This window comes from Balaenoptera acutorostrata, chromosome 15, assembly GCF_949987535.1.
Source record: "Balaenoptera acutorostrata chromosome 15, mBalAcu1.1, whole genome shotgun sequence".
NCBI lineage: Eukaryota > Metazoa > Chordata > Mammalia > Artiodactyla > Balaenopteridae > Balaenoptera > Balaenoptera acutorostrata.
Genome location: NC_080078.1, coordinates 53,213,787 through 54,367,219, shown reverse-complemented (window position 1 = coordinate 54,367,219; position 1,153,433 = coordinate 53,213,787). Strand labels below are relative to the sequence as shown.

General features: G+C 38.2%; 3 protein-coding genes across 8 annotated transcripts; 1 reads left to right on the top strand and 2 right to left on the bottom strand.

Moving 5' to 3' along the window:
* Positions 1-31,274: 31,274 nt before the first annotated feature.
* On the bottom strand, positions 31,275-91,717 carry HAO1 (hydroxyacid oxidase 1). Its single transcript, XM_007165237.2, has 8 exons — positions 91,560-91,717; positions 84,507-84,658; positions 66,089-66,344; positions 57,671-57,846; positions 40,797-40,888; positions 34,134-34,292; positions 33,949-34,018; positions 31,275-32,031 (listed from the first exon to the last, which is right to left on the bottom strand). Exons 1-8 carry the CDS (start codon positions 91,694-91,696, stop codon positions 31,961-31,963), a joined length of 1,113 nt encoding a protein of 370 aa, XP_007165299.1. The 5' UTR covers positions 91,697-91,717; the 3' UTR covers positions 31,275-31,960.
* Positions 91,718-128,156: 36,439 nt separating this feature from the next.
* On the bottom strand, positions 128,157-188,285 carry TMX4 (thioredoxin related transmembrane protein 4). Its single transcript, XM_028165410.2, has 8 exons — positions 187,938-188,285; positions 180,542-180,657; positions 171,328-171,373; positions 169,591-169,719; positions 162,674-162,719; positions 139,083-139,184; positions 134,398-134,461; positions 128,157-132,747 (listed from the first exon to the last, which is right to left on the bottom strand). Exons 1-8 carry the CDS (start codon positions 188,120-188,122, stop codon positions 132,383-132,385), a joined length of 1,053 nt encoding a protein of 350 aa, XP_028021211.2. The 5' UTR covers positions 188,123-188,285; the 3' UTR covers positions 128,157-132,382.
* Positions 188,286-313,208: 124,923 nt separating this feature from the next.
* Positions 313,209-1,010,840, top strand: PLCB1 (phospholipase C beta 1). 6 transcript variants are annotated; one of them, XM_057529142.1, is made up of 33 exons: positions 313,209-313,348; positions 331,527-331,604; positions 554,054-554,122; positions 785,874-786,011; positions 808,213-808,292; positions 810,082-810,135; positions 811,245-811,320; positions 818,881-818,981; positions 820,587-820,753; positions 841,541-841,687; positions 853,513-853,670; positions 864,426-864,508; positions 870,705-870,789; positions 872,127-872,304; positions 876,749-876,816; positions 878,771-878,867; positions 881,142-881,226; positions 882,835-882,959; positions 886,662-886,816; positions 889,754-889,918; positions 891,295-891,394; positions 892,208-892,312; positions 893,325-893,434; positions 905,777-905,909; positions 907,682-907,735; positions 911,037-911,256; positions 915,492-915,672; positions 934,183-934,259; positions 934,365-934,454; positions 934,923-934,980; positions 935,576-935,662; positions 945,649-945,775; positions 1,007,549-1,007,683. In XM_057529142.1, the coding sequence occupies exons 1-32, from the start codon at positions 313,250-313,252 to the stop codon at positions 945,742-945,744; spliced, it is 3,519 nt and encodes a 1,172-aa protein (XP_057385125.1). In that variant the 5' UTR covers positions 313,209-313,249; the 3' UTR covers positions 945,745-945,775; positions 1,007,549-1,007,683. The 6 variants fall into 6 exon arrangements, with proteins under 6 accessions (XP_057385125.1, XP_057385126.1, XP_057385124.1 ...); XM_057529143.1 differs by lacking the exon at positions 1,007,549-1,007,683 and adding an exon at positions 953,174-953,394; XM_057529141.1 differs by lacking the exon at positions 945,649-945,775 and having other exon boundaries at positions 872,127-872,274; positions 1,007,549-1,010,840.
* The last annotated feature ends 142,593 nt before the right edge of the window (positions 1,010,841-1,153,433 follow it).

Genomic DNA, 1,153,433 nt, shown 5'->3' with positions numbered 1-1,153,433 from the left:
ACAGGCAGGAGGCAATGGGTGAGTGAGAGGGTAAGTGACACAAAACAGGGTCCCAGAGGTTAGAAAGGGCCACATCACTTTGCAGGTCACTGTAAGGTGTTTGCCCCTCCTCTATGGGTGATGGGAGCCATGCATGGATGATGGGTGATGGAGTCTGGGAAAAGGTCTCCTCCTCCATGGGTGAGGGGGTTCTAGGCAAAGGTCTGACTTGCCTTTTAATAGCCCCACTATGGCTACTGTGCTGAGATTACACTGAAGTAGGGACAAGAGTTGAAACAGCGAAACCTGTTAGAAAACTGATGTCCTAATTCACACAAGAGATGATGGTGGGGCAGGCCAGGGTGTATGTAGTAAGGGAGGTGGTGAGATGAAGGCAGATTCTGAACATACTTTAAAGGTAGAGTCAACAGGTTTTGCTTGTAGATCAGGTGTAGGGTAAGAAAGAGGGAGTCAAGAGCGACTCCAAAGTTTGAAGCTGAGAACTGAAATTTCACCAAGACAGAGAAGACAGGAAATTAAGCAGATGGGGGATGGATATCAGAAGCTCAGTTTTGGCTCTGTTAAGCTGAAACACCCAAATGGAGATCTAAATGAGGTTAGAGGTCATTATTAACCAATACATTTCTTCCTCACCCATCTCTCTGGCTTGGGCCTCCAATGCCCTAATCCGAACCTCTATTTTCTAAGAAAAGGGATAATTACATATGTGGGTAAAATTGCTTTGTGAAACCATTAACTACTGTAAGGTGTAAGTTATTACAGTTTATATGTGGAAACTCCAGGAAGATGCCATCAGCCCCAAAAAGGGCCTTTTATTTGGCCTTTGGAAAAGCAGGCTTTAGGAAACACGCAAGAGTCCATAGCCCCTCAGGGTTGTGGGGCCAGAGAAGTACAAGCTGGGTTATTTGCAAGCAAATACAGTGCCTTTTCTGGAAACCTTCACAGTTAGCTAAACTTTTGGAAAATTAAACACCCACCATTAAATCATAACCTAGGGGGACCTGAAGTAACAACTGACCATCCATCCCCACCTCTTCTTATGTACAGCTAGAGGCAATATGAGTTCAATCAAGAATATCTGAAACCCATGGATTTCCTTTCTAAAGAAACATAGTCCATTCTTTCAATCCATCTCCCACTTCCATCCCATCTTGCAACCACCAGCTCTGCCCTTGCCCCCACCCATCAAATCTTGGTAGAAACAGCTGTCACCACAAAAGTCATAGCTGGGCCAAGGCAGCCAGCTGGCTCTGTGATTCACAAACAAATTAACCTTGGGATTTTATTTTGAGCAAAGGGGCTTCCTATCCTATGTTCTTAGTGGCCATCCATATTTTTGCTCTTGGATAAACAAACACCAACTCAAATGTCACACAAGGCTGAGCCATATTGTGGGTTTTCAGGGCCACTACCCACTACTGCTTTTTAAAAAATATTCTTCTTAATCAAAAGCTTTTATCTCCTGACAACTTTTCCAGTGACCAGTTTAAATGATCTGATCCATGCCCGGGGTTTCATTTCTCAAAGGCAGAGGAGTGTGAACATCATTTTTCCATTAACAATTTAGCAATCAGTTCTCAAAGTGAAGGCGTAGAATTAACAGATGACATCATATGATATTTACAAGTTTTAGGAAATCAGCAAATACATGTGTTGCAGCACAGCACCATCTACTGACCAGATAGGGAAAGAATATAGGAGACAGAAAAAGAAGACAAGAAGAGACAGGGGCACAGACAGGGGGTGAGAAAGAATGAGAAGGCTAGAGAGGAAGGGAAAAGGGGAAAGAAGAAGAAGAGATAAAGGAGGAAAAGTAAGGGAAGAGAAGGGAAAGAAGAAAAAGGACTTTGGATTTCTGCTAATCCACTAATGCAAATCCTCATTCCATATGTACAGAAACTGACCTCAGAAAGTTTAGCTGAATTCACCAAGGGTGTAAAAGACTCTCAGGTTGTCTGTTTATACGAAAAATTATTTTCACATCTTCAAGTTTTAAAAAATAATTAGCTTGGTGTGGTATTGGCAAATGAATACATATATAACTCAAAGGAATAGAATAAAGAATCCAGAAGTAAACTCACACATTGAGTCTATTATTTTTCTACAAAGGTGCAAAGACAATTCAATGGAGAAATGAGAGTCTTTTCAACAAATTGTGCTGAAACAATTATACAAAACATGTGCAACCTCAACCCATACCTAGCACCTTATATAAAAATTAACTAAATATGGATTATAAGTCTAAATAAAACATTTTCAAATGTTAGACTAACCTTTCATACCCAGAATTTATCCCAGGTATGAAAGGCCAGTTAAACATTTGATAATCATCTAGTGTAATACATCACATCAACAGACTAAAAAAGAAAAGCTACACCATCATATCAATAGATATAGGAAAAGCATTTACAAAATCCAACACTCTTTTATGATAAAAAAAAAAAACAACTCTCAGTAAACTAGGAATAGAGAGGAACTTCCTCAACTTGATAAAGAATATCTACAAAAACCTACAGCTAACATCATACTTGATGGTGATAAAGCAGAAAGCTTTTCCACTATGGCCAGGAACAAGTTAAGGATGTCCTCTCTCACCACTCATTTTCAACATCATACTGGGAGTTCTAACTAACGTAATAATATAAGAAAAGGAAACAAAAAACTATACAGATTGGGAAAAAAGAAATAAAACATTGTTTGTAGATGAAATGATCATCTATGTAGAAAATCTTAAGGAATCAATAAAAAACTTCTGGAACTAATAAGCAAATATGGCAAGACTGAAGGATACAAGGTTAATATACAAAAGTCAACTACTTTTCTACATACCATCAGAGTAGAATTTGAAATTAAAAACACAATACCATTTACATTAGCACCTCAAAAATGAAATACTTAGGTAAAAATATAACAAAATTTGTACAAGTCTACATGAAGAAAATTATAAAACTCTGATGAACAAAATCAAAGTAGAACTGAATAAATGGGGAGGCATTCCATGTTCATGGGTAGGAAGACTCCGTATTGTCACAATGTCCATTCTTCCAAACTTGATCTACAGATTTAATTCAATTGCAATCCAAATGCCAGCAAGTTGACTTTATAGATATTGACAAACTGATTCTAAAGTCTATATGTAGAGGCAAAAGACTCAGAATAGCCAACATAATATTGAAGGAGAACAAAGTTGGAGGATTGACACTACGAGACTTCAAAATTACTATAAAGTAACAATAATCAAGACAGCATGGTGTTGGTGAAAGAATAGAGAAATAGATCAATGGAACAAAATAGAAAGCCCAAAAATAGACTCACAAATATAGTTGACTTATCTTTGACAAAGGTGCAAAGCAATACTGAACTTCGATATTAAAATTTTTTTTAAAAATCTGGAAACAACTCTTACACCCTTTACAAAAATTAACTCATAATGAACCACAGACATAAATATAAAAAGCAGAGCTATGAAATTCTGAAAAGATAATATAAGAGAAAAATCTAAATGACTTTGGGAATGGTGATGACTTTTTAGATAAAATATCAAAGGCACAATCCATGGAAGAAGTGATTACTAAGTTAGGCTTCCTTAAAATTAAAAACATCTGACTTCCAAAAGACAATGTCCAGAAAATGAGAAGACAAGATATGGATTGGGAAAATATATTTGCAAAAGACACATCTGATAAAGAATTCTTATCCAAAATATACAAAGAGTCTTCGAATTCAACTATAAGAAAATTAACAACCAAATAAATAAATAAATAAGAAGAACATGAACAACTATATTAAAAAGTGGGCCAAATACCTTAACAGATGCCTCACCAAAGAAGAATACATATGGCAAAAGGCATATGAAAAGATGGTCCACACCATATGTCACCACAGAAAAACAAATTAAAACAAGATACCACTACATACCTAATAGAATGCCAAAATCTGAAACCCGGATGACACCATATGCTGACAAAGATGTGAAGCAACAGGAATTCTCATTCATTGATGGTGGGAAAGAAAAATGGTACAGCCATTTTGGAAGATATCTTAACAGATTTTTACAAAAGACAATAAACATATTCTTACCATATGATACAGCCATCATGTTCCTTGGTATTAACACAAAGAAGTTGATAAAACTTATGTCCACTCAAAACCTTGTACATGGAAGTTTATAGCAGCTTTATTCTTAAGTGCCAAAACTTGAAAGCAACCAAAATGTCGTTCAGAAGGTGAATGAATAAATAAACTGGGGTACATCCAGACAATTGGATTTTACTTAGTACTAAAAAGAAATGATCAAGTAAGCCATCAAAAGACATGGAAGAACTTTAATGTACATTACTAGGTGAAAGGAGCCAATCTGAAAAGGCTACACACTGTGTGATTCCAACTATATGGCATTATGGAAAAGGAAAAACTATGCCGACAGTAAAAGATCAGTGGTTGCCAAGGGATTAGGTGGGGAGGATGAATAGCTGAGCAGAAAGGATTTTTAGGGCAGTAAAAATACTCTGTATGGTACCATAGTGATGGATACATGTCATTATACATTTGTCAAAACCCACAGACTATACAACACCAAGGGAGAACCAAAATGTAAACTATGGACTTTGGATGATTATGATGTGTCAGTGTAGGTTCATCAGTTATAACAAATGAACCACTCTAGTGGGGATGTTGATAGTTGGGGAGGCTATGCATGTGTTGGGCATGGGGTATATGGGATATCTCTGTGCCTTCCTATTAACTTTGGTATGAACCTAAAAGTTCTCTGAAAATTAAGTCTTTTAAAAATACTAGAAGAAAAATCTTACATAATTATTCACAACACGGGATAGCACTGGGGGAGAAAAACAATGAAGGAAGTACTGACTCACCTAATAACATGTATGAATCTCAAATGCATTATGTTAAGTGAAATAAGCCAGTCTCAAAGGACTACCTACTGCATTATTTCATTTAGTGGCATTCTGGAATAGTGAAAACTCTATGGCCAGAAAATATATCTGTGGTTGCTGGGGTAGGAAGAGAGAGTGACTACGAAGGGCATAGAGGAATTTGGGGGTGAAGACACTATTTTATATATTGATTGAGCTGATGATTACACTACTGTACTTATTCGTCAAAACTCTCAGAATTGTAAAATAGAAAGAGTGGATTCTACTGTATGTAAATGATACCTTAATAAAAATGTAAAAAGTAATTAACCTTAGCCTAATATGTAACTTATATTGAAAAAACAGATGGAATTAAAAGTATTTTCTACTCTCATACATTATTTGTTTAAACTCATTAATTTATTCTTAAAAGAAAGCACTTGCTAAACAAAAACTAATCCTGGCTCCTGTCTAAAATACCTTACATTTAAAAATAATAGGATATGAATTGGTAAGTTTTTAGTGTAACATGAACAGTTACATCATCTACTTTTAATGATCTAAATGTATTATAGAGAGTGGATTATACTGGCCTTTAATGCAATCTTTGACTACACTTTTAACCTGAATGTTTTTCCTTCAGAAATTCTTTCTGGTAGCTTACATTATACAAAGAAATTACTACATAGTTCTGAAAGCTGTCCCTTTCTTTTCAAGCTCCAGATTATATCTTATCAGCCTTCCTGGAGTTGTATTTTTGTTCTTACAACCCAGGTGACTTCTCAGCCCCAAAGAGAAGAGTTCAAAGGTAGCCATCTATAGGCAGAACATTTATTGTATTGGATTTATGCTGCCAAAAGTAAGGGTCAACCAAAGGAGGAAGGGGAGGAGGGAGAAAAAACACTAAAACTCTCACAACATCGAAGGCCATTTTGTCAAACTAATATTCACTTCATCAGTGGTTTGATCACTGCTCTTTGGATGTTTCGTCCACTTACATGATTTTGGGGCTATACAAAATTTATTTATTTAACAATTATTTCTCGTAGATCTGATAACAATTATTTCTCGTAGGTGCCAGAAACAAACTTGGAATATGGTAGCCAACAGAAAGACAAAGGACCTGTCCTAAGACAGGTCACCATCTTTGGGAGGATGTAGATGCATTAAGTCAGAAATGATGGCACAGTAGGGTCAGAGTTGTCATGGAATCTGAGGAGTACAGGGGAGGAAGGCAAATGCCTCAAAGCAGGGGTCCAAACCAGGGAGGCATAGTTAGTAATGAAAAACATTATGAGGTCAGGAACATTAACCTATTTGACGACTATTAACCAGGTGGATTGGAGAATATAAGCAGTAAGAGGAGACAATCACAGCAAAGCTCTAAAGGCTTACAAGTCTATAACTTTATATAATCATGTAATTAAAGTTTTACCACATGAAAAAATACGCTTAGAAAATATAAAGACTCAATAAAACTGTAAAAAAATCACAAACTTCTCCTTAATTGATTTGTAGATATCTAATTGAAGTAACCCAACTGATGCTAAGTGGAAACAGAGGGAGCAAATCTAATCTAGAGAAAATTCCATCCCCAAATAATATCATTAATTTGTCTTTAAGTGGGGAAAACATTTTGGCATTAGTGTGGCTTATGCTAGACGACCAAATTCTCATAGAACATTCTCAGTTGCATAAAAAAGCAAAGTGTATTAGTCAGCCTAACCCTTTCTAGGTCTGAAACTCTGTGCACTTGGAGGTAGACTGTGACCAGACTGATTTCTGATAGATTTCATTTTAGAAATAGGTAGTAATATCTTAATTTTTATGCATTTCCTGCAACACAGATGTCTTGTACATTTACTTTTATTATTTCTTTGCATAGAAGCTTATCATTCATAGAGAAAATGTTCATTCAATCCAACAAATCTTTATCTGGTGCCCACAATATGTCGTGACCGAGAATCCTCATTTGTATTATGCACTTGAGTTCACATCGGTCATATATGTCTGAAAATACACATAAAATTACTTAACCAGTAGCGTAAATGCTTAGGTAAGCTCTCCCTCAAACCTCAAAACCAATAGTAAAATGAGGGCTAACATGTCACAAACCTAGCCATATTTTTGATCTGTACCATTTTTTAGTATAGAGTTTCAATAAACATTATTGTTTTAGCATGCCATAAATTCACTTCTCTATAGCTTAAAAAGCTTGGTCATAGTTTTATCGTTCTCAGTTTTAGTGAATTTGTCCATACTCAACCATCAGTCTTTACCTTCCCAAAATATTCAAAATAAATAATTCAGAAATAGCAGTCCCTTAGTTTTCCTGGATTTTTCCCTCTTCTTTATTTTAGGTCTCATTCTATCCCCATTATCCAAAGAGCATTCTGATGTTTAATTGTGGTGGTAACTTAGCAAAAGGTAATAATTTTGAAGGGGGCCATGATAGTTGAAACTTAAGACCAAACAGCAACCTGGCTGACTTTTTTATATATATATATTGGAGCATAGTTGATTAACAATGTTGTGTTAGTTTCAGGTATACAGCAAAAGTCATTCAGTTATACATATACATGTATCTATTCTTTTTCAAATTCTTTTCCCATTTAGGTTATTACAGAATATTGAGCAGAGTTCCCTGTGCTACACAGTAGGTCCTTGATGGTTACCTATTTTATACAGCAGTGTTTACATATTAACTTAGAAAGAGTTTAAGAATAACCAAGAAGCCAGCACTTCGATGGTTTTCTCAATGAACTGAGCAATGGAAGAAGATTGCTCTTCTTCACATACCCCTATAATAGTCTGCAAGATACTTTTTTAGCTATTTAGCTGGAAAATATTTCTTTGAATCCCCGTTTCTCCTAAGCAGTGATACAAGGTATACTGTCTAAGACATGCTTTCATGTGGATATGGTATTGCTGCAGGCAGAAGGAAGCACTCCTATAATAAATCCTCTGGGTGGGACTGCTTTATAAGGGTCTTGAAAAGCGGAGAAAAACAAGCGAAGAACCAAGTGTGAAATTTGAGGCCATTGTCACCGACAACACACTGAGTTAAAAGCACACACCTGCCCAAGGTATGCTTGGTAAATCGACCAACTTCTCACTCACCCTTTTTTATTTTTAGAAACCAAGAAAGGAACACAAGAAAAAAATTCTCACTTTTATTTTTTAACCCAAGAAAGGAAAAAAGGGAATTTTTCAGATCATTTGCTATTACTTTTGGGCAGTCATTATTAACTCTTAGAAGTTAAATAAAAAGAAATACAGGATTCCATCAATCTTGGGAAGTGCTGGAGAATATTCAGTTTGTCTTCACCTCGTACATGCGATGCACTTTCAGAATTAGATGTCACAGCACCATTGGAAGCAACATGTTGAAGGAAACTAACTGACAAAGGGTAATTGCTTATTGTTCCCTACCCACATGGTATCTGCAGATATTTTGTTCAAATTCCCTCTGTTAATGTCTAACACATGGGTTGGTACCTGATTTCATTCAAGTGTTAGTACTCTCTTCATAAAATCTGCTTGTAAGTCTTCACTAGTGCTGAACCTACATGCCATAACCCTGAAGTCTCACTACAGCTAAGAGCTTTATAAGGAGGATGAAATAAATATCTTACTTGAAATTCCAGTCCTCAATCTCACATCTAAAATAATCTCTACCAACACCTAGTTATTCCTTAGAGAACTGGTTATAGGAAGTGGCTGCTGTAGGGGACACAGCTGAGCTCCATCCAGAGGCCCTTGAATTCCCTATGCCCGGTCTATGTGCCCATCCACAAGCTTTGGTGTGCCTTGATTCCTACAGTCTGCACCTGTGACTTCCTTCAGAAGGCTGACCTTGGACTACTGGAGCCACTTTGCTGCCCTGAGAGCCAGAAGTACCTGGGAATTTTCATCTTCCAGCGGTTTCCAACCAGCCCAGTTTGCTGGATACTGAAGTGTTTCCCAAGATGTGGGATTTTCAGTGCTAAAAGCAGGACAGTCCCAGGCAAGCTGAAATGGTTGGTCACCCAAAACACCCCATCACCACTAGCGGGCAGTCCTTAGTTAATATTCTGACTAATGCAGGAGTATGAAAGCCCAATTCCCTTGTCTCAAGTTGGGACAGACATTCAGGTACAATTATGTTCCAGAGCTCCTTGCAAGATACAGCTGAGGCTAAAATTTCCCTTACTTGGCATCTTCCCTTCTGTATCTTGTCTTCCCTCTGTCACTTCCCCATGTCTCCTAGAAGCACTTCCTTCATAAATCATTTGTACCCCATCCTCATCTCAGTGAATCACTTCTGGATATCCCCACTGAAGTCACCTGCCTTTCTGTGAGTGTGAGAAAATCACAGGATGTATCTGTTGTTGAAATCCACAAGGCAGTCACAAATTTGACTTCAGCCAAATGTTTGAGCTTCTTCTCCTTAATTAAAATTGATAATAGAATTATGAGCAGGTGGAAAGCTTATCTCATCTTGGTGAGTTTCCTTTTCTTGTTTCCACAACTGTGGTCAACTTGAAAGTGGTAAAGATGGCAGAAATGGCAGCAGAGGATAAAGGTGGCTCTGATGGGCAAAGAAACAGTTAAAAGGAGAGAGACGGAATTTAAATAATCAACTCCAATTGATTAATTTGATTATTTATTATTTAATGGGGCTCAAGGGGCATTTTTTCTGAAATAAAACTAAAACCTCTAGCACATTGTAAGAAAATAATTTTCTCTACTAGGATATTAGTAGAGTTACGTAATTCTATCATTTATGTATACTTACAGATATTTTTCTGAAACTGTAACTCAATAAAATATTAACCTGGCCTGGCACTGTCTGTTTTTGTGTTTAAAAGCTCTTGGTCTCTGACCTGCTCTTTCTTTGAACCATTGAAGTTACTATACGATGAGGAGCAATTTGCAATAATTTACCCCCAAAAAATAAATAAATAAAAAAGAATAATAAGGTAGCTCTATATCCTGTGTGTTTGATTTAAGGAAAAGCGTTTCCCTTTCAGGAGCCTATGAATGGACAAGGTTCAAACAAAGTGCGGGGCGCTAATGAACAGACTCTGTTTTCCTGTGCCGGGCCCCTGAACAGAATGACTTCATTCAGGGCTACTGCTCGTGCATGGAAAGTGCTGGTAAAAAATCCCACAGAGTTCAGACGACCTTTTCCTAACTTTCGTTTTTTTTTCCCCTGTTTGTCTTTCGGGTCTAAGCCAGGGATAACATAAATATTCATCAGCTGATATTTGCAGTAGCTGTGAAGTTATGAATGAGGCCATGTGGCTTCCCTCTTGTCCCATCTACAGAATGGCAGCTTCTCCACTCAGCTTCCAGCCAAAGGACACTTTCCGAAATCCCCAAAGTGTACTAGTAGGCTTTTCAAATTCAGTCTTTTTTTTTTTTTTTCTTTAATGCTCAAAGCAGAAATGCTGTCTGCTTAATATTTACCATGGGATTATAGAAGAAGAAAAAGAAAAACACTACTTTGCCAAGTTTTAAACTTTCAGATGCCTTGACATAACAGGCAAATGTGTTAATAGCTCAAAATATTGGTGGCATATATCAATGGTTATGATGGTTGCAAGTTTTCTTTTTATATTAAATGCCAGACAGGTAGCTGAGACATTTATTGTGTGACGAACAGGGAAAATAATCACAGCTTTGATCTGTTTCTGTTGCTTTGTTAGTCACCTGGGCAGGTGTTGGAGAGAGATGTTGGAAAACACTTGAATAAGACAACTTCAAATAGGTCCTTGATGTTGAGACATAAAAATATAAAACCTGTGCCTGTCATACAGCCCAGAATGGAGCTGATCTTCTTGTAATCCAGATTTCCCACAAATCAGCCCTTTAGAATCTGGATTTTTTTTTTTTTAATTTTCCAGGGCCTCTCACTCAAAAAAAACCTAAGTAGAAAGAGAGTTGTAAATGGGAACAAGAGACTGTGCGATAGCAAAGAGCCAATTGATGAATCAATCCCCAATGGCTAATAAACATAAGTAAAACATGTTTTTTATAGGTATAGGATAAATGATGTTGATGTTCAATATTATCTTTTTGATTTTGCTTACTAGAGTGTTTTATTAAAAACCCAACATTTGGTCTGTCCTTGTCTCTGTAGAAATGTTCCCTACATGTATGAGTTAGCTGGGTAATTCTAGGACATGAGGATCATTTTTAAGAAGTATTACTCCAAGAGCCATACTTGGAAGAATCTACTTGGGAATGTACTGTATTTCTGAATGTTAAATAACAATTGCAGATCAAAATTTCCTACCATCACTGTTCTGTAGGTTTCCAGGTTCAGCCATCTAGGATAAGATGACATTCTTGACAATGGAAATAATTGTCTAAACCACAAAACCATAGAGATGGAAGATAGAAGAGCAGGAACTCAGGTGTTCCAATAAGGACCAGATCCCCGCCTGGCAAGAAATCTGACTGGAACAGATATTCATGACTGGATTCCCATCTCCATCTTCATCCTGGAGTCCAGCCTTGCCAGGACTAGAATGGGAGCCAGAGGCAAGTGCACAACTGTATTCTCCCTGGCTTCAGCCCTCACCAGAATTAGACCTGATGAAGAGCTATTGGAGAGAATCAAAGGCAATGACCTTCTGCAGGAAAAACTAGACAGTAGACAGGAACGATGGATTGTCATACATGAGCAGAGACATTTGGGAGGCCAGATGAGTGAGAGCAGGCAAAAAAGCATTTCTTCTCCCTCTCATCCCTTCCCAGTACTGAGCAGTCTGAAGTAGCAGAAGGGACAATTAGATGTTGATCCCTCTCTATGAAACTCTTTTTCAAAGCACATTGGATTGCAATGTCAGAAAGAATTCCAATTAGAAACTTGTTACTCTTGTCTTATCACAGAAGAAAATACCCTTATACAACAATAGCCTGTAAAATCTTGTGTACAAGTGACTCTATATTTTGATCTTGGGCACAAGCAACCAAACATATTTGCTCGATTATTTTTCTTTGGTTTTAAAGGACTATTTACATGTTAAAGGCTGCTTCCTGAGTTCTAGCTTTGCTTTCTTCTCCCTGGCCTCTCCAGGAACACTGCATTTTCCCCACCAATACCTCATCTGTTTAAGTACATACTTAGAATTTTCAACAGTACAAGACAATTTCAAGTTAGTCAAGGCACATCAAAGTGCCTTCATCAGTCCATATTATTTCATCAGAGTGGCCCATGTAATTTATATTGCAAATTGGGATAATTTGGGAGTAAATGGGGGCATTTACACTGGGAGAATGAATATAAAACTGGGACTGCTGTGGGCAAACAGGAGCATATAATCACCCTATACATGGTGACTTCTGGTTGCTTCTCTCTACTTTTAGCTTCAGTTTCCACTTTTGTTCTCTGGATAATGATTTGTTTTCCTATTAGGAGATTTATTGTCACTTTATTTGGCTGCTATACCAAATTATCACTGGTATACCTTACTCAACCTACATCCTATTGAAGTTGCTTTGGGAGATGTCATCTTCCTTCTTTCTTTCCGTTGATGGTTTTAATGATTTCTAGAGCATATCCCTTAAACAACTGTGCACCTGTCTGTATGTAGGATGAGTACTATCCCAAGAAAAATAAGATTAGATTGCTGATTTCTCTTGTTTCTGAGAGATTACTTGGTGGATACTGGATAGCCAACTGTTGGTTCTCTACACTGAAGTACCCTCAGCTCCTAATAGTAGGATAGAGATAATTAATGTACAAAGGGGCATCAGACTACTTCCATGGGCTCAGTGTCCACGGATGTTAGAGAAGAGCACCTTGGAGGAACAGCAACTTCAACACATTGGTTTGGCTGAAGGGCTTCATGATGCCCGCTGATTTCCAGCTCCTCTGTGGTGAATTCCTTTTACTCTTGGGTGATCGTGATGAACCACTGTACCTCTTTTGCTTCATAAAGTTCCTTCAGTATGCAATATGGAAAATAAAATTGCACCACTTCAAAGCTCATACTTTTTTGAAGTAATAATTACCTGAAGTCTACAGATGCTATTTAAATGGATGAGGAGTATTCTGACAAGAATTTGCATTAAACAAGTTTTTTTTTTAATTTCTTACCATTAAAGTTTGATTTATTTTGTTATTAAAACTTTATCAATTATCTCCAGGTCTGCCACTATTAGTTGACTGGACTTGGGTAAGTCATAACCTTCTCGGTCTGTTTCCTAAACTAAAGATGAAAAAGTTGGATTTTTAGCATTTCTTACATTGCATTCCATAGAACTTTAGTTCCATATTATATTAATTGTAGACATACACGAAGTATTTATGGAAAATACCTGATTTAACAAAGGTAAGTAGATTTCTTTAATATAAGATTTGAGATACATTAATAAGCAGATGTGTCTTATCAAACCACAAGACAACTTTAAATTATTATGATTAATTTATGCACTTAAATAATAAAGCAATCAAGAAGTTAAATTTGCAAGAATGAACACACTAGCCTTGGAATAACATGTTAAACTTCCATCAAACATTCTGTGGTCTGAAACTGACAGTATGTTTCTGGATCACTGATGTGTGGTCAAGCAAAGAAAGTAAGACACAACTCACAGTGGGATTCAAGGCAATTCCCTGGCCAGTTTCAAATTTCCCAGTTGCCAAGCGATGCTGTACCCTTCAGGTGTTATAAGATTAAGGTCAAAGAACTCATACGTTTCCTAAGTTTCTTTTTTAGTAAAAATATCTCCAGAAAACATTAGTTAATTTGTAAGGAGGCCCACAAAATAGCACACACACATACAAAACAAATATAGAATGCCAAGTTAAATTTGAACATCAGATAAAGAACACATTTTTTTTTTAGGATAAGTATGTCCCAAATGTATGGGGTATACTTATAGTAACAACAACAACAACAAATGCATTTGTTGTTTCTACAGGGAACACCTATTGTTTTGTTAGCCGCCAAAATTCCTGAAAATTTCTTACTCTGGAAGCAGCAGCACTCTTTCCCTTCCCTCTTTTCCACACTACCATATTTAGGATTCACAGTAGCCCCATATTCATATTGTACCTTTTCTCCCTGACTGTGTTCAGTTGATCAAGGGGTGCACAAGTTAGCATTCTGTTTTCCGATAATCTTGAACTGGAGCTGGAACATGAATTCTTGGTGGCAGAGCCAGGGGATGTGAATCCAAGGGGCTGCCGGTAGCCATGTGACCTACCAAGATGAAGTTGCCCATCTGCAGTGAGAAAGTAGTAAAGCCAACATTCTGGGAGAACCAAAGGGAGAAAAAAGCAAAACAAGTCCTTGGAACTTTTAAATCCCTGGAACCAAGTTTCCTAAGTCCCAACTGCATTCATATTCTTCCTGAGGCTTGGCGGTTCAATGCTTCCTGTGATTTAGTGAGATACTTAAAAACCCCTCCTATTGCTTGACTTAATTCAAATTGTGTTTCTTTCCAACAAAGCTTCATGAGCTATAAAATCTCAATGGGACATTGTTTAGGACACTTAAGCAAAAATTAATTTTCTCAAAAAGGCTAAAGAAATATTAATTACCATTTTTAGGGATAAACTATTGTGTAATTGAGATGTGGCATACCCACAACACCCAACTTGTGTGGCCAAGACTGATTATGCAGGGAGTGGATCATAGGGCTTGCCCATAGTACACATGTGATTTGGCCACATGGTCTAAATTATTCCAAGCAACTCTAAAATTCTATTACTTGGTGACATTTCAACAATTTCTCTTACTCAACTTGGTAGTTATTTGCTACAAAAACATAATCAAAGAAACAACGCTGTTTACAAATAGCCAAGACATGGAAGCAACCTAAATGTCCATCGACAGATGAATGGATAAAGAAGATGTGGTACATATATACCATGGAATATTACTCAGCCATTAAAAGGAATGAAATAATGCCATTTGCAGCAACATGGATGGACCTGGAGATTATCATACTAAGTGAAGTAAGTCAGACAAAGACAAATATCGTACGATATCACTTATATGCTGAATCTAAAAAAAAAAAAAGATACAAATGAACTTACAAAACAAAAACAGACTCACATTCTTAGAGAACAAACTTATGGTTACAAGGGGAAGGGTTGGGGGAGGGATAGACTGGGAGTTTGGGATTGACAAGTAAACACAGTTATATTATTTATTTATTTATTTATTTATTTTAGGATCTTTTTATTTTTTATTTATTTATTTTTTAGAAATTCCATGTAATCTCTGAAACATTTATATTAACATATTTCCATACAAATAACCCAATGAAAGTTTAGTATTAGTTGTTTTTTTGTTTGTTTGTTTCTTTGTTTGTTTATACTGCAGGTTCTTATTAGTCATCAATTTTATACACATCAGTGTATACATGTCAATCCCAATCGCCCAATTCAGCACACCACCATCCCCACCCCATGGCAGTTTTCCCCCGTTGGTGTCCATACGTTTGTTCTCTACATCTGTGTCTCAACTTCTGCCCTGCAAACCAGTTCATCTGTACCATTTTTCTAGGTTCCACCTACATGCGTTAATATACGATATTTGTTTTTCTCTTTCTGACTTACTTCACTCAGTATGACAGTCTCTAGATCCATCCACATCTCTACAAATGACTCAATTTCAGTCATTTTTATGGCTGAGTAATATTCTATTGTATATATGTACCACTTCTTCTTTATCCATTCGTCTGTCGATGGGCATTTAAGTTGCTTCCATGACCTCGCTATTGTCAATAGTGCTGCAATGAACATTGGGGTGCATGTGTCTTTTTGAATTATGGTTTTCCCTGGGTATATGCCCAGTAGTGGGATTGCTGGATCATATGGTAATTCTATTTTTAGTTTTTTAAGGAACCTCCATATTGTTCTCCATAGTGGCTGTATCAATTTACATTCCCACCAAAAGTGTAAGAGGGTTCCCTTTTCTCCACACTCTCTCCAGCATTTGTTGTTTTTAGATTTTCTGATGATGCCCATTCTAACTGGTGTGAGGTGATACTTCATTGTAGTTTTGATTTACATTTCTCTAATAATTAGTGATGTTGAGCATCTTTTCATGGGCTTCTTGCCCATCTGTATGTCTTCTTTGGAGAAATGTCTATTTAGGTCTTCTGCCCATTTTTGGATTAGGTTGTTTGTTTCTTTAATATTGAGCTGCATGAGCTGTGTATATATTTTGGAGATTAATCCTTTGTCCGTTGATTTGTTTGTAAATATTTTCTCCTATTCTGAGGGTTGTCTTTTCGTCTTGTTTATGGCTTCCTTTGCTGTGCAAAAGCTTTGAAGTTTCATTACGTCCCATTTGTTTATTTTTGTTTTTATTTCCATTACTCTAGGAGGTGGATCAAAAAATATCTTGCTGTGATTGATGTCAGAGAGTTTTCTTTCTATGTTTTCCTCTAAGAGTTTTATAGTGTCCGGTCTTACATTTAGGTCTTGAATCCATTTTGAGTTTATTTTTGTATATGGTGTTAGGGAGTGCTCTAATTTCATTCTTTTCCATGTAGCTGTCCAGTTTTCCCAGCACCACTTATTGAACAGACTGTCTTTTCTCCATTGTATATCCTTGCCTCCTTTGTCATAGATTAGTTGACCATAGGAATGTGTGTTTATCTCTGGGCTTTCTATCCTGTTCCATTGATCTATGTTTCTGTCTTTGTGCCAGTACCATATTGTCTTGATTACTGTAGCTTTGTAGTATAGTCTGAAGTCAGGGAGTCTCATTCCTCCAGCTCCATTTTCGTCCCTCAAAACTGCTTTGGCTATTCGGGGTCTTTTGTCTCTCCATACAAATTTTAAGATGATTTGTTCTAGTTCCATAAAAAATGCCATTGGTAATTTGATAGGGATTGCATTGAATCTGTAGATTGCTTTTGGTAGTATAGTCATTTTCACAGTATTCATTCTTCCACTCCAAGAACATGGTATATCTCTCCATCCATTGGTATCCTCTTTAATTTCTTTCATCAGTGTCTTATAATTTTCTGCATACAGGTCTTTTGTCTCCTTAGGTAGGTTTATTCCTAGGTATTTTATTCTTTTTTTTGCAGTGGTAAATGGGAGTGTTTCCATACATTCTCTTTCAGATTTTTCATCATTAGTGTATAGGAATGCAAGAGATTTCTGTGCATTAATTTTGTATCCTGCAACTTTACCAAATTCATTGATTAGCCTTAGTAGTTTTCTGGTGTCATTCTTAGGATTCTCTATGTATAGTATCATGTCATCTGCAAACAGGGACAGTTTTACTTCTTCTTTTCCAATTTGGATTCCTTTTATTTCTTTTTTTCTCTGATTGCCATGGCTAGGACTTCCAAAACTATGTTGAATAATAGTGGTGAGAGTGGACATCCTTGTCTCGCTCCTGATCTTAGAGGAAATGCTTTCAGTTTTTCACCATTGAGAATGATGTTTTCTGTGGGTTTGTCGTATATGGCCTTTATTATGTTGAGGTAGGTTCCCTCTATGCCCACTTTCTGGAGACCTTTTATCATAAATGGGTGTTGAATTTTGTCAAAAGCTTTTTCTGCATCTATTGAGATGATCATATGGTTTTTATTCTTCAATTTGTTAATATGGTGTATCACGTTGATTGATTTGCATATATTGAAGAATCCTTGCATCCCTGGGATAAATCCCACTTGATCGTGGTGTATGATTCTTTTAATGTGTTGTTGGACTCTATTTGTTAGTATTTTGTTGAAGATTTTTGCATCTATATTCATCAGTGATAGTGGTCTGTAATTTTCTTTTTTTGTAGTATCTTTGTCTGGTTTTGGTATCAGGGTGATGGTGGCCTCATAGAATGAGTTTGGGAGTCTTACTTCCTCTGCAATTTTTTGGAAGAGTTTGGGAAGGATGGGTGATAGCTCTTCTCTAAATGTTTGATAGAATTCACCTGTGAAGCTATCTATCCTGGACTTCTGTTTGTTGGAAGATTTTTAATCACAGTTTCAATTTCATTACTTGTGATTGGTCTGTTCATATTTTCTGTTTCTTCCTGGTTCAGTCTTGGAAGGTTAAACTTTTCTAAGAATTTGTCCATTTCTTCCAGGTTGTCCATTTTATTGGCATAGAGTTGCTTGTAGTAGTCTCTTAGGATGCTTTGTATTTCTGTGGTGTCTGTTGTAACTTCTCCTTTCTCATTTCTAATTTTATTGATTTGAGTCCTCTCCCTCTTTTTCTTGATGAGTCTGGCTAATGTTTTATCAATTTTGTTTATCTTCTCAAAGAACCAGCTTTTAGTTTTATTGATCTTTGCTATTGTTTTCTTTGTTTCTGTTTCATTTATTCCTGCTCTGATCTTTATTATTTCTTTCTTTCTGCTAACTTTGGGTTTTGTTTGTTCTTCTTTCTCTAGTTCTTTTAGGTGTAAGGTTAAATTGTTAACTTGAAATTTTTCTTGTTTCTTGATGTAGGCTTATATAGCTATAAACTTCCCTCTTAGAACTGCTTTTGCTGCATCCCATAGGTTTTGGATCATCTTGTTTTCATTGCCATTTGTCTCTAGGTACTTTCTGATTTCCTCTTTGATTTCTTCAGTGATCTCTTGGTTATTTACTAACGTATTGCTTAACCTCCGTGTGTTTGTATTTTTCACTTTTTTTTCCCTGTAATTCATTTCTAATCTCATAGCATTGTGGTCAGAAAAGATGCTTGATATGATTTCAATTTTCTTAAATTTACTGAGGCTCGTTTTGTGAACCAAGATGTGATCTATCCTGGAGAATGTTCCATGCACACTTGAGAAGAAAGTATAATCTGCTGTTTTTGGATGGAATGTCCTATAAATATCAATTAAATCTATCTGATCTATTGTGCCATTTAAAGCTTCTGTTTCCTTATTTATTTTCATTTTAGATGATCTGTCCATTGGTGTAAGTGCAGTGTTAAAGTCCCCCACTATTATTGTGTTACTGTCGATTTCCTTTTTTATAGCTGTTAACAGTTGCCTTATGTATTAAGGTGCTCCTATGTTAGGTGCATATATATTTATAATTGTTATATCTTCTTCTTGGATTGATCCCTTAATCATTATGTAGTGTCCTTCCTTGTCTCTTGTAACATTCTTTATTTTAAAGTCTATTTTACCTGACATGAGTATAGCTACTCCAGCTTTCTTTCGATTTCCATTTGCATGGAATATCTTTTTCCATCCCCTCACTTTCAGTCTGTATGTGTCCCTAGGTTTGAAGTGGGTCTCTTGTAGACAGCATATATATGTGTCTTGTTTTTGTATCCATTCAGCAAGCCTGTGTCTTTTGGTTGGAGCATTTAATCCATTCACGTTTAAGGTAATTATCGATATGTATGTTCCTATGACCATTTTCTTAATTGTTTTGGGTTTGTTTTTGTAGCTCGTTTTCTTCTCTTGTGTTTCCCACTTAGAGAAATTCCTTTAGCATTTGTTGTAGAGCTGGTTTGGTGGTGCTGAATTCTCTTAGCTTTTGCTTGCCTGTAAACCTTTTGATTTCCCCATCAAATCTGAATGAGATCCTTGCCGGGTAGAGTAATATTTGTTGTAGGTTCTTCCCTTTCATCACTTTAAGTATATCATGCCACTCCCTTCTGGCTTGTAGAGTTTCTGCTGAGAAATCAGCTCTTAACCTTATGGGAGTTCCCTCGTATGTTATTTGTCATTTTTCCCTTGCTGCTTTCAATAATTTTTCTTTGTCCTTAATTTTTGCCAATTTGATTACTATGTGTCTCAACATGTTTCTCCTTGGGTTTATCCTGCCTGGAACTTGCTGTGCTTCCTGGACTTGGGTGGCTATTTCCTTTACCATGTTAGGGAAGTTTTTGACTATAATCTCTTCAAATATTTTCTCGGGTACTTTCTCTCTCTCTTCTCCTGCTTGGACCCCTATAATGTAAATGTTGTTGCATTTAATGTTGTCCCAGAGGTCTCTTAGGCTGTCTTCAATTGTTTTCATTCTTGTTTTTTTAGTCTGTTCTGCAGCAGTGAATTCCACCATTCTATCTTCCAGGTCACTTATCCATTCTTCTGCCTCAGTTATTCTGCTATTGATTCCTTCTCGTGTAGTTTTCATTTCAGTTATTGTATTATTCATCTCTGTTTGTTTGTTCTTTAATTCTTCTAGGTCTTTGTTAAACATTTCTTGCATGTTCTCGATCTTTGCCTCCATTCTTTTTCCGAGGTCCTGGATCATCTTCACTATCATTATTCTGAATTCTTTTTCTGGAAGGTTGCCTATCTCCTCTTCATTTAGTTGTTTTTCTGGGGTTTTATCTTTTTCCTTCATCTGGTATATAGCCCTCTGCCTTTTCATCTTGTCTATCTTTCTGTGAATGTGGTTTTTGTTCCACAGGCTGCAGGATTGTAGTTCTTCTTTCTTCTGCTGTCTGCCCTCTAGTGGATGAGGCTATCTAAGAGGCTTGATGGGAGGGACTGGTGGTGGGTAGAGCTGACTGGTGGTCTGGTGGGCAGAGCTCAGTTAAACTTTAATCCACTTGACTGTTGATGAGTGGGGCTGGGTTCCCTCCCTGTTGGTTGTTTAGCCTGAGGCAACCTAACACTGGAGCCTACCTGGGCTCTTTGATTGGGCTAACAACAGACTCTGGGATGGCTCACACCAAGGAGTACTTCCCAGAAATTCCGCTGCCAGTGTCCTTGTCCCCACAGTGAGCCATAGCCCCCCACCCCCGCCTCAGCAGGAGACCCTCCAAAAACAGCAGGTAGGTCTGGTTCAGTCTCCCCTGGGGTCACTGCTCCTTCCCCTGGGTCCCAATGCGCACACTACTTTGTGTGTGTCCTCCAAGATTGGAGTCTCTGTTTCTCCCAGTCCTGTTGAAGTCCTGCCATCAATTCCCACTAGGCTTCAAAATCTGATTCTCTAGGAATTCCTCCTCCCGTTGCCGGACCCCCAGGTTGGGAAGCCTGACTTGGGGCTCAGAACCTTCACTCCAGTGGGTGGACTTCTGTGGTATGTGTTCACCAGTCTGTGAGTCATCCACCCACCAGTTATGGGATTTGATTTTACTGTGATTTTGCCCCTCCAACCATCTCATTGTGGCTTCTCCTTTGTCTTTGGATGTGGGGTATCTTTTTTGGTGGGTTTCAGTGTCTTCCTGTCAATGATTGTCCAGCAGCTAGTTGTGATTCTGGTGTTCTCACAAGAGGGAGTGAGAGCACATCCTTCTACTCCACCATCTTGGTTCCTCCTCAGCTATGTTTAAAATAGATAACCAGTAATGACCTACTGTATAGCACAGGGAACTCTGCTCAATATTCTGTAATAACCCAAATGAAAAAAGAATTCAAAAAAGAATAAATACATGTATATGTATAATCGAATCACTTTGCTGTACACCTGAAATGAACACAAAATTGTTAATCAACTATACTGCAATATAAAATAAAAATTAAAAAATATTGATAACCAAGGCCTATTTTATAGTTTCTATAATTAATCATATTAAAATAAACTTTGTAACTCACAAAAAAGAAATTTTTATATGACAAAATCTATCCATGAGAAAATTATACTTCTTAATACTTTAATAATTCCCCTTTTCATTTCTGTTTTGAAAATCAAACCATTTCACAATAGCAATTTATGATCATAAAATACTCATGTGTAAAATCAGTGTTCTCAAAAGACCCTGAATTGTCAAAGCAATCTTGAGAAATAAAAACAGAGCTGGAGGAATCAGGCTCCTGGACTTCAGACTATACTACAAAGCTACAGTAATCAAGACAGTATGATACTGGCCCAAAAACAGTAATATAGATCAATGGAACAGGATAGGAAGCCCAGAGATAAACCCACACATATATGGTCACTTTATCTTCGATAAAGGAGGCAAGAATATACAATGGAGAAAAGACAGCCTCTTCAATAAGTGGAGCTGGGAAAATTGGACAGGAACATGTAAAAGTATGAAATTAGAACACTCCTTGACACCATACACAAAAATAAACTCAAAATGTATTAAAAACCTAAATGTAAGGCCAGACACTATAAAATTCTTAGAGGAAAACATAGACAGAACAATCTATGACATACATCACAGCAAGATCCTTTTTGATCCACCTCCAAGATAAATAGAAATAAAAACAAAAATAAACAAAAGGGACCTAATGAAACTTAAAAGCTTTTGCACAGCAAAGGAAACCATAAACAAGACAACCCTCAGAATGGGAGAAAATATTTGCAAATGAAGCAACTGACAAAGGATGAATGACATGGACTTATATATACTACCAAATGTAAAATAGATAGCTAGTGGGAAGCAGCCACATAGCACAGGGAGATCAGCTCGGTGCTTTGTGACCACCTAGAGAGGTGGGATAGGTAGGGTGGGAGGGAAAAGCAAGAGGGAAGAGATATGGGGGTATATGTATATGTATAGCTGATTCACTTTGTTGTAAAGCAGAAATTAACACACCATTGTAAAGCAATGATACTCCAATAAAGATGTTAAAAAATTAAAAAATAAATAAAAATTTTAAAAATCAGTGTTCTTAGAATTTTCCATCAGATATTGTGATTCAATTTTTTTTTAATGGAATGCTTTAAGTATTTGCTATATTTTGATGCCAAGCATAGAATGTTAGAGTTGATTCTTAAAATTTTCTATAATATCCCTGACAAATTTTCATCAACTAATTTAACAAATATTTATTGAATCACTACAATTTTTCATGTAAGGTGCTGGTAATACAGCAAAAAACAGGAGAGATTCTTTGCCTTCATGGACATGACAATCCAGCTTCTAGCTCTCTGCCCTCATAATTTGTCCTTAATGGTGTTTGTTTTGTTCTTAGGACAAGATGATGTAAGTTTACCCATATATTTACTTAACAGCTTGTAAGAAAGTAAAAGTCATCACTTGTCAACTTTAAGACTGTGGTACATTCTAGGAGCATGACTGGATTTCCAGACATCTTTACCGTGTTGTGTGCTCTCCCATGAGTGTACTCAGAATGGCCAGAGCTGGAAGCAATGCTACATGAGTAGATGGAACACAGTTGAGGGAGGCTTTCTGTTGTTCTTGACACTACATTTCTCTTAACATACTAAAGGACTGATAAACATTACAGCTGGTGATAATAGAACTCTGCCCTCTCTGAGATATTCAAAGCACCAAACAGCAGTGCAGGAAGCAGTGTGCCATGACAGAAAGAGGTCTCTGTCCAGAGCCCAAAGATCTGGATGGCATACCTTTCTCCAATATCCATCTTGGCATGACCTCAATGCACAGAGAAATATCTAATGGCTTTGAGGCATCCTCTAGGAAATTAGAGGCTATGTCCACAAAAGTGTCACTCCCCTATTCCTTTGCACTCTCCACATGAAACTGGTAGAATTTTTAAAGACCAGTGTATTGTTTTAGTAACCGATGTGTTACTATGTGATAGCTGGTGACAAATGTAATTGTTCATTACTGAGCTGCTTCAGTAGTGCAGACAAGGGCTGATTATGAGCATTTTCCAACAGGGTCTGATATTTCTCAGTTTCATTATTAACCTTTCGTTTGGTGGAAGCAAAGCTAAAATGAATCTAGACTAAGAAATCACCTTGGCTCTTACACCGGATTGGAATACTTAGAATACCTAATTTATGTTTTGTTTCTGAATGAGTGGCAAAAACTCCAAAAGGTCAGCAGTCCATGAAATAAACTGAAATGGATAGGAAAAGATGGATCCTTGCAAGATGTGAGTCTTATCTATCATCTCTCATTTCCTTCTATTGGGAAAGGTAAAAAATTTGGAGGACCACATGAACCTTCATCATCAGGAGGTTTTGGATAAGCAACAAAAATGGAAATTTTTATAAAAGTTATTACAGATGAACATTTTTAATTGTCATCATATATCTTCTCAAATTAACTTTTTTTAAACTTACCTGAAGCCTTTGAAGAACTTTGGAAATACAAGTGTTAACAGGGAGGGTATTTAGTAGAGGGGGAAGAGCTTTTCTTTCTTGAACTCCTGGGAGGAGGCATCTCAGATGGGGAGGCAGTTTGGGCACTAACCTCCTGTGCCCTCTTAACCACTCCCTTCCTGAGAAAGATCCAACAACTGTGGGGAGTATCTTGCTTTCCAAAGACCTTTCTTTCTATGTTTATTTGCTTGCCCTTGCATCATTTTCTCCATCATTTGCCTGCCCAATAAAGGATGGGCAAGAAATGGCAAAATAGTTGAAAGCCAATCAAATCATCTGGATAAATTGTTAACAGACCTGGAATAAGATTAGCCAAGAAGCATTTAGCTAAAATAAGGTTTGGGGGGAAATCTGTGGATTTCATTTAGATTGTGTTTACATGACAACAAAGCATCTGGTCAAGTTAGTGGAAAGTAGGCAAATTGTTTATGCAGTTTTGTAGACAAAACCACCAGTTGATCCCATGATTGCATTTTCAAATTTATGGATTCTGCCTTTCATATACACTTCCATGCCCATAATCATGAATATTTAACAGTTGCATAAATTAATTTTTTTCTTTTTTTGGGTAGATTAACAGTTTACTAAAGTCTCAATCTTCAAATATTTTTGTTGGTTTGTTTCATTGTTGCATTTTTTTTCATAGCTATATGATTGGGAGTGTTGGAAACAGTGAATTTTAACTTTATTCAGTTAGTTTATTGAAGAATTGTTTAAAAGAGTTTCTTTCTGACTACTTTTTAGTGGATTCTTTTTTAAAAATCACTACTTAAGACAGAAATGTTCATGTCATAACACATATTATATTAAATTACTGTTATTCATAAATTCTCCAAAAAATTAGAGTCATATTGCTCATTAATATTTCAACTAGATAGCATGGTTATAACAACTAATATTCAAACGAAAAATATATTCTTGACTTAGGGCAAAACTATTGTCTACTATTATTCAGAAACTTTTTAAAAATCTGAGAGGTGTGTTCGTTAATATTAAAACCAGATAACATGGTATCAACAATAAAGGAAAATCTCAACCAAAACTGTGTTCTTGACTTGGGCAATGCTACGTGTTCATTTGGTAAAGAAATCTGTGCTCCTGGATCAAAGACATGCCAAAGTTCCTTAGAGAAAGGCTCCTTATTGGTGCCAGTTGGCTATTTAGGATACAGGATTTTATCTACTCAAAAGGACATTATTTCACTTTGTCTAACAAACTTTGCTTATTCTTTTCAGATTTCCAAGATGTCATTCATTACACTACGTGCCAAATATTTTTATTACAAGTATTTATATAATAGCTTATTCATGCATCATTTCTTAGTTTAAAAGAGCATCACTATTCATTAGTACATACTACTGAATAGTGATATGACTATTCCACCTAAAGGATGAAAATTTATGTTCAAGATTATTTTCTCACGATGTTGTGTTCAGTCCATGGCTAGTCTGAGCCATGAACTCAAGACTTCAGACAAAATTTCTGGGATCTTCCTAGTAAACCATAAATGAAAAGATTAACAAGAAACACAAACAAAAACCAAAGCTGCTTTAGATCAATATAGTATTTTTCTTCCAAATAATTGCAAACATTATTACATTTACTACTGTAATTAAAGTGCCTACAATACAGATAAGAGCTGCTATAACATTTTATTCTTTAAATTGGACTACATTGAAAAGACTTTATGTCACTTGCCCAGGGTAACCATGTAGCAAGGTTGGTCTTGAGTCTATTAAATAAAGTTTCTTCTTGGCCTAAGACTGTTCTGCATGTCTACATCTGGGTTACCCAGGACTATACCAAGTGGCCACATGCAAGTACTTAAATTTAGAATAATTAGAATTAAATGAAGTGAAGCATTCAATACTGGGCATATTTCAAGTGCCCAATAGCCATATGTAAGTAGTGGCTACTATATCAGATGACACAGAAATACAACATTTTCATCATCACAAAACATTCATGGGGTAGTGCTGGTCTAGATAATAAGAATCTTTAAATGTTTGTTTTAACAGAACAAATGTCCCAAAATTTATAATAACCACTGATGTTACTATTGTTATAACATTGTTAGTAAGGCTAACGTAGAAAATAGAGGACAATGTTAATAATATATAATAATTCATATGAGACATATGCTAGTTAATTTGGGACATTTTTCATATTTAAATTAAAATTAAAGCAATGTGTTAAGCATAGTCCTGTTTTTAAATTGTGAGTCATGGGACATTTAGCATTACCTCAGCTGAAGGTGTTGAAATTCAGAGAGAAACAAATCATTTTTCAGGCATCAGGTTTTTGTATTTGTTTTTGTTTTTTTTTTTTTGGTGGGTGGTGCTAGCAAGGGGAGGAAAGCACGCCAGTCTGGATTTTGCCAGATGCCAGATGGCAATGCAAAATGTCTGCCAAATGCAAGTGTGACCCCAAAGTATTATACTCATCTCAGCTACCATTCAAATATAAAAGCATCAGGCCAATTTTCAAACACGCAGAAACTCAAGGAATACAGTTAATTTTGAAAATATAACTTACCAATGAAACCAAAGTTAAGAACCATGGAATAGAGAAGCTCTGAAGACTATTGTAAGTACTAAACCTATTTCACTGAAAACTAATATTAAATAATTTTGGAAATTATTGTTACAGAGGAGGATGCTTTATACTTTAATAGTAGACAAATGTTATGTTAAGAAAATTGGGAGAGAAAGGGAGAAAAAAGAAAAGAGACTAGTTGTAAGAGGCTAATTTCTTCATTTTTTATAAGTGATGAGTTAATTGATACTGTCTGAAATTGAAATATGTATATGCCAGAAATAACAAATTACTCCAACCTCTTAAGTTTTAATTAACTTTCAAAATGTAATGAACAAGAACTTATATGCTATATTTCTTTTTGGACGATCATTTACCTTAATTTTAAGAATTCCTTCAATTTCTCTTTCCCTTCTACTAAATTCAAGTAACACTAAATTGAATATTTTACTTAAATGTAACATTTATTGTGTAGTTCTATTTCAGCAAAACCATTTCTATCTATGTATCCAGCTGCTATTTATTATATATATATAGCAATGTCTGAAATGGTATTCATCTAATATAAATGACAATTATCTCTATGTGGTAAAATATGTGATTTTTTTTTTACTCTGTTGAGTTGCTTGAAATACTTAACATTTTCACAAAAACTCAAATTTTTGATATAAGTAATATAAAAACAAAATACGTATTTGAACCTATCTCTCCTGATAATAATTATTATGAATAAGACTTTGAATCTCAACTTATAATTCACAATACATTCTCACATATTTCACCATGCTGTGTTCTCATTTCACAGCTGAGAATCTGAGGGTGCTAAGGTAAAATAATGTTTGACATGGCTAGTTACTCAGATCTTCAGGATCCTAACCCAGTGCTTTGGGGTGGGTTGGCTTTCAACTTCATTTAGTGAAGTTGGTAATAAAGCTTTAATATATAATGAAAAGTATATTGCTATAAACTACTCCATCAATAAGAAGATCCCCATATTGTTAGACTCAGGAGTTTGACTATAATGGAAAACAAATCAGATTTAAAGATAGATGATCTAACCAGAGGACACAGGTAGGAAACAGAGCCAGAGTCTTTTCCCCAATGAGGCTGAATCAATGAACAAACAAAATCAAATTTATTGCTCACTCGAATTCCAGCCCTTGTATTGACATTATTCAGGATAACACAATTCTTGGTTTTCAGAAGATCCTGGAAAATTTTCAGTTGAACCTATGCTCATTATCTAAAATGATATTCAGGAAAATATCAGTAGAAAAACAAACAGATAATTGGATAAAAATAAACTTTCTTATTTCCCCCAAACAACTATTAGTGAGGAAAGAAGATACTGATTGCTCAAGTTAGATTTGGATAAGGACAGGAAATTACATCTTTTTAAATAGATAAGATTTCCCATCACACAAACATATAATAATACCCTTCTGTCATTTGTGTTAACATTTGTATTACCTAAAATAAACTCTCATCCTGATGTTCTTCTATAACTGGCATGTGACAGAGCACACATTGAAGCAAATATGAGTTCAGAAAGCATCCTCTACCTTTATGTTATAAGAAATCTTCAGTCTTTCCTAAACAGACAAACTTTATTTTGTTGCTATGCAATGGATACGCAATACAGTTCATCAGACAATAAATAAATTATGGATTTTACAATGAAAGATCTTTTCTCCTTATTTGAGAACAAGCCACCACTTCCTTTCATGCTATACTAATCCACCACAGCCCTCTAAAGCTGTTTCACAAATGTTAATGTTTTGGCAAGATAAACGAATGAATAACACAGCAATGACACAGATGCAGTTTGCAAACTGCAGGCTAAGAAGCATCCATACTACTTGATTTATTCCTACAGGCCTGGGATTCTGGGCTCCCCAAGCGTGGTGGAGACAAGGAAGTTTATTTCGCACCCACGTTCTTCCACATAGCAGAATATAAGCAAGCTTAAACAAAAGAGATTCTGATTAATTCTGTTAGCAGGCACCCATTACTGCTACATATCTCAGGCATGATTCTGTGTAGGGGCATAGAGTGATTTTAGCCATGAGGGAAAGATCTGTGAGGCCAAGATGTTACAAGAATTGAGAACCCATGCCTCATGCACCAGACATGGGCCATGCCCATGTTTAACATGACCCGCTCCATGTTTAGATTGTTAAATATTTGCCAGCCTTAAAATCTTCACATAACAATGTTGATATCTAGCTTTTCTTGAAAAATCAGAAAATAACACTGAACTTGCATTTTTGCTAAAATCAGTGGGAATGAGCTTCCAGCAGAAAAAACTGCAAACAACCCAAACATGTAACAATAGGAGAATGAATCAATAAATTGTGGCATGTTCATGCATTGGATAAACAGAACTAATTACTGATATACTCAACAACATGAATGGACCTCACATACAAAACAAAAACAATAGTACATACTGTATGATCCCACATATGAAGTTCAAGAACAGCCAGAACTAACCAATGGCGATGGAAGTTAAGATAAGTTTACTTCTTGTAGAGGGGGTCATTTGGGGATGATGGAAAAGTTCCACATCTTGATCTGGGTGCTGATGGTCACATGAATGTATGCGTAAAATGTTTACACCTCTGACAAATTTGAGCACTTAACACACAACACTGTAAGTACTTTGTGCCTCTATAAGAAATAAATTTCAACAAGAAGAATCAATTGGCTGAAGAAAAGGTGGCCTTTTTAGGTGGGGTGTCATCCATATGCAACAGCTGGCTCATTACATGATCTGCTTGGCAAATCGGAATTGATGTTTCTTGCTCTAGATGAGACCGGTGGTTCTCAAAGTGTGTGCCTACAAGAGCGGTATCAGCCTCACCTGGGAGCATGTTCAAAATGCAGATTCCCAGGCCACACCCCAGACCTGCTGAATCAGAATCTATGAGTGTGGCCCCAGCAATCTGTTTTAACAAGCCCTCCAGCTGATTATAATACACTCTCCAGTTTGAGAAGCACTTCTTTAGGGCACCATATACATTAAACACACAAGAAAAGCAGACTTGGCCTATATTAAACAATCTGTTCTCTATTATCCCCTCCCTCAACATATTTTAAGGAACTCAGGAACAGAAAAATCAGTTGTCTTCCTCAAAGAACTTCTTTCATGTTCAAGTGAGAAAATCCCCAGCAATGGATGTGCAACAAACATGCCCCCTTTTTTGTCTCAGACATCAGACAGATTTGGTTTTAACGTTGTTACAACTGGACTGGAGACACTCTCAAAACAATGTAAAAACAGCTTTATATCTTCCTGATTATGGAAACAACACACATCATGAAGCATTCAGTTGTATTATGACTCTGAAGAAAAAATGGATATCTACGTTCAAGGAGGTAGTGTGGATCTGGGGGTCATAAAATAGTCTAGAAATTCACAAATTAAGACCATTCATCACCATTCTCATAAGACTCACTTAAAATGCCATGTGAAGATCTCCATTTGCTGAGAAAGCTATCAAGTTTTTAGCAGCCACAAACTATAATGTAGCCAAAGTGGACATTCTTTGCAAACAGCAAAGGCACTTCTGAATCAGTTGGTGGGATCAAAGAAGTGCTTATTATAGACCTATTAACTGATCAATATTAATTGGAAAAGTACAAAACAATTACATGATATGACAGTCATATTCTTTCTTAGTATTTGGAGAAAAATTTAATTTCTTTTTATCAGATCAAATGATTCTTTTTTTAACTTTTATTTTTTTATTTATTTTTTAAATTTTTATTTTATTTTATTTTTTTGACAGTTCCATGCAGCATGTGGAATCTTAGTTCCCCAACCAGGGATTGAACCCGTGGCCCCTGCAGTGAAAACATGGAATCTTAACCACTGGACCACCAGGGAAGTTGCTAAATGGTTCTTCTTTATCAGACCTAGATATAATTTCAAAAAGAAAGATATATGTTTGTGTCCATCATAGTATTTACAAATATCTTAGCATTTAAAGGAAAAGAGAGAAGGAGGGAAGAAAGGAGAAAGCGACAGACACAGAGAGAGAGACAAAGAGAGAGATCTGAGAATAATCAAACAGTATAATAAAACAAGAAGACATAATATCATGGTCATATTTCAAGGCAGTGATTCTCTCAATTGTTTCATTCAGTACTTCACACTAAATGAACAACCAGAGAGATGGTGAAAAGACAATTTCAGACTCACTTTGGTTACCAAGTTTACCTATAATCTGTCAAATACCTGGCTGGAGAATAAATGTAAAAGTCACATGACAAGGGCTTCCTGGACAGTCCGCCAATACAGTCACACAGGACTCCAGGCTCCAAAGGAGGTCTCAAGCATAAGTTTAATGTTCTGTTGTTGGCTTGAAATTCTTAATAACCTTATCTTTGAGTTTGCGTTTTATAAGTAAAGGATGACGGGACCATGGAACACGTGCTGGGGCCTGGGAGTCTAGAATCACACATTATCCCACCCACTCCCCACCCAACCACCCTGCCACCACCTCCCCACGTTTCCTGAATGAGTCCTTGGCTGCTGGCTGAACCACCGGCCCAGTGGCAGTGCCGCCATCCACCCCCAGCAGGGTCCTGGGCACAGAGGAGTTGGGACAGATCACAGGGTGGTGTTCAGGCACCCGTGAGGATCCCCATCCCCAAGGAAACATGGCATTAAATAGCAAAGAAAAGAGACCTTGACAGGTTAAGAGAAAAACCTTGAAAGAAAGGAAAAGGCCTTTTTCCTGCTTTTTTGAACAGGGGGCCCACATCTTCACTTGGCATGGCCCTCACAAAGCATGTAGCTGGCCCGGCACGTGACTGTGAGTGGAAAGAAGCAAACGAGTAAAGAAGAGGAACTAGGAGGTATAAGAGAATGAATGGGTATTCACAGGGAACAGAGAGGTAGTTCGGGTTCAGAGATTAAAATGGTTGAATTCCACAGTTACAAATTGACCAGATATCTTCTTTTCAAAAAATGCTTTATTTCTCTCTGAATAAGAAGCAATCTATATCATAAAATACTCATATATATTCTGATACTAAGGATGTGAATGGAAATCTACATTCAAAGAAGTAGAATAGCCCAGGGTGTTAAAAAGTATCTAGAAAAATCACAAATTACCACCAACTTATCCAAATTCTCTCAAATGCTATCTCCTTAGTGTTGTGAATTCAAATCTCCTGTTTCTCCAGGCACATCCAGCCTTCTGAACCTGCGCTTAGATTTTAAGAACACGGTTTTAGGGATATCCACACACAATGCAGGTTAATAAACAGGGAGATCATTATCTTTTTACCTCTGCACTAGCTACCTCCAATTTCACCCAAGGATATCTTTTGTTTTGTAGCATGTGAGGCTGCCAGGGGATGACGTTGTCTAAATCCATTTTCAATGTTTTCTTTTTAACAGTTAATATATTTCCAGGATGCAAGTCCATTTCTTTCTAAAAGGTTCCTAGGACACTCATTGAAAAGTCAAAAGCAATGAACTTAAAATAGCAAGGGATTTCTATTTTGTTGGAGAAGAACGACACCCTTTGTATCGAAGTGGGGAATTACAGACTGTGGTCACCCTCTGCACAGTGTCTCTTTGTCAAGTAATACACGCCAAAAAAAAAATAATACAGATGGGAAAATATTGTGCACTGTCAGATCTTGGAAACGGCCAAAAGATTTTTCCTCACCAATGTCTTGTCGATGACTTTCACATTCTGGCACCCTGAAAAAAATAACGCATACATTTAATATGAAATGAATGCAATAATAATCAGGCAGGTAATCGTTTTCCCAAGGAATGTAAAACTTGACAAATGTAAGGTTTATGATTCAAGGTAGGCTTGCCAAATCTTATGTGGCATGAGACCATTTTTATTACCTAAACAGTCCTTAACACAAAATGACTGGCACATATTTTTATTAACACAAAGAGTATATTCTTTTCTGCCACATTTAATAGAGAGTCAGTGACTGAAAGCTCTCTTTTAGGATATGTCTGTAGCAAAGTAAAATGCAGAGTGAGGATTCAGAGAATGGCGTTCTTCTCACTGATGCTGTATCCACACAGCCTCAGCTCAGGAGTGTGTAGACCACTGATCTCCAGAATTCTATCTGTGGGGACAATCTGAGGGATACGAATCACAGAAAAGGAAGCCCTCATTATTTTCAAAAATGGGGGAGGAGATAATTGACTCAAGGTGATTCTTTGTATCTAGAGGTCCATTCTGAGTCAAATCCAGTCACTAGGAATAATAGTGATTGTTTACTTGTTCATTCCTTCAGCAAATACTTATTATTTATGTGCTATGCACTGCTCTAGACACTGGGGATACTGCAGTAAAGATAACAAAGATCCCTGCCTCAGGGTTCTTACTTCCAGAGAGGAAACAGAAAATACATAATACGTGTAATTAAAAAATAAATTATGTGATAGATTATCTATAGAAGGTGTTAGGTGTTATGGAAAAATAATGAAATAGTAACAGGGATAAAAACTGGAAGTTGAGTGGGTGGAGGACAAATTGCCATTTTAAATATGGTGGTCTGGATGGGACTCTGTGAGAAAGTAGGATGTAAGTGTGACTTGAAGGACATGGGGGAGTTAGCCATGTAGATATCTGGGGAAAGAGCGTCCAGGTAGGAGGTGTGGCCAAGGCCAAAACCCTAAGGCTGAAATATGTCTGACATGGTCAAGGATAATCAAGGAGGCAAATGTGGCCTGGGTGGAATAAGCAAGAGTGAGAGTGGGAGGAGCTGAAGTCAGAGAGGTGACAGAGGTCAACCACATAAGACCTCGTAGACCGTCGTAAAGACTTCAGCATTTACTCTGAATAAATTGAGAGCCATTGGAGGGTTCTGATCAGAAGAGTGATATGACCTGAGTTCATGTTTAAAAAAATGGTCCTGATGCTGTGATCAGAATAGACTGGGACAGGGATGGAAGCAACGATAGACAGGCTGACCCAAAATTCCCTAGGAAAGAGAAACAACGATGGGAAGGTTACACAGGAAGACCATCACAATATCCAAGATGAAGAAAGATCATGAAGGCTCCAGACAGGCTGGTGGCAGAGGAGGTGGTGAGTAGGTCTCTTTTACAGAAAGCACCTCTGTGAATGTGAGGGTATGAGAGAGAAAAGGAGTCAAGAGTGACTTAAGATTTTTTATCTGAGCAACTGAGACAATAGTATTAACATGAACTGAGACTGGAGAGTTGGCAGTTAGAGCAGGTTTAATGGGGAAAGTTGGCAGTTTAGTTTTGGACTGGTAGACTTTGAGATGCCCCTTAGACATCCAGATGGAGCTGTTGACTAGCCAGTTAGATTTCTCATTCATGTGTTAAGAGAGGAGGAAGTGTTCGATGTAGTGTTCACCCTTAAGGTACAAATAAGACTCACCAAAATATCCCTGAGAAGACTGTCAAATGCTAAGTGACCACTACAGACAGCACACACTGTGGAGTTTCTCCGTCCAGAGGGCACTCTGCACTAGAGCTGTGAGTATGCAGCCAACGTTAAATTGAATTACACTCCAAATGATTCCATCCTCTTCCCCTTCAAATTCACTTCTCTCCACCAAGGAGCCTGGCCTAAAGACACCCAGAAGAAAAGAAGTTGTAAATGAGAGCACCAAGTCTTACCACTCAGAGCCATGGCCAACCAGAATTCTTCCTTCAGTATCTCAAGGACATCCTGAACGCCTTTCTCTCCCTAAGCAAATAGAAGACACAGATCTTTTGAGTAAGTCAGTCTGAATGGTTTCACAGATTTATTTCACAGTTGAGTCATCCTGTTTTATATATTTATTGCTTTGTCCTCCCCTTACCTGTGAAGCCAAGCCCCAAATGATCGGTCTCCCCACAAACACAGCCTTGGCTCCCAGGGCCAGAGCTTTCAGAACGTCGGTCCCCTTCCGTACACCCCCATCCAGGAAGACTTCCACCTTCCCTTCCACAGCCTCCACAATTTCTGGCAGAACATCAATCTGTGTAGAGAAAAGGTCAGTAAAGTGATACTATGCATGCTGAATTGTTCTCCAATTCAACTTCCTCAGGCAACCAACCATCTGACTAGGGCTTAGAGTGAAAGAGGCTAGGTTTAGAATCAACAGTAAAACTATTCCCTCCTAAAATAAAAGAGGTGCAAATGCTAGTAACAAAAAACCTACTAAATTTGGAACTGAGTGACTTATTTTTCTATCAAAGTCCAAGGGTTTTATTCTATTCCTGGTATTCAAGTTCAAATATCATGATCCAAAAAATATATAAACACAATTTAAAAGCACGTAATGATCATAAAGATACAGAGCTGTTTTTTCATTAAACACATAAATATAAATGAATTATCTTGCTCATATAAATTATTCTGAACATTATTTACTCATTGAAAAATCAGTTGTTAAAATTCATACTCAGATTGTGGTAGAAGCAATGGTATATAAAAATGCAGACACCACCAGTCACAGAAAATCTTAGTCTCTGATTTTCCCATCCAAAATACGGGAATATGTACAATAATATAGCAAATATATATAATAATGTAGCAAACATCCAGCTATACATTAGAGAACTCTCCCTGAAAACATTTTTCTTGCTTTTAAGGAAAATGACCACATGAACCTTGAAGATCCTCATCTTGATTGGCAATTGATGATAGGCTTATATCAGCACTAGAGAATATAAGATCCTCATTGAGGTCAATCTGGTAGATTGCACTATTGTTCTTAATTCTTCACACCACTCTGAACCCACTTTTTCCAAGGCCACTTGGCAGTTTTTCCTACTAAAAGAAACAGAGTGCACTTGCCACTCCTCGACAGTGGCCTTGGCCTTGCAACCTACTCTGGCCAATGACACTTGATCAGAGGTGGCAGAGTGCCGTTTCTGGGCATAGGCCTTAAGAGACCTCATGCATTTCAATTTTCTCCTGCACCTTGCATGAGAGGAGAATCCCCCAGGCAGTGCTTCTCCTTTAGCTGAGACCCAGAGAAAATATTCAGCAAGCAGAGCTGTCCCATCCAAGCCCAGCTGGACCTGAAACTTGGAGCACAGCCATCTAACCAGTACCAAATCTAGATCAGCAGACCCCCAGTTGACACAAAGATTCATGGGAATAAAGACTCTGTTGATTTAAATCACTGAGTTTGGAATCTTGTTTTCTAGCTCATTAAGTTGGCTAATAGCCAATATTTTTAATAGCTAGTAATGATACAATTGGCTACTTTGATGTGAATCTTTGCACTTGAGGGTGGAAACAATCCTCAAGGTGACCTGTAGATCAAAATCTGTAGAAATTATCCACTTTCATCCCCAAGTATTTAAATATAAAATTAAGTCCATACATTCAAGTGCAGTTTTTCTAGAAATAATTGTGCTGAAATCACTCAAAAGCTTTCCCACTTCTCCCCTAAAATTTTAGAGGCTCAACTTAAAGAGAGTTTTGTGTAAAAGGTTGAAGACCAAACCTGACTACAGATTTGGAGGAAGTGAAGGCAACAGTTGGAGCAGGGCCCCTAAAACGTTTGGCAGGTAGTGTGATTTTCCCCTTTTCCTTTTGGCTTTTCTGCCTGGCCAAACATGCTTTGGATCCATTTACATATGTCCCTTTACCTATACATAGTCCTCTTTTTAGTCAGGCAAGTTACATCAACATGTAAATGCTACAATTTCCAAGTGATGATGCAAGCTATAATTAAGCATATTTCCCCATTTGAAACCAAAACCAAAGAAAAATATTAGCTAGCTTGGGTTCAATACACATTTTCACAGTCACGCAAATCAAGTCTGTTTAGGATATTTCCAATGCCCAAACTGGCCTAAAAAATAAACTAATAAAGATACTTAAAATGTGAATCCTGGGTTATAAAATGAAGTCCAGATTGGTGTTTCTTGTGTCCTTGGACAAGGATGTTCTATCCATAGCTGAGCATTTCTATCCTCCCTTTCTTCTTTCTGGAGCTGTAGTTTTACTGTGTATATATTATGCAGAATAATTCTGATCAGAGCAGATTAAATAAGTAAATGTAGTAGACAAATCCACTATTTTAAGACTGTTCTGTTTCCTTTTTTTTTCAGCTTGCTACACATCTAAGAGATGATTCATTTCAGCTTTTCTTTCCTTAAAGGTTCTTTAGACAACTAATTTCAGGCTTATCTCCAGCACAGTTAATCTACAGGAAAATACGGTAAGATTCCAATGTACTACTACTCACTCATCCATCCATTCATTGATTTTTTTTTAACATCTTTATTGGAGTATAATTGCTTTACAATGGTGTATTATTTTCTGCTTTATAATGAAGTGAATCAGCTATATATATATATATATATCCCATTCATTGATTTATCAAACACTTTATTGATTACCTGGCAGATTCCAGGCACTATGCCAGGCAGTTTAAGGAATCCAAAATGAATCCCACAGGGATCTGACTCCCAAAGAACCCCCCTCTTTCCTGTTCCTGCTCAAGGTACACACTTCCAGGTCCTCCCTGTCCCACAAAACTTCCACTCACAGAGGGCTTCCATCTTTCTACCTTCTTATAACATCCAGTCCTATACTCTTGATTTCCAAACCAAAGCAGTTGAGCACAAACAAAAGCAGATAAAGCCAGAGGTGCTTTAGTTAACAGTGAAGGAGACAGATTCCAGGCCACTGCCCACGAGTCCTCCTCTGACTCTCTACCCATCACGCTTCACCAGGCAGCCCTGGCTGGGGGTGGGGGTGTGAGTTCTACTAAACACGTTTAGAAAATCACCGGTCCATATAGGTCTGGCGATTGTTTGCAACTGTAAAAATGGCTACAACTATTTCCTTCCCTATCTCCATTTCCTTGCAATGTGACATTTCTGCTTCTCCCATCAAGAGGGAGAAATGGGGCCAGAAGAGTCTGTTTCCTCACCCCTTGAATCTGAACTAGGCTTGTGACCTGCTTTCACTAATAGAACAAGAGAGAAGTGACAGTGTGCCTGTTCTAAGCCTAGCGCTCAAGAGGTTTTGCATATTTCCACTTGCTCTCTAGGAAACCAGGCCACCTAATGTGCTAGATGTGAGACGATGCAGAGTCATCCTTGCTGATGTCATCCTACACTAGTCTGCCCTAGTAGACCCAGCAATTGACCACATACGCATATGAGTGAGCCCAGCCAGGACCAGAAAAACCTCCCAGTAGATATCAGCTCAAATTGCCAACACACAAAGTTGTGACATGAATAAATGGCTGTTGGATTTTAGCCAGTAAATTTCAGAGTGGTTTGTTACACAGCAAAAGCTAACTGATATATCAAGTGTTTCTCAAAGGTAGAATTTCATGAATCCCTTTCAGAAGGAAAAATGAAAGATCTCATAGAATATGCCCAAGGACTCAATTTTAGAAACACTGATTTAACAACCCAAAGTTTATTTTCTGAAAAGGTTTTACAGTTGAGAATTTTCACTAGAAAAGAATGTCATATATTTAAGTTTAAGGTAGTTTGGGTCCAGTTAGCATCAAAACAAAGATGAAAAAATGAAAAAAAAATTCTCCTAGGGTTCAGACTCCAGAGAATCTGTCTTTAGACCCCAGTTTGAGATGTTCCAGTACTGTGGATTTTGGAAATCGATTTGATTCTGCCATATCATTCTCTAATTACTCCAAGACAAGTCTTGGCCACATTATTACCTTCAGGGTAAGGATCTTAACATGAACTTATTTTTAAACTCTTTGCTGTAGCAGGGGTCTGGCAGTGGTTCTTGATAGCATTGCATTAAGATGGATCTAAGTCAAACTCCTGTTCTAGGACTCTTAGTGATAAGTATTTCTCCATACAAAGAAACTCTGTGATTTATAGAAATGTAGAAATCATATAATCCAGATGTTTTATTTTTGCAACCAACACAACATTATGAAGAGGCTAAGGCTGAAAAGTTTGAGCAACTTGCTCACTCAGCTCTCACCCCTCAGAGGAGGCAAGCCAAGGACTTGAACCCAAAACTCTGGGTTCATTTCAATGCCCTGCCAGTGAAATCATGTTGCCTCTTTGACTCTGACTTATGATGTCACAGAATGTACAGGACAGCAAGTCCTTCTGTGCATCTACTGAAAAGTTCTACACCACAGCATCCTCCAGGCCTTTTGCCACACGCCTCAAAACCACCACACTGAGAGAAAAACACCTTCACTATAACCTCAATCCTATTTCACATTCCTCTCATTGTCATGCACCTTAAATTTGCTCTAAAGTAGGAGGCAAAACTCAAGCAAGCATCTCATCTCATGCACACATCATGAGAAGAGGAAGATAATTGTTTTTCTTAAAACAGTCTCTGAGACCACAACTCACAAAGCCCTTTTAGATAAGTTTCCATACCCCCTCAGCCAGAAGGAAATAAATCACACCATTTAGATATTTTCCCCCTTAAAATCTAGTTAGATTTGATTTCAGTAGATTTAAATTTTATTTTTAGAAAACAAACTGAATTTGGCCTGCACACTAAGTCTACATCTTCATACAAAAGAGAGTCATAAATCAGTGGAAAAGCCTTGAACTGTGACCAACTTCTCCCTGCCCGAAGGAGCTCTTCACTCTCCACTGCAGGCAATGTTTAATATCACCTAAAAAGATGGGTTTTTATAAGTAATGCTGAATTGGAAAGAGCTGACAACTTTCAATTTTATGAAGTTGTTTTAATTTTAATTTTAATTATTGACTGCATGCAAAGACTTGATTCATTCCTATCATTAGCCCATTAGTGCTTCATGAAAAAGTCTGAGTGCAAATGCGTATACCCAATAGTCCCCTGTCATCATTAAATCTGCCCTAACCTACACAGCATCCATGGCTTTAGCTAAATCAGCCTGCTAGTTTAATGCAACAGTAATCCACTACTACTTTACTAAATTATTTGAATAAATTCAAATATTCATCCCAATTAAAGCCATCCCCTATTAACTATGACTAAATGGTTCTGACAAAAGGGGAAAATGCATATGATGATCCAGCTCAGAAATGATGGCCTAGGAAGTCCATCCACATTATTTTGTAGATACATATTTATTTAAATTTTGTTACATGATGCTAGCTTATTTTGCCTACGATAATTGAGATTATAGAACACTAAAGTTTAAAGGCACCAAAGAAGTAATCTAATTGATTTTTAAACTTTAAAAGATGAAAAAGCTGAAATTTGGAGGGGTTATTGAGTCCTTCTGCTCCATAACAGGTCAGGCCCTTCTCTCTTTCCTTGGCTCTCATAATTATGTGGGCCACCTCATTGATCTTCTTGCCCCCTGTAATGCCACAGTCTAATTTGTGATACTCATTGCTGCTAACTCAGGGCTTTGCTATTGCATATTCAATGACTCATAATATTAAAGGATCTCATCCCAGACCTTTCCGAGCACATGTATTTCCCAGGACTCCCGACTCCCACCAGGTAATGCAAACGAAATGGATTCCTTGGTATTCCCCAAACACATCTCACTCTTTCCCATTCCACTTTTAGATTCACACTCGTAAAAACAGGGGTCCACATGGGAACAGAGCAGAGGTGAAAGGCAACTGCAATGCCATTGCCTCATCTAAAAGAATCTTGGTCATGTTCCCACAAGTGGACAGCATGTCCACTCCACCTAAAGCTCCTGGCCTCCACTCTAGATCACGGATCCATGAAATCCACCCCTAGATATGTGTCTGCCTCCATGACTTTTGATCCATTTCTGGGCCCACCAATCCTTGATCTTAAAATCTACCGCTGGTTGGGTTCCTTGGCTCTTTGCCTTTTTGGAGCTAATTGCTCTCCTTTACATTTTTGACTTCATCGCACATCATTCCAGCCAGTTTAGTTTACTTTTATATCTGGATTCTGGACTCTGATTTGCCTAGCACAGTGTGTACAGTGTATACAAAACATAGATTCACATTGGATCTCCTGGGTAGCTGTCAAAAATACTAGTGCCTCTGCCTCCCCTGGTCCTGCAAGATTCTAATGGATGGATCTAGGGTGCAGCTTAGGAAGTAGGAGTCTTTACAGTTTCCCAGGTGATTCCAATATGCAGCCAAGGTAGTTCACAGATCCAACAGAGTAGCTTGTTTGCAGCAGACATTTCCTTACCTGGACCACAGGATTTCTACTTCCTTTCCCCACCTGCCCTCCCTCTGCAGTTCTTCAACCCCCACCTTCAGGAAACTCATGGCATAATCTTTTCTTTCATACTCCAATTTATAATATACCTATTGGTATATTTATGAATACAGGAATAATCCCTGCCCACAAATGACTGCATATTTAACACAGGCTTTTATAAGTTTACAACTAAATAGACTGAATAATTATCTAATTTAGGTAGTTACTTGCCACTAAACTTAAAATCTGAGTTCTTACCTATACTCATACATATTTTACCTTGAGTGTTCACACAAAAATATACACACAATGAAAGGCAGTCATAGAGATAGCCAAAAGTGGAATAGAAAGGAGAATTCCAGTTGAGGCATTTGCCAAAACTCACAGTGGCTGGCACCCCATCAAGCTGTCGACCCCCATGATTTGACACCAAGATCCCATCCAAACCATGTTTAACTGCCTCCCTGGCATCATCACCTAGAAAGAGAAAGACAACCATTGTATGGAAAAGGCAACTTAATAAAGGCTTGAGTTTTGAGGCTAAAGCATCCCAGTCAAAGGGAGCCTGACCTCATACATTCGTATCTTGCTTGGAAATTTTAACACAGAAATACACCCAAGGGTTAAATCTGGAATTATAGTGATGGCTTCTTTGGCCAAAAAAGGTTAACACTTAAAACAATTTAATGATGAAATAAAATTATCAATAGATAGCAAATTGACATGCAGTTAAAATGTATTTATCCTCAAAATTAAATACTCTTGCTAAGTAATTTTTTTATTAACAAGATATTATTTAGCATTTAATATAATTATTCCTCTACAATTTGGATAACATAAAAGAACATACAAGTAGCAAGCACTTTCAGTACAACAGGTGATGAACAAGTCTATTTCAAAAACATTCCTTAATATAAAGATATAACTTCAGTAATTATTTTAAGTAATAGTGTTCTATAATTAAACGTATTTTGCCCATTGAAATATATAAAAATGTAATATGAAAATTATATGCTACACCTCTAATCATGCTTCTAATCATGCTAAACCTCTAATCATGCTTCAAAATATATTGGTTTCTCAAAATATAGTTTTAAATAGTAGATTAACATTTCCTTAAATTGGTTTCCAACTTTTTTTATACTTTGTATTTTAACTATTATTTTCAAAAGTCTCCCAATAGGGCTTCCCTGGTGGCGCAGTGGTTGAGAATCTGCCTGCCAATGCAGGGCACACAGGTTCGAGCCCTGGTCTGGGAAGATCCCACATGCCGCGGAGCAACTGGGCCCATGAGCCACAACTACTGAGCCTGCGTGTCTGGAGCCTGTTCTCCGCAACAAGAGAGGCCGCGATAATGAGAGGCCTGCGCACCGCGATGAAGAGTGGCCCCCGCTTGCCACAACTAGAGGAAGCCCTCGCACAGAAACGAAGACCCAACACAGCCAAAAATAAATAAATAAATAAAATAAAATAAATTAAAAAAAAAAAAAAAGTCTCCCAATAAAAACCATTTTCTAACAGAATTATGAAAATAACACTGGTTCTCCAATTTAACACTCAAAGATAGCCCAAGGTTATAGTGAAATCAGGTTTTGGAAACTTAAGCAGATAGATACAGAACATTGTATATATTTATAAATTCAGCAATGGAGATCAAGAGCAGACCTGACAAGAATAATAAAAAAAGATTCACAAGAGAGTTTATAATTCTGATTGTTTGAAAGTTTTATGCTAAATCACCATCTTCCAAACTGTGTTTCATGGAATACTGCTTTTTAAATATTCCCATTTTTCAAAATAATGTTAGAAATATTTTTCTTCTAAAATTATAGGTACATGGAAATGTTAAACCCATGTGGTATAGACTGAATGTTTGTGTCCTTAAAAATTCACATGTTCGGGCTTCCCTGGTGGCGCAGTGGTTGAGAGTCTACCTGCCAAGGCAGGGGACACGGGTTCGAGCCCTGGTCCAGGAAGATCCCACATGCCACAGACCAACTGGGCCAGTGAGCCACAATTACTGAGCCTGCGCGTCTGGAGCCTGTGCTCCACAACAAGAGAGGCTGCGATAGTGAGAGGCCCGTGCACCGTGATGAAGAGTGGCCCCTGCTTGCCACAACTAGAGAAAGCCCTAGCACAGAAATGAAGACCCAACACAGCCATAAATAAATAAATAAATAAATTTTAAAAAATAAAAAAAATTAAAATTAAAAAAAAAGTTAAAAAAAAAAAAATTCACATGTTCTAGATTGGTCCAAGATAGCAGAGTAGAAGGATGTGCATTCACTCCCCTTTGCGAGAGCACCAGAATCACAACTAAGTGCTGAACAATCATTGACAGGAAGACACTGGAACTCACCAAAAAAGATACCCCACATGCAAGGACAAAGGAGAAGCCACAACAAGATGGTAGGAAGGGTGCAATCACAATAAAATCAAATCCCATAACTTCTGGGTAGTTGACTCACAAACAGAAAAACAATTATACCATAGAAGTCCACCCATGGGAGTGAAGGTTCTGAGCCCCACGTCAGGCTACCCAACCATGGGAGGAGGAATTCCCAGAGAAACAGGCTTTGAAGTCTAGTGTGATTTGATGGCAGGACTTTGACAGGTCTGGGGGAAACAGAGAGTCTACTCTTGGAGGGCACACACAAAGTAGTGTGTACATCAGGACACAGGGGGAAGGAGCACTGACCCCATAGGAGACTGAACCAGACCTACCTACTTGTGTTGGAGGGTCTCCTGCAGAGGCGGGGGTGGCTGTGGCTCACCGTGGGGACAAGGACACTGGCAGCAGAAGTACTGGGAAGTACTCCTTGGTGTGAGCCCTCCCAGAGTCCACCATTAACCCCACCAAAGGGCCTGTAGGCTCCAGTGCTGGGTCATCTCTGACCGAACAACCAACGGGGGGAACTCAGTCCCACCCATCAGCAGACCAGCAGATTAAAGTTTTATTGAGCTCTGCCCACAAGAGCAACGCCCAGCTGAACCCACCACCAGTTCCTTCCATCAGGAAGCTGGCACAAGCCGCTTAGATAGCCTCATCCACTAGAGATCAGACAGCAGAAGCAAGAAGAACTACAATCCTGCAGCCTGTGGAACAAAAACCACATTTACAGAAAAACAGACAAAATGAAAAGGCAGAGGACTATGTACCACATGAAGGAACAAGATAAAACTCCAGAAAAAAAACTAAACGAAGTGGAGATAGGCAACCTTCCAGAAAAAGAATTGAGAATAATGATAGTGAAGGTGATCCAAAACCTTGGAAAAAGAATGGAGGCAAAGATTCAGAAGATGCCAGAAATGTTTAACAAAGGCCTAGAAGAATAAAAAAAAAAAAAAAAAAAAGACCTAGAAGAATTAAAGAACAAACAAACAGAGAGAAACAATACAATAACTGAAATGAAAAATACACTAGAAGGAATCAATAGCAGAATAACTGAGGCAGAAGAACGGATAAGTGGTCTGGAAGACAGAATGGTGGAAATCACTGCCATAGAACAGAATAAAGAAAAAAGAATGAAAAGAAATGAAGACAGCCTAAGAGACCTCTGGGACAGCATTAAACAAACCAACATACATATTATAGGGGTCCAAGATGCAGAAGAGAGAGAGAAAGGACCCAAGAAAATATTTGAAGAGATTGTAGTTGACAACTTCCCTAACATGGGAAAGGAAATAGTCACCCAAGTCCAGGAGGTGTAGAGGGTCCCAGGCAGGATAAACCCAAGGAGAAACACACTGAGACACATAGTAATCAAATTGACAAAAATTAAAGACAAAGAAAATGTATTAAAGGCAACAAGTGAAAAACGACAAACAAAATACAAGGGAACTCCCATAAGGTTAACAGCTGATTTCTCAGCAGAAACTCTACAAGCCAGAAGGAAGTGGCACGATATATTTAAAGTGATGAAAGGGAAGAATCTACAACCTGCATTACTCTACCCAGCAAGGATCTCATTGCGATTCGACAGAAAAATCAAAAGCTTTACAGACAAGCAAAAGCTAAGAGAATTCAGCACCACAAACCCAGCTCTACAACAAAGGCTAAAGGAACTTCTCTAAGTGGGAAACACAGGAGAAGAAAAGGACCTACAAAAACAAACCCAAAACAATTAAGAAAATGGTAATAGGGACATATATCGATAATTACTTAAAAGTGAATGGATTAAATGCTCCAACCAAAAGACACAGGCTTGCTGAATGGATACAAAAACAAGACACATATATATGCTGTCTACAAAAGACCCACTTCAGACCTAGGGACACATACAGACTGAAAATGAGAGGATGGAAAAAGATATTCCATGTAAATGGAAATCAAAACAAAGCTGGAGTAGCAATACTCATAACATATAAAATAGACTTTCAAATAAAGAATGTTACAAGAGACAGGGAAGGACACTACATAATGATTAAGGGATCAATCCAAGAAGAAGTTATAACAATTATAAATATATATGCACCCAACATAGGAGCACCACACTACATAAGGCAACTGCTAACAACTATAAAAGAGGAAATCAGCAGTAACACAATAATAGTGGGGGACGTTAACACCTCACTTACACCAATGGACAGATCTTCCAGACATAAAATTAATAAGGAAACACAGTTTTAAATGACACAATAGATCAGATAGATTTAATTGATATTTATAGGATGTACCATCTGAAAACTGCAAAATACAATTTCTTCTCAAATGCACATGGAACATTCTCCATGATAGATCACATCTTGGGTCATAAATCAAGCCTTGGTAAATTTAAGAAAATTGAAATCATATCAAGCATCTTTTCTGACCACAACGCTATGAGATTAGAAATAAATTACAGGTTAAAAAACGTAAAAAACACAAACACATGGAGGTTAAACAATACATTACTGAATAACCAATGGATCACTGAAGAAATCAAAGAGGAAATCAAAAAATACCTAGAGACAAATGACAATGAAAACAAGATGATTCAAACCTATGGGATGCAGCAAAAGCAGTTCTAAGAGGGAAGTTTATAGCAATACAATCCTAACTCAGGAAACAAGAAAAATCTCAAATAAACAATCAAACTTTACAGCTAAAGGAACTACAGAAAGAAGAACAAGCAAAACCCAAAGTTATTAGAAGGAAAGAAATCACAAAGATCAGAGCAGAAATAAATGAAATAGAAACAAAGAAAATAATAGCAGAGATCAATAAAACTAAAAGCTCGTTCTTTGAGAAGATAAACAAAATTAATAAACCTTTAACAAGACTCAGCAAGAAAAAGAGGGAGAGGACTCAAATCAATAAAATTAGAAAAAGAAGTTACGACCGACACCACAGAAATACAAAGCATCATAAGAGACTACTGCAAGCAACTCTATGCCAATAAAACGGACAACCTGGAAGAAATGGACAAATTCTTAGAAGGATATAACCTTCCAAGACTGAACCAGGAAGAAACAGAAAATATGAACAGACCAATCACAAGTAATGAAATTGAAACTGTGATTAAAAATCTTCCAACAAACAGAAGTCCAGGACCAGATGGATTCACAGGTGAATTCTTTCAAAATTTAGAGAAGAGCTAACACCCAGCCTTCTCAAACTCTTCCAAAAAAATTACGGAGGGAGGACCCCTCCCAAATTCATTCTACGAGGCCACAATCACCCTGACACCAAAACCAGAGAAAGATAATACAAGAAAAGAAAATTACAGAGTAATATCACTGATGAATATAGATGAAAACATCCTCAACAAAATAACAGCAAACAGAATCCAACAATACATTAAAAGGATCATACATCATGATCAAGTGGGATTTATTGCAGGAATGCAAGGATTCTTCAATATATGCAAATCAAACAATGTGATACACCATATTAACAAACTGAAGAATAAAAACCATATGATCATCTCAATAGATGCAGAAAAGCTTCTGGCAAAATTCAACACCGATTTATGATAAAAACTGTCCAGAAAGTGCGCATAGAAGGAAACTACTTGAACATAATAAAGGCCATGTATGGCAAACCCACAGCAAACATCATTCTCAATGGTGAAGAACTGAAAGCATTTCCTCTAAGATCAGAAAAAAGACAAAGTTGTCCATTCTCAACACCATTATTCAACATAGTTCTGGAAGTCCTAGCCACAGCAATGAGAAAAGGAAAAGAAATAAAAGTAATCCAAATCAGAAAAGAAAAAGTAAAACTGTCACTGTTTGCAGATGACATGACACTATACATAGATAATCCTAAAGATGCCACCAGAAAACTACTAGAGCTAATCAATGAATTTGGTAAAGTTGCAGGATACAAAATTAATGCACAGAAATCTCTTCCATTCCTATACACTAACAACAAAAGATCAGAAAGAGAAATTAAGGAAACAATCCATTTCACCATTGCAACAAAAAGAATAAAATACCTAGGAATAAACCTACCTAAGGAGACAAAAGACCTGTATGCAGAAAACTGTAAGACACTGATGAAAGAAATTAAAGATGACACAAAAAGATGGAGAGATATACCATGTTCTTGGATTCGAAGACTCAATATTGTGAAAATACTATACTACCCAAAGCAATCTACAGATTCAATGAAATCCCTATCAAACTACCAATGGCATTTTTCACAGAACAAGAACAAAACATTTTACAATTTTTATGTAAACCCAAAAGACCCCGAAGAGCCAAAGCAATCTTGAGAAAGAAAAACGGAGCTGGAGGAATCAGGCTCCCGGACTTCAGACTATACTACGAAGCTACAGTAATCAAGACAGTATGGTATTGGCACAAAAAAAGAACTATAGATCAGTAGAACAGAATATAAAGCCCAGAGGTAAACCCACACACATATGGTCACCTTATCTTTGATATAGGAGGCAAGAATATACAATGGAGAAGATACAGGTCTTCAATAAGTGATGCTGGGACAACTGGACAGCTACATGTAAAAGAATGAAATTAGAACACTCCACAACACTGTACACAAAAATAAACTCAAAATGCATTAGAGACCTAAATTTAAGACCAGACACTATAAAACTCTTAGAAGAAAACATAGGCAGAACACTGTATGACATACATCACAGCAAGATCCTTTTCGACCCACCTCCTAGAGTAATGGAAGTAAAAACAAAAAAAAACCAAATAGGACCTAATGAAACTTAAAAGCTTTGCACAGCAAAGGAAACCATAAACAAGATGAAAAGACAAATCTCAGAATGGGAGAAAATATTTGAAAACGAAGTGACTGACAAAGGATTAACCTCCAAAATATACAAACAGCTCATGCAGCTCAATATCAAAAAAGCAAACAACCCAATCCAAAAATGGGCAGAAGACCTAAATAGACATTCTCCAAAGAAGATATACAGATTGCCAACAAGCGTATGAAAGGATGCTCAACATCACTAATCATTAGAGAAATGCAAGTCTAAACTACAATGAGGTATCACATCACACCGGTTAGAATGGCCATCATCAAAAAATCTACAAACAATAAATGCTGGAGAGGTGTGGAGAAAAGGAAACCCTCTTGCACTGTTGATGGGAATGTAAATTGGTACAGCCACTATGGAGAACAGTATGGAGGTTCCTTAAGAAACTAAAAACAGAACTACCATACAACCCAGCAATCCCACAACTGGGCATATACCCTGAGAAAACCATAATTCAAAAAGAGTCATGTATCCCAATGTTCATTGCAGCACTATTTACAATAGCCGGGGCATGGAAGCAACCTAAGTGTCCATCAACAGATGAATTGATAAAGAAGATGTGGCACATATATACAATGGAATATTATTCGGCCATAAAAGGAAACGAAAATGAGTTATTTGTAGTGAGGTGGATGGACATAGATTCTGTCATACTGAGTGAAGTAAGTCAGAAAGAGAAAAACAAATACCATATGCTAACACATATATATGGAATCTAAAAAAAAAATTGTTCCTTATGAACCTAGGGGCAGGACAAGAATAAAGACTCAGATGTAGAGAATGGACTTGAGGACATGGGGAGGGGTAAGGGTAAGCTGGGACTAAGTGAGAGAGTGGCATGGACATATATACACTATCAAATGTAAAATAAGTAGCTAGTGGGAAGCAGCTGCATAGCACAGGGACATCAGTTTGGTGCTTTTTGTCCCCCTAGAGAGGTGGGATAGGGAGGGTGTGAGGGAGATGCAAGAGGGAGGAGATGTGGGGATATATGTTTATGTATAGCTGATTCAGTTTGTTATAAAGCAGAGACTAACACACCATTGTAAAGCAATGATACTCCAATAAAGATGTTAAAAAAAAAAAAAACAGATCGGGAGATATACCATGTTCTTGGATTGGAAGAATCAATATTGTGAAAATGACTATACTACCCAAAGCAATCTACAGATTCAATGAAATCCCTCTCAAATTACCAATGACATTTTTTACAGAACTAGAACAAAATCTCTTAAAATTTGTATGGAGACACAAAAGACCGCAAATAGTCAAAGCAACCTTGAGGGGAAAAAACAGAGTTGGAGGAATCAGACTCCCTGAGTCCAAAATAATTACAAAGCTACAGTCATCAAGACAATATGGTACTGGCACAAAAACTGAAATATAGATCAATGGAACAGGATGGAAAGCCCAGAGATAAACCCACGCACCTATGGTCAACTAATGTATGACAAAGGAGGCAAGGATATACAAAGGAGAAAAGACAGTCTCTTCAATAAGTGGTGCTGGGAAAACTGGAGAGCCACATGTAAAAGGATGAACTTAGAACATTCCCTAACACCATACACAAAAATAAACTCAAAATTGATTAAAGACCTAAATATAAGGCCAGACACTATAAAACTCTTAGAGAAAAACGTAGGGAAAACTCTCTTTGACATAAATCACAGCAAGATCTTTTTTGATCCACCTCCTAGAGTACTGGAAATAAAAACAGAGAAAAAAAAAATGGAACCTAATGATACCTAAAAGTTTTTGCACAGCAAAGGAAACTATAAACAAGGTGAAAAGACAACCCTCAGATTGGGAGAAAATATTTGCAAATGAATTAATGGACAAAGATTAATCTCCAAAATATACAAGCATTTCATGCAGCTCAATATTAAAAAAACAAACAACCCAATCCAAAAATGGGCAGAAGACCTAAATAGACATTTCTCCAAAGAAAACCTACAGATGGCCAAGAAGCACATTAAAAAGTGCTGAACATCACTAATTATTAGAGAAATGCATATCAAAAGTACAATGTGGTATCACCTCACACCAGTTAGAATGGGCATCATCAGAAAATCTACAAACAACAAATGCTGGAGAGGGTGTGGAGAGAAGGGAACCCTCTTGCACTGTTCATGGGAATGTAAATTGATATAACCACTATGGAGAACAGTATGGAGGTTCCTTAAAAAACTAAAAATAGAATTACCATATGACGCAGCAATCCCTCTACCGAGCATATAACTAGAGAAAACCATAATTCAAAAATCCACATGCACCCCAATGTTCATTGCAGCACTATTTACAATAGCCAGGTCATGGAAGCAACCTAAATGCCCATTGATAGACAAGTAGATAAAGAAGATGTGGTACGTATATACAATGGAATATTACTCAGCCATAAAAAGGAATGAAATTGGATCATTTGTAGAGACGTGGATGGACCTAGAGACTGTCACATTGAGTGAAGTAAGTCAGAAAGATAAAAACAAATATCGTATATTAACTCATATATGTGGAATCTAGAAAAATGGTGCAGATGAACCGGTTTGCAAGGCAGAAATAGAGACAACAGATGTAGGGAACAAACATATGGACACCAAGGGGTAAAGTGACAGCAGGGGTGGGGGTGGTGATGGGATGAATTGGGAGATTGGGATTGACATATATACACTAATATGTATAAAATAGATAACTAATAAAAACCTGCTGTATAAAAATAAATACATAAAATAAAATTCAAAAAAAAAATCACATGTTGAATCTTTAACCCCCAATGTTATAGGATGTGCAGATGAATACTTTGAGAAGTAATTAGGGTTAGATGAGGTCCAGAAGGTAGGGCACTCATGATGGTATTTGTGCCCTTGTAAAAGACACCAGAGAGCTTGCTCTTCTCTCTCTCCATGCACACAGGGAAGAGGTCATGTTGGTACACAGTGGCAAGGTGGCCATCTGTGACTCAAGGGAAGAGTCTTCACAGAAACCAACCATGTTGGCAACCTAATCTCAGACTTCCAGCTTCCAGAATTTTGAGAAAATAAATTTCTTTTTTTTAAACAGTCTCTCAGGCAGCCTGAGCCAACTAAGACATCATGTCATCATGTTGTTATTATTATTATTATCACTATTAGGGACTATTATATATATGGAACATGTACTATACTATATATATATATATACTATAAGGAATATATAGTATACATAATTATATAAGGAATGTTATGGCAAACCCTAAAATTCAATAAAATACAGTTGACCATTGAACAACAATGCAGGGGTTGGGGCACCGACCTCCACACAGTCAAAAATCCGCTTATAACTTACAGTCGGTCCTCCGCATATGCAGTTCCTCTGCATCTGTGGCTCCGCATCCACAGATTCAACCAACCCAGGATAGCACAGTACTGTGGTACTTGCAACTGCAAAAATCCACTGAGCAGTTCAAACCTATGTTGTTCAGGGGTCAACTGTAGTATGAAAGGTCATCTAATATATGAATTGCCAGTGTTTACCAACTAATTGTTTTTGTATGTTATCTATCCACTAGTAAGCATACCTTGTGTTAGGCATTTTGTTACATACTAAATATATGATTGATATTCTAAATTTATTTTTTATTAAATATAAAATCCAATGTTTTAATCCAAGCATGCATTATATCTTGTTGGCATCTCATTGGCAATTTCGGAGCCATTCATAAGGAAAAGACCCTATAGCCTCAGGACTGAAAGATGACTTTTCCCCTCACTCCATTAGTTCATTAATATTTTATATTTTAATGTTGCTTCATATTTGGACCATACGTGTTTTATCACACAACTTTCTTTTCCTGGATTTCTAATTACCTTTCCTTTTTTTCCCCCTCCATTTAATCACGAGACTTTAGAGTATTCTCAATTTTTGAACCTCTCCATGATTCTATCTAACCTATTTAAATCCTCTTGTCTTCCCTCTGGAGTCTACCCCCTGGAGCCCTCTGCCTTCCTGTTCTATCCTGCTCTGGTTACTCTCAAGGCTTTACTCTTCATTCTATAGGAATTCTCCTACTTCTCTAGGTTGAGTCTATTTCTAGTCAAGTTTATGCTTTCATTTGGTAAGTGTTCTTATTTGTTTATAGTATATTCCTTTGTAACTTCCTGAAAAAGGATCCATGGGAGGTACACTTACAGAGCATTTGAATACCTTCTCTTTTGTTTGAATGATAATTGGATTAGGCATAATATTCTAGGTTGAAAAATTATTTTCCTTAGAACCTAAAAAAAACATGATTCCATTGTCTTCCAGTGCCCATTGTTGTTGACAAGAAATTTGAGGCCAGTTTGACTCCCATTACTTTGTATTAACCTGTTTTATGTTTGTTTTCTCTCCTTATACACATTTTCTCCTGAAATTTCATGAGATGTAATATGCTGCAACTTGTTTTCTCGTGTCTACTGATTTATGTCTACAGCATTCAGATAATGTCTCTCTTTAATAATTTCTTCCCTTCCTCTTATCAGTTGAATATTGGACATTTTAAAGAGTCTTCAAGCTTCTCCTTCATTTAATAATATTTTCTTTCTATTTGTCTTTTTGTTTTACATTTTGGGAAATGTCTTTGACTCTCTTCTTCAGTTAATCAATAATTTTATTTTTAATTCCAGAAATCATGTTTTTAATATTTGGGAACTCTTTTTTATATTCTGATTTTCTTTTCATGGTAGACTTTTCTTATTTAGGCATATTTTCAACTTCTCTATCATTTGCAATTTTTAAAGTTCTTTTCTTACTTTATCCCTTTCCTCTGGGATCAGCTTTTCTGCAGATTTACCTTGGTCTTTTATGGTTTGGTGTTTCTGAAATGCATTGTGATGCTAAATTTTTCACTTATATACAATGAAGAAAGACTAGGGAGCTAATATAGGCTTCTGGAGCTGTTTTGCAAATCAATTTTATTCCTGCCAAGTCTTTCCCTAGAGAAGAAATTCTTGGAACTCCATGTGGGACAAGACAAGGAAAGTCAACTGAGGGGCTACTGGACTGTGAGCTTCAGTGACAGAATGAGGACAGTATCATGGCATGTTGTGAAGGTCATCCACCCATAGGTTGTCCCAGCATCCATTTATTTCATTAAAAAGGAGCAAGCTACTATGCCAAGTTGTCTATTATTGCATGAGGGGGAAAGGATTATTGGCTGGTACGTGAGTTTCACAAACAGAACTCCAATTAATCCCCTTGCTTTTCAGTTTCCACTTTTCATCCCCCATCTCTGTCACACTTACACACTAGACACCCAGAGCCCCCTGAGGCATCCCATGATATGACTTGCTCCTGCCTTCAGGGTTCCCACCAAGACTACCTGCAGAGGCAGTTTTCTTTTCATTTTCCTCCTGTCAACATGATCTCTTACATTTTGTTTCTTTCATAAATTTCTTGAGGTTTCTCTGCTGTTTGTGCCTCTCATTTTCCTTTGCTTTGTTGTCATAAGTGTTATGTATTTTTGGACTGCTATACTTTAATTTCAGTGGGGTCTTAGTTTTGGTAAGAGTGTTTTGAACCAAAAGCCCAATATACCATCATTTAAAACATGTTTGGAAAATGGTTCTCTAAAGACACAGCCTTAATACAGTGCAGTCCAGTAGAACTTTGCTATGATGATAGAAATGTTCCAGATCCGTGTGGTTCCATAAAGTAGCACATGTAGCCATAGAGTAATGGAAGTGTGGCAGTGTAAGTGAGAAACTGGAATTTTACCTTTATTTAATTTTAATTAACTTGAATGGTCACACTTGGCTAGTGGCTGCCATATTGGCTAGCTCAGCTTTAATGTTTGCATGAGTTTACTACTCTGATAAAGAGATGTAGTGTGGTATTTTTCGAAAAATCTAGATATAACCATAAGTAACCTTAATGAACAATGTAAAATGTATTTGGAATTGCCCTGGTTATCTAGTTGTGTATATGATACCAAACATAAAATCAAAAGTTAAAAAATCAAAATATAGGAACTATATATGAACCCCGTGATTGAAGATGTACGAAATCCTCCTATGTATATGCAGATACCTGCCACCATGTAGCTATAACCTGTGTTTTGAGATATTGAATACTGTCAATAAGCTGATCCTACCCAGTATGAAAAAGAGATTACACCTTAGGCTTAGTGATAAGACCACTTAGATTTGAATCCTGTATCTGCTACTTGCTTGCCATGTAAGTGGCAAGTTATTTAACTTTTTCTTGTGCGTCAGTGTACTAAATTACAAAATGGGGATAAAGATTCACATAAGAGTGGTTTGTGGATTAAAGGAGTTGAATGAATGCTTCAAAAGTGCCTGACACATGTTGAGCACCCAGATGAATATGCACTATTATTATTATTATTTTCATCTGATGGTGCAGGGAGTGTTAACTAAGAAGATGAGTAGGTAGAAGAAGATTCATTTGCTTGATACTTTTGGCAAGTTTGTTTGAGTTTTGTTTATAATAATAAATTTTCATCCTAGCGAGGATTATGGTTATTATGAGCCTTTCATTTTGAAGTAAGTGCTACTTAAGTCATAGTTTGTTGTCTTCTATCATTTCAAGTGGTTTTCTGTGTTCTTCCAGGCAGTGCTGGGAATGTAGGGAGAAATGACAGAGTGGTTTGCTCAGAAGATAGGATCATGAGCATCTAGGGAATAAAGAAAGTAATCATTTAGGACCAGATACGAGCCCCTTTCACTACTTGCTTATGAAATCTTGTCCGTAGTTTTACATTTTATTTTAACCCAGAGAGAAAAATGTTTCCTTAATGAGAGAGTCAAAATGGTTTTAGCAAAATGTTGATGAATCTTTGATATTTTCATTAATCCCTAGAATTTACTGGTATGCCATTCCACATTTGTTGATTTGCCAGTTAATACACTAATTGATCGACAAACACAATAGTCAATAGTGAATAGCACTATTTGCTATCTTATTGACATATTATTTCCATACTTAATCTAAAATACCAAAGTGAAATGTAAGTACTCAAGATTTACCCTCAAGCCCTTGGAGTTTCTGACCCAGGACTCTGTGCTATCTCAACAGGAGTTTAGTAACTAAATCCTAGCTCCATAGCAGCAGCTTTGAACACAATCCAGGAACACTGAATATTCTTTGAAAATGTCTTTAAAAATTGTAGATAGGAAAATAATGAGTTAGAGAAGTTTCTGAGAGACCAAAAGCCACTACAGAAGTGAGACAGCCTAGTTTTTAATTTTTTTAATTAAAAAATAACACAACTCTAAAAAGCATATGTCTGCTCAAATGCCATTTGTTAGCATGAGTTCTGGCAAAGACCTAATCCTGCTTCAAGTACATGTTTGGAGTTTGTGCTAGTTTTCCAAAGTCAGAGTTTAACCACAGCAAGAGATTACATCTTGCAGTCCAATTTGCAGTCATTAGAATGCAATTCTTAAAATGGTGGTAAGGGGTGATGTTTCACTGAGATCTTCTCAGTTGCCCATGATTTCATGTTCCTACAAACATAATCTGTGTCTTTCTGGAAAAATGGAAATGAAAGAGGATAGATGACTCTCAGTCAGTCCATGTGACTTCTGGATGAAGATCTGTGAAATATTGACACCTGAATTTCCCACAAATGGCCTTGCCACCCCTGTCTTCCCTCCACCCAGAGTGGGCTTGTGTACCACCTGATGTAGCTGTTGTCATAGTGATGATTCTTGTTTGTTAAATAAATGAAATAAATAGTTACAGAGAAGCTAGACAATGTAAACTGTACATGTATAGATAAGTTATTTCCTTTCAAATGCCAAATGCCCTATCTCTCCTTCTCTTGCTTTTGTGCTCTCTCTAATTATAGACATTCATGTAGTTTTCACTGAGGATTTTACTTAACAAACATTTGGACTGTCTACTGGGTGCAAAACATAATGAAAATATGACAAGCAAGTCAATAATACATATGGATAAGAAGAAAAAAGAGAGGTGACGGTGGTGGTGGTGGTCCTTGGTAAAATGACCACAGAATGAAGTTCTAGAAGCCAAAGTATTTTTCAACATAACACATGATAGTAAAGTCTAATTCAATAGATTCATGTCACATCCTAGAAGACAAAGTTGTAGAAAATTATATATACTGGAAATCCAAAATTGCAAAGTTGGTTAAAAAATTAAATGACCTTGGTGTTTTTAAGCCAACTGCCCTGGGCCACTTCTGTGATGAGAGTGAATTAAATACTTGAAACAGCACTAATTTTGTAAAATAACTACACCCTCTCAGATTCCTCACTGCCATTACTGTAGGTCAGCCATAATCCTCTCTTTTCTGGGCAACAGCAGTTTCCTAAATAGCCTCCCTGACCACAGTTTTGCCACCTCCATTGAGAAGGTCCATTACACAAAGCATGATTTTTCTAAGATGCTAATCTGATGAGGTGGCTTCCCTGATCAATATTCTTAGTGGTCCTCAACAATCTTAAAGTCTACATTCTCTAATATGGCTTATATGTTTTAACATTGTTAACTTGTGACTGCTGTGTTTTGTCATGATTGAAGTCTGAAAAAGAGTCTTTTGACCTGATATCATGGCAAAACTCAAGGATCACCTTTCATTCTGGAATGAAACCTTCCCTAACTCACTTTTATAATTGTCTAAACCCTATTTTCACCCTCACCCTTATACTGCATAGATTTCAATCTCAGCACCTGTTAACGTCTTATTGCACCCAAATTCTTGTTTTTATGTCTGTCTCCTACAAGAATGGGGTGTCCTTTTGGCCAAGGACCTCAATTTTTTTTTTATTTTAGCACACAGTAAGCATGATAAGTGTTTATGAAATGAATGCGTGAGTGAATAATTGAATGGATGAATGAATAAATGGGGCAGATCTTCAGGTTAATGCTTTAGTACCTACAGTTGAATATAGCTACAGGAAGTAGCACTAACAATCATGGACTACAATATGGATGCAAGCAAGGTCAATGAAACTGTTGTTTAAAGGTGTCTGTAATATCAGGATATGCTCAATGAAGTATAATCCACAGAAATTTTGAACGAAAACAATGTTCAACAGGAAAGAATGTGACAATTTTGTTTTAAAATCACAGATTAAAACAGATCTGGATTTAAACATATCTCCACTACTTAAAAGCTTCATTAGGCCCATTCTTTTACTTGTATTAGCTTATTTTTGTGTACAGAATATTAAATAAAGTCGAGGGCATGCCTAGAATTTTATAAATAGGGGCTATGGAACTCATACATATTCAAGTAAAGCCTATGAAAAAGTTTTGATTCTATGTTGTTGTTAACCCTGAGATAAGTTAATAGAATCTCTCATCCCAGAGCCACTTACTTAAACATTTTCATTTAAAATAATATGTTTTGGGCAGTTATTCATATAACAGTACTTAAGAAATGTTTTCAAAGGCAAGAAAACATTTTTGTGGGTGAACACATTTACACTCCAAATTATTAGAGTCATTGGCACCTCCCTGTGGGATTTGCATACATGTGGATACTGGGGAAGTGGTCAAGTTCCTTAATACCTACGGCTTGATATTTGAGGATTTTAATGTTCTTGTCAGCCTTTCTATAAAGGGAGGTGATGTGGGATTCACCACACTCAAAAAGTCAGTTCTAGTCATTGGTACTGGGAGGGAACAGGAGAAAAATAGAAAAGCCTCTTTAAACAGGTCTGGCTGTCATAATATCATCCTTGGGGCTTCTTGTTGTCTGAGAGCAGCTGTTGGCAGCTTTCAACCAAAGCAATGAACTCAAGACCTTCTACCTAGATTTTGCCAAGCTCTGTGATTTGATGACAGTTCCAAAATAAGGCAATGGCATCCCAATTCTTTAGAAAAGGTAACTTCTTAATTCATGAGAATCCTGTTCTCCTTCAGAATACTACCTAAGAAGGAGGAAATATTTACTCACTAACACCAAAAGGGAGAATTGAGAGATAAGATGTCTCTATTTCCATACTCATTTTTCCTGATTATTTTCCCTGAAAAAGTATTATGATCATATCCATAAAGAATCATAAAATCATGGTGAACTCAATTAGAGAAATAAACAAACCTCTCAAAATGCCCTTTGCAACAATGGGCAGGGATGTCAGTCTTCTCAGCCATTTAATATCCTCCCAGCTGATAGATGGGTCTATTGCTTTAGCCACATATGCAGCAAGTCCACTGTTGTCTCCAAAATTTTCCTTGGGAGAAAATGCTAAATCACTGGTTTCAAAATTTTTCATTCTGAAATAAAGAATTACATAAAATGAGATATTTCCCAGAGTTAAAGATATCTTTACAATGACTCATTCAATGAAAAAAAAAAAAAAAAAAAAAGCGTTCCCTTTTCAAATCAATGGGCTGTTCACTCTTCAACCATCTACAGATTGATTGCATTTACATTTTCCATGTTTTGGTGCAGGATTCCAGGTTAAATGTGACAATCGAGTGGACTTAATTGGTCACTTAAAGTTTATTTTACATCTTAGGTTATTTACATAAATAAATCAGTTTAAAGGAGAAATGTTTGGCCAAGTTTAAATATCTCTACCTTTTTAAGCCAGTTTATGAATATAAACAATAAGTTTGATGCTATTTTCAGCCAGCAATGCATACTAATCATAAAGATGAACACTCGCTTGGTGCATCACAATTTACAAAGGACATTCATATAGCCACAATTTTAAAAGCTTTTGGAAAATAAAATTGATACTCTATAATTCCTATTTTATGTAGAAAATAAAACCAGAGCTGCAGAATGAGATGCCCTCAAGTATAAAACTAGCTAAGTCAGCATTTGAGTTTCAAACTAGGTCTCTTGACTCCTAATTACATTTTCTTCACTCAGATCTCAATTGCATTCTGGCAATTGCATTTGACTTCAGAAATCTTTCAAAGTCCTTGTGGAAAATTCTAGAGGAGACTGGAACTGCAGTAACATGTGTTAACAACTTCTGTCTGTTGTCTCTGTAGACTCTTTTCCCTGTCCTACTATTAGCATGGTGGTGGTGGTGGTGGGCATAGGGAGAATTGGGAAGTGTTTCCCAGCAAATGAGTTGTCAGGTCTTGCTTTTCCCTCCACTATTTAGTTGCTTTCTCTGAGGCTCTCTGCCTACTGACTCAGACTCCCCAATCTTCCAGACAATCCTGACCAAGACATGAGTTTTCCAATTATCAAGACCTTCCTTACTTTGCCTGTGATGTGATGGTTAGTTTTGTCAGCTTGACTGGGCTAAGGGATGCCTAGGTAACTGGGTAGAACATTATTTCTGGGTGTGTCTGTGAAATTAGCATTTAAATCAGTAGATTGAGGAAAGATATGGGTGGGCATCTTCCAATCTGTTGAGGCCCCAAATAGAACAAAAAGGTGGAGGAAGGACAAATTCATCCTCTCAGTTTGAGCTGAGACGTCCATCATCTCCTGCTCTTGCACATTGGAGCTATTGGTTGTCAAACCTTCTGGCTTGGACCAGGACTTACACTATGGGCCCCCATTTCTTGGGCCTTCACACTCAGACTGGGACTTATACCATTGACTCCCTTGGTTCTCAGGTCTTCGGATTTGGACTTGAACTACTCTGGCTTTCCTGGGCCTCCAGCTTGTAGATAGTAGATTGTGGGATTTCTTAGCCTCCATAATTGTGTGAGCCAATCCCTCATACTAAATCTTTCTATAGATATAGATACAGATATATAGATATGGATATCCTATTGGTTCTGTTTCTCTGGAGAACCTGACTAATACGTATGACTTTTTCTTGCTCTTGGAGCCTGAGTCACCATCTACGCAGAGGACACAACTTGTCAAGGGTGTTGGTATATAAATACCCCAGCTCCTTCACGCATAGGCAGACTAACTCTGAGAAGTATTCTACAAGATCTCCCAGAGTTTCCCAGCAGGGTTAAACTTTAGTTGCCCATAGCTGTAGCTGTCTTGAAAACATGCCCATTGTTCACTACTTCCCCTCCCTTGCACCTCTTCCCTACTCCTTTCATCTTCCAAAAGCACTGCTTGTACTTAAAACAGTGCCTCTCACTCTTCTCCTAAAGGAACCCAAACTGAGACACACCCCATTGAATTGCTGCCTTCTCCTATGTCTAATTTTGTTAACCCAGCTTAGAACAGTATTTTTCTAATTCACCTGTAAGACTCTGCTACTGGCTTACTCTATACCTGAAGTCTTTTCTCTTAGTCTAATATCCTGATATCTTGACTAGATTTTGGCAGTTCTCCAAGCTAGGGATAAAGTCTTTTCTGCCTGCACCTCTGACCACTAACTGGATTGATGGCCATCTGGATACACAATGGCACCATCCATGTGACTTACCTGCCCTACAGACCCAAATCCAATTACCTACTTCATTTCTCTAAAAGGCTGACTTTGAATGATGACAATAATCTGGACTCACCTTGTTCTTCTGCGCATTATAAATTACCATGCTAGCCAATGTCTTCTTTGCATAAAAGTACAGCTGTATCTCTCGCTTAGTCATAGGTTTTTATTCCCTTCCACTGGCTCTGCCACTGAACATAGAAAGGATCTTGGAGCCAAGGCTATAACAATTTTTATATAAACTTAGAAGCACATAGGCACACTATTTTTAATTTTTTTAAGAGAATCATAAGACTTCAGGACTTCCCTGGCGGTCCCGCGGTTAAGACTCCATGCTTCCACTGCAAGGGGCATGGGTTCAATCCCTGGTTGGGAAATTAAGATCCCGCATGCTGTGCTGTGCAGCCAAAAAAAAAAAAAAAAAAAGAGAGTGAATCATAAGACTTCAATACAAAATTAGGTTTAATGCTTTTAGTGTGCTTTCAGCTAAAATAGCTGGTTGTGTAGCTTGGGTGGCATCTATTATCATAAGGACATGAACATTCACATCCCAAGTAACTCTTTTCAACCACTGGCAATGTTTTCTCAATAAGGATTGAATAGTTGGTCTAATAATTTCATTGACTCAGGTGGCCATTAAATATCACAGAAAATTCCAACTCCATGAGAGTCATACTGGTATCCATGTATTTGCTGAGTTTTGGTTTGGATTTTAGCTGAAATATTTGGGATTTTTTTTTTTTAATCAAACCACTTAGGGTTGTACATTTTATCACAGACTTTGGCCTTCTGTTGTCATCCTAACTTTAATTAACCTAACCTTCTGATCAATAAACATACCCTTACTATGGAGACCTATCCATTACTTAGAAATGATATTAAGTGATATTAAATGCTAAACTTCTAAATAATATTGTTAATAAGAAAAAGGTCCAGTCTGTCTATCCCATAGGAAAACCAGGGAGGAAAAAAAAGAATAATATCTGTGTGTGTATATTCTCTGCATAGCACCCCACCCCCATCCCAAACAAGCTACAGTGTTTCAGCAGGGGTGGGGTGAAAGGGTGAAATGGATAGGAAAAAACAGAAACATGGATAAAATTATATAAATAACTGTTGTTATTCTTGGATGGTGAAATGCAGATCAACACTTGAATGAATGTTGCCTTACAGAAATTTCAGGGCACAATGAAGCCTTGTTGTTACTCTAAAACGTTGTTCAAAGCCAGAAGCCAAGAAAAAGTTTTCAGATATCTTGACAGAGACCCACGATGGAGTGTTTTACCCATGGCTCTGAAGGAAACCTCCATGAATGCTATTTTTATTAGAATTATGACATATACACAGAAAAACACTTAAAGCGGCTTCTGATAACCAAAGTACTCCATTTCATAAGGAAGGAAAAGGGCAACATCAAAATAATAACATGATTACTTGGGACCTAATTCTCCAAATCCCAATCTGTTTAATGACCCAAAGGCAAGGGATAGGATTTCTTCTTTGTAAGAGACTCATTGTGCCTTGAATGGCCCCCAAATATGCTTTTTAATCTATTATAAAAATGATTTTAGTTTTTAGTAAGTTAGTATTATAAAAAGGTAACAACTACTAAAGAAAGTTAACTTTATTAAATAACCAATTGTAACATTGATAAAGATGACTATTACTGAGAAATATACAATATTTTGCATTATAAGTATTGATAATGTGACATTAAAGATAAAGCCATATGTCTCCACTGTGGGAAACAAACTATAAAATAACAAATGGTATAACACACGGTATCAACACAATATGAGAGAGAGACATTCATAATACATTATAGAAATTGGTGCATGGAACACTAGCGTTTAATTCTGTGGTTAGGAAAACATCTCTATTGATTACGTAGCCCTGCTAATTTCTTCTTCAATGTGTCTGGGCAGTTGGAAGAAAGGTTCAGGGCAAGGATTTTAAGTATGAGCCCAAACCCTCATTCAACTTCTTACTCGTCTTGTTTTATTGGGTAAATCTCTTATGATTTAGCACATTTTTATTGACTGATTCAACATTACTTATTTAGCACCTACTATGTGCCAGTGTTTTAGTAAAATTGTCAAAAATGCCTGGTCACCTAGGGTTGATATTCTAGCAAGGGAGACAGAAACTAAACAAGGAACATAATAAGTAATTTATGGAGCATGTTAGAATATAAGTGCTATACAAAATAAAGAAAAAAGAAGAGCAGAATAAGAGGAATGCGATCTGGTAGATGCTTAACTTGAAAGATTAAATATGGTAAACATGGCCTCAATGAGAAGATACCTTGTAGAGGAAATTGGCAGATCTGTGCTATTGTAGTTGTTTCCTGTTGCTGCTATAACACACACACACCTAGAGGCTTTAAAGTGACACAAATTTATTATATTACAGTTCTGGAGGTCAGAAGTCCAAAATGTATCTCATTGGACTAAACTCAAGGTGTCGATAGGGCTGTTTTCCTTCCAGAAATCCGTTTCCTTTCCTTGTCTAGCTTCTAGAAACCACCTACAGTCCCTGATTCCCGATGCTATCACTCATATCTCTGCTTCTCGTCATCGCATTTCCTTCTCTGACTCTGACCCTCCTGCTTTGCTCTTATAAGAATGCTTTTCATTACTGTGATAATCCAGAATAATTATCCCATCTTGAGGTCTTTAACTTAATCACACATGCAAAGTCCATTTTGCCATGTAAAGTATTAATAACATATTCACAGGTTCCAGGGATCAAAACATGGACATCTTTGGGAGGTCATTATTCTGTTTAATATTATGTGAATTATACTGTGAATGTTTTCCTAACCAAATAATTTAGAGGCTGTTGGATCATGTACAAAGTCCTCCTTCAAATTCTTTTCTCCCCTCCACCTCCACAACCCAAGATCCCCACACATATTGTGTCTCTATTCTGATCTCTACTGCTTATTTTTTTATTTTTGTTTCCCAACATAAAGACATGTAGAGTCACCCCTGGTGTCAAAATGTAAAGGAAGTGAAGTTAGTCATGCACTGATTTGGGGAAAGAACTTTACGGGCAGAGAGAAGAGTCAATTCTGAGGCTCTAAGGGGCAGGTGTGTTTGGCATGTTGAAAGAACAGTAGGAAAGCCAGAGGTTCTAGGAAGAGTGAATGAAGTTGAGGATGCTGGGCAATGAGATCAGAGAAACAAGGGGGACACTCACTGGCCACTTTTATCCAGAGAGACCAGGGAAGATAGTGAAGTCTGATCTCTTTTTGTGGGCTGTGCTCTGGCTGTTGTGATGAATACATCATTTCAGGGCATAAGGAAGCATGTCCCTGGGCAAATCGTCAAAAGGGTAGGTGTTATGATTTACCTTGATCTTAGTTGATGATTGGAAATTTCTTTTCTTTTAACTGCCTTCGTGCTGCACTGAAGAGCCAAATCTTAACCCGGGGTAAATGAGCCACCTCTGTGGGGCATGGAGATGGATGAAGGTCCCTGCCTCAGAGCCTCAGGAACCAGTCTGGTGAATTGGCTTCAATCCTCTCCTCTGCCGAGAGCAGATGAGAATTTGCTTTACTCCCCCTGAGTTTTGGGGACCTCTGGGCCACTTATAATGCACACATACGTGTGTTTTGCATATGGACCAAGCAGAGATTATCAAACTCCTGAACTCTGGCTGGTCCCAGACGCCAGGAGTCAGGTCCCGCCCCCTCCCCTCCAGGCAGAGGAAGCCGTGAGGGTTGGAAGGAGCCGCCGCTTTACAGACTCATTCTCCTCTGGATTTCCTGCCTCCCTTGCCTGCCAAACCTCATTCTGAACAGCCCGGCTTCACCTTCTATGAGTCAGGTCAGTTGAGGAAAGAAACCTGATTTCATATCAGGCTGTAACAGATGAGCTTTTTGGTAGCATGTGGCCTTCAGCGGAAGCCTGGGCCTCCCATCATGTGCTCTGCCTTCACTGCTGAATGTGGGCCCCAGGGTGCTGCCCCCCCCGAAGCCCAAGGGGACAAACAGGGCCAGTGTACGCACTGGGGGCCAGGGCACCAGCAAGGGGTGTTTCCTGTGTTCCCCGTAGCCTGGATGTGTGGCTCAATATTTGATCATCTTCAGACAGGAGATGTGACAAGCTGGGGAGCCTTGGCCACTCCTGTGCACATCGACAGCTGAAAAGGGTCTTTGTCTCCCAGTCCCTCACGTCATCTGGGCAGGAGCCTGGGAGCAAAAAGGGGGAAAAAGCAAAGCAGCCTTCCCATTCCTGGCTAAATGGCCCTGGCACCCAGGAGCAAGAGATACCGGCCAGAATTAACACGTGTCATCCCCCATCTAAGCAGATACCACTCTGAAACACTTTTTTGTTATCCAGAGCAAGAAACTGTTTCCTAAGCTTAAAGAAAACCTACTGTATTATTTATTGTTGTTGTTGCTAGTAGAAGTGGTAAGAGGAGGAGGAAAAGGAATAGTAAATTCCTTTCTAAATGGCCAAAGCGAAACAATGAGGAACACTTCCTGTCAGAAGCCTAAATACTGGGAAACTAATGATTTTAGAAAGTCTAAAAATGAAGGCAACCAAAATAGAGATATAATGTGATACAGATTTCATATTAAGGAAATTTGAAACCATCTACTTTCTGACGAATTTGGCAAGAAGTAGGAATATGTCAGGGACGTTTGTTTTTGTTTTTGTTCTCTTAGAAAGACAGGATGTTTGGGCAACTCAGTGTCTGAGATGCGTGGAGCGGGGTGATTGACAGCTGCCGGGTGAGCACTTTGTCACTGGGCCATTGACGGTATCCCATACAGAAATAATATCTTAAACCTACCTGGCAGTGTCACAGAGATAACATCACACAGCTCATTTACATATGGTTTAACAGCAAGATTTTATGCACAGTAGCTTATACTTAAATAAGTATACACACAGCAGAGCTATATGACAGTTATGTGACACTTACATAAGACTATGGACTTATGTGATGGATGAGAGACATCCCATTCTCTAATACATATGGAATTCCTGGCTTCCAACAATTTTATTGTCCTTATGTGGAATGCTGATTTGATTTTGAATCTTTTAGATTTTGGATCTTTTAAAAGGATTAACTTTATATGTAGACAAAATAAGCAACAGCCCGTGTGAAGTGAGGTCTAGGATTCCAAAGAAGGCATCCCTCATTTCCTGTACTCTGATGGATGCTTTGAAATCCCATCATCAAAACATCCTCCATTAAAACTAAGATTTGGGTTCCTGGTCAAATAGTTTTAGCCCTATGAAAAACATAAGGGCAGATTTTGGTGGGAACTGAGGGAAGGTAGAAATGAAGGGGAGGGGAGATCTGTAGCTTAAGGAGGTTGGTGGTCTTTCTCAGTAAACTCCATTGAGTTTCTAGTTTTAACTCAAGATGATTCTAATCTTTTACAGGGAAAAGGACAACAATTCCCTGCTGATGGATGGGCTCACAGTTTAGTTTTAGATTACTAGATACATTGTTTTTACTAAGATGAATGAATGAGTAAATGGATGAAAGAATGAATGAATCAGTGAATAAGTTAATGAATCTTGATCCATGGGTGAACCACAGCAAAAGAGGAATATTGCTGAAAGAAGTAGTAGATGAAGGAGCAAATGTGTGGCTTCTTTCGTCTCCATTCTTTTAGCTTTCTTCAATCTTCCTTGCCAGAGTTGTTCCAAATACAATAAAAATAAAATTAAAAGGGGGCTTTTTTATTTCAGCAGACAAAAAAATAGGGTATTAGGATCACAATAACAAGCTGTTGTTTAGGTTAAATTAAATATCTTCTGTCTATATGGCAATCATCTTACTCAAATCCCTTAATGCACTCTGAGACATAATTTTTTTTGACTTTTACAAGTATATGGCAATTCCTATCTCTGTTTTTATAGCTCAAGTACGTGACACCCATATAAGGGGTGTGATTTGCTGAGGATTATGTGGATATATGACAATGGCACCATCTCTAGAACCCAGACCTTATCATCCCTAGACAAGATCCCAGTCAGTCATACTTTGGGACCAACATTTTGTGAAGATCTAATTCCCCAGGGCACCCATGTAGAAACTGGAGAAAGTCTTTGGAGCTGGATCATGACAAGAGCAAAGAGAATTAGAAAACCAGCTCAGGGACCCAGTGATCAGAGACCCATGGTTACCTGAGTTGGGGTGGCAGTTTGAACCTGTTATGCACATCATCGAAGCGGTTGCCCAGGTAAGGTGTGTCCACCGTCACAAATATGGCCTTGTAGCCCATCCACTCAGCCCGCCGCACCAGCTGCTTGGTAACCTCACGGTCCTTGTAGATGTACAGCTGCAGCCAGCGAAGTGCCTCAGGACCAGCTTCTGCCACTTCTTCAATTGAGGAGGTGGCCCAGGAGCTCAGCATCATGCCCGTTCCCAGTGACCTGCAAGCTTAGGAAGAAAGGAGAAGATCAAGGTCAGTCTGGCATTTTACCTACTTCAAAGTCTTCAAGTTGTGGTTCCAGGGGTAAAGCCATCTACAAGGGTAATTTGGAAATAAGAAGTTAAGTCTTTAAAAGTAAGAAATATGCATTCTTTTCCACACTCTGTGAACTGATCTTGAAGACAAAAATGACTCAAATAGCCAAAGATGTGCTATGTATTAGGATAAAAAAATTGGGAGCAACTTGAATCTCCAACTTTAGGGGATTAGATAACCTATAGTTCATAAATAAAATGAAATATATACACCCATGAAAAGTAATATTTTTGTGATGGTTAATTTTATGTGTCAGCTTGGCTAAGCAATCGTTCCCAGATATTTGCTCAAATATGTCCAGATGTTGCTGTGAAGATATTTTTTTAAAGGTGGTTAGCTTTTAAATCAGTGGACTTTAAGTAAAGCAGATTACTCTCCATAATGTGAATGGGCCTCATCTAATAAGTTGAAGGCCTTAAGAAAAAGACTGACTGTTCTTGAGGAAGAGGGAATTCTGTCAGCAGACTGTCTCCAGACTCAACACCAGCTCAGCTCTTTCTGGGGTCTCTAATGTGCCAGCCATAGATTTTGGACTTACCAGTCTATACAATTGTATGAGCCAATTCCTTAAATCAATCTCTCTCTCTCACAATCCCTCTTTCATTTCACCCCTCTTCTTTTTCTGACTATGACAGTAACAAAAGAATGACATTGACAGACATAGACAGTTTTTCAAGGTATATTAAGAAAGCAGGGAATTCCCTGGCAGTCCAGTGGTTAGTACTCTGTGCTCTCACTGCTGGGGCCCGGGTTCAGTCCCTGGTTGGGGAACTAAGATCCACATGGCACAGCCAAAAAAAAAAAAAAAAAGAAAACAGAAGAAGAAGAAAGAAAGAAAGAAAAAGAAAGCAAAAAGTCTCCAAAATAGCATATATAACATGATTTGTACAAATCTGATTATTGGTGTATGAACCTAAACAACTAATTGTTAATGATAGGTGGGAGAGTTTAATTTTTCTTCCTTTTTAACTTTTTAAATTTTATCTTTTAAGATTTTGTTAAAGGTGCATCTACCATTTACGTTGTCTTTTAAAATTTTAAACAATTCATATGTTAGACATTTCAAACAGACATCAGTTATCTCACAATCTTTTAAAGATATCAAAAAATGAGCAAATAAATGAAAAATTAGATAAAATCATGTAACTTATTGTCTTAGAGAACTTGAAAGAACATGGGTGATAGGCTTTTTTCCAAAAAAAGGTAGTCAAATTGGGGTCAGCTTTAGTGCAGGAGAAACTGATAAAATGTTTGTATGCCAAATGCCAAACATGCCAAGAGATAAATAATAAATATATAAAACTGACTGTGTGACCCTGGGTCATTCGACCTACCTGTGTCCCTGCCATATATCAAATGTGAGTAAAAGTCATCCAAGTGACACTTACAGGGTGATGATAAGAATCAAGTGACATGCTGTTTACAAAGCTACTCTGAGAGGTTAAAATGCTTTCATGCTTCTCGAACTTTAGCAGGCAACCAAATTCCCTGGAGTATTTGTGAAAACACAGGTTGTGAAAAACACCCCCAGAGTTTCGGATTCAGTCGTTCTGAGATGGGGCCCAAGAACTTGCCTTTCTAACCAGCTTCCAGGTGGTACTGATGCTGCCGGTCCCTGGACCACACTTTCACATTTAAATAGCATTGTCATTTGATAGTAAAACTCTAAGTTCACCTGGTAATAAAGTGGGTTTTGTTTTTGATAAATGCTACTTTTCCTATGTCATTGAAGGTGTTTTTCATCCTTATTTTTCAGGTCACAGGTCAGATCAAGAAGACTTCAGCTGGAGATTATATGATCTATGGGTAACTAATCCATTTCCTCCAAGTGTTCCTTTGAGACTTTCTCTCTTAAGGACTCATGATTTGCAAAATATTGTCCAAAAAAACCACATTTTAAGTAAGTAATAATAAGTAGTAATATGTATGAACATCCTGAACCATAGTGTTATTTTCATTGAGTTGTAAATATGGAAAATAGCTCTAGGTCATCCAGTGCTGTTTGGAACAAACACCAGAGGACACTGATTGCTGGGATCAGAATCTCCTAACCATCAATTTACCACAAAGAAAATGTGTCCTGAAGAGGATGTGGCCTAAGTAAGGTCACAGAGAGATGGGCAGCTGAGTGGAACAAGAAGCCAGCATGTCTGACCACTCCCGCAGGGCAATGATTTTCCTAGAATTCCCAGATGCCCAGAAGACTTCCCTGGTATCAAATATGGATAAATGTACTCTCCCAATCCTTCAGGACCATGACACCCGAGGAACACCCACAGTTTTCCATATGCCTGAGGGACAATACCATGGCCAGAGTTCTGTGAAAGCATGGACATTTGGAAACCAGTGGGTAAGGCCTGCCATTGGTTTCCAGGTACAGACTGTGGCTGCACAAAGTGGTCCAGCTAAGAGGACTAGCAAATGATAAGGCACCTTTTTGTAGTTTATGCAAAAGCGTCATGCAGGCAACAGCAGCTCCACTAATAAGGATCAAAAATCCTCAAACAGATCTCCTTGAATTCATAAGAAATATCTACAGACATTCCACACAGATTGTTAAAATGCTACAAACCAATGCACCAATAATATTTACTTTATTTAAACTATCAAACTAGCAGGAGGCTTCAGCCTTAACAAGCATTTTGCCCACTTCCCTTGGGTAAGCATGTCTGGAGTAAGGTAAGGCCAGTCCGTGCCATCTGGTTCCTGCGTCTTCTGGCTTTGATACTAATGGTTCCTGATGTTATTGGTGCTTGAGGTTCATTTTCCAAGATTAAGTCATACAGGACTGAAATTTTGAATCAAGGTCCCCCCAAATTCTAAGTTACCATTGTTTCCAGGTATAGGCATTCAATAAATATTTGGTAAATTAACAGGTTTACTCCAAGACAGTCTCCTGGATGCAGGGGGAATACCAGAGTCTGTGTTGACATATGATGAGTTGAGGCTAAGATGTTACTCCCAAGAGAGAACAGGAGCAAAACTGAGATGGCTCCATGTTTCTTGGAACATATATTACCAATGTGCTATGATCCCCATTAGCTTGTGATTATTTGCTGTGATAAGGAAAAACATTACTCCAAATAGCCAAAGCAATCCTGAGAAAGAAAAACAGAGCTGGAGGAATCAGGCTCCCTGACTTCAGACCATACTACAAAGCTACAGTAATCAAGACATTATGGTACTGGCACAAAAACAGAAATATAGATCAATGGAACAGGATAGAAAGCTCAGAGATAAACCCATGCACATATGGTTACCTTATCTTTGACAAAGGAGGCAAGAATATACAATGGAGAAAAGACAGCCTCTTCAATAAGTGGTGCTGGGAAAACTGGACAGCTACATGTAAAAAACTGAAATTAGAACACTTCTTAACACCATAAACAAAAATAAACTCAAAATGGATTAAAGACCTAAATGTAAGGTCAGACACTATAAAACTCTTAGAGGAAAACATAGGCAGAACACTCTATGACATACATCACAGCAAGATCCTTTTTGACCCACCTCTAAGAGAAATAGAAATAAAAACAAAAATAAACAAAAGGGACCTAATGAAACTTAAAAGCTTTTGCACAGCAAAGGAAACCATAAACAAGACAACCCTCAGAATGGGAGAAAATATTTGCAAATGAAGCAACTGACAAAGGATTAATCTCCAAAATTTACAAGCAGCTCATGCAGCTCAATATCAAAAAAACAAACCCAAACCAAAAATGGGCAGAAGACCTAAATAGACATTTCTCCAAATAAGATATACAGATTGCCAACAAATACATGAAAAGATGCTCAACATCACTAATCATTAGACAAATGCAAATCAAAACTACAATGAGGTATCACCTCACACCAGTCTGAATGGCTATCATCAAAAAATCTACAAACAATAAATGCTGGAGAGGGTGTGGAGAAAAGGGAACCCTCTTGCACTGTTGGTGGGAATGTAAATTGTTTCAGCCACTATGGAGAACAGTATGGAGATTCCTTAAAAAACTAAAAATGGAACTACCATACGACCCAGCAATCCCACTACTGGGCATATACCCTGAGAAAACCATAATTCAAAAAGAGTCATGTACCACAATATTCATTGCAGCACTATTTACAATAGCCAGGACATGGAAGCAACCTAAGTGTCCATCAACAGATGAATGGTTAAAGAAGATGTGGCACATATATACAATGGAATATTGCTCGGCCATAAAAGGAAATGAAATTGAGTTATTTGTAGTGAGGTGGATGGACCTAGAGTCTGTCATACAGAGTGAAGTCAGAAAGAGAAAAACAAATACCGTATGCTAACACATATATATGGAATCTAAAAAAATAAAGGTTCTGAAGAACCTAAGGGCAGGATAGGAGTAAAGATGCAGATGAAGAGAATGGACTTGAGGACATGGGGAGGGAGAAAGGTAAGCTGGGATGAAGTGAGAGAGTGACATGGACATATATACACTACCAAAAGGTAAAACAGATAGCTAGTGGGAAGAAGCTGCATAGCACAGAGACATCAGCTCGGTGCTTTGTGACCACCTATAGGGGTGGGATAGGGAGGGTGGGAGGGAGATGCCAGAGGGAGGGGATATGGGGATATATGTATACATATAGCTGATTCACTTTGTTATACAGCAGAAACTAACACAACATTGTAAAGCAACTATACTCCAATAAACATGTTTAAAAAAAGAAAAAAACATTGATGAATTACATCCACTGTTTTCAACACAGTTTTATGTTAGAAGGAGATAAGGGAGCCTGGGATTTGCAAGGACCACTCACAGAGACAGTTGAAAATTTTCCTGCCTCCACTAAGGACAGATCTAAAATTACATTGGTACATACCAGCATGACAATTCTGCTTGTTAAAATATTGAAATACTTCCATTCCTGTTTGTAAATAACCATGGCTCCGAAGTAAATGACCCCTCTTCCTGAGTCCCTTCAATGTGACATCTCTCTTTTCTCTCACTAAGGAGTCTCTGGATTCCCCAAACCCCACACACCCACACAGCAATTTAAAGGCTGGTGCCTGGCAGGGCTCGGTACGTCCAGACCACCATTAGAGCACTAGAGAAAAACACCTGAGCATCTCTTGCAATTGGTCAAAGTCTTTGCTCTACTGGTTGCTAAATGTTTCAAATATCACCTTGGCCTCAGAAATAAACATGTGTCCTTCCAGCTCATATTGTTCTTTGGGGGGCAAAAATTACAAGCTTTTGAATTTTGTAAACTACCTAGCATAGTCAGATTTTGTTGAGAAATTCTGATTCGAGTTATCCTAGTCTAGCGTCAAAAGCACAAAATTGTTGAAGTCCATTTTCTCTCCCTATTCATTTTCCACAATGAAACTCTCACCTGCTCTCAAAAGTAGCAACTGTCAGATTTCATTTTACAAAGGGCAGGGGTCAACTTTCATAGACCTCCATTCCCAAAATGTGGTGCAGCAACAGAAAACTCCAATGCATGTCGCCTTTTCCCAACTCCTGGCAAAATGGATATCATTTCTGAGGTGATATTACTGTAAAGGCAAGGCCTGGCTCTTGCCCATGATGATGGTCCCCAGTATTTATCCAAGTCTAAAAATCTTGGCTTTCATAATAGTGAAGGTATCCTAGAAACAACGTACCCAAGAGGCTACACCATTAAGTAAACATTGATCCCATATGAATTTCCTTACTTCCACAAGCTCTTTGTTTCTTTGTTTCATCATCCCTAAGATATATCTTCAAGGATAGACACCTAAACTTTAAATGCTCTAGATATATTGAGACTTTGTTTATATTTGACATTTCTTTTTCTTCTTTATTTAGAGGCAACAGTAATACATTATGCCATTGCTATTAAAAAATGCATATCACTCACTCACACACACACACACACACACACACCACTAAAAGAGACACTAGTAAGGTTTTGGACCTTGAAACATCAAAGATAAACCCTATAAATGACCTATGTGATAACATCTATCTCTCAGAAAGACAAGATACAATGTATTGAGAGTCAGAAGGCCTGGGCTACAGTCCCAGCCTTGCCAACCATGAGGCACATTTCATCTGCAAAGTTTGTCTAATCACAGCTGCTGCCCTGCCCATTTCATAGTATTGTCAGATGGTCCACTGAGACAATGTTTGTGGATGTTTTCTGGAAAACTCTAAAGCTAAACAATTGTAAAGGGTTAAGCGAGAGAATGCCTAATACTATTTGGGAAAAGAAGTTCTAGATAGCTTTTTAAATTTTCAGAATTTTGCTGAGGACCTGGATTTCTCCTCATTATTCACAATCTTCTCAACACACAGCTTTCCTCTGCAATGGTTTTGATGCGTAAGGCACCCATTTCTCCTTGCAAATATACAGTCAAATTCTCACTACCCGAAGCAAGAAAGCACTTAAGGGAGAGAGGAGACTTCTCCAGGCCAAGGAATTCTGGGCTAGGGCTGATAATGTCTATTAATACATTCCGAGGGTGTACATCTTTTTGGAAAGTCAGGGACAAAACAAAAGCAAATAATCTAGGAGGTGTAACAAAAACATGCATTTCCCCACTCCTCATGCCTACCCTTTATTTGCCTACAGATTTCCATGGAGAGAAGTGTGTAGTAAATCTATGCAGCTGTCAGCTTTTGCTAAGTCCAGCCATCAAGCAGTAATACCTAGAAGCAATGGTTTCAAATTCTCCCTACACTTTTTGGTTTCTCTCCTCTTTTATTTGCAATACAACTGCAAGTATAATGATATGGAAATAATGAGATCAGTATCATTGTTTATCATCAGCTATAATCCCTCCCCCAACCCCAAAGTGAGCTATGGGCTAGTGGAAAATGTTGGTGCATTGTGTTTAACAGAATAAAAGTTATCCTCAGACCTGTCCAAATGAAATTTCTTATTAGAATTAAATTACATGCCCTAGGCTGGGGAAATGCTTCAGGGTTTGCAATAATCTGGCATAAGATCAAGTTAATTCTTCCTCCCCAGACCACCATTCAATAGAAATAACTCAGTTTCCTACACTATGAAACCTGTAATCAACTACCAAGGTTTACATCACTTCATATTAGATATGAATGCAGCCACCCCTGGGGTTGATGCAAATGCTAAACTCCGATGTTTAGCAATTTGGCTGGGCTAGAACAGGTAAATAGCTTTGCAAAGCAGCATGAACTGGCAAAATACTCCCTGTGGCTAAGGAATGCAATTGTATTTCTAAATTTTGCCAGGGTTTCATTTTACATCAAGCCTAATGACAACATTTACTTCTAATCCAGGTAATCTGGATGTGAAGCAGAGAAGACAGGAAACCTATTTGGCCTTAAATTTTAGGGGATGCTAAGTCTGCCTGTCCCAGTTCTTTAGTTGAAAACTGCTTTGTACACGTCTCTCTTGTGTATCTGAGAGTCTGCTTCGCAGTTCCTGCTCATTGCAGGCAGTCATCACGAAATCAGCAGGCTCTCAGAAGATCTTAGAGGATCTTCGGATGGAAATGGTATTCATGCTACACCCAAAACTGTTTCATCTTTGAGGATTTAAGTTATGCCTTTGGCTGGGAACCACCAGAAATTTTCATTCCAAGTCTTTGTCCAGTGCTTCTCAAGCTTCTACATGCATAGGAATCACATGGGGATGTTGATAAAATTCAGATTCTGACCCAGTAGGTCTGGGATAGGACTTAGGTTCTATATTTCTAACAAGCTCCCGAGTGATGCTGATGCCTGTTTCATGGACGATACTTTAAGAAGAATGAAGTAGATATCTTCTTTCACAAGGACTCATGCAAGTTAATTGGATATATCTGATGGCCTGAGTAGTGATAGGACCTTATAGGAAACAGGAGGGAGAAACTGACCAGTGGTGTTAGCGGGGGTAGCAGCTGGCTTCTGTCTTGTCAGTTGCCAGCCACATACTGCTGAATCTTTCTTCTCCATTGTTGTCCCTCTGGAGAGGGGCACAGGTACCTTTGCAACATTTTCTTATGCATTCATATTTTGCTAGATTTAAAGTCAAGGAACTAAATTGCATTACAGTAACAACCTCTCAGCACACTTAACCATTATCAGACATATTTTATAACCTTGCTTATCCAGGATTTGCCTAGCTTCCTAGATTTCAAATTCAAGGCAAAAATAAGCAACAGAATAAAAATAAAATGACAGAAGATGAGGAAGAAGAAGGAGCTGTTTCTCAAAGTTAAGAATGCACAATTTACCAGTATAAAATAGCTTCCAAATGTTTACTGTCAGGACCAACAACCTTACACATATAAATAAGCTGCTGAATCATCAAATAAAACTAAAGTTCATCATGCTAGGCTTGACAAGGAAGAGAATTATAATACATTTGAGAATGATGTTTATTCACTACCACAAAAAAAAAAAACAACAACAGAGAAAATGTAAACTATTAGTTATCAATGGGAGTCAATGTCTGTTATTTGGAACATTAATTCACGTGGGATAAATCATATACTCAGATTAGAGCAGAGTAACTAAGCAATGTGCTACTTTGGGTACAAATTATTTCTTTGAAAATAACTCTCCTATATGGGAAAAGTGAGTTAAGCTTCCAAAATTACGTATTTAAAGGAAAGGGGGTAATATGATGAAAGGGCCCAAATGGGTTTTTTTAGGTGCATTTGATTAAAAAGCTCGTGCTGAAAATTTTGTTGAGAAAATGCATTTTGTCCTCTGCACAGGAAGTCATTATGTAATGGGGAAAATATGCAATGACAAAGTACCAAGCAGTTGTGTGGTTCTAAACACAGGGTCTGACACACTGAAGTGTTCTCATACTACCAGTGTACCCTACCAGCCAATGAGTGGGTCAGCCTTTCTTTGCACAGGAACTATTATTACACAGGTTTGTTAAAGACACAATTAACATTATTGTCTTAATGTCTAAAGTTATCATTGAGATTACCCAGAACAAGAATGTTCTGAAGTCAGTCATCTAAGGGAAAAACAAAACTTCTACTATAATTATGAGTGAAATACTTAGAAGTGGTCACACAAATGTTCATGTACAATTTAGAAAATTTAACCAATTTAAATACTGCCCCAAAAGGCCAAGAAACCAGTGTTTTCATGATGGTTCATTGTCTGAATTTGGAACAGTAATCTTGAGCAGTCATAATGTCACTACACCTCAAGAACTCTTTTTCATTGTATGGAAATATTTTCAAGGAACAGTTAGCCCAATGACATCTTAGCCCTCCCTTCCTTGCTCCTACTTTATCTCTGGGGCAGAATTCTGCAATAGACAAAAACATTAGCTTTACTATAATGATTCCCAGGTTATTATTCTGTCATTTTATTGAGTCATCAGGTCCTGTCATAACTGGCTGATGGCATGGAGATGACACCACAGTGAGATGCCTTTTAGCGATGGTTTCAAGGAGTATCAGGTTTGCACGTGGTGACTTCAATCAACCTCTCTCAATTTAACAACCTCAGTATTGGAATATATATGTCAGCCTCTGACTTTTCACTGTCACATCTTTAATGTCATCAGGCACACTAATAATTTGAGAAGAAGCAATCTTATGCTCTCGAGAAAGCTGATCAATAGTTGAAATTCTGGTGCAAAATACTAGAAATTATTTCACTTGATGTTGGTCTTTAAGATAGCTGGAGTCTAATTTTTTAATAGCTGTTTTGGATTAATGAAGTTTGTCTCGTTGCAAAGTGATTTCAACACTGAATCTATCACTTTTTGAAAAATTTTATATATGAATTATACATTTATATATATGCATATATAAGATGTCCATAATCATTAATATATATTATATGTATATATGCATGTGTCTGTAGATGTAACATGAGTGAGTGTATGTACAGAAAGAGCCTGTCCACTGACTTTTGATTATTGAAAAAGAAGGTCCAGAACACAAAATTGAGATAAAGGAGTTTGAAAATAAAAGCAAGAAAAGGTATGAATTGATTTTTTTTACTACAATGATGTAAAGAGATATTCCCTTCCAAATGTTTAACTAATGTAATTTGGACAAAGTTTTAGTGAGCTATCCTTTCTCCTTTATTCCTCCGTACTTTTGTTTCTTCTCAGTAAAAGTGATAAAATAATGGATGAAGACAAATAACTGGGTCAAACTCTGGAGTGAAACAGATCAACAAACCTCATCTTAACCACTGACCAACACTAGACATTGACCAAAGGTGTCCTTCTCCTCCACTGTCAACTGAGGAGAATGATAAATAATAATGACCTCACAGGTCTATTGCGAGGATTAATAATAGGGATGTAAAGTCCAAGCACCTGGTGCATAAAAAGCACTCACCTCAGAAAGAGTAAAATTTCATTTAAAGCAAATCTGGTGCTTTTCCTGGATTTAGATAAAATTAAGAATAATGGTGATATTTTCCTTGTAGGTATGCTGAAATGTATATCTACTTGATCACCTAGTACAACACATAAATATATCAATAAAGCTTTCAACAATACGTCGTTTGAGTCTGGAGCAAAGGAAATGACAATTTTTCCTGCTGAATGGTCTTTCACTCAGTGTTAAGGTTGATCACTTAATCTCGGAAAATCCAGAAAATTCAACAGCTAAAGCTCTTGCCTACACCCTAATTCAGTTCTTTGGGGTCTTTGTGTTACTCTGCAATCTGTTCCACCTGCACCTTAATAGGTGGCCAAGTCATAGCTGAGTCCCAAAACTTCACTTTGGAATGTTCTGGCTTTTTAGACTCAAGAAGAAAGTGTTTAGATTTAATGGTTTTATGACCCATCAAATCCTGTGTGGTAGCCTCTAATTGCATCCAGGGGCAGGAATTTCTTTTTTAAATCTTTTTTTTTTTTTTTTTGACAGTTTAATAAGAATTTACTAATATGCCGAGCATTCCTGGAATGCATTAGGTGGGTTTTAATCTTTCTCTATTTGAGGTCCCAGCACTCCCTCATGTGGCATTTGTCCACATAACAAGTCAGAAGCAAAAGGATAAGTAAATATTTAATCTCTTTTTTTCTCTTTCTTTTTGATGTCCCATGATTAAATGGAGCAAAAGAGCTAATGTGTACCTCCACGGAGAACAAAATAAAATTTTATTACAGCTACTGGGCATAAAACCAGAGAGATTTTCACCATAATGTCCTAAAAGCCTCAATGCTATAGTAAGCATTTTGTTAATTGGTTCTCTGAGAAATCAGAAATGTTCTACTTATTTTGCAAGATGGAAATTTAACCTAATGAGACCACCTCCCTTATGTGCTACTAGCATTTATGTTTATTATTGCTATTTTCTTCAATATGTTAAATATTTTGGAGAAATGATTCTGTATTCATCCCTGAGGCTTATGTGAAGGATAAAACTTAAAAAATCAAAAAACAATCTAGTAGAGTTTCAAACGATATGCCATTATAAGTAGAGGCATTTATATGACTGCTTAAATATTATAATAATGGTCAATTATTAAAATGTTGACTAAATCATCCACTGCAATAAATCTCTTATTCATAAAACAATGCATAGCAAACTGCTCTCCACTGAGTGTTTTCTGGTTATTTTCCTTCCATCTTAAGAGAGTTTTAATTTTCATTTGTTTAAAATTCAAGCCCCTTTATTTATGCTCTTGAATTTTGCACAAGGCTCTTATTTCCTAATAAGTTTCATATTCTGTGGCTTATTCCATAGTCTCAAAACTAAAAGGATAAAACTGTAAAAACATAGAACATTTATAGTAAATATTCCAAGACTATAGCATACAGCTTGCCTTAGGGGTCTTGCTGCAGTTAATGACATTTGGAAATATCAGTAACTGACCAGGGTATTATAGACAGCATTGTGTAAGTGATTAATAACCTTGAGCAAGGTATTTAATCTCTCCAAGCCTCAGTTTCCACATTCACAGGAGTCAGAGAAAGATCTTCAGGGCTTTGGGCTCACACATTTTAAGACAGTGGTCAGGGATAGCTGAGTTAATAAATTCAAATTGCCTGGCACACATTAATTGCTAAATAAATGTTCGCTATCATCATTTTCCACAAGACTTTGAAGTATCACTTTTAAAATTTATGTAAGCATTTATTAAACACCTATTTGTCTTCAGCAAGATCTAGAGATCAGTAATTATCTGATCGTTCTCTTCTATCCCAAGAATGCAGTTTTGAGAAATGAAAATCCAATGTAGGCGGATGCTCACGCCACAGTCTATATCCTCCAGGGCTGGCATAGAGTAGAAAGTAAGGGAGAGAGGGGGGATTTCAGAAATGTCAAGAGGGGCAGGTCTTGACTTTGGTCCCTTTTTTTGTATTTGATGACATCTTAAAAGGGCACAAAACAATTTATTTATATGCTGAAAAAAATTGTAAAGATCATCTACTCCTGTTGGGAGTTTTATGTTTTGGTGTATTCTCTTTGTTTTGGTCTTAGCAGCAGAACTTTTTCTTTAAAGCGCTGTTCTTTTCAGTCCCAACAAGCAACACAAGTAGCTGCGTGCTCAGTGACACACTTAACTTCTTTGAGATCCTTGGAAACAACTCCAGCCTCCTTGGGACACCGGAAGTGAACCACTGATCTCATGTAAGCAGCTCACTTTATCAGTGAGGAAACATAATCCTAGAGAGTGAAAGTAGTTAGTGGTGAATTTCCACATAAATCAGATGCCCCAGCTGGACAGCCCAGGGGACAGTTGTAGCCCACAAAAGTATTTGCCTTGGCCCACACATTGTTGCTCCAAACAGTGTTTTAAAGAATTTTGATTTATTTGCCAACATTTAAAAACCAGGACATTGCACATAAAAATCAAGATTTCTGGCTTCTCTTAAAATTTTTGAGGATTTGGCAACCACCCCTCATCCTCACTCCCATGGGGCATCAGTTAGCTAGTGCCAAGGTGTGGCTGCCCTCCTTCAATGGAACCTGCAATCTAGGTTTGGTACCCTCTCCACCACTGAGCCTGCATTATTGTTTTCTTAACTTCATCCCTCCTTGGACATTTACATTACCAGCCTGGCCCTTAAAGGCATTTTTTGAGGTTCCTGTATAAAGCTTAAAACAAAAACATCTTTAACAAAGTAAAAAGTGCAATTTTTTACTCCCACTAAGGTATTATAAACGGAGTATACTTTTCTGAAAGTGAGGGGTTTTTTTGTTTTGTTTTTTGTTTTTAAATGGAATGAGTTGTTTTGTTTTGTTTTGTTTTGTTTTAATTTTATTTATTTATTTATTTATGGCTGTGTTGGGTCTTCGTTTCCGTGCGAGGGCTTTCTCTAGTTGCGGCAAGTGGGGGCCACTCTTCATCGCGGTGCGCAGGCCTCTCACTATCGAGGCCTCTCTTGTTGCGGAGCACAGGCTCCAGACGCGCAGGCTCAGTAATTGTGGCTCACGGGCATAGTCGCTCCGCGGCATGTGGGATCTTCCCAGACCAGGGCTGGAACCCGTGTCCCCTGCTTTGGCAGGCAGATTCTCAACCACTGCGCGAGCATGAAAGTGAGTTTTTAATGTATGGGAGAGAAATACTTTAGGGACTTGGAATCTCAGGGGCAAATAAAAATTGAGCCCCATTTTGGGAAGCTTTTCCTAGTATTTATCTCATGTGACCCTCACAAGAGCCTCTAGAGGTAAGATCTCTCATTTAACTAGGGTTGCCGGCTGTAGCAAATAAACATAGGATACCCAGTTACAAATGATTTGGTTTTTATCTGAAATGCAACTATAACTAGTTCCCTGTATTTTATTTGGCAACCCTATACTCGTTGCCATTTAGAAAATGAAGAAAGAGTAGCTCCATTGGTCACTCTACGACCACACAGTCATGTAAAGAAGAAAGCTCTGTTCTTGGGCTTAGTTCAAAACAGGGATGTGTCCTACAGCGGTGAGGAGAAAGGCCAAAGGACCCCTGAAGCAAGGCTCTGTGAAGAAGTCTAGAGAACCAGCTGGGAAGGCAAGATCGTGGTACCGTGGCAACTTCCAGAACTTTCTAGATGCTCATTCTAATTATTCAGGCCAGACCATTCCCTGGGGATTTGATTTCACCTACTCTTACTGACCAGGCTAACAGGAACACTTTCTCCAGAGATGACGTCTAACTAACCCATATCCTCTGAACGTGGCCCCAATTTCTCCTTCTAGCTAGGGACCAAGACCCTGGAAAAAAGAAAACTTGATTAGGGTCCAGATAATTAGGAAGGTGGGAAAAAAATCCTCCACAACAGCATCCATAGATCTCACAGTCTCCCCAAGGATCAGGCTAGCTTGAGAGAGTTTCCATATTTGGAAATGATAGAGTAAATCAAATATCAGCTGCATAATTCCATGTTGATTTTCTGAGTTTTGAGAAAAGAAAGCAGTGTCTACCAAATACGTAGGTTTCTCCACTCTTCCTTAAATTTGCCTGTGGCTGTACAAATATTCAGTTAGTCATTGTCTTGGTTTGCATTCTTCCAGAAGCTGACAATGAGACAACGCTATGAGCCTGAGTCTTTTATTTGAGAATGATGGCAGGGCGAGCTGACGGAGTAGGAAAGTGAAAGAGGGATGGGAGGCAGCCAATGAAGGGTGTGCTAATGGGCAGGTAACTTCTGAAGGCAACTGGGGCTCAGTCTTATTAGGGAAACCCTGGGTGATGGTATTAGAAGATGCTTCAGTTACCCTGATCAAAGAGAGCTGAGGTATTTATCCACCAGCCAGAGGGATGTCCTTCCACTCACCTGCTTCCAACCACCACCCCCATTCATCAGCTCCTGCTGCCAGAGAAAATGTTAGGCAAAGAGTTGCAGGTTCTGATAGAAATGGGAAGTAATAAGGGAATATATCCTGAGCACCAATAGCATCTGTTCCAGGCACACATTCTTTCCTTCCAAGTAACCTATCCATCCCACCACCAAAATGTACCAGCCAAGGAATACTCTTTGTTATGAGCTGATCACCACCTGTTTGGGGGATTAATCTTAATATTAAAAAGACCATCAATCCATAGACAGTAATTGGAAGGTCGAAGAAAACCTTAAGAATGTTGAAATCCTTGAGGGATGATTCTACCACAAATCTGGAACATAAACAGTCATGTCACTGCCCTGACAGGAATGTGTTCAGGATCTTGGCTTCTCCAAGCTAGGTGTGTATAACCTTCCGTTGCCAGTTCCTCTGTGTCCTCAGTGTCACCACATCCTCTTTGTTCTGCCTGTTCTACCTTATGCTAATGTCTATCAAGTATTTCAGTCTCCTGCACTCCCCCGGGGGGGTCTGCTCTGCATGCACCTTAAGTGACAAATTAATTACTTTTAGGGAATGTGATTTACAGATAAATGGGCTTCCCCTTGTGATACTTATGGGATTTTCTGGAAATTAAAAGCAGCACAAGGCAGTTAAGAGCCCAGACTCTGGAGCCAGACTGCCTAGGTCTGAATCCCATCTCTATCATTTATGAGCTGTGTGACCCTGGGCATCTGCCGTGTGCCTCTGTTTCTCCTGTATAAAATGGGCTTAATAATAGTACCTACTTCTTTGGGCTGTTCAGAGGATGTGATGTTTTAATACTTGTAATGTGCTTAGAAAAGTGCCTGGAACATGGTAATCATTTTATAAATAAATAAATCTAAAGGGATAAGACTCCAATAGGCATTTAATAATGTTTCATGGTTAGTGCTAGAAGGAAATAATGTTACATAAAATAGTCCTGCCTAGGCTGTCAAATTATAGTTTCTAAGTAAACTTTCTTCTCATTTTTCTTTCCACCCCACCCCCAGCAAAAGCAAGGAGCAGTGACCTTGGAACCATCAGAAGTGATCTGGAGAATAAGTCCTATCAATTACTTAATTATGAAAACCTGCTTTCTATGGAACTAGCTCTTTGCCCATAAAATGGGGACAGTGACACCTGTCAAATAGCAAATAAAATGATATATGTAAAAATACTTTACAGGCTCCAGGGCGTTTTACCAAGTGAGCTTTGCTTATTGCCTTCTTCACTTCCTTTTGTTCACTTCCACTCTCTCCATGGTTCCTTCTCCAGTTTTCTCTCTTCTTTTAAATTTAGCTTTTATTGGTCTCTTCTTGCAAAATAATTCCAAAAAAATTGTATACATATGGATCAAAAATAAGAAGACTATAGAGTCAGGAATAGTCCCATCACTCATAAATAAAAATTTGTAAAATGTGGTCTACATTCTTGGTCTTCAAAATAAATATATTATATGACCTTATTATTGTTTGTAACTGCTTTTTAAAAATTATTATGTTGTAACATATTTCCATGCCACTCAACTCTTTCTATAATATGATTTTTAAATGTTTATCCCATATTTATGCATATTTTTTTTTGCAACCAATCTCCAAATATGGGACATTCGAGTGTTTTTCCTGACTTTTTTCTTATTAAAAATAACAGGCATGAAAATCCCTGAAAAGATGTCATTCTTCAAAATCATAATTATTTCCTTGGCATTCCTAGAAGAGAATTCATAGCATCACTTGGAATTCATATTTTCAAAGCTTTGATACACAGTGCCAAATTATTTTCTAAAAAGATTATTCTATTTTTCACTCTTCCTACTAGTATTTGAAAATGCACATTTTCAACATGCATATAACCTAATCACCGTATCTAATCTTAAAATAATAATTTGATATTCAGAAAATAAAATTATCAATAATTTTATATTTGACAGTTATGGATGGGATAAAAATTGAATACTTTTCATATGTTTATTTGTTATTTTTATGCCTCCATGTGTGAATGTCTTATTTGTCTTTTTTCAATTACATCTTTTCCTCCATTTTTGGATTATATGTTATTTTATTATTCAAATAAAAGAGCTCTTTACACAGGAAGGACATTAACTCTTTGCCGTCTCATTTTTCAATTCTTTTTAGTTGGCCATTTGTTTTAAATTTTTATAGATATTTGAGAGCGTGGAAATTTCCATTTTTGTGTGTGTGCTGATTTGTTTGCTTTTGTTTCACTGGTTGTTGTCTATAACATTCTTGGAAAGTCCTCTCTTATCCTAACTTTAAATAGACCGATACATTTCCCTTTTTTCCCTTCTCCTTCTCCATATTTCAGGATTATTGTAGACAAATGGCTGGGGCCACACTTATCTGTGTGTGGTCCTAGAATTAAAGGGACTCCAGACTCTGACCTAAGTCTCTCTAGCACAAGTTCACTGTGTCATGCTGACAGTCTAGGCAGTATTTTGTGGAAGACATTTCAAGGAGGGAAGTGAACCCACAAGATCCTTAATTCTTAAAATTAAAATGTTTAAAAATAGTATTTAGTTCCTGCTCTTTGGTCCTGAATTTCCTGCCTTGCTCAGCATCAAAAAAAAAAAAAAAAAAATCAGATAGACTTCATTACCAACTTTTATATGTGTTTCTGAAGCAGAATGTGGGGAGATTTATCACTGCACATATCCTTTCAAACGTTCATAGTTGCTAGGGGACTGGGAAGTTAATAAATTAGCCTTAATTAGGAATTTCTGCATATCATATTTGAATTTCTCATCATTCCCTCCTAAGGCAGTTGGAAATGCTCTACTGGGAATATAACCTATCAGTAAATGAATCATGGTCCAAAACCATGGCAGAAAACACAACCAACCAAGTCACTGAATTTGCTCTTTGATGGTGAGAATCATGTGGTTTGGGGGAAGTGGCAAGGGCTTTGAAATTAGGTAGCCATGAAGTTGAGTCCATCTCTGTACTGCCTAGCTGTGTGACCATGAGTGAGGCCATTTCTCAAGACCTTGATATTTTGAATTATTGATATCGATACTCATAATACAACTAAAAGTCATTGAGCCATTACTTACTCTGTGCCAGGCACTGTTTTAGATACTTCATATATGTGAACTCAGTTAATCCTCACAGTAACCCAAGGAGGTAGGTACTATTTTTATCTCTATTTTACAGCTGATAAAACTGAGTATCTTGCTAGAGTCGTACAGTGAGAAGGTAGAAGAGCAGGACATGCAAGAACAGGCATTCTGATGCCAGTCAATGAGCTTCACTTTTGTGAGTATAAAGACATCCAGGGAAGTGTTTGCTTGATGCATACAGAGAAGGGTGTCACTAAATGTTAGCCCATTTCTATCCCTTTGAGTGAGAACCTTGTTCCTACCTCGCACAGTTGCAAGCTCCCCATCCACGTGAGCCATGCACTGCATGGCAGTAGCCCCAACGCAGATTGGCATGCTGACTCTCTGCCCTAAAACAGAAGTCGACAGGTCTATTTCAGCAACGTTCCGGAGCATTCGTGGATAAAGCCTCCACCTAGAATTTTTGAAAAATAAAAAAAAAAGGTTTTTAGAATTTCAAAAGCATAACCAAAGCTTTGACATTACATTTGAGTTAGAAAGAGAAAATATTCTTCTATTTTTCCCAGCAAGCAAAGTCCATTACAAAGCTCAAGGAAATGCGGTAAATTTTAATGGTTGCTAAGATGGAAAGTTAACAATAAGATGAATAATAAACTTCTCAAGCCATTGTTCTTAGTAAGGTATAATTAACACTTTATAGAATTAACCCATTTGAGTGTACAGTTTTTTGCCCTTTGAGAAATGCATGAAGTTGTGTAACCAGACAATCAAGATCTAGAACAGTTCAGTCATCCTGAACATTTGCCCCATTTCCTTTTGTAGTGAAACTCTCCCCCATCCAGTCCCCTAACAACCACTCATCATTTTTTTTGTCCCTATTGTTTTACTTTGCAAGAATATCATACAAATGGGATTATATATAGTCGACCCTTGAACAAGGCGGGGGGCGGGGTGGGGGACAAGGGTCAGCCCTTTGCGCAGTGGAAAATCTGGGTATAACTTTACAGTCGGACCCTCCAGATCTCCAGTTTCACATTCACGGATTCAAGGATTCATGGATCGTGTAGCACCTATTCAGTGAAAAAAATCTGTGTATAAGTTTACCTGCTCAGTTCAAACCCACTTTCAAAGGTCAGCTCTAGTATGTGGACTTTTGCGTCTGGCTTCTTTCACTTAGTCTAATGCTTCTGAGATTCACCCATATTGCTGCATGCATCAATAATTGTTCTCTTTGGTTGATGACTAGTATTCCATTGTAAGAAGGTAGCACAGTTTGTTTATCCATTCTCAAGATAAGAGACATTCGGAATCTTTCAACTTGGGGTGATTATAAATAATGCCACTATAAACATTCACTTAAAGGTTTTTGTGTGACTATAGCTTTCATTTCACTTCTTCCAAGCCATTTTCAAGATGGTATAGAATGGCATAGAGGTTAGATTAGAGTTTAAGAAGATATTCTATGTCTACTTCATCAGTTTTTTTTTTTTTTTTTTCTTACAGACAGTAGCTTCAGGGAACTACTTTTAAAATTTGATGTGGTTTCTTCAAAATCCTTGATCTGAATTCAGTATCCATTGAAGTATGATGATAAGGGAAGTTTTTATTTTAGTTTAATTGAGCATTTTCATCAACAATGTTATTTGGCAAAGACTGGAGTTTTTGGCTTGAATTTTTGACCCCTGAACATTATCTTAAATTACTTTTTCTGTTATACTTTTGTGTAGCAATGAAAGTTACTAACAAACCAAGAATCAAACTAGTAAATTTTACAGGAAAACTAGTTCTCTTTTCTCTCAGCAAAATTTGTATCTCCTATTTGTTCAGGATTATCTTCTCCTCATTAGTAACGGATTAAAACTGAAAAAAATACAGCCCCATTTCTAATGAGCACTAAGGCAATAAACATGTGAGTACACACACATACATACCTAACTAGCACTCACCTTTCAGGACCTAGATTTAACTCTGCTTCCAGATAGATCAAGATTTTTTATTAATACAGTGAAGTGTGATTTAGTAAGGGAGTCACCAAAATAAATCGAACCTCCCAAGTCTTAATTGAAGCCTACTTCCTGTAGCAGAAGAAGAAATTCTGTCTTCGTGTTGCCTTGAGGAATAGCTAAGGGTCTGTAATATAACCCTTCCTCACATAATAAAGTAAAAACATCCAGCACTTGCAAGCATAATAAAGAAGTTTAACTGTGATTTCTCTGCAATTCCTTTGAACATCATAATTGTCATGATTTTCTGTCACACCACATGCTCTGCTGCTGGAAGTCTTTTCTTCTCGACTGACCCTCACAGCATAATTCTTTGATCTCCACTCTGATGGGGGAGAGGAAGAAGCCTTGAAGAGAGTTTTTTACTACCAATCATCTCTAAGTGTATTATTAGAATCAGAGAAAAAAGATTTAATAGCAGCCGTTGGCACGCTGGCCTTGGAAGGCATTAATATTTACTTAGAGCTGAGGAAACAATGAAAGCTTTTATGAAGCATACACACAGAGCTGCGGGGCATCAGCCGTGTGTGTGTGTGTGTGTGTGTGTGTGTGTGTGTGTGTGTGTGGCAGAAAGAACATTTTCAAATATCCAGTTCCCCTTTTTAAGGCAAGGCAAAACCCTTCCATCTCCAGGCAGTAGCTTTAGGCTTGTCCACGAGGTGGCGCAGTCACTTAAATAACTGTTCTTGCTTCCCACACACGTTATTTCCCGCCTTGAGAATGGCATTACAGACGCCCGTCAACCAATGCACAAAATGCAATTCCTAGGCCAAATTAGATGAGATCAATGGGGTGGGAAATGTAGGTTCTCTAGAAAGTCCTCCATATTTTGAAATTTTCCAAAGAGCAATTACAACTAACCTTGTCAGGTAATTCCAATAGCTCTCCAAGCCCCACCCAATCCCATCCCCCAATTTAAGTGATTTTTTTTCCACAGTCTTACATAAAACAGTAGCTGACTATAACCTTGGACTCTGCTCTTATGGGACCTCCACTTTGGAAAAAGTTATGAAGATTGACAAAAGAATCGAGTCAATTGAATAATAAACCTCTTTCATAGGTTTCCTGAGTTAAAATAAGTGGGGCAAAAGTTGGGATCCATTTTGTTAGGGAAACCACTGACTGAAACAGCCTGCCCTGGCCAGGCCCAATAGTAAACACTTGCATGAGTTTTATTAAACAGGAGGTCCTGGTAAGGAACATGAAACTAACAAGCTACCACCAACCAGAAAAATTCAGGAAAAGTCGAAAGGAGAGGATACTCCAGTGATATGTCCTACCAACTTTCCAGAATCCTCCTCAATGGAATCCATCTTGTCTGAGCGATGCGTGCGCCACCAGGAAGGACCCTGAGTCAGAATGATTGACCAGAGACAACCCGGAAACTAATTCCATCACCATAAAACCCAAGACTGGGAGCCACGTGGCAGAAAAGTCCTCCTGGTTTCCTTTACCCTGCTGCTCTCCACCCGGGCGCCCCTTCCCAATAAAGTCTCTTGCTTTGTTAGCATGATTGTCTCCTCAGACAATTCTTTTCCAAGTGTTAGACAAGAGCCCACTCTCGGGCCCTGGAAGGGGTCCCCCTTCCTGCAACATTTTCACATCCAACAAGGACCTTGATTTTAATTTATCATAAATCAGGTGATATGCACAGTCCTCAAGAGGAGGTTCACTGACGACAGAAGACACCTGTTCATCGCCCAGCTTTGAAGTCCTGTGCTGTTATTGAATCCCACCAACTCAACACACTGAATTAATAAGTCCGGTAAGATGATCATATTGCATCTTAATTTCTCCACATTAATTATTCTAAGCATTAAAAACACATAAAATATATGTACAAACCTACAGAATGTGTGTATATATGTATATAAAATATACCACAGTATTTGTAATCATACTTTTTAACCATTCATTTGTAATATCGAGAGATCTTTAAAAAATTTGACTGAATTATTATCAACCTCTGAGGCACCCTGGTAAAGGTAGAAGGAGGGCAGGAATTTAAGTCTGAAGAAAACACAGCATGGTAAACATATTTAAATAGTCAAGCCATTTTTGGAAAGGCTCCGTGTGTAGTTAAGTTTCAGAAGGCCTGTGAATCTCCTGAAATGGCATGTGTGTGTGTGTGTGTGTGTGTGTGTGTGTATGCTTGTCAACACTTCTCTGGATAAAGAAGCCACAGCTTTGAGGTCCAAAGTGGGGAGGGGGAGTGGTTTTCAGGGAAGAGGGGGAAGAAAAAGAGGCGTGGAGGGAGGAGGAGGAGAAGGAGGAGCTGAGGGTGCTGGGATAGAGATCTCTTAGCATGTGACTCTTCAAAAAACAAGAGACAATTAGCTGCTTTTCATAATGCAAGAGAAAAAGCAGCTTACTTACCTGTTGTGCAAATGAGCTGAATGATTCTGTGACATTTACACCTATGAGAAGAACACTGACAGTGCCACTGGTAAGTGTAGATTGCTTCTCAAATATTAAGGAGAGGGAATGATTTCACTTTTACCATCTGTTATTTGAAAGAAAACCACACAATTTTCCGGGTCGCTAAGTGATCCACGAGGGATGAGGAGAGCTTCTTTTTCTAATATTACAGGACTTCTAAATACCCAAATCAGAGAATTATATTCCACCAATGATAATTTCACAAGAAGCCACAAAATATGTGCAGATCACGGTTTAGAAAGATACCCTGAGTTAATGTGTAAGAGAAACAAAGTACTCTTCTTTTGAAAATTAACTCCAATCAAGTCAGGCCCCACAAAACCTAGCAAGCTGACGTTTTTCTCTGTTCCTGTTATAATTGCAATAGGGAACTGTTCTTCTGGGTGGTTCTATCTATTTGACTTTATTTGTCCTTTTTTATGTGGGGAGTGGACACAGTAGTATTAGAGCCCCAAGTCTTAGCCAGAAATATCTCCAAGCAACCATTTGGTCACATAAGTGGCCCGTGTCTCCAGAACTCCAAATTGTGGTTGTCAGAGCTGGGTACAGAGATAAAAGGTGTCATTGTGAATGACCGTTTGCTACACTTGTGGCATGGGGAGGGGTATAAATGTCATAACTGTCTTTAAAATACTCTGTCATTGTGTCACAAGGGGTTATCTGAAGTTTGTTTATTTTGCCATCTTCATTTGAATCAGAATGAGAGGTTTCAGACTGATTGCCTTCATCCCATCAAGCCAAAGCCACCACCACCTCGGCAGAACATCTATTTTTAGTTCCATGTGATCAGCTTGATGACACAGGGTGAGGACTGAAAGGTCACCCAGCAAGTTACACAGCAAAAGAGGAACTGGGATGTTAGATAGGCAATGTGTGCTGCAATAAAAGCTCCTCAGGTGGTTGATAATAATCCTCTCTCCTCCAGAGAAAGTTGATTAATACATTTTTCCCTTCTTTAAAGCTGAACAAAATTGAATGATCAAGGTTCATGGAGAAGGTGGCATTGAAACCTCATTCTCATTATCTGTGTCTTCACCCTAAATTACTCAGTACTTAGTCTGAGTAAGCTGAGAATACTCACTGCAGAACCACGTAATTCACAGAAGTTGTGAGGTACTTTTCCAGTCCACATCTTGGAAATCACCACAGTCTTCTGTGTCTCACCAGGTTTCTAGAATTTCTAGGGTTGAAGAGGTGTTCTGTCTTCTTTGCTACACCCCTTTGCTTCCTCTTAAAGACCTCCAATGGGCCAATTGTTTTGGGTCCAGTTTGCATCAATTCAACCCACCAGCACTATGGAGTCCCAAGGTCAATGTGCATCCACTGGAATGTAAGCTCCTGTGGACAAGAACTTTCTTCATCTGGCTTACTGCTCTATCCTCAGCATGCAGTACTGAATCGAGCCCATTGAGAGTCTCAATATGTGAGGTAATTAAACAACTAGCATGGGGTGAAGGGCGGTAAGGGGGTGAGGAAGGCTGTGTATAAGTGGAGTAGGTGGTCACCTGAGCATTGTGCCCCGAGGAATGCTGAGGGACACCAACTCCATAATCCTGTCAAGGCCCTGAAATTTCCTTGGTTAAAATTACCTATTTGGGTTCAAGTGTTGCTTTCAGTAGACTACTAATAGGCAAACCACATCACCTGGTGAACAGAGTTGAGATGGGCCCAAGAAGGGGCATCTTCCAAGAGCAGAACATGTTGAAGGGACCCCAAAATATTACATAACAGTTGGAAAAAATCATGCAGAATTTTAGGCCGCTCCACTCTTTGCCAACTTTTCCCTTCCCATGGCTCCCCCAGCATTTATTAAATCTCACTTGTGTCCCAGAAAAGATCTGAGACAAAGTCAAGGCTTGAAGGAGTTTTGGGAAGCCCCCCACCCCCTTTCACCCCACTCTCAGGCTCCTGCACTGATTTGCAGATGAATCGGTGCTGCTTGCCAGGAACCACCTTGGTTAGAATGATTTCATTTCTCCTAACTTACACATAGAAAAATGATTTTGATTGATTTTGCTCTAGGCTAAAGAAGAAATTAGGAAGGCAGGCAGATTCTTTCCCCTGGGTACTTTTTGCCTGTTTTCTTTAATTTTTCGCCTTCCATGAGTGCCCACAACATTCGCTGGCTTCACTAAAAGCTATAATATAAGATGAATGAGCCCCAAAGACTATAGTATATGGAGGGCTCACCTCCCCTGCTCCAGCAAATAAACCATTTCCTAATTGCTGAGAGAAAAAGGGTTTTCCTCCTTTAAAGTTATTTTGTTTCTAGTTTTTATTACATATAGAAAGCATAAACCATGACATCTACCATCTTGGGCTTTGAAATATGAAAGTCAAGGGAAAACTAATTTGGGAAGAGAGATGAAGCACTTTGAAGGAGAGATGAAACAACAAAGTTGAAAGAGTAATGCTATATGGACAAACTGGAATATAAGGTGAAAATTTAGACAATGGTAATCGAAATGAATTATAATGGAAAGCCAGCAGGATGGGAACATTTGAGGCAACCATCCGATCTAGTTTGACCAGATAAGACAGCTATCTTGTGTTTAATATTAATGGTTTCCTACACCATAAAATAGACCATCACTGTCATACTCAGAGGAAAAGAAAATGGAGTTATCAGAATTTATCACCATTTTTATACAGAGTTAAGTGTATAAAAATGTATGTATCCACATAATTCCAAGTGAGGAAACTTAGGGTTAGCTTTTTTCAAGATTCCCAGGCTTGGAATATGTTCAAACAGGCTTAAAGCCCAACATTTCTCACAGCCCTATGAATATCGCCTCTCTACTAAGCATACTATCTAGACAAATAATTCCATACCATCAACATTAAAGCTGAAAGATCTTGTTTTGATAGAATGTCTTTGTGTAATTTTTAAATATGATTTTAAAAAATTCTTACCTGGAAAATGCTGCAATATTATCAGCCAAGGTTTCCTGATCATTTGCCCCAGATTTATAATAGTCAAATATAGACTTTGGAAGTATGGATTTAGCATGTTGTTCATAATCACTGATGCAAACAAGCCGGGTGAGCATTTTCCTGTTGCGAACCCTGGGATGTTTTTCTTTTTTTTCCCTGTGTTACTTTCTACATCCTGACAATTCTGTTATTTGTCAATTATTAATAGACTTTTTCCAAAGTTCAGATTTAGTTGTCTGTTGTGTACATTAAGAGAGCAAACATATGCTTAGACTTTGAAATTTTATTTTCAGCTGTCTGCCAAAGAACAGGTAGTACACCTAAGCCACAAGAAGTTGGGTTGGGGAGGCAACAGGAAGGGATTAGGTGTTTGTCACATGAAAAAGGCAGAAGAATGAGTAAAAATTAAAAACCTAGAGAAGTACTTGCCTAAAGCCGCTCTTGGCTCAGTTCTACCTAAGGCTGCTTCTTCCCCGGGGCATGTGACTTTGCTGCCTAACAGGTACTGGAATGGGCTGCCCACTCATTTTCATTCCATATTTGGATCATGCACATATATGAAAAAGAGCTTATGAAATGAATGGGGCATCTGTTACTGGAAGACCCTCAGGCCTTCCAGGGCCTGAGAGTGGACCCTTGTCTAACACTTGGAAATGAATTGTCTGAGGAGACACACATACTGACAAAGCAAAAGACTTTATTGGGAAGAGGTGCCCAGACGGAAAGCAACAAGGTAAGGGAACCCAGGAGAACTGCTCTGCCACGTGGCTCGCAGTCTCATTTTATGATAATGATTATCTTGTTAGCTTTCCAGATAGTCTCTGGCCAGTCATCTTGCTCATACCCATATTTGATCTGACTCAGCATCCTTCTTAACTCTCCTCTTGCCTTCTTGGCTCGCACCTCTCAGCCAAGATGGATTCCAGTGCAAGGTTTCTGGGAGTTTGGCAGAACATATTGTGGGCTGACGTCTCCTCCTTCCTTTTGGCCCCTCTCAAATTCTCCTGGTTAGTGTTCAGCAACAGCACTGTGTTCCTTATCAGGACCTCCTGCTGAGACAACTCATGCAAGCCATTTATCATCATGCCTGGCCAAGGCAGGCGGTTTCGGTCCGTGGTTCCCTAACACATCCAGTAAATTCAGGGTGTCTACACAATATGAAACTCAGCCGATTATAAACATTTGGCTTTAACAAGGAACATTAAGGCCAAATTTACAGTTAATTCTTAGAATCTTATCTTGCTCTGGAGAGGATGCAAGCAAGTGCCAGTCCAAAAGACCACGTGATCTCAATCCAAATTTCACTCAGTCATGGACTGAACACCTGGGGAAGATTCATATTAGTAAGAAATGACTCAGAAACAATGGCTTTGACATCAGTTAGACCTGGTTTTCAATCTGGGAGCCCCCACTTAAAGCTGCTCACGTGCTGTCCAGCAGCTGAATTCCAACTGCCTACACCTCTATGAGAATGCTCTTTTAAATTTGGAGCCTGCTTTTCCATCCACATGGCATGCTAAAGTGCTATGGAATCAATGCCCCCTGGAATAATCCTCCACCGAGGGTTTAGTGGAATTGGTGTATAAATACCAAATCCCTCACTCCTCTGGGTTAACTCATAGGTGGGTGTTCTACAGTGCAGGCTTCAGTTGCCCGCAAGTGTTAGTAGGCTGCTAAGCCACCATGTGTCGGCTGCCTTCCCTTCCAATCTCACTCCCCTACCCTTTAATTTAATCAAAGAGCTTTACGCTGTTAGGATTAGCATTGAATTATAGATAGGTTTATTCCTAAAGTTCACAAATGCTTACTTTTTGCTTCAGGGTAGTGATAACTAAAGTGACCCTAAAAATACTACTGGAATGTGAAATTCTGTTAATATGTTAAGGGAGTTCTAAAAGAAATAACTCCATTGCACAGTTAACAAAATCATTATGAAAATTGATCTGAGATCTAACTTGCTGCGAGAACTGATTCAAAAGTTGCATATTAAAGCAAGACCTTTTATTTACATATTCATTTATTTGCAACTTCGACACTTATTAAAACTTTTAGCACCTTGCAATTAAAGTAATTTTGATGCAGAGGCAATTTAGCATTCTAGAATGAACCTTAAACAGGCCAAGTGCTTGAGAAACTAAAGGAGATAAGGGCCAGTGCTTCCCAAAGGGTGGCCCTGGACCAGCAGTCAGCCTCACCTGGAAATTTTTGTTAGAAATGCAAGTTCTCAGGCCCCACCCCTGTCCTGCTGAATCAGAAACTCTACAGCCTTTTGTGCTGTAACAAGCTTTCCAGGTGACTCTGATGTACAGTATGGTTTGAGAACCACTGCTCTGGCTCGACTGAGAGTAAAGGAGGATTTATTTTAAGCTCAAATTAAAAGAAAAAGAAAAAATTCCACTCTCATCTGTACTAATGCAGCCGACAGCTGATTTGGTGCACAAACCATCTTTGCGGATAAACTAAATATGGTCCCCACATCGTTTCATGAACCTCTTGGTGGAGAGAACTAAAAGAAGTGGGTGGAGTTTAGAACCACTTCTGTTAATTTGTGATAATTATGTTGTTTAAATATCTCACATTTTTTCAGAGACAGTACATTCTGTAAAACTCCACTCTAGGCCTCTGTGAAGTGAGAAGCTGAGGACAAAACAGGACAAGTTCAGGCTTTGTTCAAGCTGCTAAAGGTTGAGCTTTCCCACACCGCCACCAACTGCCCAATTTGGGAATCAGGATGGTAAATGGCCAGGAGATGGCCTCTGCTGCTGGATTTGAGCTAAAAGATAGAGGGGTTTTTTGCTTTTTTATTTTATTTTTTTACACTGGACTTTCTTTATTCATGTCAACCCTTCTTAACATCCCAATAAAGTGTTGAACAGAATAATGCCTCACTGTCTCCGCAGCTCTTGGGTATTTTCCAAACCATGGGGAACTCTCCTCTTTCCTTCATCACAAGGAAAACTCAAGCATGAGCTCTAAGAGAACTCCACATCCTCAGTTGGATCTTCCCTCACTTGTCTCAAGATGTGATGGAGACTACTGCTTGAAGGATGTCTTATTTCCTGCTTTTAGCCTTTCAGAGGCTTTTCATTTTCAATGAGATGTAGCGTAGGTAGAACCTTAGTCATCTTCACTGTTCTAAGCACTAGAAGGGGCTAGAAGGGGCTGTTCACAATGTCACAAACACTAATACCTAGGAAGACACCAGGCCATCCAGGATAGCTGAAGGGATTGCCTCTTACAAGGGTAAAAAATATTTCATTGTGAGTTTGTTAGACGGAAACTGGGTTTGCCTCTTGGTGGGTGTTGAGACAATAGACAAAATCAAGCCAACGATCGGGAGAAGGAAGGATTTATTATTACTTGCGGAAAGTAACGAGGTCTTTCCCAAAGCAGTGTCTCCCCTAACAGCAAAATTGGGGAAGGTTTTTTTTTTGGAATTTTATTTTATTTACTTTTTTATACAGAAAGTTCTTATTAGTTATCCATTTTATACATATTGGTGTATATATGTCAATCCCAATCTCCCAAAACTTGGGGAAGTTTTAAGCAAAGGGTAAATGCATATTCATGAAGGAGCTGGAGCAGAGGAGAATTCAGCATAGAATTAGAACTTGGACAGAGTCCAAGTTTTAGTTGATTGAAGTTAGGAGGGTCAACTTCATCACTCCATCCTTCACCGGGATGAGGGGGGGGGGGGCTTAGTTCCTACAGAACTCAAAGATACATTATTATATATATCCCTTGAGGAGGAACTAGGACTCTGCTTTATCACTGCACTATTGTTTGACTGTCTTTTCTCTGTTCCTGAATTCCTTTGTTCCCTTGAGACCATTAATTACCGAGACCTTTTCAAGGGCAAGCATTGCAGCCAGGCTTAGATCACTAAATGGCTCAGGCCAAAATGGCTTCTTTTATGTCAGAAAAAGAGAAGCCAAATATGGTCTTTTCCTCTGGGGACCCTCCTACCCTATCTGCCTACAGTTTTACTTTGCATTTTCCTGATTATTAATGAGTTTGATAATCTTTTTTTATGTTTGTTTAATTGGCTTTTTATGTTTTCCAACTTGTGAAATGCTTGCTCATGTCTTTGGTGAATTTTTATATTAGATTTGTTGTTGTTGATAGTTAGAATTTCTTTATATACTTTGGATACATCTTTTGTGGTTATACATATATAAGGTACATTTTTACTAAGTTCTTGACGTTTTTCACGCACACAAAATGCCAATGTCAATCTCAAAGCTGCCTGATTGAGGGCATGTGATTAGATAGTCCCCATTTTCTTTCTCTTCCTTCCTCCTTTTCTTTCTCCCTCTCCCCCTCCTTCTCTTTGACTTCATCTTTAACTTCATTTTCTTTCTCTTCTTTTTCTTCTTCTTCTTCCCCTTCCTCTTCTTCCTCCCCCTCATTCTCTTACTTTTGTTCCTCTTTTATCCCCCTCCTTATTCTAATTAGAGTCAAGTTCTAAACGGGCAAGTTGCCTCTAGCCAGGTGAATTTTTTTTTTCTGGTTCATCCGCTAAATGTGTTGCCCTTTGAGGTCCTGGCTTTGAGCTGCGATGAAAGTGTGCACAACTGTTATGAGCTTCTGGAAAGGTTCCCTCTTTCATTCTGTGCAAAAAGACAGGACTTTGCAAGCAGTCTCTGGCAGTGGTCTGAAGATGGAGATGAGGTGCAAAGAATTGTCTTGTGCTTCTCCACTACACTGGTTAACATCTTTTTGAGTATCCACCTTGAAAGTGATATGGTTTATCTTCTGTTCCCCAAGGTCCATGAAGCAATTAAAATAGAAATCCAATTCAAGGGTTCAGCACATGCCCTTGGAGGAAAATTGGCTCTGCTTACCTCTCTGGGCTATGGCTCTCATTCAACTTTGGTCTGTTTATTCCTTACTATTTTATGAAGATGCCAATGCCTTGTGCACTGTGCTAGTCATTATTGCTCTTCAGCAAATAGATCTCTTGTCTTCCAGGCTCATCCTAGGATTGAATGTCCTGATTTACATGTGATATGGTAGGGTCATAAGACCTGTTGGCCAAAGAATCATGGGTGGAAGTGTAGTGTGTCAATTCTGGGATAGAGAATTTAATTGGAACTGAAACCCTCTGGGCCTGTTGTTTCCTCTGCCATGATAACTAATAGTATTGATACCAGACAGGGCCTTGTGGGGCTCCTGGGCACAAAGGCTTTCTGTGTCCCCCCTTTCTTTGATTACAGGAAATAGCTTTCATCCGGCCTTCGTGACCTTCCCTGAGTTCCAAGGGGCAGATTCAAGCAGTTGTTAATTCGGGAAGGGAGGGGATGCAAGACAAGGGAGAAACAAACAGTCAAGAGAAACAATAGTACAGCCTTGGGGCAAGGTCCTTGTTCCCCATCAAAGGATATACACAACAATATCTTTGAGCTGTTTTGCAGATACTGAAACCCCCTCCAGGTGGGAAAAGTTAACGATTAACAATGGTATGCTGCCCACAAGCAAGTAGACCCCAGACCAGTTGGAACCTGAAGGTTGATGATGCTGACTCCTACTTACCTCACCACCAACCCATCAGAAGAATGTCCATGAGCGGCTCACACCCTCTTTGAACCATTACTATAAAACTTCTCACTATCCTCTCCAAGTGGGGACACATCGTTTTTTGAGGCAGGAGGTCGCTGTGTCACCCTTTGCCTGGCAAAGTAATAAAGTTATCCTTTTCTACTTCACCCCAAACTCTGTTTCCAAGATTCGATTCGGCACTGGTGTACAGAGAAGCTGAGCTTTCGGCATCAATTTTCCAAATAGTGGCTGCTCCAGCAGCCCGAGTTCCCAAATGTGGGCATCATGGAGCACAGCCTCTAGCCAGTACAAAATGGTTATGGAGTGTGAGCAAGAATAAACTTCTGTTGTTTTAAGACACCGACATTTTGAAGTTTTTTACTGCTGCAGTACACCCTCACTGACTTAAAAAATAGTATTAGAGAAAGAGTAACAAAAAAGAAAAAATGTTGAGTATTTGGTTAGGGGGTGAGTAGTAGGAAAACTATTAAAGTTAAGAAGGATTAAAATTCATGTCATGCAGTGGCAAAACCATTATTATTCATATCACTAGCAATAACTTGGAAGGCAGATCACGTACTTAATGAACCCCTTAAGGGAAAGAGTTGGAAAGCAAATATATAGCATGAGTTGGCTACTATTTAGCTGCGTTGGGTGCATTACTACAAGAAAAAATAAACAAGCTCACAAAGACTTGGCTGATTTATACACAGGGAAAAAAAAAGATTCTCCAAAAAGAGAGTCCAGAAATGTGGAGATTTGAAAGGCTTGCAGATGCTACTTGTTCCCAAACCCTGTCAATAAAATAAAAAATTTAAAAGATGTTTGGGTGATAAAGGTCTTTTCAAATTCAGTTCTGCGCAAGGATCAAATCTAGGGCACATCCCTCACACTCCTTGTTAACACAACTGAATGAAGTAAGCCATCTCAGAGCAAGACCCAGATAAGAATATGATGCTCAAGGGCTTCCCTGGTGGCGCAGTGGTTGAGAATCTGCCTGCCGATGCAGGGGACACGGGTTCGAGCCCTGGTCTGGGAAGATCCCACATGCCGTGGAGCAACTAGGCCCGTTAGCCACAACTACTGAGCCTGCACGTCTGGAGCTTGTGCTCCGCAACAAGAGAGGCCGCGACAGTGAGAGGCCCGCGCACCGTGATGAAGAGTGGCCCTTGCTCGCCGCAACTAGAGGAAGCCCTCGCACAGAAACGAAGACCCAACACAGCCATAAATTAATTAATTAATTAATTAATTAATTAATTTTTTAAAAAAGAATATGATGCTCAATAAATCCTTTCAACAGGACAGCATGACCGGGAAAAGAGTAGAAAGGAGTGGCTGAGATATCCAAGTTATGACCCAGTCCTGCATCATCCCAAATTTAGTGACACAAAGCAAGATCTGTTTTGATATGCTGACAGATTCTGTACATCAGGAATCTGGACAAGGCAAACAGGGATGGTTTTATGCTCTTCCATGATGTGTTACCTCAGATGATATGACACGAATATATGGGGGCTAGAATCATCTAGGGGCTAATCACTCACATATCTGGCACCTTGGCTGGGATGTCTCAAAGGCTAGAGTCAGCTAGGACAGTCAATCAGAGAACCTACAACATGAAGCCTCTTCATGTCACTAGGATTTCTTCACAGCAAGGTAGCTCAGGTGATTGAACTTCGTACATGATGGTTTAGCACTCAAAGAGTGAATGTTCTAGCAAACAATGCATAAGTTACATGGCTCTTTACAACCCAGACTCAGAAGTCACATAGCACCACTTCCTCTGCTTTTGGTCAAAGCCATCTCAAATTCAAAGGAAAGGAGACACAGACTTCAACTCTTTTTTTTTCTTTTTTAATGGACCTACAATTATATTTCAGGTGTACAAGATAGTGATTCAATATATTTTTCTTTTTAACGTCACTGACAGTTGTTTATTTATTTATTTAAATTGAAGCAGAGTTGGCATACAAAATTGGTTTCAGGTGTATAACATAGTGGTTCCACATTTCTGTACATTATGAAATGATCTCCATAATAAGTCCAGTAACCATCTGTCACAATACAGTTATTACAATATTATTGATTGTATTCCCTATGCTGTACATTACATTGCCATGACTTATTTATTGTATGGCTGAAAGTTTGTACCTTTTAAATCCCCTTTCCTTATTTTGTCCATTTCCCTACCCCCCTTCCCTTTAGCACCACCAGTTTTTCTATATCTATGAGTCTGTCTCTGTTTTCTTCTGTTGGTATATGTGTTTGTTTTTTTAGATTCCACAAATAAGTGAAATCATGTAGTAGTTGTCCTTCTGTCTGACTTATTTCACTTAGCATAATACCTTCTAGATTTATTTATGTTGTCCCAAAGGCAAGATTCCATTCATTTTTTTAATGACTGAGTAGTATTCCATGGTGTGTTTGTACAGACACACCCCACATCTTCCTGCCTTATCCATCCATTGATGGGCACTTAGGTTGCTTCCGTACCTTGGCTATTGTAAGTCATGCTGCAATGAACATAGAGGTGCATATATCTTTTTGAAATAGCATTTTCATTCTCTTTGGATAAACACCCAGCTGTGGATTGCTGGATCTTTGGTTGTTCTATTTTAAATTTTTTTAGGAACTGCCATATTGTTTTCTATAGTGGCTGCAGCAATCTGCATTCCTACCAACAGTGCACAAGTGTTCCTTTTTCTCCATATCCTCATCAACACTTGTTATTTGTTGTCTTTTTGATAACAGGCATTCTGGCAGGTGTGAGGTGGTATCTCATTGTGATTTTGATTTGCATTTCCCCATGATTAGTGATGTTGAGCATCTTTTCATGTGCCTGTTGGCCATCTGTATGTCCTCTTTGGAAAAATGTCCATCCAGGTCCTCTGCCTATTTTTCAATCAGATTTTTTTTGATACTGAGTTATATGAGTTCCTTGTATATTTTTGGATATTAATGCCTTATTAGATATGTGATTTGCAAATATTTTCTCCCATTCAGTAGGTTGCCATTTTGTTTTGTCAATGGTTTCCTTCACTGTGCAAAAGCTTTTTAGTTCGATGTGTTCCCATCTGTTTATTTTTCTTTTGTTTTTCTTGCCTGAGGAGACATAACCAAAAAAATTGCTAAGACTGATGTCAGAGAGCTTACTTCCCATGTTTCCTTCTAGGAGTTTAATGGTTTTAAGCTTACATTTAAGTCTTCAATCCATTTTGAGTTCATTGTTTTATTTTATTATTATTATTTTTTTGGCTGCCTTGGGTCTTAGTTGAGGAAAGCAGTATCTTCATTGAGGCATGTGGACTCTTTCACTGCAGCACATGGGCTTCTCTCTAGTTGTGGTGTGCAGGTTTTCTCTTTCTAGTTGTGGCACACAGGCTCCAGGGCGTGGGAGCTCTGTAGTTGTGGCATAAGGGATCCAGAGTGTGTGGGCTCTAAAGTTTTGTGGCACACAGGCTCTCTTGTTGAGGCGTGTGAGCTCAGTAGTTGTGGCATGTGGGCTTAGTTGCCCTGCGGGGTGTAGGATCTTGGTTCCCCGGCCAGGGATCAAATCCATGTCTCCTGCATTGGAAGACAGATTCTTTACCACTGTAACACCAGGGAAGTCCCTGGGTTCATTTTTTTATATATGGTATAAGACAGAGACTCAAACTTATTTTTTTGTTGTTGTTGTTCATGGCTATATTTTCTTTTTTGAAAAACATCTTTATTGGAGTATAATTGCTTTACACTGTTGTGCTAGTTTCTGCTGTATAACAAAGTGAATCAGTTATATGTATACATATATCTCCATATCCCCTCCCTCTTGCACCTGCCTCCCACCCTCCCTATCCTACCCCTCTAGGTGGTCACAGAGCACCAAGCTGATCTCCCTGTGCTATGTGGCTGCTTTCCACTAGCTATCTATTTTACATATGGTAATGTATATATGTAAATGCTACACTTTCACTTCATCCCAGCTTATCCTCTCACATCCCCATGTCCTCAAGTCCATTCTCTACCTCTGCGTCTTTATTCCTATCCTGACCCTAGGTTCATCAGAACTATTTTTCTTTTTTAGATTCCATATATATGTGTTAGCCTACGATATTTATTTTTCTCTTTCTGACTTACTTCATTCTGTATGACAGACTCTAGGTCTACTCACCTCAAAACAAATAGGCCAATTTTGTTTCTTTTTATGGCCGAGTAATATTCCATAGTATATATGTGCCACATCTTCTTTCCCATTCATCTGTTGATGGACACTTTAGACACTTCCAAGTCCTGGCTATTGTAAATAGTGCTGCAATAAATATTGTGGTACATGTCTCTTTTTGAATTATGGTTTCCTCAGGGTATATGCCTAGTAGTGGGATTGATGGGTTGTATGGTAGATCTATTTTTAGTTCTTAAGGAACCTCCATATTGTTCTCCATGGTGGCTGTATCAATTTACATTCCCACCAACAGTACAAGAGGGTTCCCTTTTCTCCACACCCTCTCCAGCATTTATTGTTTGCAGATATTTTGATGATGGCCATTCTGACCAGTGTGAGGTGATACCTCATTGTAGTTTTGATTTGCATTTCTCTAATGATTAGTGATATTGAGCATCCTTTCATGTGTTTGTTGGCAAAGTGTATATCTTCTTTGGAGAAATGTCTATTTAGGTCTTCTGCCCATTTTTGGATTGGGTTGATTGTTTTCTTGATATTGAGCTGCATGAGCTGCTTGTAAAATTTGGAGATTAATCCTTTGTCAGTTGCTTCATTTGCAAATATTTTCTCCCATTGTGAGGGTTGTCTTTTTGTCTTGTTTATGGTTTCCTTTGTTGTGGAAAAGCTTTTACGTTTCATTAGGTACCATTTGTTTCTATTTCTATTTCTCTAGGAGGTGGGTCAAAAAGGATCTTGCTGTGATTTATGTCATAGAGTGTTCTGCCTATGTTTTTCTCTAAGAGTTTTATAGGGTCTGGCCTTACATTTAGGTCTTTAATCCATTTTGTGTTTATTTTTGTGTATGGTGTTAAGTGTTCTAACTTCACTCTTTTATATTTAGCTGTCCAGTTTTCCCAGCACCACTTATTGAAGAGGCTGTCTTTTCTCCATTGTATATTCTTGCCTCCTTTGTCAAAGATAAGGTAACCATATATGAGTGGGTTTATCTCTGGGTTTTCTATCCTGTTCGATCGATCTAAATTTCTGTTTTTGTGCAATACCATACTGTCTTTATTACTGTAGCGTTGTAGTATAGTCTGAAGTCAGGGAGCCTGATTCCTCCATCCCCGTTTTTCTTTCTCAAGTTTACTTTGGCTACTCGGAGTCATTTGTGTTTCCATAAAATTTGTAAAATTTTTTGTTCTAGTTCTGTGAAAAATGCCATTGGGAGCTTGATAGGGATTGCATTGAATCTGCAGATTGCTTTGGGTAGTATAGTCATTTTCAAAATGTTGATTTGTCCAATCCGAGAACATGGTATATCTCTCCATCTGTTTGTATCATCTTTAATTTCATTCTTCAGTGTCTTACAGTTTTCTGCATACAGGTCTTTTGTCTCCTTAGGTAGGTTTATTCCTAGGTATTTTATTCTTTTTGTTGCAGTGGTGAATGGGATTATTTCCTTAATTTCTCTTTCAGATTTTTAGTCATTAGTGTATAGGAATGCAAGCCATTTCTGTGCATTAATTTTGTATTCTGCTAATTTACAAAATTCATTGATTAGCTCTAGTAGTTTTCTGGTGGCATCTTTAGGACTATCTATGTATAGAATCATGTCATCTGCAAACAGTGACAGTTTTACTTCTTCTTTTCCTGTTTGGATTCCTTTTATTTCTTTTTCTTCTCTGATTGCTGTGGGTAAAACTTCCAAAACTAGGTTGAATAATAGCGGTAAGAGTGGGCAACCTTGACTTGTTCTTGATCTTAGGGGAAATGGTTTCAGTTTTCACCACTGAGAATGATGTTGGCTGTCAGTTTGTCATCTATGGCCTTTATTATGTTGAGGTAGGTTCCCTCTGTGCCCACTTTCTGGGGAGTTTTTATCATAAATGGGTGTTGAATTTTGTCGACAGTTTTTTCTGCATCTACTGAGATTATTATATGGTTTTTATCCTTCAATTGTTAATATGGGGTATCACATTGATTGATTTGCTTATATTGAAGAATCCTTGCATTCCTGGGATAAACTTCACTTCATCATGGTGTATGATCCTTTTAATATGCTGTTAGATTCTGTTTGCTAGTATTTTGTTGAGGATTTTTGCATGTATGTTCATCAGTGATATTGGTATGTAGTTTTCATTTGTTGTGACATCTTTGTCTGGTTTTGGTATCAGGGTGATCGTGGCCTCATAGAATGAGTTTAGGAGTGTTCCTCCCTCTGCTAGATTTTGGAAGAGTTTGAGAAGGACAGGTGTTAGCTCTTCTCTAAATATTTGGTAGAATTCACCTGTGAAGCCATCTGGTCCTAGGCTTTTGTTTGTTGGAAGATTTTTAATTACAGTTTCATTTTCAGTGCTTGTGATTGGTCTGTTCATTTTTTCTTTTTCTTCCTGGTTCAGTCTTGGAAGTTTGTACTTTTCTAAGAATTTGTCTATTTCTTCCAGGTTGTCCATTTTACTGACATATAGTTGCTTGTAATAGTCTCTCATGATCCTTTTTATTTCTGCAGTGTCCGTTGTTACTTCCCCTTTTGCATTTCTAATTCTGTTGATTTCAGTCTTCTCCCTCTTTTTCTTGATGAGTCTGGCTAATGGTTTATCAATTTTGTTTATCTCCTCAAAGAACCAGCTTTTAGTTTTATTGATCTTTGTTATTTTTTTCCTTTATTTCTTTTTCATTTATTTCTGATCTGATCTTTATGATTTCTTTCCTTCTGCTAACTTTGGGGTTTTTTTGTTCTTTCTATAATTGTTTTAGGTGTAAGGTTAGGTTGTTTATTTGAGATGTTTCTTGTTTCTGGAGGTAGGATTGTATTGCTATAAACTTCCCTCTTAGAACTGCTTTTGCTGCATCCCATTGGTTTTGGGTTGTCGTGTTTTCATTGTCATTTGCCTCTAGGTATTTTTTGATTTCCTCTTTGATTTCTTCAGTGATCTCTTGGTTATTTAGTAGCATATTGTTTAGCCTCCATGTGTTTGTATTTCTTACAGTTTTTTCCTGTAATTGATATCTAGTCTAATAGCATTGTGGTCGGAAAAGATACTTGATATGATTTCAATTTTCTTATCAAGTATCTTGATATGATCTATCCTGGAGAATGTTCTATGAGCATTTGAGAAGAAAGTATTCTGTTGTTTTTGAATGGAATGTCCTATAAATATCAATTAAGTCTATCTGGTCTAGTGAGTCTTTTAAAGCTTGTGTTTCCTTATTTATTTTCATTTTGGATGATCTGTCCATTGGTGAAAGTGGGGTGTTAAAGTCCCCTACTATGATTGTGTTACTGTCAATTTCCGCTTTTATGGCTGTTAGCATTTGCCTTGTGTATTGAGATGCTCCTATGTTGGGTGCATAAATATTTACAGTTGTTCTGTCTTCTTCTTGGATTGATCCCTTGATCATTATGTAGTGTCCTTCTTTGTCTCTTGTAATAGTCTTTATTTGAAAGTCTACTTTATCTGATACGAGTATTGCTACTCCAGCTTTCTTTTGATTTCCATTTGGATGGAATATCTTTTTCCATCCCCTCACTTTCAGTCTGTATGTGTCCCTAGGTCTGAAGTGGGTCTCTTGTAGACAGCATATATATGGGTCTTGTTTTCATGTCCATTCAGCCAATCTATGTCTTTTGGTTGGAGCATTTATTCCATTTACCTTTAAGGTAATTGTTGATATGTATGTTCCTATTACCATTTTCTTAATTGTTTTGGGTTTGTTATTGTAGGTCTTTTCCTTCTCTTGTGTTTCCTGCCTAGATAATTTCCTTTAGCATTTGTTGTAAAGATGGTTTGGTGGTGCTGAATTCTCTTAACCTTTGCTTGTCTGTAAAGATTTTAATTTCTCCATCGAACCTGAATGAGATCCTTGCTGAGTAGAGTAATCTTGGTTGTGGTTTTTCCCTTTCATAACTTTAACTATGTCTTGCCACTCCCCTCTGGCTTGCAGAGTTTCTGCTGAAAGATCAGCTGTTAACCTTATGGCGTTTCCCTTGTATGTTATTTTTTGCTTTTCCCTTGCTGCTTTTAATATTTTTTTTGTATTTAATTTTTGATAGTTTGATTAATATGTGTCTTGGTGTGTTTCTCCTTGGATTTATCCCGTATGGAACTCTCTGTTCTTCCTAGAGTTGACTCTTTCCTTTCCCATGTTAGTGAAGTTTTCAACTATAATCACTTCAAATATTTTCTCAGACCCTTTCTTTTTCTCTTCTTCTTCTGTGTCCCCTGTAATTCGAATGTTGGTGCATTTAATATTTCCCCAGTGGTGTCTGAGACTGTCCTCAACTCTGTTCATTCTTTTTTCTTTATTCTGCTGTTTGGCAGATATTTCCACTATTTTGTTTTCCAGGTCACTTATCCGTTCTTCTGCCTGAGTTATTCTGCTATTGATTCCTTCTAGAGTATTTTTAATTTCATTTACTGTGTTGTTCATCATTGTTTGTTTGCTCCTTAATTCTTCTAGGACTTTGTTAAACGTTTCTTGTATTTCCTCCATTCTATTTCTGAGATTTTGGATCATCTTTATTATCATTACTCTCAATTCTTTTTCAGGTATACTGCCTATTTCCTCTTCATTTTTTTTTTTTGGTCTGGTGGGTTTTTACCTTGCTCCTTCATCTGCTTCATATTCCTCTTCTCATTTTGTTTAACTTACTGTGTTTGGGGTCTCCTTTTCACAGGCTGCAGGTTCGTAGTTCCTGTTTTTTTGTGTGTGTCTGCCCCCAGTAGGTGAGGTTGGTTCAGTGGCTTGTGTAGGTTTTCTTGTGGAGAGGACAGGTGCCTGTGGTCTGGTGGTTGGGGCTGTATCTTTTCTTTCTGCTAGGCAGAGCCATATCCAGTGGTGTGTTTTGGAGCATCTGTGAGCTTAGTATGACTTTAGGCAGCCTCTCTGATAATGGGTGGGGTTGTTTTCCTGTCTTGCTAATTGTTTGTCATGGGGCATCTTGCACTGGAGCTTGCTGGCCGTTGGGTGGAGCTGGATCTTAGTGTTGAGACGAAGATCTCTGGGAGAGCTCTTGCTGATTGATATTACGTGGGACTGGGAGGTTTCTGGTGGTCCAATGTTCTGGACTCAGCCCTCCTATCTCGGAGGCTCAGGCCCAACAGCCAGCTGGAGTACCAAGACCCTGCCAGCCACTCAGCTCAGAAGAAAAGGAAGAGAGATTTATGTCATAGAGTGTTCTACCTATGTTTTCCTCTAAGAGTTTTATAGTGTCTGGCCTTACATTTAGGTCTTTAATCCATTTTGAGTTTACTTTTAAGTATGGTGTTAAGTGTTCTAATTTCATTCTTTTACGTGTAGCTGTCCAGTTTTCCCAGCACCACTTATTGAAGAGGCTGTGTTTTCTCCACTGTATATTCTTGCGTCTTTTGTTGTAGATTAATTGACCATATAAGTGTGGATTCGTTTCGGGCTCTCTATTCTATTCCATTGATCTATGGGTCTGTTTTTGTGCCTGTACCATACTGTTTAGATGACTGTAGCTTTGTAGTATGGTTTGATTTCAGGGACCATGATGCCTTCAGATATGTTCTTCTTTCTCAAGATTGTTTTGGCTATAAGGAGTCTTTTGTGTTTCCATACACATTTTAGAATTATTTGTTCTAATTCTGAAAAAAATGCCAGTGGTATTTTGATAGGAATTTCATTGAATCTGTAAATTGCCTTGGGCAGTATGGTCATTTTAGCAATATTAATTCTTCCAATCCATGAAAACAGGATATTGTTCCATCTGTTTGTGTCATCTTCAATTTCTTTCATCAGTGTTTTATAGTTTTCTGAGTACAGGTTTTTTACCCCCTTAGTTAGACTTATTCCTAGGTATTTTATTCTTTTTTTTGATGTGATTTTAAATGGGATTGTTTTCTTAATTTCTCTTACTGACAGTTCGTTTTTAGTGTACAGCAATAGATTTATCTATATTAATTTTTATTGTGTAACTTTACCATATTCACTGATGAGCTCTAGTATTTTGCTGATAGCATCTTTAGGATTTTCTATGCATAGTGTCATGTCATCTGCAAACATGACTTCCTTTCCAATGTGGATTTCTTCTATTTCTTTTTCTTGTCTGATTGTGACTAGGACTTCCAATACCATGCTGAATAAAAAAGTGGTGAGTGTAGACATGCTTGCTTTTTCCTGATCTTAGAGGAAAGGCTACAGCTGAGTATGATGTTAGATATGAGCTTTTCATATACAACTTTTATTATGTTAAGTTATATTCCTTCTATACCCAGTTTGCTGAGAGTTTTTATCATAAATGGAGGTTGGATTTTGTCAAAAGCTTTTTCCACATTTATTGAGATGATCATATGATTTTTATTCTTCAATTTGTTAATGTGGTGTATCACGTTGATTGATTTTTAGATGTTGAACCATCCACCTTGCATCCCTGGGATAAGTCTATGGTGTATGATCCTTTTAATGTGTTGTTGAATTCGGTTTACTAGTATTTTCAGGTTTTATGCATCTATGTTTATCAGTGATATTGCCCTATAATTTTCTTTTTTGTGTGATATCTTTGTCTGATTTTGGTACCAGGGTGATACTGGCCTCATAGAATGAATTTGGAAGCGTTTCTTCATCTTCAATTTTTTGGAAAGATTTGAAAAGGAAAGGTGTTAACTCTCCTGTAAATGTTTGGTAGAATTTACTTGTGAAGCCATCTGGTCCTAGACTTTTGTTTGTTGGGAGTTGTTTATTACTGATTCAATATCATTACTGGTAATTGGTCTTTTCATATTTTGTATTTCTTCCTAATTCAGTTTTGGGAAATTGGATGTTTCTAGGACTTTATCCATTTCCTCTGCATTGTCCATTTTATTGGCATATAATTTTTGTAGTAATTTTTTATGATATTTTTTATTTCTGTGTTGTTCGTGAGTTTTCCTTTTTCATTTCTGATTTTATTTATTTGGATCATCTGTCTTTTTCTTTTTTCCTTGATGATTCTAGCTAAAGGTTTATAAATTTTGTTTATCTTTTCAAAGAACCAGCTCTTAGTTTCATTGATGTTTTCTAATACTTTAACCTATTTCATAATTTCTGCTTTGATCTTTATTGTTTCTTTCCTCCTACTAACTTTGGGTTTGTTTGTCTTTTTTTAGTTACTTTAGGCATAGGTTTATGTTATTTATTTGAGATTTTTCTTGTTTCCTGAGGTAGGCTTGTATCACTATAAACTTTCCTCTTAGAACTGTTTTTGCTATGTCCCATAGATTTTTGAATTGTTGTGGTTTCCATTTTCATTTGCCAATAGATACACTTTTCATTTCCTTTTTTATTTCTTCAGTGACCCATCAGTTGTTTAGTAGCATACTGTTTAGCTTCCACATGTTTTTGTTTTTTGCAGACTTTTTCTTATAGTTGATTTCTAGTCTCACAGCACTGTGGTCAGAAATGAGGCTTGATATGATTTCAATCTTCCTAAATTTATTGAGATTTGTTTTGTGGCCTAGCATATGATCTATTCTGGAGAATGTTTCTTGTGTGCTTGAAAAGAATGTGTATTCTGCTGCTTTAGAATGAAATTTTATAAATATATTCCATCTGATCTAATGTTTCATTTAAAGCCTGGGTTCCCTTATTGATTTTTCTGTCTGGATTATTGGTCCATTGATGTAAGTGGGATGTTCAAGTCCCCTACTATGATTGTGTTGCTATCAATTTCTCCCTTTATGTTTGTCAATATTTGCTGTCCGTATTTATGTGCTTCTATGTTTGGGGCATATATATTTAAAATGCTTATATCTTCTTACTGGATTGATCCCTTTATCATTATGTAATGTCCTTCTTTGTCTCTTGTTACAGTCTTTGTTTTAAAGTCTATTTTGTCTGATATAAGTATTGCTACTCCACTTTTCTTTACATTTTCATTTGCATGTAATACCTTTTTCCATCTCCTTACTTTCAGTCTGTGTATGTTTTTAGACTGAATTGACTCTCTCGTAGGCAGTTTTATTTTTTAATCCATTCAGCCACTCTATGTCTTTTGATGGGAGTATTTAGGCCATTAACATTTAAAGTAATTATTCATAGATATGTACTTTTTGCCATTTTGTCAATTGTTTTCAGGTTGTTTTGCAGTTCTTTATTGTTCCTTTCTTCATCATTTGCTCTTTTCCCTTGTCATTTGATGACTATCTTTAGTGTTATATTTGGATTCCTCTCTTTTTTGTGTTTGTACCTATTATAGAATTTTGGTTTGTGGTTTCCATAAGGTTTATATATAGCAATATATATATATATATTTAGGTTGATGATCTCTTAGGCTCAAACACATTCTAACAACCATGTATTTTTACTCCCCCACCAACATTTAATATTTTTGACATCATATTTCACATTTTTTTTGTTTTGTGTATTCCTTAACTACTTATGGTTGATATAGAAGATTTTAATTCTTTTGTCTTTTAATCTTTCTACTAGCTTTATAAATGGTTGATCTACTACCATTACTACCAGTGAGAGGTTTTCATTCATAATTTTCACATGTCTAGTTGTGGTCTTTTCTTCTCCACTTAGAGAAGTTCCCTTTATATTCCTTTTAAAGTTGGTTCAGTGATGCTGAACTCTTTTAACTTTTGCTTGTCTGCAAAACTCTTTATCTCTCATTCAAATCTGGGTTATAGTCTTGCTAAATAGAGTATTCTTGGTTGTAGAATTTTTCCTTCCATCAGTTAAAAAATATGACATTCCCTTCTGGACTGCAAAATTTCTGCTGAAAAATCAGCTCATGTTCTTATGGGAGTTCTCTTTTGCATAACTACCTGTTTTTCCCTTGCTGCTTTTAATATTCTCTCTTTAGCTTTACTTTTTGCCATTTTAATTGTAATGTGTCTTGATGTGGATCTCTTGAGTTCATCTTGTTTGGGATTCTCTGTGCTTCCTGGACCTGGATATCTGTTTCATTTCCCAGGTTGGGGAAGTTTTTAACTATTATTGCTTCAAATAAGTTCTCTGCCCCTTTCTTTCTCTTTTCTCCTTCTGGAACCTCTATAATACAAATGTTAGTAGGCTTGATGTTGTCCCAGAGGTCTCTTAAACTGTCTTCATTTTTTAAAATTCTTTTTTCTGTTTAGCTTGGGTAATTTCACTATTCTGTCTTCCAGCTCACTGATCTGTTCCTTTGTATCATCTAATCAACTGTTGATTCCTTCTAGTGAATTTTTTATTTTAGCTATTGTATTCTTCAGCTCTGTTTGATTCTTATTTATATATTTTATCTCTGTGTTAAACTTCTCACTGTATTTATCCATTCTTCCCCTGAGTTCTTTCAACATCTTTATGACCTTTACCTTGAACTCTTTTTGGGTACTTTGCTTAGTTCTGTGGTTTTATCTTCCTCTCTTTGGAATATATTCTTTTGTTACTTCATTTTGCCTAAGTCTCTGGCAGGGGGAGCATTGTACATATCAGGTAGATTGATTACGTTTCTCAATCTTGGAGAAGTAGCTTTGTATAGGAGACATCATATGGGGCCCAGCAGCACACTCCCCTCTGGTCACCAGAGATATGTTATCTAGGGGTGTCCCCTGTGTTGGCTGAGTGGGCCCTTCTCTTTAATGGGGCCAAATACTGTGGGTGCACTTGTTGGTGGTGCTGGCCCTTGGCCTGGTTGACTGCCAGGCCCTGCCTTGTACAGAAACTGCTGACCACTGCTGGGCAAGGCTGGGTCCCGATGTGGCTGGCTGCATGGCCCAGGGGAACCTGGGGCTGGTGTCAGCCCACTAATAGGCAGGGCCTTGGCCTTGAAAGTCCTGGGCTGGTCCTGGCCTGCTGGTGGACAGTGCCAGTGCCAGTGGAGTTGGTTGTAGGGCCCAGGGGTGCTGGCCCACTTGTGGGGGCCAGGTCCTGGTGTGGCTGGCTGCAGATGCTAGGGGAGCCCAGGACTGGTGCCAGGTGCTGGTGGGTGAAGCTATGAACCCACACAACTGGCTGCTTGGCCTAGGGTGTCCCAGAGCTGACGCTGGTTCGCTGGTGGTTGGTGCCAGGTCCTGGCACTGCTGAGGTCCCCTTTCTTGAAAGTGTAGTGCAAAACCAGAACTACCAACCACCTTGGTCTGTACATAGAGTGCTTCAGCAACATCTTTCACTGGTAATTTCAATACTAGTGTATTACCAAGTAGTATTTTCTGAATTGATATTAAATACAGGTACCACAGGAATCTTTCAAGAATTTGTCTCTTTCTTACCAAATTTTACATTGTCAGGTCATAGGAAAAAGAAACAATGCTTAAATTTCATGTTGGTACCCTATGCTACCAAAATGGTATGTTTTATGTGTTAAAAGAAAAACTTTACCCTTCACCTCTCACCTTCCCCATGGTCCTCCCCTCTAAATACCCTCCTATGGAGGATGACTCAGCCGACAGGTCCATTCTTTGCCTTTCCCAACCTTTTCCCTCTTTCTTCCTGACATGCAGAAAGCTCCAGCAATTATAAGACAAGGATGGGAGTCAGAGCTAAACATGGTGAGACAAAGAGACAAGGAGCCTGGGTCCTGAGCCTCACAAAACCACCTTACCAACTCCAAACCACCTGCCTCCCAACTTCTTTCATATAATGGAGCATAACACTTTATCTTATTTAAATTCTTTATATTTGGGGCATCTTTCACTAGCATCCAAACACAGTTCCTAATTGACCCAGACCTCAATTCATTGGAATGCCCAGGAAAGAATTTAATAAGGTAATAAGAGATATAACATATTATATATACACATATATATACCTATGTTACATATGTACATACAATTTTTTATGTTTATACAGATAGATGAAATTGCAGTTATAATTAACTGAGAATTAAATGTAGCTTAATAAAAAATCTATAGAATAGAGATAATTAGAATTCATTGAGATTAGTCTCAGTATAATCCCAGAAGCATTCATTAAAATATTACTTCCAGTTGTTTTGTTTTCTTCCTACAAATTTATTGGGATGAATATGGGGGTGTGTATGGGTGTGTGTGTTCTGTGATTTTGACACTGAACATTAAAAAAAATTTCCGTTTGGAAATTCTGTTTTGGTTCTTATCAACTGAAATTTCCCAGTCTATTCAAACACTATCAATGAGGGCAGGACAGAAACTACAAGAATATTCATAGTGCCTAACTGTAGTTTCTGATGCCACAAGAGTAGAATGATTAATTCCTCTCCAGTTTCTTTATAAACTATCAGTACTGTTTTTAAGCTATATGCCCCCAAACTGGAGGACCTCATAGTTTCTGAGATTGCAATCAGAAAAAATATGTAATCAATGACTAAGCCAGTCACTCTGCTTATTGAAATCTCAACAGAAGAAAAGTTCTGCTCTGTATAAGAAAATATATAAAATACATATATTCTGGTCGTGAACACCAGCACCCCAGATAGACATTACCCCTCACTGCTGAGGCAGGGTAGCACTAATGGGATTTTGGCCTGAGTGATGGCTCTTGCCTCTTAATGAACCCATCCAACAGCTGTCAGGCTCAAAGAAAGGCTCTCAATCTATTAAATGAGACCTTTACTATCCCAGCTCTCTCCTCAATAATAAACAACAACAGAATGTTCCCAAGCTTCTGTAAGTTATTATAAATTTACCTCCTGCCAATAACCTCATTATAATCGGGAAAACAAAGGCTGCTTTCAACTTCTGTGGAGCACCTGAGTGAAGTCTACCAGTCGGCTCATTACAGAAAATAAAAGCAGATGATTTTTCAGGTGTTCAATTCTTTGCATCTCTGTTAAGCCCCAGCACCTTGAGTGAAAAGACAAATCAGAGTATTTTTTTCATGGCTGTCCTTCTTTCTAAGCTAGAATGAGATAATGTTTTAATGAAACATTGTAGCCCTTTTCTTTTCTAAGCCATGCTTTACCCACTGTGAATCAACTCCTAAAAATTAAATACACATGTGTTTAAAAAGCCTATTGTATGTAGGCCTTGTCTAACAGGGAGAAAATTACAAAAAAAATGATACGAATTGTTGAAAAAAACATGGTGAATTTGCAGCAGAATGACAATTGGAAAAATCTATCTTAACCTTCCCCACATCAAGTAGCTTTCAAAACTTGTCCCCTTTGAGATCTTAGATCACTTCTGAAAACAATAATAAATTAGCCTCTGATGCTTTTCCACAAGTCCTCAGCACATCCTCATCTACCTTTTTCTTCTCTTAGTATCCACATTCATCTCTTCAGTACAGTTAGAGAATATTGGGAACCAGGCCAGCTCTATAATTCTCAGCCCTTTTATCTTAATAGGATTTTCCAGAAATCATGTGGATATGGAGCATACAAATTAGTCTGCCCCTTCAGCTTTCAGTACCAGGAAAGTGTCTGGTAATAAGATTTCAGTATTGATAGACATCTACATTTTCCAGAAAGGAGATGGCATCATTTTCAATGTGCAGGAAACAATTTTTCAAAGGATAGCCAAGTTCAAAAAACACAGGAAATATAAAATGATACACTTAAAATTATGGTCATGTGGGCAGGTTATTTATTTTGGGCCAATATTTCTCAGCAGAAATAAAATGTGTTTTTTTTTTTTTTTTTCCCAGTCTGAGTCATTACCTATTGCTCTAAAAATCAATATTTGATAACGTTAAATAATTCCTGCCCACAGAGGATATGTAAGCTCTCAAAATGTTTGGATAAATATAAAACAGCAGTACCTGGAATTCAAGTTCAACTAATGAGACACATAATCTATTTTGTATCTGCCTTTTCTCATTTCCCGTGATTGGCACATGCACAGAAAGGCAGCAGATTCTAAAGTCATTTCCCAAAGTGGGTTCCATGGATCACCAGTAAATATTCCTTGATAGAAATATATATGGAAAAAATATTGCTTCAATGAAAAATTATGATTGTTTAGATGACAACCTTCCAGGTTATCTGATTATAGTATCTCACCATCATTGAACAATTTTACAACCATGTAGGTTGTAAACAACTGAAGGAAATGCAATATAATTCTTGACTACAGACAAGCAAATTCAGTTCTGTTCATAGGAAATCAATAAACTTCCCTCACCATCTTGTAGAAACACCAGTATTACTTCTGTTTGCACATTCATCTCATACTCCTGATCTAGAAGTATGTCTGTCAACGTTTTCTGTCTGGTTCTCTCACTGGTTATGAGTTAAATGAAATCGTTAATGTATATTCATTTTTATATCTGTGTGAGAGACATTTTACCCCTGTATAAAAATGATCTTTTAACATGTATATATATATATTTTTAATAATACAAGTTTGGGGAAAGTTTGGGTACAGAGGACAGGCACTGAGCTGGGACTTGGTGGCCTGAGTCTTTTCTAGACTTCTATTAATAATAAGATGACTATTGCTCAACTCTGTATTATGGAAATTTTCAAGCAGATTCCAAAGCAGAAAGAACAGTAAAATGAGCTTCCCTCCATTTAACCATGAGCCAGCTTTTGCATTTGCCAACTCGTGGTCAAGCTTATTTCTTCTATCCTCTCGTGGGGTTATGATGAAGTAAATTCTAGATATCATATCATTTTGCATATCTCTAAAAGATAAAGTCTCTTTTAAAAAAAATATAGCCACAATACCATTATCACACCTGAAACTGAACAAAAATTCCTTTAAATCATGAAATAATTCAGTTACTTTTCAAACTGTAATCTATTGACAAGTCATCTGCTGGCTCTGAACGGTACTTCTTTGGCAAAGAGAGGCCAAATACCTAAGACCCCATCCATCTCTATTGCACTGTTTGAAAATATGTCTTTGGGGATATCTTGCTTTTATGCAGTGGCTACACTTCTGAAACACTGAGCTTGCTCTGAAATTTTAGAAACCAAACCCTTGTTCAAATGTGCCACAGTGAACTACTACTTTAAGAAAATGAGCAGTAAATAATTTTGACTGAGCGCCTCCCATTAATGTGTTCGTGTTTCTAGATTTTTAGGTGTCAGCTTTCCTAAGATGAGCTACTGCTTCACTATTGATCTACTTCAAGAAGTCCTATAAAATGACTATACCGCAAATGCACAAGCAATTACTGAAATAGAGTCTGAATGTTTCTACAATGTCATAAACATAAGAGACATTCATTTCAAATCTTTAGAGTTGCCTCTAACATACAAGCCATTAGGAAGCACTCTGGAATCAAGAGCTGGAATTTCTTCACTGTTAATGGTTGGAAGCTCTCTTAGATCAGGCTGCTATAACAAAATACCAGAGATGGGTGGATTAAACAACAGAGTTTAATTTTTTCCCAGTTCTAGAGGTTGGAGATTCCAAGATCAAGGTGCCAGCCGCTTTGGTCCCTGGAGAGAGTTCACTTCCTGGCTTTGAAATGACCACCTCTTTACTGTGTCCTCACACGAAAGAGAGAGAGAGGGAGAGAGAGGAACACGTTCTGATATCTCTTCATCTTATAAAGGCAACCAGACCTATCAGGTTGGTGCCCCACCCTTATGACTTCATTTAACTTTATCACATTACAGGCCTTATCTCCAAACACTTTGGGGGTTATGGCTTCAACATATGAGTTTTAGGGGGACACAATCGGTCCAGAACAATAGCTTAATCCAATAATTTTATCTTTCGTGTATCATTCACCCAGGTGCTCAGGCCCAAACCTAGGAATTCTTCTCTTTCCCTTTGACCTCCACATCCAATCCAGTAGCAATTCCTACTGGCTTAATACTAAATTATATACCAATTCACCTCACTAATCAACACCTTTATTTCAACCACTGTGGTCTAAGCCACCATCCTCATTCACTTGAACTGATGATCACAAGATGAACTTTAAAACAAGTCAGATCATGTTAGTCCTCTGCTTTCAACCCTCCAGTGACTTGCCATCACACTTTCAATAGAATCTGTACTTCTTACCAGGTGGCTTTCAAGGTGTTACTAATCTGCTCATCCTACCACACACACTCTGTGCTTCATCTCCAACAATTCTCCTCTTATTTTTGCTTGAAGATATCAGACTTATTCTAGCCCCAGAGACTTTATAATTGCTCTTTCTTCTCCAAGAAACTCTTATCTTCTAGATTTTTCTATAGCTGGATCCTTACTCAAAAAACTGTTCAAATGGCATCTTTTCAGAGAGGGTTCCCTTGACAGCCCTACTGCATCCTCCTTCCCTAACCCTGCCCCTTATCCTGCTTTATTTTCTTCACATCACTTATGAAAATCTGAAACTAAACTTTTTACCATTTTTTTAGAGTATTGGTGCCCCCCTACTAGAATGTAAACTATCTGAAATCACAGTTTCATCTCACTTTTTCACGGTTGAATCTCCAGCGTCCAGAACTGGACACTGGAGTGTGTCCTATAGGATGCTATGGTAGGCTCAATAACTTCCCCCCTCATCCCTCAAGATGTCCACATTCTATTCTCTGGAACCTGTGAATATATTATCTTGAACAGCAAAGGGACTTTACAGATGTGGTTAAATTAAGGATCTTAAAATGGAGGAGACTATCCCAGATTATCCCGGTGGGCCCTAAATGTAATCACAAAGGTTTTTATGAGAGGTCAATAGGGGAGAAGGTGGTGAGGTGAGGACAAAAGTAGAGATTGGAGTGATATGGCCAGAAGCCAAAGAATGCTGGCAACTTCCTGAAGCTGGAAGAGGCAGGGAAACTGATTCTCCCCTGGAGCCTCCAGATGGAAACAGCCTTGCACCTTGATTTTAGCCCCCTGAGACCCATCTTGAGCTTCTGATCTCTGGAACTGTAAGAGTACCCATTGCATTGTTTTAAGCCCCTACATTTGTAGTAATTTGTTACAGCGGCAATAGGAAACTAATATAGATGGATTTAACAGATATTTGCTTAATGAATAAATTCCTTAGAGAGGCAATATAATCAATGATTGAGAGCACAGCTATAAACTAAGACTTTCTTGAATTCAAATCTAATCTGTTAGATTAACGAGATAGTATGTGCAAAGCACTCAATACAATCACTCAGTAAATGTCAGTTGTGTTATTATTACTGTGGTTTTAGTCCAAAGATAAGTCCTAGTCTTATGTTCCTTAACCCATGGTTGTATACTAAAATCGCTTGAAGAGGTTTAAAATGCTCATGTTTATCTCCCAAAGACAGGGTCAGCTACATAATATATGGAGCCCCTTATTCATAAATTATTAAGAATTTCAAAATAGCAACAGCATAGCATTTAAACTGAGCTTTCAGCCCTTCTAAGTATGGGGCCCTGTACCACTGCATAAGTTGCATCCCCATGCAACCTACCTTGTGCAAAGGTTCTGAAAATTTATCTAGGGTGGTTCTGGTATCTGTAATATTTAAGTCAAGTTATTCTAGTATAAAGCCATAGTTGAGAACCTCTGATATAGTCCAAAATTATCATTTAATAAGTCAAAAATGCTGAGACCTATGTCCTGTGCTGGCTCTCCAGAGCATCACTAAAACAGCCTGTTGTTAAGACAAAGCTGAGTTTATTGCTCACTCTGGTAAGGCAGAGAGATGAGCACTACCTCAACACTCCAGAAACATCTCAGAGAGGGAGAGACAAAATTGTGATATAGATTGAAATTTGCAAGTCTCCTTTAAGGTTTATGGTTTTTTAATTTTTGTTTGTTTTGTTTTTCTCACAAGTAAGGACAGGCTTGGTTAGGACTGGGTAAGAATCAGGAAACAATAGTTTAGAATCAGTGAACACAGTAAGCGGAAAAGACTTGTAAACTACCATTTGATGCTTTCTGTTGAAGAGTATGCTGGGCCTTTTAGAAAGCTTCTGGAAATACCTTATTTAAAAGTTATCTGTAACTTTTAAAGTCCTGTGTAAGTGTTTCCAGGAATAGTAAAGTTAAATTGATGAAGACAATGGAATAATACAATAATGTTCATATAGATAATAAGTTGTGCAGACAGTCTGGATTCTCCCCCAGAAATGTTAAATGATTGGCACAGTATCACTCAAGTAGTGAGTGAGTCAGGCTAGACACTAAGTTTCTGATTCTGAAGATAGTGCTTATACCACCTCACAGCCTGCTTCTATAGAACCATGTGTTGTATAGCCATCTAATTAAAATCTCTCAGGTTACACTCAGAATTCTCACAAATCATATTTCAAAGACAGTATTCACAATAGGTATTAAACTTCCAGAAAATTGTAAGAGAGTAAAATATAATTGGATTTTATAACAGAAAAGTTCAAAGGATTACTTTTTCATCATTAAAAAGATAATAGTTTCAAATCCAAAAGTAAATTATGAGAACATTTTTGAGGATTTTAAAATTGTTATGCCACATATGTAATATATCTGTGCATCTTAAGTTTGATTCTGAAAATACTTGAGTTGGTTCAGGAATCAGATTTGAGAAGGCTTCACAAATTACTATTTCATGGCTGTTACTGTAAATTGAAACACATCTCAATCTTTCAGTCTAAGTGTTTTCCTTTTTTCAAATAATGCAGCAATGTATGTTTTAGAAACTTTTACAAGAAATCCCCATCTTTCTGAGTTCACTGAGTTACACCAAGAAAAGAAGTCTTTATTGAATTTTTCCTAAACTAGGTAAGTTGTTTTTCTGAAAAATAAGCCCATATTTTTGCAGACTTTTACAATAAATTCTATCTAATTTCCTATTGGCATTAGCTATTTTTCTAAAGAGAACTAATTAATGATGCTTTCTTTGATGAAGAGACTGTTTCCTTGGGTTGCCAATGGTGTAATGCTGAGAGGACCTGTATAACCCTCTGGAGACAGTTTTACATATAAAATTAAATTCCATACAGAAAAGCAAACAAACAAGCATCATCAGCCATTGCACACTCTTTTTTCTTTTTTTTTAATTTAAATTATTTTATTTTATTTTTTTAATTTTTTAACATCTTTATTAGAGTATAATTGCTTTACAATGGTGTGTCAGTTTCTGCTTTATAACAAAGTGACTCAGTTATACATATACCTATGTCCCCATATCTCTTCCCTCTTACATCTCCCTCCCTCTCACCCTCCCTATCCCACCCCTCTAAGTGGTCACAAAGCACAAAGCTGATCTCCCTGTGCTATGCGGCTGCTTCCCACTAGCTATCTATGTTACATTTGGTAGTGTATATATGTCCATGCCACTCTCTCACTTTGTCCCAGCTTACACTTCCCCCTCCCCGTATCCTCAAGTCCATTCTCTAGTAGGTCTGCATCTTTATTCCCATCTTGCCCCTAGGTTCTCTGACTATTTTCTTTTTCTTTTTTTTTTAGATTCCATATATATGTGTTAGCATACGGTATTTGTTTTTCTCTTTCTGACTTACTTCACTCTGTATGACAGTCTCTAGGTCCATCCACCTCACTACAAATAACTCAGTTTCATTCCTTTTTATGGCTGAGTAATATTCCATTGTATATATGTGCCACATCTTCTTTATCCATTCATCTGTTGATGGACACTTAGGTTGCTTCCATGTCCTGGCTATTGTAAATGGAGCTGCAATGAACATTTGGTACATGACTCTTTTTGAATTATGGTTTTCTCAGGGTATATGCCCAGTAGTGGTATTGCTGGGTCGTGTAGTAGTTCCATTTTTAGTTTTTTAAGGAACCTTCTTACTGTTCTCCATAGTGGCTGTATCAATTTACATTCCCACCAGCAGTGCAAGAGAGTTCCCTTTTCTCCACACCCTCTCCAGCATTTATTGTTTGTAGATTTTTTGATGATGGCCATTCTGAATGGTGTGAGATGATATCTCATTGTAGTTTTGATTTACATTTCTCTAATGATTAATGATGTTGAGCATTCTTTCATGTGTTTGTTAGCAATCTGTATATCTTCTTTGGAGGAATGTCTATTTATGTCTTCTGCCCATTTTTGGATTGGGTTGTTTGTTTTTTTGATATTGAGCGTCATGAGTTGCTTGTATGTTTTGGAGATTAATCCTTTGTCAGTTGCTTCATTTGCAAATATTTTCTCCCACTCTGAGGGTTGTCTTTTCGTCTTGTTTATGGTTTCCTTTGCTGTGCAAAAGCTTTTAAGTTTCATTCAGTCCCATTTTTTTACTTTTGTTTTTATTTCCATTTCTCTAGGAGGTGGGTCAAAAAGGATCTTGCTATGATCATTGCACACTCTTTGTTGGGAATTTATGGTGGAGCCATGGAAGGAAGGAAAGGCAGAGGGAAAATTCTTCTTATGCCAGAGCAGCAGGTGTGAGATTTTCTTTTTCTACACCCTCAAAGCTAATTTACTTCCAGGTAAACAGAAAACACTGACTGGAATTAATATCACTAACTTGGGAACTCACTGTAATATTTTTCACTCAGATGTGAAATTTGCTATAAGTAAATGTTGGGGAAGGAAGAACTATTGTTTTATTTCTAGTTTTAGGCTGAATGCTCAAGGTGTCAAAGAGAGAGAAAAAAGATGGGAGCAGGGAGGAAGGTGATGGGCAAAAATATGGTCCAGAGAGGCAACAAATTGTATCAGCTGTAATTTATTGTTATTTCCTTGTAATGTGACAGGGATAGTATATTAACCTATGAGTATTTGATGATTTCCCCCAGAAGGCAATAGCATAGCTGTCTCTCATTTCTTCCTTTGTCCTTCTGCTACCCCCTAGACTTTATTACACAAATTCAGAGCAGTCAGTGGAAAGGGGGGGAACAAAAGAAAATAAAAGATAAAAGATTTTTAGAAGAAAAGAGTGATGTTTATTTATGAAATCAGGAAAAAATGAGACATGGAAGGAGGAGGGAAAATCAAGAGCTTATGCAAAAAGAGTCCAGGGGAACTTTTGTGGGGAAAAGAATGGAATATTAGAAAGAGGTTGAGGTTGAAGGGTAGCCCATGCACCCTCATATGAGATGGTAGAAGAATAAAAGAAATGAGTTGGAGCTTTTGATAACTGTTAGTCTGGATAATGAATTGGACGCTCCTTAGTACTTTTCCAGAGATAAAATTAATTATTCATGTTCCTGGGTTGAGCTGTGTTGGCTGGAAATACTGAACCATGTAGACTCACTAAATTTAGATGGGTTACACTTTGGGAGTGAATCTCCAAGTCTTTGGATTTGTGATTTGACATCCAACTGTGCTTTGAATTAAATTATCACCTGAGTCAACAGTGCATTTTGGTATGAAGGCCAGACTCTTGGAACAATGAAATAAAGTGGGAACTGAGGAGTGGGTTCTTGAAATAATTCTAGAAAGCCAGAGCAATGTGGTTGAGGCTTTGCTGAAATGGAAACTGTAATTGGGAGAGGAAGAAGGAAAAGTACTTCCAATTTGGAAATCAGATTTATGAAGCAAATATAATGAATGAAATTGAGATGGTCTTTAAAAGGAAAACTTCTCTTGTGAAACTGCAAACTGGACATTTGTTTTAAGACAGCTTCAATGGCCACTTAACTTCTTAAGGAACTGTATTCCCTTCTCAACAGAGAAAGAAGGCCTATGTCAATCCTGTTTGGAACACACAAAATATGCTGCCTTGCTCCACTGGTGGTGAACATATTTATTCCAGGGGGATCTGGCTGCTGTCATGGAAGTCGACTTCAAGCAGACTTTGGAACCACCAAAACAAAATAATAGCTCCCAGAAACTTGAGAAATCTGTGGGAAATACCATGCCAAGGTAGGGCCAAATAAAAAAATGAGTTGTGATTTGACCATTCCACCAAAATGATACAAAGATGCACAGACACAGAAATAACGAGATGCTAGCATCTAACATCCTCCACCAGGGGTGACTTATGAAGTCAAAGCTAGAAAAGCTGCCATTAATGTTATGGATGGCTTTGAGAGGACGTGCCCATGAGAAGTAAGTGGCGGAAAGAATTCCCAAGGTGGACCATCTGCCAGGGGTGATGGAATGAGGCTTGGCAAACCTACTTGTTGGTGCAATTAGGTGAGGGAGACACGATTTGCTGGATGTTAATCCTGAAGTAAGAGCCTCATGAATTCTCACTACTGGTGAAGTAAACCTAGGCTGAGGAGGATAAAGAATGGATATTAATGGCCTTCAAGATCATCACCTAATGGGGTTCATGTCAGAGGCCTTGAGCACATCTAGGGAACTGGAAATTACAGCAGGGATATTCCCTCTTATTGAAGTCTTCTCAGGGGGTCATTAATAGGACCCAAATCCCAATCAGGGACCCCAAAAGACAGCTCTTCTTGCAGGTTGGGCACTAATTTGCTTCCAGTGCAGGTGGTTTTCCTATGATGAGTGGAGATTTGAAAAAAACCTTCAGGGGTGAGTCCATGCAGGGCTCATCCTCGGCCTGTGTGGTTGGACCTAGAAGGCTGGGCGTGGCCACTGTCCCCATCTGCCTTGGAGAAGAGGGGAGTCTAGTGGTGGCCTCCACCTCGAGGGGCCTTTTCAGATGAATCATCTTTCCTTATTTGAGGAACAGGGACTGGAGCAGAGGGCTTGAGATTCTCTGGGGAGGCAGAGGAATTATTTACTAAATCTGATATATTTCTAGAAACTCCATTAGTGCATTTTCCCATTCTCTGCTTCCAAAGTTTCTGGAAAGGACAATAGTGAATTTTGGCAGAAGCTGCTGAGCCTGATAGTTTCTCCTGACAGAGACCCCTGACAGGGATTTCGATCTGCCTGGAATAAACTAGAGAATTTGGGGGGTAGCAGATGGAAAGTGTAATAGGCGCAGTTACTTTTGACATATGGGCATTCATGGCCTCTCCCCCATCTCCCCTCCCAATCAAAGAGAATTCTGGCAATGTCATTTTTGTATTTACTACTTTCCTGGAGCTCTGTGGCTTAATTGTACAGTGAAAGAAACTTAGGAGGTGAGATAGGGTATCTATATCAGAAAGGATCTGTGGAGAAAGGGTCTGTCTCCAGAAAGGGTAAAAATGGAGAGGTAGTAGGTGAGAGGAAAATGGAGGTGGAGAGAGACCGGTGAATGTTCACACTGGGGACACCAGAGAGAATTTTTCAGGAATAGATTACAGAATAAAAGGAGTGAATAGTGCTGGCTCGGGGAAGGGGGTTGATCGCTTTGGGGACTAAAGGAGGCAGAAAAGGAAAGGAATATAAGAAAATCAATATTTACTTTTGATTGCTAGATTATGGTCCTTTGAATTCAATAATCCACAAAGACAGGGCTATGTTAGTCCCAGGATTTATTTAAACCATGAAATCCTACCTCATAGCAAAGTGAAAAATGTAAGAGAATCCACCACCCAACTTAAGAACCCAGTTATTACCAACTTCTTCCTCCCAGGATCTGCATTTACTTCCAGGATCACCTCATCCTGCTTTCAGGAACTGGATAGACCAAGGTTGTGCCTACTTCTGGTTCATCCTCATCCCTAGCATGAGCCCTTTCAGAGATCTAATCCAAACCAGGGGGTTTCACAAGCCATCCCATCCTTAGCCAATCCTTGTCTCCTCAATGAGACAAAGTTCTCAAAAACATCACTCAGCCTTTCATTACACTCACCACCTCCACTTCTAGAAATAGCAAGTGCCCTCAGTAGAAAAGCTGACCCTAACACCAGGATCACATTCCTGACCTTTCCATCTCCCCTGACTTGGTAATCCTTCATTATCTTATAAACTCTGATGCCCTTAAGCAAGATGTGTGTGTGTATGTAAAATTTGTAATATATTACCATTTTAACATTTATATACATAAATATCAATATATATACATATATATACATGTATATATAAAAAGCAGCTTTTCTAGTTGTCCTCATTAGGAGGGTTGGTTAGAATTGTCTAGAATGTCATTAATGGATGTGGAAGTCCCTTACTATGCCCACTGGAAAGATGAGGCACAGAGAAGTTAGATAACTTGCTCAAGTTCACACCACTGGCAAATGGTTCACCCCCAGGAAGACTTGCTCCAGTATCTGTTTTCTCAAGCATCTGCTCCCTGCGAGGGTGAAATACATTGCTTTTTGGTGACATAAGAACAAATCTTGGAAAATCCTTAGGAATATATTTCTAACATTCATTCCAATATTTCTACCACAGATTATTAGTAAAGTAGTTCAGGAATGTGTCATACTCAGAAGATAACATGGACCAGCCAAGAGCTAGAAATACTCTGCATGTCTATTAACAGAAAAATAAATAAACAATGTGTTGTATATTCATACAATGAAGTCTACACACCAATAAAAAGGATTGAACTGCTGATACATGCAGCATGGATGAATCTAAAACATTATTCTAAGGGGAAAAAAATGCCCTCCTTTTGTGTTTTATATTCCTTCTATCTTTTTAATAGTTTTTAAAAGTTTGAAGTTTTTATCTGATATTATTATCTCAAGGATTAGGGCAAATCGAATCCTGCTGTCTGATGAATAGTTTTCTTGTGTATTTTGTAATTTTGAATTGTGAGTTCATCTTAAGTGGGCTTTATCTATGGGAATCTTTATGCCAGGTTGATGGTGTTTTCAATAGTACTTAGTTTTGTGCTCACTTTTGCTAGTATACCCTCCTGACCCACTTTTTATGAGAATTTCTTGATTTGGGGCCTTTTGAGACTATGAAGCTTGTGTAAATTCAAACTTCAGTTTGTAAAGGTCAGGCCTGTGGTTATGATTTCCCAGGGAAGACTACTGTTTTCAACACACAGACCAGGCCAAGACAGATAAGCTTTCCCCACGTGCTAGTGAACAGATTTTTCATTTCACTGAGGATGTGGCTGGAAATTTTATGCAGTTTTGATTCCAACTTCCCACCTTGCTATAGTCAAGACATTGTACCCTGTAACTATGTGGTCAAAAAAACACACACCCTCTGGTTACCTAGGACAGCAGCTTCCACCACCACCATCACCCCCACCACCATCACTCCCACTGGGGCAGTCCCAGTACCAGGTCATGTTTATTTACTTCATGATTTTTGGCCCCTGTGAATTTTTCTTTCTTTTGTAGTTAGCTTTGCCTTTAAAAGATGTCAGTTGTATTTTAGCCAACATTTCTAGTTTCTGTGGTGGGAGAGTTTTCAAATTTTCTGTTCCCTCAATATCAGTTGTCAAATAAGTTTCAGAAATGCTAAACTCAACTCTTCCTTGGAGATTCACATCATTAGCCTGCTAAAGGACAACAATTTAAATTTAACCCTTTTAGAAACAATGTACACTAAAATCTCTCTTAACTTGGGCTTGCCCCTAAATCACTACTTTGTTTGCATATTTTGAATGAGGCAGTTTCCCTCATGGGAGAACTCAGGAATAATCATGGGCTTAACTGTTTCTTGAGGCCACTACTTTAACCTGTCACTAGGATTGTGTTGTACTCACAGGATGGAGGGGGTGAGGGGGTTGTCTTTCTGCTATAGCACGAGAGCAGGCATGCACTTTTAAAACAAATGCCAATACTATTTATACGTGTTTAAAGGCATAGAAGAAAAAAATAGCCCTATTTTATGCCAATTAATAGGGCAGTTTGCTCTGTTAGGAGGTAACACTTTTCCAGAGTCAGTAGAATAAAGGCTCTGAAGGAGGGTCAAAGGACTTGATGCCACAGTATAACCATATGGCTTTGCCCACAGCTGGCTCCCATCTATGGAGGAGTCAAGGGTATGAAAAGTCTTCGAATACTCTGTACAATATTGTTATTAGTTGGAATAGTTAAAAGTCAATGGTTAACCCATAACAAGCTGGTTTCTAATGCTACTTATTAGATCGAGACTCATGCTCAGAATTTATTGCACAGAGAACTAACGATTGAGGGACAATCCTATAGAGTGACAGCTCTGTAATTTTGTAAACCTGGCAGGTTGTCCCTTTGAGTCTGGGTCTAGCCTATGGACTCTACAGAGTAACTAATTACAATTTTAGGAATTATATGCCCCACCAGGGACAACAGAACACAAAGAATTCTGATGGTATAAACCTTTCCAAAGTATAATTTTTAAGGTTAACATGATTAATCAGATGTCTATTAACTAGAAACCATTTAGGGAGATTTATGGAGTTTATAAATTACTGATTAGATATTAAAGACATTGAAATGGTAGAAAAAGCTCAAAGATTAATAACTGTTCCTCTCTCATTCCCTAAAACAAAAGGAAAATGAGGTCTAGAACCCACTCTGAATGCTCAGCAAAGAACCTCCCACTGAAATAAATATTAGTCCTATTTTTCCGTATGTGCATCTTAAAGGTTACTTGCATGCATCAGAGGGGTTCCAAATCCATCTCTGCCTCAGAAACCCCTAATCCTGCCCTCCTGGTCACATGTACCATCACACATACCTCAGCCTAGATCAGCTTCCTCTCTTATAACCTCACATAGCATCTCTTAACTCTTCTATTTGTCATTCTTTTTTTTTTTTTTTTCAGATTACTCTTTCCTTTTTTTACATTTTTATTGGAGTATAGTTGCTTTACAATGTTATTTTCGACTGTACAGCAAAGTGAATCAGCTATATGTATACATATATCCCCTGTCATTCTTATTGCACTTATTAATGTCCATCTTTCCAAACAAAACATGAACTCCTTGAGAACACACGACTCACAGTTTGAAAACTCTGGTATCTTGAAGACCAATTATAGGAAAGTGCAGAAGGAAGACAATCAGCACTGGGCCCGTATGTATTCTTCCCTCTCCTGTGACATGTGCATTCATATGACTAATCTTCGTGAGGCACTCAGGTTACAAAGGCAGGTAAGATAAAGTCACTGTGGCAGAGATGCTAGCTCTCAATCCCCCTTTTTCTTAAGGACACGGCAAGATTACACAGCCCAGTCCCCCTTTAGGTTAGGCACGACCTCTCTCCCAGTGAACATAAGTGACGCGGCCCAGCTGTAACACCTCCCAGGAACACTCCTCGTGCTCTCTCCACTTCCCAGTGACCGGGGTGAAATGAACACAGTCACCTCAGAAGCCACAAGTTAGACAACAGAGCCTCTTTTGACCTGGGTCCCAGAAAAACTTGCATGAAGCAGGGCCTCTGCTCTCTGGGATGCCTGAACTCAGTGAAACAATAATAAATTTCTCGTTCTCAACGTCCCTGAGATTTGGGAGTCTGTTAACACCGCCTAGACTAGCCTAATCCAGTTCTCAGTCTCAAGAGGATCACATGTCCTAAGAAAGACATGTCCTATTATTGTGGAACAGGTTCCAAAGAGCCTCCGAGATTGAAGCAAAGCAGGGGATTGCATTTTGCACCTCAGTGTTGTTGGCTTCAAAAGATGCAGGTTTTGCTCCCAAGATGTATGACCAAGTTCAAGTAGGCTGAGATACCACATAATGGATATTTTTCCATTAGCATTCTGAGCCAGTTTCTCAGAGGGGAAGGATTTGGTGGTATGGAAGTTTAACTATTTTTTTCTTACTACACCCCCCCCCCCCCACCATCTTTCAAAAGTGAAAAATCCAATATCCATTATTTCAGTCCCTGAGGGTGTTTAATAAAAGAATTGCCTCATGTCCTTTGTGCTTTTCCACTGCTATACTGATAGGAAGGGTCAGGTGTAGGTCAGAGTCTTCTGAACGCCCTAGGAGACCAGGTCGACTCACAGTGTCTTGAAGGGTTAGCAACATCCCTTGTCATCCACTCCAGCCCTGGTCACCTCCAGACCTCAGGACAGAGGAGACCTGAGGGCAGTGAGTTTCTATAGGCAACACAACGACTGTGACAAGGAGGAAGCCTGGTTTCTCTGCACTCATTCTTGGTTTTGTGAACCTTCCAGAGCAGCTAAAGGCAAGGGTTCAGGTTTCATGAAGTCAAGGAAAAGAGGGAGAAAGAAAGAGGGAAAATGCACAGACAGGATGGAGGATGGACACACGAAAATTATTTTTTAAGGAAGTAATATTTTTCACTGCCTAGGCAAATGACTTTTGTGAAATTCTTATATGAAAAGCAATACACTGTTTTGTTTTTACTTAGTTATCACTATCATTAGGTTTCGATGCAAGTGGAAATTTACAATAAAATGAAAACAAATAGCATCAAGGATGATATACAATTCTGTGATAAGGTGATTTGTAATTCAGGCAATGCCCTGCTTGAGACTCATATCCTGATTTCCCACTCCAGTTGCTGCAGAAGCAAAAAATACAGAGATGAAGAAAAAAAATAATGAAGTATCACTAGGCTAAAAGATTAAGACCATTACAAGAATATAAATAACGAATTTATAATGTATTACAATACAAATAAACAGTATTTTTAGTATAAAAGCTGCATTTGCACAAAGAAGCTATTTAGTAACAAATATGATTAAAATACATCAGAAACCTGTTAAAGTTGTATGAGTCACATATGTCACAGTTCACACGAAACTTCACTGAAAATAAGCCATCTGAAGGCCACAAGTCCTGGTCTGAAACTATCAAAGGCCTTTCAACCAAACCTCCTGGTTCAGGAAACATGCTAAAAAAACTGCCCCATCTGGGTTCATCAGATTTGATGACTCCATGTTTGGTTTTCAAAACAAGCTATGAGGGATCAGAACGTAGGACTGAGGTAAACAGCTACTAAACAAGAAGGAACTTTTCTATTAGTGCAAAAGATTTACATGAATACTTCCCAAAATATTATATTGAAAGAATGGGCCAACCACACATTCAGAATACTGGCAGAAGTAACACTTTAACACTGAGATGAAGGACATATCGAAACTACTGAGACACATTAGCAAAAGCACCAATCTTCCCCTTCTTTCTCTCACTTCATGCCAATTTAAGGTTTTATGCTAAAAGCTCAGGTACATTCTATCATTTCTACCCTGTTTTGGACTCTTTAATGTTTCCCATTCTGTCAAACAGGCTCCACTCTTAAAGGACTTGGTAATAAAAGGTCACATGCCAAGTACTTGCCTTAAAAGACACTTTTATCATCTACTCAAATTACACATAACCAAATCCTGGAAAAACACCATAGCTATCAACAAGGAGTTGGGCCATAAGAGTCAAAATTTGCCTTTCTCCACCGTCAATATCAACCTGACCAAACAAAGCTTGTCTGCTTTTTGTCACATTAGTAATTTTGGATTTCTTTTTGTAGTCAGAGAGGCCCGTGGCTAACAGGGATTGTGCTCCTGAGATCAGGCTGGGGGTGCGTGCCCACGTGGTGCCAGGCCCTGTGAGCTGAATGAGCAGGCTCTTGCCCCATTCATGCTTACATTTCAAAGGGAAAGGAAGTGGGATTGCCCATATGTTGCTTCAGCATGAGATCTCTAACCAAGTTGGGGTGGTTTGGCAAGAGATGAATAATAAAAGAAAGAAACTTAAGGAAAATGTAGCTAGAAGTTTCAGATTTTCCCTCTAATCAGTGAACAGGCACCCCATTCCCACTACTCATACATAAAGCACTGCACCCCCATTCCCAAATGAACAGTTTTATTTAATTTACCTAATTTTGATATATATATAAAATACTATTCTGTAACTAAATGATACTGTAATATAGGGAGGCATGATTATTTTTTATTTTTTCAATCAAAATCATGTTTCCATGCACTTGACTTCTGGATTAAATATATTATCTACAGGAAAAAATCGATCAATCCTATTGAAATGTTAATCTAATTTTAAATTATTTTGGGTTGACTTTTTTCCTTTAATTTTATATTCAGTAAGTATTGAAAATGAACCTAAAGGCTAGAAGTGGAAAGAAATTAAATTAGATATATACATCTTTCATCAGAATATTAAAAAAAAAACAAAAACAAAACAGGAAAAACAGTCCCCGTAGCCAGATACTTCAACTTTTTTTTTTTTTTTTTTAATTTTATTTATTTATTTATGGCTGTGTTGGGTCTTCGTTTCTGTGCGAGGGCTTTCTCTAGTTGTGGCAAGCGGGGGCCACTCTTCATCGCGGTGCGCGGGCCTCTCACTATCGCGGCCTCTCTTGTTGCGGAGCACAGGCTCCAGATGCGCAGGCTCAGCAATTGTGGCTCACGGGCCTAGTCGCTCCACGGCATGTGGGATCTTCCCAGACCAGGGCTCGAACCCGTGTCCCCTGCATTGGTAGGCAGATTCTCAACCACTGCGCCACCAGGGAAGCCCGATACTTCAACTTTTAATGGATCCGGTTCTCCAAACTGTTTTATTCCTCTTCCTCCAATTTTTTTTTTTAAGTATTGCTGAGAAAGAAAATACATTTGTCTCATCATATAATCAGATACTATTTGGAGTCCAACTGGGAATTGGCCTTACATTTATAAAAAGCCAAAGTAGACTTTACTTCTTCATTCCTTCCCCTTTAGTGAAATACTTCACTTAAAAAAAAAAAAAAAATTCAATATTGCGGGGGAGGAGGTATTGTACAGAAAAGCCAAACTATGAAACCCTTCTTTTTCCATACCCTTGAACTTGAACTCAATGATCTTTGAAAACTTTGTTTCAGCTGATTAGAAAAGAAAGAAAATCCAGTGACAGGAGGGCAGATCCAGCTCAGCTCTGATCCAGAAAGGCATGGAGCTGCCCCCCTCAGTACCATGGTGCTTTGTGTGAGGAGGTATCAGAGCCCTAGATGGTGGGAGGGGCAAGAAATGAGCACAAGTCAAGGTTTTCCCAGTCTGTCAGTTCTGTGATAGCCTCAAACTTGAGGTCGTGCTGCTGTCTGAAGAAAAAAATTATTGGCAACTCTTAATGAATGTCACTGCACTGGGGGATGAGACTGTCAGGTCACTGAGTTGGGAAGATGAAAAACAACCAACTCTGAAAACTGGATTCCGTCAGAATAAAAACTCCCTTTGTATGAGGCTTGCAACAGATTCCTTCAGCCACACCAGGGTAGAGTTACAGAACCTCCCCCTCCTCCAGTGAGCCCGAGTTCAAAGTCAGTACAACGTAAGGGTTATTGAAACAGCCAGATAGGCATATACTGCGTTTTTCTTTTTAAAGATGACAGAAGCTTTTTGAATTTCATAAACCTGCACTACTTATTATTCTGTCTGGACCCAAAGGGGTGTAGGATCAACTTTAGACATCTTTCATAAGCTTGGAATCTAATATTATGAATTTATTCTAAGACGCAAATCAGGTAGATGGATGGATTTTTTAAAAGACATTGGGCCCCCTGGGTACTTTTAGCAGGTTGAGTATTGAGAGATTTACAGGGATAAAATTCTTTACAAGATTAAGGAAGAAGGAAACGAAACCAAATCTTTCATTTCCAGATATACACTTTCATTAATTCTTTCACCAAAAGCACATCACTGAAGGAAAACCAGAAATGGTTTTTCAGTTATTATTAAAGTGGTTCAAGAGCCAGGGAACCCCTTGAGATGGAAACAAAACAACACAGTATTCAAGTTTTCTTCATAAGACTACCTTGTACTGGCAAGACTTAGGAGACTTCTGGCTTCAAAAAGAATATTGCTAAAGGAACTTTTTGGAAAAAAAAAATGACTACATTTTGGCTAAAAACAACAAGAAAAATCTCTCTTGTAAAACCCCTACTTCCTTTTGAATCTCCAAAGGTTACAACATTTCATTTGAGATGCTTGGCAGTCATGGCTTCATGGGCTGTGCTTCTTGATTATCTAAACCCTTAAGGTGGAATAAACGCAGCTGATGTCAAGCAGACTGCTGTCTGAGTCCTCTCACTAAGGACGTATTGTGAAGAGTGTGAGGAGCCTGCAGGCCCATGGTGGGAAAGTTGGAAATGTTAAAGGTAAGAAATAAAACATAAGAAGGGAGATTTAGAGAGTTAGGAAGATTTCCAAGCTCTTTTCTACAATAATATCCAAGGCCCTCTCAATTTCTATCTCTAAAGAGTACCCTTGTACTATGGTACCTGATGTTTCTTACAGTTTGACAATAATAAATATTCAATACAAGAAGAGGAAGCAAGATATCAGCTACACCCTGAGGACGTTCATTCGCCCTGCTTTCATGTTAGGGGCCTGCAGCCTTGTCTACTGCCCATGAACAGTGCTCATGATGGCTGGGGATTGCTTCCTCTGGTCAAAACTCTGGAGCCCCAAGGAAATGAATTTGTTCTCATCACAGGTCCCAAAGAGACCCTAACAGCATGTTTGTTTTTCTGTATCCTGACTGTCATGCCTGAAAGATTCTCCTTAACATATATGAGGCTTAATGCCATAAGACTACATGGCTAGAGATCATTTTTTAAGAGAAGCTTGCTCATTCAAGAAAAAAATAAGGATTTGGTTTAAACTGCAGACCAGAAGGAAGCTGACATATTCTTTTGGTCTGTATCCTTGGAAACACTGTCATCAGGCCGACGGTCCCTTGTCGGCATGCTGACTTCTGCGCTGTCTCACTGTGTCTTCCACTGCCTCCGCGCCAGCTGGACCGGGCTGCTCTGGGGCATTGTCTTCAGTCCCACCAGGTCCTTCATCCTCCTGGACCTCCCTCAGGGGCCCCTGGTCCCGGGCATCACTCCTCTTCTCGTCCATGCCAGCAGCCGGGCTGTCCTCCTCGTCCTCCTCTGCTTCTTCCTCATAACCAAGGTCTTCTTTCTCTTCTTCGTCATCTACAAGGCTGTCCTTGTTTTCTTCTTCATTTGAATCATCCTTTTCTTCCTCTGCATCCTGCAACTGTTCAGTTGTATGAGCCTCCTCTGACCTAAGATTCTGCTCTGTGGAGGGAAGAGAGGGGAACATCCTCTGAATAAACAATGGGCATTCACAAATACTGTATGTTTTCACTAGTATGTGGAATCTAAAAAAATAAAACAAATGAATATAACAAAACAGAAACAGACTCATACAGAGAACAAACTAGTGGTTACCAACAGGGAGGGGCAAGATAGGGGAAGGGGATAAGAGGTACAAGCTACTAGGTACAAAATCAAGAAGACACAAGGATGTAATGTATAGCATAGGGATATAAGCAATATTTTATAATAAAACGGAGTATAATCTATAAAAATATCAAATCTCTCTGTTGTACACCTGAAACTAATATAACATTGCACATCAACTATACTTCAATTAAAGAAAGGTCATTCAGCAATTGAGTACATGTAGCTGTGAAATGAAACAATGGGGCATATGACAGTCTTCTCCATCTTGGAACTATGTTATCACACAGGACAGATCTCTGGATGGCATCCTAGCCCCACCCATGGCCTCTCCACCTCTCTCCGGAGACTTCACTAACCATGTTGACTTTGGCAGAGCCCAGGGGCATGGAGGGCAAAGGTTCCTTTGTGCTCTGTATTTTATACCTTGTAGAATGTGCAGTGACCCACTCACTGGTCATGGTGATTGGTTCAGAACTGTGACTTAAGCCAAGCCAATCAGAGTACTTTCCAGGAGTTTTTGGCCAGAGTCAGGAGCAAAAGCTTTCTCTCTTTCTACAGGGACTGCTAAGCTGATAAAATGTGAGTTGGGGCTGTTGAAAGCTACTGAATCAGCTTCATGGAAATAGAAACCTATCATCCCTTGGGCTGTGCATGAAGCCAGAACATCCCTGGATTTTTCAGTTTTGTGAGCTAATAAAATTTTCTTTTTTCCCCTAAGTAGTTTTAAAATGGGATTCTGTTACTTTTAAGAATTCAAAGGAACATATTTTATAATTATATATGGAAGTCTCAAAGCCTTAAAAACGTCAAGAACTAAAAAGAAATATAAGCTTGTTTAGTTGAACTCCCACATAAAATTCAACAATTATGAAATCTCGTAAGAGTCTTCATGGGGACTTCCCTGGCAGTCCAGTGGTTAAGACTCTGCGCTTCCACTCCAGGGGACACGGGTTCAATCTCTGGTCGGGGAACTAAGAACCCACATGCCTCATCACACAGCCAGAAAAAAAAAAAAAAAAAAAAAAAGAGTCTTCATGCAAACAGTAGGAATAAAAGCATGGAAATCCAGGGGTATTTGGTCCCAGGAACAGTGTGAAATAGTGAAAGGATTTGGGGAGATGGCTTTTAAAGGACTCAGGACAGTTACTGGTGGCACACAGTAGACACTCAGTAAGTGTCAGTTCCCCTCCCTCCCTGCTCATTCCAGTTTCAATGAAGGAAAAGATGTCAACTGATTAATGAAGGGCAAACAATTCAAGGGAAAAAGCAACTGCCAAAATGAAATGTTCCTTAATTTAAGAGAGGAGAAAAAAAAATTTTTTTGCTCAAATCTATCTAGAGAACATATTTCAAAGGAATTTGGTAATGGTGATGGTTTGGTCACCTAGCAAATCAGGGGAAAAATCCACTATCTATATGAGCATGAAAGGGCACACCACAGGATTCCAAAAATACTCTATCTCATGAATCTGTCATACTTACCAGAACCTTCAGATAAATGCCTTGGAAGTGGCAGATAGAAACATTCTGATATGACCACCAAGACCTGGAGGGAAAAAAGTGATTTCACAGTGAGTGGATAGGACATTTGTTACCAAACAACCTCAAAGTTAGGTCCTGCTTCTATAACCAGACATTCATAGACAAATATCAATACATAGCAAGTGATCAAAAGTCCTCAAAAAAAGACAAGGGTATAATTAAGAATTTTCTATTTTTCAAATGTGATATAATGTAGGAAAACACTATTAACTTTAGAACAGGGGTCACAAAGTCAACTGTATACACACAGCCCACTAAAAATAGATGAGTCAAGCAAGTGTAAGCAAACAGACACTATCAGCCAAGTCTAAAGTGATCTTTAAAGAAGAAAACATATTCTGACAAATAAAACTAGTCTGTACATGGGTTGTCCCTCACCAGTGGGTAACCCCGACTTCGTGGAAGAATACTTCAGGGTGTAGAATTCTTAAGAGTCCTATAAGAAATTACTACAGGGACAAACTGTGAGAAAACACTTCAGTGATGTGAACTAAATCCCATTTTAAACAGTGATTGACTGGCTTCACACCTCTGACCTTGAATGCAGCATTGAGTCACTTGCTACTTACTATAAACATGCTGTTTCCCTTGATAAACCACAAGCTCCTAAGAGGCAGGTTCATTCTAGTCCATGTTCCAGGCCTGGATGGTGTGGGCCGTGGTGATGAAACTGACAGGACGACGTGTGAATCGGGGCCAAGTCAGCGGAAGCCCCTCGCTCTCTACGCCCTCCCAATGTCCTCCCCTACACAGTACACAACACAGAGAAGCCAGCACAGGAGGAAGCTGCCCACTGAGAAGGGCTCCACAGTTCCTCTTGTACCTAGCTAGCTCCTGGAGTTCACCTACACTTTGAACAACTGCCCAGTCTTTAAAATAGGAATAGTACTTCATAAATGTGTTTTTAAGGGGCTCTAAAATTTTAAAAACCCAAAGTCATCATCCTTTTGATTCAATTTTATAAACATCAAATGAGAACCTCACTTTGATTATTACCATCTGTATATTCATTTATTACTTTACTTAATATTTGGCTCATTAGGTTCAAGATACCATGTTAACTTCTGAGGGGAAGGGTTCAAAAAGAGAAAAAAAATGGCAGTTTAATTATAAAGCAATATGGAACAGCAGTCTCATAAAAAATGAAGAAAGCTCTTTGATAGATACTTAAGCGATACAGAGATTACAACCAGTTATGGGGGTGGGGAAGCCTCTAGAATGACCACTTGAAAGGGGGCGTTTAGGGTCCTGGGCATGGTCAGGAGCGGATGGGCAGCAGCAGCTATCTGGCTCTTGTAAGCGACACCAAACTGGACCACAGGGGCTCTTGGATCCAGAGAAAGGCCTAAATGCCAGGCTGAGGAGACCCATGTGCTGGGCAGTGTTCTTCCTTGGGAAGGAACAAGCTCCAAGCCATCAAACTGATTTGAACAGCAAAGAGGAAAACATTTCCATCTGAAAAGACCGAGGTTGAAAACCTATTTCATATTTTCTAATATGACAGTCACTTGCTTATAGTAGCTATTCACTGGACATAATGTTCTTTGTGACTTTTTTTTTTTTCCTTTTGGCTTTCTTAATACCAACTGGAGGGGAAATTTTTGGTCCTTACACATTGCAAGGGAAAGAAGAAACACCTGCCAGTGACAAATAATTGGCATTTACAACAAAGCCTGGGAGGGAGTAAGTCCCACCTGCGAGATACCTGGGCCATCTAGAGTGCTAGGTAAGGGGGCCTAGCAAAGACTTATGGGACACCAGCCTCAACCTTGTCAGCTGTGTGACCCTGGGCAAGTCACTTAACTGTTCTCTCACTTGCACTTTCTCTTGAAAGGACAGGCTTGGGACTAGTCTATCACTAAGGGCTGTTTTATGTCTCTAAGAGTACATAATTCCATTATACTGTCTTCCTTCCCAGAAATTAGGAGGAAAACCCTCTCATTCTATCAGTTCAGGATCTATTTTCCAGTCTCAAGAACCACTCTCTTGGGATGAGTCACTTTCTGAGCCACTAAGAATGGCACTGTTTAGAAACAGGGTCTATATAGGATTGGTGTCCTCATCTTCATCTTCCCTTCCATGGTTAGATTTTCAGGTTTCAGCTTAGCAGACAGCCAGGCATCTAAAAGAGGAGAGTAGACGGATTTGCCATCTTTCACAGGAAAGATGAAACTTTCTTCCACTAGGAACTGGTCAGCAGCATGTAGAAAAATAGTCCACCCAAGCTGCAAAATCCAGACAGTGTCTATACATACCAACCGAAATGGAGACCAGATAATAGAGGCAGAAGATTGCTACCTGTGTTTTCCATTGCTTTTCTGCCTGTCTACAGCTTTGCTATCTTCCATCCTTCAAAGGAGAGTTGCTGATGTCAGAAAATGATGCGGCCTGAGTGATTTGATACACAGACTACGCACTTAAGGATCTTTCCCATATTGGTTTAAAATGCAAAATATATACTTGATCTCTAAAACTGAGCCCTTTGTTTACATGAGAAAAATAACATTTAGTAAAATGTTTCAACCATTACTAGGCTCAATCAAGACAGCAAACAAAAATAAAACTAGCAGCCTTGTTTTGACTTCCCATCTTTTAAAATAAAGGAAAAATAGGAAATGTAATAGTGAGGCTTATGGGAAACAATGACTTGATCAGGAAATCAGTTCGCTATGGAAAACATCCTGCCCCTCCTGGCCACTGCATAAGTTAAACTCCATAAAGACTCAGAGAGGGAAGGAGACCCTCCAAGGTCACCAAGACCAAGTTTCACATAACTGCACACTGGGCCTTGCTTTCAGCCCCCAGTTAATGGCAAAGGTGACACAGAGCAATGAACTGCTCACCTGGAGACCTCATTGAAGGCAAAAATTCTAGCTGTTGTGTTTCTTTTAACACGTTACAGTTGTAGAAAAGGTGTTTTGAGCAGAGACGTGTTTGCTATTTTATGGAAATGTATTAACATAAAACGTATGAGTCTATTACTGCTTTGAAATTATTATTTCCTTAAATAACGTTCTCTTCCCAACTTCTTATGAAGGAACAGTAATCTCTGTCACTTAGTCACTTGAATAGTCTAGAATCAACTCTCTTCTTTCTTCAGGTCAAGCCTCTAATAACCTTCCTACACTGATTATTTGACTCTAAGTTTCCAAATAACTTAGGGCTTAGGCAGGCCTGATTTCTTGGACTTAAGGTCAACCTCAAAAGTAAAATTCTAAAACTCTTTATGTGAGAAGAGTTTTCAATGATCTTCCAGTAGGCCCACACTCAAACTACATTCTCCATAACTCCATCTCAGAATCGCCCAGGATCTCATACTGTTCCCCTTACAGAAGCCTCACACTCATGCAGCTCCAGAGTAGACGGTAGATGGGAGAAGCACATTTATATCCAAAGTCAAAGTTATATCCAAAGTCAAATCATTTTAGGCCAGAGCATTAAGGAAATGTTAATTAGCAGTAAGATTAATGCGGCAGAATGGAACATACCTAGGACCTAATGAATGACATATCTAAGTTCTATCCTCACCCATGAAGTTAACATCAGCAATCAAATGACAAATATAAACCATAATATGAAGTAAGCATGTTCATAGCAAAATAAAATCGAGCTTCCTTGGCTCCTTGGAATATGACTTTGTAGTACCAAGTTGTGACTTGCTATAAAGGCGACTGCTAACATTTTAAGCTTATTTTTTAAAAGACCTTGCAAAAGAGCTGAAATACATTACAAAATGTAAGGATAGACTTTAAGACAATCTTACATAAAGGGCTGTCCTTTTTATACAAATTTTTAGTGATCATCAATTATTCCTATCATACAGTGTTTAAGGGTTATGTGATTAGTATATAGTATATATATTAGTATATAGTATAGTAACTTAGACTTTAAAGCTCAAACTGATCAAGTGTAGGTAAAGAGAAAGATTTCAAAAATATATACAACCAAGAGTAAAACATGCCCAAACATTTATAGTTGCCTATATAGTTAAGTAAATAAATGTATTATTCCAACACTTACCTAAAACTCTAGGGAGAAAATACACACATACCTAATGGACAGTAATTTTCATATCCAAAGAAGACATAGTGATGTGGTTTGCATCTTATTTTTTCACATAATAATGACTGTGTTTTTTATCCACATTATCTTACACACTTCACCTTGGGAAAACTGCAGTGTATGTATAAGCAGCTGGTGAGTTTAGAGGTTCAATTTGAGTATACGAACAGGAAAAATCATCTTGTTCACAGCTTTGGCCTTATCACCACAGTGTTCTAATCAAGTAGGCAATTTGTGAATTCACAGCTGACTCAGTTGTCTTGGAAAGTGACTATGAATTCAAGTAAGTCTCTATTTCTTTCTTCATCACTGCCTATATTTTGGGTAGCACATGACTTCAGAATATTTAAGGGAGAGGATTAGGCAATAATAATTTAATGAATTTTCCAGTGTTTCTCAAATTTCCATTGAAAGCAGTATCAAACAAGCAAATGTTATTTAACTGCTTAGATTACACACAAAATGATGTTTGTTTATGAGCTTTTTCTTTCTTGGCTGCTTTCCAGTTTTGCATGAAACCAACTGGCTTTAAAGACAAGAAAAAGATTGGCAGTATCTCTTACCAGACCCATGAAAAGGCCAAAAATCAAGGTGGCTATGATGAAAAAGACATAAGAACACCAAGCAGGAACTCCAAGGGTCACTGTGAAATAGTTGTGAAGATGCTGTAATCAGAAGAAAAAAGTAAAAAGAAATATATTTATAATGAGGACTAAGAATGTTTGAATCTCCCTCTTTACCTATAACTCAAGTCTGCAAATTGTTTCTACTTATATGAGCTCCCACAAAGGTCGTCCAGCGGTTTATGCATCTATATGATTCTTCAAGAACAAGTCAAATTTTACAACATTGAGAATCTGAGAGTAATAATCAAGGTCATATCTAGTAAGAGTTATACTTCCTTGAAGTTCGTGATCAAATAGAACTCTGGTAGAATTGGTTATCTAGTCCCTTCTTCCATCCTGAGATTTTTTTGGTCACTCTGCCCTAATAATTTATAACCTTAATTTTTACTCATAATATGGCATCCATAAAAAATTAAACTTCTTGGGCCTTTACCAATTTTTAAGTAGAGCTAAATTACTACTTACGGAACATCAACCGTTTAAAATGTCTCCGTGCTTCCTTTTTCTAATCAGACTTTTTTTTTTTTTTTTAAGATTTATTGATTGATTGCTTGATTGATTGCTGTGTTGGGTCTTCGTTTCTGTGCTAGGGCTTTCTCTAGCTGCGGCAAGTGGGGGCCACTCTTCATCGCGGTGTGCAGGCCTCTCACTATCGCCGCCTCTCTTGTTGCGGAGCACAGGCTCCAGACGCGCAGGCTCAGCAGTTGTGGTTCACAGGCCCAGTTGCTCCACGGCATGTGGGATCCTCCCAGACCAGGGCTCGAACCCGTGTCCCCTGCATTAGCAGGCAGATTCTCAACCACTGCACCACCAGGGAAGCCCCCTCTAATCAGACTCTTATTGCTCTACCCTCACCCATCCTTAACAACTTTCCTAATCACCATAAAACCTGAATGTAATAATAGAAGAAATTTTCCAGTTAATTCATTATGAACAAATAAGATTTCATCAGTCTTCGAACAGAGTGCACATCCCTTCTTGTTTACTGTCCCCTGGGACTCTATTTGATGCCAAACACTAAAAACTAAGTGAGGAGATACAATCTTAGCTAGAAATTATTTACATGCTAAATCATACAGGAATTACAGATATCAACCTGCTAGTCTGGAGTCAAAGCACATTTATATGTGGACTTGCAAGAGCCATGCTGCCTCATGATGGCTTTGTGATCATCTATTTTAGGCTCTTAACAGCTTCAAAAACATTCAGTAAAAAACCAATAGTTTCATGATTTTGTTATGTCTATAGATAGTTTTATCTATAAAATTACTGAGCACAGGATGAAATGGCTTCAAGCTAAATGCCACCAGCAAGCAGATATAATGACTGAATGACTTGCCTAGAACTGATAAGGTTGATGAAAATGAGGCCAAGATTCTATTTTAATTTAATATTTCTCAAAACCTAAGTTACTCGACTATCTCCCATTGGCTTCTCAGTTTATAACTGTCAATACAATTAAATAATATATTTTATTCTGGCTTAATTCAGAATAATAAACAAAAAAGCTTGTTAACTGATCTAGAATAATCTGAGATCTCTTCTCTCCAATTTTTTACCCAGCAGTAGAGATATATCTAAAGACTCATCAAGTTTTTAAATACACATAATCAGTGTTCAATAAATATTTATTGAATAAGGAAAAGATACTAGCAAATCCTTAAACTATTCATAAGAAACACAAACAACTCTTGATTTGAAAAACTGTCATCTGTCCTCTGTTGATGGCACTGATCGTCACTCTGTCTTCAGCCAGGGCAATTATTTATTAAGAATAATCTAGTATTCTGCAGCCCAAGTAGGCAAAAGAGGTATTTGGGATACAAAAGGTTGTTTCATTCAAACTCTGTTCAATGGAAGTTTTAAGATGCATTGCACAGTTCTCTACTTTAGGAAATTTTGTATATTGAACATAGTTTATTTATGCTTTTCTTGATTATTCAATGTCATCATCAAGATTAAACTGTGGGGGCTTCCCTGGTGGCGCAGTGGTTGAGAACCTGCCTGCCAATGCAGCAGATGAGGGTTCGAGCCCTGGTCTGGAAAGATCCCACATGCCACGGAGCAACTGGGCCCGTGAGCCACAACTACTGAGCCTGTGTGTCTGGAGCCTGTGCTCCGCAACAAGAGAGGCTGCGATAGTGAGAGGCCTGCGCACCGCAATGAAGAGTGGCCCCCACTTGCCACAACTAGAGAAAGCCCTCGCACAGAAACGAAGACCCAACACAGCCATAAATTAATTAATTAATTAATTATTTAAAAAAAAAAAAAAGATTAAACTGTGTAATGTGCCAAAGAATTAGAAGACATGGAAAGCCAGTATTCCTTTGTGCTGACCCATGGATGTATGAATTCTGGAACTTGCTTCATAAGTAATATCTGTCCATATAGTTGGAATGAATAACAGCATCCAGTTATAAGTCCTTCTGGACACTGTCTTGTGCCCTTTTGCAAATTAAATGATTTAAGAAACCCTCAAGAAATTTTCTAAGTTATCTTCTAGGATTTAGTAAATTGTGAGCCTTTGAATCACTGTGTTCTGAGCCACACACAGTCTTAGTGCTTTCAAAAACATCCTCTTATTATAATAGGTTCTACTTCAATTTTCTGGTATCAACTTACTCTTTAAAGGGTTTATTTGAGCTTCTTAGAGAAACTCTGCCATCTTGTGGTCTTTTTAGGTGATTATTACTAAAGCCTCATTACTCAAGTGGTGTTCTCACAACTGCAGCCACAAATCTTTACCTGTTTACTTTGTCTGAGTCCACGATGGTTTCGGAGTACCTTTAAGAGTATTAGGGTTCCTGGTACTAGGCACTTGAAGTTTTGCTGTATATATGTTTCCAAGTAATAACTGATTAAAACTGATCTAGTTCAATTTTAGATTTCTGTGTTTCCTTTCGTTGCCAGGCAAAGTAACAGTTTTCACTTGTGGAAAATACTGACCTAGTTCAATATTATATGTGCTCATTACAAGGAAGCATCCTGTTGTTTACTTATGCACGAAAATGTCGCCTGCTGGGCCCAATGCCTTATACTTTTGCAATAGGTAACTGAATTAGAGCTAATTTTTGGCTACATACATTTTGGCTACATACATTTGAATGAGAGAACTAAATGAAGAATAAACGAGAAGAACATTCCAACCAGTGGTCAGATGGATTTAAGGAATGGAGCCAGGCCAAGGCGTCCAGGGGTCAGAGGTAGAGCCTCCCCTCCCCCAGGGAGGCCAGCACGCCCTCTGGGATCTGAACTACTGCAGGTCAGGTTAAATCCTGCCCAAGGGCACCACCCATCCAGCCCAGCGTTGCACAGTCTCATTCAGAGCTGGGCTGGCCCCAAAGGACAGAGAGCCTTTTGAATTTAAATCCCATCTGCATCACAGGATATACCCTGAGGAGTTTGGGGACGATCCTTAAACCCCTTTCAGACACAGATTAGAATCCTCAAAATATCCTCCCTGTGTGGGAGTAGCTCAGAAAGCCTTCTCCAGTGATCGCCAAGGGCTCACTTCCCCTTCTATGTTCTACCCTCTCAACACCTCCACCAAGACACAAATCTGCAGCCTCTTGTAGGCTCGAGGGGAGATGACTTGTGGATGGGCACCATCTCACTGTAATATGGTTCCAGATATTTTTACAAAGAACACAAAATCCAAAAACAGTAAGAGAAGAGACACCACCATCTAAAACACAGGGGGATGTTTTAGAGTTTTAAAATTCACTCTGGTTGTTCTCCAGTCTAAACATTCATGGCCTTTAATTCTCATCATGAGACATTTATAAAGCATTAAATCTTCTCCATCACACAGAGTGTCCTCCCAAGACTGTAGCACACCTTACTGGAACTAAAATTTGCCATATGCCTGCATCTTTTCAGAACAACAGTAACACTGAGGAGAGGTATTAACTTACATCCTATATTAGCTCAGTAAGCAGCACAAATTCAACAAATAAAGTCATGCTTAAATACATTCAAATGCTAAACCTAGTTAACAAAAGTGCACATTGTACAACTGTCATAAAACCCTATTTCAATCCTATCAACCGTGGTTAAAAAATAAGTGAAAAAAGATAAAGTATTTCTTGTTGTCTAATCAGCGGAAAAAGTAAAATAATGATGACAACAATGATTAATGAATGTAAGTAACAAAAAACAGTTCTCAAGTACATGATAGGTACCAGGTTCTATGCTAAGCACAGAACAACTGTCTATGGCAGGGAAAACTGTGGTGGCCCCCAAGCTGTAAGCTTATTCAGCTTTCTGCTTTCCGGAGAACTGCTTGTCTCTCTCTTGGTATGCACTCCTGACGCTGCGGTATTGAGCGTAAAAAAGGAAAATGGCTTGCGGCCAGTTTCGCTCCAGGTGCCTGCTCTGCATCTAAGAGCCCCTGGTTGTTCCCCAGAAGAAGGACGTGCTGCCCTGAGGGGGAAGTCTGTTTCTCCAAAGGATGGCCCATAAGGCATGCTGACGCATAGATAGTGGTGCATAGATAGTGGTGCATAGATAGTGGCGCATAGATAGTGGCGACAGAATTATGCGGAAATACAAGGTTTACTGATGTATTGTCTGATATTCGTCCGAACTAAACCTATATATACATTCATGCTTTGAATAAACTTGCCTTGCAACCATCAGTTGTCTTGGCCCTTCTGACCCCATACTGGTGCTTTTCAGTTCCTTACCCCTCACCGCCAGGAACTTCTAGCTTTCTGCAGCTGGTCTGCGGCAAGTGGCGCCCGAACAGGGACCTGAGTGCGTGAGGCATTTCGGAAGATTTCAGGTAAGTAGAACTCTCGAGTGAGATAGTGTGGCCACAAGAAATAATTTCGTTTTTAGGACGGTAACTCGAAAAAGAGTCAGAAGTAAAATAATATGGGACAAAAGGGCTCTAAAGAGCGTGATTTATTTGCTCAGGTTTTGCTTTCAATGTTAAAAGCCCGTGGAACTAAGGTAACTACCTCACAACTTCTGGAATTTTTGCATTAGTATATGATGCTTGTCCTTGGTTCCCTGAAGAAGGATCAGTGGACTTAGCAATTTGGACTCGTGTAGGAGATGAGTTATCTAAATATCATGAAGTACATGGACCATCTTCTGTTTCAGATTCCATTTTTAGCTTGTGGAATTTAATAAGAGATTGTTTTAATCCAATTTATGATTCAGTTCCAAAATTAACAGCTAAATCTGTAGAACATATTGCTGCAGTAGCTACTGCTCCTCCGTTGCCACCGAGGATAAAGAGTGTTAATTCACTTGATGATGATGACTTTTCTTTTGATTTAGCGGGTGAAAAAGCCAAATATGAGGCTGAAAAATATCCTGATGGAGATATTCTTCCGCGGTTACAGCAATTACATGTCTCTGTCCCTATCCCTCCTAAGCTTAGTCCTTTACAACAAGCAGTACGGGGAGCTCTTAATAGAGGGGAGGATCCTTTATTCTGCTGCCCGGTGGTGGAACGACCTAATCCTCAAAATCCACAACAAAATAATCGGGAATATCAGCCTCTCTCCTTTAAGGTTTTGAAAGATTTAAAAGCAGCCTGTGCACAATATGGGCCTATAGCCCCTTTCACTATTACTATGTTGGATACTATTGCAACAGAAGCATTGCCTCCAGCAGACTGGAAATCTATTGCTCGTGCTTGTCTCACTGGTGGCGACTATTTACTTTGGAAATCAGAATATTATGAAAAGGCTGCTGAACAAGCTGAAAGAAATACTGCACATAATGTGCTAGTAAATTATGAGATGTTGATTGGGGAAGGACAACATCAGTTATTACAGGATCAATTAGCTTTCCCTTTTGTGGCTTATGCTCAGATCAATCATATAGCTCTACATGCATGGAAACATTTACCTGCCTCCACTAGGACTGAAGACCTTGCTAAAATAAGGCAAGGGGCAGATGAACCTTATGCTGATTTTGTGGCTAGATTATTACAGGCTGTTAGTAGAATTATTTCTGATGGTCCTTCTGGAGAAATTATCGTCAAACAATTGGCTTTTGAAAATGCTAATAATATTTGTCAAGCAGCTATACGTCCATGGAAAAGGAAAGGAAATTTAGAGGATTATATTCGAGTTTGTTCTGATATTGGATCATCTTACTTACAGGGAGCAGCTATAGCTGCAGCCCTAACTAAGGCAGGATTTGGGCCAAATGCTAAAAGTAAAAACTGTTTTAAATGTGGGAAGCCAGGTCATTTTGCAAAAAATTGTACTGTTGATACTCCTAATATGCCTGTTGTAAATTCTGTGCCTCAAGGTAAATCTCCTCCTCCCACAATTTGTCCCCGATGTCAAAGAGGACGGCATTGGGCTAAAGAATGTCGATCAATGACTCATAAAGATGGAACTCCCTTGTCGGGAAACTTCCGGAGGGGCCTGCTCCGGCCCCATCAAACAATTGGAGCAATGTCAATAATCCCCTCACAACCTGCTCCACCGCCTCCAGCTCAGACCTTTGTTCCTCAGGGAATGGAATCTCCTCCCTTCAAAGGGCCACGCCAAATAGTGCAGGACTGGACCTCTGTGCCTCCACCCAATTCTTATTAACCTCGGATATGGGACCCCAAGCCCTTCCTACGGGAACTTTTGGGCCTTTACCCCAGGGAACGGTTGGTATAATCCTTGGAAGAAGCAGTATGTCTATGAAAGGCTTAACTATTATTCCTGGGGTGATTGATGCTGATTATGAAGGGGAATTAAAGGTTATGGTTCAAACATCAAAAGGATCTTTTCTTATCACGCCCGGTATGTGAATAGCTCAGCTTCTATTAATTCCATACATACCAGAAGGAAAAATTTTACAACATAACAAAAGAGGAACTGGAGCTTTCGGTTCCTCTGATGCAGTTTACTGGATTCAACAAATTGGTAGGGAAAGACCACAATTGGTATTAAAAATAAATGGAAGGCCTTTTTCTGGGTTATTAGATACTGGTGCTGATGTTTCTGTTATTTCGTTTATACATTGGCCAAAAAATTGGCCCGTGCACCAAACCATTACACAGTTGCAAGGTATTGGCCAATCTAATTCTCCACAACAAAGTTCGCAATACCTACATTGGCAGGATGCTGAAGGTAATCAAGGAATATTCAAACCCTACGTATTGCCCGGATTGCCAGTTAACCTTTGGGGAAGAGATATATTACAACAAATGGGAATCCTATTGCTTAGTCCCAACCCTACTGTAACTAATATGTTGTTAAATCAAGGGTATGATCCTAGGAATGGTTTGGGAAAAAATCAACAGGGAAATAAATTACCCTTACAGACTGAGAATAAATGGGATAAAACAGGCTTGGGTTTTTTCTAGGGGCCTTGGATTCTCCTCCACCACATGCTGACCCTATAACTTGGATTTCTGATAATCCTGTCTGGGTGGACCAATGGCCCCTTTCTAAGGAGAAATTAATGGCGGCCCATAATATAATTAATGAACAGCTTGCTTTGGGCAGACTAGAAAAGTCTAATAGCCCTTGGAATACTCCTATATTTGTTATAAAGAAAAAATCGGGAAAATATCGTTTATTGCAAGATTTACGTGCTGTTAATCAAACTATGGTAATTATGGGAGCTCTGCAACCAGGTTTGCCTTCTCCTGCAGCCATACCTAAAAATTATATGATTATTATTATTGATCTTAAGGATTGCTTTTTTACTGTTCCTCTATTTCCGGCTGATAAGTTGCGATTTGCTTTTAGCTTACCCTCTTTAAATTTTATAGAACCTATGCAACGTTATCAATGGAGAATGCTGCCTCAGGGTATGGCTAATAGTCCTACTTTATGTCAACAGTTTGTAGCTCAAGTTATTGCCCCTGTTCGTAAACAGTTCCCTCAGATATATTTTATTCATTATATGGATGACTTATTACTTGCTTATTCTGATAAACATATTTTACTTAAGGCTTATAATTCCCTTCAAAGTCATTTGTCACGATCAGGACTAGTCATTGCTGCTGACAAAGTACAGATGAACCCACCTTTCTCATATCTTGGTAAGTATATCACAAATTATAATATTACACCTCAGAAGATAGAGATACGGACTGACGTTCTTAAAACTTTAAATGATTTTCAAAAGTTATTAGGAGATATTAATTGGCTGCGACCTTCTTTAAAATTAACTACGGGTCAGTTACAGCCTCTTTTTAATATCCTAAAGGGAAGTCCTGATCCTTCTTCCCCTCGTATTTTAACTTCTGAAGCTCAACAAGCACTCAAGCTTGTAAACAAAGCAATACAATCTGCTCAGCTAACTAGAATTGAGCCTTCTTTACCTATACTATTAATAATCTGTGCTACGTCACATACCCCTACCGCCTTATTATGGCAAGAAACAGGAATTCTTGAATGGATTCATATGAAAAATACGCCTAATAAAGTCATTACACCTTATTATGAGTTAATAGCAACCCTTGTTCAATTGGGTCGTAGAAGAAATATTCAGTTGGTAGGATATGAACCAAATTCTATTATTATACCTTATACTACTTATCAATATTCTTGGCTATTATTTGTCTCTGATATTTGGGCTCTTGCTTTTGCTGGATATTCAGGAATTATTGATAATCATTATCCTTCTAATAAGCTCCTTCATTTTGCTACTCAACATCTATTTATTTTTCCTAAAACTATCTGTTCAACTCCTATTCTCAATGCCCCAAATGTTTTTACTGATGGTTCTGCCAATGGCATCGCTGTGGTTATTTCTGATGACTTACTTCATAAAGAACAAACAGATCATACCTCTGCCCAACGAGTTGAATTACATGCGATTTCTTTGGCTTTTCAAATCTTTTCACACCGTTCTTTTAATCTCTATACGGATAGCCATTATTTGGTTACTATTTTACATAACATAGAAACTGCTATAATTGGCAATACTGTTGATTCTCAATTGTTTCAGACTTTCTTTCAACTACAAAAGATTATTCGTCAGCATGACTTTCCTGTAGCCATATTACATATTCGAGCCCATTCAGGTCTCCCTGGCCCATTGTCTTTGGGAAATCAATTGGCTGACGAAAATACAAAGATTATAGCCTTAAGTTTATCTCAACCTCAGGATCTTGCTACTCAATCACATAATTTACATCATCAATCTGCTGCTATGCTTCAAAAACAATTCTCTATTTCTAGAGAAACAGCCCGATACATTGTTAAGTCCTGCTCTAAATGTTTACCCCACCTTCCTGTTCCACAATTTGGAGTCAATCCTCGGGGTTTACTCCCTCATCATCTTTGGCAAATGGATGTTACTCATATTCCCTTTTTTGGTAAATTACAATTTGTTCATGTAACTGTTGATACTTACTCTAATTTTATATGTGCTACGCCTTTGGCTGGGGAATCTACTAAATATGTAATTACTCATTTATTTCATTGTTTTGCATCTATGGGAATTCCTAAAGCTTTAAAAACAGATAATGCTCCAGGATATACGAGTAAAGCTTTTGCCAATTTTTGTGCAACTTTCCATATTTCACATAAAACAGGCATTCCCTACAATCCTCAGGGTCAAGGTATTGTAGAACGTGCCAACCAACGATTAAAAATTACATTACAAAAAATAAAAAAGGGGGAATATGATAGATCTCCTCAGATTATGCTTAATCATGCTTTATTTATTTAAATTTTTTAACTTTAGATGCATTTAGTCACACGCCTTATGAACGATTGTTTACAGGTCTTTCTGGAACCCCTCCTGAAAAAGCGCTTGTTAAATGGAAAGATCCCATGACTAACCTTTGGCATGGACCAGACCCTGTTTTAATATGGGGCCGAGGCCATGTTTGTGTTTTCCCTAGGGAGGCAGACTCTCCGCGGTGGCTCCCGGAGCGCTTGGTTCGACATTATCATGCCATCACCAATAAACACCCTGACTCAAAGAATGCGTCGCCTGAGGCTCTCGCAATCGACCACAGCACACCCCAACCGGTTCCCCCGGCGGACGAGAAGAATGCGGCGACGGAGTAGGAGACAACTTGTCAGGGAGGCGAGGGGAGATCGAAATCAAATTACTTGGTATCAATTGCAATGTTTAGTATTTCAAGCACGTAGGATTATGGAGGAGAGTGCTCATCCTCGCTCTCCTCTTACCTTTTTTTAGCTATGATAGCTGTATTGGCAGCCCCACCTATAGAGGCTAAATCTTATTGGGCTTATGTACCCGATCCTCCTTTATTACAACCTGTTACATGGTCTGAAGCTGACCTTCCAATTTTCTATAATGATTCTACTTTTGGAAGAGTGCTAGGAAATTTGCCTATTACTAATACTTCTGTTAATTACTCTAATTGGTTTAATACTCCCCCTGTTTGTTTAAGTCCTATGAGTACCAATTCGGGTTGTGTTAAGGCTGTTGCTTTAGAACATGCTATTTCTTACCAAACCACTGTAAATTCTCAATTTTTTACTCATTTACGTAAAAATTATAAAGCTGTGGGATCTAATATTTGTCTTCCTTGCAAACAGACTGTTTCTAGACGAGAAGATTTATCCACCTTTGTATTTTGGTATAAGGATAACGTTCCCATTCACATGAATGCTAGAGTAACTAAGCTTGCTTCTAATACTTCGTTGGATCATTCTCTATGCATATATCGCTTGAGGATTGAAGATACTGGACATTATTTGTGTATTGAAACTACCATAGGTAATCAAGGGACGTTATTAGCTGGACATCAAATTACGGTCGTAAAGACTGTCACAGGACTACAATTTCCTGCTTTTATGGCTTCTGAATTCCTGCAGTTTGATTTTCCTGTTTGTAATGATACATGGACTAAAGCCTCTGTCTGGTGTACTTTAGATTATGATAATGGCACTATACTAGTTTCTTCTGTCCCCGTTAATAATAACAGCCTTGTTTTTTACAAGCAATGGGAATTCTGGAAACTTGCCTTATCCTTTTCTTATAGACCGGTGATTACTTGCGTCGCTCCTCCTTATGCTTTATTGATTGGAGATTTAATTGTAGAAAACACTATGAATCCTATAGGTTATAATATTACTTGTGTTAATTGTATCTTTAGTAGTTGTGTTTTGCCCGTTAAAGGATCTACATCTGTTATGATTATGAAGCAACCTTCTTATATAATGTTACCTGTTAATTTGTCTGAACCATGGTATCATAACACTGGCATGCAAGCCTGGCTGGAATTGACTGAAGCATTAAAACGACCAAAGAGATTTATAGGTGTTCTAATATGTGCAATCCTAGCCTTAGCAGCTTTAACTGCTACTGCGGCCACTGCTGGGATTGCTCTTTCACAAACTATTCACCAGGCTCATTATGTTAATCAGTTATCTAAAAATACTAGTGTAGCATTAGCCCTACAAAGTCATATTGATACCCAACTAAAAACGGAAGTAGATGAATTAAAAAATGTTCTAATAGGAATAGGGGATCAAGTTATGGCTTTAAAATTAAAAATGCGTTTGATTTGTCATGCCAAATATACCTGGATTTGTGTAACTCAACATTTATATAATGATTCACAATGGGATTGGGAAAAAGTAAAAATGCATATATTAAGTGTATGGACTGATGGACACATTAGCCTTGATATTCAGAAGTTAAATGCCGAAATACAAGCTATTCAAGAGGGCCACCTGGACGAAGATGGACCCCAGAATTTGATTCAAGGATTATTAGATCAACTACAAGGGCTAAATCCGATACAATGGATTCATGGAGGGCTCTCAGGCCTGATATCAATTGGTGTACTACTTTTATTGGTGATCAGTTTATTACCTTGTGTTGTTAGATTTGTAATGGGGCGCTTCGCTGTCTTGCATCAGGATGTTCATGGCTTAAAGCTACATTATCAAGCTTCAAAAAATAATAAAAAAGGGGGAAATGTGGTGGCCCCCAAGCTGTAAGCTTATTCAGCTTTCTGCTTTCCGGAGAACTGCTTGTCTCTCTCTTGGTATGCACTCCTGACGCTGCGGTATTGAGCGTAAAAAAGGAAAATGGCTTGCGGCCAGTTTCGCTCCAGGTGCCTGCTCTGCATCTAAGAGCCCCTGGTTGTTCCCCAGAAGAAGGACGTGCTGCCCTGAGGGGGAAGTCTGTTTCTCCAAAGAATGGCCCATAAGGCATGCTGACGCATAGATAGTGGTGCATAGATAGTGGTGCATAGATAGTGGCGCATAGATAGTGGCGACAGAATTATGCGGAAATACAAGGTTTACTGATGTATTGTCTGATATTCGTTCCGAACTAAACCTATATATACATTCATGCTTTGAATAAACTTGCCTTGCAACCATCAGTTGTCTTGGCCCTTCTGACCCCATACTGGTGCTTTTCAGTTCCTTACCCCTCACCGCCAGGAACTTCTAGCTTTCTGCAGCCGGTCTGCGGCAGAAAACAAATGGGTTGGGAAACATACAGCGGGTGGAGAACAGTGACTTATTTCCTGGAAGAAAGACACTACCTCTCGAGTCTCTGCAGCCAACTGTAAAAAGAGATGAGAAGACACGAAGGCTGGGCAGCCTGTGCACACATGTGCTCTAGACACAGGATTCCGAACCATGACTGTGGCACCAGCCTTAACAGCGGTGCTTCCCACGTTCAATCTCTGCACATCATTTTCATGGCATTAGCCCTGCCTGTACTATCTTTGAGACTATTAACATTTTTCATTAAGTTGAGTCACTTTTAAGTTGATTAAAATTTTAATGACATTTTATATTGCTACTACAGACAGAATATCATTATCAATTCTGTACCTAGAAGATGTCTACTCTTTGAGAAACTTCTCTTGTACATCTTGCAGGCTTCAGTGAATCCTGTGAGGTGGGCAGAATGTCAAGACTATACATGAGGATAGGAATTAGAGCTAAAGTGGCAATGACTTCTATGAGTTTATTTAAAAATTAAGATATATAAGTGGATACCATCATGACTGGATTTGAAAGACAACTGGAATTTTGGTGACAGAAAGAACCCTCCAGATTATCTACTCTTGCCCTACACTGTGGTATAAATTACCTATCAAGGATCCCTAGGATTCTAGGTGATAGCAGGGAACTCACAGGACCTGGCTTATAAGACTGTTCAAGGAACTTCCTCACCTCAAGGGTTTATTCAAGCAAGAACATATGAGAGATCAATACAGAGTTAAGAAAGCCAAATTCAGACCCAACAAAATCCCTGAGTTCATCAGAACTCAGCTGTGTGGGTGTCATCACCAGGTGACCTGGCATCCTGAGGACCAGCTTTTATCTCCAGGATGCCAGACCCAGCAAGCTGGCTTCAGTCCTAAGGAAGAAACTCAAAGACTTTAAGGAATCACTAGTTCAGTAGGCTCTGATCTTCTAGACGTTGCTCTTCTTTTTCTCTTTTTCATTAGAGAAAACTTAGAAATACAGAAAAAGAGATTTTAAAAAATCAGCCACTATTTCAATATCAGAGGTAACCATTGTTGATATCTGATTAATTTCTCCCCAAGGCATTTTCCTATATACACACAAACTCCATATAAACAAAACACTACACAAACTGCTTTGTCATCTCTTCCCCCACTTAATAATATGCAATTTTCCCTATGAAAGTATCTACATCTAACTAGCAACCCATCCATGGGACACTGTTGCTGAGAAAAAACTGACTCCTATCTGTCTATGCATCCACAAAAACCTCAGTATGGTAAAAGAGACTGTGGATTGGCATCAACAATCTTGCCTCACTGGCATTAGCCTCTCTGCGTCTTTCTTTCTTCCCTGTTTTTACCTTCTTCCTCAGAGTCTTTACACTCTTTTAGTTCCAGTGCTGTGTTTCTTCTGTTCACTGTTAATACAGTTGCACTACAGTTTTATATTATCTAGACTTGAGTTAAAAACAGATTATGTTCCCCACAATTACATACTCAACATTGATGTGAGGATCTTGGGCACGGGAGGAGAACCAGCTAAATAAGCTAACTGAGCAGCCAGGTGGTCAGCTAGGAGAACGGGCTCAGTAAGGTATAAGTAGTTCTGTAAGGACAAGGCAAACTATACCTAGAGGTTGCAGTGGGAATCAGAGACTGATGCATAGCCGAGAACTGGGTCACACCAGGCCAGAGATCATACCCTCTGAATAAGAGGACAAGGGCTGAATTCTGAAAACACAGGTGGTGAGAGCCCTTCCCAGATATTTGATGAAAGGCTGGGGACTGGTTTCTAAGAATAAAATAAATTGCAAAAGTTTGTCAAGAGGCTTGGGGAAACCAGATGCTGATACAGAGGGTAATACCAGATTTCTATTATAGATATTTAAGGTAATGTGTACACATATGAGGAGACTAAAATAACCTACAAACCTACCATCTATATTCTTTTAGTCATGTACATCCCCACCCCGTCCCCCACCACACATACACACACAATCTACAATCAGGGCAAATGTATTAGTGACCCCAATAAATATAAATGGACTAAGTTTATCAGTGAAAAGAATTACTTCTTGCTATATGCTTTTTAAAAGATTCACTTAAAACATAACAACAAAAAGGTTGAAAGTAGAAAAAAATATCCCAGGTATGCATTAACCAGAAAGAAAAAATAAGGTATTAATATTAGACAAAATGACCTAATTGAAGGTAAAATGCAATTGCTGTGTGTCAAATTCTATAGTTTATCTTATAAAATTGTATTTTTTGTTCTTTTTAAAAATATCTGGAAAGTCTAAATACACATATATATAAAATATATAAATATCATATATACTTTACTTCTCAATCCTAATAAGAACATCTTAATTGGTTATTCAGAGATGGATCATATTCTATTCTCCAAATGGCCTTTTCTCTGCAGTCCAGTGCATCCACACAGAATCCATCATGCTGCCCAAGGCTGTGCACTGTGCCTACAAAGATAAAACATCAACTCCTGGCCTCGATGTGCTCCAAATGCCACACATTGTAATCATTTGCATGACATGATGAAAAACTGCAACTCCTTGTTTATCAGCCAAGCTATAAGAGGTCTGAGCAATCATTTATTTTCCCTGGTACTATCTTTGAAAATAAAACTACTCTTTAACAATGTGTGAAGGTCACAATCAGCTTCCATCTAAGCTCTTCTTAACCCTCAGAACAAATTCATCTCTTGACCTGCAGTTATAATAGGTTCTGTGCTAAGATCTTGATGATGATTCCTCACACTTATTCAATTATCCTCTTGGATTAGACGTTATATGGTTATAAGGTTTTCAGATAGTTATCAGAATATATGACTCCATTGACCTTTAGTGTCAAAATACTGCAATAGGCTGAATCCCTTACTCTCAGTTCCTGGTTTGCAATTCGTAATTCTCAACCTTTGAATAAACTTCTTGCCAATATTACGAAAATATCAGAAGAAAACCGTATGAAACTCAAACTATCTGAAAAGAGGAAAAACGTTAGTTATTGTTTAATATGATATACAAATGTCAAAAAAAACAGTTAACAAATTTTAACCAAAAAAGACTGAATCTAAGTCACAAATTTTCTCTCTATTTAAAAAAAAAAAAAAAAAAAAAAAACCCTAGTGGGAGGAGAGAAGATGGCAGAAGAGTAAGACGCAGAGATCACCTTCCTTCCCACAGATACAGTAGAAATACATCTACACGTGGAACTGCTCCTACAGAACACCCACTGAACGCTGGCAGAAAACGTCCGACCTCCAAAAAGGCAAGAAACTCCCCTCGTACTTGGGTAGGGCAAAAGAAAAAAGAAATAACAGAGACAAAAGAATAGGGACGGCACCTGCACCAGTGGGAGGGAGCTGTGAAGGAGGAAAGGTTTCCACACACTAGGAAGCCCCTTCTCGGACAGAGACTGCGGGTGGCAGAGGGGGGAAGCTTTGGAGCCACGGAGGAGAGCGCAGCCACAGAGGTGCGGAGGGCAAAGCGGAGAGGTTCCCGCACGGAGGATCGGTGCCAACCAGCACTCACCAGCCCGAGAGGCTTGTCTGCTAACCCGCCGGGGCGGGCGGGGCTGGGAGCTGAGGCTCGGCTTCGGTCAGATCGCAGGGAGAGGACTGGGGCTGGCGGCGGGAACACAGCCTGAAGGGGTTGGCGCACCACAGCTGGCTGGGAGGGAGACCGGGAAAAGGTCTGCAGCTGCCGAAGAGGCAAGAGACTTTTTCTTGCCTCTTTGTTTCACTGCGCGCAAGGAGAGGGGATTCAGAGCGCCGGCTAAACGAACTCCAGAGAAGGGCGCGAGCCACGGCGATCAGCGCGGACCCCAGAGACGGGCGTGAGACGCTGGGGCTGCTGCTGCCGCCTCCAAAAAGCCTGTGTGTTAGCACAGGTCACTCTCCACACCGCCCCTCCCGGGAGCCTGTGCAGTCCGCCACTGCCAGGGTCCCGGGATCCGGGGACAACATCCCCGGGAGAACGCACTGCGCGCCTCAGGCTGGTGCAACGTCATGCCGGCCTCGGCCGCCGCAGGCTCGCCCCGCCTCCTCTGTACCCCTCCCTCCCCGCGGCCTGGGTGAGCCAGAGCCCCCGAAGCAGCTGCTCCTTTAACCCCGTCCTGTCTGGGCGGGGAACAGACGCCCTCAGGCGACCTACACGCAGAGGCAGGTCCAAATCCAAAGCTGAACCCCAGGAGCTGTGCGAACAGGGAAGAGAAGGGGAAATCTCTCCCAGCAGCCTCAGAAGCAGCGGATTAAAACTCCACAAACAACTTGATGTGCCTGCATCTGTTGAATACCTGAATAGACAACGAATCATCCCATATTCAGGAGGTGGACTTTGGGAGCAGGATATATTAATTTTTCCCCTTTTCCTTTTTTTTGTGAGTGTATATGTATATGCTTCTGGGTGAGATTTTGTCTGTATAGCTTTGCTTTACAATAGCTTTATTTTACTTCACTATATTATAGCCTTTTTCTTTCTTTCTTTCTATTTTTTCTCCCTTTTACTCTGAGCCGTGTGGACGAAAGGCTCTTGGTGCTCCAGCCAGGCATCAGGGCCGTGCCTCTGAGGTGGGAGAGCCAACTTCAGAACACTGGTCCACAAGAGACCTCCCAGCTCCACGTAATACCAAACGGCAAAAATCTCCCAGAGATCTCCATCTCAACATCAAGACCCAGCTTCACTCAACGACCAGCAAGCTACAGTGCTGGACACCCTATACCAAACAACTAGCTAGACAGGAACACAACCCCATCCATTAGCAGAGAGGCTGCCTAAAATCATAATAAGGCCACAGACACCCCAAAATACACCACCAGACATGGACGTGCCCACCAGAAAGACAAGATCCAGCCTCATCCACCAGAACTCAGGCACTAGTTCCCTCCACCAGGAAGCCTACACAACCCACTGAACCAACCTTAGCCACTGGGGACAGATACCAAAAACAACGGGAACTACGAACCTGCAGCCTGTGAAAAGGAGACCCCAAACACAGTAAGATAAGCAAAATGAGACGACAGAAAAACACACAGCAGATGAAGGAGCAGGGTCAAAACACATCAGACTTAACAAATGAAGAGGAAATAGGTAGTCTACCTGAAAAAGAATTCAGAATAATGATAGTAAGGATGATCCAAAATCTTGGAAATAGAATAGACAAAATGCAAGAAACATTTAACAAGGATGTAGAAGAACTAAAGAGGAACCAAGCAATGATGAAAAACACAATAAATGACATAAAAAATACTCTAGATGGGATCAATAGTAGAATAACTGAGGCAGAAGAAAGGATAAGTGACCTGGAAGATAAAATGGTGGAAATAACTACTGCAGAGCAGGATAAAGAAAAAAGAATGAAAAGAACTGAGGACAGTCTCAGGGACCTCTGGGACAACATTAAATGCACCAACATTCGAATTATAGGGGTCCCAGAAGAAGAAGAGAAAAAGAAAGGGACTGAGAAAATATTTGAAGAGATTATAGTTGAAAACTTCCCTAATATGGGAAAGGAAATAGTTAATCAAGTCCTGGAAGCACAGAGAGTCCCATACAGGATAAACCCAAGGAGAAACACGCCAAGACACATATTAATCAAACTGTCAAAAATGAAATATAAGGAAAACATATTAAAGGCAGCAAGGGAAAAACAACAAATAACACACAAGGGAATCCCCATAAGGTTAACATCTGATCTTTCAGCAGAAACTCTGCAAGCCAGAAGGGAGTGGCAGGATATACTTAAAGTGATGAAGGAGAAAAACCTACAACCAAGATTACTCTACCCAGCAAGGATCTCATTCAGATTCGATGGAGAAATTAAAACCTTTACAGACAAGCAAAAGCTGAGAGAGTTCAGCACCACCAAACCAGCTTTACAACAAATGCTAAAGGAACTTCTCTAGGCAAGAAACACAAGAGAAGGAAAACACCTACAATAACAAACCCAAAACATTTAAGAAAATGGGAATAGGAACATACATATCGATAATTACCTTGAATGTAAATGGATTAAATGCTCCCACCAAAAGACACAGGCTGGCTGAATGGATACAAAAACAAGACCCATATATATGCTGTCTACAAGAGACCCACTTCAGACCTAGAGACACATACAGACTGAAAGTGAGGGGAGGGAAAAAGATATTCCATGCAAATGGAAATCAAAAGAAAGCTGGAGTAGCAATTCTCATATCAGACAAAATAGACTTTAAAATAAAGACTATTACAAGAGACAAAGAAGGACACTATATAATGATCAAGGGATCGATCCAAGAGGAAGGTTTAACAATTGTAAATATTTATGCACCCAACATAGGAGCACCTCAATACATAAGGCAAATACTAACAGCCATAAAAGGGGAAATCGACAGCAACACAATCATAGTAGGGGACTTTAACACCCCACTTTCACCAATGGACAGATCATCCAAAATGAAAATAAATAAGGAAACACAAGCTTTAAATGATACATTAAACAAGATGGACTTAATTGATATTTATAGGACATTCCACCCAAAAACAACAGAATACACATTTTTCTCAAGTGCTCATGGAACATTCTCCAGGATAGATCATATCTTGGGTCACAAATCAAGCCTTGGTAAATTTAAGAAAATTGAAATCGTATCAAGTATCTTTTCCGACCACAACGCTATGAGACTAGATATCAATTACAGGAAAAGATCTGTAAAAAATACAAACACATGGAGGCTACACAATACATTACTTAATAACGAAGTGATTGCTGAAGAAATCAAAGGGGAAATCAAAAAATACCTAGAAACAAATGACAATGGAGATACGACGATCCAAAACCTATGGGACGCAGCAAAAGCAGTGCTAAGAGGGAAGTTTATAGCAATACAAGCCTACCTCAAGAAACAGGAAACATCTCGAATAAACAACCTAACCTTGCACCTAAAACAATTAGAGAAAGAAGAACAAAAAAACCCCAAAGCCAGCAGAAGGAAAGAAATTATAAAGATCAGGTCAGAAATAAATGAAAAAGAAATAAAGGAAACAATAGCAAAAATCAATGAAACTAAAAGCTGGTTCTTTGAGAAGATAAACAAAATTGATAAACCATTAGCCAGACTCATCAAGAGAAAAAGGGAGAAGACTCAGATCAATAGAATTAGAAATGAAAAAGGAGAAGTAACCACTGACACTGCAGAAATACAAAAGATCATGAGAGATTACTACAAGCAACTCTATGCCAATAAAATGGACAACCTGGAAGAAATGGACAGATTCTTAGAAATGCACAAACTGCCAAGACTGAACCAGGAAGAAATAGAAAATATGAACAGACCAATCACAAGCACTGAAATTGAAACTGTGATTAAAAACCTTCCAACAAACAAAAGCCCAGGACCAGATGGCTTCACAGGCGAATTCTATCAAACATTTAGAGAAGAGCTAACACCTATCCTTCTCAAACTCTTCCAAAATATTGCAGAGGGAGGAACACTCCCAAACTCATTCTACAAGGCCACCATCACCCTGATACCAAAACCAGACAAAGATGTCACAAAGAAAGAAAACTACAGGCCAATATCACTGATGAACATAGATGCAAAAATCCTCAACAAAATACTAGCAAACAGAATCCAACAGCACATTAAAAGGATCATACACCATGATCAAGTGGGGTTTATCCCAGGAATGCAAGGATTCTTCAATATACGCAAATCAATCAATGTGATACACCATATTAACAAATTGAAGGAGAAAAACCATATGACCATCTCAATAGATGCAGAGAAAGCTTTCGACAAAATTCAACACCCATTTATGATAAAAGCCCTGCAGAAAGTAGGCATAGAGGGAACTTTCCTCAACATAATAAAGGCCATATATGACAAACCCACAGCCAACATTGTCCTCAATGGTGAAAAACTGAAACCATTTCCACTAAGATCAGGAACAAGACAAGGTTGCCCACTCTCACCACTATTATTCAACATAATTTTGGAAGTGTTAGCCACAGCAATCAGAGAAGACAAAGAAATAAAAGGAATCCAAATCGGAAAAGAAGAAGTAAAGCTGTCACTATTTGCAGATGACATGATACTATACACAGAGAATCCTAAAGATGCTACCAGAAAACTCCTAGAGCTAATCAATAAATTTGGTAAAGTAGCAGGATACAAAATTAATGCACAGAAATCTCTTGCATTTCTATACACTAATGATGAAAAATCTGAAAGTGAAATTAAGAAAACACTCCCGTTTACCATTGCAACAAAAAGAATAAAATATCTAGGAATAAACCTACCTAAGGAGACAAAAGACCTGTATGCAGAAAATTATAAGACACTGATGGAAGAAATTAAAGATGATACAAATAGATGGAGAGATATACCATGTTCCTGGATTGGAAGAATCAACATTGTGAAAATGACTCTACTACCCAAAGCAATCTACAGATTCAATGCAATCCCTATCAAACTACCACTGGCATTTTTCACAGAACTAGAACAAAAAATTTCACAATTTGTATGGAAACACAAAAGACCCCGAATAGCCAAAGCAATCTTGAGAACGAAAAATGGAGCTGGGGGAATCAGGCTCCCTGACTTCAGACTATATTACAAAGCTTCAGTAATCAAGACAGTTTGGTACTGGCACAAAAACAGAAATATAGATCAATGGAACAGGATAGAAAGCCCAGAGATAAACCCACACACATATGGTCAACTTATCTTTGATAAAGGAGGCAAGCATATACAGTGGAGAAAAGACAGCCTCTTCAATAAGTGGTGCTGGGAAAATTGGACAGGAACATGTAAAAGTATGAAATTAGAACACTCCCTGACACCATGCACAAAAATAAACTCAAAATGGATTAAAGACCTAAGTGTAAGGGCAAACACTATCAAACTCTTAGAGGAAACATAGGCAGAACACTCTATGACATACATCACAGCAAGATTGTTTTTGACCCAGCTCCCAGAGAAATGGAAATAAGAACACAAATAAACAAATGGGACCTAATGAAACTTAAAAGCTTTTGCACAGCAAAGGAAACCATAAACAAGACCAAAAGACAACCCTCAGAATGGGAGAAAATATTTGCAAATGAAGCAACTGACAAAGGATTAATCTCCAAGATTTACAAGCAGCTCATGCAGCTCAATAACAAAAAAACGAACAACCCAATCCAAAAATGGGCAGAAGATCTAAATAGGCATTTCTCCAAAGAAGATATACAGATGGCCTACAGACACATGAAAGAATGCTCAACATCATTAATCATTAGAGAAATGCAAATCAAAACTACAATGAGATATCATCTCACACCGGTCAGAATGGCCATCATCAAAAAATCTAGAAACAATAAATGCTGGAGAGGGTGTGGAGGAAAGGGAACACTCTTGCACTGTTGGTGGGAATGTAAATTGATACAGCCACTATGGAGAACAGTATGGAGGTTCCTTAAAAAAACTACAAATAGAACTACCATACGACCCAGCAATCCCACTACTGGGCATATACCCTGAGAAAACCATAGGTCAAAAAGAGTCATGTACCAAAATGTTCATTGCAGCTCTATTTACAATAGCCAGGACATGGAAGCAACCTAAATGTCCATCGACAGATGAATGGATAAAGAAGATGTGGCACATATATACAATGGAATATTACTCAGCCATAAAAAGAAATGAAATGGAGGTATTTGTAATGAGGTGGATGGAGTTAGAGTCTGTCATACAGAGTGAAGTAAGTCAGAAAGAGAAAAACAAATACAGTATGCTAACACATATATACAAAATCTAAGGGAAAAAAAAAAAAAAAGGCCATGAAGAACCTAGTGGCAAGACAGGAATAAAGACACAGACCTACTAGAGAATGGACTTGAGGATATGGGGAGGGGGTGGGTGAGATGTGACAGGGTAAGAGAGTGTCATGGACATATATACACTACCAAATGTAAAATAGATAACTAGTGGGAAGCAGCCACATAGCACAGGGAGATCAGCTCGGTGCTTTGTGACCACCTAGAGGGGTGGGATGGGGAGGGTGGGAGGGAGGGAGATGCAAAAGGGAAGAGAAATGGGAACATATTGTATATGTATAACTGATTCACTTTGTTATAAAGCAGAAGCTAACACACCATTGTAAGGCAATTATACTTCAATAAAGATGTTAAAAAAAAAAAAAAAAACCCTAAAGTAGGTATCTCACAAGGCAGGAAATGTAATACAACTGAGAAACTGGGACACAAAAAATTGTTCTTAAATTTCCCTAAACATACTGTAATATGCATGAAAAACAGAGAGTCTTCATGAGCTCCCTGAATATTAAGTTCCAAATATGATGCATGACCTATAATCATAGCTTAGAAAAGACAAATATAGGGAGGGACTCACTTCTAAAGATCTTTTGAAATACTTTAAGGATATATATTTAATTCCACAGCAATTTTGTCAAATCTGGTAGGATTTATTAGTTCACCCTACATGTAAAGAGGAGCAAAAGCTTATGTGATACATTCAAGATTATGTAACAGTTCAACATTTTAACCTAAATAAGTTCTAAGTCACTGAAAGGACTCAGTGAAATGATACAATCACACGTATCAGGGGCTCTCTTCCTTAAAGGGCCACATCATAAATATTTTAGGCTTGTGGGCCATATGATCTCCATCACAACTACTCATCTCTACCACTGTAGTGTGAAAGCGGTCACAGAATACAAGTAATAAGTGCATGTGACTGTGTTCCAACAAAACTTTATTTACCAAAATGGGCGGCCCGGCCCTCCCACAAGTTGGCTGATCCCTGACAAATCTTTGATCTGTAGGGAGATTACAACAATGGGAAAATAAGATGAAGTGAAACCACATAAGCCCTTTCAGCTTTGTTAAAAGGATTCATTACCAATCTAAGAAAATATGACTTTGACACAGTAGTTACAGGTCCCTGTCCAATTTATGTCCTTAGAAGGATACAAAGACACATTTCCACTGTGACCCCATGTAAGAGTAGTTGTGTGGCTTAAAAAGAAAACAGAAATTATAAAACCATTTATAAGTGTTATTTTCCAATTATTTAGAAGCTACCTTCTCACTCTTAAAAAACCCCTCTGCCAATATAATAATAAAGGGCATATTTACTCACCCATATCTTGCCAGAGATGCTAAAAAGACCAGCCATTCCAGACATCCTAAAAAAATAAAGAGGAGGACCACTGGTGATGTATAGTATTAAAAAAAACAAACACAAGATTCAAGTCACAAGGACTACTCCTCCACTTCTTGCAATACATTGCCCTCTCTCCTGGATTCACTTCCATCCTTACAGAGCTTAGACCCCATGGTCACCATCTGAATTACTCTGCTCCAAATACGGTCAAGTCCCTGATCCTTTCTCCCTGCATGGTGCATGCCTGGCGAAATCCCTAACCCTGAGCAGCTGAATGTCTCTGGGGAAAAATCACGATCTACCCTCACAGCCACAAACCTCAGCGAGCACTCAATACGGCCCAGTCCCACTGTAATCTTTTAGGCTCTTACCTGAGATGATAACTCATATCCTTTTCTCTCCCTTCAAACTTTACACACCCTCCCCTCCCCATGCACTCTCAGCTAACAAACACTCCTTGTCTGTCACTGCGAAATCAGAAGCCATTATGTGATCTCTCTTATCTTCCCAGCAGCAAATCTGAGCCTGGTGTACAACTGCATCCACCTTCTCCTATTGCAACAGAGAAAGTCTACCTGCCTGACCACAGTCCAAACCCTCCACTCGTGCCTTGGACCCCATCCCTTCTGTCTTGCTAATGACTTGGTTTTTCCTGTCATCCCATTTCCTGCATCAGCAATTTCTCCCTCTCTGCTGGATCATTTTCATCTGCATGAAAACATGTTCTACCCTCTCTCATCTTTTGAAAAGAGCATCACTGGACCTCAGATGGCCCTCCAGCTTAGCTTCACAAACTTCTCCAAAGAGAAGCCTATGCTTGCTGCTGCTTCTTCCTCATCGTATCTTTAACCCATTCAAATCTGGCTTCCATCCCCACTACTGCACTATCACTCCTTGTCAAGGCCACAATGACATCGCATTGCTTCACTCAATGTCTTTGTCTCAGACTTGATCTCCCTTAACCCCTTGGTAACATGGGACACAAGTGACTATTCCCTCCTTCTTGAGCACCTTTTACTTGGCTTCTAGGAAACCGTGTACCCTCGCCTGTCCTCCTGCCTCACTGGTACTCATTTTCAATTTCCTTTTGCTGACTCCTTCTCTACCCAACTTCTTAACTTTGGAGTGTCTTGTGGCTCAGGCCCAAGCCCTTTTCTTTTTCTCTCTCTCTAGGTGATCCCCTTCCTTCTAAAACTTTAAATACCATCTATATGCCTTGTATTTGTGTTCCTGAATTCTCCATGGAGACCCAGCTCCATGCATCCAACTTGACAGCTCTACAAGGAAGTCTGTATCTCAAACTTTACATGTCCAACACTGAACCCTTGATTTTCTCTTGCTCAAATCAGTAACTGGTACCAAGACCATCAAGTTCTCAAACCAGAAACCAAGGAGTTTTGTGTGTGTGTGTGTGTATGTGTGTGTGTGTGTGTGTGTGCGTGTGTGTATGAATCTTCCCTCTCCTTCACCTGAGCAAAGTCTACCTTCAAAACGTATTTTATTTTTAACAGTAAAACAATTATTAAAACATTTTACAACTACATTTATATCATATACAAATCTAAATTTCATTTAAAAGTATCAATTGATGGTGGTGTTGGATTCACATTAGCAATCACTACATGATCAAAGAGAGTGCTTTCCTTTGCTTTATTACACAGTTATTTTTATTGAGTTAACTACTCAAGTTTCAGACTGTTTTTTTTCTCCAGGTATACTCCTTTCTTTAGGGCTCCTAAAGCTTCAAACAATTGTTCCTTTCTATCTTTAAACTCAGTCCTGTCTCTCAGTTTAATTCAACATCTATTAGCAGACATTGATTTCAATCTTATTCTTCTTAGCTATTATTATGACATACTGGGAAACAAAAGAGGCATCAAAGAAGCTTAACATTTACCAAGTGTTTTTTTTTTATTTATTAGGGGCCAAGATTAGCACTGAATCTCAGTCTTCAGGGAAGAGCTGCGAAAGTGAGAACTATGATCTCATCTTCCATTTAGAGACTAAAAAGCCTGCTGTAAGTGGGCTCTGAGTGATGCTAAGTTTAATCACTTGGTTAACCAGTGATTGAGACAGACCTCTCCAGTGGAAATGCAGTTTTCCCTTGGTAATGGGTAGGTCATTTGTGGGGTGATATGTTGGCACCATACAAATAGCCATTACCCCACAATCTTCTGCCCAAGAGTTTTACATCTATTGATGACAATGGCCCTGGTCGGCCATCATGCTACTTTCATGCCTCCACTCCACACGATTCCTATAACGTTTAATAAACTGTAATATTATACTTATGTTCGGTATTCGGAAGGCATCTGAAGTTGTACGGCACTTAATTTAAAAGGCTTTAAAGGTCTGTTCAGCAGTCACTTGTTAACAGCTTAGAACTATAATTTCATTAGCGCCAGCTTCCAAGTCTGTAGTGGTTCCCAACTTTGGCTGCTCCTCAGGAACACGAGGCTGCCCCACCAGTACCAGTGTAATCAGAGTCTCTAGGAATGGCAGCCAGGTGGCAGTCGTTTTCAAAACTCCACAGGTGATTCCCCTGGACAAGCAAGGATGCGAACCACTGCTCTCAATCATAGTAATGGCATTTCTTACCACTTCAAATTCAGAAAGGTAGAGTTTTGGCGAGTCAATAAGCTGGCTTTACAGTTCTCTGAAAATGTGAAGAAACTGCAACACTGTCAGTTTTCGCTAGAAAACTACTGCTCTTGAAACTCGTAATTCCTTAAGAAGGATCCAACATCACAGACGTTAAGCCACACTGCATGATTTTTGGGAAATCGAGTCCAGAATAAGGCATGTTTTCTGCCCAATTCTCAAAGAGATCACACTAATATTGTATAAGTGATTAAGAAGGGCCCAGACCTGGAATCTACGACAAAGAAATGAAGCAGATAATCTGGTGGAGGGAGCAGAGACGGCAGCAGCTTAATTTTGCCTACGGGGTCCAAAAGTGGCCTCAAGTAAGTTTCCCTCAGAGAAGAAACTGACATCAGCATGAAATACTAATGATACTCAGATATTTCAAATCTATCCCTAAGCCATTTTTTTCAGCCAGAAATTTACTGCATTTCCCAAACTACACAAAAGTAAAAGTTTCAAATAAGAGCCCAACCATCAGTCATGTCCATCTTTCTGGCAAAAGTCACACAAAAGAATGATGGAGAGAACATCTTTACAACAGTTACACACTTCAAAACCACAAGCACCCAACCCAAGGGCATGTTAGCTAGAATTATGTAAGACTCACCTTTTAATCATGTGCTGTGTCCTGCCAGGTAAAGTAAGGAGGGGTCTCACCCAGCTGGTAGGCCAGGTGTGACAGTCAAGCTCCTCCTTCCCCCACCCCCACCCCCGGCCCCGTGCCTATTGATGAATGTCCCTGAGGCTGAGTGGTGAGAGGCGGGAGCAGACAAGTGGCCCAGGTGGGCAGCGGGAGGAAAGTCTTGTTTGTATAACAATGACAGTGACGCTCATGACAATGGGACTGCTCAAGCTCAAACCGTATCAACAATGAGGATACAGAGCCTTAGCAAGACTGAAGACATGAGAATCTATTTGTTGGCCCTGAGCGGGCAGCAGCCGGAAAGTGAAAGTGCCACTGGATCCCTCTCCCTCTCCTCTGCATTACAGCTCCCGTCTTACCTGGTCCATCACAAGGAGGGAGGCTGGGTCAAAGGGTGGCCCAGAGTGGCAGGGATGCCAGGAGGGGACAGAAGGAGCTCTGGGATGAGGAGTGAAAAGAGAGAAAAGCCTCACAGGCACTCCGGCCACCAGCTGTCAGAGGTTCTCCAGGCCAGGCCAAACTACAGGTAGGGAAGCCCCGAGCAAGGGGAGCTGAAACCCGAACACAGTCAAAGTGATGACTGAAAACGCTTAATCCCTCTGTCAGTCAAAGAAAAGCTGCTGTGTCTTCAGCCCCCATTACTAAGGAGGCCCAGCACATTATTGGATTCTGGGTACTGGAGAAAAATGCGTGCCTCATTAGCGAGGCCTTGCCAATCACAAGGAAACAGAGCACCCGTGGGTGCAGTTGCCTGGTCCTAGTATCTCAGTTTTGCATGAAGCGGTGGCAGCTGCTCTTTGGGAGGAAATCTCTCTCACTTCACCACCTGAGGCAAAGCTGCTGGCAACAGGGTCTCCATTTAGAGGCTCCCCTGAGTGCCTGAGGGGGCTCTCCTAAATGCCACCAGTGATGTGCACCACAGCACCGCCACTGTTCAACCTCAGCACCCACTCTGCACGGCCACCAGTGGTGGCCCCGCTCAGCAGGCAAAACTCAAGGCCATTCTCACTGCAACAGGATGAGGCCAACCTGCAATGCGGACCTCAACCATGTCCCACAGGAGGAAGTCAGAATCTTATTTCAGTCTATTATCTATTATAACCCGCCCAAAGCAGCTTAGAGCAACCTGCTAATTTTTGTCATCACCAATAATCACAGGGGGAGAAAGGCCACCCCCACCCCACTAGAGAGGCCACTCCCACTACCTGCAGCCCAAAGGGGCACAAGGCACTTCAGTTAGGTTTTGCAGCCCCCATTCCATTGGTCTGGGTGGGGTCAGATGGGTATAATAATAGGGCATTGTATTTATGATTTTTAAAAAGAGTTCTTACCTTTAACAGACACATACAAAAATATAATAAAATGACACATTTGGTATCTGTTTCAAAACAATTGATTAAAAAAAGCTATAATTTGATGATCATTATAGGTGGGTAAAGGGTACATGGGGCTTATTGTACTATTTTCTGTACTTTTATGTATGTTTGAAAGTTTCCATAATAAAAAGTGAAAAAAAAATTGAGTTCTTGTACAAAAATATAGAACAAAGTGGCTCATACCATTATGATTTGTGTATGATTTATACATGTTACAAGCAAAATAACATGTTGCCTTAAAATACTACCAGAATATAATAAGGAGAAAAATGCAGATGGATGAATTCCTAAAAATGCCACACATCCACTGGTAGCTACAATTTCCAAATTCAATACATCATTCCCAAGATAAGTTAAAAGGCAAACATTTTAAAAGGAAGGTCTGAAAAACATACATTTTTCAAAGGATCACCTGCAAGTTTAAGAATTAATTCCAAGTTTTCTACATTCTCAGAACTCATAAAGTCTCAAAAATCCTGTGGATCAGTCCCTTTTCCAGCCCACTTTCCAACCTTCTGGAATATGAAACCCGTACACCATCCAGTGACACCTCCAATTAACAGCTGGGGTTGCCACGCTATACTTCTCGGCTGAAGGCCCAGATTCCTACCCAAACACCTTGCGCCACCATGGCTTCTTTTTAGCAAGGTCTGAAAGGTCCAGTGACTCAAAATTTCCCTCAAAGTCTCCTTAACTGGCTGCGGCCATTTTGGCAAGCTTGTCTCACGATGACCCCCGCAGGGGCCCGGCATGGTGGGACGTGGAGTGGCAGGCGTGCTGCCACCGGCGCAAGCTGGCTTCCAGCACGTGGGGCAGATGTCTAAAACATATTTTGGATCCACCCATTCTCTCCATCCCCACTGCCACCACGCTGATCTGCACTGCCACCATCCCTGGGCTAGACTCTGAGACAGCCTTCTACCTGTCTCACCTCTCCACGCGGCCTTCCCCACTCTCTGCTCACCACGTGCGCTGCTGACATCCCAGCTCCTCACTGGCCACAGGCCTGCATGACCTGCTTCCTGCCCTCCTCGCTTTCTCAGTTTACACTACTCTCCCTCCCTTTCACTGGCCACCTTTCTGCTCCTCAACACACCAAGCTCTTTCCGATCTGGGGCCTGTGCGGATGCTATACCCGTTCCTGGGAACGTTCCTCCCCTGCTCGTCACCTGGCTGGGCCATGCTGTCTTTAGATCTCACTTGCAGTCCTCCCCTCAGAGCGACCTCTCCTAGCCCCCATCTAATGCAGGGCCACGCTCCCACAGTTAGTCCCTGGCTTAGTAAAGGTTTGTTTTTTGTTTTTTTCTGAACAGTCCTTATCTAGACTATGATTCTTTACATCCTTAGTTTTCTTCTTAATCTGTCTTACTTTAAAGTCACCCCAGGAGAGCAGAGGGGTCACATCTGTCTTGGTCACTGCTGAACATCTAGCACCTGGAACAGTATCTGCATAAAATCAGTGCTCACATATTTGCAGAATGAAATGCCACAGGTGAGCTGCTTTTAGAATAAGCCATGTATTTCCTATAAATGCTACCAGATTACTTATTCCTGAAATATGGCATGATTTGACCCTATTTCAGCAGGGATAGTCCTTACACTTATATATACTAATATATAAAATAATTATACTAATAATTATATTATTATAATATACTAATATAAAATTAATTACAAATATGACAATTCATTCAAAATTAAAACTGTGAAAAAGTTATTATGGCTTGGCCTTATCTGTCTCACCAAGCATTATACAGTTTGCCATTATGGCCAAAAGTTACCCCACCAGTATTCTGCTAGGCAGCCAAAGATACCATCAGTCTTATTTTCCACACAGATACATGAGCAATTCCTTCATGAACTATAATTCAAGAAACAGTTGCTCCTCTATCTTATGAATAATTTATAAGGAAGGAAGGATGGTAAATGGTGTTCAATACCATATTTTGTAAAGAGAAAACAGGTGACATGGTGCAAAAGTTAGAGGAGAGGATTTGTGTAACCTGCCTGAATCTGGGTACTTAATTGCCAGTATCCTAACAACCAGATGAAACGTATGTGGGTCACAAAACCAGAAACACAACATGGGCCAAGCATGGGCATGTGTAGTCTGGGTAACCAGAAGTGAATATGAAGAAAAATGTAGACTGTCAAGGTCTATGGGTTGTTAATTGTTGTTGAGACCTTCTGTTCTATTAATAACACCTTGTCATTAAAAAACAAGTTACGTTAGAGAAGCCGGGGATTTCCAGCCAGTCAGAGGCTCAACTGATCGCCACTTCTTCTCTAAGATATAGTTCTGCAGGTCTTCGTAGACTCCTGGGCCACGGTAACGGCGGAATATCCCATCTTTTGCACTATAAATTATAAAAACAAATAGAAAATAAATCCATTAAAATATCAAGTATTACAGACAATGAAAATCAAAATAACTATTGGTTTTACATGTGAACTCCAGTCTGAATTTTAACTTGGCTCAAATGAAGAAAAAGAAACATTATAGTTAGGCACAAGTCAGAAAGCATGCATAAATACTTATCTAGTACAAATGAGGAATTCCAAAACAGAGAGTATTAAATATTCTATTTTATTACTGCACAATTTGTGCAGTAATAAACTGCAAAGACTATAAGCAAAGTCCTTGGCACCGTCTAATCTGCCAAGTTACTTTTTATTATTTTTGCTACCAATTATTCCGATTTTTCTCTAATAGCAGCAAAACAGCAATTGTTATCAAGTTTTAAAAAAATTGTATCCACATTTCCAAATGTATGTCATCCAAGTCCCTCCTCTGAAAATTAACAAAACGCCTCTTAGTCTCACATACGCCTTTGGTCTTCCCTCCCTCTCCCTTTCTTGCCAGTCAAGCTTCCTAGAGGAGGAGTCTACACTTGCCATCTTCTCCTCTTACATTACTCATTCAATACTCCTGCACTCGGGGGTCCTGCTTTCATGACTCCATGGAAACTGCTCATATTGGAGGTCTCCAATGACTCTTAAGCACCATATCCACGGAGCACTTTTCTGCCATTTTTCCGGGGTGTGTCATTGGCACTGTCCACTACTGAGCCCCCCTTCCTTCCTCCCTTCCCTTGGCTTTTATGACATGAGCTCTCTGGACTTCTTCCTACTACTCTGTCCATCCCTTCTCAGTTCCACACTCCCTGTTTTCCTTTGCAGATGTCCTAATGGTGGTCAACTCAGGTTCTATCCTTGACCTGCTTCTCTTCCCATTGTATCTATTTCTCATTGTCTATATTTCTACTGTTATCTAAACCCCAGTATGTATCTCTAACCTAGATCTTTCTTAAGAGCTTTAGATCCTGACATCAAACTATCACCTAAACTTCCCCATTTGGAATTAGCATAAACCCTTCACATTATCTTCTCTATTCTGGCCTCTATCTTCCAAACTTCACCTTATTCTAATGGCTCCTCAAAAGCTTTCACTAGTTAAGAATGGCCCGTTGGTAAGTCATCACAGGCTCCTTCTTCCTTATGGCTAATCAATCACCAGTCCCCCACTACCTAAGCCTCTCTAGCCCCATCACCCAGGATGATCCAGCTGTATCCCATGGGCCAGCCACAGAGAACTAGTTACAGTTCTCTGAAGGTATCTCCTTTTCTACTGGGCTTTTCCATGATACATCCTCTATCTGGAAAGGCCTTCTCTACCTTGCCTGCTTAACCTATTCCTTCCTATCTATTAAAAATCATCCCATCTTTTACATCATCAGAAAAATCTTCTTTGACCTCCTCACCTATTTGCTACCTGAAATTAGGTTCCTTTCTCTGCAGCACCCCGAGCATCCCTGTCTTCTAATCACTATCATTCAGTGCAGATCAGTCTTTCTCCCTTCAAATGCTAAGCTGAATGAGTGACAGTTATGTAAAACAACTTAGAATACTGGTACACATCTACTTATTTCTAATCTTTGCAAAACCAGAAAATTATTTGAACTTACTGAAAAAATGCTGGGAGGGTAGTGACAAAGAAGCGGCCACTCAAACCTACAAGAAGCATAGACAAAAAAGTTACAAGTCAAACTCAGACTAAACCAAGCATCTAACTTAAGGTGCAAGAACAAGCAGCCTTGAGCTTGTTCTTACAACCACATTAGTAAAATCTTTCCCATTACTGAATCACATTTAATATTTTTTTTAAATAAATTTTTACCCATTTTTATTTACCTAATACTTTCTAGTAACTGACATACAACTTGCTTATCTTCGATGTTTTAAACTGGAGTTTTCTGGCTTGTGGAATACTTAGAATTATATGGTGGCTGAAAGGATAGGTTTTAGAGACATGCAATCTGGGTTAAACAACTAAATTCTCCATTTAGTAGCTTTGTGTCCTTAGATACATTACTTAACCTTTCTGAGTCTTGGTTACCTCATCTGTAAAATGGGGATATAAAAGCCTAACTGAATTGTTCTGAAGTTATATTAGATCATTATATCAAGTGTGTAGCACATAGTAAAGGACTCAATAAATAATAATAGGTATTATTACATCAGTCATACATTTAAAAAATAATAAGGAATACGAAATAATAAGTTATGTATAATCTTTGCACATTTATAAAATTGCAAGTACTGTCAAGGGATTCTATGTACATTAAATAGATTTTTTTCAATTTGTCTTGGCAAACCTTTACTGAACACTAACTACATATCAATTGTTATGCCAGGTACACGTGAAGACAAAGATAAAGAAAACCCTTAGTCACTCAGCAAATATTTACTAAGCGCCTTCTTTGTTCCAGGGACTGTGATAACTATTCAAGATATAAATAAACAAAAACACGTACAGTCTAGTGGCAGAGGGAAAAACTTAATCAAAATAATCACAACCATGACTACAAACAGAGATTGATGATATTAAGAAAAGGGGCATGCAACAAAAACCTGAATGATATAGGAGTAATGAGCATAATGCTCTATAAATGTTTACAAATAAATAACATTTATGTAGGCACCAAAAGTGAGTAAGCCTGGTTCTGGCAAAGAGAAGCAAAGCTGAAGGCCCTCTCTGGCCAGCGTGGAAAAATGAGACATTATTTTCACCTTTCTCAGCACTTCTGCTTTTCCCATTGAAGAACAATCTGGACAAAATCAAATAGCTATTCAAATAAAGTGGCTCAAATTTTACATCTCTCCTGTCTCGCTTGCAATTTGAAACACTGAAGCTTTACTTTTAATAACACGGGAAATTTGCTTATACCCATTCTATAAGTTAAATCTATATTCAGTATAATAATTTATTAATTAATGATGAGTCTTCCCAAAAAACAATTACTATTTTTTTCTGATATCAAACAAAGTAGACTCTAAAACACCCCTATGGCACTTAAAAGAAAAGATAGTATTCTGAAGGTAATAAAAATCAATTTACAAAAAGAAACATTTACTACATACACTTATCATTGTACATCTGGGGGAAAAACAAAAAAAGGTTGTACTGGCAGTTACAAAAACACATGTGACCTGAGAAGTCCACTGAGGGTTTAACAAGCATGTTCACCTCTAACATTGTTTGGAAATACAGCCCAGCAGGGGAACAAGGGTATCTTTTAATAAATTTCCAATGCTAAATTACTAGAGGAAAAAGCATTGGTAATCCTAAACTATTATATGCTTTAAGCTTAAAATAATTATTGCAAACAGTTTCATCTCATTTCTCTCCTAGCTAGAGATTCTTATGACCATTCAAAAATTTTATCTAAGGAGTTACAGTATTAAGGAATTATGCTTTGTTTATATGGCCTTTTAAAGTAGAATGAACAGACAAATAGCATCCCATCACTACCTCAAGTTTCTATTTAGATTTTATTTTTATCAGAATAAATAGGATTCCTAATAAATGTTAGTGTTTATTAGTGTTTATTTTATCAGAATAAATAGGATTCCTAATAAATGTTAGTGTTTATCACTACCTCAAGTTTCTATTTAGATTTTATTTTTATCAGAATAAATAGGATTCCTAAATAATGTTAGTTAGAAAGCAGTATTTTTAACTTGTTCTTCAAAATCCTTCATGTGATCTTGGTCATCATTGGCCATGGCAATAAATAAAAAATAAATAAATCTTAAAAGTCGTTCAGGGGCTTCCTTGGTGGCGCAGTGGTTGAGAATCTGCCTGCCAATGCAGGGGACACGGGTTCGAGCCCTGGTCTGGGAAGATCCCACATGCCGCGGAGCAACTAGGCCCGTGAGCCACAACTACTGAGCCTGCGCGTCTGGAGCCTGTGCTCCGCAACAAGAGAGGCCGCGATAGTGAGAGGCCCGCGCACCGCGATGAAGAGTGGCCCCCGCTTGCCGCAACTAGAAAGAAAAGCCCTCGCACAGAAACGAAGACCCAACACAGCCAAAAATAAATAAATAAATAATTAATTAAAAAAAAAAAAAGTCGTTCATAAAACATTAAATTATACAAAATCTTAAAAGTAGTTCATAAAACGAAAAGACAACCCTCAGAATGGGAGAAAATATTTGCAAACGAATCAACGGACAAAGGATTAATCTCCAAAATATACAAGCAGCTCAATATTAAAAAAACAAACAACCCAATCCAAATGGGCAGGAGACCTAAATAGACATTTCCCCGAAGAAGACATACAGATGACCAAGAGGTACATGAAAAGCTGCTCAACATCACTAATTATTAGAGAAATGCAAACCAAAACTACAATGAGGTATCACCTCACACCAGTTAGAATGGGAATCATCAGAAAATCTACAAACAACAAATGCTGGAGAGAGTGTGGAGAGAAGGGAACCCTCTTGCACTGTTGGTGAGAATGTAAATTGATACAGCCACTATGGAGAACAGTATGGAGGTTCCTTAAAAAACTAAAAATAGAATTACCATATGACCCAGCAATCCCACTACTGGGCATATACCCAGAGAAAGCCATAATTCAAAAAGACACATGTACCCCAGTGTTCACTGCAGCACTATTTACAATAGCCAGCTCATGGAAGCAACCTAAATGCCCATCGACACACGAATGGACAAAGAAGATGTGGTATATATATACAATGGAATATTACTCAGCCATAAAAAGGAACGAAATTTGGTCATTTGTAGAGACATGGATGGACCTAGAGACTGTCATACAGAGAGAAGTAAGTCAGAAAGAGAATAATATCGTATATTAACGCATATATGTGGAATCTAGAAAAATGGTACAGATGAACCATTTGCAAGGCAGAAATAGAGACACAGATGTAGAGAACAAATGTATGGACACCAAGGAGGGAAACTGGGGCAGGGGGGTGGTGGTGGGATGAATTGGGAGATCAGGATTGACATATATACACTAATACGTATAAAACAGATAACTAATAAAAACCTGCTGTATAAAAAAAAAAAAGTAGTTCATAAAACACATTAAATTATACAATATGAATTTCCAGATTCATGAGCCAGCTTACCTGGGGTTAAACTCCACTTCTGTCTCTTATTAGTTTTTAATATGAGACAGTTAATTTAAACTCACTGGGCTTTAGTTTTCTTATTATAAACGGGCATCACAATTTCTATCTTGCAGTATTGTAGTATTAAGTGATTTTATATTTATGTAGCACATAGAAAACAGGGTCTGATATATAAGCACTAAATAAATGCTAGTAATTTCTTTATTAATCTCTGATTCAAAGTTAGAATAAAATAAGAGGATGTAACAAACACTAATTTAGTCTTAAGTGCTTTGGAAATTGTGCCTTATTTTGGATAACATAACTTAAAATTTTATAAATAAATGTACCCATGAAAATCAATGCAAAAATAAAAAAGAAACACAGTGATGGATGGTCTCTGAGATTTCTGCATCTTTCTCATTCAGGCTAGACGGTACAACAGCACACTTGTTCCCCAAATGGCTACATTAAAGGGTATAAGAAATTTATAGTTTTTGATATGAATGTCTTCTAACTTTTAATACTGATACTATGAAATGTTAAGGGAGACTTTCATCATCTGAAAAGTTAAACCATGACCACCCTGGAACAGAGAAGCACCATGTGAGGTTGTGGCTTTACGATTTAAAAACAAGTATGGATCTTAAAGAATTATAACAGGGCAGCAGCTCATTTCAAGGTTTGCATAATGGTTCACTGACACAAACTTCAGAAAGTATGGAAGAAACAAGCACACCTCAAATACTTAAAGAGACAAAGTTTGACTGCAAGGTCTCCCAAAATTTCTACGGTACCTTTTATACTTTAAGGGTAACATCCACTTTAAAATGAAGACTGCACTGCAGCATAAAATGGCATTAATCCAAAATGCAGAAAAATTTTTAATTTCTTATTAGCAAGCTTATCTTAAACACATATAGCAAAAGAAAAAGAAGAATTAAAGATTAGAGAAATAAAATTTATGGCAGGGAACTAATTTCATATGCAAAAGCACAACAGAAATTATTTAAATTTAATATTAAGAAAATGGGGACAGCTACCAGCTTTTGTTCTATCATTTATTAGCTGTGCTATTTTAGGAATGTTACTTAACCTCTCTGAGCCTCAGTTTTATGAGTAATAATATATAAATAGTTTGCTCTTCCTAGGATTGTAATGAAGCTAAAATGTATGTAAGTGCTTAACACAATTACAGGCTGAAGTAAATGCTTACTAAATGTTAGTTATTATTTTTTTCAATTAATTTTTATTAGAGTATGGTTGCTTTACAATGTTGTGTTAGCCTACACTGCAGAAAAAATGAATCAGCCATACACATACAGATATCCCCTCCCTTTCATACTTCCCTCCCATTTAGGTTACCACCGTGCATTAGGCAGAGTTCCCTGTGCTTTACAGTATGTTCCCAGCAGTTGTCTGTTTTATACATAGTATCAATAACGTATATGTGTCAATCCCAGTCTCCCAATTCCTCTCTCCCCACCCCTTTCCCCCTTGGTATCCATACATTTGTTCTCTACGTCTGTGTCTCTATTTCTGCCTTGCAAATAAGATCATCTATACCATTTTTCTGGATTCCACATATATGAGTTACTATACGATACTTGCTTTTCTCTTTCTGACTTACTTCACTCTGTATAACACTCTCTAGGTCCATCCACGTCTCTACAAATGACCCAATTTCATTCTTTTTTATGGCTGAGTAATATTCTGCAATGTTAGTTATTATCACCAAAGAGAGAAGTAGAAGGAAAACAATTTAAAAAAAAAAGTAGAACTAATCTTACCTTTGAAATTGAAATAAAGTTGTCAGTATAATAGAATACAAAAGACTAAGTTTTACACTTATAAAATTAAAATATCAACACTAACTAAAGTACAGTAAACTAAACTGTCTTCTATAATAAATTAGTGGCTTTAAAGACAACAGTTATTCTTGGCCATGGTAGGGGTCTGGTTTACCTCTCATCTAGTGCAACAGCCATGGGCGTTCTCTGAGCAGCTGCTCTTTTCCTGTCTTGGACAACTAAGCTCATCCGCATGGAACAGAAGGTTCAAGTATATACTCATTAAATTTAATTTTCCAAAGTCAACTCAACTGAAACATCATCTGGCCTATGCAGTATTAAACAGGCAATATAATGCAATCTAATCTAAGGCCTGTGCTCTCCTTGACTTCTACATCTCAGCTGTAAAAATGCAGTGTCTTTATAATCCTGAAATCTTATTTTCTATTTCAAATACCTAAAAAATCTCTTATTAGATATACCAATGGAAGAGTTACAGGCATAACTAAAGAGTATGCATGAACACCTCAAAAATTCTTGCTTTCCCTTCTTCTTAAAAAAGGAATGAAATTATCCCTTACTAGCATTCCTGTGCACAGCAGCCCTGATGAAAGATACAGTAATGCAGATCTGTATCCAAATATCAATCTGTATACCGAAATATCTAGTAAAGAGCTCAGCCATGGGGAAAATAATATCATTTCGACGGTTTCCCACTCATTCAGTAGGTAAGATTTTGCAAAAATGAAGTAAATACTTAAATAGCTTCCAAGAATAGGGACAAGCTGCCCCAGAGGTTTGCCACATAAGACATGTTCTCTTCATTCAGCTTTCAGGACCCCCTACTTCTCCATCTCCTTCCTGCTTCACTGGCTTCTCCTTTCCTGCTGCTGGAACTTCTTTTCTTCTAAATGTTGGAATGCCCCAGTTCTCAATCCTCAGAACACTTCTCTGCACACACTCCCTAGGTAATCTCAATTCGTCCCTTTGCTTCAAATGCCATCTACACTGATAATCCTTAAATGCCTATCTCTAGCTCACATCTATTCGGATTTCTATCAAACATCTCGAACTTAAACCCTGTCCCAAACCTGATCCTCCTTCAGTCTCCTCCATCTTCTTTCTTTTCACCAAGTGCTACAACCAATCTACTGGGAAATCCTTTAGGATATTCCACCCAAATGCCGTATCTCCACTCCAGCCACTTACCACTGCTGCAACTAGTCCAAGCCACCATCCTCTTCCACTCTGGGCTACTGCATTAACCTCTGAACTTCTCTTCTTGCTTACACTTCCGACCTCCTACAGACAATTTTTCACACAGCCAAATGAATACTTTTAAAACATGAATCAAATCATGTCACTCCCGTGCTCAAAACCTTCCAGTAGCTTCCTTTCTATCATACTTGGTATAAAACCTAAACTCCTTGCCATGGCCAACAACAGCCTAAATGGTCTGGTCCCTAGCTCCTTCTCCAGCCCCATTTGTCTCAAGGACCCCACTGGCTATCATATTGTTTCTCAAATAAGCCAAGTACTCCTACTTGCATACGCTGTTTGCTCTGCCTGGAATGTTCCTCCCCTAAACCTTGTTGAAATTCATTTCCTTAATTTGTCGAGACCTACAGTCAAACAGCCCTTCCCTGGACATCCTATTAAAATAGTGGCTCCCACCATTTTCTACATTTTTACTCTGCTTTCTTTTTCATCATAGCCCTTACTACCACCAGACATTATTTCCCATTTTTCTTTTGTGATTGTTTATCCCCTTCACTAGAATGTAAGCTCAATGAGGAGCCAGGCCTTTTCTTCCTTATTCACCTGCACCATTATTTACCTGCATCATTCGTCTGTATCACTGCTATCCAGAACAGGGTCTGGTGCATGATATCAACTCAAAAATTGGCCGCATAAACATATTATTTCTAAATGCTATTAAAATATTATCTGAAAGCATTAGGTTTGTAATTCAAAGTAAAATTATAAACATAAAATAGTATAATCTAAAGTGAAATATTCTCTAGGCCACTCAGTCATGTGTGTAGAATTTTGGCTCCTAATTTTTACTTATCAGTTACAGGTTTTCAGTTGTTATCATTTAAAAGAATTCTAGAGCCTCTACTTTAAAAAAACTGAGACACAAAACAACCACATTTTGTTTTTTGGACTTTGTTTCTTCACTATTTTCATAGGACATCAGACCAAAGACTTTTTTTCTTCTTCTTAGGTTTTATACTTATATAAATACTATGAGTCAATGATAAATTTGCTTTTAAAATATTTTGTCATAATCAATTTCTCTTACTTCATTATCGAAAAAGCATTTCATCCATTCACAATGGAAAAATAGTTTATAAGTCTACATTTTAGGAGGAAAGACAGTATTCAGTTAGACTTTAGATCTGTGAATCCATCACAAAGCTAACTGTTTAATTCGTTTAATTCAAATCATGCTGTGAATTCACGGCAGGTATGCCAAAAAGCTGAAATGGGAATAGGCCAGCTGCATTTCTAAGAAACTCATCATAAAATGTGTCTGGTGCCCACAAATTAACCTGATTTCATTGGACTCAAACTATTAAAAACACAAAAACAAGTTTACCACAGATATGTCATTGCAATGATTTGACCTCCAAGCAGGAAAACTAATTATAATAGCCCAAATCATGAACTAATAACTATTAATTGTCCATCTCTAAATAGCAGATAGGCAGAAGTGGTTTTGTTTTAAATGCTTAAAAAGGTGGAGGCTTGAGTACTCATGGCTTGTAGTAGAAATCTCTCTCCATGGGTTTGTCAACACATAGATCTTAACGGACACCATTCATTTTGTTGTCCCAGTAACTGGTAATTCGTTATTTTGTGTTTATTGAACTCACAGTTATTACAGAGAAGGAATAGCTACATTTCCACACCTACCATCTTTTTCCCCCTTGTGAAAGGATGCAATAGGTAGAAATTAAATGTAGATAGGAAAACAATTACTTATAAAGTTTTAAAATAGTCAAATTTGAGATTTAAATCATAAAAACCCAACTTTTCTCAATTTATATATAATACACAAAGTTACAAAGTTATTTTTAAACTATAAATACAAATTTATTGTGTGTATCTTTTCAGAATTAAAGTCTCCTTTATCTCCCTCTTTTGAAAAATTATATCATTAACAACTAATAAATGTAGATGGTGACAGAATTAGAAATTTACCATTCTGGAGCTCTTAATAAAATATTTGATTCAGGTAAGATCATCACAGATCTTAAAAGCCCAAAGTATCACCCCACAGATTACTTTCCAGCTACAAAGTGGGGCCTTTTCTTTATAATTGAGATGTTTAGTGTCATCACCTTAACCAAATGATCAAATTCAACATCACTAATAGTGACAGTACATGTCTTATGATGGGATACAATATAAAGTCACAGCATCACCTTTCCATGAATGTCTAATCCAAATCATGCCTTTACACTGAAGTTCAAGTTTACAGAAAATATAAGAACAAGTTAAATGTCACCATAAGGAAACATCTAGGCAAATCCTTGGCCTGTTCTCTTCAGAATAACAATGGCATAGAAAAAATGGAGGACTATTCTAGATTGACAGAGACGAAAAACACATAACAACCAAATGTAATTGGTGAACCATGATTGGATCCTGGTTTAAAAAACTATAAAAAGTCATGTGGGAAATAATTAGGGAGATTTTCATATGCTGAAGTATTGAAGAGTGAAGTCTCATGATGTCTGCAACTTATTTTCAAATGACTTAGCAAAAAAAAAAATATATACACATATGTATGTGTAAATACAAACACAGACAGATGCAGATATGCTAAAATATTATCTTGATTTTAGGTGGTTAGTTCATGGGTAATCAATATTCTAGTCTTCCAACTTTTCTGCATGCTTGAAAAAATTAAAATTAAAAGCAACTAACTTTTGCATTTAATGTTCAACATTTACAGTACCTGGTTCTTGAATGACATCCACCTTCCCCACACTGATCTGAAGTATTTCACCATTCTTTGCAAAAGTCTCCCATTCTGAATCAGTCTGCTGACAGGATGGACACCAAGGGGCATAACTATAAAAGAATAATAGCTAATCAATATACATACATGAAAAATATCTGTAAAACAAAATAGAGAAATAGAGTATTTAAATTGACAAAATAAATTCTTAACTAAAGGGAGACACAAATGCAAGTTTTCCCAAAGTCATTAGACACAGAAAAACAGAAGCACATTTCCCTCCTAGAATTTAATATAAATATTATGAATATCAATTCCCTGGGAAAAAATTAGCCAAAGTTTAAGATTTTTCACAAATTACTGTAATACTTAAAAGTATTTTATTTCAATGTTATTGCTACAATCAACCCAAATTTTATCACCTTCCAGATAGTTTTTGATATTTGAGGGTGAACACTGTTTTGAAAGTGCTACTAAAGGAGAACAATTTTCACAAGGGTGCCCCTAAACTAGCCAAACCAGTTTCAAATCCATCAAAGCTACAAATCTGATGAGCAAAGACCACAAGATCTGCTAGTGGGTCCCCAAGAATGAGTCATTTCCAAAGATCTGTGGCAGTTCTGAAACATTTCGAGAAAGAAAGCAGAAGCTATAGGCTAAACCAACTCTACTTGACACTTAAGAATTAGAAGAACCTGTGTCTTCAATCAGAACTCTGCTTTTTACATTAATTTTTTTCATTCCATAAGCATGAACTGAGCACCAACCAAGAAGCTGAGGCTACAGCTGTGAACAAGACAGATGTGCCTCCTCTCCTTAGGGAGTATACAGTCCAAAGAGGTAATTACAAACCAGGTGGCAAATGTGAGTATAGAAAAGATGCTATAGAGACACAGACGCTGGGTGATCTCAGAAGGGCCCAAAGAGAAAGGAGCAACTGTACTAAGATCTAAAGGAGAAGAAACAGTCAGAGAGGGATCAAGGAATGTTCTAATCTAAGCAGAGAGAACAATATGTGTGAAGGTGCAGAGTACTGAGCATTTAAATAAAGTTGTATAAAGAGTTAGCACTCTATTTGAAGCTCCAGGGTTAGCCCTAAAGAGGTAAGAGAATTATGATCAGATTCACATTTTGTAAAACTCACTCAGCAGTTCTGTGGATAATGGATCAGGGAAGAATACGATGGAAGCAAAGAGAAGAGGTGGAAGGCTGGCCCTCTCTAGCTCTATCTTTAAAAAAGACTAGTATAGCCAATTCCAAGATCATTCTAAAAGGTCATTAATCTTCCCATTATAGCTCACTGTCCAATCCCTGAGGTCCAGGAGACATGGACCAGAGAACATGGTCCGAGAACAATCTGCTGACATGACATCTTTGAATGTGGATTTTTCTATAAACACTTGTATCCCTACATTTCCAAGGCAAAGTACATCCTGGTATACAGTAAGTGCCCAATAAATGTTTGCAGAATACATAAATGAACAAACTTGAAAGAAAATTATATTCTTCATCTGAGAAAATAGTTATTTTCTACATATTTTCTAAATATCCAAATGGCAGATGAGACTGGGGCAAGCAGTTGGTAAACTCTAGGGAAAAAAGGAACATTTTATTATTAAGTACATTTCAATAGGCATTTCAATATATTGGATAAGAGTTCTGCCGGAGGCATCAGAGAGACCAATTACAAATTAACCATGTGTCTTTGAGCAAGTTAATAATCCTTCCATGCCTCAGCTTTCTCAACTGTAAAATGCGATAATAACAGCAGCTACCTTAGAAGGTTATTGAGAGATTAGATGACACATGTAAAGCAGGCACATATTAAGAAAATCATTAATGTAAATTACATTTGTAATATACGCCTGGTTTCAGAGACATTTTTATGATGCATTAGCTCATCTGAACCTTATGGCCTCACTGTTGTAAGGCAACAAGGCAGATTCAGAGAGACTTGCTGACGGTCACTTCAGACCACACAGAGCAGGAACACAGATGGAGGTATTTGTGTGATAAAAATGTCCAAGGAAAATAAGATCCAACAGAGAAAGACAGACAGAAAGACAGACAGTAGGAATAAGAAATACATTACCAAAAAAAAGGAAGAAATTTTGAGGTACAGTTTAATGAACTTCAGATCCTCTTTGCTTTGTTTCCCTAGAACTGTTTCTGCATACAACACATTTGCTATATCAGTAATGATTAAATCATGCAAATTTCATCATTTTAAAAAAATCCTAGTCCCTAATCTCTAGACAGACTATTATATAAATTGGGAATTTGGTGAAATTGACCCTTAAAATATACAAATGCCACTGAGATAATTTTAGATACTCCATTTTCTTTGTAGCTGTTACCCACTGGTCTGTGGCACTGTTAATGCCATTATTTCTAAGATTTAATCAGAGTTTATTGTGTTGGAATGTACCAAGGTCATCCATTAACCTACTGTGTTCTTTTGGTGATGGAGATAAACCAGCCCTGAGTCTCAGAAGTGGGAATTGGTCCATTGTTGTTGCAACTTTTTAAACTATTAGTATTCTTTTGTATCTAAAAGATAGTCATTTAGAATCTACTATGACACCTGCTAGAGAAATTTCACTAGAATGAACACTCCATGAAGGCAGTGACTGGTGCATTGCTTGTACCTAGAAGAGAGCCTGGCACGTTCTAGGTCACAGTAAATATTTATTACATCAATGAACAAAGGGGAGGTGATAGTGATTATCCTTAGTACCTAAGAAAATATATACAGCTGTTTCCTTCAGTGATATACTAGCTCTTGATTAAAGAACAATTAAAGTCTATTATTCATTCATTCACTGAGTCAAAAAGTATTTATTGAACACCTAGAACTTGACAGTTATTAAGGTTCTGTAGCTAAACAGGAGGAGGAAAATCTTTGTTCCTCTACTTAAAAGCTTATCATCTAGAGGAGGAGTAAGACAAAAACCAAGTACAAAAACATATAAATTAATTTATAATTATAAGTTGTGATAAGGCCATGCTAGATACAAACAAGAAAGAATTTTCCTGGGTGGTGGGGTACAGAGAAGGCAGGGCACCTGTATGAATGGTAAGGAGTGTCAGGAATGAACTCAAAGCGATGTTCTTCGTTTGCAGAAATTACAGAGATGCTAAGTCATGGGTGGACCTCTGAATCCCATAGGGAAAAGGCTTCCCCTTATATGGGTCAGTGTGCAGGCCAGCTGAGAGCGTAAGCATGAGTCAGCCAGGCTCTGTGCCTTCCTCCAGGCTCCCCCACTATACAACTACTCTCCTCAGCTTGCACTGGGGATTGCAAAGCTCAGGCCAGCATTCTAGTTCTGGTCTTGCCCACCACTTACTAAGGATATGGTTTAAAGCTTTAACCTTCCAAGTTTTCGTCTCCTTTAGTTAATGAGAATGAGAATAATAATTCTGCACCAGATTTCTGGGATGCTCAAATTCTGAAAGAGGGCGTTCTGAATTGCTTACACTGATGTAAGCAATGTAACCATTTACTGTGATTGAAGTGATGATGACGACGATGGAGAAGATGTGGATGATTACCCTTTGTGGAAACAATCTGAAATCAAATACTTCTATGTTAGCCTATAAGCTCCTCTTTTGCATGCTTTTAAATACCCATAACAGTACCTAAGGCAGTGGTTTCCAATCAGAGGCATTTGGAAGTGTGTATAGGGGATGGAGGTTTAAATATTTTTGATGTCACATGACTACTAGAATGTTATGGGCAGGGGCCAGGGATGCCAAAGGTTCTGCAATGTGTGAGCCATCCCCACATATCAAAGAACTGTCCAACTCAAAATGCTAATAGTACCCTGGTGAGAACCACTGAGGAATGCTCAAGAGAGAGGAAGCATTCAACAAACATTTGCTAAATAAACAAATGCTACCTATGCTACTCATTTCCTTCACAGCACAGCAGACTGCCAGTCCCTGGAAATCAAGAAATGTAATTTATTCACCTTCATCTTCCCAAGTCCCCAACCCTGAACCTGACACATAACAAGCATTTAATGACTATCTCTTATACATTCAATCAACAAATCACCACTATCGATGAAACTGCAAGAAATTATAACTATTTGATATGGGCAAGTTAAGGCAATGATGTTCTCTCCAAGTATAAGAAGGATACTAGAAAAACAACGCTAAAACCAAGAGATCCTAGGGAAATAAATGAGGCTTTTCTCCATCACCAGATGACTAGTTTCAATTTTGAAACATGATCATCCCAAGAACAAAGTCAGAAAAAGTATTGCTTTATAAAGATTTCTATGCCTTAGAGATAAACTATTTTAACCCAAAGACATATTTTTCCTCTAGGTAACAGTTTAAAGTATGTGGGTCAAAATTAAGCTTTGTAGGTATCTACTTATGTCTTTGGGGTAAAAAAGCTACCAGAACAGCATTATATTGTATATTTTTGTGTTTCAAAAGAACAAAAGTAGTATTCTCAAGCACTGATATGATGGGAACCAAGCAAATGTTTAAAACAGCAAAAGGTTACAAAGCAACTGAAGGAAGAATAGTATGAAACAATGGAAAGAGAGAAAAGAAAACATCAGAAGGCCTTTTAAAGATTAGATAATCTTCCCTAACCCAAGAAAGTACAAACTTTTCAACAGAGGTTAAGAGGAAGAAAGCACAGCAAACCAATTATAGAGACATGGCAGAAACAGGGGTAAAAAGTATAAAAGAATGTATGAAAGCAAATAAGAAGAGAAAAACTGAGTGTACAAAAAATCCACCGAATTAAAGAAAATGTTAATAGTAATGGGAGAATTTTTCAGGTTTTAAAAGGTTTCAGAATAAAAATGGTGAATTACTGCAAATATAGTTTTAGCTGATATTTCTCCTTAACAGAGAAGTGCTTTTTTAAAAATTGAAAATTCAATTGCAAGAATACAAAAAATTGTTTGAAAGACAAAGAAAACATAACAAATTAAATTTTACATTAAGGACTTTTCATGTCTCAGAGCAGAGAAACACTGCTATGTCCTTCAAAATAAATTATTGATACCAATCTAACCAGGAATTATATTATAGGAACTTAGTACGAAGTGGGATCAAAAAGAAAAAGTCCCCAGAGGAGAGGTAGCATATAAACAAATGAACAAGAAAAGAACTGTCATTCAAAGTAATGTTAAAATTTTAATATTATCAGAAAGCCTCCTAACTTGCTTCTTTTGAGAAGTTAAATATATCATCACCTGTGGATCCCTAACAATCTCCATTTATTATGACCAGTTCATCTGAACAAAGTACTAACATGGGAGCAAGTATTAAGACATTTTGTTTTCCTGTTATAGACACCAGAAAAAAAAAATCTGATAACTTATTGGATGTTTGAAAGAATTCCTAGAAATTTATAGGCTTATAGTAGTACTGAAGATATAAATTTTATTTTTTTAAAGTGTTGGATTTTGTCAAAGGGAGGAAGAATATCACAAATAAAGAGCCACAATTTTCTTCAGGACGAGCACTTAGCTTCTGGAATTTGGAGGTAATGGTTCTTTCCTTTCTAGCCGCACTTCATATCAACCTATTCTGAAGTGTACTCAATGAAAAGAACTTCTAAGATCTCAAGTATCTACACAGCTTACTTTCGGTTACAAGTATCATCTTGAACAAGAGCCCAAACATAACTCCATACAATGGACACATAGCAAGCTTACAACAATTGATTACTACACCTCAGCTTGTACATTTATGAAGTAAAATTTGAACCATCAACATAGCCATGAGTTGTTGGCTGTTGCTTGTTTATAATCCTAACTTGGCTTACACTTACCTGAGCTTTAGTGTTCTTAGTTTTTACTTAAAAAAAGTAAAAAAAAGAACATAGCTACTCCAAAAGGAATATAAAGGAGTTGAGGCCATTAAACATAACAAGTCTTTTCTGCTTTGACCTTCGTCATGCACATACACAAACTCAGTTTTAACCAGAAAACTGACATCTAGAAAACCTCCATTGTACAAGCACCTACTAAAAAAACAACTTTCTGTAGTACTAGCTGATAAAACAGTCTCTCTAAAACTCTTGCAATTATTACAAACATGACAGTCCTGTCGTGCTTCCTTTAAAATTTTCTCTCTTAAATAGAAAATGACCTCATCTCTATTCAAAGTAGTTAATTTTAATCAGTGCTTCATGTCTACAGATCTCTTTAATAATTTCATTGATTTATTATGATACCAAAGGCATTTTACTTTGAGGTCTAAAATATCCCCTGCTTTGTGACCAAAAGGTAAATACTTGTTTGAAGCAGTACTGTGCATTATGTTCTTTGAACAATGTAATCTACTAAGTGACTTACAACTTTTGGGCCTGAGTCAAACTGAGGTTTTCAGTCTATAGAATAATCTGTTTGCAATCTAAATTCAAAGAATCAAAATTTAGTCTTAAGACAAATGAAGGAAAATTTCAATTCTGTGAGAGTCTGTGTCCTCAACGCAAAATTAGTTAACAGATATTAGCAATCAAGTATGTGTATCATCTGAAAACCACAGGCTAAGGAGATGTGGTCTCGGTGATTATTTCTTCAGCCATTCTCCATTTTCCTTACAAGCCCCCCACGATGGTCTCTAGCCTATTGAGACATCTGCCCACTGCCTATTTCAAGCCATCTTTCAAATGGTTACTTCCTTCCTAAATTTTAAACTATAATGAATAAATCTTCCCTGCTCCTAACTCAAAACTGCATTTTCCCACCTCTCCTCAAGCCAAGGCACTATCCAATATTTACCTTCTATTGTTCAAAAGGGGCAATTTATTAATATCCTTTTCTTTATGACACTAGCACAATTAAGTTATGATACCTACCCAGAAATCTCTACCTCTAAAAATTATAACAAATATCAACATTTATTTGAAATCTTGTTTCTCTGGGTCTTCAAAATGAAGACTGAGATACTTTGTACGGACTGGTCTGCCCTTCACCATGCTGCAATTATTCATTCAACAAGTATCTTGCCTAGTCAGTGCTACGTTATTTGTTCTGTACAGAAGCGTCACTGGATGACAGCCCTTTCCCCTCTACATACACTTTTATCAAAAGCTCGATATTTTCTTGCAGATTTCTCTGTTCCCCTTCCTCCCCTTGGTAAACCGCTCATCCACCACATCCCTAAAACACTTCCTCCCAAAATAGGGAACTAGCCAGGCAGCGGAGGATGCGCTACACCCTCAGCCCTCACCGCGGAGGGCCGGGCGCGCATGCGCAGCGTCGGGGGCCCGGCCCGGCTCTGCAGGTAGCTGGCTGGGCGGGTCCCGGCCCGAGGTCTAGCCCAGTAGGCACTGCGGTAGCGGGAGAGGGAGGCGCGGCTCCTGGAGGGCTGCAGCCGCGAGGATAGTGTGGCGAGCGGGGCGGGCGGGCACACTCACAATTTCAGCATCCACTCGCCCTCCAACACCAGCGTCCAGTTGGAGGCGGTCATGGGCCGCACCAGGCTCCGCTCCTGCGGCAGCGCGGCCTGCTCCGGGCCGGCCTCCGCCTCCGCAGCTGCCGCCGCCGCGACCCAGGCGACCAGGAGCGCCGTGAGCAGCGGGCCGCGGCGCCCGCCCGCCATGTCGCTACGCGGAACGAGGCTCCTCGGCAGGGGCTGGGGCAGAGGGTACGGCCGGCCTGCGGACCGGGCCTTCCCACGTAGTGCTAGGAAAGACCGGGTCGCCCCGCCGCCGCCCTGCCGCGCCGACTAACCCAGCTCGAGAGTGGGGTGGCAGTCGCCGCCTCTTATCGGCCCGGGCCGCGGAGGCCACGCCCCCTCCCGCCTCGACTCGCTGTTGCCCGGGGCGTCGGTTGCCTTGGCAACGGCCGCCCTCCCCCTCCTGACCGCTGCGTTGAAAATAAACAGATGAGCCGTTGTTGCTTAACTTAGAACCTGTACGGTGTGTGCCTGGGCTCCAGTAAGGGGGGTGGGGGGTGGGGGGGTTGGTGCGTGTGGCTTTTTCTAAAGAGAAACGTCGCCAGTAATAAAAAAATGCATCACCTATTCAATGGTAGCAAAAATAACAGCAATGGACTACAAGTAAACTGTTGAATGGAAAAACAAAAGGACGTGTTGGGCATCTCTTACTGAATGGGAGAGGAAATTTTAAGTACTCTTTGCCTGTGTATAATGAAGTAGCACTGCCTAATTGGAGATAATGAAACTAGACCATGCAACTGTATTTTTTACAAAAATGTTAATTTCACAAAAAAACGTTTACAACATGGGTACTAACAGATAAAATGAGTCAGTTAATAAGAATAGTGCCAGTTGCGATTAAATGGACTTCTCGCTTCTCTTGGCTACACTTTTGTCAGATCTAAAATGAGAATGGCCTTAAATGATTTCCAAATCTCTTTCCAGATACCCATTCGATGCATCTGTACCTTGAGATCACTACACCCTTAGTATGTAAGACTGAATTAAAATCAGAGGTCAAGTGTGCTTTTTCAAAGTGTTGCTTTACAAGAATTCATTAGATGTGCAAAACATAAAACTGGGTAGTGTGGTCAATATATCATGAAAAAGTGTGATTTCTGTCCTGGGCAGAAATCAAATCAACAAAGACAGCTATGCAACTAAGAGTATTGCAGGGCACATGAGATCAATCTCCAATCAGTACTTATGGGTGAGAAAGATGAATTTTGACTGCACAGATGAACTGTAAACTTGGAAAGTGGCCTTGCAATAAATGTTACCAAAAGTCAGTTATTTTATACAGATCAGTCCTATAAACTCAGTGGGAAATATTTTATTTTGCTTTTAGAAAGAAATGACATACACAGAAATTCTATCATTCTTTTCAGTATATGATATATGATTGGTAAAAAAAATTCTTAAAATAGGATCTGATATTAAGGAATTACTGTTAATTTTGTTGGGTGTGATAATGGTGTTATGATTATATTTTAGAAGCTTTATTGGTTACAGATAGTGAAATATTTATGGGTGAAATAATATGATGTCTAGAATTCTCTTTACTCCAAAAATAAAATTTGGGGGGTGGAAGGAAAATGGATGAAACAAAAGTAGCACAACATCAATCAACGCTGAAGCTAAGTTCATTTTTGCTATTCTCTCTACTTTTGTGTAGGCTGGAAAATTTGCAAAATGAAAAGTTAGGAAAGGAGAGTATCATTGCTGAAGCTCTTCCTTACTTCTAACACAAAATGAGTGTTCAAGGATTGCATTTCTTGGCCTTCAGACTAGGGTCACTAGGAAGGAGTATAGCAAGAATGTGTGGGCAAGTGTGTGGTGGGGTGGCACAGACTAGGCTATGGCATTGGCCTGACACTTTCTACCTATGTGACTTGGGGCTAAAACCAGTTAACACCAAATTTTCTTTTTAAATGCAGGTAATAATAGAACCTACTGCATAAGGTGACTATAAAGATTAAATGAGATAAATATAATGCCTAGATAATTACGTCAGGGCTCCATCCTTTTCATGTTTAAAGCATGGAATCACAGTTTATAGAAGATTGGTACTTGGCACTGGGAGAAAGAACTTTTGTCCCTAGAGCAGTTTCCAATGGTGGCACTGTGGGCAGCTATGGTTACACAAAAACACACGGTTCCTAGTAGGAAAGGAAGCAAGATAACAACGAATATTCCAATGGTAGAAACTTTAAAAACATAGTAACAAGCAAAGACCTTGATAAAATTGGCAATGTGGGACTTAATGTTACTAAGATAATCAATGAGGGATAAGGAGATTGTATTCAGATTAAAAACTCCATAGTAATAGGGTATAGAAGTAATATGCACTGATTTTCCTATTGAGGATGGAGAAACTGGTATGGAAACATTAAATAAGCTACACAATGCTGTAAAATTAGTCCATAAAGTAATAATAGTACAGGAATTTAATTACACAAACAGATTTGCTAAATGCCTTACAGGAACAAGAGGTGGAGGGAGAATTATTAAATAGGACACTTCCTAGAACAGATGGTAGAAGAAACCATAAATGATTGAAATAAACTGAATTGTTCCAGGCTAGTGACTAGAAATGAATCCAAAAGGAGCTGTGATAAGCCTCTAAGAAACAGCAACCCCAGGACCACCTCCTGGGGAAAGAGAATCAACTAATTTTTTTTTTCAAAACTAATAAGTGAGCTCAGGAAAAGCTGCATACAAGAGATATATACACAGATCAATCCTCTTCCTATATACCAGTAAGAATTAATTTTAAAATATAGACAAACATCACATTCAAGAGCAGCAAAAACTACCCAAAGAAAGAAAGAAACATGCAAGACATATGAAAAAAGCTAGAGGACTTTGTGGAGATGTCAATTTCCCCAAATTAATCTGTAAATCTAATGCAATAGGATTCAAAATCCAACAAAGTTCTTTCATTTAGAATTCTAAAAATCTATCTTAAAAAGTTAATGCTTAAGTATAGCCAATAGCATTTTGAAAAAGACCAATGATGTTGGTCTTGCTCTCTCAGGTATTAAATCTGCTACAAAGTTAAAATAAAACAGGGAGGTATTGGTATAAGAAGAAGCAAATAGAAAAATGGATCAGAGTAAAGACTCAAGAAACAAAACTATATGTATATGGATATTTATATATGTTAAAGGTGGTGTAGTTGACAGGATAAAGTAGACTTAGATTACAGTAACAAATAACCCCCCAAATTTCAGAGGCTTGACTCATAAAGTTCCTTTCTCTGTCATGCAAAATCCTCTTCAGCCTAAGAGACTCTGGGGAAGCTGAACACTAGGCAGGGTCTATGTAATACATGCTGCTTCAGTCTTATGGCTCTGCCACCTCAACACGAGACCTTCCCCATGATCATAGCAGGGAAAGGGAAAAGTAAAAGGCCGCAAGGAGCTTTTGGCTTCCTTAGGCCAGAAGTAGCACATCCCAATTCAGCTCATGGTCCACTGGCCAGAACTAATCATAAGACTGCATCACTTATAGGAAGGGTGGTCATCCATGGGAAATGAATATTGATGCATACTAATAATGTCCAAAAATGGCATTTCAAATAGGTGGGAGCAATTGGACTGATGCATAGTAGTGTTAGGGCAATTTCCTCCTCATTGAGAAAGAAATCTCTCTACCTCAATCTATATATCAAAATAATTTTCAGATCCACTAGTGAAAAAGTATACTATAACAAATGTTCTTGGAAAGTTTTTTGGGGAATACTTTTATAATCATCTGATGGGCAAAGCCTTCCTGAGTAACACAAGGAACACTGAAGCCATAAAAGGATTCTGGTAAATTTGCCACCCAATAAAAACAATTTTTAAGTAAAGCCAAACTGAGCAAAATGACCTGAAATACACACAACACATAAAGGTTTAAATTCAAGAAGTTCTACAAATAATTAAGAAAAAGATATACCGCCCAATAAGGAAAATAGAAAAGAAAATAAATACCCACAGAAGAAGAAATCCAAATGCCAGATGAATATGAAAAGCTGTGCCTGCGTACTGCAGATCAGAAACAGGACATTTTACAGCTGCAGATACAGTTTATTTGATAATTCCCTGTGATTCCCCTTGGAGTCCAGTCAACTGCGATTAGGACCAGCCACCCCAATATTATAAAGTCTTCATTGGACTCTAATTACAATAGCTCCCTTTCTGTAACTACTTGCCCCCTCACTTTCTGATTATATTGTCTGATTACATGATATTTGGGAACCTGGCAAGTAAGTGTCAATTTTAAAGTAGGATTAAATGGGAACTGGAAAAGAGAGAGGCACAAATTTTATTCAAAGCAATTGTGTACTACAAGTCTGACAAATTGTACATGAAGGGGAAAAACAAAACCGTCAAGGAATCCAAGTATAAATATTATGTGTAATGTTTGGTAATCTCTAATAATCACCAGGCCCTGGATATTGGAGTATACCAGGCGGTTTCTTCATTTCATTCAGCAAATTTTATGGAGCATATATTATGTGCAGGCCTTATGCTAGATTCTGTGAGATCAAGAGAGGCATAAGTCTCCATTCTTAATGAGGAGGCATAATAAAAGTTAAATGATGTTCAGAAAACACTAAGCATTCAATGGTCTAGAGCATTTCAGAATAGGAAGGTTGAGAATATGCCACAGAAGATATTGAGCTTTAGAGCTACTCTGATAGGAATAGAACAGACAAAGAAAAGAAGCAGAGAAAATTCCGGATGGAGAAGATGCCCTGATAACAAGAAAGCATAAGAACCCCCAAATTTAACTCTCAACCTTAAAAAAAAATCTAAACCATGTTTATTATGAACAAATATCTGTTGTCTTGGCATTTGAAGGTTGGGAAATCAGGCTAACTGTATTCGTGTACTTAACACAGTTAGTCAAGATTTACTTTTATCGTGAAGAAGAAACTGGGAAGGAAAAAAGATGTCCATTGAGTTTATTGCTCTGCTCCAAGGCAATAAAACATGTTAGCTAAATCATCAGTTCTTGTTATCTATACAAGAATTCATTTTACAAATCTCATTTTAGTAAATATTTCTTGATATTTGAACCAAATATTTCCCAAGGTACTTAAATCATGCATTAAAAAATTTTTCCTTTTGTCTTATTTACATTTCAGTGAAGGTAAAGAACAACAGTTCGCCATTTAATAAACTTAAGTTTATATTCCTAAGTATAATTTTTGTCCATATTTCAAGCTCCTCTCACTTTGTCATCATATTTGAAATCCAAAATTAGACACAGATAGGCATTAAAATATTAGATAGTACAGGCCAAGAATTGAACATTTCTTATTTTACCTAATAAAATACTTTGGGATAATTACTAGGCAGTAACTTATATGTTCCTGATAGAAGCTGAGAAAACAATTTTGCTTGTCTTACAAGAGAAAATATGACTAAAATGTAACTAAAACAAAAGTCCATATTTCACATAAATCAGTAGTACAATTTACTATTAAAGCATAAACATAACACTTAAAGATTATAAACACAGTAGGATAGATTCTGTGTAACACCATTTTGCCCAACTGCCAGTGACTTGCTGGTAAATGATCAACAACCCACATCCCTGAGGCTGAGAAGCCCAGATTTGTTGAGTTTGCCAATTTTTGTGTGCTAAGTACTCCCACGTGACTGATTTCAAACTACCAACTTGATGTTCACCAGCTAGAAGCACTTCTGAAAATTTGCCAGTTGGCTCTTACAAGCTGGTGCAAGATGACTCCAGCCTCCCACTGCAAACACTGATAATACTCTACTGCCACTCAATACAATTGCTTACCCTTTATTGTTCTAAATACTAAAGATAGGGGTTTAAAAACTTTAAAATACTTTAAAAATATATGGATATAACTGTGTGTATGTGTTTTGCAAATTTATGAACTTAAAATACTACCCTTGGTTCAATTCCATGCTTTTGGGCACTTACTAAATTTCTTTAAAAAAAATTTGTTTAAACATAACCAAAGAACACGTATGTTTTCAAGTGAGTCCTTACATAAAGATGTACCTGGTGTTGAGTTACTGTTTGCATCTGTTGCTGCGAATGCAGCCCCCCCCACACACACACATCATTGAATGTTTTCTTTGAAGTATAGTTGATTTACAATGTTTCAGGTGTACAGCAAAGTGATTCAGTTATACATACATAGATATATGTATTCTTTTTCAGATTTTTTTACATTATTGGTTATTACAAGATATTGAATATAGTTACCTGTGTTATACAGTAGGTCCTTGTTTATCTATTTTGTATATAATAGTGTGTATCTGTTAAACCCAAATTCCCAATTTATCCCTCCCCCACCCTTTCCCATTTGGTAACTGTAAGTTTGTTTTCTATGCCTGTGAATCTATTTCTGTTTTGTAAATGAGTTCATCTGTATCATCTTTTTAAGATTCCATATATATGTGCTATCATATGATATTTGTCTTTCTCTGTCTGACTTCACTTAGTATGATAATCTCTAGGTCCATCCATGTTGCTGCATTAATCCCATACTGTTTTGATTAGTGTATCTTATAACACACCTTGATATCTGGTAGAGAAAATTGTATGCCTTTGTCTATGCTTTTCATAATTTCCTTGGATAGTCTTATTTCTCTATTTTTCCATATATATTTTAGAATCATTTGATTTGGGCCAATCCTAAAAACAAACGAACTAAAACTGCTGAGATTTTTTAAATTGTGATTTTACTGGATATATAAATCAATTTACAAGAACTAACATTTTAACAATATGGAATTTTCTAATCTATCAGTAAGGTATAGCATTAAATACATCTTATTTAATGTTTTTGGCTAAAGTTTTATGATTTTCTCCATAGAGATAACACAGTTTTTTGTCATGTATACTACTAATTACTTTTTTTTTTTTTTTTTTTTTGGCGGCACCGCCTGGCAGGCGGGATCTTATTTCCCCCAGCAAGGATTGAACCCGTGCCCCCTGCAGTGGAAGCCAGGAATCCTAACCACTGGGCCACCAGGAAAGTCCCTAATTACTCTATTTTAAAGTGCTGTTTTAATTGGTCTCTCTTATTTTTCCCTCTCTAAGACTTGTTTCTGGGACATATGGCTGCAAACGATTTTAAATATAGATTTAGTATACACTTAATTGTTAAACTCAGTTCTGGAAAAAAATTGTCTGAAGTTTTGTGGCAGAAAAAATTTTAAGGTGGCCTCTGGTGTACATACCCTGTATAAGGCCCTCCTCTTGCGTGTGGGCAGATCCTGTAAATATAATGAGATATCACCCCATGATTAGGTCAAGCTACATGGCATAGGTGAAGGGATTCTGCAGATGTCATTAAATTCTCCAATCATTCGAAAGCTCTTAAAGCCCTTACTAAGGGCTTTAAGCTACTAAGGGCTAAGAGCTTAAAAGTCTTAGCCCTTCCTAAGGAAGGACACTCTCCCTCTGGCCTTGGAGAAGGAGGCCCCCATATGGTGAGCTGGCTGTGGAGAGGCCTGGCCTCGAGAAGCTGAGAGCCTCAGTTCCACAACTATAAGAAACTGAATTCTATCAATTACCTGAATGAGCTTGGAAAAGGGCCCTGCTCTCCTGATGAGAACACTGGGGTCAACATGTTGATTTCAGACATGGGAGACTGTGACCAGAGAGCTCTAGTATGTCTACCTGGGCTCATGGCCCACAGAAACAATGAGATAATAAATATGTGTTTTTTAAGCCATTATGTTTTGGTAATTTGTCACACAAACTTGTAGACACTATCAGCTTAAATAACTCCTGTTGATCCCTAGTTTGCTAAGACATTTTTTAAAGAATAGAGGTTGAATTTTATCAAATACATTTTGTGCACTTTTCAAAAATATCATAGAGTTTTCTTCCTTCAGAAGATTCATGTGTTGTATTATATTAACTGACATTCTTATATTAAAGCAACCTTTCATTCTGAGGGAGAGCTTTCTTATATCTTGGCCTCCTGTTCCTCTCTTCCTTCAACAGGGGCCCCTAAATTTACAGATTCACTCAAGAATGAGAGATAGTGAGATTGGAGGAGACAAGCCCAACTTCACAACAGCAAAAAAGGAGAAAACTGGAAAGTCACTGATAAACTGTGGGGTCTGGGGGCTTCCTGATACACATTGAGAGACCCCGCCATTTGTAAAAGCCATGTACTAATAAGAGCAATTATATGTACGTATGTGGTAATTTTCACTTATATTTGTAAGATTTTCTAAGAAAAAATTTTCCTATGTTTTGTTTCTTTTCTTCCAATGGTACATCTATCAGTTTTCTATGGAATACTAGGTGTGCAAGAAACACAATTTTCACAAAATTTACTGGTTTTTTAAAGCATCATTTAGTATTTAAATGTCTTTTTTAATCATTTTTTTTCAAATCACCATCTTTAAGGTGACTTACATAAGTCTTTGTCGAAAGTGTACTAGATACTAAAATTGGTAGGTGTGGCATGTAGCCTAGTGTCAACCACAGAAAAGAGACTCCGAAATGATTTGTGGTCTTAATTCATTAGAAACCTTCATCATGTTTAGCCAAGTGAGTTTATATGAATAGTTTCACATCACCCGTATCATCACATTATAGACCCTTCACAAGCTCAGATTTGTAAATGAGCAGTTGCTGTTTTAGTAAGAAGGACACTGTGAAATAAGTTTCAGTTAACTTGTTATCAGAAAGTGAAGTTATCATTGGCCCTATATTGCAGATGAAAACTATTTTGCAATATTTAAAATACAAAATTTGTAATATATATAAACACTTCCATTTGTTAAAATGGGATTTTATTCCAAAAAGGACTGATTATGAATTCATAAACAAGTCAGGCGAGAGGATGTAGAGATTGCTATGGTGTTGTGAAGTGGGTTTGTTCATTTTATGATAATTCATTGAACTATACATTTGTGTTTTGTGTGCTTTTCTACATGTATGTGTTACTTTACCTAAAGTATTGGAAAATTTCATATTCTTGCAGTTTGTTTAACATAAGATAATGTTGATCGTATTGGAAAAATCAATAAATTAGGTAGGTTATAAAATAGCACAAGTAGTATAATATCATATTGGAAAAATGCACAAGTATGTTCATGCACACAAAAATCTTGAAATATATACACCAACAATTTCCCAGGGGCGAATGAAAAAGTGTTGTAGTGTGTAGCTATAACTAGTCTAGTTATAGATAATGCTATGTAGGTATATAAAGAGCTTCCTCATTTTTTTACAGCTTCAGTATTTATGTATAATTTAATCCGTTTTCTGTTGATGACATTTAGTTTATTTCTAAGCTTTACTCTCCTAAACAGTGTTGCAACGAATAATCTTTTACACACAATGAATTGCCTAAGTGCAAGTCTATATATAGAAGAGTTTCCTAGAAGTAGAATTGCTGACTTAAGGAAACATGCATTTGTACCTTTGACAGCCATGGCCCAATGGTCCTTCAAAGAGATTATCTCAGTTTTATGCTCCCATAAGCAATGTATGAAAGTACCTGTTTCCACATCCCACAATGTATGAAAGTACTTCTGTGTCAATGCAATTTGTATCTACTCCATTTCCACCCCCCGCAAACTTGCTTAATGCAGAAAATGTAAAAACTATACAACAAACAAATATTTTGGATGGTATTAAAAGTGATCCCCTCTCCCCCGCTCCTTTTTCTGGCTTTGATTTTTTTTTTAGATTTTCAAATTAACAGAAAAAAATCACGCTACAGAACAGTATGTATAATATACTACTAGGGGTGTAAAAAGTTTTAGAAAAAGAATAGAAGTATGTATTTATGTATGTGCAGAGAAGTTCTTTACAAGTCGAAATAACACATAGATTCCCATGAATCAGAGAGATATTTCCCAGCCCTGAGCTTTATTAAATGTGGCAAGGGCCTACACAACCAAAATGCTCAGATGAAGCACAGAGAGGTCTGTGAAGTTATGGAGCTCCTCCCCTTCCACCCCACATCAGCTAGAGCTGCACTCTCTATGTGAGGTCTACAGGATAACCTGCCACAGTGGGAGCATTTAATTAGGAAGCATCTTCATTTTATACCCAGGTATAGCCTACCTGACCATTCTCCCAGGATGCCCACCTCAGTGATACTGGGTTCTATTTACTATAGGTTACCCTTAGCCAGGACCGCCCCCCAGGGACCTTTTAGAAACGGTGTCTCTGCCTCCTAACAGACATCAGTAAGTCTATTTAGCTAGAGGTCCAGATGCCTTTCCCTTGGGGGCATATTCTCTGTAAAGGAACAAGTAGGTCTCAGCCAGCTGATTTAACTCCTTCCTCCCAGAAGGATACACTACAGTGTCTTAGGGAAGTTGGATAGCTGGGAATGGGGTAAGATAGAGATTTTAAACTGAATATCTTTTTTGTCCATGTGAATGTATTACCTATTAAAATGATTATATAAATACAAATAGCAAAATTAGTAAATTAGAAACATGCAGTTTATAACCAGTAGAACATGATATTTCTGAATCCTTATTTTGTGCACATTCATGGAAAAGTGCTATATGCTTCTATGCTATAGTTAAATATTGCCAATTTAATTTTGGTAATGGAATATTTGGCACAGAGAAAACTGAGAGTGAGGAAGAGAGTGTAACAAGATTAAAGTCCTTTGGCTAAGAACAATACAGATCCTTGTGTTTGGTTTTGGAGCTTTGCCTAATAAAAGCCTATTTTTTTCTTCCTGAAATATATTAGTGGATTTTATGGGATTTCTGAATGAATTAATAGCATTTCCATCTTTAGGTTTGACCATTGTATTTTATTGTGCTTTCTGAAGTAATGGCTAGGCTTCAGGATATTATACTAGCCCTGTCCTCGTCAGTTTATTGCCTTAGCAAGACAACTTTTTTGTCTTAGGAGCAGAGGTAATATGTTACAGACCTAGAATTTGGGCTGCATTTGGCCTGCCACTTGTTATTTATGTGACTTCAAAATCACTCAACTTCTCTGAGTTTCAGTAATATTCTTCCTATCTGTAAAATGGGGATGTCAGTGCCAACTGTTTCAGCCCAGATTCTCTGGAAAACAGAGCCTGAGGCCAGGTTGACAGCAATGATGCTTAATGTGTGGGGTGTGTAAAAGTCTGGAGCAGTAATAGTGAGGGAAAGAAGGAAAGTGAGACCCCGGAGGTACAGAGCCATGGTCATCAGCAGATATATCCACCTGGCACAGGATATCCTGGATAACAGAAAAGAGAATCCATGTGCCAGACCAGTCCATCAGAGGGAGGAAAAAGAGGGAATCTATTGGCTAGGCTTCATGCATTCCCTCTTTCCCACTGGCCAAAGTTCTTATAAAATGGGATTCAATGCCGTGCACTGCCAAGTGGCATCATTTGGCCCTTTCAGCTGCCTCTTGGGATGCTGTAACCCAAGCCCTGAGGTGTAATGTTTTATTGAAATCCTCAAGTGTCTGGAGGAGTCAGAACTCTGGATGGCCTGCCTGGCTGCTTTGGGGTGGCCATGAGGAAGGTTCCAGCATTCATGCAACAAGTGACTGTCAGCCCCAGGAGGTAGGCATGAGCCAGAGTAGAGTTGGTAAGACGTGGAAGGTGACTGAGGTTCCTGGAGATAAGCCTCACTCATGATCACCCCAATACTGTGCTGACAGTAGGACTGTTTTTGTTCCTCCACAAAAAGAGCAATGACATACAATTTAGGGATGTTAAACAAGGTGTTTTAACCTATTGTAATGCCTAAAATTCTAGCATTAGGTACTCTTTTCTTTGGTCTTAAAGAGGTTTTGGTTTTGAGGTTCTCAAATTAAAATTAAAATACTCCTATATGGTAAATACCTTAAGGCATCATCAAAGAACAATTTAGAAGTTAAAAACTAGACTCAACCAAGCCCTGGAGGAATGCATCAGAATATTTGGTCAATGAGAATGAATATAGAATTAAAGTAGAAGGATTCCTGGACCAACTCTGTCTAAATTTTTCATGGTCCATCCCAGAAATCACTAGCAAAGGAGTTTCATTAACATGCACTCTTGTTGGGAGTGCACTATCTATCTTTCCTCAGTGAGCACTATAGTGAAATGATCTTTATGAGTGTACGGGTCAAGATTATGCACTTTGTGGCCAGACTTCCAGCTTCAAACCCCAACCAACACTGCCTCTTATGAACTAGGAGACCCTGGTACAATTGTCCAGCTTCACAGTAGAGCAGTTCCCTGATCTGTAAGATGACCTAACAAACACTAAACTAGTTAATGTATGTAAAGTTCCTGTAATAGTGCCTGGTACTTTGGTAGACACCCAACAAATCTTGGCAAACAATCCATCAGATTTCAGCTACTTTATAAATATATTGTGACTCTGAGCTTGACTTTCCACTACTTCCTTGTAATGGGGCCATCAAGATCTTTGAATGAATAGAGTCACAATCATATGAGCTACATATTTTTTTTATCACAGATTATTTTTATTGGAGATATCTAGTCTCAATTCCGTCACATCAAATCAAGTAAGACATGGAATTCCATGTTTTGTGTGAGAAATATTATGTGATTGTCTTAAAAAACCCTACAGTTTTACCATCATAATTATGCTCAATATCTATACATTTTCCCATCATAGCTGTGTTCTATAAAAGTAAGTGATCAAATTAATAATGAAAATGAAAATCTCTTTCAAATTTTTCTATAAGCCTTTGATGTAATTCTTTCAATTTTTTGTCTATCCATTAACTTAATTATCTCTGAGGGGAGGGCCGGGGGTAGTTTCTTGGGCTAGCACAAGATAGCTGATGCTTCTCCCCAGACATCCTGCTATGTTCTGCCCAGGGATCAGCACTGGCCAAGGATATAGAATGTTGAAAAATTCAATCCCTCTCTCTCTCTCTCTCTCTCTCTCTCTCTCTCTCTCTCTCTCTCTCTCTCTCTCTCTCTCTCTCTATATATATATATATATATATATATATATATATAAAACATAGAATACACATAGCATTTCTTTCTAAACATATGAGATAGTCCAAACAAGCTAGCTATATTTCAAGACTAAATCAGCACAAGAACAGTGAGAAAAGATGAAAAGGAAATGATTTTTGAAAAAAAGTTTGAATGCAATACTAAGGCCAAACCCATTCAATAGGGAAAAGACAATCTTTTCAACAAATGATACTGGGAAAATTGTATATCTATATGCAGAAGAATGAAGTTGGACCCTTACCTTACACCATTTACAAAAATTAATTCAAAGTGAATCAAAAACCTAAACGTAGAGCTAAAACTATTAAAGTCTTAAAAGAACACAGGAAAAATGGTTTCTTGAACGTGACACCAAAAGCATAGTCAACAGAAGAAAAAATAGATAAATTGGGCTACATCAAAATTTAAAACTGTGCACAAAGGGCGCAATCAACAGAATGAAAAGATAACCCATGGGATGGGAGAAAAATATTTACCAACCATATATCTGGTAAGGGGTTAATATAAAAATATATATAAATAATCCCTATAGCTTAACAACAAAAACAACCCAATTGCAAAATGGACTTTAATATAGATTTGTGCATTGAAGATATACAAATGACCAATAAGCACAGAAAAGATGCTTAACATCATTTATCATCAGGGAAATGCAAATCAAAACCACAAGGAGATACCACCTCGTACCTATAGGATGGGCTACTATCAAAAAAACAGAAAATAACAAGTGTTGGCAAAGAGGTGGAAAAATGGGAACCCTTATGCATTATTTGTGGGAATGTAAATGGAGCCACTGTGGAAAAAAGTATGACAGTCCCTCAAAAGACTAAAAATAGAATTACCATATGATCCAGCAATTCCACTTCTGGTTCTATATCCAAAATAATTGAAAGCAGGGTCTTGAAAAATATTTTCACACCCATGTTCATAGCAGCATTATTCACAATAGCCAAGAGGTGGCAACAGCCCAAGTGTCCATCAACTGGATAAATAGATAAGCATAATATGGTGTATAATGCAATATTATTCAACCTTAAATAGGAAGCAAATTCTGACACAAGCTGCAACATGGATAAAGCTTGAGGACATTATGCTAAGTGAAATAAACTCATCACAAAAAGGCAAATACAGTATGATTCCACTTATACGAGGTACCTAGAGCTGAAAAATTCATAGAGACAGAAAGTAGAATGATGATTGCCCATACTAGGGGGAGAAGGAAAAGGAAGTTTATTGTTTAAGGGTACATAGCTTCAGTTTTGCAAGATGAAAAGAGTTCTGTACTTAATGCCACTGAACTGCACACTTAAAAATGATTATGATGATAAAGTTTATGTCATATATATTTTATCACAATTTAAATAAAAATAAGAAATAAAGATGAATGCAATTTCTAAGAAATTGGAATGCTTGTACATTGCTGGTGGGAATGTAAAATCATGCAGCTGCTGTGGGAAACAGTTTGGAGGTTCCTCATTAAGTTAAATATAAAATTATAAGATGACTCACAGGGACTAAAATAGATATTTATGCAAATGCTCACAAAACATTATTCAAATAGTCAAAAGATGGAAACAACCCAACTGTCCATCAACAGATGAATAGATAAGCAAAAAGTGATATATACATACAATGGAATATTATTCAGCTGTAAAAGGAATGAAGTTCTGATACATAGTACAAAATAGATGAAACTTAAGAGCAATAACCTAAGTGAAATAAGCCAGACACAAAAGGACAAATATTATAGGATTTCACTTTTATGAGATACCTGCAATAGGCAAATTCGTAAGGACAGAAACTAGATTAGAAGTTACCAGGAGCTGAGGAGGGAGGAATGGGAGTTACTGTTTAATGGACAGAGCTTCTGTTTGGGGTGATGAAAAAGTTTTGGAAATAGATAATGGTAATGGTTATACAACATCGTGGGTGTAATAAAAGGCATAGAATTGTACACTTTAAAATGATTAAAATGGGAAATTTTGTTATATATATTTTATCATAATTAAAAAAATAAATATAAAAAAGTGCTAATACTACTGAGTTTTTAAAATTGGTTTTTAGGAAGTGAACAAAGGGAAGGAATTGGTGGGCACCCTAAGATTTCATGGGCTGTGAGGCTATTCATGCTATCAAAACTGAGCATGTAGGAAGAAGGGGGATGGGATTATGAGAATGAGAGGAAATTGTTCCTTGGGTTTTGATTATGTTAAATTTGAGATGGTTACAGGGTACTGGTAATTTGATTCCAGACAGTGGCGAAATCAATATTTGAAAATCATTAGCATTTAGTGGTAGCTGAAAAAAATAGCATAATGATAATTAAAACTTGAGACAATTTTAGGAAAATTTAAGCTCCTCTTCCGGTCTAATAAATATGATTACATTATACTGGAAAAAAACCTAACAGAAAATAGCTTCCTTCTTAATGGTGGAGATAATTCTTTTCTAGACTGTTCTCAAAATGGAAAAAGTCAAAGAGTTAACGTTGTTGTGCTACTTCATAGCAACAACCTAATTTGATTTTCTTTTAGTTACTGCCAAAAATTTAATTAGATACATAATCCACGATCATTAATAATTTGTCTATTTATTCTAGGGAACCATGGGCTTTGGAAAGCTAGTTCTGAGAATTAACTTACTTAGATGCCCCTGTGCCTTCTCTGGGAACATGGATTGTTGCTAAGACCCCTAGACGCATGAATTTGGATATTACCAGCAAAGATTAAGGAACTCTACCCTGGAATGGCCTCATATGATAACATCCCTAAGCCAAGGTTTGTATGGTGTAACATGTGAGAAAATCTTGAGATAGTTTAAAGTTCTGTATAAATATTATTTATTGTTATTATTATTGTTATGATACAATCAGGCTGTGTAGTGCATCAGCTTGCATCATTAGTACAAACATGTTAAGAAGGAAGTTAGCAGTGTGTTTTTTTTTTTTTTTTTTTATATGTATGATTCTAGCTGGTTTTAGGACTAGAGAACTCTGATTCGATACCTAAAGTAGTTCCTAGAAAAATGGTGTTATTAGTATATACAACAGTATAGACATTTTGGACCAGATAATTCTTTTTGTGGGGGGTTGTCTGGTGCATTGTAGGATGTTTATCAGCACCCCTGGCCTCTACCCACTAGATGCTGGTACCACCTCCCCAGTTCTGACAATCATCAATATTTCCAAATTTGCCAAATGTTCCCTGGGGGTGAAAATTGCCCCTGGTTGAGAACCCCTGCTGTATATACAGGTGTTTACATCTTAACTCATTTATAATAAAGATAAATAGGATTCAAAATAGTGGTCTAATTGTCACCTAATTGGACTATTGCCTTTGAGAGATGCTAAGGAGAGATGCTTCACTACTGGGGAGCAAGGGAGTTATTCTCAGTGCAGCAGTAGATACCAGGATGCCTGATAGCACAGGGGCCTTTGGAGCAACCAAATGGAGCCACCGAATAGGGTGATTAGAGGAAGACTTTCCCACCTCCCTGGAGGGTTCTGTCCTCTCTGCAGCTCTAGTTTCACTTTTTTAGTCGCACCCCTCTCCCAACATAGCCACCAACACAAAAGTACCACCATCACAGAATAAATCACCCTGGGAAAAGGATGCAGTTTGCCCCGCTTAGGGAGAGACGGGTGATGTTTATCATTACTTTCCTTATCAGTTTCTGAGAAATGAAACATCAAGGCAGCCATAAAAATTCTAAACTCTAACCTCCCTCTTCTCTTAGTTCTCTGGTGTGGGCAAGAAAACATGCTGCACATTTATGGATAATATATAAGAGATTTAGAAAGTCTCAGTGTTTTACTGCTGTTGTTCTTTTTAAGGTACAAATGTGGAGTTCAGCGTAAGGTACATGGAAAACCAAGGAGCCTTTTCTTCTTTGTTAAGTTAAAATAATATGAGCTGACACAAGCACAGAATGTGACTCCAAGAAAGAGAAAACTAATGTTTAATACAGACACATACATATGTATAGTACATCAAAATATATCTTTTAATTTTGAAATGATTTTAGATTTACAGAAAAATTATAAAAAGAATACAGTTCCCATTCACCCCTCACCCAGATTTCCCTGATGTTAACATCTTACAGTTATCAAAACCAGGATATGAACATTGGTACAATATTATTAGCTAAGCTTCCTTATTTGAAGTTCACCACTTTTCCCACTAATGTTCATTTTTCTGTTCCAAGATCTAATTCAAAATCTTACATCATATTTAGCTGCCAAGTTTGCTTGTTCTCCTCCAGTCTGAAATCATCCCTGTTTGTTTGTTTTTTGCTTTGCTGAAGTTGGAATTTTTTGTCTTTCCTTGTTTTTCATGACCTTGGCTGGCAGAATATTCCTCGATTTGGGTTGATATGATATTTTCTCAGGATTAACTTGAGGTTCTGCATCTGTAGCAAGAACACCACACAAGTGATGCTGTACCCTTCTCAGGGCATCCTATCAGGGAGTTGAGATGAAAATGTCTTACTATCAATGACTTAACCCTGTTCTCTTGGTTAAGGTGGTGTCTGCCAGATTTCTGCTCCATAAAGTTACCATTTTTCCTTTTTATACTTAATTAATATCTCAAAGTGAAAACACTTTCAGACTATGCACAAATCTTGCTTCTCAAACTCTGCCCACTTCTTTCAGCATTTATCAGTGGATCTTGCCTGCAACAATTGTTTCTCTGGTGTTTGCCTTGTCACGTTCTTCTATTTCCTCATGCTTTCTACATTTATTAAGTAGAATCCTTCTCTAGGTAGAGCTTTCCATTTTCTCCCACTTATTTATTTGTTCAGCTATTTGTCCTATCACCATGAATGCATGGATATTTCTTTTATTCTATGGGTTAGAAGCCAATACATATTCTCATTATTTATTTCATTGCTCAAATTGATGTAGCTTTTGGCCTCTTCCAGCTGAAGCTTGGGTTCCCTTGACATGCCTACATCCTTTTCTGATCATTTCCTTATTTTCAGCACCAAAAGAGGTTCTCTGCTCATTTTGTATTTTTAAAATTAGATCTTCTCTTTCTTTTCATTTAAAATGAAAAGCATTTTTCATGCGGTTAATAAAAAGGACTGGGATTTGCAAAAGCCAAATAATTATCTTGAAATAAAAAAGATTTAATCTCCAAAGAGAAGGAAGATGGTGGATTTTGAGAGAAAAGTAAGGAAGAAAAATACAGAGGAGCAATGCAAATGATACATAAAGAAAACAGATGAGCATGAGAAGAGCAACAAAGTGAGTGGGAAAAAAAGAAAGACATTTTTTGAAATTTAAATGGCTCTAAAGCACAGTAAATGCGGAGAAAAGTAAATGAAAAAGAGAGGTGCAATGAAGATTTTAAAAAGTAATACACATTTGACTTTATATAACATTTCGGCACTTTATAATATTAAAATTAAATACTTCATTTGCATAAAATACTTACGAAAATTTGGGAAAATATCTGAATTTCCAATCTTTTATTGCTCAGGTTCTTTTGATTATAAGATTTGTTAAATTTGTGGATGGCTCCCTTCTCTGCGATAGAACATACTTTGATTCCTTTTTATTTATTTATTTTTTCAAAGAAATGTGATGGAGGGGACAAAATGATCATAAGATGTCATGAGCCCTTTCTTCTTTAACAGTTGCAAGGCTAAGCATTGGTTAGCTGTCCCCATCCCCCATCCTCATTTCTCTTTCAGTCCTCTTCTTGAAGTTCTAGTTCTAGGCTCTAGATCTAGATCTAGAACTAGATCAACTGGTGTTGATCCCGCATCACCGGGAGCTGATGGCACAAGTGTTGGCACTCTTTTCCCAGCCTTGTGTCTGCTGCCTCTCTGCTCTTGACTAGACTGCTCCTTAGGGTAGGCCCTCTGGGCTCTAGGTGAAATCAGATTTCATCTTCCTTCTGCATCACATAAAAGGATGGGTTCTTCTCTACTCAGAGAGAAAACATATAAAAAAGAACAAACTAGCAAGATCTGCTGGCCCCACTCCCCAGACCAACCCTGAACAACCACAGAGCAAGACCAATAAATCTGAAAGACTAAATTCAACCCTCAGAAATCCCTGAAATAATCAAAGTGTGTTAGTTGTCTTTCATTGTGTAACAAACAACTGTTTGTTATTGTTCATGAGGATGAGGGTCAACAGGGAGTTTCCACAGTTGTGTCCTGGTCAGCTGGGGTTGGGCTGCCATGGCTTCATCACAAATCTTACCACTGGGTTGGCTGACAGTGGAGACAATGAGGTGACCCTGCCAAATGCTTCTAAATGGATAAATTTCAGCAGACTTCGAAATGGATATATGTCTGGAAAAAACCACAAAATACCAACATTAGGACAAATAAATAGAAAACTTGATTAGAAAAATAACCATTAAGAAGCACTAAAAATGCCCCATGCTGTCAGGTGAGTTCTATATATTGAGTGAAGGTATAATCTCTGTCTTAAAAAAAGAATCTCTGTTAATATATTTTTAATGTTCATTCTCCCAAACTTACCCTAAAATCTCAAAGAAGTTCCAGTCAAAATCCCATTATTTCAAGAAACTGAAAAACTTATTCTTAAATTTACATGGCAGAATTGACACATATAAATGATTATGTTGATTTTGAAAAAGAAGAGATACGAGGAAGAATTTGCCAAACTAGCCATAAACTGCTGCTTCAAAAGGGTCTTGTTCTAGACAAGAATTCTCCCAAGGGCTAGGACTCTGGGCTCTGGGAAAAATGCTATTTCACCAGAAATGAAGAAATGCTACAAAGCCATTATAATAAAGACAAAGTTCAGGAACCATATCGGAAACTCAGAAAATAAACACACACATATATAAAAAAACTTGGTATAATATAGAAGTGGTACCTCAAATCAGTAGGGAAATGATGATTTGAAGATGTAGTTTTGGAAAAACTGGATAAACAAATAGAAATAAAGTTGGATCCCTTCCTCACACTATACCTTCAACAAGTTTTGGAGTGGGTAAAACTTCTTAAGAAATACTCTAAAAAATTATAAATCATAAGGTAAAAATATGGATGAATTAGACTTACAACATAATTAAGAGTTCCTGTTCAATGTAGGACATCATAGACAAAGTCTGGGAGAAGTTAAATGCACTGCCAAAAATCTATAAGGTATTAATACCAGTAATATGCAAGGACATAAGAAAAGAATGGGCACCCAATAGAAAAATAGGCAAAAAATATGACTAAGCTATTCCTAGTAGAAACAAAAATGGCTAGCAAGGCTATGGAGAGATACTTCATCACCCTAGAGATCAGAAAAATGGAATGTGACCATAATGACCCTATCTTTTTGGCAAAAAAGAAAACAAAACAAAAGAATAGAAAACCCCAGTGGTATTATTATACCAAGTGATAGCAAGGCTACAGGGAAACGGGAGCCTTATTGCACTTCAGGTACAAGTTTGGACAGTGTAATATTGAGAAGAGAAATAATTCATTATTTTATGAAATTATACCTGTAAAATACCTCTGAGAAGATAAATCAGAGACATTCCTGCATGAAGGACATATGTAAGGATTTTTATCTAAGGTCTCAAGCATAGAGGCAATCCTATTGACTACCATTAGAAACACATGCAGACAAAAAAGTGATGGATACTGTGTAGTGATTAGATGCAAAGAACTAGAGCAGAAACAGCAAAGGGAGGATTCTAAAAAGAATTTGGAGTGAAAATAGTAAGAAATTGAATAAGATCTAGAGCAAAATACTGGTGGTGAGAGGGAGAGGGATAAAGTAAAATAAAATGAGAGAGAGGCTTTGTATGAAATAATCGTAGCATCCTAAGAATTGGGTGCATGATTATTTTAACTGTGCAACCAGCTAAACTAAAGCAAACATTTCTGCACTTTTCTCCACTGCAGATATGCAACATGTCTTATTTTGTCCAGCGTCTACATGATAGATAAACATTAAAGCCACACACTACTATGTATAAAATAGATAACCAACAAGGACCTACTGTATAGCACAGGGAACTCTACTCAATATTTGTAATGACCTATATGGGAAAAGAATCTGTAAAAGAATGAATATTTGTATATGTGTAACTGAATCACTATGCTGTACACCTGAAACTAACACAACATTGTAAATCAACTATATTCCAATGAATTTTTTTTAAAAAGCTAAAGCCAAAACAAGTTTATACCTTATACATCGTCTGTTTTTATACTCAGAAAACATTTTAAAATCATTTTTACTATAATCATTGACACACATGATTGTAATCTTTTTTAAATGTATTTTTTATTGAAGTATAGTTGAATTACAATGCTGTTGAATTACAAGTATAGTTGAATTACAAGTATAGTTGAATTACAATGCTATAGTTGAATTACAATACATATATATATATATCCTTTTTCATATTCCTTTCCATTATGTTTTATCACAGGATACTGAATATAGTTCTCTGCGCTGTACAGTAGTACTTTGTTGTTTATCCATTCTATATATACTAGTTTGCATCTGCTAATCCCAAGCTCCCAATCCAACCCTCTCCACGCCTTTCCCCCTTGGCAACCACCAATCTATTCACTATGTCCCTGTTTCTGTTTCTGTATCATAGGTAGGTTCATTTGGGTCATATTTTAGATTTCACAGATAAGTGATATCATGTGGTATTTGTCTTTCTTTCTGACTTATTTCACTTAGTATGATAATCTCTAGTTGCATCCATGTTGCTGCACATGGCATTATTTCGTTCTCTTTTATGGCTGAGTAATATATGTACTACATCCTCTTTATCCATTCATCTGTCATGGAAATTTAGGTTTTTTTCCATGTCTTGGCTATTGTCAATAGTGTTGCTATGAACATAGGGTCACATGCTTGTAATCTTAACATAAGTTAGGAAACCCATGGAGACTCATGCACATGGCCATTCCCACAAGGTCAAGTTATGGGTCTTCCAAAGCTTATGGGTGTCTTCTTAATATGATACCACAATACCTTAAAAAAGCTTACCTTTCCTTTAGCTTTTCAGGTTGATGATTTTCACTGAATCTGATGGTCATCTGTTATCAAAATCAGGAAAACAAAGCTTAGGAAAAAATGTCATACCTTCAAATAGTTTAAATAAAAATCATTGATAATTCTCCTATTTTTATTTAAAAGAAAATACTGTTAAGTCCTATTTTGATACAGCAAGTACCTTTCATGTGATAAGAGGAAAATAAAAAATTTCCTAAAACGATAACTTAGTTTTTTCGCTAAGTGAAATGGTGCACAAACATGTTTTGTATTCCATTGATAACATTTCCTTCCACACCCTTCCTTTAGAGTCGAAATAAGGAACCTATAAACCTATAGCTCATATGTTAATTCTCCATATCACTCACTTTACTGCATACTGGCTGAGAACAAAGAGAGAAAGTCTCATTCTAGGGCATTTGGTTCTCTACTGAGTGCTCCCAGGCAGGTGGGGTTCTAACTGTTCTGCGGATTGGTTCTAGCTGGCTTTTAAGATTTGTGCCACTAGATGGCGATAGAGTTCATAACTACGCAGTCATTTCTTGGATGCTGCGGGATCTTTTCAGTGCTCCATTATTCGTGCATTGATTTATTTATTTTAGATTATTCTTTATTATTCAAATATAATTGTTACTCAGATAACTGCAAGATACTATGAATTTCTAGAGGACGGAAGTCTTGTCTCTATATCTTTGTGTAATCTTTAATACTTAATTTCAGTAGTGTATATATTTTTAAATAATATATATTGAATATATAAATTATATATGCTATATATTATATATGAATATGAACTATAACATACAGGTAGGTGTTAAACAACAATATATTCTCCTTTGTTACAGTCATATAAATAAGGACTTGCTGGCCTTCACACTTGAAGAAGCAATTTTTGTTTACCCCATTTAGTAAGTCTAACAAATGGCAAGAACTTAATAAATATTTGTCACATGAGTGAATGTCGTCACTCGGCTCTCATTCTCCCCCATTCTACTTAAACTAATAATCATCACTTCAAAAATATGCTATTTCTTTAAAATCACAACTAAATGACTATTAAATTTGACAGTTGACAATTACTACACTGAATCAATACTTTGTTGCATCTCCTAAAAGAATTGTGTTTCCTACACTTATTTTAAAAGTTCCCCTGTCACAGTAATCAAACACACAGGGAGAAAGAAAAAACTATCCTTCTTCAAGTGTCTAAAATCAGATGAAGCTGAAACGGACCGTGTGATTATAAACGAGAGGCAGAGTGAATCCCACATCTGCTTGGCTCTTGTGACTTCCTGTGTAACTTGGAAAAGTCACTCAGCATCACACAATAACCATGTAACAGAAGAGGCTCACTTAATGAGATGAGAGACCTACAGACTATATTCAGTCAGTGGCTACATTTTCCCTATATTGTCTTTGCCTCCCCAGAGAGAGGCCATTTCTGACCCAGTCCTGAATTTTGGAGTGAACTTTAATATGCGTCCAAGTTTTTCTCACTCCCTGAGGCCCCTTCTCTGAGCCCAGAGATCCCAGCAGCAGCTGCCCTGCTCCTCCTCAGGGGTCTGGGTGTCAGGCTCACAGGCCCCCTCCTCCAAGTTCAACTCGCCAGTATCCCCTATGCAGAGACCGGAGGTGCACATCCACAGAATACCTTCTCTAAATTTCCAGGTTTGATTAGTCCAGCACTTTCCGTTTTTCCCCTTAGCCCTTGGGGTGCTAGTTTTCCCTGTAATTGTTAAATGAGTGATTTTTTTTTCTTTTTTGCTATTATTTCTTCAGTGCTGGGTTAATAATACTTCATGTTGAATTCTCACCGTGAACAAAACTGGCATGGCTTCTGTCCTCTGAGTAGACACTGACTGATAAACCCTTGTGTTGGCCTGTAGTGCTCTTTGAATCTTCTCTGTTGAAAACTTGGTAAATTTCTCATCCAGGGCAATGAGAGGTGAATTAATACTTAGCAAACTTTCATCTGTATTCTAAAATGAAAATAAGAGAGATTTCTTATAACAATATAGAAAAAACACAAAGGGACATCTAGCAAACATACTAGCTATTTTTGCAAAGTATATACCTTGATTCTACATCAAAAACATCTTTGCAAATACTATTACTTAAACTGACTGGAAAAATACAGTTCAGTGACTTCAAGAATGGGAAAGACACTTTGACCCTGAAACGGAAGCATCAGTATCCCATAAAACAGTAAAAAAAAAAAAAAAACCCAAAAACTGGATATGTTTGAGGAATTCTGGCTATTACAGTGTCCACAAAGTTAGCTCAACACATTGTGTTTTATACAACTTGCTTCTCAGAGATGAAAGAAACCATTCGGATATTTCATTCTCATTCAACAGCATGCCTTCATGCCTTTCTCAAAGAGCCGCTCCAGTTTAATTGGGAAAGAGTCCTGTCAGAGGAAAGTTAAATGAGCTAGGATTAAGATACAAGGATCATTATTTCTTATCTGTTTTGATAGCTTTTGTTTATCAGTAACATTTCCCAGATAGATGGCTCAGTTTTAGTTTGTTTATTTGTTTGTTTAATGAGATGTCCTGGCTTGCTTTTCTTATTAAAGCATGTGTTACCATGGCTACTGTATTTTTTAAGATTCAACTTTTTTCTCATCATGAAGATACCTTTACTGAGCTTTTTTTCCCAGATTACGTAAATAATATTTGCCTTAAAAAAAATTCAGAAGATACATCAAATTACATGGAGGAAAGTAAAACTCATCTGAAATCTCACCATCCTACCTCACTATTAATTTACATACTTTTATGTAAAACCTATGATAGAAACTTTTTTAACAGCACCTTGGCATTATCTTGTAAAGCTAACCATAGGCATAGACTGGAATCCAGCAATTCAAGCCCTCAGTATATACGATGGGGAAATTCAGGAGACATAGACAGGGATGTTCATAATAGTCCCCCAGAGAGAGAGAGAGCAACACACTTGTTCATGAACAGAGGTGGGGACAATGAATTGTGGTATAATCATAACTAGAAGATTATACAGCAGTGAAAATGAATAGACTACTCTGCTCATGAGCATGGATGAATCTTAAAACATAATTTTTTTTTGTTAAATGTCATACTTATATAATATTCATTTTTATATTCATTGAAGAAATTAAATACAGACTCTTGCAGGTTGAAAACCAGTAAAAATGATATTTGACCTAATATCTGATAATCCAGAAGAAATTAACAAGTGTCATGTTAGAACATAATTTTTAAAGGAAAAAAAGCAAGTTGCAAAAGAATACACGTAATGTAATTCCATTTTTATGAAGATAGTAAACAAGTGAAACTCAATTTTGTTTAGGGATATATAGTTAATCTATAAACAAAAGCAAGGGAATGATAAAGCACCAAAATCTTCTCCCGTTTTGTCACCTCTACCTTGCCCCCACCCTTCAGTCTTATATTTTCACCCCTACCAAAATCCCAGCATATGTGCAGCCTTGGAAATGCACTTCTTGTATCTCCTTTCAAGAAGGAACTAGACATTCAGCTGCAAGGAATGCAGTCAGCTGAAAGCTATGGACTTCAAGCCCCCCCTCAGCTTTTGGTTTGATGCTACACATCACTTGGGGCAGACCCGAGCCAATGACTGGTCACTTGTGCCCAATGTGAGATTCCTTCAGTGGGCGATCTTTGTTTCAGGGCTTCCCATTGGACACACCAAGACTTTGACAGAGCTGAATTATAATCTATGGCTTACTCTATCCTATCCTGCATCTTCCCCCTTTTATCTTTCAGAGGTACTAGCTATCCAAAAACTACTTGCACTCTTAAGCCCATCTCAACATCTGCTTCCCAGTGGACACAATGAAAATACCTATTTTCTCCAGTTGGCCTAATTTTGTACAAATACACACGTTTGAAGGTTTAGTACTGTTTACTTTAAAAACTGTGTTACGATATCACAAGTCTATTCATTTGTTTTTGTCACTTAAGAAAGTGTGGCTCTGGCTCCAAGTCCACCTTAGAGATCTAACCCATTGTTTCAATGGCTGCACAGCATCTGATGGCATTGTTGTCCCTCAGTTCATCAGTTGCCCCACTTATGGGAATTTTTGTTTTCAATCTTTTTGCATTTCAAACAGTTCTGCAATAAACTCACTTGTATATACATTTTTATGTACCAGACCTTTTATTTCAGTGGGATATATTTTCAAAGTAGGATTTCAGGAGGTATGAATATGTGTATTTTGAATTTAAATAAGTATTGCAGATTGCATTCCAAATGTTCCTTAAACAGTACACATCCACATCAGCCAAGGGAGGGGATACCTTCTCCCACAACCATGCCAGTGGCAGTTGTCACACTGCTTTCTTTTCCAGCCTGAAAGATATAAAGTTTTATTTGCTGTTACTGATAATTCTACTCTCTAAGGACTGGAGAAATTGAACATTATTTCCATATGTTTATTGTTTATTTGTATTTGCTTCTCTATAGATTGCCTTTTCATATCACCTATGAATTTTTTCATAATAAAAAATTCTTATGTTTTTTTATTAATTTGTAACAGCTCTTTGAATATTGTGTAGTGTAACTACATACATTTAATTTTTTTATTAAAGTATAGTTGATTGACAATATTATATTAGTTTCATGTTTACAACTTAAGTGATTCAATATTTTTATAGATTATATTCCATTTAAAGTTATTATAAAATATTGGCTATATTCCTCATGCTATAAAATATATCTTTGTATCTTATTTATTTATTTATTTATTTATTTATTTCAAGTTCAAGACTACCTTTATTTTGAAAATTCATACAACATTGTTTATTCATACAACACACAACAATGTATCAGGCACTACAACAAACTGAGAATCAAAAGATTTAAGGGAATCCTCTTAGTGGATGAACCAGGATGGACATTGGGTCTCTGAGCTCTTTTTTTTTAATTTTATTTATTTTTTATTTTTATTTATTTATTTATTTTTTAACATCTTTAATAGAGTATAATTGCTTTACAATGGTGTGTCAGTTTCTGCTTTATAACAAAGTGAATCAGTTATACACATACATATGTCCCCATATCTCTTCCCTCTTGCATATCCCTCCCTCCCACCCTCCCTATCCCACCCCTCTAGGTGGTCACGAAGCACTGAGCTGATCTCCCTGTGCTATGTGACTGCTTCCCACTAGCTATCTACTTTACGTTCGGTAGTGTATATATGTCCATGCCACTCTCTCACTTTTTCCCAGCTTACCCTTCTCCCTCCCCGTATCCTCAAGTCCATTCTCTAGTAGGTCTGCATCTTTATTCCCGTCTTGCCACTAGGTTCTTCTAACCATTTTCTTTTTCTTTCTTTTTTTTTTTACATTCCATATATATGTGTTAGCATACGGTATTTATTTTTCTCTTTCTGACTTCCTTCGCTCTGTATGACAGTCTCTAGGTCCATCCACCTCACTACAAATAACTCAGTTTCATTCCTTTTTATGGCTGAGTAATATTCCATTGTATATATGTGCCACATCTTCTTTATCCATTCATCTGTTGATGGACACTTAGGTTGCTTCCATGTCCTGGCTATTGTAAACAGAGCTGCAATGAACATTGTGCTAATGACTTTTTTTGAATTATGGTTTTCTCAGGATATATGCCCAGTAGTGGGATTGCTGGGTCATATGGTAGTTCTATTTTTAGTTTTTTAAGGAACCTCCATACTGTTCTCCAGAGTGGCTGTATCAATTTACATTCCCACCAACAGTGCAAGAGGGTTCCCTTTTCTCCACACCCTCTCCAGCATTTATTGTTTGTAGATTTTTGATGATGGCCATTCTGACTGGTGTGAGAAGATATCTCATTGTAGATTTGACTTGCATTTCTCTAATGATTAATGATGTTGAGCATTCTTTCATGTGTTTGTTGGCAGTCTGTATATCTTCTTTGGAGAAATGTCTATTTACGTCTTCTGCCCATGTTTGGATTGGGTTGTTTGTTTTTTTTATATTGAGCAGCATGAGTTGCTTGTAAATTTTGGAGATTAATCCTTTGTCAGTTGTTTCATTTGCAAATATTTTCTCCCATTCTGAGGGTTGTCTTTTCCTCTTGTTATGGTTTCCTTTGCTGTGCAAAAACTTTTAAGTTTCATTAGGTCCCATTTTTTAATTTGTGTTTTTATTTCCATTTCTCTAGCAGCTGGGTCAAAAAGGATCTTGCTGTGATTTATGTCATAGAGTGTTCTGCCTATGTTTTCCTCTAAGAGTTTTATAGTGTCTGGCCTTACATTTAGATCTTTAATCCATTTTGAGTTTATATTTGTGTATGGTGTTAGGGAGTGTTCTAATTTCATTCTTTTACATGTTGCTGTCCATTTTTCCCAGCACCACTTATTATAGAGGCTGTCTTTTCTCCACTGTATATTCTTGCCTCCTTTATCAAAGATAAGGTGACCATATGTGTATGTGCTTATCTCTGAGCTTTCTATCCTGTTCCATTGATCTGTATTTCTGTTTTTGTGCCAGTACCATACTGTCTTGATTATTGTAGCTTTGTAGTATAGTCTGAAGTCCAGGAGCCTGATTCCTCCAGCTCCGCTTTTCTTTCTCAAGATTTCTTTGGCTCTTCGGGGTCTGTTGTGTTTCCATAAAAATTGTGAAATTTTTTGTTCTAGTTCTGTGAAAAATGCCAGTGGTAGTTTGATAGGGATTGCATTGAATCTGTAGATTGCTTTGGGTAGTGGAGTCATTTTCACAATGTTGATTCTTCCAATCCAAGAACATGGTATATCTCTCCATCAATTTGTATAATCTTTAATTTCTTTCATCAGTGTCTTATAATTTTCTGCATAAAGGTCTTTTGTCTCCTTAGGTAGGTTTATTCCTAGATATTTTATTCTTTTTGTTGCAATGGTAAATAGGAGGGTTTTCTTAATTTCACTTTCAGATTTTTCATCATTCGTATATAGGAATGCAAGAGATTTCTGTGCATTAATTTTGTATCCTGCTACTTTACCAAATTCATTGATTAGCTCTAGTAGTTTTCTGGTAGAGTCTTTAGGATTCTCTCTATATAGTATCATGTCATCTGCAAATAGTGACAGCTTTAATTTTTCTTTTCCAATTTGGATTCCTTTTATTTCTTTTTCTTCTCTGATTGCTGTGGCTAAGACTTCCAAAACTATGTTGAATAATAATGGTGAGAGTGGGCAACCTTGTCTTGTTCCTGATCTTAGTGGAAATGGTTTCAGTTTTTCACCATTGAGGATGATGTTGGCTGTGGGTTTTTCATATATGGCCTTTATTATATTGAGGAAAGTTCCCTCTATGCCTACTTTCTGGAGGGTTTTTATCATAAATGGGTGTTGAATTTTGTCAAAAGCTTTCTCTGCATCTATTGAGATGATCTATGGTTTTTCTCCTTCAATTTGTTAATATGGTGTATCATGTTGATTGATTTGCGTATATTGAAGAATCCTTGCTTTCCTGGGATAAAACTCCCTTGATGATAGTGTATGATCCTTTTAATGTGCTGTTGGATTCTGTTTGCCAGTATTTTGTTGAGGATTTTTGCATGTATGTTCATCAGTGATATTGGCCTGTAGTTTTCTTTCTTTGTGATATCTTTGTCTGGTTTTGGTAACAGAGTGACGGTGGCCTCGTAGAATGAGTTTGGGAGTGTTCCTCCCTCTGCAATATTTTGGAAGAGTTTGAGATGGATATGTGTTAGCTCTTCTCTAAATGTTTGATAGAATTCGCCTGTGAAGCCAATCGGTCCTGGGCTTCTGTTTGTTGGAAAATTTTTAATCACAGTTTCAATTTCAGTGCTTGTGATTGGTCTGTTCATATTTTCTATTTCTTCCTGGTTCAGTCTCGGAAGGTTGTGGATTTCTAAGAATTTGTCCATTTCTTCCAGGTTGTCCATTTTATTGGCATATAGTTTCTTGTAGTAATCTCTCATGGTCCTTTGTATTTCTGCAGTGTGTGTTGTCACTTCTCCTTTTTCATTTCTAATTCTATTGATCTGAGTCTTCTCCCTTTTTTTCTTGATAAGTCTGGCTAAAGGTTTTTCAATTTTGTTTATCTTCTCAAAGAACCAGCTTTTAGTTTTATTGATCTTTGCTATTTTTTCCTTCATTTCTTTTTCATTTATTTCTGATCTGATCTTTATGATTTCTTTCCTTCTGCTAACTCTGGGCGTTTTTTGTTCTTCTTTCTCTAATTGCTTTAGGTGTAACATTAGGTTGTTTATTTGAGATGTTTCTTGTTTCTTGAGGTAGGATTGTATAGCTATAAACTTCCCTCTTAGAACTGCTTTTGCTGCATCCCATAGGTTTTGAGCCACTGTGTTTTCATTGTCATTTGTTTCTAGGTATTTTTTGATTTCCCCTTTGATTTCTTCAGTGATCTCTTGGTTATTAAGTAGTGTGTTGTTTAGCCTCCAACTGTATTTCTTACAGTTTTTTCCTGCCATTGATATCTAGTCTCGTAGCGTTGTGGTCGGAAAAGATACTTGATACAATTTCAATTTTCTTAAATTTACCAAGGCTTGATTTGTGACCCAAGATATGATCTATCCTGGAGAATGTTCCATGAGCGCTTGATAAGAAAGTGTATTCTGTTGTTTTGGATGGAATGTCCTATAAATATCAATTAAGTCCATCTTGTTTAATGTATCATTTAAAGCTTGTGTTTCCTTATTTATTTTCATTTTGGATGATCTGTCCATTGATGAGAGTGGGGTGTTAAAGTCCCCTACTATGATTGTGTTACTGTCGATTTCCCCTTTTATGGCTGTTAGTATTGCCTTATGTATTGAGGTGCTCCTATGTTGGGTGCATAAATATTTACAATTGTTATATCTTTTGCTTGGATTGATCCCTTGATCATTATGTAGTGTCCCTCTTTGTCTCTTGTAATAGTCTTTGATTTAAAGTCTATTTTGTCTGATATGAGAATTGCTACTCCAGCTTTCTTTTGATTTCCATTTGCATGGACTATCTTTTTCCATCCCCTCACTTTCAATCTGTATGTGTCCCTAGGTCTGAAGTGAGTCTATTGCAGACAGCATATATATGGGTCTTGTTTTTGTATCCATTCAGCCAGTCTATGTCTTTTGGTTGGAGCATATAATCCATTTACATTTAAGGTAATTATCGATATATATGTTCCTATTACCATTTTCTTAATTGTTTTGGGCTTATTACTGTAGGTCTTCTTTTCCTTTTCTTGTGTTTCCTGCCTAGAGAAGTTCCTTTAGCATTTGTTGTAGAGCTGGTTTGGTGGTGCTGAATTCTCTTAGCTTTTTCTTGTTTGTAAATGTTTTAATTCCTCCATCCAATCTGAATGAGATCCTTGCTGGGTAGAGTCATCTTGGTTATAGGTTTTTCTCTTTCATCACTTTAAATATGTCCTGCCACTCCCTTCTGGCTTGCAGAGTTTCTGCTGAAAGATCAGCTGTTAACCTTATGAGGATTCCCTTATGTGTTACTTGTTGTTTTTCCCTTGCTGCTTTTAATATTTGTTCTTTGTTCTTAAATTTTGATAGTTCAATTAATATGTGTCTTGGCATGTTTCTCCTTGGATTTATCCTGTATCTGACTCTCTGTGCTCCCTGGACTTGATTAACTATTTCCTTTCCCATATTAGGGAAGTTTTCAACTATAATCTCTTCTCTTCAAATATTTTCTAAGTCCCTTTCTTTTTCTCTTCTTCTTCTGGGACCCCTATATTTCAAATGTTGGTGTGTTTAATGTTGTCCCAGAGGTCTCTGAGGTTGTCCTCAATTCTTTTCATTCTTTTTCTTTATTCTGCTCTGCAATAGTTATTTCCACTATTTTATCTTCCAGGTCACTTATCCGTTTTTCTGCCTCAGTTATTCTGCTGTTGATCCCTTCTAGAGAATTTTTAATTTCATTTATTGTGTTGTTCATCTCTGTTTGTTTGCTTTTTAGTTCTTCTAGGTCCTTGTTAAACGTTTCTTGTATTTTCTCCATTCTATTTCCAAGATATTCTATCATCTTTACTATCATTACTCTGAATTCTTTTTCAGGTAGACTGCCTCTTTCCTCTTCATTTGTTAGGTCTGGTGGGTTTTTGCCTTGCTCCTTCATCTGCTGTGTGTTTCTCTGTCTTCTCATTTTGCTTAACTTACTGTGTTTGGGCTCTCCTTTTCGCAGGCTGCTGGCTTGTAGTTTCTGTCATTTTTGGTGTCTTCTGTCCCCAGTGGGTAAGCTTGGTTCAGTGGGTTGTGTCGGCTTCCTGGTGGAGGGTACTAGTGTCTGTGTTCTGGTGGATGAGGCTGGATCTTGTCTTTCTGGTGGGCAGGTCCACGTCTGGTGGTGTGCTTTGGGGTGTCTGTGGCCTTATTATGATTTTAGGCAGCCTCTGTGCTAATGGATGGGGTTGTGTTCCTGTCTTGCTAGTTGTTTGGCACAGGGTGTCCTGCACTTTAGCTTGCTGGTCGTTGAGTGGAGCTGGGTCTTGGCGTTGAGATGGAGATCTCTGGGAGATTTTTGCCGTTTGGTATTACGTGGAGCTGGGAGGTCTCTTGTGGACCAGTGTCCTGAACTTGGCTCTCCTACCTCAGTGGCACAGCCCTGACGCCTGGCTGGAGCACCAAGGGCCTGTCCTCCACACGGCTCAGAATAAAAGTGAGAAAAGAAAGAAAGAAAGAAAGAAAGAAAGAAGAAGATAAAATAAAATAAAATAAAATAGTTATTAAAATAAAAAATAATTATTAAAAAAAATTTTTAAGTATTTAAAGAAAAGAAAAAAAAAATGGACAGACAGAACCCTAGGACAAATGGTAAAAGCAAAGCTATACAGACAAAAATCACACACAGAAGCATACACATACACACTCACAAAAAGAGAAAAAGGGAAAAACATATATATATTGTTGCTCCCAAAATCCACCTCCTCAATTTGGTATGATTCGTTGTCTATTCAGGTATTCCACAGATGCAGGGTACATCAAGTTGATTGTGGAGATTTAATCCACTGCTCCTAAGGCTGCTGGGAGAAATTTCCTTGTCTCTTCTTTTTCCGTACAGCTCCCGGCATTCAGGTTTGGATTTGAACCCGCCTCTGCGTGTAGGTCGCCTGAGGGTGTCTGTTCTTCGCACAGACATGACAGGTTTAAAGGAGCAGCTGATTTGGGGCCTCTGGCTCACTCAGGCTGGGGGGAGGGAGGGGTATGGATGTGGGGCGAGCCTGCGGTGGCAGAATCCATTGTGACGTTGCACCAGCCTGAGGTGCGCCATGCGTTCTCTCGGGGAAGTTGTCCCTGGATCACGGGACCCTGGCAGTGGCGGGCTGCACAGGCTCCCGGGAGGGGCAGTGTGGAGAGTGACCTGTGCTTGCTCACAGGTTTCTTGGTGGCTGCAGCAGCAGCCTTAGCATCTCATGCCCGTCTCTGGGGTCCACGCTGATAGCGGCGGCTCGCACCGGTCTCTGGAGCTCCTTTAAGCTGCACTTTTAATCCCCTCTCCTCGCGCACCAGGAAACAAAGAGGCAAGAAAAAGTCTCTTGCCTGTTCGGCAACTCCAGACTTTTTCCCGGAGTCCCTCCCGGCTAGCTGTGGCACACTAGCCCCCTTCAGGCTGTGTTCACGCCACCAACCCCAGGCCTCTCCCTGCGATCCAACTGAAGCCCGAGCCTCAGCTCCCAGCCCCCGCCCGCCCCAGCGGGTGAGCAGACAAGCCTCTCGGGCTGGTGAGTGCTGGTCGGCACCGATCCTCTGTGCGGGAATCTCTCTGCTTTGCCCTCCGCACCCCTGTTGCTGCGCTCTCCTCTGTGGCTCTGAAGTTTCCCCCCTCCGCCACCTGCAATCTTCACCCGCGAAGGGGCTTCCCAGTGTGTGGAAACCTTTCCTCCTTCACAGCTCCCTCCCACTGGTGCAGGTCCCGTCCCTATTCTTTTGTCTCTGTTTTTTCTTTTTTCTTTTGCCCTACCCAGGTACGTGGGGAGTGTCTTGCCTTTTGGGAGGTCTGAGTTCTTCTGCCAGCGTTCAGCAGGTGTTCTGTAGTTGTTCCACATGTAGATGTATTTCTGATGTATTTGTGGGGAAGAAGTTGATCTCGGTGTCTTACTCTTCCACCATCTTGAAGCTCCTCCCCCTTATTTACTTTATATATAGTAATTTGTACCTCTTAATCCCCTACCCCTCTCTTGCCCCTCCCCCCTTTCCTTCTCCCCACTGGTAACCACTAGCTAGGTTGTTCTCTATATCTGTGATTCTGTTTCTTTTTTGTTATATTCATTAGTTTGTTTTAAGTTTTAGATTCCACATATAAGTGACATCATACAGTATTTGTCTTTCTCTGTCTGATTTATTTCACTTGGCATAATACCCTCCAGGTCCATCTATGTTGTCACAAATGGCAAGTTTTCATTTTTTATGGCTTAGTAATATTCCATTGTGTATATGTGTGTATGTGTGTGTGTGTGTGTGTGTGTCTGTGTGTATCTCACATCTTCTTTATCCATTCATCTGCTGATGGATACATAGGTTGCTTCCATATCTTGATTATCATAAATAATGCATTGGGGTGTATATGTCTTTTCAAATTAGTGTTTACATTTTGTTTGGATATATACCTAGGAGTGGAATTCCTGGGTCATATGGTAGTTTTGTTTTCAGTTTCTTGAGAAAAATCCATACAGTTTTCCACAATGGCTACGCTAGTTTACAATTCCACTAACAGTGTACAAAGGGCCCCTTTTCTCCACATCCTTGCCAACATTTGCTATTTGTGGTCCTCTTGATGACAGCCATGCTAACAGGTGTGAGGTGATATCTCATTATGGTCTTAATTTGTATTTCCCTAATGATTAGTGATGTCGAGCATCTTTTCACATGCCTATTGGCCATCTGTATGTTTTCTTTGGAAAAATGCCCATTCAGGTCTTCTTCATGTTTTAATTGAGTTGGTTTTTTCATTTGTTTGATATTGTGTTGTATGAGATGTTTATGTATTTTGGATATTAACCCCTCATAGGACATATCATTTGTAAATATCTTTTCCCCTTCAGTAGGTTGTATTATAAAGTAGTGGTGATTAATGACAGTGGCAGACATCTCTGTCTTATTTTTTTATTTTAATGGGGATGGATTTAGTGCTTTATCAGAATGGCAGCCATTATTTTTTGAAGTTTGAGAATATTAGTTTATTTTTCCTTATTTAGATTTCTATGATCAATTGCTGCTGAACTTTCTCAAATTCCTTTTTAATGTCTATATGTAGTGTTTTTGCTTTTTCTTTAATTTGTTGACAATACAAAAAATGGGAAGATTTTTCTGATATTGTACTGTTGAAGTATTCCTGAAACCCACCTTGTTTTTTCAGTGTATTATTTTTGAATCTCTGACTTAATATAATGAGGAGGAGAGAGCTTTCCAAGTTTTTTCCTCTACTAAGGAGTTAACATTAAACTTATCTATTCTGAAAAACATAGCAATCATTCAGTTGGTTTTAGTGCCATTTTCATATTTTTTAAAGAATGATTGTTTTCCTTCTCTCCTTAGGCAATTGGTTTCTTCATGATTTTTACAAATTTGGATGTCAGTTTTGATAATATTCATTTTTCTAAGAAAGTATATATTTTCTCTAAACTTTCTAATTGTATGTCATAGAATTCCATATAATCATTTCATTTGCTTCATCTCTTCACCTATGTATCCTCTTTTTCGTTCTTATTAGTGAATATTTTTTTACTTTCCCTTTTATCCACTAGTTATATTTATCTATTTTATGTCTAGGATTTGTTTATCCATTGTTATTTTTTATTTCCTATTTTTAAAATTTCACTATATATTTTTATCCACTCCCTCTTTCCATTTTCATTTATATCTGTGTTTTTCCAGCTTCTTAAGATGAGTTTTAACATGGTGGTTCAGAGTGTACACTGGAACCAGACTTCTCTGGCTTTGAAAACTCGTGCTACCACTTGCTATGTTACACTTGTCAAGCTATTTAACTGTTCTTTGCCTCAGTTTCCTCATCTAAATAATAGGGATAATAATCTCCCTCCTAAAATTTTGTGAGAATTAAATAATATAATATAGATAAAGAACACAGAAGATTATCTACCATATACTAAGTATTATGAAGTACCGTTTTTTTTCCTTTATTCTCTTTCTCTTTGGAAAGTAAAAGCATTTCAGACTATATGTTTTCCTGTGATTATGCTTTAGCTATGTCTCAACTGGTGCAAAGTCTTACTCTTTATAGTCATTTATTGGTAGATTTTCATGTTAACTTTGCTTTCCTAATTAACTCAAAGGTGATTTGGTGTTATGTTTAATAATTTTAATTCTTCAGTTTTTGGACATATTTTTATTATGTTTGGATATTATGATCAGAAGATGTGGCTTATAAAATTGATTGTTTTTGTTTTGGGTGGTCAATTATATAATCAATTTTTAAAATGTCCCATAGATGTGGGAGAATTGCATATTCTCTACATATAAATATTTGCTGTATCACAAAATCAATTTTTGATTGTGTTCCTCATTTCCTGTTCAAGAGCTTACTGATTCTTAAAGTGGTATTTATAATATCTCACCATAGTTCTGTTTTTTAATTAAGGTCTCCCTGCACTTCTGATTGTTTTTGTTTTGCAGATTTAGCTGTCATATTCATTGGTTTATAATCTTTGTATCTTCATCAATAATTGTGCCTTTTATTTTACATAATGTTCCTTTATGTTGTTAGTACTTTCAACCTTAAATTCTCCTTCTTTACATTATATTGTAAAACTTATGTTCTTTTTAGTTTTGTTTACCTTGGAGCTACCATGCCAATATGAATATTTCTCCTTTTCTTAAAGGAATATTTTCTTTCCTTCTTAAGTCTGGTATAAATTTCTATTTATGCTTGAGGTTCAGGAATTTTCCCAGGATATGCCAAGTCTCATTTTATCAGTCCTGTGAGGAACTTATTTAGCCCTTTAACTATGAAGACTTTATCTTTCCTCCACTCAGAGCAAATTTCTCCCATTATTTAATTGTTACTCTCCTCCATCTTTTCCTTTATCTCTATTTGGTGTTCTTAGTAATTGCATATTAGAATGTCTGGAGTTGTACTCAAATGGCTTTGGGTTTCCTCATGATTTCCAAATCTTTGTAATTAATTTTTGTGTTTAGAGATATTTATTACCCAGGATCTTCCTGCCAGTTGTTACCTGATCTCAGCTATGCCTGCACTCCCTTTCAATATCTCTCCTGAATCATAAAATAGAAAATCATTTGCTTATGTTCCCAAAAAGAACTTTATGTTTTATAATTGAATCCTTTTACATCCATTTAGTTTGTTAGTGAATTAGTTATCTAAGGTTGCCATCAGTTCCCTGCAGTTCTTTTCTGATAGAAGCCACCTGTTCAGGGTGATCAGACCCATCACTCTCTCTCTGACTTCTGGGTTCAGCCCACTTTATGGTTATTTTGCTGCTTACTCATGGATGACTTACTCATGGATGACTTACTCTTAGGACTCAGCCTTAAGTAGGTATTTGGTATCTATTAGAAGCTTCCAGCAAAAATCATATTTATTGGTGAAATGTAAGAGGAATTCCTATCAAAGTCTTAAACAAGGCAAGTATAGCTTTCATGGTCACTGTGTTGGTGATCATAGCCAATGTAATAAAACAAGAAAGGAATTATGTACATTGATTAGAAAGAAAATGACAAAACAGGCATTATTAACAGATGATATCATCTGCCCCAAAAATCTGAGTAGAAACCAAAATATCATTAAAACCGAGAAAAGAACTTGTCAAGGTTGTCAGACATAAGATTAACATACAAATCTCAGATACTATTCATAAACAGTAATAAATGTTCTTAAATGTCTAGAAATAAATCTACCAGGATATAAATGTAAGGTATATAAGAAGAAACTTTACAAAAGGGAAAAGTGCATTAACATTCAGAGGAACATGCACAAATTTTAGATGAGAAAATTCAATATTGTAAATATTTCACTCCACACATTATTCCTTAAATTCAATGCAATAATAAATAAAATCCACATTGGAGTTTTTATATGAATTTTTATGTAAACTTAAGAAAATATATCTAAATTTCATCTGGGAGAAGAAAAACTAATACACAAACAAAAGTATAGCCAATATATACTTTTCATTAAATAGACAAACAAACAAAATAATGAGTAACTTGCCTGGCCTGATAACGAGTTTATTCTAGATCTACAGAATAAAAACAGTGTGGCAATAATTTTAGAAAATATAAATAGAGGAATCAGATAGAATGAATAGTTCAAATACAGACCTATTTTCAATGGAAAAGTCAGTATACAGTAAAGATGACATTTAAATCAAAAGGATTAATTGTTTAGTAAAAGGTACTAAGGTTGTGAATTCTGCATTTGGAAGAAAAATAAATTCAGTTAATTATTTCAAATTTGCTGCAGATCAGTTTCCCCAGGAAGCAATTTTTGAGACAGATTTGTTGGCAGGACGTTTATTGAGGATTTGCTCTCTGGAGCAAATACCTGAGGGATATGTGAAGGAAGCAGCAGTGCACAGAGGGAGAAGTTGGGCTGCAATTTAGTCTCAGGGGCTTCTGCCAACCCTAAGTGGAGCCTCTGAAGCCGGGTGTCCATCGGGATGGTGTGCAATAGTCCACAGGGAACAGTCATTGGATGTGGGCTGCCCCTGGGAAGGGTGCATGACCCTGAGCAAGGCAGCTTTCCCCAGCTGAGGGCAATTTTTCCACAGAAGGTTGACACTACAACAATATACACAAAATGAATTCCAGATGTATCTAAAAACCACTTATAGGAAACTAAAATATAGGATGTGAATTTTTTTTAAGTATAAAATATTTATAATCCTAGGGTAAGAAGGCCCTTCTAATGATAGGTGGACTACATGACTTAGAGTTGAGAATGCCTAGAAACATATTATAACACAAAGAAAGTCAAAGGACAGACTGGGAAAAAATATCTGCAGTGTGTTTTAACCAAGGCATGATGTATGGGATGTAACAAAAAGTAACATTACTTCTGTCTCCCAATGGATATCCTAAAGATGATTTAAGTAGGAGAAGCTCTGATGGGCACTATGACTTTTCTGTACTAAGTTCATGTTAAATTAAAAACACATTCTCATTTCAGTCCAAGGTATTAATCCACATTTCTCCTCCTCCTCCTCTCCAGCTCTGTGTGGCGTTCGTGGGGCCCCAGATTTTAGGGAAGGGGATGTGGCTGCCTTCTGTCGGTTCTTTATCTCTCCTCACCTTATGCTCTCTAGCTGGCTGTGGTTTTAGACCCTGCCTGGTGATAAAGGGTAGAAAGAAGGAAGGAGAGGTAAAAGGATAGAGCAGGAAAGTTTCTGCTTAGCTGGGGATGGCTTCTGTCACAGCTGATGTCTGGGCCTGGCTGTGTTCAAAGGAGACTCATGGCAAATTTGGTGTGGTCTTTGGAAACCAGGATGATCCCCCCCACCACCAACCATAGCATTCATGCCTCTCTGGTCCATGCCTCCAGTAACTTGTGGACCCCTCCCCACAGATCTCCCAGGTGGTTTTGGCACAGTTGGAAAAGACTTCCACATTCCTGGACCCACTGTGAGTGGGAAGAAATTACTCCCCCAAAGCAGCCCTTTACACTCTTTTTCTCTCTTCCATCTGTCACCTTCTAGACACTTTGATCAGGAGACAAACAGCAGTCAGATTTTCCCCAACTGCAACCTCATGGACAACACTAGGTGTGAGGAGGAGAGAGAACCATGTACATGGGGCCAGTGATGGGCAGGGATGGAACTCACATGGGAAGAGGCCCTCCTAATAAATCCCTTACAAATCTCTGCCCATTTCTCAGCCCCTTGTGAATGAGGTTGTTTGTTTGTTTGCTTTAGGTTCAAATGTACTCTGAAAATATCCCTTCACAATACATAACAGAAAAGTGATTAATATCTAGAACATATAAAGAGATTCTACAAATCAATATGGGCAATTTATTGACACAGAAGACAAATACAAAAGAACAGTTAAAGGAAGAAAAGATTTCCAAACTCATTGATAATCACCAGAATAGAATTTAACTCAACTGGCACTTGGATTATCAAAAATAGAGACATTCAAAGCATCTAGCTTGACAAAGATGTAGGGGAATAAATATTCTCATTCACACCAGTGGTGAATTGGCAATTGGACAAGGACTATGTATTACAACGATGGAGGGTAATTTAGCTATATAATTAAAATTTCAAACCCTCACAGTCTTCAATGTAGCAATTCCACCAGAAGTAATTATATTAAGTTTTGCAATAATGAGTGCAAATGGATTATCAGAGATCAGGAAAATATGTACAGTTGTATAATAGAGATTTTTTTTTTTTGGTACACATCTGATTTGTGACTATCAAAGTTCTATCTGTAGCATATGCTTTACTGGAGTGTTTACAAGAATATATTCTATATAATACAACGCACCTAAAATATTTTAAGAGATTATAAAACAGTTTATTATTGTTTTGCATAACTTAAGTACAACAGATACAACATTTGTTTCACAACATAAAATGATGTCACCAATACACTCTCTTTTGCTCTTTTCCAGGCTACTGGTTTCAGAGAAGATAAAAAACACTTTTTTCACAATCATTTTATTGCAGTGTAATGATTTTAAAAATGGCAGAATTAGAAGGTCAAGACGTTCCTCTAAGCCCTGGTTTCCCAATCTCATTTGGCCATCTCCTACATTCTCTTAAGATTATAAACACCAGATACAACTCTAATTTTCACAGTTAAAATGGTATCCATGGACCTAAAATGAAAATAATTTTATTTCCATGACCAATTTATGTTAAAATTATCTTCTAATTAAGAGAAGTCTGCCGAGCCCATTTTTCCTTTCTTAGAGCTGTTTTCTAAGAGATCTTGGGCCTCACAACCATGTTTCTACTACAGGATCCTGTTTAACCTGTTTCTAAATCTGAATGGATCTGAATGACCCAAGATCTATAATCGGACTATCTCTTCCTGATATTTGGGAGTGAGCTTGAAGGACACTGAAGAGTCTGGACTGGTTGCTTGAACAGAGGACACAGAAGCTCAAGAGAGACAGGGCAGCAAAGTAAGACATGCATTCAGAAAGAGGGCAAACCATTCTGCAAAGACAGGGGGAAGATTAAAGTAGACACACAGAGAGGAGCTGAGAGGGAGACAGGGAGCAATTGCCTGGATTCATAATGGTTTTCCTTGTGTTGAAAATAGTTCCTATTAGTAATGATACTTTTTGAGAATTTATTCTATGCTGGCAACTGTTCCAACCATCTTACACAAGATATACAGTCTCTTTCAATCCATATACCAGTAAGATGACTAAATACTCTTAGCAATCCTATAAGTGGAAGGAGAGTTTATCTATCTATGGTCTCAGAGCTTGCAATTAGAAGAGCAACCATCTGAACCCAGGCTGAGTGACTCCAGAGCCTAAGTTTGCTCTCTCTTTCTCTCTCTCTTTTAACTTTTATTTTAAATCAGCTTCTTTTTTCCCAACAAGTTTTTATTTTGAAAAGTCCTTCTTTGTCCCTAATATTTTCTTTAGGTTGTTTTTGCCACTGAAGATGTAATGAAAATCATGTATTACATTTAGTTGTCAGGTTCATTTAGTCGCCTTAAATCTAAAATAGTCTCTGACTTTTAAGGTGTTTTGTTGTGTTTGGATTTTTGTCCCATGCCTCTTCACAGTTATCTACTGTTGCACAACAAACTACCCTACTACCCTACAACTTAGTGATTTAATGCCATTAAACAACCACCCTTTGATTATGGTCACAGATACTGTTGATCAGAATAATGGACAGAGTGCAGTGAGGATAGCTTGTCTTTGCTCCATGATGCTTCATGCCTCAGCACTTAAATGGCTGGAGGCTGGGATCATCTGAAGCCTTCTTCACTCACGTATCTTCTGCCTGAGCTGGGATGATTCAAAGGCTGGACTCAGCTGTGGTTGTCAACTGGAACATGTACACATGGCCCTGCCATGTAACTTAGGCTTCCTCACAACATGGCAGCCTCTGGAGAGTTAGGCTCAGGGCTCCACCACCAAGTGTTCTAACTCCATAGTGTAGAAACTGAAAGGCTTTCAGTGATCTTGCTCAAAGTCACACAATGTCACTGCTGCTCTAGTGTACTGATCAAAGCAGTCACAGAGGAAGGGAAACAGACCTTCTACCTTTTAATGGAAATAGTGTCAAAGACTTTACACCATGTTCTAAAACCACCAAAATATCATTGATCTCTTTGAAGAATCCAAGCCAGTTAAATACATTTCTAACATCATGACATATTATTTCTTTCACAAGTTACCCTACTAGCTTTCAATTTTTCTTTTATAACTCCAGCTTGAAGCAGATTTCTTTTTTTCTTTTTTTTTTTCCACTGCAGTGATTTATTTGTTTTTCTCAAGGAATATTCCCATTGCTTAAGGCTAACATTTGAAGTGAACTATGAATAGTGTTGTATATAATGAGTACTGTTAAGGATATACATTCTTTTTTTTTAAAAATACATCTTTATTGGAGTATAATTGCTTCACAATGCTGTATTAGTTTCTGTTGTACAACAAAGTGAATCATCGATATGCATACATGTATCCCCATATCCCCTCCCTCTTGAGCGTTCCTCCCACCCTCTCTATCCCACCCCATTAGGTCGTCGCAAAGCACTGAGCTGATCTCCCTTGAAGCAGATTTCTGTTAGTTAAGTTAAAAGAGCTCTAAAGAATAAGAAATATATTTCAAAAATCTTAATTACATTGAATATGTTGTATTGGTAACAAGCAGGCAGGTCTTCAACAAAACTGCCTTTTATTGCTGCAGAAAAAGTCTATTTATGACCTTCTCTTCCTCTTGCATCACCAAATCAAAGCAACATGTAACACCTGCAAATGCAGAAGGACTATTCAGCCATAGCACCTCATAACATGCACCAGGGCATATTACAGGAAGAAAACAAGAGTGGCATGCAGTTCTTCTAAAAAAATTAAAAGGAAATGTAGTTTTCAACCAAGAACACTTTTTAAAATTAATTTATTTTATTTTATTTATTTATTATGGCTGCGTTGGGTCTTCGTTGCTGTGCATGGGCTTTCTCCAGGTGCAGTGAGCAGGGGCTATTCTTCGTTGCAGTGTGTGGGCTTCTTATTGAGGTGGCTTCTCTTGTTGCAGAGCACGGGCTCTAGGCGCGCAGGCTTCAGTAGTTGTGGCTCACAGGCTCTAGAGTGCAAGCTCAGTAGTTGTGCTGCACGGGCATAGTTGCTTCACGGCATATGGGATCTTCCCGGACCAGGTCTCGAACCTGTGTCCCCTGCATTGGCAGGCAGATTCTTAACCACTGCGCCACAAGGGAAGCCCCCAAGAACACTTTTTAAATAAGATTTATTGATGTATAATTTACATACAGTAAAATTCACCCTTTCTTGGCATGCCATTCTATGAGTTTTGACAAAATAAAGCATATAGTCATAGTCAGGTAACCACCACGACAATTAAGTTATAGAACAATTCTATTACTTCAAATGATAGTCTACTGCGCCTTATAGTCAATTATTTTCATCCATTCCCAGCTTTTGGCAAGCACTGATTTCATTTTCCCCCTATAGTTTAGAATCTTTCAGAAGAGGTCATGTACGTGGAATCACTTACCATAATGCATTTGAGAGTCATCCATGTTGCTGCGTTTATCCGTAGTTCATTTCCTTTTCTTGTGGAGTATTCTTCCATTGTAAGAATACACCACAATTTTTTTTTAATCTATTTATACAATGAGGGAAATTTGGGTTGATTTCAACACACAACATTTTAAAAGCAGCAGAAAAGGGTAAAAATTAATCTTGTCAGAGAGTCTTTCATTTCTTAACTGCCTTCATATTTCCAGGTCATTTTGAGTTTCTTATAGCAAAAGTTAGAAATTATCAATCTGATGGGAATCATGCAAGTTTTGGGGGGAGCAATGGTCTCTTTCTAATCAACCTTTTTCCCCCTGAATTCCTTCTGGTTTGATGCAATTGCTCCTGTTTCCCAATCAGTATGTTTATGGAGAGCGTTGAAAGATGATTATGTTTCAGTGGGGAACAGCTGGCCTCATAGCAACTGGATGACAAAGGGATTATCCAAGTGTATAACTTATAAAAATTGGGCCAGGAACTGGGTTTGGGGATGGAACGCCCTCTCTGGCTGACTTTTAAGGCTCAGTCCTCAACGATGATGTTAATTAGGCAATCGTGAGCTTTCTACAGGATGGAGAGTGATGGCAAGGACGATGGCAGGGCCCCTGGAGAAAGAACGTGGATATTTCTGCTTTTTCCATTATCCAACTCCCTCTCAGCAATAACTCAGAGTGAGTCATTGCACATGCTATGCAAGATTTCAATAGGTTAGAAATGAATTTTAAATCCATTAAAAACAAGCCCGTATCAGCATTGTCTCCATGACCCCCTGCCTTTAAAACAACTGAGAACAAAGCTGCTTCGCTTTTTTCCTGCTATTGTATCGTTTGCATAAAACAGGGTTACCACAAACGTTTCCCTGCCAACTCAACACAATGCGCCCGCACAATTCTCTAATTTCACTGTCAACGCAGTAATCTTTTCTCCTTTGTTAAAAGGCTTTCAAAATCACTGTAAGTAATGCCAATGCATACTGAATTTAAGTCAAATCATACCTTTGCCTTTCCTGCTAACTTTGAAGCTGGAAAAAGCAAGACCTGAAAAATTAGAGATGGGTCCTGGAGTGAGTCACTCAAAACTCAAGATCCCTGGTTTTGTGACAGCCAATATTACTAAAAAGAAGAAAAATAATAGGAAAAGAAAAAAAGTTAACCATCAAGTTCGATTTTTTTAAAAATTTATTTTCAGTCCCTTTCATTTATAATAATTCTTTTCTTTAAGGAGTTTCCATCAAGAAATGAAATGAGTATCAACTTACATTTACTTGTCAACCATCTGTTTTCCTTTTTCTTCTCCCAGCTGGCTCCTCACCGATAGAGCTTTCTCAGTAACTCTCACCAGCAGTGTCCTGGTTAAATGTGACTAGACATTTACAGAGTTATTCACAGAGACTTCAACCAGGGCTCACAAAATATACACTCACTCATCTACACTGCTCATTTCTGCACAATGACTGGGAATGAAAACAGATTCCATTATTTTCATCACCCATTAGACTGGTGTTTATAAATAAGTACATAATTTGTACCTATATTTATGAAATGTATATCTAATGAATACCCAGATATACAGGCATGCATATGTGTACATATAATGCCTATATACCTTTTACATGAATGTAGGCTCATGGAATTCCCATGGTTGAACCCCCAGTGGTGCCCGGCACCTGCCCCAGTCCCCACATGCCTCTGACTACATCCCTTCCCTCCCTTTCCTTGCTTACTTCACTCTGACCCCACAGGCCTCTTAGTTTCTTAAACACACCAAACTAATTCCTTCATCCTGGTTGTGTTGGATGTTCTCTTGGCCTCAGGAAGCTCTTCCTCTGACACAAGCAGGACCAAGTCCCTCTCATCTTGAATATTTCAGCTGAGCATCACACACTCAGAACGACTTTTCTTAGCCAATTGAACAGAGCTACCCAGTCATTCTAGTTCTCTTATCTTTTTCTTGGCTTTTCCTTTGTTCCTAATTGGCGTACTACCAGTCCTCTGCAGCAGAGGGTGAGTGCCTCTCTAATGGCCCTTCATTCCCATGGCTCCCACTCGGTGGGCTCCCACTTGAAGCACCCGATCTTCTCTGTCTGGGGCTTCCATTAGCCACAAAGCACGCTCAGCCTGCACAAGGGGGCTGGCCAAAGCACCAGCGGGTTCATGTCCCAGGAGCAGCCCTCATCCAGTGATGGCTGAAAGCTGATGGACCCTTGGGTGGGACAACTCTGAGGTGTACTTTGTGACATAGCTTAGAAAGCCAGAGCAGCATTGAGCCCCAATTGCCCAGAGCACTAATAGCTCTTCAACACACTTCTCCCTGCTTTCCTTCCCCGCTCCCCTCTCCCCACCATCTCCCAAGTAAACCATTAGTGTCCATGTACTTGTTTCAGGTCTGCTTCTGAAACATCCAACCTAAGGCACTCCCTAAATTAGAATGTAAGCTCCACTAAAAGCAGGAAACATCTGAAACTATTTGCCATTATATCCACACCCCACACTCCCCACCCCAGCCCCCACTTCGCACACGGGATAGATATTTGTTGAATGAGTCAGTGATTACATTTGTCCGCACGTATATGCGGTAGGATATGATTTGGATATCTTAAGAAACTTTGCCGCTGACCCTAGGCCCTGCCTATCTCCCAATATAAGAAAGCTCTTTATTGCCTGGGAGCCTGAGTATTGAAGAGAAAACACAAAAGCATACAGAAGAAGTGAAAAGACAATGGGAGACTTTTGGGATTCTCAGTTGACGTTTAAAAATGTTTCTGAAAAGTTGAGGATATGATTTTTGAGAGGAAGACCAGCTAAACTGCAGGGAGTGAGGACCATGGCTCAGGGGACCTAGGAACTTCCCACCTTGCCATCGTCCTGAAGTATTTCTCCACCAAACTTTCTCTGCTTCAACTTAGGGAAAAAGAGACATTAGGATTTCCTGGAGATTGTCAGTGGCTTTAATAAAGTCATATTTAATATCATTCAATCAAAAATAGTTATCATACACCTATTATATATTTCCAGGAATTGTTTTAGGCATTGAGGTTATCACCATGAACAAACAGTACAAAACCCTTGTCCTGATAGAGCTTAGGTTTGAGAGGACAGAGGCAGTTCAATGAGCGAGCAACATTTTTAAGTGGCATAGATAATAATATCAGTGGTGAAAATAAATGTAAGAGAGTAGGGAGAAATGCTGCTATTTTATATGTGGAGGTAAAGGCAGGTCTTCTGATGAGAAGGCATTTGAGAAATGAGGAGGCCAACTCTGCAGATACCTCTGGAGGGAGAGCACTTGAAGCTGATGAAATGGCTCAGGGCAGAAACCATGAGGCAGGAGCCTGCTTGGCAAGTTGAAGCAGCTGCAGGGAGACTCTGAGTCTGGGGGCGGGAGAGTGAGATGGTGGGGGATGGGACCAGAGATGGAGCAAAGACCCTCTGATGTGGAATTGAAACTCTCCATTGTTTCCAAATCATCTTTATTTGGCCTAAAGTCAATTAATTTGACAATCGTGCATTAATTGAAGAAAGAATCTACGATGAAGTTGCTGTCACAAGATGGCTGCTGTCCTCCAGCCTCAGGCCACAATCTTAGGAAAAACAGCCAATGTTTACTTTTATACATAAAATGTTAATTGAAAAATGACAACATGTTGAAAAGTGCAAAAATCATAAGTATGCAAATCGACTAATTTTCACGAACTGAACACATCCATGTAATCAACAACCAGACCAAGAAATAAAACATGAATCAACCTTCCAAGGGTAACCACTATTCTAAATGCTAGCACCATCTTTTATCTCTTTTGAACTCTATATAAATGGAATAAAATCATATGTATTCTTTAGTATCTGACATCTTTTGTTCAACATTAAGTTATAAGATACATCTGTGCTGTTGTATGTAGATGTATTTTGTTCGTTCTCCTTGCTGTGGGTGAATTATTTGAGTTGAATGCACGATACAATTCATTTATCCATTCTGCTATTGGTGGGCATTAGTATTTTTTAGTTTAGGATTCTATCAATACAAATAGTGCTGCTGTGAATATCTTTGTATATTTTGGTGCACATTTGTTTTGGGTATTTAACTAGGAGTTGAATTGCTGGGTTAAAGAAAATGGTTTTTTTTTTTTTTTTTTTTTTTAGCTTTAGTAGATTCTGCCACACAGTTCTCCAGAGAAATTGACCAATTTTTTTCTCCCTTAAGCAGTGTATTCGAATTTCTGTTGGTCTATATCAGACAGATGGTATGTCTGTCTTTTTAATTTTAGCCATTCTATGTAGCAGTATTGGATTGTGGTTTTAATTTATATTCCCTTGATGATTAACGAAGTTTAGTACTTTATATTTCTTCTGGTAATTAAATGTTTCTATTTTAAAGACAGCTTATAAGTTATTTTAAAAGTAGTTATGGGAATTATAAATGAAGATGATAAGTGTCTACATCACAGGGTGGGAGATAATTGCATGAAAGGATCCATGTACAAACTCTCAATATGACGCCTGGTAGAGAGTAAGAGCACAATTAATATTATGTATTAATGACATTATTTTATGTTCTAAATAAAGAATAGCCTAAAACCTGTGATGATCTTTGCTACTAAATATTCCATTTGAAGATGAAATCTAGAGGGACTGCTGAGTGAAAAGAAAGAAAAGATGAATCACTTTCACAGAGCCAATAAAAATGAAAGGACACTGGAACAGAAATAAACTAATCAAAGTCACTTCAGAGGCTGCACTATTTTGGTTTCAATGATAAATACAGTCTTAAACGTCAAAGTGTGAGGGTCAAAATACTGACATTAAAAGGTTTCGTCTTTAACAACTTGTATGTACTGTTAGTTTGATTATTGACATATTTCATTGAGTTAGATATTTTCATCTTTAGTCTGTGAATTAACATTCTTTTAAGATCTATAAAATACATTGGTAATATTCAGCACAATTCATCTGAGGCTTATTTCCATAACTGTCACTTTTTGCTGTCAGTTGGGTCATTAAATGGAGTATGGACTGGATTCACACTAACCTACTGTACAGGTAGAAGAAACAGAAATCATCATGGATGAATGTTAATACTGAACTAGCACCTGATGTAAACCTTAAAGGATAAGTAGGATTTATAGAAGTTGAAGGCAAAAAGGACTCATCAAGTCATTAAAGCAATAACAGCAAAATAATTGACAAAATATTGTACATGTAATGTTCAGAGGATCATGAGGTCTGGAAACACATATACACAAAAGGTAAGTAGAGGGATGCAGGCTGCAAAGATTATGATGGATCCTGACTGTCATGCTGGATTTCGTTTTGTAGCCTTTACGGGCTTGGGATATGATTTTGAACTGAGAAATTATGCCTATAATCTGGGAAGGTAACTTTAGAAACCTTGAAAAGAATGGATGACATTAGGTTTGGGAGCAAGAAAACCATAAAGACTTTTGCAAGAGAAGAGTTGGTATATGATGAGAGCCTGACCATAGGTGATAAGAGACAAAAGGTGAAAGAGGTGATTAATTTGAAATATATTTTTGAAAATAATTTGATTAAACTTGATGATCTGTTGGATGAAGAGAATGAAGGAGTGGTCTAAGATTACACTGAAGATTTTAGGTTAGTACTAGTACTTTCTAATTTTACAAAGTCTTAACAGGACTGGATAGGACCAAATTTGGGAAGAAGATAATGAGTTTACTTTGGGACTTTTTAATTTGATAATTTTATTCCTTTGCATTTGTTAATGTAATAGGAATAGTAATGAAAACTAATGTAAAACCAAAGGTGGGAGCATTTGTGGGGGAAAAGATAAATTAGAGGAAGGAGTAGAAAGATAAACAGTAACAACTATGGGGTAAATTCATGAGCCAAACAAATTTGGACAATGAAATGATAGAGATACTCTATTGATGACATGATTTATGATAGACATCTAAAACATACCGTAGATTTTTCTGTGAATACAAAGATTCTCTCTCTTGGTATTTTCATTCCAACCTAATGAATGGGGAGTTATCAGCACCATAATAAGTGAGTAAAAGGCATAATATTTCTACATATTTTTGAATACTCTTAAAATTGGAAAAGAGATCTTCCAAATAGGTTGTCTTTTTAAGTTATTCTTTTATCAATGCTTCATATTACTATAATTCATTCATTTGAAAGTTTTTTTTAAATTTCTTTTAACTGTTTCAGGCACTGTTCTAAGCACTGGGATACAGCAGTGCACACAATCAACCCCAAATCTCAGTCTTCCTCAAGAACATTTGAACGGTTATCCAAAGAGTAACCCCCCCCAAAAAAATTTACAGCAACTTTTTCCCTATTTATTTACATTCTTCCTCCCATCATCAAAGGCAAGCACAGCCAAACATACCCACGATTATAATGTAGAACCTGCATTAGACTTGGCAATTGCAATGGGCCAAGTGACATCTGTCTAATAGAGATAAGTGGGTATTGTGATTTCAGCACAACTATGCTAACTGTAAAATGCTAAATAAACATTTAATGTGCCTCTTGTAATTCAGTAAGTGAAGCCAGTATTTTGTGAATAGGTATTAATCCATGTTCATGACTGCTCCAATTTTTCACTTCATGAGAGCTTTTGACATTACACAGTTCATTTTCCCAGAAAGGACAGTGAGTCCTTAAAGTAATTATTTAACTAACCTCTGAGTGAACTGGCTCTGCTGTCACTGTAAAAATTTGGATGTACTCATTGTATTAATAGGCTTTGGCTCACTTCTGCTTCTTTACTTCCATCTTTTAAGCATGGATCTTGTTCTAAGTGGTCTCCACTGCGAAAAGATAAAAGGCATATTTTAAATAAACTCTACTGCTGCTTTTTACTTTTATTTTCCCCTTTGAATTTGACTCTGGAATCCTACATAGTTAAATCATAAAAGAGAAGGCATTGAGGACACTTCATCATTGTGAGAAACCCCCTTATATAACATTGACTCACATTGTTAAAACTGGCTGATGTTTTATCTTAGTCCCCGAAAAGTTCCCAGGATTTGAAAGTAAGTATATACTTTCCTCAGTTGTCACTAAAAATCAAAATAGTTACTACCGGCATGTTAGTAAATACTTATTTTAAAATCATATTCAGACATATTTTGTCCTATTTGAACTACGGCCTTTCTGTGTTATAAATCTTGCTTTGAAGATTCATTGTCATCGCTACTTATTTTTTGCTGCTTTGATTAACAATTCAAGACTCACAGATGTACAAGTTGCCTGAAATACTAAAATTTTACTGAAATAAAGCAAAACCTTTCAAAATAACCAACTGAAAGAAATCCAAAATTTAGGGCGATATTCTCACCTTGAATAAGCATCATTTCTGGGCAATAAGGTTCTGTTCATTGTATTTATAGATTTTACAGATGCCTTGAAATATGTGTTTTTCTTCTGAGAGAATATAAAGAAAGTTAAATATCTACAGGAATTCTTGAAAAAGTATGTTTAAAAAAAACTGTGTGAAGAGAAAAAAAAAAAAAAAGAAAAGGAATAAATAGATTTTTATTTTTCTTAGCACTGACTAGTTTCTCTTGAAAAGGTTCCAGTAGGGGAAATCATAAAATAAAATTATAAATAAGGTAGCTTGCTAAATTTATTATGCATGAAAAACTTCCTCTATGATGTGTTCCAAGATAAAAGGAATTTACATCCATATTTCAATGTTAGTTATACATTCACTAAATAATCTATTGCTCATCATTATGTATTCCACAGTCTTCAGATTAGATCTTGAATCTTTTTGTACATTATACTTCCAAGATTTTATTTGGAGTATTGGCTTAATTTTTCAAAACACATGATTAAGATGGCTCATATGCACTTTTATTTTTAACACCACACTATATATATATCTTTATAGGCTTACTGTGTCTACATGTGATGGTAGCATAAAAAACACTTCATGGTCTTGATTAAAGGAATGGCATGCAGAGTTTCTCTCTCACTTTACTGGAGTTCAAAGTTTATTTCTCACTTTGTTGAAGTTCTGAATTTATTTCTCACTCTACTGAAGTCTGCAAGATATAAACAAACCTTTTAAAAAATAAACCACCAAGAGTGCAGTAGAGATGAGCAACACTGTGGTATTTCTTTGAGTGAAAGTTGATCGTGTGAGTGGAGTTTCCACAGTCTTCAAAAACAAGTGGCTTTCATATTTGAAATAGCTGAAAAATATTGAGGTACATAACTTTTGGCCATGGCTTTGGATTTTAAGAGTGGGCTAAAACCATCCTAGTCCTGTAAACAATCACATTGGTTGACCGAAGCTGCCAAGAAGGTGTTCCATAGTTTTGGGTTCCTGCCAGGCCACCATATTTTGAGGCTGCAAGACCTAGATCAGTAGCAATCCAGCTACTCGTTTCCAAAGCTTACATCACTGGAGAAGGTAACAGGCTTTCAGCTGGGCATGGGAGGTGGGAGCTATAGCATCTCAGAAGAAAACTGAAATGTATCACAATAGAAACTCTCAGACTTCATTTTTACCAAAGCAAGAGCCATAAAATGATATTGTAACTGGAGAGAATGACTTTGGAGTGAAAGATATTCTTCACTGGGATGTAAACTTTTTGAGGAAATAATCAGATTTAAGTATAAAGACAATATTTTCAGTTTTTAAATGGCAACATAGGTAAACTTCAGAGAGTAGTTGCAGATGCATTATTTTAGAAGATTTAAATAAATATTGCAAAGCACATAAATATATTTGTGCATTCTTAATTTTTGAAAACTTATTTTTCATAGAAATGTTTATAATGCTACTACTCACTGTTCATTGTATATTGGCTTCCTTCTTATTGTCTAAGAACTCTAACTTTTTTTACTAAAATTAAGGGCAAGTAAATTTATAATTCTTAGATGTTAAACTTGGGAACCAACCATTTCCTTTATTTACAGTAGGATAAGCAAAGTATTTTTGAATGTCCACTAAGTGCTAGGTACTGGGCTGTAGAAGTATATATCAAAATGTGAGAAAATGGGTGCATAAATGTATAAATAATATTACAAAGTAGGACATGGCTATTGCAAATAACTGATACAGACAATAAGTACTATGTGGATTTAAAGGAGACAGATTTCTTGGTGCCAGGTAGTCAGAGAAGGTTTAATGGAGAAGGTAGAGAAAGCAGGAACTGAAGATATAACAAATAATTAAAATATGTTGTGATAATTTTATGTGATAGAGGTACATATAAGAGTTTCGGCATCACTAATAAGAGAGGTCTTGCTGATTAAATTCTTAGTGAATCACATTAGTTCTCATTTGTACTTATTCTAGGACATCCTAAGACATGACTGTTTGGATTGTGGAGTAGATGCCACCAGTACCCTTTTACCTCCTGGACCACCTTCCAAATAAACTTCTTCCACTCAAATCTTTGTCATAGAGTCTGCTAAGGCAGGAACCCAGATGAAAACAGATGGGATGGGGTACATTTAATTGATTTCGTGTTAGCCAACGGAGTCATGTTTGAGCAGCACTGAAAACTATGCATGTGTGTATATATAAGTGACAGGAATTACTAAAGAATATCTTACGGAAATGCAAAAGCCCTACAATTTCACACTTCTATTAATTTTCTCCCTTAAGATGCTTAGGGCTCTGCTTTATCTTCACTGATAAATTTAGAATAATATTACATTTTCTGGGTCAATGATATTTCATTTTAGCTCGTTATCATAAAATCGAAGTGATTTTAAAATGTAGAAGGAAGCAGTCTGAAAAAAACCACAATTCACTTTGTGTTGCTTTTTTGGTCCAGGCATTACCAAGCTTAAGGTGGAATATGGTGACTGAAGGAGATATATTCAATAACTGGTGATGAGAGAGAGCCATTAGCATGAGGAAAAGGCCGTTTTCCATGTATTTGACTCGTTTTATAGTGTTTCTCTTTTAGCCAGTGGATTTCCAGAGTGTCACAAATTTCATTTTATATGAATGATCTCAGATTGCACTTAGTAACAATATTATGTTTATATATTTTGTGTGAAATTATAATAATTCTCTCATCTCATGTTAAAATTAGGAAAAAGGAAGTAGAATTAAAGACAGAAGCTATTACAGAGGCAGATATGAGAAGGCATATTTAGTGGTCTTAGTTAATTATAACCTGTGGATTCCAGATTACATAACAGGTAGGAAATGGACTTTTAGTTAAAAAATTAACCCCATCAAATTATATTCCCAAATCATATTTACTTACCTAATAAAACTCATATTCATTTCAACTTGCTTTATTACCAGCACTCTGCACCTCCCTTAACACAAGCACACACAAGAGTAGTGTATGATGAACAGACTTACTAAGTGCTAGAAAACAGAACACTCGTTAAAATGACCAAGATGATAAAAAAAAAGCATGACTTGTGTCCTCAAAAAAAAAAGGAGGAGAAGGATGATCCATAAAAAGTGTGATGACTTCCTTCTTATCCCTGGAACATCAAGAGTACTGAAACAGCAGCATTGCACATGGAGGTCGGCTTGGTGCTTTGCGATGACCTAGAGGGGTGGGATAGGGAGGATGGGAGGGAGGCTTAAGAGGGAGGGGATATGGGGACATGTGTATGCATATGGCTGATTATCTTTGTTGTGCAACAGAAACTAACACAGTATTGTGAAGCAATTATACTCCAATAAAGATCTATTAAAAATAAAAAGAGTACTCCTGTCAAAAACTGGATTGACTTCCTCCTTAGCTGTAAAATGTACTGCCTACCTCAAATCAAATTGTGAAGAAACAATTTGCAAATATTAGTAACTGTTATATAGTGTAACCTAATTAAACAAATTATCTTTAGAAGTGAGCCATGTCTGTCAGAGGCCCAATTTATAAAGTTGCTATAACTAGTTTCATTTTATAGAAAATGAAATTAGGAAACTCTCCCAAAGTCTCAAAGCTGGTAAGTATGGATCTAGAAACTGCCCTTTACCACTACATGGTGACTAAGGAGAAACAGGACCCAGGACAAATGTGACATAAGATCTGTTCATTTGAAAAAGTGGAGATTGAGAACATGAGGTACTGCCCTCATAGGCTGTTGCAGCTCTTTTGAACAGAGAAGAAACCAGTCTTAATTTCATTAGATTACTCATAATTTATACACTATTCTCCATTTTATGAAAAGAATAAAAATTCAAAACAGACATTGTTATTAGTCTTTGAGAATATAAGTATTTTTACTTCCTTTGCTGTGTCTTTGTTCTGGGGCCAATCATATCTATTTCCTGGGAAACACAAACAAGTGAGGGGAATCTCATTCCAGAAACTCTCTGCTCAGTTATTTTTCAACCTTTCATTACTTAGGTCAAACTTGAAAGCAAAACCTCATCTGATTATATGGGAGTTTCTCCATTAATGAATTGACCGTTATAACATCTAACTAGTCATCAAAAGGGACAGTAGCTCATATTTTTATTTAGTTCCATTCTTCTTCTCCCATTTGTTTACTTGGCTATATCTTTGAAAGATAAATAACTGGGAAGGAACAAGCCATGAATGCATTGTGATTTAGTGATATTACTTAGTTCTTGCAAAGAGCAACAGATGGTAATGAAGTTGTGCCAAATCTATGGATTAAATCATATCAAAATTTTCATAAATTCAGGTAACTTTATCTAGCAGGAGCTACACATGAGTCAGAGAAAGAAGCATATTAAAATTATTTAAAGTAGGAACAATTTTGTAGGTCTTCTCTCCTGGTACCATTTCCCCCCCTAGTGACAGGAGGACTAGTCACAAAGATCCATGTACATCTGATCTGGAGTACATGTCAGATTAGCCATGGCATCAACAAATGACACAGGGCCAAAAAGTAGGAGCTGGGACTGAAGCCTATTAGGTAATGACACTTGACACCGTGTCTTGACATGTCTTAGATTGTCTTCTCCATAGGCAAGCCTAAGACCAGGATACATAGGCAAATGAGTTATTAAGTGAGCATTCTGAAGGGAAACTAGTACGACAGTGGTAGAAATGGAATAGAGAGGGGAGAAACCTAAGCAAACGTATGATTTCAGGTAAAGTCCAACTCTTGGCCTGATCACAGTGGGAACTCTGGAGCTTAAGTCACACACTAGAGTTGACCCCTGCTCAAGATAACAGTACACACACATTGTACATTTAATCCAGCAATTTCTCTCTCTCTCTGGAGATCACTGTGGTCTCAAGGACCACAGCTTAAGTAAGGTGTTCTCCTTGAATCTTAGTCAAATCTTAGGGTAGGTTGTATCATAGCTGGTGGTCTCTCTGTCTTTGCAGAATAAATGTTCTAAAGGAAGTGGCTTTTATACTCCTGTGCCAGGCAGTCATTGGTTACAGATTGTCTCTAGGGAAACAGGAAAACCCAATGACTTCTGACTCCCCAAGGACCTGATAAAATTGCCTAATTGTGGTCCTTTCAGGAAAGTTGAGCTGTCAGGAACAAAACACACAGAACCAGTACAGGAGATCTGTGGGGGTGGAGATGGGGAGAACAACAATGCCTACTGCACATACTAATGTGTAATTTTACTGTGTTGGACATGATAGTACTTGCCACTGTGTCCATTTATACTTGGGGTAAGTTGTGTTACATTAGCCAGTTGTCTTGGTTAAATAAGAAACCTAGTTTGGCTCTCTTATTTCAGGAAGGGCTGGATTTGGCCCGTGTTCTGGGCCATACTTTACAGATCCCTGATCAAAATTAATGGTATGAAATAAACTTTCTGTGCAATTGTATCAGTGTTAATACTGAACTGGATTAGAATTTTACTATCTAAGCTAAAACAAGACAAATCTACTATTTTACCCCCATTGCTGGGGTATTGCCCATAGCACCAAAAATAGAAATTCAGTCCATAAAGTTCAAAGGAATCCTTTTATTTCTTTTTAAAGTTTCCTGTTCCCATTAACTTTGCATTTCCCTGTACTCTCAAAAGGGCACTTTGCAGGAAAAAGAGTTTTGGAGTCAAACTGGATAGGGAAACAGAATTAAATACACATGTTTCTACCATGAGACTTTTTAGCACTATTAATATATGTTGTAAATCCCCAAGAAGAGTGATACTAAATACAAAATTGTCATATTGAGATGACAGTGTAACCTTTATTGTATGGGGCATATTTTAAGACTAGTGTCCCTGGGCACACTTTGGTGGATTCTATTATGAATGAGTAATATAGAAAATTTACAAATCTATTGACTTGTGATTATAGTTGCAAATACCCTAAACAAAATGTATGCAAATTGAATCAGTGTATAAAAATAATAATATGCCATGACCAATATGAATTTAAGCTATAAGAATATATAAATATATTTTATCACGTTAAGAGAAAAAATACATAATCATTTTAATAGTAGTAGAATAAGCACTTGCAAAATATATAACCATTCATGATTTAAAAAAAAAAAAAACTATTCATTAAAATTGGAGTAGAAGACAATTTTAAGTTCTGCCAAAAATTGAAAAAAACAACTAAAACTAGACAAACTATCATTCTAAATGGAGGAACATTTAAAATATCCTCTTTAAAATTAATTATAAGGATCTCTACTATCATTACTTTTACTAATTATATTGGAGGTCTTGAGTAGTAAGAGAAGAAAAAGAAATGAGACACAAGGATTTGAAAGTTAAGAATTACATTTTTCACTAGTTGCATGGGATGTTTCTTTCACTATTTGCATGGGTCATAGAAACCACAAAAGAGTTCACAAACACATTATTAGATGTAATAGAGTTGATTAAGGTCATCAGTTATAAGATTAATAATCAAAAGTCACTTGCATATTTATACAACAGTTGCAAATACCTAGAAAACATAATTTTAAAAAAAGATACCATTTACAATTACATCAGAGAATACCAAGGACCTAGGAATAAATTGAACAGAAGATATGCATGACCTCCACAGAGAAAATTGTAAAGTTGTACTAAGATATACCAAAGAAGTTATAAATAAATGGAGAGAATTTATTTTTATGATTAAAAAGAGTTGTTATAAATATTCTAATTTCCCCCCAGTTACCTACAGATTCAATGCAAATACAATTAGATCCTGACAGAGCTTTCCCTGGAAACAGATAATACTAAAATATACATGGAAGTATAATAGGCCAGGAATACTAAGGACTTGTTTGAAGATTCTTTTGAAGCAGAGAGCAGACTTGCTGTATCAGGAATCCAGATATATATTAGAGCTATGGAATTTAAAACAGGGAGGTAATGACATAAGAAGAGAAATATTAAATGGTGAAATTTAACAAAAACACAGAAAGAGACCTCAGTAAACAATGAACTTTGCTCTATAACAGAAGAGAAATGAATGGACTGTTCAGTAACAGAACTGGGAAGAGTGGTTGGTTATTTGGAAAGTAATGAAGTTGGATTTCTATCTCATACCCTATTCAAAAATAAACTTCTGCTGGATTAAAGTCTTAAATGTTTAAAAAAAGGTTGAAAGTTTGAAAACCATCAGTAAATATCTTTTAAATATTGGGTCAGGGAGAGGAAACCAAAGGAAATTATGAACATAGGATTCAGGATGATGGTTATCGGCTGTGATGAGAAGTAATGGTGGGATGGGAAGGGATCATATTTGGATAGGTTATTATCAGAAGTTTAGCTTTTGTTTTGGTAGTTAGCTGATTTATTATTAAGTAAATAATGTAACCATAAAAGTAAGCTATGCATGACACTGTCACAAACCAAGGGTTGTGATTAATCCAATTCTAAACAACCAAGGTCCCAATACAAAAATAACAAATATACTATCATTTTTAATATCTTTATGCTTTACAATCCAGAGTATGTGAGCAAAGGAAACATTATAACACAATGGGTTTGAACATGGACTTCAAAGTCAAGAGGACTGCCTAATTTCACCACTTCAACCTAGGATGCTAGTTTGTTAACAGTTCTAAAGCCTCAACTTCCTCATCTGAAAAAAGGGTAACATCACCTTTGCCTTGAGTTAGTTTGAAATTTAAAACAAGAGCATGAGATCACTAATGCCAGTGATTCCCAAATACTTCACAAAAGTTTCCCAAATAGAAGAGGAGCGTGAATGTGTATCTCTGGGTAGAAGCAAAAGCAATCTTCGCAATCTTCCACAAACACACGCTTTCTTTGGACTGTAGTCTGTTGTCTCTAAAATTTCATGCTAATTTTGACTATTTTAGGTCCTCTTTAAATGTTTCAAATCACTTATCATCAGCAAGAATGTGGAAAAATAAAACTGTGACAGAAGACCCAGCAAGAACTCAATTTGTGAACGTGTGTGTGTGTGTGTGTGTGTGTGTATGCGTGTCTGTTCTGTAGCAGGAAGATCCCACACTTGGCTCTGTGTGTGAGGGGCCAAGAGTTGAGATAGGGAAATGTGAATTATCAAGAATGAGCCCACCTTCTGGAAAGGTGGACAAGTCTTAGCATAACCAAAATCAGGCTTGCCCACTTAAGCCATCAAATCATGCTTTGAAATTTGATGGAATCTAATAAACTCTCAGAGGGCCAAGAAAGGAGAGTGGTGTCAGTTTTCAATGTCTCACTAGAACAGAGAGGAGGAAATGTTTTGGAATTTCTAAGAGGTGGGTGCATGCAGCTAATTACTTCTGCAGTGACAGGGCTTTGGGGAGAAGGACTGGCTGCTATGGGTTGAATCCTTAGAAGCCTAACCTAAGAGACCCTATAGTCAATCTGAGCATGGAAAGAGTATAGTATAGGCCTTTGCAGGGCCAAGAGAATCCCAACACAGCATGGCTCAACGGATTGGTGCCTTTTGCATTAAGGACAAACAGCAGCAAGAACCAAATCAAAGTTTAAAACCCCATGATTCCTATTCACACAGGAGGGGAAATCTGAGATCCATATCTCTGGAATGTTCATGAAGTCACAAGAATTTGATACTAGATCTCCACTAGAGAGGGCCTAACACACATTCTAATTTAATTTTAGCAATAAATTAAAATGATACTCTTTGTACTCACATTTTCATGGAACAATTCTTATCTGTTCCTGTCCAGTTAATAAGAGAAATTACACTGAATCAGTCTTCCCATACCAGAAAACTGGGCCAAACTGAAGAGAGCTGATACCTTATACAGACAATGTCTCTTTTCTATTTTTGTAAACCAATGTTGTGACAACCCAGACTTTACTCAAACAGAGGATTGGGATATATGTATGTATGTAAAATCTATCTACTTAAAAGATAATTCAAAATGGTAACAAAAGTTACTAGGTATCTAAATAAATTTGAATAAATAATCTGAAAAAAAAAAAGCTGTATAAGCCCTTTTTGGAGAAAATTGTTTTAAAAAAATTAAAGGACCAAAAGAAAGACCTTATTAAATAGTGAGATATATCATATCCTGGATGAAATAATCCAGTATAAAAAGATGTCCGTTCTTTTTGTGCTAGTCATAACAGGTAATACAATCAATTCCAATAAAATAGTAAATGCAATTCATCAAGGAATTTGGCAAACTCATTTTAAAACTTGTATAGAAGAAGAAAAGTACAGGAATAACTAAGATCATTTTGAACAAGTAAGAGAAAGATGACTTGACTGTCAATTATTAAGATTCATGAGAAAGATATAATAATTAAGATAATTTCTTTTAAAACTGTGTAGTAGTGGTGACTAAATAAATAAATAGAATAAAACCGAAGGAAACAAAATCATGCATGGGACTTTGATATGAGAAAAAATAAGGATTTGAAAATTTGGGGGGCAGGATGTATTAGGATATTTGGTTTTCTATATGGAAAAAATTAATCTAAAATTCATATCATAAAATGTAACAAAACACTAGCTTGGAAAAAAGTAAACCTATAAGAGTATAGCTTATTATCTTTATTATCTCAGAATATAGAGTAATGTTTGAATAAGGAGATAAAAGAAAATATAAAATCTTAAACAAGTTATTATCATAAGTAATAGATTGACAGGTTGAATTGCATCATAATTAAAAGCTTCTCTACAAGTAAGACACTGCAGTATGTAAGTTCTGAAATGGTCCCCTAATATCCATTTTTCTTGGTGTTCATCACTTTGGGTAATCCCCTGGAGTAGCTGGCTTCTTTTTTTTTTTTTTAATTTTATTTATTTTTTTATATAGCAAGTTCTTATTAGTTATCCATTTTATACATATTATGTATATATGTCAATCCCAATCTCCCAATTCATCACACCCCCCCCCCACCCAACCACTTTCCCCCCTTGGTGTCCATACGTTTATTCTCTACATCTGTGTCTCTATTTCTGCCCTGCAAACTGGTTCATCTGTACCGTTTTTCTAGGTTTCACATATATGCGTTAATATATGATCTTTGTTTTTCTCTTTTTGACTTACTTAACTCTGTATGACAGTCTCTAGATCCATCCACGTCTCTACAATGACCCAATTTCGTTCCTCTTTATGGCTGAGTAATATTGTATTGTATATATGTACCACATCTTCTTTATCCATTCATCTGTCAATGGGCATTTAGGTTGCTTCCATGACCTGGTTATTGTAAATAGAGCTACAATGAACATAGTGGTGCATGACTCATTTTGAATTATGGTTTTCTCTGGGTATATGCCCAGTAGTGGGATTGCTGGGTCATGTGGTAATTCTATTTTTAGTTTTTTAAGGAACCTCCGTACTGTTCTGGAGTAGCTTGCTTCTAACAAATCGTAATGCCCAACATCCGGGGCAAGTCATTTCTGTGATTAGATTACAAATGTTCTGACTACTATCTTGCCAGTACTTTCTCTCCCTTGCTTGCTTTGATGAAGCAAGTTGCCATGTTGCTTTTTCAACAGCCAGCAAAGAAGTGAGTCCCTTATTCCAGCCCAGAGGGAACTGAATACTGCCAAAAACCATGTCAATGTGCTGATCCTTCTTCAGCCGGCCCTTCAGATGAGACCCAGGCCCTGCGTGACACCTCGATTGTAGCTTTGTAAGAAGCTCTGCAGCCGAGAGCTCAGTTAAGCCATGTCTAGATTCCTGACCCACAGAAACTGTAAGATAATACACGTGTTGTTTTAATCCACTAAGTTTGTGGTAATTTGTTTCACAGTGATAGATAGCTCATACAGATACCATGAACAAATAGACATGGCCAGAGTGAGACAAGACATTACAACACATATAATAGTCAAAGCCTTAGTATTTAGAAAGGGTAGTACATAAGAAAGTCATACCAATTAACATAAAAAGGATCACTCAAAAGGGGCAAAAGAAATGATCAGGTAATTCATGGAACAGAAACCTGCATTGACAATACACAGATGAAATAATGGTTATTTTCACTAACTTTCAGGGAAATGAAACTTTAAGAACAAGTAATATCTTATACCTATTTGACTGACACAAACTTTAAAAGTTTGATAAAGTCTAGTATGGCCTATGGAAATGAGAATTCATACGCACTGCTGGTAAAAGTGTAAGTTATCACAACTGCTCTGAAAATCACCATTTGGTAAAAATTAAAAGATGCATAACTAAGACCCAGAATTTTCATTTCTAAGTAAATTCTCAAGAAGATATGAACAAAGGTACATATTTTGGTATGTTTTGCAGTCATGAAAAATAAGAAACAGCACAAATGTCCATCAGTAGTCAAATGTTATAGTCATGCTTTGAAATTATATACAGCAGTTAAATGAATGAATGAGATCTATAATATTTAGATAAATTTCAAAAAAGAACATTGAGGAAAATACCAAGTTGAAAGGCATAATACACAATATGATATTATTTATGTAATTTATTAATGATATTTTAAAACACCATTCAAAAATAAAATGCATTAAATCATATTATAATATATAATACTACTAATTATTATTATTCTTTTAAAAACTGACCAAATATACACTAAATTCATGATAGCTATCATCTTGGGAAAGGAGAGAGAAAAGTGATTCCAGAAGAAACCAAATTTTATTATTTTATTTTTATGCATATTTCTGATATTTTATTTCTTTAAACAAATTATTATTTATACAAAATGTAAGCATGTTTAAATGTGGGGTGATGGGTGCAAAGATGTTTGTTGTCCTTGTATTTTTTGGTATAATTTTCCAAAATAAAAAAGTATTAAAAATAAAAATGATCATGTGTGGCAATTGTTTCCTCAATGTATGAGGGTTGCAGAAGAGAGAAACTGAGAGATTTTCAGAAAACTGCCTAAATTAATATATGACAACATTTCTGACTGTTGTCAGTAAAAATGTCTGTGAGGAAATCTCCTTGCTTAGAAGTCTTATCACATGTCACATGTCAGGCTGGAAAGGTGGTATTATGAGTATTGGCTATTTTAACACTAATTAATGAATTAATGTTAATTATTTTAACATTAAAGTTATTTTAATATTAATTTAGCAGTTGTTTTGTTCACATGTAAATATAGACTCAAAGACAAATAATCCTTACTCTCAGCTTTCTTTATTTAACTCATAACTTCATAGTTCATTGTTGTAATCTGATCGCATGTTATATCACTTACTCCTGGTTAACAAACCACTCCAACTCTTAGTGGTTTAAAACAATAACCACTTGTTATTTCATATGGGTGTAGAGCTTAGCTTAATGGTTCTGCTGATCTTGGCCAGGGTCACCCTTGTGTCTGATGTCAACTTCTGGGTTGGCTGAGTACTGGATGATGTAACATGACTTCAGTGGGACAGATCAGGTACAGCCACATGTCTCATCCTCCCCAGTTTAATCCACACATGTTCTTGTGGTGGCAGGGGTCCAAGGAAGTGAAAATACCCAAGTGCAGAGCTTGGGTCAATAACTACCTGTCCAAAGCCAAAATCAGTGCAAGCATGCACTACCACAGTATGTAGATGCCAGGAAGTGTGAAAAATGCAGGACGTTAGCAGAACTCATCTACCGTACATACTTATAAAAACTCATGGTTTTTCTTGTAGCCTTTTAATAAAATTTACTAAATTGGGCAACTTTAAAAACCATCTTATCATTATTAAATTGGTGACTACAAATAACATGCTTTATTCAGTCACCGGACTGTTATGTTTTATTCCCCACTGTCAATAATAGAAGTTCTGAAGTGAGTTTACTTTCCTCCACAATTCCAGTCCACTCCATTGAAACAAGGTGCTCATAAATATAAAAAGAGAGAGAGCAGTCCTGTCCATTTTGGCCTTACAGTGTTGGAGGAGTGCTGGCTGCCAGTAGAAGTTCCATCCTCTAATTTTGAAGCAACCATCGGTGGTAGGGTGACACTTTGGTGCTAGATTTTCCTCAAGATTGAATTCACACCATGATGGGAGGGTTGGTGTTCTTTTAGCTCCTTACCCAAAAGTTTTCTCCAGGTGCCATTAGATTCAGAGTGTTGGAGAGAGACTTGCTGTTGGATGTTCTTTGATGAAGACTCTAGGAGTGACTAAGTCTTTAGTGATACTCTTGTGCAGACGGATGTCACATAGGCAGGTGAGATGCTATCCACACTAGTAAAAGGATCCTTGATGGTTGGGAAGGAACCCTGTTCTGCTGCGACCATCAAAGTCCATAGCTGGATCCATTGAGAAGAGACATAAGTTCTGGCTATGAGGATTCTTGGTGACCACCCCTTTCAGTTCATGCACAGTGACCTCTCTGGCTTAAGGAAGGGCTAGTGTTGCTGTTTAAAGAACTCTTAGCCTAGACTCTTCCTACACTGATCACTTGTTAAACTCAAACATTGGAGCTGACCCGTGAATCCATTTCTCTTCAGACTTGTAATTTTATTTCAACTTATCTGTAGCCCTCCCCTGCTACTGGGTCTTAGTGGCTGTCACCTTGGTTCAGCCTTCTGATTCTCTCTGATTGGAACCTCACTTAGCAGAAAACGTCTGGATTCCTTCCTCCAGGAGACCTGTACCTTATACAAATTGGTTTGCCTCTTCCGTCTTCAATTTGCTCTGATAATCAAGCAATTCCCTTCTTGAAGCACCTTCCTTTGACTGAGCATTGCAAATTTGCCTCAGTGATGAGTATTTAAAACACACTTTTCAAAAACCACTTTTATCAGTCCAGGCATTGGATTGGCAGAGAAAACCAAGGTGCAGGCTCTCTGAAGCTTAGGTGGATAGACTTTAGAGGGCTGAAAGGGCTTGATTCAGTCTCCAAAGTTAGCCCCCTTGTAGGTGTAGGCCCACATTCCCACATATAAATCTCAGTTTATACCATATTCACTAAAAATCATGGCACATAATAATACACACATGTACATAATAATACATATATGTGCATACATGTGAACAATGCATATTCAGCATTAATGCATCATGAATATCCGTTTGCTCAGTACCCACCTCGTGCCAGACACAGTGCCAAGTACCAGGACAGAAAGACAAAAATGATATTACTGTTGTTATGGAACTCATGTACAATTTTTAGGCTGGAAAAGCTGTAGAAAAAGATATGAGATTTTTGCCATGAGTATATTGTTTCTAATTTTACACAAATATAAACACCCATTGTTCATTATCAGAGGAGCTTAGAGTAAGAACATGGATAATTTGTGTGCAACTCACAAAACAAACTCAGTTTTTAGGCCTGCAAGGATTCTTTAAATGAGTTTCAGGACAGAATTTATCAGAAGCAAGCCTCTTGCACACTTGGAAGAGATAACCAAGGTTAGTCAGCTCCTGGCTTTTTCATTTGATATAACTCAGATATCTGTGATTTTGCCAAAGTTATAAATAGCCAACAGGCCTTTGAAACACATTTTCTTTATCATGAAGTGTAAGTTTTATATCTCCTACTTTGGTAAATTTTATAAATGCCAACTAGAAGCAGCCATTTTGGAGAAAAGTCATGGACCCAAGTAACTTTCTTCCCACTCACTTGAGTAACCCTCGATATATGGGAAAAAAATCCATTATCATTATTTTAAAAGACTGAAGCAGCATTATATTTAAAAGCATATACAAACACTTTTAGAAAGCATGAGACACTACAAAAGAATGCAAACCATAAAGCAGAATCAGTTCTCAATGTTTAAGGAATTGATTTCAACCTGTAAGGAATTGGGAACTGGTACAAACTGGTCCCCAGTAATTGATAATGCACTTGGCAAAAATTACTTTAAAAAAATAAAAAGAAACAAAGGCAGAGATCAGCCATTCATGGACAACTTTATATTGTCAAAAAGAGCACCTTTAGGATGCTTACTAGTAGATCTGGCCTACATTTTTAGAGGGGTTTTGAACACATGGTTTGATATTTCACATTAAAAGTCTTTAAAAATGAATATGGTAATTTTCCGAAATGAAAATTTTGTTTTGTCTTTATATGTTTATTCCAGCAAGCAATAGGAAAATTGGGAATTAAATCACTATTCAGAATGAATTTTTGTCATTGAAAAGACATTCCTTTATTACACAAAGATTCTAAAAATAGAATTTCAATCGAAAGGATGGCATTCTAAGTCCATTTATGAAAAATGGTTAATTTTTCAGAAATGACTTAGTTAGTTTTGACTAGTTAGTTCCTGGGCAATTTGTGCTCTGCTGGAGGACTTTGGTCATGAACTCCTTTGACTCTCAGAGAGGTCCAGCAGCTGTGTTCTCACGTCTCTCCAGCCCTAGGAAATCACTGACTACAGTCAGAGCATGAGCAGACAGTTATCAAGGACCTGAGACACTGAGGGAGAAAAAATTCTGATGTGATAAGCATCTCCATCTTTCCCGCTTTCTGGAAACGCCTGTCTGATCTCCCATAGGCAGGCCTGGAGGGAACTGAGTAATAGGGATTTAAAATCTTGTTTAGTAGAATGCTTTCAAGTAATAATTCATTTATATCCCCCCAAGGCTTTTAAATTAATTTCTTTTTATTATATGGATTAATACATGGATTCTCTTGCCAAATTTTGTGTTTAAAATAGCAAATAAAATGGAAGCGCTTTGAATAGTCACCAATACCAACCCTTCCACCATGTATGTATTCTTTCATCGTTTTTTTGATGTGTATATGCAGGTTTGTGAGGGTGTGTGGATGTGTGTGGATGCATTCAGATGTTTATAAAAATATAGAATGCAAGTGCAGTTGAACATATTTTACATATATTGGACATTTACATTTCTTCCTCTATGAATTTCCTACTGGAAATTCAAAGGAAGACCTTGTAGAAATGTAAATATATAGGGATTTTTGATATATGAATAGTTTCACATGCTTATTTCACTGTACGGGTCACTTAGAAATGTTTCAGAGATCTTTCCTTGTAGAACATAAGGAATTATTAATCACTTTTTAACTGCTGTGTATAGTTATTCCAGAGGAGAGATTGGAAAGGCTTTATTTAACTGTTTCCTTGTATGTGCCTCTCTCCACACGTGTCAGGTTTTTCCAGCATAACCAGAAGCAGAATTTTTAAGTCCAAGGGATACATAGTTTAATTTTTAAGAAATTGTGCCAAATTATCCTCCAAAAAGACCATGCCAAATTATTCTCACTAATCACGCATGAAAGTTAATGTATCTCCTACCCTTGTCAACAGGGTATTAACAAACATTTTTATTTTTGCCAAGCCGACACAAATCATTGCATTAAATTTGTTTGAATTTTTAGTTCCCTGGGTAACAAGTGCAGTTGAATATATTTTCCGTATGGTTACTGGCCAGCTGTATTCCCTCCCTCTCAGTTTTCTATTTTTGACATTCAAAGAGGAAATGCAATAAATTTGTTGAAGTTTATTATGGTATTATGTTTATCTATCTTTTAGCTATATTTTGTGAAAGTACTTTCTTGTTGAATTGAAAAAGTCATTTATATATCCTGGATTTTTTTAATATAAATTTATTTATTTGTTTTTATTTTTCGCTGTGTTGAGTCTTTGTTGCTGCACATGCGCTAGTTGAGGCGAGCGGGAGCTACTCTTCATTGCGGTGCAAGGTCTTCTCATTGTCATGGCTTCTCTTGTTGCGGAGCACGGGATCTAGGCACGCGGGCTTCAGTAGTTGTGGCACTCGGGCTCAGTAGTTGTGGCTCGTGGGCTCTAGAGTGCAGGCTCAGTAGTTGTGGCGCATGGGCTTAGTTGCTCTGCAGCATGTGGGATCTTCCCAGGCCAGGGATTGAACCCATGTCCCCTGAAATGGCAGGCAGATTCTTAACCACTGCGCCACCAGGGAAGCTCTGGATATCTATTTAATTTGTGTGATAATCGTTTCCCCTATTTTCTGACTTGTATTTTAAATTTAATAATGATATATTTTATAATTATTTTAATAATTAACTTTGAAATTTTATAATTAAAGATTATCAAACTTTCTCTTTATAGCATTTTCAGGACTTTCCCAAAGTCATAAATATATTCTCTCATTTTTGCTAAGGTTTTGTTTATATATTTAGATTTTAACCCATCTGGAAATAATTTTTGTGAGTAGTGGGTGGGAGGTAGGGTTCAAATTTTATTTTTTTCCAGAGGGAAAATCTATTGTCCCAATCATTTAGTGAATACTTCATTTCCTCACTGATGGGAGATGCCACCTAATTAATACATGAAATTCTCACAGATATAAATGTATTCTTGACTCGCTCGTTTGTCACATCTCAATTTTTAAAATTATAACACAAATGTCAGGAACTTAACTATTATTGGCAATAATTAATCATGATCTTCATTCATTTAACAGAGTTTATTGAGTGCCTATTATTTGCCAGTCACACTATTCTAAGCCCTGGGAGAAAGCAGTGAATGAAACAGGCCAAATCCTTGCACTCATGGCTGTTGTGTTCTGTATGGGCCAGGTGTGCCAGAGGGCACCACACAACCAACGCATGATGATACAGCAGATCTGCAAGATGTCAAGCTTAAAAATTGTTGACCTCCTCTTAGGTAGTGTTAAAGAATATAGATCCATTATAGCTACACCAAAGTCTACGTAAGATACTTTTTGTTTTGTTTTGTTTTGTTTGCTTGTTTTAACGAGCCCACATCTAAACTTCACTTCAGGAACAATCAACATGCAAAACTCTAAAACTACAGAAAAAGCATATGGCAAGTTCTTTTCCCCCAAACAATTTAAACTATATCTGGAGAAATGAGACATAAACAAGAAAAATGATATAACGTGAATAGGTAAAAGCAATAATAAATGAAGGGCTTCAAGATAGCACAGCATTACTTTTCAAATTAATAGGATAAACCATAAAAATCACACCAGTTTGAGGAACCAGATTAATGTGCTCTGGAAAGATTGAGCTAGACGCTGAACTCTGACGTAACTATGAAAATGCAAGTACGTGGACACAAGTGGCATGGCATTCTTGACCGGGGGAGTTCCTCAATTCCTTGTGTCAGTTTTATTGAAATGGAAAAAATGTGTCATTAGAGAACAGGCTGAAAAAAGCAGTAAAGAGAGAGAACTTTAAATAGCTAAGAAGTGTTGGTTATATGTTATATGTATCAAGGGAAACCAAAAGAAAACTTTTAAGCAGAAGGAGGACTTGATCACCTTGGGTTTCATAGAACTGACGTGCCTGGAAATCTTGAAGGCAGGACAGTCTGACACAAAAGCCTGTCTTAACTTCTACTTTCCTTTGAGAGTCCCTTCTTCTTCCCAATGTGCTCTGTGTCATTGGGCCGACCTTCTCTCCTGCCATAGTGTCCTTTCATATTTTGGACCCTCGAGAAATACTAACTATTCTTCTCTACTTTTCAACCCTAAAGAAAAACTAAATGGCCTCTGCCACAGGTATAATGAATCTGAAAACGATCTATCCTGGATTCTCACATCTGCTTCTGAAAGTAACGCTCCATGAAATACATGTGCATTTCACATAATTTGGGGATCAGGAGATGGGAAACCCTTTCCTAGAAAGCATGTGGCAATTTCAGCTTCTGGGGCAGCCTGGGAAGAGAGATACTTTCATCTCAGGGGAGTTTCAGGTCCTGTAGGAGCCTCTAAAATGGCTCCCATGACTTCTCGCTCTGGAACTTCATGCCCAATGTAATCCCTTTTTTGAATGTAGGCTGGACTCATGACTTGCCTCCAGCAAACCGGATATGGCAAAAGTGATGGGATATCACTTCTGAGGTTAAGTTACAAAAGATTGTTTCAACTTGCTTGTCCACTCTGGCTTTCTCTCTCTTGCTCACTTTAATGAAGAACTCAAGGAGGACTCAGCCCAACAACCTGTGGGGAACAGAATCCTATCAGCAAAAATAGGAGCAAATTTTCCCTCAGGGGAGCCCTGACTAATAACATGATTGCAGCCTGTGAGAAACCTTGAGACAAAAGACCCAGTTAAGCCACACACAGATTCTTGATCCACAGAATCTGTAAGATAATAAATGTTTATTGCCTTAAGCCTTATTGCCTAAATTTTGGGTAATTTGTTATGCAGCATAGATAACCAACACAGGCCACCTAATGACAGAAAATTCCATGGGTATTGTAAGCAATCCAGACTCTTGGGATAGGAAGAGACTTTAAAATCAACTAGCTCCATGCCCAGTTAGATGTTTGAGACTCTCATAAAATTCCTGCTAATGATGCTTAAGGCATACTTGAACACCTCCCCTCTTCTGAACATTTTAATATAATTTTCAGTTGGGTTTGGAAATTCCCCTGTAATAGTCACTTGATAATGATAAAATTTCTTATCTCTGTGATCAACTGTCATTAATGTTGATTTCTCATTTGGGATAGGAAAATTATATTATTGATTAAGAGAGATAGAAAAGAAAAAGCATGTTATTTAGGAGAAGGTCTAATGCATGTCTGGTCTAATGAGTCTTTCTGTAGTCACATTTCCTGTGTAAAACATGTCATCTCCAGAAAATGGAAATGGAAAATGGCAACATAATAGTGCTCTAAAAACATGATAAAGAGTGAAAAATGAATTATCACCAGAGTTGTAATAATACCCATAACTATTTTTTCAAAAGATAAAACACATGTGACAAATGTGCCTAGATGTAATGATTTGGCTTCTTTAGGAAGAAAACCTGTACAGTAATAATCCAGATCATACAATTACCCTATGTACTAGTCTTCAGTAATAACAAGCATAGGACAGCTGCAGTGCATCTTGAAATCCCACAGCATTTCCCAACTGCATTACTAACAAATTGAAGTCATACATCCAAATGTGGTGAAGCAATTCATTCAATAGCAGCTGGGAAAGATTGGTCAGCTTAAATAGACTCTAAAGATAATTTAACTGGCGAGGACACTTGAAAGAAGGCCACATTGTTGGGTGATTTATGTAGCTGAGGCTATTGAGAGCCTGCTCTTACTCCCTTGTGACTCAACCCTACACTAGGAAGGCTACTTAGTGCAAACACCTGCTGCTCTCTGCCTGTGAGCTTTCATTTTGGCTCATGCTCTTGGCAAACCAGAAATGCCAGAGGGAGGATAATGTTCTGGATGCAAGGTCCAACCAATGTTGGAGCAGAGGTTAGAAGACAGATACACAATCTCCCTTGCTGCTCTGTTGGCATAACTCTAATGCATGTTCTACACTGTCTCCCAGAATTCCCCAGCTGCACTGAAGCAGCAATCACCCATGGTGGTAACTTGCTTGATGATGTAAACTTCATTGCCTGATTTCCCTTCTGTGGTGTCAGTTCCCTACTCCACTACCAGTGTTTCCTGAGATAACATGTAATAACAATCAGCGTTCATGGGGGTACCCAAATAAATTATTTGGACTCAAATCCATGTCTCAGGTTCAGTTGCTGGTTGGGTTCAGATCACGTCTCAGGAACCCAACCTAAGACATCTTACTTAGCAGCTGTACATTTAAATCAGGTATTATATTCTGAAAGAATTGGGGGAAGTTTTATACACACGGAAATGCTTAACAATAGAGCACATAAAGAGCAGTAAATTTCCTTGATTTAGGAGCCAAAACCAGACTTGGGATGTCACCTTAATGTATTTGTGAATTTTTGTTACATTTTCTCTTTCCTATCTTTAATTTTGAAGTGATGCCAGAGGCAATGTGCTTTTTTTAAAAAACACTTTTATTAGAGTATAATTACTTTACAATGTTGTGTTAGTTTCTGCTTTATAACAAAGTGAATCAGCTATACATATACATATATCCCCATATCTCCTCCCTCTTGCGTCTCCCTCCCACCCTCCTTATCCCACGCCTCTAGGTGGTCACAAAGCACCGAGCTGATCTCCCTGTGCTATGTGGCTGCTTCCCCCTACCTATCTATATTACATTTGGTAGTATATATGAGTACATGCCCCTCTCTCACTTTGTCCCAGCTTACCCTTCCCCCTCCCCATGTTCTCAAGTCCATTCTCTATGTCTGCGTCTTTATTCATGTCCTGCCTGTAGGTTCTTCAGAACCTTTTTTTTTTTTAGATTCCATATATATGTGTTACATACGGTATTTAGTTTTCTCTTTCTGACTTACTTCACTCTGTATGACAGTCTCTAGGTCCACCCACCTCACTACAAATAACTCAATTTCATTTCTTTTTATGGCTAAGTAATATTCCAATGTATATATGTGCCACATCTTCTTTATCCATTCATCTGTCAATGGACACTTAGGTTGCTTCCGTGTCCTGGCTATTCTAAATAGAGCTGCAATGAACATTTTGGTACATGACTCTTTTTGAATTATGGTTTTCTCAGGGTATAAGCCCAGTAGTGGGATTGCTGGGTCGTATGGTGGTTCTATTTTTAGTTTTTTAAGGAACCTCCATACTGTTCTCCATAGTGGCTGAAACAATTTACATTCCCACCAACAGTGCAAGAGGGTTCCCTTTTCTCCACACCCTCTCCAGGATTTATTGTTTCTAGACTTTTTGATGATGGCCATTCTGACTGGTGTGAGGTGATACCTTCTTGTAGATTTGATTTGCATTTCTCTAATGATTAGGGATGTTGAGCATCCTTTCATGTGTTTATTGGCAATCTGTATATCTTCTTTGGAGAAATGTCTATTTAGGTCTTCTGCCCATTTTTGGATTGGGTTGTTTGCTTTTTGATATTGAGCTGCATGAGCTGCTTGTAAATTTTGGAGATTAATCCTTTGTCAGTTGCTTAATTTGCAAATATTTTCTCCTATTCTAAGGGTTATCTTTTCATCTTGTTTATGGTTTCCTTTGCTGTGCAAAATCTTTTAAGTTTCATTAGGTCCCATTTGTTTATTTTTGTTTTTATTTCCGTATCTCTAGGAGGTGGGTCAAAAAGTATCTTGCTGTGATTTATGTCATAGAGTGTTCTGCCTATGTTTTCCTCTAAAAGTTTTATAATGTCTGGCCTTACATTTATGTCTTTAATCCATTCTGAGTTTATTTTTGTGTATGGTGTTAAGTGTTCTAACTTCACTCTTTTACATTTAGCTGTCCAGTTTCCCCAGCACCATGTATTGAAGAGGCTGTCGTATCTCCATTGTATATACTTGCCTCCTTTATCAAAAGTAAGGTGACCATATGTGCATGGGTTTATCTCTGGGCTTTCTATCCTGTTCCACTGATCTATATTTCTGTTTTTGTGCCAGTACCATACTGTCTTGATGGCCATAACTTTGTAGTATAGTCCAATGTCCGGGAGCCTGATTCCTCCAGCTCCATTTTTCCTTCTCAAGACTGCTTTGGATATTCGGGGTCTTTAGTGTTTCCATACAAATTGTCACTTTTTTCTAGATATTCTTTGGTTTCCTCTTTGATTTCTTCAGCGATCTCTTGGTTATTTAGTAGTGTATTGTTTAGCTTCCATGTATTTGTATTTTTTACAGATTTTTTCCTGTAATTGATATCTAGTCTCATTGTATTGTGGTCAGAAAAGATACTTGATACGATTTTAATTTTCTTAAATTTACCAAGTTTTGATTTGTGACCCAAGATATAATCTATCCTGGAGAATGTTCCATGAACACTTGAGAAGAAAGTGTATTCTGTTGTTTTTCAATGGAATGTCCTATAAATATCAATTAAGTCCATCTTGTTTAATGTATCATTTAAAGCTTGTGTTTTCTTATTTATTTTCATTTTGGATGATCTGTCCATTTGTAAAAGTGGGGTGTTAAAGTCCCCTACTATGATTGTATTACTGTCGATTTCCCCTTTTATGGCTGTTAACATTTGCCTTATGTATTGAGGTGCTCCTATGTTGGGTACATAAATATCTACAATTGTTATATCTTCTTCTTGGATTGATCCCTTGATCATTATGTAGTGTCCTTCTTTGCCTCTTGTAATAGTCTTTATTTTAAAGTCAATTTTGTCTAATATGAGAATTGCTACTCCAGCTTTCTTTTGATTTCCATTTGCACGGAATATCTTTTTCCATCCCCTCACTTTCAGTCTGTATGTGTCCCTAGGTCTCAAGTGGGTCAGACCTATATATGCTTGTAGGCAGCATATATGTGGGTCTTGTTTTTGTATGCATTCAGCGAGCCTGTGTCTTTTGGTGGGAGCATTTAATCCATTTACATTTAAGGTAATTATCAATATGTATGTTCCTATTACCATTTTCTTAATTGTTTTGGGCTTGTTATTGTAGGTCTTTTCCTTTTCTTTTGTTTCCTGCCTAGAGGAGTTTCTTCAGCATTTGTTGTAAAGCTGGTTTAGTGTTGCTGAATTCTCTTCGCTTTTGCTTGCCTGTTAAGGTTTTAATTTCTCTGTCAAATCTGAATGAGATCCTTGCTGGGTAGAGTCATCTTGGTTGTTGGTTTTTCCCTTTCATCACTTTAAATATGTCTTGCCACTCCCTTCTGGCTTGCAGAGCTTCTGCTGAAAGATCAGCTGTTAACCTTATGGGGATTCCCTTCTATGTTATTTGTTGTTCTTCCCTTTCAGCTTTTAATATTTTTTCTTTGTATTTAATTTTTGAGAGTTTGATTAATATGTGTCTTTGTGTGTTTCTCCTTGGATTTATCCTGTAAGGGACTCTCTGCACTTCCTGGACTTGACTGACTATTTCCTTTCCCATATTAGGGAAGTTTTCAACTATAATCTCTTCAAATATTTTTTCAGTCCCTTTCTTTTTCTCTTCTTCTTCTGGGACCCCTATAATTTGAATGTTGGTGCACTTAATGTTGTCCCAGAGGTCTCTGAGACTGTCCTCAATTCTTTTCATTCTTTTATTCTTTACTCTGCTCTGCAGTAGTCATTTCCACTATTTTATCTTCCAGGTCACTTATCCGTTCTTCTGCCTCAGTTATTCTGCTATTGATTCCTTCTAGAGAACTTTTTATTTCATTTAATGTGCTGTTCATCATTGTTTTTTTGCTCTTTAGTTCTTCTGGTCCTTGTTAAACATGTCTTGTATTTTCTCCATTCTATTTCCAAGATTTTGCATCATCTTTACTATCATTACTCTGAATTCTTTTTCAGGTAGACTGCCTATTTATTCTTCATTTGTTTAGTCTGATGGGTTTTTACCTTGCTCCTTCATCTGCTGTGTATTTCTCTGTCTTCTCATTTTGCTTAACTTACCATGTTTGGAGTCTCCTTTTCTTAGGCTGAAGGTTCATAGTTCCCGTTGTTTTTGGTGTCTGCCCCCAGTGGGTTAGCGTGGCTCATTGGGTTGTGTAGATTTCCTGGTGGAGGGACTAGTGCCTGTGTTCTGGTGGATGAGGCTGGATGTTGTCTTTCTTGTGGGCAGGACCACATCCGGTGTGTGTTTGGGGTTTCTGTGACCTTATTATGATATTAGGCAGCTTCTCTGCTAATGGGTGGGGTTGTGTTCCTGTCTTGCTAGTTGTTTGGCATAGGGTGTCCAGCATTGTAGCTTGCTGGTCATTGAGTGGAGTGGAGCTGGGTCTTAGCATTGAGATGGAGATCTCTGGGAGAGCTTTCACAGTTTGATATTATATGGAGCCAGGAGGTCTTGGTGGGCCAATATCTTGAACTCTGCTCTCCCACTTCAGAGGCACAGGCCTGACACCTGGGTGGAGCGTCAAGACCGTCAGCCACACAGCTGTTTCTAGTGGCAGTTGAAAATGACAGTGTGTAGGGGAGGTATATCCATAAGTCTCCACAGGAAAGGAGTATCCGAGGCTTGTCCTGGATGCTGCTAGGCGAGGAGACCTCCATACCTGTCTGCCAGAATTTTAAAAGTTTGTATAGAAGCCTTAATGGGTTTCAGTCACTTATTTCGTCCACACGGGGATAACACTTCGCTTGCCAGCATGGTTTCTAAACTTTCATGAAATTGAGGTTGAAATATAGCGTTCCTCAATCCAAGAAGACTGTGGATTCACAAAGAAGGATTCACAACACAATAATAACCATAACTTACTGAATACTTACTAAGGGTCAGGAAATGTGCTAAGTGCTTTATATATATTTATCCATTCTACGTCTAATTAACCTTAAACTCTAGGTACTGTTCTTATTGTGCTTTTTTTGTAACAAATTTACTGTTTACATGAAAACTGCACATATTTACAGTTTACCATATTGTAAGTGTAAATGTTTATACCTATGAAACCATTACCACGATCAAGATATCCAAAACCCCGGACGTTTCTTCATGATTTTCTACAATCCTTCTCCATTCCTTACCTCTCCTTTTCCTTAGGCAACTGTCACTATACATTAGTTTACATTTCCTTGTATCTTACATAAATGAAATAATACAAAATATAGTCTTTTATTTCTTCCTTCTTTCACTCATGATTATTGGGGGATGCATTCATATCATTGTATATATCTATAATTCATTCATTTTCACTGCTGAACTTATTCCATTATATGAATATCCTACAATATGTTTATACATTCACCTATTGAAAGACACTAGGGCTCTTTCCAGCTTTTGACTATTACAAATGTGAACATTTATATACAATATCTTATATGCACTTATACTTTCATTTCTCTTGGGTAAATGCTCAGAAGTGGAATAACTGGATTGTATGGCAAGCGTATGTGTCAAAATTTAAAAAATGGTAATTGTATCATTTTATATTCTGCCAGCAATGTATGAGAATTCCAGTTTTTTCACATCCTCATCAACATTTGGTATGGTTAGACTTTTTATTTTTAGCAATTCTTACAGGTGTGTGGTGCTATCCTAATATAGTTTTAATTTGCATTTCTCTAATGACTAATGATGTTGAGCATCCTTTCATGTACTTATTTCGTGTGTCTCCTGTGTATCTCCTTTGGTGAAGTGTCTATTCAAATAATTTGCCCATTTTTATTTGGTTGGGTATTGTCTTATTTGGGTTTCAGAGTTTTTACTTACTCTACGTACAAATCCTTTATCATATATATAATTGGCAAATGTTTTCTCACAGTCTGTGGTTTATCATCTTTTATTCTCTTAACACTGTGTTTTGAATAGAAAAATTTTTAGTTTTGATAAAGTTCAATTTATAAATGTTTTCATTTAGGGATTATGCTTTAGGCATCTTACCTAAGGACTCATTGCCTGACCTAAGATCATAAAGATTTTCTCCTATGGTTTCTCCTAAAAGTTTTAAATTTATCATTGAGGTCTATTCATTTTGTGTTTATTTTTATATATGGATCAAGGTTTATTTTTTTGTTTGAATATCCAATTGAGCCAGTGCCATTTGTTAAAACACTATGTTTTCTTCACTGTTTTGTTTTCTCAGTTTTTCTTAAAATCTGTTGTCAATATATGTATGGGTCTATTTATGGACTTTCCATTCCAATCCATTGATCTATTTGCCTGTCTTAACCCAAACACTAGAGATTCTCTTGATTATTATAGCTTTATGAGTGTTAAAGTAAAGTAGTGTTAGTCCTTCAAGTGTGCTCTTGTTTTTCAAAGTTATTTTGGCTGTTCTAGACCCTTTACATTTCCACATGAATTTTCAAATCACTTTTTCAATCTCTACAAAAAAGCCTGCTGAGTTTTTTTTTTTTTTTTTTTTTTTAATTTTTTGGCCACATAATGCAGCATGCGGGATGTTCTCCAACCAGGGATCGAACCCGCACCCCTGCAGTGGAAGTGCAGAGTCAACCACTGGACCACCAAGGAAGTCCCACCTGCTGAGATTGTGATTGGGACTGTATTTGAATCTATTCATCAAATTAGAAAAAAAAATGTTAACAATATTGAGTCTCCTGACCCATGAACATGGGATATCTGTCTTTCCATTTATTTGAGTCTTCTTTAATTTCTCTCAGGAATATATTGTCATTAAAACTATAGTTTCCAGTGATTAGACCTTCCACGTATTTTATCAGTCTTATCCCTAAGTATTTCATATTTTTGATGCTATTGTAAATGGTGTTATTTAATTTCAATTTATGATTATTCATTTCTAGTATATAAAAATAAAATTAGTTTTTGTACATTGATCTTATATCCTGTATACTTGTTAAACTCATTTAGTTTGAGAAGCTTTTTTGCACATTCCTTTGGATTTTCAATATAGATTATCTAGTGTTCTTTGAATGAAGACAATTTTACTTCTTTCTGTCTAATTTGGATGATTTAAATTTATTTATTTTGCTTTATTCAGTGGATGGAATCTCCAGTACAGTGTTGAAAATAAGTGATGAGAGTGTACATCCTTGTCTTGCTCTTTCACCATTAACTATGATGTTAGCTATTGTTTTGTCATGAATGTACTTTACCAGATTAAGGAACTTCCCTTTCATTCCTAGTTTGCTAAGAATTTATACTGGATTTTATCTAATATAAATTTATGGATGTTATCAGTGCTTTTTCTGCCTCTATAGGGAAGACCATGGGGCTCTTCTTTTTTAGTCTATTAATGTGATAAATTATATTGATAGTTTTTTAAATGTTAAACTTGCATTCATGGAATAAACTCTAATTGGTCATGAGGTATTATCTTTTTTATTTATCAAATGATTTGATTTGCTAAAATTTTGTGTAAAATATTTGCATGTGTTTCTGAGACATATTGGTTTTTAGTTTCTTATAATGTTTTTTCTGAATTTTGTACTAGGGTAATTCCACCTCATAGAAAGAATTGGGACATATTCTCTGTATCAATTTTTGAATGTGTTTATATAAAACTGGTATTATTTCTTCCTTAACTGTTTGGTAGACTTCACCAGTGAAGCCATTTAGGCCTAGAGTTTTCTTTGTGGGAAAGTTTTTAGCTACAAATTAAATTTCTCTAGGAAATATAGGACTAATCAGCTTATCTGTTTCTTCTTAAAGGAGCTTTAGTAATTTCCTTCTTTCAAATTATTTGTGCATTTAATCTAAGTTGTTGACTTTACTGGCATATAGTTGTTCGTAAAATTTTCTTCTTCTCCTTTTAATATCTGTGGAATCTAAAGTAATATCACCTCTCTCATTACTGATACTTGTAATTTGTGTCTTCTCTCTTGCTTCGTGAGTTGTCTGTCAAGAGATATGTCAATTATAATAACCTTCTCAAAAAACCAACTTTTGGTGTCATTGATTTTTCTCTATTTTTTCTATCTTCTATTCTATGGATTTCTATCATGATTCATATCATTTCCTTTTTTCTGCATACTTTGGGTTTAATCTGTAATATCTTTTCTAGTTTATTAAGGTGGAAGCTAAGGTCATGATTCAAGACATTTCTTCTTTTGTAAAATAGTATTTGAGTGCTATAAAACTACCACAAAATAATGCTTTAGAGGCATCTCACAAATATTGAAATGTTTTGTTTTCATTTTTATTCAGTTTAAAATACTTTCTAATATCTATTTTGATTTCTTCTTTAACTTATGGGTTATTAGTATGTTATAATTAAATATGTTATAATTAAATATATGTATGTTATAATTAAATATCTGTGGATTTTTCAGAGATATTTTATTTCATTCATTTCTATTTTTATTCCATTGTTGACAAATAGTATAATTTGTGTAATATGAATACATTTTAATTTTCAAGACTTGTATTATGGTCCAGAATATTATCTATCTTGGTAAGTGTTCTGTGTGTTATTAAGTCCAAACTCATACTGCTCACCATGCGACAGGCCAATAAATTGAAAGACGAGGTGTTAGGGCAAGGAATAGTAAACTATTGCTCCAAAGAACCATCTTACCCGAGACTTAGAATTCAGACTTCTTTTATACTAAAGGGGGAGATAGTGATGGATACAAAAAAATATTGCTATAGGACAAAGGAAATAAAAGCAAAAATAAACAAGTGGGACATAAGTAAACTTAAAAGCTTTTGCACAACAAAGGAAACCATCAACAAAACAAAAAGACAGGAGGGACCTTTAAGATGGTGGAGGAGTAAGACGTGGAGATCACCTTCCTTCCCACAAATACATCAAAAATACATCTACGTGTGGAACAACTCCTACAGAACACCTACTGAACGCTGGCAGGAGACCTCAGACTTCCCAAAAGGCAAGGAAATCCCCACATACTTGGGTAGGGCAAAAGAAAAAAGGAAAAACAGAGACAAGAGAATAGGGATGGGACCTGCTCCTCTGGGAGGGAGCTGTGAAGGAGGAAAAGTTTCCACACAGTAGGAAGCCCCTTCACTGGCAGAGATAGTGGGTGATGGGGGAGAAGCTTAGGAGCCACGGAGGAGAGTGCAACAACAGGGGTGCAGAGGGCAAAGTGGAGAGATTCCCACACAGAAGATTGGTGATGACCAGCTCTCACTAGCCAGAGAGGCTTGTTTGCTCACCCATCGGCCAGGAAGGGAGGGAGCTGAGACCGGAGGCTTTGGCTTCGGAGGTCAGATTTCAGGGAGAGGACCGGGTCTGGCTGCGTGAACACAGCCTGAAGGGGGCTAGTGCACCACAGCTAGCTGGGAAGGAGTCTGGGAAAATGTCTGGAACTGCCTAAGAGGCAAGAGATCATTGTTTTGGGGTGCGCAAGGAGAGGGAATTCAGAGCACCACCTAAACGAGTTCCAGAGACCGGCGTGACCTGCGGCTATCAGTGTGGACACAAGAGACGGCCATGAAACGCTAAGGCTGCTGCTGCAGCCACCAAGAAGCCTGTGTGCAAGAACAGGTCACTATCCACACCTCCGCTCCCAGGAGGTTGTGCAGCCCGCCACAGGCAGGGTCCTGTGATCCAGGGACAACTTCCCTGGGAGAACACATGGTGCGCCTCAGGCTGTTGCAACACCACGCTGGCCTCTGCATCTGCAGGCTCACCCCGCATTCCGTACCCCTCCGTCCCCCAGGCCTGAGTGATCCAGAGCCTCCAATCAGCTGCTACTTTAACCCCGTCCTGTCTGAGCAGGTAAGAGACTCCCTCAGGCGACCTACATGCAGAGGCAGGGCCAAATCCAAAGCTGAAACCAGTAACTGTGCGAACAAAGAAGAGAAAGGGAAATTTCCCACAGCAGCCTCAGGAGCAGCAGATTAAATCTCCACAATCAACTTGATGTACCCTGCATTTCTGGAATACCTGAATAGACAATGAATCATCCCAAAATTGAGGTGGTGGACACTGAGAGCAACTGATTTGGGGTTTGCTTTCTACATCTAATTTGTTTCTGGCTTTATGTTTATCTTACTTTAGTATTTAGAGTTTATTATCATTGGTAGATTTTATTGATGTGGTTGCTCTCTCCTTTTTTTTAATATATAGATATATATATATATATTTTTCCATTTTCTTTTTGTGAGTATATATGTGTTTGCTTCTTTGTGTGATTTTTTCTGTATAGCTTTGATTTTACCATTTGTCCTAAGGTTCTGTCTGTCTAATTTTTGTTGTTTTATTTTTTACTTTTTTTAATTTTTAATAATTTTTACTGTAATAACTTTATTTTACTTTATTTTTTCTTTCTTTTTTTCTCTCTTTTTTTCTCCCTTTTCTTCTGAGCCATGTGGCTAAAGGGTCATGGTGCTCCGGCCAGGTGTCAAGCCTGTGCCTCTGAAGTGAGAGAGCCAAGATCAGGACATTGGTCCACCAGAGACTTCACGGCTCCATGTAATGTCAAATGACGAAAGCTCTCTCAGAGATCTCCATCTCAATGCTAAGATGCAGCTCCACTCAATGACCAGCAAGCTACAGTGCTGGACACCCTATGCCAAACAACTAGCAAGACAGGAACACAACCCCACCCTTTAGCAGAGAGGCTGCCTAATATCATAAGTCACAGACACCCCAAACACAACCAGATGTGGTCCTGCCCACCAGAAAGACAAGATCCAGCCTCATCCACCAGAACACAGGCACCAGTCCCCTCCACCAGGATGCCTACACAACCCACTGAACCAAGCTTACTCACTGCGGGCAGACACCAAAAACAACTGGAACTACGAACCTGCAGCCTGTGAAATGGAGACCTCAAACACAGTAAGTTAAGCAAAATGAGAAGACAGAGAAATACACAGCAGATGAAGGAGCAAGGTAAAAACCCATCAGACCAAACAAATGAAGAGGAAATAGGCAGTCTACCTGAAAAAGAATTCAGAGTAATGATAGTAAAGATGATGCAAAATCTTGGAAATAGAATGGAGAAAATACAAGAAACGTTTCACAAGGACCTAGCAGAACTAAAGAGGAAACAAACAATGATGAACAACACAATAAATGAAATTAAAAATTCTCTAGAAGGAATCAATAGCAGAATAACTGAGACAGAAGAACGGATAAGTGACCTGGAGGTAAAAATAATGGAAATAACTACTGCACAGCAAAATAAAGAAAAAAAGAGTGAAAAGAATTGAGGACAGTCTCAGAGACCTCTGGGAAAACATTAAACACAACAACATTTGAATTATAAGGGTCCCAGAAGAAGAAGAGAAAAAGAAGGGGACTGAGAAAATATTTGAAGAGACTATACTTGAAAAAGACAGTCAGGTCAATAAGTGGTGCTGAGAAAACTGGACAGCTACATGTAAAAGAATGAAATTAGATCACTCCCTAACACCATACACAAAAATAAACTCAAAATGGATTAGAGACCTAAATGTAAGACCCGACACTATAAAACTCTTAGAGGAAAACATAGGAAGAACACTCTTTGACATAAATCCACAGCAAGATTTTTTTGATCCACCTCCTAGAGTAATGGAAATAAAAACAAAAATAAACAAATGGGACCTAATGAAACTTAAAAGCTTTTGCACAGCAAAGGAAATTACAAACAAGTCAAAATGACAACCCTCAGAATGGGAGAAAATATTTACAAACGAATCAATGGACAAAGGATTAATCTCCAAAATATATAAAGAGCTCATGCAGCTCAATATTAAAAAAAACAAAGAACCCAATCCAAAAATGGGCAGAAGACCTAAATAGACATTTCTCCAAAAGACACATATAGATGGCCAAGAAGCACATGAAAAGCTTCTCAACATCACTAATTATTAGAGAAATGCAAATCAAAACTACAATGAGGTATCACCTCACACCAGTTAGAATGGGAATCATCAGAAAATCTACAAACAACAAATGTTGTAGAGGGTGTGGAGAAAAGGGAACCCTCTTGCACTGTTGGTGGGAATGTAAATTGATACAGCCACTATGGAGAACACTATGGAGGTTCCTTAAAAAACTAAAAATAGAATTACCATATGACCCAGCAATACCACTACCGGCCTTAAACCCAGAGGAAACCATAATCCAAAAAGACACAAGAACCTCAATGTTCATTGCAGCACTATTTATGATAGACAGGACATGGAAGCAACCTAACTCCCATCGACAGATGCATGGATAAAGATGTGGTACATATATACAATGGAATATTACTCAGCCATAAAAAGGAATGATATTGGGTCATTTGTAGAGAGGTGGATGGATCTAGAACCTGTCTTACAGAGTGAAGTAAGTCAGAAAGAGAAGAACAAATATCACATATTAACACATATGTGTGGAACGTAGAAAAATGGTACAGATGAACCCGTTTGCAGGGCAGAAATAGAGACACAGATGTAGAGAACAAACGTATGGACACCAAGGGGGGAAAGTGGCCGGAGGGGGGGGTTGGTGGTGTGATGAATTGGGAGATTGGGATTGACATATATACACTAACATGTTTAAAATGGATAACTAATAAGAACTTGCTATATAAAAAAATAAATAAAACAAAAGTCAAAAATTCAAAAGAAAGATAATATAAACAGACCAATCACAAGCACTGAAATTGAGAATGTGATTAAAAATCTTCCAACAAACAAAAGCCCAGGACCAGATGTCTTCACAGGCGAATTCTATCAAACATTTAGAGAAGAGCTAACACCCATCCTTCTCAAACTCTTCCAAAATGTAGCAGAGGGAGGAACACACCCAAACTCATTCTGCAAGACAACAATCACCCTGATACCAAAACCAAACAAAGATGTCACAAAGAAAGAAAACTACAGGCCAATATCACTGATGAACATAGATGCAAAGATCCTCAACAAAATACTAGCAAACAGAATCCAACAGCACATTAAAGGGATCATACACGATGATCAAGGGGAGTTTATCCCAAGAACACAAGAATTCTTCAATATATGCAAATCAATGAATGTGATACACCATATATATATATATATATTATGGCTACTGAGCCATAAAAATGAATGAAAAATTTTCCATTTATTGCAACATGGATGGACCTGGAGGGTATTATGCTAAGTGAACTAAGTCAGACAGAGAAAGACAAATATTGTATGCTATCACTTATATGTGGAATCTAAAAAAGACAACTAACAAATGAATATAACAAAAAGGAAGCAGATTCACAAATACAGAGAACAAACTAGTGGTTACCAGTGAGGAAAAGGAAGGACGGAGGGGCACAATAGGGGTAGGAGATTAAGAGGTACAAGCTATTAGGTATAAAATAAGCTACAAGGATATATTGTACAACACAGGGAATATAGCAAATATTTTATAATAATTATAAATGGACTATAACCTTTAAAAATAGAGAACCACTACATTGTACACCTGTAACTTAGCTAATATTATACAACTGTACTTCAATAAAAAAATTAAAATAAAATTTAAAAAAAGAAGCCACAATAAAGGTGCTTGCTTACAAAAAAGAAAGAAAAGTGCTATAAATAAATTAATTAATTAATTAATTTTAAAGAAGGGGGGAGGGTTGTTGCAAACTTGGTGTGGAGGGGATGTGATAATCCTTTGTTCTTGCAGTTTTCATGTAGATCTGGTTATGAGGTTCCTGTAAACCTCCAACAAGAGAAATGCTATTCTCTGTTCTGCAACTTTTTATCTCTACATGAATGGAAAAATGTTAATACCTTTAGAGGTCAAGCCTTGGAGGCAGAGCCTTAAGAAAGGGCTATTATATATATATATATATATATATATATATATATATATATATTTCAGGTTATATGCAACATTCTTTTACAAAGATGTAGAGTCAGCATGACTAAGCACAGGCAACAGAGCACACAGGTTAGAATTAAAGGAATAGATTCAATATGGAGTCAGGTTTGCTCTTCTCTGTTACAAATGTGCACTTGTCAAAAATGTGTATTCCTCTGGTGGATGAGGTGTTCTATAAATGTCAGTTAGGTCAATCAAGTTGGGTGATCATATTGTTCAAATCTTCTATATTCTTACTGACTTTCTGTCTTCTTTTTTTTTTTTTTTTTTTGACTTTCTGTCTTCTTGTTCTATCATTTTTCTGAGAGAGATATATTGAGAACTTTTACTATAATTATTGATTTGTTATTTTTCCTACAATTCTATCAGTTTTCACTCATGTGTTTTCAAACTCTGTTGTTAGGTGCATAAACAATTCGGATTATTATGCCCTCTTGATGGATCAACCCTTTTATTATTATGAAATGATTTTCTTTATGCCTGTAATATCAACTCTAAAATCTCCTTTGTCTTATACTAATATATAGCCTATCCACTTTTCTTTTGCTTAGGACTAGGGTGGCATTTTTTTTTTTCATCCTTTTACTTTGAACTTATTTGTTATTTCATATTAAATTATATTTTGTTTCTTGTATACAACATACAGTTGAGTCTTGTGTTTTTTTCAGTCTAACACCCCAATTAAAAGGCAGAGGCCTTTTAATTGGGGTGTTTGAATCATTTGCATTAATGTGATTACTGGTGTGCTTAGGTTTAAGACTATCCTCTCCCTATGTGTTTTCCATTCATCTAATCTGCTTTCTGGTCTCTTTTCCTTTTTCCTTGGTTGAGGTCACTTGAGTATTTTCATGACTTTATTTAATCTGCTTTGTTGGCTTATTAGTTATAACTTTTTGTTTTTTTTTGCTTAATAGTCTCTTTGGGGTTTAAAACTTGAATCTTTTAACTTATCACATTCAACTGTCAATTGTTATTATACCACTTAGCATAGAGTTTAAGACTCTTACAAAAGTATGCTTCCATTTTTCCTCTCCCAGAGTTTATGATTATTGCCATACATGTTTACTTAAACATATGTTATAAACCCTACATTACATTGCACTTATTTTTGTTTAAACAGTAAATTATCTTTTAAAGAAATTAAATAATAAGAAAAATGATCACCATATATTTACACATGTAGTTACCATTTCCAGGGATCTTCGCTCTTTTGTGTAAATTTATATTTCTGTCTATGTCATTTTTCATTTGCCCAATGGAATTTCATTAAGATTTCTTATAATGTGGGTTTGTTGGTGGTGAATTTTTTCAGCTTTTGTATATTTGAAAAAATGTCACTATTTCACCTTCGTCTTTGCAAGATATTTTCTCTGTGTATGGAACTCCAGGTTGATAGGGTTTTTCTTTTTTGGGGGGTCATGAGGGGTGGGAGTTGGATAGGGAGGTTTCAGTATTTTCAAGACGTTGCTCTGTTGTCTTCCCTCTTGTGTTTTTTCTGACAAGAAATCTGCTGTCATGTTTATTTTAGTTCTACCTAAAACATTAAACTTTAAGAAGTTTTATTTTTGAACATTTAAGAACTCTTTACTTGTGTTACCAAAAGTTGTGAATCAGATATGCATACATGGATCTGAAACGGATTTTTCCAATGAGTTTTCCCTTGAAAGCCACTGACTTAAATCTTAACAGAACTGATTCATGAAAAATGGGCCAAAATTTCTAATTAGTTCATTTTTTGGAGATATGTGAATGAGAGGCCCAGGTCGTTATGTCTGAGTTAAGAGGAAAAAAAGAAGGTAGACTTCACCAATAACTTATTGTCACATTTTTTTTTATATTTAAAGAGGGGGCATCTTTATCATTTTGTTTCTGAAGCATATATCTAAAAGTTTGTACTGAATTAATACATATATTTCCCAAACCACAAAAGGCTGATAAACCTAGAAGTGGCATCTTAAAATCTCTTCTAACCTGATGATTCTACCTGATTAATTCTAACCATTTCTCATTACTTGCTGAAGCTGGCAGGTAATACTCTGTATTTGGCCGCTGATAAAGTGATGTCTATTGCAAACCCTGAAGTGGGAAAATATATGAAATAGTTCCCCTTCTTCATCCCTCTCTGCCTCAATACAGCTAGAGAAGCTGGCCTAGTGCCTGGTACAGAGTAGGTGCCTAATAACTGGCTTCCTATGTTTCTATAAATGAACATTTGGGGGGATAAAAATATTATTGGGGGGAGAATAATGTGGAATTTGAGAGAAAGGAAAAGAATAAGAGAGGATAGTGTAGCATGGTGCTCAGAATAATTTTACATTCACTCAGAAATACAAAAATATGTAGAAGGGGTAGATAAAACAATGGAGAACATAAGGAATCTATTTTTCTTTTGGATCAAGGTCAAGTTAACAACTTATCCAAAGGCCCTAAAAGGGATGAAGCATGTGATAAGCATAGCTAACTACCATATCAACTGACTCGTGGGACAAACTTTATTTTCAAGAAAGTTTTGAGGCTACTGAATCAAGAAAAGAAAAGCAAAGCTGAAGATTTCAACAGGATTGCGGAGGATGAAGGAGAGAAAATTATATTTTAAAAGTAGATATTCCAGGATAAGTGATGTCAGGCTTGGACAACAAATGCCTTCCCCATCTTTGGTAATTCTATGCTGACTCTAGTGACATTTTTCTAATTTAATTACTAATGCTTCAAATTTTTAAAAATGTTATGCATATTTAACATCATTGAAACAGGATTTGAGTATATAAAATACTGCAAATATTTAATGGACTATCCACATGTTTTATCAGACAATTTTATACAGTGAGTATAAACCTCGTATTTTTCCTTTTTTAAAAAAAAGAACTACCTCGGGACTTCTCTGGTGGTGCAGTGGTTAGGACTCCATGCTCCCAATGCAGGGGGCCTGGGTTCAATCCCTGGTCAGGGAACTAGATCCCACATGTATGCCGCAACTAAACAGCCCACAAGCCACAACTAAGGAGCCCACCTGCCGCAGCCCAGCACAACCAAATAAATAAAATAAATATTTTTAAAAAACCAAAAACATGCTTAAAAAAAAACACCTTCCAATATCTCATAACAACACCTCTCACGAAATTCTTCAGATGAGATTTGCTCTTTTCTTTTGTAATTTATTAGTAGTTTTGTTTCTAAGCCCACTGTACTGAGTCAATTTTTACTCACATCTGTAGTCCCCATGTGTTTTTTTCCTCACCTTTTCAGACAATAGAAATATGATTATTACGGACAATGGTTTTGTTATCTGCAACTCCCAGAAGACACAGTTCCTTAGATATTCTAAGTATTTCATCATAGGCCCCACCAATGTACATTTAGGAATGAACTGATAAGAACTGAGTGTCCACATGAGCAAGATATTTTTGTGGTTGCAAAAATTATTCTGGAGAAATTACATTTTTCCTCCTCCTTCTTATCATTTAATAGCATACTTTGAAGTGCATACACTTTAAGGGGAGATATGGTCTCTGTCCAGTGGGGTTATTGCTGAGAGGGCCCCCACTGACCTTTTTTCATCAAACCCACATCAACTCTTTTTCTAGACCCATTTTTTTTTTTTTTTGGTCATAGATGTATTTAGCTCTGAATTGGAAAATAAATGGTATTCAGGGCTGAGTGACTTAGCAAACAAATGATGCATGGATATTGCAAAGCCATCTACTCTCTTGAATTGTCTCACAAAATTGTTTAATGGGAAGGAGATGGCAATTAACTTTTTCCAGTTATCATTTCTCTAATTCAACATTCGGTTGCTGAGTGTCAAAGGGAGCTCCACAAATCATTCAGGGGTCAACAATTAAACTCCGTGACCAGAGTTTTAATGATTTCACTTTCTCTTTTTAAAATGAATTTTGATAATCTTTAAATGTGTCTCCTTCCTTTTCAAAATATTAAGGCTGTGGGTTGTGCCTCTCCTTTGCTCCAAAAACAGGGGGAAAATATCTTTTTGAAATCCTAAGGCTTCAAAGAACTTCTTTATCTTTATCTAGATGGGAGGAAACACAGTCTAAGACCAGGACATTTGGGATCAAGAAAAACTGGATCTGAATTTCAGCTCTTCCCTTCCTCGCTGTGAGATAATAGACAAATTACATAGTTTCTGGGTCCTTCCCTGTAATATGGGAGTAATATTAGCTATTTTTTTACAGAGCTGCAATGAGGGTTAGATGAATTAACATATATAAAGTGCCTCACCAAAAAAAAAAGCAATTCCTTCTGTCTTCACGGTAAAACACCTACTGTGAGTTTGAATCTTGTTAACTGCTAACAGTGGAAGAGTCAGGGAAGTATCAATACGTACCTTCCAGGATTTATGGCTTGCAGTGATATATGGGCCAATTTAATATTATAAGGGATTTTGTCCTCTCTTAGCAGATTTTTTCCCAAGGAACTTGTGTAATTCATCTTAGCATTTCTCACCCATCACAGTCCCGAAGGCAACTAACTGCTGTGATACATATAAAAAAACTGGAGGAAAACCTATTAGTTTATCTAGAGCTTAGCAGATTCTTTGATTCTTGCTAGTCTACCCTTGAGGCATGCTCTGATTCAACTCTAGGTTGCCCTAAAACCACATCTTATCTTCTAAATTTGCAATATCCAACATTTTGATCCCCAAATGCTCATCAGTAAAAGCAATTTGTGCATACCATCTTTAAAATACATGTATTTATAAATGATATATATGTTCTTCTATACTAAGGCAGTTCACACATTTTAAAAACATAGATAAAAAACAAGTAGAAATGGAAGTTCCAATCTTTTCTTGCCATGTTCCAATAGATCATCTTGTACTTTCCTTGGTGTGCCTCCCCTTTGAGACAGGATGTTTTTGCTGTTGAATCTCACACGATGGTGGCGCATGCATGAGGCAGAGCAGTGGATGCTGGAGGCTAGCGTTGCTTTCTGTCGGCCATATTTATGGCATGGCAAGTTCTCCCGATCTTATTTTACAGGGAGCTGAGTCAGGTTCCTTTACTTTGTCAACAAGGACTGGAGGAAACTGGACTCTTGGCCCATTGCCAGCCAACCCTTTTTTTTTTTTTTGGCTTTATGCTTTTATAATCAAATATTACATCGTGTCCTTTGAGATTTACAAAATGGGCTTGAATTCCCACTCTGAGTCCTGTGTAAATGTTCTCGCCCTCTCTAAGATTTCCCCAAGCTCCAGGGTGGTTTTATATCCCCACGGTTAGCTCTCCCTCCACTTTCTTATTCTTTGAAATTTTCTATCTTGTTTACTTTTGCCACCCAGCAAGGGTTCTCTTCTCTCAGCTTGTGCCACTCAGGGGAAGGACAGGGGGCACCAGCATGGGACACAATTGTAACAGCTGAAGAGGGTGTTACATGATGGCACAGAAGAGCAGATATTTACAATTATATATTACTATCATATTATTATCCTGTGATCTTTACTTTTAGATTCCCTTAGTCCTTATCTGTCTCTGTGCTGAATTTCCTCTTAGATGTCCCTGGCCTTTCACTATGATGATATGTCAATCTCTCTCAAGATTATCCATCCATCACCCACTATCTTGGGCAAATCTTTTTCAGAGGTGAATTCCAGAACAAGAAGAGGAGGGCAAGACCATACCTATATGACAGTACTTCATACAACAACTGTTGATCCTTGTGTCACTACACTGATGTGTCACAATCTATTGTGAAGTGAGATGTAAGTAATTTCTTACTATCACACTGTGAATAATCTTTATTACCAAATGAGGATGGATTCAAAGTTACTCCTGCAAAAATGTCATTCTTATTTCTTTGCATTGTAATATAAATTCTAAAGTGGAAGAGAGAGGGGTAGAGTTGCAACAAGTGTGTTGGGAAATGCGTGTAAAAGTGGTTCATCCACGAGAGTGTGGCCCATATGTGAACATCAACCATCATTAAGGCTTTAGCAGACAAGTGTTGCTTCTCACTTATTCAGACCAATGTATCTCCAGTGTGGGGTCCGTACCCAAAGGAATGAGCAAGGTGATTCAATGGGGCAAAAAGAAAATATTACAACTTATATTGATGTTTATTTTTATCTCATGGTTTTAAATTTATCTTTTTAGTGTATGTAATGTCACATGCAGAAGCGTTAAAGCATAGCCATAATTCTTTGATATTTCTCCTATGAAGAGATAGGTCCTTGTCTCCTCCTCCTGAATTTGAATATACTTGCATTAATAGAGTATGGCAGAGGGAAGACTGTGCAACTTCCCAGCCTAGGTCATGCAGCCTTCATCTTGTTTGCTGAAACACTTGCCCTGGCAACCCTGAGCCACCATGTAAGAAATCCAAATACCTTGAAACCACTATGCTGTGTGGGAATCCAAGCTATAAAACACCCTGATACTTCAAACGTATAGCCGAGCCCAGTCTAGGCACCAGGTGTGTGAGTAAAATAGTCTTTAGATGATTCCAGCAACTGAACTTCCTAATTGAAGCTCCAGGCATTATGGAGCAAAGTTAGACCATAATTCCCTGTCCGAGTTCCTGATCCACAGGGTACATGAGCATAAGAAAATGCTGTTTTATATTATTAGGTTTTGTGATGCTTTTTAATGCAATAACAGTGATCTGAACAAAAATGTATAAATATACTAGTACATGGATAGATATATGTTGTGATGGTATATGAAAAAATAATTTTTACTGATGGAGTGCAAGGTCAAGAAATTTAAAGACTACTGAAGCTAGACCTTAGATAGTGATCATAGGCACACAGAAACTAAAGATAAGAAGTTTGCATAACCAGATAGCCTAGTTTGATCCAAGTATAGAGCTGAACAGCAGAGAGAAAATACAGCGTATTGGTCAAACAAGTGGTCAGAAATCAAACTGGACAAATGCAAGAATCAAAGACTCCACGGAGATTATATAAAACAAATGCAATTGCACAGGCGAAGTAGGCAAAATATTTCAGATACTTTGAGGTGACCTAGAGACCTAGAGGAATATTTCAGCCCCATCAAGAGCTCTCATGAAACATCTATTAGGGCAGAAATAAACTTCAGATCAGTGAGGCAGCAGAAGTAGGTAGGTAATGCTCCAAACTGGAAACGAGGGCTGAGAAGCAGCGCTGAGGACAGTCCTGGCAAGTTAGGATTTTCTTGACTGTAGGAGACCTGTTACTTTCTCCTACAGCTCTGCACATTTCCTTCAAAGTATTAAGATATAATTCACACACCATAAAATTTACCCATTAAAAGTGTACAATTCAGTGGTTTCCAGTATATTCACAAAGTGGTACAACTATCACCACTCTCTGATTCCAGAATATCTTCATCATACCAAAAAGAAACCTTTGAAAATATTAAAGTGGGAGGAATTGGCCTGTTTGTTTTTTAAAATTTTATACAGATACAATAGTCAAGACTGTGGTATTGACAGAGGAATAAGTGCATAGAACAATGGAACAGAATAGAGACCCAAGAGAACCAACACAAATATGCCCATCTGATTTTTTTTTTTTTTAATGAGACTTTTATTTATTTATTTATTTATTTTTGGCTGTGTTGGGTCTTCGTTTCTGTGCGAGGGCTTTCTCTAGTTTCGGCAAGCGGGGGCCACTCTTCATCGCGGTGCGCGGGCCTCTCACTATTGCGGCCTCTCTTGTTGCGGAGCACAGGCTCCAGTCGCGCAGGCTCAGCATTTGTGGCTCACGGGCCTAGTTGCTCCACAGCATGTGGGATCTTCCCAGACCAGGGCTCGAACCCATGTCCCCTGCATTAGCAGGCAGATACTCAATGACTGCACCACCAGGGAAGCCCCTGCCCATCTGATTTTTGACAAATTTGCAAAAGCAATTCAGCAGAGGAAAGTAAGCCTTTTCAACAAATGGCGTTGAAGCCATAGGCAAAACATCCCTAGGCAAAAAAAGAAAATGATATGAGAACCTCAATTTAAATGTCACACTTTATCCTAAAATTAAATCAAAATTGATCACAGACAAATATAAAATGTAAATCTATAAAATTTTAGAAAAAAAATCACAGGAGAGAACCTTTGTGATCTAGGTCTAGGCAAAGAGTCCTTAGACTTGACACCAAAAGCATGATTTAAAAAAAAAATCATAAATCTGACTTCATCAAATTAAAAAAATTTGGTTCTGTGACAAATCATGTTAAGAGGATGAAACGACAAGCTATAGGATGGCAGAAAATATTTGCAAACCACATGTCTTTGTCTGTTCACGCTGCTATAACAAAAACAAAAACAAAAAACAAAACAAAAAAAAACACAGGCTGGGTGCCTTATAAAAAACAGAACTGTATTGCTTACAGTCTTGGAGGCTGAAAGTCTGATATCAGGGTGCCAGTATGGTCAGGTCACATATGAAACAAAAGACTAGTTAGTATCTAGTATATATAAAGAACACTCAAAACTCAATAATAATGTCTAAAGACATGAAGAAACATTGTTGCTTTGCAACCTTGGGAGTTCCCCCAGTGAAATTTGAAACTGTCTCCTGTTCTAGGAGGGCAAGGAGAAGAGATAGACCACTCCAGATTGGTATGTGTCAGGGTTTTTTTTTTTAATAATTTTTTTAGTTGAAGTATAGTTCATTTACAATGTTGTGTTAGTTTCAGGTGTACAGAAAAGTGATTCAGTTATACATATACATACATATAGTCTTTTTCAGATTCTTTTCCATTGTAAGTTATTGCAAGATATTGAGTATAATTTCCTGTGCTATACAGTAGGTTCTTGTTGTTTATTTTATATATAGTATTGTTTATATGTTAAGCCCAAACTCCTAATTTATTTCTCCCCCCTTCCCCCTGCTATCCCCTTTGGTAACTATAAGTTTGTTTTCTGTCTTCGAGTCTATTTGTGTTTTGTAAATAAGTTCCTTGGTAACATTTTTTAAGGTTCCACATATAAGTGATATCATATGATATTTGTCTTTGTCTGTCTTACTTCACTTGGTATGATAATCTCTAGGTCCATCATGTTGCTGCAAATGGCATTATTTCATTCTTTTTTATGGCTAAGTAATATTCCATTGTGTGTGTGTGTGTGTGTGTGTGTGTGTGTATGTGGAGATATATATATATATATATATATATATATATATATATATATACACATACATACATATATATACCACATTCATCTGTCAATGGACATTTAAGTTGCTTCCATGTCTGGGCTATTGTAAATAGTGCTGCCGTGAACAGCACTATTGGGGTGGGGTACACGTATCTTTTTGAATTAGAGTTTTCACCTTTTCTGGATATATGTTCAGGAGTGGGATTGCAGGATCATATGGTAACTCTATTTTTAGTTTTTTAAGGAGCCTCCATACTGTTCTCCATAGTGGCTGTACCAATTTACATTCCCACCAACAGTGCAGGAAGGTTCGTTTTTCTCCACACGCTCTCCAGGTAGTTGTTAGTTTTTAATAAGCAAGGGAACTTACACATGAAGCTTTTCTTGGGCAGTCGAAAGATAAGTAGATTTCTGCACCCACCCACCAGAATCGTAAGAGTTTATATAGAGGCCTTAACTGGATTCAGTCATGTATCCAGCCCAGATGGACTCAATAACACATTGCTCTCTCAAGGTTGTGTCCTTGAAGTGGCTCCTAGTGCAGAAATAGTGGGTGGATCTACATTCCAAGGATAAAGGAGGGAGTAAGGAGCCTTAGATTGCCCAGGTCCAGCATGAGGTTGACCCAGCAGCCATGTCTTCTCAATGACCTCCTCCAACAGAAATTGTATCAAAAAAGATATACAGATGGCAAATAAGCACATAAAAAAGGTGTTCAACATCATTAGCCATTAGGGAAATACAAATTAAAACCTCAATGAAATATCACTACATGCCTAGCATAATGGCTAAAATAAAAAATATTGATAACACCAAATGCTGGCAATGATGGAAAGACGCTAGATCACTCAGCCATTGCTAAATGGAATGTAAAATACTAGAGCCACTCCAGGAAAGTGTTTGGCAGTTTCTTAAAAAACTAAAACATGCAACAACTCTACAACCCTGCAATTTTACTGCTGGGTATTTATCCCAGAAAAATAAAGACATAAAAACCTGTACACAAATGTATATAGCAGCTTTATTCATAAAAGCTTAAAATTAGCCAGATGTTCAACAGGTAAATTGTTAGACACTTTGTTATATATCCACACTATGAAATACTACTAGCAATTAAACTATTGCTACATGCAACAACCTGGGTGGATCTCCATGGAATTATGCTGAGGGGAAAAAGCCAACCCCCAAACGTTTTATATTATATGATTCTACTTATATAACATTATTGAAATGACAAAATTATCGAAATGGAGAACAGATGAGTGGTTGTCAGGGTTAAAGAGGGGTTGGGGTTAGGAGGTAAGTGGGCGTGGCTATAGCAAGACAACTTGAGGGATTCTTGTGGTGATTCTGTATCTTAACTGTATCAATATCAGTATTCTGGTTGTGATATTGTATTATGGTTTTCCCTTTGGGGGAAATTGGGTAAAATGTACAAAGGATCTCTTTATATTATTTCTTAAAACTGGATAGGAACCTACAATTATATCAAAATAAAAAGTTAAAGTTAAAAAATATAAAGATGGAACTGACACCCTGAGTAGAAGAATTGCAGGACCCTTTAGCCTGGATTAGATTATGATCGCATCAGCATGACATGATGCTGTTGATTTGTTACTACAGAACAATCCGTTAAGCAAAAGAGGAAAAAGAACTAAGCTTTCCAGAAGGCAGGTGTCTAGTTGGTAAACAGTAGCCTCACAGGTGCAAGGCTTGTGTGTGAACAAAACAGACTTTTCCTCTGAAGATGCCACCCATTGGGACATTTAGCTTGGAAAGGGGAGAATGGAGTAGATTTTAGTTCCCCGTAGCTGAGGACAACAAAAGCCCCTCTGATATTGCATGACAGGGATTGTACACAGAACAGAAAGAGGGGTCATTTTCAGTCAAAGAGAATGGTCAGTCAGAAAAGTGCTGCAAAGGAAACAGGAAATTTCAGGGGGACTCTTTAGGATGTTGTTGGTAGAAGATGATTTGCAAGGACAACGAAACTAGCCCACCATGTTAAAAGCTCCTTCACTAAGCAGTGCACACCAGCTGTCAGGAATTTCCTTACATTTCAGGAATCTTTGACTTTAAGGTGGAATTCAGTGGGAAAAATTAGAAAGTGTTTTTAACCACATTCACACTGAAAATACTCATATGGTGTTCATATCTTGTTTTTGCTGTTTTAGTGAACTTATTTCCAAGATCAGTTTTCCTCATCTGTAAAATACCTATAAAGTTATTGGAAAAGTGGAAAACATGCACAAATTCCCTATGACAGTGACTGATACATGAAAATTAGAACTTTTGAGAGATCGTCTCTATTCCTGATCTTATATGTACTTGATAATATTTCGAGTTATTCTCTGTGAAATTATCTTCTACAATTAGATGTGACAAGTATAATATGCATTGGGGTAGTATGTTTATCTTTTAAACCTGTATTGTTTTAGTTGCAACCTCATAGACTAATTACAGAATTAAAAATTTGCTATTAGTTCAAATGACTAGTTATATCTGCCCTGATTGTCTATTATATTCTAGACTGCAGCTTGACTTGGGGGAAAGTTTAAAAGTTGCTTTTTTAATAGACAGGCTTTTCTATTTGCATTCCATTATAACAGATGACATTTCTGGTGTTCATCAGTGCCTATCATATTCGCACATCACCCATGAATGTTTTTTTGGATTTCTTTTTAAGGCATTCTACTTTATTCTTTAAGTTTCAGTGAAAATGAGAAACAGAAAACCAAAATTTTAAATTTTGTTTATTTCTTATCAAAGTAAAATGTACATATAGAAACAAAAGTTTAAACAAAATGGAACAGTACAAATGAAAAGTAATTGTCTCCTTCCTTCTGACTCTCTAGCCCCAATTTTCAGAGAGAATCATTTAAAAATTGTTATTAGTTACTTCCTAATTCTAAATAATTGTGTTAATTCTTCTATTTCCCTTTGCAAACTTTAAACTGTATATTGGCATTGATTTTAAAAAGTAACTTTCCTCATTTCTATCCCAGACCTATTTACTTCCTTCTCTTTTCAACTTTTGTTAGTCTTGTTTTAATTTTCAGTTGTTTCATTGGTTATCTTTATAATTTCAAATAATATATTTATTCCCAATTCTTATTATTTTCTTACTTCTAATGTCCTCAAAGTTCTTGAATTTCCTTTGTATTTGGTTAAGGTTTACTCTCAAGTAGAGTTTCCACAAAATCAGTTTGAATCTTTTCATGTGAGGAGACATCTTTATTTTTCTCTTATACTTGCTTGGCTGATAGTTGGACTGATTTGGAATTCTTCGTTTAAAATAATTTTCTCTCCAAACTTGGAAGGCATTATTACACCATTTTCTGGCATCTATCTGATGTCATTCTTACTCTAGTTTCTTGGGAAATTACCTTATTGGTTTTTCCTCTTTGAAAGTTTCTGGGTTCTATTTTTTTTCAGTTAAAAAAATTGATTTCAGAAATTGATCTTTTTAATTTACCCAAATCCCAGTGAGCCTTTTAGGCAGAAGACATGTGTTTTAATTTGGCAATGAGAAATTTGTTGCTATGATTTCTGTGATTATTTCCCCCAGTCCTCAACTCCTCACCCAACTTTCCGTTTTCTTTTTTTGGAACTTCTCTTATGTATCAGTAGGTGTTAAATTTCCTAAACTGACCTTTGATGATTTTAACTGTGCTTTAAAATACTTTTTCTGAGTAGTGGAGACCTTCAAGATGGCAGAGGAGTAAGACGTGGAGATCACCATCCTCTCCACAAACACATCAAAAATACATCTACATGTGGAACAACTCCTACAGAGCACCTACTGAACGCTGGCAGAAGACCTCAGACTTCCCAAAAGGCAAGAAACTCCCCACGTACCTGGGTAGGGCAAAAGAAAAAACAGAGACAAAAGAAGAGGGACAGGACCTGCGAAGGAGGAAAAGTTTCCACACACTAGGAAGCCCCTTCACTGGCAGAGACCCGGGGTGGGGTGGGGGGGTGGTGGCCAGGGGGAAGGTTCAGAGCCATGGAGGAAAGCACAGCAACAGGGGTGCAGAGGGCTAAGCGGAGAGATTCCCGCACAAAGGATCGGTGCCAACCAGCTCTCACCAGCCTGAGAGGCTTGTCTGCTCACCAGCCAGGATGGCTGCGGCTGGGAGCTGAGGCTCGGTCTTAGGAGGTCAGATCCCAGGGAGAGGACTGGGGTTGGCTGCGTGAACACAGCCTGAAGGGGGATAGTGCACCACAGCTAGCAGGGAGGGAGTCCGGGAAAATGTCTGGACCTGCCTAAGAGACAAGAGACCATTGTTTCAGGGTGTGTGAGTAGAGGGGATTCAGAGCACTGCCTTAACGAGCTCCAGAGATGGGCATGAGCTGCGGCTATCAGCGCGGACACCAGAGACGGGCTTGAAATGCAAAGGCTGCTGCTGCAGCCACCAAGAAGCCTGTGTGCAAGCACAGGTCACTATCCACACCTCACTTCACGAGAACCTGTGCAGCCTGCTACTGCCAGGGTCCTGTGACCCAGGGACAACTTCCCCGGGAGAATACACGGTGTGCCTCAGGCTGGTGCAACGCCATGTTGGCCTCTGCTGCCGCAGGCTCACCCCACATTCCATACTCCTCCCTCCCCGCCAGCCTGAGTGAGCCAGAGCCCCCTAATCAGCTGCTCCTTTAACCTCATCCTGTCTGGGCGGGGAACAGATGCTCTCAAGCGACCTACAAGCAGAGGTGGGGCCAAATCCAAAGCTGAACCCCAGGAGCTGTGCGAACAAAGAAGAGAAAGGGAAATCTCTCCCAGCAGCCTCAGGAGCAGTGGATTAAATCTCCACAATCAACTTGATGTATCCTGCATCTGTGGAATACCTGAATAGACAACGAATCATCCCAAAATTGAGGCGGTGGACTTTGGGAGCAACTGTAGACTTGGGGTTTGCTTTCTGTATCTAATTTGTTTCTGGTTTTATGTTTATCTTAGTTTAGTATTTATAGTTTATTATCATTGGTAGATTTGTTTATTGATTTGGTTGCTCCCTCCCTTTTTTTTAATATATAGATATATATAGTTTTACTTTTTCTGTTTTTGGTAGTGTGTATGTGTATGCTACTTTGTGTGATTTTGTCTAGATACCTTTGCTTTTACCATTTGTCCTAGGGTTCTGTCTGTCCATTTCTTTCTTTTTTTTTTTTTTTTTACTTTTTACTGTTTTTTATTTTGAAAATTTTTTTTAAATTTTAATTCTTTTCTTTTCTTTCTTTCTTTCTTTTTTTCTCCCTTTTCTTCTGACCCATGTGGCTGACAGGGTCTTCGTGCTCCGGGAGGGTGTCAGGCCTGTGCCTCTGACGTGGGAGTGCTGAGTTCAGGACATTGGTCCACCAGAGACCTCCCAGCTCCATGTAATATCAAAGGGTCAAAGTTCTCCCAGAGATCTCCATTTCAACGCAAAGACCCAGCTCCAATCAAAGACCAGCAAGCTACAGTTCAGGACACCCTATGCCAAACAACTAGCAAGACAGGAACACAACCCCACCCATTAGCAGAGAGGCTGCCTAAAATCATAATAAGTTCACAGACACCCCAAAACACACACCGGACGTGGTCCTGCCCACCAGAAAGACAGGATCCAGCCTCATCCACCAGAACACAGGCACCAGTCCCCTCCACCAGGAAGCCTACACAACCCACTGAGCCACACTTATCCACTGGGGGCAGACACCAAAAACAACAGGAACTACGAACCTGCAGCCTGTGAAATGGAGACCCCAAACACAGTAAGCTAAGCAAAATGAGAAGACAGAGAAATACACAGCAGATGAAGGAGCAAGGTAAAAAACCACCAGACCAAACAAATGAAGAGGAAATAGGCAGTCTACCTGAAAAAGAATTCAGAGTAATGATAGTAAAGATGATTCAATATCTTGGAAAGAGAATGGAGAAAATACAAGAAACGTTTCACAAGGACCTAGCAGAACTAAAGAGGAAACAAACAATGATGAGCAACACAATAAATGAAATTAAAAATTCTCTAGAAGGAATCAATAGCAGAATAACTGAGGCAGAAGAAAGGATAAGTGACCTGGAGGTTGAAATAATGGAAATAACTACTGCAGAGCAAAATAAAGAAAAGAGAGTGAAAAGAATTGAGGACAGTCTCAGAGACATCTGGGACAACATTAAATGCACCAACATTTGAATTATAGGGGTCCCAGAAGAAGAAGAGAAAAAGAAAGGGACTGAGAAAATATTGGAAGAGATTATAGTTGAAAACTTCCCTAATATGGGAAAGGAAATAGTTAATCAAGTCTAGGAAGTGTAGAGAGTCCCTTACAGGATAAATCCAAGGAGAAACACTCCAAGATGTATATTAATCAAACTCTCAAAAATTAAATACAAAGAAAAAATATTAAAAGCAGCAAGGGAAAAACAACAAGTAACATACAAGGGAATCCCCATAAGGTTAACAGCTGATGTTTCAGCAGAAACTCTACGAGCCAGAAGGGAGTAGCAAGACATATTTAAAGTGAGGAAAGGGAAAAACCTACAACCAAGATGACTCTACCCAGCAAGGATCTCATTCAGATTTGACAGAGAAATTAAAACCTTAACAGGCAAGCAAAAGCGAAGAGAATTCAGCAACACTAAACCAGCTTTACAACAAATTCTAAAGGAACTTCTCTGGGCAGGTAAAATAAGAGAAGGAAAAGACCTACAATAACAAACCCAAAACAATTAAGAAAATGGTAGTAGGAACATACATATCGATAATTACTTCAAATGTAAATGGTTTAAATGCTCCAACCAAAAGACATAGACTGGCTGAATGGATACAAAAATGAGACCCATATATATGCTGTCTACAAGAGACCCACTTCAGACCTAGGGAAACGTACAGACTGAAAGTGAGGGGATGGAAAAAGATATTCCATGCAAATGGAAATCAAAAAAAAGCTGGAGTAGCAATTCTCATATCAGACAAAATAGACTTTATAATAAAGAGTATTACAAGAGACAAAGAAGGACACTACATAATGCTCAAGGGATCAATCCAAGAAGAAGATATGAAAATTGTAAATATTTATGCACCCAAAATAGGAGCACCTCCATACATAAGGCAAACATCCATAAAAGGGGAAATTGACAGTAACACAATCATAGCAGGGGACTTTAACACCCCACTTACACCAATGGACAGATCATCCAAAATGAAAATAAATAAGGAAACACAAGCTTTAAATGATACATTAAACAAGATGGACTTAATTGATATTTATAGGACATTCCACCCAAAAACAACAGAATACACATTTTTCTCAAGTGCTCATGGAACATTCTCCAGGATAGATCATATCTTGGGTCACAAATCAAGCCTTGGTAAAATTAAGAAAATTGAAATCGTATCAAGTATCTTTTCCAACCACAACGCTATGAGACTAGATATCAATTACAGGAAAAAATATGTAAAAAATACAAACACATGGAGGCTTAACAATACACTACTAAATAACCAAGAGATTACTGAAGAAATCAAAGAGAAAATCAAAAAATACCTAGAAATAAATGACAACGAAAACACGACGCCCCAAACCCTATGGGACGCAGCAAAAGCAGTTCTAAGAGGGAAGTTTATAGCTATAAAATCCTACCTCAAGAAACAAGAAACATCTCAAATAAACAACCTAACATTACACCTAAAGCAATTAGAGAAAGAAGAACAAAAAAACCCCAAAGCTAGAAACAATAGCCAAGATCAATAAAACTAAAAACTGGTCCTCTGAGAAGATAAACAAAATTGATAAACCATTAGCCAGACTCATCAAGAAAAAAAGAGAGAAGCCTCAAATCAATAGAATTAGAAATGAAAAAGGAGAAGTAACAACTGACACTGCAGAAATACAAAGGATTATGAGAGATTATTACAAGCAACTATATGCCAATAAAATGGACAACCTGGAAGAAATGGACAAATTCTTAGAAAAGCCCAAGCTTCTGAGACTGAACTAGGAAGAAATAGAAAATGTAAACAGACGAATCATAAGCACTGAAATTGAGAATGTGATTAAAAATCTTCCAACAAACAAAAGCCCAGGACCAGATGGCTTCACAGGCGAATTCTATCAAACATTTAGAGAAGAGCTAACACCTATCCCTCTCAAACTCTTCCAAAATATAGCAGAGGGAAGAACACTTCCAAACTCATTCTATGAGGCCACCATCTCTCTGATACCAAAACCAGACAAAGATGTCACAAAGAAAGAAAACTACAGGCCAATATCACTGACGAACATAGATGCAAAAATCCTCAACAAAATACTACCAAACAGAACTCAACAGCACATTAAAAGGATCATGCACCATGATCAAGGGGGGTTTATCCCAGGAATGCAAGGATTCTTCCATATACACAAATCAATCCATGTGATACACCATATTAACAAATTGAAGGATAAAAACCATATGATCATCTTAATAGATGCAGAAAAAGCCTCTGACAAAATTCAACACCCATTTATGATAAAAACCCTCTGGAAAGTAGGCATAGAGGGAACTTACCTCAACATCATAAAGGCCATATATGACAAACCCACAGCCAACATAGTTCTCAATGGTGAAAAACTGAAACCATTTCCTCTAAGATCAGGAACAAGACTAGGTTGTCCACTCTCACCACTATTATTCAACATAGTTTTACAAGTTTTAACCACAGCCATCAGAGAAGAAAAATAAATAAAAGGAATCCAAATCGGAAAAGTAGAAGTAAAGCTGTCACTGTTTACAGATGACATGATACTATACATAGAGAATCCTAAAGATGCTACCAGAAAACTACTAGAGCTAATCAATGAATTTGGTAAAGTAGCAGGATACAAAATTACTGCCCAGAAATCTCTTGCCTTCCTATACAATAATGATGAAAAATCTGAAAGAAAACCCTCCCATTTACCATTGCAACAAAAAGAATAAAATACCTAGGAATAAACCTATCTAAGGAGACAAAAGACCTGTATGCAGAAGACTATAAGACACAGATGACAGAAATTAAAGATGATACAAACAGATGGAGAGATATACCATGTTCTTGGATTGGAAGAATCAATCTAGTGAAAATGACTATACTACCCAAAGCAACCTACAGATTCAATGCAATCACTATCAAACTACCAATGGTATTTTTCACAGAACTATAACAAAAAATTTTACAATTTGTATGGAAACACAACAGACCCCATATAGCCAAAGCAATCTTGAGAAAGAAAAATGGAGCTAGAGGAGTCAGGCTCCTGGACTTCAGACTCTACTACAAAGCTACAGTCATCAAGACAGTATGGTACTGGCACAAAAACAGAAATATAGATCAATGGAACAGGATAGAAAGCCCAGAGATAAACCCATGCACATACGGTCACCTTATTTTGATAAAGGAGGCAAGTATATACAATGGAGATAAGACAGCCTCTTTAGTAAATGGTGCTGGGAAAACTGGACAGCTACATGTAAAAGAATGAAATTAGAACACTCCCTAACACCATACACAAAAATAAATTCAAAATGGATTAATGACCTAAATGTAAGACTAGACACTATAAAACTCTTAGAGGAAAACATATGCAGAACGCTCTATGACATAAATCACAGCAAGATCCTTTTTGACCCATCTCCTAGAGAAATGGAAGTGAAAACAAATATAAACAAATGGGATCTAATTAAACTTAAAAGCTTTTTCACAGGAAAGGAAACCATAAACAAGATGAAAAGACAACTCTCAGAATGGGAGAAAATATTTGCAAATGAAGCAACTTACAAAGGATCAATCTCCAAAATTTACAAGCAGTTCATGCAGCTCAATATGAAGAAAACAAACAACCCATTCCAAAAATGGGCAGAGGGCCTAAATAGACATTTCTCCAAAGAAGATATACAGATTGCCAACAAACACATGAAAGGATGCGCAACATCACTAATCACTAGAGAAATGCAAATCAAAACTACAATGAGGTATCACCTCACACCAGTCAGAATGGCTATCATCAAAAAATCTATAAAGAAGAAATGCTGGAGAAGGTGTGGAGAAAAGGGAACCCTCTTGCCCTGTTGGTGGGAATGTAAATTGATACAGCCACTATGGAGAACAGTATGGAGGTTCCTTAAAGAACTAAAAATAGAACTACCATATGACCCAGCAATCCCACTACTGGGCATACACCCTGAGAAAACCATAATTCAAAAAGAGTCATGTACCACAATGTTCATCGTAGCTCTATTTACAATAGCCAGTACATGGAAGCAACCTAAGTATCCATCGACAGATGAATGGATAAAGAAGATGTGGCACATATATACAATGGAATATTACTCAGCCATAAAAATAAAAGAAATTGAGTTATTTGTAGTGAGGGGGATGGACCTAGAGTCTGTCATACAGAGTGAAGTACGTCAGAAAGAGAAAAACAAATAACGTATGTTAACACATATGTATGGAATCTAAAAAAAAAAAAAAAGTTTCTGAAGAACCTAGGGGCAGGACAGGATTAAAGATGCAGATATAGAGTATGGACTTGTGGACACGGGGAGGGGGAAGTTTAAGCTGGGATGAAGTGAGACAGTAGCAAAGACATATATACACTACAATATATAAAATAGATAGCTGGTGGGAAGCAGCCGCATAACACAGGAAGATCAGCCCAGTGCTTTGTGCCACGTAGAGGGGTGGGATAGGGAGGATGAGAGGGAGACGCAAGAGGGAGGAGATATGGGGATATATGTATATGTATAGCTGATTCACTTTGTTATAAAGCAGAAACTAACACACCTTTTTAAAGTAATTATACTCCAATAAATGTGTTAAAAAAAATAAAATATAATACTTTTTCTTTTCTTCCCCTTATATCTGTGATTTTAGTCTTGGCATTTTACCCAACACAGTAGCCAGAGTGAACTGGCCTTAACATAAGTCAGATCACGACATTCTTTATTCAAACCCTGCAGTGGCTCCCCCTTTCTCTGAGAGCAAAGTCCCTGCAATAGCCAATAAAACCCTACATGATCCTCCTTTTGCACCCCTCTGTCTTCATCTTCTGCTATCTTCACCCTGCTCATTCCAATCCAGCAATATTGCCTCTTTGCTCTATCTTTACCTCCCCAGGCTCACGCCTGCCTTAGAGACTTTGTGCAAACTATTCCCTCTTGCTGGAACTCCCATTTCTTCTAGATTCTCTCTTGACCCACTCCCTCCTCTTTCTCAAGTCGTTGCTTATATCTTAATTGCACAGTAAGCCTGGCCCCAGTGGTCCCATTTAAGTTCCAAAACCTGCCCGTCCCAGAGGATTCCCAAATTTGTTCCCATGTTCTTATTTCTTGCCTAATACACTGACATTTATCTATTTATTATGTTTATATTTATTGTTCTCCAGCAGCTAGAAGGTCAGCTCTGAAGGACAGGATTCTGTGTCTGCTTCCACTAGTATAACTGAAGAATCTAGTATATACTATCAGAACCAGGCACATAGTAGGTATTTAATTAATATTCATTGACTGAATAAATAACTTTGTGTCCTAGAATATTAAATGATTTTTATCTTCCAGCTCCTCAATGAAACATTTTATTCAGTAATTCTATTTTGAATTTACATGAATCCTTTCTTTTTCTCAAATTATTCCTTGATCATAGCTTCTTATTTTTCTTTTACAATCACAGCATCATCTCATATTGCTTTGAAAATAGTAATATTTATAAGTTCTTTTTTCCTCGAATTTTCTTAAGCAAAACGGTGAATCCTAATTTCCAATTAATTCAGTCATTTTCATTTTAAGTTATATGGCAGTATACAATAATCGACTTGATTGTCAAAAAAAAAAAAGAACTTGGGAGTGAATATAAGTAGCTCACTGTTTAAAATAGAAAAAAAAAAGACTTGATTGTCACAGCTGGATATGTAAATCAAATTAGCTTAAGCAAAGAAAGGATTTTTTTTCCTCTTTTTGCTGATATAATTGAAAAATCCATGGATTTATCTGTCTTGATTTATTGCTGAATCATCTATCTCACTCTCCATCATTTGAATACCCTCTATTCATGAGGGCAAGATGCCCAGGGATACATGGGAGCCTTTCTAAGTAGTCACAGCAGAATAGTTTCAGTGAAGTTTCTTATTGGTTTGCCTTGGGTCACATGACTAATCTTAAGCCAAACTTGTGGTCAGGTATTTGAGATTCTCTGATTTTTTTAGACCTGGATCTTGTGTTCCCAAGGTGAAAAGAGGTAAAAGATGAGCAGCTTAACCTAAACTACATGAATAAAGTTCTCCCAAACAAAGAGATATTAATATTGCTGTAAGAAGGGGGAGACAAATATTGTGCATCAGTCATAATCTCCGTGCATTTTGAGGAAAATAATTGATGCTTAGTTTCACCTAGAAGTTTAGCTAAAGATATAGAAGAGCATTTATCTTCAGGGAAAGCCACCTGAGTACAACCAGCAAACTATTTTATTAATTGCTTTTTAAATTAGTTGAAGTAGTATCTTCAACTCTTATCTGGATAGATTTATTTTTGGCTCAATGGAATCAACAGGATTCCATTGACCTTGCGAGTTAATTTTTATAGTCTATCATAAATACTGCTTGCTGAATCTGAGACTAAATTCATAAGATTAGATATGCAAAATGTTTATTCTTATTTCTTCAAAATCATGCCAGGCAAAATTTTTCCTGGAGAGAAGTAATACCTAAGTTTCTGATAAAGCTGGGGAGGAACAAACACTATAATTAATTCGTTTTAAAAGGATAAGGAGGGACTTCTCTGGTGGCGCAGTGGTTACGAATCCGCCTGCCAATGCAGGGGACATGGGTTCGATCCCTGGTCCGGGAAGATCTCACATGCCGCAGAGCAACAAACCCCATTTGCCGTAACTATGGAGCCTGCGCTCTAGAGCCTGTGAGCCACAACTACTGAGCCCGGTGCTGTAACTATTGAAGTCCCATGCCTAGAGCCCATGCTCTGCAACAAGAGAAACCACCACGATGAGAAGCCTGCACACCACAATGAAGAGTAGTCCTGGCTCGACGCAATTAGAGAAAGCCCATGCACAGAAGCAAAGACCCATCACAGCCAAAAATAACTAACTAAATAAATAAATGAATAAAAAGGAAATAGGTTAAAAAAAAAGGATAAGGAGTAAAGCAAGTAACATAATAATAACATAATAATAAGTAACACTAGTAATACTTCTACTAATAACTTTACTGTTGAATATTCTTAAGTCTTTCAAAATATTTTCACCTATACTATCGAATCACTTGTTTTCTCATCTCATGAAATCAGCAGGACAGATATCATTGTGTTCATTTACCAAACAAGAAAATTGAAGGTCAAGTAGGTAAATATAACATTTATACAAGCCATCACACAGTTTGCTCATGCTGTATTCGAGATCTTTATTTATGTCTCTACATCACCTGTTCGGATTATGAGCATTATGGGGGTAGATACCTTGTATTATTTACTTGTGTAGTCCCAGATCTTAGCCAGAGCCTGGCATATATCAGATAACAAGACAAAAGTTTTCAAAATAGAATTTAATTGCCTGTGGTCACAAAGCTAAGTCACATATGGCTGGGATGAAAACCAAGTTCTTGTGCTTTTCAATACAGCATGTAGACTGCTCATTAAGTTGCAATCAATGTGTCACATATGTTTTAAAATAAAGGAACATAATAACCTTGAGTGAGTCTAGTGAGATGCCATCCAGCAAAGTGTGAGTCAGGGGTCCCAGCAGGAAGAAGATGACACACTCAAGCTGAGTAAATGAGAAAGGTTAATAAAAGGACTATTATAAAGGTCAAGGAAGAAAACAAGGAAGAGTGCAGGACACTGGGACTTGTGATAACAGCAGGGAGCTTCTACCACTCCTAGACCTGGAGAGGTAAGGAGAAGTAGTTCCAGGAACCCACGGAGAGAGCATTGCATAAGGGCAACTTGATGGGAGCTGGGGTCCGCAGGAGATGGGACCAGCTAACTTACAGGGATCCAGAAGGCAGTGAGCCAGGAGAATAAATACCCTAACTTTACCTTCCTCCCATCTCATCCTGGTATATACCATGGCTGAAGCCAACCAGAAAACAAAGAGCAGATACTCCTATTGATAAATCCATCCAGATTAGCATCACAAGGGCCAGGGCAGAGAGCAGGATGGAAAAGGATGGAGAGTGGAGGGGTCAACAGAAGATATCTAACATGGAGGATTTGCTACCCCAAGCCTTCAGTGACAGAAGTGAAAACTCCCTTGAGTACTTAGCCTACGCTTGACTAGAGACTGAGGAAGCTAATGTACTTGGAAGGACCTGGTGTGCTAACAGGGCTGCTGCCAATCTTTGGAAGAGTAACTCATTCTTGCCAAGAAGCATAACAGATGGGGTCTGTGGTTTAGCTCACCACTTCCATTGTGTGCAGCTGTCAGTTGTGGCTACAGTCCTGGGTTCTAGAGGGTTGCAGGCTGTAATTTGTACCCCAGATCTTCCAGAGAACTACTGGCATACTCTGCCCAGTAAGTACAGGCACAATCTATTCACACTGCTAGAATCAAAGGATATTTTTCATTAATTGAATGTGACAGTGCATTTACCCCTCTTTTTTTTAGAGAACAAAATACTGATTCAAAGATTGTTCTGACTATGAGCTCCAAACAACACACACCACAGAAGCCAATGACTGAGTTTGGTCTATTTCTTTATGAATAGATTCTTCTGTGTGGTGTGTCCAAGTGAGTCCTAGCTTGTAAATTCTCAACACTGCTCACCCAGCAGTAGTCTCCCTTTAACTTACTTGGCATGGCTTTTCCTCTTGGGCCATGATGAGCTCAGCTGTGTTGGTGTGCAACTTGTACATGCAGAATATTAAGGAAATGACCTGAATAAATCTCCTTCAAGCAAAGGGTCAGAATCAGGCTTCTGGTAACAGTGTCTAAAAACTGGGATGAACCACATCTGGTTCCACCATTGTATGACCCTGTGAACTTGTTAACCTCTGTAAACTTTGGTATTTCCATCTATGGAAAGGAGTCATTTATCTCCCCTTCCTACATCCTCAGATTTTGGAAATCTCTGAAGTGCTGCCTAATTATAAGATATTATAACCCCATAATATATAGTTATTAAAGATAAACATTAATTTAAAAATTTTTTTTTGATAATTTTATTTATTTATTTATTTATGGCTGTGTTGGGTCTTCGTTTCTGTGCGAGGGCTTTCTCTAGTTGTGGCAAGCGGGGGCCACTCTTCATCGTGGTGCGCGGGCCTCTCACTGTCGCGGCCTCTCTTGTTGTGGAGCACAGGCTCCAGACGCGCAGGCTCAGCAATTGTGGCTCACGGGCCTAGTTGCTCCGCGGCATGTGGGATCCTCCCAGACCAGGGCTCAAACCCGTGTCCCCTGCACTGGCAGGCAGACGCTCAACCACTGCGCCACCAGGGAAGCCCAATTTTAAATATTTTAAAGGGTTTACATATGCCTCTTGTTTTCTCCAGAATAGTTGCTGGGGCTTATGAAGTAGCATGTCAATTAAAATGAGGAAATGTGCTTTTATTTCAACCTATCATGAAAAGTTGCATGAAAAAGGAAAAGTCACTTATTAATTTTAAGATTCAGACTTTCTATGTGAGAAATGGGGATAATAGGAATTTACTTTCTGAATTTTCTCTGGAACTAAAAGAATAAGTGCTTTACAAAAAATGAAGTGTTATAAAAGTGAAAGTTACTTTTTAGTTTAGTTTAGATGAGTCATAATATTTGATAGGTCAATTTGTTTTCCTGTTACGTAAATGGTGTTTTGCTACTCTTGACTAATATTAGAGTCAGAATTCTACTCTATGAAAATGGAATATTTCAGTATTTCTAAAAAGAAAATATGAAAGTCATGACCTAAGTGACTCTGGTCAAGTGGAAGAAACCCTGGATTTGCAAAGAGAAAGAACACTAAAGAAATGATTTTTTATTTAAAAAGTCTTTTATAGGCTTAGCAAGATCTTGGTTTAATAACTAGGGGTATCCATACTCATAATTTATCTATTGCTGCTACAATGTTGTGTTATAAACCACCTCAAAGCCCAGTGGTTTAAAAAAGCAGACATTATGATTGCTGTTGAGTATGGGGTGAGTTGGACAGGTCTTCTGCTATTGGCTGGGCACATTCACATGTCTGCAGTCAGTTGTGGGTGGGGAGGCAAGTCTGTTGACATTGGCTGGGTTCTATCGCATATTTGGAGGTGGGTTGGCTCTAAGCTGGTTTGGATGGGTTCAGCTGGAATGACTAAGCTTTTCTTCATTGGTTTCTTACTCACCTCTAGCAGGCTAACCGAGGCTTATTTTCATGATGGCTAGATGTCGTAGAGGCTTAGGCTCAAAAGCAGTCTATTGCTACTTCTGCATCATTTTTTTCTGGGCAAACCAAGTTATAACACCAGGCTAGATTTGAGGAGTAGACAAAGACTCCACTGCTGGATGGGAGAAGCTACAAAATCACGTTGCAAAGTGTATGGATACAGGGGGAAGTAGAGGATTGGGGCCATTTTTGCATTCAGCCTATCACACTTCTCTACTTAAATTGTCTTGTGGGCAGTAGGTAAGGGCTTATAAATGTCTGGGAGGTTTCAAAACTTTGGCCATTGTTATATCAGTGTGTCACTACAACAAGCCATCTGCATAGAGCAAATCAAGTTTGTACTTAAAGGGATCTATAAGACATGCCGACTATTCTTATGAATGTACAACTTTGCCTGACATACATTTTTTTAATATCTGGAATATCCCATTTGTGCAACTTGAGCAATCAAATCAGATGCAGTAACTGGTGGTGTGACACCTTTCTCAGCCACCCTTATAACAGGATAATTCTTAGGCTGCTATTTATTTTACATATTGGATTTAATTTACAGAATAAACATATGTCATTTTCTGAAAACTTCCATCTCATTTGCTTATATTTTTAGAGGGAGGAAAATTATCTTTACTTAATAATATTTGGAAATGTGGGCCTTTGTACAAAGGGCTGTTATATAGCACAGCGGTCCCCAATCTTTTTGGCACCAGGGACCGGTTTCATGGAAGACAATCTTTTCATGGGGGTGGGGAGGGACGGATATGGTTCAGACGGTAATGCGAGCGATGGGGAGTGGCTGTAAATACAGACGAAGCTTCGCTCACTCGCCCACCGCTCACCTCCTGCTGTGAGGCCCAGTTCCTAACAGGCCATGGACAGGTCCCGGTCTGTGGCCTGGGGGTTGGGGACCCCTGATATCGCATATTTATTTGTAACTCAACACTAAAAGGGGTGTATGTAGAGGGGGGAAGCTGGGGAGTATGTACAATTCTTCGCTTCTGCAGTGTAGATTATTTCTTTACTTAAACATGGAGCTTCAAAGAGGAATTTAGATCAATGAAAATAACATATTTGCTTGGCCTTTGTTAAGAACAAAGTTTTTTGCCTGTATCTTCATGAATATGGAAAAAATAGAATTAAAAATATTTGGGAAAGTAAAACCAGATAATTAGAATAAAACCAGTTAAATCAGATGCAAACTATTATATATAGGATGGATAAACAGCAAGGTCCTACTGTATAGCACAGGGAACTATATTTAATATCCTGTGATAAACCATAATGGAAAGGAATATGAAAAATAATATATATATGCATAACTGAGTCACTTTGCTGCACAGCAGAAATTAAACACAACATCGTAAATCAACTATACTTCAATAAAATTTAAAAAAGAAATCAAAACAGAAAATTTTAAATTATATAATTGAGAAAACGGTGACTATAACCCCATGGATGGTTTTGGATATTTCAGAATACAGCCTGGCCATGGTCATTCCTAAGAGAAAGTTTGAAGTTATAATAAAATGTAGCCGTAATGCATTTAGAGGAGTCAACCGCTTTCTAACTAGTCATAAAGTAGGAAAATAATCTTTCACGTTATTATGCAACCTGCAATGTTTTTACTACTTCTAGTCAGGATTAAAAATGTCAGTTAATGTATATAATATATACGTAGTGAGATTACATGGGAAATTTACTGTTACTCCAATATTTCATTGTCCAAAGTTCTAATTAGAGTTCTTGTTTCTTTCAAGTATTCGTTTTCCTTAGCCTGTTGAACTGCCTTTGAACCCAAAGGCCTGTGATAATCTACAAGCTATGTGTGGAGACTAAAATCCTGTGCTAGTCTTCTGTTTCAGAGTTCTGTTCTGGCTTTATTTACTGAATGTTAACTGATTGTCTATTGTAACCTCTTGTTCACTGAATTCATGTATTAAGTGGGGTATTTATAACATTTTAAAATAATAATCATTTTTAAAGCTATGGTGGAGAAAGGTGAGTTTAAGATTCAAATCCTGGCTCCTACATTACTAATGAGATGACTTTGACTTCGCCTCCTAAGCCTCATCTTCTCATCTTTAAATTGGAGATAGTAATATTACTGATCTCATATGATTATTATAATAATAATGAGGTAATATGCATAAAGTAAAAATGTAGTGAGCTTCCAATAAATAATGATAGCTAGAAGTCACGCTTTGTTTAAAATACACCTGTATCCTAACCCCTGGAAGAATCTTTGCTGGGAAATCTGACCAACATAAGAGAAAAGACTATAAATGCTGTTATTGAAGTTACCCAAGGAAATATTCCAGTCTGATTATCTTACAAACACATTTAATAATTTCTGTCCATGTCTTTAGAGCTTTTAATCAGTTTTTTTCTTTGCTCTACTCTTTTAAATAAACTAGCAGCCAAAAATCACCAGATATTTGTGGGAAGTGTCTGATATGAAAGATAGAGACAAAGCAAGCAGGAGAAAGCAAACAGGTGGGAACAAAGACTAGCCATTGGAAGAAGACTTTAAAAATAAAGAGTCAATTAACATCATGGAGGGAATTGGAAATGAGACCAGGATGCTATAAAAATGATCAGAGAACAAAAAAAGAACTCCTTAAAATTCAAAACATGATAGCAGAGAGGAAAACTGAAACAGAAGAGATGGAAGGTAAAGTTAGAAAATGCCACAGAATGTAGAACAAAAAGATAAAGCAGGGCTTCCCTGGTGGCGCAGTGGTTGAGAATCTGCCTACCAATGCAGGGGACACGGATTCGAGCCCTGGTCTGGGAAGATCCCACATGCCACGGAGCAACTGGGCCCGTGAGCCACAATTACTGAGCCTGCGCGTCTGGAGCCTGTGCTCCGCAACAAGAGAGGCTGCGATGGTGAGAGGCCCGCGCACGGCGATGAAGAGTGGTCCCCACTTGCCGCAACTAGAGAAAGCCCTCGCACAGAAACGAAGACTCAACACAGTCATAAATAAATAAATAAATAAATAAATAAATAAATAAATAAAAGAACGTGAATTTCTTAAAAAAAAAAAAAAAAGATAAAGCAGGCAGACAGGAAAAATAAGATAAGAAAATTAGAGGAACAATCCAGAGAATTCAATACCCAAGACAGGAGGTGTTCCAGAAGAAGAGAAAATTAAGAAGAGGAAGTAATAAATAAAATATTTCTGGAGAATAATTTCTAGAACATTTCCCAGAATTACGACATGATTTTCTAAATTGAAAGAACCCAATGGATGCCCAGCGTATTGAATAAAAATAACTCCAACCAAAGTCCAAAATTCATGTAAATTCAGGACATTGAGGGCAGAGAGAAAGTCCAACAAATTTTCAGAGAAAAAAAATTTTTTTTCATATGGAGGATCAAGAAAGAGAACTAGGTTTACAACACTGGAAGCTAAAAGACAATGGAGGAAAGCCTTCCAAATTATAAGAGAAAATCATTTCTAAACTAGAATTTTCTGTTCAGCCAAAATATCAATTAATTTTGAAGGGCAGAATAAAAGTATTTTCATACATATCAGGTCCCAAATAATATACCTCCCTTGCATACTTTCTCAGGAGGCCACATAAAGATAAAATCCTTGAAATCAAAGGGTTAAGCAAAAATGAGGAAGAATTGGGAGTTCCAACACAGTAACAAGGCAAAGGTAATCCATTCTCAACCTTATGAAGAAAAAGCCCCAGAAGACAGTGGTACAAAATCTGGACAGAGAATCCAGGTTGGAGAGGGTCAGAAGTGCCCGGGAAGACATCTTCAAGAAAAAGATGAGAGAATATCAACATGTCCCCAAGACAAGGAGATTTCAACAACTGTAGCTATGTGGAATTAACAGTAAGTACAAAACAATCTGATCAACTGAGAAAACAAGGTATAGAGAACAAAATATTGTGCAGGAAATGAAAACTAATTATGACAGTTGCATGACTCAACTATGAATATACTATATATATACACGTATGTTTAGTAATGACATGTAAATATGAAATATAGAGCTAACCAAAATTAAGATAAATCTACATATATGGTGGGATAATGAGGGCAGGGGAAAGATGAGGAAAGGATGATGCTAAAAACAAATTCCTCATCTTCCTCATCTTCTCAATTCTTGATTGAGAAATCATAGATAGTGAACAGAGTGAATCAGTAAGTTGTGATCTAAATGTATTATTTAACGATATGGAGCTAAATGGCAAAAGAATCAGGTAACGTGATTAAAAGTACTTAAACTGAAGAGAGGGAAATTGGGTGGGGTTGGGACAGGAAGCTTCATTTATTTATGAGAAGCTTTATACATTTATTTGGCACTTAAAAACTAAGAGTTTGTATATTTGATAAACATGAAATCTAAAAAGCAATGTATCTATGACATTGTTTTTACTGATTCAATTTTTTGAAAAATGAGGACAAATTATTTCCCCAAAGAAACAGGTTTTTGAGAACTTTTAAACATGAACACACACACACACACACACACACACACACACACACACACAGACATCCATCACTGTCACCAAGCAACTATTTTCTATCAATAAATGTGAGATGATTTTTTCCCCCATGTGTGAGTACTGCAGTTCTTTGCCTAAATTTTATCTGTAGATTTAACCTCACATTCTTGAGACTCAAACCTGCCAAGCAACTTTACAGCTAAGGCTAGCCCACAAGAAAGCAGTGACCAACTTTCTCCTTCTGTCCCTTCCTCTGGAATAAAAAGCAATTATACAAATATAGAACATATTTTATTATTAAAAAATGCTTCTAAAAATAGAACTAGATAATTGGTCTCATCAAAATTTTTATGTCTTTGCCTAAATGAGGGATCAGAAATTAAATACATATCAATACAAAGGAGACAAATCATTATATAAATAGAAAATCTCAATATTTAAAAATTCAAATATCAACTATTAGCAACTTAGTGCATTTTTTGTAGTAGCCCTGGTTATTGTACTATGAGGAAAAAAATCTATTCTCTCAACATTCAGGGATGAAAAAGAGAGAGGGCATTAAAACAAACAAATTTTCTGAGTATAGATATTAAGCAGCATGTTAGCTTTCTCCTGTGGTGCAATCTTAGTTTTCCACCACAGCACATAAAAACATATTTTAATATCAGTAACTAGCCAGTTGGTATGTTACCCATGGAGTGTGGAGTCAACATGGATTTTTTGCCCAACTTCAACAGTCCATGAAAGCTTAGCGTGTGACTCCATTATACGGAGTTGACTTCAGCTATTTTGTAAAGAGCATACATCTCAGGAGATGAGGCTTAAGATGTACGCCTAGAAGGCACTATGATTATTTTATAAGTAATAAAATAGATTCTCCTCAATGCCAAGGTATTCCTTGAGAAGAAATTAGTTCCTTAGGAAATTGGAATCAGGACTCCAGGACACTGGAGAATCACTTGCTTGCCTGTGGCACTAATACACTGCACAGGTACTACTCAGCTCCTGTGTGCACACCAAGCCCTCGGGCTTTTGGCTAAAAGCACACTGTGACACAGTCGGTCTGAGGTGGGGCCCAAGATTCTGTATCTCTAAAAAACTCCCAAGGGATGCTGATGCTGCTGGTTTGTGGACCACAGATTGAGTGGTTAGGCGCTAAATGATACCATAAGCTTCTCATTGACTAGATTGCTAGGTTTCCTATGTTGGCATAAAAGAGAGAAAACTAATTATAGAGTTTAATAGATTGCCTATCACACAGCAGGAATTCAATTTACATCTTTTGAGAGACTATGCTATCCTCAGATGAGTATGGAGTTGAAGAGAACCCCCAGAGAACATATCTTAGGCATATTTAATGAGAACTAAACTTTATATCTCTATATGCTTGGTGCAATTTTATATTTCATTTATACAAATAACATAATGAGAAATGCTATTTTAATAACTGAATTTCTCACATATTTGCAGAAAAGATTAATTTGAATAATTATAAATTATACACCAAACATTATTTTATGGGGAACGTGATTTTGCAAGATGATATCCTTAGATTTTTCTTTATTGTAGGTTTTGCTGTTGTCAGGCTGTTTTTGTTGCTAGGGGTTGTTATGGGCCAAAATTTATATTCACTTATATTCACCTAGTTCAGACAGTTGCCTGTCTTCATGTATAAAACATATTTTGCTTCCAATCTGCTCTATTATGTGGGCTTACTTCTTTATAGTTTACTAGTAGAATTAATTGGACCTACACATTCCATGCCATAGAGAAATTAAGAAATAGGACACTTATGAGGCAACAAATTCTCAGTTACTTTAAGGGAAAGGTTCGAGAAGTCTTGAACTTTTTTCTTCCTATAGAACAGGGGTTTGCAGACTATAGTCTATGGACCAAATCCAGCCTGCCACCTCTGTTTGTAAATAAAGTTTTATCAGAACATGGACACACTCAGTGTGTGTGTGTCTATACTGTTTATAGCTATTTTCAGTCTACAGTGGTGGAGTTGAGTAGTGATAGAGATCATGTGACCTGCAGAGCCTAAAATATTTACTCTCTGACCTTAAAAGTTTGCCTATTCATTCTGCCATACAGTTAAAGAGTATATTCTTTATAATAAATTAAATTGAATAGGTAACAGGAGACAACATTATTATCTTCACTCAGACTAGAATTAGAATGTAGGGTGATGCAAATCTTACATTGTTTCCTCCTTTGGAAGGTGCAGTGGCAACAACATAGCTCAAATAACAGTATATATATTCTGTTTTGGGGGGAGGTTCTCTCCATTGTCTATTTGCAACTTAATTTTTCTTTTTTAACCACTGCCCAAAACAAAAGTGACTACTTGTTATTAGGGTATTTTCATTATTTTCTCTGTAGTCAAGAAAAGAGGGTGTTTTGCATCTTCATATTTATGACCTGAAATTTTTTACTACAGTTTTAAGTAAACCATTTTCCAAGTTATTTTTGTTTTTAGATTTGTAACATAATCACTGCCATCTGTTGCTTGGCTTGGCTGTTCTCTGCTCCTTGTACATATTTGTATATGGGAATCTGATATTTAATATGTGCCAGTGGAGGTAACCTATATTGGGGAAATGCATACATGTTTATAAAATATCTATATTTACCCAATAAATATATGTACAAATTGATTCAATTTTTAAAATGTCTTAAATTGCTAACCTGGTACTATTTTTGTGAATGCAAAATCCCAGCTCAATATTATTCTTTATCTATATGATTCAGTTTGGCATTACAAAGCTGGGTCAACAAAGACGTGAGATTATTTATTTCCATCTTTAAAATCAGAAGGAAACTGGAATATATGTCTTCCCTTTTAGTCATGCTATTTAGTTAGATAAAGAATGAAATCGTCCAAACCCTTATTCTGTCAATTATCTAGCATGTTATAATGTCAGCATTAAAGTAAAAGATGGTATTCAAGTGAGAAAAAAGCACAAGTTCACAGTCTCTGTAAGTCATCATAGATTGACATACATGGCAACATCTATCTCTAATTATGTAGCTGCTACTGTAGCATTGGGGCCTATTTTTAATAAAATACAACACTATGCCAGCTCCCTCATTACTTAACCTCACAAATACTTTGAGTACAATTCTTTTCCATGAAAACCAGTGTTTCTACCCTGATCCTGAGTTGGTGGAATGACTGAAAACCAGCAATTTCTTCAGGAACAGAAACCCTGGGGAAATACATGAAAAAACAAAAGGCATTTTTCATAACCTGCTGGCACAGAGCACTGAAAGGCATTTAGAGAATTGAAGTGGAACAAAACAATAGCATCAGAAGCCACAAGAGTGTTCGGTGTTTGCTTTAGTATCAGTTAGGGCTGTTTGTGGCTGCATGGGTTGAAACTCCCCCCCCCCCCCCCAGATTGTAGGGGTTTAAACGAGATAGAAACCTTTTTCTGATTTAAAATCTAGGTGATCCAGGATGATGTGATTGTTGGGAGACCCAAGAACTTCTGTCTTCCTGCTCTACCCACCTCACTTCTGACTTCCATTCTCAAGGTCACCTCAGGGCTGAAAGTTCAGCCCTCAAGTGGGCATTCCATGGAGCAAGAAGGGGGAATGAGGGCAGGTGAACAAAGCATGCTGTCGTCCCAAATTAGATTGGAGTCTGTTGGAGGAGGTCATCGAGAGGGTGTGACATGCTGTCCCACGAGCTTGATCTGGGCAATTGGAGGCTCCTCACCTATTCCCTGTCCCTGAAATGTACCTTCTGCCCAATATTTCACAGTGGGAGCCATTGTCAAGGATGCATCCTTGAGAGAGCATGAGTTGTTGAGACCATCTGGATGGGATACGTGACTGAACCACGGTAAGTATAAACTTTAAGATTCTGGCGGGCCGGTGCCCGATAAAAGCCTGGTATGTAAATTCCCTTGATTTTAACCTGTCATCTACCAGTCTAGAGTGTCTGCTTCTTTCTTTGGTCTCTTCCTGCCCTCTGTGTACCTGGAGCAGTTTCGAATTACCCCCAGGGAACTTTTGAGGTTTCAAACCAACAGAATCCTACTGCCACTGGCCTCTAGGAGAATGGATACTGGGTAGGCAACCAGACTCTCTCTAACAGGGACTCCCTGATGAGCATCTTTCCCCACTGCTTTTGTATGTTTTACATAATAATATGATTGGTTATAACAAAAGTGTTTGCTCTTAGATCCCTAAGGTGGGGCAACTATAGAGAAATGACAGAATGCCAGAAAAGAGAAGTCCTGATCGGAAACAAAGTCATGTTCTTATTTGTTAAAGCCCAAGAAAATGTGAAAAGTGGTTATCCATATTTTATAGATGTTAGTGTACCAGTAAATGGTGACTGAAGTCTTTGCATAAGAAGAGGTTCAAAATTGGGGAATTTAACTTCAGTTTAATTAGGAGGAGAATTATTATCTGAAACTAGTCAATAGACCAAAAGATTTTTTAAAAGTGTGAATTCATTCATATGTTCAAAAGCTCAAAAATAATAATACATTTCCTTTAAATTCTGGTGAGATATCACTAGAGACCCAAAGGTTGGTGGTTATATTTTAAGTGAGAGAGGATTGGGGGGTGCTGATATTTATTTTTATAGAATAGAGAAGGCAGAATGACTCATGAAGATTATATTGTGACACTTGCGTGTTGCATCACTCTGTCAGAGGGTCTGGCGATGGCAGGAGGGAAGCAGGGTGAGGTGGAGAGGTCTTTCCTAGATGCTTCTTGTCCTGAGGCATTGTTTCCATGGACCACACTCCCTAACACCTGCATTTTCTGTGAAATTGGATTCTTAGAGCATCTCTCTTTAGACATTTTTGGATCTATGCTTCCAAATTCTTTTTTTTTCAAAATGGTGTTTAAGGTGATCAGACAAATTTCAATAAAAGCTTTTACTTTAAATGAAGGATAAAACAGAGCTTAAATGAATATCAGGTCATTTTTCTTCTTTTTTAAGAAGAAGAAAAAACCCCACCATTTTTGTAACATAACTAAAGCAATCTGAAAGCTTTTTTCTTTTGTGTGATAGAATTTAGAGAAAATGCATTGTGCTATTAAGGAAGGGTTCAAAGGAAAGCCTCTGGGGAGGGAAAGCATAGCTTTTTTCCATGCACCAGTGATAATTTTAAGTTGTCTTCTTTTGAGTCCTTGCCTGTCCCAGGGTTTTACTTGATAATAGAACTCACTGAGTCAGAACTTGGCAATTTCATCACTATGCCCGTTCTTATTTACCATCTAAGATGTATAAATCTATCTCTTATATTGATGTGAAATGTAATAATGGTAATAATGTTGCTAATGACATTTACTTCTTAGCTTGAATACTCTCAAAGTATAGTTCTTGTTCACAGAATTATACTGTGCAGGTGATCACGTGACCCTCACCCTGCGGTCCCTTCAGGGACCGAGGCTAACAGAGGCTCTGCTTTCTTCAGTGTGCGGTCCTCAAGGTCACCGTAGGGATCATCTTCATTCCAGACAGTCAGGCAGGGAAAGGTTATGGAGCAGCACAGATGGACGGTTTTATGTACCAAAGACTATTTAATGTAACCCAGATGTGGTTATTATAAAGCTGGTTCTGGGCGGTTTTTTCTCCCTATCTCTCTGTTATTTCCAAAAAGATAGAGTTAGAGGAACCCTGATGCTTAGATGCAATTAGAACACATTTATTGGTAATGGAAAAGAATTTTGAACTCTAGAAGGTTAAAGATGAAAATGGATATGATTAAAGTTTATAGAATCAATGCAGGCAGAAAGAAGTTGACTAAATCACAGACCACAGAATTAGGATGCTGCCTTTGAATACTGCTCATAAAAAGTTATTCTAGGGCACATAAAGGCAATATAGTACAATTTTAGAATAATTATAAGTGCATTAACTACTATTGATTAGCACTATGTGACAGACTTGCATACATGATTTCATTTGATCTTCACAATAACTCTTCAAGAAAGCGTAGTGTGGTGATTAAACGTGTCTGCTCTAGGGCCAAGCTGCCTGGGATTTAATTCTGGTTCTTCCACTTACTAGCTGGAAAATCCTGTACAAGTATTTAACCCTTCCCTGACTCAGTTTTCTCTACTATAAAATGGAGATGATAATGATAACCCAGTTTATGGGGTTAATGTGAGGATTAATGAATTAAAATTGTAAAACCCTTATAGTTTTCATCATCATTATTATTTACCCATTAATATATTAGGCTTCTGTATTTCAGAAGGAGGAAGATACTTTCCCAATGTCACAAAGCTAGTCATTGGTAGAGCTGGCTCTTAGAAAGTATGTCTGTTCAAATCAAAACACCCTTCCTTCCCACTGTGGCAGGCCTCGAGTGAGTGATGAACTGCTAAGAGACAAGGCTACATACCACAGTTTTCTAGAAGAATTGGGAATATTTACATTATATTGCAGTTAAAAGTAGGGAAAAACTAATCAGATTTGAGTTGTAAGTTCTAGAGGTGCCTAGCATGGTGGTTGAGAGTTAAGTTATCAAATCAGAGATCCTAGGTGTCAAACCTGGTTCCAAGTTGGGTAACCTTAAGCAGGTTAATTCACCTCTCCAAGTCTTAATTTTATAATCAATAAAACTGGGGATAATAATATGGTCCACCAGATCAGCTGAGACTAATAGTAAGGCTTAAGCAATAAACACACTTATTGCCTCACTTATCAGGAAGTCTACAGATTTGCAAAGGGCTAACAATCTCATGAAGGACTGATTAAGGCTCTTTGCATGTTTCTAGCTGGCTGTCCTCTTTAGGGGGTAACAGGGAGAGAGAGACAGAGAGGGAGAGACAGACAAAGTCAGAGAGAGACAGAGAGAGGAGCAGGCCCTACCTCCCTTAATCCATTGGGCAGATTTGGGTCTCCTAATGACCTCTTAAACCAATCAGAGAGAAGGAGAATGTGATTCTATAATTGCTTTAGACCAATAGACCAATCGCAGTTCACTTCCTGGGAAGAGGGAGGAGCCACCTTTCCTAAGCACATTGCTAGCTGAACCAAATCAGGGTTTGCTTAACAAGGAAAAGGGGATGGGAGGGTGCTGTTGAACAGTAAGTGCTATGTTATCCAGTATCTGGGAAGTGCTTAGCCTGGTGCTCTAGCCTATAGTTAATTCTCAGTAATGGTTAGCTTTGCCAACTCCCTGAGGCTGACATTCCCGAGGGCAATTCTGTGCTCTCACATAAAACAGACCTTTTTATTGTTTTAAAAACAGAACAGAGCACTGAACTTGATGGATCACAGGCCTGGCTCACACAATTTTGGATGTTCTTACCAGTCCCTTTGCATGGCAAAAATCCCCACACATTAAAACTACTTCTGTCTTGTATCTTAACCGGAGGTGTGGAAAATGAGGGAGTTGAACCAAGCTGCCTCAAGCCTCATCTTACATGTTGAAGGGGGTTATCCCACAGCTCTCCTGGCTCAAACTGCATCCTTCTGCTGGCAGAAGGAGTTCCCACAGTCCATGTTTGCCTTGAAGACAAACACTGTTCAGAATTCTACAGCTTTATTCTCCTTACAGTCACAGCAACAAACAACAGCTGGGAAGGATCAAGAATACTAGATGAGTGACTCAACCAGCTACTTCCCACAATAATGGCGCATAATAAATGATCCCCCAGTCCCTGGCCAGATCGGTGGATTCAACAATGAGCATATATTGTCATGCTCATAAGTCTGCAGGTTGTCTGGGTTCTGGCAGATCTCAGATGGGCTCTGTTGGATTTGCCTCTAGGCTGCAGATCGGGCCTACATCTGCCCCTTATGGCTCTCTGAGACATGTTTGTCTCACGGTAATAACCAGAAACCCCAGAGGGCAAGTATATTTCCCACCCATCCTCACAGGTATATTTCAAGCCTTTTCTTAGGTCACATCTTCTAACATCTCATTGGCCAATATCAATGGGGTGAATAAACACACAGGTCACCATCAGGTCACATGGCAAAGTGTGTGGATACAGAGAAGGACAAGGAACAGAGAGAGATGATGCAATCAGCCACCACAAGAGGCTCAATCTACCTTCTCATTTAGCCTAGAGCCCATTTCTAATCCTCCCAACTCGCTTCTAGAGGGCACATCTCTGGTCTATCTTGCCTTCCTACGTCACTCTGGTGTTAAGCCTATTTGGCCAATAATCTTTTCAGTACAAAACTGAGGGCAATGGAGAAATAAAAGAGAGAACAGAGCAGAGAAAAGAACAAGTCTGGTAGGATGAATTATAAGCACAATTGAGAAGGGCAGGAACGCTGGAAGTAGTCGTGTTGCTGTTTTCAAGAGAAGCAGTTTGAAAATGTGATGGTGCTTTCTGCACTTAGCAAGCCAAGGCCACTGGATAGAGGGTCTTTGGACAATATACTCAGGTTTTAGTTTAGGGACATGTGATCAAAATGAAACAAGTCAGTCTTTAAAGAGATTCTTTGTGGCAAGTGGCTTCCAAGGGCCAGGTAAGGCTCCCAAAAAAGAGCAGGAGTCAGGGGTCATGTTCACCAGGTTATCCTTGGTGATTATCATAGTGCCTAGCATACAGCTGCTAATCAACACATATGTTTTGAGTGCGTTGAAATATTTAACAGCAAATTTCTCCATCAGATTTTGGGTAATATTTTGACCGAGTTTATAAACGTTGGGCCTTGGAAGCCTCTGGGGCAGAGGAAAAAAGACAAACACTTAAGAGAAAAGAATGTTTCTCTCCTTCTTTGTTCATATTCTGTTTCTTCTTTTTTAAAATCAACTTTATTGAGGTACAATTTACTTACAATAAAACATACTTGTTTTAGGTATACAGTTCTATAATTTTGACAACTGTGCACAAATATGTGTTCTATAGTTTTGACAACTGTGTTCAAATATGGAACATCTCCGTCACTCTCAAAAGTTCCCTGGTTCACCTTCTCTGTCAATCCCTGCCACTCCTGGCCACAGGCAACCACTGATCTGCTTTCTGTCAATATAGTTTACCTGTTGTAGAATTCCTCAAATGGAATTGTACAGTATGTAGTCTATTGTGTCCAGCTTCTTTCACTAGGCTTAGAGTCTGTGTGATTTATCTGTGTGGTTGTATGCCCATTCCTTTTTTATTGCTGAATAGTATTCCATTGTTTGGCATACCACATTTTGTTTATCCATTTACCTGTTGATTGACATTTGTGGTTTCCAGTTTTGGGATATGATGAAGAAAGCTATGAGCATTACTGAACAAGTCTGTGAGAACATATGTTTTCATTTCTATTGGGTAAATACCTAGAAGTGGAAGTTCTGGGTTTTATGATAAGTAAATGTTTAACTTCATTAAAAAACTGTTTTTCCAAGTGGCTTTACCATTTTATACTCTCTCCAGCAGTGGATGAAATTTCCAGTTGCTCCTCATCCTCTCAACACTGGTATTATCGGTCTTTTAAACTTGATCTATTCTGGTGGGGCTATCTCTTTCTTTGTTTTAAAAGAAATGAGAAATGTTTGTTGAATGAGTACAAACATCCTTACACCTATGTTCCTAAATGAGCAAGTTTCTATCAGTTAGACACCTCTCTCTCTCTTTCTCTCCTCCTGTCTCTGATACACGCGTGCGCGCGCGCGCGCGCACACACACACACACACACACACACACAGGCGCCTTCTGTCATCGTGGGAAATAAAAGCATTGTTTCTCTTAGAATGGGCTTGCTTTCTCAGAAACACAACTTAACCGAAGAATGCCCGGGCTTCAAGACCAGCGCGCTGCGAATTCTCGGGGCTGGCAAGGTTTCCCCAAAGAGCTCTCACTCCATTCCTCTCAAATGCTCTCTCCTCTACTAATAAATAATAATTGTCTTTTCAAAAAGCTGGTTTGTGGTCAGCGCTGGAGAGCTCCAGCTAGAGGGGAAAGCAGTGGGTCGCTTCTCCGCTCCCTCCGACGGCTCCCTTTTCTCACCCCGTTTGGACCCAAGGACATTTCCAGGCTCGAGCTCACGTTCCCCAGCAAATCCCCAGGAACGCCTGGCCCCCGGACACCCCAGCAACCCCAGCACCCCGCCACCGGGGCACGAGGCATGCTCAGAGGCGCGGCAGCGCAGGCGTTGGCTGCAGTGGAGCCCGGGAGCCGGGAGGTGTCGCTGCGTCCCCGCTTCCAGGCGCCTGACCCAGTGCGCAAAGTTGGGCTGGAAGCCGCCGAGGGAAGGAGGGACTGAGCGAGCGCTGGTGGCGGGGAAGGGGGGCGGGAGGAGGAGGGAGGAGGGGAAGGAGCAGGGCGGGGGGGCGCCGAGCGTGTGTCATTCGCGCTCTCCCTCCATGTCTAGAGGATGTGCTGAATGGTACGCCAGGAGGCGGCGGCGGCCGAGGAGCAGTATCCGGCGGCGGCTGGCAGCCCTGCTTGGCGGCTCTTTGCCCTCCGAGGCTCCGCATCCACCGCGGGCGCCCGACCCCGCGTGCCGCCCGAGCATGGCCGGGCGCCTCGCCCCCGCGCGCCCCGCCTGCTGAGCCGCGCCGGAGGAGGTGCGGAGGCCGGCGCGGGAGCAGAGGCGAGCGCCTCTGTAGCCGGGAAAGGAGCCCGCGCCCTGCGCCCCGTCCCTGCCGCGCTCGCCCGGGCCGCCCGGAGCCCCGATGAGCCCTGATGGCCGGGGCTCAGCCCGGAGTACACGCTCTGCAACTCAAGCCCGTGTGCGTGTCCGACAGCCTCAAGAAGGGCACCAAATTCGTCAAGTGGGATGATGTAAGTCGGGGCGGCTGGCGGGGGCGCCGGCGGGGCGCGGGGCAGGCGCGGGCCTCTCGTGGGGGTGGGGCGAGGGGTGCATTATGCAATGGGCGCACCCGGGCGGGCGCGGGGGCTTCGGAGCGCTCAAGTCGCCGCCGCCCGGGCGGGTGGCCGACAGTGGCGGCTGGGCGCCCGCTCCTGGGTCCTTGGGTTCAGTAGTTGACGTCCTGGCTGGGTCTGGTCAGCGCCCCCTGAGGTCTGAAATCTTTTGGGCCAGTGGAGCCGAAGGGGCCGGCGTTGCCGGTGACGGGTCCTGAGAGTTTGGAAAGTGGGGAGGGTGAAGTTGGGACCCGCAGGAAAGCGCTGCGGTGTGAACAAGTCGCGCCCCTCTCCGCGCGCAGACGCACCCCCTGTTACCTCCTTTGGTCCCTTTCGAGAAGGAACTGCCCGGGAGTCCGAAACTGTTGAATGATTGCTCGGCGTCTTAGCGCTTTTCTGGGCGCCCACGCGGCAGAGGCAGAGGACACAGCGGTCCAGCCGACAGGTGGTCGGTGATGCCAAACTTTAGCGCCCGGCTCCGCAGAGAAGGGCCCTGAGAAGGGCTGGGAAGGACACACCAGGGGAGGGCTGGAGAGCAGAAGGGGGTCACTGAGGGGTCGATGAGGGCTCAGTGGGCCTGCAGGCTAAGCGGGAGGGCAAGTTTCTGAGAACTGAGCTGGCTGGAGTCTTCAGTTCGAAATAGACATAGAATACAAGACATTACCTCAATTTACCTTCATCTTATGCCAGGAGGGGCTGGGCTAAGTCCAGTACTTTACAGGAGCCCTGGACCCTAGGACTTCAAGTGAATACCCCCCGCCCCCCCACCCCCGCATTGCCTTCAGACACTTTAATAATCTTGCTGCATACATGGGGATCTTCGGATGGAGGACATTAGTTTATCAATTTTATGGCCTAGATGTCATTCAACAGGTTTGATAAGAAAAACCCACCGGAAAAAACCTGAGCTGCTGGATCTAAGGAAATTTGGGTCCAAATGACTAAGACATCTCTTAAACAGGAGGAATTATAGGAGAATGAGGCATTCTTCTTGCTGAAAAGATTTTCCACCTTGTAAATTATAGCCTGTTATTCTCCAGGGTATTTTTCTTTAATCTTCTTAAGACATTTTCCAGTGTCTGAAAACAATTTAAATATTCCAGGTAGCGAATCCAATTACTTAGCTGAGCGGGTCTGTGTCTATATTTTGTCCATTTGGAAGTGCAAACAGGACGTGGAGGCTGAGCCACAGCTTCCTTGAAAGCTCATACCAGTTATTAAATGCTGTAGGCATCCTTTTACTATGGACTTTACACTTTTCTCCTTCTGTCCTAGTCTAATGACCGGATGCTTTGTAAATGGATTATTCCAGAATCTAAACAATAAGTTCAGACACAGGTGAAATGCTCTGTCTGTGTCAAGGAAAAACAAAGAAAATGCAGTTCAACAACAAATAAAACAGTCTTGCCCATCTTGAGGTCCTCAGATAGAAACCTAATGTGATGATGGGTTTACTGAGAAAGAGAATGAAGATCAGAAGGAAGAGAGAGCGAGAGAGAGAGAGAGGAAGAGACTATGCAGAATAAAGAAGGGTATTCCAGGATAAGCTCTGGATTTATTCACAGAGATGATTTTAAACTGCATTTTAAATAATTCTCCAGATGAACCGGTTTGCAAGGCAGAAACAGAGACACAGATTTAGAGAGCAAACGTATGGACACCACGGGGGGAAAGTGGCGGGGGGTGGTGGTGGTGGGATGAATTGGGAGATTGGGATTGACATATATACACTAATATGTATAAAATAGATTACTAATATAAATAATAAATGAATAAAATACAATTTAAAAAATGAAGAAAAAATAATTCTCTAGAATGTCTTGTTTGGAAGACAATATGAGTGTCACTTTGAAAATGAAATTCTTCTGTGGAAACATTTTTTGGTACATCCAGGTAGATGACTTTTATTATGTGCATTTATGTCACATATATTTATTCCTCACCTACTAATGCCAGGCCCTGGATTAGAGCCTGGTGTGATGAAGAAAGCAGCAACCCCCCTGCTGTTACCGACCTTACATACTAGGTGGAGGAGACAGAAAATTATCAAGAACACCAGTGATACAGAGATTTTGGGGGCTGCAGGGAGAGTGATGGAGAGGCTGCTAGTCAAACGCCACCTGCAGAAGGTGAGAAGGGCTCCCTCTGAGCATTGAACAGTGAGTTTCTAGGGCAGTCCGGTCGGAAGGTTATGGGCACTAAGGAGAGGGCCAGGGGAATCTCAGATCTTTCATAGGGAAGAAACTAGACTGCACCCAGGAGTCAGGTTATGTGGAATGCAATGGACTATCCTGCAAGTTCCTTGGTTGGCCTTCTTGGTCTCCATGGTGATCTGTGGAGTAAGAGGGACCCAGACTTTCTGAGGTTTTTTCCTCCCCAGGTGTCACCCTTCTACTCTTCCCCGTTCATATTTGTCCTTCTAGTATCAAGCCAGTTTAGGTTATCTGGCTAATTATATTGCATATTAGTGAGACTGTGTGTTGAAGACACAGAGAGCTAGATCTTGAGTCCAAAGGCCTGGGTGTACCTGCTGATTCTTTTACCAGTCAACTGTGTGACTTTAGCTTAATCACTTAACCTCTGTAAATCTTTGCTGTCTCTTGCTCAGACTGTGAGAATGCTACATTTCCTACCTATTTCATCTAAAAGTTGGCAGTAGCTGATAGGTAAAGCAGCCCTTCTCACACTTAAGCATGCATCAGAAACATCTGGGGGGATTGGTAAGATTCAGACTGCTGGGGCCCACCCTCAGTTTCTGATTCAGAAGGCCTGAGATGGAGCCTGGGAATTTGCCTTTCTCATAGGGTCTTGGGTAGTGCTAAAGCTGCTGGTTGGGAAACCACACTTTGAAACCACTGAGATAAGGTTTGTGAAAAAAACTTGGAAAGTATGGTAGAGAGCACAGTCTTGCTGGCCTGTGTACATTTTCACTGGTTTGTAAGTTTAATTTTATCTCTGTGTTTGTATTTTGAGAAATTCTTCCAATTGTTACCTTTCTACCTACCGAGGAGGTAGAAAAAACTCAGTGACATGATCATGGACATCTTTTTAGGTCTTCTGGGATATTTAGGAAGTGTCTGATGCCCAGGCTGACTTCACTCACATTCATGCATTTCTTTTGAATTTCTTATAGGCAATGAAACATTTTCAGCATTTTCATCTGCTTCTAGTGGGAGTGTTAGAAAAGGAAAGGAAGGAGAGAAGCTTCTTGAGAGGCTGTCTAGTCTGACTTCCTGCCTCTGAGCAGGGGAGGCTGCTGTGTTTTTCCTTTTGGCTCTGACTTTGGGAAATACCTGCTGCCCACACCCTTGCCCCAAGTGTGTGCCCCATCTGCTAGTGAGGAAAAGTAAATGCTGGAAATAATTTAAAATATCTCAAATATCTGATCTCACTTAAAAATTGTAAACCCTCTTCTCTGATCTTTAAGACGAAGGATGGGCAAACTCAAAACAGATTTTCAATAGCCCATTAGAAAGCATAACGGTACATTTGAAAATGATGAGTTTGGGGCTATTTAGAATTGTGTAGAGATTCTATCTTGTTTTTTGAGTGGCTAAAGCACCATAATCACCAGTCCTGTTGTCCTGACCACCATATAGAATGGGGGGTGTCACCCAGAGGGCGCAGTGCCCTGCATAGTCTGTTGGCTACCTACCAATGTCATGGTGAAGCTGTGGATGCTCTAAGGGTGGTAGCCAAAAGCTTTGACATTGGCGTTAACCAATCACAACAGACAGCAGGGGGGCAGTGGAGCTGGAGTGGAGTCCTGGAGACATCCTGTTCCACCAGGGCCAGGCATGAACCATGCTTTTGCCTGATCCTGGGAAGGTCTGCGGGTCCCCAGTGTCTGTGGGGGCATGTGGAAATATTTCCATTTTTGAACAACTAGTAATGGTGTATAGGTATATACAGTCTGAACATCAAGGCCAAGCCTTGTCCTCCAGAACTTGGCCAACAGATAAAGGACTGACCTATGGTGGCTATGTGTTTCACCAGTGGTATGAAAGGATGCACCTTGCTTTTACTGTGCGTTTGTATCTTAGCTTTCATTTAGCATTTGTATACGATCAGTCTCTGGTAGTAGGAGGTGGGTGTACAGGACTGGGGTGTTTGAGAGTGAGCTAACTTTCTCCATCTCAGCTAGGGAGCTTGGGAGATTGTGAGCCCGGCCCCTCTCGTTTCTCTGTGTTGGACAGGATGTGGAGGGAAAGACGAAGGTTTCCCAACCCCTGATTTGCCTCAAATTCATCATTTTCAAATGTACCATTATGCTTTCTAACGGGCTGTTGAGAATCTGTTTTCTGAGTTTGCCCATCCTTCCTCTTAAGGATCTGTGTCTTTGTTCTACAGCCTCTGGGGCATGGAGGGCTTCTCATTTGATTGTTTTCTTTTTCTCCACTCTCACCCTACAAATTCAGAGCTCACTGTGGGTGAATTGCTTAGTGCATCTCAACCTGTTTCCTCATGTGTAATGTCAGGATTGTAGTATCTCCTACTGCACAGAACCGCTGTTACCATTAAAGGAGCGAAGGCACATGCATTGCTCTGTGTGGCGCCTGACATACAACACTCAATAAAATAAGTTTTTAAAAGTGATGGTTCCCCCAATAATTAGAGGGCCATGAACTTTATCAAGGTGGTCAGTTTGTGTTGGATGACTCTTTTATTCTATAGGTGGGAAGATCCAGACCTTCCTTCCAATCCCTTTATAGTGTGTTTTGATTTTCATATTTTATGATTTGAAAGGGAAAAAAAAGTTTTTTTACCCTTTTAAAAAATATAGGTATTTCAGAGAAAATGAGTCTATGTTAAAAATGCAGGACTCTTTCTCTTTAAAGGAAATCAGTTTCCAAAGCATCCAAAAGTTTTACTTCTAATTAAAAACCTTAAAGTACACACACACACACACACACACACAGAGTAAGTGCACAGGTATGATGACCAGAAGGAAAAGGAAACAGTTAAAAAAACTTTTGTAATTTAGCAAGAAAAAAATTATATATAGATAGATATATGTAAGTCTCACATCATACATCATGTCTCAGAAGCGTAATCTTACATTCAAAGGTCATAATTGCTAGACTGGCTAAGTTGTTTGAGAAGAAGGCTGAGGAAGCTTGGAGGTTTGGATGTGCTGAGTGCCCTGTGGATTTGAACAAGTAACTCCCTCGCCCCTCTCCACCACTCTGCCCTCCCCACCAAAAAACCCACAGCTAAAACAGGTATTAATAATAAAAAATCATGTTAGTATATTGCACATTTCCCAGCATCCTACACAAAAGCTCAGTTAGAACTTTTGCATTATGTAGAATCTGTAGTTGCGGTTTCCAAAATGATGACGAGGTGACACTGACAAGATTAATGAGGGAGCAGAGGAGAAGGGTTTACAAGGTGGGCAGTCAGCAGCATTCACTTTGGACAGGTTATAGGGGAAAGAGGGAAGAAACAGCCCTGGTTGGTAGGTGGTGGATCCAAACGCAGCCCCCAGAGGGCTGGCAGGTGCCCTCTAAAATACTACTTAAATATGTCCAGATTTGTCCCTTTTTCATGTCCAAAGAGCTTTTGTGAATTTCTCATCGACAGTGATTACTGTAATCTAAGTGTAAGAATATCACTTTTCCAAAGTAAGTCAATAAAGCTATTTTAAGCTTTTGATCAGAGTGTAACGTTCATGAAGTAAAAACACGCAAATCTTGTGTCCAGCTGGGTCAGTTTTCACAAAATGAACACTCACGTGATCAGCACCAGATGCAGAAACAGCATCGCCAGCCCACCAAGCCCCTGAGCGCTCCCTTCTGGCCCCTACACCCGCTCTCCTGACTTACAGCTCCGTAGGTTGGTTTTGCCTGTCTTGGATCTAAGAAAGCTATTTTCTTCTTATTTTCAATGAAAACAAAAGCCTAAAGCATTTTTATTATTGCTTTGGAACCCTCTTCAACAGTAACAAAAATGACTTATCCTGGGTTTAGATGGGCCTTGATTAGGTCCTTATCTAGCCTAAGGTAAGGCCTGGGAAGTGAAGCAGGTGTAGTAAATGCCCCAAAGGAGAAAGCAGTTGAACAAAACGGTAGCAATTGAGCAAGGAAATGTAGTGCCTACAGGCTGTTATTGGCATAGCAGGGCAGACTAGTAGAGTGCTGTTTCTGGAATATATTTTTCTCTAGTAGTTTTTCTCTCTCATCTTGCCTGACTTTGATATTCCCACCTATGGTGCAGTAGGATAATTTACTCTGGCTATTAGCATATCTCTAATCCTTCCCAGGAAAGTTTAGCCTATCAGTAAATAGCTTCAAATGATATTTACCTGCAATGACTGTTTAAATGGGACAGGAACATTTTGCTTTTTTACGTTGAGCTTGTTAATCTGTAGTTAAATGTTTCTTTATCAGGATTGTTTCACATTATCCTGAACAAGGCGTGCCGGCAGAAAATGGAATGAGATTGATTGTGAATTGTCGACTAATGCTGTGGGTCTTCACCTAAATAACAAATATTTCATAACTGAAGACCTTAGTTTTCCTGTTACTGGAGCTAATATGAGGTTCAAGCAGCCTTTTCAGACTGTATCATAAATTCCGTCTGCCCAGAAAGATTTCATAATGCTCCCCTTCCCCCATCTATTCCATGTCCGATCCCACAGTCAGAGCCAGTGCCCCTGTATATCAGTAAGGAAAGGAACTAGGACATATTTCTGAAATTTACATGAGATCTTAAAGAAGCTATTGATTTCTGTTAAAAACTAAATGAAATAGCATATAAAGAAGGCTAGACTCTTGAAGAGTTGTTTGGCTTCCCCTTTGATCTCTTTGTGCTCTGATATTTGATTTTATTATTTTCTTCATATGTTAATTTCAATTTGGGGAAATTTTTATTTTAATTTTGTTCTGAAAAAATGCTTAGGTATATGCTTAGATATAATTGATGTTGACTAAATCTATATACATTTATCAAGAAACTAAATTATTGTCAGTGGAGAAACATTATTCTATAAAATAAGCAAAAATATTTAGTGTTAAAGAGAATTAAAAACATCCTACATATGGTTTTCATTTCAAGGACTTTTTTAGTTCACAATACTTGCTCAGTGTTTTGTTTCTTTTCATCACAATGAAGTTTTATGAACAAGTTTAAGGAAAATGAATTAGTTAACAAAGCACTTTTACCTGAACTAGTCGTTGTGGATATTAATATATATCATTGATACATAGGAGATTAAGAAGTTATTTTGCTGTTAAAAAATCAAAATTTCATTGGAACTTGTTTATGAAGTAGATAAGGGAAAGTTAATTTGATTCATTTTATAGAAGAGGCTATATAAGCTGAAAAAGGAAGACCCCAGAGCAAGTCAGCAAGTGGTCCCGTAGATTAAAAAAAAAATGAAGGATACTGACCGGGATGCTTTCTCAGGTTTGCTGTTTGATTGAATCTCACTTAGTCTCCATCCCCACACCCTCTTAGTATGACTTCTTATAATACAGAATCAGGGAATCTCAAGGTACATTTACTAGACTTCCTTGAAGCGTCTAATATTCTGGCTGTAAATTCATTCCACCAGTATGAGATGCACTTATATGATATGTGAAGGAGGCCACTTCTCTGCATTCTTTGGTTTGTCTCTACAGACGTGTGGGATGTTGAAGGACGAAGTATGATCTTCTGTAGTCGTTCTTCTGTGTTTGGTTATAAAGAGGCAATGGGGACAGTGGCTGCTCCCTGTCTCAGATTAGGCTTCCTTTGTCTTCAGCTAAGCTGGCGTGTGTTTGACCCTAGCAGTTCCTCCTTGATTTCTCTCTCACCTTTCTGAATGTGGTGGAGGCAACAGCTCTCCTCAAGGGTCAGTGTGTCATGTTCTGGGGTCATTCACAGAGGCTCCTGAAGCCTACATCTCCAATCCTTCTAGTGATACTGTCAAGTACCTGTAATTAAACTCCTTTATGTTCAAAGTTTCCAGAGAGGTTTTTGTTTTCTTCATTAACCCCTACCCAATACGGCCTTTTACCCAATACGGTTCTAGGATTCCATGAATTTCAGTCTTAATGTGCAATGACCACCCACACATCCTATGTAATTTTCTCCTTCAATATTACAGTTGAGTAAAATGGAGTTTTGCTATAATGCTGCCTCTCCAGTTCAATACTGAGAGTGAGTCCTAATAACAGGCCCTGATATTTATAAACCACTCTTATTTATTTACAGTCATGCCCCTTCAGTCTTCAAGACCACCTCGAGTGGTAGGAAAAGGCCAGATGTTATTATTCCCATCTTACATAGAAGCACACTGGGGCTAGTGAGTGGTGAGTTGCCCAAGGCACACAACTAGTTAGAGCCAAAGTCAGGTTTAAAACTAGGTCTTCTGGTTAAATTCAGGACCGTTTCCAGTCTACCATGATATCCCCAAACAGGATCCTTGTGGTAACAAAAGGCTTTTAATCGAATCTAAATGAATACCAGTTGAAAGAGATTCATTGACTTTTCCAAAGAATCCCCCTGATTTTATGATTCGTACAAATGATGCTTAGAACCCTACAAATGCCTTCCTCTTTGCTGGTGTCTTCAAAAACAGCTATTTTTATGATGTGTATATGAAGCCCATGTTTGTTCCACAATGTAGGATGTGGGAACATAGGAAAACTTCATTGCTGCTTTGAGGCACAAAGACCAGGGTACAGTCTAGTCTACAAATGTTCTACATCAGTCAGTCAGTGTAAAACATGCTCATGGAAAGATATTCAGGAATGGTGTTAAGACAAAGGTCTTTTTTTTCATTACCTAATAAGTGACACTTTTATATCTAGCAAGACTCATTACATGTGCTTTTCCATCTTTTTCTCTTCCAAACATACTTGCAAATGTTGTCTTTTGTTGGATGCCCATTAAGACTGGTCCCATGGCTTCCTATGGGAAAGCTTTGATGTTGGAAGATGAAAGATAAAGTGGGCATGAAGGAAGTGTAGAGGATGCCACTTGCACCCAAAAGTGAGGCAGAATGGCTTGGAATTCAAGGTACTGTCAATTGAGAGCCCAGATGTAGATTGCCAGTGCAGGAGGGTGCATGCAGGGAGGTGGTTATGCCTCGTCTATAGGACAACTGGACCAGGGCTCCTCAAAGACTGTAGCTTTGTGTTATTTATCACCTTCCCTAGGGCAAAGCATAGGCCTGGCACTGAGTTGGTGCTCAGGGAATCTTTGTGGAATGAAGGAATGATCTGGTGTGTTTCTGGGTCACAGTGGGTTCATGGGAAGGGGGGAGTGTGCAGTCATGAGGGAGGGTGGTCATGCTCCCAAGACACCTGCATGACACATTGTGTGTAGCACTGGTTAGAAAGCCCTGCCCTCCATCCTTCCATTCCATCTGACATCTCCCAGAGTCCAAGGGACCCTGTGGCATTTTTAACTTTGGTTTCTCCATGTGAGTTCAAGAAGCAAAATATTTATTGTCAATACAGAGCTGATTGCTGTCATAGCACGGATTTCCCGTAAGGGCTAAATATGGCTTAAGGTTGAGTGCGTAATCAATTGTGATTCGATATTGGTTGAAAATTGTGATGCTTAATGTATTTACATCTCTTATTCTGAATGTTACAAGTGGCTTCTGTTTTCTGAAAAAGATACACATATACTGAGATTTTGCAAGGAAAATTGCCTTTAAAGAAATTCAGAAGTGTTGGGAGTGACAGAGCAAAAGACTGACGGTTGTGAAAACATCCTCTCTATCAGGATAATGATTCACAAGGAGAAAAATGGATATATGAGATTTATTGCCAAAATGAGAAAAATATTAAAGACATATAGTTTAAAAAATATTTTTTATAATAAAAATTCTACCTACACTATTTCTTCTGTATAGAGGGAATGGAAGTTACTGGGACAATATTATTGACATCCTCCCTTCCCCACTCCTAGTTCAATATACTTGGGCCACCTCTATGGTCCCACCTTCCCTCCTGTCCCTGGGAAAGCTCCATGTCCTGGAGCCCATGCCTCCTGGTTTCTTTGGATTCAGGATTCATAATTATCCTCCCCTTTGACAGTATCTGTGAAAGATTCCCTTCTGTTGAAGCTCTTCTGAGAAAACAGAAATATGCTTTTTAGCCATACATATGCCAACATAGAATGCAGCACAATGTCCCCCCCCACCTTCCTCCTATGTTTACTGCCCTCTTCCTCATCCTTCCCTCCACAAGGAACATGCAGCTTCTACCCACCTTCTCCTCTCCTCACATCCCACTCACTCCTTCTCTGCCCTCCAAAGCCTTTTTCTGCCTTTGCCATGGCTTTGAAACTTCTCTTGCCACAGCTTCTGGCAACCTGTTGGGTGCCAGCCCAATTGATATTTTTCAGAATCTACCTTGATTCTTTTTCTGCAGTTTTCTTCCATCTACCCGTTCAGTGTTCATACTTTAAATTTGTATTGATGCCTCTTATAAGCTGGACATTTTGCTAGTGTTGTGGATTTACAATGGTAAATGATTTGGTTCCTGCCCTCACGGAGTTGGTATTCTGCTGGGGGAGATAGATGCATAACAAATAAAGGTAAATGATGTTACTATAATTGTGATAAGTACTACAGAAAAAAATACAAAAGTACAAGTGAGTATAAGAAGTTTGGAAGGTTTCCATGGAGAAATTCTGTTTAAGGAAAGACCTGAGTTATAAGTAGGACTTAAGCCAACATGAGGATGGGGAGTGTATTAGGTCAAATGTACAGGACATGTGGGCATCCCAAGGAGGGAAGGCACATGGGACTTTGAAGGACAGGGAAGAATAAGCAAATGGGGCACTTGGTGGCTCAGATAATGAGGCGGGATGGCAAAGGGTGCATATATGCTGCTTAGGCCACTGCAAAATTTTTTCATGAAGTCAGTAGGAAGCCATTAAAACTGTGTTTCTGAACCTCGGTACTATGGACATTTGGGGCCAGACAATTCTTTGTTATGGGGTTTGGCCTGTGCATTGTAGAATGTGTAGCAGCATCCCTGGCTATCTACTAGATTCCAGTAACAAAACCCCCAGTGTAACAGACAAAATTGTTTCTGGACATTGCCAACATTTCCCTGGGGTGCAAAACTGCCCCTGGTCCAGAACCACTGATTAAAATGTAAACCACTGATTTAAATCTTAACTGATTTTAAAAAGTACTGGGCCACGTCGTGCGCGTGCACGCACACACACACATGGCCAGTAGGGACATGAAAAGATGTTCAACAACATTAGTCATTAGTCATCAGGGAAATGTATATTAAAACCACAGCCCACCAGACCTATAGCTTCCTGAAATGATTGGTTTACTCATCCGATGCCCCCACTAAACAGTGAGCACCTTGTATGATGGGGGATCTGGACTTTCATTTGAATCCCTAGTATAGGCCTGCAGTATCTTGCATGGTATTTGAAGGAGCATGCTTCCAACTTTTTGCTGTATTTTGTTAAAAGAGATTTTTATACCTGTCAGTAAAAGGCAACTTTTTAATGGTACTTCTCTCCACTGTTTTGCATCCTCCACCCTGGACCTTCTTCCCTCCTCTGCTTTCCTTTCCTCGGGGAAATTTCAGACTGGACAGGCCCTGGGAAGAAAATCCTCTTCCATGCTGATGCACATAGAAGATTTATTTCACTGATCCTAATCTCACAATCTGTCATCCAAGACTGCCTTTAGTGTGTGTGTGTGTGTGTATGTGTATGTGTATGTATGTGTGTGTGTTTCATAGTCAGGGCTGCATTGCTGACGTTTGTTGGGCATCACATCTGATTTTCTGTGACACTTGGAATTTTTTTTCCTTACATAGCTGTTTGTGTATGTGTTTGCCGTCTTTGACTCTGCTGCTTTCTGAGGCAAGTCTTGGGCAATCCCTGTGGAGCATGGCTGTTTTTTTCCCCTTGTTGACTCTGTAACATTGATTAGTTGAGAAGTGCACATCTCTAGCCATGTGTGTTTTCTGTTTAACAACATGAGGACACAAAATCACTGTGGAGTCAGGATCGTGGTCAATCTTGGCCAGTAGACTTTCTGACAGTGGCACCAACATGTGGGCTGTGGGTCTGTGGGTCTGTGAGCTGGTCCTTGACATTAGCCTTAATGGGTTATAGCTTGTATCAGTTTTATAGGGTGTCCATAACAAAGTAGCACAGACTGAGAGTCTTAAACAACAAAAATGTGTTTTCTCACAGTTTTGGAGGCTGCAAATTTGAGATCAAGGTGTTGGTGGAGTTGGTTCCTTCTGAAGACCCTGAGGGAAGGATCTGTTCCAGGCCTCTCTCCATAGCTTGTAGGTGGCTGGCCTCCCTGTGTTGTCACATCATCTTCCTTCTGTATGTGTCTGTGTCCAGATTTCTTCTTTTTATAAGGACACCAATCCTATTGAATTAGGGCCCACCCTTAATGCCCTCCTTTTAACTTAATCACCTATGTAAAGATTGTTAAGCATATAGGGTTGCACTTTGAAGCACTGGGTAGGACTTGAACATACGGATTTTGGGGTGGGGCACAATTTAGCTCATTACTAACCTGAACCTGGTAAAGTAGAACTCAGAGGGCAGCAACGTATTGGCTCTATTCAGATACTTGAAGAGTTGATACTTAGAGAAGCAACTAGATTTATTTTGTATAATTGGGTTAGCTAAAAAGTTCGTTTGGAAAAACCCAAATGAACTTTTTGGCCAACCCAATAATTAGGTGTTAAAACTAAATGATAGCTGCATATATGGAAAAAAATCCCAAAACTTTCTAGCTGGCATTATCTGATCAAGTTTGCTTTGTGAATAAGATTTCCCTGTTAAGGAGAAAACTTATTTTCTCATGAAGATTTAGAGCTCCACTGCCCAGTAGAAATATAAAATGAGCCACACTGGAAATTTTAAAGTTTTTAGTAGCCACATTAAAAAAGTAAAAAAAAAAACACAAAAAACAGGTGGAATTAATTTTAACAATATAGTTTGTTTAACCCGATATATTTATTTACATATATAATTAATATCAAAAATTATTCATTAACTACTTTACATTCTTGTTTTCATTGTCAGTCTTTCAAGTCTTATAGCACATCTTAGCCAACTCGCCACATTTCAAGGGCTCCGTGGTCTCAGGTGAGCCCATATTCAACAGTGCAGGTGGACAGCGTTGCCTTCTCCATTGGGGCCAGATCATCTCCAAAGAAGTGAAACCACTCAAGTGTTCTTGAGGGACAAAACGTCTTCTTATTCTTTACTTTTTATTTTGTATAAAGCATAGTATACATACAGCATATAAATAGATATACAGAATATCTGTGATATTAACATTTCATGGAAGATGATTAGGAAAAAAAATGTCGAAGAAAGCCCTAATTTAGCAGATCAGTAATGAAACAGTGTTGAGTGACCTTGGTGTAGAGTCTGTCCTTGAGGTTTAATTCCAGTGCTTCCCATACTAGCTTAGCCAGGTTTCCTTGGACCTAGTTATTTAAGCTAAGCCTTAGTCTATTTATATGTAAAATCGGGATAAGTGTCTACCTCTTAAAATATTATAAATATCAAAGGAGAAATTCCATTTCAAGTTCATATTGCAGTGATTGGCTCAGACCAGACATTTAGGATGTGTCTATTATTATTTGGTCAGGGAGTTTTGTAAAGAATATTCTGGTATTGGGAGGGAGTTTGGACTGTTTTGTCATTTCCTCCCAGTTTCTTTAGGACATTTTATTTATTTATTTATTATTAAAGTATAGTTGCCTTATTATATTAGTTTTGGGTGTACAGCATATTGATTCAATATTTTTATAGATTATACTCCAGGATATATAATTTGTTTTATAGTGATTCATTTATTTTCACATTTCATCGTTTTTTTTGAGATGTAATTATCATATAACATTGCATTAGTATATGTTATTGATTTATATCAGCACATTGATGCACAAATCATAATAAAGAAGTTATAGGACTTTGTAATTTTAATATTGATTGCAGTGACTCTTTTTCTTACTGAAATATCTCTCATTCTTTTGGATGTTTAGGTTTTAAGAAGTCCCTTTACTTTGTTCCTTGACTGTCCTTTATTTAACCTAAAATCTTTTTGGAGATTCATGTAAATTGTAAAACAGCAGCTTCTTATATCATTATATTAGTCTTCATTTTTGATAAGATAGGATGAGAGTAAAATGGTTTCTGTCAACGAAAGAGGAGTAAATAGAGATTTACTGTACATTATCTACAATTACTAACTTAAGACAGGTATGTTTATTAGAGTTCTTCTTTTCAAGGTAGACGTTTATTGGAAAAAATACCTTATAACTTTAAGTAAGCAAATTAAAGTTGAATTCCTAGTTAGAAGCCATGTACTTATAAGACACAGGGGTGTCTACATTTCAAGCTCACTGGTGCTCCTGGGCATTTACATCACTGTATTCCCGATTCAAAGCCTCACCCATTGTAGGCCTTGTGTCAGTGGATCTAAGTCTGGTTCCTGGACCAGTAGCAGTGGCATCACTGAAAATTAAGTAGAAATGCAGATTCTCAGACTCTATTCCAGATCTCCTAAGTGAGAAACTCCAGAGAAAGGGCTCAGTAGTCTGCATTTTAACCAGTCCTCCTTGTAAATCTGATGCACCCAAAAGTTTGAAAACCACCTTCTTATGGAATACACATCTTACGGATATTGATGGAGGGAGAAAGAATAAAACATAGACCATCTGAGAGTTATCTGCATTATTCTGCAGTAAAACGCTGCAGTTGCCTTGGAAATGAAGGATGGCCATATATTTCAAACTTCAAACTACAGCATATATTCTGACAATTAAGAATACTTGAGATCTGGGTTGAGTGGGGGGAGAATATAGGCACTTGCAGCTATGTGAGAGGTGTGAAAAAAGGAGGTGGAGTTGAAAATGGATATTCCTGTATTTCTGGGTCAAACCCTGCCTTGCATGGCAAGAATGCCAAGTTCCAGCTGATCTTGGAATGTCAGAGGTGATTATGGAGGAAGCAGGCAGGGAGCCGAGATAAATGATCATTTAGTAGAGGAACTGTGGCCGAAAGAGTGGGGTCAAGAAAATACTGAACAAAGGAGCTTTAATTTTGAAGGAGAAAAAGGAATAAGCTAGAAAAAGCAGTATCCGAAACAACGAGGTAGCCTAACACAATGTTCCAACATATAAATTTGAGCTGTTTTGCTCTGCTAACTTTAAATATTTTATTGTCTGGGATCCTTGAAGTGAATTGTCACTAAGATTTTGATTAGAATCTTATCAGATGCTCTTGTCAGACACTCCGATTAGAAAAGGAACTGTTGTGAAAATGATAAGTTACACCTCCAGGTTAATTCCAAATTTACCTGGAAATTGGGATGTGTGTTCTGTGAAGCGTATTGGAAACTTATTTCGCCCAACTCTGGAAGAGTAGGTGATGAAACAGAACTGAAAATATTGCTATGATTTACTGGAAATATTGCTCTGAACAAAAGCATGTAATCTCATAGGAGAAGCTTCAAATATTTTAAAAATTATTCTTCCATTATAATATCAAATTTTTTTCCAAATGTCTCTTTTTTAACATTTAGAAGTAATTTTGGAATTTAAAAATTCCAGCTGAAGCTCTATGTAACAGCACAAGCCTTGTAAAAGATATTTTCAGACTGCATGTTAAGAATGAACCTTAAGACTATCGGGATAAAACAGCAAGGCAGTTGCTCAAAAAATTAAATATAGAACTATCATATGATCCAGTTATTCCACTTCTGGGTATATATGGAAAAGAATTGAAAGCAGGGACGCAAACAGATATTTGTAGGCCCATGTTCATAGCAGCGTTGTTTGCAATAACCAGAAGGTGGAAACAACCCAAATGTCCATCAGTGGATGAATGGATAAACAAAATGACACAGACATATAATTGAATATTATTCAGTCTTAAAAAGAAAGGAAATTTTGACACCTACTATAACATGGATGAACCTTGAACACATTATGCTGAGTGAAATCAACCAGATACAAAAGGAAGAATACTGGGGCTTCCCTGGTGGCGCAGTGGTTGAGAATCTGCCTGCCAATGCAGGGAACACGGGTTCGAGCCCTGGTCTGGGAAGATCCCACATGCCGCGGAGCAACTAGGCCCGTGAGCCACAATTACTGAGCCTGCGTGTCTGGAGCCTGTGCTCCGCAACAAGAGAGGCCACGATAGTGAGAGGCCCGCGCACCGCGATGAAGAGTGGCCCCCGCTTGCCACAACTAGAGAAAGCCCTCGCAGAGAAACGAAGGCCCAACACAGCCATAAATAAATTAAAAAAAAAAAAAAAAATTAAAAAAAAAAAAAAAAAAGGAAAAATACTGTATGATTCTACTTATATAAGGTACCAAAGAGTAGTCAGATTCATAGATACAGAAAATAGAATGGTGATTGTCAGGGCCTAAGGGGAGGAGGGAGTAGTGAGTTAGTGTTTAATGAGTGTGAAGTTTCAGTTTGGGAAGATGAGGATGGATGGTGGTCATGGTTGCACAGCAATGTGAAAGTACTTAATGCCCCTGAACTTTACACTTAAAAATGGTAAGTTTTATGTTATATATACTTACCACAATAAAAAAAGAATGCCATGATAAACTTTCATTTAATATTTTAATAAATCAGGTTTTAAACATAATCCACTATAATAATAATGAACATTTTTCTGTGCCAAGAATTGATCCAGGTGCTTTACCCAAATTATCCTATTTAATTCTCACAAAAAAACTCTGTGGGAGGTATGATTATTATGTCTTTTTTTTTTCCAGTTGTGGTTGTGCAAAATGAGGCACCGGGAGGGGACAGGCAGAGATTTGAGCCCGAGGGGTTGGCCTCCAGAACCTGGCTCTTATAATAAAACTTACCATGTGTACAAAAGCCTTAGATCTGCTCTACTCATCAGGAAGACAATCCCAAATTCCAAAATTATCTCTGAAAGTTCTAAATTTATTACAAATCTTTTTGATCAGATAGAGGATATGACATACCAGAGTTACAATGTGTATGAAAAAGTTGAAATAAACTGGTTATTTATGTCTCTTTAAAAAATGCAATTCCTGGGCTTCCCTGGTGGCGCAGTGGTTGAGGGTCTGCCTGCCAATGCAGGGGACACGGGTTCGGGCCCTGGTCTGGGAGGATCCCACATGCCGCGGAGCAACTGGGCCCGTGAGCCACAGCTGCTGAGCCTGCGCGTCTGGAGCCTGTGCTCCGCAACAAGAGAGGCCGCGATAATGAGAGGCCCGCGCACCGCGATGAGGAGTGGCCCCCACTTGCCGCAACTAGAGAAAGCCCTCGTACAGAAACGAAGACCCGACACAGCCATAAATAAATAAAAATAAGTAAATAAAAATTAAAAAAAAAAAAAATGCAATTCCTGCAAAGGTCCCAGTATTTCAGTATAAAAATCCATATCCAGTGACACGTGTTTCTTTGTGCAGATGGTATGCCTTTCTGAAAATTGCCAAAAGAAAAGAACACATATTTTAGAAATGTTTAATATTGTAATTACAATACAGGCAGTTTTTGCTTTATAATATGCATGCTTTAAACTCAGAAGACTGTCTATGATGTTTTATTTTATTGTGTGAAATTTAAATTTACAACAATTTTGTGTATAGCCTTCTGAATATGTAGAAGATGGCCTTATTTACTGTTACCTTGGAAACAGCAATACCTAAATGTTGTGCTTACTCTCTTCAGTACAATTAAAAATCATTTTATAGAGCAAATGTAATTTAAAATAATATCCTGAAGCATGGATTTTAATTAACTTTAATCATATAAAATATGTAATGATGTTTAGTGTTAAAATTATTTGGAAAACCAAATATAGCTTTTTGTTAGAAAACATGCCAGTGCCTTTAAAAACTTGCCTTAATCAATAAATATGTGCATCACTGGCCTTTTCCCTTTTAAGTAATGTCCCAATATTCTAATTATTAGTAAAGTACCTCAGTTATGTAATTAATAATCCTATGATGTTAAAGATATCATGTTTAATTTTTTATTAGTTTTACTAATAATTGATGATCTTGGAGAAACTTAATTATTACTTGTTAAGTAATTCGCAGGTAAGGCTTTCTATAGTGGCATATGTTGATATACGTGTATTTTCTTACATTTCTAGGACTCCACTATTGTCACTCCAATTATTTTGAGGACCGACCCTCAGGGATTTTTCTTTTACTGGACAGATCAAAACAAGGTAAGAAGTGAGATATGTCTTTCTTACATTTTCCAGTTAGTTGCTGATTTGCAAAGTATTTAGCTTTCTATGCATTTCATGGATGACTCTGTAATTTTTTTAAAGATTCTATTTAAAAAGAATATGTAAGAAATGTCTTGGGATTTTCCAAGGTCTGAAATATTAGATGTGCTAAATCCTAGAACAATTGGCATTTCTCAGGATAAGAACATGGAATTGTGAATTACATTTGTTGTAGAGGGAAGTTAGCCAGTATTACTGCTGTTAAGTCTCCTACCAACTCTACCCATAAAAAATGAAGAAACATGATGAGAAAGTAATTTTTTACCCTGATGACTGTAACTGTGGCTTTCCCTTTCTCTTCCTTCTCCCCTTTGCTGCTTATTAAGGGTTCTCTCAGCCTCAGCAGGAATTTGGCCTTGATAATTTGTTTTATGTTAGAAAATCAGGAAAAAGATCCCTTTAGACTATACCTTCACTTTTTCAGGAATTTCTTCCCATTTTAGCTTTCTGTCCACCATACCATGAATTTAGAATCTCATTTATTATGAAACCAATTGAGATGATTCCATATTGAATTATTAAAAAGTAGACTGTCTGCAGATCATAAGATTTATTTGGAGTTTAACGGGTAGTTAGATCAGAATATTCATAAAAAGTAGGTTATTATTTCGATAGACGATGCTATGGTTCTGCACTTGAACATACAAGGCCACAGACCACGGAATATTTTGGTCCTATAAGTTCTGATATTTGGAGAGATGGGACAGGCTTTATTGAGAGTGCTAAATCCATACTGAAACCAATAAAATACCTGGCATCAAACTGTGAGGTGCCTTTTCACGTTCTGGTGTTAGTTCTCTATATCCAAGGTTACTGGTGTTTGTCAGCTTAGCTTTCGGCCATTGGGGGCAACCTGGACTTCACCAGTGAGTAGTGGTATGGAAACTGCTCTGTGAAGTGGCATATTTGGGGTCAGAGTAGAGCCTGGGGAAACTCTTAGGGTGCTAGACAGTAATATCTGGCCCCCCAGGCCAGTCCTGAATGGGTCTGTTAACACGTTATCCAAAAGGCAGATTTTAGCTTTGTGGTCCTGGAGTTACTTTCTGAATACGGGTGCCCTGCAATCATGTCTGGCCACAGACATGGGGCTAAAGCATAGACCCCGAGCTAATGTCGAAAACCGTATTTGAGTAAGATTTCATACTGACTGTTCATGTTTATTATTGGGTGTGTTAATCACTTTGGCTTTGACATTCTGTTTGGTTTCCTGCTGTTATGTATAAAACAATGGCTTGAAAGAGGTTTTTATTTTTTTCCTCCTAAAGGCTATTTTTAGAACTGTTGAAGCTATATTCATGAAAGATATATTTATAATGCCTAGAGCATTTTTAAAGGTTGAGTATTTGTACAAGAGACTAGACTGTCAGTTTGATTTTTCAACTTGTAAATCAAGCTTCTATAAAAGCAACAGAAGGTATTTTGGGGTTTTTTAAACAATCCATAGCAACTCAGTTAAGCTCCCCTTTAAGACCAATCATAAATATTTCTTTGCTTAAGAAAGAGAAAGTGTTTAGGACCAGAGGCTCTTTGATGTACCTCTATTGTTCTGTGAACCCAGTATTTTAACTCATGATTATTTTCAAATGTAGAAAAATCTCAATTTTTTAATACTAACCACTTTCTCTTGGTTGTAATGCTGTTTATGACCAACTTAAACAAATACTGTGGTAGCAATACTTCTGTCTCTTTATTACTTTTCTTTTCATGGATATTAATCTTCCAGTTCTAGCCAAGAGCTGGGAATTTCATTTTTCACTTTTTAAGTCAACGGTCAGTCATGTGTCAGAATTTTGAGGTTTATTTTTTAGTTAATGATCATATATCAGTATCTAAAAGATGAGACGATTTAAGAAAAAATTCAAGTTTCCATGATTCTAAGTTTGTCATTTTCTTCTGGCTTTAAGCTCAGTCCTGGAGTCAGAACGAGTGATGAATCCACTTCTAGGAGGTGGACTCCTGTAATTGATATATTAGGAGCATAAATGTATGCAAGCAGAGATGGTACCCGCAAGTGAGTAGGGAGGGCACACAAGCTTTAAGTCCATGTTTCTGCATAAAATCATTTGAAGGGTTGGACCTAATGTTGCAGTCAGATGGTGCTTAGAGGCCCAGTTTCTTTAAGATATTTTTTCTGACAATCAGTCTTGTTGATATGAATCTATCACATGTACTACAGAGGTTACATCTCAAAGAAAAAATGTGATACTTTTAAGTTTATCCCGATTCCCTCCCTGCCGCTGTTTGGAAGCTTGCGTTGGTATCTGGGTGATGCGCCTCTCTTCTCCCTGGAGCTTTTTCCTTTGTCTTTGTCCATGTTTCTCCTTGGTCCATGAAGCCTGTACCGAAGCCCTTTGATTAGTGATCCCTTGAAGCCTACTCTGCTCAGAGGCGAGCTGAGTGGCTTAAGAAGCTCTTGGTAAAGAATATTGTTACAAGGTCTTTCTCTTTATAGCCCTGGAGGAGAATCCTCACATTTGACAGTTTCTCATCCATGTCTTCTCTCCTGTCATGGCCACATTGTACCATGCACCACTGATTTCAAGCCACTGGTTCCACTCTCTGTGAACATTGACATGCTTCCTTCTGTAACCCCTCCTTTGATTTGTCACCATAGAAATGATAGGTGGCAAAGAAGACAGACAGCCCAGATGATTTAAGAACTTAAAAACCAGAGCTGGCAGGTCATTTTTAGGTAGCAGAAATGTGCTCTGATGAAACATTGAAAGAATGTTTGGGGTTGGTTGGGAGCAGATAAATATGAACATCATCTTAAGGGTAAATGTTCATACTTTGTACCAGCTCTGGGCTTATTTTAATCATTCTTTCCCTTTTATTGTTGGCTCTGTAAATCTTATTGACTGTAATTAGCAAGAATGAGTTTCTGAATATGACTATTTTAAGCATGGTTGTTTTTCTTATGTCAGTGTGTGTTATGTAAAGAGGATCAGTTTATTTGTAATCATGAGTGAGAAGGGGCTCCTGTACAGCCTGAGTATGGAAGAGGTTGCCTGCATTATGCTATGACTTTCCTTTGGAGCTCTGCCATATCAGGACCAGAAACCAACACAGGAAGTGTTAGCCGTGAAAACCATGCGAACTACAAGAAGAATCTGTATGGGAGCTAAAGAAGAAAAGAGGGTCAGTGTAAAAGGCTAATAACAAAAACCTATCCTGCCAGAACATGAAACATAGTAAGCTGATGCCCTGCTTCTGTGCCAAGGTTGGTGTAAAAATAAAACTACTCACTACTAGATCCAAGAAATTCAATACAGTTCAGTAAGCTCTTCCTTGTATCCCTAAAACAGGAGCTTGGAGGAGGGGAAAGAGGAACATATAATTAAATTAAAAAGGAAGAGGAGGAAAAACACATTTTAAAGGAAGGATTCATACTACTTTATCTTTTTTGTTACAGATATTATTTATTTTTTATTTTGTGGATAATCCTCTAATAGGTTCTTTTTGTAAGAGAGTAAAGCAGTATTGATGCCCTTGACTCCTCCCCACCATTGACCCAATCCTACTCTCTTCCAAAGTCAATTGCTGATAACAGCTTCATGGTATCTTTCCAGGTCTCTTTTTAATGAATTTGTGCATACATTAACTATGGAAATATTTCATTTTGTTTCATTTATATCCATTTGTACCCTAAATAACATCATATTATTTTTACTGTTCCACAAACTGGCTTTTCACTTTACAGTATGTCTTACGGAACTTTTTGTGTAAGTACATGTGAATCCACTTTATTCTTTTAAATTGCTCTACATATCCCATAGAATGGATGACCAGATTTCATTTAACAATAAAAAATTCTCATTGAAGGACTCTTGGTAGTTGTCTGTTTCTAGTCCACAGAAAACAATCCTGAACAATAGAGTAATAGTCAGCCTTGTGTATCCCTCTCTGAGTATATGGGTCAGGCGTCCCTGAGGTAAATTTTGAGAAGTACAATTGCTGATTGAAGGCTATATATATCCTAAATTTTAGTTAATGGTTGTGTCATTTTATAACTTTGCCAGTCTTGTGTGAGAGGAACTGTTTCCTCAATCCCAACCAACACTATTAAGAAACATTTTAATTTTTGCCAATCTGATGCAACCATTGTATCTCTGCTCTAATTTGCTATTGCCTGATTTGCTAGTGAGCTGTGTACATTTTCTTACACGTGTGGACAATTTCTGTTTTCTTTTACCGGAGTTACCTGCTGAATTTCCTTGTCTTGTGTTGAGAGGTGTCCAGGTATTCTGGATGTTAATCCTTTAGCTGTTAGGGATGTTGCAAATATTTTCTTCCTGTCTGTGGCTTGTCTTTGAATTTCTTAACTTTTAACTTATGCATGACAAAAGATGACTTGACATTCTCAAATTTGATGTATTCACATTTCAACCTTTTTTCTTTTTTTTGCTTTTTGCTTTATTTAAAGCCTTTCTTATTCATCATCCTCATAGCCATCATTATTATTAGTTTAGATTTTTAATTCATGTATAGTTGTCTTCATCCATTTGGGCTACTCTAACAAAATACCATAGAATGGGTAGTTTATAAATGACAGATATTTATTTCTCACAGTTCAGGAGGCTGGAAGTCCAAGACCAGGGTATCAGCATGGTCCAGTGAGAACCCTCTTCTGGGTTGCAGACTTCTGGTGTCCTCATGTGGTGGAAGGGGCTAAGGATCTCTCTGGAGCCTCTTTTATAAGGGTGCTAATCCCATTCAGGAGGACTCTGCCCTCAGGACCTAATCACCTCCCAAAGGCCCCATCTCCTAATACCATCCTTGGGCATTAGGTGTTCAACATACGAATTTGGCCTGAGGGGTAGGGACACAAACATTCAGACCATAGCAATCATATAATGTATTTTAAACATTGATGTGAAGTTTGGTTCTAAATTTAATTTCTTCAAATGATTAGTTTTGTCTGTGGGTGGCTCCTCATTCTTTCTTGTTGGAGCCAGCTCTGATAGCACCGTCTCTTCTGTAGCTTTCTTCTGGCTGAGAGTGGAGGGTGTGGGAGGTGGGAGCTGCGATGGTGGGTTGACCTGAGTTGATGCTCTCATTTCATTCCTAGTGCTGATAACTTCACCACCTGTTTGGGTGGCCCAGATCTACTCCTATGTTTTAATGTCTGTGGGTTTCTGGGATGTCATTTCCTACTTCATTTTTATTCCATTTATCTTTTGTCTTCCATTCTTTCTGATTGAACAAGTACCATCCTTTCTGTGTACCCATGATCCTAGATGATAGACATATATTTACACCTGCATATCCAGTCATTTCTAGGGACCCAGGACCAGAGGAGGGATCCACCATCTGCACCATATGCCATCTTTTTCTGGCCTATGATTTTGCACGAGACAACCGTTTGGGATCCTTGTAGAGCAATGATTAAGTTTCTATTAATGACAACTATAGACTACATTCTCTTATGGTAGCCTTAAATTTCTATACAGAGTTCAAAAGCAAAGTTTAAAAATTAAATATTTACATAAGACACAGTGACGTTTTCAGCATAAAAGTCCAGAATTCAAAAATATTTAAAATGATGCCTCATAAACCTCTAAGAAAATCTAGAAATATCATGTTAAAAAAATAGTCTGGCCTCCAAAAGAACCACCAGGCACCACAGATTTCATTAATCATCATTTAGCAATGGCACTTCCTCTTTCACACACACTTCCCTAGTAGATCCCAGAAACATCAATTTTGGACTTTCTTGTCTATGGTGAATGGGGTAAGACACTCAACAGTCAATTGAGTGCAGTGATGTGATTATAAATTAAGAAGATCAACTCTATTCACTTTTATTTGGCAGTTTCCCCCAAACCCTGAAACAACAACTGATTTACCTTAGAAAACAGCAAAGTGCATGTGAGTATCACTCTTGGAGGGCTGGGATCATTGCTTGGTCTGCAGCAGTGCACCAATCATTGCCAACAAACCAGCAGCATCTATGGACTAAGTCTTTTCTTTCACCCTCCATGCATTTCCTTCACATAAAGAAATTAATAGAGCAGACATGGCCCAAAATCTAAACCCACGTCCTTACTACTCCTGAGGCCGAGAGTTGGACCCCAGTGGCCAGCATTTGCATTCCTTTGCTTTTTCTGGCCTCTGGAGCTCATGTCACTGCCTGAATTAACACCCACCTAACCAAAGAAGTTTGATGGGCAAATACCACAGCTCCCTCACTTCTTGGATGGGATAACTCAAAGGTGCTAGCTTTCTGTTTTCTTCTAGTGCCCTCCAGGGTTAATAGCCCATTTACCCTCAGTGGTAACTGGCTTGAAAACACACCCTTCATGGGCTTCCTTCCTGTCCTGTCTCGATTCCCCATGTATCCTGGAACCACCTCTAAAATAAACTCATTTTACTAGAATCCTTGTTTAGCAACTGCTTAACATGGATGCTTTGTACCTAACAACTTAATATAGATGCCCCATAGTTAAGGGCATTAAAAAGATTCCTTAGTAAGAGGCACTGGAAACTTAGGTAAATACTTTAAGCCAGGGAGGTTTTCTTTTCTTTCTCTTAAAAGAGTCCTGATTTGGGAGACCAGAACTTGAAGTCAGACAGATGTGGGTTGGAGTTCTAGCTCTGCCTTGTACTCCATGAGTCATGTCTGGTGAATCTCTTCAACCATTTAAGCCTCCGTTTCCTCATCTGCAAGATGGGGTATAACTTTCTCAGAGTTGCTCGTAAACATGATGTATGTGTGTAGCACAATGCCTGGCACTTTGTAAACTCACTCTTTGTGGTGGCTTTTTAGAAAACATTTAATTTTAAAATTAATTTAATTTTTAAATTAAATTTAAAAATTTCAGCTTTCCTGAGGTATGATTGACAAAATTTAAGATAGTTAAATTGTACATCTTGGTGATTTGATGTACATATCCATTGTGAAAGGATCCCCCCATCTAGTTAATTAGCACATCCATCACCTACCTCACTTATTTTTCTTATTTTTGTGTATGTGTGAGAATATGTAGGTTCTACTCTCTTAGCAAATTTCATTTATATAATGCAGTGTTGTCAGCTGTAGTCACCATACTATACATTAGATTCTCTGCCCTTATTCATTTTATAGTTGAAAGTTTATAGCCTTTGACCAACCTCTCCCTAGTTCCCTGGCACCCCAGCCCCTGGCAACCACTTTTCTGCTCTCTGTTGCTATGAGTCTGACACCTCACCCCTTTCTGAAGATTTCACATGTAAGTGATACCGTGTCATATTTGCCCCTCTCTCTCTGGCTTTATTTCACTTAGCATAATGCCCTCAAGGTTCACTGTGGTGGCTTCTATTATTAGTATATAATGGACAGTTAGTCTCTGACTAAACAATTAGTCCCTAACTAATTGTTAGGGACCACAAATGTGCTGTTCTGAAAGCCAAGTGACCATCTATTTACAAATATTTTAAAAGAGTTTTTCTTCTTCTTCAAGGTAATAGTGACTTGTTTTCTGTTTACACTCTGCTGTGGTCTTTTGATCTAAAGCATTGAAACTTAGGTCTGTTTGGGCAAACAAGATGTTTATTTATGTATTTTGTAATGCTTTAGGAACAGAACTATACAAGGCAAAAGAAGGGATTTATTGTTGAGAAGACTTTCCCACTGAGGATAATTTGCTAATAAATACTGCATCATAGGTGAAAGGTTTTTGACCCTCGGGAATCAGAAGCATCTTATGAAATAAGCTTTAAGATGATTAAAAAGTCTTGGATAGGAGAAAATGCTAATATTCACAAGAAGAATTGGGCTCCGCCATGGTTGTCTGTGTCTTTTTTCCTAAGATAATCACTTTGGGATTGGATTTTCACTGCTATATTGGCACCAGGAGCTCCTCCTCCTCCATACTGATCAGATCCTTAGAGATTAAACTTTCAGTGTTTGTGAGAATAATTTAGTCAGTGGTCTGTTGGATTGCTGAGGAACAAACTTCTTCTCATCAATTCTACTTCCAGATTAAGCTTTATTTATTATCAACACTTCCTTCTTTTCACTGCCTTGAGTCCCAAAACTTTTGCCTCAATGAACTCTAGCTACTGTAGGACAGCTAATATGATTGCTTAGCCTATGCAGATGCAATAGAAGAAAGCATGTTATTAGAATGGAAATTTTTACAAGGTTATGAATCATGGTTTTTTAGTAAATGCATTTTAAAATCAAGCTGATTATTATGAAATGGCATCGTTGCTCTTTCTTTGGAATCATTTCTAGGGTGTAAGTGCATTAACCTGATTTTCATGTCTCCATCATAGCACTTCATCAGGCAAATAACAACAGCAATGCTTGTTTGAATACACTGTAACCAGAGTTTATTACTCCTAATATAATTTAATTACAAAATTATGCCTCAGTTTTATGAGTTGCTTATATTTAGCTCTTCCTAGTCTTGTAGTAGAAATTAAATTGGATGCTTTCCATGCTATGAAGTTATTATAATGGGATGTTTGTACCTTTTGATACAAAATTAGTTTGAGACGCTGGATTAAAGGAATGTGTAGAGGAAATACATTTTGTATGTTGTTCATAATTTTATTTCTTGTTATGTGGAAAACCCATTTGCGCTTGTTGTGAGTAGAATTCCCAAATACATTGGTATTGACCCAATGTCTTGCTCCTTTGCTTGAATTATAGATGTTATAGATAGAGTGAGCATATTTGTTTGACCTCTAGTTCCTTTTCTTGCCAATTCAAAATTGTGTGATCCTACTGATGGGGTCCTTGTCAAACTCTTTCTATATTTAATAGCAAGACAAGCCTCTTTTTTCCTTCTGGTAACATAAATGGAGACTTACAGTTGAGTCATTTAAGCATTTACCAAAATAAAAATAGACTTAAAATAAAAATTATTTTCCATTTTTCAATTTTATCTTTGTTTGTTTCATTTAAATAGTTTTAAGAGGCAAAAACATAAACTTTAAACTATATGACAAACCCACAGCCAATATCGTTCTCAATGGTGAAAAACTGAAACCATTTCCTCTAAGATCAGGAAAAAGACAAGGTTGTACACTCTCACCACTATTATTCAACATAGTTTTGGAAGTTTTAGCCACAGCAATCAGAGAAGAAAAAGAAATAAAAGGAATCCAAATCGTAAAAGAAGAAGTAAAGCTGTCACTGTTCGCAGATGACATGATACTATACATAGAGAATCCTAAAGATGCTACCAGAAAACTACTAGAGCTAATCAATGAATTTGGTAAAGTAGCAGGATACAAAATTAATGCACAGAAATCGCTTGCATTCCTATATACTAATGATGATAAATCTGAAACAAAAATTAAGGAAACACTCCCTTTTACCACTGCAACAAAAAGAATAAAATACCTAGGAATAAACCTATCTAAGGAGACAAAAGACCTGTATGCAGAAGACTGTAAGACACTGATGAAAGAAATTAAAGATGACATAAACAGATGGAGAGATATACCATGTTCTTGGATTGGAAGAATCAATCTAGTGAAAATGACTATACTACCCAAAGCAACCTACAGATTCAATGCAATCCCTATCAAACTACCAATGGCACTTTTCACAGAACTAGAACAAAAAATTTCACAATTTGTATGGAAACACAAAAGACCCTGAATAGCCAAAACATTCTTGAGAAAGAAAAACGGAGCTGGAGGAATCAGGCTCCCAGACCTCAGACTCTACTACAAAGCTATAGTAATCAAGACAGTATGGTCCTGGCATAAAAACAGAAATATAGATCAATGGAACAGGATAGAAAGCCCAGGGATAAACCCATGCACATATGGTCACCTTATTTTTGATAAAGCAGGCAAGACTATACAATGGAGAAAAGACAGCCTTTTCAATAAGTGGTGCTGGGAAGACTGGACAGCTACATGTAAAAGAATGAAATTAGAACACTCCCTAACACCATACACAAAAATAAACTCAAAATGGATTAAAGACCTAAATGTAAGGCCAGACAGTATAAAACACTTAGAGGAAAACATAGGCAGAACACTCTATGATGTAAATCACAGCAAGATCCTTTTTGACCCACTTCCTAGAGAAATGGAAATAAAAACAAAAATAAACAAATGCAACTTAAAAGCTTTTGCACAGCAAAGGAGAACATAAACAAGACAAAAAGACAACCCTCCAAATGGGAGAAAATATTTGCAAATGAAGCAACTGACAAAGGATTAATCTCCAAAATTTACAAGCAGCTCATGCAGCTCAATATCAAAAAAACAACCCAATCCAAAAATGGGCAGAAGACCTAAATAGACATTTCTCCAAAGAAGATATACAGATTGCCAACAAACACATGAAAGGATGCTCAACATCACTAATCATTAGAGAAATGCAAATCAAAACTACAATGAGGTATCACCTCACACCAGTCTGAATGGCCATCATCAAAAAATCTACAAACAATAAATGCTGGAGAGGGTGTGGAGAAAAGGGAACCCTCTTGCCCTGTTGGTGGGAATGTAAATTGATACAGCCACTATGGAGAACAATATGGAGGTTCCTTAAAAAACTAAAAATAGAACTACTATATGACCCAGCAATCCCACTACTGGGCATATACCCTGAGAAAACCATAATTCAAAAAAAGTCATTAGCACAATGTTCATTGCAGCTGTGTTTACAATAGCCAGGACATGGAAGCAACCTAAGTGTCCATCGACAGATGAATGGATAAAGAAGATGTGGCACATATATACAATGGAATATTACTCAGCCATAAACAGAAATGAAACTGAGTTATTTGTAGTGAGGAGGATGGACCTAGAGTATGTCATACAGAGTGAAGTAAGTCAGAAAGAAAAAAACAAATACCGTATGCTAAAACATATATATGGAATCTTAAAAAAAAAAAAAAAAGGTTCTGACGAACCTAGGGGAAGGACAGGAATAAAGACGCAGATGTAGAGAATGGACTTGAGGACAGGGGGAGGGGGAAAGGTAAGCTGGGACGAAGTGAGAGAGTAGCATGGACATATATACACTACCAAATGTAAAATAGATAGCTAGTGGGAAGCATCTGCATAGCACAGGGAGATCAGCTCGGTGCTTTGTGACCACCTAGAGGGGTGGGATAGGGAGGATGGCAGGGAGATGCAAGATGGAGGAGATATGGGGATATATGTATATGTATAGCTGATTCACTTTGTTGTAAAGCAGAAACTAACACCATTGTAAAGCAATTATACTCCAATAAAGATGTTAAAAAAAAAAGCAATCGATTTATTAAGTAGTTGGTGTCACATATTTTAAGGCGTTTTTTTCATATGCACTAATTCAATTTGCACTAATTCAATATTTTATTTTTTTAAAATTTTTATTGGAGTATAGTTGATTTACAGTGTTGTGTTATTTTCAGGTGTACCACAAAGTGAATCAGTTATACATATACATATATCCACTCTTTTTTTTTTTTTAAGATTCTTTTCCCAAATAGGCCATTACAGAGTATCGAGTAGAGTTCCCTGTGCTCTACAGCAGGTTCTTATTAGTTATCTATTTTATTTATAGTAGTGTTTATGCACATTCCTTTTAATTATTTTTTTATTATCGTTGTTATCATAATCACCAATAATAGCAATCACATATATGGTGTTTTCTGTATGCCAGACACTGCTCTGATACATATGTACATGGGCATGCCCACACATACACACACACACACACACACACACTCACACACTCACTTAATCATTTCCATGAACCTGTGAGGCTAGGGCTGTTATCACCCCCATTTCCAGATGAGGACATTGACGTGCACACAGAGGTTGAATAATGACCTTGGTCATACGGTTTGTGAATTGAGGCAGGAATAGAACCCAGGCAATCTGGCTCTGTGTCCTGGCTCTTAACTTCTTGCTTTTTAAAGACTCTGTTTAATTTGGAAAGTTAAGTGTCTCTCTGAGATTTTTTTCTCATAGATTTGTCTGAAAATAAACCTCAGTAGGCATACTGCATGTGCATGGAAAAGGCAAAAAATATGAAGTGATTCTCAACTTGGGCTGCACATGGAAACACTGAAATCACTGGGGGAGCTTCAAAAAGTGCTGATGCCTGGGCCCCAGCCCCAGAGAGTTTGATTTAATTTCTCTAGGGTGCAGTCAGGACATTGGATTTTCTTTTTTTGTTTTGGAAAGCTCCTCATTTGATTCTAATGTGCAGCCAAGGTGAACACTGAGAGGAAGCAAGCTGACATCACAAATCAATTCAGTGAACATCCTGAGGGGTTGTGCTCACTCTACCTTTCCTGTCCGTGGCCTCATTTCTATCAGAAGTCAGACTCAGCTTGAGCACCCAGAGGCCCTACAAGACTCTGAATTATTTAGCTATGATTGAATAATATCCCCTATACTGTACTTAGGAAGGCAGGAAATTACTAGCATTTTTTAGAAAGATTCTCAGTATCCAAGATTGAATCAAAATAGATATTTTTGTTATATGCAGTTGATTAAGATTCATTTAATTTTCCATTCCCCAAATGTTCCAGGTACTAGCTATTTGTTTTATTTTTACTGAACATGTCCTCAGCACTCAAGCCCTGTTTATTAACATTTATGTTTATGTTTTAGAGATCCCCTAGTAGACCAAGTTACTGTTTGAATTCCATATTTCATTAAACTAGTTGCACTTTTGAATAAACAAATGTGGTTTTAAAAATGATTTTATATAATTATTTCATATCTTAAATTTGTATTATAGATACAAAAGCAGATATCATCTTGGTAAATTATGATATCATGTCATTTCTTATTAATTTGTAGGAATCCTTCCTTTATTGATACATAAGCCCAGCAGGGAAACCAGAGAGAGCCAGGTCATATACAGGTGTGACAGGAAGCTTGTGATACAATCACTTCTGTGTGATACATTTGAGTGGTAAAATTCGTGTTTCTCCCTTAAGAATTCTTGGTTTTCACTTCTGTCTTCTTTGTGGAGTGTGATGGGAATGATGTTGCATGAGATTTCTCTTTAGCGTTTTACACGGTGAACAATGCACCTGTTTGAAGTGAATGCCTCAATGAAAAGTTTTATGGGGCAGAACTAGTTGCTATGCTAAGAAACTAAGGGCTGTGCTGATATACATAATGGATTCTATTTTTAGATGAGCATGTGTTCCTATAGCCTGGCTTCATTATGCAAGAGGCCAGCAGTTTCAGCACTACATTGTGAATATTGAGACATTAGATGATCAGAAGAGGTGGGACTTTAGGTTGTGAAATTTTCATCTATTTTAGCCCTGACAGAGTTCATGACTAGAGGGAAAAATTAAAAATGAAACAAACAGATTAACATATATACACCACTATATATAAAATAGATAACCAACAAAGACCTACTCTATGGCACAGGAAACTATACTCAATATGTTATAATAACCTATAAGGAAAAAGAATCTGAAAAAAAGATACACATGTATAAATTTATCACTTTGCTGTATACCTGAAACTAACACAACATTGTAAATCAACTATACTTCAATAAACAAAACAAAACAAAAAACCCATGTCCTGGCTATTGTAAATAGAGCTGCAATGAACACTGTTATAAAGCAGAAACTAACACACCATTGTAAAGCAATTATACTCCAATTAAGATGTTAAAAACAAACAAACAAAATTCTAAAACGATTTCAGCTTGATGGTGTTTGTAGGGTGAGTTCTTCCAGAAGCTGACCCCAAGACAAAGATTCAAGCTCAAGTACTTTATTTGGAAGGTGACCTCATGAAGCATGGACAGAGCAGTGGGGAAGTGAGACAGGCAAGGGAAGACAGCCCATAATGGTTGAATTATCAAATAGGTTACACTCTGGGCAACTGAAACTCCAACCCACTGGGGAGCCCTGGGGGACATTGTGGCACACACCACAGCGAGAGAGCTGTGGTATTTACCTATCAGTTCCCGCCTGTCAGTGTTTAAGGACAGCTCTTCCCTGGGCTGTTATGTCCTCAGCACTCTGCCAGCCCCTCTCCGTGGCCAAGGGGCCTCCAGATCCATGGGCCCCAGGTTTCAAGAAAGCACTCAGACATAGTTGTGGTTAGAAGTTGTCAGTGGGCACGCATAGGAACACATGGGCACCAGCAGCAGCGACTACTCTGAAGGCCTTAATTTTCAGGTCAGACTTTATAAATCTCTACCACAGGTGCAAACAGGTGGCTGAACCCATTCACAGGCAGACAGATCTTGCTTGGCCTGCATGACATATTAAAATGTAAAGGCCAGCATTTAAAGAATCTGGGGAGTTAATATGCAAATCTGGATTTCTCAGAAAATCTAAAGGCCTGGCAACACTGGTCACCAATACCCCCATGGTCACATTTGGCCACCTGCAATCAGAAAGGGCATGTGGGATCCAGTTGGCCACTGTCCCCACCAGGCCAGCCTGCCTGCCTCATTGACACGATCACTTAGGCTCATTTAGACTTTTGAGCGTAGAGTATCAGGCGTCTATGGCAACATCCTTTACTGGAAGTTTCAATAAGCTAATGATTACGAAACTTCCTGTGGAATGAAGTCAGTTCTGTCACAATAGGCCTGTTGGATTGCTGTGGCGTAAAGACCGATTTTACAGTGGAAAATGGCTGAAGGTCAGCAAATCCAGGCCCTGCTCATAACTGCCAGAAGCAAAGCAATTGATACCCCAAGCCCATTTCTTCTCTGTGAGATATGGATTTGGAGCGTGTGAGCCTTGAGGTCACTCTCAGCTTTAAAAGGCTATTATTCCAGAGTGACTTTCACACGGCATTGTGCTAGGTTAGATTTATCAATATGACTCCTTGGCAAAGGATTTCATGTTAGTTGGGCCATTAATCTATGGGAAATAAAAATGGTGGGCTCTGGGACACCAGGCAGAACAACTTCCCTTTGTGGAATGAATGGCATTAACTGCATCCCCAGTTCAAGGCAGTGGGCACTGACTAGTTTAGCCAACTACTGTAACCTGCCCTTTCCCCATTATAGAGCTTCACTGTTCCATATGGTGGCCACTAGATGCATGTTGCGTTTTACATTTAAATTGTAGTTAATTAAAATAAAATAAGAAGTGCATTTCCTCAGCCACACTAGCCACATTTCAAGTGCTCTGTAGTCACCTGTGGACAGGTACAGTTAAAGAACATTTCCATCACTAACAGAAAGTTCTATTGGACGTCACTGCATAGAGATTGGGTCAGGAATGGTCTAGTCAGAGCCAGTGCAAAGCAAAAGTTTCCTTGTATTTATAGAGAAAGAACCTTTCTCTCTTTTGCTGGATCATGTCCTGCAAGGATGTTGTATGGACCTGACTTTGTTATTTTGTTCCCATGGATGAAGATGTTTGGGTGCTCTGGGTACCACTTTGGGAGCCTAATAGGTAAGCTAACCCTGCAGAAGACAAACCAGTGAAGGACCAGATCCTCAGTGATGTCATTTGAGATATAGATCAGACCATTTCAAATCCATGAGCTAATCAGTCTCCTTCATTGTCTAAGCCAGTTTCAGATGGGACGTTGTCCCTTTGCAGTCAAGATTGCTAACTGGTAGATAGGGCATTCATTTATTTGAAGCAAAGCAGGGACTCAGATATCTAGGATCCAACTGCATCTGGCCCATAAACATGAAAGAGAAATACAAGAGGGGATAACATTAGTGTAATCTTATCTACGTATGGCTACAATTCCCTATGCAAGACATCATATGTTGTTTTGTATGTTTTCCATGTTGGACTTTAGCTCTCGGTGATAGTTTTGATGGCTTCCAGCCAGCATTTGAGAAGAATATGTCTTGAAAAACAGGGGGAAAGTGAAAATTTGTGCACCAAATGGAAGTTTGTGACAACTTTGTATGTTAGTCTAATATACGAACTGGGTTTAGTAATTAGTCTCAATTGCACCAGAAGGATTTCTAGGGAAGGAAAGTAGAACTTATTGATAAACCACTGTGTTGTAGACATCGTGCCCAGGTGCTTTGTGTAACCCATCTTGTTAATTACTCAATGGATTGATTTTTCCCCATTTTGCATTGGGGAAACTGAGGCTATGGCTAAGGTGGCTATTTCCTCAGAAGGCATCTATAATCCTGCCAGTCTAGAATGGAACCCCTTCCTCTGATCTGCTAGGATACCTCATGCTTTCCTTCACCTTAGTACTTGTCATGCTGTGCTAATTTTGCCTGACGCATTTTACTTGTCTATCCATGAGGAAGTCTTTGAATTCAAGGACTTTATCCAATATGGTTGGCATTTCTAGTCCACTGTTAGTATACAATGATTGCTCAATCATTGCTGGTCAGATGAATGAGGTTTAGCAAGGCTGTGCTGCTAATCTAAGGTTACAGGCTACCAAGGGGTGGGAAGCCAAGTCTGTCAGGATCCAAAGCCAGTGAATTTTCTGACTATTTCTCATTTATTAACACCTTCTCCTTGTATAAATCTCCAGCTGCCTTACTCCCAATAGTTTCTGTGACCTACTTCCTGGAGGAGAGAGAAAGCACTGGAGGGTCTCTCTACCTCCTTCCTGCCATGAGTCCCAGAAACCCACCTTTATCTTCAACTGCTCTCTCCTCCTGTTTCTCTCCTCCTTTCCCAGGCTGTTCCTACCTCTTTGACCCTGGACCCTGACTTCCCAAAGATTTTACACTAACATTTATCCCTTCTATTTCCTGTGTTATCAATATTTCCCCTTTAACCAGATCCATACAATCAATATTAAGCATGAAAAGCCTTTCCCATCTTAAAAGAAAGCTCTATACGCTCTCTTGACCCCAACTGGCTGCTTTCCTTTCTTTCTCCTTTTCATTCACATAATCATCTTCAAAGACCTGCCTGTACTCTCTGCTCACCTTTCACCACCTCCTTTGTCCATATCAGCCTGGATTCTGTACCCATTGCTCCAAAGTGTTCTTTCTAAAGCCACCAATGACCTTCATATTTCAACACATATTGGCCATTTTTAGCTCTCTTTGTGCTTGATCTTTTATCAGAATAGTATTAGAATTGTTGATGGCCATATTTTCCTTGAAACATTTGATTTTCTTGACTTCTTTGCTCTCATACATTTTCCTTTTCCCCCAGCCACCCAGTTTACTTTGTTGGCTCTAAGTTGCCATCCTTTTCCACTCCCAGAATCACATCTGTGCTTATAGTTTTATTTATCAACTGGACACAGTGGCTCCCAGTTTTATGTCACCATCCAATACCCTGTCCCCTTGATACCCGAAGCCCAGCATTTCTAAGGTTGGTATTGTTCTCTTCCTTGCTTCACCCCTGACCTGGTCCTCCTGCCATATTAAAGGCACCACCCTTCAGAGTTGCACCATCTGGACCCTGGAGGTCTTCCTTTACATCTCCTTCTCCACCTTTCCTTCAAGCTCATGGCCTCTTGCCTTTTGTGCTCCAGCCACACTCACCGTACTAGCCTCCTTCCCATTTCCTTCCACTTGAAGTCTTCTCAGTACTTTCCCTCTGCTTGGAAGATGTGTTGTTGCTGTATGCATTACCCCCTCCCTTGCTTTACCACACTTCTCACAGCTGTAATAAAATATTTTGCATATAGTTATGCAATGTCTAGCTCCCCTATTAGAAAGCTGACTCAATGAGAGAAGAGTCCAGTGTTGTCCTGGTAAATGTTTAACAACTGGCTCTCCTGCTGGGAAAAATGATTTGTTGACATTTGCTGATTTCCATGGTGTAAATACTTCCACTGTGTCTGATTTCAAGATACCAGCACATCGCCATTGAACCCAGATTTGGGAAGAGAAGGACACAAGTGGCTCTCATAAGCTAGGAAGAAAACTCTAGCATAAGCACTAGGGTATGGCTGTACTCTTCACAGCTGTATATGTGCTGTGTGTATATGTGTGTATATATGTGTATATGACATAGGGCAGTGCTGGGCACCCTGAAGATAATGACTTTTAGTTGGAGGGTTAAATGCAGTGTTTTTATTCCATCACAGAAATGTAGTGGTAAAAAATGCTAATGTTTCAGACAAAAATGGCATAAAATCTTTCATTTTAGAATTGGACCAGGCCTTAATTAAGTTATCACATCTAATCCCTTCATTTTTCTCTCTTGTTATCGAGGGACAGGGAATGGGGTCTGGCACAATTACATAGCTAGCTGGTAAAAGAACCCTAGTTAAAATGTACATCTCTTAATTACCAACGCATATTCCTTCCACTATATCACACCATCATTTCCCAAAAAAGTAAAAATTTCTAATACTAATGATTAATTCAGGTTGTGTTATTATATAGTGGTGTGGTTGAACATATGGTAAATAAACCCACTTTACAAAAGAAAAAGCAATGTTTGATCATTCCTTATTAAATTTTGTCTGTTGAGAGAGATTTTCCCTTTATCATTCTCCTCCTCCCTTAATTATCTCTTGTAGTTATTTACAGAATAACTACAGTTACCCCAATATATCAGTCACCTTCTGTTGTGCAGCAAACCACCCCAAAACTTAGTGCCTTAGAACAACAACCATTTATTTCAGTCACTCCTGTGTGGGCTGACAGTCTGGTGTGGGCTCAGGCAGACCCTTTTTCTTGTTCAGCCGGGCTCCTCTGGCATCTGTAGGTAGTTGGGGGAAGGATGCGAGGCTCTGCTGATCATGGCTGGCCTCTCATGTCTGAGGCTGCATCTGGGATGGCTGGGCTGGCTCGGATCTGGTCCAGGTGGTCCCTCATCCTCCAACTTGTTCCTGTGGTGAGTTCTGAGACAATGGAAGTTGCAAGGCCCTAGAATCAAAATTGCCATATTGGCACTTCTGCCCCATTTTATGTGCAAAACCAAATCATTCATAGGGTGAGGAAATAGATGCCAGCTCTTTATATCAAGTTCTGCAAAGAGGCCTGGATACATATAATGGAATGATTTGTGGCCATTTTTGCAATCAGATACAGAAAAGGAATTGTTTCCTCAAATCATAGGAGACTCTCTCCGTTATAGTGAAGTGTCTCAATGGGGCAGAACTGACCAATGGCTTCCGAAGCTTCCTGAAATATCAAGGCAGTACTAAATACCCTAGCCAGACAATTGTGTTAACTGCATACATGCAGAATTTGAGCCTTATACTGCTGTGAGGTAGGGTTCTCTCTTCATACCCTAGACTTTGGGTCCTCCATTGATGTTCAGAGAAGAAAGGATCCCTGTGAGGTGATGGGGAAGTGGAGCCATATTCCAACCCAGGATGCACTTGGGCAGCACCCTGCTAGCAATGGCTCTTAAAACCAGAGTGTTTTTAAGTGTATTGAGGAATGAGGCGGGCAATTGCAACAAGAGAGGGAACTTTTAATTAGTCTTCAAGGGTATGAGTTTGCTGTTATAAATCTCTCAGTTTTTATTCCTGTCCTGCCCCTAGGTTCTTCAGAACCATTTTTTTTTTTTTTAGATTCCATATATATGTGTTAGCATACAGTATTTGTTTTTCTCTTTCTGACTTACTTCACTCTGTATGACAGACTCTAGGTCTATCCACTTCACTACAAATAACTCAATTTTGTTTCTCTTTATGGCTGAGTAATATTCCATTTTATATATGCGCCACATCTTCTTTATGCAGATGTAGAGAATAGACTTGAGCACACGAGGAGGGGGAAGAGTAAGCTGGGATGAAGTGAGAGAGTGGCATTGACATATATACACTACCAAATGTAAAATAGATAGCTAGTGAGAAGCAGCTGCATAGCACAGGGAGATCAGCTCCGTGCTTTGTGACCACCTAGAGGGGTGGGAGGGAGATACAAGAGGGAGGGGATATGGGGATATATGTATACATATAGCTGATTCACTTTGTTATACAGCAGAGACTAACACAACATTGTAAAGCAATTATACTCCAATAAAGATGTTAAAAAAATAATATGAAGAATAAATGAATGGAAAGTAGAAAAAATATAAGAAGAATAAATTAAAAAAAAATAAATCTCGCAGCTTTCTGTGCTATTTTTTCCTCTTCCTAAATGATTTTGAAGTGATTTTTCTGAGCCTAATATAGCCTTTTTTTTTTTTTTTTAAGTATTCCTGTGTTGGGAACATGGAAATAATTCAAAATCTGTAAGAACACTGGGGAAGTGAAATTAAACCTCAGGGTTCTTTACTGCTGGAAAATGATCATGGGGGATTTTCCATAGTAGAGAGGGAGAAATCTTTCTAGATCTCTTCTTCTAGCCTGGGCCACAACATGCATTTTTCTGGGATGAAAAACACATGAGTTTGACCAAGGGAGAGTTTGATAGGTTTTGTCAATGAAGCATGGGAAGGGATCAGTCCTTACTCTGAGCTCATCTTTTTTTAAGCTGAGTGTGCTCTGGGAAGATGCAGGCATCAGCGCATTTATATCCGACCAAACCAACAGAGCTGCAGTGAAAGGGAAGAAAGGCCATTATCTAGCGAATATATATTGAGCTGGGAGACACTGAGGTTAAAACATTCAGTTTATTGCCATCTCTTTATTTGTATTTTATAGAATTAGTCCGTGACCTCCATAATTGTTCTTTTGCAAGATACCCTGTGTAAGATCATGGACTCTGAAATCCAACTCCCTGGGTTTGAAACCCAGCTCAGCACTCTGTGTGTCTCTGAGGAAGCCATTTAACCACTCTGAGCTTCCGTTTCCTCTTCTCTGAAATGGGAATAATACATCTCCTTCATAGGAATCTTGTGAGGATTAAATGAGATCACACATCTGAAACACTTGGTACAGCACACAGAGTAAATGCTCCACACTTGCTAGCTACCTTTAGTAGAAATTTTAGTACATTTAGAATATATATATAAAATATATATATATATATATATATATTCAGTGTGTGTGTGTGTGTGTGTGTGTATGTGTGTGTGTGAGAGAGAGAGAGAATTTGAACTATGGCAGGTGTTCAGGTACTTTTGGTTCATATTTTAAATCTTTTTTTTTTTTACTCAATTTGATTCAAAAGTTGGGATCCCCAAGGAATGCCAGTGTCCCAGGTTGCAGATGTTCTCCTAAATGAGTGTACATTGGGAGGCTGTCAAAGAATTAGTACGTCAACTAGATGCCTGCAGTCAGAGAGGACATGGGGCATGTGACCTGCATCAGTGGACGTGAGGAATGGAAGGCTGAGCGGGAAAAGACAGTTTGTCACCTAAACCAAGGATCTGGACAAGCTTGATGGGCCCACTTGCCAGGTTGGCCCTGGAAAATGAGATCCAGTTCTCTCTGTTTTTGAAAACAGGAGCCATGTTTGATTTCTCTTTGTGTCTCTGGCAGCTTTTAGCAAGGCTTCTTATATTAAAAGAATGGCGTTAAGGTCTCAATCAAGACAGCCTGAGGCAGTTATAGGGAAACTGATTTAGTCCCTCTACTGGTCAATGTCAACCAGTGTTGCACCCAGATTCCCTGGGATCCCTGTGTGCCCATTACTTTTGAGTGCCTATGATGTGCTCTTCTTGTTGTATCTGAACTCTAGCTAGGGAGGCCTGCTCAGATCAATACATTATTTTATCCACCTTGGATAAATAGAAAATCATACTCATTCTGAGGAAAAATTGGCACAGCTCAAAGTCTAAAGTAGCTCCGGTTGGATATTTAAAGAACACATGTAATAAACTCTTTTAAAAACCAGAGGTAAGAAAGGGGAAGCATTTGAAAGTATAACTTTGCAGTAAATCACAGTTTCATTCAAATGTAAGTGGGAAAATTGGAACAGGAAATAATGCCACTTACAAATTTATTTTAAATCATATTTAAATTTTTAGTCTTGCAAGGTCTGGGCGGGATAAAAGAATGTAATTGCTTAGAACTTCTTAGGAAAACAAATCAGTACATCAGTAAGAAGTAGCCTATGCAGTAGGCATTATTCTGCTTTCTGACCTGGAAAAACATACTATATTAAAAGGGTAAGCTAGGTACATAGAATCAAGGCAGCCTTTAATCTCTGACTTTATATTGACATAAAAAACATGAATAGAAATGACTGATTCTAAGCAGAAAAACAAAGGAGCCCTGAATCTCTTAAGCTGAGCCATATGAAATTGTCATAATTGTAGGTCAAAAATGGTCAAACATGGGCAGTTTCACATAGTCAACAAGCCAGTCATTAGGAAGAGCAAGTGTTACTTTTGTTAAACTGGCCATCTAATGATGACAGTGTAGAGCCAACATTGATGCAGCAAATATGAGTTCACTTCTTCTATTGTTAATGGATCTGATTTTATTCTAATAGATTAGTACACAGTGCAACGTTTCACAAATTACAGGAGATAATACGCTACTTTTACGATTCTGTATAGGCTTCTTATATTTCATTATATGCATGTAATTAAGTGCAAGCATAACTTTTGCTTAAGAGGTCAGCTTCCGATTCAAGTTTGGGGAAAATAAACTTGGAGTTAGCTTCCCACATATTTATCATTTTATTTGCTCATGAGTTATGTTCTCTTTTGTTGTGTAGGAGAAAAACTGATTTAGTTTGCTTCCTTTGCAGTATAGGTTGGCAGTTAATAGTACAGACTCTGAAACCCCTCTGCTTGGGCTTGAATCTCAGCTCATTAACTTGTGAGCTGTGTGACTTAATCCATTTGTACCTCAGTTTTCACAGATATAAAAAGAGGATACTGATAACACTTCCTCAAGAGGTTGCTGTGAGGAGTACATGAATTAACAGAAGATGTGTAGATCAGTGCTTTCCATATTGGAAGCGCATATTGGAAGCGTGAGTGTTTATTGTTTTTCATTGCATTCTTCTTTATGAAACTTCTGTACCTGGGCTTTCTGGAGACTGACTAGTTGTTCTTCGGCATCAGAAGCCATCCTAATTCTCCTGTAGTACCAGAAATTCATCTGTGAGGAGTGTCACTTTGTCAATAGAAAGTCCACACAAGTTGGTGAGCCTAGAGGGTGGGGTTTCCTTAATCAGTTGACATTTAGTGAGGATTGGTTGGTGGGAGTAAACTGCTCTGAGTATTCTCATGGCTGGGAACTACCCCACCTGCGGTTGCCTTACAAATGTTCTAGTACAATTTCTTTGCAGGTGTCTTCTTACCCACAGAGCAGTAAGTGATGGTTGGGTCTATGTACTATATGCATATGCATCCTGTTATTCATTCATTTATCCAGCACAGTTTTACTGAACACCTACTAAGTGTCAGGCGTTCTTCTAGGTAATACACAACGGCCTTATTTGCATTGTAAGTCAGATGGCATGCTAGCAACAGTGCTGAGAGCACTGGGAAGAGCTGGGAGCAGGAGTGGTGGTGACTGTGTAGGTGCTCAGGGAAGGCATCTCTGAAAAGCTAAGCTTTTTTTAATCAGTATATTTTTAATTGAAGTATAGTTGATTTACAATGTGTGAATTTCTGCTGTACAGCAAAGTGGTTCAGTTATATATATATATATATATATATATATATATATATATATATATATACTTTTTAAAATATTCTTTTCCATTATGATTTATCATAGCATTTTGTGTAGTTCCCTGTGCTATACAGTAGGACCTTGTTGTGTATCCAGTCTATATATAAAAGCTTATATCTGCTAACCCAACCTCCCCCTTCATCCCTCCCCCAACCCCCTTTCCCTTGTCAACCATCAGTCTGTTCTCTATGTCTTTGAGTCTGTTTCTGTGAAAAGTTGAGTTTTTGAGCAGAGACTTAAAGGAGCTGGGGGACAAGCCAGGTGGAGATCTGAAGGAAGAATACTCTAGGCAAAAGAATTAGTAAGTGTGAAGGTGTGTGACCTGGGATAGTTTGATGAACAGAAAGATGGCTGTTTGGCTGCAGCAGAGTAAATGGGGGCTGGGGCAGTAGTAGGAGACAATGTCAGAGAGGTCACTGTAAGGCAAGGTCAAGTTATGTTGGGTTTTATAGACTATTTTAAGGACTTTGGCTTTTCTCTGAGTGAAATCTGAAGCCATTATAAGCTTTTGATCAAAGGTATGAGTGTGTTTCAAAAAAGGATCCCTGTGACTTATGATTTGGACAAAATGGCATAGATTCATGTCTCTCCGCTTTTCTCCACTAAGTACAACATAAATCCTGGAAGTAATGCAAGAGACAACCAGCAGAGAACTCTGACAGGTGCTGACAGGAAGGAAACTGGTTTGTGACGTCAGGACTAGAGGAGCAGCACAGTGGCAGCAGGGCATCTCCTGTTCTTCCCAACCAGCAGAAGAAGGTGACCCGGGTCCCACATTGTATTGCATGAGCTCTGATGTAGAAACACAGGGTGGCCCAGGAAGCTCCTTCGTTCCATGAATCTAGTGGGAGTCCTTCCACTGTCATCAGGAGAGCCTGGCACCACTGGCAAGGGGGACCAACTGGGATCTCAGCTAGTGACCGAGGCTGGAAGAAGTGCTCTCCTTCCTCCCTACTCCTGAAACTCTTCTCCGTCATGAGACTCAACCAGGGGGTGGCTGAGGCACTGGCAAAATGGAACCCACTGCAACAAGCATCCCTGGCCTGGGAAACCTCTTGTTCCCATGGGCCTGAGGCTGCCCTCCTCTGCCCGGGGACACTGGGACTGCTGGGCAGCTCCAGGAACAGAGATTCCACTGCAGGGAGCACTTGGTCTGGAAAGTCTACTTGTCCCCACAGGCCTGAGGCTCCCCTCCCTGAGGAGGACTGAGGAAGCAAACCCCTTCTGACCCCTCAGGCACAAGGAGCCCCTGCAGTATCAGATAAACCCTGCAGATCAAAGTAACACAGCAAAGGCTCTGAAAATTAACCTGTCCTTGGAACCATAGCCCATGAAAGTACACCAGGAACCTCATGATAAACTAAACAGGGTGATTGCCTGCTAGAATAAAAGATGTGAAGAGGGTTCAGAGTCTTCCACCATAATAGACAAAATGTGCAGGATACAACTGACGACTGCCCATCATACTAAGAGCCAGGAAAATGAAAACGTGGATGAGAAAAGACAATCAACTGATGCTAACACCAAGATGAATCAGAGGTTGGAATGATCTGATACGGATTTTAAAGTCGCAGGATAAAAATACTTCAACAATCAATTAAGACTTCTTTTGGAATAAATGCAAAAATAGAGAACCTCAGCAAAGAAATTGAAGTTTTAGAAAAAGAACCAAATGGAAATGATAAAACTGAAAAAAATGTAATAAAACAAACATATAATAGACACATACATATATTTTAATAGCCGGAGCAATCACTACGAAAACTATACAAAGATGTCCACTTAAAAAATATATATATATAAACATGGAATCCTAAAAAGTGTTCAAGTAACTCCCAAGAAGGCAAGAAAAGGAGGATAGAGGAGCGAGAGCCAGAGTAAACAAATAGAAAACAAATAATAAAATGGCAGAGTTAAACTCCAGCATATCAATAATTAACTCAAAGATAGTAGCATAGAAAACCCAGAAACAAACCTACAAAAATGTGCACAACAATTTTTGATAAGGTGCAAAATCAATTTAATGGGAGAAAATCTTTTAACAAATGATGCTGGAGAAATTGGACATCCATAGGCAATAAGTAAATAAATAAATAAATAAATACTCAATGTAGCTTCACACTTTACACAAAAATGAACATAAATAAATTATGGACATAAGTGTATAACATAAAACTATAAAACTTAGGGAAAAAACATAGGGATCTATTTGGACCAAGGACTAGGCCAAGAATTCTTAGAATTGAAACCAAAATCATGATACATTGAAAGAAAATTTAGCTCTTATTAGAACTAAAATCTTTTGCTCTGTGAAAGACTCTGAAAAGAGAATTGAAAGACAAGCTACAGACTGGGAGGAAGTATTTGCAAATAATACAAATAATACAAGTTCTTATATGACAGAGAACTTATATCTAGAATACATAAATAACCTTAAACTCAACAGTTAAAAACCGAAACTGAACGATCCAATTAGAAAATGGACAAAAGATGCTCCAATAATCCACTAAAGGGGATATATAGATGACACATAAACATATGACAGGGTGTCCACCATTACTGACCATCAGGGAAGTGCAAATTAAAATTCCAACAAGATATCACTGCATACCTCTCAGGTTGGTTAAAATGAAAATAGTGACATTACCAAATGCTGGCACGGATGTGGAGCCTGGTCACTCACACGTTGCCGGTGGGAATGTAATGTGGTACAGAACTTTCGAAAAGAGTTTGGCAGTTTCTTATAAAACTTACCACGTAACTACTATATGACACAGCGACGTCTTGAGCACTTATTTCAGAAAAGTGAAAATGTACGTTCACACAAAAAACCTTTACACAAATGTTCATAGAAGCTTTATTCACAATAGCCTCAAACTGAAAACAGCCCAGATGTCCTTCAGTAGGTGAATGTTGGTACTTCCAGATCATGGAATAATACTCAGCAATAAAAAGGAACGAATTATTGGTACACACAGCAACCTGGATAAGTCTCCAGGATGCTGAATGGAAAAAGCCATTCCAAAAAGAATATATACTCTATGATCCCATTTACATAAGTGTTCCGAAATGACAACATTTTAGAAACGGAGAACATATTTGTGGCTGCTAGGTGTTAGTCACAGGCATATGGAGCGAGGGAGGTTGGTATGGTTGCAAAAGGGTAACATGAGGGATCCTTGTGATGATAGTACTGTTCTATATCTTGACTGCGGTGGTGGATGCATGAACCTGCACATGATAAAATTGTACAGAATTAAATACACACACATGCATAATACACACACATGCATAATACACACACACATACACAAATGAGTACAAGTAAACCTGGGGAAATCTGAATTAGATCCGTGGATGGCATCAATGTCAATACCCTGGTCATGATATTTCACTATATTTTGCAAGATAGTACCATTAGGGGAAACTGTGTAAAGGGTACTTGGGATCTCTATGTATTATTTCGTACAACTGCCTGTGAATCTATAATTATCTCAATAAGAATTTCAATGAAATAAAAAGAACCACCCAAAGTAGCACCTGAAGATTTTCAGTAATATCCCTGATCTCAGGACATCCTTAAACAAAAATAATAGAGTGAGTCTCCCTTTTTGAGGCATTTTTCATAATGTGATAATGTTACTACTCCCTTCTCAATAATAAGTATGATGTTCATAGGAAAATAGCTCATGGTATATCAGTAAATGTTAGTTGTTATTGCATACTAATATGCAAATGAGGGACAGGCTTAATTATCTGGGTGTTGTCTACATTTTAGGAAAAGAATATTTAAATATATATGACTGCTATGAGAGAGATGATTCTAGACAATATGGATTTATGCTGTGTGATCCTACTCCAGGCTGCTACTCCCTTCTATAAAACACGAGGGCAGAAATTAGCAACTCCAAACTCTGCTCATGAAAAGTGCCATGCAATGCCCAAGTCGTTGTCTTCTTCTTCTTTTTCTTTTTCTTCTTCTTCTTCTTCTTCTTCATATCCTTATCAGGAATTATATTTTATCTCTAACAGGAAGATGAGTTCAGGATAAAAATTTTGGCAAGTACAAAATGCTATGTAAATATACATTTCTGGTTGAATTCGGAAATAGGTTTGTAGTAGGCCCAAAATAAGAAATACAAAATGTGTGTGATATACTTTCTGAAATCCAAAGTCCAGCTTATTAAAAAAAAGTTTATTTGTTAATTCTCTTCTTTATTACAAGTGAGAATTTGAGGTAGCTTACAGAATATATACTACCCAGGATAACAATAAATGAGGCTAATAGTCTCTAAGTGTCTGGTGATATGGGGTTGCTTGAATCATGGTGCTTATAAACAATGCAGCCCTAAAACTCATGCTATAGGTGTATCATTAGTACAATGGAAAACTATGATACATTAAATTTTAAAAAATGGACTTTCACTTTTACATGTTGTATACATATCAATAAATGTGTATATATGTGTATATATAAAAAGAAGGAAAAAAAACTAGAAAAAACTAGTCAGTTTGGGCTGCTATAACAAGAATACCACAGACTGGGGCGCTTAAACACAATATTTATTTCTCACCATTCTGGAGGTTGGAAATCCAAGATCAGGGTGCTAGCATGATTGGGATATTGGTGAAGGCTCTCTTCCTGGTTTATGGCCATCTTCCTGTATCCTCACATGGCATAGAAAGAAAGAGGAAGCGAGTTCTCTCCTGTCTCTTCTTATAAGCCTCCACCCTCATTACCTAATTACCTCCCAAAGGCCCCATCTCCAAACACCATCCTGTTGGGGCTTTAGGTATCAACACATAAATTTTGCAGGGAAACAAACATTCAGTCCATAGCAATATGCTAGAATGTTAGCAGTTACCAGTAGTGGTGCTGATAGGAATATGTGTGGAATTAATTTTCTTTCTTATGCCATTCATATTCAGACTTTCTTATGATGACTTTGTATTATTTTTGAAACCAGAAGCTAATACAATAAATGGGGTTTTCTTTTTAAGGAAAATGTCAGAGCAAAGAGAAAACTAGGATATGAGAAAAGAAAAAAAAAAAAAGATGAAACCAGAGGTATAGCTGGTACACCAAAAAGTGCCCGCATAATAACTCAAAGCGATTTACAGTTTGACTCTGAGTTTCCTAGCAGCACATACAAAGATTCTCAGTGCTGATTAGAGCAAACAGACTTAGCTATTCAGAAGTTTTATGGTGACCATAGCTAATAATATAACTACCATTGATACGGACACCTAAGAGTTTTCTCCGCTGTGTCCCTATAAAGAAGATCACCCCATCTCTTCTTTTAGTGAGTGATGCCTGCAGTGACGTCTCTGTAAGACACAGAAGCAATAGCATTCACAGAGTTTGTCTCATATCTTTCTGAAACATAGGTCAAAAACTACTCAGCACTAGCAGTTCTAGGAGAAATAAACCATGTGAACCTTTTGTGCAGCAGCTATACTTTTTGTGGCCTCAAATTTTCCCTTCCCTGTCTCCACCCCTCTTTGTAATTTCACTTTGTAGGTCCTCCCATAAAAAGGTGGAGATTATTCCCTCACTCTTTGGTTTGGGCTGGCATTGTGACTTTCTTTGTCCAATAGAATGTGATAGAAGTGATGGGGTGTCATATCTGAGCCTAGACCTCAAGAGTTCTCTTGTGCTTCTGCTGCTTCTTCTGTCAAGAGAACAAGCTCAGGTGAGCCTGATAGAAACCAGCAGATCACGTGGGACAGAGCTGAGTCATGCTAGACTATCCGGCTTCCACGTGACTTGCTGGTTGATTGCATGTGCGTGAGCAAGACAAGCTGAGTTCAGCTGAGCTGGCCCAGATCGGCAGACCCATTGATCTGGCCCATACTCTCATAAGCAAAGATAAATATTTATTCTATGCCTTTGAAGTTTTATAAGTTGTTTGTCATGCAGCATTATTGTAGTAATAGATAAGAAACACATCTGGCTTCATCCATTACAGAGAAAGAGATGGACTATATAGCCTTTAGGGTTCCCGTTCTGGTTCTGCATTTAACTAGATAGGTGACTTTCAGCAAATATTTTAACCTCTGTTGAGTGGCATATGTAAAATGGGAAAGAAAAAAGATTATCTGTCTAACTCACAAAATTGCTAGTGTGAAATGAAGTATTTGTGAAAGAATTTAGTAGCTGTGAAGTACAATTCAAATTTAGGTTAATTTGAAACTCTCTGCTCTACAGTAATACACGAAGTTTAAATTTTCTCCAATGCAGTTGATCTTTCACCTGCTAAATAAAACAAACAAACATAAAGAGTATTTTAATGCCTTGCCAATCAGTGTTAGATTAATCCAGGCATGTTTTGATATCTCACTATCAAATATGAAATTAGCTAGAGGAGAAAAAATTTTTAGTTTTTATAAATATGGCTTACAGAAGGTGATCTTTAAATAAAATAAAGCAAAACAAGCTTTGGCTTACTCAAGGCAACTTTTTAGTTCAGAACATCGAATATGACTGTCAGGATCCAGGCACGTCAGGGTGTGAACCTGCCGCACCCTTGAGGTATAATTTGCATGCTCTAGTCAGGTAACGGCATGTGCAAAGAGAGAATTAATTAAAAATTGGCTTTATTTAAATGCATTTTCACCTTTTTGTTTCACAGTCTACAGATCCCTGTAGGATTTTGAAATATAGGAAAGAATTTCTCAAATTAAATCTCAACAATATTCAGTTGTTTTATTTGCAGCTACAGAGATAAAGTGACTCTTGATATCTGATTTATTTAATTTATTTTTAAACAAAAATTAAATAAAATTTAAATAAATTTCTAAAATAATTTTTCATTTTAATTGATTAAATTTAATTTATTATTAGAATAACCAAAAAATATTACTAAGGAAAATGGTTTTCTTGGTTTGGCTGTAAAATACATTCTTTGCATATGCTATCATCTTGAAAATTCTGGATCTTTCTAGTTTTTAAATAATGGCTTTTTTCTAATAATGATATATAATCATTATAAAATTTAAAATAATAATAAAATATACAATAAAATAAAATTTTCTTCAGATACCTTCACCCAGAAACACATTAACTTTTAGAGAATATAATTTCAGATACTGGCCTGTACATCTATACATATAGAAAGGTAACACATAAATAGGAATACTTTTAGAACAACTGGAACATGTGATACATTCTAATTCAATTAACATCTTAGATTTCATTTTAGTTCAAGTTAAGCATGAACAATAAACTGAATATAATCTAAAGGGCTGAACTCCAGATAACAGTTTCACTGCAGGATAAGTTGTTTCTAAAGGATCCCTCTAAAATTAAGGAAAAAAATGATTATAAAGAAATTGAAGTTCAAGTCAGTACTTATGTAACCAAACTTTTGCCCTTTAACCATATGCAGTTCTTGCTGTGAATGATTAATACATTAGATAACGTATGCTTCTTTTTCACTTTATTCTCACAGCCCCTAAATGTATTAGTTATAATATTATTTTTACATTTTTAAGGCTTCTACCATGTCATGATACTCTGTGGTCATTATTCCTGAAATTATTTAAAATTAATTTAAAAACCAGCAATCAAATTAAAATGGGAAATGCAAAAAGTACTTAGATATGAAAAAGGAGACCCAAACTTATTCATAATAGTAGAAATGCAAATTATAACCACAGTGAATTTCCATTTTTTACCTGTCAGATTGTCAACAATCTAGGAGTCTGACAACATCTTCTAATGGTGAGGCTGTGGGGAAACAGACCTTATCATGCATTGCTGGGAAAAGTGCAATTAAGAACCACTCTTATGGAGGGTAATTCAGTAATATCTACCAGAACTATAAATGCATTTATCTTTCGACCCAGTAATTTCTCTTCTGGGTATTTACCTTTTTATGTATATCTGCACATGTACAAAATGACATATGTACAAGGTTATTCATCTCAGAGTTGCTTAGAAAAGCATATCTTAGAAACACCGTAAGTGTCCATCAATAGGGGACTTGTTGACATAATTTATTCATTTATATTTTGCAGCTAAGGAGGAGGCAGGGGATAGGAGAAATGAGAGCTCTTTGTATTAATGTAGAAAGATCTCTAAGATACGCTGATCAGTAAACTGTTCATGTTCAGAAGGTGTATAATAAGGGGAAATAAGAATATTCTTGTCTATATTTGCATATAGACAGTTATGTATGACATTAGTGAAAGTATTTGCCTGGTGTGGGAGGGGCTGGGGCAGAAGGGGTACTGGTGGACTCTAGCTCTCTGAATTATTCTGCTTTATTAATCAGTGACCATTACTTATTACAAAAAGAAAATTAAAGCATTAACTGAATGGATTCAGTTCTCAGCAGCACTGCTTTTGTCTCAGACTCTTCATTTCTGACTTCTTTCATTTGATTTGGTTTTTGGTTAGCTGGATTTTTGTCACGCAGCTAACTTAAAAGGAAGATTCATGAGTATTCTATGTCCTAAATTGCTGCATGAGTGAGAATATCTGTCTATCACAGTTTTGTTCGTGAATCCTTACTTGAAAACACTTACAATCCTTTGGTTTCACTTGTTTCTGCCTCAAAATGTTGTTAGCATCATTTCACTTTCTTCTGGAATGGGACTGTGGCATTTTCACCAAGGTGGATCTTTTTGTTTTTTTTACCTCTACTTTTGTTGTTATTGTAGTTTTGGAGATTTTTTTTTTAAGGTAGAGGAATTCACTAAAAATGGCTCATACTCTTTAATTTTACCCAGAAGTTTGGATTTCTTTTTAGGATATCTATTAATGTTGCATTATTTTGTGAATCTTAGCTTTATCTCTAACTCTTGAGTATAAAATACATTCAAGGAGGAATTTTAGCTCTTAAGAGGTTTAATTCAAAATTTTCTTTGTGAAATTATTCCTATATTCTCCATGAGTATGTGAATGAAATACAAGAATAATCTGAAGTTTTGTACTTGTTTGAATTGCCTGTATCATGAAACTGATGCTAATGTTTTTAACTCTTTACTAGATTGCTTAGGTTTTGAATTGTATGAGTGCTCTTTAATAGAGAGGTAGGTTACTTAATAGCTTTATTCTTTATTGACTGTGATATATGCATTGTAGATAAAAATTTTTCTATGTGCAGATGGTACAAAATGTCTTGCAAACCTCTATGAGTTTGCCTGTGCGATGCTAAAACAATCTGATTGAAACAATAAGGGGAGGAAAGTCACCTGGGTACCTCTATGTGCCTGTAGTAGTCCAGATGATCTGAGAAGCAAGTACCAAGATGGGATTAAATGTGAAAAGGTTTAATTAGGGGAAACGTGTGTGAGTGAAACAAGGCAGAGAGCTGGGGGAGGTTGGGAGAGCCTTCTGACTGCGATGTAAGTTGGGCCCAGAGTGAAGGAGAGAGGGAGAAGAGGTTGGTTGGAAGTATCCTAGACTGGCATGCCTTTTAAGGAGGGTACAACAAACTTGAAGGTGAATCCTTGAGGCAAAGTCAATTGTCAGAGGAGTCCCATGTCTCTTAGGAATGGGCCTGCCTTCATCTCTTCGTAAGGATTACTCATTGCCTGGGAGCACCAGTAGGGGCTGTGGCCTCAGCATAAGTGTGGTGATGGCTTTCAGAGGAGCTGAGCAGGCTGATTCCATCTTTCCCAGGCTTACACTGGGCCTCTTCCTTTGTATTTGTTCTTGGATGACCTCATCCACTCCTAGCATGTGGTCTGTCACTTAGTCCCAGTCTGTAGTTTTGATCACTATCCTATCTGACATGCCAAAACTATTTTCCAATTGCCTTCTGTATATTTCCACCTTGCTGCCATGAAGACCTTCCCAACTCAACACCCTACAATGAACTCATGTTCCTTCATCCCTCCCCCATTTCCTCTATCTCTCTATCCCTGTCTTAATTCACCAATTCATCTTCCTTCCCCTTCCCAAGTTAAAAATCTTGGAGGTATCTGTATCTCTTCCTCCTCTTCACCTCAAATATCCAACCAGCTGCCATGACCTTTCGTGTATCTAAAATTCTAGACTTTGGTCTCTCCTTCCATTTCTATTGTAACAGTCCTAATTTAGACTACAAGTTTCTCTTCATGGTTAAATAGATTTAATTTAATTTGATTTAAGTAATTTGATGCACTTTTTGTTTAGCTAGATTTTGTTGTCTAGCTAATTTTAAAGGAGGATTCATGAGTGCTCCATTTCCCAAATTACTGCTTAAGTGAATAGAATAGAATGGATAGGGCCTGCCACTCCATTTCCTAATGGTAGTGACTGAGGCATCTCTCCTCTTCCTAGAATTCTCATAGTTGATCACCTCTTTTTTGACAGTTCTTCATCACTTATGTTTGTATGAAAAGCCAAAATCTGCAATGAGGAATGCTGGCAGAGTCGTGGCGATTTTTCTACCTCTGCTTGTCACATTGGTATCATGAATGATAATTTTCTTGTGTCATGGGAAAGTTCCAGATGCTACAGCCCACACTGCATAATCCAGTATAGAAGTACAGAAAATGTCAAAAGTTGGTAACTAAATCAGTAAATGTATAAGACTGTTACACATTTTATGGTGGTGGTGGTGGTGTGTGTGTATAAATATATAGACAAGATAAAGCATTACATAATTAATTACTGTATCAGTAAGTTATTCGTGTAACAAACAACCACAGATTCTTTGTAGCAGACAACTATGATCAATATTTCTAGGTCTCTTGTCTGTGGGTTGCTGGAGTTTAGCTGATCTAGGCTTGGCTCAGCAAGGCTTGACTTCAAGTCTACTCCCAGCTCTGGCTGTGGGTTAAGCTCTGGTCTTTCCTACATGTTTTCGTTGTGGAGCCCAGGCTCAAGAGCCAAGCCCATAGCCATCTGGAGAAGGCTCTTCTCAGGGTGATAGCAGAAGTGCTAGAAAGCAAGACCCATTGAACAAGTACATTTGAAGTCTCTGCTTTATCATGTCCACTAACATTCCTTTGGCCAAAGCAAGTTACATGAACAAACCCAACCTCAGAGGGTCCAGTGAGAGGAACTGCAAAGAAAATAGGCATAGGGAGGGGTGAAGTACAGGGAACAATAATGCAGTCTAACCCAGTTATAATTATTGCTTTCCATAAAAAGAACACAGATATAAAAAACCTGGGCTCTGTTGTGTGTACATGCCTTTCATGCTGTATGTTTAATCTCATTGGGAGGAGAGATCCATTTTCCTGTGAAAATTAAATCGGAAACTAAAAAGAAGAATTTGTATTTTTAGACAGTAGATTTATGGCATTATTACATGCTAATTCTCTGATAAGAGTAGCCACCAACTGACAAACAACTTTCACAGTTCCTTTGGAGACTTCCTGGGAATTGTTTATTTTCATTCACATTTGTATTCCCTGACCAATTCAAAGAGCTAAGTATAGTGTGATGGTTTTCACTTTTCAAAACTAGTCTCAACCAACTATGTTAGTGTCTCATAAAATGAGCTAAATAGTCAAACATTAACACATAAGCATTTAATATGGATTCCCAGGAAGTGGATTCCCAGAAGGTGAATTTATAATTCTTAAAGCATTGTGTAGTTGACTGTTACAATTAGTATATAATTAGTGCTATTGTGATTTGATTGGTAATTAAAATATTTTGATAAGTGTTTCAGAGGAGAAGGACTCTATAAATCAAATGATTTAGAAATTAAAACGAGACCTGTCCCAAGAGGTGAGTAGTTGTAATATTTAAACATAATGTTGCCTAAATGAGCATGATTTAAGTTTTCTATTACTAATATTAGGAAGAATTTTAATTTTCTATGTAAGCAAAAGACTCTTTCATTTGAATTTTATATAGAAGCAAAGATATTACACACAGAAAATGAGTCTCTTCCTTCTGTACCGGAAATGTTGGCAGGTATACTTTTATCCAGTCATAGGAAACACAATGAACTTGTGATTGAATGTGCTAGAATTTTCTATCAAGTTGTGAAATTTGTCAAAATTGCAATGCATTATCATCTATGTCTTCTTAAGAAACATGGATATGATAATGTCTTTAATTTCAGTCACTCAGTCACTCAGATTTTCTACAGTCATGTTATTCATGGTGAAATTCATTCAATAAATTTATCTTTTTCAAATTGAAAGGATTCAAGAAGTGACAACTTCCCACCTCTTTCATATTTGTCATTCTTAAATTCCCTTAGAAACCACAATACTTAACCATTTACCATGAGTTAAGGGAATGTTTTACTAGAAAAAGAATTGCACAAGTGTGGAAGAGAAAAAAATACAAATTTTATCAAATAGTCAAGAAAAGGTCATGATGTGAAAACCAGATAGCATATTCTTAGCATGTCCTGAATTAATAATGAACATGTGGCTTCACTGATCTTTTTTTCCCCATGTATGGATATATAAATATATGAAAAATACAGATTCCATACCAAGCAATAAAATCAGAGTTCTTATTTATTTTTTTAAGTATTTTATTTTAGTTTAGTTTATTTGGCCACGCCATGTGGCATACGGGGTCTTAGCTCCCTGACCAGGGATGGAACCTGTGCCCCCTGCAGTGGAGGTGTGGATTCTTAACCACTGGACCACCAGGGAAGTCCCTGTAAGTTATTTTTTTGAAAAATTAAACTCTAAATGGCAGGTGACACCAGTACCATTGTGTTCTTGAAGTATGGTCTGCATTCCCCATTTTGTTCATAGCACACATTCCTAATCCCCTTTTTGTGAAACCCAGTTAATTATTAAATAGGTCAGAGTGTACACACTACCTGAAATTATCAGATAAGTTGTTTCTTTTTTTTTTTTTTTTTTTTTTAAAGTTAAATTGCATTTATTTTGCACACAGGTAGATGATTCTTATTTTATGTTAATCTAATTCACAATTCAGTGCTCTGCATCTTAAAACTTAGAAGTAGCAGTTCCTATGCAAATCGTTTGCTTAATTGAACCCCAAAGTTTTTCATTACATTCATTTGTTTGATGACAAATTCCATGTTATAATTCAAAATAAAGTTAACGTACTACCCAATTTGCCTTTGCTGATTTTTCCTATTTGTTTTTTTTTTTTTTCAAACATCTTTATTGAAGTATAATTGCCTTACAATAGTGTGTTAGCATCTGCTTTATAACAAAGTGAATCTGTTATACATATACAATATGTTCCCATTTCTCTTCCCTCTTGCATCTCCCTCCCTCCCACCCTCCCCATCCCACCCCTCTAGGTGGTCACAAAGCACCGAGCTGATCTCCCTGTGCTATGCGGCTGCTTCCCACTAGCTATCTATTTTACATTTGGTAGTGTATATATGTCCATGACACTCTCTTACCCTGTCACATCTCACCCCACCCCCTCCCCATATCCTCAAGTCCATTCTCTAGTAGGTCTGTGTCTTTATTCCCGTCTTGCCACTAGGTTCTTCATGGCCTTTTTTTTTTTTTTTTTTCCCCTTAGATTCCATATATATGTGTTAGCATACTGTGTTTGTTTTTCTCTTTCTGACTTACTTCACTCTGTATGACAGACTCTAACTCCATCCACCTCATTACAAATACCTCCATTTCATTTCTTTTTATGGCTGAGTAATATTCCATTGTATATATGTGCCACATCTTCTTTATCCATTCATCTGTCGATGGACATTTAGGTTGCTTCCATGTCCTGGCTATTGTAAATAGAGCTGCAATGAACATTTTGGTACATGACTCTTTTTGACCTATGGTTTTCTCAGGGTATATGCCCAGTAGTGGGATTGCTGGGTCGTATAGTAGTTCTATTTGTAGTTTTTTAAGGAACCTCCATACTGTTCTCCATAGTGGCTGTATCAATTTACATTCCCACCAACAGTGCAAGAGTGTTCCCTTTCCTCCACACCCTCTCCAGCATTTATTGTTTCTAGATTTTTTGATGATGGCCATTCTGACCGGTGTGAGATGATATCTCATTGTAGTTTTGATTTGCATTTCTCTAATGATTAATGATGTTGAGCATTCTTTCATGTGTCTGTAGGCCATCTGTATATCTTCTTTGGAGAAATGTCTATTTAGATCTTCTGCCCATTTTTGGATTGGGTTGTTCGTTTTTTTGTTATTGAGCTGCATGAGCTGCTTGTAAATCTTGGAGATTAATCCTTTGTCAGTTGCTTCATTTGCAAATATTTTCTCCCATTCTGAGGGTTGTCTTTTGGTCTTGTTTATGGTTTCCTTTGCTGTGCAAAAGCTTTTCAGTTTCATTAGGTCCCATTTGTTTATTTGTGTTCTTATTTCCATTTCTCTGGGAGCTGGGTCAGAAAGAATCTTGCTGTGATGTATGTCATAGAGTGTTCTGCCTATGTTTTCCTCTAAGAGTTTGATAGTGTCTGCCCTTACACTTAGGTCTTTAATCCATTTTGAGTTTATTTTTGTGCATGGTGTCAGGGAGTGTTCTAATTTCATACTTTTACATGTTCCTGTCCAATTTTCCCAGCACCACTTATTGAAGAGGCTGTCTTTTCTCCACTGTATATGCTTGCCTCCTTTATCAAAGATAAGTTGACCATATGTGTGTGGGTTTATCTCTGGGCTTTCTATCCTGTTCCATTGATCTATATTTCTGTTTTTGTGCCAATACCAAACTGTCTTGATTACTGAAGCTTTGTAATATAGTCTGAAGTCAGGGAGCCTGATTCCCCCAGCTCCATTTTTCGTTCTCAAGATTGCTTTGGCTATTCGGGGTCTTTTGTGTTTCCATACAAATTGTGAAATTTTTTGTTCTAGTTCTGTGAAAAATGCCAGTGGTAGTTTGATAGGGATTGCATTGAATCTGTAGATTGCTTTGGGTAGTAGAGACATTTTCACAATGTTGATTCTTCCAATCCAGGAACATGGTATATCTCTCCATCTATTTGTATCATCTTTAATTTCTTTCATCAGTGTCTTATAATTTTCTGCATACAGGTCTTTTGTCTCCTTAGGTAGGTTTATTCCTAGATATTTTATTCTTTTTGTTGCAATGGTAAATGGGAGTGTTTTCTTAATTTCACTTTCAGATTTTTCGTCATTAGTGTATAGAAATGCAAGAGATTTCTGTGCATTAATTTTGTATCCTGCTACTTTACCGAATTCATTGATTAGCTCTAGGAGTTTTCTGGTAGCATCTTTAGGATTCTCTATGTATAGTATCATGTCATCTGCAAAGAGTGACAGCTTTACTTCTTCTTTTCCGATTTGGATTCCTTTTATTTCTTTGTCTTCTCTGATTGCTGTGGCTAGGACTTCCAGAACTATGTTGAATAATAGTGGTGAGAGTGGGCAACCTTGTCTTGTTCCTGATCTTAGTGGAAATGGTTTCAGTTTTTCACCATTGAGGACAATGTTGGCTGTGGGTTTGTCATATATGGCCTTTATTATGTTGAGGAAAGTTCCCTCTATGCCTACTTTCTGCAGGGCTTTTATCATAAATGGGTGTTGAATTTTGTCAAAAGCTTTCTCTGCATCTATTGAGATGATCATATGGTTTTTCTCCTTCAATTTGTTAATATGGTGTATCACATTGATTGATTTGCGTATATTGAAGAATCCTTGCATTCCTGGGATAAACCCCACTTGATCATGGTGTATGATCCTTTTAATGTGCTGTTGGATTCTGTTTGCTAGTATTTTGTTGAGGATTTTTGCATCTATGTTCATCAGTGATATTGGCCTGTAGTTTTCTTTCTTTGTGACATCTTTGTCTGGTTTTGGTATCAGGGTGATGGTGGCCTCGTAGAATGAGTTTGGGAGTGTTCCTCCCTCTGCAATATTTTGGAAGAGTTTGAGAAGGATAGGTGTTAGCTCTTCTCTAAATGTTTGATAGAATTCGCCTGTGAAGCCATCTGGTCCTGGGCTTTTGTTTGTTGGAAGGTTTTTAATCACAGTTTCAATTTCAGTGCTTGTGATTGGTCTGTTCATATTTTCTATTTCTTCCTGGTTCAGTCTCGGCAGTTTGTGCATTTCTAAGAATCTGTCCATTTCTTCCAGGTTGTCCATTTTATTGGCATAGAGTTGCTTGTAGTAATCTCTCATGATCTTTTGTATTTCTGCAGTGTCAGTGGTTACTTCTCCTTTTTCATTTCTAATTCTATTGATCTGAGTCTTCTCCCTTTTTCTCTTGATGAGTCTGGCTAATGGTTTATCAATTTTGTTTATCTTCTCAAAGAACCAGCTTTTAGTTTCATTGATTTTTGCTATTGTTTCCTACATTTCTTTTTCATTTATTTCTGACCTGATCTTTATAATTTCTTTCCTTCTGCTGGCTTTGGGGTTTTTTTGTTCTTCTTTCTCTAATTGCTTTAGGTGCAAGGTTAGGTTGTTTATTCGAGATGTTTCCTGTTTCTTGAGGTAGGCTTGTATTGCTATAAACTTCCCTCTTAGCACTGCTTTTGCTGTGTCCCATAGGTTTTGGGTCGTCGTGTCTCCATTGTCATTTGTTTCTAGGTATTTTTTGATTTCCCCTTTGATTTCTTCAGTAATCACTTCGTTATTAAGTAATGTATTGTGTAGCCTCCATGTGTTTGTATTTTTTACAGATCTTTTCCTGTAATTGATATCTAGTCTCATAGCGTTGTGGTCGGAAAAGATACTTGATACGATTTCAATTTTCTTAAATTTACCAAGGCTTGATTTGTGACCCAAGATATGATCTATCCTGGAGAATGTTCCATGAGCACTTGAGAAAAATGTGTATTCTGTTGTTTTTGGGTGGAATGTCCTATAAATATCAATTAAGTCCATCTTGTTTAATATATCATTTAAAGCTTGTGTTTCCTTATTTATTTTCATTTTGGATGATCTGTCCATTGGTGAAAGTGGGGTGTTAAAGTCCCCTACTATGATTGTGTTGCTGTCAATTTCCCCTTTCATGGCTGTTAGTATTTGCCTTATGTATTGAGGTGCTCCTATGTTGGGTGGATAAATATTTACAATTGTTATACCTTCCTCTTGGATCGATCCCTTGATCATTATATAGTGTCCTTCTTTGTCTCTTGTAATAGTCTTTATTTTAAAGTCTATTTTGTCTGATATGAGAATTGCTACTCCAGCTTTCTTTTGATTTCCATTTGCATGGAATATCTTTTTCCATCCCCTCACTTTCAGTCTGTATGTGTCCCTAGGTCTGAAGTGGGTCTCTTGTAGACAGCATATGTATGGGTCTTGTTTTTGTATCCATTCAGCCAGCCTGTGTCTTTTGGTGGGAGCATTTAATCCATTTACATTCAAGGTAATTATCGATATGTATGTTCCTATTCCCATTTTCTTAAATGTATTGGGTTTGTTTTTGTAGGTGTTTTCCTTCTCTTGTGTTTCTTGCCTAGAGAATTTCCTTTAGCATTTGTTGTAAAGCTGGTTTGGTGGTGCTGAACTCTCTCAGCTTTTGCTTGTCTGTAAAGGTTTTAATTTCTCCATCGAATCTGAATGAGATCCTTGCTGGGTAGAGTAATCTTGGTTGTAGGTTTTTCTCCTTCATGACTTTAAGTATATCCTGCCACTCCCTTCTGGCTTGCAGAGTTTCTGCTGAGAGATCAGATGTTAACCTTATGGGGATTCCCTTGTGTGTTATTTGTTTTTTTTTTCCCTTGCTGCCTTTAATATGTTTTCCTTATATTTAATTTTTGACAGTTTGATTAATATGTGTCTTGGCGTGTTCCTCCTTGGGTTTATCCTGTATGGGACTCTCTGTGCTTCCAGGACTTGATTAACTATTTCCTTTCCCATATTAGGGAAGTTTTCAACTATAATCTCTTCAAAAATTTTCTCAGTCCCTTTCTGTTTCTCTTCTTCTTCTGGTACCCCTATAATTCGAATGTTGGCACGTTTAATGTTGTCCCAGAGGTCCCTGAGACTGTCCTCAGTTCTTTTCATTCTTTTTTCTTTATCCTGCTCTGTAGTAGTTATTTCCACCATTTTATCTTCCAGGTCACTTATCCTTTCTTCTGCCTCAGTTATTCTACTATTGATCCCATCTAGAGTATTTTTAATTTCATTTATTGTGTTTTTCATCATTGCTTGGTTCCTCTTTAGTTCTTCTACATCCTTGTTAAATGTTTCTTGCATTTTGTCTATTCTATTTCCAAGATTTTGGATCATCCTTACTATCATTATTCTGAATTCTTTTTCAGGTAGACTACCTATTTCCTCTTCATTTGTTAAGTCCAGTGTGTTTTGAGCCTGCTCCTTCATCTGCTGTGTGTTTTTCTGTCGTCTCATTTTGCCTATCTTACTGTGTTTGGGGTCTCCTTTTCACAGGCTGCAGGTTCGTAGTTCCCGTTGTTTTTGGTATCTGTCCCCAGCGGCTAAGGTTGGTTCAGTGGGTTGTGTAGGCTTCCTGGTGGAGGGAACTAGTGCCTGAGTTCTGGTGGATGAGGCTAGATCTTGTCTTTCTGGTGGGCACGTCCACGTCTGGTGGTGTATTTTGTGGTGTCTGTGGCCTTATTATGATTTTAGGCAGCCTCTCTGCCAATGGATGGGGTTGTGTTCCTGTCTAGCTAGTTGTTTGGCATAGGATGTCCAGCACTGTAGCTTGCTGGTCGTTGAGTGAAGCTGGGTCTTGATGTTGAGATGGAGATCTCTGGGAGATTTTTGCCGTTTGGTATTACGTGGAGCTGGGAGGTCTCTTGTGGACCAGTGTTCTGAAGTTGGCTCTCCCACCTCAGAGGCACGGCCCTGATGCCTGGCTGGAGCACCAAGAGCCTTTCGTCCACTCGGCTCAGAGTAAAAGGGAGAAAAAATAGAAAGAAAGAAAGAAAGAGGCTATAATATAGTGAAGTAAAATAAAGCTATTGTAAAGCAAAGCTATACAGACAAAATCTCACCCAGAAGCATATACATATACACTCACAAAAAAAGGAAAAGGGGAAAAATTAATATCTCCTGCTCCCAGAGTCCCCCTCCTGAATTTGGGATGATTCGTTGTCTGTTCAGGTATTCAGCAGATGCAGGCACATCACGTTGTTTGTGGAGCTTTAATCCGCTGCTTCTGAGGCTGCTGGGAGAGATTTCCCCTTCTCTTCCCTGTTCGCACAGCTCCTGGGGTTCAGCTTTGGATTTGGACCCGCCTCTGCGTGTAGGTCGCCTGAGGGCGTCTGTTCCCCGCCCAGACAGGACGGGGTTAAAGGAGCAGCTGCTTCGGGGTCTCTGGCTCACCCAGGCCGCGGGGAGGGAGGGGTACAGAGGAGGCGGGGCGAGCCTGCGGCGTCAGAGGCCGGCGTGACGTTGCACCAGCTCGAGGCGCGCAGTGCGTTCTCCCGGGGATGTTGTCCCCGGATCCTGGGACCCTGGCAGTGGCGGGCTGCACAGGCTCCTGGGAGGGGAGGTGTGGAGAGTGACCTGTGCTCACACACAGGCTTTTTGGAGGCGGCAGCAGCAGCCCCAGCGTCTCACGCCCGTCTCTGGGGTCCGCGCTGATCGCCGTGGCTTGCGCCCTTCTCTGGAGTTCGTTTAGGCGGCGCTCTGAATCCCCTCTCCTTGCGCGCAGCGAAACAAAGAGGCAAGAAAAAGTCTCTTGCCTCTTCGGCAGCTGCAGACCTTTTCCCGGTCTCCCTCCCGGCTAGCTGTGGTGCGCCAACCCCTTCAGGCTGTGTTCACGCCGCCAGCCCCAGTCCTCTCCCTGCGATCCGACCGCAGCCCGAGCCTCAGCTCCCAGCCCTGCCCGCCCCGGCGGGGGAGCAGACAAGCCTCTCGGGCTGGTGAGCGCCGCTCGGCGCCGAGCCTCTAGATAAGTTGTTTCTTAATATCTCCTTTGTATTTACTGTTTAAAAAAAGTTAGCATTGTTTTTGCTTGATTCTGTGAAATTGTTCACTTCTACACTTTCTTTTCGAACCAATTGTTCCTAAATAATAATTTTGAAGTTTGAAACTCCCTGGCCTTTCCTGTCATGCACAAATTCTGTACTTAATGGGCTTGATACCCGCATACAGCTCCGTGTTTATGATGGCACAGCAAAGTGAAGGTTTCAGACAATCATCTTGACAGTCAGGCCTCCGGGTTGGCTGGCTGCTGTGTTTATAGGCAAAGCAAGCTGGACGCTGGGCTGTCTGCAGATAACCTGTTAAGTACATAATGCTCCGATGGCTTTTTGTTCTCAGTGCCCAAGTCACTGGCTGGTGTAAGTTGGATATTTAAGGGTGAGCATTAACTCTCCAGGGTTACCAGGGAACCATTTAATAAGTAACTAGAGGCCTGGAGATGTTCATGTAATTCTCTAAATACCCAGGTTTTGTTAAGGTGCGGTTCACTGAAGGTCACTCCACAGTTTCAAATATTTAATGTCCTTTCCCAAGTGAGTGACCCAGGTCTGGTAGACAAGCTGCTTGATTCCTTATTTGTAGCCGGCCAGTACATAGTCAGCAAATCAAGTACATAATTATTATATTCTGGCAAGGAAAAGCTGATCATCAGATGAAATAGGAGTTCAGAGAGGCTAAAATAAATCTGAGGTATAACAATTTTCATTAGATAAGAGTGTATATATTCATAAGGATTTTTGAGCTGAATACCTTTTGGGAGATTCTTTTGGGTACCTTTTAATTTTGATATATTTCAAACTTACAGAAAATTTGTAAGACTAAAACAAGGAACAGCTATATATCCTTCACACATATTCACTGATGGTGTCTAATTTTTCCCACTTATTTCATCATTCTCTCTATCTACCAAGCTATCAATCCACATGAATTTTTTTTTTTTTTTTTTTCTGAACCATTTGGAGGTAAGTTGCAGACACTATGTCCCTTGACCTCTAGGTAATTCTGTGTATATATTCTAGAACAAAGACATTTTTAACATTACCAGAGTATATAATTTTCAAAATCAGGAAATTTAATAATGATGCATGCTTAATTGTGGGTGTGTTTTTTTTTTTTTTTGATAAATTATATGCTATATAGAGAAACGAGAATATGCAAGTGAATGACTACAATTCCCACATTAGTTGCACTGGAGCAGATTGTTATGCTACATCACTGTGAAATAAAGAGGACTTAATTATTTAATGGTCACATACTAGGCTAAATTTCAGTTATAAACTTGCTAGATGATCCAAAAGCTGATTAGATGAGGGTCACTTTTTCAATAACTCCTTTGCGTCTTTTAGCCACTTCGAAGCTTTCTCTTTTTTCCCAGTGACTTACCAAGGAAATGATTATTGGCACTTAAGCACCAGTTTACACTGTATTTGTGTAGCAGGTTTGAATTAAAAATCAAGGAAGGTTGACTTTGACCTTAATATTCAGCCATAACTGCACCTCTTTGGAGCTGAATTTTTAGGTGAACTTCATTGCTGGCATCCTTGAACTTGATCACCATATTGGATTTCTAGTTTTAAGTATGGAATTTAGTACAAATATAATGAAGATAGAAAAAAAGGTTGGCAAAATCCATCTAAAATAAAGAGAACTGCTAATTTAACAACGTACCCTACGGGATAGTCAGTGTAACAATATAAGTAACACAAACAAAGCATACTTGTAGGAAATAAGATTTTTTAAAATGTCATAAATGTATTCAGACTTTCTAGTGTAGCACTATTGTAGTAATAATTAAGAAGTTTAAATCCTTCTTCCTGATGACTTTAGGCAGATGCCTGCCCGTTAGAATTATCTGTTCCTACCTGACTCTCTCATGTTCATTTTTCAAGTCTGTGTTTCAAGAAATGGTATTATGCCAAGTGGAGTTCTTTTGCCTTAGAAACTAATTCAAAAAATGTATGGCTGAAGTGTAGACTGCTAAGTGGTGGGGTTAAGATGAACACTGAAGAACCACATAAAGACAGGTGTAGCCAGGAGGATTACCCGCCTGTGAGAATGAGTTAGAGGTGCAGAAGGAGGGCTCATCTTCAGCTATACCTCCAGAGTATCTTAACATGCAAGCCTCTTAGTTGGCATTGGGAGTTTTTGAAAAACGAATGTAGCATCACCTGGATGATCACGTGAGTTATGGAGGTATGATGTACATCAGTCCCAAGCCAAGTATGGAGGCAGGATGGCACTCAAATCATGGACAGGAGTAAATGCCATCTGAGTGGCACCAGTGTAAGTAACTAATGATTCAGGGGGTGAAGAGAGCGTTTTAGAGACAAATAGAGAAGACTTGGAAGGAATTGGACATGGACAAAGGTGGGAAGAAAACTTTCTAAGAAGTGGTGTAAATAAAATTATATCGCTGCAGAGAAGCAGGTAGCTGCTGAGTGTAGCCAAATATGATGGGAGCTAGGGGTGAATGTGTATGTCAGAGATCTCCAGTTTGATGGCAGTTCTCATGAAAATAGGGTGCAAAGGAAATGGTCTCTAACATCCAGTTAGTAGAATAGACTGTCCCTAATGGGTGAATGACTTTCAAATATCCATTTTTAATACTATATATATATATATATACACATATATATATACATATATATACATATATGTGTATATATATATTTTTATTACATCTATAACTCTGCTATGATATTTGTTCATGCACGTTACCAACGTGAGGTCCAGCCTGGAATTTCTGCCTTTGCATACAGAATTTATGACAAAAATCACAGGAAGAATAAGATGCTGACAAAGAATATCCAGTATAAAGAGGACTGTTAACTTGACACATTTTGTAGAAGAGGCTGTGGGAAAACAGACACATTCACATGTTGCTAGTAGGAGTGTAAATCATTACAATACACATATAGAGCAACTTGGTGATATCTATCAACAATACAAATATGCTCTTTGTCCTGGAAGTCCAGCTTCTATAATTTTTCTTACAGATTCACTTATGCAGAAGAACTTTTGTGCATTGTTTGTAACAGAAAAAGACAGAAGCCCAAACTAAATGTTTGAAAATGGGGACTGGACAAATTAACCCTGGTAGATCCAGCCATGGAATACTATGCAGCTGTAAAAGAAAAATAAAAAAGAAGAAGAATGAAGACATGCTCTATGTGCAGATTTGGAAATAGCTCCTAGAGGGAAGGCAGGAATAATCTCATTTGCATGTATTTACATAAAGAAACTGGAAGAATATATAAAAAATGAATACAAGTGTTGTGTGGTGGGTGGAAACTGGCAGATGGAGACAGGGGTGGGTGTGAAAGTCTTCACTGTGTAAACCTTTTTATACTTTAAAAATTTTGAACTGTGTTTACATACTAGTTAATGAAAAAAATTAAAAAGAGGACTATTGCATTCTTATAGGAATGGCAGAGACTGCTAGTTTTCTACCCAAACATCTATCCTAATTGTTTTGATTCAAAACCAGAACATTGTCCTCTAGGCTTAAAATAATATTTTCCCAGCTTCCCTTGCAGCTAGGTGTGGCTCTGTGACCAGTAAGATATCATGAGAAGTGTTGTATACATTTTCATACTTTTTACATGGATCTATTCATCCAGGAGGGCCTTTCTTCCTTGGCTTTTTCTTCCTAAATATAGATTTGATGTCTGGAGGCTCAGCAGATATCTTGGACAATGAAATGACCTTGAAATTGGAAACCATGTATTAAGGCAGCAGAGCAGAAAGATAGAATCATGAGTCCCTGTGGGCACTGTGGAGCCAACGTATTGGCTCCTTCCTGTTTTCTGTTATATGAAAAAAAAAAAAAAAATCCAAACATCGAAACAAAACAAAAAACTAGCTCCTAGCTTGTGTGCATCACTCTTACTTTGACCATTACGTTGTGGATTATACATTACAATCGAATCCAGTATTTACCCTCAATGTAGGAGAATCCTGTTTTCCTTAAGATCTTTTCTTTTGTGAACTTCATTAGGGCACTCTCAGCCTCTGCCTTTGTTGCTTCTTCAAATTTAGTCACTCTTTGGGTTGAAATAATATGGCTTGTGATAAATCTTTCCAGAGAATCATGAGATGTGACTCTTATCTGTCACTGTGTTTTACAGTCCAAAGTACTGGTCTTGGAAAAATTCCCATAAGTGTATCATGTCATTTTTCTTTTTAATATAGATGTACAGCTGAATTTTTAATATTTAATAGGCAGTTAAAATAACCATACTTGTCATGTCAGAATAAATGTTCAAATTCTCAATCGTGGACTTAAGGATGTGGAAATACATTGATTTTTGGAAAGGGACATGTCTGTGTTATTGCCATACCTATAATTCAGGCAAAAAGTATAATGAGTAATAAAGAAAAAGACATGGAGACACGGAAGAAATTTATTTCTTAGATTCATGGGATATTAGTTTAGTGGTGGGAAGGGCTGATGTATTTTCAGCAAGACATCCGTTAATGTGACTAAATAAACAGTATCTATTAAGTAAACATTAACTTTTTTTCAAAAAGATATATTGTTATCTCATTGCTAGAAGACTCACAGTTTGTTCATATTAGAAGCAGGCAATTGCATCACGGTTGCACAGTACCATCTGTTTAAATCAAGATTTGCTCACTGAAAAGTGATGTAATAACTTCACTAAAGAGAAATCTTAATAGATTGAAGAAGTAAACAAATTCAATTGGTGTTTCATAATATCTAATTTCCCTTAGACCTCGAATGACTTCTTCTGGGGCCCTTATACTGATTCTAATTTGCACACACAATTTAGCAGCCTCTTTCTCTGCTTTAAGTAGAAAAAAATATTCTACAACACATTTTTACATAATTATTCTACATTATGGAGATAGGCTTTCCCACATGCTATTAAGTAAAAAATCTTTTACAAAAGTAAAGAAGAAACTATGCAAAAAGAAAATACTTTTTTGGAAAGAAATTTAGAAGATACAGCAATCATTTGTCTTTATGTCATGCAATATAAGGCTTCTTCTCCTCATCATAATAAAATAATTTACACAGATAAAGGTCATATGGCCATTATACCAAGTATATTCTTTATTCATTCATTTCTGTGTTCATTATTCTGAAGGTGTTTATTGATCATCTACTTTGTGCCAGAACCTTGGAACTGGAGATAATAGAGTTGGTCCCTGATGTCATTAGAGCTGTGTAAAGTAGTCTTACAAGAATGAATTCCTCAATAAATGCTGGTGATTACAAACTGAGATAGGTGCTAGGGAGGGAGAGTAGGCCATCCTGCAAGAGTGCATGACAAAGGAACCTGACTCAGTGTATGGGCTCAGAAAGCCCTGAGCAAGTGGGAGCTGAAGCTAGGTAAATTGTGGGTAAAAGTGGGGTGCACCTCATGTTCTAGGTGGATGAATCCTGTGGAGCTTTGCAGTGTGGGGAAGCTTTACCTCTGCCACCTGTAGAGCTTTACAATGTGAGGCCAATGCGGCTAGAGCTTAGAGAGCAAGAGGAAAAAACAAGTGAGAAAAGAGGGAGAGAGAGACTGAGTTTTAAGGACTACCTTCTTTATCCTACAACCCCATATATTTTGTAACCTTTGATTTTGACATGATTTTAGATCTATGTAAAAGTTGCAAAAATAGTACAACTTCCTCTAATGTTACATCTTACATCATCACAGTATAATTTTAAAAGCCAGCAAATTAACATCGGTTCAATACTATTAACTAATGTATAGACCTGATTTGAACATCACCAATTTTTCAACTGATATTTTTTTTGTTCGAGAATCCAGTCCAGCATCCTGTGTTGCGTTTGGTTTTCATGTTTCCTCAGCCTCCTGAAATCTGTGACAGTTCCTCAATCTTTCCTTGTCTTTCACGTCCTTGATACTTTTGGAAAGTATTGGCCAGTTATTTTGTAGACTGTATCTCCATTTGAGTTTGGAGATTTAGGATGTTTTCTCATGATCAGATGGAGGTTATGTGTTTTGGGCAAGAACATCACAAAATTGATCCTGTGCGCTCCTCAGTGCATCATAACCAGGGAGAAAATGATCTTTTGAAGTATCATTTGACAATGGGCTGTTTGACCAACTTGCCTCTAATTTGAGCTCTGCATCATTACTGAGCAAGCTCTTGATGGCTTGCAGTTTTAGCTGCCTACTCTCCATTTTACTCACAAATGCATAGAATAAGGAGGGAAAGATGGAATTACTTTACAGTTTAGCATTTTAGTCTGATATTTTTTCCTACATATGTTGAAATGGGAAACTAAAATTGCACACCCAAATATTGCGAAGTGTTCTTATAAGCTGGGGTAGGAGGAGGGGTAAAGACAGTTGCACTGAAGTGGGCTTGGGGAGGGGGGTGCTACTCCAGTGCACCTACCCCTGCAAACAGCCTCAAAGGCATTCCTTTCAGTCTTGCTGTCGGTGAGAACCTTTGCTCCTTTTCCAAGGAATCCCTTCCCCATCCCAGTTTGCAGAGGCTGTGACACCATGGAAGAAGCAGTGGTAATGGACAAACGGACAGGCACAGACAGGCAGAAGCACCAGAACCCACTATCTGGACAGAAACATGTTAACTTTTGAGTATATTTTGAGTTTTTTTTCCTATGTGCTTATACATAATTGTTTACAAATATACAATTATATTTACCAAAAGTAGGATAATTATACACACACACACACAATTTAGTTGCTTTTAATAATAGACATATTTTCCTTGACTATGAATACAGAGCAATATTATCATTTTTCAAGGCTCAACAGTATTCCCTTCTGTATTCTATATTCCATACTGGCTTGAATTGGTCTCATATTGTTGGAAATTTCACCATTCTCAACATTGTTGCAATGGATATCTTTGTATGTTGATTTTGCATTCTGCCCAGATATTTCCCTTTGGATAAAAGTCTAGAATTGGAATTATTAAATCAGCCTTATAAACATTTGAGTCTGGTTGCATATAAATTGACTTCCAGAATAAGACTGTTCCAATTTTAACTCCCACCAATATGAAACTGTCCATTTCTGTGAACATTTGCCAAAATAAGAAAATTTCAACATATGAAGATATCTCACTGTTGCCTCAGTTTTATTTCTTTGATTGCTTTGAAGTTGAACCTCCTTGTATATATTTTACCTTCTTTTATTTTATCATTTATTTGTAATTTGTTAGTTACAGTTTACTTATTTTTCAACTAGGTTGTATGTCTTATTGATTTTATAGATTTACGTATTAGTGATGTATCAGTTATACTGCAAATAAATCTTCTATTTTGTAACTTATTTTTTAACTTCATAATTACTTAAATATTACTTATGAAATAATTAAAAACACAAATAACATAATGGGCATCTTTGTACCTATGGCTCATATTTAATATATAATAATGAAGCAATACTTGTGATTACTGTGACAGGTACTTCTCCACAAATTTATGAATTTTAGTTTATTTGATGCTCATAAAAATTATTTAAGAGAGGTCCTGATTTTATATCCATTTTACAAATGAGCATACTCAGGTACAGAGAGGTTAAATAAGTTGTCTAAGCTCACATAGCTACTGAATGGAGACACTGGGATTCAAAGTCAGACAATTGGTTTTAGAGTTCATGCTCTTACCACTACATTTTATTATTAATTAAAAAAAATCTTTATTTATGGTGGATACTAATTCTTTGTTGAATCATTTGCACTGCAAATATCTTCTTCCACTTGGAAGTCTCCCTTTTAATTTTGCTTATGCTATCTTTTGACATGAAGAAGTATGTCATAACTGTTGTATGACCATAATAATGAGGTCAGTTTTATCAATCTTTTCCTTTGTGGGTTATGCTTTTTTGTGACATTCTTAATAAAACCCATTCCAACTCTTGTATCATAAAGGTAGGCTCCAATACTTTCTTCAAAAAGTCTCCAATATTTATTTCATTCAGAGCCTTAATCAACATGGAATTGATTTTTCCTTTTGGTATGGGGTAGGAACTTCATCATTTCCATTTTGTCATAGAAAACTTATAGTCTCAGTAATATTTATTAATCTAATTTCTTTATAAAGGGCTTGGACCTCATATTTTATTTACTTCTAGGTGCTTTTAAAGTTTTCTTGTTACAGAGAATGAACTCATTTTGTTTACTACCTTGGTTATTCTAGTGTGTAGGAAATGCTGTTGTCTTGGAATGTTGATTTATTAACCATTAACCTCGATCAACTGTCTTTTTCATTCTAATCATCTTTTCTGAAGATTTTCTTGGATTTTCCATGTAGAAAAGTAATAAGTATATAATCTATACATAACCACATTTTTTCTTTCCAAACCTCTTTACCATGTGACTTTTTTCTTGTCTTCTTGAATCATCTAGGGTCTCTGGCACAATACTGAATAAAGGCAGAGCTGTCTGGATCTGTGTGTTTTCCCTGATCTTAGAGGGAGTGCTTCTCATGTTTACTGTTAAGCATGATGTCTGCTTTAGAGTTTCAGAAGATACTCCTTAACAAGTTAAGGAAATTCCCTTTTATATCTGATTTGCTGAGGGCTTTAGAACAATCATAAATATGTGTTAATTTTTGTCAGATGACTTCTCTGCATGTATTGAAATGAACTTTTCTCTTCTCATGTTAGGATAAACCCTACTTGCTCATTGCTAAAATCTGCTTGCTAATATTTTACTTTGCTTCTTTATTCACAAGACAGACATAGAATTATTCTTTCCTGTACTGTCCTTGTTCAATATCAAGATAATATAGCTTCATAAAATGTTTGAGAAATGTTCTTATTTGTTTGTTTCTGTATCAGTTATTTAATGTTTTCTATGTTTCCAAATCTTCTCAGTTATTTCCTTTTAGTCCTTGGTTAATGTGTTACTAAGAAGGGGCTCCCTTGCCAATGTTATAAAGAGTCAGCTCCCTTTATCTTATATTTTAGATATAGTATTTTATTTGTTAACCTTTAAATCTTAAATGAGGTTTGCTCTTTATCTATTATAGGATTTCCTTCTCTATATACATGACCAAGATGGGGTTATGCAATTCTTATTTTAAAACCAGAGAAAAAAGTCCAAAGCCATTTTTAGCAGAAGTCTCAAATATATTCTTCATGGTACCAGCTGGGGTGCTCAAGAGAATTGCTATAGTTTTCAGGCTTAAAATAAATCTAAGTCTCTACCTAATTCAACAATATGATTCCCTACTTAATGCAGAAATAAGCCTTCATCTCGAAATATAACAGAGAATAAAATATGCTTGGGAAATCTTCTTAACTCATATAGACTATTACTCAGCCAGAGCTAAGGATTTACTTTGCAAGCAGTTAGAATTCCCAAGCATACAGAAGCAAGGTGAATAGTGCCAAAAAAAAAAAAAATGTGATGTTTTGCACATCGGGAGCTAAATTTTCTCTTAAGGATTTGCAATCAATGATGATACCATTGACATGATTTTAGATTAACACTGAAGGAAAATTATAACTTTTTAAAAAATGAGCAGATGCATGAAGAACACAGTTTACTTTTCACATGAATGAAGACTCACAGAGTTTTTACCTGTGTTGGGTTTTATAGGTCCTTCTTGATTCTTCCCCGTATTTAATACGTATGTTAGAATGAAAATTTCCAACATGGTTAGTCTTAATATTAATTTTATTCCTCAGCCAGTATATTCAGGAAGGCAGTATTTGGGGATGTTGTTCTTTATTTCTTGGTATTTCCTTACTTATTTTTTGACTCTCGTTAATGTTAATATTATACTATTTGTTACTTCAGCTGCTGTGTGCCTGCATACTGCTCACGCTTATTACAAAGTCTGTTTCTACAGTGATATCTATCTGTCTCTGGATATTTAAGACATACATGCAGACATTAAAATGCAGAAGATATTCAACTATTTGTTGGACTAAATAATTCTGATATCATACACGGGAGGTTGCTTGTGTGTCTATTTAATTCAGTAACATATATTGAGAGTACGTTGTGTGCCAGGCAATGCATTGTGTTCTGGCATTTCACACACAGATAAAAATTTCATAATAGAGAGGGGGAGATTGTTTGCAACAACAGTCACATCAGATAATGTGATGATTGACAATCCAGTATCATGAATAATGTGTTGAGGGAGCACAGGGGAGAAATCAATCAGTTTTTCAGAGGTTTGGGGGTGGATGTGAGAGCAGAGATGAGGAAGGACATAAAGAGAAAGTAGAATTTGGTCTAGGCCTTGAAGGGAAGTGTAATTCAGGTAGAAGGGGACCAAAGCATTGAGTCATGGATGCTCTTTGCTTCCTTGGGGAACGGCAGATTATATAGGGTATATGTGGTGAGCAGTGAATGGTGATTATGGACCAGAAGAGTTTAGGCTGAATGGGTTTATCCACTGTGTTTTTTATATAGATTAACCTGGCAGTTATATGGAGGGTCATGTACAATGTGGAGAAAGTAAAAATCACTACACAGTTTAGAATGCAGTTCAAAGTCTGAACAACGGTAATAGTAATAGGAACGTGGGCGAGAGGTGGAATTGATGGCAGTTTAATGTGGAGAATAAGGAAGAGAAGAAAGCAAAGATGATGTAGAGGTGTCTAGTTTGAGAAACCAGAGGGAAGGTGATGTCATAAATGGAATGGAGAATTAGAAAGAAGAAATCGTTTATTTTGTTTTATTTTATTTTTAAGTGATTTCCAGTGTGGTGATGAAGAGTAAAAAGATAGTGAATTTGGTTTTGAACAGGAGCTTACCTAACTATTTAGATAGAGATGTCAGTATACGATGGGGACGATGAATTTGGAGCTCAGAAGAGTGAGATGTACATATCACCAGGACATGGGTGATGGTTGTAGAAAAGGGAGAGCATGAACTTGTCCAGAGAGTGATGCACAGAGAAACCAGGTTTCTGATCAGTAGAAACTTTTAAGGTTTATCATGGGAAGGAGCCAGCCTCTTGCTGAAGAACAGTCAGTGAGATGAGGGAGAAAAGTTGGAGAATATTTTCTTGAAAATTGAAGGACAAGTGGTTCCCAAAGGGAATAGCCAAGAAGAGTGTAGATGGGAGTTGTTTAATAAGTCCCTCAGCTCTTTGCCCTTTCATTGGTACAACCCTGAAGCAAGTTCCACATAGTCTTCAAGAATTCTCCTGCAGGATTCAGCCCAGTTGCTCACAGTGAGTCACTTTTTCATTAGAATACACCTTTCATTACATTCCTCCCTTCCTGTCTCACTTCTCAACTCCACTCCCTGGGGTCACCTCAGTATAACCAACCTGCCGTCAAATCCTTGAATCGGGGTCTTTTTCTGGGGGAAAACAAACCTAAAGCAAAATGGAAGTTTGTTTTTTTCCTTCCTAAAAATGAAAGGCTGAAACAGTCCAACTACTCACTCTTTGGACATTTTAAGAGGAGAGGCATGTGACTAGTCCATGGGGGATACAAAGGCACAAATACATACTACAGGAAATAGATAAGCTGAGGAGAGAGAGAACTTGGATGTGATGGGATAGAGACGCCATTGATTAAGAGTCAGACCAGAGGAGGATCAAGGGCTCTTCATCCCTTGAGCCACAAACGAAGAGATTGGAATGAATCAAGTTTGAGGTGTGGTCATTCTTGATCATTCATTCTATCATTTCCTACAGGAGACAGACTTGTTTTCAAGCATACCCCGGGATAGTCCCTTCGTTTCAACGTCTATGGTCATTATTCATTCAACAAATACTGTTTATCGGTATAAAGCACATACTATGTGAGACACTTGTGATTTTCTGTCTTAAAGACAGGTTCCCCTTCTATCTTTTTTTTTTTTTCTTCCTTGCCATTTATTTGATAACACTGGTTGCTTCTACTTTTCTGACATCGAACTCAGTTAAACTTATGCTACTTATGCCACCTATGATAATAAATTATTATCCTAGAAATGCGTTTTGCATTTAAATGGAATATCCATCTTGAAGTTGCTGTAAATTCTTTGTGTTAAAATCCACTGATCATAATAATCAGGAAAGACAAAACTAAAAATTTAAATTATTTAAAATAGTGATTTAAGAGTGTTGCTGTGAAATATAGTGGGACTATAGAAGGTAGTTAATGTTCTAAAACTTGCTGAAATAAAGAAAAATGAATTTTTCTTATCTCATTCTGTTATCTGGTTCTTCTCTGGCATCTAACTGTATTAGTGTGCACATATTGCATTTATATAATTAAAAGTCTTGTTGATACACCACCTATGAAGTAGTCTTGCCAAAAAAAAAATCAAACCTGACATTTATGAAACCTCTAGGTCCAACTACTGACTCTTTGGAAATACTAAGAGGAGAAGCATATGACTAGTCCATGGGGGATACATAGTCACAGTACATATTACAGGAAATAGGAAACTGTTTAGGACAATCAACCTGGTTTACTGAATAAATAAATTGCACGAAAAAAAAAGTAAAACAGAAGGAGAAACTATAGTTTAAAATACTTAAACTATAGGGACTTCCCTGGCGGTCCAGTGGTTAAGGCTGCGTGATTCCAATGCAGGGAGCATGGGTTCAATCCCTGGTTGGGGGACTAAGATCCCACATGCTACCTGGTGCAGCTAAAAAAAAAAATAAATAAATAATAATAATAATAAACAGAAGTGTTAAAAAAATACTTAAACTGTACAGTTATTTTAACCAATTGCAATGTATAGCCTTTATTAAGATTGTGGTTTAAAAAAAGAATTATGACCTTTATAAGATAACTTGAACATTGAGTATTTGATGATATTTAGGAATTGTTGCTAATTTAAAGGTGTTTTTGTTATGTTAAAAGATAGAATCCACATCTTTAGAGATGCATTCTAAGTTGCTTATAGATAAAATTACACGATACCTGGGATATAATTTAAAATAGAATAGAGCAGTGGGAGGAGAGGATGGTCTGTGGATGGGGCAGATGGGCCATGGGTGAATAATTTGAGGGTGGTTTACAGCTCTGAGTGTTAATTATACTCTTCTGTGTACTTTTGTGTATGTTGAAAATTATACATGATAAAAACATGAAAATTAAATTAATAATATAAAAATAGATCACCTCCAGTGTGTGAACAGAACATGATTTATGTTTCTATGAAAAATGTTTTAGTATATAATACCATGGTTTCTTAAATTCATCTGTTTGATAGAAATAAGGTTAACCAGTTCAAGAATCAATTAAAATCATCCTATGATAAGTTTCATTGCAAATCCAGCTCTGACCTTTGTTCACAGAAGAAAATATGAAAATCACACATTTGTGCATGTTATTTCCCTTACTCATGGCTTGTATAGATGTTAGCACAGTGTTTTTTTTTCTGAAGATATTTCACCCTTCTCCCATCTTTCTATTACCCTTCTTTAAATTTTAATCATTACCATATATTGCCAGTATTTTGAATAAGATGTCTAAATCTTATATGCTGTTCCTCCATTAAATTTGCTTAGTTTCAGAACTGCATAATTCAATAAAATGTGGTAGAAATGATAGGTAATTTAATAATGGAGTATAAAAGTATTGCTATATTTGTTACATTTTTAAAGGAAATGGCCTTAATCTGAGTTGGAAATTGTTACAGTTGCTTATGTAATACAGTAATTTGGTAAAATTAATAAAATTTATTTTTGGAGCTGCATCTAGATTTTGCTTCTGCCTAAAATATGAAATACAAAATAAATAATGCATTATACTGTGTCTTCGCTAGCACAGTTTTTAATTATTTTTATTCCTAAGAATGGTGTGTATGAAAAATTATCAGAATTGCTCTGCTGAATCATATAAATGTATCCCAAGAAAATATTTCAAAAATGAAAATATACACGAAGATAGTCACTATAGTATTTTCTAGACTAAAATAATTAGACATGAGTTGAATGATAAAAAGTTACAAAAAGTAAAAGTAAATCATGGTATTTCAGCAAATTGAATTATTGAACTACTATGAGAAATGGATTTTTAAGATGAAGCAATATGGAAATGTTTAGATATGAAATTAGGGAAAAAGACAAGCAGAATAAAAATTATGCTTTCACTCTGATAATAAATATGTAAAATATGTTCATTTATAAAGACTGGAATAGTATATTTAAAAATGAAGCCAGCTGTTGCATTATAGTGGTGCCATTAAGGGTGATTTTTTTTTTCTTTAAAATTCCCTTCTGTTGTTATAATGAAAAAAAAATGTTGTAATGAAACAAATATACAGAAAACAAAAAAATTCTGCTATGAAAAGCTCTAATTATTTCAAATACAGTTCTGAAGGGAAGAAAATGGAAGATTAATTTTAAGTCAATCCTAAGAAATACAATAAATAAATTGCAATGAACTGGCACATATTTTAAGTCTAGTTTATATTATAAGAGACAATGCAGGACATCTCATGGCTCTGTCCTTCTTAAACAGAAAGGGGAAGTGCTTTGTACATTCTATACTCTTAATGAATCATTGCATTAACAAGAAGATGAACTTGATCCATTTTCAGCAATGACCAGTGTCCAGTACAGTGCCTGGCCCCAGGTCATCACTTACAAAACACTAGTGGAGTGGTTGAAGGGATGCTCTTGAGTCCCTGCCTCCCAGAAGCAATATTTTCTTCAACAATGTCACATTTTATTTCTCTTCAAGTTCCTTTTTCAATAACTGCCTCCCTTTTCCACCTACATTACAGCTCTAGAATTATAGATAAAAGTTTAACAGTTCTGGCATTTGAGTCCTACTCTCCCTATATTCTTGAGGGGTATTTGCATTGCTGATGGAGGGAAGAGGCTGGGAAAGGAGTTGACTTTTTGCTGGGGATTATTGAAGTGCCAGGCATTTTCAAAACATCTGGTTGTTTGTTTCCCATTGTCAGGATCCCAAAGAGTAGACAGGCATTTGAACCAAACTGTAGAAAACTGTTTTTGTTTTTCTCTTTCTTCCCCCCAGACACTGTGGGTCCTCTTCTAAGGTTTTGTCCCATAGAGTTAAAGAAACTCTTGGAATGTGGGGTCAGAAGGCAAGATCATGCTTTGGAATGTTTCTAGAGCTAATTCGTTTTTACTGTACAATGAACTTAAAATTAGAAACTCTGAAAAGCTGGCTTCTTTTTGAAAGGAGATTATGGACACAAATTTTGATAAGGGCTGGCAATGGAAGAGGAAGGGAGGAGGTGTCATTTTTCTGTATATTAGTAAACACAGACATGCTTGTTTCATTCCACCACTCACATATTGCTACTGGGAAGCAAATATTTCCCTCTCTCTTGTTTATGCAGTACATTTAAAAAAGTTAATTAAAGGGTTTAACAGGCATTATTTCACTAAACACACAGAAGTCTTAATAAAATGTAGACCTATGCTTAGTATCATTACATCTCTTTTAAGATGTAGTTTTCTTAGAGTGTGAAAATATGGTCTCTGTGCCAAGGAGTTTATAGGTGCTTTTTGACATACATGTTGTATAGATATCAAATATGAGAAATTTGCAAATCAAATTAGAAATGAGGACTAAAGTAATGTTTTTCATTTATTTCATGAGATTGTTGAAAATAACTTAATAAAAAATGAAAATATTGTTTCAGATAAGTTAGTGTGCAAAATAAGCATTTTATTGATGAACTTAATTTGTTTAACCAAAGCCACAGATCAATGAAGTAAAATGGAGCACAGAAGAGATTTTGGTCCTGCATGATACTAACATTTTCCTCAACTTTTGTCTTGGCTTTTTTAGTGAAGATTATGGTCAGGTAGTCAAGATTGAATTAATATGTTTGTTTCTAAAAGTGCTTTGCTCGCTGTTATCTTTGGAGAGTATGATTGATACTGGCAGAGATAACAGTAAAGAAAAATTGGTTCTATGGACTGTACAGATGGTCTTTGAGGGGCAGCTGCCCTGACCATAGGAACTCTGATTGCCATTTAATTAAACTTGAGTGCAGAAGAAAAGAGCCTTTAAAAAAAAAAAATGAGTGTTGAGGTTACACAATGTGTTTAACCTTAAGGTATGTCAACAGTTGTAGAATAAAATGAACAGTTCACAGGAACAAACCAGTATGCAGTTTTACAGGTCAGCCACCAAAATGACTTTTCCATTGTAACTGAAAGTAGGAAATAACTTTCCTTGGCAAATGTAGCATTTGTTCTCAGAGGAGTTATTGTCTTAAAACAATGGGTATATGTAAAATGTAATTTAGGAAAAGAAAAGGAATGTGTCATTTTATGGTAATTTTGCTGTGGTGTGTTATATTGTTTCACTTCTCTAAACTTAAAAATGTGTTTTTGTCATTTTTTAAATTACAAAAGTAGTACTTGCTTAATGAAAGTAGTTGATGATTGTCAAACTCCAAAGTCAAAATCCCAGTTGGAAAAGAAAAAACAAATGTATCTGTATGTGAAATAAAAGTATAATTTCTCTTCATTTCCTGGCCTTTCCAGAAGTCATGATTGGGGTCAGTTTGGTGTGTTGCTATACAGAGTATTTTATTCCAAGTAACAATAGCATTTTAATATGTTATTTTAAGTAAGAGGAAAATTTACACATACATATAATCATCATATTTAGCATTCATGAGTGTTTATCCCAGCCCTGCCTCTATTTAAGTGCTTTTATACACCTTTGCAATTTAAATTTTACAGCCCTCTATGATACAGATATCATCCTCCATGTTATAAAGGAGAAAATGAGACAGGGAGAAGTTAAAAGTAATTTGTGCAAACTCACACAGTAAAAGGCTGAATGGGGATTCGAACCTGGGAGTATGTACTCCAATGCTTAATTACCACATATAACCCTAAATAAATAAACTGAATATCTGTGTATGTCCAGATGTATAATATTTGTTTTTGTAATAAAAAATAGGGTTACTCTATGCATATTCTGTATTTCCCTTTTTTTAATTAACAATAAATCAAGCCCATCTTTCCATGTTTGTGTACATAGCTCTGTTTTATTGTTCCTAAAAGTTTTATGACTTTTAATAATTCCATAATTTATATACACCATCATTTGTTTTAGAGATCTTCTCTTTATTGAAGGCATTTAGGTTGCTTCTCTTTGAGTCCTGTGAAAACAGTGACGGACATTCTTTTATATACATCCTTGTGCTCATGTGGAGGTATTGTTGTAGTACTGATTCTTAGAAGTAGAGTTGTTGAGTCAAAAACTGTGTTGACGTACTGCTAAATACTCTACCACCTTACACTCCCACCAAAGGGCAGTTTGTAATAAAGCAGGAAGGACCACCCAAGAGAAATGTAATCATTTATTCAATAAATTAATTGAGTTATATGCCATGCATTCAGGAGTACTATCAAAGAAGAACAAAACATGATTTTTTCCCTCTGGAAGCTTCTGATTCATTTACATAGGCCAGAAATACAGTCAAACTGACACAGGCAATTTCTGCAGGCAAGCAATTCCATAGATAATGTTGTTTCACGGTCTCTTAACTTTGACCTCCATCTAGGGGCACACATCATGGGTAGCAGAGACTTGAACTCCACTTAGCCTTATCTTTTAGATCCAAGGTGATCAAAGTTTTAGCTAATGTACCCTTGAAAATAATTTTGATAGTCTATATGTCTCTTCACAAATGTTTAACATCTACATTTTTTAAATCTGAAGTTTAGATAGCCACAAAAGATGTAAATTCTGCCTTTATTATAAATATGAACGTTAAAAACATTAATCACCCAGAATGTCTCCCATGGAATCCAAAAGCCATAGTTTTATTATGCCAACATTATCCAGTTAGAAAATACCTAAGTTCTCTTTTAACAAGAGATTTATGTTTGGGTTTTGCTTTAACTTGAACCTCTATACTACTTCTCCCATAGAATTTTAACCTAACATATTTATGCTTGAAATTCTTGTACTGATTATTTTATCATTTTTCTGCAGCAAAAGCATATATGTATGTGTGTATTTATATGTAAATTAAAAAAATTCTGTGACCATAGTCTCTGAGTGTTGAAAACATTATTCTGGATGGAATATTTTAATTATTTTTAGTTACAGTTGACAAACACAACTCTTTCTTGGTAAATAATTATTTAATATTCTATAATTTATATATTATAATTCTAAAATAAAAAGTAAAACTTTATTGGAATTATATCTCTTAGTGAGACAAACAAGGCTATCTTTTAAAAATTCATGCATCTGGGGTGAAAATTATGATTGCTAAAATGAAATAAGCTTCAGCATCAAGTGTATTCTTTTTATTAATACACATGCTGAGAAGTATGCTTGTATAAATAAATGGATGGTAATGGAAATACTTTTCTTATAGCAATGCCCCTCAAGTTTTTGGATTCCTAAGCTATGTATCAAAAAATATCATCATTGATATATCACTAAAAGTCATTTTATTAATCTATTGGCTGACAACTTAGACTTTCTTTAAATTTTGTTAAATTTAAATAATTGGAAACAATTTGACTTGTAAAAGGATTTGTTTGCCAATTTTGAGGTCTTTTACTTTCTGAATTTCCAGGAAAGACATCAAGAGATCATTCTCTATACCAGTTAGTCTTTCACGTAGAGGCAGCATGTGAAACCTTTGTAGGTTTCAGAAGAATCGGAATATTGGTAATCTCAATACACTCTGACTATATAATATTTTCTGAGAAAAGCTTTCATCATAATTTTATTTCTATCCAAACCTTGGAGCTACAGTCTTAACTCATTCAATTTAAGGGAAATGTTCATCCTATAGTCTAATTAGGAAACCTAGCCATCATTGTCAGAAAAAGTCTGATTTCATTTATAATTCAAATAAACATGTTCATACAAACAGCCATTGTGCTGCAATGATCTGCCTCTCATTTCTGAATTCTGAGTGGGAGACAGAAGAGGCCCAAAGCTTTGCCATGCGTTGTTGTAGCACTCTGCTGCTGTCAAGATGCTTTCCAACTTTGTTTCCATTTGTTCTCATGGGACTCCCCCTCAGGATGGGTGCATTCATCCTCCAGAGTAGGGGATGGGAGAGGCAAGTGTGTTAAATGAAAATTGTTAGCCCTCCCATTGCCTTACTTGACAATATATCTGAACTCAGAGTGTACTCATGATGGATGGTCCAAAGCACCATTACAAGCTTATTATGATGTTTGGATAAAGGAGCCTGTTATCATCCCTTCATTTGGGTGCCCCTGGGATAATGCCCTTTAGTAAGATTCTGATTGGATGACGGGCAGGCTTTGCTTGGTAAGGAGTGTGAAGGGTGCCAGGGAAAGGGTGGGTGGGAGAGACAGAGCGGCCAGTGTTACTAAGCTGTCTTCTCAGGTTGCTCAGACTTAAGAAAGATCAAGACTTGCTGGAATCTCATTCCCTGAAAACTCTCCATGCCTGTGTTTCTCTTGGAAAATGTTGGTGTACCCTTACATCTTCATTTGAGTAACAGCATTCTAGATGGTGTGTCAGAAGAGTTAGTTGGTTACTAAGAGAAAAATGCCAGTGATGAGCATTAACTAATTTTCCTGAATTCGAACTTTTGGATTCTCTACACATAATTATATTCAAAAGAAATTGGCAGGGCTGTGGATTGGTCTATAAAGGTCTTCAAAAAAGGAAAAGATGCAGAACTGTGGGTGTTAATGATGAAATAAATGAGGAAAATATTTACCGTGTTGTCTTTGGTTGCTGAAATTCTTTAAGTTTTTCTTAATTTTGTATTTTATAGTGGTAGATGTGTTTATTCCAATTGCTGTTGAAATCTATGGCAGTTCTTCCATGAATTATGATTGGGAAAGATTGCAAAATCTCTTTATATCAATTTTCCTAAAATAAATTATTCAAAGCAGTTCATTATCTATAATTCTATCCTGAGTTAAAATAAAAATCTGCTTTCTAGGTCAATCTTCATTAAGCTATTAATATCCTTTTCATATTATAAGACTTCTTAATTTCCTTTATTAGCAACTGCAAGCCACTGAAATACAAATGTCATTGCTTTGAGTATTTATTGATATTTGAATTCTCTTTAGCAGTTTTGCTCTGATGTCAGCAACCTTCAGCATAGTACACACAGGTACAAGGTCTTTATTTACTGACATATATACAGTAAATATATATATACTATACATATTTATGCATATGTATTATGTATGTATATGTATATATACATATTTATGTTTTTATTTTACTTCTGATGATAGACATGCCTCTTTTCTATAATTTGTATGACAGCAAAATGCAGAATTGTCACACAAACAGTTATTGGTGCATTTGGAAAAGCTGAAACTTTATTATCCTACTTTATGTTCAAGAACATAAAAACCTTGAGCATAAATAAATGAGAAGTCGACTTAAAAAGTTCAGAACAGCATCTGAATTTTTGGTTCATTATATTAATTGATATGCAGTTTTTTCAAAAAGAATATCTATACATTTTAAATATATTTTATTCTAAACAAAATTCATATCAAGGAAATGTGATAGGTGGAAAAAGCACTGGCGTAAGATTCCAGCTTTTCCTTCAGTTCTGTGACCTTTGCCCAGTGAACCCATCTCTGGGTCTCTTGGTGAGTCTCTTTGTCCCAATTTATAAAATGAAATGATTGAATCATGGTGATTATTCTTATTCCAAGTCCTGTATTTTAGGACCTCACAGAGTCACAAGTTTAATTGCTATTGTGTCTTAGGATTATAAAAGTAATATCCTATAGAAAACATAAACCATATAGATATACATAACACAAAAGGCAAAATATCTCCACAGTTTCCAACCTTGGATAAAAGCACTGTTCACTGTTTGCTGACAACTGATGGATGTGCCCTTGCATGAATACACCATTGTTTATTTACCTATTAAAGGACACTTAGAGCACTTTTAAGTTTCAGTTACACCCCACACGCAGAGACTCCTGAAGAACATTCTTGTACAGTTTAGAATTCTTACATGAAAATGCTTCATCAAAGTATGTGAGAATTTAATTTTTTACCTGTGCTACCACAAAAGCTATGCCAAAAATCAACATTATGAATTTTTTATTGTTTGTACATTTGAAAACTGGAAGGCAAGTTCTCTCCCTTCTTGAGTCCCTTCCTCCACCCACTAAAGGCTCTCCAGCTGCCCTTTAGATTGTACACCATGTTTCCTTCTGGTACTCGAAGACTCTATATTGTCTCAAAACTTGATGGTGATCAAAAGTATATTCACTAATTCACCCAAGAATTTATTGCGTCCAGTATTTCACTGGAGGCTGAGGCCACAGTAGGGAACAAAAGCAGTATCTCCCATAGCTACTTTTTTTTTTTTTTTTTTTTTTTTAATATTTCAGCTGTTTTTTTTTTTTTAACTTTGGGTTTATTTTATTTATTTATTTATTTTATTTATGGCTGTGTTGGGTCTTCGTTTCTGTGCGAGGGCTTTCTCTAGTTGTGGCAAGTGGGGGCCACTCTTCATCGCGGTGCGCGGGCCTCTCATTATCGCGGCCTCTCTCGTTGCGGAGCACAGGCTCCAGATGCGCAGGCTCAGTAGTTGTGGCTCACGGGCCTAGTTGCTCCACGGCATGTGGGATCTTCCCAGACCAGGGCTCGAACCCACATCCCCTGCATTGGCAGGCAGATTCTCAACCACTGCACCACCAGGGAAGCCCTCCCATAGCTACTTCTATGAAACTTACAGTCCAGGTGGTCAGGACACAGATGTCACTGAGATAGTTGCAGGAATGCATGTGGATTTTGCAACTGTGGGAAGAGACCTGTGAGTACAGAAGGACCTGTTTCAGTCTGATGGTGGTGGCTGGCAAGGAAGAGTTCACTGGGAAGAGATCTTAGCTCTGAAGATGCATAAAAGCGAATTGCTCATCATGGTAGGGGTAGTAAATGGGCTGGGAAGAAGAGCTTTGTAATTAGAGGAGACTGAACATGCAAAGCCCCTGTGGCAGGAGGCAACAAAGTGCGTTTGAGGAGCTGAAAGAAAGGTGTGTGGCTGGGCTCAGAACACAAGTTGAAGTTTGGTGAAAGGTAATGCCAGAACAGGGGCAAGAATTAAGCCTGCCCTGCTGGTCAGATTTATTTCTTAAATGCAGTAGGAAGCCAGTGAAGAATTTAAGCAAAGGTGGAAGTCAAGGCAGGGATGGGTGTTATGTGTGTGTGTGTGTGTGTGTGTGTGTGCGTGTGTGTGTTTACAGGCAAGTAACATGATTAGATATGCATTAACATAAATTGTAATAAAATATGAAAAGAATGCTTAGATTTTAAAAAGTTATGATATTACTTACCTTGTACCAGTTACCCATGTAAGCAGATCGTTCATAATTCTTTTGGAAGTAGTTCTTTTCAACAATGCAGTGATTTTCCAGAGATAGCAAAGAAATACTAATAAAGTCATTTTCCTACTGGGCAGAGAGTCCCAGTCCAATTTAATGTCCACAACTAACAGTTTCAATATAATTTATCCTTAACTACTCGACCGAAGCTGGGACAATGGTAAACATGTTTTTAAAATCCTCGTCATTAAGGCTGCTAAAAAGCAAAAGTTAAACAAATGTGGTAGAAGTAAAGAACAGCTTTAGATGGAATGTTTCAGCTTTGGGAACGATGTACAAATAATGACTTGGTAGAAATGGGTCCAATATATGCTGATGAAAGTAGCTGTGTCTTCATTCATTAAAAGGCTCCTGAAATGTACCTCATACTACATTTTGCAGCCTTGCTTTTCCCCTATTTAGGACTAATGTCTTTTGTTTTATGGATGAATGTAGCCTCATTCCTTTTTTATGTGATAATATTCTTTGGTGTGGCCTTTGTGTTGACCATTAAGAAATTGTGGGGTTTGGAATGGTGGTTTGGGGGTAATGTGCTATTTAATTTGTCTTTTATTCTCTCAGATACAAAGGGCCCAGGCACCACTCCTGAATTATTTGGGAGACTGTTTGCCCTTTCTCGCTTGAGGATTGTGTCTGTGGGGTTGCTAAGACTCTAAAAAAAGCCAAGCTAACTTGAAAATGGTGCAGTTATGGCTGAAATATGTCTCCCACCAACTAATTCCTTTGTGTCCTACTGGCTAAGAAAGGCTTTCCTTACCAGCTCCATACCAGCTTCTTCGGGACTATTTACATCTCATCTACTAGGCCTAATGCAGAAGCTATGTGTTTGCCATGTGAGTTTAAGGCCACTTAGAAGACTGTTTTGTTTTTCTGATCTCTTGACTCCCAGAAAGCTCCCATCATCCCTTTCTCTCCCACCTACTGCCACCACACTATGAGTAGAAGCCAGCCCATAGGCGTTTTACATTTCTAAGTCAGTTTGTGAATCTCAAAAGGTCATAAAAATATTAAACTTAAATAGCTAACAGAGAAGAAAATGTTAAACAAATTCCTGGATGACTTTGAAGCTAGGATGTTTGGGGAGCATCTTTGTTGTTTGCTGAGGACTTAGAAATGACACAGTCCTGTCACAGAGCAGGACATACAATCCCTTTGACTTATAGCCAGTCAGAGGCCATACTTTGTTTTGTAAGGTGGTGAAGGCCAGTTTTTTCCCCTTCAGATAGCTGACAGTTCACTGCCCCTGCCCCCTTTGGAGCACTACAGCCTTAGATTATGCAATCCATTTGGAATTCTCCCTCAGCAGTCCTAGTTTGAGGCTCAGGCTGGGTTGTGAACATTGAGAGCTTTGGTCTGTCTTGACAAACTTGAATTCCTTGGATGTTCTGTTTTGGTTATATAGACCAAGTGCTCTGGGCTCGGATCCAAAACTTGAATAAAATGATCAACCCTGGAAAGAAGCCTGAAAATCTTTGAGGAGTACTTAAGTGCGGCAAAATATTAGATAATCTACCATATTTTAAATTTTATATGTAGTATATACTTACATATATATATATTTACATTTATTGAAGGGGGCAGTACACACACCATGAATATAAGAGAAATATCTAGTTTATGCAGAGTTAATTTGCTGATACCCTAACCACTCAATAATTCAGTGTTGGGCTTTCTTTCTTTTATTCTTATCATTTAAAAAGCTATTTACGTGATTTTGAGGGGTTTCTTCAAATTAGCTGATATTTTAAGATCCTTTTGACATTTTACATGATTATAGAACATGGGGACATAAGTTCAGAAAAACTGGAAGGCTCTCACAGTCACAGAACTGCCATATTTGGGAGTTCTTGGCAAAGTTTTATGTAAACTGTATGTTTTTGACCCAGGGAGTCTTTATAATGGAACTAAGTCCATACTTTGTACATAGACTTCTAGCCACAGAATGAATATAGGAAATCTATTGAGGAAGATAGAATTTGAATCAGAGAAAGGAGAATTTGCAGTTAGAGAAAGGAGAGAGTACTGTACAGACCTAAGGGCATGGTGGGTCTTAGGTTCAGCACCAGGCTGTAGGATTTTTTCCTGACACCTGAAACAGACAGGAACCTGGGACTACACTGGAATTGTGAAGTTGTCTTCCAAAGAGCCAGAGCAGAGTTTGTTGTGTTCTGTTTTGGTCTTCACAGTTTTAAAGGGATTTCTAAAACCAAGACAGACTTCAGAGATGCATCTGAGTTTCAAAAGAAAATTTGGAGAAAAGACAGGAAGTGGGTATATTTAAGTAGAAGTAAAAATCTGATCAAGGTATATGGTGTCCACTCAGCTCAGGGTAGATTTCTGGGAAGTAGAAGATCTTTGCCCTCAAAGAGGTCAATGTCTATTACAGAACCACACAAAAAAAGGATATAGCATAAAAGAGAGAAATTCAGATGATTTCCCTCACTATACATGAACACAAAAATATCTGTTATCTACTATATAGAAACCCAAGTACTTAGAGCTCTAAGTCTACTAGTGGAACATTCAGAAGCCAGAATAAACCGAAATGGTAAGTCAGCCAGTTCCTCTGACCTGACACAATTAGGAGCAGAGACTCCCTGTCCTCCTGCGTCCCCAGAGACATTCTTCCTAATGTGTCATCTGTATACAACTTACCTCTGAGGTGGGTTGACTCACTCCCTTTCTCTACATAATTTCAGTCTACGCGATGGTCAGTGGCTGCCGTGAAGCCTTGGTCTACCCCTCCTAAACCTTGTTTCAGATTCACCCTACTTTACTAAAGGTGACATTATTCCCAGTCATTCCAAGACCACATTCCTCATCCACATCTTTTTAAAAGCAATCGGAACCTTGACACTGAAACCAAAGTGTGTTATATAATTCTGAGTAAAGACCCCTTGAGATGCAAGGGGTCCAGCTTGGTGTTAGGAGAGGGTCTCCACAGCAAGGTGGGGTGAAGAGACAGGGTCAGGGTGTTAGGAGATGGGAAGAGTTGAAAATAAGCTGATCGATTAGCTGACAGGGAAGAAAGCTCAGAGGAGATTGAAGGGATTGAGTGAAGCAGAAAAAAAAAGTGACAGGAGATGGAGCACCCCATCTCTCCCTGAGGGTGGAAGGAGGGTGGGTAGGGGGAGAACAGTACAGAGGAACTTGCAGGTGGGGGGATGGGTGGAGATATGCAGTAACCTGGAGGAGATAGAAAGGAATTTGTGGGCATTTGATATCAATGACTATAAACTTCTTGCCAAAGTAAGAGATGAAGTCATCTGACAATAGCATGAGGCATAAAACTGAAGGTCCTGAGGAGAGTTGGAAAGGGTTGGGTTAACTGCTGAAGGAGGTGAATGTTTAATTCACACTTACTCATCCATCCATTCAACAGTATTTAGATTTCTCATAGTTACATACCCAAGGCTCAGAGGGACACGTGCAGTGAACAAGGCAGGTGTAGTCCTTGTTTATGTCAGTGGGGAATGTGGTGTGGTACCTTGCTATTCCAGGTCCAATGAACAGATGAGCAGCATCTGCTTCCCTGGGAGGATGTAAGAGATGGGCAACTCGATGTACATTAAAGTGGGTAGCGTTGGTATAGTGATTCTGGAACCGTACTGCCTGGGTACAGATCTCAGCTTCCACCTCTTACTAGCTCTGTGGTCTTGGGCAGGTTTTAAAATCTTTATTTTCCCTTACCTAAACTGGTAAGGAGAATAATACTACTTACTTCATAGAGTTGCTTTGAAGATTAACTGAATTAATATTTATAAAATGTCTTGGCACATGATAAACACAATGTAAGTATTGATAAATAACAATAGGTAGTTAGCTAGACACAATTCAGAATATAATAGAGAACATAGAGCATGAACTACTGGGTGCGAGATAGTACCATGCTCTAGATCTAGACTATGTTTTAGAATTTTGTGGGGGGTTGATTGTTCATTTGACTGGGGAATATAATGGGAAAGGGCTAGCACATCCTGCACAAGTTTCAAATTTCCTAGCAGACATTCAAGTAGGTGAAAAAAAAGTTTATAATGTTCTGAAGTTCCATTAACTCCATCTTACATGTAATTGCAAGAGTAAGGTGTTACAGAGTTTCATTATGCACTGAACTTTCCAGGGCTGCAACTGCCTTGTAAATTGAGGGATGATCATACTTTACTTGGTTCAGAACATTACCAAGAATTATTCACCATTTCAGAAAGTCACTAATTCAGCATCAATCCCAGCATATGAGTCCCGATGCAAGGCAACTCTGTCAGCCCAAAGCACTCACTGTGGTTCTCCTTATTTGTACAAAAATCCAGAGACTTCCCATGTCTTCTAGTGAAGCTGTGGCCAAGCATTGATATATTGAAATACATGTGCTTTTGGAGTAATTTACTTTCTTCTTATTTCTTGGTACTACAATAAGAGCATTATGTTGGTCTTTAAGTCATCATATCAGTGGATGGCTAGATAATGGTTACATTCTCAATGAATTTTATTTTATTACCAATATTCGTTAGACGGTGGCAGAACTGGGACTGATATGGGTGGGATCCACTGGTACAAGAAAGTGCTCTGGGGAAGCATCCGTGAGAGGTGTGGAGCCTGGGCAGTTGTTGCAGGCTGGACCATGGCTTCTGTCCATGAGGAAGGTATTTGTTAAATGGGCACAAATTGTCCCATGAGGGATTTATTGTAGTCTTAGCTTGCCAAGCTCTGTTTACTTGAAGAGGATATTGACACTTCTCTCTGAACCTTTATAAACAAGGTAGAGGTTAATATCTTTCTGGTGGAAAACAGGCACTACACCTAAACCAGCCTTGAATTTATGTCTAAACCCATTCACATACTCACTCACTTCTGGACTTAAGCTCGGTTGCTAACAGGAGATTGTTTTCCTAGACCCCTTCCTTCTGCCAACGAGTGTGACATTATTACACAGATAGATAAGAATTTGAATTGTTATATATTAAAAACTTACTCTTTCACAAGTATAATACATTGTTGTTCCTAACAAGTATATATGGTCAGTTTAAAGAATCTGGATTTCACAAGTGATTTTTTTCTTCGAGGTTGCAAACTATTTGCAGACAGGGAGTCAGTTTTGAATATCTTTGTGAACCTTGTAACTAAAACAGTGCCTGGCATAGAATAAGAATGCAGTACATCTTTGAGGAGTGGATGAGCCCTTATGTGGGGCACTGGTGAGTTTGGGAAGGTAAACTGAGCTGGAGTCATACATTCTAGGTTTTACTTCCAGATTTGTCACTCAAGTGAGTTTTGAACTTGGGTTCAAATTTTAGAATTTTGGTTTCATCATCCAAAAGCTGAGGTAATATATTTCTTGCCCAGATTATGTATAACGTTTTTAAAATCAAAAGAGAGAAATCAGATAAAACCACTTGAAAACCATAAAGTCCGAACCAAATGCAAACTTTAATAATGCTCACAAAAAGTGTGGAATCGAATTTGGGTTTATTCACAGAGGAATGGTGCATTCATGAGGGGTGGAGTAGGCTGAAGAGTGTACAAAATTCACATCTGCTTGGAACCTCAGAATGTAACCTTATTTAGAAATATTATTGTTTTTTGCAGATTAATTAGTTAAGATGATGTCATCCTGGATTAAGGTGGGCCCTAAATCCAATGACTGCTGTTCTTATAAAGAGGAGAGAGGGGAAGAGGCCCACGTAAAGACGGAGGCAGAGATTGGCGTGATACAGCTACAAACCAGGGAATGCCAAGGACTGTCAGGGGCCACCAGAAGCTAGGAAGAGGCAAGGAAGTCTTCTTCCCTGGAGCTTTCAGAGGAGCATGGCCCTACTGACACTTTGACTTTGGGCCACTAGCTTCCAGAACTGTTTAAAGTCACCCAGTGTGTAGTACTTTGTTATGGCAGCCCTAGGAAACTGATACAAAGGGTAATCGTTTTTTCCTCTTGTGAAGAATTGGATAGGATCAGAGGTGAAATCATGCTTCTGGAAATTTGCCTGGTGTCCTTGGCATCATTATCATTAACCAGACCTTCGTGGAAAGAGAAGCAGCTAGCACAGGGTTTAAAAGCAGGGCATTTGTTGGGCTTCCCTGGTGGCGCAGTGGTTGAGAATCTGCCTGCTAATGCAGGGGACATGGGTTCGAGCCCTGGTCTGGGAAGATCCCACATGCCGTGGAGCAGCTGGGCCCGTGAGCCACAATTACTGAGCCTGCGCGTCTGGAGCCTGTGCTCCGTTACAAGAGAGGCGGCGATAGTGAGAGGCCCGCGCACCACGATGAAGAGTGGCCCCCACTTGCCGCAACTAGAGAAAGCCCTCGCACAGAAACAAAGACCCAACACAGCCATAAAATAAATAAATAAATAAATAAATAAATAAATAAATAAATAAGCAAATCATTTAAAAAAAAAAAAAAAGGGCATTTGAGCCAGACTCAGTTGGGATCTGGTTCTGCCATTGGCAGCACTCTGGGAGGCTGGGCACACTCCACCTTCCAGCTGTAAAATCCAGGTGGTAGTAGCTGATCTGAATATTAAATGTGGCTTGGAATATATTGTGTATATGTAACTTGGAGTAATACCTTTTAAACTTTACTGGTTATTGCTATAAACTAGGTAACTTGAGGCAACCATAGTCCAATTCCATATAGTTCTACTCTACCAAGGTATCAACAAAGAACTTGATTCAGTATTCTTGATCACCGTGTCCTCAAAGCCTCAGAATTCGCCTTTGTCATGATGACGATAACCAGAACTGATAAATTAACCTCATTCGGCTGACGTCCATTCCAATTGTAGATGTCTTTTTATTACATTTTTTAAGTAACTGCAACAACTTTTTGCCACTATTTAATAGGAACCCAGGAATAGAAAGCAGGAATTTGAAAAAGTCCTTGACCTTGCAATTGCTTTAAAGTCTTGGCTTATGTTTCAAAATAAAAACAAGATTTTATGTCATTTATTTATTTTTTAAAATTTATTTATTTATTTATTATTTTTGGCTGCATTGAGTCTTCATTGCTGCGTGTGGGCTTTCCCTAGTTGCAGCGAGTGGGGGCTACTCTCTGTTGCGGTGCCCAGGCTTCTCATTACATTAGCTTCCCTTGTTGTGGAGCATGGGCTCTAGGCACATGGGCTTCAGTAGCTGTGGCATGCGGGCTCAGTGGTTGTGGTGCACAGGCTTAGTTGCTCTGGGGCATGTGGGATCTTCCTGGACCAGGGCTCGAACCCGTGTCCCCTGCATTGGCAGGCGGATTCTTAACCACTACGCCACCTGGGAAGTCCCTAAGAGCAAGATTTTAAATTTTAGCTTCCAAACTGGCTTTTTGCCAGTGTTTTTTTTTTTTTTTTAAATTAAAAAATGTTTTTTAACATCTTTATTAGAGTATAATTGCTTTACAATGGTGTGTCAGTTTCTGCTTTATAACAAAGTGAATCAGTTATACATATACATATGTTCCCATATCTCTTCCCTCTTGCGTCTCCCTCCCTCCCACCCTCCCTATCCCACCCTTCCAGGTGGTCACAAAGCACCGAGCTGATCTCCCTGTGCTATTTTGCCAGTGTTTTTGATTGAGAGACAAGCAGGCCAGATCCTCCTCACACACTATCACTACCTTCTGTGAAGTCAGGCTGGGCTTTCCTGTCCTCTGTCAATGAACGGTTCTTCATTAGCTTTAAAATCTCATATAGCAACCCAAAAGCATTAACAAAATAGGTATTACAAGAAACTTACAGAGAAGTTCAAAATTCAAATTCACAAAAATTTTCAATATTTGAGACCTGAAAATTCCGTATTCCATAGGTTTGTATATTTAGCTGTACTTCCTCAACATCTGCTTGTATGTTTTGTTAGACTGAATTGAAGTGAAAAGATCAAATGTCTGGAAATTTAGGCTTAACATTATCTTTCAAACAGTTTATTTTGAAAGTTTTCAAAACATCATTAATATTGTACTGTGTCTTATGGAAATCATGCAACCCTGTAGGCCCATTTATGTGGTTCTTGGTTCCTTAGTAGTTGTATATTAGTTACATCTACATTCATTCTGATCCCAACAAGACAATGTTATAATTTTGCTCTAAGCAGTAGTATATATTTTAAAGAAATTCAGAGGAAAACTATCTTTAAAAAAATTTACCCACATATTTACTGCTTCCAGTGCTCATTATTCATTTCTGATGATTCAAGTTTACATTTTGTATCATTTCCTTTCAACCTGAAGAGCTTCCTTTGGAATTTTCTTTAGTTCAGGTCTGCTGAAGAAAAATTCTCTTAGTTTTATGCTTTGAAAATGTCTCTATTTTCTCTTTATTCCTGAATGATACTTTTTCTGGATATAGAATTCTAGGGTGACATTTTTTCCCTTTCAGCACTGTAAAGGTGTTCGTCTAACTCTTGTACCCATAGCAGTCATTCAAATCATTGTTCATCTGTAGGAGATATCTTGTTTTACTCTAGCAGCTTTCAAGATTTTTTCTATAGCGCTGGTTTTCAGCATTTACAAAATGATGAGTCTAGGTGTGTTTTTCTTTGTGTTAATTCTATTTGGGTTTTGTTGAGTGTCTTTAACTGCAAATTCATATCTTTCACCAAATTTGGCAAAATTTTAGCTATTATTCTTTAAATATCTTCTGTTCCACTCTCTCCATTCCTTCTGGGGCTCCAATTGCATGTATGTTAGACTTTTTTATATTGCCCCACCTTACATTATTTTAAATAATTTTATTCAACATATATCTTCAATATTACAATCAGATACAAATAAATTGGCTTTCTCAACCTTGGTTACTGTGGCATTCTCGATGAAATAAGTCCAATGCTTTCACAATATCCTTTTCATATGGGTTATTATTTGTTTGTTTAAAAAAATACTGTTCAACTGTGCAGCAAGTATGTGTGACCAGGCCTTTATGTAAATCTGCTAGATCACCATTTTACTCATGAGCCATATTTATAGGTCAATATTTATTGACTATTTCAAATCAAACAGCTTCGTTCAATTACAGTGATCAAGCTTCCACTGATAGGTAAATGTTCCAACCTTACTGTAGCACTGAGCAGTGCTTCTTTTAAGTGGAATTCTCTTCTGCTCCAGCCTCATTAAGCTTTCTTGTTTACGACCCATATAAGGACTTGGTTGCATTTCTACTATAGAAACCATAGGGCTAAGGAAAAAAAAAAAAAAAGGTCATGAAGAACCTAGGGGTAAGACGGGAATAAAGACACAGACCTACTAGAGAATGGACTTGAGGATATGGGGAGGAGGAATGGTAAGCTGTGACAAAGTGAGAGAGTGGCATGGACATATATACACTACCAAACGTAAAATAGATAGCTAGTGGGAAGCAGCTGCATAACACAGGGAGATCAACTCGGTGGTTTGTGACCACCTAGAGGGGTGGGATAGGGAGGGTGGGAGGGAGGGAGACGCAAGAGGGAAGATATATGGGAACATATGTATATGTATAACTGATTTACTTTGTTATAAAGCAGAAACTAACACACCATTGTAAAGCAATTATACTCCAATAAAGATGTTAAAAAAAAAAAGTGATAACATAATTCACCGTTTAACATTAATGTTACTTAACAGTATGGAATTTCAGACGAAAGTAGGCTTTTATTTAAGTGTGTATTTTTATGACTAAGGACTAAATGAATGCTTTACAACTTAAAGATTTATTTACTTCAAATGATTCATCCCTGAGGAAAATAAACTATGAAAATTATAGAAAACATGAATAAATGTTTAAATATTCAAAATTAAAAAAAAAAAAGAAACCATAGGGCAGTTCTGAGGAGTCTTACCCTTTTAGCGAACTTGTTATTCAAATAACTTGCCTTCTTTGAACATTTGTATTGTCTCACAACTCTATTTAGAACAAGGCTGTGAGACCTCTCTGTCCTGAGTAAGACTTAAAGACTCATTCTTACATCACATTGGCAAATACCCTGGAAGCCAGCCATTTGGAGGAACCCTAATTGAACATTCAAGCCTGAAGGCTTGGTAGAGTCCCAACACTGACCTTTTAGTCTTTCTTTCTTTTCTTTTTCTTAAGAAAATAGAAGAGTGACTGCTTACTATTGATTACAACGTGTATCAACTTTTAAAATTCAGCAGTTGAGCAGTAAACTTGTTTTACTGTGCACATTTGCTTTTGTTGAATTAAGTCCAGGTCTCTTCATTTCCCAGGGCATAAAATCTTGGTTAAATTCCATGGGAAAGGATTAAGTTCTGGATATATAAACATCTAACCAAATTCTTGTAAAATTCAGAAAGAGCATACATTCTTAACAGTGACTCAATTCAAACACATGCATGTAGATTAAACCTCTTTTTCAAGGAGGCATATTGTGTTAATAGTTTTGAAAATGACTTTTCCATGCCCGATTCAAAGAACTCCTATTCTTCAGAATAAAATACACCTTCCGTTCAGGTGGGAGAATTAGCATCACCCCTAAAGTACTTGCTTGGAGGGAGGCAATTAAATTTTAGAAAGCACAAGAGGCATAGAATCGGTATGTGAATTATAGTGAGATTTGGCACGTGTGAGGTTAATGGGATTTTTAAAAGTAAACCATTGCTTACAGTTTCAAATTGTTTTCATTTTGAGTTATTTTGGTTAAAAACAGAAACCCAAATTTAAACAAACATCCTGCTTAATGTAAAATAAACATGTAACGTAATTTGCACATTTGTTGGATGCTTGTTTTGGAAATCATTGTGGTGAAATGGAAATAGTCACATAGTTTTCTGAGCCAGGTAAGTGTGGGTTTGAATCCTGGATGACTAGCTCTGTGGCTTTGATCAGTCATTTAACTCCTTTGAGCCACAGATTCCTTTTTTATACGTTAGAAATGATGTCTACCTTTTAGAGTGGATTAAGGGGTAAGAGATTCAACCAGCACCCAGTGGGTCTTCAACAAATGCTATTATTATTGGGAATAGACAAGACCAGAAAATAAGAGCATTTTATTTATGACTAATAATTTCTAGGTTGTTTTTATAGTGATGTTGCTGGGTTGAAACAATTGAGACTTTATATTAAAATCTCTTTAATTCTTAAATATGTACCGCACATACAATGCATAAACCATAGATGTATGTTAATAGATGTAATGGTAACCATTACTCAATATTTCAGCTTTTTGAGGAAACTTTAAAAAAACTTTTTAATGGAGTTATACATATAGAAGAGTACACAAGTAATAAGTGTACAAGTCACAATAATTTTCACAAAATGAACAAATCCTGTAGCCATTGTCCAGATCAAGAATTAGGACATTCCCAGCACCAACCGGAATCCCCATATGCTCCCCGCATTCTATCCTCTCCTCACCAAGGGTAATGTGACTTCTCATACATGAGATTAGTTTTGCCTGTTTTTTAACTTTTTATACATGGAATCATATCATGTGTACTCTCTGATGTCTGGCTTCTTCAGCTCAGTATCATGTTTCTGATATTTATTTACTTATTTTTAAAATTTATTTTATTGAAGTATAGTTGATTTACAATGTTGTGTTAATTTCTGCTATACTGTGATTCAGTTATACATACATATACGTTCTTTTTCATAATCTTTTCCATTATGGTTTATCACAGGATATTGAATATAGTTCCGTGTGCTAGACCATAGGACCTTGTTATTTATCCATTCTCTGACATTTATTTTTAAAGATTTACTCATTATGGAAAATTTCAAATGTACACAAATAAAGAGAAAGCACAATGAATCCAAACATGTTCACTAACTGTTTAAAACCAAACTTTGTTTGTTTCATCAGAACAGCCACCTAATTTCTTACTGCCCCAAAGCACTGGATGGCTTTCCTCAACCATTCTATCATAAATATTTCAGTATGAGTCTCAACAAGAAAAGGATTCTTTTTGTGAGACCTAAAAATTTAACAGTAATTACATTCTATCAGTATCCTATTAGGAACCAAATATTTCCCCATTGTCTCAGAAGCGATATTTTTTTCCAGTTAGATTTGTCACAACAGGGTCTGAATAAAGTATGCATAAACCTTCTTTTAAATGCCCAGTGTAAGGTTGGGGATTGTGTTCTATTTATATACACTGAATATTTGAGTGGGGATATGGTTCTTTATGACACATAAGAAGAGAGAGAAATTCTGAATATATTCAAATTACATTGGTTGCTGGGGAGTTTTAAAAATTGAGATAGTCTTTTAATTTCCTGACATGTCTTGGCATCCTTCAGATCCCTCTTTGGCTTTGGAGGTGAACTTTTTGGCTGATCTATCTTTTTGCCTTTGGTATTATAGAGTCCTTTTTTTTTTTTTTTTTTTTTTTTTGCTGTTTTATTCCTTTGATTTACCTGCAAAATGACAAGCACAATGGGCTATTTTAGCTCAGCTCGTCTGAAGAAATGCATCACTGAGCCCTGAGAATGTTCCTTGAAAGGAGCTCTATAGTGAAAGCCAAAGTGTTCTCACCCTCAAATTCTCACTTCTCCAAGTGGGGCTGGAATTTAACAGTAAAGCTGACACAATCAGATGTTGGTTCAAATGATTTTTCACAGAAAACATTTGAAGTTTCCAATTAAATATCTCTCAGTTTTTTCCCATTTAAGCCTCAGGTCACTCATTGGCCTTAAGTTTCTGCTTCCTTACCTGTCACCTGTGCAAGAGTTTGGCTTTTTTGTCCCTTCCATCACAAGATGGCACCTGGGTGCAGGGGGAGGGACATCTTGCCCTTAACAACTGTCACAGGTCGGTTGAGGGCTCTCTTCTTGTCTTTTTTTAAAATTTTTATTTTATTTTGGAGTATAGTTGATTAACAATGTTGTGATAGTTTCAGGTGTACAGCAAAGTGATTCAGTTATACATATACAAGTATCTATTCTTTGATCATATTGTTTGATGTCAAGCCAAGTTTTCTGTGGTCACTGAGAATTCAGTATCTTTTGGAGGTCATCCTGGCACCCCTTGTTGGTGACCTTCACCTTCGCCTCTAGTCACAAGCTCACCTCCCATTATGAACTCCTTGCCCCAACCCCAGGCCTTCATCTGTCCACTGATCCTTGGAACTTGTACCCTCCTGGCTGCTTTCTCTTCACCTGCTGTGGTGTGCTGACTCTGTGAGGCCACCCTGAAGCCCAGTCACCTCCCTAACCTTTGCCATTTGATTGTGCCGGAGTCATACTGAGCACGCTGTCAGGGTGATGGCTGAGCTTAGATTATACACATATGGAGAAGCAGGGAACCAATAGCATTGGTTTTGAAATCTTTGAACCTTGGATGAGTGCTTCTCCCTCATCTTCTAGGTGTCTTTGGAGAAGTAACCAGGACTCTTTGAGCTCTTTCCTCCTTATCTCCTTTATGTCATAACCTCCCACGTCTTTCTCCAGCACTTGTAGTAAAGCTCTGTGCTTTTCAGTCTTCCAAGGTTGATTTGGTGCCTTCCTTTAAGTTATATAGGTAATGTTAAATATTCTAGTTTCCACATTAAGGAAAAATAAAAAGAAACAAATGAAACTAATGTAAAACTATTTTTATTTGACACAACATATCTAAAATATTATAATTTCAACATGTAAATAATATAAAAATAATTGAGATATTTTACATTCTTTTTTTGTACAGAGTCTTTGAACTCCAGTGTATATGTTTTATACTTTACACATGTCAGTTTAGACCAGCAGCATTCAGGACTAGTGTGGCCACCATATTGGACAGCCCAGGTCTAGGCAATCCAAGGTCCTATACAGGAAATCCGCTAGATAATTTTAAAAGAAAAACAAACAATAAATAAACTAAGCAGTTAGAATGGTGCCGTTTTGCCTGCCTATCTTGGCTTCTGAGTGAGCACATTTTAGTTATCTAACCCCAGATCCCCAGTTCTGTACACCCTCCCTTTTTAGTTTAAGGTTCATACAGCCACACTTGAAGAAAATTTCATTATGCAGCATTTGGGAGTTAATAAAGAGAACTGGAAGCTGTTCAATAAAAGTGGAAGCTGTAGGACTCGAATAAAGCATGCCTCAAAGATTTAAGAATGAGAGTCAGAAATGGTCACTTTGACTTTCACACTCACAAAAATACAAGTAAAGTATATGGGATTAGGAAACTTTCTGGAACAACCCACCCAAAAGGATGATTTATCAATAGAAGGATGAGGCTAGATTAACTCCAAATCTTATCTAAAAATATGTCTAATGATAATATATGAAAGTGATAATTCTAATTAAATGTATTTCAATAAATTGAAAAATTAAGTCAGCTACATCCCCTAGGAGTGTGGCATTACTCTAATGACCAAAAAAAAAAAAAAAAGGAAAAAAAATTCTGCCCCTGGAGGAGGATGTTGGCTTTAGTGACTTGCATTGATTCTTTTTTTTTTTTTTTTATAAATTTATTTATTTTATTTATTTATTTTTGGCTGCTTTGGGTCTTTGTTGCTGCGCGTGGACTTTCTCTAGTTGTGGCGAGTGGGGGCTACTCTTCGTCGCGGTGCGCGGGCTTCTCATTATTACGGTGGCTTCTCTTGTTGCGGAGCAATGCTCAGTGGAGAAGACCACTCAGTGGAGGAAAGCTTGATGGGACAATGCTGATCTAGTCTCTAGTACAGCATCCACAGGTCAGCATCATCTGCCCCTGCCTACCTCTTGAGCTTCAAATCCTGTGGTGCCCCAGGTTGATCCTTCTCTCTGAGATGAATAATCATATAGTTTAGTGCTCATGTGTCTTCACACCTGCTGGTCCTTTGTCTTGAACACAGTTGTTCCCCTTCCTTCTCTCTACCCACCTCCCCATATTCTTCAATTAATCTGTATGTTCATCTCATGGGTAATCTGTTCCAAAAAGCTTTTCTAGAAACCATCCACACCCCACCCCCCCTACACACACACACACAATTTAGATTGTCCCCTTTCATTTCTTAGGTAGAAGCCTATGTATGCATATATCACATTCTTTGTTATGGTTGATTTATTCTCTCCCTTTAGATCAGCATTTCTCAACCTTAGTACTTTTAACATTTGGGGCCAAATAATTCTTTGCTAGGAAAGTAGGGAGCTGTCCTGTGCATTGTGGGATGTTTAGCAGCATCTCTGACCTCTACCCACCGGGTGCTGGTAACACCCCCAGCGTGTCTCCAGACATTGTTGTATGTTTCCTGGGTGACAAAATCGCCAAAGGTTGAGAACCACTACTTAGACCTGTAAACTCTATAAAGGGAGTCTCTCAAGGTGTATGAGATACTCTGAATCCATAACACTTCAGTTTCTGCACACAACTGGCATTATGTTGGTACAAATGTTAAATGAATGATTGTCGGGAAAATCTGTCATCATCAGGTCTTTCCTTGCTTTGTTCCTTTCTTCTTTTTTTAATTTTATTCCATTTCTTTGCACAGTAAGCAATGTGTTCTCATGTCTAATTTGATTCCTGAGTGAACTCACCAACCAGGAGGGAGGGTTCAACAGAAAGGACCGTCTCTGGTCGGGTGTGTCTCCCACGGTCAGTTGGTTTGGTTGGCTTATCCACAGTAGAAGGATGGACAAAAATAGTCAACCTCCTAAACTGAAGACTTGGGCTGGGAGTGAATCGGAGGTGACAGCCTGCCCGTGATGCTCAGTTTTACTGTTTTAACTGTGAGTCAGAGTTGGCAGATCTGTTAGCTTTTCAAGCAGCTATTAACTAAAGATTTTAGACTTTGGAGGAACCTAAAAGATCCTGCATTCCAGTAGCCTCATTTTATCTACATGTGGATGTTTTTTTGGGTCCTGCTCCAGTCATCATTATCATCCTGGATGAACATAGAGTTTTGTGGCTCCATCATTTACAGCCAATTAATGCACAGTTGCAGGACAGTGTAGTTCATGACCTGAAATCCCTAAGCTTTGTAGTCTGCTGCATGCTGCTCTCCAGGAAGTCCCCTGGCACTGGAACAGTGTTATGGGATGGTGACACAGCTTAGCTCTATGGTACTGCTCCAGCCAAGCAGAAAGGACCCAGAAGTTATATCCCAGGTCTCCAGCATCGTTGAGGTCTGCTTTTCTGCTTTGCTCTTCTTTCTAGGATCCTCTGAGAAGACTGAACCCCCACCTCCACATTCTGAAAACCTGGACTTCATAACGTCTGTCCTTCATGCTGGGTACCATTTCTGCCCAGGGATTTCCTGTGTGTCTTTATGCCAGGCTCTGATTGTCAAGGCATTGCCATTCTTTTGTTTTGGACTGGCGGGAAGATGGTGAAGTCCTCTCCCCTGTCTTGGTTCATCACTTTTGCCACTGCCTTTCTAGAGCTTGATCACATTTGATCCCCACAGACGTCTGATACCCTTGTAGCAGCTTATGTTAGCATCTCAGTCTGACATTGCCTTGAGTCTGGGCTTGAAATGGAAATGTGTCAACATTCCTCTTTCGTGTGTGGTGGGTAAAATATGTATAACATGAAATACTGTCTTTATCCTAAGTTCAGTGGTATTAAGTACACTCATATTGTTGTGCAACCATTACCACCATGCATCTCCAGAACTCCTTTCATTCTGTAAAACTGAAACTCTGTATGCAATAAACAATAACTAACCAAGTTCCCCTCCAACCAACCCCTGGCAACCACCACTATACTTCCTTTTTAAAGAAATCTCCCCTTTTCTCCTACCACCTACCCCAGCCCCTGGTAATCACCATTCTACTCTCTGTTTCTATGAATTTGACTTTTTTTTTTTTTTTTTTTTTTAAAGATTTCACATGTAAGTGAGATCAGGCAGTATTTGTCTTTCTATGTCTGGCTTATTTCACTTAGTAGAATATCCTCCAGGTTCATCCACATTGTTGAAAATGGCAGGATTTCCTTCTTTTTTAAGAATGAATAATATTCCATTGTGTGTGTGTGTGTGTGTGTGTGTGTGTGTTCTTTATCCATTCATCTGTCAATGGACATTTAGTTTGTTTTCATATCTGGGTTATTGTGAAGGTTGCAGTGAATGTGGGAGTGCAGATAGTGCTTTGAGATCCAAGGAAATAAAATCACTGTCTTGAAGAAATGTGTATACAGTTCTTCACAGCAAAAGTGAGTTCTCTCTCTAGCCCAGGAGATACCTTTCCCAGCCCTAGCACACTCTCAACTCTGGGTAGCTGTTTTTAGCTTCCTTTGTAACTCAACCACATGGTCAGTTAGATGGACTGAGAGAAAGACCCACAAGTCACCTGGGACCTACTCATCAGTCCTGGAGTTTTGTTACAGACTTTCATTCAATCCCATCAAATATTTATCAAATACCCGCTCTGTTCTAGCCCCTGTGGATACAATTAAGATGTTTTCTTGTGCTTCAAGCTGCTGGTCATCCAGTAGGACCGGAAATGAAGCAAAAACATGATTACAGTACAGTGTGGAATAATTATACAAAGTGATATGGTAACACAGATAAGGGGTGAGTCAGAGAATGATGATACGAATAAATACTCTTTGGAGGGGCAGACTTTATGCCAGACACTATTCTAGTCATTTTATAAAAAAATTTACACTTCTGTTTAAAGTCTCACAACCATTTGGTTAGGTGGACAGGTATCCAAGTTAAGGGAAAGCCCCTTTAGAAATTGATACCTGTCTGAGCTTTCTTCTTTCTCCTTCCTTCCTTCCTTCCTTCCTTCCTTCCTTCCTTCCTTCCTTCCTTTCTTTCTTATGTATTTTTTATTGAAATATAAAATACATTTAGAAAAGTACACAGTTCCTGAACTTTTACAACCTGAGCATATCCATGTAACCAGCACCCTGACACCCAGATTAAGAAACAGGACATTCCCAGCATCCCAGAAGTCCTCACATGCCCCCAACCTAACTCTCTCTCCCCCTGCCCTGCTCATCCTGCTTCCTTCCAGATGCTACTGCCCCTCCCCCCAAGGGTAATCTCCTGACTTTAACAGAGTAGATTAGCTGTGTCTGTTTTGTACTTTATATCAGTGGAAACATAAGGCAGGTCTTCTTTTGTGCTGAGTTCTTTCACTCAACAAAGCGTTTGGAAGACTCATCCATATTGTCATATGCAATTGCAGTTCTCATTGCTGAGAAGTATTCCGTTGTGTGAATGTTCCAACATTCATTTCATTTATCCATTGTAAAGTTATGGGCCTTTGGCTAGTTTCTAGTTTGGAGCTGTTATTAATGGTACTGCAATGGATTTTCTAGTGCACATCTATGTTGTGTGTGTGAAAGCTTGTCTTCTGGGCATGTACCTCAGAGTGAAATTACTGAGTTATAAGCAGTCGTGTACTCGACTGCAGAGTGGAGAGGACCTGTGTACAGTGGGCTTATGAGCTGGTGGGTGCCAGCTTGGCACACCACTGCTTACAGACAGCGCATATGTCCAGCTTTAGGAGATACTAACAAACAGTTTTCCAAAGTGCTTTTACCCAGTGCTCAGTTTGAGGAGCAAGTAAGAGCCAGAGGGTTAAAAAGAAAGCAGGAAATAGTTTTCCAGCAATGCACAGTGTGCGATTGTCAAAATTGGTTGTTACTGGTTTAGCCATGTGCATGAATTTGAAATCCTGCCACGGGCTCGCCTTGCTTATTCTTGCCTGAAATTTCCAGCCACTAATGGAATGTAACACTTTACCCTTTTTGAACTTCTTCCTTCTCAACGCAGTACCACATTAAAGGTCAACTGTAAAATTTCCACATCCTATTAAATCCTGTTCCTGGAGCCGGATATGATACTTCAAAATGTTACTCCTGTTCAAAGACATACACATACTCGTTGTCATGGGAGGATCTAGTGAACGTGAAATTTTTTGTTTGAAAATCCAGAGTTTTTTTGGCCTCAGTTGTCTTTGCTTTGACTTTGTGGATCTGACAAAAATTGATACTTTTTTTTTTGGAGTAGAGAATTATTAGGTTAAACAGTATTTTACTAAAAATAGACCTCTTGGCTGACTATTAGTGTCTCAAGAGACAATGTGAGTGAGTGTCTGTTTCTGTTTACCACGATGTTAAGTATCACCGGGAACATAATGCTGACAGCTTAACCCCTTTTTGTCTACAATATTATGGTTAGAATTCCTTTTCTCTCTTTGTTAGAATCTACCTTTGGGGGGTTCAGAATTACATAGTGAATGTGCCAGATGAATAATGCTTCCTGAGGTAGTCATTTAAAAAAAAAGTCATTTCCCCTAAAAGGTAGCAAAGAAGTGCCTTTTTGCCAAGTGCAATTCGTGTAACTTCTTTTCGGGTTAAGAAGCTGTTTATTGGACGTTTCTGAACATATGCTCTATATGTGATTTTCTTGGAAAGCATTACCTAAGATAATTTTATAGCCTTTCTTCCAACCATGTAGAAATATGGGTGGAGCTTTGAGAAAATGAAAATATTACATGCATTATTTCCTATTAATTCATATAATGTATTCCATTTATAAACCACCCTGAAGAATTATTCTACTGGGTGAATAAGATTGAAGGTGTCTACACATAAAATCTAGCATTATAAGAAACATACAACATAATAAAGTAGAGATTGATCCTCAAATGTAAGAATATTCTAATATTGGAAAATGTATCTATATTGGCACTACTTTAACAGACAAAAGGAGGAGAACCACGAGATCATACTGATAAAGTGACAAAAAGACATGTGTTCAACATCTATTCCTAATAATTGTTAAGAGATCTTACAAATTAAGAATAGTAAGATACTAATGTCAAACTGGCAACCAACATCATACATAATAGTAACATTTTGGGGGCATAGTTCCATTAAATTAAGAAGAAGCCAAGTTTTTCACTGTCATTCATATTAGTGAACACAGGCCCAAAAAATGAAATAAGGACTATAAATATTAGAAAAAAAGCCATTTTATAATCTGCATATGACATGATTGTCTACCCTAAGAACACAAGATCATCTGAAAAGATTAATGCTAATAAAGAATTCAATATGGAGGATATTTCCAAAATAAATTTATGAAATGAGAAGTTTCCTATGTTTGGTAATAAAAAGTTTGTGAAAATGATATTCAAAACAACAACCCAACCCAGAATATAAAATACCTACATTTAAAAAAATCTTATGGAGTATATGGAATCTATACATTAAAAACAATCTAAAACATTCTCAAAATAATAAAAAAACAGTTTTAAATAAATAGAGATGCCCTATTTCTAGATAGGATAATATTTTAAAGACACACATCATTCCCAAATTAAATTAATGCAAATTCAAAGATGGAAAGTTATTTTATAAATTTGGAAAACACCTCAAGTTAATCTGAAAATTTTTGGAGAAACTACTTGAGAAACACTAAGAGTGAATACTGGCAATCAAAATTTCAAACACAGTGTAAGACAGCTAATGCAGCATTTTATTGACAATGGAAACCAACACATCAGTAAAACAGAACAGAAAGTTCATAAACATACCTAATGACTATAAAGCAAACAGACAAACAAAACTAACACATAATAGAGGTACTAAATCAGTTAGGTAAGAGTGGATTATTCAAAAAGAGGCAGAATCTACAAAAGGAAAGTTAAATTTGACAGCATTATTAAAAATACTTCCACATAAAGCAATTCACAAATTAAAAAAACAAAATGCAAAGGCACAACAAAACAAAGCAGACGGAATATTTTTTTGCGAAATAAATGACATTTAGAAGATTTAGATCCTTATTCAGTACCTAGAATATAAGAAAAACAGAAAAATGTGCAAAGAATACAAATGGGCAATTAATGAAAAAAAAAAGCAAGAGAAAGAAAGGAAGAAAGAAAGAAATACAAGCATAAATAAGTTTAAGAAAATTATTAACTTTACTACTAACCAAAGAAATACAAATTAAAACAGCAGTTATTTTCACCCATGAAGTTTCCTTTTTTCTAAAACTAAGAGAGCTGGTGTTTGGCAATGATGAGACTAAATACCACTCTAAGCTATTTGCAGAGAATTTAAATTGATTCCGCTTTTCTGGGTAGCTTTTGACATATTTATCAAATGCATAAAAACCCTCAAGTCCTTTGATCCAACAGTTTCACTTTTAATGCATTATTCTAAGGAAATTTTCATGAAAGTGGGTAGAAATTATAAAGAAGTTCATCGTGGTACTGATCAATAGCATAATAAATTGGAAAATAAGCTATAAATATTCAACAATAGGAAATCAGTTAAATAATTAGGATATATGTCTATAATGGAACCTTATGCAGGCATTAAAAATGATGTTGCCAAATTAATACATAAAAATGTTCATGTTCTAATGTCAAGAGAAATATGCAGACTACAAAGGAAAATGAACAAAAATATCTTATTTTTTAAAAAAGAGAAAATGCTTAAAAACTGTATGGATAAGTACCAAAATAACAGTGGTTTTCTGTAGCTGGTGGGCTTATGAATGATTTTAATTTACTTACTTGTAGTTGCCTCACATTTGCAATTTTCTCTACAGTGACTATACATAACTTTCATAATTTATCGTAATAAAATCATATTTTACTTTACAAGAGATGCGTTTTGGTTTTTAAAAATAGAAATCAGAAATTGAATGATTAGAACTATTGATTAAATTCAGAGTTTGAAAGAGGAATCTTTATTCACTGGTTTCTCCATTAGTATTTTTTTTGGATAAACTGGCTTTTTCATTAACTTCAATGCAGACACAAATAACATTAACAGTAAAATCTAGGCACCAACCATAGAATTAATTAGTTAACTGTTTACTTGAACTGGATCCCAATTTCAGCAATCATACTTATGCAAAGAATGTCCTTTTCTTTGCAAAACTAGTGAAGTACCAACCTGTAAAATGAATTCGTTAACTTGTTATAAAAAGCTTGTGTAATGTCCTGAGAAAAGATTTAGAATGCTCAAGTTGAAGATGACCTTTGAAAAATGGGTAGATTTGAATTCAATATTTACCTCTTCTCTAAGGACTTAAAAGTTTTTTCAAAAAGAAAATGAATGCTCTGAAGACTTGACAAAATATTTTCTAAATGAGTTATGCCCTCAGGGTGCCCCCTGTAGGAATTAGAGTTGAATGAGTTGAATAAGTGATAATTTGTACTCTTGAGAAACTTACTGGAAAGAGAGGTGGCTTGGAGGGTGTAGGTGGGAATAAGCAAGGTAAGACTGTGATTTCAGGTAAGATGACTTGAGGAGCTGGCAGGTTACCCAGTGGAAATATCCAACAGGCATGTGGGAATATGGAATTGGCCCTTGAATCAGACATGTCAGGGGCGATGATCCTGATGTGAGGAGGCAATTGCTAAAAGTGAAAGCTGAAGCACAGTGAAAGTATGGGTTCCAGGTGGGTTCAGAGGCCCCTGATCGCACAATTCCCAGTCCGCGAATAGTTCTTCTTATTCTGTTCTCTGAAGTTATGCTCCAGGGCAAGACACTCACATAAACTGTATTAAGAACAATGCCCCTTTAATGCCTTCATCATGCAAGGTGGCACATACTAGATGAGTTCTCTCAGCAGAGCCAGACAAGATGTACAAGGACTCACATTTACATGTAAAATGAGAGAGGGGAAAACAGGAGTCAGTGGAGTGGTAAAAAATGGGAAGAACGAAAAGGGGCAAATTTCAGGGAGTGTTAGGCCCATGGTGTCATATGTTCTAGATACACCATAGATAGTAAGAACTGAGGCAGACCACTGGGCCTCAAAGTATAAAGAAATGGAAAATCCTGGACACAGTGGAGTCCACTGAGCAACGGAGAAGACATCAAGGCACCGGGAAGCAGAGGCCGGTCCCTGGGGAGGAAGGAAGACTCTGGGTTCCGAGCGTAGTATCCCTGATTGAAGGACTTTTATTTCTATTTAGAGAAGCCTGAGCATTTCTATGTAGAACAAAAGGAATCAGGGGAAAGGAGGAAATTGGAAGTGCAAGAGAAAGAGGGGAAGACTAATCAAACAGAGTCACGAGGAAAGAGGGATGGAATTGGATCAATATACCAAGGCCAGGATTGGCCCTAGAAAAGAGACGGAATGCCCATTTCTCAGGATGAGACTGAGGTAGATGAGCAATTAACTCTTTCCAGAAGAGAAATGAGTTAAGTCATGGAATCCAACTTAAAATCTAGTTGGAATGTGAAATAAAGGGAGAGACCTGAAGTCACGAACAAGGTCTCTTGCGAGCTCGCAGTCACTAAGTTTCTTGTGGTAGATGCAGAAATACTTTTAAGTCGTTATATGCAGTACTAATAATACTCTTTCACTGTGTCACCATCATCGGATGTAAGACATGGGCGACCAATTTACAGTTTTGCAAATGGGCCAGTGATGGGCATGGGTACATTGTGCCAAATGCAGTTTGCAAAAGTGTTACGTTTTGCCTCCAGTAAATTGTGTTTAGTTTTACCAAACAGTGCTTCGGTGTTTTCTATACCTGTGTTTCCTCTCTCTAATACTTGAAAAAAAAAAAAAAAAAGATAAAGCCAGGTCAGGTATACTCTGAGATAACTCTTGAGAAAAGAATATTGAATGGGATATTGAGTTGATTGGTTAACACTTTAGAAAGGTATGATGCTTTATAGCAGATCCTTTTTATTAAACACAGAGAATAGCATTTCATTCTGTGCCTTAGAATTTTGTGGTAGAATTGGCAACACCAGAGTACTTTGAATTCTTTTAGTCCAGAAGAGCCCAGCACTGTAGCCACTAACACACTGTAAATTGGGTCCTTTGTTGATGCTGACTTGGAAACCATGTTAAATATCCTGCCCAAGGCTCTGAGGATTTGGCTACAAATCTATAAAGCTATTTCACATTTGTGTCACTTCCTTTTGAAATGATAGGTAATTCCCAACTGTTTGCTTGTAAATCAGACATGGGTTTACAAAATACTAGACTAACAGATAATAAAGACTAGTTAAGTGTAGGTATGTTACGATTTGAGATATAAATTAAGATTTCCAAATAAGAAATCATACATACTTTCTCAACAAACAGAGAACTCGGAAGGGACTTTGAGATTATCTAGACTAGGACTCTAATTTTTTTAAAAAATTCATTGTAATTACACATACAATCTATGAATATCTTCTTCGTGTGAAAACCAAAAACAACACAAATGAGGTCAGCGTCCTCTTTGGCACTTCTGTTTCCTAAACAAGCACCAGTGGTCAGTCTGCTGTGCAACCTTCCAAACTTGTCACGAACATTGACATACAAATACATGTATCTGCAGGAAATATGTAATATCATTTAGTGTATGTGCAATAAATAGCACCATGTTTTATGTAACTTGCTTTTTATATTTAATGATATGTCTTAGAGATCTTTGCGTATTAATAGACATAGAACTACTTCTACTTCACACTTTTTATCAGATGCAGAGTAGTTCATCATATGGATGCCCCATAGTTTGTTTCATGTCATTCTCTTCAGATGGATATTTGGCTTGTTTCAGAATTTTCCCTATTACAAATAATGCTGGAATGCACGCGCTTCCTTGCACTGGCGTTCTTTAGGATGCATAGAGAAGGGAAATGCTGGGCCAGAAATTATAAGCATTTCACATTTTAGTAGGCATTGCCAAATTACCCTTTAAAAGGATTGTACTAATTTTCTCTCCCATCAGCTATCTTTTAATTTTATGAATGAGGAAAATGAGGAACAGAAATTATATAATTTGCCAAATATCACACAAATCTAAGGAATAGGAATCAGATATCCCATCTCCCTGATAGATTTCTAATACCTGCACCAAATCTTCTCCAAATTTATAAAAGAAGAAAAGAATATATATTAAGCTAGCTTCCTTGAAACTTTGCTTTATGTTTTTCCTATCCTTTACTAACTTTGCAAAACCATTTCTGATTGGTCATTTAACTCAATGAGTTGAAGAATAATAGGAATATAATTTTCAATTTAGGGGTTATGGGAAACTATTAAAAACACAAGATTCTTTACTTGTTGGCTTTAAGTTATGTTTTCTGGGTTGTGCGATCCTGTAATCTTATATCTGCTAAAATTTTCATGGTTGAGGTATTTCCTAATATAATTGAAATTCTTCTGGTTTAGAAATTTCATTTTCATATACTTATCAACCGAGTCATCTTTATTTCTTCACTTGATGTGTTTCCAAAAGTAATAAAATATGCAGAGTGAGTTGATGGGAAAAATACATATAAGTAATATACTTGAAATATCAAACCTTTACTTTCTAGGAAAAAATCATTTTAATGGAGTTTGGGTTCACTCTCCAGAAGTCCTTTCATATCCTAGGGTCAGGATGGGTCATAAACATCTAGTGATCCAGGCTAGGCATTCAGTTAACCTCACTTGGGTTCTCTTCACCTCTTGATCTGGAAGAACATATCAATTGAACTTTCTGATATTTGAAGATAATTGGACCCACATCATACGTACTTCTGAATAACTGACATGTCTTTGTTGCTACCTGGTGGCAGCTTGATGTTGAAGCAAAGTTCTATAGGAATCAAAAAATAGAAGAAATGCAATGGACTATTCAGTGGGCACGGAATAGAACAAGGAACTGGCTAGGCATTTTCATGTATGTTCTCTAATGTAGGCTCACAAGAAACTCATATAGTAAATTTTATTTTACTCGATTTCCATATCAAGAAATGGAGCCTGAGAGGGGAAAGTAAATATAAAGTTTCCCAAGCCTTCCCTGACTCCCATCTTGGTAGAAATCAGTGAAAGCTGGAGCAAAGAGAGCCTCCTGGAAGAAGTGGAGTGGAGTTTAAGTCCAAAAAGGTGGCCTAGAGTCAGATGTGGGGGCGAGGGGAGTGTGGGTAGCATTTAAGGACGGGGAGGAGTCTATGTGAAGACACACAGCTGAAGGCAGGCATGGTGCTCAAATAAGGCTTAGGCAGATTTATCCACAAGGAACAGCGCCCTGTCCAACTGGCTTTGGGCAGTATAATTTTGGAGGATAAAGGGCTTTGGCAAGAAACTCAGTAGGCTCTCATGAAAAATAGCAGCCAGAAATTAGGAGTCAGGAGCTCAGATGACTACCTGTGTCTCTCTAGGAAATTTAGTGTCTCTTCCCTATTTCTTTGACCTCCTACTACAAACTTCTTTGTCTCTTTAGAAGGGCTTGTTTGCTTTGCCTCGTGTGTGGCCGCCTCACTACAGCAGAGATGCACTAGCATCACTGAGCCTCGATGCCAGATTTCAAGGGCCAGATGTCCATCTCTGGTCCAGTCAGCTGTGATGAGAAGAATGGCTTTCAGTGGTCACTTCCCTTGGCCTGGGAGGAGGGTCTTTGATAGTGTGGCTCAGGCTGCTTCTCTAAGAAGGAATGATTGGCATTTGAATCACAAGAGCAAGAGAAATGGGAGATCAATAGGGTCCAACTTATAGAGTATCTCGAAGGCCAGTGGAAACACATGCACTTGGTTCTCTAATTGAGAGGGGAAGGTTTGCAAGGTGGAGGGGTTTGGTGCGGGGCAAGTTGCAAGGATGGAGAGACTGCGGCACAGATAATGGCATAGGACATAGTAACTAGACTTAGAGGGATGGGAAAGGAACGGTGATGGCAGAGGAGACAGGACCTACTTTGAAAGGCCAAGCAGGATTTATTGACCGGTTATAAAGTAAAGGCAGCTTTCACCGCCAGGGACAGGGACAAGGTGTGTGACTTTGGGAGATAAAGAAGGAGGAGATGGAATGTAATTTCAAGGAGAGGGAGAGTGCATCTATTTGGGGGAATGTTGTCTCAGATTCATCTGAGGTGTGTAAACACCAGCCATAGGCTACGGGTGCTGTGGGCAAAGGGAATTGGATAGGATGTGAAGTCATGTTAATCTGAAGTTAAAGAGTTGAGATGGGGGATGGACTTTGGAGGAAAAGGGGAATCGAATCTATGGCCAATAGCCTTCCATCCAAATTTGCATCATTGTAGGACAAGCTGTCTCTGGGTTTGTGACTGAACTTCCAGGTGGACAGGTCAGGTCATGAGGTGGTTTTCTAAGACTGAAACACCTGAAAAATATCATGACCTAATACTGTGCTGAAACAGTGATGATAGATGAGGTCCCTGCAGTGAGGAAAACTCTAGAAGCAAGTCCAGTTTTACTGTGGATAAGACCGATGCCGGAACCTGCTTTAAAGACTGTGCTAGGCTGATGGTCAGTGATTCCCAAAGTGTGCCTTAGACCACCAATGCAAACAGGAAATGGTTAAATTTTCAAATATGGGGATAAACATTTCTTTCTCTTATATCAGTACTAATGGGACTTAGCCTAATGCAGTCAACATTGGTCTGAAAGAATGGTTGTGTTTTGGCCAAGCCACGAACTCCTTTTTGAGATTCTGCCAGTTCCTGGTGGAAGCCAGGAAATATATTGTTAGGTCTCTATAACTTGAGCTAAGGGAGCTATGTACTGCCTAATGGTTGTCATCCAATGGATATAAATAGAACCTTTAAGGAGACAAACCATATGCTTTGTAGTGGTTACTTTATTTAACTCCAGATCTGATTTACAATCACTTTAATTCCCTAAACCACTCAATTTTATTCATTAAGAATATGCATTGCACATAGGAATGCTTTGTAATTTGGCTGTGGAATCAGAAACCAAGAATACTTTCCTCCCCCAAACTTGTAATAAGGTCAAACACTAAAGGCTTATAATAATTGTTTTTAGCTGTTCTCTTAGAATTGAAAACAAATGTTATCTAGTTCCCCCAAAGTAGTATACTGTTAATAATGTATTCATATAGTATACTTTCAATTTCTTCATCATTTTTATGCATTATCTCAAAATTAAATGTGGCAAATGCTTTAGTCCTCTATTTTTTTTTTTTTTTAATAGGGAGCATTTTCTTTTCCTTTTTTTTTTTTTAATTTTATTTATTTATTTTATTTATGGCTGTGTTGGGTCTTCGTTTCTGTGTGAGGGCTTTCTCTAGTTGTGGCAAGCGGGGCCCACTCTTCATCGCGGTGCGCGGGCCTCTCACTATCACGGCTTCTCACTATCGCGGCCTCTCGTTGCGGAGCACAGGCTCCAGACGCGCAGGCTCAGTAATTGTGGCTCACGGGCCCAGTTGCTCCGTGGCATGTGGGATCTTCCCAGACCAGGGCTCGAACCCGTGTCCCCAGCATTGGCAGGCAGATAGATTCTCAACCACAGTCCTCTAATTTTTGAAGAATTAAAAGAGCTGGTTTTTACTAATTAAGATTAGATTTATGCTCCTCTGTATCAGAGATTTTTATGGTAAAAATTAATATAGCAAACTTATAATGACACAAACTTTTACCCAGTGTAAAGATATGCTACATGCCCACCAGAAGGACAAAAATTGAACAGACCAACAGTACTAAGTTTTGCAAAGATGTGGATAACTGGAACTCTCATGCAGTGGGAGAGCAAATTGGTTGGGAGTGTAAATTGGTTACACAACCACTTTGGAAAACTGTTTATTAGTATTTATTAAAGGAATGTTTGTGTTTACCATATAAGCCTAAGAGAAATGAGCCTATATGTTCTTCAGAAGACAGTTATTAGAATGTTCATAATGTTTTCTATTTGTAATAATCCCAGACTGCAGACAACCCAATTGTCTATCAACAAGAGAATGCATAAACACATTGTTAGAATGAACTATTAATACATGCTACAATAGGGATGAAATCTCATAAATGTCATGTTGAATGAAAGAAGCCAGATATAAAAGATACAGAAGATTCCTTTTGTATGAAGTTCAAGAAGAGGCAAAACTAATCTCTGGTGATAGAGATCAGAATAGTAATCTACTTTCCTCTTGAGGAAGGTAATGTTGGAAAGTGGCACCTGAGAAATTTGGGGGTGATATGGAAATGTAGATCTCGGTTTGGATGGTGCCTCCGTGAGTGTAAACATATGTAAACATTCACCCAACTCTGCTTTAGAGTACTTCACCACGTGTATGTTATACCTCAGCAAATGTAAAGAATTCATGTTGTATGTTTCAGGATGATTCACAACAAATTATTTTCCTCTTTCCAATTCTAATGAGAATGCAGAGGCTAATTCTAATGTAAAACATTGATCCTCAGCTAAATTGGGGCGGAGATGGATACAACTGAAATATTGAGACAAATACAGGGGGCTTTAAAGTCCCTGTGTTTATTGCAAAGAGTTCTACTGTGAAAGTAGTAAAATGGTGTGGCTTTGGAGAGATCCTATTTTTTTTTTTTTTTTTTTGGCCTGTAGAACAAGTAATTACACTTTTATATTTGATACCACATCACATCAGATATATTCAAAAAGAGAAAACATATTTTTAATTTTAAGCATATTTAAAAAAAATTTATATATACATATCCATATATATCCATATCCTATAAATAAGATCATATGCATGTTTGTAGGATTCTTTAGTGCAGTTTTTTGGGGGGATGTTTTTCCTGTTTCTTCTCATGTCACTTCTTCTCTTAGTGTTACAACCTACTGTGTATCTTACATAATTTTCTTTAAGCTCATGTAATAAGGCACACTTATTATATATACATAGATATTTGTATGTATGTATATGTATATGTCCATAGATACAAGTGTCTTTGTCTTTGTGCTACAAAAGTAGTATTATATCATACACATTTTCTTGCATCTTGCTTTAATTCTCCCAATAAAACTCCATGAAAATGCCTGCAAGTCAAGTGGTATGTCATGGTAGCCTAATAGTCCATGGGGTGGATATACCATAATTTACTCAACCAGTCCTTTGTGTATGGGCTTTGGTTGGGCAAGGTCTTTTGTGTACTGTGGTGAGAGAGTTTTGGACTCAAAAACAGTGACTAGGGTTATGTCACTTAAATTGTCTGAGCCTGTGTCTCCTCATCCACCAAAGGGGGATGCATTTATACCTGCCCACCCACAATACAGGGAAACTGTATGAATCAGAAAGATGGTATCCAGGCATATACATGTTTGACATGATGGGAAGAGCTTTGTCATTGTAACCATCACGACGTATTTGTGTTTAGTGCTTGTTATGTATGAAGCACCATTCTAAGGGCTTTAAGTGTATTCATTTAATTCTCACAATAACCAAATGAGGCACTGTGTGTTATTATTTTTCCCATTTTCCAGATGAGAAAAGTTGAGGTAACTTACCCAAGGCCAGCAGGAGATCTCAGATTCGAATCCTGCATGTCCCACTTTGATTTTATCTACCATGCAACACTGCCTCTCAAATGTGATGCTCATTAGACATTTTATTTTATACATAAATATTCACAGAACACATAAAATAGAATGGTTCTCAAAAAATGATGGAATTACATTGTTAATTGTAAACATTTAAAAACAAAAGCAGAGGCGTGTATCAGATAGCTATTTATGTGTAGGAAACCATCAGAAATGTAGTGGCTTAAAACAACAACCATGTATATAGGTCACGATCCTGTGAGCCAGCAATCTGTGCTGGGCTTAGATGGGTGCTTCTTCTGGTTTTATCTGCGGTCACTCAAGAATCTGTGGTTAGCTGCTGGGTCAGCAGGGCAGCGCAGCCTGGAGATATCCTGACCGTAAACTGGGATAATGGGGACAGTTGGACCATGGGGGTCTCATCCTCCAGCAGGCTTTGTCAGGCTTATGCAAACAGTGATAGTGTGGTTTCAAGAGGGAGAATGGAAACACACAGTAATTCTTGAGGCTAACAATTAGTACTGGCTCACCCTGGCTTCTACCACATTCTCTAAATCAAAGCAAGTCACAAGCCTAACCTAGATTCAGCCCCTTGATGGGACTAACCACCAACTCACATGACAGAGAGGCTACGATCTAGGGTGATGAAAAATTTCTGTCTCATCCAATGTGGGAAAGAAAGAAAAAAAATGTCTTACTATTTCCAACCCACAGAGCCCCAGAACTGGTTTCTTATTAGTATCAATACTATGTGTGTGTTTGTGTATGTGTGTGTTTCTGCTGAGAATGCCTCCTATATATTATCCTCTGGCTTGCAAATAGCTGGTTTTCTTTTGGGGGGACATTTCTTCCTGAGATAGTGGCTTACTCTGAATGTCTAAGCTGAATCAAATCTCCCACGCTTTAGAGCCATCCTCATGTTCTTGATTAAAGTCCCTCTGTCTTGAATGATTTTAATCTGTATTTCTCAGGCAGCCAGAGGACATGATATTACGTTATGGTTTTTCAAAGAGCAGGACTATTTGGCTACATAATCAATGTATCACAACCAAATTTTCTAATTCACATGGCTTATAATATGTGTAAGTTGTACATTTTACAATGAGCACCGTCATGCTTTCTTTCCAAGACAGGTACCCTTCCTACACCTTCAGCATCCTCTCTTAATACTCTCAGTTCCCAGCATCCTTGCCCCATTGTGTTAAAGAAGGACACACAATCAACAGATAAGTAACCTGAGACACAGGACAATATCTGTCAATTTCATACAGAGTTCATGGACTGAGATGCAAGATTTTCTCATTTCTTGGCTGTTGGCCATATGCACTGTCTAATGTGATTTTCAGGTTGTTCCAGGATATTCTAGGGACCACCTCTTTTTTTCTTTTGAAGGCTTAAAATATGTTGCTTAGCTCATCTTTTCAACATATTTCTTCTAGCTGCAGAGAAATGATGGTGTCTTTGCATAAGGAGCCTTAGAAAACCATGTAAAATTGGTTAGTGAATGTTCCTTTTTTTGTTTTAGTCACATGACATAGTAGATGAAAGTATGGATTCAGGAATAGACCAGATTAAGATTTGTATTCCAGATCCACCACTTACAAGATGTGTGACATTAGGCAACACACACACACACACACACACACACACACACACATATATTAACATATATTAGGCTGGCACATTGTGGTAAAAATTCAATAGATGTTTATTATTATTATTTTTATTGAGGTATAATTAACGTAAAACATTATATTAGTTTCAGGTATACAACATAATGATTCAATATTTGGATATATTGAGAAATAATCACCACAATAAGTCTAGTTAGCATCCATCACCACACATAGTTACAGTTTTGTTTCTCGTGGTGAGAACTTTTACAATTTACTCTCTCAGCAACTTTCAAGTGCGTGGTACAGTTTTAACTATATTAGCCATGCTGTACATTATATCCCATGACTTATTTGTCTTATAACTGGAGGTTTGAACCTTTTGACTCCATTCACCCATTTTGCCCACTCCCCACCCACTGCCTCTGGCAAAGAACAATCTGTTCTCTGTATCTATAAACTATTTTTGTTTTATAGATTCCACATGTAAGTGAGAGTGTATGGTATTTGTCTTTCTCTGTCTGACTTATTTGACTTAGCAAACGCCCTCCAGGTCCATCCATGTTGTCACAAAGAGCCAGGTTTCCTTTTTATGGCTGAATAATATTCCATTGTATATCTGTGCCACATTTTCTTTATCTATTCATCCATCAATGGACACCTAGGTTGTTTCCATATCTTGGTTATTGTGTATAATGCTGCAAGGAACAGGGGCGTGTGTATACCTTTCTGAGTTAGTGGGTGTTTTTGACTTCAGATAAATGTTCAGAAGTGGCATTGCTGGATCAGATAGTCATTCTATTTCTAAATTTTTGTGGAATTTCCATACTGTTTCCCATAGTAACTCCACCAATTTGCATTCCTATCAACAGAGCATGAGGGTTCTTTTTTCTCCACATCCTCACCAACATTTGTTATTTGTTGTCTGTTTGATGATAGCCATTTTAACACGTCTGAGGTGATATCTCATTGTGGTCTTGATTTGCATTTCCCTGATGATTAATGACATTGAGCATCTTTTCATGGACCTATTGTCCATCTGTATGTCTTTAGTATTCTTGCTCTTGAAAACAAGGGGCGGAATAGGTATATACCCTTCTGACGTCTGATGTGGAGGCCACAGGACAAAGGATCACTTGTGCAGACTTCCTTGTGTTTCTCTACCTTAGACGATCCATGTCTCACCCTTCGGTAAGAGCCTATGAAATAATATATATGAAGTGCCTAGTGCAGGGTCTGTAAATATTAGCTTCCTTCCTGTTTTACTCCCTCTCCTCCTGGAGACTGAACAGTCCTCAACACCAGCATTTTGTCTTAGTTTGGGTTCCCCAGAAGCAGACTCTGAGATGTGGGTTTTGTGCAGGGGAATCCTAGGGAAGGATCCCAGGAGAGAATGGCAAAGGAGTGGTGGGAACAGGCCAGGGATGGGGACGAAGCCAAATAAGGGCTCCATTTCAGGGGCAGTCCAGGCCTCAGCATGATGTTGTGGGGTGCTCTAGAGCAGAAATACGCCTCAGAATATGTCCCGCCTTGAGGCAAGAGACCCTTCCTTTCATATTCCTGCACCCATCTCTTATTGGTCATGGGCCATCCTGGTGTAACTTCCAGACACTTCCAGCTCTCCATACTGAATGGGCAGTCCCAGTGGCCCAAGGAAAACCCCTGAAGGAGGCTATGGGTACAAGCATTTAGAAACAGAGCATATAGAAGCTGGGGGTAGGTGCATGGAAGCTGCAAAAAGGATGGAGGTGGCATATCTGGGTGGGCAAGAGCAGTGTCCACTGCACCCTCTCGGAGTTTATAGGGACCAGGTAACCAGTCTCTGGTTAAATGGTGGCCTTCCAGTGGGAAAGGCAAGGCTACCGTTTAGGTCAAAGTCACGCCTTATTTTTGTAAGCGGCTACTAAAGCAATATCAATCAGCAAGAATAAGTCCATATCTGAACATCAAACACCCAGGAAATCTGTGTCAAGCTTCAGTTTCCCCTGTTAATCTTCTGCCGGACGTGATCTGAGTGTGGCTAGGGGTATTTGATGAGCGCATTAGTGATAAAGGCAGATAGTGTTCAAGAATCAACTCTACTATAGTGTTCAAGAATCAGCTTTACTACTATCCCTTTTAAGGAAACAACTGGTGATTAATTTTCAGGCCATATAGGGCTCTTCCTCCTAAAAGAATGGCTAAACTGAGAGATTTACTTCTAAAAGTGTAAACTTTCAACTGGAGCTTTTGGGAAAGAGCAGCTTAGAAAGAAAGCAAAGAAAGTTTCAGGATTGAGAAGGAATTCTGAAATTCCTCTTTTGGGAAATGAAATACTAACTGTTTCATGGATATTTGTTAAAATAAAAATGAAATATTCTGGTTACACAAATCTTCCATTATAGTCTTTTAGTTGAGGAAATGTAATAATGAAAAAAAAAATCCAAGGGCTTGATTTAAATAAGAAATAGAGTTATTAGAAAGGAAATTTCCAAAAAGCTGCTCATGGTGTTTGACGTAGTAAAAAGGGCACTTATATTTGTGAAAAAATGAACTATTTTAAGTGTAATTATTTCTAATGTTCCTTATTTTGGGGTCTCATGAGAAATTAGAAATTGCTGATAACCGATTTTGAATATTTTGGAGATAAATTAATAAAACACTTTATCTGTGATTCATGGCTTTTTATCCTTCTTACATTATTCTTGTCTGGGTTAAGGACCTGTCCATCACTGGAAGCAAATGGAAAGAAAACTTTGCCTGAAGCTGCTTGAGAACTGGAATCAGAATCTTAAACGGTGAATGGTGGCAAGATTCCAAAATTAATTATGAAGGCTATTGAAATGATGTGGCATTTTCAACCTATTTTGATTGACAAGAGGTATCATAAATGGAGAGCTCATTTTCTATTTCCCCTTGCTTCCCTGTGATCTTGGGTCTCATCACTGTGAAATCTGAGCCTCCATGGAAGCCATGTCTTCACGTATGTCAGTCTGAAGCAGCAAAGACGAGACCGCTTGTCTGTGTATGTGACTCTGTAGAGTCCCATAACCAGAAGACCTTAAGCTTCAATTTGTGTCTTTTGATTATTGGCAGATTGCTCTCTGTGCTGTCTCTCTGATGTGACTGTTTGAGCATATTAGCTATGACCTCCCTAATTATTCATGCTTCCAGTGTTACCCGTTCATAATGTATGACCATAAGGACAGTGGATTAGAAGCCTGAGAAATTTAGGCTTAAGTCTGCTGCCAGAGATTTATTGTCATTGTTTTAGTTGCAGTGTATTAACAGGCAGGCCAAGTCACTCCTGTTCCTGGCTTTTGGTACATTTAGTGTCGAATTATCTGAGAAAGAGTGCATTTTCTCTGACACACCAGAAAATCAAACAAATAAGGAGTTGTTGAAAAATAGGATTTAAGTTTAAGTCTGTTATTCTGTATCTGATGGGCATCACCCCATATCTGTGAAAATCTGACGCTGGGGATGTTCAGGCTTAGATGGATGCTTTCAAGGTGTGTCTCAAAGGCTGTCTTACTCCTTTTGTTCCCCATTTAATACTTTGCAAGTTTTCCTTAGTTGATTAAAAAGAAAATCATTGACTAATCATATAGCATATATCGCTGCTATAAATACCTCACCTTCTGTGACACAATGTCTTATTTATTTTACTTTATTATTGTGATCTATTGGCTTTTGTGACCTAGTGCTTCAAATGCTTTTGCATTTGTAAAGTACTTAGTAATTAGATACTCTTCATCATACCTTTTGCCATCTTTGAATGGTCTTTTAAACCTTTTTTAAAAAGAATCCCTAAATGTATAGTCTAAGCAAATTAGGAAAAACTGCCTATAAAGTATACTGACAAGTTCCATTTTAAATTTTTAGTGAACTGATGCATTTAATCTTCCTTTCTCTCTGTCAGTCAACAAATATTTATTGAGCCCAACAATATACTGGAGGCATTGCTGGCTGCTGGGTCACGGGGCAAGAACACTGATGCATTTCATCTTACTTTGAGGCTGTCAGTCCCCAAATATTTTTTGAGCCCTAACAATATGCCAGGGATTTTGTTAGCTGCTGGGGATTCAGAGCTGGAAAGACATAGTTCCCTTTTTTCATAGAATTTATAGAAGAGACACAAACAAGACAATGTAGACTTAAGGTACATACTCTGATGAAGGGCTAGGCCAAGTACAGTGAAGTCCTCACAGGGAAAGGTTTTATATCTGCCAGGAGGAGTAGGAAGACAGCCTTGCATCTGAGTCTTGGTAGATGGAGAGGAGTTTGCCAGGTGCATAAGAGCATGGAGGGGCATTTAAGGCAGGGGAAATACACGGTCAAAGGTCAAAAGCACAAAAGCCTGCCAGAGCCCTCAGGATCTACCAGTGACTCTGCATTATTGGAGAATGAAGTGTAAGTCAAGGAGCAGCTGCAGCTGAGAGGCATGGGTGGGTGGATGTCAGATCATAAACAGCTGTAAATGCTGTTCAAAGTGGTTCATATCTTACCTGCATCCTTCTAGGAGGCAACTGTTATGGTTAAGACAACAGGAAAGAGAATTCCCCATTAGCAGAAATTACATACTTGTAAGTGATACTCAAACCCAGATCTTCTTGCCCCCCAAACCTTTAGAGTTGGAATAGATTTTGTGATGATAAAGTTTGCGCTCATTTGTTTGTTGCAGTAGTGATGATTAGAATTGAGAATGGCCATAAATGAAGGATATTTATTGCTGTAGACTTAGGGATCTTGGTATGAGTGTTTTCTCATTGTTGGGTCAGCACTGACAACTGCCCTTTGCAAGTTCTTTGAAAAGGCAGGAGGCTCTGAAGGGCCTGGATGATGTTGCTTGAGGGCTCAATCAGAGATCGATATTCAAGATGAGAGAGGAAGGTAGTAAGAAATTATGGATGATGAGAGAGCAAGGGTAGAGTGGTACATCCACCATAGACTGGAAAGGAAAAAAAGAAACCTCAGGGGAACTTGAGGGCCTCCTGATACAGCTTCCCAAATAGGCATGGAGATGCTGTTCTTGGCCAAGCTTGACTCCAAAGGGGCACTGCTTGGAATCAGGCAGCTGCTGGTCCCACGTCCAATGGGAATATAGCTCTTCCAGTTTGTAATGAATGATACCCAGGGCTCTCAGATGGTGTGAAACTACCGGCTTCACTTGGAAAAACTGTCTAATTCAACACAGGTGTAAACGGTCACTAACAACAAGAAAACCTTACATGGTAACTCCTTTCTGTTATGCCTGCTGAGTGTTGCCATGGAGGGAAAAATAACGAGAAGAAGGTCCTATAAATCAGTAATGGCTAATTCTGATCCAGTGATCTCATATAACATTAGAGTAAATGTGAGCTTCATTTTGAAGACATTTCAGTTTTATTAAATAGCTGTTTTCATGCATAAGCAATACAGCTGGACCACACTATTCCAAAGATTGCTTTTAATAATACCTCATTAGCACACCGAGGCAAATTGAATTCTCACTTGATTAACCCTCCCACCATCCCTCATTTACCTCTGCAGTACAGAGCACTGAGTGTAGAATTTCACTGGCCACTCCACTGAGCATTTGATGGAGAAGTGCATGTAGGGAACGACCTTTATCTATACCATGTCTTCCTCTCAAGGCTAAAATTAGTATCAATTCAACAGACATGAGATAAAACAGTATCTATGGTAACATTATAGTTTTCGTTTGCCTTGCTTGTATTTAGGTAACCGCATGTTCAGGTTTATCTGGGACAGTCCCATTTGAGTGACTTTACATGTGTGGGTCTATTTTTGGACTCCCTTCTAATCCATTGATCTACCTTTATACTGAAACAAGATAGCTGTATTTATCCCCAGGTGACTATAATTTGCCATCAGAGTTGAGCATCACTGGTTAAGATAAATCATGATTCGTTGCCTAGGGCTAAATGCATTGCTGATCTAAGTGAAATTGGGATTTTATTCACAAAGAAGTTATAAGTATTGAATTGACAGATAACAGTGACTGCTACATATGTACTTAAATCATATGTTGTATTTAGCGATATTTTTTATGAATACTGCTTTTATCTTACTCATTTCATAGAACCTCCCCCACCCTCCAAATCTTCACATGACTTTTGGGCATATTGCCTTTTTATTTTTTACCACTGGAGCATCTTTTGGAGTCATCTAATAGAGTTTTCCAGGATAAATCTATCCACTTCCATTTATATTGTTTGGAATGCAGCAATTTTTGAAACCCTATATGATACAGCCACTGGAAATTTTAGCCCAAGCCATAAATATCATTTGCCAAAAGTATGATAGTTTTTTGACCATTAATCCTGCATATATTAGAGGAGATCTGTGAAACCACTTATTGTATTTATTTTTAAAGTGATCCTGAAAAGTCTCCTTTAAATTATCTACAACATTTGCAATTGTGAGGTCATGCCCACCTGGGAATAATCCTCTTACTTTCTGTTATGCTAGTTCTGTTTATGTAAACCTCTAAAAGTATCTAAACTAGGATTAATAGAAGTAATTTCAGGCTAAGGTATCATCCCCAAATATTATCCTGTTGTTCAAAATAAAGTAATTAAGAAAACCTGGTAACATTAGTGACTTTATTAAAACCTGACTATATAAATCAGGCCCTTTGTTTCTGAGGGACACTTATCAAGAATAAAACGTCGCCACTTATACACAGGCAGGCTTATCTAATTGTTTTCTGAGTAGAGATCTTTTTAAAAAAAATTTATTGAAGTATAGTTGACTTACAATGTTGTGTTAATTTCTGCTGTACAGCGAAGTGATTCAGTTTTATGTATATATATTATTTTTCCTATTCTTTTCCATTATGGTTTATCACAGGATACTGAATATAGTTTCCTGAGCTATACAGTAAGACCTTGTTGTTTATCCATCCTATATATACTAGTTTGCATCTGCTAATCCCATCGTCCCCAGTCCATCCCTTCCTACCCCCACTCCCCTTTGGCAACCACAAGCCTCTGACTACAGATCTTTGACTTTGTAACTTCTTTTGACCATAGTTCGAAGTGGTAAATTCTAAACAATTTGAAAACTGCAATTTAACATGGTTGCCTTATTTTATATGGCTACGAGAAGCTTTTTGGTTCAAATAATGTGTACCTTTTCCAGAAAATCCCTGCACATCACACATTCAAAACTAATTTACCAGGACATAGGAAAATGATGTGAGGTGTCTTACTTGCTGAAGTTTCACTTTATCTTGAATAATGAAATTACAGATCTACCTAGAATTAAACTTAATTGCATAATATTGTGTTTCCTTTGCCAATTAACCCAATGGAGGTTTGAAGTAATATATATGAAAACTGCCTTGTAATCTCAAAATCACTAGGCAGTTGTTAATCGTTGTCATTACTATATTGGGAAAACTACCTGTGGCCACTCAGAGTGGAGAAAAAGTCTTAACTGTGAGCAAAGAACAGCTCAACCCTTAGGCAAGTACTTTATCATGAAAACATTTTCCAATGATTGTGATTCATAGCAGATGGAAACTAACTCCTAAGCCAGTGTTTTCAAACTAGAGGTCTTGACCCATGAGTAGGTTGTGAAATCAGTTTATTGGTTAGAGACCAGCATTAAAAGAAAAAGAAAAGAAGAAGAACAGGAGAATAGAATATAACAGAACATAGAAGAAAATAAATACTAGAGATTGTATGGACACATATATATAAATTTTTTAAAATTTTATTTATTTATTTATTTTTGGCTGTGTTGGATCTTCGTTTCTGTGCGAGGGCTTTCTCTAGTTGCCATCACGGTGCGCGGGCCTCTCACTGTCGCGACCTCTCTTGCTGCGGAGGAGCACAAGCTCCAGACGCGCAGGCTCAGTAGTTGTGGCTCACGGGCCTAGTTGCTCCGCGGCATGTGGTATCTTCCCAGACCAGGGCTCGAACCCGTGTCCCCTGCATTAGCAGGCAGATTCTCAACCACTGCGCCACCAGGGAAGCCCCTGGACACATTGTTTTGATGTATATATTTACACAAACACTGGACGGAAATTAAAATGTTCTTACTGAGAATCACTGCTTGAAAACAAAGCAAAACAAATCCTGTAACAATGAATACCATTGCCCTAATCTTGTTTCAGAATTTTAAGAACATTACAGTTGTCCTTAGACTTGACAATTATTTTATTAAATTTAAATTGTGACAAAAAATCTTAAGGGTTTTGTACATTATAAGATCATTATTTCTGAATCCAGAATAAAGGTTTTTTAATTAACATTTTTCTCATAAATCATTGAGTTATTAAGGACAACCAGATATCCAGTTTGATTCAACAAGTTTATTGAGAATTAGGCATATATAAAAGTTACATCAAGCAAGAGGAATTAAGATAATTATGTAATTATACTATATGTTAAATGACAATTTAGTTTCTTCTGTGAGATATAAATATTTCATAAATAGTCAATATCTAAAAGGCTGACACAAATTTTAAAATATTATTTGAATTATTTTTACAAATATTTTCCTGTATCAGTTAGCTATTGTTGTGTAACAAACCATTCTAAAACATAGCGACTTAAACAGCAGCCATTTATTTAGTGCCAATTCCATGGGTCAGTAATTTAAGCTGGGCTATCCTGGGTTGTTCTGGTCTTGGTTGGCTCCCTTATGTTCATGGTCAGCCCTGAGCCTGCTAAGCTGCTCTGGTTCTAAGAGCTGGTTGGCTGTTGGCTGGGGTGCTTCAGGTCTCCCCTACCCCAATCATCTCTCATCCTCAAGAGAGCAGTCTCTTCAGAGGGCAGAGACAGGGCCCTGAGTGACAGAGAGAGAGAAAGTGAGAGACAGAAAGAGAGAGAGAGACAGAGTGAGAGAGACAGAGACAGAGAGAGAGAGAGACAGAGACAGAGACAGAGAGAGAGACTGGGAATAGAAAGCATACTGAGGCTAAATTGGAACTGGAATGGTGTTACATTGGCTGCATCCTGCTGGCTAAAGCAAGTCACAGGTCAGCCAGATTTAAGGGGAGGGCAGATAGACTCTACCTCTTGGTAAGGGAAATGGCAAAGTAGTCCCAGGGCAAAGGATAGAGATACAAGAAAGTCATTAATTGGGACCATCAGTGCAGTCAACCTAACATTGTTTTTTCCTTGCCATCCTGTTCTTTGGCGCAATATAAAGGAATTCTTCAGACAAATGTCCATAAAGACCCTCTTTCCTGCTTCTGTCTGAGCTTCTAGTAAAAAGAAGATAAATGTGGAAATTAATCTAATCCATGCATTAATAAGTAGGATCTCTTTAAAGAGATCCTTTTACATGTATTCTCTTTCCATAGGTGTCTCTGAAAGTCCTAGTTTTTAGATGGCACATTCCCCAAAGTGACCTTCACCTGTAGAACATAATTGCTATATTTAGCCCAAGACTTGGGCCAGAAGGGCTAATGTGTCATTTAAAACTTGCAGATAAAATGAATATAATCTGCTGAGAATAGTTTCATCAACTAAGTCTAGAAATAACTAGGTACTCGAGTGATTTTTACATAATCATTTGTTTCATTTTGAACAAATTAGAAAGAAAATTAGAGGAATCTAGAAGGAAAATTAGAAAGGGTGGTGCTAAATACCTATCTATATGGTAATAATTTTACAGTATAAGGAAAACTTAAGCGAAATATGCCATTTGTGTATACCTATCTTGCCTGTGAATACTGTAGTCTATTATAATTAGCAAGCTAATATTATGAAGTAGTTAGAAGATGACTGACTCCAAAGACAGACTGCTTGGATTTGAATCTGAACTTCATCATGTGTTACCTTTGCATTCCACATTACTTTATCTTTTTACACCTCCCAGTAGAATGGGGATGATAATGGTACCTAATTCATAAGTTATTGTTAAGATTCAATAAGGCACAGGGCAATGACCATACATGGTAAACATTCAGTAAATGTTAATTCTCACTATCAATACTTACAGTTCGTTTTTATTTCAAACTTCATGTATCTTCACGGATTCATTCCAGATTTGTTTGGACTCACATGTTCTGTCTTGTGCCAGGGGCCTGAGAGACAGAGATGAAAAACAAAGGCATTCCCCCAAGTAGCTGGAAGCATTAGATGAGTGCCCCCTCCGCCGATGTTTACATGATGATGCACCCATAAAGGGGATATCAAGCTTGAAGGTCATTGAGAATGTCCATGAGACTTGTTTCTTTTTTTAAAAAAAGATTTTACACATACAGTTCCCTGAACCAAGGTGCATACTTTCAGTTGTTAACTAAAGTGTATTGAATTAGCTGGATTTACTGAAGTTTACACTCAGCCTATATATTTCTCAGAAATATACATAAATTATATTATTAAATATTATATTATTAAATATCTTAAATTATTATACAGAAATGTCCCAATATTATGTAAGGCATGCTTTGTAGATAGAGTATATTAAGCCTTAGACAAGGGGCACAATTCTTCATTCTTGCAGTATTTAAGGATTTTAATCTTCATTTGGTGGTTCCTAATTGTCCCCTGAAAATGACCCCTCCGTGCCAAACTTAACATTGACTGAATTCTTCCAAAAAGGAAAGGAAGTGATTATAATTCTCTTGATAGATCCTGGGATCCTGTAAAAAGCATTGGTTGGTTGTGGAGCTTGCCTGGAGAACAGGCTATGTCAACACCATAAAATCTTTACTACCGACTTTGCTACTCTTGGTTCGGTTCCATCCCTTTCCTTGCAGTGGATTCACATTTGCTTTGAAGTGATTATAATTCTCTTTATAGATCCTGGGATCCTGTAAAAAGCATTGGTTGGTTGTGGAGCTTGCCTCGAGAACAGGCTATGTCAATACCATAAAATCTTTACTACCGACTTTGCTACTCTTGGTTCGGTTCCATCCCCTTCCCTGCAGTGGATTCACATTTGCTTTGAGCGTGGTGAGCTATGTGGTAGGAAAAATTATGGTGTATGAATTTCATTTGCTTTTTGAAGAAATGGGTCTTGAGTTCAACCTTTTCCTGCCAAGTCCCAGGCCCTGGGTCAGTCCCCAAAATGTAGAGTCGATAAAGACCTCCCATAACTGCAAGCCTGTAGAAATAATCAGAGATGGGTTCACTTTGGCTTTTATCTGCTCCTGGATCATTAGAACAGGTCCAGCACATGCAGTGTCTGGGCGACTTCCTTGTCAAACAGATGTATTGAAACAGATATTTAGATGGGATTGACTTTTTGGAGGGCTACTTTGAATGTGTTTTACTCTAACAATCTGATCTGCAATGGATTTGACTATGAATGGATTTGACTAACTATGAAGGAGAATTCATTACAGATTAAAATTAATTTTTTGAGGACACAATATTTTGAAATTTCTCTTAGAATTCAAGATTCTGATGCTTGCAAATTAAAAATGGCCAGATATTTTTAAGGCTATCAATAAATTTATGAATTATGTTTTTAATTTTATTGTTATTTTTGGCTTATATAACAATAGGTTTATTGGTAAGCTGTGCTTTCTTTTTTTAAATTTAGGTATAATTTGTATAGAGTTAAATTTACCTCTGTTAAGTCTACAGTTCTGTAAGTTTTAACAAATGTTAAATGTTGAAGTCTTGTAACCATCACCACAATTAACATAGTGAATACTTCTGTCACCCCCCCCACCCCAAATTCCCACGGACCCTTTTGTAATCAACCCTTTCCCCCAGTCCCTGGCAAAAACTGATTTGTTTTCTTTCCCTATAATTTTGACTTTCCTAAAATGTAGTATAAGTGGAATCATACAGCATGCAGCCTTTTGAGTCTGGCTCCTTTCATGTAGCATAAGGAATTTGAGATTCATCCATGTTGTTGCTTTTGTCAGTAATTCATTCCTTTTATCACTGAGTAGTATTTCATTGTATGGATACAACGTGGTTCATTTATCTATTCCCCATTTGAGGGACATTTGTTTCCAGGTTTTGTTAATAACAAGTATTATCACTTAATTATGTTTTTACTCATTTTGGAAAAGGTCAAATAAGATGGTGAAAGAAGTACTTTGTGTGTACAGGGGTGAGGGTAGGGGTGGGGAAGTCTTAGTCCATTTGCATTTTCCAAATTTTAAGTTTTTCTCTAATGAACTGTTTGAAATACCTTGGTAACTCACAGAGCAAAAAATGATGCCTGGTTTGGCACAAAATCATTACATTGATTTTCCTGAAATTGAATCAAGTAATTTGGGGGTGTACCATATAATCATGTAACTGTCAGGTGCTCCATCCCTCAAAAAGAGTATGCCATATGGAAAAGATTCTAAATTAATCTATCAGGGTGTTAAAATAGGACTCTTCTTGTGCCAGTTTTGGCCAAGGAGTAAAGACAATGGCCACTACATTGCTTCATGAAGATCACCAGGAACAGCAGAGAGGCTTGGAGAGGCTGAGGAAGTGGAGACTAGAGCTTGGTGGAGGATTTGCGGGAGAGCTCTTAATGTTCTCTGATTCCCATCATACACCTTTGGTGTCGTGAGACAGGGTTCAGTAGGACTATTTTCAGGATAGCCTGTAGCTAGCATGGGGTCTCCTTTTATCCTTTCCATGGGGCTTCCAGGAGGGGCAACCAGAGCCTAGCAGAGAAAAGCTAGGATTATCTATGCTTAGTGCTGAGGAGGGAATGAAAAATGAGCTACAGGAAAATGCATCGTACCCATCAAAAGAGCTGCAGACAGAAGGGCTCTAGTCGGGGGAGTGAGGTTAGCACGTGTTAGTGCTCTGTCCATATCTTTACCTGAGGAGGTGCGTCCATTCTCAAGCGGCTGTGGGTACCAGCTGCTAACAACTCACAGCTGACCTTATGCTCTGGAGGACTGCCCTTGGCTGACAGGAGCCTCCTTGCCCAGAGATGCCTTGTGGTCTATACCTCCCATCAATCTGGAGGCTGCCCATGGCCATTGACTGAAAAATACAAAAGTATAAAAACTCAGCATCTTTGCCTCAAGGCATTAGAGCCATGCTCCAGAGCTCTCCATGGCTCAGGCTGATAATAAACTTCAGCTGAAATAAGCTCTTTGCCAAGCTCGTTCTCCTGTCCCATCTCAGTCCCTTAGAGGTTTCTTCTGAGAGCTCTCCCTCGAAAATCATTTGCACAAGAATCCCTGTCTCAGGCTGTATACCTAGGGCACCTAACTTAATATAGGGGTCTCTGAAGAATCCACAAAAGCATGAGAAAGTGAGAATGAGAGAGAGACACACACGGATAGGGATCATGCATTTTAAACACGTGCCGAGCTTACGGAGGTTAATTTCGGCTTGCTACTATAGCAGTCAGGTAAGAACTTTCCTGCCTCCCCCATCTCTTCAGTAAGTTTCTCGAAGTGTTAGAAACCATGATAGCAGGGCAAGAAGGAGATGCCTAACCAAGCTGTTTAGGGAAAGAGCATAAGTCAATCATGGACCTTTCCTTCCTCCAAGGTTCCGGTTTTTTCACTGGCCTTGTGCCTTAGGAGGAGAAGCCTTAATGCGAAAGCAACATGACTTTTCCACGATCCAGGATACTGATTGGGGGACCCGGGAAAGTGTAACCAAAAATTTCATGGGGTCTGCCTAAGTTTTCATCTAGGAGCTAGAGAATAACCAACTCACCCAGTCCATTTAAGGAGAGTGGGGGGAAAAGTGCTTAATGATTGTATCTCATGAGTCTTGCCCATTTGGTTACTTGTTACCCTAGAATAATTGAAAGGGCAAAAATATAATAAATTGCTGGACCCTGAAAGATGAAGGCAGAGAACTTGCCTTCCTTCTTAAGCTGAGGGTATGAGCATTCTAATTAGTACTGACATTAATTCTCAGTGAGATATATTCTATTAAACACACAAGTCTCTATGCCTTATTCATCCTGGCAGTCCCACAGATACCTCTGACAGGGAACTCTTTTTCTCCCAACTTTATTGAGGAATAAGTGACAAATACAGTTATACATAACATGATCATTTGATTTACATATACACTGTGGGATGATTATCAAAATCAACATTATTAACACATCTGTCACCTTCCATCATTAACTCTTTGTGGGTGTGGTGAGAATGCTTAAGATCTACTCTGCAACTTTCAAGTATCTAATGCTGGATTATTAATGACAGTCACTGACAGGGCACTCTTAGTTGCTTTCTTCTTGATAGCAGGTGGATCTTTTTCCTTCCTTGCTTAGCACAAGAAATACCCAGATACCTGGAGGAAAGAAAGAGTGGGGAATGCATAACCATGAAGTCCTTGTTTTATGAAAACCCCCAGTGAAAGGAGAGAAACAGGAAGACACAGCTTAGAGCACAGGACTGAGCAGAAGAGAATCAAATTTAGAATTGCCTTCAGTCATTGGAAAACCTTCAGTGTGACTGATGCTTTTAGATGCCTAGAAGCCCAGTTTCATTTTTTGAATTTCTTATGTTCCCCTATATTTCTGGTTCTAATGCAGTATAGAGGTAATAGAGTCAGCGTTGTAAACTGACTACCTGAGTGACCTTGAACAAGTTATTTAATCTCTTTAAGACTTAATTCCTTCATCTGTTAAATGGGGAAGAATTAGCTAATGTCTACAGTACCTAAAATTGTGTCTGACACATACTAAATATTCAATATTGTTAATTGTTAGCTTAGACTAAACTCTGGAGTAGTTAATTGAGAAATAACAATTATTTCATTAATAAGGAGATGCTGAGCATCATATTGTCAACAAAATGTTCTGTTGATCTGATATTTCAAATAGTGACATTAAATGCCCAGAGGTTGTTTCCTTAAACATGACAGCATCAGTTGACTCAATTCCGAAGAAAGGTGAGTGCCTACATAATGTAACACAAAAGTTGAGAATTCAGTTCTAGTTTTATATATATATATAAATATATAATATGTGTATATATATATTTCTTACTCTCTCATGCATGATTAGGTTTCTTCATTAATGTGATATAGAAGGTCAATATTTATTGGCATTGAAGCATGTTTTCACTTTAGCAAGAGCCAGATATGAAGTCTCATGCTAAAAGTTTTTTGTACTTTCTTCCTGTTTCCCAAGAAAAATTTAGCAATTCTGCATGACTCACCAACATGTATAGTTGGGGATGCATTATGAGAAATGATTAACAAGGAAGTCTTGAAAGCTGGACTCAAATTTTCCAGCTCTTAGAGAGGAAATTCCTCATAAGTCCAGGACCTGGCCATGTCAAGAATAACTTATTTGTCTAACATTATACATAATTCTGAATGTTTAAGAGCATAGGCTTTGGTGACAGGCATATTTGAGTTCAATCCTACCAGTCATTAGCTGTGTGATTTTGGGCAGTGTCAGTTTTCTCATCCATAAAATGGGAATAGCACTGTCTATCCTGTAGGACAGTTGTGAGAATTAAATGAGCAATGCATATAGAACACTTGGTCCTGTATCTGGTGTATGGTAGCACTAAGGTAGTTATTATTGTTGGAATTGTCTGATTCGAAACATTTTCATTTTACAAGGGAATGACGAAGTATCATTTAAGACTTGCCAAAGGGTGGGAGAGCTCTTTAATATCCAAGTAATGATATCACTGATAATTTCTAATTAACCTGAGGTCATTCCATATTTTTAGTGCAAGGGAACTTTTAGTAGAAGCCAGCTCTTTCATAAGTATTTTCATCCTTTCATTTATGCTTTAAAAAATGTTTTTGGAGCACATAACTATTGTGGGTATATCCCAAGTTTACATCTTAATGTTGTCTTGTACTTAAACTTCTTTGATTCTGCACTGCCTGCACTTCAGTAATTTCTAAAATAGAGAATTGTGGAGTATAAATACATGTATCCATTTTCAATCATGTTTGCTATATCAACACAATATTATTAACTAAATCATAATCTTTTCACTGCAACAGTGACTTAACAGAAAGAGCATGTGCCAAGACAGAAATAACAGTTTTTAGTGATTTTTGAACCACTGTTTTATTATTTTTATTTTTTCTACAATCACCATTAGGAAATCATATGAGTGTCTTGGTAGAAATTAAGTCATCAGATTAGGGTGGAGAATTCATTTTTTATTGTAAGAATAGCCATATTGACCTGGATGTTTATGTAGAGTATAAGTAAGATTGGCTAACTTTTAAAGCTCCTTACTTTAATGCTGGGTTACATGCTGCTGAACCTCCAGATTCTCCTTGGACAGCCAAAGACAATGCTGAGGCTTTGTGTGTTGGCAATTTTGAATTGTGTATCAGTTGACTATTGCCACAGTAATGCTGTGTAACAAGCAACCCCAAAACTCAGGGCTTAAAACAACAACCACTTATTGCTTCTTGCAGTCCAGTTGTGGTAGTCCTGCTGATTTGAGCATGTCTCAGCAGGATGCACTCAAGCGTCTGCAGTCGGCTGTGGGTTAGCTAGGTGGTGTCATTGTTCTTGGCTAGGTGCTCACATGGCTTGGCCTCATCAGAGAGGATTAGGCTCGGCTCCACGTGGCAACTCATCCTCCAGCAGGCTAGCTCTGCCGTTTTCTCAGGCTAGCCCAGTTATATTTTCATGGCAACCACAAAGCAGCAAAAGAGAGAGTAGGAGTACTCAGACTTTGCATTGACACCTGAGAACATAGGTAGATCATTCAACTTGAGTCTCAATATCTTCATATGAAAAATAGGAATAATATTCCTATTGTGAGAGATTATGTTGAGAATTGTTAAATGTGATAATGCACATCAAAGGACTTTGTTAAGGGGCAACAGAGATGTTACTTTTACTTGTATTATACCAATAAAATAGAGTAATGGAGTAATAAAGAAAACTGGTTTTATGCTTACTATTTTTTTTCAAAAATGGATTTTGTTGCTTACTGTTTGTTTTTTTTAAAATAATTTTGTTGCTTACTATTTCTATCATTTAGTTGAAATTGAAACATAAGTTTTATATCTCTATCCAGGGGATATGAAGACAGATTTTTAGCTTTAATCACATCAGTTTAGTAAGATAAAGGAATGTTCACTTCATTTTAACTTCCTCTTCTAAATGTTACTTCAAGCCTATGGCAAAATAAACTTTCAAAATTAGTAAGCTTTGAGGAATAAATGATGATTTAAATATTCTTTTTGTGTGAAATGTACATACTTTTTAAAATTTTAATTTTAATTTTTAATTTTATTTTTTTAACATCTTTATTAGAGTATAATTGCTTTACAGTGGTGTGTTAGTTTCTGCTTTATAATAAAGTGAATCAGCTATACATATACATATATCCCCATATATTCTCCCTCTGTGTCTTCCTCCAACCCTCCCTAACCCACCCTTCTAGGTGGTCACAAAGCACCAAGCTGATCTCCCTGTGCTATGCAGCTGCTTCCCACTAGCTATCTGTTTTACATTTGGTAGTGTATATGTATCCATGCCACTCTCTCACTTCGTCCCAGCTTACCCTTCTGCCTCCCCGTGTCCTCAAGTCCATTCTCTATGTCTGCATCTTTATTCCTGTCCTGCCCCCTAGGTTCTTCAGAACCTTTTTTTTTTTTTTTTAGATTCCATATATATGTGTTAGCATATGGTATTTGTTTTTCTCTTTCTTACTTACTTCATTCTGTATGACAGACTCTAGGTCTATCCACCTCACTACAAATAACTCAATTTCGTTTCTTTTTATGGCTGATTAATATTCCATTGTATATATGTGCCACATCTTCTTTACCCATTCATCTGTCGATGGACACTTAGGTTGCTTCCATGTCCTGGCTATTGTAAATAGAGCTGCAATGAATATTGTGGTACATGACTGTTTTTGAATTATGGTTTTCTCAGGGTATATGCCCAGTAGTGGGATTGCTGGGTCATATGGTAGTTCTATTTTTAGTTTTTTAAGGAAACTCCATACCATTCTCCATAGTGGCTGTATAAATTTAAATTTCCACCACAAGTGCAAGAGGGTTCCCTTTTCTCCACACCATCTCCAGCATTTATTGTTTCTAGATTTTTTGATGATGGCCATTCTGACTGGTGCGAGGTGATACCTCATTGTAGTCTTTATCTGCATTTCTCTAATGATTAGTGATGTTGAACATCCTTTCATGTGTTTGTTGGCAATCTGTATATCTTCTTTGGAGAAATGTCTATTTAGATCTTCTGCCCATTTTTGGATTGGGTTGTTTGTTTTTCTGATATCGAGCTACATGAGCTGCTTGTAAATTTTGGAGATTATTCCTTTGTCAGTTGCTTCATTTGCAAATATTTTCCCCCATTCTGAGGGTTGTCTTTTTGTCTTGTTTATGGTTTCCTTTGCTGTGCAAAAGCTTTTTAGCTTCATTAGGTCCCACTTGTTTATTTTTGTTTTTATTTCCATTTCTCTAGGAGTTGTGTCAAAAAGGATCTTGCTGTGATTTATGTCATAGAGTGTTCTGCCTATGTTTTCCTCTAAGAGTTTTATACTGTCTGGCCTTACATTTAGGTCTTTAATCCATTTTGAGTTTATTTTTGTGTATGGTGTTAGGGAGTGTTCTAATTTCATTCTTTTACATGTAGCTGTCCTGTTTTCGCAGCACCACTTATTGAAGAGGCTGTCTTTTCTCCATTGTGTATTCTTGCCTCCTTTATCAAAAATAAGGTGACCATACGTGCGTGGGCTTACCTCTGAGCTTTCTATCCTGTTCCATTGATCTATATTTCTGTTTTTGTGTCAGTACCATACTGTCTTGATTACTGTAGCTTTGTAGTATAGTCCGGGTCCAGCAGCCTTATTCCTGCAGCTCCGTTTTTCTTTCTCAAGATTGCTTTGGCTATTCGGGGTCTTTTGTGTTTCCATATAAATTGTGAAATTTTTTGTTCTAGTTCTGTGAAAAATGCCATTGGTCGTTTAATAGGGATTGCATTGAATCTTTAGATTGCTTTGGGTAGTAGAGTCATTTTCACAATGTTGATTCTTCCAATCCAAGAACATGGTATATCTCTTCATCTGTTTGTATTATCTTTAATTCCTTCCATCCGTGTCTTATAGTTTTCTGCATACAGGTCTTTTGTCTCCTTAGGCAGGTTTATTCCTAGGTATTTTATTCTTTTTGTTGCAATGGTAAATGGGAGTGTTTCCTTAATTTCTCTTTCAGATTGTTCACTGTTAGTTTATAGGAATTCAAGAGACTTCTGTGCATTAATTTTGTATCCTGCTAATTTACCAAATTCATTGATTATCTCTCATAGTTTTCTGGTAGCATCTTTAGGATTCTCTATGTATAGTATCATGTCATCTGCAAACAGTGACAGCTTTACTTCTACTTTTCCAATTTGGATTCCTTTTATTTATTTTTCTTCTCTGATTGCTGTGGTTAAAATTTGTAAAACTATGTTGAATAATAGTGGTGAGAGTGGACGACCTAGTCTTGTTCCTGATCTTAGAGAAAATGGTTTCAGTTTGTCACCATTGAGAACAATGTTGGCTGTGGGTTTGTCATATATGGCCTTTATTATGTTGAGGTAAGTTCCCTCTATGCCTACTTTTTGGAGAGTTTCTATCATACATGGATGTTGAATTTTGTCAAAAGCTTTTTCTGCATCTCTTGAGATTATCATATGTTTTTTATTCTTAATTTGTTAATATGGTTTCTCACATTGATTGGTTAGTGTATATTGAAGAATCCTTGCATTCCTGTGGTAAACCCCACTTGATCATCGTGTATGATCCTTTTAATGTGTGGTTGGATTCTGTTTGCTAGTATTTTGTTGAGGATTTTTGCATCTATGTTCATCAGTGATATTGGCCTGTAGTTTTCTTTCTTTGTAACATCTTTGTCTGGTTTTGGTATCAGGGTGATGGTGATCTCGTAGAATGACTTTAGGAGTGTTCCTCCCTCTGATGTATTTTGGAAGAGTTTGAGAAGGATAGGTGTTAGCTCTACTCTAAATGTTTTATAGAATTCGCCTGTGAATCCATCTGTTCCTGGGCTTTATTTTGTTGGAAGATTTTTAATCACAGACTCAATTTCAGTGTTTGTGATTGGTCTGTCTATATTTTCTATTTCTTCCTGGTTGAGTATCGGAATGTTGTGCTTTTCTAAGAATTTGTCCATTTCTTCCAGGTTGTCCATTTTTTTGGCATATAGTTGCTTGTTGTAACGTCTCATGATCCTTTGTATTTCTTTAGTGTCAGTTGTTACTTCTCCTTTTTCATTTCTAATTGTATTGATTTGAGTCTTCTCCCTTTTTTTCTTTTTGAGTCTCGCTAATGGTTTATCAATTTTGTTTATCTTCTCAAAGAACCAGCTTTTAGTTTTATTGATCTTTGCTATTGTTTCCTTCATTTCTTTTTCATTTATTTCTGATCTGATCTTGATCATTTTTTTCCTTCAGCTAACTTTGGGTTTTTTTTGTTCTTCTTTCTCTAATTGCTTTAGGTGTAAGGTTTGGTTGTTTTTTTGAGATGTTTCTTATTTCTTGGGGTAGAATTGTATTGCTATAAACTTCCCTCTTAGAATTGCTTTTGCTGCATCCCACAGGTTTTGGGTCATCGTGTGTTCATTGTCATTTGTTTCTAGGTAATTTTTGATTTCCTCTTTGATTTTTCAGTGATCTCTTGGTAATTTAGTCTACTTTATCTGATATGAGTATTGCTACTCCAGCTTTCTTTTGATTTCTATTTGCATGGAATATCTTTTTCCATCCCCTCACTTTCAGTCTGTATGTTTCCCTAGGTCTGAAGTGGGTCTCTTGTAGACAGCATATTTATGGGTCTTTTTTTTGTGTCCATTCGGCCAGTCTATGTGTTTTGGTTGGAACATTTAATCCATTTACATTTAAGGTAGTTATCGATATGTATGTTCCAATTACCATTTTCTTAATTGTTTTGTGTTTGTTATTGTAGGTCTTTTCTTTCTCTTGTGTTTCCTACCTAGAGCCGTTTATTTAGCATTTGTTTTAAGGTGGTTTGGTGGTGCTGAATTCTCTTAGCTTTTGCTTGTCTGTAAAGGTTTTAATTTCTCTGTCAAATCGGAATGAGATCCTTGCTGGGTAGAGTCATCTTGGTTGTCGGTTTTTCCCGTTCATCACTTTAAATATGTCCTGCCACTGCCTTCTGGCTTGCAGAGTTTCTGCTGAACTATCAACTGTTAAGCTTATGGGGATTCCCTTGTATATTATTTGTTGTTTTTCCCTTGCTGCTTTTAATATTTTTTCCGTGTATTTAATTTTTGATAGTTTGATTAATATGTGTCTTGGCATATTTCTCCTTGGATTACTCCTGTATGGGACTCTCTGCACTTCCTGGAGTTGACTGACTATTTCCTTTCCCATATTAGGGAAGTTTTCAACTATAATCTCTTCAAATATTTTCTCAGTCCCTTTCTTTTTCTCTTCTTCTTCTGGGACCCCTATAATTCAAATGTTGGTGAGTTTAATGTTGTTCCAGAGGTCTTTGAGACTGTTCTCAATTGTTTTCATTCTTTTTTCTTTATTCTGCTTTGCGGTAGTTATTTCCACTATTTTATCTTCTAGGTCACTTATCCATTCTTCTGCCTCAGTTATTCTGCTATTGATTCCTTCTAGAGAAATTTAATTTTCATTTATTGTGTTCATCATTGTTTGTTTGCTCTTTAGTTTTTCTAGGTCCTTGTTAAATGTTTCTTGTATTTTCTCCATTCTATTTCCAAAATTTCGATCATCTTTACTGTCATTACTCCGAATTCTTTTTCAGGTAGACTGCCTACTTCCTCTTCATATGTTTGGTCTGGTGGGTTTCTACTTTGCTCCTTCATCTGCTGTGTATTTCTCTGTCTTCTCATTTTGCTTAACTTACTGCATTTGGGGTCTCCTTTTCTCAGGCTGCAGGTTCTTTGTTCCCATTGTGTTTGGTGTCTGCCCTCAGTGGGTAAGGTTGGTTCAGTGTGTTGCGTAGGCTTCCTGGTGAAGAGGACTGGAGCCTGTGTTCTGGTGGATGAGGCTGGATCTTGCCTTTCTCGTGGGCAGGACCATGTCCTGTGGTGTGTTTTGGGGTGTCTGTGACCTTATTATGATTTTAGGCAGCCTCTCTGCTAATGGGTGGGGCTGTGTTCCTGTCTTGCTAGTTGTTTGGCATAGGGTGTCCAGCACTGTATCTTGCTGGCTGTTGAGTGTAGCTGGGTCTTAGTGTTGAAATGGCAATCTCTGGAAGAGTTTTCGCCCTTTGATATTATCTGGAGCTGGGAGGTCTGTGTTTGACCAATGTCATGATCTCGGCTCTCCCACCTCAGAGGCACAGGCCTGACATCCAGCCAGAGCACCAAGACCCTGTCAGCTACATGGCTCAGAAGAAAAGGGAGAAATAAAAGAAAGAAAGAAAGAGAAAAATAAAATAAAATAAAGAGTAAAAAAATTATTAAAAAGAAAAAAAAAGGCAAGAAAGAAAAAAGAGAGCAACAGAACCAAAAAACAAATCCACCAACGATATCAAGTGCTAAAAACTATACAAAAAAAAGAAAGAAAAAACGGACAGACTGAACCTTAGGACGAATGGTAAAAGCAAACCTGTACAGACAAAATCACACAAAGAGTCCTACACATACACACTCACAAAAAGAGAAGAAGGAAAAAGATATATATATCTATATATATGAAAAAAAGGAATCAATAAACAAATCTACCAATGATAATAAACTCTCAATACTAAATTAAGATAAACATAAAACCAGAAACAAATTAGATGCAGAAAGCATACCCCAAGTCTACAGTTGCTCCCAAAGTCGGCCACCTCAATTTTGGGATGATTCATTGTCTATTCAGGTATTCCACAGATGCAGGGTACATCAAGTTGATTGTGGAGACTTAATCCACTGCTCCTGAGGCTGCTGGGAGAGATTTCCCTTTCTCTTCTTTGTTCTCACAGCTCCCGGGGTTCAGCTTTGGATTTGGCCCCGCCTCTGTGTGTAGGTCGCCTGAGGGCGTCTGGTCTTCGCTCAGACAGGACAGGGTTAAAGTAGCAGCTGATTAAGGGCTCTGCCTCACTCAGGCCAGGGGTAGGGAAGGGTACAGAATGTGGGGCGAGCCTGCAGCGGCAGAGACCAGCGTGAGGTTGCAATAGCCTGAGGCGTGTCGTGTGTTCTCCCGAGGAAGTTGTCCCTGGATCACAGGACCCTGGCAGTGGCGGGCTGCACAGGCTCCTGATAAGAGAGGTGTGGATAGTGACCTGTGCTTGCACAGAGGCTTCTTGGTGGCTGTAGCAGCAGCCTTAGCATTTCATGCCCATCTCTGGGGTCCGCACTGATAGCCACAGCTTGCACCTGTCTCTGGAGCTCCTTTAGGTGGTGCTCTGAATCCCCTCTCCTCGCGCACCCTGAAACAATGGTCTCTTGCCTCTTAGGCAGGTCCAGACTTTTCCCCAGACTCCCTCCTGGCTAGCTGTGGCACACTAGCCCCCTTCAGGCTCTGTTCACACAGCCAACCCCAGTCCTCTCCCTGGTATCCGACCTCTGAAGCCCAAGCCTCAGCTCCCAGCCCCCACCCGCGCTGGCAGGTGAGCAGACAAGCCTCTCGGGCTGGTGAGTGCTGGTAGGCTCTGATCCTCTCTGCGGGAATCTCTCTGCTTTACCCTCTGCACCCCTGTTGTTGTGCTCTCCTCCATGGCTCCAAAGCTTCCCTCCCACCCAACCCCCATCTCCACCAGTGTGTGGAAACTTTTTCTCCTTAGGTGCAGGTCCTGTCCCTATTCTTCTGTCTCTGTTTTTTCCTTTTTCTTTTGCCCTACCCAGGTACGTGGAGAGTTTCTTGCCTTTTGTGAAGTCTGAGGTCTTCTGCCAGTGTTCGGTAGGTGTTCTGTAGGAGTTGTTCCACATGTAGATGTATTTCTGATGTATTTGTGGGGAGGAAGGTGATCTCCACGTCATACTCCTCCACCATCTTGAAGGTCTCCTATTTTTGTAAAAACAAAATTCAGTGAATTTTATTTAATTCTACTGAGCTGTAATAATTCTTGTATATTAAGATGGGCAGATTGTAGGTTCAAGTTGAAAATGACACTTTTCTTGGTACCACATTAGTGGTAAAATTTACGTGTACTTTGAGTTAATGTAGGGTTAAATTGAAATTAATCTTTTTTAGGGTTGTGGCCAGAATGATTAGTAAACAATCTACCAAAACAACCATTTTTTCTTAATGAAAATAAAATGCTGATGGGGATTTTGCAAAACACTGTGAATCACATTCACACACTCAGAATGCTAGTGTCTGCAGACAAATCCCCTCTTACAATCATTTTTCTAATCACACTGCATTTTTATTCACGTCTTTCTTTTTCCTCCCTTTTACTTGGTGAAATACACACTGTATTTCCTTTCTTAAATACTTTTTCTGTTCAAAAATATTTTTTTAGGAATTTGAAAAATTCAAGGGAAGGCAAAAATGATAGTAGACTTAAATTCCAATAAAGGTTGATGCTGATTATGATATAATGGTGGGTGTGTAATAAATGGGCTTGAAAATCTCCAAGACTGTTGATACTGGCTAGTGTTTGGGGGAACTTTGGACACAGATGTTCACATGTATTACTGCACTTTCATTTAATGAGGGAAAAAATATGTGTTTAGATTGATAGATTGATTGATCAAGTAAGAGATTGCTTAATCTGGGGAAAAATAAGAGGATGGAATTTGGCAAAGAACACGTAGTGATGAGAATTATTAAGATTAAGATTTTTAAAATTCTTTTTCTTTGAATTTGCCCTCTGGTGTGTGCTAATCTTGATGTCTGTGATTAAAATCCAACGTTTGCTCTTCTACTTTTTGAAAGTGAAAACGGGTGGAAGATTCTTGTTTCTTTCTGTCAGTAATGTTTGGAATAAGTCATCTGTCTTTGGATGAAATGCCTCAGTCATATAACAGCATTTAAAAATTATAGATCTGCTGTTATATAATTGGCCTCAGTCACATCTTGTACCCCTTCTGCTGATATAGCAAAACATACCTATGCAAATATGGAAGAAATTATCCACAGCAGACACCAACCCCCGTGCCACACAGTAGAATGCATTGTTTTACCTAAACTCAAGATGAAAATACTGAACATTCTTCAACCATGGCCGTGTGTTACTTGTCATACCATTGTGTTTTGTTTGCTATTTAAAAATTTTTCTTTACAGTAAGTTTCACTGAAAGTGGTAGGAATCATTCCCCTTGAAGCTTTGGTTTGCTTAGAAGAAATGTCAGAAAAAAAAAAAAAAGAGAGAAAGAGAGAGATGGGGATGATTCTGGCTTCCTCCCATTTTTCCCCCTGGGGTTTGGTCTAATCTCCTCATCATTTTTTGTTGATTATATAATATTAACCTTTAAGGCATTCAATAGCAGGTTATATGATTGAAATTTCTGGCCATCTGACTCATATACCTTGAGCTTTCATGAAGTTTTTGCTACGTCCCTCCCCAGTATAATCACAAAATCCCACTGTTTCATTGTCACCCTTGAGAGAATTAACCATATTCTAAAATTAATTAAAACCTGAAAATCAGATTAAATTTATTTTAAGGAAAACAATGTATATTGCTTTAAACCTGTGGTTATTCTTTGTTCCCTACACTGTTATTACTTTCTGACTCTCTTTTGATCTAAGGCAGAGAAATTTCTGCATAAGATTATCTAAGAAGTATAACATATAAAATAGCTGGGGCATACGAGAGTTTGACTTATAAATTGTCTGATTAATAGAGAAAAGAGGCAAGGCAGAGTGTCTTGTATTCAAAGATAAAGTTGTCCTTAAAAGTGTAAAATTAGAGCTTGAGTGTCTTGGAATCAAAGGACAGAAATAAAATTAATATTAATGTAGGTGTATGGGCTTAAGCATCCTACAACCCAATTACATAACAGGGACAAAATGAGGTAACCATGGTATAACATTTTGTAAAAGAAGAAGTGAAGTTATATAATTAGTCTGCATTTATCAAGCAGCCCATTCCTCCTACATAGGCTCTGAAGAAAGAGGGAGGAGGTGGATAGGAAAGGATTTCTAAGGAATAATGACTAAGAACAGTTTGATATGTGCATTGGTTTCATCCTTTCAAACTTTTTTTTGGTATCACGCAGAATATCACACAGGTGCCTGATGACCTACAGTTTCATTCTTTAAAGTTCTTGATCAAGATGGTCTTTGGAGCAAAAAAAAAAAAATGGGCTCAGTGATTTGAGAAACAACCAATGCTTGCCCTATAAGAACTGAGTCTAAGGAAAGAAGGCAAGAACCTCTAACTAAGAACATATTTATTTGGATAGATTGTCTTTAGTATTGAGAAGGAGAGTTATTAGGTGTGTAGAGAGCACATCTTTTGTGCCACGGGATGTGTGAGCTAGAAAATTGGACTAATATATTATTAGCACAGTTAAAGATAATGCAGGTAATATGGTATGTTTTGTTAGTTCAACAGTATCATGGTAAGGTACAAAAGAGAGAAGGAAAAGGAAGATGCTAATAAGAGGTTTTATTATAGTGATCAATGATTCTGGTTCTAAGGGGCAATCAGTACAGCAGAATCATTCCAACCACCATGCTTACAGTTGTTTCCAGTTCTCTTATTCAATAGCAGTCTTAATAAGACTTTTCTCTCTCCTGTGCTATTAAATCTGAAACAACAGTAATTCCTGATGAAGAAGTGTACTAACTGTCCTTGAGTGCACCCAAATTGGAAAAATCTGAACTGATTTCCAGATTGTTTCTACTATTTTCTCCAATGTTGGAGCTTGTCAAGAGTGATGAACCAGCTAGAAATATGCCCTGATACCATCTCTGTCAGACACCAGGAGTTTAATGTCTTTTGCTTGTCTCAAATTTGGGGTGGCAACTTAAAGTTCCTGATGAATTAAATGTAATTGCTGAAATTGACAACATTGTAATTAATACATAGCTATTTTGCTACCTACATTTATGCTTCCTCTGAATGCCAAACATCTGGTGATGAAGATGCAATGCATGTGTGACTTCCCTGTTTTCAAGGGAACTATTCACTCAGCAATAGAATTTTGAAACTCAAAGAACAAATAGGAGTTAACCAGTGACAATAAACATGTAACAGTTCCTGAAACCAGCTAAAGAGGTAGCAGTAAATGGAAAATAAATGTTATCAAACAGGTGAGAAAAATTGTCTCAAATTCTACCCTTTAGAAATTACCATCATTAATGTTGGATGAACTAAATTTTAACAAGGGAGGCTGGCCAATAACCAAGTTTGTATTTAAAGACATTTGGTGGGTAATGTAATCATTTCATAGTATTTATCTCTCATTTTATGACTTGGCTTTTTATTTCATTAATATTAACCAAAAACTACTTACTTTTAGCTCTGATAGACTTAAATCTGAATGTCTCAAAAATTGAATTTGGCAAGAGTGAATTGAATTGCTTTTTAAACTCATTTCTGATGGTTAATTTGACTTGTTTTAAGATGGGATTATATTTTACGTATATGTCATTTGGCAACAGTTATTTGCTTCTAAACTTTTACAGTGGAAAATAAATCACCAACTTGGTGGCCCTAAATCAGTGAAATTACCTCTTTGTTGCTTCAGAGCATCCAGCCTGAGAATGTTTATAAGCAGGCAAACTGCCCACTGGCTGAACCGAGGTAAAGAACTACCTCCCATGCGTTCCCTTATATATGAATTTTTCAAGCCTCCTTCAAAATATTGGATTTTAGGAGTGGTAACAATTTCCATTTATTTCATGAAGTTGATTTCCAGTAGACTTCAAAGGTATTACTTTTCTACATAGATTCATTTTTAAAAATAGAGTAAGAAAATAAATTGTTCCTAAAATGTTATGGTGTAAATACTGCGGGCACTGGCTTGAGACGGATCTGGGTACTGATGTCACCTCTTTTGTGTAAGGTGTACTTGGGAAAGCTGTTTCCTGGTCTGTAACATTCAGATACCAATAGTTCGAAAGGTAACAACATAGAAGATGTAAAGATGTCTCCATATATAAACACTGTTGAAAGTGTTAGAAAGGGAAGTACAGGAGGAAAATCATATATTAATAGATGCTATGACTGCGGACAGGAGAAACTGATTGGGACTTTCAATATAAAAACTTATTTTAAATGATAAATAACCAGTGTTAGCAACTTTCCATATTTACTTTCAGTCTTTTTTTTTTAAACGTGGCATTGTTTTTGTAATCGGACAAAAGTCAAGTTAAAAAAAAATCACCTGAAATCCTAATACCCAGAAATAACCATCATTAACATTGGGTTAATGTCATTCCAAATATATTTCTAAGCATATATGCAGATAAAAATGTAGGTAAAAGGATTAAAATTAGTTTTATAAAAATAGGATCATTCCAAAGGTACTATTGTAACATGAAGCCTTAAAATTTCGATCTTGTACTGAATGCCTCTCTATGAAGCATGAAAACATTCACCCCTAGTGTGTCTCACCCTTTCCACCTGGCCCCATGCCTCCATATTTGTTACTTGTGTTATGTTTCCATTGTTACATTAAAACATTCACACAGGGAACTCTGCTCAATGTTATGTGGCAGCCTGGATGGGAGGGGAGTTTGGGGGAGAATGGATACATGCATATGTATGGCTGAGTCCCTTTGCTGTGCACCTGAAACTATCACAACATTGTTAATCAGCTATGCTCCAATGTAAAGTAAAAAGTTAAAACAAACAAACAAAAAAATTCATATTGTCCTAGAACCATAATTTCCATGTTTGATTAGTATTAAGAGTATATTTCAATGAAATCAGTGTTCTCCATCCATCATTCACCATGGCTTTGCATTTCTAAACAGTTTATCGTCTCTCTAAATTGGCTCTGTTTCATGGTCAAAGTCTATGTAAAGATAAATTTCAGAAGGGCTCATAAGTGCCTGTATATCATGAGGTCTTCCATGTTTGCCAATGTCACTCTTTTACGTTAAACATGAATAATACTAAACCTCAATGCGATATTCTTGGGTCACATTTGTAGCCATTGTTGCATGGTCTTCTAGCACTAGATGTTGCCACACAAAAGTCTAAGGAGAACCTGAACTTTCCCTGCAGAGAGTTATTTGTTTTTTATGCCCAGATGCTTTAAACATTCTTTTCTTTATTTTCCTCTAGACTGGGATATTTTGCATAGTTGCTCTGCTTTTTTTCTTCATCTTGTTTGAATGGCCCTTTTCAAACATTCTGGTTTTTTTTTTTTTTCCTAATAAAGTATTGCTGACTTCTTGACTGTCTCCCTTTATCTGAGACCAGAGTGCTTTCCCTTCACAGGCTATGGTTTGAGAGCTGAGAGTTTTTAGTTCTTTCTGTTTCTCTTCAGAAAGAAGGCTGGAGGGAGTACTGATGGCCATATACATTCTTTCTTAGAATACTAGGGTCTGTTTTCCCTTCTGACATTTTGGTAAATGTCCTGTATCAGGGAGGAGGGGTATCTCCCTTTCCTATAGGGAGACATCCTCAGTCTTGAGGTAACTTTCTCAATTCATTATGAAGCACTGGTTGGATTCCTCCCTTATTTCAGAGAGAAGCATTCTCTCCCGCATTCCTCACTCAGAGGCATGCCCATATTTCTCAGACAAGGGAAACTGTAAGGAAACCTATTCAACTTATTTTTTTCTCAATTTGTGGTTATGGACCCGAATTCTTAGTAAGTTTGGACTCAGCCATTGGCTTGGGGGAGGGATCAGTGTTTGAAGTCAGACAGTGAGTCACAACAACTCTCTGCCCCAGAAGTTTCTCTTATTTTCTTAGCTGCCAGAGCTACTGCACTGGGTCAAGCTTCATTTCTTGTTTGTTTGTTTTGGTTGTATTTTGTGTTTAACTGTTTTTGCTCTTTTTAAAAATGTATTCTGCAAGGCAGCTTTCATCCTTCATCTTAACCTGAAAATCAGTACAGGATTTTGACCTAAGCCCAGAAAGCTTCTCCTCTGGTCTTTGAAGGTGGTGTGTTGTCCCTGTGGGGAAACTCTCTGGAAGAGTAGAGCCTCCTGTGTGAGCTAAGCTTCTGAGAAGGATATTTAACCAATAGGCTCTTTTATTTTTTTACTCTTAGCTCTCGCCAGTGTCAAGGGTCCTGTATTTTTCCCAGTTTTGTTGTTGTTGTTACCGCTTAGAAGCTGAATAAGAAAGAAGACTCACACCTCCCTGACTTCCCTGTGGTTGGGAAATTCTTATATTTCCTCTTGATTTATTCTTCTTTGCTCTGAGATTTACAACCCTAAAGGGAAATGGGGAGCAATCAGATAAGACACACTATCAAGATTGTTTAAAACTCCAGCATCTTTAATGATTTGAAAGCAAAAGTTTAAAAAAGAAGTAGCTAAAATAAAGTAAGCCTAAAATTGAAAGGCCTTTTCCTTTCCAAAATGTGTTTCTGCAGGAATTCTCTCAGATTTGAAAGGCAGAATTATATCAGGTTAATATCTCCAGGTGGAGAGCTAGCTTTCTGTTTTACTTTCAAATGCTATTAATTGAATAATATTAAAAATTTTTCCTAAGCATCCATCTTGTTCACGCATGAGAATAACGAGGTGGAGTTAGGTTTTCCTCCGTATTCTTCACTGTGAAGAGCACTGCTTGAGAAACCTGCCTCATACCATGGCTATGAGGATTAAGTGAGCAAATATTTAGAAAGCACTTGGTAAATGCTTGATGAATATTATCTGCAGCGGCAACAATGGGAGTTTCCTCATTTGTCTTTGTTCTTATTGAACATTCTCCTTGAGGTGTTTTGGCCTTAAATGAGATTTTGCACAGTATTTAAAGCGTAAAATCTACTGGTTTTCCATTTGAACTTTTGTCTGGAACATGTTGGTTTCATTGGTTAAAACACGATGTAAGTAAAGTTGATGGGTTTTGTTGAGGACAGGCCTCAGGTGCACTTTTTATAATGGTCCCCAGCAACAGGCTTAGTCTTCTTAACCTGTGTCCAGGCCCATGGAAGTAAGGAAACCACATATACGACAGCACATCCATAGCCCTTCCATGAAAAATGTCACTGGAATTGAGGATTTGGATTGCTATATCCTTGACTTCAATCTTGACCTCACTCAAGCGTAGTTCACCGTTCATTATGTTGCATTTCTCCAAGAGGTTTACTCCCTTTGCACACATGAAAATTATACACGGATTCATTTATATATGAGGATGCCATCGTACCGAGCCACCCACAAAAGAGAAGGTATTTTGATTATAGCATCCTAAATCTGGATTATTTTAAATAAATGATTATTTTACTTGATTTGCTTTGAATTTCTTCGTTAAGTTGCTGCGACTGTTTTATACTATCCATGATACTCAGGTGGGTCCTTGGATCTGCAGCTTGGGCACCATCTGAGACTGTGTTAGGAATGCAGAAGCTCAGGCCCCAGCCCAGACCTTCTGAATCAAAATTTTCATTTTTCCAAGATTCGCCAGAAATTCACATGGACATTAATGTTCAATGTTATAGTACCAGTGTAGCTGAGACCTTCTTTGATAGGGGAAGCCGTAACACTCAGAAGAAATCTGGATATAAAAGACCTTTAAATGTATGACACAGAAGCTGATAATGATAATGAATTGTAGTCTTAAAATGGTTAAAATGGTCAATATTATGTTATGGATGTTTTACCATAACAAAACAAAACAAAAAACAAATTACAGTATATTCACAGAAAAGAACAGAGATGAAAATAAAGGTAGTACAGCTACACTCAGTATGATGAATCTCTCAAATATAAAGCTGAGTAAAGAAAGTTATATAGAACATAATGTATAACATTAAATGTATGTAAGTTCATTTATATAAATGACAAAGTAGGCAAAGCTAAAATATAGAGTATAGGGGTGTAAGTGAAGTGATTAGTGTAAAAAGAAAAGCACTGAGGCAATTACCATAGAAGGCAGATTGGAGGTTATCTTTAGTGAGGTGACATCTGGGTATCTTTAGTGAGGGGGGTAAGGATCAGGAGGGCAAATGAAACGTCCTCTGGGGTGCTGGCAGTGCTCTATTTATTTAGGTATTCACTTGATAAAATTTTCAGTGTGCATTTTAAATGCATTTTTCTGTATGTGTTATATTTCACAATAAAATGAAGAATTATAAAAGTGGTTATGTGGTAAGGATACTAGTGGAAGAACTGGATGGAGTGAGTATGATTCTTTTAATTTTGTGTCATTTCTATTTAATGTTTTTAACTATGAGGTTATTACATTTATTTTTTTAATTTGAAATACTATATCAATAAGCCATCAAATGACCTGGATTAGATAACTGCAAAAAAATCTTGATTTTACATATTCAACCTCTATCACCTTCCAGAAAATACAAAGACTTTTTGTGCAAATATAAATACACATGTCTTAAATGTAAGTATTAAATTTGATTTCTCTTCAAAATCCAACATTCTGTATTAAGTTCCACTTGGAAACCCTACTTTTTGACTTAGGTCATTAAACACTAGGCATTTAATTATTACAGATAAAAGGAAAACTTTAAAGAAAGATGAATTTCTTTGTTCCATTTTCAGACCAAACACCGCTTAGCCAGGGCCTGTACCAGGGCAGAAGTCCTCCCCACAGAGAGGCCTCACAGCAAGCCAAATTAACTTCCTTGTCTGGATCACACATTACATTTCTGAATAAAGCCATTTCCCTACCGAAGATCAGGAAATGCTGATGTGTGAAAGGTTAGGCTTCCAAGTTGAGAATATCATGTTACCCTTGGTCCATTAGGCGGCTACTTCTTCCCTGGTCTATGTTCCTTGTTCAGGTGTCCTTCTGAATGGCTACACAAAAAATTAATAACCCCTTCTAAAAGTAAAAGTCTTATTTTGGGGTAAGATGGCATTGAAAGTTGAACAAAAAATCAGGGTAAACAATGTTAGCATGTTTCATTTGAAAAAATACATTTAGCTCTGAAAGCAGCATCCTGTTGGAAATCCAAAGAATGACTTATCAAGGACAACCAGTTTAGGAAAAGGTATATACTTTAGGAAGCTCACGGGTTATATTTGGGCAGCCATTCCTTACTTAAAATCACTGAGACTTTTTATTTATGTTTAAAAAAAGTCATGTGAGTAAACCTAGGACCCTTTTTTTTTAAATTGAAGTATAGTTGATTTACAGTGTTCCGGGTGTACGACAAAGTGATTCAGTTATACATACATACATATGTGTGTGTGTGTGTGTGTGTGTGTGTGTGTGTGTGTGTATACACATACATATATATTCTTTTTCAGCTTCTTTTCCATTATAGGTTATTACAAGATATTGAATACAGTTCCCTGTCCTATGAAGTAGGTCCTTGTTGTTTATCTGTTTTATATACATTAGTGTATATTTGTTAATCCCAAATTCCTAATTTATCCCTTTCCCCCCTTCCCCTTTTGTAACCATAAGTTTGTTTTCTATGTAGGACTCTTTTTAGAGCAGTTTCTTCCTTTTTTTCTCCTGTGCTATGTGTTTTATTAAATTATTTTTGAAAATCATTTTACTGTGTTGTAGACACCATGAACTATATTCAATAAATAATTCAGCAGCAAAGATCAGATTTTAAAAGTGCATATGAAGTGAGGATGTTTGTTTACTAGATACCTTTAAACTTTTAGACTCATCTTACCAATAAATCTTCACACATCAAAAAACAAAGATGTACACAAAGGTTTCAATTAGGTAACCCTTCTTTCTGCTCCTTAATTCATTTCCAAATTGACTTTGTGTCTTTGGCCTAAAAAAATTCTCAAAAGTGTAGGTAGAATTTGGATGAAGATGTTGCCTAGTGTTATTGTCTTCGTATGGTTGTTTTTAATTATTGCATTTTACCTTTTTCCTAATTTTTCTTTTAAATTAACAAATAATAACTGCTATGCTTATCATTCAACAAATACATGTTTCCATTTAGAAGTCTCCCTTCCTTTTATCCTTTAACATTCTAGTTGTGGAAGATACTGCATATATATTACAATAACAGGCAGTATTCTAAATGCTGTCTATTTAGTAATTCAGAAATTGAGATGCTTGATTTTTTTCACTTTATTGTTGTGTATTCCTAGTATATTTTGCATCTACTTATTATTTTCATTAAAAAGAAAACTTTGGATAAACTATCATAGGAGAATCTGACCTGGAACCTTTAAAAAACATTTGAAAAATTCAAGTGTTCAAATGCTCAAGCTATCATTTCATATTTAATACCTTGTAACTATTATATACATTGGTTTACATGTAATACAGTCACCGTGATCTCCTATTAGAATGTACCATTTTTATGTAGTACAGTTTCTCTGGCAGTGTGGAGAATACCTACTATGGGGATCAGCTGTACATCCAGCATTTATGTTGTCCTTCCTACTGGTTTTAGTTTACGGTAAAAAGGGGAAGAGGATAAAGATGAAATAGAAGCAATCTAAAGTGTGTAAATTGTGCTTTCTCCCCTTATGATCCTAATCTTGGCTTTTATTGCCTCATTTGGGGACAAGGTTATGTATACCCATGCTATTAGACCTAGGTTAGGTCAGCTGGCCATATTGGGTAAGAGAACTCTTTGGCTCTCAGCTTTTAGTCATCTGATGTTTTAAATTTGCATTGGGAGGCAATGAAGGCGTATAACCCATATTCTGTGTTCCTTCCTTCAGCAGGAAGCTGTTTTAAGTCAACTGTTTGTTCAGATATCTGGTTAAAAATGAAATAATCTTCACTTTGTGCTATATGCAGCAAAGAAAATGACAGCAGCAATATGGAGACAGGATATAAGTAGATTTTATTACCTCAAATCTACTTGTTTAAAAAAGAAACGAGCAAAATAAGGGAAAATAGTCAGTCAAAATGGTTCTATTGGGTTGGCCAAAAAGTTTGTTCGGGTTTTTCCATAACGTACAAAACCTGAAAGAACTTTTTGGCCAACCCAATAGTTTGTTTTATTTTTTTGACTATGTACTTCCCAATTAGGTCAAACAAACTGCTTTCAATTAAACCTGCATTTCTCTTTCTTTTAATACTGTCTTTTTCCCCCATAAAATTAATAAGGTATCATTGTAGAAATTTTGGAAAATGTCTAGCTACTGTAACAAAGTTTCAAGTGTCTTATGATTAGAGTTTATTTCTGTCCCACATTACTCTGAGATAAGCAGTCAAGAGCTGATGTGGTGTCCCATTGTATCGAGGACCTGGACTTCTTCCATGTTATTATACTAGCCTCCTCAAACATTGCTTTTGCCTTAAGGTCTAATATGGCTGCTTCCACTCCAGCCTTCACAGTCACCTTTCAGCAAGAAGCAGAAAAGAGAAAAGAATATTCTGGACATTCCTAGAAGCCTTATACATCACTTCCATTTAAATTCCATTAGTCTATGCTTAGTCACACAGCAGAAACTGAAAATTTTAGTCTTAATTTCAGATAGTCATGTGCTCAGATAAAATTAGTGGTCCTATTACTACAGGAAGAGAAGGAAGACTGAATATTGGGAAACAGCTGGAAATCTTTGCCGCCATACATAAAAGTATAAAGAAGAAAATAATTGTCTCCCATAAACTCACCACCTAAAGATAATCTCACCTTTAACTTTTGGCACATTTCCTTTCATTACTTTAATGCATTCAATATTGTAAAACAGAATTACACTGTATGTTAAAGTAAGCTGTTTTTGTTTTTTGTGAGAGCTTACCATTGAACACCTCCCCCCAAATTTAATGACCTTCACTGCATTCTTTTTAATGGCTGCACAGTATTACATACTATATATGTATCATATATTTAACTGAAGTCATACTTTTGAATATTTAGATTTTTCTGAAGTCATCAGTGTTTATAAATCTTTTTGTGGCAAAATCCTTAACTTAGAGATACAATGAACATTTTAAAGTTATTAATAATTTCAAAAAGGTGATAACAAACTTATACTCCCATAGTTATGTCTAAGAGTACTTATTGCACCAAGCATTTCCCACTACTAACGAGTATAATTTTTAAGATTTGAGAGTTAACAAGTGGTCTCTTATAATTGTTTTTTTTTAACATCTTTATTGGAGTATAATTGCTTTACATTGTTGTGTTAGTTGCTGCTGTATAACAATACATATATCCCCATATCGCCTCCCTCTTGAGTCTCCCTCCCACCTTCCCTATCCCACCCCTCTAGGTGGTCACAAAGCACGGAGCTGATCTCCTTGTGCTATGCATCTGCTTCCCACTAGCTATCTATTATACATTTGGTAGTGTATATATGTCAATGCCAGTGAACACTGTTGAACCTTTAAAAACTTTTCTTGGTAATTTGAGCATCTAGTTTAAATTTCCTGCATATGACATTTATCTCTTTCCCTACTTAGATTATGAAAGTTCTTTGTATGATAAAAATATTATTAATATGTCTTTAATTATGTTCAAATAATTTCCCAGTTTCAAGTTAGTCTACTGTTTCATTAAGTATTTATATTCTTGGAAATTTGTTTTGTTACCATATTTACAAGTTTTTATTCACATTTAGTAAGCAATCAATAAATGTTTATTTAGAAATAATGCCATCTGCAGCAACATGGATAGACCTAGAGATTATCATACTAAGTGAAGTAAGTCAGAAAGAGAAAGACAAATACCGTGTAATATCACTTATATGTGGAATCTAAAATACGACAGAAATGAACTTATCTATGAAACAAAAACAGACTCACAGATATAAAGAACAGACTGTGGTTGTCAAAGGGGGGTGGGGAAGAGTAGGATTGGGAGTTTGGGATTAGCAGATGTAAACTATTACATATAGGATGGATAAAAAACAAGGTCATACTGTATAGCACAGGGAACTATATTCAATATCTTATGATAAACCATAGTGGAAAAGAATATGAAAAGGAATATATATATATATATATATATATATATATATATATATATATATATATATCTGAGTCACTTTGCTGTACAGCAGAAAGTAAACACAACAGTGTGTTTAAAAAAAATAAATGTTCATTTAATGAGAGACTGAAAGAGTAAGCAATTAGATTTATTAACAGGTTTTATGGTACTTGATTCTACTGCTAGTTTTTTCTTCTTTTTATCAGGACTCCCCCATTCTGAAGCTTTAATTTTTGTTTGTATCTTGGTTGACTAGAATATATATTTTAGTGATACTTTAGAGAAAGATTTCATATATATTAAGCTTGATGTTCTCATGCATATCAAAATACCATTCTATTGACTTTACCCAAATACTTGGATGATTTTATAGAATCCTTCATTACAGCCATTTCCCTTCAAAACTCTGTTGACCTTCTTCCCTTATCTTCTGGTATGTGATAGGAGAGGTGCAGGCATCCTGATTTTTATTCCTTTGTAAACGATTGTTGCTGTTTTTATCTTCCTGAAAGCTCTAAGGACTCTTTCTCTCCCCTTGAAATATTAAAAAAAAAATCATTATAATATGTGTTGACATTGATAATGTTTCATAACTTTTGCCTAGAATCTTGGGAATTATTTTAGAGGGACAGATTTGGAAATGTTTCCTTCTGCCTTGTCCTTAATTCTTACTTCTGCTTAGTCTGTCTGGCCTTAGCCTCTGGAGTATCAGTTTGCACTATTTGGGTGTATTTTTCATATGTGTTCCTCATTGTTTTTATCTTTTTTTTTTCCTTCCCATACTGTGAGAGTTTAAAAGGTTTGTTTCTGCACCAGTGACTCGATTTTTCTGCTCTGACAATTGTGTGCCCTATTTCTAATAAAGACTTTAATTTTGTTATGGTATTTTCCTTTCTTGATGTTGTCTTCTTTGGCTATTCAGCTCTTGTTTTTTGTTTTTTTTTTTAATGAATTGACATGTTTTTATTTATTTATTTATTCTTGGCTGTGTTGGGTCTTCGTTTCTGTGCGAGGGTTTTCTCTAGTTGCAGCAAGCGGGGGCCACTCTTCATCGCGGTAAGCGGGCCTCTCACTATCGCGGCCTCTCTTGTTGTGGAGCACAGGCTCCAGATGTGCAGGCTCAGTCGTTGTGGCTCACGGGCCTAGTTGCTCCACGGCATGTGGGATCTTCCCAGACCAGAGCTTGAACCCGTGTCCCCTGCATTGGCAGGCAGATTCTCAATCACTGCGCCACCACGGAAGCCCTCAGCTCTTGTTTTGTTTCTGCCTGTGTCTTAGCTCCTGTTTTATCTCATCCTCTGGCCCTATCCTCTCATTGTTTATATGCTTCTTATTTCAAGGAATTTTATTGATCCTATAAAACAGATTCCTCACTTGTTTTGCTCTATTAATATTTCTCCAAATATATGTTCCTCCTCTTTGTTTTATTTATATATAGTGCAGTAACTTTAGGGCTCAAGCTTTTAAAACTTTTTTATTCTTTTTAATATTTATTCATCTTTGAACAAAGAGTCATCTAGATGTAGACCTGACATTTGCCCATAACCATGAAATAATGATGGTTGGATTCTTGGATCCTTTCATGTATCTATAGTAAAAGAAAAATTTTAAAGGAATCCTTTTCTGGGTGTTATATTAATATATTTATATTGCTAGTTCAGTGACCTAGCTACTTGAAAGACATGGTGGTTTTCTGTATTTAACTTTCTTCCTGGCCTGGCCTCCTTATCAGGTATACAATGTGACCAGACATGACCTCCTTCTACCTGCTGCATCATTGAAATATACTCCGGGTCAGGAAGATGATCAAAACTTTTCTTGGATAGCTGGTTCACAAGGCCAGGGCCTCTCCACTGGGCCAGCTACTTTCAGCCTCCTCACTTGTACCCATCACTTGGGGGGGGGTGGTTTCCTAAGATCCTGCAAGGATTACTTTCAATCATGTTGTGTTTATTTCTGAAGATGGAAGCATGCAAGGTAGCCCTTGGCATTTTCCTTCAGTTTCCCTTCTGTGTAGCAGAATGTGTAGCAGAAGTTTGATGTTGAATATTGTTGGTGTTGTTTTAGGGCTAATCTATTATTTCCTGCATATTATAGTCCACTAGTGATTTTAGAATGGATCTGAGAGGGATAGCATAAGATAGTAAAGTGTGTTTTCTTAGGCTGCCATCTAAGTGCCAAGTTTATGTCAATGCCATTAACTTAGCCTATAAAGACTTTTATGACCTGCATAGTATATAATGACCATATCTCCATATTATTTGATATTCTGACAAAAATTATTTAGATGATTTCCTTCTAGTCCATGAAATTATCATACATAATTTTTCTACTTTCTCTTGTTACCTGGCCCAGTTCCACCCATAAGAGTCAGTGATTGGCCAAGGTTGACCCCAGGATAGACCTGTAGGCTCCAGGTGAGGCAGCTCCCATTTGGATGAAGGCAGTTTTCAGAAAGGGTAACTATGAGCTGTTAGCAGCCAACACTCAGGAGCTGGAAGATGGGTATCAGGAGGAGCACCCACAGCGTCTCATGTATGAATCCTGTGCATTTCCTTCCATGTGCATTACATGTGTATGCTCCTTATCCATTTCCCTGTTTGTTAATTAATTGTTAATTACTGAACAAATAGTTATATAGTGCCTATTATATGTTAGAGATCTTGAATATTTGTAAGAGATTTCCTTCAGTGAAACTCCAGAGATCCACTGATCAGAGCTCTTTATATTAAGGAGAGGATCTCTTCATAATAAGGCCATCTCTTCTTTTTATCTATTTTATTTCTAATAAAATGCCTTCCTAGTTTTCTCTTTTCTTTGTAAGATATATGACGGTTTTAGCCTAAAGAAGTTGATAATTTACTGTTGAAATTATCAGTGGTTTTGTTTTTAATTCTTCCATTTGTTTTATGTGTGAAAAAATATCCAAGTGATCAATAAGGCTGATAGATACCCAGATCCATATTTTTCATCTTTTATTTTAATATTTACCTTTTTAAAAATCCAACAGGAATTTATTTTGATTTTTTGTGATAAGTGAGATTCAAATGAATGCATTTACTTCAGAAATCACCATCCAATTTTTACAATGTTGTTTATTAAGTATTTCTTACCTGTTCATATGTGACTTTCTTTATCCTGTACCCAAAAGGATCACACTTCAATATTTTATATGTGTATATATATAGTGTATGTATATATGTTTATATTTATGTATACATATATTTGTATAATGTTATATAATACTGGCATATAATACATTTATGATATAATATTATTTGATATAATATGAACATAAATTTATATATTTGTGTACATATATATTTGGCATAGTGTTGCAGGTGTCAGGGATGTTTTATAATACAAAATTTGTGATTAGAATAAAGAAGGAGACAGGATGCCACCAGCTTATTGATGAGTACTGCCACCCAAAATACTTCATTCTGACCCCAGGAGACTTGCTGGGCATGTGGGGGAGGGACAGAGAGCCAGATGGTGCCTGTGGTTCCTTGTCGATGATTCCTACAGGGATGGAAAGCAATTACTCAGCCCTGGTCCCCTGGGAAGCTGCCGACAAGGCAAGCATGTTCCCTGCATTCATCTCTACAAGGTGTAATAATTAAGCCAACAGAATCATAGCATCCGCCTGATGGATGTACAGAGAATCAGCATGGACCCTCTTGGCTTGTTCATCAGCGTTACCTACACAGACTAGTAATTGCTCAAAGAATTTATGACATTTACATGTGACCATGAGTTTTGTGTCATTACTGCCTCAGAAACCTTAAGTACATTGGACAGTTAAAAATTTGTTTATGACCAGTGAAGCTTAAGCATTGGGGGTTAGGTAGCTTTTACTGATGTCACTCTTATGAAAGAGTTTAGATGTTTTCATCAGGAAGAGGACCAAGGGTATGTCCTGGATTGGCTGTTTTGATACGTGAAGTTGGCAACTGTACATATTAAGTGCACTATAAACTAGAGGATTTCTCTATTCGTGATGTAATTGTCAATTATGTGTCTCTCCATGACTCAGGCTAGTTGCCAGGAAGCTGGACAGCAGGGGACCCTCGCAACTGGTACGTTGAGAATTCTTGGCAGATCTTGAAGTCTGTTTTATAGGTCTGTCCTTCCCTACTCTTGCATTCCCATCAGGAGGCCAGTGCAAATGGAAATGGGGCCTTTTGCTACCCTGATTCCTCTCCTGGAGGGGCCTGGAGGCTACAAGGAAGTGAGAGAGAAGTGGCTACTCATATAGATTGGGACTCTGGCCGTGGGACACTGCAGGGAAAGAGAATTCTGGAGAAAAGAGAAGTTACTGTCTTCTGTCAGGGCCCCTAGAAGCAGAGCCAGAGAGTGGGATTCTCCTGCAAGTAATGTATTGCGTGAATCCTCTCAGGAGAAAGAGAGTGAGGGAATCCGAATAGGGTAGAGCTGGAAGGAAGTAAAGAAGGCGACGGAGGGGTCTCACCTCAGCCTGTCCCTCAGGAAGCTCCGGAGTAGGAATTGCCCCATGTGGACCTCAGCCCATCCTTGGCTACCAGCAGCTTCCCCAACCCAGGGATGGGTTCCAGCCACCTCCAGCCAAGGTGGTACTCCTCAGAAAAGGATAATTCCCCCTGAGAAGAATGTGGGTGGGAGCTGTTAGCAAGCACCTGCGGCATCTGTGGAGTTGGGGCTCCCGCCCAGCACAGGGGACCTAAGTGGGGCACTGAAGCACCAGCTATAGTTTCCGACATCACCTTCCTCTCCCCGCCCCGGCAGTCACTCTATTACTCTGTGAATATAGTCTTAGCACGTATCAGTGGCTGGAAATATCTCATATATCTATGTGTTTACTGCTTATTGTCTCTCTCTTCTCCACTAGATTTCATAAACCCCATACCATATTTCAGCAATACTCTATCACCAGCTTCTAAAGCAGTGCCTGGCACTTAGTAGATAATCAGGACATAATTTTTTGAATACAGAAATGAGTGCCTGGGAGTGGCGTGAGGTAGGATGGCAAAGGGGCCCATTTGGGACCATCAGACATCTGGGTAGTGCCCAGCTGTAGTGGACAATGTCAGTTCCCTGCCCCGATCGCCGCAGATCCCTACTTCTTGTTCCTGGGTTCCCATCCCCCACCTGTCACATGCTTCACTCCTAACACCTGCTCCCTTTTTCAGAAGATAGCCCTTGGCTCCTCTTCCAAGGTGCCAGGAGGGCCTAGGAGTTTCCTCCTGGGGAAGTCTTGGCCAGTGATTGACTGGGGTATGAGGAAGAATGTCCAGCTCCCTTGCCTCAAGGCTGGAAACACTGATTTAATCTATCCTCTGGAGTTCCCTGTAGGATCAGGCTAAGGCCAGGGCTTTTCCTGAAATCATAACTTGCTCAGCTTCTTTCTCTTCTCTACCCTGTTTTTTCCTGCCTCCACTATCTGTTTCTCCTTAAGTCACAAATCACGTGTGTATGTATCTTTCCCACAAGGATCTCCTTTTAGGAAATCAGATCTGTGATATCATGTAATAAGTCCATGAGAAAGACGCAAATCAAGTAGCTATGAAAAATATGTAAAAGGATGACTGTGGCTTGTGCCACAAAAGAATGGTCTTATAGAAGCACTTACACGACTCTTGGAGATCACTAAAGACTTTCCTGGGGAAGTGTCTCATCAACTGAGATAATAATAGCAAAAATTGATTGGGCACGTTCATCCTGTCGAGCTCTGCTTCAAGCACTGGACATGTGTTAGTCGGTGCTTCTCAGGCTTTAATGTGCACACCCCCCCGCCCCAAGGATCTTGTTAAAATGCACACTCTGGTCCAGAGGGTCTGGTATGGGGCCTGAGGAATTTCTATCCAGCTCCCCAGTGCCGATGCTGCTGGATGTAGCTTAGCTCATTTATCCTCATAACAGCTCTATGATGTAGATTCTATTATTATTTCCATTTTGCAGATGAGAAAAGTGAGGCGCAGAGAGGGTAAGTAATTTGCTCAAAATTACACAGCTGGTTAGAGGTGGAGCCAGGGTTTGAACCCGGGCAGCCCGACTCGCAAATATATCATCTTAAGTGCTATAAAGGAAGGTCTCTGCTGAAAGATGAAGTTATGAGTGGGGTTGATCAGGCCAATAAGTTAAGCCAGTGATCTCAAGGTGAACAAAGCTTTGATACCATCCCAGGAAACTCAGAGTCACTGAGCTTGTGTGACTCAAAGAGAGACTTTTCTACCATTTTTCTCTTCCAGCCTCCCATCACTTGGACCCATTAGGTGCTGGGTTCTGACAGTGTTTCCCAACTGCTTGAAAGTAGCTAATGAGTGAGTGCCAGTGCCTAATAGAGGTGAATGGCAACAGTTGTAAATAAGTTCTCAAAGATCATTTGATTTGTCTTTTGTGATATTTCAACATGTTAAACAGCAGGCAACTGGAGATTTATAACCTGATTCACTCTAATTGATTTCTTGGCTTCCTTGGGTCTAATTAACTTTTCCTGTGTACCTAAAATGGTGCAGTAGGCTTCCTGAAAGCTGTTAGAAGGCAGCTGTATCACAGTTGTGAAAAATTGAGACCTGGCTTTTATTTGGTAGTTAAATAGAAATTGATTTTACTGTTGAGGTCCAGACATAAAGGAAGAAAATTGACTCCAAAACTCAACAGACCACTGTGGATTACCCTGTCTTGGTTTGAGTTCCCCCAGGAGGAGATTCTGAGACAAGGATTTCTGTGCAAGTAGTTTTTTTGGAAGGCAGTGCCAGGAAAACCCCTGTAAGGAATGGGAGGAGAGACAGGGAAAGAAGAGTCCGTTAACACTCACGGTGGGTGTGTTGTCAAACTAGTTACCGCTGTGGGAGCTCCGTCTCTGGGCTTCCCTGGGACACAGTGTAGACCTTCCACTTCAGAGTAAGTCCAACGAAGGGACAAGTAAACTGGGATATTTATTCAACCCTCCCATCAGTCATGGGTGGAGGGCTGTGCCTTGGGGAAAAGGGCATGAACCCCCTGCACTTCTGGCCATAAGCCTGGCAGGCTAAGGCAGCCAGAGAAAACCCTTAATCAAAGAGATGGAAGTGATTTTTCACTTGAAGTCATAGGGTTGGGCCTGCAGAGGGGTGGTCAATGCCAAGGGGATGTGGGCAGGGCACCTACAGCACCTGCTACAATGTCCATAAATCAGTTGTGTTGCTTTGATCTTCTTTTGTGCACAAGAAACGCCCCACTCCCCACCCCCAGTTCCCAGCCTCTTGCACCTAACCTTGCATAGATCCCAGAATCTAGACTATGCCACTGACTTGGAGACATTTAACTAAGGCAGTTACCTGTCTTACATTTTATAGTACAACACTGTATCCCAGTCTAGAAGAATAGAAATTAGACTACAGCTATGGATGAGGTTATGCAGACTATAAAGTGCTTTGGGATTGTTTTCATCAGTTTATTCAGAAAGCCATCATGATGATGACTTGGCCTGGAGTGGACCCTCAGTAACAGTGTTTTGAAAAAAAAAAAAAGAAAAAAAGAATTCCCAGCCAAACTGAAAATTGAATAGAAGCTTCTATGTTGCAATACTTTTTAATGGGTTTAAAAATTAATCTTGAAAATGCAACATTTATGTTTAGCATTATCAGAGGAGAAGGAAGAATAACAAAGCGCATTCCAGGCCAAGGTGAAGTAAATGTGGCTCCTTCCCAGGGGCTGCTACCTCTGTGGTGTCATTACCTCGGTCTTTGGACAGGCACCACACAGGCCGTCTTACCACCTCTCAGACCCAGCTGCTGTTTGCCCACCTGTGTGCCTTCGTCCTGCCCACAGGAAGAAAAACAAAACAGAAACAGTGTGATCTGACACCAGACTCAAGGTTCAAGAAAGACTTTGCCCTCTGGTTCTATTGTCCTCAGTGTGAAGCTACTCAGAGAGGCCCGGGAGCATCTAGTTGTTGACCTGTAGGCGTCAACCACTTCCTTAGGAATAACGTGCTTTATGGGGCCTACAGACCAGGAGAATGATTCACAACCTCTCTCTGATTTACTCTTTGATACTGGAAATGTACGTCCATTTTTGTGTGCTCCATTACGTAACTCAGTAACACATTTTTTAAAAAAATTTATTTATTTATTTTATTTTTGGCTGTGTTGGGTCTTCGTTTCTGTGCGAGGGCTTTCTCTAGTTGCGGCAAGCGGGGGCCACTCTTCTTCGCGGTGCACGGGCCTCTCACTATCGCGGCCTCTCTTGTGGAGCACAGACTCCAGACGCGCAGGCGCAGTAATTGTGGCTCATGGGCCCAGTTGCTCCGCGGCATGTGGGATCTTCCCAGACCAGGGCTCGAACCCGTGTCCCCTGCATTGGCAGGCAGATTCTCAACCACCAGGGAAGCCCAATAACACATTTTCATTTTCATTTTATTTTAATTAACAAAGCGTAGTTGTTCACCATATGCCAGACAATATCCTAAGCATTTGGCAAATTAACCTCATTTCCTCATCACTTTGCCATGACGTAAGTGCTGTTTTTATCCCCATTTTGCAGTTGTGTAAATTGAAGCACTGAGAAGTTAGCATGGTGGTATTCTCATGAAAACAGCATTAAGACTGATGAAATGTATGTATTAACTCATTTTGACTCCTAGGTTAATCCTTCTACCCCTCCCTGCTCCCACTCCAGATGGCTTTAGGAATGTTATTTATCAATACATATTAGAGGGTTTTTCTGTGTTCTCTCGAGATTATTGTAAGAAAAATGTTGCCCTGGTTTAGTTATAGTGAAAGATGGTTTTAAAGTCAGTCCATAGGGGAGAAAATGCCACAGAGTCAAAATTGCCCTTGAAAATGCTCCCAAACATCTCCAAGACACTTCTATATGATTTTTTGTGCACAACTCTCTGTAGTAATTCTAAGGATGCTGAAATTCTAGACCAAAAGAGCTTGACTAAAGAAAGGAACAAAAAGTCTAGATAGATTTTTGGGCTATCAAATCAGCAACTTTTAAGATAACCATCAAATCCGTAAGTATAAATGAGGGTTGGATGAATGAATCACAAAAGGTTTTGCTTGCCTGCCAAGTAGATTCCTTTCTATTTTCACATCAAGCTTCTAAATCTTAATTAATGGTAATTGGTTTATTTGTTACCTTTGAGAATGTGAGCTCAAGCACAATTGTACTTTACAAGTATAGCCTAATGGCTAAGAAAAGGATCTCAAGGAGCAGAAGGACTGAGTTTGACTCTTGTCTTCTTAGATATTTAACACTGGCAAATTACATAAAGTGTTGAACCTCAGCTTCCTCATCTGTAAAATGGGCACATGATCTGTACTTACCTCCTAGGACTAACTTCCATGAAGCTCTTGGAAGGTATCTGGGACTTAGTAAGGATGCTCTTAATGTTTGATGCTATTATTATTCTAGAGTCAGAGGGTAATTTAAAGTGTTTGTGATGAGATTAACTCTATCATATTGTCCTGCATAATAGTACTATGATGAATAGACTTAATAAGCTCTTGTTTCCATTACTTGAAAGCTGCGACATAATCAAGATACTCAACTTCCCTATGGCTCATTTTCCCCAATTGCAAAATGGGATTATTAATACTGCTTTTCTCATAACATTATTTTAAGCATTAAATTAATTAATATATGCAAAACTTCTAGGACAGTGTCTGGAATTTTTGTCTTTTTGTTATTACTACTCTATTCCAGAACCTAGCCCAGAGTAGGTGCTCAATAATGAATCAATAGCCACAGTAGAGCAGAACTTTTCACATTAAAGTGTCATCTTTAGTTGTAGTTCCCAGGACATATTATGTGGTCTTAGCATGAACTGATTTCATATGTGGGCCCATTCATTAATATTACTACTACCACTGATCTCATCAGAAAAGTCTGTAAGCGTTGAGAAGCTGTCAAGCTCATAGTGATGGATACAAGTTTTCCAAAATAATTTTTGCTTAAAAGCTTGCATTTTATCTCTGGAAACAAATACTATCAGTTATTTACCTCGAAGTGACAGACTCTCTTCATTCATTTTCAAGAAAATGTCTGCCATGTCCACAAGTCTGAATAACCCTGATTTCCCTGTTAGGCATTTTTTCAAGTAAAAAAAGGTTTACATGGGAAGAACAACTTTAGTTCAAAATTCAGACAATCCCATTATGCTTCAGTATCCTGCAGAAGTAATACTTCTGCATGCTTCCTGTTTTGCCACACAAAATATTTTTTAAAACATGCTCTTAAGAATCAAGATTTAAGAAAATTGATAATTGTTACTGCTTCAAGAAGGACATATTTTCTAACAGTGTGTGAGAATGAAGAATCCAATGACTTCTGGTACCCTAAAAGCGCGGTACTGTCATCTTGATCCATGTGAATATACCAGCAGTTATATCCACCATTGCTTTTGTATAAAGTGTGAATGTCAACATAGTGAGAAAAGGAATAACCTCTTAGGATCATTATAAAATCCTTTTGACCCCAGGGATGCTCTGAAAAGGGTCTTAGGATAACCCAGTGATCTGTGGACCATGCTTTGAGAATCACTGAGCTGTAGACACATTCAGTAGGTAAAACTGGCAGGATTCTGTCTTCAATGAATGAAGTCATGAAAGGTATAAAAGAGTCAGGGATGATTTAGTGTTCCATTCTGAAAATGGGGGTGGGCACAGATGTCACTGCAGAGAAGGCAGAGACTAGAGGAAGAATAGGTTTGGGGTAGAAAAGATTATTTCCATTTTGGGGCATGAGGTGGTTGGAAGATATCCTTTTTGAGTTGTTCATTTTAGGACATCTTGTGCAATTGTTCATTCATGAAAGATTTCTGGAGCACCCAGTGGTGCTGGGGACAATAATACTGTGTTTCGTTCTGAACTTTTTACATGCAAGAGTCATTTTCTTAGTGAAATTGTAAGCTTCCTTAGAGGATGACCTAAATTGTACATTTAGAAAAAAATTGTTATGACCCGATCATGGTGCAAGGCAATGACAAGTTATCCCAGTTTGCCAAAGATAATATTCTCCTCCTTGCCTCTCCACAATAACATACAGTTTTCCTCCTTCCTTTATCCCTGGTCAGATTAATATACACAGCTATTCTAACCCTCGTCATTAATCAGGGAAATGCAAATATCACACAAAATGGTGTCTACTCAATAGATGGGTGAAAATTTTAAATTGGCCAATCCCAAGGCTTGAGGATGGTGTGCATTAACAAGACTGCTCTTAGTCTTCCAGTTGGGAGAGGAGATGGGTACTGCCATTTGGAAAACAATTTCACAATGTTTTGTGAAATTGAACATTATAGTCCCTACAATCCAGAGAATCCTCTAGGGAGAGACCCTACCAAAAGTCTGGCACAGGTGCACCAAGATAACTCTAAAAGAAAATGGATAATAGCATGTTCATGATGACAAAAGAAAAAAAGATGAGGTAGCAATCTAAATGACCATCAGGTGGGAAGCAGCCGCATAGCACAGGGAGATCAGCTTAGTGCTTTGTGACCACCTAGAGGGGTGGGATGGGGAGGGGTGGGAGGGAGGGAGACGCAAGAGGGAAGAGATATGGGGATATATGTATATGTATAGCTGATTCACTTTGTTATAAAGCAGAAACTACCACACCATTGTAAAGAAATTATACTTCAATAAAGATATTAAAAAAATAATAAAATAAAATAAATGACCATCTATTGGAGCTAGTGATATATTCCTACATCAGGATACTATACTACAGTTAAAAGGAATGAACTGCTAAATGCAATTATATCTGGAAATCTTAGAAATACAAGCTCAAAAAAAAAGAAAACTCTAGAAGACTACATACTGTAAGATACACTTCTTATAAAGTTCAAAGCAAACAAAACTTAAATGTGTTATTTATGGATATGTACCTATTTGATAAAACTATACAAGAAATAACACAGGCCTGCAATCAACCCAAAATTTTAAGGAAATGTTTTCTTCTGGCAGGTGTGTAGACAGAAAGATGTGATATGGGAGGAAAATACAGGTCATGCAATAGTATTGGTAATCTATGTTTTATATTAGAAAGGTGGGTAAATCAGTGTTTATTTTATTATAATGATTTAGAATATATGCATATATCATATATATAGTATATATATGTTTGTAACAAAATATATGCAAATTTTGTACATATATATTTGTAATAAAATATGTATACAAATATATATATTTGTAACAAAGTAGTATTAACATGAAATAAAGGAAAAGTTTCCTTGTTAAGGTTGTTCCTCACTATTTAGTCATTTTTGTATTTTTCACATTGTATTGTGAATATGAGTTTATCTGCATGTTTCCTTATAATTACCAGAGCTTCCAGGGCAAAAACCTAATTTTAGTCACGTTTATATCCTGCCATAAAGAAAACCACCAATTTTTAGGATATGTGAGGCACCAAATCTGTTTGCTGACCAAAAAGAATTAATATAAATAAATAAATAAATAAACAGAATCTACTTTCTGTATTGATCTGTAAGCAAGAAATTCAGACTTTTCATTTGGCTGTATTCAGAATATATATAAAATCCTCAATTATTTTTCCTACATAGGATTTTAGGTAAATATTCTGAGGATTATATCTTATATGCATTCACACAAGAAGGAATGTCTTTTTGTATTTGGTTTAATACTAGTTGTTCAACCTAATGCAGCGATGAATAAATTTTATATTTTTTTAAGTAGGAGAAAGATTGCTGGGCTGATTTTGACTGTTTATTGAGTTTGCCTCAACCAACTAAGACAGGGAATTGACATCTATGCTAAGATAGTTATTACAGTTATTTTCATGATAAGACCATCTGTCCAAACAATGCCACATTTTACAAACAAATATGTAGTAACCAGCCACTGAATATGTGAATCTAATTACATCAGTTAAGCCTTGCTGTGGCTTGACATGAGAAACATACACATTTATTTAGTGCAATGTTGTATTTTAATAATGTGTGTGTATGTGTGTATAGTGTGTTCAGCTCTCCTGCAAAATTATCTGAAGTCATTTCCCATAGCCCGTCAGTATCGTTTAGGGAATCATAAGGATTATCATTGTCCCCATTTCCCGTACTGTGTCCTGCTCCCCTTAAACCTTCATATAGTCATGACCGTGGGACATAGAAACAAATATGTGCTCACCAAGGACTGTGAGTTCTCTACATCTTGTCCAGCTGAGGCAATAACACAAGTTTATTGGCCTAGAAAAGTTCTTTTAGGTCCCTTTTCCCATTAACTTTTTAGTTGTAAACACTAGTCTTGAGGTTAGGAGGAAAGGTGATTTGAGGAAAACAAGGGAGGAAGGGGAGGGAAGATGTGAAGAGGTATTTTCTCCTGAATTATGTCTCCTTGTTTTGTGTTCCTTCCTTTGGGTGTTTTGTTAAGTCAGCCAAGGTGTGTCCAACTTTTATTGATCCTGTTCTCCCACCAGCAAATCATGGCGCAGATGGAAGATCTCTGGAGCAATTGGGCTTCTTCATAAAGCATGGGGCAGGTACAGAGAAAGGTTATAAAAATGACAGTAGCTTTGCATGTGCTGTAGCTTCATCCAGATATGACTTGTAGATGATGAAGCAATCATATGTTGGAGTAACCATATATATAGAAAATGAGAGGGTTTAAAAGTTGACTTTTTTGATACAAAATAATTTTTATTCAGATACAGCCTATGCTGTGTTATTTTCGCATATACATATGATATATATATATAATTTATGTATATATATTACATATGTTTGTGCATGTATATATATGCACATATATACATATATATATATTAATCAAGGATTAGATGGCTCTGGTATGGAACTGTTATCACTTGAGGGCTTTTTCCTTGTATTGAAAACTATCAGCCTTTTTCCTTATCTGCAGGAAAGATAAATTTAAACTCAGAAAGGGTGATTAGTCATGTGAGTGGTAACAATGTCCAATATGCAGAGATCAGCTGAGTACATTGATGTCCCATACAGTCAATACCAAAGTAACATAGGAAAAAAACACGCTAAATAACATGTTCTCTTTAACTGTTTATTGATAAAAATTCTGAAGGGGAATGGGAGAAAATGGGGAAGGGCAATTTAATGGCAAGTCATAATAATGATAACCACTGCGGGACGGCTGAGTGAGGATGCTGTTCTTTGGCTGAAGAAAGCTTTCTTGGAACTCTGAGGATGTCAGTATCATTAATGCACGACCATGGGGAAGGATTTTAAAAGGCGAGGTACAGGACTTCCCTGGTGGCGCAGTGGTTGAGAATCTGCCTGCCAATGCAGGGGACACGGGTTCGAGCCCTGCCCTGGTCTGGGAAGATCCCACATGCCGCGGAGCAGCTGGGCCCGTGAGCCGCAACTACTGAGCCTGCGCGTCTGGAGCCTGTGCTCCGCAACAAGAGAGGCCGCGATAGTGAGAGACCCGCACACCACGATGAAGAGTGGCCCCCGCTCGCCGCAACTAGAGAAAGCCCTCGCGCAGAAACGAAGACCCAACACAGCCTAATTAAGTAATTAATTAATTTAAAAAAAGAAAGAAAACTTAAAAAAAAAAAGGTGAGGTACAGACACAGTCGTTAGAAATAAAAGCAAGACATTTTTCAGGAAGGTTCGAGGCATTCTGGTCAGTCAAGAGCTATTAATTTCAATGCATTCTGTGTGTGTTCTATGAGCAGCTCCCCTGCAGGGCCACCTTTGATCTTGAACCTCCACGTTCATTTTCTGTCTCACTACTCTAGTGGCGTTCTCTTCCATTTTGTTGCCCAAAGCTTCCCTGTGTGATTTGGCAGACTCACACGCTCATTTGCCATTTTAAATCAAAATCCCACCAAACGCCTGTGCTCTTTTATAAGATGAAGCAAGAATTTGAATCAAGATCATAAAGCTGAAAACCCAGAAGAGTCATTGATAGTTTCCATTCTCTGTTCAAGAGTCCTTGCAGCTCACAGGTACTGAGAGAAAAATACATTTTGTTTCCCTGTTCCTCAAACTATTCATTATTTTAAGAAATATGACTTAGTCATATTTCTAATATTTGTTTTTTAATCTGATATACTTTAAAGTACTGAAAAAGGCTTTATTCACTGACTGAACAAGGACTTCTGTTTAGAAGTGTGGAATCTGGGCTTATTTTCCTCTTACCATGGAATGAGCCAGTGTGAAGCACTGATTCTTTATTCATTTGAGTATTTGAATTTTGTTTTGTTTTCGCGCTTTGTATGTGGTATTTTTTTTGTTGGTCAGAAAAATAAATAATTGCGTGTAAAAACCATCTATTCTTTAATTTCAGAAGTATTTATTCAGCACTTACTGTATTGCAAGCTTTGATGGTATTACACAGCACATGGGAATTTATTTATTTATTTATTTATTTATTTATTTATTTATTTATTTATGTATATTTATTATTTTAACATCTTTATTGGAGTATAATTGCTTTACAATGGTGTGTTGGTTTCTGCTTTATAACAAAGTGAATCAGCTATACATATACATATATATGTGTGTGTGTGTGTATATATATATATATATATATATATATATATATACACACACACACACATATATATGTATATATCCCTCCCTCTTGCATCTCCCTCCCATCCTCCCTATCCCACCCCTCTAGGTGGTCACAAAGCACCGAGCTGATCTCCCCGTGCTGTGCAGCTGCTTCCCACTAGCTGTCTATTTTACATTTGGTAGTGTATATATGTCCGTGCCATTCTCTCACTTCGCCCCAGCTTCCCCTTCCCCTTCCCTGTGTCCTCATGTCCATTTTCTACGTCTGTGTCTTTATTCCTGTCCTGCCCCTAAGTTCTTCAGAACCTTTTTTTTTTTTTTTTTAGATTCCATATATATGTGTTAGCATACGGTATTTGTTTTTCTCTTTCTGACTTACTTCACTCTGTATGACAGTCTCTAAGTCCATCCACCTCACTACAAATAACTTAATTTCATTTATTTTTATGGCTGAGTAATATTCCATTTTATATAAGCACACAGGAATTTAAATGCTGTGGAGCATCCCAAAGGACCCAACAGAGGGATGGGGCATGTGTTCTGCTAAAAGGAAAAGATGTCTAAAGTACCTCCCTAACTATAAACATGTTTCAGTACAATTAGAGAAACACAAAGAGACAGAGAGAGGACAGAGAGAGACAGAGAGACAGAGAGAAGGAGGGAGGGAAGGAGGAAAGTCAAGGGGATGGGGGTAGACAAACTACATTTATTCATTTATTTATTTTTTGCCGAAAAAATAGCTAAAGGGAGACTGTAAAACTTCCTAAATTCTCTTAAGGCAAAGTCCTAATCTTACAGCAGCTCTTCTTCCCATTCTTCATTCCCACAACCACTGCTTTCTAGATCTCTTTTCTTCCAGGTGTGTCTCCATGACTTTTCTGATGGAAATCTATTTGGACTCTTTTCTTAGACTATTCTATCCATTATGCTGATCAACATATAAAGGCTTAGGAGCCGAGCGACCCAAAAACTATGCCTTAGAACAGTGTTTTTGAGGTTTTTTGTTTGTTTTTGTTTTTGATGAAGTCCCAATAAAACATATTCTATCATTTACCTCAAGGTACAAATGAACAACATACACACACACACTTCTTTTATGCCCAGGCCTTCTTTTATTCTCAATGAATAGTCTTGCTCAAGGTCATATAATTCAATCTCATGGATGGAAATATACCTGCTGTCCACTCCCAAATTCATATCACCATTCCTTCTCTATGCTTCTGTTGATCTTGAAGTTGTCTGACATTGCCACTTGCATGTTTGTCACGCACCCTGATTCCTCATCTGCCACTGAACCCACAGTTTCCATACACCCCCAAATTGCTGCTCCTCCTTCCTTCCTTTTTAATAAATTCCATAACTATCTACTGAGTTGCCTAAACTGGATACGTAGGGATCATCCTTGGGTACCTCTTAAACCCTTGTCTCCCACTATCTGATCTATCACAGTGTCCTATTGATTTATATCCAATATCCATCTAGAATCCACGCACGACCCTCCAATTGCACTTTCTCTCAAGGCTCAAGGTCTTCCCTGGATTTTCTTGGCTGCCTCTTCCTTAGGGCTCAACTCTAATGTCACCTTATGTATCAGTGATCTCTTGTCACTTAATGCTGTGTCATAACCATAAAACCTCCCTGGCATACAATACAACAGTGGACATTTGTTGTTCACACATTTTGGGGGGTGGTATCTACCTTGATAACTCTACCTGTCTTAGCTGAGCTCACTCATCTATCTGGTGCCCAACAACGTGTTGGCTGATCTAGGATGGCTTCAACTAGGAAGACCAGGATGGCTTGGTCCTAATCCACAACTCATCCTCCAGCAGCCCAGCTGGAGAATATTCTCCAGGTGCATGGTAGAGACACAATGGCACAAGTAGACACCCCACATCTGTTCAGTGCTCTGGTTTGTCACATCTCCTAACATCCTATTGGCTGAAGCAAATCACATTTCTGAACTTGGGATCAAGGGGCAGGGTATTAGACTTTGCTTCCTGAGTGAAAATCTGCAGATTCCATGGTGAGGGGCATGGATGGAAGGAGGACAATGAATTGGGGCCATTAAAGCAATCAATCTACCACACTGGGTCAGAGATGCTCTTCCCCCCAAATTAGAGTCTCACCTCCCCCATCTATACTGTCTCACAGCACCCTTTCAATTACATCATATCCATATGTTTGGAAGTGGTTATTTTTCAGTACCTATTTACTACTTAAAACTATTATCCTTCTGAGAAAGGAGAGAAAGGAGCTTCCTTTTGTTTCTTCATTCTCAGAGCCTAGCACAATGCCTAATTCGTGGTAAGTGCTTGATAGATGTGGAATATGTGACAGAGCAGAATCAGCAGTGGGGGTCTCAGGATGCCCCAGACTAGGGTGCTGTTTACATCTGCAGGTAGAGAGAAGGACTTCAGATCAGTGAATTGACCCATCCACCGTGAGACCTCTGATATCATGAGCCTTTTGAGAGATGCCCCAGTTCCTGAGGCTGTGGCTGTGATGTCCCTCTCTCCATGGACCAGAGATGCAGGCAGGAGTCATTACTAGAACACTGAACTCAGAGGCACCTTCCCTGCCTATTTCTGCCTGTTAGACTGCTGCCTGGAATCACAGCAACCAGTCAAGGGAGCTGGAGAAACCCTACCACTCCCTGGAAATTCAACTCTCCTTCGAGGAATGTATCCTAAGGCAATGTTTACCCTGCTAATGGCAGGTGAGGCAGTATCATCTTCCATTCAAAGGGCAACATTTTTGTAAGTAAAACTTTCTTGCAGTTCAAAAATAGGCCATTTCAAAGAGCTGAGTTTGGTGCTTCACAATTTAATAGGTAAGTCATTCTCTGTCTATTGTAAAGAGTTTTCAAGAGAATTCATTAAGAACTAGGAAGCCCTTGAAAGATCCATAATACTCTTTTTTTCTGACCAAATAGCGAATGCAAGGTTCATTAGAACAGTTGAGTACAGTTGCATGGATTCAAGAGGAATCTCTATCCTTTGAGAGAAAAGGCAGCCAGAACTCTGGTAAAGAGAGCCCCCACCCACTGCTCTACCAAGACCTGCCATTATGCATCCCGTCCCGTCCTCCACATGCTGAACAAATGAAGCCCCCACTGCTGCTGGACCCGGACCCCCGTCATCCTGCTGCTCATGCTGTTTCCACCATCTGGAATACCCTCTTCCTCCCTTCCTGCCAGCCCAGAGTCTATGCGGCATCTAGGCACTAGGCATTATGGAAATTTAAAACATGCATATGCTTTGACCCAGTGAATTTGTTCTGAAGGATTTATTCTAAGGATGGACTTGAAATTGTGCTTTGAGATTGCATGGCAAGACTCCAGAACATCAGCAGTATTTCTGTCATCTCCAGGGGTGGGAATTTGGCGAACAGGGACGTGGCTTTGACATCACATTGCCTGGATTCAAATCCTGGCTCCACTATTTGCCGGCTGTATGACCTTGGCCAAATCAGTTAACCTTTTTGCCCCAAGTATCTCATACATAAAATGGAATTAATATTAGCAACTACTTCCAGGGGCTGTTGGGAAGATTTGAAGAATCTGTAAACGTGATGTACTTTGAGCACTGCCTGGCACCCAGTAAGAACTCAGTGCATATGAGCACTTATTGTTTCCATTATTTTTGGATTTTTCTTCCTTTTTCTTGTGCAGTTGCTACTGCTAGCAGAGTTAGATCCTACTCTTTGTTGAGGCCTTTTACCTGGGGCTTTAGCTAGTGTAGATGTTCCATGAATAATTGTTAACTTGTCAAGAAAAATAATGAAGATTCTTAAACTAAACTAATTTCTCTTAGAGGAACACATACCAACTCTCTAATTTGGGGAAACTACTTCTCTTTTATGATAGCATCTGAAGATGTCATGATAGTTATTCAAGACACTGGCAACTTGATAATGGGCCCAGATATGTGGTCAATTTAAATTACTATGAGTCCAATTTAAACAGGCTTGATTGGGTCAAAATTAGCCTTTTAATTATACTGTAGCTAACATCAGGAGTCAGTGTTGTGCTATCTATTTAAAACTTTGGCTTTCAATTAGAAATGTAATAGCAATGCATCGCATCTTCTCATTGCATGTGCAGAATGTAGCTTTCTAGTTTTTTCTCTCCTTCGATTAAAGAGCATTCTAATCATAGCTGCTGAGAGAAGTTGCTAGTTGCATGCTCTGATGCCTCTTTCAATGTTTAACTTTCTTTTATTTTTTAACACTCTTATTTATTCATATTCAAACTGTGTCTGAGATGAATTATTTCTGTCTTCCCTTTCAAGTAAAACCTAGGGTCCTTTTTTATTTTCCAAAGAACAATTTTATTTATCAGATATCATATTGTGTCATTAATGTAGTATCTGGACAATGGGATGGAGTCTTGAAGATGGTAGGAGACAGTCTTGGTGTAAGAAGATGAAAAAGGAAAATAGACAAATAGAATTACAATGGATTACATTGATTGCAGGTAGGGAATCTATTACAAGGCTTGGTGTACATGGAAAGAGTTGGTGGTCCCTCCTAGGAGAACAAATAGAGGTGAGGAATATTCTTTCCTGGACCAGGCAGGGTTGACCCCATCTCAGTGTCCTGCGTGTATCCCTGAAATGGAAGGTCTCCTCCCATGAACAGCTCCTGAAAATATGAGAAGAACATCTGGGCTGAACGAAGGTTTCCTGTTCCCTCTTTGTTACGTTAGTCTTTATATAGATCTGGGGTTTCAGATGAAAGGTCATGATTTTATCTCCTGGGTTATTTTGTCTCTGGGTTGGTTTGCCTTTACAGCAAGGGGAGCCGCTACTTCCTGACCCTGCCAGGAGGGCTGGGCTTCACCTCCTGAGCAGATGGAAGCTAGAAGAATATCACAAAGATGGATATAAATTTTAAAAGGGGTTTGGGAGAGAAACAAGGGAAATTCAAGGGTGATAAATCATTTTTTTACTACCCTTCTTATATATGGTATCTTACTTCCTTCAAAAAGAACCAGAGAAACACAATATGAAGAGGGTCATTTTTAAATCTCCAAACAGAGAACATTCTAATTTTTTTTTTCCTCCAAATTGGCCTTTTATGTCCAGTCCTAGGTAGAATTTTTTTTTTCTGGCAAAATCAGCAGGAACTTCCAGGTGGCTAAAATCCACCCTGCATGTTGTTGCAGAGAACATTTATAGCACATTGTTCAGAGCAGAATAGCTGAGAACGACAGGGGGCTCTTGAAATATGCCTCTTCGAGCCCCAAATTGGAGACCTGTTTTTGTCATTTCAAAGTTTCTACTGGGGTCTAGGATTCAAAGCAAATACCAGCTACTGTGGAACACAAACCTTAATTAATTTCCAGCAAGAGATGAGCGATTGCCAATAAGCCATGAATTAAAATGGAATGGTGCACCAAAGGCCAGGTTCTCATCTCAAATGAATAGCATTTCTTGCTGTTTTCTTGAAAGATCATCTCAGACGGAGTGGTGAGCAAGCTTCCACGCCAGCTGTCCAACTGTGAGGGGTGAGCAGTACTGGCAAACGCAAAGAAGTAAGTTCTGGTCCAGCAGAAAAGGGGGAACACGCCTGATGGACTCAAAGGCATTTTGTTAGTGTCCCCACCAGTAATAGCTGTGATATTTATGGAGCATTTATTTTCCTGGACTCATTGTTTCTCATATCGTCATAAACCTCGGTCTTGGGAGGGTTCGTGAAGGTTGTCTGTTCCCATCACTCCGTGGAGGCTTGTGGGGACCACTTGTGCCAAAGGCATGTCCAGGTGCTGCTTGAATCCTCCTGTGACCTGAAACTCCCTTCCTCTAGGAACAGCCTGTTTCATCTCTGAGCAACTCGGCCAGTTTCCATTTTTTCCTAAACTGGAGCCAAAATGCATCCCCTACTGCTTTAATCCACCGAGGCTGATTTATCCCTGAGGGCCAAACACAATGAATCAAAACCCTTGTCGTGCTTGATAGCTCTTTAATAAAAGGGAAGGCAGGTCTCGCACTCCCCCTGAGGTGCCTCCTTTATGGGCAAAACATCTCTGAATCTTTCAAACAGGCTTCATTGGGCATGATTTGTGTGTGAGTGTATGTCCACTTGGTCTTGGGCAAATGATAATAATAATCATTATAATCATAAATAGCACTTACAGTGGGCCAGGCAGTGTTCTAAGAGCTCACATACTCCCCACCACAATCCTATGAACTGGTTACTAGGATTATCCCATTTTATAGATGAGGAAAAATGAGACAGAGGTTAAGTAACTTGCCCACCAGGATTTGAATCCAGAATTTACACTCCTAACCATGACATTTCAACATTTCCCATGCTCTTGTCTATTTCAACCATACCTTTCCAGAAGACAGGAGCCATTCACAGTTTCCTGTGGGAAGCTGATATTTCTAACATTTGCTCTGCACTGGATGTGTGCCTGTAATTTGAGATTTATTGTCTTGATTAAGCCTCTCAACACTCAGCAAACATTATGGGCCCTGTTTTTCCTGCTGAGAAATGGACTCAAAGTGGTTAAAGATAACAATGCAGTAGAGTCAGGATTTGAACCCAGGCACTTCTGGGTCAAAACCATGGAGTTTCCATTCTACTGTCTGCCTTAAGGTCCATGGCCAGTTGAGGTTTGCCACAAGCTTCAGCCACCTGTGGTGAATGAATGAGGAGCTACTTCCTGCAAAGTGGAGCCAGGCTGTCTCGACTAGTGTCCCCTAGTGGTGTGAGAGATGGGGCGAGGGGACTTCTAGTTTATGGTTTGACCTCAGGCATTCAGGGGCAAAATCACCACAAAGCTGGTTCCCCGAACCCCCTTCAGTCTTGTTATTTATCTTTTCCTTAATCCTGAGGTCCTCACCTCACATGCACTGCCATGTAGATTCAGCCTTTAGCAACTGTGCAGATTATCTACTGAAATGCTCATTTCTGTGCCAGTGCAATGGCTAGCTTTGCTTTTTATAGAGCTGCATGCAAAGAGAGAGTCTGAGAGTGGGAAGCTTGATTTGTGGGTTGCTAAAATAACTTGTGACTGTGAATGTGGCCCCCTAATGATGAGAGGCCAGTAGCGGAGGGTGGGCAGGGATGCTCCCTGGAGTGAACCCTAGGAGCCTAAATGAGGGCCTATTCTTCCATGTCTGCCACGGACAGGACGGTGAGGGGTTTGTGGAGATTAACACATCCTTCTTTTGGAGCGTAAATACTCTCAGAGGATGTGAAGCCAGTGGATAAATCTCATAGAATAAATTGCTTCATTGGGTTGCAATTTACAGAGATTGGCTTTAGGGAATAAGTGATTTGTTGGAAAAGAAGGAACCCAAGACGGTGGAAAGATCAAAGGCCCATCTTAGTTATGAATCCTTAGGGTTGGGAGGTCCCATTTGGATTCCTGGACACGTTTAGAAGGAATGTCCCAGAAATACCACCTGCAGGTCACTGGTCATGCCAATCTGTGGAATCGTGTACACAAGTCAAGTATAAGAAAGAAACTCATTACCTTTTGATCACATTTACTCAAGTGTTGGATGTAATGCTAGGCCAGCTTCTCACTTTGGGCAAATTCTTTAATGTTTGCAATCCACAGTGTTTTCATCTGAAAGTGAAGCTTATAATACTAACTTTTTGAGACTTAGAGATAGAGCTAATGTCGTATATATCAGAGACAGACTAGTGCTGACACGTGACGGATGCTCAATAAAATATAATACTATTAAAATTATTGTTGTTTGAATATTAGGTTGTGGACTTATTGAAAAGTGAATGAAGGGCTCTCCTCTTATACAGTTTTCTTTTCAGTTTAAATAAATACTTGATTTGGAAACAGGGAATCCTTACAAGTTACCATGAAATGTTACCATCTGAGAACTGCCCCTGTGATTTATAAGCATTAACCAAATCCCCAAGAATTAAACTAGAACTGAGTGCTCTCTTAATGAGGAAGTTTGGAGTTTTCAGACACATCTTTTTTCCTTTAGCTCGTTTGCAAATACTTATCTCTGATTTAAATCATTCAAATGACTTCAGAAACACAATAGAAGCAGTGCAGAACTAACTGTTTCCAACTGTCAGTTCTGGTGAGGGATGATGTAAAATGGGACGTTTAGCTGGCATCCTGCAATGGTCTCTAAATAGAATAAACAAAAGCGTCATGTTTAGTGGCTAAAAATAGTGTTTCTTGTAACTGCAGCGTTCCTGGAGATCTCTCGGTGGGAGTGGGTGCCTCTGGGAATGGGCGAAGTGCTTGCAGGCAGGGGCACTCCGAGGGTCAGTTAAAAGGTTCTTAGTCTCTGAATTCAACTTTAATTGGATAAAATTAAGTAAAAATGGCCTTTCTTCTCTCTCTGATGTCATCTTGAACTGAATTACGGACTGAATCTACAGAGGTAAATCTAGTGGGAGAACTGAACAATCCATTGATTTACTACAGATTATCAGTTGGAATAGTCCACTGAAGACCTGACTGCAAAGATGAGACTTCTCCCCTTTATCCTTCAGACAGTATTTCAATGTTAATGAGATTTTTTGTTTGTTTTTTTGTTTTGTCTTTTTTTTTTTTTGGTTCAGCAGATTCCCCTCCCTGCCCTGCTAATCGTTAATTATGTTGTTAGTTAAGAACACTTACTTGACTCATGGAGCTTTATTTCTTTTCTACAGATTATACAGTAGAGCTATTTATTGTCTGTTTTATAGGGAGCTTTAAATATCAAAGTGGTTAATCCAGAAATTTTTTGCTTGGATTGAACAAGCAAAATACATTACTGTTTTCTGCACAAGACCTGCTTTGAATAAGGGGACAGTGTTTCATAGCCAACAATGAAAAGCCAGATCGGATAGGAAGGCCATACACAATTTTTTTCTGAGCAAAACATTTGCTTTCAATTTATTATTCAATACATGCATATATAGCACTTACCATCCACCAGGTAATCTATATTCTTCGCAAACATTATTTAATCTTCATAATGATTAAATGAGTGAAATACGATGAATTTTCCCATTTTACGGATGAGTAAACTAAAACACACAGTGAAGTTGAGTAACTTGTCCAAGACTGTATACGTAGTAAGTGGAAAAGGTGGGATTTGAACCCAGGCAGTGTTCATGAGCTCAGTCAGCACTCTATCTGTACTTTTATCCACACCTCTTGATTAAGTGTAATAAAAGATATAATAATGACAATAATAAAGCCTGCCAACATAAGCATTGTCACTCTTTTGCCTTTTTTTTTCTTTTTTTTTGGCCTCTGCCTTTATGGAGTTCAGCCTCTAAGGCAGTGTTTTGTTTTTGTTTTTTTTAATTAATTGATTAATTAATTTATGGCTGTGTTGGGTCTTCGTTTCTGCGCGAGGGCTTTCTCCAGTTGCGGCAAGCGGGGGCCACTCTTCATCGCGGTGCGCGGGCCTCTCACTGTCGCAGCCTCTCCGGTTGCAGAGCACATGCTCCAGACGCGCAGGCTCAGTAATTGTGGCTCACGGGCTCAGTTGCTCCGCGGCATGTGGGATCCTCCCAGACCAGGGCTCGAACCCGTGTCCCCTGCACTGGCAGACAGACTCTCAACCACTGCACCACCAGGGAAGCCCTCTTTTGCCTTTATAATGCTGTTCATTCAGAATCCCAGATAGAAATTTTCATAGAAGCTTTCTTTTTAATATTAAAAATAGCCTCAAATTTGGGGATTTAAAATAAAGATCCAAATAGAAAATTTCCAAAAGGTGGACTTAGAAGCAAGTATTATTGGGAGAAAACATTGTAGACTTAGAACCAAGTGTTACTGGGAAAAACATTATGTTTCAGTCAATAGTGTGGTCTTTGGGATCATCACCTGATGGGGCTGGGGGGCTCAGTATTTTTTTCTCTTTGTTTTTGGAGATGAAGAACCTGAGATGTAGAAGGGAGAGTGGCTGGACCAGGGTTTTACGTCCCACTAGTGACAGAGATCCATCTGGGCACATGATTCCCAGCTCCTAAACCAGCCTTTCCGCTGGACCATTTTCCTGAAATAGCTTCAGACATCACAGCCCAGAAGCCAGGTCAAGGACATGCCAGAGTCTGAATCCAGCAGTTGCCCTTAGTCTTTTCTGTATTCCCCAAGCAGCTTAAAGCAACTTAACAGTTTTTCCATAGGACCTGGAGCAAGGTGGGTGCAAGGGCTGTCTGACTCTTTGGCAGGAAAGAGCCAGCTGTCTTTTGAAAAGGTGAACAGCCGATGAGTATCACCTGGACTTGTGTTAATTGATGATGAGTTTTTTAAGTTGGTCCAATCTCAGTTTCCCCACCTATCAATGATGGTGTTGGATGAACTTCTAGTGTGAGCCTGACTGGTGCTTGATTTTGAAAAACCGGAGTGAGGACACCCTTTGGTGGAGCACAATTACCATATGCCCCTTGCCAGTTTTCAGAGGTTGGGAGACCACTGCAGGGTTGGGGGCTCCGTTGCTGCCTGTCTCAGTGTAGGATGTCATCTTGCCTTAACTGGAGGGGGGCTTTTCTCTCAAGCCATCATGGCCTTGCAAGGTGTCCAAGCATTCCTCCCATCTGTCTTGTGCTGGGGAGTGGATGGCACCGTGAGTCTGATGAGTGTCTTGGGCTACGTTTGAGGATTGTCCACGTGGGATTGGCTAACTGGATGGGGGCCTGGAGAGATTCTCTGAGCAGAGATGCGGGCACTCATACTGGGCAATTTATGAGCTCTGGGCTGATTGTGGATTGTGGGTGGCAACTCAAGGGTCAGTTTAGTGCCGATTTGGCTTTCCTGAAGCGCCAAGGTACTGTTAGGATATCAGGGGTTGTTAACCTCTTCTGAGCCCTTGGCCCCTTTGACGAAACCCTTGGAATAATATTGTTGTTTTCAGTACTTTATTGAAATAAATTTACATATTATAAAATGAACATATCTTACGTACAGTTGTGACAAATGTAAACATAGTCACCGTCATCCAGACCAAAATAAGAACATTTCTATTATCCTAGAAAGGTTCCTTATTCATTTCCCAATTAATCTTCCCTACCCTAGAGTCCACTACTGGTTTCTACCAGCACAGATAGTTGTGAACTTCATACTGTTGTCTTTTATGTATAGCTTCTTTCCTTCCTTATAATGTTTTTGAGCTTAATCATGTTATTGTGCATATCAGTGGTTTGTTTTCATTACTACATAATTACATAAGGTTTTTTAGTATATAATTCTATACATGCAAAGGAAACTATTTTGAAATACAATTGTCAGCATATTTTTGGAAAACATTGATTATGTAGTTTCGTATGTATGCCTCTTTATTAATGCAGTAATAGCAAGCTCTAGCCATGGGTCTAATAGTCTAGTAACTACTGTAATTGTGAAGTAGCACTGAGCATATGCAGTGGACATCTGGCATATCTGTAATGTCATATGAAAACATCTGTCATGTTTTTATTGGTGGCAAAATAACAAATATTACCAATATTAATGTGGTTTATTATCTACATTCTTAATTAAAGAAATTACTTTGTTAGAGGCTAGTAAAAATAAAGATATTTTGCCATCCTAATCGCTGGCCCCCTGAATTCCGTGGACGCCATGTTGTAAACCCTGGTGATCTGTGGTTGTTATGTGGGAGGGTTCTCCTGGCTGAGTCATTCATTGCTTCTCTTTCACTTTTTTGGCCTTTGAAATCTCTAATAAAGTCTTTGGGGGCTGGACAGCTGGCTTCATCCAACTCCTCTCTTACATGTGGAATGGGAGCTTTTAGCCAAAAGTTCTTTTCAGGTCTCCATTTTCATACAGCCCTAGGCTGTGTCTCTGAGTGGACTCAGGGAGGCACTTGGGATAAGAGAAGGACTTCTGTGAACAAGAGGGTATGGTTTTCTAAGAGAGCTTTGATTAGTCCTTGGAAATATCCCTCCATGAGGCATTGAGAGGGAAATTCTCTCTGCCCCCAGAAGAACGCCCAAGACATTCCTAGACCACAAGGGTCATGCCAATAGAACCAAGGACAAGAGAATTCCTGTGCCCACGAAATAGCTGACATAGAAAAGCATTTATTTTATTGTTTGAACACAAAATATAACATTTGAAGATTTCTACAAATATATTCCTTAGATCTGGAAACGGTAACTAAAATAATGTCACACATTGATGTCTGTATTCTAAATGGCTAAGAGTTTTGTCAGCTGAGGCTACGAATGAGAAATAGAGGCCCCGTGATGACCTAGTCCATTCAAGTGTCAAGTTTAAGTCTCCTGGTTCAGAATTAAAGGGAGCCATAGGGTGAGAAGCAATCTGTGTCCATAATCCTGTTGACAGCGCTTTTCTTCAGGCTTTGATTCAGAGCTTATCTGCTCCTTGCAGATAACCCGATAGCCCGGAGCTCAGCATTGCCAGGCTGGTTTCCATGGAGCTGATGTGCATACCAAACCAGGACTTGTATTTTTGTGTTTGCCTCGCACATTTCCAGTGCTAAGTGTTCTTCTAAGAAAGGGATTAGCGTGCTAGCCAATTAAGAGAGTATGCCAGAAATAAAGCACCCAGGGAATTATTCTTCAGGTTATATTACTGCTGCTATGCCCAAGAACAGAAAAACGGTTGATTGGCTTTCTTAGGCCAGCACTGAGTTTTAAAGATAAAATGTCTCCAGTGAGATCTGTAGTGGTTTCTTTCTTTTCTTTTCTTTTTTTTCTTATTATATCTTTTAAGCAGTTTGCAAATGATTAAAACAGAATTTGTGTGTGCATGTGTGTGTGTGATTTTATTGTGGAGCAGGAATGGATTTCTGGAAGGTTATTAACTTTGGAGATTTTCTTTGTTTTTGTGGCCGTGGGTCTCTCTAGTGGAAAAATATTGCCAAATTCACTTCGAAATATTTTCTTAAAAGACATCATTTTTTTTAGAAATTATCCAAATTATCTGAATCAGCATTTTTAATCAGCTTTAATCATCAGGACTAAAGCTGGAAGAAGTTTGGTTCTAAAATTTCTCCATTGAATACCACTCAGCAACTCAAAGGAGTGACGAGGTGATACAACCACATGGATGAATCTCAAAAACATGATGCTGAGTGAAAGAAGCCTTTGACAAAAGAGTATATACTGTTCGATTCTATTTAGATGAACTTCTAGAATAAGGAAAATTAATCGATGGGGAAAAAAGGAACAGTAGTTGCTTCTCGGTAGTGGGGGCAAGGACTGGAGTGAGAAGATGTTTCGTATTTTGATGGGGTTTGGGTTACGTGTGTGTGCATTCAAAACTCAGGAAGGTATACTTAAGATTTATGTGTTTCACCCTACATACATTTTACCTCAAAAGAATAAAACAATAAAGTTCTCCATTGCAAAATCTGGGGTTATTGTGTCAGATATTTAGAAAACCTAGGAGCTCCATGGCACAACTGGTTAGCATGTGGTACTTGTACACAACAACTCGACTCTGAGAAAAAGTGGCATAACGAGTGGCAGTTCAGCCAGCAGTACTTGGAAATTATGTGTGGCTATGTTCATTCTGCTATTTCAAATATTTACCCGAATCTCTAGATACCTGTGGAAAGGAGTCTGCTTCCAGAAAGCACTACCTTGATTTATAATTTTGTTTGGTCAGCCATGATTTGATTGGATTGGAAAGTGGACCATTTGGACTTCATTTTGATCCATCTTCCTTTTTAGAAATGAGAGAAAAGGTATCAGTGACCATGACTTTGACTGAGTGGCATTTGATAACCCAGTTTCTCAGGGCAAGCTTAGTTTTTATCTCTTTTAAATGTATCAGTTCTCAGACAGTGGCCTGTCTGATGGTTCAGAAAGTCTTGGCTTTCTAAAATACTACTATAACTCTGGAGTGATCTTTTGCTTTTACCAATGCTTTGACTTCTCTAAGTTGCCACTTGAACTTGGCAAGGGAGCTGAGGAAGTGGTACCTGAGGCAGTTGAATCTGATGGAAGTTGGCTCTGAAGTCCCGCCTTGAAGTTATGGTTGATCCATATTACACAAGTGACAGAAACATGAAAGTACAGATGTGGGCTTAGAATGTGAGCAACGAAGTACACCTAATGTCTAAGTGGGAGGAGAACGAGTTCTTGATCTCCATCTGCTTGATGGATTTTCTCTCTGTTGATGCCACTCTCTCCTCTCCGCACTCAACCTCCGAGTCCATGCTGCTGTAGAAATCACTGTGGCGGCTCACCCAGAGTCCCTTCACAAGGCTGTGCACCTCCATCCTAGCTATGAGTGGTTCTGAGGCTCACAGCTGCCTCCCTTCTCAGAGAATTACCCTTGGCCAATGGCAGCTGTCTTGTCAGGGAAATACAGATCCACCCCCAACACACACACACACACACACACACACACACATACATAATTCTCCCTGTTGCCACAAGCAGTAATAACTCTGTGGTGTGATTCATGCTCCAGAGCTCCCTATGGGACTGGGGCAAAGACTACACTCAAACACTTGTCTTCCTATTTATCTTCCCCATGAAAATGGTGAAAATCCTCAGCAGAACTCTAAAGGGACTGATTCAGATCAGGATTCTTGGCCTTCCCCAATCAATAGACGTTAACCAGAGGCCAGTCAAGAAATTCAGGCAAGGCTTTATTGGGGCCCCTGCAGCTGCAGGAGGGAGCGAAAACAAGTAACAGGTTCCCTTGCTCGATCCCTGAGGAGGAGGAGGGGGGCGAGTTGGTTCCTTATATGGGGTGATGGTAGGGGTGTGTCCAGGGGTCGGGCTGGAGGTGTGGCTTAGGTGGTTTGCCCACCCCTTTGGTGGTGTTGAGTGCAGGGGGCATGTGCAGTACGCTGATTTTGCTCCTGACACCCTGTTTTTGCTCTCGCCTCTTCAGAAGTGGCAGTCGGGGTTTTTCTGGTCTTTTTGTAACTTATCATCCATAATTTGCCCCAACTGAGCATGCACACAGTTATTTTTACTCCCTTATAATAGTTTCTTTGTATTCTGTTGCTCGAGGAGACATTTGTCTAGGTGCAAGCTCTGCAGCCAAGGGTCCCAGGTCCCAGGCCCCAGTCTGTCTCAGGACCAAGGCACCCACCTTAAGGCAGCAGCAGTGACTGCCTCTAAGATGAATTTACATGTGCGTAGTTGGGTCCATGTAATTAGGTATTGGCCATTTTCATGTTTTTCCTGCCCTGAAACCAGCTGATTGTTGTGCTTGGGGAGAGCAACAATTCTTGTATGAAACAGAACCAAGAGTAATTAACCTCCCACATGTTAATATTGGAGGGAAAACCAGGAAAAGCATGTTTTTAACATTTTACTTCTCTTGCTTCCCTACCGTATCTGAAAGGGCATCACTTATGCTCATTGCATCTGTAGAACTTTTAACAGGAGGGACACATACAGAAATATAAACCCTAACCTTGAGCCATTAGAATATTCATCCCAGATACTTTGTAGCTTCTGGGAGCCAATAGCCTCTATGTTTTCTCTCTGGGGGAAAAAATGACTCCACCCTTCAGTTGGCTCTACCATGTATTGAAAGGGCCACCACTTGTTGCAAAGTGACTGTTCTCTTCAAAATAACTGTGATTATAGAGTCACAGAAAAAGTATAACTGTTTATTCTGCTTACTTTACATTGAAAATGATGTTTATGCATATTTGTATTTTAATGAAATGTGAAAGGAAGGGAAATCCATTTCTTTCCCTTTAGAGTAAAATTTGGGTGCCCTGGAGGGCTCCTCAGCCTGCCTGCAGTATGAATTTTATTTAAAGCAGAAAATACCAGCAGTTTCCCACTAGCTATCTATTTTACATTTGGTAGTGTATATATGTCCATGCCATTCTCTCATTTTGTCACAGCTTACCCTTCCCCCTGCCCAGCAGTTTTTTTTTTTCTTTTTTTAAGTAAGGGGAAGCAACAAAAACAAAAAAATGTATCAAATATTTGTTTGCAGAACAGTGCTGTGTAGTGAGCTCAGGAGTCTGTGGTTCACGAGGAGAGACGAGGCTCATCTGGTGGTTCTTCTGGTCCTGGCCAGGCTCACTGATGTGCCTGGTGGTCAGCTGGTAGTTGTCTCATGGCTGGAGCCATGGAGACAACTGAGCCATCTCTCTCTCTCATTCTCCAGCATCCAGCCTGAACATGTTCTCCTGAAAAGCAAGGATAAGAGCAAGCAAGTTCACTTACCCAGTTTTCATGCCCCTGCTTGTGTGACATTTGCTAAGATTCCATTGGCTAAATTGTGTCACATAGTCAAGTCTAGGATCACTGTAGGAGAATCTATAAGATTAGTGACCAAATGTGTAAATACTGAGAGGGACAAAGAATTGTATGCATTGAAGCACCAGCTTTACACAAATACATAATTTTATCAAGTGAAGTAGAAACCTCCCTAGCTTGAACCCTAAAGAACTTGATATTTTCTGTCTTTCCCTTTCCAGACACCTGCTTCTACTCATTTTGACCTTTTTCATTTATCATCAGAAATTTTGCACCCATCATTTCTCCTTCGTGGATTATCTTTTTTTCTCTTCCCTTTATCTATCCAAATCCTAACTATTTCCCAAAACCCAGCTCAAATTCACTTTCCTGGAAACCAAATGCCTGTGTCATTGCTCAACATTTACAAACTACCTTATTTAATAATTATTTTTATATGTGTAAAGGTCTGGATTACTCCAATATAAGTTCCAATAAGTTCCTTAAAGTCAGGGACCATGTCTTATAATTATTTGTGTCCCCCAGGTGTGCTTATTCTATAGTAAGAGCTTAATAAGTATGTTGATTAATTTCTTCTTCCTTGTCTCTACCAACATTATCTACTTCTCTGAGTTAGCATGTTGAGTGTCATCTTCAGTCAATTAGTACCAGCTGCCTTAGCTGTGGTACTGAGAACTCCATAACCAGGAAGAGTTGTAATGAGCATCATCATCGATTAGTAATGTCTGCCATGGATGCAAGAAGAGGATAGGCCATTCATATTTGGTACCAAAACAGTTCTTAGTTCTTCTTTGAGTGGCATTACATGTTCTAAACTCTGGAGGAAAATAGTAGTAATAATCATTCAAAAACCATACATTCAATCAAAGTATCTTCATAAGCATTAGTAAACTGCTAAGAATGAGGCCTTCAGTCAACCAACCTGACTTTATTTATTTATTTATTTTTAAAATTTTATTTATTTATTTATTTTTGGCTGTGTTGGGTCTTCGTTTCTGTGCAAGGGCTTTCTCTAGTTGCGGCAAGCGGGGGCCACTCTTCATCGCGGTGCGCGGGCCTCTCACTGTCGCGGCCTCTCTTGTTTTGGAGCACAGGCTCCAGACGCGCAGACTCAGTAGTTGTGGCTCACGGGCCTAGTTGCTCCGCTGCATGTGGGATCTTCCCAGACCAGGGCTCGAACCCGTGTCCCCTGCATTGGCAGGCAGATCCTCAACCACTGCGCCACCAGGGGAGCCCCAACCTGACTTTAAATTATGGTTTTGCTGACTTCTAACTCTGTGCCTTTGGGAAAGCTATATAATCTTAGGTTTCCTGAGTTTCCACATATGCTAAGAAATGACACCATGTGACACAAAATGCTTAGGATTGTTCTTGGTTCCTAGTAAGCACTCAATAAAAACTAGCTACTGTTTTATTATTAAGCAGTAGTAAAATTTACAAGGAAGTAAAATATACATTTAAAATGAAAATGAATATAACTCCTGAAGTTGGAAATCTTAGATGATGGTAGTTGATGAGAAGAATGGAAGATTAGTGACGCTGGGTCTAACATTGCTTCCGGCCATTCTCAACATACCAGGAACCACTTTGAGCAATGATTCCATCAGCACCTAGTTTCAGTCAAGTTGAATTCCAGTTGGAAAACCACTAATATGGATTTGTTATAGGGTTTTATGACAATTATAACTTAGACAATTGTGGGAGCTACTAAACAGTCACTGTAGGTCTGTTGTTTGCACATCTGAAGTTGGAGCTTGAAGGGAAGATGGGTGTAACGTGGGGGAGAACAGGACAGGCTGGACCTCACGAGTATGAACGGATGGATGCCACTAAAACAGACTGGCCTTGTGACAGTTCTCACTTCCTCCGACCTTGACAAACAGGTGTCCTGCAGGAGAAGCCTCATCATGGAGCTGAGCACGTGACTTACCAGGAGTGGGCAACGTGAGAGCAGGAAAAGGCAGAGCAATTGCCTGCCCATTAAGTGAGCCATCAAATCAGTGACAGTGAGCATGAACTACAAAGCACGGTGTGACCCTCTAAGTGTGAGGAACAGTATGGCTGCCGCTTCACTTCTTCTTCTGACTCCTACAAGGCATCTTTTGTGACCCACCCTAATCAGAAACATACAGGGAAGGAAACTGGGGAATTTTGTTCAGCCCAGCTAAGCTGACACATTACAGAGTCACCACATACCTCTAGTGACCATGTTTTACAGTAGAGAGAGAACTGGCCTTCAGATTGAGAGATCTGGCCGTGTGACTTTAGGCAAAACCATGTAACCTTTCTCTCTGGGTTTTAGGTCTTAATACTCTCATGTGTAATAGTGAGTGTGGGGTGGACTTTTTCATCCTTAAGACCCCTTCCAGCTCTAAGTCTATACTTTGTCATCCTACCTCCATTATGTTTCTTGTGTCTGCCAGTCTTGTTTACACATTTCCTGCGATTCTGTCCCAGGGCAGTCAGCTAAGCCAGAAGGAGGAGCTCCAGACAAGTAGAAGGAGCCCGTGTATTTGCCTAAGCTCTCAGAGCTGCCGAGGTAAACGCTGGGGACAAAGGGCAATTGTCAGTGATGGAATTAAATATTTACCATGTTAACCATGACCACTCATGGATTTCAGGGGAAGTTGACCATACTTACTGAAACGTTTCACTCCAATTTTTCTAATGATGTGCAATCTTGACTAAATTTACCAGCTGTCAGAGGGCTGCATGCTATTCAGCAACATTAATTTCTTTGCCTCCTTTCAGTTACGAGCAATTATCATCGTGGCAGATTTACTCTCCTTGAATAAGCACGTGCACACTTTCTTGAAGTCTGGCAGGGCTGACGCCCTCCACGCAGAGACTCACTTAGGGTTTTGACATGAACTTGACAGAGTGCTCCCACTGCAGAACCACACTGCAGAGCATTCTGGGGGAATATGTTATCATGGAATACTCTGGAACAGAAGATTCCAAGAAAGCTGAAGGGAACTGTTTTGGGGGCTCTTACATCTTTCCCCTCCTGCCCAAATTGGTGAATTAACCAGTCCTGGTAAGGTACTAGTTACTGGTTCACAATCTCTTATTGGCAATCCCCTCTTTAGGAACTGGCATTGCCTGGAGAGAGCTATCTTGCCCATAGTTACGTCCTTTCCTGCCACGCACATCCAATGAGTGTTGATTCCAGTACATGAGACCCCACTCCCTCTGTCCAGTTCAGGACGACTCTGGAGGGCCATCTCAATTCAGAGCCCTAGTGGGGTTGGCTGAGACTTCTTTAGCGACTGTATCACAGCCTAACTTCTCCTTCTGCCCCCACTGGCTCCCTTCCCTTCCCTCCCCTTTCTTCTCCCTTCACCTCCCTTATATAGGTGCTGATCTCACACGCATTCCCTAATAAATGCTTGTGTAAAAATCTCTATCTCAGCGTCTGCTTTCCAGGGAACCAAAGCTGCAACTGCAGTGACATGGTGAGACATTAACGTTTGGAAGGCAGAGACACCTGGGTGGAAGCTACCTACTAACTCGTAGATCTTGGAAGTTGAGTTTCTTTTCCAATTTATAAATTGGTTTTGTTGAGAGGATTAAAGGCCACTCACTTAGTACAGATCTCTGGTCCCTGTTGGGAACATAAACACTCTCACAACACTTATTACCTTCTAGCTTATCCAATTTGTTCATGTATTATGTTTTATGTTTTTTGTTTACTTTCTGTCCACCCTCCCCTTTGCCCACACACCCACAAACAAGAATGCAAACTTCACAAGGACAAGCATCTTTGTTTTGTTTGCTGACATGTTACAAACACATAGTGGTGTCAATAAGTACTAAAAGAAAGAATGAATGAATGAGTGAAAAGACAAATAGAGACAGGGAGACCAGTTGGGAGGCTGTGACAATAAGGTAGGTGAGAGGCAATAGAGGCTGAATGACACAAAAGAATGCAAATGAGAAGAAGCGGAAAGATTCTAAGGATTTGGGGAAAGTACAGTACACAGAAGTGCTTTAAAAACAACCTCAACTTCTCAAACTTGAGGGTGCATCAGATTCCCCTGGAGGGGTTCCTGGGCCCCACCCCTAGAGTGTCTGATTCTAGAGGTCTGGGATGGAGACTGATGGTTTGCATTTCTTACACATTCCCAGGTGATGTTGCTGTGCTCATCTGGGTTCACACCAGCTTAGAAGAGCCTGCCTCTGGCTTCCCCTGGGTTTCCAGCCTTATCCCCTGTCCTTGTGCCCTGTACCCACCCTGCTTCCTTCACAAAAGTCTCCTTCCAGTTCATCAGACTCATCACTGTTTCTCCTTATCTTCTTTTGGCTTTGAGATCTTCACACCTTTGAGACCTCAAAGCCAAAGCGCTCAAAGTGCTCACTTGGCGAGTCCTTGGAGAAGCCTTCCTGAGCCTCCCAGGCTAGCATAAGACCTTCTGTGAGTCACTGCAATAAGCAATTTGTAATCCCAGCCTCATTTGGGTAATGATTTCTTTAAGGAATGTCCACCATCGTGGACTGGGAGCTCCATGGCGGCGGGGGCTGCGTCATGCTTACCACACACGCTCTCTCCTCTTACCTACTGGAGTGGTTGGCACAAGTGAGCACTCTCGAAGTATTTGTTGAATGAGCAATTTTACCCCCTGGCCCAAACCCATGCAAATATGTGAAATCGGGGAACTTGCAAATCCTTTGTATCATAAAATGAAAATAACAATTCCTGTACCCGAATTGTTACCAGTTTCGGTATGCAAAAGAGCTCAACATCCAACCCAGACTGTTGTTAAAGCTGTACAGCGGGAGAGGATCCTCAGCCTCTTCTGGTACTTGCTTTTACTATTTATTGTTTACCCATCTGGGTTCAGTTTAATAAGGTTTTTGGTTATTTTGTTCATTGTAGACATAAGGAGTAAAATGGTAGTGTTCACCTGGTAACAATAAAACTTCATAGTTTTAAAGATAATTATTAAATAACCCATTCATCTGCTCTCTTTTAGACTGTTTGAAACTCTCATTATTTCTTATCTCCTCTTGAGCACTATTGGCATTATTTTCCTTCCATGGAGAGTACGTTAAGAGTTATTTCTTTTCTTCTTTTTTTTTTTAAATTTAACATCTTAACTCCTATATTAGAATGCAGAGACCAACAGTGAGCTTGGAATTCATAAATAAAGTGGCAGTTATAAACAGACATTATTTCTCTAAAACCTGATCTCTGTGATACATCCTAGTGTTCATCCTAGGGCTTTAATCAAAAAAATTTTGTAATTTTTTGTATAGTTTATATGACCTTCAGGTTTTTTTTTTTTAATTCTTTAACTATATCAGAGATAGATATTTGTATTGTTTTCTGACCTTACAGTTATTCAAGTTCATTATTAACTCCTACTTTGATTTTCCAGGGGAAAATACTTTTATTGAATATAATGAACCTGAATTAAGACCATTTTGACTAGTCAAATGCAGATCTTCTGAACCTTTCATTTCAGAACATTTTTAAGGTATTAGGCTAGATGTTGTTTTATAGAAACTCCTCATTCTTTTTTTAAAAAGTAATATTCTGTGTTGATACACAGTTACACAAATAAATTAGCAAATGACCAAGGCTGCTTTATTCATCCCTGGGTTCCCACTGGTTAGCACGGTGCCTTCCACATGGTAGATGCACAGTGAATGTTTGTTGACTGATTGCCATTAACAAAGTTTTATTATTATTTCTTTACCCAAGGGCACTGTGTTTCCTTGTGTGTATATTTTGTGGGTTTGCATGACAATATTTTGTTCCTTGAAAAGCAGACAAGAAAAAGTTAGAAAAAAAAGATATTTTCAGTGAACCAATAAAATGCTTACCTTTGGGTATAATTTTGTGGTCTGATTTTCAAATAATATTGAGAGTCGAAGAGTAAAATCCTTAAAAAATAATGATTTATAATCCGTTAAGTATTAAAAGTGAGAGTGGTGCTCCCTGCTTGTTTTTATAAAATTGTCATTTATTTTTTGTTTGGCCAAGGTGATATATTTTTACCCTCCTTCCAACAGCTAATCTGTCCTACTTAAAATAGGCTTTGTTTAGTTGTACTGTGTTATATCTACATCTACTCAATATATCTTTTTTGTAATGTAATGTATTATATACACACACACACACACACACACACACACACACACATATATTTTAATTATGCAGTGACTGCTTTTTTACAGCTTCAAGAACATAGGTCTTGGAGTCACAAAAACTAATGTTGGAATCTTACCTCCATTATTGTATCAGTTATCTATTGCTGAATCATGCTGCGTAACAAATTACTCCAAAACTCGGTTGCTTAAAACAATAAGCATTTTTTTAGCTCCTGTATCTGTAGGTTGGAGATGGGCAGGGATCAACTGGACAGTTCTTCTGGTCTTCTGGTCTGTCTCACCTGTATGTCTGTGGTTGTTTGACTACCGTGACAGGGGTGACTGGGTCATGGGTCTCACTTCCAGTGGGTTGGCCCAGGCATGTTCACACATTGGCTGGTCTGGGCTCTGAGAGAGAGAGACAGAGAGACAGAGAGACAGAGACAGAGAGAAAAAGTGTAGGCCTAGGCTCCACATGACACACTGTCACTTCTGGTGCATTCTTATGGCCAAAGAACATCACAAGGCCAGCCAGATTCAAGAGATGTGGAAAGAGACCCAATTTCTTGATGATAGAGGGTATGGTTACAGGGAGGTTGGTGACCTGGGGCCATTTATGCAGTTTTCCACAGCTATTTACAAACCAGCTTGGAGCAATTTCCTCATACCTCGCCTGGGTAAGGAAGGAGGGTTCACGCTTTTCTTTTCCTTATTGTGACCTCATGGGTGGCGCATTACTTTGATGAAATAGAGACCCTCCTCGCTTAACCAAGGCACTGAGTGAGCCCCATGCCTAGGGTCACTACGAATGAGATGAGGGGAGGAGCAACCTCAGTGAAGGTATTATCACCAGGTTTGCAGTGACAGGGTAAGATGTGTGACTTGGTATTGTGGCTGCCTGTGTACACCTGGATTTAGAACAGTGCATGGAACTTTTCCCATAAGTATATGATGCATGAATAAATGTTCTTCTCTTTGTGTTGTTATTGAGTTGTCATTAATAAAGTAAGTATATTTTAACTTCAGGATCTTTCATAGGAACATGGGCACACGTACATATGAAACTGAGGATTGTGGGAATCAACCACAAACATCTGAGAGTCTGTGTAACTGCAGTTAATATGACAGACTCTGTTCTAGCTCCCTTCTATTAGCACATTTGAGTTTTAGAAGGTACATGTAAGGCATCATGAACTTCCCCTTTTTGCAGATGAGGAAATTCAAGTTCATAGACATTGTCTTGCTCCAAGTTACACAGCTAATGAAGGTCAATGGTGAGATTTGCCCTCAGACAGGATTGTTCCGGGCTCAGAGCCCTAAACCATTGCTCTGCAGCTTCTGCTTCAGTGAGGACTTCCTTATGTGGTCCCCTTTCCTTCAAGCCAACTCTCAGGGAAACCAAACCATGACTTGAAGATCATTCCATGGGCATTGTTCATCCAACTCTGGCTTTGCCCTGATACCCACTCGGTACCTAACTACAGTAATAAGACTTTCCTTTGCCATCCATTCACATGTTATCTTATCAAGGAATGTAAATCATTTTTATGAGAAGTAGTTTTTTCAGCTTTACTGAGACATGAGTGACAAATAAAAATTGAATATATTTACACTGTACAACATGATGTTTTGATATACAAATACTTTTTGAAATGGTTACCACAATCAAGCTAATTAACAAATCCATCACCTCACATAATTGCCTTTTTTTATGGTGAAAACATTTGAAACCTACTTTCTTTACAAATTTCAAATTACAAATTATTATTGACTAGAGTCACCATGCATACATTAGGCCACCAGAACTTAATTGTCTTGTAACTGAGAGTTTATATCCTTTGATCCATACCTTCCCTTCTTCCCTACCTCCTAGTTTCTGGTAAGCTCCATAAAGAAAGAAAGGAAAGAAATAAGGAAAAAAGGAAGAATAAAAGGACAGAAAGAGAGGAAGGGGTGGAGGGAGAGGAAAAGACAAGAGAAGAAAAGAGAAAAAGCAAGCAGAGTGGATTGCAATAGTTTTCTATTGTCCGCAGTTTTGGGCTCATCCAGCCATCACTATGAACTTCTCTGAGAGCACACATCATTGAAATAAACTATTTAGGTAGTAACCTAATTTTCTATGTTCAAAAGAAGATGGTACACAATCTCACAACTCACAAAAGTATGCTTCTTTATTTTGTTTGTATAGTTCTGTACTTGTTCCCTTTTATAACAAAATGTAAACACATGTGAGAAAAATTCTGATTCAAGACAGATTTTAAATCAGGCAGCCCTTTGCCTGCTCCCAGTTGTTATTCATCAGACCCCTTATTGTCATTCTCTAAGCATTTCATAAATTTGTTTTTTAGTCCTCTGGTTTCCTCATATAAGCCTTCATGTTCTGTTGCCTATGTGTTTGGTATATTTGTTAGTGAAAATCAACTTTTTTCAATAAACACTTTTGGTTCCCTGGAGGTTAGGAGAGAATCTGAAGCGACTGGAGGGATGATATGGGTCCTGAGATGGGAACAGTAGGCTTCTGATAATAAGCCAAAGAGGGCAAGGGGTCCTTTAAATATTTTATCAGTACTCTGTGATTCTCAAAACAGCACATATAATAAACTCTGTTGGTGCAGGGTTAACAACAAAATTAGACTGGCTTTGGTAATGATAAATGATCTATAGCTGTGTTAAGCAAGTCATCAAGATGTCTCCATGTAAGTGAAAATCCCTAATTAAAAACCACCATCATGTATCTGGTCTACTCTGAGCATGGCATTGGGGAGGACATGGGCTGCTGTAGCGAATGTGTCGGTGCCCCACCCATGCTCCCTTGGCAGTATCTCTGCTGCTAGCTTCTTGCTGTAAGTACTTGTGACTTTCTAACTAAGAGATCTCTCTGGCCTCTAGAATATTCTCAGCATGTGCTGGGCAGGCTGAAAGGGTAGAGTTAAAGCACCTGGAAGCAGCGCTCTGCCAATTACAGATGGGCTTGGTAGAAGCCAAGTCTCAGTTGGGATAAATCTGTGGTACTTTCTCCCCAGCAGGACGGAGACCCGTTACCAGCAACAATTACCTGTTTAATAAAAAACCCGCTTCTGGCTTCCTTCGCCTTCCTGCCCTGCCTCCCCGTTTACATTGTTTCTTGGGATCACTTTTCCCATACAAACTCCTTGCACACCAGCCTTTATCTCAGGTGTGTTTCGTGGGGAGCCCTACTGAAGACATCTACCATAATATTCCAACAGTTAGATGATTGAAGCCATCCTAATTTTTAAATTAATTTTTTCTGTCCTTTTCTTTCCTCTGTCAACCCTTTTCCCTTTCTCCTTTTCCCTTGCATTGTAAGGTTATGCCCCATCCTACAAGGTAAAAATCTTTGGGATAATGTATAAGGAACGCACCAGAGAAGGAATAATGTATAAAGTAAGAGAGTAGGTAGGTAGAATGCAACACTGGAATCTTAATAATTCTTGTGGATGATGCCCTTAAGATAAAACAAAACATTAAATTCTAAGATAGAAGGTGGTTATAAAAATAGAATAAAGAGATAGGAGATATTCTACAAGCATTTCTTAAACTACTTTTAAAGAGCTTTAGATCATCAGACATAAAGTAGAAAAACACTTACCTAAATCAACACATGGTATTTCTCAGAAAGTAGAGGAGCCCATAAATTTACTTCCAATGTTTTGAATGAAAAATGGCAGGTGAAGGTGTACATTTGGAAACGCTTCCTCCAAATTCTCCTTCTCTGGGTAGAGTGGGCAGCCTACGTGGTCTGTCAGGGAAGAGGAAGTAGCTGCTACTGACCAGACAGGTGTTGAATTGTCTAGGGCTGTACCACACGTCCAAGTGTGATAGAACTGACGTAAAAAATATACCTCACGTTGTGTTAGAATTGAAAGGAACTGTTTGTGTTCATTAGAGAAGTGAAACTTTTCAAAGAAACTGCCTACTGCAGTCAGAGCTCCATCCCACTGAGTGAAAAGGGTTTAAAATCCAACCCAGTTCACCGATTGCTTTGGAAACACAGTCCCAAGATGGATTTGACGCCAGAATGAACTTTGTAACACACACACCTGAAGAATTTGGCCCTTCTTTTCTTTCTAATATGTTTTACATCCTTTCTAAAATATAGTCTCGGATACTTTAAAGTAGGACAATTTATTTACAAGTACATAATGTGACAGTTATCGATTGATATATAATATACCACTCCAAACTTAGTTTTGTAAAACAGAAATAATCACTTGTTATCATTATATATTATGGTTCCAGGTTCATGTAGGTAGTCATCATTGGAGGTCTCTCAGGAATTGGTACTCAGAAGGTACCTGGGGCCAGAGTTACCTCAAAGGCTTCCTTCTCCACTCATACATTTGTTGTCTGGCTGGGAAGACTCCAACTGCTGGGGTGTGGAAGAGCTGGGGCTCCTGGGCTTGGCTGTCTATTCTTTCCATGTGGTCTTTGAGCAGCATGGATTCAGGATAGCTGGGCTTCTCACTGGTGCCTCAGTGTTCCAAAGGGGCAATGCCTCGAGAGAGAGAACCAGACAACGAGCTGGGTTGCCCTTTGGGACCTAGGCTTCTGTAAGTTAGAAGCAAATCACTAAAGCCCCATGTTTAAGAAAGAGGCTCCACCTCTTGAGGGAAGGATTATCAAAGAATTTGAAGACATTTTTTTTAACCTTTCATCATTACAGGGCCTTATGTAAGCCCACTGGCTTATAGCATCTGTCCTAATACCATGCTCAGTCATTGCTGAAAAAAATTGGCTAATTTAATATATCAAAATTATCATACAGCAATACTTTTGCTAACTTGAATGTGGAGTCCAGCTGTTCTTTTAAACATATTTATCTAGAGGGAAGGGTTAAGTGGGAGAACTGGAGATTCAGAAGTAAGATGTTGACTTCTAAATCAAGAAGAAATATGTACTATTGCTTTTTTCCTTGAATTCAGCTGACATCTACAGTGGCCGCTATAAGCGTAACACTGTGCTAGGCTGCTGTGATGAATACAGCTCACTAACACAACATTGTAAATCAACTATACTTCAATATTTTTTTTTAATTCAAAGAGTATTTATAATATAGAGGAACTAAACAGAAAGGAATGATGGTGAGGGATAAGGGAACAGAAAACAAAATAAAAATAAAATAAAATTATGAAAGAACTTAGTGCCAGGTCTTTCAGGAGCTCACAGCCATGTGTGTGTGTGTGTGTGTGTGTGTGTTTGTGTGTGTGTGTGAATGCGCACAAGCATGCACGTGCACAAAATTCATTAACAAAGATTATTTAGCCATCATTGCAGAAGTTGTGCTAATGAAATATTATGGAAAGGTATGTCTTAATATTCTGTAGAAGCATCAGGCAAGAGTTCCCAACATTCTCCCAAATCCATAATCAATCCAAAGGACATTTTAAACAATAGGCTTTGTTTGAGAGGGTACAAAAAAGGTTAATCACATCTGGTAATAATTACCTGGTTGATATTTTTTCTGTCCTACAAATTATGATTTATGTATCATAAATATCGTGCAAATGTTTGCTGAATTAATGAGGCTTTACCTAGTATCATTGGGCAAAACCTGCCATTGAGAGGTCTTCTATCTGGGGACCAGGGACTTCCTGAGCTGTTTTGAGAGAGAACTGTTGAAAGGGAATAAGAGCACTAATTTCCTCTCACTTCATTTTATAAAAGTGTAATCGATATAAAGAGGCATTTTCTCATTGGTCTTCAGTGTTATTTTGGTATCAAGAATGCGTAAACATCAGTATGCCAACCTATTTCCAGAATCACTTTCTCAATGAGCAGACACAGGTTGTGTTTATTTGTTAGGTTCTTTCTCTTAATTATTTAAGTTCTTTTCCTCTCAGAGTTTATAAGTGGACAGAGGATTAGTTAGGTAGAGCGGGTGCCATCAGCATCCCCTCCCATTTCCCGCAAACCTTTCGCTGTGCTCCAGCCCTTTGCCAACTGCTGGGATCTACAATGTGTGTCTGAATGCTGCTCCTTTTATTTGTTCTCAAAATTCTGACTGCTGCTCTGTTAGAATGTGTAGCAGCTGGATGTGCCATCGAATGTTGGTAACCACAGGAGCAGTCCTTAAACAATGACTTTCGTGAGTTGGTGTATAAATGCCTGGGCTCCCTCCAGCCTTGGGCATGATAACGTGACACGTGTTTTACTCTGGCTCTGAGAGTTCTAATGAGACCTTCCCGAAGGTCTGCAGAGCTGCCTTTCTTGATATCACACTTTCATTGGCTTTCGCGCTCTCCCTCTCTCTCCTTTTCTCTCTCTCTCTCTCTCTTGCTTTACCTTCCAAAAAAAATGACTGTGCTCAAATCCTCGTCACAACCGCTGCTTCTGAAAACCCAAACTAAGATGCTATGACTGGGGTGCTAGGTATTTGCCAGGTATTCATAGGGACTTTCCACATAAGCAGAATTTTCTAAATGATTTTCAAAAAATGAAAATGTTAAATTAAAAATTTTGATGCTATTAGACAGTGACACAGTAAGGAGACGAATTTTCAGGTATTTTCTTGAGAAACAGTGCCTTTAAATAGAAGTTTTTTTCATGTAACAATCATGATATACGCAATTAGAGACACCACCTCTTCACAGGAATGGAAGTTATGGGCGTTAAAAGGTGAGATGGAAAAGAAGAGGCATTTCAGACTTTATCTGTAATAAATAGATGACTTAAAACTACACATAGTTTTCTTGGTTAGATAAATTAATGCATATTCTTTAAAGCAGTATTTTAGATTTCCAGACACAGGTCTTCAAAGGAAGGACAGCCATTCTGAGCTAAGATTTTGCATTTTAGACCATTATTCTGGAATCTTCTCTTGAGATAATTTTGTTGGGTTGTGGCCATCCCAGCGTTTCATGAAGCTATGTTTCCACTGGAAAAGTTTTAAATATTTTAACAGCAATACTTGCTTGTAAGATTCATATTATGCTTGAAGCTGGTGTGCCATGGTGTTAACCCACCTTTCTGTTTAAATAAGTTCTTATTAGGCACCTGTGGAATCCGGAACTGACTTGAAAAAACACTTATGTGGCACTTACTATGTGCCAGGCACTTGTCTGAGAAATTTATTGTGTATTAACTCATTTAATCCTCAGACTTGCTTGCCCATTTAATACTATTGCCTATTTTAGAGACCGGGCTCAGGAAAGTAAGGTAACATGCCTAAGGTCATGTGCACATGATTTGGTGGAACTAGGATTTGAACCTTGCCTATCTTTAGAGTCCATGCTCTTGAACATATGTGAGGTTCCATCTAGGGCTGTTTTCAAGGAGTTCCTAGTTAAATGGGAAGGCGGTGGAGAAACAAATAATTACAGAATTAAGTGGTATAGTAGAATGCTCAGGAAGTGCTAGAAAGTGCAGAGGATGAAAGGCTGACTTTGCCTGGTGGATTTGGAAGCTCCACCGAGGACAGCACCCTTGACCTGAATTGCAAAGGACATAGTTCGTTGAAGAAGCTGTTGTTTCCAGGGAGCAAAATATTTTAGAATATATTGAAAATGTGTATGAAGCTACAAAGGACTTATACCCACTTTTCTACTCTAGTTAAGAGTAATTAAATGTTTATTCTTTTAAAAGAGATTTACCCTTTGGGATTATGTAAGTAAATATTTTGTTCCTTGTTAAATATTCCTGCTTGGAAGTGTAAATATCTGCTGATGTGTTTACCTGGGTCTCTAACTTCAAAAAGATTCCTAACCTATTTTCTTAAAACTCTTGATACTAAGAATTAATTCTCTGGGAAATTATGGAGTAAGTATTGACCTCTAAGGAATAGATTTTTAATACAAACTAATTTATGTGGTTTTAATTTTGTGTTGTTGCTCATTTGCCAGCTTATAAATGTTCACCCATGTACCAAGAATAAGACTACAGAGCTGGAAGGTCTGCATTCCAGCCCAGCTCCCGAAGCAGAGCAGAATGATGGCCAGAGTAGGAAATTTGCAATTGTTCTAAAGCTTTCTAGGAATGATAGGTTATGGTTTTCCTTGGCCTATGATTAAACCAGTCCTGAAAAATACATTTCTTTCTCATGACTCAGAAAATTGTTCTTGGTGTAGGTTATTTACATCTTCAAAGTTCTACTGGTGACTTAATTCAACTACTAAGCAATGACATTCTGAAGCCACAAAGTGCCCGTCATTAGACATACCTTCTGTCCAGGTAACCCCAATGTCTTCTCCTTTTTAAAAACAAACTTTAAAAAGAAATCAGAGCCAGGTCACATCTTGTTTCTATTTTACTTCTGTGGCTTTCCAGAAATTTCTCAAACGTATACCTGGTTATCAAGCCTGAAACATATCCTGAAACAAAAGTTCATATTTGATATTCAATAAAAGTTGAATGTTGACATGGCTACTTTCAAGGTATGTAAACAGAAGATCTAAACAAGATGGAAGGTTTATTTCTTTTCCATGTTCTATTTCATGTCTGAACCTATGGACAGTTTAAGTTGACCCTACCCCATGTGGTTGTCCAGATACCCTGGCTTCTTTTATCTAGATTCTGCCATATATATGCTTGAGTAGTTCTGTGGCTGAACATGGGTTACAGCACCATATCCTCATTCCAGCTGTGGAAAGGGAGAAGAAAGTGGAGGACAAGCAGTTTCCTTTTAAAGATGTGAGGTAGAATGTTATACATCCTGATGCTTACATCCTATTGGCCAGAACAGAGTCAGATGACCATGCTTAGCTGCAAGGAAAGATGGGAAATGTAGTCTCTAGCTCAGCGGGCAAGAGTCCATCCAACACTTAGAGGTTGCACTTACCTTAAGGAAGAAAGGTAGCTTGGATATTGGAGAGCAATTAGCAGTCTCTGCCAAAGAAGGTTGCTCAACATAGTTTAGTTTGGTGGATAAAAGGGTCTTCCTAATTTCACTTATGCACATTCTGTATTCCAATTTTTAAATGAACTTGTGGTATACTTAGGCCTCCAGATACTTTCCTGAGGCTTTTCTGTCTGGTAAATTATTTCACACATTGTTGAAAAAGTATAGTCTTCTATTTTTCACCATATAAAACTAGTTATCTTTAATTCATTTCACTAACAACAAATATATATTATATATAATACATACATAGTGATATATATAAACATATATGTAGTAATACACATACGTGCAGACACAAACATCCGCATGAGAAAGTGATTAGGGGTAATTTTCTTATACTGTTCACCAGAACGTTTTTCTCTCATTTCTTTTGCTGAACTTCTTTGTCATAGCTTAAATTTGAATTCTGTTGCTCCTGCAGACCGTTCAAAATGGAAAGAGGAGGCAGATGCAGGAATTGCTGGTGTCTGTAGCCAGCCCTTCTTGTCACTGTGTTGGCTTTTATTATCCTAATTTTTAAGCATACGAGTCGTGTTTTTTTTTTTTTTTTTTTTTGGTGCATTGTCTGATAGTGGTCCTAAACATTCCATTCTGATTTTAATTTTTTGTTCTACATCATTTCTATTGGTATGTTTTATCTATTTATTTATTTATAGGACTTATACATATATATTTTAGGTATTATTATATAGGACTTATATAATTTTATGAATCAAATAAGTATATAGACACATAAAACCATAGCTTACTACAACTCAACTGCTTTTCTACCTTGAGCATATTAAAGTTGAAGCTGTTTTAAGTTTTGATATGCTCTGAGATAAAGGCCCCAAAATAAAATATCTCAAGAGAGTTCTTGCTGCTCCAGGGTTCCTAGAAGACTCCCTTGGGGAAGGAGCAAGGGGATTGCTTAGAAAGAAAAATGAACCATAAGCATAACATTATGGTATTGCCAACTAATCCTGGACATTTAGTCAACTAACTAAGCAGATACATAAGACACAGCATTGAGTGAAAAATCAAGGAAATGCTTTCAACCTTGAACAGTGCCAAAATTTTCAAAATTCAGTGTCAAATAAGAATGAAACATTCCAAAAAGAGTCATGTACCACAATGTTCATTGCAGCACTATTTACAATAGCCAGGACATGGAAGCAGCCTAAGTGTCCATCGACAGATGAATGGATAAAGAAGATGTGGCACATATATACAATGGAATATTACTCAGCCATAAAAAGAAACGAAATTGAGTTATTTGTAGCGAGGTGGATGGACCTAGAGTTTGTCATACAGAGTGAAGTAAGTCAGACAGGGAAAAACAAATACCGTATGCTAACACATATATATGGAATCTAAAAAAAAAAAAAAAATGGTTATGAAGAACCTAGGGGAAGGATAGGAATAAAAACGCAGATGTAGAGAATGGACTTGAGGACTCGGAGAGGGGGAAGGGTAAGCTGGGACGAAGTGAGAGAGTGGCACTGACATATATGCACTACCAAATGTATAATAGATAGCTAGTGGGAAGCAGCTGCATAGCACAGGGAGATCAGCTCGGTGCATTGTGACCACCTAGAGGGCTGGGATAGGGAGGGTGGGAGGGAGGTGCAAGGGGGAGGGGATATGGGGATATACGTATGCATATAGCTGATTCACTTTGTTATACAGCAGCAACTAACACAACAATGTAAAGCAATTATACTCCAATAAAGATGTTAAAAAAAAAAAAGAATGCAAGATTCAAGTGGTATCCTCACTCAGTTGGCTAGCTTTGGGAGGTCTTAAATAGCAAAATTTAATTCTGTATTCCTGTATTTATAGTCAGTATTTTATTTTATTTTTTTAATTTTTTGGCTGTGCTGAGCAGCATGCGGGATCTTAGTTCCCTTACCAGGGATCTAACCTGTGGCCCCTGAAGTGGAACCGCGGAGTGTTAACCACTGGACTGCCAAGGAAGTCCCGGCCAGTATTTTCTATAAAAGATAAGTTTGGTTTTATATGTGTTCCTATTAATCTCAGCCTCTTTCAGAGAAGATTTCTAAAATGTTTACTTGCTTTTCTACCAGATGTGTTTGGAAATGGTTGAAAGTCTCTCAACCAGAGCTTCCAGATCTTAGAAGACAGACAGCGTTTTGTCCCATCACCCTAAAATAAAGAGTCGTTTTCTATCTGCCACATTTGCAGCCATTGTTTCCTTTCCACCCTTGCATGCAGACAACTGGAATGTTGGCTTCTTTCATCTCCAAGAAATGTCAGTGATCCACCTTCCTCTTGAAGCTACCGTATTTTGTCCCATGTGCAATGATAATGCCACCAATGGCAATGACATCTTCCTCAGCTAGTGGAGCCCAAAGCTAGATTTACAGTGAGACTGTTCAGCATCGTTCTTTTATGAAAATCGTCATTTGATTTGGGTTGTGGTTCACTCATAGAGTTTGCTTCAGAGTTGACCTGTGCATTACTCAGAGCTCTGCCCCAGCATGTACTTGGTTAGAGTTAGGTCTCTTTAACTCCAGACTGGCTCACCACAGTGCCAACTCATGAGGACCTTGCATTATGAATCTCATGAAATCTCCTACAGCTGAAATGTGCAGTAAAATAAGCATTACTTCAGTGTTTGTAAAGGAGATGTGTTTCAGGTTGCTTTCTTGTCATTAAACGCTTTTTTGCATTTAAAATAGGAAAATAAGTAGGTGACAGAGTCTTCAGGAATCATTCTTTCCTGGTTGCAAAACCTACTTAGTTAAAGACTAACTCCCCCACTCATGCTAAAAAAAAAAAAAATGTAGGATACAATTTGGGAGCCTTAGAATGAATGGAAACAATTACATTGAATCAATAAGAATAGCTATCATCTATTAATTGCTTATCCTATGCTGGGCCTTGTCCTTAGAACTGTACACTGTATTAACTCAATCATTACAGCAACTAGAGGGGGAAGATCTTACTCCCATTTTCTGTTTTAGATGGGAAACTGAAGCACAGAGGTTAAGTAACTTGCACTGTCTCACAGCTGCAACCAAAAAGCTGAGATGTGAACCCAGACCGTCTAATTCCTGAGCCTGTATGCTTAACAAGGACACAGTTCTTCCAAGTGTTGTATGTAAGTGCTCAAGAGGCTGCATTTTATGGCCATAGAAGAGCCATGCTGCATTAGTATAGAGTGTTCATTGAAAGTCTCTTGAATGTTACTCTAGCTGACTGGATGGGATTATCCAACCTCCTTTCATTGATTCAGCTGCATCAGACCAGCACTCATATCTCATATCCACTGACCAGCTCTCAGTTCTGTAATTCTGATGAACATCTGTCATTCTATGGAGTTTTCCTGTTTCTGTAGAAGAGACTGGTTCAGGATTTCTGTTTTCTCAATAGCATTCAAGGTTTCCTGCAAAGTCAGCAATGTTCCACAAGCCTATTTTAAGGATAAACTCGTTGGCATGTAACAGATTCTGAAAGACTGTGTCTGGGCATTTTGATGGCATTTGTTGTTGGTTGAGTTGAAGGAATATTATCTGGGTCTGTGATAAGAGCCTCTTAAGTCCTTTGCTGTGTCATAAAGGATGGATGTAAAATAGAACGAACTATGAAGGAGAGAAGTAGGAAATATGATGTCATATTCTCCCAGGGCATAAAGTAGGTTTTCGATGTACCTTGCGTAGTTCATATATCTTAGGCACTTCTTGAATATATGAGGTTGAACCCTAAGAAATAGCCATTTTTGAAGGTCAAAAACAGTCGACTAGAAGAAATTTCACTCACATACATGCACACATATACACAGACTCACATTTACATACATATCAAAGGATACTTATGCTGTCAACTCAGTCAATAAAACAAATAAACAAAGCTCAAAAGTACCCAGTGGAATTTTGCTTGACCTCTAGATGATATTAAAATCTTGCATAGCTGAAATTAAGAGTTAGCTCTGAGAACCCATTCTTAGGGTTGTATCTGAAAAGAATGTTTTTGAGACTGAGACTTGCTTTTGGAATAACATGCTTGCCATCATATTCTCAAGCCCAAAATTATACCCTAAAAGAATGAGCCTCAATCCATGTGAATTTTTTTTCCTTATTAAAATCAGGAGAAGCACGTTACCCAGAGCTGACATTTGAGATGTTTTTTTTTTACACTATTCTGCTGAAGACGAAGACTCTGCTCTTGGCAGGCTGATGCCATTCATGAGGTTCTGTGGTTGGGGGCATGTCTGTGCCAATGTGATGGGAGCGATTTTTCATGCCTCATCTTTTTGACAGAAGTCACTGAGGTGTGATGTCCACATCCACCAAACCATTTCATCTTTAGCTATCAAGCCTCCAACGGAAAGAAGGGCTTTGGAGTATTTTGATCCTAAACAAAGAGCTTGTCATTGGAGTAAAGTTGCTTGTTTTTGTTCAGCTTTGTTTTTATTAAACAAATAAGGTCAAGTGCTCACAGAAGGTGGGGACTTACCTCCATTTTGGGGGAAATATCTCTTAAACTGGAAGAGGCGTTTGTGTATGGGAAAAATTGACAGCTTCTGGAAAGATACTCTGTAGACTACTGTATTTGCCTCAGGTAGCTTAATATCACTTCACTTTGTAGAATTGTGGAATATAAAGTAACACAGATATGAAAGCAGCACAGGTAAGAAAACTGGCCCAAGAAATGGCAGTTGTGGCTTTGGGACTCATGTCTCCTATTTTTTTTTTTTTTAACATCTTTATTGGAGTATAATTGCTTTACAATGGTGTGTTAGTTTCTGCTTTATAACAAAGTGAATCAGCTATACATATTCATATATCCCTATATCTCCTCCCTCTTCCATCTCCCTCCCACCCTCCCTATCCCACCCCTCTAGGTGGTCACAATGCACCGAGCTAATCTCCCTGTTCTATGTGGCTGCTTCCCACTAGCTATCTATTTTACATTTGGTAGTGCATATATGTCCATTACACTCTCTCACTTCATCCCAGCTTACTCTTCCCCCTCCCTGTGTCCTCAAGTCCATTCTCTATGTCTGCATCTTTATTCCTGTCCAGCCGCTAGTTTCTTCAGAAACTTTTCTTTTTTTTATATTCCATGTATATGTGTTAGCATACGGTATTTGTTTTTCTCTTTCTGACTTACTTCACTCTGTATGACAGACTCTAGGTCCATCCACCTCACTACAAATAACTCAATTTCGTTTCTTTTTATGGCTGAGTAATATTCCATTGTATATATGTGCCACATCTTCTTTATCCATTCATCTGTCGATGGACACTTAGATTGCTTCCATGACCTGGCTATTGTAAATAGAGCTGCAATGAACATTGTGGTACATGACTCTTTTTTGAATTATGGTTTTCTGAGGATATATGCCCAGTAGTGGGATTGCTGGGTCGTATAGTAGTTCTATTTTTAATTTTTTAAGCAACCTCCATACTGTTCACCATAGTGGCTGTAAGAATTTACATTCCCACCAACAGTGAAAGAGAGTTCCCTTTTCTCTACACCTTCTCCAGCATTTATTGTTTGTAGATTTTTTGATGATGGCCATTCTGACTGGTGTGAGGTGATTATAGTTTTGATTTGCATTTCTCTAATGATTAGTGATGTTGAGCATCCTTTCATGTGTTTGTTGGCAATCTGTATATCTTCTTTGGAGAAATGTCTATTTAGGTCTTCTGCCCATTTTTGGATTGGGTTGTTTGTTTTTTTGATATTGAGCTGCATGAGCTGCTTGGAAATTTTGGAGATTAATCCTTTGTCAGTTGCTTCATTTGCAAATATTTTCTCCCATTCTGAGGGTTGTCTTTTCACCTTGTTTATGTTTTACTTTGCTGTGCAAACGCTTTTAAGTTTCATTAGGTCCCATTTCTTTATTTTTGTTTTTATTTCCATTTCTCTAGGAGTGTGTCAAAAAGTATCTTGCTGTGATTTATGTCATAGAGTGTTCTGCCTATGTTTCCCTCTAAGTGTTTTATAGTGTCTGGCCTTACATTTAGGTCTTCAATCCATTTTGAGTTTATTTTTGTGTATGGTGTTAGGGAGTATTCTAATTTCATTCTTTTACATGTAGCTCTCCAGTTTTCCCAGCACCACTTATTGAGGAGGCTGTGTTTTCTCCATTGTATATTCTTGCCTCCTTTATGAAAGGTAAGGTGACCATATGTCCGTAGGTTTATCTCTGGGCTTTCTATCCTGTTCCATTGATCTATATTTCTGTTTTTGTGTCAGTACCATACCGTCTTGATTACTGTAGCTTTGTAGTATAGTCTGAAGTCAAGGAGCCTGATTCCTCTAGCTCTGTTTTTCTTTCTCAAAATTGCTTTGGCTCTTCGGGGTCTTTTGTGTTTCCCTGCAAATTGTGAAAGTTTTTGTTCTAGTTCTGTGAAAAATGCCATTGGTAATTTGATAGAGATTGCATTGAATCTGTAGATTGCTTTGTGTAGTATAGTCATTTTCACAATGTTGATTCTTCCAATCCAAGAACATGATATATCTCTCCATTTGGTGGTATCATCTTTAATTTCTTTCATCAGTGTCTTATAGTTTTCTGCATACAGGTCTTTTGTCTCCTTAGGTAGGTTTATTCCTAGGTATTTTATTCTTTTTGTTGCAGGGTAAATGGGAGTGTTTCCTTAATTTCTCTTTCAGGTTTTTCATCATTAGTGTATAGGAATGCAAGAGATTTCTGTGCATTAATTTTGTATCCTGCTACTTTACCAAATTCATTGATTAGCTCTCATAGTTTTCTGGTAGCATCTTTAGGATTCTCTATGTATAGCATCATGTCATCTGCAAACAGTGACAGGTTTACTTCTTCTTTTCCGATTTGGATTCCTTTTGTTTATTTTTCTTCTCTGATTGCTGTGGCTAAAACTTCCAAAACTGTGTTGAATAATAGTGGTGAGAGTGGGCAACCTTGTCTTGTTCCTGATCTTCGTGGAAATGGTTTCTGTTTTTCACCACTGAGAACGATGTTGGCTGTGGGTTTGTCATATATGGCCTTTATTATGTTGAGGCAAGTTCCCTCTATGCTTACTTTCTGGAGGGTTTTTATTATAAATGGGTGTTGAATTTTGTTGAAAGCTTTTTATGCCTCTACTGAGATGATCATATGGTGTTTCTCCTTCAATTTGTTGGTTATTCAGTAGCATATTTTATAGCCTCCATGTGTTTGTATTTTTTATAGTTTATCTTCCCTGTAATTGATATCTAGTCCCATAGTGTTGTGGTTGGAAAAGATACTTGATACGATTTCAATTTTCTTAGATTTACCAAGGCTTGACTTGTGACCCAAGATATGATCTTTCCTGGAGAATGTTCCACGAGCACTTGAGAAGAAAGTGTATTTTGTTGTTTTTGGATGGAATGTCCTATAAATATCAATTAAGTCCATCCTGTTTAATGTATCATTTAAAGCTTGTATTTCCTTATTTATTTTCATTTTGGTTGATCTGTCCTTTGGTGAAAGTGGGGTGTTAAAGTCTCCTACTATGATTGTGTTATTGTCCATTTCCCCTTTTATGGCTGTTAGTATTGCCTTATGTATTGAGGTGCTCCTATGTTGGGTGCATAATTTTTTACAAGTGTTATATCTTCTCTTGGATTGATGCCTTGATCATTATGTGTGTCCTTCTTTGTCTCTTGTAATAGTCTTTATTTTAAAGTCTATTTTGTCTAATGTGAGAATTGCTTCTCCAGCTTTCTTTTGATTTCCATTTGCATTGAATATCTTTTTCCATCCCCTCAGTTTCAGTCTGTATGTCTCCCTGGGTCTGAAGTGGGTCTCTTGTAGACAGCATATATATGGGTCTTGTTTTTTGTATCCATTCAGCTGGTCTATGTCTTTTTGGTTGGAGCATTTAATCCATTTACATTTAAGGTAATTATTGATATGTATGTTCCTATTACCATTTTCTTAATTGTTTGTTATTGTAGGTCTTTTCCTTCTCTTGTTTTTCCTGCCTAGAGAAGTTCCTTTAGCATTTGTTGTAAAGCTGGTTTTGTGGTGCTGAATTCTCTTAGCTTTTGCTTGTCTGTAAAGGTTTTAATTTCTCTGTTGAATCTGAATGAGATCCTTGCTGGGTAGAGAAATCTTGGTTGTAGCTTTTTCCCTTTCATCACTTTAAATATGTCCTGCCACTCCCTTCTGGCTTGCCGTTTCTGCTGAAAGATCAGCTGTTAACCTTATGGGGATTCCCTTATATGTTATTTGTTGTTTTTCCCTTGCTGCTCATAATATTTTTTTCTTTGTATTTAATTTTTGATAGTTTGATTAATATGTGTCTTAGCATGTTTCTCCTTGGATTTATCCTGTATGGGACACTCTGTGCTTCCTGGACCTGATTAACTATTTCCTTTCCCATATTGGGGAAGTTTTCAACTATAATCTCTTCAAATATTTTCTCAGTCCCTTTCTTTTCCTCTTCTTCTTCTGGGACACCTATAATTCGAATGTTGGTGCATTTAACGTTGTCCCAAAAGTCTCTGAGACTGTCCTCAATTCTTTTCATTCTTTTTTCTTTATTCTGCTCTTTGACAGTTATTTCCACTATATTATCTTCTAGGTCACTTATCCGTTCTTCTGCCTTAGTTATTCTGCTATTGATTCTTTCTAGAGAATTTTTAATTTCATTCATTGTGTTGTTCATCATTTTTTGTTTGCTGTTTAGTTCTTCTAGGTCCTTGTTAAACGTTTCTTGTATTTTCTCCATTCTATTTCCAAGATTTTGGATCATCTTTACTATCATTACTCTTAATTATTTTTCCAGTAGACTGCCTATTTCCTCTTTATTTGCTTGGTCTGGTGGGTTTTCTGCCACATATTGCTGTGTCTTCTCATTTTGCTTAGCTTACTGTGTTTGGGGTCTCCTTTTCACAGGCTGTAGGTTCATAGTTCCCATTGTTTTTGGTGTCTGCCCCCAGTGGGTAAGGTTGGTTCAGTGCCTTGTATAGGCTTCCTGGTGGAGGGGACTGGTGCCTGTGTTCTGGTGGATGAGGTTGGATCTTGTCCTTCTGGTGGGCAGAACCACGTCTGGTGGTGTGTTTGGGGTGCCTGTGACCTTATTATAATTTTAGGCAGCCTCTCTGCTAATGGATGGGATTGTGTTCCTGTCTTGCTAGTTGTTTGGCATGGGGTTTCCAGCACTGGAGCCTGCTGGTCGTTGAGTGGAGCTGTGTCTTAGTGTTGAGATGGAGATCTCTGAGAGAACTGTCACCGTTTGATATTCCGTGGGGCCAGGAGGTCTCTGGTGGTCCATTGTCCTGAACTTGGCTCTCCCACCTCAGAGGCTCAGGCCTGACACCTGGCTGGAGCACCAAGTCTCTGTCAGCCACATGGCTGGGCTCCAAGGGCTTTGCACTCTCTGGACCTGCCAGGGCTCAGCCAGGGCCCTCTACTTCTGCTCTGAGAATGGCCACGGCAGATAGAGGGCTAGTGTTGGGGCCAGACTCGATGTCCTGCCTGCTGCCTGAGGTGGGTTCACAGCCTTTGCCTTGCATGGCCGGAGCCCCCATGTCTCCTATTAAACCACCGATCTTGTTGGCCTTTGTTTCGTAATCTGTAAAACAAGATGACTCAAAACCATGGATTGGAAAGTGAGGTTGGGTGCTGGGTTTCTGTTCTTGGCCCTAGAGATTCTGGCCGCTGAACTGGCAGAAGAACACACAAAGCATTTGACCTTGCTTCCATCTTTCATGATGCTCCGTGCTGCCCTTGGTATTTAAATGGACATGTTTCTACTGCCTTGCCGTCAGTGGGGCTTGCACTCTGGGCTGCTTTCCAGCAGTGGGGATAGATTTACGCTGATTCATTGGCACTTTCTTCCCCAGATGCCTCCTCTCCCTGTTTCTATTGTAGAAAGGAACAAATCTGCTAAAGTCAATGAGCATTTATTTGTTCTTTGTAATCAGGCTAATGTGGACAAACCTAAAGACACCCCAAATTCATAGAACTTAAATGTAATGTATATTAGCCAGAAAATTCTGTAAACTTATAGATAATGTATTATTTATTCCTTGTAGCATGATATCAATAGCCAAAGTTTATTGTACATTGTCTTCAGTACTTTCCATGTATCATCTCATTTAAACTTCATTATCCCCAGATGTGAAAATGGAGGCTCTGAGGGACTAAATTCTTTTTTGATGTCACATACAACCATCAGTGGCAGAGACAAGTCAGACTCCAGCATCAGTGCTTATAACACCGTCCCTCTTTGTAGCTGTCACTCTCTGCTCTTTAATATTCGTCACTTGCCTTGTAGTTGGAAACTGTTAACTGAGATTCAGACTGGGGTTCTGTCTCTAGGATATCACCCTCAAGTCACAGGAACTATTCGTGTACAAACTTCACCATGTGTAAAATGGGAAAATAACACATATACAATTGCAGTCATATTTGCCTAACTTACAGTGTTCTTATTAGGCTGGAATATTTATGCAGCTGCTTTGGAAAATACAGAGCTGTGGCACAGATGGCTGGAAAAAAACACTAAAAATACCTACCCCTTTCCAAAATGTAGGGTTATTGTTGGAAGAAGTTTTCTCAGTGCAGGACTGCCTGACCATTTTCCACCAAAAAAAATGTGAGGAGTGATGTGTGATGCTTCCAGGCTGATGTGGTTACACAGAGCATGTGCCATCCTTACCATCTCCCCTCACCACCCTGACCCTGGCCGAATGGAATGGAGGGAATTCCAGTCATGCGTTAAATATGCTGGAGCCAAAGACATAAGGAGATGGGGCTCCTGAGTGATCACCTGGAGTTAAGCCATCTGACAGGCACACCTATACTGGATTGTAAGGAATAATCTTGCAATGAATTAAGGCACTGAGATTTTATCTGTTATAGCAGCTAGAGTTACTTAGTCTAACTACCATAAAGGCCCAGAACAAAAGTACTGTTGCTTCAGTCTAGGTCCAGAGTTAAAAAACGAGGATTCTATTATTGTCCAGCCTTTAAATTGCTGAGCAAGTATCAGCTCAGGGCAGTGTTTCTCAAATAGAGCAATTTTGCCCTCACCCTCCCTCTGCAGGGGGCATTTAGCAATGTCTGGAGACATTTTTGGTTGTCACAACTTGAGGGGGGACATCTAGTGGGTAGAGGCCAAGGATACTGCTCAACATCCCACAATGCACATGACACCCCTTACAACAAAAAAATCATATGACCCCAAATGTCAATAGTGCTGAGATTGAGAAACCTTAGAAGCATATTTGGAGCCACAGCTATGAACAGTTATAGTGCTGTTGTGATGTGTAGCTCACAAGAACTGGTGGAGATATTGTCCAGTTCCTACTCCATTGGGGTCCTGTTTTCTAGGTCTATCATTCAGGGCACATACGCTTGACAAGAGTCTTTTGGTCCTCAGGTTGCGTGTTGTGGGGGAATAAACATTGGGTGGAGTAGAAGACTTTGACTTTAAAGCTAGATCTTTCTGTTAATAGCTGTATGATTTTGGGCAGGTTAATAAACCTCCTTAAGCTTCACTTCTTTCATTTGTAAGTGAGAATAATCTCATAGTTTATAAGCATTAAATGGAATGATACATATTAAAACATTTGTTATAATCTCTGACTTATAACAAGCATTCAATGTCAATATTCATTTCCTTCCCAGGACTTTATAAATGTGAGAAAAATAACTTGTTAACAAGATCTGAAACCACACAGTGGTATAAATCAGAAATAATTTACTGAACAGCGTAATGTTCCGACCCATATGTTTATATAATGTCAGTTTATTGGTTGAATAAACAACGGGTTTCCAAAAAAAAACTAAACTAAACTTAATGTTCAGCTGTAACTCATATAGTTCTAGTTTTAATTCCAGGCCCTTCTTGACAAAGAAGTGGGAAACCCTCTATTAGCAGTGAGTTGGAAAAATGTTACTATGCTGATCACTATGCTGTGGTCATTCTGGTTCTTTGTAGTCTTTTGCTCTTTCGTTTCTCTTTCACATCCTAAGCTAGTCTGTGCCCCATACTTACCTCTGCTCCATGCTTTTCTGTGCATGGCTGCTCATATTCTTGTATCATGGTTGATGGGCCAGTGCAGAATATGCTCAGGTGTTCTTTGCAGTGGTTACAAGTTCAGACATTGGATTAGAATCTTTATCTACTTTCCCATAACCATAGGTATTTCTGAACCAAATAATGTCAGCACAGATTAATGCAGTGTTCAGACTTAATGAACAGGGGTCTGCCCATCAATGCTTGCACTATAAATGTCTCTTTCTGTTGCATGGAGAATATTTTCTTTGCTCCACTGCAATGATGTATGTTTTCAAAATAGCCATGGAAGCTGACAAGAAAAAAATATCTTTTTATACCAGGGCTTCTGAATGAATATTTTTGTGTGGGAGAAGTGGATCAACATACATAGGAAAAATATAATGTGTCTGCAGTTCCCTTAGTGCTGGAGGTGACCAGCTGGGGTATTCAGCTGACCAGGCCTCACTCAGTTACGCCAAGAGGCAGACCTGTCACAACCCATCCGTGTCATACTGACTTGTCGTTCTAGACTTCCTTGACATGGAACTATAAAAAAAGACAATTTCACACGAAGTTCTAACCCTCAGCCCCTTAAATATTTCCTATTAAAGTCTTATTCTTGATTTATATTTTCCAGGCTATTATATCAGTTGTCACCTTATCTGTAGGAACTCAATTCAAGGTTCTCGACTGTTCATGTAGGCTAACCTTGAGTGTGTGTATGCATATGACCAGAACACCCCCTGCCCCTCCCCCAATGCTTGTTCTCCTTCTGTCCTGGGAATTGCTTGGTGCCCCTGCATGGTCTTCCTTCAAGGACTATACACATGATAGTTATTCTTTTGTTTCTGTTCTATGCAATTACTGCCATTATAGAGCCCTTCCTAGCATTTCCAATACATTTGGGGCATCTCAGAAGAAAAAGACTATAATAATTTATGTGACTTAAGGACTAATTTCTTTCATGACTTTTAAAATAACATTTCAAAATGAAGAATTTATTAGCCAAGAAGAAAGCAGTCCTGGAGATCAACTGATTGCTATTAATAGTGCTGGTCAGGGAGATCTGGGTTCTGGCACTGCTCCTAAGAGACCTGTTGACAGCGTGGAGGGATCTAGAAGGGGGAGGTAAGGGTGGTAGAACAGCAGGAGCCACTGAGAACATTCGGAGACTTTAACCTGGAGAAGAAAAGTCCAAGGGGAGGCAGGGAGTTATTTTCAGCTCTCTGAGGAAGAATTAATAAAACTGATTTTGAATTTTCCAGCTGACAAGAACTAAGAGTAAAGGGTAAAAAAAAAAGTAGTCACAGATTCAAACAAAGCATATAAAAGTTGCGTACTAGTGGGTACAATCGGGTGATATCCTTCCAGAAGTTTTTCTATGTAAACTTAAACATACACCTACCTACTTACATACATATATATATATATATATATACACACATATATGCTTTATATCGTGCCTATATATTTAAGCATATTTTAAAAAGTGAGATTGTGGTCTATATATTTTTCTTAAACTGGGAAGCAAATTTGGACTTTATATAATAAAGACCTTCTAAGAATTGGGAATATCTAGGAGTGGAACAGCTGCCTCATGTGTAGTGAGCTTGCCACGAGTACAGGTAATTAGAATAATATAGTCCAGCTCGTCTCCAAATTTAATAAGCATGCAGATCCCCTGGGGATATTATTAAAATGCACGTTTTGATTCAGTAGGTCTGGGGTGGGGTGTGAGATTCTGCATTTCTGATAAGCTCCCAGGTGGTACTAGTACTAGGACCATATTTTGAGTAGCAAGATTCTAACTGAACATCTCTAGGGATGCTTAGAATGGATGCCGGTCTTGGGTTGGGATAAAATAGTTCTAAGTTCCCTTCAAACTGGAAGGTTGTATGTTATCTCGATTACATATACATCTATGGAAGATAATGTTTGTTATATATAGGTGTTTTCATTTACTGTTTCACCATCACATATCAGCTTTCTTTTCTCTCCTTTTCTCTTTTCTCTAGTACAGACTGCACCACTATGCTGATAATCAGGTTTATCATCTTTCCTATTTTAACATTCAAAACAAGCATTATAGTCCTTAACTTCCACTGGTTCCATGTATCTTTATTTAGAAAAAAATATGTATTTATATTAGGATTATTTCTATGTGTCTAAGTTAATTCCCATAGTAATAGAAGTGTTATATTTTTTTTCCTGTGAGAGCAACCCGTTAATATTTTATTTATTATTTAGACATTCATCTGTGTATTTGAAGCAAAATTCTTCGCTGATGGAAGCTTTTAGACTGGAAAAGCAGATAGCTGGATCATGCCAAGGCAAGGGTAGGGAGCTATAGAAATCCTCAAAGCTGTTGGAGGGCTGTGGGCTGGGCTACCCTCCTGGACAGCAGTGTGACACTTCACTGGGAAACTAAGGATGTGCACATCAGCAATATCACTCCTTTGATGTACATGGCACCGTGCAGAGATCATTTTTTTATGGTCTAATGCATATAATATGACCGCTTGTTTTCTTTGCGTTTTGTCTGGTTACTAATGATTTGTGCATCTCTTTGTGAGCTTATTACTCATTGTGTGTTGTCTGTAGAAGTGTTATATTTAAGTGCTGTCCCTAGTAATGCTAATAGAAGGAACCAGAATAAAAATAATAATAAATATTAATGGCTGAGAATAATTAAGCACAGCTTACATCATAGGCACTGCTTTAAGGGTTTTATATGCATTAAATGATTCAATCTAAAATACAGACCGATGAAATAGGCACTATTATTAACCCATTTTATGGCAAAAGAAAGTGAGGTACAGAAAAATTAATTAATTTGCCCAACGTCACCCAGCTGTAAGTGGCAGAATTAAGATTTGAACCCAAGCAGATTGGCCCCCAGTTGGCGATCTCAACTATTACAGCCAGATTGGGAAAATTCATTGGGGTGATGTGAAATAAGATAGTAACTTAAACTTGTATCAAAGTGTAGGTTTCCATTTTATTATCGTTAGGGTACCATTTTTGTGATAACTTAGTCTTTTAAATGTACACTGCTTAGCCTTTGAGAGATCCATGCTGCATTTTGTAAATTCTAACTTATTTGTGAAATGGTCTTAAACACATGGAATCTGTTGGACTAACCAATTTCATGAAGTAAAACTTAAAATAACACTTGTAGGATGCATATGAGACTTTTGTAAATTTATTATTATAATTTTATGACATTTGCTGAAACTAAAGGATACCTGCGTTTCAATATTGGTTTGAGTAATTTAAATTTTTTCTTTGCAAAATTACACCATCTTTAAGAGGGAAGTTATTTCAGATATGCAGTTTTTTTCCGAAGAGGCTTATTTTCTTAGTAAGTTAACTATGCTTAAGTCAGTATTTACTCTTTATGTTTTTTTTGTTTTTTGTTTTGTTTTTCCTGTAAGCAAGATGAAAAGGAATAATTAAATGAATAAGAGTGAGTTCCTGGTATCTCAAGCCACACAGGTGTCCATAGTCAGGAGATCTGCCCATTTCAGCACATGATGTCCATTGCTAAGAGCTGGAGAGGAAGATGAGCAGTAAAATAGGGCCAATGCCCCAAAAGTGCCTGTGACCAAGATTCTGGTGCCCAAGAATCTAGAGACACTAGAATGTCAGTGACGTGGGGACATTGGTGTTCCTTGTGGAGTGATTCGCAGTTCTGGGAATTAACAGGGACTGTTTGTTTCTATTTTCCAAATACTTAAGTTTATTAAATTTTAATAATATGTAATATATTCCCATGATTCCAAAAACATGAAAGGCAGGATTTTAACAATGAGAGACCTGCTGATTATTCAGAGCTTGGCACATTCCTAAAGAAGGCTCAAGTACTGTCCTGTTTCTCTGTGGGAGGATACCCTGCCAATGGAGCTCCAGCATTATAATTATTTTGTTAACATTAATGGTATGTATGCCTTTTTATCAATACCCTCTTACAGGAAGAAAGCAATAAAATGGTCCACTACAGGGATAGTTGTTGAGTAACTCTGGTGTGGGTTCTCTGATGCGTTGATTCTCTTTGCTTTTTGTGCTGTGTGGTGATGGTCAAGAACCTGATTAGCAGACCTGGGACAAGGGTGATAAACTTAAAAGTCATCAGTGAAGAGATTTTCTTTCTCCAGCCCTCAGAATAAGGACAATTTTTAATATTTTTATTTTGTACACTAGTGGTTCTTCTTTAAGGCACAATTTATATACAGTATGATGCACAAATCTCAGATATATCAATATCACTGAATGAATTTTGGCAAATGTGTACACCTGTATAGAGTAGCTCAAGATAGAATATTATCATGGCCCCAGAAAGTTCTCTTTTGCCCTTTCCAGGCAGTATCTCTCCTGCTACTCTTGCACATACAGGAATACCCAAGGACAATTATTATCCTATCACCCAGCTTAGTTTTACCTATTCTTGCCCTTCTAAGTGGAATCACACAGCATGTTTTTGTGTGTCTGGCTTCTTTCACTCAACACAGTGTTTTCGAGATTCATCTGTGTAGCTGCATGTTGTGTTGCTCTTATTTATTGCTGTGTAGTATTCCTTTGTGTGGCTTTACCACAATGTGTCCATTCTCCAGTGGATGGATGTTTGCTTTGTTTCCAGTTTTGAGCTATTGTGAGTAAAGTTGCTATAAACAACACCATACAGACTTTTTGTGAAGATACCTTTTCATTTCCCTTGGGTAATTACCTAGGAGGGGACTTGTTGAGTCATAAGGTGGGTGTCTATTTAACTTTGTTAGAAACTCGCAGTTGTCCATAGTGTCTGTGTCACTTATACTCTTACCAGCAGTGTATGAGCAGACAAGGATGGTCCAGATCACAGTGAGAAGCTTCCTCCACTCCTAATGTGGGCAGCTCCTCAGTCTTATGTATCCCTGAGCTGGAGAGAGTAGGAGAGAGTAATGGCCTGGGGATGGGAGGCACTGGAATTAGAGTTAGTACACTGGAGAGCTAGCCATCCTTCCCCTGCCAGCAGGACGAGCTCGTTTGCTCCCAGAATCTCTCCCCAGCCCAGTGATGCCTTCCAACCTTCCATTAAGAGTTACGCCATCAGCAGACTGGCTGTGTTACAGAATTAATTCCGGGACTGGCTTTCAGCCCACCTGCACCTTGACCTCATCTCTGCTTGTTCTCTCTCCACACCCACACGGCATTCATCCAGCTTCACAAAACCTCTGTCCTTCTATTTTTGGTAATTAACTTCATTGGCCTTCTTATCACTGAAACGTCGGAGTCATGAGTTCTCTCACTTAATAAGAAGTGTGTAACTCTGGGCAAGTTTCTTAACATCTCAGTGCTTCTGTTTCTTTGTCTGTGAGATGGGGATGGGGATGCTGTGAGTGATAGAAAGTTGATGCAGCTGTTCCTGCCTGCAGAGGGCGCTGCACAGGCTCTGGTGCCCATAGCCTGTGCTCAGTAAATGCTGACTCTGCTGATGCCTGCACGACCCCTCCTGCTGTGCTTCTTACATATGGTCTCTCCACTCCCCTGGGTCTCTTTAATTGATAATTCTAGTAAAAAGCCCTCCTTTGAACTGTCTTACGAATACTTATCCAATTCCCTTGCCTTTCCAAGGCTCAGCCAGAAACTCACTCTGAGAAATAGTTAAGATGAAACAGGAACCATTTCTACTGCAGACTTTAGAGTTCCTGTCAGTTTGACCTGGGGCCCTGTGGATTTCCTCTTCCCTATTTCTCAGGATGAGGAGTAAATTTTAAGGATCCTATGCTAAATCTAGATCTCCCTATTGCATTTTCGAGGATTTTAATAGACTGGTACGCTCTGGTCTTGACATGTAGAGTGCCTCCCCCTTAGCACATGCTGAGCACATGAACACTATTCCCTAGGATCGCATGGATGTCAAGGGTGCCTTTCAGATGACAACAGAGGGGACTTAGTGAGTCCTGGGAACAGAGAGGTCATTGCTTTTATTTTAAACTCTGCTGCCATCTAATAGCGGCTCCCTTTTGTCCAAGCTCTCCATCTTGCAACATTCAGGCAGGATGCCCGTAACCAATCTGGCTCATGTGGTCACTCCCTGCCACCTCTTGCTCCCGCTTGGGTACCCTGAGCCTGCACGTGGACCTGCCTGCTTGCCCCATGCACCGTGATCCCTCCCCCGGAACACACGTCCCATGCTTCTCTTCTCCGTGCGTTTACTCACCTCACCACTCTCTCTGGTTAGTGCTTCCTTTTCACTATCTTGGGATCACCTGATTTTGCTGTCCACTTCACGGCAGGACTCTTTAGTGAGCCCTCCACTCCTGGTCTCTACTTGCTCCCCTTCCTTTCTCTCCCCAACTCATCGCTGAAAAAGGTCTTTTCACAGTCACCCTTGTCCAACATCTTGTCATCTGTTTTCATCTCACTTGGTCCCTTAGCATCACTTGATATGGGACATGGCTCCCAGACCTACTTCTTCCTTGAAATTCTCTCTTCTTGTAGTTTCTGAGGCACGATCCTGCTGCTTCTTCCTAGTGAATTCTCTTCTCCTGGATCGTCATGGCGAAGCCACTTCTCATGGATTTAACCTGCTTTCAGAGGCCTGCTTAGTCCTGGACTGTCCTAACCAGAGCAGCTTCCGCTACTCCTTTGCCTCACTTTCTACCTTTAAAAAAAACAGCATTTATCCATACCTGACACTCTCATTGATTGATATGCATGTTAACATTTCATGGGACAGTTTCTAACTATCAAATCGCACATTTGGCAATAATGATAGGTGACATTTATGATGACCATGCTAGTGCACTTAGCACTTTGCATACGTTAGTTCATTTCATATTCATGATAACCTTGTGAAGTAGGAAGTATTATCTTCATTTTACCTATGTGGAAACTGAGGTACAGAGAAGTTCAATAACTCGTACTTGGTGTCAGTAAGTGTAGGTATCAGAGCAAAGATTCAGACCTGGACATTCTTACTCCAGGATGTGTGAGCAGAATCACTGTGGTGAAAACTACTGAATTATGCTGCTTCCCCATGCTTTCTGAGCGGACACAGGAAGACGTGGGTCAGAACATCTTCAGTGACACCAAATGGGGAGAACCAACATTTTATGTTTCCTCTGGAGCACTGAGAATTTCAAGGTTTGGTTTTGTGATGACTCAAAAAGTAGTAGATCAGACACAGTAAAGTATTCATCACATTTTGCACTGAGTGTGGCAGAGATTCATTACGTGATAAAGAAGTGCATTATAAGTCGTGTAATAATGTCTTAGAATACGAATACACCTTTCTGAAACTTGTAGTTTATAAATAACAAGATATGTTAGCTTACTTGTTAATGAATCAGTAATCTGGGCTGAACCGGAACTAGCTCCCAATTAAAACAAAATAAAGACGATGAGCTGGTCTCTATTTTCTGCTCTTTGACTCTCCACTTAATCATTAAAGCCAAGGCCTTCTCTCATTATTGGCAAGGGACAGCTGGCAATAAGGCATTCTACGGCTAGAGAGAGCAGGCGTCTCCCACCTGTTGGGTTCTGTCTCCCAAGCTGAACTTTGCCTCTTTTACCCCAATCTGCAGCACAGATCGTTAGCGCTCCTGTAAACTGTTGATCTGTGGTTGGCAAGCCTGCGTAGCCCTGGGCCAGAGCCAGCCCCCCAGAAACCCTGAACTGGGGCTCACCTGATCCCAGCAAATCCCATCTCTGCCTGCTGGGCGGCTGCTTATGGCACCCTCACCTCCTGCCTGTGGTTCCCAAAAAAAGAGACCAAAAACTCAGTGGAAGTGTTATATTAATGGATTCATATATCCCCCGCCCCCTCCCAGAAATGTTTGCATTTGGGGCGGAGAGGACAGTTAGAAAGGTTGATTGTGGAACCCCACAGGATGAAATATCTCTGTCATTCAGCTATGGTAGACCCTGAGAACCCTCAAATCCCAAGAGGCCAGCAAAGCGAGTCCCCACTGGTGTCTGAAGGGTAGTTTTATATGATTGGATTACCAGTGAAGTGTCAGAGCTGTTCACTAACCTTCCCAAGCATCCCTCCAGGCTGTACCTCTTCCCCATACCCACAGCGGCTCCTTCTTTTCCCATCTTATTCACCTCCTAGTCCAGCCTTTCAAACTCTAATGTACCTATCAAGCACCTGGGCTCTGGATAAGACACAGATGATGACTCAGCAGGTGTGAGGTAGGGCCTGAGATTCTGCATTTCTAACCATCTCGCTGGCTGGAGCCCTCTCTTTGAGAACCACTGCCCTCAATTATTATAGGAGCCCCCGACTTGTCTCTCTGCCCCTTCTACTTCCTTTATCAATGTCCTACCACCTGAATTCTCCCTAAAATTCTGAAAGTGATAATTTTGTACACTTTCTCACCTTGTTTATAAAACTGCTAATGAATCTCAGTGGGCCATCTAATGCACTTCTAGATGCTTCGGCATGGTATCACACACAGCTGGAAATAAGCATCCCTGAGACAGAATTTTATCATAAGCCTGCCTCTCTGGTTAGCTAATGGCAACTGTGAGCCAGTGCTCATGTCTGTGTTTATCAGGGCTTTAAGCAATTCTTTATTTCAGGGACTTCTGCAGACAACAGAAGCATTTATTGAGAATGAATAAACATACACTAGAGAATGACGTCTACAAACTTTTTAGTAATCCATAATCAAAACATAATACCAGCAACGGGCTCATTAGACCATACATCAGACTTCTGCTGTCAACCCCATGTCCAATGTCTTGAGAAACTGGCCAGCGTCAGCAAGAGATGCTTCTCCACTCTCTCCTGACCTGAGCTGCCCTGTGCTTCGCAATAGTTTTACTAATTCTCTCCTGTGAGACCCAAGCCATTTCTTTTCCAGGCTTCTAGATGCGAGGATTATTTGTTGTTGCTGCTGCTTGTTTTGTTGTGGGGATCTTGGTCCTAATTCCTTTTCTTTGAATCTGTAAATACTCCAAGTGCAGTCCATAAAGAGGCTTGACTGGCCTCCAGAATACACTGCCAGATGCTGGCTTCCAGCTTTACTAACCAACCCGAGAGCTGGATTTTGTGGTTTTGTCTGGTCTCATGGTTTGTGCCAACTGGGCACCCTGTGCTCGGTCCACCTTCTTCTCTGCACACAAGTACAAAAGAGAACATGTTATTCCTCTCCCTTGGGTGGAAACAGTCACTTTATTTATGGGGTCTGAACTAAAATTTGATTTCCTGATTGTGTGATGCTCTGGTTTTATCTGTGTAAATTACTATTTTGCTATTTCATGGCCAAGTTCTTCTAGGCTTCTGAGAGCATCTGAGCCCTTGGTCGCCTCGGTCTTCCTCTTCAGCCTCAGCTCCTGGCACTGGGATACCTCTACCCCAGGGTCCCTCAGGAAAGTCACAAACTGATACCTCCCTGCCTCTGCTTATTTACTTAGTCCCCTCTTCCCAAAATGTCCTCTGCAGTGGCTTCTCCTCTGGTTCCCACCCCAACCTGGTGAAGCCCACACATGCAGGCCTACTCAGACCATACACTGATCTTTTTAAGCCCAATGAAAATCAGGTGGTTTGTCCCCAGAAGGCCTCTAACTTGTCTCGGTTTTCCTTTTGTCTGGTTTTCCTAGGAATGTGTGTGAGGGAGGGAAGGGGGTATTTGCTGCAGGCAAATATTTGAGCATCCAGGCAGATTTAAGGGGAGCAGGATATAAGAGTCTGTCAGTGTGGGCACAGCTGATGCAGACTTGGCATACGGAAAGGAATTTTTGCCCCTTAATGATCTCTGCTTTCTTTTTTTTTAAGTAAGACCTAAGGCAATTAAAAGCAGAAAACAGCTCTAACCAAACTGATATTTATTTTTCAGTATATTTGGTACACTGTATACTCATTCTCCATATTTTTAGAGTTTTTGAAAAGTAAAAAAGCTTCAAAACTGTCAAAGCCACCTCTTCCTTCTCTCTTCACTATGCCTTAGGAGGCAAAAGGAAAGAGCTGGGCTGTTTGTCCTAGGTTTTTTATGCGTTGACGCAGATGCATTTGAAGGATTTGAAATGAATTGCAATTTGAAACTTGAGTTCCTTTTACTCTTCATGTTGTTTTGTGTTTTCACCCATTGGTACCCTTGATTGATATAATATATTGTTCATGTCAGGGAACAGACCACGGGTTTAGGACTTGGATGTTTTCGGGGAATAGGGCAGAATGTCCTTACACCTAAAAGGGAGCTAAAAATTCATCATGTCTGAGGTTTTAAGATAGTATTTTTTAAATTATGCACCTATTAATGAGCAGCAGCTTCCCTCTTTAGGACTATGAATTTGGAAGCCTTGAATAGCAGATGATGTCAGTCTTCTACCAGACCCCTTTGGGGTCAGTGCACCCATCCTTCTGCTGTTACAGGTGCTGGCCTGGGCATTAGAGGATGATCAGCAGAACCCACGTCCTCTACCCATGGATGCCAGTAACGCCCCACCAGAGTGGCAACCAAATTGTCTCCAGACTTTTGCCAAATGCCCAGGGCTCGAGGAGGGGAAGCAGTGGGCAGCAAAACTACTCCCTGTGGGGAACCATCGGTCTTCTGAGAATCTAAAAGTGAGCTGGGCAAAAGCTAGGTCTTTCCCTAAAACTTTTCCAAGAACAAAGGAGAGCAGAGCTATCCTGCAAAACAAAGACTACATTATTTTATTTTGTTCACATGGTATCACCATTTCCCTTCCCTCCAATTTTAACTGAACTTTTACAGGGAAGACTTCCTCAAACGTCCAAAATGGCAGAAGAGAGATGAGATGCTTTCTACTTTGAAGAATGCAAAGAGGTTAAAAACGGTTCTGGTTTAAAGTAGGGAGGCCAAGGATATTCGTGTTTTACATTAGATTGTGAAAGGATACAACATTTTAAAAGAGGTTTAACAGTGTCCCAGACTTCTACGATATTTTTTGAAAGAAAATAACGTATTGAATATAACTGCTTGACATCATAAAGATGGAGACACACTATTCAATGTTACCCCCAAATCATGGGCCTGACTAAACTAATTTTAACCTTTTCTTGCTGGTAAATTTCACCCTTCTTTTATCTGCCTTTGCAGCTCAACCCTTCAATTTATCCCTGATGGAAGGCCTACACATGATAGAGATAATTAAGCCAATCTGATTTTCAAGGCTTGAATAATTAACTACTATGATTTTGACATTTTAAGAATGTTATGGTGACCTTGTACTTTGCTCAGTGAGGAGAATTAAATGCAAGAGATGTGCATCAGAGCAGGGCCTTTAGCATAATCAAGACTTAATTTATAATGTTTCCTAACATTCTCTTCTTTTTGGTTTACACTGCCCACATTGTGCCTTTTCCCAAAGTAATCATTAGTTATTATTTGAACTATTAAACACACACCTCCTTCATTTTTTATTATGTTGTTCCATTAATCAAGGCAGTGACAAGCAAAATATTGTCCCAAAATCTTAACCTGCTTTAAAATAAAACTAATGTTCACTTTTTAAATGAGCCATTAAACATATCCGCTGAATTTTGGGGTGAAAAATATTCTCCTATCTCGGGAGCTCAAATTGCACTTGACAGTTGCCTTTGGAATGTGTTCCTTCTCCAAAAGAGATGAGCAACAGCAGGAGTTGTGTCCTTGGAACACTTCTTCAGTTCCAAAAGGCAATTTCCATACTCTCCAGAGAGAAATCAAAGAGGAAAGGCAAGAATCATCTGCAAGAGAACCCAAGAAGAAATTGCATAGCTTGGTAGAAAGCTAGCCAGCAAGAGAGAGAGACGGAGGATACAGAATTGTGAGAGGAAAGGGAATTTTCAAGTGTCTGCGGGGTGGAGGAGAGATGACTGTAAACAAAGCCAAGAGCTAAATATAGAAACTATGGAAATAAATAGCCCATGCTCCCTGGATAGCCTTAGCTTTGATGTTAAGCAGTAAAGCAGCTCCGAAAGTGTTCCTGCCTAAAGCTGTAAACAGGAAAGCCTTAAGAATCAGCTGATTAAGAGAAACAAATATGTTTTACCTCTGGATTTTGCTATTTATGAAATAAAAAGCAAGAATGTCAGAGCAAGCATTTTTGTATAATTAAAATTCTAGAGTATATGGAGGGGAAAAGGCATACCATCCATTGTCTCGGAATACCTATTACACAATCTGTTGCAGTGGAGCTTTAAAAGAGTAGGTGCCTCATTCTAATTATCCTTGCTGACCAGGAAAGAAACCATGGCCATGAACTCTGAGGAGCAGGACTGAAACCAAACCAGAAGTTAGAGCGGGAATGAAGGGAGAATCTAATTTGGAGCTAGGTGACGTATCTAAAGTACACTTCATGTGTACTTTCTTTTTTATTTCCTTGGCTTGTTTATCATGTAAATTTCCATTAGTTGGGTGACACTGGGTACATAATGGACAGGGGCACTTAGTTTATTTGCTGTTAGTTGAGAATGTGGCTATTTTAGGGGAGTTGGAATGGTCAAAAAATATAAGTAGAATAGTTCCTCAGAATACTGTTATACCTACTGTTTCTTTTAGAACTACTTATGATTTTTACTTACAATGTTACCATTACAATGGACTGACTTAAACCTTAGAGTTAAGACAAAACTTAAGGATGATGAATTTTTAAAGTTAAATTTCCATTTAATTCTATGATGAGAGATCTACGAAATCTCAAATTTGCTTAGTTTCAAGTCGTTAGAAGACAAAGAAGTCCCAGCTCCTTAAGAAGCCAGGGGGTAAGGTGGTAAATCATTCCCCAGGAGAAAAAAGATGGGAGTATTCTGGGGGGAGATGTGATTGTAGGAACATTGCAAGTTTCTGTTGAAAAAGAGGTCTTTGGAGTCATGGCTGAGAGAGAATATTCTGGAGAAGGACATTGGGCAATCCCAAAGAAAGGAGGAATTATTCATCCAGTGACTTCACTGTCTTAGCAAATGCTTATTTCAGTACTGTTGAATACACAAGTTGTGTTGATACACACACACATATGCAGAAATAAATGTTCTTCCACTAGACAGAGGAAGTCTGCTAGCAGTTGGGCCATATCCATTCCCCTTTACACTTCCCAGCATCCCTTGCAGCTAGGTGTGCCTATGAGACTAAATTCTGGCCGAGAGGTATAAGCAGAAGCCTGTGAGACTTCTGGAACATCATTTTCTTATAGGGAGGACGTGTGCTTTTTCAACCTTCTCCCTTTGCTGTAGGCTGAAATGTTGCCAATATGAATTGTGTTTGAGCAGCCATCTCTACCATGAGGTTGATGTCATATGCTGAGGATTGAGAAACTGCCAGATAGAAAAAGCTGGGACACAAACCACCTGGTGGTGCAGCCCTACCAAGCCTGGGCTCCTACCTCCAGGGCTTCTTTTATCTGAGAGAGAAGTAAGTCTCTATCCTGTCTAAGCTACTGTTATCTTGGCCATTTTTTTTTTTTTTTTTTTTTTTTACTTATAGCTGAACATACATTAACTGTTGCACATTCATTATGATTATAAGTAGGATTATTTAGAAATTTAAGTTATTTCCCCAGTTCATGCTAAAACTAGGGCAGTATCTTTCATTAAAAACAAATATTAATCAATTAATTGTATTTGATTTTATATGGATTGAAAAGAAGTATGAATGGAATTTTGGCCTTTGAGAGACTTTCTTTAAAGTGAAAAAACATTTAAAAATGTGCATACACACACACATACATACATACAAAACAGTATAAAACATCCCATTGTGTAACAGTTCAATCCAATAGAACCAGTGGAGCAAAGAGCAAAAGATTAGCACAGACAATAAAATCCTCAGCAGTTCAGAGGAAATAGCTGAAAAAGACTGAGAGTGACTGGAGAGTTTGGGCAGAGAACTAGATTTTGAAGATTAGAAGAAAAGATTAGACAGGTGACAAGAAGAGGAAATGGAATACAGTGAATATATTGTCAACAAAATGAAGAAATTTATGTTATCTTAGTATGACATATTTGCAGTCAGAATCCTGGTTAAAGGCTCTTTTGCTAATGCTCATTTCTTTCAGCTGGTCTTGGTGGAATGTAACACTGCCATGATAGACCGCACAGTTCCACTGGTGGCATTTTCAGGAAAACTGTGCAGTTGGTGTCTGGATTCTTTCTATGAAGAATCCTTACTGTTTCCATTTCAACTGGCAATTCTGTGGTCAAAGAGATGAGTGGATGACTGCAGTGTGGTGATTGTGTCTGGAAAGGAGAAAAGTACAACAGGATGCTTTGGTTTCTGTTGGCAGCATTTCTCACAGAAATTGGAAAGTTAGGGCATTTAAAAAGATGAAGCGAGAGGAGCTAAGTAAGATGGAGAAATGCGACGAGGAGGTTTGATGGGATCAGATGGAGAGAGTCAGTACTCTGAGGAGAAGAAATATGGGGTTGGTGGAGGCTGTGGAAAAAGTACCAATTATGGCCCAGTTGAGGAGGAAGAGAATCAGTGAATTTAAAAAATAAATTAAAAAATAAGTAAATAAATAAAATTGTCTTTACTCACAAATGACATGATATTTTATGTAGGAACCCCTGAAGAAGCTACGAAAAAACTCCATCTGGATATAATAAGTGAGTCCAGTAAGATTCCAGGATACAAGTTAATGTATCAATATAAAAAATTAATTGCTTTTCTATATTCCAACAATGAAAATTGGAAGTTGAAATGTAAAAAAAATATCATTTATAATCACACCAAAAATTGAAATAATTAAGGTTAAGTCTAACAATCTATGTCGAGGATCTTGCATGTGAAAAAGTACGAAACACTGATGAATGGAGTCAAAGAAGATCCAAATAAATTGGGAGATATTCCACACTCATGGATGGGAAAATTCAATATGGTAAAGATGACAGTTCTTCCAACTAAGCTACAGATTCAATGAAGTCCCAACTAAAAACCCAGAAACCATTTTTTTTAAGATATCAACACACTTAAAAAATTATATGGTAATGCAAAGAACTGGGAGTTACCCAACTCAATACTAAAAAGGAAGAACAAAGTTGGAGAACTCCCACTATCAGATTTCAAGTCTTACTATGCAGTTATAGTAATCAAGACTCCTGTATTAGAGAATGTTTGCTGAAACGTCAATGAGATTCTGTCTACCAAGTCAGAGAACTGGGTTAAGCCAGCTATGTTGAGATCCCTGGGGTATTAGAATCCTCAGCCATCTAGGGGTCTCAGTCTCACCATCTATAAAATGGGGATAAAATTAGTTTTTCACTTACTTACAATTTTTTCCCATTTTTAACTTTCTGTGTATGTATTTTCAGTGTTATCTAGAGAAACAGATCTATCTATCTAGAAAGAGAGAGATATATTGTAAGGAATTGGCTCATGTGATTATGGAGGCTGAGAAGTCCCACAGTCTGCTGTCCAAGTCTAAAGGCCTGGGAACCAAGGGAGTTGATGGTATAAGTCCCGATGTGAGTGCAGGAGAAGATTGTTGTCTCAGCTCAGACAGTCTAGCAGAGAGGGAATTCTTCCTTTCTCTGCTTTTTTTGTTCTATTCAGGCCCTTAGGGGATTCGATGATGCCCACCCACATGGGAAGGGCAGTCTGCTTTCTCAGCGTACTGATTCGAATGCTCATCTCATTCCAGAAACACCCTCATCTGAACACACCCAGATGTTTGACCAGTATCTGGGTACACCATGGCCCGGTAAAGTTGACACATAAAATTAACAATCACAATATGTCTGTGATGCTTTATAACCTAAAATAGTGGAATTTGTCTTTTTTAAAAAAGGTCATATAAGCCCTATATTAACTGGAGTAGCCTAACTATTATAAAAGATAAACTCTAGAATGTCAGTGGCTTAACACAAGTATTTCTCATTCACTTAAGAGTCCAGTGTGGGTGTATCTGGTATGGAGACGACGTTTTTCTACCCGGTGATTCAGGGACCTAGCCTCTTTGACCACTGTGTAAAGGAAGAAGGGGAAGGAAAAAGGCTCTGAAATGATCCTCATCCCTTCTATTTATGTTCTGTTTATGAAAATTAGTCATGTGACCCTCCTTAAATGAAAGGCATGCTGTGAAATGTGGTTTATTACTAGGCAGTGATTTTGCTGTAATTCTCTACAGTGTGTAAGGCAAAGTGCAAACTTGTGATGGAAAGTTAGTCACCTCTGCCTTAAAGCCTGCACTGCCCATCAATGCTGAACTGCACAAGCCCACCCACCTGGGTACAGGGAACAGTGGCACCATACGAATACAGTCCTTCAGAAATCACCAAGTGGCATGGTGCAGTTAACCCCTTAAGTTTCTGTGCCCTGTAAATGACTTAATACTAATTCTATCAGAAAATGTTTCAAAAGCACTTGGGTATGCTTACATATTACTAAAATAATATTAAGGAAATCACTCATTCCAGTCTCAGCATTAAATGATACTTTATGTTACAAAGAACCCCTTCATGCTGTATTTTTCTTCTTTAAAAATAGACTTGCAGAATGGATATGACATGAAATGAGGACCATCGTGTCTGAAATTTATTTGTCTTTATATTTGCACTGATAAGTTCTCTTTCCCTCTTTCTCTCTCTTCCTCTCTCCCCGCTCATCTCGATTTTCAATTACTCACGTATTTTATTTTAAAATAGCATCTGGTCATTGTTAACATCAGTGATTTTCTTTAAAGAAGATGAGATGCTTTTTCTGTGTGCTTTAATTTAAATATGAGCTTTTATAAGTCAGGGAATTATTAAGAACAAGAAAGCCTGTCATATCCACATGCTATTTGTTACCAATTTATGTGTGTCCATGCCAGTGGTTCTCAAACTTGAGAGTATATCAGAATCATCTGGATGGTTTGTTATAACACAGCTTTCTGGATCCCACCCCCAGAGTGTCCTATTCATTGGGTCTGGGATGGGACCCAGGAATTTGTTTTTCTAACAAGTTCCTAGGTGATGCTGATGCTGCTGGCCCAGGGACCATACTTTGAGAACCAATGACCTTTCTATCAAGTAATACCAAAGAGGTAGGAATGAAGACATTGAATCTATACCTTTGGACTATTTGATGTGTCCCAGCTTTTGTACTAAAAAAATAATGCCAAAAGACATACAGTGCTTAAGACTCAAGTTAATTTAATTCCATAATCATAAGGCAGAACAGTACCAATTTCGGTACATGGAGAGTTCTGTACTTAATTTTGACTGACCCACATAGAGCAAATGTGATTCATCTGACTTAAAATTGAAAGCCCAAATAACCTAGGTTGTGAAACACAATATATTTTTATGATGGGGCCTAAAAGGAGACAAACTGGTTATTAGAATGATAGGAGTGATTTGGCCAAAGGTACACAGGGAGTAAGTTGCTCAGACATGAAGCAAACTAACAAGAAAATTACAGAAACTTTATAAACAAGCGGGGTAGAATATTTTCACTAAACATGAGTCCAGGGTCTGAGCTATACAGATTTAAGAATTTTCTCCTGAATATTTACTTTCTTAGTAATACAGGGGAAGTAATTCTGAGGAAGATTTAGTTTTAAGGTTTACTTTCATCTAAGCAAGAAGAAATCTATTGTGCAATAATGAAAAAAAAAAAAAAAAAGGTCTGTTCTCTGGGTGTGCAACACTTATGTTAAGGATTCATGAGTTATTTATTTAGAAAATCATATACCCAGGGACATTGACCCTGGTCAAAATTTAGGCTTTATAGGAACTTATAAAATTCAGTTGCTCTATGCTCTGGAGAGTAAAGTAGTTCACCCTAACATGAAAAACTGTGAAATGAAAGAACAAGAATTACAGTGAGTCCATTTTTGTAAGTATGGAGCCTGCCTGGAATCAGCATACAGGACTCGCTTCAAAAGGTGAGCAGTGATGACGATCAATAATGTGATTTTTCTAGGAGATGATCTGGAACAAGAAGATAATTCACATACCAGGAAGGTAATATTCAGGCGGCCAAGGAAGCTAATGATTATTTCTTCTGACTATTCTGCCCTTGATGAAAAATTTTAAAACAACTATTTTTTCTCAGTTATATCTACAAAGGAGGCATTAACAATGAGAATGTCTTGATTTGAAGAAAGGAGAGGATACAAAGAAATTCTGTCCTGCCTGCTGCCAGTGACAGTTTTATTTGGGAGCAATTCCACTCTCCATTGCTCCTTCTTTTATCACCCGATTTAATATTTCAGAAAAGTTATCCAAGGACGGGTTCTTGTGGTTGTCTTTCTTGGCACCATTCTATGGCTTCTCTGTGTATTCAGAGTGTTCTTCTGCCTTGAGGAGGTGAAGTTCATGCCTAAGCATGTACAGAAACCCAAGGTCCGGTGCCCCTCCCAGGGCCCTCAGAGTGAGTTTTAAGGAAATCAAGTTGGCACACCTGCCATCCATTGTCATCAAGCAGCGTCATCAGGAAGGGAGGTGGCCCTGTGGCCCCACTGTTTCTTTCCCTCTCTCCCATTTTCAGTCTTGTGTGTGTCCTTCCTGCCCTGACTCAGTCCAGGAATGGCCAGCCTATGAGATGACCCCAGCATATCTGCTTTCCTCGTATTCTTGCTCCATCACCTCACAGAGCTACCAGAGATGGAACGCTCCATGAATTTCTCGTGAAGGTCAAGACACGGATGGGTGGGAAAAAGACAGTGTCTTCTATTAACTGTCCTTCTGTCTTGTTTCTACCTGTTGTTCTGAAGCTGTAATTGGAGTAAACATAAGGCCTCATAAAAGAAGTTTTACACAGTATGATTTCCTTTCTTGTTGTGGAGTGCAAATGCAGAGCATATAGGTATGTCACCCCATCCTTCCCTTTTCGGCTCCAAGCTGAAGAATTCCAACAAAATCATTCACTCAAGCTTCGTCTTGACAAGTAGCTCACTTCCCACCTCCCAGTTCTGTCCACATCTTACTCTGGCAACTTAAAGTTCTGTATTCCCTCTTTAAAACATTTTAGTGTTTAACGAACTTACAGAGTTCATTAAACTTAATGTTTAATGAAATTCCCTCCTTTCCACGTTAGCTACTAAAGTCTGATTACTATAAAACTGTAAGCCCCAATTTCATCTCTCTCGTCTAAATCTGTGCCATCTCTGTGTTATCCCAAAATTCCTGTGGGGTAACCTTTACGAAGTCACTTGACTTGTTCTTGAACTTTATCCTTGTTTGACCTGTTAATGATTATCAGCTCTTTTCTTTTCCCTCTTCCTACAGGGTTCTCCCCTCAAGAGCTGTAACTCTTCAATTTCACAGTCTTCCCATACATTGCCTTTCAAATCTGTCCCACACTAGGTCTGACTGTGTTTGCTTTTCACCTAATTCTCTCGCCATTCACAGAGAGGTAGTAATACTAAACTAATAGCGTTTGTGAAGAACACTTAGAAAAGTGATGTTACTTATATAAAAGCTTTTAAAAATGTCATCTTTATTCACTTTTAAAGTTTTAATGAAATTATGAAATGAATTATTTTTCTTCATCTTTGGAGTAAAATTTGTATGTTTAGGGATATATTTTTTTTTTAAAGAAGGGAAGCCAGAGTAGCTGGTTGAAAATGGAATAAATCCTTACCAAAAAGAAAGCGACCTAAAATATAGTGGGTATGAAAATATTTCTTTTTAGCCCTGAATATCACAAAAATGAACTCTGGTTTTGGAATTAGGTAAGCTGATGCTTTTTATAGTTTTTTCTCACTAAGAAAAAGAGAAAACTGTTTGCACATTAAATTAGATGATATATACTCATATATGTATTTCCCAGGAAATAGTCAAAATATTTTAAAACCTGATTAAGGATGATACAAGATAAAATACAGTGTACAGTGACCGAGAACTCACTGCTTCAAAAAATGCTCATTTAGTAGATGTATCATAATGATTAAGACTGTTTTCAAAGAAAATTTAAGGATTCCAAAAACCTGCAGAAATATATCAAAAGCCAAAGACAATAATAAATATACCAAATATATACAGAAATATATCAAAGGCCAAAGATGATAATAAATATAAAAATGTGATTCAAAAAATTGTATGCATGTGATTCAGAATGCTTCTGAGTTTAAGAATAACTTCTAAGTTGATTATTTGCAAATGATAGCTGTCTTGGATCATGTTCTCCAAAGAGACCCAAATACAAGTGGCTGCACACAAGAGATTTATTAAGGAAGGGTTTCCAGGAGACAACAGTAAGAGAGTGGAGGAAACAGGACAGTGAAGGAACAGAAGCCAACCCAGGGTGAGCTTTCAGGTGAAGTCCCAGCCTCAGCCTGAGAGTGTGTTCTGCCCCAAGGCAGGGTAGCTGGGCTTTCATGCTCCTGCACCTGTCACTCCTAGCTGTAGCGCTCTGAGCAGAAATAGCCTCCCAGGCACTTCCCGTTCTCTGTGCAAAGGGGTCAAGTGCTCCAGGAGGCCAAAGACAGTCAAAGGTCAGAGGGTCAGTTGTTAGGAGGGAATCAGGCAGTCACTGGGGAATGGATGTACTGCCAGTAAAGGGGACCAGCAGGCATCAGGGTGGGCATTAATAGAGTTTCCTACAGGAGCTTTATTAAAATTTCCTGGAAACTAGATAATGACCCTGGATTTAGTGAACTTTCTATTATATAAAGTTCTTGACATGAACAGCTGGCCTCATTATGTGTACTTACATTAGGGTTGAGGTTGATCAATAGTTGAATGAAAAAGAGTTTACCTCTGGTGAAATTATAGCACCCAGGCAGGACCTTGGGAATGATGTGTTCACTGACTAAGTGACTATTCTTCTAGGGACAATTCATTAAGCATGGTACTCCCCATTAGACATATCCAGTCCTTATCCCAACAAATGAGCATTGGAAGAAGCTCAGTTGGATTCCTTTTGTCTTACCAGAAAGCAAAAAGTGATCTTAAGAAGCAAGTCTTCTTTGAAAAGAAAAAAAATGACATGTTATTACATACTTGTCAACTTCAAATATCTCATTTTAGAAGCTATATTAACTCCTTGCATGTTCAGGGTGTCATGTGAGATTAAAAGGTCATCAAAATCCTATGGTTGCTGCTTTTCCTGCATCCCATAAGTTCTGGTATATTGTGTTTTCATTTTTGTTTGTTTTAAGATATTTTTTATTTTCCCTTTTGATTTCTTTTTTGATTCATTGGTTGTTCAAGAGTATGTTGTTTAATTTCCATGAATCACAGGTCTTAAAAAAGCCTTAGAATGTCCTGATTAAGCAGTAAAAATTTTATTAAATCTTAAAAAAAAAAAAATCTTGTGGTTGCCAGAACCCTGGGAGAGGCATGGCAAGGTAAAAACAAACTTCTGGGCAGAAACATTTGTGATAATATGTTGGAATGATTAGCTGAAGGAGAAAAATGAGACTATCTGGTTAGACATTACCTTGTGGCTACCAGGGAAGAAGGAAAGAATAAATGCCATTTTTGTATACTTCAGAAAATTTGGAAGTCATCAGACATTCCATGATTGTGTGATTGAAAAGAAAAGGAAATACATCAGTTGCCAGCTCAGTTGTCTCATGCACAAGGTTGAATCACAACATCAGGAAATAGGCCAAGCATCTTTAGAACCTCTCCTTGACTTTGTCTGGGCTCTAGGGCACAATGAGGAAATCACTGCTTTAATCTATAATGTTATTGATGCTATCAATAAAGACAGTAGTCTGAAGAAGACTTTTCTCAAACAGTCTTATTATCAGTTCTCTCATTGTTTTTAGGATTCTGATGCAATTGTTTCTTAAATGGATCTAGGAAGCTTGTCCAATATCCTACAGAATGTCCTACAACAAGTTCTAGCCCTGGTGAATTAGCCATCTTTATGCACAGCTGTTGTCTTCTCTTTAATATCTAGGACAGAGGTTCTCAAACTTCAGATTGCTTCTGAATCATCCCAAAGTTTAATTAAAATACAGATTGCTGGACCCCACCCCAGAGGTTCAGATTCAGTAGGTCTCGGGTATTACCTGAGAATTTGCATTTTGCACATATTCCAAGGTGATGTTGATGCTGAGCCTGTTGGCCCAGGGACCACATTTTAAGAGCCACTGGTCTAGGGAAATGAAAGAATTTAAGTCATATAAGCAGATAAGTGATATGCTCAAATATTACAGTAGGAGAAGATTAAGAGACTAGAAGCAGCTTGCACTACCAGATAAAAAAACTTGGCTGGCTGTTCAGCCGTAGAGAAATAGGTGTAGACCATAAATAACATTTTAGATGATTTAAGGAGAAAGTCTGGCTATGTTTAAATTATCTGGACTTTTCAAGCGGAAATAGCTTGTTTGCCTGATTAATTGATATCATTTCCATATTTCTTTTCAAGAGACCTTTTATGGAGATTGGATTTTATGCTCACTCAAAATATCCACAAAGGTAGTTTTCCACATTTACGACACTATTTGCCACATGATGAATGCTGTTTCTAGTTAATCTGATTAGACTGAAATCAGGACTTTTGCTGAGCACAGGCGTAATAGAAAAATGTGACAATGCAATCTTTATCACCGTAATACAATTAAAAAACAAACTCTGAGTGTTTAACAAATGCAATATCATTATTTGTCCATAAAAATGCCATGAATCCCTCCATGAGATGCCTGTTAATAAATACAAACTAGGAAAATAAAACATTGGTCATCAACTTTCATTATACTTCTGAATTTATCTTTAGCATATGTATAGATCTTCCATGTTGATTATAGAGTCTTTTTTCTCAGTTTTTAAAACGATAACCAAATAAGTTTAAAATAAACCCAGTTTCTATTATTTTAAATCTCCCCAGTTTTTCATTTATCATTTTAAAAAATTGCTAAAAGATATTTTCTGAAGTAATATGGTCTGGAAACTTTTCCTTCTGCAATCGTACATGCATGGAGTTATAAATGTATCGTTATAAACATATATGTTGTTAGAATTAAGTTTTATTAACATTATATCTTAATAAAAGGTTTGGTGCTATGGGCATAATTTTATGTTCAGCTGCGTTACTTTCAACTTAAGCAGCTTTTTATTATTAGATGAATATATAAAAGTTTCTCAGGGCGCTAAAGAAGGAAGTAAGGAGGAAATTTGGCTATTGTATAACCAGGAGCTGAACTGTCTTGCTGGTTATGTGCAAAGGAAAAGTTAAGTAGATATTTGCCAATACACTTCACATTGCCTTGTGGGGACCCAGCCTCACAGCTTCTTAAAATTACTGTTACATTCTATTTATCATGATATTTTTTTTCTTGTACATGAACAAAGAAATGTTTTTTTCTATTTGTATCACTCAGTTAATATTCATGCTATTTTATTAATACTGAAAAATAATTCTTTAGCAAAAAAATCGGTCGGGGGGAATATGAATTCTTTTCCTATCCTGTACTCAGTCTCAGTGATCTTGATCAATGGATATATTTTTCTCTGGGACTCAGTTTCCTCATCTGTGATCTCCCCCAGTTCCCAAAGTCTGTGGTTCCATTACAGTAATTGTTTCCTGTTGGACATATTCAAAAAAGATGACAGCGTTGCAGTCATTTTTATACTGGGAAGAGTGCCAACATATGTAAAGTCATTTATGTTCTAATTAAATGCATTAGAACATGGAAACAATGGGGGTAGTGTATTAGTTATCTATCACTGCATAACAAATGACCACAAACTTAGTGGCTTGAAACAACACACATTTATTACCTCACAGTTTCACGTGGGTTAGGGTCTCACCTGCCTAGGTTCTCACAGGCTGCAGTGAAGGTGTCTACTGGGCTGTGTTCTATGGAACTGGATTTCCTCCTCCAAACTCATTCATGTTGTTGCCACAGTTCAGTTCCTTGTCACCATAGGACTGAAGCCCTTAGCTCTTACAGGACTTCCCTTTTCATAGACAATACAGGACAGAGCCAACACGTAAGCATCTCTGCTGCTTTGAGTCTCTCACTGCTGGATCTCTTTTGAAAGACTCAGCCAGGATATCTCTCTTTCAGTTAAATTTAAGTCATCTGTTCAGAGACTTCAATGACACCTGCAAGATGCCTTCACATTTGCCATATAAGGTTACATAATCATGAGAGGAATAGTCTATCTCATTTGCTATACTCTGTTGGCTAGAAGCAAGTTGCAGGTCCTGACTGCACTAAGCGGGAGGGGATTGCACAGAAGCGTGGATGTCAGGGGCAGGAGTCATGATGGCCAGCTTGGAATTCGGCTTGCTACAGGTGGGCAAAATGTTGGATTCCTGATGCAGTTGTTTAACTGACTAGCAATTGTCACTGAAGGTGTCCGTCAGTTCTCTCATCTGCAAAGGGGAGGAATATAATACTCATGACTGTGGTGCTGCCAAGACTGATGAGATAATATGGATGAATTATCTTACAATTCTTGGTACGTGGTTGGTTCTCTATTGTTAATAGTTAAAAGTATTATTGCTGTTGTTATTATTAATTATATTATTTGACTTTGCCTCTTTTAGTGATAGGAACCTTTTATCTCATTACAGTAATTTTTCAGTTTTATTTTATTGGCTCAAAACTGTCAATAGTTACAGCTCATAACACATGAACTAGTTCATTGCTTTTTCTCCATTTCAAATATTAATCTTATTGATATTTCGCATTTAACTGTGACATTAAAAGTAAAACCAATTTCCTCTACAAGTTGCCCCTTACTTTGTTCTCTTATTTTGTTTTATGAACTATCTCTGGAGTACTAGATTTTCATATCACGTTTTGTTTGTTTCTTTGTTTGCATTCTGTGCTTTTCTTCTAGATGCTTTCTTTACCTATCCATTTTTGGCTTTTCTACTGGGGTCTTTTCCCTTTCACTTAGAATGGGAACTATTACAAGAATAAGGGTTTATAGGTACGCAGGACTCCCTGCTTGCTAAGTGGAGATCTCAGTTTAATATCTCAGTTGATTGAACAGCAGCCCACTGGGAAAGGTATTGCTGGCGTTGGCATCTCTGTTTGACAGATAAGGATTCAAGGCACAGACATCTGTGGTAACCGGCTTAATAATGCATAGGTTACAAATGATAATTCTGAGAGACAACTTAAGTGTTTTGCCTTCTAGTTCTATGAAATTTGCACCATATTAAACCTAGAATTTTTTGAAATAAAGAAATCCAGATGTATCAACTTTCTTTTTTCTCTGCTGCGTTGGTATTGATGACCTGGGCATCTCATTTCCTTGGATGTTTCCTACTCTGAGTCTCCATGGCAGACTGGGAAAAAAAGAGAAAAATTGAGGCTAGGGAACAAAGACAACAAGAGACCAGGTGAAACAGGGTGCAAGGATTTTTTGAGAGGTATACTAAATACATATTCACTCCCTCAGAAGTGGAATCAAGTTAAGGAACAAAGAGTCTATTTTATCTGCTTCTCTTTAAAATAAAACACTTCATTAACTGACTCTAAAGTTGTTTTATTTAAACATTGGACATTTAAACATGTAATAAAACATATTAATGTCTTCTACTTCAGGGAAATCGAGGTTGAACAACTTAATGAATATACCACATGGGGAGGTATACATACCCAGCCATTAATATCTTCCCTATGTAGTGTTTATGACTGTAATCGCTGCTCTGATTATATATTGTGTGAACTTGAAGCACATTATTATACTGGGTGACAAATGGAATTTGGTGACAATGCACAGAAATTGGTATTCTGGAAGAGAGTTGAGTTTTAAGTTGTATTCTTTCTTGAGTTTTCAGTGCATTTCATGGATCATCTACTTCACAGTGTGTTGGTGGCTGATGGATTGAAATCCTTCTGCTAAATAGTAAACATCAGAGACAATTTTGTCTTCCCTTAGCTCGTCTGTCTCAGTTTTCTCATCACTCATTCAAAGTATCAAAAGTAAATCCTTGATTACTGTTAATTCACTTTTGTCCATACTGACCTAGGGAGAAGGCACATCCGTCAACACTTCAGGGCATGTATCGGGGGTCCTAGGAATGTGGTCTCCAAGCTTTGCAGGGGCCATTGTGGGCCTTGGAAATAGAGGGGGTCTGTTAGTTCATTCTTCCTTTGCTGGTCCAGGTAGCCCACAGGCCTTTGGGCACCCCAACACCCTTTCCTTGTTGGATGGGCTTAGAGGCAAGAGAAAACAAATTTCCTCCTTTCACTTTTCTAAATGTCTCTAATGTTATGAAGTGTAACACAAAAGATATATAGTGTAGCATTTTCAACAAAAATAAAACAATTTCAATGATTGCTTGAACTTCTGAGCAGAGGCATTTATTCTACAGAGTAAAATTTAATGCTAAGGACACATTAGAATAGGAGTTAGTGGCATTTGTCATTCGACAGTTTATGTTTAATAAGTCAAATCTGAGCCTAGGTTATTCACCATTAGGCACACTTTTGCATTCAGTAGGTGTAAAATTTTTATTTGACAGTTCCCTATATAAAGAAATGACTGTTTTAAGTTCGTCATACAACATAATATAAGTAGTGTATAGTTTTATCAGTCATGTTCATCTAAAAAGCCTTATAATAACAACCCTGTGAATGAGTACATCAGTGCTTTTCAGTATGCTCCATGGACCAGGGGCAACAGCATCACCTGAGAGATGCAGATCCTCAGGTCTGCCCCAGTCCCGCTGAACCAGAAACTCTGATGGATGGCGCTCAGCCAATCTATGTTTTAACAGGTGTTCTAGGTGACTCCAACGCAGCCTTTGAGAACCACTGATATAGAAAGTGTTATCATACTCATTTTATAGATGATACAATTAATGCTAAGTGTGGTCTGATAATTGGCCCAATACATGACTAGTTAATTTTAGGGCCCTTCCTCCAACCCAGGTTTTCCACTTAAAAATCATGGGGCCTCCCTTTCTTAAAGAAAAGAGTAAAGGCATAGTAAATCCCATAAACTGGAAAACAGTAACTCTGAAATGAATTGAGAAAGGGACCATTTTCCTGCTTTCTCATCATGAAAGCGGGATGTTAAAACTATTAACACAAGAAAATTAACCTAGAAAAGTTTTAATGACACAAGTAACATTTTTGTGGTCCCATGCATTGAGTTCCTCATTTTCTTTTTAGTGGAGGAGCGAATAGCATGTAGTTAAATCCCAGAGGGGTGGCTGTTGCGTGTTAATAGAAGTGGGAGACTATTTTAATCATGGCTTTCTAACCGAATGAGTCCGTGGATAGATTTCCACCTGGGTCTTTCCTATGCCACATTACCCACGCTGAGAGTGCCCTGCGGTGGTTTTCCTGCACGCACAATTTTACATGTGCTCCAGAGTCGCTGTGGTATCAGAATGAAACCCTAGGGCAGCTGGCGCTAACTACCCCCCTGTGACTTGGGAAATGAATGTTTCCTCTTGAGCTGAAAGTAGAAAACAGTGTTCATGATCTGTAATAGAAAAGTCTATAGAATGCTGCCTGCTGAGGTCTATTTCCTTGTGAACTCAATTTGGGCTTTGTGTGTAAAAACAAATAAGTAAAGTTTAAGTCTATTGTTTATTCAACTGGAATTTCCTTGAATAGAAAATGTTATACAATTAGGTAAATGTACCGTGTATGTGTGCGTGATTTTTATTCTGCATATATATAAAACATCATGCCACGTTTATGGAAAAGTGCATCAAACCATCTAACATTCATGTCAGTGTTTTATGAATAATTACAAAGAGGATGTGCAGATAACGACTGCTAAGTTCAGAAGTGACTGATAACTCTCCATGTGCTTCTGCTGTGTGTCCAGAGTGACTTGTTTTCTGCCCAGGACTCCTGACTGTGCATTTGTAACTGCTGTTTCCTCTCCCTGGAACCCTCCCCACCAAACACACAGAATTATAAGGCTGGCAAACTCCTTTTCCTCCTCGTGCGTCAGCTGAAAAGATGCCATAGCCCTTTGTAGTCCACGTCTGCAGTGAACTTTGAAATGTCTCCTTTAGAGTATAATCATTGGCTTTGTGCATGAGCTCTTTGTATGTTGAGATATCATTCCTCAGTACCTAGCCTGTACCTAACACATTGCAGCATTCAATAAGTGATGCTCGACTGGATTAATGACTGGTATTTCCACTTGGATAAAGCCCTCAAGCCAGCATCTCCAAAATGCAGTATCATTTTGCCCAAACTTCCAAGTCCCAGCAAGGAAGCTGGAACCCCTAGAGCTGTAGATGCCTCCTGTCTTTCCTTTAGTCAATTCTACCTCCGTATCATCACTCTCATCTTTGTCCCTGATACCTCTACCCTCATTTGGTCTCCTGTCTCTCAACACTCCACTCAGTTCTGGTCTTCTAGATTAAGCTTCTTCAAGCTTGGTTCTCTTCCTGTTTCTTCTCTTTCAACAAATGTTTTGGCTGCCATTGCCATGGAGATGAAGAAACCTGGGCCAAATGCTCCACCTCCTCACGTCTGAATGCTTTGTATGCATTTGCCTAAGTGAGGCCTTGAGTCCAGCAGTTGATACCATTGGTTTCTAACACTCACTAGGTGACCTTTGATAGTGTGGATGGTGTGTCCTTGGGGGAACCATGGCACCCGTTACTCTGTCTTGCAAGATCCTTGCTGGGTTGCTACCTATCACACCCCAGGGTTTGGGAGGGTTTCCACAGAGTCATGAACAATAGAGAATGGGTTAAGGAATTCACTAAAATGGGGGAAAGCAAACTTACAAGACCAGTGTGAGCAAAAGAAGAGAAGACACTGTTTCCTGTCCTCCCTGCAGCCCACGGAGTGGTGTGCAGGGCCAGGTGTTCTATTGGACCTGCTGTGTGGTTTGCACCCCAGTGGAGAGATTCCATCTCATCTTTGACCCTTATCATGCTGCAATCATGAAATCAACCTTAGGCTCAGGAAAATAGACCATTTTGCACCAAACATTTGGAATCAGGGGCAGCTGTTTGAAGGAATTGTCTGGGAACCATGGTGCCAGTCCTTGTAGATGTTGGGGCCTATGAGAAATTACAGCCACTCCTGTGCAGATACAGTTCCTCCTGCTGGGAGAAGGGGGTAGATGCCTGAATCCCACTGGCTCTTTGTCTAGAAAACAGGTTGGATGGCTCTGCTTATTGCACCACAGTCTCATCTGGCTGGTGGCAGAGTTCACCGTACAACTTGGTGACGTGTGTGTCCCAAATTTCATGGCTCAGTGCCCTTAGCCAGACTTTCAGGGTTTCCATCCTTTTGCCCAAATCCCTTTCTGGTCTCATCTCCCATGATTTTTCTTCATATGTTCTGTGCCCCAGCAATGGAATTCTGAATGTCGGCCATGTGGATCCCCTCCCCCACTGCCATTGTGCCTTCCCTTGTGGTCTTCCTCACTCTTGGATGCCCCCTTATCCCCCTGTTCCTCCCACTCGCTTCCCATGCATTATTCTCCTGCTCCGAGCACTAAGGGTCATGAAGACCTCAAGGTTCTGCCCGAACCTCTGGTCCTCTCTTGTCTGGATATTTGCTCATGTGGTACACTCCAGCTGGGTGAGCCCCTTCCCTCCCCACTTCTCTTCTCTATGTTCCACAGACTTTTTTCTGAGCCTCTCAGGGAAAAATGATCTTTCCTCTGTTGACCGCACCCCCACCCCAGCAGTTAACTTTAAAGTTGGCATTAGCACGCTCTCCCTTGTCTTATGCATATACTTTACTCCACAGTCCATCCAGAGAAGCTGCCATATCTTATGTGTCTTGTACCCTAGAGTAATTTGCATGTTATAGGTGTTCAATAATATATAATGAATAAATGAAAAGATCAGGGCATAAGGGATGTGTGCAAAAGGCTGGGGTGCAGGTAGGGGAGGCAGGTCTGCGTCTTTACCTTGGCCAGGTGGGCTGGGTATCCTGTGAGCTGAGGGGAGCACCTCCTTCCACTTCCCCGTCCTAATCCCCCACCCCACTCACAAATCCTCACCTACACTCAGAGTGACTCAGGATTATTTTTCAACAAGGGAACAGGAAGGCCTGATTCATCATGACTTAGGAATGGCTTGTAGGATAGACTGGGGACCCAAACCACACACAATATACATTTCAAAATGTATTATGATATATATATATATATATATATATATATATATATATATATATATATATAAAACTGAAGAACTAGCAGTTAGCTATCTTTTTGTTTCCATTCCAATTCGATTGATAGGCAATGCAAGTAAGAGGAAAAATATCCCAACAGCAGAGAAATTTTCAGGCAAGTCTTAAGATAATATTATTTTTTAAAGTGTTTTCAATGCTATAAAACACAGAAAAAAGATCTGTGTGTATGCTTAACGATTTCACATTTTTGCCTTACAGGAGACGGAGCTGTTAGATCTCAGCCTTGTCAAAGATGCCAGATGTGGGAAACACGCCAAGGCTCCCAAGGTAGGAAGTGGAGTGTAGTACGCACACCAGATGCTGCCTTGATTATTTAGCTGTGTCCTGGTATCAATTAATTGCCCCAGTTAAAAGTTTCTCTGTTGTAGATGTTATAAAACGCAATAAAACAGCCAGTCCTTTCAGAGACCAGTATGCTGTAAACACTACCATTTTTGTTAAAAGACGGAAACAACGAGCAAATATAGAGGCAGTTGGACATGGGGCTTGCTTTATGCCCTCGAATCTTATTTTTGTTTTGGAAAAAAAAAAAAAAACAGTGCCAAAGTTACTGGGTAATTCTAAATATTAAAAACGTGCTTAAAAGTCTTTGAAAAATTCCTTGAGCCTCGTAAGCATACATGAACTAACCTTTTAGACAGATAAACAAGACCCTTTAGCTCAAATGCTTTGCAGTTGGAATCATTCCATCCATGAAGCCAGGGGGTGTCAAATCTTTCTGCAAATGTTCCTAGTGAACACCCGCAGACTTTGGGATCAGTTATGTGGAATGTCAACTAGCTTGGGTTTGAAAAACTTACTGAAGAAATATCTAAAGCAGTGTTTGCAGTTTATTTAGTTTTGGAAGATGGTTTAAAAATGTTGAATATGGGACTTCCCTGGCTGTCCAGTGGTTAAGACTCTGTGCTTCCACTGCAGGGGCCATGGGTTCATTCCCTGGTCGGGGAACTAAGATCCTGCATGCCATGCGGTGTGGTCAAAAAAAATTATTGAATAAAACATACATATATTTTTAAAATTTAGATTATCTAGTAGGGTATAGTAGCAAGATGTGTTGACTTGCCATCAAAGTGGGAAACTACTCTTTACTCTATTTAAATTTTAGTACTTTAAAGACTTCTTTTGTAGCACAGAGAGAATATTGGCAAATAGGGAAGTACAGGTGCCATTCAGGGACTCTTGCCTCCTTCCATAATTGATATAAAACTAGCGATTTTCTATTTGAGTATCTACCTGCAACTTTTGTTTTATTCCTTAAAAGTCAAAACACTTTCTTTGACATCAAAAATTAGATTGATGCTGTGGAGATGCAGGAAGGGAAAAAGTCACCTACAATGATTATTCTTCAGATACCTAACAGTGCAGTAGTTGCTGGCAAATTTTGTCATAGAGCAAACAGGCAAATACGGCTTTTATTGCTGAAGGGGTTAAGATGATCTACAGGAAAATGTGGATAATGAAAAGAGAGAAAAATCAGAATTATTTTCAAGAAGGTTTCTATAAGTGTTTCATGTGAAAATGGCCCATTATTTACATTCATCTCGTAGTAATACAATGGTATTTCAATGGTTTGGTCTTTCGGTTTTGTATCAAGCTTATCATCATTAATACTTTGTTGATGATTCAAAATTGTTCAATTTGCAGGGTAGAAAACAAATTTTTTTCTTCTTCTCTCAACAACATTTCAGCCAGGTTTCATGTAAGCCTGTTATTGATAGTTCCGAGAACTGTATTGATAACAGTTATAAAGTTTGTCTTTCAACGCAAGTTTATTGGCCTAACTTGAAGTTTCATTGTCAATATTGGTTAAAGACAGTTGCCTACCCTCTATCAGACCCCCTTTGTTTCTGGGCTTAGGGAATTCAAGTCAATTCTTCTGGCACACGGAGACTTTCTTTCAGGCTTGACTCTTTTATTGCAGCCCACAGCCTGCTTATCAGTTATGTGTTTCAGTTATGTACGTGGTTTGATAAATGTCTATTGAATGATGAGAAATGAACAGAACTAGGGTGTGCACTCTGCTCAGTTGATAAACCACTATTAGATTCTAAAAGGCTTCTACTGAGGACAGATTTCAACACTCAGAATGCTCTGGCTTTTACTGTTTTTTCCACTAAGATTTGCTTTCTTTGTGGATTATCCACGTGCTTGGCTTTTTTTCACTTCCTATTCCCTGCTGGGGTTCAAGCACCTCAATCTATTTTAATATTTTCAAAGCCGGGTTCTGTCACATGTTACCTGTGTGAAATTCCTGAGACTTCTTCCTCACTGGCTAAATAGTGATAATACTAATACTAATACTAATACTAATGCTACTAATAATAAATGACTACTTCATATCATTGCTGTAAGGATTAAATAAAATAATTCATTGGCAAAGATTTAGCAGAGAAGTTCTCAAATTTAAGAGCTTGTAGAATTACCTGGAGAGCTTTAAAAAAAGGCTGATCCTTGTTGTCTACTTCCAGAGATGCTACAAGAATCTAATTAAATGTGCAGTGTGGCATCAGGGTTTTGAAAAGTAAATTTGCCACAAAATTTGAACACTGCTGCCTGAACTCATCACCACTATATAATAAGCAACCATTAAGTAGTAGCCACTGTTGTTGGTATTATCATCATTATTTTTGTATTTATTATTATTAAAATTACAATTCAGATTTGCAGGAAGTCAGATTCATTTCACTCAACTTGGAAAAGTTGATGTTATAAAGAGAGATTGGAGCAGGGGCTTGGCTGAAAGGGGCTTGGTGGATGGACAGGCAAGAAAGAAGTAGGTATTAATACCAGTTCTAAAATCTTTAAGTTGCAAAAGAAAACCTTGGCTTGAACTGGATAAATAAAAAGATAATTTATTAAAAAATGATTGGAATGTATTGAACAATTCAGTGGAATTTCTGGGTTTAGGTGAAGTCGCATTCAGCTGCTCAAAAAAATGTCACCAAAGAATAGGTGCCTCTTTCTTTCACCAAACTGGCTTCCAAGGTGCTGGAAGGGATTCCCTTTCCATCCTCAGGGTCCCCGTGGTGGCCATCTCTGCACACCATCCCTGGCAGCTCCCAGCTTCCCATGTGGCAGCAGTTCTATGTGGCCGGGACCAAAAGAGAAGCTAGTTTTCTCCAGAGTATTCCAGAATGATTGCAGCATAGCCACCTCATAGAAGGGGGCATATGGACCGGAGGAGGAAAACTAAATAAGAGGGGACCATTGTGTTGGCTAGAACAGAAGCAGCAGGACAATTACAAAGTGTAAAGACACCAACCAGTATGGAGTGAGAAAAGCTTGGAAACTTAGGACAAGAAGGCAATGTAATACGAAGACAGATTGAGTGGAAGACTTTCTGCGGGGGCTTATAGATCTGAGAGGAAGGCAGAACATGTGTGGAGCAGATACTATTTATCAAAATACCCAGGCACCCTGAAAATATTTATCTGTGTATTCATATTATTTTTGTTTTTCACAGCATCTCATTATATAAAAATTCACAATCTAGTTGAAGATGAACTGTTTTCTATGCCTGCTGTGATTTGAAATAACATTTATAGGACATGAAAAAGCTCCTATGTGTTGCCCCGTTAATGAATTTTAAATGTAGACTCCCAACACAATGCATACGATTCCAGATCTGCTTTTCTGTACACACCTTTTGTTCAAGTTATCAGTTTTGAAATTTCTCACTGGAGAGAAATTGGGAGATTTTTATCCAAAAGGAAAAATCACACTAAAAAAATCTTATCATTTGAAATCTAAAATGTATTTATGTTTCCTTTCTTGCTCTCTCCTTTGTCTCCCCTTCCACCTTCCCTACCTTGCCACTCCCCCTCCCGCCCCCAGGTTTATGAAGCACATGTAAAGAGAAAGGTTCTGTGTTATATACATCTTGTCTATGCCATATACACATGCTCTCTGGATCTTCATTTCAAAAGGATCTTTGCTTTTTAAAGGAGTGTTTATCACTGTGGTTTCTGATCTGTTAGTGGCATAGCATTAATAAAATGAATTAGGCCTAACTAGAATGAAAAATATCAGTGTCTTGTGCAGAGCAAGTTTTCTGATACTTTTTTTTGTGTGCGTGAGTGTATGTTCTAGAACACAACAAGAAGTGTATTTTTTCTATAGGCTATCCCAGAAAGTTTTCAGAAATGCTGCTGAAAAAGATAGTTTCTTTATCTTCAGGATTCTTAGGAATTATTTCATCCTTAGGAATGTTGAAAAGTAGATGGGACTAGGAAAGTGGAGATGTGGTTTTGGGTGCCCACTCTGCCATTAACGAGCTTAAGTTGTTCTTTCTATCTGTGCCTCTACTTCCTCATCTATGAAATGGGTGTCGGGGGAGCACATGATTTTAGGTGTGTAAGTCTTGTTAAGTATTGATTCCAACTTTTAAGGGCAGTTAATCAAGCCAAGGCACTCCATCTTACAGATTATAAAACTGATATCCAGCAGGTTTACATAACCTAAAACTTCTTATTTTGGTCATAGCAAATCAGGTGAACTTAAGAAAAAAAGTCAGGTAACATTTGAACCAAGATAAGGTCTTATGCAAACAAAAAGAAAAGAAAAGAAGAAAGACATGTCAAATTTTGCACGTGTCTTCTTGAAAGCAGTTCTAGGATTGCTTTTGACTCCTGAGGGAGTAATACCACAGTTACAGAGGCCCTCCCAGGTTTAGTCCATGAAAACAATGTGCCGCCTGTATTCAAGTCTCCATATGCATGCAGCAGTATCACTGAAAAATATGTCTATGGTAGTACTTTCAAGCTGTATTTTGTGCAAAGAAAACTGCTTCTTTTGCTTAACTGACAATTACCTAGTTCCTCCTATCGGTAAAAGGCAGTGTATTTCAAGTGTGTGATATTAATTTGAACACAGATACCTTGCATACATCCAGGTCACAATTAAATTCTAGGTGGTACAGGTACTCCCTACTTTTCGAAAGTTCACTTTACACCACTTCATTTTTTTTGAAAGGCCTACATTATTATGTATTTTAGCTAAATGAAAGAAACCTGAAGAGGATTTTCACTTTTACGAAACATAGCGAAAAGCAGAAAAATAGCATTCAGTTTTTGTTTGCGGCTGAGGAGCGCTTATAGAGGTAAGCCTTGAGTGGGGCACCGCCAAGCTCCTTCCCTGGGAACTGTACTCAGCATCTCAGCATCAAGCCACCCCAGCTTTGTGCTGTGTCTGTGAGCATCTGTGCTTTATCTCAGTTTATTTTGTGCCTCCCTTAGCAAGGTGTGTCCTAAGGTAATTGCTTCTTCACTTTATGCCATTTCAGCTTGTGAAAACTTTCACAGGGATGCTCTACTTTTCGATAATGGGGGAAATCTGTATATAATATCACCACAATCACATAGGTAGATTAGAGTAAAACTAAATTTAAAAAGCTGATCAGGTTTTGTTTTCTTAATCCTTATATAAAAATGATGGCTTTTCAATTTCATTATTGTTTTGACAAATGGACATTGAGTACCTGTTTCTGCCAGGCACTGTTCTGGGCACTAGGAAAACAGCAATGAACAAAAAAGACAAATAACTCTGTTCTCATATTGCATTCCTTTTCGGAGTAGGGAAGAGGTGGTAGTGGTAAACTGGCTTTCAATAAAAGAGAAAGAAAGAAAAAGAAAGGAAGGAAGGAAGGGAGGGAGAGGAGAAAGAAGGAAGGAAAGGAAGGAAGGAAGAAAGGGAGGGAGGGGAGAAAGAAGGAAGGAAGGAAGGGAGGGAGGGAGATTGAGGGAAGGAAGGAAGAAGGGAAGGAGGGAAGGAGGGAAGGAAGGAAGGAGGGAAGGAAGGAAGGGAGATGGAGGGAAGGAAGAAAGGAGGGAAGGAGGGAAGGAAATCCCTGATTTGTTGTGTTTCCTGGTTTCCTTTGGGTGAATATTCTGAACCTGATGGGTTTCAAACCACACTCTGACATCACCGAGAGTTGGAAAGCAGTGTACACCACAGCCTTCAGCCCTGTGAGCAGGCTCTCTCCAGCACCCCTCTGGGTGAGGGAAACAGATAACTGATAAGTCCCACGGAGACAAATAAAGCAAGGACAGGAGACCATAGGCCATGAGTGATAAAGAGGCTTCTTGTTTTATTGAGCCCTAGTGGAGTAAGCTCTCTTGATAAGATGAGATCATATAAGCAGAGACATGAATTAAGAGAAGGAGAAGCATTCCAGGCAGAGAGGGCACAGCAAGAGCAAAGGCCCTGAGGTAGGAACAAGCTTGGCATATTTGAAGACCAAATATGAGGCCAGTGTGGCTACAGTGGAGTGCAGCAAAGAAAGGTGAAAGTCAGAGAGGCAGCTGAGGGCCACATTATTTTGGGCTTCGTAGGCCATGCTAATGATTTTGGCTTTTCCTCTGAGAGACATGGGAAAGGATCTGAATGTTCTGAGCAGAGGAGAGACAAAGATCTGACCTAGCTTTTAAAAGCATCACTGGCCACAGCCTTGAGAACAGACCACAGAGGACAAAGAAAAAAGCAGGGAGACCAAATAAATGGCTGTTGCAAATATCCTGGTCAGTGTTGATGATGATTTTTGACCAAAAGGTGTAGAAAAACACCAAAATCTGAATATGTTTTAAAGGCAGAACCACAGGATTTGTCAATGCATTGGATGGGAAGTACGGGGAAAAGAAAGGATTCAAGAACAAGTCTGAGTGCTTTGACCTGGGAAAGTGAGAGAACTGAGTTGCCATATCCTGAGATGGGAAGGAAGAAGCACATTTAAACAGAAAAATTCAGTTTGGTTTTTGGATATTTAAAGTTTGAGATGCCTATTAGACTTCTACCTGATATATTTGGATCTACAAATCTGGAGGTCAGGGGAAATGTTGGCCATGGAGTTATAAATAACTTTGATTCTTTAAAGCTCAAAGCCAAGGGAGGTCTCCTAAGGAACATAGGTGTCCAAGAAAGTTCTGATATCTAAACCCTGGGACCTCCAGCATTTAGACTTTGAGGAGATGAGGAGGAACCAATAAAAGAGACTGAGACTGGTATATTCCCCCAAACAATGGAAAGCAGGAACCTTAAAGATACTTGTATACCCGTGTTCATAGTAACAATACTTACAGTGACCAAAAGGTGAAAAAACCCAAATGTTAATCAGTAGATGAATGGATGTACAAAATGTACTAGATACATACAATGGAATATTATTCAGCCTTAAAAATGAATGAAATTTTAACACAAGCTACAACATGGATAAACCTAGGAGAAAGTATGATAAGTGAAATAAACCAGACACAAAATGGCAAACATTATGTGATTCCACTTATATGAGGCAGCTAGAGTAGTCAAATCCATAGAGCAGAAAGGAGAATGGCAGTTTCCAGGGGCTGGGGGGAGGGGGAGGGGGAGTTACTGTTTACTGGGGACAGAGTTTCAGTTTGAGACGATGAAAGGCTCTGCAGATAAATGGTGGTAATATTGCACAACAACCTAAATTTACTTAATGTCACTAAACTGCATCACTTGACAAGCATTAAAATGATAAATTGTATGGTATATATATTTTGCCACAAAAAAAAAAAGAGAGACTGAGAAGGAACAGCCAGTGAGGAGGGAGGAGAATCAGAAGAGAGCATATCTTGGACACCTAAAAAAGTATTTCAAGAAGGAGGGAGTTGTCATTTGGATAAAATGGTGGAATTTCCTTCTAGTCCTTTTTTTTTTTTCACTTTTACATACCTGTAACTTTATTGAAGTTACCACTTTATATATGCTTTAAATGTTTTCCCTATATCAATAGCATCAAATAGGTTATTTATTTAAGGGCTGTCAAATCTTCATAGCTCATCATAGGATCTGGATGCCAATATGTAAATCTCATAATGAGCTGTTATTGGATGTTATACAACAGTGGTTTCAATGAATCATCCATGAGTACTGGAGTTGTGCTTTATTTACTGTCCCTCTTTGCTGATTATAAGCTATTTCCCTGACTTTGAACAGATTTCACCATTGTGTGAAGCCGCAGTCATAAAATTTGGTGTAGATGTTTGAGGTTTACTAAAGAATAAGAAAACCCTTTATACAACAAAATAAAGGTTTCTCTCTCCTTCCACTCAGTTGCTGAGGAGATTTACCTTCAGCCCATAATCTTGGTGCCAACTGTTTCTTAATTTACCTGACATGGTGCAATAGCTGATTTGGGGGGGGGGGCGTGTGCATTTTTTTGGGTCATTTTGTTTACATAAATGTTTATTTACATCTTTACAAAATGGAGAAAAATAGGGCTAAAAATCCACAGAATTATTAATGTGTGTGTAATGGTTTTGACAACTATTCACATTTATCTCCAGATGTAAATTATATGGCATAGTTCCTTTTTCATGTTCATTAAATTCCATAGATGTCAGTGGTTTCCTTGGAAACAAAAACCTTTATATAACTAGTTGGAGATTTGATAGCAGAAATATCAGGATGCTGAGGGGGTTAAGGAATGGTTCTCTTAGTAGATCTTTGCATTTAAAACTCTTCTGTCTTTTCCACCTGCCCCTCAACCTCATGACTGTTCAATAGTGAACAAGAGAAGATTTTTAAAGCTACCATTAAAGTATAGAATATCTTCTCTAACGGTTAAAAACTTTTAACTTTTTTATAAGTAATCACAGCTAAGCTAAGTCTTGTCTGGGATGTTGATATAAATTCCCAAATTTGAGAAGGCGTTGGATTGTCTCTTATCAACAATTAAATTTGATCATTTGAGTGATGCCACCATTACTCAGTATATATATATGTGTGTGTGTCCATCTGTAAAATATGGTGAACTAAACATGTGTATGGCTGAATAAAGATTCCATTTTGCTTTTAATAATAGCAAGCATCTGCCTTAGTATCTACTGCCACAGAGTTCAAAAGGCACCTGAAGAGTTGTGGAAGGGGAAGGGGGAGGCCACAGTTCTGGCAAAGGTGAATAGTAGGTGAAAGACATGGCAGCTAAGAGCATTCTCACGATGGACCCCTTGTTGAAGACAGGATTAGTTCCATGCGTTAACTAAACCCCAGGTCCTTTCAGAAGGTTCTGACTCATTCTATCATTGCTTCTATCTGGTGTAATTTCAATCTAAATCCAATCTGTGTTACATACAATGGTACAGAGTTGCATTTTGGAAACATTTCTCAATTTTAGTTCTTTTGAATGAAATAATACGCCACCTTGTGGATATACTTGATATTAATTTCTTAAGTTAATTCAAAATAGTGAACTGCTCTCTAAGCCAGGGTTTTCAAACTTTGGTTCTAATATAGAGATATGAGAGGCACTGGAGGAGTTTTTAAAATCTCGATGTCCAGGCCACATCCATATCAATTAAATCAAAATGTCTGATGTGGGGCTTAAGCATCAATTTTTTCTTTAAAGCTCCCCAGCGATTCCTGTGTTTAACCAAATCTGAGAACCATTGCTCTCAGTAAAAAGAGTATCAGCTTAAATGGATGTTTCTCTTTTTAAAATAAGGACTTTATGCAGTAAGGCATTGAGAACTTTCCTACAACATTCTCTTGTCAAAAGGACTACTTCTCGGGGCTTCCCTGGTGGCGCTGTGGTTGAGAATCTGCCTGCCAATGCAGGGGACACGGGTTCGAGCCCTGGTCTGGGGGGATCCCACATGCCGCGGAGCAACTGGGCCCGTGAGCCACAACTACTGAGCCTGCGCGTCTGGAGCCTGTGCTCCGCAACAAGAGAGGCCGCGACAGTGAGAGGCGCGCGCACCGCGATGAAGAGTGGCCCCCGCTTGCCGCAACTAGAGAAAGCCCTCGCACAGAAACGAAGACCCAACACAGCCATAAATAAAATAAATAAATAAAATTTAAAAAAAAAAAAGGACTACTTCTCAGTCTAGTCTTCCTTCAACTTGCCCAGCTATACTTAATATAATCAGTGTGCCATAGCACTTGTATGAGAGTTTTCCAGCTGCCATAACGAAGTACCAAAGACAGCGTGACTTAAACAACAGAAATTTATATTCGCATCATTCTGGAGGTTTGAAGTCTGAGATCAGGTGTTGGCAGGCTTGGTTTCTTCTGAAGCCTCTCTCCTTGGCTTGTAGATGGCTGTCTTTTCCCTTTGTCTTCACACGGCCCTCCCTCTATACCTATCTGTGTCCTGGTTTCCTCTTCTTATAAGGACCCCAGTCACATTGGACTAGGGTCCACCCTAATTACCTCATTTTAACATAATTAACTCTTTAAAGACTTTATCCTCAAATATAATCACACTCTGGCAGGGGCGGTTAGGGATTCAACATATGAATATGGGTGGGGGTAGCACAACTCAGCCCATAACAGTATTTTCTCACTACATTACAAAGGATTATTTCACAATAGATCTAATATAAATAAGTCGATTTTTTTCTTTTTAATCAATAGTCAAAGTGGATATAAATGTGTAGCTGGAATCATTTCAGAAAGATATTATTTATTGCTTTTACAGAGGGCCTTTATTGCAGCTTATGTTGTTTTTGTTTCATCAGCACATTCATACCCATTCTTCTATACCCCAGACCCCCAATAAGTGTCTTTGCACATCTAAGTGCCTAATACAGTGTAGTCATTATGTGTACAAGCTTTTGGGTCAGATGCCCAAGCCTCAAAGCCAATTACTAGCTATATAACCCAGGAGGTTATTCCATATCTCTGAGATTTAGTTGCTCCATTTGAATTATGGAAATAATCTCTATGTTTATCTTATCTGGTTACTATAAGGACTCAGTGTTACAATGCATGTAAAGCCCTTAACACAGCTCTCATGTCTATTGTATGTGTTAAATACATTTTAGCTATCATCCTTAATGACTTTTAGTAAGTAAATAAAATGTATAACTGATGCTCATGTGATGTATTGTAGTAGGCAAAAGCATGTTAGAGTTGCATAATTTACCTATTTACAGTAGAACTCAGGTACTGCTATGGGTTACTCCACATGAGAGATTTATACTTTTGTAGCTTTACTTAAACCTACCTGTGAACATCTATTTTTATATATTAACTGTAGAAAACTCAAAACACATTTATCTTTGCAGCCAAACCACTGTCCACAGTGAACTATCACAGCAACCCATTGTACTAAGATTTACAGTTCTTATTTAGAAAACTGCCTAGATTTGCAAAGAGTTAAATAGATTTTCCCAACAATCAGAATAATTTTAGAGCAATTTACTTTCAGTTAAGAACAGTTAAGAACATGTTGGTATCTTTTTCTGTGCAATGAAACCGTTGAAGTAAAATTGGAAACACTGTTTGGAAATGGAAGACCAAACTTAGGGTCAGAGAGACCCAAATTCAAATCCCAGTGCACATATTAACCGAGGGATCCCAAGAAGGTTTCTTAGCTTCTCTGTGGGAATAATACCCAGTAGATAGGGTTGCCTGGTAGGTTGGAATATAGTTGGTAACAAGACACACATCCTAATATCGGACACACTTTGGGAGCTCACTCCTTGTGACTTAACTGCCTGCCTGCCTTGGGTTCAATGTTGGTTTATTCTTCTTAGCACTCAGTGAGTCTGATGGGTAATTAAGCATATATATTACTTGAAATACCTTCTTGTTGGAGATTAGGTTCTGTAGTATTTTTCATGTAATTTGACACATGCCCAACAGGGAAAAAAACTGGAATGTAATTTGACTCATGATATAAGAGAAGAAAAAGTTGGGGGAGTAAAAGGAATGTTTATGACTACCATGGAGTCATTGTGAGAATTAAATGATGCATATACCTGAAATGGCTTCGCCAGCCACAGTGTGCTAGATAGTAATATTAATTTGTGAGCAGCTTGGTAGAATGGAAGGAATTTAAGAATATGTACTAGGTCTTATTGTGTAGCACAGAGAACTATATTCAATATCCTATGATAAACCATAATGGAAAAGAATATTAAAAAAGAATGTATATATATGTATAACTAAATCACTTTGCTATTCAGCAGAAATTAACACAACATTGTAAATCAACTATACTTCAATAAAAAATAAATAAAAATAAAAAAGAATATGTACTAGAAATTCATTTTTATCATCCTTCAATGGAAAATGGCTGAAAATTCCTAAATTCCTTCTATTTACCACAGAAGCATAAAATCCCAGATTGCGGACTTGGAATGTGATACCTAACACACAGTAAGGTATTTTCATGGATGAAAGAATACTTTCACCGTAGTTTTTCTCGTTCCTTGATGTGAACACAATTAACATTCTTAGCTGTCTAAAATGTGAAATTTCAAGTGCCTGAAGAAATAGCCTTGATTTTATGTAAAGAGTGACATTTAAAGGACAAAATAACATAGTGAAATATTTGCTACTTGATAGATCTTTGTTAAGGGCAGAAATAAAGTTTTCTAAGGCTACTGAACTTAACATCCATAGAGATTTATAGGAAATGGAATAGCCTAACTAATTAAGCAGAATATGTGTTGTTTGCCTGTGAAACAGGATCATTGGTTCTAACAGGTCAGAAAATTCACATTTCAGTCTCACACACCAACACATTTTCTCCGTGCCATCCTGATGTTTCTTGATACTGTAATTTGTATTCAAGCTTTACCGATTTCAGGAAAAACCAGTGGAGCTGGAAGAAGAGCTTGTTGATCACTATTGGCTGTGAATGGATGTAATGTGAAGATGATTCACTTTATTTTCTCTTAGGGACAGAGAAAACTTTAAAAAAAAATAAACAACTCAGTATTTCTCTAAGTGAGTTCCTTGAAATACTAACAGTTGTTATGAGATAAAAGTGTCAGATAAGTTTTGTGGATGTTGTTTCTTTACTACAGGACTTCTCAGAGCCTATGATGTGTTAGACATGGATCGGGGCCATTTTCCTTTTTTTTTGGACAACAGGCCCCTTTGTCAAGCATATCTCATAGGACTACTGTTCTGCTGAATTAGCTTTGGTGAATGTTTCTATAGTCAGTTCTTATGAAGTTAATCGTACTCCATATTGGGACTGGAACACCAGTTTAAGAGTGGTGCTTGTTCCTACAATAATGCAGATACCTAATTAGAGATGTTTAAAAACCAAATTCTTGAGTGATCTAAACCATATTTTTACCTTTCTTTAGGTAAAAATCCCTTGATGATATACAATTGAATTTTATCTTGTATTATATCGTGTATTGTTTTTAATTTTAAACTTTATTAGCATTATCCCACTCCTTTTTTTTTTTTTTTAACATAGACCTTGGCTTATGACAGGAGGTCATCAGCATTGCCAATACCTCATTTAAAACACAAGAGTTTAATTTATTTCCACAGTATCTGGGATGTAGTTTGGCATTTAGGCCAGCTTAATGCATGGTGCAATGCTAGGGTGGGATTCCAGGTCTACTGATAATTCTGGAGATCAGTTTCCTACAGCTTTGCATCTTATCATTTGTTTAAAACTGATACCACTTAGATTTTTGGAAAGATCTGAAGTCAAGATAAACCTTGAATTGAGGTTAAATTAAAAGTAAGTAAGAGTTGGGCTTCACTGGTGGAACAGTGGTTAAGAATCCGCCTGCCAATGCAGGGGACACAGGTTCGAGCCCTGGTCCGGGAAGATACCACATGCCTTGGAGCAACTAAGCCCATGTGCCACAACTACTGAGCCTGCGCTCTAGAGCTCGTGTGCCACAACTACTGAGCCTGCGTGCCTGGAGCCCGTGCTCCACAACAAGAGAAGCCACTGCAATGAGAAGCCCACGCACTGCAACGAAGAGTAGCCCCCGCTCGCCGAGCTGTTGCACACAGCAACGAATACCCAACACAGCCAAAAAAAAAAAAAAAAAAAAAAAGTAAATAAGAGTTACTTGGGGAGCAATAATTTTTAAAACCATCGCTTCTTCCTGGTTCCCTTGTGGGTGGGTGTGTGTGTAGTTGGGGCCGGGGGGCGGGGGGGCAGTGCTGATTCTCTGATCACATGAATTGACTTTAATGCTCTGAAAATGAGGCTTTAACTCTGGAACCTCGTGTTAAAGGGACAGCAGTCGTTCAGAGCCCCAACCAGTGTTATCTTTGTGGCCACAGTTGGTCATCAGTTTCTTCATATCTTGATTTCCTTATTCATAAAATGAAGTTCATAATACTATTTCTCAGGGTTGTTGTGAGGATTAAAGGCCATAATATATGTTTCATAGTCAGGGCTCTGTAACCCTAGCTATCGTTATCCCTTAAACTAAAGGTCATTGGCACATACATTTAATAGACTTGAACTCAGGGTCATTATTTGACAAATTAGACACTTTGCTTGATCAGCTATAGTTTCAATTTTTTCCTTTAGTACTTACATTTGCCGTCTATATTATGCAGTCTTTTCACTTTCTGGCAGTTTTCAATTTTAATCATATCTTGAACAACATTTAAAAAAAAACTTTGCTCATTATTCATATTTCAAATATTTAATTTTTAAATTGGACATTTCCTTACAAGAAGTTTTCAGGATTTGTAATATCTGGTCAAAAATTGCCAAGCATAACTTTTCTTTTTACAAATATTAATTAACAATTAAATGTCATTGTTTTTAGTTGAAATTAAGTATGTCCTTTTGTATCTGTGCATGAATTACATTTGCTTTCATCCTTAGAGTACCTTAGTGTGAATTTAATAAAGAAGTTTCATGGGTTGGGACATACACAAAGATCTGAGAAATTAACTATTGACTTGATTATTTTTGCCATAGGTAAACCCCTACTGTCTAAAATAGGAATTAATGAGCGAGATTTATTTATTTTTTGTTGGGTACTCTGAAAACATGCTTCTATATTAATCAAGTTCCACCCATGCAGTTTTATTTAAAGATTAAATAATTTAGAAGGCATTGTCTACATATTTTTACTTACAAATATGGATACCAGATGAAAATCTAAATAAAATTAAGATCTCGTTAGTTTTGTCTCACACATATGCTTAAGTATGTCGAATAGCTGAAAACTGAAAATCAACTTCTTCGTTTACACATTTTTAAAGTCAATAATGCTTTCAAATAAATTATCAATGTACAATATTGAAAAAGAGAAGCTCTTAAAACATCAGAAATTAAAAGATGATTGAGTGAGATATTTCATGAGTTAGTGGTTGATAGAAATTTTGCAAAGTGTGTTAAAGAATAAATTGTGTCACTAATAGCAAACTAGACTGGATATCTAATTTTGTGGTTACCTGCTCAAAATTTCATGGTTCCTATTGATAGTTCTTAGTCAAATAATTTATTTGAAGGATACTGTAGAGCATTTGAAATACTCTAAAGGTATAACTAGAGCCCTCATTTTTTTCCATGAAAAAAAAAAAGTAAATTATTATTCCAGTGCAAAAATTACAAAAAGTCATATAGATTGATTTTCTGCTCTGTAAATATTTTCCCCAGATACTTAAGTTTGCTACATTACTCTAAATTCTTTAAGTAAATTCTTACAAATGTTCTAAGAACCAAGAAATTCATCAAGCTTCTTTTAATCACATTTTAAAATGTTCTGCTTTTAATTTACCAATATTCATACCCAATTCAAGATTATGAATTGAGAAACTATAAAGTTACAAGAGAAAAAAAATATATTGTGCTGAACGAGACCTTGCCTTTGTAAGTTGAGCTAGTTTCTCTGGCAACAAGATGTTACATGATAAATCATGTATCAAAAACCATATAGTTTTGGAGGCAGTGAGGAGCAGGAAATTCAGGGCTGTCATCTGACTTCTGTTGATGGTATCTTTACCACAATGAATAAGGTGTGGCCTCGTTAACTCAAGGGCAGAAATTCAGGCTGTGGTGAATCCAAGTCCATTCACAATATTTCCTTTAATCATAACAAAACATATTGCTTTAATCGCGTTTGTTGGTATTAGTTGCATGTGGCAAAAATTTCATGCACTATTAATTCTTTTTTTTTTTTTTCATGCACTATTAATTCTAACCCTACATTGGAACACTAGAATTATGCCGCCTTGGCTCTAAATAAATCCTCTTGGCTCTGACTGAGAAGAGAAAACCAATTATTTTAGGGGCCAGTCCTGAATTATTGCCTTAATACAGGCTCAGTCACCAACAAAGGGAGCTTGCATAAAGAATAGTTTAAGAATAAGTTGGAGGGGCTTCCCCGGTGGCGCAGTGGTTAAGAATCCGCCTGCGAATGCAGGGGACACGGGTTGGAGCCCGGATCTGGAAAGATCCCACATGCCGCGGAGCAACTAAGCCCATGCGCCACAACTCCTGAAGCCCACGGGCCTACAGCCCGTGCTCCACAACAAGAGAAGCCACTGCAAAGAGAAGCCCATGCACCGCCCCCGCTCTCTGCAACTGGAGAAAAGCCACGTGCAGCAACGAAGACCCAACACAGCCAAAAAAATAAAATAAATAAAATAAATTTTTAAAAAATTACAAAAAAAGAAAAAGGAACAAGTTGGAGAAAGTGATAGAAAGGGATTCTGTCCTCAACTTTGGCAACACTGAAGCTATCACAAAAAATTCCTTTGAAAAAATAAATACTTAAATTGCCTTAAAGCTTGAATAATTCCAAATACACAAAAGAAAAACCCGGTCATGTGTTTATCTTCCAGAAGATCACACTGTATTCATCTATGCATTTGCATATATGACATAGTAAAGTTCTTTTATTTAACATAACAGCTTAAGTAAGGCCATGGTGCTAATTATTTTTTTCATATTTATCACTTCTATGGCTGAATAATAATCCATTGAAATCATGTGAGTATTTACCATCAATTTACTACTGAATAGTTACACAATTTCCATTTTATTTTTATTATAAGTAACTTTGAAACAAACATCTGTCATTTTGCATTTTTCTTCTCTGTTGTTATTTCCTTAAATTGTAGTCCTAGCAATGGAATTACTTGTTCAAGTGCATCTGATTTAACCCATTATCATAGGATTCTTCCTCATTTTCTCTCCTTAGGGCACCCTGTGGGGAGGCCATGCACTCCCTGGTGTACAGCCAAGGAAGAAACTCCATGTTGGTCCTGGAGATCTTTTTCATTCTTTTATATGGCAATATATTATTCCACTGCGTGGTGTACTGTAGTTTATTCAAACAGTCTTATGTGGATGAACATTTAGGTTGTTTCCAATATTTTACTGTGCGTATGAGGCTGCAATTTAAAAAACAAAACAAAACAGAAAACAGTTCTATGTATGTCTTGTCATACATATGCAGAGGTTCAGTTTCAGGGTAAATTCCTAGGGTTCGTTATTTTGCTAACTTCTCCTTCATAGGATTTTTGCTTTGTTTCGTTTTGTTTTTATCATTTTCTATTCCCCCTGCAATGTATAAGATGATCTTTGCCCCCTCACCTCCAGCCTTAACACAAAGTATACTGTCAAGTTTTAGATTTTTGTCAGTTTGGTAAGAAATGCTATCAATATAGTTTTAACTTGCATTTCTCTTACTATGCTTGAAATTAAGTATCCTTTCATGTGTTTAAGAGCCACATGTATTTTTACTATGAATTTCTGTTCATATATTTTGCATTTTTCTACCTGGTCTTTTAGCCTCCTTAATTTTTATTTACAGCTCTTTAGGAGAATTATCTCTTTATCTATCACAGAGCTGCAAAAATGTTTTCCTGGTTTGTCTTTTGCCTTTTGAATTTGCTTATGGTGCTTTTTGCCATGTAAGTTTTTGTTTGTATTTTTATGTAGTCAACTTGTTAATTATTGCTTTTGGATTTTGAGTCACAGAAAGTCTTTTTCCATATCTAGTTTATGAAGAAATTCACCGATAGTTTTTTCCTAGTATGGTTTCATGTTTTTACATTTCAATCTTGGATCATCTGGAAGATTTTTATGTTGTATGTTGTGAGGTATGGATCCAATTTTATCTTTTTCTAACTTGATATCCTTTTATTACAACACTATTTTTTTAAGACCATCTTTTGCCCTAATCTGGTGTTGAGGTGTTTCAATATCATTTAAAAATTGAATTGTATCTTTTTTCAACTTGCTATACACTTGTGCCTAAACCGTTTATTATAAAGTCCATTTTTGGCACAATTTATTTAGCAGTCTAACTTTTGTCCTAGTGAGTTGAGATACTACTCTTTTCATATATGGTATTTCCACATGTGCCTGAGCCTATTTCTGGACTATATTCTATTCACTGTTCAGTCTGACTATTAATATATACTATAGTACTTTAAATTCAGATTCTACAAGGGAAGGGTGGATTCTTAGTCCAGAATAACAACAAAAAAATAGGAAGTTATAATTTTTTATCAACCCACATGTCTGCTGAATTTTGCTTTCAATACTATTCTCTCCTTTACTCTTAACCCCTCATGGAAAAATTATTTTTCTCTAAGGCAATTTTTGTTTGTTTCATATATTTTATGTAGCTACGGCATGCCTTTGCTAATTTTAAAAAATTTAATTTTTTTAATTTTATTTTTTAAAATCCTTAGAAAACAAAAAACAAAATCATTATCAGTTAAGCAATTGACAATGATATCTTGTAAATTTAACCACGAGGTCCAGGAAATAAAAACAAGAGAACATGTGTGCTTATTTTATCTGTCTTACCAATCTGACTTTTAGAAATCTATGCCATCGTTGAGTTGTGTGTTCTATAATTTCTGAGCACATTTTACGTAAAAATAACTCCTGTGCATTATTCATGTTGACAGGCCCTTTAAATAGCCATATAAAACGTGGGAGCAGATTAATGCTGCATCTGCCCTGTGCTTTTTAAGTCTATCAATTTTATGGGATAGAAATCTTGCATAATGTCAGAAGTTTTTTTACATTCTCCATTGCTTGTGGTGGCATAGGGAAGTACCCGAGCTGCATTATGTGGGTGAAAATGTCACATTTTCTGATTGGATTTTTATCTAAGGAAGGTGAGAGCTGTCAGTTTCGCTTCCTAACTGTTAGAACGATGTTCCAGGTTGACTAAGTTTTCTTTGAAAAGAATGTCAGGAATAGCAAGTGTCTGTGACCTGTCTATTTGAGTCAGAATTTTTCTTGACAGTGATTACCATTCTTACCGTTTATAACCTTTGAGATGTGAAAATTCAAATGATATTAGCCATTTGGGTAGCAGTGGAATGGGTCTGGTTTAATGTACTTAAATTGTTTTTATTTTTGGAAAAAAATAATTTATGCATCTACTAAAAAGGTAAATTCCAACAGTGTTAAAGTTTATCATTAAAAAATATACACTCTACCCTCATTTCTTCTGTTCCCTTCCCAGAAACAACAATTCATAGTTATTTCCTTTTTTAATTTCCCAGGAAATCTATGCATTTACCAGCCCAATTAAAAAAAATTAAACTCTATATAAATGATGGCATACTATCAAATGTTATTTAAATGCAACAATGTGTCTCAGAAATTAAAACATATTATTACACATATATCTACTTCATTCTTTTTTTAGAAGCTATATTTTATTTTATAGGTGCATCAACATTTATTTATTGAGTCATCTCTTAATAGGTATTTTGTTATTTCCACTTTTTTGCTGCTCCAAAAATGCTTCAATATAGATTTATTAAATATATTTTGGGACATAATATGGGTACCTTTGAATTTCCTACAACTGAAATTCCTGCATCCATATGCATTTTAAATTTTGAAATATATTACCAAATTGCTCTACAAAGAAATTGGATCTATTTACGCGTCCATCAATAGCATTCAAAATTACCTATTTGGTCACATTCTTACCAACATGATGTTTCATTAACCTTTTTTTGATTTTTGTAAATATGGTAGATGAAACATTGGTAGCTCTTTATTATTTAAATTTGTATTTCTCCCATTATGAGTGAAGAAGAACCTTTTTCTCCTGTGCAATATATTTGTATTGTTTCATATAAACTTTGCCCATTTTCCAATGGATTGTTGTACTTATTGCTTTATAAGATATTTTGATATATTAAGAGCTGTCTGTCATGTGTTATCTCCAACTTTTTAATTTGACTATGTGGAATTTTTGCATTCCAGATTTTTTTGGTCATCAGATTTATTAATCCTTTTCTTTATGAGTTTTCAATTTGGAGTGCTACTTATAAAAGTTACCCATTCTAAAATAATAAAGATAATTTTGTGATTTCTTCCGATGTTTTTATGTTTTAATTTTTATGATTGTGTCTTTATGCCATCTGGACCTTATTTTATGACGGTGACAAAGGGATCTTCACTAGTCAGGATAGGCTAAGGTAGTCCCTAATAACAAACAACTGCTCAATGTCAGTGGAAAAACACATCAAAAGTTTCTCTCCTCCTCTGTTTGCTGAAGGTCTGAAACACATTCCAAGTTACCCTCAGCAATGTAGGCTGTTTCTATTTTGAGCTCTGCCATCTCAACAAGAGGCCTTTGCTTTTGCTGGGTAAGGAGAAGAGAAGCAGCTGGAGAATCAAGAGGGATGTTTCAATCGATCAGCCAGAAGTGACACCTGTCCCTCTGCTCACATTTCATTGACCAGATCTAGTCACATGGCCCAGCTCAATTGCATGTGGGCTGGGAAATGTAGTCTCCAATATGCCCAGGGAAGAAAGGAAAGCTAAATATTAGTGAACTGGTAATGTCTACTACAATACCAATTTTATTGAACTCTGCATGGCTGCCCCATTGTCCAACATTAATTATTGCATAATCTATTTCTTTTTCTCACTGATTTGAAATGCTATCCTGATTATATACTGAAAGCCTCTCTATATTTCCATTCTTCCCTCTGGTATCATTGACCTTTCTATATATTTTAGACTAGTAATAAAGTGTTTTAATTATTATAGCTTTATAATATATTATTATTTAATAGAGATAGTCCTACTTCATTAGTTTATTTTTTTCATTTATTTTTATTTTCATATGAATTTCAGGATCAATTTATATTATTTTCCAAAAATTTCTGTTGATTATTTATTGGTATTACTTAAATATTTAGATGAATATAGTAACAGTTTATATCTTTAGCATACTAAGTATTTCCATCCAAGTAAAGAGTATGTCTTTACTTTTATTCAAGTTGTCTTTTATATCCCTTCTTAATGTTTTCAAGTCTTCATAATAGTGATCATATACATTTAAAATTAAGTTTTCCATCATTTTGATGCTGTTCTAAGTAGAGCTTTCATTTACATTTCTAAGTGCTTTCTATTTAATGAAGGAAAACTGATTTGGGGTATATTATTGTATACCCAGGAACTTCATTGACTCTCTTTGCAATAGTTTTCACTTGATGTTTTCATTCTGACAGGTATACAACCATTCCCTATATAACAAATGGTAAGGTTGTCTCCTCATTTCTAAATTTTATATCTATTTTTTTCTTTATCTTTGAACTTAAGTTTATGTATTTTGATGATTTGGTAAAGTTCTTATCCCTTTATGGCTGGGCAAAAATTAATCAATACTGTATACAATATCATTTTATTAGATTCTGAACTCTTCTTGAATTAGAACTAATTCAATAAAAAATATTGAATATTTCCCACAGGAAAATCCCTTTGATTTGTCCCAAATGATATAAAAAGAGAAATAAAACAAAGTCCTTGCTCTCATAGTTCTTATACTTGAAACAAGAAAGCAGCAGGAATTATGCAAATATCTATAATTCAGATTCAAATGTGGATAATGATACAATTGGAAGGCAAGGAAACATTCGAGGATAACAAGATTTTAATTTTGCCCAGTTTGCCTGGGAACTGAGATGTCAGGAATAGGAAAAGATGGGCAAGGCATCACTGCAAAAGTAGCATTTCAATGGAATCTCAATAGATGTTCAAAAAGGAGACAGGAGGTGCATAGCTCAGGTGGCCAGTTGAGATCCAGGGGCCAATCTGGACTCATTTTCGAAGCTTAATTTTATTCAGCACCTAGAATAAATATGCCCATCCACATTCAATATCATTTGGAGACTGCATGTCTGTGGAAATAAGACACTGGTAGCTCATTTGTCTTCATTTGACCGTCCATTCTATTAGAAATTAGGATAATTTCTTTTTCATTAATTTCATGGGTTCTCTATAATTTATTTTTTTTCTTTCCTTTATTTATTTTTTATACAGCAGGTTCGCAAAGATCGAGAAGATGCAATGCAGAAATAGAGACACATATCTATAATTTCATTTATTGTTCAGAATCTATCCTAGACTTTGACTTATAAAGCAGGCTTTTTTTTTGGCTTATAAGTGTTTATATATGGACAGAGGTTTTCTACTTTTTATCTATTTTTAGTAAGTGAAGAAGGCAACATTCATTTTGTAGCAAGAGTAAAATTGTTTTTTTCTTTGCAGACACGTTTTAGTTTAATGCCGGTCTACCTTCATTAAAAGCAAAGAGTTAAAAAAAAAAAAAAAAAGCAAAGAGTTTTATGATTTTATGGGAAGAATACTCTGTGCTAAGAGTTAACTGATATAAGTTTTTGTTTCAGGGCTTTGGTCAAATATCTGTATATCTGTAAGCCAGTTGCTATCAGTTTCCTATTGTGTTCAATCAAGATATGGGATCATACATTCCTAGATTCCTTCTGTCCTGAGTGGTTTTAACCAATCCCAATTTTGCCTTGTATGTCCAATGGTTTGTATTTTCTATGCAAAGCACATGTTCTGGTGCTGACCTAAAGATAAGAGATTAAAAAGTACCTGGTACAGAGGACACAAGAGATGATTCCCAAGATTATTTTGTGTTGCCTTCCTTCTTTCCTTTTTCACCTTACTCCTCAGAGAGGCAAGATATCAATCTCTTTGGGAAGTGGAAACATTATGATAAGTTATTATATCTTTGGTTTATTGTATACATTGGAGTCTTCTCCAGGGCACCTGTATCTCTTATTTATTTATTTATGGCTGTGTTGGGTCTTCGTTTCTGTGCGAGGGCTTTCTCTAGTTGCGGCAAGTGGGGGCCACTCTTCATCGCGTTGCGCGGGCCTCTCATTATCGCGGCCTCTCTTGTTTCCGAGCACAGGCTCCAGACGCGCAGGCTCAGTAATTGTGGCTCATGGGCCTAGTTGCTCCGCGGCATGTGGAATCTTCCCAGACCAGGGCTCGAACCTGTGTTGCCTGCATTGGCAGGCAGATTCTCAACCACTGCGCCAGCAGGGAAGCCCACTGTATCTCTTGATGATAAAGGCTCTTCAGTGTTGTTCCCAGTTCAAGACATACTTTGTGTTTCTCCAGAAAGATGCCCTAGCAAGGCTGTGTGTAAGAATACGCAAAGATCCAGTCATAGAAGGGACCCTGAGTGTTCTAGGACTTTGCCTTTAGATATCTGAATTTATTTCCCATCACACTCTTTATTTCAAAGCTTAAGCCGTCTAATCTTCCTTGTGCTAAATTAAAACCCCTCGTCACTTGTTTCCCTTTCCTTTTGAATACTCTGCAGGATAAGAAAATGTATATTATATGAAAGAGATCATAGGAGTCTTACTCTTCAAAAATCTTACCACATTAAAAAAGAATGGATGAAGTATTTTCTTGCCATTATATTATTTCTACTGCCAATAAGGGAAATGGTGCATTTTGAAATAGTGAAGCCATTTGATTCCATACATCAGTGGCAATCTGATTATAGTGGCTGGGGTAGCAGTCTATGATTTGAAGATTCAAATTTAAAAATATAAAGATCCTTTCAAATATCCTTCCCCCCGAAATGCTAGTATTTACTAGTGGTATTTTTTAAAAAGCAAGTCTTAGTTTTCACAAGATATATTCAATATTGAATCCATAAACCATAGTAAGAATATTCTGGAAATATACTCTAACATTTAAAAATTGCAGAATTCTTGCTGATTATGACTAGAATTTGAAATCTAAACAATATACCAAACCATACACATGTCCAGATTAGCAAAAAAAGCTGTGTCTCTCAACTGCGAATCAACCTGCTGCCTGATTTCCTCTGATATTGTCAGCACTCCTCTACTTGCTTCCAGCAATTGTCCAAATGATTATCATGTTTTTCTTAGTTCTCAATACAGAAGGCAGAAGTCAGTCTTATTCTCAAGCTCTACCAAACCTCCCCAAAATTCAGGGTCATAAAACAATAAATATTTGTTATTGTAAATGAGTCTACAGGTCAGCTCCATGGTTCTGGCTTAACCTGGGTTCACTTATATGTCTATGGTCAGTTGTGGGTTGGAGAAATGGCTCTGCCAAATTTTGTCTGGGCTTTTGCACATGTTTTGGAATCACCTGGCTCTAGGCTGATCTGGGCTGGCCTCCACCCATCTCTGTGTGTCTTGCATCCCTCAGAGTCAGTCTAGCCTTGACCTGTTCTCATGGTGGAGCCAAGGGTGCCAGAGCAGGCTAGCCTGGGAGTATTCTCAAGGTGGAAGCAGAAGGCTAAGAGAGAGACTAAAAACACACAAGGCCTCTCGAGGTCTAGACCCCAAATGGGCATCCCATTAATTATGCCGCATTTTTTAGCCCAAAGCAAGTCTCAAGGTCAGCCGAGATTTAAGGATGGGGTAATAGACCACCTCTCAATAGGAAGAACTGCAAAGTCACATTGCAAAATGGTGTGGATACAGGGAGAGTGGGGAATTTTGGCAAGTTTTGCGATCAGTCAAGCTTGATTTCTTCCACCGATATCAAAGCCAGCTGAAACCTGGACAATCAGTGGCCAAAATCCTTCTTTGTAAATGTTAGTATTTTTGAGTTGGCTTTTACTAGCTTAGAGAGCCAGTTGTTAAACAAAGCTATTAAATTACATAAACTTTAAAGTAAATATATTACACTGAAAAAAGGTAATATTACTAAACCCCCACTACTTCCTGATTATTTTTATTATTATCTATGTTCTCAAGGTTATTTACAACAATAATATCTAAATGGTGGAAACGCTATATAATGGACCACTATTGCATATCACTGCCCAAATCTGTGCTATCATGTTGGTAGCTTGAAACTGGCCATGGGAGTATTTATGATTCTGGAATTGGCAAACACTACTAATCAGGGCCCTTTTTTCTTGTTTTGATATCTGCTTGTTAATGTTTACCAACACATCAGTGACTGTAAGTGTGATGGAGGATTTGGAGGCTTAAGTCAAGTTCTTCCTGGACTTTGTAGCATGAGTTACAGATTCACCTTATTTATTCTTTTTTTAAAAATTTAGATATAATTGACATAAACATTACATTAGTTTTGATATTTGTATGTATTGTGAAATGATCGTCACGAGTCTTTTTAACATTCATCACCACACATAGTTAGAGAATTTTTTTTCTTGTGATGAGAACTTTTAAGAGATACTCTCTTAGCAACTTTCAAATATGCAGTACAGCATTAGTAACTATCCTGCACAGTAATCCCCATGACTTATTTTATAACTGGAAGTTTGTGCATTTTGACCCCCTTCACCCATTTCATCCACCACCCCCCACCACCCACCTCTGGTACCCACAAATCTGATCACTTTTTCTATGAGTTGGGTTTTTGTTTTGTTGTTGTTGTTTTTAGATTCCAAATACAATTGAGAGCATACAGCGTTTGACTTTCTCTGTCTGATTTATTTGACTTAGCGTAATACACTTAAGGTCCATCCATGTTGCCACAAATTCACCTTATTTATTCTTTTATGTTTTGTTGCTTTGGTTTAAGAAAGGAAAGGTATGGATGGAGTAATTACAAAAACAAAATCTCCTAAACGTGAAGTTTTTAAATCAGTGAGGACCATGGTGGTAAAAAAATGCTTTTCTCTTTCTTTGGTAAACTCAAATGTTTGTAACTGAAAACATAAATTAATTCAAGTTACTGGTGTTAAGGTACAAGCCTAACCTTAAGCTTATATGGAAGGATAAGGCAGGCAGTATTTCACATGATAGCCATGGTCATAGCATAGGGTAGATACATGCAGGAAAATAATTGCCTTATATTAAGTGTTTTCAACACATTAATTTCAGGATGAGTTTTTGTCTTGAGAAGCAACAAAGAGCAAGTGAGTTACTGTGTTTTATCTCCTTGTTAATGGAGACCAGGGCTTATTTATTTTCCTGAGTCAGATGGGTTGACGTTTGCCTTCCAGTATTCCTGTACAGCAAAAGGTCATTCCATCTACACAAAAGCCTGTCAAGCAGAGAGCCTTTTCAGAAAGAAAACCCACTGAAGAAGCACTAGAAAATAGATAAAATACAAAAAGTAGGGCTACTCTAATTCTGTTCTTTTGTTGTACCAACTTCACTATGAATTCCCAGAAAAAGCAAGAATTGCAGCAGTTCTGTGTGAGGGATCAGCTTGGCTGAGCTGTTTCTTATTTTTAAAATCCATTTATTAGGGGGGGCTTTGATGAATTGTTGGACGATGGTATGGCATGGTGGGAACTTAGGATAAATGATATGATGTTTCAGAGTGGGAAAAATTAGACTGGTAACTCAGTAAAGAATCAGGATTCTATTTCTAAGCCTCTCGTAGCTCTAAGAAGGTCATTTTCTTAACTTTCAGTCCATAGCCTCCTGATATTTTAATTGTTACAGATAACCAAGGGGTGAAAGGTAGAATGAATCATGTGATACTAGAATGAGACATCAGTGTGAACACCTGTTTAGCTTAATATATATACAGATGGATTAATAGGGAAATAATTATAGATATGTGTACATATACAGATATATATATATGTATATAATACACACACACACACACACACACACACACACACACACTCACACACCTATATATTCTCAAGCTCTGCCCCTTAACAAAACTTAGGAGCAACAATACCACCCAGGAGCAATAAGCACATCTCCTGCCCAGATCATGGTTTCTAATACCATTCTCCAATAAAAAGAACCAGGGCTTCTTGGAGAAGTGGCTGATTTCTGGAGCTGTGACAGGGAATTTACATGATACGCCTGGATCATTTGTGGTTCCAGAAAGCAAGTAAGTAAGTATTCAAAAAACTAAAAAATGTGAGTATGTCAGCGGAACACCAGAGCCACCTGAAATATCTCCCGATGGTCATGCTTGAACCATGTGAGCAAGAAAATAAATAAGTTAATATTGGTTTGTAACCCAAAGTATTAAATAAACATCCATGAATCCATGCTGATGTAATTATGTGATTTAATAAAAATTTTAAATGGGAGATAATAGACAATAATAGAAAATTCTCCCATACGGAAAAAATCCAAATAATTGATGTAAGTAACGCCCCCTTAATAGGGTGGACTGTACCTCCAGACTTAAGTGTGGACTTCACATAGTGCCTGCCTTCCAAAGAGAACAGTATGGAAACAGGGAGAAAGAGTACCTTTACGGTGGGAAAACCTGCCAGCCACTGCCTCAGTCAGGGGATCAAGGTCAGCATATCAGCATTGAGTCAGGTTGACGGTATGTAACCTTTATATGATGTCATAAAGGTGACACTTTAGCTTGTGGCTTTCTCCTTAAAACTGATAATTCCGGTCCAGTCATGAGAAAAACATCAACCAAACCCAAATTAAAGGATATTTTACAAAATGCCTGAACAGTGCTTCTCTAAACTGTGAAGGTCATCAAAAACAAGGAAAGTCTAAGAAATAGCAACAGTAGGGTACCCTAAGGAGACATAAAGACTAAACATAATGTATCAACAGTATCCTGGGGGGAATCCTGGAACAGAAAAAAAAATGTAGATTAAAAACTAAGGAAAAATTATTGAAGTATGAGCATTAGTTCAAAATAATGTATCAGTATTGGTTCTTTAGTTGTAACAAATGTATCATATATTTGTAAGTTACAACTGGGGAAACTGGATGTGGGGTGTAGTTGGATTCTCTCTACCATCTTGGCAACAGTATTGTATATCTGTTGACAGAAATCTAATATAGTTGCTATAAAAACATTCCAAATTGGAAATTTATCATTTTTATTTTACTGAGGTATAACTGACATATAACATTTTATTAGTTTTAGGTGTATAGCATAATGATTTGAAATTTATATAAATTATGAAGGAAATTTTATTAAAAAATTACAATGACATAAATGCTAGATTTCCCTTACCAAATTTTCTTATATTTTACAGAAGATGCTTAGATATATTATGGTGTTTGGTTTTAAAGTCAAGTGTCAGTAGTGTAAATCTGTAGGTAGTAGATGACAAGACATGCTCAGTACAATGATGCTTAATTTTGGAAAGCTTTACACCTTGAAGCATATTAACATTTTAATCTAAGTAGCTGAAATCACACTGTAAAAAAGTCAACAGTCTATTTCTAGCTATGCCACGATCCAGCATGGCAACTGAGACAAATTTCTTCATCTCACACTCATCAGCCTTTCTGCCAAAGCCATGCACATATTACAACCTGTTCAGGACACTTGAGAACCCCGTATATCTAGTAATAGTAATAATAACTATTTTTCTATTACTAATAACCATGCAATTTCATTACTAATATTAATCCTTTGTATTATGTGTGAATAAACCCTCTAGAATCCAAAGTACAGTTGATTTTCTATCAAATAAGTCTAATTTTCAATATTTTACATAGTGTTGAGCTTTGAAATTTAAAAATTTTGGAAACAAGTAACATTGTAGTGTGTTTTAGATCGATGGGGAGAGATCATACCCACATCCGCTCACCACGTGGTCCCAGCTAAATTAGCTGAGATGCAAAAAAGATCTGTCCATGTCCTGAATCCCAGAAGCTGTGAATGTTACCTTATTTGGAAAAGGGGTCTTTGAAGGTGTCATTAAGTATCTTGAGATGAAAAGATCATCCTGGATTATCCAGGGAGGTCCTAAATCCAATGAGAAGCATCCTTGTAGGAGACACACAGGGAAGATTTGAAATAGACAGAAGAGGACGAGCCAATGTGAAACAGAGGCAGAGATTAGAGTGATGCAGCCACAAGCTAAGGAATGCTTAGAACCACCGTAACCTGGAAGAGGCAAGGAACAGAACCTCCCCTAGATCCTTCAGGGGAAGTACCACACTCTGCTGACATCTTAATTTTGAACTTTTTGCCTCCAGAACTATGAGAGAATAAATTTCAGTTGTTTTTAGCCACCAGATGTGTGGCAATTTGTTACTGCAGTCGAAGGAAATTAATACATTGAAATAGACAGTTTATCACATTATCTAAAACCATACCATCCAATATGGTAACCACTAGCCACATTTGAGATGTAGCTGGTCCAAATTAGATGTACTGTACATATGAAATACCCGATGAATTTTGAAGACTTAGTATGACAAAAAGGCATGTAAAGTATTTCACTAGTAGCATCTTATGTTATTAATATATTGAAATAATATTTTGGATATATTGGGTTAAATAAAATATAATATTAAACTTAATTTCATCTTTTTTTGCCTTTCTAAAAAATGTGGTTACCAGAAAATTTAAAAGAACACACGTGGCTCACATTATAGTTCTATTGGACAGAGTTACTCAAATACAACAGTGAAAACATGTGGAGGTCTGTCTGTAAGAAGTACAACCTTGCCACTGCCAGTTCACCATAAAGTCATCCTTTTACTCTTTATTCATCCTGTAAAAGAATAAAGACTCTTATTGTTTTGCTGTTTTCAAGATCTGTAACACAGCTTGTTTGGGGTACAAACTCAGACATCCTGTTTTGCATTTTTGTAGTTAAACTGAGTCTGTAAAACAATCCTTTTAGCAAAAGCATGTGGATTTCTTACCTGACAAACAGGCATTTTCCCTCATGAACTTGTCAAGTAGAAAGGCAATTTCCTCATTTAAAAATTGACAAATTTAATAAGAAAACTACAGATCAGCTTACCCTGGTTATTGCATGCTAATGAATACATTGCAAGGTTTATTAGTCAGTTTTTGCTGCAGTAAAACTGCATGAAAAGAACAAACCTCAAACTCAGTAGTTTACAAAACATGCATTTATTTTCTTGTCCAGGGATGTGTAACCAGCTATGTTATGCTGTGCTATGTTGTGTGATGGCTGAGTGGCTCAGATCTCAAACTGGGTTCAGATTTTCTCTTCTGGTCTCTGTAATCTCCGTGAAGTAGTGCTTACCTGAGACTGTTCTTCCATGGCAGTGCCAGGAAGTGAAAAAGATGAGCAAAATCCTCCCTGCCACTTAAAACCTTGAATCATGTCTGGCACGATCTACTTCCACCACATTTTATTGGTGAAAACCAGTCATATGGCCAAACCCAAAGTCAGTGGGACAGGGATGTATATTCTACCTACTGGACCCCACTATGGGGTCCCAGTAGTGAGGGAGTGAAAAACTGAGAACAATAATCCCATCTACCACACAAGCATACACTGTTTTCCTCTTCTGCCTTTCCTTTCAATATCAGGTTTACATTAATCAACTATCTAATAGGTGATCAAATTCTTCAGCAGGAAACGTGGGACTCAGAGATGAGGAAACAACCAGGCCTTGCCTTATAGAATTTTATAGTCTAATGGAGAACACATAAAGATTATAAAGATTATAGCTGTTGTCTGTATCTGTCTCCTTGTCCATTTAGCTACTTAGTTTGACCTTAATTTAAAAGAATGAAATGTATCTGTATTTATATGTACTTTGCAAAGAAAACCAACATGGAAGAAACACACCAGCATGTTAATAGTGCCTACATTTGGGTTTTGGCATAAGGAAGGATTTTTTTTCTTCTTATGCATTTAAGTAGTTTAAAAAATTTCTACAATGATCTATATACATTTTAAAAGGTAATTTACCCAGTGTACTGGATCACATTGGGAAATTCCAGCTCCAAATTGTTTGTTTCCTAAAGACTTTCACCAAATTATGTAGATAATTATGCAAACATTAAAGCTTGTTTTGTTTTCATAGATATCGCTTGGATTCTTTAGAAATTTTTTAATGTGTATATATGTGAATTTAATTTCTAATAATTGGTACAAATTTTATTTTAATACTACATCTGTTCAAACTCTGTAACCAATAAAATCATCCATTTCTTTCTTGCCTTACCCTCTTGTTGTTTAAAATGTTCAAGTATTACTTGATTTCCTCTCTTGGACAAGGACGGGTGTGTACTACCACAGTAAACACTCATTATATGCAGGGTCTCCCAGGTTCATTTTAATTGTTAAAATTAATGGCATGAACACAGAACAGTGAGCAATCTGGGTTTTTCTGTTTTCAAGTTGTCAGTGTAAATAAGTTAGGGCATTTGAAAATATGAGCTTCTGCTTCCACTAGCAGTTTCAGTAGTTAATGTGCAGAAGGTTTATCAAACATTTGAAATAAGCTGAGTAATTTGCTGAATTTGTTCCAGATCTTGGAGTTGAGTCAATCACTACGTGCTACTTTTCAGACAGTCTTTCAAAGTACTCTAGCTAAATACGAAAGGAGTAAGATTGGAAGGTTCACATCACTGCTGTTTGACCACGAAGGTAAAGGACAACCAGGAGACAGCCCAGTTCTAGATCCTTCTCTATTTGCAGTATCAGAAGCATTTTAACATGTTCTAAATCTTTCATTTTTTGCAACTATTCCTGTCTCAAATTCGATTTTAAAACTCAAGAGCTACAATGATTGAAGTGGTGCCATTTCTAGCACCTTCCATGGAAGTTTTGCCACAGCATATTCTGCCATCAACTGTAGTTTTCTAAACCTAATTGCATTTCATTATAATCAAGCCATTCATGCTGCATTTGAACTTTGGGTGTATCTTTATTTTCTAGAAAAATTGTTATCTAACAGCCAATTTTGACTTCCTGAGACGTTAATAGATTGAGAAACAAACAAGTATATTTCTAAAGCATTTTCAGCTATTAGAGAGATAAATGTTTATGTGAGTCAATAAAAAGTATCATTTTTATGAAAAGGTAATTTGAGAGAACACTATCAGGACAAAAGCAGAAATCTGTTTTTTTTTTATTAGACGTGCCCTATTTTCTCAATCTTGACACTACGAGATGAATGACTTCTTCATATATTCTGGTTAATAAAATTGTGAAAGATTATTGCTGTAGCTCGTATTCTAAGAGGACATTTAAGCCATATCAAATCTAGGGTGTTTGCCCCAAACTATCTGACTGAATATGTTATTCACTAAATCTACAAAAAACAGACTAGAAATAAGGATAGTTATGGAGGGTCCATTGTCTTGATGGCCTTGGAGTTTCAACCAATTCTTTTAGAAGAAATGTATCCACAAGATGCCTGCGAGTCCCCCATTGTAGAATTTTTATGAAAGTGTAAAAAATAACTCCACAAACAGTGTAGGGAATTGTAGGGGAGTAGGAAGGAAAGATTAAAAGAGTGAAAAATCAAAGAAAAATAAGATATCTGAGAACATCTCTCCCATGTTTAAAGTAATTCTATCCAATGAACTTTTTGCACTACTGGAAATATTCTCTGTCTGTGCTCTCCAATATGGTAGCCACTTAGCCTCATGTGGCTATTGAGCACTTTAAAACGTGACTATTATGACTGAGGAAACTGAATTTTTAATTTTATTTAATTTCTAATTTAAATAGGCGCATGTAGCTAGTGGCTGCCTTAGGGGAAAGCACAGGTTCGCAGTTTTACCACTCACAGTGTGGTCTTTGCACCAGAAGCATCAACAACATCTGGGAGCTTATTAGAAATGCAGACTTGGCTCCCACTCAGACCTGCTGATCCAGAATATGTGTTTTAACAACATCCCAAGGCAAGTGGTATGAAAGTTTGAGAGGCACTGCCCTAGAGCAATTTTCACTTGCTAATTAATCACCCATTCAGAAAAAAACTGGGAATTCTCTATTTTTTACCAAGCACTAACAAACATTAGCAACATATTCATTTTACCCTCCAAAGAGTATGTGATGCAGTAGGAGTGAGTTGTAATCCTGTTGGAACTGCTTACTTTAAATCTTTTCCAAATGTGAACAAAATGTACCCCCTTGATTGATCCGTTGATTCATCCACTTATGAAAGAAACACAGAGTCCTTACGTGGAAGGTGCTGTCTGAGATTTATTGAGCATCTGTAGTTAAATTTGGGCATGTGTTTTATTTCTCTGCAGTGAAGGGAAAGGGGAGGAAATAAACAGATTACCAGGTTCATTCTTGGTACTGAGATTTTTAAATTACCATTAAAAATTTTAAAGCAAGAAAACATCTTCAGAGCTAGAATTGGAGAATGATGTTGATTAAGCAGTGTATTGTGTTTGACTCTTTACCATATGTCTTAATGTGAATTCCCCTAAATCTGACTCTGAGATAGGAACTTAGGTACAACAAGTCTATTTGACAATAATCCCAAGAACCACAGTGAGTGGAGTGGTGAGAGTGAAGCAGGGACGGGAAGAAGGACAATAAAGGGCACATTGCTGTGTGTGTCATAGATGTGGGCAACTGGGGTTCAGTCCCTCTTGGGGGACATCTGAGAAGCTATAGGTATTTGAGGGAGGAAGACGTCAGCATGTATGGGAACTATCCACCTAAGCTTCTGGTGACTTCCTAAGTGGTGGTGATGGTGTGGAGCACCTGCAGGGTCTTCTCCACCATAATGTAAATTGCTTCTGTAATAGGGTGCTACCCTGCAGAAAGACATCAAGGGCTGTTGGGAAGTGAGAACGAAGAACGAGTGAGACACACAAATCTCACCTAGGTCTCCTATTGTTTAATTATTTGGCTTAGGTATATTGCTCTGGGCCCCAGAGTACAGCAGAGGCATTGGATTTTGTAATCAGAGAGATTACTCCCTGCTCTAAGGTCAATATCTTCTGCACCCTTCCTTACCAATATCTGTTATCTCTATTTTACTGAAACTTACCTTTTTCATCTCCTTCCCTATTCCTCCAGAGAACACTAAAAATAACCTATAGGCTAATGAATCTCAAAAACACAGGTACGATTTGCTAGAAGTTCCATTTGGCCCATGTGTGTTTAGCTACTTCTAAGTTCAAGATATTGTGAGTACTTGAATTATATTTGCAGAATCAAGAGAATAAGCATGCATGGTATGATGAAGGAGATTTTCTATTCTTTGTATGGCTTCATTTATGTTTATCTCAAAAATGATTTAAAACCACTTACATAGGTGCCTAGTACAATAAGTTCTGGATGGATAGAAAATAAGGGCAAGTATTTATAGAAAATAAGTCTTTTAGATTTAAAAATATTACAGTAAATCAGATTTTGTTATATATTACCGAGTTGACTTTCCTACGTAAAACAAAATTCTAAAGGCTCTACAATAAAATCCAGGGCAAATGGTCACACTAATTGCAGAGGATGCAAAGGTACATTCACTTACCTTAAGTAACCTAGTGTCCCTTTGGGAGGTAAGCTATATCCCCAAGAATAGGGAACATAAGCTTGTAAGGGCACACACTTTATGAACAGTCACATGAGTAGGACTAGAAGGAGATTCTGTATATATTTGGGAGAATGTGTGTGGAAAGCCCAGGGGAGACACAACGCCGTCTTTTAGCATCCTCAGCAAGGACTCTTTTGGACATGGGAGCATTTGAACCAAGCCTTGAAGAATTACTGATAGGTGTAGAGACTTCCAGGGAGATGATGCAAATAGTGCTGGGTTTGATTGTGTTGGGTTTAGGGGACTGTGTGTAGATTGCCTGACTGAAGAAGAATATTTGGCAGAAAAGAGAAGACACAGTTGGATATGCCAGGGGGAAACATGAGTGCCAGGGGTAGAACTTTAGTGGTGTAATCCTTGGGATCTCTTCTACAGCTGAACAGACTAGGTTCGGTATACATATATTTTTTGCAAAGTGGAATTGATCATGGCAATAGGACATTATTGCCCCGATACTTCATTTTCTTTTTAGTCCCGTATAAGAACAGTGTTTATTCATTAAAGAGTTCACCCATTTATTTGCTTCTGTTGAGTTCCTTGGACTAGAACTGCAACACTGAACAGAAGAGCTCACCCTACAGGTAGATAAATGTTCAATGCAATAAATCTTAATAAAAGTGCTCATGAAAGCATATACGGTCTAATCAGATTCTCTAATTGATTTATTTAATTCTTATTTCCAATGGAGTCCCATATACTTTGTAAGAAGACAGAAAGTCTGGCAGAAAATCTTACAAGAGAAAATACAATTTGTCAGACACTAGAAGTCCGTTTTTTATTCACGCATAATAGTTCTTCTAGCAGGATGTTCTGATGCATGCTGAAATGGGCCTGCAGACCTACCTATAGGAAAGCCAGGCTGCCCACAAGCATTATACATGGGGTGTCACTCATTTGCAATCACTTTGCTGGAGTGGGCAGCAACCTGCAATCCCTGAACTCTGGCTGGATCCTTTCCATTAAGTCCAAGGCCGAGGCTCCTGGACAGTTCTCTGGTGAAGGATGCCAGGGTCTTCTGCAGGTCAGCTGAATTGAAGGTTGGAGGTGGTGAGAGTAGACATAGATTCCTGGTTGCTCTCAATGCTCCCCCCTTCATTCCCATCTTTCTTTCCAAATTGCTTGATGTACAGTTGTGTGGGTCCCACCAGTAGATGCAAACATGCTGATCTTCCACAGATGTCTTGACCAGCTCCCACGGTTTTGTAAGATGGAATTGCTCTAGTACACCCTACTTCCATGTCACTCTGAGTGGCTCTGCCTCCCTCATCTGTGCCAGTTGCATTAGTACCTGTTCACTCCACCCCCTTCATCAGGCCACCTCCAAGTCTTAACGCGTCACATGACATACCTCTGTGATTATCTTCAGAACATGAAGATCATGGCTTTTTGTTCACCTGCCCTAAAAAGGCCTTAGAAATGAATATATGTAAGTTCTTATGCTGTTGAAATCTGCAGTGAGTGATGAATGGCAATCCCTTATCTATCAATGGAGAACTTTTTTTTTTTTAAATAAATTTATTTATTTATTTTTGGCTGCATTGGGTCTTCATTGCTGCTCTCAGGCTTTCTCTAGTTGCAGCGAGTGGGGGCTTCTCTTCATTGCGGTGCGCAGGCTTCTCATTGTGGTGACTTCTCCTGTTGCAGAGCATGGTTTTCAGGTGTGTGGGCTTCAGTAGTTATGGCACATGGCCTCAGTAGTTGTGGCACGCGGGCTCTAGAGTGCAGGCTCAGTAGTTGTGGTGCACGGGCTTAGTTGCTTTACGGCACTGTGGGATTTTCCTGGACCAGGGCTCGAACCGATGTCCCCTGCGTTGGGAGGCAGATTCCCAACCACTGCACCACCAAGGAAGTCCCTCAGTGGAGCACTTTCTAAACGCTTTCTTTGTTCTTTATTTTTCTTTATTTTTTCAAAGATGATCTTTGAGTTTTGCAAAAGTATGTTGTAATGAGAAAATTAAAATCTTTACATTTTAGAAAAAGGGTAACTACTTTGTCTGTGAACTTCTTACCTAATTATAGTCTAATTTTCATACAATTGCTAAGTACTGTTGATGCATGGGTTGACTCAAACACACTGATGACCCTGTTTATCTTACCCAACCATCCTGGGGAGAAACTGGAAGAAATGATACCCTTTCTCCAAAGCCTCTGGAGCCTCCTGCCTGCACAAAGGGAAGGGGACAACACTGAAATTTCTCAGAGTCCCAGGAGAACCTTTGTGAAATACCCAGCTGTATAATATACTTCGAGTATGTTTCCATTAGCTCAGTAATGTAATTTTCACATGATTATTGCAGTTAAGCTCATAATGTAATTTTCACATGATTATTGCAGCTAATGATTATGTAAGCATCCCTGATCGTGTGGGAAATTAAAGATGTTAAATTAAAATATTGACACTGATATTAGTGAGTAATGGTTGTTTATAAGATGTATAAGTTTTGAAAACGTTTTAAATGTAATCTTTTAAAAATCAAAGTTAACATGTCTTTGGTGTACAGAATTAAACATGTGACACTCATTTTGAACTTCACACAATGCTTAACAGCTTTGTAATACTATTTTTCTTTTTTTTTTAATTGAAGTATTGTTGATTCACAGTGTTGTGGTAGTTTCAGGTATACAGCAAAGTGATTCAGTTATACATGCATATATATATATATATATATATATATATATATATATATATATATATATATATATACATATATATATATATGTATATGCATTCTTTTTCAGAGTCTTTTCCATTATAGGTTATTACAAGATATTGAATATAATTCCCTATGCTATACAGTAGGTCCTTGTTGCTTATCTATTTTATATATAGTAGTATGTATCTGTTAATCCAAAACTCCTGATTTAACCCTCTCCTCTTTCCCCTTTGGTAACCATAAGTTTTTTTCTATGTCTATGAGTCTATCTGTTTTGTAAATAAGTTCACTTGCATAATTTTTTCAGATTCCACATGTAAGTGATATCATACAATATTTGTCTTTGTCTGATTTACTTACTTCACTTATGAGTATGATAATCTCCTGGTCCATCCATGTTGCTGCAAATGGCATTATTTCATTCTTTTTTATGGCTGAGTAGTATTTCAGTGTGTGTGTGTGTGTGTGTGTGTATGTCACATTTTCTTTATGCATTCATCTGTTGATGGACATTTATGTTGCTTCCATGTCTTGACTACTGTAAGCAGTGCTGCTGTGAGCTCTGTGGTGCATGTATCTTTTTGAATTAGAGTTTTTGTCTTTTCCAGATATATGCCCAGGAGTCAGATTGCTGGATCATATGGTACCTCTATTTTTAGTTTTTTAAGGAACCTGCATACTGCTTTCCATAGTAGCTGCACCAATTTACATTCCCACCAACAGTGTAGGAAGGTTGCCTTTCTCCACACCCTCTCCAGCATTTATTATTTGTAGACTTTTTGATGATGGCCATTCTGACCGGTGTGAGGTGATACCTCATTGTAGTTTTGATTTGCATTTCTCTAATAATTAACGACATTGAGCATCTTTTCATGAGCCTGTTGGCACTTCTGTAATATTTTTATGGGGCTTCTGCATTTGTCATGGGAAAGGTCTTTTTACTGAATCAGCTTATATTTTTAGAAATGTGACTTCAGTCACAGGTCTGAGACAGTGCTTGGCTTATAAAAAGCATCCAAAATGTTAGTGATTATTAGGATAATTTCACAGGGAGGGAATAGTAGGAAATGGGACCATTTGCTCAAAAGTACGGTTTATTTGTAACTCAGATGTTTATGTCCAGTTTGCTTATAATGTGTGAAAATTTTGAGGTAACTCTATGGTCTTAACATTGTGGTAGGTTTGTCATTGTCCTTGACTTGTAGGCCTCAGGTATCTACGTAAGCAGCAGTTTGTATCTGAAATTATTATAAATGGATTTGCATGTTAGAAATGAGCCTGTCAAAGCTCCATTATTAAATAAGGTCACAGCAGTAATTCTGATTAATGGAGCTGATTCTTGACAGCTCTGATGATACTTCCAAGACATTTATAAATATACACTTTCATAACAGAAAATGCCCTTCATTTCCTTACCTGTAAAGTATGGGTAATAAATATCTGCCCTATGTATTATAATGAAAGTGAGAGAGGTTCCTGAATTAGCTAAATGAGAACAAGCAAGCAGAGCTGAGATGCACGTACTGGGCCATCAGTTAGTCAGTTTCAATGGTCTACACATCCTGTTCCTGACTATGATCCTTGCAGAGGACACGACTCCAGTTTGTAATTTTTAAATATTTTGTGAACCCCCAGGTTTGTTCGGGATTATTTGAAACCATAAATATGAAATCTTAGAGTGGCAAGATTCTACTGAATAGCTATAGTGGCATTTTTTAATGTTATCTTCAGTAGATACAATTTTGAAAACCCTGTACATTAAATCATTGCACTTAAGTAGCTAAAACAAGAAAGTCATAACACAATGCAAGGTTGTACTTCAAAAATTCCAAGTGTATCTGTGAGAGTAACAGAAAGATCCAAATCAGAAAGAAAAATTTGCCATCATCGTTCGGAATTTTTTAAGCTTACTGGCAGTGCATATTTTTTTGTCTGTTTGTGTTTTAAATACCCTGATGGAATAGACGAGTTTGACAATCTGAAAAAGAAATTTAAAAACTCAGCTGTCAGGCAAATATCATGTCCCTAGCAAGAGGCATACTGAGGAAAGGATATAACTTAGAAAAATGACACAGGACTCAGCTTTCCCAATTAAGCTAGTGAGAGGAATGAACAGCATTGTTACAATGTGGGAAAAATGAATCCTATAACCTTATAATTATTTGTGAAACTCACTGATGCCATTAATTTTCTTAGATAGGTTATATGTTACACAGCTTTATATGCATCCACTTGTCCTTGTTTTTAGGCAATAAATCGCCAATAATGTACAAACATAGCCTTCTGGCTCTGAAAGTTTGTGAAACCTGTCATTTCAAAAAGGGAAAAAGCAGAAGTAGGAGTACAAAACAATGGGAAGTTTTGTGTTTTATTTATTTTTTTTAAGATAATCAAATCCTTGAGAGAGTTTCCTTGGAAATAATACAAGTTTAGGTTCAGAAGGAATCTACAAGGTCCCCTCACCCTACTGGAGGGGTAACGGACCCATCAGATGCTCTTCAAAAAAGTGCTCCCTGATCTAATAAATGTGGGAATCCTCATATACCATATTGCTCTCTTGGAGAGTAACAATTCACATTAGCATGTTAAAGGTTCTGATGAGTCCTGTCTTAAAGAAACCATTTCAAGTTTAACCCAGTGACCCCCAAATTTATTTGACCAGAGTCCTTTTTATGCCCTAAAACCTTGGCACATGGGTAAATGTCTATTTAATCCGACCTTGACTATGTCCTGAGTACTCAACCTGTGATCTTGGGACCAGCAGCATCAGCATCACCCAGAACTTGTTAGAAATGCAGATTCTCGGGCCCAGCCCCACACCTGCTGAATCAGAATTTGCATTTTAACAAGATCCTCAGGTACTTCATGGGCAGGTTCAAGTTTGAGAAGCACAGGTCTATTTCCGTCTAGTTAACCACCTTCACTTCCATGAAGTTAGAGGCCTACTGAGAAAATACCTCCTGCACAGAATTTAAATAATTAGGGAACTACAGGGAAGTTGTTGAACCCAAGCAGTGTCTGCATGCGCCTTCCCTCTAGTTTCTGTAATTCTGGGAGATGTCTTTGGAGACCTGCTCTGTTGTTCAGTGTGTTATGAGTGAAGAATCTCTAGATTACAAACAGCGAACAGTGGAGCCCATGCCCTTGCCTAGGCATGGTGTCAGCTGGTGGAGTGTATAGAACCAGATGTATTGAACTGAAATCAGAGCACGACTAACACTTCAAAAAAAGATATGCATATGCACAAAAAAGGAAAGAAAGTACAGAATTGCAGCTTGCTGTTGAAAATTGCAATGGATGTTATAACTTTCAAATATGATTACTGGTTTGTCCTGGAAGGTGAAACATTTATGAGAAATCAAAACACTGCTCATTATGCAAAACTTCCGCAGAAGTATCTCTACCAGAAGCAACTAAAATGGATACAATTGACTGAGAAGGGGCAGAAAGGACCTTTCCGGGGTGATGGAAATGGTATCTTGATAGAGGTTTCATGGGTATATGCTTTTGTCAGATTTGGTGAATTGTTCACTTAATATTTGTATATTTTACTGTATATTAATTATACCTCAGTAAAAAAGTAGAATATTTTCTTTTATGAAATTTGAGTACAATTGGTATTAGATGCAGCGGTGTGGGCTGTCAAAACTCCTTTGATGGAAATGTGCATTTGGAAATGCCCTTTACTTGGTATAGGGATAGTATTGCATTGGAGGGCATAGCCATGTGGGTTGTGTAGGCTGGTTTACATTGACCTCATAGGCAGGCCAATCAGGGTGCCAGCTCTCCAGGGAAGCCATACCTAGGGGTTGTAGAGTATCGATAAAATGGCAATGATAAATGTATTGTTTTTTGGACGGCTGGTTTTGAAGACTGAATGATTTAATATTTGTAAAGAACTTAGAATAGTCCTAGCACATAGCAAACACTATATATGTGTTTATTAGGTAAGTAAAATGGCTCCAATAAAGTAGCTACTACAACCACCATTACTCTCATCTTCGCCAGTTTTATTTTCTTAACAGCACTCTTCACTGTTTAAAACGATCCTGTTGTGAATCTTTTTTTCCATGTTATTGTCAGTTACCCACCCACCTATTCCATGAGCCCCAAGATATAAGGAACCAATCTGTACTGTTCATTGCTGTACCTACCCTCCGCCCCACCACCCAGCACTAGAACAATGCCTTACACACAGTAGATGATCAGTAATGTATTGAATGAATGAATATGTGAATAAAGTTTAAACAAAACCACTTCTTAAAGAAGTGAATTCTGAGATGTAATCTCATTTTCTTAAATACTGAATAAATTATCGTGGACCTATCATGTGCACTTAGTGATATGTAAATAGATTCCTGGAGCTGAGGTGTCTGTCTTGATGGAATCAAGAAAGTCTCTTGAATAAAAGAGCCAACAGTTGGAAAAACCAAGACATGAGCATTCCAGGTAGAGGGAAATGCCAGTGCCAAGCCCTGAATATCGCGTGGTTGTAGCTCATCCCAGAATCTGAAGAAGGTGTGAATATCAATATTTAGACTAAGATTTTGTCTCCAGAGAAACAAAAACTTGTTTTTCAGGAAACTTAAAAGCTTAGCTAATACATTTATTACAGCATCTAATTATGCTAGATTTATCTTTTTTCCCTTTAGGATATACATCAACTAAGATTAAGGCAGTTTATATTATGACTGGGAATAAAGCCAAATTAACAACAGGAAAGTTTTGACCTTCAAATTTGGCAAGTGCTATATTTCTGTTAACCCCTGCACCTGGGCTTCAAACTGCAAGGGGTAGGGACCTAATCATGTTCCTCTGTGTACTTTTTAGAAGCTTCCCTAAGTAACTTGCACTTAATAAGCACAGTTAATATATAATCAAGTTATATGAATTGAATTTTAAAATGTAGACCACATGTCCAAGAGCTTGAGACCCAGGATTTAAAGAAAGGCTTAGTGTTTCACTAAGACTTTGCCTGCTGGAAGGACAGAGGGGCCACCACACAATCCAGAAGTTGGGCCCACTCCTTATAGCTCACAATTTCCTTACTGACCTTGCTAGGCCTGCAGTTTATCTCCCCCACCAAAACAAAACAAAACAAAACAAAACAAAACTCCAGAACATAGTAATGAACAATGGATTTGCTTCCAGGACCATGAGTTTTAAGATAAGCTGCTGGGAGCAAGAGTTTACAACACTGCAAAATATGTTGTGAAGATTTATGTTTGAGTCAAAGGATGGGAACTCAAACGTTTATTTCCAAGGAGCTCAGATAACACACTTACGTTTGAAAGATGACAAGATATTTGTTCAATAACACATTTACTGTTTTGTTGAGATGAACTTACCTTCTCTGATTTTCACTGTGCAACACTGTTTTGATACGGGGCTGCAGGGGGTGGCTCGTTTTAGCATTTGTGGAACATTTTAGAGGAAAAAAAATATTTGATACAACACTAGATGAGACATCTCTTTCAACTATCTCCTCTGACCTGCACTTCTGCATTTTTTTATCATAAGTATACATTAGCCCTCTGAGTTGCCTTCCGCCTTCCCCAACATCATTTTCAGAGCCTGAATTAAAACAATGTTTGTCTAGCATTTAACAGAACTCGTCCACCTGTATACTTACCAACACTCAGAGAGACCCAATCAAGTCAGCTAGGACAGTGCTTTTCAGGCTACAAAGTGCATCCAGATCCCCTGGGGAGCCTTTAAAAGGCCCTTCTGATTCCACAGGACTGGGCTGGACCTGAGATTCCATATCTGTAACAAGGTCCCAGGTGATCTCATGGACCACACTCTGAGTAGCAAAGGTGTAGAAGGAAATCCATGTGTCTTCTGGAACTGATCCCTTTTTTCTATCTTTTTTTTTTTTTTTTTTTTTTTAACGAAATCTGGTTTTAATCCTTGAAACATCATTGCATATCTTTTGCCTCTGAAATGGATGGATATAAACCTCCTAGGCAATGAGTGCCAAAGAAGCTAGTCTTACACACCATCAGCAGCCATGTCCAGGAGAGCTGAGTCCTTAATTTCTGGATTTTCCCTTGCATTGGGCTGGTGTGTATGTCTACACTGCATTCAATTTTAGAAAAAAGAAAGTTTTTGCAATTTTCTTCAAGAGAGAACACTTCTCTGCTGTTTTTAAAACCTACTTCTCATTTTTCTGGTATCTTCCAGCAGGCAATGGAGAAACCTGATTAACCTCACCACTCTTTCACTTTGAGTTTCATGGTGACACTTTTCTGGCACCATCGTCAGCAGATCCTGCTTTTATGTGGAGTTGAAAGGACCACGGGAAGCACTGCTTCTTTTATCTTGGGAAATTTCAGGGACTTGCTGGCAATGTGATTTCTTTCCCTGAAATGTGGAAGGATGATTGGCAAAAATGAAACATAGCACAGCAATCATTCTTCACTGGGGACCAAGTCCATGAGCAATGAGGTACTTTAACTCTTAGTAGTTTCTGGACAAGGCTTAAAATAAATCATAATCCTAAGGAAAAAAAAGTTCTATTTCTTTCCAGTGGTGTTTGAGAAAATAGGAAATCTATTACAATTTGATTTTCACTCCATTCATGGAAAACCAAACAAGTTAACTAGTTTTCTTTATTTGTTTGCACGCACATATGCTTGCATATGTACACACACACACACACACACACACACACACACCCCACAAACTTGAAGTTCAGAATAGAAAATTGATGAGGAAGATGGAATATAAATTTAAGCTATTTTACAGTCTAAGCTTCAGACCCTTATATAGGCTGAGATATTCAGAGCACAGAGGAAAATAATGAACTGGATGAGGATGAGAAAGTGCCAAAAGTGGAAAAAGATTATTATAACAAGATAACAGTGCAGATCAGGAATCTGGATATACCCAGATTCACAGTATAGACTCATGGAAGATGAAAGTCCAGTTTGTTCCCCCAACTAGAGAGTCTAATAGGAAACCTGGCATCTGAGGATTTGAAGATTTAAACCTTGAAATTTGATTCTCTAATCATAATTGGTCTTAGCTAAGTTAGAAAATACAGGGGTGGGATGGAGCTTGAATGGGGATGGGAGGGTTGCACAGAGAGCTGTCTGGAGAGGGAGACAGTTAAAAAGACTGTTCGGGCCCAAATGATTCAGGACATACTCAGCTAAAGCTTCTATGACCTGAGTCTCAAAAAACTAAATCTGAGGTTGACAGTAAGGGTTTTTATGGCTATGTTTAGATAAAAGAAAAGAAAAATGCACAGGGAAAAAAAATGTAGTGTCAGTAGAATGGGAAGGATTATTCACTTCTAGTTTGTATACTCCATCACCAAAAATCACTTTTAAACTGCAAAGACGTACCAAGTGTCATGAAGAACAAAGTGTGACAGACTAAATAAGAAAGATTAGTTCAGAGATCTCAGGGAAACATGTGACTGTGGACTCAGGTAGTCCAGTCTGTCTTTGGGAAATGATGGAGAAAAAATGTGGTGTCAGAAATTAGGAACTTCTTTAACTTCCATCTAGAGTTTGCTTGGCATCTTTGTCAAATACTTCTCAGAAATATTAGAATTAAGTGGGAAAAGTTTTCATTCTATGCCATGACAGTTAATAGAGAACTTGCGGATTATGGATTAGATTTGTGATTCAGGTGCTATTGATGGTTCCTGAAAGAGAAGCCTTCTTAAAAGCCTCCAGGAAACCAATATGACACCCAGTAAGAAAAGAGGAGTTTCTGTGTCTTTCCAGGCATTGTCTGTGGATCCCTTTACTCACTTGTTTCCTATCCTCTTCTCTCCTGGGAACATGCTCCAGGTAGGAGAGACCACCTTCCTGCCAGTCTTGGACATATTAGGTATGAGCTGGGAACACCAAAATAGCTGCTGCAAGTAACTACTCAGTCAATTTTAATTTCCAGAGTAGCAACAACTGACTTGAATTTTTTAACTTTTTAAACTCTTTAATAACTAAATGAAATAACTTGTGGTGGGAAGATAAGAGAATTTCCTGTAGACCTTTTAAACTAGAACTCATAGATTTCAGTGCCATCACTGGCTAAGGTGATACAATGAGGTTAGCAATCAGTGCTTTTCAGACCTTGACCTGAATGGTTATGAATTCCATTTTGAGGGTTGGGAACTACAATATTAAAAAATGAAATAGAATATAATAAAGTCAAGTATAATATAGTGGAAAACACCAGAGCGTATCACAACTAATAAGGTTAAGTGCTGGTCTGTGTATGTTTCAGTTACGTATATACCTGTGTGTATGAGTGTACTGAGTGATGATGTGCATTTTGACTGAGGGGCGTGATCAGAAAAATGTAAAACCACTGACAAACATCGATGTATTTCTGTTAGAAAGATTTTTAAATGAAGCTCTTTATGGTAAAAGGAAAGAAGAACACAAAATTTTGAGGATCTACTCTACAAAGGCACTTTTATCCTTTCAACCTCTGATTATTAAGCATTATGTTTTACTGTGTTTATGAATGAACTCTCAATGGCCTAAAAAGGTGAATTAACTTCAGTGGCTTAAAAATATAAATTACCTTGAGTCTTCCCTGTTGCTTGTAAGTGTCAGAGCCTGATTTCGAACATGAATCTGCATTAGCCACACTAAATACATATGTTTGTTAGAGTTCAAGGTTGAGCAACAGAAGGGCAGGTCAGCTTGAGAAGCTGTAAGCATATGATGAAGGCTGAGAGTCTGAACCCTGGAGTAAAGTCAAGGGTTACTTACTTTGTGCTTGGGCAAGTAAAAGTGTGAATCTGAAGACAGGTCTGAAACTAGAAGATAAGCCCATGGGAGAAGTAGGAAAATGTGCCATGAGTTTGAGTTACATTTGCAAAAGAGCAAAGCTGAGTTCACGATGGAAGAATTTCTACGTAAGTAGAGAGGGTAGAGGTGATCAGCAAAGGCTGAGGTCGCTGGAGAGAGGCTGCAGATGATGTGAAAGCCAGGCATGTTTAGAAGCGAAGGGAATAGGAAGGAAGTTCTCCCAGGTCAGTTTTAAGGCTGAGATTATACTTCTTAGGAAAACTGGGCGCATGGTTGGAGCAGGCTGAGCTGGTGCATCTGTGGACAGTAGCCTCAGGATCACCCTGCCTGGGAACAAGATGGGCCCAAAGCTGGGCTGAGAATGCAAGTTGCAGGTGCATGTTTAATGAATCTAGCTGAGAGAATTAGGGAACAAAGGATGTTAGGATTCAAACTGGTTCTGATGTGAGAATTTCCTTTTCAAAGACTAAGCTAACAGAACTATAGCAGTGCTGATGATGAAAATTTCTATTTTTATTTTTCATCAAAAGAAAGAAGAGAAAGTGGAAATTGAAGAACAAAATCTTTTCCCATTGTTTCCCATTGTTTATCTTTATTGGTTTAAAACATAAAAATAATGTATATTATGTTATTATTACATATTATGTATTACTATACAATTATATATTGATTTAATATGTATTTTTTTAACATCTTTATTGGAGTATAATTGCTTTACAATGGTGTGTTAGTTTCTGCTTTATAACAAAGTGATTCAGCTATACATATACATATATCCCCATATCTCTTCCCTCTTGCATCTCCCTCCCTCCCACGCTCCCTCTCCCACCCCTCTAGGTGGTCACAAAGCACGGAGCTGATCTCCCTGTGCTATGCGGCTGCTTCCCACTAGCTGTTTTACATTTGCTAGTATATATAAGTCCATGCCACTCTCTTACTTCGGCCAAGCTTACCCTTCCCCCTTCCCGTGTCCTCAAGTCCATTCTCTACGTCTGCGTCTTTATTCCTATCCAGCCCCTAGGTTCTTCATAACCTTGTTTTTTTTTTTTTTTAAGATTCCATATATATGTGTTAGCATACGGTATGTTTTTCTCTTTCTGACTTACTTCACTCTGTATCACAGATTCTAGGTCCATCCACCTCACTACAAATAACTCAATTTCCTTTCTTTTTATGGCTGAGTAATATTCCATTGTATATATGTACCACATCTTCTTTATCCATTCATCTGTCAGTGGACACTTAGGTTGCTTCCATGTCCTGGCTATTGTAAATAATGCTGCAATGAACATTGTGGTACATAACTCTTTTGGAATTATGGTTTTCTCAGAGTATATGCCCAGTAGTGGCATTGCTGGGTTGTATGATAGTTGTATTTTTAGTTTTTTAAGGAACCTCCATACTGTTCTCCATAGTGCCTGTATCAATTTACACTCCGACCAACAGTGCAAGAGGGTTCCCTTTTCTCCACACCCTCTCCAGCATTTACTGTTTGTCGATTTTTTGATGATGGCCATTCTGACTGGTGTGAGGTGATACCTCATTGTAGTTTTGATGTGCATTTCTCTAATGATTAGTGATGTTGAGCATCCTTTCATGTGTTTGTTGACAATCTGTATATCTTCTTTGGAGAAATGTCTATTTAGGTCTTCTGCCCATTTTTGGATTGGGTTGTTTGTTTTTTTGATATTGAGCTGCATGAGCTGCTTGTAGATTTTGGAGATTAATCCTTTGTCAGTTGCTTCATTTGCAAATATTTTCTGCCATTCTGAGGGTTGCCTTTTCATCTTGTTTAAGGTTTCCTTTGTTGTGCAAAAGCTTTTAAGTTTCATTAGGTCCCATTTGTTTTTTTTTTTTTTGTTTGTCTTTATTTCCATTTCTCTAGGGGGTGGGTCAAAAAGTATCTTGCTGTGATTTATGTCACAGAGTGTTCTGCCTATGTTTTCCTCTAAGAGTTTTATAGTGTCTGGCCTTACATTTAGGTCTTAATCCATTTTGAGTTTATTTTTGTGTATGGTGTTAGGGAGTGTTCTAATTTCATTCTTTTACATGTAGTGGTCCAGTTTTCCCAGCACCACTTATTGAAGAGGCTGTCTTTTCTCCACTCTATATTTTTGCCTCCTTTATCAAAAATAAGATAACCATATGTGCATGGGTTTATCTCTGGGCTTTCTATCTTGTTCCATTGATCTATATTTCTGTCTTTGTGCCAGTACCATACTGTCTTGATTACTGTAGCTTTGTAGTATAGTCTTAAGTCAGGAAGTCTGATTCCTCCAGCTGTGCTTTTCTTTGTCACGATTGCTTTGGCTATTCGGGGTGTTTTATGTTTCCATACAAATTGCGAAATTTTTTGTTCTAGTTCTGTGAAAAATGCCATTGGTAGTTTGATAGGGATTGCATTGAATCTGTAGATCGCTTTGGGTAGTATAGTCGTTTTCACAATGTTGATTCTTCCAATCCATGAACATGGTATATCTCTCCATCTGTTTGTATCATCTTTAAATTCTTTCATCAGTGTCTTATAGTTTTCTACATACAGGTCTTTTGTCTCCATAGGTAGGTTTATTCTTAGGTATTTTATTCTTTTTATTGCAATGGTAAATGGGAGTGTTTCCTTAATTTCTTTTTCAGTTTTTCATCATTAGTGTATAGGAATGCAAAAGATTTCTTTGAATTAATTTTGTATCCTGCTACTTCACCAAATTCATTGATTAGCTTTAGTAGTTTTCTGGTAACATCTTTAGGATTCTCTATATATAGTATCATGTCATCTGCAGACAGTGACAGCTTTACTTCTTCTTTTCTGGTTTGGATTCCTTTTATTTCTTTTTCTTCTCTGATTGCTGTGGCTAAAACTTCCAAAACTATGTTGAATAATAGTGGTGAGAGTGGGCAACCTTGTCTTGTTCCTGATCTTAGTGGAAATGGTTTCAATTTTTCACCATTGAGAACAGTGTTGGCTGTGGGTTTGTCATATATGGCCTTTATTATGTTGAGGTAAATATGCCCACTTTCTGGAGGGTTTTTATCATAAATAGGAGTTGAATTTTGTCGACAGCTTTTTCTGCATCTATTGAGATGATCATATGGTTTTTATCCTTCAATTTGTTAATATGGTGTATCACATTGATTGATTTGCATATATTGAAGAATCCTTGCATTCCTGGGATAAACCCCACTTGATCATGGTGTATGATCCTTTTAATGTGCTGTTGGACTCTGTTTGCTAGTATTTTGTTGAGGATTTTTGCATCAATATGTATTATTAAGCTTTTTTTAATTTAATTAATTCTAAGCTCCAAATGAGATAGAAAAGAAAGCAAGACAGTCAAAAATGCTACTCAGTTTTAAGCACTATTCTGAATGTTGAAGTTCTTTATGGGAATTAACAGAACCTCTAAGATTATTATCAGTGGGCTATTTTCATTGTCACTAGGTAGACATGAAGCTTGGATTATGGTCATGATCTGAAAGCTATACTAGAAGAATGTTTACCTGAATAGGAACATCACTCTTTTTTGCTTTGAAAAAGAAACAGAAGCAGAGGAAAAACAGAAGGAGATGGAGGAGAAAAAGAAAAAAAATCTTTCCAACAAAATGCAACAAATGTATGAATCCAAAATTGATTTTAAAATACCATAAATTGTTTCACATTCTTTCTTGATAAGTTTTGCCACCAAATGAGTTTATTGCAAACTCATGGCCAGATTTGTGGTTTTCAGAGGTTTTAGGATTTCCAGTTTATGGATGGGGGATTATAGACCTGTATTTGGTATGCAGAGTGTTGGCGAGGGGCTTCAGTATTCATTCTGATGTCCCCTTTCTGGGTTTCTGTCTGTGTCGCACATTCTGCACAATGCTGTAAAGTTCTCCTGATAATTTAGTGTCAGCAAAGATTACTTTGGAGGTCACGTTTTCACATGAGGGTCTTGGAAAGAACAAAGTATTGGTTGAAATTTAATTTAACAATTTGATTTGAAGGGGCTTAGATGCTGTAATTAGTCTGCTCAGGCTGCCTTTAACAAAATACCAGAGAATGGATAAACAACAGAAATTTATTTCTCATATTCTGGAGACTGGGAAATCCAAATTCAAGATGCCAGTAAGATAAGTTTCATTTTGAGGCTCTTTCTCTTGACTTGTAGACAGCTGACATCTCCCTGTATGTGCATATGACCTCTCCATCGTGTGTACCAGAAGAGAAAGAAAGAGGAAGAGAGATAGAGAGACTTCTCTGGTGTCTCTTCTTATGAGACCACTAATCCTATCATATTGGGACTGCACTCTTGTGATTATTGGATTTTCATTACTTCCCTACATATAGTCACATTGGGGGTTAGGGTTTCAACATATAAATTTGGGTGGACACAATTCAGTCTGTAGCATAGGCTGAAATTCAGAAGTGGCTTTCACTGCTTACCAGATGATTATGTGCTCTGGTTTGTGACAGTTTTTTTTTTTTTTTAAATCCTATTTTTTTTCAATTCCATGTTTGCTTCTTTTCTAAGAAATTCTTTCCCACATGATCGAAGAGACAGGAACCTAAAAGTGGCATTTGAAGTTGTCAACATTAAACCTTTGATCGATGGAGCCTAGTTGCCAGTAGAGCAAGGAGGAGAGAGATCACTCAGTCATCTAAATTCGCGGGGCAGAGGTGCAGAAATCCAGTTGGCATGGAAAATATTTCCTGTCCTGAGTTAAATTTAGTACTGAACCCACCATTTCTGGATGATTTCTCCCAGGGGTGCCCGTAGGGGCCGGCACTGTGTGACCCTTTCTGCCTGTGCCATCTGTAGGTTTTCTCATCACACATGGGATCCATTCACCAGTCCTGGCTAGAACCAGTTTCCCAGAGTGAACGGATTCAGCATCATGGGTACAGTCAGTTGAGGTTAAACAAACTTCTAATTAGACCCAGGACGGTTTATTAACACAGTTAACTTTCTGGAGGACAGTTACAACAGGAAGCAAATTCCTTGCAGCATCCTGTCTTTTTTTGAGCAATGTTAGTTGATCAAGAGGGAAACCTCAGAATCAGGAGTGTAATTGTAAACATCTAGGAACTTAACTTTCGAATAACTGTAAAATTTTAAATGTAAACTTTCTAATAACTGTAAAGGAATATATAACTTTCTAAGAACTGTAGCAGAAGAATGGATTCTAGAAAAATTGCTGGAAAATTAATTGTTAAAGTGCTGAAGATTTTAAATTTGGGGAGAATATAGTTATTTTGATTTGCAATATGAAAGCTGTTTTTGCCCATGCTTTCTGGAGGTCTCCTGAAAAGAGGGGACCTATGAATTGCAAAGTCAAGCATAGACTGTGGAGTGACATTGTTGGTGTCAGCACCATTATCATCATCATCATGGATGGGCTTTATCAGATGATAATCGTTGTATCCATCTGATAATGTTCCACTGCTAATTGCCCCAGGAGTGGTGTGAAAGAAGTCTGTACATAGGTGCTGAAAGTGTTTAATTCTAACAGTATGATATCTGGAGTATCTGATTCTAACAGTATCAGAGGATAAGCTGATTCTCTGGAAGAAGGGTATACTTCCTTCTATTGAAAAATATGAATTAGTCAACCCATCATATTTTTTGTTCTTGCCCTTATTACCAGAAAATTACAAGATGATTTTCAATCACAGTGACTATTAGTTTCTGTGACTAACATGTTTATTTCTTTCCTTTCTTATGAATTTGATTTTCTATTCATAAGCTAAAAAACACACACATTCTAAAATGTGTGTACCAGGAAGAGACAGGAAGTTAGTTGACAATTGTTTAATTCCTGTATTCATTCCAGTTAGTTAGTGTCTGCACTTCCTTCTGAAATTTAAACATTTTTGGAAGTATGGTCTCTATCTTGTTATTTTTCATTCTTTCATTCATAAAAACTTGGATGAAGATGTCCAAAACGCTAGACACTAAGGTTTCACAGTGGTGAAACACCTGGTCTCTATCTTTAACTGTTTAACATAGAGCAGAAGACTAATTTATAAAATAATAATTATAATCATAATAATAATAATATCTACTATCTATATGAACATATAAGATCAGGAGGGTGGGAATTTATTTCTTATTCACAGCTTTATCTCTACTCCTAAGACAGTGCCTGGAACAGATTAGATGCTCAATTAATATTTCTTCAATAAATTACTATGCCAAGCATTTTACATATATTAAAAATATAAGAACTAACATTTATTGAGTAATTCATATCTATATGCTAAGCACTATACTTGGCATTTCACAATACTATGAGAAACAATTATTAATACTTTGAAACAGAAGTGAACATTAAGGTCTAGAGAGATTATATAGTTCGCCCAGGGTCACGCAACTAATAAGAGTCAGACAGAGGGCTGCCTGGTTCCAGAGTCCATACCCTTAACCAATACCTCCATCTTTTACACTGTCTTACGCTAATACCACAGAGGTGGAGAGATAGTTTCCCCCACTTCATGGGTAATGAAACTGAGACTTCCTAATGCAGGACCTGCTTAGTGAAAGTCATGTTCAAACTGACACTCTCAGGACTCCAAAGTGTACACCCTTTCACTATACCACCCAGCCTCCCATGCACATAGACAACTAGACATATACATGTTCTAATGAAAGTCTGTACACTTTGTACTGGGACCTTGTCATGTAGTCACAGTTCTTGATTCCATGACATGTGACATGCCTGAAGTAGAATACCTGTTGAGTTGAGCTACAAAGTTAACCCATTGGTGATGGAATTTGGCATGAAACTTACAAGCTACCCATTGATTCGCATTGGTCACCCTTCGCTACAGTGCTTAGTTCTTGTGTAGATATCCTCTAAACATTAAGGCAGTTTCTATTCTTGCCATAGAGAATTGTGGAACATAGATGTGGTAGACAGAATTCTGAGATGGCCGCCCTAACCCCCACCCTGTGTTGTCCACGCCCTCCATAATTCACTCCCCTGGAGGGTGGGCAGGATCTAGGACTTTCTTCTAGCAAACAGAATATGACAAAGGTGAAGGAATTCTGCAGATATAATTAAAGTCCCAAGTCATCGGATTTAGAGTGAATCAAAAGAGATCTCCCATCCTAGATGGGCTTGACTTAATTAAGTGGAAGCCCTTAAAAAATAGACTGGGCCATTCCTGAGATGAGAGACTGTCCTCACAGACTTGATGAAGTTGGTAGCCATGTTGGAGGGACCCACATGGCGAGGACACGTGGCAGGTTCTAGGAACTGCGAGCAACCAACCTCTGGGATCTGTGGAAGCCAGTAAAAAGCCAGGGCCTTCAGTCATACAGCTCAAGAAATTGAACTTAGCCAACAACCTGAATGATCTTGGAAGAGAACTATTCCCCAGTCAAGTCTCTCGGTGATAACACAGCCTAGCCTAGCTGACACCTTAGTTGCAGCCTTGTGAGCCTCTGACAGAGGACTCCGCGAGGCTGTGCTCAGACGTCTAATCTGTGGACCCAGAGAAAACGTGTGCTGTTTAAGCTACTGGATTGGTGGTAATTTCTTACGTAGCAATGGAAAACTAATACTGGTGCCTTAGTGACACGTCAGTTGTAATCCCAAAAGGTTAGTTAATGCCACCATTATGTCACTGGCCTTATTCCTGTGGTTTCATTTCTCACAAGTAAACTTTTGGATTCAGTTAAAAATTAATGTTCCATTTCCCCTTATCAGATAGACTAAAATACAAAGAGTTTTTCCAAGGAAGCTGTATGTTCTAAAATACCATTATCGTGGTTGAGTAACTCCAGGTGGAAAGATGAACTATAACAAGATTTCAAGCATCTCTAAGGATAAATTAGAAAAATGCTAGGTGATCCCTAGATGAGCTATGCTAAATTTCCTCTCCATATGAGGTAGATAATGATGTGTTTCTCTACTTCTTTTGAAAGTTCCATCATTAAGAATATTGAATATAATATGTGAGTACATACATTAATTTTTTTGATCAGTGACTATTACTGCTTCACTAAATCTAGAAACCTCACTTTATGTTCAGAAAAACAAGCAAGCACTTCAAGGTAAGCTTTCACACTCTTAGTACATGGGAAGAGATTTTTAATTAAACAAATCTGTTATCACCTAACACTGTTCCTCTTCCTTCTCTCCCTCTCCTCTCTCTCTTCCCCCATCATTTCTGAGATCTTAATATCTGTTAGCTCCCCTCCACATAATCCAACCCCCCACCCCCACTCTAAGTTTACATCCTTCTAGCTCCAAATCCAAGAGAGAGCCCTGGTTCCATATACTCCAGCAAGAACACTGGTGTACCTTTCATTGGACCAACTTATGTTGTGGGCCAACCCTTGACCTAGTCGCCCTGGCCATGGGCTTTGATGATCTGGTAGCCAGGCCTGGAATTCATGCCCTTCCCTATAGTCAGGAGCAAAGTTGGTTAATCAAAGCCATGTGGACTGGAGTTCTGTTTTCAAAAAAAGGGAAATGGATGAAAAGTTTCTTTTACAGAAACGACTTCCAAAAAAAAGCTGTTTTTCCAGGGGGTGGAAGTTGAGAAACACATTTAGAATCATCTGAAGATTGGAGGGAGTTGGGGATAGAAGAAAGGACATTCTAAAGCACCTATTTACTAAAATATCACCTACTAGTACAGGTAGAGACAACTAGATCAGTGGAATAGAAAAGATTAGAAGCTGTTCAAGTAAGCATGACTCATTTAGAATGGCTGCATGAAATGCTATTTCATTATAAAGCTATTGTTTTAGAAACATTTTTAATAAACTATACACAAACACATGAACACAAAATCTTACAGTCCTTAGTGCATTTAATATGTATTTCTCAAATAGCCAGTCATCTAATAGAGTGACAGCTTATTGGATTCACATCAATTTATTCTCTCTGATGTGGTGTCTATTTCTAGCAGTATTTTGTATTATCATGAACATTTCTGAGCCAAGATGGCTGATAAAAATGTGCATATGTTAGCTGTGGCAGTGTGCACAAGAATGGCAAAGAAAAATATCCAATTTGTTGTTGAAATACCACTTTTACTGGGGCTCTGGGCACTCACAAGATGATGATCAAGGATATACTAGGTAAAATTACCAATTATATAGTTATTAGGTATTAGGGAAGATCTTTGAAAACTTAATAGGTCATATACACATTGCTGCAGCCCCAGAGGACAGCTGGAGAAAAATAAATTGCCAATAAGTGATACTGAGATTGCATCTCTTTATAGAGACTATGCCATAATGAGGAGGTCATGCACTCAAACATAAATAAATCTACATGAATAATTTTATACATTTGATATATTTATAAATACATTTTATTTCATATATTTATCATTTATGTAATTACTGTATTCTATATACTTTATATATTTATATTACACTTTATTTTTTATATTTTGGTATTTTTAATGTTTATGAGTAATTTCATATATGTTTATTTTTGGTAATTAAGCCCCAGGTGTAAGTGACATTTCCAATTAATTGGGAAATGGTATCTTTTGTAAGGGTTTTGGGACAATGTATAAACATGTAATGTGAGTAATTTTGGCACCCTGCCTTACACCATATAAATAAATAAGTTCCAGATGGCATAAATATCTAAAACATTGAAGGAAATCCAAAATTACTAGAATATGCAAAAAATACTTTTTATAATTGTGGAGGGAGAGAAGACATTTCTAGACATGATACAAAACCCAGAAACCAGAAGGGAAATCATAGGCAGATTATCTGTTTAGCATTGTTGACTGATTGGCCAAAGATGCAACAAAGGTAAAAGATAAGTTATAGATTGAAAGAAAACACATATGATATATATTTATAACTATCATATATATATATATATATATATATATATATATATATATATATATATGGCTCAAATCAACATGAAATGAGGTTCTTGGGCATCTCTGAATGTAAACCCCACTTGTCTCCTATCTACAAGGTCTAGAGTGCTTCAGGAATCAATTCCTACTGCCCCTGGCCGGGTGCTCTGAGGTCTGCCTCTCTATGGCTTCTGTACAGCAATCCTTCCCAGAGGATCCTTGGGACCCAGCTCCTCACCCCCCTTCTCAACAGAGCCACAAAATTCTCAGTCCTCACCCCAAACCACAAGGAGAGTATCTCCTTAATCACTGGCCACAGGCTATCTCACCTGGCCCCATGATGAAAGAAGCACACCCCCTGTTCTTCTTTGGTGATTTGGCACACTCCTGGCCTTAATGTGCCCTCCAGGCACTGCCTATTTACTCTTTGGATGTTGACTTCACTCCAGAAAGAAAATTGAGAATAAAAGAGGGTCAGGAACATACTCTCAGAAGGCCATCTCCTCCGAATCCCCCTCTCTGTAGTTAAGTTTTGAGCATCTCTTGAGAGCCTGTAAGGTTCCTTTAAACTACGTTTGTATCCCCAGTGCTTTGCATAGAGCAGGCATTCAGGAATTATTTTGGCAAGACTGAGCAAAGGATTTAACAGTCAACAGAGAGCAAATTGCTGACTCCCTCTATCTTTTCCATCCACAGGATTCAGGTTTGGTGGCTGAAGTAGTTGTAGTAAAGATGTCAAGCTTTGAGGTATCTAGTGGACATTAGCACACTGGCATGTTTCTTAAGACTAAGGGATTCTTTTATTGACCCTTTCCAAACAATACCTAAAACAAAAACCTCTTCTTTTAAAGCCTTCAAGTGATGACAGGATGTATTTTTCCCTAAAATTCATAAATACAAGTAGCATAAACCGTTATTATTTCATAAGAAAAACTGTGCTACAGAAATACTCAGATACTTAGCCAAGGGAGCTGGGTTTTCTGTCACATTTTTATTTGAAGTCTTATATGGATCATACTATTCAGACCAAATCCCAAACAGGCATCTATTACTCTTTAAAGTTGTGTGGCATTTGGATATTTAGATTTATGACATTTAGGTATTTGGATAGATATGTGGGTAGCAGATCTATAAGTAAAACTTGGGTCTTTTCTAATATTATCCTACTTCTACAGTATTTTCTAAATTCTGCCTTCTATTTGATCTATACCTTTCCCTGCCTTTTTTTGACTGGTTAGATTTTTTTCTTTTTTTTCTATGTTATTGGCCTTTATACAGGCATAGAAAACTCTACTTATCATGTACCAAAAATCTTAAATTTTTAAAAATGCCCTTTGACTAAATCATCCCTTGTCCTCTTCTGAAACTATTATGACCTTTACTTTCTATTTTATTTTAATTAACAATATCTGAGAGATTTGCAAGCTTATTTGTGGGTGCATATATATTATCTTGTTAAGTATACAGGAGTGATGCATATAAAAGATTATGTTAGGTTCAAAGAATTTTGTGCTAAAGAAACGATAAGAATCCTAAATAATAGAATTTCATATATTCAGACCTTCTTTCATTAGAGCATTTGAAATATAAGCTGATCACATCAAGGTCACCATGAAGTAGGATGATTTAAACTAGTTGTGTTTGGACAGGAATACCTTGTAGCTTGAAAGCCAGCAATCAATCAGTGACTGGAAAACATATCTCTAAGGCTGGAAAATCATTTTAATGTTGGCCAATATTCTGCTGGCAAAAAGGCTTAAACATTTGAGAAGCCCATAGCTAATATTGATATGAGTGATGATAAATAAGGACACATTACTTTTATTGTTCTGTTTTCTTTCTTCAAAAACATTTGGACTTTTTAATTCACATTTTTATTGTCTAAGAAAACTGCTTAACAGTTATAGCTGGGACCTTGAAAGGAGAAGGGAAACTCAGAGCAAAGGGGTCCCCAGAGATTCCTCATGTTTTCTGGACTTTCTTCAGGAATTGATTGCTATATGTTATTCCATCTCACACCTTTTAACTGGTAAAACACTTGTCTCTTGGGGGCTTACTCATGTTTCCATATATCTGGAAAGTTTGTATATTACAGCTAGCACACAGCTAAGAAATTAACACAGACGCACTATTTTACAGTAGAAGGGACTTGAAACAGAACAGATTCAAACGACTTGACTGTAGTCATTCAGCAGAGTAATATTTTCCGAAAGGCATCATCACAAGAAATCTGATTATGTCCCTGCAAATAAGTAGCTACATCTCTTAACAATGTTCCAATTATTATTATTGTACACAATTAAAGGTAAATCATTGTTTCTAACTGTTGATATTCCAATTAAAGCAGTATCACCATTTCTTCATTGAAGTCAAGCATGGTTAGCTCTGCCGAATTTGAGTGATAATTTTACCCATGTGATTCTCTTTAATAAAAAATAAATTCAGAATTACATGGTCGTAGTTGAAATCTATGTGAAAGTATCAATTTCAAACTTACAGACCATAATAGGATACTTACAGAAGAGCCTGATAATGAAGACCATCAGCCAAAGACTTCCTGAATATGATATAAATTTCTGAAGGGTAGAGTGATTCACTACAAGAGAGAATTGCTTTGAATGCATTTTCCAGCCAAGGCTTTTGATACCTTGCATTGTACTGGTTGCAAGATAATCTGATCACAGAATAAGAAATTAGATCAGTGTAATTCCAACTCATGTCAGTAAGAAATAATAAATACTCCTTATTCTGGAGGTTTGCTGAGTGACTTAATATTTATCTAAATATAGATGGTTTTGCATGAACACTGAGAGCTATGTTTGCTTACTAATGAACCAGGCAGATATGAAACATGAGCAATGACTGACCAGGGCAGAAGATGTCTCTGAAATTATTCATGCTTCCAGCAGAAGTAAGAATTCCTATGGAGGAGGGGGAGGGAACTGTTGCCTCTTCAAACTTTGTTTAGGAAAGATAATCATTCCCCTTGGCTTGCTCAACTATGAAGCTCTTTGTATTGGAAAAATTCCTTAAGCCAGTTTAAATATCAATACAGGAGGACTAACTGAGCAGCAACAATAAGGCACCTTACCTCTACCTGTTATATAATTAATATAAAGAAGCATTGTATCAAGATAAATGAATGTGGACAAAATAAAGATTTGGTTTCAAGAAATATATTTTGTCTAGTTCTAATTTCACATAAAAGAAAATAAGGCACACTGAATATAACTGAATCCAGAATATACATAGAAATAAAATAACATTCCCTTTGTGTGTATGTTTGTGTGTAGAAGATATAGTTTTTTTTTTGTTTTTTGTTTTTTTTGAAGATATAGTTTAATGATTCTGTCATCTTTTATTTTTATTTTGAGAGTTTTCTAAAGAAGTCTGTATATGTTTTAAGAACTTAATTTTACCTCTTTATTTTTTTAAGAATTTTCCTGATTTAAAAAAAAAATTTAAAGCCCAGTTCAATGAATAGCTACATTAAAAGTTTAGTGAAACCCCCAAATCAAAATTATCTTCTTTTGCAAGTAATTCAGTGGATATACTTGACATCAATTATCAAGATTTACAATACTATCTGTTCAATTCTTCTTGGTTTTATTGATGAAACCCAGGAGATTCAAGTACTTTTGCCATGTTGTAGAAAAACCAGTAAAACAGCCAAACATAAAAACCAAGCATGCTGGGATAATACTGTTTAATTATGAAATAGCTACTGAGTCATCTTTATTTTCTTGAACATTAGTACAATGCAATAAGACTCAGTAAAGCCCAGTTTTCCAGAGAGTAGAAAAAATTGCATTTGACATTTTGATATAAAAACTGTACTGTGAAGTTTAATGCAAATGACTCTTGATGGTGGGTCCTGGCCTTGCACTACATTTTTCTCAAAAATTATTGGCTGGTGTGGAAGAGGCCAGTTCCTCCATCTCAATGGGATGAGACCTCTGATTTTTACCTGGTAATGGAAGAGTATACCATTCACTATCAATTTAAAAATCACTTTTACCAATGTGAAAAAGAAATTGGCAAGAAAGCTTAGAGACCATTAGCCAAACTGGAGAAGGGACATATGCTTATTTTTCACTCTTTGCTGCCTCCCAATCACTCCCTCTCCCCCCAAATCCAGTTTCTACCCTTGTCTTCTCTGCTCCATGGGTGCCCTGGGAAGGTGACTCTCAGGGAAAGTTTGAGTTTGGCCAGTGGGATACCCAGTCAGGCTATTAGAGGGTGGAGGGATAGAGATGTGGGGTGTTTATCCTCTACTCCCCTCTCCTTCAGCACCACATTTCTGGCAGTGGCAGAATATTTCTTCAACTACAGCTCCCAAAAGGCAGCCCCTCTTTTATGGCTCCAGCTCTAACCACATACAGTCAGTCATTCTCTTCCCATCACACCCCCTTACTTCCACTTCAGGCCCAGGTGTTATGACAGCTCCCCACAGTGGCTAATCTTGCATGAACCAGCTTCCCTTATTGGCTGTCCTAACTTGCCCTATACCTCTGAGTTCTATACCTTCATTAAAGCCTCTTCACTTAATATATCTTCTCATTAAAATTTAGAGGGTGTGGGGGGCTAGGATCTTGACTGATATGGGGTTTTTAAGTCCCTGGTTTGGGAACACTTAGGAAAGAACAGGTTGAGCATTAGGAGTCTGCATGAGTAGGTCATTTAGTCAAGCAAATTAGTGTCTCTTTGTATAGTCATCCCCAATGAATGGGTGTTTATGATGGATTATATCTCAGTGTTATAGCCTTCCTCTTCTTCTGATCTATTATTTTTATTAAGCAATTCTATGAAGCCATCATAGAAGATGCTGTTTTCTTTTTCTTTTTTTTTAAATAGATCTTTATTGGAGTATAATTGCTTCACAGTACTGTGTTAGTTTCTGTTGTACAACAAAGTGAATCAGTCATATGCATACATATATCCCCATATCCCTTCCCTCTTGAGCCTCCCTCCCACCCTCCCTATCCCACGTCTCTAGGTCATCGCAAAGCACCAAGCTGATCTCCCTCTGCTATGCTGCTGCTTCCCATTAGCTAACTATTTTACATTCAGTAGTGTATATATGTCAGTGCAACTCTCACTTCACCCCAGCTTCCCCCTCCCACCCCCTGTGTCCTCAAGTCCATTCTCTATGTCTACGTCTATTCCTGCCCTGCCACTAGGTTCATCAGTACCTCTTTTTTTTTTTTTTAGATTCCATATATATGTGTTAGCATACAGTATTTGTTTTTCCCTTTCTGACTTACTTCACTCTGTATGACAGACTCTAGGTCCATCCACCTCACAACAAATAACTCAATTTTGTTTCTTTTTGTGGCTGAGTAATATTCCATTGTATACATGTGCCACATCTTTATCCGTTCATCTGTTGATGGACACAATCTTGGGAAAGAAAAATGGAGCTGGAGGAATCAGGCTCCCCGACTTCAAGCTATACTACAAAGCTACAGTAATCAAGACAGTATGGTACTGGCACAAAAACAGAAATATAGATCAATGGTACAGGATAGAAAGCCCAGAGATAAACCCACTCACATATTTTCACTTAATTTATGACAAAGGAGGCAAGAACATACAATGGAGAAAAGACAGCCTCTTCAATAATTGGTGCTGGGAAAACTGGACAGCTACATGTAAAAGAATGAAATAAGAAGCTACTATTTTCAAATGTTATGTGATGCACAATTTGGAGATATGGTTGATTCATTGAATAATAGAATGAAGACTCAAAGAGGTCCCAGTGATCTGGAATCCTGGATGTGCAGAATTGGAGTTTCATTGAAATTGCACACAAATTACAATATGCATGTATGAATGTCAAGATACTGAGTGATTTGCTTTGATCGTAAATTCAGTGTGAGGTAATATTGTGATTTGGCTGTTTAGAAATATTCATCACGTTCTAGACATCATTAAAAGAAGTCAAAGGCCAACTGTACTCTGCACCAATCAGACCCCACCTGGAGACATGCTTCTAGTTTGGGGCACTACCATGAACAGGTAAACAAACAGGAGAGCTGTGTGGCAAATGGTTCCAAGCACAGGCTTTTGAGTGGCTGGATTTTAGTGGCCTGGGTTTTACTCTCAACTCCTTTACTTACTAGCTGTGAAATTTGGGACAGCTGCATACCTCATGTTCCTCGTCTTTTAAGTGGAGATCCCAAGACCTTGGGAATAGTCATTGAGAAAATGTACATAAAGCTGAGCCAACCACATTCCAAATGCTCTCCAAATAATACCTAGACTACTACTGATAATCACTAGGGTGTGACTGGTCTGGACACCAAGTTACATGAGTAACAGTCCAGGAAACTGGGGAGAGTTTTGTTTCTAGTAGAAAAGACATGCTGAGGAAGGGGCTCGGCTTCTTCAGAAATGTGAAAGACTGTTCAGTAGGAAACAGAGTTGCCCTAGGGAGTCAGAAGGAGACACTCAGTGCAAATTACAGGGAAATGTAATTTTGCCCAATATCAGAAATACCTTTCTAGTTTCTTCATGTCCATCAAGGAAACAGGCTAACGAGCAAGTCTTTTTGAGTCATTTGTCAACAAAACTGGAGAATTACAATGTGGAATATGATTTTAGCAGGGAATCCTGCAATAAAGGCTAGTGTGGGGGGAGGGGCATGACAGAAGGAAAAGGTGAGAAAATGACCTTTAATTTACTTTTGGGACTCTTATGATTTCCGACCCTGTGTATGTTGGACAGAATATCAGGAAAATGGCTGCAACCTTTGCTTGTATTCATGTTGCCTCTTTCAAACCAGCTCTTTGGCAGTAGCCCTGAGACATGTTGTCCCAGTTAGGCTTGGTAATCCCACCTATATTTTCCTGTGGAGAGGATTTTGCCTGCCAGATTTTGCCTTTGGGTGGCACACAATGGCTTCTATGTCACCAGCTTTGTAGACTTCTTCAAGAAACTGTTTTTGGAGCTAGAAGCTTACTAACTTGGACTAAACCCCTTTCAAAAGGGATTTCTTTTCTTGACCAGAATGAAAAATATATTGAGTGGGGGAAGATACCTCACAGTGTTTGTGCTTTTCTTTTGGCCCTGCCAGGTATTTTTACCCTGATTGAGCAGGCTCTGGAAACCTTCAGCACACATCAGTCTTGTGTCTATTTCTGCCTGTACCACTAGGAGTTGATCATTACAGCTTTTCAAAGATACTCAGCACATGCCATGTTTTTGGTGAGAGCAGAGCCTTTCTGTAGAAAAGTGGCTGATATACTTCTAAGTAAATCTGTAGATGTGTTATGTTTAGAAGACAGCGGAAGAAGGCTGAGCTGGCAGAGTAATTGCTGTGCTAGGGCGCCACTGAAGACAAATAGTGCACCCAAGATTGTGAACACCCTGTGTTATAAAAACTTGTTTCAACGTCAGGACTCCTACCTGGACAGAAATAGCAATGTCTACCATTTCTGAGCAAATTTGGAGAAAATGTCAGTGTAATAGCTCAAGGATAATTCATTTTTGAAAAATGGGTGTCCTTTCTACTGACTACTTCTTTTTGGAGGGACATTTTTAGCTTTTCAAACTGTGCTTTCCTGCCCTGTCTGGATTTTAGCCATTTATATGAGTGGTGATGACAACAAGGTAAAGAAATGAGTCTCACACAAATCAGTCTCAATTATTTAAGGTCAATAGGTGGCTCCTAGTTAAGAAAGAAAATTCTGTCTTCTGAGAAGCATGGCACAGGGAATTGGATGGGCTGAACTGGGAGGTCCCTTCCTGTCCTGATGTTTTCTGATTCCATGAGCATAGCAACTACCAGAGAATGTGACATTTCATAACTCATCAATGGGCTATTTCAAATGCCAACTAAAGTGAGAAGTGGAGTAGAATAGTCTTCAATGAAAATTAAATGAAAAGAGTAACAGAAATTGGATATATTTCCTTGGTTTGGTGAGCATTTTTGGCAATAAAAAAGATGTTTAAAAATATTTCTTTAGGAAAACGAAAACAATTCATTTCCCTTGAATGCTTACTACATGCCAGGTCCTTTATTTTATATGCATTATGGATTCTATTATTATCACCATCTTATGGATGAGGAAACTAAGGATTGTAGATTATCTGTAATGGTGTCATGGAGCTGACACTAAACAAATACTCTCTCAGATATTATGTCATCCTGCATCTCTATAACAGACGGTGAGTTATCAAGCACCCCTGGCCCCTAGATATTGGAGCAAATGTCATAGACACTTCATTGCATATTGCCAACACTTCACCTCTAGTGCACGTGGGAGGGAAATTGGAAAACCAATCAGTGGGCAGGTGCAACATAGAATACAGGGGAGTTAACATCCTCAGTGGACAGCCCTTAACCAATGGAATGATAGGGGGTAGTTTTGGGGTAAACACACAGCCCGAGGCACAATTTCTGAGGGTGCCCCCAGCAGGACTGAGCCACCACTCAGTGAAAAGTGGTAATAAACTCATTTCTGTATCTTTCATTAAAAACTCTTCCTTCCCTATCTCATTGTCCATACTCCTCTTTTCTGCTTCTGGGATCACCTCCTAAATCAACTTCCTGCACTCACATCCTTGTCTAAGATGCCATTATCAGGGGAAGCCACACTAAGACATTCCCTAAGTACAATATGTGTAACCACTATATTTGTTATAGGCATAACCCCACTAATGGACTACAATGTCCATTGCAGCATGGGGTAGACTATCACAAAACCTAAGTTAATGGAGGAATGTTTCCATGGCGTCAAATCGCTAATTATATAGTGGAAGTTAATGATAATATATTGAACTTTGCTCTTTGGAATTCAATTATTCAATAAAATAAAAGAATCTTTACCCTTTGAAGTCTTCAAAAAGCCTAATGATTTAGCATGAATATTTCAAGATCATTTTTCCTAGGCTTCCTCCCAGACCACTCCTGGAAGTGTCTGCTATTTATTTCCTTTGTGGTCTTAGATGAGCCAGAGATTATAGGTGAAATGATTGTGTTCCCATTCCCTTTGAAAAATTTAATGCCAAATCTCTTACACCTACTTCAACCCTAATATTTAGCTCTAATGGATTAAAACAGCTACATCAATTTGGGGAAGTGACTGTAGTGAACAAAATCATCACATGCATTTTTCTTTCAATTTCTTGTCAATCTCTGAAATTAATGGACAGGTAGAAATGCCCATTAGTTGGGATCATTTTTTGGTGGTGTTTTTTATGTGAAAACAGTGCAATTCAGGAGTGATAAGACTTGTCCACAATTGTCTCATCAGAATTCTACCAATGTACTACTGTTTTCTTTTCATCTCTTCTTTCTTTAATCTCTGCTCCTCAAGTATCTGGTGGATTTACTTTATGCTTCAAGGAGAGTACGGGATTATGCATACCTTTCTTCCTTAGCCTTATAGAAAGCATGCTCCCTTTTTAAGGACTCTGTTTTTAGTGAAGCATCCACCAGAGATTCCACATTTTGTGCCAACAACCAATCTAGCTGCAGGAATTTCTTTGAGGAATTCTACCATCCTCCATTGATGACATATGACCAACTCAATACTATTGGGCTAAAGATAAGAACTGGTTCCTGGAAGCATGGACAGTTGACAAACATTCTGTGAAAGAACTGTGGTATTAGAACAAACACCAACTAGTAGAAGCCCCCAAACTAGACTTCATCACTTTGCTGCTAAGTTGTAAAGAGTGGGCTTGTACCTGATGAAAATATTTTTGCAAATGTGTATGCGATGCCAGGGGGATATGCAACAAAGAGCAAGCAGAGATAAGATTCTCACTGCTGCTATGCTCAAGAACTATACTAGCAGTGAGTTGAATGCTAAACTTTACAATAATATAGAAACTGTGTGCTTATTTTTCACCAGTGATAACACAATCTTCATTTTTGAAACACATGGTACTCATTCATGGATTCTATATTCAGCTATACCTATATATGTTCATATCACAAGGTTATTTTCAGGTTAAAAATTCACTCTATCTTTGTGGTAAGAAATAAAAGAATTAGCTCAAAGGAAAAAATTGTAATTTGTATTTGGATACAAATTTTAAGTGGACTTGCTTATTTCTGACTCATCCTGTGAACCCCTTTCAGCTTGCCTTCTTTAAAAAAAAGCATTTACTTCTTACAAGCAATTTCTTTCCTTTCTTCTTTCCTTCTTTCTTTCACTCATCTAAAAATCCTGTAATATAGATGTTTGGTGGAATTATTTTAGTTTTGATATCCACTACATGATTCCCTGGAACTCAGTCATAGAATTCTGTCCTATTTTTTAAATTGCTACAACTATAATAAGAGATCTACTAGGAAAGTTTGAAACAATTTCAATTGTGAGTATTTTGTTAAGTGGCAATATTCATGAAACAACAGTACTTTGGATGGTTCTTAATTTGCAAACCAACATTCTGTTTTAATTTTTAACTCTTATGCCACTGCTGGAAATAAATACTTTCTGGTAGAAAGAGATTTTTCCTTTTTTATAGTTTCTTTTATATTTTCATTTTTACTCATCTCTTAACCTTTTTGCCAGAGCCAGAAGTTCAAGAGAAAGGTGAGCAGGGCCCCTCCTGGGAGTTTGTTAGCCATGAGAGAACATATGCTAAAATGACTTAAAGAGATTCAATACAGCCTCTGGAAAAACTTTTAGGGAGAAAAATTTGATTCATTTCTCAGCTCTGCCATTAGTTAATTATCTTGGGCAAGCATCAAGATCCTCATCTGGAAATTGAAGTTCCATTTCCAAACATTTATTGCGTTTCTCCAAAGTACTAAGCATATATTGGCATGCTGGAGATGTAAGATGAATAACATATAGGTGGTGTACTTCAGGAACACCACAGAAGACAGTATGAGCTAAAACAAATATTTGTTTGTGTGCCAGAATAGAGCCAGCTTCTACAGTGAAGAGCTCTGTTAATACTGCTCAGTGAACCCTGGAAAAGAAGCATTTGTTTCTGTACAAAGAGACAGGGAGCAGAAAAAGTCAAAGAGAATAAATTATATTTGATTTGGATTTTGAAGGATGAATAGAATTATACCAGATGAATACATTGGAGAAAAGCTTTCCTCATAGATGCAGCATGAGTTAAATAACTCAGGACTGAAGGAGGGCTTGTGAGTAGAGTGTATGAGATGGAACTTTTGTTGGCATAATGATGATCTGTGATCAACAACACCATCTTTGCTTCCCCATTAAATGCCCCTGAGCACACCAGCTGCCATGGACACCAGAATTCCAGCGATGAGAATGTTCCTCTGTTCATTTCAAACTTAGGCACAAATTGGCTCACCCAGGACCCTGCTAGACTTTGCATCCTGGTTTCTTCATCTTATCTACTCCTCTGTGAGTGAGATAACCCAACTGTGGGAAGATAACTCTGTTTCTGGCACAGCATCCTTCCTAGGATGCTTCTTCCTGCAGCTACACTTCGCCTCCAATATCTGGGCAAGAAGCCCACTGCCTCTGAGTCCCAGGGTCCCCTCATCAAGCCAGTTCCGTGCCCTGTAGATTCTGATGGGAGCTCAACAACTACAGTAACTCATGTAGCCATCTCATAGGGCTGTTGTGAAGGACAGAGATGATAATACGTGGAACCTGTTCACTCGAGAGGTAAGCAGACTTGGATATAAATCCTGGTTCTGACCGAGGGAGCCAAGGCAAATTATTGAACTTCTCTGATCATCATTTTTCTCCTCTGTATGATGAGGCTAATAGCACCCACTTGGTATAAATGCTCTGAGAGTTTTCATCCAACTAATAGGGACACTTGCTATATATAGGTTACTATTCTAGGGCCTGGAGATACAGCAGAGAACAAAGTCCCTGCTTTCTAGGACTCAGACAGGAAATGTAATATCAGGTAGGGATTGGAGGCTGGAAGAAGAATAACAAAGGGTAAAGGGAGAGAGAGAGAGGAAGAATGAGAGTAGTATTATTGCAAAGGGTGATCAAGGAAGGCCTCATATCCACATGAAGGGAAGGAGCCAGCCATGCAGAAACCTGGGAGAAGAGCATCTTAGGCGGAGAGAACAGCAAATGCAAAGGCTCTGTGATGGACTGAATTGTGTCCCCAAAATTCCTACGTTGAAGCGCTAACCTTCAATGTGACTGTATTTGGAGATAGAGCCTTTAAGGAGGTAATTAGTATTAAATGAGGTCAGAAGAGTGGGACTCTAATCCATAGACTGGTGTCCTTATTCGAAGCAGAAGAGATCTCTCTTTCTGTCTGCACGTGCAAAAGGAAAGACCATGTGAGGACACAGCAAGAAGGCAGCCATCTACAAGCCAAGGTGAGAGGTGTCACTAGAAAACAACCCTGATAGCACCTTGATCTTGGACTTCCAGCCTTATTTTCTCAACAGTGAGAAAATAAGATTCTGTTGTTTAAGCCACCCAGTCTATGGTAGTATTTTGTTATAGTAGCCCAAGTAGACTAATGCAGGTTCTGAGGCTGAAAGGAGTTGGCAGGGGGCTGCAGCAGAGTCAGTGGTGGGAGAGAGAGCTGGGAAGTCAGGTGGAGAAGGAGCCAGGATGCAGAACCCCTCTGCTCTGACGAGGAGTGAGCATTTTACACCAAAGGTAATACATGTTGGAAGGTAAGCTTCCAGAAGTGAAAGGATGTGATGTATGTTTTTAAAAGGTCAGTCTGGCTGTGTGGAATTGACTCTGGGACAGGGAAGGCATGGCCTTGGGGAGAGCAGTTGGGTGGATGAGGGTGTAAGCCTAGAGTAGAGATGGAGAGAAGTGGGTGGGATAAATTTTGGAGATGGAGGTGTCAGAATGTGGTGATGGATCGGTTGGGAAGTGATAAGAAACAATTCAACATGACTAACAGGTCATTGGACTGAGCAATCGGGTGAGTGATGGTGCTTTGTTGGAGATTCCTGCTCTCATGTCTGTAACACTGTGCTCCAGATTCCAGCATGGCTCACTCCCTCCTGTGTGTCTTCACCCAAACGTCACCTACGAATAGAGGCTTCCATAACCAGCATTCTTAAAATTACACTGTCTCTTCATTTACTTTCATGCTTTACTTTTCTCTATAGCATTTATTCCCATCTAACATATTATATCTTTTACTCACCAATTTTGTTTGTCTTCTAGAATGTACACCTCATGACAGTATATATTTTTGTCTGTTTTGTTTACTGCTTTTTGGTTCATCGTGCCTAGAACATTGTCTGGCACGTAACAGGTAATCAGTAAATATTTGTTGATTATACAGATGAATGAATGAATGAATGGGTGAAGTCTGAGGAAGAGGAATCAAGAAAGCTGTCAAGATGCCTACTAAACAGCCAAGTGGAAATATCTAGTGTGTCATCACCTGTGTGATTGAGATAAGGCACATGCAATGTGTGGTGTCCTGCCTGCCACGTAGTAATGATTATTATTACAAGTATTATAATTCTATTTCTAAGCCCACTGCATCTGCCTCTTACTGCACTTTGGTTGAAATTATCTAAGACCTGTAATTCTTAGTTCTGTGGCTCTGGGGTATGTGGTGGGGGAGAAAGTGGTGAGGGAAGTGGCTGCAGATCACCTTTGTCCTTTTGTAGCCACCCACTCGCCACCATCACACAAATGGACGCTTATGAAGATTTCCTACTTCCTTCATAGGCTCTCATCTTTGTGCTGAGTATTAATTCTCATCTGCATTCAAGGATCTTAATCAAGCAGGGGCAGTCATCAAAATGTTGTGTACAGCAAAATCAAAGCTTTTTACATGAAAATCAAAACCACACGGAAAATTAGAGGAATACGTGTTATGGTTTAATCAATGACTCCGATCTTGCTTTCACGAGTGATACAGAGAAAATCAAAGATTAGGTTTAAAAAGATTAGGCCAAGAGGAAAGTATTATGAATTTATCTCATAAACTTAGCCTGTTAAGACTTACTTTTAAGTAATAAGATTTTGCTGTATGTCTCACGATACTACCATTCTCTTTTGGCACATGAGGACCAAAAAAGAAAAAAAAAGAAAAACCCGTAAAAGAAAAAACTTTTAGTATCTGCCTTTACGTAGTGCCTTGCAGAATGACCTGCCCCACCCCCCACCAAAAGAAGTTCTTTACAAGTGAGATGATATAGGCATCAGAAAAAAATGGCTAATGTGCTTATTCCGCAGCAGTAAGCAGATTCCTATCTTTGCTGTGCTTTACGAACAAAAGATTTGGGGTGATTTTTTGTTTCTTTCTGAGAAGTGACAACATCATTAGTTTATTTGGTGGCACCGTCTTATCTTCACAAGTTAAAGAGTTGATATTTTTTACCTGACCCTCCCCTTAACAATAGCAGTTAAGGAATAGGTTTATCTTTTAAAGGATGCATTTTCTGCTTTTAAAAGTTTATAATTCACATAAGGAAAAGTACCTAAATTCTAATATAAAAGGTAAGAATTAACATGCATAGGAGGGAAAAAATCATTTTACCGTCTTCACCTATGGTGCATTTTATCCAAAAGTATCCTCCTTGGACTTCTGTAGAGGTCGTTAGATTTCTTAACCTATCGTTGTTTTATACAAGAACGTATTTTTTACATGCACATCATCTCCACTTGCAAAAGGATCTACTAATGAGGTCATGCTTCTTTGTAAATGTACCGAGAGAGTTCAAGTGTGGAGCAATGTCCACTGTCATTCAGTGTCTAAGTCTACCTGGCACATGACATGTTCAATAGGAGTAATGTGAGCTTTCCAGAAGTCATCTTGACCTTGTGTCCCAGGTCCACCACTTAGCAGGTGTTCTTAGTTATTGCTGTGATTTACTTCCTAACCTGTTCTTCTCCATGAGCATGCCACCTAGAAACCTGGAGTGATTCTCAGTTTTTTTCTTGTCTCTACCACATCTTGTAAGTTGTGTGTCTGTAACATAAATATCATCTCTCTTATTCTGTCCTCATTTCTGTCCCCACTGCCAATGTTTAGGTCTCCAGCATCTTTCATCTGGGCCACAGTGATGATTTCCTAGGCATACTCACCTCATGGATTGCCTACCATCCATTCATCTTCCATCCTGCTGCTAGAGTAACATTTCAAAAATTCAAGTTAAATCGCATTAGTTCCCTATTTAAATGTTTTCACTGTTGTCCATAACTAAAGGATAAACTTACAGACTTGCAAGTTTGCCATTTAATGTCCTTCATCATCTTCCTGACCTCTTTGTTCAAAGTCATGTCACACTTATACTTCCAAGTACATACACACACACACACACACACACACACGCACACACCACTCTACCCTCCAGACACACTCGGCCACCAGTACTACCCTTGGGATGCCATCCTGTGCGTAACTCTCAGTGCCTTAGCTCTTTGTAAAATCTCCCTCTCCATTCACTTACTGGATCACTTTATAAAGTTGATTTTAATATGTGTTTATGGAAATAAATGAAGACCACACAAATGTGAATAAACAAAAGCTATTCATTTAGAGCTTGCAAGGGTATCAGCAACAATTACTTGCATTTGGCAGAGACTCAAAGGCCAGCAGAAGAATAAGAAACCTTTATAGTAAAACAAACAGAAATTTGCAGGTGGGCTTTTCCGGGAGGATTTTGGCATGGGGAAGCTGAAATTGGGCTAACCAGAAGTGGGCATTTGATGCGCTTGGTTTGGGAAGCATACTTGGCTTTCTCTGGTTGGTTCTGAGTTGGAAGGAGACTGGGGAGAAAAATAGGAACGATGAAAGCCATTGACCAAATCATGATTGTTTGTGTCCAGTTGCTGCAGAGGTTCTGGTTTTGCTTCCTGGTCTAGTTACTGGAGAGTTTGTGGTGTGGCTCCTGGTCTGGTTACCACAGAGGCTGTGGTCAGAGTTCTATTGTCATGTATGGCCTGGTCATTATCTGTTTGTATATTCAGTCTCTCATGGTCAATCAATATTTGTTGAATGAGTAGATGAACATTTCAGCTTAGTAACTGTTCATTCCTGCCACTTCCAACTTGATAAAATTCCAATATCCTAGCTTATCTCTCAACAAATTATATGTTCTTTTCTTAAGGTGTTGGTCTTCCACATAGGTCTAGATGTGTTGATTCCAAGGGAAAGCAGATTTCCTTGTCCAGAGAAATGTCCCAAGCCTTTACCCTTAAACACTAGGCGATCCCACCGTCCTTAGATGAAACAGGAACTTGGGAGCACATGTTTTCTTCTGTTACTCTGCCCATTCCTATTGCTTGTCTGATTTGGCCTGCTTACCTCATTCGCATTACCTGCCTGGAGTAAAAGACAGTTAAGATTGTAGTTCTGGACTCTTATGTAACTTCTTCCTTCAGGTAAAGAAGCTGACCTTCAAAGCTAACTTTTCCCACTTAAAAACGGTGATAATAACATGCCGTCCACTCCAGAAAGGAGATCATGCAGATGAAAAAAATAATGTTTGTACAGAACTTGGCACTCTACTAAATATTCTAATAACATGGTGTCCACTCCAAGAAATGTTTAGATCTATTTCAACAGAATTAAAAGCCAACATAGGATAAAATGTAAATTGCCTGTCATGCTTTTTCATGGAGGCATAAGGCTACATTGATGTCATTCGACAGTTTCAAAGCTGAGGTCTAGCAAAGTCTCTGAAGAATGTTATTGGTTTGGAGGGGAGGAGGTGATGGTGGTATTTGTTTACATCCATCTTTGTAGAAAAACAATGGGCTACAATGTGAACCAAAAAAACACTTATGCAGCTAAATCACGGAAATCTGTCTACTCATCTCCAAGGGAAAGTTTTGGCTGAGCAAGTTAATTTTGTCTTAAGGCATTTGCATAGTAATTGTATTGGGCCTGAATGTGCATCTGCATGGAGATCATTTTTTTTTTCTTTCAATCATATTCTTTGGACAGGGATTAATATAGTTCCTAGAGAATCATTATATAGTAGATTATTGATGTTGAGTGCTTAATTACTTTTGTGGTTTGATCCTTTATAACTTGATGCTTGAGACTCTAGTCTGCTATGTGTTGCACCTGCCTTTATTGTTGTTACCAGGTAATGGTCACTTGAATTATGTGTGTGGGCTTGGTTTAGGGGCACTAATGAATGCCCTCACATAGTGTAAGGTTTCAAGTATTATTAGAGAATGATAGTTAAATATGCTTTTATGAAAGAGGTATGTGGCATTGTTTAAACTAACATTTTTATTGTGACTGTTACGATGCTCGTGAAAAATATGACCATGTGAATTATCTAATGGGATTGTTCCAGGAACCTCAGATGACCTCAGATCGTTGAAACCATTGCATGCCATTATCTGCCATGGAGGCCACAACATTCTACATGTCCCCACTGTATTCAAGTTTATTTCCCAAACCACCACTTTGAATAGCACAACTATCAGGGTTTCTAGAAATTACCCTGGAGTGATGAATGAGGGTATGTTCACCAACAGGATTTCCCAGAATTAGTGAAAGAGGTGTAAACAAGTTACTATGTAATATTTTTCCCCAAATTGATGAATGTCAACATGAGACAACTGAATTTTTGCTCATATTATGCCAATTTCAGTGGAAATTCTTAGCCCAGAAGTTGTTTGTGAACTAATGTTTTGTCTTTCTGGATCAGTTTGGTCTCTGTGAATAGAAAAGACATATTTGTGCAGATCTTCTTTGTTGTTCTTTGTTAATAGAAAAATGGTAGAAATTATTCTACCACACACAAGATTGTAATGAGGCAAGGGCAGAGACGTTACCAGGGTGAGTTCTGTTTTCTGGTACTTTCTTGAATCCTTCTTAGTCATAGCATTCATAGCATTTTTCTAGGCTTCTTAGCTACAGTTACATATTGACATTATCCAGTATCAATCAGAAGAGACCCCACAACTACTTTCCTGGCATCCCCTGAGAGCTGGGAAGTGATCATTTTACACATGGCTAAGAGTATCATTTTTAGATACATGACAATGTGCTTGCTGACACTCAGTGCATCTGCCTTAAGTGCACCCCACTCAGCCCTGTGAACGCCTCCTGTAGATTATTCTGCCTAGTCAAGGTTCATTGGAAACATTCCCTCCTCTCAAACATTCATCAAAACACAAAGTGAATGCATTATCAGCACCAATCACTGTTCGAAATTCAAGGTCCATGAAATTACTTTAACATGTGCAAAGTCTCTATTTGATGCCTGGCATGTAGGTCACCCATATTTGATGACCATTACCTTTACTATTAATCTTATAGTGTTTTTTCTGAATGTAAAGTCCTCTGTATTCTGTTAAATGTTCCTCACTGTTGCCCGCACCCACCCACCAGCCCACATATTTTACTTGGTAAAAGTGTTTGGGGAAAGCTCTTAAAGCTTTTCCCTAAGAACCCATTTAAGATTTTAATGTTCACATGGATCACTGAGGGCTCTTGCTATTGTTCTGATTCAGTAGGTCTAGTTTGGGGCCTGAGATTCTTCATGTCTAACTAGCTTCCAGTGATGAGGATGGTGCTGAGAGCACCCCTCGAGTAGCAAAGCCCTAGAGCAGTGCCTTCTAATAGAACTTGCTGCAGCAATAGAAATATTCCACATCTGCATTGTCCAAAGCAGTGGTCACTTGCCCCATGTGGATATTGAGCACTTGAAATGTGGCTAGTGTAACTGAGGAACTGAAATTTTATTTTTTGAATTTTAATTAGTCTACATTTCAATAGCTGCCTACCATATTTGACTATGTCAGAGGACTTAAGGTTTTTATAGTTCATTGGCTTTCCCCAGTCTCGAGAAGGGTGATCTTGAGATTGAGGGATTCTTCTTACTTATCTCTGAACTTCCAGGATCTTGCACAGGGCCAAGAACATTATGTGTGCATATAAACGGCATTCCTAGTAAGAGATCTAGTCTCCAGTTATGGGAACAGATTCATAGAACTGTCATATAGTAAAAAAGGTTCTACTTTAAAGCTATAACACATAGTGGGTAGGTAGTTCTGCCTCTACCAATTATGGGATAATTTCTGGTAAGTCACTTAATCGCTCTAAACATCAATTTACTCATCTCAAAATAGCAGTCATGATTATGGTAATACCTACCACACAGGGTTGCTGTGTTATTCACATGAAATTTTCGCCAAATCACTTTTTCAAGTGGTATTTGCTCTGCAAATGCTAGTTTTTATTGTTATATTATCATATGTTCTTTCCCTCCCCTAAATATTTATATTTTTGGTGAAGCAATATAGAAATATGCCTTATGTGGACAGGACTGCAGTCTTAATTGGGAGGTGAAATAATCACATAAACCCATGTGCAGTTTTGTATGTTTCCTCATGTGGAGAAAACAGTTCTGATGGTCAAGGAAGAAGGCTTTAGCAAGTTTCTCTTATTGTATTGCCTTGCAATTTAATTTATGTGGAAATAAATATAGCATTTTTGTTTCAGGATTTTGTGTGGTTTGATTTAATTCCCTAATAAAACTGGGGTCATAAATGTCTTGCTAAGTCTAATTGTAATTGTCCGAGTCCATCTTATCTTAAAAATACACCATTCTAACCTGCCAAATACCTAATTACTCACTTGTTTATAGTGGTAAACAACAGACATTTTCTTAAGCAGATTGGCTTTGGGATAGGCTTTTTTATTTTTTCACATCCTCTTTTGATAAAGCATTGCCAGCTTCATGGCCATAAGAAAAATCACAATAATTAACATTTAGCAAATGTGCAAAGCACTATTCTAAACACTTTGCATGTATAAACTCATTGAGCTGTCGTGAGACTGAATAAACCTTTTAAGCTCTTTTACTGTTTACGAATGTGGTGAGTTCTGAAAATATTGATGGCCTTCTTATTACTGGTGATGGCATGGAGCAGCTATCCAGTGACCTTTGTACAATCATGATTTATAAATGGGTTGAACTGAGAGCTTCACCAGAATGATTTAAGAATGATTGATTAAGACAAATCAAGGCATTTCTGAAAAAGGACAGATTGATTTTATGTTTCTTAGTTAAAGTGTTTATAGCTTGTAATGCAGCTGTCTGCTTTTATATACTCTTAAGCTCCATAGACCTTATTAAATAATTTAAATGTTTTGTTTAAAACTTGATATTGCAAGTGAATTCAACTTCCTCTTTGCATTCATCAGTGTTTCTTTATAGACATTCTACCTTCATTCTAGATTACATTTTAAAGTAAATCAACCAGTCTGGTTAAAGGTAAAAGCCAACATGGTGTGTTAACTGTTAACAATCTCTCAAGACTGAATCAATGCTGTCTTAGGTCTGAGTTTCTATGGCAGGAAAAAGACCTAAACTCTGACTCTCTCACCCCCGCTGCAGTGTGCTTTCTTCCTTGCCTCACTCCACAGTAAGACTTAGATGCAAAATACTTGATTTTCCTAATCACCTCTCAAATGTGATAGACCATGAACTACTGATAAGCAGAAAACAACTAGGGAGAACCTCCTTCCATGAATAGAAAGGCAAAGAATTGTGAGAGCACCTTTCTGTGTTATTCCAATCTCAAATAAATGAAAAATGGAGATCTAGTAACCATCTTGTGACCATGGAGACCAAATCCACAGGGTGAAAATATCAGAGCAGAGAAACATAAAGAACCCAGAACCCTAAACGGCTGTAACATCCCTACAAACCTGCAGACATCTCATTATGTAAGAAAAAGAAAACCCTATATGTTTGCTGTTTTCTCTGAGCCAAACATCCTTAACTAGGAGTTCCACAATTGAAGTGGAAACCGGAGAATTGCAGGCTACTAATGTAGAAATATGGTGTAAAAAATGACCATATGTTGTAAAACATGACCAGAAAAATGTAAAAATCAGTTCTGGACAGCCTCTGATAACCTGATATCTTTAAAGCAAGAGAGATGTCTCCATGAGGTATAAAGAGACCCAAAGGGAAATTTTTATATCTGCGGATTGACTATAAGATGTTTTGAAAGTTATCTAACACCAGAATCCTTGTAAGAAGGCTAAATGTTTCCTCATGCAAAGACGTCACCCTTTCCTGAGCACCACATTTCACCTCTGGACCATGTCTGAGAAAGAGAGCAGAATGTTTTCCCTTTAATGAACCTGAATCTGTATGTCTCCATAAACTGCCATGGATCAGTACTAACTTTTCCCTTGGAGCCGTCTAAACAGTTGATTGTATGAAAGGCACCCAAATATTTGAAGAGTATTTTCCTGAAGTCATTTAACTTCTTCATTCTCTGATGGAAAAACTGCCGTTAGTTCATGTATTTCCAGTGCACTCTGGTTTCTAGGCACCTTCCTATCCTGATGTTTTTTATTTTTTCAGATTGTGTTCATTTGTCTCCTTAAAGTGGGGTTTCTACAAATGAAGGCATTTTTCCAGCAGCAATCTAACCTGGCACAGAGCAGCATATTAGTGTGTGTGTGTGTGTGTGTGTGTGTGTGTGTGCGTGCGCACACGCACACCCACGCACACATGCACACACATGCTTTTGTGTATTGAATATATACTAAAATGTTTATAATATGTATAAAAGATTCAAAGAATAATAAAATGAGCGTGTGTATAACTACCACCAGCTTGCCCTACCTTAGAAACCCTCAGTGTATCCCATCCCAATCCCCTGCTTTTCTTTCCCACCAAAGTAACCACTGTTATGAATTTCGTGCTTATTTTTAACATCCTTCTCTTTATACATACCAAACAACTCTAAAAATATGTTGTTAAATTTTACATGTTTTAGGATCCTGTAACAAAAAATCACACTGAATATAAATGGAATCATATGGTATACATTCTTGTGAAAATTGATTTTTCATTCAATATCACTACTTGAAATTTATTTATGTTGGTGCAGTTAGCTACTGTCATTCATGTTTCACTGTTTTATATTTGTCTCAATTTTTCCAGGTTTAATTTTATTTTCTTTTCCCTATTGAGCTAGTTTGAAATGATATACTGTACTCTTTTTCCCCACCCAGGGATTGAACCCGTGCTCTTGGCAGTGAAAACACAGAGTCCTAAACACTGGACCGCCAGGGAATTCCCCTGTACTCTTTTTTCTAATCTCTTTGTTACCCCGGAAATGTTTAGCCTAATACTTAATTCTTATTTAATCAATATCTTTATGTTTGTCTTAAGTAATAAAAATGTGTTAAGCATTTAAGCTTCACCTATTATCCAGTATTTACTTTTATCTTCTTTAACCACACAAAATAGATATTTTAATATAATCAATGCTTATTTAAATTCACTCCCATGTTTACTAGTTTCTTAGTTTACCTCTCCGTGCATCTCCGACTTTGCATTTGGAATTATTTTCCTTCTGCCTGGAGTATTCTGTATGAATGCCTTTAGTGAAGATCTATTGTTAAACATTTTCCTTTTTTTTTTTTTTTAATGAAAATGACTTTCTTTTATCCTTTATAGTGAAAGTTAGATTCACTGGATTCTGGTTCCGGGTTGACACTGGTTCTGTCTTAGCACATTGACAAGAGTCTCCCACAGTCTGGTACCCACTGGAGCTGTTGGCAAGCCAGCTGTCAGTCCAGTTGTTCTTCCTGAAGTTACCTTTTCTTCTGGCTGCTTCTAATATTTTCATGTTATCTTGTGTGTTCTGCGGTTTCACTGTAATGTTTCCAGGTGTGGGTTTCCTTTTAAGTATCCCTCTCAGGATTTGTTCAGCTTCCTAAAATGAGGACTAGGTCAATCAGTTCTGAAGCATTTACAGCTGTGTTGTCTTCACTGCCTCTTTCCCATTTCATTTCTCCCCCGGGGTATATACCAAGGAGTGCATCATACGGTAACTCTATACTTAAAATTTAAGGAAGCTCCAGACTGTTTTCCTAAAGAGTTGCACTGTTTTACATTCCTACCAGCAGTGCATGTTGATTCTAATTTCTCCATATTCTCACCAACACTTTCATTATTAACACCAACACTGTCATTATTTGTCTTTTTGTTTATAGCCATTATAGTGGGTGAGAAGTGGTATCTCACCGTGGTTTTTATTTACATTTACCTAATCTTAGTGATGTTGAGCATCTTTACATGTGCTTATTGGTCATTTCTATATCTCCTTTGGAGGAATGCTTATTCAGATCCTTTGCTCATTTTTTTAAAATGGGTTACATGTCTCTTAATAATTGAGTTGTAAAAATTGTCATTTTTTTTGTAGGTTTGTATGTTTTGTTCTTGTTTGATTGACCATTTGCTATTGGTTAAAAGTGAGTAATTAATGAAAAAAAATGAAAATATAAAGGAAAGCGTGAGGGGAGAAGAGAGAGAACTAAATAGTGTGGAATACTTGCAAACATAACTAAGTTTCACCAATTAGGAACAGGTTAATATTTGGTTTACTAGCATAGGGGAGGGAGAAGTTTCCTTTGACCCTCTTAGGGTCCCTGGCTAGATCTGAAAATTAAACTGACAGAGGCAGATTAACAGGCAAAAAGCATACAGATTTATTTAATGTAAGTTTTACTTGACACAAGAGCCTTCATAAGAAAATGAAAACCTGAAGAAATAGTTGATCCTGAGTATTTTTATGCTAGATTTGATGAAGAGTGGACAGTTGTAGAGTAATATGATAGATGAAGGAGTGCAAGATAAGTGTGATAAACTGGGGGAAACTTAGCAAGGCCTATTTTTTCAGAATATTCCTGACATCCATTTATCTTTGGACCTAAGGTTGCTCCTTTCCTCCAGGTGTAGGAAGGGTACCTCTTTCTGGAGGGTTCTTTGACCTGTTTCAGGGAAGAAGGGCAGAGGGAAGGTCAGAATGACCTTCCCCTTTCTGCTCTTTTCTCAAACTCCTTTAGTTTAAAATATTCAATTTGCCAAGGTGCCATATTTTGAGGTGGTGTGTCCTGAACCCCATCACTAGTTAGAACGATATCATGTGCTACCTACATGTTGGTTTTAATATAGTAATTAATTCATATCTTCTATGCTATATTTAATATCACCATTTCCCTAACTGTTCCATTGAATGTTACTAGGTGTTAACAGCGAGAGGTTCTGTAGCTTAATAAGCCTAGAAACTCAGACTCGATAAATAGAATGCAGTGTCTTTACTAAAGGGCTTCCTTGAGCCTTTAATATTTAAATGAACAATGTAAGTGTTCTGGATGGAGGCTGGGCTTCAGTCTACAGCAGTCTCCCCTTATCCTTGGGGGATATGTTCCAAGATCCCCAGTGGATGCCTGAAACCTATATATGCAATGTTTTCTCCTATATATACGTACATATGGTATAGTTTAATTTATAAATTAGGCACAGGAAGAGACTAACAACGATAACTAGTAATAAAATAGAACAATTAAAACAATATGCTGTAATAAAAGTTATGAGAATGTGGTCTGTCTCTCTCAAAATGCCTCATTGTACAAATTTAATGCTTTTTCACTATTAACTATGCACTCATCATGCACTGTGGCTATAACTGTTGCAGTATGACAACAACATCAGCACAAATTTTTTTTTTCCTTCTTCACAGTTTCACAGATAGAAGATTCCTTCCTTTTGTAGATCTTAGCAACCTGAGCCTACAATTTTTTTTCTTTCTTTATGAAGTAGAGAATTTTTACCTTTTCACTTAAAGGAAGTGCTTTACAATCCGAATTGTCAGCATCACTTCTTGTGCTTTGGGGCCATTATTAAGTAAAATAAGGGTTAGTTGGACACTGTCATTGAGATACTATGACAGTTAATCTGGTAACCGTGGAGGCTACTGGCTACTGTGTGACTAACGGGGGCAGGGGGGCAGGGGACAAAGGGAGGTTTCACAACCTCCCTTGGAACAAGAACAGCTGAGATATCACACTACTCAAAACAGCAGCAATTTAAAACTTATTGAACTATTTCTGGAATTTTTCATTTAATATTTTCATACCAAGTTTGACCGAGGGTAACTGAAACCAAAGAAAGCGAATAGAGGGGACTACTGTAAAACTCTCTTCTTTCCCTAATAATCTTGTTTTGAGATTCATGTTCTAAGGAACATACTGAGGAAAGCATTATTTAAAGACATTAATTTCCCTAAGAGAGAGAGACTTGCCATAGTGAGCTCTGATTGTGATAATAGGACAGGGATGATGGTCAGGTGAAGCAGCAATTGATAAGTTGCCTGTTACAAGGTCAGAATTAACATTGGAAGGAGCCTGACATTTTACCAAATGAAAATTAACATTAATTAAACAGAAAGAGGAAAAACCTGGGAATATTTGAGACAGTGATTCCTCTCCACTAGCTGGCATGTTTATTTTTCACTAGAGTTCATGATTGACCCCCTGCTAAGTGAATTGGAGTTTGCAGGCCTTCTTTGTTAGGTATTTCAAAGAGCTCTAAATTCAACACATAGGTGTAAGCTTTCACCAGCCCTCCATTTATGGCCTGTAGTCTAGCTGGGAAAGTTTCTCTGTCTATTAAATTAGAACAATAACTTTTTTAATGCAGCCAATGTAATTCTGGAGAATCTTCTCATTTACATAATATTTTGGTGACTCTGATGTTTTCTCATAAATGTATAGGGAATGGAGCTGTTTCTGGAAATATGAATTGAGAGTTTATTTGTTCCTGACTCTCTTACTGCCCTTATCAGAACCACAACAAAATAGCCTTTGCCAGTTCCCATTGCTGTGGGATATAGATATAAGATATAAAATATTTCAAAATGATTCCAGGTTCATAATACATGAAAAAATGATCATTTAACAAATTTCCCCTAAAGATACTAGCGATGTCTTCCTTAGGAAATTTAGCTTTTATTTTTTGTTTTACTTTTGGTGAAGTAGCTGAACTTTTGTTTCAAGGCAAATTAAACATAAATAACTTGATTGTAAAGATATTATTGTTTGCAAACCTCTGTGGAATTTATTTTGGGCCAAAATAAACCATTACATATAACTCAAAAGGAAAGTGGTTGTTTTTTTCTTTCATTGTTATTTTATTTCATTTTACTTTATTTAATATTTTGCTTATTTCATTTATTATTCATTTATTTTTGTGTGCATGGTACCAGGGATGGTGTTCTTGTGGTTACTTAGTTTTATCGTTAGGTAGAAGGTAGATGGTATGTGAGCCAACCCCTGATGTAATAGTTAAAGCTATCTCCACCAGCTACACTGATATGATAAAACTTAGTCTGACCCCAGATACACCATCATTTTATAGAATGACTTTCTCTGGAACAGAGAAGTTTTCTTAATCATTGAGATCTGTAGACTGAAAGAAAAATGCACAACCTAAAAGTTGAGAATTATATTTTATTTGGTGAACTTTCTAAGGGCTTCAAGCCCAGGAGACAGCTTCTCAGAATAGCCCTGAGGGACTGCTATGAACAGGTAAGGGGGGAGCCAGGATATATAGGAGTTTTTGCAATGAAGACCAGGTAGTTGGAACATCAAAAGAGTACTGTTAATTAAAGAAAACCAGATATCTCAAGTTAATAAATTTAGTACTTTTCTATGTATGGGAAGATGCAAGAGGCTGGGTTCATTGAAATCATCCCTTTGATATGTACCTCAGCTACCTGGGGCCAGTATCCTGCTTCTCTCCATCCTGAGTCCCCTTAGGGTGCACAGTTGGGGGTGCCTGCAGTGGCTGAGGGCTTGGCAGTGGCAGCGGTTTGTCTCCATCCTGAGTTTCCTCAGAGCTCACCATGGGGCGGCTATAGTGGCTTGATGGCTGTGACATCCTTTTTTACTGATATGGCAGGCAACCTTTTTCACAGATGTTATAGTGATCACTCAATTATTTTGGATAATTGAAGAATGACAGATCAAAGCACTGGATTATAAAGACAGGATGTAGGAGAAGAATGAGGAAGGGGGCAGTTTTCCTCTGATGCTGGATGCTGGAAAAGATGAACTTCCAAATCTCAGGAACTTGACACTAGAGAAGTTTGTTTTGTTGTTTACAAAATGCTCCTTATGGTGGACTGTTCTCTTTCAGGCCATGATTTACAAACCCAGGATTCTTACATTTTGTAGGTCCATCATCTTCAAATAGGGACTTCCAATTTACCCTGCTAGGCTGCAGCAGGCCAAAAGGGGAAAAAACATGGAGGATTACCAATGGAAGGTTGTTGTGAACACACACTTTAGCTGTTATTCCACTGGCTCAAAGTTAGTGTCGACCACATCTTCCTTCTGGGACAAGGGGTCCAACCTGATGCCTAAAAGAGGAAATGGGTTCTTTTGAACATGCAACTATCTCTGCCACAACTCTCTCAGGATATTTGCTTTTTTGTATTTATGGTGTTGAAATTAATTTGAGTCATGAAATGGAGTTAGTTATCTCCAAAGGAAATAAAATTACACATGCACATTAATTATACATTTAAAACCAACCTAATAATTAATATATAACATTTTAAGTAATTTCCTTAATAAGTTCTTTTCAAATTCCTTCAAAGATGTTTTTGGCATTCCTGGAAGGCAAATTTTATTGAGCAAGGGATCTGGTCTCAGTTTACAAAACAAATAACCAGCTCGTTTTTGTATCTCTGGAATCGCCTTACAACATCAAGACTGAATACTTAAGCATCACACCTGGCTAGAGAATGGATTTTGACAGCCAGCCTTGTTAGTTATCATTCAAATGGGTACCATTAGCAGGAAGATCAAGCCGTCTGCCATAGCTCTATATGCTAATGGAAGTAAAGATCTATGCAAGTTCCCTTGCCTCCTTTTTGAAATAGAAAATGACATCATGTAATTGGTTTTGTCTGAACTGCTCAGTGGGTGAAAATGTGATTCAGAGGAGTTAAGGCCTGATGTCATTTTTCCCAAAGCAGACTGTCAGGGAAGCTGGGTGCTTAGCAGCCTTATTCTTGGAGCCAGCAGCAGTACATAAAACTGGTGAAGAGCTTTAATCTCCTTTGTACAATGTAGTGACTTTCTTCTTAAATGGAAACATGGTGGGTTATTTTTAAAAACAGGGGATATGCTCCAGAGCACTACTGATACCCTTAAGAGAACTTGTTGGGTTAAAGAATTGTCTCTGTTGGTCTGAGCATGAATTCTAGACTAGGTATGATGGTCTTCAGCTTATTCCAATCCTGAGTGGCAAAGAGGGGCAGAATATGGAGATGGTTTTTATTTACATATTTAGCAATGCTGACCACCTGCTATGTGCCTGGTAGTAAGCTAGGTGCTGGAGATTTAGCCGTGAATAAAGTAAAATTTTTCTTCTTATAGATAATAAGCAAATAAAAACATAATCTAATACCAGGTAGGAGCTAAACGCTAGGAAGAAAGATGGGTGGAGTGCTAGAGAGGGATGGAGTAATGGCATGTCATGGAAAAAGGTGGTCTGAGAATATGACATTTAAGCAGAGAGAGACCTAAGGAAGTGAGGGAAAAATTATGTGGAAATTTGGGGGAAGAAGATTGCAAGCAGTGGGAACAGCAGGGGTAAAGGCTGTGAGGCTGGGAGCATGCTTGACAAGTTTACAGATCAGCAAAAGTGAAGGAGAGGGGATGGCATCCGCCAGTCTCCATCCCGAAGGGCACCACAGCAGTCCCCAAATGTGAGTCAAAGCAGATGCCTACATCTCAGGCTGATGCTCCAAGACAAGCAAATGAGCCTCTTCCAAACACAGTCCGGGAACCCCTTGCTGGGCTACTTCCCTCCTGGCCCCTGAGGCAGATTCAATGAAGACATCCAGATGGCTCTGTGTGGTGTTTTGAGAGCAGACCCTGTTGGAAGCCGTGTGGCTGACAGGGTCTTGGTGCTCCAGCTGGGTGTCAGGCCTGTGCCTCTGAGGTGGGAGAGCTGAGTTCAGGACACTGGTCCACCAAAGACCTCCTGGCTCTACATAATATCAAATGGCGAAAGCTCTCCCAGAGATCTCCATCTCAACGTTAAGACCCAGCTCCACTCAACGACCAGCAAGCTACAGTGCTGGACACCCTATACCAAACAACTCACAAGACAGGAACACAACCCCACCCATTAGCAGAGAGGTTGCCTAAAATCATAATAAGGTCACAGACACCCCAAAACACACCACTGGACATGGTCCTGCCCACCAGAAGGACAAGATCCAACCTCATCCACCAGAACACAGGCACCAATCCCCTCCACCAGGAAGCCTACACAAGGCACTGAACCAACCTTACCCACTGGGGGCAGACACCAAAAACAATGGGAACTATGAACCTACAGCCTGTGAAAAGGAGACCCCAAACACAGTAAGTTAAGCAAAATGAGAAGACAGAGAAATATACAGCAGAAAACACACCAGACCAAATAAATGAACAGGAAATAGGCAGTCTACCTGAAAAAGAATTCAGAGTAATGATAGTAAAGATGATCCAAAATCTTGGAAATAGAACAAAGAAAATACAAGAAATGTTTAACAAGGACTTCGAGAACTAAAGAACAAACAAACAATGATGAACACACCATAAATGAGATTAAAAATTCTCTAGAAGGGATCAATAGCAGAATAACTGAGGCAGAAGAATGGATAAGTGACCTGGAAGATAAAATAGTGTAAATAACTACCAAAGAGCAGAATAAAGAAAAAAGAATGAAAATAATTAAGGACAGTCTCAGAGACCTCTGGGACAACATTAAACACACCAATATTTGAATTATAGGAGTCCCAGAAGAAGAAGAGAAAAAGAAAGGGACAGAAAATATTTGAAGAGATTATTGTGGAAAACTTCCCCAATATGGGAAAGGAAATAGTCAGTCAAGCCCAGGAAGTGCAGAGAGTCCCATACAGGATAAATCCAAGGAGAAAAACGACAAGACACATATAAATCAAACTATCAAAAATTAAATACAAAGAAAAACTATTAAAAGCAGCAAGGAAAAACAACAAATAACATACAAGGGAATCCCCATAAGGTTAACAGCTGATCTTTCAGCAGAAACTCTGCAAGCCAGAAGGGAGTGGCAGGACATATTTAAAGTGATGAAAGGGAAAAACCTACAACCAAGATGACTCTACCCAGCAAGGATCTCATTCAGATTGGATGGAGAAATTAAAACCTTTACAGACAAGCAAAAGCTAAGAGAATTGAGCACCACAAGACCAGTTCTACAACAAATGCTAAAGGAACTTCTCTAGGCAGGAAACACAAGAGAAGGAAAAGACCTACAATACCAAACTCAAAACAATTAAGAAAATGGTAATAGGAACATACATATCGATAAGTACCTTAAATGTAAATGGATTAAATGCTCCAAACAAAAGACATAGACTGGCTGAATGGATACAAAAACAAGACCCATATATATGCTGTCTACAAGAGACCCACTTCAGACCTAGAGACACACACAGACTGAAAGGGAAGGGATGGAAAATGATATTCCATGCAAATGGAAATCAAAAGAAAGCTGGAGTAGCAATTCTCATATCATACAAAATAGACTTTAAAATAAAGACTGTTATAAGAGACAAAGATGGACACTACATAATGATCAAGGTATCAATCCAAGAAGAAGATATAACAATTGTAAATATTTATGCACCCAACATAGGAGCACCTCAATACATAAGGCAAATGCTAACAGCCATAAAAGGGGAAACTGACAGTAACACAATCATAGTAGGGGACTTTAACACCCCACTTTCACCAATAGACAGATCATCCAAAATGAAAATGAATAAAGAAACACAAGCTTAAATTATACATTAAATGAGATGGACTTAAGTGATATTTATAGGACATTTTATCCAAAAACAACAGAATACACTTTCTTCTCAAGTGCTCATGGAACATTCTCCAGGATAGATCATATCTCGGGTCACAAATCAAGCCTTGGTAAATTTAAGAAAATGGAAATTGTATCAAGTATCTTTTCTGACCACAACACTGTGAGACTGGATATCAATTACAGGAAAATATCTGTAAAAAATACAGACACATGGATGCTAAGCAATACACTACTAAATAACCAACAGATCACTGAAGAAATCAAAGAGAAAATCAAAAAATACTAGAAACAAGTGACAATTAAAACACAGTGACCCAAAACCTATGGGATGCAGCAAAAGCAGTTCTAAGAGGGAAGTTTATAGCAATACAATCCTACCTCAAGAAACAAGAAACATCTCAAAGAGACAACCTAAGCTTACACCTAAAACAATTAGAGAAAGAAGAACAAAAAAACCCCAAAGTTAGCAGAAGGAAAGAAATCATAAAGATCAGATCAGATAAGAAATAGGGCTTCCCTGGTGGTGCAGTGGTTGAGAATCTGCCTGCCAATGCAGGGGACACGGGTTCGAGCCCTGGGCTGGGAAGATCCCACATGCCACGGAGCAACTAGGCCCGTGAGCCACAGCTGCTGAGCCTGCGTGTCTGGAGCCCGTGCTCCACAACAAGAGAGGCCACGACACTGAAAGGCCCGCGCACCGCAATGAAGAGCGGCCCCCACTTGCCACAACGAGAGAAAGCCCTCGCACAGAAACGAAGACCCAACACAGCTAAAAATAAATAAATAAATAAAAAATTAAAAAAAAATTCAGTGTTGTAATTCTTGAATTTCTCTCTAAAAAAAAAAAAAAAGAAAGAAATGAAAAAGAAATGAAGGAAACAATAGCAAAGATCAGTAAAACTAAAAGCTGGTTCTTTGAGAAGATAAGTAAAATTGATAAACCATTAGCCAGACTCATCAAGAAAAAAATGGGGAAGACTCAAATCATTAGAATTAGAAATGAAAAAGGAGAAGTAACAACTGACACTGCAGAAATAAAAAGGACCATGAGAGATTACTACAAGCAACTATATGCCAATAAAATGGACAACCTTGAAGAAATGGACAAATTCTTAGAAAAGCACAACCTTCTGAGACTGAACCAGAAAGAAATAGAAAATATAAACCGACCAATCACAAGCACTGAAATTGAGACTGTGATTTAAAATCTTCCAAGAAACAAAAGCCCAGGACCAGATGGCTTCACAGGAGAATTCTATCAAACATTCAGAGAAGAGCTAACGCCTATCCTTCACAAACTCTTCCAAAATATAGCAGAGGAAGTGCTCCCAAACTCATTCTATGAGGCCACCATCACCCTGATACCAACATCAGACAAAGATGTCACAAAGCAAGAAAACTACAGGCCAATATCACTGATGAACATAGATGAAAATATCCTCAACAAAATACTAGCAAACAGAATCCAACAGCACATAAAAAGGATCATACACCATGATCAACTGGGATTTATCCCAGGAATGCAAGGAATCTTCAGTATACGCAAATCAATCAATGTGATAAACCATAGTAACAAATTGAAGGAGAAAAACCATATGATCATCTCACTAGATGCAGAAAAAGCTTTTGACAATATTCAACACCCATTTATGATAAAAACCCTCCAGAAAGTAGGCATAGAGGGAACTTACCTCAACATAATAAAGATCATGTATGAGAAATCCACAGGCAACATCGTTCTTAATGGTGAAAAACTGAAACCATTTCCTCTAAGATCAGGAACAAGACAAGGTTGTCCACTCTCACCACTATTATTCAACATAGTTTTGGAAGTTTTAGCCACAGCAATCAGAGAGGAAAAAGAAATAAAAGGAATCCAAATTGGAAAAGAAGAAGTAAAGCTGTCACTGTTTGCAGATGACATGGTACTATATAGAGAGAATCCTAAAGATGCTACCAGAAAACTACTAGAGCTAATCAATGAATTTGGTAAAGTAGCAGGATACAAAATTAATGCACAGAAATCTCTTGCATTCCTATACACTAATGATGAAAAATCTGAAAGAGAAATTAAGGAAACACTCCCATTTACCATTGCAACAAAAAGAATAAAATACCTGGGAATAAACCTACCTAAGGAGACAAAAGACCTGTATGCAGAAAATTATAAGACACTGATGAAAGAAATTAAAGATGATACAAATAGATGGAGAGATATACCATGTTCTGAGATTGGAAGAATCAACATTGTGAAAATGACTCTACTACCCAAAGCAATCTACAGATTCAATGCAATCCCTATCAAACTACCACTGGCATTTTTCACAAAACTAAAACAAAATATTTCACAATTTGTATAGAAACACGAAAGACCCCGAATAGCCAAAGCTATCTTGAGAAAGAAAAACGGGGCTGGAGGAAATAGGCTCCTGGACTTTAGGCTATACTACAAAGCTACAGTAATCAAGACAGTATGGTACTGGCACAAAAACAGAAATATAGATCAATGGAACAGGATTGAAAGCTCAGAGATAAACTCACGCACATTTGGTCACCTTATTTTTGTTAAAGGAGGCAAGAATATACAATGGAGAAAAGACAGCCTCTTCAATAAGTGGTGCTGGGAAAACTGGACAGCTACATGAAAAAGAATGAAATTAGAACACTCCCTAACACCATACACAAAAATAAACTCAAAATAGATTAAAGACCTAAATGTAAGGCCAGACACTGTCAAGCTCTTAGAGGAAAACATAGGCAGAACACTCTATGATATAAATCACAGCAAGATCCTTTTTGACACAACTCCTAGAGAAATGGAAATAAAAACAAAAATAAACAAATGAGACCTAATGAAACTTAAAACCTTTTGCACAGCAAAGGAAACCTTAAACAAGACAAAGAGGCAACCCTCAGAATGGCAGAAAATATTTGCAAATGAAGCAACTGACAAAGGATTAATCTCCAAAATTTACAAGCAGCTCATGCAGTTCAATATCAAAAAATCAAACAACCCAATCCAAAAATGGGCAGAAGACCTAAATAGACATTTCTCCAAAGAAGATATACAGATTGCCAACAAACACATGAAAGGACGCTCAACATCACTAATCATTAGAGAAATGCAAACCAAAACTACAAGGAGGTATCACCTCACACCAGTCTGAATGGCCATCATCAAAAAATCTACAAACAATAAATGCTGGAGAGGGTGTGGAGAAAAGGGAACGCTCCTGCTCTATTGGTGGGAGTGTAAATTGATACAGCCACTATGGAGAACAGTATGGAGGTTCCTTAAAAAACTAAAAATACAACTACCATACAACCCAGCATTCCAACTACTAGGCATATACCCTGAGAAACCAATAATTCCAAAAGAGTCATGTACCACAATATTCATTGCAGCTCTATTTACAATAGCCAGGACATGGAAGCAACCTAAGTGTCCATCGACAGATGAATGGATAAAGAAGATGTGGCCCATATGTACAATGGAATATTACTCCTCCATAAAAAGAAATGAAATTGAGTTATTGGTAGTGAGGTGGATGGACCTAGAGACTATCATTCAGAGTGAATAAGTCAGGAAGAGAAAAACAAATACCGTATGCTAACACATATATATGGAATCTAAAAAAAAAAAAAAAAAAATGGTTCTGAAGAACCTAGTGGCAGGACAGAAATAAAGATGCAGATATAGAGAATGGACTTGAGGACACGGGGAGGGGGAACGGTAAGCTGGGACAAAGTGGGAGAGTGGCATGGACATATATACACTACCAAATGTAAAATAGATAGCTAGTGGGAAGCAGCCCCATAGCACAGGGAGATCAACTCAGTGCTTTGTGACTACCTAGAGGGGTGGGATAGGGAGGGTGGGAGGGAGACGCAAGAGGAAGGAGATATGGGGATATATGTATATGTATATGTGTAGTTGATTCAATTTGTTATAAAGTAGAAACTAACACACCATTGTAAAGCAATTATAATCCAATAAAGATGTTTAAAAAAAAAGTGAAGGAGAGGGGGAGGGGTAGCGAGTATGGTTCGGGGGCAGCAGGATGGGAACAAAACCTGCACAGCACTGCTGTTGACCATCATAAGGGATTGTGTGTAGAACCATAATGCTGTGCCGTTGAGGCTTCTCTTTCATGATGAAGCACCAGGAGCAATGATCCTCTGTAGTCACTGAGCTCTGCATTGGGCTGGGGACTACAATTGGCCGTTTTTGGGCCCTGAGTGATTGGTTAAGTTTAGGAGGTCCCGAGTTCAGGCAATGAGGAGATGCATTGTCCATAAATAACTTTAAAACAATTATAAACCATCTTAAAGTTGATCTACTCTTTCTTATCATAATGCTTAAACAATTTCAGGGATAAAACACTCTCCCCCCAGGGCCAGAGTACTTTCATCTTCCCGCATCCCTTGGTACCACCACTGCTTTCGCCTTGAAGTTGGCCGAGAACAATCAAACATTGACTAAACAAAAGCCTCCAGACATCTAATAATAATATATAGTTGTTTAAAAAAGAAGACTATACGTATATACAGACACATACACAAACACACACACACATACATACATATTCTTTAACATATATAGCAAGGACAAATCGTGGAGTATATAGATTTAAAATGAAATTTGAATTTAAATTTAAAATATTTGGAATCCAAAGATCCTACATGGAAAATGTTAAATTATTAAGGTAGAGAAACTAATATATACTCAGTACCTATTATGTGCCAGGCTGTTTTTTTTCTTACATTTTCATTTGTTCAAAAACCATTTTGTGGAACTTACCTGTGCTTCTGAAGAAATAAAGAAAAACAAAAGTGATATGCTTGCAACAAACCACAAAGTACGGCTTGACTATTCCAATTTTACAAACAAGAAAACTGAGGTTTGGAGGAGTTCAACCTGTGCTCGGTCCACAGAGCTGGTAACAAAGAGCTGGAACTCAAATGCTGTTTTTTCTACACCTTGTCTCTTGTTTGAAAAAGAAACAAAAACAAAGTTCAGATACTTGCACTATTCTTAATTGTTTGAGATAATTGGCATGTGTGAAATATTGCTATCCACATGGACTATTTGGATGGATGGCATCTAAGAAGATCTAATTTTTTTAATATAAATTTATTTATTGATTTATTTTTGGCTGCATTGGGTCTTCGTCGCTGCGCATGGGCTTTCTCTAGTTGCGGCGAGTGGGGGCTACTCTTCGTTGAGGTGTGCGGGCTTCTCATTGTGTGGCTTCTCTTTGTTGTGGAGCACGGGCTCTAGGAGCATGGTCTTCAGTAGTTGCGGCTCGCAGGCTCTAGAGCGCAGGCTCAGTAGTTGTGATGCACGGGCTTAGTTGCTCCACGGCATGTGGGATCCTCCCGGACCGGGGCTTGAACCCGTGTCCCCTGCATTGGCAGGCGGATTCTTAACCACTGCGCCAACAAGGAAGCCCAGAAGATCTAATTAATATTTGCTCAAGATCAATGTTTATATGCAGTATAAAAACAATTAATAAGATAATCTAATACAAGTAGAATCTGCTCACACAGAATTAATTAATACTGGGATAAATGGTAGAGAATATATGATCTTGTCTTTAAGAGCAAGTCTTCATCCCCCTGTGGTACCTTATATCAGTGATTCTGTGACTTACAATCATGCACATGGCTGCTTCTCCACACCTCTCCTTGGACAATATCTAATACCATGTCACATACCACTGCTTCTCAAATTTTAAGATGCGTATGAATCTCTTAGGGATCTTGTTAAGCTGCAGATTCTGATTCACAGGTCTGGGCTGGGGCCTGAGATTCTGAATTTCTAACAAGCTCCCAGGTGACACAGATGTGCTGGTCTGCACACTTTGAGTTTAAAGTTGTTACAGTCATTTCTGACACCAACCAGAAGCTGTATCTTGGACTCCAACTCCACCATTGGTTCCTTTTGCAAGAGTGTTTGCTGGGCACACCTTCCAGTAGAGCAGTTTACAGGATTTGAAGAAGGTGTAGAGTAATAGTAGGGGGATAAAAGGAAAGAAGTAAGTGTTCCAATGGATGCTGTACCTCATTCCTAAAGCAACCACAAGCCAATCATTTACTCCTTGTTATGAGGGTCATAGGCAGCAAAGCCGTTGGTCACCTTGAGGAATGAGTATTCTGCTCTTTGGTAGAAGCTCAGTTTTATCTTGCTGAAACAAAACAGAAAGAAGCCAATAGTTTAAAAAAAAAAGCCAATAATACATTCCCTCATATTATTCATTCTGGCTGGATGCTAAAGTTAATTTTCTTGAGTGCTTTGGCCACTGTATTAAAATTATCCCTTTTATGAAATGGATTAATGTGAATCATTTGAAAACATGCAAGAAAATTTCATTTGAGCATTGCTTCTGAAATTTTAATGAGCAAACAAATCACCTTGGACTCTTATTAAAACTACAAATTTTGATTCTGTGGGTTTGGGGGTTTGGGGTGGAGACTGAAATTTTGCATTTCTTTTTTTTTTTTTAATTTTATTTTATTTTATTTTATTTTTTTATTTATGGCTGTGTTGGGTCTTCATTTCTGTGCGAGGGCTTTCTCCAGTTGAGGCAAGTGGGGGCCACTCTTCATCGCGGTGCGCGGGCCTCTCACTATCGCGGCCCCTCCCATTGCAGAGCACAGGCTCCAGACGCGCAGGCTCAGCAATTGTGGCTCACGGGCTTAGTCGCTCCGCGGCATGTGGAATCTTCCCAGACCAGGGCTCGAACCCGTGTCTCCTGCATTGGCAGGCAGATTCTCAACCACTGCGCCACCAGGGAAGCCCAAATTTTGCATTTCTTAAAAGCTCCTAGGTAAGGCTGACACAGCAGATCCTTGGGCCACTCTGAGTAGAGAGGCCTTAGAATGCTTGACTTTGTCTTGCACTAAGATGGCACTTGTGTGTGTGTTTGTGTGTGTGTGAGGTTTTCAAAGTGGGGAGGAAGTTATATATTGATGGATAGGTTGAAATGTTGGAAAGGAGGCATCCTCCTCATCACACAGGCCAGTTATCAAAGATTTCACAGTCACATTATTTCCTTACCATGAAGGACTATTCAAACACAAACATTACAAGAAAGGATTTTTTTCAGTAAGATGATGGTCCATTTTAATTTTTCTGAGGTCAAGCTCTATTTTAGATCACTCAGCAGATTCTAAAAGCATAGACACTCAGGGCCCACGCCAGACCAACTAAATCAGAATCTTTGGGCCTGGATCTAACGAGTCATCTTTAGACCAACAACATCAGCAGCTTATTACACATATAAACTCTCAGGCCCCATCCAGATCTACTGAATACAAATGTGCAGTTCAGAAAGTTCCCCAAGCATTCCAATCCATGTTCAATTTCCAGAGACACTGCTGAGTGGGAGGCAAACCTGGATAGTTGCCACAGCAACGTAATTGTAAGGTATTAAACACTTCCTTTCCTGTCTGATAGTTTGGGCCTCTGCCTGATATGAAGACCAAAAGAAGACAAACAGACATAATGGTACTTTGACTGAACCTGAAGCATCTGGGATGGTGTAAAATAATAGGGAGCAGGGACAGAAAGTGTACCCCATTCCCTGTAATGAGCATTTTACATCAGCAATTCCATCTCTTCTTAGCTCTTCTTTATCATGGTTTTTCCTCAGCTTTTTCGCAGAGTTTCATCACTTGCTTCTAGCTTCAAATCTATTGAGTTAATCCAAAGGAAACCAAATAGATAGTTGAAGTCTGGAATTGCTTGACCATAGGGACGGCTGTGCTCATATTCTTGCTACTTTGCAGGGAGGCAGTTCTTGTCACTGGGCTAAAACCCAGGCAAGGGAAGGAATGATCAGGCATTTACTGAGGAACCACTTCGTGCCTAGCATCATGCTAAAGATGTTGGTGACAAATGGAAAGAGTCAGTTGCTTGAAACCCGTTGTAGTCACATGTATTTAACTCACAAATAATGTGCAAATTGTGTGTTATTAGGTTCTGAGGTAGTGAAAAAGCATCAATTAAAGGCTTAACAGTGGAACATAGATATTCTGAACAACAACAAAGAAAAATTAGAGATGGGCAATGTCAGTTTGAGGTGAGGCTTCACAGAGCCAGTGGGCCTTGACCTTGAACAGTTACAAGATGGAAGGCATTCCATTTAGAGGCGACAGTTTGAACAAAGGCAAAAAAATTAAATGGCACGAGATGACAGGGAGCAAATAATGAGAACTTGCTCCTAAACATGCAGTGCTATTTTATAGCACACATTTTAAATTGTGCACATAGAATTTTACATATGTTGGGGAAATTGTAGCTGTTTTTCTAATTCTTATTAAAGAAGGTAGTTCTGAAATTAAACATATTTTCAATAGTTATAACTTTCATTATTTTTTTCCTCAAGGGTATGGATTATGGTGTTTCCTGGTAATTTTTGCTAACTTCAAAATGGAAAGCATAAAGGTTTAATGAAATATTAATATTTTAAAAAGTTTTCCTGCTAGTAATGATCTAAAAACTGAAAAGTGTTAATTTGAGCAGGTTCTTTCCATAAATTAAAAATGCTCAAAATTGCTTGGATGTTATGGACTGATATTTCATGAACTTCATTTAACTATACTTGTAAAATCTTCACTATGTGGTTTATAGAGGCAATTTTGCAGTCTGGCAGTAGTTATGCCTAATTCTATAGATAAATGTTATTTGGAATTTCTGTTGTCATTAACTTTTCCATGTGGGAAATGGGATTTATAACTCCAGTCTAAATAAGTGTTCTCTATTTTGGGGTAATAATATTAATGTGCTAATAAGAAGTGCATGTATTCAAAATAGTACAGAATGATATGCCCAATAAATTCACGTATTTGTTTTATATCTTTACTTTTATTATCAACTCTGCTTATCTGACCTTATCTACTTTAGAAGGCTAATTGTAACAAATTATACTATTATAGAATAGGTGTAGGCCACCAAACTGAACATTTGTATGGAAACATTTTTATTTAGATTGTAGATAAATGCCATATATTCTCAACAATAAGGTAGTGCTGAAATGTATTACAGAAGATACAGTATTTCTAAACCTCACAAGAGCTTGTAAAACGCCCCCTTCCATGAAATAATTTCTATGCTCTGTCAGCTTTGATATTATAAAACCTATGGCTATTAACTGACACTGGAAGCTGTAGGAGGAAAATGGTTGTGTGCTGTATATGCCTCCACTGATACAAGATATTATCAGATGTGCACAACTCACTAGACTGCAGACTTGTCTACGACACGGCCATACCCTACTCACTTTCATAGCCCGAGCAGCCATATGAATAGCATCATGTGCTCACAGCTCTCTTGCTCCGCATCTTTGCTGTGGCTGGGTGTGGGTCAAGTAAACGGTAGCAGACCCCACCGTAGTACAGCTCCTGCAGACACCAGTCGGTACCCACAAAGCACCTCCATGCTGTCATGTCTTAGTTCTGGGATTTCTGTGTACGGGCATCCCCTGAGCTGAGCTCCAGCATATGATGCTGGTGGGGAAATATTTGAATATTGGTTTCTAGAGGTTTTCCGAGTAGTGGGACAGTAGCCAAGAAACAGAGGAGAAATCAGCTAGGCCAGCAGCCTTCCCCATTTCTGGGGCTCCAGATACTGGTTCAAAGTAGTTCAGAGATACAAAGGGGCAGCATTAGGGTCAAGTGCTACCAGAAGTTTCCACAAGCCATGACTTGGTGCCTGAGTGGGTGGTGAGCCAGGGTCCCTGTCCAATGCTCAAGCTGGGCAGAGGGTAAAAAATCGGGGGTATGATTAAGCTCATATTCAACAGTACAAAATGAATAGGAAAATACCAACACAAGTTTGGCTGACAACAGGTAGTTCAAGGAATGAAAAAAGGAATGAGGAACAAACTTGAAGCACTGGGAAAGGGAGTGGGGAGGAGTCGTTCCGAAGGAGATTGCTGAGAAAGGGGTATTTATCCTTGAATGGGTGCTCTGGGATCTGACTGCAATTTTAAGGTAGTTTTCATGTGGACAGATTACAGCCTTTGGGTGCAACCTGTGTCACAAGTGGGGAGGGCACGGTTCCATATCTACTGATAACTGCTATAAAAGGGAGGTTTCCTATCATGTCCTCCAAATTCTAACCAGGCAATAATCCCAGGGAATCCGACAGTGCCTGGACTGAGGGAAGCTTCTGAAGACAGCCTGAGAACCACGATAGGAATGGTGTTGAAGTTGGCTTTAAAAAGTAAAAACAGAGAACTCTGCTCAATATTATGTAACAACCTAAATAGGAAAAGAATTTGAAAAAGAATAGATACATGTATATCACTTAGCTGTACACCTGAAACTAACACAACATTGTTAATCAACTATACTCCAATATAACATAAAAAGTTAAAAAAAAAAAAAAAGACTGATCAATTGGTGAGAAAAAAAAATAGGAGACTTAAACTGTCTGCTATTTCAGTTCAGGGAACTGAAACTGAAAGTTTACTTTTGCAGACAGTCCAATTTTAAATGTATTTGTTATTTGGAAAATTAAATTGTAGTGTATTAAGTTTTTATACTATGTTATCACCAGGCAGATAACAAAAATCTCCACAGATATTACCTTGAAAGGGTCTCGAGGTGTCTTCTGATGTAACTGCTAACAAATTCCTAGTAAAATTGAACTAATTTGAAAATACTAATTATCATGAATTTTTGTATGACTTCCGATACATATATTTTATTTTGAAAATATTGTTTTTTTTCTCTAAGAATACTAACACTCAATATCCATCTTATCTTTCATTTATAGCTGATTATTGTATGCTATTTGTCCTGTACTTAAAAGGTAGGGCTTTGGGAAGCTCTGTTGCTACTAGTGGCGGTTGCATTTAGTCTGACCAAACTGAATGCTTAATAAACATTTTGTATTGTTCTTTCTTGGCTGTACAATTATTTTAGCTTATTTTTGTTAATTTTCTCAAAAGGAATCATAGATTAGCTTATATGTAATAGTCCTTAATTACCATTTTAGAGGGAACTATTTTTATATGCTATTTGTTTTACCCCCACTAGATTGTGCCTTATTTATACTTCTTTGTCTTTTACTTTGATAATATTACATTGAACATTATGTAGTAGGCACTAAACAAATAAATAATTTGAATTGGTTCTTTAATCTGAAATTCACAGATAATAAAAGCAACTGAAAGCCAGTGCTTTCTGTGAATATTTTTTTATTTTAACCAAGTTGGAGTTGGTGTCTACTTAAATATCCCTCTCTTATGAAAGAGGAAAAATTAAATATAGGAAAACTTTCAGGCTTAGAATTAAAAAAAAAAAAAAAGCTTAATAGTGATGTGAATTTTCATGAGCAGCCACAGCTAAGAAGTTATTTAAGTATGTCATTTATTCACAGTTTAATAAAAATCTGTGTTTTTCTACAGCTTAATTTATTTTGTGCTTGAAGGAAATTTTAAAACTGTGATTCTGTAAGCCCAGGGTGAGATGTGTGTCTTTTGTCTAGCTTCACAAAGCAGCATACCCATTAACCTGAAGTACTGAATAAAAAGGGCATTTCTCAGAAGTATATATTTGTATAACATCTTATAATACACCCTTACTGAAAATAATAAGAGCAATATTTTCAAAACTATTTAGCTCTCCAGTCAACCACATACAGTCTCGATTGTAGGGAAACGTGTTCCGCTTTTGAGACTGCTTTTTGCAGGTCTCGTTTGCACTCAGAAAAATAAAAAGCAATTTAATTACAAAGGACTCGATTTTATATATTGGAAAAAATATATAAATGTGACTGCTTGCCAAATGGGACTGTGTGTAATAAAGTGGGTTTTAAAAACTTATGCTCAAAACATAATCAGAAAGTCACAAGAGTGTGAGACTCTTATAAATAGCATAGAGATGTTTGGCCAATATAAGCAGAGCAGGCAGTCTGACTTTCTTTTTTACCTCTTTTTCTAAAGGTCCTCTACTGAATTGAACAGAGTTGTTTGAGGGTGGGGAAATGGTAGTGGGAGAAGCTTTTCTCTCCACTTATTTGAAACCTGTAACATCACTCTAGTCATCTACAGTAACAAAAAGAAATGAGACAGGCTAAATAAAACCTTAGTTGATTAACCAGACCAGTATTATTTGAGAGCACAATTCTCTACCCCAGCCCTCTTTTTTCATCTACTAAACATTAAACTCAAATACATAAAAACATATTTATTCTCTTTCCAATTCTGCTGTAAGCTCCTTGAGACAAAAGTCTTCTATCTTCTACTTTGTCCTCCTGACCAACAGCTGATACAATATTCTATCCATAGAAGACCCTCCAGAAATGTTTTCTGCTGAGATTACTGATCTTACTCTTCCTAAATGCGTGGCTTTTGGCGTTTAACTAGCCTCGTACCTCAGTCTCTTCAACCATACAGTGAGGATAATAATTCTACCTGCAGTTAGCATTGAAGATAATGGGTACAAATTACCTGGTATACAGTAGGGCTCTACGGCTGATGGACCCTCTGTCTCAGCATAGAGTTTCCTGATTATTCTTGTTCCATCCTTTCTCACTGTTTCATCTCCCCTACTCCATAATGTGGCACTCACACATACCTTATAAATGCACATATATTTTCTTTTTTTAAAATTTATTTTACCAAAATATAGTTGATTTACAATGTTGTGTTAATTTCTACAGTACAGCAAAGTGATTCAGTTATGTATATATATATATATATATATATATATATATATATATATATACATTCTTTTTAATACTCTTTTATCTCATGGCTGATCATAGGATATTGAGTATAGTTCCCTGCACTATACAGTAGGACTTGTTGTTTATTCATTCTATATATAATAGCTTGCATCTGCTAAGCCCAAACTCCCAGTCCATCCCTCTCCCACCCACCCCCTTGGCAAGTCTGTTCTCTGTGTCTCTGAGTCGGTTTCCTAGATAAGTTTGTTTGTGTCATATTTTAGATTCCACATATAAGTGATATCACACACATATATTTTCATAGTTTCATTAATCACATGCCACATGCTAACATACCAGCTTAAACTGTTTCATCAAATTGTTAAAGTTAACATTAGTGATATGAAGTTGGTCCTCAAAAATATGGAACACATTTTTTACAGTGATTTATTGTTCAATATTATCCTCCTAAATGCCTGCCAAGTGACTCGCCTGATCAGCCTTCCTCTGCTTCAGATCAAAAGCACTTGAACACATAGTTCTTCTTTGGGATCTTTGTAATTAAAAGTATTGAGGTCAGTACCTTAAATTTATAAGCAACTTTGGGACATTTGATTTGAGTCAGGTTAGAATAATACTGTCCAATAGAAATTCAATGCCAACCACATATATAATTTAAAATTTTCTAGGCAAACAATGTTGCAGAGAATGCACTAGCACTTCAAACAAAGAATTGTGTCTTGCTAAAACCATTTAATTCTTCTGGCTGTCTTGTTTCATTCTATGACGGATCAAAGACAACTGAGACAAAGTATTATATATTCAATAAAATAATTTTAAAATAAGATTTGGAACCCCCAAAATAGAAATAAATTAGGAAACTAAGAGCAAGGAAAATGAAACACAAATACACAGACCTAACACCCAAGCTGGCTCACATCTTAGGGCCTTTGCATATGCTCTTTCCTATGTGTGGACCACTTTCCCAGATCTTTTGATAGCTTCTTCTTTCTTATGCTGTGTGTCTCTTTTTGAGATTTCACTATCTCCAAGATGTTCTCACTGACCACCTTGTCTGAACAAGCTTTCGAATCTCTTTTGTCACCTCCCTTTGCTTTATGTTCTTTGGAGCATTCATCAAAATCAAGTAATTTCTTGTTCACGTATGTGTTTACATTTTGTTATCTCTCTTCCCCAATTCTGATACCAACTCTAGGAGAGCAAGAGTCTTGCTCACTACTGTATCCCCCAACTTTGAAAATCATGCCCAGTATAAGAGGACTCTTTATAAATAATGTTAAGTGAATAAGTGTTCTTATGACGTTGTTATGTGGCCCTAAGCTTTCTGGAAGTCAAAATGAAGAGAGGAGGATGCTTCCCAGTGCTTGTATTGCACGGGACCCCATTCGGTGGGTACTGACTGATGCAGTGAGCAAGGCTCCTTATATTCCTACAGTAAACTTGGGAACAGAAGCCTTACAGCTATTTCTTAAGGTTTCTTCAATCAAAATTAAAAAGAATGTGAAAGGCATAATTGTCAAATAGAACTTTGTGCAGGAGACAAACTTATATGATCCGCATCTGGAGCTTTCTGCTAGGCTGGCTCCATCTGAACATAGAACTTAGGTTAAAGGAGTAAATAATTGCATATTCCTCAGTTAACCCACCACAAATCTCATTTCTCTCCATTGGAATTTTGATAGGAGCTGGGAAACAAACAAACAACATTAACAACAAAAACAAAATAGCTATTCAGTAGTTTTTGTTTTTGTTTTTTAAGTTTCCTTTTGTTCTTGTATTCATGATTCATTTTAACTCCTCAAATAAATTGTAAGCTGCTTAAGGGCAGAAACTATAGCATACTTAATATTTCTTCTTATCCCTAGGACATAAGATGGCCCCTCTACAAGACAGGTATTAATTAAGAATCAAGGTTTGGTGATGCTAATGCTATTATATGGATTCATTAGTCACACAGAAATCCATTATGTGCATAAACAAATTTTATTATCCGTACCCTTTCAAGGCAAGTTCTGAGAAAGAACATTAGCCAGAGTGGGGCACAGAACTTCAGAGTCCGAGGTCCTCAGCCAGGGAACTTGGGCCTGAATGAGCACAACTAATTAGTGGCAGAGCCTCATTCTGCTATACAGGTGTTAAAAGAGAAACTGGAACATATTTGAAAAGCTAAGATTCTATGAGCAAAAATCAATTTGAATCAGCAACAGCAACTGGAAATGGTAAGGAGTACTCCGCTAACAGGAGCTGGGGAAAGACTCTTCTAGAGAAGATGTGGAAGCAAAGCAAGGAAATTATTTGATGGGCTTTAGCATGAGCGATTGCCTTATTTGGGAAAGTCTATTTGGCTGTTTGTGATTGGTTGTTATTAGGTTTCAATTTAACTTTGAGGCTCAGGTTTTTGGTTTGCTGCTAAGGCATTAAGGTCATCTCAGTCTAGTGGCCTTATTGTTTAATTAACTTTTTTTTAAAGATTTATTGATTGATTGATTGCTATGTTGGGTCTTCGTTTCTGTGCTAGGGCTTTCTTCCGTTGCGGCAAGTGGGGGCCACTCTTCATCGCGGTGCATGGGCCTCTCACTACTGTGGCCTCTCTTGTTGCGGAGCACAGGCTCCAGACGTGCAGGCTCAGTAGTTGTGGCTCACGGGCCTAGTTGCTCCGTGGCATGTGGGATCTTCCCAGACCAGGGCTCGAACCCATGTCCCCTGCATTAGCAGGCAGATTCTCAGCCACTGCGCCACCAGGGAAGCCCCTTGTTTAATTAATTTAATACCAGTGATTCTTCAAAGTTAGTGTGTTATCTCAGTTACATAGGGAGAGCATTACAAATGTAGATGTCTACTCCATACATATGCAGGATGCACAGGGATGTTATTTAAACCCTCCTCAGGGGCTTCCCTGGTGGCGCAGTGGTTGAGAATCTGCCTGCCGATGCAGGGGACACGGGTTCGAGCCCTGGTCTGGGAAGATCCCACATGCCACGGAGCGACTAGGCCCGTGAGCCACAACTGCTGAGCCTGCGCGTCCGGAGCCTGTGCTCCTCAACAAGAGAGGCCGCGATAGTGAGAGGCCCGCGCACCGCGATGAAGAATGGCCCCCGCTCGCCGCAACTAGAGAAAGCCCTCGCACAGAAACGAAGACCCAACGCAGCCATAAATAAATAAATAAAATTTAAAAAAAAATTAAAAAAAAAAAAAAAAAGAAAAACCCTCCTCAGATCTTGGAGGGATACACTGAGATTCAAGGAGAATAACTGAGGTATCTGGGAAAAGTAGAGAAACCAAGACAGAGGGATCTAATAAAAAGAAAAAAAAAAAAAAAACTACTCCAAAACTTAAAGGCTTGAAACAACCATTTTATTATTGTTATTGCCATGGCGGTGGGCAGAGCACTGTGGGCAGAGACTTGTCTCAGCTCCACAATGCCTGTTCCATCCTGAGCCAGAGAGTGGAAACAGCTGGGGGTGCTTAGCATCTCTCTGTTTTCCTGGAGGCTCAGACCTGTCTAAGGGTTTCTCACGTGACCTTCCCTCCCAGCATGGCGATGTCAGGTAGACAGGCTTCCTGGGGCTCAGGGTATTCTGAGAGACTCAAAGAGGAACCTGTCAATCTCCTAAAGCCTGGTCTCAGAAGCTAGCACAGCATCACTTCCACTGCATTCTGTTGGTCAAAGCAGAGCCCACCAAGAATTGGGGGTGGGAGGGAGAGACAGAAACACCTCCCCTCCTTGGGAGGTGTGTCAAAGATTTCATGACCTTCAGTCTACAACAGATATCTTAAACTAGTACAACCTTGAGAAATCCTAGTCTGACTTCACAATTGTAGCAGTACATTTTTTTCTAGCTCACCAAATCAAGAGCAAGAGTTGGAAAGTTTTCTAACAATACAAAATATTGATTTGACACCATAAACCCTAAAATATGTGGGATTTAAAACGCTTTTAAAATTAGACTTGGAGAAGTTTGTTAAAAAATTTTTTTATAAATATATATGATATAAGATTGCAGTATAATTAGTCCTGTGTTAATTTATTATAGATTGATTTTTATTTGAATATGTACTAGAGAAAGGAAAATTTAAATGATAGATAAAATGTTTCAATGTTATGTTAGGAAATGGAAATTTCTTTAGTGTAGCTATTTTAGGAGTTTTTCTGGTTATTGTTAAAGCCAAAAAAATGTTACATTGTTATGAGGAAATAAAATATAGAAATTAAACTTTACTGAATTGAATGCAAATGTCAACACATTCAGTGTTTATAAGTGTCAAGTGGAACAATAATCTGGGTGGAGTTAGAAAAGTTAATTTCAGTGTAGGCATAAAAATCTCTGGAGCATTTTATACTGAAAATAAAATGCCAAAGCATTTCAAGGCCAATGAGAAAGCCATTGTTGCTTGCCTTTTTTTTCTGTCCTACCCAGTTCCCTCGCTGTCCCTTAAACCTATGCTCTCAGAGTTTTCACAGGCTTGAATAATCACCTATTGTCTTAAACTTGCAGGATACGTACTTTTAACTCAGCAAAATGTTCTAGTAGGGGTGGTTTCCCCCAGGCCATTGCATTTTAGCTAACTGAAAATTAGTCCACTTTCTCACACTTTAGTCTCTTATCAGATTAGCCATCTATAATGGGGAGACTTTTGTTTTGATTTTTGTTGTTGATATTTTAGTGCTTTCATTAAGAATGTATTTTAGAGCACTCTTAGATTCCCAATTAAGTACCTGACTCACCACTTTTATACCTCTCCTGTCTTTAACTGTAGGTGACTTGTATGGTATATTGTTTTTTTGTTTTATATTAAATAATGATGGTTTTGTAACTGGCAAAGACTTGCTGTGTGGTTTTGATATTAAAAACCAGAAAAGAAACATTGAAGTGGATTATTTATATGGGTTAGACCAAAACAGTCATTGCTTCCACTGGAAATGCAATTAGTTGTAGAGTTTTATAAGAAGTTTTTGTGTACTGTTATTTATTTCTTAAAAGTGGCTAAATGCTATTTCCAAATGCTCATCATTTGGAAATAAATGATGTGCTGCTTGGTAATGCAGATGGCTTTCTAAATAAGGACATATGACTTGGATTTAGGAAGAGTCAGTGTGAACTGACTCACTATGGAATAGGTGCCAAATACAGTTTAGATTTTGATTGTTCATACTGGAGCTCAAATTATTGCTATTATCTATAACAAATCCATCTTCTCTAACTGGCTTCCCCATTTTACCCCAAACCTTTTACATCATCTACTTCTCCATCAGTTACTTTGTAATAAGCAAGTAAACTAATTTATTATTCACTGTTATGACATAAACTAAACATGTTCTTGAAAGATGTACAGTTATCCCAGATGGTAACAGACTGGGATCACATCTAATTTGCTGATCAAATCCAATACAATGAGCACTTAATAGTCAATCAGATGGTGCTTATTAAAGTCCTTTCAAAGACCTTCTATGTAAAATACTCAAGAAACTGTAGCCTTTTAGTCCTGATGTTTGTCAATAGTGGCATATTTAGAAGGACCCTTCTTTTGATGAATAATAAAAATGAAACTTCCATTCTCCATAGGAATGAATAACGTAGAAGTAGCTTGATGGTGTCTATATACCCATTACTTTGAGTTTCTGAATCATTTTCTGGGAACACAGAAATTGGTTATGAAATTAAATAATATAGTCTAACCTGTTTTGAACAAACCACTGCAATGTACACTCCATAAAAATGAGATTTTGTGGGGGGGTTTATCCACTACGGTGTCTCCAAAACCTAAACCAGTGCCTGACACATAATTAAGTGCTCACTATCTGTTGGATGAATGAATGAAACTCAATGTCCTGGTGGTTGCGAAATTTGGACATTGCTATTCTAACTCTATAATTTAGCCAACCACACGAGGAAGCACGTTAGTTGATCAAGCTGTCCTTGTCCACTAGTTAAAAAGAATCTTAATCTATTCAGGACAGTTAAAGCAGAAAAAAGGCAAACTCCATCTGAGTATCTCAGGTATCTGTGATTCTAACCCATTCAAATCTATACATTTGTCCAATGTCACAGTTACTTTCCTAGTTTAATCTTTCAAGTTGGAAAAACATTTGAGATTCAGAAAGATAAAATAGTCATGTAGTAAATACATTTTTCATTTTTTTCCTCTCAATTGCTCCTATCCCAAAATCTTGAGTTGCTGACCCTTGTGCAGGTATGTAAAAGAGAAATGGTATTTGTTTATGAACATTTTCTATCAAAGCACCTTCTAAGCACTTTTGTAATTCTGATGTGAACAGTAGAAATAGATCTTTGCATCCTAATAAGGACTGGATGCAACTGACATCGGGTTTGCTATTTCACGAAGTTCTCGCCCTCTAAACTCTACATGGAAAGAAATCTTGTCACGTATACAGCAACAGACATCTTGACAGAAATGTGAACGTTTCAACTGATTTAAGTTCACAGATTCTTCCTAACATTTCCCTCTTTCTCATATTACAAATGAGCCATGTGACTTTGTGTACATGTGGATATGTGTGTGTGTGAGTTCAAAGGCTTATCCAGTTACAAGATAGAATCAGAAGATTGAGTCCTTGCTATTCTTAAGTTATTTTTTTCTTTGTTCATATATGTGTATTTTTAAATTTAAGTATAAATACTTATACAAGACATGTTGGAGATATTTTGGGAATAAATCCTAAAATTTTCAAAATAAGTCATGCATAACATTTTTTTTTTCCTTTGGGTGCTGGTTTGGCCATTCTTGGTTGGATTTCTGGAAGTAAGGGGTGGAGGTTTTCCAGCTACACCTTTATCAATGCTTCCAGAAGACATAGAAATGACTCCAAATACTGTTGTCCTGGACCTCCTCCAGGAGATCAGCACTTGCCTTGCAATAATCATCTGTGATGATGACTCAGGTTTAGAAGGGTTTGCAAGAACTACTTTGTAATATGGGATTGGCTGTCTTCTACTTCCTCTAGGATGACTGGGATTTTCAACACAGGACAGGTACCAAGTCTTTCTTAATTGGTTTGAATCAGATAGGGAGGGGACAAGCGGACATGTGGAACTTCCAGGTCAGGTCTCTTCTTAAGCTTCTCAGAGAATTCCTACAGCAACCCAAGGCCTATCTGTTTAGATAAAAGAGACACTTTGATGAAATTATTTGTTTCACTAGATAACCCATTTCAGAGGTTGGCCTGAAGAAGGTGGAGTATTTTTTTTTTAACATCTTTATTGGAGTATAATTGCTTTACAATGGTGTGTTAGTTTCTGCTTTATAACAAAATGAATCAGCTATACATATATATATATCCCCATATCTCTTCCCTCTTGCGTCTCCCTCCCTCTCACCCTCCCTATCCCACCCCTCTAGGTGGTCACAAAGCACCAAGCTGATCTCCCTGTGCTATGCGGCTGCTTCCCACTAGCTATCGGTTTTACATTTGGTAGTGTATATATGCTCATGTCACTCTCTCACTTTGTCCCAGCTTACCCTTCCCCCTCCCTGCATCCTCAAGTCCATTCTCTAGTAGGTCTGCGTCTTTATTCCTGACCTGACCTGCCCTGCCCTTAGATTCTTCATGACCTTTTTTTTTTAGATTACATATATATATGTTTTAAAGATAACCATTTTATGTTTTAAACAGCTTTCTTAAGGTATAATTTATACACATATTTATTTTTGTAGAAACATTTGAGGGCAGAATATGAAGGACCTATTCATTGTAGAAAATTTGAAAAATACAAACAAATATGAACTCAGAATTCTCAGATTGTCCCCTCTTAAAAATTTGGTCTATTAACACCAATTTTTTCCTTATTGATCTATATATACATAAAAGTAATTGGGATAATATTTGATATAGATTTTTGTAATTTGAGTTTTCATTGAAAACACAAAAAATTTAACCTTTCATCATAAATTCTTCAAAAATCTTATACTAGTATTTATGATGAAACAATATGTTTGACACTTACTTCAAAATAATTGGAGAGGGGGAGTCAAGGCAGTGAAGGAGATCTAGATAAAACAAGCTAGCACTTAGGTGATATTTGTTAAGGTTGAGTGGTGAGTACTTATGAGATCTTAATGTGCTTCTTCCGTATACTTTCATATGTTTGATATTTTCTATGATAAAACAATGTAAAGCCTTGTTTTGAGCAGTTACACTATATTTCAATGCAGATGTTTATTAAAGATTTAGATTGTTGATAGTTCCTTACTGTTATAAACAGCACTGTGATAGAAGGTGGGGTTTTTAACAACAAATGTGTTGGTGCCCGGTCCACATACCTTTCTCTAGGCTGGTGCACCCAGCTCTCAGCTAGACCCCCCGCCCAGATCATTTAAAACTTCATTGTTCTGTAAGTAACCAATGGGCATTTTTAGAATTTGTCTGTCTCCTCTTCATAACATAGTATCAAAATTTATCGAACTGCATTTGGTAGCTATATTTTTTGCCATTAAACATAGTAAAATTCCAAATAGAGAAATTCAGTGTATCTATGTAAATTTCCTAGATTTAATGACTCTGTTCTGGACAGTGTTGTCATAGAGACCAACATTTAATTGATGGTTTATATTATGAAAAATATAACATGGCGAAGATTCATAGTCCTGTTTAATCTCAGCAGTGGCATGTTAAGAAGACAAATGAATATTAGGAAACATTTTCCTAAATACAATACCTCATTTTATGTTGTTCTGATAAGCAGAATTTACAGCATGAAATAATTTAGTACTCATTGAGTACCTTAAAAGTATGTACACTCAGGTAGGGACTGGGAACCCAGGGTAGTAGAATATGGATCCTACTCCCAAGAAGACAGCACAGTCTATTCTGGGGAAAGGATGGGGTGGCACGGTAGTTGAGGGTGAGCTCAGACCTGTAAATAACTTATAAGTAAACATATGTACACCAGACCTGTCTATAGCATGGCAGAACACAGGATATGACTTTACCAAGGGAATGAGCAAAGTACAAAGGGAACTCTGAGGAAAGCTCTGCTGAGACTGAATATTATTTTTCTCGTTAAGATTAGTATTACATAACTAAAATATTTCAGCTGAATGACCTAGAAAAATAAACAGTCATGGGAAATGAAAACATCTTCATATCTTTATACAACTGTTCATTTTGTAGAACGCATAACTTGGTGGCACACCTTTTCTTTTTACCCCCTTCCTCCAATAAATTCTTGGAGTTCAAAAGGTATCTTTTTTTTTGTTTGTTTTAACATCCTTATTGGAGTATAATTGCTTTACAATGGTGTGTTAGTTTCTGCTGTATAACAAAGTGAATCAGCTATACATATACATACATCCCCATATCTCCTCCCTCTTGCGTCTCCCTCCTACCCTCCCTATCCCACCCCTCTAGGTGGTCACAAAGCACCAAGCTGATCTCCCTGTGCTATGCGGCTGCTTCCCACTAGCTACGTATTTTACGATTTGGTAGTGTATATATGTCCATGCCCTAGAGTCTGTCATACAGAGTGAGATAAGTCAGAAAGAGAAAAACAAATACCATATGTTAACACATTTTTTGGAATCTAAAAAAAAAAAAAAAAATGGTTCTGAAGAACCTAGGGGCAGAACAGGAATAAAGATGCAGACATAGGGAATAGACTTGAGGACATGGGGAGGGGGAAGGGTTAGCTGGGACGAAGTCAGAGAGTGGCAAGGACATATATACACTACCAAAAGGTATCTTTGATTTAGTAGGTTTTTCAAGATGTTTATGTTGTAGCAAGTTATGGTTTGGTGGAGGGAAGCGATGAAAACCATAACTGCCTCCAGAGATGTGGTGGGTCCAAGCCATGGATTGGTAGGGTCCTGGTGACCTAAGGTTGGCCAGAGTACAGATGCAATGCAGCTAATCAGAGTACCAGGATAATTCTAAAAAGCTGTCACTTTAGGGAAGTATTGGTTTCAAAGAGAATTTTCTAGGGTGATCATGTTCACCCTGGAACCTTCCACATCTGAATCTAAAGAGGAACTCTTTCTTCTCTGCAGATTTGGGATTCTCTAGGATGTTCTGGGGCCCCAGTGATTCCATTGGGGTAGATATTTGGCTTATTTGACTAAGAGTGTTTCTTCCTTGCTGGCATCTGAGGGCTCATTCACAGTGATCCAGTCATCTCTGGAGGTAAGATAAAAGGAATCCAGGTAGAGCACTATATAAAGTGTCTTGAACCAGGCAAGAGAGGACTCTAGTACTGTGGTGGGTTGAATTATTGTCAAAATATTTGCGGCCCCTTCCATCTGTTCTTCCCTATCGAGCCCCTCCATTCTAAAGGACTATCCTTCATGCCCCATTGCTGTAAGGATGGAACATATGTCTTGCTTTGAACATTGATATGTAAGAGAAGCAATGTAATCCATTTTCTTGCAAAAGAGACATTAGTGGTTCAGCCGTGCAATCTCTTTGGTCATTCAGCCAGAGTCTGGAGTTTCAGAATCATTTTGTCAATTTCTACAAAGAATTTTGGATTTTGATTGGGATTATGTTGAACATATAGATGAATTTAGAGAAAATTTACTGTTTAAAAAGTACTGAGTTACCTGACCTATGAACGTGGTATGTCTTCCCATTTATTTAGTTCTTCTTTAATTTCTTTCAGTGATGGTTTTCAGTGTACATGATTTTGGAACTTTTTTTTTTTTCAAAGTTATCACTAAATATTCCATGTTTTTATGCTATTACATTTTTCATTTCAATTTTCAGTTATTTGTTGCCATATACAGAAATAAAATTTATAGAAATAAAATTGAATTTTATATTGATCTTGAGTACTACAATTATGCTAAACTTGTTTATTTGTTATAATAGCTTTTTATAGATTCCACTGGATTTTCTACAGAGACAGTCATGTCATTCTTCCTTTCTAATCTAATTGCCTTGCCTTATTGCATTGGCTAGAACTTCCAGGACAGTGCTGAATAGTAGTGGCAAGAGTGGATCTATTTGTGTTGTTCTTGATCTTAAAGGGAAAATGTTTATATTTTCATGATTGAATATGATATTACCTGTAGGCTTTTCATAGATGCTCTTTATCTAAGTGAGAAAATCCCTATTTTGTTGAGAGTGTTTATCAGGAATGTATGTTGGATTTTGTCAAATGTTTTTCTGCATCCATTGAGATGAGCATATGATTTTTCTTTTTAGTTTGTTATTATGATGAATTACATTGATTAATTTTCAAAAGATAAGACCACCTTTGTATTCCTGGGATAAAACACTCATTTGATCATTCAATATTGTTTTTTGCATATATTATTGGATTCAGTTTGCTAAAATTTTGTTTCCAAATTGGCGTCTATATTGATGAAGGATACCAATCTACAATTTTCTTTTCCCATGATTTTGTCTGATTTTGACACTGGGGTAAAGCTGGCCTCATGAAATGAGTTGGAACATTCAATTTTTGTTTAATTTTCTGTAAGAGTTTGTAAATAATTGGTATTATTTCTTTTTTGAATGTTTGGTAGAATTCACCAGGAAAGCCATCTGGGCTTCAAGTGTCCTTTGTGAGAAGATTTTCATCTCACCTAGTGTAATTTTATTTCTAGAAGTTTGACTGGGTCTTTTTTTATATCCTCCATGTCTTTACTTAACATTTTGTACATGTGTAATGGAGTCATGAAAACTGTTTATTATGTCCTGGTATGCTAATTCTAACATTTGTATCTGGTCTAGGTCAGTTTCAATTGCTTGATTTTTCTCCTCATTATGTATTCTATATTTCTACTTATTTGAAAATCTGGTAATTTTTGATTGGATACAAGACATTGTGAATTTTACATTGTTGGGACTGGATATTTTTCTATTCCAATGGCTTTGGCTTTGTTCTGGACACAATTAAGTTACTAAGAAACTGTTTAGTCCTTGTGGGTCTTGCATTTAAGTTCTTTTTAGACCACAACAGTGTTCATTCAACCTACTGTTAAGTATTTTTCATTACAGAGACAAAACCTTTTTGTTTTGTCTCTCCAGAGTTATTTCTTTCTGCAGCTCTCTCTTCTCCAGTCCTCTTGACTTAGTCTGCCTAAATTCTCAGCTCCACCTCCTCACCTCAGGGAATCCCTGGAATCTGCCTGGGTTCCTTCTCTCCAAACCTCAGACTGCCAACTCTCTCTAGACAATAGCTGGGTCACATGTAGGACTTACCTCATTTGTTTAACCATCACCCAGAGATCACTGTTCTTTGTGATTTGATGTTCTGTGTCTTGAAAAGAGTAGCTTCATACATTTTAGCTGTCGTTGTTGTTTCAGGTAGGAGGGTTATTCTGATCTCTGTTACTCCATTCTGACTAGAAGCAGAAATAACTAAATTGATTTAGAAATCAGTACATATACTTGGTTCAAAGTCTGGTGGGCTAAAGAAGTTGTCTCCAAATTGTATTATTTATCTTGGCCACATCATTTACTACTGTCGACTTAAAAAAAATGCACAACATGAGAGTTGCGAGTTAAGTTTTATTTGGGGCAAAATGAGAACTGCAGCCCGGGAGAGAGCATCCCAGATAGCTCTGAGAAACTGCTCCAAAGAGGCAGGGGGGAAGGTCAGTATACATGTGATTTTGGTGAAGGGGGAGTACATGCAACTGGGCACATATTTTTTTTACAGAAGGCTTCTGCTAGTCTCATGTGGGTTACTGCTAGTCACGAGGAGCAGATGTCACCATGAAGGATTTTAGTGCTTTTCTAGATATGAGGAGATACAAGAATTGGGCTCATAAAATTGGCTCCTGAAAATACCTAACTATCTGGAGACCTGTTCTGCCAGTTTTTCCCAGAGCAAAGAATGCCTCATTTCTGCTCTCCACCTGAACTCCTTTCAGGGGGTGTTGAAAGTCAGCAGCTGCAGCAGCGCATGATTTAATCCTTGTAGAGGTAGATGGCAAATGCCAATGGAAAATGCCAATTCGTAGTTGACACTAGCAAACCTGCTCATTTTTAATGAATAGCTGCTTTGCCAACCATTTTTATCCAACCAGTACCTCTCTGTTTGTTTTTCTTTTAAAAACGTGTTGCCCACTTCCTATTGACTTATGTAGAGTTCCATTATTTAGGATTCTGAAAACAGCCTTTCTGTCGTGTAAAGAATGTATTTAACTGCATGTATGAGTCACTCCCTTTTGTGTAGTTTGAATAGCTAACTGTATCTTCCAAAAGGAATTCTGGTGATGTTGATAAACTTCAAATAGGTCTTTTGTAAGTTTGCATCGAAGAAAGTTTTATGGGCATGTTTGGCATAACTGTCTTTTCTCACCTTTTTAAAAATAACATGGCATAATGGTAAATAATTTAAGCAGGAAATATTTGCGGTTTTTTGTTGTTGTTTTTTGGTTTTTTGTTTTGAGTCAGATTTCCACTTGTACCTATGTTAGGGAATAATTTTAGCAGCTTATAGTTTCAGTGTGATAAAATGGGGGAAAATGATGCATTTCCTCTGGGCTTGGGCTTGAATTATAATGTAGACTTAAGTCAGGAACTAAGAATATCTGCCTTGGAATACATAATAGGATTAAATATAAGCACAGATATTCCCAGAGGTAGATTTTTTCATGTAATGACTTAGTCTTGAATTTGGAAATTTGTTTTCATTCCTCAATTTCTATAACACAAAGATTATTTTATATATGTTCATTTTTTCTGTTTATTTCTTGAAGTATTTTTAATTACATACATACATGAGTAATGACAGCATTTTCATTGTAAAGAAGTCAAACAATTCAAATAAAATAAAATTCCCCTGGTATCTTCTTATCTCCAATCTCTTTCTTTCCCAGGAAGTAATCATTGAAATGAGTTTGATGTGAATAACTCCCAATGATGGTCCCCAAATCCTCTTCTGCACCTATACCTGCCACCTTTGAGGTGTGAACACTCATGGACAGCTCTCTTCTTTTGTAAAAGTCTACCCATGCACTATGATTTTCTGTTTCAATCAATCCTATGCATCACTCATCTTTCATTGATTTCTCAAACTTTCTGGTCATCAAGGGCACTACTTGTTCTATTGCTTGGAAGATAAAGTGGTAAAAAATGAACACTAACTTTAAAATATATATATTCCAAAAACAATTTCTGAATTTAGAACAAAATTAAATGAATTTAATTTTTGTCTAATTCCAAGATCATACATCACTAGATTTTAACTAATGGTTTGATTTTATGGCAGGTTCCAAATGTGGCACTATTTAGGGTAGATGAAGGGCTCTGGTTTATTTTTTGGTCTCTGGAAAAGTTATTAAATCTCTGTATGATTTTCAGAACCTAGCAAATGGGAAGCTTTTAATACTTCATTTCTTGTAAAGTTTTCAGAGTGCTGCTTGTTTGGGCATGATTAAAAGGTGAACCTCAGGTAGTCCTTACCTTGGTTTGCATTTCCACTTTAGAAGGTTCTGAAAATGAATTAATAATAATGTCTTGAGCATTTGATAAACTAGAAGATTATAAGAAAACATTTTGGAGCATTGTTTTCCTTCTGCTTTTTAAACGTTTCTATTTCTTTTTCTCTAGATTTTTCGGTAGATGTTTGGAGATATTTTGGGTTGAATTATTATGTCTTTAAGGAATTCTAAGACAATAATTACCAGGAAATTAACTCAAATTACATAAGAATGTATTCTAGACAAGATAGGTCTTGTATTGTTGTAGTGGGGGAAATGCCAGGATCCATCACAATATTTTAAAATTAGTAATGTATTTTAAATACTTGAACATTTTCTTTCATCTCAGAATCTAGTCTGCTCTTAAATCAGAAAACAAAAGCCAGCTGCCAGAGTGAAGGAAGTACTTTAGGACCTAAAAGAGGAGAGAAAATAGGCTTTTCTCAGTCTGTAATTCTTGGTGTTCTTTGAATGTGTCAAAATGCTCCCCTTGTCAATTTTTGTGTGTGTAAATTTCTACTTCCTTCTTCATTGCTCGAAGAGTTCTATAATTCTTTTCCCTCCAAAACAACTTGCTTACTCTCCCCCTAACTTGCTCGCTTGCCCTTCCGTCTTCCCTCCCTTCCTCCCTCCCTCCCTCCCTCCCTCATCCCTCCATCCCTTCCTTCCTTCCACCTCTACATCCTATGGTTTACATACCAGCTCTACTACTAGATTCTTTTGGACCTTGAGTAGTAACTTAACTTTTGACTTTCAGTCTCCTGATCTGTAAATGCAGATGATACTTACCTATGTCATAAGGTTCTTATGATAATGACTGAGCCACAATACCACAATACGTGAGAAGACCAAACATGGTGTTTAGTATCTAATACTCAATAAGTATTATTTTTCTTTTTCCCTTTCTCTTTTTTTATGCTACTTTGAGATTTTTTTCTTCACCTGAGATTTAGTTCAAAATCTTTAAAAAAAATCTTATGGAGGAGAGGAAGCGTTATGAATCCATGTACAGAAGGAAAAGAGCACCATCAACAAAAATGAACTGAGAATATTGAGCACTTATTATAGCTGGTCGTCATTTTAAGCCCTTCACTTGCATAAATTCATTTAATCTCATTACAATCCTTTTAAATAAGGGTTATCATTATGTCTATTTTATACTTAAGGAAATAAGGTCTTAGAGACGGTAAACCAGTAACTAATGGATTCAAAATGTAGCATTTTGGTTTCAGACCCTGCTATCTCAGCTCAGCTGAAGTTTGGAGCAGAATTGATATTCATAAAATGTGATCTGGCTCTACTTGGTCTGGCCTTACTGCCTTTCTTATCAATCATGCCATTGACCTGCATTGGCTTCAAAATCCAACTTCTTTCCTACCTCAGGGCCTTTGTATATGCTGTTTCATTCTCTCTGCAATTTTTCCAGATCTTCCCAGCTCAGCAAAATATTACTTCCGCAAAGAGCCTTCTGTGATCACTCTCTTCAAAGTAACAGAGTCTTTTCCCACCAACCACTCTTGGGTTTCCATGGTTTGCTTTGTTCAGAATACTTATCACAGTAGGATATTATCATCTATATTTACTAGGTTTTATTCCTTGTCTTCTGTCTGTCCTCTGAAGAAGGTAAGCTGTAACAGAGCACGGACATTGCTTTTTCACTTCCTGCTTTGTTTCCTGTGCCAAGTATTATCGCTGGCATATAATAAATGTGTACTGTGAATGAACAAATGAGAGGTTTGTATTTTACACTGCTGTGAAGATTTGTCCCAGACTTACAACATTTAAAGAGAATTTACTCTTCAAAAATGTGGGGTCATTCAGATGTATCCCAACTTTGCCATGATTAGTAACTAGAGATTTTCTCAGTTCTGTCTTTCTTGTGGGCCTTCTAAGGAGAAGCTGATGGACAGTGTCAACAGACTACACCTTAAAGCCACTTATAAAAGTAGATTTTCTTCCAGGGGTACTTTTTGGCACAGAGTTGACTAAGGACATTTTTAAATGCTGTCTACATTGATGTAACTTGGCAATCGGTCAGGCAAAGCCTGTGGTAAAGTGGACCCTAAGTTAATGCATGAACTCCACAAAATATAGTCTTTTGTTCAGTACAAACTTTCACACTCATATTGATGCTTCAAAAATTAGCCTTCATGATCATTTTTATAATAATGCTGAAGGTTAGTCAACAGATAATATCTTTTACAGATAAAAGAACTGAGTCACAGAAGTAAGAAACTTACATAAACTAGCCTGTATGGGGTCTCTATGTACTAGGTCTGAACTACTATGAAGATATTAGAAGCTTGCTTGACATAAAGTTGTAAAGGACTATTTCAATTACAGGGAATGTTATATATAATATATGTGTGTCTGAGGAATGTGATAAATAATTATACATTAGATGTGCTAATGAATTTAATTGCTTGGAAATGAAGGAAAAGATCTACAAAATTTTTATTTAGGGTCATGCATTTTATGTAGAAAAAAACATTGAAATTTGGAAGCAAATAACAAATCTGCATCTTATTTTGTATATACCTGCTGCCCATATATTAATTGCAAAATGTTTTAAGTATTTTAATTTATTAAATGCATTGTTGAATATTTGAAACACCCATATGATATTTGTTACTGAACTTAAAAATGGTATATGAGGGTTTAGGTAAATACCGTCTGTCCAAAAGTAATTTTAGAAAGTAATTTAGAAGATAATATTTTGAATACAATTCTGCAAACAATTATTAAATATGTTTTGAGGAGAAAATTCCTATCCAAATTACCCATTGGCATTTTCTGAAAAACAGGACAAAGATTTTATTTTCTTTTTAGTTTTTGAAGGCTTCTCACAGCAATTAGAAGCCAATTAATTATAAAAGATTTAACCATGCACTTGACCATAAAATGGATTGATTGTGACTGCTGGATTATAGTTTCAGATGATTTTATGTAGATCCATGCATTACTTTGACTTACTGATTATTATGATGATTATCTGTGTGAATGATCATAAAAAAACCCCAATAAGATTAAGATATTTTTCTTGGTAAAGGTACAGACTATGTTTGAATAAATAAATAAAGTTAAATAAGGTATGGAAAAATACCTGAATGCCTCATGAATTTTTAAAATCAGTTAATAAATAGTAAAAAAGCAAGAAGCTCATTAACTACAGACGTTTCGCCTTATTTCTTAAGGAGTGTTTCTCTTTAATCACTGCATTCATTTGCTCATCTAGGGCATAATATTTTTCACAAGTACTTAAGGTCCTCATTTGTCTTTTTACGTGATAGTGACTTTCTGCATATTTTTTTATTTCTTGGTCAGTAGTTATCATTTAGGTTATCTTAAAGTCCACAACAAACATCTATTCTTATAGTAAGCTAAATGCCAAGAATTGAAATATTCATTTTATAGGTTATTTTATTTAAACTTCAAAATAATTCCATGAAATAGATACATTTTTTCACTCCACAAATATTTATTGAGCAACTAATAAGTATGAACTCTTCTAAGACCTTGGGACACGTGGTAAAATAAGGTTGTCAAAGGTCTCTGCCCTTATAGAGATTACATTCTGAAGGGGAAGAAATATCCAATAAAGAGGATAGTCACAGTTTGTGATGCATTACAAAGGACATATGACACTGTAATAGTGACCAACTCATGGACAGTAGGTGAGCTTTTACTTCTTCACACGCTACCTCAGGATTTAGTGACTTAAGACAACTCTTTATTTAGGCTCGTATTTCAGCTGATTGCAGTACAGCTAGGCTCAGCTGGCTGGTTCTGCTGATCGAGTTTGGGCTAAGTTGATCTCATTTGGAGCAAATTCTCAGCTTCCAGATCAGTTCGAGGCTGGCCGAGGGTGTCCTCAACTGAGATGTTTTGTGTCTGCTTCCCATGGTCTCTCCTGTTCTAGCAGTTGATCCCAGATTTTTCACATGGTGGTGGTTACCTGGGTCCAAAACGCAGCAGAGATCCTTGTGAAAGCTAACATTCCAGACTTTGCTTCATTCTTCTGAGTGTATGCCATATAAAAATTGATCAGATTATCCACAAACCTTCCTGTATCACTTATCAGGTTTGAAAACCCATGAGAAAAATAAGATTCATTCTGCTGATGGAGTGATAGTAGTGAGCTTTTCAAAATCTACTCACAAGCCAAGATGTATGTTCTTTGAATTTTGAACCAGTATGTGATTTTCATTCAGAGAAAAACTATTTTACTATGACCACCCTAATGAGTAAGACTTAACAATAACTTAGGAACTTATGGGCTATTTCAGGTAAGGGTGAAAAAAAAATGATTCGGAGAAAAATACAAGTATTGCTTTTTTTATAATATTCTCCTGCTTCTTTTGTACGTGTCGTGGAGAGATGCTTTCTCATCTATCCACCTGGCCTGTCAAACACAAATGCAATATGAAAACAAAACATTGAGCAGGAGTTACACTGGGGGAAGTAAACATCTATGCAATTTTTGTTAGTGTCATAAGGAAACCAGAAAGATATACAGAAAGAGATGCCTTGGAGATATACCGCGGATTCACTTCCAGACCACCACAATAAAGCAAATTTGAAATGAAGTGAATCACAGAAAAATTTTGGTTTCCCAGTGCATATAAAAGTTATGCTTAGGGACTTCCCTGGCTGTCCAGTGGTTAAGACTTCGCCTTCCAATGCAGGGGGTTCAGTTTCGATCCCTGGTCAGTGAGCTAAGATCCCACATGCCTCACGGCCAAAAAACCAAAGCATAAAACAGAAGCAATATTGTAACAAATTCAATAAACACTTTAAAAATGGTCCACATCAAAAAATTCTTTAAAAAGAAAGTTATGCTTAGACTGTACTATAGTCTATTAAGTGTGCAATATCATTATGTCTAAAAAACAATCTACATACCTTAATTTAAAAATATTTTATTGCTAAAATATGCTAACCATCATCTTGAGCCTTCGATGAGTCTTAATCTTTTTGCAATGGTAACATCAAAGATCACTGATCACAAATCACCATAACAAATATAATCATAATGAAAAGTTTGAAAAGCAGTGAGAATTACTAAAATGTAACACAGAGACAAAAAGTGAGCAAATGCTGTTAGAAAAATGGCGCTTATAGGACTTGCTCAAGACAGGGCCGTCACAAACCTTCAATGTGTAAAAAGGCAATAAAGTGAAATGCAATGCAAGGAGGTATGACTGTACAGAGTCAGTGCCAGATACTTTGCATCAGGTGTTCAGTGAAGAGAAGGTAAAGAAGGTCATCATGTAGCAGAGACCCATATTTCTATACTCTGGTCCATAAAATTTAGAGTATTTTGGTTCTTATTTAAATTCACATAACGTATAAAATGAAATCAAGTAGGGAAAAATGCTATAATGTTACATTTGAATTAGAAATATCAACTCATGATATAAAAAAAAAAAATTGCTTCTTAGTTCTGTCCACTAATCATTTAAACAATGGTATTCCAGTAGCAGTAGCAGACCTAGCACCCCATCTTGGTTTTTCATATGCTTATTAGTCATTTGTATATCTTCCTTTGTAAAGTGTCTGCTCAAATCTTTTCCCTGTTTTTATTGGATTGTTTGTGTTTCTTATGATGGAGTTGAAGGATTTCTTTCTGTATTCTGGATAGGAGTTCATTATCAGATATGTTTTGTGAACATTTTCTCTAATTCCATGGCTGTATTATTTATTTTCTTGATGAGCAGTTTTTAATTATGATGAAGTAAAATTTATCCATTTTTTTCCTTTTATAGTTATTGCTTTTCTGTCTTGCCCCAAAAACCTTTGCCTACCAGTAAGTTACAGATATACAGATATTCTTCTTATGTTTTCTTCTAAAAGCATTATAGTTTTGCTTTTTATGTATAAGTCTATGGTATATCTAAAATAAATTTTTGGATGTATTTCTTTCATTAAATACCATCAAGTGCTTAATCAGAAAAGAATAAATTCATATAATCTTGTATTCTTGGTATGTGTGCCAACATCTCTCTTTCAAAATCTGTTGAATTAAAGTACTCAACTCTCCTACACTCGTAATAAGGGAATAAGTATGTAAATTTGCTGCATTTTAACAAAAACAGAACTACACATAAAAGTAAATATTTGTAGAGATTTCTATGTGATTCACAAAGTTTTTCTCTTTACTGATATTTTTCATTAATTCACTCAACAAATGTATATTAAACACTTACTATGTGCTAAGCATTGTTTTAGGTGCTAGGGACACATTGATAAATGAGGCAGGAATGACCCTGCTCCCCTTGAGCTTACAGTATGTTGGATATTATGTGGACAACTCAGTTTTTCTACTTTTTAAAAACAAGCTGCTGATATTTTTAACAAAAATCATAATAAGAAATTTACCAAAGGAATTCAAAAAACATTACATGACAATTGAGCTGGATCCAGTATTCTAGAGAGGTTTTATTTTATTTTTTAGCAGTTTATTCATTTAGGAAGAGGTCACTTTGATTTGAAACATCTGTAAATTCAGCCCATGAGGTATAAAGAAGCTAAAGGAAAAGAAGCAGAGTCTAAGCAAGTACACAGAACATGGTAGAGACCTTTAAATTCTCTTTCTTACCATACAAATTGGTCTCTCGAGAATTCAGATATTTACAACCAATACAACAAATGTTTGGGTATGGGTTCTATATACTATTCTAGGCTATAGAATTGTAAAGATATTTAAGATATGTGAGAAACCGGTCCTGCCTAAAATGCTAACATCTTTGCTGACATCTAGAGCTTTTCATGCTCCCTTGTCGTATGAGCAACGATGGTAGAAATCACAAAATGATAGGGATCATGGAAGTCGTACTGAGAATTCTCTATGTGCGCAAAGAGTTCATAGTCTTTACACATTGTTTTTTTCTTGTAATGAAGGAGAGTAAACTTTTACCAAATCTTCGTTCCTCATCTTTATTATGTATCTCTTATTAGTGATTACAAGCCCATGTGCAGATGTTTTCTTGTCTGAATCCAAGTCTTAGAGTCACTCTTACTATTTTTACTGCCTTGGGCAAGTGGCTTAACCTCTAAGACTTAGTTTCCTCCTCTGCAACGTGGAATTCATGGGGTTGGCCCTAACTTGCTGGTAGGCTGATCATGAGGCTTAAATGAGATCATGCCTGAAATAGTTTACAACAGAGCCTGGAGCGTCACAAGCACTCCCCAAATCTTGGCTATTTTTATTCCTATTTGTATTTGTATTCATTTTTGCATTAGTTCTATTATATGTGTATAAAATGCACCACTGTTTTCTCATGTAGCTTGAAAGAATAAAAGAGAAGGGTTTCCTTTCTGTTTCTTGCTCTTAGTTCAGGGACAATGTCCTCTTTTTAAGATTTTCAAGAATCTGAAAAAGAATATATATATATCTGAATCACTTTGCTGTACACTTGAAACTAACCCAACATTGTAAATTAACTACACCTCCATTAAAAGAAAAAAAAAGATTTCCAAGATATCCTAACAGTTCAAGTCCAGACAACCCACTGGGACACCCGAGACTGATCAGTCCCATCCCCCATTCTCACACTGCCAGCTGCCCTAGAAAAAATGCTCTGATGTAACATGGACCAACCAGACAGAGGGCACATTCCATTCACAGCCTGGGACAGATAATGCTTTTAACACAGCAAAGACCAACCTCTGCCAAACCAAATCTCTTGGCACAATTTCCAACTCCAAATTCACTTCTTCACTTATTCGCTTAGTAACTGCCTTCTCGGCAGTCAGCCAGCCTGGGAGAGACAGTGGACGTGCCTTGCACACAGCAGGTTCCTAGCAGAGTGCCTGAGGCCCTCAGTGTGCTCCTTGAAGCAACCAAGCCAGCAAAGTGCCCTCTGCATTGGAAGCAGCATGCTCCAACCAGGTCACCTCCGCTGTGCCTCCCTATGAAGCCTTCTGAACGTTCTCCCATGGCTTGAGGCTGCTCTGCAGAGAAGCCCACACCAGCTTGCTGCACAGTCTCTCTTCAGCTACCGGACAGTAACCCCGGCCCTGCTAGATTTTCAGGCTGGGTCAAGGGAAATGTCAATCTGTGAAAAATTCCATGCCATGGTCTGGTCTGCTGCATGATTCTTCTGTGGAGCTAAGTTTCCCTTAAATTCGTGGTCTTTGCTTGGCACTGTGCAGTCTTAAGGTCTTGACATGCAGTTCCAGACAGTCTCCTTTCTAAAAGATATTAAAAAGTACAGCAGTGTGTATCATATGCTACTATTTGGGGGGTGGGGATTTATATACATACTTTGGGTTTCTCTTGCTTCTATTTATGCCTGTGTTTTACTTCTTCTAAGGTTGATACTTTCTTCTAAGGCACGAAGAATGCAATTCAAAAATAAATACAAAGAAACAAAATTTATAGTCTATGACTTCCCTTCCTTGTTGAATGAATTTAAGTTATATATCTTCTTTATTACTAAGATTGTTTTCACAACCTCTTCCCTCCAACTCTGTTCATTTCTCTCTTACCTGAAGGGTTAGCAGACACTTTGCTATATGAATGTACATGAAACATACTTCGCCGACCAAATCTCCAAAATATCAGCTTTTGTCCCTTCTCCTTTCTTTCCTATTGAATCAGACACATGGACAATTTATTGGATGAATATGGAGAGAAAAGAAAGTTACTTTATTTCTTGTCTCACAAACTTTTAATCAAGTTCTATTGGTTTATTTTCCCTTTCCCTGATAAATTACAGTGATTTAGATTGCTATCACATATTTACACATAGTCTCTTTTTAAAAAGATATTTAACATGACAGTGTATATAGTATGCTACCACTGAAATAAAGAGTAAAAGTCTCTGGAATCATATGTGAGTATGAATGGGAGAAAATATTTGCAAATGAAGCAACTGACAAAGGATTAACCTCCAAAATTTACAAGCAGCTCATGCAACTCAATATGAAAAAAACAAAAAACCCAGTCCAAAAATGGGCAGAAGACCTAAATAGACATTTCTCCAAAGGAGATATACAGATTGACAACAAACACATGAAAGGATGCTCAACATCACTAATCATTAGAGAAATGCAAATGAAAGCTACAATGAGGTATCACCTCACACCAGTCAGAATGGCCATCATCAAAAAATCTACAAACAGTAAATGCTGGAGAGGGTGTGGAGAAAAGGGAACCCCCTTGCACTGTTGGGGGGAATGTAAATTGATACAGCCACTATGGAGAACAATATGGAGGTTCCTTAAAAAACTAAAAATAGAACTATCATATGACCCAGCAATCCCACTATTGGGCATATACCCTGAGAAAACCATAATTCTAAAAGAGTCATGTACCACAATGTTCATTTCAGCTCTATTTACAATAGCCAGGACATGGAAGCAACCTAAGTGCCCATCGACAGATGAATGGATAAAGAAGATGTGGCACATATATACAATGGAATATTACTCAGCCACAAAAAGAAAGGAAATTGAGTTATTTGTAGTGAGGCGGATGGACCTAGCGTCTGTCATACAGAGTGAAGTAAGTCAGAAAGAGAAAAACAAATACCGTATGCTAACACATATATATGGAATCTAAAAAAAAAAAAAAAAAAAAAAACAGATTCTGAAGAACCTAGGGGCAGCACAGGAATAAAGACGCAGATGTAGAGAATGGACTTGAGGACATGGGGAAGGGGAAGGGTAAGCTGGGACGAAGTGAGAGAGTGGCATGGACTCATAAATACTAGCAAATGTAAAATAGATAGCTAGTAGGAAGCAGCCGCATAGCACAGGGAGATCAGCTTGGTGCTTTGTGACCACCTAGGCGGGTGGGATAGGGAGAGTGGGAGGGAGACACAAGAGGGAGGTGATATGGGGATATATGTATATGTATAGCTGATTCACTTTGTTATAAAGCAGAAACTAACACACCATTGTAAAGCAATTATACTCCAATAAAGGTGTTAAAAAACAAACAAACAATCAAACAAACAAAAAGGAATTGAGGGTTAAGACTGGGCTGATAGAATTAGGGGTTGGAGAGAGACTTCACTGTATACACTTTTTAAATTTTGAATCACGGGAGTATATTTCTCATTTAAACATTAAATAACAATCATTTAACATAAAATTTTAAAAGTCTAGGAGAGTCTAATATAAAAGTTTTATTCACTCAAGTAGTCTGTAAATTCCCTGACTCATAAGCTTACAGGGGAGAAAATAACGTGGCTGGCTTTGTTACTGTTTCCACCTTTGTCTATTTTTCCTACATTACTCAGTATGACACTTCTGACATCTCTAGAGCTGGAGCCAGGACAGGGAGAGGACTCAGGGGCATAAAGGTTTTACTTCAAAGGCATAGTTTTAATTGGGTATTGGCAGAAGGGCTTAATACAAAACGTATTTCTCAGTCAAGCTCCACTGCAGTCAAATTCCGCTGTAAATTGGCAGGTGCTGTGCTCCATATCATCTTCACTCTGAAGTCCCTGTGATGGAGTGACCACCATTTGTTGCATCAATTTGTTGCAAATTACTAGTGGCAGAAGGAAAGGACAAGTGACAAATCATGTGCTAGCTCTTAAAGTGTCCACCCAGATGTGACCCAGGCCACTTCAGCTGGCATTTCCTTGGTCAAAACCAACCACAGGGCTACACCTAACTTCAAAGTGGGTGGAGAGATGCAATACCTCCATGTGTTCAGAAATATCAAAAATGATGGCAAACACACTAATAAGTATTTTCTGAGAAATATAAGTCAAGAGTGGAAATCCTTTTAAGTACTTATTTAGTTGTAATCTGGGCCCCAAGATGTTTTGGGTTACACATGTAACTAAAAAATAATAAGTGACTATGACTCAGCCCTCCCCCACCACCCCCCGGCCCAGGCTTTCTCCTCTTTTTCTGTTCTTGTTCTCTTTCTTTCCTATAAGTCACCAGAAAAACAAAACAAAACAAAATAATACCACCTGGATGCCCTCTAAAATATTTGGTACCCCAAAAATATTGAAAGCAGGGTACCACTGTATTGTCCAATATCGCCAGCGTGGCATTGAGACATGGGCAGTTGTGTTCTTTGGTACCTTTTCTCTCCAGAAGGAAGATACAGGGTTGTTCTTACTGTGATGAAGAAACCACAGCCTTTATTCAAGGAGGACCAGTGGCAATTCTTTTTGCCCTACTCTTCCATCAACGGTTCTAGCAGGGCCATTTCTTTTTTCTTGTGTCTGTTGCCTTCTCTCTGAATGAGAAGAACACACTCTTGAGACTCAGCAGCTTGCTCTATGTCAACCCACTGTGACTAAGAGGGAAACATGGGCTGGGATATAGGGAATGGATATTGGTTTTAGTTACCCCTCTGGAGGCATTTTGAATTAATGCAACTGGTGCATAAAACAGCAATGGAATGTTTATGTCCTTTTCCAATTAGTGGAGGAAAGGAGTAGAAAGAATAAAGAAACAGAACCTAGTAGTCTGTTTGGTGTGTTCCAAATATAAATTTAAAAGCCTCTGAAATCTTTGCAATGACAAATTTCTCATTGCTGGAATATCAAGTGAAATGCTCTGTAAAATATATCCTGTTTTGCTAGATGTGATGGAGACAATTTTCTGAAATTGTCAAATTGCTCAGTGAGATTAACTCTTCAAGAGACCGCTGGAAATGTTAGCATCTAAAAGAGAGAGAAGGGGAAATACAGTTGGCTCAGTTGAGAAGCAATCCTTTGGAGCTGATAATTATGTCACATCTGTTTGGAGATACAAGTTGGCCTTTAAGGGAGTGAATGGGGTAACAACTTAAAGATGGGTTAGATTACATGAAAATTACTTGCTATTATTATTGGAGAAATCTGTTAAAACAGACAACTGGGAAAGCACTGTTTTCCATTTTTCTTGAGGGAACAACTCTTGACACAGCAGGAGAATTTAACTTGCTTTTTTGGATGTAAGTTTTAACTCTGGTGTGTGGATGGAGATCATTGCACCCAGTCTGTGCATTTCCCTGTTTTCTCTTTCCTTCTTTCTTTCTTACTCAGGTGCTGGTCATTCATAACTCGGTTTGATGTAACACTTGAGCCAACAGAGCATTATGTGGTTTTCAGTTGCCTTCTTTGGTTTGCAGGAATTTTAGAAACAATCATTTGCCTTAAAAAAAATGAAAAGCTTGTTTAAAAAAAGAATATATATATATATATGAGCATATAGTCCATAATTCTAACCTGGTATTTTTAGCTTTGTGGGTTTGAAACTCACTCAACTGAAATTCTTTATCTAATAATAAATCATTTTCTCTCCCTAGTATTGTCTCTGAGATATTAGAAGGTTTATAAGCAACTCATTCTTTCTCAGTGTGAAATTATCTATATCACACTTTTTGATGGTATTCTCTATATGGAACATGGAAATTTAATATTTTAACATGCCAAACAACTAGCAAAGACCTTCTCCATGAATAATGAACTTGAAAATTATACATTTTAATAAGCTGAAGCACATCTCAAGAAAAGTCAACTTTAATGAAGCTACAATTGTAGATGTGTTTAAAAGGACACTAGGCCCAGAATTTCCATATGTTGGCTGGTTATTTACAGGGTGAATTGCCAAAGAAGAGTTCAAAAAATCAGTCCATGTAAATAACCACAATTAATCTAAAAATGCTCTCTATAAACCCAGGAAAGTTATGAAAAGAGTGATGCTTTACCCCATTTTATTTTATATAATCTCAGATGACATTTGTTGTCCAGTTTATCATTTGCCCAAGATTTTTAATTTTTAATAGGATGCTATTATGGAAATTTTGTTTTTAAAATAGCTTCAATAAAACTATTATATATGCCTATTAATATAATAAAATTTACTTCTTAGACAAAAACCTTTTAGTCTTACAAGTGTCATGGTTTGAACAATAAATTGTAAGGTCACAGTCTCACTAGGTAGAAATTTGACTTCAATAAATTCGAGGTTACTTCATGACTGTCAAGATGTGAGAAAGTAACTGGGAAGTAACAGTTGCCAAAGATCAGAGTAAGTAATGAGTTGCAAACCCTTTAGGATAGTGAAAGTGTTAGGGAGTATGTTTTTCCCACATACTACAATCCACAGTAAGCAAGGATTAAAGTCAAGGTAGAATAGGAATTTATATTTAAATAAGTGCTTTGACTACATTATGCAACACTTACCATCATTTCTGGCAATGGTTATAATTTCTGACCCACAGTGGAGGATTGCATAATGCCTTGTTTGATTGACTGACTAATTCAGATCTCATGGCTGACAAGGGGCAAAGAGTCTGAGAAGATTATCTAGGAATGTAAAAGTCATCATTTTGTCACTATGTATGAGTCCCAAGTAAATAAATACAGTGAGAGAGAGAGGGAATTGTATTTCATATGCATATAATGAAAATTCAGTAGTACCCTCAGCAATTGTTTAAATCAACAAAGAGGTTTTTTTTGGGTGGGGGGGTATTTTATCACTGACATTATTAAGAATTGCCAGGGAAGGATGATAATAAAAAGCAACCAACTTGTAGTTATAAATGCTTAGAAGTTCTTTCAGATAATCCATTCCTCTGTTATCTGCACCTGGAGCAGACAACTCCCTCCAGCCCACCCTTGTCTACATGACTTCCTAAACAGTCTTATATTTTAATTATATTTTTTCCTTTAATTATTTTTTCATTTCAGTTAAAAAAATTATAACTCATTGGCTACCAAAGCCTTACACTTTTTTAGTAGTAACAATTCAGTGTTAAAACTTCACTGGTATTTAATAATCCTAGGGGTCTTCATGCTGTACTGCAGTAGAGACATCATGCAAGTCCTCTGCCTGTGTCTGGCTAGACAATGGAAGTGGTGCCTTGCTTCAGAGTGCCTCCAAACCACATGTCACAGGAGAGAGCACTAATCCTTGTAAGACAACTTGGAAATGAAGTCATCAATTTCAGCTGAAGCAGGGAGATTATTGAACATATTTTCCATGTGCTTTGGAAATAAACACAAATTCAAAGGAAAAATCCTTCAGTGAGGTCTAATCAAAGGCAGTTGATGTTTACCTTTTTTTTTTTTGTATTCTAAGAGAAAGCTGGTTAATGTTATTCATCAAACTATATTATTCTTTCTGCTTATAAAATGCAATGAAGAGGAAGTAAAGAGAAGAGTGGCTAGATGAGTTAATTAACCGAAAGTTGTTTCAGTTCTTAGACAATGGCACCCTCTAGGAAAGACACTGGCATGAGAAAAACCATTAAACATATTAGAGGTCAGTTAAAAAAATGTTATTTTGGCAATATTAAGACTATTAAGTTGAGGTGACTTCAATCTAGCTTTCATTCTGAAGACCCAGGAGTAAATGTACATTTTCAAGTGACTGCTTGATACCATATTGCTCCATTAAGCCACTGAAGGGCTTGTGTAGGCATGAAAAAGCATTGCCATCTCTTCTGTTGCTGGTGTCCTTGCTTATATTTCTGCTTTCTTTTGAGGGACTACATTATGGAACACTTTCCATCATTTCTGGCAGTGATTATAATTTTATGACCCACAGTTCAGGACTGCATAATGCTTGATTGATTGACTGATTAATGTAGATTCTGTGGCTAACAAGGGGCAATGAGTCTGAGAAGATTTTCTAGGAATGTGAAAGTCATCATTTTGTCTACTATGTCTGAGACCTAAAGATTTGGTAATGTCTGAGTGAATCTAGTGTCAAGTATAATGAGGATCTTGCTTATTCTATTAACCGAATGATTTCAGAACTGGGACAGGTTGCTTCCAAGTGAAGAATTTCCCACTAGCCAAATTGAATCCTCTATATTCATAACAAAGTTAATTGTGTGAATTTTTTTTTTTAGGATAATACTGATCTCTTTTAAACTGTAATTTTAAAATTTACTGTTCTCACAGAAGAAGTGAATTGATTTTTAATTACTGTTCTGCAGAAGTTAATTAAACTTCAGCTGGACTACTTGTAAAGGAGAAGACTTTTTACCATGATTTTACCTAAACTTTTTTAGATAGGACAACCATTATTTTAAATAGAAGCAGTAAAAAAGTTTTGTATTCTGAAATTTCAGTCCATATGATTGAAGTATTTATTGGATTTGTGATTAAATGATCAGTTATTTTGGAATTAAAAGTTGAAGTTTTAATCAGAAATCTATAAAGTTAAGAGTGCAATCATCACTTTTAGTATATTTCTTATTCATTGAGATAGTGTGAGCATTTACTGAAAAAACTATGTAAATAAGCTGTAAATAAGTTACTCTTTCATACCAAAAATCACGTTTAGACATAGGTACTTTAGTTATAATTCTTAAGTACTTTTAATACATTTCATAGATTTTTAAACTAATATTACTAAATAGTTGGGTTTTTTTTTTCCTCTGTGGCTGTGTTTGGGGAAAGTATTGAAGTTTTGTAAATATAAACCTACTACAACTACTCCAAAATATTTTTTAAATGAATTGCTTTAGATTCTTGAAGAATTTGCCAACTTTTCTCCCCTTTTTTATTTTTAATTTTGTGGTTTCATTTTTTAAAAGTTTAAACAAAAGGATTCAATATATAAATCTGACACAAACAAGTACATACTGTATTATTCTATGTATATGATGTACAAGAACAGGCAAAATTAATCCAAGAGAAGAGACCAGAGGAAAACTTCAGGAGTAGTGGAAATATTCTTTTATCTAAGAGGAGGTCACACAGGGATATAGATGGGGACAAATTTCTTCAGCTATGAACTCAGTATTAGAGCCCTGGCAGTAATGAAGGGCACACACATACACTCACTCATTTACATTCAGGAAAAGAAATCTAGTAAGTGAACATCAGGGTACAGAATGAACATTAGTTCATGTTAAGTTGCAATAAGACAAATTATATTTTCTTACAGTGTAAACAGTTATCTTCATTTAAATGCACTAAGTGTGTTAGAATACACTGGACAATTCAAAATGAAGACATATACTACATGTACAGCAAGTGCTGAAAACAAAAGAATTACATCCCTGTTAAAGTCTTGTAAAAATTCTATTCCCTTTCTGCCAGTTGCTGTTATTAAATAGTCTGTGAAATAAGATGGTGTTCCCTAAAACTGACTGGGTGAGGATAGGGCCAAACTACTTTCAAACAAATGATAAAGGGCTACCAGAGCTGAGGAAACAAAATCATTTTAAACTTTATTATTAAAAAGAAAGATTACCTATTATAAAATAGCAAAAAATCCTATCCCTAATCAATATTGTACCCCATAGAGTAAAGCCCTTTCTATTCTCCTATAAATGTTGTTTCTGCCATAACAAAGAAAACTAAGGTTAAAAGTTAAAACAGTGTATTTTAGTTTATTCATGATATATTCCATATAGTGTGCATGAATGAATCCTCTCATATTATCTTTTGCTTCACATGTAAAGAAGTTCTTTAGAAAGGGAAATTAGAGCCCTGCTTCTCAAACTGTAATATATACACAAATTACCTGAAGATCTTGTTAAAACCGAGATTCTTCTACAGTACTGCTGGGGTGGGCTGTGGTGCTGGGTTCCTAACAATTCCCATGTGATGCTAAAACTGCTGCATAGACCACATTGTGAGTATTTAGACTTTGATTCAATTATATAGAAATACTCCCTGAGTTTTACCATAGAAGTTTGGATATTAGATTGTAATACATCTTTATGATATGAAGGAGCTATTTTTTATAACAGCTTTGCATATTTCAATGTGCATATGAATCTTGCTAAAGTTGGATTCTGATTCTGTAGTTCAGGGTTGGGACCTACAGATCACACTTTGAGTAACAAAGTCTTAGATTAAAAGATACTTAGACTCACTGATACTGATTAATTTATAAAAGTCAGAGATGAGGGTGGGGAGAATGAAAGGCAAGATGTTTGTTAGTCAAGGCACAAAATACAGTTGACCCTTGAACAACATGAGTTTGTACTGCGTGCACTTATATGCAGATTTTTCTTTTCAGTGAATGAGTAGGTACTACAACTTCTCATCCACAGTTGGTTGAATCCATGGATGCAGAACCGTGGATAAGGAGGGCCCACAGTAAAGTTATACGAGGATTTTTGACACTGCGGAGGTGGGTGCCCCTAACCCCTGTGTTGTTCAAGGGCCAACTGTATTGCTCTATAGAAAATGGTATAAGTTTAAATATATTCAGCCCTGGAGAAACAGCCCCACACTTTTTAATAGTACCACTACTTCATTACTGTTTCTGTTTTAATGTGACTATTATAATAGCCCTTCAATTAGAGAGCTGTTTCAGTAATAGCATCTGCTTTATTAGAGCAGTGGTTTTATTAAACTAATAACTGTTAGCATGAAGACATCATTACTGTAAATTATATTTATAATTATGACAGTAAATATACTCAGGTTGTATATAATTATTAGAAATTTTACCCTAATTATTATTTACCTCTCCCACAGCTTTCTTGCTGTCACACACTCTGAATTTGTGTCAGTGTAGGCCAGCTTTTAGTTGTAGCTGTTTTCCTGTACCTCATATAGCTATTCAAACTGATGCATGGTCTGTCCAGAAACTTGTGTCACCAGCTTAGAGAGTAGTTAATTAGAACTTTCTGCCCAATTTCTACTTCCCACAGTGTGGGTCAGGTCAATGTTTAGGGCCTTAATTGGAAATAATTTGGTGTCTGGCTGTGCATGGCATTGAGGGAGGCACCAAATGAAGAAAAGTTTAAATAAGAAATGCACACATTAAGTGTTGATGCATAGCAAACACCCCTAAGTGCAGAGGCTTAAACCAAAAACCATTTTTCTCACTCCTGTCAGGTCAGCCTGTCATGCTTACCTAGACTCAGCTCAGCGTGGGGATTAGGTGTGTGTGGGGGGGGCTGCCTGCTCTACACACACCTTCTCTGAGCCATGCCCTCCTCCTAGCAATGGCCTGTGCCTACGGGAGCACTTCCAACCATGGAAGCACATTGCAAGGCTCCACTACGTCATATCTGCTAATATTATTACATTGGCCAAAGCCAGTCTCACAGGTCAGCCCAATGGCTAATCACTCTGCTCCTGATGAGGCTGAAGGAAGTCACATGACCAGACCCAACTTACATGGAGGAGAGAAATGTCATCCTCCCATGGGATAGAAGGGGAATGAGTGATCCTTTCAGGATAACAGTCTAACCTACCAGAGGCAGTTTTCCTTTTATATGTGTAAGTACACGTGATATCTAAAGTCTGTGAGTCAGTTATTTTTATAACATGCCAAATAGCCATAGCTATATTTAGCCAAATCAGAAACATTGGGATTGCTTTGTTTCTTTAAGAATCTCAGGTTTTAATAGGCAGGGAGAAATTAAGGTCCTAACATCTGAGTATGCATTATTTTTTCAGTTTAGTTTTATATATTACTAGTCACAAATAAGGGCTTTTTTTGTTTTTAAACATCTTTTTTGGAGTATAATTGCTTTACAATGGTGTGTTAGCTTCTGCTTTATAAGAATGTGAATCAGCTATACATATACATATATCCCCATATCTCTTCCCTCTTGCGTCTCCCTCCCTCCCACCCTCCCTATCCCCCCCCCCACCACCAGGGGGTCGCAAAACACCAAGCTGATCTCCCTGTGCTATGCGTCTGCTTCCCACTTTCAAAAAGTCTGGTGACTAAAGTCTCGGGCAAGAGAGATGTAATAGTCGAGTCATGGTCAAGGTGGTAGGGCATTCATTCAACGAAGAAACCATTCATCAAAGCTTTTCCATGTACCCTTTGTTATGGCCAGAGGTGAATTCAACACAGTTCCAGGCTTTACAATTCTTACACTATTTACAGACAAATGAACAGAACATTCAGTAGAAGGTGGTAGGTTCTATATACCGTGTGTATGCCACCTCTCACAGAGAGTGAGTTTACCCACCTGATGGAGGGGTGGGGGGGGTGGCGGGCTGGATCTGAATGTTGACGGATGAGAAAAAATTCACCAGGAGGATAGAGGAGTTAGGCATTCTGCATAGACAGATGACATCATGCTCCATTCAGGGAACTGCAAGTAATGGGTTAGGAGTGTTGTTTGTGTCCAATACCTTCTCCCTGACATCCTATCCCAAGGGTGTTAGACCCTGAAGGGGCCTGTGTCATAAGCCTGGAGCCTAGTGAAGATACAGGAACAAGACAGGATTGCCAGAACATAGAAAGATATGAAGCAGAAGTAGATACTCTAAAAGGCATTGTCTATGTTTAAAACTGGAACCAGTGCCAGGCTGATGAGACCATGGGGTCATCAGTCAGAGCCACTGGAGTCTGACAGCCAGTGAGAGTTCTCCTTTCTATGAGCAGTGTTAGTTTGATTCAGGATAGAGAGAAATGAAGTTAGAGGATCCAGTGATTCCTGTGTCCCAGAAACAGCTTCAACAGCTCCAGCAACATTCATGTTCTTCCCTCTTCTTCCTGGGCACACATTAGGTTGCATTTGGAGCCTGCCTTGTAGTTAGGGGGCCATATACCCGAGCTCTGGTCAACAGAATGTGAGTGGAAGTGGTGGACCCACCTCTAGCGCCAGCCCATCTGCTCATCTCAAACAGAAGATTCCGAGACCAGTAGAAGAGCAGAGGGGAAGATGGAAGGAGTCTGAGTCCCTGAATGACTGTGTGGAGGAGAGAAGCATGCCTTTCTTTTTTTTTTTTTTTTTTTAATAAATTTATTTATTTTATTTATTTATTTTTGGCTGTGTTGGGTTTTTGTTGCTGAGTGTGGGCTTTCTCTAGTTGCGGTGAGCGGGGGCTACTCTTCGTTGTGGTGCACGGGCTTCTCATTGTGGTGGCTTCTCTTGTTGTGGAGCACGGGCTCTAGGCGGGTAGGCTTCAGTAGCTGTGGCGCGTGGGCTTCAGTAGTTGTGGCTCGCGGGCTCTAGAGCGCAGGCTCAGTAGTTGTGGCGCACGGGCTTAGTTGCTCCACGGTATGTGGGATCTTCCCGGACCAGGGCTCGAACCTGTGTCCCCTGCATTGGCAGGCAGATTCTTAACCACTACGCCACCAGGGAAGTCCCAGCATGCCTTTCTTAACCCACGTGAACTGTAATGTGATCTTAGAAATTAACTTGAATTGTGCCACTTAGATCTAGAAGTTTCTTAGCATTATTAGTCTACATTGACTAATAAAATCAGAAATACTGAGTTTGCTTTATGTCTCCTCTCTCCCAGCTTCAGAAATACTACGTGTCTGGGAATAAAGAACTTTCCCATAGATCACAGAGGATCCTCTCAAAGAGGTGGGAGGCAGGATAGGACTGAAGAAAGAAAACCCAGCTGGGGAGAAAATGGCGAATGGAGACTGGGTATCACAAGGTGGCCACTAGGCTCTTCACTAAGGGAGCAGTTAATGTTCTTCTCCCAGTTTAAGTTCAGAACCTTGTCGGTTTCAGAGGGAAGTTTCATTAATTCATTGATTTATTCAGACATATATGCATCCAGTAAATACTTACTGAGCATTTACTACAATGCACCAGGCAATACGGCTGGGGCTGAAATTGCAAAATAGCAAAAATAGACACAATCCTTTTCTCAGTAGCTTCTGGTGTGTAGAGAAAGAAAGAGATTGCAACTGTGGTGAATACTGCAGAGAGGAAATGGGCAACATGTGAGTGCATTTAGTATGAAAGAGGAAGAAATCTATGGGAGGGAAAGATAAGGAAAAGCTTCTCTGATTAAGGGACTTGGAGCTGAGATCTGAAAAAAAAAAAAAAAAAAGTAAAAGTAAACTAGATGAACCAGGATGGGAAAAAGGAAGTAGGAAGTAGAAAATATGAAACAAAATACAAAATATCATCAATAACAGCAAAGCCTCTTCATCCTTTGCAACCCCTTCCCCACTCAATGATGATTAAATGTTTAGGGAAAGGAGTTGCTGTTAGCAATCTGAATATTTTTGTATAATTGCTTCCATTTTGTATAATTGCCTAGTTTTACTAGAGCAAATAAAGACAGAAGACATGAAGACACACTAGGAACCAAACATGGAACTCTACAACTCCAGAAACCCACCAAAATGATATACAAATATTACTATGTAGGTGTCCTACATTTTTCCCAAAATATCCCATATTGAAAATTAGTTTTTGTATCTATAATCTCATTTAGCTCAATAATTTTAAGGTACTGTTAGAACGACATTCATTAAATCTTGAAGAATGTTTAGTTCTCAAATTTCTTGTAGGATATTTCCTGACCCATAATGTGCAAAAGGATGTGGTATTTGACCAGAGCAACCACTTTATAATTTCTGTATCATAAGACAGCCTGACTCAGCTCTTTAATATATAGTTTCCTTTTTAAATCATGAATGCTTTAGAGTTCATGTTTTAGTCAAGGGGGAATTTGGGTTTTCTCAAGCCTGGCAGACACAGAGAAAAGCTACTTAGAAAATCACACTTAGGCAACACAGTGGTAACAAAAGTCCCTGTAGTGATTATTAGCACTTTGCCTGAAGAAAAACTGCTGGAGGATCCTCTTAACTTTTTAAGTTACAGAGGCATCAGAAACTAACACACCATTGTAAAGCAATTATACTCCAATAAAGATGTTAAAAACAAAACAAAACAAAACAAAACACACTGTTGAAAAGTTCTTAGTGAGACAAAGACTTGGTGAAGGAGAAGTTTATTTTGGAATTTCCTTTTCAGAATTTCAGGATATCCCATTGGTTTATTTAAAGTTAGCATCCAGTTTGCAAAGATAGCAGATTGTAATTGCAATTTCCACCATAATCAATATCTAAAATTTGTACTAGGTAATGGGACAAAGCCTGCAGTTTGGATAAATCATAGAAACATAGGGCACTGTTATCTAACTACTCTTCCAGTTATCTGTACCCAACCGTTTTTTTTTTCTGTGTTCACCATCTCTCTAAAGTTGGCTCTAAGATTCAAGTCACAACCTATGCATCTTTTTGCTAATAATACTTTATTAAGGTATAATTTACTTTCAGTAAAATCTGTAAGTGTTAAGTGTACAGCTCAAAGAACTTTGACATACGTGCCAACCTATTTAAAAATCACCCAGTTGTGGGATATCACCGTCATGAGTTCCATATTGCCCTACTCCAGCTAACCATGCCCCACCTCCAAAGGCAACTACCATTCAGTTTGTACGACCGTAAATTACTTCTGTCTATTCTTGAACTTCATATCAATAGAATTATAGAGTATGTAGTATTTGGGGTCTGGCTTCTTTTACTCTAAATCTGTGCATTCTGAGGAGTTCTGAAGCTTTAAAGATACCCAGGGCTTCCATAAACATGGGATGCATACACAACTTGATCTATCTATACCTGTCAGAATTAACCTAATACTTCTTAACCTGAAGGTTTCTGATTATGATGACATGTTACTCTAGGCAGGGACTTTGTTAAGTTAGTTACACACTATCGAAGAAAACTATCCTGAAACAAATTAAAAATAGAAATAAAATTGCAGGCAGTAGAAGATATCTAATCTTCTTAGAGATAAGCTCATCCTAAGTACTTCTCAAGTGCAAAAGAAAAGACATTATAAAGTATTCTTATCCATGTATTAAGACTACTCCCTTAAGGGCCAATCCTAGGCAATGCTTCATCAACCTTGTATCAGTTACTTATTCTTTTTTTTTTTTTTTTAATTTTATTTATTTATTTATTTATTTATTTATTTATTTATGGCTGTGTTGGATCTTCGTTTCTGTGCCAGGGCTTTCTCTAGTTGTGGCAAGCGGGGGCCACTCCTCATCGCGGTGCGCGGGCCTCTCACTGTCGCGGCCTCTCTTGTTGCGGAGCACAGGCTCCAGATGCGCAGGCTCAGTAATTGTGGCTCACGGGCCCATTTGCTCCGCGGCATGTGGGATCTTCCCAGACCAGGGCTCGAACCCGTGTCCCCTGCATTGGCAGGCAGATTCTCAACCACTGCGCCACCAGGGAAGCCCCAGTTACTTATTCTTGAATTTCAAAAATTCTTTTTTTTTTTTTTTGATAATTTTTATTAACTCAGAACTTTTCATTAATTCAGGCAGGCCCTCCTTATCATTTGTACAATTAGTGAGGTGGTTATATATATGTGGAGTCCTGGAGATTCATCTTAAGAAGGAGAAGGAAGAGAAAGAGATAAAGTAAACGTATTGAGGGCCTACTGTGTGCTCATGGTCCAGGGTACTTTCTCCTACATTCATAAATTAAATCCTTCCAATAAATTGTGATACACAGAAGGCGATACACCCAGTGGAGTACTAGTTCAAAATGATTGGTACTTAAGCATGAGCTGCATTCTAACAGTTCACCTGAAAGTTAATATTTTACCATTAAAACACAGATATAAGTAAAGACTACTTTTCTAAAATGGTCAATATACCATTATGTGGATAATAGAACATATGTTATCAAATCTAAGAAGCTGCTGACTATAAAAGGCACCCTTATTCGTGTAACCAGCACTAAAGGGAAAAAATTGCCAGTTATTATGGTATATCACATTTAACTTCTGAGGTGTTAAAATGTGCAAATATGTCTTAGAATTAATGGAATACAGTACTTGTGTAGAATTGGAATCAAGAATAGAGCCAAAAAAAAAAAGAATAGAGCCAAGAATCAAGAATTGAAGTGGGGAGGAGAATCAAGAGCTCAGAGCAGTGAAAATGTTCATTCAAAACCACTTGCAGCAGAATGAGGAAAGTAAAGAGATGCTGGGAGACTCAGCTGCTGCCCTGAACCAACAATAATAGTAACCAAAAGGAAGAGGAAACACAAAAACCTTCACGAAAGGGTGACATTTTTATTTAAACCACACAGAAACCAAGCAGAGTTCAAGGGTGCAAACTAGATCTTCTCTCTTAATACAGGATGTCTCCACTGTAGCAAATGTAGTTGGTGCCCTGTCTAAATCACCCAGCTGCTGTGTGTGCCTTTGCTAAAGCTCAGATTTGCAAATGACTCTGAAAGATTGTCCTTGAGCGACCGGAGTCACCTTCTGTTGAGGCGGTGGGGAGTCTCCTATTATCCCCATGCCTCCTAAATCTTATAAGCAAAGACTATCCAATCCTGTGGTATGAAAACCCAGCCACCTTGCATCAAGGCTAGATGAATTCTGAGATGCAGTTCACACTCCAGAGTTCCCCTTGGGAACAGGCTCCTTCTCCTGTTCTAGCCTGCTTTCCTTACTCTCTTACCGGCTTCTCCTGAGAGCACCCTTTATAAGGATCCCTTATAAAGGGTGCATCACTTTATAAGGATCCCTATCTCAGGCTCTGCTTCTAGGGAACCCAGCTTAAGATAGACTTTTTATCTATGTTGTAGTCCTCATGCTGCCCTGAAGCTACACTAACAGCTGTCTTCTCCCAAAGACAGGCAAAGGCAATTTAAGGAAAGCGACTGCAGTGATGAAACAGATTGTCTTCCATGCGTGGAAAGCAGACACTGCTGTTGTAAGCACATGTAATTTGAAAACAAAGAATTAAATATTCCATATCACAATAAATATAAGAATAAGCTTTAAAAAAATGTTCTAAACCACAAAAAAGGTGAAAAATATTGTACATTATTCTAAACATAGGATAATTAAGGCAAGAATATGAAATGAAAGTTTATTTATTTGAGACAAATCTACTGAAACAAGAAAGATAGGGGGATACCTCTGCTTCTCAAATGAGGACATCTCAAATTAAAGCAAGGCAGAATCAAGCTGGCATTTTAGTCAAACTGGCTGAAATGCAGGCCAAACTATCAGGTAGAATGTTGGCCATAAAACATGGTTTATGGTTCTCAATGGAATAAGCAGTTCAGGATATCACTATAGATTCTCATCATCCTCTACCAGAAAGAAATGGTCCATTGTGAGGTACTGACACCTTACATGTTTGAGTGCCTGCTATGTGCCAGGCGTCAGTCTAGACAATCAGGATATGGTGGGAAAGAGGATGGATAAGGCCCAGAAAGCTTGTGATTTTGTGAGGGTTCAGAAAAAAGATCAGCATGTCCATGGAACAAGAATTAGATTCAAGAGGAGGCTTTGTAAATGATTATATATATATATATATATATATATATATATATATATATATATATATACCACCCTCAAAGACAAAAAAGGAAGGAAAAGCACATGATCATCAGCAAATAGAATGGAATATTATGAGGATTTAATTTAATTTAAAGTCTCAGGAAGGTGTGAGACAGAGCGATTTGTTTGGCTACAGTGATGATGTCAGTGAACATCATTTGCGTTATTAACCCAAGGTTTTAGATCCACTGGAAGGAGACAAATGGAATTTGCTCAACGTCTAGAGGGTGGAGATGGCACTCAGATCAATGTGCAGTGGGAGGGGGAGGAGATCCTTGTGTGTTATGAGAGTTTATGTGAGACTCTGAGTGTGTGCGAGATGCCCAGTGATACAAAGACACATCAGCTCGGAGGGATCTGAAGACTACGCTTATGGCTTCTCGTGCCCAGAGGCCAGTATGCAGAGCACCTATTACATGGAATAAGGCAGGACAGTGTTACCGCTCAAGATTTAACAATAATTAATTAGTTTGTTGTTTAATTAATTCATTTTAAAATTCCCAAAACTTCCAACATACATTTCAATGTTTTGTGTAAAATTTGAAAAATGACAACCAAACAAAATTACAAAAGACAAAAAAAAAATCTCCATTCATTTCAGTACCATGTATTAAAAGCCTTTATCCATAGAGTGGAAAGATTGTTTTATTCAGATACTCCAGTTACAACTGTAATATTCTGTAAACTAATATTAGAGAAGACATTTAATAAAAACAAATATTTAAATACCACTCTATGACTTTGGCAATTCAGAAAATTCAATAAATCATGAGGAAAATTAATCTCTCTGGGCTTTTTTGGAAGGGATGAGAACACTTTTTTTTTTTAAACATGATTTTCCAGGCTACCCAAGCCTGGGTCAATTTTTTTAATAACTCAAGTTTGCTAATCAGTTATGGCACTTGTTTCCCTTCTTAAATGCAAATCAGGATGAGAGTAACATTGTGTGTCTGTCTTTTCAAGGTCATGTTTGGCCAAGACAGTATCAGCCAGGGTTTCTTTTTCCTCTTTTAAGAAAGCAGCAACGATCTGATTAAATATTTATAAGTCCAGTTAGGTAAAGTTAAATGGAGCAGAAGATGCAATTAAGAAGTAAAATCAAGTATCACACTGCAGGGTCTATTTACATTATATAAAACATTGGTATCATAAAACTTTGGGCACCGTTTTTAAGCCAGAGTTGGGTTGTTTGGTATGATAAGTGAACAGTGATTTCTAAGAGTTATTAATCAATGTTCTGAAGTTGTCTAAAAATACTGAGTAATTTATGCCCTCTCCATTTTCTCCAGAAATAGTTTTACTCTTCCCCAGTAAGGGTGGGGTGTAAGAGGGAAGTGGTGACTGTGATGTTTTACTGTCACAGCTGTGGACACTGCAGCATCCTCTTCCAAAGTGCTATCATAGACACCTCTGGGGCTTGCTAAGAATATCTGGAGAGATGTGAGCAGAGGTTAAATGTTTGACCACTTGCTTTCAGAAAAAAAATTAAAAGGAAATCATGATTAGCAACATACATCCCTTCAGCTGCTTTGACAGCCTTCCAATGACCATGACATTTATGTAAATGAAAAGAAAAAAGAAAAGAAGTAATTTTTCAATCTCAGATTGAATGCTGGTGGATGGAGAGGCGAGCATAAATTCATTATCAAATATCTGCTTCACCCACACATAGATAGGAGGAAAGGAGCTAACTGCAGACCAATTACAGAAGGAGCTTAACCTTGGCAGAAATGGATGCTCTTTAATTATAATTAGTATTATGTATTCATAAGCATTTTCAAGGTTTGTATTTATTTGGGGTTGAAATGTCGTAAATATTTGTCTGCGTGGTAATATTCTAGTTAATTTGATCATAATGTTGATAAGGCCAAGTTCAGGTAATCAGTCTCAATTAGGCTAGTTAGTTTCACACTAAAAACTGTACCAAGGGGACACAGTTCACTCCACCTCTAGCTGACCATGTTGTGCCTTTGGGCCCTAGGAGATCGTGAAAAGCAGATCTCAGGGTAATCACTCTATACAAATACTGGAAACACAAACTCAATTTTCATGTCTTACCAACAGTCAGTTGTGTTGCTGTTGTATATAGATGAAGTAGAACTTCAATGGAAAATAGGTTGTGTGATCGATTAATAACACCTGAATTAAGTGAAGTGAAATTGAGAAAAATCAGTAAAAAATGAGGGAAAATGAAATTTTCTTTTTACTTGGGGGCTGAAGAGGGATGTCAAGTTTTCTTTCAGTAACTCTATCCTGTAAAATCATTATGAAACTTGTTCAACTTCTCAAATGCAAATTGGCATTAGATTATGATTTTCATTATTTTTTTCCTAAAGTATCAGTTGAAGTCTTGCATTACTATGAATGATTATCCTTAAGGTGAAAGAACAGTGGTTACTTTTGGAGTGGTGTAGTAACGAGTAGGGGTATGTGGGTAGCTCCTGGGACACAGTAAATGTTCTATATCGTGTTCTGGGTGGAGGTTACCTGGTGTGTTAACTGTGTGAAATATCATTGACTTGTGCACTTATGATTTATGCACATACAGTTTTACCTCTTTTATATTCCAAGTTTTTTAAAAGATTTTTTTATTAAAGTATAGTTGATTTACAAGGTTGTGTTAGTTTCAGGTGAACAAAAAAGTGATTCAGTTATATATATATATATTTTTTTCTTTTTCAGATTCTTTTCCATTATAGGTTATTACAAGATATTGAATATAGTTCCCTGTGCTATACAGTAGGACTTTGTTGTTTATCTATTTTATATATAGTAGTTTGTGTCTGCTAATCCAAAACTCCTAATTTATCCCTTTCCCCCTTCCCCAAACTTAAACATGTTTGTTTTCTATGTCTGTGAGTCTGTTTCTAAGTTCATTTGTATCATATTTTAGATTCCACATATAAATGATATCATATAATATTTATCTGTGTTTGACTTACTTCACTTAATATGATAATCTCTAGGTCCATCCATGTTGCCACAAATGGCAATATGTCATTCTTTGTTATGGCTGAGTAATATTCCATTGTATATATATATACCAGATCTTCTTTATCCATTCATCTGTCGGTCAGTTAAAGGAATTATTAAAAAACCAGTTGGGTTCCTATATTCCTTCCTATAGACGAAGTTGTCACACAGACCTGAAATTTTATTCAAGTACTGGCTGCATTATTTTCTTTGATGATGACATGTTTCCTGGATACATGCATTTTTATCAAAAGTATTCTAACATTTTTCTTTGATTCTTTTACTGGGACCTTGTTACCGTAATGCAAAACCTATTTGCAATTTCCAGTATATTATAAAATTAATATCTTCTTCCCAGTTGGGATTAGAAAATCACTTGGTTTTAATGGTGTCCCAAGTTTCCGGCTACCTTCAAATATAAGCCCTAGCTTTGATTTATCTTTCTAGCATCCATTCCTGGGCAGTGAGCATCCTTATTATCCTCCAGTATGGTAAAATGTTCAGCGTAAGAGTCCTCTTTACTCACAGTATACTTTTGAATCCATACTGTTTTCCTGGCATTGGATACTCAATTCATTACATTCTGTATAATTTTGTATACTGATGTCTTGGGGAGTAATAATTGCATTTTAATGAAAAAATGGCCTGGATTAGTAGTAATATGAGGAGCTGTGGTCTACAGTGTTAATATACACCTACTGTTTCAGTTTTCTAGTAAAGCTGATAATGACTGAAGAACACAGTGGATTCAGAAAATCATGCCTGGCAACTGTATCTGTCATCATGTTGACTTTTGATGCTTCATCTCTAGCAGTTTGCATTTAGGTTTTATTGAAGAGGGGAGAAAAGCAGCGCTAGTGCAGACATCCTCTGATGCTTGTTTAGATCTTTTACCTGGTGCTCAAGCATTTACAGTTCTAAAGGACTGGTCTAAGACTGGTAATTGTTAAAGTGAGGACTATGATATCAGACACAGCTGGGTGATGTTAGACACACTTGGGTACTCGTTCTTACTGAGGCACATACTAGCCTTGTAAGTTGGGCAATCTAGTTTCCAGTCTTAGCCTCAGATTTATTATCAGAAAATGGGTATAATTGTATCTCTCTTCTTGGGTTATTGAAAAGATCAAATGAGATTATGCATGTAAATTCCTTAGATAGCACCTGGTGTGCATTCCTGAGCTCAACAAATGGTGACCTTTATTTTTATTAAATACTGTGTTGTAGCTCATTCCAATCAATATCAGAAATTACGCTCTACTTTGTCTTTTAAACCTTGCATATGAGAATAAATAGGTATAACGGTATGATTTAACTTATGTAAAGTTTAAACACAAGCACAGTCATTTTATGGTATCAATATCAGAGTAGCAGGTCCCTCTGTGAGGCATGGTAGAGTCTGGGAGAAGCACGGAGTTTCTAAGGTGCTAAAAATATTCTTGCTTGATCTAGGCCATAGCTATTGAATTTTACATGTGTAAAAATTTATCGAGCTGTACACTTAAGATCTATCCTTGTTAAAACTCATTAAAATAGAAAGAAGTGGCTTAAAAACAGTACATTTCTCAAATTTATTGAGGGAGTATAAGTTACTACAGACTTTTGGGAAAGTAAGAAGTCATGATAATACTCTAACTCTGCCCCTTTTGTCTCAAATAAATATTCCAACAGCAGAAATATTCCCACAACAGCTAAAAATTAAATGCATGAAAATGTTAATTGTAAAATTTCTTATTTTTTAAAAATAAGTAGTATTGAAAACAATATAAATTAAATGTCCAATAATCTAGAAAAAAATTTATTTCGTGATGCATCAATTCCAGAATTATGCAGTCATCCAAAATAATTGCAAAATGGTTGTGCAGCCATTTTAGAGGACTCCTTAGCAGTGTTTTATAAAGCTAAATATACATTGGCCCTATGACCCAACAATTCCACTTCTGGATCTTTACACAATACAAATGAAGACATATGAGTCCACACAAAGACTTGCGCATGAATGTTCATAGCAACCTTATTCATAGTAGCACAAAGCTAGAAACAATCCAAACACCCCTCCATAGGAGAATGGATAAAGAAATGGTGGTATATTCATACAATGCAATACTACTTAGCAATTACTATAGCATGAATGAACCTCAAAAAAAGGTAAAGAATCCAGATACAAAAGAACATGCTGTGTGACTCCATTTATACGTGTTCCAGAAGAGGCAAATTAGTATATAGTAATAGATGCTAGAACAGTGGTTACCTATAGTTGGAAGATGGGGAATTGCCTGGTGATGGACATAGTCTTTATCTTGTTTGGCAGGATCTGTAGCAGCCATCTTGTGACCTTGAGGGTTTGACCAGTAGAACTGTAAAGATACCAGTCCTAAAATTGTTGAGCTGGTGACCCAAAGCCAGGACTCATATACTTCCATACTTCTTAATGTAAAAGAAGGTAAAGTCATATTTATTCAACCACTGTAACCGATAACATCCTATAAGAGAAGACTCAAGGAAATGCTGTTCTAATTTATGCCAATGTAACAAGGAGTTATTAATGAGGGCTGCAGGAATTCCAGAAGCCTTCTGGAAGTCTCTCTGGCCTTATAGAATGATAGGGATAGAAGGGACATTAGCATTTATAGAAAATGACACCAAAGCCCAGAGAGGTTATATGTTTTGCCCAAGGACACATATCGCCAAGTTTAGATCATATAACATCCAATTCTCAGTCTCCCATATGAGAAAAAAGAGATTAAAAGAACTGTGACAATTCCCAGAGAAACTGAAAGGGTATTTCCTATATAACTCTAAAATAGCACAACATATAAGATAAGAAAGTTTGAGGAGAAGCTTTGACACTGAAAATATAGTTCTACACAGGAGTCTTCTAATGATGTCTCATTGTGGAGGCACAGGTGGATCCATGTGTGGATATTTGCATGTCCAGTCCCTTCAGTACCAGATATTTATCATAGCTCAAAGTCACACACTTGATTATTTTACTTTTCACTGAATTTTTTTACCTGTTTATTCTTGTTCTAAGTTAAGAAGTGTTGATGATAAGTTTAAATTGTGTTCTCATCACGAAACTTATGAAAATCTTTAGTAATTTCATGCTTGTATTTAATTATGTATCCATTTATCATTTTCCAAAAAATTAAAATATGTACAAATATGCCCCTGTGATCTTTATGGCATTTTTAACAGTTTCCTTTATCTATGAGAAAAAGATGATTTTAATTTTCTCCTGTGCTATTTAAATATGTTCTACAACTCCTCCTCCAGGAGGCTATGAACAGCAACACTTACCCCTACAACTTGTCACATATGCCCAAGGAATATTTGTAGGTGTTTTCAATAACCCTGTTGCTTCTTGTGATATGCTTTTAAAGATAAGGAGAAGTTCCGTCTTTTACAAAAGTGTTATTTCTATGGCATTTGACTAGTCATTGCCAGATTTTTGGTTCAGTCTCTTGGCAGAGCCCTACTGAATGAGAACTGGGTGGTTTTATTTTCTATTGTTTTAAAGTTATTTTGTTTATTTTATCAAAATAGTTAATATAAGCATTGTGTTGCGGTCACAAAATTCAAAATGAACAAATAAATGATGAATGATAAAAAAGGTGTGAGTCAATCTCACATCTTTCTCCAGTCATTCTGTTCCCTTCCCCAGAAATAATATTTTCAAATAGTTCAACATAGAAACTTACATACATATATACGTATTTTCTTCATCCTAGTTTATACATATGTTGTTGACATATTATACACAATGTTTTATACATTTTCTTAAACTTAACAGTGTCTTTGAGATCTTCATGTATTGTCATAAAGAGCTTGAGCAATCTTTTGTGTAGCTCCATTGTATTTCATTGCATGGATGAACCATAACTGAATCAACCAATCCCTTAGTGATAGGATTAGAATGTTTCTGATATTTTACTCTTACAAATACTGCTGCAGTGAATAACCTTAGATGTAGATCATTAAGTATGTCTTGCAGTATTCATTCTTATAAGAGTATGTGCTTTGGCAATTTTAGTTGATATCACCTTGCTCTCTGTAGAGGTTACTGTGGTAATAAAGCATGTTCCTGGAACCCTAGACACTTCCTGGAGGCCCCTTTAAAAACCCATCCCTAACACTCTTCCCACTTCTAATAGAGATAAACACTATCCTGAATTTTTATTTATGATCCTCCTTTTCTCTTTCTGCTTTTACCACTTCCATATATGTGTATATTTCTAAGTAGCACAGACATATGTATAGATTCCTAAATAGCATACTATTTTTAAATATAGGTACATAAATAGAACCATACAGTATAAATTCTTCTGTAATTTGCTTTTTCCTCAGAACATAACAGTTTTGAGGTCATTCCTGTTGATCCAAATAACAGTAGTTCTTTCATTTTCACTTGTGTGATGCGCCATTGTAGGAACACGCTGCAATTCATTTATCCATTCTCGTGATAGATGTTTTTGTGCTGATTAACATTTTTACTATTTCAGCATTGCTATGAATCTTCTTGTCAATGTCTCCTACACGTTTTCAAAAGTTCTGTAACTCTTGGAGTATAACTTGTAGTGCAATTTCTGCATTGTGTGTGCTGTGTGTGCTAGGTATTTTCAACCTAGCTATGTTATTATTAACTTTTCCAAACAAATGGTTTAATTTACCATCAGGAGTGGGTGAGGGTTGTTGTGGCCCCACAAACTTGCTGGTACCTGAAGTCAGGCTTTTCAATGGAGTGGGTGCAAAATCATATCTTATTGTGGTTAAAATGTGCATATTGTGGATAATAATAAGATTGATCATCTTTTCGGATGCTTATTCAGGTTTTTGCTTCCATGAATTATCACTTCAAGTATCCTGCCCATTCTTTTTTTTTTTTTTTTTTTTTCTATTGGGTTGTTGGTAATTTTTTTCTTATTGACTCATAAACTGATCCTTATATACTTTGGATTTAGGTATTTGTCAATTATCTATTTTTTAAATCCCTAAGTTGGATGCAGCACTCTCTAATTTCAAACCTGTCTTATTCTCTAATATAAATATCTAAGACTAGTTGATTTCTCTTAAAGTATTGGTTTATCTTTTTTTTTTTTTTTTTGGTTTATCTTAATCTTACAAACTTTGATGCATGGTATGTGTGCTGTATTTCATCTCAATACATATAGTCTAATTTCCATTATTATTTCTGCTTTGACCTATAAATTGTTTAGAAGTGCGTTTTTGTATTAATAAAAAAAACAGATGGGCTATTTCTTGTAATTTTTTATTATTTATTTAAATTAAATTGCATGTGATCAGAGAATGTGTCCAGTATGATACCAATACTTTGAAATTTGATAACATTAGCTTTATTGCTATGTAATCAGCTTTCAAAAATGCCTACATATGCTTGAACATAATGTATATTGTCCACTAAATCAAAATTCTAAATTATACTTTTCAACTATTCTATATCTTTACTGTTAGACCCACCAATTACAAAAGAGTCTTATTTGTCTATTATTAGTATAACTAATGCTTTCAGTTTTTATATACAAACATTTGGTTTGTTCTGGGTTTATTTTGATATAAAGTGTGAGGTAGGGATCCAACTGTTTTTTCCAGATTCTAATTATAACAATAGCTTTTATAATATATATTTATACAATAGTGGAATATATAAATAAATGCATATAAATATGTATTTATTTAATATATTTTATGTATAAATAATATATTTATAAAATATATTTATACAATAGTGGAATAATTCATCATTTTCACTACCTATTTGTTATGTCACCTTTATTATATGCCAACTTATCATGTTTTTGGTTTACTTGAGGATCTCTATCCTATTCCACTGATCTGTCTATTCATATAAGGATGAGTCTTTTTGATTAGATGACAATCAGCAATGAAAATTAAAATTGGGCCTTGATGGAATGATATACTGAAGGGCCAAAGGCAGACAACTGAAGCAGAGACTTTAGAAAGATGGATAGGATCATAGTCTTTTTTGCCTAAAGAGGAGTAAGCCTAGAATGGATGAAAATGCAAGTTTCATCAGAGGGAAGTGCACATTGTTAGCAATTTATTTAAATCGTGTAACAAAGTACTCTGCAATGCTTTGCTCTGTAAAAGGCATCATATTATGGAGGTAAACATCACACTAAATTATACTTGTAGCACGTACTCGTCTCCAGAGAAACGGGTGAATACGGTTGGTTAATGCATGTTTTATGCTGTTTTGACTCTAGTCTAAACCAGCTAGATTAAAGAAATTTACTTTTTGAACAAAAATGGCAAGACATGATGGTTGCAATTAGAATGTGATGTTAAAGTTAATATACCTGTATTCCTTATACCTAAAACACACCCTCCTAGAAAATTAAGCCAGTGTTTCATGTTTGTACTTATAATCTATTCTCTAGGATACGTGGAGTTCATACAAATTAATGCTCACTTACATAATTTCATTGATGCTTCTTCCACCTCTAGGTCTCCCCTTCTTATGCATTAAAAGAATTCATCCTGACCACCCCAGGAGGCTTGGGTAGAAGGGAAAGAGGGATAGAAAAAATAGTTCACCAAGATTTTACAAATTCTTCCAGGATAAAAAATATATATCTTGAAAGTGTTGTGATAATGTTATATCAAAAACAAAATTGTTACCACTCACACAAGGTTTTAGGACCTCTGAATTTTTTAAAGTTTAAGTCATTTTTTTTATAACTTTTAGTTTAATTTCACTTGACTGTATTTTTAAAAACTAGAAATTAAAAATAATATATATAGCAATGTTAATAGTGAATTTAATGGTGAAATCTGATCTACTGGGCTTTGCTTAACCTAATATCCAAAGCCCAAGTACCAATTAAGTTGGGGTATGGAAAGGCCTATTACATTCTTAGGGACATTATTATGTTTTCCTTCCATAGTGTAGAAAGTGCCTTATTTGCCGATCTAATGTTTTATGAACCAGTTCTGTGCTGCCTGCATTTATTTCTATTTAAATAAAACAAAACAAGCATTTAAATTGGAAACTTACTGAATTCTTCTGAGCTATTGGTAATATCAGATTCTTCAGCAAGAAAGCTGTTTTATCAGTTGCTAAACACACAGACACTGCATAATCTTTTTTTTTCTTTTTAACATCTTTATTGGAGTATAATTGCTTTACAATGGTGTGTTAGTTTCTGCTTTATAACAAAGTGAATCAGTTATACATATACATATGTTCCATATCTCTTCCCTCTTGCGTCTCCCCCACTCCCACCCTCCCTATCCCACCCCTCTAGGTGGTCACAAACCACCGAGCTGATCTCCCTGTGCTATGCGACTGCTTCCCACTAGCTACCTATTTTACGTTTGGTAGTGTATATATGTCCATGCCACTCTCTCACTTTGTCACAGCTTACCCTTCCCCCCTCCCCATATCCTCAAGTCCATTCTCTAGTAGGTCTGTGTCTTTATTACCGTCTTGCCCCTAGGTTCTTCATGACCTTTTTTTTTTTTTTTCTTAGATTCCATATATATGTGTTAGCATACTGTATTTGTTTTTCTCTTTCTCACTTACTTCACTCTGTATGACAGACTCTAGGTCCATCCACCTCAGTACAAATAACTCAATTTCGTTTATTTTTATGGCTGAGTAATATTCCATTGTATATATGTGCCACATCTTCTTTATCCATTCATCTGTTGATGGACACTTAGGTTGCTTCCATGTCCTGGCTATTGTAAATAGAGCTGCAATGAACATTTTGGTACGACTCTTTTTTTTTTTTTAATTTTATTTATTTATTTATTTTTGGCTGTGTTGGGTCTTCATTTCTGTGCAAGGGCTTTCTCTAGTTGTGGCAAGCGGGGGCCACTCTTCATCGCGGTGCGTAGGCCTCTCACTATCGCGGCCTCTCTTGTTGCGGAGCACAGGCTCCAGACGCGCAGGCTCAGTAGTTGTGGCTCACGGGCCCAGTTGCTCTGCGGCATGTGGGATCTTCCCAGACCAGGGCTCGAACCCGTGTCCCCTGCATTGGCAGGCAGATTCCCAACCACTGCACCACCGGGGAAGCCCCACATGACTCTTTTTTAATTATGGTTTTCTCAGGGTATATGCCCAGTAGTGGGATTGCTGGGTCGTATGGTAATTCTATTTTTAGTTTTTTAAGGAACCTCCATACTGTTCTCCATAGTGGCTGTATCAATTTACATTCCCACCAACAGTGCAAGAGTGTTCCCTCTTCTCCACACCCTCTCCAGAATTTATTGTTTCTAGATTTTTTGATGATGGCCATTTTGACCGGTGTGAGATGATATCTCATTGTTGTTTTGATTTGCATTTCTCTAATGATTAATGATATTGAGCATCCTTTCATGTGTCTGTTGGCCATCTGTATATCTTCTTTGGAGAAATGTCTATTTAGGTCTTCTGCCCATTTTTGGATTGGGTTGTGGAAATAAAAACAAAAATAAACAAATGGGACCTAATGAAACTTAAAAGCTTTTACACAGCAAAGGAAACCATAAACAAGACAAAAAGACAACCGTCAGAATGGGAGCAAATATTTGCAAATGAAGCAACTGACAAAGGATTAATCTCCAAGATTTACAAGCAGCTCATGCAGCTCAATAACAAAAAAACACTGCATAATCTTACCCATTAAAAAGCCAGGTCAGGTACACATTTTGGTTGCTAGGCAGCTGTTAGAGAAGTAATCCCTTCCAGACCTGTGGCTCACAGGCCTGCATTTCACACCAACCTCCCCAAACTTGCCAAAGAGTTGCTAGAGAGGTTTGTCATTTCCCTGTCATAAGCACACCATTTGTGTGTCAGCTTTTATCAGGGACATTTCTGGGAGGTAAATATGGTAAATTTATATTAACTGATTCTGAAGATTCACATTGAACAGAAGTAGAACAAAGCCATAAAGCCACTGTGGAATTTGAGAATGTGTATGAGAATATATTAAAATTAAAAGCAATCTGTGTTACACTTCTATTTTCGTGAAATTTGGTAGAAAGTTTTCAGAAGAAGAGGAAAAAGTAGGACAGTGAAAAGGAGAGAAGAAAGGGAAGAATAGAGGGATTCAGGGAGGGAAGAAAGGAAAAAAGGGAGGGAGGAGGGTGGGGGAAATGAAAGGAGAAAATGCACCTTTTAATACGTCGATAAATTCTGTATGTGAATGTGAACTGTCATGGAATATTCCCTATGTGCAGACCTTTTATGCTCCTTGGCTACCTGTACTATGTCAATTCCTTTTTTTAAACATATTAAAAACCATTCAGTTTTATTAATAAACATACATTAAGTTCATCTATAGTCTAAATAAAGCCTTTCACAATTTGTTGTCTGATTCTCAATCAAAATTCAGGTTACAAGAATTCAGGAACATTCTTTTTCTTCTGGTATAATGATCTGAGAATTGTAATTTTTATGGTTTACATAACAGAGGCTAATTATTTAGTAAACTTGGATGTACATTAATTCTATGACCTCTTAGGGAAGTGTTACCTATACTTTTCTTGGATATATGTGAATATGTCTTTTTTTCAACAATGTTAACTAATATTCATGACTTCTATCTATTGCTTTTATGAGTATTTATCAGGATTTTAATGAACTGCCATCTTTTCATACTAAAAAGTAAATGGCACAACCATTTAAAATTTAGACTGTCTTATTTTAATACAGAGAATGATTCCCTGAACTCTTACCTAATAGTCACCTATGGGAATATTTTAAATCAATGACAAACATCATCTCCATTTAGTTTTCACTGGACAAACCTCACCCACCTAGTGGTTGAGAACTTTGGCCATCATACCCCGAGCAGGAATGGAGTGGATGAGGCAGGCCTGTGGGAGGGGCTTGTAGATTCCTTGAAAGCAAAGCCAGTTGAGGTAGCCCACTGAGAGAGGTCTGCCCCACTCCTTGAACATCATGCAACTGGAGTAAAACAACAGGAGGCCATGTTTCCAACCATCTGGGAAAGAGAGTCATGCTTGATAGCTTTCTCTCAAAGACAGGGGATGTTCACAGCAGGCATCAGAGAGAACAAAAAAGCCATGTTTTAGATTCTCTTCCTGACACAAAAAAACTGAAATCTTTGTTTATCTTTGGGGGTGGCAGGCACGGAGGGGATAATGGGGCTTTGGTAGTGATGTAAGGGAACAAGAGGGCTGCAGTTAATTATCCATCATGACAGTATAGACACAGTCTGGGGAGCCTGCTCTGTCTTCCCTGTTCAAGGAACAACCAGAGCAAGAAGCCTACGATTTTCCCAAACCAGCAAATCCTTTACATTGAAACAGTTTCACTCTTTGCCTTCTGAATTCAAATACAGACTTCCCTTATGAAGGGCTAAACTGGGCAGACTGTGAGAAAAACAGCAAACTAGAATGATATTTTCAAGTCCCTTCTCCTGGTTGACGGAAATAGAACAATTCTTTTCGAAAACATAATTTTTCAACTTTTAAAGTAAAAAAAAAAAAAAAAAGGATAGATGCAGTTCAGAATTTCTTTGCTGACCATTCTATAGGAGGGTAGATTCTCAGACAATAATTACAATTAGCAAAATAAATGACCTTAATATAACAGCCTAAGTATATTATATAGCTTAAATATACTATTTTGTTATAATTCATTATAATATATTAAATATACCTACATCTATACTAAAATGTGTTGCTGCCCTATAATTCAGGTAAACCTTTTGGGGAAGGAAATTTAGCAGTATACATCAAAAGCCATGTCAATGTCATTCTCTTTAACATAATAATTCCACTTCTAGGAGTTCAACTTAAAGAAAAACGTTAAAAATTGAATAAAATAATATTCATGAAAAGGCTTCAGTTATAATGGTGAGAAAGGAAATAATATAAGTAACCAGAGTAGGAGGTTTATTAGGGCAGTGGCTCTCAAGGGGAGGGGCAGTTTTGTCCCCTAGGAGACATTTGGTAATGTACAGGACTGTCTCCCTCAACAAAGAATTACCGGCCCCCAAATGTAAATAGTTCTTCTAAGTTTCAAAAACTCTACCTCAGGGAAATTAGAGGACACTGACTCAAAAGAAAAATATGCAATCTTTAAAGGTCATATCATAAAGGATAGGCTTTGACATGGAAAATCATTTTGATATAACATGAGAGAAAACAAGATATAAATGTATATATTCATTACAGTCAACAGCAATTTACCATGAAGCTAATAAGACCTAAGATGAAGGGCCTCTCATTTACGTAAGCCTCTTCAAAAGCTCTTAGAGACTTTGTACAATGTGTTTCATATGGTTATAGATTTTTGAAAAGAAATTTTTCAAGTTAGATTATTTAAATTTCCTCTTGAACTAAGATTTTTCCTTTTTTCCCCCATTATGTTTTACAAGCTTCAGGTACCACTAAACTAGATCCCCTTTTGGTTATAATTTTAATATAACATAATGCACATGATCAAGGAAAAAAAAAACAAAAACCTGATGGGAAATTCCCAAAATAGCTAACTGCAATAATGTAAGGCTGGTGGGATCAGGGGAATGTTTTTTTTCTTCTCTAGTTTCCGAATGTTTTGCAAAGCTGTTGTATTAGTTTATAATGAAAGAAATTATTTTTAAGAGAAAGAAAAATTATAGACATATGAGAAGAAAAATATGTGGAGGAAAACCACATTTTAAGCTCCTTATGAGTTTTTTATGGTTTAAATCTTGATCTTCTCATGCTGCCCCTTCTGGCGTATAATTCACCCTGGTCTCTGTCACTCATACTAGTGTTCAACTCTTGGCCTAAGAGGGCATGTGTTCCAGTCGCCCATTGCTATATAACAAGGCACCCCACAGCCTAACAGATTGTCTGGGATTTGCAGGGTGGTTCTCATTTGGGTAAGTGGTTGCAATAAGAGGGTGGTTGGAACTAGAATCATCTGAAGGCTCATCTGGGCTAGACATCCCAGATGGTCATCACTCACACGTCTGGTGTCTCAGTGCTCCTGCCTGTGGCCTCTCTGGACAGTACAGTAGCCTGGTCTCCCTACATAGCAATCAGTAGTCCCAGAAGCAGGAAGAAGAAAGTGCCAGTCCTCTTAACCACTAGACCCAGAACTAAGAGAACATCACTTTTACCATATTCTATGGTTCAACACAATCATAAGTTAGCCCAGATTGAAAAGGGTGGAAGAATAGACACATTCCCTCCCTGGCGGATTGTCATGTGCATATAGAGAAGGAACAGCTTGATGGCAGCCATCTTTGAGCACCAGCCAGGGACATGTGGTTTCTGGAATTGGCCCAATATAGGGAGGGGTCTGCAATATAGAGCAAGGACCTTCCCTACAAATAGGGATGTGATGAAAATTCCTACCATATGGTGATATCCTCATGTCCATGAAGTTCAAAACTTTTCTTCCTTAAGTCCAGGAACATTTCTTAAGAAAAAAATTCAGGATTATTGGGAGTAACCTCAACAGATGTCAGACTTCCCTTACTTCTAAATAAATTTGGATGTTCTGCATTCACTTGAAATATCGCTTGTCTTAGCAATCCTAAGCATGCCCATTTCTTGTTTCTCAAAGTAAGACCCCCATTACTAGGAAATGACTTCACAGCTGGGCACCATTTACTCTTCTACTCATGCCAGTCCTGAAGATTCTGTTCTTAAGCCTGTGTTATACTGTCATCACATATGAGAACATCTTTAAAAGTTAATGGATCTATTATAAAGGAAAATGGGTGAGTCTTACACTGGAATTCACAGTTCCCCTTTTCCTCAAGTGTTTAGTAATGCAACAGTGTGAGGAATTTTGACTGATGGGTATTGCAGATTCTCCTGGGCATTCAGAGGGAATAATGAATTACATGTGGAAATGAATTGCATTCTCAGAAAAACAGTATCAAGACATATCCATACTTACAACATGAAGAATATCTCACCATCAGCTATAGAAACTAAAAAACTCTTAAGCAGCATTTTTCCAAGTAGAATGCTCTAAAAAAAGGACCTTCCTGAAATCCTCCAGTATAATTTTCTATTATGGAAATTAATCACAATACAGCAATTACATCTAGCTGAAATTTCTAAATATTTACTTGTAATAGCACATAGATATATATAGATAGATATGGATAGTAAACTAATATTTGGATTAGAAACTTCTTTAAAAGAGAAGATACAGACTACTTTCTACTGAAGAAAAGTGTCTCAAGCTAAAAAGACTACCTTTCCATGATTGTGGAGTACCTGGTAGAGTAACTAGTGGATGAAGCAGAGCTCCCTAAAGGCCACCTGCATCAGCACTGAATTAATCAGGATTCTTGGCTAGTGTCCCTCTTTGCTGGATCACTGGGAATTCTTGTTATGTTTCTAAATGTATGAGTAAGTGATCAGGGCTGTTGTTTGCCTTGGGGATTGATAGTCCATGGATTCAGTTAGTCTTACTTGCAATTAATGAGCAAATAGTCAAGATAATTATAATATGTACACATTTGATGAAATAAAGAGACAATTTGCAAGTATCAACACAGAAGGACAGACTCAGTCCACTTATTAGAAGCATGCCACGAATTAATCAGCATTTAGCATTATTTTCCTTTCTTTGTCCCACATTTCATGCTACATCTGACATTTTCGTCAAAGATCTCCAGCAATCCTATTTCTTGATATCAAAGTACAATGCCTCAAATCTGTGACTATAAGAGAATAAATTTAAAATACCTCACACTTTCCATTCCCCATTTTATTTGATGGATAACTTCTTAACCACCTCGCCCTAAAAAAAGTCATCAAATATTTTCACCATACTCTTAATTCTCACAGCTGGAGCAGAAATGCCATTTAAAATGAATAGAGAACAATTTCTTCAGTCATTTATATGGCAAAAGGAACCACTTATGAGAGTGCTAGGCTTGATGTCATGAAGACTCTAAAGAAATACTCCCGGGAAAATAATTTTAAATCATATGTCTCTGATTTTGGATGCATTTTCAAATGAACTTGTATAATATGTTTTCCCAACCTGTAACATACCTGTTCCTGTTCATTTATTCAACGACCAAATCAGGCACCCAATGAATACATATTTATTAACTATTCTAGGTGCAATGCTGATGCTGAGGTTATAGAATTAAAGATAAGTTACAGTCTCTCCCTTGGAGAACAGGGAAGGCCTCACCTGTCTTGTTTGCTGTCATATCCCCAATGCCTGAGATTATACTTGACACAGAATAGGCACTCACAATGGTCATTCTTTCCTTCCTTCTTTCTTTCCTCCCCTTATCTCTTCCTTTCCCTCTTTCTCTCTTTCTTTCTGCTTGTCCTTTTTTCTTTTTCTGTTTTTTAAATGAGTGACATTTTTAAAACACAAACACCAGTGGAAATACACAGAGATAAGAAGATAACAAGCTTAGCAGACCGAGATTTGACCAAATCGTCTTCCATATCTTAGCAGCCCTCGTAGGGTTGAGATTATGTCAGTCTTACTCCCCAGTGAACCTCCAGCATTACCCCAGTGACTTGACAAAAGAAGTAATCAATTAATAATTGATACTGAAAGAAATGATTCAGTATATTTGCCACCTAGGACAGCATACTCATGGATGTTCATAAGAATCATATCAGTTTATTGAAAAAATGTTAAATGATGCTCTTTATACTCTACTCAAAGGAAAAAAAAAGGTTTAAAGTTTTTTTTCATTCATCTGGAAAATTCATTTACACCAAAGTCCTTATTTAGCTTTGGTGCCTGATGAATGAATGATTACTTGATATTCTCTTGCTTTGTCAATAACCGTTTCATCTAGAGAGCAGGGTGAGATTTCCCATTTCTCTAGCTTTCTTGACGTGGTGAAGCTTCTGTCAAAACATGTTCTCTCACTGGGAACACACTCTGCAGTTTGCAGAAGCCCACAGGTTGTTGAAACCTAACCCAGTTGTAAATCAAAACATGGAAAAAGTCTTGCATATTTTAGAAGACAGAAAAGAAAATAACTTGTCAGCCAGCAATCAGAAGCACATTGTATCTCAGAAAGCCTGTCCCTTGTACCTGTTGGGCTAAATGGCTCCTTTCACACAAACCTTCTTTCCGATTCATTTGGAGCCGCCAGACAACTCCCTCCCTCTCGTCTCTCAAATTACCCCACAAGTCTCAATGACACCACAAGTCTTAGTTTTCCTTTAAAATGTTTCCAAACCACTGGCGCACACCTTGTCATAGACCCCCATTGATGAAAAGTAGGATGGAGGTTGTGCCAGATATAATTAATGATTAGAATTATTCCCACCTTCTCCACATTGTTGACAGACAGTGAATAAAGGCAGCATTGTTACACCTACAATTGATCTGTTGAAGTTAGGACTTGTTTTTGACTCATGAAAATACCACCTTTTTCCAGGGCTGTTCTAAGCCAGTGATTTAGAGCCCTGATTCCCTATATTTATTTTTTTAAATAATTCTCCTACTGCTCATGCAATGAAGCATGTTATTATTATTATGACTGCCTGGCTTTGGACAGTTCACGTGTGTCGTACGCACAAACTCATGGAAAGAAAAAGCATACAGATCCTGCGTTCAAGTAGAAAAGGAAAAGACACCATCATTGTTTTCGTTCTGTCTCTTCTATTTTAAGTAATGAGGTTCTTACCTCAGTTAAGCACTTCTGGCTTAAGAATAGATTGTATGAGAAGCTGTATGAGTAGAAATTAGGAGTTAAGGCTTTGGAACCAGCCCCATGAGGGTTGGTTCTAAAATGTGGGCTCCACCATTTAGTAGTGATGTGACTGCTCGGAAACCACTAACCCCCTTCAAACTCTGAGGGAGGTTTTGAAGGTCCTTCCAAGATGTTTAGACTTTCTTCTGCAGACAGAAGAGAGCCTTTGCAGAAGAGTAACATGGTAGGAGGGAAGACTTGAGATAACTTGCAAAGGAGAGATGGCAATGACAGGGCTTGCTAAGCTCCATTCTCCTTCTGGACACACAGACGTGCTCTATGTCTGGCACTGTTGATTCTCCTCATTTTATAAACAAACAAACAAACAAACAAAAGTTGCTGTAAATGACTGTGACGTTTGAATAATTCACCAACAAATCCAAGTAAAGAAAGAAAGATGATGAAATGGGGACATGTAGACTGACTGATGAGAGTTCAGGACAGGGTCCATAATTTACTTTTCTTTTGAATAATTTATATTCATTTTTTTTGAGAATTACCTGAGTAAAAGACATAATTTGCTCCATGCCTCATGTAATGGTTTAATAATCCAGTACTGAATCAACACTGACCTTCAAGCAATGTCTCAAATCCAGAAGCCACAAAGAGTTCTGAGATGTAATTTTCCCTTCAAACTTCCCTCCCTTTATATTTGCATGAGATTTTGAAATAGCAGTACAATTTAGGTCGATAAAGAGGAATGAGGTGGCTTTGGCTAGCTGCAGAACAGAGATGCGACTTCATTACCTAGCTGTGAGTAATTTTCCTCCCAATCGGAGGTAGAATTTTGAATAGGCTGCAAGCACGTTCTGTAGCAGGAGCGCTGCACCCAAGATGCTCTGTCAATGCAGGCACTCATTTACTTAACTCATATAGTGGCCTCAGACGGTCGCCCTTCCTCTTTTTTCCGCCATGACGAATGCAGGTATCAATGGCCAGGTCAACAGTCCGGAAGTGAATGGTCCCCAGGCTTCTGTGTTTTCATGACCTGTTCTTTCATAAACATGAACTTGGCCATGTGGAACCCACTGGTGCCTCAGGCGCTCACCTAATCTTTGCCTAAACAGAAAGGGCATATTTCTTAAACCCCAGGAAGTGAAACACAAAAGCAAGGGTCAGTGGGAATATTGGGAATGAGCTGGTGAAACTGGCAGCCACTTTTGATCATTTTAAGCAATAAATGTGTCCTCCCCACATTCTCCACATTAATGGCTCACTCTTGTCAAATGTCTCACTGGGTATTATGTGGATTTGCCTAAGAATCCTTGTAGCTGTGAATATGGTCTGGGCCCTTTTTCTTTTTATAATCTTCAGCAGACACCTGTTCTGAAATCACATGCTGGAAGCTCTTGACCAGAAATGGTGGAGAGAAGGGGAAAGAACAACACTTAAAAAAATAGAAGAGCTTCAATGACATTTGCAAAATTGCCTTTCTTTCTGATTTGGTTGGAAAATTATTTTTCAGATTCTAGGGAGTTATTGTTCTCACATACTTCATAGAATAATATGCTTCAAGCCAAAAAGGCCCTTCGACGTGATAGTCAGTGTCCTGTGTACAGATCAGGAAACTGAGACTCAAAATTAATTGACCTGCACTACAGTTGTGAATGCAAAGCACAGCTTTAAATGTTAGGCAGACAGAGAGCAGATCACTGGTGGCCTGGAAATGGGGGATGGGCTACAAAGGGTGATAGAAATAGTCTATATCTTGACCGTGGTGGGAATACATATGGATTGTCAAAACCCATCTATGGTGCAGTTAGAATGAATGCATTCTATTATAGGGAAATTATCCCAAAAAATTAAAAAGAAAAAAATGTTAGGCACATCCTAACCAGGACATGACATGACATGACATAACATCATAACATAAAATAAAGTAGCAGTGAGATAAAAGCTTTTGCAAAGTGTCACAGTTGAAGCCACACTTCTCTCCAAACCTGGGGGAAATGGGATGTGTGGCATGTACAAGATTGTGCACTTCAAACAATCATTCCAGGACCCCAAAAAGCTTGGGAGTTGGCAGAATAAAAGAATAGAGAATCCAACGAGTTACTGAAATGAAGAAACACCTGGTCAGCATCTAGAAGACAGATTCTATTTCTGCTTCCACTTCTATTACTTCCCAGCTTTGTGACCTTGGCTAAGTCACTTCTCCTTGGGAAGGCAGTTTTCTTCTCTCTCAAGTAGTGATCAGAGCACCTGTTCCCACTTTGCTCTTTAAGGGTCAAGTGCAGCATAAGAGCTTTCCAAGTGCTTTGAAAGTTCGAAGTAACCATATACATGTAAGTGATTGCTAAAATTTCCTTCTCTGTTTACATTCATGTCAATGAGACCAAGAACCTGGAAATGACTCCAAATATTAGGCACTAGTGACACTAACAAAATTTCAGGGCCTGGTCAGCTTTTACTGATGTTCATGCAAAATTCTGTGCTGAAGTGTTTCCAAAATAGGTCCAGCCTGCACACTTCTAATACATATTTTAGGTAGATTCTTCTCAATAAAAGACAAAATGGTGAAAAGCAAAAATGTGTTTTGTAAAGAAAGGGCACGTGGAACAAATTTGAAAGTCACAAAATAGACTTGATATAGACATTAACATTCATGTATCCAATGACATTTTTTGAACATCTGGCATGAGCAAGGCCTGGAAGTATATACAAAGATGAAGAAAACACAGTCAAGGAGAAGGATAAATAAAACACAGAGTCACTGTCATCTGGAAGGATGGATCATATGTGTCTAAAAGTAACTTGAGTGCAAAACCATATGTGGAAAATATTATCAGAAAAAAATTTAGTGCAATGGAGTTGGATAAGGGGGTAAACACTTGTCTCTTGGAAGCCTTCATGAGAGAGGTGGTATCTGAAGTGAGCATTGAGGAGTGAGTAGGAATCCCCTGAGAACAAGAAAGGCATCCCAGCTGGATGAATAGATTGAGCCAAGTTGTAGAATTGGGAAAATACAAGGCATTTTTGGAATGATATGATGGCTGGTTTGGCTGGGGAAGAGTTTATGTTCAGGGCATTAGTGTGGGAGGTTAGGCCGAAGAAGGGGAATTGAGGACAGGACCATGGAAGGCTTTATGTGCCAGGCTTTCTTGGCTGGAAATGAGAAACAACTGGAGGTTTCTGAGCAGTAGTATGACTTGAAGTGTGCCAACGGAAAATGAATTTGGCAACTTTGCTCTGTGTACACTCATGTTGGGAGAGACCACTGCTAGGGAGGCCAATTAGAAAACAAATGCAAAGATCAAGGGGAGAGAAAATGAGGTTTTGAACTAGTATAGTAGGTAGAGATAGGAAGGTAAGTGTTGCAGGAAAATGGGATGCAAGAGGAGGGTCATGTCCCAGGTCTCAGGTGAGACCCTGGGATGGGCCGCCAAGTGAGGGTCCTTGGCTTTGCGCAGGAAAGGATTCAAGGGCGAGCCATAATAAAGTGAAAGCAGGTTTATTCAGGGAGACACACACTCCATAGATAGAGTGGGGACCATCTCAGAAGGGGAGAGCAGCCCCGAGGTGTCCGTAGTTAGTTTTTATGGGCTGGGTAATTTCATAGGCTAATGAGTAGGAGGAATGTTCTAACTATCTTGGAGAAGGGGTGGGGATTTCTAGGAATTGGGCCACCGTCCACTTTTTTGGCCTCTTATGGTCGACCTCGGAACTATCATGGCACCAGTGGGTGTGTCATTTAGATGCTAATGTATTACAATGAGTGTATAGTGAGGCGAAGATCTACTGAAAGTCAAATCTTCTGCCATCTTGGGCCTAGTAGGTTCTAACTGCTTTTGGTGACATCCTGTTTTTCTTAATGGTTGTGTCATTCTTTTAATGGTTGTGCCCTGCCCACTTCCTTCCTGTCTCATAAGCACAAATACAAGTAACACTGGTATTAAAAATTTGGCTGGATTTTAAAACTTCTTGGTGTGGGAAGTCAATAAGGAGTATCAAAGAAGACGCTCAGATTTCCAGCCAGAAAATCCTTGGAAGAGTGCATTGGGTGAAAGATAGTATATTTATTTTTAAGACATGCTGAGTTAGTGGTGCAAGTGGGACAGCTAAGATTATTGGGTATTTCTTTTATACTGTACACATATACATGTATTATCCTATTTAATCTTCCAGATGGCTTTGTGAGAAGAGTAAGGTCATACCATTTTACAGATAGAGGGATTTAAGCTCAAGAGGTACAGTAACCTGCCTAAGGTGGCAAAATCATCATTCAAAAAGAAATCTAAATATTGTGTTCTTTGTATATCACCACTGCAAAAAATCTAGCAGACAGCTGGATGTGGAATCTACATAGTGGCTTTATTGAGAAAATGCATTTTTCCCTTCCCTGACACAGTACAGAGCGCTATAAAATCTATTCAATACATCTGCATAGTCTTATAAACTCTAGAACATAGAGATGATTTCCTGGTCCAGCGATAATTTCTAATGTATATCAAAGAATCATTCCAGTGAATTTCTCAGTAGTATTTTGCTAACATATGATACATACAAATTAGTTCCTAAACTGTGTTTTGAGAGTACACTGTGATTCAGAATATTCTTATATTGCCAAGAATGCCACTCTGATTCTACATGCAAATCCATACCATACACTAAACATCTGGGGGGAAGGTAATGTAACGCAACCTGTGTATCAAAGGTCAGTCACCCCCTAAACAGACCTTGCTACAAAAATAAGTATATTCAGAACATGGGTGATGAATCTCAGGTCTGTGGCTGAAATTAGAAGTTGATGATATTCTAATAAACATCGTTACCATTGTTGTGTTCTGGCTTCTTATTCAAGTTGTGTGCTTGTAGGAAATGACTAGTATCATAAAGCTTCCTAACAAAAATCACATTTCTATTTTGCAAATAAGAGTTTTTTATGCCACAGCAAATGAGTCCTTCTTTTGAATTCAGCTGTGCTTTTCTGAATATTATCTGCTGGCAATGGCTTTGCCTTATCTCTACTCCGCTGTTTCCAGATAGCCTATTTTGCTATATGTATCTGAAGGTATATAATTGCAGCTCCTGGTTGGAAATCAAGGGTTAGCATTAATTAACAGTTACTGGTGAAATGGCCCACTGGTAAAACAAATGCATACATTTCTAAAATAATAACTTCAGTTCTTCTCTGAAGCGGCAGGCTGTCACTTCACAGAACTTTCTCATTTCCCCAAACTTGTAATAAAGCCAGCTCATTGTTTCTTCAGGCTACTAAGCATCAAGCAATTTGTTTTCTGTGCTCATTCTGTCTACTCTTACTTTTCTGTTCACTGAAGCCCTACGGCTGACTCCAGGATCATTTTTTTTAAAAATAAACAATTACAGTACCTTTGAATATGGATATTATCAAAAAGGGATCTAATTGTCCATCACAGATTTGGACCAGACAGTTATTCCTTATAAAACCTAAGGTTGATTCTAAGGAAATTATTCCTGCATGAGGACACATGTCAAATGCATTACAAAAGCACCGCCTTCTTGGTTTAAGCGGTGTCACCTGCTTACATCCAGTTTTGCAGGCTGGGAATTTAAAAGTCATCCTTTATACTTTGTCCTTCCAACCCATTTCCAAACCATTCAGTGTTCTGAAGTGTTACTTCTGGAATCCATCCTAGTAAGTCCTAGATGTATTCATTTTTCTCTTTTCCAACTGCCCCTCTCAGACAGTTGATGTTTCACAGTGGCTTCCTAACTGGTCTCCCCACCATTCACTTGTGCTCCTCTCCAGCATTTTTTCCGCACTATAGTGAAAGTGATATTTTTGGATTAACGAGTACATCAAGTGAGCCCCAGGTTGAAACCCCTTCAATAGCTTTCATTGCTCTGAGTACCAAGACCAAAATCCTTATCATGACCTTCAAGGCTCTGTGTGTTCTAGCCCCACTTCTGCAGACCATTTGTTACTATTATCCTCTTCTCTGGGAGTAAGAGATCTCCTCCATCAAAACTGCTTCTTCTCTCCCATCTCTTCTCTTGGCTAATTCTTTTCCTTTGTCTTTGTATCTCAAATGCCACTTCCTCAAAAAGTCTTCCTAACTACCCCACACCCCCACCTCCAGGATCAATCTTTATCTGTCAATCTATGTATCTATCTATCTATTTATCATCTATCTATCCATCTTTATATGTACATATTCAATAGGACTGACTCTTTGTACTTCAGAGCCTTTATTTCCATTTGTAAATTTATATTTATTTGTGTCCACAATCTCTACCTCTAGACTGTAAATTCCATGAGAACAGTGGTTATATCTGGCATTGCTTAACTTTATATGTTCAACATCTAATTCAATGTCTGGCACAGGTGGGTTCTCATAAATATTCGTAGAATAAGTTAAAGTGTTTTGCTGTGCTTTGAATGTTGATCAGGAAGACTTAACCACTGGCAAAATACTAAATTCCAAGAAAATGAAGTACTTTATCACTTCTCAGCAAATGGTTTTCAGTGATGCAGAGAGGAAAAGGAAGACATAATTCCTGAAGATCAAAAGAAATTAAAAGGGGTATGAGGAGGTAAATAAAGCACATAAAAATGAGACCCTTCCTTTAGCTACTCTTATCTTATATTTGAAATAAAGTGAAATTGAAGAAGAATGTCTAGGCCCAGGTTGCCAGTGCTTGCTTTTATGTATTCTCATTTTTTTTAGCCAATTAGTAATTAAAAGCAGTTTAGGATCAGCTCACAACCCATTGGAAAGTCCAGATGGCAAAGGGACATTTGATTTTTTAAAATTTATTTTACTGAAGTATAATTGATTTACAGTGTTGTGTTAATTTCTGCATATAGAAAAGTGATTCAGTTATACATAACATTTGATTCTGATTACTAAAATAAGCCCTAGCTCATACATACCCCAAACCTCCCTTCATTCTCTGGGCCATCACAGTGCCTTCAGTATATTCTTAGAGTCAAACTTTAAACCAGTGCTTTGCTTTTAAGTTTTTTCTATGGTTTCTTGTGCACCTTACATGAAATTCAACACATATAATGAATTAAGAGAACAACTCCACGCAGTTAAGAGGGAGAGTCCCAGCTAACAGCTCACTCATATTCTCTCTCTCTTTTTCTCTCTCTCTTTCTCTTTCTCACTCTCTCTCTCTGAATGATGAAATTTTTACCAGAAGCAGATTAAAAGATACACCAATTTAGATTCTATAACAAAGAATGACAAGTGGGGTAGACAAAGAACAGACATTAACACTTTGCATTAAATAAGGTCTGGGGCTAACTATCCTCTGTTCCCAAGGTTCTCTCAACTGATTAGCAGGAATAACTTGAATTAAGTGTAATATCATAAAATATTAGTGACTGCATTTCACCACAAATCATTCATAAATTCCTCTCTTGCTAAATTAGGGGTTTTTAGTTTAGTATAACTGAAGGGTAGGGATTTTACCTTTAGGTTGGCTATAACCAAAACTACAAAAAAAACACACACATTTTAATATTATTTGTAGTTAATTTGGCACCTGCCTGACCCAATTTAAAGTAAATTTCTTCCTTTGATTACTGGGTAGAGAAGACCTTGAAGTTCTATTCCCCTGACTCAGTCTTTATTACTTCTCTGAATAGACATCCTTTGGCCCTTGGTGTCCCACTGATACGTGCTAGGTTTGTAGGGATGTGGATAGAGGAGAGAGACAGGAGAAGGAAGGATGGAGAGAACAATCAATACCTGATACACTTCTAGGAAATCTTGTCAGCATTTCAATTTCAGCTGCCCTTACTAACAACAGGATGCCTACTAGAATACCATGGATTGGACTTTCCTGGGATTATGCTTACATTTCTGCCTCTGATTTTTTTTTCTAGATTGAAAAAGTTCATTAGGAAAGAAATGTAAGACCAAGCCTCTCCACCCCCACCCCCAAAGCACGCACACACAATTCCATAGTGAATATTAGCTCTTTGACCAGGTATGTGTGGTGGATTAAATTCCAGGCCCAGAGACAGATGCCGGAGCCACTACCCACATCACCACCCCCAGGTAGCAGACATTTAACATCTGGTCCTACATTCCCAGATCCCCATCCAGGTTGTAACTTTTATAGCTGGAAAAGCATTTTCACGCTGATTTCATAGTGATTATGTGTTAATCACCTTGGAGAGTTATTAAGATTTCAGGATAATCTTGGGTTGGCAAGCAAGGAGCATGTGTCCAAAGGACAGCTATTCCTGAGATGCACCCTCATAGATGTGATAACCCCGGAAAACAGTCCGATTTGCATCCATAACTGCCTTCTACAGAGTGGGGCTGAAGCTTCAGAAGCTGAGTTTTGTTATAAATGCCCAAGTCTGGGCCACAGATAAATCAGATATCAGGACTAGGGTTATTTTATAACCTGTATGCATTTTATAGTTTCTCATGACACATACAGTAATCACGAAATTCAAAAGACGCACTCTTTACAAGTGTGAAAAAGGCAATTTCAGGGTTCCTTTTGGTTTTTGTTGTTGTAAGGCAGGATTTAGATACAGCTTCTCATTATTTAGATTTGCTGCTGAAGTTTTAGTGGAATGCCAAAAATTTCAGTTAACGAATGTCAATAAATGATGTCAACACAACTCCAAGTTCAAGGTGGAATAACTTCTTGAAATAAAGCAAGAATTTGATGCCCAGAAATCTTGTTTTAAGATCCATGAACTTCTCAGCCCTTGAAGTCTCTTTATTAAAAAAAAAAAAAAAAAGAAAAGAAAAGAAAAAAAGGTCTTCCCTGTTGGTCCAGTGGTTAAGACTCTGCACTCTCACTGAGGGGGATGTGGGTTCAATCCCTGGTCAGGGAACTAGGATCAGTGCAGCCAAAAAAAAACACACAAAACAAAACACCACATTCTTATACATATATAAGTATACGTTTCTCCCATGTGCCTGTTTCTGACATTTGTACACATACACAGTAAAGTGTTGGTTTTGGGGTTTTTTTTCTAATCATTTATTCTTGTCTGCAATTGTTGATAACATTTGGAGTGTGGAAATGTTTTAAAAAACAAAAACTCAAGCAAATGAAGCTAGAGAAAAATAGGAGCCTTAATAAAATCATTTACTAACCCAAAAAAGCTATTCTACAACTACATACTCATTAAAATGGCTAAATTTAAAAAAATAAAAATAAAAACTAACAAGACCAAGTGTTAACAAGAATGTAGAATAACTGAACTCTCAGGCAATGGGATGTAAAATGGTTCAACTACTTTGGAAAACTTTTTGGCAGTATCTAATAAAGTTCAGTATATACCTACCTAACCTTGACCCAGCAATTCCACTCCTAGGTATTTACCCAAAAGAGATAAAACATATATCCACATACTGATCTGTAAAAGAATGTTCATAGCACCTTTATTCAAAGTAACCCCAAAAAGGAAAAAACCCAAATGTCCATCACCTGGTGAGTGAATAAACAAATTGTAGTGTACATATATCAGAATACTACCCAGCTATAAATAGGGATGAATTACTGATATAAAATGATTGAATCTGAAAAATGTACTTTTCAGTAGAGTTGAAGAGATACAAAAGAGAATATATTTCACAATTTCATTTATATTAAGTACAGAGATAGGCAAATACTCTATAGTGATAGCATGATTGACTCTGGAGTGCAGGACGGTTGGTTGGAAAAGAGCACGAGGAGAGTTTTCTGGAGAGATGAAATGTTTTATACCTTGCTCTGGGTTATGATTACTTACATGGTCCTCTACAACTGCCAAATTACACTGATCTGTATGCTTAACGTGTGCATTATCTGTATGTAAATGACACCTCAATAAAGGTCTGCTAACATTAACTAAAGTGATTGCCCAGCTTCTGAGTTCCTGTTTGACAATATTATGTGTTGTTTTTTCTACATTAGCTTGGAGGCCAAATTCAAATTCAGCATATGGCAGGATCTAATTCATGTGAAATTACTGGGATGTGTACTGTTCCATTTATTGAAACTTCCCCCTTCAAGTGCCAAGCCTTAAAACAAAAAAAAAAAAAAAAAGAAAGAAAGAAAGAAAAGAAAAAATTAACCAGTTTCATGGCAAAATCTCCTGTGATTGCTTTTTTTTTTTTTCCTTCTTGGTAGTGCCTCATATTGATCATCTCAAGTTGCATTGGCAAAGTTTTTTCCCACATTTTTAATGTTCTTCAAAGTAGCTGGACAAGTATTTTCTATATACTAGGACATTTCATACATTAGAAAGATTTTCAGTGTGGAATGTACTACAATTCCCTTTGCTTGTGTCTTTCTCTAGTCCTATTGTTTGATATTAATGAATATGTAGAATTCTTTGGGACTTGAGAAAAGCAAAATGATTAAACTGAGAGAGAAGAGATGGATGTGATCACAGGGTCAGGTTGAGGGAAGCTAACAGACACCCAAGTGATCAGACACATTAACCCAAAGAATTTTTCTTTTCTTTTTCTTTTTAAAAAAAAAAAATTATTGGAGTATAGTTGATTTACAATATTGTGTTAGTTTCAGGTGTACAGCAAAGTGAATCAGTTATACATATACATACATCCACTCTTTTTTAGATTCTTTTCCCATATAGGCCATTACAGAGTATAGAGTAGAGTGCCCTCTGCTATACAGTAGGTCCTTATTAGTTATCTATTTTGTATATAGTAGAGTGTATTAGTCAATCCTAATCTTCCAATTTATCCCCCTCCTTTCCCACTGATAACCATAAGTTTGTTTTCTACATCTGTAGCTCTATTTCTGTTTTGTAGATAAGTTCATTTGTACTCTTTTTATAGACTCCAAATATAAGCAATATCATATGATATATATCTTTCTGTGTCTGACTTATTTCACTCAGTATGATGATTTCTAGGTCTATCCATGTTGCTGCAAATGGCATTATTTTGTTCTTTTTTATGGCTGAGTAATATTCCATTGTATATATGTACCACACCTTCTTTATCCATTCCTCTGTTGATGGACATTTAGGTTGCTTCCATGTCCTGGCTTTTGTAAATAGCGCTGCAATGAACACTGGGGGTGCATGTATCTTTTCGAATTATCGTTTTCTCCAGATATATGCCCAGGAGTGGGATTGCTGGATCATGAGGAAGGTTCCCTTTTCTCCACACCCTCTCCAGCATTTATTGTTTGTAGGTGTTTTGATGATGCCCATTCTGGGTGGTGTGAGGTGATACCTCATTGTAGTTTTGATTTGCATTTCTCTAATAATTAGTGATGTTGAGCATATTTTCATGAGCTTTTTAGCCATCTCTATGTCTTCTTTGGAGAAATGTCTATATAGATCTTCTGTCCATTTTTTGATTGGGTTGTTTGTTTTTTGATATTGATCTGCATGAGCTGTTTGTATATTTTGGAGATTAATCCCTTGTCGGTTGCTTCATTTGCAAATGTTTTCTCCTATTCTTAGAGTTGTCTTTTCACTTTGTTTATGGTTTCCTTTGCTATAAAAAAGCTTTATGTATTCCCAATAAATAAAAAACTTTATTAGGTCCCATTTGTTTATTTTTATTTTCATTAAAAGACAGTCTATTCATTAAGTGGTGCTAGGAAAACAGGACAGCTACATGTAAAAGAATGAAATTAGAACACTCCCTAACACCGTACACAAAAATAAACTCAAAATGGAATAAAGACCTAAATATAAGGCCGGATACTACAAAACTCTTAGAGGAAAACATAGGCAGAACGCTCTGACATAAATTGCAGCAAGATCTTTAATTCAAAGAATTTTTCAATCCCAACATTAATCTAGATGTTTGGTTATTACCAGACAGATCTTTGATCATGCAACAATGGGCTGCCCAGCATATCAACAGACATTCATGGCCACTTATTAAATTTCTCTTCATTTAAAAATCATTCCTATGACTCACTGTCTCTTTCATGTAATTTTAGTCAGGTCTAGAAATTATTTTTAAAATTCTTTCTGAAAATAATATTTATTTATTATTTTTTAATGGAATAGAGAAAATTGGATCTATCTTTATTGGTAAGAATTTTTTAAGTTGTCAGTAACTGATATTGAGGCAGATATGGAAATTATAGTCTATTCCCCTCCAACTTAAGCAATTTTCTGATGCTTTTGATGAAGCCCTGACAACCAAATAGCTCCTGTAACATTTGCGATGAGAGCACATGCCATATTCTACCCTGACATACACACTGGACCCAACCTTATCATTAAAGCAAAATGCTTCCACTTGCTTTTTATTTGTCACATTTGAAAGAAATACTTAAGAATTGAAAGAAAGCCAGAGATTTATAGAAAATGCAAATGTATGACTTTTCCAGAGAAGTCTTCAGACCAACCAGGAGGGAGAAAGTATGTCTTCAGAAGTACTTAAATCATAAAAGCTACCTCAAATACCTCAAACCAAGGTCCTACGTTGAGTGAGGTGCCGTGTTCCAGTTTGTGGTGGATGGTTTTAGTCTGTGAGTTGGTGCTTCTGGATTATATGATATGTGTGGGGAGAAGGGAGAGGAGAGAGGGAATGTGTGTCCGGATTGTGTCAGAACTGCCTCTTTTACTTCAAAGCTCATACCTTTGCTGACCTGCCTTTTGAATCCCATTCAACCTTATTAAAAATACAAGGTTATGAGTGTGACGTTTGGTGGTCAAGTCAGCAAAAATAGCAGATTGGGAACTCCAAGCGTCCATCCCTCCACAGGAACACCAATAAAACTAGCAAAAAACTGTCATAATCAACTCTATCAGAACTCTGGAAAATAGCCAAAGGTTTAAAGGAACCAAGCCAGGGACTTCCCTGGTGGTCCAGTGGCTAAGACTACATGCTCCCCATGCAGGGGGTCTGGGTTTGATCCCTGGTCGGGAAACTAGATTCCACATGCCGCAACTAAAGATCCCACGTGCTGCAACTAAGACCCAACACAGCTAAATAAATAAATATTAAAAATAAATAAATAAAATAAAGGAACGAGCAAAAGATGACTCGATGAAAAGGCCACTTAAACACTATAAGGGAGCTTTGTGGCAGGCATTCTACCTTAGCCTTGTCACACACCTCTCCTCAGCATGGTGGTGGTGTAGATGGCAGCCTATGTTCTCAATATGGGTTCCTGGTTCTAGAAGGAACAGAGTGAATCTTGTTATCAAGGAATTGTGCTTGTCTGTTTTGATATCCGGGGGTTCCCTGAAGGAATGACACAAGGTGTTTGCCTTTTTTTTTTTTTTGCTTAATTTGAGGTTCTCTCAGGACAGAAAATAAGTTTTGCAGAGGGTATTCTTCAAAAACATTGAAAGGCAAATGAACAAGCTGCTCCCACCAGGGACAAAAGATTACAGTTGGGGCAAACAATAGTCATGCCTAAAGCCTATGAGGCAAATCTGCAAAGAGAGTTACTTTGAGGAATAATTGTTTTGAAAATACCCCAACATAACAAGGAATCTAAAAATCCATGCGGATGCCCAGAGTAGGATGCATGCTGAGAAAAGATTCGAGGAGACCCCAAAACTTTCACCTCCAACTGATCTTTAGGCTCCATACCAGCAGAAAGTCACAGCTAAGATAGAGCTGTAAACATTGAAAGAATGTCTCAAAGGACTTGAATAGAAATTTCTCCAAAGAAGATATACAAGTGGCCAATAAGCACATAAAAAGATCTTCAACATCACTAATCAAAATCACAATGAGGTACCACTTCACACCCATAAGAATGAGTACTCTGTCAAACAGAAACAGAAAATAACAAGTGTTAGTAAGGATGTGGAGAAATGCAAACACTTGCACATTGCTGGTGAGAATGTAAAATGTTGCAGTCACTGTAGAAAATAGTATAGCAGTTTATGGAAAAGGTGAACATAGAATTACCATATGATCCAGCAATTCAACTCCTGGTATATATCTCAAGTGTTGAAAGCAGGGATTGGAACAGATATTTGTACACTCATGTTTTTAGCAGCAAATATCTGTTCCAATCAAAAGGTGGAAGTAACCCAAGTATCCACTGATGGATGAATGGATAAATAAAATGTGATGTGTAAATACAATGGAATATTATTCAACCATAAAAAGGAAGGAAATTTTGACATGCTACAACATGGATCATTATGCTAAGTGAAATAAGCCAGACACAATTTATGTGATTTCACTTATATGAGGCAGCTAGAGTAGTCAAGTTCATAGAGGTAAAAAGTAGAGTGGCAGTTTCCATGGGCTGGTGGGAAGGAGAATTAGGAGTTATTGTTTAATGAGTACAGAGTTTCAGTTTGGGAAAATAAAAAAGTTCTAGAGATGATGATAATGATGACAGCACAACACAATATGAGTTCACTTAATGCCACTGAACTATTATGTATACTTAAAAATGGTTAAAATGGGAAATTTTATGATATGTATATTTTGCCACAATAAAAATAGTTTATAAAATTCACTAAACAAAGAAACAACCCCAACCCATAGCAAGCAGCAACAACAAACCCTGAGGAGGGGAAAGAATCAGATTTCAAGAGGCATCACATAATAATATTCAAAGTGTCTAGTTTTCAACAAAGAATTATGAAGCATGCAAAGAAACAAGAAAGTATGGCTCATTCACAGGAAGAAAAAGAAAAAGAAATTAACTGAAAGTCTTCCTGAGGAAGAACAGACATTGAACTTACTAGACAAAGACTTTAAATCAACTCTTAAATATGCTCAAAAATATAAAAGAAACCATGGTCAAAAAAGAACTAATCTAACTAATCATACACTTTTCCCATCCAATCTTTGGCCATATGTGTATATTTTATCCAGATCATATATGTGCAATTTGAAATTCTACAAGAAAATCTTTAAGCCACAGAATGATCTTTCCATGTTCATTGAGAAAGGACAATAAGAATAAACTCTCATATCAGCAGGATAATTTGGATTTGTCACTAGAAAGAACTTCTTGGTCAGTAGAGTTAAACGGTTCAAGAGGTGAATGTGTTGATTAATCAAGTTATGGAAGACATGAACAGAGTCTTGTCTAAGAGGTCGGGTGATGGGGAAATGGCCATGGAGAGACGACCTGGGATTTGTCAAGGATGGTTCCAAGTAGAGTGCTGAACACTACTGGTAGAAATTACTTGCCTATTCATATATCTTTTGCTTAGATGTCCTTCTGTGTATACTTTACCATCTTATTGTAGTTTGTGGATATATCTTCTAGCCTAAAGGAATGGAAATAGATTTACATTTCCCATTGTACAATTTGGTATCTATAACTTAGAACATAATATGATTATGACTCATGTAAATAAGATTTGCAGTTCGAGCACAGGGATGATGTGTAATTCTAGGGTCCTCATTCTTAGTCTGTGCTTCTAAGACAGTTGGGACATGAGCAGCTTGAAAACACTTCTCTTAGTTAGTTCAAGTGGATGCCAAGCCCCAAAAAGCATTGGAGACTTGAAATCTAATGGGTTTGACATTTCAGGTAGATGTCCAAAACCACTTTCTATTCTGTCTAGATGTCACATTGAAATAACTGCTATAGTTTAATTCTATGAATAAAAGTAATACAATGGAATATTACTCAGCCATAAAAAGGAATGAAATTGGGTCATTTGTAGAGACGTGGAAGGACCTAGAGACTGTCATACAGAGTGAAGTAAGTCAGAAAGAGAAAAACAAATACATTATCGCATATATGTGGAATCTAGAAAAATGGTACAGATGAACCGGTTTGCAAGGCAGAAATAGAGACACAGATGTAGAGAACAAACGTATGGACACCAAGGGGGGAAAGTGGGGTGGGTGGTGGTGGGATGAATTGGGAGATTGGGATTGACATATATATACTAATATGTATAAAATAGATAACTAATAAAAAAAATAAAAGTAAGGGTTTTTTTTAACTTTTTTCCGTCCTCGTTACCTTTCCTCATTTGTGTCCAGTAAATTTGCTTCAACGCCTCAATTTGCACGAGGATTAACTTTCATTAACAGATGCAATTAGAGAGTGTGGTTTATAGAATAAATCTGCTTTATACCCTAACCACATAGACATCAAGATCATCAGTGCAATTGATTAGAAATCCTTTAAAAACAAGTCAAGTCTACAGTTAATAGAATTTTTTCTCTAAAACTAAGAACATTCACTACAATCAACATATATGAACTAATAAGTCTGGCCCCCCTCACCCCATCACCTGAAATTATAGAGCTAGGTCAGTTTGATATTCTTGCAGCAAGTAATTCTCCCTGGCATGAGATGAAACAAAGTCTGCTTAAGCGTGCTTTCCATTTTCCTTTTAGCAGATCTTCCCCTGGGTGAAGAAAGATGGAGGGGAGGGAGAGGTCTTTGCTCAGTTCGCTCTTGGCCTGTTTAACCACACTCCATCATAACTAAGTACGGAAAGGCTGCCTGCGTGGGAAGCATAAATTAAGACCCATATCCTACTCACATCTTGAGCCTTGTCTCTTTACAGCAGTGGTGCTCAGCCATGACTGTAGGTTGGAATCACCTTGGGTGCCTTAAAAATTCTAATGTCCAGCCCCACTCCAAGATTTTGATGTGCATGGGCTGGGGTGCAATCCAGGGACTAGGAATCTGAAAAGCTGTTCAGTGATCTAAAGGTGTGGTCACGTTTGAGAGCAGCTGCTTTATAGGAAGCAGTGCTTTACCTAAAACAGGTAAAGCAAGGGTGTGCCTGAGACGTTGGGAAAAGAAAAGCACTTGTCTCAATAAGAGCCAGAAAGCAGACTAAGTATCCTCTGCTCATCGAAATATTTTTCCCTCTTGCTGCATATTTAAGTAGAAACCGTGCCAGGGCAATCTCATTTTCTCTGGCCGCACTAGTTTTATGAAGCCAACCAGTCTAACAGAATGGTATGCAGTCTTTTTGCCAAACAGTACACCAACTCCTCTATGGACAGGAAATTGCTCTTCAAAAAAAAATGGGTGGCATTTTTAATAAGTGTAACCCCAGTTTAAATATAACCAACTGAAAGTCTAAGCAGTTAGGCAACATGGCTTCACATGGGGGTAATCTTAACATTAGTAAAACCTGAAATGAAGTTATTTCTAGAATACTGCTAATCTCAAATTACTACCTTTGGTAACATTTTGGGTGGTATGCTACTTTTACTAACTAGAATAAACTCTAAGCCAGGAAAAGTACATCACTGAGGCCAATCTGTGGACCATTAATGGCATTACCTCTCCCACTTGCATGAAACTGCACCTTCCTGGTGGCTTACAGTGTAGACTTATGAGACTGAGCCAAAAAAAAAAAAGAGTGTACATATTATGTTTCATCAAAGGACAAGAAAGTAGCCAATTTGTAAATAATTACCAATTGGAACAGCCCTTCTGTGAATTGGCAAATAAGACTTGCATTCACACAATGGATTGAAAAGTTTTGCTTAAGAATTGGAAAGCAAGTAATTGATTTTCTTAAAATGGTGTGGGGGGAGTAGAATAGCTTTATGGAGGGAAAAAAACAAATCAAGTTAAAAGGTCTCATTTGAAAAATAATTTAGTTTCCATCTACAAGGGGTCTGGCCTTAGCTAGAGCAGGAGGAATAAAAGCCCCATCATTTCCTTCCTCCCAACTTTCAGTCTCCTGTGGGAGTTCTCATTGTCCAAACTCAAAGAGAAGCTGGAGGGTGAAGGCTGGTGGGTACACTTCATTAAGGTCTGTCTCCTGGGGCCCAGAACTGGTTGAGGAAGGCTGGAAAGTGGGTCTGAATGGGCACACAGCAAATATACAGTGTATTTGCTCAACCAGTATTCTTTCTCTCCTTCTCCTTCGGTAACATTCACGGTGGCACTGTAATCAGCTAAAAGTCTAGGTTTGGTCATGTGACTAATTTCTGAGCAATGTGATATAAGCAAAATCCTAAGGTGGAATTTTAAGGAAGGTTGTTTCCAAGAGAGTAAAGACAGCTGGGGTTTGCAGTTTATCCACCCTCCCTTTCTGCTTCCTGATGCCTTATACTACAGAGGTGAAGATTGACGCTCCAACTGCCATTTTGGACCAGGAAGCAACCTTGCAGTTGGAAGTCATTGCTAAGGATGATAGAGCAGAAATCTACAAGGGGCTTGGGTCTCTAGTGAATGAAGCCACTGCACCAGATCCGGATCCCAACTTTGGGTTTGTTCCATAAGATGGAAAATTAATTCTTATATATTAAAAAGAACCCTCAATGGCTCAAAAGTTTCATCTCATTATTTATTTGTTATCAATTATATAATTAAAATATGATACAGATATTTTAAAATCATTCCTTTTTAATTTTTAAAGTTAGTTTTAAGCCCCCAACCTGTTTGTAATTTTACGTAATATATTTGACTGCCTTACAGTAGCCACTGTCTGCTTGTGAGCTATATTCATTTGAAATGAAGTTTGTGCCTCATTAATAGATGGAGACATCATTAAATATAAAGAATGTCTATTTAATGTATCAAGTGAATATGTGAACAAAGCACCCCAACTTACATTGGTTTTCTCAGTCTATGAACCAAGTGCATACTTCATCAAAAAGTTGCTTTTTTTCTAATAAACACAACAACAGATATCCCAGCACCTTCAAAGTCAAACAGGGCTGAGAAATGATGCAGTGATGTGTGATTTATCCTTGGAAATGTGAAAAACAACATTTCTTCGGAATCATGTGAGTATGAGTGAGATCATGATCATTATTTAAATATCACCAAATAAACATAACATTTCCATTGGACAACTTTTAAGCAGTTGGAGTTTCCATAGAATATATTTTAGCTTTGTTTTGCTTGCTTGATAATCATAACATGAAATTTAATAAATAGATATTACTGAATTTCCTGGGAATGTTCCCAGTGATGTGCACAATTGGCTGTGACACATGACTATTTATCTACAGTACTTAAGGATACTGAAGCCTGTTTTAGATTTTCTGGACCTCAGTTACCTAGCTTGAACTATCTTGAGAGTTAATTCACTTCTTCTTTTTTACCTTTTCTTTTTTTAAAATTTTATTGGAGTATAGTTGATTTACAATGTGTTAGTTTCTGCTGTACAGCAAAGTGGATTGATCAGACTACATCTAGTTTTTCACAATGAATGTACTATTGGTATTCGGGGCCATTATGTGATATGGACCTGGAAATTTTTCTTAAAAACACTGGAAAGGAGTAGCCCTCTCACCCAGCTAAAGTGCTAGGGGTTTCCAGGGTAGCCTTTTGATTTGTGTGTTCTTAACCTTGAGCTCCAGGTAGGATGGGCCAAATCTGGGGTCAAGTATTAGAGTTTGGGAAAAGTATTGCAATTACAATGAAATGAGGACTGCTAAAACAGTGACCCTGACAGTGGTCTGTGGTGATTTCATTCGGTCTCCCCCTTTCTCTTGAACCGTTTCACTCAATTACATTAACAACTTTTAGCCTAAATTATCCAGATGCCTCAATCTTCACACTTCATTTTGCCCTTGTAGGACAGCCTGAGTCCTGAGTTCATGATGTTCATAGATGGAATATTCTACAATAATGTCAAGATCTTGATGGAAGATCTCTCTAAATTGTGATGGCAAAAATCTTCCTTCCAAATTACAAATATTTTGAGTGTACATCATGATGCCCATAAACCTGTAACTTCATTGGTATACATCAAAAACTATTTTATGGTACTTTATTTAAAATAGGTTAAGCAATAATCATTATTAGTAGGTGGTACCTGCTTCTATTTTGCTTAAAAACAATGAATATTGAAATGCCCATTGAAGTTGTTAAAATTTCTTTAAAGATATTATTTAGAAGTTGTGACTTAGCAATCAAAGCCGTGGCTTTGAAGTAAATTTATACTTTAAAGGGAATTTATGATCAGTTGAGTTTCAGATCTCATGCTCAAATATCTAAAGAAGTTAGAAGTTATAAAATGCAGTGTTTGGAAAGGACATGCATGTATAGTTGTGATATTGTCTTAGCAACAAACTTTCTTTTAAAAGAAGAATTTCTTTTTACGTTATCAATCCTTAGAACAGAAGGTCATATATACTGGGAAAACAGGATCTTCATGAAATCTGTAAAACACCATCTAAACTCCAGGTGAACCTCAAATAGCCCAAACCAAATATATGCTAGAAAAAGTGTATTGTGGTTGTTGGAAAACTTTAAAATATGAAAAGTTCCCATTACTCTTGGTATTTTAACGCTGAGAATTTTCTAGCCAAAGTTCTATTTGAACTGAGGTCAAAAATCTGTTACTGTGTGGGCTTTTCTTACAGGATAAATTTAATGAAAGGGCCTAGTTATTGCAACAGATGCTGCCTTCATTTCAAAAGATTTCCTTAAAGCATGATGATTGAGGCCTAGGGAGAAATAAATTTTTACTTATCAAAAGCTCTAAGAAGTCCCCTAGAGAAAAAAACTAAGTCCCGAAGCCATGATATAATGAATAAATACTCCTTTTAGCTTAAAAATCATAACAAATCATTAGTTATTTTTGCTTCTTTTTCTTGAATGTGCTTTTAGAATTTTAAAAGGCTAGTGTACATTGTACAGAGTACTTCTGTCTGTTTCTAAAGAAAAGTGAACTGCTTTATTTTGAATTTTGTGGTTCTTTTTTTTTTTTTTTTTTTTTTTTTTTTTACATAGAGTAGGGAAGATTTCAAATTCTTAATAAGTATTTTTTAAAGCCTAAGTAAGTCATTATACTACAGTAAATCTCATATGATATGTGTCTTAAGACACATTCCCTAGAGAGAAAGCCTGAGGGAAGGTTTTGGGTACAGAATTTATTTGGAAGGTCATGTCAATAAGCACCAATGTAGGAGTGAGAAGTGACACAGGGAAGGGAAGGCAGCCAACATAATGTGAGTCATCAAGCAGATTTCCACTATGGACAACTGAAATTTAATCCCACTGGGGTGCTCTGAGTGAGAATGTAAAAACCTGACCTTACTGTTATCCACATGAGGGAAAGGGAACTGGGGTATTTATACACCAATTCCCATCAGTCTTTGAATGATGGATGCTTTTGGTTTGTGAGGGAGGGCGTTTGACTCAGCCATTTCCTGCTCATCCCATACTTGGGCCTAGTGGGCACCAGCAACAAAGCTTTTTTTTTTTTTTTTTTTTTTTAAACATCTTTATTGGAGTATAATTGCTCTACCATGGTGTGTTAGTTTCTGCTTTATAACAAAGTGAATCAGCCATACATATACATATATCCCCATATCTCCTCCCTCTTGCATCTCCCTCCCACCCTCCCTATCCCATCCCTCTAGGTGCTCACAAAGCACCGAGCTGATCTCCCTGAGCAAAGAACTTCAATTGTTTTCTGTGAAAGTCATTGGTCTTAGTACATGGGAGTGATGAGGACCCAGAAGATATTGCTAGGACACTGACAGCATCTGCCACAATGAGTCTGAAAAGTTGACTATAAATTCCAACTACAAAGTGACAAATGTTTCCCAGAAGAATAAATATCAGTACATATTAGAAATTATCCAAACACCAGTTAATCAGAGAAGATGCAAATTAAAACATACGAGAAATCAATCATTAGGTGCATCTAAATTTTTGTAAAAAGTAAGTTTGTTATAAAGTCTAATACATGCAGGATACTGATGATATTAAAATATTTAAATCATTTTAAAAAGCAATATGGCATTGTATTTCAAGAAGTAAAGCAGGGCTTCCCTGGTGGCGCAGTGGTTGAGAATCTGCCTGCCAATGCAGGGAACACGGGTTCGAGCCCTGGTCTGGGAAGATCCCACATGCCGCGGAGCAACTAGGCCCGTGAGCCACAATTACTGAGCCTGCGCGTCTGGAGCCTGTGCTCCGCAACAAGAGAGGCCGCGATAGTGAGAGGCCCGCGCACCGCGATGAAGAGTGGCCCCTGCTTGCCACAACTGGAGAAAGCCCTCGCACAGAAACGAAGACCCAACACAGCCAAAAATAAATAAATAAATAAAAATTAAATAATGTATAATTCAGGTGTACTTTAAAAAAGAAAAAAAATTAAAAAAAAAAAAAAGTAAAGCAATTTCCATACATTTTGACCTAATAATTATATTTCTGGGAAATAAGCATTAAAGAAATTAAAGCATGAGAAGAGTGATAATACCCTATGTGTCTGGAAAATGGACAAATGGTTAAGTTATAGTATATGCAATCAATGGATATTTATATATCGAACAAGATTATGGTTGCGAAGATAAGTATTAGAATGAAAATAAATGCTTATACTGTAACAATAAGTAGAAAAAATAATACACAAAAGTATACATGCATTCTGGTTACAACCATCTTATCTTTTAACAGCATTAAAATTTCCTGGAAGAAAATACTCCCAAAATGTTAACAGTAATTAGAATTTAGTGCCAGTGTCAAGTACAATGTTTTATATGCAAATAACAGAAAATCCAGCTAATACTGGCTTGAGCAATGAAAGAACTTATTGCCTTGTGTAACTGGAAAGCCCAGTGGTAAGGCTTCAGGTTTGATCCGGCAGGTCAATCAGGTCATTGAGTTCAGTTGCTTACTTTCTGTTCACTCTGCCTTCTCGAATGCTGCTTCATATGCAGGCAGGGTCTTCTCTTGGTTGTCATTTTGACACCAGCAGAAAATAGAACTAGGTGCTGCCTTGGTCACACTGAGGCTCAGAATAAGGCTTCTCTTTCTCAAATATTGAACAAAATCGCAAAGTTCTGGGTTACATGCCCATCACTGAATTAAAAAATATGGCCAGAGGATAAGATTGGCTTTAAGCCAATTAGGGTACCCCTCTACAACTGTACTTGGGTCAATTCTACTCTAAATCCATGGCTGCTTCACAATGAGCATAAGTGCTGAGGAAGCAATGACAATATCTACTACCGTATGTAAATATACATGTATATATGTGTTTATACATGTGGGTACATATATGCACGATATAGACATATATACACACCCATCTCCAGAGGAAGCACAACTGAACTACCAAGCTGATTAATTTGTTCATTTACTCATTCAGTAGACACGTATTTACTAAGTACCTGTCTTGTTCCAGATACTATTCTAGGCACTGCAGACACAATATTAAATGAGAAAAGGAAGGTCCCTGATCTCATGGAGCTGACATCTCTGTGGGAGAAAACCAACAATAAACAAATAAATGAATAAACAAGAAAAATGACGTGAAAGAATTAAAGCAAGATGCCTGTTGGAGTAACAAGATGGAGATATATATATATATTTGGAGTGGTTGGTTAAAGGACTCTTTTTTTAATTTAATTTAATTTTTTTAACATCTTTATTGGAGTATAATTGCTTTACAATGGTGTGTTAGTTTCTGCTTTATAACAAAGTGAATCAGCTATACATATACACATATCCCCATATCTCCTTCCTCTTGCATCTCCTTCCCACCCTCCCTATCCCACCCCTCTAAGTGGTCACAAAGCACCGAGCTGATCTCCCTGTGCTATGTGGCTGCTTCGAAGAGGAAACATTTAAGCTAAGATCTGTATGAAAAGAAGAGCTTCCCAGGCAAAGATCAGGGTGTAGAGCACATCAGGAAGGTCCATTAGTGTAAGAGGCTTAAAAGTGCAAGGAATCCTGAGATTCTGGAGAAACCACAAGAAGCCCTGTGAGGCAGAGATACAGGGTATGAAAAAGAGTGTGGGCTGAGTAGAGTTTGGAGCAGTACGTAGATACCAGGGTATGTAGAACTTTGGAAACCATAGTAGAAATTTGAGTTTCATGCAAAGAACAATGAGACACATTGGAGCATATTTAGCAGGGAAGAGCAAATCTCTTTGTACATCTTTAAAAGGTCTCTTTAAAAGATCTCTTTTGAACCTACTGCAAGTTTTATATATCTTTTCTAAATTTTTGGACATTAGAACTGTTTCTAAATATATTTTTTCCTAGTTTAAAACAATATATGTATGGATGTTTATGTATACATCTGTTTTTCAAAGTGGTTGTACCAATTTACACTTCCACCAATAAAGAAAAGAGCTCCCAATTATTCACATCCTCATTCATGAGTGTTAGACTCTGGCCATGTGATCCTTCTGACCCCTCTGTAGGAAGATCGAGTTCCCAATGGTTTCACTTTGATCTCTGCTAATCAAAAGCCTTACTCTAAGCTCCCAAAGGCATAATGAGTTTTGTTTTTTTGTTTTTTTTTTAGTTTTCATTTGTTGTTTCTGTCTGAGCAGAACTCTAGAGTATCAATCAGTGATTACAGCAATAGTTTCTGTCGTGACTTTCAGGACAAGATCAAATGTAAACAAAACAAAAATCCAAGAATTCCACTCCTCTTTAAGCCTGTTATTTCAGGATAATTGAGCACTTACATTCTACAGTCTGTAGTTGATGAACATCATTTCATGGGCAAAAGAGGAGTAAGATAAATGTGGATCTTTTTTAGAATTTCCTCTAAGACTTTGTTTTTAAAGTCTGATTCATGTTTGAAGCATAGAGATTCGATCTCAAAAGTTCATAGCAATCAGTGTACACAGCAAAGGAGAAGGAATCAAGAGGCAAAGAGCAATCTTATTTAAAATGATAAGGTTAAGAGTAGGGAATCTTCAGCTCACACAATGTAAGAGTCATTAGAAAATAGAATTAATAAATATTTATGATTCTTAATTATTTTCTATCACAAAACACTTAATGGTGGAAAGTATCTTAGTCTGATGCTGGTCCTAAGTCAAGGATTTGAATGGAAATAGTTTATTTTGAAGGAGTTTCCAGGAAATAGTGTTGGAGGTATGGGGCAAGTGAGACAGGGGAGGAATGTAGTCACATAGGATGTTATCAAGCTAGTTACCACTGTGGGCAACCAGAGTCAATCCCACTGGAAACTGGGAGACAGGATCGAATATAATCCTCAGGTTTTCCCACCTGAGATGCAAGGGAGCTGGGGTATTTATCCACCAACTTCCTTTAGTCATTGGTTGAAGGCTGTTTCCAGGGGATGTTAATTCTGTGGCACTTCCAGCCTGCTAGACACTAAGCAGTCTCTGGCCACAGGAAAATCACTCCACCCAAAAAGATACAAAGGCTGGCAGTTGAAAGTTCAAGTCCAAATGCAATAAAATGGTAAAGGGGAACATCAGAGGGGCACCAACAGAGGCCTGGTGGGAGGAGACACAACGGTAGTTAAAACAAAGCTCCTCTAGTACTTGTTTCTAATACTATTCCAAACAGGCCCTCCACAACCCCACTGGAAATCAGCCATTGTGTCTAACCCAATGACTGCTATATGAGGACACAGAGGCTCAGTGACATTTAGGGACTTGCTCCAAGATACACAGATGCAACAGAGAAATCAGACATCATGATGTTTATTCTATGAGTCTGATGAACATCAGTAAATTGTGTGTCTTCAAATATTTAGAGAGGAAGAAAATAGCTGTCTTGGACTTTCAAGTGAAGCATTTCAAAGTGGGGACTGTCTAACTTATCCTTTCTTCCAACCGGAGTCAGAAGCAGACACGGAGACTAGAGTAGACAGCATCAGGACCCCAACAGGAGTCTTCCTCTCACCATGGAGGCTGACTGTTGTGCCCACAGAACATGTCTGTGGGTAGGTAGATTCCATGTGACTCCCATGTTTTCGTTCTTGACTCGGACATAAATTTAGCAAAGGGAAGTCATGAGAAGTGAGGAGACTACTCCTTTTGTCCTTTGAACTAGACCTGGACCAAGCAGTGACCCCACCTTAACACTTTGTCAGGAGATAAATTCTCCTGCTTTGGGGTTTTAGTCATCCCTTTGGTGGACAGATTTGATTTACCATTAGTGGGGAAACTCTTGGCTGTTTCTCAACTCACCCAAGAGTGCTAGCAGATGGGGTTCATATTCATCTGACTTGTTTATAAAGTAAGGCTGGATTTCAGGTAGAATTCTGACCTGTAATCATCTTGATTTGATTTGCCTTTGGCCCAACATCATATAAGAGTTGATATCCACCCCACCTTCAGAAATTGTGGTCCCTGCCACTTGTTTTATCCCTTTATTCTGTACCAATAACAAGCTTAGAGACGTACATCAATCACCACTTGAAACTGGTTGATCAAATTGAGTAGGAAACAAACCTTCCTGCTCCATGGAGGACACTCATACTTCAAACATTTGCATATTCAATAAGTCATAGACTAGACTAATTTATACAATACAATAAAAATATTATCCCAGTTAAAATCATATATGCTCTCACATATTCAGGGGCAGTATGCTTTTTAAAAAAAATGTTTATGAAATATAATTTCTTTAATTTTATAAATTACTTCACAATTGATCAAATTAATATTTGAAAGACATCTGATAGTTGGTGGGCATTTCTACCTAATTTTCATTAAAGGCAAGTAGTTGAGCCTGTCCTCCTGAAACACTTAAACTGATTTCATATCTCAATTTTTAGAAAATGCAGTTTAAGATTTCAGAGACTGCGCTAGGCTGTGAAAGGCATTCCTGTGAGCCCATCTTCTGTCTGGGATGAACAAAGTGTAAAGCAATAAATAAGAGACCAAGGAGAATAAAAGAACTCTCTCTGACTAGACATTCTTAATTCTAAATAGAGTTTAACAGGAAATGACACAACACTGACATACTTTTAAACAGTATTTTCAGACAGTAATTTAAATTTATGATTTTCCAATTTTTCATATAAGTATTATACATATATATGTACTTTCACATAAGTGCGTATATGTATATGCATGCATACATATAAGTACATATATATGTATATATGTGTACACACGCTTAAATAATGGAAGCTCATTTTAGAAGTATTTGAGGAACATGAATCTGTAAGGATCAGAAAATAATTCATTACTCATTTTTCTTAGTAGTATTTTTAAGCAGTCATTCATTTTTAACTTTAGCTGAACTAAAATTGAATGTCGGATTATGTTTCCTGCCATTTTTTGTTTTAAATTTTTAAGTGGTAGTCATTAATGAACTACATAATATTCTATATATTCCCTAAATTTCTCAGATTTTAAAACCTGTGAGTGATGGTGAGTGAGACCTGTAGCTGAGATGAGGAGCAAACAGAGAGCACTGTAGGAAGTAAAGAAGTAATATTGCAGAACTGACCTTAATTCTCTAAGACCAGGTCTTAGAAAGGGAGTAAAGAACCCCAACAGAGGAACAGAGGGTAAATGAATGAAGGGCAATCATGAATGCTGTTAAGGAAACAATCAAATCATGTATTATCTGTAGATGTATCACAGATAAATATTTTTAAGTCTTGAAAGCAACCACATTCAGTCATAAGATAGTTTCACATATTCTTTGATGACCTTCTAATATAAGCAATCTTATACCGGCAAAAGAAAAAAATAATTTAAAATTCTCTCACAATATGGTGTCCTAGTTTAGTATCTAAGGGGTCTGATGAGAACTGACATTAAAAAAAAAAAAAAAAAAAACCTTCTTTAAATAAATTTAAAAGGCGAAATGTAAATGCATATACAACAAACCATGCTAATTATCTTCTCTTAGCTAATTTATAGGTTATCAATTACTTTGGGCTTTTTTCCCTCTTTTCTTCCTTGTTTGATTTTGTGTTCAAAGTTAAAATGCCAAGGAGCTCATTACTGCTTACTGTGTTTGGTTGTCCTGTGAAAACCACTTGTGCTTTTATATACACCAGATTCTCATTACAACTGAGTCCATGCAATGTGGGCTGTGGGGCCTCCGCCTTCGTGAACATGTCCTAAAAAATTGCTCCAGCAACTAGTAAATCTGACCCTTTAGGCCATAGAGAGCTCTTTCATCTCTGTATTCTAATAAAAGTTACTAACAAGTAACTATAATATTAACTGTTGTAAGCCTTTGTAATTTACTTTTGGTGTACTCATTTCTTTGTCTTCACTGATGAATAGCTAAGTTAGGGCAAGGACAATGCAAACATTGTGCTTCTGTGTGTTTTCCAGACACCAGTCCAGTGCTTGGTATATATTATATCTGCCATTAATATTTTTGCTGAATGAACCAACTTTCTTTGGATGGACATGAGACAGTCACTTCTGTATAATACATTCTTGTCTCCAGGGTGATTAAAGCCATAATTTCAGTGTGTGAAGGTTATAGATGATCAGAACTGAACAGTCTTTGATCTGTTGAAGCACAATGAGTGAAGGGAACAAAGATATTGACCCATAAAAATTAATGAATAAGAGATAACCTCTCCTAAATAAGAAATGGAATACAAAGGATCTGTTGATTGGTCACAAGGACCATAATTGGAAGTTATGATGGAGAACATATCTAAGTTATTTGTAAGAGAAGTCAATATGTTACAGATAGAAAGTTCTATGCAAAGATTGTTCCAACCATTATTGCTTAAAGGACTATCCAGAGTGTAGAAATTAGATTAAATTTTTTGGAGGAAACAGCCCTTCCTTGCTCCTCAGTTATTTCTCTGTTTCTTTTTTAAACATTACACTTTTCTTCTTTGTCCATTACCACTCAGGGTCATCAAAAAAGAAATCAACCATGACCTGGATTCCTGAGAAATAAATCACACTGTTTCATATCTTCCAGTGTAACTTGAAGCAATGATTCAAACTCTTCTTTAAGCCTCTCATATAGAAGCACAAGTGAGTAGATCAATAATAAGATGGATAATCATATACAGACCTGAGGATATTTCCTGTAGCAGTCACAGCATCTTGATAGGAATAAATATTAGTTCGATGGAAATAATTTAATAAATGTATGTCTGCATTCCCAAGCTTTATGACAGATGATAGAACATTAATCTAGTTTGTTTTCAGAGTACTCATTTTCCTTTAGGTATACTTGCTGCTTTTTACTTTGTTGGAAGATTGATTGCATTACTGGCCCCATTTCTTCACTGTCACCACCCCCTGTAACCATGCCCTTAGACATGTAACTTTATAATTACCTTGTACTCTGACTTTGAGCTCAACCATGTGACTCATAGTGGCAAATGAAATGTTGGCAAATGTGAAATTCACAGACATGAATTCACAGTGCAATTGGGCTTGTTCTTAGAGTTGCCTTCTGACACCATGAGAAGGATATGCCCAGACTAACCTGCGAAAAGAGGAAACACATGGAGCAGAGCTGGTACCCACAGCTGTCTCAGTCAAGACCATCCTAAGTCAACCAACAGCACATCTACCTGCAGGCATGTGAGCATGCCAGGTCAGGACCAGCAGAACCACACAACCGACCCACAGAAGTGTAAGCAAATAGTTACCTATTGTTTTAAGCCATTATGTGTTGGGGCAGTTTGTTTCATGGCATTAATATGATAATTCCTACCTGATACAATCTGATTTCTCAATATGTAAATATATAATTAATTGTTTCTTATTAATTGAAAGTATGAAAGCACATGGACAATGAACAGTGATTCCTCAAATATGTCCATGATTCTATTTTAAGGATATGGTATCAAATTAAAGTAAAAAACACAATGGATTTTTTTTTTACAAAGTTCTGAGAATGTTCGAACTATGATCTCTTTATTTTTTCCCATAACAAGAATTGAGCAACCATAGAGTAATCCAGCTGGCCTATATCTTGAGTTCTCTAGAATTATACGAAGTTTTTCCAATTGATAATATGACAGTAGACTTTAGTAATGCTCTGGAAGGCAGTCTCCTCAGCTGCATGGGGTAGAATAGAACAATAAATGTTTATTATTTCTCACTATTCTGTGGGTTGACTAGGCAGATCTGGTCTGAGGTAGCTTGGTAGCAGCTTAACAGCCAAGAATGGCCTCGTCACATGTCTAGGGTCTCAGCTAAGATAGCTGAGACCTCTCTCCAAGAAATCTTTTATCCTCCAGTGGGCTGACTTGAGCTTGTTCATTGGTAGCAGAAGGGTTCCCAGCAGCAAGGGAGGGTAAGACCCATGGGCAAAAACCTTTAAAACCTCTGCTGGCATCACATTTACTGTTGTCCCATTGGCCAAACCCAGAGTTGGTGTCGGGGGGCGAGGGGTCGGCAGGGGGGAAGGGAACCTGGCAAGGGCATTGTTACAGAGAGAAGAATCATGGTGGCCATTCTGCAAACAGTCTACCTCTTGTATCATACCTAAATCTTCCTGATGGGGAACTAGAGCTCTACATGCCCATTTCTGCAAGCTATTCAGTAAGTCCTACACTCTGGCCCATGGAAGACAATTCCACCCCTGTTTTAAAATGTAGGTTTTATTATTATTAGTTATGGTGAGACCAACAGATCAGGAGACAACTGCTATTGGAAAGATAGTTTGCTACTCATAGCTCCCAAAAGGAGGGGGCACACCATGCTACAGGTGGCCATATGGGGAAGCACTAGGGTCAGTCAGGAGGTGGAAGGAGCAAAGGGAAAATGTGGGCAAGAACTTTACAGTGGTTTCCACTGGAAGGAATGGGCAAGGCTGAGGATTGGCTGGTTTGAATAACTTCAGTTGGCTCTGGGGTGTAAGCGTTGGCCTGGGTGATTAATGCAGGAAGTATAAGGGCCCAACAGAGGAAGTCAGGGGTTGGAGGGTGGGGTTCTGGATTTGTTGGTTTGCATATGAACCTTTAGCATGAGTTCTTTACTATTCTAGGAATTAGTTTGACCCGGGAGGGGCAGTCCCTTCAGTATCAGCAAGGCCCCAGATGTCAAGGCATCAGAAAAGCAGAAAATAAAAAGGCATGGTTAATATACCATCCCACTTCAAAATTATATTCCTAAAGCAATAATATATTACTGTTCTGAGAGACGGAAGTTCAGGGAGTCTGAACTTTACTTCATAAAAATAGAACTACCATACGACCCAGCAATCCCACTACTGGGCATATACCCTAAGAAAACCATAATTCAAAAAGAGTCATGTACCAAAATGTTCATTGCAGCTCTAGTTACAATAGCCAGGACATGGAAGCAACCTAAGTGTCCATCAACAGATGAATGGATAAAGATGTGGCACATATATACAATGGAATATTACTCAGCCATAAAAAGAAATGAAATTGAGTTATTTGTAGTGAGGTGGATGGATCTAGAGTCTGTCATACAGAGTGAAGTAAGTCAGAAAGAGAAAAACAAATACCATATGCTAACACATATATATGGAATCTAAGAAAAAAAAAAAGTCATGAAGAACCTAGGGGCAAGACGGTAATAAAGATACAGACCTACTAGAGAATGGACTTGAGGATATGGGGAGGGGGAAGGGTAAGCTGTGACAAAGTGAGAGAGTGGCATGGACATATATACACTACCAAACATAAAATAGATAGCTAGTGGGAAGCAGCCGCATAGCACAGGGAGATCAGCTCCGTGCTTTGTGACCACCTAGAGGGGTGGGATAGGGAGGGTGGGAGGGAGGGAGATGCAAGAGGGAAGAGATATGGGGACATATGTATATGTATAACTGATTCACTTTGTTATAAAGCAGAAACTAACACACCATTGTAAAGCAATTATACTCCAATAAAGATGTTAAAAAAAAAAAAATCATGTCAATAAGCCCTGCTGGTGATACAATGACTACAACGTTCTCAAAATATTTTTTAAAGGATTTCTCAGTCCCACATGAGGTGTGTAACATTAACTTCTTGCTATACTGTCTCCTTTCTAGGATTTTCTTTCCAGTATTAGACATTAATGTAGGACCATCTTAGCATTCTGCTAAGTGCCCACTCTAAATGTGTGTGAAAAATATCTGACATGCTCTCTGAATGCATGAAAATTTTGGGGGGGAAGCAATGTCAGATAAATAGAAGGCAGTGTCAACTAAATACACTTTAGCGATGATTTATTTGGTACCTACTATGTGCCAGGCACTGTGATAAGTGCTATTGGATTTTAATCAAATGCCATTTAGGCTCTCAAGGGGCTCACAGTTTACTGAGCAATCAGGAAGAAACAGTGTTAAAACATGTAGCACTTTATGGGGTCTGCTTAAAGTTTAAGGTTACCTGTCCAGGATTCAGGAGTTTCTCTAGGATGCAGGAGGCATTTTCTGTGCCAAAACTGAGATAGCCCCAGGCAAACCAGGATGGTTGGTCACCGTAGGTCTGCTTGGTCATACCACCTGCAAAAAATGGCTAATGATGGGACTTCCCTGGTGGTCCAGTGGTTAAGACTTCACCTTCCAATGCAGGGGGTGTGGGTTTGATTCCTGGTCGGGGAGCTAAGATCCCACATGCCTTGTGGCCAAAAGAACAAAACATAAAACAGAAGCAATACTGTAACAAATTTAATAAAGACTTTAAAAATGGTCCACATCAAAAAAACCCACAAAATCTTTAAAAAAAAAAAAAAAATGGCTCATGAGTAGTTCTCCTCTGAATTCAGAAATTTTGACTAGAGAGATCTGGACTCCTCCAAACTTCTGTATCTCAGCTACCATTCAGTTACGTTGACCGTGAATCCTGATTTGCCAGGATAGGGAAGAAAGTGTGGATGCTATAAGCCAGAGTTGTGCTAGTATCAACTCGCACGAGCTCACAAGAGCTGGTTCTGCTCATTTCTTCCCAACTCCACATTCAGTGAGTCATGCTGATAGATCAGAATTGGCCATGCTGGGAGAATTTATATAATGGAAATTGTCAAATAGTACTATAAATCAGGGCTCCTCTCCCCCATGCCCAACCCCAGAGCTGGGTTTTAAACATTTACCAGCACACTACTGCCCAAAGCCGAGTTGAAAAATCTGGCAGCCCAATGGAGATGCAGTTGGTGCTCTACTCCATCCCTTTTCTAAGGCAGTGCATCTATCCCCCAGATGCTGTGTGTGCTGGTTGCCAACAACTCTTAGGTCACCCCCTTCTTCTGAGAACTGTCCTCAGCTGACAGGAGCTGCCTTGCCTGTAAATGCATGGGACGTAATACCCTGTACCCAGTGGTGGCCTGTAGCCAGTGACTGACTTATGGAGTGATATCAAAGGTCAGCCCTCTTGCCTCAAGTTGGGACAACACTATGGTACCATGCATGTGGCAATACTTCCTCTGAGATCAGGCTGAGACTAGTCACCAGATGGAACTACATCCTTGCCCACCTGCTTCCCCTTCCCTATCTTGCTTCTCTTATTTCTTTATATGTTTTCCCCAAGAGTCTCCCTTCAAAAAATCACTGGCTTAAGAGTCCCCATCTTGACCTGGAGATTATCATACTAAGTGAAGTAAGCCAGACAGAGAAAGACAAATATCGTATGATATGTCAAATCTTTAAAAAAAAAAAAAAATCCAAATGAACTTATTACTTCTTATTATTTACATAGAAAACAAACTTATGGTTACCAAACGGGAAAGCGAGGTGGAGAATAAATTAAGAGTTTGGTATTAACATATACACACTCCTATATATAAAATAGATAACCAACAAGGACCTACTGTATAGCACAGGGAACTATACTCAATATTTTGTAATAACCTATAAGGAAAAAGAATCTAAAAAATAATTGTATATATCTGAATTACTGTGCTGTACACCTGAAACTAACAGAGCATTGTAAATCAACTCTGCTTCAAATTTTTTAAAAAATGGGCAATAAAAAAGAGTCCCCATCTTAGGCTCTGCTTCTAAGGAACATGACGTAACATACCCAGCCCAGGAGAATCTCTAGGGAATGAACATTTGATCCCTAGTATATCTCATGTACTAACTTATGAATTGTTGAGAGAACTTTTTGATCTTCATCCTTCCTTTGAGCAAAGAGCACCCCCTTGATTCTTGAGCTTTCTGGAATCTCATTTGTAATTCTCCTTCATTTCCTTGTGCATACCTAGTAGTAACCACAAAATGCTTTTGAGGGCAGTTTTCAGTTTTGCATTTTGAACTTTGGATCCTCTTTTATTTAACTAAATTGGGAGAAGGAGAAATGAAATTCCAGTGTATTCACATGACATTTAAGGTAGAGAAATTTAGTGGCAGTAGGCAATCACGTGTAGCAGCCGTTTATGACTGAATTATACCATTTGTAGCTACTTAACATGCTGAACCATTCCTCTCTGTCTGGAAAAATCATAAAAAGGAACCCGTCAGCACTCTGAGTCACTGCTAAGAAGCTTATGAATCCTCACACCTGCATTTAAATGAGTGTTTGCAGGGCACAAATATAAAGACCTTAGAGAAATGAAATGAAGCACTCTAGCAGAGAAAAACAATATTGGTTTCTGTCTACATTTGTAACTTGACTGCAGGAAGAACACTTCTGGAATTAGTTTATTAATAAGAATCATTTTGAATAACTTTTTTACTTCATATGTTTTTTAAACAAGGATAGATCATATAAGAAGGATTAAAACCAAGTGGCAAATTTTGATAATATCCAAAATATGAAGGAATAGTAGATGCTAGGATACTTCGCTCCATTCCAAGTAGGAATTCTGTAAATATGTGAATACATAAATCAGAAACTGTGAATACCTCATCTTTAGTTTCTTCTTTCTTAAATTTTACATTTTATAACGGTGTAACTTACATCAAGTATAGTGAATAAATCTCAGGTGTAAGTCTTGATAAATTTATAGACACACACACACACGTAATCACCACCCATATAGAAACTGAGCATTTCTGGTACCCCAGCAAGCTTCCTCAATTACCTCCCCACCAAAAGGTAACCACCATCTGACCTTACATTGTAGATTTTCCTAGATTTTCATGTTTCTGTGGAATAATTGTTTCCCTGTATAGCAGCAGGAGTCTAGTCATAGCACCTCTTGGTGCCTATTTTAAGCATCCCTTTAACCCACCATTATCTGAAGAATCATTAGCCTTTTGCTACTTATACTCAGAAGAGCTCACTCTCCCATTGTCCCCACTGGGCATCCTTACCTATGCTATGGCCACATTCTCAATGTGATCCTTGGAGCTTTTGCCCACTTTCTGGGAGCAAAATACACCCCAGACTCTCAGTGCTTCTGTTCTAGGTGCATATCTACAGGTTCTAGGACCTGTATCTAGATCCTTTCAGGAACTCTCACATACCAGAGGTAAGACATGTCCTCAAGCCAGTGCCACCATGCTGTCATATAAGCAAGGGCCATATGGCATTGGCAGACTCCATTGCCAGTCCTCCAGTTTACTGACTCTTAAATGTGCACACCTCAGAAGATGTCACAGTTTGGCTCAACCAGAGACCAGCCTCTTGCAGAATGGTTCAAGATGAGGTAGAGTTGGAAAAAATTACAACCTCTTCTCTTTGCATGATGCTGTATACACATTTTACTCCATTATAACCCAACAGAGCCTAGTTTCTGGTATACCATGTTGGTTCATGTCTCCCTGCCTTTAATCATATTACTACATCTTTTTAGAACTACCAAGTTTTTACCTCTCTTGACTTCAGTTCTTTTCTTTCTCTCAAGTCTTGGCTGAGTTGTCACATCCCAGAATCTCAAGTTTAGCTGAGTCCTTCTTCTCTGGGTCCTCATGCTAATGTGCTTTTTTTAGCATTACTTCCAGTGTTTCCCAAACTTGAGGTGGCCCCTGCTCCTTGACAGCTCCAAGTGTTCAAATATTCTTCATTCTTTAAATTCAAATTTGGATACTATCTCCAAATTTCCAGCTCTTCTCTAATGAAGCTTATTGCTTCCTCTCTATACAAATTTGACAGTTTGTTAATACCTCTTCATAGTTTTCACATTTTATATTTCCTGCCAAATTGTAAAAATTCCTTGAGAAGAGGAACCATGTCTTATTCAATATTGTATTCCAATCCACTCCAGCACCCAGCTCAGCACCATTCAATTAACGCCTGCTGAATGCATGCAGACCTGAGTGAATAAGCATGCCTCATTGATTGATCACATCAGTTAAACTGGGTCAAAGACATTTTTATTAAATTGTTTCCATTGTCTGACTTTTGGAAAAGCAATATGACCTACAGAGTTGACATGCCCTTGATATCACAGAGGATGTGTCTGAAGAATCATGTTTCTGGATCACTTCACCAACTCCACCCTTTGGCTTTTGTTCCAGGCACATTTTTCACAAAGAAACACGTTAAACAACTAAATGTGATGATGGCAGATTTATTATCAACATGATATGGAGTAGAGAAAAACAAATTTGCATTTAAAAGCAGATAGTGGGCCAGTGGCTAGGCCAGGATTGCTAATTTCCTCACTTCCTTATGGCCTTGTATAGTCTGAGACTCACAATGACAAATCCCAATGGGCCATTGACCCTAGTGGTCACTCTCAAATAGGAAAACTTGGAATTTTAAATTTGCAGATTCAACAGGTCTCCTTTGCACATTTTTTGCAAAATTTGTTTTGATGAGAATTAGATTAAGAACAATTTGTTTCCCATAGAAGTACACCATAGTCTGTACATGCAGCACTACCCTCAACCCCTCTATACCTTTTAAGCAAACAAAGCTCACAAATTTTAATTTCAAAATCCAGAACCAGGATATTATCTCAAAAGTCTGAGCTACAAAAACTGGGACACATATAAACACAGTGTGGAATCTTTGAGACATAGATCTCCAGCATCACATGGTATGGTTTAGTTTAGGAGTTCGTAAAAGTGTAGAGGATGAACTTTTGCTGTAAGTTATATAATGATGATATTTTTATTAAATTTGCAGGCCTAAAAATATCTTTTAGTAGATGAAAGTATTTTAACTTACCAGAAGCATTATATAGTTTGTAAAATTGTGCCAAAATTTTAAGAACAAAAAATGATCAGCTTTCTTTGCTATTTTGGAGGACTAATGCCAGAGCTATCAAATATAAAAACTGTTGGGAACTCCAAGAGGGGGATCATGAAGGATCTACTTAGCTCTGAGCAGTACCAATAGAGAATTCTCCCAGGGCTTATACTAAATGAGTTGGGTTATTAATTAGTAAGAATTAAAACAATTATCTGATAATGCACAGCACTGCTCTTAATGTAGCCTGCCCAGGGACCCTCTCAAGAAGGGGTCTGGCAGTTTGACTCTTTGCTTTCTTATATAATAATATCATTATGGTCCAAGCAAGGGGGAAGTCCAACAAGAATGTATTCAAGCCCATTCAAAAGAGGTCTCCATGACATTTCAAGGAGTTAAGGAAAAACAGAAAAACAAACGTGTGAGCAGAGACATTCCTTTTTGAAGACATTAGGAGTCTTTTGTTTATCTATTTTCTAATTTTTCTTTCTATTTTTGAGAGTACTTGCATTCATCCTGCAAGCTTGCATGGGGAAGAAATAATATAGTTGTACATTTGTCACCATTGTGTCCCAGCTTATAACGCTCTTACCTGAGATTACAAATTTTTCAAATTAGTGGAGTTTTAATACAGAATTGCTCATACTGAGATCTGTGTATGTAACGTAATAATTAAAACCCAAGAGACAAGTAATACATAAAGTCAGAGGTCCTGGGTTCTAGTTTTCCCTAGCTGGGTGGCTATGGATTAATTATTAAACATTTCTGAGTGTTCCAGTCCATGACTATAAAATAGAAACGTTGAATCATGTGACTTCTCAAGCCACTTTAGCTTTTGAAATTGTAAGATTTTACATAATCACTTCAGTCCCCACCAAAATAAAAATTTCCAAAAAAAAATTGAAGCCAACTTTGCTTGTCCCTTTGTTGTTGGGGTGAATAGCCATAACTATCAGTTACTATAAAAAAATAGTTGAGACTTATGTAAGGTATGATTCAATAAATGCTTACTGAGTATGTATTACTTCATGCGAGGCTCTGCACTTGGAATTGTAGAAAAGTTCAAATATATTTAAAACATAGCTTCTGGCATGGTGTCTGGTCTGAAGAGCCCTCCAGGGGAGGTGGGGAGATAAAGGAGATATTTATCAAAATTATTTTGGGGAATGGTGGAATAGTCACCAAAGTAGTGGTCTGTCTCTCCACCAGATGCTTATATATTGCTTTGGGTTTTGTTTCTAACTTGATTATTTTTCTAAATTCTGTGTGGAACCAGAACTCATGTTGTATTATTTACATAGCAAATGTTACAGACTGAACTTTGTCCCTAGAAATTCATACGTTGAAGCCCTAACCTCCTATGCAACTGTATTTTGAGAGCGCTTTTGAAGAGGTAATCAAGGTTAAATGAGGTCATAAGGGTGGTGCCTTAATCCAACATGACTGGTATACTTATAAGAAGAAGAAGAAAACTAGGCATGAACATGTTTTGAAAACTATTCCTTGATTTGCCCAGTCCTAGGTGCTTGAGTTACATGAGTGACCAAAACAGACCGAAATCTTGCCTTTCAGGAATTTATACTCTGGTGGAAGGAGGAGAATAAGACAGCCCCTGCCTCTGAGAAGTTCATCTTGTGGGGAGGTGGCCCCACTTAAACTAATGGTATAAATAAAATGATAGAAATAGAGCAAAGGAAGCCTGAACAGGGAGTTTTAGAAGGACCTAGAAGGAGCTTGAAGATGATTGAGCTGATGATTCCTTGAAGATTTCATTTGTCCAGAGAGTACCAAGAAAAAAGCCAGCCCAATATGCTATCACAAACTCTGAAATAGTATCGTCTGAATTGTCTTCTTTATGTTCAACTTACTGTATAAATGTAAAATACAGAAGAAGCATCTGTTGAATTATTTTTAGCTCCTTTTGTAGGAATTTAATTGTTTATATAACTAAATATAGTCAAGTAGTAGGTAAAATTGATAGTCTTTTTTTTCCCCCACAAATTTAGTACCTTCAAACAACACAAATTTATTATCTTACAGTTCTGAAGGTCTGAAGTCTGACACGGGTCCTACTGGGCTAAGATCAAAGAGCCAGCAGGGTGTGTTTCTTCCTGGAGGCCCTGGGGAAAATCTATTTCCTTGCCTTTTCCGGTTTCTAGAGACCACCTGCATTCCTTGGATTGTGATCCCGTTCCTCCATCTTCAAAGCCAGCGACATTGGACTGAGTCCTTCTCACCCAGACTTCTCTCTGATTCTCTTTTCTGAGTCCCTCTTTCAATTTTAATGACCCTTGAGATTACAGTGAACCCTTGAACAACATAAGTTTGAATGGTGCGGGCCCACTTATATGCAGATTGTATACAAAGGATCTGCAGTTGGTTGAATCAGCGGATGTGGAACCATAGATACTGAGGGCTGACTGTCAAGTTCTGTGCAAATTTTCAACTGCTCTGAGGGTCACTGCCCGTAACCCCCACATTGTTCAAGGGTCAACTGTACATTGAGCCCGCTGGGATAATTCAGGATAATCACCCTAGATCAGCTAATTAGCATCCTTAATTCCATCTGATTTTAACATCCCTTTGCCTTGTATCCTAGCACATACACAGGTTCCAGCAATTAAGAGATAGAGCCCTCTGGGGAGCCATTACTCTGCCTACCACTCTAGTGTATTACATATATTCTGATCACCAGGAAAAAAAGTAAATGATAAACATAAAAGAAACCAACTGAAAGAAAAAAGTTTTGTCTACCCTGCAGCCCTAGAGAGCAGAGAAAATCAAAGAGCTCTATTTTTCATTTTAATCATTTTGACAAGATAATAATTTAGAAGGCAAGATAAAGGAAGACAGACTTTTTTTTTTGAAGGCACAATTCAGATTCAGTGCTCCCTCAAATAGTGTCCACCTGTATGTATGGGGCGGGTGGTGTCAGTGATAATCAGACATTATCTTCCGAGCACTTGCAGTAGATGTGCTCTACACCGTAGAGCCGCGTGGGAATTCCCACTTGAGAAGCATTTGCTATTACATACTTTTCTTGCCTGTCTTCACCTCACATTGTACACACTTCAGAGGCAGGTATCAGTATTGTGCACAGTTCTTCACATATTTTGGTGGGTGACTAAAACACATTTCATTATATGCAACTTCTAGTCACCCAAAACATTATGGTAACAATAACCACTACCTTTTACTGAACCGTTACTAACTAAGGGCCAAGACTCTGTGCCAAGTGCTAGACATATATTATCTCATTTAAAGGTGACACCAATGCCACAGGGAAGGTACCACCACACCCAGTCTCACCTTGACTACACATTAGAGCCACCTGGGCAGCTTGTAAAACTCCCGAAGCCCAGACTGCAGGTAGACCAACCAATCAGAGCCTCCGAGGGTGGGATCCAGGCATCTTATTTTTTAAAGCTTCTGGGTGATTCTGACATGCAGCCAAGGTTGAGCCTAGGTCCTAATATTTTGGATCCCAAGCCCAGATACTTTCCTCTGCCAAGTAAGCCAACTGCCCAGGCCCCTCCCATCTTCTGCCCCCACCATCCCCATTGTGATGCTTGCCAGTCTCTGCCATGGACCCTTCTACTCCCAGTTAGATTCTTGCCCGCTTCACACAAGCTGAACATTCTTTTTTTTTTTTTTTTTTTAACATCTTTATTGAAGTTTAATTGCCTTACAATAGTGTGTTAGCTTCTGCTTTATAACAAAGTGAATCAGTTATACATATACAATATGTTCCCATTTCTTTCCCCTCTTGCTTCTCCCTCCCTCCCACCCTCCCCATCCCACCCCTCTAGGTGGTCACAAAGCACCGAGCTGATCTCCCTGTGCTGTGCGGCTGCTTCCCACTAGTTATCTATTTTACATTTGGTAGTGTATATATGTCCATGACACTCTCTTACCCTGTCACATCTCACCCCACCCCCTCCCCATATCCTCAAGTCCATTCTCTAGTAGGTCTGTGTCTTTATTCCCGTCTTGCCACTAGGTTCTTCATGGCCTTTTTTTTTTTTTTTTCCCCTTAGATTCCGTATATATGTGTTAGCATACTGTATTTGTTTTTCTCTTTCTGACTTACTTCACTCTGTATGACAGACTCTAACTCCATCCACCTCATTACAAATACCTCCATTTCATTTCTTTTTATGGCTGAGTAATATTCCATTGTATATATGTGCCACATCTTCTTTATCCATTCATCTGTCAATGGACACTCAGGTTGCTTCCATGTCCTGGCTATTGTAAATAGAGCTGCAATGAACATTTTGGTACATGACTCTTTTTGACCTATGGTTTTCTCAGGGTATATGCCCAGTAGTGGGATTGCTAGGTCATATGGTAGTTCTATTTGTAGTTTTTTAAGGAACCTCCATACTGTTCTCCATAGTGGCTGTATCAATTTACATTCCCACCAACAGTGCAAGAGTGTTCCCTTTCCTCCACACCCTCTCCAGCATTTATTGTTTCTAGATTTTTTGATGATGGCCATTCTGACCGGTGTGAGATGATATCTCATTGTAGTTTTGATTTGCATTTCTCTAATGATTAATGATGTTGAGCATTCTTTCATGTGTCTGTAGCCCATCTGTATATCTTCTTTGGAGAAATGTCTATTTAGATCTTCTGCCCATTTTTGGATTGGGTTGTTCGTTTTTTTGTTATTGAGCTGCATGAGCTGCTTGTAAATCTTGGAGATTAATCCTTTGTCAGTTGCTTCATTTGCAAATATTTTCTCCCATTCTGAGGGTTGTCTTTTGGTCTTGTTTATGGTTTCCTTTGCTGTGCAAAAGCTTTTAAGTTTCATTAGGTCCCATTTGTTTATTTGTGTTCTTATTTCCATTTCTCTGGGAGCTGGGTCAAAAAGAATCTTGCTGTGATGTATGTCATAGAGTGTTCTGCCTATGTTTTCCTCTAAGAGTTTGATAGTGTCTGCCCTTACACTTAGGTCTTTAATCCATTTTGAGTTTATTTTTGAGCATGGTGTCAGGGAGTGTTCTAATTTCATACTTTTACATGTTCCTGTCCAATTTTCCCAGCACCACTTATTGAAGAGGCTGTCTTTTCTCCACTGTATATGCTTGCCTCCTTTATCAAAGATAAGTTGACCATATGTGTGTGGGTTTATCTCTGGGCTTTCTATCCTGTTCCATTGATCTATATTTCTGTTTTTGTGCCAGTACCAAACTGTCTTGATTACTGAAGCTTTGTAATATAGTCTGAAGTCAGGGAGCCTGATTCCCCCAGCTCCATTTTTCGTTCTCAAGATGGCTTTGGCTATTCGGGGTCTTTTGTGTTTCCATACAAATTGTGAAATTTTTTGTTCTAGTTCTGTGAAAAATGCCAGTGGTAGTTTGATAGGGATTGCATTGAATCTGTAGATTGCTTTGGGAAGTAGAGTCATTTTCACAATGTTGATTCTTCCAATCCAGGAACATGGTATATCTCTCCATCTATTTGTATCATCTTTAATTTCTTTCATCAGTGTCTTATAATTTTCTGCATACAGGTCTTTTGTCTCCTTAGGTAGGTTTATTCCTAGATATTTTATTCTTTTTGTTGCAATGGTAAATGGGAGTGTTTTCTTAATTTCACTTTCAGATTTTTCGTCATTAGTGTATAGAAATGCAAGAGATTTCTGTGCATTAATTTTGTATCCTGCTACTTTACCAAATTCATTGATTAGCTCTAGGAGTTTTCTGGTAGCATCTTTAGGATTCTCTATGTATAGTATCATGTCATCTGCAAATAGTGACAGCTTTACTTCTTCTTTTCCGATTTGGATTCCTTGTATTTCTTTGTCTTCTCTGATTGCTGTGGCTAGGACTTCCAGAACTATGTTGAATAATAGTGGTGAGAGTGGGCAACCTTGTCTTGTTCCTGATCTTAGTGGAAATGGTTTCAGTTTTTCACCATTGAGGACAATGTTGGCTGTGGGTTTGTCATATATGGCCTTTATTATGTTGAGGAAAGTTCCCTCTATGCCTACTTTCTGCAGGGCTTTTATCATAAATGGGTGTTGAATTTTGTCGAAAGCTTTCTCTGCATCTATTGAGATGATCATATGGTTTTTCTCCTTCAGTTTGTTAATATGGTGTATCACATTGATTGATTTGCGTATATTGAAGAATCCTTGCATTCCTGGGATAAACCCCACTTGATCATGGTGTATGATCCTTTTAATGTGCTGTTGGATTCTGTTTGCTAGTATTTTGTTGAGGATTTTTGCATCTATGTTCATCAGTGATATTGGCCTGTAGTTTTCTTTCTTTGTGACATCTTTGTCTGGTTTTGGTATCAGGGTGATGGTGGCCTCGTAGAATGAGTTTGGGAGTGTTCCTCCCTCTGCAATATTTTGGAAGAGTTTGAGAAGGATAGGTGTTAGCTCTTCTCTAAATGTTTGATAGAATTCACCTGTGAAGCCATCTGGTCCTGGGCTTTTGTTTGTTGGAAGGTTTTTAATCACAGTTTCAATTTCAGTGCTTGTGATTGGTCTGTTCATATTTTCTATTTCTTCCTGGTTCAGTCTCGGCAGTTTGTGCATTTCTAAGAATCTGTCCATTTCTTCCAGGTTGTCCATTTTATTGGCATAGAGTTGCTTGTAGTAATCTCTCATGATCTTTTGTATTTCTGCAGTGTCAGTGGTTACTTCTCCTTTTTCATTTCTAATTCTATTGATCTGGGTCTTCTCCCTTTTTTTCTTGATGAGTCTGGCTAATGGTTTATCAATTTTGTTTATCTTCTCAAAGAACCAGCTTTTAGTTTCATTGATTTTTGCTATTGTTTCCTTCATTTCTTTTTCATTTATTTCTGACCTGATCTTTATAATTTCTTTCCTTCTGCTGGCTTTGGGGTTTTTTTGTTCTTCTTTCTCTAATTGCTTTAGGTGCAAGGTTAGGTTGTTTATTCGAGATGTTTCCTGTTTCTTGAGGTAGGCTTGTATTGCTATAAACTTCCCTCTTAGCACTGCTTTTGCTGCGTCCCATAGGTTTTGGGTCGTCGTGTCTCCGTTGTCATTTGTTTCTAGGTATTTTTTGATTTCCCCTTTGATTTCTTCAGTAATCACTTCGTTATTAAGTAATGTATTGTGTAGCCTCCATGTGTTTGTATTTTTTACAGATCTTTTCCTGTAATTGATATCTAGTCTCATAGCGTTGTGGTCGGAAAAGATACTTGATACGATTTCAATTTTCTTTAATTTACCAAGGCTTGATTTGTGACCCAAGATATGATCTATCCTGGAGAATGTTCCATGAGCACTTGAGAAAAATGTGTATTCTGTTGTTTTTGGGTGGAATGTCCTATAAATATCAATTAAGTCCATATTGTTTAATGTATCATTTAAAGCTTGTGTTTCCTTATTTATTTTCATTTTGGATGATCTGTCCATTGGTGAAAGTGGGGTGTTAAAGTCCCCTACTATGATTGTGTTGCTGTCAATTTCCCCTTTTATGGCTGTTAGTATTTGCCTTATGTATTGAGGTGCTCCTATGTTGGGTGCATAAATATTTACAATTGTTATACCTTCCTCTTGGATCGATCCCTTGATCATTATATAGTGTCCTTCTTTGTCTCTTGTAATAGTCTTTATTTTAAAGTCTATTTTGTCTGATATGAGAATTGCTACTCCAGCTTTCTTTTGATTTCCATTTGCATGGAATATCTTTTTCCATCCCCTCACTTTCAATCTGTATGTGTCTCTAGGTCTGAAGTGGGTCTCTTGTAGACAGCATATATATGGGTCTTGTTTTTGTATCCATTCAGCCAGCCTGTGTCTTTTGGTGGGAGCATTTAATCCATTTACATTCAAGGTAATTATCGATATGTATATTCCTATTCCCATTTTCTTAAATGTATTGGGTTTGTTATTGTAGGTGTTTTCCTTCTCTTGTGTTTCTTGCCTAGAGAAGTTCCTTTAGCATTTGTTGTAAAGCTGGTTTGGTGGTGCTGAACTCTCTCAGCTTTTGCTTGTCTGTAAAGGTTTTAATTTCTCCATCAAATCTGAATGAGATCCTTGCTGGGTAGAGTAATCTTGGTTGTAGGTTTTTCTCCTTCATCACTTTAAGTATATCCTGCCACTCCCTTCTGGCTTGCAGAGTTTCTGCTGATAGATCAGATGTTAACCTTATGGGGATTCCCTTGTGTGTTATTTGTTTTTTTTCCCTTGCTGCCTTTAATATGTTTTCCTTATATTTAATTTTTGACAGTTTGATTAATATGTGTCTTGGCGTGTTCCTCCTTGGGTTTATCCTGTATGGGACTCTCTGTGCTTCCAGGACTTGATTAACTATTTCCTTTCCCATATTAGGGAAGTTTTCAACTATAATCTCTTCAAAAATTTTCTCAGTCCCTTTCTTTTTCTCTTCTTCTTCTGGTACCCCTATAATTCGAATGTTGGAGCGTTTAATGTTGTCCCAGAGGTCCCTGAGACTGTCCTCAGTTCTTTTCATTCTTTTTTCTTTATCCTGCTCTGTAGTAGTTATTTCCACCATTTTATCTTCCAGGTCACTTATCCTTTCTTCTGCCTCAGTTATTCTACTATTGATCCCATCTAGAGTATTTTTAATTTCATTTATTGTGTTCTTCATCATTGCTTGGTTCCTCTTTAGTTCTTCTACATCCTTGTTAAATGTTTCTTGCATTTTGTCTATTGTATTTCCAAGATTTTGGATCATCCTTACTATCATTATTCTGAATTCTTTTTCAGGTAGACTACCTATTTCCTCTTCATTTGTTAAGTCCAGTGTGTTTTGAGCCTGCTCCTTCATCTGCTGTGTGTTTTTCTGTCGTCTCATTTTGCCTATCTTACTGTGTTTGGGGTCTCCTTTTCACAGGCTGCAGGTTCGTAGTTCCCGTTGTTTTTGGTATCTGTCCCCAGTGGCTAAGGTTGGTTCAGTGGGTTGTGTAGGCTTCCTGGTGGAGGGAACTAGTGCCTGAGTTCTGGTGGATGAGGCTAGATCTTGTCTTTCTGGTGGGCACGTCCACGTCTGGTGGTGTATTTTGGTGTGTCTGTGGCCTTATTATGATTTTAGGCAGCCTCTCTGCTAATGGATGGGGTTGTGTTCCTGTCTAGCTAGTTGTTTGGCATAGGGTGTCCAGCACTGTAGCTTGCTGGTCGTTGGCTGAAGCTGGGTCTTGATGTTGAGATGGAGATCTCTGGGAGATTTTTGCCGTTTGGTATTACGTGGAGCTGGGAGGTCTCTTGTGGACCAGTGTTCTGAAGTTGGCTCTCCCACCTCAGAGGCACGGCCCTGATGCCTGGCTGGAGCACCAAGAGCCTTTCGTCCACACAGCTCAGAGTAAAAGGGAGAAAAAATAGAAAGAAAGAAAGAAAGAAAGAAAGAGGCTATAATATAGTGAAGTAAAATAAAGCTATTGTAAAGCAAAGCTATACAGACAAAATCTCACCCAGAAGCATATACATATACACTCACAAAAAAAAGGAAAAGGGGAAAAATTAATATCTCCTGCTCCCAAAGTCCACCTCCTGAATTTGGGATGATTCGTTGTCTATTCAGGTATTCAACAGATGCAGGTACATCAAGTTGTTTGTGGAGTTTTAATCCGCTGCTTCTGAGGCTGCTGGGAGAGATTTCCCCTTCTCTTCCCTGTTTGCACAGCTCCTGGGGTTCAGCTTTGGATTTGGACCCTCCTCTGCGTGTAGGTCGCCTGAGGGCGTCTGTTCCCCGCCCAGACAGGACGGGGTTAAAGCTGCTTCGGGGGCTCTGGCTCACCCAGGCCGCGGGGAGGGAGGGGTACAGAGGAGGCGGGGCGAGCCTGCAGCGTCAGAGGCCGGCGTGACGTTGCAGCAGCCTGAGGCGCGCAGTGCGTTCTCCCGGGGATGTTGTCCCCGGATCCCGGGACCCTGGCAGTGGCGGGCTGCACAGGCTACCGGGAGGGGCGGTGTGGAGAGTGACCTGTGCTCACACACAGCTTTTTGGAGGCGGCAGCAGCAGCCCCAGCGTCTCACGCCCGTCTCTGGGGTCCGTGCTGATAGCCGCGGCTCGCGCCCTTCTCTGGAGTTCGTTTAGGCGGCAATCTGAATCCCCTCTCCTTGCGCGCAGCGAAACTAAGAGGCAAGAAAAAGTCTCTTGCCTCTTCGGCAGCTGCAGACCTTTTCCCGGTCTCCCTCCCGGCTAGCTGTGGTGCGCCAACCCCTTCAGGCTGTGTTCACGCTGCCAGCCCCAGTCCTCTCCCTGCGATCTGACCGAAGCCGAGCCTCAGCTCCCAGCCCCGCCCGCCCCGGCGGCTGAGCAGACAAGCCTCTCGGGCTGGTGAGCGCTGCTCGGCGCCGAGCCTCTGTGCGGGAGTCTCTCCGTTTTTCCCTCTGCGCCCCTGTTGCTGTGGGGTCCGCGCTGATAGCTGCGGCTCGCGCCAGTCTCTGAAGTTCGTTTAGGCGGTACTCTGAATCCCCTCTCCTCGCGCACCAGGAAACACAGAGGGAAGAAAAAGTCTCTTGCCTCTTCGGCAGCTGCAGACTTTTTCCCCGGACTCCCTCCCGGCTAGCTGTGGTGCGCTAACCCCTTCAGGCTGTGTTCACGCCGCCAGCCCCAGTCCTCTCCCTGCGATCCAACCGAAGCCCGAGCCTCGGCTCCCAGCCCCGCCCGCCCCGGCGGGGGAGCAGACAAGCCTCTCGGGCTGGTGAGTGCTGCTCGGCGCCGAGCCTCTGTGCGGGAACCTCTCCGCTTTGCCCTCCGCACCCCTGTGGCTGCGCTCTCCTCCGTGGCTCCAAAGCTTCCCCCCTCCGCCACCCGCAGTCTCCGCCCGCGAAGGGGCTTCTTAGTGCGTGGAAACCTTTCCTCCTTCACGGCTCCCTCCCACTGGTGCAGGTGCCGTCCCTATTCTTTTGTCTCTGTTATTTTTTTTTTTTTTTTAATGATATTCTTGTCTGCTTACATTCTTTTTATGTATGTATGTATGTATGTATGGCTGTGTTGGGTCTTCGTTTCTGTGCGAGGGCTTTCTCTAGTTGTGGCAAGCGGGGGCCACTCTTCATCGCGGTGCGTGGGCCTCTCACTATCGCGGCCTCTCGTTGCCGCGCACAGGCTCCAGACGCGCAGGCTCAGTAATTGTGGCTCACGGGCCGAGTTGCTCCGCGGCATGTGGGATCCTCCCAGACCAGGGCTCGAACCCGCGTTCTCTGCATTGGCAGGCAGATTCTCAACCACTGCGCCACCAGGGAAGCCCCTGTCTCTGTTATTTATTTTTTCTTTTGCTCTACCCAAGTACGGGGGGAGTTTCTTGCCTTTTTGGAGGTCGGACGTTTTCTGCCAGCGTTCAGTGGGTGTTCTGTAGGAGCAGTTCCATGTGTAGATGTATTTCTACTGTATCTGTGGGAAGGAAGGTGATCTCCGCGTCTTACTCTTCCGCCATCTTCTCCCTCTGCCTCAAGCTGAACATTCTTGAAGTCTTTAGTATGATCCCAGTGACCATATGACATTGCTTTCACCTAAAATACACCTTACTGTTCTTGGAATTTGGGGGAGGTTTTCTTGGGAGGGGGTATCTTTATCATTAACAGTACTAGTATTTTGCAAAATTAATTATAATAGCTTGAAATTTACCACGTTATTTTATATACCAGAAATTTTGATGGACTTTACATGGCCTTGTGAGACTTTGGGGAAGGTTCTGTTATAGTGAGTGAAGGGAGGCTGACCCTCAGTGACACTGCCTCCAGGGGGTGACATTCAAGACCACACTGTGTTATTTCAGAACATCAGCTTGTACCCTCCCCTTAGTTTTCCAAAACTGACTGCTAATAAATCTTTCTTGAGCAACTTGTTCACTTCCTGAAAATATGCATTAGCTAGTGGTGTTCCAGGGATAGACCACCACATGACAAGACAGTGGGCCCTTAAACAATGGGGCATTTGAATTGCGAGGATTTTTTTCAATAGTAAATACTACAGTCCTACGCGATCTGAAGTTGGTTGAATCTGTGGATGCAGCACCTTGGATAGGGAAGAATTGCATATAGGGAAGGCAGACTATATAGGTGGATTTTCAACTGCATGGATGGTGGGTGCCCCTGACCCCCACATTGTTCAAGGGTCAACTGTATTTCCTCAGGTCAGGGCTTCTCAGAAGTTCACGTGCAAACAAGACACCCAGGGATCCTATTAAAATGCAGATCCTGACTGAGTAGGTCAGGGGTGGGCCTGAGATTCTGGATCCCTACCTGGATCCCAGGGCATGTGAGGCTGCTGGTCTACAAACCACACTTACTCTCTATTCATTGTTGCATCTTTCTCATACATTGATTTGCAAGAATCCCCTAGTATGTCCTTGAGGAAGCAAAAAAAAAAAAAAAAAAAAAAAGGCACTTTTTAGACAATGGGATCACTAAGAGCTCAGTGCTTTAAACGAATTTTATAACTAGAACAACAGATAAATTACCTTTTCTAGAAATAAAACATTTAATCAACTACATCTTTTACCCATTATACATTAAACCCATGTCTGTTTTATTCTTAGAAAACAGTTCTTCACCCAAACTGGGTTCTTAAAAAGGCATTTCTTAAAGGAATAACGTATTATCTTAATCTCTGATTTGTTTTAAAGTGGGTCTTACATTTTATATTCCATATTCTAGCACCTTGGTACTTTTTTTAGGATGCGCCTGTGAATTTTCATTCAAGAGGACGTACTCCTAGTTGCAAGATTTTTATCTTTCATACAGATTTTTTAAGGCAATTAATAACCCTGTAAAAATACAAGGAGAAAAAGAAGACTTTTCATGAGACTAAAACTAACTTAAATGTACCAAACAAGAGAAAAAATAAAACTGACCTCGTTTTTAATTCATTTCCCAGCGTTGTGATTCCCAATGTGAAATGTATATAAACCACAGATTTTAAAATAATATTGGTAATAACAGCAATGTTAAAGAAAACCAGAGCCAGGCAAAAATTAAAGTGGTAGAAGCAGATTTTATTCAGGAACCATTGCAATAGGGGAGAGGAGACCATGGTTATAGGACTGGACTCAATTCTGAATACAGCAGGGCAGGTGGGGATTTATAGCCAAGGAGCAGGGTTGGGGCAGTGGATGGAAAATTCCTAAAAGGAAACATCAGCGCTAAGGGTGAATGTTGTCTAAACTGATTTCACAGGATTCTTGCTGAAGGCAGGCCAGGATGGTCAGATACCAAGGGTATGGATGAGGAATTTGATCGGATATTGAGGTGGCCAGACGTGAAGGGTGGGGGGCTCTCTCCAAACTGACTTAGCACCATCTTTGCTACAACTGGGTGATGCAGACCCTTTAAGAGGAGGCCAAGGTCGAGGCCCACAGGGCTTGAGGAGCCTGACTGGAGTTAGGTCAAGGAGGGAGTCTTGTCAAAAGCAACGTTAAAAACTCACATTTAATGAGCACTTCCTTTTTTAACCTATGTACTAATCAGTAGGCAAAGCAATAAGCCTCTTAGGCAAGTGCCTTCTGACCGCTTGTACAGATGAGGAAATGGAGAAGTGGAAGAGCTTACCCCACTTACAGAGCTCGTACAGGGCAAAGCCAGACACACTCAGGTGTTCATTTCTAAACTAGACGCCTCTGAGCTAGTTTTCTTTGTACCGGAGTAAAGTGGAGGGGTTCATACTCGTTCGAAAGCTTTTAGACGTTGTGGAGTGCCATGTTTGAAAGGAAAAATCATCCAAACCTCCTAATGTTAACTGGTGTGCTCTCCCCTAGCTTTGAGACAAGGCTTGTTCTGGAAGGCTTGTTACTTTCACAGTTCTGTTTATCCTTCCCATCCTCCCTCCCTCTTCCTAGCACCACTACCTCTGCCACTACCACCATTTTATCTCATAGGACTGTATGAGTTCCAGGTTTAAGGAGACCTGAAGTTCTTCTAATGTCACATTCTTAAAAACACATTTTAAACACATTTTCACATGGGGCATCACCTTTTGTAGATTCAGATCAGACAAGAATTAAAGTTCTCTGATGAGACTAGTTTGAAAGCTGATCATAAGAGACAAAGAAAAATTTTCTAATATCCATAAGGAGGTTCTATATATAGGAGAGTGTTTGACACCTTTTGTGGGCTTTTATTTTTAATCAAACAAAGGCAAGGTTGACTCTTGCAAATCCCAGAAGAGGAGCTCTTATAACAGACCTTAAACAGCCTTAATTTAAAGCAGGCATATAAAATACAAAATGGTATTTAAAGAGGTGTAGAGATATTAATTAAAACGGACTTAACTGAAATGCCAGGAATATCATCACTTCTGAAAATTGAATTACTGAATATCAATGGTGAATTAAAATGAATAGACTTATCTATCTCTGTCCAAAGGTATTTTATCCACAAAATGTGTAATACACGACAATTAATCAGAGGTCATGGATTCTAGCTGAAACCCAATCAAATTCTTCAGAATTCTAATAGAGGAATGCATTCAGGTCAAAGAACATTAACAGAAAAGCTTCCATCACTGAAAGGGCAAGCAGAGGGAGTCTTTAAAGAAGTGCTAGAAATATGCTTAATTGTTCTCTTCTTGATCTATTGTTCTTGATGATGTAGAAAACCTGTGTGCTGCAAGTTAAGCTACATTAATTACAGTCATGTCAAATATGTAGGCCTTTCTTTTTTTTAAAAAAAAAAAGAGCTTAATTTCTATGCCTTCTGAAAGTGAGAGAAACTGAAGGCACATTTAAAAGCTGGTATATCTGTTGAGAACTTTTTCTGCTTTTCCCAAACAGTAGAATTTTTCTAAAGGCTTGCCTGTTGGAGAACCGGGGTCCAAAGGCAGTTAAAGCTCCTGTTAGAGGTCCAGCATCCAGCATTTTTTGTTTTGTTTTGTTTTTTGTCCTCAGCACACCTTGGTTTCAGAAAGCCCCAGATATATAAAACTCACTGTTAAAGCACTGCATTGTTTTTGTACTAGGATCATTTGAACTATATTAAGAATTCTGAAACTATAGAGAATGAAAGAAGATTTATTGTCTATGATAAACAGGATAAATGCTCTAGCAAAAAAGAAATTTTGATTTTCACCTGTTATTTAAAAACATGAAATGCTCCAGATGCTTTTATTTATTTGTTTGTTTATTATTATTATTTTTGCTCATTGACCTTAACTCATGATGAAAGGAATCTGTCACTAAAAATACATTTCAGGAATCAAGTGCCCTTTTTTTTGTATACATCCCTCTAAATCTATGACTAAGCCCAATGTTTAAGGTTTTAAAAGTGGCTCTAATCCAAAATGAGGTTAACATTTGCACTTTCCCTGAAGTGGGACTCTGAGATGCAGTTCAAACAACCTTTTGGGTAATCCTCCCTAGTGGGTTTTAGCATCACCAGCTGGCTCCAAATGGGCCATTTGCTCTCTCTACAAAGAGGAGGGAGCCTTAAACACTTAAACAAGAGTCAGCGCTTGTCAATTCAGCTGTTTCTGAATTCATAGATCAGTGGTTATCACAGTGGTGCGGTCCCTAGACCAGCATCCTCTAGAAACTTTTTAGAAATTCAAATTCTCAGGTCCCGGCCTACTGAATCAACACTTCTGGGATGAGGTTCAGCAATGTGTATTAACAAGCCCTATAAGTGATTCTGATGCACACCAAAGTTTGAGAACCACTTTTGTAGATACTTCTTTCTTTTTTTTTTTAAACATTTATTTATTTACTTAGTTGTGCTGGGTCTTAGTTGTGGCATGCAGGATCTAGTTCCCTGACCAGGGATCAAACCCGTGCCCCCTGTGTTGGGAGCATGGAGTCTTAACCACTGGACCACCAGGGAAGTCCCTGTAGATACTTGTTTCAACTTGATACTAAACAATAATTCCACCATTTAGAACTAGCAGCTTTCATTTTTATGATCATTTATGTTGGACAAGTAAAAGTGACCAATTTCAACTACTTAGAGCACCAGGTTTTGTTCTGGGTTGTTGAAAATGTTTTGGAACTAGATAGAGGTGGTAGTTGCATAACACTGTGAATGTACTAAATATCACTGAATTCTTCACCTTAAAAATGGTTAATTTTATGTTATGTGAATCTTACCACAATGTTTTAAAAGATGTAATATAAATGAAAGCATTTTGAAATGCAACTTCTTCAGGAATGCCAGTCTAGACAATAAACCTACAGATTAAAAAATTCTCTAGCCTATAATCATGTGATTTGGGGTACATCCTAATTTTAATATTTTTTCCTAGACACATATGAGATATTTTAATTGTGCAATTACTAAATTTTACTATGTGTACATGGAGCATAGAGTATCCATAAAACTGTGATTTGAGTGCTGGCCATGGCAGGTTTCTTATTTGCACTTCTTCATGAGTCAAACCATAGTTTCAACTATAACCAGAACAAGGGAAATTTTTTCTTGCCTATCATTGTTAGTGTGAGGATTAGAAAAGAGGTAGAAAGAATAAAAATGAGGCTTTTAAAATTAAATTTCAGGAAATGTCTTATAGGGCCTCCACCCTATGACTCATTTATTCTGTGAGTAGTTTTATTCCTTATGGAGTCTACATTTTTTTATATTCTTTTCTATTATGATTTATGATAGGATACTGAATATAGTTCACTGTGCTATACAGTAGGACCTTGTTTATCCTCCTTATGGAATCTAGTATAGAATATTATCTTTTATAATATGCTCTGAGAGTGTCCCCTGCAGTTGTGCATCACAAAATTCTTGGGGTATTTTCTTTTGTGGGTAAAGGATTTGTTAGCTACTGAACATATGTGTTTCATTAAGGAATTTTTTTCAGTAAATAAAAAAAATTCTGTGGAGATTTACTTAATGTGAAAAACAAAAATCAATTAAGGCTTAAAATAACATTTTATTTTATTATATAACCCTATAACCTCACCTCCCAACTATCTATGTATCTATCTCTTATATTTATAGATATAATGCATTATAATTTAGAATATTAGAAAATATGAAAAATATTTAAAAAAACAATTTTCCTGAATCTTCACAACTGAGAAATAACATCTGCTGTATCTCATGAAAGTGTGTATGTGTGAGCACACAGCACACATGCATGCACAGATTACAGTCAATAACACACAGCATATTCCAGTTTGAAACCTATTTTCTCCTTAGCATATCATATTTCCCTTGACAAGAAATGCTCTTCCACAATATTAATACAATTTTAAAGGCTGCATAGTATTCCAACCTAAGGACTTAATTTACTTGATTAATTGATTAATTCCCCACAAATGAATATAATAATTGCATCACTATGACTAACGTCTTTACATATGTGTTTTTGTGCTTTTGCTGATTATTTTTCCATTACATTGATACGTAAGATCTCTTTTTACACTAAAAGTGTCAGCCTTTCTATTTATCTGTCAAATATATTTCCCAGTCTGTCATTTTCTTTTTAATTTTGGTTTTAATGCCTGTTTTATGTTCAACATTTTCTTTCATGATATTGTCTTCCTATCCCAATATTATATAAGATACCTGTAGTTTCATCATCATGGTTTTGTTGTTTACATTTAACACTTTATTTGAACATCATTATGATCTGTGAGATGGTAAAAAGATGTAAATTAATTTTTCCAAGTAATTGAAAAGTATTTAATTGCCATTTATTGAACGATACAATGCTTTCATCACAGATTTGGAAAAAAGCTTAACAGACTAAGTGTGTAAAATAGAGCAAATGTGCCTTAGTTTCTTCCTCTGACAAAATGAAGACACAGCACCTCCCTCAAAAGGCTAATATAAGGGAAGAATTTAAAAGGTGTCTGACACAGAATAAACACTTGATCAGCATTAGATTACCACTATTGCCATGATATGTAATATTTAATTATTATTGCCCTCTCCAGCTCAACATGCTACTATTCTTTCTAGGACATTTACATGTGTATTCATAAGTGAGTGGTCTGTGTTTCTTGTGTCTATGTTAACTTTGTCAGGCATTGAATAGGGACTTGATAATTTCACTTTTTTTTCTATATTATAAATGTAAAATTTATTTTACATTACATTTGCATTTCATTTACATTACAATTGAAAGAATTCCTCTCAAACTCTTATGAGCCCTGAACCTTTCTTTAAGACAAGACTTTGAAAACCATTTCAGGGTTTTCTTTGATTTGGGGTCTCTTAAAAACTTCCTCTTCTTTTGGATCAGCTTTGGTAAGATTTTTGTCTAGAATGAATTGTTAGGAACATGCCCGAAAGTAGACAGCAGTAAGGAAGTTGTTCTAACAGTGTAGGCAGGAGATGTTGGTCCCCTCTCCTAAATTCATCTCTTTCTTAGTACTTTCAGGCTCAGTAAATGACAACATCTTCGTCTCTATCAGCAGACTCCCTGGGAGCCCCCCTTAATTCCTTCCTTTCCTCAGTACCACCTACCACCATCCCCACATCCCATCCCTCAATAAGGCCAGTTGCCTCGTATCTAGATCACATCTAGAATGCATCCACTTCCATCCCCATTGATTCCACGTTAATCCAACCACCATGAAATAGACTTTGAAATAGCTTCCTAACTGGCCTCCGTGTTTCCAGCTTTGCACACAGCAGTGTGAACTTCCAAAAATATAAATCAAATCATGTCACTTCCCTGCATTAAACCTAACAGCTTTCCTGTGTTTCAAATACAAATCCAGACTCCATCCCTACAAGAGCCCAGATGACTTGGTCCAGCGTTCAGACCGCATCCACCTCACCACAGATCACTGTCCCCTTCTCTTGCTGTGTTCCAGCCTCTCTGGTCTTTATGTTCCTTGAAGAAGCCAAAGCATTCCCACCTCAGAGCATTAGCACTGCCTGGAACATCCTTCTCCAGACTTTTGTGTGCCTCATCCTTCTGCCATCTGGGTTTTGTTCTATGGGTACCTCACTTGCCACTCCATCTAAAGGTATCCCCCTACCCCCAATCCACTCACGATTCTACCTTCTCTCATTTTATTTTCTTCACAGACTAACCACTTTCTGAAATTTTCTTGTTCATTGTAGTTGTTTGTTTATTGCTCTTCTACATTATAAACATGATAATGTGTTGTTTATGTACCTCTGGCAGGTGTTTGCCTTCAATAAATATGCATCGAGGGAATGCGTGAATGAATGAATGCAGTCAGGATGATAAAACAGGTGAATTTAAGAGATTGAAGAATGAGAATAAAAGTTAGATATAAAAATGACTACAAAATATGTACATTAAGCCATACACTTAAAATTAATGCACTCTGTACTCTTTAATACATGTGTGTTAGCCCTTAAAATAAATCCATGAATATTTGTTTAAAATAGCTAGAGAAAGCAGAAAGCTTAAATAATATGCCCAACTCAGAAGGTTCCATTTTCACATACTTTGGGACCTAACAGCCTGTGCAAATTAAACATTTATTTGAGAATAAGGTTGGGGATTTTGTAAAGATTTGGGGCTCTACTATGAGGTTGATAAACAAAATTGCTCGCTTTGTTCAAGGTAGTAAGTGGACCTCATAATGAGCTGGTAATCATCTCTGGCTTAAAAGAAAAGGGTATGCCCACAGGGCAAACTTGTTTCAGGCCAAAAAGCATTTTATCATGCCCATCTAAATTAGATAGCTTTACATTACCATGTGACGTTTGTTAAATATCCAAATGAAATAATCCCTGATGTTTAGAAAACGATACTTAGATTTATAGAGTGGTTTCTTGCATAAGACACTAATGTTGTTCATAAGACGTCTCATAAATGAATTTCACATGAGTCATTTGGCACAGGGACACACACAATGTAGAAACTCAAATCTTTTCTGAATAAATAAGTGAATGGGGATAAAAAATAAAAAAATTAGAGGTAATTAGGTTCCAAACAAACCTTTATTTTATTTACAGATCTTAATATTTGAATGAATTTAATTTTCACTTTATCATAATTGGAAGACTGCAACAGTTGTCAATTAATTGTACAACAGTGATGGGCTGTGTAATTCAGTAATATTAGCTCCTAAAATGTTTGAGACATATAAATACAGACACCCTAGTCTTTTAAGTGTACCTTAAAAAACGGGCCCCAGAATTTCTGGGACTTTTAAGCTCAGGTGAAATTAAATACCTTTCTCTGATTCCCTGCCCAATAAAAAACTTTTTTGATTGGAAAGTGTTCTTTTCCTCCAACTTTTTTGCATTCTTTTACTCATTTACATGGCAGGCAGGTCAGTAGAACAGAAACGGTGTTGGTTACTGGGGATTAGATTCCTGATTTTAGATAGACATGTGCGGTAACTATACATTTCCCAAAGAAGCTAGACCTAGTTCAAGCATTTATATTTGTGGCTTAGAGCATAAGAATGAGGAGATTACAAGTTTAGAAATTCCCCAGCATTTGGAAGAAGTGGGCAAGGTGAGGTTCAGCCAAAGGGAGTTAAGTCACTGGGCCAGGCTACATGTATCCTTCAAAAGCTGTGCATGTTATAATTGCTGACTCCAAGCCATCTACCTAGTCGGCCTCTGCTGTTCTAAGCATCTCCTTCCCCTTCAATTCACTACCTATCATTAGGCCAAGAAAACCTCATCACCTACCAAGAATAAAAATATTTTGAAGCTTTCTCCAAAAACACTGAATTCCATGATTCACCCATGTCTTCTGTCTGAGACATAGAGCAAATTTTTCACAGCATGGTGGGGGGAGGTGGTGGTACACAGATGCTTTAGGGGGTGCATGAGTGAACATTTGTATTCACACCCCAATTAGTTAACCCCTCCAAAGTGTACAGTTCAGTGGCTTTTAGTATATTCAGAGTTGTACAGTCATCACCACTATACAATATTGGAATATTTTCATCACTCTAAAAGGAAGTCCTCTATTCATTAACAATCACTCCCTTTCCTACCTCCACCCAGACCCTGGTAACCATTAATCTACTTTCTGTCACTATCGATTTGACTATTCTAGAGATTTAATGTAAATGGAATCATACAACACATGGTCTTTCATGACTGGATTCTTTAACTTAACATAACATTTTTAAGATTCGCCCATGTTGTGGAATGTAACAGTACTTTGTTGCTGTTAATTGCTGCATATTATTTCACTGTAGAGGTAGACCACGTTTTGTTCCTACCTTCACCAGTTCATGGACATTTGGCTTGTTTCTATTTCTTGGCTGTTTTGAATGATGCTACTATGAACTTCCATGTACAAGATTTTGTTTGGACATGTTTTCATTTCACTTGACTAGGCACTTAGGAGTGGAATTGCGGGGTCACATGGTCATGCTATGTTTAACACCTTGAGGAACTGCAAAGCTGTTTTCCAAAGTGGCTGCACCATTTTCCGTGGCCACTGGCAATGTATCTATTAAGTCCCTTATCAGATAGAATTTACAAATATTATCTCTCATCCTATCAGTTGTTTTTTTTTTTTACTTTTTTTATAGTGTCCTTTGAAGCACAAAGTTTTCAGTTCTGATGAAATCCAATTTATCTCTTTTTTTCTTTTGTTGCTTGTGCTCTCAGTGTCTAAGAAACCACTACTGAACCCAAGGTCGCACAGATTTATACCTGTTTTCTTCTAAGATCTTTGTAGCTTTACCTTTTACATTTAGGTCTCTGATTTATTTTGAGTTAATATTTTTTATATAGTGTAAGGTTTAGGTCCAGTTTCATTATGGTAATGATAAGAAGTTTCATTTTAAATTAGTGTATTTTAATTAAGAAATCTGACAACTAAAATAAAAACCTTAAATGAATGCTAAACTGTAAGCATCTAAGAAATGTGCCATATTTTTTTCAGGCTTTCTAGAAAAAAATCAATCTAATTTCCATATTACTTAGGGAATTTATACTTAAATTTTGACTTTTATTTTAATTTATAGAGGGTTAGGATGGAATAGAGGAGTATATATACATATACATATATGTGCCAAGCTCTGTGTGAATGCAAAATTTTATTTTAAAGTAAAAGCCCTTGTGTTTTTAAGGTTAGGAAAGCATGTATGCAAGATGGACCTCATCAGGCCCCATCTTCTTGAGTTATTAGTTATGAAATACAGAGGAATACTTTGGCTTAGATAAGGTTAAGCCTTAGTGTTAAAAGTCCTTATATAAGGTCAAAATTAAAAACTACATCAGTATCTTTAACAAAGGGATTGCCAAGAGAGATTTCCACTGTACTCAGTTCATTCACATCAAGTTACCTGCTGTCTGATTATCTGAAAATGTTAGAAGCCTCTATTAAGACTTTGTTTTAATAATAAATAAAATTATGAGTTACTCAATCCCTGAAAACATGATTTCCATATGTTTTTCATTTGTAGAAGCTGTAAAAACAACTTTTTCATGAAGAGTAGGATTACCAGGAGGGCTAATAACATGAACTAGAAGAAATTTTATTGGCCAAATACAGTTTATGGAGTTTTATTGGCTGAGTGTGCAGGAAATACTGACTCTTTGATCACTGTTCCTAGTATTTCTACTGGTATTTTCAGAACATTTCCTTTGCACTATTCATGTGTCTGCAAACTCTTAAGAGATACAGTCTTAAGAAAACTTTTCTACCAGTTTTGTAGCTGGTTTTAACTTCCTTAAACACAATTAGGTGGCCTTCTTCAATGCTCCCAAAGCATTTATCCCATTACACACTAAGGATCTATGTACATTTCTCCTCTACCAGATCATTAGAACCTTAAGGGCAAAGATTATACCTCGGTAATAAACATACCCCTAGTATAGAGAATGGAAATACAAGCATAAAGTTTGTTGAATTAAAGCGGGGTGGGGGGTGAGTACAAATGAAAGAACACCTGAAAAAAAAGTATTTTTATAGTATTTGTAAAGCTCTCAGAATATTCAATTGTACATAGGTGAATCAGTTCTTGTACTAAACGTCACCCAAGTAAACATTCACAGTTTTCCTGGGATTCTGTGATATAAAGATCCAAAAAGCAATTTTGAAGAAGGCTGACCTTAAGGCCTCATATTTGTTGTTCACTGGATGGGCAAAGTAGGGAAAGGGTGGTATATAAATGTGAGCTAGTTGTCTCTCCTCAACCCAATGCCCTATACATTTCAGGTCCCATCTTCTCATAGCTTTATTTTCCTGCACCCTTCAGTCCTCTCCTCTACCATGACCAAGTGGAATTCTAGAGCAATAGGAGGCCCATTACCCTCTGCTTACACAGAAGCATTACATGCCCTGTGTTCCCTGGGCGCATTGGGTTATCATGGACCCACTAAACCCCACAGCTCTCCTTGAAAGCTATATATGTGCCTACATGTATGTACACTTTTCTTCAAGTACTCAGGTGTTAGAGCATGATCATTGTGGAGCCATTTCAAGGTCTTCTAAGAGTGTTAAGTTCAACAATGGCAACATTTGGGTACTGACTTCAGGGACATTAGCTGTACTCATTAAGCATCCCTATGGGTATTGTAATAACCTCACAAGGGGAAATTCAGAACATAGGTTAGTGCTGGCTCCCTTCTGTGCTAGTATGTAACCTTCAGTCAATATCATAAGATTCTTTTACAAAGTCTAGCATTAGTATATGCTCATCTATAGACTGAAAAGAAACTAGTAGCATAAGTTCCCATTTAAAAGAAAACTTGATTCTTAGTTGTTTTAAAAAGCATTTCCCTCATTATATTTTTCTTGATACTACAATAATGTATTAAAAGTGCATGGTCCTTGTAAACATTTGCAAATTACATAAAGGATATTGAAGAAATAAATGCTTATAAATTGAATATTTCTGTAATGTCAAGATAAGGAAAGTCTTTCACACATGGCAATAAATCAGAAAATAATTAAAAAGACGGATAGATTTGAATATAAAATTGTTTTAAATTTCTGTAGGGGAAAAATACATCATGACAAGAATTTAAGACAAATGATTTAGAAAAAAATATTACAACATATATGCCAGGCAAAGGGTCAATAAAAGCAAAAGCTTCTTATAAATTAATAAGAAACAGAGAAATATCCTACCGGAATAGAGGGGTAACAGCCTGAACAAACAGTTCATACTATAAAAGACATGTGAATAGCCAATAAATAAAGAGATACATTCACAAGTAATTTTTAAAACAAATAAAAACAGTAAAAAGATATTATTTTTCTTCCAGTAGACTGCCAAAATGAAAAAATGGCCAATAACCCATGTTTGTGACCTCATCTGCTATTTGTGGGGCTGTAAACTAGTAAAGACTCTTTAGAGAACATCTGGCCATATGTATCACAAGTTAAACATGGATACCCTTGATCCTGCAGTTCCCTGCCTAGGAATTTATCTCAAACAGATCTTCAGTCAAGTACATGGTAATGTAGATACAAAGATGTTTGTTAAAGCGTCATTTATAATAAAAACCTGTCCAATGACGAAAGATATATTAAATAAACTGTGGTACATCTATATAATGCGAGGCTGCAGGATCAATTAAAAAGGCAATATATACCTGTATTTATATAAACATTTCATTAATATATTAAGTGGCCAAGTTAAAAATAAATATGTGTAGTTTGGTCCCATTTATATACAATTATTTGGATATTTGGGTATGTGCCTAAGTAGAGAAATGTTTATTTTTTTCACATTTTTATTGGAGTATAATTGCTTTACAATGTTGTTAGTTTCTGCTGTACAACAAAGTGAATCAGCTATACGCATACATATATCCCCATATGCCCTCCCTCTTGAGCCTCCCTCCCACCCTTCCTATCCCATCCCTCTAGGTCCTCACAAAGTATTGAGTTGATCTCTGTGCTATGCAGCAGCTTACCACGAGCCATCCATTTTACATTTGGTAGTGTATATATGTCAATGTTACTCTCTCGCTCTGTCCCAGCTTCCCCTTCCCCCACTGTGTCCTCAAGTTTGTTCTCTATGTCTGCGTCTTTATTCCTGCCATGCCACTAGGTTCATCAGTACTTTTTTTTTAGAGTCCATATATATGTGTTAGCATACGGTATTTGTTTTTCTCTTTCTTACTCCACTCTGTACGACAGACTCTAATTCCATACATCTCACTACAAATAACTCAATTTCTTTCCTTTTTATGGCTGAGTAATATTCCATTGTATATATGTGCCACATCTTTATCCATTCATCTGTCAATGGACATTTAGGTCGCTTCCATGTCCTGGCTATTGTAAATAGTGCTGCAGTGAACATTGTGGTACATGTATCTTTTTGAATTATGGTTTTCTCAGGGTGCATGCCCAGTAGTGGTATTGCTGGGTCATATGGTAGTTCTATTTTTAATTTCTTAAGGAACCTCCATACTGTTCTCCATAGTGGCTGTATCAATTTACATTCCTATCAACAGTGCAGGAGGGTTCCCTTTAGAGAAATGTTTAGAACTATGCAGTTCAACTTGCCAACCAGTGGCCTCACATGATTATTTAAATTTAAATTAATTTAAATCAGATTAAATTAAATTAGGTTAAAAATTAACTTCCTCAATTGCAATAGACACATATCAAGCGTTCCATAGGCACTTGTGGCTAATGGCTACCATATTGGACAGCACAGATACAGAACAATGCCATCAACACAGAAAGTTGTATTAGGCAACACTGATCTACAAAGATGTTTTCCAACATGTTTTCAGTGGTTGCTTCTGGGTGGTAGAATTCAGGGTTAATTTTGTTTCATTATCCTTTTCTAAATTACTTGAATTTTTTATAAGTGTATGCAACATCTTCATATTCAGAAGTTATTTTCATCTGGAAAAAAAAAACAGCATCTTACAATGTAGATATGAGCATTGCTAAGTTTGTTATATTTCCTTTGAGTGCTCTCTGTACTTATAGTTGCACAGAATTAACACCCTGTGTACAAGTTCTTAGCGTTGCTTTTATACCTAATATTATACCATCAACATTATTTTTAAAAGCTGCATAAAATTCCATCCTATGTGCTTAGGTGATTTTTGTTTTATATGTTGCCCTAAAAATATTACTAAAATATTTAAGAGTTTTGCAAATCACTTGGATTTGGGGAAATCAAATTCATAATGAAATTCATAGTTCTTTTGTTATAGTTACATAAACATCTAATATATCACACTTTGAAGATGCTTTGTTCTAAATCACTATTCAAAACCACCCTCATAAAACATAATAGCCTTAGAAATCAGTGTTTTTGATGAAGTGCCTTTATAATTCAATCACCCACTTCCACTATTGAATGTAACAATGCACAGAAATCTTTGTTAACATCTGTCTTCTGTGGAGACTTATACAAAATGTATCACCTCTCTTTAAGTCCTTTAGAAGCTGTTCTTTAAATGTACATACTTCATTTGGCTTCCTGGGGCTACATTTTGATAAATATAGAATGATTTTAATGATGTGAATCAAAGGAAAAAAAATTTTTGAGGGATTAAAGAACAATGACCCAAAATCCATGGAAGAAGAGAAAGTGTAACAAATCCACTTGGCATCTTACTCTGTAGGTTGTTTTTGCTGTATTTAGAATTCTATCCAGAATAAAACTGAAATCAGGGGCTCTGTTTCTGTAGCCATTCTCTGGTAGATAAGACTTTTGCAATTGGATTTATGATCCGCAAATAGGAATAGTCTCCAAAGCACCTCAGACTTAACGTATTAAAAACCAAACTCATTACCATACCATCTACTCCCCCCAAACCTATTCCTTCTCCAGGTGTCCCTGTGTCTCTTGGCTACACCTCATCTCAGTTGTTCAGAACCTGCTAACACCTCCATCTCTTCAATCCCAATACCCAATCCAACATCAGGTCAAGCTAGTTTTGACTCTTCCGTGTCTTTCAAATCTGTCCAGCTACACCACGGTGCCCCTGAAATGCTGCAAGTGCCTCCCTTCCAATCTGTCCTCTATATTCTAGCAAATCACACCCAGTTCTTCCTCTGCTTGAACCCATTCAATGGCTCCCCTTTGTTCAAAGGCTTAGAACTCCCTAAGCAGCACAGACCATACCTCTTAGTATAGTCTGGCTCCCTACCTATCTCCCAGGTTCATTTCACCCAATCTCCCTTCCCGCTTTGAACTTTCTCTTACTTTGAACTTTCTCTTACTTGATCGTCTTCCTCCACCCACAAGGCATTTACATATGCTGTTTCCCCTGACTGAAGGGCTTCTTACTACTCTTCCTTCACCTGCTTAAGACTCTTCCTCATTTTTCAAATTTTAGTTCACCTAATACTTCTTTAAGGAAGCCCTCCCTTATTCCATTAATTATATCATAACAAGCTCTGTCTTGTTTACTTAGAGACTCTTTGATTAATTTAATGCTTGTGTCTTCACCAGATTATCACCAGGGTGTATAGTATCTGTTTTTTTCCCTAATGTAGCTTCATCAACCAGCACCATGCCAGGTAAACAGCAGGTACTTATAAGCATTTGTTCACGGGATGAATAAAGAACTTGTGGCAGATGCCCACAAACACTAGGAACACTCTAAATGTTCTTCCACAAAGGAGCCTTTGGAACATCTGTCAATAGCAGAGTGTCTCTAGACAACCAGACTCTCTAATGAGGAGAAAACCATGCTAGTCATTGTACTTTGGAGTGAAATGCTCTTATTACATTTCACTTTGCGTTGGACTATAATTGTATTTGAAGGTGAGAGTCCAGGACCCAGCCCTATAGATATAGAGCCCAGGAAGCTGGGATCTACCCAACAGAACCATTCTAGGGGAGGACCCAGAGTGAGGTCCTCTTTCATGTGTCAGATAAGGCCCGAGGAGAGCGATCTATGACAATAAAGCAATTGCGAAGCAATCTCCAGCCAGGAAGAAAACCAGAAAGAAGCTAAAATAGATAAATTGATGCCTATAGAGATTTGGGGGTGATGCTGTTCAAATGGACATGTTTCCCTATTTCCCAGAAGCATAGCAGTCTCTTTTAACTTTTACAGACCACCTCTGAACACAACCAGTGATGTGCTGGAGCCAGTTCATACCAGTTCATGATAGTCAATTGTTAAATTTTTGGTAAATGTGCTACTGGTTGTTAAACACAGCCATTATTATAAATTAAATAAGATGAATTTGCAACTAAATAAATTATATTAAAAACAAAGGTAATAAATACTCAAAACTCATCACTTTCTATTTATTTTGTTATATTTTATGATTATCTATGATCTTGAGGCTATTTATAGCTCTTGTATCTGTAGAGTGAAATATTATATAATAGGGTGCTACATCTGTAGCACATCTGTACATCTCTTTCCACTTCTGAATCCAATGATGTTATTTGGGTAGTTTGAAATTAGCTATAGTGGCAGTTTTTACATCATGAAAAGTGGTAAGTGCTACAGTTCAGGGATATGGGGGTTTTTGTTCTTGTTGTTTGTTTGCTTGGGTTTTTGGGTTTTGTTGGGTTTTTTTTTCCTTTGAAAGCCTTAAACATGTACCAGCATACCATGAGAGGCAACCTATTCATGGCTCAGTGGAATCCATTTTTTGTACTTAATTGTTGAAATTAGCCAACAATGCTAGGAAATCACTAGATTGAAGTGAAACTCTGAGTGAATCTTCCAATATCTTCTACAGTATATTTCGCAAGAAGGTATCAAGTGGGAATCGTTAAAGGAAAGAAAGGAAAGTGCATGAATCCTCTTACTCCCACTTTGTAGACTACTCTGTTTCTTGAGTCCCTAAGTCAGTGTTTGCTATGAATTAATCATAAAGCAAGTATTTGAATGAATTGGAGAACTCAAGAAGTGGAATAATTTGAGTTGATCCTTGACAGTAGGATGATTTCTCTTTATATGAAACTGGGTTACATTACAGTTCATCCTAAAACAGTCCATGCCTTAAATGTTGTCTTCTTAAGATGATATAAAAACATTTAGTTTGCCAGTTTCCAAAGGCTTTACAAAATCCCCCAGGGAATACTTTGGTAGGGGAGAGAAAAGATGACTGAGTGGGAAGGAGGGAAAAGGTGAAAAGAGGGATAAATGATATTTGAGAACAAAGTTAAAATAAATTACTTAAGAACTGATTAGTGCAGGTCGACAAGTAAAATGCAAAGAATTGGCTACTAATGTCCTGGGAATACTTACTTGTTTTTTTGTACAATTTTTGTAAAATTTTGAGAGCTTCATACTCATTGAATTCTTTTTACATTCCTGTTTAGAATTGTACTAGCAATCTTGGCGATACCGTAATGGCATGGAGATATTATTAACCTGCCTGATTTTACTGACTAGACACATTCAAATAACTCTCAAGATAATTGTTTTCTCATGGAAAGTTGAGGCCTTAGAGATGAGAACTTTGGTCTTCATGTGTAATGTTGGATTATTTTAATGGATGGATAGCAAAGAATTTTAGAAGACATTTTCTTACTTTCAAAGAGAAGCACACACATAAAAAGGCATATTTAAGGCAGGGCTTATTTAGATGCTATTTGTTATTTCTTATAAAAGTAGACATCAGACCTCCTCCAGACTTTGAATTATAAAGAGCTTTATATACCTGTGTTTCTGAAGGAATAATACATTATTGATCTTTATTCATTATGGAATATAGTTAACTTATTTATCTAGAGTAACAGAAAATAAAAGAGATATAAATAAAACAGAGATAAATGTGAAAATCAAATAACATTTAATCTTGAAATATTTTTAGAACGTTTAGTAGACACACATTCATATCTATATTTAGACACTGCTAGATAACTTATCTATTTACTTCAAACTCCTTTAGTTACCTATAGCAAATTGACAGGAAAATTTCTTTCCTTTAATCTCCTATATCCCTTTTATAATTTTAATAAGAAAAAGATAAACAGCTGACAATTTTTCACTGCTATTTTTCATGTCATACTTACATTAATTACATCAGTCACCACAAAAATATGTGAATTCTTTCTTTACACGTGACACAGTACAGTTTGCAGATTCAATTTTGATTACCACACTAATGCTTTAAGGTGAGAAGACATTATTATCATCCATAGAGAGTAAAAACTAAGCTGAAACTCAGAGAAAAAAGTTGCCTAATTTTCAAAGCTAGTTGAACACAGGAGCCAGAAACATAAAAGTTCTAGAAATGTCTTTTAGCACTCTTTAAATTATGCTTCCCATGGAAGAGCAAATTAAGGAAAATATAAAAGAAAAGTGTGTGTGTTTAAATATAATATAATAAATAGATACAAATGTAAATACAAATATATGTCTTGCTTGATAAGTCACAAAGTAAGTAAATATATATATATATATGTATATATATGTATATATATACATATATATATATATTTGTAGTAATATGTTCTGGTGTCCACAAGAAATTAAATTATTCAGTAGATGCCCCTATATTGTCTTTCATTTTCAGGCTATTGATTTATTTTTCACATACTCACAGCTTGTTATGTGCTGCCCTGAGCACTTCACATGTAATTATTCATTTATTCCTGTAACAAAGAAACTGAGTCATAGAAGAATTAAGAAAACTCACGAGGTTACATTGCTTTTAATTGGTGCATCTGAAACTCAGAGTCAGATAGACAGGATACAATTTTTGCTGTCTCCCTCAAAGTATCAGAAGTCCTTAGCATCTACGCTAAGCACATGGATTTTCCAGAAACTGCAAAGGGAGCATTGTTTGTGTTTGTCATTGCTAAGGAATTGTTGGGCCTTCTTTTTTTAATATGCTTGATTTTCACTTCTGTTCTGAGGTTTCAGAAGCCCCTTCGGTGCCCTCTAATTGTATCAAATACCGTATAAGGAGGCAGATCCCACAACAAAATAGGAAAAAAAGTATCTCACCAATTAAAGGACTCATGGACCAGAGAGAACTTAGTAAATAGTATCTGCATTCTTTTAACAAACAGTCCTTATTATTCTAAAACTTAGAAACAATGATAATGAAACTTACCCAGAAGCACCACGCTCCCCCTCAACCCACCCCACCCCCCAAAATGTAATGCATGTCACCCGCTCTGTGGGGGATTTTAACCAGGAAGGAACATACGAGAGCTAATTGCCTGCTTTGCACACACCGCTAGCCCTCAGGACATGTGGCTTTTTATGCACTGGAGTGGAAATGACTGCATAAGAATTTTGCTGGCTTAGGTGGTTGCATGTGTCACAGAAGGCAGGGGGAGAGTTTGAAACATGAATGACAAGCTATCTATACTTTAGAATTTTTAAGTTTGACAAATACTGACTCGATGAGGAGGAGGAAGCTCACTTCTTTTCCCATTGACTTTTTTAAAAAACTGCTATATATTTCATGCACTTTGACTTTCAGTGAAGATTACTGTACAAATGATGATTGAACTTGGCTGTTTGGCTTCCATTCTTTCCTAGCAAGACAAGTGGTACCACTAGACCATATTTCTTTCCTATTTTAATTTCACATTTGGATTATTTTGTATTTTTAGGAACTGCCTAAAATATCACTAAGGGAGATGACTTGAATGGATGCTGATTTATTTAAGTTTATTCTGCCATTTGAAATATTTGCACTATTTTTACATCAACTCCATCAAATTGGCTACACTTTTTAACACAATGTGATACAGAGAGGGCTTAGACTTTATGATCCACTGTACCTGGTGGCAAATCTTCCTTCCCCCATTTTACAAAACTGGGCAGATTACTTTACCCCCGCCCCAAACCTCAGAGTTCTCATTTGCAAGCTGAGGGGAAGAAAAATATAGCTACCTTTCAGCATTAGTTTGCAGATGAAACAGAGGGAAAAATATAGAACAGCTAGGATGGTGCTTGACAAACGGTTACTAATTAGAACTTACTGTGGCTATATTTATTATTTTTTATAGAGAACTGATCAGTTAGGAATCTAAATCTATTTGCCCTAATGAAATTCCTTCAAATGTAGATCCCATAGAATACATGAAGATTAATCAATATCAGGACCAAATTTTATTTCTTACAGTCATTCCTTCAACAGTGTAACAGACATTTTCTGTGCACTCATATTCCATTGGCCCACCCCAGCGGTTACCTGTAGAGTTCCTACATAGTCCTGAGAATATTTTCTGGCTGTAATGCAAGGGAGTGAGCATCCCAGGAGAGATGCTTCATCAACAAGAGGTGGGAGTTGACAGATTGGTACTCCAGTTTCCAGGATCCTTGGGGGTGTGTTCACACTGTCTTAGGGTGGCGCTGGTTGGATTGAGCCTCAGTTGCCCAAAGTGGTAATCTGCTCTATATCCTACATACTGTAAACATGCTATCTATTGGCTTTCTTTCCTCCTTGTCTTACTCTCTCATTGTACTTCCTGTGATCACTTCCAAAGTAATGTATCAATACTTGCCCCCAGATCATTGACTCAGGTCTGTTTCTGAAGCATCAAGACAAGCATCCTATTAGCTGAGCATGTGTACTGCGACCTAGGAACCTAGCTCAGATAATGCAACTTCTTGAAATAACAGCATTTGTGCAGCTCTAACAAGTATCACTTGGACATCTCTACACTCTGGGACTTACTTGTTCCCAGGAATCTAAGCACCTTATTTTAATCCCCTTTTTCTTCTACTTCTGAGTGTCAGATGGCTGAACGCCTCCAGCACCCACTTCCTCTTTCTTTTCATTCTTTGAAACTATGTAGCTTTGAAACTAGGTTAAAACCACACTCTGAGATTGTTCACTGAAAGGAGGAAAACCTCAAGCAGTTAAATTTTATGTTAATCACTAGAATGCTAGTTGGAGATTTTCCTTGAATATATTTCTCTCTCCTCTGTAGCCATTCCCAAGGATAAACAAAATTTTAGCTGCATGGATATGCCTATGATCAAGGGGAATATTTTTCAGGGTGATTGCATTTACATTTCTTCTAAACTTTTTTTTTTTTTTTCTTTTAGATTTGAACAGTCTTCGTTTTTAGCTCAATAAACTCATGTCTGGCATCTTCAAGCCACTTTGTTTTGGATGGAGATGCATAGCCAGGCCAACTAAACTTTCTCTTCTCCTCCAATAGATTTTTTTACTTGTACATGGAGGCTTCCCATGAGTGCAGTGAAGACTGTGTATACAACTTTATCACCACTCTATCCAAACAAGTATAAATAATCTTGTTATGATAATGCCTCTGTGAGATATGAAGGACTGTACTGCTCATTTTCTTTCTAGTATTTGCCCATAGTTACTTTGCTTTGTCATAGTCAGTCTGTTCTCACTTTGTTCTTCCCTCCATCTAAAGAAATAGCTGAAAAATATTCAGTCTAGCCCCGTCGTCACTTACAGGAAAAAATGGATAAACAACGTCCTCTGAGTCTTCTCCTTTGTGTAGGAGAATGTTCATGGCACCGCATTTCAGAGTTAAAAATCCATGCAAGTGGAAACTGTTTTATCTAAAAAGGCTTGCTGGCTGTGTGAGCTGCTTAAACTACTGGTATATCCTGAAGAAGAGAATAGTATTCCTAATGGCGTTCATAAAAAAGAGCAAAACTTTTGCAATGAGAGGTGTGAGAATAAGTATTGATTCCAAGGGGTTTGTTCATCTATTTTTTATTTTCCAAAAGGCAAATGTTAAATTCAAGACCTTGATGGGAAAACCACCCTTGACATAAGTTTATATCTTTCCTTCACAACAGATTTAAATAATGCATAAACATGCTAATGTCATTTTAATCTAACAAGGAATCTATCTCTTTCATTTCTGGCTGTTGTACTGAGTGTTAATAGAAAGACTTTTATATACCTTGTTCTTTATCTGAATGATGGATTAAAGTTACATCTATGTAATTTTAATTCAGATCAAAAATATTGTATTAAGTGCTGGGAATAAAATTAACCTAATATGCAAATTGTTCAATAAGCCTAACATCCAGTAAAGATATATTTTATGGGGATGAAAAATGAGTGAGGTATATTTTCTGCACCAAGAATGTTTTTGGTATCAAAATGAAATCTAAGGTCTTGAAAGATTTTTTTATTTTGCGTATATCTGACATACAAATAAAATAGCTTTTCTTTGAAAGTCATATATATTAAGGAATGAAGGTTGAAACTGGGATTTGACTCTTTTAAAAAGCATCTTTTAGCATGTGATTATCCTTTTTATTAATTTCTATTTTGTTGAATGATATGTTATAATTATAGTAATGCATACCTGTGTCTCAGGTGTATACGGGTCTTGACTTTCTTCAGTTGCCTATTACCTGGAAATGGGAATCATTAATCTGAGCAACTTCGCTTTCTTTGCAGCAGGACTGAAGTAATTTAATCACGAATCCCAACGATTAAGAGAAAATGAACTTATTTAGTCAGACAGTCTCTATTTTGTAACTCTTATGGGACTGAATAGAGATGATCCTGCACTTAATATTAAAATTACACTTAAATTATAGCTGCCAGGATTCTTAGTTGGTCTGGCTAATTCCAATGGTGGAGACACATGTAGGATATTCTCTGGGGAAAGCAGGCCTTAGTGCCAGTTTAGTGAAACTATGAAATTCCAAGTTCACCTCACCTCTTTTTTTTTTTTTTTTCTGAGCTATATTCTTTAGTGTTCTGCAACAGAGAAATTGGACATTTTTATAGAGTTGTGGGGATAGCTTGTTTTCTTTGTAAAATTTTCAAAGAATTTATATCATTGCAGGGACCAAGAAATATGTTTGAACTTGGTAGTAACCTACGTAGGTAAATCCTTTTCTGAAAACTGGTCAGGAGGTTCAATCAATGAGAAACAGAAATAAGATTCTTCAGTAGAATAGATTTGGGGAAGAGGGTGGTTTTTATGCAAACTGTCTATAGGTGTTTTTTATTGTTACAACATATTTTGATTTTGTTTGTTTTTGAAATGCAACCACTCATATCCCCAGACCTGAGAAACAACCCCCGAGAGACAACCATTTTTTAGACATATTTACTTTATTTTTTGTTTGTTTTTGTTTTTGTTTTGGCCATCCCACGTGGCTTGCGGGATCTTAGTTCCGAACCAGAGATTGAACCCGGGCAGTGAAAGCACCGAGTCCTAACCACTGGACTGCCAGGGAACTCCCTAGACATGTTTACTTTAAATCCTTCCACATACAAGTTTCTCCAAACACTGGGTGCCTTTGCTGTTTATTCTTCTAGATAATTTCCCCCTTTTGCCTATTCTCTGAGGGTCTCCTATGCTGAAAACAACTGAGGGCAACTTTTGGTACTTGAAAGGACAGATATCTTTTCCAAGTATACCCTTCACATAACAATCTGCTCAGTAATGAGGAATGAGATTTGAAGCCACCACATCAGCTTGGGATGTTGTGTTCAAAATAGAAAACAGAGTACAGGTAAAAAGAAAAGTGAAGTCATGTCTTAAGAGAGATTTCTAACATAACCATGTTTGGTGTTGATAAAAATGAAATAGATGAAGAAAAGGTACAATTTTAAAGAGAAATAAAATGATCAATGATGGAAAAGAAAGTAAAATATAGTTTAAAAATTAGTATGATCCATCACCAAGAAAAGGTATTAGTAAGAAAGTTGCTTGTTATATATTTAAATGATTTCTTTGTTTGCTTTCAGAACTACATAACTTTAAAATATTGTGGTTTCTCTTGAATTTCTAAATTTTATTTCTAAAATTTCTTGTTCCTCCAGTTCATGCTCAATACTTTTTAAAAATTTATTATTGATATATAAATGTTAACTATCTCAGATGTAGAGAGATATATAACAATGAACCCTCAAATACCTACCCCTCAGATTCAATCATCATCATCATTTTGCCAGCCTGCATTATCTTCCTAATCATATATATATATATATATATATATATATATATATATATATATATGTAACCATTAAACCATTAGTGGGAAAACTTAACAGAGCTGCCACAAAGAGTTGGTCATCTTTCTCAAAACTTCCTGTTGACTCTACCTAACAGTATTATTAGGGACAGTGTGAATCCCAGAATCCCTCTTCCAGAATTATCTTCTATTCTGGGCACCTTCCCTCGGTCCTCCCTACTTGCCCGGGCTTCCTATTTCTCAAGGAAAACTCAAATGAATCCCTGAGCCCCACACCTATTCCCTGAAGTTCTGAGAGGTGACACTCTTTAATCCATCAACTATTTAATAAGTGGGCAAAAGTATTTTTAATGGATATGTGAATTAGGCAGCAAAGTAGTATAGAAGGAAAATACTTGAAAGAGAAAAGAGCCAGAGGGTGAGTCACATGGCTGTCAATGGAAGGAAAGAAATGACACAAAGTATAGAGCGCATTCAATTCCAAATATTGTCCCCTTAAATGTTGTAGAACTGAAGATATTGATGGACTTTGTAATCACTGATTTAACACTAGGGATTTATAATTACAAGTTTCAGGTGGTTTCTGAAGTTTATTTTTCTCTTCTAAGTACACACAAGAAAATTTTAAGTACTGATCAAATGTATTTTCTCTTTGAAACTTGCCTCAATGGTGACCAAAACCTGAGAGGCAGTTAATTGTTTCACAGAACAGTTGGTATCATTCTTTAATTAGCCTTCACAAAAAGTCCATTCTTTCGGAACATTCTCCTTTAATCTTTCATTAATGGTAAAATGTTAAACATTTCCCTTTTTGCTATGATTGTTTATTTAATAATTTTTTTACTGTGTTCCTCTCCTTTTCTAGATCATGCAAATTGATACTTTTGTGATAGCATTTGATCTTTCAAGGAGGCCTGATGTTCTCGATAAATTCTCAGCTTGTTAGTCAAGTTGAAGTTTTGATTATATTGGGCACAGCTTTGAAATGGGATTTCCTCTCATCATAACTTACCTGAAAATGTTCCTCTTCATTCAGCTGAACAGAGGAGAAAGTTTTATTAACTAAAGAGAGAATTAATGTCACCAAATCAAATAACTCAGCTGGACAGGTTTTGTTGTTTCTTTCTTGGTTTTTTCAAGTTTGCTTTTTCTTTATAAGGGTGCTGTATATAAAAACCTCAGAAGGGAGATCAGAATAACCAGCCTAAGTCATTAAGCCCTGTTGGCCCAGCATTTAGCTAAATAAATAAGAATGTAAGTTTATTCCTTGCTCAGAAGCTGGCTGAAAATTTGCTAAGTGATTGATTTGATGCTAATTTTCTGTATGAAGCTCTTATCTTCTTCAAGGCCTGTATGAAAGGAAAATAAATTCAGCCAAAATGACGGAGCCCTATGTAGATTTTGTTTTGAATTCAGAAAGTGTGGAAACCTCCTTTGCCCAGCAGGACTAGATCTCCAAGGGATCCATACTTATGATGTCCCAAAGAAGGCAACTTGCTCTGAAAAGACTGCAGAATTTCTCTATGTCCAAATCCCAGTACTTTTTGAGGATAGAACTGAAATAACATATTCATGGCAGGCACTGCCATTTGGCTCACTTTAACAGTCCTCTCTGTCAGTGTTCAGTGTGGAGAAAGTCCATGCTGTGACCCTCAGCTAGATTTCTGCCCCAGCCCTAGGTGGCATTGTTGTGTTTTGATTCTGCCAAACCACCCTCTTCGTTTCAATGTGTTCATGAATTGAGGAGAGGGATGAGATTTTGCATTTCAATATATGATTCATGGGATGACTGGAGGAAATAAAGGGAGAATTGTGAGTCTTTCTTCCAGCTTTATTGAGATATAATTAACATACAATATTGTGTAAGTTTAGGTGCACAGCATGTTGATTTGTTACATTTATATATTGCAAAATGATTACCACCAGATTGTTAGCTAACGCCTCCATCACCTCACATAATTATCATTTCTTTTTTGTGGTGAGAACATTTAAGATCTACTCCCCTAGCATTTTTCCAATATATAATACAATATTATTAACTATAATCACCATGCTATACATTAGATCCCCATAACTTATCTTATATCTGTAAATTTATACCCTTTGACCAACATCTCCCCATTTTTCCCACCCTCCAGTCCCTGGTAACCACTACTCTAATCTCTGTTACTATGAGTTCAGCTTTTTTTAAATCACATATAAGTGATATCATGCAGTATTTGTCCTTCTCTTTCTGACTTATTTCACTTAGCATAATACCATGAGGATCGGGACTTCCCTGGTGGCACAGTGGTTAAGACTCCACGCTCCCAATGCAGGGGGCCCAGGTTCTATCCCTAGTCAGGGAACTAGATCCTACATGCATGCCACAACTAAGGAGCCCACCTGCTGCAACTAAGACCCAGCACAACCAAATAAATAAATTAATATAATATAATATAAGAAAAAATACCATGAGGATCTGAGGATCATAAATCTTGATGCAGAAATTCTTTCTTCACAACCTTTGGGCAAGTTATTTCACCTCTCTGGGCCTTTCTGGGTTGAAGGACTTCAACTCATACCAGTTTCTAGTAAGAATAAAAGGCAACATTACCTAGAGATTCATACTAAGTGAAGTAAGCCAGACAGAGAAAGACAAATATCATATGATATTGCTTATATATGGAACCTAAAAATGTGATGCAAATGAACTTATTTACAAAACAGAAATTGATCCACAGACGTAGAAAACAAACTTATGGTTACCAAAGAGGAAAGGAGGGGGGAGGGATAAATTAGGAGTTTGAGATTAACATATACACACTACTATATATAATATAGACGACGAACAAGGACCTACTGCATAGCATGGGGAACTCTACTCAGTTTTTGTAATAACCTATAAAGGAAAAGAATCTGAAAAAGAATATATATACATATATATCTCCAAATCACTTTGCTGTACACCTGAAACTAACACAAGATTGTCAATCAACTGTACTTCAATAAAAATTTAAAAATTTAAAAAAAAGAATAAAAGTCAACTTTGTTTTGAAGGCATTCTAACTCTAATTCTTTTGAAATTATGCTCTAAAATCTCTAGCTAAGACTAAATTTTTCAATATTTATTCTTATCCAGGACCCCAAATTACGTGAACTTCTGGATGTGGGGAACATCGGGCGCCTGGAACATCGCATGATAACAGTGGTGTATGGGCCTGACTTAGTTAACATCTCCCATTTGAACCTCGTGGCTTTCCAAGAAGAAGTGGCCAAGGTATGTGGATTGAAACTTCTGAAGCTTGTCACCTCGATCTGAATCCGTATGATATTGTCCTGATTCCTATGAAAGACTTTGAGTTTTTGTCATATTTAGCATGTGTTAAAATTCCATCTAAAAATCATTCTGCTGCCAAGTAGAAGTGTAATTCAAACATTTCCAAGTAATGGCATTGGCTTAGAATAATGGATATTTTACATTAGAAATAAGACATTTGATATAATTTCTTTGCAAAAGAAAATATAGATGAAACCACATTCCATTTCACCTAAGCATCTTATCCCAACCCATTTTCTCTTAGCCTTACCATCTTCTTTCCATCTCTCTCCTAGAGGGCAGACATTTCAGTACCTATTTAACTTCTTTCACCATGTGCACACTTAACCCATGATTACACGCATAGTAGCTGCTCAATTAATATGAGAAAGAATGAAAAATTTTAAACAACAATTTTAAATAGTAATAAATATTTATTCAGCCATGGACTAGAAAGATGAATTAGACATGGCCCTCTCCATTAAGGAGTTGCTAGTTTACTAAGATAGTGGGCCTTTCAGATGCATACAGAAATAACTAGAACAAAGGCAAGATATATCAAACAAGAAGCTATGAACTTCTGGGAACCTTGGACTCAAGTCTGATGCTTTCTCTAAAAATGTCCAACTGCCATTAGAAGAGAACTGAAATGAACATATTGAAAGAAAAAATTTCCTTTTTCATGTTTAGAGTTTATAAGATACTAGTGATGATCCTGACCCTTCATACAATTTCTTTCCAGAGTTAAGAATATGAATCTAGGAAAACTTTGAAGTCTTCATATCATGTCTGTGCCCTTACACAGCTTCTCACATCATGGATCAGAACTATAGAGTCATGTCAGGCCAGTGTTCATTGCCTGAGCATTATGATCTATAATTTTTTAAGCCTCAGTGCTCTGACATTTTTTTGAGCTACACCAGATAATCTGACCTGGCCTCTAATTCTTTAGTGGTTACGGTAGAGGTTTTTTTCCAAAAGTTGCATAACATCAACTTCAGTTCTTACAATGGAATAAATAAAATGCCAACTAGTTTTGACACTCTGAGGTCTTTAGAAACTACTCATCAAGACTGTGTTACAAACCCCATCTATTTTCTCTCTTTAAGAACCAAGTCACCCGTTTACTTCTATGGTATAATTTATGCTTGGAGAGAGATTTCAGTTCAATGAAACATTGTCTGCATGACAGCATTGTACTTGCCTTGCAATCATTCTTATTCTGGTATCTGCTGGCATTCTGTTGAGTGTACACACTTCACTTCTCAATATGTGTATGGATGGTTGGATGGATGGATGAATATAGATAAACAAATACTAAATATTTCTAAAATATTTAAAAAATATCATTCCTGAAATACAGTCATATTCAGTTTTTTTAAAAAATGACCAATTCATGATATTCATTAACTCTCAGTTAAAAGCATTCACTAAATGACAGTGACTTTCAGGGAGGCTTTTACTGTGAGTGAATGTAGTTTTATATTACAAACCAATCTGCATATCTTATATTGCATTAAACCTTTGTGCGGTTGAGTTGAAAACATTTTAATTTCCTCCTCTCTGTAGGTGTCTGCTCATTAATTGTCTTTAGAGATTTTGATTACTGAGCCCTGTAGTATTCCCTGTCAGAACTGAATCTATAGACGTTTTTCCAGCAGCTACTTGCTTAATATAATTAATGAAGATACAGAATATGTTTTGCCTTCCCAGACTGTGATATTCTATAGGATATTTTTCCTCCATTGAAATTGCTCAGCCAGAAGGTTAAAATTTGCAAACACCATGTACTCTGAAAACTTAATTTCCACCCTTCTAATAGTCAGCACTGTCTCATAACATCACACCTTCTGTTTAGTCTCCGGAGCCAACATACCTAGTACCTTGCATAGTGCCAGCACCAAAGGAAACAGTTTCCCTCATTATATAGAACACCCGACAGGAACCTGAGCTTCTTTGAAAGTCAAATGTCTCCAGAAAAAATTGTTTACCAAGGGATTCTGACTCATTCATTCATTCAACACACATTTGCCAGGTGCCTTCTGTGTTCCAGTTTCAGGGACACAGCATTCTGGAGGAAATAAATGGATAAATCACGATGATGAAGTACACTTACTGTGGGTCAGATGGAGGTCTGTGTGGAAGGATATAGCAGGAGGAGAGGGCATGAGGATGGGGGAAGGGGATTATTTCTTCATGGAGTGCTCAGAGAAGGCAAAAGTCTGAAGTTGCTCAATTGCAACAATATCATAGATTCCTGAGAAATCTCTTGAGTCGATTAAATTTTTTTTCATCAGAACCAGGACTTCAGCTTTCCTAAATATATTATTCCAGATTTGCGTGCTTTCTTTCTTACATAAATCACTTGAGATTGAATTTTTTATTTATTCTTTAAGACAAGTGACTCCTTTCAAAGGTGGATTGGGAGAAAACTGTCTTTCAATTTTTCCCTCTGTAGTTAGACTAAAAGAGTGGTATCTTTTGCAATTAAGTAAAAGTCACTCTTCTTGTTATGCAGCATGATTTGCCAACTCTCTGTGTCCTAAAGATCGACTTTCCCTGATCCCTCGAGGGATACCTCCCTTTAATACACCTGGAAAATGGGTGGTTTGTTTCACATTTGCCCTCTGAGTCTCACACTTCTCCCTGCATCTCCTGCTGCCCTGAGGACCAATGAACACATCCACATTTGCTACCCCTGGAACTCCTGGACTTCAGTCTCCCTCTCCGGGATTCCCTGACCCCTCCTCAGAGCTGCAGGGGGGAGGTGAATACCATCATCCTTCCCTTTACTCTCCCACTGTTAATTCCCAACAGTCCTCCATGCACAGCTACGTGAATCCTGGCAAAGGTGGAGGTACCAGCAAAGGCAACAGAAGTCGATTTCTTGTATTGTGATGTAGGCTTTTGAAGAACTTTGGCTTTTATTTTGAGGAAGATGGAAGCCATTGGAGGGTTTTGAGCGGATGGTGGACTTGGTCTGACTTAACTCTTTAGTCAATAATGGACCGCAAGGACAGAGGCAATAATGGAAGCAGGGAGATCAGTTAAAAAACTGTAGAAATATTTTAAGTGGGTTATTAGTATATTGGACCAAGGGGGAGCTATGTAGGATATAAGAAGGGGTCTGAATATCTATATCTACATCTACATAAAGGAAGAATCCAGAGAACAAACAATTGCAATTGTATGTTGCATGTGAGAGGAAGAGAAGAATCAAGGATGATGTTAGAGTTTTGGTCCAAGAGACAGGAAGGATGGAAATGCCACTTACTTTATAAGGAAAGTTTAAAGTAGAACACATTTGGTGGTATACAACAAGGCTTCAGCTTTGATTATGTTCAATTTGAGATTATTATTAGATACCCAAGGAAACATGTTGAGTAGGCAGTTAGATATATGAACCTGGGGTTCAATGCCAATTATAATGCAACAGTTTGGAAGTCATCAGGTTATAGATAGTATTTAATGAGGCAGGATGAGCTCAGCCAGGAAGTGACTGTAGATAGAGAAGTTGTCCAAGACCTGAGTCACTGATACTCCAACATGAAGAGATTGAGGAGATAAGAAAGAATCAGAAAAAGTAGGCTGAGAAGGAGTAGCCAGTGAGGTGGCAAAGAGGCCAGTATGTGTGTTTGGAAGCCAGGTAAGCAAAGTGTTTCAAGAAGAAGAGAGTGATCAACAGGATCAAATGCTACTCATAGGTCAAGTAAGATGAAGGCCAATAATTGACTGGTGGATTTAAGGATATAGAAGTCATTGGTGACCTTGATTAGAGCAACTACAGTGGAGTAGCAGGGTCAAAGTCTATTGGAGGGGGCTCTGGGGAATATCAGTGGAGGCAAATTAAGAAACCAAAAGAGATTGTTCTTGTGAGAAGTTTTGATGTAAAGGGCAGGGGAAAAATGAGAAAGCTGCTAGAAGGGGAAAGTGAGACCAAGAGATAGTTTTTAAGGTGGGAGAAACAACAAAATACATGTATGCTTGTGGGAATGATCCTGTGGAGGGAAAACAATGTAAGCGAGTCAGAGAATTGCTAGAGCATGTCCTTGAGCAAGCGAGAGAGTGGTAGGATCTAGTACAAGGCTCAATAAACTATAGCCTGAGGCCAAGTCTGACCCACCACTTGTTTTTATAAATAAAGTTTTATTGGAACATAACAGTGCCCATTTGTTTACATATTGTCTATGGCTGCTTTCACTAGACATAGTTGAGTAGTTATGACATAGACCATATGGAGTACAAAGCCTAAAATATTTACTCTCTGGTCCTTTCCAAAAAAAAAAAAAATTGTTGACTCTCTCTTATTCACAAATAGAGGGGCTGTGCTCAGACAGGAGCAAGGACATTTAATCAATAAGAGGAGGAAAAGTGGAGTCCATCAGTAGAGATGCTGGTAAATCATCCATGTAGTAGAGGGAATTGTAGATGTTTTTTGATTGCTTCTGTTTTCTCATTGCCAAAGAAGACAGAATTCAGTAGCTGAGAGTAAGGACTATTAAATCCCCAAGCCTTGTTTCCACACCAGTTGGTGAATTTCTTTAAATATCTGACTGGTAAGGTTAACATGGACTGCAAAAGACAGATCATTTACATCAGCTCCAAAAAACAGTGTCATTTGAACAAGTTAACTGATTTATCAGGTCAATGCAAATTTTTCTATTGGTCAAGAAGTCTGAAGATAAAATAATTCTCTTCTTCCTGCCCAGTTCTAGTCCCTCTTTCTAATATTGTGCTTTCCTTTGAGGTGGGAGGCTACATAGAAATGTCTAATTGTGCCTACTTCTTCCTGCAGCCATGCAACCTAAACACCATTGTGTAGGTTGGAAAACAGATTGCTCTGAGCCAGGAGCAGGGTTCACAGAATTGCCATATGCTGGTGTTCACTGTCAGGTCTCAGGGATCCAGTGTGTAACTCATAGGAGATCACTCTTCATCAAGAGAATTTCAGTAAGAAATGAATCTGTCTCAGGATTAGTAAAGAGGAATCTCTGTGTGCAAAGGCAACAGAGGTGGAGCCTTCCCTGTTTGGATTTAGAAATCTAAAATGATTTTCAGCATGTCTTCCCTCTGGGTTCTGGTCCCTGGAGGCTCACCCAGTCACCCACCTGCCCAATTCCTATCCCAGATCCTTGTTCAATCCAATATAATAGCGAGATGGCCTATCACCCCGAGAGACGGAATTTGAGATTCCAGCTCTGATGTTCAGTTCTAATTGGTTAGATACTCTGATAGGCCCCCTGGGTAGACACATTGTTGAACCACCACCCAGTTTGGAAAATTTCAGCCCAGACATTGCTCCAGTGTATTAAAATGCAGAGGATTATGACAGCAAGGATCCAGGGGGTTAAGATTGAGATGCCTAATGACAGAGCCATGAAGGGGAAATTTTGTGTCCACTTCTCTGCACAAGAATTGAAAGATGCCATTGCTTCCAATCCTTAATTTTTTACACACTAAATTCTCTTGATCATTTATAAATTGGAAAAACAAAATAAAAAAATTTTTTTTTTGTTTAGCCATGCTACTCGCAGGGACTTGGCCTGATTTTTTTTAACTTTGATTGAAATATAATATACACAGAAAAGTGCACAAGCTGTAACTATATAACTTGATGAATTTTTGAAAAGAGCACACACCCATGTGAGCAGCACCCTGATCAAGAAACAGAGCATCACCAACACCCCAGGTGTGTACCCTACTAGCACCCTATTTTGACCTGCAACTTTATAAATTAGTTTTACCTGTTTTTAAAATTTCTGTAAATGAAATCATAGACTACGTTTTCTTTTTGGTCTGACTTCTATTACTCAAAATTTATATTTATGAGATTCTTCTACATTATTTTTTGGCTGTGTTGGGTCTTCGTTTCTGTGCAAGGGCTTTCTCTAGTTGCGGCAAGCAGGGGCCACTCTTCATTGCGGTGCGAGGGCCTCTCACTATTGCGGCCTCTCTTGTTGGGAGCACAGGCTCCAGACACGCAGGCTCAGTAGTTGTGGCTCACGGGCCTAGTTGCTCCGTGGCATGTGGATCTTCCCAGACCAGGGCTCGAACCCATGTCCCCTGCATTGGCAGGCAGATTCTCAACCACTGTGCCACCAGGGAAGCCCGAGATTCTTCTACATTTTGCATGTGGTTGTACTTTGTTCATTCTCTTTGCTAAATACTATACCATAATTTATTTATCTATTCTATAGTTGATGGACATTCAGGCAGTTTCCAGTTTAGGGTTATTACAAATAGTGTTGTTATAAATCAAAACTACAACGAGGTATCAACTCACACCAGTCAGAATGGCCATCATTAAAAAGTCTACAAATAACACATGCTGGAGAGGGTATGGAGAAAAGGGAACTCTCGTACAGTGTTCTCCTACAGGGAATGTAAATTGGTGCAGCCACTATGGAAAACAGTATGAAGGTTCCTTTAAAAACTAAAAGTAGAGTTGCCATATGATCCAGCAATCCCACTCCTGAGCATATATCCAGAGAAAACTATAATTCAAAAAGATACATACACACCAATGTTCATAGCAGCACTACTTACAATAGCCAAGACATAGAAGCAACCTAAATGTCTATCAACAGATGAATGGATAAAGAAGATGGGTTTTATATATGTATGTGTATATATATATATATATATATATATATATATATATATATATATTCACACACATATGCACACAGTGGAATATTACTGAGCCATAAAAAAGAATGAAATAATGCCATTTGCAGCAAATTGGATGCACTTAGAGATTACGTACTAAGTGAAGTAAGTCAGAAAGAGAAAGACATGGACTTACCCAGTTGTTCAGTGGTTAAGGCTTCGTGCTTCCAATGCAGGGGACGTGGGTTCAGTCCCTGGTTGGGGAAATAAGATCCCACATGCCATGCAGTGCGGACAAAAAATTAAAAAATAAAATAAAATAAAATAAAAAGAAAGACAAATACCATATGATATAATATATGGAATCTAAAATATGATACAAAATGAACTTATTTACGAAACAGAAACAGACTTACAGACATAGAAAACAAACTTTTGGTTACCAAAGGGGAAAGCGGGTGGGGGAGGGATAAATTAGGAGTTTGGGATTAGTGGATACAAACTACTATATATAAAATAAACAAAAAGTCCTACTGTATAGCACAGGGAACTATATTCAATATTCTGATTAAACCATAATGGGAAAGAATATGAAAAAGAATATGTATATATATATATATGTATAACTGAATCACTGTACACCAGAAACTAAAACAACATTATAAATCAACTATACTTCAATTTAGAAATAAAAACAAACAGTGTTGTTATAAACATATGTCTTTCTGTGAGGTATGTAATTGCTGGTCATAGGTCTTCCTATGTCTGGTTGAGCCAGTTAGTTTTCTAAATGTTAATTCACTCATGCAAAAAAAAACTTTAACAGAGGATCTCTGTCTGTTAAATTATTAGATTTTGAAGTAACTGTCACAGAATAAATGTGCTCTCCAAAAATATGTTCTATAAACTGACATCAGTTTTCAGTAGCTATTTCAGAATTTGGGGGTAACTTCTGTCACCTCTGCAGGTATGAATATCATAGACAATCTAGTTTACTTATTTGGGTAGTGTGATCTGGGATCTCCTAGAAGTTTGCCTTAACTGCATCCACACCATTTGCTTGCCCACCATCCAAATAACTTGCAAGCTCTCTGAATTTCCTAATTAGCTCTCACATCTCTTTCCTCATCCTGCTGCCCCCTCCCATCTTGTTCAAGTTCTTGATGGGTCCCATCTGTAGACGCCTTCTACCTCCTTTCCTAGAATCCTCTCTTTGCTCTCCAACTCTGTGTGTCTATCTGTTAGGAACGATCCTAAAAAACCTCAAACCTGATCATGCTTCAAATCATTTTCATTGCATATTACCCACAAAATGAAGTTTTCTGCCCATTTCATTCAGTCATTCATTTAATGAACAAATATTCATTGAGGGTGTAGTATGTGCCAAGTACTAGGGATTTATCCGTGACCAAAACAAACATAACCTCTGCCCTTAGGTGCCAGTGAATCACCACTTGGACCCTAACACCATTCTGCCTCAACTGTTCTTAACCACCTGTGATTCTTTCTTCCTTTATAATGGTAATCCTTTGCCCTCAGAAGTGTGTGCTTTCTTAGATGTCCCTTCTCCATTCTGTCCAGGAGAATTTCCAAGCCTCCGTAGGGACTCAGCTTACTCATCCATCTCCCTTCTGTTTCATGCGTTCCATGAACAACTGACGGTTCCTTCCTGTTCTTTGATGAACCCCATGGATATTTGCTATTGCATTTCTCACACTTTAATTATCTGTCGGTGTGTCTGACACCCTACCCTGGATTTGTGAGCTGCTTAAAATCAGAAAATATAGCTTAGTCATTTGTGTTCCCAAGATCTATCTTAGTGCTTAGCTGGTATTAGGCACTCAATAAATGTGTGTTTTGGTGGAAAAAAAAAAAAAAAAGGAAAGAAAGAAAGGAAAAAGGAGGGCGAGGGGAAGGGAAGGAGCAAGAAAGGGAGAAAGAAGCTTATGAATTCTTGAAAGCAATTGATAGATCATGAAAAATTGTAGAGCCATGGAGACTTTGAACATCATATACTCCAATATCCTCATTTTTGAGTTAAAAACATTGAGGTGCCTGAGCTAGTTGCTCCAAGATCTCTTCCCCCCAGCACAGAACTCTCCCCAAGGTTTGCCAGGATTCTTGGTGGCTTCCATCCTCTTCATCTTTCCCGATCCCAACCTTGTTCCCACTCAGAGTCATTGTCACTGTCATCCCCCTCTACCCACCAGTTACCACATGTTTTCTGGAGAAAAGAGAAAATATCTTCAACTGGCCAAAAATTGAGAAATTATAGTCTAAATGAAATAGAAAAGAGAAAGAGGGACTAGCGAAGGGTCCTGCCACAGCCTCCTCTGGCCATTCCTGATATAGAACTTGATTCCTCAAAAACCTTGGGACTTTTCTTAGACTGTCCTCCAAATTAATAATATAGATATTTAAAACTGACTTCAATAGACACAAAGTTCTTACATTTCTTTTTATTCTGGGACATGTACATTGAGATAATAATTTTCAAACACTAACAGATATTCTGTACAAAATGTGAAGTTGATCTCATTTCCTTTTGGAATTTAGCACCAACTTATGGTAAGTGAGCAATGGATATGTTTGGCTTTTCTTTAAATGAAAATGATTAAGAAAAAGAGAATGAGGTACCATATATTCTTTTCAGCAATGTATTTTGAGACATAATGGAAAACTGTGCTGATCTCCTTGTGGGTAGAATATATATGCCAAAAATATTGCCATATTGAATATATATTGCTTTTTACACATGTGAAAAGTTAGCCCTCTTGGTTATTGTGTTTTATGAGATCTTCATTCACTGCTATTCCTGGCCTTCTCATATGCCTATGTCATCTTAGGATATTCCCCCCACCCAATCATAAATAAGGACCAAGTTCTTGCCAGGTCAATACATTGCACTATTAGTCTTGGGATTTTACAGTTGTGTATGTCCTTTGTTGGAAAATGAGATTTACCCCATGTTCTGCACTTGAGTTTTGGATGAGTGTGGGGCAGGTGAAAGATGTACATTATAAACTTTCAACTTGTGGAAGTGTTACCCGTCTGGAACATCCATATAAAAGTTTAAAAGTTCAAAAGTAAAAAAAAAAAAAAAAAAAAAAAGACATTCATTAAAAAAAAAAATAGAGGGGAAACAAAAGGCAACTCAGATGGTAATTTCTTCTTACACTCAGATAAGAACCAGCAATTGCAATTCTGTTGATTGTGGAAGAAATCACCCTCGCCCACCTTCCCCTGCTGTCTTTTCTCATTCCTTAAACAAGAGCTTCTTTTGAACCAGGCATTGTTCAAGAGTGCCACAAAAAGGAATTAATGCTTAACTTAAGGGAAAGTACATATGCAAGGACACAGAAATGATCGTGATTTCAGACTGTGGGCTACTGTTAGTCCACTTTCCCCGGGAAAAAAGACAGGAAACTGCTTAAGCAGCAGCATCTTCACTTTTCTTCCATCCACTCCGTAACACAGAAATAAGCTGCTTCCCACTCGTTCCTCTGCCTCCCCGTCTTCTGAGCCTGGCAGCTGAGAAAGCCCTAATTGTATTATCTGCGTAGCTTACCTTAAAGCAGGCACAAAGATACCTTTTTTAAAAATCAGGGTTTCCCTGGTGGTGCATGGTTAAGAATCCTCCTGCCAATGCAGGGGACACAGGTTCGAGCCCTGGTCTGGGAAGATTCCCACATGCCATGGAGCAACTAAACCCGTGTGCCACAACTACTGAGCCTGTGCTCTAGAGCCCGTGAACCACAACTACTGAGCCCATGTGCCACAACTACTGAAGCCTGGGCGCCTAGACTCCGTGTTCCACAACAAGAGAAGCCACTGCAATGAGAAGCCCGCACACCGCAACGAAGAGTAGCCCCCGCTCACTGCAGCTACAGAGAGCCCATGCGCAACAACGAAGACCCAATACAGCGAAAAATAAATAAATTAAATAAATTTTTAAAAAAAGTTTATAAAAAATCACCATGGGCTTCCCTGGTGGAGCAGTGGTTGTGAGTCCGCCTGCCAATGCAAGGGACACAGGTTCAAGCCCTCGTCCGGGAAGATCCCACATGCCGCGGAGCAACTAAGCCCGTGTGCCACAACTACTGAGCCTGTGCTCTAGAGCCCGCGAGCCACAACTACTGAAGCCTGCGCTCCTAGAGCCCGTGCTCCGCAACAAGAGAAGCCACCGCAGTAGAAGCCCGTGCACCGCAATGAAGAGTAGCTCCACTCGCTGCAACTAGAGAAAGCCTGTGTGCAGCAACAAAGATCCAACATAGCCAAAAATAAATAAATAAATAAAATTTTAAAAAATCACCATAATTTTTTGAAAGGAAGAAGAAATCTAAGAAAATTTGGCTTCCGTGTTTAATTACTGTGGAAAAATACCTGCTATCCTTTGAAAGTGGCATGTTGATCTGTTTCATCTAATGCCTTAATATCAGTTGTTATGTTTAGGTTTCCAATGCATCAAATGCTCCCAAGGAATAAGCTGCTCCTAAGAATAAAAAAAAAAAATTTTTTTTTGAAAATACTTTAAAATAATCTTCCTATTGGCTATATAATAATAATCATTCATTCATTCACTCAACAAATACTTAATTGCCTACTGTGTACCAGGTACAATGTTGAGTGCTGGGGATAAACTAAATAGACAAAAATGATTGTCTTCATGAAGCTTACTTAATGGTAGGTGTAGGGTGATGTTAACAAAATAAATAAAATGGTGATAGGTGCCAGGGAGAAATAAAGCAGGGAAGGGAGATAGGAAGTGTTGCAGGGAGGTGCTATTTCAATTTTAAATAAGTTGGTCACATAAGGTTACACTGATACGATGAAGAAAACCTTGAAGATGTTGGAGAGTGTCAAGTGGTTATCATGGAGGAGAGTGATGCTGAGATAGATGTGACCCAGTGTGTTGGTGGAGGGGAGTGATAAGCAGGAAGGAGAACAGGGAGAGGTGAGAGGAAGAGGCTGGCGGATGTGACAGGTGACCCAAATAGTGGTGGGTGTCCACTGTGAGAATTTGGTTTTACTCTCAGAGACACAGGTATCTATTACATCATTTTGAGGAAGTGATGGATTTGGGGTGATGTATTTTAACAGGATTTTTCTGGTTGCTCTGTTGAAAAGCCACAGTAGAGGTATAGAAACAGAAACAAGGAGAGCAGAATGCTTGGGATAGAGGTGGTGAGAAATGGTTAGGTTCTGAATGTATTTTGAATGTGAAGCCAAAAGAGTTACTGAATGGACCAGCTACATGAGCTGAGAGAAAGAGAGAGCTAGGGATGATCTCAGGGCCTTTTGGAATTTCATTTATTGAGTGAGAGAGGGAGTGACTTAGGAAGGCAAAATCAGAAATTTGGCTTTAGACATAAAATTTAAAGCAGTGTTAGCCCAAAACAGCAAAATGAGCACAGGTGTGATCTCTTATCCCTCTTGAGTTACTGTGAATATGGTGATAAATGAATATAAATACACAATGATGAAGAAAATGGATAGGTCACTAAGACATGACATATTTTAGTAAGTTTGCAGGAGAAGAAAATGGAAAGAGGAAGTGTCTGATAAGATAGAGTCGAGAAGACAACAGTCTAGGTTACATAGAGAGTTACAGCCAAGGAAGCTCCTGACCTACTCAGGAACAATTGAGACATGCTCTAGACTCGAGTTCTACCGGCCCAGCAGAACATGGAGTAAGAATTGGGGGTGAAAAAAATAACCTTCCACTCCTTCCTCCTGATCCTCATGTAGAATAATCAATAACCAATTGCTTCCTGGGCCAAAGAGCTGAGTGTCTGTCTTTTATGAAATTGAACAAACTATTTGGAAAATATTATGGTGGCTAGCATTGGAGTTCAGGATCCAGAGTGAAGCTCTTCTCATTCTAGCATTTGTGGATACTACACCATGGTGGCTGGCACCCACATGCTCACTGGGAAAGAAGACTGCAAGCTGGCCATTCCCACTCCCACACCCAGAGCTCCCAGTCAGCCCTCCTACTGCCCCATCAAAGATGTGAACTAACAATAAAATATCCACAGACTATAGAGAAATGCTACAATACTGAATGACAAAGGAAGCCAAGATGAACAAAAAGAGAATAATAGACACACAAGGATAATTAAAGAAACAAATAATTAAAAAAAAAAAAACTAGAAACTATCTTCAGAGAGAATTTTAAATATATTTTATCCTTAAGAAAAGAACGAGGACTTGCCTGAAGGCGCAGTGCTTAATAATCCACTTGCCAAGGCAGAGGACACGGGTTTGAGCCCTGGTCCAGGAATATCCCACATGCTACGGAGCAATTAAGCCCGTGTGCCGCAATTACTGAGCCCGTGTGCCACAACTACTGAGCCCGAGTGCCACAACTGCTGAAGCCTGTGCACCTAGAGCTGGTGCTCTGCAACAAAAGAAACCACTGCAGTAATAAGCCCACGCACCACAACGAAGAGTAGCCCCTGCTCGCCGCAACTAGGGAAAGCCCATGAACAGTAACGAAGACCCAGTGCAGCCAAAAATAAATAAATAAATTTATTTTAAAAAAGAAAAAAAAAAGAAAGTGACATGAGGGTTTTGGACAGAACCACTTCAAGAATATGATTGAGTGACATGAACGCTATGGAAAGGATGCTTTGGGGATTTCATACTGGGGCATTTGATGGACATTTTCTCAGTTGTGCAAATTAGCAATGCCTCAGGAAACTAGCTGGAGAGAGAGGTGGGTGTCTCCTCAGCTGATGCTCAAAATACGTGAGTCTCACAAAGATACAACTGAAAACCTCTCATCATGAAAACGTAACCAAAGCAAACATTTTTCTCTTTTCTTCCACTCTGTGCCAAGGATGTTGCTCTTTTGGGTGTTTTATTTCTTTCCATTTGAAGAATTCTCTTAAAGTTCATTTTAACTTGATATCACCACATTAAACTTTTCCCATTGGGCAGGAGAATGTCAAAAGGTGTTAGAACAGGGCTAGGGATATACTAGACAGCGCTCAAAACGTGGATCCTTGCATCCACATCTTGTACACTGCACTTGCAGGCATGTAAACTCTTCCTTAGACCATCAGGATAGAGCAGTGCTTCACTTATCCAGGGAAAGATAATTGGGCAATAATCTTCAGAATACAGCCCAAAACATAAAACAAAGCATAAAGCATATCTGTGAAGCCAATGCAGATGCTCTAAGCCCTAAAATTAAAGTTTCTGTACTTTATTAATTGGAAAGTCCCCTCAGCCCCATGCTACACACAGGACTGTGAGTTCTTATAACTTATTCCAGCATAGTTCAAATTACAATAGGAAATGTGTAAAGCTATTATCCAAAACCCTGTAGCAAACCATGGTGAATGAATACTTATGACAATGAAGAAGACTTAAAAATTAATTTCACAAACAATAAATTACAAAGCCTGGATGTAATTCTGTTTCATTTACACATTCATTCATTCATGCAGTCAACTCAGGTCAACAAGTATGGATTGATTCCCCAGTGTATAAAAAAACTGGCCGCAGAACTGTAAGATCTCACACAAGTTGTGGGATGATGCACATCCTTTTCTTCGCTACTCCTATGAATGGTTATATGTAGTGTTTTCTATACTCTTCCAGTTACAATGATTTGATTTTCATGGACACTGCTAGGTTCTTACTCAAATAGATTGTTCTAGAGGTAGACCAATCAGACACCTTTCCCAGGATTTTTCATACTGGATATGAAGAAATCCATCAGACTCTCTCTGGTGGTAGGAGGCGCCATATGTGGCAACTCGGTGCAGTTGGTGGCCATGGGGAAGAAGTTGGTCAGTCAGGGAAAAAGTAATGACATCAGGAAGAGAGAGCAGTGAAAAAGCAATGAAGAAATCCTCCCTGGCATCCAGACCACAGTTTCCTGATGCTCTGCAAACTGCAGTTTGTCAGATTTTTCCTTCAGTTACAGGAAATACCCAGTGTCCTTGGCAAATTCTCCTATTTCCTAGGCTAGTTTGAGTTGTGCTTTTGGCAACTGTAGCCTAAAGACATTTGAATCACATGCACCTTTCCTTGATATTACATTATATGAGTAATATGGATTCTAGTGTCCCAGTGCTGATAATATTGGGTTGTAATATGCTTCCTGGCTTTGGTAATTATGTTGTATTTGACAACCATTTCTCTTTGAATATGAGATCAACATTTTGACTATAAAATATAAATCTTCACTGCCACCCAAAACAGTGGAACTGAGCCGGAAATTTTGCCAAAATTCTAAATGCTCTACATAGACCTGTAAACGCAGTTACTTCTCAGACAGTCTTTTCTGCTTTTAATGAAAGTCTTTGCAGCTCATATACCATCTTTCACCATGAAAAGATTCTTTACTGTGCCATTAAGACAAATGCACGGCAAGATGAATTCTGATGCCTGCCAGCAGGTGGGAGAAACGTGCTCAGCCAGGCAACTCAACCCTGAATGAGCTGTGCATTGTTCCTTCTTACTCAAATCCCAACCTGCTACCTGCTGATGAGCAGAGGTAATGGGAATGACACCATTATCAATGACGGCAATAGGGGTTTGCCAATAAATTAAAAATAAATGGAAAGCTATTAAAAATGGTTAGGACTTTCATATGTCTCACAAATATTAAAATACCTTGTTTTAAACTATTATTTATTCCAGGAACCTTTTATTTAAAAAATACAATAGATTGAGGCTTCCAAATCAGGTACTTCGGAAATACCTGCTTTTAGATTATTGTCATTTGTCACTCCTTTTACTTCATTAGGGTAACCATTGACTCATAATTGCTTATATAATTATAGATTATAATCATACACACACACACACACACACACACACACACACACAGAGAGAGAGAGAAAGAGATTTGGTATTCCTTTTAGAATATTCTCATTTCCCCAAAGAACTCACTGAACAAATACATGTTTCTGAGGACAGAGTTCACACTCTGCCTTTTCTCTGTGACTCTAGATGCTTGGTATCAGGTCACAGCCGTGGACTGGGTGCCTGGCATACCACGATCATGGGTGACATTTACAAGACACAGTTACTATGTGTAATTTTGTTTCTATCAGTAGGACTAAGACTGACCACCACCTTGTGCTTGAGCTTAAACCTCAAACAAGCAAACAAAACCCTCCCCTTTTTAAAGACAGTGAACACAAATACCCAAAGAAAAAAATGGGTTAAGAATGTAAACAGGAAATTTGCGGAAAAGAAAAAGTGGAACAACCCTGACATATATAAAACAAGGCTCAACCAGGCAGGTGAATCAGGGATGCCAATTAAGACCAATCCAAGGTCTCACACTGCATACATCAGATTTGCAAAAATTTTCTGAAAGGCTGATAATAGCAAGTTGTTTTTGAAAATGTAGGAAAATACAAGCTCTCCTACACTGCAAAAAGGAACACAGAGTGTCCTTACCGCTTTGGTGAGCAAGCAGCTGCCTCTAGTACTGCTGAAGATGCATGGATCCTAAGAATACATCATGGTAATCACCCTAGAGAAACTTCTGGATGTGGCTTGAGGCAACAAGAAATAGGTTTGTGCAAATAAACATTTTTGAAGGAAAAAACCACATATGTCCATCAACAGAAGAATGAATTAGTTATACATTCTTATAGTGGAATAATTTAGTAGTTAAAATTAATGACCTAGATCTACATGAGAAGCAAGGACACATTTTAAAGACATAATGTTGATTGCAAATAGCCATTGGCCAAAGGATGCATACAGTATGATATGATTTATGTAATACTTTAAATAAACATATAGGAGTCCATACCAGGGACTGGCAAACTTTTTTCTGTAAAGGGCCAGCTAGTAAATACTTTGCCCCTTGGGAGTCTCTGTTGCAACTACTCTACTGGGCCACTATAGCATGAAAGCAGCCATAGACAATACATAAATGAACGAGCATGGCTGTGTTCCAGTAAAACTTTATTTAGAAAAACAGGTGGCAGGCTGGATTTAGCCGTCAGGGGTTTGTTGAACCCTGATAAAGACCACTGTCCTCAGAATCCATATGAAAATAGATAAGGTATTGATATCTGCTTTTCAAAATAGAACTTGCTCCTGGGAAAGTGAGAAGAATGGAATCAGGGAGAAACACAACATAGAATGAGTCTGCACTGCAGTGTCTTAAAAGTATATAATTTTTAAAAAGCACCGAAGCAAATATCACAAATTGGTAACATTTGTTAAATTTGGATATGTGTTAGTTACACTGTTCTCTGCATTTTCAGGTGTAACAGAGATACGTAATGCTAGAAAAAAGGAAAGATTAAAAACTACATTAAAATACTAAAGATAGCATGCATCAGAACAATGGGAAACAGAAATATCTTCAAGAATGATATTTCTTCCAGAAGATTCTGTCTTAGTCTGTATACCCCTTGCGTTCATAAGTTGAGCCAAAAGGTTAAGAGGTGTGAATTGCCGATAGGAGAAATTTCTCTCTGTTCTCAGAATTATGAATGGTTGTTGAATAGCTTCATGACTAGTATTTGGATCTAGGGCAACTAGATCTACAAGTTATTGAATCTCTCTCTTCACATTAGTTCAGTCACGTTCAGGTTGAATCTGTGACTTCCTCTATCAAAGTTCTAAGACTTTAGAGCTGCATTTTGTGACGGACCTCACCCCTCTCTCCATCTTATCATTTTTCCTCTACCATCATCATCGTAGCATAGTGGTAAGGTGTATACTTTATGAACTTCACACTTTGTTTCATCACTGTAACATAATGGTAAGGTGTTCAGACTCCAGAGGCAAACTTCCTGAGTTCAAACGTCGGGTGTGTCTCTAACCAGCTGTGGGACCTTATGCTAGTCATTGCATGCCTCTGTGCCTCAGTTCTCTCATTTGTCAAAATGGGGTGGTAATAACAGAGTACATCTCATAGGGTTGTTGTGAGTATTAAAAAGTTAATTACTTACAAAATGCTTAGAACAGTGCGTAGCCCATAGTAAGTGCTAAGTCAGTGTTTTAAACACAGCATAGTTAAGTGGATAGTTATCTTTTTTATCTTTTTGAACTGTATGTAGCAGACATCTTAAAATGTTCTAGGACAAAATGACAGAAAGCACAGTATCTAAGAGTACAGGTTTTGGAGTCCAAGAAACCAGTGATCTAACCCCAAACTGTGATCTTATTAACTCTGAGGATATAAATAAATTTTATAAGTGCTTTGAAACTTTGAATCCTCATCTGTAAAATGAGGCTAATAACAGTACCTGCCTCCTAGAGAATTACTGTAAGAATTAATTAAGTTGTTGGATGCAAAGAATTTAGCTCAGTACCTAGTAAAAACTCAAACAATACCTATGAGAGTAACTGAAAATTGTAAAATAATTGTTAGTAGTATTAAGCAAACACATAAATCCTGTGGCAAGAATGACAGAACTTAAATAACTTTAGAAATAAAAGTACATTAACTTTGTGACATGTTAGGAAAACTTAATGGTGTCAAGATTGGGATCTCAGTAATGACGCCGGGGTGAGGGAATTGCAGAAATCATCTTGCAGATGGAACATATGAACACGTGCATTTAAACTCCAGAAGAAATCCCACAGATGTTGATCTTTAGATCCATTTTCTCTAGTTCAGGTCTCTGTAATCCCCATCACAAGAAGAGATCGATCCTAAGGCAGAAAATGTCACTTAAGAAGCTTCAGGGTTTAAATAGCAGGGGCTGAACCAAGCTTAGTAGCAATCATCAGAACTTTGCCTCTGAAAGTAGAAAAACAAATCCTCCAGATTAAATAAGAAGCTGTCCTTCCAATGCCATACTAACTAGGGCCCAGCGCTGGATTTATGAGAGCACCGCCAGGTTGGGAGCCGTCTACCCTGCAGCAAAGCATATGTCATAATCTCATGATGAGCGGAGGCTGAGGCTGCTTTAAGCTGCCCTGGCCACATCTCTTAGCCATGTTGTTCTTAATACAGCTGTAAGGGCTTTTTGGTTATTCTAAAACAAATGACCAAAATATTTATTTATTTGCTTGGGAAGCAAGTAGACAAAGATTAGAGAAATGCTTAAAGTTCTGCCCCTGGCCCAGCAGTACACTTAAAAATGCATAAAATATATAAAGGTTTCTTGGAAAAAATGCAGATTTTGAGTCAGGGATCTGGTGTGGATCTTAAAGTCCTACATTTCTATCAAGCTTTCCGTCAGTGCTGTAAGTCCTCTTGCTACTCATAGCATTATCTGACATAGCCCTCACTTGGGATACAGATTCTCTGCCACCCCCTCCCCAGCATCTGCATTTTAACAAGACCTCCAGTGATTTGTATGCACATGAAAGTTTGAGAAGCCCTGCTCTAGAATGTATGTGAACCAGTTTCTCCAACACTTTGGTTGCACATCCCCTGTTTACACAATGTAGCTACCTCTGGTCCCCAAAAATCCTGAAATTTGTTATCCTTCTGACTCTAACAGTGCTCTACCCGTATCCCCTCCAATTCATTCACCATTTTCATATACAACACCTCGATGGGGATGGGCTTTCACTTCCAACAGCCAGCACCCATGTCTCTTTGTTGTCTGCACCCTCTGGATGCTGGGACCCCCTTTGCCTACTATCAAGGAAAGCAGGAAGTACCTGGGGATTTCCATCCCCTCCAGCAAGCCCTGACCCAAGACTAACAGACACAGGGATCACCATACTCCAGCTCCTTTTCTGCTCATCAGAAAACTCAGGTTTCAGGAGTGGTCTACACAGGGAAAGATGAAGCCAAAATTACCATCTGCGGAGTTTGTTTGGTATCTCAACTTTCTGCCTTCTTCACTTCCCAGTCCTGCTCACTCCCTTATAATATTGCCAGGGAACACTTTGTAATAAACCCATTTCTCATAAATCCTTGTCTCAGGGTCTGCTTCTGGGGAACTCAAAGTAAGACACATGCTGTTTTAGCTCAGTGTAATATAGACTGAGACCAGTACCCCACCAAGGATTGAGTTATTTCTCAAGTTGCTTTGGTTACTGCTTTAGACCCTGAATTTTGATTCAGCCTGGGTCAGATTTTCTGCGTATCTCAAAAGGCTGCAGGAAGTCCATGGATTCTAGGAATTCCACACTTGGAAATGTAGATGCTCACATTCTGAGAATGTGGTAAAATAAATTGTGCCTTACTTTCTGAAACAGCTGTGGCTGTGCAGTGAAGGTGGTGATGATGCACTCCTTCAGCTGGCTTTATAAAGGACCCATAGAAAGAACAAGGGATCTAGAAGACCTGCACTGACCAATGCTGCAGCCACAGCTCCCAGCTATGTGTGGCTGTTGAGCACTTGAAAGGCTGCCAGTGCAAATTAAGACGGGCTGTCAGTGCAAAACGCACACCTCATTTCAAAGACTAAGCACATAAAAAGAATTATACAATAGCTCAATAATTTTTATGTTGATTACATGACTAATAATATTACAATGTTGAAATATTGGATTAAATAAAATATATTATTGAATTTGTTTCACCTGTTTATTTCTACTTTTTTTTAAAGTGGCTACTGGAAATTTAAAATTATATGTGTAGTTCACATTATATTTCTGCTGGACTAGATGTAATAGAGGTCTTATCTTTCAACCTAAAAGGTCAGACCCAATTAAATCTCCCCGGCTCTTCATAATACCTTCTCTGTATCTATTTCTGTTGTGGAATTGGGCCCCAGTAAACATACAAAATGGTACATTGCCCCCAATTATAAATACTTTTACCAAAGCATAAGGTTGCCATGGAGCCGGAAAAGTCTAAAGTTCGACCTCTAGCCTGGAAAATATTATACCAGAAACATATTTTGAAAATCAGTGCCAGTAGTTATTACTCTTAGTTTAAAATAATCTAATTTGAGGACATTTTATTTTAAATCTGTTATAAAGTTATTCCAAAGCTTTTCTGTGTGTCCATCAAGTTTGTTTCACTGACAGCTCTTCTGTGCTGTCTTCCCCAAGCCCTCCACCAACAGTCCATAGCATCCAAAGCCTCACTACATCTCACCTGGACTGTGACAGCTTCCTAATTGAGTTCCCCCGTCTGGTTTCTCAGCCTCAAATCCACCCTGCATTTGGCTGCCAGATAACCTCCTTAACCTACCGTCTAGCCTTGGCTCTCCTTACCTTCACCTTAAAAGAAAGGCCTTCAGTGATATTATATTTTTTTGCCAAATTCTCTCCAGAAAACTGAACAGACATTAAATGCTCTCCATACTCTCACCCCAGCTCTACTGTTTTTTGTTGCAACTTCCCCTCTTTCTCCCAATTCCTTTTAGGCTACTCCCCATTCCCACTAAGTCCTGCCACTAAGTCCTGCCGCTAAAACATACCCCACAGAATAATGTAAATCTTCTTATAGCACATAGAGTGTTGTCATCTGGGATTTTTCTCTAAAGTCCAAGTATTTCAGGTGATAATGTAAGCTGCTTGATCACACTTATTTGTGCAAAATTGATTTGCATTTAATGTGAATGTTTTCCTGCTTAATTTTATATAATCTCAGAATTTAAAAGACTTCAAGGGAAAGTAAAGGTCTTTAATTTGTGTGAGTTTTTACTGTGCTGATTTTTAAAATAAACTCAATATTTTAAGGTAAAACAAACACCTAAACAAACAAAAAACACTGCTTAGAGTGCCCTCTTCCCTCTCCCATCACTCTCTACCCCAAGTTCTACCTCAAATGTTACAGTATTACATGACGGCATATTATCAGGGCCTTAAATCAGGAGGCAAAACACAAAAGACCAACAAAGCTATAGTAGAAATAACAAACCTAGGTGGAAAAGCTGTTGAACTAAAGAAACATGATTTCATTGAGGAGGGAGCCAAGTCAACTACAACATCAGATAATTACATTACTTAGCTCTTATGTCATCTTCTCTTATTTTTTTTCAGCCCGGAATGTTAATTGTGTGTTCAAAATCATCACCCACAATGGAACTTCAACTGGTTTTTGTAGATTTGTTCTTTCCCATTTTCTTGAAGCCAAGAGAGATCAGTGGTGAATGGTGTGAGGTAGGGATTGAGATTAGGTCAGCAGTAAGGAATGAACTCAGCTCTGGGGTGGGGGGCAGGGGAGAGACAGTACTGGATATTGTATGACATTGTGACTGCAACTAGTTTAGAGAATTTCTAGAACTGTAATTAACATTTAAAGAGTTCCTGGTATAGCTGCTTTGACTTGAGTAGTAAAATAGGAAGATCTTATTTTCAGGTATGTTGAAAAGATAATTGACTATATTTTAAACTCTTTATCTGTTTATAATGCAAGGAAAGGAATAAAATATACTTGATTATTAAAGGCAACATACCAGGTCTCTATCTGTAGGGATTTTAAAAAGCAGATAAAATTTTGTTTGTGGGTAAAGAATATTTCCTTAGGAAAGTAGTAATCGCTCAGGGATTTGAGTTTAATTATGTTATTTTTACAGGATAAAAATGGGGAAAAAAAAACCCTTAGGCATACAAATTGAACTAATTTGTCTTCCTAGTAGCCTAGCTAAAAACATGCGTCTAATGACTGTACAGTAGTTAAGCTAATGCAAGGGTGATTTACATTTTTCAGGAATGGACAAATGAAGTTTTCAGTCTGGCAACAAACCTGCTGGCCCAAAACATGTCCAGGGATGCATTTCTGCAAAAAGCGTAAGTAGCTCTAATTTTATTGCTAAGGGTGCTGCTTCATCTGAGTCAGTTTCCTTTCTCCTTTGTGAGTCTTTTGTTTATGCTGCACTGGCTTCTCACATTGATAAACATAAATTTCCCTCTGGGACTTGTTAGAGAACTGATACGTCCACCGTTTCAAACTGGAAGACTTCCAAGAAAGATCGTTCTTTCCTCTGAGCCACACATCCGGGTTACGCTGAGCTCGCCTGAATGTCAATGCCTTTGACACACAGTAAGCAGATACTTCTAAATCCTGGCAGCTGTGCTCAGAACCAAAAATTTTTCATCTCAGGGAGTCTTCAGCCCTACATCTGTCTGTGTTGTATCAATTATTAATCTGAGGAAGATAATGAACAACATATGGGACTCAATTCTCTAGAGTCTAAGATCTCTGATAGGTGCTACTTAAATCAGTAGGCTGATGTCCTGATTCCTGTCCTTATAGACAATCACAGCAACTGTTAGTAAGAAAAGAGAAAGAGGATGTAGGGGAAAGAGCAGAATGAAAAGGAAAAGGAAAGAAAGCAAATCAGGATTACCCAGTCGCTCTCAAATTACAGTCTTTCTGAAATTTATTTGACCAAGGAAAATAATGATTTCTGCCAGATGAGCAGCTAGGAAAGCTGGTTGTGTTCTGTTTGGAAACAGTGGGTATCCAGGACTTTGGGAAGCCTTGAAATGAAAACCACAAGCGGAAACATTACTAGGTGGCCCTCTATTTTATTTAATAACTTTCTTCTCTCTTCTTCTGTAAGACATACCCATCATTCCAGACCAAAGACTCCAGACCACATTTCTTTCATACTCTTCTATGAAATCCTTTTACTGTTAGTCAGTACTCACAGGTCTTCACTTAAATGCTCTTTCATGTCATCATCTCATCTCCTTACTTTGTCACCTTCAAGACCCTTCCTATGTGCCTCCCCCTTCCCCTCTTCCTTTATTCCTCATTTTAAAAAATTGTCTTTGATCTTACCATTCTTCATCTAACAGACATTTCTGGAACATCTGTTGTGCCACACAATGTTGGTGGAAGGTGACACAGAGATAGATAAGATGTTTTATCTTAACATAGCATGTTATAGCTCGTAAAACATCTAGTTGGCTAATAATATCTACTGCAAATGTCCATTTCAAATAGGCATCTCCCTATGAATAGCTGCTATGGACATTCTAGAACATGCCTTTTGGTGAACACACTGTAAGCATTTCTGTTGCATCTACACCTAGGTATGGGATTGTTGTGTCATAGCATGAGCGGCTGATGGTCCTAGTTTACACACCCATCAGCAGAGTTTGTAAGCTCTCCTGCCCCTTCTCTCTATCCACATGTTCAGAAGCAGTGGAAGAGAAAAATGCAGTTGTATATTCACACAAAAGAATACCATACAGCAACGAGAGTGAAAGATCTACAGTGAAAAGCAAAAATATGGATGGATCTCAAAAACATAATACTGAGTGAAAGAAGCCAGACACAAAAGAATGTGATTCCATTATGTAAAGTGCAAAAATAATCTGAGTTGTTTAAAGTCAGGATAATGGTTCCCACTTTGGGGATAGACTCTGGACGGGGGCATGACAGCGGCTTCTGGGATGCTACGAAGGTGATAATATTCTTTTTCTTGACCTGGGTGCTGATTGCAGAAACTTGGACGATTGGTGAAAATTCAGCAAACTGTACATATGCAGGAGCCCTTTTCTATGCATTTTATTCTTCAATAAAAAGCTTTTAAAAAAACTAAACACTTGTTTTCTGCTTCTCCAACAGCTATACTAAACTTAAGCTGCAAGTCACTCCAGAAGGACGCATTCCTCTCAAAAAGTAAGCTTCATGAGCATTTCCCATTATTCTTTTTTTTTTTTTTCCTCAAAGATGTGAATCCGTGCCATGGCTCTGTTTTGGTCCAAGTAGAAGCATGGAAATGTGTGGTAACCCTGTTCTCCCACACACTCCATATGCACATCAGTGCAGCTGGTTTTCTCATAGAGATTTCCTGGGCCTCCCCCCTTCCTGTGGCATCATTCTCAAGAAACACCAAAGCAGGAAGTGGGTGGAGGGGATGGGGGACCCTTGCTGTTAAACCCAGAAGACCATCTGAGACTCAGATCTATTCTAGGAATGGAAATTGGGCAACCACAATGCCTCTTTCTTCCAAGATGACACTAGCCTTGAAGCAGGTGTTGCAAACTCAAATGTCAACAGAAGCCAGGCAGGGAACATGCATGATGAAGCAGGCCAGGAACAGGAAGGAAAACTGAAGAGTGAAACCCTGTCTCAAGGAGACAAGGACAACTCAACTCCACCATATTCCCTGTGGGACTGGTGGGCTCTGGATGCTAGATTTTCTAATGTTTCAATAGAACCCATAAATCCAAATTGTTATATTAAATTGTTCAGTACTTAAGTTATATTTTTTAAAACCAAATTACTGGCCAACAGAAGCACATCTCTAGACCATGTTCAGTCAAAAGCCTTTAACCTTTGACTTACTAGCTACCAGTGGGCTTCTGCTCATAAAAATGTTACATTATTAATAATAATTAACACTATTAATTAATTGTTTATTATTAATAATATTAGCAACGTACACCTTTAGAGCAGTGAGTAGCAGCAAGGAGACAGAGTTGTCAAGGATGTTGATTTTAGTGCTTAATACAATACCAGAGGCTATTTAGTGCAATGTTTTTTAACTGGGTCATCGCCATTGTCTCAAAATATCGATTTTATTTTAGGCACTTTAATTTTAAAAAGCACACACATAGATCTTCCAGAACACATATGCTGATGCTAGAACAATAAGTATTTTTTAATTCTCTAAAGATGAATTATAAGGAGGTTTGACTGAATGGAATGTTTCAGCTGGCGTCATCTACAAGTGTGATCCAAATGCCTTTTAAGCATCTCTCACATGGTGTGCTTTCACTTCACAGCATATACCGCTTGTTCTCAGCAGACCGGAAGCGAGTTGAAACTGCTTTAGAGGCTTGTAGTCTTCCATCTTCACGGGTGAGCATGTTGCCTTCCTAAAACTAGCACTGCTAAATAGCCCTGAATAATCATACTAAAATATATCTTGCTCCAATATTATCCGAACATTTTTAAAACTAAGAAGTCCATAGGACTTATTTGTTAATATGTACAATACACGGGGTCACTGTATTAGTTTCTTTCACTCCCATAACTCCAACATTTTCAATTAGAAAGACCCTCTGCAAATTGAAAAAAAAAAAAAAAAAAAAAACCAATTAATACAAAAAAAGTACTGGTCAAAATATATTAACGTTACTAAGAATTTAAGCTTCTTAGTAATTATAAATCCTTTCTTGATGTCCCTTGAGATACTAGCTAATGATTATAGATTATGATTAGGAGTATTTTAAAATATTAATTTCATCTTATCCCCCTTTTTAAATGTCTAGGTCTAATATCTATAAGTTAATAAGCAATTAGAATGGTAGTACATTTTATAAATAAATATATTTATGTACATTGCAGGGTGGTTCTCAAAAGGCTTTTGCAAGAGGAGTACAGGATCAAAACAGTTTGAAAATTGCCTACTTTGCTCCTATGGTAGTCAAGTAGATGAGAGGATAAGCTTGTAAGATGCTTTTTTTTTTTTTCTCCCAATACATTCGAGGCACTTAATATACATTGACAACTTAAAATAAAGTAATTTGCCTTCATTTCAATGCATTTCTACATACCTGGCTCTAATTACCATTGTTTCTGGGATAGCTGGGTCTGTTTCATAAAACCTTTTTCTTGTGCTATATGCAGAACACTCCTTTCTATTATGAATTATTTTTATCCCAGTATCTAAGCAACAAGTAAGCAAGAATAACACTCATACCCAAAGAAGAACCTTTGAGTCTCTTGAAACATGCTGGCAACGTTGAAGTTGCTCTGAATGAAGTTGAGAAGCCATTCTTAAATGTATGGTTAAGTTATGAAAAGTATTGAGAGCTGTTGCATCAGTTACATCAGCCAATTCTTGTGAATATTTTTCAGAAAAGTGAAGTTTATTAACGACTTTTGTCGGTAACAGAAAAGAAAAAAAAAAAAGTCACTCTCCGCTATCAGTTTCTTGCTATCTGTGGGAAAAGCTGCTGATGTTGCAAACACTGGGCACAGCTGTGGAAAGGCCCCCAAACATTTAACCTTCACTTTAATAAAGCAAAAGAAAATGATCAAACTTGTTTATTATTGCTCTTTCATTTGATGCTTTAGAGCAGGAAAGATATAACTGTTAAGGTCTTGTCCTTGACTCAACAAATATTTTTTTTTTATTTGACCTATTTTTTTCTTTTTTTAATTGAAATACAGTTGATTCACAATGTCTTAATTTCTGTTGTATAGCAAAGTGGTTCAGTTATATATATATATGTATATATATATGTGTATATATATACACTCTTTTTCATATTTTTTTCCATTATGGTTTATCACAGGATATTGAATATAGTTCCCTGTGCTATACAGTAGGACCTTGTTGCTTATTTATCCTATATATAATATTGTAGTTTGCATCTGCTAATTCCAAACTCCCAGTCCATCCCTCCCCCACCACCTTTCCCCTTTGGTAACCATAAGTTTGTTTTCTGTGCCTCTGAGTCTGTTTCTGTTTCATAAGTTCATTTGTGTCATATTTTGGATTCCACATATAAGTGATATCATATGGTACTTGTTTTTCTATTTCTGACTTACTTCACTTAGTATGATAATCTTAAGTCCATCCATGTTGCTGCAAATGGCATTGTTTTGTTCTTTTTTATGGCTGAGTAGTATTCCATTATGTATATATGTACCACATCTTCTTTATCCATTCAGACTCAACAGATATCTCTTGAGCTCTTACTATGTGCCCTCCATCACTGAGAATATGGTAGTGAGCAAAATGAAGTCCCAGTCCCAGGATTCAAGGACCATATAATCTCTGGAGGCGCTAGTCAAACACTTTGACTGACATGTGTAAATTGGGGGGGAATGCCATGAACAAAAGGAATGGAGCACTGCCACTGAAAATAAGGGAAGTTCATTCCAGAAAAAGAAAACAATATGTGCAAAACCCTGAGGCTGGAAAAAATTTACTGGTTTGAGTAACTGAAAAAAGACCACTGCATTTAAGCATGAAAAGAAAGTGAGACACGAATTTAGAAAGATATGCAAAGAATTTTTTTCCTCTGCAGTTGCTCCTGAATTGACCTTTACTGGATAACATCTTGTGAAAAATAAAAAAGATCAAAAATGTTAACTTATTACTATAAAACTAGCTAAGGGAAAGAAGGAATAAAAAAATGAAGCTGAATAGAAAATCAAATCCATCAATCAATTCTCTGTAAATTGCAATTTTCTAAACAATTGGATTCTGACAATTCAGTCGATAAATACAAATTGAGTTTTTACAATCCACTATGTCTATTATAGGTTCACACTTTCAAACCAATGTCAACTGGAGACATTTTTAAAGGAAAATGAGATTCAAATAACAGGAGTTATGTTTAAATTGAAAAAAAAATAATTATCTTTAGTAAATTAAATGTTATGACAATTTTTTGAAAACAAATTGGAGATTTTTAAAAAACTATAATCAACCTCCATCATAAAGTTTTGAAAGCTCATTATTCACAGTAAAGTATACTTTAGTTGGAGGACTCGTAGAATTACAATGCTGTAAAAAGATCTAAAAACCAAAGTCAGTTTCAGAGCTAGGAAATAAATGTTTCATTGAACTGACTATATTTTAAATCCTTGTTGTAATTTCATATCTACAGAACAGTGGCCCTAGAAAATATCCACTAATTAGCAAAGATATACTGACAAGAGGTGTTTTAAACACTCCACAGAAGAAAACGTTACGTAAATGGTAGACAGTAGTACATATCTGGGAGCCTTATATAGCCAGTGGTTGTTCAAACTAGATTTAATTGTGTTCTGTAAATAGATACATTACCAGAAATACTGTGGATATCCTGTTGAGATTTTTTAAACATTATCTTTGTGCACATTGTTAGGGATAATTAATGCACTTGAACTTGTATCCTGACCAACATGATCCATTGAAATAACACATTCCTTAAAGGGTACTCCTTTAGAGATTTCAAATGCTTGCTAAAGTTACCTTAATTGTTAAAAAGTAGTACTATATCTAAAAAGAGAGACAAAGCAATTACTGTCTTCTTTAATAATCCAAACGTATTTTCCAGTGAGAGCTTTGAAGACTTTTCCATATTCAGAAAACTACTACTTTACTCACAAACTTTCTGAGAACAGAAAATAGTGTGTATGCACCAAATTCCCTTTGATTTAAGGCTTTATTAACTTGAAAAAAAAACTCACTGACATTTGGAATCATATTATAGTCTTGGCATAGCACTGACCTTTTAATGAAGAAGATAAGAATAAATCCATTATTTTTTATAAAATAAAGTTTACTATAGTTATCAACATACATGTAATACCAAAGAAAACAGCGATTATTTTGAATTTAAATAATTCCATAAATTTTACTAAAGAATACTATGAACAAAATTTACAAAAGAACTTCTCCCAGGATAACTGTAATAGGTTGCTTTTCTCCTATGCCTTATACCCAGAATGTAAATCAGAAATATAGTTATTCATTCAGCTGTGATTCTTAAAATCACTAATATCACAATTCCATTTTAGAACCACATTATGTATTCAGTTCATTATCAGTAGTTTACTTGTAATTATTTCATGTACTCTCTGGCTGTCTCAACTTTTGATTTATAACTTTAGAAAAAAAATACTGAGAATAGGTTGAAATCCTGAATTTACCAGAAAATAATTCATTGATTTGTCAAGATAAAATCTGTATGTGGACTCCTTATTCATTAAAGTCCACTGAATTAAATTAATATGTTTTTGAATAATGTCTCTGAATGTTAAATACCTGCTTATTATAGAACTGTTTTTTAAATCTACAAATGTATAAAGAAGAAAATACAAACAGTATCCAAAAACTGATATGCAATTTAGTTTTCTGGATTACAGTGTGAGTTGAGGAATCAAGCGAACTTACTTCAAAACATAGCAACCGCCCCCCACCCCCCGTCAATTTGATGCCTTAGACAAGTTTTGTAACCTCCCATCTCTTCAGTGTATGTATCTGTAAAAGGGGTCCCTGACCATGCCAGCCTCATAGAGTTGACATGGGATTAACTGAGAACATTCAAATAAAGCTCATAGAACTATATACTTGACATACAGTAAGTGCTCAATAAATATCAATTCCTGTTATCCTCTGAGTATTTTTTTATATGCACATATATGTGAGTTTTTTCTCTTTTTTTATTTTTAATTTGGCATGTGGATATGACATAACTTGGTCTTTGGAATCTGGAAATGTAAATGCCACCAGTACTATCATCAAGTTTTTTGTTTAATCTTTTCTCTTTTGAGATTCTTTGTATACAAGCATGGTATTGAAGCAACTACATTTTTAAAGTATGGAAATTCTTTGTAGTTTCTGGAATAAATGGGCCTGATTCTGACTGTATTGGTCTCTTAATTCTCCCTCAAAAAGTTTTGATAACAATGGCAACAAATAATCACTGAAAATCTGTTTTGTATTCGAGCCATGATGTGGTGAACCAAGTCCTGGACTAGGAGACCGAAGACCTAAGGTCTGGTCCCATACCCGGGTTCACCTAACAGACATTGATTAGGTGCATATTATATGCCGGACATCATTCTTGGGACACAAAGGAATTAAATAAGAGATAGTCACTTTGCTCAAAAACACAGTCTAGTAGATCATCAGAAATATAAAAAATAAAGGAAAAATCGTGTGATGGATGCTCTAAGGAAGGTATATAAAGGTGGATTTTGGACACAAAAAAAGAATGTGTCATCTCTACCTGGTTTGGTAAGGAAGGGTTCACAGAAGAGTATTTGAACTTTGGGTACAATCTTAAGAGTATTGGACTTTAAGTTTCCTCCTGCTTAAACAGGGCAATGAATCTATTCTATCCACTTCACCAAATCATGAGGTCCAGGAAAAGAAAATAGGTGAATGACCTTTGTGAATTTCAGCCTTATTTAAAATATTCAGAATTGGTAATTGCCTGTAGCTTTTCCCTAATTATCTCCCCCATACTCTTTCACTTGAGTTTTCAGTGGTGCTCATTTTAACTTATTTCTCCAAAATATATTTTCTCCCATTTTCACCCACTGACCCTAAAGGGTATCCTCATCAGTCAAGTTGGGCAAGACAAAAATGAAGCTGTATTGAAATGTTGTCCATTTTCTATGTGCTAACATCCAACTGGTAATATAATACTGTATTTATTCAGCTTATTTCATCAATGTGTCCTCTCTAATAGGAAGTTCTAATTCATAGCTGGTAAGTAAACATGGTTAGAGTTTTAGAAAAGCATATTGCTGTATGAAATTATGTTTATGGAATATTATGCAAATGGCTTTAGTTGAATCTGATGTTCTGTGGGAAGCATACTTGCTGTCAACTTCCACTTTTGTCATAAATTACACTCATTCATTTAGTAAATATTTATTGTGGACCTGCTATATGTTACAAATTTAGCAGTTAACAAGCAAGACACAAGTCCTAGCTTGTGTTGATCTGCAGGTTAGCAAGTAATACAGAGAACTGTACAGTTGGGAGCACAAAACAGTTAAATAAGTACTGAAATATGAGATAAGTGTGGTGTGATGGTAGCACAGAATGGAAGACAAAACCTGGTCTAAGAGGAAGAGATTTTAAGCTAAGACAAGAAGGGAGAAAAAAAAGAAGTCAGTAAGAAAAGGAAAACAATGATTGATATCCTTAGACAAAAATCTGTTTATTTGTATGCTGGGGGGAGGGGGAGGTAGAGTGAGCTCTAAATAGTAACTATACAGTAAGGAGACTGGGAGAACAAATTTGGGGTTCATCAAATCCAATGAAGTCTGATGCTTGAGTTGGCCAACAGAGCCACTGAGTATTTCCTTGAGATTTGTTTTTAAATCTCTCTTCCCTGTATCTCTCGGCCAAAGAGTAGGATAGAGAGGCTCATTTCTGGCTATTTTAAAAACTACTTAAAAGAGACATGGGTGTCTAACTCCGAGAGAGGGTGGCACTAAAAAAAGTGTGCATTGTCCAGCCAAAAGGTTTTCTTTCATTTTGTATCAATAAATTAAACGGAATTTTGGAAACCTGTTTATAGGTTATACTTGTCCCCATCTTTTGAGTGACAAAACACCATGAAACAGTTTATGGGAATTTCCCATTGTTCTAGGAATTGGCCACTTGTGCTCATGATTTCAAAGTTGGTGTCCAGGTAACTGAACTTAATCGTGTAATGCATCTTGCTATATATAAATGATACATGTGTTGTTTGGTTGTCTCAAAATGCTGTTTTGCAAAATGGATTTTTTTTTCTGCTTATAAATCGATTTAGTAAAGAAAATATTATTTTATTCGTTCATTTCTCAAATATGAGACTCCTGCTGTTTGCCAAGTGTTGAGCTAAGTTTTCTTATCTGTTAGCAAGCAGTGTAGTCTCAGACCATAATTCAGACAATAATTTTTAGATATTTCTGTAAAGGTACATTTCCAAAAATAAGAATACGGTAAAAGGAAGGGTGTTTTCTTTGTTTTAAGGACTTGAAAATAAAAATAATCATATAAACACATACCTGAAAAAGGAAAAACGGCATGAAGAACGTTCTTCCTGTTAACAAAGGCTTGAATACATGCTTCCGGTTTCCATGGCAGCCCGACTAAACAGAAAAATAAGTCATAGAAGTCACTTTTTATATCAATGACTTGCTTTCCAAACAATAGGACCAAGAGGAATCAGTGAGAAATAATGACTGATGTCCTACTTATGAAAACTGTTTTGCAACTTACCAGATTACTTAAACCAGAAAGAACGTTGTTTGAAAAAAAGACACAAAATTGGGATTTTATCTTTTCATTTTGAAAATGTCTTTCTCCAGGTTCTTTACTTTAAAAAAAAAATACATTCATTCAAAAGTCTGCTAAACAGCACATAGACAATGTGAATGTGCTTCATGCCACTGATTTGTACACTTAAAAATGGTGACATGCTATATTTATCTTCTGTATATTTTATCACAATTAAAAATGAGATTGAAGTCACCAAAAACAGCAACCTAAAAAAAAAAAAATCTGCTGAACAGACCCTGTTTTCACTAGGTCTAACCTTATTTATTGAATGTACTTCAGAAATTGCCTTAACATCCCTTTAGAAGGAGAAAACTCTTAAGCTTAAAATATAATGAAAAAACAGAAAATAAGGCTTTTGATACCTCAAAGCCAGTGTCCAAGTGAACTCCACCACTGGCCTCATAGATGTTTTCTGAATGTTCACCCTGACCTCCTACTGATCTTATGGAAAAACCCCAAATGAACTTTTTGGCCAACCCAATAAAAGAAAGAAAAAAGGAAGGAAGGAGGGAGGGAGGGAAGAGAGAGAGAGAGAGAGAGAGAGAGAGAGAGAGAGAGAGAGAGAGACAAAACTGGGAGGATGAAAGATAACAAAGAAAAAGACCATTTACTGACCCTCTTGTTTTATTCCCCAGAATGATTCGATACCTCAAGAAGATTTCACTCCAGAAGTGTACAGAGTTTTCCTGAATAACCTTTGTCCTCGACCTGAAATTGATAACATCTTTTCCGAATTGTAAGGGAACACATTTTAACTCGTTTTGTTCTGCCTTGGCGATGGTACTCAGGGTGCTAGCTGGGGCAGGATTTTGAGCAGTAGAGGGAGATGGCAGAACCTGTTTGTACACGATGAATAATAGCAGTGATTCTGTGTAATTTGATGGAGAAAATCACGCATTCCTACCCTTGAGGTTCAACCACTTTTTTTTTTATTAATTTATTTATTTGTTTTTATTTTTGCCTGCGTTGGGTCTTCGTTGCTGTGTGCGGGCTTTCTCTAGTTGCGGCGAGCAGTGGCTACTCTTTGTTGAGGTGTGCGGGCTTCTCATTGTGGTGTCTTCTGTTGTTGAGGAGCACAGGCTCTAGGCGCGCGGGCTTCAGTAGCTGTGGCATGCAGGCTCAGTAGTTGTGGCTTGTGGGCTCTAGAGCGCAGGCTCAGTATTTGTAGCACACGGGCTTACTTGTTCCACGGCATGTGGGATCTTCCCGGGCATGTGGGATCAAACCCGTGTCCCCTGCATTGGCAGGCGGATTCTTAACCACTGCGCTACCAGGGAAGCCCTCAACCACCACTTTTAATGAGTGAAGTTGGCTATGATTTGTTGCAGGGTGTCTCTGTTTTAGAATCCTCAGGGGGCTCTGTGTGGTTCGAAGATTATGGCTAGAACAGAGAAGTATCTAGGCTTACTTTGTGGAGATAGACTGTTGTAGAAAGAATGCTGACCTGGGAACCCGTCATATTACCTCTTTGCATCACATTAATGAAATGAGAAGTTTGAATTACTAAGAACCTTCTCAGCTGAAAATTATTTGCTTTTATGTTAGAAATCATATAGGCATTACTTTTTAAAAAATGAATGAAAAAAAAAAGAAAAACAAATCAAAACACCAAGGCAAATATGGGGAAGTAGCAATTTATCGATACCTTTCTTGATATACTGAAATCTATGTGATGACAGATCAATCCAAAACTGACAGACTAAATAAAGATTTCTTCATATGAAAAACAAGCAAACAGTGCTGCTGAGAATATCAGATGTACTCACTTTGTCATGTTCATTGCCATTGACTATTGATTGAACATCTGCAATATCTGTACTATTGAACTTGTCTTTGGGTTGTCAACAGGATTGAAATGGGAAGTTTGAATCACACTATATTGCAGAGTTATAGACTCTTGCTGAAGCATAATTTTATTGAAAAGAAAAATGTGCCCAAACATATTGGGTATTTTTAGTAATGAGAAATAAATACATCTTTAGATGATTAAGCGGGATATGAGAATTTGATGACTAAACCAGAAGTTTAGCATCATAATCAAAAAATAACCCATAATCTGTGTTCCATTTAGAGTGGTGCATCTTCACACACAAGATACAGTATTTCCCTATTGTGGTTTTCTTATGTATTTGGCATAGTTCAGGGGCATTGGGATTTGGTGGCAGTGATTGCAAAAGTTTGTGATGGAACAACACAATGTTTTTAGGGCAAGATAGGAATTCCAGTATAGCATGCTCTTGCCAGGTATGGCAGGAGTTTGTTTCCACATAGCTAAATGCAAATATATGAATGAGACTTGGTGGAAAAACCTTCTAATTTCCTGGTTTTTAATTGTTTTTAGTGGTGCCAAAAGCAAACCATACCTTACAGTTGATCAGATGATGGATTTTATCAACCTCAAGCAGCGAGATCCCAGGCTAAATGAAATTCTTTACCCACCTTTAAAGCAAGAGCAAGTCCAAGTGTTGATTGAGAAGTATGAACCCAACAACAGTCTTGCCAGAAAAGGTCAGTCCACTTTTTCCCACACCAGAGCAAAGCTCGAGTTCTAATTGTGAGTGGGCCACCCTTGGTAGTCATGGACATCAAGGATTATTCAGGAGGGTTTCCCACATTTATATGCCTGCTTTTCTTTCTGACTTAAATCACTGGTGGTTTAATCAGAAGATTTTTTTAGAGTTTGGTATGTGATGTTTTTGTTGTTGTTATGTATATATATATGTGTGTGTGTGTGCGTGTGTGTGTGTGTGTAACATTGTTTTTTAAATGTCTAATCGTTTGTTTTGTTTTAAATTTTCCCAGTGACTGAATGCATCTTATTTTCAGACAGGAAATTCATTATCTTAAAGGTTGCCCTTTTGGGTCTGTTTCTAGCTCTTTGACATGACCCATAGATTTTTCTAAATCTCTAAAACTGAAGAGAATATTCAGTCCATTAGACCCTTATCTTATAGTAGTTTATAGTTTACACTACTGATGAATTTTTCCACTTGAAAAGATATTTTAAACTTTGGCCTTCTGTGTTAAAAAAAAAAAATTAGTGTTTGTAGGAAAAAAAAAACAAACTGGTATCAGAAAGACAGCACTAAGATGCCTGAAAGTTATTGAGAAATTTATATTTTTGATTCTGGAGAAATGACTTGCCAAAATAAGATCATGAAAATTCAGTTGCCAGGAGTTTTCAACTATATGTGGCATCATGGTCTCTAAACTGGATCATCCTTTACCACTAAGACCAAGTGTCATCTGGATTGAAATACCTTCACTGAGAATATTAGTGTGTTATTACTGATGTTATTGTAAATTGACTAGTTATTCCATAGGGAGGAAAATAAAGTGCAATTAACCAATTATTAAGAAATAAATTGCATGTTAATATGCAAGTAATTTATAAGTAACAAATAACTCTGGCAAGCTTGTGGTCATTAATAAGATGTTTATCTTAAAACCATCCTCTAAATGAAAAATGAGAGTATTTATTAAATATCAAAGTAAAATCTTATCACTAATTCTATCTTACATGTTATTAGTTGGGAATTTATAGATGAATTATTTTAGTTTTTAGTTTTATCATTTTACATATTTTAGTTTTAGTCTTAGTTTCTTCGTCAGGCACTCTGCTTTTGTTGTTGTCATCATTCTTACTGTTGCCGAGGTCAAAGGAAACAACTGACCCAACAGTACATGTTGGCCTTGCCAGGCCTGCCCCTCCAGCCCCCTCAGATCTGATACCCTTTCTTCCCTGGTGTCACAGAGATGGGATTTCTCCTTTCATTAAACCAGAAGAACTCCTTGGAGATTTCTCATAGATAGCTTGACAGTTCCCTTCTGAAGTCCAAACTTCGCCAAAAATAACTAACACAGTGTTTTAACAATTCTGACAAGACTTCTAAAAACAGTTAGCCCATGACACCAGGAAAACAAAAAGCTTTTGTGAAACCAATGAGGCACTTCAGAACCTAAACTTTGCCCTTTTCTCCTCCCTTCATACCACCTTGCTGGTGGTCCAGGCTTCATCTAGTGCATGATGCCCCCATATATCATACTCTGATGACTTGGACAAAGTAGAGGATACAAAGGAAAATACTACAATAGGTTATTGTAAAATGCTATCATCCTGGAAGAACTGATTTTGATTCTAGTGGAAATTAAGACTATATCTCTTAACATTTGCATGAGTATTTAGTTCCATCTTAGAGCTGTACTAGGTGTGAATTCCATAATCATGCAAACATGTAAAATTCAGGTATATTTAAAAAATAGCAACTTAATTTATTTTCCTACAACTTAATATGATATTGATCATGAAGCCTCTCTGTCAGCATTGATGTGATTTTTTAAAATCACAGTATTCATTTCTCAACCCCAAAACTCCAGTAGGAAGATAAACTTGAGATGTCTCACACCAAGTCATTTTGTTTGCTGCTTTGGCTCTGTTTATGTGAACAAAGAAGATTAGAGAAGATTGTTTTATTCTAGCAATTGTTGTTTCACAGTCAAAAGGATAACAATTTTGAAATCTTTATTTGTAGGAATAAGAAATTGTTGAGTTAGACCTCAATTCTTTAGTAATCAAAAGTTTGAAATATTTTTTCCAAGGATGAAAATCATTTTGTACTTGATTTTGCAGTTTATAATATCTGATGTTTGACTTTAAGATCTTTACAGGAACTCCTTTTTATATGCAACAAAGTACAATTTAAGAAAGTATTTATTATATGGCTTCAATGATGACTGATATGCAAGGAAATTAGCTCTCACTTATCATGTGACTTTCAAAATGTGCATTATCATTTTACAAAGAAGCAAACCAAAGCTTTGAGGTCAAATGACTTACCTAAGATCTCATACCAAGATGCTCTTCAAGAAAGCACAGTTTTTAACTTTCAGTCAACTAGTTAATATGTTTTAATCAATAAACACATAAGAAAATAAGTAGGGAAGTTTAATATTACATTATCATTTTTTCTGTGGCACCTTACATTTTTACTAGTTCTTCAAATGTGCCCAAGCATTAATTAAATTAACCACAAACTCAGTTTCATTTATCAGAGAAAGACACTTCCATACTGCCTATATTTGATATAAAATCATGGGAATAAGATACATACAGAAAATCCATATATAATAGCATAAATATACATACACTATCTGATATAAGAAATATATTTTAAAGTAGGTGTTAAACAAATAAACAATACACAAAATTGACCTATGCTAATGTTTAGTTTTTATATGCATTTGGTATAATTTTGACATAAAAGGTAATCTTAAATTAATGAAAAATTTTCAATGTGGCTAAAAGCCTAATGGCTAAAGCTGAGCGTAAGTGAGCTGACTGATGGCATAGCAGCTGGAAGTGTGAAGTGAAAACCCAGAAGAGCTGACCAACAGTGATGCTCTGTTGGCCCCCTGTCATGAGGACGTTACCCACATTCCACGCCGGAATTTCTGTTTCTGTGGATGTATGTATTGGTTATAAATAATCAGAAGGTTTCTGTGCAGTCTAAGGCCAAATGTTCACATGTTTGGGTTTCACAGAGTTGGAATCTTGCTGCAGAAGATACTATTCTCAAGGGAGTTAGGTTTATTTTTACAATTTAAAATCACACACTGAAAAATGCTGTGGCCCCAAGTCAGCAAATGTTTCTTCCTTACCATGTTGTTTGCACTGTAGGCCTAACTGTGCTTAACACAGGGCTACACAATGACTCCTGCCTCTTCCAAACAAAAGGGTCACGAATGTCCGTTTGAAGACTCATGTCTCTTAGAGTTATTTTGTTTATAATTTAAACTCTTTAGAAGAAAGGCGTTGAGTAAAATTAGCATGAAAAATGAAATAGTTTTTGGTGCCTTAGGTAACAGGCTGCAGACCTCTAGATTCAGCAGCTTTGTCTGTAAAAGAAGGCCAAATTATGCTTAAACTGCCAAACTGAAAGAAAAGAGTTAAGTTTGTTCATATGTTTATTCTTCTGTGAAGAGCAGGTGTTCATGAGAATTTGTTAAGCAATTGAATTAATATAACATCATAATATTAGCAGATGTTTCAAGCTACGTTTCTTTTTTATCAGCAGTTCTTCCTCTTAAATTTTTATACAGTGTGGTATAAAAAAGCTTCCCTGCTTTGTTGCAATTAAGATGAAACTAAAACTTTTAGTATTTGATCAGTACTCCATGAGTTAATAGTTTAATAGTTGAACTCAAAATTAATAATAGCAGAACAATTTGTTTTTAAGCAAAGCAAATAGAAGTTCAGGTATAGCAAGCATATTTGCTCCAAATAGACCTAAGCTAACAATGATTTGCATACTAGAAATAACCCTATTGTATTTTTAATATTGTTTTATTTTAAAATATTTATGCAAGTGAATTATACTGTGTCATTATTATCAACAACAAGAAGCACCCAGAGTGTGCTAGAGAGAGCACTGGACTTGGAAACTTGCAACCTGTAGTATTAGGTGGAACTCCTTCAGTTGAAAAATGACAAACTTAACTCAGACTGAAGCACAGAAAGGAATTGACAGGTACATATAAGCAAAAAGTGAGGGTGTTAATGACTTCAGGCATGACTACATCCAGGGGCTCAAATGATGTCACCAAGACCTGTCATCTCCCATCATGTTCTCTGCAGTGGCTGTAATTCTTGGGCAGACTCTCCTGAAGTGACAAGAAAGCCACCAGCAGCTCCAGGCCTACCAATCTCATAGTTCCATCGAAATACCAGAAACCAGAACATGGCTTAAGCCACCCAGGACCACTCCTGAACTAGGATCATTGTGGCCTGGAGGATGGAATGTACCAATTGGACAGACTTTGGTCACATGACTCTCCCTCGAGCCAAAAAGGAGTCAGCTACCTGAACCATGTGGACTGACAGTGGGAGAGGGGTGGTTCCCTGAAATTCACCTGGGGTGTGTACCTAGAAAAAGGAGGACTAGTCACCAGGCAGATAAAAACAGCAGATCCCACTAAAACTGGTCACAAATCAACAATTCATCATCTCTGTTTACCTTACCTTAGGAAGCCATTTAATCTCTTTGACCAGTTCCACCTCCTAGTTTTCTGATCTTTGAAAATATTCTGAGAGAATTTCTGGGAGAATTAAGTAAGTTGCTTATGATAAGAAGGTTGCATGTATTAATTGTTGCCTATTGAACCCTTGTTGATCTGAACTAATGAAAAATGAGAATTGGCATTTTTGCCAAATTATTTATGAGTCTGGAAGTGAGATTCAGAGCACTGGGCAGAGGCATTTCTGAATGCTGCTGTCTCTTGGCTAACAGGCTTATTTTACTTATTGCAATTAATAAAAAATTAGACTCATTTAGTGATGAAACCTGAAAAAATATGGTGAGTCATATCTGTGCACAAATGTTCATTTCTGACTCGATCAATATTTTATCTATATTTTTATTAAAATGGAATTATAATTATAGTTTAAAATGTAAAGATTTACACTGGAATCTTACTATTTACTTTATCACTTAATTTTCCTAATAGAGTTTTTAAAATCGTTATTTTCCCAACACCATTTCCCTCTACTAGGTAGAAGTTATAACAAATAATGATTATTTTTATTACTGTGTATTATGCATTCTTGAGACATCAAACATGACGTAATTAAGGAAAGAGACTAGCACTGTGTTATGGTTAAGCCAGTTAACCTCAGGCAAGTGACTTGACTTGCTTGAACTTCAGGTTCCTCATCCGTAAAATGGGATGATACCAGTTCTAGCAAACATCAGTGCTGATCCTGTATCCCTTGGCATACATGGTTCCAACACAGTCAACAGCATCTTCTGCAAATCTCTGAGACTTTCTCTCAGCCCAACCACAGCAAGCCTACAAGTGCCCAGGACTTCATGGCCCCAGGAGTAATTTTCACTCAGGTGGTAGTACCTCTCTTCCTTGCCCCTTGTGTGGGACATTTCTGATATATGTTCTTCACATTCTCCCAGAGTTCCCATGTATGATTGAGCCCCAGTTTCCCACAACTGCAACCTGCTTGATAAGGTTCCCTTTATTTGCTGGCTTTTCTTCCCTTCGCTTTTCTCCACTCCCCTACTGTTAGTTCCTGGGTTATCTCCCAAATAAGCTGCTTGCACTCAAATGCTTATCTCAAAGCCTACTTTTAGAAGAACCAAAACTAAAACAAGCACTTCTCAATAAATGGCCTTAACAGAATCTAAAGTGAAAGATGGGTAAGGTCAGAGTAGCTGAGCATTGAGAGAAAAAAAAAAAAAAAAAAAAAAAAAAAATGGAAGGGCTGTGCCCATGGATCATCCCTTCCAACATGTCACATGTTGTTTTAGCTGTTACCATTCCTGAAGTCCTGGCTGGTAGCCTCAAAATCACGGGATCTCCTGTCTACAAGGGACTTAGCCATTTAGCCCCAACTCTCAGGTCATAGAAGAGGCAGCTAAGTGACAATGTTGAGAGTAGGACTGTATTTTCTGTGTCCCAGTTCTTTGCACCACTCCAGACTCCCACGTGGAGCCCTCCATTAGGCCTTGCTCAAAAAATGCAATGTCAGCTATTTAGAAGTTAGCAATTTGCATCCATAGCAGTGGTTTTCAGACTGTCCTTGACATAGCATCCTTTTATTTGTGTTTGTTTCATCTCACAGTGTCTCACTGGATTGGTCAATGTGTAGGAAGAACCTTTAGAGCACTATTTTGGTTGAATGAGTGGAGCCTGCATTGTAGCTGGTGATGGCTGCCCTACTCCTGTTTATTCTCCTGCTCTATCCCACTCTCTGCAGGCACTTCTGCCCAAACCCCAGGAGATTCGAGATGCTCAGTTTAAAAACCACACATCTGAAGGAGATATTCACTGGCCTAATGATCTGCCTCACCATTAAGATGGCATCCGTTTAAATATTTTTGTATAGATGACCTGTGTAGCAATAAAAGAAATAAAAGAACAGAAATGAGTGAACAGAGGCAACTCAAATGAGATAGATTTTCTTCCCAAGAGACAAAGACAGATGAAAGCTGTACGATGTAGCCAGTTCTTTTCATATCTTAAGTTACTACACTAAGGAAGCTGCCAGAAAGCCACTCTAGTATTTTATTGATTACAATCCCATTTAAATCCCACCTATTGACTTGCTAGCCTCTGTGGAAGGTCATAGAAGAATGACATTAGCATCTGTGAGTATATTCCAGGCTCCTCTTAACTCTGTGTTTTGTTTATTCATAGACTTCTCTGAAATATTTGAGGCTGACAAAAATGAAAAAAAAAAATATTTTCAAGATAGCCATTATGTCACTGTTCATCAGTTGGCTTGATAACTTCCTTGAATTTCCTTTCTTGATTGCATTTCCTCCTTTCCCAGGAGGGAGGAACTGGGCTTGAGGAAAGCAAATGCCTGGCGCAGGAGTCCTGGTTATTTTCTCTTGCATCCTTTCTTTCTGTGACCTCAGTTCAGTGTCCACTCAGAATTACAGATCTAGCCAGAAAGCCACAACCATGTCCATTCAAAGCTGAAATGGCTTTTGTTCAGAAAACAACCAGTCAGGAAAAAAAAAAAAAAAAAAAAAAAATATATATATATATATATATATAGTAGAAGCAAAAAACAAATGCAAGTTTTAAAGAGGTGCAGGAGTGAACTTGGTAGCATAATCCACCCCAGTCTGTTGAGTGTTTTTAAAACCTCTCTCCCTCATCAGACTATACCTTCCCAAGATGCCTTGCCGTTGTGGGTGAGAACTATTGGGACAAAGCAAATAATGGCTATTTTCTCCTAGAGGTAACCTCCCATCAGAACAAAGCATTAATAATCACTGACTGTTACACCTTTTCCCTTGCCAGCAGGGGTCAGGGGACAGGCTATGGCTCAGTTAGAAGGAACGGCTTAGCAGCTTGCACTGTGCTGCAGAAAAGCCAGGAAGCCACAGGCATTGGACCCCAACATCTGCTTTTCCCAGAGCTGAGTTTTGTTGATAGTTGATTTTACACCAAATAAGCGGGAAGGAAGCTGATTGAATGCAGAGAGAATCAACTCCGTGGAAAACATACGGTGACCACAAGGAAGCCAGATGAGGTGAGGGGTAGACTGTCTAACCTAACACTTCACAGAAAAGCTGAAAAATGCACCGTGGCAATGGGTGAAATGTCAGGAAGCTGAGAATGACCAATCATTTCATTCATTCGTTATAGAGATTCTAGGAGCCCTGTCTGAACCACTGCAGTCTGTAGGACTCCAGTTGCAAAAGCAGAATTACCTGCATAGTAGGGATGGCACCATTTTAAGAGGAAGACTTAACTGAGGATGTTTGAAAAAATTAAATTTCTCACCTAACACCCTACCTTACGTGTAGAAAAGGAGTCCAAAATGCTTCTTATTAATGTTGTTACTGTTACCTAAAAACTGGGTTAGCCTCTTGGTGGGTATTGAGCCAATAGACACAGCCAAGCCAAAGATCGGGAGAAGGAAGGATTATTACTTGCAGCAAATAAGGAGAACACCGGGGATCTTTTCCAAAGCAGTGTCTCCCTTAACAGCAAAATTGGGGAAGTTTTAAGCTAAGGGTACTTGCATATTCATGAAGGAGCTAGAGCAGATGAGAATTCAGCATAAAGTTGAGGCAAAAGTTGAGGCAAAAGTCGAGAGAGTCCAAGCTTTAATTGACTGAAGTCAGGAGGGTCAACATCATCATTCCATCTTCCACCTGGGAGGGGGCCTTAGTTCCTGCAGAACTCAAAGATACATTATTATTATGTATATCCCTTGAGGAGGAACTAGGACTCTGCTTTATCATTGCACTACCCTTTGACTGCCTTTTCTTTGTTCCTGCATTCCTTTGTTCCCTTAATACCCTTGATTCCTGAGACCTGTTCAAGGGTAAGCATTGTGGCCAGGCTTAGATCACTAAATGGCTTAGACCAAAATGGGTTCTCTTATGTCAAGAAAGCCATGCCTGGGGCTTCCCTGGTGGCGCAGTGGTTGAGAATCTGCCTGCCAATGCAGGGGACACGGGTTCGAGCCCTGGTCTGGGAAGATCCCACATGCCGCAGAGCAACTAGGCCCATGAGCCACGGTTACTGAGCCTGCGCGTCTGGAGCCTGTGCTCCGCAACAAGAGAGGCCGCGATAAGGAGAGGCCCGCGCACCACGATGAAGAGTGGCCCCCACTTGCCACAACTAGAGAAAGCCCTCGCACAGAAACGAAGACCCAACACAGCCATAAATAAATAAATAAATAAATAAATAAATAAATAAATAAATAAACCCAAAGTTTAAAAAAAAAAAAAAAAGCCATGCCTGGTTCTCCTTCTCCTCCAGGGACTCCCCCTAACCTATCTGCTTACACTACTTGCCTTTGTTTAGGTTCCCCCAGCAGTGACCCTGGGAGAAGAATCCAAATATAAAGAGTTTATTTGAAAGGTGATCCCAGGTAGCACCAGTAGGGCAATTTAGGAAGTAAGAATGAGGAACGGTAGGCAACCATTAAATGTTGCATCATCTCTCAGTCCTGGGCAAAACTAATGTCCATCTTACCCAAGGAACATGACATTCTCGTTAAGGATCTAGAACATTTTGCTCTCCTTTGTGTTATGGTCAAGAACCATTGTGAAGGGTCTCCTCTCATGGAACAATGTGATGGTGCACTAATAAAATGTGACAGACTTGTTCCCTACCCTCTGAGAACCTCTAGCCCTAAATGATCAATCAGCCATTACATAAATCTAGTGAAAAAGACTCCAAGCCCATGTTTAAGAGAGTAGGGTACCAATCTGGATTCTGTTTTTATCTAGCCATGTCAACTTAAAAGGACTGTTTAATCTCACTGGGTCAAAGTTTATCTGTCCTGTTAAATAATAAAATGCTGTCTTACCTACCAAACAGAACAGTGTGATGTAAATAAATTGCAGATGTGAGAATACTTTGAAAAAGGGAAAGTGCTAAATCAAAGTTAGGTGCTATTATTAAAAACTTTCACACAAAACCACATTAACAAGTTCAGCTGAATACAGGGAGAACTACAGGGGCACAAAAAGCCATGACAGCTGGGTCGTGGGGTTGATCTGCAAAGGCTTTTGAGAAGAGCACATATTCATTTAGTGGAGATTATTACACGATATCTTGGACTCGTATTTGTACATAGTTATGGTAATTGAACAGTTTTGCAATCAAGATGGAATAAGAATGCATGACACTTTTCAGCCTAAGATAAAATAATAATGCCTGAGAACCTGTATAGAATATACTAACTCCAGGATTGAAAAGAAATGGATAAAATAGGCAAAGAAACCAGGAAACTTTATACACTATACAAAAACACAGTTAATTGGCAAATGTAATAGGAAAGTCTGTGCCCAAGCAAAGAGAATTGAAAAGGGAACATTTTATAGATTATTTCTGTAAACAGGCAAATAGATTTTGGTGAGCCATGGGATATTAGAGCCATCTGCACTTGCTTTCTCTGAGCTGGTCTAGCAGAGCTCACATAAGGGTCAAAGCACCAGGAATAAATGTGAGCCAAGGACATACCTTCTCAGAGCTGTGCTTGCAAGTGATTTTAGGAGGTGCTAAGCCTTTGGACCAGTAGCTTTCCAACATGCCCTGGTATCATTACATTAGGACTGAGGATTGAATGGTGATGAATGGATTCTCAAACACCTAATCCCAGTGACATCCAAACATGTGGGTGCCAGATCCTGCCTAATTGGCATTTGGCTCAACAAAGTGAGGCTGGTGGCCATGCTAGCTGGCAGACACATTGTTCAGTTTGCCCATCCTAACTGTGTGATGATTCTGTAAGGATTTATAGGCCATCTGTCTTCCAAGGCATAATTTGTCAAGATTCCTCTGTGCTTCCAGGCTTTGAAACATGTTATTTGCATGTGTTTGGCTATCCCTTTTAAAAGGTAACCTGCATATTTTTTATTTTTTTATTTTTTGCAAAACCCACAAAACAATGTCACATTTTCTGTTTAGCATTTCTGTTGTCCTCACATTGGCATGACACATTCTTTTGTTGTTGTATTTTATTTTTCTTCCTACAAGTTAGACTCATGGATTGGAGAATAAAAATGTTAGAGGGTGCCTTTGAATTACTTGTGGAGATTAGAATGTAGATTGAGTCTGGAAAAGAATTTTAGATCTTGATAGACAAATCCAAATCAAAGAGCTAATGCTCACGCCTCTGCTAGATGGGTCATTTGTCCTGCCGGAGCCCAGCTTCTTTTAACAAAAAGATTAAAGTCACATGTTTTAAAGAGATAAGTAAATCATGGGAAAAAGCTCTTCCTTGGTCTCATTCAGGGCTATTTTTAGGACTAATCCACATTGCCTCAATTGAAGCCAACGGCTACAGAGGCAGGATCCTCTCCTTTTCATCATCCTTGTTCCTCATCCAGGCCAGTGCTGGGACAGTTATGTGGATACACACCATCAGTCGCACTCACCACCATCTGCCTTCCCGTTGCCCTGGCACCACCTCCAGATCCAGCTCTCACACTGAGGACCCCTGTGACCTTAGACAAGTTGCTTACCTCTCTAAGCCTCAGTTTGCTCATCTGAAAATGGGAAGTAAAAAGTACCTCTCTTATAGGATTTCTGTGCCTGCCACATGGTCAATGCACAGGTAATGCTGCTAGCTCTTCCTGTTAGGATGATGATGATGGTGATGATGATGATGATGATGATGATTTACCTTCTCCTAGTACTAGATTATGTGCTGTACAGCAGGATAGCATAGTAGTTAATGGCATGGAACACAAAGCCTGACTTTGGGTTCAAATCCCATTTTATCCACTTGTAAGCCATGTGATCTTGGGCAAGCTACCTGAGTTTCTCATTCATAAAATAAGCATAAAAATAGTATCCACTTCATAGAGTTATTATGAGGACGGAACGAGTTAATATTTGCATATAGTAAATAGTATATAAAGGTTTATAAAATAATATATGGGAGATAGACTAAATTCATGAAGCTCTTCAAAGGCTGGCTCTCTCTTCCTTTACCATCCTGCTTGCACATATGTAAATATACTTCCTTTCAAGTCAGAATCCATTCTTTTTTTTTTTTTTAAGTACTATGTTTGTAGACACAGCCAGCCACATTTTCTTTCTTTGACTCTCCACAGTATTATTTTTCACTTTAGCACTTCGCTCCTGTTACCTTACATCTGCTTTTAGGACGAACTAGGTAGCAGTTCCATGTTAGTGCTTTGATGCCATGATGAGGTCATTTCCAAGGTAACCATCCCAGTAAAAAACACACACTGAACAGGAAAGAGCCTGACTTTCAAAACTTTCTACTCACCTTAGTAATGTGCCATGAATTCTATTTAGAGATTAGCTTGCGACCATGCCCTGCCGTCCTGTTCCCTTTCCTGGTCACAGAGCCCATGTAAAGTGTCACGTGAGAGTCTGGTGCTGAGGACTTGCCATCAGGCTCCTCATCTGTGCAATGAGGAGCATCAGCTTTTTTACATAACCTTATTGAAAGTCACTTTCATAAGCTTCTAGGTAGAAGGTGAGGGCTATGGATTTATTTCAAATAAACTTCTTACTTGTGAATTTCAAAAGAAATTCTAGCATTGCTGAGCAAAGATGTTAGAAGGAGAAAGTATTGACAGGGCAGGTAACTTGTCATGTCAGTGTCATGAAGGACAATCAGCTCTTTTTTTTTTTTTTTTTTAAACTGTTCTTTTTTTTTTTTTTTTTTTTTAGCTGTGTTGGGTCTTCGTTTCTGTGCGAGGGCTTTCTCTAGTTGGCGGCGAGCGGGGGCCACTCTTCATTGCGGTGCGCAGGTCTCTCACTGTCGTGGCCTCTCTTGTTGCGGAGCACAGGCTCCAGACGCTCAGGCTCAGTACTTGTGGCTCACAGGCCCAGTTGCTCCATGGCATGTGGGATCTTCCCAGACCAGGGCTCGAACCCGTGTCCCCTGCATTGGCAGGCAGATTCTCAACCACTGCGCCACCAGGGAAGCCCGACAATCAGCTCTTTCATTGCTTAAGGATTGGTTTGCTCTGTTGTGAATTATCCTAGTCCCCTATTTCTATTTTGATGGCTTTAGACATTTAATGCTGTCTGATTAGTGCTTCTGCCAGGGCCTAGGCAGAGGGAGAGAGTAAAGATAAAACTCTCCTGCTGTTCCAGCCACTGGGGAACACCAGGGCTTGGAACTTTCTAGAGCATCTACTGGAAAGGAGCCACAGGCTTCTCTCTTCAGGACTTGGGACTTCCCCTAGGCTTGGGGACAAGGAAACCTTGGTAGAAGAGTGCCCTCAGAACCAAGCCGAAATGGTACTCTTAAGTTCTCCCTTCTCTTCCATCCCTCCATTCCCTGAGACAAAATTAGAATGCTGTGTTGCTGCCTGTATTGGAGAAGAGTGAGAGGGTCTTGGAAAGTATAAGGGAGGAAATATCTTGTCTGTTAAATACTCCCGCCTGATAAATACCTGGGAGCTCAGGCTGCCTCTGTGACTCTGACCATATTCTACCTGGGAAAAGACACAGCAAGGAAAACTTGACTGACAAATTATCCATATAGTGCCATCTATGGTGAGATATTAGTCACTGCACACTTCTCACCAAAAAGATATGAATGAAAGACAACCAAGGAGATCCACGATAAGTCCCTGACCAGGCAAAGCAGGTCTATAGCAGAAGACCTTCAGTTTCTCCCACCTGATTCATTTTACCTAAAAATAGTAGGATCAAAAGGATAAAGCATGTGAAATCTGATTTTTTTCAACTTAATCAACAAAATTCTGCAGTCTGGTATAGTAGAGAAATCATGGATCATCAGGATAAATAGAATGAATAGTCTAGACATATTCAACTAATTAAACTCTCTCTTGAAACCACACTAAAATTGCATTGTATTTTTTTAAGGCATAATCTGGCAAGGGTGGAGATAATAGGGGAAGAGACAATAATTACACAATTTTGGCAACTACCTATAGGTTTACAGCTATAACACAGCAGAGAAAACTGATCATAGGTTTAGAGTTACAGCCTAAAATAAGGAGGGTTGGTTGACAGCTGTTTAAGGAATAGTCAGAACTCCCACCTGGGAGAAAACTAAAGGTTTACCTTCTGGAGACAAGAAAGCAGAGGGTCTGAGGATAACACAATCCCAGGTGAAGGCAGGGCTACCATTTGAAAGCAAAGAGATAAAGTGATCATAAACATTCTGCCCCTTCCCCCATTTGGCTTTGGAAGGCTGGCATCCAGGCCTTTATTTTCCTAGCAAGTGATTAAACAGATCTTCTCTCAGGACTTGATCGGCTCAAGAAGGAAGAACTAAAGGTATTGACATTAGGGGTTACTCCAAAGAGACAAAGACTGATCCCTCTACAATGATGCCTTATTAACTCTTGTACTTTACAGGTTCATATCAGATATACAGATGCTTTGAAAAGTCCAATCAGCTTTTTACTCCACCCATTTGAAATATGAACAGGCAATTAAAAATCACTAGACATATGAGGAAAACTTACTTAAAAAGTAGAAGTAAGCAAGAATAAAAGTAACCTTAGGGAAAACAATGACTATGTAGTTAGAAGAAAACTTTAAATATACATATATCATTAATATCCTTAGAAAGATAATAGAACATATTGAACCACTGAAAAAAGAACAATGCTATTTTTTAAGGAAATGTCAGAGAACACAAACTGGCTCTTAGACATTAAATAGAGGGTAGCAGAAACAAAACACTCAAAGAAGAGTTGGAAATCAGGTGTGGAAAGCTCCCAGAGATTAGAGCAAACAAATAAAATGAAAAATTGGAGGGAGAATGTGTGAAAATGTAAAATTTGATCAAATAATATTCCAGAAGACAGAGAACAGAAATTAGCATAGAGATAATTTATGAAAATGTTCCAAATAGAAGAATAATAGCTTTCAGACTACAAGGGCTCCAAGAGTGTCGAGCACAGGGGATAAAAATAAACCTATACCAGTGCACATCATTGTGAAGTTTCCAGAAACTGGAACTGAATAAAGTGCTAGAAATTTCCAAAGAGACAAAATAAAAAAAAACAGGCCACATATGTTTTTAGGATGATGAAATAGTAATTCTTCAAATCTCTTAACAGCCCACTAGAAGCTAAAAGACAATGAAGCAAATTTCCTCACAAAAATCTAAAAGAAAATTTTCATAACCTACAATATTATACCCAGATAAACTAGTAATAAAGTATACAAATGTCATAAAGCCATTTTTAGACATACAAGGCTCAAAAAATTTAACACTCAGGAACCCTTTCTCAGGAAGCTACTGACAAATGTGCTCCCACTAAAATGAAAAGCTAACTATGAAGGAGGAAGACGTGGTTTACAAAAAATAAAAGAGGTTCAACAAAGAATAGAAGTTAAAAAAAATGTTAATTGATTAATCTAAATTGGAGTAGGTCATAAGACTCTAGGAAAGGCTTCATCAAGAAAATGAAACTGGGAGAACACTTGTGCCTGAACATATTGCAAAGAGGTTTAGATAACTGTGTCTTCTTCCTGGAGAGACTTAAGCTGAAACATCTTTTCTTAGATGCCTGGAACAGGAGGTCAAGCTGGAAAGTTCTGTTGGAAGTAGGTTTCAAGAAGTCAATTGATAAAAGGGGTCAGGACCTAAGAAAATGGGAGAACCAGTCCACAAAGCTCTTTAGACTGTTCCATTCTGTTCTCCAGAGCTCCCTTTTCCGGACACAGATCCTCCTCTTCTTAATTGTTCCCAAGGCCTGGGACTTCCCTGGTGGTCCAGTGGTAAAGAATCTGCCTTCCAATGCAGGGGACGTGGGTTTGATCCCTGATTGGGGAACTAAGATCCCACATGCCACGGGGCAACTAAGTCCATGTGCCACAACTACTGAGCTCACGTGCCCCAACTAGAGAGGAGCCCCTGCATGACAACGAAGAGCCCGTGCACCATAACAAAAGATTCCGCATGCCTCAACGAAGATCCCACGTGCTGCAACTAAGACCCGACACAGCCAAAAATATAAAAATAAATAAATTAATTGTTCCCAAGGACCATGGGATGGTCCCAGGTTTAAAGAAGGTAAGGGAGTAGCTTGTTCCCCAGTATATATTCAAAGGTCTTGGCATGCACTTGTAAGCATGAAATGCATCCAGCTGAATGTCCCTGGATATACCGCAAGACTTAAAAGCATCCCTGGAAGGTCTCATTTTGTCACAACAAAATTTCAAATTTCTGTCTTCCTGACATTTTCAAGAGGACACCAGTGGAGCCTCAGTCATCATCTACCCCAGGGGAAGGAGAGAGGCAGAAGGAGGCAGAGGTACAGTTCCTGGCCATGGTATATGTGTACAGCCACCTGACATTTGAGCATTTCTTTGCAGCAAAGATATTGCTGAAGAATGACAAGCCATATAAATGGCCATTGGGGACCACCATTTTGTCATGCCACTTTCCTCTTGTATCCCTTTGAAGATGGTTCCTCCCCACTGAAGTCAGATCTTTTCACATTTGATCACCAACCTTCCTTTTTCAATATACACCAGAACTTCTTTTGAATGAAAAAGCTTCATAGAGCATTGTTTTCTCCATTCCTTGAGACTTATATTTTTCCTACTTTGGCTCTAAGTGGTTCAAACAATATAAACGCTTATAAAGATCTTTAGGTGTCATTATATGAGTGGCATGTCCACTTGGAAGCATATCAATCTTTTATTAAGAAAATATAGAAGGGACTTTATTTTTAGCCTTTGTCATCTGGCATTATCCTTCTGAACTTAACTTTTCTTCCTGTTGTTTTTATTCCAGAAAATCATCACATTGCTTTTAATTGTGGTTTGATGTTTCATAATCTCATTCTAATATGGGACATTTTGTTTTAATTTAGCTGGTAATCATCCAGAGTGTATTAAACCACTTGAATTCATAGAACTTTAGAGCTGAAAGAGACATAAGAGCCCATCTAGTTTTCTCATCCTATGGTTGAAGAGTTTGTCGTTGATCAATTACTGCTGGCAGGAATGAAAGCCACATTTCTTGTACTGTTACTAATTTGACTGATTTGTTTAGAAAAACAGTGTTTTTCCCATCTTAGTTCTCAAGGCTTTTCATTTTTCTATGTGCCTCAGTGGACCTGAAAAAAAATCGTAAGCAGTTTCGCAAAAACAGTTACTGGTTGGTGGAAAAGTACTGATGCATTTAAGTCAACAGCAACAACAGTATTTCAGCTGTAGGTTATATGCAACAAAGGAAAATCCTCTAACGGTCTGTTTTCATCCAAAAGCCTTTACTGGTCAGAACTATATTTTTAGGCTAATTCATTGTGCCAAAAACATCTACATTTTTGCAAATGAACTCTTGACCCCTCAGCTGATGCCTTGCAACTTATAAACCTCCAACTCCTGATCTTTACTTTTTCATTGGCTTTTCTTGACTTTGACGTATATCTGCCTAGTCATTTGATGTATCAAAAGTCTTGCACATTTGCTCCTTTAGTTAACAAGGCAAGCTTTGGGGTTGAAAAGTTGCTCTGCCTACTTGCAGTCTACAATCATATTCTGAACTGTCCTCCAAACTCATATATTGTTTCTATTCAAAGTTAGGTAAATTCCTCAGCTGGTGATTTTTAAATTATTTGATATAATTAATTGTGAATAATGCTTACAAACACTGATTCACCTAACTCTTGTTTTTACTAATTTTAATCTATGCTAAAAACTGTTAAAATCTTCGACTCCTAGGAAACAGTAAAGGTAGAGAAGGTAACCCAAAGATTATGTTAATTGACCTATAGGACTTCAAGCAGGTTTATATTCAATTTAGCAATATTTTAATAGGTTTGGGGTATTTTTTGGGGGGGATGTTGCTGACACACATATATGTATGTATCAATATCCCATAGCCTTCTTTGAAATGGGTTTGTCATCGTCCTGATTTTCTCATTAATGAATTAAATAAAACTTTTACACATGTTCTTTGGCATGTTGCAGAGCATAACTTAATTATAATATCCTCGTTTGAGAAAAACAAATATATAGCTTGCATACCCCCACTTTTCTGTCATGCATCCATGACCGACATCAAAATTATTCACAAGCATGGTTCAGAATCTTTCTCAACACAAGTGCCCAGAAGGCACTGGAGGCAATATAATGGAAATCCATGCTAAAGTTAAAATTAATTTGTCATCCGTGCAATATTGGCATATGTTTTGTTTTGACTGCTTTTAAAAGTTGCTGATCACACCAAGGGATATTTATTCCCAAGATACCACACATAAACACAGCCTCCACCAGCACCATAAAGATGGTATGTCTTGGTCACACCATATTGTATTGCTGTCATTTGCATACCTTTAGAAGGAGCGTATACTTGTGAGTTTTCCTTGGAGTACACTTTATTCCAGGAGTCACATTACTTTCTTTTGTTGGCCCCTAAAGCCACTTGCATTTATTGTCTGTCCTTTGAGGAACAGCTGTGGTTAGAAATTGAGATGTATGAAACTGTCATTTGCATAGGTTAAAAACACCAAATATTAATAATTTCATATGATTTGACCTAATCAGATAAAAGAATCAAAATTATGCCATCTTTGGTGATCTCCCAGTTTCAAAACCATTTATTTTCTCTTTTGAATCACTAATTGTCAAAAGTAAGTGCTGATTTTACAGCTACAGTGCACAGAGAATCGTGGTAGATTCCAAGGATGACAAAGATAGAAACACACATCCTGCTCTGGAGGAGCGCATGCCTGCTGTTCAAGGGGTGAATGGTCTTATTTTCTATTAGATTATGAGCTATTTGAAGGCATACTCTGTGCTTTGCTCTGCTTTATTTTTCTGCGTATTCATCACATTGCAGGCGTTCAATAAATGTTTGTTAAGTGAGTGGAAGGTAAAGAGACGGGAGAAGGAAGGGAAAGAGGAAGGGAGGAATAGACACTCGTTTGAGAAGAAGGTGACAAGATGGCAATAAATCAGAGTAAGATGATTATTGTCCACAATGCAGACGAAGGATTACCCCAAACCTCAAACAGAAGACTGAACGTCACTTAACAAAAAAGTAAATAAAGTAACACCCATTTTTCTATTTTAAAAAGTGCCAGCTCTCGAGTGCCAAAGCATGGAAATACCCAGGACCCGGAACCCCAATAACACTGATGCTCGAGAGGACTGGCCACCCTGGCTTCTAAAGCTTAATTTAAGCATCCCAGATCTTCATCTTTTGTATACCTGCTCTATGATTTTCATTCCTACTAATGAAAGGAACGAAAAGGAAGACTGTGAAGAAATTAGATTTTTCAAAAAAATACTTTATCTCTAAATGTTTCATGCTCCAAAATATTGTTGAAAGCTATCTATTGAGATAACTTTGGCCCTAAAAGGCACTGACTTTGGTTTGTTTCCAAAAATTGAAACTGGTCTGAAAGGGTATATGCATTCCACCATAAATGAATTTCAAAGGAAGGCTTCAAAGGCAATAACCAAAGTGTTCTCATCAATGACAGCGTGATTGGAACGATCACCTTGGTAGGTGATGGTTAGTTGGAGGTATAAACTATGGCATCTATAAGATTTTTCTTTTTGTAAGATACAGCTCCACTCGTCAAAAGCCAATAACCAAACTTCTTTCTATTTATTTATTCCTGGAAAATATTAAAGGTGGTTTAGCTATAATGTTTCCAGAATTATGGGACATACTCATCAGTTATTTTGAGAAACTTATTGAATGTAAAAAGATTTACACTGTGGGGAAACAGTCAGTGCTAGCTTTTCCATTTGCAGATGACACATCTCTTACCATTCAAGAATAAACAATGCTCAAATCAATAAAAATTAGAATTATTAGATATCGTGTTTTTACCTATGAGTTTGGCGTAGGGGTGAAGAGAAGGTAAACCACTGGTGAAAGAGTAAATTGCTAGAACTTTAACAGAAAGCAAATTGGTTGTGTGTAGTAAAAGCTTTAAAAATATGCATAGTATTTGAACCAGCAATTCTATTTCTGGAAATTAATTCTCAGGAAATAATTAAAAGTTTGTACAGAGATTCAACTACCAGAGTATTCCATACAGTGTCATTTATACTAGTGAAAAATGAGAGACAACTCCAAAGATAATGGAATATTACTTAGTCATGTGATGTCTATATATTTTATAATATATAAAACATAAATATTATATAATTATATGACAGTGTTCATAATATACTGTTCAGTTAATATAAACAAAAGTTTCTAAATCATATACAGATATATAGGATTGCAGCTTCATAAAAGAATTACACACACACATGCATACACACTTTTCTTTTTCTGGAAGCATATACAACAAGATTTTAATAGTAATTGTCTCTGAAGGAAGAGTTAGGCATGTTCAGAAAAGTTTTACTTTTCCTCTCTGCTTGTCTCATTTCCTAATTTTTCTTCCATAAACATATACCACTTTTATATTAATACAAAACTTTTTCAACGAGGAAAAAAAATTACTGCCCTCTAACATTTACTAGCAAGATCTTTACTGCTCACAAATGCACTGGTGATTGTGTTTGTTTTGTTTGTTTGTGGCTTTGATTGTTAAGGTTGAAGAAACAAACTGTGATGATGAACCAAAATCATGAAGATGGCCCTTTCTATGTATTATATAAAATTCACTTTAGTAAAGAATTATCTCAGTATTTAGTATTAGTCACCTCAGAAAGGTTACAACAAAAGAAAAATTCTAAATACAATCTCAATAAACTAAATAAAGTGTGAGTCATATTTCTTTCATTTGAAGTAAAGTCATTCTAAATAAGAAATTTAAAGACCTTCTTTTTTATGAGCATTCAAATTTTTATTCCTCAGTATGGTCATCTTTATTTTCTGTTTCAGAGAAAAAAGATCATTATTTGAAAACATTTTCACTTTATTTTAAATAATAAAACCACTTGTGAATAACTCTTTTGATTATAAAAGTAACATATTTTCACGATAGAACATTGGGAAGTGCACTCCTAATTCTAACACCTAGAGATAAGCACTAATAACATTTTGGTGTCCATACACAAAGTTGATAAGCATTCTTATATTTAAAAACAGGAAATCAGTGTTCAGGTATTTAACTCCTCTGAAAGTCTGTGATACTCATGTAACTACATTTTCCTCTATTATTTCTGGCATTTGGAGATGAATGTAGTGAAATAGCATGATCCTAGACTACTGTTTATCCATATTAAATTGCAATTGGGGCTACTGTCTTCCATCTTGGATGCTACCAGAGTTTTCTGGGAAAAAAAAAAAAAAATTAAAGCAACATGATGCCAGAAACCCATGAAAATAATACATTCACATTTTTCTTAACTCTTCATTTCCTCCAGGACAGATATCAGTGGATGGATTTATGCGCTATCTGAGTGGAGAAGAAAATGGAGTCGTTCCACCTGAGAAACTGGATTTGAATGAAGATATGTCTCAGCCACTTTCTCACTATTTCATTAATTCCTCACACAACACCTACCTCACAGGTATGAGTTCATAGTTCTTTGATAATTATTTTAGCCAGTCTCACCAAATGTCACCAACCTCTGCTTACTGTTGTTCAGAAGTGGAGGCGTATTTCCTTTCACTTCCTGTGAAAAGCCTCTGAGAACTGGGGTTCCATGACCAGAGGCTCTGCCCACAAGCAACAATATAATTTCTTCACATCTCTTCCTAAGTTTTCAAGTCATCTAAAATGTATTCATGTCTGGTATCTTCAGACCAATGGAATTTTTGCATAACTGAATTCTTTCTGCAATAGACTTCAAGCCACTTATAAAGCCACCGAGTTCTCTGGACTGTTTTCATCTACAGGAAAGTTCTGCCCTAAATAACTTCCACTCAAGGCAAATTAATAATTTTGCTCAGGTGGGCAGGGCTTTAGACATAAACAAATTTCTTTGTGAGTGACAACTTATATATACTTTGTTGTAAATATTATAATAAAGGAGTGTGTTTCCTTACTTGACCCTAAATTGAGCATTGCCATGGTTTTTAGTAGATTGTTAAATAGAAAAAATATTAAAACATATATATAATATATATTATCTCAACATAGTTTAGAATAAAAATTTTAATAAATACCAATTTCAATAAACTAAAAATGTTTTTATAATCAAAATACATTTCTTGCAGAATACTCTCTGATTACCAGCCTTAGAAAGACTTTGTAAAAAAAAAAAAAAAAACCTACTGGCTAAAAAAAAAAGGACTTTTCAAAACCTTATCACTTTCTTTTTTTTTTATATATATAAATTTATTTATTTATTTTTTGGCTGCATTGTGTCTTCGTTGCTGTGCGCGGGCTTTCTCTAGTTGTGTTGAGCGGGGGCTACTCTTTGTTGCGGTGCGCTGGCTTCTCATTGCAGTGGCTTCTCTTGTTGTGGAGCACAGGCTCTAGGCATGCGGTCTTCAGTAGTTGTAGCTCGCGGGCTCTAGCGCGCAGGCTCAGTAGTTGTGGCACACGGGCTTAGTTGCTCCGCGGCATGTGGGATCTTCCCCGACCAGGGCTCGAACCCGTGTCTCCTGCATTGGCAGGCAGATTCTTAACCACTGCGCCACCAGGGAAGTCCCCTTATCACTTTCTTGCTTCATACAGTCCATCACCCAAATGAATATAAGATTGCCAGACCTCAAGACCCACAGTGCAACCAAAGTCTGGGGTCTCATTTGGTATCTGTAAGTTATAGGTACTTGCCGTGCCTTGGGGGAGGTTTTGATGTGCTTGTGGCTCATTGCCTAGGGGTGTGTGGTTTGTGTGGCAGGATAGACCAGCGATGCCATGCACATAATGGCAGGGAGGTCCAGGCACTAGGTATTCATGAGAGTGTTCAAGAGAATTTCACAGGGTTCAGCCATCTGGCAAATAAGCAGTTCTGCCTTCTGAATTCCTTAAGGGGATCCATTCCTCTAGGCACAAATGTATGTTGCGCTAGCATTGAATCCAGCATTAGCCTGGTATCCCACACTTGGTGAAAAATAGCTTAGAATATAAATGACTCTTGGACAGAGATAGCAATGTGGCCCCTGGACAGCTAGAATGAGCTATTTCAGGATGATTCCATATCATCTGAGACATCTTGTCAGAATCATACACTCTGAGTTCTACAGGCAGTTGAACTGCAACTTGCATGTTCTTCATGAAAATCAGACTGTTCTCATGCTACTTGCGGCCTGTTTTGTTTCAACTACATACCTACTAAGAGAGATTCATGCTATAAAACTAATTAGATTCGTGTTTGGCTCATCCTAAACCCTATTCTTATCATCTCTTGCTGCATAACCGATCACAGCAAAACACAAGGACATAAAACAGCCACCATTTTATTTTGACCATATTCTATATGTCAGGAATTCAGACAGGACACAGAGCAGATGGCTTGTTTCTGTTCCCTGGTGTCTTGGGCTACAGATGGGAAGTGAATGCCTGGGGTGACACAAAAGGCTTGGTTGTTGGAATCATCTGGAGGTTTCACCACCAACATGTCTGGACCTGGGCTAGTGACCCAACAGCTGGGCTCAGTTAAGACTGCTGACCTAATTGCCTAAAATTGGCCTCCCCATGTGGCTTGGGCTTCCTCACAGCATGGCAGCCCCAGGGTAGGTAGACCTCTTACATGGCAGCTTATAGCTGCAAAAACAAGTGTCCCCAAAAAACATGGAGGAAGCTTAATTGCCCTTTTGCACTTAGCCTCTGAAGTTCCATACTGTCACTTCTTTCTTTATTTGTCAAAAATGTCACAAACCTACCCAGCTTCAAGGTAGGGGACATAGACCACAGCTCTCAATGGGAGGAATGTCAGAATATTCTTAGCCCTGTTTTATTATTTTTTATAAATTTATTTATTTATTTGTTTGTCTTTATTTTTGGCTGCATTGGGTCTTTGTTGCTGTGCACGGGCTTTCTCTAGTTGCGGCGAGCGTAGGCTACTCTTCGTTGCGGTGCGCGGGCTCCTCACTGTCGTGGCTTCTCTTGTTGCGGAGCACAGGCTCTAGGAATGCAGGCTTCAGTAGTTGTGGTGCGTGGGCTCAGTAGTTGTGGCTTGCAGGCTCTAGAGCACAGGCTCAGTAGTTGTGGTGCACAGGCTTAGTTGCTCCGTGGCATGTGGGATCTTTCTAGACCAGGGCTCAAACCCGTGTCCCTTGCATCGGCAGGCAGATTCTTAACCAATGTGCCACCAGGGAAGCCCCTTAGCCCTGTTTTAAAATTACTACAGGTTTCATAGCTTCAAGAAGAGAGTGTCCACTTAACCCACTTTCTTGGATTCAGTTTCTTAGACTTATAACAAAAATTTTGCAGCTCCCACTCAAATTGCTAAGCATTTGTAAAGGATTTTTTCCTTCCCAGAGGTCCTTAATCTTATTCGGTATCATTGATGTATCTGGCAGTCTGGTGAAGCCTATGGACCCTTCTAAGAATGTTAAACGCATAAAATAATGTATATAGAATTAAAGAGGAAAAACTTCCATTGAAATAATTTGATCAAATATTGAAAAACAAATTTGGATAAAATTGTATATATTTTATTAACACAATTTTTAAAAATTGTATAAATAATACGTGTGATATTTGCAACAATTGGAATATGATATGAAAATATCTGTGATTTCTACTGGTGACAAAGTCACTGTCCTGCTAGTACTACAGTGATTTGTGGCCTACATTCATAATTGAAGAGAATGTTAAATTGCACATAGTGATTTGAGTTAAAGATGTAATCGTTTTTCTCATCCAAGTTTGAGGAGGTCTATAGAACCTCAAGTAAAAGTCTAGATCTTTGACTTGATAGGATCCTAAGAAATACAACTTTAAAGACTGACACATGATTGAATCTTGCATTTATCTTGTACTTGGGACCCCAAAATGCTTAGAAATACTTAAACATATGTTCGGTTAAATTTTGGACATTGCATATTGTTTTATCTATATGGAAGTCACACTATGCAATAATTTTACCAATAGTCTTTTTTAAGTCCAAAAATAAATATATTTACATCCGTTAGTATCTGTATTATTTGCCATATAACAAATCAGGCAATGATACCAAAATGACTGAATGACAAGACTGATTGGGTATATATACGTTCTATTCTTTTTACCTTCTTACAGAGTATATTAATTTTTCCCTTTTTGCATATCATTATGGACATAGTTTTCACAGTTTACATAGCTTCACTCAACCACAGCCACTATTCTCCTTTTGATGTTCAAATCGTCTCAGCTTTGGTCAGTGGAAACATTTTTTAGGCTGGCTTCCCTCTCCTCTTGACATGACTCATTGATCTTTGAAAAATGTCCTTGTTTTCTGGCACATAAAGATCTTCCAGGCTCATCTTTCTGCACCACGCATGGAATCAGACTTTTCCCCCAATGATCCCTTGTTCCTTTTAGTGTGAAAAATATGCCTATGGGTAACAGCAATTTGAACCCTGTGCTATGGAATGTTGTTTCTGGACCATTTCAGTGAACAAAGCAAGAAAAGATACACTTTTCTTCTTGTTAAGGCACAAAAATTCACATAAAGATTTCTACTCCTATCTTCTGATTTAAATTCTTGATTCTATAGCTGTGCTTCTTATATCAATCTTGATACCTAGCAAATTATACATAATTACTCATTTGCTTTACTGACAACACAATAATAGCTCCAAGAAAATTGTTCAATATCAACACAAACAATAGAACTACAAAATACTGTTCAATTTTTCTCAGCAGTTCTTTTTGTTTTTTAACTTCATTTTACTAAGGATTTTTAGTCCAATTAATTTCTTCCAGGGTCACTCATTTGCCCTCCCTCTGATTAACTTGGTCAGCACAAATATGGTAGAGAACTTGGCTCCATTGTGTCAGTTGGGTTTGGGGTGTTACCATATTAATGGCCAATAGTTTTCAGAAAGTAGAGCTTTCAGCTACTATAAAAGAGAAGGGTCCACTCTACTTTTTGCTGAAGAAAGAACTCAAAGAGCTGTCTCCAAATTTCTGTACAATGATTTCATATTACCACCATCTGATATACATGATTTCTGACCAAGTAAACCAACTCTCTCCCCAATTTTAAAATTTCTAGTAGTATTAGAATTCACATCTTTTTAAATATTCAATTTTTAAAGCTATGTTACCTATGTTAGACCATGTTCTGATCTTTAAGGGTTTTTTTTAAACTTATCTTCCTCACGTTTCTGAGCCATGTATTTTCATACCAGGGTTTGCATTATGTAAATCTCCATTCTTACAATATTACCTTGTCCCAATACCAGTCAAAATCTCTTATTTTTCTGCAGGGGAACTAACAAGAATTCCATATAATTAATTTTAAAAATTACATATAAATTCTAATATAGGTTCTTGAGGTTTTGTCTAAAATCCTCTTCTAACAGGTAAAATTTGGTTTTACTTCATATGATATTATTAGTGTCCTTGTTTTAATTATAGAGTCAGAACTCTTATCTCTCAGAGATCTTTGGGTAAACATTTATAATATAGAAATTCAAACTTCCCAAAGCCTATTAAGAATGTTATAAAATAAAATTATAACCAAGGTATAACCCGATAAAATCCAGTTAAATGTTAAAATCAATACCTAGAAAATGAGTTAGATTTTATATGTTACAAGCAGTTCCAGAACAAGTAGAAATATTTTCTACAGAAACAGTATTTCATGGAAGGGGTATGTGGTGGAAAAAGAAAAGTTTTCCTATTCAAATGAGTTTTTAAAATGCTAGATTCAAACAAAGGTTGGCATCTACTGCAGTATGTTTTGAATATAGGGAAAAAAAGCTTACAGATTCACTCACACTAAGGTTATGATCAACCCTCCTCCCCCAGCCATGACCACGCTAGGTACTTCCTTGGAACATTTTAAGAACAAGTATTCCTGAGAAATGCCAGTCTAAATTCAAATAAGGAGAACTTCAATATTTGGAATGTTTTCTTCTGAGCATTCAAAGGGACCATAAAGATTAAATATACAGTATAAAAACCAATCAATTTAACAATGCATTATTATTGTTATGTCTATTTCTCTGCTCATTATTGCCCCTTTGTTAACTATCAAGACACCCAGAAGGAAAAATAAAATCCAGTCACTGAGAGAAATACATGCACAGAATGAGTTGATGTTTAATTACGATGGTCATTTTCTAGGGTTTTGGATAGACTTGGCAGTACACCAGGTAGTGATTATGGTTTAAGTTATTGTTTTTCCTTGAGGAATCTACCCTTATGACTCAAAACAAGATTCTCTCAGGACTGAACAGTGTGCATTCATTTCAATTACACTTTTTCAGTTCTTCATAAATCTTTCCATACTCTAAACCATTTGGGAGATAATGGCTCCTTATACTCAGGAAAAGCAAAGTGGCCTATCTCTGAATAATTAACATTTTTATTCAGCTTGGGAAGTAAAACATTAGATTGGAGGTTTTAGTTATCCCTCTGATGAATTAAACTATCTGATTATTCAATTCCTCTCCTAAGGTGTATGTTCTTGGCTGCAGAAAAGTTCAAAAAATGGTATAGTTTTATCCTTTAAGGTATAGTTTTTCCCTTGCCAATCCACTACCAACTCAAGCTTAGTGTCACTCCCTCCCTTTACATCTCTCCTACTCATTTAGTCCTTAGCATATGCAACTTTTTATAATGTATTTTTGGCTTAAAGCACACACAGACCTATGAAAGTTGGGTGGTAGAATGGAAAGAAGTTGAGCTTAGCAAATAAACAGACCAAGTTTCAATTTGCCTTTCAGTAAATTAAGTCTTCTAAGCCTTAATTTCTTCATGTGAAAATGAAAGTAAATTGAAACAGCCAGGGTATTTTGGGCTATGCATAAGAGGATACTATTACTTAATGGCTTAAACATTAAGAAATTTACTACCTCACGCAGCAAGAAGTCCAGAAACAGAGTGGTTGAGGGTTGATTAAATCAGGAATTAGTTGATGCCATCAGAGACCCAGATGCTTTCTATCTTTTTGTTCCTCTTATGGTTTCTTTTCCTTCTTTTTTTTAAAAATATTTATTTATTTATTTTAGCTGTGCTGGGTCTCAGTTGCGGTATGCGGGATTTTCTTTGCAGCATGTGCAATCTTTACTTGTGGCACGTGGGATCTTTTAGTTGCAGCATGTGGACTTCTTAGTTGCGGCATGCAGACTTCTTAGTTGCGGCATGCATGCGGGATCTAGTTCCCTGACCAAGGATCAAACCCAGGCCCCCTGCATGGGAGCATGGAGTTTTACCCACTGGACCACCAGGGAAGTCCCATCCTCTTATTGTTTCAAGATGACTGTGCACCCTGAGCATTGCCTCCATAAGAAATAAGCTCCACATGTGGCCCAGGGAACATTCGCATCTTGTGGCCCTTTGTATGAGTGAGGTTTTCCCCAACCCACCCAGCAGACTTTCCTTTACACCCTATTAGATGTAGCCCAGAGTTACACCATACAGCAATGCCCTACAATAAGCACTAACGTGGACCACAGAACCACTGTGACTGGCTGAGAAGAATTAAGATTTATCCCAGGGCTGGAGAGGGGACCCTGAAGCATATCAGAACCTAAATAGATTATTCTGTTGACAAGGAAAAAGAGAAAGAAATGACAGCCAGAAGTGTAATAGTGCAGTGAGGGTGTAAACTCCCTGGCACATAAGAGCCTTCTCCTTTGTTTGTACTTGCCTCTTTACCTAAATGGTAAGGTAAGGAAGATGTCTTGTGTCATTTTTGTATCCAAAGCAACCAGTATTTTGCCTCCCACAGAGAATATTTGAGAATATGCATACACCCTAGGGATGAGGCTCCTGTAATCAGTAAGGCATATGCTTAAAGTTCTTTTCTCACTTGCCTAAGCCATCCCATGGCAATTGGATCTATGTTCAAAAGAGGTTCATGGTGATAAACCATAATGGAAAAGAATATAAAGAAGAATGTGTGTGTGTGTGTGTGTGTATATATATATATATATATATATATACATATATATATATATACATATATATATATATATATATATATATATATATATATATATATATAACTGAATCACTTTGCTGTGCAGCAGAAATTAACACAACACAGTAAATCAACTATACTTCAATTAAAAAAAAAAAAAAAAAAAGACCTTCATGGTCTTACTGGGGCAGCAGACAGATAATGTAGAAGAGAGAGATCAGATCAAACTGATGGCCCTAGAGACGGTCAAGATGAACAACACATCCTCTGTATTTTGGATAGTTCCCTCAAGTGTAGCTGTTGGTTTCACAGCATTGAAAGCAAGGAGAAATGTTTCCCCATATCCATTTATTGAAGGAGACAGTGTTTATTGAAGAAAGCCACTGAATTAACAAAAGTTTCACAATCTGGAACCTTCTTACCCTGAAGATTGAAGAGAAGACAATAAATAACGATAAATATAAATATAGGCAATTAATCATCACACTCCACAAGACGAGAAATTTCTCAGAAGCTTGTGTTAATAGACGGATTGTTATTTTCAATTTTCTGGTCTCTTCCATCCATGGATGCCTTGGGTAATCTGAGACAAAGCTCAAGTGAATGAAGCCAGCTGCCCAAAATGAATGCAGTCAAGTGAGAAGTTGCAGAGCTCTGACTCGGGGCAGTATTATGAATTAATCTGAGATGGAGCTTCAGCTCCAAAGTTCAATCATAGGCTTGTAATGTACTCCAGAGGGTGTTCACAGCCAGGCAGAGATGATGCAGATACTAGTTTCAGAAACAACAAGGGTTGAGGGACTCATGACATATCATTAATCCCAACCTGTGGCAATCCCCTGGCCCCAGAAGCTTTATTTATTGGATCTAATCAAATGGAAATATAATGGTTGGATGGGATATAATAATGAGGAGTTAGGAATTTTAGGCAAGAAAAATAAACCAGCTTTGAGGCTTTAAGCAGAAAAGGAGAGAGTAGTGGAGAATATTAATTCACATATTTGGAAAAAATCTCCATAAATGAAGGAAAACATACAGAAAACCTAATATGCATTCCAAGCAATAGGACAGTTATGGATAAATGTGTGTTTTCTAATGCTTTCTTTGGAAGATTTCCTTTTCTAATAAAGGTTATTCATTTTAGTAATGAACAAATTTACCTTAGAGGAATTCTTTTGGGCCTAGATGTTGGACAATAAACACAACCCAGGCACACACGCACACACACACACACACACACACACACACACTCATATACACCCTCCTCCCCCATTCTTTTGTTTTTCAGAATCATTTCCATCTCTAACCCCATGCCTTACCATGTCTTTCAAAACATTAACTGATCAACATTCAAAAAGTACATCAAATTGCTTCTATTCTATATATATTCTATATATATATTGCAAGCAAATCCAAAGAAATGTTTCTGGAAACTTCTTGAATCTTTTATGACAGAACACTCTAGTGTGGGTTAGGTATTTTTCTACATTCAATCTATCATTAGATTGAAGCAACTTGCTTACTGGCAACTTCTTTACTGGCAACTCCCTTACAGAAGTTAGTAACACTTAACAGAATATTAATGAAATTGCGCATTATTGGATATAGCCAGTAATACACTTAAACAATTTCCTAGGTAGTACACAAGAAAATCTGCTCCACTCTTGAATAGCTGTGCAGTGGTCTGAAGGAGCTAGCATTTTTAAAGAATTAACCTGATAATTGTTTGAATACTTCACTTCTTTAGCTAAAGTAGCCCTCCTTTAAGTTTAGGAATAACATATAAATGATCATCTTTTCCCCTTCACTACCACTCTCCATTTTTCCTTTATGCAGCAAAGACCTTTATTACAACAAACTTTGAAGCAATTTTAAATGGCAAATTGATTATCTAGCATCAGGAACTTTCTAGATTATTTTGTCAGCATTTCTGCTTTTGCAAACATTTGTGTATTTAAAATGTCCTATTTTTTCCAGTAAAGAAAAGTGATTATGCAAACCTACTTAATCAGCCTCTCAGTGCATTTACTAGGGCTCTATAGAACCGAAAAATGTCACCCTTTTGTTATGCTGATATCAGATGTTGTGACATGCATATAAAAATAAAATTAAGCCAATAGGTTTAATCCCATTTTCTTTGTCCTGTGTGTCTCCACTGGACAGATCTTGTCCATTTCAAAGTCATTTTGACAGTTTTCATCAATATGTCATCTTTTAAATGACTGCTAAAAAAAAATGATGGAAGTTTATAGCGTATAAGTCACAGAAAATCTTTAATATGGAAAACCAAAAACTTCCATTTGTGTGTTTGATGTTAGGCTTGTCTCAAAACTTATTTATTATTAATCTTTTAAAAATAATTTATCAAGGGAATTCCCTGGCTGTGCAGTGGTCAGGACTGAGGGCTTTCACTGCCGTGGCCCAGGTTCAATCCCTGGTCAGGGAACTAAGATCTCGAAAGCCACATGATGCAGACAAAATAATAATAATAATAAGTTATCAAAAAATTAGTACCTTCCATCGACTTCTTAAATGAAACAGAAATAGCTTGGCTTCTCTTTCCACCCTCAGATTTCTTGGGTGCCTTGATTATTACAATTCTTATCACTTTACTAGGGGATTTCAGTTCTGCTTCCAAAGGTTTTTAATTTTGATAAATTTTATCTATTTTCTTCCTTTGCTACTTGTGCTTTTGGTGTCATATCTATGAAACCATTGCCAAATTTAAGTCACAAAGATTTACCTCTACATTCTCTTCTAAGAGTTTTATAATTTTAGCTCTTACAGTTAGGATCTTAATTGATTTCAAGTTATTTTTTTTAATATGATGTGGTAGGGATCCAACTTCATTATTTTCCATTTAGCAATCCAGTTGTCCCAGCACCATTTCTTGAAAAGATGATTTTCTGCAATGAATTGTTTTGGCACCCTTGTTGTAAGTCAATAAATGTGAGGGGTTATCTCTGGGTTCTCAATTCTATTCCATTGATCTGTGTGTCTAACCTTATGCCAGTACCATGCTGTCTTTTTTTTTTTTTTTAACATCTTTATTGGAGTATAATTGCTTTACAATTGTGTGTTAGTTTCTGCTTTATAACAAAGTGAATCAGCTATACATATACATATATCCCCATATCTCCTCCCTTTTGCGTCTCCCTTCCACCCTCCCTATCCCACCCCTCTAGGTGGTCACAAAGCACGGAGCTGATCTCCCTGTGCTATGCGACTGTTTCCCACTAGCTATCTATTTTACATTTGGTAGTGTATATATGTCAGTGCTACTCTCTCACTTCGTCCCAGTTTACCCTTCCCCCTCCCTGTGTCCTCAAGTCCATTCTTTATGTCTGTGTCTTTATTCCTGTCCTGCCCCTAGGTTCATCAGAACCTTTCTTTTTTTAGATTCCGTATATATGACCACACTGTCTTGATCACTGGAGCTTTGTAGCTAAGTTTTGAAACTGGGAAGTGTGAGTCTTCCAACTTTTTCCTTATTTTTTAAGATCATTTGGGCTATTCTGAGTCCTTTAAATTTCCATATGAATTTTGGGATCAGCTTGTCAATTTGTGCCAAAAAAAGCCAGATATGATTTTGATAGGAATTGAATTTGTAAATCAATTTGGGGAGTAGTGCCATCTTAACAATTTTGAGTCTTCTGCTCCATGAACATGGGATGTCTTTTCATTTACTTAGGTCTTGTTTAATTTCTTTAACAGTGTCTTGTAATTATAAGTTTTATACTTCATTTGTCAAATTTAAATTTATTCCTACAAATTTATTTCACTTTTGCAAAGAGAATGTTTAGCTATGCTAAGCATTTGTGCCTTGGACAAACATGACAGAAGGTTTGACTTATATAATAGAATGCCCTGTCAACAATACCCCTTCATAGGGAGGGCCAGAATTAAAAGACTGAGTTTTGAAGTTATAATCCTGATCTTCCACTTACCAGCTTTGGAAACTTGGGCAAATAAAATGCTCTATGCCATTTTCATTATCAGAAAATAAGCATTTAAAAGTAAAAGTAGTTATACCAGGTAGATTTTTATGAAGATTAAATGTAGTAATATACGTAAAGTCCAAAGAACTATAATTGGTACATGGTAAGCAGTTAATAAACATGAGTTATTGTTATTGTTACAATGCTCTCCTCCTTCTATTCTCTCTTCCCCAAACCACTGCTAGGGAGCCACAATTCCATTTGGGATTGTGCCACTACCTTCTGGTATGTTGAGGCAGAAGAAAGACTGAGGACTGCTCAAGGTCTTGAACTCTTTGTTTTCCCATTGTTGACGAGCTTTTCTAGGAAGCCACCAGTGTCTTCCTTGCTTTGTGGGAGTCTGAGCTTCATTTCGTTGGCGTTTTACAGCTGGCCAGCTGGCTGGAAACTCCTCCGTCGAGATGTATCGCCAAGTGCTCCTGTCTGGTTGTCGCTGTGTGGAGTTGGACTGCTGGAAGGGACGGACCGCAGAAGAGGAGCCAGTCATCACCCATGGGTTCACCATGACCACGGAGATATCCTTCAAGGTAGAGTGAATGAATATTGCTAAGAGAGGAAGCTGGGGAGACCTGACACCTTTTTGGGTAAAGCCTGCTAAGGCTGAAAGTCCCAGTGGTCCCAATTAAGTCCATAGGCTATTAATCATGTTTGCAATTTCAGAGGCTAAAATTTAGCAATTCATCCATGATTATCTGGCATCAGGTGAACTGCTAACCAAAATCTAAAGAAACTGTCTTATTAAAGGAAATATCAATTTATTTGTCTATTTAACACTCATTCTTTTTATTGCATTTTATCGTTGTGAAATATAACATACATAAAGAACACATACAACTTATTCATACAGTTTAACCAATGGATATAAAGTGTACACTCATGTATTTACCACCTAAAGCAAGAAGTAGAAAATTACTGGCACCCCAGAAACACCCATGTACCTATTCCCATTAGAATGACCTCCTTACCTCCAGAGATGACCACTTTCCTGACCATTATAGTGATCACTATTTTGCTTTTCTTCAGATTTGTACTAGTTTATGTGCAGCTCTAAACAATGTAGTTTCACCGCTGTTTTAACTTGATTTAAGTGGATTCATGCTGTAGTATGCATTATTTTGTGTTGTGCTTTTTGAACTCCATGTTCTTTGGGAGATTCAACAATATTATTGCGTGTTTCTCTAGCTTCCTTGCTTTCTTGATGATGATGATGATGATATTAATCACCACTATTTAATTATTACATACTATTCCATTCTGTGGAATATTATATAATAGTCAATACAGGAGATTGACTATTATAACCAGCTTTTGACACATTGATACCTATCAGTCAAAGACCCCTAGGAATACACCAGTGGTCAAAGTTGGCTTTACCAGCTTATGCAACAAGGGAGTACACATGTCATGGGGAACTGTGTTTGTCAGTAAAATTGTATTAGAGAGGATTTACAGGATTTGGCCTGTATTAGGTGATTTGGGTGAGAGTTCAAGGAGACAGGGTTTTGCTATAGGTTGGATGCTGTCAGTAAGCAGAAATAATCCTACGATTGGGTATCTTGATAAATCCTATCTAGGAGGCAAGACTAAAGTGGTAATTGGTAAAGAAGCATCAACTACTCTTATTAGTCAGGAATGAGGGTATATTTGGTCATCTCCCTTCTCTCTCCACCCAAGTTTCCATCCTACACCATAAAGGGCCTAGCATTCATGCATATGGACACCCAAGCCCAAATATCCAGATTCTATTCACATCCTCTGCAAAGAGCCATCCGCAGGAGCTTGGGGTCATTTGGGCTGGGGAAATCTGGGGTCCTAGGTAACTAGAGAGAGATCTAGAAAGAGGATATGTGGGCTTTTGGGGACATGTTCTCTTGACTGACTCAGGCTTCTCATCTCTTTGGAAGGGATCAGAAAAGAAGGGCCAGAGGATAACTCTAGAGCACAGGGTCCCAAGGCATGAGCTCCATTACCTGGGTTACTTGGGTCTCAGGGCAGAACTGGCTCTGGGTCACTAACTCTTGCCTTAAGTAACCAAGGAAACAGAGCTCAGGTGGGTGGTAGGTAAGGTGGAATGGGGACAAGGCCATTGAAAATGAGAGGTCGGAGTGCTGAGAGGCCAGAATATTGGATGAGTTAGATGTTAACATCACCAAGACTGGTGACAAAGCTTTGGATGAAGAAAAAGTGAGCCACTTGCCAAAGTCTTTGCTGAATGAGGTGACATTCAGTAGATGGCAGAAGTGAAGAAGTGGTAAAAGCTGGTTTGGCTGCTGCATGAAAACTGGGTTTGGTTTGGTTTTGTTTTAAGATAAGAAGATCGAAAGGTAATATTTCAGAAGTAGCAATGGGAACAAAAAAATTTCCAATATCCAGCTTTTAGCCCTGGAGCACTTGGAATGTGATAAAATAAACATATGTCTTTTGAGAGGGCAGCAAAAAGAGGCAAGATTTTCAAGGGACAGCCAGGTTTCAGTTTAGACAATTGAATTTCCTCATCAAAGGTACTATACTTGACAGCAATAAAAATGTGTTCAGAAGGAATATTAGCACCTTAAAATATATTTACTATGTTGTGAAGTTGACTTTTCATGATTTCTGAAACTTAGGCTATTACATAGCAATTAGTGAAAAATAGCACCCTTCATTAAATTTTTCAACAAAGTTTAATATGGGGTTGACCTTAATTCTGATCAAAATCTTTGTATCTGCTTCTGAAGTTGAGCACTCTTAATGTTATTTGGTTTTTCTTTAATGGAAAATCAATGGGTTTCTTTTCCATTTCCATAGTCCCCCACCTTCCCAGCTCCTGCCATGATCCCTCGTCAGCTAAGATACCAGGCCTAACCTGTTGGGCTCTTTTGAAAAAGTGGGGGATATGCGACCCTTGTGTGGAGTGGATGCAATTTGTGCTCATCCGTCTGTTGATGGATGGACAGGGTCCTGGAAAGGGAGACAGCACATCCTGATGGAGCCGTTGCTGAGCTAGGGGACCGATGGCCTTGTGCAAACACCCGCTGCCAGGAGGGCCACCCACACCCCCGCCCACCAACCCCTCAAGAGTCCCTGTGAGGAGCAATTATATTTTCTTAAACATTTATAATCCTCGGGGTTCTTTGATTTACTTTGGGGGAAGGGGAGACTGTGGGGAGGGAAGATAAAGCACATTCCAAGCACATTCTAAGGCATGTTTATTTTGTGTGAAGCATTGGCTTCTTGGCCTTGGCCATCAAGTCAGCTTAGAGTGACTCTCCCTGTGCACTCGACCGTTCAAGTGGTCCTTCAATCGCATCTGTGATCCCAGAGTCATGGGCCGATTGAGCATCTATTCCTGGGCTCCGGAAGCACAACTTCCCACCACATACACACACTTGCTGACAGATTTAGGAACTGAAAGACTAAATCTAGCCCAGAATTCTGCTTCCTCTCTCTGCCTGCTGGAATTGGGGGTGGGGGGGCAGCCAAAAAAGAGCAGGAAACTCGTCATCCTGGTGGTTGGTTGGTGCAGCTTTGCTTCCTGCTATTGTGCATTTGCAGGATAGATAATTCTGGCAGAGATGTGGGTGTGTGTGTGGGGGTGGTGGTGGTGGGTGGGAATGAGTGTGAGGAGTAGAAATGCCAGCCTGTTTTGTGGACAAATACACGGAGCAGGAATTCTCTGCATCAGGACTAGGACTAGAGTGAGGCAAGTGAAGCATCTATCATGCAAAATTTAAGGAGGTGCTTATTCTCACTGACATATAAATGCGGACTTGGCACCTGAGATTGAGTGTCTCTTTAAATTTTGCACTTACGCGCCTCACTTGCCTCACCCAAGTCCCAGCCCTTTCTGCCTGATTATCAGCAGGCAGTCTGCTTTTCCAGAAACTACTGTGTAAAATGACTTTGTAAGAAAGGATGAGAAGAGAAATGGGGGACAAAGCTCTATGTGATCTCTCTTCCCCGCATCACCCCTTTCCCCCTCACTCACATGGCTGGGCTCTGTGCTGTCCCCTGACCATGATAGGCAGGTCCTGCCTCACAGCCTTTGCAAGGTTGCCCCTCTGCCTGAAACACTCTTCCCCCAGGTATCTGCATGGCTCACCTCTTACCTCCTCGGAGCATTTCTCAAATGCCACCTTCTCAAGGAGGCCTCCTGGGACATATTTAATACTGTAACCAGTACTCCCACACTCCTGATAGGCCCCCCACCACTTTATTCCTTCTATTTACCAAGAGGCACTTATCACCTTCTACTACTCTGCTTAATTTACTCAGTTATTATGTTCCTTCTTTGTTGTCTGTGTCCTTCTGTCAGTAAGAGCATTGAGCTCCACAAAAGACAGGGATCTTTGTTTTGTTCCAAGCACTTTAAAAAGAATCTGACATATAGTAGGTGCTCAATAAATTTTTAATGACTTTTTCCATCCCCAGGAAAATAGACAAACTATAGTATAGCCTTCATTTTTAGTCTTTCTTGCCTCTGTGCATCAGATAAATGAATTTTGTCTTTCTCCGGTTTTGCTGTGAAATTCCATATATCAGTAGGCGGTGAAAAGATTCTCCCAATGTTTGCCAGTTTGGGCTATCCTATAGATTTGGACCTGATCTTCACGGTGTAATTAGACTATATTCTATAGCCACAGCGTGTATTGTAGCAGCAAAATAAACCAATTGCAAAAGTTCATCATTTTTATGTCACACAGTTTATCTTCTCTGAGTCTATGTAATCTGGAAAGCTTCCATGTGATCTATGATAAATCCCCAAAAGCAAAAGTTCCTGTTGGCATTTACCGCCTGTTTATTGTTGGGCCAAAATAAAAAGTTGTGTGCTGGGAAAGCAGACATGCTGTAATTCAGCCTCTTTATGGAAGACTTTTTATTTTGCACTCTGGATTTATTTATTATATATCCCATATATCGGCTCTTCACTTTCTTTGCCTCATTGCCTGAGCCTTTCCGATGGTCATGACATATAGCAATTCGGCACGTGGTCTGCATCCTCTCTGCTCTCACTCAATCTCCTCCTCCCCACACCGATCCCCACCTACCTTCTCCATCCCCGAGCTGCTCCTTTTTCTCACCCCCTCAGGCAGCTCCTTTGTAACCAGCAATTGCATAAGATGGAAAACTGAGTAAAGTAATAAAATATATAATTAAAATATATTAAATTTGAGTATGTGGTTAAATGGAGCATTTCCGAAAATAAAGTGTCATTCTCTGAGAGAGTAATAATTTAGGATGCAATTTAACTGCCACATACATGCTCACATAAAATGGATATCCAAATACACCCTGCTGTTGTCTGTCAAGGATAAGAGATTTCAAGGGCAGATTTTCCCCCTGGAGGTTAGTAACTGAGCCATATGGTTTATAGATTATTGGATCCAGTGTTAGAGGTCTCTGAAAAAAATGATTTTGGCTTAATGAGGAGCAGTCGAGCAGTAAGGTACTTTCAAATCCATTGTCCACTAAGGACAGCTTATGTGAAAGAACCAAACTTAAAACCTAGACTAGCCTTCTCATCCTCAGTGATCAGGTGCCCCATGCAAAGTATTAGAAAGGTATGAAAAACCAAAAGGGAACTTCCAGAGTTTTCAGGCGCTCCCAACTAAAACTGTTAGATGAAATTCAGTAAATGTTTTCTTTAAAGGTTCCAAAAGCTTTCCTAAGCTGGTGACTAGAGTTGTGGTAGAGATGGGGAAGGGCGGAGGGAGAGGCTGGGAAGGAAAGAGAGAAGGGAGACCGTAGAAGTGTAGAATGCAGCTCTAGAGCTGACTGCCAGGGTTCCAGTACCAGCACTGACTGGCTGCAAGGCCAGGAGAAGCTCCCTTACAGGCCGAGCCTCTTGTTCTAAGCCATGTCTGCATATTAAGTAGGGTGGCTGAATGCTGTTGTTCTAAGCATTCAGTGAGCTTACTTAATATACAGACATGGCTTAGAACAATGCATGGCATGCAGTGAGTACTCTATACATGTTAGCTACTGATATTATAATTGAAAAATTTAAAGCCACACTTTAGCTTTCCTTCTAGAAATATAATGGTAGGGTATTATATATGCAAGGAGTTGTTAAGTCAGGGTGAGGGCAGGGAGTTGAATGAAGTCATTTGTAAAGCTGCCATGGTAGAGGATGTGGGTGACACCCAGATGCAACCCCTGGCATCCACTTTACCTCTAGGAAGAGGCCAGAAGCCCAAACCATGTGACAAGTGAAAACACAGCCCAGCCTTGGTAAGAGGCCCAGTGGGAGCTGGGAAGAGTGTAACCAGTGAGCTTGGGGGCTCCATTGCAAACATAGGGTCCTTGGTCAAGTGCACAAGACCAAACATGTACAATGTCAGAGGTAGGAAAAGGGAAGAAATAGGATACATCAGTCAAGAAAGTCTAGGAACCCCAGAACCCAGTGGCAGTTCAGGGCACACCAGCATCCCTGCTGTGGGAAGACAGAACCCCACCCAGAGAGTTAGGAAGACAGGTAGAGGCACAAACTCTCTACAGGTGTCTGTAAGAGGAGGCCCAGAAAAACATGGACATTTCATTGGCTAAAGATAAAGAGAGATAGGCCCTTGGGTTTTCACTCACCTTCGGGCCTGACTCTCACTGGCCCAAACGGTGATGGGGCGGGTCTACGATCAATATTCATTATTAAAAGCAACTGGAGCAGTTTGCATATAGCCAAAGTTGTCAAAGACTAATTACACTATCATTTGAAAGACTTTTTTAAATTTAAGACTTGATCTTGATTGGAAATTTTGTCCAAGAAATTATTAAAATTAACCGGGCTATTGAGTATGGAATCAACATTCAAATTTCTATAATACAAAATTACATTTACCTTTGGTTACAGTCAACTTTTAAGATTTGCTTAGGCCAAGGATCAGACCAGTCCAGGGGCTGACAAACTATCTTCTGCAGCCCACATTCAGCCTGTCACTTGCTTTCGTAAATTCAGTTTTGTTGGAACATAGGCACATCCACATGTTTACATATTATCTGTGGCCACTTTGGGGCTACAAAGGCAGAGTTGAATATTTGCCACAGAAACCATATAGCCCACAAAGCCTAAAATACTCACCACCTGGCCCTTTATGGAAAAAAATGTGCTGTCCTCTGAAAGAGTCAGTAGAGAAATAAATGGGAACACAAGTAGGCAGATTGTGTCTCTTCTATTAATGATTTTAAGAGTCCATTTATTCATTTGGAAATATTTAGTGAGCATCTAGAATGCTCCATAGTAGTTTCTACATCCTAGGGGCAGAGCAATGGAGAAAACTGAGTGCTTACCCTCAAAAAGCTTACATTCTAGTGTGGAGAAATAGACCAAAATAAACACACCACATGGCATGTGGAAATAACCCTTTAAGACAACGTTAATCAGTATTGAAGGCAAAGAAGGGCTAGAGGTATGCTATTTTCAGCAGGATGGTGGGAGAAGACCCCGGTAATGTGGCATTTAAGCAGAGATCACCACCCCTCAAAATTAAGGAAGTAAGCCTTGCTGTCAGATAAGAGTATTCCTGAAAGAAGTAACAAGGATAAACAAAGAAATGAGAGATGAACAAAGAGATGAAGTAATGCTTGGTCTATTGGAGGGAAAGCAAGAAGGTCAGTGGACTGTAGCAGTGTGAGCAATGGAAAAGAAGATGTATTTAGTGAGATGGCAGGTGCAGGATCTGATAAAGAACTTGGATTTCACTCTGTGAAATTGGAGGCCATTGAAAGTTTACTCCAAAGGAATGAAATTGAAATCATCTGACTCATGTTTAGGAGCAATCACTCTGGCTGTGGTAGGCAGTACAGGAGGCAAACATAGAAGCAGCTAAAAGCTTTATTAGTCAGCCTTCACTAGGTTTTGCTGCAAAAACTAGAAACTCCAGAATCTCAGTGGTTTAGAACCACACAGGTTTATTTCTTGCTCAGGTTAGATGTTGGCTGTTGCTGCCAGCAATATTGTCTGCAATCCATACAGAAAGAACAGCCCCAATCTGTGCTATCACCAGGCTCACAGCAGTGGGGAAAGAAAGGTGGCAGAACCCAAGATGGCTCTTGAAGACTCTGCTCAACAGAACCATGTGCCATTTTCACATGCATTTCAGCAACCAAAACAAAACACAGGGCCATGCCTTTGGTCAACAGATCTCACAGGAAGGGTAGTGAATATGTGGGAATGACGACAGAATCTATCCCAGCAGTTACGGCAAGGGTTTTTGGGTCGGGATGATAGAGGTGGAGGTGCTGCTATGTGGTTATATTCTGAATATATTTTGGACAGGATTACGGATGAATTGAAAGATGTTATAATAAGAGGAATCAAGAATGGCTCTCATGTGTTTTGCTAGTAGCAAATAAAACAGGGCCAAATTTAGGAAATAAACAAAATCTAGCCCCCCTTTTCTCCCCATACTTACTACCCACTTCCGTTAGGTATCTATTTGCAATTCTTTTTTATTTTTATCAAAGTAGAATTGATGTAAAATGTTGTGCCAATCTCTGCTGTACAGCAAAGTGACTCAGTTTTATACATATATACATTTTTTTTATTTTTTATTTTTTTTATTTTTTATTTTTATTTTTTTGAAAAAACAAAACATTGTAATCAAGTTTGCTGTGATAAAAAATTAAAATTAAGTTAAAAATACCAACAACAATACATTTTTTAAATATTCTTTTCCATTAGAGTTTATCCCAGGAGATTGGATAAGGTTCCTTGTGCTATACAGTAGGACCTTATTGTTTATCCATTGTCTATATATAATAGTTTGTATCTGCTAATCCCAAACTCCAATCCATCCCTCCCCCACCCACCTCTCCCTTGTCAACCACAAGTCTGTTCTCTATGTCTGTGAGTGTGTTTCTGTTTTGTAGGTAGGTTCATTTGTGCCATATTTTAGATTCCACATGTAAGTGATATCATATGGTATTTGTCTTTCTCTTTCTGACTTACTTAGTATGATAATCTCTAGTTGCATCCTATGTTCCTACAAACGGCATTTTTTTTTCTTTTTTTATGGCTGAGTAGTATCCCATTGTATATACGTACCACACCTTCTTTATCCATTCATCTGTTGATGGACATTTAGGTTGTTTCCATGTTTTGGCTACTGTGAATAGTGCTGTGCAATTCTTTTGAGGGCTTTGATCTTAGTTGGTTAAGGTCATTAGCTGCATGGGAGTTACTGAAATGGTTAAGAGAATAAACTCTAGAGTCAGACAAACTTTCCTGGGGTTTCCTGGACTCTCCTCTCTGTGACCTTGGGTAAATTGGTTAATATCTCTGAGTTTCCATTTTATAATCTGTGAGATGACAGATAATATTTTCCTTAGGGAATGTTTATAGCAGGAGATAAGATCTGTGTCTGGAATGCAAATGCTCATTTAATGGCAGCTCTTGTTTGTATTAGTTGGGTTTAGGGTGAATGGGGAAGGGGGCACCAGCAAGCTGAGTAACCTTAGTTGTTTTGAGAATATCTGCCCATCATGAGCTGTGTCCTTTACCTCCTCTCGCTGCATCCTTGCAACAGGCTTGTGGAATGAAGCTTATCACTCCTACTTTACAGGCCAGCAAGCCAAGAGCACATAGGCATTAAGTTATTTTTCTCAAGGTAACACAGCTTGTAAGGATAAGAAGAAGGATTCAAACACAAGCCTGTTGGACTCCAAAGCCTGTACTCAAAAAAATCAAATAAAGAGTTTAAAATCTGGGCATTGTTTACTCTTTATAGTGTACTTATTTTTGATGGTATCAACTATCATAATGTATGAAAGGCAATCTGTGGATTCACTTTTAAGAAACAGTGAGTGATTCTTTTGCTCCATGCAGGCAAATCCTTCTTAGAGGATATATGCAAATGTAGTACAGAATTAGAAAGCCTTATTTATACTCTGGGGCCAGAGAAATAGCTTTCTGGCATGGATAGAAAGCAAACTATGAATTGTGTAAGGAAAGTAGAGAAGATAATGGAAAAGCCTCAGGCATAAGGAATCAGAGTGAAAATTCCTACTTGAGAGGAGAAGATGTAAAGAATACATGTAACTAAAAAAAAAAAAAAAAAAAAGTGATGTAAAGCCACAGAAGTATTGACATTGATATAATTAAAAATAAATGAGATCATCCTTTAATACCAGTTCAGTAAGGAAAACATTTTGAAACACTAATGCCCAAAGCTGGTGAATACGCATTGAAATCTGGCCCTTCATATATTACTCTAGGCAATCTAAGATGAAAAGTAATTTGGAGAAACACAGGAGACTGTAAAAATATTCCTATTCTTTAATTTAATAATTCCCCTTCTAAGAATTCATTCCCTGAAAATAATTCAAAATATCAGGGGAAAAAATGAAGAGGTTCTTTGGAGAATTATTTGAATGATAGCTCTTAAAATATGTCTGTCCAACAATTGGGTAATGGTTAAATCAATTATGATACTGCCACTCCCTAGGATTTTATACAGATACTAAAACTATGACCTATACATTTTTTCTAAATACAGATTGAGGAATGAAGTACTGACACATGTTACAGCATGGATGAACCCTGAAAGCAGGCTCAATGAAAGATGCCAGACATAAAAGGCCACATGTTGTATGATTCCATTTACTTGAAATGTTAGGAGTAAGCAAATCTATGGAGACAGAAAGTAGATTAGCGGTTGCCTAGGTCTGAGTCTGTGGGGTGGGGTTGGGGAAATGGCGAGTGACTGTTAAAGGGGACATGGCTTTTTGGGGGGGTGATAAAAATGTCCTAACTTAGACTGCGGTGATGGTTGCACAGCCCTGTGAATATTAAAAACCATTTAGCTGTACACTTTAAGTGGGTGAATTATATCTCTTAACGATGTTTAAAAATACAAATAGAGTATTTACTGTAATTAAAACTAACTTATACAGATATACAAAAAACAAACTAGAAATAAATATAACCAAATGCCAGCAGTGGTTTGATTCAAAGGGTGAATTTATGGGTGAAAAATGTTGCCTTCTCTTATCCAAAATTTTTATAATGTGATCTGATTTCTTTCATTATTAAAAAAAAAGTAGATATAATTACCAAAGAGGAGAACCATTCACCCTCACAGTTATGACTCTCCCCTCCACCCAAATCCAGTTTTCTTTCTATTTTCTTCCTAAGTCAAGAGTAAGAAAATTTATAATCCAGCAGCCTGAAAACTGCTTCTAGCCATTTTAGGCCATTTGATAAAATTCTATGAATGAAAAAAACAGTGATATTAAAGGGTGGAATCCAAAAGAAAAAACTATACACATTAAAATTCTGGCTTATTGAATATAGGTGTTCTCATTTTTAGGAAGTGATAGAAGCCATTGCTGAGTGTGCATTTAAGACTTCACCTTTTCCAATTCTGCTTTCATTTGAGAACCACGTGGATTCGTAAGTATTCAGCACATTCAATAGGGAGTCTTTTCCCCAAATAGGGCATGTTTAGTCATTGTTCATCAGATTTAAGATTATTTGATGTTACTAATGGTGTTCCTCAATTATGCTATATATTAAGTGGCATGTGTTCATCTGTATATAATGGAATTCATTCATTTAAATCTCATTAACATTAAAAAGATCCATTGGACTTGTAGAATCTATTTTCATGCCATGGTAGGATTTAAATTAAGGACTCCTCTTTTTACAATGCAGTGAAACCCATTTCCTTGTATAACAGGTGTGTCTATTTCAGGGGACCACTTTTATAATCATCCTTCGTTCACTTCTTCTATTGTGTGCAGATTTATAGTCTGTTTTGCCACCCTAAAATGGCCAGTTCTGTACACGCTGGAGCTGGTGTAGAGAAAGCTAAATAAATTTAAAAAATTCTATTCTGCCACTTTGAACTTACATAGAACTCAGACCACCAAATTCTCCCTCCTTCCTGTTTTCGTTGGTTTCCCCTGTTTGTTAGTATTTGTAAATATTTTCCTATTTCAAAATAGCCTGCACTTTTTGCTGAGCTACACAAAGAACAGGTAATTTTGACTTAACTCTTGTACTCATTTTATGACAAAGGATCAGAGTAAGACACATCTACATCAGACACGTGGATGTTAGTTTATCATATAGTTATTCAATCTAAAGAGCCTCAACATGAAAGATTCTCATCTCTACTGAATCAAAATTCAAGAAACTAAAATTCTAGTCCCTGGAATTAATGTCTGAAGACTATGTAGTAGTGACCATCACTGCTCAAAAGAGCATTTGGGAAGCCCTTTGTTTCATTCAAATACCAAAGCCAGTTTTCTCAACTAAAAGCCTACAACACCTATCCTAATTTGGCTCACAAGTTCCTTAGATCCTTTTTTATCCTCCTGCCTATCAAAAATCTTTCCCAGGTGACTGATTCCCTTTGTCCAGCTAATTTGCCACACATGCTTCAATTCACTAATTCTTAAAGGATTTATTAAACCTTAAAGAACCAGTTAGGTAGTGACCAAGTTTCAGCTTGAGGAATTTCAAAGTAGTTCAATGTGATCATTTGTTAATGTATACGTGGAGAAAGACCTTATTTTGAAGTAACCAAATTATAACTATCTGTATTTCTAGTTTGCCCTCAGGAAATCCATACTACATTTACCAGCTCATTACTCTGTTTCATTAGGAAACAATCATCCAGTGAATAATGTAATCATTTGGCATATAGTTTTTCTGCCACTTCGGAGGGCCAACTGAAGAGACAAGAATGTATTCTGTTTCACTACTATTTCTTTTCTAACGAAAGGGAGAACCTCTTTAGGTACTGTATTTAGTACTTCGTTTGCTGTGACAGCTCTGATTTGCATGTGACTTTCCTCATCTCGGCCTGTCCATTTGTAATTGGGCTCTAACAACGCCTTAGCACCTTTTTTTCAGGCACTCTAGTTCCTAGACAATCAGTCATTTCTTTTTTGGAGAAATATCTCCAAATCTAGCACATTTATTTTCTTCAAGAAATGTTTCTATATAAATTAGACAAAATGAAAAACTCTGCTTCCATTCTTGATAGTCATACCCGCTACATTGGACTCTGCCATGCAGCCAGAGAGGTATCAAGAACCACCACTATCACAAACATAATGACAGCTAATATTTATTGAATATATATTATGTGCTGAGCAACGTTCCAAGCGTAAGCTCATGTAACCCTCACCACAAAGCCAGGTGCTCCTAAGAATAAATATTATTACTATTATCCCTATTTTACAAATAATGAAACTGAATCCCAAAGAGGGTGAGTTACTTCCCCAAGGTCATGCAGCTAAAATGTGGCAGGGGTTCAAAGCTGGCTAGTATGGCTTCAAAACTCACCTGTTTAACCAATTCCATCCCCCACACCTAAACAAAAGCATCACAGCCTTCCAAACATCGAATTAAGACAACCAGAGCATCCCACAAGGCAACTGCCTGTGAATGGTCACATTTCTGTGGCTCGTGACCCTTAACCATAGCATAGTTTTTTCAGTCTTGAGCCTCAATTCTACAGAGAGCCAAACTGAGCATGAAAACTAAATCCACATTGAACACAAAATCAAAAAAGATTGTACCATAATACAGCCCTTTCTGATTTAAAAGTGAGAAATTTAGCTGTTAAAAGTTCATTAATAATGCATGAATACAAAAGAAAACAGGATAACAACCTTCCCTGGATGCCATGATATTGATCCCAAACCACTGAGATAACCGAATGGCAGTGAAATACTGAGATACTGAATTCTATTGTGGAAGGAAGTTTTTGCTTCCTATTTCCATTGTCCTTGAGCCTCACACACATATCAACATCATTCAGCTACAGTTCTTTCCTGGGTGGACTATCACACACCCAAAGAAAACCTGAAAGCTTTTCCTTTGCTGGTAAAACGCTGTGCTTGACCTGCAGGCCATCCCACCTCACTGCTGAAAGAACCAGTGGCAGACACCATTCATCAGTAACAGCAGTCTTCCCCACGAAACTAGATACAACCTCAGAATCCTACTCGACACAGGGACACAACCCCCAAAATATCTGAAACCTCTAGCAGCAGTTCTTTTTTTTCTCCTTTGTGCTGTGTATACAAAATACCAGATTCAGAACCCTGGCTCCAGCCCACTTGAGCCGTACTCCAAAACAAACCCACACTAGAAGAAAGGAAGAAAACCTCTTAATTTTCTGGTTCTCTCTCCAAATATTTGAAATCACCTATCCATGGACAGCAAAGAGAAAGCTGCCATGAGCCACTGGTGACTTATCCTTCTCCACCTGCTACATCAGAACCCCATAAAATGCAGATTCCTGAGCTTCACCCCCATACCTTATTTGAATTTCTGCAAATAAAAATTTTTAAAGTCCTAATTAACTGATGGGCCACCTAGTGTGTGAACTAGCATTTTCACTAAAGGAGTTCTCCACTGAATTCAAGTGCAGAAACCACTAGCTCTGGTTCGGCCACAGAGAATGTGAGATTTTGGACAAGTTCCTTAATAGCCGTGAGTTGTAGATCCCTCATCTATAGAGAAGGAGGTTGGTTTAGTTCAACTTGGAGGATGTGGGCCTGTTCCTTGGTCAGAAAACTGACTACTTTGCCAGGTGTTTAAATGTGTCCAGATGGGTCTGCTGTGGCCTGAAGCTCAAAATGTATTTGTGAATATTTTCCTCTTGCTTCATCTCCATGGTAGCTGATGTTGAGGTTCCAAATGCTTCAGCATTTTTTTTTTTGCTCTCTCGTGGCAAATGCAATGTCTTGTTTCTGCAGTTCTGGCCCCACAATTAAAGTTCCTTTGTTTTCCTCTGACTTTTTTTATTCAGTTTGCTCTCTGCTCTGATTCAGTTCCCTGTCAGGTGGGCATGTGTGTTTGTGGAGAACACGAAGAGCCTGATTATCAAATAACACATTTTCCTTTCTCCTTGGACACCTGCCTCTTGTTCTCTCCAACTCGGTTGATGCTGAAGCAGGTTTTTAGAAGTCTAGGTCAGACACAGATGCTTGCTCTTCAAAGTAACATTGATCCATCAACCAGAAGCATCTACGTGACGGGGAGCTTGTTAGAAATGCAGTCTCGAGCCCCACCTCAGACTTTGCCTTGGACTCTTCATTTTCTTAAGACCCCAGGTGATTTGGTAAAGTGTCAGAGCACAGTTGTAAACACCGTAGTCCATTAACCACCTGCCTCAGAATTACTTGCAGGCTTGTTACAAATGCAGGTTCCAGGGCTCTGCTCCCAGCTCAGTGTATCAGGGGATTGGGCACAGGGCCCTGCCACCTGCAGCATTAACAGCCCAGTTGATTCTTTAGTGGAATCGAGTAAGATTTTGCTACAGCAAAATCTTTCAGGGCCTGATTTGGGGCCAGCTTGACAGAGGACAGAGGACTCTGCCTGTCACCTGCTTAGGGACACCTGGAACACCACCCCGAAATCCCTCTACTGGTGGGCCTATGGCTCTACTAGAAATCCTGAAAGCAGGGTGTTGGGGTACAATCCTTCCTTTTCCCTCCAGGCCTCTGATCAAAGGAACTTGGGGCTCTCAAGTTCCAACCCTCAAGAAAAGTGTCATCTACTTAAGCACCTGGTGACTTGGTTCATCCATCACAGTGATTCTCGAACTTGAGTATGCATGAGAATCCCCCAGAGGGCCTCTTAAGACCCCTGAACCCTGCTTCCCCAGAGATTTCTACTCAATTTGCCTGCCTTCCTAGGAGGCCTTGAATCTGCATTTCTAACCAGCTCCAGGACCTGTGGATGCTGCTGGTCTATGGACCACACTTGGAATAGCAAAGCTCTATTTAGTAGCATCATTCCATGAAAGTGAAATGGGAGGGTTGGACAATTTCTTTTGTGCAACCTGGAAAGTGTAGGCCCAGCACAAATGGACTTGTCTCAGCTACAGACACAGAGCTCTCTGGCTTGGTGGAGCCCCAGGGCCAGCTGTCTTTTGAGCAAGGGTGTCTGAATTGTGGATGCCCAGGGCTACTCTGCTAAATCAGTCACATTTCTGCTTGTTCCCTAACTATAACACATCATTCCTAAACAACCAGCCCCAGTGCTTTCCAGGATCAGTTCTCCAATTGGTAGGTTTTCCTCCCTTGGTGATACTGCTGGGGAAAGCTGCAGGATATTCTTAGGGCTACATGAGCTGCCCAGTAAAATCTCTTACAGGTCAAAAAAGGCATGATGAGAATTTGGGAGTTTGTCATGTAAGGCTTCTCTGAATCTTTCCTTTGCCTCCCCTTGCAGTTCCAAGAAAGCAGTGACCTTGGGCTCATATTTGAAGCCCAGAGAATTCATCTGATCCCCAAAATATATGTTTTTTAAAAAGGGTGCTATAAAGAGTGCTTTTCCCTGTGGACCATTGCAGTATGGTTTGAACCCCCAAAGCACCCCCCTTCCCAGGAAAAAACAGTTCACGATCCAGGTTTAACAGTCATGGTAGAAGGAATGAAAATAAGAATCACATTTTATAATCGATTTGAATTGTAGTTAAGAAGGATTTTTATCACTTACCTATTCTTACTACAGCCCCAGTTCTGCTAAAACGTATTAACATTGCAGCACATAGAGACAACTATTGGAAATCAAGTCCGACAGCCTATAGATCAAAACCACAGTCCATAAAACCCGATGGAATTGGACACCTTTATAATGATATTTAACATCCTAGAGAATGAGAATTGCTTTTTTAAAAGGTCAAGGGAAGCAGGAGTTTTGAAAGACTAAGGATGTTCCCTCATATCAACTGTGTTTACATGTGAGCGGACCCTCGTTTGTCTGGTCTAGCTGGCGGAGGCTGCCTTGCATCTCTAGGATCAATCATCTTACATTTCAAAGTGTTTTCATCTATTACTTCACTTCATCTTCTCAGCATCCTCTGCCCCTTTCCAAGAACAATTACTTTCCTCTGCGTTTTATAGATCCCGAGTGGTTGAGAGCCTGGAGCTCAGCTCAGTGAACCCAGCAGCTCCAACCTTTTCCAATCAAACCAGGTTCCTACTGGCACCTCGTCAGGCTAACACCACCTTTGCTTCCCTCTAGTGCACAAAAGGGCTGCAGACACACTTCCCCAAGGTGCCTGCTTCTCTTGTCTTTCCTCCAGGGCCCCCTCCCAAGTGGACACACTTCTGCCTGTCAGCCTTTTCTCTTCTGCATTTTGAGATTCTCTCCCCTCTCTCTATCCAGCTCCCTCTCCTCTCTTCCCTCACCTCCTGGTAAACACTTCTTTGCAGTGCAGCTCTGTCCATTAGACAAATTTCACCCAAGAATTCACGTAGAGTTGAATGAGTTCCAGCCCCCAAGTATCTGGCATTTGACTTAGAATCAGGAAATTAAGCAAAAGGGACTGAGTCTCTAACTCTGGGACATTCAAACATCCAGTGACAGGCAGGTGACCTTCTGTCCTCTCCATCTATGTCCATGCCGCTCAGCTTTGCAAAGAGCCTCCCCTGCCCACCTGTGTGTGGCATTCAAATCCACACAAGTCAGAATTGTAAACAGGGATTTAGAATAATAAAAACAGTCCCGACAGGTAGGAGGAGGAAATGACCTCTCTCTGTAATTGATAACACAAAGTCATCCTGTCCGGCCTCTTTGAATAACCTTCTTGCTTGTTTGCTTTCCTTCTCTCTCCCCTCAGCCCAAAGCAGCAGGCCAAGATGGCAGAGTATTGCCGACTGATCTTCGGGGACGCCCTTCTTATGGAGCCCCTGGAAAAGTACCCAGTAAGCAGTTTTGATTCTCATGCCGAAGGAACGCACACCTTCTTTATGATTGGATTAGGGAGAGACTTCCTTACATCCTTTCCATGTTTATGTTTCTTGGTATGAGTTGACAATGAGCCCTCTGACCAGGGGAGGCTGGCAGAGACCTCCTGAGGGGAACAGACCTGCCTCTGTCCTCTTCCTCTGCCCACAGCTTTCTCCCTCCCTCACTGCCCTATGTGAGCCAGTCAGGACTGCAGAATTCCCACAGTCACAATCAGCCCACAGAGGTAGTCCCAAGGGACAGGCTCTGGCCACCTCCCAGGGAACCTCATCACACCCCTTTGAAAGAAATGGGTCAGCAAAATGGGACATTGAAGGTGGCACAATGACATTCCTGCCTATCCCTGCTGGCCACCCCTCACTTCCTCGCACTCCCCCAGTAGAATCCGGACCTCCTATTGCCGTGGTAACAATCCTCGCTTTGGGAAGGAAAGCAGCAGAAAGATCGTCAAGTAGCCTCTTCCGTCTTCAACCCTTTCCCCAGTCTCCACACATCCTTGCATGATTTCATACCAGTCCCCGGACTGGTTACAAGTGAAGAATAGAGGGCCTGCTTACAGGAGTTCATAGATTTCTAAAACTAACCTGTTTTGGGACTTGCATGCATGCTGTCTGTTACAATATATAATAACCTTCTCGAGGGAAACTGATTTTCCCATAGATGTACAAGCTGGACACACCAGAAAGAAGGCTTGCAAATAGCTTGACTCTCAGGGCAGCCAGGAAATCTAAAGCCACCTGGTCCACTTCTGCTGATGCTCAGATGTGCCACTTAACTGCCTCGTGCCAGGATGAGGGTTTTGCTGTCTGCAAACTGCATCGGAAAAGTTGATTCTCAGGGCTTGCCTGGAAACGCCTGCCTGTCTTTACCATCCTCCTGGCAGATGCCACACTCTAACTGGCTTCCATCCTTTGAAAATCCAAGCCAAGGCCGTCCTCTCTGTCCTAAATCACGATGGTTGGATTCAGAGGGTCCATCAGAAAACTCATGAAACTTTGCGTTAACATGCCAAATCACCCAGTACATTTCTATGGTCTTATTCATGTAGATTTCTCATGGAAAAATAATTACAGTACAGTAATTAAAATATAACTTTCATGTGAAAAACAGCAAGAGCTATGAACTAGCCCCTACATAAGACACCCGTAGAGCAGCTTAATGAGCTGTGTTGAAGGTAGTAAAGAATAATCTAGAAGCCCTTGGTATCTAATGCAGTCCTGGGAGTTTGTTTTGGGGAAGGAACTTGAAAGGAAGGGACAGTGTTTTTAAAGAATGTGTCTTTTCTTTCCGTTAGCTGGAATCTGGAGTTCCTCTTCCAAGCCCTCTGGATTTAATGTACAAAATTTTGGTGAAAAATAAGAAGAAATCCCACAAATTGTCAGAAGGAAGTGGCAAAAAAAAGCTCTCAGAACAAACCTCCAACACGTACAGCGACTCTTCCAGTGTGTTTGAGCCCTCGTCCCCGGGAGCTGGTGAGGGGCTGGCGGGCTCTCATTCCCCTATTATGTATGGATTTAAGAATTGCTGCCCTGGAATTAACTTAGAAGGACTTTTAACATTTCTACCTGGCACAGTTTTAGAACGTGTTGTTTTTTTTACTTCTGTTATAAACCTGAAGGCTTAAAACTACACAAACATATGAACACCTAGTTCTGCAGGACAGAAGGCCCACATGGCCTCACTGGGCTAAACTCCAGGTGTCAGCAGGGCTGCTTTCCTTTCTGGAGGCTCTAGGCAATATTATTCCCTGCATTTCTAGCTCCTAGAGGCTACCCACATTCATTGGCTTGTGGCCCCCTTCCTCCAGCTTCAAAGCCAGGAATGTCCCATCTCACTTCTTCTGCCATCATATTTCCCTTGGACCACAGCTGGAAAAGGTCCTCTGCTTTTCAGAACTCATGTCTTTCCATTGGACCCATTCAGATAATCTAGAATAATCTCTTGCGTTTCAAGGTCCTTAACTTAATCTCATCTGCAAAGTCCCTCTTGCAGTGTATTCACAGGACACAGGAAATATTCATAGGACATGGGCATTTTGGGGGAGGCCATAATTCTGGCTACCACATAAGCCAAATAATCTTTGGAGTGACCATGTTATTTTAAGCTTCTCAAGGGCAGGGATCCCTTGACATTAACTACAGGTCTGGACACAAGATGTTCATCAAATTGATTCTCATTGATGATGTGCTGAAGAGTTCTGGGCCATTCAACTTATCCATATTCTACAGAGCTCTTTTAAAATGTGAAATGGTAAAGTTACTTGAATGATCTATCAAAGCTACTAGGTGATATTTACTGTCACTAATTTTCAGTTTAGATTTAAGTTGAAATAGATTTTTGTGATTGATGAGAAAAGAATTCGAAGTGGTCACCCATTTCCTTTGAATTATTTGTCATTTAGTCTAAGTTCTTTTCCAACTCTAGTCAGAGTCTTGGCAATCTTAAAAGTGCATTACAGATATGTTCACCCTGATTGGAGGGTGAACAAGTAAAGGAAACTTTAAGCTTAAATCTAGAAAGTTCTTCAATAAAAAGTTTAGCTAACCTTGGAATAATCATTTTGGAAAACTGTTTGGCAGCATCTACAAAAGCTAAGCTGAACATATGCATATGAACCCCCTCTGCCCCAGAGAATTCTATTCCTAGGTATATACCCAACAGAAATGCATGTAGATGTTCACCAAGAGACATTGGTGAAGAATTGCTTAAAGCAGCACTATTCAGAATAGCCCATCAACAGAGAAATACATGTGCTATATTCACCCCATGGAATATGTAGCAATAATGATCTACAGTGCACACAACAATATGGATGACTCTCATTTTAGAAACATAATGTTGAATAAAGAAGTCAAATGCAAAAGATAAGTATCCACTGTCTGATTCCATCTATATAAAGTACAAAAACAGCAGAACTAACCTGCACTATTAGAGGTCAGGAGATGGTTACCCCTGGTGAAAAAGTGACTAAAAGGGACCCAAGGAGGCTTCTGGACACAGTTATATTTTGTTTCTTGATCTGGGTACTGTTTCCTAAGGTCTGTTTGGTATGTTAAGGCACTGTACACGTATGGTATGTGTACTTTTCTGTATACTTATCACATGTCAATTAAAAGATTTTAAAATAATTTTTAAAAATTAAAATATAAACTCTACGGCAATCAGAAAAAAAAAAGGATGGCCAAGACTCTGATTTATCTTTTCCTGTATTTTTCCATTACAGTTACCAATTACTTTTTTCTCCCCCCCCCCCGCCCCCCCCCCAGCTGCGTTGGGTCTTCGTTGCCGAACGCGGGCTTTCTCTAGTTGTGGCGGGAGGGGGCTACTGTTAGTTGCGGTGCGTGAGCTTCTCATTGCGGTGGCTTCTCTTGTTGCAGAGCATGGACTCTAGGCGCCCGGGCTTCAGTAGTTGTGGCTCATGGGCTCAGTAGTCGTGGCTCGCGGGCTCTAGAGCACAGGCTCAGCAGTTGCGGCACATGGGCTTAGTTGCTCCACGGCACGTGGGATTTTCCCGGACCAGTGCTCGAACCCATGTCCCCTGCATTGGCAGGTGGATTCTTAACCACTGCATCACCAGGGAATTACTTTTATTGTTTAGATTAACATCCTTGTCCACAGACGTTATGTGATTCCTTGAAAGATTTTTTTTTTGGTAGTTTTTAAATGTGTGTGTCACACGTTATTACACAATTCTGATTCTTTTTTCAAAACTAACTTTTGTTCTCAGTGAGAATGTTCTATGTGAAGTTTTGGAACGAAAGTCACTAACAGGCCACCTATTTCTCAGCACGATTCTATCTGAGTGTTAGCGAGTAAATTGTATCTTCCTTTGCATGTGGGAGCTTGTCGTTTTACCATCTGCCTTCCCCAGTTCTCTTCCCTCTTATTAACCGGATGCGTAACACAAATAACAATTTTTAACAGGCAGTGAACATTATTGCTTAGTTCAGAGAAAGAGTAGCAATCTGTTACTAATCTGGTAGATTTCCTAAGCTAGCCCCATACTCTGTTGTGCAATTTTCATTTATTTCGATGGAAAGTTTTGGACATTTAAATATGTAGGTAGGGCCCTGAATAAAGAGCACTGCTAATTTACCATTTGGTTTGTAGATGTTTTCAGTATTGGGAACTCAAATAACTTGAAAAACATGTTTCTTATATCAAAGCTAATCTACTTATCATGGCATCTGTTGGCCAGATCTTCCCCCAAGAGATCCAGTCATTTGCCTGTACACTTGTCCTAAAGAACTAGGATAATTTTTTTATTTTATTTTTCAACAAGATTCCTCCAGAAACTTATAAGGGAGAAATCAGGTCCATGCTCATAGAGCAAAGAATGACAAATTCTTTCCTTCCCACATAAACTAGAGAATGGCCTGATTATTTGAAATTCTGGTGTGTTGTTAATGTAACATGAAGCACTGTCCTGCCAAACTTCTTAAATTACTCAATAAGAAGAACCCCTTCTCTAATTAAAAAAAACAATAAATAGTTACAAAAACTTGAGGCAACAAATTTGACTCTAAAAATTTTGTGTCAACCTCCTAAAAGAATGTCTCTAATAGGATAAGCTATGTTTTCTGTTCAAAGTGGAATTGATTCCCCTTATTAACTAACACAATATTAACATCATAAAGCAGTTGTATGTGGCTTTCTTTAATAAACAAGCTGTAGATAATAAGCCGTGTTGGTCCCAGACATCTTTTCCCTCTAAAGGTTACTTCATTAATGCTAACTGCTATCATTAGTAATCGATTGAACTTTGTCAGCCAAACGAAAACATTTATAAGCTTCTTGGAGGCAGCGCTGTGGGCAGTGTCTTTGATAGAGATTGCGCAGGGCAGCTAATTTATAGAAGGCAGGGAGGGGAGGTACTGGCCCCTGTAAGTTGCCTCATTGTTGAACCAATATTGCCATCTTCTGGGCTTATTATCCTATTGCATTGTATGGACCCTGAAAGAAGTCAAATCAAACAATTTAAAAGTATGCTTTCTGTACTTTATACTTGAAAATCTTTTTACATAACTAATATTACTGGGTCTGACTGAATCCCAGAGCTGAGAAGAATGTAATGCCTCATACCAATGTGACTATTTAAGCTGGTGGAATCATCCACCTAAACTTTGGAGAGAAAAACAATCTATTGAAATGATTGTATATTGGCTACATATGAAGCTGCATTATATTTGACCGAGGTAGATTTGCATGCGTAATTATTTTAAGAGTTCACCCATTTTATCCTGCCGTCTTAAACAGAATATCTCCATTTTTAAAGATATGTGCATTGTTTAGATGACAATGCCTCCATCAAATAAGCCTGCAGGCAAATCATAGGATACTGGTGGTACCTTACAGTTTTGTAGAATCAGGTGTGCTACTCTAGCCTCCATTCCTGTCCCAGCTCTTGTCCTCTACCTCGACTTCTGTGATGTCCTCTCTGGCCTTGGAAAAATAGCTACAAGGTCACTGAGCTCTGGCCAAGCATCACACAGAAGAGTCAGGACCAAGAAGAAGAGGGTAAGGTGGTAAAGTGATAGTGTATCTGTTTTAGGGTCATGGAGACACTAAAATAGAATGTATACATCAAAATAGGATATGTACACCAGAGAGAGCTAACTGTATAAGCTGCCATATGTTTTGTAAAACATATAGATAAAAATGTAAAGACAAGCATCTTTTACAGAGCTTGGAAATTTCAAATGGTATTCACAAATCAAATTTAGAAAAAAAAAATCCATATTCAAAATGTCAGTATAATTCTGTATAATTAATAAAATTAAAAAAAAAAAAAAAAAGAATAACTTCAGAGCAGTGAAAGGCCAACTTCCAAGGAAATTTTGGGTAATGCACATGTCACATGTGCTTCGAACCTGTAAATGCTTATTTACTTCATGATCTGTTATTAAAATTTGACAGGAGAAGCTGATACGGAGAGTGACGATGATGACGATGAGGATGACTGTAAAAAGTCTTCGATGGATGAGGTAGGTTTCTAGGGCTTGACTTCTGGTCACAGAAGCTTTCAGCTAACTTGCCCGTCCAGACTGCTCCCTCTGGATGTAGTTCCTGGTCGCCTTCTGCCATCTAGTGGTGAAAAGAGTTTGAAAAATGAAGATGCAAACTGGTCGCTAGAGGAACAAGCGTTGCCTTCCATCAAATGTGGTATGTTGAGAATGAATTCAAAATTTGCCACCTCCAACTGCCCGCTTCAATTTTTGAGGCAATTAAATGGATTGTCAATGGTCCAGAATCCAGAGAAGACATGAGGTTTGGAGAAATGTTTATAAACATGACTAATTTCGTTGTTGTAATTTTGACCCTTTTTTGGCTTATGGGGTCTTAGTTCCCCAACCAGAGATTGAACCCAGGTCCCCGGCAGTGGAAGTGCAGAGTCCTAACCACTGGACCGCCAGGGAATTCCCCATTGTAATTTTGGAACCACTAGAGGTATCTACTGACATAAGCTCAAGCTTCCCAAATATCTTCATCAGCTCAGAAATATTAATTGCACAGAATCCAGAAGCAAATCAAGGATAGGTCAATTGGAATTTTAAAACTTTGTTTTAGTCTTGTTCAAAAAGTTTAAACTGAATCTGCTTTCAAATATATTGGAAAGTATCTGTTTCAGTATTTGTATCTTCACATTTTAGTTAATAAAGATAAATAACAAATAATAAGCTGTTCTCACATAATGTTCTTCCTCTTATAATTATTTCCTTTAATATAGTCTAAATTTTTGATTAATTATGTTTCCCCACTAAATTTCAACTCAATATGCAGAAGGAAAACTGTTACAGAGTAGTTCTTCCAGAATTATTTCAACTGTGTAAACTTTTTGTCAGTGATTTTTGATCATTTTAAAACTATCTTACTAGCTGGATGGCCGTTTGCAAATGAATATTTCCCAATTAACATTTAACCTTAATATTGCTACAGAAGTTTTCAAAAAAACTATGTCTCCATGTATTTTTTCTTCTAAAAATGGGAGAAAATATTAGATCAGCCTACAGAGGTCTGTCCACACGAATACTGCAATATTGGCTTTCTTCTTTATTAAATACTTTATCAAAGTGGTATGTAATACATAATAGTAGCTAAAGTAACACGAGGTTTTACTATGTGCCAGGCACTGTTCTGAGCTTTCACATAAATTAATTCATTTAATAATCACAAAAACCCTATATGCTGTTGGGACTGATTTTATCATAATTTTACAGGTGAGCAAGCTGAGGCACAGAACAGTTAAGTGACTTGCCCAAGAATGCACAGTTTCTAAGTGGTGGGCTTGGGATTTAAAATTAGACAGTCTGGCTCTAGACCCTGAGCGACTGACCTACACTGTATTGGGCTGCTTGCCTAATAGGTGCCCAGGAGCCAGAAAGGGAGGGACAGAGGCAAGTTTGTAAAGAAAAGCAATATATGTTTGTCCACACCCACCCACTTCCACCGGCAACCCTTTTGTATAACAGTTCGTGATTCAGCCACTGGTTACCTACATACTCACTTTCGTATCATACAGTGAATTATTGGTATGTTAACTTCAGACGTCACCTGTGGACTCCCTGCTTTGGCAGATGAGACACAGCTCAGGGCTTCTTAAACTTTGCTGTGCGTTTGAATCACCTCAGTAAGATGCAGATTCTGGTTCAGGAGGCCTGCACAGGGGGCTGAGAGGCTGCATCTTTCACAAGCTCTTGGGTGGTACTGATGCTGCTGGTCCCAGAGTGCTCTGGGAGCTGCCCCTAAACCTCCCTCCTCCCACCCCTCACTGTGTAACGTGACGTGTTGCTTTTCCTTTCTTCCCATCTCCATTTTCTGTTGGCGATAATCATTTTCAGAAGAGGCGTGATAATCTTCTGCTCTCTTGGGTCCTTTGATCATTGCCCTGGGAAAACATAATGCTGACTCTGGGAACGTTATTTTTACTCCTGCTTCCAGGGGACCGCTGGGAGCGAGGCCATGGCCACAGAAGAGATGTCTAATCTGGTGAACTATATTCAGCCAGTCAAGTTCGAGTCATTCGAAATTTCAAAAAGTAAGTTTTCCCTGGAGAAAAACCCCTAATGTAGCATATAATGAGTATATTTTAAACACAAGGTTATTAGACCAAAAAATGAGGCCCTTATTAGAACTATTCTATGAAGTCTTGAATATATGTGTGAATTTACTATCTGTTTTTTATATATCTAAATAAATATATATAACTATATATAAGTATATTTTATGTATATATATATATATATATATATGTATATAACCATATGAGAAAGTATTCCATGATGTGTTTTCCCAAAATTATTAATAGAGCCACAGGCCATACGTGGTTATCTAAAAGATATTAGACCAGAGTACAGCTAACTGAGGATTTTATATTATTTTTTGTTTGTGACCACATGGGCATTCCATCAATTATATAAATGACAGTGTTGAAATAAACTATTTAACCATCCCCTTGAAAGGAGGCAATCAGAGACTTGATCAATCTCAATATTGAATAGAAATAGAACCAAATCAACCAGTTCATCCACATTCCATTTGTTCAGCCTATGTTTTATATATTTAGGAGAATATATCATTAACTTCACATTACTTGGTGTTTCCCGCTCATCCAACTACCCATCCATACTGGATGCAAATTATATATGTACATTATCTCTCCTCATCCTAGAGAAAGGAGCCCTTTTATCAAATTGCCCTTTGTGTTTGCATGAACTGTAAAATACTATTAGGTTAAGAGAATCCTTGGGACAGTTTAGCTACTTTTATAAGCATATGCTCTTAAAAGCTGAATTTTTTCTTAAACACAGCAGCCTCTTATAAAGGAGAGTTTTATAGATATACCAAACTCTAAGCCTCTACATTAACACACTTATGTGTAATTGTATAATTTTGCCCAAAGAGTCTTAACTTAATAACATATGGTATCTAGATCTCTACAACAAAGAATTTAACTTCCAATAAGATTTATACATAAAGATTTCAACAGTTTGTTTGATGTTATAATTACTGGTGCTTCTTACTACAAGCTGTTCAATGTGAAACATACTATAAAGTAGTTATTTTTACATTACTATAACTTCCTTTGGCTGTAAAACCAGTTTTCCTAATTCATGAGTCAAAAGCTCCCAGACAAGTAGCGAAACTGAGAAGGAGCTGATACATTTAGGTCCTTAAGAACCTGGTGACAACATCACCAGACAAAGATTTACAAATAAGTACTTTTCTCCCTGTGTTTTATATCATTTTCTCACTTTTTTCAAAAGAACACTGCACATATTTCACGAAGAACCTATTAAATTGACTTAATTTTAATTAGCAGTCATGCTTAAGATAGTCATATGAAAGTAGAATTTTGATGGACCAAAATAAGAGAAGTAAGGGTTTCCTTTAGAGTCGATTAAATTGGGGAAGGTGACGAGGTGGATAAAGGAGAAATCTGGGAATGACTAGGAAGAAGAATGAGGCTTTAATTATGGAAAGTGGGCATCAAAGAGGAAAGATGCCTCAAGGTAACTCAGTTTAAATCACCAAGCTCCAGATAACACATCTTAGTCTGTATGTAACAGTGTGATGCCTTTCTAGTTGGGAAGAGGACAGAGAAGCTGTTTGACTCTTAGTCTTTCTAAACTAAGATAACTTTGTTTCATTTCTCTCACTCTAATTGGAAGCTTAGCTTTCACTTTCAAGATGTTTCTCTGTGTCCAAGAATATTGAGCCCTCTAGTACATTCACCTCTACAGCCTCTGTCATCTAATCTGAAAATGAGGCCATCAGACTGGAAAATGTCCAATGATCCTTCTGCTTTAAAATAGCAAAATTCTTATGTCAAATTACTTGTTTCAACCAAAAGGGTCTCTACAAACTTGAGGCAATGACAGTGTGGGTATAAAAGAGAGTCAGCATCTAGCAGGAATGTACACACGGTCTGTATTGTTAATTCTCAGTGAAGGCTTCCAGAAAGCAATATGAATGGATTTAGAGCAACAGATTCCCACAGGGCCCCTGCTCTTTTGACAAAACAGCTTTCCTGGCCACACTCTCCAAGTCTAAAATTCATTTTCCCACCCTAACGCCACCATGTCCCTAACTTGTCCAACACCTGACCCAGGTAGCAAATATTAGAACAGACAAAACTAAGACTCGACTTTTGTTACAGGTAAATAGTCCACTGAAAACAACATTAAATATAAAAGTTATTTGAGGATTCTTTGCCCTCAACTTCACAGAACATTTGCCTACATCTTATATGCTATCATTTATAATATTGAATTTTATTTCTCACTTTTTGTTGTTGTTGTTGTTAACTCAGAAAGAAACAGAAGCTTCGAAATGTCTTCCTTTGTGGAAACCAAAGGACTTGAGCAACTTACAAAGTCTCCAGTGGAATTTGTAGAGTATCCTTGATTTGACGGACGTCTGCTGAATCGACAAGAGTGAAGTCGTGCTATTTGTTTAATTTTTTGTCTTTCATAAAGGAGAAAGGTGCATGAGATGGCTTAAGTCTGTCAGCTGGGTAATATATAGTTTCAGGTTTCATATGTAATGGTGAATGGGATAGTCTGGCATGTGGAAAAGAGAACTGGCCTTGGAGTAAAGGAAGTCCAGATTTCCAGGATACCTTCAGACCATCGACCTCTTTATCCCTTGGTAATTTGCATAATCCTTCTGAGTTTTCTCACCTGTAAAACAGAAATGATGATACCAGCTTTGTGGCTTGCTGTTGGGTTATGGACAACATATGTAAAATGTGTGTGTATGCTTTATACATATGTAAAATATGATAGGTATAAAGTGTATATATTATGTGTATATAATATAGACACGTTTTTGGTGTCTCACATCCTTACATGTAATAGATGTCCAATCGAAAAATAGTTGGGATGATGATGATGAGAATATAAATATATATTACTAATAATGGCTTCATTTGATACTCCTGACAACCAAAATTTTTAAATTTTATCCCTGAATCAAAATGAAATGACACAGATCTTTAAATTTTTTTTCATAAAACAAATACTAAATGTCCCAAACAGCCCAATTTCCTGAAAGTCCTATAATAAAAAAGTCACCTTTAAAACTCATCAACAATAGAGGAAACAAGTGTAAACTCCATAAGCAAAGTCACAGTATATCATGATCATTAGTATTCATCAAGTACTAACTACACGATAGACCTTTTGTTTTATGTCTTATTTAATCCTTACAATAGCTGTATAATGTAGGAATTCACATCTTTTATAGATGAGGAAACTGAAGCACAGAAAAGGGAAATAACTTGTCCTGAATCATACAGCTGAATCATACAGCTAACAAGTTCCAGAATTTAAGTTTCAAACTCTATTTGGCCTAACTCCCCTGCCGAGCTCAGAACCTGAGCTAACCTCTACCAAACTTGGTAATAGAAATAGTCAGTTGTGTTTTAAAGACATAGCATCCTTCAATAACTAAAAGGTTCTCAGGATGGAAAACTGATGACGGTAGGAACCAAAATATGAGACAAGGTCAAAACCTTCTGTGCTATATTTACCTTGTTATCAATCATAAAGAGTACCACAGTCTTGGCCAATAGCATTCCCTGAGAAGGTTAAGAAAATGAGCAGAGAGCATTTCAAAAATAGCCATACAGTTCATGATATCTGCTTCTGCCAAGCACAATATCATCCTGTCACGTGACTTGCTATGCTTGGACTTCCTCATGTGTCCTTAATTGCTAAGCCAGTCCTTAATAATCTCCACAAAATCACATTGACTCAACCATCTTTGCACCTCATTAGTTTTTACCCACAGGGCTCTGCAAAGGTGATGCTACATTTCTATTATAAAAGCACATTTATTCTGTTTGTTCAGAAAGCTTTTTACCTATTTCACCCACCAGCCCAATGAGATCATCAATCTTTAATTCATTTCCCCAATGGAGAAAGATGGAAGGCAGCTTCTCAGCTAATATTATTGGCTAATTCTTTTTATAATTGTATTCACTACTTAACATGATGGTCCAGATATAACAAAATGCAGCTTAGCAGGATATATCCAAAAGGAACACGTGTGGATTCATCCAACTACATGCCCCAGCTCTTCTGGAATGCAGGCTGCCAAATGGTTGCACTTAATTTCCAAACAGTGGGTAAGTAGCACAATTAATGTTCATTTCCTTTCTATTATAAAGCCACATTTCCTCATGTCCGAAAACCATTCCCAAGGAGAAAAAAACTGCCAGACTTGACTGAAAAAACAAACAAAAGCACATTTTCATAAAGGAAATATCATTGCAAAAAAAAGTGAATTTTGAAAATTGAGAAATTGTCTTCAATGGTTTATACACAAGTCTTTATTTCTACTCATTTTGCATTATTTTCAAACAAAAACTTTTATACTTTTTAAAGTAATATGTATTTATTATAGAAAATATAAAAAATTCAAAAAAACTATAAAGAAAAGAATAAAACTGTGAGGAATGTTACCACTCAGAGATTCAACATTGTTAACTTTTGGCATTGTAATCTGTAAGGTTTTTGGGATATGCATATACAAGCTTTTTCACTTAATAACGTGTTTAAAAATATATATCTTTATATATATTTAAATGTGATACAGAAACATGAATTTTAATAGCTGTATATTAACCACATCTCACAATTCACTAAAACCCATTTCCTATCACTGAATATTAAGGTATTTTTTTCCTACTATAAATAGTGCCCTGAGAACAGCCTTGAATATAAATTGTCAAGTCTATCTCCTAATGTTCTTTTGGAACAGTTCCTGAAATAGAATTAAAAGAAGTGAAAGTTTTAAGAACCTTTGTGCACAATGCCAAATTGTCCATCAGAAATGTTGCACTAGATTTCTCCTCCATCAGCAATGTATAAGTTGTTCCCTCTCACTTGAGATCTTGGTTAAGTATTATCATTAAATAATAATAATAATTCAGAAAAATACCTCCTTGTTCTTTTTTATTTCATTTCTTTCATTATTGTTGAGGTTGAACATTTTAAGTATGTGTTTTGATTTTTACTTTTCTTTTACTTTTGATTTCTGCTTTTATGAATTGACTATTGAGGACTCTTGTCAATTTTTCTATTCATTTATAACAGTACTTTTTATATAAAGGTCATGTTGCCTTATTTTGTGAAACAGATGAGATCATGTTGATTAATGTTTTATTTTATGGAATCTTGGTTTACTCTCATGATTACAGGCTCCACACCCAAGGATCCATCCATATTTACTCCTATTTCTTTCATAGTTTCTTTTTTATCTGTAATTTAACCCTTTCATCCATACAAATTTAATTTTCATGTATAATCTCAGTAAGAGATCAAACTGAAATTACAATTTATTAGATGTAGTCTTTTTATTTTTTAAAAATTTATTTATTTATTAATTTATTTATTTTTGGCTGCGTTGGGTCTTCACTGCTGCCCGCGGGCTTTCTCTAATTGTGGAGAGTGGGGGCTACTCTTCGTTGCGGTGCATGGGCTTCTCATTGCAGCGGCTTCTCTTGTTGAGGAGCACGGTCTCTAGGAGCATGGGCTTCAGTAGTTGTGGCTTGCAGGCTTTAGAGCACAGGCTCAGTAGTTGTGGCGCACGGGCTTAGTTGCTCCGCGGCATGTGGGATCTTCCTGGACCAGGGCTCCAACCCGTGTCCCCTGAACTGGCAGGTGGATTCTTAACCACTGCACCACTAGGGAAGCCCCTAAATGTAGCCTTTTTAGTTGTTAATTTGGGTACATTTTTTCAATGTATAGTCTTCTCCATTAATAAATTTTTCACCTTCCTGGAGCCAATAACTTATTGTTATTATTATAATGTTTAATAATATGGTTTAATACGTGGAGGTGGAAATTCTTCATGCCTATTAACATTCAATTCTTCTTTCCTTGCCAGTGGGATTCTTTTTCCAAGTGAATTTAGTTTAATTGTTATTATCTCCCCCACTGAAAAGAAAATGAGATTTTGATTAAAATCACATTAAATTTATATTTGTTTAATTGTTATGTTCCCCTCTCCCCCACTGGAAAAAATGAGATTTTGATTAAAATCCCATTAAGTTTATAAATTCATCTGAAGAAAACTGACAACTTCTAATTTTTAGGGTTATTTTAATCACAGAAAATTATTATATCAAGTTTCTCAACAAAATCACTCGTCTTCATTAGAGGTATAGTTTCTTTAGATGAAATCCTTTTTTTAACATTACATTTTTCACAGATTGTTTCTGGATATTGATATTTGTATATTTATTTTATAAATAAATGTATTTTATAAATGATCATCTTCCTAAACTCATAATAGCCTATTTTGCCAGTAGATTTTATTGTTTTTTTCATATACACAATTATAATAATTTAATCACATCTACTTTTTCCCCCTTCTTAGTGCCTTGGACTGACCATTCTAAAATAATACTAAATAATAGTATTAAGAGTGGGCACTTCTTCTTCATCTTAACACTAATGGGAATTTCACATTGTGATACCAATGAGTAGATGCTGGCTGTGACTTTGAGACAGATAGTCTTTTACACACTAAAGGAATCTACACTTGCCTTAAGTGACAACAGTGTTTTAGGAATTTATGTTGAATATTATTAAATGTCTCTTTGACATCTATTGGGATGATCATATGTTCATTTTTTCTTTTGTGAGAAATGTGATAAATTATATTAACATATCTCCTAATATGTAAGTATCCTTTTGTTCCCAGGATAAATTCTACTTGCTTGTGTATTATTTTTTAGAACATATGTTTTGCTAATTAATTTTTTAGACTTTTGAAGTTAATTTGTTTTTTAAGTATGATAAGTCCATCATTTTCTTTTTTTGGTACTCTGTCCAATTTTGGTATCATAGTCGTAATACCTTAAAAAATGAGAGATAAAATTTCACTTATTTTCCCTGCTCTAAAAATGGTTTGTTACATGGAACATTGGAATGATTCTACCATCACCTCTTTATTGTCCACCTAAATAGACTCAGATAACATGGAGGAAATTGACAGTTTCCCAGATTCCTTATGACTTCAAAGTATTTTTTTGTTTGTTAAGCTCTAGCAATTGCAACAAATGTAGACATTTATTTCATACATTGACTGAGTCTTAGCAAAACTTTGACCAGGAATCTTTGTCTATTAGAAACTAGTCAGTGTGTGATTAGATACTGGTAGTAAATAATCAAAGAAATGAAAAATTTTAAAAGAAAATCTTTTTTCTTTCTTATAAATTAAAAAAAAGAAGAATTTCACCACTTCACCACTGTTGGTGAAGTATGAAGAAGTCCATCCTCAAAAACATGGATTGGAGGTTTAAAGTGATTTAAACTTTCTGAAGGGCATCTTAGCGAGAATTATCAAAAAGCTTTTCCAATATGCATATTTTCTGACCTAGAAATTTCACTCCTAAGAACATCGTTAATGATGGCTTCAAAGATTTCATCACAACGATGTTCATCAAAACATTATACGTAACGATAAAAACTTGGAAGAGAGGGGGCTGTTATAAACCGTGTATTCAGATATATCTATTCAAAAGAAGTTTATACAGTTGTTAAATTTAAAGCAGACGAATATTTCATGAAATGGACATACTGCATTTTCAAAATATATCTGAAGTAGAAAAACAGGATATATACCAACCTGTTGGCAGTGGTTTACCTCTGGATTTGGAGATGACAGCTCAATTTCTTTTTCTTGTCTGTATTTCCTAAGTTTCTATAATGATTAAATCTTTCTTTTTAAAGGAGGAACAAAAGTGGACTGTAATACAATCTTGCTTTCTTGCTCCAAGTATAAATACAGTCCCAATAAAGTTTGTGTTTTTGATATGCAGACCTGGCTATGCAAATAAACATGGGGATGTATGAATACAATGGGAAAAGTGGCTACAGACTGAAGCCAGAGTTCATGAGGAGACCTGACAAGCACTTTGATCCATTCACCGAAGGCATTGTGGATGGGATCGTGGCCAACACTTTATCTGTTAAGGTATGTGCTACCCTATCACACAACTGTACCCAGCAAAAGTCTTCAACATCACCTATTTTGTGTAAAGTAGTTCAGTCATGAAGAATTTAATTCCCAGCAAAGTCTTCACTTCTTTCTTACATTTTTTCCTTTAAGGACTAAATCTGAATTAGCAGTTTTCAAAAGCTACATGCATGAAGTAAAGGGACCAAGCCCCCCTTTTAATAGGATAAAAATCAGACTCAAAATTAATAAAACAAGTAGGTGAGATTTACCATGGCTTGTCCTTTCTTTTGGTGTAAAGATCCCATGGTGAAATTTACCACGAAAATTACTGACTTATATTGAAGAAATCTTCTGGTCTTTTTTTTCCCCCCATTAGTCCTAGGAAAATAGCCACACTGAGCAAAATTAGAGAAAAAAGTATTCTCTCAATAAATTGTTAAATATTGAATAAAAGCTCTCAAGTTACCATAGCATGGCTTTTGAAAATCTATCAGAGTATTCAGGGATTTATAACATGTAGTAATGATATTAAATACAAGAATCATGTCATTAAGCATACATCTGACCCTCAAAAAATTAATTCCAAGTGATTTCTGCAGTCTTTGAAATTGATGTTACAGGAGATACAATTTTTTTTTTAGTTGTGAGAAAACATTTTTAATACTATGAATGGGAAATCATTTTTATAAAGAGCTTTTTACGTGAATCCTATAAGCCCATGGTTGTTGTATTTAAGTTTCATTTACATTTTAAAGTTTCATTTCTTTTCTGTTTAACTGGATAAGTGCAGCACTAAGAAACATTTTTTAATCGGGCATAAATGCAATTTTCCAATTGACCCTAAACTAAAGGCATATAAAAAACTGTGCAAAAAAAAAACGCTCTGTCACAATTTCACTAATTTATATCTACCCTAATCTTGTTGAACCCATTTTACTTTAAAATTTATGTCATTTACACCAACGATTAAAAATAAAATTGCAATGAATTGTCTCACAATGATATCATTTGAAATTATTTCACACTGTATATCTGCAGAGTGAACTTGGCAGAATCAGAGCTTCAGGATTATATTTAGTTTAGGAAATTGTTTTCAGCAGAGGCTGTTTAATTCCTGTCAAGTTTAAGATAAACTCTTAAGTATCACACACTGATAAAATGTTATTTTTAGAATCCTTGTCAATTGTAGTTATAGTTGGGTCAACTTAAAAATATTTTGACAAAATAATAATCTTTTGTCCTCGTTTGTCAGCTCATCTTGTTTTATATGTTTGCTTGCATATTTATTTTTTCTTGAAAATTCCACCATGACAATGTAAGCAATTATAAACAATGACATAGAGACAGGATTATAAACAATGACATAGAGAAGTTGAGGGGAAACAGTTGAGTCCCAGGCAGGTGTACACTGCTGCTTGAGTACAGAATGGAGACAGTGTTCTGGAGATGTCAGTGTCCTCTGAATGGACAGGCCATGATGCATCAGAGACCTGCAGCTGAGTCCTGCCTTCAACATTACATCTGGAGCCAGGATGCGGCTCACTTCCGCCTAGTACTAACTTTGTTTTGAACCCCTGACATAAACTTTATCGTGCCAAAATGGACTTGTGAGCTCCAGTGGTGTTCCATCATCCTATTTTACTGATGAGAACATTGAAGCTCAGTGTCATTAATTTAGTTGAGGACTCTGCTTTAATCAAAATCTTAAGTACACAACATCTTTGATGCATCTGAATTCCCATTGTGACTTGCTTAACTTGGAAGTTTCAAACATGTTGTAAAATGTCAGCTATGTTGTTCTTAAGAAGAACCTGAAATTAAACAAAGAGATTGTTGCCTGCAGGTCTCATGCACCCAGGCAAAGAGAACATTCAGGAGAAATGAGTTGTCCCAGGGTAAATTCAGACAGCCTCTTCCTCATGGCTTTCTCTCTATCTTGTATGGTACCTCTGACCACCTTTGGCCTCACTCAGCCTCTGATGGCCATCCTCAGGCCACCATTGTGTCTCATTTCTGGCCCAGCCACAATCTTGGTAATTTTGTCCCCTTTCACCAACCAGAGGTCAGAAAGCAAAGGTCTGTCAACAAGACAAGCCAGATCAGATCTCCGGGTCTGCTCCATCAGCACTTGCTTTCTTGTTCCCCTCTCTGTTAAAGCAGAGGACACCTCAGAGTCTGAAAATTTGGATAGAAAAAGAGGCAGACGTGGGAGACATTTTATGAACATATAATTTTAAAATCTCATTTAACTCCACAATATTCATTAATTTTATAGCTAGGCAAAGGATACCCACAACTGTGTGGATGGCTAACCAGGTGAGGTTAGGAGTGATGATAAATTGGGCTTAATGGTTTAAGGTCATTATTTGTTTTCAGTATTTTTTTTATCATCATTGTGGCTTTTTATTTAAAGTGTAACAGCTTTGAGAATTGGAATAGCATGATGTTATAACCACTCTTTCAAGTTGAATTTTATGAACAAGAGGAAGTTTTTTAAATGCTAGACTTTCTAGTGTGTTATGTTTTAAATTTGTACTCTTAAATGACCTTTTATTTTCATTTACAATCATGCTAAAATGAGAATTTTTTTCTCTTATAACATTTTTAAGTATTAGAAAAACATTTATATTCAGATAAAGGCTCTACAGATCAATCTTTAACGTTTAATAGAGGTATCTCTCAAATGCAAAGGCGTAATCTCATCAAACTTTTGATACTTGTTCATTTATTTCATCCTATAAAACTTTGTCTTATTAATTGACTTCTAACCTCAGCATTTTCAGTATTCCTCTACAAATTCTTTAACCATAAAAGAAATCACGTTTGTACTCTGGTTTCTATTTTATTTTGATTATGGTTCAACATTTACCATCAGCATTTGTACCTCCCTAAAGTATTCTCTTATATCATTGTTATTCATTTATCAAGAGTTCCTTTTTTATTACTTTCTAGATTATTTCAGGTCAGTTTCTCTCTGATAAGAAAGTCGGGACTTATGTGGAAGTGGATATGTTTGGTTTGCCTGTGGACACAAGGAGGAAGGCATTTAAGACAAAGACATCACAAGGAAATGCTGTAAATCCTGTCTGGGAAGAAGAACCCATTGTGTTCAAAAAGGTTGGTCTAGTGTCCTTAACATGAGATGTTACTGCATCTTCTAGGTGTTTTACACTGGGGAAAAAAGTAAAATGAGGAATTATGTGTCGCTTCATTTGGGAATTTACACATTAATAATGCAATAGCATTTTCAAAGCTATCTTAAAAACTATTCAAGATTTCCATGAGTCACTTTTTTGGATTTTTCATAATTACATTGTAAATCAATTAATTCTAGGATACCTCATTTGGAAGGCCAGAATAACATATAAATTTAACTCATAGCCTCTCATAATACAAGTGATAAATGATATGTTTTCACTATAATTCAAATGAAGTAGAGTGGGAAGTAGAGAATAATATGGTAGCCAAGAGAAAGGAAGTCCATATTTCCTTTAAAAAGTATATTAATTAAACTCCATAGAATCTCCAGCCACTGGTGCTGCTCTTTGTAGCTTGTCTGGAGTCTGTCTGATAGAGTTAAAATCTTTTATATTCAACTGGGCTTTCCCTCTGCCTTCACCAGAAAGCAAATCTTTTTCACACATGCTTCACACACAAAGGAAGATGCTAAGTCCAGTAGAAAGTAGAGTGGATACTTACCATACCGCTTGCTTTTATCTGGCCAAAATATCTACAAAGGCAGTCTTTTGTGGAGAGAATATCTATGGTAAAGGTCTCTGTGCTCCAGGGTTTTTTTTTAATATGCTAATTGGATTTAATAATACTGTCTGCTTCATAGCATTATTATAAGTATTCCCTAATACACTGAAAACATTTAGAAAATATCGAACACACTGAAAATAGTCAATAAATGTTAGTTTGTTTATGTTACCAAAGAAATAAATATTTAAGGATACAATTGGCCTCATGTTCTTGACATGGGATATGTGTACTCCATATGTTTTACACTGAGGGGAAAAAAAGTGAGCAATACTTTTGGCTAATTTGGGAATTTACAAATATATAAATCAATCCCATTCTGAAAGTTATCCTTGAAAGCTACTTTTTAATTTTTGCTTTTCCCCCAAAGTATAAAAGTAATTTGCTTTGAAAATATAATAGTGAATGCTCAAACGGTGATAAAACCACCAACTCTTTGTATTTAAACATAGAACTTTTGTCATGTCTACCTTGTGAATGTTCATGTCAAAAGAAAATGGTCTATTTGTTGATTCCTCATTTGGACAAGGTGATGAAACATAGATTACCATATCTCTGGTAATCCTTCTCTTTTTGAAAATCTAAATTATAGACCAACAACTTAACTTTTTATCAATTTGCTCAGTAGAAACTTCTTGGATTTGGAAAAGTGGGGCCAGTTTAAATAATACCTTTCTAATTCTTTCTTGCAGTTGCTCCTTCTTGTAACCACATGTATTGTTAATGTCCTATAGGTAGTTCTTCCTTCTCTGGCCTGTTTGAGGATAGCAGTTTATGAAGAAGGAGGTAAATTTATTGGTCACCGAATCTTGCCAGTACAAGCAATTCGACCAGGTATGGATAGCGTGGTGAGAAACTTTTTATCAAAGTTGTCGAGAAAACAATCACTGCCTTACATGATTGTTAAAGAATGACCTAGGAAGCTATTTGCTGCTTTGGTGTTTTGTTACATAAAAAGGACTATAAATTTAAGTATTTAAATCTGGCAGTTTTATGTTTTTGTGACATGCTATGATCAGTGGGCAAGTCAACTCTTGCCAGTTAATTATGTGTAACAAACTATCTGAAGATTCAGAGGCTTATAACAAGTGTTTTATCTTCATGCTCACAGGTCTGTGGTGTGGCGGGGTTGGGCAAGTCTCAGCCATGTAGCTGTGCTTTAGGCTCTGGGCTGGGCTTAGGTCTTCCCACATCTGCTCATTCAGGGGCCCCAGCTGAAGGAGCAGTGGCGCCCACAGACATCTCATGGCAGCCCAGTGGAATACATAAGGGAACACCTGTTTCTGCAAGTGCATTTTAAGCCTCTGCTTGTACCACATCACTAACATCCCATTGTCCAAAGCAGGCTAAGCCCCAAGTCAAGAAATCACATACAAGGGATAAATTTGGACCAATAATTCAATGTATGACATATGGTTTCAAATTCTCTCTTGTGGGGATAAACATGGTGAAAGGAAAAAAATCAGCATCAACATTGTTTTCCTGTCTGATGAGAAAAATAGTACTTTACCACTCAAAACCATATGATTAAAATGAGAAAGAAGTGAGCTGTTTGTCACCCAAAATCACCTAAAATAAACACACATGTCAAATAGATGTTCCTGTGTTACAAGAAAATATGATGCATGGTATGATGTCACCCTCCAGGCTATCACTACATCTGTCTGAGGAATGAAAGGAACCAGCCTCTGATGCTGCCAGCTCTCTTTGTCTACATAGAGGTGAAGGACTATGTCCCAGATACATATGCAGGTAAACAACCTAACTCAAAAGGATATTTCCATCTGGGGTCATCCATATTTTTGTGACTTAGTGGAAAGCAAAGTGGACCAAACAAAGGCAGGAGATTCTGGCCTCAGAATTACCTCTATGTTTGTATGCATGTTTAGAGGTAAATTGATCAAGCCTTTGTGAATAAATTTTAGTTTAATTTAAGTCCCCATAAAGTATTGACCATTTTTATCCATTGGGTAATATTATTCTCATGGGCCCAGTACTTTCTAACCAATGCTATCTGATACTATACAGTCTATCTAGGCCTGTGCAATGAATTTGCCTTCAGCCAGTTTTAGAACCCTGATCCTTTCCATGGGTGAAATCCTAAATTAGAGGAATTAACTTATGAAGATGTCAACCAGGAATCATAAATTTAAATGCTTATACTGTCAAGTGGCCTGAGTGCAAGATACTGGGGAGTGGTGGAGACTCTGGCAATCTTGGAGCACATGCCTTATCTAAAGATGGCAGCCATAACTCACTCCAGCTAGACAGTATCATGTGCAAATGAGACCCATATTGCCAAGTCATTGAGTTTTTCAACAGTTTGGAAAGCAGTCTTTTTATGTGAAATGTCTCCATTATGAAACACCATTTGGCCCTATTAAGACAGGTGTGTGGGCCATTGCTGGAATGGATGAAACACTCAAAAATAAACTATAAAATTTGGAGCATTGAGGCATCCTGAGTTGGAGCTTGTCCAGTTTGGCTCGCAGAGATGACCTCCTTTGAGTTCTCTCTTCCTGAGGGTTCAGCAAAGGGTCCTCACTCTTGTCCATTTCCAAAATGTTGGATGGATAAGTAGATAGTCATATGGGTAGATGGAAGGATGGAAGATGGATGGTGAATCAGTAAATGGATAGGTAAGTAAATAGATGATGAACAAATGTATGGATGGATGGGTGATTGAATGGATGGATGGATTGATGGATGGTGGATAATCAATATCTCCAGGACCTTGGATCTAAAATGTCTCTTCCCTATTTAGATGTGATTGAAGCTTTGTCAAATCCAATCCGATATGTGAATCTGATGGAGCAGAGAGCTAAACAACTGGCAGCTTTGACGCTGGAAGATGAAGAAGAAGTAAAGAAAGAGGTGAGAGGGTGTTCTAGTTTTGGGCACAGCGTGAAGCATGATTACCACATCTCGTTGCTGGCTTTGCCTACATAACATCACCCCTCAGGAGAAGAAAAGAGCACATTGGAAAACCACTTTGATGGAGTTCAGCCTCATCTCCCAAAGCATCTATATGATACCCTGAATTTTTCGTATTTCATTCTCTTTTGGCATTCTGTGGCCACCACCAGCACCTTATTTTGTGACCACATTAAACAGAACACATCTTGCTGTTTCAGAGGAAAGTTTCTAGATAATTTCATGTTGATTAAAGGTGAATAAGGCACTTAAAAAAGAAGATGATCATCAAGTTATTTGGTATTTTCTTTTGTCTTTAATTTAAAGTACAGGGTTTTCAAAGTGCTTTTGTGATTTCTTACAATACATAAGGTACTTAACACAGTGCCTGGTGTGTAGTGTGAGCCATAAAGTCATTACTATTATTTCTGTATATTTATGTATTATAATACATATTCCCAAAATAATTGGTGTATTATTCTAAATTAGATGTCACTATGCAAAGAATAATTAAGGAAGGGTCTAGAAATATTAGAAGTAAGTTTAAAAATATGAAGCCTCTGTGTAGACTGAAATAGAATTTAATGATTATTGGAGATGACAGCAATATTACAAATAGTGATAGAAACTAGCTATTTTCATATTTCATTTGAATATTCAGAGGATAAATTCAGGGAAACAGATGAGAAAAATGGAGAGTTATCAGTATAGAAAAAAAACCTTGAAAATTGTTTGGGTAACTATAACTAATAGCAAGTCCGTTAAAGTTGACATTATTTATTAAATCATCTTTTTCTTATTCCAAAAGAATAAAGAAAACTAGACTTATCATAGAAAATTTTTAAAATAAAAATGTGAAAAGAAAATCCCAAATAATTCACCTATAATCCAAACACCCAAGCCACCCAGAGATAACACTGTAAATATGGGGTATATATGTAGCTCATCTTTTTATGCACAATTAGTACTTTTTCATAAAATGGGATAATATTCACAATCTGTGTTTTAACCTTTTATTTTCACTTAATGCAAACATTTTGCATGTCTTAAAATATTCTTCTATGACATGACTTTTAATAACTTCATAATCTTCTATCATACATATGTACATAATTTATTTTTCCAATCTCCTATTGTTGGATATTTTGAATGCTTCACTATTTTAAACAGATCTTCAGTAAACATCACGTAAATATGTTTTTGAGCACATTTATGATTATTTCCTTGTTTTTTGTATAGAATTTTAGAAAAATTTTTTTAAATTAATTATTTATTTATTTATTTATTTTTTATTTTTGGCTGTGTCAGGTCTTCGTTTCTGTGCGAGGGCTTTCTCTAGCTGCGGCAAGTGGGGGCCACTCTTCATCGCCGTGCGCGGGCCTCTCACTGTCACGGCCTCTCTTGTTGCGGAGCACAGGCTCCAGATGCGCAGGCTCAGTAGCTGTGGCTCACGGGCCTAGTTGCTCCGTGGCATGTGGGATCTTCCCAGACCAGGGCTTGAACCCGTGTCCCCTGCATTGGCAGGCGGATTCTCAACCACTGCGCCACCAGGGAAGCCCCCTAGAAATTTTTGATCTAAGATGTTGAGTTAATTGAACATGAGAGAAAATGAAATGTAAAAAAGAAAACTATTTAACATCAGAGTAAAATTTTCTGGGCTCTTATTTACACTGCAGGCATCATATCTTATAGAACCAATAAATACATATCATCCTCTCTGATGAAAATTAAAGTTAGACTGGAAAGTTTTATAAATAATGCTTTCTGTTGTATGCAGTATTATAGGGAAATTTTACACGGCTGGAAAATTATGCCTAATGGTAGACATGAATTTACTTCCAAATTAGGAGTTTGGGATTAACAGATACACACTATTATATACAAAATAGATAATCAACAAGGACCTACTGTATAGCCCAGAGAATTCAATCTCTTGTAACAACCTATAAGGGAAAATAATCTGAAAAAGAACATATATATATATATATATATATATATATATATACATATACATATATATGTATAACTGAATCACTTTGCTGTACACCTGAAACTAACACAACATTGTAAATCAACTATACTTCAATTTTTTTTAAAAAAAAGCTATTTGGGGAGAATGTAATACTAATGGTTATAAAAATACAGAAGTAGAATTTTAGGTCAACATTATTTTTGTTTCTCCTCTAAAAATGATGGCCATAAGGATTTTCAGTAATGCTGATTAAACTCAAAGAATATTTGAACATTTTCAATTTTAGAAATAATTTTAGAGGCACTGAATCACATAGATTCCATATGGCAATAGAGAAAATACAAATTTTTCCTTTGAAATGTCTAAACCCTTAACTGACCTCATTTTTAAAGCTTGAGAAAAAAATCATTTGCCCTAACCATGTAATGCTGAGAGAGGAAAGTCATTTAACACCTTTGAACACCAGTATGCCCTTTATCTTGTCTTGTAATAATGTAAGTTTGTTTGAATGAGGCCACTGAAAATAAGTAACTGTGGTTTTCTCAAAAGAAAATTCTATCTAGGACATGGCAGGCACTGGAGACACTATTTTAGCAGCAAAGACTTTTTTAGTATAATCCTTTTAACTTGGTAGTTATAAAGGTCATTTCTATTTGAAAATGAAAGACTTTGTTGGACTACAAAATATTCCCAGAATTGAAACAGTCTAATAAATTATCTTCATAGAGTATTTTGCAAACCAAATAAGTAGGAAAGTTGAAAATTCCCCCATGCTTTGAACAGCAGACATTTGTTTCAGATCATGTGATATAGATAGATAGATAGATAGATAGATAGATAGATAGAATTACAAATATATATATAATTCCAGTATATAATTGGAAGTTAAGGGATAACAGAGATTTGAGTTGCTGGATTTATTTTGTCTCTTTTAAAGTCACAATTCAGGATGATGTGTTAGTAAAGTCATAGAAGGTTGCCTAATCTGAATCATAACAAAGGCTTTATAATATTTATAGTTATTTCTCTAAATAAAATATTGTATAAAAATTTAAAAACATAATAAACAAAGAAACAAAAAGGCCTCTCAGTAATCTTGCAGAGAGTGTTAACATTTTTGGTGTATGTCCTTCTAGCATGTTTTCTATGTATATATATTTTTCTTTACAAAAGTTCTTAATTAAAAAAAAAAATGTTCCACAGCCCTAATAGTTTAATGTGGTTAATAGAGATGACTAATGAGACATCAGTAAAATTTTTATTTTTTATTTTTAAAATACACCTCTAAAGAGAATAAAGTATATATCCAATGTATTGACTGCAAAATATTATGTGATATTCCAAATGCAATATTTGAACATGACTTGTTTTTAGCACGTCAAGGAGTGCAGAAACATTTTACTGAGTGCTTACAATGTACCTGGCACCATTCTGAGCCTTTTAATGTTTATTAACACGTTAAGTCCTAAAACATCCATATTTCTTAACGACTATTTTTATTGCCGTTTAGCAGATGAAGAAACTGAGGCACTGAGAGATTCTGTTCCTTGTCCAGTGCCACACAACTATTAAGGAGCAGAGCTGGGATTGAAATCCAAGCAATCTAGCTCCAGAACTCATGTTCTACACCAACACTTCTAGAAGTTTAATGTGCAGACCAAGGCATCGTAATAACATGCTGATCCCATCTAATAACATGGGTCTGGGCTAGGGCCTGAGGCTCAGCATCTCTGACCAGCCCCAGGTGATGGTATAACACTGTCCCATGGTCCACACCTTGAGTAACAAGGGTCTACACTACACCACATCGCACTACCTCAATAATAAAACTGTAATGTTCTACTAACCTTTAATAAGGACTAGCCCTTTTTCATCTTTCTGTCTGCTGTAGCAGGTCACCTGGATGACTGACCACAGAATATAAGACCTTTACTTTAAATAATAATCCTTTGAATTGAATTTTCTGTTGAATCAAATGTCAAGATTTTTCCCTTTAAATCACTGGATATTATTAGAACTTGTTCTTCAGTAAGTTAGGTTTATATATGTGGGATCTATTCGGCTAGTTTGTACACTGCCTGCTGGCCCTTTATCACCTGTGTGTTCATGATACAAGTGAAGGTGTGTGAGTAGTCTTCACATCCTTTTGATGTTGAAAAGAGAAAGCTGTTTGGTAGTATTCAAATTTCATTTATTCCAAGAGGCCTACTTTTTTAAGTTGTCAGATTCATATGCTCTTATAAGTGAGCTGAAATTTATCTAAAATAATTTATTTCCTAATTCTGTGTATGGCACTGTGGGCATCTTCAATGAGATTTGATTATTTGAAAAGAAAAAGATCCTATGGTATGGTATGAACTTTACCAGTAGGATAATCCAACAACAAAAAATCCAAGGTGGTGCTCTCAAAAAGTTAGAGTGTTTAAACTTAATAAGGCCTTGGGTGTCATTTAAATTTTCCAAGATGGGAGCTTGACGCTTTACCCACTGTCCAAGAACTTGGCACTAAAATCAAAGATGAGGTTTAGTGGTCATTTTGGATTCTCTTCCTCCTCAAATAACGATTTAGCAAAATACCAACTTACATAAAAGAGAGACAGATATTAGAGGTAGTTGGGGAGGTGGCAGGGGTTATACTTTGGCTTGTAAAAAAGCTCTAAGTCCTGGGGGTGTAATGTACAGCATGGTGACTATAGTTAATAATACCGTGTGTATACTTGAAAGTTTCCAAGAGAGTAGGTCTTAAAAGGTCTCATCACAAGAAAAAGTTTGTAACTATGTGTGGTGATGGATGTTAACTAGACTTATTGTGGTGATCATTTCATAATATATACAAATATGGAGTCATTATGTTGTACATCTGAAACTAATATAATGTTATATGTCAATTATATCTCAAAAAAACTCTGTACTTAGAAAAATACATACAGTAAATAAATGTTTCTTGATAATGATGGTGATAGTCCCATAGTTTGATAAAAAAATTAAGAAATTTTCTCTTTTAATATTTTTAAATTATAGATCAAGGACCATTTCACTCTAACTTTTCACTTGCATGTGTATAAAAATATGCCACATATATCACAGAAGTAATGTCATGTCATTTTTAAGAAAATTTTTATGGAGTCACATGAATTTATTTTCTGCGAAGGCTCAGAAGTGTAGTATTCCAGGTTTAAGTCAAATACACATGTGCTATGATCTAAAAAAAATTAGAAAGAAAAGAAAAAAAAATACCACCTTACAGAAACAATAGTCTCTCACCATCCCTGAACTTTAAAGCATCCAATAAAATAGGAAGAGAAAGTTTGCCTTTTAGGTAATGGCCTTCAGATAATGACCCTGTCCCTTTCATTTCTACACAGTTTTGGAGTTTACAAGGCACTTTGATTGGATACCCTGGGTAAAACTGGGCCTTAACTAGGACAAACATATAGTCCCCGTTTTTAGAAGAGGGAACAGTTGCTTATAATGATAGAGTGACTTGCTTAGTATCAATGGCCAATAAATGGAGGAACCAGGGTCTTTTTAAATGAGATCTCAAGAGAAGACCATATATTCACTTGAGTTAAAACTACTCAATGAACAGTTCAATTCCACTGCTTTTAAAAACCTCCTCCATAACAATTTTTAAAATTTCAATGGAGTCTAACGAGGGGCTTTGGGTTCATCTGCCTAAAACAGCGATGAATCCAGAATCCATGCCATGACCAATACCGTAGGGATTATAAAAGCGTGACTAAATGACAAAGTTTTTCACTCTGCTTTAGAGCAAGGTTTCTCAAATTTTAATGTGCATACGGATCACCCAGGGATCTTGTTTCAATGCAGATTCAGATTTAATCGGTCTGGAGCAGGGCACAAAATTCTGCATTTCTGACAAGATTCCAGGTGGTGCTGACGCTGCTGGGCTGGACCATATTTTGAGTAGCAAAGCTCTCAGATTTTAGTATGTATCGGGATCACCTGGATGGCTAATAAAAGCACAGATTGCTGGGCCCAACCCCAGAGTTTCTGGTTCAGTAGGTGTGAGGTGGACCAAGAACTGGCATTTCTAACAAGTCTGTAGGGATGCTAACGCTGCTGGTCCAGGGGCCACACTTTGAGAACCAATGCTTTGGAGCCCTACATCTGTCTCTCACAAGCACCTGGCTCTCCCCACATGGAACTGAAAAGCCATTAATTCCATCCACTCTAAAATGTCAGTTCAATCTCAGGAATCTGGGAAGAGCTACAGGAGAAACTCTCCTTGGGGAATTGTCCAGAATCTGTTCTGTGAGTGATTGATGATAGTCTTTGACAAATGATTTGCTTAGTTAATATAAAAGATACATTTCCAAAAGATGAATGTGAAGGGTGTTTGGTCCACGTTTTCTTTAAAGGAGGAATCCTTGATTTCTGCCTAACCCAAAGAATTCATTTCTGCTGATTTCTTTGGAGACTGTATCAAAATATTTCCAACAAATTAAAGCTGGTAGGAATGGTAACATATGCAACACAAAATAGTCAGCAGAGCTATGCCCTGTCACCCTTTAATCTCTTTCTAAATAAGCTGTTGCAATTATGAACTAAATGCAGATTCTCTAGCCACAGACACAGAAAGAGCAGCCTCTTCATATTTTTCACCCATTGATTCATTCATTCAAAAAAAATTTTTAACATAACATTTAGATGGTTCTTTAGCTTCAGGATTTTGTCACTGATACTACATCTATTGATTATACATGAGGAGGAAACAAACTGTGGATGTCTTCATGCATTCATTTAATAAAAGTTTTTTTTAACACACTGCATCAGTCACCATGCTGGGCAATATAGAGATATAATGATGAGAAAAATCAGATGCTCTCATAGTCAAAGTCTGGAGAAAGACTGTAATAAAAATTTACACATATGCATGTAACTTGCAGCTGTCACTAAGGCTTCAACAAAGAGATACCATGTGAATGCTGATGATTTCTTTGTATGATGGCACATATGGTGACAAAAACTGAAGTCAACAGATGAATTTATTCAGCTCCTTACAGCTGTCTTTTGCTTTAACTCACTTTGGTAAACTCTTAAAAATACCAGAGTTTTGTCATAATTTATTATAAAACTTTTCAAACATACACAAATGTTGAAAAAGAACACCCGTATATCAATCACCTGGATTCCACAATTCCACTTTTGATGCATGTTCTTTATCACATCTATATCCATCTATAAATCCCTCTATCCTTTCATTATTGCAACTGATTTTTGATGCATTTCAAAGTAGGCTGCAAATATTAGCATAATTCATCCCTCACTGCTTCGAACACATACATCAGGATATACTTTTTAGAAATGTTCTGAAATTTTTAGAAATGTGGGGTAGATGTATTATCTAATTTCATTCAGGTTATATAAATTTAAGGTACCAGTTGTGCATGTGTTTAAGCAAGCTCTTTCTTAAGGGAAAGGCTAGTTTTGATGAAGCCACATCCACTGCCCACATTTGTCCTGAGTGGACTGGATTTCTGCATGATGAAATTATGAGTCTTGCCCTCAATATTCTGGAAACACTGACGACCTTGCCCTTGCCCTCACCCATCTAGTATCCGAGCAAAGATGCTGTCATCCTAACCACTACCTGGAAGGGACTGTACTTTTTAGATGACTCAGGCAGGACACCGACACCTCCAATAGCTCAGTCAATACATTCTGATGTTTGGAAGACCCTTTACTCACCATCTTAACCACCCCACTAAATTCCCCAAATTTGAGTTGTCTCTTGCTTCATCATCAGATCCAAATTTTCAGTGCCTGGGATAGGAATCTTTTCAACTAGCATACCAAATGGCATCTCCTCCTTCTCTAAAACTTGTAAAAATGGCCTTTCCAGTTATACTTTTACTGATCCACTTGTGTTATATTTTAAGGCCATTCTGTTTATTTTTGATATAGGAAGGATATAAGTATTATTTTTAATAAAATCTTGGCTTTAAAAAGTCCACTGTTTCATGTTTTGAAGGGAAAATAGTGTAATGCTTTCATTTGGCCACTGGAGGGCAGTGACCTACTTCTGCTGTAGTTGATTTTTCTCTACCCAGCTAAGCAAAACTTGGTGCTAGTGAAATATCAATTTCTGAACCTTCTTTCCTTGAAATTTGTTTAATTGGATCGCAAGAGTCTCACCATTAAATCGAGAAAACTGATATTTCTAGTTCTTTTGTTTCTATTGTAATTTCCAGTGCAATGCGAAAGAATTTCAGGCTTATTTCATTCAAGCGCATAAAAAAGAATATTTGGACAAAGACTGGGGAGAAAGCAAGTCCCAAGTGTTGACTTCCACTGATGCTTGTGAGTGGGGCAAGAAATTTGGTTTTTGCATTTCATCTCACATATCCACAGAGTGGGACTTATTCGACCTTTCAGTGATGATATCAAAAATTTATTTTTTAATACCTGAATGCCTTTTTTTTTTTTCTTTTCTGAATGCCTTTTTAGTGCAACAGAGTAAGCTCTTTGAGAATGGTCTTTACATTTATACATTTCTGTATCTCCGCAGTAACGTAAGTTACTATTGTGGTTCCTTAAGTTGCTATTATCATAGAATACAGGGTGAACTAGTGCAGTAGAAAAATTCAGACTTTAGACTATGACATATATTCAAACACCAGTCACACCCTTAACGGTGTGGCTTCTAGAAAGTCTTCAGTAAAGACTTTAATAACGCCTCTGACTTCTTTGCTGTATAATGGAGTTGAGCGGCTGCCTTCGCTGTCTGGCTGAGACGAAGCTGGCGTGTGTAACGGTGTCTGGCACACGGTGATCTACAGCTGCTTCTATGGTCAATCTCCAATAGGGAACTGCCAGTTCAAATCTGTATATACTGCCCTTCGCTAGCAACGTATTTTAAGCAACAGTGAGATATATTTGCAACTATAGATTCTCACTAAATTAATAAAATCTGTTTCCAGAAAATCCTAAGAGGTCCCTGACAAGGGTCAGTCTACACAAGGAGCCCCAAATTCCTTAGCCCAGCATTCAGGGTCCTCCTTACCCGCTCTATTCTCTCCACCTTTGCTGGGTCCCTGGGGCGAGGAGGTGGGGGGCGGGGCGGGGCTGCAGACCAGTTGGCCCCGCCCACTGCGTTTCCAGCAGTGGCTCTGGGTACATTGCTGACTGACACAATCCCGGAAAACCAGGCAAACTCTCTCCTCTGAGCAGAGGGTACAGATGGGCAGCTTCTGGGCTACATGCGCTCTGAAGATGTGCTTTGGCCTCTCAGTGGTTTTAAATTGGGAGATATCGCACCAAAAAGTCAGTTTCCCAGCTTTCCTCGCAGCCTAGGCAATAATTGGCTGGAATTCAGTCGCCCCTCCCAGGAGCTCCCCCTCCAGGTCTGGGCACAGCCTCGCTTTGCCCTGTTGCGTGAAATCGAGTCCGTTTCGCTCATTTCCATCGTTTCTACTGACTGCCTGTTACTGTACAGTGCCAAGGGTGCCCCCGTACCCCCCAGGGTTATGTGGCGCCGTCCACCCTGCCTGGAGGCATCCCCAGGACCCCTGGACCAAGCACTTCTCCAAAGCTTACCTCAAATCCAGCACCAAACCTTGGTGATCTCTTGATCCTCAGTTGTAACTACAAAGTGTTTTCCAGTGTGTTTCCTCAACATTTATCTATTTTTTCAAAAATGTCTTTGAATTCATACATTATATCAGTTTCTGGAATGTAAGGGCTTTGTCTTACATACCCTTGATAAGCAGAGCTTCTATTTCCTGCATCTTGATTCAAGTTAATGATTGAACTCGATTTCCCAAGGGCACACAGCCCCATGGAATGCCTGCAAACCTGATACAGACAAAATAAGCTTGCTGGGTTCATTTTGAATACACCTCCAGCCTGAGACCCCCAGGGCACTACACCTAGTTGCCAAAAAGAAGCCACACAGTATTGCCTTCATGGAAGCTGGCTTTCCATCACCTCCATTCTTTCCTCCATCAAAATTTTCTTCTTCCCTATCCTCTTCCAGAGGGCTAATTTCAGCCAGCTGTCACACTGGGAAGATTCTGATTCATCCCCACCTGTTTCCAGAAACCTGCCTGGATATAAAAAATGGGCAAGATCAGCCGCCCATGGAACAAGAGCACCTTCTGTCCCTGTTTTCCCGGCAGCTGAGTTTGGTGACCACGGGCATCCCCTATGGCTGGGAGGCTGGGAAGTTTTACCCCCACTGTATTCAAGCCAGAGGACCAAGGCCAATGGATAACTTTGCTGATGACCCAGTGCTCTGTCCAGCACTCCCTTTACTTCAATCTCTCCTGTGCAATGTAAATGCATTTCCTTTATGAATTGTGTGGTCAAACATCTATGATAGTTCAGTCTTCTCAAGTGTCTCCTGCAAACCCAAATGCCTACAGGACTGAGACAGGTAAAGTCTAAATGAGTCACAGGGGAGTGTCCTCAAAGAGGCAGAAACCCCTCCGTTCTCATCCAGAGCAGGAATGCAGGCCCAGTGTTGCCCAATCTGATTTTTCAACTGAAGCAAGAGATCCATTTTATTAATGTAAAATCTCCTTATTTTTAAAATCTGGCAGCGTTAGGTGAACGTTTCCATGCACTCCATTTGGACCCTAAGCCTCCAGTTTGCAATCTCTTGCTGAACAAAATATATGCAATCCCTCCCCTTGGCATAATGATTCTAGGGAGACTTTTCCTGATGGATGTAACTGAACAACACAAACATACCAGAACTTCCCCATTCGAAGTAGCCATTTTTTAGAAGACAGAGTTCTGCATCGTGAGTTCTACAGGCTGCCAAGATCACTGGCCTAAGTTCCTTACGCCCCACTCTGCCCCTTTCCCCGCCACTGACCCCAGGCTCATCCCTTACATCTCAATGCCATCAGCTCTGAGCAGAGCAGGCTGTGGTAGGTAAACAGGGATTGTTTGTTGAATCAAAATAAGTTCTGCCATCACCAAAAGAAGTGTTGGAACTTGTGTTTTAAAGATGCTTTGGGGGGACAGATTAAAAGCCACTTGTTACAATGCGTCATTATTTTCATTCTCATCTTACATTTTCTAAAAATGTTATCATAAGGCAATCTGCTGTCTGTAATTACATAACAAAATGTCACAACATTGAGCTCCAAATGACTCTTGGCCATTTCCTAATATATTTTTTTTAATGTACAACAAAGTAGAGCATTGGGATAGCCTCATTGTCAGTAAAATCTGCCTTGGACTCAGAAGGCAAGTCTGAGACAAGAGTTGCAGAACCCTGAAAAGCATCGCTAAAATGGTATATAATTATTGAGGCAATTATTTTATAAAGATCGACATTTACTCATCAAACATTAAATGTTTGCTCTGCACAGGGCATAGCAGACTAGCTGCTGGAGGGAATGGAGTAGAGATTTCATAAGTTTTAATGTATCTGTTATTATTATTTATTGGTAGTATTATACAAGCTTAAATGTTTTATCTATTTATATAACATGCACAAATTTACTCTGTGCCAGGAATATTTCTAAGCACTTTATGAATAGTAACTTATTTGATCCTCTAAACAACCTTACAATATAGATAATATTATGATCCCCAGTACATACATATCCCCATCTATAAAGATGAGGAAAGTGAGGGACAGACAGTTAAGTGACTTGCCCAATATCACAATACTAATAAGTGGCAGGGCCAGAATTTGAACCCAGGTAAGTCTGGCTCCAAAATCGATGTTTATAACCAGTGTATCAATTAGCTACTGCTTCATAACAAACAATCCCCCAACTTAGTGGCTTACAGCATCAACTACTTATTGTTGTTCATGAGTCATTTGGTCAGCTGAGCAGTTCTGTTGATCTGGACCAGGTTCAGCTAATCTTAGGTGGGCTCACTTAAGTGTATGTTGTCAGCTCAGGGCTGGCTGGTCCAGGACATCCTTGTCTACGTGACTTAGCTCTCCTCCATGTGGGCACTCATCCTCCATGGCTATAGCAGGGGTCTGAGAAAGAGAAAAAACATTTGCAAATGGCTTTTCAATCCACTGCTTACATCAAGTTTGCTACTCTCTCATTTGACCAAAGCAAATCACATGCTCAGGTCCAGAGTCAGTGCTGGAGGACACGTCCAAGAGCAGTGGGCATAGAAAAGCATAAATATCGGGGCCTTTAATACAATTAACTGGCCAAATTCATGGTTCAATACCATGCTGTTTTTACCCTGCTTTCCACACAGTTTCAGATGTGATATTTCAGAGTCCAAATGAGTTGTGAAAATGCTATCAAATGTAGCTTTGTGGGTTTAGGAAGGTCACAAAATAACCATAAGAAGTGTGAAAAATTAAAGGATGTTTATGATTTTAGGCTGATCCTGGGGAAACACAGTCAGAAGCTCCAAGTGAAGCCAGGACAACTCCAGCAGAAAACGGGATGAATCACACTACATCCCTGACACCCAAACCACCCTCCCAGGCTCTCCACAACCAACCAGCTCCAGGTAAACACTCTGATGAGAGAGCTGTGCTACATGACTAGGAGCTTCTAGTTTATATGTACCACTGAAGGAGGTAGCATGATTGACTTAGTGAAAACATCACATGGGCAAAAATGCATGGACTTAGGAGATGCTCCAGAAATGTGTGATGAGGGAATGAATGAGGGAAGGAAGGAACAAACGAAGGAAGGCCAAGAGACTCATAAGTGCTCATCTGGCTCTGCTGACAATTTACGAGGCCACAACAAAATATCACCCAGATTTCCCATGTCTTTATTTAGTGATGGATTATGGTCCATCTGCTGGCAGGGTGTGTGAAGGGTTCTTCAAGCACCTTATATGCAGCTATGCTTTAGAAGCACATTCTTAGTTCTACCTTACTAAGTTACGTTTCTGCCAAGAATTCCTTCACATCTTTCTCCACTTCCTTTCACCAATTTTAAGTGCCTATCATGTGCTGAGCACGCTGCTAAATGCTTCACGTGGATTATCTCGTTTAACTCTTAAACCAGGCTTCTGAGAGTCGATTCTACCACTGCCCCCATGGTGCAGATGAATAAATTGCAGTTTTGAAATGACAAGGTACTTCTTGAAGGCCAAGTCGCTAATGAAGAGTGAAGGCAAGACTGACACCAGTTCTCCACGATCCTAAAATTCTTCCCTTTAGCTTCTATGCTCCTACTGAGACTACTTAAGAAAGGAGGTTGTTGAGATTAATAGTAATAAGGAGATAACCTGTGTATAAAAAGAAGTGATATTTTCAAATGAAGTTTTTTATATACCAAATACAAACATTTAGTGTGTTTCTAGAATATGAATAATTAATTTTAATAGTGAATATAACCTTGTGCTTTTGAGAGTAAAAGAGAATTTAGCATTTTAGCATTTTATTTTTTTACCTGAGTGCTTTGGAATCATTTGACTTACAGAATAATTTTTAAAATAGCACAGAATACATTGCAAAACTGGACCCCTCTTCTCTGGCATTAACATCTGTCAGAGTCAGACCAGGAAATTAACATTGGCACAATACCCTGAACTAAACCACAGACCTTGTTTGAACTTCACCTGCTTTCCACTAATGTCTTTGATTGTTCCAGGTTCCAGCTCAGGATCCCACGTTGTACTAATTGGCATGTCTCCTTAGCCTCCTTGAATCTATGACAGTCCCTCAGTCTGTCCTGTCTTTCATGCCCTTGACACTTCTGAAGAGTCAGTTATTTTGTAGATTATCCTTCAATTTGGGTTGGCCTGATGTTTTCTCATGATTAAACTAAAATTATGCATTTTTGGCAAGAACATCACAGAAGCAATGCTGTTCTGAGAGCATTATGTTGGGGGTATCTGATGTTGGAGACACTTTAAGACTATGCAACTATCCTGTTTCTCAAGCGTTTGTCCAGTGATTTTGGCACCCTCTAATGGATCTTGCCTGCAACCTTATTCCTGCCTGCTGGTCAGCCTTTGATTTTTAAAAGATCACTTGTCATTCCTGTTATGGCCAGAAGGTAGCAGTAGCCTAAACTGAATTTGTTGACAAAGTTTTGCTTCAAAGTGGAGGAATGGCCTTTCTATAACTGGAGCATATAGATTCACATTTAATTAGGTTTGCCCCAAAGTTACAAACTGAAGACATTTCTTAGAATATTTTTAGGATAATTTTCTCCCGCAATTTGTAATTTCTCCATAAAGAGACTTAGAGTCAAGCGCCAAACATTGTTTTACAGGAAGAAAACAATTTTAAAAGTTAAAAGAGGCTATTTTTTTTTTTTCAGGCTCTGTAAAGGCACCTGCCAAAACAGAAGATCTTATTCAGAGTGTTTTAACAGGTAAATACCACCTTTTTTCCCTATGGAATTAGGCAGCTGAATATTACGCAGGGTAAGTATTTAGAGGATAGGAGATTTCACCTTTGAAATATAACATCATTAATATTTCTCTTCTAAAACCATCTACAGATACATCTACTTCAGGCCATGTTACACAATATAATCACAGAGAAGTAACCATACTTGGCAAATAGGACCCTACTGGAATAAAAAAATAACATAATTTCACAAGATATATTTTGGAATCAAGGAATAGTTTCATACTGGAAATGTGACCCAGTGAACAGGAATGCAATCTTCCCAAAGTGCCCACAATAAAGCATATTTTAGAAATGCAGAATATGAACTCTTTGTGACCATAGACTACACAGAGTTTAAGAATGATGATACAGTTTGGGAATATTTTATATTTGGTTAATTTCTTAAACTAATGGGACTAAAATTGGTACAAGCTTTCTTTAACACAATTAGCAGTATGTAGCAGTGTGTAGCATGTTGGCCCAACATACAACAGAAGTGTACACAAAAAACAGCACTATGGATAAGAACCAAAAACTGTAAACAACTTAAATATCCATAAACAGTAGAATGGATAAATTGTGGTATAGTCACAGAATAAAATAGGATACAGCTGTAGAAATAAATAAACTGCAGTTACACACAACTACATGGATAAATCTTGAAGAAAGCATAAAGCATAAAGCAAAGCATAATGTTGAAGAAAAGAGGACAGACACCAAAGAGCACATTCTTTATGATTCCAGCTACACAAAGTTCAAAAACAGGCAAAAGTAATTTGTGTTCTTAGAAACATGGATTTGGATTATACTTAGGGGGTGGGAGGGAGGGCTGGAACCGAAAAGAGGGCCTCTGGGGCGCTGATAATATTCTGATTTTGATCTAAGTGGTGGCTACAGAAACCTCTTCACTTTGTGAAAATTGAGAGGGATGTGTATTTACGTTTTCACCAAAATAATACATAAAATATGCATCCAAAAATTACTTTAGGAATGTATGAAAAGAAAACATGTGTTTAAAGATTTAATTCCATGGGAAACAATACAATGTTCACACATAAAACAAGAGACAGAAGTGTAAATAAGAGCATGATTCCAATATTATTTAAAAATACACAAATGCGTAGATGAAAGGTGGGTGTCTATATCAATATATTAGCAGTGATTATCTCTGGGTGATTTATGAGTGGTATTTGTTTCCTTATATAAATGGACATTACCTTTATGCTTAAGGACATATTCAAACAATAGCCTTTCATCCACAGACTTTTTAAAAAAATAATACTTTTCGTAGAATTATTTTTAGTCATAGGTTGGAACATCTTGAACCCTGTTGCTAAACTTGCCACAGCGGATGTGCTGCACACCATTTTTAAAGAAGTGAGGTTGAATCTGTCACCAAAACTGCAGCAATTCCTTAGGATTATAAATTTTAATATAATCAGTCATTATGCAACCATAATGAGTCCATCTGGGCCTGAGGGAAACCATTAAATAAATGTACCTGATTCTCTCCCTGGCCTCTTTCTCAAAAGGAATCGAATGTCAGGAGAATAGATACATTATTAAAAAGGGAAACATATTTCAGTTGCTTAAAGACCTTATCATTTAAGAACATAAATTGTCATTCTGATTTCAATGTTTATCCACTAGATATATCATTTGCTGTTCAGGTCTGTTGTTATTCATGGCATATATTATTTCTGAATCTCTTGAGAGTTCTAAATATTTATCATAACTTATTTTTGTTCCCAGAAGCAGAAAGGTCACATCAAAGGATGAAAACATGTGAACTATGGCTTAATCTAGGTCTAAATAAATGATAATTCATTGAATTTAAGGCATCATCCTTTTTAAGGTACCCCACTACTCATGGATGGCCAAGAAAGAAAAGCACCAACAAATTGTGACACTCCATTGACTACACGATGCATCTTAGTTTTAGAAATGTTAACGTATTTTTTAAATGTATATTCTTACAATTGATTGAACAAGTCAGTAAAACACAGACTGTTTTAAAATCAAGCTCTGTCACATTAAATGTTTTCTTGGCATTAAATAAAACACTATGTAGTGATATAAACTACCACCAACCCTTATGGTACCTTTGGGCAAATCACAGCAAAGAAAGTCCTTCCCTCACCTTAATGATCTATACTGGAGCAATGGTGTGATAAATATACAAACCTACAATACCTATACTGTGAATAGTGCCCCTTAGAAATGGTGCTGTAGAACCTGTACAATCATTTGTTAAACCTCTAACAGGCACACTGCCAGAAACTATGTTAAAAACTTTGCATTAATTCTTTTATTTCATCATCACCATAACAACCCTAAAAAGTAGAAATTGTGTGATCTTTAAAGTGGATCCTGTTAGTGCCCACCAAAATCCCCTTTACCATCTGTGGCACCCAGCTCCCAGCTGTAGTAAACGTTGGCTCCTAACAGCTCATAGCTTCCTCTGCTTTTGAAAATTGCCCTCATGGAAGGCACACTGATCATGAAGAGGGATTTCTTATCTGATAAATATCTTGCTACTCTGTCGATCATGGAGCATATCTCATTATATCCATTTGAGCTCTTTATGACACAATGTCTCTGACAATGCCCTGATACATTTGATGCTCTAGGCATCCAAAATTTATATAAAAGCAGGTGCAGTGCCATTTGCAAACATATTAGCAAACCACAGGGATAGCTGAAGATTGTGTGGGAGATCTTTTATAAAAAAAAAAAAGAAAGAAAGAAAGAAAGAAAATTGCCCTCAGCCAAAAGGAAGCCCCCTCTCCAGGAGCTTATGCCTCCCTACAACTGACATTCCCAAATAGGCAAAAAGCTGGCTTTCTTGCCTCAAGGTGAGACAAACTCTGTAGTACAGTTCATGCTCCAGAGCTCCCCCTGGGATCAGGCAGAAGCTGGACTCCAGCCAAGGCCACATCCTTGTTTAGCTACTTCTTCTTCTGTATCTGCTGCCCTCACTCCCCTCCTACTGAGAGCCCCCCTTGGTAAATCATATGTACCTGAATCCCTCTCTTGGGCTCTGTTTCTAGGGATCCCAAACTTTTTTAAAAATTATGAGTAAAGAAATTGGGTCGTTGAGAAATTTGGTAACATAGTCACAAAGTTACCAAGCCATAAAGCCAGCCTGGAGCACACGTTTGACTTCCAAGCTCTGCTCTCAAGGTCCAGTGGGCTGGGGTCAGAAAAATACTGCTCAACAGCAACTGCTCTGTCCTCTCAGCCCTTCCAGGCCTCTCAGCTCTCATACCCATTTGTTGCAGAAGTAGAAGCGCAGACAATTGAAGAGCTAAAGCAACAGAAGTCGTTTGTGAAACTTCAAAAGAAGCACTACAAAGAAATGAAAGACCTGGTTAAGAGACACCACAAGAAAACCACTGACCTTATCAAAGAACACACTACAAAATATAATGAAATCCAGAATGACTACTTGCGAAGGAGGGCAGCTTTGGAAAAGACAGCCAAAAAGGATAGTAAGAAAAAGTAAGTTGAAGGGGTATTTTTTGTTTGTTTTATAGTATAAAGGAGGAGAGTCAGTTACATGGATTTTCAGTGTTTTTTTTTTTTTTTTTGAATGGACAAACTACAATTAATTTAAATGACTTTTTATTGATGAATGTAAGTGTTGTTTTTGATTATTTGTTATTATAAGAAATGTATTAATAAATATGTATGTATAAATCTTTTCATATATTCCTATTTTCTTAAAATTTTAGAAGTGGGATCCCTAGATCAATTTAAAGACTTTTCTGTTTCAGTTTGTAACTATCAGCAAGATATGAAAGTGCAAACTGATGGAGAAAAAAATGATGTCATTAGTATCTTAATTTGCATTTCCTTATTAAGTTGAATTTTTGGGCATATTTATTGTCAATTTATATTTATTCCTTTGCAAATTGTCATATCACAGTCTTTGCTTGATAGTTCTTTTTTTTTTTTAATTGAAGTTTAGTTGATGGATTTTCAGTGTTTTGCACCACGTTTTGGATCTACACCACTGTAAGAAGGAAAGCCACCCAACTCCCTCCACTCTCTACAGCTTTTGTGTCCTCTCAGCTCACTTTTGCTTGTAGACTGAATTTCTTTATTTGACCAAATTCTGAGACTAGATATGCGGGAAGTCCTACCCTTGAGTTCTAGCCTGTAGGCCCAAGACCGACTGGCTGACTTGCCATATTGCAGCTGCCAACCTGGGGGGTGTGGCATTTTGCTGTGGGCTAGAACCAAGCTGAAGAGGCAACTTGTCTTATTGAAAAGAGAACCTTTACTGCCCTTTGCTGCCCTATCTGAAACCCACAAAGCCCTGTACAGATAATCCTTGTTTGGGGCCTAAGGGTCCCCACAGCCCCATGTACTCAGACCGTGCTGGGGAGAAGCGTTTCTCACACATTCATTCAACCAATATTTACTGAGCGCTTTCTGTGTGCCCTGGGGACACAGCAGTGAACACGACCTACTCAGTTATCACCCCAAAGTGCCTAACGTGGTAATGTGGGGAAACTATGTGAGCACAGAAGCTAAGAGTCAGGCAGGCTGTACCACATCCTTCCATCCTTCCCTTCACTTCCTTATTCAATAATCCGATCTTGATGCCCGGTTAGAGAGAAAGGTAAGAGGCATTTTTCAGATGCATCTTGTGATGTATGGTTTAACATGTGCTTAACTTAAAAGCACAATTAAAACCCAGTACTTGGGTTTTTAAAAGCAGCAAAATCGTCATTTTTTAGACCTGGAGCAGCCTTAGAAGCCATCTAGGTGAACTGTTATCACTTCTTCAAGGAGGAATCTGAAAACGAAAGGCTTAACATTTACCCACGGTTACAAAATAGTTCAGGCAAAGCTTGGCCTAAAACTTCTAAATTTTGATCTTAGTGATATGTATGTAGTCATTTGTTTATTCCTGTATTCATTTATTTATGTCATATCCTGCAAACTTCCAGTAGAATATTAAAGTAACTTATCATAGACGACATGTATAAAAATCCTATAAAAACAGAAAAGAAAAAACGTACACACATACATATGCACACAGACTGTCTACCAGTTACCAGATCTGCTGTCCAATACATGAGTCACTAACCACAAACAGTGACTCATTGGAATTGAAATGTGCTTCAAGTATAAAATAACACACCAGAATTCAAAGTCTTCACTAAAAAAAAAAAAAAATTTCATATTTTTATATTGATGTATATTGATTTTAATTACATGTTGAAATGATAATATTTTTGATAATCAAGCTATGTAAAATATATTATTAAAATTAATTTCACTCATTTCTTTTTACTTTTTAAGATTGCTACTAAAAATTTCAAATCACATATGTGGACAAAAATCAAATATGTGACCCGTGTTGTATTTCGACTGGACAGAAGTAACCATTTAATGTAATTTCTGTCCTTGAACACTAAAGTTAGCTCTTAGCTTCTGAGAAAAGGAAATACGGGTTAGATAATTCTCCTTATCTGATTAAAGGAAACTTGCTTTTCCAAGAGGGACAAACATTTTCCTGGTATTAAATTACAAAAGAATTCATCTCTTGGATCATACGCAGGCAACATTAGGCAACAGCGGAAAATATCTTCAACCCTGTTTTTGGAGAAGATGCAGAAACATTCGTCCCTTGGTTATTTTTCTTTACTTTCCCTCAAAAAGCAAACAAACAAAAATCCCTAAGCATCTTGTATCAAAAAATACATCAGGAGAAACTTTTCTTCAAGAGGCAAAGACACTGAGGTCTGATTATGTCTGTCCATTTCCCATCCCCCCATGATACACATTAAAATCCTGAAAACTCCTCAGAGTAATAAATGGACATAATGTCCATTATATTCTTTTTTTTTTTTTTTGCCAGTGAGATTTTTTTAATCTCACTGATTTTCTTCTTGTTTTGAAAGTATAGTTATTTTTCACAAAATATTTTAGTATGTAATGGACTTATATTTTCTAATGAATTAATAAATAATTTTTAGATTTATTTTTTATTGAGGTAACATTGGTTTATAACATTATATAAGTTTCATATGTACAACGTTATATTAGATCAGTTTCTTATTCAAATATCCGTAGTCTCAACTGAGTTTTCACAAAATGTGAAGAGTAGATCATTCAAAGATGGTTTCTGTCACACACTGTGTTGTTCTCAGAGCACAGACTTTGCTGTTTTCTAGATGTTTGTCCTTGGGTAAGCTGCACTGCTGCTTCCCCATACTGTGTCCTTAGGAAAATTGTCTCACTGAAACTCAATTTCCTCAAATATAAACAGGAGATGGTCACACCTGCTAGCTGGGTTGTTGTGAAAGCCAGAAGTAAAGCAGAACGTCCCTGGCACCTGCTGAGTGGTCAAGAAATGTTGCCCTGTTGCCTCTGCTATGGTGGTCGTGGCTCACTGAAGCAACACTTTATGTTCTGGCTACACCAACTTCCTGCTGCAGCAGATTGTAAATGTATCTCATGTTCATGCCAAGACAGAGGTCACCCCTCCAATGCTCCTCTCCTCTGATGTTGATAAATAGACTTGTACTCATGCCGAGATGGAGGGCCACCTCAGTGCTGCCATGTGATTCTGATGTTTAGAAACCTTTGAGGAAATTCTGCATCCCTTATTTGACAAAATAGGATCCTAACACTAGCTTCTACCAACTGCCTCTCCATGTGGCACCATTGTGTTGGCCTCATTCAAAGAGAAAGTAAGAGGAATTAGCACCAGCTGATTCAAAAAACCTCTTCTACTCGTTCCACTTGGCCGCAAGTGAAAACATGGAGACCGAATCTGATGCGCTGGGTATCTTAGGTGGTTCTTTCTGCAGCGGTTTCCATATAAATGAAAAGAACAGACCTGCTCTTGGTACCCCGTTTCCAACACTGTCTCTCATTCTATTTGTCCTACAAGAAGTAAGAGCACAAAATTTGAAGGAATCACACCGTATGTTTTAACACAATAATGTTAGTGAGAATTGCTTTGTTTTGATTCAACATTAGTCCTAAACGTCAAAATATCTGTATAATTCTTTATGAATAACTCAAAGAAAGTCCCCCTGCACAGAGTGAGCACTCGATAAATATTTTAGAATGAACCCAATTCATCCTCCTTTCTCTTGGAACCAAAGTGCCATTTTGGGTGGAGATATCAATGAAGTTGGTTCAGCCCCCAAATAAACTTATTTTAATAACAAATCTTGCTATTAAAAGATGTCAAGAAACAGAACGTGTCAGCTGGGAGTGTTGCTGGCCCGTGACGTCCGCACATGCTCTCTGTTGTCAATCTACACCGCTCAGATGCAAAATTCATCACCTTTTCAACTCCCCCTACAGAATCATCAGTGCAGCAGAGTGTACAGGAGAAATGTAGCTGGAAATTACATTATACATGCCACGTTAAAAAATAAAAAATAAAAGCCTCAAAAAGTCCTTATTAGACATTGTTTTTCCCAAGGGGGGATTGACATTCTTTCCACCACCACTGCCAGGGCCCCCAGCCTCCTGGCTTTCCTTTTCTGCCACTACCTCTTTTTAGAGCAGCACAAATTTCATCTACTTTCTGTGTTTGGAGACCTTCTGCTGCTAAGCTTGTCCTTGGGGTATCAGCCTCTGTCTCAAGTGGTTTATCGAAATATTTATTTCCAAACAGAGTCTCTAAGAGGGACTCTGGTGTGCAGCCCTCCCTCCACCTTGCTCTGACCTACATATTTTGTGAGTCAAGCTCTGTGTCTCTGCAGATCAGAACCCAGCAGCCCTGACCATGGTTCATCAACAATTGAGCAAGACCTTGCTGCCCTGGATGCCGAAATGACCCAAAAGTCAACAGACTTGAAGGACAAACAACAGCAGCAGCTGCTTAATCTTCGACAAGAACAGTATTATAGCGAAAAATACCAGAAGCGAGAACACATTAAACTGGTAAGCCTGAAAAATGTGATTTCTGTTTCTATAGCTGGAGCCCTCTTTTCTATAGAAAATTTTTGATGCCCTTGGATAACATAACAGGAGACAGCAGCAAGTCTGGCTGGCGCTTTCATTTCACTTCCTGACTGAATAATCTTATTTTGATGCCAGGTTGTAGAGGGAGATAAGAGGTATTTCTCAGATCCATATTGTGACATGTGATTTAACATGTGCTTAACTTAAAAGCAGGATCAAACCCCAGTACTTTGGTTTTAAAAAGCAACAAAATCATCATTTCTTAGAAATGGAAATTGCATAGGCCAAATAGTATCCACCATACTGATATTTTACAAGCCCCACTATTCCAGTATCTTTACGAAGTTCCTCTCTGTTCTCCAATGAAGCTATGTTTTATTATTTTTATTTTCACTAACTCATGTTTGGGCTATAGTAGTTTTTTGGGATTTTTGAAATCATACAAGATAATTACACACTTATCTTTAAGAAAATTAAGAACATGCTGCAAATAAATGTTCACTTTTTATGTAGTAGTGTAGCTTTGCAGTGATACAAAGAGAACTGTACAGTCCACTCTCCTACGTTTAGAAAAGTCAGTATTTAAGTGGCCTGTATGGAATGTTGTCTACCCAATTCCTGAGGCTCCCTATGAAAGGAAATGCCATCATCTCCATGAATGATCAGTTTTGTCCTCCAAAATGTTTTCTCAGGAAATGTGACAATCCATTGTTTTTTTAATTGAAATATAGTTGATTTACAATGTTGTGTTAATTTCTGTTGTACAGAAAAGTGATTCAGTCATATATATATATATATATGCTTTTTAAAATTCTTTTCCATTACGGTTTATCACAGGATATTGAATATAGTTCCCTGTGCTATACAGTAGGGCCTCGTTGTTTAACCATTCTCTATATAATACTTTTCATCTGCTAATCCCAAACTCCCAATCCTCCCCTTCTCCAGCCCCCCTTGTCAACCACAAGTCTGTTCTCTATGTCTGTGAGTTGGTTTTTGTTTCATAGATATGTTCCTTTGTGTCGTATTTTATTTATTTATTTATATATTTATTTAATTTATTTATTTTTTAAAAATATTCTTATTTATGTATTTACTTGGCTGTGCCGGGTCCTAGTTGTGGCATGCGAACTCTTAGTTGCAGCATGTGGGATCTAGTTCCCTGACCAGAGATTGAACCCAGGCTCCCTGCATTGGGAGCATGAAGTCTTAGCCACTGGACCACCAGGGAAGTCCCTGTGTCATATTTTAGATTCCACATATAAGTGATATCATATGGTATTTGTCTTTCTCTTTCTGACTTACTTGACTTGGTATGATAATCTCTAGGTCCATGCATTTTTCTGTAAATAGTGTGATTGCATTCTTTTTATGGCTGAGTAATATTCCATTGTATATATGTGCCACATCTTCTTTATACATTCATCTGTCAGTGGACATTTAGGTTGCTTCCATGTCTTGGGTGAATAGCCAATAGCCATCGGCTGTGAGCATAGGGGTGCCTGTATTTTTTTGAATTATAGTTTTGTCCAGATATATGCCCAGGAATGGGATTGCTGGATCATATGGCAAGTCTACCTTTACTTTTTTGAGGAACCTCCATACTGTTTCCCATAGTGGCTGCACCAACATACGTTGTATTGGTGTTGATGGCTTGACACAGAGTAGGGACATGAAAAATGTTTGGTGACAGATAAATTAAATGAATCAAGCGATAAAGTAGCCTTGAAAACAAGCTTGTGCCAAAAACAAGTGAGTAAGCTTAACAGAAATTAAAGTAGTGTACCCAGGGGAAATGGGTTCTCAAAGGTGTTTACATGACCTGTTCATTTCATTGCTGAAGTCCTGTCCATGTAAGAGAATTCTGAGGCTGTTTCTGCTTATAGGTTGCAAACAGTGGATGGCTTAGTCATGACTATGTAATAGATGGATCATGGTATTGCTGTCATTGTAGTACTTGTTCCCAATGACAGTATGCAAATGAGCAGGTCAAAATCACAAGAGGAGCTTATCAAAAATCAGATTCCACTTGGTCAGGTAGTGTCGACTTGAGCATGCATCAGAATCACCTGGAGGGCTGTTAAAACAGATTGTTGGGCCCTACACTGAATTTCCAATTCAGCAGGCCTTGTGTAGGGCTGGCGATGCTGATGCTTCTGGTCCCAGGCCCACACTTTGAGACCCACTGCTCTATACCTAAATGTGAGGCTCAAGGACTTATTTTTAAAAGCTCTATATGCTTTTGATGGGCTGCCTTGTTTGTGAACTACTGAAGTAAGATCAAGCAGTGAAAGAATATGTGGGCAGAGGTCAGGTTTAGTATAAACTGGGGATTGCCTTGACAGACCTGAGAAAATCCAAGTGAATTTTAATGGGAGATAATAGCTTTGGGAGCTACAACCACTGCCATCTTCTTTTCTCAGTACCCCATCCCTAGGACTCCAGAAAATAATAACAATAATAAAAATTAAAGTAGCAACTGTGTATTGAACACACCCCATGGGGCCATATGCTGTGCTAAACCATTTGCAGAAATTGTCTGACTTAATCCTCACAACACTGACATTTGGTACTCTTTTCAGCCCATTTTGCAGATTAAAAACTTACAGAGAAATGTAGTGACTTTCCAAAGTTTCCACAACCAGAAAATGGAGTAGTTGGGATTGAACTTGGTCCTCAGACTCTAGAGCCCCTACTTTATAACCATTGTTCAGATGCCTCCTAATTCAGATCTCACGCCAATGTTCTCAGACGACCTCACATCTACTCACACAGAGCACAGAACACACACAAGCCAACTCCTGCATTAGGATGGCTGAGATACCATGCCTCTCTCTTTTTAAACAGCTTTATTTCACATTCCTTGCAATTCATGTATTTAAAGTGTACAGTTCAATGGTTTTTAGTTTATGTATATTCATAAATATGTACAGCCATCACCAATTTTAGAACATTTTCGTCACCTCAGAAAGAAACCCTGATTCATTCATCTAGTCAACAACTACTTAATAGACAGCCACTCAGCAAATACTTTTAAATAGTAGAGGATAAAAATTACAATCCTAGCCTTTATGGAGCTTACATTCTAGATGTAGGGGTGAGACCGTAAACGCAATAAGTTGGTAAAATATGTCAGTTGGTAATAAGGGCTTAGGAAAAATAAATCAATCCCAAGTGGAAAACTAGGGAGTGGGTGTGGGGGAAGGATGAGGAGCGTGGTTTGAAATTTTACATAGAGTAACCAGAGGGGTACTCACTGAGAAGGAAGCATTTGAGTGAGGAGGAGAAGGATGGGCCCATGCCAACATGTGGGGCAAGATTTTCCCAGGGAGAAGGATTAGCAAATGCAAAGACTCTGGGTTGGGAATGAGCCTGTGTGTTGGAAGAACAGTAGGGTGGCCGTGTTTGAGGAGGACTGTAGGGTCTTAGGTCAGAGATATGGGACTTCTGGGGCTGGAGACAGATCTCTCAGGTCTTATAGGTCCCTTGTGGCCTCTGTGTTCCACTCAGAGCGCAATGGGAGCCAGTGGAGGGTTCTGAGCGGAGGAGTGATGTGATCTGAGGTACTTTCACAAGGACGGCTCTGGGGCTGAGCTGGGAGTACATGGTGAGGAATGGGGCTCCAGGAAAGTGCCATCCAGAAGCACAGTTCAGAGGAATAACAGCCTGAGGGTTAGAAGTCCTGGAGTTCTCCCACAGATAACTGAAGTTGACTAACAGGGTCAATGTTACTTCAAAGACGAGGCAATCCAGCCATAATCATCTGAAGTTTCCTCAGAGTGCCAATCTCTGGCAAGATCCATTCCCCAAGGAAAGAAACATGGCAATTCATAAGAGACATGGTAGAATAAGAGGGAAGCCCAGTACTCACAGAACATTCCTGAAACAAGAATTAAGAGTGTGAATTAACACAGAAGCCCAGACATCCCGGAAAGGCCTTCTGGGAAGAAGGAGACTTGAGCTTCAGAAATTAGATGCAGAAATCACAGGCAACAGCTACACAATCTCAAAGTTCTGGGAGGCATACGTGAGGGTGAACACCACATCAAACCCCACCAGATGGGGGCATGGAAAGCTGCGCAACAGATTTTCCCCTGAAGGAGGAAGTTGGCGGGGAACTAGGGAAGACCAAGCTGAACTTATAGGTTGGAAAATCCCACCCGAAGGGCCAGTGGAGCAGGAGAGCTGGCGGAACTGCCACTCGAGGTGACAATCTCAGAACATGTGTCTCTGCCTCCTTTTCCCCAAGAAGGAATGAGTGTGTCCACAATGAAAGCTTGAAAGCGTTTTCAGAAAAAACATACATATACATCCAAGCCAGCCTGGCCCTTTCAGGCCAAATATAAGCAACCTACTCAAAATGCTCCATCCTTCGCCACTGTGATTGTGGACATGGGTTTAGATAAAGTTCCAGTGCCCTTGAACATACCTGTATGGGCCTTTGTTAAGAAGGCTAAGGCCCAAACACCTGGGATTTAGAACCACACAGAGTTTATTTTATGGCCATTTCAGGGCATCCACAACTTACACTACATGCCTTTAGCTAACATGTGGCAGAACTTTCTATCAACCCCATTTGTAATAACTACAAATTGTTCTGCCAGGAAGTCTTTTGACTGAAAGGCACCTAGAAGTGTCAGTTCTATCTTTGGTTGTGGTTCTGAATTACAAACAGGCCTCTTAGGCTAAATTAGACAAGTGGAAGTGTAATTAAAAAGCATGTAGGCCCCAGGTAAAAAGGAGTATTTGGGTGATGCGGAAAATTAGGCAGAAGATATTTTATCTCCCAAAATTGCTTTGGGAATTAAATGCAAATGTGAACCCACAGTTCAAGAATTGAGAAAGAAAACATGGCATCAATAAACTCCCTGCCAAACGTGCATTACAACTTAATATCTGCCAAACCCTGTGATAGACACTGGAGGTAAAGATGAGGAAGGCGTGGTCAGCACATGCACAGGGAGCATGTACTACAGTCATTAATACCATGTGATAAATGAAACCATAGACAGCTATCAGCAAACTGCTATGGAGACACAGATGTGGGAACAATTTGCCTAACCATAGAAATTAATAAACACCAAGAGAATATTTTTGAGATAACTTTTCATGTTATCATGGGAGGTGTCAAATGCACACCAAGCTTCATAGACTCTATAGCTGAAAGGACTCAAAGGACTTGTTCTACCTGTCTAAATAAGAATCATCATCTTTAAAACTCTACATCCAAGCAGCTCTGCAGCCTAGTTACTCAAAGTGTGGTCCCCAAATCACCTGAGAGCCAGCCTGTTAGACATGCAGAGTCTCAGGTCCCACCCCAGACCTGCTAAATCACAATTCGCATTTTGATAGGAGTCACAGGTCACGTGTTACACATTCACATTGAAGAATCAGGTTTTAGAGCCATTGATTCTTATCTCTGTTCAAAATGCATTGTAAAATAAGTGTAAATTTCCCCTTGGTTGAAATAGGAAATACATCGTACTCTCCACTCTTCATAGCTTGACCGTCAAGCTGGATGGTTATCTCTTGGTGACAAAGGCAGAGGTCCTATGGAAATCACTCCTGTGATTTCCTGCCTGTGTTCATTATAGAAGGAAACCGTTACTTTTAGTTAAGTGTGAGTGAAAATAAAGATGAAGTTTCCCCAACCCCACTGAAGTTCTTGAACCCCCTGAAATCTCTTCATAGATATCTTGGGGGTCTGTGGAGCCCAGTGAAGGATCTCTGTTCCAGGAAAGAGCTCTGTGGTTGGGGAATCTGCTCTAACTTACCTGTTTTTCATCAACTGCCATAGGTTGACCCTGGGTTTTGTCATACCATTAGGGTAAGGTCTTAATTTTAAACGTGAGTTTGGTAAGTGATCGAAATTCTTAGGGGGTCCCTCTGAGGGTTCTCGATCACTCTCAGAATCAGCCCCAACATCACGTTCAAGGCTCAACATCCACTGCCTAGGGAGAGGAGGTTTTGTGATGACATCCATGGGGTTGCTTCTCAGTTGCCACAGGGTTTGACCTGCCATTTTGTCTTCTCTCTTCTTTCTCCTTTTCAGTGGCGTCAAGAAAAGATTTCCTCATTCTCTCGCACAGCACCATACTCTTTATCCTCTGCAGAGGCTTGTTTTGTTTTGCTTTACTTCCTACCTTTTCTCCTCTTTCTCGTATTTTGTCTCCCACGTGTTCCAAGCCCATTCATTTCTCATTTCCTTCACATAGACCTTAATGGTTGGGATTCTTCTTATACATCCTTCTGCCTGTCCCACCAGCAATCATTCCTGGGCCTCAAACCAACACTAGTACCTGTTGAGCTGAGTGCCCCCAATTCCCTGCCAATCCTGGGGAATGAAAGTTGTGTTTCACAGTGAAAGCTCTGGGTGGATACTGACCAGCTACTAATGGAATGGCCCATCAGATGTGAGTGGTGATGAGTGAGGGTCTGGAGTCAAATGTCCTCATTTCTGGCCACTGCTCTCCCAGAGTAGCTGTGTGACCACTCACAATTTCTGTTTTCTCATCTTTGCAATGAAGATAAGAATAATCCTCACTTTATTGAACTGTAAGGAGGAATAATGAGATAATGTGCACAAATCATTGTTTTTAATGAAAGCCGCCCCCCCCTCCACTTTTTTTCTTACAATACATGAATTGGCTAGGAAGTCTTGAGTTCGAATATAAATGTGTATTTGCAGTTTTTGACGTCCTGCTACAGCCTGAGGGTGCTCACCATCTTCCTTTTTGATGATTTCTATTAGCACCATTTGCTGCTGCAGCCTGTCTGAGAGCCAGCCTTGAATTTTCTCACTTCTATGGTCGCTCAGCTGAAGTATATGTGCCAGGAGTAATTGCAGTGTCAGGAAGTAACTAACTCTACAGTAGTGTGATCTGTCTTCCTCCAATATTCTGACTTTAATGCAGGATCATCTTTCTTGAGAAATAAATGATTTAGCTTTTCTGAAAACTTTACATTCTCTACCAAACAAGAAATGACAAATAAATACAAGACTTTAGTAATGAAATAAAGAATGAAACAATTTGTCAAAATGTGTTCTTATTTGTTAATTTTCCTAATCATCATTGGGTAACCCTAATAGAATTGATTTGTTCTAGAGATAGATGGATAGATATGGATATGTAGATAGGAATGATATTTATCTTCATTTCTATTGATTTAATCATGATCAAAAATGAGCATATGTGGGCAGAAGACCTAAATAGACATTTCTCCAAAGAAGATATACAGATTGCCAACAAACACATGAAAGAATGCTCAACATCATTAATCATTAGAGAAATGCAAATCAAAACTACAATATGATATCATCTCACACCGGTCAGAATGGTCATCATCAAAAAATCTACAAACAATAAATGCTGAAGAGGGTGTGGAGAAAAGGGAACCCTCTTGCACTGTTGGTGGGAATGTAAATTGATACAGCCACTATGCAGAACAGTATGGAGATTCCTTAAAAAACTAAAAATAGAACTACCATATGACCCAGCAATCCCACTACTGGGCATATACCCTGAAAACCATAATTCAAAAAGAGTCGTGTACCACAATGCTCATTGCAGCTCTATTTACAATAGCCAGGACATGGAAGCAACCTAAGTGTCCATCGACAGATGAATGGATAAAGAAGATGTGGCACATATATACAATGGAATCTTACTCAGCCATAAAAAGAAACGAAATTGAGTTATTTGTATTGAGGTGGATGGACCTAGAGTCTGTCATACAGAGTGAAGTAAGTCAGAAAGAGAAAAACAAATACCGTATGCTAACACATATATATGGAATCTAAAAAAAAAAAAAAAAAAAAAAAGGTGGTGAAGAACCTAAGGGCAAGACGGGAATAAAGACACAGACCTACTAGAGAATGGACTTGAGAACACGGGGAGGGGAAGGGTAAGCTGGGACAAAGTGAGAGAGTGGTAGTGTATGTATGGACATATATACACTACCAAATGTAAAATAGATAGCTAGTGGGAAGCAGTCACATAGCACAGGGAGATCAGCTCGGTGCTTTGTGACCATCTAGAAGGGTGGGATAGGGAGGGTGGGAGGGAGGGAGATACAAGAGGGAAGAGATATGGGGATATATGTATATGTATAACTGATTCACTTTGTTGTAAAGCAGAAACTAACACACCATTGTAAAACAATTATACTCCAATAAAAATGTTTTTTAAAAAAAATGAGCATATGTTCATGTGTGTATTGCCCATTTGTATTCCTTTTTTCTACAAACTGTTTATATCCATTGCCTACTTTTCTGTTGGATTGTCTTGTTCTTTTGACCCACAGAGTTTATGCTATCTTTTAGTTTATTATTTTTGGAAGGTTGGGCAATTTAGAGAGCATAAAATATGCTTATATAATTGTTTAAGTCAAAGTTATTGAAGGCCTACTGTGGTCCTCATACTGGTGGGGGGATTCCTGTGGACCAAGCCAAATGTTGTCTCTGCCCTCAAGGGCTTACTGTGGTTAAGAACACAGGTTGTGAAGTCAGATGGACCTAGTAATAGTATACCCATCTTTATCCATTAGCTTTGTTACATAACAAACGCCTCAAAACTTATTGCCTTAAAACAACAACTATTTACTTAGCTCATGTTTCTATGTGTAGCAATATGAGCTTGACTCAACTGGATGGATCTTCTAGTCCTGGCTGGGCTTATTCATGTGTCTGTGGTTCAGTTGCCAGTTACTTAGAGGCTCTGCTCCTGAAGGTTGGCTGACTGTCAACTGGTCAAGGCAGATAACTGATACACATCTCTCGTCATCCAGCAAGGCTAACCTGGGTTTATCCATGTGGAAGTTGGAAAGGATTCCAAATGAGAGCAAACAGAAGTAGGTAAAGTCTCGACAGATCTTACAATTTCTTCCTCCAAGCAAGTCGTAAGACTTGCCTGGATACAAGTAATAGGGAAATAGACTCTATCTCTTGTTTAGAGGAACCACAAGTCACATTGCAAAGAGTGTGAATGCAGGGAATGGTGGAGAATTAGGCCTTTTTTTTTTTTTTTTGCAAAAATCAACACATAGCCCTCACAGTTTGGATGTGAGATTCAATAAAATAATCCATGGAAACTTAACACAGTGCCTAGAACATAGTCATCATTCTTTACCAAAGGACAATTTGTACAGGATTTAAAGTGAGGAGACATGACTTTCACTTTTAGTTACGTAACTTTAGTTAAATCATTTCACCTCTTTGAGTGTTTGTATCCTTGTTTCTAAATAAAAATTTGTACAAGAGTGCTTGTAAAGTTTCCCTCTAACTATAATGCTAGTTTCACTTAGTTTATAGAATGCAGAGATGATTCAACTCTCAGATCTATTAAAATAGTAATTAAGGATTTCAGTTTAAAGGAATAAAAAAATCTTGTTTTTATTTTGTGTGCACATAGTATGTCTTAGTATATTTTTGTGTTAATTGATAACTGTTTAGGTAAGATTGAGGGAAAAGAGTCAATAAACAGAACCCATCCCCAAAGGCAAAGAAAGTAATAGTTTTGACTTGCATCAACTTAAAGAAGCTTAAAGAACAGAAGAAATTCTGCTGAAGGGAAAATTCCAAAATAGAATTCACAAGTCTGACAATTTAGTTTGGGCCCTCTGGAATTACAAGACTCATTGCACTCCATCTGGTAAGTGAGAGATGCTTGAAACGATACGTTTTGCATTAAGGAAAAAAGAAGCTGACACGCTGTGCTACTTATCTTCATGGGCAGCTCTTCTGGTTCTAGCTTTCAAACAGACTATTGAAATATTAATCCCTTGATGTATTGCACTATTTCAGTTACAAACCACAGGACAAATCATGTCTCTTTTAGTCAGGTCTCCTTTCTTAATTATTTGAAAACCTCCAGTTTGAACAGTATAGTTATTTTCCCACATCTGAGTGATAAGCAATATTTATTTCATCTATTCTAAATTAAATGGTCTTGATATCTGTCAGAATTATGAAGCCTGATCCTAAAATTTTGGTGGTTTGGATTTTTGTTTCCAATTGGTTTAATCAGATATAATGATCTCAACTAATTTGATCCTATACAACCATTTTCTCATTTTCTTTTAATTTAATCAAAAATCCATAATTGTGTCATATGTGATACTACACCAACTTTTCAAAAACTCTTACGAGTAACTTCATTAACCTTTTATAATTACAAAGGGGTAATTCTTTGCCTGTTATAAATTTGTACTTAAAGCTATATATGAATCATTTTAAGTGAAACTTCTTTTATCATAAAAATGAATTCCACTTATCATTAAAATAAATATTTCATGGCCATAAATATCTACTTTTTATGATTATCAGGACATTTTAAAATCATCATTGAATTTTTTTAAAAATTAAAAAATTTTAAAAACACACATAATATAATTTTACAATTTTGCTATATTTTACTAATCAGGAAACAAGGCCCAAGAATTAAGATGTCAAAACCCAGGCATCATCTAAGATGATAAAACACCTTTACTAGAGCTTCCGTTATCAAATTTCTTGATTTTTTTTTAAAGTTTGAAGATATTTCCAGTTGATAGCCTTATAAAAGGATACCAGAAATATCATTCAAGGGAGTATGCTACATTGACCCATTTATATTTCCCAGAAAGCTAAGAAGCTGACATTTACTTTGGCATATTTTAAAAGTGAAAAACAATTTTAAATGCTGTAGATTCATTGGGCCAACTTATTGACATTGACTAGGAGTCATGCTCAGATTTTCACTTTCATTTATTGCTTTGCCCAGCAAGTAAAAAGAAAATTTCAAGGATTCTTTGAACCTTTAGATTCAAATAAGCAGCTATAAATTCTGTTTAGATATGGAAATTTAAAAAGAAATTAATTTCATAGGTATGAAAGACTATCTCAGAAAAGAATCAAGGTGGTTGGTCTTTTAGTCCAAGACTTTCTGCTGCTTCTGAGAAAGAAGTGAGCTGGTGGGGAACATGAGCTCCACCTGGACAGGACTTGTCTGCCGACTCCCAATTGGACCATCAATACACAGTATCCAGCACATGATAGGTGCTCAGTAAATATTGGTGAAATGAATGAATGAATATTTTTCAATTTGAATGGACAGGAAACATGCCAGTATAAAAATCCACCTAGTTTTTAAATTATCAGTAATGCGTTTAATCAGTAGATCATTTCTTAATTTAGAAGCATCATAAATTAATTCTTTGTAGAAGAAAAACAAGCAATTTATGGTGAAAACTCAGAGTGGATGCTTTGACTAGCAGAAAAGAAGGTGATATCTTCTCCACTTATGAGTGAAGGGAGAAGGAAGATGAGCCTGCCTGAAGTATGTACACTCTACACTTGGCTCTTTGCACATTTTCCCAAATTGTCCTTCTTAGAAGAGGCTCTAAACATGACAATTTCTGTCCACATATTTTTTTATCCCTTTTAAGTTAGAGTCAAGGAATTAGTCTCTTCCTTGGAAACCACTCCCTCACCCTCAAATGACTAAACCAAGTGAAATTCAGCATGGAGCTGAGAACAAGCATGAAGTTATATTCCCCAGAGCTTTTCTTTTTCATTCCATAAAAGGTTTGGAACATTTAACTAGGAGAGTTGTCATGAGTGGTAAACAAACAAGCAAAATAATTGAAATGTCTATTCCTTTGGGCCAGAAAAAGAAGTCATATTAAAAGTTAAAATTAAATGTTGTTTACTGCATTTCAGTTTACCATGTACTCTCGACTTTTTTCCCCCTAGGAATTCTAAACTAATTTTTTGTTCTTTTCTATCTTCAGTGAGTCTTGCGGCTAATATATGATTGAACGGTTCTTTGAGTAGAGCCTGTCTGCTAATAAATACACCAAAGTGAGAGTACCCTTAGGTCAGTTAAAAGGCACTTCAGTTATTGTGTGAAAAATCCCTCTTCTGGGTCCGATTTTCACACCTCATGAAATAGAAACCCTGGACCCAATGCTCACAGGTTCTTTCATCTTATTTGGGGATTAAGGAGTACAATTTTTTATTTTTGTTTTTTTATTTTTATTTTTGTCGGGATTCCCTTGGTTACAAGTGACAGAAACCTACATTGGACTAACTTAGACAAGAATAGTATATACTAGAAAAGTACATAGGGGAAGGTCATGTAAGGAAGGGTTGACCATCCACACAGGAGAAGGGAAGGGATAAAGAGACGCCTACCAGAAACCACTCACAGCACTTCCTATGTTTGTCTGTCTCTGCCTCTCTCCCTTTCTCTCCTGATTTTCTCTGCATGTCAGTATTATTTTTGTCCAAAGCAGCACACAGGCTTCCCCTTGTCAGAAAATATAGGCATCAACCCCTTCCAAGTTATATTTCTTTCGCTAATGACAGGTTGGAAAAATCTTGGGGCAAGCTTTGTTAGTGTGATATGATTGGCCAAGCTTGCAAACTTAGACCAATCACCTGTGGCTAGAGATGGGGTATGACTGGTCCTACTTGGATCTATGCCTCCCCAGACCAGTTACCTTGGCCCAGGGATGGGCATAAAGAACACAGCAGCTCCATGGAAACCACATTAGGCACAGAGCCAGTTCTCAGAAAGCAGAGGAAGGTCTTTCTGAAGTAGTGTTGGGTAGAGAAAACTATAGTTGAGGCCCACACTCTCTCTTTCTAGGGTAAGAAAGAGATAAATTATTAATGCCTATACGTAATCTCATTGCCAGTTTAATGTGAGTCTGACAATAGTGGCATATTATTAACAAAGTCATAATATTAATCACTCTGTCTCCTGGACTTTAAGTAGAGGAAGTTTAAATGAAAACAGTAAATGCTGTAAGGGCAGAATTATAGTAAGAGTGATCTTTTGAAAATAGCTGAAAAGGGCAGAATGTTACAAGGAAGGGTCTGTTGTATGCGAGAGTTGGGGAGATCAAGGGGAGCTGAGCAGAGTGGAAGAACATTTGTCATATTAAACACAGGGATATTGTCCTTTTTTAAACACATTCTTTGGGATTCTATGGAGACACTATTTTCATTAGTTTCATGCAAAAGCCACATTAAAAAAAAAAACACATACCTGGATTTCACAATAAGGCATTTGTTCTTAAAGGAACAAAACTTAGCTTGTTAAATATCAAAATTATGTAGTTTAAGAAGTATTTTCAATAAGACAGCCCATGGCTTGGACATGATACACCATAGCCAACACCAAGGTCCAGGTCAATGTGGTTCTTAAACTTAACAGATTTGATTCACAATAATTTTTGAGTGCCTATTTTATGTAGAGCCTGGTGTCCAAAAAACCATATTAAGAAAGGATGCATTAGTGGCATCCTTTTTGAGAGCAATAATAATGTACATACACACAAAGACAAATATGTATAAGTGATATAGAAAAAGCCAGTGAAGGACTAAGGACTAGAGTTATCTGGGCAATCAAAGGGCAATCACCAGTGGCTGGTTTAAAAAGGAAAGTGGCATAGACAAGGGGAGACACTGGCTGGTGCCTACTCCCTTATCAGGAGTTGAGCAGCACAGTCCAATGGAATTTCTGCAACCATGGGAATGCCCTACATCTGTGCTGTCTCTCATTCAAATGGGAATATCATCCAGGTGGAAAAATAACATGAGAAAAAGTATAGAAGCAGGTATGTGCCCAGACAGTCTTAGAGTAAAATACTGCCTAGTTTATTGAGTATGCTGAATGCTAATCAGGAAAGGAAATTTAGAGCTGGAGTGTAATGTATTTGAAGATAGAGAGCCAGTTAATGCTCGGGAGATACAAAAAATACTATTTGAGATGGAGCAGAAGGACTAAGGAGAGACTGAGGGCAGGGAGAGAATACTTGCCAAGTCCAGACAGGAGTTAATGAGGTTCTACACCAGAACGCTGTTAACACAAAGCCAAGAGATAACATGGTGACAAGAGAAATGAACAATTCTCCAGGACTCAACAGATGGGGAAAGCACCCAAGAGGGCAGTCAAATGTAATGCACACTTTTAACCTGAGTGATGATACTTAATGGGAAAATACGATGACTTGCCTTCTGTGAAAGATGTTGAGATGCTGGTGAGCCATCCTCAGCTAGAGATGGTCAAAGGCAGTTGATGCAGAAATGAACTGAAGCACTTAAAAGAATCAGAGAAGAGTGACTGTGGGAATTGCTGGAGATACTGTAAATGAAGGAAAGAGAGCTTCTTATGAGAGTGGTTGGCAGCTGGCATCCTATCAAAAGGATAAAGTCACGATTCCCCAACCATGTGCCACGTCACTCTTAGGCACCACACTGAACTCACAGGGGCATTGTGGGATATTTTATGTTTTTGAAGGAAACAGAGCAACATCTGTTGGATTCTGTGCAAAGTACTACTATTAAGTTATTTGGACCTAACCATTTAATAAATAAATGGAACTGTTCCTTTATTTCTTTTGGCCTAGGGGGTGCCTTGAAAAAATTACTGAGATCTTAAGGATACAATGAGCTAAGAAAACTTATGAATCTCTAGAATAATAAAAGTTCAGTCCTGAGACATGGCCAGTGAGTTTAGTAACAAAAAAGTTTTTGTAATCTTAAAGCAAAATCAGGTAAATGCTGGTAGTTGGAATGGAAAAGATGGTGGGGTTGAAGACTGTGGCAGTGGGGCATTGCAGCTGTGGAAGCAGCCGTTGGTCTTCCATTTTAGGGATGGAAAGGAAAGGAAGGTCAAAGGTGGAACAAAAGTTCAGGGTTCTGGGAGGATAAGAAAATAGAGATGTGTTTTTAGGCAAAGGGAATGAATGTATCCAGTGCAGAAGAAAGTTTGAGACAAGAAAGTGAAATGGTGATCCTCCCACAGGAAGAAGAAGATGGGACAAAAAGCAAAGGAAAACCTTCCTCTGGGAAGGAAGGGTAAGGAAACCAAGCTAAGAACCTATGACCTGGTTTATTAGGAATCCCACACGTGTCTTCTCTTCCAGCTTTCAAAACCACCCCAGGAAGGAAACATTATCCCTGTCTCAGAGGTGAGGAAGCTGAGTCTGGGGTAATGAAGACAATGCAGATAAAGTTCTGCAGCTCTTTTGAGACAGAAAAGAGGGAATTTGAGAGGGTGCCTTAGAGACTGGGTGGCTTAAACAACGAATATTTATTTCTGACAGTTCTGAAGGCTGAGAAGTCCAAAATTAAGGCACCAGTAGATTTGGCGTCTGGTGAGAGCCCACTTCCCAGTTTATAGAGAGCTTTCTTCTAACTGTGTCCTCACATGGTGGAAGGGGTGAGAAAGCTCTTGTGGTTTCTTTTACAATTATGGGCACTAATCCCATTCATGAGGGCTCCACCCTCATGACCTAATCACCCAAAGGTCCCACCTCCTAATACCATTACACTGGGGTTCAGGATTTCAATATATTTATTTCAGGGGAACACAAACATTCAGTGCATAACAGAGGGCTTCTTCTAAACTGTCTCCATCTTCCCCAATAACATGCACATGAATTTCTTAGGAATCTTGTTAAAACGCAGATTTTTGTTTAGTCCATTGGGTCAGGCCCTGAGAATTTGCATTTCTGCTGTGTTCCCTGGTAATGCCAATGCTGCTGGTTCCTGGACCATATTTTGAGTAGCAAGATCTAGAAAGCCAACTCATCAGCTCAGTGTTTCTAGAATGATGCCAGGTCTTTAGTAGGCATTTGATAAATATTTGTTGAATTGTGGCTAACTTGAATAGTTTAGATAAAGGTGTGTGTTCTGGGAGCAAAGGAGGTGGTAATTAGTTCTGAGAAGAATAAAAAACAAGTGAAGATGGTGTAAGGGAGGGGCAAAAAGGAAGGCCAGGGGATGCAGCAGACAGGAAACTTTTGCAGAACCTTGAGGGAAGTTGGTGCTGGCAGTTGTGTGGGGGCTGAAAACAAATGGAAATAAAACTCAGAACCAAGTGGGTAGAAGGGCTGGGAGATCTCAAGCTCAGTGGCTTCATTGCCTGGATGTTGATGTTGCTGAGGAAGAGGGCAGGAGTGGGGAGGAAAGCTGTAAATGTGAACAGATGCTGCCATAATCAAGAAACGATTCTGGACTAGGGTGAATGATGGAGATGAGAACACGGAAACAGAAGCATGAATGTCACTGAATTCAGAAGTGTTGCTGGGAGACTTAGCAGTGGCTATAGAAGGAGGGCGAGCTCACTGAGACTCCCTAAATCTGGCAAAGAATCCACATCATCTGAGGAGATTTTGAAAACACTGATTCCCAGGCCCTACCCCTAGACATGTGGAGTCCATAGGCCTAGGAACAGGTCCTGGAATGTGTATTTTTAAGAAGTTGCTCACAAGGGATTCTGATGTTGCCGCCAAGATTGGGGCTCCCCTGATAACCCTCTGTAACTCCTTAGGCTGAACGGGGGAGGAGAAAGGTCTTCTGGGGAGGTGAAGGCCCTGTGTGTAACCCTCAGCTAGAATAGAGGCGCTGCGGGAATCCTCAAGGAAATGGCCAGAGTCTTTGCACAGCGGGATTTAAAAATCTAGACGGTTTGATAAATGGCATTACTAAACTGCAGTATTTCATGATTTCTTTAATTGTGACAGTCATGGTCAGGCAACCTCTTTTGAATGATTTTCAGTGATTTCAAATAGGCTTTCTGCTGGCCCAAGCTCCAGTTATATTTGTTCAGATTTAATCCACTTCACAGATGAGTGCATCAAATTTCATGTTAATGTCAAGTTAATGTGGATTCTTTATGGTAATTCTGTGAGAGAATTTCTCCCTCGATTTCTTTTATTCTCTTAGATAAGAAGAGGTTTTTAAAACAATTTCTAAAATCACAACAAAAGGCAGCTTGGGAGAGTGGTGAAGGCCACAAGCTGCGGAGGCTGATTTATCTGGGTTTGTACCCAGCTCTGCCAAGTACCACCAAGTACGCGAGCCCAGAACTTGAGTCCCGTGCGTCAGTATCTTCATATGTAAAATGAGGACAATAGCTCTTACCTCACAGGACAATTCTTAGGATTGAATAAGTTAATACATTTAAAACTCTTCAAACTATGCCTGGCATGTGTAAATTACCAATGAAAGTTTGCTAGTGTTATGATTATATTGCCTTGGTACTGTCATAGCTACTATATATATATCTATATATATATATATATCTATATATCTATATCTATCTATATATCTATCTATATATAGATAGATATATATATATAACTGGTTAACTCAGTCTGCTGTATCTGAGAATCTCCATCTCTGGGGAACAGAATGGACCTTTCATAGGAAGCCCACACCATCTATTTGATGCTCCAGTAGGAAGGGTTGAGTCCAGTTGCTATTGCTGCCTGAGCAATGGCAGAAGGTTCCGTAAGTTCTTCATGTAGAATAAAGAAAGAGAAGTGACTGGAGGGCACAATTACCCTCACATAATTGACAAGCATTTATTGAACACCTACTGAAGGCTAGAAATTGTGTGGAGGGTTGAGGATATGAAAACACAGTCACTGCCCTCTTGAAGCTTGGTCTGATAAGAAAATAGATGCAAGACAATAAAAGAATTTCTATCATGGCAATGTATTCAAAATTCAAAATGGTAGCACAGAAGAGAATTTCCAATGTTCTTTGGAAGTTACCCACACAGGACACAAACATCAGTTTCTAAGATGGGTAACTCATGTCATTCTTGAAGCAATTAAGCAAGGAATGGAAGCTGGAAACCAAGAATTATAATTTACAGTTGATTACATCTTACATTTGTATCGCACTCAGTTTTATTTTAAGCTTCATAGTACCTCCAAGATATAAAGGCATTGATTATCTCATTTATAACCAAGAAAATGTAGGTTCAGAAAATATAGGCTCCATAAACAAAGTCATAGTTGTAGTGAGTCATAGAGTGGGGATTGGTACCTGGGTCCACACTGTTCGTTGTCTTTGCACTTGGCAAAGACAAGCTGCAGTAACTAACCCAATAATTTAAGAAATCCTGTTTAATTAGCAACAGATAAGAAGAAGAATTTCATATTAAAACCTAGATAATGTAATGGTTGAAAATTATGTCCTTATTGCCTATGTAAGATGTCTGATGGTTTTAACTATTGTTTTTTTGTTTTTTTAAAAAATTAATCTATTTATTTATTTATTTTTGGCTCCATTGGGTCTTCATTGCTGTGTGCGGGCTTTCTCTAGTTGTGGCTAGTGGGGGCTACTCTTCATCTCAGTGTGTGGGCTTCTCATCGCGGTGGCTTCTCTTGTTGTGGAGCATGGGGTCTAGGCGTGCGGGCTTCAGTAGTTGTGGCTCACGGGCTCCAGGGTGCAGGCTCAGTAGCTATGGTGCACGGGCTTAGTTGCTCCACGCATGTGGGATCTTCCCGGACTAGGGCTCGAACCCGTGTCCCCTGCACTGGCAGGCAGATTCCTAGCTGCTGTGCCACCAGGGAAGTCCCTTAACTATTGTTAAACATCAGATTTTCTAACTTCAGATACTATTGTTTGATGTGGAGGGAGAGGAAGGGAAAAGGTGCTTTGTTTGTGATAATGTAAAATAGCCAACTTGCATTTTCTTTCCTCAGCTTATTCAAAAATTGACAGATGTTGCTGAAGAATGTCAGAATAATCAGTTAAAGAAGCTTAAAGAAATTTGTGAGAAGTAAGCCTTCATTCTCATTACAATGTATTTGTGTATGTAAATGTATTAAACACCAATTGCTATTTGCTTGACCATTTTTCCCTTTTACTTCCATTTTGCCTTCAGAGAGAAGAAGGAATTAAAGAAGAAAATGGATAAAAAGAGGCAGGAGAAGATAACAGAAGCTAAATCCAAAGACAAAAGCCAAATGGAAGAGTAAGTAGAAAGAACCCCCTTTCTCCCATCTTCTACCTGGGGATTATTCTACAGCAGAATAACAGCTTCCAACCATACAAAGACGCGTCTGTGAAATTTCTCCTCTAATTAATCTTTTTGAAGATCCCTTTTATAAGGTTTTTCATAGTGAACTCAAAGAGCAGTTCAATAAAGGATTGAGGTGCCCACAGGGCCTGTAGGTAAAGGCTGAGTAAAGACCCAGCCTAAGGGAAAGGCTAAATCTTCACTTCTGATATTGTCAGACAACCCTCCTGGCATTTAGTGAAAACAGAGCTTGTGCCTTGGGTGGAACCTGACCTTTGTTCAGAGCTGGCAGATTGGTACCTTCCTTGCAGCAGTAAGAAGGATGTTGAGAGTTCTGTAAACTTTCATCTGGAAGCCTGAGGTTCCCATGTTTGTCGATGATGGATGAGTTCATATAATGATCTCTTTGTCATTTGCTTTCAGGGAAAAGACAGAGATGATCCGGTCATACATCCAGGAGGTAGTGCAGTACATCAAGAGGGTATGTCATGCCGATGAATCTCTCTCTCTTTTGCAAACCATGTATGAATGTTTGATAAATACCATGTGAGCCTATGGAGAGAAAAGCCATGCTTCATTGTAACTCTTTTTCACCAACACCCAGCAGAGCTACTTCCCAGAGCAGCCAGTCTGTAATCAGTGTTTCTGCAAGTTTAATTGCAAACCTCTATGTAGAAAGGTTCATCTGAAGATAGACGTTAAGAATCATTTCTAGAGTCAGGAACCCAGAAACATGATGTCAAGGGGACCTTCCGCAAAAGAACCTTTAGTTGTCACCAATGGTAGAGAGGTGGCAACCTCCAAAGGTTTTTCATTAATTTTTAAATTGGTATTATGGACATTTTCAAACATTAACAAAAATATGAGAATGGTATAATCCATCGATCACCTCACACCCACCCCCTGTGTACCCATCACCCAGCTTCAATACTTGCAGTCTCCTACCCTTATAAGGTCAGTTCTTGACCAGGATATGAAATAAACATATGCCACAGATCTGAAAAGCTTTTATTTTTTCTGAAAACATTCACTTGAATGTTTAGATGAAAATGACTTTCTTTGTAACTTTCTTATAGTTAGAAGAGGCACAAAGTAAACGGCAAGAAAAACTCGTAGAGAAACACAAAGAGATACGTCAGCAGATCCTGGACGAAAAGCCCAAGGTAAACTGAATGGAATAATAATACACAGTGATTTCATTTTCTTTCCATTTAATTAGAATAAAACCTCCCTAGTTCAGGTATGTCTCACACAGTCTCAGACCAGTTCTTGCATGTGAAACTCATGTAACTTTCTCAATGATGGTAAAAATCTTGATAGCAATATTCAGTAAGCACTTATCACCGGTCATCTTTAAAAATTGCAAATGCACGAAACCCAGATCCTGAGATTTGGTTTCAATTGGTCTGGGATGTAGCTCAGGCATGGATATTTTTAAAGCACACTTCCCCCCCCCCACCACTACCACCTCCCCACCAGGAAAGAGAGAAATTAGACAAGTTTCTTCAGCTCTAAATAGATGATGTAATATTGTAATGGCAGACTTTGTCCAGCAGAGGATGTCTTGTACCAAATTCACCCTGGTTTTTAATCTAACAAGATATTTTCGTAAACCAGAAAAAAACAAAAGTTTTTTCCCCCATTATAATAGTTTATTGGGGCTCGACTTTAAAATTACCTTATGCTTATTTGGTCAAAATCAATCATTCCATGAATATTAACTTTAAACCAACTGAATATCTGTAAATCAAATACTTTCAGGTTAGCATAATCTCGGTTTTAGATCATTCTATCCATTTTGATTCATCATTGAATATTTTTCTGTTGTGAAAAACGTGCTTTTCAGTTTTCCTGTTCTTCAATCTGCAGTTTAAAATATCTACTCTAAAAGACACTGGTATTACATTTCTGCAAAGATCAAATGTTAGTTTTGTTTCATTGTATAGTCTGTTCAATATACTTCTTATAGATTGCTTGTGGCTAATTTAAAATATATATTTTGTGGTTGTTTCTGCTCTTATTTATTGGGCAGAACATTTATTTAATATTTTTAACACAAAGTTTTTAGGCTTGGGAATATACAGTAGTATACAGTAGTGTATACTACTTTCTCATACAGTAGTGAAAATCTAAGAATTAATAATTATTGAGATATGCTGCTCATTTTTATGTTTTTTATATAAATAAAAATTATGTTTTTAATTTTTATATAAAAAATACATGTTTTTTATGGTTTTTTATAAATACAATTTAAATATTCTTAACAACCTTCTCAAGTTGATTATGCATTAGTAAGGTAGAGTACATTTTAACATAATTTTAGACTTTGCAGTATTTTCCATTTAGGATTGATTTTTTTTTAAATGCTCAAATGTTTGGAGCCAAAGATCCAGGTTTGACTGAAATTTCAGAAACACCTTAAGAATAATGAGTGATATATTCAAATACATACATTTTCAATCCATGTTGTCTGAATTTCAATTTGTCATTACTTTGTACACTGGTATGGTATACTTAACTTATGGTTGATATTTCATTAGCCAATTTTTATATTTCTAAAACATCTCTCTTGGAAAATATTGTTATTCCCACACAGTTTTGTTTTGTTTTCATTTTTGTCCAAAAATGTCAACTACTTTACTCATAAATAAAATGTAATCACAAATGTGTTTAAATTACATAAATCTCAGTATAAATAACCCTACAAAGATTTTATGTTACTGCTCTAGCTCACCATGATTAAAATCAAATTTAGTAGTAAATTTCTTCATTGGATATAACAAAACATTAGAAGAACTAATAACTGTTGGATAATTTATCAGTCAGGGTGTATTCAACAGCAGCTTTACAGAAAACCCAATTAAAACTGGCTTAAGCAATAATATCATTTAGTAAGTCACATTACTGGGAGTTCAGAGGTATTGAAACTTGAAGAATAGTTAATTTAGTGGTTCAATAACCTCATCAAGAATCAGGGTATTTTTCAGAATTTCCACAGTGTTATCTCAGTTTATTGCCTTTCATCCCCAGGCTGTAAACCCACAGTCATAAGACTGCTGCCTTAGCTCCATGCATCATAACCTTACAGAAAACTATTCAAAGCCAGAAAAAGGAGTGTCTTCATCTTGTAACTGATTATAGGTTTGAGGAAAACTTTCCTAAATCTCCTCAGTAGACCTCCCCTCATTGGCTAGAATTGTGTCCATGTCCATTCCTAAACCAATTATGAGCATAAGAATGTAATTTTCATGATTGGCTTAGAGTAATTAAGACTTACTCAAAAGGGTAGAGGGATTTCACCTTCTCCTCAATTCCACGATCACCAGGTACCTGAACAAAACTGATGTTTTCTTATCAAAAAAATAGAGGAGAGATAAAAGTTGGATAGGTAATTAACAGTGTGCACCCTACCATATGTATAGCAATTTTCCATTTCTTTTTTGGCCCCTGAGAAAGAGATCTGAAGTGTTTCTATGAATTTTTAGTCATTCTGTTGCCTTTATTTTTGACTGTAAATAGGTACCACAATGATTTCTCTTTGCTTTTCACCCATGAGGCTGCTTTTAATGACCATCTTAGTGTGTCTGGATTTGAAGGTTGCCCTTGAAGATTGTTGGTTCCACGTCAAACTAAAGCATTTATTGAGAGGTTTTCTTCAGGGCCTAAAAATTTTGTGCTTTGGAACCATGACTTTAATAATATAATAAGAAACCATGACTGTTAATATTGTAAGTCACAGTGGCTAATAAAGGGAAATGACCGTGACCAGAAAGAGCAATAATAAACAGTGGAATAAAACAATAAGATCACGTGTAGGTCATGTGGAGAAAGACCAAAACACGGGATGGCAAACTGAGCAAATGAAAGGCCAGGCCAGCAGAGCAGTTATCTGTGCTCCTATAATTACTGGATATGGACCAGAAATAGAACAGCACTGGCTTTGAAATAATCCCTCTTCACATCAGTATTGGAGTAGCCTTTGAAGCCTGACATAGATATGAGGGAAATTAACAAAAATAGAAACAAAATAGAAAGAGGAGCAACTCAAGGAAATGAATGACCAGAAGTATCTATAAAAGAGGTTAACTGAGTGAGTTCCATTCAGTCAGAACGATGAGAAGACAGGGTGATTTTATTTCATCTAGAAATTTATGAACTGTTCCATCACTCAGTGTTGGACAAAGAAATTGAGTTGACACTGTAGTAGGTAATATTAAAGATAGTTTCAGTCTTCTTATGAAGAGGAAAGCATGCCAAACTTTGCCAGAAGTAGCCAAGGGGAATAGAGTTCCTCCTTCAAGTGTTTTTTAGGTGGGATAAGCAGTTTTCAACTAGAAACCAAGAAAGGCTAATCTTTCACTTATGGCAAAAACATACACTATATGGCATCATGTCTCTTCCCATTCATCAGTGTCTTTCACCTTACTGTCGATTATAACATTTACTTCCTCTTTATCTACTTATTCTAACTAATGTGATCATATGTTTTATGTTCCTAACCTCCTCTTAAACAAGGAGGGTGCTCTTTTTCCATTCCTGTTTTCTCCTAGTGTCACTATTTGCAGTTGTCCTGAACCCCAATCACAATCTGTGTGATTTTCCAAGCATTTGGTAACCAAACAACTTGTTTGTTTAAAAGTGAACAAACAAGTATAAAAAAATTTTTTAACCAAAGAAATTTAAAAATCCAATTGGTGAAAGACAATAGTTCTTCAGTGGCAAGGAGTTCTGGCTAGATTTAGAGCAAGTTAACAGATGTAGATTAATTGAAAGAGTAGCTTTTTACTCAACCATACTTATGATCTGGAAGGATCAACTCAAGTTCCAAACGTTTTTACCATCATGCTACAGAACAGAACAATGTGCCTCAATCCAAACCAGGTTAAAAGTCCATTTCATTTACACGCATGGATGAAGAACTTCCATCCTGCTGGTCTGTATTTTGTAGGGGACCAAATTAGGCCAGCCCCACAATGTGAAAGTTTATGTGTAGAGTCCATTTTTCCCATTCAAAAAGAGATTCAGTGAGTCTTTTCCTTTTGTATGTAATTTTTAAAGGAGTTGAAGAAATTGGAAGTAGGTGATCCTTAGAGGCAACTTATACAATAGATAAACATTTTGGCTCTCAATTTGACATAAAATTATGTCTTTCATTCCTGTACATAAGTCCCACTGAAATTTATAAAGTCCTTAAAAGAGAATACTCAGCTCCTTTTCAGTAGAGTTCTAAATCCTGGAGAAATGTTCAGCTGCATGTTTCTTAGCAGTGAGATATTTGATTCAGTCCCTGAATGTATGCTGTTTTCAGCTTTGTTTGAAGCTATGAAATCCATAGCTTCAGAGTTCTTAAGATGAACACAATAAACTCTAACCAGTCTTTCAACTCAGTGACATAATTGGTTTCCTTGGGATTTCCATACCTGGGTTTGCCAAAGCCAATAGGAAAGGGTTTATGTGTACAAATGGTGTTAGAAAAAACTGAAGGACCCAACTGCCACTGCAAAGAAACACACATTTTGTGGTTGTGTTCAACTCGGAATTGATTCATTATAAAAAGGACGTTCTGCCTTTTTCCTGAACACTTCAAAGAGATTTATTTTAACATGTTGAAACATCGTTAGTCAGGAGTTGCCCTGAATCTGCTGCGATTATTCCAATGTCTATTGATCACTTTGCAGCTACGGGCTCTCATTACAAGAAGAATCATCTTTTGAGGGGACTTTTTAACGAACCGTCTCCATAACCTCATAAAACAGTCGATAAATGTGTAATTTACTTTTTGTCTGACACTTAATTTGTCTTTGATGCTTCTTAGCACACAGGTTTTCTGTTTTAATATAGCTCATCAGCAAGAGAGAATTCCAAGGAGCTTTAGGGCATTTTAATTTCTACCCAAAAAACATCTCATCATGTAGCTACTGACTTTATTTTTTCCTCCACCAGGGGAATATAGACTGATCTTCCTCCTTTCCCTGCCTACATCTTTGTAACAGGATGAGTGACTCATCCCTCTGCATGAAGTTAGTCTTGTCAGACCCACCGCTGGGTCCTGAGACAACCCTAAATGCAGCTATTTCAGTCCTGCCTTCCCAGTGCTCCGGGAGAAAGAGACTACCTTGGAGATTTAAAGTAGATGCTTCTCTTTTCCGTGATTCACTTGTGCCTCCTCTAATCCTCTGCTGCTTGATGGGGAAACGTGCATTCTCCCTGCCAGCAACCATTGGACCCTCTCTTAAAAGCCAGACCAAAGAGTGCTAACTGGCTGCTTACCTTTTATGTTTTACTCTTTGTCAAGGCTTGGCTGACCTAGCCAGTGGTTTGCTTTTTTGCTTGTGTGTGTGTGTGTGTGTGTGTGTGTGTGTGTGAAAGAAATTTCCTTCTCCTTTGTTTCAGTGTGAAGAATTGCCTTTTAAAAAATATACAGTCATTCACTATTTTCTTGAAAATAAAACTTAGACATGCTTGATTTCCTTTGGGCAATACTCAAATATTAAAACAGTTTTTTAACTCCGTTTTTCTCCTCTTGATTTATTTTTGAAATTTACTTTAATTCTATAGATTTCTAAACCCATAAGACATTATTATTCTATGTTATACAGGCAGTGTTCATTCACAAGCTTCTTAGCTGGATATTCTTTCTTGTGTCTCAGATCATCCATTTGGGATCATTATCTTCTACATCCTTTGGAAGTTCCTTTTATACAGTCTACTGGTGGTAAACTCCTTGGGTTTTTTGGTTTGTTTGTTTTCATTACTTTCTGAAAAATGTCTTTATGTTACCTTTATTCTGGAATGATATTTTCACTGGGTATAAAATTTTAGGTTGGCAGCTATTTTCTTTCAGCACATTGAAGATGAGATTCTACTGTCCTCTGGTCTCTCTTGTTACTGAGAAGCTAATTGTGAGTCTTAGTGTAATTCTTTTGGTGATAACTTGTATTTTTCCTCCTTTGCTTGCATTTAGAATTTTTTCTTATGTTTTATGCAAATTTCTATAATGTATCTAAATATGCATTTGAGGTGGCTGGATGGATAGCTTTCATCAGTTCTGTAAAAACTCAGCTATCATGTCAGTAAATTGGCTTCCATCACACTTTCTAAAAATTTCCTTCCATCACATTATTTACATATAAAATAAAATGGACCTTCTTATTCTATCTCCTCTTTTAACTCGTTCTAGTATACTCCATCTTTTTGTCTCTCTATGGTACCTGTGGACAATTTTCTTTCTGACCTTTATTCTAATTCCCTAATTCTTTGTTTATACTGCTACTTCACTCATCCACTGAGTTAATTATATATATCTTTTGTATTTTATGTAATTCTAGAAGTTCTATTTGGTTTATTTTCAAATCTACAGTTTGTGTGTCTGGCTTATAGTAAGGACATTTTCCTGTGAGATTCCTCATTCCTGGCCAGCCACAGGGTTTGAATCTTGTCCTCATCCTAGAAGGCTGTCAAAAGATGAATTCAAAATATCCAGCATTAGCAAAAGCCCCTCAGGACAAAAGCAGCTTCCCTGCTTGTTACCTGTCTAGGTTTGATGTTCCTTGGAGTTTGGGCCTGATATTCTTTAAATTTTTGTGATTCTTAGTTTCTTTAAATAATATAGTTTTTAATATCAAGTTCATCTTTTCTAGTTGTTTTCAGTGAGAAACATGGCCCAAATAACCTAACCAGCCATTAACAGAAATATAAAATTCCCACATAGTGTTTCTAAAATGTTTGATTTAGTATCAGTTTGGACATCATTTGAACATCTGTATCAGTCAGGGTTCAACTAGAGAAGCAGAGCCAGTAGCAGGTTATGTGTGTGTGTTACAGGGAATTAGCTCATGTAATTGTGGGGGCAGACTATGAAATCTCCACAAGGCCATCTCTCCATCTAATGCTGGACCCTGGCAGGCAGGCAGGCAGGCAGTCTGGAAGAGAAGACCATGCATGGGCTTGGTAACTAGGATAACCTGCAGAAGCTGAAATTCTGTCACAGAGCTGAATACACACACACACACACACACACACACACACACACAAACGCACCTGATCCAGGAGTCAGAAAAACTAAAGGAAGACCTAAGGAGAAGGAAAAGTGATTACAGGCCCAGTTGCTGCTTCACCCCAACAAGACAAGTCAACAGATCAGCAATAGTGCATGTGTGTTACAAAGTGGCTGCTGCCTCTCTCATCAGCCCTACAACTCTTGGGAGAGTCTTCCTTGTAACCCACTCTAACTGGGAACATACAGGAAGGAAACCCTGGCATATGTCCAGCCTAGCCAAGTTGGCACATTACAAAATCATCACACTATTATTTTTAAATCAGAAATTTTCTTATTAATTATTTTTTCTTTTTAAAAATTAGATTATATGATTACAGGGATCCAACATGGAAACAAATCTCTAGAGTGGAGAGGAGGCTGCTCCTTAGGCCTGCAGGGCATTCCCCAGGCTGCTTCATGGATTTCTGTTATCTGTTGGTCCCTGCAAGACAACTGAGTTTGAGATTTAAATAGAATTGGAAATGAGATTCCCATGGATGCCATTGATTCCTCCCCCTTTTCTCTATCCCGTTAACTTTCTTTCCCCTTCTTTTGTCTTTATTTTCCTTTGCTAAAGATGAGAAAATATGGGAGTATGGTGATGGGCATATTGGATGGAGGGGAGGGGATCCAAAGACAATACCCACAACCTGCTAGAGTAGCCAGTGTTTGTGTTGATGGAGTTGAGTCTTCCCAACAAGCACTGAGTTTAGCATCAGGGATAGGATGAGATGGACTTCAATCTCATTGACTTTCATCTGCCTTCCTACCATAAAATGGAAGTCCACAACCATGGATAGCCCACAAAACCTTTGGGGTTTACTTCTGTTTCTACTCCGTGTGCCTGTCATTGTGCACAATTTATATGAATTTTACCAACATGCATTAGACGTTTTGTTCCAAATGTATCTCTAGTTTGTTTTTAAACCCCAGCTTTGGTATAACCAGCATAACAAAAATAGTCAAACACATTATTAAATGTAAAAATTTAATTGATCTCAGGAAACCACTATCTGATTTTTCTATGACCCTCAACATTTTAAGGGGAAGAATGGCCAAACTCAAACCAAGAGAAACATTTACCTGTAGAATATCCAAAGAGGAAATGTATTAGTGCTTTGAAATATTTGATGAAGCAGTATGTGGAGACTAGAGAAAAGTCTAATGCAAAAGGGCATATGCTGAAGAAAGTTTCAGTTCAAAATAGGAAAGCAATTTCTCAGAGCAAGTCACTTTCTCTATTTTCCATGTATTATGCCTAAAGCCAAATTAATGTAACAAATCTACCACTTAGAGTCCTGATTATACATTTTCTGTCAACAAAAATCAATTGACACAAGCTTCTGCATTTATTATAATCATTTGCTGAGGATAATCTTTGAATTTGACAAGGAATTTGAATTTGTAGCTGAAACCAAGACAAATAATATTTTAATATTTCAAAGAGTTTTATCAATAGAATTGGTTTTATCTTTTGCTAATATTTATGATAGAATAGTAAATAGTTCATCACATTTCTGATAGTTTAGATAGATTCTCCACTACATATTCTCTATGGCCATTTCACACACACACACACACACACACACAAACACACAACTTGATACACTTGGGGGGAATCTTAGAGTGTTTAACCATTTGGGCATCAAAATAGATTTTGACCTAGTTAATCATGCTAGTATATGGAAAATCATGTCTAAGATAGTAGCCAGCAGAATGTACATGTTTTTCTGTGACATACAGAAAACAGGAAATATGTTAACTTCTAGCTTTAGTTGAAAAGGATTTCACTAGGTTTTGGGAAATACAAAATGAGCTGTTTTAATTCTTAAATTTTTTACAGGGGTCTTTGTTTTCAATGGAATCAAAGCAACCCTAGGACTTGCAAAATACTATGAAGCAGTTAGGACATCTTTATAATTGTTAAGCTGCCAACTGCAGGTAAACCATCCTAGCCAAAGCCACCGCCATCTATCACCTGGATTTCTAAACAGCCTCCTAAGGGGTCTCCTTGCTTCCACGTGTGGCCACTCACAATCAATTCCCAAGGTGGCAGCCAGAGTCATCCTTTGAGAACATAAATCAGGCCACTCCTCTCTTCAAGACCCTTCTATGGCTCCCATATTTCTCAGAATAAAAGTCTGCAAGGTCTGACATGATCTGACCCCACTCAGCTGCAACCCCTCTTTATCTCCTCATTGACCTATTCTCTGCTCAGGCCATCCTGGGCTCCCTGCTGGGCCCCAACAAGCCAGGACAGTGCCACCTTGGGCTATTGCACAGACTCTTTCCTCTGCCCAAAATGTTCATTGCCCAAGTGTATGCTTGGGCAACTCTCTCCTGTCTTTCAAGTCTTTACTCAAATCTGTCTTCTCAAAAAGGCCTTCCATGACCACTATTAAGTTTACACCACCCTCCACCACTCTCCCATCCCTGGCATCTCCTTTCCCTTTTATTCTGCTCTACTTTCTGGTGTTTATAGCATTTGTCACCTCTCATTAGGTCATTGAATTCTTTCTTAAGTGTGTCACTCAGCATTGGTCCCTCCCCATTAGAATGTGAGCTCCATGATAGCAGGGGCTTTGACAGTTTTGTTCACTGGTGCTCTTGAGTTCTAAGCATCCAGGAACAATGCCTGGCTCGTAGTTGGTGTTCAATACATATTTTTTGAATGAAACATGTCGAGGGCTAACAAAACTAATTTTGTGTGTTAAAAAATAGTTCTCTCTCTTGGAGAGAGAAAAGTAAAGCCATTAAGCTCAGACTCATTGGGCTGCATTGTTCAACTGCTGTCCATGACTGAGTGCAGTCTTTTCTCAGGTTTCTTGACAGTAGTGGGATTTTGTGGAGAATTTCTCAAAAGTAGTAGTTGTGATCATATTTAACATCTAATTCCTACAAAGGTAGAGAAGAACCAAAGAGAATTCAATTGCCAATTCCATTGCATTTGTGATGGGAAATGTTGAAGTAGATAAAGGAGCTTGAGGTTTTAAATCTCCATTCTAAAAGGCACTCCAAGAGAACTCCCAGACAGATAATTTGAAACAGAAGATGACTCAGAAATCAGTTTCAATGTCACAAAAATGACAGCCTCCCTTTTTTTCCACACAGGGGGACGGTTCCTCCTCATTCTTGTCGGAAACTTGCCATGAGGATCCCTCTGTTTCCCCCAACTTTACTCCCCCCAACCCTCAAGCTCTCAAGTGATGACCAGTGAGACCGGTGTCCTTCCGGCCAGGTAGGACAGGATGGGAGGGGTCGCTTTTGAGAGAAGGATGGCATGTAGCCATCTGGTTTACAGGCATCGTGGACTTGCTCCTTTGTTCTTCACCCCCCCCCCCCTTTACATTCCCATGTTTTTCCTGCTATAGTTCGGGTGGGTGATGCGTCCCTCATCTTTACGTGCCTTCCTCGGGTATTTATTGCTTCACCATTGTTCTCTCTCCTCCTTACATAAATTCCATTCTTCCATATTTTCTTCTTCGTTTGTCTTTTTTTTTTTTTTTTTTTAAGGATTTTCTTATTTATTTATTTATTTATTTATTTATTTTTTGGCTGTGTTGGGTCTTCGGTTCGTGCGAGGGCTTTCTCCAGTTGCGGCAAGCGGGGGCCACTCTTCATCGCGGTGCGGGGACCGCTCTTCATCGCGGTGCGCGGGCCTCTCTCTATCGCGGCCCCTCCCGTCGCGGGGCACAGGCTCCAGACGCGCAGGCTCAGTAGTTGTGGCCCACGGGCCCAGCTGCTCCGTGGCATGTGGGATCTTCCCAGACCAGGGCTCGAACCCGTGTCTCCTGCATTAGCAGGCAGATTCTCAACCACTGCGCCACCAGGGAAGCCCTTCGTTTGTCTTTTTGTTTCTCTCTTTGCTAAACTGGCTTCCCCTTTGGCCTTGATCTTTCTCTCTTACACTCAAACTATTATTTCCACTTTTGAAACATTTTTAAAATTCCTCCTTCTCACAGTACTGGTTTCCAATCTTATTACCTTAAAATCCAGTGGGATTAAATTAACTCTCAGGGAGTCTTCTTGACTCACTCCATTCAATTTACCACACCCTCCTTTTAAAACTACAGTAAAAGTCATTGCAATCCTACATGGTATTTTGAGTTAAGGGGATAGCTCAGGAGTTCCTGATTCTCTAGAATCAAGAGCTCTTGAAAATATCTAACCAATAGGGATGCTTGGGCCAGGGCCTGCTGGCTAGAGCAAATTGAAGCTTGAAAATTAAAGAGGACTTTAACTTGCTAGAGGAAATACATCATGAAATCTATTGGATTCCTTTGCTAATAAGAAAACTGGACTATGCCATTGCAATGGGTGTATATTTCAGGGAGAAAAGAGGCTTTATAGTGATTATTAAAAAAAAAAAACCTCTATTCTGATATATTGAAAACAGGGTTGTAGTGAGATTTATAATGTTTTTGTCTTCAAGCACTTGTTGACTTGTGAAGCAGTGCAGGTCAGAAACATGTTGAAGAATTAGTGGAAACAACAATTTTACTGAGAAAGAGGTGTTAAGTTCTTTCTCATCCTCTATATCAATTGCCACATACAGTGATGCTCTAGCTCAATTATTTTCATTTTGAATGAAAAAATGAATTACCTGGAGATCCTATGAAAATACAGATTCTGATTCAGGAGGTCTGGATGGCACCTGAGATTTGTATTTCTGACTCGCTCCCAGGGAATGTCCTGGATGCCACATCTCCAGGGACCACATTTGACTACCAGGGATCTAGTACATTCCTTCCTCCTGGCTGGAGCACCTGGAAGGAAAAGCTTTAAGCTGCCTTCATGGTGTTTTATTGTATTTTAATTTTTTTGCCTAATTAAGAGCCTGACCCTTTGATATCTTTTTATTTTGTACTATTGATTGTTATACTAGAAAGAGAAGCAGAGAATGTCATTTGAGAGCTAAGCCACGCCCTTAGCTTTTAGCTATGAATTCTGTCCATGTCCTCCCAGTGGTGATGATCTCGTCCCTGTGGTGACCTTGTGATAAAACTCACATTGGAAGGTGGGGTGTAGGAGGGGCGAGTACTATCAATTTCCCCAGGAAGATGTCAGGGGGACCTTGAAGATGTCTTCCTCATTGGGCTATCAGTGTTTAGGCTATCTTTTAAGTCATCCATTATAAGCATGATCAGATTGTGTTTTGTTGCACTTGCTGTTCCTGTCCTGGTATTTTTGAGATTTACTGTGAAACATTTAACAACACAGGGAGAGTATTGAATTCTCTTAGAAGAGGTAAATGACAGTGGAGCTCAGACACATGACTTGGGTTTTGTCTTTCAAAACAAATGCAATAGAGATGTAAAGGTTACACTTGTGTCACTGTACTCCATCAGGCTTGTGATGGCTGGTTCACAACTTGTTTTCCGTTCAGAATGTCAACTGACCTTCCTACTTAGCAAAAAATTATTTTCAAAAGAGATAGATATTCCCACAATACCTGGACATTATAAAAAATTCTTTAGTCACATAGTTAGTTTGACCCCTTTAGCTTCCCACATATAAAAAGACAACATAAAAATAAACCAATTTCACATTTTCCATGGAAAAGTAGATCTCATTGCTAAAATAGAAAAAAAAAATTACACTATTTTGTATTTGAAAAAGAACAAAATATTCTTCTTTTATAGCAGTGTACGGAAAGTATATTTCATACCAAATTTAATATTTCCCCAAAGGTTCCTTCCACACCTTAAACATCTCCATTGATAGACTAAAGCTGAAAACAAAATGAATGAATAAAAAGTAATTGTACATAAAGCCATCACACATTTGCCAGAAAAGAATGAGTTTTTACTCTAAAATTGATCCCAAGAATACTCATCATATAAATACTTGAAATTTCACATTTTTAAATTTGTGAATGCAAAACATCAGGGATGAAAATATATTCCTTGTTATCAACTAAAGATTAATAGGTGAAGCTGAACAGCTTAGTCATACTTTTAACCCTGGCAACTTCTATTTTTTAATAAATACAAATTACTGTAGAGCAAGATTAAAAAAAACAAAAAGGGATGTTTGCTTATTGTGCATATGCATTAACCTTTAGGTAAAGAGCTATAAAATGACAAATTAAAAAAATAATGGTAATAAAAATAAATAAATAAATAAATAAAATGACCAATTTCTAAAAATGCTAATGGTATAGCTTTGGAAAATCATAAATTTATGTCAAGTATTAAGTGCTTGCTTTATTCTAAGCTATACCTATTTCAATAGGGAGTACAAATGCATGAAAACCACAGTTTCTACAATCTGTAAAACAAATAAAGAGCAATTCAAGGCCATAGAAGGACATTAACATTTTTTTCCTGACACTTAAATAATAAAAACAAGAACAACTAGCATTTACTGAGCACTTACTATGTTGACAAGCACCTTCTACGCACATTACATGTGTCATCTTATTCTTGCCATTGTGCAGTTGAGGGAACTAAAGTTTTTAAAGGTTAATTACTTTACTAAAGTCATACAAGAAGTGCCAAACCTTGGAGACCCCATGTTTTGTATCCTTCAGTTTTCTCAGTAAATATCAGAAGCTATGGTTTTGTGATCTAGTTGTCAGGGGTGTGAGATCACTTTCTCACATTTCATGGGCAGGCCAGCAATAAGGGTCCACTGTCTGTGCCTCAGTACACTCATATGTAGAGTGGAGAGACTCCCAGCCTCTCTGTTGAAGGAAGCAGGTCTCTGAGTGGTGAGACGGGGTAGACACCTGTCACATATGACAAAGCCTGTTTCGTTTGCTGGTGGCACACCCCGGCCTCCACAAGATCATGACCAAATCTTGCCAAGGATTTAGCCCCTAAACTGGTCACAGGAGCAAAGGAATTAACCATCATGGGCAGGATGTTCAAGTTTCTCAAAATCGCTTGTTTTTAACAAACATCTGGGAGAAGAACATCTCCCAGGACTAGATGTTAGAAAACTTCCAGCCCAGTGAAAACAGACCTCACCTCCAGGAAGTCTGTACTTGAAAGGTGGGCAGCTGTTTTCTGTGTTCACTGCATCCAGTGGGAAAGCACTGCCAAGCAGAGGGGGAACTCTGAGGCGTGGTGGTGCCTGCTTGGGTGGGTTCAAAGGATTTGACACAACCCTAGCTGCTGAACATGCACTGCTCCCCTGTGTGAAGCATTGGGATTGAGGTCAGACACCCTCACCTCCTCCCAACCTTGACTTGCCTTCTCCCGTCACATCTCCACTCACAGGCACCCAGCTTACATGTACTGATGCTGAGCTCAACCAGAGACCCAGTGGTCTTTCTTCCCTTGAGATCCCCTTCCCTCCACATTTTCTCTCCACATTCTCCCCTCTTAAATCCTTCTTTTTCCCCAGCTCTAGAAGAGCATCCTTGTTAACTAACACCTACTTCTCCCACTTGAAAAGTCCTGTCCTGGATTATGAGAAAGAAGTTTGGGTCCACACTAGGCTCTGTGCCATGGTCTATTTGTATTTGTTAAGGAATTATTTTTATGGCTTTTGTTTTTTCATTCAAAGAATATTTACTCAGCCCTACTATTTACCCTGAGGTTACTAGGGAATCCAAAGGAACATTTGGAAAAGCAATATCTCCTTTTAGATTGTATCTACGTCTCAGTTAAAGCACAGAAAGGGGCTTCTCCAGAGCATGTGACAGATGACCCTGTTCTCCTTTTGCTCTGGAGTTAGAGTGAGGAGAACTGCTTTGGACTAAATTGTGAAAGATTTAAGCAAGAAACAAAAGTTTCCGAGAGGTAGAATATCTAAATACCTAAAGGGATTCCCAAGGGTTATTCTGTGTCTCTTTGAAGATCTTTAAATGTGGCAACAAAGAGGCTGTCTGCAAGCAGAGGGTTGTGTACCGACCGGGTGACCTTTTTATGATCTCCTTTAGTCCATGAAGAATACGGTTAATTAAACTCAGAAGTTTGCCACTAAAATAATAGGTATGAGATCCAGAGAATTCAAGGTGTTGGAGGACTCATTAAATAAGGTTGCATAAATATCATGCTGAAAGATTTAATGAGTCCATAGGGTCAGTTATAGAACAATGGAGCATAGATGACCTAGAAAAAATAAATTAGAATCGATATTGTGCTTCTGAGTTAACAACTATAGATTGCTATATGAACACCTGAGAGAGAAATTCTATAATTATATCTTAATGCTGCATGTTGGTTTTCTCATCCCAGGGAAAATGAAAATTGCTCAGTTTTCTTTTACTTGTCAGTAATAAAAATAAAATGTTATATGTGTGTTCATTTCTGTGGTCTCTAGGAACCATGAATGCTTAAGTAGCTACAACTAGATAAATAGTGTTAATTTTTTCCTTTAATTCAACTAATATTTATTGAATGCTACTGCATAGCAGGCACTAGGCTGCATGCTGGGAAAATAAAAGGATGTAAAAAGATGCAACCTTGGGCTTCCCTGGTGGCGCAGTGGTTGAGAATCTGCCTGCCAATGCAGGGGACACGGGTACGAGCCCTGGTCTGGGAAGATCCCACATGCCACGGAGCAACTAGTCCCGTGAGCCACAACTACTGAGCCTGCGCGTCTGGAGCCTGTGCTCCGCGACAAGAGAGGCCACAATAGTGAGAGGCCCGCGCACCGCAATGAAGAGTGGCCCCCGCTTGCCACAACTAGAGAAAGCCCTCGCACAGAAACGAAGACCCAACACAGCCAAAAATAAAAATAAATTAAAAAAAAAAAAAAAAAGATGCAACTTTACCAACCCCCCACCTCAAATTACTGTCTAGGGCAACCCTGTCAATAGAACTTTCTGCAGTGATGGAAATATTCCATGTCTGAGAGTCCAGTGCAGTAGCCACAGGTAGTTATTTAGTATTTGAAATGTGATTAGTGCAACTGAGGAATTGAATATTTAATTTCATTTAAATTTAAGCATAACAGTGGTATGGCTAACATATGGGCAGCCCAGGAAGATAAGATGCTGAATCTAAATTTCTAATGTATGATCTACCTTTCTACAAAGGATTTGTGTTGGGACCAAACACTATGATCATTATTATAATAGAGCTCTTTACAGGGGAGGAAGGGCTGACTCTTCTTGGGGAAACCAAGGAAAGCTTCCCAGAGCTGGTAACCTTTGACCTACAGGAGGAAGTGGAAGTTTATCCAGCAGAGGAGCGGGTAGGAAGGAATTCCTCATGACATTGTGACAAAGCCTGAGGTGCAAGGATCACATTACTGCTGCAGAATTGCATGTAATTTCATAATTCACATGTTGTATTAGTTAGTCTGTGCTTTCATCACAAAATATCTCCAACTGGGTGGCCTAAACAAGAGAAAATTATTTTCTTACAGTTGTGCAGTCAGAAGTCCAAGATCAAGGTGCCAGCAGGGTGGTTTCTGTGAGGCTTCTCACTTCCTGGCAGGTGGTGCCTTCTTGCTGTGTCCTTACATGACCTTTGACCTGCAGTCATGCACAGAGAGGGAGAGAGAGAGAGACAGAAACTCTGGTGTATCTTCCTCTTCCTATAAGGACACCAGTTCTATCAGATTACGGCCCCACCCTTATGACCTCATTTAACCTCCTTAAAGGTTCCATCTCCAAAAACAGTCACATACAATGAGGCTTCAACATATAAATTTTGAGGGGACACAATTCAGTTCATAAAACATGTTTCAATAAGCAAATATCTTTTTCTCTGTTTTTTTTTTCCCAAGAAAAGGAGATATATACCACACACTCAGCTCACACACATATGTAGAAAACTATCACCTACTGATCTATCATCCAATGATTTTAATCCTTGATTTTTATTTGTCTATTAATAGATAACATAGAGTTCTGGAAAATTAACAAGTAAAAAAAAATCTAAAGCAAAGTGTCCACCTCTCAGAACTCGAATGTAATTAAATATTAAATATTGCTTAAGCAAATAGTAATAATTTTCCTTTATTCTCTGAGGACAAACCATTGATGAGCTGGAGCTGGTCATACTAGCTCAGAGGAACTCATTTTTAAATTTTCCAGGAATTCTGTGAGCCAGTTGTTAAACACAGACACTGTTGAAAAGTAAATTATATAGATTTACAATTAAACAAATCATACTAAAAACAAAGGGATCTATAAGGGAAAAGAATATATATAAAACGGAATCACTTTGCTTGAAACTAACACAACATTGTAAATCAACTATACTTCAATTTAAAAAAAAGAAAAATAAAAAAAAAAACACAGAAAATAAAGACAAAGGTAACAAATATCCTAAACTCACCACTGCTAATTAATTAAGACATTTCACTATTGCCTGTGCCCTGGAGGTAAGTTACATCTGTGGTGCCTGTAGGGTCACTGCAATGGATTCCTACCACACACCTCTTCCTAACTCTTTGTTCAGGGTCCTCACATTTGTGGCTTGAAATTGGCTACAGTGAGTATATTTACACCATGGAAATAAACAACTGCCACAAACCAGGCTCTTTTTTTTCCCTAGGAGAACAGCGTATTCAACATTCACCAGTACACCACTGGCACAAACCTTACTGTTTTATGGCATAGGTTTTTCCCAGAATTGTGCAGAGTTCCTTTTGCAAACATTATTACCCGTCCTTTGTGAACAAAATTTTCTACTGAAACATAATTTATTACCTTTTTTAAACCTTTTTTTTCTAGGTTTCTTCCACCAGAAAGAGTCAGTGCTGCCTTGCTGACCTATGAACTCTCAAGCCCTGCATATATAAAATATTTCGGGGGTGGGCAACAGAAAAGTCTCCTCAAACCTAAGCCTAGCATTGACATCATTTTTCTAACCCATTCAGCAATGTCTTGCATCTGAAAATTGCCTCAGCTGTAACATAATATCCCTCCCACTGCTAATACTACTCCACAGCGAATACTAAGCTAACAATTTCCTTGTTCGTTTTAAAGAGGCCATTTTTTTTTTTCTCTGCTAAGTTTTAAGTAACAATAAATGAAGTAGAATAGAAAACTGCTGGGGTAAATAACAGTTTTCAGATGAAGTTTTATTTTCTGTAGGAAACATTTCTCTCCGAGGTTGGTCTTTTATTCCAAACAAGTAAGAAGTGGCTCAGGCTTTGAAAATGAAATGCCAATTCTCATTCAATCTTTTATTAAAACTACAATTAAGCCACACCTGTGTTCTCTAAACTCTGCAGCCCAGGAGGTGAAAGTGACTTGTCTGAGGTCACAGAGGGGCAGCACTCAGTGCCTGCCCAGATCTTTCACTCCAAATTGACACCCCAGTACCTCTTGCTTTCTGACTACAACCATGTTCATTTATGATTTCTTTTATCATCGTCATATTGTATGAGGCTGTTATGAGGGTGATGAGAGAAGAAGATGTTCAAGCAGAAAAGATTAAGTGACTTGAAGTTTTCACCCATTCTCCAGGTGTAGCTTACATGCACAAAAAATTGAGAATCATGAATCTAGGTTGAATTGAAGCATAGGATGGATAAAATCCTTGGCATAGAGAGGGAAAAGAGAAAGGATCCCAGGACTTAGTTCCAGATAACTCTTCATTTTAAGAAGTCTGGTAGAGGAAAAAAAGCCTGAAAGGGACAGAAAAGGTACAACCTGTGAGTTGGGAGGGAAAAACCAAGAAGAATAAAAGGCATTCCTATGAAGGCAATGATCCATAGTGTCTACAGGACTCAGTAGATGCTGCTTTAGTGACCACGTGTCCTTTGACTTTAGTGACCAGGAGGTTATTGGTGTCCTGGGTGTGAGTGAGGGGTCACGGGAAATGTGGGAGTGGAGCAAAACAAGGGTGGAATGAGCAGGAGGCAAGGAATAGGAGATAGCTTACCTACCACTCTTCTCGAAGCTCAGACTTGAAGAGAAGCAGAAATCTGAAATAGTAATGAGGGATGTCAGGAATCGGGGGAAAACCCATTTGAAGAGAGATGAATGAGTACTTCTAACCTATGGTCCAGTCTAGTTTATCATGAGATTATTAAATAAAATGATTGCCAGGGAAGAATGGGGAAAAAGAGATTTCACCCATTTATTGGTTGGCAGGGTTGTGTTTTCCTCTGGTGAATCAATATTCAGCAGAAGGACAATATCTTAATGAGTGTGCAGCATCAATTATCCAGAACTATCAAGAACAATAAGAAGCTTCCCTACACACTGTTTAAAGGTTAGGTTGTTTTCTCTTGCTATTTAGTACATTGATTGTGATCTTCAGAGCTGGTCCAGAAGGGCACAGAGCCTGCATGGCTGCCACGCGAAAGCATCTATAGATCAAGAGACTTCCGCATTTACCATCCTGTAATTAGAATTCACTCCGCCTTGTGTAGCAGTGAAATTATTTTGCACATGATAAGCTGATATATTTTCTTTTCCTTTTAAGCTTCCTCCTTCCCTCTCTGCCATCCATCCCACCCCACCCCGCCCTGGCGGAGTCATGGCTCCAGGAAAGGCAAGGCTGGGATTCCCTTAAGGAGAAGACCCTCATTAGCAGGGCAGAAATCTTGCAAAAGTGAGATTTCAAGAGAGGAAAGGATTTCTCCAAATTTCTTTAGTTTCTTTTAACTCCAGGCCTGAAGGGCTAAGCCTTACTAAACACCCACCCTAACACTCAGAATGTGACAAGAGGAAGAGGAGAGCCTGCCTTTTCCAACCCTAGGAATTGTGGAGAAAAGAAGGGAGAGAGGATAGAGCAGGAGGTGAGATTTGTATGTACCTCTCTGACTTCTAGTCTCTGGGCCAAAATCTGGAAGATTCTAGACAGGGCTCACGGGTTCCATATCATGTGTGCCTTAGAAGGGACAGGAGCATTCCTGAGTGCCCCAGTGATGGGAAACGGTGGTGGTGAGGGGGCCGGTGGAAGCCTAAGAACAAGACAGAAGTCCCGCCAGGTCCATTGGCCCAGACCATGGACTCAAGCAGTGGCTACCAATCAATCACCCCAAATGGCCAGTAGGCATTTGTCCATGGAGAATTTTAGAACAGCCCCTTCACAGCAGAGACCTGTGAGGATGTAAGGGAAGCCTGCCACCTTCTCTTCTCCCACTTTGAAGACACAGAGTTCTATAGAGACTTAGCCACCATCTTGGGAAGCTAAAAATGGGAAGGACATTTTTGAAAGATTGCACTTTACCCAAAGAGACTGATTCATGCAAGAAACTTTTAAGACCAACCCTATAGGGAGCTGGAATTTTTAAGCAACTCTAAGGAAATTGTCTATTTCCTTTAATAGTTAGAAAGGCTAGGACAGCTCCCCTTGCTGTCATTGGAAAAGCAGCTCCTACACCTCCAGGGAGAGTGGTTTGGGGAAGTGTTTCCACTGTGACTTAAATGACAACCATTTCACGGGCAGGAAGCTCAGGGACTGCGGTAGGCAGTGCCAGCCACTCAGAGTCAATTGAAAGGGAATGGGTCGCCTGGGAGTTTTCTAACCTGATTGCAGGTTTCCTGGACACTGTGTCCTCTCCTGACCCAACACCTGCTGTGACACAGATGTTTGTAATGAGGTGAATAACAAACAGTTTTATGGAGATTGGGTCACATGGGAAGAAAAGGCACCCTTACCCTGGTGGCACCTGCCTTTTCCTGTTCTCTCCTATCATTTTCTCTACCAAACTGAACTCTGATCAAATACTTCAGCAAGATTTTTAATCAAAACCTTTAAATGCACATTTTTAGAAGAAGACTTTTTTTCTGTTTCAGGGCTGAAAATTATGCTCAGTTCTGCTGAGCTATAACCAGAAATTTGTTTTTTAATGTCTGTTTCACATGTAAGAGCTCAGAATATCCTTCTGTTAAGAGGAGCTCTAAAATAAAATATTCCTAATAGACAGATTAATTAGACTGGCTCTTGACAGCCACTGCTCTGGTGTTATTTCAATGGATTTATCCCACAGGTGTATCCATAGGTGAATGTGTGTCCCTGTGAGAGCACAGAGCCAGCGAAACTTTCCGTGTGACCTTCCAGTCTCCTCTCCATGCTGACATGACCCCTAGAACTGAGGCTCAGCTGGGGCTTTCAGAAATAATCACTTCCTTTTCTTTAAACCTTGTGCCTAAATATATTGTTCAGTGTGTTGGCAGAGTTTATCATGATCATTTACATAACTACAATTCCTGCATATTTAAATCCTACTGGCAAACTAAAATGTGAAAAAGCTGTTATGTGAGATTTTACAAGAGCCCAAGATGAAGAATAAAGACACCTAGGATGGTCCTCAACTGCACTGCACTGCTGTCATTGTGTTACCAGGATTCTGGCCTTCAGGAACACTCTATCTAAGGATTAAAGCTAATTTAGTTGGAAAACCTAGAGATTGTATATTGAGAACTGTTTTATCATGTAGATTTCTAATCTTGAAATTATAGTACTCACTTATCAAGGAGTAAAATAGAAAATAGGTTTTGTTTTTAATTTTCTTTATCTCTTGAAACTGGAGGGCAGTGGATTTGAAAGTAGCTCTCCAGTCCTTCATCTGTCCATTTGTCCATCTGTCTATGATACATACTTGCATATATATATGTAAACATTTTATATATATTTAAAAATATATATTTTATCTATATTGCATATATTGATATATATGTAAACATATTTAAAAGGCAGACTTACTCATTGTTTTGGTACATACCTCTAATCTAAACAAGCCTGTGTTGGTACTTAATAGTTTGTCAGTGAAATTGTATTACAATGCAATACAATAAGGGTATGAATGCCCCTAAATAGCCTCTTGCCCACTTTGAGCTTTGCACTATGTGCATTACCTATCTCTTAAATTTGTTAATCCATTGATTTTTTTTTTTCAAAACACATGTAAATGCTATTACACACATCCTCTACTATGACACCAACAAACAAATCCTCAAATGAGCACACCTCTCTGTGGCTTGCTTCACAGCTATCTCCACACTGGCTATCCAGGTATAATGTCCATTATTTTAAAAATCCAGTCCCCTTTAATTTCAGATCACGTGCTTCCCTTCTCTGTTGTGCAGATGTCAGATAAATGTGATTTCTGCTGTATTGCATTGTTTGTTCCAGTCTTCTTTCCTCTGTGTTCCTTTCTTTATTCGTTTTCAGCTGCTATTAATTTATACACAGTTCAAGGGGGAGGGAAGCATATTAATTGAAAACTTGATTACATAACCTTGAGGGTTTGCTTGCGTGTCCAGGAATGGCATTTCCCCTGATTGATTTATCTGCCCTGACTTAATAGAGGATTTTTCCACTGGTCTGACAACATCATGTGTTCAGACTCTGGTGTCATGCTTTGCTATTCTCATTATTCACACAAAAATGTGTTGATGGGCTGTGGACAAATTAAATTTATAATCATCCAAAGGTGGGATAAAAGAGCTATTGCTAACCCTGGTGATCCTAAGGTACAAAATTTTAGAAAATTACATAAACAATAAGAATTGCAAGGAGTTTTGAAAGAAACTGAGCTGACACTTTCACTTAGCTGATGTGAAAAGAGGCCCAGAGAGGTCCACTTACAGGTGGACACCTGAAAACTTATGTAAGAAAAAAGAATTTTATTAGACACTGGATGAAATTTGAATATTAAAAGTCAAAAGTTTTCTTCTATAGCAGCAGTAATCTCTCCTATATATATAATATATATACATATAATAATTAAGTAAAAAATAAAACCACAGAAACCATAAGATATAGAATATATATTTAAAAACAAATTTATGTAAACTATGTATAGATATTCTTAAGGAGTCTTGTGGATTTCTGTGGGAGAGATTCCTAGAAGTGATATTTAAGTGATTTCTCATAAAATGATAGTGAAAAAAAAAAGAGTCCAAGAATACAAAAGAGGAGATAACGATGTTTAGAAGATCAATATGAAATTGGAAGATAGAAGGCAAATGGAAGGGAGATAACTGATTTTGCAGAAGAAGGAAGGAGAAAGCTAAATGCTCGGAGCACAGGATCCCAGCAGAGAGGGGCACCAGAAAGAAAACTGAGGGAAGCAAATTATCAAAGAAATATGATAAGAAACATTTTTCACAACTGAAGGACATTAGTTACCAGATCGAAAGGCTCAGCAACAAGAAGGGAAGAATCCACAGTAAGTCCCAAAGCTGGGAAGTTTTGGAACATCAGAAACAGAGGGAAACTTCTAAATGTTTCCAGAAAGAAAACTACAGGTCACAAGTTGAAAGTCAGAATGGGGTCAAGCTTCTCTACAGAAACTTTGGAAAATTGGAGGGAGTGAAACAATGTCTCTATTAAATGATTTAATGCAGAATTGTATATCTGGACTCTTAAGCAAGAGAGTAGAACTGAAAAACATGTGCAGACATGCAAAATAGAATATCACCTATATATTTTTCTAAAATGCAGAACAAACTCTATGTTTCTCTCTGTGTATATGCATAGATATGAATATGAAGAATAGATAGAGAAGTTCTGGACATTTACACACCAAACTTTTAAACTGTGGGTAAACTTGAGGCTGGGATTGGAAAGGTGGTCAAGGGGTACTATACAGCTCTCTATATTGTGTGTTTGCATGTGTTTCTTGAAATAATGTATCTCTATATTACCTGGGTGATCAAAAATATTCTGAATTTTAATGTAAAAGTCTCCATTACTGATAAAAGTTAGTTCTAAATGGGAGATTGTTTGAAATTTTAAGCTTTTCTCTAACTGTTCATCTGGATCCACTTCTTTCAAGTGCCCTCTTTCTTTCTATTTCTAGCTTTAAAAAAGCCAATTTAGTCTAAAAGGAGCCATTATGGTTCCTGGATATCATTGCATCTCTGCTAATGAGCCCTTCAAACTTGATTGGTTTTTAGTAGAATTACTCTGATTCTGAAGTCACCTGTTTTCCTCAGCCATATAAAAACCTACATCTGTTGCTGATAGGATCTAAGATGTGAAAACATCAAAAAGCAAGCTGGAGAGACCTGAGTTTCCAATGAAAACAAATAAAGACTCTGTATAACTTTTAAAATATGTTTAAATGAGTCAAACCATGGAAAAGAAATTAAGGAATGCTCAAAGGACAATTTCCAAGTGAAAGCAGGAACCCAGAGGGCAGTAAAGCTATCTTTCAGCTTAAAAGTATCTGTCAAGTTGACATTGAGCTTAGATTTTTCGTGATGTGTGGGTAGTGGGAAAACAGAAAGTGAAGTGAGGACTCTATTAAGAGACCCACTACATAAACCTGGAACCACAAAGGGCCACACAACCTCAGAGCAGTCATGAGTAAAAGAATAAACCCATCATCTCAAAGAACTGCAAGAAAATTGTTGATCTCAAAACTAGATGTTGAATAGAGGTGGAAAAAATTCTTCCTGAGAATTCATGATTACAAGCTCTCCCTCATGTGGGCTTGAAGCCTGAATTCAATTCACACCACCTGACAAACTCAGAAGTTAGTGTAAATCTGTCTCATCCTGGTAATCCTCTGGTCTCCTGGCATAATTAGTTTGTCTATAAAGGAGTCTGTCTTCAAATCAAGGCCTAAACTATTACTACATTTAAAGTTCCCAGAAATGTCAGCTCATCAAAACAATTACAATGAATATAAAGAAAGTCCATAAGTGAGAACCAGCAGAAACAAAAGATAGTATTAAAAGCCCTGTAAAAACTTAATATTTTGGAATTATGAGAAAAAGAATGTTAAACAAGTATTGATATTTTTAAGACTGACAATAAGAATAAAGATTAATTGACTTAAAAAAGTGATGTATATTTGAAAACAAATTGATTTTCTATAAATGAATATATAACTACATTTAAAATTCAATGCATTATTCCAACAAAAGAGAGAGAAGTAGTAAATTTTTTAAAAGGTCTATAATATTACCCAGAATATAGCAGAGTGTCAAAGAGATGGAAAATATGATAGAGAGATTAAAAGGTATGAAGGATAGAATGAGAAGAGGTGAGCAAAAATGAGGGCAGTGAAGTATTTGAAGAGGTTATGTTTCAGAATTGATGAAAGACACAAACTCATAGATTCAGGAATCCTAAGCAAGATACATTTTAAACAATTCTATATCTAAATACATCATATCAAAATTTCAGAAGACCAAGGAAAAAGCAAATATCTTAAAAGCAACTAAAGAGAAATTACTTTTAGAGAAATGACAATTAGATAGGTAATTGATTTCTCAGCAGTAACAGTGGAAGGAAGAAGATAGTGGGATAATATCAACAATGTGCTGAAAGAAAATATTTGCCAATCTAGAGTTTTATACCCAGAGAAAGTATCACTTTAGAGTGAAAGCAATAAATGCATTTTCAGCCCTGCCCAGGATGACTGGAGATGGTGGGGGGAGAGTATGGCAGAAAGGGCTGAGAGTTTGCTACAAGTAGACATTCACTAAAGGAAATAATAAATCTATATGCTAGTCAGAGGAATTAAATAAATACAACATACATCAAAATGTTCCATTTACAAATAACAGACATTGTCAGCTCAACTTGTTTTTTTTTTAATTAAAAAAATGTTTTTTTATTTAGTTCCTTTGCTTAATAAGAACATGTCTGAAGAATAAGGGTTAGGAAAGTAAAGGAAAAAATGTATCAGGCAAATACTAACCAAAAGAAACCTGCTTTAGCTATGTTCACATTAAATAAAATGGATTTTAAAACAAAAGCAAAGAGGGCTGCTATGTAATGATAAAATGTTCAGTTCTCAAACAGAATATAAACTTATGTGCACGTGATAATGTACTCTTACAATGGTTAAAGCAAAAATATTGACAGTATTGAATCTACCTCTCCTAGAAAATATTTATATTTCTCTCAGTAATCAATATTTCAAGCAGACCCCCCCAAAATATCATCAAAGTATATGAGATTTGGATAAGACAACACAATTAGAAACTTCACTAATGTTTGTGCATACATATGTATATGTGTGTGTACAACAAAATGAAAGCAAATCCAAGGAAAACCTCATAATTAAGATATTCCTATTAGACAAAGATGCCCCCTGTTACTCCCTTCTATCCAAGAAAAAGAAAAAAATGGTATAACATTTAGATAGTAAGTGAAGAAAAATATAATTTGCAAATGCTCTGAATCTCTATTAGAAAGGTTTTCCAGAAGAAGTATTTTAATTAATGAGTTTAGCAAATTTATTGACTATAAAATCAATACACAGAAATCAGTTGCATTTCTGTAAATAATAGGCAGCTAGCATAACTTTAAAATTCACAATATTATAGCAGATACACTATACCCACTAATAACTTTAGCAACATGTATCGAAGGTTATGGGAAAATACATAACATTTTATTGAAAAACATCAAAGACCTGTTATAATATGCTAAGGAATTAGAAGAGTCGATAGCATAAAAATGAGTTCTTCCAAATTGATCTATAGATTAAATGCAATGCCTTAAAACTCCCCTCAACATTTGTAGAATTTGACAAGGTGATTCCAAAATTTACATGGAGGAGCAAAGGCCCAGAAATTGCTGAGACACTCCTGAAGCAGAACAGAGTGTAAAGACTTAACACACATAAAGAATCATTATGAAGATAAACAAGGTCCTACTGTATAGCACAGGGAACTATATTCAATACCCTGTGATAAATCATGATGGGAAAGAATATGAAAAAGAATACACACACACACACACACACACACACACACACACATATCTGAATCCCTTTGCCGTATAGCAGAAATTAATGCAACATTGTAAATCAACCATACTTCAATAAAATATTTTTTAAAAGAACCATTATGAAAATATAGTAATTAAGATATTGGTGGAATATTGGCAAATTGAACATTGGCACAAATAGATGGTCCATAAGCAAATGCAGAGATGTGAAAACTCCACTTATGATAAAGTTGGCACTGGAAATCAGTGGAGAAAGTCAGGCTTTTTGAGAAATGCTGTCAGGACTACTGGTTATTGATATGGAAAAGAAACAAAATTGGATCCTTACCTCGCACCATACACAAAAATCAAGTCCTACTCTTGATTGCTCTTCCTGCTGTCAACCACCATCCCTCCAGATTTCCCTGTGGCTGCTTCCTTTTTCTTCAGTCCTCAGTTCAAATATCAACTTCATATAAAGACCTTCCCAGACTACAGAATAGACTCTAACCTCCTTTCTCTGTTTTCTTTTATTTGTGGCACGATTCACTCTGAGAATATCCTATTCATGTGGTTACTTGTTTATTGCCTGTCCCACTTCCACACAAGGGCCACATCCCTTTTATTCTTGCCCTAAGTACTTGACATATAGTCAATTAAAATTAATGGAATGAATTAATATTTTTTGCCTAAATATTTTGGGGGAAAAAAACTAGCATTTATTTATTTTTTCTTTTTTATTAATTTTTATTGGAGTATAGTTGATTTACAATATTGTATTAGTTTCTGCTGCACAGCAAAGTGAATCAGTTATATATATACATATATCCACTCTTTTTTAGATTCTTTTCCCATATAGGTCATTACAGAGTATTGAATAGAGTTCCCTGTGCTATATAGTATGTTCTTATTGGTTATCTATTTTATATATAGTAGTGTGTATATGTCAATCCCGATCTCCCAATTTATCCCCCTTTCCCCCTTGGTAACCATACGTTTGTTTTCTACATCTGTGACTCTATTTCTGTTTTGTAAGTAAGTTCATGAGTACCATTTTTTTTAGATTCCACATACAAGTGATATCATATGATATTTGTCTTTCTCTGTATATATATATATTTTAATTTGAAAAACAATAAATTTCAAAGAGCCATTTACTTCATTCATTCATTCAGCAAGTATTTATTGAGGTCTACTATGTGTTAGGCCCTGTGCTAGATGCCGGCATGCAGAGTGAACAGTTAGGTAACCAGTAACCTCATCCTGGGAATGGACAGACCTCCAGCTGTTAGGTGCAGGGGCTTATGAAGGTTAGAGTAAAATCAAGAATGGAGTAATTTGGAGACCAAGATACTGAAGAGCTAAGGGCAAGATTATGGGTATTTCTCTTCACTAGTTCTATAGTGACAGCATGAAGATCAAAGGATGAAAATATCAGAGGTAAGGAAAGCTTTAGGACAAAAAGACCATCATTGCGTCAATGCCAGTTTCCAGCAGAAAGCAAAAATAAGTGGCAACAAAACATGAGTCACTGGATCAGTTTCTGAAACAATGGTCCTACATCTCCCTAAATACTTCCTCATAAATGTCATGGAAAACCCCAGCTGGGAAAACCCTTCTGAATCCCAAGACTCATTAATGAAATAATGCTTCTACTTTTGGTCTGTAAGAAAGACCAAATGAAAGAAAAATGAGAAGTGAACTGGGGAGAACAGAGATATCTCTATAATATTCCCCGTTACAATGTTATATTAGCTTCCTAATCAATTAATATACACTTTACCCAGTTTTATATCATACTGAAATATTGATATTTGATTTGACATGTCTGTGGCCAGTTTTGAACAAGGCCATTTTGAACCAGTTATGTCTTGATGTGGGGCACATGCCCCAGTTGTATCTTTGTTTTTATGGGACTCTCTGATTCATTCATATTCTTTTGATTTATACCATTTCGAATAGAGAACATGTTCAAAGCAAGAAGGCTTTCTATATAAGGGGTGCACTTATCCTCTACAATCTCTCTGAGATAGTTCAGAAAACCCTGAGGAATTTGCACATTCTAACTACCATGGGACACTTCTGACCATGTCGTAAGGTCATCCCAATTGTCTGCTAGTGACCTTTTGCTCCTTAGGTGCCTAAATGGGCAATCCTGGTTCTCAATGGCTTTTGTTAACACCACACTAGGTTGGCAGTGACACCTACCAACACATCTCATCACCCATCCTTGGGGAATCAGTTTTGCATCTTACCTCCTTGCTTGTTAAAACCGATGCATTCAATGGGCATACACTACCAAATGTAAAATAGATAGCTAGTGGGAAGCAGCCACATAGCACAGGGAGATCAGCTCCATGCTTTGTGACCACTTAGAGGGGTGGGGTAGGGAGGGTGGGAGGGAGACGCAAGAGGGAGGAGATATGGGGATATATGTATATGTATAGCTGATTCACTTTGTTATAAAGCTGAAACAAACACACCATTGTAAAGCAATTACACTCCAATAAAGACGTTAAAAAAAAAAAACAAAAAACTGATGCATTCAGCATTCAGACTGTTCATGCTGAGCATAAGAAAACCAACAAATCAATCTGTATTTTTTAACTCAAAACCTCAATTCTTTCATTTAATATTAAACCACAGATTGTTGGACCTCTAAGTAGGTCACACATTGTATTAAGTGATCCAGCTCCGTCTTCTGCCATCTGGCTACATGAATCAATGTCAGATGGATGCAAATATATCTCCGAGAGGGGACCTTGGGAAACAGTGCTGATATACCAAGCACAGACCCCAGGACATTTACCTGCTCCCAGAAGAATGCTTTCAAGGTAAATCCAAAGACATCACAGCACAGGTTTAAATACTGGCCGCATGATTTCACTGTCTATTATTTTCATTGGATGCTAAGAGTCTGAATAAGCTCTATCTCTATTTCATTTACCTTAATTTTATTGCATGCCCAGAAATTCAGGGGAATTCAAGGACAGCAGGGAGTGAATGAGGAAGAGTGTGTGATAGAAACTACAAGTAGCCTCAAGGGCAAAAATAATAATAATAATACTGAGACAGTGAAGCTTGTGTATCCAACTGGCTACTGGATTGTCACATAACCACCGGAACTGGTTCCCAACTTGGACTTCAGAGCTTTACTGGTACAGTTAGGATTGGGATTAATAAGTATAATTATAAATGTTTCCAATTTGATGGAACACAGATGACAGTGGTGTGTGCAGAATAGAAAGATAAAAATCAATAGAGAATAAGTGAGGAAAATGAGATCAAGGGAAAATAAGAATAGAAAAGTAACTTAGAGGCAGGAAGGAGTGAGTTAGTAAACCACACACAACACACACCCCATAATAGCCTGTATATTAGTTGGTGTTGGGCCACAGAGTCCATAGGCCAAAACTAGCTGTAGAGGAGCAAAATCCTTGGAGTAGTTTGGGCTTGCAAAGAAGGTTGGCATTATATACCTTCCCATACCCAGAGGCCTCCATATACTTATACTATCCCCAGATCCTCATTGTTGTACTCATTCATCCATTCAAACATTTCTTAATGTATTAATGTGCCAGCACTGTGCCAGCTTCTTGAGAAACCATGGTTTGTAAAGTAGACATGGTCCCTGATCTAGTGAAGCTTACAGAGAAGTGACAGGGGTGACAAAAAACAAATAATCACATAAATGAATGTGTAGCTAAAAAGTGAGATACCTTCTCTGTAGGAAAGGAACATGGTTCCAGGAAGAAAAATCCAGAATTGTCTGGATGGGATAGGTATAGAAAGGTAAAGATCAGGCAGGACTTCTTGGAGCAAGTAATGTTTGAACTGAGAGCTGAAGCTGAGTAGGAAATAACTGAGTAAATGATGTGGGGTCCAGTGGAGTGAGAAGGAGTGTATGGATGGAGGAAGCCCTTCAGGGGAGAAGAAATAGTACATGCAAAGACGGTGTGGAAGCAGGGACCGTGGTGTGTTCAAGGAACTGAACTGCCCTATGGTAGATAAGGCACAGAGAACAAGGAAGAGAATATACGATGGGGAAAGAAAGTTAGACAGAAGTGAAACCCGAACAGCCTTGGTTGCTGCCTTAGCAATGTTGGTTTTTATCCTAACAAGATTTAATCCACAGTGGAAGTAGTGATATGACCAGATTTAAGTTTTGAAAAGATTTCTATTGATTGAAGTGGAGAACAAATAGAAGGGAGGAAAGGGAAAACAGGATGCAAGAGATTTGTTAGGGCTATTATATTAGTTCAGGCAAGAGACAGTCACAGTGTGGACTTGGAGATGGAGAGAAGTATAAGGAGGTGAGAGGTAGGACTTAGTACTGGGTTGATGATAGGGTGTAGGGCAAGGGAGGAGTCAAGGAATGACCTGGATGTGTAGTGTGTGCAACTGGATGGGTATTGTCACCTATCACTGCAGAAGACAGCCAAACTTGGAATGAGGGCAGGGCAGTGTTGGACATGGTGTGACTGAAATGTCTTTGAGACATCTAAGTAGAGAAGTCATGTAGATGGTGAGATATACCAATTTGGAATTGAGAGAAGTCTTCTAGAGAAAAAAGATTTGTGAATCAGATATAGATATAGATATAGATGTAGATATAGATATAGATATAGATGGAGGAATGTACAAGCATGGATGAGGTTCCCAAGAGAAAGACTATAACAAGAGAAAGAAAAGCCCTCAGATGGAGCCTTGAAGAGCTTTCAAGGAGCTAATTGGCCTGACATTGCTCTGAAAACAGTACTAAGATTGTAGGGTCAAGTCTTTTTTTTTCCACCACTAACTTACACTTCTTTCCTATTATTTTGTTTTGTTTTGTTTTGTTTTGTTTTACCAAGGATAGACATCTATCCTCCGTCTCTCACTCTAGAATTTCCTTTGTTAACCCTGAATTGCCTCTGCCAGGGATGATAGGAGAAGTTTCACCATAAAAGGGCTTAATTAAAATGAAGAATACTTTATAATTGGATTAGAGTTTCATGAATAGAACTTTATATGTGTGCTAAATGATGCTTGTTACCAAAACTATTTAAGTGTTAGTGATTTTATGCTTTTGTCTTTTAATGGTCAGTTACTCTGTCCTTGATCTGTGAGATCAGCATGAGATGCTGCCCAGAGATGCTCTGAGATTTGATTTGAAATGACCTAGGGCTTGCAATATCATTTACTTAGAAATGATCACTATGCATATTTTAGAAGAGGACATCCCTTCAGTCCGTTTTGCAAGTTCATTATTGCAAACAATGGCTAAAGAAAGTATAGGCTTTTGTAACAGATAATTGAGGAAACCAACAGAAAATTTTAAGTTCATATTATTGTCCAATATTGTGTTTTCATAGTAGACATTGCATAAGAGGGAAAGATCCTTATTGATAAGCATGGTTTTCTTTCCATGATTATTTATTCACTGGGTAGTGATGGCATGCCAAGGAAAAGCTTCATTGTGTTCATGGGTGCACATGTGCACTATGGGTATTTGCATGTTCTCTGTGTGTTTGCCCATGTTTACTATGTAATTAAAACAAGACATCAACTGTGATCTCCCCAGAAGGAGCAGTAACTATATAACTTAAGCAGCAAACAGAAGGATTTTATTTTATTTTTTGCTGTCTGTTTTAATGTAGGCAAGAAATAAGAATGTTTTTCAAGATAATATGAAAGAATATTATGGAGCTGCACTGTCCAACAGGGAAGTCACTAACCATAAGTGGTGATTCAAGTTTAAATTAATTAAAACTAAATAAAATTAGAAATTAAGTTCTTCCATCACACCGGCCACATTTCAATAGTGTCTACAGTATTGGACAGTGCCAATATCCAACTTTTCCACCATCACAGAAAGTTCTATTGAACAGCTCTGAACTGAAGCTGGGATCAAATCCAGGCTGTGACCAGTTTTTGCATAGCCCATGAACTAAGAATGATGTTACATTGTGAAATTATTGAAAAACAGTCAGAAGGATAATATTTAAAAACACACGAAAATCATTTGAAATTCAAATTTGAGTGTTACTAAATAACGTTTTGTTGAACACAGCTGCGCCCATTCCTTTACATCCTATCTGTGACTTTTCACGCTGCAGCAGCCCCATTGAGTAGTAGTGACAGAGACCTTATAGCCTGCAACGTCTAAAATATTTACTCTCTGGCTCTTTATAGAAAAGTTTGCCCACCTTTGAGCTAAGGGTTGGAATGTAGCAAGGTCACAAATCACTTTACTGGTGACTGTTCTGTGTGGTTTGGAAAAGGAAATCAGGGGAAGAGAACGTGTGTCCAGAGCTCTTGCCCTGATTTGATTGCTGTGGGACATCCCCTTGTCTTTTAGGATCTGATGGTGGACGGGAGTGAAGGCTCCAGAAATGCTGGAGGTCGCCTTTAACATGAATCCAAAAGGCTTCATTGAACCCTCTGCTTTCTCAGTGTCTTTTTGTAATTTTTTTAAGATACTGTCTAAAGCTCACTACTCTCTGTGGTTCACTCTCCTCCTCATTGTCAAAAGCAAATTAAGCTCTCTCAAAGGCTTGACAATAAGAAACAAGGAAATTCAGTTACCCTCTTGACAGCAATGCCAATTATCTTTTTAACCTTCTCTTAGACTAATGGCTGAGAAAATGAAAAATTATTTTGCGGTGGGACCTGAGCCAACTCAGCATCCATCTGCTCTCATTCTACCATCCCTCCCTATCTCTTGAGAATGGGCTCACTACGAATATTTCGTCTCTTATTGGGCCAGGCTTAAATCCATGCAAGAACTTCATGAAGTCATTCTCCATCAGAAATGCCACAAGGCTATTGAGAATTTCTGTAGGGCTAGGATTGTATCTTCTGTACCTGTGAATTGACTGGTCCACGACAGATCACCCTAGGGAGCCCAGCCAATCCATTTGATAATGCTGCTGGACAAGGTTATATCTGGGGGTGGGGGGGGGAATGTCCTCAGCAAATGCATTTCTAGTTTAAGCCTCTAACCCCTCAGCATTAGCTTTAAGCCTAACTGACTTCAAAGGAATAAATCATCAGGAAAAGTCCAGGACCCAAAGGATTGCTGTCCAGGTTTTCCTGGGCATGGCTCAGGTTCAGGCACAAGTGCATGTCCCCTCCTCAGGAATGTGTGCCCACTGACCTTCCACTTGTTGGCTGCTGGGGGGAATTCAGGTTAAGACCACTGTGCAATGGAAAGAACGTGAGCACTTATACTTCAGTCTCTAGGATTTCTGAGCCTGATCCCTACATACCTACCTTAGTTTGCACTCTTTCTTTACATCCTCTGGCCAATAGATGTATTCCGAGTGTCTTGTAGGTGGATTTGAGGACACTGATTTGTTGGAATGTTAAGAGGAGCACTCCTAGAAGGAGTCATTGGACCAACACTTCAATAGCAAAAAGGAGGTAGTAAAAATCATCCATTTTGACATTTAGATTTCTCATTGACATGCAACTGATTTATTTAATTCTTTTTAATATTAAAGAATGAGGAGAGTAGAACAAACTGTTTCGAAATGGATAAGCCATTTGTTTTTTTTTTTCAGCCATTTGGTTTTTAAACCAAAAAAAAAACTAGAGTAAAATTTTTCATTACTGAAAGGATTTTGAAATTATTATTGAGATGCCTAGAGCACACAGTGGCAGTTTTGGAAGCACTAGATCTTTTTTCACCACTTAGAGTACCTAAGGCCAGATGGATGGCTTTGTCAGAAAATATCATGAAGCCAACCTGTCTTTGATAATTATTTCAAATTGTCTACATCTGTAATCCTAAGTCTCTTTTTAACTGCTTATTTGATCAGTGGTCTTTGATGTATAACTACTGGACCAATAAATGGCCTGTTAATAATGAAACAGAGTCTTAGCTTCACCATGCTTCATTTCTAAAGGATGTGAGTGCTAAGGCAATAACAGATGTGTGAGTAAGAGTGAGAACTCTAGAAGTTGTGGGAAGAGGTTCCAGGTAGAGGGACAGCAGGTGTGGCTGCCCAGAGGCAAGGGGATCATTGGAGGAAATGGAGGAAGTTCATTACCATAGAGATGAGGCTGAGGAGGAACATGGGGTCAGAACAGGCAGATCATTGCAAGAAGCAATAAGGGCTTGAAGCTTTATCCACGGGACAGTAGCAGCCATTGAAGACACATGGTCTAATTTCTGTTTTAGTAGAATCTCTCTGTGAACTGGACAATGAATTAGAAAAAAGAACCAGGAGATTTATTAGAAGGCTATTCCTATAATCCATAAAATGGTGATATTCTGTGTTTATGTCCTTGAGAAGAAAGCACAGGTAAGGATCACCCAATGTATGTTTGGTAGAATATTCCACAACCAATCATGAAGGAAGATAAAGAACACAATTAGGAGACTGCTAACTCATTACCTCCATTTTCCTTTATGTATCAGCTCAAGCACACTTTCTAAATGAAACTAAACTTTATCATTACTTTTAAAAAATATTTAAGAGTCTCATGATTACCTCTTGAATGTAAATCTCCATGTATTCATTGTAATCAAACCTATCCAAAGGCTGGCATCAATATACCTAGGCAGCGTGTATATTCTAGCCCAGATTTCACATGGATGACACCAGAGTCCCAGACATAACCTTTAGAAGCAATGCTGTTCTCCACAGGTGGGGGCCTCCACTACTCTCAGAGTATATTACATCTGCTCAAGTTCAGAGCAGCCTGGGTGAGGGCAGCCCTGCTTTTTCACTGGCCCACACAACTGTCTGCCACATGATAAGCTATCCCATCAGGTTTCATTAGGATGTTGACCACAGGCTAACCAGTGACCTTTCCTTCTCTCAAAACTTAGACTATCCCTGCTATTTATCCAAATCACTGCATGATTTGACCTTGGCTTCCTGTGCCTTCGGGTTATCAACAGGAAGGTCAGGTCATTATAAAAGAGTGGTGTCCATCACTAATGACCCCAGGACATACCTTAGATATTGGGATGTTGAATAAATCCCACCAGTTCCTTTTATTATAATGTGCCTCTTTTTCTTGAAAGCTAAGCCCCGAAATAAAAGAATTTAAATGGCAATTTATTTTTTAATAAATGAATTTTGTGAAATAAATTTCATGAATACTTCCCCATTCTTCCAGTTAAAACGTAATTCTCATGGGGCTTTAAAAGTCAGGCTAATGAATTCACCTAGTAGCTATTACTTACCATTTGTATATGATCTTTTAATAGACACTTTATTGACCTAGGGATGGTAAGGACTGAGGCTTAAGTGGTTCCATTTCTAATAGTAAAAAAGAAACTATTTCTGGCTATAATAAAATTTAGCGGTCTTAAAACTTAAATAGAACAGTTGTTTATACTTACTCAGGGAAATGGAGAGTTATATAGGATACTTAAATAAACTGTGGAACACTTGGTCCTAAAAAGTGCCCATTATAATACTTTAAACAAATTAAATTTTATTTAAAAGTTTCAGGTCTCCTGAATGTCAGGGGAAGGTGAAAATGCAGTCAGAGGATATAAAGGCTAGCACCAGGAAATACAGCCAGAAATTATGAACTTAGATTTCTTTGCATGTCCTTGTACGGCATCATTGCTTAAAAGATGATCTTGATGACCACTGACATTTTATAAACTTGAGTGCAAAGTGCAATGTGCTCCTTTTCCATGGACTGAAGCACATGATAGCCCTTGGGCCAGATTATAAGAATGCCTATCATAAGATTATAGGAAATGAGAGGAAAAAATCCGGATTGAAAGCCTGACCCACACATGACTCCCTGTTTTAAAGAAAACTTTTGATCTTGCTTTCAGCACATGGCTTCCTGAGCAAAGATCTTTAATAAGTAATTGTTTAAAATTTAGCCACATGGATTAATCTTAGTCCCTAGGGAAACCCAAGAGGATGAGGACAAAGGCCCACGTCCCTCAGAAGGCACCCCCTGTTGGCAGCTGGAAATACAATCAAGAATTGTTGTTGTAGAATCATAGTGAACTCCAGTTCTTTTCAAAACTCTAGTGAGTTGAGAGGTGGTCCCCTAAAAGATATGTCCACATTCTAATTCACTGAACCTATGAATATTACCTTATTTGGAAAAAAGGGCCTTCAAAGAAGTAATTAAGTGAAGGATTTTGTGATGAGGAAGTCAACCTGGATTTCCCAAGTGGTCCCTAAATCCAATAGCACGTGTCCTTATAAGAGTGAGACAAGGGCACAGCAAAGTGAATTTACACCTGAAACTAACACAACATGGTAAATCAACTATACTCCAATAAAAATTTAAAAAAACAAAACAAAACAAACAGTGAGGCAAGGACACATTTGATACAGAGAGACGAGGAGGAGGCAATGTGACCACAGAGGCAGAGATTGAAGTGGTATAGGCCCCAGTCAAAGAATGCTGGCAGCCACAAGAAGTTGAAAGAGGCAAGGAACCAATTCTCCCCAAGAGCCTTTGGAGGGGGTATTGTCCTCCCAACACCTTGATTTCAGGCTTCTGGCCTCCAGAACTGTAAGAGAATAAATTTCTGTTGTTTTAAGCTGCCCAGTGTATGGTAATTTGTTACAGCCTGCACAAGAAACTAATATGCTACCAGTGCATTCTGTTCCCTCTATTTATTGGTACCCTCCCTAATGTCTGCTTTTCTGGGTGAGGTTATCTTGAAGGTCTTTTCCCCTTCCATGATCTTGCACACCCATCTGGAATATTCTCTGTGGCAGTAGTCTAAGCCATTACAACCACATTTCTTATAGATTGTATGTGTGAAATCTGCAGAGCTCAAAAAACAATATTTGATCAAAAGCAACTCTTGAACAAGTGAATTGCTTTTTTCTCGAGTTCATTCATTCAACAAATATTTGTTGAGCATCTATTATGTGTCAGGCATTGTCCTGAGTGGTGGGGATACAGTGGGGAAGAAAATGGACAAAAATCCCTGTTCCCCTGAAGTGTTCATAGGCAAGCAATAAGTGAAATAAAGAAGCAAAAATTATGACATGATGAGTGGAAACAAAAACTACAGAGAAAATTAAAGGAAGGGGAGGGATGGGGAGTAGAAGTTCTCCATCCTTACTAGGATGGTTGGGGAAGGCGTAACTGAGACGGCAACCTTGAGGAGGTGGCTCTCCAGAGAAACGGAACCAATAGGAGATACAAAAGGATTTATTATAAGGAATTGGTTCACATGCTTATGGAGGCTGGCAAGTCCAAAATCTGCAGAGCAGATGTCCCAGTTCAAGTCCAAAAGCCAGAAGCTGCTGTAGAACCAGGAAGATGCTTCAGTCCAAAGGCCGTTAGGCAGGAAAATTCTTTCTCACTTGGAGGAGAGTCAACCTTTAGTTCTGTTCAGGCCTTCAACTGATTGGATGATCCAATGGGATCTAGGTTTAACATTATGTATCATGTCCTAATAAACCTGGGAAATAGTTATTACCACCACCACACACACACAAACACACACACACCATGAAGAAACAAAGAGCTCAAACCAGCTAAGTGACTAGTCTTACAACACACAGGTAAGAGAACCAGGCTTCAGGCATGATTATGGCAGATTCTAAAGCCTACTTTCTTTCCATTATTTTATTAGATTTTTTTCATACTTCTGAAAGAAACTACTAGAGCTGTGGACTCCAAAATATTCAAGGCTGATCTGTGTGTTGTTTTTCTTACATAGTTTCCCCAGTGTTCTGTTCACATTTCATAGAACTTTTGAGAATCCTCCAGCATTTGCAGCACTGCCATAGGGCCTGAAAGTACCTCGCAGACTGAATTGAAGCAGCATTAATAGGTCTCCTCCTCTCTGAGCCCACACACAGCTCTGCACCTCAATCAGCCAATCCAAAAATAGCGTGAGCATATAAAGATGAAAGGACGTGATCCCTGCTTTCAGTTCGCTGGTAATCTCATTAGGGTGATATAACCAAGTGAAATGATGAGATGAGATAAGGGCCAGGCTATGTGACATTGACCTTAGGTAGACAAAAATTCAATAACAACAAAAAAGAGTGATTAGTCTGTGGAAGCTGCACAGGAGAAAGGACATTGTGAGTTGAGTGGAGAAGGATATTGCAAAGATCTAGGGAAGGTGGGAAGTCTGCAAAGGGTCGGAGCAATTGAGCAAATTATCTCAGAGCGAAACATGGACTCCCTCTTTTAAAGTTCTAAACTTTCATAACTTCATAATAACTTCCCAATAACTTTGGCCAGTATGCTTCTTTTTTTTTTTTTTTTTGGAGGCAATAAATTCACAAATGCTGTAAGAGCAAATTGAACATGAAACCCTTGGTTGATTTCATTTTCTTTTTTAATTTAGCAGAGACCTCTTTGGACTAAATCTTATCAAGAATAATGTGACCTGAGCCACCCATTGTACTGAATGACTTCCCCTTCTTTTTAAATTTGAAATCAGTTTTTATTTTATATGCAGGCATAGCATCCCACAACAATTACAAGTTAAAAAAAAAAATGAATAAAAACCTTTCCATCAGCATTTTCTATGATTGCAATTTATATGCAGAAGTAGCCTGGTGTTATCTCATGAGGCAATTTCCTTAAAATATGTGAGTAATGGCAATTAAGTCATTGTATGGAGTCATTTCTAAAATAATATACTTTGTCATGTTACCTTAATTACCTTAAGCTGTGGCTGTATTTTAAAGAACAGAACGTCTTCTCATCACTGTTATAAATACAGACAAATTATTTTTCCCCTTGTGGTAATCATGAGGCTAATGTGCTTGCCTTTTCCCTTCTAAAACCAATATTTATTAACAAGAAATCAGCTCAATCATAGGAATTGGGATCAACAGTTCTCTTGATTCTGTGTTCAGTTGAATCCCGAGTTTTTTCTGCCTTCCTAGCTCTATTCTTCCATAAGACAAATCCTTTTGCTGGCAGGGGCTCTCCAGCAGCACATGGGTAAACGTGTGCAGGCAACTCCTGGTTTGTAATCTCCACTCTTAAAACTTGTGCTGGTAGATATTAAAATCAGAATTCCAGGGTAAATGCCAATAAAGGCAATAAATCTGAACTATGCAGGCCATGATTTCTATTGGTTGTATCCATATGCATGGGGCTATCAGGTTCTACAATTCCAAATTCAAGTTCTCTACTGACTGAGCTTATGTCCTTGAATGTGTGATTCATACTTGTGGTAACACCTTGGAGTCATTTTATAGGGATGCTGAACTTGTTTGGAGAGGCTTTAACTAGATTCTTTTGCTTCGTGCAAAGAGCTAGTTATCTGATGTGGTCTCTGTTTTGGAGTAATAAGGGGGTAAATGTAAATAAGACATTAACATTGTCCAACCTTTCTCATAGTTAGAATGAATACCCTTTGTTTGTAGTTTTGAAAGCATCTTGGCTTGTGTGGCCACTGTTGCCTAATGTAATAAAATTAGGATAAAACAAGGAAATGATGGCATCATTGTAAAATAGAATGAAATTTGACCACTGGAAATACCCTACTTTACAACATTCTCAAAGCCTGGAGAAAATGGCCAGGGCCAGCTGCCTCATGCACAAGGATAGGCAAACAATCAGTAAAAATGCTTACATAGAAAGTAAATAATGAGATCTTTAATATGAATTTTCAATATTTTATGAATCTTGGTGGTTTTGGTCAATCTTATATCAAATAAACAGAGTTATTTATTGTTATCATTACTTGCTAATAAGTACTGGTTTTGACCATCTGTAGGTTTTGTCTTACAATTTAGTCAGAAATGTGGTTTTGAATCATATTAAGTGCATTGTGGCAATGCAAAATCTTCTACTGAAGCATTTTGTTTTCTGTGCCCCTATTTTTTGATTGACGTATAGCTACTGTACAACATTATATAAGTTACAGGTATACAATATAGTGATTCGTAATTTTTAAAGGTTAAACTCCATTTTTAGTTATTACAAAATACTGGCTACATTCCCCGTGTTGCACAATACATCCTTGCAGCTTATTTTATACCCAGTGTTTTGTACCTTCTACTCCCCTTCCCCCATCATGCCCGTCCCTCCTCCCTCTCCCCACCAGCAACCACCAGTTTATTCTCTATATCCATGAGTCTGCTTTTTTGATAACAAAAAATATAAATTCACTAATTTGTTGTATTTTTTTAGATTCCACATATAAGTGATATCATTCAGTATTTGTCCTTCTCTGTCTGACTTATTTAACTTAGTGTAATGCCCTCCAAGTACATCATGTTGCTGCAAATGGCAAGTATGAAATTTTCATTCTTTTTTATGGCTGAGTAATATTCCATTGTATATATATATACCACATCTTCTTTATCCATCCATCAGGTTTAATTCATGGAGTTGACAGTGAAATGATTTTGGAATAACAACAGGCAAAAATATGGAAGAGAAGAAATCATAAATTCTAAATACGTATTTTTTAATTTATGTTAACTTGCACAGTAAGTTTTTAAAATATCAGGAAACATATAAAGTTTACTGTGATGAAACTATGAGTATTTGAATTTGGATAATGACAATATTTCACCCATTTTTATTTTACCAAGTTGTGAATAAGTCATGGCCTGATGGCATCATCTAGACATAAATTTTGAGAAACTTCCACATTATAATTCTATAGAAGCTCTGTAAGGCAGTATTTCAAAATTAGGACCTGGCTTTGGAAAATTTCATTTTGTGAAGATTAAAGTTAGACATTGGCAATCCAAAGACTTTTACTTTCCTGCTGGAACAGAATTAGATGTTAAGGACAGTAGTTTAGGGTACCTTAGTTTTTTAGTGGCATCCAAATTTTTTGACTTTATACCCCTAGAAACTGAGCACTCACACACAGGCATATTTAGTTAGTTATTGTATGCTTAGAATAACACATTCATTATAATACATTCATTATAAATGAATGTATATGTAATATATAAATATATTTTAAAATTATAATGAAATAAAAATAGTGAAAAAGGATGAGGTAAAGATGAAAATCATGTTTTATTTTATTTGTTAATGATTCAAAATGCCTCTTTGCTCTCCAAGTGAGAGTAGATGTGTTTGGATAGACTTCATTATTTTCAAAACCCTTGGTTTGACTCTTTGATTCAGAAATCCAAAGCTCTGGCTCTAAGTTTAGCTTTTTTCAATATTTGGCTTTAACGTCCCTCACTGCTGGAAAAAAAAATAAAAAGATCCCTCACACAGATTTGAAGATTGAAATGGAAGAAGTGCATCCTTTGCTGTGCTTACTGCATTATTACACCCTTTTTATTCAATTCCATTCACCAATTGTCAAGGTTTGACTTTATGGTGGATGATTAATTTTTAAGTGCTCTGTTAATTACAATGGCTTTGCACTTTCATTAACATGTTATAGGCTTAAGGCAAGGTTTGTTGTTAGCTATAGAGGAAGCAAATCTATATTTCAAAGAGTCTTCTTTTTTAAACTGATTCTCCTGTGATACCTGATTATTTTCACCTTTTAATGTACAAAAGGGGGACATGAAAACTCGGTTTCCTTTTGTTTACCACTTGCATTGTTGCTAATAAGGTTCATCTCCATTTCTTTGCAGGGATTTAGTCTTTCTGGTGAGGGTTTGTTAGTTAAAATAGGTAAAGTAGCCTGTAAATCCACTTAACTTGGCCACATGTGAACAGAACATGTTGCAGGAAGCTGAAAGTGAATGTATAAGCAAGGGCACCACTGTCTAGCCTTCAAGATGTGAGACCCTCCTCTGTCCTCAGAAGGCCTTCAGCATCCATATGCTATGTGGCATCCATAGCATCCATGGATGTGGCATCCATAACCATCAGACAAACACCAATATGGCACCAGTGTTGAACTTTATACAAGGTATAAATGAAGTTAAATGCTCTTGCAAATGGAAGTTCTGGTACTCTTTTCCCATATTGCAATGGATCATTTCTCCTCTGAGCATACACATGCCTCTTTGAAGACCACAGGTTTAGGGCATTAATTGCTTTCTTTCTTGCCAAGACAACAGATCATGAATTCTTTTGGTAACTAGAGAGTTCTGGTATTTTGTAGGCAAGAAATATACTAGAAGTTCCCATATCTAAGCCTATTAGGCTTGTCAATTTTTTGCTTTATATGGTTTGAGGGTAGAATTATTGGGTGCATACATATTTAGTATTGTTATGCTTCCCTATTAAATTAATGCTTTTATCAATATGAAATGCCCCCCTTTAGTAATTTTTCTTGCCTTAAAGTAATACTGTCCAATAGAGAAGCCACTAGCTATGTGTGTCTATTTAAATTTAAATTAATTAAAGATAAACTTTTATATTCAGTTCCTCGATTGTACTACTCATGTTTCAAATGCTCAATAGCCACATGGCTAGTGCCTACCCTATGGGATAGGGCAAAGAACATTTCCATCATCTCAGAAAGTTCTGTTGGACAGGTCTATCTTAAAGCTACTTCATCTGATATTAAAACAACCATGCAGCGTTTTTTTTGGTTGGTGATTACATGGAGAATTAGACAAATCTGCAATCACAGATGGAGATTTTAACATACCCCTCTCCTTTACTTACAGAACAAGCAGGGAAAAAAATCAATAAGCATATAGAGGATTTGAGTAACACAATTAACTAGCATGGTCTAATTCAGTACATCCAACAACTGTACCATACATACTCTCTTAAGCACTCAGAAAATTTACCAACATGGGCCATGTGCCAGGTCATAAAGCAGGTCTCAAAACCTCACATTATTTCAATCATGCAGTGTGTTATTTGACCATTGTGGAAATTAAGTTGGAAAATCAATAACAGAAAGATAATTAGAAAATCTCCAAATACCTGGAAAGTAATCAACATGCTTCTGAATAACCTAGAGGTCAGAGGAGAAATCAAACTTAAAAGGAGAACATATTTTGAACTGAACAGCCTATCAAAACATATGAGATGAAGCTTATGCAGCGTTTGGAGGGAAATGCATAACTTTAAACGCGTATATTAGAAAAGAAGAAAGGAAGAAACTCAAGCTCTAAGCTTCCATCTCAAGAAAGTAGAAAGGAAACAGCACGTTAAACCTAGGGAAAGTAAAAGGAAGCAAATACAAAAAATGAAAACAGAAATCAGCAAAACAGAAAACAGGCAATATTAGAGAAAGTCCATAGGGATAAAGGTTTGGTTTATTAGTCTAACATGATTAATAAAATTGATAAACACCCCCTCCAAGACTGATTTCTCTCTAAGGAACTTAATTGCATTTGTTGCCCAGATACAAAGAAGTTTACTTTGAAATTATAATTTACTAAACTTCCATCCAAGTCAATAATTCTCTTTCCATTAAGACAGCTTTTTAAAGCCTGTTTTTCATCAGTTAAGTTGAATCATAATGATAAAAGCGCAATCAGGATAACAAAAGTGCTGAGAGAGGAAAGAATGCTGAGTAAATCTGTGAACCTGATGAGGGCAGGGGGCGTGACATTTAAAACAAGTCTTTCTAACGGCCTCAATGGACAGTGTGGGGAAGGAAGAACAATTAAATATTAATTTTTTAAAGACGAAAATGAGCTTCTTTTCTATTTCACCTTTCAGACAGCTAGGAGGACTTGACCAACAGACCATGAATATTGGTTTTAATAGAAGAGACAGGGCAGAGCAGTAGGTAGAGTTGGATGCCAGGTCTCCCCACAGGGCAGGCATTGATTGTTGATGTCACACAGCAGGAGGTATGTAATTCTACAATCAGGAAACTCAGAATAACTGGTGGCACAGAAAAGAAACACTCCTACAGTTTGGGTTTTGCTGGCACCATACTGTTTAACCTGTTAATCAGTGATTCTTAAACTTTAATATAGATGCAAATCACCTGGGGAATCCTATTAAAATGCAGGCTCTAAGTTAGTAGGTCTGGGTAGACTTTATAACAAGTCTACCTTTATAGTCTGACGACTTTATAACAAGCTCCCAGGTGATGTTGATGCTGCTGGTCCATGGACCACACTGTGAGTAGGAAGACTAACTCAGAAGCACAAACTGGCAGCCCAAACACCAAGTCATGACAGTAGCTCTCTCACTACTACTGTGTGGAATTAGCTACTAACGTATACAAAGTGTGAAATTTCATATGAGCATCTGAAGCTTCCCTTGAAAATTGGGAAGAGCTGGCCAGAGTGAGCCTTCTTACCTGCATGGCAGTAGTCAGCTGGAACAAAGTAGAGGCTGTCACTTTAGGGATGCCATGATTTACCCTCTGCGACAATCCCCATCTCTGTGACGCTGACCCCCTGCCCATGATCCTTCGCATTGTTCATCTGTCTTCCAAACCTCAAGGGCTCTCAACCTTGGCTAAATATTGGAATCACAAGGGAGCTTCAAGAACTACTGATGCCTTGGTCCCATCCCAAAAGATCCTCATGTCATTGGCTTTGGGTCAGACCTGGTCTTTTTTTTTTTTTTTTTCTTTTTTGGCCGCACTGTGTGGCTTGTGGGATCTTAGTTCCCCAATCAGGGATTGAACCCAGCCCCTCAACAGTGAAAGTGTGGAGTCCTAACCGCTGGACTGCCAGGGAATTCATGAGGCCTGGTGATTTTAAAAGCTTCCAGTTGATTCTGATGTACAGCAAAGGTTGAGAACTTCTGTTTAAATTTAGCAAACATTCCAGCAAGATTCTCAGCCACCATCCTCAGATTCTGATTCAGAAGGTCAGGACAACCTATTTCCTAATATTTGCAGGACCTAAGACAAAAGGAAATTCTGAGCACATGACCTTCTCCCTTCCCTTCCAAGGCCCCACCCCACCCCATTTCTTCTTGCACCATAGAGGATCTTCTGTACATAGAAGTGGGCACCCCAGCACATGTGTCCAAGATCTGTCCTTACTCCCATCAAACATCCCCCCCTTGGTGATGCCTTAGACTTAGGTGTATGCAAAATGGCAGCAAGGTTCTGCTCTCAGGAGGACTGACTGGAGAAAGAAGACTGTAAGGGACTAGAAAGGGGGCTGGGGGCCTGTTGGGAAGGGAATCCTGGTATCCCAGTGGTGTGTTTCATGACACCAAAATTTTCTGAGACCAGCTGGGTGTCCTACAATTCAATTCTGACACTACTCAGAGTTAGCACAGACCCCACAGCTTAAGAGTTCAGTCCCACAAGTCTGCCCCCACTTGAGACGCTCACAACAAGTCTTGGGCTACCTGTACTTCTGACCAACCAGCTATAAATCGGGGGTTTCCACAACCCCCTCTTCATGTTTGATAATTTGCTAGAATGGCTCACAGATCTCAGAAAGTCACTTCACTTCCATTTATCAGTTTATTAAAAAGGGTACAAATGAACAATGGATAAAGAGGCACATGGGGTGAGGTCTGGAAGGATCCTGAGTGCAGGACCTTCTGTGCCCAGGATCTAGGGGTGTGCCATCCTCCCAGCAAGCTTTCTCCAACCCAGAAGCTCTCTGAACACTGCTGTTCAAGAGTTTTTATAACCCAGTCTCCAGCTATGTCCTTCCTTCCCTGGTGGTTGGTACTGGGGGCTGAAATTTCCAACTGTCTCATCAATTGGTCCTTCAGCCCCATCCTGAGATTATCCAGGGCTCTATTCTAAGTCACCTCATTATCATTAAGTAAGGTGTAAAGACACTCCTATCACTTAGGAAATTCCAAGGGTTTTAGGAGCTCTGTGCAAGAACCAGAGACAAAAACCCACCTGCGTATTCCAGCACTGGGGAGGCCATGTCTCCAGATGAGCTTGTGCTGTGAGGAGCACATGCATGAAGGATGGCCAGAAGGAGTCGTGAAGGCCAAGGAACGGGCCCCTCTGCCCAGAACTAAGGGTGCTCTCATGGGAGGTCTAGGATGAGTCTGAGCGTTATTCACATAGTCTCTCCCAGGGGATTCCGAAGCAGATGGTCCACGGGGTACACTGGGAAAGACAAACTCTGCAAGAGAATCAGAGCTAAAGAAGAACAGCTTTCCTTCTTTTTTCTTTTCTGCCCAACAGTCCTCAGTAAAAATCAGATCCTGGAAACCACACTCGTAATGTCAAACCAGGAATTCATCATACTTTTGCAGATGGATCATGCTTTGGGGGCTTTGAAGCCAAAGAGTTAGAATCTCCAAACAGTTTATTTGAGGAGAGTGGCCACAGGCCTCGGAAAAATTAGAGATTTAGGCTGGCTACACTCCCTGCTTCTGGGAGTTCTTTCTGCTAGAATGCTGTTGTCATGTGTGGACGTAGAAATACAAGAGAAGCCAAACAGCCAAGTGGGCGCTGCCTTCATCTGGATGTTCCCCTGGAAAGTAAAGCCCTCCTTGGCTTCAGGATTTTGAATAATGAGAGCTTATTTGAGCGAGTTCTTTTGAGGGGCCCAAACACTGAGCCATCTCCTGTGATCCCCTACAGTGTCTGCAGGGCTGACTCAGCATCCTCACGTTATGGACAGAAACTGAGACACAGAGACCAGCCACTGGCCCAAGCCCCTGCAGCTCCTCACTGGCAGAGTTGAGATGTGAATCAAGGCACCTGGCCCTGGAACTCACATTCTCCAAACCACCACCATCCACTGCCTCCCCAAAACACACATGTGTAAACGTGCCACCGTCTTCAGCTGGGAGCTGTGTGACTCCCAGCAGAGTTTCTGTTCCCAAAGTCCAAAGGAGATGACACTGTGAAGGTTAATGTTTGTTGCAGCCAGAGCAGACCTTGTAGCTTCAGGGCGAACCAAGTTGCTCAAAAATACCCACAGGAACATTTTCTACTGTGCTTATGGAACCAGGAAACGTGATCGGCATTCAAGAGGCTGTAGTTGTACCATAGTCCTCACGAATCGTAGATGCACAGGAACTTCCTGGGGCAAACGTTCCTTAGAAACCAGGCTGGACTCCCTTTACTTGGTCAGGAAGAGATAAAAGGCTAAACTTCCCAGGGCAGCTGATTTGTGAATGTCATCCTAAGTATCTGAAGAAATTGGAATAAAAATTCCCCAGCCTACTCTTGGAGCCTGTCTCTGACAATCCTCTTCCAAGCAAACTCCATAAGCCAGACGTTGCAAACAGACAACCAGGCTGCAATAACCAGCAAACACAATTTATTTGACTCACACATTGTTATAGTGCTTTTTCTTTCCTATAATTTTCTTTTTGATTGGTCTCTAACTTTTAAAAATCAGGTGATTTTTCATTTTAAAATATTTTCTGGCTTCTTTTGAAATACTGGAAGTCATAGCTGCATTGAGTCAATGGTACCACTTGGCAGTAATTGGCTGGACCAGAGGAGTGGGTTCCCCCTTTAGATGAGCATGTGCTCCCTTTAGCCACAATCATCATCATTCATTATTGCCTTACAGCCACATACCACCACCACCACCATTGCTTTGTACTCCTAACTTTATATCTCTTCCTTCTATATGCATTTGCATTTAATAACTACAAATTTCCTGTTGTTGAAGATCCCTTGTCATTTATGATATGTGTATTTGCTTCTATATAAACTTTGCTTCAACTAGGTCACACTAGCTTAAGAGATAGTCATTGCTTGTTCATTGTTATAATGGGTTGCAAAGTAACACTAACTGCCCATCCAAACTTTAGTCCCCAAGTTTCCTACCTTAATGGCATGGTTTGCGTTTTGCTTGCCACTTCCCACATATGGTGGTAGATGTCTGGCACTTTATGTTGATAAGGATTCCACGGCTATCCAGACTGACCCAAGAATACTGCCACAATTGATTAGTGATGTCTGCCATGGTCACCATAGTGGCTGCTGTCTGTTAGAGCCATTGGCCCTATGCTTTTTTTCTTTATTTTGTGTTTCTGCTCTGCCTCTTAATTATTCTGTCATTTCAGCTACACCTGGGATTCTGAGTGTCATTTCTAAACAGTAGCTACTGACATTAGTGAGTGTCTCCATTAGGTCTCCCAAAAGAAAGGATGATTATTTTTCTACCTGCTAATTGAAGAACTTGAGAAAATTGGCCCATTGCAGACTGTTCCTCTTCATAAACAACAAAACCATCCTCCAGGACAAAACCGAGGAAGGCCAACTGCCTCTAACCAAGCAAGGGTCTAATGCCAGCCTAGGACTATTCCATTAGAGATGAAAACAGCTCCACTGCCCACTTTGTTCAATTACTTTATTCCACTTACTCTGGAACTGACATCACAGCCATGTCCCAAGTAGTGGAGGAGATCCTCACCCATGCAGGACCCCAGCTGGCTGTATCCCAGTGTTCTCAGGGTAAGCCTGTGGGTCCAGGCAATCCCCTCTCCTCACTTTTCCCTCGCTCTCAAGTCATATCAGCCAAGGCTCAGTCCTAGACAAACAGTGAACTGCGAGTTGAGACACTTCCTTTTTCTGGGGTTGACTGTTTAAGTGTGAGAAGGGTCACTTTTACGGCCTAAGATGGGAAAGTGCCAGAAGTCCCCACAAACCTCCAAAAGCATTGTTTTCTTTCTGATTTCCTGCACTCTTTCCCCTCTGTGTAATGTTTTTTGTTTTCTTATACTCTTCACCTGCCATTTCCATCTCCCTAGTGCTAGATATCACAGTCAGAGGAAGCTTAATACAACAACACAGTTACATCTAAGCAGCCCCCAGACAGCCCCCAGTGTCCTGAAAGTGAGCTCTGATTTTATCACGGCCCCTGGGTGGCCAGAAATTACCCTGTCATTTACAGTGCAACAGTCCATAGACCAATGGGGAGATGAGGACCAGGGAGGTAAGGTGAGCATCACCCAGCTGGTGAGTGGAAATATCCCTAATAACAACCTCTACCAACCACATGAGTTTCAAGATGGCACAAAAACATATACATATTGAAGTTTCTGAAAAGTAGCTTATCCAGAAAAAAAAGAACATTTAAAAGAAATGATGGGCATATAAGAAGTAAAATACATTATTAGTCCATAGGTGAAAGCCAGGGAGAAAACATTAAATGCCCAGGTCATAAGTGAACAGCTTGACAAATTTAAACAGTTATGAAATTACCTCTTATATCAAGATACAGAATATTATCAGCATCCTAGAAGTTTCCCTCGTTCTCCAGTCCGATCGATACTACCTCCATCGTGAAGTAACGGCCATTCCACCTTCAGTCAATATAGAGATTATTTTATCTAGAAGTTTTGGGACTCTATATTAACAGACTCATAGTCTGTAGTCTTCTGCATCTGGCATCATTTATTTGTTGTATGTAACCATAGTTGGATTTTTTTCATTGTTATACAGTATTTGAATACATCACAATTTACTTACCCATTTCACTCTTGATAGACGCTTGGGTTGTTTCCAGCTTTTGACTATTATAAGTAGTGCTGCTGTGAACCCTTGTACTGCAGAGAAAAATGTAAAGACTTAAGGATAACTGCCTCTAAGTTATAAATTCAATACAAGAAAGGGAATGAAAACATTTCCCTAGAAATATTATCTTACTTCTATGTGAATCTCCTAAACAATGACACCCAGAATGGTATGTTTCTGCCCCTTCAACAATCTCCTGTGCTGAGACATTTTATATGATTAAGTGTGCTCTGCCCAAAGCATTATTCTACAAAGAAAATGCTTCCCCCAAGCTCTAAACATTACTTGTCTTAAAGCGTTTCTAGTAAAGAATGCCTTGTTTTTCGAAAGTTCACTCTATGCCACTGCACTTTTATGAAAGACCTATATTAGGACCTGTTTTGCTAACAAAAAGAAATCTGAAGAGGATTTCCACTTTGAAAAAAGGCGAGAATAGCATTCAACATCTGTTTTACAATGGACCCCAAGCCAGGAGAGGGGCACCGCCAAGCTCCTTCTCCGGGAACTACTCTCAGCTTCTCAGCGTCAGGCTGCCAGAGATGTGAACTCTGAGAGCATCTGTGCTTTATCTCGATTTATTTTGTGCATCTGTTAGCAAGATGTGTCCTAAGCTTCTTCGCTTTAGGCCATTTCTGCTTACAAAGGTTTCATAGGACCGCTCTACTTTTGGATAACGGGGAGACCTGCCCATTAAGGTACCATTTCACCACTAGAGGGCAAGAATGACTCCACAGCACTTGCCTTTGCCAGACCTGAAGTCAAAATGATTAATCACGGGGAGGCAAAAAACAAGAAGCCAGAGAGAAAATGGGTGAGCACTCGAAGGCAAAATAAACACCCATACACTTAAACTTTCCTGGGTAGGGAGGATATTAAAAAATGTCACCCGTGAGTCACTTTCTAACTTTCTTTCCGTCTTTCCTTTCACCCTCCGTTTTTTTAAAAATCGATGCCAGGGTCCTCAGTTGTTGAAACTACCACTCAATAGGGTGGGAGTGAGTCAGATCTCAAAGGGCATTTTTCAGCACAACCTAGAGTCTTGATTAGGGACAGGGGGAAGTTTACGTAACCCACAGAGCACTAGGGGTTCTCAGCAAGCAACAGGGAATCCTGCCACCTCCTCTTCCTTATAAGTAATATTTCTTCCAATGAAACCACAGTGTTTACTAAAATTGAGGCACTGGTGGGTAAGGTTGCCAGCTGCCCACACCTCTCCTCTCTCCATCCCCTTTACCTCCTACAAAATTAACCAAGGTCACAGACCGAGATGTGTTGTCTTTGCAGGGGGAGGAAAGGTTGGGAAATTCATTATGAAGGCGAGTTGCCTTTAGACTATTTATAATAAATTTCTACTAGAAAAGGACATTTGGCTGACAACCGTTTTCTTCTGCCTTCGCATGACCAAATACAGTAAGAATTCAAAATGAAAACTGAAAAGCAAGGAAGAAGAGCCTACAGCTGGAGCAGTCTGTTTTCACATCTCACGCTGGCGAATGACAAACTCAGAAAGGAGCCCCCTTGTGTATTCCCTGTCCCGGTTATCTCCTTCTGCTTCTCCGAAGGGCTAAGAAGCCTTTTCTGTTAGCCAAGACTCCTTTGTGCTGCAGCTTAATTTTCCTGGCATAATTTTAAATACAGATCATGTCTACAGTGCAGCAATTAATGGATAGCCTAAAGACTTATTATTTCAAACTAATTGATATGTAGGAAAAGTTTAAATAACTTAACAGGGAGGGGGAAATTTTAAATGATGTGTGCATGGTGAAATTTAGAATTTCTGTCTGTTTTGGAAGTAGCAAAAACATCTGATTAAGTAAGGATGTGACCGAAATGTAGAATTGATCTGGAAATCTTTCCCTATTGACGTTCTTGAGCTTGTGATTAGAAGAGAGAAAGATTCAAACATTTCAGAAAAGGGGGATGGGGGGGTCAGGTCCTCCCCCCAACCCACCCCCACCAATTCTAGGGGATTGTCTGATAAGAGAAATGAAGGCCAGGGTATATTTTGAGTTGTGCTTTTAGGTAAGCACTAAGTAATGGGAAAACGATGCCAGTTTTCCATTGTAACTCTGTGGACAAATCTTCTTGATTTAAACTTGAGAGGGAAGTCTATAAAGGCCAAGTTCACCCAGCTGCAACAGAACTTACTCCAAATCACCAGTGCTTCCCCACCCAGGATTGCCTCCAACTTCTAAGAAATGTAAGAAATATGCTGCAATTAATGACAGTACTGGCAAAACAGAACAAAACAAAACAACACACTTTTCTAATTTCCTCATTCTTCATTCCAGCAAGTTTAATAGGAAAGTTCAGAAAATTTATCTGAAGAAAGACTATTCTTCAAATGAAAGAAAGCAGGAACATTTTAAGAAGCAACTGAGACCTACGATGCTAGATTACATTGGCAACATTTTCAAGAACAGAAGTTGGCGTTTGTAAGGAAATAGAATTCATACCAAGCATAAACCATAGAGGGAAAAAAAATCAACCTACCTTTGAAATGTTCTTTTTCATGCTGGATTCGTGTCATGAAAATATCTGAATGACTTTGGCCAAGTCACTTAAACTTCATGGTCTTTGGTCTTTCCAAATATAAAATTGCCACATGGGTTGGTGACTTTTCAGGACCCTTCAGTTCTAACCGCCTACTTCATTTTAGGTAGCTCTACCTACTTTTTAATAGATATTATATCAGGTGTACAGAATTGTATAAATAATAATCTTTAGCTCATGGCACACCCTTCTCACTGGTTTGTACAAGACCATATTGGTCTATTTATAATACAATAAATATCCTTGAAATAATTACACAACACAAAAACTAGAACACTGGTTTTTTTCCCCCTCTGGCACCCCTGCCTCTTTTTCCCCACCCTCAATCCTCCAAGGTAGTCATGAATCTGAATCTTGTATATATAATTGTTGTATTTTTATATTTACATAGGTATAGATATACATACCTGCATTATACACATAAATGTATGTATATGTATATACATATATATGCACATGTCTATCTACATCATATGCATATATTCCTATAACAGTTTTTTTTGGTTTTAGTTTTTAATTTCATAAAATATGAGTTTAAAAGTATCATACTGAACTATGATGACATAGGTAAAAGTATCATAATGAAATATTACACTGTATATAATCTCTTGAGACCTATGTTTTTCACTAAAAATATATGACTAACCCCAACAGCAATGAGCACATGTATTCACCAAAAGACGCCTACAAGAATGTGCACTGTTTGTAATAGCCCCAAACTGGAATCAGCCTGATGTCTATCAAGTGTTACATGGATAAATAGAGTGTAATATATTCACACCATTGAATACTATACAGCCATGAGAATGGACAATCCACAACGGTACACAACATAATGGATGCTTTTCACAAACAAGACATGGCATGAAAGGATCTAGATACAAAAGTATACACAATATTATTACATTTATAGGAAGCTAAAAGGGTAGCTACCTTGGGTTGGGGACAGGATGAGGTGATTGGAAGGTGGCAAAAGGGGGACTTCTCAAGTGCTGGTCATGGTCTCTTTCCTGATCTGGGTGCTGGTTAAATGGGTGTGTTCACTTTGTGAAAGAAAAAACACAAATCCGTACACTTATTGTATCAGCTGTTGTTGCATAACAAATACCACTCCAAACTCAGTGCCTGAAACAATAAACATTTAGTATTAGTCACAAGTTGGGGAGCTGGGACTCTTCTGGTCTTGCTTGGTCTCACTCATGTGTCAGCTGAACTCTGCTGATCTTGGCTGGACCCTCTTTCATGGTTAGGGGTCAGCTGGCTCTAGGCTGGTCTAGGATGGCCTCAGCAAGATCAGGTCTCTTCACCTGGTCTCTCATCTGCCAACAGGCAAGCCCAGGCTTATTCACATGCTGGTGGCAGGGTTCAAAGAGCAAGAGTGGAAGCACAGGAGACCTTTTGAGAAATAGAACTAGGACAGTGTCACCTTTGCCATAGTCTCTTGACAAAAAAGAAGTCACAAAAAAAAAAAAAAAAAAAGAAGTCACAAGTGAGGAGTGAATAAGTGTGGCCTTTTAAAATATCAATCTACCACACTTGTGATATAATGCACTTTTAACTATGCATACTAATAAAAATTTTTAATAAAATTAATTATATCTATATACAGTTTATCTATATTGTGGGATGTGACTCTAGTTTGTTTCGACTTCTAACATTTTACACCATGAATATATTAGTTTATTTATCCGCTCTCCTTTTGGTGGGCATTTTAGGGATTTTCAGTTTATTGCTGTGACATGTGGATCTGCTACAAACATTCTTGCACATGTCCCCTAATACAGAAATTCTGTTCAAGAGATTTTCTTGACTGTATACCAAAGTGTGGATTTTCTATGTCATAAGGAATATGAATCTTCAGTTTTACAAGAAGATGCTAAATTGGTTTCCAAAGTAACTCTACCACTTTATACTTCCCTAGGAGACCCTTTGATCCAGACACTTGCCAACAATCAATATTCAAGTCAGACTTCCTAAGAGTTCCCGATAAAACAGGAATAAAATAGCAACTCATTGTGGTCTTTGCCTTTCTCTGATGAGTGAAGAGAATGATCATCCTTTCATTTCTATTTTTTTGTTGTGTCTCTGGTTTTGGCCACACATGTTTCTTAAGTAAAATGCCTATTTGCATCTTATGTTCATTTAAAAAAATTGGGTTATTTTTTCTTATCTAATTTCTTTATAGCAATTTTTTTGTATATTCGCGATACTACATTTTTGTCAGATGTGTGTGTCGTGAACATCATTGCCAGGTTCATACCTGTTTCTTACTTTGTTGAAGGTATCATATGATTCACAGATTTCTTAATTTTAAGTGTTAAAATTTTTGTTCTAATGTTTTTTTTTTAATTTTTTTTTAAATTTATTTATGGCTGTGTTGGGTCTTCGTTTCTGTGTGAGGGCTTTCTCTAGTTGCGGCAAGTGGGGGCCACTCTTTTTTTTTTTTTTTTTTTTTTTTTAAATTTTATTTATTTATTTATTTATTTATTTATTTTTGGCTGTGCTGGGCCCTCGGTTCGCGCGAGGGCCCTCTCCAGCTGCGGCAAGTGGGGGCCACTCCTCATCGCGGTGCGGGGACCGCTCTTCATCGCGGTGCACGGGCCTTTCACTATCGCGGCCCCTCCCGTTGCGGGGCACAGGCTCCAGACGCGCAGGCTCAGCAGCTGTGGCTCACGGGCCCAGCCGCTCCGCGGCACGTGGGATCCTCCCAGACCAGGGCCCGAACCCGTGTCCCCTGCACCAGCAGGCAGACTCCCAATCACTGCGCCACCAGGGAAGCCCGGGGGCCACTCTTCATCGCGGTGTGTGGGCCTCTCACTATCGTGGCCTCTTGTGTTGTGGAGCACAGTCTCCAGATGCGCAGGCTCAGTAATTGTGGCTCACGGGCCCAGTTGCTCTGTGGCATGTGGGATCTTCCCAGACCAGGGCTCGAACCTGTGTCCCCTGCATTGGCAGGCAGATTCTCAACCACTGTGCCACTAGGGAAGCCCCTAATGTTTATCATTAGCTATTGAGGCTTGTTTAAGCAATACTTAACTACCCCAAGGTCTGAATGATATTTATTTATATTGCCTTCTAAAAGTTTCAGAGTTTTGGTTTTGGCTTTTAAATCTTTCATCTATCTGGAGTTTATCTTTGTGCATGGTTTGTGGTGAGGATCTAATTTCGTATTTATTTATGTAGATAACCATATTTTAAAGCTTTATCTATCAAATAATTCCTCTTTTTCCCACTGATCTGCCGTGCCACCATGCTCATATATAAAATTTGCATACATGCATGGACCAGTTTCTTAGCCACCTATTCCATTCCATTGGTTAACCTGTCTATCCTTGTGTCTGCACCAATCTCTTGATTACTATAATTCCATAACACACCCTGTGTCTGGTAAGATACCCCTTCCTATTGCTAATTGGTTCATCCACTTCTAAGGCCAGTACATAGAAACAGTGAGCTCAGTCTTATTTGGCTCAATACCTTGAATTCATCTCAAAGAAGCACCAAATCTGTAACTTTCTTATAAATAACATCTGCTGAAAATAGAAAATATTTCAAAATAGCACAGCCTAAACTTTTTCAGTTTAACCCTTCATATGCACATTTAAAAATTAATAACAAATATCTTTAAATCCGTTTCTCAGACTTCAGTGTGCATACGAATTACCTAGAGGTCTTGTTAAGAATGTAAATTCTGATTCACTGGGTCTGGGGTAAACCTGATGTGATACTACTCATCCTGGTACTTTGAGTAGCAGTGCTTTATAAAGTGATTTTATCCCACACAACTGAGTCAGAGAACTTTTCCTTCTAGAGATGGCATTCTGGCTATCTTTGGAAAACCTTTGAATTTTTTACCTCATACTTCTATTAATTCAAGAAACTGTTGGTTTTTTTTTTAATCTCTCTGGACATTTTCAGGATCCCTTCCTAATTCTGAGGATTGGTCAGATATTTCTTTTTTTTTTTTATGCAATTTTTTTCAGCCGACACACACATATATATATTTTTTTAATTTTAATTAATTAATTAATTAATTTTATTTTTGGCTGTGTTGGGTCTTCATTTCTGTGCGAGGGCTTTCTCTAGTTGTGGCGAGCGGGGGCCACTCTTCATCACGATGCGCGGGCCTCTCACCGTCGCGGCCTCTCTTGTTGCGGAGCACAGGCTCCAGATGTGCAGGCTCAGTAGTTGTGGCCCAGTTGCTCCGCGGCATGTGGGATCTTCCCAGACCAGGGCTCGAACCTGTGTCCCCTGCATTGGCAGGCAGATTCTCAACCACTGCACCACCAGGGAAGCCCAGTCAGATATTTCTTGTTGAAGTCTTTTTTTTTCAGTGTAGACTCTAAGTCTGTTAGACCATGTCATATATTTTCAAAGGTATAGACTATTCAACTGAATAAATGTCTACTTGGATGTGGTAAGACCTGGATAACACAGTGGGAATACGAGAGGGAAGAAAAAAAGAACATAATATCCTGTTCTCCATTCTACCTACCATGACAATGTATATCAATTTTGCCTTTGTTCTTCCACTATTCTATATAAAAACGTCTACCAACTTTCTGCTTTAGTGAATCATTGAGGGAATACAAATATATGGCTTCTTGCTAATGCTTGATAGAAGAGGAGGTTATTGTAAGTAGAAACTGTGGTGTAAGAATAACTAAGTTTGAATTCTGACTTCATTATTTACCAGCTGTGTGACATAGCCACTAAATGATAGTAGTATTTACCTCATAGAATAATGTAAGAATTCAAAGAGGTAATCCATGCATATAATTCATGCCAGTCACTTAACCTAGTGTCCAGCATATTATAAATGCTTAATAAATATTCATAGTAATAGTCATTGTTATTTGACAACTATGACAGAAAAATTACTAAAAGCCTAGTGGAAGAAAACCTTTGTGCTTAAGACACTGGTGATTAGTTCATTTTCATGATTGGTAATTGGAGGCTTTGATTTCATGGATTAACTCCGATGCAAGTCTCCCCACAGTGATTTACAGTTTCCAAATCAATAATACGTACTGATTTGACAATTCATCTTGTATGACTAGCTCATGTTATTGTGTAACTTTACCTTGGCTCACCAATTATATTTTAAGTTCTTAACCCTTAAGAGACAAATGTTAAACACCATTCAGGATTCCCCAAGCCAACTACCACAGAGCCAGCCATTTACATTAGTAAGTGCTCAATAAATATTCATTAGTCAATTCAATGATTAACTGTAGCAATTCATACACCTCCACAGGGACTTAAGTGGGTAAAGCAGGAAAAGCATCTTAAGGCTGTTATCTTTGAGAAATTAGTATATTATCAGTGTGCTCCCATTTGTTTCTTGAACATAATTTTCCTGATGTCTTAAGAGAACTCACAGGAAGAATTCCTATACTAATAGAATAACCATTCATTAATTTTCAAGTTCAATGACAAACTAAATAACTCCAACCAGTTGCTTGGCTTTCAACTCATCATTTTGACCTCATAGTAGACACAACTTTCTCAGAAGAGTCCATACCATCTTGGTGGCCATGACAGACGCATTTGCAATTTTATTCTGTTACATGCTTTCCAAAGAAGTTGGTTACAGATTTATTAAGTAAATATTAGACATAAAAATAAATATTTTAGAGGAGTAGGATAAGAAAGTGAACGGGGGGAGGGATAGATTGGGAGTTTGGGATTGACATGTACACACTGCTATATTTAAAATAGATAACCAGCAAGGACCTATAGCACAGGGAACTCTGCTGAATATAGCACAGGGAACTCTGCTCAGTATTCTGTAATAACATAAATGGGAAGAGAATTTGAAAAAGAATAGATATATGTATAACTGAATCACTTTGCTGTATACCTGAAACTAACACAACATTGTTAATCAACTATACTCCAATATAAAATACATTTTAAAAAAAGAGTAAATAGAAATTTATGGCTGAGCAAAGGTGAAAGAAAGCCAAATCACCAATTCTATTCCTGATTATATTTTAATCCAAAAGACCATATTTTAAATCAGGTTCCATGTGTTGATTAGTGGCATTTCTCCTTGAAAATGTTGATTGCATTTGGCTCCCAAGTCTGAACTGCTAACATACTTGCATAAAGCAAACAAGTTTAGTTTGTATGTTTGTATTAATGACATGTGATCAAGGCACAGGAACTCTTAGTAAAGAATTATGCACTTACTATGTTTGTTTGAAATATAAACTAAGGATAATTTATTAATTGGTGAGGTGGGTCATTTTCTTTGAGACAGAGCATTTGGTTAGAAGGCAAGCTAAAGAGAAAAAAGTATCAACTTGATTTATTAGAAAAACATTGAAAATAAACATTTTAACAGATATTTATTTTAAAGCAGAAAGCTTTTCCTTTAAACATACATTATATCTCTGGAATTGTTACTCAATTATTATTTAATGCAAAGGCCATTTTCTTAAAGGTATCATTATATTTCTGCTACTAAATTCAGTGCAGTAACATATTTCCTCTTGCAAAATACATCTGATCTTCTTTTGATGGGATAAACTGTTTCTGAATATGCTCAGTACATCATACATTATTTATTCATCTCAATGTTCAGCATAATTTTTCTTGACAGCCTTTCTTTCACTTGAAATGTTATGTAACAAAAACACCAAAACCAATTGGCATTTGAGTTTATCCCTCTGTTCCATATGCTGCTGAATGAAGAGGGAAATAAACACACATCATCACTCTGCTGGGCACATTTCAGACACAGCCTATCTTTTCTCCTGTACATCAATGTCTCTTCTCCACAGAAATAATTTCACAGCAGTTTTAGATTCTTGCTACATTATATATGACCACTGAGGTTACAGTCTATATAGCAGAGACCAAAAGATATCCAAATTCACATTTACTTGGATTGCTGCTTGAATTTAATGTGCTTCAAGGCCAAATAGATCTGTGTAGATTCAGAAAGGAATGACTGTTTTTCAGCTTAAATCTAGGCATTGGACAATTTATGGTAGATCTTCAGCTCAAGTAATTTATAAGCAAGTCAAATAATATCAACCTGCATTATACGTCAGGGCACATCAATCCCCAAACTATAAGTAAATCCCTGTAATTTTTACATCTAATATATGCCAGCTAATAAATTCAAAAACTAAGTGAATGTCTTAGTTTGCGTGCCCCCAGAGGCAAACCCTCAGACAAGGATTTGAGTACACGCAGTGATTCTGAGACGTGATCCAAGGAAACTAGTAGAGGGTAGGGAAGGGAGGCAGGAAAGGGAAGGCAGCATTAAAAAGTGTGTTTGTTATCAAGCAAGTTACAACCATGGGCAACTGGTGCTCAACCCTATTGGGAGACTATGTAGAAGACGCACCTTAGAGTTATTCCATCTAAAGGGTAAGGGGGCTAGAGTATATGCTTATGCCAACTACTGGGCTGCACTTCCAGGCAGCTGGGCTCTCTACTAGAGAAAGCAGGCAGTTGGAAATAGGAGAGTCTACATTGTAATGGTTAGTCCAAAGGGCTCTAGGCTGAACAATGACTATCACTGCTATAGCTACTTCTGAGTTGGATGAGAAGCCTCCCCGCCACCCAAGATTATAATGCTACAGCCTCAACAATCCAGATTTCAATGTCATTGAACCCAGTACTCTACATCTGATATATGTACCTTGACAATAGTCAAATCTGTTTAGCTTTACAAAATACTTTCCAAATCTGACACTACTTTTTTGGCAAGACTTAATCATTAAATATACAAATGGTTCTCAAGAATCCACGTATACAAGACTCTCCTGCAAAGCTACCTTAAGTTCTAAATCAGTAGTTCTCAAACTTTGGGATGTATCAGAATCAGCCAGAGGGTTTAATAATGCACAGATCACTAATCCCCCACACCCAGAGTTCTAATTCAATAAGTTTGGCATGGGCCTGATAACTTGCATTTCTAATAAGATCCCAGGTGATGCTGATGCTCTATGTAACTTCACCCACTTCATTTGCCCCAGGCCTAATCATTTTTATTTTATTTAATTTATTTATTTATTTATTTATTTATTTATTTATTTATTTATTTAAAGCTTCAATTCTGGGGATCCTTTTTTTGTTTTTTTTAAATTTATTTATTTATTTTTATTTATGGCTGTGTTGGGTCTTCGTTTCTGTGCGAGGGCTTTCTCTAGTTGTGGCAAGCGGGGTCCACTCTTCATCGCGGTGCGTGGGCCTCTCACTATCGCGGCCTCTCTTGTTGTGGAGCACAGGCTCTAGACGCGCAGGCTCAGTAATTGTGTCTCACGGGCCCAGTTGCTCCGCGGCATGTGGGATCTTCCCAGACCAGGGCTCAAACCCCTGTCCCCTGCATTGGCAGGCAGATTCTCAACCACTGCGCCACCAGGGAAGCCCCAGGCCTAATCATTTTTGTTTTACCATTATTACCAAAAGGATACTATACATTTTAGAGAAAGGAAATTTTAGGAAGCCTTGAAATACACTTTCGAAATAACTGGAAATGTTAAGCAGAGTAAGTTTTTTCCACCTCGAAGAAGTCAAGGTTGGAATCTTCTATCCACAGTTGAAAATTCTATAATATTTATTTGATTGACATGTATAGAAAGATGGTCATTCATAGGTAAGGATTAGATTGATAGGTTTTCTGAGTGGGATTTCATTTAGCACTATGAAAAATTATGCATTTAATAATGTTTTTATTATTGCTTGGCCACTGATCTCTGGGGTATTTCCAACTTTTACAGTGTTTTATTTTACTTAGCCTACAATTAGACAAAATAGTCATGTTTTAAAAAGATAATTTGGAGTTCTTATGTTGTTACTTTTTCAGTTATTTTGGAATGTAATTGGATGTGCCACAGAGAGTAAGAGGGAAATGATATGGGTGAGCCTTTGATAAATTTAAGTGGCAGTCACCTGAACAAGTGTGCAAAGGGACAGGAATTTAATGATGTCCAGTACTTCTGGTCTTAGGTAATTCCTACTCTGGGATACCAAGGAGAGATGATCACTTCCTCCTCTGTGCTACTGCTGTATGTTGCTTATCACTTTATCATGGTATTTATCTCAGCATATCACATTATTATTTTATGTTTCACATCTCCCACTGGCCTGGGGACTCCTTGAAACCAGGGCTGTGTCTCGTTCATGTCTCTATGTCTAGCATTAGTCACAGTGCCAGGTACACAGAAGGGCACTCAGTAAATTTTGGATAAATGAATGAATAAATCAAAGAATTCATGAGGCAGTAAAGGCAAAAAAGTGAGTAAATGTAGAGACTGAACCATGAATCGATGGCGTTTGCCATCCAGCCCAGTATTGCAAGTATTGGGACATGTTCCCTAATTTGGGATTAGGATGGCTTTCTGGCCAGCAAAGTCACCTGAGAACTAGAACAGGTTTGGTAGAACCTAGTAGACTTTTCTGTCACCAGTAGCTTTTCCTAAAGTCATTTATCCCTGTGTAAGTAAGGATGCCTATGACCCATTAGAAGGGCTTTCAATCCCCTAGATTGGGTGATTTGAAGAAGTCACCCAGGTTTTTAGAAGCAGCCTTGGGGTTATCCACACCAGGAGATGGTCAGCTGATGGCAAGTTGGAAGCAGAAATTAAGATTTAGCTGACTAGTTCAGGTTTGTTCTTGAAGCAGAAGAAAAAGGAATAATGTCTTAAAATTGTTTTGCAATATTACTTAATTGAAGTCTCCCATTTCTGTCCTTATAAGAATAGCTTCATGTTAGCCATAGACTATATATTGTGCTGGCCAAAAAGCTCTTTCGGGTTTTTCCATAAGATGTATGGAAAACCTGAACGAGCTTTTTGGCCAACCCAATACATTTTAATCCAGTGATAACAATGGAAGAAAATGGAGGGTTTTTTCACCCAACACTTTTCTTGTAGAAGAGAAATAAAGATTGATGGAAAATTATAATGCCCCTGGGATTCATAACACTAGCTCTTTCTTATAGCTATAAAATAGCTATAAAGTACTCAAGATTTATTGTTAGGATTATTCTCTAATTTTACTTAAAACCCAGAATAGCAAATATGCCCCCAAGCAACCTTAAGAGACCATCTTTATGGCATAAAATTGCCTAATAAAGATGAATCATAAATTGGAGAAACACTTGTCATAACTACACATATTCCCTTAACCTTAACATAAATCATGCAACACAAATTATATATTTGAGAATGTATTGGTTAGCATAACACTGGCTGCTGTAACAAACAGCACCAAAATACAATAGAATTCTATTTCTTTTTTCATATAACAGTCCATTGTGGGTGTTTCTGGTTGGTAGACAACATGCTTCCACATGGTAATTTAGAGAACCATATTCTTTCCATAATGTGGCTCCATCATCCTCCAGGACTTTGCTGGAAAAGGGAAATAGACAGTAGAGATGCCCCCATATGCCTTTTAACAGGCTGGCCCTGACATTTCATTGGCAAGAACTGGTCAAGTGCCCCCCTAGGTGCAAAGATAGTGAGGGGGCTTGTAAACATTGTTCTTGTCTAGGCAGCTGCCATCCAGGCATAGCAGACACTATGAAAGGGTGAATGTAAATTCGGGGGATAACTAGTCATTTTTTACCATGTAGACCAAGATAATGGAATTCAAATCTGCTATACCTAGAATTACTCTGAATTGACTGCCACTCATGTAAGACCCCAAAGATAAGTCAGCAGAGTAACCACTTTATGTTCCAAATCACCTCTGCAGACCTCATGAAAAAAAGAGATCCATCAGAGAAAGGATTTGGCCTTGAAGACTTAAAAAAGAGCATTTCTATAAAACACCTTGTAATTGGGTTTATCAGATTCCCCATTCCAAACCCTGTGGGTTTAGCAGTCACATCACCAAATTTTGATAAAGGAGGAAATAGGAAAATAGACATCTCAAATTATTTAGCAAGTCCCTTCCAGAGGAGCTGCCTAGAATAGGGTCAAAAGCTTATTCCAGGTATAAGTGTCTTTTTCTTCCCAGTGAGGAGCACCTTGCCACAGATTCAGAACACCAGCGTGATGTGGTTATGTCTCCATTCATGCAACAAAGAGGATGGCAGCCAATCCCTGAGCTGGGAGGACTCGGCAGACTTCTGGGTAGTTGCCTATCATGTCCAAAGACATACCTATAGAATATATTACCCAGATACTCTGGAAGTTGCAAATTGACCTGCAAGGTGGCTTTTATTTATTTTTTTTAATTTCTAATTTAGGTGCTAACACTGATAAACCAGAAGATTTAACATGAAAATCCATATTGCTAGCTTCCTTTGAAAAATCAGATGCGGCAACCTTGGGCAGGTATGTGGCAGCAATCTAGTTGGCAATTTTGGGCGGCTCCTCTTTGTAACCAAGGACCTGAGGACCACCCTCTGCAATCGCACAGTTCTCGCCTGGCCCCAGTCTCTCATTTACCTTTCTACCTGGTCCCATTGCAGTTTTCTGGCTCTGAGAAAATTCATTATAGTTGCCAACTTGACCTGAGATGGAGAATTCAGGAGTGAAAACCAGACTGCTCCAAACCCCTCCAAGGCCAAGAGATCAAATGTCTAGTTTCCCCTCAGACTGAGTTGTAAACGGTCAACCTAAAACCACAGTAATTTAAGCAGAAGATGTAAACATCATGTTTAGAAGGAGTGACTGTCTAATTAGAAAATACTCGCTCCCTAAACATCAAAATCAATTATCCTGATAAAACCCGAGTATGGCTAACCACTCTTGAAATACACATTTACAAAAAGAAAAAGAAAAACCAAAACTAATTTTAGGTGATTGGGAGAAGAGCATTCTCTAGGGATGTGGCTGAGTTCATTCTAGGACACAACACAGCCTGTCTCTTGCTTTTTAAATGCACAGGCTTTAAATCAAGAGGGAGAGCAGTTTTGGCTGGGGCTCAAGTGTGGGTAATTAAGAATTAAAAGGAGTTAAGACAGGTGTGTGCAGGTGAGGACACTGATCTGAAGAGAGGCCCACATCAGGGCAGGACCTCCTTGAGAATAAGTCTTGGGAAGCCACTCTGGCAGGTCTGAAGGGCTCCCAGCCCAAGACTTTCCTAGGAGGACGTTTCCCTGGGACTCCCACTTCTCTGAGATGATTTCAGCACCATCTGCACTATAAACATTTGTTTCTAATGTGAGTCAGCATAGGAACTGAAATCATAAGGTAAGTTCAATTCTTCCCTGCTGGTGGTATTCCACTTGATGGAGAAAAAATACACACTTCATCTAAAAATTATTAGCCCTTGCATGGCTTTTATTTCCATTGACTTGAGGCTTTTTATTGATTCTTTTAGGGTTTCTGTGGTTGAGAGAATGGGATTCTTCTGGTATTGCCTTCTTAGCCTCCGTCCAGTGGACATAAATCAAGCTTTGCTGTCATACCCTTGCTTCTGATGGAGCAGCTAAATCAGGAGCCACAAACTGCAGACTAAACTGAGCTTTTTATTTGACTCTTGTTACTTGTTACTTGTTACTTGGTACTTGTTAACATTTTTGAATTTGAGTGTTTTAAACATGAAATACAATTCCAGTTGGCCACAGGTGTTGGCACTCCTCTATTGCCTTATACCAAACCTAATTCACAGATTTATGTTTTTTCTTGGTCCCCATGGATATTTGAATTTAGAGATTTTGAAATTAATATTCCTGTATTAAATTGATTAATGCATGAAAAGTCTTAAGAACAGTGCATGCCATACAGTAAACACACAGTAAATTGCAATTACTACTTTCATTGTATTACCATCATTATTTTTGTGGTTCTATATTTGATTGCAATTTACTACCAATATTTACTAGATTAGTTCTATCCCAAGAGATCTTTCTTTTAACTTTAAACTGTATTTTTTTGATTCCAATTTTCCATTTGCTTATCCTTTCTTGGAGTATCCAACTCTTTACAGAAATAGTCTAATTAAATTAGACTGCACTTAATGGCAAACAGGAAAACAGCCAGCTGACCAAATAAACAGGTCCTAAACTGAAGAATTACATAGGGGGAATGAACAGCCAGTGTCTTCCAAGCATGACAGACACAAACAGAAAAGTCCAGTGAAGGCTTAGAAATAGACCAGGTTAACTGCAGCTGGATTAGAGCCCCTTTTGTTTTCCAAGAGCCTGAATAGGTGTACCTTGTTTTACTGCACTTCACTTTATTGCACTTTGCAGATATCGCTTTTTTTTTTTTTTTTAACAAATTGAGTGTTTGTGGCAGCCCCATGTCAAGCAAGTCTATCAGCACCATTTTTCCAACAGCATCTGCTCACTTCTTGTTTCTATGTCACATTTTGGTAATTTTCATAATATTTCAAACCCTCCACCAGCAAAGAGATTACAACTCACTGAAGGCTCAGATGATTGCTAGTATTTTTAGCAATAAAATATTTTTTTTAATTAATTAATTAATTTATTTATTTATTTTTGGCTGTGTTGGGTCTTCGTTGCTGTGTGCGGGCTTCCTCTAGTTGTGGCGAGCGGGGGCCACTCTTCATCGCAGTGCGCGGGCCTCTCACTGTCGCGGCCTCTCTTGTTGTGGAGCACAAGCTCCAGACACGCAGGCTCAGTAGTTGTGGCTCACGGGCTTAGTTGCTCCGCGGCATGTGGGATCCTCCCAGACCAGGGCCCGAACCCGTGTCCCCTGCATTGGCAGGCATATTCTTACCACTGTGCCACCAGGGAAGCCCAAAATATTTTTAATTAAGTTATATACATTGTTTTTTTAGACAAAATGCTATTGCGCATTTAGTAGACTATAGTATTGTATAAATGTAACTTTTATATGCACTGGGAAACAAAAAATTCATGTAACTTTTGTTTTTGCAATATTTACTTTATTGTGGTGGTTTGGAACTGAAACCACAGTATCTCCAAAGTATGCCTGTACTCTATTATTAAGAGGGCATGTCAGTAAGACCCTATGCCATGGAACCCCTCCTCAGCATCACTTTTCATTAAAAGACACTTCCCAGTTATTTGTGGCAGCAACTTTAATATCCTAGACACATAAGGAAAATACACTGAAGTTATTTGTTATTCTTCTATCAACACACAGAATATCAGGTTTTTAAGATCTTCACAAATCCTGTTTTTACAGAGGGAAGGGGTTGGCCTGGAATGGTGGGGATGGAGCCTGGATTAGGAGGCAAGAGTTTGGTGCTCAGATCTTGATTCTGCACTAAACCACCTGGGTGGTAGGCTTCAGTTTCCTTATTTAAAAAATAATGGTTAATAATGTGCAGAATGTGTATTCACTCAAGTCCCTTAACTTCCTTAGCCCAGAGCACAGGTCTTCAAAGATTTCGACCATATTTTGGTGTTTTAAGTACAATAGCAACTTTCAGTTTGACAAGGTGTCTCTGGACCATGATTAATCATTTTGGTAGAATCAAAATTGTTTTTCTCTTTCACATTCATTTTTAAATTTATTTATTTATTTATTTATTTATGGCTGTGTTGGGTCTTCGTTTCTGTGTGAGGGCTTTCTCTAGCTGTGGCAGGCGGGGGCCACTTTTCATCGTGGTGCGCGGGCCTCTCACTATCACGGCATCTCTTGTTGCGCAGCACAGGCTCCAGACGCGCAGGCTCAGTAATTGTGGCTCACGGGCCCAGTTTGCTCTGCGGCATGTGGGATCCTCCCAGACCAGGGCTCAAACCCCTGTCCCCTGCATTGGCAGGCAGATTCTCAACCCCTGCGCCACCAGGGAAGCCCCACATTCATTTTTATTCCCAGCTATGATAGTCCCCTGCTGAGTCTTCCTACAGAAAGCACCAAACTAAAAATAGAAAATTCCTAGTGTTAGTAAACCCAACTTGGATCCACTCGTTCACTGCACAGCAAAGCCAATCTATTGACACTGGGTTGTAGTGAAAGAAAGTACAGCATTTATTTGCAGGGCCCCAAGCAAGGAGAATGAGCAGCTCATGCTCAAAAGACCAGAACTTCCCAATGGCTTTCAGGGAAGGGTTTTTAAAGGCAACATTTGAGGTGAGGGCTGCAGGGTGCATGACTTTCTTCTGATTGGTTGGTGCTGAGGTAACAGGGTGGTGTCTCAGAATCTTAATCATCAGCCTTCTGGTTCCAACCAGTTTGGGGTCTATGTGCTTGTGGTCAGCATGTAGTCACCATCCTCCACCTGGGTGGGGGGAATCTTACTTTCTGTAGAATAACTCAGAGATATGTGTCAGACTGTTATGTATATCTCTTGAGGAGAAACTAGGACTCTGTTTTATCACTGACTATTGTTTAAGCTGTCATTACTTTTCTTGCTTAACTGCTTTTCCTTTGTTTCTGTGTTCCTTCACTTCCCTAATTAGTAACTGCTTGTGCCTGCTCTTTGAAACTCAGGGAAGGCCTAGGAGACTAAAACCTTTTTTCTTCAAACAAGAAACAGGGGACATGGAGGGGCTTTTGTACCCAGGAGGGTCCCGCAGGGTTCTGCTCAGTTTCAATCTCCCCTTTTCTTTGATACTCCTCAATACTAAGGGGAACCAGGGTGGGATAAGAAAGGGAATAAAGTTTTGGATAGAGAGGTTAGTCATAAACTTGTCAGGGGAACTCTGTTTTAGGGGGACTTGATTTCACTAGGCCTTAGCAGGCATCTATAAGGAGAGAGTACTCCAGCTCTAACACAAAACTTTCAAGGTCTAGAATGCACACGTTAGCTGGGATGAAGTGGCTTAGCAAGTAGCATAATTATTACCTTATGTTTTAGTATACAGTCAGCCCTCTATATCCATGGGTTCCATATCTATGGATTCAACCAACCTCAGATTGAAAATCTTTGAAAAAAATTTCAGAAAGTTACAGAAAGCAACACTTGAATTTACTACATACCAGCAACTATTTACTTAGCATTTACATTGAATTTACAACTATTTACATAGCACTGACATTGTATTAAGTATTATAAGTAATCTAGAGGTGATTTAATGGGAGGATGCTCATACGTTATATGTACCGTTCCATATAAGGGACTTGAGCATCCTCAGATTTTGGTGAGGATGCCCTCACCACAGAATTTCATGAACATTTTTGAGAGAAATTATGGGAGTCATGGGGGAAATGCTACAATAATACTACATAAAAACACAAAACTTCTCTGACAATAATAAATATTTATTTAGTTCACGACTTTACAGAGTTCAGCTGATCTGGGCTGAGCATAGCTGATCTTAGCTGGGCTCTAGACTCCTAATAGATGGAGCTTTTTAGAAACAGAGCCAGATCTTGCCCTGCGTACTTTTCATATTTTCTTATAATGAACAGGTATTCCATTTATAAGAAGAAAAAAAATAAAGAGAAAAGCTCTAAGTTGAAATTCAAATAAATGCACCTTTGTAATTCATTCATTAATAAAGACTTTTTTTAAAAGAGTAAAATATATGGCATTTAGTATACATTTAATTTAGTTTATAAATTAATCATATTAATTTATTAAAATAGTTTAGAGTATGATAAAATTTACTACTAATCCATGATAAAAGGAAGAACCTACCAAAGTTATAATTTAGCCACAACTGGGTCAATTTTTAAATTAAAAAAATATAAACTTATTATTGTTATTATTGTGACAGTGATTTATAATAAGGAATATACATTTGGTCTTCATCCCAGTTCCTGGCACAGAGCTCCTGAAACCCTTGAATTTCCTAAGTGTTAAGAGCAATAAAGGTGTCTTTTGTTACGTTAATGAGGTGACTTTGGGGAAGCACCTCAGGATGGGGCTGGTTGTCAGGGGAACTAAGCTAATGATTGGAGGGTTGAAACTTTCACATCCATCCTCTTGACCTCCTCCTGGGAGAGGGCAGGGGCTGCAAATTGAGTTCAACTGCCAGTGGCCAATGAGTTACATCAGTCATGACTACGTAGAAAGCCTACACAAAACCCCAAAAGGACAGGGTTCAGAGCTTTTCCACATTGGTGAACACACGGAGATTGGGGAGAGGGGTACACCTGGAGAGGGCATGGAAGCTCTGTGCCCTTGCATGGAAGCTCTGTGCCCTTTCCCCATACCTTGTCCTGTACATCTGGCTGTTCCTGAGTTCTGTCCTTTTATAATAAACCAATGATCTAGTAAGAAAATGTTTCTCTGAGTTCTGTGAGCAACTCTACCAAACTAATCTAAGTGAGGGGATCGTGGGAGCCTCCAAACTATAGCCAGTCAGGCAGAAGCACAGGTGACAACCTGGACTTGCAATTGGCCTCTAAAGTTGGGGGAGGGGTGGGGCAGTCTTGTAGGACTGAGCCCTTAACCTGGGGGATCTGACGCTATCTCCAGGTATATAGTGTCAGAATCGAGTTCAATTGTAGGACACCCAGCTGGTGTCACAGAAAATTGCTTGGTGGTGTGGGGAAAAATACCCCCATATCTGAATTGGGTGCAGAATCATAATTATTAAAATTAGATTATTAAAAATTACCAGAAAATGTTAGTTTAAGTGTTTGGCATTTTCTCACATTTCATATTTTCTTTTTTTTTCATAAGTTAAAAAAGGAAACAGCCTATCAAGCACCATAGGGTCTTGTCCACCAATGACCTAAGAGAAATCGGTGTCTAGGTCAGGTGCAATATACCAATACTGAAGGTTCCCCAGTCTAACCTAAATGAAATCCGCTGTTTCTTAAACATAGGGCCCCATGCTTTTCTCCCTTTCCCTACATTTTTTGGAAACGAAACTTTAACTGCATGCGTTGCTGACCTAAAATTGAGGCAAATTCATGACGAGGTCTGAATGGTGGTAAATGGAAACTGTCCGACACCAGGACATGCCAGAGTGTGTCAGAGTGCCAGAGTGTGTCAGTGTAAAAGCCCCACCTGGGGAGAAACTGACCATTGTCTTCTTATATCTGATGATACGGAGGGCTGTCCCCAGTGCTGAGGGTGGAGCTGTGTGTGAAGGTGCCTTTACCACATCATGGCAATATGAATCTCAGGCCCTGTGGGTATCCCTCTCATAGAGTGTTTCCTTCTTGGTTTATTGGAATTCACATGCCAGCACAACATATTCATAAATACCCAATATTTGATATTTGGTGAGAATAGAGGACTTTCAATACTCAGGCCAAGCCATTTTTATCAGGTACTTTTTGATGTGGGAAAAAAAAAAAGCTCATTCAAACAGATCCGCAATCCATTATTTGAGACTCTTGGGGCCTCTTGTTTTTCAGAATTCATAATTTTTCTGATTTTAGAAAAGGAATATGATGCATATACCATAAGCATTATATCCCAAGGGGGCCCAGGTCACCCTCATAATCAAACAAATTAATATGTCTACAGTACCATGTATGGACATTCACAGAAGTGGGATTAAATAAGGGTTATAAATAGCATTATATCAATTAAAGTCAATGATTTTGTTACAAATTTATAAAAAGCTTCTCAATTTCAGAATTTGGGGGATTTTAGAATTGCAGATAAGGAATTACTGATCTCTATTAAGTTTGGCAAAGTTAATACATAATACTTAATGCATAATAATAAGGGATTACTGATCTGTACTAATTTTGGCAAAACTTCTCTGGCATAGAAGCGAGAACAAAAAGGAATTGAACTAAAGGGGATGTTCTCAAGCTGTTGGCACTGAAAAAAGGGGGGTCAGGACACTACAGGGCAGATGACCTGAGGACTGTCTTCATCCCAGATGGTCAGGTGTCAGACTGCACTGAAGCTGCAGATAGAGGACATACAGCCAGGATCGAGACCAAAAGTAGAATTGGGAGCTCAGAGTAGAACCAGGACAGGAAGATCATCAGTGTGTCCAAAGTAGACCAGCCACATCAGCATCACCCAGGAGCTGCTGAGAAATGCAAGATCTTGGGCGTTTAGGAAAAGCATTTAGTCTCTCGTGCTGTTTCTAAGATTAAGCTCCCTGCTTATCATTCAATAAGCAAAGAGAATTTTATTCAAAATCCTGGGTTTCATTTGGGCTCTGAGCAGCAGAGCGTCCTAGCAGGCAGCACCCACCGCCCCTCACCCCACTTCTACCAGATGCCCAGCTTTGACTTGTTTTATGGCTGAGGCCACCATAAGTCTGCATTTGAAGAAAGGGTTCTGTGACTTTTAAAAGTCTGAAAATTCTCCAGAGCATTAAACAGATAAATTTGAAAGCAGTTTAAAAGGTAGGTAAAACAGTTTATGAAGCAAATAAAAATTAGAAAGAAAAAAAGGAATCAGAATAAACAGGTGATAAAAGAAGTGAAGACAGAAGTTCAGGTTGGCTATATGAGCATGCTCAGTTTGTAAAATGCATTTAGCTCCTGGTTAGAAACAGCCTCTGGGTGAGGCTGCACTTCATAAAGCCCACACCTTGACTGTCTGTCCACTCCAATTGACTTTGTGGCTCTCCCAGCCTGATTCATGGCTGACCTTGACACACTCAGCTATTGGTAGTTGCCAATCTCTACGCTTAAGAACTTCACATCGCTGCATATTACTTCTGTAAACTTTTTCAACAGACCCATCTCTGCATGTGTGTGTGTGTATTTATTTATATTATCATCAGGTCTTTAGCTTTATTATGCCACATATAACCTGAACTTGACTTTTAGCTGTGGACAAATGACATGTCCAACTAACCTCAGTTTTACATCATGATATTAAAATTAATTGATTCCTCCCCTCTTTGTACATCTCTTTCAAGGAGTTTCTACATGGGTGGTTATAGAAACCTAAATGACATAAAATCATCCTCTTTCTTGCTGTCTCCCAGCTGCAGGTGGAGCTAGAGCAGGAGTACCAAGACAAGTTCAAAAGGCTGCCCCTGGAGATTTTGGAATTCGTGCAGGAAGCCATGAAAGGGAAGATCAGTGAAGACAGCAATCACAGCTCTGCCCCTCCCCTGCTGACCTCAGACCCTGGAAAACTGAACCACAAGCCTCCTTCCAGTGAGAAGCTGGAAGGAGAAAACCCAGGAAAAGAATTTGATAATCCCCTGTGATTGTTTCTGCCTGGCCTTCAGAACACGCATGACCAGTCCATCTCCATCGGACTCTCTCTTCTTACAAAGATCACTGCCCAGGAACATCTTCCTGAGAAGCATCCCTTAGATTAAAATCCACACTGGAGGGAGAGTTCCAGAAGGATCCATGCAGCTTCCCCATACCCAGGCTCCATGTGTTATGTGGAAACTACTGCAGGTCTACTAGTGAAGAGTGCATGTATGTGATGGGATTTTGGTTTTCTTTCCAGTAGTAAATTCAAAGCAGGCAACTTCCAGGCTCCATGGAACGTTTAATGAAGGACAGTGTCTTCTTTGAAGAAAAGCAAGCTCATGTTTTTAGTTGAAGCTCTGGTGTAAAGTATGTCAAAGTAATAGAAATAGTTGAGAAATGCATAGCACTATTTAACACTATTGAACAGCCAACTTTGAGCATTTTTTTTTCCTAACTGCCCCTCAACTACCATATCGAGTTAATATGCATATTAAATTGTTTCATCCTTTGCTTTGCAAGCACTGGCGGCTTGCAATTTGCTAATTTATTTATCACAGAGGCATCAGTGTATTTGTTGCTGACATGGCTTTATTGGATACCATAGTGACTCAAATAAGCTGGTTTTCTGCCTTGATTGTGTCCTTGTCCAGTGAAGCCATCCCCAGACTTGGCAACATGGCTTGAACATTTGGCTGCGTGAGCAAGTTGGCCACACACTTCCAGGCAGTGTGTTATCTGAGTCGACTATTTGCACTCAAAGTCTGGGTTTTCATTGGTCATTGGCCTAAAATCATTAAACAACTACAAACATCTTTTTAACTGAATAAAAATAGTTGAGCCGATGTATGATGAGCAGAGATTCAATCAGAGTGAATCGGTTCCAGCAGTTATTTTGCTGTCTGACTTTCTTTATGGTTCATTTATTTTTAATATAGAGATAAAGATTAAATATTTATCTAGAGACTACACAGACCCACATATAAATGGTATATGTTATCTCCATGTATATATGTACGCACTCAGCCATATAAGTACATACATATACACCACATACACATACACACATACACATTCATATGAGTGTGGATATGAGTTTCTTAATTGGCAATAACCCAGATCTCTTCCACAAGATGTAAAACCAAATTCAACGATAGAGAAGAAAATGGTCAAATATCTACATTATGTGGATATCAAATTACGTTAAAATTCTAAGAAACAATTGATGGAGCCTTTGATGCAAGTTGAGGTAGATTGAGAACTTAGAATATGACTTTGATGTATATTTTGTAAGATCAAAAACTGGATTTTAAGTATTTTAAGCTTGTTTTAATGGTCAGAATATACAAAAATATATAGGACAGCAATATGGAAATGTATTAGTATCTTCCATAATTTTTAAATCTGACAGATTTCAATTTATTTCTCACATAAAAAATATTTCATTATATATTTACTATGTACATTTAATTCACTTAACTGTCTTTTTGTTAGGTTCCTATGTTAAGTGGCATAGGAAAAACAAATTATATTATGGTAAAACTGATTAAAAACATTATTGAAAGGTCTTAAGTAAGAGAGAATAATTATATAGAGGAAAATATAACTTAGAGAGTAACACAAAGAACATTGAAGTTAAAGCCCTGAAGCAAGATGTGCAGTTTTATTTTACTTTAAACCTGTCTGATTGTAGCTTAGCAAAACATTTTAAAACGCAAAAACTAGTTGTGTCCTGAAAATTGTGTTTTAAGAATTTAATATTTTTATGGAAATTATTCTATTTAACTTTAAGCAATAACTAGGGATCACAATTAAGTTTTAATCAAAATGAGGGCTTAGTTCAAACATTAGGAAGGAGTGTTTGATTAAAAAACACATCTAGGGAGACACAAGGGGAAAAAAAATCCCATCCCCTTTGGAGATGATTATATTTTGATCTAAAGGATTTAGGGTGTTAATTAGACACTTAATAAAACTTAAATTCCACTGAATGAGAAATCTTTTGTAAATCATTCTACTTTTGCACTTTGAAAGAAAGGCACTAATCATAAGGAAGCAAGAATGGTCAAAATAGAATGCTGCATTTTTATAAACAAAATTACAGACTGGCTAAAATTGCAGACGAATGAACTAATAATAGCATTAATAACCAAACGCAATGGTGATTATTACAGAACATTGTATCACATTTTAGTCCAGAGATAGACTAAAGTTGAATAACCTTGACTTACACAAAACTGTTTTGGTAGTTGGATTTCATTATCTTAGTGACTCTAGTCATTTTGCAATATGTTTGTATTTGGCCATTTCCTGTAATCACATTTTTATATCTGTACAATGACACTTTTTGCAGTTGTGGGGGTAGCGTGTAACACTGTCCATCTTGCATCATTGAAGTTACTACAGTGATACTATCATTTAATAATATTAATATTACTTGAAATAGACTAAGATAAAGAAAAAGGGTCTATATGAAGTGCAGTTTTGTGCCTTTCTGTATTTGCCTTGTTCTTTGTTGAATGTGTGAAATTCTGTACTGTGGTTTTTCCTATAATAGAGAGTAGAGCTGTGTATTAAATTAGACTATGCCCCTATGATACCCTTACACTACTGAGAATAGCGTGGTTTTGGCCATGTACTGAGAATTTTCAAAGTTCTAATGACATGCCATGTGTTTTTGGTTTTTAACAGTTCATTTTACCATTTCAATATCACCATACATTAATTAATACTCCTATGATAGATAAGCTGTCATTAAATAATTTCGAAAGAAAGGGCCATTGCTTGCATTACTTTGAATTTAATGTTGTGCTTGTGCACTGTATAAATATTGTTTGTGATGGATTGGACATTGTGACTTTTGCCTTTTCAGAAGAAAAAAAGATAGGACAAAGTATTTGACGCTCTTAAAATGTACATATTTTGGTTCTTTTATCTCAAATTATTTAAAATGCATAATTCACATTTTTGTAATAATTCTATGCAATTTTGTGGCATGATGTTTCTTCCACTTGTAATTTTATGTGCTTTCATCACAAATCCAAAGGAAACAATAAAAATTTCTTAACACAACCCAGCTGTTATTTCGTGGTGTTGGGGCCAAACTTCTTCTGACGGGCAGGAAGGTGGGAGCAGCACTGATGCCAATTTTTAGGGAAGTAATGCCCACCCTGATGGGGCACATCAGTGCCTGTGCAGGAAATCAGGAGGCTGCAGTGCTTGTGTCGGAGGGCACAGTTGTCATCATTCCGTCAGTCCACCACCTCCTTCCGGGAATGGCGTTAAACTTGACCAATGCTCCCATATTCAGGATCCTCCCTTCCTCCCCTCCTTCCTTGACCAAAGCTAAGGAAGGCAAAATTGTCAAAAGTTTTTTGACAAATAGTGGATGTGACAAGAACTGACAGAGTATTTGATGCAAGTTTCCTTATACAACAGATAAAAAAAGAGTCTGCCACACTAATATTTGAAAAATAAATATACATTTGAGTTATGAGGGTGTCTCCAAATGCAATATGTTAGTTAGTTATGACTATGTTACACATTACTCCAAAGCCTAGTGGATTAAAGCAATAAGAATTATTTCTTAATCTCTCATAGTTTTTATGGGTCAAGAATTCAGACAGGGCAGAGCAGAGATGCTGTGTCTCTACGCCATGATGTCTGAGGCTTCGGCTGGAAGATTAGAAGGCTGGGAGCTGGAAGTTTCCAAAGACTAATTTACTTTCATATCTGGTGGTTGATGATACATCACTGAGAGACTAGCTGGGGCTCCGGGCTGGACCACAACATGTGTCCTCTCCACATGGCCTGGGTTTTCTCACAATATGGTGGCTGGACTCCAAGTACGAGCTTCCCAAGTGAGAGCCAGGCAGAAACTGGATCAAAATTTTTATGACTGAACCTCTACATTGCATACTATCACTCTGCTGGACCCCATTCATTGGTGTTGTCACAAGCCCCTTCCCAGATTCAAGGGGAGGGAACAAATACAGACCCCATATCGCTTTGGGGGCAGTGTGGCTCACACTGAAGTACATGAATATATAGGCATCTTTGGAAAATGTAATCTGCCACATACAGTATACACCAAACTGAATTTCCTTACACTCAAACCTGCTCCACATCCTTTGTTTTCTTCATCAGTGAATAAAACCAATATCAATTTAGTTGCCCAAGCCAAAAGTGGGCATCATCCCTGACAGCTGGCTCTGCATCATCCCCTTTCCAATAATTCACCAACCTGGGTCAATTCTGACCCTGTGGAATAGCCCCCAGCTTCATTCACTTTCTATCCTCTCTGCTAATACCCAAGTTCAGCCACCATCCCCCCCACCGCCTACCAAGGTTCTAAACGGTTTCCATGCTTCAAGTCCTAAATCATGTAACCATTTCTCCATACTGGAGCAAGACTGATCATACAAGAGCAAAAATGGAATTAAAAGCCTTTAATGGACCCCAGCGGTCCTCAGGATAAAGTCTAAATCCCTTAATAATTGTTTGAGATCTTACATGATTTGGTTCATACATAACTCTCCACTCCTGCCTTATGGACCATCTCACCTCCTGGGCTTTTAAAATACTATTCCCTCAACTACTTAGACCCTTTCTGTTCCTCTTTCCCTTGAACCACTCCTGAAAACACACTTATACACACAATCAGGGTCTCTCTTTTCCTTGTCTCTTATTCATCTTTAGGTTTATAGACTAAATGTCACTTCCTCTAGGAAGACTTCTTTGATCCACCCAAACTCCCCATCATCTGTGCTCCCATTGCATCCTACATCAGTTATTTCTTGCTGCATAACAAACACCACCAACACTTGGTGTTGTAAACAACCATGTTCCATTGATTGTGAGTCTACAGATAAGTGCCAGGCTCTGCTGATCTGGGCTGGGACAGGCTGATCTCATCTGGGCTCATCTGTACATCTGTAGTCAGCTAGGAGTTGGCTGGTGGCTGATCCTGCCTGGGTTCTTTTACATGTCTGGGGTCTTGACTGGAACAACTGGGCTGATCTGGCTCTTCTCCATGTGCTTTTTCCACTCTTTGGCAGGCTAGCCATGGGTTTTTCACATGTCCAAGGCAGGATCTGGAGAACAAGCAAAAGCGTTCAAGGCCTCTCGAAGTTTAAACTCAGAACTAATACACCATTACTTCCACCACATTCTATTGGTGAATATAAGAGACAAGACCAGCTCTGATCAAGATTAAAAGGATACTATGGTGTTATAGGGAAAATGATGTGGACACAGGGTGGCTACTAACACAATTAATCCATCAACACCATGTACATTCTTTCACTTATAGAGTACATACCAACTGCAACGTACTGTCCCTCTTACTTAAATACATCCTCCATTGACACCTTTGATGTCAAGGGTCATGTCTCATTCACTACTGAATCCCCAAACCCACCATAGTGAAATCTCTCAATAAATACTGCATTTACAGTGAATAAATTTGTTTACCCATCCAGCTATTAGCACTAAGGTAGAAAAAAATAACAATTGATATGTGAATAATAAATGTCATTAACTCAAAGCTACAGTGTTGCTTAGGCACCTCATGTGTCAGCAGCACCCTGATAATAGGGCTAGACCACACAGAGCCATGTTCCTTGACTTTTACTTATGGCACCAACCCCAAAGCACAAAACTGCTTATGACAGATGAAATTAGGTCAATCACCAAATAGTAGATTCTGGATCACAGGTGGAGAAAGCTAGGCTCACCTTGGATTCCAGGCATACCAACAACCTCTTTCTGCCCACAAGCGAGAACTCAGGAGCCATTCTTTGCCCCCTGGAGTCCCTGCACTGTTCATTTGTTTCTTTGACCCTTCTGCATATATTTTTAATTACAGTTTTATTAAGCTATAATTCACATACATAAAGTTCACCTTCTTAAAGTACACATTTCAATGGTTTTTAGTATAGTCAAAAGTTGCTCATCAATCATCACTCTTAATTCCAGAACATTTTCATCTCCCCAAAAAGAAATACCATACTCATCAACAGTCACTTCCCATTCCTCCTTTTCCCCCATTTCTTCTCCTTAGTCCCTGGAAACCACTAATCTATCTTCTGTCTCTGAGGATTTGTCTATTCTGGACATTTAAAATGATTAGATTTATACAATATGGGGTCTTTTGTGTCTGGCTTCTCTCATTTAGCATAAAAATTTTAAGGTTCAGTTTTTAGCATGGATCAGTGCTTCATTCCTTTTAATAGTTGAATAATACACTATTGTGTATACATTGTATTTCTTCATTAATCACTTGATGGACATTTGGTTTGTTTCCACTATCTGACTATTATAAATAATGGTGCTATAAACACTCATGTATAAGTTTTTGCATGGAAATATGTTTTCAGTTCTCTTGGGTATATACCTAGGAGTGGAACTGCTAGTTCAAATGGTAACTCTGTTTAATTTTTTGGAGCTGCCAGACAGTTTTCCATTTTACAGTGCACCATTTTACATCCCCAGCAATATATGAGGATTCCAATCTTTCCACATCCTTGCCAACACTTGTTGTTTTCTGCCTTTTTGATTATTGCCATCCTAGTGGATATGAAGAGTATTTCACTGCAGTTTTGATCTGCATTTTCCTAATGACTAATGATGTTATGTGACTTGGCCATATGCGTATCTTCTCTGGAGAAATGCCTATTCAAATCCTTCGTGCATTTTTAATTGGGTGGATACTTATTTTAAAATCTGGGTCCCCTTTCTTGATTTTTGTCCTCCAGTCCCTTTTGTATCTGTCTACCCCAAAGCTTAGTCTAAAAAGCCTCTCTCAGTTTTCATTCTTCCCTGGGCCACTGAAGAGCTGGAGGTTATTTGGAAAACGGTGCTGGTTATTTTCTATGTGAAGTCAGAAAGTCACTTGTCTGCTTTTTTCTTTTTCTTTTTAACTAAATGTTGAATATTTGTTTATTTTCCCAGATTTCACTCTTCCTTTTAAAAACAAGCTGTGAAATAAGTCTCATGAATGTGGGTTGAATTCACTGGGATTCAGTGACATTTTATGGAAGGAAATTTATTAAGGACAAGTGGCATGGGATATTGCCATGGAAATATTTGCCACGTAGCCTTTAAGAATTGAAGTGAATTACATAACATGCTATCAGACTTATGTTATCAAGAAGCTTAATGTGTCAATAATAAATATATCAATAACAAAGAAAAGATCTTGCCAATTAAACCCTGACTCTTCATCAAACATAAAGGCACATCCCAATTTCAGAAAGGTTAAAAGTAAAAGTGTATCCAAGCATACTACTAAAGAAAATCATCAAACCACAGGGGAGGAAACAAAAAGAAAAAGAAATGAACAGAGAAGAAGTACAAAAAACAATGGGAAAAAAAGTAATAAAATGGCAGTAAGTACATACCTATCAATAATTACTTTAAATGTCAATGAAATAAATGCTCCAATCAAAAGACATAGACTGGCTTATTGGATTAAAAAAAAGAAAAAAAAAAAAAGACTCATCTCTATGCTGCCCATAGGAGACTCACTTCAGAGCTAAAAACACAAAGAGACTGAAAGTGAGGGGATGGAAAAAGATACATCATGCAAATGGAATTGACAAGAAAGCAGGGGTAGCAATATTCATATCAGACAAAATAGACTTTACAACAGAGGCTCTAACAAAAGACAAAGAAGCACATTATATAATGACAAAAGTATCAATACAAGGAGAGAATGTTACACATTAACATTTCATCACAGAAATGTAAATCAAAACTATGAGATATCACCTCACACCTGTCAGAATGGTTATCATCAAAATATCTACAAATAACAAATGTTGGCAAGGATGTGGAGAAAAGGGAAGCCTTGTATGCTCTTGGTGGGAATGGAAAGCAGTAAGGACGTTCCTCAAAAAAACAAAAATAGAACTACCATATGATCCAGCAATCTTATTCCTGGGTATATATCCAGAAACAAAGAAAACACTAATTCAAAAAAATACATGCACCCCAATGTTCATAACATAATTATTTACAGTAGCCAAGATATGGAAACAACCTAAGTGTCTATCAACAGATGAATGGATAAAGAAGATGTGGCATATTACTCAGCCATCAAAATAATGAAATTCTGCCATTTGCAGCAATGTGGATGGACCTAGAGAATAACATACTTAGTGAAATAAGTCAGACAGAGAAAGACAAATACTCTATGATATCACTTATTTGTGGAATCTAAAAAATAAAACAAACAAATATATATAGCAAAACATAAACAGACTCACAGATATAGAAACCAAACTAGTGGTTGCCAGTGGGGAAAGGAAAGTTAGGAAGGGCAAGATAGGGGTATGGGACTTGGAAATACAAACTACTATGTATAAAAATAGATAAGCAACAAGGAGCTATTGTATATATAGCACAGAGAATTATAGCCATTACTTTGTAATAACTTTTCATGGAGTATAATCTGTAAAAATACCAAATCACTATGCTGCATACCTGAAATCAATATAATACTGTAAATCAATTAGACTTCAATTTTTAAAACAATTTTTAACAATTTTTTAAAAAGTAAAAGTGCATCTTAGAACCAATAAAGTATTATAATTTCCTTTCTTTTTTTATTTCAAAGAAGTATCTGCTTCATAAGAACCTAGGGTTGTACATTTCATTTATTTAAAATCATCAGAAAGCCCAGTCTCCAGAGAGCACAGTATTCAAAGTAACACCAGTCTAAGACCCAAAAAATAGTTGAAAAGAAAATAAATTTGTTCTGAAATGTCTATAAAATGTACCAAAATAAGATTTGATTCATAGCATACTACAAAGTCTCTTAAAATTGCTTTTCCCATTTCTTCTTGTTTCTCTGTATGTGATTGTCATATATAAAGGAGCTTTGGTAGTTCCCTGGTGGTCCAGTGGTCAGGACCCAGTGCTTTCACTGCCGTGGCCAGGGTTCAATCCCTGGTCAGGAAACTAAGATCCCGCAAGACGGGCTGTGTGGTAAATCAATCAATCAATTTAAATTTCAAAAAAAAAAGGAGCTTCCCCCCAAATCTCCTTCAAACACCAGTCTGTGTGAGCTCTTGCTTTCTCTCCCCCCAAATTTCATCTTTGGATTTATTCTATTTTCTTTAACCTTCTGAGTAATCCTTTAACCTTTCCAATGTAAATCATTCTCGCCTTCCTGAATGCTCTAGTGTTGCCCAATTCAGCTCCCAAAAGGCTCATAAGTGAAGCGGGCAAAAATAGAATTATTCTTACACTGGGAGAGACTGTAAATAGTCCAATATCAACAATTTTCCAGTAATACATTCAGTCAATACAATTCAATAGACACCTACTATGTTCCAGGCACTGGTTCTGCCCCAGGTTCAATTGGGTTAGAAGCCCAGGTTTCTTGGTCATAATTGTGCCCAAATTAGTATATCTTTAAGGCTACTCCCTCAAAATGAATCATATTGTGTGTCTGTACCCCAACACAGTTAAAAAGGAAAGGTTTACTTCTCTTTTATCATGAGAGTGCTACACACATGCATGTGTATGCACACTCACCCGGATGGGGACAGAGGGTCTTTAGCATCAAAATGACATTTAATACCTTTTTATCCTCCAAGAGTTGCTACCCTAAGTCCCCAGTTACCTGCAGCAAAGGGCAGCCCCAGACCTGGGCATACCTGAATTTTCACCTGAATATGCTGGATGCCACACTCTGCCTTTTCTATTCCAATGGCTGTAGACTTTGGCAACATGTAAATAATGTGAAAGCAAGTTTTTATGATTAAGGAATCAATTTTTTTGTATTTTATTACTGAAAGTTGAAATAACATGTATGAACAAAAGCAATAAAAGAATGTACTCTTTTCATGGAAAAAAAAGTTCAATAATATGAATTATTCTATCTTATTATGTGCTAGATTCTAATTCTGGGGATATAAGGCCATGCTCTTTATTTATTACCTCCCTAAGCCCCACATAACCCAAGGGAGATTGGATAACCACGTGGCTTAAATTAGTTATTCCAGCTGTCCATGCCCTCCCAAATCCTCTCTGCTCATCCCAAGTTCTTCCCTGTCCATTCAGAACATTGATTTTATAGTGGCCTCTGAGAAAACTATCATTTTCAACTAATAATCCTACTTCATGATTCTTCTGACCCATCTTTCCATTCATGATACTCTCTTCAGCTATGTCTAAACTACTGATACCTTATCTACTGAGTTGTTTGTTTGCTATTTCAGTTATTGTATTTTTTAAAATTTCTACATGTTTTACTTGGTACTCTTTTAAAACTGTTAGGTCACTTTCCATAGTGTCTGTTCTCTGAAGATTATTTCTACTTGTCTTTTTTCCTTTAGGTATATTAAATTGTTTTATATCTGTCAGTTTCCCAGTTTGGTTTCTGCTGGTTCTTTCTTATGTTTTATCTTCTTCTGTGCTTAATTAATTTTTACTGTATAGTATTTATTTTCCTTGAAAAGTCATTTATGAACATTCTCTGAGACCTAAAATGGAGATACATTCTGACAGAAAGAATTGGTGTTTTTTTCTACGTGGTGTCTAGGGGAGTATCCAACCCAAGTACTTTCTGAGTGTTTTTTTTTAATGTTTCTGAACCATTAATGTATGTGATGGTCTATTTTAAGGATGAAAATAGTTTGGAAGGCTAGTTTGTAGACACAATCTCTTTGGGACTATTTTTCCTCCAGCCAAGAATCAAAGAAACTTTTTGCAGGCCCTATAATAAATACAGGGTTAGGATTACTTCTGATTCTCCTTTATTCTAACATTGAACACCTTGGGGCACTAGCCTAGTGGGTGAAGGGCGTACAGTTAAGACTCTCTGTTTTGAATGGACTCTTAGGCTTTAATTTTTATGTGTCTCATCCAATGAAGCCATCAAAATTGGAGTCCACATTTGTCTGAATAGGTAAATATTCTCAGGATAAAACTGGCTTCAGTGCTCTGCTTACTTCCCTAGATTCCAGCTTTCCCTTATATTTTGGCCCAGTAACGACTTGTTACCTTGTCAACTCTTCATTACCTCTAAGAAAATATTTTGGTTTCTACTTTATCTAGCATTTTAGTTATTCTCTTCAGGACAGTTACTTAGTTTCTATTGGGTATATTTTGAAATTTTTAAACTATTTTCCTGAAGAACACTTTTGATCCTGACTAGACCAGGTCCTGCATCTGGATAACATGAAAATATTACTGTCAATACCTGGCAAAGTACTCAATCAAAGTCTAAAAATCAAGTGACTCTTTCATTGCTTGGGGACACTCTTCAGTCTGCCTTAGACATCTCAGCTGAAATAGCAATTAGATAGGGAAATATTATATAGAGATGGCAAAAACTCTCCCTGTAATCTAAAAACCTTCAAATTGTCAAATGTACGTATGATATCCTTGTAAGATAAATTTAGCATTTAGAGCTCCAGTTTCTCCCTGAGATCTGTAAAAACTCATCTAGCCTGACAGTTCCCTGTTGGATGTACTTCTGAGAAGTCAGTTATTCTCACCAAGGCCAATTTTAATTTATGCACACTAAATTACTGCTGAATTTTTTGTGTGATTTTTTTTTTTTTTATAGAAGGTATAATATCAAATTTAAGGACTAATGACTTTCAGGACAGTGTTAAGAAATCTGATCCTGAATCACCAGATTACCTAAGGAAAGAGATGTTTTGGTTATATGATATTTTTCACTAAGAAATAAGCACAAAATTGATTCTTATTCTTTATTGTATCTCTAGTGTTTATTGTAGCACTAGGAAGACAATCAATAAAGGTTGAATGAATTAATTAACTTGTGTCAGACTGATTGAAAAAAATGGCATTAATTCTTTACAGCCTGTCTATATTTTTGTAATGTGATTTAGTAGATTCTGCCATCAAGGGGGTGATGTCTTGTCTCCAAACTTGAATCTGGGCTTTGGCTAGTAGAGTGAGATGACTCCCATAATCCAGTTCCCAGATTAAAACTCTACCTTTTGGAACTCTGAGATCACCATGAGAACAGGTCTGTGTTGCCTACTGGAGGATTGAACCTTATGAAGCATAGTTGACCTCATTTTCCCAGCTGAAGCACCAGATGTTACATCACACCAGGTGTGTGATAGAGCCCGACCAAGATTAGCTAAGCCATCTAGCCAACAAGCTGCTGATCATGGACCCATGAGTGAGCCCGGCTGAGGTAGCAGAGCTGGCCCAAAGCAGCAGAACCACCCAGCCAACCTGCATATTTGCAAACATTAATAAATGGTTTCATTTTCAGCAGCTAAATTTTTAGGTGGTTTGTTTCACAGCAGTAACTAACTGATACAAAATCTTTTTTACAAGACATCCGAAGGTGTTTTAGAGGAGAGGACACCACATTGGGATAAGAAGTCCTCAGTTCCAGTTCAGTCTCTGCCACAAGCTTATTAATCTTGAACAAAACACTTCAACCTCTCTATGCCTCAGATTTGATGTTCCTTTAAGTTCTAATCTTATGTATTGTGTGGAATCCCCCCAAATGCTTTACTCTATATTTTGCCTAAATAGTGAGAAAAGTTGTTTTTTTAAAATAGTTTAGCATTTATCGAGTCCCCAAGGAATCTGCTTGTATCAAGTATTGGAAATTGTAGGAACTTGAGCTGAATGTGTTCTTACTCTAAGCCACCACCGCCCACCCCTGAAAGTATATTTTTAGAACAAATCCTTATTGGAAGCTGCCTATAATTTTTGTTTTCTTTTGATTTTGCCATTCCATTCTCAAAGTAGAAGTCAAACAAACAAAATCTATTAAAATAAGCATCCTTGTTAATCAAGGCTTTAGTGAACTTTATACTATACCATCATCCCAAAGCGGGACACAAAACAGATTTAGCAATGGAACAAAAACACCACTTTATTATCCATCTGGCTTTTATTAATTGATTATATTATTGGAGTAGAGAGATGTAGAAAATTGGACCTCACAGTCCTCAATTCTGAAAAGCATAATGGATTCATGGACACAAATGGACACAAACACACAGATCTGTGTCTATAAAAGGGAAGTCCATGTAACAGTGATTCTTAATGTGTAAGGATTAGGAACCTCTCTGAAGATATGATGAAAACTAGGAACCCTTGATTCAGAAAAGCCCACGTATGTACACATTCACGTGATGGACTTTTTTGTGTTTTTGCCTTCTCAGCACCTTATAAACACGGTTCTTGTGCTTGAAGAGTTTTCCACCTTATCCCTAGAATAGATGCTACAAATTCACTTCCTATAGCTGCAACTATGGTACAGACACATGGCCTAGGTTCAACCTTTCAGGTACAAATGCACAAGACATTTGGAAGCAGGTGTAGCACAGATTCTTTCTGGCTAGGACAGAGGCAAAGACTGTGAGCTTTCAGAAACAGTAGTGGGTAGAGGTCCTAGCACTGTGCTCCGTGGCAGCTGGTGAGGTGTGGTGAGTCTGTCCAGGAGCAGCGGCAGCAGTTCTTCCCCAGAACAGTCTGCGGTATAATGCTGGAGTTGTTCCTAGCTCTGTAGCTTCCAAGCCTGGTTCTCAGACTTTCAGGGATGCAGCGAAAACTATCTAAAGCCCTTTAATAAATTCTTAAACTATGTGTGCAACAGAGAGCTCTGACTGATACACACATAAAAAATAGATTTTCCACATAATTCCAAGATTTTGTACAATTTTCCAAAGACCATTCATGGCTTAGCTCTCTTAGAATAGATAGGTGCTCATACATTAATAATATAATATATGTAATAGTATAATACAGGTGGAAAGGTAAAAAGTGGAATGGAGAATGGAGGCAGATAGGGCTTCTTGGAATGAAAGAATACACATTGGGTGGAGTAACAGACTTGGCTCTAGTCTTCACTTTGCCACTAACTGCCTAGTCATTCAGCACTAGGCAGCATCTAAGTCCCCTGCCCTGAATCTGAGTGGCATGGTGACCAATAGAATGAGATGGTAGTAATGATGCATCACTTCCAAGGCCAATTCAAACAAGGTGATACAGCTTCTGCCTTGTAACCCTGGGATACCCTGAGCCACCATATAAGATTTTGAACTACCAAAGACCACGATGCTGTGAGCAAACCCAGACTGAATGGAGAGGCATGTGTGGTGCACCTGAGGTACTAAAAGCCAGTATTACCTGCCAGATAGACCTCCAGAAGTTTTCATGCAAATTGATAAATTAGCCCAGGACAATAGGCATCAACCAGGACTGTCCTGGGCAAAACTGATGTATGGTTACCCTACTGAGCATCGCCTCTGAGCTAAGCACTTGGGTGTCTCTTTACCTCTAGATTTCCTTAAAATTGGGGGGATGGTTGTTGAGCTAGTAGTTGTCACAATTCCCAATTCCTGGTGCTTAAGGATAAGACAAGCAACCAATTCACACGAGACAGCTGAAAATGAATAACAGAACATGGCAGGGACTTCAGCAAGCTGCAAAGCACAACTAGAGGGAACAATTCAGCTCCCATATTTATTATCAGGAAGAAATGTGAGCTCACCATTTTCTGACATTCTGATTTTTTTTTTTCAAGAGATGTTAGGAATCTGAAAATCTAAGCTAAAATTTTCAACTTAAATTCAAAACATTTTAGGCAATTTTAAGGTGGCCTCTATGAGCTAGACAATTTCAATGAATTCTTCAGGTTTATGGACCAAATTAACTTAAATATTCTGCTGCCACCTTTCAGTATCTGCTAATCCTGGCTCTCTATGGGCTCACTTTGGGGACAGCTGTCATCTTTGTTAGAGCATAGCCCACTGTGTCACAAGCCACTGTTTTTTCTTGTCTCATAGTTCCAGATCGAAGCTCCCTTTCTATACCTTGTGTAAAAGGAGTTTTAACTCTATCATGTCAGTTTACATAAATGTCTACTCAGGTGCAGAAAAAACATAAAAATCATTTATCCCATGTATTAGTCAGCTATTGCTATCATAATGTTATGTAACAAATATCCTAACAGCTTATAACAACAAGCATTAATACCACAATCACAAATCTGGGCTCAGCTGGATGGCTCTACTTTAGGCTGTGGGTCCACTAGACTGTGCACTGAATTCAGATTTGATCTTTGTAGGAGAGGCAGCTACCCAGACACTCTCTGGCAGATCACCAGAGTGCAAGAGCCAAGCTGAACTGCACAAGTTCAGTTAAGGCCTCTGTCTGCCTTAGACCTGCTAACATTTGATGGGCTAAAGCAAACCCAATGGCCAACCCCAAAATCAAAAGAGCAGAGAAGAATACTCTACCCACAACAGAAAGGGGAGAGAAGTGAATACTTAATCAAATAGAATCCAAACTCTCATACCCAAGAGGTCTTTTCCAAAAACTCATTTTCTTTCTAAATAATCTCCCCAAACAACCTCTCTCCCAGGCTTTGCTGGCTCCCTGTGGAGCTGACGAACTCTTGGATTTCACCACAGTGGACTTTGGCCTGCTGCAAAACATGTGGTGGGTGGCAGCAGATGCCGAGGGCTTGGAAGCTCTCAGTACAAGTGCTCTAAATTAGGAACAAAGCATTCCTCGGACTACGTCAAACTTTAAAAATAAGCCTTTGCTCCATACACAGCTAACGACCTTGGTGAAGACATTCAAATGCCTCATATATGATGTTCAAGTAATTTCTTGGGAGCAGTTACCATAAGGTTTTTCCATCCCGTCTGTGCCCTGCCTCTGAGGTCTCTCGTTCCCCTTGTTGTCTTGGGTCCCTGTTCCCAGGTGGCCTGTTCTGCACAGAACATGATCCTTGGCCGGTTCTGCAGTTGTAATCTGTGCAGGCAAACTTTTTGGGCATATTAACAGATGCCAACCTAATGTAAGAAACCTGAAAATAGGTGGTACCTTGGGGGGATTTCTTTGATATGAATATTGCTTACTTAGTCTGCTGTCATGATGCCTTCTAAGGAGAAAAGTCAACCACTTTCATGGTATTATTTCACTAAGGCAGGGCCTCATGGGACTGGAACATAGGGCACAAGCTCCTTTAAGATGTCTTTTTCTAAAGAAATTGTGGAGCAAGGTGAACCTATTGCCAATTCGAGCCTCAGTGAAAGCGCACACAGACACACCACACACACACATTACTTAATGTCTCATAGCAGACCCTGGAACCAAGGTGCACAAAAAACCTTGAAGGAAATATTAGTCAGAAGTGGATTGACAGATAGGATGGACCGCCCCAGTGACTCCTTATTCACTTTAGAACCCAGAGATAACTGGACCACCTCCTGGCCAATCTTGGTACATGATCACATTCCAAAGAAATAAAAGTCCCTAATTTTTTTTTAAAGTACATTATTTTAAATCTTCCAAGAATACTCAAAGTAGCGTCAAAGTTAGAGGTAAATATGATCGCATAATAAGACACACTTGTCTCCCCATCACCAGCTTCTTGAAGTCCTGCATATCACAGCAACTATTTAACCATATTTGTTTCCTCCAATTTTTCCCATCTATTTCTCCAAAAATCACATGCACACACACACACACACAAAAAGAACCAGAACCTAAGCAGCCAAACAAGGGATTACCCGGAAGGTAGAGAGGCAATGGATGCATATCAGTGAAATGTATGCCCTGCTCACACTTGCTCTGGTCAATTTCCACACCTCAGACCAGTGTTGGCTCTTACACTGGGTCCAGAGCTTCTCTGGTCAGATGCCACATTCAAAGCCATACTCTGTGTTATATAAAATAGATAATCAATAAGGACTTACTGAATAGCACAGGGAACTCTATTCAATACTCTCTAAATGGGAAAAGAATCTGAAAAAAAATAGATATATGTATATGTATGACTAAATCACTTTGCTGTGCACCTGAAACTAACACAACATCAACTGTACTCCAATATAAAATAAAAATTAAAAAAAAACCCAACAACACCAGACTGTGTGATTAAGAAAACAGAACTGCAGCCTGAAGACCTTGGGTCAAAATTGTCCCATTACTTAATTAGCTGTTTGATTTCAACAAGTTCCTTTGTTTTAATTAACCTCTTTCCTCAACTACAAAACAGGAACAAAAATTCCTACTTCACAGTATCATGGTCAAGGTTAAATGATACAATGATCTTGAGGGCACTCTACAAACCTGTGCTGATTCTGTGAGACAGTCCAGGTGGGAAAGATCACCTAGATAAGCCATTTCTCAAACTTGTTTCCTCATTTATATCCTGACCCTAGAAAAATATTAGAGCTTCCTGAGAAATACAGCACCAGTCCACTGAAGCAGTCTTTGGGAAGTGGTACAGCTTTCACAGGGCAGAACATCTAGTGTTGAGAGTTCTTCCCCATGTACTAAGAGCACAGTTATAGTTAACAAGATGGTGGAACATGAATTAGACTCCCTGGATCATCCTTGGGACAGAGAAACAAACTCCAAGGAGCCAGGTACCTGCTCTCTGAGACTCTCCTTGTACCCCTCTGTCCCACTCAGAGGTTTGCTATGTTGGTGGCCCTTATAAACTTCACTGAGCTTTAGTTTGTCTCTGCCTCCTTTTACTATCTAAACAGTGCCTGAAATGTCTGGTCCGTGGAGAGCATTAACCAAGCTATCCGGAGTACGGAATAGATTGCTATTTATCCAACTTGGTGTCAAATCCAAGAGGAGGTTTTCTGAATTGAGGCAATTCAGGATGGCTACGTGGGCTTGCGCAGTCTGTGGACCCACCGAGGGGGTAACAGAGGATGAAATGAAGCCCTGAGTCATAACCTAAGCAGAAGGGATGTCGTCTCCATAACTCGACTGCCTGCATTTTTAAAGTAATTCTCACCGAGGTTCTGTAGGTGCTGGCCACAGTCCTGGAGAGTTTGATAAACCTTCTGATTATTGATCTAAGAATATTAGGGAGAGACTGAAACTTATCAGAACTCCTTAGAGGAAAGATGCTATTATGTGGACATGATCCTTAATTGCTTTCAGGACTTTTCATGGAAGCCATTACCTACCAAGGAGAGAGAAAACTTAGCTAATGGCCACAGACCAAACTCACATATTGAGTAGAGGGCCTCAGAAAAAGAGAAAGAAGTACGCTATTTCAAAACAACAAAAGTCGGTTTTCACAGACAAGTCAATCTGGCAGGTTGTCAAGAATTGGTGGTTTCGTTTCAGTCACTTAAGCTATTTAACATAACAGGAATTCTGACTTCTTCTCACTGTTAGACAGTCCCCTCCATTAAGAGAACAGCCATCTGTTGGAGCCATATGCTTTCCGGAACAAGAATTCTTTCTCATTTTGTACCTGAATTGTTTAAAGTTTCAATAACAAGTTTGTAAACAGAAATGTCTTCTCGGACTTGATAATGAGTCAAGACTCTTCCTTCAATATGGAAAGAGAACTTCAGTGGAGATATCTTTTATAAAAGTTAACACAATGCTTAGAAATGTATATTTGCCTCGCACTAGACTCTGAATCACCATCCCCCTCTCCGAAGGTAAGGACATTATCTTACTTCACTTCCAATGCTTGAGATAAAATAGACACCCAGTGTCTGATTAATGAATGAAGGGACTAAAGTGATGTAGTTATTTTGCATTGTCTTTCTTTTCAAAGCCCAATGTGAAACTTGTTCTACATTAGTCTAACAGGAAAGTTCAAATAGCACATTTTTGATTGAAAAAAGTTTTATATATACACCGAAATGTGTGGTTTTTTGGTATATTAAACATTATGTAGTATATTCTTCATATGTATATGTGTATATATATGTTCTATATGTATATAACACACACATTTATGTAATACAGAATATCTTCCATTTCTTTACCAGCACTTAAATAACCTTGTCTAGACACCATCAAGTGTTAAGAAGTAGATAGAATTTGTCATTGTTTCCAATTGATGAGCCAGAAGTTCCCAAGTATTCCTTTTCCTATCCAGGTAGACGTAAACTGGTATATCTATGCTTTCAACCACAATAAGGATGTTTCTCTAGACCCTTTCTCCCCAAGTGTGGTCTGTGAACATCATCTGGGAGCTTGTTAGAAATGTGGAATGTTGTCTCTGCCCCAGGCCTACTGAATCAGCATCTGCATTTTAACACAATTTGGGGCTGGCAGACCATGGTTAAACAAAAGTTTCCAGGCCTCTGTGATGGGCTGCCCCACTATACCTGGAGAGGTAGCCAATGCCTAAGACAAGGAAGTTCGACTTCTAACAAAGAGGAGACCCCAACCAGCCCCTCCCATCTCTTCCATCTTTCTCCTTGGATTTGAAATAGATGCGAGGCTGGTCACTCCCAGACCCATTCCCATCTCTCAGAACTGTTGGCTGTGGAAATTAAGTACTTTGGATAGAATGGGTAAAAAAAATAATAATAATTCTTTATGAATTTGTGAGATTATTTCATCTTGTACTTCGTTTTCTGTGCCTTGTCAGCCTGGGCTATTTTTCTTAGAATGAAGTAACTGTCTACATACTCTCCATTCGACCTTGCATGGAGCTTATGAACATGTAGGTTTTTTGTGTTTCTAAAGATGATGACAATGATGATGATGACAGTGATGGTAATGACATGCTGAGAGTACTTCAAAAACTCCCTCCTAATCATTCTCACCGATCTGCTCAGAATTCTAAGGAACCCGTGATTTTCGAACCAAGTTATATGGAGCCCTCGGTCTTATGGTAACAGAGAGGGAGAGGAGGGTAGAAGGGGGAGGCAGCTGGCTGGTTTGGCAAACTCACACAGATTGAGGTTCATATCCAGAGGATAGGTGAGCATCTTTGCACTGATCATTTTTCTATATTAAAGACTGACCATTTCTTTGCAAATAAATTTTATTTGAACATAAGATTCTCCTCTTAAAGCAAGTCATTGGCCTCAATTATTGCTGTGGTTGTATAGTTATTAGATCTTAGAATATCTAGTAGTAAGATATTTCTGGAAAGGAAAGAGAAACATTTAAGAGAATGAAAAAATATATTTTAGTTTGGAGAGATTTTTCAGTCCATGGTGGTTGATAGAATTTGTTTGCATATTTCAGATTCATACCTAGGTTTCAGCAATACCATGAGATGTTATGATGAGGGAAATACAAATATTGATAACATTTAAAAAATTTTAAAGGTCCTAAATTCTTTAAAGAACCTGGAACACACAACTGAGAATTCCATAAAAGAGTCTCCTTGTATGGGTACATTCTGGACAGGGTGATTTTTAAAAGTCTCCTTGGAATGTGTTAAACTCAGTTTTGTCTGGAGTCATATGAATGTGCTAGATATTCCCTAGTGACATACTCCACTACAGCAATTCTATGATTCTGAGTTTACTTTTCTATTACTGAGGTAGAAGGCTGTGTCAGTTCATAATCACAAACTTGGTAAGTTAAGTTGTATTGATAACAAGCCCATACTTGTGATATTTCCATTTTCCATTCATTTTGCCCTCACTCTGTTTCATGATCTTGTCAATTCTTAGATACACCAAAAAAAAAAAAAAAAGAAGAAAGAGGAATTATTTCATTTTTGAATTGTTATTACTATAGGTGTATGGCAGATGAAATTCTCTAAAGATGGCCACCAAATCCCATCCCATACGTTCTTCTTACAGTGTGATGGTAACACTCCTCCCATCAAATGGTGGGACTGTGCCCTCTCCCCTTGAACCTGGACAGACCTTTTGTGATTACCTTTACCAACAGAATATAGAGGAAGTGACACTGTAAGGCTTCTAAGACTATATGATAAAAATGGCACTTATTTCTGCTTTGGTCTCTTGGGACACTTGATCTTGGAACCTAGCTGCCATGGTGTGGAAGTCCATGATACATGGGAAGACCACTTATAGGTGTTCCAGCTGACGTCAGCTGAGCTTCCAGCCAACAACTAATGTTGATCACCAGACATATGCCCAAGGAAGCCTTCAGATAACACCAGCCCCAGTGATAGTATGACAGCAGCCCCATGAGAAACCCTGCCAAGCTGAGCCCAATCAACCCTCAGAACCATGAGAGATAATAAGAAAATCCTTACAGTTGTTTTAAGCCACTAATATTGGGATTATTTATTACACAGCAATGGAAAAAATACTCAACACCTTGTGTTTATTAGGACAGAATAAGCTGTGGTCCTGCATGCTCAACTGAATTTTCTGTCCTGAATAATTAATTCATCATTAGAAGTGGATGCTATTAATTTTAGACTATACTGTAATAGCTTTCATTTCCTAAGGGAGCGATTGGATTTTGCTTATAAACCAAACATCATTCCACCCTCGTAACTAATTTGACTAATTTCTCCATTTTCATCATGATTAACCATTCAGTTATCAAGGTCTTCAGATACTTTATATTTGCAATGTTGTCCAAATCCCTCATGCTAAAGTATCTCTAACCCCTTAGCCTCCTGTCTCCACATTCCCAGTTCTACACAATGCCACCAGACAGACTTTTTTAAAAATTACATTTATCATGTCATTCTATGGCCCCCAAATCCCCCAAAATATTCATGCTACTTAAACTAGTGTTGCAAACTCAGAGAAAAGCAGAAACGAAAGACTAACAGAGTTCTGAGACTGATCAAGTCACTACTTCAGCCACACCTTAGTTATACAGACAACAAATCTCTCTTTTTCACTTACGCCAGTTCAAATTGAGTTTCTCTCATCTGCAAGCAGAGAAGTCCTGACAAATACATTAGGAATATCCTTCAGAATCCAGCATAGTCCTAGGCCCACAACTGGTTATTTAATAAATACATGTTAAATTCATATAGAAAGGAATACAATGTGATACTACACAACCTAAATGAATGACTAAATTTTAAATAGACAAACAGGGGTTTCCCTGGTGGTAGAGTGGTTAAGAATCTGCCTGCTGGGGGGCAGAGTCAAGATGGCAGACTAGAAGGACATGGAATTCATGTCTCCACACAACTAGGGCACCTACCAGGCACCGGTGGGGGACCACAGACACGTAAGGGGATGGGAGGAACCCCCAGCGACCAGGTAGGATATGGCACATGGGGGTAGTGAGGGGGGAGGAGAAGTGGAGGCGGGACAGGACTGGCACCCCTTAGGGGTGGCTGGGGAAGGGGCAGGGATCCCACACCCGAAGGGGGAAATTGGGGAACCATTGGGAGGGCAGAGGATCAAAAGGGAGCTTGGCCAGGTTTGCCCTGCCCACTTGGACCCCCAGAAGGCTGCTGAGATCCTGGGCCTGATCCTCTGCTCACCAAGGCCCCCTCCAGCTCAAGGGTCTTGAGGGAGTGGAAGGGAGGGAAGGGGGAGCAAAAGTAAAGGCCAGACCTCTGGGACCCAGGCCCCTGAGGGGTGGCTGGGGGAAGAGAGGAGTTCCTACACCCAGTGGGACCCACCCACGGTTAGGGGTCCAGCAGGGATGGGGGATACCCTGGGGGAGAACATGGGGGAGACACGGAGGAATGGAAGGGAATGTGGCCAGCGCTTTCCCTTTCCACTTAGGCACCAGGGAGCCTCTTGGGCTCCTGGGCCTAATCCTCCCTTCTACCATGCAGAGCCCAAGCCCCGCCCCTACACCACCACCCAGGACCCTACCTCTGCACTCGGAGACCCCCTCCAATACACTGGGCCTAAACCCCACCCACACACCCTCATTCAGGGCCCTACCTCCAAACTCCAGAACTCCACATTCAAGAGGCCCTCCTTTGGAGGTGCCACCCCACGCTTGAATGTCACCCCACCATCCACATAGGTCCCACCCCACCCTAAACCCCACACCTGCCTATGTTCCACCCCTACCTAAACTCTGCCACCATAGCCAAGGCTTTTTTTTTTTTTTTATCCTCTTTTAGTTTGGGGTTCTGTTTTACCTTGTTGATTCATTTATATTTTTACTTATTCTAATAAATCTTTTATTTTTCTAATTTTATTTTATTCTTTATACTTTGTTATTGTTCTGCTCCTTTTGGCTTGTTCCCCTCCCTTTTCTTTTTTTCTTTTTTCTGTTGTTTTATTTTACCTTGTTGTAGTTGTTTCAATTATATTTTTATTTCTCCTAATATATTTTTTATCTTTCTAATTTTATTTTGATTTTTATTCTGTTATTGTGTGGCTTTTTTTTTTTTTTTTTTTTTTGCCATGCCATATGGCTTGCAGGATCTTGGTTCCAAGGTGGGAGGTCAGGCCCAAATTCCTGTGGTGGGAGTTTTGAGTCCAAACCGCTGGACTAACAGAGAACCTCAGACCCAGGGAATATTAATCAGAGTGAGGCCTCCTGGAAGTCCTCATCTCAGCACCAAGACCTGGCTCTATCCAACTACCTGCAAACTCAAGTGTTGGAGGCCTCAGGCCAAACAAACAGTAAGACAGGAATACAGCCCCACCCATCAAAAAAAAAAAAAAAAAGAAACGACAAAAAATATGTTACAGATGAAGTAGCAATGTAAAAACCTACAAGACCAAATAAATGAAGACAAAATAGGCAACCTACCTGAAAAAGAATTCAGAGTAATGATAGTAAAGATGATCCAAAATCTCGGAAACAGAATGGAGAAAATACAAGAAATATTCAACAAGGATCTAGAAAAACTAAAGAGCAAACAGACAGTGATGAACAGCACAATAACTGAAATCAAAAATACTCTAGGAGGAATCAATAGCAGAATAACTGAGGCAGAAGAACAGATAAGTGACCTGGAATAAAATGGTGGAAACAACTGCCAGGGAGCAGAATAAAGAAAAAAGAATGAAAAGAATTGAGGACAGTCTCAGTGACCTCTGGGACGACATTAACACAAAAACATTTAAATTATAGGGGTCCCAGAAGAAGAAGAGAAAAAGAAAGGGTCTAAGAAAATATTTGAAGAGATTATAATCGAAAACTTCCCTAACATGGGAAAGGAAAGAGTCAATCAAGTCTAGGAAGCTCAGAGAGTCCCATACAGGATAAACCCAAAGAGAAACACGCCGAGACACATATTAATCAAGCTATCAAAAATTAAATACAAAGAAAAAATATTAAAAGCAGCAAGGGAAAAGCAGTAAATAATATACAAGGGAATCCCCCTGAGGTTAACAGCTGATCTTTCAGCAGAAACTCTGCAAGCCAGAAAGAAGTGGCAGGACATATTTAAAGGGATGAAAGGGAAAAACCTACAACCAAGATTACTCTACCCAGCAAGGGTCTCATTCAGATTTGATAGAGAAATCAAAAGCTTTACAGACAAGCAAAAGCTACAAGAATTCAGCACCACCAAACCAGCTTTACAACAAATGCTAAAGAAATTTATTTTAGCAGGAAACACAAGAGAAGAAAAGACCCACAAACCCAAACCCAAAACAATTAAGAAAATGGTAATAGGAACATACATATCGATAATCAAGTTGTATGTAAATGAATTAAATGCTCCCACCAAAAGACACAGACTGGCTGAATGGATACAAAAACAAGACCCTTATATATGCTGTCTACAAGAGACTCACTTCAGACCTAGGGACACATACAGACTGAAAGTGAAGGGATGGAAAAAGATATTCCATGCAAATGGAAATCACAAGAAAGCTGGAGTAGCGATACTCACATCAGATAAAATAAACTTTAAAATAAAGACTGTTACAAGAGATAAGGAAGGACACTACATAATGATCAAGAGATCAATCCAAGAAGAAAACATAACAATTATAAATATTTATGCACCCAACAGAGGAACACCTCAATACATAAGGCAAATGCTAACAGCCATAAACGGGGAAATTGACAGTAACACAAAAATAGTGGGGGACTTTAACACCCCACTTACAGCAATAGGCAGATTATCCAGACAGAAAATAAATAAGGAAACACAACTTTAAATGATAAAATAGACCAGATAGACTTAACTGATATTTTTAGGACATCCCACCCAAAAGCAGAAGAATGCACTTTTTTCTCAAGTTCACACAGAACGTTCTCCAGAATAGATAATATTTTGGGTCAAAAATCAAACCTTGGGAAATTTAAGAAAATTGAAATCATATCAAGCATTTTTTCCAACCACAATACAATGAGATTAGAAATCAATTACAGGAAAAAAAAACCAATAAAAAACACAAACACATGGAGGCTAAACAGTGTGCTGCTAAATAACCAAGAGATCATTGAAGAAGTCAAAGAGCAAATGAAAAAATCAAATGACAGTGAAAACACGACGATCCAAAACCTATGGGATGCAGTAAAAGCAGTTTTGAGACGGAAGTTCACAGCAATTCAATCTCACCTCAAGAAACAAGAAAAATCTCAAAGAAACTATCTAACCTTACACTTAAAGAAACTAGAAAAAGAAGAACAAAGAAAATCCAAAATTAGTAGAAGAAAAGAAATCATAAAGATCAGAGAAGAAATAAATGAAATAGAAACAAAGAAAACAATAACAAAGATCAAAAAAATCTAAAAGCTGGTACTTTAAGAAGATAAACAAAATTGATAAACCTTTAGTGAGATTCATCAAGAAAAAAAGGGAGAGGATGCAAATCAATAAAATTAGAAATGAAAAAGGAGAGATTACAACTGACACCACAGAAATACAAAAGATCATAAGAGACTACTACAAGCAACTATATGCCAATAAAATGGACAACCTGAAAGAAATGGACAAATTCTTGGAAAAGTACAAACTTCCAAGAATGAACCAGGAAGAATTAGAAAATATAAACAGACCAACCACAGGTAATGAAATTGAAACTGTAATTAAAAATCTACCAACAAACAAAAGTCCAGGACTAGATGGCTTCACAGGCAAATTCTATCAAACATTTAGGGAAGAGTTAACACCTATCCTTCTCAAACACTTCCAAAAAATTGTGGAGGAAGGAACACTCCCAAACTCATTCTACGAAGCCACCATCACCCTGATACCAAAACCAGACAAAGATAACACAAAAAAAGAAAATTATAGACCAATATCACTGACGAACATAGATGCAAAAATCCTGAATAAAATACTGGCAAACAGAATCCAACAACACATTAAAAGGATCATACACCATGATCAAATGGGATTTATCTCAGGGATGCAAGGATTCTTCAGCATATGCAAAACAATCAATGTGATACACCATATTAACAAATTAAAGAATAAAAACCGTATGATCATCCCAATAGATGCAGAAAAAGCTTTCCACAAAATTCAACACCCATTTATGATAAAAATTCTCCAGAAAGTGGGCATAGAAGGAACCTACCTCAACATAATAAAAGCCATGTATGACAAACCCACAGCAAACATCATCCTCAATGGTGAAAAACTGAAAGCATTTCCTCCAAGATCAGGAACAAGACAAGGATGTCCACTCTCACCACTATTATTCAACATAGTATTGGAATCCCTAGCCACAGCAATCAGAGAAGAAAAAGAAATAAAAGAATACAAATTGGCAAAGAAGAAGTAAAACTCGCTGTTTGCCAGTGACATGATACTATACATAGAAAATCCTAAAAATGCCACCAGAAAACTACTAGAACTAATCAATGAAATTGCTAAGGTTGCAGGATACAAAATTAATGCACAGAAATCTCTTGCATTCCTATACACTAACAATGAAAGATCAGAAAGAGAAATTAAGGAAACACTCTCATTTACCATTGCAACAAAATAATAAAATACCTAGGAATAAACCTACCTAAGGAGGCAAAAAACCTGTACTCAGAAAACTATAAAACACTGATGACAGAAATCAAAGATAACATAAACAAATGGAGAGATATACCATGCTCCTGGATTGGATGAATCAATATTGTGAAAATGACTATACTACCCAAAGCAATCTACAGGTTCAATGCAATCCCTATCAAATTACCAATGGCATTTTTCACAGAACTAGAACAAGAAATTTTACAATTTGTATGGAAACACAAAAGACCCCGAATAGCCAGAACAATCATGAGAAAGAAAAACAGAGCTGGAGGAATCAGCCTCCTGGACTTCAGACTATACTACAAAGCTACAGTAATCAAGACAGTACAGTACTGGCACAAAAACAGGAATATAGATCAATGGAACAAGGTAGAAAGCCCAGAGATAAACCCACGTGCAAATGGTCACCTTATTTTTGATAAAGGAAGCAAGAATATATCCCTTCAATAAGTGGTGTTGGGAAAAATGGACAGCTACATGTAAAAGAATGAAATTAGAACACACCCTAACACCATACACAAAAATAAACTCAAAATGAATTAAAGACCTAAATATAAGGCCAAACACTATAAAACTCTTAGAGGAAAACATAGGCAGAACACTCTATGACATAAATCACAGCAAGATTCTTCTTGACCCACCTCCTAGAGGAAGGGAAATAAGAACAAAAATAAACAAATGGGGCCTAATGGAACTTAAAAGCTTTTGCACAGCAAAGAAACCATAAACAAGATGAAAAAACAACCCTCAGAATGGGAGAAAATATTTGCCAATGAAACAACGGACAAAGGATTAATCTCCAAAATATACAAGCAGCTCATGCAGCTCAATATCACAAAAACAAACAACCCAGTCCAAAAATGGGAGGAAGACTTAAATAGACATTTCTGCAAAGAAGATATACAGATGGCCAACAAATACATGAAAGGATGCTCAACATCACTAATCATTAGAGAAATGCAAATCAAAGCCACAATGAGGTATCACCTCACACCGGTCAGAATGGCCATCATCAAAAAATCTAGAAACAATAAATGCTGGAGAGGGTGTGGAGAAAAGGGAACCCTCCTGCACTGTTGGTGGGAACGTAAATTGATACAACCACTATGGAGAACAGTATGGAGGTTCCTTAAAAATCTAAAAATAGAACTACCATATGACCCAGCAATCCTACTACTAGTCATATACCCTGAGAAAACCATAATTCATAAAGAGTCATGTACCACAATGTTCACTGGAGCACTGTTTACATTAGCCAGGACATGGAAGCAACCTAAATGTCCATCAACAGATGATTGGATAAAGAAGATGTGGTACATATATACAATGGAATATTACTCAGCCATAAAAAGGAACGGAATTGAGTTATTTGTAGTAGGTGGATGGACCTAGAATCTGTCATACAGAGTGAAGTAAGTAAGAAAGAGAAAAACAAATACCGTTTGCTAACGCATATATGTGGAAATTAAAAAAGCGGTACTGATGAACCTAGTGGCAGGGCAGGAATAAAGACACAGACATAGAGAACAGACTTGAGGGCACGGGGGTAAGGGGAAGCTGGGATGAAGTGAGAGAGGAGCATTGACATATATACACTACCAAATGTAAAAGAGAAAACTAGTGGGAAGTTGCTGCAGAGCACAGGGAAATCAGCTTGGTGCTTTGGGATGACCTAGAGGGATGGGATAGCGAGGGTGGGAGGGAGGCTCAAGAAGGAGGGGATATGGGGAAATATGTATACATATAGGTGATTCACTTTGTTGAACAGCAGAAATTAACACAATATTGTAAAGCATTTATACTCCAATAAAGATGTGAAAAATTAAATAAATAAAAATAAATAAATAAATAAAAGAATCTGCCTGCCAATGCAGGGGACACGGGTTTGAGCCCTGGTCCAGGAAGCTCCCACGTGCCACAGAGCAACTAAGCCCAGGCACCACAACTACTGAGCCTGCACTCTAGAGCCTGTGAGCCACAACTACTGAGCCCATGTGCCACAACTACTGAAGCCCTCATGCCTAGAATCCGTGCTCTGTAACAAGAGAAGCCACTGCAATGAGGAACCCGCACACCACAACAAAGAATAGCCCCTGCTCGCCGCAACTAGAGAAAGCCCACGCACCACAACTAGAGAAAGCCCGCATGCAGCAATGAAGACCGAACACAGCCAAAAATAAATAAATAAATAAATTAATTAATTAATTAAAAATAAATAAATAGACAAACAGTACCAGTGTTGGCAAAGATGAGCAATTGGAATGCTCACACAGTGCTCATGAGAATGAAAATTAACATAACCATTTTTGAAACCTACTTGGTATTGAGTAAAACTGAATATATAGCTATATCGTGGGACCCAGAGATGCCAACTCTAAGTCCAGACACAATAGAAATGTAAATAGAGTTCAACAAAAGTCATACAAGAGACCACTCTTCTTAGTAGCCTCAAACTAGAAACAATTCAAGTGTCCAACAGTAGTTAAGTTGTAGTGTATTTATACAAGGAGATATTACACAGCAGTGAGGACAGATAAACTTCAGTTAATGTAACAACATAGATAAATTTCACAAATACAATGTTGAGCAAGAGAAGTCAATACAGAAGTATACATAAAGCATGATTTTATTTATAAAATACAAAACAGGAGAAACTAATTTTCACTGTTAGAAACCAGGAAAGTCATTACCCTTGTGGAGGAGTTTTGATGGGAAAGGGACATAGGGGACTTCTGTATTGACTCCATTGTGTGTAAACTCATGGCTTGTAGCCCTTTTATAAACTTTTATGAAAAATGTATTTAAAGAAATTAGAGTAGAAATGGTGTTGTCGTTCCCTGGACTGTTGTACCCCAGCCAGTTTCCTCGTCTCCCTCTGAGTGCCATGCCTGGCACGTCCTTTCTCTGCAGCAGAGGGGGGAGGAGGTGAGAACTGTGAGAAGGACAACCATGCCCATAAAGGAGCAAAGCCATCAAGAGAAAACCCTTCTGTGACAAGGGAAAAACACGTTCCCCGACTTTCCCCATCTGTCACACCATATGCAGCAGCATCTATCAACACCCAATTTGCTGTGTGTAGTTGAGGACGCTCCTTCCATGTAGGAGAATAACTTGCCTCATTTAGATCTTAAGATGAACATTTTTGAAGCTTGATGTTCTGTGAGTCAAGTCATTATCATTTCAAGCAGCCTTGAGTCAACAGAATTGGATCCTGGACCTATCAAAACCCAGAACTCCACACCTAAAATCTAAAATCCCAATCACCCCATCTCGGTCCACAATCTTTCAACTTTCTTTCTCCTCATTTTTCTACACTTGTACTTTTTTTTACACCTTGACCCATAGGCCGTTCAATTCTCAGGCATTATATAAGCACCTTCTATGCATGGTAATTCCCCTAACCCATCCTCGGGGATTTAGTAATTCCAGTCAGTCTAATCATTAACTTTGATTCCTTTGCTCTTTTGATCTTCAATAACATTTGCCTAGAAAAACCTCACTCCTACTATTCAGGTTGTTTTAAGCCCTGTAACTAATCTTTTGAAATCCAATAGTGAAAAATCACAATCATATTACTACAAATTCAGGTTCTCTGACCAATGCTGGGCTTTTACCCCTGCCTAGTGATTCTCTTTCAAGTCAATAGTCAGTACTGTCTTCAGTTTCCCTCGAGGGCAATTCCATATTTCCACCCATTCCCTCATTTCAGCTACTCCGGTAACTTGACTTTCTTCCTATTTCCATGAGAAAATGCACCTGGTGAGATCTCCCTCCTGCAGGCTGGCTTCATGGCTGTTCAACCTGTGCAGTCACCTAGGGCCCAGGTTTGGTTTAATGCTTTGCCAACACTGTCTTAAAATTCTTAATAATTTTTGAATATAGGGCCTCACACTTTCATTTTGCCTTGAACCTCACAAATCACGTAGCAGGTATAATGCAGGCCCTCCTGCAATATATTGAGATCTAATCTCCTATTTGATGGTATTTGGAGGTGGGGTCTTTAGGAGATAATTAGGTCATGAGGGTAGAGCCCTCACAGATGGGATTAGTGCCCTTATAAGAACAAGCCAGAGAGCTAGCTTGCCCTCTTTCAGCCAGGTGAGGACACAATGAGAAGTAGAGAGTCCGCAACCCAGAAGAGGGTTCTCACCAGAACCCAACCAAGCTGGCATCCTGATCTCAGACTTCCAGCCTCCAAAACTGTGAGACATACATTTCTGTTATTTATAAGCCACCCAGTCTGTGGTACTTTGTTATAGCAGCCCAAACTGATTAAAACACTAGTACTATGAATGGCATTCAGAATGTACTCGATTAATGCTTAATAAATCACTTTTAGAGGTTCCATATGATTCTGTGATTATTTCAGTTGATTCTTAAAGAGTTTTATATAGGAAGCAGCACAACATACCCAATGAGTTAGAGACTATATGAAAAGAAACAGAATCCTATAAACTTAAATGGTTTGTGGTCATTGACACCTTTAAGAATCTCGTTAAATCCAGACTCTGTCCCTAAAGAAATGTTCATACAAATCCAGGGGTTTGTATACAATTTTGTTAAGTCCCTAAAACTTATTCATAGTCTCTGCTTAAGATCTCAGGTTTTAAACCTGAGTTCCACTCTCCCCCATGTACTTCTTGGCCTGACAAACATAAGCTCTACCTCGAAGTTGGGCAACAGGGAATTAGGTACCACCACCAACACTTCATGACCCAAAATTATGGACAGCTTTGCCAGCAAGGTTGGGGCCAGCCTTCACTGGAGAAATTCAACACACAACCCACCCCCAACCTTGTTCCTAAATAACCCAGGGCAGCCCTCACATATCCTGGCCTACGAGGCAGGAAGCACCGCATCCTTGCCCATCTCTCTGATCCTGGGTTGAACCCAAGGAGCTTCAGTCAGCTTGGCTGAGAGCTCCCTGCCCTAAACTTCCCCCAGCTGAGAGGTGGGCCACTATCAGAGTTGCTACTCTGGTGCCACACATTGCCACTTGGGACTAATATGGAAGCAAGAATCCCTCCCCCTGCACTAGCTTCTCTCCCCTGTAACGACTCAGCAAGGACAGCTTCTGTGCTGTAAGCATGTTCCCTCCAGCATAATCTGGATGCTGGGATGATGTGAAGGTGGGAGATATGATTTCTCATAAATTTCCATATGTAAAGCTGGAAGTATGCAATGACCCCTGGGCAGACACTAGAGGGCATGGAGCCTTGGAGGAGAATAGAGGTGGCCTAAGTCCTACCTACTATGGCATTTCGAGTTTTGAAGCAGGGGTAGGAAATTTTTCTAAAAGAAGCAAATATTTTCAGTTTTGTGGGCTTTATGGTCTCTGTCACAACTACTTAACTCTACCTTTGCAGCAGAGGACAGCCATAAACTGTCCCTAAAGGAATGGGTATGGCTGGATTTGACCTCCTGGATATAGTTTGCCAACCCCTGAGTAATCACTGCATTCTGGGAAACTGCTTGCGGGCACCACAAGATGTGTTTGATGACACAGGGACATTCTATCCTTCCACGCATGTAGCCCCCAGTCGCTGCACACAGGGAGAAAGCAGGAGTTAGTAAATGTTAATTTACAATGTTCAGATCTCTGTGCCTCTTAAACTAGCAAACTTGGCTACGTGAAGCCCACCCCTGGCTGAGCACAGGTGTCTGAGCCTCAGAGTCCAGAGCCATTTTAAATTCTCCAAAGTAATAAATGCCTTGCATTTGAGATCTTTGGGGAGCAGCCGGATTTTATTTGTTTGCTGGTAGCGCAGTATTTCCAGTAGTATCTGTTCACCTCCTTGTTGAGGTAGTGCTTCAGGTATAGTATGTGGAGATAGGATGAGCTATTAGAACTCAAGTGATATGGTGCCGAATCTCAGCCCAGTCTCTAACTTTTTAGGAACCATTTAGTCTCCCACCTTCAATCACGGATAAGGGGACATGTCCCTGGCATCCGACAGAGCATCACAAGACTCGAATAAGAGCACATGGGAAATGATCTGCAAAAGGGGGAATCCTGACTCATACAAAGTTACTCACGGTGCACTACACCCTCAAGTGTCTCATCTTTAACACAGAGATTGCATGCTCCCCACCAAGTTGTGGTGAGGACTAAACAAAAAAACCCTGTGAAGGCTGCAGCATGGTCTCTGGCGTATTTTGAAACCAAGACTAGCTTATGGCCAGTAAACATTGTCACAAGTAACCAGCTGCTGGGCCTGATCCAGATGAAACAACCACAGCCTGCCAGAGCATTCCCTGGGTGAGCTGAATTTAAAAAGCAGGACAAAGCCTTCTGTACCACCATATGAGCCATCTAGTTTAGGAGGCAGACTCTTAGGGTTAATCGTTTCATTTCATCTGGCCTTGAAAAAACATTTCATTATTTATTATTGCCTGCTATTTTCCAAGGGACCAACAATATTCTCTAAAATGAAATCTGCTGTTTTTTTGCTATGGAGAGCCTTGGGAAGAAATTTTTTCTTAAATTTTTAAAGAGGAGCGGCTATTTCCGACTTGTTTTTAATTTTCACCTGGATACTTAAGTATCTCCTCTTTCATTATTCATCCCCTCATTCATTCAACAAATTTAACTGAGCACCTATTGTATGCAGGACCATTCATAGCAATGAATGGACCTTGCATCACAATGGGTCTAAGAGATAATAAATAAAAATGTTAAGTGTTGAAGTATTCAGATGCCGATAAGTGCAATGGAGGAAAAGCAAACAGAATAAGGGGGACAGGAATGCTGAGATGGGGGAGTCTGGCTATTTTATGTAAGATGGCTGAGGAAGGCTGAAGAGGTATCCAAGCCAAGACATGAAAGAACAAGCTGTGCAGATATGTGCAGGAAAGATGGTTCCCGCAAACGTGAAAAGGAGCTGCAGTGTGGTTTGTTACCTAATCAAAGATCAAGGAAGCCATTGTGGCTGGAGAAGAGTGAGCAGGGGTAAGTGGGGTGAAGTATTGAGGTCACAGAGGAGAGAGCAAGGGGCCATCATGCGGTGCCTTGTGGGTTTTGTTCTGAGTAGGCTGGGAAACCATATGATGATTTCAAGCGGAACGATACCCTCTCTTTACAGGCTGTTTCCTGGGTGGAAGATAAACTGTAGAAAGACAGAAGTGGACATAGGGGTCTACTGACAAAATCCAGGGAGTAGAGATAGAGCTTGAGAACAGGGTGATATCAGTGGAGAAGGTGAAAAGTGTTAGATTCTGAATATATTTTAAGCAACAGTTGCCAGAATTTGCTGATGGCTTGGATGCCAGGTATGACAGAAGGCGGAAGTCAAGGATGACTCCGAGGTCTGCAAATTTAAGGTCAGCAGCCTCCTCCAATATGAATTTGCCCGCAAACCACCTGTGGTTAAAATGCAGGGTCTGACCCAGCAGCCTAAGAAGGGCCTGAGATTCTTCATCTCTCACAAGCTCCCAGGTCCTACTGGTGACGCAGGTCCATGGACCACATTTTGCCCACTGTTAAAGGATTCCGTGCATCTTAGTGGTAACAACCTGGACTCTGGAGCCAGAATACATTGGTTCACGTCCCAGGGACATTCCTAACAATGTCACCATGGGCGAGCAACTGCCCTACTCATGTCTCAGTTTCTTCACCTGTAAGATAAGGATCATTGTGAGAATGTCATGAGATAGAAATATAAAGTTCATAGAACAATGCCTAGCACATAGTAAACAGATAATACATATTATTTGTTACTATTATCATCACTATTATCATTATTTCCTTTTGGCCGGACAAAGTTTGCCCTTTCCTCAATCCTTTGGTTTGTAGTGTGTTTTTCCTAGAAGAGGTGGGAAGATTTGACTGGGAACCAAGAAGTATTCTAAAAGACAAATTATCTAGACATGATCTGTGTCTTTGGACATTCTAAGTCATTAGAGATTCTCTGAGTCTAGAATGACATAGACCAGAGTTTATCAAGAGAGAAAGAAACCAAATTATTCAAAACACTCCTACCTTGGCAAACGTGATGTAATAATATCTCTACCCTCATGTAGTTCAAGAGGTTATATTAGTCACAAAAGGTTTTCTAAAAGAGAAACCAGAACCCTCAAAATTGTGTCAGAGAACATCTTGTTTCCCAGTAAAAGTCATTTCAGAGTGGAAGGAGCCAAGTGGCAGTGAGAAAATCTGCACTTAAGAAACTCAGAAAGGTTACAGGTAGAAGTAGATTGACTCAGTAACCTCAGGGGTGGTTTCTGAAATATGACATGCATGTGACACCTGCTGTCCTTAATAACCATAAGTTCTCTGCTTGTAATTTTATAATAGGACAAAGAGTAAATATGCTCATTTGGGCTTTGTATTGGCAAATCCGAACAAGAAAGCTCTTGTTTCAGCAGGGCAAAACTTTCCCTTTTCCAACATGTTACAGGTATTAGTGCCAGTACTGGTTGTGACAGCCTAGGTTTTTGTCCCAGAATAGCTATTAAGAAGCCTGATATTAAATGGAATAAGTAGAGAAATCATTGCCTCAATTAGCTTTGCAGAAACTGTAGAGGGAGGGATAGCGGAGTTATCCTAAGTTAACTAAGTTATCCTAAGTTAACTAAGTTAAGTTAGTGCAGATTCTAACCCCAGTCCTGTCTAAGTATGGCCTCAGCCTCGTCTGCAATACGTCTCCTAAATAGTTGGTCATATGGATTTTGCGAGAACAGACACCACCTGAAAAATCTCTCTTCCAGATTATGATTGCAGTGGTTTTAAAACATGACCTCAAATACTTTGGGACCCGTCCCATCAAAAGGTGGGCTCTATGTCCCCTCCACCTGAATCTGAGCCAATCATGGTGGCTTGATTGAAATCAATAGAATACAGCAGAAATGACACTGCTTCCAAAGCTGGGTAGGAAAAAGTCATACAGTCATACATTCTGCTGCCTCTCTTGGGGCACTTGTTCTGGGGAAGCCAGTTGTGTAAGAAACACAACTACTCTGAGACTACCATGCTGGAAAGGCCATATGGAGGTGCTCCCATCATCAACCTAGATGAGCTGGTGGCTGATAGCCAGCATTCACTGTCAGCACGTGAGCCACCGTGGACATCTGACCCAGAAAAGCCATTGGATGACTCTAGCCCCACCGATGTTTGACTTCAGCCATATGAGAGACCCCAAGAGAATGCTTTCCAAATTTCTGACCCACAAGATTGTGAGCAAAAATTAAGTGAATGTTAGGCTGCTACATTTTGTGGTAATTTATTCCTGAGTTATTGAGACAAAATAGTTATCCTGGGGAATGAGTTAATAGTAACAGGAATAACCATCTGCACTACAAGCAAAGAGCTCTGCCAGACTGTAAGCTCTCTGAGGGCAAAACCACATCCACTGTGTTCCCTCTTGTATCCTCAGGGTCAAACCCATAGCAGGTGCCCATAAGAAATCTGGAAAATGTTTTATTGCTCTTGTACTTTCAAATAAATTAGCTTTGATTATTTTTTAAAAATCATAGAAATAAATAAATTTTTACTGAGTCTCTGACTGACTTCAGGTGGTAATGTTTTCTGATTATAGCTAAAACAGGTATTGCAAATTAGGGCTATTACTAACTACAGAGACCTTAGAACATAAACCTATATGTAAGAGTAATCTGGGGCTAATTTCTTAAATACAGACCTATGCTTGATGATTAGTCATGTTTACGCTCCTGCTTTCAGCTGTAGTCATTTGTTTATTCAGACAGCACACCCCCTTTGGTGTAGATCTAAGGTCCCCAGTCAGAGTGTGTGACTCCTCACACTGGGACACACACACACACACACCCTCACACACAACTGAAATTTTCCTCAATGCAGACAAAGTGGCTGAGGCAGTTAGCAAAATAAAACAAATTGTCAAATAGCACAACCAGAAGGGCAGAAGCCACTTAAAAGGAGCAAAGACTGACGTTTCTAGATACAGCAGATGGGCTAATTGCCATCATTGGGCAAGGACTCGGTCCTGAGGCTACAGTCAGTCAAGAAGGAAAACATTGGTTTTATGACCTGATCTCAGATGTGTCTCTTCAGGCAAACTCTTCCCAGGAACCAAACTCTACTTTTAACTGCATATTTATAGAGGGGATAATGTCTCCAGTCACAGTTTTGGATAAGACATAGAAATACATCATTTAGATGAGTCATTCTTGCTCATAAAAATGACTGAGAATATAGCCAATGAGTGGGACACCCAGGGAAGTGGGGGCAGGGAGGGTATCTTCACAGGTGCTGCTTTGACCCTGCCCTAATGGCTTAGCTGTGCAAATGGTGACCTCCTGTTGGGGCACCCTTGAAGATGTTTCTCAGGGCACAGTTCCCTGAAAGGAAGAAGCTCTGCTCCAAGGGGGCCTCATCAGACACCCCTCTATCTCTCCATCTCCAGCCCCTATGGTGTACTTCACAACCTCCCTCCACTGTTGTCTCTCTGCCACCCATCTGCTTGGGGTAATGAAAAGATGGCTCCAGATCAGGCCCCCATTGAGCAACCGTCCCACCCAGAAACTTAAGAACCTTCTCTGTGCCGAAAGTGGACTTGGGGTTGCTCCACTTCCCCTCCATCTCTCGCCAATTACTTTCACTTGTGCAGAAGTTTCAGCAACCAGAACAACACATGCATGGAGTTGTCAGGCACAGCGAGCAAGTACCTCTTCCTTCCAGGTAACCAGTCTCTTGGGCCCTTCTCACCTGGCTGTGGGGAGGAAAGAGCATCCTCTTCCCACGTCTTAAAGGAGGGAGTAGCTTTCTACCTGAAAACTCAATCCCGACGTCTCCAACAGATTCCACTAAGCCTTTTTATGTAGGCTGGCAGTAAGGGAGGGATGAGAAGATGCTTGGAGGAGCAATGCTGGTCCTGACCCTCTGAGATGTGTCTGGCATCTCTTCAGCTTCTGTGTATCAATAGTGTTTACCTCCTACCATCTGCCATTCAAAGACAACAGGAAAAGTCCTGGGTAACATTCTGCTTATTGTAGATGCCCCAATTTACTCTCTGTATGGGTCTAGTTGTCTGTTTCCCCTTCCAGACTGTGACCTCCTTGAAGGCAGACATTTTGTCTTATCATCCAGCATCTAACATATCAATAAATATTTCAGTGAACAGACACCAGTTAAGATTGGGATTTCATTTACCTTGAAACTTTTACTGACAGTTTTCATTTTAGAAGAGTTTTGATGATGCAGGTTCTAAGAACTAATTACGTAGGTATTTCTGAACTTGTCAAAAAGCTGAATCGGGAGAAATGAAATGTGTTCTTAGGAAAATCAAAGGCTGGTTGGGTGGCACTGATAGAATCAGAGGAGATAGCCTCACCTGGCCTCTTCCAAAGTAGAGTGGCAGGTGGCTAGAAAAAAAGAGAGTTTGATTCCCTGAGCCTAACAGGTGGGTCTCCTTTTGTCATTTTGAAATGGGATCAATAACAACCTCAGAGTGAGCAGAGATGGGTCTATCTGCCTGTGGGGACCTAGGTGTATGTGGCCCCACCGTAACTACAAATGTGATCCCCATGCCTTGGAAGGGCCAGTTGTAGATCTGGAAAGTACACAGCAGCTGTGGTCCTTTAGAGGCAGGCTCAAAAAGATTCTGGCATTCTTTTTAAATCCTCATGCAAGTGCCAATTGGTACATGTTTCTAGAGAAGAACTTGACGACTATTACTAAGAGCCTGAATGTATGCACTTTAGATCCAGCAATTCCACTTCTAGGAATCTTTCCTAAAGAAATTATCAGGAACGAGACACTGATGTATGCAAAAGAATGCTCAGTGATGTGTATTAATGAAATTACCATATTAATTAATACAATGGGATATTATGCTGTTGTTAGAAGTCACATTATAGTTAATAAAACATGGGAATGTTCATGATACATTAAGTGAAAAAAGCCAGCACGAAATAGCACTATGGTATGATCTACTTCTATGGAGGATGTGTGGAAGAAGATAGGAAAAAAATATTAACAGGGGTTATCTCTCAGGAGCAGAGAGATTATGGGTGGTTTTACTTTATTTCCCATACATTTCTATTTCCCCTATTTTCTTTTTAGTAAATGTATACTACTTTTGCAATCAGAAGAAAACAATAAATATTATTTTAAACAAGAAGAAATAAAATCCAGATGAGCAATTAATTTATCATTTATAGTTGAAGACAATAGGACTGAAGGAGATTTGGCCCAGAAGGGATTTGTAGTGGGGAGAGAAGGATTACCAAAAGGGATTACTTTGTTTTGATGATAAGAACATTCCTCCGGTTGTGATCTGAAGGTGGGTCAAGCAGCATTCCAATTGTGTGTGTGTGTGTGTGTGTGTGTGTGTATGTTCACAGGAGAATTATGAAAAGGGAGAAGAAGAGGAGGAGGAGGAATTTCCTGGGATTTAACATGGCAATAATATTGATAGGTGAAACTCCAGATTGACCTCTTGATAACCCTGAGTTATATTTATCAGTCAATATTAATCCGTGGATCACAGGGGTTAAGAGCTTGGGCTCTTAATTGAGTTCGAGTTGCAGCTCTTTTACTCATCTGCCATGTGACCTTGGAAAATTGTTTAATCTCTCTCAGTTACCACCTCAGGAAAATGGAAATAACAACAACAACAACAGTAATAATAATAACACCCATTATATATGGTTGTTTTGAAGACTGAGTGAATTAATACATGTAAAGCACTGAGACCACCATCTTGCATATAATACAAGCCTAATAAAAGTTACCTATTACAACTATTGTTATTGCAAATAACTTCTTGTAGCACGTTGCAGTGGAAAACCCCAGCCTGGGAGTCAGAAAGCCTGAGCTTGAGGACAGATCCCACCACTTGAGAGGAGTGTGACTTGGACCAAGCACTGACCTTTTCAGAACCCCCTTCTCCAAGATGGGGATAGCGGTATCTGTCTCCCCTTCTCCATAACACCATGGGATGGGTGGGGTATAATTATTAAAATCCTGATCAACAGAAATAGGCTGGAGAGTTCCCACTGTCCTTTTCCTGTGAATATAGGATTTCAAGACTCCCCTGTGTAGAGGATTTTAGCCTGGCTTTGTTAGGATAAGTCGAGGGTCTGGGATAGTAGCCAGGTGTCTGGTTTAATAGCTTTTAAACTGTCACCTGCATGGTGGAAATATCGAATGCAATTACAATAACTCATCTGTAAGAATCGGTTGCAGGAATAAGACACCCAGCACTTTCTCCTTTGTTTACAATCATGACAAACCAGAAATCATCTAAGTGCTCAACAGAAAGACTTGGTTAAATGAATTTCTTTCCATATGTGCAAAGGGATGTTTTGTTAGGACATTATAGAGAGAAATTTAATGGAAAGGGAAATTGCTCGTTACCTACAGTCAACAAAGCAGGCTCATAAAAACACAGCTTTATATATAACATGGGTGGGGTATGTATGGAAAAAAAAGATGTGGTTAAGTTTTAAACTTAACCTATTGATGTCCCGCTGTATGGAAAGGGATTTGGGGAGCAGACCATCGATAAAAGAAATTTTCACATTTTAAGTTATGGGGAAGTCATTCTGGCTTATACATGAGTTAACTTGAATTTTATGCTAACTGAAATAGCCTGTGGCCTATCAAACATGCCTTGTACATCTGCTTTAACTATTAAAAAAAGGCACATTGACCAGAAGTAAATAATGTCCATGTTAAAAATAAAGATTGAATGCCTCTCTTCCTGGGAAGAAGTGCTGGCACTTCTTTGATAATAAGACTCCCTTCCCAGGTGCGAAGACCATACTGACTCACTGTGTACGTTCTGGTCTGCTTTTTTTAATCCTTGAAGAAATGTTTCCCTGACTTATTTGATATTCTTTGTTCTGAAAAGATACAAAACTGTGCTTAAAACCATGCTTCTCTGGAGCAGTTTCTGACAGTAATCTGGGAGTAATCTGGCTTCTGGGCTATAGTCCTCAGTTTGGCTCAGAAAAAACTCTTTTCTATTATTATTGATTGTTTATTGATTATTTTCATTGACACTGTAAACCAGGACTGCTCACCTACTGACCTCAAGTCAATAAGGAAAATCAAGTCAGCATAACAAAAACTTCATAATGATGCCCAGAACAGGTAGGAGACAAATGCTTTTTTTGCAAACAGGGACAAATAGAAAGATTACAAACAGACCAGGCACGGATTTCAGGAGGAAATCAGCCTTGAAATGTGGGGTGCGTTTTATTTCAGATAGTCTGTTAGAGAACAAACAGGATTCCAGAGTAGAAGTCCCTCACTGCCTCTCTCATCATCCCATGACTTCAGAGCTCACCTAACCCCATATCCATCTTCAGAACCAGCAAAATGGAGAAAGGTCAAGAAGTGAGCAAGTCCACTAGAATACCCAGGACATACTCACTATACCCTGAGACAGTACAAGAAAGAGCTTGGGAACTGTCCTAGATAACTATGCTGATGGAATTTCTGCCCAGCCCTCTGAATATAGAAATGCTTAAAGCTTAGTTAGAAACAAGAGAGTGACTTTCCTTTTCCCAGGGGAGATGAGAGAGTGAGATAGACATTGGTAATCTACCCATTGTGGACATTTGGGCAGTAAGGGACAGTCTCCAGTTAGATGAGCAGGCCTTTCTCCACTGAGAGGTGTCTACCCTCCTTTCCCCTTTCCAGAGGTAGCTAGAAATTCACCCTATGGAACAGAAAAGGAAGAGGCTAAAGTGAATTAATGAAATTGATTCCAGAGGGACTGTCACATGAATTCTAAGTTTCAATATGCCTAAATGCACCTCGGATTGAACTAAACTTTATTGATCACTATGGAAGACTGAATGTGTTAATGGCCCAATTATTTTTCCTCTCTATATTCAAGCCTCTTGCCTTGTGAATTGCTATTCGATTCCTTCTGCTAAAGAGACAGAGTCAGTTATCCCCGTCCTTAAATCTGGGCTAGGCTGTATGACATGCTTCAGTTAACAGAATGCAATGGAAGTGATGGTATGCTACTTCTGAGCCTTGGCTCCAGAGAATTTATGCATTTCTGTTGCCCTCTGTGCCCTTGTTATCATCATGATGACATTTTCAGGCTAATCTGCTAGAGGATGAGACATAAATGGAACAAAACCAAATCACCCCATCATCCCAGCCAAAGCCAGCCTAGATCAGCTGACAGCCAGCCTAACCCCAGATACATAAATGAGTCCAGTCAAGAACAGAGCTGCCCAGTTGAACCCCAGCTGACCTCATATGTGTAAGCAATCAGTTTATTGTTGTATGTCACTGTGGTTTTGTGGTTGTCTGTTACACTGTTGTATATTGTTGCAACCACAGGTCACTGACATAATTGCCTACCTTCTCAGTGCTAAATTTACCACCATCTAAACCTCTGAATCATCTGTAAGAGATGCATTATTATTTCTACTTTGCAGATGAGGAAACTGAGACAGAGTAATATTAAGTGATTTTCCCCAAATCACAAATATACTAAGACAAAGACTTTTCATACTCCAAGTCCAGGGATCTCTCTAATGCACTACAGATGAATTGGGAGAAGAAAATATATTTATATCATATTTTAAAAATAAATATGAATGCAGATTGACTGTCTGGATTAAAATTCTGGCCGTTCCCTTTACTTGTTTTAGAACTTTTTGCAGATTTCTTAGTCTTACCAAGTCACAGAATTCATTTCTGTAAAATGCTAATTAAATGACCTGTCTTGAAGGTAATTTATTCCCCACATATTTATTGAGTGATGACTATGTCCCAAGTACTGTTTTTAAGTGCTAGAGATAAATTACTGATGGAAAGTGCTAAGGTCCAGAGGCAGTAATATAGCCAGCAAGTTTGAGGAACAGCCTAAACTTCAGAAAAAGGGGAGGATTTGGGTTTAGACAAAACACCTTGGCCAGAAACTTGAAAGAAGAAGAGTTTCTCTTGCTGAGATTTTGAGCTAAACTCCTCCATTTGGAATTAGGATTAAGAGAACAGTGCTTGAGAGGGTTCTGGGATCTCAGAGCAAAGAGGAACAGAACACTATCCCTTCAATATTTCTTTTCTAGGAGATTCATTTATGAGAAGATCCACTAAAATTCCCATGCTCTGAGAAGAACAAAATCACTAGAACTAAAGGGAATAATTTTTGCTACAGTGGACATCTCACAAAGACCTATGTCAACAGATGAATCAATGATAAGATTCCAGCCCTGCTCCCCAACATACCAGTAATTCATTCTAGAACCCTGGCATAAATTCTGGGGAGGGAATACCTTGGAGACCACCCCCACCCCCATTAAATGACCTTGCTATACTAGAGGGATAGAGCTTCAAAATACAAATTATTTCGACTTATAGAAAATAAAATGATATATTTTTGCACACCCAATTTTGAAGTCTTAGGTTCTCATTTTACTTAAAACCCATGTTAGCTGTTACTATAATTGGTTCTTATAAAATAAGGTAAAATGTAATATCCCACACGTTCTATAGAAGAGACGACTAGCTCGTCACCAAAATTTGTGCTCCCTACTCTATGATATTGTGCTTAACTGGAAAGCAGCTGCCCAAAAACAGACTACATTTCCCAGAATTCCTGTATCTCAGCAGGGTCATGTGATTAGTTCCCACCAGTGGATTGAAGTGATGTGTGTCCTTTCCAGACTGAAGTACCTTCCCTACTTTCTCTTTCCTTGTTTGCTATCTAAATTGCAGAGGACTCTGAGGCTCTGGAGACGCAGAAGACAAAATAGAAGGAAACTGAACTCCTAGATGTCACCTGCAAGGACACCCACTGACCAGGAACACCTACATTAGACTACTATGTGGGCAAGAAATAAATGCCTCTTATCTTGAACCACTGACGTCTGTGGACTTATTTGTTACAGCAATTAATATTACTCCAGTTAATACAAAATCACCCCAGCAAATCACAAAATGACCCAAGCCAAAAAGCAATGTGTAGATCTTAAAAAACTAACTCTGGAAAGAAGGAATTCACCTGTGGCAACTTGTAGAGTTAATGCTAGATTAATTAGAGGTTTCAGGAGTAGAATTCCTCCTAAAATAGCACTGCGTAAAGGTGTGTGTTAAGGAGTCTAAGTAAAGAGAATCTTTAGGTTTAACACAATGTTCCCTAGTTTCATACAAAAGAAGAGTCAACTAGTCAGATGGGGGTCTAAGTTGTAGGTACCTATCACAGCCTGTTCCTGCCCCAAACCCTTGCTGATGCCGGAAGATCTGTGTTTATTGCAGTCATCATTGCTGTTGGAAAGTGTTAATGAGCTTGCTTTTTTCCAACAGGTGTGAATTGCATGGATTCTATTTCCTAATATGAGTCTAGTGTCACTTGATATTTTCACATAAAGAGAGTTCCCTCACGGCATGGCTTCTGAAGCTAACGTGAACTTCTCCTTCATAAGCCCACTAACACTGCAAACTGCAGTTCAAAATTTTGATTTGGTTATTCTTGTGAAGCCTCATGAGCTCAATGATTTCCTTAGCTCAATGTTTTCCATGCCATAAACTTACCCTCAGCAGGAAGCACAGACATTTTTAGAGCTGTATCCCAATGGATTCTGAGGCCCAAAGGACTACAATGTCTCAACCAGGATCATTAACATGGTACACATAGAGCCAACTCTGTATTTTTTTGCCATTAAAAAAAATTATCAAAGACAATGGTTGCCATTCCATAAGTCTCCATAGTGGGCGATCAATAATAAGATCACTGTGAGCCCATATTCCAAAAATCTACCACATCAAATGCTCAAGATCTTCAGTGGAGTGATTCCAGCTAGAGCTGCAAATTTTTCATTAAGCTAAATGAAATATTATAAATTTATTGAGACTATCGATAGAAGAATGGATTATGGTATAAATGATAAATTATGGTAAATTATGGTATATTGCCACAGTGGCATACCATATTGCAATGAGAATTAACAAAATTTAATTACATCTGACCACATGTACAAATTTCACAAACATAATATTGAGCAAAAGAAGCCCGCACAAAACAATGCATGATTTATGACACTTTTTATATGAAGTTAAAAAATAGGGCAAATTAATTTACTGTGTTAAAAGTTAGAACAGTGGTTACCTTTCAAGTATAGGAAGAAACTGGAGGAAGATACATAGGGACTCCTAGGGAATTGATAATGTTCTGTTTTCAAACCTGGGCTCTCGTTCCCCAGGTGTGCTGAGCTTGTAAAAAATTCACTGAGCCATATTTACTGCATTTTTCTATATATATTTTATACTTCAATAAAATGTTTACTTAAAAATCAAACAAAACCCTTAAAGACCCTTGTAGAGATCCCTCAAAGTTTAGAGATCTCAGATAATGAATCACTACCTTACTCCCCATATACTTTTTTAAAAAGTGCATCTTGGATTTTGTCATATGTCATCAATTACATTCAACCAGGTTAAAACCGTTTTACAAAAGTGGAGTTTGGACAGACGTTTTGTAATTGGACTCCTCTTCTTCCTTCTCACCTGTTGCAGTTTTTTATTATAAGCAAACATCACATTTTATAGTGGTGACTAAGGTTCAAATGTGGTCTGTGCTTCATAGATAATGTGTGGAAGTAAAACCAGACCTTGCTTGACAGTGTGAAGCAGTCATGGTTTTTATATGATCGAAAGAGTCAATACTGCAATTAAAACATTATCACTAATACCCCAATGGGAATTGGAGGCAACCAAGGCTTGGACCTCAGCCCAGTACTTCCATTATGCTTTTTGTTTGAGTCTATCCTAGTGACACAACTAAGTCACAATCAGTAAGTGTAAAACATTTTAAAGCTGTGTTATTTCACCACCACTCCCAGCATCTCTACCAAGCATACTGATATGGTTACAGTCATATCCACCTGGTATTGTGACTGTCTGTACCTTCTGATTTTTATTGCTGGCAGTATTGCTACATAACATTTACCCCCCAAATACAGCAGCTTCAGTTTTTTTGGTTTTGTGGGTCAGGAATTCAGGAATAGCTCAGCTGAGCAGTTATCTCTTGAGATCTCTCATGCAGTTGCAATCATATAATAGCTGGGTAGCAGTCATCTGAAGGCTCGACTGGGCTGGACATCCAAGATGGTTCACTCAGATGGCTGGCCAGTGAGGCAAGCTGTCAGCTGGGCACAGCTGGGGCTGATAACCGGATCACTGACAAGTGCTTGCCCAGCATGATGATCTCTGGGTAGTTGGTTTTCTTAAAGGGTGCCTAACTTCTAGCTTCCCTGCAGTGAGTGTTCCCTGAGAACCCAGGGGAACTGATATTGCCTCAGAAGATGTGCAGCATTGCTTCTGTTGCATTCTGTTGGTTACAAGTGAGACACAAACCCACCCAAATTAGAGGGGAGGGGATTAGACCCCACCATGGGAGGGGAGGAATAACAATGAATTTTCAATTATTTTCTAAAGCTGTCACAGTATGTGACCAGGGCAATAACCATTTTAAATTTAATTGATTGCTTCCTTATACTGATGTTCTCTGGGGTCTTCATCTAGAAAGTTACAAGTAGTCATAGAAATGCAAAACAACTAACAAAATTTCTTCAATATTTATTATCAAAGAAACAACAAGATGCTCCCATTTAATGAAAACAGATCCTTGATCCTATAATTCTGTAGGAGAAGCATTGTTATCAACTTGTTCCATTTGAAGAAACTAAAACCTAAAAGGGCTCACAGTCTCCTAGCTGTTAAGTTGCAGGGTTAAAATCTGAACTTACGTCTTCTGACTCTAAGTTCAATATTTATGGCTATGACCCTGAGAGTGTAGAGTTTACATGAGTGTCAATCATTTCAGGGACATATTCTGCACCAAGCACTTAGATGCTTTGGACATGAGTGTATCTTACTTCCTAGCACTGTATCCTGGGATATTCTGACCCATTTGTTTAAGCTGGACCTTGTACTAGTGCCAACTGAGCAAAGTACTTGCTGCTCTTCTGAGCAAAGAAAATGGAATAAACAATCTTTAGATGTTTAGAACTGCATCAGACCTATGCACCCAGGAGGGAAGAATATTTTAATCTGAGTGTAGAATATCTTTATCAATTGCCTAGCTGAAGGAATTGAGTATTAATAAGGGTTAAAATGGTAAGCAAGATGAAACTAGATGGAGTTCCTAAGGGCTCAAGGGACAAGACTAGAATTCAATATGATCCTAGACAAGTTAAAAAGCAGCTGGTTAGAAATGAGATAAAATACAGTGGAAACAAATGTAGGAGATGGCTTGTCTCAGTGAAAATCCACTTAGCTGCAAAAGTGGATAAGACTGTCTGGATACAAGCGTGGTAGATACTCGTCTGTGCCAGAGCCAACAGGCACCATGTGATGGGGGTGGGGTGGTGGTGGCAGTCAGCAATATTAGTTTCAGCTGTGGAATCCATGGGAGAGACCAGAAATATTATCTCAATACATAAGGGCTTTCTCTGACTCCCCCAAATTAGATCACCCACAGTTGTAATACATACTCAAAGTTCCTCTGTCTTTTCTTCAGTGGCCCTTATCACCATTGAATTCAGTGGCCCTTATCAAAATTGAATTTTTTTAATTTTGGCGTGACTATTTGACTAATATTGTCTTCCCACTAATGGTGAGTTCCACAAAAACAAGGTCTAGATCTATTTCCATCCTGTATGCAGTGTCCGCCACAGTGCCTAATATATAGCTGGTGACTCCTCAATGTTTATTGAATAAATAGATTAATATTAGGATGAGAATAATTTAAACCATGGGTGAGCAAACTATGGCCCACTGACCAGATGTGGCCTGCCTCCTGTTTTTGTTTGGTTTGTAAGCTAAGAATGGTTTCTACTTTTTTAAAATGGTTTAAAAAAATCAAAAGAAGACTAGTATCTTGTGACATGAAGATTATATGAAAGTTTTCTTGGAACACAGTCATTCTCATGAATCTACATACTGTCTATGTAACATGTAGCCTTTGCACTTTAGTGATTTTGTACTAAAACAATAGCGCTGAGTAACTGTAACAGAGACCCTATGGCCCACAAAATCTAAAACATTTACTCCCTGGCTTTTTACAGAAAAGTTTGCTGAACCTCTGATAAAATCTTGCTTTCATCAAATATGTTCCATCTATGGGGAACATATTCCTAAGCTTTTGGCTGAAACCAAACAAAGTGACTTTTGTGGTCCCCATTTTGAACCATAGAAACAGTCGCTCTCTTTTTTCTAATAGGATGATGGTTATAAGAAAGAAAGTGCTCAGCTCTCTAGAATTAAGGAAACAGTTATTGAATTAAAAATTAAAGTTTGAGAATCATGTAGACTAGGGTTTGGCAAGACCATGAGCTTTGGAGTCATGGAGAGCTGTGTTCATACCCTCTATACACGTAGTCTTGGGCAATTCTCTAAGCTGCAACTAACCTGTCTGTAAAATGGGAATAAAATTATCTTCCTTGTAGGAGGCTGCGGTGATTAAATTAGATAAGATAGACACCTTCTAAGTATGTTTGCTCGTCCAAAAGTCCTTCTCTGAGAACTGTTTCCCAACCGCCGGGGCAGCCTATTTCGACCTCCTCTCCTCTGGGCACAATTGACTAGACAAAGCATGGACAACTAATACAAAGTCTGTCCTGGGCCAGCTGAATCCTTTCCCCTGAATTATTGAAAATGGAACATAGAAATTCCAGTTCGTTCATTTGAGGCACTTGGACTTGAGCCACCTGTTTGAGCCACAAGCAAAGGTGGAAGAAACTGGTGGGAGGACTGGGCATAATGAACACATAGCAAGCTATTTATGTGGAGAGAATGAAAATAATCTCTTCCTGCTGGGATGGGGCCCTCCTGCACCATTCCCCATGGCAGCTGGCATTCTCTGCTCATGAGTACATGGCTGAAGTCATAAATCCTGCCCATGGAGACACGCCCACCTCCATCTCCAAGCTGCATACTCATCTCGGTCCCTCAAGCATCCACACCACTTTATGGATAAGTCACAGAAACAGGGGCGATAAAGTGTCCCTTATATTCCACTATTTATGCTAAACATTCACTGCAGACCCCTTCATTTGGAATCAGAGACATGAGACTGGGAAAGAAAACAACTGCACCCAGAGAGGGAGGTGACTCCAATCCCATAAAACCAGAGCTTTGGAACTTGAGCATCAAGACCAGTGAGTCTCAGGAATGGTGTTCCCAAAACATATTGTTAAAAACTGAGCTTCGTATAGAGACTGTCATAACAACTCCCTGACTGCACACCCTCAAGGTCTGAGGATTGCTTAAGAATGGGATACATGCAGGAATTTATAAGAAAAAACAGAAGCAAAGGAGCCAGAGATTTCTCTTGCTACAAATTTGTCAGAGAAACATATGGCAGCTCAGAAAACCCTCTATTGCTAACAACTTTCCATTTCCTACTTTCATGCCCTTGGGTTCAACCTGATACCTTTTGCCCTTGGTTCAGGGAGATAATTATCCACAAATCCTGCTTTTAAAAAAAAATACATCTTTATTGGAGTACAATTGCTTCACAATACCGTGTAGTTTCTGTTGCACAACAAAGCAAATCAGCCATATGCATACACATGTCCCCATATCCCCTCCCTCTTGAGCCTCCCTCCCACCCTCCCTACCCCACCCCAAAGCACCAAGCCAACCTCCCTGTGCTATGCTGCTGCTTCCCACCAGCCAACTATTTTACATTTGGTAGTGTATATACGTTGTTGCTACTTTCACTTCACCCCAGCTTCACCCTCCTACCCCATGTCCTCAAGTCCATTCTCTATATCAACCTCTTTATTCCTGCCCTGCAACTAGGTTCATCAGTACCATTTTTTTCTTTTTGTATATTCTATATATATATGTGTTAGGTACAGTATTTGTTTTTCTCTTTCTGACTTACTTCACTCTGTATGACAGACTCTAGGTCCATCCACCCCACTACAAATAACTCAATTTCGTTTCTTTTTATGGCTGAGTAATATTCCATTGTATATATGTGCCACATCTTCTTTATCCATTCATCTGTCGATGGACATTTGGGTTGGTTCCATGTCCTGGCTATTGTAAATAGTGCTGCAATGAACACTGTGGTGCATGTCTCTTTTTGAATTATGGTTTTCTCAGCATATATACCCAGTAGTGGGATTGCTGGGTCATATGGTAGTTCTAATTTTAGTTTTTTAAGGAACCTCCATACTGTTCTCCATAGTGACTGTATCAATTTACATTCCCACCAACAGTGCAAGAGAGTTCCCTTTTCTCCACACCCTCTCCAGCATTTGTTGTTTGTAGATTTTCTGATGATGCCCATTCTAACTGGTGTGAGGTGATACCTCGTTGTAGTTTTGATTTGCATTTGTCTAATAATTAGTGATGTTGAGCATCTTTTCATGTGCCTCTTGGCCATCTGTATGTCTTCCTTGGTGAAATGTCTATTTAGGTCTTGCCCCCATTTTTTACCTGGATTATTTGCTTTTTTGATATTGAGCTCTATGAGCTGTTTGTATATTTTGGAGATTAATCCTATGTCTGTTGTTTCATTTACAAATGCTGTGCAAATTTTCTTTGCTGTGCAAAAGCTTTTAAGTTTAATTAAGTCCCATTTGTTTATTTTCATTTTTATTTCTGTTACTCTAGGAGGTGGGTCAAAAAAGATCTTGCTGTGGTTTATATCAAAGAATGTTTTTCCTATGTTTTCCTCTAAAAGTTTTATAGTGTCTGGTCTTACATTTAAGTCTTTAACCATTTTGAGTTTATTTTTGTGTATGGTGTTAGGTAGTGTTCTAATTTCATTCTTTTACTTGTAGCTGTCCTTTTTTCCAAGCACCACTTATTGAAGAGGCTGTCTTTACTCCGTTGTATGTTCTTGCCTCCTTTTTCGTAAATTAGGTGCCCACATGTGCGTGGGCTTATCTCTGGGCATTCTATCCTGTACCATTGATCTATATTTCTGTTTTTGTGCCAGTACCATACTGTCTTGATTACTGTAGCTTTGTGGTACAGTTTGAAGTCAGGGAGCCTGATTCCTCGAACTCCGTTTTTCTTTCTCAAGATTGCTTTGGCTATTCAGAGTCTTTTGTGTTTCCATACAAATTGTAAGATTTTTTTGTTCTAATTCTGTGAAGAATGCCATTGGTAATTTGATAGGGATTGCACTGAATCTGTAGATTGCTTTGGGCAGTATAGTCATTTTCACAATATTGATTCTTCCAATCCAAGAACATGGTATATTTCTCTAATTGTTTATGTTATCTTCGATTTCTTTCATCAGTGTTTTATAGTTTTCTGAGTACAAGTCTTTTGCCTCCTTAGGCAACTTTATTCCTAGGTATTTTATTCTTTTTGTTGCAATGGTAAATGGGAGTGTTTCCTTAATTTCTCTTTCAGATTTTTCATCATTAGTGTATAGGAATGCCAGAGATTTCTGTGCATTAATTTTGTATCCTGCAACCTTACCAAATTCATTGATTAGTTGTAATAGTTTTCTGGTGGCATCTTTAGGATTTTCTATGTATGGTATCATGTCATTGACAAACAGTGACAGTTTTACTTCGTTTCTAATTTGTATTCCTTTTATTTCTTTTTCTTCTCTAGGACTTCCAAAACTATGTTGAATAAGAGTGGCGAGAGTGGACATCCTTGTCTTGCTACTGATCCTAGTAGAAATGATTTCAGATTTTCACCATTGAGTATGAGGCTTGCTGTGGGTTTGTCATATATGGCCTTTATTATGTTGAGGTAGGTTCCCTCTATGCCCATTTTCTGGAGAGTTTTTATAAATGGGTGTTGAATTTTGTCAAAAGCTTTTTCTGCTTTTGAGATGATCATAGGGTTTTTATTCCTTAATTTGTTAATGTGGTGTATCATATTGATTGATTTGCATATATTGAAGAATCTTTGCATCCCTGGGATAAATCCCACTTGATCATAGTGTATGATCCTTTTAATGTGCTGTTGGATTCTGTTTGCTAGTATTTTGTTCAGGATTTTTGCATCTATGTTCATCAGTGATATAGGTCTATAATTTTCTTTTTTGTGTGATTTTTTTTCTGATTTTGGTATCAGGGTGACGGTGGCTTTGTAGAATCAATTTAGGAGTGTTTCTTCCTCTGCAATTTTTTGGAAGAGTTTGAGAAGGATAGGTGTTAGCTCGTCTCTAAATGTTTGATAGAATTCACCTGTGAAGCCATCTGGTCCTGCACTTTTATTTGTTGGAAGATTTTTAATTACGTTTTCAATTTCATTACTTGTGATAGGTCTGTTTATATTTTCTAATTCTTTCTGGTTCAGTCTTGGAGAATTGTACCTTTCCAAGAATTTGTCCATTTCTTCGTGGTTGTCAATTTTATTGGCATATAGTTGTTTGTAGTAGTCTCTTATAATCCTTTGTATTTCCGCAGTGTCAGTTGCGATTTCTCCTTCTTCATTTCTAATTTTATTGATTTGTGTCCTCTCCCTTTTTTTCTTGACGAGTCTGGCTAAGGGTTTATCAATTTTGTTTGGCTTCTCGAAGAACAAGCTTTTAGTTTCATTGATCTTTGCTATTGTTTTCTTCGTTTCTATTTCATTTATTTCTGCTTTGATCTTTATGATTTCTTTCCTTCTACTGACTTTGGGTTTTCTTTGTTTTTCTTTCTCTAGTTGTTTTAAGTGTAGGGTTAGATTGTTTATTTGAGATTTTTCTTGTTTCTTGAGGTGAGATTGAATTGCTATAAACTTCCCTCTTAGAACTGCTTTTGCTGTGTCCCATAGGTTTTGGGTGGTCATGTTTCCATTGTCATTTGTTTCTATGTATTTTAAAAATTTCTTCTTTGATTTCTTCAGTGATTTCTCAGTTATTTAGTAGCTCACTGTTTAGCCTCCATGTATTTGTGTTTTTTACAGTTTCTTTTCCTGTAATTGATTTCTAATCTCATAGCATTGTTGTCAGAAAAGATGTTTGATACAATTTCAATTTTCTTATATTTTCTGAGGCTTGATTTGTGACCCAAAGTGTGATCTATCCTGGAGAATGTTCCATGTGCACTTGAGAAGAAAGTGTATTCTGCCACTTTTGGGTGGAATGTTCTATAAATATCAATTAGATCTATCTGGTCTATTGTGTCATTTAAAACTTGTGCTTCCTTATTTATTTTCTGTTTGGATGATCTGTTCATTGTTGTAAGTGGGGTGTTAAAGTCCCCTACAGTTATTGTGCTACTGTCGATTTCTCCTTTCTTGGTTATTAGCATTTGCCTCATGTATTGAGGTGCTCCTATGTTGGGTGCATAAACATTTATAATTGTTATATCTTCTTCTTGGATTGATCCTTTGATCATTATGTACTGTCCCACCTTATCTCTTGTAACAGTCTTTATTTTAAAGTCTATTATACCTGATATGAGTATTGCTACTCCAGCTTTCTTTTGATTTCCATTTGCATGGAATATCTTTTTCCATCCCTTCACTTTCAGTCTGTATGTGTCCCTAGGTCTGAAGTGGGTCTCTAGTAGCCAGCATATATTTGGGTCTTGTTTTTGTATTCATTCAGCCAGTCTGTGTCTTTTGGTTGGGGCATTCAACCCATTTACATTCAAGGTTATTATTGACATTTATGTTCCTATTACCATTTTCTTAATTGTTTTGGGTTTGTTTTTGTGGTTCCTTTTCTTCTCTAGCATTTCCTGCTTAGAGAAGTTTCTTTAGCATTTGTTATAAAGCTGGTTTGGTGGTGCTAAATTCTCTTAGCTATTGTTTGTCTGAAAAGCTTTTGACTTCTCCATCGAATCTGAATGAGATCCTTGCTGGGTAGAGTAATCTTGGTTGTAGGTTTTTCTCTTTCATCACTTTAAGTATATCCTGCCACTCCTTTCTGGCCTACAGAGTTTCCACTGAAAAATCAGCTGATAACCTTATGGGGATTCCTTTGTATGTTATTTTTTGTTTTTCCCTTGCTGCTATTAATATTTTTTCTTTGTACTTCACTTTTATTAGTTTGATTAATATGTGCCATGGTGCGTTTTTCCTAGGGTTTATCCTGTATGGGACTCTCTGTGCTTCCTGGACTTGATTGACTATTTCCTTTCCTTTATTAGGGAAATTTCCACTATAATCTCTTCAAATATTTTCTTAGACCCTTTCTTTTTCTCTTCTTCTTCTAGGACCCCTATATGCAAAAGTTGGTGCAGTTAGTGTTGCCCCAGAAGTCTCTGAGATTGTCTTCAATTCTTTTCATTCTTTTTTCTCTATTCTGCTCCTTGGCAGTTATTTCCACCATTTTGTCTTCCAGCTCACTTATTCGTTCTTCTGCCCCTGTTTTTCTGTTATTGATTCCTTCTAGTGTATTTTTCATTTCAGTCATCTCTGTTTGTTTGTTCTTTAGTTCTTCTAGATCTTTGTTAAACATTTCTTGTATTTTCTCAATCCGTGTTTTCATTCTATTTCTGAGATTCTGGATCATCTTTACTATCATTACTCTGAATTCTTTTTCAGGTAGATGACCTATTTCCTCTTCATTTATTTGGTCTTGTATGTTTTTACCTTGCTCCTTCATCTGTGACATATTTTTTTGCCATTTCATTTTTTTTTTTATGAGTGGGATTGTGTTCCTGTTTTACTGGTTATTTGGCCTGAGGCTTCCAGCACTGGAGTTTGTAGGCTATTGGGTAGAGCTGGGTCTTGGTGCTGAGATGAGGAACTCTGTGGGACCTCACTCTGATGAATATTCCCTGGGGTCTGAGGTTCTCTGTTTGTCCAGTGGTTCAGACTTGGAGCTCCGACTGCAGGAGCTTCTGCCCAACCCTGGGTTTGCAAATCAAGATCCCACAAGCTGCAAGGGACAGCAGAAAAAAAAAAAAAGAGAGAACAATAACAAAGTAAAAAATAAAATTATACTAGGAAACTAACAGATATGTTGGAAAGAATGTAAAAATAAAAATATAGATGAATCAACAACCAGAAGGTACATCAGTACCACAATACTAAAAAAGAGGAGGAAGGAAAAGAAAAGAAAAAAAAAGAGCCAGAGGGGGGAGAAAGGCATTGGCTGTGGAGAGCAGGACCTAAGCAAGGGCAAGGTTTGGGTGGTGGGTGGGGCCAATGCTCAGGACCCACAGGGTGGAAAAGGTCCTGGGGGCTGTGGGGTGTAGGGATTGGGCTCAAGGAACAGAAGGGACTCCGGAGTGCCCCCCACCCCTGGCCTCAGAGGGCAGGGGACCACACCTGGGAGCCCAGCAGGCTTCCTGGGCTCAAGTGGATGGGCAAACGCCCTCCTCTCCTCTCCTGTTCCTCTGGTCTGGGGTCTGGAAGGGCCCCTCCCACCTGCCTCTTCTGATCTTCCAAGCCTCCCTCCTTTAGCCCCAGGACCAATGCGCCCAGGGGAGGGGGAAGGGAGGCCTTGGAGGGCAGGGGACCCGCCTAGGAGTTCAGCAGTCTCCCTGTGCCCGAGTGGGAGGGGCAATCGCCCTCCACTTCTCTCCCGCTCCTCCCAGAGGGACCCTCCCACCTGCCTCCCACAAATCCTGCGTTTTTTTTTTTTAAAGATTTATTTATTGATTGATTGATTGCTATGTTGGGTCTTCGTTTCTGTGCTAGGGCTTTCTCTAGTTGCGGCAAGTGGGGGCCACTCTTCATCACGGTGCGTGGGCCTCTCACTATCGTGGCCTCTCTTGTTGCAGAGCACAGGCTCCAGAGGCGCAGGCTCAGCAGTTGTGGCTCATGGGCCTAATTGCTCCGCGACATGTGGGATCTTCCCAGACCAGGACTCGAACCCGTGTCCCCTGCATTGGCAGGCAGATTCTCAACCACTGCGCCACCAGGGAAGCCCCACAAATCCTGCTTTTAAAACTAGTTCTGGGACTTCCCTGGTGGTCCAGGGGTTAAGAATCAGTCTTGCAATGCAGGGGATGCTTGTTCAATCCCTGGTAGGGGAACTAAGATCCCACAAGCCATGGGACAGCTAAGCCTGTGCACCACAACTACTGAGCCCGTATATACCACAACTACAGAGCCCATGCACTCTGGAGCCCACGCACCACAACTAGAGAGACACCCATGCCACAGCTAGAGAGAAGTGCATGCAACACAATTAAGAGCCCGTGTGCCGCAACGAAAGATCCCGCGTGCTGCAACGAAGAGCCGATGCAACCAAAAAAATAAATAAATAAATATTTAAAAAAAAAAAACCTAGTTCTAAGAAATTTCGGTCTCTTGTCACAAACATGCCCTGACTGAAGCATTATGTAGTTCCTAGATCATAACTGTTGTTCAGTAATGTAGTGGTTGTTATTGTTTTTTATTATTATTAATTGGCATTAGTGCTGTGGAATTCAATGGCCAAAGCTTTTATAGATGCATCTGTAGTACAGAGTAGTACAGTTTATACTGCAGTATGTAGCCACAAAATGACATTTCTGGGACTTGCTTCAGAATAAATCCATATTAAAACTTAAAAAAAATAGATAAAGCAAGTTTGGCAAAATCTTGGTAGTTGTCTAATCTAGAGATGGGTATATGGGAGTTCATTGTACTATTTGTTCTACTTTGTGTATATTAGAAAATTTCATAGAAAAAATATTTAAATTATTTTAGAGTTAAAAACATCAGATTTTAAATATACTAAGTTGATTAGACAACAGCTCCAAAAAGCCAGTTCATCATGCCTGCTTGTAAAAAAAGCTTTAGAACAATTTATTTGCCAAAAAAAAGTGAGAGATATCTGTCTCAAATGATGTGGACTGGCCCAGAAACAGGGCAATGGACCAAAGGATGCTTTAGGGTCCCTCGTCCCACCACACACACACACACACACACACACACACACGCTTATCAGCTCTATTACACTATATTGGAAGCTGAAGTGTTTCTCCCAAAACAGAAGCCAAGATATTCTCCTGCCTGAGAAAACTTAGAAAATCATCAATAACCCGCATGTGTCAAAGAACCACAATATTTTCTTAAATCTCATGGTGGGAGAGGGAATCACATTACTGATTTCTTCTTTTTCCAACATAAGATGCCAGTGGAAATGAGTGATTTGGTGTCTGTGTCTTCGAGTGTTCTGTTGGTGGTGGATAAATCAGCCCCTGGAAACTCTCCTGGCCAGCTTCCTTCCGCAAATACAGCCACCAACCTTTTTTGAGTCCAGTTGCTCTGTAAAGCTGGAGTTTTTCCAGATTGGAAAAAATGGGAGAAATAAAAACCAGATATGGCCTAGCCAAAGTCAGAGAGTATCACTTTTCAGCTGCATATTTGATGTCAAGAAAAGGAAACTGGAAAGAAAGAGGCAGAAAACAAAGGCTCCAGCAAACTGAACAAGGAGATCCTCTCTAAGGCACACGTGCTCTCCACTACAGAGGCAGCAGGAGGAGAAGATGCTCCCTCCATCCCTGAGAGGGCAAGGCTGCCTGAGGTTAGCACAAAGGATGAGCAGAGGGAAGGAGGAGAGAACTCTGTGCCTCTTCGATCCGTTTATTCAGCCACTCATGGCTGTGGCCTGAAACTCCAAACTCCTGCCCATTCATCCTGGAGAACTGACATGAGGAACTTTTACTTGAAAAAAAAGATGATTCCTGGAGGCAAGTCGAGAGAAGTGGGTTACTGAAAGCCAACCTAAAGAAAGGAGCAAGGTGGCACCTGGCAGAGAACCTGGCTCATGAGAGGTTCTCCATAAATTCATTCATTCTTTAGAAAAGATGCTGAGTGGGTGTTTACTATGTGCTCTGTATTAGGAATTCAGCCCTGAATGAAATAGACCTAAGGTCATTTCCTGGAACAGAGAGTCTGCTGGGAGGATTGGTATCCTCTCAGATAAATGTACAATTGCTAAGAGTGATAAGCAGAACGGCACTGATCTAGAGGAGCTCTGGGATTTTTTCAGTGTTTTGTGCCCAGAGGCACCCAATGGCAAGATAGCAAGGTAACCAGGAGTTCAGAATCTAGAAGGAGACTCTCTGGATTAGAATCCCTGTTCTACCACTCCCTACCTGAATGACTATAGGCCAGTTATTTAACCTCTCTGTCTCTCTGTAAAACAGTGTTGATGACAAGAGAGTGAATGTGAGAACCAGCCTAGCTCAGCTCTGTGCCCCGGGACTCTGATCTCTGATGACTGTACCACCCAGCTCCCTTGCCCTCTGACTTCTGGTTGGATTTGACCAATGGGAAGTGATTCCAGGAGACTGGACAGCCAAGGCAATGCCTACATTCTCCTGTCTCGAGGCCATCTTCTAGAATCCTATTAGCATTAAAACTCCACCTCCTTCAAGCCAATGAGTGATCAAGACTGCAGCTAGCAGGACAACTTCCCCTGTTAGTTTCCCAAAATATTCCCTTCACCAAACACCTTTCGACCATTCCTTTTGAGTGTATGCTGTGCTTTACACTGGGGTCCTAACCGGAGAACCTTAAAATAATGCCTGGCCCTAGAGAAGCATTCCATAAACAGAAGCCAAATATTATCCATGTGAAACTTTGTTTTAGATTTGTGCCATTTCATAGAAAATGTCTAGGACCTCCACACTGAAAATATACTGAGGGGAGGTAGCCCAACTTTTCCCAAATTCTCCAGGACCATATCAAAAGAGGATAAGAAAGGACCCTGCAAAACACTAACATCAAGTGGCCATACCTGTGTATGGCCACTTGATGCAATAAGTATTAGTAATACTTACTGCACTTGAAGCAATAATAATTTTAATCACTCGCAACCTTTGCCTTGTGTTCAGAGATCATGGTGTCATCATAAGAAATAATAACTCTGTAGGCCCTTTCACAGTGATGAGAAAAGGGAGATTTTCCAGCAAGAGAGCCCCAGCCAAATTTGAGGCCATTATTTACCCACTTAAGACAGAAACTATCCTCTCTGGGCTCTTCGTGATCTAATCCTTTAAGCCTTCTGCTGGCACTGGAAACAATGTTAATCTTCGGGATCAGGCCCTTTGGTTTTTATAATCCATGGGAATTTGAAGATGATAAATGTGTGGAGAGCCTGAAAATTCCTGACATGTAATTGGAGCCCGAGGGGGAAATAATTAGGATCGAGTCATGTAACTCCATCAACTCTTCTCGAAGTCTCTGAATTATGTAAGTCCCTTGCTGCCGCATCCCTCCTCTGCATGCCCTATTTTGCCATGGAACAAGAAATAAAGGCAGAGGCAATGAAAGGCAGTGAAAGAAAAGGTCTGCCCAATATGACTACTTATTAGCATCTGTGGCAAGAGATCTGATAGGGAAAGAACTCCAACTGCTGTCACAAACGTAAAGCACACTCAGCATCACCTTGAACTTAGACTTTCCCAGCCACCCCCCGAGCCTTGGCCACTCTTGCCAAGGATAACTGGCAGCTACATGCAACAAAAAGCACGTCTGATCTATCTTATGAATAAGATTTGTGGGGGCAGGTTAGTCCTCGTTATGGTGGCTAAGGCTACAGTTTTGAATGTAAGAGGATGAACAAAAAGTTTCTTTCATTTTGGCTGTAACTGTCACTGTAAATAGGGCATCTGCTAAGAGAACGGGCTTTTGTAGGATGTCCAAGCAATGGCCATGAAAGGTGTAGCAAAACCTCAGAAGATGAATTCTTATTTCTCTAGTTGTCAGAGGCACTAACCTAAATTTGCCATCCAACCCAGGCCAAGAAGAGAGCATGGAAAGAGCTGGGTGGGCACCACCTGGGGTCAGAAAACAGGCTTACCTTGGCTGGTGCTTGCATCTGTTTTGTCTCTTCTCGCACCTCCAGTCTGATGAGACATTATCTGACTCATTTTTATTCTAACAGACTTGGTAGGAACCTACATTGAGCCAGAAGGGAAAGATCGTTGAGAACCACCCCTGACTTTTAAGCCCATATAGCTCTGAATAATATCTGGCATTGAGTGTGTGCTTAAAAAAATGTTTGCCGGATTCAAGTGGAGTCCGTATATGAGTTTTTGTTGTGAAGCAGACCAGCGCCTGCTGGTGTAGCTCTTGGTTTGTCTTCTCTTGAGTTAACCAACATCTTGGTGGGCTTTTAATCCCTGAGGAGAACAGACTCATAAATAAACAGGTGGAACAGGTAAATTCAAGTATAAGGCACAATCTGAAGAATTGTGGGCCCACCCTATTTCCAGGCTCTTGAAGTTCTACTATTGCTGAATCACTCTAGGGGGAAGATACTGCCTTCTCAAAGGACTCCTCTGGAGAGTAAATCCCATGTGATCTCATTTTTTTCCAGCACTTTGGACTTTTCAGTTTGTTTTCTCTTCCTTTAACTTACTTGATTCTCAAAACTGTTTTTTGACTTAGGTAGGATCTTTATTGGTAATCACTGTGCACAATAGAAAATTGAGGCCCTGCCATCTTGACTCTGGGTAAAACACCTTTCTAGAAATTTGACTCGGGGATTCCAGAACAGGTGGCATTCAGAGTGTGCATGTATTTTGCAGAGCAATTTCTTTCCCCACTGGAGACTTTAAACAGTGGGAAGCCTCAGGACCCCTTGGTTGGGAGCTGGAAGCAGAATCAATCAAGAGCTGCAAAAGAACTTGGCACTTCTGCCTATGGTACATTCTGAATAATTTAGCTAACTATTCTCAAATTAAAAGCAGAGCCTAGACCCCAAAATAATGAACAGATTTTAAGAACACCTCATGTGGGCACTGTCTGGGCACTGACAGATGGGCTTTAAATGCAGCTTTCCTTCCAACCAGCTGGCAGCGGATGTTGGTGGTCTTGTTGGGGAGGCTGGTACTTGTGCCTCTGCTGGTTCTGCCACCTGCAGACAGACTTCATCGAGTGGCTTGATTAAGCCTCCTGATCGGGAAGTTTCTTGGAAAGTTCCTGTGTAGAGCATGTCGGTACAGCCTCGCTTCCAAATATTTATCTACACATAGGCAGAAAGCAGTGGGCTCAGAAGGAAGAAATGAAAGAATTATTGCCAAGTGTAGTGTCTTGAAGAAAATCAGTTCATCAATTCAGAGGAAGAAGAATGCATAGCTGTAGGAGATAGCACTCAGGGGCACTCAAGAGACATTCCTTGGGCAACTTCTGCTCAGTAAGAACTCACCTTTGGATCTGTGCCTTCGAGTGCCTTTCACTGCATTTCACCCCTTGGCTTCTGGTTTTGCTTGACCCGAGCTAGAAGTTAGTTTCTTTTGTTAACACTGCATCTTCAGCTTTCTCCTCTTCGGCCTGCTTCCCCATTGCCTTCTTTCTTTTTTTGAAATGTATGTTTTTTCAGTTTTATTGAGAAATAATTGATGTACACCACTGTGTATGATGAGAACCCTTAGGATTTACTATTTTAACAGCTTTCCTTGTGTATCTGTCTTACAGCAGTGTTAGCTATAGTCATTGTGTTGGACGTTACTTCCTTAGTACTTTTTTATCTTGTAATTGGAAGTCTGTACCTTTTGACCACCTTCCTCCAGTTTCCCCTCCCCCACCCCTTGCCTCTGGTAACTACAAATCTGATCTTTTTTCCTATGAGTTTGATTTGTTGTTGTTGTTGTTAAACTTCCACATATAAGTGAGATAAACAATGTTTGTCTTTTCTCTGTCTGACTTATTTCACTTAGCCTAATGCCTTCAAAGTCCATCCATTTTGTCACAAATGTTAAGATTTCCTTGTTTTTTTTATGGCTGAGTATATTCCATTGTATGTAATACCACTTCTTTATTCATTCATCCATCAATCAACACTTAGGTTGTTTCAATGTCTTGGCTGTTATAAATAATGCTGTGATAAACATGGGGTTGCAGATATCTTTTTGAGTTAGTGTTTTTGTTTCCTTTGGATATATTCTCAGAAATGGAATTGCTGGCTCATATGGTAGTTCTATTTTTATTTTTTGAGGATCGTCCATACTGTTTTCCACAGAGGCTGTACCAATTTACAATCCCACCAACACTGCACAAGGGTTTCTTCTTCTCTACATCTATGCCAGCATTTGTTATCTCTTGTCTTTTTGATAATGGCCATTCTAACAGGCATGTGATATCTCATTGTGGTTTTAATTTCATTTCCCTAATGACTAGTGAAGCTAAGCATGTTTTCATGTACCTGTTGGCCTTTCTTATATCCTCTTTGAAGAAATCTCTATTCAGGTCCTTTGACCATTTTTTAATTGGGTTATTTGGGGTTTTTTGCTATTGAGTTTTATCAGTTTTTTATATGCTTTGGATATGAACTCCATATCAAATATATGGTTTGCAAATTTTTTCTCCCATTGTGTAGGTTGTCTTTTCACTTTGTTGGTGGTTTCTTTTGCTGTGCAGAAGCTTTTTAGTTTAGTTTATGTAGTCCCAGTTGTCTATTTTTTATTTTGTTGCTTGTGCTTTAGGTGTCATATCCAAGAAATCATTACCAATACCCATATCAATGAGTTTTACACCTGTTTTCTTCTGGGAGTTTTAATTATTATTTATTTATTTTTGGCTGTGTTGGGTCTTCGTTTCTGTGTGAGGGCTTCCTCTAGCTGCGGCAAGTGGGGGCTACTCCTCATCGCGGTGTGCGGGCCTCTCACTATCGCGGCCTCTCTTGTTGCGGAGCACAGGCTCCAGACGCACAGGCTCAGTAGTTGTGGCTCAAGGGCCTAGTTGCTCCGCGGCATGTGGGATCCTCCCAGACCAGGGCTCGAACCCGTGTCCCCTGCATTAGCAGGCAGATTCTCAACCACTGTGCCACCAGGGAAGCCCCTTCTGGGAGTTTTATAGTTTCAGGTCTTACATTTAAGTCTTTAATCCATTGTGAGTTAATTTTTGTGAGTGGTGAAAGGTATGAGTCCAGTTTTATTCTTTTACATATGAATGTCTAATTATCCTAGCACCATTTATTGAAGGGACTGTCTTTTCTCCATTAAGTGTTCTTGGCTCCCTTGTCAAATATTAATTGCCCATATATGTTTGGGTTTATTTTGGGCTCTCCATTCTTTGGTCTATTTTTCTGTTTTTATGCCAGTACCATACTCTTTTGATGACTATAATTTTATAGTATAGCTTGAAATTAGGAAGTATAATACCTCATGATTTGTTCTTCTTTCTCAGAATTTCTTTGGCTTCACAGGGTCTTTTGTAGTTCTATATAAATTTTAGAAGTTTTTTTTTCTACTTCTGTAAAAAAAAAATGCCATTTGAATATTATAGGAATTGCATTGAATCTATAGATGGCTTTTGGTCAAATTAACATTTTAACAATATTATTTCTTCTAATCCATGAACATAGGATACCTTTCCATTTATTTTGTCTTCTTTTATTTCTTTCATCAGGGTCTTACAATTTTCAGAGTACAGATGTTCCACCTCCTTAATTTTATTCCTGAGTATTTTTTGGCTGCTATTGTAGATGGGATTGATTTCTTTATTTCTTTTTCAGAAATTTTGAATTCATTAATCAGATCTAACAATTTTTTGGTTGAGTCTTTAGGATTTTCTATATATAAAATCATGTCCTCTACAAATAGAGACAATTTTGCTTCTTCTTTTCCAATTCTGATATCTTTTATAACTTTTTCCTGCCTGATTGCTCTAGCTAGGGCTTCTAGTCCTATGTTGAATAGGATTGGTGAGAGTGGGTACAATTGTCTTGTTCCTGATCTTGCAGGAAAAGCTTTCATTCTTTCACCATTGAGTATGATGTTAGCTGTAGCTTATCATATATAGCTCTTACTATGTTGAGAAATGTTACCTCTATGCCGAAGTTTGTTAAGAGTTCTTATCATGAATGGATGTTGAATTTTGTCATATGCTTTTTCTACATCTACTGAAATGATCCTATGGTTCTTTTCTTTCATTCTATTAATGTGATGTATTCCATTGATTAATTTGCCTGTGTTGAACCATCCTTGCATCCCAGGGATAAATCCCATTTGGTTATTGTGAGTGATCCTTTTAATGTCCTGCTGAATTCAGTTTGTTAGTATTTTATTGAGATTTTTTGCATCTATATTCATCAGGGATACTGGCCTATAGTTTTCTTTTCCAGTAGTGTCATTTTCTGATTTTGGCATCAGAATAATGCTGTCCTTGTGAAAAGTTTGGGAGTGTTCCCTCCTCTTTGATTTTTTGGAAGAGTTTGAGAAAGATTGGTGTTAATTCTTTTTTAAATGTTTGGTAAAATTCACAGTGAAGCCATCTGGTCCTAGGCTTTTCTTTGTTGGGAGTTTTTGATTACTGAAATAATCTCCTTACTAGTAATTGATCTATTCAGAATTTTTATTTCTTCCTGATTCAGTCTCATTAAGTTACACATTTCTAAGAATATTTTTTCATTTCTTCTAGGCTGTCCAGTTTGTTGACTATAGTTGTTCATACCCTTTGCCTTCTTTCTAACACTCACCTGACCAGAAGTGACATTTCAGGGAAATTTCACACCCCATTCTTACCCAGCTTTATCCCACTGCCCTCTTCACCTGGGGGTCAAGAAAGAGTTCTCAGAACATCTCTGAATTCTGCTAAGGAAGAACCATAAACTCTGCAAAGAAAGCACCATGGAGAGGAAAATACTCCTCAGAAAGCTTTTTTTTCCTTAACTCTATCAGTTATCTATTATGCAACAAACCATGCAAAACTTCATGGCTTAAAATGACAAACATTTTACCTCCCAATTTTGAGTTGGCAGTTAGGCTGGGCTCAGCTGGGTGGCTCTTCCGGTGCTATGTCTTGGCTCAGGCATTTACAGACTGGAGCTGATCAGCTGGCAAATTATGTCTTCAAGGTCTGGCTAATCTAAGATGGTCTCACTCATATATCTTATGGTTGACTCACTGTTAGCTTGGGTGATGGGGGCAAATGAATCATGTGTTTCTCATCCTCCAGCAGGATAAGCTGGGCTTGTTCATAGGGCAGCTTGATACAGTTCTGGGAGAAACTAGAAGTGTGTAAGACCTTTTGAAACATTGGTCAGAACTAGCACATTACTTTCATTGCATGCTATAGACCAAAGAAAGTCAAAAGACCAGCCCAGAATCAAGAGTTGGAGAAGTAAATTTGATGGATGGGTGTTGCTCCACAGGGAGGTAGATACAGTAGAGAGTGAAGAATTGAGGTCATTTTTGAATGACTCAGACATGAGAACAGAACTACTGACCTAAGTAGTCTTTTTTCCTGACCCCATAGACCTCACACTCTGCCCTTTGAGCCTCCAGAAGCAGTTCAGAGAGACCAGGGTGCCTAACAATTCCATCTGTATAAATCAACAAAATGGTTGTTAAATGGCTGCTTTTTCCAAAAGTTTCCCATTAATGACATCACAAGGTGAGAGAAGTTGTAGACCATGCTGTACATTCATAAGCAAAACCCCTGATGTGACCAGCACAAGGCCTTGGCCTGTGAGGACTTTCCACTCCAGTCACTTTTTCCTTACTGAAAGAGCCATTTCGTGCTGTAGGCTTTTTGATCAGATTCTTGTATGCTTGGTCCTTGCCCTTCAGGGTCAGCTCTGGGATGCCCAGATCTTCTACCAAGCTGGATGTACTGGACCTATCATTCAGTCTGCATAGACAGGCAGATTAAATAAAGACTTTCAGGCCTATTGAGGTTATGGCTGTATTTTTTTGTGTTTCAAAGTAGAGCCAATTGTGTTCCCTAGACTGATGAATGACATTTTCCACAATCATCTAAATTGAGGGAGGTGTGGGGAGGTGTATATAACATCTTCTATAACATCTATTATCCATTTCTATAACATCTTCATTTATTGCAGTGATTCTGCTCCTTCAATATACTGATTCACATGGGCATGACTCTTCATCAAGACCAGAACTCTATGCATACAGTCACCAAAATAGCATCCCTGCCATGCCATGGCTGGGTTTCCCTAGACTGACAATTCTGTTACATGCTTCCTTCATTGCTCATAGATCACCTGGCTGTACAGCCTGCTGAACCAGATAATATGTGATTGAGACCCTCACTTTGGTTTTGGTTATGAACAGGGCTACACTTTACTCTTCTTCTTATACTTACTGTCTCCCATCAAATGGAAAGAATAATCAGACAGTAGAATATTCCTCACAATTACAAGATATTAACCTCTGTTACTTACAATTTCTGTGACAGAACCACAATCCCATCTCCACATAGAACACCTCCTCTCTGTATTTGGAGTTTTACCCCCAATCACCTCATCCTACTGGTTTTTCCTGATGCCAGCCTCAAATTCTACTCTCATGGTTAAAAAATAACTAGCTGAGCTTTGTTTTTAAGTGTAGGTTTTGTTGTTTTCCAGTTATGGTGAGGTCAACAGATCAGGAGAAGGCTGCCATTGAAAAGAGTTTATTGCTCACAGTTTCTAAGAGGAGGGGCCATGCTACATGCCACAGGGCCACATGGGGAAGCACCAGAGTCAGTCAGGAGGCAAAGGGAGTGAGGAGAAAGTGTGGGTGAGAGCTTTTTTGTGTTTCCATAGGAAGACATGAGCAAGGCAGGGTAAGCAGGCTTAGGATTAGCTGGTCTGAATAATTTCAGTGGGCTCTGAGGTGTAGGGGCTGTCCTGAGATGTCTGGTGCCTGGCCCGCAGTGATTAGTGCAGGGGAATGTTGGTCTGGAGTGTCAAAGCTAGATAAAGGGGCTAGTTTGCGGTTACAGGCTTTGGATAGGTTGGTTTGCATTTGAAAGGTACACTTAGAGGTAAGTTGTTTGCTATTTCTAAGAACTGGCCAGCCCTGGGAGGAGCTGTCTTTCCCCATCAGCAGGGCTCCAGATGCCAGAGCATCAAGAATACAGAAAATAAGAAGATATAGTTATACAAGTTTCCAACCCTTTCTAATAACCATTTTCAGAATAAACCAGCTATTGACTATATGTGGTCCCTAGAGAGCCCCTACACATAGGGTACCCCACCTCCACTGCGCTCTCTGCCTACTTTGCACCAACATTGGAACTTTCCTCACAATACGAAGAGTTGGATGTACCTTCTCACGTCCACCTCCCACTGTCCTTCCCACTGGCTTCTACGTGCTTTGATTCAAATGGCCTGCACCTGTCACTCTATTCATAGACGTGCTTTGGGCCACTAGAGCTGTTGTGCCCCCTACTCCCGAGAGTGTTAAGTACCTTAGAGTCTGTGCATTCACCCCTCTCCTTGCCCCCTGTGACAATCAGTCTAAGACTGACTTATATGTAATGTAAAAGCCAGCTCCCTTCCCTCCAGTGTGGACAAACTCTGAGGTGTGTGTATTTTATGCTCCAGAGCTGCCTCGCAGGATCAGCCTGAGGCTGGGGCCTCAGCAGAAACCACATCTTCTCTGGCCTCTTCTCCTTCCCTGTCATGCACCCCCGACACTCCATTTCTGGTTTCTCCTGGGCATGCTGACTTTTGAAAAAATATCACTGCACACAAATCCTTATCTCAGGATCTGCTTGTGGGAAACCTAACCTAAGATAAAGAGGAAACTAGAAGAATCTGTGTGGGCTGTGGAAGATGCCTGGTGGAACTATAACCATCTACAAGCCTTGTAGACAGCTTGGGTCAAATGCTCAAAGATGTCCACCTCAAAACCTATTACGAATCGGCTTTCTTTACCATCTCCCCAGTAAAATCAGTTTCCACGATGAGTCTTGGGGTGTGTGACTTCTGGGGGAAAAATCCCCACTGACAGTCTCATAGAGATGCCTCCTTACCCTGTCTCCCAGACCATAGCTTATTGCATCCATCCTGATCCAAAGCAGCCCATGTTGGCATTTCAGCAGCCTGTGTGGCCCAGCCTGATAACATAGAGTAGACCAGTGAGATTCAATTCTTGGAAATGCAGATTTGTAAACAGAGGGACTAAGGCAGTGAGCAGTAGAGTAAGAACCTGGCGAATGCAACCCATGTTCCAATGATGAATAGACTCATGAGGTATGCCCAGGGAACCCATTTCATTGACTAAACATCCCGCTATGTTTTGATGCTATCCTTCCTGAGTGCATCACATGTAGGAGAAATGTAGTCAACATTACATTTCTGCAACCTTCTCACAAAATAATCTAGACAGTCCTGTGCCCCTTTCCTTGTTTACTGGCCACACTGTATTTTTTTGTGGGAAAGATTTTGAAGTTGCTTTGGGGAATATTAACATGTCCAGAGCACTCTTTGTTTCAAGAAAATGTCAAGGCAGCTGCAGATGCTAAGGAGCCTTAAAACTGAGGGAGAACAAGATAAAACTCCATATACTTACTGTAAGATAGCATACATTTGGTCCCCCCATTAGAGAGGAGGAATGGCAGACTGGGGGTGGGATATGCTCCCAGCCAGGCCTCCCCCACATAGACCTGCCTTTTGCTCCTTTGTTCCTTCCGGCAGAGGGATGTCTGGGAGGGAGAAGGGAGCAAAGGGGATGGAATGCTGTCATGTTGTTTTTTTGACGTTTCAGTTCTTCTTCCCTTTCCCTGGGGGCTTGAGATATCCTTTGCGGGTGGTTGACTATAAAGCCTCAATGTTAACTCATTTGAAACACTGGGTACAAGAGCATTTTCCCTACATACAGTCATTCTGGGTCTAAACAAATAATTATCACAGCAGCTGTATGCCTCTCCCCACGGCCCCTCAGCCCACCCCTGAGTCATCTGCAGCTGTGGTGGGGACAGTTCCTGATCGCTTCATCTGCTCCCAACCTGAAGCATCTGCTTCTCACTTTTTCACTGTTTGAGGGCTTTTGCCAGAGCCTCAGAAGCTGCCTCAGCCAACCTGAATAAACTGAGAAAGCCAGTTGATCAAAGAGATCAGGAGAGAAATCAAGTTATCATAACTACTACAAGCCTATATGGTGCCTTTTGCAAATTTCAGAAAGGTTTCATTTCCTCAAGACACTTTACTTTCATTTACTGAAACATTTTGTAATATAGGACAAGGCACTTTTAATGTCATCTGCCAGAAAATTGTCATAATAAATACAAAATGTATAATAGATAAGATGTGCAAGGCTAACGCTGAGCACCCAGCTTTCACAATCAGATGTAGTGACTCTGGTTTTACCTTGGTTCCAATGTCAATTCGTGTCCCCCTATGGATCAGCTAGGTCAGGTTCCTAATCTCGGATTCTGGTGAGAATTCTCACTGCATTCTTTCTGTCCTTAAACAGAGTTTGAGTGGGTCTCTGGCCTTAGACCAATAACAAAAATGTCCTCTGTCACCTCTCTCAATTACTATGGACAGGGCAGGACCCTCAGGGCCAATGGTGAAATCAGTTACTAGCTTTCAAATTTGTTAAATGGATATTGATGAATTCTAGATAGGAATCCAGCTAAATAACTTAAACAAATTTTTAATTATATGAACTAATTCAGGTGCATATAATTCTTAACATAGAATATAGATTTTTAATAGTGTTTCTCTTTATTTAGAAAAATTATGTGTACTAGTCAGGTTTCTCTGATGATAATGCTCCATAACAAACAATTCCAAAATCTCAGCAGCTTGAAACAACAAACATTTGTTTTACTATCACAGGTCTGCTGGCTGACTGTGGTTTAGCCATTTTGGGCTGCACTGGGCTGGGCTGAACCCCAAATTGAGTTAAGTTGGGGTCTTCTCTAAAGGAACAACAGCTAACCAGGGCACACTCTTCTGAGGGTCAAGAGCAGGATCGTGAGAAGCTAAGCCAAACCATGCAGGCACATTTAAAGGCCCTGTTTGGACATCCCATGTCAAGTCTATTCACATTTCATTGACCAAAGAATATTCTTGGGCTGAGTCCAGTATCTGAGGAGACGGGACGTATACTATGCCCAGTAGAGTGGGAGGCACAGCACAAACAGCAAAGGGTGTGCACGTGTAATTCTATTACTCAAAGGGACTGAAGCATTAGAAATCTACCACAATACGGAAAATTTTAAACGTATCCAAAAGTAGAGAGAATGTCATAATAATTCCCAATGTACCTATCATACAGCTACAACAACCCTCTCACTACTAATCTTGATTCACTCCTCCTCACTCCCTCATTATTTTGAAGCAAATCCTGGATATTATGAGTGCCTTTTAAGGGAAGAAAGTGAATCTATATTTTTGCAGGACATGTGAGATTACTTAGGCCTCAAAGAGTTTATAAAACAATAAAAGGGATTTACTGGTAAGTTAACTTGATATGAAATAAAGCACAAGAACATGTTCAACAATATTGAGAGTTGATTCCAAGATGCTGTCATGGGCAGTTTACACTGAATATTGATGAGTTTTATATTTAACTGCCTGGTCTAGTTGGAATAATGAATAGCACACACACACAAAAAAAAACCTAAAATAAACACCTACTCTTTATCTAGTTCATGAACCCTAGTGACAGAAGAGGAGGAAGAAGAAAAAAAGAAAATTTAAAGTAACAGAATTTTAAGATGCAAACCAAAGTTAATTTATCTGTGGACTAGAATTGTATTGCTTTTGGCCAAAACCTCACTTCCTCAAGACACTTTATTTTCATCTATTGGAACATTTTAAAATACTGGACACTTACAAAAATAAACTTCAAATGTGTTACAAATGTCAAAGGAGAACAAGATTTTTAAGTACAACAATGAGAAATATTTCAGTGCGTTTAATAAAAGGAATCCTCAGAACAATTTATTAAAATATTATTTTTAACTCATATTTTAAATATCTCAACTTCTGAAATGGCCAATGGAAATACATTTTTAAAGTCATGTGTTTGATTACTATATAGTTTGCTAGAGATGCCATAACAATACCTCAGGCTGGGTGGCTGAAACAACAGAATTTGTTTCCTCACAGTTCTGGAGGCTGGAAGTCCAAGATCAGGGTGCCGGAAGGTTTCTTTTCTCTTGAGGCCTCTTTCCCAGGTTTGTAGATGGCCATCTCCTCGCTGTGTCCTCACATGGACTTTCCTCTGTGTGTACACATCACTAGTATCTCTCCCTCTTTTTATAGGGATAAGGACACCAGTCATACTGCATTAGGATCTCACCCTTATGACCTCATTTAACTTTAATTACATCTTTAAAGACCCTATCTCTATATACAGTCACAAGGGGGAGGGTGGTTTAGGGATTCAATGTATGAATTTTGGGGGGAACACAATTCAGTCCATAACAATTACATCAGTCAGTAAGTATTATTCCAACCATTTATAACTAATATCACTACTAATAATAGTTAATTAGCTTACAACATAAGTAATATTAGTTAATAGGTGGTAATATAGCACTCACTACACACCAGGAACTCTTCTATGTGCTTTCAAATACTGTATTAATTTCATTTTTAATAAATCCTGTTATGTATGTACTATAATTTCCCCATTTTACAGATTTTCATCTCATTACAGATAAGGCACAGAGAGACTAAGTAAAGAAGTAGAGACAGCCTTGCCAGTTAATTGCAGGATGTCCATTTAAATTTGAATTTCAGATCAACAACGAATAACTTTTTAGTATATGTATGTTCCATATATGGCATATCATATGCTTATACTAAAAAAAGGGCATGTTGTTGACCTGAAATTCAGATTTCACTGGGCATCCTGTATTTTTATTTGCTGAATCTTGTAACCCTAATTAGAGGCAAGGTGTGTTTTCTATTATACTGGAGCAGTGGATTTTAAGTTCTGTTCAAGAGATCCTAGAACTTTCTAGAAATACATTTGGAGGTTGCTGAGAGGGCAAAAGGGAAGATGAATAGTCAGGTCTCCCCTTTCAAATACAGCAACTCCTTTTTAACCTATTTTATACACTGAGATATCCTATAAATGCTCATTTGAGAAAAAATATATTTTCTTGACCTAAAAAAAAAAAGTTTGCACCATTATATTTCAGGTAAAGCTAGCATACATTTTGGGTTGGTTTTCCTTTCTTCTTCTTTTTTTTTTTTTTTGGTTTGGTTTTGGGTTGTTTTGTGGGGGGGGGGTTATTTTCCAAAAATTTTACCTTTGGCTTCTCCAACCTTGATATTCTCTAACTCAGTTTCCCCCACTAAGAACAATCAAGGTTGGCCATTTGCTTGGAGGACTTGAAAGAATTTGCAATTATGGTCAAAGACCTACAGGTCACCCAGTTTTTGTAAATAAAGTTGTATTGGAGTACAGCATCATTCACTCATTTACATATTATCCACAGCTGCTCTGGGGCTACAAAGGTAGATTTGAGTAGTCAAGACAGAGACCATATGTCCCAGAAAGCCAAAAATATAAATATTTACTATCAGGCTCTTTACCAAAAATTTTTTGCTAACTCCAAATCTATAAGAATCTGCTTCTGATGGCTGATGGAATAGTTTAGAAACAAGTTGTCATGAAGATCGTTCTGAGTTTAGAAGAAGTAAGATTGACTGGGCAGATTGATTTTCTATGATAACTCAGTTACTTTATGTCACTTGGAAAAACTGTACTATGAAATAGTACAGCTATTAGACCAAGTGTTTCTATTGAAGATTCAGTCACATGGATTGTTGCTGGTAATGACCTGTAATTCTGCAGAGATAAAATAGAAATGAAGTTTTACTGGGACAAACTCTATCATTATTTTCTGCACCCCTTGTGTCTCTTTTCAAAAGTGATCCGTGAAGCAGAAAGTCCGTCATTTCTTCCCTGATTTCAGATCACTCTCTGAGTCAAGTCTCTAACAAATTACAATAATCAGCAACATTAGAATTACAGACAAGGTATTCCAGGCCACTGGACACTTAGAATAACCTAAAAGGGTTTAGGTTGACTATCCCAGGATTAGCAATGGAAATTTTAATAGAGCTGCTGTGTCTTTGAAGTCACATCTTACCAGCACCTTTGTCTTCCTTTATGAAAAGTTGTCCATAAATGCATTATCCAGCACTAGACCCTAGAGAACTCAGTTCATAATTTGCTGCTTCATGGAACATTTTAAACAGTAATTCCCTGTAGCTCCACAGATTCTTCCTGAATAATCAATAACCATAATTATTCTAGGGCCATGAGGGGAAATAATACCATTTAGAGAAATGTTAATACTTAATACTATGAAAATCAGATGGTAGATCTAGCTGGTATGTGTATTGGTGATATTAATTTTCTTTCCTTTTTCTTGTCCAAAGAAAGTAAGAAAATATTTTAAAGGAAGGATGTTATGATATAATTTAATTTTTTAATGCATGGAAAGATAGAGAGTCATATTCATTGAAACACCAATTTTTGCACTATTATTGTGGTTTGAATTTCCTTCCCTTTGAAACCTTGAAAGGAGTATATTAATAGTAGTTTTCAAAAACCTATTCATTATAAATGAGAAAACAACCCCTTAACACCATTTATGATGTCTACAGAAATATGTTAGAAACCACCTCCCTAAGAATGAGACATCCCTTGGTCCAAACAAGGATCAGCCATTTTAGAGACTTCTTGAATGTGTAAAAAATGGTTTAAACAGATGGGGCAGTTAGGGAGGCCAGTGAGTGCCATCTTGTTTGATTAGTGTTACCTTGGTGCTGTGTCTGCCTTGGTGTTTCATTTGGGATTGGCGTTGGTCCAAAGACACTACCTCAGAATGAGGCAAACTGATTTATGTCCAGAGCTCAAAGAATAAATCCCCTCCCTAGGGCCACAGTAAGATGTAGGTGGATTTCCAGATAGAACTTGGGAAGAAGTCACCCCAGGAGACCCATCAGGAGGCTGGGTGTTTTCCAGATGGAATGAATCTCCACTTTCTTCCTCTAATAGATATGGAAAAAAATAATCAGCCTGTGAGACTCCACACTTAAGGTAGAAGAATGAGGGTATTCAAAAACCCAGACACAGCCCCAGTCAAGCCAATAAACTACGCTAAATACAGAAAGTTGTCCTAAGCCGTGATGGCCTAGAGCCACTGCTTACTATTGTGTGATTTGTGTACTGTACTCCAGTTAAGAATCTTTCATTTGGACTGTGGTATTACAACTATTTGTGCCAGGGTAATTCTTTTTTAAATATCATTTTTTTCTTTTGTTCTCTGTGAAAGAATAATTCATTCATTCATTAACGAGATGTGGATTTAGTGTCTTCTATCACACAGCAAGAGCTATGGATACCAAGGTCATTGGTGACCTTAACAAGAGCAATCTCCACAGAACTGGGGGCAAGTGTGGACTAGGTGAGGAGGCTGCATTCAAGGAGGGGACACAATGAAGCATTGTCCACGAAGGGGAATAGAGACATTTCACAACAGGTGGAGGGAGAGAGGTGGTGCTTTGGGTTGAATCATGTCCCCCAAAAGATATATTCAAATCAACTCTTGATTCCTGTGAATATGAACTTATATGGAAATAGGGTTTTGCAGATGTAATACTTAGTTAAGATGAGATCATATTGGTGTCAGGTGAGTCTCTAATTCAGTATGGCTGTTGTCCTTATAAGAAAAGGGGAAGAGACGGAGACACACAAGAGGCAGAGTTTGGGGTGATGCTGCCACAAGCCACTAAACACCTGGGGCTACCATAAGCTGAAAGGGGTAAGGAAGGATTCTCCCCCGGAAACTTTGGAGGGAGGATAGTCTTGCCAACACTCTGATTTCTCACAGGAATCTGAAGCAGGTCATCAGCTGAGGGGGTGGAGCTCTATGTGTGTTGGGGATGGAGAAGGGACTGAGTAGGAAGTTAGAGAAGAGATGAGAAGGTGTGGAGGAGTCACTTGAGAAACCAGGACATTGAATATTCTTGGGAAGTATTAAAGGATTCCAGGCCCATTTGATATAAGTGGCTTAAATTTGAAGTAAGACCAGTCAGCATGGTTGTATGTTTCCTTCACAAACATTCTGTGGTTTTGGGGCTGGTGTGGACTGTGCAGGTATTTAGCTTTAAGAGGGGTTTTGTGTTGGGTTATTTATTTTTTCTTTTCTTGCCAAGTGACTATGAAGAAGCTGGAATTAAAATAGATTGCAAGGAGTGACTTTAATAATTCACCAAAGTGAGCAACTTATTGTAGATTGGAGATTTTGCTGAGAGGTCAGAGAGTAGCTGAGTGGAGCCTGGGAGTACCAGTCTCAGGAGAACCCATCAGACAGGGCCTGTATGTCTCCAACCCAGGCCAGGGTACAGAGAAGTTGCTGGAAGAAAACAATCTTATTCCTGGCTTTTGTAAAAGGAAGGGATGAGGTTGTGCAGGCAGATTCCTGGGTCTGGGAAAAGGGGAAGGAGAGGAAGAAGGGAGAGATTCCCCGAGACTGGGCAACAAAGGCAGGGCTGGCGGCCCCCAGTTCTGAGGATCCAAGACGGAGCCTTGAGAAGGGGAAGAACCTCCAGGGGCTGCTGCAAGGACGCCTGGGACATCCTTCTGGCACTGAGGCCCTGGGCCTCATAGAGGTCCCATGTTTCCTGGAAGCCCAGTGGTTTCAAAGCTCTGCATAGGCTCAGACAATTGGCCAACCATCATGGACCGAGGAAGGGAGGAGCCTCACCAAATGCTTCTGTGCCTGAGACCTCCCCTCCTCCCTACTCCAGGTTTGCCGTGACCTTGTAGCTGAGGTGGGGGTGAAGGCCCTCATACTAATTCAGAGGAATGTCCAGCAACCTAATGTCACAGGGGCTCAGAGTCAGGTGATTTGATTTTTAAGAAAATTAAGAAAGGTGCCGTCTGTGTCTCGAAAACACTGTGTTGAAGGAAAGAAGCCAGACATTTATACGAAGTTCAAAAACAGGGAAATCTATGGTGATAAAGATCAGAACAGCAGTTTCCTCTGGCAGGGAGGAGGGGGCAAGTGACTGAAGAGGGGATGAGGAGATTTTCTGGGGTGATAGAGATGTTCTTCTCTTGACCCAGGCGAAGGTTATGCCTCCATCAAACTGTATGTGAAGGCTTGTCCATTTCACTGTACGTACATTATGTCTCAGTAGAGTATTGACTTGGCGCTCCAATGGAACCCCATGAAGGAAGGAAGAAGGAGGGAGGGATGGAGGAAGGAAAGACAGAAATAAAAGTGTCACCAATTGTTTACCCCGAGCTGTCACAGCTGAGTCACACACTTTACACATTTGCCGCCTGTTTGTTTCACAAACTTTTATTGAGCACCTGGTCTGTGCCAAGCGGCCAGAGAGAAAAAGTGGAAGCGAATAGATAAGTACACAGGGCTCAGACCTGGCGGGATTAGTTCTGTCTGGGGGTGAAGGGGCTGTGCTCCTGGGAAAGGTCTGAAGAGGGGATGAAGGGGCACGTGGGCTGCAGGGATGGGGGTTCCTGAGATCTGAATCCACCTGTGCTCACACTTCCCTTTCTCCTTAAAAACCTGGACACAAACCCATGATCTTGAAGCCCAGGACTTCCCTGTGGAAGGTGCTTGTGACTGATGCTGATGTGATGCTAAGCCTGGGAAACGATTCACAGGGACACAGGCTGCCCTGAGGAGACTTGGGAAAATGACATTTCCTCAGGCTGGAGGACTTCCTGAGGTGACTTTCCAAAACACTGGGTTAAATTTGCTTGATTGTTTATCTTCTTCAGCTTTCTTCCGGAAAAAAACATGTCCCTCTGGATCTTGATATCAATAAAGAGAACATTTGAGACTATTATAAACATTGATGGACATTTGTTTAGGGTAACCGAAAACAGCAATGCCACTCATTGAAAATGACAACACACAACCTTCCATGGAGCCATTTCTCTGCCACGAACTTAAAGCTTAAATAATGTCAACTCTGGCTTCTCAGCATTTTGATCTCAGAGAAAGAACTCATTACCCATCTTCTCCTGCTCATTTAAATGAAAACTTCCCAGGATGCCATTCATCAGGAGTTTGGAAGTAAAATTTAAATGTGTTTTGTAAGGCAGCATTTTGCTGACACCCTATAATCTAGGTTGTAACACCATTTTGCCAAGAGGCAGAGGTTTCTTTCTTCCTGTTCAAATGAATTGGAGATATCCTGAGACAGTGGTTCTCAAAGTGTGGTCCCTAGCCCATCACCTCCAGCAACACCTGGGAGCTCATTAGAAGTATAAATTATCTGATTCCACCCCAGATGTACTTAATCAGAATCTCTAGGGATGCACCCAGTAATCCATGTTTTAACAATCCCTCTGATACATGCTGAAGTTTGAGAAATGTTGTTCTGAGAAAATCAGAAGGTAGGCTCTCTCTGGTACCAGTTCAGTGAATTCAGCTCCCATTAAAGACTTTCAAAATAACAGTTACTTAAACAAGGTAGAAGTTCATTTTTCCAACATATAAAAGAAGTTCAGAGGTGGATGTGCAGAGCTAGTATGAAGGCTCTATGGTGTCAGAGGAAACCTAGGTTCTTTCTATTTTTCTGCCCTGCCATCCTTAGTGTATGTTTTCCACTCTCGAGATGACTTTGTGGTTCAAAATGACTGCTGGAGATCCAGATATTACATCTCTGTTCCAGGCAAGAAGCAGGAGGAAGAGGGAGAAAGAAAGTAAGGTCCATTCTATCTGTTTACATCTCTCTAAAGGAGTTTTCCCAGAAGTCCAACCCAACCGTTCCTACTTATATTTTGGGGTCTCCCATAGTTTTTAAGAGTGGTTTGGGAATACAGTCTTTTGCTTGGATTAAAATTACAGTTATTGAGTGGCAACTTACTTTCTCTGCCACCACAGTTCCAGACCCTCTTCCACACAAATACACACAACTCCAGATATAAAACAAGGTCAAATTGTTATATACCAAAGAAAAATCAAATGTGATTTTGGCTGCATTTTTTTTTAATTTTATGAAAGAATATGAAATCACATAGTCAGAATCTCATAGATTATCTTCTTCAAACTTTTCATTTCACACATGAACAAACTGTGGCCCCAAGAGGTGGATTTTCATGTCCATGGAGTACGGAGATGATTAGGATCAGACCTGGGGTACTAGAACCTGAGGGAGATTGGAATAGATGTGTGATGGTTAAGTTTACATGTTAACTTAACTGGACCATGGGGGCCCAGATATTGGGTCCCACATTATTCTGGATGTGTCTGTGAGGGTGTTTCTGGATGAGATTAGCATTTGAATTGGTAGACTGAGAGAGCCGTTTGCCCTCCCCAGTGTGGGTGGGCCTAAATAGAATAAAAGGCTGAGTCAGGGAAAATTCTCATTTTTTCCTGACTGTCTTCAAGCTGGGACATTGGTCTTCTCCTGCCTTTGGACATAGACTCACCTCAAAACCATGGTCTCTCCTGGTTCTCAGTCCCTCGGACTCAAACTGGAGCTGTACCTTCAGCCTTCCTGGGTCTCCAGATTGCCCACTGTAGACCTTGGACTTTTCAGCCAACATAATCCTGAGCCAATTCCATATAGTGCATCCCTATATCTATCTATCTATTTATCTATCTATCTATCTATCTATCTATCATCTATCTATCATCTAGCATCTCCTACTGGTTTTGTTTTTATGGAGAACCTAGATGAATACAAAATCTGAGCCTTCCCAAAATATATTCTGAAGCAGTAAACTCATCAGAGACTCCATGGAAAAAGAACTCTCTGGTCAAGTGTTATCAGTCAACATAGCAAAGAGCCTGGAACACACTATAATTAGAAAAAAAAAAAAAAGGCTGATCTTCTTAGAAAAGACATCTACATATCTAACAGACATACTGCATATCATTTAGAGTGAGTTCTTAGAACAATAAGAAATAAAATTGCTGCATTGCTGGGGGCTTCCCTGGTGACGCAATGGTTAAGAATCTGCCTGCCAAGGCAGGGGACATGGGTTCGAGCCCTGGTCTGGGACGATCCCACATGCAACGCAGCAAGTAAGTCCATGAGCCACAGCTACTGAGCCCGCGTGCCACAGCTACTGAAGCCCGCGTGCCTGGAGCCTGTACTCCACAACAAGAGAAGCCACCGCAGTGAGAAGCCCACACACCGCAACGAAGAGTAGCCCTCGCTCGCCGCAACTAGAGAAAGCCTGCGCACAGCAAGGAAGACCCAAAGCAGCCAAAAATAAGTAAATAAAATAAAATAAATAAATTTATTTAAAAATAAAACTGTCGCATTGGGAATAATTTCTATTGTAAATTCTCAGGAATTATTTCTGAACTACTGGGGCCTGCTTAGACTACTGTAGGGTCCACTCATGGCACATGGACCAGTCACGATGCCTGCATTCTCAGCCTGGGGAGAGGGGAAAGACTGCAGAGGGGAAAGTGGGGTGAAAAATCAAGTGGGGTGAATGGGGCAAAGAAAAGCAGTGCGCCGGCCTCCAGATCATTTTGACACAAGAATCCTGATTAACGCATACACTGATTAAACCATTTCCAGATTTTGTACAGTTTGAAAGTAGGCCACCTTCCCCAACACCCCGTCACTCAAGGCGATAGCAAGACGCTTGCAATCTAAAGGACACTCGGGGGGCCTCCCTTCGTGGTAACTGCAGCGATGGTGCTCCATCATGTAGGTTCACTCCCTTCCTCACCGGGACTCTTGCCAAGGCAGCTGCCGCTCTCTAGCAGCTGTTTAAATAATCAGCTAGAACGATAAGGCCGGGGCTGCCCTTTTGTTATTTCCTTGGGACTCTGTGCTCAGGAAAAAGCTCCCCTGAACTGATGGGTGTGGCCAGGGCAGGACCACATGGAAATCAAAAGTGGGAAGGAAGGGAGCCACCTCAGGAACTTCACCTGAATGCGATGACAAGTGAGCAAGGCACTGGGTGGGAATCACTAGGATCCACTGGGAATTTTGTTTTCAAGAGCAGAAACCAGTGCCTGTCCACACTGGTCATGCCCAGCAATAGTTTAGAAAAGAAAATGACATCAATATATATTGGAGGGATTAAATCAAACAGGAGGCAATCTCTAAGTGAAAGAATGGCATTATGGGAATATCAGTGTTAGATACTCCTTTCGAGGTAGTAGTGGGTGTTGCTTTTGCCCACCCAGATTTCCTTACTGGCTGCTAAGAGGATTCGCTGCTAACAAAGAAAGTTCCTTTCTCCAGAGAATTGCCCTGGGATGAACAGGGATCACGTTCATTACCCAGATGCACCATCCCCTCGGGGAGCAGCCCATAGTTGATGACACTTGGGTACAAAATGCCAGCACTCTTGTCTCAAGGTGAGACAGCTCCATGGTACCACCCATGCACCAGAGCTCCCTGTGAATCAGGCCAAACTGAGACTTTCCTTAAGGACACATCCTTGCTTGGGTCCCAGCCTCATCCTGCTTCCTTCACTCCCCATCTCCTGAGAGGCCCCCTCAAAAAATCACACACACCCAAACCCTTGTCTCAGGCTCAGCTTCCAGGGAACCCAACCTAAGACAGTCACTGAGTCTAGAAATCTTTTATGGAGCTATTCTAAATCCCTCCTGCTTTAGTTGAAGACCTCACATAAATTTTTGATTTTATCCTGTGGTCACCACCCAAAGTTAAGAATTCAAAGAAAAGTCTAATCGTATTTCTTCATCCTTATATTTACCCTAATGATCAGTGGTTTCCCTGTTGAATCACTAACTTCCTGAGTCACTTTACATCTGCTTTGCAGTCTGCAGCACACACGTAATGCTGGGGATACAAAGCCGTAGGGAATAAAAATATGCTGCATCCTCCTGAAGCCTCAATTTCATTCAAAGATTTTGGAGGTAAAAAGCAAACAGTTTTAGGTTAAGGTAAGCATCAATATACATGGAATAAAGTGCAACATTCACATGAATTTCTATGATGAAACAAGAGACGTTAAAGAAAGTATGGGCTTTCTATGAGCTGCTTTTGGTTCTGTCCAGAAAAACTCTGGACAGTATCCAAAGAGATATAAAACATGTCCATTCCAAATTATGGTTGTAAGAGATCAGCAAGAGAGGGAGACATAAGCCTACAATTTGAGCCAAAATAGTAAGTGGTCCTAGGAGATTGTTCCCTAAAGCTGAGCTTCTGAAATTGTAATGTGAATAGAAATCACCCAGGGGTCCTGATTCAGCAGGGCTGGGGTGGGCTCCATGTTTCTGCATTTCTGTCAAGCTCCCAGGTGATACCCAAGTTGCTGGCCCCAGAACACTCTTAGAATAACAAAGCTGTAGAGCCCAGCCTCCCATCTGTGTTTCCACTGGGCTTCAAAACACGGATTTCCCCAGCCTGTAGAGAAGGGATGAGGGTGGAGAGGAGGTGAACATCCTGCTCCAAAGTGCCTGTCCTTCTGACATTAGGCCCTCATGGCCACTGTGTGAGATGCTGGTGGGATCTCCCGTGTGAGCCCTGCCCCTCCCCAGACACAGCCAGGCTGTAGCCACACCCTTATTTTGGACCATGGGGCTGGAAGGAGGAATTGTTCTCAGTCCAAGACCCCACTGGGTTGTACGTTATATCCTTGTAGTTTATTTTATACATAATAATTTGTACCTTTTAGTCCCCTCCCCCTGTACTGCCCTTCTTCCCTTCCCTCTCCCCTCTCCCCACTGGTGACCACTGGTTTGTTCTCCACACCTGTGAGTCTGTTTCTTTTTTGTTATATTCACTAGGTTGTCATATTTTTTAGATTCCACATATAGCCAATATTTTATAATAACTATAAATGGAGTATAAACTTTAAAAATTGTGAATCACTATATTGTACACCTGTAACTTATAGAATATTATAAATACATAACTATACTTCAATTAAAAAAAATTAAAGACTCCACTGGGCAAATGTAGAGGTCAATCTCTCAATAGTCTCCTGTGAGCAGAACAGACGTTCAGCCAGTGTACCTTAGGACTGTCTAGTTGTTAAGATCTTGAGACACTTCCCTACTGAGTGGTAAACAACCACTGTCCTGAACCCCCAGAATGCCCCCTGATTCATCCATAGAAGACCTGCCTTCTAGACCTCTCCAGACCTTCCCTCCTGCACCATGGCTGGTCCATATTAAGGTGGCTAAGGAGTTAGAATATCAACCCTGACTGCAGGAATAGGTGAGAAGTACATTACCATCTGAGTAATAAAATCTTCAATACATACCTTTTTAAAATTGAGGTAAAATTCACGTAACATAGAATTAACCATGAACCATTTTAAAGTGTACAATTCCGTGGCATTTAGTACAATCACAACATTATATAACCATCATATCTATCTGTTTCCAAGATATATTCATTACCCTAAAAGGAAACCTCATAACCATTCATCAATCACTCCCCATTCCCACCTCCTGGCAACCACGAATCTGCTCTCTTCCTCCATGTATTTATCTCTTTTGGATGTTTTATATAAATAGAATCATACAGTATGTGACCTTTTGTGTCTGGCTTCTTTCACTTAATTTTTTCAAAGTTCATCCATGTTGTCACATATACCAGTCAGTATTCTTTTTTAGGGCTGAACAATATTCTATTGTATGGATAAACCACATTTGTTTATCCGTTTGTCACTTGGGAGACATTTGGGTTGTTTCTACCTTATGGCCGGTATGAATTGGACAACACATTCTTGGAACTCCCCCTCAGATCCATTTTTGATCCACAGAAGGAAAGAGAGTTCTTTCACCTTACCTGAATCAACCTTACTTTTTGGACTTTGAGTTAACTTCTGGCAGTTTAAAACAATTCGCTTAATGCTCAACATGTAAAATTTCTGGAGCTCTGAATCCACTATTCTGTGGGAGCCAAAGGCAGTTCAAAATAGGAGCTCCACAAATGTCTGAACAATGGCAGCATTAGTGGTCCAAGGAGCCTGCATTTTATGAGTCTGCTTGACCCTGGGTTTGTTACTCTGTGGGCCCCTCTGCCTAAGCTAGGGTTCCCCCAGATCAAACCCTGAGACAGGACCATGGGTGCAAGGAGTTTGTGTGGGAGATATTCTCAACAAACACGAGTAGCAGTGGTGACAGCAAAGTGAGACAGGGAAGGAAGGAAAGCTGGTAAAAGATGTATTGATGACCAGATTACCACTCAGACACCTGGGGCTCATTCCGTCTGAGAATATACCACAGAATAATCCCCCTGGAGGCTGGAAAAGGTGGGCTATTTATCTACCAATTCCTGTCCTTGATTGGTTGCAGATTTCTTCTGAGCTCGTTAAATCCCTGGCTGGTCCAGGCTGAGCACAGCCAGCCTGAGCACCCTTCTGGGGCCGAGGAAACACTTCAGGCCAATCGTGTAGCAGGTGCTTGAGCTAGGGAGCCATCCACATGGACAGAACATGTCCCCAGAGCTACAGCAGACCTCGGGCAGCTCACCAACCACGGCTGCTGCAGTGAGAGAGGAGCTGAAGGGGGAGAGGAGGATGAAATTCAGGCCCGGGCAGGCTGGCCATGGGCACTGAGAATCTTCTCAGAGGAGGCGAGGCCCCTGCCTGGAGCTGCCTGAAGCAAAGTCACCACAAAAACAACTATTTTTTTGTTCAGGACTCAACACCGACCTCCTAGGAAACAAGCCACAAAAGTCAACTCTGCCAGCAAAGGTGATGGCTCCGTGAAGGGGCAGAAGAGGACTATTTTTTGCACTGGACACAGAGGCATCTTTGTGGGGTGGGGGAAGCCTGGAAAGAAAAGGAATTCACTGTTTCCTGCCCCTAGGGTTTCCTGAGGAGCAGGGTCTTAATTGGAAAAGTGGAAGGAAACTTGATAACCGGATAAGGAGCAATGGGTCAAATGGACACCAGGCCCCTTGTCCTCTTAAAGTAATCTAGGAGATTTTTCCCTGATGTTCACATCATCCTGTCAGTTCTACGTAGTGGTTTATTTTACTTCATGATATAAATTCAGTTACTTAAATTCATGATAGTTAGCACTTCATAGAAACCTTAATCAGAACCTCTCTGCATATTTATCAAGCACAGCCGCAGGCTGGCGTTCTGAAGTTTGCGTTCCTGCCGATGGACCCCACCAGACTCTGGGGAAGCCTATAACCCTCCTTATCAGAATAACGGTGTTGTCATTTTAACGGTTCTATTGAGATGTAATTTCCATGCCATAAAGTTCATGTGTTTAAAATGTACAATTCAATTGTTTTTCGTATAATTACAGAGTGCAACCATCACCAGAATCTAATTTTAGAACATTTTTCTTCACCCCAAAATGAAACCCCACACTCATTAGTAGTCACTCCCCGTCTCCCCTCCCCCAACCTCTGGCAAGCATTGATTTGCTTTCTGTTTCTATGGATTTGCCTATTCTGGGCATTTCATATAAATGGAATCATATATTATGTGGTCCTCTGTGACTGGATTCTTTCATATGATGTTTTTGAGGTTTACTTAGGTTGGAGCATGTATCAGTGCTTCATTCAGAATGACATTAAAATAAATAACCAACAAGGACCTACTGTATAGCACAGGGAACTCTGCTCAATATTCTGTAATAACCTAAATGGGAAGAGAATTTGAAAAAGAATAGATACACGTATATGTATAACTGAATCACTTTGCTGTACACCTGAAACTAACACAACATTGTTAATCAAATATACCCCAATATAAAATAAAAATAAAAAAAGAATATTTTAAATGCATAAATTTAAAACATAGGATTACAAAGGAAAACAATTTCTTAAAACAGTTAAAATATTTTAATACTTTAAACAACAGCATGCAGTGGTGGGTATAATAACCACCATAATTACTAAGTAATTAGGAGAATGTAAACAATATTTTGAGAGAGCAGACACAACTGTCATGTAATAAAAAAAATATCTGAGATGTGTCCTGGTGACAAATTCCCAGATTCTGCAAACACTGCTGTGGTGTGCTGCCTACATTCACAATTGAAGGAAGTGTTACAATTCAGTTAAAAATTATTAAAAGACAGAATTTTCCCCATCCGTGTATAACGGCCCCCCTTGATTCTATTCATGGACTCGGGGGTCTTTGGATTCCAGATGAGGAAACCCTGATAAGACTAAAAGCTGGACTTGGAAGCCACACTAGGCACTCTGCGTGATTTGAAACCTGTTTTAGCCATCTCCTGGCTGTGTGACCTCCGGCAAGTTACTTAACCTCTCTGTGCCTCATCCCTCATTTGCAAAACAGGGATTATAAAATCCCTGAGAAGGTTAAATGAGTTACTGTAACATTCTTGAAATAGTGTATTTCTGTAGCAAGTACTCAGTAAACATTATCTATTTTCATTATTATTTGAATTTCTATACTCTGGGCTGACCTTTGTCTGGAGAAACTCACAGTGTATTTTTAGGGTGAGACACATAAAGAAGAAAACGTCTAGGGAATGCATTACAAATTATGGTGTATCCACCTAGCTGAGTTGGGGGCAGCTCTCAGAGTAGGTACTATTTGAACTATGTCTTGAAATGTGAGTAAGAGTTTGGAAGGCAGAAAAGAATGTGAAAGGAATTCCCAGTAGCAGAATGTATGTCCAAAGACACTACAGTTTGGAAAATATGCTTTGATAAGAATTCTAAGTACAGTGTTCAATATTAAAAGGCTAAATATAAATGTTAAATGAAAAGGCTATACTTATATGTACCCATTATGTGGGTCCCTGTTGTGGAAAATTTACACGGGCTGTCACAGTGGGGATTCCAATAAGGTGAGAATGCTGTAGACCCAAGTATAGATTGTGATCCATATAGAACTCCAGAGCCCCCATGATACAGTCTCTGGTCCTTTTCTTTGGAAGCCCTTATTTTCATTGTAATTTAAAAAATAAACTAAAATATCTTCATACCATTAGACCATAACTTTCCCAGAGCAAGTCTGGGTTGGGTTCATGGCTGCATCCTCATTACTGAACACACTGCTACATTCAGTAGGTGCTCTATAAATGTTTCTGGGAAATGGCAGATCCCCTTCTAGTCTGCTGAGATGCCGGTGAGGGACCAGTTTCTAGAACATATTTGAGAAAATTTGAGCCCTCAGAGGCAGGATAATAGAAGCCCCCTGGAAGGAGCTTCTTGGCCTCAAAGTGTGAAAGCCACTAAGCACTGACCCATTTCAAGCTTTGCTGAAGTGAAGGTGCCCATTAAATGAGCAAACACAATCACCCTTCCTCAGCTCCTCACTCAGTCTCCTAGAAGCCACCTTTCCTTGGCAGCAGTGGCCTAGATGCTGCCATCAGAATGATGAAGGGCCATCCATCACTTTGCACAGTCTCTATGGTCCCTCACCCCATTTTGCCCCCAAAATTTCACTATGAGGACTGGGCTTCCCTGGTGGCGCAGTGGTTAAGAATCCGCCTGCCAATGCAGGAGACATGGGTTTGAACGCTGATCTGGGAAGATCCCACATGCCGCGGAGCAGCTAAGCCCGTGCGCCACAACTACTGAGTGTGCGCTCTAGAGCCCGCGAGCCACAACTACTGAAGCCCGCATGCCTAGAGCCCGTGCTCCATGCCAAGAAGCCACCGCAATGAGAAGCCTGAGCACCGCATCGAAGAGTAGCCCTTACTCGCCGCAATTAGAGAAAGCCCGCACACAGCAACAAAGACCCAATGCAGCCATAACTAAATTGATTAATTTAATTAAATTTTTAAAAAATATATAAATAAATAAAATGAGGACTTACTCACCATAAATATTATTGTAGCCCCAGAGGCAGCATGAGTAAAGGGAGAGAAGGAGGATCTGGGAGTTGGAAGGGAAAGTACCTTAGTTTTGTTTCCCTATAGTCAGAGCCTGAGACATGGATTGAGGAGCCTATGATTTATTGAGGGAGTGTTCTCAGGGGAAGGGGGATAGGGGTTAGGATAGAGGGTGGAAGAGAGAGCGCAGCGAGGATGTGGACTCACTGGAATTCAGCTTCAACCCAATCCCGCAGGAGCTCTGGACCTTGAACAGCATCACAGAGTTAGTCCACTTGGAGGACAGGGGCTGGCCACACGTCTCCCTGTGTCAGCAAGTCACTGTCTGCAGGCTGTAGAAGTAGAGTGAAGAGGTGGAGGCAAGGGATTTTCTCCCATCAGGCCCAGAGCAAATCTCTAGAGAAGAGGCAGGGGTGAGTCATTACTAGTGAACTGTCACAGAAGCTTCAGGAGAGGGTCCAAGGCCTGGTAACAGAGATGGAGGCAGAGCACCAACAGTATCCAACAGTGAGCTTTTCAAGCTTTGCTGAAATGAAACTGCTAATTAGATGAGCTAATATGACCACCCTTTCTCCTCCGAACTTACTTTTCTTTACATATAATCTGGATATATAGATATAGATACAGTAGTGAACAAAACAGTAGGTACATATATGTCAATTAGGGATCTTCTGTTACAAGCTACAGAAACCAACTCTTTATAACTCATTAAATAATGACTCATTTGAGTGATGTAGGAGAACTAGGCTGGGAAACAGGACAGGGAAATAGACCAACAGTAGGCATCTAAGCAGCAAAAACTACTCCATTACCTGGTATGGGCACTATCAGTGGAATAAATGTGGAGTTTTGTTGTTGTTTTTATTGTTGTGTTTTTTGCTTAATGTTTTAGATTCTCACTTTTCTCCACCAATTAGATCTATGCTCTGAGCCACACAGGTTCTGAGAATATGTTTTAAGACCTTACATTAGTCAGTCTTTGCTATGATTAGGCTGTGTAACAAGCATCCCCAAAGTCTCAGTGCTCTTCAAAAGCAAACTTTTATTTCTCATTCATGGGTTTGCAGTTTGGCCACAGAGTTTCTGCTCCAGACTAAGAGTAAAATGCACATATGCTTTACCTATCTTTCCTTCCAGGCTTAGGGAGCACTGACTGCCTGTGGCATACTTTTCTCACAACAGAGCCCAGGAGTGCAAGATGCCAAGCCATCTTGATTATGGAAGCTCCTTTTGAATGTGAAGGATGTCATGTCTGCTTCTATTCCATTGGCCAAAGCAAGTCACATAAGCAAGCACAACTTCAATGGGGTAGTAAAGTATACTCTCCCATGGAAGGGGTAAGAGAGAGGAAGTATTTTCTGAACAATAGTGCAATAGAGCACATAGAACTCCTCTGGGGAGAGATGGAGATTAGGGCTCTGGCTCCCACCCAGGCTTCAGCCAAAGTAGTTTACTTTGATCTGTTTTCTATCCTGGGCTTGAGTAATATTTTATCTGAAAGAAGTATTCCGTTGCTTTAAAAAAAGGAGTTTGCAAGCTATTGATTCCAAGTATCTTATTTTGCCAATGAAGAATCTGGGGTCAGAGGGTAAATGCCTTGCTGATTTGTATCTGTGCCAAGACCTGAGCTATAGGATTTGAAGTTAACCAGATTTGGATTTTTAATCCCAACTCTACCATTTCCTAGCCAAGACATCTTGGACATCCTCCCACCATCACAGGCAAATGTCTGTCGAGGACCCTAAGTCCTAAAGCCCTCCCATCGCTGACCATACTGAAGGGATGAAATGCATGATGGGGCCTTGACCTGGCCCGGTGGTGACCTGCACTCAGTTGGGGAAGGCTCTCTGCTCTCAACCATGTCCCTGGGATGAGATGGAAACGTGCACTGTTTGTAATATAGTTAAACTTCTGGGTTTCCCACCTTGCCCTTCTCTGCCACCTTCCCTTGGCAAAGTCAAGGGACTCAGGCATACAGTTGTCTCCCCTAGTAGAGTACAGACTTTCTGAGGGAAAGGGTTACTCTTTTTGTGTTTATTTCTCCCCATGCCTACACCTCACACCTCTTTTCCACAACACAACCACAATCCTACCTGTACACATCAGGGACTCTGTAAATGGTTATACATTAAATAATGCTTTTTCTTCTCATGACACACAGGCAGCTTTTTGGAGAAGACATGACTTCAAGCATGATTTCCCAGAAATTCTGAAGGTCCTTAAAACTAGAGGGGAAGGTCTTATGCCATCTGCAAAGGCTCATTTGCAGATACCGGCCCAGCCCAAATATACCGAAACAAAGAAACAGAGTTAGTCAAAACCATTAGGACCTTTGGCTCTGATTTCAAATAAGCAAAACAAACAAACTCCAGTCCAAGTAGGAACTGGTTCTGCCGTCCTTGTCTTTCAACTTTCCAAAGCCAAGTACAATGTTTGAATGTTTCCTTCTAATGGATTTCCTTTTATTGTATCTTCCAGATGGCCAGTGGATCCTAGGATAGTAAATAGACATGACCATTTAAAATTTTGACTTAATTTCTTTAGCACTTTTCTCACATCACTTGTGCATATTATAGGGGGAAAAAGTGTAGCTATTACATTGTTCTATAATAAATCCTGCTGTGTTTTATCCATATAGTCACTCTAAATATTGTGACTTCTGGTTAAACACAGGTTGACCACAAGGGTAGTAGGTATATATACACACACAGATCCTCTACCCAACATTCCTGGTAAGTAACCAAATCCATCCTCCACCCTGAAATTCAACAGCCTTGTGGTTAAAATGGATGCTTTGAGACATGATGAAAGATTCATGTCAACCACTCTGGTTCTTAGAATTCATAGGCTCAGACTTTTCCATACCCAGCTTTCTTCTTGTATCTGCTTTGCTAAGACCAAGATAGTTGATGAAACTACCTAATTATGAAGAGCTCTTCCCACCCTACCCATTTAAATTTCACAATGTAAGCAAGAGAGATAAAATCACCAGTGGGTCTTCTTCAAATCACGCTGCCTTTCTCTCCACTGCAAATGTCAGGATTGCTCAGACAATCTGTTCACAGTGGCCCTAAACCAGACAACACAGTGATGCCCTCCAAGAGTGCCTCATGGCTGAATAAACTTAGCGCTTTTAAGAAGTCAAGGAAAAAGCCTAATCAATAGGTTGAATCTCAAACGCCTCAGCAATCAGTAAAGCAGGACACATATAAATGCCTACAACTTAATCCTGAACAGCAAAGACAGCAGAAGCTCTCCTTCCAGATCCAAGATGGTGGACCGAGAACTGACCCTGCAAGAAGAGTCATCTTAGAAAAGTATTTCACCTCCAAACTTGGCCTTCAACTTCCAGCTCAGATGTTCCCTTCTTTCTGAAGATTTTCTCATCCTCTCCTCTCCAGATATGGTTAATCATATCCTTCCATATCATACCTATGAATCTTGTATGTACTTCCACTGCAGCATTAATATCACTATATTGTCATTTTTAATTTATACCTCTCTCTCTTCTACTAGCCTCTGATCTTCTCAAGGTCAAGAATAGTGCCAAGCTACCCAAAGAACTTACTACCATGCCAGTTCCTTAGCATAAAATTTGTGGCTTTCAAGTCAAATCACCTAGTGTTAGTAAATTATTTCTTCCCTCTGGAACAGTGAAAACCAGGAATCGGCAACTGTAACCTCTTCTGAGGGTTTAGAATCAAGAAAAAGTGGACACAACTCATCAATGCCTGATTCTGCAGAGCTGAGATATTACTTTGCCTGCTTCTTCTTAGCTTAGCCTGCCCCCCACCCCCCACCCCATCGTATAGCCATAGATGAAGGAGTACACAGGCTCTTGTTACCATGAGTACTATATGTGTCCTCTGTAGTCACAGCTCATTGGACTAGCTCAATGGTCATTTAATCCCCAAAATTGGGGAAATTGGATTATATGACTGAGGGTTTGAATGAAGAAGCCTGGGAGTTGAGAATCCCTATATCTAAGGTCCTGTAGACTCAAGATGAAGCATCCATTTACTATTTTATGGCCACATGTGATGAAGAATGATTACACAGAAAAGCAGGACAATGAAGCAGACACAGAGAGAAGCAGAAAATCACCTGTTTCACATGTCTCCAAAGAGAGACAGATAGACAGAGAAAAGACATAGATAGAGAAGTGAATATTTATAGTTTTCTTTTTCCCAATCCTTGTCCTGTGGGAAGCCTGCTATTCTCCTGACTTTGAATTCCATGAACCACCCCTCCACCATTTATTCAATATCTATTTTAGCTGACTTGTTTGGGTTTTAATTTCTCATATGTAATAAGGCATCCGGCAAGATAATTCAATCTTGATCCAATATAGCCACTATTGGTATATGCCTAGAAAATGGGGCTTGATTAATTATGTTCAGAGCAGTAAAAAAGAATTTGTCTGCAGGGCTCACCCATGAAAATAACCTTAACAACCAGATATCATTTATCTTGCTTCCTACTCTTCGTAATGTAAATGTCACAGATTTTTTCAGTCAAACTAATCTGGGTCCTAATTCTAGCTCTGCTCATTTAATAACTAAGTTAATTTTAAAAAGTTATGTAACCTCCACCTGCCTTATTTTTTTTAATTTTATGCCTAGTAAAGAAATTTTCAAACATGCCCCAAAGTAGAAAAGCATACTGAAAACGTAGATTTACATTACCCAACTTCAATAATTATCAACATGACATCAATCTAATCATGAGAAAACATCAGGCAAACTGAAACTGAGGGATGGTCTACAAAATAACTGACCAGTACTCTTCGAGTGTCAAGGGCATGAAAAACAGGACAGACTGAGGGACTGTCAAAGAGCCAAGGACAATTGGTGACAGAACAATTAAATACAATGTGGGACTCTGGGTTTGATCCTGCAATTGAAAAAGGACTTGGTAGGAAAAAAACAGAAGAAATTAGAATAAAATCTGTAGGTCAGTTAATTATGTTATATCAATGTTAATTTTTGGGTTTTGATCATCGTTCCACAGTTACATAAGATGTTTACATTAGGGGAAGTTAGGCAATATATATTCAGGACGCTGTGCTAAAAATAGCACAACTTTTCTTTAAATCTAAAATTGTTTCTAAATAGAGTTTTAAAAAATAATATTAATCAACATTCTGCCACTCTTGATTCTTTTCTTGAGTCTTGTTTCTTCTACTTGTTTTTATTTTATTATTTTTTTGCTGGAGTATTTTAAAGCAAACTCAGACAGGATATAATTTCACCAGTCAGCCTCTGACAGATAAGAATTCTGTTTTATAACAATTGCAATAACATTACCACACCTAACAAAATTAGTACGAATTCCTTAGTAACTAATATTCAGTCCATAATCCATTTTACCAATGTCTCAAACTGGTCTATTTATGGGTTTTTTTGTTTTGTTTTTTGGTAAAATCAGGTTCCAAAAAAGATCCCGATGTTACTCGTGTTTGCCGTGTCTCTTAAGCCTCTTTCATCTGTGACAGTTCCTGCCCCTCCTCTTTTTTTCATGTCATTTATTGTTTTTAAGAAATGAGGTCATTTTTCCTGTAGAATTCCCCACATTTTGCTTTGGATGGTTGTAAGCTTGTGATTTGGCTCCTTATTATTATAAAATGCGGACAATAACACTTACCTCAGAGCATTTTTGTAAGGCTTAAGTGAGAAAAATATATGAAAAAAATCCCAGAGCGTAGTGGTGAAAAGGGGTTGAAGAATGTTCATCTCCAATCCCCATTCACCACCTCCTCCTCCAATCCTTTCCAAAGATTTCTAATTTATTTGGTTTTGAATAGTCACCAATTATTTAACATTAAGTTTTCATTAGACTCACTCTCAGAACTCTTGTGGGTAACAGATGAGTTATCACAAATGATGTATAATAAAGACCTGACCCTAGAAAGTGACAAATGAGAAAATGCTCTCCTGACTCTAAAAGTGACCATGTGGCCACGATTCAAAGTGTGGTCCATGGACCAGCAGCAGCACACCCCCTGGGAGCTAGTTAGATGCAGAATCTCTGGCCCATCCTAGACTTGCTGAATCAGAATCTGCATTTTAACAAAATCCCCAGGGTTTTCTGTGGGTACATTGCAGACTGAGAGGCTCCAGTCCTTAGAGCACTAAAATGTTGTTTGGTGCAGAAATTGGGGATATCCTTTCTTTACCCTGACAGAGAAGGTTCTAGTCTCCCTTCAGACTGTGGAGGCCTTAGAAGGTCTGTCTCCTTTCCCTCAACTCCTGCCTCTCTTTAAATTCCAACAGGACCTGGCCAACTAGAGGACGTCTGTGAACAGAGGCCAGCAGGAGGTGAACCCTTTCTTTCCTTCCTTTCCCCACTGACTCTCCAAAAGGAGTATCGGGAAAGAGATGGCAGTTCTTAGGGGCTGTAGTCAGCATTTGGGTAAATGAGCTGTGAAGTCTCACTTTCCTCAGCTGTGCAAAGGAGGCCTAGAAAAATCCTCTAAAGAGCTGTCATTTGCCCACAGATTTTGCTCCCTTCAGAGCTGCCAACCCTGAGGACTGTAGTATAGAGATGTCCTTGCTTTGATTTAAAGAGATGCCTGCAAGTGGAACATGTCAGATGACCTTGGAGGGTTTACAGGGAACATGGTCCATCCTGATCCCACAATGATGGTCTCCCCACAAGGGAAGAGTGATGGTTTCAATTATATCAATACCTGAGCTTATCAGGCTGCATACATTTTTGACTTTGCAGAAGTTTGGTTTTGTTTTAACATGGAGTCATAGTAAACATGTATGAAGAATTGTAATCTTGCCTTAGACTTCAGAGTGGAACTGATATCTGACCTTAGAGCCAAACCAAATTAATGGCTCTATGTATTATAGCTTTTATTAAAAACATGCCTTTTAATTGCATACTAGTATATGAATGCATCTGGAACATTTTAAAGTAAATCCCAGACATTGTATCTTTTCACTCATAATTACTTAGGTCTGAATCTCTACCACAAGGATATTTTAAAACATAACCAAAATATTAGTTTCATACCAAAAAGTAATGCACAATAGTCCTTAATATCTTCTAATACTAGTTTGTGTTCAATTTCTCCCATTTTCTCAATTTTCTTCTTTTTACCATTTGTTCAGAAATTAGGATCCAACCACAGTTCCATAGGTCACATCTGGTTTATATGTCTCTTACTATATAGTAGTCCCTTCCTTTCCCCATTGTTGTTGTTTTAATGCCATTTATTTGTTGAAGAAATGGGGTCATTTGCCCTATAAGATTTCCCCAATTCTGTATAAGGCTGATGGTTTCCTTGGGATATCTTGTAACATATTTCTCTAACTCTGTATTTCTTGTAAATAGTTAGATAGCTATTACATGGTTCTAAGTTAGTATCAGGCAATGCAAAATTCTTGCACTTAGGGGTTGCCTGGGTTGGGTGTAAGGAAAGGAGCATGGCTTTGGAGGTCAGCAAAACCAGCTTTGCTCAGGCTTCATGGACTTGACCTTGTCACTTGAAGTCTGTCGTGCCATAATCTCTCACAGTGTGGTCCTCTTTCTCACAGCAAATGTTGAGTATACAAGCTGTTACTGTGAAAATTCAATATTTGCAAAGTACTGGTCCAGCATACAGTTGGTGCCCTATAAATGTTTATTTGTCCTTTCCTCTCTGAGCTTCACGCTTCTCCACAGTCAGCTGAGGTGACTGCATGTGTGGCCTAAGTTTTCTCTCCAGCTACGAAATTCCACGACCTCTGTTACATTTTAGTATCAGAGATTGGGTCAGTTCAATTGGCATGGAACAGAATCCACTGTTTACTTATGCTCTCTTTCTAATGTAAACTGCTTAAAACTAATTTAAAGAATTTTTTTTCATGCAATAAATATTCATTTGTCACTGACTGTGCCCAGAGATACTCCTCTGGGCAACATAGAAATCATTTAGATGCGGTTCTTCCACACAGCAGCTCACAGTCTGGGAGCCAGGGAGGAGATAAATGTAAGGGGTAGAGAAGCTGAGCTGAGGTTTGAGGGAAGTGCTTTCTCTACCAGGGCATCAAAGATGACATCAATGCTTGGCTCACGCTGGAGGAACTCTCTTCCATCAGTGGGGGTGAGCTTGGGCTGGTCTAACTACTGTCTCTCATCATGTTTTCTGCCCTTCTTGTGACCTAAGACAAGCTGTCTGTGGTTTATTGAGGAACAGTCTACAGAAGAAAGAAGGGATTGGGACCTAAGGACAGGTGTGGGGAGGCCTGAACTGTGTCATCTCCAACCAGGGAATCAGGGTGCTGCCTTGAAGGCCAGCTTTGTAGAGACGCCATTGAAAGAGTTAGGAAGGAACAGCTGGGCTCGGGGACCATGAACAATACTTAGGGAAGTTAGCCAAAGAAAAAAATCCAGTGAAGAATACACGTAAAAGAAAAGGAAGAAATCTGTCTCTAAAAGTGAAAAGCAGACAGAGCAGTAAAGAATGCTTTGTTTTACATAATCAGCATTTTCTAAGCTGTGCCAAGATAGCAAAGTCAGTATAAACAACTTCAGTTACATCAAGAAACATCTGAGCTTGGCAAGCGGTTTCCTGCTGCAAGGTCTCACCCTCCATTTTCTTTGTAGATTATTGCTTTTCACACACTGTACAACACACACACACCTTCACACACCTACAAACACAGAGTCTATGCACACACACACACACCCACACACATATATACTAAGGCTACTTAATATTTTATTGCATACGATAATACCAATGGTGTGATATATATTAAGTACACAAGAGCCATATGTCTATGATACATAAGTATGATATAATATCTATTATTAGGTAGACTGAGGCCCTGAGATTTGTGTTTTCTACAGTTTTTCAGTCCTCTCAAGCACAGCCTTCACAAAAGCCTGTAGAAGACTTGAGATAAATGTAAGTGCACAAAGGCATCAGAATGGAATTTTATCACTGACTTTCCCTGAATCGGAAAAGAAAAATCAAAATATAAAAACGCCATGAAATAACAGGACAATCGTCTTGTGACAAATGGTGACCTCAAAATAGCCATCTGTCCTCCTTCCACACGAGCACATCAAATAACCCATCTGAAAGTATTTCTTGCTACGAAGAAGAAAATATAAGCAGTGTGTAAAATATCAGGAGAGCTTTTAAGAAAAAGAGAGAAAAAGAGCCTCGCCGATTCCAAAGTCCACCTCAGCACTCGATAACATTGTTGGACACCTCATTTAAGGAGATTTGATTGGATCTGAGATGATTTTATCAGAATGCAGTGACAAGTTTTACCAAAACCCCCATGACAACTATCTAGGGCATAAAGAACCTGGATTTATCCACCGAGAAACACAGCATACCCCTACCCCTTCCCAACCAATGGTTTGGTGCCCAAGTAGCTGAAACAAAAATAAGATCACTTACATTCTGGCATGTCCAGAAAATTCTCAAAAATAATTACGTAACACTCATCAACATGACATGAGGACTTAAGTTCACATTCAGAAAAAGGGACTGAGGCTGGAAGTAACTTATGCATGCATTTAAATATTTGGCAGTCCTCTGAAGGGACACCCCACTGTCACTCCTATACTGGGGGTCAAAAAATATTTCATGTAAAGGGCAGATAAATATTTTCAAGTTTGCATTCATAGAGTCTGAATTGGTCGCAACTACTCAAGACAGCTATTTTACTATGAAAGCAACCCTAGAAAATATGTAAATAACTAAGCATGACTGTGTTCCAATAAAATTTTATTTAGAAGGCAGGGGCTGGCTGGATTTGGACAACAGGCTATAATTTGCTAACTACTGTCCTGTGTAATTTTCTATATTTTCCTGCCTAATTCAAGCAGAATTTCTTCTTTAATATGCACGTTCACAGAAATAAATAAATAAATAAAAGCAAAAAAGACAAGCAAAACTCAATAATATAAATTTGGTTGGCTTGGAATAGCAGGCAGCTTGTTAATTATTTTTATATTATTTTATTTGGGGGGATGATAGAAACATGATTTCGAGTGAACTCTAGTCTATGTGATTTAGCTACATGTTGAAATTGGCATGGCATGTAATGTCCGTAATTCTTGATATATTTTGGTGGGGAGCATTTCTATTCTGAACATTTGCATTCTGCTCTCAATTTTGGACGTGTAAGACCAAATAGATTTTCTTCTGAGTTAATGGAATCAAAGTCTGTGTTTTTATTGTAAGCATTTGATAGAATCAGTGCATGAGACGATGATTTTTCTTGGAGGTTTGGCTCTGAAATAGTGGCCACCTGCATGATGGTTTTGGCTCTAATGTCAGGCTGATAAAATTTGAGAATACCATATTTCTGACTTTTACTTCCATTGTAATTGTGAACAAACAAGGCTAGGAACCACCATTTTGCACAATGATGATACAGAACATAATGTAAAGGAGCTGTCTCACTTTGCATTTTATTCTTGTTTTAAAAGCCCTGTGAAGGAGGATCCGGTTCTGAGTCAATCAAGGGAGACCCACACACGCTGAGACTAAGTGGTATTTGGAGTAGAACAGTGATTCTCAACGAGGAGCACTTGGCCAAGTCTGACAGACATTGTTTGAAGACATTTTTGGTTGTGACAACTGGGGTGCTATTGGCATCTCGTGGGTAGAGTCCTGGATGTTGCCACACAACTTACAATGCACAGGACAGTCCCCACCACAAAGAATTATCTGACTGCAAATGTCAATATAAGAAGCAGACCTACTTGGTAGTACATGTACCCCTAAGTGCAACAAGTAGCATGCTGGCTGAGGTGGGTGTACACATACACAAAGCCCCTCACAGTGAGAGGAAGAGCTTCAGCAAAGACATGGCGGGGATTTAAACTCTATTTGTTACCTTGGCCCAGCCATGAAGTTGTTTGAAGTGGGCCTGACCAGTTTATCTTGTGGAGAGCCTATAGCCCCATCTCACAGCCCCACAGGTACTGGTGGTCTACATGCCCACATGCTTCCATGTTGATGTGTGTGTATGTGTGTACTTGGTGGGTAAGGATAGACTTTGCAGGGTGTGTCAACCCAAATATTGTCTCAGGCAAAACTGGACCAATAGCTACCCATTGGGCAAGACTCTGAATGCTGCAGAAATCCCCAAATAGCCAAAAGCCACCAGAGGTTTTCAGAGCATCTTCAACCCAAGTAATCTGACTTCTCCTGAGATAGTTCTGGGGATCCTGGAACAGGCCTAAATTCAGGGGCAGAGATTTACAGAAAGGAATGTGAAGACCCAGCATCAGTAAGCTATAGGCCCAATTCCCAAGGTCAGTGTTCTATTCTGGCCCTATTCTTCAAATCACTAAAGATTCCACATTCTCTATCCTTATGATGGATGGGCAGAGGGCCACTTTTACTGCTTGTTAGTTTGCATTCAAGCATGCACTTTCCAGTTATGAATGCTAGCTTATAGGCATGCCTTGCTGAAAGCAACAAAAAATGTTCTGAAAATAAGACTTGCAATGAATTATTGTCAGTAGAATCCCATTTAGGTGTAAGCAGGGAGATTATTATTTCAAGTAAATTACTTACTGAATATCTTGGAAAACTGGGCTAATTTATCTACTCTGGATTTTCATATATAATGTTTAAAGAGTGATATAACAGGATTGCATTAAGACTATTTTAAAAATAAATTTATATATCCCTCTACTGAATCCACCTTAAAGATATTTATCTTTCTTGAAGAAAAAGGTATTAAATCCACAAAAACAGACACATAGACACATGCCTTCTACTTCTTGTGCAGTAACATTTGCAAGCTGTAAACCTCTTTTGAGACCACCCTGAACTACTTTGTAAGCTAAAAAGTGTTATCAAAATGTTATTTTTTGTTATTATAAAATGGTCTCTGAGAGTGACAGGAAATTCATTTGGTATGAAAATCATAATCAATCTGCCCAAATTAATTTGTAAAGTACAATTTTAATTGTGTCCTGCCCAGATTGTGATCCTTTGGGATCCTACATGATGCCAGCCACATGGCCTATAGACTAATATCTTTGGCACACCTGCAACCCATTAGCAACATCTGGTTGGGATGCTCTGACCCAGAGGAGTCTCGAGCATGCATCAGAATTACCCAGAAGGTTTGTTAAAACAGAGATCATGGGCCCCATCTCCAGATACTTTTATTCCTTGGGTCTGAGATAGGGATGGAAAATTTGCATTCTAACAAATTCTTAGATTCAGTAGAAGCTGAGTCTGCTGGTCTGGGACCACCCTTTGGAAAATAATGTTTGGCTTTTGGCTGGGGTCAGCAAATGTTTTCTGTAATGGGCCAGATAATAAATATTTTAGGCTTGGCTAGCCATACGGTCTCTGTCACTACTACTCAACTCTGCCATTGTACCCTGAAAGCAGCCACAGACAATATGTAAATAAACGGGTGTAACTATATTCCAGTAAGCCTTTATGTATCAAAAAAAAAAAAAAAAAGCAAGGGCAGGATTTGGCCAGTGGACTATACCAACCCCTGACCTCTGGGATAAAGTGTCTCTAGGTGAGATTTTTATTCTCATTTTCCATTATTCTACACTGGGTTTCAGCCACAATAGGCCCATCTTGTTCACCAGGGTATGTGTGTGCATGGTGTTGTGTGTGTTGTGTGTGTGTGTGTGTGTGTACTTTCACAGTGTTGTCAAAATATTATCATACACCAGGAATGGAAAACAGGAGAGGTTAGTGAGAAAAGAAGACAGAGAATTAGCAAGGAAAAAACCATTTTAACTAACCAAACTGAGCCCCAAACTAAAACATCTCTTAGTTGTAAAAGGTATTTAAAAGGTTTGAAAACATCTTTTCACTGTTCCCCCATCCTCCAGCTGTTTTTTCCTACTCCTAACTTGGGGATCACACAACATTTCCAGGATGGCAGTCTTTTGGGTTTTAGTGCATGAACACTTTCCTAAAGCTTCAGTTTCCAAACCTGATGGAAAAGCTTATTGTGAGTTATATGCTACTGCTATCACAGGAGAAAAGTGGCTCCAAAAACAAGAACATTTCATGGGAAAAAAGGGAGGCTTTGGAGTTTCTGTTATTGATGCTGTCTTTGCAATACATCTAAAACCCTTCAATGCTTCTGAGTTTCATGTCCCAAGCTCTCAAGAAAAAAGGCAATTTCAGTTCCTCCCCTGTCTTTATCCTTCCATTCAAACAAACCAAAAATATTTTATAGATAACTTGTATTTTTAGTTCACTCAAAGGCACTAAATCCACTGGATCAAAAGTCATTTCGGTTTCTACAATTCCATTAAAATTGTAAAGGGAAGGACAGGCATGAGGTAATCAAATGAATTATTCACTTATGTGACCACAGTCTCTTACTAAATTAAGTGCACTGTCTCTACAGGTAAGGGTCACACATAAAAAATGTTAAATTGTTTTGAATGGTTTCACTATTTTTCATTTAAATCAAAAATAGAAAGAGAACAATGTTATCTTCCCAGTAGAGAACCAACTCAACCATAAAAGAAAGGGTAACAAAGATTAATAAGAACATCAAGCTGAATTCAACTTTGTAATTTCCTTTTTATGATACTATCTCATGTAAAATTACACACTCTACAGACATATGTTATATAGCATCTTCCTATGGCTTCAATCCAAAATGAATAATAACGCTCCTTGAGAAATGGCTGTGAACAATAGTTTCCTTCCCTCCTTTGATCTGGAATGCCGTGCAGATTATCGAGATAGTTTCCATTTCCCTGTTTCTGACAGACACTGGGTTAATTCAGCTGCTGACATTAGTACCAGCAATTGGAACACATTCTGAGCCACTCAGTGCAGAGCCTTGAGTAATCAATACAGTTTTAAAACAAAGCAGAAATGTCCTGAAATTAGACATAATTATAATGCAGTTGGTAAAATGTCATTAAGAGAGTACAGTCGATGGAGGAGTAGGGTAGAAATATTTAAAACGTTCAAAATCACCGTGTCTGAAAAATTACTTTGGAGCTCGATATTACTCAAAGACAGGACTGAATGCTTGATTTTAATCGCATTATATGACACTTACACAAAACACAGAGCAAACAAGGAAACTCCACACTTGTAGGCTTATAGAATCATTATCACTTACCTGTTCCTGCTTTCCAGTCCATTAACTTGTAGGAGTCCAGAGACTAAGCACCACTGGCAGCTCTTTGTCTTCCTTACCCACTTTGGTTTCATATTTGTCTTTCACTTTGTTCTGAAAATCAAAATCCTTAAGGGGAAATCCTTCTGAAGATTTTTCCTCAAAGGCATTGCAACAATTGAGCTTTGGTTCAACTGGATCATACTGGTTGGCAAAGCACAGGGAGCTGGGCTGCTGTGTGGAAATGTAGCTTACCTTCTGTGCTTGGGTGTTGGAATGTTCTTCCAATAAGTAATATCCTTTTTCTTCATCATAACTGGGATTTTAGTTCTAAAGGGAAATCATATAAAAAGTAGGTTACCATTTATCATTGTTCATGTGAACTGTATAGAATCACCAGTCTATTCTCTAAACAGGCAAGCAAATATTTTTTGACTTTACTATTCCTTTTCTTGAGACAATTTTAATTTTATATATTACCTTAAGTTTTATTTCCAGATGTGTGACTTCTTAAGAAACGTTTTTGAGATCATTGATCTGCCAAACGTGTTCAGATCCATATGTTCTGTGTTTCACAATAGAGCACTGATTCCTAACTACAGCTTTATGGTACCACAGCATTGACCCCAATTATGCAGTTTTATCAGGGAATGTCTCAAAGCCCTAATTTCATTTATATTCTCCTAATTGAAACATGTGTGTGTGTGTGTGTGTGTGTGTGTGTGTCTCCACATAGAACAGAGTAGTTTAAATGCAAAAGGATGAGGGATTTTTGTAAAATCAAACCACAAACTGACTTAATCTAAAGAAATTGCAACTGTGTCTATTGATTTGAAGTACTACCCATTCTCAAACCAGCCATTTTTAAAACTATTTTTTAATGTCAGCAGATTATATACAAAATTAGCCTGTGCACTACAAAAATGTCAATGTCACGAGAGACAAAAAAAGGTTGATGATGTTTTCCAAATTAAAAGAGACTAAAAAGATACAACAATTGAATAAAATGCCTGATCCTATAATAGACACTGGATGGAGGAAAATATTGCTGTTAAACACATCAAGGCAATTAACAAAATTTGAATATGTATTCTACATTAGATAATAATATTGTGTCAATGTTGTATTTTCTGATTTTGATCATTGTACTGTGGTTATGTAAGAGAATACACTTGTCTGGGCAAATACATGCAAAAGTATTAAGGAAAAAAGGTGATGTCAGCAACTTACTCTCAAATGGTTCATCAAATATATATGTATATATGCATATATACATACATAGTACACACAAACACATATATATAGAGAGAAGAGAGACAGAGACAGAGAAACAGAAAGATACAGAGAAAGAGAGGAAAAGCAAATGTGGCAAAAAGTTAATTGGTGAATTTAAGTGAAGGATATATGCAAGTTCATTGTACTATTCCTTGAACATTTGAATTTTTTCAAAATAAAAAAAAGGTTTTTAAATATAAGCACAGTTGATAATTAATTTTGATGCTAGAGAAATGTTACTAAGATATTTTCACATATATCTGGGTTTAATTTAAACTTCCCTCCACCACGATTATAATAAAGGTGTTGCATTTTTCCAGTAGATGAACTAAGCTCAAAAGAAACAGCCAGCTATTCAAAATCCGGGCTGCTTTGCACAAAAACACCAAGACTAATACTGTAACTTCCACCTAGAAAATGCTCAATAACTGATCTGGCCATGGATGGGTATTGAAAGACTGTTGAGGACATGAAAGATTTTTGTAATCACTGTGACTGATTCCCCAGCTGAAAACAGGAAATGACATAAACACATATTCAATATGGAGAACTTTGCCTTCTTCCCACTTTAGCTACCAGAAGATAGTCTTTAGGGAATATTAGCAGCTCAGGAGAAAAGACCCAAAAAACACCATCACTGGGGGTTTCCCAAAGAAACAGCCAGATTCTCCACCAGCTGTGCCTCCCTGTGGGTTGAGTGTTACCATTTGCTGGAAGGCTGAGCAGCTTCCTGAGGCTTAAGACAAGACTCCAAAGCAAAGAGCTTAAGATACGATTTGTTTCAGATGTAATGCTGTCAGCAAGGTGGCTGAGCTCACACAAAACCATCCACAACAGCTGCAGCCGGAATCAGAGCTGAGCCAAGAGACTGTGACATGGGAAACCGGAAGTGTCTTCTACAGGCCACTTTCAGGAGGGGACTTCTGCCAATACTCCCTCCCCCTCATTTGCTTCTCCCCAAAGGAGGGAGTTGGTTAATCCAACTGGGCGTATACTGATCTTTATTGGGCCAAGTTACTGTGTCCCCAAAGCCTCATCTGTATTTTCTCTTTAACCACCTGGTTAAACTCAGGCACAGCTGGTCCCCTTGCTTGTTCTTGCATTCCCCAGTTTAGTCATGGCAGGGACACCAGACAGGGTCTATCTAAGGAGACCATCTGTACTCTCTCTCTGTTCTGGCTTCTTGCCCTGCCACTGCTCAGGTTAACAGGTAGATCTGTACTGTAGGTGAAGAGGTCTTTAATTTATGGGATGGAGCAGAATCTTAGATCTTTGGTTTTAATGGATGGATGAAGGACCAAGCAGGATGAGAGGTCACCAGAATAAGACTGACAAAAACAGCTGATGTTTATATTAACTGATGTGGAATAGGAAAGAAAAATTTAATATTATTTTTAAGAATCCAAAAGGATACTGAAATAATGACAATGGAACAAGAGACTGTTTATCAGGAAGATTTGAAAAATAATCTGGTCTAATGGAGGGATTAAACATTGAGGAGTCAGGTAGATATGAAGAAATTATCTAAAATGCAACTCATAGAGCAAAAGATGGAAATTATGAAAGAGAGGTTAAGAGATGTGGACGGTAGAGTGAGAATTTCCAATACACATCTACTCAGTTTCAGATGGAGAAAACCAAGTGAATGTGGGGGTGAGGAGAGAGGCAATATCTGAGAGATAGTGGCTATTATTTTCCAAAATTGATCAAAGTTCATGAAGTGCAATAAATTCTTAGCACCTCGACATACTTTACTAAGCAAAGAAGAAAAGATCTAAAAGCAACCAGAAAGGAAAGACACATTACTTACAAAGGAATAAAACTTAGCCAATTTCTTCTAAAAAATAATGGACGAGAGAAACAAGTGTGATGATAAATTCAGAGAGAGAAGATATTGGTCAACCTCGAATTATATACTCAATAAAAATCTGTCAAGAACAAGGGCAAAATGTAGACATTTTCAGACAAACAGAAACTGAGAAAGCTTAACCTGGGTGGGTGTTTGTTTTGATATTATACTTTAAACTACACATTTTCATTATATCATTCATGGCATACTTCTTGAGAGAGACAGAAAGACATACACAAAATGAATGGGTTTGCTCATGACAATTCCCCTCTAAAGATCTTCTAAAGAATGTGCTCTAGGAAGAATGTAAATTATTCTAGAAAGATAGAGCTGAGTTATGAGAAGGAATTGTCAGCCAGAAAAATGGATAAAAGATGCAAAAAGCCAAACAATTATTCACAAAATAATAAGAAAACACACAGAATTCAAGATAGACCCAAAATCCTGAACAACAAAACATATAATTTGAGTGGATGATTAAAGTGTCTTAAAATTATTGTATTGTTCAGGAGGCAGGTAAATATACTGATACTCATTTTAGGCTATTATTAGGTTAAACAGTGATATTAAAGTTTCAAGGGTATTTTCTTTCTTTTTTTTTTTTTTTTTTAAAGTTAAGATTTTTTTTTTTTAAATTTATTTCTTTATTTATTTTTGGATGTGTTGGGTCTTCGTTTCTGTGTGAGGGCTTTCTCCAGTTGTGGCAAGCGGGGGCCACTCTTCATCGCGGTGCGCGGGCCTCTCACTATCGCGGCCTCTCTTGTTGCGGAGCACAGGCTCCAGACGCGCAGGCTCAGCAATTGTGGCTCACGGGCCCAGTTGCTCCGCGGCATGTGGGATCTTCCCAGACCAGGGCTCGAACCCGTGTCCCCTGCATTGGCAGGCGGACTCTCAACCACTGCGCCACCAGGGAAGCCCCAGGGTATTTTCTAAAACAAAAGAATACTAATTATTTTTTTAGGAAAGAGAAAATTAGTACAGAGAAAAAAGTTAGAATTAGGTGAACATTATTTCAAAAGAAAATAAGAAAGGAGAACATAAAAGCAATATTTTTAAAATAGGTCAAGTAGAAAGGGCAAAATGAATTGGAATAGTGAGTTTAAATACATCAGTAATGACAATAAATGTAAATGAACTAAACATCCAGGTAATAAACAAATATTATCATATTAAGCATATTTTAAAAGATTACTAAATTTTTAAATCAAATATTCAAATTGATTTCCTCTGAGTTTGCTTTGGACAAAGAAGAAATATGGAATTTGAAATCCTAGAAAGAAAGGTATGGTAAAGGTAGATCTTCCAAATTACTGAATCTATTTTTTTCTTTTGAGAAATTGACTAAATTTTGAACTGGAAAACCCATTTGAAACAATTTTCTCAATCTCCATGTTTTGTTCTATGCAGTGTGGTTCCTATGAAACTCAAAATAGCTCCAAGTTGACCAGCTTGCGATAAACATGTTCATGTGGCTCGTGTTTGTTTATTTATCCACCCACAGCGAATTTGTTTTTGTAGTCCCCGGACAAGTGGTCATTTCACCCACAGCCACTTATCCAGTGTGTACAGTAAATAATGTTAATATTATTAATTAGCTTAATTCCTGGGTTTACCCACATTTTATTGGACTGACATTTTTTAAAGAAAATACCACCATGAGGTTTCTGGTAGCATCAGACCAGGGATTAGAGGTGACAGTAAGAAGGCGTAAGTGGTCTAATCCCTGTCACCCTCCACTCTGCTCCTTTACCATCTCTGGCATCTAACCACACCTCCTAATATATACGTGAACCAGTGTGACCATGAAGAGAATAATTTAAACTCTGTCTAGACTGAAACTTCCCAACTAAGAAAGAGGCAAGTATTTGAGATTATTATAGAGGGAAAAAAACAGAGTTGGTGTGAAAGATGAATGGTGGGAGAGTGCTACAGGAATGGAAAAAAAATTAAAGGAGGCTAAGCCTGGCCTTGCTGAGGGTGCTGTGCCGGGAAATTTTATCTTTCCTTCTTCTGCCCAAACCTTAAATACTTGGGAATGAGTTGATGTATTTTGTCCCATTTACTACAGCTGGTAAACAGTCTCCAGAAAAAAAGCAGGTGGGATAGCCAAAGGAAGAATGCAGGAATATATAAAAATGCTGGGTGGAAGAGCAAAGGTAAACTTCTGAGTCCTGGTGGAACCCTCCCTAACTGGGAACTGGAGCAGCAGCTGAAAATATTTATGCAGACTTGGGGATTGTGGAAGTCTGGGTCGCCATCTCCATCGGTTTCCATATTCTTTGCCTTTAAATAAATAGCTCATCTTCTAACTGAGCTTGTTGCCAGCTTTCCATTACCCACACCACCATTCCATTATGACATCCACAAGGGACCTAGAGAGGAAAGTTTCCTTAATTGAGGAAGAGTGTGAGATCATAATCTATACTCAACAGGTCCTGAATATAGAAAAAGGCAGCGGGCCTAGGTTTAGCGGTTAATGTAAGCAGGAAATCAGGAAAACAAGGAGTCTCTCTGTGCTTCAGTTTCCTCATCTATAAAATGGAAATAATAATCTCTAACTCTTAGACTAAACAAATTAATTCAATATAGGTAGTGATGACCACTAAGAATTTATTGTTCCCTAATAATAATTCTCATTACACGAGTATGCACTTGAACTGGTGCCCCTGGGGCATTCCTATATGCACATGGAAGGAGAGAGAGCTCATGGTAAAACTGAAATAGCCATATTAATTGAGGCACAATCTCTGCTATCGGGATTTAGTCTCAAAAAAGAAAGAGTTTAGGAGAAAGTGTGTCCTGACAAAAAAAAAACAAAAAAAAAATCCAATCAAAAAATGGGTAGAAGACCTAAACAGACATTTCTCCAAAGAAGACAGATAGATGGCCAACAGGCACATGAAAAGATGCTCAGTATCACTAATTATTAAAGAAATGCAAATCAAAACTACAATGAGGTATCACCTCACACCAGTCAGAATGGCCATTATGAAAAGTCTACGATTAATAAATTCTGGAGAGGATGTGGAGAAAAAAGAATCTTCCTACACTATTGGTGGGAAAATAAATTGGTGGAGCCACTGTGGAGAACAACATAGAGGCTCCTTAAAAAACTAAAAATAGAGTTGCCATATGATCCTGCAATACCACTCCTGGCCATATATCTGGAGAAAGTTCTAATTCGAAAAGATACATGCACCCCAATGTTCATAACAGCACTATTTACAATAGCCAGGACATGGAAGCAACCTAAATGTCCATCAACAGATGAATGAATAAAGAAGTGGTGATATACATATACAATAGAATATTATTCAGCCATAAAAAAGAATAAAATAATGCCATTTGCAGCAACATGCATGGACCTAGAGATTATCATATTAAGTGAAGAAGAAAGACAAATATATCACTTATATATGGAATCTTAAAAAATAATACAAATGAACTTATTTACAAAAGAGAAATAGGCTCAGAGACACAGAAAAAAAAATGTATGGTTACCAAAGGGGATAGCAGGGGGGAGGGGGAGAAATAAATTAAGAATTTGGAATTAACACTTACACACTACTATATATAAAATAGGTAAGCAACAAGGACCTACTGTATAGCACAAGGAACTATACTCAATATCTTGTAATAACCTATAATGGAAAAGAATCTGAAAAAGGATATATATATATATATATATATATATATATATATATATATATATATATATATATATGAATCACTTTGCTGTACACTTGAAACTAACACAACATTGTAAATTAACCATATTCCAATTTTTAAAAAAGAAGGAATTTAGGAGAAAGTGTGTCCTGACTGATCACAGAGAGAAAAAAACCCAGGAGATTCAGGGGCACATGGGATAAGGAAAAGCAGGAGCCCCAAGCATAAAAAATGATTGCAGGGGGCCAAGGGTAGATGGGCACCACTTCGGGGGCCCAGGCTGAGCATTGGTTAGATTGGGGTTAGAATTAAATGTTGAGCTCTGGCACAGCTGGTAATGTCACTGTGAGTATCAAACAATGGCTTATATGTTATATAAAACCAGCCTTCTCACTTTGCAGATTCCTATAGAGAGTGGATTGTGTGACCAACAAACTCTTGAAGTTGGGTTAGCCTAGAACTGGGTGGGAATACTTAGACAGAGTGTGTATTTTATACCTAGATGGGTGATTACATTAAAGAATAGAAAATCATTTTCTGGCCAGTGCTGATAAGAGCCCCTTCACTCTCCATTGCAATTATCAGGATAAGCCAGAGTGTTTTGTTCCTTGTGCTCGAGGCATGAGCTGCAAATACTGCACTTAAAAAGCATTGGCTCTTATCTTGGAAAGAGCGAGTGGTTTTTCTGTTATTATTATACTAATTCTCTGTTGGTAGAGGGTGCGGTTCATAGACTCCCCAGGGATTCATCTGAGACCTTTTGTGGGTTCTGATTGAAAACTGTTCACTGGATGAGTGAGTTAACTGTAAAGTCTCAGACTTTCATTGTTGGGACTGGAGGTCTCACGCTGCTTTGCTGCAGCTGCTCCAAATCCTCATCTTTTCTCATCATTTAATAGAGAGCTGGAAGGGAAGACATAGAAAAGGATTGTTAGTCAAGTGAGTGCCCTGGAGAGGTCCATGAAAAGTCTCAGGCAATTGGAACAGTCTTTTGTCCCAGCAGAGGACCCTTCCCCTGTGGCAGGATGACTTACTCTCTGGCTGTATCTAAATGCCCTGGAGTAAAAGATTGTGAGAACTACTGCAAAAGTTGCTTCGGCTCACGGTGATAACCACAGCCCTTTTAGAGGGCAATGAGGCCTTGCTGGTTAGATGCTGTGTTTGGCTAAGTCCATGTCTAAACGTATGGTTTCTCAAAATGTCCTGTCCGATTAGCAGCAGCAGCAGCACCTGAGAACTTCCAAGGCATATTCTTGGGCCCCACCCCAGACCTATTTATTCAGAATCTCTGGGGATGGGGTTCAGCAATCTGTGTTTTAACAAGCCCTCCATGTGATTCTGATACACACTAAAGTTTGAGGATGTCTGAGCTACGGAGACCAATTTTAACTGTTTTTACTGGATTGGCCTGTCAAGTTAGCTGGACCAAAATAGTGTTTGCATATTAAAAAGTTCTGAACTATTGAAAAGTTTACTAACTATAAAGTAAGTTTCTCAAAGGAGCCCTCCTACACTGTTGGTAGGAACGCAAATTGGTACAGCCATTATGGAAAACAGTATGGAGGTTCCTTAAGAAACTAAAAATAGAGCTACCATATGATCCTACAATTCCACTCCTGGGCATATATCTTGACAAAACTATGATTCAAAAAGATACATGCACCCCTATATTCATAGCAGCACTATTTGCAATAGCCAAGAGATGGAGACAACCTAAAAGTCCATCTACAGATGAATGGATAAAGAAGATGTGGTACATATATACAATGGAATACTACTCAGCCATAAAAAAGAATGAAATAATGCCATTTGAAGCAACATGGATGGACCTAGAGATTATCATATTAAGTGAAGTAAGTCAAAGACAAATACCATATGATATTGCTTATATGTGGAATCTAAAACAATGATACAAATGGACATACTTACAAAACAGAAATAGATCCACAGACATAGAAAACAAACTTATGGTTACCAAAGGAGATGGGGGGGATGGATAAATTAGGAGTTTGGGATTAACATATATATACTCCTATATATAAAATAGATAACCAACAAGGACCTACTATATAGCACAGGGAACTATACTCAGTATTTTGTAATAAACTATAAGAGGAAAGAATCTGAAAAAAATATGTATAAAACTGAATCACTGTGCTGTACACCTGAAACTAACACAACATGGTAAATCAACTATGCTTCAATTTTTAAAAATAAATAAATAAAAATAAAAATCTTGTATCCCTACTGAAAAATAAACAAATAAAGTTTCTCCGGAGGCCTAACTCTTCTATAAACTGGTGTCCCAGAGCTGGAGATAGAGCTCTAGACCATTGGCAAAAAATAAAAATTAAAAATTAAAAAAGTAAACACTGATACCACGTCCTACTCGCAGAAATTCTGATGTAATCGGTTTGATGTTCTATCCAGGCATCAGGCATATCCCTAGTTGATTTTAATGTGCAGCTGTAGTGGTCTGGTTGCCAAAAATGGCCACAAATTATATCCCTACAGGTATCTGTATCCTTTGTAATGTGCCTTTGTCGTTCCTTGCTCCTCCCATTAAGAGGAGGAATATGACCTTGGACAGGTAGCAAAAATAACGTAAGCAGAGACTTATAACATGTTTACTCATCAGTGCTTATTCATTTGTTGCTTTGGAACATGGGACACCGTGTAATCCAGCTTGGAGGATGAGACCCAAGTGGTCCAGCTGTAACAACCACGAACATCAGAAACGCAGCCAGTCCCAGCCCACTTGCTATCCATAAATGTGTGAGCAAGGCCAACAAAGATAAGCCAGACTTGAGCCAAGAACTGATCTTCTATAGTGAGCTAAATAAGTAGTGGTTGTTTTAAGCCACTAAGATTTGGGGAGGTTTGTTAAGCAATCATGGTCAGGTAGAAGATAACGCTTGCAGTCAATGAAATGATGACTCCTGGAAAGTGAATCATCAAGCCGAGGAGATCATTCCAGACACCCCTAGCCTGAGGGTTGCGTGGCTTAGCTCACCAGGCCACTCTGAGCTTCCTCCTTCTCCCCTTCAAGTAAGAATGCCCAGTTACCAGTACCTTCCACAAGTCCCCTGATTCACTCAGCTATCACCAAAGGTAAAAGGGAAAATGGACCATGAAAACATAAAGAGTTTGGAGAATTTCAAGGAAAATAGAGCACAAATTTGAGTCCAAAACATGTTTTTAAAAGAGAATATTGAATAGAATATTTATTGTTAAGCATCTGAGATAAAGCTTGGTTTCTGGATTACCCACAGCTAAGATTAAGGAAAGCTTATGAGATTTGTATCTTGAATCATCCCAGAATTTTTTAGTACGTGTAAGGAGATGTATTTCTTGACAAAAAGGAGACCAGTAGGAAATAAATGACTGAACATAATCTCTTGTCTATAATGCATCATGGCTGCAATACTCTTCTGCCACTCAGCATAGAATAAGTGATATTTTAGCCGCAGTGTGGGTTGGGGGAGGTTTGATTTGACTCATATCTTGCCCTTGGCTCTCTCTCTATCCTCATTTGGCTTTACTCCTTTCCCATCTTCTAACTACTGTCTTGTTGCTATTGTTTCTACTTTTGCTCTAGTCCACTTAACCTTGTACCTAACTCCTTTTTTATCTTGGATTTAACTATTCCAAAAAGTCCATCCTAGACTAAATTAGTGGCCCATTTTCTATTTGCAGCCTTCCTGTATTTACCTTTTATAATAAGGCTTTTCACCTATATTGAGGTCACTCTAGACTATGAACAGCTTCAGAGTAGGAAGTATATCTTACCCACTGTTGTGTATCATATATTAGGAAAGCATTTGACTGCAAGTGACAAAAACCTGACTAGCAGAGCCTTAATAAGTAAGATTTATTACCCCCACAGACTGAAAAGGAATCTGGAGGAATGCACTTGGTGGCTTTGATTCCTATCATTTCAGTTGCCAACAGGAATTTTGGCTCTTTCTATCTTCCTGCTTCAACATGCTTAGTTCATGATTGATTTCATTTCACCCTTATTATTACTTTTATCTTCATGGGTGCAAAATAGCTGCTGTGCTTCCGGGTCTACAGTTAATTCAGGAAAAGGAAAAAAAAAGAAATACCAGCAAGGTTTATACTATTTTCCTATGAAAGCAAGAGTCTTTCCAGAAGTTGCACAGCAGAAGTTTGTTTAGGTCTCATAATTTAGAAATGTGTCTAATGGGCATCCCTTGCAGCAAGAGTATAGGGCAGCAGATGCAGAGTTGTTGTTATGTGTGCAGCATGCATTATTTGTTGAATAAGTGTATGAGGGAATTGCATTTCAGATTAAAGAAGATAAAACTTCTCCCTTTAAGGATCCTGGACTCTCAAATCATGAACCCTACAGAGGTATTTAGCCTAAAAATTGTCACACCTGACCCATTTGTGGCACTCCTAATGAAGTCCATGGTTTGTGCGTTTCATACACGGGACATGGGGTTAGCCATGTAGGTGGTATAAATTATGGAATCCAGCCATTCTATGGTCTAACTGAAGGGCAGTGTATAGAAGTTGAACCTGAGAAAGTTATCTCAACATTAGAAAAACTTCTTCTAAGGGAAATTCATGTGCAGATTTAAGGAAGCAAATGTCTAGCACCCATCCTTTTACCCATCGAAATATGCAGCCAACTGATAGATGTAGGCATCAGTCAGAGATCAAAGAATAACTTTTATGATTGAAAAAGGCTAGTTCAAGAAAGTACCTTCTATCTGCTATCCAATATGGCTCCTTTGGAACTTACATATGAGTTACAGGTACTTGGGAAAATACCATCCTCCCCATGGGGGCATGTTACTGAAAAACTTACATAAAGAACAGATGGGAATGCATGCTCTTTGCTGGCAAGCTGATCCCACAGAGCAGGACCTGAGGCAAGCATGCTCAGCTTCTTCGGACCTCACCTATTAGTTGCTCCCTGCAGGGTAAGGGGTAAGGGGATGGAGAGAGGCCAGAGTGTTACTCTAGTAGAAATTCTTGCCTCTCCCAGTAGACCACAGTATAAAAATGTTCTATTACCTCCTTATCTAGGTACACCAATCAGCTGTTTTAGCTAACACCTGCTGCTAAATCAGCCCGGTGTAAAGGACTTGTATCGTCAGGAACTCCATGGTAACAAGGATAGAGAACTCCGTGGCAGATGGAATATATTTATCCAGAGAGAGTGTTTGCTAGTGGCTCCTTACAAAAAGTAAATAATTAATGATGGTGGTGATGATGACAATATTAGCAAGGATTCTACTCTGGTAGTTACTCCAGAAATGAGGAGAGATGGATTACATTTTGAATGAAATTGGAAAACAGAAACCAGGAGCATTAAAGGCTACATGTCACTGTTTCTCTTTTTCATAAAGAAATCAATATTTTGAGAGTTAATGTTGTTTTCTTTTTGTTTCTTTTTCTTCTAATTTGCTGTTACTGTGTTTTATGATCAAAAAAACTACTCAGTATCCTTAGTGCAGTGTCCTCTATCTCTCATGAAACCCTGACACTATCATGTGAACAAGCCCAGGCTAGCTTGCTGGAAGAAGAGAGATCACATGGAAAAGAGCCAATTTGTACTAGCTGAGGCCATCCTAGACTAGCCTTCAGCCAGGTAACTCCCAAATATGTGAGAGAGCCTGGCCAAGATCAACAGAGCTGCCTCCTTGATCTATAACTACCTGCAAAGGCAAGGCTACAAGTACACTCAGCGGACTTGGAGACCTGTGAGCAATAATAAGTGTTTATTACTTTAAGATACTGAATTTTGGAGTGGGTTGTTATGCAGCAGTAGCTAAATGATGCAAAGCCTTGTCTTAGGGACTGGCAGTACAGGTTTGACATAGACAAACCACTACAGTTTCTACCAACTACTCAGTTGGTTTTAGAAGATAATACATTTGGAATCTGACTTCCAAATCAAACACTAAACTTTTTTTTTTTTTAAGTTGCAAAACTGCTTGCCTGCCTGATAGATTTAAAAAAATTTTTTTTAATTATTTATTTATTATTTATTTTTGGCTATGTTGGGTCTTCGTTTCTGTGCGAGGGCTTTCTCTAGTTGCGGCAAGCGGGGGCCACTCTTCATCGCGATGCGCGGGCCTCTCACTATCGCGGTTTCTCTTGCTGCGGAGCACAGGCTCCATACGTGCCGGCTCAGTAGTTGTGGCTCATGGGCCTACTTGCTCCGCGGCATGTGGGATCTTCCCAGCAGTGCTAGAACCGTGTCCCTTGCATTGGCAGGCAGACTCTCAACCACTGCGCCACCAGGGAAGCCCCCACCTGCCTGATAGATTGATGGTGTATCTCTGTGTACAGAGGTAATTTGAAGATGTGTAGGTTGTGCCAATTGGCTGAATATCATTAAATATAAAACCTACCTGGCTGTTAATATTTTGATGAATAGCAGTGGGTGGGTTGTTTTAAAAGTACCTGGTCATTTCACTAAAACAACTTTTAATTCCCTGCTTCATACATTTCAAATCTCTTTATAAGGAATCCAAAAGTTCCCAAGGAATGGGCCCAGAATATAGAGTGGAGTAAGAGTTATTATGCTAAGTTGCGCATTCTTATTGGGGGCAGTATGGCCCCCAAAGGAAAGAAAATTGGTTCTTGGGGGGCAAAAAAACTTAGATGTTACAATGGCATGTGGCCTTCCAAAGAGCTATAGTACATAAGCAGATATATAGTATATCCATGATATTAGAATTTCTTGGGGGAGGGGAGGGGTGACTTAATATACAAAAAAGTCTAAAAAGTCTCCTTAGGGGAGGCAGTAATATAAAAACAGTTGAGAAACACTGTTCTTAGCAGAGGCCAGCATCAAATTGTCATGGGCAATAATTTCTTCATCATATCCTCTCACATTATTTATTTTCCTCTTAACTAGATTTGAAAATTCCTAAGATTTCTTCTATTCCTCAGACTCTAAATTAACTGGTCTTTTACTGGAACAAGTTAAAATTTACTACTTATGTTAGCAAAGTTAAAAAAGAAAGTAGATAGAATTTTAACTGGCCCAGACATTCTGGTGGATTAAAGGGAATAAAATGAATTTTTCTAGCTGAGAATGAACCTTTGGAGTTGAGAGGCAGGAGCGGTGGACAAAGAGGGAAACAGGGCTGGGAGGACTGTAGGGAGGGAGAGTATTGAGAGCACAAGTGACAGGAAATAGACATAGGATGAGCAGCGTGGTCCACGGGTGTTAAACTAAAGTTCTACCAGTGGGCACTCAGAATGGTTTTACAAAGTCAACACAATACTTAATGTTTTTTAAATGGAACATCTTTAATTGTGGCAAACATTCTCTGTTTGGCCACAGTTTCTAACCTTCAATCCAAATTATACCTTCATGTTACCTATTTGGTTTCTTTCAGAATCTGAGTTTGCAATCCCTGGTTGTTGATGAGAAGCAATTAAAGTGAGAATCCAACACCTTAGACCAGGGGTCCCAAACCCCCAGGCCATGGACCGGTGCTGGTCCATGGCCTGTTAGGAACTGGGCCGCACAGCAGGAGGTGAGCGGCAGGCGAGCGAGCAAAGTTTCATCTGTATTTACAGCTCCTCCCCATCGCTCGCATTACCGCCTGAGCTCTGCCTCATATCAGATCAGTGGCAGCATTAGATTCTCATAGGAGCACAAACTCTACTGTGAACTGTGCATGCAAGGGATCTAGGTTGCACACTCCTTATGAGAATCTAATGCCTGATGATCTGAGGTGGAGCTGAGGCGGTGATGTTAGCACTGGGGAGTGGCTGCAAATACAGATTATCATTAGCAGAGAGGTTTGACTGCACAGAGACCATAATCAATCAATTGCTTGCCGACTCATATCAAAACCCAATCAGTGAGTGGCAAGTGAAAACGAGCTCAGGGCTCCCACGATTCTGCATTATGATGAGTTGTATAATTATTTCATTATATATTACAATGTAATAATAATAGAAACAAAGTGCACAATAAATGTAATGTGCTTGAATCATCCCAAAACCATCCCCTCCCTCCACCTCCCCAGTCCATGGAAAAATTGTCTTCCATGAAACCAGTCCCTGATGCCAAAAAGTTTGGGGACCGCTGCCTTAGACAGTGCAGGCTGTAGATCCCAACAGCCCCAGTCCTACATTGGATGAACAAGTTACTCAGCCTCTTCTCTGTCTCTATTTCCTCTAAATTATAAGCAGTAACATCTAATGTAGGGGGTTTTGTGAGAATGAATGGGGTTAGCAGGTCTGCAGTGGATAGCAGAGTGGCTGGCACATTGAAGGTACTCAATCTATCCTGGTTCATTTTTCCTACATCTTTCTCTCTCTTCTGTTCATTTCTCTTCTGCCCCATTTTCATCCTGTATCTGTCCTCTTTCTTTCTCTTCATGGCTTTCCTCTCTTTCTCTCCTGCCTCTGCCTGAAGGGCTCACACTTCAAGGACTTGTGAGCTCAGCTTCTACTCCTTAGAAAGGACCTTGCTTCCTCCAGGATTAGAATGAGCCCTGCCTCCACCCCCACCTGCAGCTGAATCCTACTGCCGGCTTCACACCATGGTGATAAGTGGAACAAGAGGGGCTCTCCTTTCCAGACTTCTAGAATCAATGTCATATCCACAAACAGAAGTTCCATTACAAAATCCATGTAAATTGGTGCAACCACTATGGAAAGCAGTATGGAGGTTCCTCAAAAAACTAAGAATAGAGCTACCATATGATCCACGGATCCCTCCTGTGCATATATCTGGACAAAACTATAATTTGGAAAGATATATGCAACCCTACGTTCATAGCAGCACTATTCACAATAGCCAAGACATGGAAACAACCTTAATGTCCATCAACAGATGAATGGATAAAGAAGATATGGTATATATATATATATATACAATGGAATACTACTCAGCCATAAGAAAGAATGAAATAATGCCATTTGAAGCAACATGGATGGACCTAGAGATTATCATACTAAGTGAAGTAAATCAGAAAGAGAAAGACAAATACCATATGATATCACATTTATGTGGAATCTAAAATATGACCCAAAGTAACTTATCTACAAAATAGAAACAGACTCACAGACATAGAGAACAGACTTCTGGTTGCCAAGGGGGAAGAGGAGTGGGGGAGGAATCGATTGGGAGTTTGGGATTAGCAGATGTGAACTATTATATATAGGATGGATAAACAACACAGTCCTACTGTATAGTACAGGGAGCTATATTCAATATCCTGTGATAAACCATAATGGAAAAGAATATGAAAAAGAATGTATATATATATATGCATAACTGAATCACTTTGCTGTACCGTAGAAATTAACACAACATTGTAAATCAACTCTACTTAAATAAAATAAAGTATTTTAAAAAAACTTATATTCCAAATACCAAGAAATAAAGAACAAAAGTGATTTGAAAAACATTTCTACTCAAGATAAAAACGTCCAGCAGCTGCACCTACTTAACCTACAAAATCAAGGGAAGTTACTTTAATTACTTTACTCTTTCTTCTTTTGGCTGAAATTGTTTTCTATGGCCAATACTGAAATATAAATGCTAAAGAATCTAAGGGTTTTATTTTTAAGTGATGATTCTCTGGAATTATCTTGCACTCAGTGCCAGTTGAATTGTTTCATTTATTTCTTTGTGATACTGCTCTTTATGTAAAGTTAATAGTGTGAAGTGCGTTGAAGAAAAACGACTTGAATTCTTTTTCCTTTAATAGTTTCTAAAACAATCTAGAAGATTGCTGTAACCATTAATGAGACTCCTTTTAATTTTTTTTCTAATGGGTTATCTATTCTCTCTACATGGGAATTTCCTGGGTAATTGATTCTATTATTTTCATTCCACTTTTCAGCTGTGAGATTGAGGCTTGTTCACACCATTTGGGAACCATTTTTATCTCTGTTGCTTCCCCCTTATCATTTCAGATGCCTGTGTGTGTACTTCTCAAAGAGCAAAATTCAAAATAAAATTTGCTCAACATATAAGGTGCTAAGATGTTCTCCCTACACCCCATGTGATTGGCCTTGACTTTGACACCCTCAGGGGCCAGAGCCTTGCTACTCAGGTGTGAGACCCCAGCATAAAGCTCTGCACAGAAGGACTCAGAAGGTGAAGAATGGCCCTCATGACAACTAGGCCACAACATTTCTCACTGAACATAAACAACTCCCAAAGCACATAAACAGGACAGGGGCAAGGCCGCTTGGCACCCTCAACAAACCACTAACCATGGCCACCTCCTGACTACCAACAATACATCTAGCTCTGTTTAACCTTCCCATCTCTCGGAGAAAAATTATTCAGATACCCCAGCTTGGACAACATCCCCTAAAAACTGGCCCCTGTTTCCTTAAACCCATTGTAGAATCATCCACCATGAACCCACATCCCATAAGATGCTCCCCATAACGCCTCAAGGCAGGGTCTCCTTTGCTGCTGCAAATTAATTCAGGCTCATTTTATTTGACTCAGGGTGTGTTCCAGAAGGGCTTTAACAATCAGTGAGCTTTAACAGTAGGTCCTTAATAATTGCCTGATTAATAAATTTTCTTTAAAAAAGAAAAAAAAAAAGCACATTTTTATGAGCACAGGGACTCCTCCTTTTCAAACTCCCTCTAACTTCATTTCTGAAGCACTGTTCTCTCTTGACCTTCCTACTGGCCCCTCTTCTCCTTCTCTGACTCCTGTGTTCCCTTTCCTAAATCTGCCCATTTTAGGTACCAGCCTAGGATGCCATCCATGTCTCTCTTCTAAGTCACAGTTTCTTCATCTATAAAATCAATGTACATTATTATATATACTGTGGTCGAAATTTCTAGTTTCCTACCAATATTCATTGTTTCTATCTTCCATAGATAGCGATTAAAAATTTTATTACTGAAAATTTAAAACATATACTAAAAGATAGAAATTAGTATAATGACCCCTATGTACCTATCACATAGTTTTAACAATTATTGACTCATGACAAATCTGGTTTCATCTGTATCTCTCATCCCAACCTTGCCGTATTATTTTGAAGCCAATCACAGAAATATCATCCATTCTGTCATTTTATTCAGAAATATACCAGTATGTATTTCTAAAAGATAATGACTTTTCTGCAATGTATCACACTTAAAAAGTAATAATAGTTCTTATCTTCCAATATCTATCAGTCATTGACTTTCCCTCAATGTTTCCTAACTTTCTTTATTTAAATCAAGATGCAGATAAGGTTTATACATTATATTTGGTTAACATAATCTACTCCTTGAATTTTTTGGCCCTTGACATTTTTTATTGAATAAACCAGTTTTTTTTTGTCCTGTTTGGTTTCCCACAGTCTTGAGTCTGATGACAGGTATCACCTACATGTTGTTTGGCATGTTCCTTTGTTCCCTGTATTTCCTATGAATTGGTAGTTAGGTTTAAAGACTAAATAAAAATAGATTTGAGTTTTTAAAAAGAGTTCTTCACAGTGGTGGTGTGTATTTGGTTGGGAAGCACATAGTACTTTGCTTTTTTATGATGTTAACAGGTACTGAGGATCATTGCCTAAATCAATATGTACCTAATTTTTAGGAAATGTGAAGTGACAATACTCTGATTCTATTTTTTCTTCTTCATTTCTTAGCTAGAAAATGTTAGCTAGAATTCATTACAAAGGTAAACTTCCTCTAATCAACTGTTTGGCAACCTGAAATACAGTTCATATTACGTTCTTTTCAAAATAATCATTTGTTCCCTGACATCCTCCAAAGGTAAGCAAATAGATGTTTTATTCTGCTATTATTTGGTTTTGGATTTTGAACTAACTGATATATTTTAATCTATTGCAGTTACTAACCTTATTAATGCTCTGAATTTCCCATTTTTGGTCAGTGACTCTCCAAGTTCGTTCCTGAGACTTTTGACATGCACTTAGTAACTTTGATAACTTCCCTGTTCCAGGCACATCGTGGACACTTCCTGCCCTGGACCCAGAACTAACCATTTTCCAGGTGCCTTTAGTGGAGCAACAGCATTTACAGATAACACTCTTACATAAGAGGTACTTGTTTAACTGAGTTTGTCACTGTATCCAGCCAGGCCTTTTCAGTGGAGAGATCTAGAAAATATTTGTGTGTGTGTGTGTGTACATACATCTTTTTTTTTTTTAAAGAAAATGTGTCATTATTAATTATTAATAAAACTTCAAATTCAGAACTACAGACTTTTTGTCTTAACTTTATTGATTTTTACCTCCCTATGCCTTTTCTTTCTGTCTAAAAATCCTGGTTCTTAATAACATTGAGCAAAATTATTCATTGCTTTATTCCACTGTCCACAGACTCAGAATAACAATCAATACCACCATCAATATATGATTACTAAAAAAACTTTTTATTACAATTTTGTTTTTGTCCATAGGGTACAGCTCACTAGGAATGTACTGTCAAGTTCCTGTGTTTTAAAGTTACTCAAAATAGGGTGGTATGTGATCAAATAAATTTATAATCAGATTTATTTGTTTCATTTTGCATTTGGTGTTTAGGAATTAGTTTTTAATTTTTAATTTTCTTCTATAATTATGTAAAATATTTACAAGTTTCCAAACTAGCATGCAATCTATTCAGAAAAGTCAACTTCTAGCCTCATCTCTTCCACCTGTGCCTTTCCTCCCTTTACAGAATACTAATTTTTAAATTGTACTGTTCATCTTCCAACTTCTTCTTAAAAGCAAATGTATATGTATATGTATATGTATATGCCTTCCCCTTCTTAGATAAATGATAGCATACTCTTCTCTACTGTGCTTTTTCACACTTATTCCAGATATTCTTCTCTAAGAGTTTATAGAGCTATTTCTCATTCCTTTCTACAGCTGCATAGTACTCCCTATGTAGAATTACCTGTTCCCTTTTGATGGATATATGTGTTGTCTCTGATGTTGTTTTTATAGATAGCGCTACAAGGATCCCTCAGAATAAAGACCAGCCTTCCTTGGAACCATATATTGACACAGACTAAATTCCTATCAATGAGTCAAAAGTGGAAGTGACATATTCAACTTTGGGTCATACCTTTAAGGGAATGGATGTGTTCTTCTGTCCTCGTCCCCTTTCTTCTGGCTGGATGTAGGCATGGAAGTGAGTTTAGGGATGATAGAACAACAAAAGAGAAGGACCCTGGGTCCCTCAGACCATGGAACATCATATCTGGAATAAGGCCTTCACATCCAGCTCAAATTTTTACATGAGAGAAAAATAAATGTGTATCTCCTTTAAGCCAGTGTTGTTTGGTCTCAGTCACACTTAGCTAGAACCATGTTCTAACTAATACCTTTAATTTACAAGGTTGTTATGAGTGTTAATTAAAATGACACACGCAGCTTGTCTAATAAAGGAAGGACATGTCCTTAGACCACTTATCTAGTTGGTGCCCTCTCCTGCCTATCAGCTGACAATTTTCCAAATCTCAGTCATCAACCTAAACCTTTCCAGATCCTTATATCCAATTCCTTAGTAACATCTCTGCCTCAGACACAAAGTATCCACAAATGAACCTCTCTCCCTTCTTCCTCCTTTATTTGTATCCATGGGGAACAGTCACCATCTACTCAGTTGCCCAAGGCAGTGACCCAATAGGCCTTCATCTCTCTCACCTCCCATATCCAGTTGGTTTCCACGTCTTATTATTCGACTTCCTAAAAACCTTGCATATCCATCCTCTCCTCTACCCCACTAAGCCTTCACTTCCTTATCCATTGTTTTAGTTCAAACCTGTGGCATTAGTCTCTTTGACTCTTGCCATGGACACCTACGTGGTTTCCTTGTTTCCATTCTTAACCTTCATCCTATTAAAGTACTTCTTGTCATTGTCAGCACAACTGTTTTTGTGACTAGAATGGAAGACATTTGCCGATAGTAACATTGTTTTCCTTCTTCATATCCCTAGTACTTAGCAGAGTCATTGGCACACAGCAGTTACTCAATAATTAAAATGAATCCAGAACACTTACCACCAGGTACCAGGCACAAGTCTGAGACCATTATGTGAACTAACTTAATTCACCCTCACCATAACCCTGCTGGTAAGTATTATCATTATCCCCACTTTACAGAAGAGGAAACTGACGCATAAAGTAATTAAGTAATTACCGAATGTATTCATCTAGGAACGGATGGAAAAAGAATGACCCCCAGGTGTTTATTGGAAAATGAAAAAACAATTGTATGAAAGGATAAACATATCAATGAAGAGAGATTATTCTCTACTTTATGATTAGTAAGATTCTTATCTGAGTTGATTTGCAAAACCTGCTCTCCCAGAGATACCAGAAAGGTATCTGGAAAAACCCGTGGGGCCCCAAAATGCATCCTCTATCTTCTCACTGGTACTGGATATCTCACCATCAGAACTCATGGTCCTATCTTGAAGCTTTGCTCTCTTAAGTCACCAAGGCACTTTGAAAGAGAAATAGCTTTAGTTACTCACTGTCATACATTCCTGAGTGTGGATGAGTGAAGGCTAGTTTAGGAGGGGTTTGGATGGGAAGGAGCATGAGGGTGGTAGTCTCCTGAGTTGGGTGGAAAAGAAGAAAGACTTTAGAATTTAATGACCAGCAACATCAGATACTAAATTCCCCTATGTCTGGATTCTTTATGAGTTTTTACTGCTGAATGTTTATTGGTTTTTATGTTTGTTTTGATGTCTTTTTAATAAAAAGGTCTGGATTGCCAGAACTGGAAATGAAAGGTGATAACGTGGAAATGTACTGTGTCCATAAACTCACCAGGCATGGAGGAAATCTCACAACGCCAGAATTTATGAGACCAGACAAGGCCTGGTTACCCACCAGGAACTTTTAATCCTCATGCCTGATGATAAATTACACCTTCATTTTCAGGGACCATTTGCTATAGAAAAGCAAATTAACCCAGTAATTTTAAAATTATACCTCTGAGGTTTCACAAAGACATATCCAATCTGGTAATGTTTTGGTCCTGAGGCCCTAGCTTCCTGATCCTTCTCTGATTGTACTAACTCAAGTTGTTATTATTTGATTCTGAAGGAAGTTCCATTATTTTTACAGGCTTAAAGCCTATGATGGTAGAAAGCTAGGAATTATGAACGTTTTAACTCCTTACTTTTCTCATGACTTTGTCCTCTACCTGTCAGTATTGAGTTTCCTTAAGCCAAGTTGATCCTCAGGATGTATGTATTTTAAGGGTTTGGGATATTTGGTTTTATTACCTAACTTGTATTCATGTCCATGTAGAAGAAAAATTACAGCTTCTTTTCTGATTGTATGTTGTATGCCATTAATTGATGACTGTTGATAATGTAGTATTTGAATCAATACTATGTGTTTTTTAAATTAATGTTTCTTTTCAGCTCTGTTGAAGTGTAATTGACATATAAAGTTGTAAGATATTTAAAGTGTATGTTGTGGTGATTTGATATACATACACACTGTGACAGGATTCCATCCATCTAGTTCATTAACATATCCATCATCGCACATATTTATCTTTTTTTACGGGGAGGTGCGGGGACAGTGGTAAGAACATTTACGTTCTACTCTCTTAGCAAATTTCAGTTACACAATACAATACTGTCAACTATAGTCACCATGTTTTACATTAGATCCTAAGACCTTATTCATCTTACAGCTGAAAGTTTGTAAGTTTGTGCCCTTTAACCAAGCTCTCCCTATTTCCCTACCCCCCCCCCCCAGTCCCTGGCAACCACTTTTCTACTCTCTGTTTCTATGAGTCTGACTCTTCTTTTTTTTTTTTTTTTTCAGATTTCCATGTATAAGTGATACCACACCCTATTCGTATTCCTCTGTCTGGCTTATTTCACTTAACATAATGTCCTCAAGGTCCATCCATGTTGTCACAAATGGCAGGATTTCTTTCTTTCTCATGACTGAATAATATTCCACTGTATGTATATATATATATATATATATATATATATATATATATATATATACCAGATCTTTAACTATTCATCTTTAACTATTTAAGTTATTTCCAGGTCTTGGCTATTGTAAATAACTCTGCAATGAACATGGGGGTGCAACTATCTCTTTGATATTCTGTTTTCATTTCTTTGGGATATACACCCAGAAATGGGTTTGCTAGATCATTTGGTAGTTCTAGTTTTAATTTTTTGAGGAAACTTTCTATTAATTAAAGTTTTTTAAAATATGAAAATGTTAAAGTATTCCCTGACTCCTCAGCTTAACTAGGCACTGTCCTTGTAGTTAGATCGAGGAAAACAGATTTCCTCTGTGAGATTCTTTTTCTTTTTGTTTTCAAAGGCGTTCACTCACTCATCCACCATCCCTTCATTCATTGAGCACCAAATGTGTCCCAGAGGCTGTACCAAGGCATACAAGAGAGAGCATGTCCCAGTCTCATGCTTGAGTGGGTTTTGCAGACCAGGTAACAGACAACAGGCAGCACAAGCCTGAGAGTAAGTAGACTGCTCTGGAGAAGGCAAAGGCACCTGGTGGCCCAGACTGAGCTCCGGGGGTGTTATCAGTTCTCTCTCTCTCCTTGCCTCTCCTCCTTTCCTTCCTTCCCCTCTCCTGTTTCTGCTCTCCTCTCCCTGACCCCACAAGGCATTCCTCCCTCTCAGTGTGTCAGCATCATTTCCTCTTTAGTCAGATATGCTTCCTCAATATGGCCACCCACTGCCCATATGCATCTTGCCCCAGTTTGGCAACCCTAGTAGAAAGAAAACATCTTTTTGCTCTGTGCATGTGTGAATCCAGGAAACACTCTAATGGGCCCTTCTTAAGTCACATGTCCATTTTTTGGACCCATCGCTGTTGCCAGAGCAATGGGGCACTATTTTTGGCCTGGCCTGAGCTATATTATTTTCTGTATGAAGGTGGGTGAGGTAATATGATTGTGAATTCCAAAGAACCACCTAGAATAAAGAACACAAATTTCACCATACCCTTTACTCACTTCTGAGTACTTATCACAACTCGTAAAATATTGTTGTGTCTTAGTTGTTTGTTAACTGCCAGTTCCTCTAGAACTAACATTCATGAAAGTAGAAAATGTGGGAAATATTCTACTACTGATACATACCCCAGAAGTTTATATTCTTATTGTGCTTGAATCCTATCTGTATATCCCTGTATCCCTAGCACCTGGCATACAGTAGTCATTTAATACATATTTCATTATTTGATGAATAATTGATTCTATTGATTTACTCTACTTGCCTGGAATGGTCCTGCTTTTTATCCTGAAATTTTCTGTTTTAATTCTGTTGGAATCTTCACATCTTTTTGGACTAAGGTATTAGAGTGCAGTGGATGAGAGAATAGGATTAGGCTGTGGATTCAGGCAGATGTGAGTTTGAATCCAAGTTCTATCACTTCCTACCTGAGTGTCTGATTCCTCCATAGGACTATGGAGATAATGTCTACTTTGCACTGATAATTTGGTAATTAAATAAGGTAATGGTGCAAAGTGCTTATTATTGTTCCGTGGTGGTTTTAAAACAAGTCTGTAAATTATTTGTCTCTCTTCCTGTCGTGAGACGGAGACTAATTCCCCTCCCTCAAAGATGGGCTGGCTCTTCTAATGACTCCCCTCTAAAGGATAGAATGTGGTGGAAATTACCCTGCATGACTCTCCATGCAGGGTAACACAGCTTTGGAGCCCTGAGCCGCATCTGAGAAGTCTGACCACCTCAAGTGACCGTGTTGGAGAGATGGAAAGAGAGCGAGACCCACCAGCTCCAGCCCACAACTGTCTGTATCCTCCTGGTCCAGGCACCAGGCATGTGAGTGAATGAATTTTCAAGTTGACTCCACCCTGTCAGAAGTCTGACTGCCCAGCCACCATCAGCTTGTAATTGCCTGAGAGGCAGCAATCAGAACCACCCTGCTGAGCCCAGTCAACGCCCGGAACAAGGGAAGATAATGATCATAAACAGTTGTTGTTTTATGGCATGAAGTTTGAGTCGGTTTGACACAGAGCAATTTATAGATAATCAGAATACTGGCTGGATAGTAGGTAGTCAGTAAATAGCAACTTTAAAGTATAAATCATTAACCACATACCACCATCTCAGAACAGAGTGTATAGTAGGTACCAAACAAAGGAGGCAAATATTAGGGTTAGCTATCTTCAGGAGTAATTCCCAGTTGTTGTAAATAAATTAGAGTTGGCTTTATACTCTGCATATTTGATTTAAAGTAACAGGTGTGAGACAATGTAGCCCAATGGTTAAGGTCACCAGTTTTGGAGACAGACCACTCGGCTTCAAAACTTACTCTGTTATTTCCTAAGTGCATGACCTCAGATAAGCTGCTTGTCCTCTGTAATATTCAATTTTCTCATAAAGCGGGAATTCTCAAGGTATTTTTGTAATAAGCATGAAATTGAATAATTCACATAAACGTAGCCCAATGCTTGGAAAACAGTGCCTGGTAAATGTTAGCTATCATTATACTGGGAATCTACAACCAAGCAAAAGCAACCTCCTGGGCCAAATGGCCATGGACTTCTGAACCATGAGATATGTTCATGAAGGAGAGAGATAGAGACCCACCCACTTCAGCCCTCATTAATTCCAAACTGTCACCTGGAGATGACAGTCCACAAATAAAATGTGTGCTTGATAAAATGGCCTGCAGATGTCATCTGAGGATACCTAAATTACCCTAAGATAACAATTAACATTCTATAGCATGTTTTTATTATGTTTTTTATTGGATAATATTGTTGTTGCCCAAGCTGGCATTCTCATTGTGTCACATTCTTCTGGCTGTGAATTTTCTCCCTGCACTTCATAAACTCTTTGAGAATTACATGAAAATGTTCATTTTCCTGGAGCAAAATGTATGTCTATTGTGAAATTCTTTCATTTAAACTAGTGAAATCAGAGCCACAGAACATTAATTTTTAGAATTCTGCCATGTAAGAATAGATTATAAAGCTTTGCTTTACTAAATTATGCTTCAGATTTAAGTGGCCCTCTGATATGTGTTGTTCTTAAGTTTTGCCATACATTCATGGTAGAATGGAGGAGCGCACAAATATTAATGGTGCAACTCTTTTTTTTTTCTTTTTATAAATTTATTTATTTATTTATTTTTGGTTGCTTTGGGTCTTCGTTGCTGCACGCGGGCTTTCTCTAGTTGTGGCGAGCAGGGGCTACTCTTCATTGCGGTGTGCAGGCTTCTCGTTGTGGTAGCTTCTCCTGTTGCGGAGCACAGGCTCTAGGCATGCGGGCTTCAGTATTTGTGGCATGCGGGCTCAGTAGTTGTGGCTCATGGGCTTAGCTGCTCCATGGCATGTGGGATCGTCCCAGACCAGGGCTCGAACCAGTGTCCCCTGCATTGGCAGGCGGATTCTTAACCTCTGCACCACCAGGGAAGTCCCAATGGTGCAACTCTTGAATGTGCATTTAGTGTTTTAACCCTGGGGCTATACCTAGATATTTGGTAAGCTTATAGCTTCATATCTCTAAGTGAAATCAGTTTTTAAGTTATTCTTCTCAATGTTCAAGGTTTGTTTCTTACTTTTTCGCTCCAGTTTTATTCCTCTTGTAGACAAAGAAACAATACTACTATTGAAAACTGACAAAGTAGATGAACAAAGGAAGTGACTCAACAAAGGGAAGCTCCAGGAGTGCCCTTCTCTCGACCTTTCTTTCCCTCTAATTCTTTCTGTGACTTTGAAAAAAAGAATCTTGTCTCCCTATCTTGCTGCCCCTTTCTTACTTCTTAGTGTACCAAGTGGGAACAATGGCTTCTCTGCAGGGAGTAGATAAATGTTGATACCCTGGGATGAGAGCTTTAGGATGGTGGATGTTTGTGCAGTCATTTTATAGGCATTACACATGGACATATGGCATGTTCCTCATGGCAGGAGCCATGTTTTATCTATGACAGGATACAGGAGAGGTGGTTTTATGTGCTGCTGTGTCAGGAGACAGTTTTCTGAGTGCTTGTCAATGAGTGATATGTAAAGGGGAATAAAAGTTTAAATACAATGTTACTGAGGTATCTAAGTTTTTCGGGATAGGAATATATAGGGACATTTAAGAGATGGATACTTTTGATGTTTGAACCATCTGACTGACACCTCATATGAATATCAAGTCAAAGAGAGTGCAGGAAAATGCCTTATGCAGGACAGCATGCATCGGACAGGCACAACTTAACATGCAAAGTATTCTATTGGTACTTTATCCATCATGATAACAAGCCTCATTGTCCAACACCGGACTCAGAGGAGACATATACTGTATTCATCTGAGGATTTGACACATGGTAGGTCCTCTTTCTTCAAACCCTACAGTACTCCAGCTCAAGAAAATGACAGTGGAACCCGTGTCAAGTTTGAATCTCAAATTGTCTCAAAGCACAAGAGTCTTTTCAGTACAAAGGAGATTACAAGGGAGGGCTTAGATTTTATGGTTGCAGAAAATTAAGGGAAAAATGCCCTTGAAAGGTAGGAACTGTAAATAAGATCATAAATTTGATTCCAGAGTCTGTATTTTTACATCCCAGCTGAAACAGAATAAAAAGGGTAAAGAAAATAAATGTATATATTTAGAGAACTAGTTTGTCAAAATATATTCAACTGTCTTATTAGCCACTGAGTTGTTTTACAAATAATAATAATAGTAAAGATAACAACATACACTTACGCAGCACTTACTCTGTGCCAGACACAGTTCTAATTGCTGCACACATATAAATTAATTAAATCCTCAGAACAACCCTCTATTGATTAATTAAATCCTCAGCAGTGAGATATGAAGGGCATGAGTAAATTTTCCAAGTTCTCACAGAACTGTGGTTTAAACCCTAGCATTGCGGCTCCACAGTTTGTCCTCTTAATCGCTGTAGGTGTGTTGGCAAAACTTGCATTGTAAATCCATGAAACAGATGAATCAAACACCATGAACTGCCACATGTGGTAGATTATTCGGTAGATTATGTCTGAACAAAATGACCAGAGTATAAAAAGTCCAAATGGAACCTCCTAATAATAAAGGAATTTATTCATTCAAAAATTCAATCCTTATTTAGTAACTGTGAGGGACCCTGAGGACACCAGACTAAATAAGACTTCCTTCCAACTCTCAGAGGGACTCAGTCTTCCAGGGAGGACAGACAGATAAACTGAGGATTTAAATACAGGGTCGTAAGTACTAAGAAGGCATGTATCATGGGAGTATAAAGGAGAAGCTCCTGGTTCAGATGTTCCGGAGGAAGGAAATCAGGAAAGACATTCTGAAGGAGGTGACCTCCAATCAGAGATCCTGGGAAGACAAGACTTTAACTTATGGAGGAGAAGCTGAGGGTTTGCAGGTTTCAGAGGAGTAAAAGAGTCCAGTTAAAGAGGGCAGCATAAGAATCAGGCACTTCTCTTCCAGTACAAAAAAAAAAAAAAAAAAAAGTTAAATTTTAAAAAATATTTTGAATATATGTGCCCATTACTTTAAATTGGATTCAATAAAGTTAACAACTACTACCCTCTTGTTTTGGAGTGATGTTGGAATAATAAAGATTATGAAATGGTTATTCCTTTTTTCCTCCTTATTTCTAGAATACAACACTTTAAGATGTGATATTTCACATCTGTGTGTGTGTTAGATGTGTGTTTATGCCCATGAGTTAATTATTTAAAATCTTTGGGAATTTTAACACCATGTCAACGCCTGAGGCCAAACCCAGGTGATATATATATATGTAATTATATATACACACCCATATACCTTTGTAGGGATATCTATATATTCTGCCCCAACATAACTCATATAAATATTCTTTTTTACATTATGAAACGAACATCCATCATGTTTCTGTGTAATCTTGTTCAAAAGGCACAATTTTGTTTATCCCTGAATGGCCATATACAACCACTAAAAAAATTCCAGCAATGTGTTTTTAATTTGTTTCAGTTATACAAGTGGGCGTTCTATTTTGCAATCAACAAAAGACCACATTGATAGTGAAACTACTGAGAACATTTTGTGAATTTTTAAAGAATGTTTTTTAAAGTTTTAGCAAAGGCCATCAAAAGCAACTGCATCTTTCTTTTCTGTTGCGATAAAACTTGTACCGGTGAAAACTAAGATGAGTCTGAGACCGTGCTAGTCATCAGGACTGAAATCTCTCTCAGAAACCCCAATAGGTGTAAAAGTACGCTCTCCCACCCATGCAGTGTGGGGATTCATTTAGTCTGGCTGCCGTCTACCTCAAATTAGCATGACCGTCTTAAAATAACGTTATTCCCTATGACACTGGGGTTTAAAGGAGATCCCTTAACTTCTTAAAGCCACTAAGACATCCTCTAGGTTTTTTTACTGCTTGATAATTTAATCATAAAGCACCAAGCAGTGCAACTACTGAATAATTCTATGAGCAGTGCAGCTCATAGAATTATATATTTTAATGTATCCACTGTGTTTCTGCATCCTGAAGGATGTTTTGGGCATCTTATTCTAGTATTTCTGCCCAGCAATCTGCTAGGCAGAGCAACATTGGTGTGTGCTGTTGTGTCAGTCTACATAACTAACTCATTAAAAAGAAATGAGAAAAATTCAAGAAAGTAAAAGAAAATCCTGACCTGTAAGTGTGTTTCATGGGCTGAATTCCACTGTGGTTTGTATGCATATTAAAATTGTGGTTTCATTTTCTTATTCAGTATTATAACAAATAATAAAATCATGGGTAGAAACACAAAGGTGTGAAGGGAAAGTGGGAAAGCAAATTTTACTTTGTGGAAATACCATTAGAACAAAATTGAAGAGTGTTTTGAAGAAAGATGTAGTTATCTTTATGTAACAGGGAAAGGTACCCGGAAATAGACACATGACCATTTCCATTTTCTGCAAAGATTACTGTCTCAAAATAAAGTCCCAGGCACCCCATACCTCGTCCAACCAGATCCTGTTACCTTAGAAATTTGTGTCAGTGACTTCCGGGTTATCCTAGGGGCAATATTCGTGATTTAACTGAATATAAAATTGCCTCATTCATTCTGCATCACTGGGTAAACTAAATCTTTAGATAATGGAATCCTCTCCCTTTCAACTACAAAACGTTTTTTTTTCTTTTTTAATGATGTTACTCTACCTCTCAGAGTCTCAGTGGCTCCGTATTACTTGGAAGTAAAAAGGCTGAACTCCTGATATATCCTACAATGACCCCTTTACTGTCTTTCTAGTATCTTCTCTACCATAATTTATGCCCCAGCCATGCAATTGTTTAATGATTCTGTATCTTTATTAACACTGGCACCTCTTACTGAAGTCTACCTGATGAAATGAAATTCATATTTTAAGGCAAGACAAGAAAAATTTAAGCATCATTTTTTTTCTCTGCCCATTTGGACCTCCTCCCTTCCCTCTAGTGTGCATTGTGCATCTGTGTTATGCATTAACCAGACTTCCCCAATGACAGAAATACCTGCTCAACCATGAAGATCAATTTTTCTTTTTCTGGAGCCAGCCACTTACCTCCTTAAAAGATAGCATTCCTTTCTGAATCCTGTAAATGTTCACAATGATTCACCACTCACCTTGTGCATGCAGACATCTTTGGTGAACTTTATGTACAATGCCAATTTATCATTTCCCTTAAAGATAGTGATTGGTGCAGAACAGACAGGCTAGATGACCTGGGGAGATGCTGGGTTGCACCTAATGGAAGTTTTTAGCTTTGATACTGACTTATGACCTTATTAATGATACTTGCTATGTTATTTGTATTCTGCCTATTGTTTCTTGCATTACCAAATGTGTGACTGAGCCTCAGATAAAATTAATGATGATTAGGCAACTTGACCAAATATATATTCCTATAAGATCAATGATTCTAAGTGTAACTCTAGATATTGGAAGAAGCAACAAGAGGGAACGATTTCCTGGACCATAACAGACATAAGACAGGTGGTCCAGAGGCTTTGGGCCACTGTTAACAGGGCCTAGTCCAGCAATAGCACATTGAGTGACCTATCAACAAAATCCTTGCCTGACCTGGGAATGAGCATTCTTAGCGCCACGGGACAAATCGGTCAAGAAATGACTCCCAAATCTTGGTCGAAATTAAAACCAAAAGGGAAGGGATTGTCAGATAAAGAATGTTGCCCACCATCCAGTTCTACAAGGATCAAGGCATTAGCACTGCAGTCACTGACCTACAATACACCCTGAAAGGAATTCAAGGTGAAGATTAGGATGAGGCACTTTGTGCTCTGGGAAAACTGACAGAACTGGCCCTCAGATAGTTAGATATTTTCAGGAGAAAATTTTATGAACCCAGTGTCTTTCATCTTCCCATACTTAGAAAGGCACTAAAACCATTAACTAAGAGATCTGTTCCTCGCACATAACGGCAACCTTCTACCAAGATGAGTACCTGGTTGAACGTATCCCTTTGCCAAAATCACATACATACAGACCTCCCCCTTTACCTCTTTGGAACAGTTCTCAGAGCTCTCTGAGAGACTGTCTCCCGGGTTATAATCCTCATGTTGGCTCAAATAAAAATTTTCATTTCTTTCTTAGATTGACTATTGATTAATTTTTTCATTGACGTACTCCTTCTCACTCCTTTAGTTCACACTTAAATGATCCTAAGACCTCTCTCTGCCTGCTCAGGACCTGTGTTTGTTTATTTTCCCCCATATTTTCTGTTGTCCTCTGTTTCGCTCTTTGATTTCTCCAGGACAGTGGAAGCAAAATTTGAGCTTGCATCAGAATCACCTGGGGGGCCTGTTGAACTGCCAAAGGCTGGACCCCCATCCTCCATATTCCTAAATCCAGTGCGCGGAGCTGGATGGGAGCTCTGCCTTTCTAACGCGTCCGTAGGGCATGCATATGCTGCCGGTCCAGGATTATAGTTGGAGATCCAGTGCTCCAGAAAATCACTTTCCCCCTCTTAATTGCTCTCAAACTTCCAGTAGACTTTAAAACCAGATAACTAATACTCCCAGTTTTAGGCTCTTTTCTTGGCGGTACAAGGTAGAGGAGAAATGACCTGTAGTTAAATGAGCTTTTATTCCATCTTGATCATTCATTTTTGTGGATTCTGACTATAGCTTCAAATTTTTACAGTTATCCACCATGCAAAACTCACCCATAGGATATCTTTGAACAAGTGTTCTCAAACTTCCATGTGTATAAGAATCTCCTGCGGAATCTTGTTTACAATGCAGATCCTGGCTCAGCTGGCCTGGGGGTGGGGTCCAAGATTCTGCATCTCTAACAAGCTCCCAGGTGATGCTGATGCTGTTGGTCCGTGGATCACATTTGAAAGGTAAGGTGTTAGGGTGCTTTCAAGGGAGAACTCCACCCAGACCAGTTTTCGACTTTGTTAAAAACAAGATATTATGCAGAGATTCAGTGGACACTCCTAAAGGTCAAACATTTTGCAGATAGTAATGGTCTTCTGTGAAATCCTTGTGATTGCTTGGTACCTTGTTTTGCAACGTATGTTGCCCTCTTTATGTTGTGGCCATAGTTAGGTGGCATTTGTCTATAAATTCAGCCTTGAAGCAAGTCCATGGCAATCAAGTGAGCGCCAAATACCAAGAAGCCTCTCTTGGAGGGACAACAGATGGTTGTCAATGGTCTTCTGTCACTCTCTGTGATATTCTACACACCAAGAGAATTTGCTTGACAAAACAAAAAGGGCAGTGTTCTCCCACCCCACAAGGTAAGATGTCATCACAAATGCTCCTCACTCTGGAATCAGGAGAGCATTCTCTTAGTTTCCTTAGAAGCAGAGCCTGAGCCAGGCTGCACATAAGTTATCCAGGGAGTATTCTCGGAAGACACCTGTAAGAGAACCAGAAGCAGGCTAGAGAAGGGGAGGGCACTGAACAAGGATGTGGTCTCAAGACGCATAGCCTGAATCTCATTAGTGAGGCTCTGGAGCATAAATTGCACCGCAGAGTTGTTTGCCCGTGGGGCAAAGGGACTGAGCTTTTGTGCTCTCTGAATAGTCATTGGCCACTTGTGGGTGGGAGAGTTAACCTGCCAGGCTTCTCCGGGCAAGGGGGGCTCCCATCAGCCAAGGGCAGTTCTCCAGAGATGGGTGCAGCTGTGGGTCATTATCAGCAGCTCTCACCACCGGGATGAGTGTACAGGATGGTAAAACGGGGCCTGAGCTGGGCACCAGAGGACACAGATAGCTTCAGTTCAGAATTTTCCCCAACGATATTGAAGTTAGAGGCAACCAGAGACCCAGAGAGATGTGAGACAAGCAAAGGGCAGCCTGAGTCCTTGTTCATGACACAAGAAACATGGGTATGTTTAGGACCCAAAAGCGAATCTGGAGCACCAGCCAGGAACTCGGGGAAATAGGGAGATGCCCTGAGTTCCTCTTGGCAAAACAATGCAGTCCCTGTTCTGCAAAGACTTCCCCAAGAGAAAGCTTGGCAGAGCTGTGGGCCTTCTGTGGGGATTTCCTATCACGTTACCTTTCAGCTGGCTTCACCTTCTCCGAGTTTGTTTTCTCCTAGGAAATCAAAGAGGACTTCTGTCCTATCACATGACAAACATTTTATATTCTTGGCACCAGCCCAAGAACCAGCAAATGCCAGGCTCCCAGACTTTCCTAAATGAAAGACTCCAAAACCTAGAAAATCCTTTCCAGGGCTTTTTCTGGGGGTGGGGGGAAAGAAAGAGACTCTTTACATTATTTTTTTAACCCAGTGTCTATGCATTTTAAAGTGAATTGCATTTATTTTCTATATCATACCTTTCTAGTTTTAAACAAACTTGTGTAAAAGAAGGGAGAATTATTTTTAAATGACTTAACAATAGGCAGTGTTTTGTCCCCAGGATATACACATTTTGAAAATCGTTTTTGTGCTAAAATTGTGTAATGTTTTCTAGTCTTGGAATGTAAGTACCTTGGGAAGCAAACACAATGTATTCAATCTATTCACCACCTTAAAATTAAATTTTAAAAAAAGGCAGAACTCTATTAGTAAGGAGTGAAAGACATTGTCTAGACAGCTTCCTTCAGGCAGAATAAACAGTGGCGGGCCCAGCTGGATGCTTCGCTCTTTGGAAAATGGGCTGTACACACACAGCTGAAGCCTCGGGAGGAGGGGGCGGCTCGGGAGAACTGCCACATCCTGACAAAGCAGGAGATCTTCAGGCTTCTCTGTGTCCCCTAAGGTGGGCAGTCCTACCTTCTGCTGTAATGACAGACATCTGTATCCCTGGAGCTGGAGATTCAGAAGCACATTCATTCTTCATTCCAGATTGGGACTTAACAGATGCCAGATGGAACTCCTGGTCTGCTCTCCATCCTGCCCCATCCCCAATCCTGCCCAGTTCAGTGAAGAGCCATTCCACCAGTCTAGCTGCCCAGACCAAAATAATTTCAGTCATCTTTTTGCCTCATTTCTTTTTCTCACAGCCCATGGCCAATCCATTAGCTAAGCTGTTGGCATTACTTCTAAAACCAGAATCTGGTCATTCACACCATTTTACCATGATTGTGGCCCAAGTTGCCACCATCTCTTGCTTGGATCATTGGGGTTTCTCCCTACATGGGTATCTCCCTACCAGAGCATCTCCTTACTTCTGTACTTGGCCCAAGGCACTCTTAACAGGGCAGCCAGAGTGATCCTTTGAAAACATAAATCAGATCATATCACAGTCCTCTGCTCAAAACCCTCCAATAATTCCCTTCGGTCTTTAAAAAAACTGCCAGGCCTTACGGGAACCACTTCCCCCACCCCCTCATATACCACTTTACTCCTTTAACCTCCTTACTTATCATCCCTCCACTTGTTCCCTCCCAAAACTAAGCCACACTGGCCTCTTGCTCTTTCTGGAACATCCCAGGCATGAGCTCATGACCTTGGGGTCTTTGCCTAGAATATTCCCTGCCAGATATCTGTATGGCTGACTTCCATGCCTCAGCAAGTCTTTACTCAAATATCACCTTGTTATTGCCTGATCTCCCTATTTAAATAACAAAGCCCCTGCCAAACACTCAGCCTTAAGAATAAATAAATCAGCAAGATAGACATGGCACCTGCTTTTACAGGGAAAATAATTTAGAGTTGAACTGTCTAATACGGTAGTCACTAATCACATGTGGCTGTTAACATTTAAACTGGTTAAAATTAAGAAGAATGAAAGATACAGTGTTTCAATCACACTAGCCACACTTCAAGTGCTCACTAATCTCATGTGCCTGGTGGCTTCCAGTTTGGACAGACCAGATGTGGAGAAGCAGCCTCACAGGAGTTCTGTTAGACAGGCTGATAGAGACTTTATTTCTTGATAGATAATGTAGGGCTTATGGACTCAAATTCCCTCATTTACAGGAAGGGAAACTGAGGATCAAGGAACCAGTGATGTGACTTAAGATCACACAGCTAGTTCACAGCAATCCAGTATTAAACCCCATTCTGATTCCCCAGGCCAATGTGCAGATAAGCAAGAGATTGAAGTGCAATTTATTTCTCTTGACAAATAAAAATATGAAACCAAACCAAAAAAAAAAAAAAACCCTCCCTTTTCCTTCTGGTGTGAATATATTCAATAACAAAGAAAGAGGTGATTATTAAGTGGGGACTTATCTCTTTTTTTCCTGCTGTTGTCTGAGCCCTATTCTTATTTGGTAGGTATTTCTTCCTGCTGGAGGTTTGGTTAATGCAGAGCTTTCTAGAAGCCAAAAATATCCAGATGGATATTTTCCCCTCCTTTACCTGGTGGCTGGGTGGTAGATTTGGTTATTCAGATGCTCCTACCTCGGACTTTTCAGAGACAAAAAGATACGTAGCAGCTCCTTACGTTCCCTCAGGCCCCTGTAACTGCAGTGTGGTGGAACTGTCCTTGCCCTGGGATTCCCACTGTTTCCTGTTCATCTTCAAATCCCAGCTATCTGTCCTTCCTCCAATCTATGTGAGCTACCCACTATTACTAATTTTTTTGACTCACATCAGCCAGAGTTCATTTCTGTTGCCTACAGCTAAAAATCCTGACTAATCAAATGCACCAATCAAATTAAACTTCATTTGATTTTAAATGAATGTTTCCTGATATTTGGATTTATACTGAACCTTGAAAATCAGGCCATCTTTCTGGCATCCATGGAAGCTATTGCTTATAGCTGAACAGTAGCCATAGAAGATAAACTGCTCAGACCCTCAAGCTTCTCATTCTTTTAGAGGAATTAGCTGAAACAATTGATTGTGCATTCAATGATTAAGAAAAGCAAAATGTAACCATTTCCAGATTCCTGGGTCATTCTAGCTTTGAAAAGCCCTTTAGGGAAATACTTGGAAAGCTGAGGCTTAAAGTGCTCTGTTGCTTCAGAAGTTCTGGTGATAAATACTTGTGACCTGTGCAAAATTAGGCATCAATACTGTCAGTCATTCTAATCTACTCAGGAAATTTGTCCGAAGGGAAAATGCAGTGAGCAATGTTGAGCTGGTAAGAGAACTTTCCAAGTTTGAGAGTATCCACAGGGTAAAACTGTTCATGAGTACTTAGGAATAAAATAGTCTCATATGTGAATTTACCATATTTAATTTCCATTCCCCAAATGATTGGGCATTTAATTTTTTTCTAAAATGAAAGAGTCTGTATCAACCACATTGACCTAATTGATATTTATAACCATCTTACCCAATAACTGCAAAATGCATATTCTTTTCAAGTGCAAGCCATAGATCTCTTGAGATAGACTAAATTCTGGGCATAAAAAAAAAACAAAAAACAAACTCTATAAATTTCAACTGATTTAAATCCTACAGAGTGTGTTCTATGGCCATGATGGAATTAGATTAATAACATAAAATAGCTAGAAAAACTTCAAATATTTGGAAATTCAAATAAATAACTCACTTATAAATAACGCATCAGTCAAAGAAAAATCACAGTGGATATTTGAAGAGATTTCAAACTGATTGATAAAAGTAGAAGTCTAAAGGAATTCAAGTGAGGAATCTTTTAACATCAAACTCCAAGATAAAAGTAATGATTAAAACCTACCTAAGGTTTGTATAACACTTTACAGTTTACATATATTCTGACATCATATATTCATCTTCACAACTGCTGTAGGGAACATGTTACTATACATGGTCAGGACATTAAACATCTCCACATTTTCAAGGTATCATAAAGAGGCCTGTTGGTCTGCTGATTGACCCATGGAGGGGTGATCTTGGTCCTTGCCCCAGCTTCCGGCCTGGCCCCATGGTCTCCCCCAGTCAGCCTCCACTCTCTCTGTACCTGAGCCGATTCTGTTGCTTCCCTTGCAATATATCATAACATTCAAGAATACTCGTGCATGGACTCGTGTGTCTACCTTTGTTGGATAGTTTAAACCAAGGTTAGCTGTGACTTAACCTCTACAACTCAGTAAATGGGACAGCAAATACCAAAGGTCACAGGTGGCTCGTGGCTTTCATGTTGGACAAAGCAGAAGCAGGACATTTCCATCATCACAGAAAGCTCTATTTGAAATTGCTGAATTAAGTTCAAGGACAATGCTTTTCCATTAATGGCGGCTTTTGCTATTTGTACAGATTTGGTACTGAAAAACTTAATTCCACTTAAAGTAGTGACCACATTTTCATAGGAAGTACTGAAGAAAGGGCTTGATATTGACATAAGCCTGAGAAATGAAAGGGAAAAAGTCATGAAAATAAATGTATTTCATATATTTTTAAAAACAGGTTAAAATGCTAGTTTTGTGCTAGTTTTAGAGCAGACAGTGAATAAATCAAATTCTAACTTTAGCATATAAGTAGTTATAAAGAATTATGTGTGATTAAGCATTCACATCACATTTGACTTTTGTAGCATGATCATAAAAAGGCTATTTTTTTTTTTAATTGAGGACTTCACCAGTTTTTCCATTGGGTCCTCTTAACTTGATATTTTAATTGTTCGCCTCTAAAGTACATATTTGATCAAAATCATGTTCTCATTTCTCTTCTTGTTAATCCTGTGAACATCTCATTTATCAGATTTGGGGGAGGGGGTCAAAATTCATCAGTATCATTTATTGATATCATAATAGTTGGCATCTTTTACCAGATTTTTAATTCCTTTGGCAATTGTTTGTAATCCAGTCACATAATATTATTGAATGTCATCCACCACACGATTGAGAGTAGAAGATAATGTTAAGCAAAGAGAAATGTTTAATTCAGAATTAATTTTATATGTAGTCACATGGGTTCCTGTAACTGTAGGGAGGTAAATCATTAATATTCAGAAAACAAGCAACTCTCCCCACTCCATCCTGTGACTACTTCAAAATGAAACATTCAAGACAAAAGAAATATGTGATTTAATTAAATATTATATTATCAAATGAGTGTCATCTTAGGAGTCATGAATATTATGGCCAAGACTGCCTGGGCTCACTGATGTCCATGTTCTGCTCTTCCTTCTAGACACACTGCACTCCCCAGCCCCCTTGCAATCAGGTGGATTCATGTGACTAGTTTTCACCAATGGAATGTGAGCAGAGTAATGGGGGTCACTTCTGGGCTAAGGTAGTGAAGAACGGATGAATATCTTCCATGTTGTCTTGCTTCCCTCATCTGCCAGCCAAGTGCAAAGGATCCAGGGAAGGACTCCAAGACCCTAGGCAATGGTGGTTCTCTCCCTTAAGAAATAAACCTCTTTGGGTTAAGACACTGAGATGTTAAGGGTTTTAAATTATAGCTAAGTCTACCTTGAATAATACCGTGGGTAAACCATACACTGAATTGGTATATCTATAAGGGGGTTATGTTAAATGGACTGAATTTGTCCTGGAATTTGGCAGATTTTGAACAGTTACAATGGTGCATTGTACAAGAATGTATTGAGTACTTATTCTATGTTTAGCAGTACATGGAGCATGGCAGGAGGTATCTAGAGAGAAGAAGCTGGAAGAGGAGGATAAATAATTATTGAATCCACGTTCATACCAGCTCACCCACCTTCATTCCTTTCCTGGATCATTGGTAGCAGCCACTCATTGCTCTTCCCGAGACCATAATGGCCTAACTCTAATCCATTCTTTAAATCATACCACAGTGGTGTCTCCAAAGTGCCAAGCTAATCACATAATTCTCAATTTAAAATCCTTCAGATGCCTCTCTTTGCTTTTGAAATAAAGTCAAAATCCTTATCACAGTTTACAAAGACCTCCCTTCATGATCCGGCCTCTGCTTGCCTATCCAGCCTCATTTCTTGTGACCCTCCTGCCCCTTCTCTCTGTGTTTCAGCTGGATCAGGAGCTGCTTGAAGTTCCTTGTACAAATACATGCTCTTGGAAACCACTGTGCCTTTGCACATTCTGTTCACCCTGTATACATTCTTCTCCCACTCACTTCCCCAAAACAGAGTTCTTTCAGGTCTCAGCTTGGTATTGTCTGTGTTAGAAATCCCTCCCCTGTGTCCCATTATGTATTGTATCTTTCACTCACCCCTGACTGGGCACCACATCATATTTCCTTAGTCTATCATAGTCATGTGTATCTCCTACAATTTTATGAACTCCTTTAAAATGGTGTGATTGCCTACTCTTTACCTTTACAGTCTTATAGTCTTGTCATGGACAACATGTTTGATAAATGTTGAATGAATACATGATTAAATGGTATCAGCATTGTATATGGTAGAAATACATGCAATAGAGTTCAATACAATGTGATATATACAATGAAATTCTGAATTAAATGAAGTTAGTTTCCAACTTGTATTCTATGAGGAATATGTACTATAGGCAAAAAAAGAAAAAAAGTCTTTGCAGTTGTGATAAAATTAAGCATTTTGAGATTGGGAGATTATTCTGGATTATTCAGGTAGGTCTTAAACGCATTCTCGAGAATCCTTATTTATAAGAGGCAGCAGAAGGAGATTATCCACACACAGAGAAGGCAGTGTGAGGACAGATCAGAGAGAGAATTGAAGATGCTGTCCTTGAAGGTGGGATTGATGTGGCCACAAATCAAGGAATGCCAGCAGCCACCACATGGTGAAAGAGGCAAAGAACAGATTCTCCCCTAGAGCTTCCAGAGGGGGGGCAACCCTACAGACACCTTGACTAAGGTGATACTGATTAAAGAATTCTGGCCTCCAGAATTGTGAGGGAATACATTTTGGGCTACCAAGTTTGTGTAATTTGTTACAGCAAATTAGGAAACTAATATAAGGCAGGAAAAAAACAAGGTCTATGTTTCCTCAGTTATTAGTAAAATATTCAGGAAACAGGTGGAATTTGAACTTGACCTTGAGGTAATTGCTATATTTTGTTAGGTTAGATGTTAAAGGTTCATTCCATGCAGAGATGGATAGCTTTCACATTAGCAAACGTTTACAACTTTGAAGGAGAATAATAAGGGTATAAATTACAGTAATGCTAGCTGCTGTAACAAATAAACCTAACATTTCAATGGCTTAACACCTTAAAATTTTATTTCCGTCTCACAGAATCCAGTGCAGGTGTTGCAGTCAGTACGTGGTGGGTGCTTCACTCAGTCCCTGAGGGGCTCATGCTGATGGAGGCACTGCCGTTTCCAGCACGTGGCTTTGAGAGTTGCCCAGCATATTAACAAAAAAAAAAAAAGCATAGAGAAACCCACATGGGAAATCTTTATGTTTCCAACCTGAAACTTCTGTGAACATTCCAGTCTATTATTATGGACTGAATGTTTGTATTCTCCCCAAACTCCTATGTTGAAATGGAATCCCCAATATGATGGTTATTTAGGGGTGGGGCCTTTGGAAGTTAGTTGGGTCATGAAGATGGAGCCCTCACGAATGGGACTAGTGCCCTTATAAGAAGAGGCCAGAGAATTAGCTTGCTCTTTTTCTGCCATGTGAGGACGCGACAAGAAATCAGGAGTCTGCCACCTGGAAGAGCATTCTCACCAGAATCCGGCCACGCTGGCACCCTGACTCAGACTTCCAGCCTCCAGAACTATGAGAAATAACTGTCTGTTGTTTATAAGTTACACAGTCATGGTACTTTGCTACAGCAGCCTGAACTGGCTACATTTCAGTCACACAGCCACACGTAACTTCAAAAGAGACTGGGAAATGTAGGCCATCTGGGAGCCCAGAAAGAAAAGAGGAAACAGATTGGAGAACACACTATCATCCTCTTGGTGCTCAAATATTTACTTTGATTTTCTTCCCACACAAGAACATATTCCCTCCCCAAGGAAGACAACTCAAAGCTCCATTCAATCGCTACAGCCAGCTGCATTCCAAGATCACAGGTGATGGCAGAGACCACGCCATCCAGAACCCAATGACCTATCATAATCAAATGACCTATTATCTGAAAAGACAAGTTATCTGCAAACTCCCACAACACACGCTAATCAATGATCCAGGAGAGACCGAATAAATGTCCCTTTCATGAAAGGGACACTGGGAGATACACACAGAGATCATGAGATCCTGCTCAGCAGGCATGGTGAAACCCCATCCCGCAATGAGTACCTTGAGGGTTGGGGGAGTACTTGATAGACCTTGATTCTGCCCTCTGGGGACAACCCCCATGTCCATGGTCCCATGTCCGTGGATCTGCCCTCAAAGAGTCTCTTTCTTTCTTTCGTTTTTTTTTTTTTTCTCTTTAATTAGAGTATAGTTGATTTACAATGTTGCATTAACTTCTGCTGTACAGCAAAGTGTATCAGTTATACATATACATATATCTACTCTTTTTTAGATCCTTTTCCCATATAGGTCATTACAGAGTATTGAGAAGAGTTCCCTGTGCTATACAGTAGGTCCTTATTAGTTATCTATTTTATATATAGTAGTGTGTATATATGTCAATCCCAGTCTGCCAATTTATCCCTCTCCACACTCCCCGCCGCTTTCCCCCCAGTAACCATAAGTTTGTTTTCTACATCTGTAAATAGTCTCTTTCTTGTCCATAAACATCCATGGCCATATCCAAGGTGCCCAGAGAGTATACCTTCCCTGGGGATACACAGCTTTCATAGCCAGATTCTAGCTGGTACAACTTTCAGGTCTCTGAACAATGTTTTGTTTTGTTTTGTTTTTTCCAACACATACTTAATAAGCTTATACTCTGCATGAGGCCCCATGCTAGGCACGGGTACAGTGGTTTAAAAACATAGGCAAGGGACTTCCCTGCAGTGGTTAATAAACCGCCTGCCAGTGCAGGGGGCACAGGTTTGATCTCTGGTCCAGGAAGATCCCACATGCAGCGGAGCAACTACGCCCATACGTCACAACTACTGAGCCTGCGCCCTAGAGCCCGTGCTCCGCAACAAGAGAAGCCACTGCAATGAGAAGCCCACACACAACAATGAAGAGTAACCCCCACTCACCATAACTAGAGAAAGCCCATGCACAGCAACGAAGATCCAACACAGACAAAAATTTTTAAAAATTAGAATTAAAATTAAAAACATAAATTAAATAAAAACACAGGCAAAGTCCCTCTTTTCATGTATCTTACCTCCTAGTGAAGGAGACAGATTGAATGTTGTTTTAAAGTTCAAACGCTACAAAATTTTTCAGTCTTGGCTCACAGTTTCTTTGGCAATGCAGTTGCCTAAAAAATTTAGTACACTCACGTCATTACATAGTTCTGGACCTAAACATAGATCTCAAATCTGTTTTTCATTACTTTTTGTCCTAGCCCCCATGCCTTTCTCTTTAGCTAATGGCAGCTACTTTGAGGCCATGTGAAACCATAGGTGAGAAGGTAAGGCCATTTATCTGATCTTTGTCTCTGGCTGAATCTCTTTGTTCAATGATGAAGTCTTCCTGGAACTTTCAGAATCAAAACCTTTCCAGTTTTATCTACGTGAAAGTCCAATCCTGTATTAGGGATTCTTTCAATTTACTTTGATATTTGCATTGAAACCAGCTATTACTTGTCTAAGCCTATTGTGATCTTCTAACATCTTGCTAAAATCTATCTGCAGTTGCCAACACACAAACTTGCTCACTTTTCCATCTACTTTCGCTAGAGCAGTGGTTCTCAGAATTTGGTCCCCAGAGCAACAGAGTGGGCACCACCTGAAAGGCTTTTAGAAATGAAAATTCTCAGTCCAGATCTACCAAATCAAACACTCTAGGTGTGGTGCCCTGGAATCTGTGCTTTCACAAGCCCTCTGGGTGAGTCTGATATACAGCAAAACTGAGAACCATTGCTCTGTGGCTACAGGGATGGGCCTTCCGTGTTATGACAGGTGGAAACTTACATGGTTGGAGCAGGGAGTTCATGGTGGTGGTAGAATAACACAAAACCATAAAAAGAAAGAGGGGCAATCACCCAATATGTTAAGGTGATTATTTTCAGATATTGAGAAATTCAACTTGGTTTTTCCTGAATAAAAATTTTTAGGTAAGAATTACAGGCTCTTCGAAGATAATCCTGTTCTTCTGTGATCATTGTGCAAACAGCGGGCATTAATGGTTTCACTTTAGATGATGTCATTGCAGATGCTCCTATTTTCTCTGGGATCAGTTTCTTCCGCATTCTGTTTGGCCCCAGGAGTATTGTCTGTCAACCATGGAATTTCATGCCTTTGGTCAAAAGGAAAGGTATATGACTCAGGCCCAGCTGAATCTGGTAATCTATATCTGTGACATTAACAATTATTATGGGGAAGGACATGTGACACAAGCATGATCAATTGGAGTCTAATCAGAGCTAGTAACTAACTAACACTTGGCACTGAAGACTGCAGTTGTTTGCTCAACTTTCCACAGGTCAGCTCCAAACTCATCCTTTATGGTGACCTGAGCCAATAAGGCCCCTCTGCTTTAAGCAAGTTTGAATTGAGTCCTCATATATACAGCCTTGGTAAGATGCTTGACTTCTTTCCTGATGTAGCTTATAATCGAGTCCTAGACATTCTTCTATAACATCTCTACTAGAATGGAAAGGGAGGGGAAAGGCAATTTCATTTAGTATGAAGCAAGTAAGCCTTTCTCACTCCCTTTTTATAGTATTTTTTTTTTACAGTTTTAAAACACATATATTCATTGTAGAGATAAGTAAAAACAAGAAATGAATGGAAATTCCCTGATGGTCCAGTGGTTAGGACTTGGTGCTCTCACTGCCATGGCCCAAGTTCAATCCCTGGTCGGGGAACTATAAGATCCTGCAAGCCCCGTGGCACAGCCAGAAGAAAAAAAAAGAAGGAAGGAAGGAAGGAAGGAAGGAAAGAAAGAAAGAAAGAAAGAAAGAAAGAAAGAAGGAAGGAAGGAAGGAAGGAAGGAAGGAAGGAAGGAAGAAAGAAAGAAAGAAAGAAAGAAAGAAAGAAAGAAAGAAAGAAGGAAGGAAGGAAGGAAAGAAAGAAAGAAAGAAAGAAAGAAAGAAAGAAAGAAAGAAGGAAAGAAAGAAAGAAAGAAAGGGAGAAAGAAAAAGGAGGCATTACATAAAAAGCTCATTTAAAAAAATCAGTATCCAGTGTGCCACTAAGTCTTATCAAAGTTCTTCTCCTATTTATGAATTTGGTGCCTCACCCAGACACTCAGTTGACATAAGTGATGGTTGCTCATAGTTCACAGATGCATCATTCTCTGGAGAATTGCCTTTGACCTATGGGAACCACTTTACCTGGAATGGCCTGGGAAGCTGTGCCTTTTCCTGGGAGGAGCCTCAAATCAGTGGTTGATAAAACAGAAAAAAATCCCCACCCCCCTTGCTTTAAGGGAGAACATTTGCAGTGGCATTCATGCTCCAGAGCTCCCTGTAGGACCAGGCTGAGTCTAAACTTTAGCTGAAGGTGATCCTCTCTAGCTTCTTTCCTGGTACTGTCCTGAGGGTTTCTCCTGAGAACAACTCAGGTTCTGCTTCTGGGGAATCTCATCTAAGGCATCATCTTTAGTCCCTTAATATGTCTTATCTATTTCCTCCTTTTCATTTCAATTGAAACTACCTTCTTCCTCTACCTTTCAAGGTGTACATACAACTCAAGTCTTTCCTGTACAGAAGGGTCAACTTTAGTGCATTACACCTCTATGAAAAATGCTTTTGAAGAACCTGGCTTTGTTATAAGTGTTCTATAAAGCCTACCTGATTACTCACTCCCATCCCCCATCCATTCCAAGTTTCTAAAGCATTCTGCTTGGATCTTTAAAGCATGATTTTACTGTATTTAGGTATTTGCATGCCTGTCTTTCTTGAGAGAAAATTTATCTTTCATCCATGTGCCCCTAAAGTGTTTTTCTTAATTTTCCTTTCAGGATGCAAACCAATAATATGCACTGGTGGGGATGCCTTAGCTACATCCTTAAGACCCTTTAAATTCTGCCATAGCACGGCTGGCACAAGAGCCCAGAGAAGAGCAGAAGGATCAGGTGAGATGAATTCACCTCAAGAAGCTATGGACATTGTAGGCGCAAAGGGGATAGGGAAAAGGGTAAATTAGAAGGAGGTCCTGATTTGCAGGAGCCTAACAATATACTCATGGGCAGAGATGGCTTTTACTGTATAGGAAGGTGGGAGCCAGGTCTACTCCCGTGTTGATCAGGTGGCAGGAACATGGTGGCAGTAGGTGACTCTGTTGGTATACTCACTATATGGTTAGAGTGTACTCAGGTCCTGATCAGAGTTAGGTTCTATGTGAAAGGCACCATGGTCTCAAGGCTGGTGAGACCAGCTGGGGACAGCGGGTATTTTCATGGCTCCCTGTCTTATTCCCCCAGGGGGTTTCAGGGATTAGTTATAAAGTAGGAGATAACTATCTATGGGAGGATGTCATCCTGGACTGGAACTCATAAAAGGAAGAATATGTCCTTAGGTTATATAGCTGACTTGTGTCTGAACTTTCCCATGCCCCATCAATGAAAGGCAACAGACAAGCCAAAAGGTCCTTGGAAATTCTCCCATGTATTCCCAGCTGTGATTAATCAGGGTACTGGTACTTGGATACATGGATTGGGAAAATTGGTATCACTTTTTGAAACCCTGTCTTGAACTGAATGTCTAATATTTTTTTCACAGCTATGCCTTTAATTGTAACTTTAAAGGAAAAGAAATGCTCGCAGTGAAACATTAACACATCACTG

What these genes read in the sequence shown, in the direction of transcription:
- HAO1 (XM_007165237.2), bottom strand. Translation starts at nt 91,696, where the DNA reads ATGCTCACCCGGCTTGTTTGCATCAGTGATTATGAACAACATGCTAAA. An exon ending in GGAGCTTGCAACTGTGCGAG is followed by an intron (nt 66,345 to 84,506) that starts GTAGGAACAAGG and finishes TTTCTTCCTAAG; the next exon opens with CTTGCAGGTCACTGGGAACG. An exon ending in GTTGGCCATGGCTCTGAGTG is followed by an intron (nt 32,032 to 33,948) that starts GTAAGACTTGGT and finishes TATTTTTTTCAG; the next exon opens with GGTGCCAGAATGTGAAAGTC.
- PLCB1 (XM_057529138.1), top strand. Translation starts at nt 313,250, where the DNA reads ATGGCCGGGGCTCAGCCCGGAGTACACGCTCTGCAACTCAAGCCCGTG. An exon ending in CCACGGAGATATCCTTCAAG is followed by an intron (nt 853,671 to 864,425) that starts GTAGAGTGAATG and finishes TCTCATTTTTAG; the next exon opens with GAAGTGATAGAAGCCATTGC. An exon ending in CTTAAAGAAATTTGTGAGAA is followed by an intron (nt 934,260 to 934,364) that starts GTAAGCCTTCAT and finishes TTTTGCCTTCAG; the next exon opens with AGAGAAGAAGGAATTAAAGA.
- TMX4 (XM_028165410.2), bottom strand. Translation starts at nt 188,122, where the DNA reads ATGGCGGGCGGGCGCCGCGGCCCGCTGCTCACGGCGCTCCTGGTCGCC. An exon ending in GGCGAGTGGATGCTGAAATT is followed by an intron (nt 180,658 to 187,937) that starts GTGAGTGTGCCC and finishes ATTCTTTTATAG; the next exon opens with TTATGCCCCTTGGTGTCCAT. An exon ending in ACCCTCCCAGCATTTTTTCA is followed by an intron (nt 169,720 to 171,327) that starts GTAAGTTCAAAT and finishes TATAATTTATAG; the next exon opens with TGCAAAAGATGGGATATTCC.